The sequence below is a fragment of the Typopeltis vanoorti genome, chromosome 15 (genome assembly GCF_054136105.1).
Source record: "Typopeltis vanoorti isolate ZY-2024b chromosome 15, IOZ_Tvanoo_1.0, whole genome shotgun sequence".
Lineage (NCBI taxonomy): Eukaryota > Metazoa > Arthropoda > Arachnida > Uropygi > Thelyphonidae > Typopeltis > Typopeltis vanoorti.
Genome location: NC_143563.1, coordinates 90,141,178 through 90,985,420, shown reverse-complemented (window position 1 = coordinate 90,985,420; position 844,243 = coordinate 90,141,178). Strand labels below are relative to the sequence as shown.

At 35.9% G+C, this 844,243-nt stretch overlaps 1 protein-coding gene across 1 annotated transcript; it reads left to right on the top strand.

The window, feature by feature from the left end:
• Nucleotides 1-175,739: 175,739 nt before the first annotated feature.
• On the top strand, nt 175,740-833,893 carry Invadolysin (leishmanolysin-like peptidase, invadolysin). Its single transcript, XM_090405783.1, has 18 exons — nt 175,740-175,868; nt 450,826-450,923; nt 540,847-540,877; nt 574,991-575,073; nt 584,962-585,079; nt 595,433-595,608; nt 595,759-595,864; nt 603,618-603,712; nt 610,032-610,149; nt 630,168-630,275; nt 657,889-657,965; nt 680,471-680,581; nt 689,138-689,270; nt 722,548-722,637; nt 768,160-768,229; nt 777,330-777,463; nt 812,616-812,768; nt 832,775-833,893. Exons 1-18 carry the CDS (start codon nt 175,740-175,742, stop codon nt 832,931-832,933), a joined length of 1,989 nt encoding a protein of 662 aa, XP_090261909.1. The 3' UTR covers nt 832,934-833,893.
• The last annotated feature ends 10,350 nt before the right edge of the window (nt 833,894-844,243 follow it).

The following is an 844,243-nucleotide window of genomic DNA, read 5'->3' as shown; positions in this document are numbered from 1 at the left end:
TAGAAATATTCCTGTTTTGTCACCACATGTTTATTAGAGAACTGTTTTTAAAAAACTAAAGTACTAAAAATAACCCGACAAGTTTCATTAGTCGTAAGATTAACATCTTCAGGGGTAAAGAGAACTAACTGTTTAAAGCACAAACTATAAGAAATTACGAAAAACAAGTTCATTTGTTGGTATTATGAACATCAAAGAAATTTGTTAAAAAAACCGAATAGCAGATCTATACAACCATTAATGCATCTTAGTTGGAGACGGTGCTATTTGTTGTCGCGTTCTGTGGTTTACGTTTGCTCTGTCCGAGGTCTGAAGTGGACAAATTTTAATAAATGGTGACCAAACTTGATTTAACATCAAACCTTGGTTTGATTTTAAATATTCATTGTTCCTGTGGCATCTGTTACGTGGGCAGACAGGGAGATCAGGGGAAATCCGCATGAGCGAACATCAAAAGGCCGTACAAAAGAAGATAGAACATAAAAATGGCTTAGCATATCACACAGCTTCTACCGGTCATGATGTACTCTGGAATAGAACAAACGTCCTATATTGATAAGAATTGCTTCACAAGAAAATTCAAAGAGGCAGCAAATATGATTAAAATTCCTACACAATGCAACAAAAACCAAGGTTCGATTTTAAATCAAGTTTGGTCATCGTTTATTAAAAATTTACCCAATTCAGACCTCAGGCAGAGTGAACGTGAACCACAGAACGCGACAACAAATAACACTGTCTCCAACTAACACACATTAACCATTGTATAGATCTGTTATTCAATTTTTTTTAATGAACTTTTTTGATGTTCATAATGCCAACAAATGAACTTGTTTTTCGTAATTTCTTATAGTTTTGCTTTAAACTGTTAGTTCTCTTTACCCCTGAAGGTGTTAGTCTTACGACTAACAAAACTTGTCGGGTTATTTTCAGTACTTGTTTAGTTTCTTAAAAACAGTTCTATAATAAACGTGTGTTCACAAAACCGAATATTTCTATTTAACTTCTTAACCACAAACCTACACATGAATAAAGAATTCTAGCAGATATTTATTATTAGATTAGATATTATTATTATTAGCTTTGCTTTAAAAAAAAAAAAATTCCAGTTTCCCATTCAAGAAGTTAAATTTCCTGTTTAGTACTGAATACTGTAACTAATTCTCTTTTGTCTGATCTCTGTCACTAGTGTAGAAGTATCTTGCCATCTTCGTCTTCTTTAGCTCAGTGACACCAATTATATAGAATTGTCTGTAATTCCTCTGCTAACTACAGTTCTTTTCTTCTGATGCTTTTAACTTTGATGGTGTTTGTATTATTAGCTACAAACATTGTATTTGTATTATTAAAGTTTGTATTATTAACTACAATTCTTTTAAGTTTGTTCCAGTAGTGTACTTCTCTTCTCTTTGTCCTGTTCTGTGATAAATTCAAGCACCTTATTTAAATTTGTGGCACCTTAGCCATCATACTATGTGATCATGTTGTACCATTTTATTTTTGAGTGTAATTTAAGTTGCTACACAAAAGTCTAATGCCACAACATGATCCAAATAATTTAAGTTATGCAAAACTTTTCAAAGGATGTATGCATTCTAATGTACAAAAATAAAAAGCAGTAAATTCTGCCATACTGTTTAAAAAAAAAAAAAAAAAAAAAAAAAATTCAGTTCGAATTTGGTATTGTATTGTGATGAAATTTGTCAACTAAAATTTGCCCAAACTATTGAAATCAAATCCTTTGTAGTGGGCAAAATGATTTAAAATAGCAATAGCTTAGTTCTTGCTTGGTGAATTTAATGAAATTTTGTACTCAAGATCTCTGCTAAAATTAGACACTTTTTTGGGGGGGGGGGGGGTTCATTTCTAATGAAAACTTATATATAGTTTAAAATCATTTTGTCTAACAACGAAGGCAATTTACATGGAGAAAGAATAAAACAGCATGTCAGAATATTGTAGATAGATGCCTTGATATTTCAGCTCTGCCTAATACTACACTATTAGTAAATGGCTTATTGTTAAATTATGTACAAAAGGGGTAAAATCCTGATATTTACAGCATGTTAAAGTATGATGAAAATTTAAAAAAAAAAAAGCATAAATGAAAGAAATTGTATGGACAGAAAGGTTCAAGGAAGAAAAATAGGCCTGGTTGGTGGAATGAATAGCTTATTAACTCTTCAACCAACATTCTGGGTTTGAATCCCACCATGGATATCGATGTTTTGTGAATGTCTAGGCAGGAGGTGATTTCAATGCCAAGCAAGAAACCACACCCTGCTCATTTTGGAGGCCTATGGCTTGAAAAAGCTCCATGTTGTTTTCTAGAGCATGGTGCTGTAAGATTATCTAATTCTTGACCTTCCCATGGTACTATTCAGTGGCTGCTTTAGTGGGCTGGGATTCATATGTATAAAAAAGTAACATGCAGAAGCTTGCTATCAAAAAGTGTTTTTTGCAGAATGACAATTGATGACTTATTTTTAACGGTATAACAACACCAATTTTATCAAAAGATGTTTTTATTAACTGCTTATATTTTGCTGAATTTCAAATCAGCATCATCAGAGCACAACCCAGCTTGTTTTTTTGCCCAAAATTTGGGAGACCGTTATCTTAAGAGCAACTCCTACATAGCTGTAATGTTTTTTTTTTTTTTTTTTTTTTTTACTCCCAACGTTACAGGGTGCCAAAAGGACTTTAGATCTGTTGTTTATATTGTTTCACTTACTCACTGTGGTGTATACAAGCTGGGTTGTGCTCTGATGATGCCGATTTGAAATTCAGCGAAATATATGCAATAAAACATCTTTTGATAAAATTGTTTGATTGTTAATACCATTAAAAATAAGTCATGAATAATAGTCAACACTTAAGCTTATCAGTTAGATTGATAAGAATGACAAATACTTACACCATCTGGTTGATGCAATCTTTTGAAACAATTCAAGAACTTGGAACTTTCACTCCTCCTTGCTTCAGATGAGTAAATCATGGAGGCAGGTTCCATACCTGCTTGCAGAACCAACCAAAAAACTTTTCTGATCACTGATCAGAAATTTTTTTTTTCACTCATCTGAAAACCAAATATGGAAATTTTTTTCAAGCCACTTCAGACCTTCAATAAGTAGAACATTGAGTAGTAAAAGTCATCTCTTAAGACAGACATTCACAAATTTCTGTGCCCATGGTGGGATTCAAGCAAAACAGGATGTTGATTAGAAAACAGGAATGCTATCCAATCAGGCCAACATATTATAGATGATGTTTATACACGAATGAAGTTGTGATACTGGCCTGTTTTTGATTATCTCAATTTGATTTATTTATATGTATTCTATCCTATCAAGAAAGTTATCACTAGATGCATACAAGTATAAACAAAATGTCTTTTTTTTGACAGTAATAGATGTATTACTTTGCTTGTGGTGGCCTTAATAATTGCTTCTATACTGTGGAAGACTTTCTGTTGACTTCTGGTAGTATTGGTAGTCAATACTCCTTAGAACATAAGTTCAACTAATGAAGAGGTGGTCCTAAAATTGCTTGGCTATGCCTTAATTCTGTATTTCATTTAATCTAGATATTCTATTGAATATTCTGTGCTAGCCACTGCAATGTTTGTGTTATTCTCATGTTTGAAGGTAGAATTGCTATAAAACTCGGTGCTGGACAACATTTATCATCATCAAGGTTACACTTAGCAGTCACAAGTCCATGCTGAACCTAATCTGTAGAACGAGTACCTTCAAATATGTATTCAGGTAAAAAGCATTCTCAAAACCTCACTGTATCCAAACATGTTCATCCTACTGGAAGTGATGTTTTTTTTTTTTTTTTTAAATCATTGTGCGATTTGATTTCTGCCAATTGACAATGTGTATATTTGTTAATGCTTACAAAAAGCTTGTGGACCACAGTTGCTCTTCCATTCAGCTTGTAGAGTTGTAAAACACTTATGTGGTTGTTATTATTTCCAAGCATCCATTCTGCAGGTAACCTATCTTCTCAGGGAACATCAGTATTTTAGGGATGTCATATCTTGTGCTCAGTGTCACCTTCAAATTTCTATTTCTGTAGCATGTTGCTAACCAGAGACTCGGGATTTCTCTGCAAATTTTTTAAGTGACATCAAACTCTCATAAAAGATCATAAATATAAATTAAAAAAATCAATGATTTTTAGAAACTTCAGGCACTCTTAAATCATGTATAGATTCCCCCCCCCCCCTTTCAATTTCAATATTTAGAAGGAAAAGTCAACACTTATTCACTATCACATCTTCACGTTTTGTAGCTGCACTTCCCAATGAAACTAAATTAATCTGAGCTAATTACTTTTTTTGCAAATATAAAAATAGACAAGTTTGACTTCCTTAAAAAAAAAACAAACTAAGTCATGTTACTCAAAATCTATAAATATTGTGGTCGCTGCCAAATTGTCTTTTTAGATGAATTATGTAACTTGAATGTAAATTATACAGATGGGAAGTGCTAAATTCTGGTACAGCACACATGACCTGAATACATGAGTTTAGTAGTGTTCAGATTAAACCAGACAGTGCCATCTCAGGTACTAAGCTGGGCGACTATTTATAATATGATACAGTCGTACAGATTATTACCTGATACCGCCACATATATATACGCCATTTATTAATAATAATAAAATTATCAGGTGGGCAAAATTTAATTCAGAGCTGCATATCTCTTATAATTCTATGGTAAAATATAATATGTTCTGTTATTTATCAAATCTTAAACTCATTTTTGTTTTATCCTATCATAGGATGCCCAACAAGGTTATTCGTCAGTTATTTCCATGCACTGTTTATTGCTTTCTTAGCTTGTAATTTGAAGCATCCGTTTTGTGCAACAGAATTTTATTGTTCTTGCACTCTTTTGGGTTGTAAAGCTTTTGTTAAATTAAATAAGTATGTCAAGGATAGTAGTATTAATTCCCTGGAACATTTTCTTAAAAGAAATGTTGATATACCATCACTTTCCCAAATCTTAACACTTAATATCTCATTTACTTCCTGCTTGCTTACTTCTAGCCCCCACTTGAGCTTTTAACAAGCATGAAATATAATGAAGTGCTCATTAAATCATCTATTTTATCATCCTCCCATAATCTTTATTCTTCTGGCTGTATATTGCTCCTGGATTTTTCGAGGCCTGACAATAGGTGCTACTCATACTGTACTCTTTTCTTTCTAACTTAATTGCTACAACTATCTTCCAAATTATCTACACCTTTCAAAATCAGTTTCTGTTCACATGTTCTCAGTCACCTACATTTTATTGACATCAGTCAATTTTTGGAGAAGCTTTAAGTCAGGACGTATATGCTTCCCTTCTGTATCATATAATTCTTAGATTCATATGGCACACTTCTCAGGTACATATAGCATGCATTTAGAGTAGCATGCTATATGTATAGCATGCATGTATTCAGGTGCTTCGTTAGTTCACAAAATGTTTTTCTGTCATTTCTTACAAGAAAGAAAGTCTTCAATAATTTTCACAGGATGATAACATAAAATACCTGCACTTTTGCTGAGACATTTTTTTGTTGGGTTTCAGGCCCTGCATACCACTAGACTGTTTATACATAAACATATTTTCCAATGAAAATATGTTTAAAGGGCAATAAGAGATAAAGTGAACTTTATCTCTTATTGCCCCCCTTGCAATGTGTGATGCACGCTAACATTCCATCCTCACTGCAGTATAAAAGTCTACACTCCCCCCCCCCACCCCCAATTTCAACATCACTTTCCCTAATTTTATATATTCATGATTTTCAGGCTTATATATATGTAACTTTGATAAAATTCAAGTAGGTATAGTGCAAACTATGACATTGGGATATATTCAAACATCATTTTGGTATAGTTTGTTTAAAAAAACAAACATGCATTTAAGGTGGGAATTCAAGAATATTAGAAACATATGTTTCTAATATTCTTTTCTAAATCATGTGACATTTAGCTGAGTAGTTTGTTAGTAACATTAAGAGAATTAAATTACGAATGTAATTTTTCACTTTTTTTAGAATTTCAAGGCTACTGTTAAATCTGTTTCTTCAGTTTTTCTTAGTAAGCTTAACTAAAGAAATGGATGTAGAAGGTTCCATTTATTCGTTTCCAAAATTTTGGCAATGACAAATAGCAAATCATTACTTACTATTATAATAACAGAATTAACTCGTAAATTATTCTTTATTCGTAGAATTTTCACCTGAGTATCACAGGCATCATCAGTACAGGTACAAAGGCTGAGTAAACAATAACTTATATTCACAAAGCATCACCTAAGTAGCTAAGGTTAAATTGCCTAAATTTATTTTAAAAAAAATTTTTTTTTTTTTCTCTTCAATATATATAAATATATATATGTGTATACAATTACAAGTTAGGAAAGATCTGCTGATTTATAGAGTACTATCTTCCACAAGGGGGAAAGACATAGACCATCGGATCTGTTTAGGTTAGGGGAGTGAAGTAACGTTTCACATGTTTCTTTGTAAAGCCGTTCCATTAAGAACTGACTTTTGTGAATGACTTTTGTCTTGTTCCACTGAACTCTATCTGGTGTTGATGGCATGCTCTGCAAGTCCAGACTGTTTAGGTTCAAGATGTACGACTTGTGTTCTTCTAACCGGATCAGAACAGATCTTCCTGTTTGTCCGAAATATGATAACCCACAAGAGCAGAGAATCTGGTAGACACCTGGATAGCTGAGATGTGGGGGCCTGTCCTTTGGAGACATGAGGAATGTGGAGATTTTTTGATGGGTCAAAAGGCCACGCAAATATTTAGTTGTTTTAACACTTTAGCTATGCGTTCGCTGGAGCACGACTACTTAAAGCTCTTTTTATGAAGGAATTCTTATAACCATTGGATATGAAGGAGGAATTAATATATTGTAATTTTTTTTGTAATAGTTCTGAAGAACAAAAGGAGTGGGCTCTATGAACTAGTGTTTTTATGATACCTGCCTTTTGACTGGGATGGTGATGTGATTCAGCATGGATGTACTGGCCTGTATGAGTCTCCTTCCTATAGACCGGGAATTGTAGATTACCATCTGGTTGGCTAAGAATTAAGAGGCCTAGAAAGGCTAACTGCTTATTTACTTCTATTTCTAGGGTGAACCGGATCCTTGGATGAAGTGTATTAATTTTTGAGAGAAACTGTTGTAATTCTTCCGAAGTACCCTTCCATATGGTAAAAATGTCGTCCACATATCTGAACCAAAGGTTAGGTCTGGGTGTAATGTTGTCAAAGATACGTTGTTCGAAGTGCTACATGAAGTAGTTGGCAATAGCAGGAGATATTGGATTACCCATTGCTGTTCCTTCGATTTTTTGGTATAATTAGTTTTTGAAGGAAAAATAACCAGACTTTATTACAAATTCAAATAATTTGACTATGTCTGGAGGAAATTCTTGGTGTAGTAATTTAATGCTGTCCGCCAACGGAACACTTGTAAGTAGCGCAACAACATCTGGACTAATCATAATCTTCAAATTGTCTAGATGCAGATTGGAAATTTTATTTCTGAAATCCACAGAATTTTTTATATACATAGCAGATCTTCTAGTTGAAGAAGTTAGTAAATTTGACAGAAATTTTGATATATCATTTTGTAAGTGGGACAACCTATGCAGTCTACAACAGGTCTTAATGGAATTCCTGGCTTATGCACTTTTGGAAGACCGAACGGTGGGCGGCTGAAGGAGGTTTTCTTTTGGTGTTTTCTTTTTTTTTTTTATCTTCATCCCATATCGATATTTTTTCTATAAGAGCATTAAGCCTTTTAGTTTGACTACCGGTAGGATCTGAAGTGAGGGGCCTATAAGTCGAATAGTCGTGGAGTAACATTGACATTTTTCTCTCGTATTCTCTTCTGTCTTGAATGTCTACAGCCTTCCCTTTGTCAGCTTTCGTAATAATTAGGTTCTTGTTATTTTTTAGTGATTTTAGTGCTTTTTGTTCAGCGTACGATAGGTTCGGCCGAGGACGCTTGGCACTAAAAAGAATTTTCGCACACTCAAATCCTGTCCTGCTGGCTGTTTTTTTAGCAAATCAGATGTATTGATAAATAGCTTATAGTAAATTGGAAGTTTTCAAAACAAATGACAAGGATGAGAAGTAACTTTCTTGCATGGACATGATATGAGACTGCAAAGGAATTTAAGAAGTGGTATAATATTAATGAAAACAGAAATTGAAAAGTGCAGCTTTGAAGAGATTGAAAATATCTGAAATTGTATCAAGGATAAAATAAAAGTAGCAGCAGAAAACTCCCTTGGAATTCAAAGTAAAATACACAAAAAAATGGTTTAACAAAGAATGTGAACTGGCAGTAAAGAAAAAGAAGCATTTGGTTTAACCCAACTGATATTCATGCTGCTCAGGGATACAAAGAGAGCAGCAAGGAAGCCAATAAAATAATTATGCGATAGAAAAGAAAGTTTTTACGTGAATACATTGAGGAAATCCAGAAATACTTCATAGTAAATAATACTAAAATTGTTTTCATGAAATCAGAGACAAAAAAAAAAACATCTGCATGTGAAAACAGTAATCAATGATAGCAATAGACAAGTACTTTAACAAAGACTTGAATTGTGATGAATTTGCTGAGACTTAAACAGAATACTTATCATACCTGTCACCCAAAAATATTTAAACCTTGACTACCTGAAGAAGAAGATAGTATCAAGCAGCTCATAAACAACCAGGCACTGATGAAATAGTATTCAAACGCCCTCCCTTGACGAGTCCCTTGGACTCCCTGGAGGTGTCATGTAATAATAATATGTGAAGTGAATTAATTATGTATATATACATAACATGGTAAATTTAATATGGGGGAAAAAAGAAGAGCTTTACTCAGAATGGAAAGAATTGCTAATTTCCAGTGTTTTAAAAAAGGGAAACAATAATGAATGTGAAAATCACAGAGGGACATTGCTCCTGTCAGCAGGCTACAAAACGTTTTCTAATATAATTAAAGGAATCTTACCCTATGTTGAAGAAAATGTCAGTGAATATCAAGCAGGATACAGAAGAAATAAGTCAATAGTACATGATTTTATACTACTAAGACAGATATTAGCAGGGAGAAAGAAATATAATCAGCAGGTCCATATTTTATTTATGGATTTAAAAAAAAATGCATGATAACATTCATAGAAAAAGCCTTTGGGAAGTATTGACACTGGCACTTTAACATGGTATTGGCAAATGGGATTCTTTTGATATTAAACTGGATTAAGCAAGGATATGCTTATAACTTAACTGTAGAAAAATGTGTTTGAAAAACTGTAAAAGTTTTATAAAAGTAATATAAGCAGAATGCTAAAATTAGCATATGCAGATGATATATGCCTAGTTGGAGAAAATGCTGAAAACAGAATAATATTCAAAAAACTCAAAACTTCTGCTGAAAAACGAATTACAGATTAACCAGGATAAAACTGAATATTTAAATGTGTATAGAAATAGAAATCATATTCAAGGGGAAAAGAAAATGACCAGTTTACCATTGATAACATGCAATTTAAGTGTGCTGCTTCCTTCAAAGATCTATAATAGTGTTCAACATTTATTACTCAAGATAATAAAATTAGTACAGAAATACAAGTTAGAACATGCCTCCAATAGATGTTATCATTCATCATCTTCCAAAATTCTGTCAAGCAGAGTTAAAACAGAAATATACAAGGCATTCATTAGACCTGTTTTATATGCAGCAGAAACCCCTGGAGCATAATAGCCCAAAATGAAAAAGCTTTGCAAATTTTTTAAAATAAAATCCTCAGAAAAGTCTATGGACTTGTAAGAGATAATACAACAGGTGGATCGAGAAAAAAGAAAAGAACTATATGAACTATAGATTCCCAAGAAATCAGCTTACATGGCTTGGACATGTTGAGAGAATGGCTAAACAAGCATTCAAGATGTAGCCTGATGGAAAGCGATATAGAGGAAGATTGTGACAGAAATGGGAGGCTAACATCCAAAAAGACTTAGCTAAGATCGGAATCCTGGACTGGACTGAAAGTGCTCCAGACAGAAAGGAATGAAAGAAGTTGGTACTTGCAGCAAAGAACCTTAGAGGTTTGATAAGCTAAGGAAGAAGTATGATATACTTCGTATTGCCTAAAGTGGACTTCCTACAAAGAATCTCATGACACCATTTGTGGTCCCATTTTTTTTTTAAAGAAAGGGAAGTTAATTTTAAAATAAAATGGATGTGGAAGGTGATGACAAAAGAACTTTTACTTTCAACGAAGAAAGGTCTCTGTTGTACTTGAGTGAAATAACTTCAAGGAAGCATGACCAATACTAAAAATTATGGAATTCTCTAAAAAAACATGGCCAAAAGAATTTGATATAAGCATATTTTGATTTTTAAAGATGTCGGGCCTGAGTAAAACAGTCTTCTTAAAATTGCAGAATACTCAATATTCTACTTGTATTAGGTTTTTAAGAACACTGAAACATAATTTCTTATTTAAACCATGTTGAAGTTTTTTTTTTTTTTGTTAACCTGGACAGAGACACCAAAAATTGAAGAAAGAGAAAGTTGTTCCAAGACTTCCATGTTTACAGCGGTATCAAAAAAATGCTAATGGCACATTATGAGGAAGATATAACTAAGAAAAGACTATTGAGCAAATGGCCACATTCATCAGAATAGTACTGAGAGAGAGACTGCATTTAGGATTAACCTACATTAGAATCTAGGAAGAAGGAACTTGAAGAGCCGCTGTGTTTAGGTTTAAGCAGAACTTTTCAAAGAGGAGAGAGAAAAGAACCTAGAGTGAATGTGAAAAGGAGCAGCCTATCAGAGAAAAGAGAATGTCAAGGTATCCCCACTTTACCAGAACCAAGACACTACAAGGATATATGCTGTGCATAAAAGTTCTCAACCTTCAATTTCTTGTCTCAGCCACAAAGGAAAGAGGAAGCAGGCTCAGCTTTATTACACTGATATTTAGACCTCCAACTTGAAAAGAGTATTACTTGGCTGAGTTTTCTTACTAGCCTTCTCTAGTAAACACTGAGTTAAATTAAACTTTTGTTTTATCACCGATTTGAAGTCAGCCTCATAATTTCTTGGCAAGTTTAATTTAATATGTAATGAAGTGGAAAAAAAAAACTTTCTAAAGGCAATGAGTCCCATAGCTGATGGATGGAAAAGTTCTTGCTCTGGAATGGACCTTGGGATAGAAGGAAGAAAGGACAATGAGAATGTAGGTGTTGGTGGTGGTGTGGAAAAGATGTTCCATCAGTATCATATTGACACAGACACTTCTGTTCTTGTATATAAGATCTGCATTTGGACATAAATACATTCATTCTGTGAATGAATGTCTTTATGCTAATCAGGAAGGAAGAGGAAATTCTATATGGCAAATTCTCTCTCCAAATATTCTGCTAATCAGGAAGGAAGAGGAAATTCTATATGGCAAATTCTCTCTCTCTCTCCAAATAACGATTCAGCTTAGTTAGTTAGACTTCACCGAGTAAGAAGAGGCCAGTCCCAAGATGTCTGACATTCTCGAAAAAGTGATTGAGTTGCACTGCTCGTACTCCTCTCTTGAGATAGTAGCTGCGGAGATGACACCTTGGGACAACAGGAAGATCTACATCCACATCACTAGTTCTGGCAGATGTTATGACTAGGTAAACAATATCTTCAATATGATGAACTACATTAATGTAGATTATAACTTTCACAACTCATGAAGCTTTATGGAGGACAAAAAGAGGCCTTTCATAAAGTCCATTGCAACTTAACACATTCACTACAAATTTCAGCATTAACAGCAACAGAATGTTTTGCAAGGCAGTGAACATTAGGACCAATAGAGGTGGTAAAGGGCCTCTGACATTCTGGACAAACAAAGTGTCTCTTAGATGATGGTCCTGATTTTAAAGTTATTTTGAGAACTGAATGTTGTAGGAATGTTTGAAGTTGCAGAAGGGTTCATTAGTGGTAGTAGTGTTTTATTTGCTGGTGCATATTCAGACCTGTGGAGTAGACTTTACTGCAAATGAACAGATATACTATTTCTGATTAAGTTTTTTGACTGGGTGAAGTTAATTCTAGAATTTGTTGTTGATCTAATGGCTGGTCTTCTCATGGAGATGATAGAAGTTACTTTGCGTGTATCACAGAGATGTTAACACCCAAGTCAAGAGGAAAGTCACTCACAGGAGTGGCTTTCCACAGTCCCTCCCTAAGAAAGAGAAGGGCCTCATTCTGCTTAGATGTATAATATTTACATTACCACAAATTTATTTATTTATTCGTGTGGGGTCAGGACAGGTTGAGCCCTCCTAATGAGGGATTAAGTACTATATCCTATGACTGTAGCCTGTGTGTTCACGGAGCCAGTTTACCTGCTTGCGGGATGAAAAACCCCACATGAATGGGGGGGGGGGGGGGCTGTCCACGCCCAAGACTGGCTAACTTGGCTATGACTAGGAAAGATCCTTAAGCTCCTCACGTCGTCGACGGGAATCGAACCTAGGACACTCCTTCCCCGGGCATATGGTTACGAAGCGCAAAGCCACTATGCTAACCACGCAGACATTACAAATATATACATTTTACATTTTAAACATAAATTTATTAAACTGACACTAAAAGAACTTTGCAGTATGCATGAATATAAAATATTGCAGTTCGTTCAAGTGCAGTCTGTCTCTAGGATACAATTTTTTTTTACCTATCAGACGTCGAAGACAATCGTGTGTTCTAAACTGCTATTCCTTAAAAATTCCAGCCATTAGTAGTCAATGCTTGGAGGTTAAATTTTTCAACAAATGCATATAAGGGAAGTTCTTTGCAGGAATATAGTCAACTATAAATAGATGTGAATGCTTAATCCAAAAGCTATTACAACCAGCCAATATATGTTTCCAAATTTTTATTGTTGTCTATTGATCAACATTAATTTATTGCTGGCAAATTAAAAAAAAAGAGAGAGAGACTTGTTTGTGCATGAAAACAGGTATCTGAACAAAGTTTACCAGGAAAGGATGAAGTTTCTTTGGGAAGGGAGGAGAGAGAGAGAGAGAGAGAGAGAGAGAGAGAAAGCAAACTGATGAGAAGTAAATCCAGATAGCATATTGAGGTTGTTGAATAATAATAATCACAATGAAAAATGCTGAGTAAATATTTGATATAATAAATTATATCTGTGATATATAATGAATTATAAGAGTCTCCATAGGGCATCAGAGCAATAAATACCCTTCAGCTGCAAAATGACTGATCATGTCTAAAATAAAATATGAAGAACCTCTATCACGGCTTTTCAACCAAAGATAAGTTGCCGGTCTCGTGTTGGGGTGGTAGGAATTTTCTTCCCAAAAACTCAAGTTTTTCATTCCAAAAAACAGGCAAACCAGCCAGAAGAACATGTAATTTAGTGAAACAGTAGATAATGGATGTGATTAACTTTCCTATCATATGTAGAAAGCAAGTTTTTAAAAACCCAAATTACTTAGCCATGATTGAACCTAGCATGAAAGGGATTATATTAAATATAAATTAAACAGGGTGGTTATAATAATACTCAGTGTATCTCTTAAATACCATCAGCCAAAGTGTATTTCATGATAGCTAACATTGATTGTATAAGAAGGGTTACTGTTTGAAATAACTGAATGTTAGGATGGAAGTCACATATCCTGATTAGAGGTGGAACCAAGATCATTTTGACATCAAACAGTCAGCTTGCTTGTGTCAGTTATTATCAAAGGCAAAATTAACAGTGAAGCCTTTCTTCAAAGACAGCTATAAACCAAGTGTGATCAGTTGTTAAGAGGGCAGAGAGTGCAACTCATAAGTCACCATAATTCTTTTATGTCCACAAACAATGTTCCAAGATAGGGAAAAAAATCAAATATCACAAAGCAATCTTTAAAACTCATTTTTCATATGGTGGTAGGTACTATCCTATTATTTGCAAGCAGGAATCCTTTTATCATTGTTATAGAGGAGTCAATGAATACTATATTATCTAAACCTGACTTTTTTTTTTTTCTCCAGCATCACCTAACTAAAATTACAGAGAAAGCTGATATGTTGTTATGATTGATCTATACCTTTGTAAGCCCTGATGCTGATTGCCAAAAAATCCTCTGATTTTGACATCTGGCTTAGGGTTTCCTTGTTCCATTCAGTAAGGTTCATCTTTTCTCATAATAGTGGAGAAGGACTTTAAGTCAATTTTCCAGTAGCTGATCACCAGAATGAAGTAACAGTACACTGTATATATCCCCTGTGGAAGATCTCTTAGCCTACATTACTGGACACATGCCACAGAAATGTGTGTTGTTACTCTTGACATTTCAAAAAAATGTGACTGTTTGCTGTGATGTAAATTTCCATCTTTTGTAATTGGATAACTTGTTTCTTCTCTGGTTATTCGCTGCATGTCATGGTGGATGGCTTTCTCTCTTTCTGAACTACGTCACAAAACTAGGAGGGATAGTCCTATCCACAGTTTTGCTAATGACAATATACACTATTCCTCCTCCTCATTCAACAAACCATGTGGTGCACAAACTTCTCAAGTTTCAAGATCTGCAACTATTGCCTAAGCACTGATCACCGTACCTTACCATTCTCCAGTAGGACAGTGAATGCCACTAAAATACAGTTTTGCCTTCTATGTTGCATAAAAGAATTCTCAACTTCCATAACCTTCAATAATACACTAAACAAGATTTATAAAGTTTTTCTGTAAATTAATGATGCTAAGAAATGATATTCTTGGTTTCATTGTTTATCTGAGTGTAAGCAGAGCTTCCATGTGAAATCACTTTACAACTGGGTTACTTGTATATAGAGGCTAATGACTTCGCATCAATTGCCTTGGTATGCAATACCCATATCCCTACGGACATGTATAATGCTATACGTTATGGGAAGGGCCACTACCCAGACCAATTTCAACCTTTATTGATGTCTCTCATTATGGGAAGTGCCCCTTCCCATAATGCATAGCATTATACATGTCTGTAAGGATATATGCATTGCATTATGAGATACCAAGGCAATTGATATGAAGCATCTATCTATATACAAGTAACCCCGTCGTGAAGTGACTTCATACACAAACTTTGTTTGCTTACACTTGGATAAAGGATGAAACCAAGAATATAATTTCTTGGCATCTTTAATTTATAGTATAACCAAGTGAAAAAACTTTCAACAACAAAAAGTTTTTCTACTTGTTATTACTCATGAAAACAAAAATATAATTTCTTGTGAAGCATAATATACCAAACAATATTACATTGTTCTCCTTGTACTAAACATATATCTCCAGCCTTTCCTGACATAAGCACAGCACATCACATCACATAAATAGCTTTCTAAAAAAAATTGAAATGTCTCAGGAAGATAACTCGCTATTGATGGGCTAGAAAAAAAATCAACATTTCAATAAAGGAAATCAAAAAATTCAGATGGCTGATAGCATAAGGAGAAAAATAGAAACAACAGCATTTTATAGAATGAAGCAAATTTTGGTCAAATATCAAAGACCGGAGATTTTAAATTGGACATCCTTTGTGAACCAGATGCAGGTGTGGTTCTGCAGAGAGATGGAATTACTGACGCTGGAACTAGACCAAAATCCCGTTTCCCTATGTACTCCTGCATGCAATATGACTGATATTTTCAGAATTGTTTGCACATCATGGAGAGATTAACATTTTTTCTGGACAGTACAGTTTTAAAACAGTTACTCTGTGGACCAGTTGCTAGATTATAAACTGGAATGAAGCAAATATTAATATTTTGTGAAGTTTCCATGAAACCTAGCGAATCATCTTGCTACCATTATTCTGCCGGTGTGTAATGGGTGTTGAGGAGGGTACTGATGAAGTCACAATTTGCAGAAGAGTTGGATGAAATTCTCTATATGCATGGCTTAGTAAAAAAAATTCAGTTCCATCAGCATTAAAGATGTCCAAGGTTATCCCTAGTTAAGCAATGCAATTGTATTTTAACTTGGCATAGACCTTGGCTATGTCTTTTGCTTCCTGTTTAGGATCCAAATAGTGAAGACAGTATACAGCTTTGCCTTACATTAAAGGCAAAGCTGTATTTTAATTTTAATCTATGTACTGATCTTAAAGGTTCCATTTGTAACAGAAAGTTTTAGGTTTTTTCAAAACAGTTCTTTCCATTAATGTCATGTCTTTTCATTATTTTTTGACTGTTTGTCATAAAGTGCCCTGAATCCTCACTGTTTAATGTCCAAGTATAGGTGTGTCACTGGGTACTGCTGAAGGTAGCTATTAGTAATATCTAATCTGTTAACCTGGGCAAATTCTAGCAGTCTTTAACTATAGGCATTTCATTCCCTTACATCAAACCCACACTTGGGTCTGTCATATACTTTCTCACTTTTGCATGAGGTCTCTTAAAATGAAGAGAACCTCTTCTTGACAAATAATCTGTGTGTTTCTTTATATCTTATCACTTTCTTAGGTCAATTTGTGGATAGTGCATAAACCACCATGATTGGAAAGTTAAAAGGATGAGCCCTAAGTGCAATAAAAAGTTAACTGTCTTTTATGGGTATACGATCAAGAATTCATCCATGCCTGATCTTTCTTATCCCAAAATGGTCTGAATCGCTTCAAGATTAAATAACCTCATTATCCTGCTTTCTTTATTCCATATATTCTCTGTAATTCCCAGTATCTATTCTATACATCTCTGTAGACAATGTTGAGAGAGAGAGCTCTTCTGAAGCCTCATAAGTAAAATTCATCTCTGAAAACTATCCTGCATCCTCATTCATAGTAATGCTCACCTGTACTGAAGACTGTAATATATTTCTCAAACAGGATCTTCTACCTAGTTCCTGAACACAGTCTGATTTTTCTGCAGAACAGCCAATGTAGCATAAGATTTTTGGGACAAAATCATATCAGATTTCAAAATGAAATCATTACTGAAGAAGAAGAGGGAGGGTAGTGGAGGTGTTTTCATGATATGGATGAAATAACTATTGATCCAGTTGGTCATTCTGTATTCCAAACGACCATTTTAGGACTTCCATAATTTGCTGCTGAGGGATGTGCCAGGTGAGAATGGACTCTCCTATCAAGGGTGAAGATGAAAAATAGTACATGATGGCTTCGAGATTGTTTGGTGTGAGATTAAAATAAATAGAATAGATACTGCTAATCTAATAGGATATTGCTGGCTAAGGATTAAAAAAAAAAAATCATGAATTGCTCAGACAAACTGGTTCAGCATGTAAAAGGAGTGTGATCCTAATTAAGATTTTAATTATAGAAATGTGGATTGAAAGTAGGGGACAAGTACTGAGACAGTCAGGATGAATTTTTAGAGTTTCTGAGGGATAATTACCATGGGCAACATGAGGTTTTAGAATGTTGGATTTGGTGTTATCCTCATAGGATGTGAATGTGAGGTGGTCATAGTCGGGGGGGGGGGGGGGGGAGAAGGTTATCAAGAGGGAGATACATGTGAAACTATAAGCTGGATGATTATAGGATGTTTTGTAGTTAACTAACATTAGTTCTATGGACTGAGAGTAAAAGAAAGAGCAGAATACAACTACATACCAAGAGTTAGGCAAAAGTAAGAATGAAATAGATGAACAGTGAAGTCGGGTAAACTGAGTGAGAAAAAAAAGGTTAAGAAAATATAAGATATGTGGTAGTAATCATATCCATATAGAATATAAAAGGTAGGATGAGAAGTGACAAGCATGGTAAAGAAAGAGAGAGTGCAGTATGAGGAGATCAGTAATCAAGAACATTTTTTACTCTTTCTTGCCACATAGGAAACCTTCTTCCTATGTGACAAGTAAAGATAAGAGGTGGGCATAAAAGTCCATATGTAGATCAATATAAGGCATTGATCTACATATGGACTCCTTTTCTCAAATTTGGTCCCACTGCAAATTGGTAACTCCAGAATGTTGGTTATGAGAAGAGTGTGAGGAAATGTAAAATTGCACAGTTTATCGACAAGCAAAAAAAAAGAGAGGTGTATGATACAGATGTCTATACTGATGAGGAAATTTTACTAGAAGGTGAAGGGAGGTGGGGGATATCCCTTGTGATGATGAGGGGAATGAGGAGTAGATTTTTTACATGGATAATGGTGAGTGGAATACGTTGCTAGAATATCCTTTCCTTCATTATACAAATTATGGAAACAAGTACCGTGTTAAAGTAAAACTTCAGTTTAATATAAACCAAAAGAATCACTCGACAATTCAACTTTCACATTTAGGTCATCATCTGGAGTGTATGTGTATATATATATATATATATATATATATATATATATATATATACACACATACATACATACATACACACACACACACACAGAAACAACTTACACTACAATCTACATGGTATGCTGAGGTGGGTGGGGACATTGCTAGAGTATGTTTGAATACTAGGAGTGTGAATGATTCAAGTGTGAGTGAAAGTTCAACACAATAGACATGCTGCTTGCTGACTGAGAATTCCCTCCTTCTCCCGTCATGTTGAGTCTGTTAACATTGCCTAGGAAGTTATAATAATAGCAATAATAATATTTTGGAACAAATAAAGTACTGAAAAGTGAATAATTGGCTGTATTTTCCTCTATAGTAGAAAGCAAAAGGTCTGACTTGTTAATAGCAAACTAGACAGAAATAGAGGATTCAAGTTTTCTATCAACATATGTCAATAAAAAACTTCAATAGCAGTGGAGACTATCACAGTATCTTGTACATTCCTAAAAAAGATGTAATGGGCAATGATAATGAACCCAAGAACTAAAAAAAAATAAATAAAATCTTCAATTTCTCATGTCTAAATCTTGAGTCTTCTCAAAAGTAGAATTCAAAAAGAAAATATGTGTAACTATGATATATTTCCCAGTACTTGTTTAATTGTTTATTTACGTTATCAGATATGGAAAAGTCTGTGTTCAGTTTTTAATTCCAGTACAGTTATACCCCAACTTATGCGAATCCGGAGTTATGCGGTTTCTTATATGTACGTATTCCCGTCCCACTTCGCGCCTCACCACTAGTCGTATCTTTCAGGTGCCGGCTGCATTCGCCACTGTCACACACGCTTTGAACAAGCACTGACGGGTTTCACACAGTCTCCATTCATACATGATTTTTATAGTTTGCAAACCTTGTGATTGTTTAATGTTATGTTCTTGATAAAAAATTTTATCACATAAAAAATAATAAAGTCGTCCAAAAGAAGCAAGTCTGATTCTTCTACAGCTAGCAAGAAAAGAAAAACATTGACTTTGGAAACAAAACTCAACATTATTAAGGATTTTGAAGGTGGAATGAAAATTTGTGAGCTAGCAAAGAAGTTGGATCTACAGGAATCCACAGTAAGAACAATCATAAAAGAAAGGTTTACAGATTTTGGGGGACATAGATTCTAATGAGGAACGAATTGTAGCCACAAGGCAAGGAATAAAAAAATCATTAGCTTGCTATGAAGAAATTTTGCGTGACAAGAAAAAGACATTATGCCATCAGATGAATCTATTAGATTTTATGAAACCATCGACATTGAAATACCTTTCTTTTTTTTATGTACGAAAAACTACAAATTATATTTCTTAAAAAATATAGGCGTTTTTGTAAACCTTTGGTCCCAATTGTATGTTTGTACATATAAATTACATGCAAAATTATACCCAGAGTTATGCGAATTTTACTTAAGCGCATTTTGTTGGTCCCACCTACTGCGTAACTTCGGGGTTTTACTGTATATGATTTTCAAGTATTTGTTCTGTGCTTAAATATTATGCTTTGTTTACAAGTAATTCAAATAGAATGCCTGGGGTATTGTCTGCACAGCTTTTCTTTATGATATTTACTACTGTTTTAAAACAGTTATCTCTCAGTTATTCAACATTCAAATAAGTGACCTTTGAATGAGTTAGTGTTTCAACTGACTTCTGGTACAGCAGCATCTTGTACCATCAGTTAATTGATGATTCAATTATCTGACAAGGAAACTGACTGCTTGCCATGGCTTTTATTATAATTTTTTTTATGTTGTTCCCACCCACGAAAGGTTATGTGCAAACTTATAGTACATTTTGTACAGTGGGTGGGCTTTTTTTTTCTATTTTTATCAATTTTATATATACTTTTTTCTATATTTTATTTTTTACATATTTTTCAAGCCACCTCAGGCCTCCAGTAAGTGGAATGGTGGTCTCACACCAGCTGATGAAATTTATCTTCCACCTAAAGACAATCACAAGCATCCATGCCTATGACAGGATTCCAACCCACAGCCTGTGGGAGAGTGGGTATGCTAGCCATTTGGCCAACCAGGCCATCAGGTTTAATGAAAGTCTTGCGATGGGGAAAGTCCCTGAGTAGTGGAAAGAGGATAAGACAGTGCCATTGCATAATGTAGTGATGGAATAGAAGTACCAACTATAGACCAGTTTGTATTTCTTCTGTGTGAAGATTTGGAAAAATTTGATAAGAACTCACGTACAGAATTAGACAAATGAAGACAGTGTTATTTATGCAGGCCAGCGTGGATTTGTTAAGAGCTGCCCATGTTTTAGTGGTCTAGTTACCTTTTATGATACAGTAACAAGTGGATGAGGGTTAGGCATACATTACCATTTTTTGCAAAGGCATTAGATGGATGCCACATGACAAGTTAGTATTTAAGTTGCAACATATTAATCTAGGTTTCAGGTTAGTGGATTGGCAACTGAATCTCCCATATATAACTCTGATAGATATCAGAGAGTTGTATGGGGCAACAGTATCAAGGAAGATTACAAGTGGAATTCCGCTTGGACCATTACTGTTCAATCTTTATGTCAGTGATATTGTTACTGGATTACACTGCATATCTCCTTGTTATCCAGTGATATTGTCACTGGATTACAGGAAGATATTCAGTTCTCTGTAGATAATATGAAGCCTGGAAGGGTTATACTGGTGAAAGGAGTTATACTGGTGAAAGCAAAGGGATCTTGGGAAGTAGATAGAATTTTGAAGTTCAGAGGACATATTATTCTTATTACATGACAACTACAAGGAGTTCAGACTCATTTCAGAAGGGCCATCTACTCTATTCCACTATACACATCTGACCATCTATACTATGTAACTCTTCCACTACACACAACTACCATCAATGCCATCTACTGCCCATCACTACCAACAATAGTATTTTTTGTCTGTAAATTGCATGTGTTCCAAAGGCTGATTTGCCTGTATGCAGGATGAAAAACCCAAGTTTCTGGGTTGGGGGGGGGGGGATGCTACCTCTGTATGAGATCAGCTAACTCACCTTCAGTTGAAAAAGCCCATTGCAAAGGTTGTGAAGACAACTCAGAGAACTGCTGCAATGTTGAGGAGGGACATTGACCAGTAGAAATAAAAGGGTAGTAATTCATTTGTATAATAACTCTGACTGGATAACATCTGGATTACTGTGTATTCACATCTATACAAGAGTACAGTATAAGTTATCATAATCCAAGGCCATAGGCAGACCCTTATTCATAATAATATATTAAGTAATCATATTGCACCCTTTATTTTAATTATGCTGGTTAATGATAAATGTCACCATTATTTCAGACTTCATGTGACTTAACAGACCATTTTACAAAGGCTTCAGTTTTTAATTTGATATAATGTTTCCATCATTATATCAAATTTCCATCATATCTCCTCTGCTATTTATTAAACTTTAAAACAGTCCCTGAATCTTTTCATATATGTCATATTCTACAGACAAGATATGAACTTTCTGAACCATCTCCACTGTCTCCCGATTTCTCACTTGACTTAGATTAGTCTAATTTGTTGAGTGGTTAGCATTTTTGCTCTCCAATCACAGTAGGCTACGGTTTGAATCCTACTATAGGAATGGATGGCTGCAAATATCCTTAGGTTATAGACGTATTTCTTCACCCAGTGTGAGATCACCACCCTGTTTGGTGGTGGTGGTTTCAAGAAGTTCCAATTATGTAATCCTTATCCCACCCACGTTACTAATATACTATAGGTTTATAATCATTTGCAAGTGGAATTCACATAAAATACATACACAAGCACAGTAATCCTATGCCTTATCTAAGCTTTGCAGCCTCTCATTTGTGGAAGTGTTATAAAAAATAAAAAAAACAAAACAAGGAGAATAACTTCCCTGATCTTAGAGTTTAATGCACTTCTCCTCCATTTTGATAGCTGTAACATGTTATGTGCCATCCTGAATTTCGACTTCATATCTACTATTACTTCTAGGTGTCTAGCTCCATCTTTGAATGTATTTCCAGAAAGATAATATTCAGTCTCTTCAATCTAAAATGCAAACCTTTGCCTTTGGCAACAATATGTTTGCACCAATGCAGGTATCCCTCGATTAACGCGGTTAATTAATCCCTCGATGTTACCGCGTATATCAAAATCGCGTTAATCGAATCTAATAATCAAAAGTAAAAATTACAATTTGTCCATGATCGATTACTGTATTAATAATTCATTTTATATGGTACTATTTTAGGAAAGATAAAAATGAATCAAAGTAAATGTTTAATAAATACTTGTACCTACATTATTTACTGCATACATGTTTTTTATCAAAAAAAGTTATCAAGAGTCTTTGAACAGTTTTAGTTTTTTATTATCGGCATAAATTCTACAATAACAAGCAAAATTACTCTCCGGACCTCGGCAAACAAGCAATAAAACATAAAGAAAAACACTGCAAATATGATACATGATGGTACAAATTAAGTGGATACTGAATCCAATGTTATTTCATAGCTGCATATAGAAACTACAAGAATTTCGTTCCAAATATATAGAAACTAGAAGTTTCGGTGGATGCAAGCATAAACAATCTTATGGGCAACTCGTAATAAATGTGGAGTAAGCTCCAGATCACTTTCCTTAATATTTTCCATAATGTAAAGCACATTTCCTAGAGGACATGTATAAATAAGCCTTTGGCTCTCTATTTCAGTAATATATGATGGTTTATTTATTTTCAGTTACAATCTAGAAATTATTGAACAAAAAATAAAAAGAACAACTAAACCATACTATACTGACATTGGAGGTCGCAGTATCTCTCAGATATAATTTACTGTCAAATATCACAAACCTTTGCATAACATGTGTTAAACCAAACTGACAGCAAAAAACAGTTTTTGGAATATCACTCGTAACATGAATGCACAGCTACCCATGACCGCCAAGCTATACACTGAATTGTGTAAGAATATTTATATTAAACATTTTGCATATATCTGTCAGATCAGCTACGAACTCCGCAGGGCTAAAGGCACGTTAATCAAAACTCTTGCCACGTATATCAAGGGATTGTCGCAATTAATTTCACCGTGTTAATCAAATACTGCATTAAGCAAGGGATATCTGTACTGTATTTCTGATATAAAATCCCTGTAATCATCTTGCAGGGTTTTATATCAAAAACATTCCTTTTCACTCTTCCCAACATAGCATCATCAGAAAACAATCATATCACCTTTCAGACCATCTCCAAATCATTCCAATGACAGAAGTATACAGTATGTCACTAGTGGGTCACCTTCATTTTCTTGGACTTAGTCTCTTTTTCTGTATTGCTGACAGATATCCAAGAGTAACATATGGAGAGTCTGAGTCTTTACCACTGGATTCTTGGACCAACTGATACATTTATGTATACTGTACAACTCATATATATATATATATATATAAATAAAATATGGGTCTCCAGGATGTGATCCAATTGTTATCCACACCACAAGTCTATTCTGCATCCCCATTTGTTTCAATATAACAAATAATCTTCCAAGTTGTGATTTGTCAGAATAAAGCAAGATCTACTCTTAACAAAGCCATGCTGTTCTCCATAGAAAGATAATGCTCATCCACTCATTTCTTGATAAAGGTTCTAATCAGTCACTTTAAAACCTGATTTTTACATTACAGGATGTAAGTAAATTAGTTGCAGTTGTCCTAGTACCATCCTTATCTAGTGTAACTATTTTGCCTTCCTTTCACTCATTTGGAACTCTGCCTTGAAGACTTGAGTTAAATAAACAGTTACAGACACTGCTAATTCTCAAGCACATATCCCATCTAATCCCAGTGACCTATTTGCTCTTAGAATATATCTCTAACTCATCCAACTCTATCCTTTCATCTAGTTCAGGGATCAACAACCCTTTCTGGTTAAAGAGTCAAATGTTGAAAGCTGCACCTTACAAAAGGCTGCAATAATAGAAATAAAATGGTGTAATATTTGATTATATGCTTATTTACCATGAAATAAGTTTTTTAATAATAAAAATTATAGACCATTCTCAGTAAAAAAAAAAAAAAAAAAAAAAATGCACTAATTGCTGTATCCTACAATCTGTAACCTGTGGCTCCTAGTCCTTGATCTCATTCTTCCATAGCATCCAAATTCTATGTTTCAACCCAGAACTTATCTCTGGCACAGCAATTGCTCAATAATTTCTGCTGCAATTTCCAGTTATTTGTATTCACTAAGGTTAAAAGAATTATCAAAGAAGAATTAAAATCAAGAATAATTATAATGATGAATAACAAGAATTCCTTAAGGGAAGATCATGTACTGTTGCTACATTTGTTATAAAACAAATAAGAGAAAAAGCAATAGAATTTAACAAACTAATATTTGCGTGTTTCATAAACTTAGAGAAGGCTTTCGATAAAATCACATTACAGGATGTTCTGAAAGCATTAGCACCATGAAAGATACCACTGCAAATCATCAAAATGATCAATGATATATATATACACACATACACACACACACACACAAAAAAATACAGAAAATTCCTATAAGGTAAGGGATCAGACAAGGTGATTTTTTACTATACTATTATTATTATTTGTGACACCTCCAAGGAGTCCGAAGACTCATCGCAGCAGGACACCTGCTGTACAACTGTCCGTGTCCACTACTACACAGAATCTCTACTACCAATCAATGCCATCTACCGCCCACAACCACCACCGCAGCTAGTATTTTTTGTCTGTAAATTGCGTGTGTTCTGAAGGGCCGATTTATCTGCATGCGGGATGAAAAACCCGAGTTTCCAGGATCAAAAAACCCTGCTACCTCTGTATGAGATCGGCTAACTCACCTTCAATTGAATCAAAGTGCATATCCACTAGGCTAACCACTAACATGGTTAGCCTAGTGGATATGCGCTTCGCAACCATATGCCTGGGGAAGGAGTGCCCTGGGTTCGATTCCCGTTGCCAATGTGAGGAGCTTAAGGATCTTCCTCAGCCATAGCCAAGTTAGCTGGTCTTGGGCGTGGACAGCAGGGTTTTTCCCCCAGTTTATCTGGGGTTTTTCATCCTGCAAGCAGGCAAACCGGCCCCATGAATATATGGATCTACAGCCATAAATACTTAACCCCCCATGAGGGGGCTCAACTTGCCCCAGTAGGGATGGGGGAGAAAAGGGAGGAAACTCCATAAGAATAAATAAATAAACATAATTATGGATGAAATAATAATAATAGAATAAGAAACAATTAAATGGCAGAAAAATTAAAAAAGTAAAATTTAAACTTGAAATGATTAAATTTCCAATCAGATGTAAATTAGGACTAAATAGAAAAATACTGGAACAAGTAGCGAAATTTAAATACCTAGGAATAACTGTGAACAGTGAAATTACAACATGCAGAATGAAGTAAAAGAACAATCCCTGAAGGCTAATAAAATATCAAAATGTTTAAATTCAACTGTATAGAAAAATCAAGATCTGACAAAAGAACCAAAAGAATAGTTAAATTACTAAGAGATTGGAAACTAAATACAAAAAGACAGTCAGTAGACCAAAAAAACTATGGACAGACTGCCTGCATTGAAGTATTGGAGATGCAAAAAGCTGAAGTTTAAAGTGAGAAAAAGGTTATTCTTCATTTTACTTATTTCATGAAAGAGCTCTCAAATGTTCTTTGGCCTGTTCAGCTAACTTCTTTTCAGAATCTGGCTTTATCATAGTTTTCACTTTCCTGGTCTGCAGTTCATTCTCCTTATTGAAGCATGCTTTTGTTTCAATAAGGAGCTTATTACATTGCTCCCACTGTTATCACCATAACATTTACTTTTTTTATATAGCTCTTGTTTTATCATCCATTTAGCTTCCACACGGTGTGTCTTTCTAATTCTGGGGAAGCATAGTTTCTATGAGACATCCAATGCACTACTGATTTTTTTATTTTGCAGTTGATTATGAAAAACACTGTTTCAAGCTGCTTTCTTGTCATGGTTACTTCACTTGTAGTACCACATAAATCCCTGTTCAACTAAAGCTCCTGCATAGCTAGCCACCTCCCAAGTCAGTACTGCATCAACTTTCATCAAGGAATGATCATGCAGTGAATGTTTAATAACTGCCTCATTTATGGACATGTCCTTAGGAGTTATTACCAAATCCAATGTTCTTATATAATTATTCGCTTTCCCAAGGTATTTATTCCTTAGTAATTTTATAAATTCCCTTTCCTCACTCTCACAGGCTTTCTTCTTTACCAGTTAGTTCCCCTCTACCTTCCCCAAAGTTGAAATTGCTCAGTGATTGCTTCTTGTACCCCAGCTCTTCGCTCTTTTCCCTCATATACACTTATTGTCCCTGGTCCACAACAAAACCCAACCCATGTTGTATTTTGTTCTATTAGTTAGTTCCTACCTCACATCAAATAGTTGCCTTTAGGATCCATATGTCTGTTAGTTGAGCACAGTGGCGGCCCGTACATAAGCACTGTGACACTGCAGCACTCCCAAGGAAAAAATGAAAAAATTAAATTTTGTTTGTGTTTATAAATAATAACAATGCTTACAACATTATATAAATGCAATACAACCTGTTAAAGGTTACAGCTTATGTTTCGACAGTGATTGAACAGTTAATAATTGGAATTGTTCGATTAATGCTTTAGATTACGAAACGGATACACTGCGATCTAACGCAGTGTCAGAATTATCATGTTCAACCAATCGCAGCCAGACTCGCTGATATTCGTTTGCGCTTCTCATTGCACATTGGGCAGTGTATGCTTGCGCGCATTATTCTTTATTGGTGTGTGTTCGTGGTGAGGGTGAACTATTTTTTGCAAATCTTATTTTAGTCTGTTAAAATAACATATAATTATTTATTTATTATAGATACAGGGCTGAATTATGATGAATGTCACTGTTGAAAATATGAAAAGAATTATATTTTTTTCAATTATCGTTACACAAAACAAATGCACTGCGATCTAACGCAGTGTGAGAATGATTGCAGCTAGACTCGCCAATATTCGTTTACGCTTGACTGATATGATACACTGCTCTTTGGGCAGTGTATCATATGCTTGGTCTCGTTATTTCTGTGAGATATGAAACTTATTATTGGTGTTTGTAGGTGGTGAGGGTAAAATATTTTTAATAAAGCAATTTTTTAACATGTAAATTTATTTATTAATAAACCAGTTACTGATTAGGAAAAAAAGATTTTTTTTTTAAATTTTATTTTGTATATGCAGCACCCCCACTTAAAATTTTCACCGGCCACCACTGGTCGAGCGTCAACTATTCTGTTTTCATTAGCAATCCTTTCCCTCTCTTCTTTTCTTCCCTGACTACATTATACCATTTATATTCTATTCCATTCAGGTTTCCAGGACACAACATTCTTTAATGCTATCTTTCTTCTTGCTACTTGAAATTCATGGATAAATATAAAAATGTTCTGTGGCATGTTCCTCTATCCTTGTAAATTAAAAAATGCTTTAATATCAGTTTAAATATTGTTAAAAGATTATTTCTGTGTATTAGTCAAGAAACTCTTAACTGCTAATACTACATGATCTTTACAAGTCCTTTTCAAAGTTAGCAATAATTAACATTGTTAGAAAAACAGAAGGCATCAGCTGGTTCTGATATTCTCAGGTTTCCCATGTTTATCAGTTGTAATTATAGTGACTTTAAAAAAATCAATGTGACATTGGGGAGATTATTATGGTTAGCTATCTGTGTTTCTTTTAATTATTGAAATTCTGTGTTCAAATTTTGTAAAGCTTATTCCTTGTCTTGAAATGTGAAGGATAGACAAAATGTCCCACTGTAGGTCTATATTAAACATTTTAATTTATCATGTTATTAAATATATTCTGTCAATAGTAATCAAGAACAGTGATTCCAAAATATTATTCAAAAAAAAGTATTGAAATTTTTGAATAACAAAAACAAAAAAGCAATATAAGAATTTTAACTACCATCCTGTTGTGTTCATTTAATTTAATATAATTTGTATATATAAGTTTAAATATAAACATCTGCCTAGAACTATGTCATAATTTTGCTGATGCCTGAATGTTGCTCACACTGTGTGAATAGAGTACCTCTGTGAACTGTTCTTAAAAGTGTGCAAAGCTGACTTATGTTTATGATGCTGCTTGTTTTTCATGCTAAGATTTGTAACCATTTGGAATGACAATATTTTGCTCAAGGTTTGGATACAGAATGTTTATACAAGTGGTTTTATGTAAATGAATAGTGTAACTAATGTGTGAAAGTTTTAATTTTTAAAATTTGTTGTAATTATTGTTTGTACTCTTTTATACAAATATAGCTATCACAAGCAGTTGTAGCAATGGTGTATGAAATAATACAGCATGAAATATGAAGTGAGTTTTTAAATGCAATCAGATTTTTAAGAATATCTCTATATAAAAAGTGACATTTAATAATAGGTAAATCATATCTTTAGGAACAAATATATCTGACATATATGCCTATTATACTTAAGAAATTATATTCCTGTTTTAATCTTTTACCCAAGCATCTTCATGACCAGTCTACTTGTATAGGCTCTTGACTTTCACATCAATTGTCTGGGTATCCTATACTGTGAAGCACACTTCCTTTCAGACATGTATATTGCTGTGCATGGAAAGGGTCACCATCGAAACTAGTTTCAGTCTTTAATGATATCTTGTCAGTGGGAGCTAGATCTAGAAAGATATCAAGGTTAAGTCAATGCATAAGTCATATATTTTTCATATACAAGGAGTAAAATAGCATATCACCATATTACTAAAATATTCTGGATCAGAGAAGACAGTTGTAGAAAGCTTTTGCCTGGATACAAAGTATATTATACTTCACAAGAAATTATATTTTTGTTTTAATCCTTTACCACAAGCAAATAAAGCTTTCACATGAAGTATCTTCACAACTGGTGTAGGTTAGGTTACCTGTATATAGAAGCTGTCTCAGAATACTTGTTTGTATGCATCTTCATAAATCTTGAGTTGGGTGAATGAGTAACAAAAGAAAGAAAAAAAGAAAACATTTTAGCACAAAATTCTTGAAGTTTCCTTATAATGATCACTATTCCTTGTAAAATGCATTATGATCCACACACACACACAAGACTGGACAAATTATGCAAAATCCTACTCATCACGAAAAAATGTACTTGCCCAATTTTGAACTCATTCCTTATTTTTTAATGATAAGTCTCAATAAATCTATAGGAGTTCATAAAATGATTACAGATGCTGCATCGTTGTGTGGAGAACATTTCCTCTAAGAGCCATTCCCAAGGAGAAGTGTCGAATAATAATAAGAATAGAACTGTAAAACGAGACTATTTTTTTTTCAAAAAATGTAATTTATTACATCAGTTTTTGCTGCTAGAATGATGCCTTTTGTATTATGCTTATTCTTCTGTATTTTTTAAAGGTAAAAAAAATATTTGGTTCAGAAAGTTTTTTTTATTAAATAAAAAATACAGGTATCCCTTGATCAAATATAACAATCGATGGTAAAAAGTACAATTCGTCCATGATCGATTATTGTATTAATAATTCGTTTTATATGGTACTCTTTTAGGAAAGATAAAAAATGAATGCAAAGTAAATGTTTAATGAATGCTCGTACATACATCAGTTACTGCAATTTTTATCAAAAAAATGTTATCAAGAGTCATTTGAACAGTTTTAGTTTTACTATCAGCATACATAAATTCTACGACAACAAGCAAAATGGCTCTATAGACCTTGGCAAACAAGCATTCTTCGATTAACATCTGGATCCATATCCATTACTTGCTGCTTAAGTGATTCTAAACTGTGAAATATTCCATCCAGTTCTTCGATTGTTATCTCCTTGGGAACCTCATCTTCACATTCCATCTGTTCATTGTCTTCATATGCATGTTGTTGTTCAATTTCAAGATCGTTGTCACTGAAATCTTTTGAATTTGAATCCAATAATTCTTAACATCATCTGCATCAACACCATCAAAACCAAGGTCTTCACCAATTGCAACAATTTCTTCAACTATGTTGTTCACAGGATTTTAAAAACCACCTAAGTCATTAGTGCATTCTGGCAAAAGGTTTTTCCAAACAGCTTTCATGCAGCTAGAAGATACTTGCTCCCACGAGTCATGAATGTTTTCAATTGCATGTTTAATGTTTAAATTTTTCCAAAATTCTTGGAGTGCAATCGCATTTTCATCGATTGTTGTTTCTACTGCCTTTGAGAATGTCTTTTTAAGAAAATAGGCTTTGAAAGTTGCAATGATGCCCATATCCATGGTTTGTAGCAATGATATCGTATTTAGTGGAAATTGGGTAAATTTAAAGGTGCGTTAATTAAAAACTCTTACTGCGTATTTAAAAGCATTGTCACAATTAATTTCACTGCATTAATCAAATCCTGCATTAAGCAAGGGATATCTGTATTTTATTATGTCTCATCTGCAGCTCAAACTGGCAAAATCTATTCACTGGGCAAGTATATTTGTTGAAAAAAAATGGAAAGTTGAGGAAATAATGGAAGGACAAGTTTCAACAATAATAGTCGTTACTGAGGATTTAAGAAATCATTATCAGCAAACAGAATATCAGGGAAAAACTTACTTTGGACACCTGATCTAATCAGGCAAAGAGAAGAATTAAGGAAAAGGAGACACAGAAGAAGCACAGACAATATAGAAATGCTAAAGTTAGAAAAGAAATCAGAAATGACATCAGAAAATATGATTATTTTTATTACTTATATTACATATTATTAAACTGCTAGAACTCTCAGTGGATCTTGAGAGTTCTAGCAATTGAGCACTGGTTTGTCAAATGAAAAGAAGGAATGGAATGAATTGTCATCTGCAAAACTATGGATAACATTTGAAGTCCGTGAGAACAGTTCATTTAATATATATAGGAAGAAGAAGAGAGTGGGTGACAGTTCAAAAACTTGGGGATACTCCTATATTGGTGCAGAAATATGAGGAGAGGAAACCATCTGCCATGACTGGCAGTGAGTGTCCAGTGAGGAAGTTGGCAATCCAGTTGCAGGGAGTGGAAGGCAGCCCACTGAATGCCAATTTGCTAAGTGAGCCCCTGTACCAAACTAGATCAAATGCATTTAAAATGTTAAAAGCAACCATGTGAGTTTTTCTGAATTTTCCATGGTCTTAGTCCAGAGGTGCTTGGTGAAGGCTAGAAGATTGGCTGTGGATTGAGAATGTAGGACTCCATATTGTTGGTCACTGATTAGTTGGTAGGTCTCCAGGTGATGCAGAAGTTGGCTGTTGAAGACCTACAGAGTTTTACAGAGAAAGAAGTGAGAGCAATTGCTCTCACTTCTGTTCTCTGTTTGCTGGCTGACTTTTATTACTTTCTTTGGAACAGGCTGGATGTGAGCTTGTTTCCATACTGTAAGGTAGATGCTAGTTGAATAGGATAAATTGAAGAGATGATACAGGATGGACTTTAGTTCTGGCCACAAGTTTTTAACACAGTACATGGGATACCATCAGGACTGGGTGCCTTCTTTGTATTTGAGTTATTCAGGATTCTTTGCATTTCTTTCTTGCAAACTATAGATGACATATTGTGAGAACTTCTTGGTAAAGTGTGTATATGGGGCAGGGGGAGACTTTGATAATTGGAAGAGAAGAGTGGTGCCAGTAAGTTAGCATTGTCTCAGGGTGAGGTGCTAGGGTACCATCTGAATGTTTATTAGTTATTTTTGATTTTATGTGGCAAAGACATCAAAGATCATACTGTGCCAGGACACAAGTGATAGCACTACATATAGTAAATAGTTAATAGGACAATCACAAACATTCATGCCCTGGCAAGATTCAAACTTGCAGTCTCTTGGCTGCAGAGCAGATACGCTAACCACTCGGCCAGCCAGGCTGGCCCATCTGCATGTGAGAGTGGTGAAAACATGGGTGAAAAAAAGTTGTTCCCGGTGGCCTTGGCAAGAGACCAAAAAGCTTGACTGTCATTTGGACAGAAAGCAAGCTTGCAGCATTTGGCTCTTTCAAAATTTGATTTGGATTTGTTGATGGTTCTTTTACAGCTGTTGCAAACTGTGATATAGGGTAAAGATGAGCAGATAGGAACAAGTGTGAAATCACAGATGAGGGTTTAGGACTGATTATAGACCAAGAAATAAACCTCTGTGCTTATTTATAAATGTCAGGAGTATCAGAAATAATGGAGATGAAATTGTTGCATTCAATGAGTTTATTCATCCAAAAATAGTTGGAATTATTATTATCAACAGACCTCCATGGAGTCAAGAAACTCATCATGGGAGTCTCACTCTTATATGCACAGCTCATCGTACCTCAACTTAAATCCATTTGCTGTCCCTGCACTCACCACGCTCTCAGGCAATGCATGCCAGTCACTCACCACTCTCCTCCATGCAAAATAATATACACCTTACCCCCTTGTTTACACCCACCTTATACAGCTTTCATGGATGGCTTTCTCATTTTCTCCCTGTCTCCAGATATTCTGTGAAAAATCATCCACGTTAATCCGGTAATTACTCCTTACCAACTTACACGTCTCGATCATGTCTCCCCTCTTCCTTCTATCCACTAGGCTCTGTAATTTGCATTCTCCAAATCTGTCCTCATATTCCAGAGACCAGAAACCAACTTACTCAATCATCTCTGGACCCACTCCAACATCCCATCATAATTTCGACACCCAAATCTGTACACTGTAATCCATATGCAGCCTGAATCAAAGTCTTGTACAATGTACAAAACATTCTTACTTCTACACATCCGTGTTCTCTACATCATTCCCATAATCTGCTGTGTTGTCCTCACAATTTTAGCAAAATGTCATGAAATTTCAAGTCTCTATCCACCACAACCCCCAAATCCTCTATCTCCTCCACTTCTTCCAAAATATCCCCACCAATCCTCTGCATCCCATCTTTGGTTCCCAAATTTTAAAACTTTGCACTTTGTAATGTTAAAGTGACATCTCCACACACACTCACCCATTCAGACAGCCTATTTATTATTATTATTATGTGACACCTCCAAGGAGTCCAAAGACTCATTGAGGGAGGGCACCCACTCTCCACAACACTCCATCTCCACCACTCAATCCACCAACTACAGCAAACTGCAGCTACCATCATCATCATCCCCACCAAAAGTTCGAATCCCATGGTGGGATTCAAATCCACAGCCTTTTGGCTGGATAGCAGATATGCTAACCATTCGGCCAACCAGGCCAGCAGATCCTTTAGGTCTCTTGCAAAGCTACAATATCTGTTCTACTTCTCATAACTCTCCCCAACTTTGCATCATCTGCAAACAACTGTATATCATCATTTAAGCCCTTTCTAATGTCATTTAGATACAAATTAAACAACAATGGTCCCAAAACAGCCCCCTGAGGCACACCACTAGTGCCTTTCCTCTCCTGGGATATCACTCTGCCCCCTCTCCCCATACACAACCTGTTGATACTATCAGACAGCCATTCTCCAATCCAACACACTAATCTGTATGCAACCCCATCTGTTGCAATTTAACTACTAGTTTGTCTGGTAATTTATCAAAAGCCTTTGCAAAATCTAAATATACTCGTATATCACTGTATATGCATTCCCCGTATCTAATGTATATGTCACCTTGTTATAATAAGTAAGCAGATTGCTAAAATATGATCTTCCTTTAGCAAGCCCATGCTGTCCATTAAAGAGAATTCTACTGCTTTTCCACCCAGTTCTAAATCCTTGTCCTCAATAGCTTCTCCAACACCTTGACCACAACTCCAGACAAGCAGATTGTACAATGTACAATCTGCTATAATTCGAAGCCTTAGTCTTATCACCTCCTTTATGAAGCAGAACAATTTTGCCATCTTTCCATTCCTTTGAAACCTGGGCTAATCTAAGACATGTTGAAAATGTATATTAAGGTGCTGTCAATTCCCTGGAACATTCCCTCAAGACACGTGGCGATATACCATTAAGTTCCATGGCCTTGTTGACATCAAGTTTATTCAGTTCCTCATATACCTCTTGCTCATTCACCATTAGTAGTTCCTCTCCCATTCCCACTGCTCTGAAGTTCTGGATTATGTTGCAATCACAAGGATGGAATACCGTAATGAACTGCTCATTCAACACCTCTACTATATCTTCCTCAGTGTTTATCATTTCCCATCATCACTGATCAACATCATCATCCTCCCATAATCATTCTTTCTTCTACTGGCCACATATCGAAAAAACTTCCTGGGATTTCTTTTAGCATCATTTGCTAACTGCTGCTATATTGCACTTTTGCTACCCTTACTAAGTGAGTCACCTTCCTTGATTGTTCTTTGTACTCCTCATGTAACTGATTATTTCCACTCATCTTGTGCCAACTCCACAGTGCCTTTTCTTCCAGATTGCACGCTTCACCTCTTCAGTCATCCATTTTACACCACCTACCTTATTTAATCCTGTGACCTTCAGAATACACTCAGCCATTGCATCTGACAGATAATTCCTGAGCAGAAACTAAGCAGCATTGATTTCTTTCCCATGAAATTCCTCATTCCATGATATTGCTGCAAGCTGCCTCCTGAGTTTGCCATAATCACCCACCTTATAATTCCCAATATAACTCTTTCTCAGAAAAGTCCTGATATGGCTGGTGACCCAAGTGATCACTTCATGGTCACTTTCACTGACTGGAGGATGATGTAACACATAATTTACAACAATATCTTCTGATGAGATAATCAAATCCAAGACCCTTGATCCATGTGTGGTCTCTGTTACTTACTGCTTAAGGTAGTTATCCCTTAAAAACTCAACAAATTCATTCTCTTTGGTTCCTGATGCTCTCTTCATTCCAGTATATATTATCACAATTTAAATCACCCATAATGATCACCCTTTTATTAGCCAGACCAATTTGTCTAATCATTTCCTTCTCACTGCCATCCACATCGTCAGGTCAATAGCAACACTCTACTAAACATTTCATCCTGTCCTCCACACCATACTGCTTCAAAACCACTGTCAGTATTTGCTCCTTGCATCTCCACCCTACATGGGCACAACTCCTTTGCGATCATCAATAACACTCCTCCTACCTTTTGCTTTGTCTGTCTTTGTGAAAGACTACATATTCCTCCATCTTTATTCCTGTCAGAATGTCATCCTCGTTCAACCATGTCTCACTTATACCAACAATTTTTTGGCAAATGAACTCTCTCAATGCTACAATTTCAGTCCCCTTGTTTCAAATACTTCTAGCATTTGTAAAAATACACACTAACTCCACTTCTCGGACATGACTTTCCTCTACACTCTCCCCCTTCCATTCCTGTCTATCATCACTGATACTGCACAATAAGTGAAACACGATTGGATGAGAATGATATCTTGACAGAAATAGAAATGAAAGCATGTAATGTTTTTTGTGAAGATAGGAAAGGCAAGAACGCAGGGCGAGGGAGCATTGTTTATGATAACAGTGGGAGAATTATGTCTGCTCAAAGTTGAGATATATATAGGGATACATAGTAGCAGTGGGTTTGAAGCAATATGGTGTGAGGTAGAGGTTGATAGGATGAGGTATTTAGTTGGATGTTGCTATAGGCCAGAGAATGTGGAGACAAAAAATGTATAGGCAAGCTGGCTTAGTGAGCAAGAGAAGGGTGATCATTATGGGTGATTACAATCACGACAATATTGACTGGAATGAAGACATAGCATCAGGGAATAAGGAGAATGATATCTTGAATTCTTAAGGGATCTTAGGCAATATGTAACAGAGGATACGTGAGGGTTGAGGGTCTTAAATCTGGTTATATCATCAGAGGATGTGATTGTGAATGAAGTATCTAATCTTCCTCCTGGTTGGCAAGAGTGACCATGAACTGATCACCTGGGTTGTAGCCATTAATATGAGAACTGTGAAGAAGGGATATATATGAAACTTCAGTGCTAGTGATTATGAAAAGCTTAGGAGACAACTGGGAGCTATGGTATGGAGTTGAGTGGAAAGGAGATAGATGGTGCACGGGCATTAATCAAGCGCTATTTAACAAAGCAATGTCTGAGTGTATTCCAGAGAATGGATGAATAAAGAGATTAAGTATGAAATCTGGAAGAAGGCACAGAGGAGGCAACACAAGATGAACATTGGTAATAATCAGTTGCATGAAGAGTACAAAGAACAGTCCAAGGAGGAAGGTGATTCATTTGGCAAAGACAACAAAAGTTAGCCAATCAAGCCAAGAAAAATCCCAGTGAGTTCTTTCAATATATGGCAAGTAGAAGAAAGAAAGACTATGAGAGTATGGTGTTAGTTGATGAGAAGGTAGATTTGTAAATTATGTAGAGGATATAGTGGAAGTTTTCAATGAGCAGTTTATCAGGGTATTTCATCCTCATGAATGCAACATCATGAGAATCTGAAGTGTAGAAGGCATGGTGGAGGTGGGACTGATAGTGAGTGAGTAGGAGATACATGAGGAATTAAGTAAAGTTGATGTTAATTAATAAGGCAGTAGGACTTGACAGTGTGTCACTGCATGTCTTGAAGGAATGCTCTAGAGCAGGGGTTCTCAACCTTTTCCAGTGGCTTACCACTATATTTAATTCAAGATATTAGATGTACCAGTAAGCAAATCTGTTTTCGTACCACCCAGCAGTGGTTCACATGCCAACAGTGGTACGCATACCATAGGTTGAGAATCCCTACTCTAGAGAATTAACTGCAATTTTGTTCCCACCCCTTTGTAAAGTAGAACAATTTTTCCCAATTTCCACTCCTTTGGAACTTATTACAAAATACTACAACAGTATTTTCTGGATAAGGGAAATGCATACACAGTGGTATATATGGATTTTTCAAAGGCATTTAATAAATTTTCTACATGACAAGCCTATAAATGAAATGAAATGAAATGAAATTAATGGGACTGGATAAGAAACTAGTGAGTTGGATAGGTAATTAGCTGTCAGATAGACAAGTTATGTATGGGGGGAGAGCATCCCGAAAGAGGGCAGTCACTTGTGGAATGCTGTAGGGGTCTGTTTTGGGACCATTATTGTTTAACTTGTAAATTAACAATTTTGGAACAGGCATAACTGGAAATATACAGATCTCTTCTGTCTACCAAATGATGCAAAGTTGGGATGATGAGCAGAACAAATGTTGTGGCTTTGCAGAAGGATCTCAATACACTGTTTTGAGTGGGCAAATGGGTGGAGAACAGTTGAATGTTCCGAAGTGTAAGGTCTTGAAATTTTGTAGGCAGGGTTAGGATGCAGAGTAATGCAATTAATAGGGACATTTTGAAGGAAGTGGAAGAGATAAGAGATCTGAGAGATGGTGAATAGAGACTTGAAATTTAAGAGTTATATTGCTGAAATTGTAAGAACATCACTGAATTATGGCAATAACGAGGACCTTGACATGCACAAGCAAAGAGGTTCTAGTTCCCTTGTATCAGACTGAATATAGAGTAAAGTGTGCAGATTCTGTCACCTTTTCCAGTTCTCAAGGGGAAGGATATCTTAGAGAGGATCCATCACTGAATAAGTCAGTGTCAGGTCTATATAAATTATATATTTAGTTTAATCCTTTATCCAAGTGTAAGCAAACAAAGTTTGCACCTGAAGTATATTCAGGACTAGGGCAACTCGTAGCAAAGGTGGACAAAGCTTCACATCACTTGCCTTAGTATCCCATAATGCAAAGCACATCTCCTTGCAGACATGTATAATGCTATGCATTATGGGAAGGGTCACTACCCAGACTGGTCTTCACCTTTATTGAGGTCTCTTCAGTGGGAGCCAGACCCAAAGGTGATACCAAGGTTGAAGCAATGCAGAAGTCATGTTTACTAAGCATGTTACTAAACAATCAGAAGTTACATTAGTCATGTTACTAAACAATCTTGGATATGATATACATCCAATCTATTTATCAAACAACCAGTGCAAAAATTGTGTTGGATAAAATCCAGAACATGAACAACACATCGTGTTCTACCTTTGAACATGATGTGTTGTTGCTGATTCTAAAACTATTGCAGACACTATGGGAGAACATTTTGCTAGAATCTTAGCAACAGCTTCATATTCTCCTGAATTTTTAATATTGAATGAACAACAAGAGAAACAGTGGCTAAACTTTTCTACAAATGAGCTAGAGCTGTACAATAAGTCATTCATTAAGAAGGAACTAAAAAGAACTCTTTTACTCTCTCTCATGCCAGTGCTTTAGGACCTGGTGCTGTCCATTATGAGATGATCTCCTATTGCTATACAAGAAACTACTTGCAGAGGAAGAATTTCAGATTCTTGGCATAATTCAATTGTCATTGTCATCCCCAAACTAGGAAAGGATCCAACACAAGTAAACAAATACCAAACTATCACTAACTAGTTGTCTTTGCAAGATGTTGGAGAAAATAGTAAATACCAGACTTCTCTGGTATTTAGAAAGCAATGATCTGCTCTCTAACTCCCAATGTGGTTTTCATAGACACTTTTCAATGTTGAACCATTTGGTCCATTTAAAAACAAGTATAAGGGATGCATTCCTGAAATGAGAACATTTGGTTTCAGTGTTCCTTGATGTGGAAAAAAGATTATGACACAGCCTACAGATATGGCATATTAAAAGACCTCTTATAGTCCAGGTCTCAGAGGCACCATCCTGTTTTTATTAAAACTTTGTCTAGTCGAGTCTTCCAAGTCTGAGTGGGAAGTATGTTATCTTGGCAATGTGATCAGGGAGAGAGTGTTCCCCTAGGCCCTGTCTTAAGTGTGACATTCATTGCTGTCAAAGTTAATTCAAATACTGAACAGCTTCATCCCACAGTAGACAATGCTCTATATGTTGATGACTTCACAATTAATTATTGTAACTTTGTCACTCTTGTAAAAGGAGGATAGCTAAAGGACAACTTCAACAAGCAATCGAATGTGTCTCTTCATGGATCCTTGGTAATGGGTTCAGGTTTTCAGCAGGAAAAAATGTCTGTGTACACTTCTCCCAAAAATGCACACAGCCAGATCCAGGGCTAAGAATCAAAGTACTGTTCAAGTATTAATAAGGCCAAGTTCTTAGGAATCATCTTTGATAGAAGGCTTACATTCTTAGCACACATTCATCAGTTAAGGGAAAAGTTCAAGAGAGCAGTGATTTGCCTTCTCACGCTATTATCTGCTGAATGGGATGCCAATCAATCTTTATAGCCTCACCTTTATTGCACTTGTACATTCAAAGGTAAATTATGGGTCTCTAGTCTATGGTTCTGCAAGGAAGAGGAGCCTATGATGACCAGATCCTATCTGTCATCAGGGAATACGGATTTCTGCTGGTGCTTTTTGTACATCATTTATTCAAAGTCATACCAAAGCAAGCAAACCTACTCTCTCTCACTTGGATGGAAGTAACTGTCTTAACTATGTCCTAAACATATAGTTCTCTTCCAGAGCATCCTACATGGACTAGTATCTTTTTTCTTCTTCGGGAAGCTCAATATCACAGACATCAGACTGCCATCCAGCCTTTTGGTATACATGCTAAAAAGATTATGCAAGCTATATGAATGATGACAACATTACCCAAACCAAACAAAGGCATTCTTCTATGGCAGGTTGGTATTTTATCATGCATCCTCTCAATGTGTCATCCAAGGAAGTCTCATGCTCCATCTGTTTATATCCAGTTATTTAATGCACACAGGACAGGATACCGATATTTCTCCCATCTATACTGATGTGGTTTAAGATCTGAGAACTCTGTTTGTGTACTGCTCTATTTCCTGACTTTCTTATATCTGATCCGATCTACTTGATTGTGGTAATCAGTGGCGGCTCGTGGCTTGAAATCATGGGGTTGCTGCAACTTTCGAAATATACGTACACACTGTAAGTAAAGTGTATACGTGTTTTGATAAAATATCAAAATTACGGTAAAAATTAAACATGAAAAAATATTGTTTATTATCGATAAAATTATACAGTTTAGTATAATTCAAAATTACTTAAAAATAAAATCCATTCTTGTTTTGTTTCGAGCGAAAAGGTCAATAACTTTTTCCTTGATGTTTGTGTGACTGTTGAAGAATTTTTTCTACGTTGAAATCATCGCTAGTGCATTTAACCTATCCTGATTCATAGTGCTCCTCAGAAATGTTTTTTTTTTTTTATTCTCTTTAATGTTGAAAAACGGCGTTCAGGCTCTGATGTAGTCATAGGAATTGTCAAGAGAATTTTTATCAGTACAGTAATTTCACTAAGAACACGATCTAAATTATTTTCTGTTATAAATTTTAATAAGTCAATTAATTTACAATAATCATGCATGTCGGATCTACTGTAGAAAACTCGAAGGTCAGTTTCAAGTGTTTTTCTTTGTTAATCATGGGGCTACTGGCGCAAACTGCATATAAACAACAATATGCTTGCGCGCGTAGCGATATGACACTGTGGTAAACACAGTGCTGCTAGTGTCCCTCGCCCTCCTAAGTGCTACAAGATGGATTTTTATTATTTTTTATACAAAATAAGAGAATTGTATAGGATTGTTGATGATAAAATTAAATATTACAAGCAAATATAAATAAATTCATAAATATATTTATATATCAAGAAAAATTGGAGGTGCTGCAGTTCCTCTGCACGAGCTGCCCCCGGTGGTAATTATACAGCAGAGTTGCATACAGTTCGTCTTGCACTTGTGCATGTAAAAGTCAGTTTATACTGACTCATTGAGTTCTTTACAGGCCATTTCATCTCCTGTGTACAATTCACATTCAGTGTTTTGCGAGGTCCAACAACTGTTGTATTAATTGAAGGTCCTTAATTTTGATATTCTGTGCTGGATTATTGTTTGCTATTATTATTATTACAACAGGAGTCTCCATGGAGTCAGAAGCCTCATCAAACTAGTCATCATTCACACGATACCTCTCCTTAAACTCATTCACAGATGAAGCACTGACAACCACCTCTGGCAGTGTGTTCCACTTATTCACAATCCTCCAAGCAAAAAAATCTAGTCTTAACACCCTTGTTAACCATACTCTTGCACAATTTCCAGGGTGATTCCTTGTTCTTGTTCCTCTTGCAATGTACTGAAAAACGTCATCAGTGTCAATCCTATAAAACCACTTGACTAACTTATATGCTTCTATCATATCTCCTTTCTTATACCTATCAGTTAGTTTTTGAAGTCTGCAGACCTCCGATCTATTCTCATAGGAAGCATTCCACACACCTGCTGCAAACTTTCTCACTTGCCTCTGGATCCTCTCCACCTCTTCATCATCACCAAGGAATCCAGGCGACCAGACCTGTGTGCAATAGTCCAGATGTAACCTTGTTAATGCCTTATAAAGTGGAACAATAACTTCCTAATCCCTGCTTATCAGTAAGTTCTTCAACAACCTGTAATTTGATGTGCTGTTTTGGCCACCTTTGTAATATGCCCTCTAAACTTCAATTCTCTGTCCATAATTCTTTACATCACCTTCATTGACTATGGCTCTTCTCAGTTTTGCATCAGCAAATAAGTGGATATTTCTGTCAAATTATTTTCAAATATAATGTACAAATTAAACAACAGAGGACCAAAGTACTAAGCCTTGAGTTACACTACTACCTTCTTCTGGACTCAACTTCTCCTAAACCACTTGTTAATATCTGTTCATCAACCACTCTCTAATCTAAATCACCTGCTTCAGATCCATTCCCGTTTGCTCCAATTTATGCAACAGCATTCCATGTGGAATCCTGTCAAATGCCTTTGCAAAGTCCAGCAGTATTACAGAGTAAGCATTTCCTTTATCCAACTCCACTTTATTACAGAAAGTGGAGTTGGATAAAGGAAATATCTGTTACTTTATTACAGAAAGTAAGTAAATTAAGGCAAGACCTATTCCCCCACCTCACAAAACCATGTTGTCCTTTACCATATTCCCAATCGCACTGGGAATTAAGTGAAATGCGACTGATGCAGCTGCTTGATCAGGTCTTTCCAGGTCCCTTATACCTACAGACAAATTATAAGACCCAAGCTAATAAATGAATGGAGTCAACATGGCAGGAAGCACTGACAAATCAATTGCACAAGATTCCTGAAATTAAGTATTGGCAGTCAAGTTATGCAGAAACAGAAGAGAGGAAGTTGTTCTTGCTGGGCTTGGCATAGGTCACAATCATCTTACATATTTTTATTTACTAACTACTGATGATATGTGTGAACAATGCAATATGCATCTCACCATTTGTTATGACCTGATGGAGTGCCAGCACTTTACTTGAGAAAAGACTAAATATACACTGAGCAAATTTTATCAGATTCAGACAAACTGTATGAAGATTTTTAACATAATCACAGAAATATTGTTTGAAAGGAGTATTTATTTCTAATAACTATTGAATGGCATATTTAATTTATCTCATCAAAACTCCTGCATGTACACAAGATAAATAAATCCGTTAACACAATTTCATCCCCAAGGAGAGACAGAGAGAGCAACCCATCTTTACCCTTAGTCAATTACAAGATAGCTGGCCCAAGACTGTCTGATTTTAATAGATATCTGGTTAGGAGAATATGGCAGACAACTGTCACTGTTTCATAGGTCTTCATCTCAACACACTTTATTGTCTGAAAAGACAATAAGAAAGTGAGTTCTAAGGCTGGTTTTTTGGGTTGCAGGATCAAAAACACGCGTTTCCAGTTGGAAGAACCCTACTTGATAGAGCCAGAAATCAAACTTGGGAATAGGTCGAAAAAAAAAAAAGCATCGAATTGATTATATGCTTTCGTTTTTTTTTTTTTTTTACCTGGTTGCCGACTAGACAGTGGGGTAGCTAGAGCTTTGGCACCCGGGGTGATCCCTGGATTTGCCGCCCCTCTCAATACACACCAAAAAGTCAAAACGACGTACAGGGGGTCCTCGACATGCGTCGTTTCGACTTTACGGCGGTAATCCCATAAATAATTTAAAAAATAAATTTCGACTTGAAGCAGCTCGACGTAAAATTCAAACGTCGCGGACGAACTTGTTTGTGAGCGCGGCGGAAGAATGCGGCGTTTGTTTCGGAGAGGTGGCGTCGCTTGGGTACCGCGTGCTTTGATTACATCCGCTCTCTCGCTTTTGTGTTTGTATTTTTTTGGGACTTTTTACCCTTCAATATGGCTCCCAAACGTAAGGCAGACTCTTCCGATGGCAGTGTGTCGAAGAAAAGGAAAGCCATTACGTTAGAAGTGAAATTAGACACTATGTTAAAGATACCAAGCAATTTTAAACCTGGTTTTACTCCATTTTTTCCAAGTAAGCAAACAGACAAAATGTCAAGTTTGCGCCTGCAATTTATGCAAGACTAGCTGATGCTTACTTGGAAAAAATGGAGTAAAACCAGGTTTAAAATTGTTTGGTATCTTTAACATAACTATACCCAAGTTAAAAATACTTTCTACAGAAATTAGACATTATTAAAAAGGACAAAAAAGGGAGGAACGCCAACGAACATCGACCGCGGGTTGAACTTAAGTCGTACCACAATCGGGACTATTATCAAGGATAAAGTTCGCATCCTTGAGCACGTGAAAGGATTGGCGCCCATGAAATCGACTGTGATTACGAAAAAAACGTAGTAGGCTCATGATTGAGATGAAAGGCTTCTGTTCTTTGGCTGGAAGACCAGCATCAATGCCGTATCCCAATTATCCTCATATTAATTCAAGAAAAGGCAAAAAGATTGTTTGAGGCATTGAAAAGTGAAAGGGGGAATTTGAGTGCAGGTGAAGAGTTTAATGCTAGTAAAAGTTGGTTTATATGGTTTAAGGCTCGGGGCAATTTACATAACCTTAAGGTGCAAGGTGAAGCTGCTAGCGGTGATGATAAAGCAGCTGGTGAGTTGGCTAAGATAATAAGGAAGGGGGCTACAGTGCTCAACAAGTATTTAATGTGGACGAGACGCCTATTTTGGAAACGTATGCCTAAGCGTACCTATATCGCCAACGAGGAGATGGCAGCACCAGGCCATAAAGCTGGTAAGGAGAGACTGAGTTTGCTTCTTGAAGCTAATGTTGCTGGCGACTTAAAACTGAAGCCCTTGTTGGTCTATCAGGCTGAAATCCAAGGACACTAAAGGGCATTTGGAAGAGTCAACTGCCTGTCATCTGGAGGTCCAATAAGAAGGTATGGGTGACACTTCAAACCTTCAAGGACTGGTTTACCAACCATTTTGTGCCAGAAGTTCAGAGGTACTGTACAGGCAAAGGTCTGCCCTTTAAGGCATTATTAGTGCTAGACAGTGCCCCTGGTCACCCTGCCCACTTGGATGACTTTCACCCTAATATTAAGGTGGTTTACCTTCCACCAAACACCACAGCCCTTTTTCAGCCTATGGACCAGGGTGTTATTGCTTCCTTTAAGGCCAACTACCTCTGCAGGACATTTGCTATGGCTTTCAGGGCAACTGAAAAAGACAGGAACTTAGCCCTCAAAGACTTGGAAATCGTATAGCATTTATAATGCCATACAAAACATTGAGCAATCTTGAGATGAAGTGAAGCAGACAAATTTGAATGGTGTGTGGAAAAAACTGTGTCCCCAGTTTGTGAATGATTTCCATGGCTATGAGGAGACAGTTAAGGCTCACAGAGAAGATTGTTGCCCTGGAGAAGCCAATGAATTTGGAAGTGGAGGTCGAAGATGTCACAGAGCTTCTGGCATCTCATGGGGAGTTGTCAGCAGAAGACCTCAGTCAGTTAGAGAAGCAGCTGCTCGAGAAGGAAACGGTTCCAACCCCTGAACCTAGGAGATTCACCGCGAAGGGCAGTGGTGAATCTTCTGGGTTCAGGGCAAAACCTGCCCTCATTGAGGATGAGCTGGCCAAGTTAGAGGGTGAGGATCCCAACACTGCTAGGTACACAGTCTTCCGAGGGGGTTATGGATTGCCTGCAGTGTTATAGGGAGATATACGAGGAGAAGAGGATGGTATCATTCCAGACTAGCCTGGAACGTTTTTTCACGAAGGTAGAGAGGCCTGCAGCAGGTGCTGGTACTTCAACTGTCTCTTCAACCACAGGATAAAAGGTAAAGAATTGTTTTCATTTTTTTTTATTTTTTAATCACCTGTTACAGAATGTACAGTTTCATTTGTCATTTTTGTTGTTGTTGTTGTTGTTTTTTTTTATTACAGTTTCATTTTTGTCATTTTTCTGTACTGTGCAGTAATTATGTTCTCCTTTTCATTTTCCTATGGTCTAGTTCGGTTTCTTGATATATACGTATAACTTTAGGGTGTTTTAGGTTAGGTAAGTAACTTAGGCTATGGTAATTCCGACTTGAATCTAAAATCGCCTTACGTCGGTCCGTAGGAACGGATCTCCGACGTAACTCGAGGACCCCCTGTATAGGAAAAAACTATGTTTGTTTCAGCATTCTGAAATGTTATTTTTCTTACTTTTCTGTTAGAAAAATCGTCAATGACATTGGCGAAATCTGTTTCATAGTAATGTAGGTAATTCTTAATCAATTTTATTTAGAAAAACTCCTCTCACAACTAGCAACACTTACAGCAGTTGTGAGGAAAATTCGCTGTAGTATTACAACAGTTGGAACTGAGTTCTCGAGAGTGTATATTAGAATTAACTGGAAAAGTTCACAAATGTTGCAAGTGCCGCCCGGAGCGGACCGCCCCCTCTAGCTACGTCTCTACGACGAGAGACATACTTATAATAGTCTTTTCTTTGGGCGACCTAGCGTCATGAATGCAAACGTCATTTCCACAAGGCTACAGATGCCTAGACTTTATAAAGTCCACTAAACCATCATTACTAAACCCTTCACTATTTTTCTCATGTAATGCTCAAAGAAAAAAAAATGAAAAAGTCTGCAACTCAGCCGTAATCTCTCATATGAGGAAAGCTAGTTATAAATGAGCAGTTGTATTTACTATTGCTATACTATACTGAAAAGTACTGTATTTACTATACAGTACTTCTCATTCTTGACATGCTTTGGCAAAACCCCAATCCTATTTAACTTCTCACCTTTAAAACAAACTCAGCACATCATCGAAGATTTGGGACGTGGATGTACTTATGTAGCGTTGACACACCCACTTTCGTAGTCTAACGTATGTTAATATTTAACTGGGGCGAAATATTGTTGCGAATTCTAAACACTTAGATATAATACGAAATGAAATAAATGCATAATATAATGTAAATATAATAAAAATTCAAAGTACACATTTCATTACATTGTGATATTAAAGAATGTTAAATTATATTTTAAATGTGCTATATGAAAATCATTTCTTTTATATCAACTTCGCGTACGAAAGGTTGCAAAACATCAAGGAAATGTTTCTGGGAAATAAAATAAAAAGATAAAAATCAACAGGGATAAAAGATTGACAAACATGTTTCACATACAGAGAGCACTCAGTCTCTTCTCCATGTGTTGCTGCTGCAGTCTCTCCCCTTCCCCCTTCATAAGCCACATGTTCAGACACCATCCAGGGACGATTAGGCAGAATACTTTGCGGTAGGTTTATTCGCTAGTGAGGAATTGTGATAAATTATCACCAGCTTTGATCCCACTATCTGCCATCTAGCGGCCGATTTACTGATATCGATCTATTATTTACTGAAACACGTACTATAAAGTCCTCGAAATCGGGTTGTTCTAGGCTGCTACAGCGTATTTGGAATGCAACAAACAATGCGTGTTTGGCATGCGTTTCACCACTGCATGAAGGAAGAAGGGAAGAGGAGGAGAAAACAGAAAAACCAAACCTCCTTCTGGAGAGACCAAACATGATAAGTTCAGGTTTCTAACAAGCAAGCCTGTAGTACTCCACCTGGTGATGAAGGTCATCCCACATCTAAAAGTCTGGTTAGTATCTCCTCCAATTAGGAAAGATATGCTTTTGTGGGTGCAATATATGCCAGATATGACAAAACGTCCCGTTTGTGGAACAGACCACACCTCTGAAAGAGGAACTTGGTCTAGATAAAATAGTTTGTATATTACCCACTGGTAGTTCGTTAGTTGTTCTTATATCATATAAGCAAAGCTTATTGACTGATTGAGCAAAATCTATCTCGGCGCCTTTCGTCAGTGGAGCGGTTATTAAAAAAAAAAAAAAAAGATTTGGTTGTAAGGATCGTCAAGGATGATAAACTGAATTGTGCAACTCATCTTGAGAGGCAACATCCAACCTTGTAGCCAATGATAACTTGGCCCACCCCAGACTTATGCTTATATATCATCATGGAATTAACTGTTGCCATCTTGATGTGAAGGATCAGCAAAATGCGAAACAGGAGCTCTTCGCATTCGACGGAGACTCTTGTTGCGCCCTGTACTATAGTTATACCATAAATAATCTGAGTGAATGGATAACTGAGGTAGTTCAGTGGCGGCTCGTGGCTTGAAATCGTGGGGGTGCTGCAACTTTCGAAATACACATACACTCTATAAGTATGGATAAAATATCAAAATTATGGTAAAAATTTTAAAAAGATTAAACATGAAAAAATATTGTTTATTATCGATAGAATTATACAGTTTAGTATAATTCAAAATTACTTAAAAATACAATCCATTATCATAATTCCAATAATGTTTTAAAATAAAAACTGTAACAAATGCTATGTCTTTAATTGTAATGTCCGAATATTTAAAGAGACGGAGTAAACACGATAAGCACTACGAACACTCTACTACTGGCGCAAATGCATATAAAGAACAGCGGAACTGCGCGACGGACAGCGCCACATTACGCTAATAGCTCGCATCTCACCATGACGTGCATATGCTTGCGCGCGTAGCAATATGACACTGTGGTAAACACAGTACTGCTAGCGTCCTTCGTCCTCCTAAGTGCTACAAGATGGATTTTTATTATTTTTTTATGCAAAATAAGAGAATTGTATAGGATTGTTCATGATAAAATTAATATATTACAAGCAAATATAAATAAATTAATAAATATATTTATATAGCGAGAAAAATTGGGGGTTCTGTAGTTCAGCAGTGCCTATGCACGAACCGTTCCCGGAGGTAGTATAGAACAAGGAACTAATGCTTCACTATCTCCACATGACCATTATTCTATGAGATGAGAGTGAATGTCGACTAATGCAACAATTGTTACAATGGAAAGCTTATTATTCTTCTTCTTTCACCTGTGATCGACATTGCCTCCTAACTAACATCCTCAAGCACAATTTGTGTATCCAGCTCTGTAAGTCTTGATGTCTCCTGCTCATTTGTGTTTTTTGCTATTAGAATCGCGAATCTTTTCCCAGGCCTCCCTCTTTTCCGCTTGCTTAACTGTGGCAATGTAACTATGTCTTGTGTTTATTATTATTATTATTATTTGTGCCAAGTAAGAGGCAAGGCCGTGCACCCAACTTAGAATGACAATCCTCTTGCAAATTTAAACCGGAGCATTCAAGTGTAGAATATCAACCTCTGTAAAGTTCTTTATGTTTAGACCCTTTGATGGCATTATGATTTAAGTCACTCACAGAACTTCTTGCTGTTATTTTCACTGGCAGACTCGATATGAGTGTTCATTCTGTTTTCCTGCGTCTGGAGTTCAATACATCAAGATTTCCAATTTTTGTTTCATTTCTTTCTATTTTTCCGCTCTTTTATATTACTATCACACATTCTGTATTTCTTTATTCCAATAAATTTTACTTTCAAAAAAGAAAGAGAAAAATAATATATAAATAAATGAAAGCTATGCAAGTAAACAGACGAACATGGAAAGTATACACTGCGCATGACCAGTATCAATATCACTATTAGTAATTTCTTTTGTTTCTATGTGCATTTGTGTTGGTATAACAAATCGTTATTATAAGTTAATTTTTAATTGAATGAATCAGATCACATACTTTTTATTGCGAAGTAAAATATGATATGGGTTTATTATAGCAGGTAAGCAATTTTAGTTTTTAACGTATTTAAAAGCATACATTTAATGTATAATTTACCATGCAAGTATGTCTGCCAAACGAAAGCGTTAAATGGTGAGTAATTAACTTTCTTCAACATACTAAAGAACTTTTTGTTAACATTGTTTTAATTACAACTATCTTAACAGTTCACACTATATGCGATAAATAAGTTATCGCATAAAAGCAATGAGTGATGAGTATGTTATATATTACTTGTATATACAAGAAGTTCCGCTTCACGAGTTCCTGGGTTTATTTATTTTTAAGTCAGATATCAACAAAATACTGAAAATACGACCATTAATTGTCATAAATAAATGCTAAACGCTCATAAAGACGGCTTTTCAAATCACGCGCGTGATACTGCAATACCATACTACTGTACATGCGTTCGGGCAGACGAGAGTGTCTCACAGCATTACTTATTTACCACGCTCGATGTTACAAAACAGCGGTTGTATTTTTATTTTTATTTTCTGTCTTGTCTTATTAACACTGTACAGTAAGATGAGAATAGAAAGAAACAGTGAAGACAAACCATCAATGAATGTGCAGTCGATGACGATGAATAAATGTTTTTTAACATTTGTATTCTCTTTTGATAAATAATTTATTATTATTATTATTTGTTTGATTTTAAAGGCAATGTTTTCATTTCTTTGGACTGATAAAGAATAGTTTAAGCATAAACTATCGTTTTGTGTACCTTTATTTAACATTAACATTACTATGGTAATTTTATTGTTGGGATCTTAACGCCTGTTTTTAACATTAAATCTATGAGGAAGAAATTCCTGTTTTACGAGCTCGCGCTTAGAAAAAAACTCGTAAAGTCGAAAACTACCTGCGCGCGCACGCACGCACGCACACGCACGCACGCACGCACGCGCACGCACGCACGCACACACACACACACACACACACACACACACACACACACACACACACACACACACACACACACACACACACACACACACACACACACAGTCTAAATTTAACTTATAATTTATGTTTATTTTTTTAAATTTATTTTTTTTGTATATCGCAAACATCCATGCTCACGACGGGATTCGAACCCGTAGCTTGTTGGTTTGAAAGCTGATACGCTAATTGATAATAATAATACTTTTTTTTAACTTCAATCCTTTTTAATTATTAAAATTATGATTACATATTGTGATTACATATTTACAACACATACACAGTAGTTCTGATTTTTTTTGTAATAATGAAATTCATACAATTTTTTCCCTGTATAATGTATTAATTATAGTTACTGTAGTTGGTAATTTATAGTTGCGGCTGAATAACATTGCATTTTTACAAAATGTATAACATAACAATGAGTTATATATATATTTTTGCAATTTTTGATTCAGTGTATTTAAACTGTATTAGCTACAGCACTTAAATGTAATATATGTTTTTTTTTTTCGTTTTTTTTTTTTTTTTTTTTTTTGGATCTCGGTTGAGATGTAATTTCTCAACTTGCATCCTCGAAGCTGAGCATTAAGCTTACCTGAAGATGACACCGGTTAGTTATTGTTTATTCGCTTGATTGCTGTATTGGAATTAGGGTTGATGCTTGATAGGTCTGATATCCACTACAGCTGTAGGTTGAGCAATTCATTCACATGCACATGCAGGGACGCACGCACGCACGCACACACACACACACACACACACACACACACACACACACACACACACACACACACACACACACACACACACACTTCACACGATAATTTGGAATGTCATGACGCGTCGCTGAACTGAAAGCCTAAACTAATATATTGTGTTTCATTGAGTTTGTAATGCGTAGGGTGCGTATTTCTCGCTCACAGTATGTCCTTAGGGCCATTTTCAGGCTATTGCAGTTTATGAGGTTCCTATGTTCAAAAGGTTGCATATCTGGTGTATATAGAAGTTTCAAGTGGCCCCTTCCGTAGTGATTATTATATTTATATGTGATATAATTAGTTGTCTGAGGTCTTGTTATTCGGTATGTATTTCTGACTGTCCTGTCGTTGGCATCAAAATAATATTTTAGCATAACTGCATAGTGACAATAAGTGTTTTGCTGTTAGTATTTTTTGTGTTCTGACATTGCAGTGCATATAAAGCACTGGAATGTCAGAACACAAAATACTAACAGCAAAACACTTATGTCACTATGCAGTTGTCTCTTTGTTCCCAGAAGACCAACTTTATCCTTTGTACTGTAATGATATTAATCTATTTAGTTTGTGGTGTGCATAGAACGCATACGTTTTTATAGCGTATCTTAGTTTATTTTGGCATAGTGCTTTGTATATTGGTGTTTTTAGGCGCGTGGGAACTATGTCTTTTAAATTGTAGAGTTTGCCAGTTATTGTTTGGAGTTTGTTTTGTAGATGGTTTATGTGGCTATTCCAGTTCATATCTGCATTGAAGCACCTTCCAAGGTATCGTATTATTTGAACCTCATATTTTTTATGTTGGATGGTTATATATATATATATATATATATTATCAACTGGTCGAGTCAGTGGATTTCTGAATATAATTAATTTTGTCTTATCTGAGTTTAGGTTTATGGAGTCAAAAGTCAGCAATTGAGTTTGTGCAAGAATTTTTTCACGTTTAAGTTTGGTGTTCTGTAAATAGCATTTAGTATTATGGGATGCTGTCGATTGGATGAATAATAATAATAATAATAATAATAATAATAATAATAATAATAATAATAATAATAATACATCTTCTGCTTCAGTTTCAGGAGTTGTTTACTGTAGGTAAAGAATATTGGAGTTTAGCTTGCTTAGTATGTAAAACAAATGAATATTTATTATTCTCTGGTGTTGAGGCCTTTAAGTTTCTTCTTCACTTTGTCCAATTAAATTTCATAACGAAAAATAACCCATTTAAAACTTTTTTGTGTGTGCAGTAGGATTATACTGTCAGTGGTATTACCAGAAATTTGGGCTAAGGAGTGTGCCACCAACCCATCTTTTAATTTTATTTATTTATTTTATAATAAAATATATTCAGAACCAAGAATCGTGCGTTGCCAGTTATGAATTTTCAAATTTATATTAATGTTACATTCACAAAATGCATGCACTAAAGTCGCACTTAATTAGTATCACTTGTACTACATTGTGATTGGTTAATCATGTTGAACTGAATTTTCCCTTTGAAATCACAATCCAAAACATGGGGGGTGCTTGCAATTGTCACGCACACCAACGGGAACTCGGGAATTGAATCTCACACTCAGAAAAATCAGCCGTGCAGTCCACAGCGTTTTAAACAATAGAACGAATGTTAGGGTTCAGAATTAGATGGCGGTACTTGACTGCCATACTCTCTGAAATCAATGGCGGTTACTACCATCATTTTTCTTTCTGGAGGCTTGAATTTTCTTGATCTTCATCAGTCATCATTAGTAGGTTTAATGACTCATTAATTCTTAGCCGCCCACAATGCTAATTGTGCCATATGGTTTAAGTTTTCAAGGACGAAATTAGCAAAAAAAAAAAAAAAAAAAAAAAACTAAATTCATTAGTGGTTTCAATAAATGGGAAATTTATGACTTCATGTCCCAAATAGCACTGCGCCTTGTCCAGCACTAAAAGTAACTATTGGAGTGAGTTCCATTTTTGCCATAGGACAGGTTTTTCATGACATTAATCATTATGATAGATGATGAGAGCTGAAATTACTGTGTCATTTAATAAATAACAGCAACTGGAACGCAATTGTTTCTTATTTTTATATCTGGATTGTTGTTTTGCTCGATTAATGGTTTTCACTATCGTGGTCGTTAATAGTGTCAGAAGGTTTCATATGAAATTGCTGCAGATAGGATCTTCTTAGTGTATTTTTATTGTTCTTCCCCCCTCCTTTTTTTTCCCAAGAATTTCGTCCCCATAACGGTATGATGGCGGAGAAAAAGTTCCTCCATGGCTTTTTTTGTCAATTCTAAGAAACATTTCCGAAATGACTACTTGTAATAAAGATTGACTATGAACACGTTAAATGCTACGATAAAAACATTACTTGGTGCACACCCCTTCTGATGATAGGTGTAATAGTGCGCCTATTTAATAATCTTCGATGCTCCCTGCTTATATACTGTGGTCGCTTTATTTGAATGAATAGGATGATATTAAATGCGCAGTCGCACACTTTCCAAACCTGAGCGTAGGAAGCCTCAGGGCTGCCTTTGCTTTCTCATAAAAATAGCAGAACGTCTTGATGGGACAGGTAACGATTATAATTGGCACATTGGCAGTTCTTGCGATAGCCGTTCATGTCAGAAGATTTCATAAATCAAAACGTAATAAGGAAATATGACAGTAGCAGATAAGGAAATGTGGGAAATATATTTTCTACCTGAAACCTATGGGAATCTGCACAGTTGCTTTTTTGTGTTTGGTCTGCAAGCCGAATATTTTCTTTAAAAGTCTATTCTTTTTTTTTTTCCATTTTTTTTTGATTGTTCAGATTCCATTTATTTCCATTTATCCTTAGTTATACTTTCCCTTAGGTTTGTACGGAAGCAATTTTAAGTTGAGTGCTCTAATTTGCTCGTTGATTTTCGAAATTCGTGGATGTGACAAGAGTCCCGTGTTTCATTGACAGTTGCATTCATTTCCACGCAAAATTCTACAATCTCATTTTGTTATAGTCATTCTTTTAATGGAAGCAATTTTTTTTCTCCTCTTCTTTTAATGCGTTGAGTTTTAGGAATTCAATAGAAAATCGCAAAGTTTAAACAATTGGAAGAACCAACAATTGGTTATCTTTCACATCACGTGTTTCTTTTAAACTAACCATATATTACGCTCCAGCTCCTCCTCTTTTCACAGTTTAACTGCCTCGCGTGCTGCGCGTGTATATATACAGTATATGCAATCACGAGAACTTTTTTTTTTTTAAAGCCCGATTGCCATATTATATAGAGCGCTACACAGACCTGTATAATGCTACGTATATCACTATGTTATATTATTATACACAGTTAACAAATCATACATTTTGGTCTGAATACGTAGACTGAGTATTATAATAACCGGAATTTGTTGCAAATAGCTTGGAAGCCATATTGATAAATTGGTACAGCACAAAGACTCAGTACAAAATACAGAGTACTTAATTCTTTATATAAATATACATTTTTTTAAAACTAACTAAATGTTTATTCTTCGTATTTACATATGGATTGGCACGAATTTGCATACAATTCACTGTACAATGCAGTAATACAACACACAGTTCAGTAGTAGTAATAATAATGGAATGATTTTATATTAATATACATACTTTTTCTGCATTTTTTTTGTTTTTCTTTAAATTTTTTTTTATAGATTCTGTATTTAATACAGATAATTTACTTCTCTACAAAAATTCAGTATACAAGTTACTCGGTTTCTTTTTGATATGTTTGTTTAGTTTGGGTGGGTAGGCAGCATTCTGCTTTCTTCCTCGAAGCTTCTGCAGAGCTTATCTGAGGAAGATAATAGATGGCGGTGGTTTCGTAGTTTTGTTTCAATACCCGTCGCGAGCCAGGTGTAGATTTAACTGTTTATATGTTTGGGCTTGGAAACTTATATATGAAGATATGTTTATGAATGCTGTTTTTCCAGTTAACGAGTAGAGGTGAGTACACGTGCCCACTGACTACCACTTCATGAACACGGGTTATCCTTTTTGATGGTGGGGGGGGGTTGGATTTGGATAAGACGTGTTTGTGTCCTTGTATGAGAGGAATTCGTTATAGGTGTGTGTGTGTGTGTGTGTGTGTGTGTGTGTGTGTGTGTGTGTGTGTGTGTGTGATTTCCTTCTAATTTTCAGTATTGTTGTAATATTTATATAGCACCTGTTTCAACTCTGTGTAGGTCCCTAGTTTCTGTCGTCGAATGTCAGTTTGTTTATCATGTCAGGTATGTAGAAATTTCGGGTGGCTTTTTCGTCGTGATTATTATACTTATGTTATGTGGTTTGTTGACGTGATGTGTTGTTCTGTTACTCTGTAGGTTTGGAGTGAAGTAATATTTTAGCATTACTGTGAAGTGGCATAAGTGTTTCACCTCAAATATTTTGTGTTCTGTCCTTGCTGCCCGAATAATAATAATAATAATAATAATAATAATAATAATAATAATAATAATAATAAAGTGGAAAAAGAGTCAAATAAGTGAAGATACATAGAGAGATAAGTGTATTTAAAGCTTCAGGTATGTATAGTCTGTATCTACATTTTTAGATTTCCTTCAGGTGACGTGTTTACTCTTCTTATTTTTTATTTATTTTTTATTTTTTTTGTTTTTCTTTCTTTGCCAATTTATGACCAATCTACTTGATTCCGCATTTATGACTGTATCTTTTGTCGTTTTCAAAATCTTATTCTAAAAATATTGTACGTAATATCTGCATAAAATTATCAAAATGATTATGAATTTTCATTCGAAATTAAATTGAGTTCGACTGGTATGCTGTCTGGAATCCGAGAAATGAAACAAGAAAAAAGCAGTGATGTCCGATAAAGAAAAAAAAAAAAAAAGAAAAAAAAAGCTGCTTATGTAAAAGTTAAGAACCCTACACTTCTGAGTTTCCGTTTGCTCCGAAATAAGGTATAAATATTAATAATATAATTTCAGTGGGCAATTTAATTTATTCTAATTTGCAAAAAATTCCTACCTTCGTCAAGTAACCAAGTAAAAATATTTAATGTATAAAAACACTCGATTATGGCCATTTTTTTTGTGTAACTCGTTACTGAGTAATTAATAGCAGTTCTTTGGATAGAGATGATCAGCTTTTTAATCTTTAGTCAGCAATCAACAAGAACGAATTAAATTAAGTTTTGGTGAAGTAATGCGAAAGTAATGTTTAATTTACTCACTAGATGGAGCCACGAGCCTATTTCCGACTTATTTCAAATGATATTGACATTAGGAAAAATTTTTGATTTTTCCATTACGGTAATGTCCAGTATATAATGAGCAATCAAATGTTTTGCAGTTTCTTCGTTTTGCTGTTATCGACAACAAGAATAATGATACTATGTTAGAAATGGAATCGTTTTGAGGTATTTTCTATTTGCTTAAGGCAGTCTTCCATTTTCAAATTTCATTACTGCATTTTTTTTTAATTCTTTCATTTTTTTTAGATTGCTTCATTTAAATTGCTTTTTTTACTTCGGCATTTTGTACATTTTTTAAGTTAGTTAACTGGTCTTTGTTCTTCGAACCTAAGGAAAATTCATTTTTTTTCAAATCCATTTATGCTACTAATAAAATGACTTTTAAATATCTCTCACTTGAATATTGAAACAGTACATTTCCGTATATGACGTAATGTATTAGAAATACGGACGTCCAAAATTTTAACAATTACGCATTTGTACAAGCGAATGACTGTAATATACGGATATAATAATTAGCTTTAATTGATAAAAGAAATATTTTGCAATTGGTTGCAAAAAATACTGCATATTTATTATCTTTCTTTTAATAGTTTTTGACTCCAAATGAACTTTTATGTTTTATTATTCTATATTTCATTTTTAAAAGTTTTTTAAAATTTTCTGTCAAAAGGTAAATTTTTTCATGCGTTTCGAGCTGTTAAACTATATTTACAGTACTGTATTATAAAATTTTGTCACGTAAAAAAAAAAAAAAAAAATCAATTGAAAATATAAATGAACTATTTTACGTTGAAATCGAAACATTAAATTTTAATATATAAACATTTAAAATAAGTAAATGTTTTTATTAAACATTTAATTGATAAATCGAATCAAAATTAAGTTTAAAATTTCAATTTATTACAACTCCGCTCATTTTTAAATTATTCTTTTAAATTCGCTCAATTGAAATAATGTCATATAATAAAAGTAATTCTAAAGAAGTTCTTGTTCTGGGTGCCGATTTAATTTGCACGTGTGCATTGAACTTAGGGGGAGGTGTATGGTTAGTTTACTAATTTTTTTTTGACTCTCCGACAGTAAAATGGGATCTTCCCGGTTCTTATATATATATATATATATATATATATATATATATATTAGAGAATAAACTAAACATCAATGTGTACAAGTACGTTATTAACAGTACAATTCTCCATTTTGAATAAGTAGGCTAGAGAAATGTTGGAAATGACCAACATGAGTTTTTATACATTCCACGCTTTCCTTCATCATCATTTCCTGGTATTCTTTCCAAGGAAGTGGAAAGAATATACGATAATCCCATTTGCACGAAGTCGATACAAACATCGATGTGTCTAACTATCGACTTACCAGTATATCTCTGGAATGGTGGTGAAGATTTTGGAAATGAAAGAGACCGCATACAGAAATGGGATGACAAAGAATCAATACCTTGCGACGAACAGCATGAGTTTAATAAGTGAAGATCATGTTTCGTCATATAAAATTAACAATTTTAAAGCTGCGTTGCACACGGAGAATGGATATACCACGATACTTTTGGACTTTGGTGATTCTTTTTTTAGAATACAGCATGGATGGCTGTTGCATAGTTTGGAAGATATGATATATTGTATTATAGAGTATTAGCTTGGATAGAAGGATGTCTGACTGATAGATATCAAAAAGTGGTATACGCGGGATGCGAGTCTGTAAGATTTAAGATGACCAGTGGTATACCGTAGCCTCCGTAGTTCAGTCAGTATAGACGAAGCCCTTTGGTCGGAAAGACCTGGGTTCGATTCCCGTCGATGACGTGAGGAACCCTTATCTGGTCTCTTTCGATGAAAGGTGAAACGTTAGCCGGTCTCATACGGTGGTAAGGGGGTTTTCACCCGGAAACTCGGATTTTTCGTCCCCCAGAACAGGCAAACCGGCCCCGTGACCACACATGGATTACAGTCATGAATACGTCCCAGCCATATGCTGGCCCCGAGCCCGGATAAAATTGGGGGATTGGAGAAAGCAATGGTGAACTACCGTGTAAAAATCTCATCAGGAATACTTTGTGGGCAATGCTTACGAAGTCACCTACGGTCGGAAACGACTGAAAGGGAAAAGCCAAACCAGTGGTGTACCACAAGGATCAGTCCTTGGTTCACTGTTATTCAATCTGTACATTAATAATATTGGGGAGGATTTGACAGGCGACATTCAGCTATTTGCTGATGATGCCAAGATAGGTAAGGCTGTCGGGAATGCTGCTGATATGCAGTGTTTGCAGAATGATTTTGAATAAGCTGGAATTGTGGATATTTGAAAATGGCATCATTTCAGTGTTAGCAAATGTAAAGTTATGCTCTTTAAAAATTTGTTGTAATATCTAGTCGTGGATTATATTGGTAGGATTGTGCTTGAAGGAACTGATCCTAGTGACCTTGAAGTTTAATAGATAGGAAGTTGAACCTCGGGAATTTTATGAGAAAGATTTCGAACACAACTTGGAGGATAATTGCAATGTTGAAATGAAAATTGACATTTAAGGCTAAGTAAATCGTTTTGCCTCTTTACAAAGCTTTGGTACGACCTCATCTGGATTACTGTGCGCAGACGTAGTCTCTTGGTTTCCGAGGTGATGCAGGGAAGAGTGTTAAAGATGATATCCGGAAAACAGATTATAAAGATACATTGAAAACGTATAGATTGCGTACAGGAGAAAGAGGGATGATATGATTGAGAATTGCAAGCTTCTGAAAGGGAGAGGACGAGATGGTATATCGAAATTAAGAATGGATGCAATGCAGAATTGGATGAGAGCTAGTATTTTTCTTTCATAGAGTGATGTGTGATTGGAATGGATTGGCTTTGGATGTTGGATTGTGAATGATTTCAAGAAGAGGCATGACAGCTCGTGTGGCCTCCTTGATGACTCCCTGAGATCTCCGGTAATTAATCAAAATAATGTATCCTTAAGGGACCAGCATGTGCAAAAAACAGTACTGAATAACTACAACGATATATGTTATGAAGTAAACGAGTTTATTGGCAAATCTCGAAAGGCATGTTATAAAATGACGAAAAGCTATTAGGAGGAGACTCTTCCTTCAGACCCTGCTATTATTTTCAACGGTTTAAACCTTTTGAAGAAGCCCGGAAAATATTAGGAATTTTGATGCAAAAGACTTATTCATACATCCCCCCCCCCCAAAAAAAAAGACATCACAGTGATTAAAATGTGATAAAAGCCTATCTAAATATCGAAGAGGAGATGAACACGATCTTCCTGATGACTAGACTCCACATTTTTTTCTCAAAAATGAATTCTCGCGTAAAAATTGTTCGCGAATATATATAAATATATTCGCGAACAATTTATATAAATACAATTTTTATATAATTAAACAATATATATATATATATATATATATATATATATATATATATATATATATATATATATATATATATATATATATATATATATATAAAATAATAAATAAAATAACATAAGCACTCAAAAAAAAAAATAAATAAAATAACATAAATAAATAAATAAGATATTTGTGATATTTGCTTTTTCTTGAAGAAGCAAGTATCATAAGATTGACAAAATTTGGTGATTTTTTTATGATAAAAAATGAAAAAGAACGATTAAGCTGAAATTCGCGATACTAAGCGGTTATTTTTATTCATCTTGTGCCACGAGTTTTCATTGTTGATAATATATTAATCACATGACAACACGAAATATGTATCTGAAGTGCGTTTTAATTAATTTGCACGCTAAATTAATAATTCAAGATATTATGGGGAATTATTTTAATTGCAAATGTCATCTTGATTTTAATTTTTTTACATCAGTCTTTTTTGTATAACCCAGGCAATTACTCTTACACTTTCTATTTTTATTGCCATTTAAAACTTCATAACATGTATAGGATTATCTTGAAATCCTGTAAAGTATTTCCGTCTGTGGATTGGCAACGTTAAAGAGAGGGATAAACAGAAACTGTCCGCTTCGCTAATCTTATCGCAATTTTAACTACTTAGAATGGTACTAAATTTGAATGTTAAGGCGGTGTGGGAGGCTAGGTAACTGAAATTACCCATTCCTTGTCAGCAAGCTAATGGACTCGAACAGAACTCGTCTAGTATGACAGGAGTGTTAACACAAACACACACACACACACACACACATTGATGAGGTATTTCTGTTCCTTTGGCACATTACGGGAATCGATTGAATTATTGTTTGACATTTGCCGTTGCTTGAAATCAGGAACCATGGAAGACGAAATGTGACGTTGACAGGAACACCAGACATTCCACTTTATAACTGTTCTAACACTAACATGTGTCAGCCTGCGTGGGTGTAACTATTACTGATGGGGGGGGGATTGCACGCTTCGAATAAGTTAAACAATAGAATAGATGTTCGTTTTTATCTATATGTAGCTGTCCAAAAGAGAGAGACGTAATAGATTTGGTAGCATGAAGTTCTGCCAATTAGTTTATGTTACACAGACATGCGCAGTGAATGTAGTCCAAAGACAGACAAATACCAACTTTTTTTTTTTTTATATGCAAATTTTTATTTATATTTTCCCCCTTTGATTTGCTAGTGAAAAAAAGAATTCAGATATAATTAATGCATCTTTCAATTGTTATGTCACATGAAAAACCGGAAGTGCATCACACCTTTTTAAAAACGGATGTTCGGTTAATCTCCGCAGTATAGCTGTTCTGAATGCAGGTCAGATTGTTAAACAGAAATGACAATAATTTCCTCTGATACGGCTGGTTGTTGAAAGGATATCCTTTAATATCAGTTTCCCGTTGTTGAAGCTTATAAAACCTTCTCTATTCTCAGAGACATATACCACAATATTATTTCAACCTATTTTTATGACATAGTTATTATTTCAGAGCTTAAATACCTAAAAATAGTTTATATTTGATGGACACTGTATTATTTAGTTGAATCAAATTTCAAAAACTGTTTTTCGCTATTAACGATGAAGTGAAACGTTTATCGGAACGAACTATTTTTTTAAAAATCATTTTAACGTTTTCGATAGTTTTTCAACAGTCAATTGGTTGGTTGATTGCTTCTGGCATCGGCACTAACATGTTAGGCCTTCTTTAAAAAAAAAAAAAAAAGAGTTGGAATAGCAAAAAAGTTGTAATTCAGTGTATACATTACTCTATGTAGAAATTCTTTGTTATCAAAGAGTAATACTACTTACAAGCATGAAACAACGTCTGTTCAAAAATATAAGTTTCTTTTTTCATCTTTCACTCACTGTTTCTTCACTTTTCCTATATAGTGAAGGATGATCCATCTTTATGATTTGTGCCATGCATTATTACAAAAATATTTCGTTGCTCACCAGGACATATGTGTCAGCTGTCATAGGATGTCACATTGCAGGTCATAAGTTACCGTTGAGTCAAATTAAGCGCTATCAGGTGCTGGAGCATTAACAATCATAGAAATATTCGGAATTTATCGCTTTGAGTGGGCAAATGTCAATTTAATGCGCTTTTAACTGTGGGTCCAAATGAAACATTTAAAAATAAAAAAAAAATTAAAAAAATCGATTTTCTTCCAGAAGTACTCGTTTTGAATAAATGGCTTTTTCAAGTAATTAAGAAATTCGTATCGTGAAGGCTTTGGACTTCATTTTTATTTATTTATTTATTTTTTATTTTTAATGTTGAGCCCATACACGAGAGTTTGGTTAATCAACATGCTCTACTTATGGCTAGGTTTAAATATTGTTTTAAATATTAATTTGTTTCTTTCCATAAATACAAACTTTTTTGTTATTATCTTACTATCATCTTTTAGAATTTGCGTGAAGAATTCTAAACATACAACATGTTTATATATCCATATAAAATAAACTAGTATTTGGTGAAATATAATATTTAAAACATTGCTCAGATTTTAATTTTTGTTTTTAAAATTAGACAATATTTTACTTGAAAACCAGAGTATGTGTTTTTGCCTGTGCAAAAACACCAATAAATTTAGTATCCTAAATGCACCGGTGATTGTAATCTCCAGTACGTAGTTGTACTCATCTTTGCTTTTCCAGTTTGTATTAAATACTTTTTGCCCGTTATCACATTCGTTAATTGCAGTTATTTGTGCAATAATAGTAGTCATAGTAACAAAGCCTGTGTCTTTGAGCACTTCATGGCAAAACCTACTAAGGCAGTAGGAGTAACGTGGGTTATAAATGCAGTTAACAAAGTTCAAAATTAGTGGTCAATTTATATTAATGCGGTTAAAACTTTAAAGATACTCAGAATCAAATAAGCGACACTGATTACTTTTTTTTTTCTGCAGAAAATTGTCTATTTACGATTAAGTTGATACATTTGTTCTTATCTGTAAAGAGTATTCGTTAACCTTCAGGAAACGGGGCTTTTAATACCTCATTTAGACTTGCGGGAATTTTATTTATTTATTTATTGAAAAAGTAAGGTTTTAAGGCAAGGTTCAGGCATTAGGTAAGCTGTTATTTTGTACTAAGAAAACTAATTGAAAAAAAAATTAATTATTTAGAATATAGCTAAAAGTTATTTAGGAGGAAGACGGTATAATTTCCACGTTGAAATTAAATACTAACAATATTTTGCTCATTTTCTAACAATAGAAAATGAGCAAATATAGTTACTATTTAACACAAAAATATCTCACAAAAACTTAAAATCCGTAGAATCCAACAAAATGCAAAGTAAGAAAAACTCAATATAAAATCACACGATTTAAAAATTAATACAAAAAAGTTCAAAAAAGTTAACCTACTTTTATCCCTAGACCTCTTTTTAACATGTTTTCATACCAAATACACGTCTCCTAAATGTCAGTTCTTCTCTGCGTAACTCACGCCATAACCTTGTTCAAGTTTCCTTCCCGTGGAACAACCTTCACCCATTTTTTGTCATTCTCGTGTCTTTTGGTTACAAGTTACCAATTGGGACATAACTTCTACTTCTTTCCATGGTCCGACTGTTGTTCATCTCGAATTCCACCAAAAATGCTCCAGCGCTATTCAAACCATATCCCTTTAAGAAGTGTGCCAAAGCCATCCAAGAAAAATGTTCACCATGTTGTGCTTACCCTTTACCGCACCACGTAACAACCAATAGATCTAAATCTAGTTTGAACCTTAGCTTCTGTTCAAATGGCAATCGAGCATTCTGGTTTGTTTCCAAGACCATTAAAACCAAATTTTGTCTTGCATATTACGAACACTGTCGCATCTGGTTGATACCATTGTAACATCACCCAAAGACAGAATTGATTTATTGGCATCACTCTTCTCCTGCAACTCTTGCATAGAAGATCAAGGCAAAGTACTAAATTACTTCCCCACTTTATTAAGAACTGCTCACTCCATGCCATCCCTGGTGTCTTTGGTTAAAAAGAAATCAGACGACTCCTAAATAACTTAAACACCAGCAGGTCATCGTTACTGACGGTGTCTACCAATCTGCTAAACACTTGTCTTCCAGATTCAATACCAGTCCTATATCAGCTCTTCAATCTTTTCTATTCGTTGCATCTACATTACACCATGGAAACAAGCTCGCATTCAGCTCACAAGAATGTGATAAAAGTCAGCTAACAAATTACAGTCCAGAGAAGATTATCTACAACAACTTCTTTATCACCTGTAAGCTCATCAGATAGTGACAAGCGATATGGATTCCGCCACTCTCCATCTATAGCCGCCCTTCTTTCTTTCACTACCCTCCTTTGGAAAGCCACCGTGAAGACTTTGAAGACTCACGTAATTGCTTTCAACATTTCTAGGGCGTGTGATCAGTTCTGGCACTGAGGTCTACTCAGAAAAGTACCATTCTGAGGTCTACCTTATACTTTTGCAACTGTGAGAGATCGATTCCCCCTCTTCTCAGATGTCTTCACCAAGGAAAGAATTTTCCTCCTCTTCTTCCTGTTTGCACGTTAACAATCTTCTTTTCCACTTTATGACTTTAAATTCCATTTACACTGCCTGGAAAGAAGGCAACGGACATCCCCCCCCCCCATGGGCAAGGTACATCATGTTATTATCTTTATTAAGAGAGACCTCCAGGGAGTCAGAGACTCATCGAGGGAGGCCACATACTACACACACCAGCTGTCATTCCTGTTTTTGAATTCATTCACACTGCTTACACTCACAACATCCAATGGCAATCCATTCCAATCACACACCACCATATGAGAGAAAGATCTAGCCCTCACCCCCTTTTTATCGGCATTCATTCTCAGCTTCCAAGGATGCCTTCTTGTTCTTTCTCTACCCTCCATAAGAATGAAAAATTCCATCTACTGAAATTTTGTATAATCCTTTCAGAAGGTTGTCTCAATCGTATCAATCTCCGTTTTTCCTGTTTGCTAGTGTCTGCAGCCTACAAATTTTCAATCTGTCTTCATAATCAATTCCACAATCCTGATATCATTTTTGACACTCTCCTTTGTATCAGAATCACCACGGAAACCCAACTAGAAGACCAGACCTGTGCGCAATAGTTCTTCAGATCTTATCAAGGCCTTGTAAAGAGGCAAAATGACTTCGCTATCTTTACATGTCACGGTTGGTTTCAGCATTGCAATTATTCTCTGAGTTGTATTTACAATTTTGCTATATGACCTTGAACTTTAATTTCCTGTCTACTAAAATTTCACGATAGCTAGCCTGATTAGTTCCTTCTAGTTTAATCCCACAAATTGGATATCTAATCGCAACAAAGTGCATGACCTTACGTTTATTAACATTGAAATGACAGCCATTTTCACATGCCCACAATTCCAGCCTATTCATATCATTCTTCAAGTACATATCAGCAGCCCTCCTGACGACCTACCTACAGTAGCAAACAAATTAATCCGAAGAAGCCGAATTTTTGTCAATATTTTAGTTTGGTTTTTGTTTAGTTCACAATAATTTTGGATTTGGTTTCGATTTTCTGTTTTCGCTTTGGGTTTTAGTTCTCTATTTTGTTTGAGTGCTGTGTGTTTTAACACTGTTTGAACTGTCTCTACAATGTTTATTAATAGTGTTGAGCGTTTTTAGTAGTGTAAACAAGTTGACATTCGTAGTGTTTTATTCATTTTGTCTAGCTATAAAGTGGATCCATCTCCAAGAAAGTGTTCAAAAAAATTGTACTCTTTCTCAGTACACATCCAGACTCAAAGACATATTGCCAATGAGTGTGGTGTTGGTTAGTTATTGTTATTGTTAATTGGTATTGGTTATTGGTATTGTTAATGCGATTTTAAGCAGATTAAGGGAGACAGGTACCTTTTCTCTTGATAGAAAAGGAAAATTCGGGCGAAAACGGAAAACTACACTTACTCAAGATCTTAACAAACTTAGGAAAAGCCAAATGAATCCAAGATTTCTGCTGTAGACTTAAAAATAGAGACCTGGCAGCTGGTGGGATTAATGTTTCTGACATGACAGTCCATTGAGGAGTGTTAAAAGCAAGTAAGACGCCCACACACCAAAAAATAGTGTTGACAAAGGTATGCAAGAAAATGAAGCAAAAATGGCTCTCATCTGAGAGCATGACCTTCTTTTAGAGAAGGTCATGCTCTCAGATGAGAGCCATTTCTTTGTTCATGGAGAGCGAGTTAGCTTATGTTCGCAAATCAGCTGAGAAGGCTTCTCCTCTACCTTCAACAAGCTCCTAAACATCCAGCTAAAAAGATGTTCTGGGTTCTTTTGCACGTGATGGTCTAGGATCACTTGTGCCTGTTGACGGTATGATGACAATACATAAAAATATTGGAGAAAAGAGTGACCCACAGATCAAGAAAGACAAAGAACTCATCTTACAACAGGATCTCACTCCATGCCACACTTCAAAAAAATGTGACAGTTCCTCAAAAATCACAATATCCAATTGCTTCATTGCCTGGTAACTCCTGATATTTACCCAATAGAAAATTTGTGGGCATAGTGAAAAAGAAACCTGGAAAATTAAATTTTGATACAAATGATAACTTACTATAATCCATTATGAAAGCATGTTTTGAAATGCAGAAATAATGTGTTCTAAGTTGGTAGAGTCCATGCCTAAGCGAATTAACTTATTAGGAACAGAGGAGCACACATAAATTATTAGGTAAAGTTGACGTTTAATTTTTGTACTTATTTTCTTGAAATTAAAATTTTTCTTTAAAATTCGGATTAATTCAGCAAATAATATATCACATGCCAAATTCTTCCCAATGTCATTCATGTACAGATTGAATACAGTGAACACTGGTTACCTTAAATCTTGCAGATTAACCCCACCCCCATATACGACATTGATATCTGTCATTCAGTCATCCTTCTATCCATGGTAATAGCTTATAATCCAATCCCATATTCTCCAATTTGTACAATAGTATTCCATGCTGTATTCTGTCAAAATCCTTAGTAAAATCCAAAACTACCATGGTTTATCTTTTCCCTTGTCTAGCTCACTGCTAATGTTATTGTAGAATGTGAGCAAGTTGCTAAAACATAACCTTCCTTTAGTAAACCCATGATGTTCGTTGCAAATTAAACATTCTCTGTCAACCCGTTTCTGAATGCGAATCCTAACCAACTTTTCACGTATTTGTTGCCGGCATAAATTGCACGAATATGATGTTCCCAAGTCAGTGCAACTGTGTCCGGATGAAATGGCTGCGACAAGGGAACTGATGGAGTTTAAAAGAGGCGTTGTGCTAGGATGGCTTATTGTTGCAGGCCTATACGTTCGGCAAATTGTTGACCAATTGGTCCAGCCCAAGTCAACATCCTTGATACCATACTGAGATGGAAGCGCAGGGAGTCAACTGCAAGTGCTATCCGCAGTGGACGACCCACCACACTCACCAAATGTGACCGTACGGTGCTACTCAGGATAATATGTAAAATCCGTCATTCGCAGGCCGACACGTTGAATGCGTACTTCGGACATCGGCTGGAAAACACGAATTGGCATAAAAACATTCAGAACCAAGGCTCACAACATGGGTTTCCAAAGTAGGATCGCAATATGCAAGCTCCACATTTACCCGAATACGAACATGCAGAGTCGTCTTCAGTGCTGCAAAGAGCGTGTACAGTGGAACGTGGAAGCTTGGACGTTCACCGTGCATCTGCGGGTGTGGCAGATGCACGGTGAACGTCTGTTACCAGAATGGATAACCCCAATTAAGAAATACGGAGATGGCGGTGTGAAGGTATGGTCATGTTTTTCCTGGTAAAACATGACCATACCTTCAAGATTCTGGACAATGCAGTGCTTCCAACTTTGTGGTGTTTCTCTGGAACTGACCATTGTCTCCTTCGGCAAGACAGTGCACTGTGTTATAAGGTTGCTGCTGTTATTACGCGGTTTGTGGATACGAAGGTCACTACACTTGACTGGCTTTCGAAGAGTCCTGATCTCAACTCTTTTGAGCATCTGTGAGATGAACTTGAACGTCAAGTGAGGTGAAGTGACGTCCACCCCGCAGCACTCTAGGACCTTGTTGCATGAATACAGAAACAATGTTCTAAAATTTCCATTGATCGCTAGGGTACGCTTCTGGTAAGTATGCCCCATTGGACTGCTGCAGTCATCGCAGTGAATGAGGTCCTACATCTTATTAAGGTGGGCACCATGGCTGTTTGTTCCTCACACTATGGTGTCCATGACTTCTTTCCAAGCAGTATAATCTTTGTTGATATCAGTGTAGCGCATTGTTCTTTCCCATTTGACAAATATTGTAGTGCTCACACATTAGAAGTTTCAAGATCTTTCATAACCAATGTCGTGAACTCTTATCTTCATAGTGTTCTTCAGTGAGATAACGTTTTCAGCTCTACCAAAGCACAGTCAGTATTTTCTAATTTTACTCATAAAATATTTCACATCCTGTTTTCTTACTTTTCGTGATGCCAAGATTTTCTCACACTACGCAAATCTCCAGTTTGTCCAGCTATGGAATACTTATCATACGTTTGAGGTCGGATATCGAAAACCCTCTGTAAGATTGCTCGATGCTGTACAGAAGAGAGTGATCCGATTGATCGATGATTCTTCTGTCACAGATTTATTCCATTCACTCTCATAGACTTTCGGTGTTCTTCCCTGTATTTCTTCTGTAGGCACTGGTCATGCCTAGTGTTCTGCAGAACTGGCCACCATGATTGCTCATTTTTATGTTAATACTGCAATAAGAGCAGCCCCCAATGAGTATCCATTTACTGTCCAGTTCCAAACATATCGAATCCACTTCTCTTTATCCTTATATTTCATTCCACTTGCTTGTATTCTTTGGAACAGCTTCCCTTGCTCTGTCTTCCTCGAAGACTATAATCTTCAGTTGCACAAGAAACACGGAAACAGACTCCTTTATTCTTACCCACAAGATGCACTGAAAGAAACAACATTCTCGTCCAGCGGCGTTGCTATAGCTTTTGCCGCCCGGGGCGGTCCATAAGTTTGTCGGTCCTCTCAATAAACATCAAAAATACTACAAAAAAGTCAAAACGACGTACAGGATAAGGTTTCAAAGTGTCGCCCGGGGCGGACCCCCCTTCCAGCTACGCCACTGTTCCCATTACTATTTCTATCTCATCCAGGAATGCTCTTTCAGATACAGCCTTTGGTTCGAATTCCGTCTAGAACATGAAGAACCTTTATAATTTTTTTTTTCATCTGGAAATGAGTTATTCGGTCTCGTATCCCTTATGAGACTGGGGTATTAGTTTCATGTTTGGTGAGCAAGTTTCAGGATTAGCTAATCCTTATATAGATTACAGTATGCTATTATCAGTAGGGTGCACATAAAGAGTCAGCGTGTTTTTTTTTATTCATTTCAGCTAATGTGGAACTATTAATATCAGTTGTAATCATTTGTCACGTTTTGTTAATAAAATTACACCGATTGAGACCTAATTTTTTCAATGGTAATCATTTTGTGCGTATCCCAAATCCTCAATTTTATTAAATGTCACGCAGCCAGAGCAGAGTTACGGCAATATATAATTGAGACAGGTTCCGCACTCGTGTCTCTGCAGATGATCCAATTGAAAAAGTTAAATAACTCGGCACATTTTTAAGGATTCCAGCCAGTGTCGGGGAATTACTTGCGTTCGGACTGATGTATAAAGAAAAAAAAAAAAACTCATAGGCAGCTTGAGCCTATGAGTTTCTCATCCCGTTTTGAGCTAAAATCCATTTTTCAAGAAGAAAGGAAGACTGTGTTTTGGTAACATTGAAGGTTATCCTCACTCTTGAAGAATACGCCTAGCAACAGATTCCACAAGGTGTTGAACATCCTCCATGCATAACTCGACACCCAGGACCCATGTTCACACATTCTGTGGAGGAGGATCAGCAGTTCTCACACCCCATTCTAGCTTATTCCACAGGTTTAATTGGACTCCAATCAGGAGAGTTTGGGGGGGGGGGGGTTCAAGGCAATGGGCGAATTCCTTGTCCGTTGTGCTTGCATACGATCTGGAACTTGGAATGTCTGAACACTTCATGGGTTATCTTACGAAATGTTTTCCTATTGTTTTAGTAGGCTATTACGTATCCATAACTTCCCAAGCTTCCTTGGATTTCCTAACAGTTATTCCAGGAGAGTGTGGTTAGTCCTGTCCCTACAGTATATTTCGTATAACTAATTTCATACTAAGTGAGCTCAATTTTGCGAACTACATGATAAAATGATTACAATTTCGTAATATTATAAAAAAATAAATAAATTATGAAACACTATATATGAAAAAAATGGAACAAATATATGACAGAAAAAATGGATATTAAAGATCTAACATTATTTCAAAGTCAAATGTTTGTAGAATTTGACCAGAGAGCTTACCAAAATACAATCCTGGGCATCGGAGTTGCTTAGTTTGCACTACTTAAAAGAACATGTTCGCTGTTCAAGCGCCCGTATGTTCGCCTTTTATTAGTGCATTTGATAGAGATTTCGCTGACAGCTGTTTCGAGATGATTGGTTCTATTCAGAGACCAGACAGAAAGTTTAAGAGAGAAAAAACTCTCATTTAGTACTAAAGGCACCGAATGTCAGAGAAATATATATACCACAGGTTTAATTGGACTCCAATCAGGAGAGTTTGGGGGGGGGGGGTTCAAGGCAATGGGCGAATTCCTTGTCCGTTGTGCTTGCATACGATCTGGAACTTGGAATGTCTGAACACTTCATGGGTTATCTTACGAAATGTTTTCCTATTGTTTTAGTAGGCTATTACGTACCCATAACTTCCCAAGCTTCCTTGGATTTCCTAATATATATATATATATTAAAACATATATTGTACATCCACAGATGCTGGAGTCTTCGACACACTTCTGCGCATGTCAGAAAAAGGAGAATCCATTCCGATAATAGGGTAATCAATCCGTATTGTGGGATGAGTTGTTTATTATTACAAGTCGGAAAATTAACTTTTCTTTTATGAACATTGTAGTTTTAAAGTGGTAGCTGTTTTGCTTGTATAACAGTTGGAAAATTTTACGTATAAAGCACGTGATTTCGGGTGTTGGTGACCAATTCGTACATCCTTCATTTCTTTCTCCCGTCAGCATGAATTGACTGTTCTTGGCAATCTGCCATACCCGGTTCTATGAACTGTGAGTGTACAATATGTATGTTTTTTTTTTCTTCTTCTTAATATCGGCCTCACACTAGAGAGAGAGAAAGGACTTACTGTCACATTATTGCCTTGCGTGGGTTGCATCTGAGGGTTGGGTAAAAAAGAAATTAGTTGATATTTTTCTTGAAGACGAAAATTGTAGTTGTTGGGGAAGACTTCATAAGGAAGGTTGTTCCAGAGGATAAGAGGTAGATGGAATAACGTAGGAAGAGGAGAACCAGGTTCGATGTGTGTGTGTGTGTGTGTGTGTGTGTGTGTGTGTGTGTGTGTGTGTGTGTGTGTGTGTGTGTGTGTGTGTGTGTGTGTGTGTGTGTGTGTGTGTGTGTGTGTGTGTGTGTGTGTGTGTTTGCAATTCGACTGAAAAGGGATGTTGGATAGCCGCTGCTCTTGGTTTAAGATGCTCAACAGAAAGCGAAGGAATTATAGTTGCCAGTCTCCAGAGGATGAGAAGAGAAATTAGGATGTCTGTATCAGCAAGTCTCCATGCTAGACGATCATATATACTGAGAGCGAAAGCAATTTATGTTACAGTATTCAAATTATTTAGAGATAACTGAAATCTAGATATTTAAGGGATTTTTTTCGTTTATACTTGAAAGGAACAAGAAACACTTTCGTCATTTGAGATTTGAGATGGTTATGGTTGAAAGCAATAAACAGGGAAGATATTTTGAATAGCTTGTAAGATGAAATAGTTCGCGCGCACGCGCACACAGCACAAACGGATAATCCCATGATTTCTTTGCAGCAATTATGCACTCGATTCATTCATTATATGCGAAATTATTTCAGTACTTGCAATTATCAGTTTAAAATTATCATTTTGGCTTTAAAGATAGTATAGTATCGAGGCCGAGAAGCGAGATAGAGAGAAAGAGAGAGAGAGAGAGAGAGATTGGGAAACGAGAAACACGCGAAAGGAAGCAAACAAGCTTGAATGTAGTAAAATTAGATGGAAGTTGACAGCGTGGTTAAAGGTATCAAGTGGAATCAGTGAGGGTTATACCTTCAGCCTAGCAGTCATTTATCTCGAGGACATCGCGTCTCCAAATCACCGCGTGGATTTTCAGATGTTGCTGGAAAATATATTATTGTGAGCTCACGGCGACATAACTTCGTCTCGCTTTCGCGGTACCCATTCGGAGATATGAAGTCGAACAGAAATGAAAATAGCAGCTTAGTGAAACATCAGCTCACCTCAGGAAGGTGTCGTGCTTTATAATTCATGGCAGTCCGTATGTCTTCTGTCGGTACGAAACTTAACAGCACGCGATCCAATCAGTGGAATAATATTCTACTTGCTGTTAAAAAAATGAAATATTGAGGCTCTATTAGGTGTTAAATAAGTAATTCCAGTCTGTTTTTACGTTTCCAGAGACGTATTTTATTTTTTCGTTAAAATAATTGTACTGTATTTTAAATCTGTATTTACTTATTGCTCGCTGGATACGAAACTATCTATTTGGAAATGTTAACAGATTTTGCTGTAACAGAGCTCTTCCATTTTTGTCTGAAAATTAAAAGAATGTTACCGTATTCGTTTTTCGTGAGTTTGCTTTCGAACAATTGTGAAATTTAAATTGTATTTAAGTGAAAGGCGAGCATTAAAGCAAGGTTTGAAGTTGAGGATTCAGTTAGCATTGATTGTGGCAGCGTGGAAAAAAAAAAAAGCCTTGATCTAAAAAGAATTGGGAAATGTCAAAGAAATTGATACCCGGATCAGATATTGACGCTGCAATGATAGATCACGTGGCTCAGTCTCCAAACTCGATTTAGTAGGACAAATGTGTGAAAACATTTTTTAAGGAAGTGAAGGCAAATGACATTGTAACGTCATTCAAATTAATGGATATAATTTTTTCATTTCATGGTTATTCTGTTGAAACAATTCTAGATATTTTAATCAAGCCATGAAGGAATTATTCTTATAATTTAGAATAGTGAATTATAGCTAAAAATAAAAATATTCTCGTTTCAATTTTTTATAATTAAAAATGGGCTTATACGAAAAAAAAAAATTTTTATCAATCAGTTTCGAACCAAGAATTACACCAACAGAAATTACTGCACTGAAGCTCACTGAATTATCATAATTTCAAATCGTGTTGCGAATAAAAAGAATAAAGTAGGAGAAAAAGTTAAACTTGTATTATAATTTCAGATTGTTTTGCTAGCAAGAATGAAATTATAACGAAAAATAAATATTTCACTGAGCAACGTTGATTTCATCATTAGTTCACCAACCACAGAATTACCTCATGGTTTGAGGCCAGCACACACTCAGTTCTCTTTATGATACATGAGCATTATCATAGCATTACATAAGCTGTTCGCATTTTTTATTGTCAATGTTTCTATTGTTTTCGCTAGAACTATCACATTGTATCGGACCAGTTACAGTTTACGGACAAGTTACGTTTCAACGACTTGATTGATTAGTGATATTTTATAAAAAATTCATTATTGCTTCAAAAGTTATCGCTACGACTTATTTTCGGCTTTCTACATAATTTTGTTCTGAATAAATTTGCCTTTAAAATGATTCGACTGAAACTAAAATTGACATTACTCCTCGACTTTTAATTAAAAGATGTACTAAAAGATCAATTAAATTTCGTGTTGTCAGTAAAAATGCGTTGATTAAAATGACCTTTGAACTTCGCACACATTATTTTATACGAGGGTGGTCTGAAAAGTTCTCGGGCTAACAATGAAAAAACGAATTTATAATTTCAAAATTATTTTTATTTTTCTACATAATCTCCCTTAAGACTAATACATTTATTCCAGCGATGCTTAAGCGCCATTATACCGTCCCTGTAGTGGTTCTCAGTAAGATCTGCAAAATACCCCTCTACAGCTGCAATCACCTCTTGATTCGAAGAAAACCGTTGACCAGCGAGGAAGAATTTTAGTTTTGGGAAGAGATAGAAGTTAGAGGGAGCCAAATCTTGGAAATAGGGTGGATGTTCCGACAATTCATAGTGCAGATCCCTTAATTTTCCCATCGCCAAAACACTTGATTTTTTGCCAAAAAAGGTGATTTTTTAGTTCTGCAAACCGGGTTTTTTCTCATGAATGTTTTCTTCTAGTCTGGTTAAAAGATCGGAATAATATTCCCTGGTTATTGTTTTACCCTTTTCAAGATAATTAATAAGCAAAATGTCTTCAGCATCCCAAAGCACCGATGCCATGACCTTTCCTGCTGATGGAACCGATTTTGTCTTCTTTGAGACTGCTGAACAACTGGCTTCTGTCCACTGTTTCGACTGCTGTTTGGATTCTGGTGTGTATTGGTGAATCCAAGTCTTATCCATAGTAATACATCGATGCACAAAATCAGTTTTATTCTTGTTAAAAAGCTCCAAGCACTGTTCAGAAATTTTCATGCGAGTGCGTTTTTGATCTGCTGTGAGCAAGCGCGGCACCCATCTTGCGCAAAGCTTTTTCATTTGCAATTCTTCATGCAAAATATATCCTACACATTCCTTTGAAATGCCTATAGTCTCAGCAATTTCACGCACTTTGACTCACCGGTCATCCAATACGATATCATGCACTTGATCAATAATTTCTGGTGTTGTTATACTTTTTTTTGACGTCCTTCACGTGGATCATCTTCAAGACTGGTATGGCCACGCTTAAACTCCGCAGCCCATTTCTTAATTGTCGAAAACGAAGGAGAAGAGTGCCCATAAACTTTTGTGAATTTGGAATGAATTTCTTTTGGCGTTAAACCTTCTTTTACAAAGAATTGTATAACCGCACGATACTCAATTTCATCCATTTCAAGGGATACAGACAACACTTTTGCTTCAGTATAAAACAAACTACTTGGTAGAATGACTTGTAATTTCACATGGATGCTTATGACAGATGTACCAACTTAGGAAAAAAACTTGATAGCGTTCTCATCTATGGTCGAGGCGGAGAACCTTTCAGACCACCATCGTATGTTAGATTCTGGTCTCCGACTTAAAGAATTTCTTTTTGTATGTCTTTTCTATGGGGATTAGCTCATATCAGACATTGATATTGTGCCATTGTTCTCACCTCAGTCCTCCCTAAAATAAGGATGATCACCGAGAGTCAAATTCTTCATGTAGAAGCTCATCAGTTTAGTTGATGACACCAGTATGATTCCGTCACTCTCAGTTGCATTTTTCGGTGAGATTTGATTCTTGTATAGCATAGAGCAGGGGTAGGCAACCGGCTGGCCGCAATGCGTCCCAAACATGCATTTTTGGCTGCCCATAAAAGGTTGACCATGCTTACATGGCATGTGGCATGTTGACCATACTTACATTTATAATGTGAATAATAAATTAAAAATAATTTGATACTTCGTGATATTGCCCTGCAACTTGGTGTGAGTCAACCGTGTCTGTCATCATGAATGGGGATAAAAAAAGACTACGACAACCGACATTTTGGCGCACTTTTGCAGTCGAGTTCCCTGGTCAATCTTATATATTTGTTAAAAATAATTTCAAAAATGGGCTCAAGAAAACGTAAAATTGCAGATGAAGGAAGGAGGTTTAATAATGAACGGAACAACAAGTACTTCTTTATTGGAAATGGGGGTAAGCCCCTTTGTCTTGTTTGTCATGAAGAACCAATACAAGGGTTCAAACTGTGAACTTAGAAAAAAATCGTTAATAAATTAGAAGCTTCTTTGATTGCTCAGCAAAACATATTTAAGAAGCAAAGTATTCATAATGAATCGGTTGAGTATAAGGACGTTACACAACTATCTGATAAAAAATGTATTATGTCTCTTGCATTTATGGTAGATATTACAATGTACCTTAATGAACTTAATTAAGGTACGTTGATTAACGAATCTGCAGGACCAAGGTAAATTATTAGCAGAATTGTTTTCTGACAAAAGCTTTTGAAGGCAAACTATGCCTGTTGAAGAAACATATGATGGAAGAAAATCTACATCATTATATATGTTGCAAATCTGCATCTACAGTTGGATGACAAACACAAAAGGAAACTTTTGTTCGTATCATTGAAGATTTAAAAACGGAATTTTCAACAAGATTTGTGGATTTTCATAAAAATAGCATCGAAATGGAATTATTTTTGAACCCTTTTAATGTCGACATCGATGACGTACCAAACCAACTCCAGATGGAAGTTTTGGAATTACAACACAATGAAACATTAAAGAACGCATTTTCGTTAGAAAATATCCAAACATTTTATCGATGCTTACCAAAAAAATTTGAAGGATTAATTAATATCGCAAAGAAGATGATAATCGTATTTCGAAGCGCATAGATTTCCGAACAAACATTTTCTGCCACGAGTTTTAGAAAAAATAAATTTTCTTCTAGACTGGCTGATGAACATTTGCATGCTTCGATTCGAATTTGCACCTCAGGTTATAAAGTGGATCTAGATAATTTGGCTAAGGGAAAACAACCACAAAAGTCACATTAAGCAGGGAGACACACATATTTAGTAGGTTCCACCATAAGTTCATGTGAGAATGAACAGTCATCCAAGTGAATGACGGGAACATGTTCATTTCAGACGGATGCCAAAATTATCTTACTTGATTAATTTGAATAGCGTATCAACCACGAACGTGCTTGTATAGTTAATAAATCTACGTTATATTTGACAATACCATATTTTCATTTTCTAAATATAGAGGAACTTTCTTTATAATTTACACAATATTTATTTATATAGAATTGATCTGCTTCAGAGAACATGATCTTTAAAAGTGGTTCACAGAAGTTCTCTGTGAGCAACTTTTAAAGATCATATGTTCACTGAAGATTTTAAAAGTGGCTGACAGGGAATTTCTGTGAACAACTTTTAAAGATCATATGTTCACTGAAGATTTTAAAAGTGGCTATATATACGTATGAAAATAGATTAGATTTACATACATTTGAATTGATTTGATTGACATCAAAACATTTTCAGTGAATTATAACCGTGATAATTTCGAAGTTTCGTTAATAATTACAAATGAAACTTGTAATTTAGTCATTTTTTTCTCTTTTTGCTGATCACTTCGTGTCTTTCTACCATGTTATTTTTAAACTTTCCATACGAACGTTCCAATTTAATACACTTTCAAATATCTTTGGAGTAATTTAATTTAAAAAAATATTAAAAATACTGGTTACAGAATAATCTTTGTTTTATGCGTCGAAAAAAGCTGTAATGTTTTTTGTAATCCCATAAGCTCTGAAAAGCTGGAAGAAACTAAAAATCAGAAGAGGGAGAAAAACAACATCTATAAACTATCATCCATCAAGCAGCATTAAAGACCTTATTTACGTTGATATGAATAAACAAAAAGAGTTGTTTCTTCACACCTTAGCAAATCTCAACCCCTCTCCGCTGTTTTTAAAGTCTTTTCAACCCATCATAGTTTCTGAAACTTCTCAAGTATAAGAAAGATTTTCACAAAACCACACCTTTAAAGGACTAAAATATATTTTATTCATAATACTTTTGTTGTAGTGACATAACTTCCATTAATATATGTCAACATTACACTCCAGGACCAGAAAGAATTCAGTGCTGTTTAAGATCTAAATTTTTAACATTTGATAGCAAATGTTAAAAATTTTTTGCTGTTGTTGCAAAACAAATAATATTTTTTTTAGCTAAATCCACGAATTTCTTGGTTTTAATAATAAAACTGATGTTTTTTAATGTGTTGTTTTGCAAAATCTACAAAACTAGATAGATATACAGACTATATAGATTTTTTAACCAAATTCGAACATGACCTCATAAGTCGTTCAGAAACTGCATTATGGAACTTGACTAAAATTTACGTACTGATGATTTATTATTATATTTCATCGTCTTTATAATGCCCAGTGGTTTGGTTATATAGATTACCAAGATAACTAAGGCTATAGATGAGTGTATGATGTCTGGAAATTGCGGGCATACTCTTGATAGTTTGCATATTATGCACAAAATGAAACCCTGTCCCTTCATTCGAGACCAGTTATTATTTAAGTGAAAAGTCCAGAATGTTCCTGTCGTACTATAACGGGAACTGAACTTCCCCGCTCAAAGGGCCTCATTGCCACCTACGAAGCTACAGAAGTATGTCCAACAATAGTTAGCCAACATACTTGAACTGCAGTTTGTAGTCACTTCACCAGATCCCCAGAAATTCGAAGAGACCATTGCCATTTTCATCTATAACTTTACTAACTTCTTTCATTAAACCACCTATATCTACCCGTAGCAAGAAAACTGTTTATTGATCAATAAGAGGTTAACTGGCAACTGCTTACCTTGGACAAAAGTTGTCCAGGTTAAGCAGTTACCATATTTTGAAAATCTCTTTCAAGTCTCTACAGATCCATCAAGAATATGGTTGTCCGGGTGGTTAGCGTATCTGCTTTCCAACCAGAAGTCTGCAGGTTCGAATATCGCCGTGGGCATGGATGTTTGTGATTGTCTGTGAAAGTACTAGTGGTGGTGGTGGTGGTGTTGGGCAGTAGATGGCGTTGGTGTAGTTAGTCTCTTTCAAGTCTCTACAGATACATCAAGAATATGGTTGTCCGAGTGATTAGCGTATCCGCTTTTCAGCCAAAAGGTTGCGGGTTCGAATCCCACCGTGGGCATGGATGTTTGGTGGTGGACGGTAGATAGCATTGGTGTAGTTACGGTTCGTTGTAGTTAGTGTACTGAGTGGTGGACACAGAGAGTTGTAGAGTAGGTACCCACCCTCGATGAGTCTTTGGACTCCCTGGAGGTGTCACTTAATAATAATAATATTCATCATACTATGTCCGGTATGTTTCAGAAGAACATGCATTCCTGTGATTTTTCATATGAATGGCATGTAATATTAGTATCATTTATTTTTACTATGAAACTTGGAAAGTAGTGGATAGATTAAACTATATTTTACCCTCTTAAGTAATACAGAGAGTCATAGTGTGTAGAGATCACCATTTTGAAGATTACTTTTTGGTTTACATCCATTTTGCCAAATATAATAGGTTAATTTCTCTGATCGCTCTGCTCCCGAAATCTTAAATCATTTGAAAGTTCGTTGTTTGTGTTAAAGTGTAGAATTCCTTGCCCTATAACTGAAGGATCTCAGCGAATAATTATTAGAATAGTGGCTCCTGAATTATGTGACATGCAGAAATCACTTAGGCTGTTATTAAAGGGGTTTAGAGGTGTTACATGCTACTGAGTGTTTCTTTCTTTCTTTCTTTTTTTTTAACCTTTGGCATGGCGGTATGTATGCACACATGTCGATGAATAGCTCTTTTAAACTTAAAAAGGTCAATTTTTAAAATGAAAACCTCCTGTTTTTTTTTTTCCATTTTTTTTAACAATTAAGTCATATCAAAACTCAGTTTCCTTATTAATGTGTACGTAGGAGAGACAATAGTAAAAAAAAAAGGAAGTTCATAATTAAGACACATCCTCTTCTCTTCGTTGAATCCAATTTAACCCTGCGACCAACTTCTCGTGGCAGTAATCCCAGTAATTTTTCCTCTTTTGTATTCCTTTACGTAGATATGCAAAAGCAGAAAGGCGGGTATTTGAACTCGATGTCGTTATGTGATTTTCGCTGCTACCTGCGTAATTCAATTAATTCAAAATTGCTAGAAATAAATGCAAAGAAATATCTCATTGGTCATTATTACGCTCTTGGAACTAGGAAAAAAAAAAAAAAATTAACTAGCTGTCTGAGCGAGCGTTTGATCTCATTACCGACTAGATGTGTGCCACTGCGGTCAGGAAGAATTGCTTCCGATTACCGCTGAACACATGTTTTCGATGGCTTGTTTCTCAAGCGCTGCTCAATCATAAACCAACTGTATCCCTTCTGATGATGTCTAGATCTACTTACAGCATCACTTCGCCAATGATCGATGTTACCTGTCTATTAAGGGCTGGAGGAAATTTTAGATCAGTCAGAAACCATTACTGAAGGTTGTATCCAGGTTGTGTTCTTCAATACTCAGAGAAATTCTTTCTTTTTCGAAAGAAAGGCAATGTATTATTGCGTACTTTACAAATTGATATGATGGATGCTTCTTTTTCGGTTTCCGGAATAAATGCAGTTAGTTCCATTATGCATCTGTTGCTTGTAATTATGGCATGGGTTTTATAAATTCGTTTTCAAGGAAATGTACAACAAAACACAGTGGAAGATGGGTTGGTATGCGTAAATCATCTGTTTAATACGAGTTTTGTTTTGTTTGGTTTCCTTCACAATATTACAGAGAAGAAGGCTATTTGAGGCATTGTCGAAATTAGAGTTTTCCTTTAGTTCCGCTTTGGAGTCATGAAGGATTTCGGTTATGTCAATAAACAATCGGTGTTTATCATTTCTATTAGTTGTTATTTGGATCGGTACAGATAATGGTCTGATTAAAGGAGGTTTTTAGATTTTTCTGTAATTTACTGAATACTGAAAGGTCGCTCCCTCTCTCTGTGTTATGTTGTTATACATAAGATCTGTGCTTTTCTGTCATTAATTGTTTATCACTTTCTCACTCAATCTCTTTAATGGTTAAATTCTCTCTCTCTCTCTCTCTGGTTCACTTTCTTTTGCTCATGCGCTAGGAGGTGTGTGAGTGTTCTTCTGTTAATCCAATGCGAAATCCCAAAGCCAAAGATATTCGATCCGTTTACTGTTTACTAATTATGATCAGAAACACGGAAAACATGCGCTAATGAATTACGAAGCTCATACAAAAGTAGTGCGTGCAATTCGGACTACATCAGCTGTGTCCCCAGGTAACAAGACAAATCTGTGCTTTCATCTGTCAAACTAGACAGACTACTCGAGCGAATATATTAAATTTAACACTCGAATTCGCGCGTTCGTTTATTCAGCTGAAAATAGAACCTTCTTCTACTTCTTATTAGGAATAAATTAATTGCTTCGTTAATTAACTTAAAACCCTAAAGGTGTCGTCACTTGGATCACCCGTCAAGGTATTACATTATTAGCATTTTCTAGAAGCGGATCGCATTAAACACAACGACCGTGTTGATCAGCACTTGAGTTCGGAAGTGCATTTATGAATTACAAAAATAATAAAAAGAATGGAAAAATTCATTTCATCGGTCGTGTCGATATTTGAAAGCTGAAGTGAGTAAATTAAACCGTTGAGGACTGGAAGGAATATTTAAAAAAAAAAAATGAACAGGAAAATAAACTTTTTGCTTTTCAAGTCATATTTACTTAATTATATTCATCCGTTCGTTTACTAAGTATTATCTGATTCTTTCTGAAATATTTATTTAGGCTTAACTTTTACGCCTTAAAATATTTGGCATATTTGTAATCACTCCTGTCTATATTAGAATATTTATTGTTTGCCATTATTATTAATATTTTCCTGCTTATTAATTGCGTTATATATGAATTTATTAAAGGTTTATTTCGATGTTTGTATTGCACTAACCAATTTTGTGTCTCGTTCACGTGTGATGTGTTTAACGTGCATAATTTAAACAGCAACATGTTAGATCTGTTGAGAATAAGTGCGAGCTCTGTAACTCTAATTTCACTCGAATCATCTGAAAGTATCTCTGTTTCCTATGCCGACATATATCTTTAAATATTAAAACTTTAATAAACTATTTACTAAATATTTAGTTTGCTTCGTACAGGCATTAAAATTGGAGGTCATATTCTCGTACTTAACGTGTGCGTAGAAGATAATTAAACATTAGGGTTTCAAACGGTGCCTTGCGAAGTAAATCAAATAATTATCAAATACAAATGCGACTATAGCTTAACCATTAAATAATAAAAAAAAAGTTGATCAAGTGAGGCGAAATTTGTACGATAGTTGGCAAACTTAAATTACAAAAATTTCCAGTACTAACCACAATCTACCTCTAGAGGGAGCCAGGTGTCATACAATTTCAAAAGTGACCAAAGACATCGTTAGTCTCAATAATTCGATACTTTGCAAGGTATTAGTATGTCGTATTCTTCGTAGAAGGAATCAGATGGGTTAAAAGGAATTCTAGAGTCATCTTCGGTCGATGTAGTTCTGGATGTGAGCCAATTATTCGGTGAACTGTGCAGCGTCTCTTTTAGAACTGCTACTGGACCACGGAATTCAATGAGAAACGTTGTAACAGTAGTAGGATTTAATCAGAAAAGGGAAGTCGTCGTAGGGGAGGGGAGGAGAGGGGGGAGGGAAAGTGTTTCGGCGACATCAGAATGTAGTACGAGGTCTTTTCTTGTACGATGCGTGTACGAAATCTCAAGTCAGCGTTTCTTCTTACTAACTTCACAAGTGGTTTCGTGCGGTGAAAAGCAAAGTCGCTCTCTACTTTGCTTCAGACTTGAACCAGTTTGCAGAACGTGCAATTCTTTATTAGCGAAAGCGAGTATTCTTTATTTCCGATATTCGAAATAACGAATAGTGAAGCTAAATAAACTGATTGACTAGTGAGCTGTGGTATTGAACTCCAGAGAGAGAGAGAGAGAGAGAGAGAGAGAGAGAGTGTTAAAATTTCTCTTTGTTTTCTTTTGAGTAGAAAAAGAAATCTGACTTCGAATTCTTTGAACTCATACGTGTTTATCGTATTTTATTCTGTTGACACTATTGATTTCTTTGAGATTTCCTTGCTAATTTCATCACTGATGCATAAAAGACAGAATGCACTCCATGGGTGAGTGAGTGAGTGAGTAATGACCGTTATCACTCCAGGGGTGACTATACTGCAGAACATTCTCTCCTTCAGATAACAGAGATAGTAGCATCAGGAAGTAAGCAGCGAGTGATTCATGCTGATTACAATAGACATTTCAACTCACCCGTGTCTAGTGAAGTACATCAGCACCCTCTTGTGTAAGTTCTGAACTCTCATTAAGTAATATTATTAAAATATTCGGAATAAACATAATAAAGTTCTTTATAGATTATCGCAGTTTGCTAATAAGTTCATACTCTATATATAGTAGCCTCCAGCAGAGAATCTTTCCCTGCCTACTCTTAATAAGAGTCTGTTTGTCATAATTCTACAGATTTTTAGACGTTCCACATTCGGGATAACGGATGTGGAACGTCTTATTATTTCAAGAGAGGAAGAAGGCAGAATGAATGTTTTAGCAGAAATAAAATCTATCTTGTCTGATCTGACAGTAGGTTTATAACCAACTCAGGGTTTACTATTTCTCTCCTATATGAGGAGTTATATAAAATTCCAAGTCTGTAAAAGCATTTAATCGGCTTTTTATGACAAGGTTTTTTTTTTTTTTTTCGTCACAGTTAGCAACGTTCGGTTGAAATCCCAGTAGGGAATAGTTCAGATTTTTACTGAAAGCTTTTTCATCGAACGAAATCCATCAAACAACTTAGTGTACAAACACGCGCCACTTCTCATCCTTTAAAAATTTGATTTCTGACGACTTGAAAAAAAAAAAAAAAAACAACGTTTTTCGTTGAACGCTATAACATCTCTTTTCATTTTGGTACAGTTTTATCAATCAAAAATTATTTTTTTCCCTTTCTGACATAATCTTATAACTGAAATTTCACAGTACGAATTAATACAGTTATCCGTCTTTTATTTATGTTCGAGATATCCATAAATTATTCTACCAATCGAAACTACGTTGTTGAAAAGTAAGAGGCACAAACAAATGGTTTAATAATCAATGTTTAATTTTTAATTACTTTAAGACACTTTAGGAACTTTAGGACATAGAGCCTTTGTAGCTCTCTCTCTTGTTATTGCCACGTATCTTTGTTTGATTTCGAATTCTAATACTAGTTACAATGAAACGCGTTGTAACTAGTATCTCCATAAGCACATGCTCTTTGCTAGAAAAAAAAAAAACCCGGGTTCTGATCCCGTTTAGAATACGAAGAACATTTAGAATGACTTTTCACCCAAAGGTGCGGAGCACGTTAACTGTTTAAATTCTGTTTTCCCATCCTGAAAAACAAGAAAACCGGTTAGAAGAACATGAACAATACGCTAAGCCTCATAAACGTAGGTGCTTCGGCCGTAAATTTAAAACTGCAACAACCTACCCAAATAGACGCGTTGCCACATACAGCAGATTCTGGAGATGAGATTGACAACCATTATTACTAAATTTCACAAACAATTAGTCATGATTTGCAGGGGAGACGGGATGAACATCCTTAATATTATTCTCACCTTAAGTTTATTGAGCTCACATTAAACTTTGAATCTTTGAAACTGTGTCATATATGTTCTTATATGTGCCAGTTACACGGATTACTTTTGATTTTACTTATTTTAGAAAAAATAAGTAACTTTATGTGAAAAGAGATTTGCAGATGTCATAGTTATTACAAATATGCCTCAGTATACTTTTGCACCGTAAAGTTAGGTGTTGGAAGGTCTAGATTCGGTTGCCCTTCGGACTTTAGTGGACTTTGTAAAAATACGTTTTCTGTTATTTTGGACCACAACTTCACTTTTTGCGATGTGTTTATCTAATCCTTTTTTATTCATTCGACGAATATTAGTAGCCCAAACCTAGAGACACGCGTAATTTATTTTAACGGCAAGCGACATAAACAGTTATGTAATAATTTGCGAGATTAAAAGTCTTCATTTTAGGCTTTCTTTTGTTTCATGTTATAGCTTATCATGGTAACACCAGTATGTATAATTATCAAGCCATCATATGAGTTTTATTATATAATTAAATCAATAATTAAGCAAATAGAAATCTCTTTCTCTCCTGAAAATATCCCCAAAATGTTTCTTATAAGAATTTATTCAACACAAAATTTCATATTACTATACACACATTGGCGAAATTCTTCTTTTTCTACTTAATCTTTTTCTACCTAATTTTCTACATTGGCGACTTTGAGACGAAATTCTTCTTTTTCTACTTAATCAACCGTGGTTTGATATGACACCTATTTTAGCTGGCCTGCTTATTTGTAAGCCTCAAGAATAGCCTGACAAAATTCCTAGTTTGGGTGTGTAAATTAGGGTTCGCCGATTATCTGTGTTCTAGCTCTGTCACAAGACGAATGTACAATAGGTTTCCAGACTTTTGTGGTCGGATTAAAATTTAAATAGCCACTAGAATTTTTGCTTCAGTTTATTTCTTTCTCAATTAACTAATAAATCAAATAACTACTTAATCCTTACTCAGTATAAACGGATATTAATAATAACATTCGTTTGGAAATGGATATGAGGTTGGTGATATGGATTAGTGGGTGGCTGATAGATATCAGAGAGTGGTGTATGGTGGATTGAAATCAAGGTGAATGAGGGTGGCTAGTGGAGTATCCCAGGGCTTGGTAAAGGTGATGAAGATGTCCTGCAGGTTGATTTAAATAAATTGGCAGTGTGGGCAAAGGACAATGATTATCAATTCAGTTATGTAAAATGTAAAGTAATGCACTTCGGGATGAAACGTTTACACACTTTATATCATATTGATGAGGTTAGGGATCTTGGGGGTGGTGGTGGTAGAGATCTGAAATTCAGAGGACATATTGCAAGAGTTGGCAAAATAGCTCAGAAGATTACTTGGATGCTGAAGAGCACATTGACAAATAAAGATAGGAAGATTATTATCCTTCTTTATAAGACTATGATTACCACATGTTGACTACTGTGCGCAGATAAGATCACTTGCATTTTTGGGGATCAGTAGGTGGTGGAGAGGATTCAGAGATGAGTGATAAGTTCGTGACAGGACTGTGGAATGTTCCCTATGAGGAGAGATTGAAAATGTGTGGGTTACAGAGTTTAGCTAAGAGGCGGAGGAGAGGTTACATGATGGAAACTTTACTATAAGATTGACACAGAAAAAAGTTTTTCAGTACGTAGGGAGTAGGGGAAAAACAAGGGGTTACATTTTGAAATTTGTCTAAGTGTGTGGTTAGTAAGGTGTGCAGACTAGGTTCTTTACTTGGAGAGTGGTGAATGAGTGGAATGAGTTTGCCAGAAGTGGTTGTGAGCCCCTCAGCAGTGAATAGGTTTAAGCAGATGTACTGATAGATACTGTCCAATCACAGATGCGAGACCCTCAGCTGGCACAGTGCCAAGAAGAGTCAATTCATGTTGAAGGGGACACAGTAATAAGGCGATGTACGAATTCGTCACCAACACGCGAAATCACGTACTTTATACATAAAATTTTCCAACTGTTTTAAAAACAAAATAGTTACCACTTTAAAAACTAGAATTTTGATAAAAGAAAAGTTAATTTTCCGACATATAATAATAAACACTCATCATTGGTTACCCTATTATTGGAATGGATTCGCCTTATTCTGTCATGCGCAGAAGTGTCGAGGGGTCTCGTATCTGTGGTCGGACAGTACTGTGTTAATAGATTGTGTAGGTCTCCCGTGATGAGTAGCTGTATAAATAATAATAATAATAATAATGAGTTAGGTGTTAATATTCGCAGTAAAAGGATGATGAGGCCGAGTTTGAAGCTAGCGTTAGCTTTTTTTTAGCCTGAGAGGAAAAAAGAAAGAGCGATTTCCACTTTGGAATGAGAAAAACAAGTTTTTATTAAAGGGATATTATAATAAATTTAGTTTAATCCTTTATCCAAGTGTGAGTAAACAAAGTTTGCGCCTGAAAGTATCTTCAGGACTGGTGTATGGTACAACACCGGGCAACTCGTTGCAAAGGTGGAGCAAGCTAACATCACTCCTATCTCAGTATCTCCCATAATGCAAAACACATCTCCTTGCGGATATGTATAATATTATGCATCAAGGGAAGGGCCACTACCCAGACTAGTTTCGACCTTTATTGAGGTCTCTTCAGTGGGAGCCAGGTCTAAGTGGAGGTACCAGGCAGAAGCATTAGCAAGGTCATCTCTACCTACCTATAGGAGTTGCCAAACGGTGTGCCACCTTTTTATGGTGGTTAAACCTGGCTCCCACTGAAGAGACCTCAATAAAGGTCGAAACTAGTCTGGGTAGTGACCCTTCCCTTGATGCATAACATTATACATATCCGCAAGGAGATGTGTTTTGCATTATGGGAGATACTGAGATAGGAGTGATGTTAGCTTGCTCCACCTTTGCAACGAGTTTCCCTGGTGTTGTACCACCTTACCCCAGTCCTGAAGATACTTTCAGGCGCAAACTTTGTTTGCTCACACTTGGATAAAGGATTAAACTAAATTTATTATTAGTCTAACCAAGTGAAAAATAAACTTTCAAAGGGTATTATGTTTCTATATATAACAGACAGTGTGTAGATTTCTTACTATTTTCATATGAGAGTACCAGGAACCCTATATATTTTCGACCATTAATTTATTTGTAACCTGCATTTGCTTTCTTTTGTGTAATGCGCAGTGTGAAACATAGGCATACATCGTATAGTAATGCAAAAATTATAGTGGCATTTGCGCACCACGTTTTTGTCTCACATTTTTGAAATTTTCGGGTCCCTCCTCTCTTTCGAAATCCTCTGCAATTGGAGGAGGGACTACAACCTACCGCTAAGCTACCAAAAACATAACTTGAGTGATCCTTACAAAAGATATGAAATGCTAGGTAAAGCTATTGTTGATAATTTGTCCCATTCAACAGCTTAATTTGTTGGCGATTACGAAAATGATCAAAGCATTAAGATGCTTTGAAGCCTGAAAATTCTATCCAGCAACTTAGCTAACACAGTAAAACCTAGAAATATGAAGTATGGGGGGGGGACAAAAAGTTCTAGAAAGGTTCCACTACAAACATAATCTTGTAAAAACTATGAAGGGTCCGTATAAAATGTTAAAAACTCGATGTGACTTGTTTCGTAAACCACAATAATTATAATCCCTTAGGTTCACCATGAAATCATGAATTTGAATATGGTCACACTAGATCAGTATTTGTTACGGAGGTCAACACATCAAAATTTCTAACACCTCCGCATCATACGAAAAAAGGTTCTTGCAGATTGTTATAATTGGCATCTCTGCAGGAGTGCTGTAGCTTTGCCGTGTACGGGCCTTTGTATCATGGTATTACGACAGTCAGACATGTGACTTTATCTTTAGATTTCGAACATTGCAATTAATTACCATTTCTTAAAAAAAAAAAAAAAAAAAAAAAAAAAAAAACATTATTCGGGACATTAATGACATTAACACATCACAAAAATTCGAATTAGGTATTGAATTTGTCTTTTCGGGTTAATCGGTCCTTCATATAAAAACGACAAGTTCTATAATTTTTACAATGTAAGTTGATTGCATTTAATTAAGATCGGGATCCAAAACATGTTTGTTCCGAAGCCTAAATTGTCTCTCAATTCTTCAATCTATCTTACAAGAGTGAAATTTGAACAGCATTTATTTATTTATTTATTTAAGATCTGACATAGAAATATTATGAACAACTTTGCGTAAAGATAACTTATGAGAGTGCAACATCTATTCGTGTACTTCCTAAGAAAAAATACAGCGCAATATTTCATTAGTATTTGATCAGTGGACGACACCGTGTTTGTCACTTTCTCAGTAAGCGACTAGAGGAATTCCCACCACTACCGGCCTGACTATCTGGGTGATCTGCTTCATCGAGTTTTCTTAACCTGTAAGGGTGGCCATTAGTCACGAGGACTGCAACCACGAACACGAAACCGGCGAACCGATCACTGGGAAGAGGTACACAGTGTTCCACCCAGGAGTCCAATTACTTGCAGGACATGGGCGGGATAGGATGAAACTGTTCTGCCGCACAAGGGGGGGGATCGATACAATCTAAGCATCCATAATTCGTCGTTAACTGGGCATAGCTAGCAAGAAGGCGTCAACCAAGCAGCTTTACTTAAATTTAATCCATAGTTTCTTCTCCCTACAACTTTAATATAACAGCATTAATAAAAGTCACGCATGCTCAGTGTAGATAGCGTCCTGTTTCTAAGAAAATAATTATTTAGCGAATTTTATTAAACAATCACTCTACGAATAATTGCTAATGTGTAAACTCAGTTTATTTCTTCACGTATGGACAAAATGAATAAAGAATAGAAACGGGAAAGAGTAATAAATTCGGAATAGAATACATTCTAGATGATTTATAAAAAGGAGCTTTATGTTTGAATCACGAACAGCTTCTTTATGATGGCAAAATAATTCACGAGGTGTTGCAACTTTTGGGCATTCGCGATTAGTGGAAGGTACAGATGGATGGAATAGCTAGAGAAGTAGAAACACGATTTTTTTGTTTCTTTTCTCTGCAATCGTTTCTTTACCATTTTCAGAGATGCAATAAAGACAAACTAACTGCTATTATTCACCGAGAGCGTCGGCAAACCCCGTCCAGTTATTTATAAAGATGTTTGCCACTTTGAATGCAACACAGTGAACCAAGGAAAGCTTTTAGCACGATTAGAATTGTAAGAGAAGGCATCGATTGTGTTTCGCGATGAAGATAAAGTGAAGAGATAAAATGAAATAATTATGATGTGCTATGCGAGCTAATTACTTCTTCGAATGTCTTTGAAATGCACACTTACGGAAACTAAACTTCTTACATTTACTGAAGCGGTTTTCTCTCTCTCTCTCTCTCTCTCTTTCTCTATCCTGTTTTACATTGACGATACGTTTAGAGCGTCTTCTGTAAGTATCGCGAGCACTTGTGCGTATTCGCTTTGCGAATATCGCGAGTTCATCGCGAGCAGACACAGGAGGTAGGTTTTATTCTTCGTTTTCTTCTTAGGCAATGGTGTCGTTCGTCTGGGGACCTGTAACGGAGGTCAAAGGGGACATCGCTCGCATCCCGTTAGCGGATGGCAGATGGAGAGATGATCACGTGTCTTTCTTGTCGTTCCCCTCTCTCTCTCTTTCTCTCTGCTTCTTTGCGCTCTTGCGAGAGAATCTCGACTCCCCTTCCCCCCTCTGCTCCTCTCTCTCTCTCTCTCTTCTTGCTCGGTCTTTCGTCGCGCTTTCTTCGTTGTGGCGGATCTTTCTGTCTCACGTCGTGTGGCGAGGGGAATAATCAATCAAGTCAGCGAAGAGTGTCTCCTGTAATTGATCTTCGGGGAAAGTTCGGCAGACCGATGGAGTGAGAATACAGTGGTGGACTAGAGATCAGACGGAAGACTCTAGAGCAATCCATTCCTTGAGACCAACGGTCTTATCTGAGTGCTGTTAGTCATCTCGCCTTTACGTCTGAACTGGAAAAATGGCATCCCCACTTGGAACCGAAGTTCAGGCTTTCTAACATATAAAAAGTTACCTGGAATTCTGCTGTAAGGCACGTATTCTGGGACAGGAGAGAAATCAGAAGTAGTAACTGTATCAGTTCGTGTTTAGCTCTTAGGTTGAGCGCTCTCTCTCCAATAGTTTTAACGTGCTAACTCAGTGAGTTAATTGGCACTTGAAGCGAATCTTTGTTCTAGGTGGGGGAAGAGAAGACAGATCGGTTCGATAGACGTTAAGGCGTGATTTAAATTAGAGTTGTGTGTAAATTTTTAAGATGATATTGCTCTCTTAAATAAATTTATTGTTTACGAAAACAACTAACATCTGTATTAAGGTTGTTGAATAGTATATGCAAGGTATAATGAAAGTAAACTGCGATACTCTGCATTCTTTATAAAAGTGGGACAACCTCTATTATTAGCAGGGCTCGTACGCTAAAAAATCCGTTAATTCATTTTTGCATTTTATTTTATTTCGTTTGGGAATAAAAATGGCATTTTAGTAAAAGGCTTAAAAATAGGCATAAAACTAGGAGGACACCTTTGGCTCTAACGTTTTGAAGAACTGTGGGCAACTAGTCTTCAGCCATCACTAATAGTGAGCTCTAGACTATTAATGAATCAAAGCTTTCAAGGGGAGAAATTATGGAAGGCAAATGCAGTCATTTCGTACCCTAAAATGCAACAGGATTATAACAGAAATACTGTAAGTTCTGTGGTCGACTTTTTTGAAAGCAAAAAACTGCAGAGTGTCGTTTACGGTACTTTACATTACCACACAACACACACTACACGAACCACCATCTATACTACGCAATTCACCCCGTGCACTATACCGTCTGTTAATTACTAAGTACTTTTGCTGTTATTCCTTGCATTTCCTGGCTGGGTTAGCCTCTTTTATAATAATAATAATAATAATAATAATAATAATAATAATAATAATAATAATAGAATTCCATATACCACTACTTATCAGATAATCAGATTTATCCGATTGAACAAAAAGGCAATTTTCAAAAATCTAGAGCAACAAAAGACCAGATCCTTATTAATAAAATGATTCTCAGAAATACAAAAAGACGACTATAAGAACGCATTGGATTCCATTCCACAGTCCAGGAAAATCAGTACAAATATTTGGAATTGGCAAAAACATATGTTCCTTTCTAGCTGCTGCTATGAAATCATGGAAAACAACCTTAATAGTGAATAATGAAAGATTCGGAGATATCAGCATTAAACGTGGAATTTTCCAAGATAATTCCTTGTCACCACTGCTCTTCAACATTTCTTTGATACTTTTATCTATGATTCTGAACAAAACAAAACTTGGATGTGAAATTCCTAAATGTAATATTAAAATTTCCCATATGTTGTATATGGATGACTTGAAGTTATATGTAAAATCAGCCCAGCAAATAGACTCTTTACTGAACACAGTTCTTATTTTCAGTCAGGGCATCAAAATGGAATTTGGTTTAGATAAATGCGCAATTTTATCTATTAAACGAGGAAAAATTAATGATACCATCAATTTTAATTTTGATCAAGAGAAATATATAAAATTTCAGCTGACGAATACTATAAATACCTAGGAATACTAGAAACCAGTGACATTCTCCACTGGAAAGTTGAACAACAGGCAGCAGCAGAATACACAAAAAGAGTTAGGAATAAGAAATATTCTCAAAACAAAACTATATAGCTTAAGCACAATTAGACAATGAATTTTTAGGCTATACCAGTGATCCGACAACACACAGCTGGCATAATAGATTGGACAAAAGAAGACCTGGACAAATTGGACTGCAAAACTAGAAAACTAATGACTACATCATGCATTACATCGACGAAGTGATGTTGACCAAGGAGAACAGATGGACGGGGTCTGCTGCAAGTGAGTCAGACTGTGAGAGAAGAAGAAATTAGCTTAAAACGTTACATCAACAATAGCTCTGAGCAAATGTTTCAAGCAGTTAGACAAGAGGGTCTTCTGAAAGCAAAAGGAAACAAATGCGATTTCCAAAAGGAACAGCAAAATAACCGTTATGTGCGCTGGAAAAATAAACCTTTGCATGGCCAATTTCTTAAAGATACTGAGGACAAAATTTAAGTGAACAAGACTTGGCAATGGCTAAAATATGGATATATTAAAAAAGAAACAGAAAGATTTATTCTAGCAGCTCAAGAACAGGCATTTCAAACTAATGAAAGCCAAATTTTTGAACATCAATAATAACAGCAAATGAAGATTATGCGATCAGAAAGACAATACTGTAGAACATCTAATTAGTGCCTGCAGGAAGATAGCTCAAACTGACTATAAATACCGCCATGATCAAGTGGCCAAAATAATTATTTGGCATGTATGAAAAAAATATGGCTTTTCTACTTCTGATAACTGGTGGCAGCATAAAATAGAGACAGCACTGGAAAACGAAACAGGAAAAATTCTCTGGGACTTTCGAATACAAACTGATCGGCATTTGGAACACAATAGACCTGACATCACAATCATCAAACATCGACAGGTTTGGATTATCGATATTGCAGTACCCACTGATAACAACATCAACAACAAAGAACTGGAAAAAAATTACTAAATATCGAGATCTGGCAATCGAAGTTGGCCGACTGTGGCTTAAACACACCAAAGTCATCCCAATAGTTATCGGCGCACTTGGCGCAATTTCAAAGAAGCTATACAACTATTTAAATTAAACATCAACGAAGTGACCCCATATGACCTACAAAAAACAGCATTACTTGGAATAGTCCATATTTTACGACGCTACCTGACGGACTAAGAATAGTCCGTCAGGTAGCATCGGTGGCATCAATTGTTCTGTATCATCAGTCAAATTGTTGTTTTAATAATATTTGTTGTTTAAATAGTGTTGCTTAAATCTTGTTTTGACTGTGTATCAATTATGTGAATAAATAATAATAAATACTCTAATGCTTTTCTGTTCCTTTCCTGAAATGAGTAGGCAGAGCTTCTTTAGCACTAAATGAATCTTGCAAATCGGTTAGCGGCCGATCCCCAACTTTAGCTGTCACCGGTCACCGAGTCCATAGCTTTTCTGGTTCCATAACACTACACCTATAATAAACACTGTTATAGTTTCTATTCCAGGCTACAGGAACTTTTTTCTAGGCATTTTTACGTCGTTTCTCGACTAATTCATCTTTGGGAAAGGCAAACAGTACCCCTCCCCGGAAACTGGGATTTTTAATTTCTTTAGAACGCATAGTTCAGACTACAATATGAGATGGCGACTGTTTGCTAAATCATGAGATGGCGACTGTTTGCTAAATCATGAGATGGCGACTGTTTGCTAAATCATGAGATGGAGACTGTTTGCTAAACTTGTTCCGATAGCTTCAAAATCATTGGTGAACTAACTCAGGAATTGGCTGAGAAAGGTGTAGGAAAAACTTCCTCTCTTAGGCGGCTAGAATCGAATCCACAGGTAGTTTTTCGTCTATCGATTAACTTTTGTATCACTACGAATAGGTTTATATAAATCCAAGTTATTGCTTAAGTAACAGGCCGTTGAATGGCATGTTACTTGAGAAGAACAAGTTACTAACCATCCCAAGAAACATTGGATAACAAACCCCATTTTTTAGCGTATTTTAGGTAATTCGAAAACCATACTTTATAGATCAAACATAAAACTTTTAAGACAATTTTAGGTCTCCAGTAATCATTATAAGTGGGAATAATGGAATTAAATAAGATAGGTTGCAAGCTCGAATTGGAGACGCATCTGTTGAATGCTTCTCCAATGAGGAGTGTTTAAAACTCAACTGATGCAATTCATCACGAATCGATGGCAAGATAATCGATTCCTTCATTTTTAAAGATTGATTGGCATCGAAAGAATCCTGTTCACATACTTTTGAAAGTACAGTGTATACGCAGACATATAAATGGTTATATTTATGCGCTTAGAAATATAACATGTAGATAGATATCGAGAGCAAAGCAGAATAAAATACTAGTAAATCATGTGATTAATTATACTACCAATGTGGGATTTATAAAATGTTATCTCATAAATAAAGATTGCTCCTATAGGACAATTTTTCATCGCTAGACGTAATAACAGCAGTTTGTAACCGAAAGCACTTTAACAGTATTTTGCTAATTCCCTGCGAAACAAATTTTTATTCCATTCGTCTTATCCGTAGCCTCACCACAGGAAGGGGATCGGAAGGTTTGTACTGATTCAAAGTAGCGAGGTTGGTGGAAGAGAAGGATATAAATGATGTAACTACAGAAGGCCCTCCCTCTGTCTGTAAGGGATGTTTCTATATGTAGACACCATTTATAATGAGAGAGAGAGAGAGAGAGAGAGAGAGAGTCGTCCATGTCCTGTACACATTCATTTTATAATATATAGTCTTTTTAACAAATTATATCTTCTGACATAATGGAAAGAGCATTGCGGTATCAGGCAATATTCTTTCCTTCTGTAAATGAAAAGATAATGAAAGTTTGGAAATGAATTTATTTCTAAATTAAGTAGCTTCAGTTAAGTCGTGGTATATAAACTCTCAAGTATTTGTGGTACTGGTTTTCTTTCAGTCGTTTTTTCACTTCGGCAATGTCTACAGGTGTAGACATTACATACAAAGTATTCCTGGTGAGATTTTTACAGGGTAGTAGTTCACCATTGCTTTCCCCAACCCCCCAATTTTATCCGGACTCGGGACCGGTATCTGACTGGGACGTATTCATGCCTGTAATCCATGTGTGTTCACGAGGCCAGTTTGCCTGTTCTAGGGGACGAAAAACCCGAGTTTCCGGGTGAAAAAAAAACCCCTACCTCCGTATGAGACCGGCTAACTCACCTTTAGTCAAAAGAGATCAGATAAAGGTTCCTCACGTCACTGACGGGAATCGAACCCAAGTCTTTCCGACCAAAGGGCTTCGTTTATACTGACTGAGCTGCAGAGGCTAAGTATTTATGGATCCACCTTATTTAGCACACTTATGATAGTCATTTTTAAATTCGGGTTCACATCGCAAACACATTAGGCTAGTGATTATAAAAACAGCCTTAATGCAGTTCCGTTTGTGTTGATTTAGTCGATTTTTTAAAAATTTTATTCTTGATTGTAGTGAAGATCTGTGTACCATCTTATCCACGATACTATATATATGGTTTGTTCCGTTAAGTGTTATCTCTATCTTGGAGGTTGGCTATTATGGATCTCCATCTATTTCTCTCTTGCTTCTTGCATAGTTCAGGTGCAGACACTCCTTTATACACTACATTATATAAAAACTATTCTCAAATAGGTATTGGGATGCTTTAACTGCAGAGTAAACCCATAATCACGTGGCCTGTAAATCTCCTGACATCGTAGAATTAGGTTATCCGAAGTAAATTTCGGAAACGATTTGTTTGTGAGGATGTTATAATAAGATGCTTTCGACTTTATATGGCATAGTCGATAGGAAACAATGTTATATAAAATTTAAAACCTGTAAACCATTATCACTGTCAACATTTTTCAATGAACCATGTTGAAGTTCCTGGAATAAAAACTCAGTTGGACCGGAATGAAAATAAATAACTTACTAAATTAAATATTTACAAGCCGACGTTTCGTCAACTCAATCTAGCATTATCAAATGCCCTTTAAAAGTTTAAAAGCTGTCAACGAATACATAAAAGCCTTCAACAAGGTACGTGCTAAACTTACTAGATTCCTTAACAGGTTTAATTTTTCTTTAATGTTGTCGGGACAATAATCTATTACGTGTAAGGATTAAACAAAACTTTAGTTCCCTTTAACCACTTATAATCTATACAAAAGCCAGCCTATATCTACTAAAGGAACAAATACATGATTATAAATTTTTGGCCAATGAAACTAAAAGGTTACGCAAAGGCTTTAATTTCACAATTGCTCAAAAAAAAAAAAAAAAAAAAAATCCTGTGACAAATAAAATAAAATAATTACTATCGGATACATCAACTTATATTGCAATAGTATAAAACCAATAGTATAAAATAGTATAAATGTTCGATAACACAAGCTGGCAAACGAAAACTTTGTCCAAGTTAAAATTTTTTGTGTCCATTAAACTTGCTAAACATTTGACATCCTAGTTTCAACAAGTGCATTGGCAAGACTTTGTCTTACATTTAAAAATGCACACACTTTAAAACCACTAAACAAAGCCTTCAATTGGAGGAGTTGCTAAGTGAGTCTTGATATGTGGTCTCTTTTGTCTAATGCAGTGTTTCATTACCAATTTACCCCTTTTTGAAAATTTAGTAACCCCATCGTATCCCTCTGAGGCAAACCGAGTTTGAGAGAAGTTATAAACATATTTCATTCAAACACGAATAATTATGAAGGTATTTATTATTTAACCTTTGACCTTTTAATAAGTTACGAATATCACATCAGTTTCGTGTACCTTCAAGGGGTGTACAGCCTACTCTTAGACTATTACATTATTAATTTACAAACATATAAAAACATTTTTTAAATTAGTAAATGCGCCACACTAAATACAAACATGATTAAACACGTATAGATGCACTCTTGGGTGGTGAAACAGTATCGCAGAGGACCTTTATAATTTTAAGATACAAATAAATCTGAATTTTAGCGGAGAGTTCCGACTACGTGAGTCGAAATTTAATGCCAACAGTTTGAACCACGTGGTTGGAACGCCATCGTGCCGTCAATTACACTCTGTCCTCACGTAGGGCCGTCGATATATGTCACGTCAAACTTTTTATTTTAAACTTTCTTTACATTTTTTTAGTTATTGAAAAATTAATTATAAAACAGATGGCGTTCAAATTATACGCGAAAATACGGCGACAAAAATATAAAACAAAAAATGTGCTCTTCGTAGTACCCTTGGGGATACGCATACCACACTTTGGGTAACACTGCTCTATACATTTCAACCAATAAGATGATCCATGCCAGTAGCGTACGGTGGGTACCCGGTAAAGTTTATAAATCATCGGCAGTCATGAACTCAACTATCGGTGACGATTTGGGAAAGAACACCTATCCATCAATTTCCAAAAGTTAGTTACTATCAAACGTAACCAAACCTAGGTTTAAAAGCACAGCATATAAGAATATGACTTTAAAATAACACCTTCTGTAATGTATATAAGCGAAATATGGACGCCATATTTCTTCTTATGAATTGCTGGAGGAAAAACGAATAGAAACCGAAAAAATTAAATTCCTATAAGTTGTACACTTTGTGACAAAAACAACAACAAAAAAGCAAAGAAACTTGTAAAAAACTAAACACATGGAGAACAGTAAAAGGTAAAATATAAAACTGCTGTCTTGGTTGCCAAGTGATTAATGTACTCATTCTCCAACCAACAGGCCGAATCTTGGATGTTTGTGATCGTCTTTAGTGAGAGATAGATAGTTGTTATTCATCGTCCGGTGTGAGATCACCTTCCCGTTTGATGGAGGCATCTTAAATCCTTGAGAGAGCGATGGATGATGAAAAGTAGAGACTAATCCACCTATTCCGTTTGACGAATAAAAATGTCATCGACTTGATGATATTTTTATTATAATACAGAAGATATTAATATTAAAAGAATGTTTTAATATTAATTATTATTAGAATACACTTAATGCCAACAAAAAGTGAGAATATTATTCCCTTGCACATTACCTGTACATCCGTCATAACCTGGGACACAAACACGAATAAACGTGTAGATGCACGCAACGGGTGACGAAACAATCTCAGAGGACCGTTACAATTTAAGATATGATTTCGAAATTTAGCGGAGTCTATTTGAATTTTCAACTTTTAATGGAAACAGTTCGAACCACGCGATCGTGCCGTCAACCAAACGGCTCGATCTAGCCGTACATGCCAAGGACACATTTTGTTTCATGAAATTTCCTTCAATAACGAAAAAAATCTAATTATAGAATAGATTTGAACTTATCTGCGATAATGTGGCGACGAAATAAGAAAAAAAAGCAATAAAAATTTTAAGAAAACTGCCGCATACCACAATTTGGGAAACGCTGGTCTAATGTTCCAACAGACGATGCTATAGAGCAGCTTTCAAACATCTCTCTCTCTCTCTCTCTCTCTCTCTCTCTCTCTCTCTCCACCTGACATTTGCAATCTCTTTTAATAGTTATTTAAATCGGGATATTTTACCTTCAATAACCAGTTCTTTAAACAAATTGAAGGTCGAACAATGGGCTCCCTACTTTAGCCCTCCCCTCCCCTCTGCTAACTTTTACATGGAATCCTTTGAAACTTTGGCACTAAATTCATCTCCCTCCCTCAAGCTCAAAGTATGGCTGAGGTATGTACGGTACCGAACAAATTAATCCGAACACACATTTAAAAAAAATTAATTTCGCAATAAAATAAGTACAAAATTAAACTCCAACTTTACCTAATAATTTACACGTGCTCCTCTGTTCCTAATAAGTTCATTAATTCGTTTAGGCATAGACTTTATTGAGTTAATGTCAGGAGAGTTACCTGGCCATTGAAGCAATTGGATGTTGTGATTTTTTAGGAACGCTTTCATTTGTTTCGAAATGTGGCGTGGAACGAGATCCTCAGAAGTTGAGTGCTTTGTCATTTTGGGTCTATGGAACCGCTCTTTTCTCCGATATTTTTATGGATGTCACTTTTCATCATACTGTCAACAGGCATAAGTGATCCTGGATCGTTATGTGTAAAACAATCCCAGAAGATATTTTTATCTGAGTGTTTAGAAGCTTGTTGAAGGTGGGCGAAAAACGTTTTCTCAACTGCTGATTTGCAAACATAAGGTACTCAGACAAAGAAATAGCTCTCATCTGAGAATATGACCTTCCACTTCTCAACAGTCCAATCTTGTTACACTTTTGCCCTGTTTTTTTTGCATAGCTTTCGTCAACAGTTATTTCTTTTTATGGTCTATGGGCAGTCCTCCTGCTTCCAACAATCTTCCACGGGCTGTCATGTCAGAAGCATGAATCCCACTAGCTGCCAAGTCTCCATTTAAGTTTAAAACAGAAACCTTTGATTCCTTTGCTTCTCCTTAAACTAATTTTAAAATTGCATTAACAGTATCCAAACCAACACCACATTCATTGTTAATTTGTCTTTGAGTCATGGAGGTGTGCTAAGAAATAGCACATATTTTTAAACGCTTTCTCGGAGATGCATCCACTTTATAGCTACACAAAATGAATAAAACACTACGATTGTTTAAACAAAAATCAAACCAAAACGTCAAGAAAATTCGCCTTTTTCTGATTAATTTGTTGGCTACTGTAAATGATGTATTTGTCATTTGGGTACATAATCCATACGTTCATTCTAATTGTTTTTACAGTTATTAGCAATATCCACCTCAGAATTATAGTTCGTAGCAATAGCTACCTCAGAATTAAAAAAAAGAGGCTCCATTTGCCTTTTAACTAAGGTGGAAGGGTAGAGAGAATTTCGCCTTCTTGACCTGCACTGTATTTGGTACAACCCCCCCCCCTCTCAACCAGACTGTATGTACATCATATCCCTACTCTATTAATGGTACAAGTGATAGACTGGGATCACTCCTAAAACAACACAAAATTAAAACATTCTATAAATCCTTTGGCAGAGTCTTGTCCTTCCTGAGACAAATGAAGGGCCGCCAGGAGTCTCTTTCCTTCCCAGGTGTCTACAGTATCCCCTGCCAATGTTGGATCCAGTATTTTGGACAGACGTGAAAGACCACCTTGGTAAGAAAGAGAACACGAAATATATTCGATATGGGCAAACTAAAAGCGGACCATCACAACATGTCTTAGAAGAAGACCATTTCATCAAGTTAAAGAAACCCAGACTAGTTCACAGATCCCGTTTCAGATCACAGAGACTTCCTGGAAGTGGCTCATGTTTTATATAGCCCAGTTAACTGCAACAGAACCGATGGTATAACCCTACACAAAGTTTGGTGCACCGCTGTTTCTTCTCATCAGCAGTAATTATAATTACAGAAGATCGTTGCGGAGGGCACCACTTTCGCCCTCCAATCACGTGACTTCCCTTATTTTTCTGGGATGTTTCGTTCTCAGTCTTCTCTTCGTGTGTGCGTCTTTCAAGTGCCTTTGATAGTGATAGCTTGATTGACAAAACGTTGGGATGTAAATACTTCATTTTGTTAGTAAATTATTTACTAATTTTAAGAGTAAGTTTTCCAGAAAATTCTACCTGGATGTTTATATAATTGCTGTGAATATTTGAATATGGAAATACAACATTCTTCAGTGTAAATGGACAGAATGTCACATGGTCATCCTTGTAGCGATCATGGGAAAGACTTGAGAAAAGTAACTAAATTTCTGAATCTACTCATCATCTCATCATTAGAAGATGATGCTTCAGATAATAGTATGATCTTATAGCACTTCACAAGTTCAGCCTAATTTTTAGGCTGAACTTGTGAAGTTATGGTGCAAATCAGTGAATATTGCATTAGTGGAATGAATTATAACTGATCACAGACAGCTTACCCAAGACTATCACTAATTATTATTATTATTATTATTATTATTATTACGTGACACTTTCAGGGAGTCCAAAGACTTATCCAAAGAAACGAACTGAAACTATACTAACGCCACCTACCGCTCATCACCACCACTACCACTAGTATTTTCAGACAATCACAAACATCCATGCCCACGGCGAGATTCGAACCCGCAGCGTTTTGGCTGGAGAGCGGATACGCTAACTACTCGGCCAACCAGGCTGGCTTATAAACGATATATCCAGTGATGAGAGGCAGACGAGTGCCGCCATCTTTCATATGATGAACATACCAGATATTATAGTGGAAGCCTTCTCCTCACAGAAACAATTCTATCCCGAAGCTACTGTAAACACATTTGTGGTAGCATTGTGGTTCACTTGATACGGTTGAGGTGTAGTTTAGTTGTGCGTGAAATCATACTTATTAAGGCTTATTGTTATATTATAGATATGGAGAGAGAAAGAGAGAGTTAGACAAAACACTGAATAATATAGCTTTCATAACAGAATAATTCCACTACTTAATTTTAGCCGGTTTGATGCGTAAGAGAGGATTCTGTCTTGTGTTTTTCATCCTCCGAAATAAAGTGGTCTGAAAACATACGCAATTAACATATATATTACACTCTTATGATATTATCTATCTCGGCAATAATTTTAAACATCTACTTAATTAATTGTGTAGGTTAAATTTATTTCACTTTTGTATGTTCAGTTTGGATTAAAAAAATAGGCATAGTGTGGGTAGTGCTATAGCAAGAAAATAATGTGTGTGACTCGGAGTTTTAAAATATAAGTATATGAAGAAACAAATGCTAGCTGGTGGAAGAAGAAAGGAGTTTGGTATGTTAGAAGATCATTAAAGCACACAGACGAAGGCCTATGTTCAGTGCATTATGCGTGATAATTACATTTGTTCTGCGGCTGGTTTGTCTGTTTTGAATAAGAAAAAAAAAAATAGATTATTAGTTGTCTGATTTCTATATTTGAACAAAAATAGCTAAGAACGTTTGTTAAATATTGCATGTTCTGATTTAAATTTTTCGCTTTTAAGAAATTAAAAAAAAAATCCAGAAAGCCAGAATTACTAGCATAAAAATTCTTCTACCATGACTGACTGACTGACTCAGTACTTTGTGACAAGCTGAGAGAGAGAGAGAGAGAGAGACGAAATAAAAAATAGTAAGAAAAGCTAAGGATATGTTTCTCCGTAGAACGTAAGAGGGAAGTTTGGTGAAGCGCAAGTCATGATTCAGCATTACTACAGGAGCAGTCACATTTGGTGACCGTGGGTTGACTGATGGGCATTTCTCGAGAATTCAGCCTTCGTGTGTACGGCGAATCGTATACAACAAATCACCGTAATGTTCGGCAGATGGGAACTCCTGTGATGAAAAGTTGGCATGCTTTCCTTAGGTCTCTTCTGCATGGATTGTCAGTGGGATATGGAATAGTGTGTTAGCTTCGGAGCAGTAATGAAGGCGTGCTCGGAATTCTAGTTGCGAGGTTCAACGTGCAAGACGCAAACATCAGTGCAGAAAGAAATAGACTATCTGTCAAACCCAAGCCATTCACAGGCCCACTTCTCGGATCTTACTTCTAACCAAACAGTGGAGAACGTTAACTCTCTTTCTCTGTTTCTCTACTCCTGTTTCCCACACCACAGACCAATCCATACGATAATAATCACGTGATGCCTGACCGCTAATAGATATTGCAAATTCACGTGGAAGCTGACACTTAGAGTCATTTTGCTTCTGTTTCTTACTCTGATTCATTCGTTTCTTTTCACGTTCTCCTTTGATGACGTCACTGCGACGAATAATACTGCCAATAATTGTTCACTTTTGGGCGATGTAGTCGGCCATGGAGGCGACGCAATAATATTACAGAACGATGTAAAAGTCAGATTGACTTTGACAGTCAGGACAGATAAGACCACGCCACTATTGCAAAACTGCTCGCTTTGCCATCGATTATCGACAACTATATCTCAAACACACGCAAACTGAAACCGTAAGCAGCGCGCCACACTTTTGCAATTGTAACCTTTAATTACAACTATCAACACTTCTAGATTTGTTTTTGTATGGTCCTAGCGCTACAACGATTAGGTGTAAATCAAGTGTATCTCTTTGAATGAACAGTAGGAACTGCTACATCAGTACATTTCGCTTTGTAAGAATATTTTTAAATACTTACAAAGTAAAAAAAAAATGATTGAAAAGAATTGGGTCTATTTCTCTCATGGTGACCCACTCCGTACTGGGAGAGTGTGTATATGTTTGCATGAATGAATGTATGGAGATGAAGAACAATCACAAACATCCATGCCTTAAGTAGGATTCGAACCCGCAGCCTTTTAGCTGAAGAACAGATACGCTAACTCGACCAACCAGGCCATTTTGTTCATGGTAAGGTAGGAAAATTCCGATTTGGACTAAACTAACCTAGTTTTAACCATTAAGACTTCCTATTCAAACGAACGGTATGTAATAAATAATAAGTAGATCATTGTTGTAGATCCAAATAAGTGCATTCATTGTTGTAGATCCAAATAAGTGCATTCATTGTTGTAGATCCAAATAAGTGCATTCATTGTTGTTGATCCAAATTAGTACATTCATTGTTGTTGATCCTAATAAGTAGATTATTGTTGTAGATCCAAATAAGTACAGCATTGTTATTGATCCAAATAAGTACATTCATTGTTGTAGATCCAAATAAGTACATCATTGTTGTTGATCCAATATGTAATAAATATTTAATTACATATTGTTACACACAATATGTAATAAAATATGTAACGAAACACTGTTACAGATTAATGTTTAAAGACTGAAAAGTGTAATAAGTGTAGACATAGACTCAATGTGGAGCTGCTTGTTTGTAGCCCTTTGAACGATGTGAAAGGGGATTTGTATTAATCCTCTACATTCATAATAGCTGCCGAGAATGATGGAGCTTTCTGATGTCACAAGAAAGAATCCTTAAGATAATATTAATTGTTCCTTTGCCACCAGGTGTCACTGTTTGCATACTTTCTTGCAGATCTGTTGTTCTCAATGAGAGGCACTTAATCATAAGACCTACTACTAAACGGAATATACATCACGGATTACGATGGTGGTGTCAGCCAATGCTTCGTCTTCGCTTGCTCATTAGCCATCGCGCGTGCTCTAGGTGCTAATGACACCTCTTTTCTGCCAGTAGCGATTACCGACAGGTCCACAACAAGACAACGAGGGCAGATAAGACAAACGTGGAACTAAGAACAGCAAGTTAATCACTGTTGACAGTAGGGGTCTCTGCAGTTCAGGAGAAAGTGTCATTAAGAACCACGTGCATTGTCTTAATATACATCAAGAGCAATTACGACATCGAAAGCCGTATGGTGGTGATGGTGTCTACAGCTGGAAAATTCACATTCTCATTGTCCTCCCTCCAAATCTACTTCTCGATAATTCGAACTTGGTCCACTCACACTGAGCACTGCTAATGAAAGTATCGCAGAGAGGATTTCTCTGTTATGTGTTTACTGATCTTTCCCAAAGTAGATAATCGTCATCCGGATATTTAGTCATTAATTTTGACTTCACTGATTCTGACCATATACTATGTGTCTGGATGGTAAGTTGTATCATTTGTTGGATCGTATTTTTTGCATATGAGCCTTATGTCTGACACAATGTGTTGTTGGATGTGTTGTTTCTATTGCGTTATAAGTTGAGTTAGCTTCTTCAATTATGTGAAGCTGAGTTAGCTGGTTTCATAGTGCTGTGGTGACATTTTTACCCGAAACTGAGTTAGCTGTATGAGATGTTAAGGATTTTCTTCAGGAGTGTAAAAATGTTAAAATTCTTCAGAGTCGTTTTTTTACCACACAGAAAAAATAAAAAGAGAGAATTTTCTGGATGTAAAACATTACAATCGTGTATGAAACTTACCTTAGCTCAGATAAAAAAAAAGTCTTATAAGGTTCCTTGTTTCTTAGATCGAATTTTAGCACGCCTTTCCATCTAAAGGCCATAAAACCTCCCATGCATAGACTGGAGATTTTTATAGAGCTTGTACAGATACTAGCCTATAAATGAGAACATTCTCTCGTATGTTTGGATTCATTTCAAATGTATTATGTTTGGATAGATGTATTATGAATTATGTATTACGTCTGGATAGGGTTCAACTTAAAAGCAAAGTAACTTGGGAAACGATATAGAAACCTACTTTACTCTCTAGGATGGCAAGGCCAAGATATGTAATATGCATATATGTCAAGCAAGTGGTAAAGGCCAAAGTTATCTAAAGAAGCTAAAAGAAAAATTTAGAGAATTGGGGAAGAGAAAGTGTTTTGAATAAGACTTTCCATCCTCACCTGTCCAATGATTAAGGTTATAAATGACTAAAAGTGTCGAAATGTATATTTAGTAATACATAGACAACTTCACAAAACGCACTGATCTCTTGGCTTTTATAATAACTAACCTTAATAATTTCCACACTTGTTTCTTGTAAAAGATGGAGCTTCTTGCTGTTTATGTGACAGAGTACTCCACTTAGTTGCTGCTGTGAAAGGATATAAGACTCTTGGTTGTTTTTATCCCAGAGTGTGCCACGAAAGACGACAACTTTCATAATGAGACTTACTGACAGCGGCTATCGATCAATATGGCACAACCGCTATACATCTATATCGTAAATGTAAGACTCGCCTATGAAAGGCATGCGTGTCATCGGTCATGAGCGTGGCGAAAACTTTCGATGAAATGATAAATGAAGATAGAGGTGCTACCATTCTCGATAAACGTTGCGTTTCGAAAAGTGCTCGTATTCCAATATACATATATATACAGGGTGGAGGCGCGCGCACGTGTGTGTGTGTGTGTGTGTGTGTAAACAAACGTTTATTCCCAGAGGAATGACTACACTAATGTTTAAATTCCATCTAACACAGGACTCGCTTCATTACGACTTGCTTAGACGACGAGTAAGATCCACGTGACATTACATCGAGTGTTATTTTGTCGAATAGCTACTACTCATAAATTTTGATGCTATAAGTACACAGATGAGGTAATAAGCAGTCGAAGGAATAGTAATAACTGCAAAATATTTCTGTATTGTCATTAACTTTTCTCATTCATTTATGACCTTCCTAGGGAACATTCATTAAGTGATTCAATGATGTATTACAGTGATGTACGGTGTAGTCAGAATGTCTACCACTGTATTCTAAGTCATTGTAGTTGACACTTCAGGATATCTCACGCACTGGGAGGCGTGCGTGACTCCAGAGAGATGTGCCTTTCATGTCATCGTCTTATTGGATACTTCAAGATCCTTAGCAAAAAAATAAAATAAAATAGAACCGTGATAGACCGAAAAGGCGGTAGAGAGGAGGACAGGTTAAATACGTTGGCTTAGTGCGTGACTCTTTTAGAGGTTGTCTTCAGAGGACATATCGCTAGTAATGATGATCAGCCCAAACATGTTTCTTAAAAAAAAAACATGGAGAATATGCCCTTGGATACAGCAGTGAAAAAGTTCCGACGAGTACTTATACTTTGATGTTGTTTATTCTTGCCGACTGTTTGGGTTTCATATTCATTCACTTGAAAAAACCACACACACACACAGCCTCATGGCCCAGACTGCCTTGACGTAATTACTTAAAAGTTAGCCTTTGCTATTTAGCATAACGTTTGTTTTTATTCGATCGGTTCTTGTACAAAGGAGAGGTTAAGAACTCATAGAATAGAAATAATAAACACATTATCGTAAACAACATTCTAATAGTTGAATTCATTACGTACAAGAATTTTTACTTTTTTTTCCTGTAATTAATGTTATCATCTGATAACGATTTTTCTCTGTTAATTATTGCCCATCTTTCGGCAATTGCTTAACCTAAACCTTTAATGATAACAAATAACTTTTGTTAAAACTGAGAATGTTCGACCCCCAAATCCTATGATCTGGTTAACTTCTCATTGTTTCGATTTAATGACTGCAGTCTCGGACACTCCATCTCTTTTACCTCATCCCAAAGCTCAATTTAGACAAGTATGGATACTAAAACTCCTCAAGTGTGGTATCTTCTCTGTTAATCTGTTGTGAGCTAACATTTTTTTCTCCTGGTCTTCTCTTCTGTCATCACATTTGGCAAATCTCCAGCTCTGTCTGGGTAGTTAATCCCCTTGAATAAAGAGGGGGAAAGGAATTGGTCAGATAACTTGTACCTCGCGTCTATTGGGTTTATCTTTATTACACTAACAAAGTTGCTAATTCCTATCTTTTAATGTGAGTCTCTGCAATTATAAATTTTATTGGGGTAATTAATGGAGACTTTAGGGTTCCTATAATTGCATGCAGCAAAAATATACACAAATCTGACCTAGAGATGGCGTTCTGTCAGAAATGAGCTTTTCACACTGCCGCCTGTAACCTGCTTCTCAGTAACCTTTATGGATTAAAAAAGTCTCTCTCTCTCTCCACACACACACACACACACACACACACACACACACACACACACACACACACACACACACACACACACACACACACACACACACACACAGTTAGACTTAAAGCGTTATGGTAAAAATGCAACGAGCGTCTTTCGACGACCTCTAATCTCTTGGTACTGAAGTTAACAGTCTTTCCAGAAAGCTTAATTAAGAAAGATTCACGAGAATTTGCTTCTTTCTTCTGCTAGCTGTTTTCGCTTTCTTTACAGCTATTTTCGTATAATGACCGTGACTCGCTGTTTTATTTCTTCTTTTATTTAGCTTTAGAGGTCGGTGTTCTGATGACGTAATCTTTTAAAGGACTCAGAGATTTCTTTGGATTGTATTGTGAAATCCCTTCCATACTTCAACCACGATTGCCTCATTTAGATTCGTTTTTTTTAACGAAAAGTGTTGATGGAGCTGTCTTTTTTATGCTTTTGAAAAATCGATGAAGTTCTACTTCAAGGTAATAATAATTGTCTGCATATATATATGCTTGGATATTCTAGAATATTAGTAAATATCTCTTCGTCTCACTACGACACCAGGAAAAAAAACGATAGATTTAATATTATATGCCACACTAACGACAATTTTTAAAAATTAACAGAATTAGAGAATGCAAATCTATTTACAAGAATCAAATTCTTTCTCAATAGCTTATCAGAAAGTGGAGGATCGCAGTTTCGTTTTATTGACTGTCTTTTAAGAGAATTTCCTGCTCAAGACCATTGTAGTCTATTTTAGAACTGTCTATCTTTTTCTGATTTCCGGTTATTTTCAGATAGATAATCAGATTATATGGATACAATATAAATTGTAGGCCTACACAACAATTGATCCATGATTAAAGTTAGCTTGAACTGAAAGCAATTCAAAATTCAGTGTTCCCCATACGAAATAGAATAAAGTTAGATTTTTTCCTGAAAAGAAGAGTATCAGTAATCGCATTACTGAAGTATCAGTAATTGCATTAACGAAGTATCAGTAATCGCATTACTGAAGTATCAGTAATTGCATTAACGAAGTATCAGTAATCGTATTACTGAAGTATCAATAATTGCATTAACGAAGTATTAGTAATAGTATTACTGAAGTATTAATAATTGCATTAACGAAGTATTAGTAATAGCATTACTGAAGTATTAATAATCGTGCTATTAAAGTATACACTAAAATTTTTACAATTTTGTAAATACTACAGATATTTGGTGGATAGAATGGGTATGTGGAAATGCATTTTAAGAGATATAAAGGCATTATTTCAATAAGCTTTTCTATCGCAAGTGATGATAGTTTATTCCTACATTAGCGCTCCATTATAAAAAATTGTTTTAAGAGAAACGGCACTCGAATGTTATTTAACTGTTTGATTCAGAACATGGCATGATAAAGTTGACCTTAAGAGAATAAAATAAGGTATATTTTAGACTAACAAGTACCATACTTTCCTGTTTTTTTTTTATTATTATTATTCTCCCTGCAACTGAGCTCTTGTTGACATCGCTAACTGCAGCTCGCCGTTCGATACTGCTTGTTTTTCCAAGGATTACATCTGCCTTTTACTCCCTTTGCCTAAGTTTTATCTTTTGAACTATGTGACAGACGATTTAAATAAGAACCAAAAGAAAAAAAAAGGCATTTACATAAACGTATAGATCAGGTTTGTGATTAATGAAGTTCTTTGATAAGAACGAGGTAAAGGCTGATATACTGCTCACTGTAATGATGAAACTGATGATGTTTTTTTTTTTTATACATATTTCTCGTAATTTGCATTCGTACAGATATCTGAGTACAACTAGCTTCTAATAACCTGCAATGGTTATAAGGAACGCATCAGAAGAAACTTTTTTTTTTATATCTTTATGCACGTGTAAATGACTGCAAAATAATTTAAACACAGAATTTTTTTTTCGGTCTGAAAAAAAAAAAGTTCAATGAGTAATATCTCGTTTCCATTAACGAGATTTCAATAAAATCAGCAATTTAAGAAATTAACCATTAAAATATATATGGTTGAGTTAACTGTTACTAATGTATCAGTTGATTAATTAATATTTCTTAGTAATATGTTTTCCGGCATAGTACAGTAGTTGCCAAGGAACTCTTTTACATAATGTTAATAATACGCGTATAACACATGCTTGGAAATACTTAATTATTTATTTCATAATTAACAAAATTATGAAATAAATCCTTACCCGCCCATGATATTAATGTGCTGTCGGTATACAATTTTCTGTGGTTTTATTATTAGAACATTAGATTTATTGGAACATTATTAGAACATTAGATTTATTAGAACACAAGATTTATTATTAGAACATTAGATTTATTGCTGTTCACTGTTAACTCAATTAGTGCTACATTTGTTGTATAAGTGTACGCAATTGTATAAGTGGTTTGGGCAGTCTGAATGTTCGAGTCGATTAACATGATCAAAGCATAGACTGCTTATGAGTTTCACTTACTTTTCTGTTGGTATTATTAACCCTTTCCTACATTAGGATGAAATGTTGGATGACGTGGCTAGAGCTGTATTGCCGAAATTTAGTAATTGTTTTCAAAGACCCTTTCTTCCGTGTTTGATAGTCTCTACTGTCAATTCCAGATGTTTTCTCATTCTTCTGAGTTTTTTTATGCAGTTTGCCCTGTTTTACAGTGTTTATTTTATATATTATCAAGCGGAGAGGCAAGTAGTATATTTTGTAATATGACCAAATAAAACAAGAAGTATTATCGTATATTTATACTACGCATATTTTATTCTTCAGAACTTTCACAAAAGAGGGCGCTCTGTTTTATATAAACTTGATTATATGAAGAAAGAATGCAGTGTATAAACGCGCAACATTTTTAATTCTAATTGTTGAAGACGTGATGTGTCATTCATAGCATTTAATTCCATTTTTGAGCAAAACAATGCGAATAATACACTTTTCAATTAGTTTAATTATTATTATAATTTGATAGTTCTTAAAGTGGAACATGTACACATTTAAATGAATATAATCTACTCGCTTGCTAGCACCTCTATTTCCCAAATAAAATTGAATTGCGCATTGTTAGTATAATGATTTACTGGGCATAAAAAGAACCATTAATCCAATGACGTCAGCATGGTGACAAAGTACTCCATCTATACGTTCATAATACTCAATTTTTTTTTTTTTTTCAAAGGTTACGCAGTAAACGCACACTTGAGATCTTCGGATAACGAACAACCACCAAGACCCATTAGTGTCAGCTTATAAATAAAAAAAAATAAAAAAGGAGTTAGACAAAAACAAAAAAAAAACTGACGACTCTTCATCATGGTCCTCTCAACCGTCATCCAGCCTCTTACTAAACTCGATGAACGGAACTTCACGTGTCATTACCCACTTCCTTTCCTAGCCGACCCTACTCACTAGATAATTCGTGCGAGCGAGTGCCAAAAGCACGGACTTCTAACTTAAGGATGGGTAAAAGTGATCTGCCGTAAAGTCTAGAGATCTGACGGGTGCAGTAAACCTTCACGTGAGCATTAAATTACGTTTGTCCATAATTAGTTACTGTGACGATGTCTCTGGGTCAGCAATTATGGCGAGTCGAACGGAATCGGCAGCATTTTCAGCTGGGTCATTTTTATTGCAGTAAATGCATTAAATGCGACTGGACACGACGTGTCTCTTTAATTTGGCTCTTTCTCTCTATTTTTCTCTTTTGAGAGAAAAGTTTTATTGTCCCTTTACAGTAGCGTAATTTCAGGAACTACTAGAAAACCTGAAGTATTACAATAACCTTTTAATAAAGGCGATTAGTTATTTTTATCGTGTTTAAAGGCATAAAATATGATTTTATATATTCATAGTGGCAATGATTGGAGCAGTTGTCACATATTAAAATAGAACTAAAATAATTTTGTCAGACTATAATACATTTTTAGGAACTCAATTTTTTTTTTTTTTTTTTTTTTGAAGCATTGGTTGCGAAATTACTTTTAAGACATGCCATATATTTTACTTGCTGTTTTAAAATGGTTTACATACGATGGGCTACAGTTTCGACATCACGTACCAGTTACAACCCCAGCCGGCCTGCCGCTGAAGGGGGGGGGATATATTTTTTTGATTGTAGCAGCGTGTGTGCAAGGGGATGGTTTGCCTGCTTGAAGACCTTTCGCGGACCCCCCCCCCCGGGGTCCGTGGCAATTTTCGGCTATGCATCATTAACGCATAGAATAAAATTTAAGTTTCGTAAAACGTTCCTATTGTATCACTGAATAAGGTACAGAGACATCTACAGGCTGTGTAATATGTTTCTCAACAAACAGTGCAATTAGAGACAACTGGGATAAAAACGGCACTAACTAATGAATCTCATGACCCTCCCTCATAAAATGCTGTATAGTAGACAATCAAAACCATATGGTGCACCGGCAACATGGTTTTGTTTGAGTGAACGTGTTAAAACTGAGAAATATATAGTGAATGTGTTTCAGATATTATATAAGGAATTCGGTTGAAGAGAATTAGCATTTCAACTGAACTGTCGGCTTGCCTTTGTCAATTTGCTTTATCTCTACTGGCCTACCATTGCTGTCTGTTTCGAGTTCTGCTTTCACTAGCCATTTGTTGAAGGACTGTTCGTTAAATACGGTAATTTTTTTTTAGCTTTCAAATTCTTAAGTATGGATCACTGGTTAAAGACTGGATTTTTAAAATGCACAAAAGAGAGAAACATGGTAGATACAAGTAGCTGCCAGCAACAAGAAAATGTTGATATTGTATCTGGATCAAGTGAAATTGATAAGTGTGTGTCGTCTGACATCTCTAAAGAACCAACTAATTAGGAAGAAGATGAGAAAACTTCGTAAGTACGACATAAATTACTTGAAATGTGGATTTTCATGGACGGGAAATGAAGAGGAACCTATTCCATTATGTGTAATTTGCGGTGAAACTTTAAAAAATAAAAGCATGAAACCATGTAATTTTAATCGCCATTTTGAATCGAAACATAATGAATGCAAAGACAAACCTGTCGAATTTTTTCAAAATAAACTAAAAAATTTAAAAGAATCTCAAAAAGTGATGTCGATCGTGTCAGGAGGTGAAAACATGAAGGCTTTAGACGCTTCATATCGTGTGTTGCTATTAATAGCAAAAAGTGGAGGTAGATGAATCCACCGACATTACAAATTTTGCAAATCTTCTAGTGTTCGTTAGGTACGAAAAAAATCAAAAAATTCATGACGACCTTTTATATTGCCAGCCCTTGCCAGAACATACACAGGAGAAGAAATATTCAACAGTATAAATACCTTTATGCATCAAAACAAGCTTGATTGGAAAAGTGGCGTGGAATAAGCACGGACGTAGCGAAATCCATGGTTGGATCAAAAAAAGGGCTTGTTTCACGGATTCAAGCTGTTGCACCAAATGCAAAGTCGACACACTGCTGCATACACAGGGAGGCTTCGGCTACACATATGATGTCTACAGACCTAAGAAAAGTTCTTGATGAAGCTGTAAAAATTATATTAAAGTCCGTCCTCTAAACGCCAGACTTTTCTATCAACTTTTGCAAAGAAATGGGAAGCAACTATACACAACTTCTTTTCCATACTGATGTTCGTTGGCTTTCTCGTGGAAAAGTCCTTACTCGTTTATTTGAACTTTGGAATGAACTACAAGTTTTTCTTGATGAAAAGTTTGAATTGAAAAAGCATTTACATAATTGGAAATGGCTCAGTCAATTAGCATACCTGGCAGATATATTTACTGTATTAAATAGTCTTAATTTATCTTTACAAGGCAAGGAAATTTCTATATTTCATGTCCAAGATAAAGTGAACGCCACGTTGGCAAAAATGAAGTTATGGCAAAAGCGGGTTGGTGATGAAGAATTTGACGCGTTTCCATCGCTTCATGAATTGCTCGCAAGTTCAAATGAACAAATTGAATGATGTGAAAATTACTATCATGCAGCATTTAAAAAGCTTACAAATGAATCTAGAAAAGTATTTCCCTGAATTGGACATTAATATTGAGTGGATAAGATACCCTTTCAATAAAAACAAATTTACGCCAAAGGGTCTATCGTCAATAGAAGAAGAACAACTTTTAGAACTAGCTTCTGATGGTTTCCTAAAAAATAAATACAGCGAGCATACGTTATCATCGTTTTGGCTACAAATACAGAATGAATTTCCTGAATTAATAGATAAAGCTCTAGGTTCATTTTTCTATTTCCAAGTTCATATCTGTGCGAAGTTGGATTTTCGGCCCTTGTAGATATTCAGACGAAGAAGAGGAATCGCATTATAGATGTCGAACCGCATCTGAGATTGAAATTAACAACTATAGAACCAAATTTTGCTGAAATTTTATCTCACCATAAGCAATTTCACTCCTCTCATTGATAATAAATTATTTCAAGTAAGTAAAACTTTATAGTATCTTTATAAAGTTTGTTCTATTAAAAATAAATCATATTTTTTGTTTACATGAACATATAAATGCAAATAAAATAGATATTTAATTTTTTAATATTTTAAATTAATTAAGTAATTAATTTTTAAAGTAATTAATTAGGGTACTTGGTAATAATGAAAATTTAAGAAGGGGTCCGCGGATATCTGAAGTTTGAGAAACACTGATCTAGGGAAATGACTATGAGTAACGTGGTTTCCTTGCCTTACTATATCCTATGGCTGTATCCTGTGTGTTCACTGGACCGGTTTGCCTGCTTGCGGGATGAAAAACCTCAGATAAACTGGCGGAAAAAACTCTGCTGCCCACGCCCAAGATCGGCTAACTTGGCTATGGCAGATCCTTAAGCTCCTCACGTCGTCGACGGGAATCGAACCTAGGACACTCCTTCCCCAGACATATGTTTGCGAAGTGTATAGCCACTAGACTAACCGCGTGGACTATGTTACTCTCCGAACCTTATTTATCCTAAGTAAATTATAGGTAGCATAGGGTCAAACCACTTGTGAGTGTGTTAAAACATATTAGAGAACAAGGTCCAGCTATCGACCATGTTTCACGAAAATAATGAAGTAAAAAAAAAAATCTCTTCTTGTGAATAAATTAAAACCTGTGATCACTCAACAAGTATTTGCTAAGATTTCTCTAAATTTAATGCAAAGAATTTGTATTCTCTGCATAAATCGCTTATGAATCTGTCGATCCCGTAAAGCTGAAAATTGCGATTCAAATTCAGAATTGGAGTTACGAACTCTGCGATATTTACAGTGTAGACCAGGGGCAGCTCGTGCATAAGGGAACTGCAGCAACCCCAATTTTCTCGCTACTTAAATATATTTATTAATTTATTTATATCTGCTTGTAATATTTAATTTTATCATCAACAATCCTATACAGTTCTCTTATTTTGTATAAAAAAATAATAAAAATCCATCTTGTGGCACTTAAGAGGGCGAAGGACGCTAGCAGCACTCTGTTTACCAGAGTTCATATTGCTACGCATCAAGCATATGCACGTCATAGTGAGATGCGAGCTATTAGCGTAATGCGGCACTGTCCGTCGCGCAGTTCCACTGTTGTTGTTTATATTCAGTTTTGCGCCAGTAGTAGAGTGTTCGTAGTGCTTATCGTGTTTACTCCGTCTCTTTAAATATTCGGACATTACAATTAAAGACGTAACATTTGTTATAGTTTTTATTTTAGAACATTATTAGGGTTATGATAATGGATTTTATTTTAAAGTAATTTTGAATTATACTAAACTGTGTACTTTTATCGATAATAAACAATATTTTTTCATGTTTAATTTTTTTTAATCATAATTTTATCATATCATAATTTTGATATTTTATCCCAACGTATATACTGTACTTACAGTGTGTATGTATATTTCGAAAGTTGCACCTTTCCCCCCCCCCCACGATTTCAAGCCACGAGCAGTCACTGGTGTAGACCTGTTTTTGTTTTTTGATACAATTAAAACTGAACCGATGGTCAGATTATTTAAAGTTTATTTAAATCTGAACTTTGTTAGCTCAGTTGCAGAGGCAGCGACGGTTGCCTTTCGTTGAAAACACGTATAAATCAGATAGATGATGGAAATTTCTCATACGTCTGTTCAATGGAAGGTGATAAGTATCAAGCCCTCCTTCACCCTACCAGGGAACGCTCATTTTTCATTCCTGAGAGGTAAACTAGCCAAAGAACACACAGACATATAAGACTACCGGAAGAAGTCAGACTGTACCACGTAGTGGGCCGACTTCCTCACTATGCACACACGACAACAGCATTTACCTTCTTTGCTGACTCTAACTTGCACTTGACTGTTTCCCATAAGATGGCATAACTGCAATATCATCGGGTAATAACCTGATTTATTTTACAGCATTATTTAATTAACCGCTGTGTTGGTTTAACCTAGCGATTATTAAATAGAAGTCCTTTGCTTCTTGGTTCAGACGCCAACTGTTATAGATGATAAAGAATTTTTATAGGGTACATCTCTTATTATTTAAATCATTTTATTATGATTCATTTATTATTTTTGCTTATTTTAGTTTGAAATGCACTCCTGGAAATATCATACTAATCTTTGAAATCTTTAAACGTATTCCTAGCATCATTCTAATACTTAAGATATTTCAAGTGAACATTAGTTTACTTCTGCCTTTCATTCAAAAAAAACTTTTTGTTTTGAAAAAAAAAAAAAAAACATCCTCCCCCTCTCTGAACGTAAGCAGCAGTCTTAAGAAAGATTTATGTTTGCATAGACGTTAGCTCCATCCGTGTGTTACACACAATATTCAGCCAGTCGGAACAACAAAAGTGGCTTCCTTGCTTTAAAATTCCAGCCTAGATGTAGATATTGGTTTAAGGCCATTTATTTCATTTTATGCTTCTTTTTCCTCCCCTATGTAAATGCAAAGCAAATGGAATATGAGAATTACAACGCCACCTTTTATAACTCGGTATACAGTAAATGCTATTCTCTGTTCTCTGGAATTCGAATTGGCGCTTTGTTCAAGTGAGAGACAGAAAGACCGAGCGATAAACAATTGAACGCACGGAAAAGAGGTGGGGGGGGGCGGAAGATGAAGGAAGGAATGCTTATAGCCTCCCGAACCGTTCCTTATGAGAAAAGCTCACATGCATCAATGACTCTGATCTTGTTTCAGATGTCCATGAAGAAAAAACTCAAGACAAAGAGAGCGAGGTAGACAATGTCGCTATATATTTGTCACGGTGACAAATTCTTCGGATATTTTGCACGTTTATGGGAGAATTCAGCTTTAAAAGGCCATCGAAGTCAGTAGTGTGGCTTCGGAAGAATTGATCCAGAGAGGATATAAAGTACATATCTGTATTCGAGGACGTATAGCTTGTCTACAAATGTAAAACATCAACCCAAAAAGGTGAACACCGAAGTTGAACGCAATTCCTCATATTAGCACGCATATGAACACTGAAATAAATAAAAGAGAAATATCGTGCAAAGAAAGGTATTCTCCCCCCCTTAAAAATAAGAGCAAAAACAGCAGTTTATTGCTTTGCGCAGCTGAAGCTAAAATGCCATGTTTAAATTGTTGTCACTATTTACAACGTACTGCAAATTAGCTGCACTTTAAAATATTTAAACTCGCGTTTTTAATTATAGTATTTTTTTTTCTTTCTAAATTCTTCGAATGTAATTTTCTTAAACTATCCCGGAGTGTGCGTTTTTTTCCGCCGATTCTTCAATCTTTTAAATCATATGATACAAAATTATAAATTCCGAAAGCTATATGCATTGCTTTAAGTATCACAGCGATCTATTGTTTGTGATACGCATGCCTAAAAATTGAAGCGTCATGAAGTGACGTCACAACTGATACTTCATTAGCAGACTTTTAATTTCTTGTCATTGTTGGTTGTGCTGTGTTTAATATATTATATTGTGCTCAGTGTATTGTGTAGTAAGCTGTCTCTTTTTTGTTGAGTCCTAGTTTCAAGATTTGAAAATATGATAACACGGACTAAACTGTAGAATATTATACATAAATAAATCCACTTTGAATTCTGCTTAATAAATCTTTCCTAAAGATGGCGTAGTATGTCTGACCTTTGCTGTCCTTACGTCAGTAAGCCATAAATCAACTAATCTTTCCTAAAGACGCAAGCATTATTTTAAATGTAATACGGATTATATTTGAAACATAAACGACAACAATTACTTTTTTAATTTAATTAAAAATACATAAACAATGAAACAAAAACGCAGATATCTCGTTACGTATTTTAGCATAGACAATATTAGAATAATTTTTTTTTTCATTGTAGTTCTCGTCTCGAGACAATAAATACGTTCGCGTGTTTCTTGAGTCGCGCGATCGTAGTCAATAACGTTATAAACCGCTGGCATTATTTTGTAGCAGTAATCGTGCCCTGCACTTTAATGCTGTTCAGTATTGTTTTATAGCCGTCAGGTTTGGAAGATAAAAGAAAAACAAAGGTTTATTTCTTTACGGTTGTGGACTCTCGGAATGTCTAGTGGGTTATCTATAAAAGTTTTACCGACAATATTACAGCACTGGAGTCCTACTAAAACACCTGATATGGTTTTTATTCATATTAAAAGGAGTTCTTTAGGAGTTTAAGTGCAATATTACAGAAATCCTGCTATTGTATTAAAATGCAGTGAGTAAAGCGCCCTCAACACAGTTGTTTGAAATGATTTTTTTGTCATTTTTTTTGCTCTTTAGCCTAGACCTTTAATTTAAACACATTTTAATCATTTTAATCCAACTTTGTTCTTTCTGAATTTTTTCTTCTTCTACTGAAACGTGTTTTTGAAATGCACATTAACGTTACAGTTTAATTTATAATATTGTATTTGCGACTTGTAATACCGTTCTGTACATACCGAGTCTGTTTCCGTTTTCTGCAATTTATTTTTGTGTGTTTTCATATATGCATTTTTCAAATAATTGCACCACGAAGTAAATTATAGAAACTGCAATTATTAATTCCCCGGAAGCTTCTGTTTAGATTTTAATATTTACTTTCGGGTTAAATGTAACTCTCCGCTAGTTTCACGATGCTCTGGTTTTTATTTTTTATTTTTATATATATATTGTTTATGTAATTGTCTAAAAGGATCTAGAATTTTGTTCTTAATAACCTAAAATTATGTTGTCATAATTTATGTTACTAAATATTGTTATTGGTAGTAAAAATTAATTGAATTTTATAATAGGAATGAATTAAAAAAAAAAAAAAAAACGACAAAGCCCGGATTAACTGCACTACATGTGCAGGTGAAGAGATTGGTGTGGGAAAAAAAAAAAAAAAAAAAAATTCAAGTCTAATATTCTTTGCGCGGTTAGGGGCTCTATGGTGAAGATAGATAAGTGGGAACTGTGAATTATGATAGACCGGTGAAAAATGCAACATCTCTAGTGACAAATCTTGCCCACGCTCTGATAATAATATATAGACTTTCTTTTGTAGAGGTGAAGGCATGTGGAAATAATATATGGGACTCATCTTGCCATCTAGACATAGTGGTTGGTTTCCAAACTGTTGCGGGCTAAGCTATATTTTTTGTTCCTTTCTTTTTGTTCTTTTTTCTTTACTTTTTTTTTTATCGAGAAAAAGATCACACCGTCACTTTTTATCCTTTCGCCGTATGCATGCACAATTAATGATTGCAAATTAACTACATTCAGGTCTTGTTGGTTAAAATATTGATTTTGAATTTCAAAATCTGCCGTAATATCTCATTACGACAGCGATTAATACTTTATTTAGTGCCATGCTACAGAATTAATCACATTCTCTGGGCTTTACGAAGCGAAAACTACCTCGCAGGCAAAGCATGGGAATTTAAGCATATTGAAGTGACACTGTGATGTCCGTTATTTGATTTTCATTTATTTATTTGTTGGAAATAACACGAAATATATTCAGTAAACGTATTTTAGAAGTGTTTTGGGAGCTGTTAAAGGCAAAAGTTTATCTCGAGAGTTTTGTGGATGCTAGACGTCTAAGTTTTGTTGTTATTGGTATTTTATTGCTTGAATTTTCTGATGCAAGAACGTACTGGTGTAATTTTTACATCCTTTAGCGCTTTGTGCACTTGTATACAGTAGCGAACAAATTAATTCGAACACTCACCTTTTAAAGAAAAGTTTTAATTTTGCAAGAAAATAAGTACAAAAGTTAAACTCCAACTTTACCTAATACTTTGTGCTTTTTTGTTCCTAATAAGTTCATTAATTCGCTTAGGTAAGAAACTCTACCAACGTAGAACACATTTTTCTTATTTCTGCATCTCGAAACTATACTTTTATAATGGGACTGCATTAAGTTATCCTTTGTATCACAATTTAATTTCCAACTCGCTTTTTCACTATAGGTCACAAATTTTCTCTTGGGTTAATGTCAAGAGAGTTACCTAGCACTGAAGCAACTGTATGTCGTGATTTTTGAGGAACTGTTTCACTTTTTTTTTTTTTTTTGAAGTGTGACACGGAGTAAAATCCTGTCTCAAGATGAATTCTTTGTCTTTCTGGATCTTTGGGACAGCTCTTTTCTCTATTATTTTTTTATGAATTATCATCATGCTGTCAGACATAAACCCCAAAACATCTCTTTAGCTGGGTGTTTAGGAATTTGTTGAAGGTGGGTGGGAGAAGTCTTCTCAGCCTCTGATTTGCGAACATAGGGTACTCGCTCTCCTTGGACAAAGAAAATCTCAGAATATGACTCTCTTCCACTTCTCAACAGTCTAATCTTTGTACACTTTTGCCCACTGCATCCTCTTTTTCTGCATAGCCTTCGTCAACAGTTGTTTCTTTTTTTGGTCTGTGGGCAGTCCTCCCTGCTTCCAACAATGTTCAATGGACTGTCATGTCAGAAACATTAATCCCACTAGCTGCCAAGTTTCCATCTAAGTCTACAACAGACAATCTTTGGTTCTTTTTGCTTTTCCTAGCTAATAACGATCTTGAGTAATTGTAGTTTTCCTTTTTAGCCCACATTTTCCTTTCATGCCAGGAGAAAAGGTACCCGTCTCCCTAAACCTCTTTAAAATCGCATTAACAGTACCCAAACCAACACCACACTCATTGGCAATTTGTCTTTGAGTCATGGATGTGTGCTGAGAAAGAGTACAATTGTTTGAACACTTTCTTGGAGATGTATCCATTTTAGGAGTATAGCTATACAAAATGAGTAAAACACAATGAATGTCAACTTCTTTACACTATTAAAAACGCACAAATCATAGAGACAGTTAAAACACACAGCACTCAACCAAAATATTGAACTAAAACCAAAAATAGCAAAATGATACCGTAACCAAAAACTTGGCAAAAATTCGACTTATTCGGATTAATTTGTTCGATATTGCAGCATTCTGAAAAGCATTTTAACTTAAAACTGTATATTACTGCAGTTTTTTTAACCTCCTTTGTTATTCTTTCTTAGTGATTAGATGTGCAAGTTTTCTTCCGCATCATAACTACACATGTGTTGGATTGTAATTCATAATGTTTTTCAAAAAAAAAAAATATTTGAAAGGTTCAATGGACACCAGACATGTCTCGAGGGTTATATTTGTCTTCGACAGGCGATTCATTTCCCAAACGATTTCGTTATGGTCTCTTTTATGTTATATTTCGCTGGAAGTCGTAAATGTTTCGAGATTGATTCACTCGGTTGGATAGAATGAAAGAGCTAGAGAGATAGTTGAAAGAATTCCAGCGTCACTTTTGTCATAGACACTAACAAAAAGAAATTGTCAATTAACAATAGGAACCATGATAAATATTTACATCGCGTCAGCTCATGGAAGCAGCCGCAAGCGAGTTTCTTCACAAAAGACATATCTAAAGGATTTGTGTCACGGTTATCTGCTTCAAAAGGTAATAATCATCAGCCAATAATAATGTTATGCTTGACAATAACGAATGATGCAGAAACGAAAAAAAGAATTTCACAATATTTCGGTTGAATAGATGCCTTTTGAAACTGTTGATTAGTTACCAAGGCCAATCACACTGTATCTTATAAGATACTTGATTTTGAAATAATTCTATGCATCACCTGGGGGTTTTTCTCTCTCTGGAAACCTTCAGCAACTTTGCCATTTATAAATACGAGTGACTGTGCGAACTCCCAAAGCGTTTAACAGGTGCTTTAATAGCTAAGAAATACGCAGACATAAGCTGCTCTTTAGAAGTGGTACTCCTTTATAACCAAAGTTTAAAGGAATAAGCCCCAGGGTATTAACAGGAAAATGTAACATTCAAACGATGTAAAAAAAAAAAAAAAAATCGTTGTTACGAATTTGGAACAGTTCGTGCTTTACAAACAAGTCCTGATAATAACGCAGACGACAAATAATATACTGTAATGTCTAAACAATAAAGAAAGTAGAACAATAAATAATCGATGTAGATGCAAACGAAACAGGCAGCATTGTTAAAGATAGTACTAGAATGCAATACAAAAGAAAAGTAACAATAGATGGCTTAAAATAAGTACAAGGAATGCTGCGTAATTTTCTTTTAGCTGATTTTATGCTGTGTTTTTCCTACTTAAAACATATTTCAAGGTTTGAGGTGTCGTAACCTACCATAACTATGAGTTGTCTTGTATCGTATACTTAAATGACATTATCTAAACAGCTATCTAAATAGTGAAGCCATCTATTCCAAGGTGACTTTAATATCCACAACTACAAGTTTCCTCTTTCCAGTTTTGATCTAGCAAATTGTCTATCTGTCATCCAGAATACCAGATAACCTTCTCCATTTTCTCAACACCTTTGAAATTTTCTTAATCGGTTCTTCTTTCAAGTGTTCAACTCTCTTCTGGGTAATTCAGGCCATATTATTGTGCATTTTTCTTCTTGTACAGAACTCCAGCCATTTTCGACTTCATCCTTCTGCACCTCTCAGGGATCTTTTTTTTTTTTCTTTTCTTTCAGTGATCAGAGTATTGCTTTTACTGTCCTTTCTAGACACCTGCTCCAGACAACGTATACAAATTATTATCGCTGGAATGAAGGTTACTCCTATGCATTCTGTAACTGAGTAGTTAGTTTTGTTTCTCGTCGATCACTGCGTCATAGAGGATGACTTCACCTGTCGGTTCACGCCTCTCCTTTTCGTTCTGTACTAATTAATTACTAATTACTAATTTGAATTATATCCCAACTCTCCTGCTCATTTGACAAACCCTACAACGCACAAACATTCAAAGCTTCAAGATTTGTTACAACCATGGCTTTAAAAAGAGAGATACCATCTTCAATGGGAATGAGGATAACCTAATCATCTGCAGGATTGCAAAAACACATCCCTGCCTTCTTTCTTGCAAAAAAGATCTGAGTCCAGCTTCCGTTATTTGATAATGAAAGCAAGCCGAATTGAGATCTTTGATTTGATAATATCGAGACAAGTACCTGGTATTTTCCGATCAAGACGTTACTTTTCATTTGTCCATTTGCTTACCTGTTGTTCAAATTCAGTCAACCTTAGAACGTTGTCAGATGGTTGAAGTGGTGCCTTAAGAAGCTTCATAAAAATGCTTGATGCTCTTCATAAAAGGGAAGTTATTCTTTGATCGATAATCTCTCTCTCTCTCTCTCTCTCTCTCTCTCTCTCCTAGGCTCATTTCTACCTGTCTCAACTCTGTTTTTATCGTAAGTGGTTTTTTACAGATACTTTCACAAGCGATGTTCCAGTGAAATAGCATCCATTTTCTCTCCTTTTCACTTGGAAGCTTGCTTAAATACAAGCAGCAAGTGCTCAACATCCTTTTACAGTCCAACTGCAAGAAAAAAAAAAAAACCAACGAACCTGCTTTCCTCTCTTATTCCATTTACTTGCATCACGAATTCCTTAGTTTAGTCGGTAATGCGATGTTCTTTCTTTAGAATGTCTTTGGGTTTGAATTTCGTCAAGAATGCGAACTACTTATGGATGTTTTAACTGAGAGTGAGTTAGTCGATCTCATAGACTGCTGGAGCTGTTCTTTCTGAAAACTTCGATTTTGCATTCACCAAACAGACAAATTGTTCCGTATATATCTACATACACCGATCAGTATTCCCTTAAAAGCATCACTTTCAGACATGAAGTTTCATATTCTGAGTTTCTACCTGGCCTTTGAAAACAGTGATGATAGATCAGCGAAACTCTTCATCCTAAGCATAAAAAAATGTGAATATAGAGGTTCGTTTTTTATAAATCACTGTTTGCTTACTTGGTAAAAAAATACTAATGGATATGACTATCTTCCTATTTTAGCTTCCAGATTGTTTTTCTAGAACCGTCGGGTTTTTTGCTTACTCTATATTGCTTTTGCAATGGTAAATTGGTACTAATGAGCGCTAGAATTTTGAAATTGAGTTAATGTCATTTTGGTTTGAAGAAATGTGGACTCAATAATATCTACTATCGCCACTCTTAGTTCACCTTTGTTTAGTATACCACAAGTGACTTGAAACAAAAACTCAAGCTTCAGTCGTAGTCTTCACTGAAGCCCTCAATATTTGCAAAACCGTCATTAAAAGAGCTAACCCGACTTTGACAGGACTCAATGTAATCGGCACCTGTACCAATGGTAATCATACCTTCTGGTCTTTCGCAAAGGCTGCTGGACGAAACTTCTGTCCATCTCTGCTTCTACATGTTTTCAATCAAATGGTAGCATTTCAACATCGTTTTAAAGATAATTCTGATCTCCTACATAGATGACCGAAGCAAATGACCTTCTTTGCATGCGCTCCTGTAGCCTTTCTCCAGTTGTGACTAAGGGATATGCTCCTAAACTAACGCCTGTTCGTTATATTCTTATACACTATTAAAATCAGTTGGCAGAATGGAAGCAAGTCCATATACAGGCATTTCAAAAAAAAATAAATAAATAAAAAAAATTGGACCAGTTGCTCTCACTTCAGCGTTGTTACTAAAGCAACGGAGATCATTAGTAGGTTAATTTTTTCAATAACTGGTAATCAAATCAGTGACAACCAGTATGAATTTCGTTCATCAAGATCCACATCAGTTTCCTCATTTACATCACTCACGGAAAGGTTTGGAGAATCCTCTATTGTTGCACTTGATATTTCCAAGGCATTTGATAGGATCTGGCACGAGAGTTTATCAGCAAATTGCCATCTACGATCTACCTTCCCTCCTTTGTAACTAGATTGTCCTCTTTCTCTTAGGTTGTTCTTTACTTGTGATGGCGGAAGGTGCTTTCTCACTTCAGATTTTGCAGATAATAAAAGCGATCTGCAGGTCTCTGTTATTTCACCCATCCTCTTTCATTATATGCGTAAACGACCTGTTCTCACTGACCATGAACTTTATTCATGGCTTTTCTTGTGATAGTGCTCTCCACTCAACCGTATGAATCGGTTGAGTGCTCTCCACAGAAAGTATGATTACCATTGGGTTTCTGTCTCTCCATTCATCATAGAGTACTTCATCCAAATTCTCTCACAGACGGCCAGTTATATCCCCATTGTGTATCTTCTACAATTTCCATGGAGACCGTTTAGCAGAAGTAACGTCCATGTATTTGGTTTCAAGAATTGCCTAATAGAAGTTTTGGGACTTTTGTTTTTGTGGCTAAGCCTAACTCAACAGGTGCGGAGTGATTAAGCTATCTGCCATTGTTAATATAATATCTATGAATGCTATGAATGTCATCTATAGACGAATTATACGTAATTTTTCTCAAGGATGGGATCTTAGACTATTTGTTTGAAATGGACCAATCACTGAAGCAGTATGTTACTTGTGTTTGATCAGTTGCTTTCTAGGGAAGCTATTGTGGGTGTGACTTTAGCTTGTCTAGTAAGTGAGCTAAGGCTCACAGGACAGTGTTATGTGCATGCAGTCCCTTTTTTTTTTCAACTTATGCATTGAAAATTCTTGTAATCATCCCATTGTGATTCTCAAGGACATAAAATTTGCAAGTCTGAAAGCAATGACGAATTTTGTGTACAGGAGTGAAGTAAGTATCTCGCAAGGTCTACACTTCTTACTGTTGTTAAAAGTTTAAATATTACAGGTGTTAAAGAGGCTGCAAGTGAGTTTCTGGAAACTTCAAATCGTGTACCCATATCTTCCGATAGTCTGCACCAAGAAGTTTTTTTTTATTAATCTCAGGTATTAATTCATGATTCAAGTGCGATTAGTTGACAATGATGTTAATCTTCAGGCTGAATGTGATCCTTGCTTAGGACTGAACTACAACCAAAACAACATGAGGTGGAAAAGAGGTAGACCTCGGAGAAATTTCTTTGTGCATCACATAAATGTATAAAGGAACAGGTGAACTTTATCAACAAAAGAGCTTGGGAATATTAATGAGGAGGAAATGTTGATCACAAAAGAACGAAGACCCGAGTTCTCTGAGCTTAACCAACCATCAACACGACTTTTTCTTCCTCATTCCCCCACCCCACCCCCACACATATATAGTCTTCTGTAATGGTGGATGGATGGATTACCATCTGCAAAGGATGCAGTAATTGAAAGAGTTGTCACCATTAACACAGATGTCGACAACAAATAGTGTATCTTCTGATGCACATCATCAAGATGATAAGTTAATTCCTGATAACAACAAATCAGCCGACTGTTGGATTTGTTGACACTCAACCTCATCTTAAATATCAAAGGCATGTGGAGATGGTCAGCCATTAGTTCATTGTTCCATATTACATGAGTTTTCACATCCGTTCATATTGCTTAAGATGTAGTTCAAGACTTTGTCTGAAAAGACTCCTCTTTCACCTTTGGTTGATGCTCTTTTCCAGGATAATATAGCAGTGATAAGGATATTTCTGAGGTGCTTGCTATTCCTGGACCAAGTAACAATCAGATATCTGATATGGATATTTCTTCTATCAATCTACAGTTTAAGACAATGCATTCAGTTTTGGATTCTATGACTGGTGAGGATTGCCTCGTTTCTTTCTGCTCCTGCATTGTGCAGAAACATTCTGCTTCTGCTCTTCATTCTGTGGCAAAAGATATACAAGTATTCAGAAATAAAGCAGAAGATTTGAGGACACGGATGAAGACAGTGAATGAAGAAATTGGGACACTTCAGAGAAGATTAGCTAATATAAAAAGTTCGAGAGGAAATGTGAATTTTCCAAGACAATGTGCCAGTACATGTGAACGAGGGATGGATGTAAGGCGATGACACGAGGGTATTATGTAAGAATGGGAGATGAGAGAGGGAAGGATGCTAGTGTAGGCGGAAATAAAAGCATGGGTGGTGCAGTGAATGAAAAGTTAGATGTAATGAGTAAGATAGCTTGCTTGCGTGTGGTCTTTCATAGGACCAAGCGTAAGAATGATAGGCTGAATAAACATTTGGCGAGTGTGCTATTAAGAAAAGAAAGAAAAAAGAGATACAAACTAAGAGGAATGCTCATCAAATAATTCTAGTGAGAGCAGAATGATAATTTTGAATGGAGATTCTATCATAAGAGGAGTTCTTTGTGAGGCAATGACGAAATCATGTTTCCCACGGGCGAAACTAATAACGTTAGTGATGCTATTAGCATGCGAAAAGGAGAAAAGCACGCTATGATGGATGATACGAAAGAGTTACTGACAGTAGCAAAAGAGAAGAGTGAAAGTGTAAATATAGTGAGACTGTTGCCACGGTACGATATAGGTGAGTTGCGAACATGAGCAATAATTGCAAATGACTCGACGCGTATGTTGTGTAGGAGGAATGGAGTGCAGTTTCTGGATATGTGAAATGAGTTTGATGACCGAAAAAATTTACATAAGGCGGATGATTTGCACTTAAATGGATTTGGTATTTGAAAAACTTCTTGCTGACTGTAGCAGGTTTACGAGTATTACAAGTTTATTTTGTGTATTACGAGAATGCGCAGGGAACTAGAAGTTCCTTTGACTGGATTGTTTAATCTGAGTCTCAGCTCATGTAGGTCCCAAGGGAGTGGAAAGAAATAAAAATAGTTCCATTGCATAGAGGTGATTCCAGACAAACAGTTAATTAGACACTAATTAATAATTCAGGAGTGGTGGTGGTCAACGTATTGGAGAAGTTGATTAAAGGCAAAATTCAGGATTGGGTGGATAGGAATGGGATATTATATGGGGAGAGCAGCATGACTTTGTGAAGGGTAAGTCATGCTTTAGTCCGCGCGATTAGCCTAGTGGCTATGCGCTTTCCCAACCATATGCCTGGGAAAGGAGTATCCTGGGTTCGATTCCCGTCGCCGACCTGAGGAGCTTAAGGATCTTCCTCAGCCACAACCAAGTTAGCCGGTCTTGGGCGTGGACAGCAGGGTTTTTTCCCCTAGTTTATCTGAGGTTTTTCATCCCGCAAGCTGGCAAACCGGCCCCGTGAACACACACGGATCTACAGCCATAGAATATACCCGGAGGCATAGGGCTAGTCACCTAATCCTCTGGACGGGTACGACTTAGAAGAGCTTAAGATAGCCCTATAACAGGCCGGTAGGCCTAAGATAGAGTTGGATAAAGGTGATGATGTAGTAGGAGGCGAGCTGAACAAATCATATTAAAATCCGTAAGAGAAGTCATATTAATTAATTTAATACATTTTCACATCTATTGCAAGAGCATAAGCTGGAAAGGATCTGATATTTCAATACAATACATTCAAGAATTTATTCTTTTTTTTTTTTTTTGAAAAGTTTGGATATATATATATATATAAAACCGTGGTATACTCACTGTCGGAAAGTGCATTTAAAACAAACATTTGAAGCAATACGAATCCACTCGTCCTTATAAGTTAATTTATAGATTTGTTTAACAAATGAATAGAATTATATTCTTTAATTAGAAATAATTCTTATCATAAAAATTATCTTTCCATTTCCATGCTTACCAGCTGCATATAAAGTTTATTATAAACGCTGATTTGTCTTTCGACAAATCTAGAATTTACAGAAGCAATTTTAACATCGCTTGTAAAGTTTCTTCAAATTGCTTTTCTTAACGGGGTGTGACTGACCGACTACGCCACGGGTGGCTGATGAATTAGTGTGATTTTTAAGTGCTTTATCACGAAAGCAGACAATATAACAATGAAGTATATTGGAATTACTCTCGTTTGAATTTCGAACTAGAACTGCAAGCTCTTTCGCTGCCATATTACTGAACCATCATCTTGATGAATATTATCCGGTTTGAAAAAGCGTGTTATTTCGCTATCGACATTTGTAGAACATTTAGTCATGTCTGGCATCCAGACCTGCTCGGTAAATTGCTATTCTTTCCTCTTTGTAAATCGTTAGTCATCTCGCTCACTGCACATCATGGCGGATAGTTCCCATCTCTTCGAGCTTCTTCGCCAAAGCATGAGCCTTAGAGCTCTGTTCTGTCACTCACGTACCGTCAAAACGACCCACTCTCGATGATCAATAATCCCCCACAACTTTTCTGACGACAGTATTCATTCGACAAACCACGTTGTGCTCTGAAACATCAACGTCTGCAACCAGTGATGTGCACACTACTCGATACCAATCTTCAATGGTTTGAGAAAATCAGATCGCCTTAAGTGTTATTATCAAAACTCAGTCTTGACTTTTTTTTCCTCGCAAATGGGATCTCAGCTCAACTACCATTAGCCCTGGATGTGAGATGTTCCTGTCAGGAATACCTCACATCAATAGCTTCCTCAGTATCCAAAAAACTAGCCATTCTCTTTCACTGAAGACGCTACTATTAACTGTCTACAAATCCTAAATTCATCCACCCTTATACTGTTCACATGTTTGTGGGAGTGGTGCACTCCGAACCTTCCCTAAAACTCTTGATGCATCTAGAAGAGAGCGATTAGGCTAGACAGACAATTCCTCCCTCAATGCCTAACATTTCTTTTCAATCCCAAATACAAACACAACGAATTTGCTTCTCTTCTTTCTCTTTTATTCCATCTATCGCTCACCTCTGGAACAGCCTTCGTCACTAAGTATCCCAGCAACCGACTTCTTCAAGAAAAATGTCAACAGATTTATATTTTCCCAACCATCTGTAACTCCTACACGACACCGATGTGCTGAGAGTTCTTTTATCTTTTATAGCAAACACAGTTGTAAAAATCTACTAAGACTCTTCGGAAACACTTTATGGTGTTGAACCGCATATCAAAGCCTAAAGCACTTTATACGTGTGATGCATCTAACACATAAGCAGTATGAAGTTCATTGCATTACTTAGTAGGAAGCTAGTGTAGTCTGATGTACTGCAAGACCGGATGAGTGACTTCCAAATGTCACGTAAATCGATACGATTTGAAATATGAATGGCTTAGAATGAAAATACTGTATATCAGAAAGACATAATCATTGTCAAAAGCTGAGCAAGAGATGTGCAAAGTACAATAGAAGGAACTATGAAACCAATATAGAATATTAAATCGCTAAGTTCTCACTAACGATTTAAAAATACTCGCACAGGAAGCAAACAAAACAATTGATTGGCTGTTGAAGTCAGAAATATTAAATATAGAAAAATTAAACAATTTCTATCAACGATGAGAATAACAAGATACCTCAATAAGTAAACATAGAAAAAAGTGAAACAGAATGGAGAAACAGAAATCAAAAATAAATACAATCTCGTAAAATTTATCTTTACTTAAATAATACAGTTCGAGTAGAGAAAATTAAAAAGGCAGTAAATGTATTGAAAAGACTGGAGTTTTACAAATAATCGTAACAAAGTGCGTTTGTTTGTATTAAATGAAAAAAAATTGCAGCTAAAATCAAATACAAAAAAAATGTACCAGATTAAACAAATATTTGCGTACTTCAACGGTAAAGTAACGTATTTGTCAAAGCAACAAATGAAACAATGACCGATCTTTGCCTTTTATTTTTCTTAGGAGTGCAATATATTTAAAGTAATGGGAAAACGACTCGACGTGGAAATAAATAAATAAAAAAAAAAAACGGATATCGATACAAATTCTGTTGAAAAACTGAGCACTTTATCTTTTACGTTGCTGTTGAAATTGTTATATTTATTTTAAAATTTTTGTATAATTAAATTTTAACCGCTAAAACGAAAAGGGAAAACTCTCCTAGAAGCGGCTAATCGCTTTTTATCTTTTTTTTTTTTTTTAATATAAAATCAAAGCCACTTATCGATCACGCACTCGATATTCGAATTTTAATGACATTAGTTCGCGAACACAATCTGGTACTACTTTTGATGTCTTCTTTTAATAATACCGAACTTCAAATTCCATACGCCGTATAATGTTTTATTTATAGCAAAATTGCAATGTGTTGGTAGTCTGTCATGCCTTAAAATTAACTGGCACTGTTGTGAAGATTATACCTGCCACTATCATCAATCACACCATCTGTCACACTCAGATGTCTTCAAATCCAAAGAGAAAACAAACACACACACACACACACAAAAAAAAAAGCATCGCAAAAATGTCTTATCTTTTCACAAAGATCGGGCCTTTACAGTAATTCGTAATTTGCTCAGAACTCCAAGTAACCCAGACCTGTTTTTGACACGGACTAACTGCAGAAAAGAAAATTAAAAACACAAATGAATTATGTTAGGTTTTAAATATAATGTTCGGTTAATTTCGTTTAGATAACAAAACACAGCAATTAGGCAAATGACACATTCTCAGAAATAGAAATATGACTGGAATGGTATATTTAAATAATGTAAACGTGTAGCGAAAATGACAGATAGAAATTTGCAAGAAGTGCATAGAAAGTAATTAATTAATTTTCTACTTCTCTTTGCTTGTAGAATTTAGCATTAACTAAATGAATGAGTTGGCATTAAAAATGCATTAAGATTAACTGTATGGTTTTGCACGAAGCAGCAAGGAGGTTAGGTCTTTCGCCATCGGAAAGACAGCACAATGAAATACTGTTTGAATTTCTCAATTTGTTTTGTAAATAACATAATCACACATCCGCTTGTATTGTTTAGAAGTGCTTCGTAGGAATATTGAAAAAAGCATTGTTACAATTGTTTACAAGTTTTTCATTAATTTTTTTTTGTCTAGATCGAAATTTATTTAAATCATTGTTAGATTTTATAAGTTCAATTGTTGATTTAGTTTTACATTTAATTCGATGATATAGATATACAACAATCATTAAACTTTCAATTTTACATTTTTATAAATACAGTTTTGCACTATAATTTTTCACATTAATATAATTCCCATTAATTACAAATATATGATTAAATGTTTTGGAAACGAATTGCTTACTTTTTTCCCCTTCCCTTTGTAATTTGTTTTTATTGACACATCGAAGTAAATTTTGGTCTTTCAAGAATATTTTTAGAGCCAATAAAATTTTATGTGCATAATTGTTTTATTTATGAAGACACATGACCGAGTAACGAATGTGGTTCGAATTTTGATTATGAAACTTCATTTGTTTCTTTATTGATTTGGTTAATTTGAGACAATTTGTATTAGAACCATTTATGCATTCTTATAGTAAGGCATCTTATACTCGGATATCTCTATCATGACGTAATAAGTTCCGTTATTATTACCATAGAAACTTCGAAATGCTTTTACTATCAGGTATCGAATTTTAAAAATTCGAAATGTATTTCCTTGATCTACTTGACGATTCACAGCACTTGTCCTCCCTCCTTCAAATTTCATTTGTTTCGTATTATTTCCGATGGGCAGTAGTCATTTAACTGCACAAGCGGAAACGTTCCCCACAAAAATGGATCTCCCGTAGCGGTTAGATTAATGAGGGCCACAGGAGTCGGATACTAACACTGATGGTCCTTTTGATGGCTGTTACTGTGGGAGAAGTTTCATCTTACATGATGTTACAGCCTGCTTGTTTTTTCTATTGTACGATAGAAAAATCACAGCAACCATCATGGGACATAGTCCCCCGTGGCGATTTTCGTAATCTCAATTTCTTTTCGTTGGCAGACATACTCATAGTGAACGCCATACAAAATGGCTTTCTTCGTCAATTCTGAGTTCAATAATCCATAATGCTGAGAAAGGGAGGGCATTGGAAATATTTGTTACTTCTTTGGTGGACGAGATTATATCAGTGGAAAGTCCAAGCAGTGAGCATTTTCGAGAATATATCAAATGAAACAAACAGTTTGATTTTAAGGATCTAATGATGGTTTACAGGAAGACTTGGCCTCGAATGCAATGAGGACAACTATTTACACGTACCTTTAAATATTAAAAATTGACTTATTTTCATCTCGCGAGCTAAACAATATTTCACTTTATTTTCAGAATAGTGAAAATAATGAAGTAAAATACACTTAAAGATCTTCGGATCTTAAATAGAAAGAAAATTCATCTCCATGCCCATGATGGCTTGTTGGTTGGATAGAAGATATGCTAACAAGTTGGTCAACCTGATCGGTATACGCTGTATTAGGGTCTCTCCCCCCCTTCCAAATGTCAGTATTTTGAATGCGAATATTTAGAGAACAGAGGCGTAGCTAGGGAGGAGCGGAGGGAGGGGGGGGAAGTCCGCCCCGGGCGGCACTTTGAACCTTTTTGAACTTTTGCAGTTAATTCTAAAATACAGTCTCGAGAATCCCAAATATTGTAATACCACTGCGAATTTTCCTCACAGTTGCTGCAAGCGTTGCTAGTTGTGAGAGGAGTTTTTCTAAATAAAATTGATTAAGAATTACCTACATTACTATGAAATAGACTTCGCCAATGTCATAGGCGATTTTGCTAACAGAAAAGCAAGAAAAATAACATTTTTGAATGTTGAAATTAAAGTTTTACTTCAAAAATAAACACTGTGATTTAATTTATTTCCCTATACGTCGTTTTGACCTTTTGTAGTATTTTTGGTGTGTATTGAGAGGGGCGGCAAACTCAGGGACCCCCCCAAAAAAGCTCTAGCTACACCACTGTTAGAAAAACATAAAAATTAAGATACACAAGTAACAAATATCTTGAACGAGGAATGTGGATTGTAAAGTTTTATTATTATTATTATTATTATTATTATTATTATTATTATTATTATTCGGGGTGAACAAGTTCCATCTGGGCTTATATAGCTAGTCATACATTCTATTCGCCTATTTTCATTTTGGCGGGAAACTGCATCTACAGCATCTTTATCCTTTATATAATTTTAGTATCTTTATCTTTTAACTTGTGGAATGAAATCTGTTTTTATGTTTACACTTTGTCCTTTACGTAAGCCCATAGAGGGAGAGAATAACGCTATAATGTAAAGTCTTGACTTTGACATAGTTAGGACTATGATTCATCTGTATTTTGAAAGTTCTCTGACTTTCTGCAAGATGACGTTGTCCTCATGATTGTCACTTTAAATTGATGACACTACGTCTTGATATCATCAGATAGAATCACCAGATTTTTTGTCGTACATAAAAATATTACACACCGTACCTAAAACGCGAATATTTTTGAAACCGAATTGTTGGTGCATAACCACAGCACCAACATCAAAACTAATAAAAACTGTAATATTTGTAACTACCCTGTGTATGTTTCATGTGGAAATGAATTACAAATAGAATTACAGATGTGATAGAACAGTATAAGAATATAATGGCCGAGTAACTAAACACATCTATCCAATTACAGCTCCAGTAGATTCAGATATCTAATGATAGAGAACTAAAATATTTATAATAAGGTCTTGTAATCGTTTAGTATGCAACTGTAATTTCAAGTTCCCATTTGTGCTTCATCTGTTTGCGAAATAACAATTTCGCAAACAGAAATAACAAGCTTTACAACTTTTTTTGTGAATGGGTGGGATTCGCATAAAATGATTGTTAAAAGTAATTTAAAAAACTAAAAATTATTAAAAATGAGTAAACGTTATGTGATAAAGATATCATAATTAGCATACGCCTTTATCCAGATTATTTTTAACGTCTTGTAGTTGAAATCATGAATAAATCAACCTACTTATGAAATGTCGAGAACTTCTCTTAGTATTCAAATTCAAATGAGTTCTTGGAGGATTTATTTGAGAATGGGCAGGAGAATAAGAAGTTTATACCCCCCCCCCCTCTCTGTTTTGCCACATCAATATGATATCGATGTTTTTAAAAGTTTTTAATATGAAGTATGCTTTTTATTGTCTAGTTAGAATCTTTTGAATGGTATGAAAAACAAGATTGTGTTCCTCATAAAATACGTTTAGCTTCTCTCTGACTCAAGCTTGTGCTGTTGTTTCGCCACATTTTGGCAGTGAAATTATCACAAAAATAATTGCGGTATTGTTCTCCTGATGTTTAATAGGGTCATTGGTTAGAGATTCTGTCCACTCTTTCATGGCTATTTTGCAAGATTCCTTAAAATTTGGATATCTCCTGGTAAAAATAATGGTGTATTATACTTATCTTGCAAATTTCCTACCGATCTACCCGGATTTATTCCTGGCATCCAAAATACAGTGTATGCAGTTGTTTTAATTAATTTATAGTGTAGTCATAAAGATATCAGAAGAGCCTTATACTGAAGAACTCAAGTGACTTTGGACGTGGCACTCCCATAGGATGCTATCTTTGCAACAATTCAGTTTGTAGAATTTCTGCTCTGCTGCAGCTTCCACGATCAACTGCTATTGTCTAGTGCAGCGTTTCTCAACCTTTCCAAGCCGAAGGACCAGTAAAATGCCTAAAGCAATTCCACGGACCACTAAGTTAAATTATTTTTTTTTAATTTATGTGGGGATTACCAACATTTACATATATATTTATAACATATACATATACATATTACATTTACATATTTACATACAACATTTTACATATACATAAACATTTACAAATACATATAGAAATAATTAAGTTGGAAGTAAACGATTAAAAGTGTATAATCACTGAACAAAGTTTTAATTTTTATTAAACAAATAAAGGTATCAGTTTCCGATTTGCTGTGGGCAAATAAATGGGTATATCAGCGCAGTCTCGCTGAAAACCCCATTCATCGGCCAACAGCAAGTTTTATGTTTTGTATGTTATCGCCATTCATCTGCCCACGCTCATTAAGCTCACCCCACAACAACATTTTTAGCACCGTTGGTACCATGGGGAAATAATGGGGTATGATACCGCTGATACCGCCCCGTCCCTCTGATACCTTCATTCATATGTCTGCTCACAACGACGACGTTTATCTTTAATCCCCATTAAGCTACCCACAGCAACTTTTATATTTTATGTTATCCCCATTCATCTACCCATACTCATGAAGCTACAACAACTTTTATCATCACGCACTCTGATTCGACCTGCGACATGTAAACTGTTCCATTCGCTAAGTGCATTGTGAGACGAGGGAAAGATGTTGTTCTTATCTTACTCCATTCATCATAATACTGAATACGAATTTAACATCCATGATATCCCCTGCATTTCACTCAGAACATCCCAAAGCCATTAATGCCCCCCCCCCTGCACACACACACACTTCCAGCCGATACGAATCACCTTATTTCCCTGAGGAATTTTCCATGACCATCAAAAAATTTAAGACATCCTGTTAGGTGAGGTCATTCCCGATATTTATAAACAGTCCAACCCACGATGTCAGTCGCAAAGTGTCATCCACGTGGTCGGGCGCATTTTCTCGCCAGCGACCGTATGCCGTATATACGGTATGCATGTGATTTGTACTAATCATGTTATGATGGTGGTTTTAATTATATCCGTCCTGTTTTATCCATAGGCACAACAGTGGTTATCGTAAATCTGGAAGATTCATTAATCGTGTGGTGGTTTTATTTATATCCCTTCTGTGGGCTGTTTGTATTCGTTAAGGTGTGATGTGTGTTTCTGTACAATCCATGACCATAAGGCTGTTTGTGTCTGCATACGATGGATTCGATGTGCTCGGCCGCATATTCCCGCAAGCCACTGTACGATATACGGAACTTCGCTAAACGGGAGGTGGGCAGCTATCCTCCTTGTCAGCAGAGCTGAGCCTCACCATGACATCACTTTGCGTAACTTTCCTTTCATCCCCGATTTTGGCCGATTTTGGAAATAGATTAATTCCAAAACCAGTAACTAGAATAATCGGAAATTGTAGTAAAATAAATAATACGATATAATTATATAGATAGCACACACACACACTACGACGATTTCTATATTTTGTTTTTATGTGAAGGAGCGATGAAAATCGTTTCTCGCAAAGATAGGTTGTAGAAAACTGCATGACGAATTTTCCGTGCTTCTTCAGATAATTCGGGAAATTCACTTCTCACTCAAGGCGAGATCCAGAATCGAGCCAAACCAGGATCACAGAATTGCATTTTAAGCCCACTGTCACTTGAAAGCTCAATTAACTGTTCTTTTTTTCGATAACTAAGGGTCGTTCTCGTGACTATAAGCCTGAAATAGATTTCAAACCCACAGAAATTTCTTATAAAAGTTATTCGGAAAACATGTTTCAAAATTCTGTTTCAGAGTTTGGAGGTAGTCACAAACTTTTTCCAGAAACTCAGAATGAACAAAAATATCATTTTCCACTAAAAAGGATTCCAATGTTGGAAAAGGTGCAAATTATCCGTCGTTTACATAACTAATGCATAACACCAGTTTTTTTTCTTCTCTCGAATGCCTTTATTTTGTCGTAGGCATCAAGAACAGTTAAAGAATTTCCCTTAAGGGAGAGATTTAGTTCATTTAATTTCGAAAAAAAAATGTCTGAAAGATAGAATAATGTTGATAACCATGTTTCCTCAACAAGGAGTGATGCAAAATCAGAATTACATTCATTTACAAATAACAAAACTTCGTGGCTTAATTGAAATGAGCTTGTTAGTACTTTGCCCCTGGAATGCCAGCGAATTTCAGAATGAAGCAAAAGTTGTATATATTCACTATCCATTTCATCCCAGAATACTGAAAATAACCAGTTATTTAGTGTTCGAACCTTAATAAAATTAACTAGCTTTACAACGTTGTATAGCACAGTTTTAAATTCTGGTGGCATTCCTTTGGACGCTAACACTTACCTATGTATGAAACAATATACCCAATTCATATCTGGAGCCATTTCCTTGACCATAGAAACAACCCCCAACTATGCCTGTCTGTAAGGGTGTGAGCTCCATCCGAACAGAAGCCCATACATTTTCCCCACTGGATCCCTTTGTGTATTATGTAATTATTGAGAGTGTGAAATATTTCTTCTCCAGTTGTTCGGGATGACAAAGTTCTACAAAAGAGAATATCGTCATGAATGTTGTTATCATGCGCATATCTTACGTAGCATATCAACTACGCATCATCTGTGGGTACACAACAACTGGGCGACGGAATAAAAGATCAAATATGCAATTCTATTCTGTTGGTCCATTACCAGGTAAATTTAAATAATATTTTTTTTGAGAAATGAGTTAAAAGAACGGTATAAACATAAAATTTGAAAAATCTCACTTATAATTAAGTTTATTTTTATTGCGTAGTATTACAAATTGTATAGAAGTTATATTGAAATTTCCCATACAAAATATGAGTCAGCTAGTTAATAAATATTTATATTATATATTTTTGTTTATATCATATATCAAAATTTGTAGGATCGTTTAAGAAAGAGATGGTTAAAAGAGTGGTCCGAAAATGATTTAAAAATGAAAAGGTATAATTGTACAGTATTAAAATAAAGAAAAAATATAGTTTTTATTTTAATTCATTTATTAATATTATTTTGTAATTAACAAACGTATTTACAAAAGCTACATAAATACAATAAAACAAAAAAGTATATGAAATTGAAGACAATTTTTTGAATTTATTAATTCATATTATAGTTATATGCAATACCACGTAAATATTCTATTATATTTTCCCTATCGTAATTAATAACTTTTTTCAAAATTCTTTGGTCAGCTTCGTGACGTCTACGTTTGTGCTCATGTTGAAAACCTGCTACTGCTCTTTCATAATCAACATCATATATTTTTTGAATTTTTTGTAGTCCATTTATAAAAATCCATAAATTTGGATGACTTGCGCTGCTGCCAAAGCTTAATTGCAGTTTTCGATGACAGGCTTCCGCAAAATTATTTGTGCTATCGCTTCCATTTATTGTTCTTTGATACACAGACCAAACGTTCGAGGGAAAAATCGGTGGAGCCTGGTTCTGTTATTCCTTAGACGACCTATGTATGTGTTCGTAAACCATTCTAAAATTGGTTCAAATTCATTGGATAAACGATTCTCAAGTTCAGAAATAGCGTAAATAATATCTTGTTCTGGAACGAAAGCAAGCGAAGTGATCATTTTTGAATTAAAAGCGAATTGCACATCAGAATTATATCTGATTAAAAGACTGCATGCAGCTAAATGCTTACGAAGATGTTGTACAAGATGAAAAAAGCAACCATTTATGTTAGCTTGTGTAAATACTATACGTAACGCTTGATGAATGGCAGTTTCAAAATCAACATTTATATTTTCGGGATCTAGTAATGGCCACATTTCATCTATCATATAAAATAATTTTGTGTATGCTTCAAGAGTCTTATTAGGTAATAAACATTGAAAACAGGACCTCCATCCTTTCTAGCCAAAATAACAAACATTTGAGCAAAAAGAGGGGGAGAAAGTAAAAATGTGCTATCCATAAATAATTCATTAATGCTTTGGCTCCACACTGCATGGCTTTCACGACCAAAAATTAATATTCTCATGGGGTCGACCTGTTCTGATCCAGAATCAGCCAATAAAAAACGTTCAAATTGTGATGGACTGAATTCATAATTTAAGTATTCTTCAGGAATAATTATTGTTTCCCTAGAATCAGGATTAATTGGGGCTTTTAAATTTTTTTAATCTTCTTCTTTGAATATTTCTGCACAGACTGCTATGATTTGGAAGCATTCCTCCTACCGCAGAAGAAACATTTTGTAGAACTTGAGTTCTGATTTGTGATGGGTTGCTCATTGTCGTATCCACTAATTTTTTGGCTGTTGTGCTAACTTCTTGCGTTATTACTCTGGCCGCATTTCCAGAACTGCTACCTGTTTTTCAGAAATTAGTGATCCATCACTGACACTTGTCCAGATTCTACCATTGCATCCTTTGTTTTTATTTTCACATCGCCAAAATTGAATTGAACCTTTCTTATCAATCTTGTCTTTACCCATTCCAAGCATATTTTTCCTTGTCTCTTTGACTTAATATTCTTGAATTATCCATTTTTGAAGAATAGAAACAAGAAATATAAATATAAAAATAAAATTAAAAAAACGTTTTCACGATTGATATAATTAAGAATTTTTTCAGTACTATTCGAAAAATAGTACTGAAAAAAAAGGTCTTAATTATATCAATAGTGAAATATTTCTATAGTTCTATATAATTGTACTTAGCAATTTGTTTCATTTGAGAGATAATCAAGAGTTTGAAATTTATTTAAATTAATTTAGATGTCACGTATACAATTTAGTATACGATTAAGATTATAAATTTTGAATACATACCTTTAGTTTACTGAAACTTGTTCTTTGCACGTGGTAACTGTAACGTTGACACAAATATCGGAAACGATGTAATAAACAAACAAACAACTAGGCTTACTGTTTAATAGAAGTCAAAATATCTTGCGAATGCATATTAAACTAAATAACCGCACACAAAACGCCCAAATGATAAATTGCCAAACAAGACACCTTACGCAGTGAAGCTCAGAAATAAAAATTATAAGCAAGATTTTTCAATTTTTTTGTTTATACCGTTCTTTTAACTCATTTTTACCTGGTAATAGATCAACAGAATAGAATTGCATATTTCATCTTTTATTCCGTCGCCCAATTGTCCGTCGCCCACTTGGCCATCGCCCAGTTGACCGTCGCCCAGTTGACCGTGTCCCTCATCTGTAACATCAGTAGTCTCGTCTATTTGTAACGCATAATAAGGACTCTTTCGATTAACTGAGATTCTACGTTAACTGTCATATCATTAATTCTGCTACCTACAGTGTTATTGAAAGAGGAGTGAAATCAACATCTTTTAGTAACTTGTTGCCAAACATAGTTTTTACCACATCTTTTATAGCTGGAAGTAGTAAATTTTCCCCGCTAGAATGAGGTTTTCCTGTTTTTGCTACGTGCAAACTTAAGAGATAGATGCTTCCAGTGTCTTGCTATTAATCGAACCCATGGCTGAAACTATATCTTTCCCATCATTTAATGTCACTAAGTGTCGCTGAAATTAACTTTTTTTTTCAATTTGCTTATTTTTCACATCACATTGCTTAGTTTCTAAATGTCGGAGTTTTGCAGGTTTCATGCACTCGTTCGACATCACTTCATAACACAAAACACATTGAGGTTTCTGTTCACTTTTATCTCCACACCAAGTAATCCTGAATTCCAAATATGAACTGTTATATTTCCTACTGTATTTTTTTCTTTGAACTGCTTGTTTCTTCTACTTTAATGGTATCAGATTTACTCGCCGTTACAACACGTGTATCACCAATAAGGTTAGCATCACCTGTTTCATTTGCTCTTCTTTTCAAAGTCCTAGTTCTAAGCCACTTTTCCATTATTAAAAAGCGTTTCGAAAAATATATAAATATATAAATACTGGGGTTAACTCACGACACACTTTGTCCAAGTATCTCTTAGCACTTCTGAATATATAATGAGCGTTAGTTGAAGGAGGAAAACCTTCAATAATAAAAATCAATAAACAACAAGCAATTGGTTGAAATTGGATAACACGTGTTCACTTCAAATCTGACAAAATAGCAAGGGAAGGCGGAAGCAATAAAACTATATTGTTGTTCACTTAACCCCTCTTAATATTCGTCATTCTGGCATTACAAATTATTGTAGTGCCAGAATGACGAGTAATAAAAGAGGGGTGAAGTGAACAACAATATAGTTTTATTGTTTCCACCTTTGAACATTCTGACGCTATTTGTTGTTTTTTAAAGTCTCCATTTGATTTCAATAATTTTTACTTTATTATTTTAATTTGTTTGGATAACTAAAAAATATATATTTATTTAAGTAATTTAAATCTGCCTGCGGAACACTTGTCTCATCGTCGCGGACCACAGGTTGAGAAACACTGGTCTAGTGGAACCGCATAGGAGCAGCAAAATCGCGACCTGGTAGACCACATAAAATCATAAAAGTACTAAAGCGCACGTCGCTAAAAAATCGCCTGTCTTCGGTTGAAACATTCATAACGAGTTCCGAATGCCTCTGCAAGCAATTCGAGGACCACAAGTGTTCGTCAGGAGCTGAAGACCATTGGTTTCCAAGTCAGCGCAGCCGCACACAAGCCTAACATCACCAAGAATAACGACAAGCATCTGGTGGTATGGTTTAAAGCCGTGTTCCACTGATACCAGGAGAATGATACCCGTCCGAATGTGTTGTGTCAACTGTGAAGTTTGGTGGAGGAGACATCATTGTCTGGAGTTGTTTTTCATGGTTAGGGCTGGAACCACTAGTTCCAGTGGTGGGAAGGCTTAACGCTGCGGCGCATCATGATATTCTAGAGAATTCTGTGCTTCCAACACTTTGTGGCATCCGAAAGGGCCTTCACAGGTTGGTGAAGGCTTTTTCCTGTGTGGACGCAAATGTTCCGTCCATAAAGCGACGTCTACGCAGGAATGGTTTGATGAGATGGATGTTTAAGAACTTGACTGGCCTGCACAATCCCATCGAAAACCCGATGGATGAATTGGCACGCCGATTGCAAGCCAGATTAAATCACTCAACATCAGTGATCTACAACACTAATTAGTAAATTAGTGAGTAATTTACTAATGGAATTTACTAATGTAAATAGTGAGTAATAGAATTTCCTTCCATTCTTCTGGACTCAGCAACTACCAAAATCTAGTCGATAGTCTTCTCTGGAGATTGAAGCTGTTATAGCAGCAAAGGGTGGTGTCTAAGTCCCTTCATATTAGAGTGAGAGTTAGGATGAGCAGGTCTTCGGATATTCTTGATCAGATAGTACATATTTCATCCTTGGTATCTTTCATTGAACTTGAAAAGTTGGACGATGCCTTGAAAGATAAAAGTTAAGCAATTTACACCGCTGTTGAGATTGGTAATAGTTTATTTCAAGAAGAGTTAAGAAAAAGTTTTGGGAATTTTTTTCGTGATATAGTTTTTATGTACTGCTTCTTGCTGTAAGTTCTCGAGCAGTTACAGATGACTCATTAACCACAACCTTTTGTGCATTTTATCGAAAGACATAATTGCCACATCATTTCTTGTACATTTCTCACTTATAGAATATCTTTTATTAATAGTGTAATCTTTTGTGCTGAGTTTTTCTATCGTTCCTTAGATGATGATTCTTAAATCAATGCTTTTTTTTCTTGAAGATTGTTTCTGAACCAAACTTCTTACTGTAGATTCGCATCAACACTCACATTATTTACATATTAAGTAACTGAGTAAATTGAAAAACAAAACAACATTCGTATTTATTCTACTTGCATTAACACTTCAGAAATGAGAAACCATTCGCTCATAATAGTCTATCGTATTTTTAGCAGCTTTTTGTTAATACTCGGATTTTTCCACCTCTGTCACGAGGAACTTGTTTGTATGGCGCAATTATCTAAAACAAAAACGTCGAATGGCTGAGTAAGTTCATAAAACTAATGCGCTTAATCATTAGCTGAGGATGAATCGTTTGCAATTCGTGAAGGAAAAGGAAAAACTCGAATTAATACAGAACATTAAGCCAGGAAAAAAATTCGAAGAATGCATAGGCTTCTTAGATGTAAGAAGTCCGGTAGTTATATTTAAGCGCACGACTTTAAGGCAGTATTGGATCAAATAAGAGGATGACTCTTAGATAAGGATTTTTAAATTGCTGCTGTCTGTTCCCAATTCCTGGCATCGATCTATTTCTCTCTTATTGGCTTCGTGTCGAAGTAGCTAATTTGAGTTTAATTGATGGATAATAATGATTATTAAATGCGAATTAAGTTTTCCATCTTTAATAGTCTATCGCCGACCTAAATTGGAATTGATCAGTGCCGTTGCAATTGGCACATGTAAAAACAACCGAAATATCAAACAAGAAACTAATAAGAATTAAATTATGCGAGGTTTCTTTAAGCTAATTGATTTCTTCTTTATATGACTTAATTTTGTTTCCTTGGGCATTATTTTGATGTCCTTGACGGTATTTATTTGTCATCTCTCTCGTTTCGTTGTGGGTTTAAATGTATGAATTACAAACCATAGAAGAAGTAGAACATTTCAGCTACTTATGCATAATTTTTAGCGAAGACAGCAAATTAAATATGGAAATCGACAACAGAATTAGCAAGGCTCATATGGTAGGGAGTCGATTAAATAAATTTATATGGAATAAGAGAAAAATAGAAAAATTAGCGAAAAGACTAAATTAGATGCTTAGAGACAGAATTTAAATCAATTTTAATTTGTGAATCCGAGAGCTGGGTTAAAATGAAAACATTTCATCTTGTTAATAAGACTGCATACCACAGATATGAGATTCTGAGAACAATTAGGGGAATAAACAGATGGCATGAATAGCACAGAAGGGAACTTGACATTGCTAGAATTCAAGAATGTGTGAGTGGAACTTAATCTCAGGTGGTATGGTAACTTAAACAGAATGTTTCCTCTATAGAAAAGACCTATAGGAAGACCAAGACTTCAGTAGACTAATGTAAAAAGAAGTGCTTTAGAAGACGTAAATATAATATCTGACAATGTTGGAGTCCTAACAGATAACAGATTAATCTGATCTTAGGAAATTAGCAGCAATGGTTTTTATGTTGTACTATCACATCATGGTGTACATCCTTGGCACGTGCATATCAGGAATGATGATGATTAGAAGGGAAACTGTTTCAAGATGTAGTAGAAGAAATGAAAAGAGGAAGAAAAAATAGTTCTGCAAATTTAGATACACATCGTGAAGAGATGTCGAGTAGATGCTGCATTTTTAACCGATTTAGAAAACAGTGGGTTTATCGATGCCAATTCTGATGAATAATGACTGCGGAAATATTTTTATAAAATTGGGGACGACATAAAAGATACAATAACGGGTTGTAGTTTACTAAATCGTACACGTGAAGGAGTGTATCATCCAGTTCTACGATATTACATCCCACATACCGGACTAATTAGAGGTGCACCTGTCAGGATGATGGCAAAAAAGGTTATTCTCTAGTTGGTGTTGACGCTTTCTAAACCAATATTAGGTTCTGTCCAATATAGTATCTATCACTGGGTGTACGCTATAACTATTTTAATGTTGTATCCTGGATCCAAATAAGAAATGTCCAGTCTCTCCGTGTCTGACGTAATTGTAAAAACTTCACTCATAACGTTGCTGGAAGAAATGGGATTATCCAATTCCAGAGATTCGGCAAATGTGATCTTTACTCTGGAAGCCAGACATGATTTGGGCTACTTTGGGCAGTGGTATTATACCAGGCAATGCAACTCATCAACTGCTCATCTATTAGGCATACCCTTCTCCTGACTCATAGTGTGGATGATGCCTAGTAGCACATAGGCTAGACCTTTCCTCTGAGGAGTTTGTACGTCTCCATTTGACTCCTACTACTTCCCTCCGGTGATGATTTGATGGTGCGATGCTGTATATACTCTATGTATGATGGATGTACATAAAAAGTTCACATTATTACTAATGAAATATTTTCCTTCAGAATACTGTGTATTATTGTGCTATCTGTTAGGACTAGAATACCGTATTGACGGTTGTATTGAATGTTGGCTAATTCAGGCACTTCTATATGAATCCACCTAAATCTTGGTCATCATTCATCTCGGTATACCTTGTGTCTTCTTCTCTATTATTTAAGCAACTATTTTACTTTTAACCCAGCTCTTAGATCCGTATTGGATCTTGTATACAACAGTTACTTTAGTGTTTTGCCTAATTTGCTAATTTTCTGCTATCTATTTCCATATTTAATTTGACATCCCTACTAAAAACTTACCTCAAATAAATAGCTAAAATGTTTACTTGCTCTATAGGTCTCCCATTCGTGATACAGATGATTTTTCAACGTTCTGGCCTATTTTCATAGTCTTGGTATTTTTATTGCCAATTTTCATGCCAAGTTTTTGTTTCAGCAGTTCAATTTAGTTAAGGACTCCTTCACATCCGTTGCATTTATTTAGGAGTATAACATCAGCTGCATAAAGTGAAGAATTGATATTATTATTATTATTACTTGACACATCCAATGAGTCAAGGGCTCATCATGGGGCACACTACTCCAATGAACACAATTCATTAGTTCTCCTTAATCCTCCAACTAAACAACTAACATCAACACACAACGCCATCTACCGACCATCACAACTAATAGTATTTTTTGTCTGTTTATTGTGTACATTCTCTTGGCCAATTTCTATTGATTCGAACCTCTCCAATTTTGATACCAGGTTGATAGTAATGGACAAAAAATGGAAACATTGAACTGTCGGGTGACGTTATCGGTAGTTGCAATACAGCGTCTACGATGCACCAAACACAGATGCAGTTGATACGCAAATGTACTCCCGACATTCCTAGGAATGTATATAAAGGGACACTGAGGCCTGTATCCGTTTATTGCATGTTAGAATGGAAACCAAAGAGGATTTCAGTGACTTTGAAAGGGGCGTGATTGTTCGAGCCAGACTGGCAGGTGCATCTGTGACCAGAACAACTGAAATTGCATGTTAGTCGTGGAACAGTCTCTAAGGTTATGTCAGCATGGCAGTCGACAGGACAAATCATCAGCGAAATGCAATAGTGGACAAAAGTGTTTACTGAAATAGATGGATTGAATCATTATGGTTGCCTTACACAAGCCTTTTATCCCTCCCGTCAACGCACGTCGTCGCGTCCATTGGTGCGAAGAACACAGCCAGTGGACTACACAACAGTGGAGGGATGTGATGTGGTCCGAATCTAAGTTCATACTTTTTGCTGTAAACGTACGAATACGTGTATGATGGCGTCAGCCGAAGGAAACTTACCAGCCAGAGTGGAAAACGGAAGCTTGTTTAAAACTGTGAAAGGTTTTGGTGGTTCCGTAATGATCTGGTGCGCATACTCATGGCATCGTTTGGGTCCACTTGTTGTATTGGAACGCAAAGGGGATGCTGCGCGTTATCTTGCAATCATAAGTGATCATCTTCATCCCATGTTGACACACTTTTCTCCTACACAGCCAGCCACGTTTCAACAGAATAATGCTCCCATTCATCGAGTGAATGTGGTCACCCAGTGGTTTGCTGCACAAGACGTGAGGGGGGGGGGGGGGGCTGTCCGCCATGGTAATCACAATCGCCAGACTTAAATCCTATAGAAAACATTTTGGAGCGAGCTCTCAGGCAACGTCTCCCACCTCCAAAGAACAAAGGCGAATTGATCCAGTTTCTGTCGGACGAATGGTATAAAATTCTTCCTTTTGAATTCCAAGTACTGACAGTCTTCCCCTCGAAGAATACAAGCTGTACTAGACGCACACGGCGGATCAACCTCATAATAAACGAAACGTGTCACTGTTTCAATTTTTTTTGTCTATTACCTGTAGATGATGAACAGCAGCGAGACCTGATTTTTCATTAAAACGGTCTTTCTCCACATCCCTCAGTTCTAAATTTTGACTTACAACTCAAATAAAGACCATGCATTGCTCAACACAAGGTCCAGTTTACACTATATAATTGGTGTTTAGAACAGGTTTTCTCTAGGTCAAATCTAAAGTACTGACCACATTATATTTCAGTGATTCCTCAATTGTTTGTCTTAACGTGTACTTTTGATCCTGACAGTATTGTTTAGCATGTACCTACCTTGTTTTCCAAGATTCCCATCTAGTTATCTTTGACTCTTCTCGTAGATGCTTGCATAAATCTTACCCTGAACAATTAGCACAGAAATGTCTCTGTAATTCATACATTCGGTTTTATCTTCCTTTTTATAGATGGGTACTTTGACAGCTGTATTCCACCTTCTCATATTTATCTTTCATTTTCTTACCAATCTTTACATGACTTGTTTTATTTAGTGTGTCACTCACTGCATCTTCTGGGTTGAAGAGCAATTCTTGTTTTCAAACTCCTGTATTTTTTTTTCTTGAATAATATTTTAATCCATTGTTTGCCTCTGAAATTTGCTTGGTTTGGATAATTAAAAAAACATCTCTTCCACATATTTGTTTTAAATATTCAATTTTATTCCGTTCGAAACTAAATAGTGATCACTTCCTGTTTCAAATCCCCTTTAGATTTTGTCCTGAACCAGTGGGAAAACATCACTATCAACAATATCTTTTATGTCATCATCTTATCATCTTATGTCTTCTTTCAATGTGAATTTGTGCACATCTTTGTGTTAGTAATAACCAGTTAATGCCCTGAGCAGAAATCCAGCAAGTATTCGCCATTATTATTAGCTTTGCTCTTTTCTCTTGGTTTTTCCAAAAGATTTTTATATGCTGGTATCCATTTCCTACTCAGTTGCCTAAATCTTCAAAAGCGACCAACTTTTAATTTTTCTTCGTGTGAACTGCCTTGTCTAGTGACTCGAAAAATTCTCCCACTTCTTTCTTGTTGATGTACACCCTCTGTCCAAAAAGAAAGCGAACTTTTTGAAAATAGAAGAAACTAGTGGCGCCACTTGTTGCATCTTTTTGTTGTCGAAAGCGGCAACCTTCATTAGTGTTGTGTCAACTGTTTATGACATTTGTTTCATTAGAAGCCGAGTTATAGTACCAAGACTGACAACGTGTTTTTACGAACGGTCGGAAAATGAGTTTCAAATAGAGAGCTGCGATTGACTTTTATGTTAAACTTGGTAAACGTTTTACCAAAACGCATCAAATGCTTCAATTTGATGCGTTTTGCCGTTTTCCATGAAAAACCGGGTCGTCCAAAAACTGGACTGAGCGAAGTTAACATCCAAAAAAGTGCGTGATTTCATCAAAGAAAACCCAGAATCGTCTTTGAGATTGATTGAAGATTGAGGATTCCAAAATCAACTGTGCACAACATTTTGACGATAAATTGAATTTGCGATTTGTTCCCCACAAGCTGACGGACGACCAAAAAATGTATCGAATTGAACACTGCAAGGACCTCATTAAAACCGCTCGTAAGGACTCAAACTTCCCAGAAAGGATCGTTACTGGTGACGAAACGTGTGTTTTGATCATGAGCCAGAAACAAATCGCCAGAGTGCTGAGTGGAGACCACCAGAAGAGGGGCATCCGAAAAAAAGCCGCTTGGAGAAGTCAAAAGTAGAGACCTACAATGCTGATTTGTGTCTACGATTCCAAGGGCATTATCCACAAAGAATTCGTTCCGCCTGGCCAAACGGTCAATGGTGAGTTTCATCCCGAAGTTTTGAAGCGATTGATAGCGAGAATTCGTCGCGTACGGCATGAATATCGTGCCGACCGACCGTTCGTAAAAACACGCTGTCACTCTTGGCACTATAACTCGGCTTTTAATGAAACAAATGTTCATAAACAATTGACACAGCACTAATGAAGGCTGCCGCTTTCGATAACAAAAAGATACAACAGGTGGCGCCACTAGTTTCTTCTATTTTCGAAACGTTCGGTTTGTTTTTGGACAGAGGGTGTATTATTGTTATTGTTATTATTATTATTAGAGGACTCATGATGGGAGTTTCACTCTGAATCATAAATTTTCTCCTAAACGTTCATACCTCCACTGTATTCCATAAATCTACCATTCTTCATCCAGAGAATCTTCTGTCTCTCCCTTGCTCATCACTCCTGTATACAACTATAGCTGATACCTGTTTAGACATGATGGACTGAATGGATCTGTGGTTCTTTTTTGTTTGTGGGGTCTACAGAAGAGAATCGTTGTTTTAGAGCTGATTATTCAGCATTTGGCTCGGCCATTGTGGGCTGTTGGCGGTGAATTTTAAAAACTTAACCTGTTCGATGTGGTTTGGGAGAAGTTTCTTAAAACTTTGGATATTAGTGAGGCTTGGGTTCGTTAATGCTGAGCTTCTGGCGGTTAGTTTAAGACTTAACTGTATGGTTTTGAGATGCCTGTGTTTGTAGGATCCTATTCGCTGCAGTCTACAACTAGGAGATGAATAGGTCAGGGTGGCTGGAAAATTTTGGATTATCTATATTGTTAATGGTACCGCAGTGCTATTTGTGCATTAACATCGATTTGTTATTTTTTTTTGCATTGTTCACTACTGTTCTTGTTCCAAAATTGTCATAGGGAACGGACTATTATTGCAGCGTCGTCTGTGTATGGTTGCAGTTGTGCAGGAGATGTCCCCCGCATAAAGGGCAAAGAGCACAGGCGATAGCAGGGTACACTGGGGGACGCCTTCTGTGATTTTGCGTTTGGATGGTCTGATTCCCTGAAGCTTAACTCGAAATTTTAACAGGCATCTGAGGTAGGATGTGATGAATTTTGACCAGTTCTAACGAGAATTTGGCCACCAAGAGTTTGAAGAGAAGGCCGTTGTGCTATATATTTTCAGAATGCTTTGACAACGTCCAGGAAGATTGTAACTATGTGCCGCCTCCAGTTCTATCATACGCTTATGTGTTCCACGCACTCTGAGAACCTGTTTATCGTTGGAGTAATTCTACAGGAATCCAGGAAGCTCATCGGGGATGACATTTAATTATTTCCTGACTCTACACTGCAGTCTCCTTAATGATACTCTCTCTGATATTTTTCTTAGGTAGGAGAGAAGGCATCTGTCCAGTATTGGGCGATAGTTTAGGAGAACTTTACTGCTTTTTCTGATTTTAGGATTATCTCACCTACTCTCCACCATTGTGGGAAGTAGTAGAATCTTAACATTGCGCTGATGATAAGCATTGCATTACTGCCTTGTGCTGGAGGCGTCTGATCATTTTTTTACAGAATCCCATCTGGGCCTCATGCTGCTTTTCTGTTCTTAAGTTTTGTGATGATATCCCACACTTCAGCGGGAGATGTCAGATGGACGGATGGATGGAATTTTGATCTGTGCATTTTAGCGTACAACGTACCTGGGCATGTATTTTACTAATAATGTCCAGAACTGTGTTCATGTAGTTTGGATACACTGGTTCTCTAGGCTATCAACAAAAGTTTCAACTTTGTTCTCTTCGTGGTAAACCAGATCGAGTTTGCCGTGGATCGGTTAGAAGGTTTTACGATCTCTTTGTGCATAAAACTCTGATAATTTTCCAGAGCGTGTAATCTTTCTGTTTTTAAAGTTTAAAGTTTCGTCTGGAAGTTTTTAAGTCCATATCAAGAAACATTCGTGGCTCCGATGAGCACTTGTTGGTGTTCTGAGGACCAGAGTTTGGTGTTGTTGGAAGCTGTGCTCTTTTCACGGGTGAGGATTTTAATCTCGTCCAGGAATCGCATGGGAGTTTTCGCGGGCACTTCAGGCGAGGCAGCTGCATGAACAGTTGTTATCTGCTTTTCCAGGCTCGAAATTGAGGAATCGATTTCTTCCTTTGAATCGATGGTTGAAACAGGACCGATGGTTTCTTCCAGTGCCGCTTTCAGTTTTTATCCAGTTAACCGTTGAGAACTGATCTGGGGAAGTTTTCGTGTTCTGAGTAACATAGTTAGAGCTTAGGTTGTCCTTCGCATTTATTTGGTATTGATGCGCGATATTTTGGAGTATCACTAAGTGATGGACATTGGAAGTCCTGCAGGCTGTAGTGTGTGAGTTCTGGAAGTCCTACTATCACACTATTCCTGGTGGCGGAAGAGTCTTTCAGAGATCTATTTCGCTTTGTGAATCACTGTTCCAATTTGCATACTTGATTTGCATCTAGGGCGCTGTTTGGAGTAACTGTTTTTTTTTTTTTTTTTTAAGATTATATACGGAGTATATTTTCAAGAGATGGACCTGTATTTCAGGTTTGGGTCTCAAGGGCTCCATAAATGGTCCATTGTTTTATTCCTCCATTTGAAAAATCTTCTAGTATTCAATGCAGTAAATGCCTTTCAATATTTTATCTCTCAATCATATCGTCGGTTCTGTCTTTCATCTACTAAACTCTACAGATTAAGCAGAAGTGTACACATTGAAGGAAGGCCCTTGAAATTTTGGGGGATCCTTCTTTCTTAAGGGTTCCCAAAATTTGAGGGCATCCGATAAGGAAGTGTTCTAAAAATGTCGCCGTAACAAATGTTTGTATTCTAAACGTGTATCTTTCTTATCTTTTCAACGTAAGAAAAACTATAATTACAAACAAAGAAACATTAGGAAGTAAATAGGCTTATACTTTCACATCGAAGAAATTTCGTGTTTGTCTAAGTTTAAAAATACTTAAATAATTGAGTATATTAGTAAATGAATTACAATTGGATATTAGATTGATTTATGGTTAAACATTTTTGTTTACACACAATTCACTTACACTTATTTGATACACTTAATTTGTATGAATTCAATTAATAATATTTTTATATAATGTGGAAACTACAATAATGTATTAATATTTTATTGATTGCTATATAACGGAAAAAGTCCTCTTTGCAATTAATTAATCATATAAAATCATCCATCTTCCTCAAACATATATCTTAATCTCGAACAGACTCGACGTTCTTCTTACAGAAAGGCCATACAATCTTCCTTTATGTCATTTGTTTGCATTCTCTTGCCGACGTTCTATACCTCGGATATAATTTTTGTTGTTGTCCGCCTTTGTAGTACATTTCTTTATCCTCTCGACATCCAGGTAACTATATTTGAGCACAACAGTCCACGTGCGCACTTAATAGGACCATAAGGCTTGTGATCTGATCACACAATGGAACCACCTCACTATGGATTGTCTTTTACACCTTTTAAATGAGTCCCTGTAAAGTTCCAGTTCCTTTTCATGTTTACTCCAATATTATTGCCTTTCTCTGCTTATTCCAATACAATCCCAGTAATACAATACACAGTCGTCATGTAAATTCAAAAGTCCAAAACCTCACAATTACATTTACCTGTGATTTCTACTTATTTGCCTCCCTTTCCATCTCATTCAGAAATCCTCCGAAGAACTACAACTATTAATGTCATTTTCGATATCCCTCTTCAGTTTTTCATCGTTTGCGAACACCCAAATATCTTCCCGTAAATAATTTCCCTTGGTTAGTGAAACGAGAGATACAATAAATAAAAATATTTAGTTTTTGGCTCCTCCGAGTATTTTCAATACTTGGAGGAGCGAAAAACATTCAAACATTCTTACAGCAGAATTAGATTTCTTTGTGCAAATTATTTTGAGATTCTCAGAGAGCATTGTGGACATTAGTTTCAGAAGTGGTATTGTCATGGAAGATCATGAGTTGATAATGTACAATTATTGTTGAGAAAGAAGGCTTTGTAAAGGTTGAGAATTACAGAAGACAGTTTTAAAAATTATAGGCTTTAATTTCTGTACGATTATTATAATCGAATATGAACTCCAGATTTTATTTCAGTTTTTTAAATTCTAAACATGTTCGGATACTTCCGTTTTTAACTGAATATGCTTAGAATCTTTTCCATATTTCATTTTTATCATTAAGCCTACATGATGTGCAAAGAAAACAAGTAGTGCCTTGACTTATACACATCTTTCTGCGCAGAATTTTAAATAAACACAACAGTAAAGGAGAGTTATGTTAGCTTTCATGTACTTTGAACTTTCACTTGGATGAACCTTTATTTTGTGGCGTTTTTCTATACTTTACTCTTCAGAATGGCATCGTATAATTTGATAAACTGAGAAAAAAAAATAGTTGGAAAGTTCATCCTAGACTCGCGCTTGTGACAACTAATTTTTCCACTTTTCCTAAGGAAATATTTTAAAATTATGAAAACATTTCCTAGAAACTGAAATCGTTGTCTCGTTTCGCTGAACAAGCAAATTGTGACAAGCAAAACTAATAAGAACAAAGTTATTAAGGAAAAGAATCGTGCAAACTGTGTCTAAAAGATTATACAAGACGGAAGTTGAAGTGAAAAGTATAGCTTTAGGCAAGCGGAATCATATAGTAGGAATAAAGTATGTACCTAATACCATGAAAATTCAATTTTGGAGGAATAAGATCAACAACAGTAAAATAATACAGCAAAACAGTTTAGAAACACTGCAGCAAAATAGTTTTTTATTCAACATAACATGGGACATAGTTTCATTGTTTATATCGTCCACAGTCATCTGTACATAAATTTAATACATGTAGTATATAAAATCGTCATTCACTATCAGGGAATTATTCACCATCAGGGAAGAGTAGAAAGAAAAATAGGAAACATCGATAAACTAGGAAAAACAGTAAATACACGTAATAGATATTATCAAAAAGTGTAAAAAAATAAAGTAAAAATAGGTACGTATATACATGGGGAAAGAGAGACGGGGAGAAAATGAACGCCAAAGAAAAACATTAAATTTTAAAAAAAAGAATGAAGAAATGTGTTTTCAGAGGAAGAAAAGAAGTCTCGTGGATAAGAAAAAACATACAGGACAAAATAAATTTAAACAGTACAGAGAGAGAGAGAGAGAGAGAGAAAGCCGGTGCAGATGAAATAAAATCTAATTTATGCAAAATAGCTATACAGAAGCGATCCCGAAAGAAGAAAACACCCGAAGGCAGTAAAGAAGAGAGCATGAAATTGCTACAGACAGCAATAACAGCCTCCATATAAGTCGGGAGAAACTTTAAAAGATGATTGAAACAGCTGTGAGGTTCAGGGTTTTATATAATACGAAAATTTAGAAGTCAGAGAACATGGCTTTTCCTTAAATAAGACAATCGCCTTCGAACAAATTAACATTCTAAGAAATTAGTCTTCTGTATTTTCTTAGTAAAAATGAAAATCAAGTAATCTTTCAAAAAGAGATTTATTATTTACATCACGTAGATAGGAAAATAAATGACTGACGAACTGTCTTCTTATGGAAGCTGTTCGACTCCATAAGTTGGAACTTTTATTTCTTAATCTTGTAAAGCCAGTGATTGCTATCAAGAATTAATATTGTTATTCTTAAGGAGTGTGAACGCTTTAACAAAAAATATGTGATCTGATGAGGATCACATAGGATGAGAGATGTTCTGCAGTGCAGAACAAATTGAGAGACTGGTAATAAAAAAAAATAAAAAAAAAACTCCGTAACATGTGGATGCACAAAATATATTTTGTCACTTCTCGAAAGACTGTTTGTAAACATGAGTACATTTTAGAAAGGCGGATAGTTAAAGGAATAGATTATCTCGAAACCTGCGCTAGATACCAAACATGACATTTTTTTTGTAAGACATTCAACTTTCAGGTTACTACCGATTACACCGAAGCAACTAAGTCTTTGAGAACTGGGTATTATGTATCTTAGTTGAGTGTTTTTATCCAGTAACGGATTATGTTCCTTTGAGGCCATAGGCGCAATTTTGTTAAGGCCCTTTACATAAAAGTGTTTTTTATATTAAAAAGACAATAAAATCCTTAAATAATAACAAGTTAGAAATTTTCTAATATATATATATATATATATTAGAAAATAAATAAATAATAAATATAAACGTTCACTAAATTTTTAGAGGCATATTATCTTTTTGCTATGTAATATTTGAGGCCCATCGAGACGACTAGGTGCGCACCTAGTGCGCCTATGCCTATTGGATAATCCGCCGCTGTTTTTATCTGACAATCTGCATGGTTTGAAAATATAAAACTCCAGATTCCACAGTGGAAGGAGACCCTTCCACCTCTCTATCAGGAGCGAATGCTGGTCTTGAAATTCACGCTTGCTCTTGTTATCATTCAGGGAATGAGAGATGTGATTGAAGTCTGATTAGCGGAATAATGAATTACTGACCATTTAAAACTTTATATTTAGAAATTTATGTACATTTAATCCAAATACAACATTTATTTTAAAAAATGATATTCTATCTTTTTCAATTTAGCTACTTGAATACAAATTCTACCCTACGGTTCTTCTTTATGAACTGGTCAATAACATCGTCCTGCGATACACAACGCAAAGCTCGATTATTGCCACGCAAGTCTTAAGCTTGCGCGGCAATAAATATTGCTTCTTTCCCAATTAATGAGCTTGCGCAGCAAGCATAGCAAGCATGGAGAATTCGTCCCTGCTCTCTATGAAATAAAAATTTCCTCTGTATGTTTTGATTCTGCGGAGCATACAACTGATATGGTTGTAGGCCGTAGGGTTGTAGGTGTTTGTGAATCTGTCGTCGATGTTTAGTACTGACATAAGGCATTGCAGATGCATCTTGATCGTATAACCTTTTTATATTTCTAACTTCTAACTGTATCAATCCACCTAAATCTTGGTCTTCCACTCATTCTTTTCGGTACCATCTTTGCATCAAGCATAAACATTCTTCAGTGTTAATGTCAAGTTCCTTCTCTATATTTCCATGCACTATATCACCTTTTCACTCCCCTAATTTTTCACAGAGCTCTCATATCTGTGGTCTCTACCTTTTGATCAACTTTTATTATTATAATTATTATTTTAATTTCTAACCAAACTCGACAAGTCAACATCGGTTTAACCCTGTTCTGAGCACTGTTAGTTTAGTATTTCGACTAATTCTTTTTCTTATTCCATATATAACTATTCAACCGCCTCCCCATCCTATCGGATTTGCTAATTCTGTTGTTTGTTTCTATATTTAATTTGTCATCTTTACTAAAATTGTGCTTAAATAGATGAAATATTCTATTTGTTTATAGATTTTTCATTGAGAATATAGTTGAAGTATTCCATGTTTCTGTGTTATTGTTAATTTTCACGTTATATTTAACAGCAGCAGTTATTCAATTTAGTCGAGGAATTCTGAATTTTTTTACATCAACTTTACACGCGACACGAGAGGGCTCATGATTTATAATACAGCAGTGTTGTGTGTACAGCATATGGTTAGGGAAAGAGAAAGAAAGAAAGAGCAGGGTTTTGTATTAATTGGGGAAAAGGGTATGGGGAAGCTGTTCGAAAGAACGGAGATGGACTGAACGAATGAAGAGAATGAAAAGTTGAAGAAGTTGGTTCAATAAGTTAGGAATTGAACGTGTATAGATGCTGACAGCAGCTGCTCGTATTCGTACATGCTTAAAAGAACTCGGAAATATGGTGGGATGCTAGTTCAGTTGGACAGCGCCTTCGAAATCGATTGGGAAGAATCAGGAAGAGATGGTCATCTGTTAAGAACATACACACACACCGGCCACTGAATTAGAAACTTTAAGCCGTACGTAAGATGTACGCAACAGTCAATTACGCAATGTACACGAAAAATAGTTGGTCACGTGCGTCACCACATGTTCTAAGCAATTATTGAAGAATGCTACTGGTAAGTAATCGTTAACAAATGGGAAAATCAAAGGATCTTTCGAAGTTCGATAAAGGGCTTATTATGAGTGCCCGCATGGCTGGAGCCACGATTTTGAAAACAAAGAGTTCACTGATTTCTCAAAAGGTGAGATATCCAGGGTGTTTAATCAGTGGAAAAATAACCCACTTTCTTGTCTAAGAGGTGCTGTGGTCTTAAGATTGACTAGCATTTAATCAAGGCTATTTCCAACCCATATCTCACTGAAGTATGTGCAGGGAATTGAAGAAGATCATTGATTTATGCGAAGAACCGAAAGTTCGTCTACAGCAGTGTCAAGAACATCGTGACCGGACACTGGAAGACCCGAAAAAAAAAAGTTATTTCTTTCGGTGAATCACAATACACTTTGTTCTGTACCGACGGTCGGCAGAGTATTTGGAGGAAGCCCAATGAAGCAATGAACTCAGCTTGCATTGTAAACACAACTAAGGGTTGTGGAGGTGGTGTCATGGTGTGGGGCATGTTCTTTTGGTACGGAACGGGTTCCCTGATATTGCTGGAAGGTAGGGGTGTCCCCCCAAGGAATATCTGAACATTGGTGCCGATCAAGTCCCTCCTGCAATGTTGAATTTTTATCCAGCAGGTTACGGTTGTTTCTTGGACGACAATGTTACTGTCCATCGCGGAAGAATTTCTTCCACGATGGACAGTAGTTCAGCAATGGTTCGGCGAGTATGACAGCGACTTCCAGAATCTTCCCAGATGAAAAACAGATACGGGAGAAAAATCCTCTTCCATCAAATCTGAGCCGTTAAAGGACTGATACGACTACAACATACCAAGCGCTTGGTATGTTGTAGCCGTAGATGCAATCCAACATCCTGTGGAACCTATTCCAAACCGCATATGTGCTGTAATTCGAGCTAAAGGAGTCCCAATATGGTATTAAATAAAAGTTTCTAATTCAGTGAGCAGTATGTTTAGCTCTTTTCTGGTCACACTGGCGAATTCTGAGGAGGGTCGCGAGTCGTTCCAAATAAAAAAAAAATATATATTCTAAGATCGGCGGGTTTGAGATCTATCGTGTTAAGAGTTGAGCAGAAGAGAAGTATTGTTTAGAACTATAAAGAATTCCAAGCTTTTTAAACGCTGAAGAGATTATGGACGTAATGTGTTTGTGTCAGGATAGGCTAGATCAGTGTTTACCAAACTGTGGTCCACGAACCCCCGGGGGTCCGCGAGTAATTCAAAGAGGGTCCACGGGATAGTTTATTTTCATGAAACTTTATCTTATCATGTTGCTCACACCTGGCCTAATTGATATGTTCATATTCTTCCGAATATCTCCATTTATAACAGTATTTCATTGTCATAAATGACACATTTAGTGTGTTGTAAAATTGTAATTTATTACTTCACTTTATGATATGTAAAATATAAAATAATTTCCATTTTAGATTTTATGAGGGCCGCGATGAATTAACATTCGCTACAGGGAGTCCGCGACATCAAAAATGTGGGGAAACACGGGTCTAGATGTAAAAGTCAATCCAAGAAGAGAAAACTAATCTTAGTTGGATTATTATCAAAACTGAGAGAAAAGGAAATGTAAGTTTTTCCTCTGAGATTTAAGATAGGGTTTTGTTTGGGTGGCATTAAAATTCTCTACATTATCTTCACTCCACTTGAAAATGTCAAGAAGATCGAGATTGCTTTTTAAGACATTATAGAAGCTCTCTTAAGTCATTCAGTGGTGGAGTGTGGAGCGTGTGTTGTCATGAACGGAGCTATGGATAGGATGTTCAGGAGTTTAGAATGTTTAGGAGTATAGCATCATCTGCATGAAGTAAAAATTTAAGTTTTATATCTTCAATTCTGATAAGGTTGCACTAGTTTCTTACATAATGCGATCCAAATAGATGATGAATAAGAGTGAAGGCAGTATACACCTTGGTCATACAATGATCACATCAAACTGTCTTCCTTCAATTCTAAGTGCTAAGTTACAACTTAAATATAGGCTATGTATTGCTCTGTATAAATGTTCCGTTTATTCCATATAATTGTAGAGTTTCGAACATTTATTCTCTTGGCACCTCATCGAATGTCCTTTCCAGATCTACAAAAACTTAAATACGGATCCTTGTTATAATTCTATGATTTCTCAATTGCTCTTAAAGTACAATCTTGACAATCGCTATTTATCCTGAACTCAGATCTTTCTAACCGAAATTTCTCTTCCACAAGTTTGTTTTTTTTCTTAGCTCTTCTCAAGTATGATTGAATAAATCCTGGATACTGTACTTAGTAGAGAAATCCTCTGTAAATCTCACGTTCAGTTCTAATTTTCTCTTTTTCTTTTTTATAGACGGATATTATGAAAACTCTACTCCAATAATTTGGAATTCGACCTTCTGGCCAGGCTTCCTTGAATTATGCATTACAGCAACTATAAAAATTGTATACTTCCATACTTCAGCATGTGATTGTCTGTCAAAATACCAGTGGCTGTGATGGGCGGTAGATGGCGTTGGTGTAGATGATGATGGTAGTTGCAGTTCGTTGTAGTTGATTGATTGAGTGGTGGAAACAGAGTCGTAGTGTAGGTACCTCCATCGATGAGGCCCTTGGACTCCCTAGATAATAATAATAATAATAATAATAATAATAATAATAATAATAATAATAATAATAATAATAATTTCTGGTCGAATATCTTCTACTTCTGAATTTTCTGGATTCTGATGGCCTTTTCTACCTCAAGAATTGGATTTCTCTTGAATATTTTTTACCACAGTTTTTTCTTCTCTTGTTTCATTTACAGTCTTTCACAGTAATTACTCCTAACATATAGAAGAATATATTCAGTTTCATGGCACCTTTATCATCTCTGATATCTTGTACATTATTCTTTCCTCCGTTTCGAAACTTTTTCAATAGTCTCTCACAACATTTTGCCAACTGTCTTTTGATATTTATCTTGTACGTTCTTATCAATCTCTTTATGCTTTTTATTTACTAATTTTATACACATACACATACTGGCCACTGAATTAGAAAACTTTATGCAGATGTACGTGCAGATGTACGTAAACATCGTCACCACATCTTCTAGGCAACTATTTAAGAATGCGGCTGATCAGTAATCGTCAACAGTGTTGATCACAAAGGATCTTCACGAGTTAAATAAAGGGCTTATTGTGGATGCCCGTCTGACTGGAGCCACGATTTTGAAAATAGCAGAGCTGACTTGTTTCTCAAAAGGTGAGATATCCCGGGTGTTTAATCAGTGGAAAAATACCCAGATTGCTTGTCTGGGTATTTTTCCCAGAAATACCCAGACAAGACATACTGAGGCGTAACTGTTATCCTAAATCAGACTGTCAGGAACAGACCACCGCCATCTGAAAAGACTTATAGACAAACAGAACTTCTGAACTTCTTGTGTGTAGCAATTGACCTAAGCATTTAATGAAGGGTATTCCCCACTCATATCTCACCGAATTATGCGCCTAGAAATCGAAGAGGATCGGCATTGGCAGTCGCATGCCTATACGGAATCTATGGATGAATAAAAGTTTCTATCAGTGACCGATTTGTGTTGTATGGGAAAGACTGTTCCAAAAAGCAGAGGTGTAAGAAATGTAGGAGGATTGCTGAAAAATTGGTTTTATGAGTATGTAGATAAATTGTATGTGTGTTGTGTAAACTAGTAGGTGTTCGTGTCCGTACATGATTAGAGGAAAGTGGAGGAATGGTAATGAACAGTTGGGTGCAGCATTTCTCGTGGAAATACTCAGAGAAAAACTGAAAAAGAGGAATAGAGAGTACCGTCATCAGCAAAGCTGTGAATGGGATTGGATGTCACAGTGAGGAAATCGTTGATGTATAGCAGGAAGTGGGTAAACGAAAAGCTCTGGATACTCTAGCAATGACTGAAAAATCTGATGAAAGGAAACCATCCTACGACAACCGGCCAATGAACAGCCGGTGAGGAATCTGGCAGTCTGTTCACAAAGGAAAGGAGGAATATCAAAAGATGGCAGCTTGGTAAGATGGTGACGATGCCAGACTCATAGATGCTTTGGGAATCTCAAGAGCCACCACTTGAGTTTCTTTAATATCCATAACTTGTGTCCAAAGGTGGGTGAGGTTGGCTAGGAACTCTGCTACAGAACGAGAATGACGAAATCTCTGATGCTGATCACTAAGTAACTGGTAAGTTTCTAAGATGCGAAGTAATAGTCTGTTGACGAGTGTTTCCATTCTTGTTTAGATTATTAAAGTCAAAGAAATAGGGCTGTAGTCTGCTGATTGATTTTTATCTAACTTTTTGGGGCCGGCTGAGCTGTAGGATACATGTCAGATGAATGTCTTAAATACTGTGAGTGAGGTGGTAGATTTTTCTGAGTTAAGGAGTTAGCAATAACTTGGGTTGAAAAAAAGTTCTAAATCACTGATTTCCAAAACTTGACGAACATGTGGACCGGTTTATATTTTTATGCAGAGGCATTTCCCCCCCCCCAAAACGACCGGTCCGTGCAGAGGTTCGTACTTTGAGAAACTCTGTTATACAGCATATACTGAATATATAGTATAATTTATTGTGCAGGCTATCACGTGTTCATAATATGCGCACGCAGGCATGTACTGTATATAGTTTGCTGAATCATTCCGCAATGGTTCAGCAAACTGTTTCAGTATGGTTGAGATCAGGGCGCTATGGAAGGTCAAGTGTGGTGACATTCATGTCCACAAACCACGCAGTAGGAAAAATTGAATTGTCCAGAATGTTCAGATGCCTCTCCGAGTTCAATGTTCTTAGTACCCCAAAGAGTGGTGAGAGGCCAAATTTTTCATATTTAATTTGCCATTTATACAGGATATCATTTATACTTGACTGGCTTTATACAAGTCACAAAGGGGTTTAAACATTTAACTTTTTCAATTATTAATTATTTTTATTATTTTTTGTTATAATGAAGTACAGAAGCTGGAAATTGTTTATTAATTATGAAAAACCACATCATGTGAATGATTTCCATTTTCAATTTTTGATTCCATTTATAACAAGTTTCTAACTTGCGAGTTGCAAGAGCTGAATGAGCTGAAGTCTTGGGACAAACTTTGCCGCCGTCCTCTTCGTTTCCAAATCTTCCGATAGAGAATTTGATGCCAGGATCCTGTTTCCCAGGTTAGAACTCGAATAGTAATTCGCCGATTGTGGTTGAATTTTTTGGCGAACATGAGCTGCCAAATCATAGATGTAGGATGCTGATGGTCGTTCAGAGCAAGAGTCATCTTCAGTCAAAATGTGACCATCATTAAACCCTTTGAAGCACTCAAATGCCTTTGTGGTTGAAGGCATTATCTCCGAATGCAGTTTTAATAAAGCATTTGATGAGTTTCTGTAGAACTTTTGCAAGTCGAACGCAAACCGTGTATATGCGTTTTGCGTTAAACTTGCGTATATAAAAATGTCTACACGCTAAACATTTCACGTAAAACTTCTAAATTAAAACATGAACGGTATAATTCTTCATCCATAAAACGGCAATTCTTCTTTATATAAGCAATTTGTCATTTTTTCATTATAAGAGTATCTGTCATACCGTATCTTAAAAGAGTTGCCAAAATGTATTATAATGTCAATGCATCCACTGCATGTGGTAGTTCAAGAGTAAATTTTTCTTTTGTGAGTTATTTATTGTTCTTTTCTGGCTCTTGTTAGGAGTTCATTAAGGATTCTGAATGAGTCTCAATCCTTTTAATTCATTTCGAAGTTTGTTTGGTATTCTGAACGCACGCCTTCGTTTTATTCATTTGGAGCAAGTTGGCGATTTTTTATTCTGAGTTATACAGTAGACTCTCCGTAGCAAACTTACTCGAGGCTACAGGAACGTTTTTTTTCCATTTTTTAAATGAATAGTTTGTTACAGTTAACTTTAGGATAGCTTTGTGTCTCGTCGAGACTTTAGCTTGTTACAGTGAGCAAGTTTATTATAACGGTGTTTGCTATAATGAGAGTGGGTTATATTCGTTAAAGAGGATGATTCAAACAGGAAATTACTTGAACTATAATATAATCTAGACGTGTATGAGAACCGGTTTATCATCTCTAAACCACAACGCTTTCAATCAGATTGAAATTCATTCCAATGGCAAACGAATTCAACTAATAGTAATAATTCCTCACTGGATGGATGTAATTTAATAATTACATCCATCCAGTGAGATGCATAATCATTTCACTTTTAGTTTCTGTTTGATCACAATTGTGTCTGCAGTGCATACGTCAGTAATGGATGGAAGTTTCATAAATCCCCCCTCTCGAACTTTGAAACACAATTCGATAGCTTTCTTTGAGAACCGTAAATCTGTCACAGACATCGTGATAGTGATCGTGAAACGATGAAAGTATCGACAATCGAAAGTTGAACTCTGAATAATATCAGACTGTATTGTATATGAGACTGCTCGGGAGATTTCGTTTGTAATCATATTTGTACGCTCCAGTTGATTTTTCAGTATTATCTTTAAGATGAGTTTCGCTGATGAATTTTTCCCCTCCCAGATTTGATGAGAGGACTTTAATAGGACCTAACTGGGGCGTACTCTAGCTAGGTCCTATTATAGTGCTCCAGTTAGGGCTTCAATGAAAACTGTTTAATTATGATAGGAGTCTGTGGCTATAGAGGAAGGCTATTATGAAACTTTTATATGATTGTCTAACGACCATTCCCTTATTATTCACCTACTACACATATAATTTATATGAATATATTTTTCCAGTTGAAGTTTCGACCTCTTGTGCCCTTACAGGAGGAATATTTATGTATGTGTGGTCAATGGCTGGGTTTGCCTGTTTCTGAGGGACGAAAATCTCGAGTTTCCGGGATTACAAAACTCTTCGTCTCCATCCATCATATGAGACTGGATGAATCACTTTTAATTGAAAAGCCCTCATAAAAATTCCTTGTGTCATAAACGGGATTTGAACCCGAATCTTTCCAACCTAAGGGTTCACTCGAAACCAGCTGAGCAAGGAAGCAATAAATTCTATCCTCATGAACATTATTATTCGTATAATTTCGAGTCGTATCGTCAAATATGATACAGTCGAACACTCGAACCATCCAGAGATTTTCTGTTGTATATCCTAAATAACAAATTTTATTAACAAAAATAACAAAGTTTGACTACATAAGTAATTCTGAAAATATGAATTAATTTTGATATTTTCTGACTCATTTGTGCATAAATGCGGAATTTAGAAAAACAGCTGATGTTAACTGAATCTAATTTTTGTGTCTTAGGTGTTTCATCGTTTATTTTTTCGAAATTAATTATGAATTTAAGATTTTTAAATAGTGCATTAATTGTTAGTATTGATAACGTCTACCTTTAATATTAATGCAGTTGTCAATATTATCAGTCTGAAGTTGTATATATAATCGAATATCAATGAAGCGTTTACTTCATTTTATTATGTATTTTACCTTAATCGCTTCCTTCGTTCTAATTGCTTTGCTACGGTTTGTTTTCTTTAAAACAAAAAAATAGCAATTTTTATATCTGCAAATGCTAATTTTATGCTGAAATTGTTCAAGAGTCATTAGTATAATGGAGAGTAACTAAATCGTAATGAGCACAACTAGTTTAGGCTATCTACAAAGAAATGCTTCCAGCTCTAACCCATTATTTTCCAGTCCTCGTGATAAAGAGTGCAACGCAGTATGAGGAGGAGGGGGGGGATATGCATTAAAGACTTTATAATACCGCATCCAATATATGAAAAGCTAATTATCCTTGAATAGACTCATAATAATGATTCCGAAATAAATTTCACCCACGAGAACTCAGTGTTATTATTATTTTTCATATCAGGCAAGAAAGAAAAGAGCAAATTAGAAGGAAGTAGTTATTCTAATACAAAGTTGTTCCTGAAGTCAAAACGAATACCTCGAATATTTTGTTTGCGTGTGCGTAAATTGTCATATTCTTTATAAAAATGCTCTTTTGGGATTTATGCATTTGTTAACTTCAAAGTTTATGACATCTCTTTGCAAGTGCTTAGCCAAAGTCTAAAATACGTTTTGCACCGGCACTGCACAATAAATAGTTACATTAAGAGCACTGCAGAAAACATACATACATACATATATCTTCAAGGCCCACCTTTCCTAATTGGGTTGTGGGGGGGGGGGGGCAACAGCTGCAAGAGGAACTTCCAATGGTCACGATCCTCTGCAACCAAGCTCAGGTGTTCTGGTGGGATTCCCAAACGTGTCCACCCAAGGTTTTGAATATAATCTATCCAGCGGGTCCTTGGCCTTCCACGTGGCCTCCCACCCTCTGGCTTGGCAAAGAGGGCCTGCTGAGGAAGCCTCTCTTGTGGCATTCTGACCAAGTGCCCGTACCAACGTAACTGTGATCTCTCAACACGGAGAAGCAGCGGTTGAGTATTGAGGGTTTCCCGAATTGCAGAGCTTTGACTCAACTATTCTCCTGCACCGTCTTTCCAAGCACCTAGCATACACTTTCCCAGGCATGCTCAGCAGAGAGATGCCACGATAGTTACTGTAATCCTTCTGGTCTCCCTTCTTGAAGACTGGTATTATTATGCCTGTCTGCCATTGCTTTGGTGCTCGCCCAGATATCCAAGCAGCTTGAAACACTCGAGTCAGCCAGAGAACACCGTCTCGATTTAAGGCTTTTAGCATTTCGGGCGCCGAATTTCATCATCGCCAGCAGCTTTGCCCGATTTTAGCGATTTTATTGCTAAATGAATCTCTTCTGCTGTGAGACTAGTCATTGCCCCGATCTGCGCCTTTTGGATGTCCACAACTGCTGGGCCACCTGGGTTAAGAAGGCTCTCAAAGTATTCCCTCCATCTGTGGAGGATATCCTTCTCGGTTGTTAAAAGTGCAGCATCAGAGGCCTTAATTGCCCTTGCTGTGCACGATTTCCTTCCTCGAAGGCGGCGGATGGTCTGCCAGAATATTTTGTTTGCATTTGCATAGGATGAGTCTAATCTTTCTCCAAAGGATTCCCAAGCCTCCTGCTTTGCTGTCTTTACTGCCTCAGCAGCAGCTGTTCGTGCCTCAGCATACCGCAAACGCATCTCAGGTGACCAGATCCTAAGCCATGTTAGGTAGGATTTGCCCTGACAGTTTTTTGGACTTCTTGGTTCCACCAAGGTGTCCTTTTCTCACTCCCCGTTGCTACACCGAGCCGCTTTCTGCCACGGCATGAGAGTGCAGAGGCAGTGACAGCTGTTCTGAACAGCTTCCACTCCTCCTCAACATCTGCAGTATGCTTGGGAATCTCTTTGAACCTGGAGGAAATGTCATCTGCAAAATTCTTCATCACAGACTCATTTTCCAATGCCTACCATTTCACGTGGTATAGCTGCTAAGGCCTACCAGCGTTGATGGTAGCATCTGGTTTCTGAAGCCGTTTTCTGTTGCCCCTCTTCTCACACGAACGTCCAACACTGAGGAAAATAGGTCTGCTGAGACTTTAAAGAAGTCAATCAGAGACCTTTGTTCTAGTGTATTCGTGTACCAGGTATACTTATGGACTTCTCGGTGCTGGAAGAAGGTATTCATTATGGACAAGCTGTTAGTACAACAGAAGTCCAATAATTTCAACCCATTCGCGTTAAGGTCAGGGGTGCCGTTCCTCCCAACCACACCCCTCCATGTCTGGTCATCTGTTCCAACATGTGTATTGAAGTCACCCATTAGCAGGACTGATTCCATGTCTACCACCCTATCAAAAGCAGCATCCACTTCCTCTAGGAAGTGTCAGAGTATTCTGACTCCAAATTAGGTGCATAGGCTTGCACCACAGCCAAATCATGGTTTTTCATCCGAAGCCTTAACACACATACCCTTTCCCCCAATGGGATCCACTCAGCAACACAGTCTGACAGCTGGGGGCTTGTGAGTATCCCCACACCCGTCTGAGCGGACATTGTCGGGCTCACACCAGAGTAGTAGAGCTTCCACCCCTTATCCAGGTCGACAGTTCCAGAGCCTCTCCTCTTGGTCGAAGAAAGCCCGACTAAGTCTAGCCGGTAGCTCTTGGCTTCCTCGACCAGTTCCAACTCCTTCCCTGTCAGAAGATGTTCCAGTTGCCTAAAGCCATAGTCTGGTGCCGTTGTCGTTGCCATTTCCGCCCTTTTGCAGAACCATTTCTTTTGCTTCCCCTAAACACCTCCCCAAACGGGTAGCGGGCCCATTGGTGGAGTTTCCTCTAGCAGAGCGCTGAGGAGTGGTGTCTAAGGGAGACTGTAACATATTTTTCGAACGGGTCCCTCTGCCTAAAACCCGAACACGTCCCTTGGTAACCCGCGCGACGGACGATGCGATATGAACATTTTTTGATGGCCTGATCATATTACAGCGTTTGATAATGTCCTGTTAGCACAAGACGAAATGACAGCAAAATAGGTCCAGCATCAAGTACCTTGGGTTTACCACGCACGTACTCACTAAAGTGAGCCCCTGATAAAACATAGTTGCATAAATAGCATAAATATATGAAACGTGATATACTATCTACTAAAGCTGCTGTGTGCTTACAGTGATTTTTCAATATTAATTATCTAATACCTGGGGTATTAGATAGTCTCTTCTGCAGTAATAGTTCCAAAATTGTTAGAATCAGGAATCGAAAAAAAATGAAAAAGAGACAGAGAGAGAGAAGGAAGCAAAATATACGAAATGCCATTAGTTTGTTATGTACTTTTTTGTTCGGTAATCTTCCTTTTGAATTGTATGTTCTGGTGTTTACTTTTGTGTAAAAACATCATTTTCCCAAGTAATGAGGGTCATATAGTTGTCGTAGCATCAAACGTGGTCTTAAGTCCAATACTAATGAAACTGACATTAGATACCGTAATTCTCAATTATCACTACGGATGGGAAGTTCGCTGTTTCAAGGTAATCAAAAAGCAGATTATCTGAATAATGGTTAATCTAACAAATTTACGTTAGCCATTATCACAGATCTTGTATGCAGAGGATTAGAAATCGCTGAACAAACGGTAGTTACTGTAACTGTAATCTTTTTCTTTGGCCTAATGATGTGCCCACAATAGTGCAATAAAGGAAGATGTCTTTTCTACATTGGACGAATAAATGAGATAATAACTAAATAATAGAGCTAAGTAAACTAGCGGTGTGATCGATCGTTAAGAGGTTTGTCTTTTTTTTCCTCGTTCTGTGGAATCTGGAGAGAAAGAGAGAGAGACAGAGAGAGAGAGAGAGAGGCAAAAAGTATCTATTGGTCTTTTTGCATTGTATAGCTTTTAGGAAGAAGAAACAAGAGTTTCGCTACAAGAAGAGGAGGAGGAAGAAGAAGAGGAAAGTAGGAGGTGAGATTAATTGTACTTGACACGGAATCGCTAGAGTAAGGGCGAAATAGACTGAAAAAAGGTCTCTTGCGAGAGACAAAGTAAGGTGCGAAGAGAGTTGCACTGACAACAAAGTGAAGCGATTCCACAAGACATTGGTTTAATTAACAGGGTAAGTTTTTGTTCGGCTGTTAAAAAAAAAAAAAAGAAGCGGAATTCTTCAATGTGTGTTCATGCAGACTTTGCAGGATCCGCAGTGATTCACCTCACGTCTTTATATTTGTCTACAAGAAAGAAACAGCCGACGTTTTTCTAAAATGTCCCACTTCAACAGTAAGAACATGCTGCTGAATTTTAAAGTAGTGAAAACAGTTTGAATTAAGAAACCTTAAGTATTCAAATAGTAATTCTCAGCGGATAGGCTAGTTAAAAGTAGTGGAAGAAATCGTCAATTTTTACTATTCTCTATAGTTGAGTGAAACGAACAGTGTTTTTTTTTATATATTACACATTTGCCTTTCTCTTCATCAGTATGATAGTTATATAATCTAGTGGGTTTTTTTTTATAATTGACCTCAACACACGACAGGTCAAAATACATAAAATAACAGTGCCGTGTGTGAGCAAGTGAAAAGAAAAAAATCTATTAAAAAGTTTCTTGAAAATTTGGGGTTGTGTTCATCGGAAAAACATATGGAGAAGGCCGATCTAAAGAATAGAGGTAGATGGAATGAAGGATGATGAGAGGTTCGTTCGATGTGTTTGGAGTTGAACTGTGTACAGATGTTGATCAGTAGCTGCTGTACGTGTGTGTGTGTGTGTGTGTGTGTGTGTGTGTGTGTGTGTGTGTGTGTGTGTGTGTGTGTGTGCGTGCGCGCGTGCGTTTCTTTTCCTGATGTAAAGTGTACTCTTCAGTATTTTCTAAATCCTTTGTACCATACCTTATTGCTCGTATAAAAGATATGCACTACTTTTAGTAACAAAAGTGCCTTTGAAATTGTTTTGGAATAGTCCACAAAGAAGACAAACACCATTGTTTTTTTTTTGTTTACGACTTCTTTAATTTCTTCCCAAAAAACTGTGATGTTGCGGCAGTAGCAAATTCTGTATTTTGTTTAAATATGAATCCAGGGATTTTGTTTCGGTTTCCATTGTTGCAGACGGGATTAAACCAGTTCTGATTGATTTTATGTTTTTATGATTTTACTAATTTTAGATGAATCTCATACACTGACTTTCGTAGGTGGGAGTTCTCCCCCCCCCCCCGAAAAAAAAAGATAAACTGTGATTTGCAAGAATTTTTTTAATTCCTTCTGTTTAATTAGATTAATTAGATGAAGTTTGCTAACAATTCTAAAAATTCCTTCATCCAAGTTTTGGGTGTCATATAAAAGTTTATTTTCACAGAAATTCCAAATATATTAAATAAACAGAAGTGTCTGTTGCATGATGTTTTGGTTTTCTCTCCATTGGCACCCCATTTTTTTTTTAATTTTTTTTTTTATTTCGGTTCCATATTTCACATCTAAATTAAAATGTGTGGTCCTCACCCAATGATGTTATGTCACTGTCCGCCTATAACAAAAACTAAATAAATAAAATAATAATAAAATAAAGTAAAAATAAAATAATAAGTCCGCTGTAAGTTAAATGAAGATTCGTGAATAGAGCCACATAAAAGAAAATACTAAAGGATACGTCCATCTTTTAACTTGACAAATCTCAGATCCACCCAACTATGAGCAGTTCGGTTAACTGACGTCCACTCTCTCTCTCTACTAAATCTACAATAACGAGCAATAGCTGCCCAACAGTCATTTGCATTTGATCTACTACCCAACCGAACCTGCTACTCCCATTCATCTTTTATTCCATCAACTTCTGTTACCTGGAATAGTCTCCATGAATTATTTCCAAAAACTACAAACTCCAGCACTTGAAAAAGAATATCAATAGATTAGCTTTATCTTAATCCCTGCCTGCATACTGCATACGGCAGCAAGTGGTGTGTGTGTGTGTGTGTGTGTGTGTGTGTGTGTGTGTGTGTGTGTGTGTGTGTGTGTGTTCTGTGCGTGTGTGTGTTGTGTGTGTGTGGGGGGGGGAGTGATATAGGAACAAATCACAATGCAGCTCTTCTGTATATGGAGCGCGTAGCTTGCAGTAGATCATTAGGACATTCTTTTAAAAGAACAATCTTTCATTGTTCAATTCAACAAACAAAAATCCCAAAGGATTAGTAGTTCGGAAACCAGTCTACCAAATTTGTGGACCACCACGACTGATGCATTAGCATGGGAAACGACTACCGAAATCACTGCATGAAATATATCTGAAGTACCGACATTGTGTAGGCAAACGTCCGTCATCTAAAAGTAACTAGAACTTATCTTGCAGAAATCGGAAATGAATGCTTTTAAGACAACCTTCGATGAATGGACCATTGAATTTATTTTAGATATATTCTGTATATTGACACTGAATCGATACGGAAAACTGCTTTTCACAGTGGCATGATGATTCGTTTCTAACCAAAGATGTTAATTTCGAGTATTGTTGACATTGTCTTGGCTACCTTTCATTCAAAGGACAAGATGTATTGAAATTTGGCATCCAGTGAAATTATAAATTTTCCCGGTTCGACGTACTGAACAAGCTGTGGGGATAACAGCTCATTTATGTGTAATTCTGCCTGATTTATTTGCACGACTGATTTCCCAAGTTGCATGGGATACTGTACGTTGTGAGATGTTTCCAGGTAGGAGCCATGCGTTGACTTCTTACACACACACACACACACACACACACACACACACACACACACACACACACACACACACACACACACACACACACACACACACACACACACACACACACACGGCTTGGAAAGAAGACAACGGATACCTTAGTGTGAGGAACAAACAACCATGTCGCCCACCTCAATAAGATGTAGGACTTTCTTTCGCTGCGATGATTGCAGCAATCCTACGTGACATATTTTCACAATCATACGATAGCGATCAATGGGAATTTTGGACCATTCTTCCTATTGGCATGTAATGAAGGTCCTGGACTGTTGTGGAGGCAGACGTCCCTTGACCCCACCCGGCGCTCCAGTTCATCCAATAGCTGTTCAATATGGGTGAGATCAGGGCTCTGTGAAAGCCGGTCAAGTGTGGAGACGTTCATGTCCACAAACCACGCTGTTACAGCAGCAGCAGCCTTATGACACTTTGGACCTTATGACCTTCATTCTGGACAATGCAAAGCTTCCTTTGCATTGTACAGAATGTTTAGATACCTCTTAGTGAACTGTTTTTGCCATAAACAGTTTGTGGCACAAACAGAGGTCCGAATCGAAACTGGGAAAAACGGGACCATTCACCGGGCATCCGCCACACCCATCCATCTCCTTGGTAGAGGGTGTAGCGTGATTCGTCGCTCCATAATACGAATTTGTTACCACAGATAACATCACTGTACCGCTCTTTCCGCCACTGAAGACGACGCTGCATGTTGTTCCGGATAGTGTGGAATTTGTATATTGCGGTCCTACCATGGAAACCCATGTTGTCAGCCTCAGTTCTGAATGTTTTTGCGCAGATTCGTGTTTCAGTCGATGCCCTGAACTCAGCAGTCAACGTGTCGGCCTACAAATGGCGGCATTTACTTATTATCCTTCGAATCACCCTACGGTCACGTTCGGTGAGTGTGGTGGGTCGTCCACTACGGATAGCACTTGCAGCTTACTCCCTGCTCTTCCATCTCCGTATGGTATCACTGATTGTTGATCTGGTGGCCCAATTTGTCAAACATTTTCCGAAAAGATATGCCTGCAACATGCCATCCTATTACAACGCCTCTTTCAAACTCCAATTTATACCGGCTGAACACGTGACTCGTTACATAGCGCAATGTATGTTAGATTTGCTATAAAAAGTCTAATTTGAAAATGCAGCCTTTTTTTTAAATCTCAGTTTCTTTTCACACAGTTAAAAAAGAAATTAACTGGTAGAATAAAAAAAGTGGTTTAAACGTGAATATTTCCGATTAGATATAAAATTATAATTTTACGTACAAGTTGAGCAGCTGTTTGTATTATTATTATTTCTTTTTCATGTAACACGATAACAACATTTGACTTTGCCACTTACTCGGTAGAGCAAACATAAGTGACATGGGCGATATCACATTTGATTCATCGGTAAGCTCGAGACAACCATCTCTGAGAGAGAGAGAGAGAGAGAGAGAGAGAGTTTCCCCTCCTATCGTGTTCAGCTTTGCAATGCGATAAGAACAATTGAAATACTTGAAAACTATCTTTCACATTTAAACCCCTCTTGAACAGATACTTATTGCCTTTTTTTTTAAAAAAAACTCAGATTGACTTAAGTACTTTGTAAGTACAAAAGTGAAACTCTCAGTGTCTCTCATTCTCATATTAACTTCAGACGAATTTCTATCTGTTGAACTTAAATGTTTCAGGATAGAGAGTAATCACTTTCACTAGACTTGCTGTTTTGTTTTACGTTATTGTGTTAATTAACTTTTTATATTGTTGAATATTTTGCATAAAACTGGCCTGTAATCTCTTATTTCAGAAGCTTTTTTATTTTCTGCTGATCCTCCCCATTGAATTATGATTTTTGAATGATCAGTATTTATACTCGTATTATAAAATTTATTTTATTTTATATTCTATTTCGAATTTATTCTATTTTTTATTCTATTTTGAATTTATTCTATTTTTGATTCTATTTTTATTCTATTTTGAATTTATTCTATTTGTATTCTATTTTGAATTTATTCTATTTGTATTCTATTTTGAATTTATTCTATGTTGAATTTATTCTATGTTGAATTTATTCTATTTTTTTATTCTATTTTGAATTTATTATATTTTTATTCTATTTTGAATTTATTCTATTTTTTATTTTATTTGAATTTATTCTATTTTTTATTCTATTTTGAATTTATTCTATTTTTTATTCTATTTTGCATTTATTCTATTTTTTATTCTATTTTGCATTTATTCTATTTTGCATTTATTCTATTTTTTATTCTATTTTGAATTTATTCTATTTTGAATTTATTCTATTTTTTATTCTATTTTGAATTTATTCTATTTTTATTCTATTTTGAATTTATTCTATTTTTTATTCTATTTTGAATTTATTCTATTTTTATTCTATTTTGAATTTATTCTATTTCTATTCTATTTTGAATTTATTCTATTTTTATTCTATTTTGAATTTATTCTATTTTTTATTCTATTTTGAATTTATTCTATTTTTATTCTATTTTGAATTTATTCTATTTGTATTCTATTTTGAATTTATTCTATTTTTATTCTATTTTGAATTTATTCTATTTTTTATTCTATTTTGAATTTATTCTATTTTTTATTCTATTTTGAATTTATTCTATTTTTATTCTACTTTGAATTTATTCTATTTTTTATTCTGTGTTGAATTTATTCTATTTTTATTCTATTTTGAATTTATTCTATTTCTATTCTATTTTGAATTTATTCTATTTGTATTCTATTTTGAATTTATTCTATTTTTTATTCTATGTTGAATTTATTCTATTTTCTTTATTCTATTTTGAATTTATTCTATTTTTATTCTATTTGAATTTATTCTATTTTTTTATTCTATTTTGAATTTATTCTATTTTTTATTGTTTTGAATTTATTCTATTTTTTATTCTATTTTGAATTTATTTCTTTTTTATTCTATTTTGAATTTATTCTATTTTTATTCTATTTTGAATTTATTCTATTTTTTATTCTATTTTGAATTTATTCTATATTTCCTTTTTGTATTAGAATTAATTATGAATTCGCTCGTATATTGAATCATTTCATATACATTGTTCTCATAATTAGTGAATGTCAACAAAGCATTTATTGAATTTAAAAAATTCAGATTAAGAATAAATCTTTTGAACGCTTTTTTATAATCGGATTTTCATTTTCAATTTTTTTATCAGAGGTAAGGGGCCCCAAAAACTTTTAAGTTCCTTTGGTCTCTCTGGACCTATGAAACAACGCGCCACTGTTAGCTGATAGGAAATTACAAGCTTAAAAAGATAACGGAAATCGAACATACTTGTAGTAATTGCCAGTCGGATGAATTTAAGGTCTTATCTGCTTTCAACAAGTACTTGATAGATATAGTATCTGTATATTACTGCAGACATCGTGAAATGTTGTTAACAATATCTTAATAATGAAATGAGGATCCCAAATATCTATCTACAGAATGTATGCAAAATAATTTGACTTGAAAGTTCTGTATTGAGAATGTCATCAACTGTTATAGAGCACATTTTAGCATTTGAGAAGTAGAAAGTTCATTAAAATAATAATTAAAAATAATATTTTCATTTTCCACATCATTTTAAATTCGGGGATCTAAGTAGAAATTTAAAAAATGCAATTATTATATTAAATATAATTATTTTAGTAAATAAACTTATTATTATTTATTTTAATACGTCATTTTTCTAAGCTATAAATGATATTTTCCCCTTTGTATCATAAGCGATTCAGTTTATTTCGATAATTTGTCGCCTTTTCCCATAGTAACATAGCATTAATTTAAGTGTTTCATTTAAGTGCTTTAATTTGAGAAATTTTGCAATGTTTAACGAAGTAACGCGTTTATTTTCACAATTGATGATCAGCAGACGTAATTACGAGATCAACATTCATGTCTATATAACAGCAACAGCGAACAATGAACTTTTAGTCTGATCGATACAATAACAAAAATACAACTGATGCTATACGAGACAGACAGTAAATAAGCACGAAAAGATGATACATATAGAGAATAAGCATATTGTTAACTTTTTTTTTTTTTTTTTACTTTTAGCATCGGTTGTTGTGTAAGGCAAGTTCATTTCCTGACAATCGACTGGTCGTCATAGAGTATAATGACGGTGTTTCTTGCTATTGATAGAACTGCCCTTTGAACAACAATCTGTTCTCCGAAGCACCAGTCAAAAACACTACAATTGCTATGATAGAAATTAGTTCTTTTTCCTTATTTTATTTATGCGTATATTTTTAATGTTAATTATTTTTCCTGAGTATTTTACGTTCAATAATTATCTTCTATTGCAATAATTAAAAAAAAAATTTTATTTATACGTGTGTGGATATTTCCGCATCAAAATTATTGCATTTCTGTCGTAATTTGAATAATTTCCTTTTGGGGCCATCTTCATTTCATGAAAATAATGCTATATAAAAATATTAAATTTATATTAAAATAAAAATGAAGATCAATATAAAAATACAGAAATAAAACGAAAAAAAAGTTGGTATGTTATTAAAAATAAATTAAAAAAATTCAAACATAAATAAGTCCCTTCCCTGACCAAAATGAACCCTCTGTTTATTATTAAAGAATTAAGGATTTTTCGTCTCCTATAAATTAAACGCATTCTGGTATGTTTTAGTTTGTAACTTCATTTTTATTTTAGGGAAATGCACTTTCGGTGTTTGTAACTATTTTATTTTGATTCCTTTTTTTTTTTTTTTTTTTTCTTCTTCTGGCATATTTATATTTATTAAAATTACGATAGTGACTTAGTTAAATACACGTTTGAACACGTTGGTATTTCTTTATGTTCTATAAATGAAAACGAACATTTTTAAATAAGAAGCACGCAAAACTTAACTTCGCTAATTCATAGTAATCGATTGTTGGTTATCGGCGAAACTCGGAACTTGTCGGCTGATCGCGCTAGCATCATTTCTACTCTTTTACCGAGCGAGTCTACAACAGTGGTCACTAGGGTGCGTAGTTGTTCACTGTCAGAGTCAAGATGGTGGCAGGCGTGAAGTGGAAGTGGTTGCATGTGCTCAATTTAATCGTGATATCGGCTTTATTTTATTCCGTTCGTTGCCATAAGCACCCCCACTTCTGCAGGCATCAACCTCCGAAACCGGAAGAGGTAAGAGAATATATTTTTATCTTAAAGGACAAATATTAGAAGCCCTTTAAATATTAGCGTTTGCGAATACATTCAAGCTTCGTACAATATGTGTGGCTCGTCATTGACGTTCGTAACAAGGGATAAGGCGCTAGGGTGCCGTTGTTACGGACCGTACAGGTGGGATGGAAACAGGATGTACTATTAAGCTGGTTAGTGTTCAAATGCATTATTGACATATACTTATCGTCGAAGAATTGTATCCTTGGGATAACCGTGTGTCCTTGGCACCGAACGGGAACATGGAAACGTAATAATTTTTACTAGAAATCGATGTGTTATGAAAGGGGAATTCGCAGCCTTCTCGAGATTGTATTGAACCATGTGCGATAAATAACGTGCTCTGGCGTCTCATAAAAGCCGTAGGCGCTTAGTAATAAAACGCTAATATTTGACCGTCAGTATCACTAAGGGATTGGTAATGTTAGGCCCAGCGGATGCTCAGTCGGAGACAAATTTTAATTGTTTTTTTTTTTGGTTTCCGGCAGGGGAGGAGGAGTATTAAAAGGCCATCTGTATAACAGAAGCACGCGTCAGATATGTTGCTATCCTGGATTATTATGTTTCGTTATATATAGTTATTTATTCATTATTATTTTTATTATCATTTGCAGTAGGCTGGTATTTTATCGCAAAAGAAAAAAAAAACACTGAAAATTAAACAAATTATTTTCTAGCCAAATTTTTAGTGCATATTCCTACTGCATTTTTTTAATTACCTAATGGAAGTAAATAGAAATTAGGTCTCGTAGTTTTCATGCCTCATGATTATTTTTATGTCCCAGGATTTATTTATAATTCACATGCTTGCTATAACTTTAAAGGATTTACCTTACTGCTATTATTTATTTATTTATTATTTTTTAAATTATTTGAACGTAGTAAAACCGGCAGTTCGAATTTTGTTGTTAATTCTAGAATTAAATGAAGGTAACTTATAAAAAATACTTATAAAAATGGTTTAATTTTTGTGTGCGAAGAGAGGATAGCATTTGAGTGCTTCTGTTATTAAGAGAGTTTTTACGTGTAAATATTAATAACTTTTGTAAGAAGTTTTTATCTCTAAGGCAGGGGGTGACAGAGCTAAGAATTTTTCCCTCGTTTGAGGCATTTCCTTGAATTTAGTACGGTATTTAATTCTTAAAACAAATTAGGTGAATGACGCTAATCACAATAAACGTAACCTTCATTTTTACAATAAGATTAAAGGTAGCTTATTTTTTGTGATATAAATATGATCGTGTCATGTAGATAATATACATTTCATAAACTTTTAGGCCAGTGATAATTAAGTTACGCTGTTATATGTTTTTCAGTTTTTAAAATTATTAAAAATAGTACCCAGTACATTTTGTCACATAATTTAGTATAAAATTCGTGGGGAGCGTCATTTGCGATGATAGGGGTGCAATTTGAACTGCATTCTTTGTAGCCCTTCTATTCTCAGGAATTTTGAAACGTTTCTCTGTATCCTTCTTAGGTAAAAGGAACACATTTCAATTAAACAGAAGTTGTATTTAGAGCCAGATTGATCAGGTAAGCTTGTGCATGATTATAATGACGATATCCACTCACTCATACAGTTTGGTAATCTATGAGATGAGTTACACATTGGTAGTTTTCTTCCTTTCCCTGAAGAAATTTGCTTCTTAATTTTAAGTTCACTCAGTTTTATTTTACAATGTGCTCAGTTTAGAATATGTGAATAATAAGAATGTGTGGACAGATGCTGTTACTTCGCGAAAATGCGAAAACATTTTGTTAGGTGTGGGCATTTGTTCAAAGGTCGGAAACTACTAAGTTACTTAGACTATACTGCAACACTAATATGAACTTAAAAAGAGAAGGGTTTGCTCCCCAGGAATGGTTAGGAGGAGGAGAAGGAAGAGTCAGGGTCATCACTCTTCGCTTTATTCAGACAGTATTATCAGATAGTCAGTAAAGTTAATGCATTAACAGATGCAAACTACAAGAACTGAATACAGAAACCTTTTTTACTAAAATTATCACATACTAAACGCTTAAGTTGGCTGCATTTGTCCTGATCATCTGACTAACGTGATTTATTGTTGATCTTACTAAATAGAATTAGATTAATCGAGAAAGGAATGAATTTTTTTCATTTATTAATTAATAATCAATTATGAAAAAGTAAGCATTGATTACAATGCTGTATAAAATGTTAAACCCTCCTAGATTAGAGACTCAACAAATTTTTAACGCTCCCAAAGGGATAAAGGAACTGAAATTAGCAGGGCATACTGTACCCAAGAAATTGGTCATTCATATTGGTCAAAAAAAAATCCAGAAAATTTATTATGAATTGCAGATGCTCCTATCGCTACACAAATGACCTTAAATTCAGCGAGTTAAAAATCAGAACTTCGTAGAACTTGCGGAACTTATTCTTTAAATGAATTAAACCGTACTTGGAAGATTGACATCGCGTACTTGGTGCACGACGTAATTATTAATTCCATGTACAGATCAAAAGATTCTTCGGAAATAATTTTCTGTCAATTAGCAACGAAAGAAAACCACATGGGAAGGATGATTTAGATCGCTTTTGCCTGAAATAAATTTACCTGTAGATCATCAAAGTAACTTGAGATACAAACCACTGACGAATGTTTTCGATAATTTAGCCGTTGCGGTGTTTTTATTTTATTTTACGTTTAAGACAAAGATGAAATTACATCAGTCAAAGACTTTTTTTTCCCCTAAGATTGAATTACTTTCTCCTTAGTAATTCGATAGAGCATTTCGCCGCTGGGTTTGAAAACTTTTCACTGCTCAAAGAACAAATTGTTTCGATTTCCTTAAATTCGATGAAAGAAATTGTCTTTGTATTTGATAATAAAATTGTCGGAAGCGGAAGGACGTAAATAGTATTGAGCTATTTTGAGATATAATTGTTACTTCTACTTCTTTGAACACTGTAATGTTCTTACTCTTGTAGAAAATATCAGATATTACCATCTGTACACTCATGAAATAGTTATAAACTTCGGTTATTCAGAATTGCCTCAGAGGCACACACATTCACATTCATCTGCATACATTTCACTCAATTTCCATACATTCTTTGGAAGAATCGAGAAGTCCTTTTCGATTTGTTTGTGCATTTCATTATGTTTATACTTTAGCCTGCCGATGTTCATTTTTCTACTAATTATCATCCACATTTGATTCCTCTGAGACTCGAATCTCTGACTGCAATAACATATTTTTTGGCTATTCCAGAACTCGTTGTTATAACCAAAATCAGCTCGTCTAATAGAAAGTCTTTGTAAGTTATTGTATGATCGCTGATATTTCTAAATGGGTCACGTAATTCCTCATGATATCAGTTTGCATGTTGCACAAGTGGGACAAGGCAACAACGATTTGATAGGATAAACACGTTACGTTCTCCAAAATGTCAGTTTCCACCATAAATTATCTGTGTTAAAATTGAATTTAAGGGATTAAATATCTTTAAAATTATCATTCCATAAGTCAACACCTCCGTGTCAGACATGATGCATTTGGTGAAAACTAATCCCTTAAATTAATTTTTTTTTTTAACACAGACAATTTATGATGGAAACTGACTTTTTGTTGACAGTATAATACCAGTAACATGTAAAGAGTTCATAGAAAAAATTGAGAGATATATTTATTCCTTTATTTCTATATTGGTTGGAATAATAACTTCACATTTCAGGCAATTTAAAGTGACTTTTTTTTAAAAATATTTATTTTTTATTCTTATGTTGATCCTGTCCATTATTGATGACTTATAGTACATTAGTACCATGGACTTCTTAAGCATGTTGCTGGTATTATATTGATGATAAAAAATCATCTGCCAGTTAGTTTTATTATTATTTATTTATTTTTGACAACCGCATTACATATCTGCAGCTAGAAATGCCTTGCAACATTTATGCTACATTTGGTTTTAAATATGGGAATCTTTTTATTATTATTATTATTATTTTATTTAATTTTTACCGAACTGACAGCTTGTCGATGTCAAGGCTCAAGACAAAGGTTTTTATCCACCCACTCACCAATAATCAGTGATATATATAGAATAGAACCCTTTGTTCAGTGTATACCTACTGAAACCTTTTAATAATTGATATTATTTATGAAACACAATGTTTAAATTCTGTTGCTGTATTTTTATTATTATTTTTTGATTCAGTGTGTAACATTAAACTGTTTGGAGAAGGATCGTTACACTGATTGCGATAATGCTAAGTTTCATAAGTGGTGGAATGAAGCTTTGTGTGTGTGTTGCTCTAGCGGGAGGGAATTGTAGCTACAGGTCCCGAAAGAAGGAAGATACACACCCAATTAAAACATTGTACTTCTTAATGTTAAGGAAGGCCACTTTATTGGCTTATTCACCAATACATGGTTTATGCCTCACTTTATTGGCTTATTTACCAATAAATGGCTCATTCCTATACTCAGGTATGTCATACCGTAAATTAGTGGCGTATGGATTTATATTTGACGCCTCCTATTCGTAGTTATCGCTTACGTTTGCTTCAAAACGGAGGTCAGTCTAAAGTCATGAATATTAACCCATTAAACACAAAAAGATTCCCTAGAAATTTCTCAGCCACCTTTGTCATATACAAAGACAAGATTTCTGGCATGATTTTTTTTTTTTTTTTTTTTTTTTACCGTGAAGTAGATCCATTAAAAGGGTTTGGACTTGATTATATTAACAATCACAGTATTATGAATTTTATGCCGTTATCTGTAAGCTGCTTGTATGGGTGTGTTTTAAAGAGGCTGGCTTGTCAATCATATGTCATTCTGGCAGACTAAAAGCTATCGAGGTGCACCACTTCCTTCCCTTCGAAGGAAGGCAGAGGATTATTCTTTCTGCTTTGAATGGTACGTTATTTTTTTTTTATGTCCTCTTATCTTCTGTCATTCAAAATGTGGTTTTAATTTTTATTTCTTTATCTTCAAATAAAGTTCTTGTTTAGTCTGTTTTTTAAAAATGAGAATTCACTTTTTAGAATGCGTAAATTCATCTTAATTATTATTTTTTAATGCACAAGTTTTGTTGTAACCTTGTGCTTGAAATTTTTCTTATTTCGTCTTCTTCAAGAATTACTGTCGCTTTTGTTTAGCAACTTCCCCACTTTATGAATTTTTGGAATGTTTTCATACCACTGTAGAACCACTACTACGCCATAAAAATGATTTAACTACTGATTTACTTGATGGGCGTGCTATAACATTGGCAAATTCTGCTGTTTGAATTACAAAGAATAGGTTGCTTAATAGATGGGTTGTTACCACTGACGGGCTGTCTTACTTTTGGTCAGTATTTCAAATTAAGGTTGATAACACGCGAACTTTCACAGTTTAATGACATACATTTATAGTCTATTGAGCAGTAAAAGGTGAGAACAATTTACGTTACCTGAAAGGCAAATGGTAAATGGGGAAGTGTTTAACTCAAATGTGGTTGAAGACGATCGGTTTTGAAATAACTAATTTTAGAGAACAAGAACTGTAACAGTCTCTCTCTCTCTCTCTCTCACTGACTCACTCACTCACACACACACACACACACACACACACACACACACACACACACACACACACACACACACACACACACACACACACACACACACACACACACACACACACACACACACACACACACACACACACACACACAAATAAATCACCTATTTCGTCACTTAGTTGAATAAATAATGATTTAAAGTAAAAAGAATAACACTATTTACCTATCCTATATATTCTACTGTAGAATAAATTTGGTGAGTTCGGTGGATCAGAATATACAACCTTACACGGCAGTTGATATTTTTATTTGCACCTGTTGCATCTCTCTAGTTACGGCTCTTGCTTTATCCTCCTCACTAGCGATTTAGATAATCTTAAATTATTTGAATCGCGTCATTGTATATCCCCTTTATGTGAAGAAGCTACTCCCATTCAGTGGGTGCATTTGAATTAAGGGATAGCCATTTTTAAGAGCTATCTGCTTGTCTAGAGCTTTTACAAACATCACTGCCCAAGATGGGATTCGAACCAATAACTTATTTAACTAATTTAATAGGTTATTTCGACGTTATCGAATCACATGCTTGAACTTAAGACAGATTCTATGAAACGATAACGTATTTAATAACAACTTTGCACACATTCTTTGCTGATGGTAGTATTTCGCCAGGAGTAGAAATTATTTTCTGATTAACAGACAGAAATGATCACAAAGAAAAAACCCTTCATGACATGTCATCGTGACTAAAATAGATTTTCAGTTGAAGAATTGATATTCTACCTTGAATTTGTATCTTTAACATCGATGAACAAAAACCCACTTTATTGTAACTTTCACTTGTTCTTGGCTTCTGCATCTGCAACATCTTGCACCAATGCTTACTTTATTGTAACTTTCATGTTATCGGCTTCTGTATCTTTAACACCTTGCAACAATGCTGACTTATTGTAACTTTCATTTGTTTTTGGCTTCTGTATCTTTAACATCTTGCACCAATGCTTACTTTATTGTAACTTTCATGTTATCGGCTTCTGTATCTTTAACACCTTGCAACAATGCTGACTTATTGTAACTTTCACTTGTTCTTGGCTTCTGCATCTGCAACATCTTGCACCAATGCTTACTTTATTGTAACTTTCATGTTATCGGCTTCTGTATCTTTAACACCTTGCAACAATGCTGACTTATTGTAACTTTCATTTGTTTTTGGCTTCTGTATCTTTAACATCTTGCACCAATGCTTACTTTATTGTCACTTTCACTCTTGGCTTCTGTATCTTTAACAAAGCCTACATTATTGTAATTTTCACATGTTCAAATTTTACTTGGTTATCACGTATGGAAAATTAGTTGCCTTTTAACATAAGGGTTGTTCGAAGATGAAAATTACGCTCTTACCTGACCTTTACCTATAATTAGTGAAACACAAGAGTTAATTTGGTAAACTCTATTACTACATGTTTCATAACAAACTTTTTCTCATTAAACTGCTCAGTTTTCTACTCTTGACCTCGTTTTTTTACTTGTCACTGTGGGCTATAAAAAAAAGAAAAAAAAAAGTTAATGGTGCTCTTGATTTTGCACGTGATTTTGTCCCTGTTTGGCACCAAACATTAATCAGTAAAATGAGGTCACCTGATAGAGGGCAGTCTGTAGCCATTCTGCTTAAAACTTTCTTTCAGTGTTCCTCCCTTCTTTTCTTATAGCAGAAAGTACATTTTTCTGATTTCCTTAAGCATGCTCTTAGATTAAATTATACTAAGAGTCTTTTTAATATAATTTGGAACTCAGAAAGGTTGGAGATTACTATTTTACTCATACTTTATTTCAGGTGTGCGCACTTGTTTATATCAAACTTTACTTTGCACTCAGTCTAATATGCACCATTTGCTTTGCAGCGCAAAGTTTCAACAGTGGTCAACAATTCAATGTCGTTTCAAGGTCTATATTTTTGATCCGAAACATCATCGCAAGCTTATTGAATCACAGCATTTTTCTTGTCAAATCACGAGTCTGTTATTTCGTATTTGAACCGCCAATTTCGTTCATTTTGCACACTAAACAACGTATTCATAGTACTTTAAGTAATTAGAAAGGTAAAGTTTTTCAATTTATATAATTGAAATAAAGTATTCATACTAAATTAAAGTATTCATAGTACTTTAAGTAATTAGAGAGATAAAGTTTTTCAATTTATATAATAATTCTCAATTAAATTTTCTTTTTGGTCATTAAAATATTTTAAACTCCGAATTCCTTTTTCCATCTCTTTTAGTCTTACTAGCAGCGAGTCAGTTTTACGTCATCAGAGGCATACCATCGCTCATTTATAATATCAGTGATAAGCTAGAGAATAGAAGAGATTTATATTAAATACTGACGGTATCGAATTATTTACTGAACTGTTGTTTCATTGCAGTTATTATTTTTTAACGAATATTACATTCTTTTAAATTATGATGGTTGATTAATTTTTGAAAATATCGAAATTGGTAAGTAAATGCTTAAATTTTTAGTATATAAAAGTGAAATATATCCGCCTATTTTAAACATCTCCCATTTAAAGTGTGTCTCATTAAAAAAAAAAAAGAAAGATTTTTTCTCCACCGATTAAATGCTAATTAGGTAATACTTAAGTTAATTTGCAAAACAATAAATGTATTACATGTTAGCTAATTAACTAATTAGAGCACCTACGATAGTATTACAACTCCGCAAGTTTAATTCATTTGAGCACTGCGGTGTGTTTGCTAGTTTTTGTTTAAGAATATATAATCATAACAAGAACTTCAACTAGGGGAGAAATTCCTAACTGTATATTATTTATTCAGAATTAATCGCTGCACCGATCTGGGCTTAATTCTAAATTAATCCCTTATTCGAATATAGGATTTTATAAGTTACTAGAAGGTTGCCAGAGAATATTGCGACACACCAATAAGAAAAAAAGAAGTCTTTTTTTAGAAGTTGACACCAATGTCAAGCTGGCATTGGTATCTTCGAGAGAGAGAAAGAGAGAGAGAGAGAGAGAGAGAGAGAGAGAGCTCGGAGTTGTAATTTTGAGCGTGTGTGTTTTCTTTTTCGTTCCGGGTGATATATGATTTCTGGTATATGACTGACGTACGTGGAATGAATGATGAAGAGTTTGAATAATGGAAGTTTGAAGAATGGAATTCAGCCTGGAAAGCATTTCGGCCTTTAAAATTATATCAGAAATAATGAAAACAGTCGGAGGAGGAGAAGGAGGAGGAAAAGAAAAAGATTCAAATAATTTTGATTGCTGTGTTAGGATATGTTAAGTTACATTAGTTCGAAAAAATTTCTCTTCCTCCTCCAAAACATTTTTTGGAGGAGGAGGAGGAGGAGGAGATGGTCCTAATTTTCAAAACTTCTACAGGGTTTCCGAAAAATGGAAAGATTTTTCCACTGATGCTCTAAATTTATGCTCAGGTGGATTTTTTTTTTTTTTTGTTGGTACGTTCAAGAACAATTTTCTCATATTATTATTATTAATATTTTGCATTAAAACATGTCAGTATTTCATAATTATATAAATATCCCTTTGTGAGACAGTCATCGTTATCAGTAGTGAACCGAAATAATTTTCTAGCTTATTTCGAGTATCTTTTTTATCCGTGTTAAAAATAAGTATTAAGTTAGAGAGAGAGAGCACCGAATTCTGTGATTACTATAATTTAGGAGGAAGTACTGTATAGTTACTTGATCTTATAACTTCTAACTTAATATAATGTACTTTTGTTTTTATTAGTTTTATGCCAACGACGTGTCCCAGATGTCTTACTCTCAGATGTGCGTGCTTTCTATTGGCCCTACTTATATCTCATGGGTAATACCCGTTTTCCTTCCCTTGGAACGGCCTTACGAAATAAAGTTTGTTTACAAGCACTTAAAACTATTTTTTTTATGCTTGTGTAAGACTCAAAAAAATGGGATACCAGATGTTAGTTCTTAGGGAATATAAACGTATAATATTTTTACAGAAGATGTTTATAATTTTAGTTGAGTCGTGTAATTGATGGTTATTTTTTTATTTAAATGAAGGAAGGTTGTGTGGCCTTAAAGACCTTCTTTTGATTTACCGAATGCCGAAATTGTGTATTGTTTTCCGATAAAAGTAATCATTTGTTTGGTTTTCTTATATTCCTCACAGAATACAATGTGTTTGCGTGATTAATATGGTTGGATGATCTGGATATCGTAGGCATTTCATTAGTTGGCCCGCAAAGGAAACATTTTTAAGTCCGATACTCGAAACTAAACATTTTTTTAGCATCAAATCAAAGTATATATGCATACAGGATTCGAGTAATTCGCTAGGATTTGAATCCTAAAGTGACGCTGCAATTTTAACAACTATTAATAGAGTACTTTATAATACTTGTTTTCAAATTACTTGAAAATTCGTGAATATAGGCTTATTAAGTTGATAGACTTCCAAAGCAGTTGCGTTGGCTGCTGATGCACTGCAGCAAACGAAACTGCATGTCAAAAAAGTCCTTCACAGTGGAGATGACAAATGTTTCAAAATGTTTCTGTACGCTTTCGCAAACAGTACCTTCATGTCCGTCCGTCCGTTCGCATGAAACAGCTTGAAAAAAACAGATCAGCTGATTTTGATAAAACTTAATACTTAAGATTCATATTGTTTAGTATTGTTTTTAATTTTTGCGAAGTCGGACAGTGATGACTAACGCTTTACACGGTACATTTTTCACTACTGCAGTGACTTCACCTCATGCAGTGTGGTTATCGTCTTCTCTACATATTAATCATTCCCATTGAACGTACTCTTGCACTGCTCTTCTTCCCTTTGTTTATTAAGTAGTAGTTCATTCGCATATCGTGAACGTCCCTTCAATATTATGTTAATTACGAAGATTTCCTAGCTTGTTCAGATTAGGGAACGGATAGTAGCTCAATGAAATGGATAATCTCAATGTCACAACACCCTGATTCGTTCCCAGGTGAGATCTTACGATCACTAAAGCATATTTTTCAGAATGGTATTAAACTCTTTCTAATGAGATGCCTGCAGCACTGTCGATATATTTGATGGTCAGTTGTCCATCTAAGATTACTAAGAGTTTGGACTTTCTCAACACTTCTGGTTGCGTTTTCAACTGAGAAGACGAGTTAGCTATCCCATATTGATAAGGAAGGATTATTCCTTCTGGAAACAGTACTTTTTCATTCCGTAAAACTAACGAATCAGCTCGAGAACAAACGCAGCAATCATAATAAACTGGACTCACTATCCTTACTTGGTTCAGTTGTAATTCGTGCTAAACCACTCTTCGGTTGTGAGATTTCGTGGCCAGAGCGAGGTCCATCTTCAAGCTAGTCATATCCATAGCAGAATTTGGTTGTCCTTTCTCCACGGCTGCATAGGCTGCGCGTTTTCTCCTAATGTATGTAAGGACTATGTTCTCGTAGATGACCTTTGATATTAGGTTCTTTTGCTGCAGATAGTGAATGCTGGAACAGATGACTCTCCTGAATTTCATTTTCGAAATATTATTCCATGTATTCACTTTTTGAGTGACCTGGAAATCGAAAGAGAAACTTGAAATAACTTGATAAAACTTCGAATAACTTTAAATTTTCTTTAATTTTTCTAAACTGCTTTCTTCATACTTAGGCTACAAAGTTTACGTAAATTACACATAAATATCGAAGTGCCAGTGAAGCTATGTGTATTCGGAGTAGCTATCAGGCTTCTACGAATACACAGCTCCACTATCTGTCATCTGTACAAATTTTCGGAATATTTTGTCTACGAAAAAAAAAATATTAAATAGTTTTCTTCGCTGCTGTAATCAGCAAAAGTTTTTTGCATTTTGTAGTTCACTTTATCCATAAAATTGTCCATAATAAAACAGAGTCGTAATTTCAAAAAGAAGTCGTAAACCTGCCTATGGGATTACATTACATATTTGATAAAACTTGAAGGCAGCGCTCTATGGATCCAGAATGAATATCTGTTTTTGCAGATATAATAATGCTGTTATGTCGACATGATATTATTTGCTTTGTCCTTTTTCCACTGCTTAGTAGAGAGACGATACGACATTTCATTTCAATAGAAAAAAAAATAGAATTCCGTTTAGAAATTGTGCAAGGAACCTTCATAATGATTTTTCCACTGGGGAGTGAGTTAGCTAGTCTCATAAGGAGGCGATAGGGTTTTTCTCTCGCTTGAGAATTCGAATTTTTCATCCCGCACAATGGGCAAATACCTCGGAGAACAAAATTAATTAACATACAGCAATATATTGACATCTTAACCTGAGTTGTTTCGGCTGTAATTACAACCAATGTTTATTGTACTTCTCTTCATTTCTATTGAGTTTCAGGTTCGTGTAATTGACTTTTCACTATTCACCTTGGTGAAGCTGGCAGGGAAAATGCATTACTAAGTGACGTCTTAGCCGGCATGATATCCGATTATATTGTACCGTAATGACGTACATTATATGTAGTTTCAGTAAATGCAGTTCTGCCAAGTCCCAAATAGCTAACCCATTCTTGTTCGCTACGCATCCAACAGGTTACCTAATCGATAACCTGTTTCTTAGTAAGTTAATTCGTTCTTATCATCACAAAGAACAAAAACATGCACATATGATTATGTGTATGTTTTTGGATACTTCCTATGGAAATATTATTTAACTTGTACTGACATTCGTAATTCCTCTATTTTGTTCAATTGCACCCAAAAAACAACTGGTAATTAGACTCCACTTTTTTCAAACTGTAATAATCGTAATCTCTCTCTCCCCTCAAAATTAATAAATCACAAAAAAAAAATTATCTCCTGTGAATCACAAACGTTATTCAAAAACGAGCAGTGTCGCTTTAATTAATGCTTTATTAAGTTTCATTAATAGGTTTTATGAAATCAAGTATTTTTATATAGTAATAATGATAATAATGTTGTATTGTAGTGATAATAAAATATTATTTGCGCATAAGTGGCACACTAAGTTAAACTGCAGATGTTTTGAAGTAGTGGCTTCCATCTTTTCACTGAGCTGGGAACGGTACCATACTTTTTGTTGCCATGGTAACATCAAAACATGACGTTACATTCTAATTGTTTTAATTTCTTTAACTTATTATACCCTATTGGTCTATTCATAGAATTTAAATGCCCCCATGAATATTATAACTTATAAAGATAATATCAAGTTTATCGTGGAGTTCATAAAAGTTAGTTGTATCCTGGTGACAATCCTCATCCATTTTAATAAACACTTAGAATAAAATAGGCATCGCTATATTTAGATTTTGTTTTTGGAGATGGATGTTCCATATATCTCCTATGTTTCTGAACTTCGAAATGGTATAAGAGCACTCTATTTTAGAATTAAAAAAAAGAGGTCAACTTATTAAATGCCATTTACTAGGCCAATTGCATAAAGATCTAAAAACCTTCACTTCAAATTCACGTCAAATTAAATTTAAGTCAAGGTTGTTCAAGAGTGGAATTCAACTTCAGTCAGTGAAGGATAATAATATCTTTGTAGCGATGCCTATTTAGTTATTTAAGAGGATAACTAAATAACTCTTTATAGTTTACTAGTTTTTGATCCAATTCTGGGTTAGGTACCTATTTTATTCTAAGTGTTTATTTTTTAATGGTTAGTCTGAAATATAGAGATTTATCGTAATGTGTAGTTTAAAACGAATACCAGACACCTATCAGACGTGTGAGATTGCATATAATCAATTTGATACGAAAATTTGAATCAATTTGAATCTTTCGATAGTGAGCTGTATATTAACTACGGTATGTATTTGCAGTATTGTTGAGGAGAGTTTCTAGTATTGACAAAATGCAACGAAAAAATGCTTTTTTTTTTTTTTTTTACTAGAGAAAAAGACAGGATTTTTTCTCTGCATATCACTTTTAATATACTAATTGTCTGCCTGGTTGACCATGTGGTTAGTGTAATAGCCCTCCAACTAACCGGTTGCTGGTAATCCCTCCATTGACATGGGTGATTGTATTTATTTTTTGTAGATGAACTGTAACCTCTGTAATTGAACGATGACCAGGTTTTCTTAGATCAATGACTGTGTATCATGGTGGATGGCTTCCATTTTAAACTTCCTACTAATGTAGAAGCACCACAGGGCTTGTTCAATCATTTGTCACCTTTCTCCTATACGTAAATGACCTCTCACTGAACAGTCACTCTATCCGCAGGTTTTCGTGATGATAATACATCACATTCTCCCTAATTATTTGACATACCTTACAATGGAAACATTCCAAGATCTCTTCAGAATTTTCTAGAACCAATGCCTTAAACACAAACTTTCATGGCATTGTTCAGTAGGAGGCAGCTAACGTAGTAACCTTCAGTACTACCAGAACAAAATTTCGTCTTCTTTCTTGCCAAACATATCTCGATTTGCCTTACCTTTGATAATACACAAATCGCCAGACAGGATCCAATCTCTCTTTCTCCTTGGACTGACATTTACTCTAGCCTCACCCGGCATAAACACATCACATCAACAGCTTCCACAGTCTTTTAAAGACGTGGTGTCTTTCTTCCTTCAGGACGCTGAAAGATCTCATCGCTTAAACTTTAATTACTGTTCTCATGTTTCGGTTGGCGCACCTAAAATTTTCTTAAAAATTCTCATACTGTCCCGAGGAGAGAGCGGTTCGACTGATAGATGAATGTCTGACTTCGAGCGTTATCTCTCTGTCTGAGCTTTGTCTATCTACAGATACTTCCATGGGCTTGTTCCACTGAATAAATTGTCATCTATCTAGTTGGTAAGTTACTATAATCAATTAGCAAAATATAATTAAGCACAGACAATACAGTTCGCAACAAATTTTCGGTGACCATCGATTGAAGTACTACAATACAGCAACAGTTCCTGGATCTTTCGAAAATCTAGTTCGTTTTTATGCTTTTTTTCGTAACCTTTCCACCTGCGACCACCTTTTCCAAAAGTACTCATTCTAGTCAGACTTTATGAAGTGCAAGAATTTATTTCAGAAATAATAATAATAATAATAAAAAAACTATGCATTATTTCGAAATTAGATCTGAACTCCTGTTATTAATATAATGAAAACTAATAAGCTTCTCTCTCTAACAATTAAAATTATATAATTTTGTTGTTGTTGTTCTTATAGTTTACGTTTTTAATAATTCGGAAAGAGAATTTACAAAAGATGTGCCTTTTATAACTTACTAAATTACAATTTAGTAAGTTATAAAATTATAATTACGGTCACCTACCTAGGAAGCCTTAAAAGCAGTAGCGCGTAAACCATATTGCGAAACCCTGCAATGCCGAGAAATGATCAAGAGCTCAGCAATCTAAAGAGAGTGCAAAAGAGAACCCTAAGAAAATTGTAAAGATATCAAAGGACCATGAAAGCTTGTTGCAGGTGGGTCGAAAAATCTTAATTGTGTTGTCTGAAGGGCACTGATGAAAGAATATTAAGATAAACACTGTTTTATTGATTACAATTGTTCAAATAAGTCGTTGAAATAGCCAAGTCAGCTGATCCAATCTGATTTTTTAATTTGTTATCCATTGACTAAGAGGAAAGTCAGATTATGAGTACCTTAGAAACATGAATTCTTCAAACAGAATCTTTCAGGAATACCCATACATTAAGGATGTGCAGAGGGTAATTATTTACTTTTGTATTGTGTTTTTTTCCTAACGTTAAAATCCATAAAAAAAAGCGAACAACACATGAAAATAATTTGTGAAATAAAAGCCTGGAAACTGTGGTTATTGAAGCCTTGGTATGTACAGAATAAAAATATGCACTCTTTGAAGATTCTTAATGGCTTCCTTCAATGTTCTTCAGAGCTTTTAGTTGTTCTAGTATGCCCTCGATTTTTAAGTACTATATTGTATCCTACATTATAATAAATTGCATTCATTTTCGTAAGACTGAAAGAGACGTTGTTACCATAACAAGTTCAGCTTTAGTAAAACTCAGTTGGCACTCAGAAAATGTTCTGCTTCTTTCACATCCAACTTGCACTACAAATCATTTTTATTTTATTTTGTGATTAAAAAAAAAATTAGAGTGATGAACGTATCAAGGACCGGTATACTTAACACAAATATTTAACTCATTAATATATTTAATTAATTTATTTCTATTCTAGAGGTGAAATACTTTGCGACTGTAGTTGTATCAACTCATTAATATCAACTAAGTTTTTCTCAGTTCTACTTTAGTTATACGCAAAAAAGATAACCTATCAGATAAATTTTCAGTCGTATTATCCAGTTCACAAATTATCTTACTGCGAATATTCTTACATTAAGAAACATACTTCAATTTCTTTTCGATAAAATAGTACAATAAGAGTTTAGTGAACAGTTATTTGGCGTTATTCCGATCGTAAAAATCGTTATTTACTTTGAATAATCCACAGAGAATGTGGATTATTCAAAGTAAAAAAAAATATGATGTTTTTTGCGTGTTGCTCAGATTATGAGAACCTCCTACCACTCTCTCCAGTTTATGGGCAATTAGCTGCATTCTGTAAGAAGGTGCTTCATCACTAGAAGTTGTCTGCATTTCTCTTTTGTTTCATATACCCTGGATTACTGTGTACTTTTTTTTTTTTAATTATTTAACTCGAATGCCAATTGGTCAAGTAGCAGGGGTGATCTAGTGCAGTGATAATAAATCCATTTATACATGTATTCCCCCCCCCCCCAAATTTATGTACGTTGAGCCAATATTTTTTTCTTTATTTAAAATGCTAATTTATTACGGCCAACCTAAAATGAAAAAAAATTATTAGAGTGAAAGTCAAAATAAGCACTAAAAATGAAGTAGACAATGTTATTCATTTTTTATTGCAACGCACTGGCATGCAGACTGAAAAATATTGTATTTTTCGTGCTTTTGGCACACTTGCTAGAAAACTTTTGCCATCACTTGTCTAGTGTAATGAGAAGTTGAGTGCATAATCTAGAGCAGGAACGTGTGTGTGTGTGCCACTGCTAAATAAAGATTCACTTGAACTGGAAGCCTACGTAATTGCTGAAAAAGCAAAAGGCGAAGGATGTTCAAAGGAAAATGCCGTTCAGCACAAAATGATATTTCTCTCTCTCTCTCTCCTCTCCTAAGTTGTGTTTCAGAATAAGAATCTGTATATAACTGAAGAGTATCCAACTTATCGATAGAATTCTACATCTCATGGAAGTACACGTCCACCACGCGCGTATATAGTTGGAATAAGCATATATACGGAATTCTAATTTTTATAAAAAAAAAAAAAAAAAAAAAAAACGGAGCGAAAAAAACAATTTTTTTTTATCGTTGTTGTGATTTGTTTTGTTTCATGATATTTTATTTATTCTGAAATTTCAGATTGAAATGGAGACGTGAGGATTTTTTTAATGTTTATCAAAAGGAATAAGGGGTTGAGAGACACTACAAATAGGCTGCACTTGAATATAATTGAGTAACTGTTTCCGATTCTATGGTTGACTTCAGGATATCCACTACAAGCACTAAAATTCCCAGATTTAGGCACTCAGGTTGCAAGCAGACCTGAGTGCCTAACTGTACAGCACTTTGCCTATGACACTAAGTGCCATCGTACATATTGTGGGTCTAAAACAGTGCTTCCCAAACTTCTGAATGTCAGGGCCTCCTTTGCAAAAATTAAAATATTTCACGGCCCTCCCTCGAAAAAAAATCGTAATAGAGATATATTAGTATAATATTTATTGTATTTATATTCAATACAAAACATACACAGCGAATATTGCAAAAATCAAATGCATCTATTACATTTTTTGCCTCTTACCGTTTGGTTCTGAAGACGATGCGGGCTGTTCTGGTAAAATATGAAATACTGTCCTTTTTTTTTTAGTCTGTTTCTGCTTCCTATGATTGTTCACGGAATTTTTATTTTTATTTTTTTTTATGCAATTAACCATTTCAGGGTTAAATTTTTTAACGTAGAATAGATCAAATAATATGATCACTTACCGATACTGTCACATCACAGACTGATAACATGAAATTAGTGAATATTACCTGAATAAGGGTATCCCCGGACCAAGAACAATTTTCTCTTGTGACTTTTCTCCCTTTACGGTAATTAAGCCTAACGCGAAACAGACAGCAAAGGCAGGTTATTAACACGTGCGTATGATTCGTGCGGTATTAACAAAAGATCGCGCAACCGAAAGATAAAAGCATAGCTGACAATTGAGTTGAAATGCTAACTCTCTTCAACCGAATTCCATATGTGAAACTGCCATAACACTCATTTTATATATATATATATATATTAGTTTCAACACTTTTAGGAATTTTAACACATTCGGTTGAATTTTATTGCTGCCTTGGGAAATCGAACTCACACACATCTAATTAATAACAATAGTTTTTAGTTAGATACTGTGTTTGCCCATGCAACATGGTTTTTGTTTCAGTCTATACAGCATAGTTTCTGTATAAGGGGACATGTGATTCATTAATTAGTGTGTTTTTATCCCAGTTGTCTCTAATTGCACTATTTGTTGAGAAATATATTATACAGACTCCTCATACCTTATTCACTGGCATAATAAAAGTACTTCATTTTTATTGCCTCTGCAGTATAGTGGCTGTTAGGGAGGGCGTGTTGTTTACCACTGCAAGCGAGTTACTATCTCCCCACATGAATTTGTTTACGCTTTTTTTCATGTGTGAAGTATATGCGAAACTTTTATTGTAACAGAAAACTAGCTCGGATGAGAGTGATAATATAAAACGAGTTTTGATATGTAAAGTCAATATCAACAGTCCCTGATTACGAACGCGTGATGAAAGGGACAGGAAGATTTAGAGCTTCCCTGGAGAGCATTCGAAGTAAATACAATTAACCACTGCTTTGAAATGAAACATATGAATAAGCAATATTTACTAATATTCATTAAGCGCCGAAATACGTAGGAAGCAAAGTTTGTGAACCAACACCAATGTGTGAATTTTTCCATTAAAATATAAAAAATAACAAAAAAAGAAATAATAAATAAAAAAGTTAAATACGTTTCTTTTAAAATAAAAAATCTACTTAGCCTTAAAACATTTTAAATTTGTTTTCATTATTTCACGGCCCCCCTCAACAAAACCTACGGCCCCCAAGGGGGCCGCGGCCCACAGTTTGGGAAGCGCTGGTCTAAAGGATCTTGAGAGGTATCGTGTTTGATCTTTAGAACTGTCTTCACCTTATATAACGCCTGTTACTAATGTGCTGTAGGCTTCCAACCTTTCTTGATTTTTTAAAAATTTTTTTATTTTCTTGATTTATTTTTATTAAATCGTATAAATTTTCCAATTCAACACGCACTTAAATTACTTTTGATAGGAACGAAACAAACGATGGCTTGAGTGCAGAATAAGCCACATAGCTGCAGATACCTTAAGAATATTAAGGGAATTTTGAATGAACTTATCTACTTGAAAAGTGCATAAATTTGTTGTAGGTATCCTTCAACGTCTGTTTGCAAAGATAAAAACTATTTAGCTATAAACTATGTGTCCGCATAATATTAACATATATAATAAGAACTTACTATATAATGTGTTTCTAAGTAAGTTTATTGAATAAATTAAGGATTTCAAATCTGTTAGCACCATTTTTTTTCATTTCCGTAATGTATTATAGAATTATGTTATTTAAAAATTAAAATGAAAGAAATCTGATCTTTTAGAAACTCAGAATACTTAGTGCCCTCTTTTTTTCCGCTTCAGAATAAAATATTGCATTGTATAGACTTCTTAAAAGGTAGTTTTTTTTTAATGTACTACTTTGTCTTTTTTTGTTCTTTAGAATGATAACCGAGTTTGTACTTCCAAAGAATTATTATACCATGGCCATTGTTTGTGCATTCTGAAATTTTTGAAATTTTGTTTTCACTAAAGATTTCTGCTCTCTTTAAGAACCAGTTCACGTCCTCGGCCCAGTGTCCTCGAGATTGCTGTCTGAGGCGGGGTATCACTTGTTTCCTTCCAGTGATTGTGTTTATAGTTGTTTTGCATGCTGTTGCCTTATCCTATTCTTTTTGTTTTGTCGTCTACTTCCTTAAGCACCGGGTAAAGCGTACAGTTATTTCGATTTCGTCATGTGAAAGTGAACCGTCACGTTCCGTTATGTTTATGTGCGCCACGTTTCCTCATATCGTTGTCTGATTACTGTATCAATCAAAGCAATTGTAACGGTACGGTGAACATGCTGTCCTTCTGACCCAAGCCTCAGGCTTTTGGTTATGCAATCGCTTCCTAGTTTATTTTCAAAATAATTTTTATTTTCACTTTCTGATCGATCGCCACCAGCTTTTTTTTTTCTTTTTTCTTTTCGATTTTTGGAGCGAACTTGTTGCTGTAACCGGGGAGCAAAGGGGTTAATAAAGAATTTGTTGATGTTAAATCTAGTAACTTTTTTTTTCTTTTCTTTTCTTTCTTTTTTTTTTTTTTACCGGGTCTGCGTTAGGCGATTTTCGGCAAAAGCAAGTAATTTTTTTTTCTTCCCGGAAACTTGGAAAATCCGCAAAGTTAAAAAAAAAAAAAAAAAAAAAAAACACGGTCGCAAAACTTACATTGTTTCACATAACAATATGAGTGTTACAATTTAAGATCATAAGATTGCTGCCATTCTCTCTCCCTGATTCCTCTAAAATCATCAGTAGCTATAGTCTCAGCTTTCGGTGATGGCTAAAAGAGTGTACGTGGAATTGCCGGCTTGTTAGGGTTAAAAGTGCTTTGCCAGTCTATAGTTGATCTTCATTACTTTTAATTTACTACTTTTTTTTTGTTTGTTTCAAATTGCGTATTAACACAATTCATAAATGTTTTAGCTTCAAAATTTTTAGGCATGTCAGTTGGAATTCAGATTTTAAAACTCTCTCCACCCTGCTTAAAAATTTATAAATTTTGGAAAAGAGACATGGATTGGAATTCTGCGAAGTCCTTGGTTTAGATCGACGCTTTTTAAATGTTCTAACTGCATTCCCTTTTTTTTTTTTAAGGAATATTTTCTGCTCATCGCTCATTTAGAAATATCGATTAACTTCAAAAGTGTCCATTAACTTCAGTAGCTATCGTAATAAGTCCATGACTAAAGTTTTATTAATTTATAAATAAATATTAAATTTATAAATATAGCCTCGTATATGAGTCCGCACAGTTAGCCAAGTGGCTATGCACTTCGCAACCACATGCCTGGGGAAGGAATGTCCTAGGTTCGATTCCCGTTTAAAGAGCTTAAGGATCTTTCTCAGACATAGCCAAGTGAGCCGGTCCCTGGCGTGGATAGCAGGGTTCCCCCCCCCCCCATGTTCATCTGGAATTTTTCATCCCGTAAGCAGGCAAACCGGTCCCGTGAACACACAGATAGTCATGAATATCATCCTTAGGGGATGCAGCAGAGGCGTGCCGAACCCGCTGGCATTAATATGCCAGTAACCCCTCATTAGGAGGGGATTCAATTCATCCTAGGACGCATGAGAAGGATAGGAGGAGGATATAATATGAATAATACAACTTAATATTATCGCTGTACATCGAGTAGTAAAGTATGATAACTTTAAGACTAATCATAGCGGCCCAGATGGATTTAAATTGTAGATGACGTCCATCCCCAGTAAGTCCTTGCTTATTGAGGGCTAAAGTGGCCGAAAAAATGTGATATTTGTTCTCAGAGCAAGGAAACTGGATATTTTTGTACATTAGTTACTATCTTACTATGATCTTATCTTAATATCTTACATTAGTACCACTTGCGGTACTAATGTAAGATAGTTTGCAACTTTGTGTGTGGGATTTGTATTAAAAACTATCGTTTGTGATTTAAGAATATGAAAATCCATCCATGTATTTCGCATGGGTGGACCGGCTTCTTCGTCAGTGCAAAATATTGTGGCATTTAATGGTGTTTTAAACTTGCATATTCATACATATATCAACGGCACAATACCGCTGCAAACAAGTGAAGTTGTTAGCAGATACTATTTCCTTCTCTTCCTCCTATCTTTCTTGTCACAAAATCGCACCCCAACAGTTTGGAAAAATATTGGTTTAGATGGTGAGCAAGGCTTTCTAACATTGTGTGCATTATGCATGGTGAATCCAAGCGAACGTGATTCATGTAAACCTAGCTTGTCGTTTCCTAAAGTAGCGAAATCTATTTGAGATTCTACGAGTTTCCCGAAGCTTAATATAAAGCATCACATTGGGTTTGATGCTCATTCCGTCGCCACCATAGATGAACTATAGAGAAGAGTCATCTCTTTTTTTTTTTTTTTTTGCAACAACAATAATTCATTTAGCAGTTGCACATCGTTGCTAATTAAATCAATTTTTTTAGAATAATTAACAATTTCATGCGTATTTATTTAAGGATTGAAAATCTCGTATTTCCTGTAAGGAAAACTCAGCATCTCCTTCTGACATCAGTTAGCCCACCTTCAGTTGAACAGCCATTTTATTTCTTATAAATATTCCACACGTCACTGACAAGAATGGAGAGAAAGTCTTTTTCAACTACAGAAGCCACATCGGTTGTTTTTCAGACTGCATACGGAAACAGATGTAGGTGAGAATATAAGGGAAGAAACATCAATTATTTTGAATAATCCTATCAAAAATATTTATTGTTCTGCATGTAAGTAATATTTTGGTGTTTATGAATGAAATCATTCAGAAAACAAACACAATAATACATCCAGAATTTTTCTGCCAATTCTTGTGGCGTGTCTGCTATCAGCATACCAAATAGTCAACAAGATGTGTGAAGAGGCAAATGTCAAACACAGACGTTGTACGTTTTTGATGGCTTGAAAATATATTACGTACATGCGGTTGATCGTTGTTCACATTTTTATCTTTGGGCGCTTGATGCCATTTCCTTGAATCCAAAAACCTTTATGCTTTATGATAGTTTTTTCAATCTCTTCATGCGGACCAGAACGCTTTGCCAGAAATAAAAGTAATAAAATTATATATTTTATATTATAATATTTTTATATGGAAAAAAATAGATTAAAGTAAACTTGTAGCGATGCCTAACTGTAAGAACGTCATAACATTTTCAGAGCGCCCTCTTTTTTTTTCATTAAATCAATTTTACAAATAATTATATCGGTAAATATTTCATTCGTCTAAATTTCTTAATTAATTAATTCATTTTTCACTTAGTTTTAAGCCATACAAAAATATTAATAGATAAAATTAACAACTGAAAGACAAATTAGATATATAATTTCCATTATTTAAATATATATTAATATTTGAGTTGGTTTTCAGATCAAAAATTTTCAAATTGCAGTGTTTTAATTTACCATCGATTCATTTGGTTAAGTTTTAAATATTACCCACTGGATTAACGTAAAATGTTAAAGTCATAAAAGAACTATTTGTAATATTTGCAATAGTGTCAAACATTTGAGAAGACATATTGTTGAGGGGAAAAATATTAAAGAAAATTTTGGTGGCGAGAGGATTCCACAGAATATCTAGTTAGCACCTGTAGAACTTCAGAAACTTTAAAAATAAGTAAAACCTGTGCTGATCTTGTGGTTTCGAAAAATTTCTTACTATGCAGTATTTTATATGTCCAGCCACCATGCCAGTTATCGTATCATGCATTCTGTGATAGTTAAATCACGTGAAAACTTCCCATATATGTTTAAAAAGATATAGGAAGATTAAGTTGCGATATTTCGAGAACTGTATATGTAGATGCCCACTTCTTATTTATTCAAATTAGCATTATTTTAATTTATTTTAATTTTAATTTATTTTAATTTTAATTAATTTTAATTTTAATTTATTTTAATTTTTTAATTTTAATTTATTTTAATTTTATTTATTTATATTTTTTTGTAATCTTAGTCGATCGATCAGAAATGATATAATTGGTTTAAATTACCATCTTATTACGTTAGAGTTTTTTTTTTTTTTTATCAAAAAGCACTATTGATCAAATATATTTTTTGTTTTAAACCGTCTGAAACAGTTTCATAAAGTGTAATATTTGGGTTGTACAACAAATTGCGCTCCATTACTTGTTAAAGCATCTAATCTTGCCCTAAATAACTGAATTAGCTTCACAAACACACTAAGGCATAATTGTTAATGTCCCCTAAAGGAAAATATGAAATCTTATTTATTAATCTTTCTGAATCTTTCCGATGCATTTAAATTATTTTTTTGAGATTATTTGAATCCAGCTAAGTGTTGTGTGCACATTGAATGTATATTTATAGTAGCCTAATTCATCTTTAAATTATGTTTATCTAACATTATTAAAGAGCCTCCTTAGCTCTATTGATATAGATGAGCTCGTTGGTTGAAAAGACCTGGGTTCAAATCCCGTTTTCAATCTCTTTTCAATCAAGAGGTCAGTTATTCATCTCATATGGAGGTGGAGAGTTTTCTCTTGGAAACTCGAGGCACACACACACACACACACACACACACACACACACACACACACACACACACACACACACACACACACACACACACACACACACACACACACACACACATCCATAAATATTTGCCCTTAGGAGATGCAACAACAGAGAAGTGGCATGCCGGCAGCATTAATTCGCCGTGACCCAAAAAATTTTCCATTAATCAGTTGAAAAGCTTTTATCATTTTTTCGCATCCTAGACGGGATACGAACCCGGTGTTTTCAAAGCAAACCGCCAGTAGCAAACAACTAAATTTAAAAATGAATAATAATTAATGATTTTATCTTTCGGATGTAGCAAAAACTGTTTACTGTTTTTGCGCACACACACACACACACTTTATATATTAAATGATTTTTGTGTTAGGCATTCTTTGAATATTGAATAGGTTTATAATATAGGAATGAACAGCTTTTGAAATGTACAGCTAATCTGTTTTTTTTTTTTTTTTTTTTTTTTCCTCTTTGCTTACAAAGAAGTTAAAGTAGTGAAACCGTTTCTGCTGCTTTTATGTTTACTTTTTTTTTCTTCTTCTCTTGCTTTAAAACAAATTTTTATGCGAGTTTCCGAAGTTTAGAAACACACAGCAAATGAGTTCACAGACGCGATGCCAATGAAAAATCCAGAGACGAAAACAGAAAATGAAATCTGTGCGTAAAGAACAGCCGGTTTCGCCTTACTGTAAACAAGAGAAGATCCTACTGAACTATAATTATTTTTCCGTGCTTATTTCAAAACAAAATGAACAGAGTTCATCTATAAATCTTACAATCACGGATGAAGGGGATAACAAATGATTATGGATCCATAAGCTTAAAATATCGTAAAGAAACACAGCGTTTATGTTTTTCTTTCTAAACTTAATTCTTATTTAAGATAAAGTGTTTACGAAAAGGACAGCCAGCTGGCTTACTTTTCCATTTCTCTCGTTCTTCAACGAAGCATATCCTTTAATAACAAAATGGAACTTGTTTCTGGGTTTTCAATCTGTGTATTGTCGTTCGTTAATCCCCTAAGGATTACATTAGCTTCTGCTGTTATTACTCCTCCTTCTTGTATTTAATCTGGGTGATCGTTGTATTATTTCGTTTTGCTGTTTTGAGTGGGATTTTATTATTGCAGCGGTGCGTTGATAGAATGTGTTAGTGCTGTTTCTGGCAAAAGTCGTAATTGACTAGTCGTAAAGACATAAAATTAGATCATGAATGTTTAAATATTCTGCAGAATCTCATTTCAACTGCTGTTCAGTAAACATTACTAAAATAATGAAAAAAAGAAAAATCAAGTTTCACCTCCTATTAAAGAAAATGTTTAAAGCGAAGAGAACGGTTGATTCCGTCACAAATATTTAGCTGTTGATTCCTGTTCCTTTCCCCCCCTCCAAATATTCAAAAGAATTCATGAAAAAGCAGTCTTCGACCCCTATATTGCGAATATTGTGATCGAAGTTTCATTTGAGTCTCCGAAACATTGTAGAGGAGATGAGTTCTGTTTCATGCATACTCGTAGTAGAATCACGTCGCAAAATGCACGTTTTCGAAATCAGATCAAAAGGAATACGGCGATTAATCCTTATTTCCCCAGTTTCCTGTCTGTGCACTCTGGCCAATTTGATTGTTTTGAGAGAATTAAAAAAAAAAAAAACAATAAAATTGAGTTACCGGGATCATCAATCGCTTCAAAACTTCGAGATAAAACTCAGCACTGACCGTTTGGCCAGGCGGAATAACAATTCTATGTGGGTAATGGGCGTCTTAGAGGCGAGGCAAATTGGGCACTCCCCCCGTGGAAAATTTTGCTTCCCCCCTAGAAAATTTTCTGCGGACGGCCATGACCTGGAGTAAAAAAACTTTCACCTGTGTATGAGACCAGCTAACTCACCTTCAGATGAAAAGTCCTTATAAAGCTTTTTCATGTGCTAGACGGGTTTCGAACCGAGGTTTTTGCAAGCAAAGTGCATCGTCGAAACTGACTGAGCTATAAGACTCAGATGAGGTTTTATTTGGAAATTTAGTAGAATATGTAATCACTTATTGCGTTATACTCTGATTCGATTTAATAATTGGCTATAATGTGCATTGGGTCAATATGAACTAAGGAAAAAAAAAAACATTCTGCGGCAACAGAAACCGATAAACTCTTGAAAACTACTCACCTTGATTACTTTTTCTAACCGCAACGCATTTCTGCGCAGTGAAACTTTCCGCTTTCGTTCTTTTCTGACTAGAAATAGTACTGAATCCATATAAATAAAGAAAACCATACGGAAAAGTTAATTTCAATATCTTAAGTTAACATAGCATATGGTTCTGATCTACGTTCCTCGCAAAAGGGCTATGTCGTTACCACGGGATTAAGAAGCAGGATCCTCCTTTCTTCGAACACCTTAAGAAAACGTAGCTTCGTAAACAGAGAAAGAGAAAGCAAAGTAAACAGGGAGATGATAGTAAAGATACAGATGAATCTGTCCACAAGCAGTTGCCGCTAACTATCGCTTTTCGGTAGGTGCTAACGAATATCTCTCACCAACGAAACCTGTTGAAAATTATTCGACTAATGTACGCACGCACGCACACACACACACATTGTTACATGTGCCTTGAATTCAAGATTACGATGGATGAAGCAATGGAGCACTGGGAGGTCTGAGAGAAGATATGGGTTGACATCACTGGAGTAGTGATGAAACATGGATGCAGATATCACGTAATCTGCAAGAATGATGAAGAAAGAGCCCCGCATCCAGAAGCCGATGTAAAAGAGCTTAAAAAAATAAGAATAGAACCTGAAGATAAAGAATATAACTCATCCATATATACAGCCTTTTTTTTAAAACGTTTTAAAGGAATCTGTGTTCAATACAGATTTATTTAAATGCCACGGGGCTTGTCAGTTCCAGTTTTTCTCGTCATACTCTGTGATGTTTAATAATTTAGCTAATTTGCGCTTGGTTTATCGGACCTTATAATTATTACTATTATTTTTCAGTTAACATATAAATCTTTTCGTTCTAATTGAATTATTCTAAATCTGATTGTTTTGTATCTAACTTGCACATCCTGACATATTTTTCTCTTATTATAGAATACTTATTAGGCAAACGTGTTATATACTTAAAAGCACTTTTAACTTCATAATTGGGAGAATGAAGAGAACACACTTCCAAATAATTATGAAACCGCAATAGTTCCGAACTTTAGAACAGTTCCCTATATTCAACAACTTGTCATGTCTGTTTCATTTGCATAATTAATAATTACTTGAAGGTTTAAAGAAGGTCCCTAAAGAATCTGAATCCCATGTGTTACGATAGCTGCCTGAAGTAGAAAACTGTAGCGCATATTTCATAACTAACGAGGAACATGCGGGAATCCAACCATGACGATTGCATCCGATGACTGTATGCGTGCTATGACCTCCGCATCTCCATACCTAGTGCTAATTCTGAGAGCTTGTTAATTCTACTCCAAATCAGCATTTGCATCGCAGTTGTGAGCCTGTAAACTAATTTTTTTTTTGAATGACTTGTTCGTGTTCATAAATATTCTCTGTTTATGATACTTTTCAGTAATTTGATGAAATTTAAGATGGGTGAACACATTGAGGACTTCTTTTTTGCATCGGTATATTATATATATATATATATATATATATATATATATATATATATATATATATTTACACATATTTAGCATTACTTTAATTATTTAGTTCAAAAGTTATACAAGATAATGCGGCCGTCATGATCTGGCAATACAGTTGTACTAATACTTTAGTTTCACGAACGAACCGCTGATGTTTTTTTGGCGCTGCTGTAGTCCAGTGACATAGTTTTCTCATATTTGTTACTAAAAGCTCGTTACTACGCACATTTGTTAATTTAATTTAATAATTAAGTAAAAGTATCAAACTTAAATAATTTGATACTTTAATGTAATGTATTGATATATATTTGAAAACACTAAAATGCTAAACGGAACTAATGAAAAAAAAAAAGAAATTCAAAATATGAGATTGGTACATTGCATGCATCAAATGTCTGGTCTAAATTACACAGCTAATTATTTCGCATAACGAAAAAAAACAGTTATGCGAAATTTAACTTTGATACAGAATACATGCCGGCTTGGTTGGTCAAAAGTGAGTAACATCTCCGTTTTGCAACATCCTTGCTGTTTATTTGGATACTACTATTGACACAGATCTTTATCATGAAAATCTTTAAGTGGTAGATGACTTTTTATCTCACACATGGCGTGAGGTTAATACTCCGTTTATTCAGACCTGAAGTGGCTTTGAAAACTTGCTCTATCGTCTCTAGAATAGGATTTGTAGATTATTCACATATATTGTTCATTTTCCCCCCCGTTAAGTAGTTCAACATTTTTAATACCTGGATGAAGGAGTTGATAATTCCCAGAGCTGATTATTCATACTAGTGAAAAAGAAACATGGACTCAAAAAAAAATTTTTTTTTTTGGTTTTAGAAGCAAAATTTGCAAAATTAATCAACACAAGTATAATTCATTTATCAATTTTTGTTATTCTATTTATGGCAGGATTTTATCATCTATATATAGTTATACGAACAAAGCTACTTCTAGGAATAATTTTAAAGGCACCTTTTTATGTGTTTGTTAAAATTCCCTCTTAAGAAAATGTGATCCGACCGTAAACTGTATCAAAGCGCGGAAGATATTATATTCGTGATTGCATTTTTTTTTGTTTTTTTTTTAGTACCGTGTGTGGACTAAAGTTTTTTTTTCTATTTTTAATTCATTTTATAATTTTTTAAAATTTATTTTTACATAGCCCAGAAACCCTTCTCTAAAAATCAAACACGTAACTTTTTCAAGCCCATTCAGGCCTAAATTTTATGTTATATAATTCCCGTGTCTTACTAGATACTAGAATTGTTAATTATACTTATTATTTATTAGTTAATAATTAAGTAAAATGTAATCACTATTTATAATTATTTTTTATTCGATAAGGCTTATGTTGTAGTACACTACAAAAGTATTCTCGTTGCTTCTTTCCGTGAAGAATCGATTATTTATGTAATCTACTAATTTCAGACGTTCGTTTATTGTAGGAACATCACGTTCGTCCAGTGTTCTTAGAGTATATTAACACCTACGCACACGAAACAGGCCTGTCGTGATGTGTGGTACAATCAGAACTCGATTGTTTGCTCGGTATCAAATTGCACCTACCAAACGAAAAAGTTGGATTACGATCTATCAATGACGGGGACGTTTTCTTTTTAGGGGATTTCACCCTGTAATGAATTAATTGATCAGCGGATGCAATCATTTTTTTTTTTTTTTTTTTTAATCGAGAAACTGTTTTTCACAGACTCTTTGCAGAGACATTACCCGGATGTTCTGTGGTATAATTTTCTTGTATAGTTGTGCTAACCTCAACATTGTTACGTATATACAATCTGGAAGCCAAAACCTCAACAATTCATTGTTGCGTATATACAGTCTGGAAGCCAAAACATCAGAAGCGTGTTAAACACAGATTATAATTATTACATAATTCATTGATGATTTTAAAAGTTCATCATTGATCTGTTAATCACAATCCTTTTGACAAATTTATTTTACCCGCACGATTTTTAAGGCTACAATGGTCATTAGTTAGGTGGGTTAGTGGCCAGGTTTTAAAAGTTAAGGGAGATGGCGAACTTTTTTTATGACGGGCGTTTTTACCGAATAAATTAATGCGTAGTAGTATAGTTGACCGGGCATACATCCTGTAAGTCAGTGTCGTGGTGATTTTCATATGCGTGTCGTGATGGCCTCACACTTCCTGGTTACGATCACCTGCCCACCTAAGGACGTTGTAGTGTTTAGTGCTAGTTTTTATTATTTCTAAATTGCGGACACCCAGCCGCGTTAGTAGACGTCAAGGTGAACGTTAAAATAGTGCCAGCCATATTCGGTACCTTAATTTAACATTTTAATGTAATGCTGTCGTTGATGTTGTCCTTGGTAATAGACAGTAGGGGGTTGGTCATTGCCTTTTTGACTGCTCGCTCTTCTCAGTGCGTTTGCACTACTTGCAGACATTCCTTTGTCTGGTGCTTTTATGAAGAACACACCCACCCGACAGACTTGTTGATTAGCATAGGCTTGTGGGTTGTTGAAAGAAAGGGCTTCGTTCCTATATTTTTATCATCATTGAAAGTGTTAATTTTTTTAAAAAAATATTTATTAAGGTGACATAATATCGAATATGTTGGATATGATAGATATAATGTATAATACACACGTAGTGACATTGGGTATTGCAGACAACATTTGTACTAAATAAAAATACATGTATGAATAAATAAGAATATATTTGCTGCAATGTGAATACATTGATTTGGTAACAGTATGGATCCGTGCGTTTGATAGGAGTGTCAAAATTATTCCGCTGTGTTTCACGAATCTTATTTCTTGGTAGTGTTAAATGTAAATCATTTGAAAGATCAATTTATTACACTTCATACGTTGATATAAGTCGTATAGTAGTATTATACAATGCTTCCTAATGTTTATCCTATGTTATTCCCTCAGCCATACGGCTGGTGGGGGTAGCTGTATGCTACCATCATATACTAGGGAGATGATTACGAGCAAGGTGGTTTCCCGTAGTATTCTTTGCCGTAGTATATTTATGAACTGTAGCCGTGTGTCTTCAGAGGACCGGCTTGCTGTTTCGAGGGATGAAAAACCCGAGTTACCGGGAGAAAAAACCCCTCCACTCCGTATGAGACCGGTTAACTCACCTTATCGAAAGAGACCAGATAAAGGTTCCTCACGTCACTGACAGGAATCGAACCCAGGTCTTTCCGACCGAAGGGATTCTTCTATACCGACTATTTTGGCGATTAATAGCATACAGACAAACAGAATATGTCCTTGGGATGCATGACTAATCAAATAAACTTACTAACTTAAAATTTAATGAAAGACTTTTTCGAAACTGTTCATTCAGGTCAATAACTTATCAATAACTAGGCTCACTTTTTGGGGGGGGGGGAGTAAAAGCACATCCGTAGATTCAGAAAATACATACAGTTCTGTGTTATTTTAGCAGAGACATATTAGATAGTTATTGACATTACTTTAGATGATTGAACGACAGCAAATTATGGATAAGATGCCACTTATGCGAGCTGGAGTTATTGGTAGGTGCTGGTCTCAGGAATTTGCTAAGCTTGTATTCCTACCCTTAGTTTGTAATGTTCATAGCATGTTTGACTAATTGTTTCTCTGTTTTGTTCTTTTATCTCTGAAAGGGATTTTAATATTTAATAATAATAAAATTTCACGAGTACTGATGTAGGTAAGTTGACTATACAACAATTTCAACTTGATACGTTGCTAAAGTGATTTCTAATTGGTAAATATTTTTTAACTATGAAAAAAATGCACTTTTAAATGTTAACGATCATTTATACTTAATGTTATCTTATCAGTACTTTTACTATTTTTGTGCTCAATCCATATTTTGATAATATCAAAAGTTTTGATTTCGTTGCACTAAATTAAGCCCGTTTAACATAACATGGAATATTAAGGTCGTTCATCATACAGAATTTTTAATTAATCCTGAGGTCGGTGATGTGGAAGGCGGTAAATTGCAGATATCCTACTTTTCGGCTTACGTGTGGCTAAATTGCTTTCAGCAATTGCGCTTTATCTTTAGCGAGTTCAGTTACAGGTATTCAGAACGTTAATGCGTGTTCTTTGAATTATCTGACACCGGCTGGCTGATCACTGCTTTCCGAATGATCTGACTATTTATTAAGCATTTTCGTAAAATTTGGCTTATACACGGAATTTATTTGCTTTAGGCCTTGAAGTCTGTCGTGTGTGCTGACCAACTCTATCTCAAGTGTATGCCACCTACTAGCAACATACAAGCCAATGTTATTCTGTTTATTTTAAAAACCAACATAGTTATTATCTTATTTGGTTAGTTCCATCTTTGCCTTTTGTCTGTCTGTATTCTTAACACATTTTTTTTTTAATAAAAACTGTAATAGGCTTAAACTAGAATACATTTGCTAATATCGAAGTTGAAAAAAGAAGGAAAAACGTCTGTTTAAAGGAATTATTTTAATATTAGTATGAACTTTGTAATTATCAACCCAAGCCTCATCTCTCTCCCTCTCTCTCTCTCTCTCTCTCTCTCTCTTTCATTCTTTTCCTTTGTGATTTGATTGAAAAGAAGCTTCCCTATTCCTCCCCTCCCCTCACACAAACACCTTCTGGAAGTCGTCAGATTTTTATCTGTCTTACGCAAATTTAAATATTTCTCATTTCACCCACGAATTCATTTAATGTCTGTAATTGCCTTGTGGCAGGTTCGTTGAAATCAATTTAGTAGCAGACATTGAAGAACTAATGTTGTTTGCGAATTTTTCAGGTTTGACACTAGAGTAAAAAAAAAGAAAAAAAAAGAGAAAAATTTTTCTCATTTTGCCTATAAGCAGAAAATAATAATAATAATACAAAAAGAAATCGAGTTGTTAGCGGCTTACATATCCGTAATGCTTAGAACAGCAGGGCGAACATACGGGCAATTTCTGCCTGCCTTCAAGCTAAAATGACGAAATGTGTTTAAAGAATGTTAAACTGAGTCACCCCCTGTTATAATAGTTGGTCGATAATGAGACATGGCAAACTTCTGATAATAAGGACGTGCCTATTAGCAACGCTCCCCCCATCTTTTGCACGTGCAGTAAATGTGCAGTTTTGTCGATTTCTATCGTCTAAGTTCCTTTCGAAAAATTTTGTTAGTGTTTTACATTTAATGAAATTAAGTTCTTTGGTTGCTTTTTAACATCCTCCCCCCCCCCCCCTATTTTACGTTTAAAGCTTTTGTTGTCAATTTAATGAACTGCAAAACCTAAATAGTAAGAAAGCGAAATTACTTTCTGTTTATTTTTTTAGGCTATTTTTTTATTATCCGCTTAGTGTCTTTAATTATCATACTACGAATTTTAGGTTAACGCCATCTTCTGGATGTTTTTGTTAAAAAAAGAGAAATTGTACTTAACCATTGTTGCTGAATTGTACCACATAATATACATAAAAGGAACAGTTTTTCTTGGAAGGATGTTTGTGTTTAAAACATTGTGTTACTTCTTTTATCTTTCCTTACGATTTACATACAGGACAAAGAATGACAACAAAAAGATTCGATTAATCCAAGGCACTGTTATTTTAGAAATTGAAGACATTATCGCCAATTGCGTACAGAATTAGAATGGATATTCTGCTTGCTGCTCCCCCCCCCCTCCGCAACCAACATCCCTGCCACATGAAAATCTGCATAATTCGACTTGACATTCTTATTGAGTTTCTTATTTTGATTACACATTTATTCAAAGCTTGTTTGATCTTAAAACTGGAATACAAGAAATTACTCGTGAACAGCACCGACCAATTCAGAGAAAACCAACTTTATTTTATTTTTTTATTTTATTATCATATAAATCGAGAATCGGTGTCCATTTGGCTATCGCATTTTTTTGTCAAATATTTATATAGAATTAATTTCTTGTCATCTGAAGAATCTTAGTATTTACTAATAAGTGTTACTTATTAGTAAATAAGTAATATTAGTAATAAATAATTATAACTGCAATAATATTGTTTGTAATTTTGTAAATTCATTTTATTGGAATTCTGTTGAATTGTAATACGATTTAATTGCTCAAACTGGTTTATAATTTTAATTAGTCTGTGAAGGGCCAGATTACAAAAGTGCGTTGGAAAAACTAGTCAGGTATCAGAGATATACGTCATTTTTTATTTTCATTCTTAGAACATTCATTAAATAGCACAATAATGTACGAAAAAAAAGGTTATTAGCCATATTGTATATTCATAATCCACTTATGCGGCAACTTGCTGATCTTCCGAATTCGAAATACGTATTGAAATTTTCAACAGCTTTATCTTTCTTAAAATTTCAACTTACAAGTTTCAAGACTACCTTCTCTCCCTTTTATTAAGAGGAATAACTTTTCGTTTTGGGCATCTTTTAATATACAGAAGTCGGAAAAGTCTTACCGAAGTTCATAATTAAACTAATCATAAATATACAACTTTAGGGATATTTGTTTTTGGGAACTTCATTCCCATCCTGTGGTACCACCTAGTGCCTCGGAACTAATGGGACTCGTCTTTCGGCTCTCCTGCGGTGCCATGAACCAAACAACATGAAATGATAATTACTTTCCTAATGAAACCTCCAGTGCTGGCGGTGTCCCAAAAACTAAATTAGTCACCAATTAGAGTCGTTGTGTTAATTATACATGTCACGCAGGGATAACTTAACTACTCTGGATGTTCCCTTCTTGCTAGGGGGTAGGTGAAATGTAAATCATATCACAGACGTTTAGTGTGATTTGTCATTGTGTTCTCTGAGTTCGTTTTCCATTCCCAAAACTTGCTTCTATTCACATGAAAACACCAAATTTTGCACTTATATAGGAGGCCTCTTCTTAATGCAGTTTCCCTTATCCCCATATTTTCTTCATGGTACATTAATTAATAATTCACGTTAATTGGTTAAAAGCAATGTTTTCCAATTTCTGCTACATTCGAATGTTGTAGGGATAGGAATTGCGTTTTATAATAATATAAAACGATATAAACATTTATTGAATTCAACATCTGAATTAAAATCTGAATTTACTAAATTCAGTCTGAATTAATTTATCAATTTAAAGTAAAATATCATACTTATCGTAAATGATCAGTTATTTTTGAAAAAAAATTTTTTTTTACCTTTTTACTAAAAGGTTTTGGAAAATCTTGTCACCTTTCTGAAATGGCAATTTCTTTCTCGTCTTTGCTTAGCTTGGGCCTTTACATGCTTCCATCTTTCGCTTCCAGATGGTACCGATCGTGTTATCACTCAGAAGCAAGTCTCTGTCTTCAGGCAACATTCTTTGTCGTTGGGGTTATGCTTCCTCTGGTCTTTTGCAGGAAATACAGAAGAATCCCAACACTTAAGATACCTAGTTTTCTGGTCATGATAGTATTTCATCCTCTCCTCTTCCTATATGTCTACAACTTGTACCCAAGAACTAACATCCATCTGTGTCGCCTGTATTTTCGCATATGCATCCATGAAGCATCCTGAATTACAAGCTATCGTACATTCAGCATGCAATTCAGCTGATTCTTGATATAAGGGAGATGAAAGTTAGCCATCAAACTATCATTCAATTGTCCGCATTGCTTTTTTTCATGAAAAATAATGGAGGAAGCTATCAACCGTCAACTTTTTTTTTCGGGATCCAAAAGTTCACCAATTATTCAGTGATCACTAATATGGATTTCGGCACTACTCATCCATAATTCCTTAAATTAAAAAATTCCTTCAACAACTGCTAAGTGAATGGCATGATTAAAGCATATAATAAATTTTCAACTGAATCTTTTTCATATGAAGGGCGCAATACTGCGGGCGCCATGATGCTCGCGGGTGCTGCGTTGCTGACTCCTGATTTAAATAATTAAACTTAAAATTACAATTGACACGAATGGTTTTGAAATGCCTTTCTATATTTTTTTTTATATAAATAGCTACGCTATTATTGCATAATAAACAAATATATTTGCCATTATGATTGATAAAGCAAGGCGCTCGCATCTGATCTGACAGATACATGCTAATTGCTAACATTAATATTCTTTTTGTATTAATTTTTTTATGGTATTTTATATTCATTCATATGTTGTAAAAGCGAGGTAAATAAAATAATGTTAAAATTTGAAATCTCAATTTTCTTAAAAACAACTAATCATAGAATTTCTAAGCCTGAAATGAGAGAAAAAATGCCTGTGTCATGAGGCCCCCCACCCCGTAATTTTCAAATCTTATATTGCGCTCTTCATATTAAAAAGGTTGCTGACCTCTGCAAGATGTCCTTTATATTTATGGAAAATACTAAGGAAAGAGGTCTTGAGCTTGCTCCACCTTTACTACGAGTTGCCCATAAGACACCACTTATGCTTGTATCCGCCGAAACTTGTAGTTTCTATATATTCGCCACGAAACTCTTGTAGTTTCTATATTCGGCTATGAAATAATGTTGGATTCAATATTCACTTAATTTGTACCATCATGTATTATATTTGCAGTGTTTTTTTCTTTATGTTTTCATGCATTTTAGCACATACTAGTAATGAATGTATCTCTCAGATATACTGCGATCTACGCTGCAAAATTACCTGCGAGCTCCAAAGCATTTCTCCAAATAATTTCTCTGAGAGCACACTAAAAATTCACTGCGGGCGCCCGCGGGCACTGCGTTGCTGACCTCTGGTCTACAGTACTCACCTCTAGGAACAATCTACTGAAAAGTTTTGAAAAAAAAAAATTGTCAATTGTCGCTCCAACCAGCCTTGGGTTCGGAACCCTTCGACCCCGAATATAATGTTGGATATTAGTAATATCAAAGTAATAATACTGATTCAGTTTACAACGATTTCATATGTAAACACTTAAGTTGCTACCTTGATTTATTAAAATCTTGTTTTTGAAAGCCCACTGAAGTTTACAGGGATTGTTTTGAGTGCTGTTATCTCGTAGTGACAATTTTATAGTGTTGTTGGACTTTATCCTTTGCTGAATGACGTGTATCTTAATTCATATACAACATTTGGATCAACTGCTGAAACTGTACCTGTACGGTGAACTGTCTTGCGCGTTGTGTATAGTCCGGTATATGTTATTTTGGCATAGCACCAATTATTTATTTATTTTTAACCATAATTATATTTACTACTTAATAAATATTTTAGTATTCAGATTTCATGAATCATAATTCTAAATATCGTAGGATGTGAAGCTTCCAGATCGTTCTTCCATTTTCCACTTATTACCATTATTTTAAAAAAAGGTTCTATTGATATTAATGATAGTCACAGATAATTACGCAAGATGTGTAAATTATTCTTGTGAAAGGGTGGCTTCTTTTTGGACATCACTAATCTAATTCTTAATCTCTGGGTTTAGGGCTTTTTTTTATGTTAGTTGATTATCTGAAAAACACTATTGATGGCTTTTAGCATCCAAAGAATAATTTCAGACTGTCATTTGTTTATTTTTGTATTTTATTGTTTATAGAATGCATTTTTTCAAACATCAGTAATGGTATTTTTTTTAAAAAAAAATTTGATACAAGTCATGTTTTCGTTCACTGCGATTACAATTTTTAATAATCTTTTATTTATTGCTACTAATTAAATATTGTTTGTGCCTCAAATCCATAGTCATTTATACAGCACTTTACTTTTTTTTTTCATATTTTTATTTTTTTTATTGTCTGGACGAAAGCCAACTTTTGATAATTTCATGTTAAGTTTAGCATACAATGTCCGCAGTATAATAGTTCCAAGTTATTAAATGCTTTTTGTGGTTCACCAATAAATTTTTATGTTCTCAGATGGTGCGATTGGTATTACATGTTTAGTCGTTATAATCTTCCATTTGGTATGGTGTTATAAGTTTAGAGTCAGAATCCCATAAAATTCACTGTTTATGGGATTTTATTTCCCGTCAGTTTTGTGACACTGATATGAAACAATTAATTACATTTTGAAAGATCGTTTCGATAGGAAACCACAACTGGATGTAGAACAATAAACGAACGAACAGGAAATAAAAGTGAAGCGAACACCAGGTGGCACTATTATATATTAAACAATAAATGTTTACCGCAATTGTCTCTAGACGAAGTCCTGATAAATAATTTATTTGGTCATGAAGCCCTACGAACTGTAAAGACATAAATTCTCTATTCATGATGGTTAATCCCCCCCCCCCCCCCATCCAATTCTTTGCAGTGAGATAAAACTTTTAGCAAGGCCACAGATATTGACAATCTGCGATTTTTGTTTTCCATTAAAAACAAAATGGGAACTGTATATGACCTTACTTTTCTCTGACACATTACTCGGAACAAGTTTGTGCTTTGTAACAGCGTTACTAAATGGACGCCTGAGTGAAGTGCCATACGTTTTCGAGTATGCTATAGTAAGCAGCGTTTCCGGTATATCCAATGAGGCATTCAGTGTTCAGAATAGCGCCCATCTCTTGTACGCATTTATTTTGGTTGAGAGCTGTTTAGTGCCTTCTATTAAGGGTCATTCGCGAATTCCTTTTACTCTACAGCATCTTTTTCGGTCAAGGCTGGTATTTACATCATTTTCCAAGCAGTAAACATAGTTTCTTTACTTCATGCTTTATTCTCTATAATACTAGAAAGATTGTTTTTTTTTTCTCCTTAATCAAGATGCATTTTTTGGTTTCTTTGTGGCCTAGTATTCAAAACACATCGATCTTTTTTAATATACGATAAAAAATTATTATCCGTAGAATATGGCGATAAAGGAATTTTTTTTTTGTTGTTATATTTACTTGTATCCATTACTTTTCATAAATTATAATCAGAATTGTACACAATACTCCCATATTAAGTGATCCCATAGTAAGCCACCTTAAGAGGATATCTTTTAATTTCTTCGCTGCATTGTCAAACATTAAATATCAGAAAATTAAAAAAGATTTTAAACTCTGCTATTTACTTTTCAAGCGTATTACAAATCTAAGTTAAACTTACAGAGATTTAAAAAAAAAAAAAAAAAAGCGAACATACTGGCTCCTGGGCAAAGCTTTTGTTTTTAAAGTAGTGCATATAGAGGAAACTTCGATGCCGTATGTTATATTTTCATAAACTCCCTGGTAAATTTCGAAAGTTTACATTTAGCTATAAAATATGGATGGTTTCATAATATCCTACATTTTAATGTTACTCGAGAATCAGCTATGCAATTTTTCTGCAGGTTTTTGATCCCGCAAAGCAAGTACACCTCCAGAAGAATACACCGACTTCAGACACATAATTGCCTCATTAACATTAATTGTTTCGACAGTAATTCAGAATAAATCAAGCCAAACCAAAGCTGATTACCTACTATGATCCGTTAATGTAAAGAATTCACTTTTATTAGATAACCTATTTTTGTTTAGGAAAGAAAGAAGAACGGAAATATATTTAGTAATATTTAGTACGCTTTTGTGTTTGTTTAACTTTAGATTCAGGTTCGTCCAAAAAGAGAACTCATGAATTTAAAATCTTACAGTCATCTGACTTACGAGAGGACTTTTTTTTTTTTTTTAAATATTTCACAATATCTCTGTAGAATAATTAGCAATATAACTTAATGTCAAATTTATTGGTAGTTCTGCAAACATTTTCCCCTTGAGGAGATCGAATAATGGAATCATATTTAAATAAAGCATAACTAGATAAAGTCGAATAACGTACAGCGTCACCAGTAATTCAAAATTTCACTTATTTTGAACCCTTTGGATATTTAGTTTCTTTTTTTTCTTTCTTTGTACTAACTCGCTGCCTTTTATTTGTCCATCGCGTTTCTGTTTTCTGAGCTCCAGTGATAAGATTTCTAAAAAAAAAAAAAAAAAAAAAAAAAAAAAAAAAAAAAAAAAACTGAAATTCGCTATTCCTAACATGCAAAATCTAAATTCAGTTGCATATTAGGCTTTTATTTATACCTAAGTTGAAATTTGTATAACTGATATTTTATTTTATTTATTTATTTATTATTTTTTTAATTTCCTGAATTCATTTCTAATGCAATACTAATTTTTATTCCATGTCCTCCTTGTGTTTCTCTTTTAATTTTTCACCGTATTTTTTATTTATTTATACTTTTAATCCCATTTAATCTTAATCTACTATACTCTTTTAATCCATTTTTCTTTGTTTTGATAACATTGGAGATAACTGAAAAGGAAAAAAAAATCTATTTACTTTCTTCATTTTTTTTCCTCCTCGGTATTACGTTTTTCCAAAAGAAACAGTATCCTTTTCACTTGAGAAAATATTGATTGTAAGAAAAGTTTTCTAACCACTGGTTGGAGCGGAAGAGACATTATAACTTGTCCTTTATCGCGATTTTTTCTCATATTCTTTTCCCATACCGTTGCGCACGCACAAACACATCATTATTATTTTATTACTTTTTTTTTTCCCCTTGATATGTGTAAGGAAGAATCAACCCTTCCTTTCTTTCTGGTTCATATGGCCAATAGATGTGTGTGTGTGTGTGCGTGAGCGCCAGCCCTTATTTCAGTACAAACCAAACATTAGCGTAGTGATACTGGCTGTACCCATCAACCGGTCCATCCATCATGTGGCTATCTGATTTTACCTTCGTATTTCCTTTTTTTTCTCCCAGCACTTTTTACCCTAGTGGTGTTGCCAACTTTGAAGGGACTTTCAGTAGAAGAAATTGAAAATGCGATTGAAATATTTCTGAAGTTCGTGTTCTAAGGAAAATCTTGGATAGCCTAGAGAAATAGTAAGCAGATTCCTTTGTAGACGGGAAAAAGTTATATGCATGGGATTTCTGGGTGGGCAATAGAGACGAGATTTTTATCCCGCTGGACTCTAGTTGAAAAATATAACAGGAAGACGAAAAAAAAAAAAGCAGAAGGTGAAAAGGTGCAGCGCTTTTTAAACCTGTTACAGTAGCGGACAGGGAGTTCTCGCACAAAAACGCGATGATATAAGAAACATCTGTAATATATATAAGTTACTACCTTTTTAGATCTTCAAGCTGGTCCAGGGCACATAAAGAATATCGATTTACGTTTATATTTTTGATATATATATTTATGTGCATAAATAATGTTATTCAAACCTTCCCAAGGTACAGCTTTATGAAACGAGCGGTTATTTAGTGTGGATTTTCGATTATTATAATATACAGTATATATATTTATGTAACAGCACAAACATGCATTTTGAGACCTAGACGATAATATTTGCTGTTTTATTAAGTAGCAGAAGTAAAAATTTTTTTTCCCTCTATATTTACAATTTTTTTTCCTCTATATATACAGACCTACTGAAAAGTAATATTCCATTTTGTTGTTGTTAAGGGTTAAATATAGATTTTTTTTTTTTCATCGAGACAAAAACGGGTATTTTACTTCAGTTTCCTGCAGTTTGCTCTTAGGCTTTACGTATTTTTCAAAATAATCACTTCTACAGTACATGCACTTATTACACTTATGTTCAGGTGATGTTACAGCCGAAGGATGTCTTTTCAGATAGTCCTCAGGTTTCGGGAAGAGATGGATGTTAGATGAAGCCAAGTCTGAACTGTATAGGGGCTGGTGAGTCAAGAGTCAAAGCAATGCGACGAATCCTGATTAACTTCTGAGCCGCTAATTAACTTCTTTGATGCTGCGACCATCATTTACGAGGGTATTTCATACAAACATGGCTTGTAAGGGATATAAAAAAAGAGACATTTCATGTCAGCACTCCCTTATATATAGTAAATTTCCAATATGGTGAAGCGTCACCGTAGTGTTGGCGATATCAGAACGCCTTTCATTGAAAAAAAAAAAAAACAGTTTTTTTTTTTCATTTAAAAAAAACCCAGCGTTTTTCATAAGGACTTTTAGGCTAAAGGTGAGATGGCCTGTCTCATAAGGGATGAAGAGTGACTTTTCGAACCCCCAAACTCGTCTTTTTTTTTCTTGTAGTTTACTCTTAAGTTTTACAGTTATTTTCCCCCCTTTATTTATTATTTCCTTCAGCAAAACAGAGGAAACCAGCCTTAGAACATACGACATTCACATAATAGATTCTCTTCCGAGCATTATTGTTCTGTTGTAATCGAAACAACCAACCAGCCCCACAGTTTTTATAGGTGTGAATGACATTCTCATCCACGAAAACCGCTGCAGTATGGATGTTCGTAAACGTATTTATGTGTTATTTTCATCGCCAGTTGTGAAAAATGCCCACTATGCTTATATGGAGTTCTGAAGTGGCCTTAAATAGATGCTTAGTTCTTATACAGCTGGAATTCAAAATTATCTACTCACTAGTTAAATGAAGCTAATACACTAGACGTTTACAGCCTTTTACCGGTAAATAAAATAAAAGTAAAAAATAATAACCGATTTAATGTTGGCAATCTTTCGTAACCAAGATCTATGTTTAATAGAACACGATAGATATTTATTTTTCAGCTCCTAAAAATATCTGTTGCTTGATAAATTTCTGCACTTACCGAATGCGTCACTTTGTCTGTTTGGTCAACAGTTTCGAACAACTCGCTAAACGTTTTCTCTCTCCCCCCCTCTATCTTTTTCATCATGTCAGAATTCGGTATATCACAAACCATTGAATATATATCTTTTGTTGATGCACATACATTACACGAGACTCTATGTATTAAACGTACGCTATGCATTATACATACTTCAGGATACCTCGTGATCTTCGCTGTAAGAATTCAACCATCATTGCAAGCATTAATAAAACTTGTATCTATGCATAGTGTAGCCACGCAGTTTTGCTTGCTATTTCATTCTTTCCACGAACTTCACGTCACCTCTGATCCAAGTTCTAACTACAGCGATGTGGTCACCTGAGAGAAAGAGCTACATCGTTACTAGAAGTGTATTATATAAAATATGTGAATACTGAAGTGATCTGTGTGAGTGATGTGAATGTTATATTGAGCGCATTAGACTTGAAAAGCGACTCAACAAACTCAGAGAAAAAAAATTTCTTTTGTGGTTTTATAACGTAACACATCTGTATTTAAAACGTAGAACTTTGGTCAACAAGAACTCGAGTTTTAAGATTTGTATTTGGATTACACATCAGTAAACCTCCTCATGCTGAAACATTGAAACGAAAATCTTGTTTCAGTACAGAATATCAGTCCGAAACAAGGTGAGTTGATTAAAATGTTATTCATTTACTGCACAATGCTTTGCTATATTTTCAACAAGTAAATCGCTATCTTAAATATTTATACTTTTTCGATTATATAATGGAGGCTTAAATTTATTTAGGTTTGTTGTAAAGGTTGAGTTTTACGCTAAGGGTAAATTTATTTCGGTCTGTTGTTAAGGTTGAGTTTTACCCTAAGGGTAAATTTATTTATGTTTGTTATTAAGGTTGAGTTTTACGCTAAGGGTACATTTATTTAGGTTTGTTATTAAGGTTGAGTTTTACGCTAAGGATAACTTTATTTAGATTTGTTATTAAGGTTGAGTTTTACGCTAAGGGTCAATTTATTTAGGTTTGTCATTAAGGTTGATTTTTACACTAAGGATAAATTTATTTAGGTTTGTTGTTAAAGCTCAGTTTTACGCTAAGATTAAATTTATTTAGGTTTTGTTGTTAAGGTTGAGTTTTACGCTAAGGGTAAATTTATTTAGGTTTGTTATTAAGGTACAGTTTTATGCTAAGGGTAAATTTATTTAGGTTTTGTTGTTAAGGTTGAGTTTTACGCTAAGGGTAAATTTATTTAGGTTTGTTATTAAGGTTAAGGTTTACGCTAAGGGTAAATTTATTTAGGTTTTGTTGTTAAGGTTGAGTTTTACGCCAAGGGTGAGTTTTCTGCTTTGAAATGTAAAGACGAAACTCGGAGAATGCCGAGTTCCATCTTAAGAAATTGCGAACCATTTTATCTATTAGAAAGAAAATCATTACTGTTTCTAAATTTATTTGCCTATTATATATTCCTAAAGTCTCGGAATTTTTCTTCTTCAGTCATCACGCCTTAAGGATTTGAACACGATATCAGGTTTGTTGTCTCTTGTCTTTAGAAAGATTTAACCTAACCTTATTTTGCTCATGAAACATTTTTCCGAGAACATACTAGAAAAGAAAGTCGACAATTTTGCAGAGATCATGTGTCGATACATAATTTATAATTAGATGTAAGGCACTCACCATAACGACACTGTATACAGCTTTCACTTCTATATGTAAGAAATGGCTGTCATCTCTTATAAACGTCCTTCAATGGGTTCTTCATATCTTGCTGTGCAACTGCAATCGGCGTGACGTTCAGCTGATAGAAGATTGCCCTTCTGTTCGGAACAAGTAAAAAAATTATCTTTAACACACTTGAACAGCTAATACGTGGTTGATCTGAATAAGTATGAAGTTGGTTATCAAATTATTTTTTTTAACATTTTGGAAGAGGATGTCTTTAACGATAGCAGAGATTAGTGAACATGATCCCTTGAAGTTGGTCCACTAAATACCATCTCTTGTGATGGCTTTCAATTGATTTCTTTATATACGAGCCTTTAGCTGATTGATTATAAGTAGCGAGTTCCGCTATATTTCGCCAATAATTCTAATTGTGAGTTGGATTTACTCTGTGGAATGCATACTAATACAGGTAACCCTCGTATAACGCGGTTTCGATATAACGCGGCCGACAAATTGTAGTAACCCTTGTTGAACGCGGTTTCGATATAAGACAGTCTACAAACCGTAGTAACCCTTTATCTTTTCATAAATTTTTCAACGCGCGACTTAAAAATCAAATTTTATCTTCGTCAAATTTGCGTCTGTCCGTATCGCGCATGTAGTTATAAGTAGCGAATTTATATTAGTGGGAAATACCCTTTAGCACGCATGTATGTCAATTGTTTACCGTATAAAGTATTTATTGTTGAAAATTGTCTTCGTTTTCTGCCAGGAAAGTGCATTAAAAATCATATGTGTTAATCTCAAGCTGAACACTTTATTTTTTGGTGAGTTACATACAATATGTAATGTTTTTTTTATGTAAAAAAAAATATTTTTATAGTAATGGCCACTTAGAGCTTTTGCGATATACGCGTTTGTTAATAGCGATAAACCCATCCACTGTAAACTGCCAAGGTAACAATTGAACAAAACTGAAGATACATTCGGTTTCGATCAGCACATGAGGCTCAACCGAACTTCTTCATAAGTGCTCCAATCTCTTCAATAGTGAATTAATTGTTAAGGAAATAGATTTAAATGAGGAGGAACTGGTACAATTAATAGATGACGTCGAACCAAATGGCGGGGAAAGTTCTGCCAAAGATTCTGATTGTAATGAATTCAGTGTAAAGAAATTAGCAGAAGGATTGGACTTGGCAAGAAAGTTGTTTTATGGATAATGATCTCTCAATGGAGCGCTCCGGAAAATTCACGAGACAATTGGATATTTGTTTAGCTCCGTATTATGAACTTAATAAAAAATTGCAGCATAGTGGTAAGCAAGGTCTTATTACTGACTTCTTGATAACTAAACCAGCCGAATTATGCAATGAGAATTGCACAAATGATGTTCAAGAGATTTCAAGTGATGACGACGTCCGGCCACTCGTAAATAAAGAACATCTACGAAATGTTAGTTTAGAAGAGAGTGATGACGATTGAAAGATACACTTTATTTTATTTTGCCTAAAACATTTATGTGTTATGTGCAATGAAGTTTACCTACAATTTGTAATTTTTTATAATTTTATACTATGTTTTCCTTGAATTCTGATGACTCGAATTTTGAAGACTCGACACTCAGGGTAGTCCCTTAGTTTCAAAACGTTTCGAAAAACGTGACATAAAAAGCTTATAATTTTATATATATAGGGTAGATTTGTTTCATAGTTATATGTTTTCTTAACTTACATGAATTACCTGAATTAAATAAAAATATTTTTTTGTTGATATGTCATTGTTTATATAATCTTTAAAAAAAACGATTTCGGAACCTAACTCTACTTTTTCTGTGTGATCTGAGTCTCGCATAACGCGATTTATATAACGCGGCATTTTTGTGGAACCTAACATCCGCGTTATGCGAGGGTTACTTGTATATATTCCATTGTAAACTCAACGCCAAAGGTTACCTGTAAAACTAAAACCTAAAAAGTTTTACAGGCATAATCTTTCTCATATAAATGCTTTTCGCTGTACGTTTGACATGGAATGTTAATGTCACGTTTAGATTTTTTAGTTTTCAATGTGTAAATTTCATGGCTCGCATCATGCAGGTTGGACTGCGGATGCATCGTCTTATTTGTATGTTTGATTTAGCACTCCCTAACGTATTGTAATCGACTATCAAAAGATAAAATATATTGTTGGAATGCTAAATATCCAGCTAACAATCTATTCATTGTTAATTTTGCGAACGATTCCAATGTATCAGTATTCTGGTTTGACTGCTGCTGTTGACAGCTTGCTTAGCTACCTTAATAAACACAGATGGAAATGCCAAGTAGGAAGAACCCATTGCATTCGAACGGGTCCAGCACGTGAACGAACATTAATGCTGAGTAGCGCTCTGAAGCACTTCCACCGCATAATTATCAGGCGCTTTAGACTAGGGTACGTTCCTGAAAGTAGCAAGTTGCCTACATTCTATCTGCTGCTAGTCTGCCGTTTCTTTAGACAAGTGACAGGCGAAAGGTCATTATACTTCTTCGTCCACTAGCGACGAAGAGAGCATTGCGCTGGTTTAAAAGGCTGCTCGTGCTAAAATAGCATCCAGGAAATTTGCTTTGGTCGTGTGTGTGTGTGCTTCATTTTCATAGCGGGTGTGTGTGTGTGTGTGATGAAAGTTTGCGTGTTCACATGCTGTGTGCCGTCAGCCTCTTATTTCCCCATCTGCGATCACGGCGCATCAGACCTAGCGATGGATTCAGTGCATGTCAACAGTTGCATCCGTCACGGCGTGCAACCTCGACACCCTATTAAATGTACATGAAGCATAGGACTAGGTCCACACAATTCTATTGGAAGCGTTGGTTACATTCACGGATCGCTTAAATGTCACTTAGCTATGTGACATTTCGTATGTCGAGCATGCACATGAAGCACTATTTAACTCGGAATGCTTTAAATAGGTACGTTGCAAGATCTGGAATCTGGATAGGTGTTATATAGATATTTCTGGTTTATCTAGGAAAATTTAAATCATTTGCAAGCCAACAATGCATTTCACTGGACCAGAATTCGGGGGGAAAGAAAACTGTTTAGATCAAAATCAGTTTGGTCTCAAAAACTACAGATTTTTAATCCACTGGCGGTTCGATATTGATAGGATAATAAATTGTCGGTTATGGAATATCAAAATGAAACAGATTGAAATTCAGAATAAAATGATGAAAATTTGCTAACTAAGCTAAGCATGCAAACACATTTAATAATAAAAAGAAATGGCTTCCAGTAGTCGATTGCATATCGTACATAGAAATCCCAATTTCTGTTGCTATTCATTGGCTGTTCGCAGAATGAACTAACGCAATAGCGCTGACATTCAAAGCAATCGCATATGCACTACTACCAATGGGGCGTTCAAATATTTTTTGATCAGATATTGTATGATACCATTGTCTCGCCGATTGTAGCAAATACAAAGCCATATCCTCATTTATTTTCATTGAAATGCTAATTCAGAGTCGCGTGATTAGTACCTTCAGTTTTAGATACTGAAGCTATTAATTATTTAAATTAATCTTAAGATTTTAATTAGGTTTTTGATCACTGTATTTTATAAGAAAATGTGTTTACTGATTTGTCTCAGCCATTTTGATATTAATATTCAGACTGAAAAATTTTGGACATACCATCCATAAAAGTCTAAACATATGTAACAATTAAAGAAAAGATATTAGTATAACCCCTCCAGCAGTACTTTTGGTTTGTAAATTGCGCGTGTTCTCTGGCCGATTTGCCTGTGTGCGGGATAAAAACCGAGTTTTGGGAAGAGCAACACTGCAAACTTCGTATGAGATCGGCTAACTCACATTCAATTGAAAAATCCCACAAAGAATCCTCTCGGTACGATGAGAATAAAAAAAAAATAGTTGTGATCATGTGTTTTAAAATATGATTAAAGCATCGAATTCAACTTTTCTGTAGAAGTTTCTCTTTCCTTCGTTTCTTCCTTGTTTTGTTTTATTTTATTAGAGAGAGAGAGAGAGAGAGAGAGAGTGTGTGTGTGTGTGTGTGTGTGTGTGTGTGTGTGTGTGTGTGTGTGTGTGTGTGTGTGTGTGTGCCTCTAAACCAAACTCCCGAGCCAAACCAGCTCTTGAAACCTCACACCTTTCCCCCCATCCCCAAAAAACCTTTAATGCTACTGTTCTCGTGTATAAATAAGTCACATAAAACACCAACTTAATCTTCCAAAGACCATTTCACAGATGAGAGTACTTTGGCACTCACAGTAACCACTAGAGGCGATTTTGTTGATATTTAAATGTGCTTTTTTTAAACTCGTAAGAGAGGCTTTGTTCAGTGATGAAATGCGTTTTTTATTGCCGCTGGAGATGTGCAATGGGCATTAGTTTCCTGTATCTAGTTACGCTAAACGAAAAAGAAGATCCTTGCATAGCGAATAGGAAGGGACGGTTCGAAAGATGCAGTTTATAGAACATAAGCCCAGTTGATTATTGGATGAACAAGGAAAACCCCCGGAGCTAGAAACAAGTCCTCTTAGAAGAACTCACAAATGTATGTATGGTTTGAGACGAAAGGACCAAACTTTCATTTCTGTACACACTTCTCAAGACTGGACAGTGGAGGCATGTATATTTATTAAAGGTGTACCACTAATACTTATTTCTGATGAATTAGTTAATTTTATAAAAAACTTATTATATGATTTTCATGATAACTCCGATATTTTTCATTGCCAATTTTTAAGATTTGAATTATGTACTAATATACATTTACTGTACTTGGTAAATATGCGTATTGAAATATCTTAGTTGTCTATTGCATTGCTTAAAAAAAAAAAAAACGTTTTTTTTACGTATAAAATCAAATCATCATTAAATCGGTTATGCTAATTTTTTCTTCTTCTTTCTTTCCATAATTAATCGAGTACCTTTTATGAAGTAGTGGAGATTGCATTTTACAATTTAATGTTAGTTTGATTTTATCCTCTCTAGTTATGGTCCGTATCTAAGTCTACAGAAGTCTTGAGTTCCATTTATCTGTCGTGGTAAGATGGAGAACAAAGTTTAAGACTAAGACACAGTGAAATGTAATTTCTGAAGTTATATACGACATTTGACTATTCAACGAACCAGATATGGGAGTTGATGGCAGGCAAAGTGTCGCCATTTCCCGCAAGGCGTTGTTCCATTAGCATCCCACCGAAACTAAGCGGTACTCGCACAGTTCCCCAGGCGCACACAAAATTTGATTGCCCCCATTTGTATCTCCGTGTATCGTGATTCCAACAGTGCAGAAATAAGCTTGTATACGCTTTACCTAGCTTACCTTGGCTCGGATCATGTTTAATAGACACAAAGCTGTCCTGGCGTATCCGTCGAGGGCTGTAAACTTAATGTCCACGACTGGCAGTGCAGAAGGTGTCCCCTGTTGGAGGTGTTATCTGGGAGGTAATTGTGTGTATAGGTAGCAGCACATGCTACTGAATATCTTCATGTTGGTTTAATTATTCTGGTCTCTGTTTGTACAAATTCTTGTACTCTCTGGTGAGGATTAAGCTTGGAGCCACAACTCTAAGAAATCTACACTTTGGTTCCCGAGTGACGTAGATTGAGTATTATCTACTACAGCTTATTAATAAAATGTAGGTCATCTAGCAATTATGATTACCTGATACAAGAGAATGGTTCAGTTGCACTTATCTATGAAGTTGTGATAAAAGTACAGATTCAAATGATTATTGAATAACCCTCACCCTCACTAGAGCAGTGTTCGCTTTTATTTTATTCGTGTGGGGTTCTCCCGTTCCTCGACTTCCCCCTTAGGACTGGTTGAGCCCCCCCCCTTAATGAGGGATTAAGTACTATATCCTATGACTGTAGCCTGTGTGTTCACGGGGCCGGTTTGCCTGCTTGCGGGATGAAAAACCCCAGATAAACTGGAAAAACCCTTCTGTCCACGCCCAAGACGGACTAACTTGACTATGGATGAGAAAAATCCTTAAGCTCCTCACGTCGTCGACGGGAATCGAACCTAGGACACACTCCTTCCGCAGGAAGGAGTGTCCTAGGCTCCTTCCGCAGGCCTATCGTTGTTAAGCGCATAGCCACTAGGCTAATCGCGCGGACAGCAGTGTTCGTGAACTTGTGGTTCGTTACACAGAACGGAATCGCTATGTTGATTTGAGTGGTTGAGCATTTTAGGAATTACAAAAACTGAGATCATGATGTCTACAGGATATCGTCCTTTTCATATGTGACTGAGATCGGAAATGATGTTGCACCCAAAATGGTTGGTTGGTTTAAAATAAATCACTCTTAACATTAATAGTAATACGTTTTCATGGTTTTTGTCCTGTTTTGCACTGGGAACTTTACTTTCTAGAAGAAAAAAAAATCTTACAAATCTCTCATATGAGACTGGATTACGTTCAGTTGAAAAAAGTTTCTATAAATGTTTCTTAGATTATTGATGATTTGAATCTAGGTCTTAATAATCCATGTACTTACGTTCTACAGATTGTAATATGATGACACCTCGATTGGGGTGCGGGGGGGATAATTTAGTCCTTCTTTTGCAATTAATATGTCCCTATATAATAAACGAATACATTGATCTTTCCATATTTTCTCAGGCAATTCTGACAATTCTGAATCAAACGCTGTCGCTTATATCTGCACAGCAGATATTACACTTCAAAGTGATTCCGATAACAGATTTCCTCCAGAACGCCAGTACTGTACGGCAGTCAAAACGTTAACGAACATTAAAAGGTATCCTTATATATTCCACTGACAAGAGAGAAAATAAATTCCTCTGATTGTCAAGTCTTTGAGGCCAAAGTATTCCAAGACCCTTAAGTTGTGTACTAACGAGAAAGTATGAATAAAAGGCGACATTTTTCTTGAATGGTAAAACGCCCGAGGACACAGAAGACGATACATCCTTTTTGGTGTTAGGTAATGCTTTGCTACCCGCCCGACATAAATCCATCCAAATTGTCGTTTTTTTTTACTTTGATAACGTGTTTCGCAAACGACAGCCGCCTGCATCGAGGGGATTATTCACGTATTCAAATTATACTTTGGCGTCTGATATTAAAAGCCCCCTTCTGTATCGAGGAGAAGTAGCGGAAAGCTGGCACGATTTTCTGCCTAAAGTGACATTAGCCAACGCTATAAATCGGGACAAGTGTGTGGAATGTTGTTGATCATGGACAGTTAAAAATGCCTGTGTATGCACGGTAGAGAAATATATTGGTTCGCGGTTAAAATGAGCCGAAATCTGAATTTAAGAACTGTAGACTGCGATGGAGTGGATAGTTTGCGACGTCTATAGCAGCCTTAAGTCATCCCGAAGGTGCTGAACCACGAACGATTACAAAACTTCTGTATCTAAATAATTATAGACAGCATTTAATTGATCTGAATTGTTGATCTGATGTAATTGTTTTATACATTATTAGCGACATGCATTGTATTATTACGTAATACTTTATTAAATATAGTATGCTTACAATATAACAAACAATATAATATTGTTTATTGATTTCCATTGTTTACCATTTCGAAAATGGCTGCCATATTTGTTACGTTACCAAAAGTTTGATTGTTTAATTGTGATTTTGACTGACTTAAATGTAATCCCTATCATCTGAAATGAAATGATGAAAGTTTTTGGATTCGTAAAGGGTTAGTACTTATATTCTTATTGACTTTGTCGAACTTCGAGCCGTTTTTTAAGTAAAAAAAAAGTGTCTGGAGTATTTATCTAAAATCGATTCTCTGTTACTATTGGTTTTCTGTCTGCTGTTCGCCTTTATAAAATACTTGTACACCACCAGACTCGTGCATAACTCCATTCACACCAATGCTGTTATTTGGCTGAAGTTAATGTGTTGTTTCATTACTTAGGACGACAATATAGCATATTTTATAACAATGGTATAGGAAGTTAGAAATATGTCCAGTATGTATTTTTAAATTTTTATTTATTTTTCTTTGTTTCTCTTTCCTGCATTTTTTGTAAATGTAATCCATGCCTCTAGAGTCTAGACGTATTAATAGATCTAGAGTCTAGATATATCGGCAATGAGAATAGTGAATGCTTCGTATCGCATTCTAATACATTGAACCTCGGCTGGATTGAAATATGAGAACTGTAATCATCAAAAAAGATGACTGATTTCATCTCTCACATCATTGACAGAGATTTGGCAAGATTGATAGGCGCATTGTCACTCTGATAGTATCTGTCACATTCAATAGAGAAATGTAACATTATAGGATGTACGTGATTTGGAATATTGTTTAGCTACACACCATTTTGACGTCCTACGTAAGATATCAGCTGACCCAGCCCATGTAACGTGAATATTTCCCACACTATTATTTCGTTTCACATCTTATACAGTAGAGAAAAGTATGAAGAGTCCCACCGTTGCGTAAAGTGCACACAATATTCGCGCTAGTTCAGAGCGTAAACTCAGGTCGATCTGAAATGAGTGGTTTGGTAAAACGGTAACGAGTGACGAACCTGGCGTTTTATACTGGGAGTTGAATTCACATGTTAACAATTGAATGGGAGTTCAACTTCGAAACTGAAGTGAAATCTCTCCCTCATTTCTGCCACATTGATCTTCCCGGAATCAGTTTAGAACTACCTTCTTATAATTTATATGCGGGTTTTGATGGTAGTTTGTTTTCAGAAAGCCTGGTAAAGTATGCCTTATATCAGCACAATGCATGGGACTTCATAACATGTTCCATGCGATTTTTTTTTTTTTTTGACACTCGCTGCTCAAGAAAGGTTCATATCCTTAGTATTATTGGTTAAAGATTAGTTTATTTGTCATCAAGCAATATAATAAATAATGAATCCGATGATGCCTGCATACTACTAAAAATTTCGAATCCTGTACACTGGTTCTTAAATTTATATCAGTAATTTTTTTATACGAGACGTTTTTTAGTGTTTTTGTAATAACAAGATTTAAATTTTCGCAATACTGTTTCTTTTTTTTTGTCCCAATTTCTAGCAGTATTTGTTTCTAAATTTACTACCCAGTTAACAGTATTTATGTCAATACTGTATTAGCATGGGAGGATTTGTTATTAAGTCCCATTGAATGGGACTTAATAGTGTATTGTGAGAAGGATTCATCGTTCATGAGAGAACGATTGAAGCTGTATTGCCGCTTGTAATAATAATAATAAAACTGAAAGTTAATCGGCGCCATTTATGACTCAAAATACGGAACTTACTGTGTTAGTAAGTTGCAAATTTGTTAACTAAGTTGATAGGGTAACTTGTTTTGGATGGAAAATTATGATTCACAAGTTAAAAAAAAACACTTTAAAATTGCTATATATAGTTGGAAAATCTTGCACACGTTTGAATATAGGCAGCCTTTAATTAATCTGAATTGTTGATCTGATTTAATTGTTGGAAAAAAAAAAGCGAATCTGATTCAAGTTCTGCTAACTGTAAATACAGCTGGTACGGTCTTGTATTGTATGCTGCTTTATGTGCCGTGTTTGTGCATTAATTTTGTTTATTCTTATAATCTTTGCATAATTGCTAAATAGTGTTTTGTAATCAGTTTAGAACTACCTTTAATTAGTTTGTGTGTGTGTGTGTGTGTGTGTGTGTGTGTGTGTGTGTGTGTGTGTGTGTGTGTGTGTATTTATCAAAAAAATCAGCTAACGCCTTTTTATTCCCGTATACGGGGAGTAGGTGAGGCCATTTAGCCCTATCTAACGTTTGGAGACTGAGTGGGCAGTTCAATCTCCACTGGTACCAATCAGAGATAGATGGTACCGCTTAATTAGTGATAGCCTTGGGCTATCACTAATTAAGCGGTACACAGTGAAGAGAGACGGCTCAAATGTGCCTCCATCTCGTGGTCCCTAACCCTAACACAATATATTTAGTGTCTGAAATAATGTGGGTTCTACGGTCGATTTTCTGGAGTTTACGGGACGAAAACTCCAGAAATCAACTAACTCGGGAACCGATCGAAAAAAGGCTTAGAAAAATTTCCTCTAGTCGCCGACTAGACTCGAAACTAAGTCTTCCTTCGTGCGGCCAAGCGCCGAGCTTGGCCGCACGTAGGAAGCCGCAACCACTGAGCTACACAGGCTCCGTGTGTATTTATATTGCCGTAATTTTTTAAGTTAGCATTCTGACAGGCTTTTGCCATCCTGTTCATAAAAAAATAAAAACTCATCACAATCAAAACAAAACATGAGTGAGAGAGAGATAGGGAGAGGCGTTGATTGGAGCACATTCCTTTAAAATCACTTCCTTGCATTTTCGCCTCACAACTCCCATCTGGATGATATTTTATAAGGAAGTATACATCCAGAATTAAGATTAATGTTCTACGAGTTTTTAACTCAAAGAATGATAGTGTAAAATTTATGTATTTGATAGGGTAATTCCATAAATCTTCTCTTTTTTTGCTTTGTTTTTTTTATAACCTCTCTGCAGCTTCTTTATCTACGAAAATGTTCTTGTTAACAGACTTCTTCTTCATTTGTCATCAGGCATTGCTACGGACAGGAATACTCACTAGAGACCCACTTTTCTCACGATTCTGTCATCCATGATAAACACACCGTCTCCTTGATTGTATTCACTCAGCCATCAAAGAAGGTTGTTATCCGCAGAGACAATAAGTAATCTGTGTAGACTAACTTGGTCATTTCTACCGTTGGCTGAACTGTTTGTTTTGGGCTGATAATGTGAGTAATCTTTTTTTTTTTTTTTTTTTTCATGCTGTTTCCGTACTGTGAATGAAAAAAATGTCCCTGCAGACTCCTTGTGAACAACCGTAGCAATTCTTGCATGAAGGTTTGTTCGTTTATTTTGCTCGGAACACAAATCATCCTGATTTTCTATTGTGCGCCAGTGGAATCATGGGTAATTTGATAATCTCTTTGGTTTAATTACAGAATATTAAACACGGTGTGCTGTTTCTCTAAAGAATTTTCACGGATTGGATACGGTGGGGACTCTTCATTGTCCTAATCATTTTGAAGGATCCTCTGTGGAATTATGCCGCACATTTGTCGGACCAGCTTTTGAAGTTACGAAGGGTATTTTTAATAATAATAATAAACTGAAAATATGCTTCAATCACCAGAATCTTTAATGATAATAGACGTTTTTCTTATCCCTGCAATTATGAAGAATAATTTTACGATTGTATATTAGATTCTTATTTTTCAAACAACAATGCTTAAGTTCTCTAAAAAAGCGCTCCAAAATTCTATTCTGGACATTTAGTTTTCCTCTCCAGACAATCGAACCATCGTGAAACAGAAAAAGTAATCATCTTTTTCATAAGACAGTCTTTCTTTCTTCCTATTAAGGTTTGTTATCTAGTCGTTGTTTCTACTGCCAAAATTCGTGACTTGGTAGCAGATGGTATCGCACGGACGTTAGTACGCATTACCAGACTCGTAAAATAAGTTATTTGGTTGTAACCATAACCTAAAAGTCTTGATTTAATATGAGCTAGCATCAGCTATCAGTATTAAATGAAATTTTGCTGTAATGAGGTGCAGCACGCTAGAAATAACAATGAAATAAATATCCCATTGTTATGATTTTTTTGAACAATGCAATATCATATTCTTTCGTAATAATAGGGTTTATTCAGATCGGGAATTTATTATTGAAATGTATTCTGTTATGAATAGCCAGAGTAACATTATTATCCTATTGTTATGACTGTTGCGTTTCGTTATTGAAATTTTCCATTGCTGTGGTGCTTTGTTCAACATGGAAATTTTCGATAATCCTGTCGCTCTCGAAAATTCTCTTTTGACGTCTAACTCTTGATTCTAATAGCGATCCCAAATTGTGCAAATAATGCCGGATTTAAACGACAGTGTTGTGTGGGGATGGTCCTGAATAGAAAATTCAAAGTTCTTAAAAATGTTCCAGTCGTGTAAGAAATGAAAAAAAAAAAAAAAGACTTCTTTTACATAACGTGGGGAGGGCTAAAAAAGATAAAAGCTTCAGTAAGAGCTATTCTAGAGTGCACGTGTCATTTAAGGCAACTCCTAGCAGGGCAGGCGACAAAGAAAGATTGTTCAAGTTGATGAACTGCTTATTGACAATTTTTATTTTCTTGATGACGGTGAAAAAAAAGCCTCAGCAGCATTGTCAAATTTCAACGAACTATTAAAGGTAGTGCTTGTTAACTCTCCAATATTGTCCATAATATTAAGCTGACAAGATGATCAGATCTAATATAGAAGAGAGTAAATGATGCTAATAACGCCATTTTATTCAGATGACGTCATCAGTATCATAATTCGATGTGAGAATCTTTTATATATTAATACGAAGAGCACCTTTTTTTAAAGTTCAAGCACAAGCTAGAGCTTCAAACTGATGACGTAATTTTATTTAAATGACGTCATCATTATCATAATTTATGCATCTTTTGTATATTAATACGAAGGGCAACTTTTTTAAAGTTCAAGCACAAGATAGAGCGTCAAAATGATGATGTAATTTTATCCAGATGACGTCATCAGTATTATAATTTGAATTTCCATATACTAATGCATAATAGTTATACACTGGAAGGTAGTATCATTAATGCACAGAACTGTGCATTACGTAATGGCTTGCTTTTACAATGCAATTTGAATTTGTTGCTGAATTTTGTATGCAAAATTACCTTCTTTTCCTCTCACTCTACAGCGTTCCATCTCTTTATAGTAATATTTTATCCAGCTAACAGGATCGAGAGGTCGTGAACATCCTGCATCTCACTATCACTTGATCTTGGATGATTTCCTTCAGACTTGATGTGTTCGTTCTTACTCTTATCCCACCCTACATACTTGCGCGCTTCAGTGGCATTAATCATCTGGAGGTCTTGTCGCATGTTTTATCAGCGCAGAAGAAAATCAAAGAACAAATCAGAGAGAGAGAGACGCCCGTATAAATGATCTTTTGGTGATAGTGATAGATTTGCTTGTAACTAACATTCAGTGCGGTTGTTTCTCGCTTCAAGACCGAATACAGACGTATGATAACTCAGTTCTCTTGCTTGTAGTATAATTAATAATGACACACGAATTTCTTGAAAGGCATAGAGTTGGATTATTTTGCTTCTAGTGCATGAGCACTTTTGATTACACAAAAATATCTGTTTATATCGATTTGCAGCTCTTAATTTTGACCGAAACTTTGACTAAATGTGCAACAGTTTGGTAAGTGAAAGTTTTTATAAACCAAATGTAATTCATTTAAAAGGGTCTCTTTATTTTAATAATATTAATTTCAGATCGCATAAGTCTCATAATTATCGCTGTTGTTTTAACGAATGTCATAACAAAAAATACACATGTCAAATTGAAAAAACAACAACAACAACAAAAAAAAAACGTAGCATACACAAATCACATTAATAGGTCTGGCATAATCCTGTTCGTAATTTAGCTTGCTTGCTATAAACTAAGTCAAAAAATCGCCAAAATTATCTTTTACATTCAGATATATTCATGAAATGAAAGATTTCGTTTATTATATTATTCTACTGCTGTGCTTACTGCAACAAAATCGCGTGCATATTCCTCCCACTTCCCATGTTATGGGATATACAAAAATTGAGACAAGAAGCAGAAGATTGAGTGAAGACATCGTGATAACATGACCGATTTGTTGTCAAACTTAAATCTCTCGAATTCTTCAACATTTTATTTTATTTTATTTATTTATTTTTTTTGTCATGCAAAAAAATAAATTCTAGGAACCCGGAAACCGAGTGGAGATTTTATCTTCGAAGGAATGCCCTAAAAGCAAGTATATAGGCTTGAGAAACAACTGGAACAAAAAAAAAAAAAATAATAAATAAATAAAAAATAAAAATAAGGGGGAGGGGGGGGAAACCAGTGCACTCACATAGAAAATAGAAAACGACTTACGCCACCTTCCCCCTCCCTCACTATTGCGTTTCCATTGTTCGAACCACGTTATTAAAATACTTTAGCGGTGTCACGTGACGATAGATTTGTATGGGTGTCTGTTACCGTTTTCACTCCGCATACACTATGGCTGTCGTAAACATAAATGTCTCGCTTTCATTGTTCCAACAGCACGGGCATGTTTGCGTGTGTGATATATATATATTTTTTATTTTCCGTAAGAGTATTTTTGTTGCAGGACTTAGTGGAGTGTTATGACTACACAGAGTACAGTGTAGCGTGAAATGGATTACACTGACAGATGCTTTCAATATCGAGTCATGAAACCAAAAAAGCAGTTCTGCAAAATGGTTAATGGCAAACTCCTGTAGTCTTTGTGCATAAGTTAGATCTGAGGCTATCGTTTTTACCACTTTTTTTCTTTTTCTTTTAACATTTTTCTCTTTTATATTTTGAAATATCTTTTGAGGATATTTAAAGTGTCATTTCTTTTCTAATGATATTTTTTTCCCACTTGGAATAGTAAGTTATACGGGCATAAAATACCTGAGATTCCCTTGTTATTTTCTAGAAAGAAAGATAGAAATTTAATTTCTGTTGAGAATTTTCTATTTAATAGTAAATAGAATACTTGTGTGTGAACGCAATATGAAAAAAAAGTGAGTCACCAGATAAATAAATTTAAAAAAAAAGAAATTAAAAGGCGCAAATAATTTACAGAAAAAAATTGTTGTTTTGCAACGCCGAAGGCCTTTTGGCTCTCTCTTTTTTCAGGAAGAATTTATTACACCTTTTTTTTCAAAGTACTAGTTTACCAAAGCTTAATTTAAAAGGGCACCAATTTAGAAACATTGAATTTAAAAAAGTTAAATGAAATAAAATATTAAATAAATAAATAATTAAATTGACCCCGACATCACATTCGCTACTGTCGCTTCATAATAGCAGTCAAAAAAAAAAAAAAAGTAGACTGCTCTAAATCGCTGCTGTTTAGCTCCACAATAACAGTCGAAAAAATTGACTTGTCTTATTCGCCAGAACAACAGCCGAAAAAATTAGCTGGTCTTATTCGCCAAAATAACAGTAAAAAAATGGTAGACTTGTCCAATCGCTGTTATCTAGCTCCAGAATAACAGTCAAAAAAGTAGAGTAGTCTAAATATCTGCTGTCTAGCTCCAGAATAACAGTCAAAAAAGTAGAGTAGTCTAAATCGCTGTTGTCTAGCTCCGGAATAACAGTCAAAAAGTAGAATAGTCTAAATATCTGCTGTCTAGCTCAAGAATAACAGTCGAAAAAGTAGACTGATTTAAATCGCTGCTGCTGCTGCTGTGTAGTTCCAGAATAACAGTCGAAAAAGCAGACTGGTCTGATTCGCCGCTGTCTAGCTCTGCAATAATAGTCGAATTCTAAAGATTTTGCGCTGATTACGCTTTGCGTATTATCTTTCTTGAGGAAAAATTTAAAATGCTCATTTCACCATTGAGCCTCCATAGCTGTTGACTGTCGAAGATGCCGTTTGGTTGGAACAAGCTAGATTTGCATTCCATCTGGGACATACAAACCATTTATAAGGGCTTTTCGACTTACGATGAGTTATCCGATCCCCAACGGAGGCGGATAATTTTTCTCCTTTTAGAAATTCGTATTTTTATCCCTGAAAACAGCTGTCATTTTGAAATGCTCAAATTTCCTACTCTAACTTCATATCCTAATTAATTTGGCTATAATAACAACAATTCATGTCACATCGTTAAGTTTATTGTTAGTAGTTAGTTTGTTTTTGCTTCTTTCAGCTGCATTTAAGTTTAGTTTTTAGATTTTAAACACAGCTGTTTATTGTTAGTAGTTAGTTTGTTTTTGCTTCTTTCAGCTGCATGTATGTTTAGTGTTTTAGATTTTAAACACAGCTGTTTATTGTTAGTAGTTAGTTTGTTTTTGCTTCTTTCAGCTGCATGTATGTTTAGTGTTTTAGATTTTAAACACAGCTGTTTATTGTTAGTAGTTAGTTTGTTTTTGCTTCTTTCAGCTGCATTTATGTTTAGTGTTTTAGATTTTAAACACAGCTGTTTATTGTTAGTAGTTAGTTTGTTTTTGCTTCTTTCAGCTGCATGTATGTTTAGTGTTTTAGATTTTAAACAGCTATGCGTAATCACATAGAGAATTTCAAGGTTTCTGTTTTGAAATCAAGGCCATTCTACAGCTTGATGTAACTTCTCTCATTCAAGTAGTAATCCCTCATAATTCTTACGATAGTGTATTTTTATATTAAGCTGAAAATACACATTTGTATTTATAATATATCAAATAATCACTTTGAAAGAAAAATAAAATATTAAAATAGTTCTTTTTTAACTTTCGTTTGCGTACCTGTTTACTTGACTTATCTGTAGCTGATAAACCAAAATTTACAGTAACAAGTTTCTTATCATTATAATACAACGAGGTTTTTTATGTATTTTTTCATAACTTGAAATCAATCAATTTAAGTTAGTTCCACTAGTGCTTTTTTTTAATATTCTGAAAGCAACTAGTTCACTCATTTAACACTAGTATTCCTTCTGTTAATTTATCTTACAAAAACGATCTAGAGACTAATCCTCAAATGAAATGCAGGTGTTAGTCTGTTCTTAAAAGTAATAAGCAACAAGAAGGTTGCCACGCCTCTTATAGAGTTGAAACTAGTTGGTTGAATATCGGAAAAAAAAAAATTCTATTCGTTTGTAAAACGATCCTTCAACTTGAAACACTACACTACACACAAAGAAAAAATTATAAAGAGAGTGTGTTAATAGCATGAGTTGAAAGCACAAAACTATTTCTTTACGTTCTCTTGCCTTCTAGAATCTAATTTTTTTTATATATATAAAAATGTAAAATAACCTTATTAAGTTTCGATTTTTTTTTGTTTCTCTTCCCTGTACATGTAATAAAGCATGTTTGATCAGATTTACATATTTTACTTGCGAGTTAAATTTTGTTCACTTAACCATGCTAAAAGTTCTGTTTTTTAAGATTTCTGATGTGCGCCTGGTTCCGAGGATAATTGGGAACGAGGTGAATGCAAAATATCTGCAAGTGTATAAAGAAGATAATTCAAAAGATGATGGATCAGAAAGTTTGCAGCAAAATTTTAGTTTTTTTTTTAAGTACTGTAGTCTGAAATTATTATTAATGTAAACTGAGGCGGAAGTGAAGAGTTTCTCGATCCTGCTGGTGAGAAGTTTGTTGGAAATATGTGAAATAATATTGGTAATGAGTTTCATAACGTATTGTAATCTGTTATATGTTTGCCAATAACACCTTAATCTAATCAAGGATAGCGACTTTTAAACTAAGTACTTTAAAGTAACCGAAAGCCAAATTCCACTTCATGTAACTCCGATTTTAAGTCGAACATTATCGATCCTCCAGAGATATTTAACAGAACACAGCATAATTTCGGCAAAATCGTATCAAAATCTAAGAAAGTTGTAAATGATGAAGAAGAAAAATTAAAAAAAATCCCGAACATTTCCACAGTTGCATTATTTGTTTTTTTTTTTTAAAATGATAGTCCCACTCATAACAGGTTATAAACCTTCTGCGTAATACTATCGTTGATGGGCTAAGCGACAATTAATCCAGGAACCAGTCATGTTCTAGAGAACAACCATTTCAAGTCACTTTAGCCCTCCATGAAGTGGTGTATTAAGCAGAAAGGAACACCAAGTTTTGGAGGCCAAGAACATGTTGGTTTATACTTGTGCCAGAAAGAGAGCCCTTGTAGCTCAGTCGGTATAGACCAAGCCCGTTGGTCGGAAAGACCTAGGTTTGATTCCCGTCCATGACGTGAGGAACCATTATCTTGTCTCTTTCGATGAAAGGTGATTCAGCCGGTCTCATACGGAGGTGGAGGATTTTTTCTCCAGGCAACTCGGGTTTTTCAAAGGAAAACCGGCCAGGAAAACACACGGAATCGACAATACATTATAACCAATAGTTTCATGTTGGTTTCATAAGATGGTGCCGTGCTATCCGTATGGAACTCACGGCCGCTGTATCATACGCTAATAATTGTACCAGAAAAATTCTAGTGTGAGTCAGCTCAGGAAGAGACATCTGATGAAAACATCTCTTCTCAAGAAGATCTAGCTTGGAATCTTTGAATCTACAAGGGCTCTCAAATAACCATGGGAATGGAGTGTACTGTCATCAGCAAAACTATAAATAGGATTTGAAGTTGGTGAAAAAATAGGTCATTTGTGTATAAGGGGAAAGTATGAAATCGTACAGAAAGCTGTTTTTGGTATTGTGTGTGAGGTAATTTGCTTTGATCTTCTATGCGATAGTATTGTCTGATTGCGAGGAAGCAGAATCATGGACTAACAGAGGTTTCGCGCAATCGTCTCGACTTCCGTTTCGTTAGAGGCCGATCTTTTTTCTTTTTTTTGTACTTCGCCTCTTCAGATTTGGATTTGTTAATTTTTTTCCACCCTCGGACTATCTCGGCACATTTGGAGAACCAACGCTTGAATCCTGGAATGGGAAATGAAGGGGAATGGAAGGCCTTCATTCCAAAAAGAATTATTTCATTTATTCTGTCAGAGCAGCTGGGTGGATTAGGAGAGAGCGAAGACAGCAATTAGACCGTAGAAAGGAGTATTAGATCAATCGGTGCTCGTCATGTTGCGCACGTTTAGGTTCTAGAGGATAGGAGGACTGGCTGGGTGGACGTCCAATGGCAAACAACATTCGGGTGGGATTATTTTGAAATACCAAGAGGAGAGGTGACATCTGCGGCGTATTTGGAAGGAAAGTTGGTTAAATGGACACGATGTTGATAAGATGTGGAAAATAACTAGTTTTCCGTTGGGAGATGGACGATTTGTATTAGATCATTGCTAACAGCAATGATGAAGCGGATTTATGTTTATAGTTGCAGTTTTCTTGTTTTCATGTTTTTTTTTTTTTCCTTTGTTGTTTTATTCATGATTTCATTTAGTTTGAATAACGGCCGAAGCAGCTAAAGCGTTGAGACACACGTTCAGACAGCATATTGTGTTAATTGTAGGTGTTTTTATTTTTTTTTTATTTTTTTTTTATTATCTATAGTTTCGTTTGCAGATGAAACCCATTATTTCCAGAAGGAAATGATTCACTACATTTATATGAGATAAAAACAAAACAAAACAAAAAAAAAAAAACAGTAAAAACTTTAATTGGTCCTTGTGTCCAACCGGATCGTTCAACTTAAAGAGTCACTGTCGCAATGTCCTCTCATATGCGTTACAGAGACTCCATTTATGTATTTACTTCAAGAACATGTTTCATTAGAGCAGCGATTTTTAACCGATGTGCCGCGAGAGGTCTTCAGGTGTACCGCGAGATTTATGAAAACAAATTAATTGAAAGAAATAATGTCGTAATTTGCGCATTTATTTATTAGTGTCTGGTCTTCCCTCTTCCTGTGTGTGTAAATCAATCAAAATTATGCCTATTTTTTGCCAGATCATCAAAAAAAATTAAAAGAATATATTTTTAGTGTGCCGCAGAATTTTAATAATTAGTCTAGGTGTGCCGTGTTATGGAAAAGATTGAAAATCACTGCATTAGAGTAATACTGTGAGTTTGGAAAGACCTGGGTTCGATTCCCGTCCATGACGGGAATCGAACCCAGGTCTTTTTCTACTAAAGGTCTCTTTCTATATGGTCTGGTCTCCTTCTACTAAAAGTGAGTTAACCGGTCTCATACGGAGGTGGAGGTTTTTTTTTTTTCCACTCCCGGTAACCCGAGTTTTTCATCCCTCAAAACAGGTAAACCGCTCCCGTGAACACAAAAGGCTAGTCATAAAATATACTACGGCAAGGAAGGCAACGGAAAACCACCTTGCGTCACATCTCTCTAGTAATCAGTTGCAACCCTCTCAAAAGCCACAGGATTAGAATTGTTGGTAAGATCGTTCCTCCTCTCACATACTCAACCTAACCGTCGGCTTTTCGATGTTTTTTATTTTATTTTATTTTTAATAAGTAAGCCACTTACAAAGAACACTAAATTATATTTGACTTTGTGAAATGTCACAAATTCCAATCCTTCATCGATTCAGTAAATAACGATAGATTGCGGGCGATTAAATCTTTCTTTAATATTCTACAGGTGCGATGCACCACTCCTGCATTTAGTAAGATGACAGTAATAATAATAATAATAAAAAAAGTGATTCATCATTGACAAATCCGTTAGTAATTTGTGTCTACAATAAACCAGTTCGGCGATCTCCTTTCTAAGATCTTTGTTTATTTTGAAGTCTGCCCTGTAGCGCCATCTACTGCCATTTTATATTACTATTTTTCAATGTCTAATTACTTTTTCGATAGAAAAAGTATCAGTAGAGAAGTTTTATAGAGTGTTGAACTTATTAGTCGTTGCATTCGGAGTAGAATAATATGACCATTTAGGATAATAAACAGGCTTTGTCAAATTAGTTATTGACGTCTGAGAGATACCGTAAATTTTCTTATAGTATTGTATTGGGGTTGGGAGCTAATGCTATAAGGGCGTTGTCCTGAGCTTGCACGCGCTGCTTTGAAACGATAGAAGCAATTAGAATCGTAATAAGCACAGACCCAATACATGTTAATGGTTTTCATTTGAAGTTTGTTCTCATTCATTTTATGGAGACCCGTGTTTACTAGAAATATCGCGTGCTACGCTTCTGTTTTCATGGCTTTTTCTTTTTGCGTGGAATGCGAAATTGTAATTAGATAAGGTGGTTCATAAAGTGTCAGAATTTATGGACATTATTGACGACACATCACTTATAAGAAGCTTCTGTTTATTACTTAGCGTGCAGTGTCACTTTACTTTCTCTAATACCGGTAAACAAAAGATGGAAAGAGTAGATATTCACCATTTGGGCATCCAACGAATGATTTTTTTTTTTTTTTTAGATTAATTCATTACATCAGCCTGATTTACCATGCATAGTCTATGGAGGGAGGTGAGGGAAGTGTTTTTATTTATTTATTTATTTTTAAATATTGGAATAATTTATCTACCTCCGATTTATGCAGTTTTGGTTTTATCTCGATAACTGTTATGAGTTATGATAACTATAATCCAGATGGTTGTTGGTATATCCAACGTTAGCTCAATGTTAGATCCTTTTTTTATGATTCAGTTTTCAAAAATAATCTGTCTCTGGTTCTTTTTTTTTGCTTCATAAAAGTTTTCCTTTCACTGGGTGAATAAAAATATTTAAGAATGTTGGCAGTTTTTACACAAAAGTGCACACGTTGCTTGGTCTGCGATAAACTATCTCTTTGGGAAAAGCAAATTGTTCACTGAATTGCTTCAATAAGATTGCTAAACACAGAGAGAAGGCTTTGAATGATAATGTTCTCGGTGGACAGCTCTCACATTGATGCTAAGATGATGGATGGTGTTTAGCACAAAAGGATTTAAGTAACTGGCATCTCCCATTTCATGGTTAGTGTCACCTGTATTCCCTTGAGATTGTCTTTAGAAGTTTCAAGTTGGTTTCGAGTTTGGTGATAATAAAGGATGTATCCGAACTGTTAGATATGCAGATGTATTGCTTTCGCTGGTGCTGCTTATCAGAAACTTGCCAAACAGAACTCCTGATTACCAGGAAATTCTGTCTATGGCTATTAGGCAATATCTGATTTTCCCTTATATCGTATGTATAGAAAGAAAAAAAAAAACACTGGTGCAGCTCAGAGCTTTTCTATTGACAATGGCGCCTTCTGCATTATTAATATAATAGCCATTATTGTCAATTTGTATGAATTGAGTGCTAGATGTGTGTTTGTGTGTGATTTAAGTGTGGGGGGGGGGATACTTTGAGTAGAAATGTTAACATTTTATGATAGCACAGATTTGAATCGCTTTGCAGGGAAAACATCAAATCTGCGTTACGCAGATGTTTTGCTTAAACGTGGTCTTCGCCACTTAATCTGCTGCGAACCATAATACTCAAATAGCACAGCTCTGAGCTGTGCTATTGATGCTTTGCAATATCGCTTTGCAAGGAAAATAGCAAATCTGCGTTGCGCAGATGTTTTGCTTATAAACATGGTCTTCGCCACGTAATCTGCTGCCAACCATAATACTCTAATGCGAAGATGTTTTTTTTTTTTTTTTTTTTTTTTTGCTGTGTGTGTATAAACGTCGCGTGCGATAACAGTTCGGTTGCCAGGAGTACCGTATTGTTAAATGCCCATTCTGCAACAGTCTGGTTTTTCCTAATTGCTATCGTTGCTTACTCACGGTATGGGCTACGCCTTCTGCACAATCCTTCTCTCCCCCTCACCTTTTCTCTCTCACACACACATACCTAAAATAAGTAGTCAGTTTGCCAAGAATGTAATTTTGCCCTCCCTGTATACCATTAGAGTATTATAAACCCATCAGGGTTGAAGGATGAAAACTAATTAGTGCAGGAGTAGTTAGTATTTGATTTGAATTTTATTGTGTGGTCCTTTTGTGGCGAGAGAAATGGCCATCACACATGTCTCTGCAGTAGTAGCAGCGGAGCCATTACAACCGCTGTTATTAATAATGTCATGAACAGGCACATGGGTTGGGAGGACGCATGTGGACAGGTTTAGAGGTTCGGAAATGGCCTGTTTTAAATTACCACAGCATGTTAGAAAGTTGTAGCGCTCTCTGACAATTTCCTTAATGTTAGCTAAATTGGGACCGTACATCACTGCGAGCTGCGGGATAACTCGACCAAGTGTTGAGCTCATTATGGGAGGATAAAGGGGGTTTTGTGACGATAACGAAACTCAACGCCGCGAGAAGTTTTAATGAAGCGAAGAGTGTAATAGTGATTATGGTCTTTCCCCTGATAAATGAGTGCTCCATGTTTTCTACTGTCTTCGGGCAACCGTCCATACCAGAGCGTATGTGTGGGTCTTGGAGGATTTATACACGACGACGCCACTGGCTGGTTGGGTTGTATTCATTCTTTCTTCCTTTTATCAAGGATACAAATGTAATTCTTTTTACGAATAGCCAGTTTGTTATTGGCGAAGATATTTCTCTACAGTACCTTAAGAGAATCTTGGATATTCTGTGTCTCATCTTACGCTGCGGTATTTCTAGAATTGGCTTCTACAAAATTGCTAATCATTTTTCTTCTTGCATAGAAACGGTAAATCATGATTAATTTGACATTGAGGTAGTAATTTGACCTTGAAAAAAAAGTTGCCGAAGATAATTCGGCAACTTTTTTTTTTTGCAATATAATTAATACAGTTTTTAAATAAATAGGTAATAAAGATGACATCGGGCAATCACTCTGTTTTCGGATTTGATTAAAAGAAGATAATTAAAACTTTTTGTTCGCGTGCTATTCTGAAATGCTAACGCATGCTAACTCTGGTTATGTGCGTGCTTCGGATTCACCAACCCTCAATACATTCTGTTTTTAAATTACCGAAGTTTTGAATTTGTGTAAAGGGTCAATAGGTTAATGTTAACTTCTGCTAATCGATAACTATTATTTTATTAGATAACTAATAAAATAATTAAACAGAGAATTTTAAAACAATGAGTTTTTTTTAGATCTGCTTTTGATTCGTATGAAAAATTACACTTAGTTCTCGTGAACAGCTCGTTAGTCGACTTGCGCAGTGTTATTTTTGGCTTCGTGAAGTGACCCATCGAATGTGATAGTCTCGTGCCAGCATCTATTATTTCACTCTGGTTTGTTGATGTTGTCTATGGTTGCTTGATCTCTCTGAATGTGAATATTTGCATAGCGCTATGACTGTGCATTTTGTGTTTATTGAGAGATCGCAATGATTATTATAAAGTGCATTTGATTTAATACTAGAATTACTAGAATTACATTGCCTAGTCATTTTCACGCTTAGTTAAAGATCATACATTTCTAAATATTAAGTAACAGTTTGACTTAACGTATTTAGAGAATGTTGCTTTTCCGTGTTTTTTTAAATTATTCTGTTGTTCTGAATGTTAGTTCCAGAAGATTAGCTGTTTAATAATTTCCACATTCGTTTTTGAGAATTTTGTATCACTCATGAAAAGTGATTTTCATGAGTGATAATTACTTTGTATCACTCATGAAAAATGATTTTCATGAGTGATACAAAATATTTATCAGCGGTATTTATTCACAGTAAATATTATTCCTACTAAAGTGTGAAAGACATCTTCAACAAGCAAAGCATGTTAACAATAATCTCAAGAGGGAAAAAACACTGCCTTAAGTTATGTGCGTATGCACGCGCGCGCGCGCTTGTACCTCATGTCTACTGGACTGCCTTTTACTTGCATGTTCGTCGTTTGCAAATCACCAGAGTTTGCTTCTATAAATATTTCGGAAGATATTCTTGCTGAGTGTGCATTTGATTGTACGTAACCCGCGTAACCTTGACTTTTTGTTTTTTTTATATTTTTATTTTATTCTTCCGTAAGGAGCGGGCATGCACAATAGAGTGCGCGGTATACTTCGTCTAAAAACGACATTGTTGTTCCTCATCGAATATTCATTGTGGAAGAATGGAATGGATTAAGAAAAACAAATTCGGTGACATTATAAACTCCGACAACCCAAAAAAGTAAAAAAAAAAAAAAAAAAAAGTATCGCTAGCCCTAAGGCACGCGCCGGTATAAGTAACCAAATATTTTTTATTTTTTATTTTTTATTTTTTTGAAGTTTCCAAATATTGTAATGTATTGAAGAAACAAGGCTTCTTTATATACAACCTTACATTCAAAACGTCGTAAGTCGATAAGCCCTCGGAGATTTGTAGGGCCATAAGTTTTAAGATTGCCGCGTGCATAGCGAAAGCTAGTGTACCGTTTGTTTCCTTTCTCACAATTGTCAAAAATAATCCGTTTCTTGATCTGACAGGCGCGTTTGATATTTGTGTCTGTCTTTCCATCTGTTGCTAGGCAACACTGAGGATTTGAAGTTTGCGCATGTTGCATCAATATCGTATTATTGGAAAATAGTTTGAATACATCTACTGTTGCTTTGACTTTATTAGTTAATGACAAGGAAGTGAAAAATGATAGATTTAAATGGTATTTGAAAGGGATAGAAGACTGGCTAATTACTAATTATGATAATTATCATTGGGCTTACAAATAAAATAATGATAAAACCAAATATTTTAACGTACATCCATTTCACGGTAATAAACTCAGATCATTTGATATACTTATAGCTAACTATACGATATGTATTTTATACTTCTTCTTCGGGATATCTCCTGCTTAGTGCAGGGTCCGCTATTTACCTAATTCGACACCAACCGGCCTGTCGTTGGCGGGAAACTGTATTTATGTCTGTTCACGAGGACGGTTTGCCTGTTCTGAGGGACGAAAAACCCGAGTTTCTGGGTGAAAAAACCTCCACCCCCGTCTGAGACCGACTAACTCATCTTTAGTCAAAAGAGACCAGATAAAAGGCCCTTACGTCATTGACGAGAATCGAACCCAGGTCTTTCCGATGGAGGCGCATGTATTTTATATTTAACTGCGGTATTTATTTTGGGTTGTGCAATGCTAATGGCGAAGTTATTCATTTCACTTGTACCATAGAACAGCTCAATGGCGCTCATCCAATATCTTATAAATATATTGGATGGGAAATATTATATACATATTTGATATTTTAAGAGAGATACATCAGGTGATATTTTTATTTATTTTTTTTATAATGTGACTCTCGCTTGGGAAAGTTTTACTTATAAAACTATAGTTATTCGTGCAGTGGGTGGTCTAAGGATTTTTAAAATATATTTTTATTCATTATTACCTAGTCCCGAAACCCTACTCTAGAGATCAAACACAAAACTTTTTTCACACTTCAGGCCTCCCGTAAGCAGGGCAGTGGTTTCACACCAGGAGATGAAATTCATCTTCTACCTAAAAACAATAAGAAACATCCATGCCCACGGCGGGATTCGAACCCGCAGCTTTTTTGGTTGTAGAGGGGATACACTAATCACTTAGCCTACCAAGCTGGCATTTGTGGAACCGGTGCTCCTTTTACAAATATTTTATTACCTTTTAGAAGAATTTTAATACCTAACTCTGAATTCAGAGATGGATTTATAACATTCCTTGTTTTCTTTTGGGCGCATAGTATTTACGTGCAATTGGATGCATACAAAATTGCTGAATAAATTCTTAATAACATATTTGATCTTAAACCGAGTCCTGAAAATTCTGTTCTTACAGATTAATAATTCGTAACGTCAATGTTTCCTCACTTTTTTTTTTTTTTTTTTTTTTTTTTTTTTGGGAACGCTTTTCTGTTTATCACAACCCGGCACAAATACATGCTATTGCTATGGTACTTGTATCCATGGAAACCACTTTGGTTTGATGAGGGATGTCCTTCATTTGTTATGAAAGGTACGTTGTTTATTAGCTGAACTCCGACACACACACACACACACACACACACACACACACACGCGCGCGCGCGCGCGCGTGTACATCATCTAATACGTCCTTGCACTTATTAGGTAAAAAGAAAAATGTTTTCCAATTGGGAATTGTATGTGCCCCGATATGTGGGAAGGCTGTTGTTAATCCCGTATATTTCTGATGTTTCTGCAGAGATGCTGAATACGTCTTGACGATTATCTACTGCTAAAAAGTCCCATTGTAATTTGAGACTGTTTCATTTTGTGTCTAAACACATTTTTTTTTTCTCGTTCCATAATATGCATTGTTTAACCACTTCTGCGAGAAATCGCAAGACATTTCTTTATAATATATGAATCTGTGATATGTCTTGTAATTAGGACTTAAATTTCGTTAAAAACGTACTTTTCTTTTTATGTGCAGTAATATGTCCTTTATAAATCTTTCATTAACTGTCTCCGCGTAATTTTTATTTCGTTTTTTTTTTATATTTTTTTTTTATTGCGACCAGCTAGTTATTAATTCGTTAGTTTTTCAGCAGCCTAAATCACTGGTGACTCATTATATTTGCGTATCAAGTAGGAATCTAGCAATGAAAGTTGACTGCAAACTATATTTAGAATGACAAATCGATTCGCGCAGTTAAAAGATGTTCCTTGCACACGTGCAAAAAAAAAGAGCAAATTGTACAAATTAGCCTAATTGAGTAATTAGCATTGCTAATTAGAATAATTAGCAATATGTCTTTTCATCGACATACACATCAGTACTGTAGTTTAAAGAAAGCATCGCGAAGAAAGTGCGCGCGCTTTCCAAAGAAAATGATAGAATTGGAAATAAAATCTTGCCTTTAGGGATTCTCTGTCTCTTACTGTTGTTCGTTGCTTGCTGTTACCGACGGTGAATACAAAACTTATCTTCCGGATTATTTGATCTTCTTAATGTATAAGTCTGTTTGGACTCAAAAGCGTTAGGTACATTAGCATATGAAATCACAAATCTCAATGTCGCATTTCTTTAAACTAAATGTTTTCTTATATCTTTATTAAGCTGAATTAAATTACCTTGCCATTTTGTATCGTTTTGGTATGGATGAAATATGTTTAATTTTTAATGCTTTATTTTTGTTAATTCTTTTATGCATTGCTTCGTGTGGTATATTTTGTTCATGTATTTAGCAGCGCTCCCTCGTGTGCATAGTCTCATGCACACGAGAAAGAGCGTTGCTCTTGTGCATGATACTTATTGTTAAATTTTATTTTTATTTTTTTATTGTGTATTGTTGATTTTATTGTTTATTCATGATTGTTACTTGAACAATTTGAACCAACAGTTTCCTTTAAGTAGCTATTGATAATTTGAAACTTATCATTTCACGGATTTGTGAATGTTACGGCATAATTTAGTTAAGTTTTTTTCCCCTTTGTTCTTCCTTTCCACTTTTCATTAAATCATTATTTGAAGAGTAATTCCCGCTCTGTGCATAATTTCTTAATTTCAAGCGTATGTGAAGCGAATCGCTTACATAAGCTGTAAATTTGGTTGTGTGTGTGTGTGTGTGTGTGTGTGTACACGCGCGAGCACCCATTCACATACTTTGTGCATAAAGAATTTTTACTTATTAACGACGTGTGCTAAGCTATGTTGCACAAATCGGAAGACTGCTTTAATTTGTGATCGTAACACTTCCTTATCAAATGCCGGATGTGTGTGTAGAGGCTTCGTAGTCTAGCTGCTGTAATGATGGGGCGTTTTCTACTACTCCTTCCTCTTTTTTTATACCATCATCAATACTTGAAATAAATGACTAAACATGTCACCTTGCACGGATTTCGTTAGTTTTATAGCATTTAAAAAATACAAGAGAGCAACATATAATTAAGACATAAAACGCTATCATAGTTGCCTCTTCCATTATTCCAACCATTCCCACTTTTTGAGGTGTTGGTAATTACATAGGGCATCGTGAAGATCGAATAGTGATGTAATGGTTAATATGACAATAATTCCGTCGGTTGTTAGTAAAATTGACAGAATATGCTAATTCCGTTTGTAACATCATCTCTCCGAGGTTGAATTTTGAGCTCTTGAACGAATAAAGATCAAATGGATGAAGCGTGATCATTCACCACTAATAAGTGGTGAGTGATCACTCTTCATCCTATTATCCTTCATCCTATAAGTCTTATCCTATTACATATATGAAAGGGTTATGATATGGGGAATATTTTCTTGGGAATCATTTCGAGTCCTGATATTTGTAGAGCATACTATGAATGCTATAAAGTACCTATCTGTTGTGGCCAAGGGCGGCTCTTGCATAGGATCTGTGCAACTGCAGCACTCCCAATTTTTCTCGATATATAAATATATTTATTAATTTATTTATATTTGCTTGTAATATTTAATTTTATTATCAACAATCCTCTCATTTTGCATAAAAAATAATAAAAATCCATCTTGTAGCACTTAGGAGGGCGAAGGACGCTAGCAGCACTGTGTTTACCACAGTGTCATATTGCTAGTATTTGGTACGCGCGCAAGCATATGCACGTCATAGTGAGATGCGAGCTATTCGCGTAATGCGGCACTGTCCGTCGCGCAGTTCAACTGTTCTTTATATGCAGTTTGCGTCAGTAGTAGAGTGTTCGTAGTGCTTATCGTGTTTACTCCGTCTCTTTCCACATTCGGACATTACAATTAAAGGATTTAATTGTAATGTCCAAAAATTGTAAATCCATTCCTTTAATTAATTAAAGGAATGGATTTTATTTTTAAGTAATTTTGAATTATACGAAACTGTATAATTTTATCCATAATAAACAATATTTTTTCATGTTTAATTTTTTTTTTATAATTTTTACCATAATTTTGATATTTTATCGAAACACGTATACACTGTACTTACAGTGTGTATGTATATTTCGAAAGTTGCAGCACCCCCACAATTTCAAGCCACGAGCCGCCACTGGTTGTGACATTAAGGCACACCCTTTCGTGGTGAGGAATCCCAAAATGGCAAAGGTGTATTCTGGCAGGATATTGTGGCGTACCGCGTTGCTGGAATCGACCTAAAGTGGTTCGCCGAATACAACATCATCTTCCACGTGTCGACCATGGCCGCCGAATTCACCTGATATGAATCCCATATAATTTTTCTATGATTACACGTATCCAGAGATCTGGCGTTTGAATTCTTCATCCGGATCACGCGCAGATCTGCGGCAATCAATTCTGACCACCTGATATAGCATACCTCCTACAACATTCGTTAGGTCTTATAGTCTGTGCCACATTGCTTAGTGGCACTTCTGGTAGTAAAATAGGGAGGGGGGCGGTTACGAACTGTTAGGACGATGATCATATAACTAATTTTCATGATATTTGTGTAGTTTTTTTTTTTTTAAATAAGCTTTTAATTGTTCTCTTCGGATCTCTTGCAAACAGACCATAAAACGCATGCGGTTCACATACATGACAGCAAAGAATCTAAGGCGTCATAACCTTTAGTGTTATCTAAACAACTGACCAACAAGGGCCTTACTAACGTCTTAAAATTACTTTGTTTCTTGTCACGCCACATATAGTGACACATCGCCTTTGAGATTCGCGGAAAACGATCGTAAATTATGATTTAAAAAATAAATAACTAAAGCGTAGAACATTGGAGATTTGTGATGTTGTGTAACAGATCATTTTTGATGTTATTTCAAAGTGTAACAGTCGCTTCCCTAGAAGAGCAAGGATGTCTCGGCTAAATAAAAACTCATGTTACTTGCGCGTGCTCTGCTTTTTTAATGTCATACTTGCTTCTGGGGTGTTTTTAGAATTGTGGGATGGTCGTAAGTCTTATCCTATTACATATATGAAAGCTAAAAAGATAGAATCTGCTATTGGGATGTTTTATTACCGTTTAATATATATATATATATATATATATATATATATATATATATATATATATATATATATATATATATATATACTAAGACAATTTTGCCATTACAGAGTTCGATTATTTCGGATAGATTTCAATTGCCGTCATGAACTCCAAATTTCTCTAAATTCTCCCTTAAGTGAAACTAGGGAGGACAGCATAGACAACGAATCTAAATGTCCTCTTTGTTAAATGCTTTTCAAAAAAAAGTGTTAAAATTATTGTGAAGTATAGATGTACAATAAACAGATACTTATGTTGTTATATCATTGTCACTAGAGGGCACTGATATAATTTGGTGAAGAAGTTTGCTTCCGACTTTTATCTATCCTAAAGATTGCAATAACTCTGTCATCTTTCAGCGTTTTTTTTTTCTTTTTTCTTTTTTTAAATAAGTGTTGCTTTTTTTTGTTCGTCGCGGATTTCCTGTTTCTCAAAATTGCTAACACCACTCGGGAAATCTTGTGCGGTGGTTGCCTTTCAGCAGGCAGTTTCTGTTGATGGCCAGCGAGAAATATGACACTGTAGATGAATCGGTGTAATTATCCTTCAACGCTTAAGCAGCACATTGTGGCAAAAGCTGGTCAACAAAAGTACTCTCTTTATCACTAACATGACATAATAGAGGAAGGAAGAACGCCAGGAAAAAGGGAATCGTACATCACTCCGGGCAGAATCAAGTCATTTCTGTCGTTCAAATAAAATGAACGATACCCGATCGTATTTTAAGTGAATTTTTTAGGTGAACACCAAATATTGCCGAGGATTCGGCGTATGATGCCGAATCCTCGGCAATATACGCTGAATAATGCTGAAATGGGCTTAAACTATACTCATTTTAATTTTTTTTTGGGGGGGGGGGGAAGAAGGGGAGTTAAGGGTCGTGACGTTAGCCGTGAATGCATCATCGCTAAGAGTAGCGATGATACTTTCCTGGAAGTGCTGAATATTTCTCTTCCTTTTTCCTAAACGAAGAAACCACGAACCTCTCATCACAACTTTTATTATCGTTCACCTCGACTGGAAACAAAATAAGCTCAAATGCTATTATAGATGGCGCTTTTCTACCTCCTACTTCGAGCGAACACTTTTCGTCTGGTTTTCCCACAGGAAGGATGACTCAAGTGTATCGCATCTGCCTTCGCTTGCAAAAAGGAAAGGCAGAGTGGGGTTGTTCGAAAGTTTCGCGAGATGAAGATCACTCAGTGGGATAGGAAAATCTTGTCGGCTGATGGAGCTGTATCAGTCTCCTTCATCTCCGTCTCGCTTTTCCTCTTGCGCCATTCCCATTTTTTTTTTATTTATGATTTCTCGGAGATTTTTTTTTTTTTTTTTTTCGTGTGTTGTGCTTGACTTTTTGCTGCGTTTAGTCATCCTCGGTAGCGCTCATTGAATAAGTAACGATGTAAATAATTTCTACTGTTTTTTCTGATACCCATTCTTTTCAATAATTTAAATAACCTCCTTTATTCTGTTAGCACGTATTTCCAATCGCTGTTAATCAATTTTTAATTGCATAGTGATATGTTCTAGTAGGTTTTCAGATATTGCATGTGCATTGTTTTAATGAAATTAAACTCTTAACAGATTCACGTGTCTTCATATGGTTTCCATGGTAGCGTGTTTTTTTCAACTCATTTTAATCTTCATTGTTAAACTTAAGAGTTCAGATACATTACATTTTCACTGAGAATTTTTATATGAAATAAAACCAACAGAAGTGATAGATTTTACCTAATTGTTGGCTTTCGCTGTCATCGATTGTTGAGTAGCAACAATCGATGAAACTCTTTGAGTGTTGGCTATTGTAGCAATATATAACGACAATTAGCAACAATCACTTATCATGTGATTCAAGATTGCGTCACGGCATGCATGTATAAATAATGAACGTATTATTCTCTAACATAACTTTACTGTAGTGGTGACCTGTTTTATTCATTTTCAAAGTGTAAAAGACTTAGGTTGGTACAAGAAAAATAAATTGAACAAACGAGTATTCTCACTCGAAAGTTCCAGAAACAATGCGAACAAAAGTCACGCTAGACTGAATTGTTTGAAGAGAGTTGGTTTATCTACGTGTGTTTTCTCCTTTCTGTCTTTGTGGCTTTTTATTATTCTTTGTTTCCTTTTTTATGTATATAATGGACTCTTTCTCAACTGCAGTATTATATATATATTTTTTTTTGCTTTCTTTCTTTGTCATTTATTCACTTTTATTCTCCGTCAGCTTTTCTTTTTCATATTTAATCTGCCTCTATCTGAAAATATGTTCTGACAATGCGAATATCTGTCATGTCCGGAAGAAATATAAACGTTGGAACGTGCCCATAAATATCTCCGTTGCAAAAGTGCTTGGGACGTGTGCCCATACAAAGGATCTGTGAGCATCTTCTGAAAGTACAGTTATTAAAGCAACTAAGCTCGCTTATGGCTGGTCTAAGTACAGTTATTTTCTTGGTTTACGTAGGGTTGTGTGCCGGAGCACGAGCATCACGTGATGGCAAGCGTTATAGTTAAGGAATAGACAAAAACCAACATACATACACACACACACACACACGGATGCGGAGAATGTGGTCTTCCTAAGTTATACGAGCTCGCGTAACTTCTCCTTAGGGATGGATACAGTTAATATTTAGTTATACTCCGATGATTCATTACTTCATAAGGATATAAATGAAATACTTTTTTTTAGCCATCTTTAAGTATAGGTTAGTCTGATCATTTTAACTTGTTCCTACGATTTTAAAATATTTGTATTTTCTTTGTGCATAGTTGAACGTTTTTGTATGCTTAATTACTTTCTTTTATGAACTGCTTTTTATTCTTAGTAAAACCAAAAATTAGTTGGGTTCGAATCCCCAAATGGGATTCGAACCCAGGTCTTTCTAACTAAATTGCATCAAGTTCAAGACAGAAAAGACTAGAAGTATTATTTTAATGTCTAATATAGCCTACTTTCCTTTAGGAGTACCCCTTTTTTACAGCGTCATTGGCTCTTTACCCAAATTCTAGGGCATTACTGAAGTATTATAAAACTAATTATATGAAGAATAAAAAATAGGAGAAAATTTGGACATACCTTTTTTTGGATGTTGTTTTCTGTCTCCTTGTTCCGGCGAAGTGCCTTCATATGCTGTTAAGCTGGTAAAGGAAGTTTTTTTTTTTTGGGGGGGGGGCTAGGAAGTGAATTATTTGGAAAAAAAAACGTTTTTTTTATATGTATAACTAGGGTGCGCCTCCCCCCCTCCCCCCTCTGGCGCCTATAGCGCCCAACCACCCGAATTCCGGGCTGGTAAGCCGGTTCTCCTGCAATCCTGATGACTCGAGACATGAGACAACAATGTGTTTGTCTTATGAAGGCAAACACATTGTTATTTGTTTGCCTTCATAAGATATAAAAACTTTTCAAATTTCTGGTTATCTTTATATATATATAGAATAGATATTATTATTAAGGGTGGGTAGAGACCGTTTGGGAGGGGGGGTATTCTGAAGACAGAAATTATTGTTTTGGGGAAGAGGAGGGATTTAAGGGGGAAAGTCAGCGGTGGGAGTAACGGGGTGTGAGCCGTTTCGACAACCTTCGTCTTCCGAACTCGTGTGTATGTGTGTGGGAAGGGGAGTAACATTGGAATTTTCGCAGAAATAATACCTATAAGACTAGAAGTAGTTGGTACTTCTAATCTAAATGATATAAATCATTGTTGATTAATATTTCAGTATAAATATATGAAGTATGTAGATTATTCCACAACTCCTGTATAAGGATGCATTTGACTTTCTTCACATTTCCCTAATATATAAACTGAAGAGCAATTCTTACTTAGCTGTTAATTATTTGTGTCATTATATATTTAGCTGCCGTATGACGAAGTAACAGAATTATTTTGAGGTACGGATTTGCACTGAATATTTGAATTAGTAATATATTTACATAGTCATTAATTGCGTGGAATGTCGTGATCATTAATTTTAAATACAGAATTATAGTACTTGGTTAATATTACTAGGCCTCATTGATTTTAAATATTAATATGATGTTTAAAATGAATGAGGTTATTGATATCTGAAGGTAGTGTATGGAAATAATGATATTAATTTGAAATAAATGGCTAGCGTATTCTATATATTTTCTTTCACGGATTTATTTTTATTGTTTTTTTAAGGTCTTTGTTTTTATATCTGTTGGTCTGTCTGATGTTCCAACAATGTAAATCTTCAATAATTTATTATTACAAAACTTTTGCCATTGTGTCGTCTGCTAAACACGCACGTTTTTAAAGCTTCTGAAATGATTGTTGCTACAATCTATAGTAATAGAAGCTTGTTTCCTAAAGGTATAAAAAAAAAAACTTTTTTAAAGCACGAAACTGCAGGTAAATCACTGGCGTGCAGCGTCTTCATTGCGTCGGTTGGTTAAAAATGCGTCATGTACAGCCCATGTAATCTAGCAGCTCTGGAAGAAAAGGGAAGAGATGCAGGTAAACAGCCATTACGTCTTTTTACGTTCTCTCGATGGAATCTGCACGGCGAAACAGCCGCTATTCAAACCTTGGACCACTCAGTGAGCAAGCAGGGCACGTTCGTGTCACCGTTCATTAGCGAATGTCCCGAGGAACTGGTTTTAATGTCAAGCATTGAAACAGTATGCGCTCCTTTCTTTCTCCGAGTAATCAGTTCGCGTTATGTGGTAATTTTATTAAATATGTATACTTGAACATCGGAAAAAACATGGATCATTTCGTTGGGCTAGGAATGTGCGAAGAGGTATTTACTTTTAAACGAGCGAGACACGAGCAATTATGCTTCGAGGCAAATATCGATTGGTTTCAAAACTGCAAAACCGATTTGGCTTTTCGGAAAAGTCAATCTTTACTGCTATGTACATTGGATTTGCATATTTTTGCATTGGATTTATGTCGAACAGCACTTGCTGGCGTGTTACAACTTTCCTATCTTTGCTGCGTTAAACTATTTACGTATTCCGAATGATTGTTTTCTATAAATGAGCGGCGGCAAAAATGTCCTGGTGTCGATCGCACTGTCTTCACAACCATTTTGTCATATCTTATACATAAATGAATTTCAATTACGAAGATAAACGGGATACCAGCTTTGTGGAAGCTTTTTAACACACATTCTGTATATGCAATGGACGTTATTATTATATTTTAGATGGGTAACTAGATTAAATAACTAAAGAATAAATGAAAAGGCTAAATTAACAAACTGAAGAATAGATTAAAAGACTACATTAACTAACTAAAGAATAGATTAAAAGATTAGATTAACTAATTGAAGAATAGATTAAAAGATTAGATTAACTAATTGAAGAATAGATTAAAAGATTAGATTAACTAACTAGATTGGAGACTAGATTAGCTAACCCAAGAATAGATTAAAAGACTAGATTAACTAACCCAAGAATAGATTAAAAGACTAGATTAACTAACTGAAGAATAAAAGACTAGATTAACTGGATTGGAGACTAGATTAAAGATTAGATTTAACTAACTAGATTGGAGAATAGATTAACTAATTGTAGAATAGATTAAAAGACTAGATTAACTAGATTGGAGACTGGATTAACTGGATTGGAGACTGGATTAACTGGATTGGAGACTAGATTAAAGATAAGATTTAACTAACTAGATTGGAGAATAGATTAACTAATTGTAGATTAGGTTAAAAGACTAGATTAACTAGATTGGAGACTAGATTAACTAACTGAAGAATATATTAAAAGATTAGATTAACTAACTGAAGAATAGATTAAAAGACTAGATTAACTAGATTGGAGACTAGATTAACTAACTGAAGAAATGATTAAAAGGCTAGATTAACTAACTGAAGAAATGATTAAAAGGCTAGATTAACTAACTGAAGAATAGATTCAAAGATTAGATTAACTAATTGGAGAATAGATTAACTAACTGAAGAATAGATCAAAAGACTTGATTAGCTAACCGAAGAATAATTTAAAGGCTAGATTAACTAACTATATTAAAGTTAAGTTGTACAGGAATCAGATTGGATATAACATGGATAGCGGTATCGTATGTCTTTCCGTTGTCCTTATAAACTAGCGTCATTTGTACCAGCTAGCCGGAGAAATGGTTTTCTTTAGCCTAGAAGAATTGAACTTTCACGTAGATAAAGAGATATCTGTTTCAAAGAGAGCACTGGGAGGAATGAATCCCTGTTTCTTAAAGTGGCCATTTCCATACTCTTCACGACCCCCTTGGGTTTTTAACTTCATTCTTTCCATATATTCTGTTGTAAAAATGAACACGTTTAGTAACGCGATGCACTTTATTTCCCTGTCTATTTATCGGTGTCACACTAGTGGAGACAGTTGCATTTTTTGCTGGGATGACCGTCTATCAGCTTGAAACACCCGGTAATTTATCTATTATGATCCAACCTTCTATACTTTGAAATACTTGGCTTTCCATTTAAGTGGTTCTTTTTATCATTTGAATTCCTCCTCAGGGATTCATAAAATCCCATAATTTTATATTCTTTCTCTCTCTCTCTCTCTCTCTCTCTCTCTTTGTTCTCGTTAAAGGTTGCTTCAAGCTTAGTTCCTGACCAGATTTCATGATTTACGATAAGCATCTGCTTTAAAAAATCGTTTTTAGCAAGAATAAATCAGAAATTATATTTTTTTAAGAAAAAAAAAACAGAATATATAGATTGTATTTTTAACCAATCCTATTTTATATTTTTACGACTGTATTTATCATTATTGTTGAGTTTATCACAATACCATATTAACGTTCGAACACACAAAATACTAGCTATGGTTTCACATGAAACAATTACTTGGTTTAAGTTTCTTGTATAGTTTGTGTCTGCGCGGTTAGCTTAGTGGCTATGCGTTTCGCAACCATATGCCTGGGGAAGGAGTGTCCTAGGTTCGATTCCCGTCGATGACGTGAGGAGCTTAAGGATCTTTCTCAGTCAAAGCTAAGTTAGCTGGGCATGGACAGCAGTGTTTTCCCCGCAGTTTATTTGGTATTTTTCATCCCGTAAACCGGCCCCGTGAACACACACAGGCTACAGTCATAGGATATAGTACTTAATCCCTCATTAGGAGGGCTCAACCAGTCCTAAGGGTCGGTCTAGGAACGGGGAGGAACCCCACAAGAATAAAATAAAATTCAGTTTGTTAGCTGTTTCGACACTGATAGTTATGAAGTTATTGTTCTATTGCCCAGTCGTTATTTTTTATGTATTCTGGTCCAAAGGGTGGAAATCCATAGTCTATTAGTACCATGAGTGTCCTGCTTGCTCTAGACTAAACCACCTTCAGTAAGGCAGGATGGCAGTCGTAAACTGGTGACGCAGTTTATGACAAATGCAAAGCAGAGACTATCTACTCATCATCCAACTAGCAGTTCTATCAGATCAGCCATTTAATCAGATATTTTGGGTTATATTTTACGGAACGGATCTCTTGGTATTTCTAAAAGTTGGATTTTTATCGGAAGACTGTTTGGATACCACTGTTACGTGTAGCTCAACGTACCTAATAAGTTTTCTTTTGAAATAATTATTTTCTTCAATATACCTGTGCCTTATTTAATTGTATTAAACCAGTTGCTTTTCCGAAGAATTAGATGATAGGGTTAGAAATCGAAATATATTAATTAGCATTTCAATATTAATTTTTAATCATATTGATATATTTCGTATGGAAGCTTTTGGTGTACACACTTACATAACGTTTATCTGCCTTTAGGCTTTCAAAGTAATCACAGCTCATCACTGTTGACGAATTTGTGTACGTTTGGAGGATATAACAGCAAACAGTTTCCTTACTTGGTGGTGTTTAGATAAGATATATTCTAGAATATATCCCTTTTCATAATAACGAGACTAAGCGTTACCGATCAGTTCCGGGAAACCTACGGAGGACATCGATTTTGTGCTTAACGCTGTCTCCAACGTTATGGATATGCGAGGTGAAAGTCAGTTGTCAGTTCTAGCTTTTCGTGATTAATTAATATTAACGTTAATCAATAATCAGCCAGTCTGCTCGTAGTGGTATGTTAATGGCCTCTCGTAGCTCGTATCAGTGGGCGGGAGGAAGGGGATGAAACATCGGAGGGGGGGACGCATAGTTTGACGGCTTCCAGATAGAGTTGGTCAATAACATACCATTACGCTGGAGTGGTTAGATTGAACACAGTTTACCCATTGTTCGGGGAAACTGTTGTTTCTTTTATTTCTTTTACGGGGTTTTCTGTCGTGTTTGCACCTTTACTGACACCAATAAACTACGCCAAGAAAATAAAACTGCAAGGATAGACATTATTTGCACTTGCATCTCTTTACGGAACGTGTTCTGGTTAAAACAATTTTTCTCCATTGATGTTGTTTTGCATTTGTGTTAATATTGTCGAAATATTTCAATTCTGCACTGAACGCAGAAAAATTCTCCAATGTTTTCGCGTTTATTGGAGGTTCAACCCTTGTTTATTGCTATTGCGCTGTGATTAACGTACATTACACTGTAAATAACGAATGGGAATAATTTATTTTCATTATAAAATTTTATGTAATAATTCAAAGCATTTGTACATGCGAATGAGGTTTTTTTTGGGGGTGTTTAATATTGGTAATAATCCCTCCCCATATAATCTTGTTTAATAATTTTTGTCTCTTCAGGATCGTACGTTGTCTTTATTATGACAGGTCCTTGGATTTTTTTTCTTGTTTATTTTCTTCGGCCTCCGTCGCGACAGGAGACAGTGAGAGAGAAGACAGCTGGTGCGGACAGGAGGTTGGCGGTAATAGTCACTATCTTTTGCTTCATCCTCATCTTCGCAGTGTGCTTACCCACGCTTGCATCCGCCTCCTTGAGCTGGCAGCCGTATTGCTGTGTTTTAATTAGTCTGATTTTCCGATTCTGATTAAAAAGATCGATAATGCCGCTGCCTTGACAGTCCCTATTACCATCGTAAATCACTGCCAACCTACACACCGGCCTCTCTGCTTGCACCTGGTTTCCACTTTCCTTGAACTCTCTTCCCATGAGTGAAGGTGGACAGATTGGAGCTGGTTAGTGAGGGTGAATATTCCAGTTCATAAACACGTTGTTGTTGTTGTAAGGAAAGGTCAACGATCCTGAAAACGAATTCATTGCCTGCAGAGAGTGAATGAATTACTTAGACAATAAGAAAATTGCTTGTGAGAAACTAGAGTTATAATGCAGTAGCATATTTTTCATGGTTACTCATCATTATCGAAGGAAATCTGAGAGAAACTGGAGTTACATTTTTCATGGAAAGAAATCTGAGAGAAACTGGAGTTACATTTTTCATGGAAAGAAATCTGAGAGAAATGAGTTACAATGCAGCATATTGTTCATGGTTGTACATCATTATTGAAGGAATTCTGAGAGACATTAAATTTTACTTCGCCTGCATCTTGTTTGGAGTAGATTAAAAGAGAAATATGCAAACAGAGACGAGCAGTATTCTTTGAGCAATAATTAATAAGAAAAAACCCAGCTAAACTCGACAGCTTTAGATCTGTTTCGAAAGAGTGCAACTTATTAAATTATTTTCTTTCTTTGTTGATAGTTCCTTTTGTGAAATTTCTGTCCTGTTTAAAAATCTTAATATGATGTTGGTACAAAGTTTGAAGAGGTTTTTTTTTTTTTTTTTGGAGTTCGTTTGCTAAGCTAAAAGTTTTTTTTTTAAATTTTTAGCTTTCGCATCTCTTAATATACATATTAATTTCTAAAGCGTGATACAAGAAATTTCCGTTAAGATGTTTTAAGAGTATTTTAATGATAATCAATAGTGTACTTCAGTTGAATAGAAAGTCCCCAAACTTAAATCATCTTGAAGTTTTCTAAGATTCTCATCTCTTTTCAGTTGGCAAACAAGACTACAAACATATTCATACGAACTTCGAATGAATCTCTTTAACGTACTTCGCGATCTTCATATCCTCTCTGCAAAGTGACATCAAAAGAATTTGTATTTGCTTGCCTGTAGAAGTAAAAAAAAATCCATATTGATATAGTTGAAGGGGATTTCTTTCAGAGAAGCCGGAGTAGTTGGAGCATTGATTAAGCGCTGAAGTCTTGAAAGGTCTAAGAGATCTGGCTGGTAGGGAGCGAGAGTATCATTTGGGCGGTGAGGCTGCAATCTAGTCAAGTATACGGAGGCTGAACTTAATGGTGATGATGCACATTACCCAGTTTCTTGTAAATCGTCGGGGTAATCCGATCTAACGTCGATATTAATCTGCTATCTCTATCGTCTATCCTCTTATATTGTACCGGCTACATGGACGGAGTGACGAGACAGAGAATAAGGATGGGAGGGAATAAAAATGCGGAAAAAAAAAACCCGAGGGGGGGGGATTGGAGAAGATGAGTAGTTGGTAAGGCAGAATCGTTCACTGTTTTGCATGTCATTCGAGATTCTTTAGCGTACAGACGGCGCCAATGGTATGCATTTATTCACTTTTCTCTTTTAAATTACTAGCGAACCTGAGAGGCAAACAGCGGATATTTTCGACGGAAGTACTGCGAAGAAAAGAAGTTCGGTGTATAGGATGGAACGCGTTGGCAAGCCGCTCCTGCCAGGTCTCTGCTACCGTGCAAGATTGATTCACAATCTTCAGGGGGTGAGCTGCTGTATCGGATTTCAATCTCAGGTGTCGGGAAATTAGAGTTTTCATTAGGATCTCTTTCCCTCCCCCCACTCCCGAACATTTATTATAACTCGCATATCTTATGTGGGCGGCTGTTTGCAGTGGCTCTGAGTGGCAAGATGACACAGATTTATTGCTCTTTGAAGATGTACGCCGAACAATCAATCACAAAATGTCAGAAATGGTCCTCCGACCAGATAATCAGGAATTAAACTCGATTAAGATGTTTTGCAGTAAGAAGTGATTGCTTCAAGGGAGATTTAGTTGTCACTACTACGGAAAACAGGAGTCAATAACCTGAAGCGGAGATTTTCTCCTTGACCGAGAGTCCTTACTTGTCATCAAAATCTTTTGTGTGGTCTTAACAGACCATGGTTGATTGTCGTGTCTTTCATGGTCATATTCATAAGAGATATTGTCGCTATATGGATTATCATGTTTACTAACGATGTAAAAGGTTCAAGGACGTGGTTTGAGGTTGTGCAGGATACCCTATCGAACAATGTAAATCTCATTTAAAGCCCTGACCTTTTGTTATTATTGGGAAATTCATGATTCGCCAATTAATCTTAATCATCCAATCTAGACGATCTTCGTCTTCATCTCATTCTATTCTTTGCTTTGGTCTTATTTTCAACTATCCAGTTATTTTGTTTCTTTAAAATTTCGATTCATAATGTCATATGAAATATGGAGAACTCGTGATCTAGCTTTTGAAGTGTTTAAAATTGTGTTATCATAAGAGGAAGATACTTAGCTCCACCTATCTGTCAAATATTGCATTTATCCTTATATAAAAAGCATTTCAATGTGTATAACTCTAGATTCTGTTCCATTATCAGCTTCGTATATATTTGTTGTCTAACTTCATCCTTATCTATAAAACGTAGTTGTTGTTCTCAATATTATTCCTCATATTTGAGGAATACGTTTCTTTTAGCGAATAGGGCGTTTTTCTTAGCGAATATGACGACATTACTCGCTAAGAGTAACGTCGTCATATTCTCTGTTCGCTAAAAGAAATGTTACATAGCCGTTAATCTTTCTGGGCCAGCAACGTTTTAAAACGACATCGCCTCTCAGGATTTCCCCTTTTTAAAAGTATTTTACGGCAGTTTTGAAAAGTTCGCTGTGCATTTACTATCTTTCGCGAACACCTGGCCGCTTCACTTCCTCTAGAGACCTTACTTAAACCACCGACTCTGAAGGGTCGTCACCAGTGTGTTCAAAAGCCACGTTTCTTATCAAAAAGGTTGTAATGTTTCTGGTAATGGCAGACATGGGAGTCCCTCGTTAACCATCAACATTACCTGAATGCCATTGTTGTTATGGTGACGGGTATTTTATATTCACACTGCTTATCACACTTCTGCCATCCTGGGTAATGACCAATAAAAAGAAAACCTACTTTTGTCTGCCAGAAAATTTTTTTTATCCCCTCACCTTCCTTAAGTTTCTCGTGAAAAAAAAAAGACAAAAAAAGTAGTATTTAGCGTGAGTTTATCCCTCGTGGGATAGTGCGGTTAGGGTGTGGGGATGAAAGAATGCTAATATTACGGTGACCCGACAAGTTACAAATGAGCGGAACCTGTGTGCGTGCGTACGTGCGCTACTTCTGCATTCTGTCTATTTACTTCCCCTTAAGATCTTTTATGAATTTTTGATCTCAACAGACAATTTTGGAAACCTGTGGGTAAAAGGAATATTTAATAGTCCCCAATCGTTCCGGATAACGACTGCAGCGATGTCATTTAATAGTGTGCACTACTTTCACCTTACTCTAAATCACGTGACGCTTTGTGATTGTTTCAATTTAAAATAGGCTACATAATATATTCATTCGTACTGGCTGTTTATTTTGTTACAATGGTCTTCATTCTTGAATAATAACAATGAAACGTATGTCGTATTTCAACAATTTCGTCTATTGACTTGGCACATGCGCACTCCATCGATCCATCGATCAGTGTTTTACAGTGTTACCTCATTCGCTCTCTTTATCTCTCTTTTTTTTTTTTTTTTATATATTTTTACTTCAACCTATGAAGAAGTTGAATGCCGGGATTGTAAAGAAAGAATACAGGTTGTTTCTTTCCTGTCGCAGTTGTTGAAAGTCTATTGTCGCCGTCGCAGAGGTAACAAGTGTTGGGTGATGGGAATTATATGGCCGTCGAGTGACGGACGCCTGGCGTATGTCATTACGGTAGAAAGCAAAAGGAGGGGAAAACGGCGCGAGAAACCTTCAAGTATATCATGTTTGCTGTTCCGTATTTTTTTTTTTCTTTATTATTATTTTTTTTTTCTTGCCTTCGCTTTCCTGCTGCGTTTCGCTTTCAACAAGAACCCGTGGACGTATAAATAAAAGAATGTGACGGTGAAAATTGCCGACTTCACCATACGGATAGAGGTGTGGAGCCGTAACTTAACAAAACGCGGAGCACGGATATTGACATGTTATGGAAGTAGAGCAAGCCGTCAGCCAAACCCTATATTACGCACGTACATTCGCCCTCGCTCGCGCGCGCGCGCGTGCACGCGCACAAATCTTTTCAACGTTAGGCATCCTTCTCAAACCGAAATTACTGAAAAAAGGCGTGTCGCTGTTTTATCAACGGAAGGCTTGTGGAGGATGTCGATTTTTGGAAGAAATCCTCGTCATTGTTGTCCGTTCTGACAACAATGACGAGGAACGTTGATGGAAAGGGGAGGAAGAGGACGCTGAGGGACATTCAATAAGAATGCTGCAGGACGATTTTATTGGTGGTTTGCTAGATTTTTTTTTTTTTTCAGAACCAGGAGTTGTTTGACGGGAACAACGATTACACTTGTGAAAATGCTAAGGCATGAAGTTTACTGAGGATCATCAGACGGTTTGGTATCCGAGGATCACGTTTTTGGTCACTGCTGTTTTCTCGTACAGCGATTAATATGATCGGCACTGTTAATATTCGATAATATAATTCATATAGGATTATCACCTTTGAGTTTTCAGCCATACTTTAACGTTAGTAGACAATTATAGATTACAAATGTCCTCGGGCCAATAATGCCCTTACTGTTTAAATGCAACTCACGAGACTGAATTGAAAAACAGCTTGAAGTCAAGCAGTCAAGTACACGAGAGAATACGCATACATTCAAACACCCATAGCTAGGAATTGTATGTAATCGTGTCTTGCAATTCCTCATCACACCTAGAAAATCTTCCAGGGAGTTATTTTCTTTCGATATATCAATTTATAACCGTTTCCCAGATTTCCTTTTTCGTGAAGAGGATAATAAGAGTGCCAGAATTCGTTCTATAATGCTTTCCGACTGATGGTTTTCCAAATATGATACTACGTTCTGAGAATGGTCACATTATTTTGTATCCAACAAAGAAATTTTAGGAGAAATTGTAACAGGTTACTTGTAACGAGTTAAAGATAGCGAGTATTTAGAACGATTTGTTCAACAATATTTGAAACATTTTGATTATAAGCAATCTGCAAAATAATGCTTGATCAATAATGCCGAAATTGTCGATTCAGAAAACGCATATGATCATCCTCGAAGCACGTGAGAGTCAATTCGATATTATTAACTGGTATTTTTAAATATGGTTATGATTCTTTATCCTTATGCGTAAAATATCAAGATAAACCTAATATTGAGATAAAACACGTTTCCTATTCCGATTGCTTGATTTTTCATTTTCATTTTTTTTTAATTTATATTTTTTTTACAAAATGTGTCCTTTTCCATACACTCACAACGAATAGTGTTTGGACGACACAATGATTTCATTCGCTTTTCCCTGACATACAACAATGCCATATTGTGTTTAATATTCTATTCACCTTTTCCATCTGGCAAACTCGGAACTCTTCGCTTGGCATTATTCACCTAGAAGCAGAAGAGAAAAGAAAACCAACATAAGGAATTCTATCAACTATCGAAAGGACAAATGACCTAAGGAAAACAGAGAGGAAGACGCGAGATGAATTTTGATATTGTGATGAAATTAATTGTAAGCGACTTTCTTTCCACTTCGTTAAAGGTGAAAATTAGTATCCTCTTGCTTGTTTCCATAACGACGCACTAAGTCACAAGATGCACAAGACGGCGGAACACAAATCTCAAGTAATTTGCGCTTTGATTATCTCACGTTGTAATCTTCGATCTCATCGCTTCAAGAACTTCAAGGAGACAATGTTCTTTTTACAGGCATAGGAATAAAGAGAGAATTTTGAATATCCAGTCGTTATTAGATATGTAATTAGGATTCTATTCTCAAAGTTCTTTAGCGAATGTAAGGGAGAAAAAAAATGTACTGAATGATAAGTCTTAAGGTTTTTTTTTTTTTTTTTAATAATTACTGACGTCAGATGACACTATGGGAACAAAATTATCCTGTATTTATTTGAGCTTAGATCAGAAATCAAAGCCTCTTTTTTACGTTAAGTTATCCATTTTATCCGGACATTTTTATGACAGATTACGTCTACTTTACCCGGACGATTTTCGCGGAGATCAGGGTGTTGTGTCTGTTGCTGACGTTCTGGGAAAGGTGTCTAGAAATAATGTTTCATTTAAGGACGTGATTATGATCCTAGAAGAAATCAAACCGCGTCTCAATCAGTTAACTAAATCCATTATTATTGAGCCTCCGTAACTCAGTCGGTTTCGACGATGAGATCTGGGTTCGAATCCCGTTAAGAACGCGAAAATCTTCTGTCCGGTGTTTTCAACTGAAGTTGAGTTAGCCAGTCTATAGAGATGACAGGGTTTTTCCCTCCCATTTTTCGTCCCGAAACTGGCAAGCCATAAGAGAAAATACTAATGATGGTAGACGGTAGATGGCGTTGGTGTAGATGATGATGCCCTCCTTCGATGGAGTCTTTGGACTCTTTAGAGGTGTCACGTAATAATAATAATGCGTACATGCCCATATGGGCCTCACGGCAGTTGTATCAGCTAACTAAGTGTACAATTAAAGGGACCCCACAATATCCAGGGAATAATTACTTTCCTACTAGGTAATAAAGAATGAATGTTCATTACTGTGATTCGCAATTCCTAGAATGAAATTAATTTCTTATCGGAGATATTCAGCATTAATGAAAACGATTTAAATTGCGAACTGCGAAGTAGTTATAAGAAGTAAATCAATCAGCATGAACATCAAAAAATATAGGAAAAAATTTTCTTTACCAATCGGGAAAAGTAATTATAGTATTACCACTTTCATGATCTGTGCGAAAAAGTATTCTTTCAGACTTAGTACTGCTGCAAAAGGGATCACTGAAGAAAAAATATACTATTTATCTTCAGTGATCCCTGAATAAAAAGCGTTAGGACCACTTCAAAGACCACTGAAGAAAAAGATACTATTTTTCTTCAGTGGTCCCTTTTGCAGTTCGAATTCCTAACAATACTTCTAACGTCCTTTTCAACTAAAAGTTGGGTTAGTCAATTTCAAAGTTTTTTTTTTTTTTTTTTTTTTTTTTTTTTTTTTTTTTAACTTCCCCTCAAGGAACAGGCACGTATTGGAGACATGATATATACAGTACTTGGCCTGGCTAACAATTGCCAGACCAGAAAATCAGTACAATTAACATATTGTCGAAACTTAAGCCTTTACGTCCATCAATAAACGTTTAATAATGTGTAATAAAGGCGTCTTACCTGTTTCTATAAATACAGTCTTCATAATAAATAAATACATTTTTCAGTGAGTAACTTAAAGTATTAATATTACTTATTTTAATTATTCATAGTAAGTCCTCATCAGTTATATTAAGTCATTATCTTGAAGAAATTCGCAGCTTTAATTTAGAAATCCCTAATATAAATAAATGCGAATGAATATGCAGTTGCAATGACTTTCATAACTGTAGGCATTTTTTATTTTTATGTTTAACGTTCTTAAGAATTTGAAGAAATCTATAAATGATTTGTATGCGCCCCGAGTTGAAAGAGCACTGTTCTCTTAGATGCTTCATCGATTAGGAGAGAGCAGTACAATCATCGGTGATAAGATTATCTTGGAAGTTTTACGTCAGCATCAGTAAGATAAAGGGATTTATTATCTCGGAGATCCTCTAAAAAGATCACGAAAGAGAAGGAGCTTTGCTGATTCAGAATAGAGATTAGAATCAAACTAAACCGAAAATTGAAATCTCCGTTAATATTTTTCGATTCCATTCTACAAGGAACACTTTTTTCCATTTAACTGTATTGGCTTATATTTTAACTTGCCAGAATATTCAACCTTGCATTGCTCTTTTTTTATTTTTATTTATGTATTTATTTATTTTGTTTTCTTTGATTATTATGATCCGAAGTAATGTATATAACATGGATTTAGAATGGGATTGCACAATTTTATTTTTATTTTATTTTATTTTTTTTAACTACCGTATTTTTGTTTTCAGTGGCTAACTGGTTCTCAGGTTCCAAACCTTTTTCTCCTTCGCTGGGAGGGATCGGAGGGGAGAAATTCAGTCTGCTAAGAATAGGATGATAGGATGGATGGAGCAAAGAAGAAATAGTAATATGAAAAATGGGATCGAATTAATCCGCTCAGTAAAAAAAGACTAAATATATAGACATACACACTACTGTGACAATTTCTCTTTTCACCCAACATCTTTAATATATCCAATAAAAATGGTATTTTTTACTTGACTTTTTGCGCATTTCTAGAAGTGTATAAGTGCAATCAAAATAGTCATTGGCATTTGGAGAGAGAGAGAGAGAGAGAGCTAGTGCGATCTTCATTTATATTCAGTGGTTGGGTGTGGTCAAATACGGTTGGCATTTTGAAGACAGTTTGTCACTTAAATAGCACTAGATGGCGATAGTTGTCTTGTAGCAGTGCTAGTCACCAATATTTTTACTGTCTGAAGGTATCACAACATTGGTTCCCATCTATGAAGATTGGGAGAGAGGGGAGAGAACTTTCTATGAAATTTCTAAGTTTGTCATTTTTATTGTGCAGTGCTTATCGCTAGAAAACAAAAAACACGACCGAGTCTAACACAGATAATTAAAAAACATTGTCCAGGTTTGAGTCGCTATTGTGCTGTCTTCGTCGGTGAACGCAGTGAAAGGTGAGTGCTTTGCCTCTTTGGAGCTTTTATATACACGGTTAATCTACAACATTACAGCCAATAATGCATTTACTGGGCAGGCTTTACAGAGAAAATTCCATCCCTGACAGAGGGTAGCGGGTTATTTATTGCCACTCCGTATCAGTAGAAAAATGGGGTTTTTCTATTGCGCGAGATCGCTTCTTTTAATGCCTCTTCACTGCTGAATTGAAGTTTCTGGGCTGGTCTGAGAAAACAAGGCAAGTACGCCAATTCTTCCTGTTTTCCGAATGGCCCAATTTTCTTTCCGTGTCTTGGAATTCTCTCGGGGGGTTTCCATCCGAATTCCCCTCTTTCCCCTCCCCCCCCACTATCGTCCGTAATCCGCGGTATATTACCGTGTCTACGTGACCTCACCGCCGCTATTGATGTAGAGGGCAGGGCGGACGAGTGAAGAAAGGAAGAAAATTATAAGAAAACGGGTGCTTTGATTCGTGTTGTATGGCCTATGTCCATGCTATTGACGAATTCCAAAGGGCTTCTCCGGTATTCGGATTGGTCGTGCCTTTCTCAACGCAGCCTTCTCGCTTCGCTGCCGCTACGCGCGCAGCTATTTGCATGCCACAAATGCCTTCTAGGGATCTAATTACGCTACGGAGTTCCTTGGATATCGGACAAGGATTTATGTTGTATCGATCCACAGGCCGATAGAAGGGAGCAATTTCAAGGGGAAGAAGGTTATTATAGCCATGCTATATATACGAACTGCAATAACAAAGCAGGTGAAGAAAAGTACAGGAATTTGTATTTTTTAAAAATTAACATATGAGTTTAATTTAGAATATAACAGAGATTTTTGTCGAAGTGTCGACAGATTTGAGTGTGTGTGTGTGTGTGTGTGTGGCGTGTACAATCCGCCTCCAGATGAATCCTCGTATAATTGATTACGCGCGTAGTAAATGGATTATTCTACTTGATATTCACACTCGCGTGCCGTTCTGCCTCACCTTAAATTTATTTCTAATGGATAAATGGAAATTGATTCACTAGCAGTACCAATGTTTATTTTTGCGAATGACATCTGCAACGCTCGATTAAGTTCCGTTTTTTTTATATAATTTTTTTATGCAGAACACCACCACCAGGAGGCGTGTAAAAATGAAAAGAGCAAATAGCCAATTTATTTATTTATTTAGTGTTTTGATAAATTTGTTACTACTTTAGTCGTGTATTTTTTTTAAAGTTTCGTATTTGAATTACATTTTTTTTAATACAATGACTGTAATAATTTAATTCCATGACTCAAACGTTGATGCAATTCTAAACAATTGAAGAAATCTAATATCAGTAAACAATGAAAGTTCACGAGAATGATGCCATGACGTAATCTGTGTTTGTACAAATCATAATTTTCGACTTTTTTTTTTTTATCTTGGCTTAAAAAAAAGTTACATTTTAAATTAAAAAAACTGCAGAACTTTTTTTAAAAGCGTTTTTAAGAAACGAACTGAAAGAAAATTGTTATAGAAAGAAAGAGGGAAAGAAAAAAAAAAGACTATTTCATTTATAAACCGGAAGGAAATAAATATTATACTCTTACATATCAACTGTGTTTCGGCTTTTCCAGTCTGTTAGAGGTTTTGTATTTAATCTCACCGATTTCTTTCACCTTTTTGAATCAAATATGAGTCTCAAACAACCAACATTAGTGAAACGTAAGTATGATTTTAAAATCATTTAAATAAAACGGATTTTTATGAGAAAAGCTGCTTTTAAATAGAGAGTTCTTCGTTATTGTCCTTTTAATGTTACGAATCTATTTATACGAAGTTTAGGTTTCGACCATCTTACGAATTCAGTTGCTGTCAATTCAGATCCAAACGCTTTATTCATTCTCTGTAATGTAAGCTATTATGAGTTTACATAAAGTTGGACCATTAAGAGCATTTCGGTCATAAACAGAATGATTATTAGATACAAGTTGCGGCACTAACGGTTTTCTCACGAGAAACAACACTTACGGGAAAATCGAACGTATTAAAAAAAAAAATGTTAATACATAGCTTTTTTTTTTTAGTTTCCCTGACGCCAGAGGAGACATAGTACTTGTAACAATATAAAGCAAATGGCAATTAAAATATCTTTACACTTTTTTATATTACATAATTTCATTGAAAAATATATATAAGAAAAGAATTATATATTTCATATTTATGATTCAAAGTAATATGTCGATTTTCCAAATTTTGAAAATGTATGACAAGTTTTCGAAGTACACCTTTTATTTTTTAGTATAGCACACTGAAATGCAAATATGAATGTGCAATATACCAAACGTTTGTTGAAATTGGACAGTTCCTTTAATTCAAATTTTCTGTTCACTTAAAGTCCGCTATGACTCTTATTTTTTATAATTTTACTAACACAAAATTAGCCGTAATTTTTTATTAAAAAGAGCAAAAATATATTTCATTTGTTTATTAAATACACGCAGATATTCTTTCTCATAACAATATACATAGAAAAGGCGTCGTCTGCAATGAAAATATACTTTCATGGCTATAAATTACCACTCTTCCTATTACAAATGATGCAACAGTTCCACCATGTAACACTTATTTTCTGATCAGGATGTCGGTAACCAACTAACCCTTTCCAGCATTGATTATAGCCGATATCACATACTACGGGCAACTCCTCATCTTGTCTCTGGCTCTTAACCATAAATATTGATGTTTTCTCCTTGTCCTTACTTCGATCGATACTTATCTCCTACGCTTTGAGATACTGATGAAAGACCAAGTAACTCCTGTATTCCTCGTTCCTCAAACAAGGTATTTAAGGGCGATTTGGGCGTCCGTCAATACCCTTGTTATCAGTGAGCACGAAGATAACGGAGTCGTTTTTTTTTTCTTTGTCTTATTCTTCTGAGTTTTTTTCTTCTTCTTTTATTTGTATTCCTTGGATGTTCAGAAGCAATTTTTTCGTAGACTTATACTGGATTATGACCACATGTGAGCACGAACGCCTGTCTTGACAACCCCAACTTGAGAAACACGCTTGTGAAAACCGGTGTACCTAGGTAGTTCCAGTGTCACTAGATGGAAGGAGAAAAAAAAAAAAAAAAAGAAAAGGAAAAACATGAAAGAAAAGTTGACTTGGTTAGACAATTGGGCTTGTGTTGGTGAAAGGGTCGCAAGTAACTGGAAAATTGTATAAAATCGAATAATTCATTTTTTTTTTTAAATCTAACTACTGGTAAATTGTAATTTAGTGATAAAATACCTATAATGAATCACGACGTGATTTAATAAAACATGTTACAACCTTTAATAATGGTAGTTGAAATATGCTCCTCTTAATGCTGGCATTTTAAGCAATAAATATGTTTTGATAATGCTATGTCGAAAACGCCATTGCTTTTATCGAGTTTGTGGAGTATGAGTTTATTGAAATCAATGACAAATATCTGAAATAGAGAATCTCTATCCATTATCTAACTATGCTTATAGGAATGACACAATGTCTGGAATTCTTATTCCTTCAATAAATAGGCTTCAATACATTAAACTTTTAATATTTGTATGAAGTAATAAATGACTATGTAGCTTTGCAACGAATTTCCTGGTTTCATAGTACTAGATCACCAGAAGAAAGACCATTATATATTTGATTGTAATCGTTGACAAGAGGAGGTTTTTCTAGCCCCTTTTTTGAAAAAAAAAAAAAAAACTTTGGTTTTTAATCCCCCATCTAAGAATACTCTATCCTTAAACTAGCACTATTTTAGTACAAGTTTGGATTTTGAATCACAAGATGGCGTTAGTTGTATGCCGTACACTTGCCCTAGTGCCTTGAAAATCACTGCTAGTCATGGATTCAGCCATTGGCGCCTGCATCCATACAGAACTGCTTGAATAACTGAAGGTTTTGAAACAGTTCTACATAAAGAATATTTTTATTATTATTTTGGAGGTTGATCCTCTGTCGTTCAGTAATGATGGTAGTTGAAATATGTAATGATTATCAAGTAGCTTGATAATCATTATTTAATATACATTTTTAATTTTGTTTTCACATGAAACGGCTTTTCCAAAATTAATGTCTTATTTAAAAAAGGCAAGCGAAATGTGAAATTGAAGCTTGGCAATCTAGAATTGAGTGTTGAAACTAAGAAATGGTGAATCCTATTCAGTACAAGTCACAAAAAACCAACATGTTTATGTGTAATGTACCTAAAATTACAGTCACCGGTGAAGGAACTGTAACACATCTTTTATTTAAACACAATTATAATCGCATATCATAAGTTACATGCTACTATCTGTTTTTCAATAATAATTAACTGCTCTCGTATAAGATTATTACTAATAGAAAGAAGAGAGCAACTTTTCGAAGTAATCTTCATGTCTGTTACACAAGTAAACAAGCCCGTTCTTATGTTTGTTGACATATCTTCTGGTGGCTGCATCTCTCTCTCTCTCTCTCTCTCTCTCTCCTTCCCCCCCCCCTCTTTGTGTTATCGTAAGAGAAGGATCAAGTGAGCATTTTATAAATTTCTACTACTTCTGTACCCCCTACCTTCTCCCCGTTTTCCGTGTCTTTTCATTAGACCAAGTAATTGGCCTAGTTCTCAGAAGTAGCTTTTATTTCGCTTTTCGTTTTCTTTTTTTCCCCTTTTATAGATGTGTACGTTGTGCGGAAATGCTGACAATAAGTCTTTATTTGTCGGTTTACTCATGGGAATGCGATGCTCGATGTGAATCCCTCTGGAATTATGGGCGACTTTTGATACTTTGGCTGATCAAATACAGAATGTTTCTAGATCCTAGGACTTGTTCCTTATACGGCTCATCTAAGGCTTTGAGGATGTCTACCCTCTTAGTCTTAATGTACACTTGTTGTTTACTCTGGTTCATCGTTGACATGGTGTATAACAGTCATTCCAAACATGTCAAGTAGGTTTACTTTCTGGGTACTTGTCACAGTTCGGGGAACCACTCTGTTCGTTAGTGTTTAAATATATTTTTTTTATAACCCACAGTTTTTTTTTTTTCGTTTAAGGTTTAAAAAAAGGTATTTCTTAATTTCACAAATCGCGTGGCTTCACTTTATAAAGTAATGAAACGTAAGTCTACAAGATATAAATTTATTCAGTTGTGGAAAAATAAAATCCATGATTTTATTATAAGTGAAATATATCGTATTATATTTCATTGCATTACAAAACATTCTTGATTAACCTAAGATGTGCAAGCTGGGAAAGACAATAATTAATTTTATAAAAGATATAGAATTCTATCACGTATATTTAGTATGCAGTTTTTTCTCTCCTCCTCCTCCGGGAAAAAATTTCCCTTCTCCTTAGGAGGAGGGAAAAAAAATTGGTGTTCCCATGTCCGTGAACGGCATTGAAAGCCCCAGCTTTCTGACTGGGGCGTACTTCCTATTGACCGCGCCACGGAGACGCCTATGCCATAAGGAAAACAAACTTAAAAAAAAAAAAAAAAGAAAGAAAAGAACTGCAACTAATGCGAATTTTCTCTCTCTCTCCGTTTTTTTTTTTTTTTTTCATTTATTTATCTCAGATTACTCCGTAAGCTTATTCTCCTAAGAGTTGTCTTGTTTTTTGTTATGTAGAAGATTTGGTTGCTTGGCACCACTCCATTTTTATCCATGTTATCTTATCCCGAAGGCATTTGTCTTTGTTACGTTTCAGACATGTTGAAAGTCGAGGGATGAGAACTGGATTTAATTTTAAATGGATCGATTATAGATGGATTAAGAGCAGACAAAATGACACTATTAAGATTTAATCCCTAAGCAGCTTATAAGTTTTAAATGATTAAGATTCCAATATGCGTGAACTTTGCCGCTTTGTAATAGTTTAGATACCAGTAGACACCCCACAAAAATAAACTTCTGAAATGGACTTCTTGTTGATATTGCCCTGAATATCGCTTGATTGATTACGTCTTGGAAGTGCAAACCGAAAGGATAAAAGTTCTTCAACCGTAGCATGTAAACGGAAGTCAGACTTTAAAAACACACGCAAAGGCGCTAAGATATCGCGGCCGTCGTTTACCACTGTGCTTTGCTTCAAAGTTTGTGTATGTTGGAAGTAGGAAAAACCTTGAAGTTGTATGTACATAACTCATATACTATTGCCACGATTAGAACCAACGTTAACAATAAAACGTCTGTTAAAACACAACAATGGTTTTATTATTGCGTTTATTTTTATCGTTTATAATTATCAGGCGTTTAATTGTTCTCTATTAATAATATCGGTTCAATAGTATACTGATAATCTGTGTAACAAGTTTGCGAGCAATGTGATCATTATTTGCGTGCTATATATTTAAACTATTGTTACTTGAAGTTCAGCTAGTTTTCTTTGAAAGAATTATTGTATCTCTTTCAATGCTTGTTCTTGTTTGGAATTGTTTTGGGGGTTATACTTATCACTACATGCGACTTCTGCCAATCTTCGATATATATTTTTTTCACGTCAACACCTCTCGCTGTTCGTACAACTTGCTTTTCTGTGTCCAACTATTTCTGTCAATATGTTGTCAGTTCTGCACGATCTTCCATTTCTCAGTAGCGAAATAACCTTCTATAACTTCGACATCGATTTCGTCATTTCCTTTTTTCTTTCTTTCTTTCTTCTTACGCAGTAAGTGCTTTGTAAAAGTAGCTACCCCCAGATGTGGAGCAGGTGGCAGGAGAAACATTCCTCCTACCAGTTTTTGCATTTCGGGTAATTATCAGTACTGTTAGCCCTCCTTATCAGATGTGGAAGTCCGTAGTTCTTTTAGCATTCCTTTCGCCGATGTCTTTTTAAGATGCAGTCTTATGATCCAGTACTTGTGTTGTTATTTTTGAGAGAATGTGTTGTGCAAAAATATTGATGTTATCTACTTTCTTTCCCCCCCCCCCCCTCTTTCTATTCTGTGAAAAGCCGAAGTAACGGCATAAATGATCAATAACTCGATCTCTGCCGGGGGTATTTCGGTGTTGGAAACATTGGAGACTGCAACTGCGTCTCATTTCCCCTCTCGCATATTGCAGTGTAGTTTTCTTGTAGACTGAGCGACACCTGCATCTAAAAGTTTTTTTTTTTCCCGTTCACGTCTTATGATTGCGTATTAGTGAATATGCGGGAAGATTAGTAGAGGTAACTATGTGTTTAATCAGTGAAAATTACCAATAAGCTATACTTTCTATTCAATTACTCTACTTTTACTAAAGTAAGTTTATTTAGGTCCATAGGTGGGTAAAGGGTTAGAGCCCATTCATGGTAGTAATCTAAAGCCTAAACATGATACGTTTTCAAGTGCTCAGATCGCTAGTAGGCAGGATCTGATCTTGTTCAGGGAGATGATTTTGTGGTTTGCACCTAAAGTAAGTTTTTTTGTCATTCCCACCTACTAACCGATGTGCTCAGGATCCTGTGCAGGATCTGATCTTGCTCAGGAAGATGATTTTGTTTGGCTTGCACCTAAAGTAATTTTTTTCAACTAACCGATGTGCTCAGGAACCTGTGCAGGATCTGCTCTTTCACAGGGAGATAATTTCTATTGATTTTGTGACTTACTCATCCAGAGGTCTAATCGGTGTTGAACCAATGCAGCCTACTTTTGTGGATCTGTGAAATGTTCTCTTTCGAAATAAGTTCTCTGAGATTCTATGACGAGTGTATTCGCTGGGCATGACAGATATCCAGTGGGAAACTTCACCTCATTGCAGCATCGTCCACTTCATATCGACTATATTGAAGATGGTTTGATGCGTGTTCTATTCATGGATTTTGTTTGTATATGAAAAAAGATTGTTCCATACTTCTCTTTATAAAGTCGATGGTGTACTTGAGATTGAAAGTTTCTCTTTTTGACAGACCTGACGTAATGACAATACTTTCCTCATGCAGAAATTTTTGCTTTTTTTTTTTTCCTAAATGCATTTTTTTTTTTTTTTTTACTTTTTTGTTTCGATCTCCAACAATGAAACTGAAATCTATTCTCTTCCTGCACGACGCATAGATAAAAAAAAAAAAAAAACAGTTCGTTACTTATGCATGTGCTTCATCCCGTGTTGGTATTCACGTTCGTTGCCTGGTGACGCTGAATAGAATTCTGTCAGTCAAGTTCCCGTGTTTAATACAGAATCCTTTATGTTTGCGTTAGATTATTTATGCCATTGATTTATTATATTTCTTCTTACGGTCTCTTTTATGGGACCACTGTGCGTCGCATTGGTAGACATCGTTGGACCGCCTGCCGCTAACGCATTCACCGCGTTTCATGTTAAATAGGAAGAAATATCACCTTTTCACGAGCAGTTGAAGTCGAGCAATCTTTTTCGAGTTATTCACCTAATGGTTTTCTGTCGTAAATTGCCTATGCGTTCCAAGTTTTCTAAAGTTCTTCTGACTGCCATATGCATAATAATGATTGAAATTATGGTTCGCCTTTTTTGTTGTTGTTAGTTTGTTTTCTTTATCGTTTTCTTGCACTGAGATTAACTACAGTGTAATATTAGTCAGCCCTCTGGCAGCATGTTTTAAATTATATAATTTTTAGTTGATTCTCTCTCTTTTTTACACTTCACCAATTCTGATGACGTAACAAACGCGTAAAGATTGTTGCTGAACTTCATTGTTGAAAACTTTTGTATAAATATATTTTCTATTGTTGGCCTGTTCGTTGTGTTGACATTCTTTCTATATATTTCTGTTGTCCGCCAACAATAAAATTAGTTAAATTTACTTTATTCTAATAAGTTAGGCAGCATTTTCAGAAATGAATCACTTCATTTTTTATTATAATTGCTATCCTACAATGCATGGTAGTAATGTAGTGTAGGTTAGCAACCTTGTACGAGTGGATCGACCTAAACTTTTGTTCTGGAGTCTAAATCATGTTGTCATCTGCGTAATAATTAATTTTGTTTTGATTCTTGGAATCGTATTTTTATTCTCAGACAGAAGCCATTCATATTATTGTTAGATAATTTCCAACAATAATACCAAGTAACAATTGAACTCAACTCCAAAAGGCGACTGTGGTATTTTATACTATTTTCTTTTTGTTACCCGTTTTAAAAGACGTAATTTATTTAAAAATTTTCAGAATGATATACTTCTCTAACGCATGAAACACTTAACAGTCCACGGTAAGCATCAGCAATCTAGATTAATGTCATGTATGTTTCTGGTTCTTTTGTGGATGTGTTGTTGCACGCACTTTTTTTTTTTTTTGGTCAAAGACATTTTCCTAAATAGCTCTGGATATTAAATTCAGTAAAGTATCTGAGCTTGTAATAAAAACAACCCAACCCAGTCCTCTGGAAAAATTTAAATAATATTTTAGGTATGACTTGACGTTTTAATAACTGCAATTAAATAAATGCATTGGGATGGTTACACTTGAAACAGCATTTTTCACGCTTGTATATATTTGTGGGTTTGCAATGTGTAATCTTTCTTACAAGAAAAAAGGAAGTTCTTTTCCCACGAAGAGATTCTGACTGGGGAATTTCTTCGTGATTAATTTAATCTCAATTTAGAACAGCTATAGTAATCGCGAATAAAATTGAATAAATGGTGATACGTAAAAAAAAAAAAAAAAAAAACTTGGAATAAAATTTACAATACAGAACTGGCTTCCATCTGTTGGGAGATTCTAATCACTTATGAATACGGCAGCTACTGGTCAAATTCATATACGGTTCGGCTCCAAACTCGCCGAACCAGCTTCTCACCCCTTTCTTCATTCCATGTTCAGTCTTTGGGAACAGTCTTCCCGATACCGTTCTTCCCAAAGACTCCCCAACTTTTCATAAATGGCTTTTTTTTTTTAATATTTAATCACTTGCTCACGTGGATTTTTGTGTGACTTTGATAAAACGAAAAAAAAGTTCTTCCTCCTCAAAATAAGGCTCTGCGTTTCCTACTTAAATATCTAGTACCTTCTAAGTGAAAGACCTCGTCGAGTAATATGGATTTCGGCTGTCGTCTAGATCGATCCTCTCTGAATGTGCCACTCATCACCACTAGAGATGGATTTAGGAATGGTAGGGATGATCGGTCTTCCCTCTCTACCCACTCGAGAAGGGGGAGCGATCATCTCTACTGTTCCTAAATCCATTTCTCCACCCACCCGAACCAAAAAGTGATTGTTTTTAATTAAATAACAAAAAAAAAATTTTAATAATTTTAAACTAAAATACGGTAATTAATATTTGAAAAATTTACTTCGGCTTTATTTCCATCCATCAGTGGCTTTAACAGGCAGTTAAGCGCCCACAGCCTTCCATGTATCCTTGAATTTCCTAACCGTAATATGAGGATAACGCGGTTACCCCTATGCCTAGAAGTATTCTTGTTTGTAAATTGCGTGTGTTCTATTGGCCGGTTTGCCGTTCTGAGGGAAGAAAAATCCCGAGTTTACGGGAGAAATAACATTCTAACTCACCTTAGATCGAAAGATAAAGTTCCTCGCGTCATTGACGTGAATCGAACTTAGGTCTTTCCGACCAAAGGGTGTTCTTGTTTGTTGGGAGCCTCCGTAGGTCAGTCTAGATCGACTGAGCTACGGAGGCAACATAAACGATAAGTCGCCTCTCCCAAATGTAAAAGTCTGTTCTTGTCAGTGGGATTTTATATTCGATACAGTTTTAAAATTAATTTGTCGAATCAAAACAATAATTGTAACGCAGCTATTTTGATCTGCAGCAAATCGTTACTTTATGCCTTCCATCTCTCCCGAGAGAGAGAGAGAGAGAGAGAGAGAGAGCACATAAGGTGGGTAATTTTTAAATCGATTTTGGTACGAATTTTGTACTTATTTTGAAAAAGGTTGAAATAATAACTGGCTTCCATTTCCTCACTGTTTTGTTCAATACCCGGTAACCTGTGCGAGTGTCTTATTCCAGCAGAATGATCATTAACTTGATTCATATACGAGAATTACTTATTTTTATAACAAAACAGTTTTAGCGTTAAAAGTTATAACTAAGAAAAATCGAAGATATTTTTCATATTGTACTGTTTTCTACCTGAAGCTCCTTTTATGCTTCTGTTTTAGAACATTAATCTATGGGAATCCATAGCCTTCCAAGAAACTTTTCAGTTCTCCACAGATCAGAGTTCTTTTAATGGCTATGCTGAAGACCAATAAGTAACTTTTGAAAGCCATGTTTAAAGTCCGTTGCTTTTTATAGTTGAAAATGCATTTGGGAAGAAACAGCGAATCTATAATTGATAACCTTTTAAGCGTACCCGGAAATGGAACCGGCTGATAGCAGCGCCCCTTAACGGATAGTTGACATTAAAAGCATCTAAATAAGTAATAGCTGTAGAGGACATTGCTCATACGTTTTTTACTTGTTCTATTAGGTATTGTCTTCCGTTGTTGGGTTAAAGCTGGATGAATTACGTACAGTGTGTGTGTGGGGGGGGTAGGAGGGGGGGGTACACGTTCTCGCATATAATGGTCGTATTCAAACTCTGGTCGTCCCTAGTGACCCGTGTTGCGTGGTCTCTCTCACATACACACACACACACACACGCACGACATATACATTTAGCGTTCATGTCCTCGCGTTGCGTTTTGCGCGCATGAATGGCACCCCCATGCCGAACGCATCTTGCATCATGTGCGTTTCCGTTACTTGTATAATGTCAGGTCTGTGCGCCCACGCGGATGCCGGAGCGAAATAATGGTAGCTGACTGGCGTTTAGCGGTACAGCGGGAATGGAAGGGCCGATTTAACCGGCGAAAACCAGTGATGCTTGCACTTCTATTTCGTAGTCGGAGGGAGCCATCTGATGAAGCATTCCAAATTGAAGTACCCCCAATGTCGATGTTATATAGAGTAAGGCGTGCGTTGGGGGTGGTGGTGGTGGGGGGGAAGACGGATAAAGTACGAAGTTCGTTTCCAACTTCTCACTGACGAACCTGACCCTTAAATAGTCCTCCTTAGTATTCAGCAAAGCTACCATTAAATGAATAATAAAGTTTGGTCCAAACAAGCAGTCGTAATTACCAACTGTACGCTAATGGTCTTATTAGCCAGGATTATATAGCGATGTCGCTCTCTTTATACTAGGGCTTTTGGAGGATAGCGAGTTGGCTAGATGGCTCCGAATTACTGCGCATCTGAATTGTGATGCTAATCTCACACCCTAGAACTTCGTAGATAGTTGCAAACCAAAGGTGAACCGCTACGATGTTCATTAGCAATCTGAAAACAGTTGGTCCGCGCTCATTTCCTGTTAATCTTAAGCTTGAATGTTTCGTAAGGGTTGTTTTAAAAATGGCAACTTCTGATATTTGCAAGCGTAATTAATCTTTGCACTTTCTAAGAGCTCAGTACGTTTTGGTTATATGAGCTGTTTATATCCATGCAAACAAACAAAGACGAGTTTGTCGGGCGTCTTTTAGTTGAGCATTCGTATGTGAGATTTAGTCGAGACTTGAATAAGAAGGATTTTTATGATAATGATATTTTTCGATTGTTTTGTAAAGCTCCATTGTTAATTATTCTGGCATTTATGGTTCGGTATGGCTCACAATTGTTGCTACGTACGCTGAAAATTGACTTTCGTGAACAAGGAAACTCGAAGTAATGGATTACTTTATTTAAAACAAGTTGTTAAAAACTGTAATTACTACATATTTATGAGTAGTCGTGTTTCATAAAGCTCAGGATTTAAAGATGATATTTAGCTCTACCGAAATGTTCCAAATGACTTTCAACGTGGTATGATAGTTAGTGCCAGTGCGTTAGTATTATTGAAAATGCTTCCTTGTTGGGGTGTTCGCACACTACAGTTTACTTAGAATGGTCTAATAAAAACATGCATACAATATGACAGCAGTTCGAATACATGTAGGTAGTCGATAGAAGGTCATAAGAATCGTGTAGTAGAATAGAATGGCCACGATCGGCTAAATATTAGTGAAATACAACAGTAGACTGTAAAGGAGCATATTAGTGATCTTGGCCTTGTCACAGATGGCGTATAACAACAGATGGACTCCACCCACATACATCCAGTTTCGTTCTGCTCAGCTGAAATGAAACAGTTAAGGGTACAGTGGGTAGGAAAAGTACTGGAAACTTGATGAGTGGGGGACAAGTTGCCTTTTCCAAAAGAATCTATTGTTCTGCGATTACATCCTATCTCTATCGAGATTTTGACTGCACAGGTACGGTATAGCGACAGTAATACTGTACCTGTGCGACAGTAATACGCTGGTTGGCCGAATGAGTATCATACTCGCTTTCCACAGTTGGTTCAAATCCTCCGTGGACACGATTTGTGATTGTCCTTATATTTGGGATTCATTTCTCTTTCTTATTGTGATTAATCACTGTCCGATGCGAGGCCATCGCCCTGCTTATTTTATTTATTTTATTCGTGTGGGGTTCCCCTCGTTCCTTGACCGTCCCTTAAGATTGGTTAAGCCCTCCTAATGAGGGATATTTGGGATTCATTTCTCTTTCTTATTGTGATTAATCACTGTCCGATGCGAGGCCATCGCCCTGCTTATTTTATTTATTTTATTCGTGTGGGGTTCCCCTCTTTCCTTGACCGTCCCTTAAGATTGGTTGAGCCCTCCTAATGAGGGATTAAGTATGTATTTTTTGACTGTAGCAGCGTGTGTTCACGGGGCCAATTGCCTGTTCTGAGGGACGAAAAACCGGAGTTTCCGGGAGAAAAAAACCCATTACTACCGTATGAGACTGGCTAATTCACCTTTAGTCGAAAGAGACCAGATAAAGGTCCCTCGCGTCATGGACGGGAATCGAACTCAGGTCTTCCCGACCAAAGGGGCTTCGTCTGTACTGACTGAGCTATGGAGGCTCTGCCCTGCTTATTGAAGGCCTGAAATAAATTATTATTACTGCATATACACACGCTTTAAATTTGAATGTTGTATTTGGTATGCTCATTTGGTGGATATCAACCCAGTTGATATCCACCAAACACGTTAATGCAACAAACACGTTATTCACTACAGAAATCTGTCGTAGTCCAATCGGGGAAAACTGCGGTATGCACCGAATTTGCACGAGCCAGTGAAACATTTTCAGTGAGTAATGATAGCGGCGTATACCGAAAGTTATAAGTCGTACTTCACTTATAAAACTAGTGAAATACGACTTTATAAAATGGCCGCTTGGTGTATAGTACGATGGACTCTTACTGTGACGACACGTGATTCTACCCCCCCCCCTCTGCACTTGTGAATAGTTTACATAATTTAAGGAGAACAAAAACTGCTTTTATTATATGTTGACACTATTGTCTTGTTTTGAGGTTATTTAGAAATGTCTTAAGACACGAATTTTATTCATTTAACGGAGAAAGTTATTTCGGATTTATTCTTTTTAATAAAACAAAAAAAAAAATCACAATCCTGACCTCCTCTCCATATTGATTCATTTATGTTTACTTTGTGTTTTTTTCGTATGTAAATGTGCGGAGTTTACTGGCAGAGAAAACAAAGATATTTTACCGATTTCCGATCGTGATACTGGAAAAAAATTTTTTTCGAGTGCAAACTCTTTTTCCATTTTTTTTCTCTCTCTCTTTCCCGTTTCTGAAATTCTCTTGTGATTTCCATTGAGGACTCATTTTACTGTGAACAATACTTCCTAGTGTGGAAAATTTTTCTCTTCGCTGCAGAAACCAATGCATTATTTGCTTTGTACAAGAGTTCAAAAAGATGGCAGCAATGGCGAGGCAGATGGGAACTGTTCCTCACTATATAACTTCGCATATGCAATCCTCTTCATCTAGAAACAAACCTCTCCCGCCCCTCTCCTCGGTTTCCAGTGACGGAAAGAAAACAAATCACAGTCGTGTAATCTCGAAGAAATGTAACCGACCCCGCAACAAATACCAAAGCGGTTGTTGTATTGATTCTGATCTGTGTAGCAACCGAGGCGGAACATGTCGCGGAGGAAAATTCCTACACTGAAACATTCTGTTTAGTATGGAATTGTGAAAAGCGAATATCAAACAGCTCCGAACTCCTCCCTTCAACTCCCTATACTATCCACGTTTTTTTTCTCCTCACCCCCTCCCAATTCTTTAGTTAATCGTAGTTCACTGTAAGGAGAGCAATCCATTTTTAGGGTCTTTCTGTCATTTCGACAATAGTGATGCCGTAGGGATGCAACGCTGATGTACGGAGTGGCTTGAATACTGCGACCAGACACTTGGAACTGGGCCAATATTTGGCATAAATGTCAGCTGCGTTGAAATATCGGAGAATTAATTTCTGCAGTGTACTTGTGGAGACAGAGATTTTAAGATTTCAGTTGACTTCCTATCTTTCTTCAGAATTCCTTCTGTTGAATGAATTGGAACAATTTAGAAATTACGGTGCTCTGTTTCTTTTCCTGTCTATTTCTGAATATCTGTTAACTAGCCAATGTAGGATGAGATACTTTTACTATATCTCATCAACGAATATGTCTGTAGCAACAATATATATATATATATATATATATATATTACAAAAAACTCAATAGATAGTAATTAAGCAACATAATAGATTAGTATATTTACCAATTACATCACACTTTATGGCGAATGCAAAAAAATTTTGCATTCACCATGTAAAACCTTTTGATGGTGAATATCCATCCTTAGGATGCATCAAAGTAACCGCAAACAATACTCAACAACAAATAATTATCTCATTGTTGAGGTATTAGAGGCCCGTTGTTTTGTTCTCCAGGCACTTCATCGTCAGTCACCAACAATTAACTTCACATATTATTCATCTGTACGTATGCTATACTAACATACACTTCATCATCATCATGCCTATCAAGGATTTAGGTCTAGCATGGCCTGTTCCGGCCTTAGAAGTCATCGTTGAATCGTTTAAGAGGACGTCCTGGTTTTCTTTTTCCTAATGGCTTGTACTTTAAGGCTTGTTTTGGTAAGGTATGGTTAGGTATTAACATACACAGAGGAGAATATTCTGCTTATAGATGTTTCACTTTTTGCGTTGTTTACAGTTTAGATACGTATTGAAATCGTATACTGTAGAATACTGTTAACATTACCCAACTTATTCAGCTGGTTATCAGTAATAGTCACCATAAAAAAGACTTAATCATTGTCTATATTCATTCCTTCTATTTCTATTTACACCCCCCCTCCTTTGTGTCAAAATCTGGTGATACATCACCGTTATTAAAACATGTTTTGCAAAATAGCCTCGGGTTTCGAGTTAGTTACTTTCTTCTCCTAACCCCCGTAAAGTTCCTTGCTTCAGTAAGAAGTTTCGATGTCGTTTGAGTCTATAAGTAGTGAAAGTTTCTTATGTACCAAAATGTAGGCCAAAGTTGTGGCATTTCCTTCTTCACTTGCCACTATTGCATTTATACTGTGATTTAATGCCCAAGTTTGCAAACCAGTATGCAGGTCATTTCCAGTAGCTCTCAGATCATCGATCTATGTTTTTCCCTTTAAGAGCAGGAACAAGTATGGGGATTTCTTCAAAATTTACGGGAAAAAAGCAAACAAAAAAAAAAAAAAAAAAACGCATCTTCCCGGAACATCGCATATTTATTAGCCAAATAAAATAAAACCTGTGTCACATGGGCGTCTACAGAAAATTTTCCAGGAGGGGGGAAAGCAAAATTTTCCAGGGGAGCAAAGCTTGGAGACAAATAAATTTCTATTTAATTATTTAATTTTTTGGCTTATTTTTTCACAAGTAGATCCCAGGGGAAGGGGGGGGGAAAGTGCCCCGTTTGTCCCCCCTCTGTGGACGCCCGTGCTGTGTCAATTATTGAGAGAATCTCAGAACATAATTGCCATTTTTTTTTTCGTATAAGACCTTTTGCCTATGCTCTTAGCATCCCTTGTAATTCAGTCGGTAGAATTCTAGCTCTAGCTGAATCTTATATAAGACTTTTCAATGGATGGTGAGTTAGCCAATCTCATACGAAGGCGGATAGAATTTCCGAAACAGTCAAACCGACCAGAATCAACAGTCAATACATTTCCTAGTTGTTTCGGAGATAAACCCACCAAAACCTACGTTCAAATCCCTTCGGTGGCGAGGAGGGGTGCTCAAATGCAATTGACATATATTGCACATGGACTCATCTGCACTGTAGTTTCCCGTTAAATTTAACCAAATACAATTATAATAATTGACTGTCTTGGGCATCAGTGTTTGTTCAGAGTAAGTGATATTTTCAGCAACGTCCATTATGTGAATTCAGACTAGAATAACTTACATTCGCACTTTTCTGGTAAGTGCTCTATAGGGACAGTTGTCAATTACGGAAGTCTTAACTTCCACAACTGATCGCCGCCCTTACGATAACGTTTTAAATCAATCGGAGCGTTCTACTTTTTTTTGCGCGAAAGAGAAATTAAATGTGAAAGCGCCTTTAGGATCAATGCATTGTTTGATCTTGGTTATTGTAATATGCCTGACAGTCACAATAGAGTTGATTGCACTCGCTGTTCTAGAAAATAGGATTCCCGTTTTTATTATCGTTGTTGACCCAGATAATGTAGACTGTATTTGAATAATTTAGGACTTGTATTTCGATAAATTCTCAGTAGACAAAGAAGAGCCATTGTTATTTTGCGCAATAAAGTTTATTGTAGATGAGTGGCCAGAGCTTGAATAACTTCTTTCCATTATTAATCTCTTCTGTCTAGGTTTTGTTTTTTTAATTTCCTTTTGGCTGCAGTCGTATTTTTTAAAATATGTTGGCTGCTGGAAGAAAAATATAATTTTACTTCCGGTTTTAAAACACGAAAAAAAAAAAAAAACAAAGCCGATGATAGCGACACAGTTGCTTAGTTTGACCGAATCGGACATTTGTTTGATCTGGTAGGGATAAATCCCCCTACATCAGCTTAACGTTTAAGCTTATTGCAGAAATGCCATGAATCTAGCGCAATAAAAGGAACACTTCGCGTGGCCCACTTTCACAAGCTTTGCACGCGCGAGTGATTTCAGCTCGCCAAGCGCTCTCGTTTTAATGCTGTAACTGCGTAAAGTTGCTGATTTCGTCTGCCGGCTTTCTCCTGTTGCATTGTTTCCATCAGTGACTTTATGAATACTGTACAGGAATTAGAATGACAGTAAAACCTTCCTTTTATAGAGGCTACGTACTTTAGGATATTAAGGAATCCTCGAGAAGATGGGAAGAACTTTCCAGTTCTTTCACACTTTACTACTTTCGACTTAAATTATTCAGCAAAACTTGGGCTTGTTCAGCTAAGTGCTTAAAATTATGAGACCGTTCTTGCTTATTAACTTATTTAAGGGAGACTCCGTTTTATCATGTCCGGCAGCTGGGTTTTCATGATAATACTGCCTTCAGCGGCCTCAAAGTGAAAAACGATAAATAAATAATACTCGGTACAAGTGTGGAGAGAAGGCAGCTGGTGTTGCACGCGCACTGTGTTCGCCTTATGAAGTGAAGATTAATACTTGTCTTTTACTCGTATTATTTGCGGTGCTGCAGGGAGAACTAAATGAGCGCGCACAACATAAAGAGCCAACGGCAGGTACCTCGTGAAATTAATATCACTTTTTGGGAAGGAAAAAAAAAACGCGTGGGAGACTTGCTTCTAATGTTGTAATAGGAAACTTCAGCAATGTCTAATAAAATGGAAGTTGTTTAATCATGCGACTTGCACTAAGTTTTAATAGCTGCATTTGAAGTTTACAATATGATTATGACGTAACGCTTCATTGTTAAAACATTCGTGACGTTTTATGGAAATAATCAAGTAGATTTCATTTAAAGTTTAAATTATGATTGTGACGTAAACACTTTATTGTTAAAATATTCGTGACGTTTTTATGGAAAAAATAATAATTAACAAGGCTGCATTGTTTAATCGATGCATTTTTATTTTAATCATAGATCAATATAGCAATTATGAAATAAAGTATTGCTCATGGATCAGTTCTTATAGATATTCGTAAGCAGTGAATTCATTACATTTCTGAACACCTAAGACAATGCCAACAATCAATAAACTTGCATCATCCAGAAATTTATGTCCTTCGTGTTATAAAATCTGATGAATCACTCAGTAGCAAGCTTTTATTTGAAGTGTAGATATTTTCACCGTAAAAAAGAAACGTTGCAAATGGTTCTTTTAGAAATTGCATTTTGTGATGAAGCGGCGCTCAGTGAATTGCTTAAATCATTTCCGAATTTACTGGACATGTTTTGCAGTCTTCCGTAAGGTTTACGCAAGGCCAAACAAATGTAATCAGCCGTAATGGCTGAACCAAGTGCACTGGACAGCTATTAATGCATCTTGACTTTCGCGCTGTACAATGAAAGTGTTTAACATTTCATGCTGTTATTCGAGAAGCCCATGGCTTGTTTGACGATGGTGCTGGGGGCTTACGTATAGTTCTAATCTAATATGAATAGGTGGCATATGGCTGCAAGTAGCAAAGCTGCTACTGATTTGCCGTCTGACATTGATGCGCTCGCAATTCATTGCAGTATTTGCACAATGAAGTTGTGTATTATGTTGCAGCTTGGTTATTCATTGGATAGGGAAATAGAGAACTGAAGCACAGGCTTCGGTTTTATTATTGTGTCATTAAATATGCATGTTTGGTGTTTTTTTTTATTATTTTCTTCATGAAATATGTTGACGAAAGATTCATTTGAAGTGCAGTAACTCAACAAAAGTTGAAACGTAGTTCTTGTGGTTGAGATCAGCAGTGATTTGCATCTAAAATAGTGTCATTCAACACGACTTTAGCTATTCATGACGGGAAATGAAATATTGTTGATCTTGCTGTTAAAAATGATTGTGACGTAATGCTTTCATTGTTATTATTCATAACGGGAAACGAAACATTGTTGGTGTTGCTGTTAAAATTGATTGTGACGTAACGCGTATATTGTTAAGATTTATAATGAGAAATTATTATTTTTTCTAATTCGAGTCACAGTTAATCGACTGATTTCGATTAATTACAACTCTATTGTATATTTCTGTTAATCGCACTAGCCAATTACAAATGCTTATGATTTTACTGTAGTGTTCCTCGGTAATAATATAAAACAGATAAAAAAAAAAGACAACATAAAAATATCGATATTCATTAAACAGATATAGACAATCGAAAATTTGCCTTCCCAATAAACGGTTTCAGATATTATAGACGATAATAATCAAGAAGTGATTAAACCTGTGCTCGGTTCTCATCAGTGATCGCATTTCGCCTTTCATTTATAGTTTATTTCAGTTGATTTAATTTCTTGTTAGTCTTTCTATTGATCACGACGAAGAACGTGGAATTCCGTGACGTAAGAAATAACCTGCTTCCATAATTCAGCGCTTCCTTTTTTTTATGACGTCACTCCTCGAGCACTCTTGAGCTGTTGTTTAGTGTTCAAGAACCCAGCATCCTTATCCATCATTTATGTCATTAGCTCGGTAAAAGTTCTCTAGACGGAAGAAATTTGATAACAGTGCACGCGCGGATGTACTTTGATAAGATCGTTGACCTTATGTAAGTCAAGAATAGGTTCCTATGGCCACTCGCAGAACGCAACACCAAAACATCCGCGTAATATGGCGTCAGTTGAACGGAAATTGGAGTGACGTGGAAAACACTTTTTCCTCAAGGGACCGTCGCACAATTACCCCGGGAGATGTGTACATTTTAGCATTTTCTGCCGATTCGCATTTTTCCGCGGTAACGCAGTGTGGCGCCATGCGAACCCTTCCCAACATAATTGGCGTTATTTCGGGTGATGACCCGTCTGCTAAACAAAAACTCATTTATCTACGGTGTGGTCGCCTCGCTGCAGATGCCCTCTTTTGCCTACACTACTACAGCTATTAACTTGGTCAGCACGGAAGTTCTGTCTGTTCGCTTCCAGACGCGGTAATTGACGGCGCGTTTCTGCCAGGTGCACGATCCAGAGTTGAGGTCACGTTGTGATTTGAATCAACTATTTTTAATGCTTTGCTCAAAAGCTTTCGCTGCTCTAGGCGACCTCGCGTGTTGCACGCCACCCAATGCAACAAATACAACATGGTAGAGTAAATCACGCCTTCGTAAGGCTTCATATAACAGGTATGTTTGATGGAAACAGGTGTTATCCGTGCAACAGATGGAGAGGAAGATACCAACTATATTCCTGCCATCTGTATGTGTATACTTCATGGGATTCCGATTTTTTTTTAATTAGTGTTACAATAAACTTTCTTAGTAATAAATTCATTGGACGACAGAGGGCGTTGATACCAATGCAGTCGTAGCTGGAACTTCTGAAATGTTTCGGCACATATTGTATTTATGGTTTTCATTGGCTCCAATATGAATCTTAACAAAGTAGAACTGAGTATCCTTTAATTATTATTTTCGTTCGTGCTGCCATCTTTCGGTAATCACATCAAACACAATAATTTCCAACTCATACCTTTGTGTTTTTGTTTATTGAAAGTCGTGCAATAGAAATTTTAATATTTTTATTAGTTTCTGATGGGTCGAAGGCTTAAGTTAATTCGTGACGTATTTTTATTAAGTATACTTTGCAGATCCTCTTCATTGTTAACAATCATATTAACTAAATGCAGTCTAAACAAATTTAGACTGTATTTAGTTAATATTTAAATAATTTTGAATATTTGCATATTATTAATAGCATTCTCTGCTACTGTATGAGAAACAGAAATATGATTGGTTAGTAGAGGAATCGAAAGAAGGATAGTTACAATTTTGCAGTGGTATTAAGCGGCAATTTTTCGTATTATCACCCCTCGTTGACTTTCTCTCTTCCCTTTAGTGTTGACGCTTGCGATACGAGATAACATCAGTTAACTACACTTGTGTGCTTCATTGAACAAATACCGTTTTATGAAATACTCCCCTTTCCCTAGTATTTGGAACCCTGCTGGATATTTTGATCGTGACTCCTTCACCGGAAGTATCTACTAGCCAGCGAACGCCATGAATTCTTGTTCCGCCCTTTAGTGATCTATAATTTTTCTCTAAAGAAACGTTAGCATCTTAAAAGAACGCCCAGTAAGCCAGCTACTACACAGAACTTGTCTTGTTGAGTCAGCGCGAAGACCATCATAAAGGAAAATCCCTGGGTTTTAAAACGCAACGAGGCGTATTGTAGCCGATACGGAAGTGTGCTCACGCTCTGTATAGCATGTGTAGGAGTTAATACAGGTCCTGGCGGCAAAAGTTTCCACAATGCTACATAATCTCCAGTCGTTCCGGCGTAAAGGGTCTCTGGATTCCAACCCATAATGTGCCCACCGTGAATAATCGAAAAAAAAAAAAAATTTTTTTTTCTTTCTTTTCCGGCCATTATGTTCACTCTATGAAGTACCGGTTACAAGTCCCTTCTTTTAAAAAGGAGGGAGGTTTTTGTGTGTTGCAACTTCATATTTTTTGTCATCATCCCTTAGTCGACACGGTTTGCTTGAGAGCACGTTAATACCAGGGATTTCCTGCATAAGATAGCCCCCAAAAAAGAGATGTATTCACCGACATGAAATTTGTTATTTTATGTGTTTTAATTTTTTTTCTTTTCTTTTCTTTTTTATACAACACTAAAGAAAGAAAATAGGGGGAAAAGTCTGCTAATACCTTTTGCTTAGAGTAGTATATTCTTACAGTAAATAAATCCTCGTGCCAGTGACACCACATCGTTTTAACTATCCCAGCGAGTTTTCCTCAGGTTATCTTTCCCATTTATTTTTATTAAACAATTACTGCAGCGCTGGTTTTCCATTTTCAGAAACTGTGGTTTTGCTGTAGGCTGCTTACAAACGAAACCTGTTAACAGGTCAAACTCAGATATATAACGGCTTTCGCCGTTTTTCTTGCAAAACAAAAAGAAAGCTGAAAAGTGTTTTCGTGAAAACAACGTTGGTATGTAGAACAGACAAATCATTACTTAGTAACGGAGCACACTTAGTAAGCTCACCCCCCTCTCATTTTTTTTTAACTTAGTAAAGTCACTTAACTCTCATTTTTGAACCGCAGTACCTGTGTCAGAGAAAGATATTAAGTGTTTCTCTCCACACTAATTAAATTTGTTAATTACCTAATTAAACCATATCCGTAAACTTCTGTCTTTTTTTAACTTTTTTTTTTTAAAAGCGACAACTTTGTTTCAAGAAATTAAGTTGCCATTCGAAATTTTCTCAGTCTTTATTTCTTAAAAATGCCTTAAAAGTGTTCTTATTAAGACAAAAATAATCACGCGCCAACGGCAGCATCTTTTGTTAGTTTAATTATTCCGAGCTGGGGGAGCTCTAAATCACAAAGGAAATCCCTCCGATGCATGCTACCGGAGAATGAACAAATGAACCACTCGGGAGGAAATGGGGATAGGCAGCGGGGGAAGTCATAGATCTGCTCAGTATTGTTGAACATTCATCGATGCTCAAAAATCAGTACATGTATACAGGAAGCCGCATTTGTTGAAGACCTGGATGCTCCATTTTCATCCTCGGGATTTTTTTTTTATTTATTTTTTTTTTTTTTTACGTGAACTGATTAGTTTTAATGTCGTGCTGCTATAAAATAATCTATAACTAATACATTAATTTTATAGATTTTATAGAGCTTGTAAGGCTACTATTTAAATATATATACATGAATACAGTAAGTTGTATTTTCATGAAGCAAGAGCGCCTCCTTAACTTAGTTGGTAATGACAATCTTTTGGTTGGAAACGCCTGGGTTCGAATCCCGTTTACAGCGAAAAAAAAAAAAAACATAACGGTTTTCCAACTGAATGTGAGTTAGTCGGTGCGCATGTTTTTTTTTTTTTTTTTTTTTTTTTAACCTCTAGCTAGCTTACTGTTTTTTTGGATGAAAAACCGGAGTTTCCGGGAGAAAAATTCTGCCACCCCCAACAACTTACCGTCAGCTGTAAACCTTTGATCAAGGTCTTTGCATTGTTAGACGGGATTCAAACCCAAGCGTTACCAACCGACGGGCATTGTCGAAACCGAATAAGGTACGGAGGCTCTCTCTGAGGTTTAAAGAGAACGCTGTCTATCTCGTAGTATGTTTTATGCTGTATTTATGATTTCTGTAGATAATATCTTCGGAACAGTGAACATGTCGCCGCTTTTTTTTTTTTTTTTTTGAACCGGATTCGATTACACCGTAACCAAGTTTCAAATCTTGAATAAAATATTGCTTCAGTATTCTGTCGTTCTTTCTATTATACATTTCTAAAAGTTTAAAAAAATATAATTAAAAAGTATTTGTGTGCTCGCGTGCGTTTTCTCCATCTAGCTGTCTTAAGTGTATCGGTTTTTAACAGATATTTAATTACTTTATTTTCGTTTTGCCCTATGAACTATAATCTCCCCATCCCGCAATCACTTTTCGTCAGTCATAAACCTGACACGGTTCTTAGCACAAGAAGGAATAAAAGAACAAAATAAGTGTGCGAGAAGACTGGGACATCTCTCTCTCTCTCTCTCTCTCTCTCTCTCCCACACACACGTTTTCTTCTTTTCTTTCTTTCTTTCTTTTTTTTTTTTTTAAACTTATCTGCAACTGGAAAAACTAGTAGTCTTCAGTAACGAGTACTCTATCATTTTAGCATGTTTGACATTCTGAAAACACTTTTTTTTTTGCAGTTTTTTTTTTTAAATAAAAAGCGTAATTTCTTCTCATGAAGTTTATTCCACTGCTTCTCTGCAAGGAGCACAGTGTCATCCAGTCTGCCGGTTTAATAGTTTATCAATCTGCTGTCATCCGGTTACAATACTCCTGAATAAACAGAGTGTTGAATTGTCCACAATTTCCTGTATAAATCTTTCACCTGCTTCACAAGACAGTAACGTTATTACAATTTTGGAGCACAAGTGCCAAATGGAATAATTTAAACTGACCTAATTGGTACTGTAATAAGGTTTACCAAGAACAAGTAATCGATTGTGAGTTAATGATTGCTCCGAGATAATTTATTCTTATATGAGGGTAAGTAATTAGAGAGAACCCACAGATAGCCAAACCCACGTGTATTAGTGGAATGCGTTATAGTCAGATTGCGGCTGTCATTCGTCTGATGCCGGTAATTGGAAAAGATGAACGAGATTTTTGGATGGGAATGTTTACAGACGTTAATTGTTTTGAAAACACTTGAAACGCGTATACGTTGACCAAAGAAATACCAATAAAATTGTGTTGCAATTTTATTCATTAATTAATTTTCAGAATTTATTCATTAATTACTGGGGATAACAGTTCCAAATTCAAATGCGATATTCTGTTGTCATTTATTTGGGATATTAGTAAATTAACAGAACTTATACTGAGTTTATTTATTTTTGCTTTAAGGAAAGAATTCCTTATTCCTTCTATCTGTTTCCTCAAGGAGGTTTATTTTCTAAGAAGCCTTAGATGTCTTTAAAGGGATCAATAGGTATCTTTTCTTTAAAAACCATCCATCCATCTGAAAAGTATTGCCCTAGCCATTCAATTTTGGTGACTCATTTTTGCTGCGAGTCATGTCTTGAGTTTAGTTTCTTAAGGAAAGAAAAATGCCACGATTTTCCATTGCTTCCTTCATAAAGGAAGAAACATTTCTGCGATTAGTATTAGAAAGTTATCTCGCGTCCTCCGGGCAGTACACAGGCATAGTTGGGCTAAAAATAAAAAAAAAAAAAGCCAAGGATGTCTTGTTAAGAAGCAAAAAGGCTGGCTGAAAAGAAGTGCCTTGACACCAGTAATAAGAAAAATGAGCAAGTTATGGTATTTATTTTCGGCAGTTCAGTGGAACCCGGATTTAGCCGTAATCAGCTAAGATGATTAATTGCTTTTGTATAAATAGTTAAGATTATTAGTTGCTACGAATGAATCACTTAGAATTATTAGTTGGTTGAGTATGAATCAAAGATTATTAGTTGGCTACGAATGAATCACTTAGAATTATTAGTTGGTTGAGTATGAATCACTTAGAATTATTAGTTGGTTGAGTATGAATCAAAGATTATTAGTTGGCTACGAATGAATCACTTAGAATTATTAGTTGGTTGAGTATGAATCAAAGATTATTAGTTGATTCTGTACAAATCGGTTATTTTATGTATTGATCCCCTCTCATCGTTAAGCGTTATCAGTATTATCATTCAGCTTTTATAGAGTTGCTTATGTTCGCAGCAGGTTAATTACATCTAAAGTCCATAACTCTGAGAATATTCCATGGAATAGTTATTATTATTTTTTTTTTTTTACTATAAATCAGTTTATTTTGAATGTGACTGGAAGTTACATTCGTTTTCGTTCATTCTCTGCCTGCTGTATGTTTCCATATTAGGGATGCAGCTGTCCTAATGCAGTGAACACTTTCTGCTATTTAGGGAGAGTATAGATGAGCCGTCACGTTAAATAACATTTCTGATTTGCTTTTGCTACTTCATCAATTTTAGAAATTTACGACAATTCTATATATCGATAAAATTAGCTAATTAAACTCTCGACAATATGTGTAGGATCTGGTTTGAATCACTTCATATCTCGTAAATCGTGGCGTAATAACGATTGGTTTTCACTACGAATGCATCCTCTTTTCCGCTAATCTAGTGACGGGGTTTCAAGTGGCGAGCATATTGCATCATGTGATGTATTCTACTATCACTTGCGATAATGGATGAGATCTATATGCTGTTCGCACGTGGCCAACAATTATACCTCCAAACAAAAGTGGGTAGTTTAATAATATTAAATCTCCACTACTATTACGTGAGTAGAATAAGATTGATCTCATAATGAGGCCTAAACCTACCACTACTGTTGCCCTTTGCGTGCGTCTAAACGGCACTTCAAAGTGCCGTTTGAATATGTTTGAATATGTGCAGTGTCATGTTAAAAATTTATGTAATGCATTCCCGGTTGCGTTGATTAGTTAAGGAAGCTGTTTACATAAATAGGAAGCACATATTCCAACGGGGTCTCGTATTAGAGCGAGCGAGAGAGAATTTCAGTAGATAAATAACAGGTTGCTTTTCCATTATCTATAGTTGAGATGGACCCGAACTATACAGGATGATTTCAAACCTGAAAATTGTTTTGTGGATGGTTATTATTATTTTTTTTAAACATACATAGGATAATACTGTTCTTCCTCTTTCTCTTACAAATTCTTATAAACTTGATACGACTTATCAAATATCCTTGATTGGATTTTTAGAATTTGCAGAACTTAATATCACGACCCTTCCATTGATGTTGCTTTGTCTAAGTCAGTAGTTTTCAAACTTCCTTATCTCTAACTATTATTTCTATGGAACCCTACTGGCTGCCCTACATTACTTGCGTATTCTTAGGTATAAAACAAATTAAAACTTTACAATTGTAATAATTAAAAAAAGTAAAATCAAACTCAGAATTATAATAATCTCAAAAAGTGGGCAACGGAGGCAAACATTTCAGCTGTTTACAATTAATGGCTCGACAGTGGGAAGTGTATATTCTGAGGAGAGTATAGTTTGTATTACTTTTTTATAATTAATTGATTATAATATTAGTTAAAAATCTAAACTACAAAAAATTAGACTTAGAATTTTTTTTATAATCGCTGACGTTCCGCAGAACACAGTTTGAATATCAAAGTTTGAATAACAACATTTTATTTAAAAAAATAACATAAAAAAAGAATGTTATTTTAAAAATAAATCTAACTTACACTGTTTACTCGTGTTGGTAAATAAATTTAATAAATAATTCAAGTAATATGAATGCCTCCTGTACGTCGTAATAATTGATGAGTCACGTTCCCAGCAACCCCCATACAAGCAGATTTTCGTCAGATAGCATTCTCCCAATTCATGAATGATTTTTATCAGAAACTACATCAAATACCAGTTATAACTGTCTATGTGCCTTGGGAAACTCCTAAAAGTTTTCGCAGAATCTTAAATTCTGCGAGAAAAAAAAAAAAAAAACACAGTTTAAGAAACACTGGTTGTTTAGGGGAATAAGGTGTCAATTAACTTAGCATGACAAAGCAAACACTTCCCCATACAATCTTCATATATGGCAAACGTAGTGCTTGTAGATGAAAAATTAATCTGTTTACAATAATGTTAATATATAAAGATTGCCTGTGTGATTACGTTTATTACACAGGCGATATTTATTGTAGTTTATAGTTTGGTCAAATAATAAATATAAATCTCTATATAATAGGCGAGGGAACTGACTATAGGCAGTAACTGTAGCGCCATCTATGAGTTATGTGGCCAAGTAAAATATACCTTCTGAGACAACTTGTCACACATCAAGTATATTTTTCTATTTGAGTACGTCGAAGGTTGATTAGTAAGTAAATAAGGTTACCGTATTTACTCGAATATAACTCGCACTCCCCCCCCCTCCCCCAAAATGAAAGCTAAAAAATCATGGTGATATATGGGGGAATTTTTGGAAACTAAAGTTTACAGAAAAAAAACTGAAAATGGGTATGACTTGTCAAGAATCTCCGATTCGCTCTCGCTATTTCTAGCTTCGAGAGCGGTTTCCTTGTTCATCGTCGAACTCATCTACCCAAATAGCGTCATCTTCTTTCCCATTATTTCAAGCAAAAATTGCCAGTAATTTACAAGACTTGAAATACGTAATGAATGTATCTTTCACGTTCATTACATCCTTCACGAATGACTAATGAGAAATGAAAGCAGAGCGTGAAACAAACAGCAATGGTAGGCCAGTAGAGATAGATCAGCTGTGAAGACGTGCATATGATTGGTGCGGTATTAACAAAAGATGGTACGATCCAACAACAAAGGCAAGTCAACAGTTGTTGAGTTGAAATGCTAATTCTCTTCAACCGAATTCCATAATATCTGAAGCTGCCATAACAACATTCACTATATATTTCTTAGTTTTAACACGTTCACGATGGGGTGGTATTTTGCCCGTTTATCGTACCGACGGAACCTCTCATTACCGTTTGTGTACTGCTCCTGCATCGCCAGGCTCACACAAAGGTTTCAACCCCTCGGTTGAATTTATTTGCTGCTTATTTACGTGCTGCTTCCGCGTCGAACTGACGGGCGGATTCACACACAATTATATGGTATGTTTCAATTCGGGTAAAATTTTATTTGAAGTTAGCCTTTGTGATTTGTCTTAATGACATCTAAATTTCAAATTCGGGTAAAATTTTATTTGAAGTTAGCCTTTGTGATTTGTCTTAATGACATCTAAATTTCAAATGCAATCAAGCTCTTATTTCATGCAATTGAAAAATTGGACAATAGTTTTAAGTTAGATGCTGTGTTTGCCGTGCAACATGGTTTTGCTTGAGTCTATACAGCATAGTTTCTGTGGGAGGGGACATATGATTCATTAGTTAGTGCTGTTTTTATCCCAGTTGTCTCTAATTGCACTACTTGTTGAGAAATATATTACGCAGACTGCGAATGTCCCTGTACCTTATTCAGTGATACAATAGAACTACTTGTGTTTTTCTTGCTTCTACAGTATAGTGGCTGTTGGGGAGGGTGTGTTGTTTACCGGAGAGCGAGTTACTTCGCCCCGACGTGAAAATGTTTAAACTTTTTTTCGCGTGCGAGGTACGTATATGGGAAACGTTTTAATTTCTTTTTACGTAAAGTAAAATCAGGGGTGCGAGATATATTCGAGTAAATACGGTAAATGGAAAAGCATTCAACAAAAATGCGAGTTATGGACTGATGGATTTTAAAATTATTGTCTTTTCCATAACTAACATTCAGTTTTTTTTTCTTTATTTGTAGTGAATTTACGTTTAATTTTAAAACAGAAATGAGATTGCTTGAAAGTTATGAAGCAGCCTATGATGAACTTTATTCAAATTGAATAAAGTTCATTATAGGCTGTAATTAGCGTTATGAATAGTGCATTCCTGATGATGTTGGTAAGCTGGTTATCCAAACTGTGTTTCCCAGCCTTCATGAGGTTGCAAACTATGTTTACCTACCTTCGTGAGGACTGCGAACAATGTTTACCAGCCTTACGAACAAACTCGGGTCTCTTCTTTTCTATACACAGATATGAATTTTAACTCCAGTAGTGTTTAAAATGATTATGTAGTAAGGGAAACTCTTCATTTATTAAAGTATAAATACACCCTACGCTTAGAGATGTCGATATCACTTCCAGTTGCGCTTTATTGAATTAACAGCGGGTATTGTCACCACTATAATGTGAATATAACACGGGAAAAAGAGTGGAAATTCATGCACAGCGCTGTTATCGCGGTAACTGTATCTCTATAGAGGTTGTGTGTGTTTAGAGGAAGTCATAAATGGTAGATTTATACATGATATTCTAGTGTGGAGTGATAACATTGAAGTAATGGACAAAAGACTACTTATAAGCGAATTACGTAAATGTTGGATCTCATTATAGTTTATTATTATCATAAATATTAGAGTTCTTCTAGATATCCTATAAAGACAGTAGTTAATGTTAGCCGTCAGCATGTCGTTAGTCACATCACATGCTTCCGGTGTTTGCTAATGGGAAAAGTGTCGGTTTGTCTTTACGTGGTTATCTAGTGGGGACCAGCAATGGAGATCAGCACTTGCATTACGTGCGTGACCAGAGCTTGTTAATGTGTTTGTTCTCATTGTTGCTGACGGCAGGACCAGATTTGTATGATGATATCAGCAGCGGTTGATTAAAAGACGTTATGTCCTGCAGCGCCGGTCTCTTTATTGCTACTGTAGTATCTTCTTACACTTGTGTGCTTTCTAGTCAAGGTGCCGACTTCTGTTAGTAGCCCCAACGATGATTACGATCATCCCTTTCTTCCATGGAAATTACATTTTATTTGGGGAGTGTGATTAAAAGATGAAAGAGGTTGGAGTGGACAGCCGATTCCATTCACTGGACCAGCATCTTAATTAATAACAACGCACACATGCACCTGGCGTTTGCTTTCTTAAGTCGTATATCTCGATATCTAATTTCCAGATAGGCATATTCCTAATGACTAAACCCTCTGGTCATTGTATCATTCCTAAAGCCATTTATTCGATAGTGACATAGTTTCATCTTAAGTTTTCCTAGTTATAAATAGACAAATTCTATCATTTGCCTCTCTGATTATTTTGTATTCTCTTTGATGGACTTTTAAAAACTTTGCCTTAAATTTTCTGTCTCTAAAAAACATTAAGTTTAATTTCAAAGTTAGGCTTATTCAATTTTCGATATTATGTAATAAATAATTCCTTACAACTTATTATTAAAACCGCTTTTAAGTTCTTTAGTAAATTGTTTTCGCATAAATATTAGCACGATTTCGTGCAGGTATGTGACTGACTGAGCTATTGTTACCATCACGGTACATCGCGTGCAGCACAACAATAAAGTTGAACTTAGTAGTTTAGTTATGGCGTGTGTTTTTCTATAGCGAAATAGATAGGAAAGCTCGTGCATTTTTTTTTATAGCCAATGAATGCAAAACAGTTGTTTCTAGTGTAGCTAAATGAAAATGGAGACAAACATTGCTATCATGAGGTGGTGACGGATGTAATGCACATATACTAGTGGATCATTTATCCATCAGCTAATGGAGAAGATATCCTCGCTTAATATCTAATCTAATCCTGTAGCCTCCTCTTTAAGATGGTTATAGCTGATGAATAGTCCACCTCCAGATGATTGTCTTGAGGATTCTTACTTTTAACTGTTTGTTCAGATTTCTGTTTCCTAATATGTTGTATATTTGGAAAAATGATGCTTTTGCTTTTTTAATTCTGTTCTTAATTTCATAATTAGATCTATTGTCTTCTGTTATCCAACTCCCAAGGTATTCATAACTTTCTACATTTTCTATTCTTTGTCCGTTCAAAGTGATTTCCATCCCATCATTTCCTTTCCTTGAAATCTTCGTCACTTTTGTCTTCTGAATGTTTATTTTCATTTTATATCTCCCATTTCCAATCCTGTTCAGTCTGTTCAAAATTCTTTGCAAGCCTTCCTCTGTTTCGCTCATAAGTACACTGTCATTTGCATATCTTATATTATTTATCAGGTGTCCGTTTATCTTTATTCCATCCTTCAGATCTTCCAAGGCCTCCGTCATCATCCATTCACTATAGACATTAAAAAGGAGTGGGGACACCCAACACCCTTTCTTATGGGGGATCCATTCAGTGTCCTCTCCTTCAAATCTAACCCTGGCTTCTTGAATTTTGTATATTCTGAACAATATTCTCATAATTTTTTATGTATTCCTATTTTATGCAAAATATCAAACAAAACAGAGTGATTAACGTTATCGAAAGCTTTTTCATAGTCCACAAAGCATAGATATAAATCTTTATTGCACTCGATCATTCTTTCCCCCCCGTATCCATAGTATTGTGATAGCTTCCCTGGTTCCCCTGAAACCAAACTGTGCTTCATTTAATTCCCTCTCTATCATCTGTTCCATTCTTCTATATATTATGTTGATTAGGACTTTTGTAACGTGGCTAATCAAACTAATAGTTCTTTGCTTGCTGCAATCCATCGTTTCTGTAGTCTTGGGAATAGGAATAAAAATAGATCTTACGAAGTCTTCAGGTATTATATCCTCCTCCAGACTTCTATTAAAGGTGGTGGATAGAAGTTTTATTCCTTCCTTTCCCAATGCCTTCAGTAACTCTCCTTGAATATCATCCACTCCTAGAACTTTCCTATCTTTTATTCTTTTAATGGCTGCTTCGGTTCCCCATTCCTTAATTTCTGGGGCATCATCATTTTTCTATCTGATCACATTCCAGATTATCTTCATCTCTATAAAGTTCCGTAACATACTTCTTCCATCTTATGTTTTTTTTCATTTTTTTCCAACAAAATCTTTCCTCTTTCATCCTTCAAAGTACTGCTTTTTATCCTTCTCTTCTTCCCTGAAATCAAGTTCAAGCCTTCATAGACCTTTCTCATATCCTTTGCTGTATCATTTTCCTCTATTTGTTTATTGATCTCTTTATACCTGACTTGGGCTTCATCGTTGTTCTTATTCTTCCATTTTTTTTAATCACCTCCTCAGTAATCTAGGACTTCCTTCCTCTCCTCTCTGCCTCACCCAGAAGACCTTTAGCACATTCCTTGATTTTCTCTCTTAGATCAGTCCAGATTACTTCTAGGGGGTCTATCAGCATCAATGCTGCCGATCTTATGCAAAATATCAAATAGAAAAGATATCAGAGAGAAATATCAAGCTGATATTTCTCTCTGCTTGATATTTCTGCAGTTCAGCTTAATGTTTCTCTCTGATACCGTTTCTTTTTAGTCCATCCATTGTTATTTTTCTAATTGCATTTTCTTTATGTATTCGTTTTAATCTGATTTTTAGTTTAATTGTGACCAGGTTATGGTTACTATTACAGTCTGCTCCAGGATAAGTTTTTGCATTTTTTATTACATTTCTATATCTTGAGTTAATTAATATATAATTAATCTGATTTCTGATTTATTCACCTCTCTGTCCAGGTGCTCTCCAAGCATACAGTATTCTCTCATGTTGTTGAAACCAGGTGTTAATCACTATCAATTCGTGTTTTCTGCAAAACTCCACCAGTCTGTCTCCCCTTTCATTTCTTTCTCCGAAGCCCCAAGGACCCACCAGACCATCATCTCTTCCTTTCCCTATCTTTGCATTCAAAGATAGGGAAATATCTCTGTTATTTTTCAAATGTAAACATTCCTCTATTTGTTGATAGATCTCTTCAACTTCTTCATCTGTATGATCGGTTGTTGGTAAGTAGACTTGAATTATGAGAATATTTCTAGGTTTGGCCTTTATTTTCAAAGTAATCATTCTTTCATCGATGCGTGTGAAATGCTCTTTCAGATCTTTTAATATAACCAAGTTAATTTCAAGAACGTAAGAATACAAAAGTGGATTTTCCCTTTGGAATGGAGCTAATTTTGCAATTTGTGGCATTTTGTGCAGTAGCCAAGTTTTTTTTCCGTAAGAATGTTACATTTGGTTACCCACCCCTTCATATGTTTTGAATTTAATTAGAGTCAACTCTCTCCTTGAAGATTCTCCATTTAAGCCGCCAAATTATATTACGTGCACTTTTAGCGACAGAAGCTTGTTGGTTTGCCGTAATGATAGAGACAAAAATCATTCCAGTGATATTGAAGTTGGTAGGGTGTGTGTGGGGGGGGAAACCCGAATAGAACCATCATTGGCGATGCGTGTGGAATGCTCTTTTGTAATGAATATTTACGAAGCAGATGTTACGACCTCTCGCCTTGGATTCTCAGTCACGCTTCCAAACGCCATGAATAAACAAATTCTGCTAAAAAGAATGTAACTAAGGGGTGAACCGGCAGCATGCTGCTCGCTAATGAACACCTGAATCGTTTCTTGCTCTTCCATAGTATAAAAGCGCGGATGCAAAAATACTACCTACATTGTAGTTCGGGGCTTAGGGAAAAGAATGCAAAGAAGTGAAGGAATTGGTTTTCCTTTACATTGTGTATTAGTTTGATATGCCAGTAGCGTAATTCCTTTGGTTTTATAGATGTAAAGACGTTTACAGAAACGAATTGCGAACAATCTTTAAAAAAAAAAAGTATCTGGGTTTTAAACATTGTAGTAGATGGGGAATAAACCTAACGAACATACAGAGAAGTGATACATCACGGAGTCGTGCTCGGTGTTATCCCCCCCCCCCCCCAAGAAATTTAATGAAAAAAGTGAAAGATCGAGGAACGAACCCACAAATCCCATCTAAAGGGAAGATAAAAGAAAAACAGGTGAAAACGAGATTTTTTTTTTTATCTTTTCAAATAACCTTTATTGTTTGAAACAGCGTTTTTGAGTCGCGAGCGACGACAGCTGGTTTCTCAAGGATGTGCGTGTGTGTGTGTGTTCGCGCGCGCACACAGAGGTTTATTTTTATTTTATTTTATTTATTTATTTTTTTATCATCTTCATACTGGATACGTGGGTTAAGGTTGTCTGCGCATGCGCGAATGACTCTTTGCCACAGCGATGCTGATGTATGTTGATGTTGGTTCGCGGCCGTAAGCAGAATACCGATCATATCTAGAACCAAATGAACATTTTTGCACGTACGTTATCTTGACTTTCAACATCTTTTAGAATCACAACTACTGCTACTTGAAAAAAAAAAAAAAGCTTGTGATTCTAAAAGAGAAAGTTTCACGTGTAGATCGTATGTTTTAAGCTAACTTCAAAGAAAATATAAAGGTTGTCATTATGATTTAACTTTCGGAAGTAATTTAGTAAATACGTCTTTCAACATAATTGAAATACGGTTATCTTATATAATTGCCATATTTGTTTATTTTTAGTCATTATTTCAATTTCCAGAGGAATTCTAATAATTATAGTTACTGCCAGTGATTGGAAGCATTTGTCTATTGTAATGGTTTTTTTCTTAACTCGTTACGATTTCGTATGTTTTGGAGTTATTACACTACTGTTTCTTCAGATTTGTTAAGCAGGTGGCGCTAGCAGCACATAGTTAGTGAACCTCAGCACTTTTGCATAAATTAAAGTTGCAGAATGCCGAGAATTTTACACTGTGACTTTTTTTTGGTAGATGTAGCTTATGCCTAAAATATGTGTTTATATTTTTTCTTTCTTAGTCAACACTGTCAACACTCAGCCGATCTCGTTGGCCGAATATAGGCGTACTCGCTTTTCATCCAAGGCTGAGAGTTCAAAGCACACAATGGCCTGGGTATTTTTGCGAAAGTATAGAGTGGTAGCAGATTTTTCCGTGTATGAGACTACCATCCGATTTATTAGAGGCTGAAGTGGCTTCTTCAAAAATTTCCATATTTTATCTCTATAGAGAGTGAAAACGAATTATTTAGCTTTTAGCCCACGATGGTATTCAATAGGTTTACAATGTTTCGTGGATGGAACTGACAAAGTTTACAATCTTTCGTGGATGGAACTCACAAAGTTGATGTCATGCAAAACTCTCCAATCATGTTAGTAAGCATACTCGCTCATGCGAAATTCCCCATCATCATCAGAAAAATAATCACACACACACACACACACACTAAACTTTAAAAATTTTCCCAGTTTAAACTCCTCACATCCATACACCTCTATGGAACGGTATAGAACAGTGCTTCCCAACCTTCTGGATGTCAGGGCCCCCTTTGGAAAAATTAAAATATTTCACGGCTCCCCCCTCAAAAAATCGTAATATAAACATATATTATTATAATACTTATTGTATTTATATTTAATACAAAACATACACAGTGAATATTGCAAAAATCAAATGCAAATATTACATTTTTAGCATCTTACATACACATTTGACATGGCACATTATCTCATATTTTTATATACATAGATATATTGTTATTGGACATTTGCAGTACAAGCACATGAAACGTAAAACGATTAGTAATAAAGAAAGAATTAAAAACATAAAAGAAGTTTAATAACAATTTAATGTGATGGATGTGTTTCAATACTGCTACACAAAAAGTCAATATCAGGTGAAATATTTGAAACTGCAATTCTTAGATTTCTGCTTTGAAATGAAACTTATATGAATAAGCATATAACTACTAATATTCATTCAGTGCCGAAATACGCAGGAAGCACAATTTGTGAACCCCCACCAATGTGTGATTTTTTTCCATTAAAATATAAAAAATAACAAAAAAGAAATAATAAGTAATAAAAATTAAATACGTATGTTTTAAGATAAAAAAAATCAAATTAGTCTTAAAATATTTTAAATTTGTTTGCATTATTTCACTGCCCCCCAACAAAACCTACGGTCCCCAAGGGGGCCGCGGCCCACAGTTTGGGAAGCGCTGGTATAGAAGATGCTAATTATTCGATACGATAAGGCAGACAGAGCTGGGTTTTCACTTATTGCGGTTCAGGGCACAATTGTGATTTGAAGATCTATTCGAAATCTTTCTGATTTTATTGTTTTTTTTTATCGCTGTAATTTGTGTTTTTACTATTTAAATAAGAAGAATTCCATCTCATATTATGTGCAGTCTATCACAACCTCAGATATTCCAGTATGGGAAAACGAATTATTAGGCTTAGCGCACCAGTATCTGAGTTTGGAATGTGTGAGTCATCTCGGGATAAACTGAATGCGAAGTGTCACACACACAGAGATCAAAACAACCTGTCAAAGAGATAAATGACTTCCTTTAGCGGTTTTTTACGATGCGATGAAGATTCTAGCTAATCGCTCAAGGAAAGGTGATTGTATTAATCCCCAGTAGCCAAAAAGTAGGCAATAATTTGGCATACCGATCATTTATTGTGGGGTCCTGAATCTTTTATGACAGAAACTCGGCCGTTTTTCGGTGCCAGAGCGAAGCTTCATCACTGCCCACTTCCTGGCCCCTACAGCCTGAGGAATAGAATTAATGACCAGCTCATATGTCCGCGCGTGCAGCTGAAGGACACACATACACACACACACCACAGAACGCTAGAAGAGTCCCCTCTTTCCCCATCTTTTGCTGTCGAGTAGCATAATTACGGCGAGCAATGGGCCGCACGTTGTGAGTGGGCTTTGCAGCGCTCAACCGTGATCTATGCGGTCAGCAATGGTAGAGGGGACAGAAACTCGTGTCGCTGTAATGCTCTGTGGTTATTAATTATCGCACGTGATGGGGAAACGCGGCGTTAAGTAGTTTACTCGTTTCAGTATACACCAGAATAGACTGTCGTGGATTTAAATCCGTCCACCCCCACCTCCCATTTTTCTGCTAGGAATTCTCGCTTCGTTGAGTTTCAGAGAGGTGGTACATGATGGATTTTGCTGGCTAAGATGTATCGTTCTCCTCCTACCCACACTTACTGGTTGTAAACAGTTTGAAATGCTCTGATGTTTTAACAAGGCGTGTGATGTGTTTGTCATGTTCTTTCCAAGTTTTAACACGTGACAATTTTTCCTTCATAAAAGGGATGTATATGCGGTCGTTTGCTAATTGAAATCAATAAAAAGAATCAAGGAGTATCTAGATGATTACTCCGAAAACTAAACATACTGCAGTGTGTATGTGCGTGTGCATTCTACTGCATATTATAAAGAGCAAAGTTTGTTCTAAAAATGAAAAAAATTTCGCAGAAATGAAACTGTGGATGTGATAGTCAAGTGAGTTTCGTATGCTTAGATTAGTTGACAGTTCAGTTTTTTTTGTATAATTTTTCTACCGCGATGTAAAAATGCATTGCTGTAGCGAAAGTTAATAGACAACGTCATTATATTTTAATTATATATTTAGAAAAATATAAGGGTAACTTCTTTGTTTTTGCTTGAAAACGTCGGTAACTTCAGAGAAAATAAAATATTTATTCTTCCTTCTATAGTCTTAGTTTTGACTTGCCTTTATTTTCTGATGAGTTATTTATATCAGGAAAGTATTATTTTATTATATAGAATTAAATATTATCGAAATAAAAAGAAATTCGTTTCGAAAAAAAATGTACACCCACCTTCAGAGAAACTCCATACTTTTGCCAAGAATAGTTTTACGTACTTCCCTGGATCACTTCTTGAAATTGAGCGCAGCAGCACCAACATAACCCTGCTTATATTCTCAACATACTTCATGCACGGATCGATAAAACTTACCGGCTTGTAAGGCATTCATTTGACCTAATGCCGTTACATGCAACCAAATACAGATTTCAAAAATATTTTGCCGTCTTCCCGAAGGATCGTTAATTATTTTATAAATTAAAACCCATCTAAATATTGCCAAAATAAATCTCGTTTTTTTCTCCCCTTCAAAGTCATGTATTAATAGAAAAATATTTTTCCAACATCAACCATCTCTAGCAACAAAATTGCGTTATAAAAACGAGTTCTGTTGAAAACTTTATTTAGGGAGAATTTAATAATCTCGTTCTCGCCTGATATCAATTAACAACTTTGAGGCATTAACTTACTTCTGACTCAGTATCTCTTATTGCAGGCTTTTAGTTGCTACAAAGTCGATTAGGTTAAGCAATTTCATTAAAGAATCTTTTTTTCCCTTTTTCATTTTAGACACTAGTTAATCCATTAAGAAAAGAAAAACGCACTAATTAACCATGTCTTAATTTAATACACCTATTAATGTGTAATCCAGAGCGGGCATCGCTCTTTGCTGAAATGGCTGAAGTAACAAAGTGTACATTTCCCTATCATAATGAGATCGTATTTGCAGCTTGACAGGAATTTTATGTTTAACTGAAAACATTTATTGCAATCGTTATTAAGGTTGTTCGCCTGCATCTAATGTAATTGAATTACAAAATTCATCATGCAAGTGCTTGTCCATTAGTATGAAAATCAGCAATAAAAAAGGCAACTGCCTAAATATTGTATTAATATTATACCACGAATAGCACTCTTCCCCCCCCCCCCGCTCTCTGTATGATGGTGGTAAGTTGTCTTCTCACATCTTCCTCACTGATGAAAATGTACTGAGCCACTCCGTGACCTGGTGAATTGGAAGTATGTAAAACGCCCAAGGTTATGCAGCAATTTTGGGATTCAGAAAGAAGAGGAAAAGAATTTTGTTGGTTGGTTGTTCAAAATATTTTCTGCAAACAGAAGTACATCTGGGAAGAAAGCGATGTTTTCCATAGAAATTGTACAAAAACTTCGAGGTCTAGTACAGTTTAGTTTCCTTTAGTTGTAAATTGGTCCCTTTAGTTTTTAACTGTCTCTTATAATTTATATTCCCTTTAGTTATAAACTGTTTCATATAGTTTTAAATTCTGTATGGTTTTTAAATGTTTTCTTAATTTTAAATTGCTCTGCTTAGTTTTTAAATCGTCTTTTAAGTTAGTGTACTCTACCATGTAAAGCAATAAACATTGAATTATGTTTATTTTTTACACTATTCTCTCTCTCTCCATCTGTTGTCATTACGATGTATTCGTCTCCGAAAATAAACTTGTGGAATCCTCATCTGTACTTATTCCAATGTTCACCCTTCTTCAATCCAAAATTTGGGTTACATTTATTATTTTTATTATGGCATATCGCTTCTGAAACAAATGGAATATCTGTCCAAAACAGAATTCAGAAGCGATATGCATTAAAAATTAATAAATGTAACCCAAATTTTGGATTGAAGAAGGAGAAAACATTGGAATGGTCTCTCCTTTTTCGATCCCCTTCTTCAATGGAGAACATTGGAATGTTTCACCTTCTTCAATGTCCTCCTGCTTCACTGTTCTTTCACATTATTCACTAAGCTTGATGTTTGGCGTATATTCTAAATGTTATATAATCGATTTGAACTTAAAAGCATGCTTGGCTGAGTCTTTCATGGAAATTGACCCGTTGTAAATAAGACTTGTTCACCAATACTTGATTATTAGACGGCTATCGCTTGGATTGACGTTAATTGTTTACATTTAAATTTCTGTATTCACTTTGTCGGAATGGTATTAAGAGGGGGGGGGGGAGATTTGTTCTGAAGTTAGTTTGGAAATGTAAATGCGGTCATAATTAAGCGTAAAGTTAAAACGAGCAGCAGCTGAGTGTCTCATTATTACTTGGGTCAACATCAGTTCTCTGTAATGTTTCAGGATAAAGTTTAACAAAGCATCAGTGAATATTAGCCTAGTTAGCAGTTACCTAATGATGTACTGTGCTATAATTCTCCCTTTTAGACCTCTATGGAGACTCATCCGAAACAATACGACGGCGAAGTGGCACAGGATTACAGCACGTGCCAAATTAGCCTCTTTCAACCTTCATCTTTCCCTTCAATAAAATTTTAAATTACTTTATTCACGGTTCGATCATCCAAGACATGCGGGGTTAATCTGCAGATAACTAACTCTCGTGCCTGAAGCTCTTAAGGCATTTTAAATTGACTCTATTTACAGTGCAAAGGTGGCTAATAGTATCTCGTGAATTTTACGGGTGAAAGCGACTGCCATGTTAAGCAGAAATTCGGTTAAAAAAAATAAATAAAAACCTGCGGTTAAAAAAATAAATAAAAACAAATAATGCTGATGTAGTGTTTTGGAGGTCTTCGTGCGTATTTTTGTTCGATTCCTTGAGTTTTATAATAATTTATTATGCTTCTTACTTCTTGAAGTCAAGTGTGGTTTAGGAAGGGAAGAGCACGATATGAAGAGCAACAGTTAAGTAATGATTGTATTTTTGTTTCTCCTGCCAACAATCTGATAATAGAATTGCTAGCATGAGGGGAATACGCTAGTTGATCTTTATCACTAGTGTCTATAGTTGTTACAAACTAGCTTCCTTCCAATCTCTATTTAAACATCCATCTCTGATTATCACCTGGCAACTCCGGTGTTTTGCTAAATAACGTGTCTCTAATGGGAAGATGATTGGCTGGAGCGTCTGTGACTGATGTCAGATTGATATCTCTGTCATCTGAGTCAAATAAGAAAAAAAAATCTTGTCTGGAACTTCCGATGCATTGTACAATTATTATTCTTATAGGGCTCATTTGAAACATTGCACACACATTTCTGCAGAACATCTGTTTAGGTAGTTATTGGGATAGTTATTGAGATAGTTATATTTGTGTATTAAAAAAAAATGGATTGTCATTTGGTATAATTTCAAATTATTTTGCAAATAAAAATTAAAGAGTTTAAGCTAGAATTGAGATGATTTGACAAACGTTAGCTTACTTTTAATAAAATCCATTCATCTTGAGTTTCATTTCATGCCTTTAGGGGTGAACAAAACAAATCCATTTTGCGAAATGCATCTAAAAATAAGCATAAAAATATACATATGCCTATCTTATCTCAAGTGGATCGATTAATATCTTTATTGATACAGTTATTCAGATTTTTTTCGCAAAAAATTTTAGATACGTTTCATTTACATATTTGAATGATATTGCATTTATTTCTGACAGTGTTCGTAATTTATGTTTTCAATAGCTGCCGTCGAATTTGGAAACTCATAGGGGCACGTTGTTGATATATTATATGGACGACGCAAAGTTTGGATGTTGCGCGTACGGAATCTGTTTTGCTACTAACTCTGCGATTGCAGAGATGGGATCCATCAGATTTGGAAAGTGCGATATCTATCAGACCTGATTTATGTTGTTTGTTTCTGAGGGACGAAAGTTAAGTGCGAGAGAGACAAACATGCACTCGAAGAAAATTAGTTTTCTTTCGGAAACTGGTGGTAATCTTTTAAAATGAAATATGGACACTACTCCAAAGAAATGAAGGGTGGTATTTTATTTTCTTCTCTCATTCGACGTCTTAAAGCATACGGAATCCAGTAAAAATGAATGTTCGCGTTCTTTTTGCTTGATAGAGGTTAATCAGCACGGGCTTGCCCCCTGTGTATTGGTAAACAGCCGAGGGCAGCGTAGCGTATATATCAAGCTGGCTCTGGCTTGGTGTATTCTAACAGATCTCCAAGGTATATTCCTTGCGTTATCGACCTCCTCTGTATGGGGAGAAGAAGAAAAAAAAAAGTTTAATGAGAAAAGTTGAAGGGAAACAGGTGTTGACGTCACCTTGTTAATTCTTGTGATTTATCAGGTGTTTCTTTCCTTCTGTCCTGTTCAGAGCCTGCTTGCAGTGCTTACAAACGCTGATAACATCTTCGAAGGGTCTAAACTTGGTGAATGTTTATCAAGTATCGCTAAAAAAAAAAAGTTTTTCCCCGTCTCGTTTTTTTTATTTGTAGATTTTCTTGAAGTTTTTCTGAGAACATTCTTAAAAAGAAAATAACAACAGCAGTTCTCTGTATCCTTTCGGTTTTTTTTCACTTTAGTACTGTATGATATCCAGCGTTAATTTATATATATCTTTAATGGGAGAGTCTTTTTAAAATAGTAGAGCCAACGGTCAATACATATATATTCTGATAGTACAGGTTAACAGCCTAGGATTTTTTTTTCACCAATGCGATAACAATAATCCTGCTGGTGCAAAATTAAATTTCAATTGAAGTGCTACTTGCCACTCAGAAAGATAAGTCTTGCTGGAATTAGTCAGTTTAAATGAATCCAAATTAAAGGTTAATATATTTTGGTCTATTTCCCTCCCCGTGCCCTTTTTTCACTAAAGCCATTGTTCATTACCATTATTGTATTAGAATCGGTTGGATTACTAAGAATGAATGAATAAAGTAAACCATATCTACATTAATCCCAGAACACGCAAAAAAACGGACTTTCTAGTAACAATTGGTTCACGTGTAGACAGAACAGAGAAACCTGTTTGTTCCTCTTTCCTCTTTCTCTGCTTCTTTAACAGTTTTAGTTTCTCTGCTTCTTTAACAGTTTTAGTTTCTCTGCTTCTTTAACAGTTTTAGTTTCTCTTCTTCTTTAACAGCTGTAAAAGCTGTTCAAGATCCGGTGGCTTGAACAATTGCAAATTTATTACATTAAGATAAACGAGATAGCGTTTATTTTATTTTTTTTTCAAACAGCGTGGCAAAAAGCAAGAAGTGCGCGCGCGCGCGCGTCCATTATAACAATTTCCACCCAAAGAAATTTGTAAATCTAGATAGGTTAATTATATCAGTACCGTTAGTTAGATAATCCAGAAAACCTTTTAGAGATTGAGCAATCCCGGTGCTTTCTTTTTCAAGCAATACGAAACGGTTCTTATTGAATTTCTTTTCTCTAAGAGATTCTTTTTTATGTTTTTAAAGCAGTATATTTTATTACAATATTTACTGCAAGTTGAACATTTTAAAAGAACTATGACATTTCTGTTTTTACCCCCTCCTGTCTTTATACTACTACTATCTTTCCAAAAGGCGAGCATTTTCTGCCATTCTAGAGCTACAAAAGCTTTTTTTTCCAAACCATTCTCCGTCCGCTTACCGAGCTTTCATTTTTATTCTGTCGCGTTTGAGGCAGTGTTACAAGTACGTCCTTTGATTTCTGGCCAGTATTTTGGCCCGTTTCGTCCATTTTACTAGCTGTATGTCCAGTTTGTCTCCAATTTCCTGTAAATTGCCTGACGAGAGCATATTCTTGTGCTAGTTTAGCAGCTTCTAGATCTCTTCACGAGCGCAACTTAACTCTTGATCGATAGTAAGCTCTGCTCCGTTTGGTTTCAGAGACGTTTGGTCGTCCGAACTATACCTTATTAAGCTGCCAACATACGATTTTTCCGTCGCTTATCTATCTATCTATTATATATATATATATATATATATATATATATATATATATATATATAATAGAGAGAGAGAGAGAGAGAGAGCGTTTGTGTTATATTATCTGCTCTCTATACTTGGAACACGACACAAAAGACGCTCAGGAAATCGATGCTTGGCCACTGGAGATGGATAGATGGAAGATTGCATTCTCACGTAACACTCCCCTTTTCCCTCAGGATTGAAATATTTGTAAGGAAAAAGAGAAAATAGCGTGGATTGTTCGAGAACATAATAAAATCTTTTTTTTTTCATTTTTTCTTCTTGAATACACTGGACAAGAGTATAAATTTTCTGCTTCTTCATTAGCTAAATGGTAGTTACAAGAAAGTGTGGTCCCCCCAGTCTTTTACCTTGGGTTAAATGTCTGCAATAAATATTACAGATTGCGGTTTTTAATCTACAGGCTCTTTCTGAATCTGTCTATCCACAGAATATTTGACTTTATTATTATTATTTATTTTTGTAACAGAGTGAATACAGATTTTTACTAAATAAAAATTATTTTAAGTATAATTCGCTTGACTAACTATTGCAAGCAAAGTGTACTTTGATTCTCCATTTATATATATCTTTATTAGAGTTACATTTGAATTATAATTCAGCTGTTTTCTATGTTTTCTATATTTGGTTATTTCTATTTAAAAATGCCTGGTTTTCTTACTTGCTGTTGCATACTTATTTCTCGTAGATGATATCCTTCTCATTCGTCCTAGGACAGGTTGAGTCCCTTCCTAATGCGAGGTTACTGGTTTATTAATGCAGCCGGTTCGCCACTCCTCTGCTGTATCCCGTAAGGACGATATTCATGTATGTAATCCGTGTGTGTGTTCACGGGTCCGGTTTGCCTGCTTATGGGATGAAAAATTCCAGTTAAACGGTGGGAAAAACCCTGCTGTCCACGCCCAAGACCGGCTAACTTGGCTATGTGTGTGAGAAAGATCCTTAAGCTCCTCACGTTGTCGACGGGAATCGAACCTAGGTCACTCCTTCCCCCAGGCGTATGGTTGCGAAGGCCATAGCCACTAGGCTAACCGCGCGGATCGTAGATGATAACAAAAACAAAAAAATGTACAAATAAATTTTAAATAGGTTTACCACCTATCTGGTATATCACACACAAGGATAAGCAATAATTGTAATATGTTGTTGTACTTGTGCTTAGACATTATTATTATTTATTATTTATTTTTTATTTTTTTGGATGCCAAGTAAGTTATGGTTGTAATGTTTGCGCTAGGAAAGACTAGAGGTAAATGTGTTTAGTTTTTGGACAGAAATATGATCTTGCTTGAGAATCTGGAGGTTTTGAAAGGCAAGGGAAGTGACTTGAGATGTTTAATGCGAGAAAGAAAGCAAGACAGTTTTGATTTTGCTGAAGTTGACAAGATTGTCCTCGCTTCATTGAAAAATGACACGGAGACAGCAGTTTTGGTATCACTTATTACTGGTGTAATTTATGACTGCTTAAACACCGCAAAGATGTCGAATGAAGAGGAAGAGGGTTGAGCAAATCTGAGATGAATTTGAGATTACTGAGAGGAAATTGTTAAAAAAATACGGTTTAATTTATTGGTGGAAAGTCAGGAAAATGGAAGCTCTTCATGATGAAGATGTGTGGTTTATCGTGAATGGCTAGAAAAGAAACTAGCTGCCCAATTAAATTGGCGTAAGACAGATCATAGGATTGTAGTTTACTGTCATTAGTAACATCTCTCAGGCAGTTTAATAAACTGCCTGAGAGATGTTACATGATGTGGAAACATTTTTATACCCATGTGTGTGCAATGCAAGTGAGGCATTCTATTGTAGATCAAGAATAGTGGAATCCATGCTAATAGTTGTTAAGTGGTGTGTATTATCAGAACAATTGCAATAGTCAACACATTTGCAGTGTTCTGCTGAAAGATTTAAAACAAACTTTATCTCTTTTTTTTTTTTTCTTTTTTGAAAAAAAAAAGATTAAAATAAGTATACGCTGTAAAATTCTTATATATGCAGTTCAGTCGTTTCAGGCAGATTTCTTGATTAGTTTCTGTTCTTTTGTTATCTTAAATGTATTTTAAATGTTTAAAAAATTGATTAAAATATTTTTTCCTACAGTTTTTTTTTTTCTGAGTTGTATTTTACTCATCATGAATCGTTTTTGCTTTTAACCAATCAATTTCAGGCGCTAAAGTGAGGTATGGAAGAGAAAGTATGAGGAGATTCTTCTGTCGACTTTTCTTAATCAAAAGAATTTTAGCTACCTTCCATCTATTGTTCAAAGTCGTTTAAATTTCTTCCGAAGGAGATGGTGAAAATTGTGTGCACTGAAGAATAGCATGCCATAAAAATTAGAATGCTCTCGTAAAGAGTTCAATTTGGGAAGGCTAAAATTAAGTGGCGTCCAGTTCCACTTTTTTAAAAAAAAGTGAACTTCAGTATTTATGCGCTTTGTCAGTTCGGAGACATTTACCGGTGAACAAAGAACGCATCAATAAGTCGCAACTCTGTGAGTGACAGCCTGCTGTTAAACACGAAGTCTCTGCCAAAATTTTTCCTTCTTATTTTGAATGGTCTGAAACTCTATCGATGTCTGAAGCGTAGCTATCGCGAAAGAGTTCAACTTTTGGTTGATCAAAACAGTTCTTTGAAAATTGAACTTTTTTTTTTTTGCATCCCTTTTGTGCCTTCTCCATACCCCGTCTGCAAAAAAAGTGATTGTAGCCAGTTCGTATTTTTTTTTTTTTCCCAGCTCCCCGTTCGTTTCTAGAAAATCCCATACTCCACCTGGTGCTGATCAGGGGACGGTATTGATTGTTTGTCTAACTCTACACTAAGATAACGTGGTGACAGGAGTGAGAGCGAATCGCTTCAATTGGTAGCCGAACAAATTTACCGCGTTATAACTTCTTTCGTTTGCCCGTCGATACATAAGCCACTCGAAAAGGAAACTTGGCTTGTCGATAGTTTTTTTTTTTTTTCTTCGCTTATTTCAAGAGCTTTCATTGGTGTCGTAGCGCCTAACAAGTCCCCAAATGTGTGGAGACTACAGATAAAAAATAATAAAAAAAAAGGAAAAGTTTGTAGTTTAGTTTCTGCGTGGAGTTCTATATTATAACGAAAAGTTTTCTCTTGCTGCGTAATAGACATGGATACTTTATTCCTTAAAGCTGCCCTCTTTCGGAAGAGATCAATGGATGTTTTTTGTCCTACTGAACAATTGCCTGGCACTGTTAGAATGTGGCTCTCTCCAAGTCACCGAATGTTGTTTTGGTTACCGGCAATTCGTACTATTTTCTATGAAAAGGCTTGGTGCTCGTTGCAAATAGCTATTTGTTCGCGAAAGCGGGAATTTTTCCTTAAGTCAGCAAGTACGTTTTATTCTTATTCCCTCCATCCCTTTTTTAAAAACCTTTCTTTGAAATCGGCTATGTAGTTGTTTTGAAACGATTCATTTATTTGAAGCACATTGTGTCATAGTGGAATTTTCACCTACCTTAATTATTGGGTTTCGCCTTCTTTAATTATTAAGGAAGATGGCTTGTAAACGCGTGTTTTCATTTCTTTCTTGAAGTAGCAGAGAAGCAAGATATATCTTTGCTGTCACGATATGATGGATTTAGCGAATAAGTTCATATTTTAAGTAGTGTTTAGCTTGCTACTCAAATTGACAGATGCCTTTTGTATGCCATTGTTAACATTTCGGCATACTTTTTATTATATAAACGTGAACTCATATTGTGCAATAAAGGCATCGGAAGGGTTGTATTTGTCCCGATATTTTGATGAATTATCAGTTAGTTCATTAATGGGAAAATTGTATTATCCAAAACCTAAACACAGGAATAGTAAAAAATTAAAATGGAATAGTGAAAAATTAAAAAAGCCGGTGCATGGTCTTTAACGTGTAATTATTAATTCATAGTTGAGCATTTCGATCATTGCACGTTGGAAGCTTGGTAATTGTGTAGGCATATGATCGGAGTAACAAGCGAAGATTATATTTTGCCCCGTATCTCTTTTTAATTTGGTTTCTTTGTAAGTGAAAGTGTGTACAAATATGCAAACGTTTACTTACAAAGAAATTCCCTATAATGGAATTTTTAATGCATTCCTAATAAGGAGACCTGTCTGATCAGCATAAATTGTCATCGTTTAGGGAAATTTCAGGATTTCTACGTGCTCAAATTGTTCTAAAAGAATTTCTAGATCCATCATTTAAGTTAAGAATTGTTTACAGAACTCATCTGTTTCTTACAAATTCCCTCATTTTTTGCCTTGATCCCACCCTTCTTCCCAACCTATCCCGTTCTCTTTTAAATGAATCGCCTCTTCGCCGTAATCAGTCAAGTGCCTTCCGAATATTGCTAGGAGCAAAGGGGAAACACAATTTATTATGAAAGCAGTGAAACAAAGGCTGCACTATTAGTTTTAAATTTCTTCATCTGCTCCAAGTTACTCCCTCGTGTGCACCACTTTTAAGGAGACAATTTTCTGACATCCTCAGATTTTATTACCAGAAAAGATTGCTCACGTTACATGAGAAAACTTTGGCGTCTTGTCCATTTGCATACCAGCTGTAGGCTTCTTGTGACTTCATCACTGACACATGTCTTGGCATACTGCCAGTAAACTGAAGCACCGCCGAATTACGGCAATAAATTCAACACCACGTGAGAGGCCGACGGCCCACTACACTGCGAAAATTTACCATTCTGCTTTCTAGAAGATTCTGTCCTGGTTCCGTCTACTGATATACATCTATTGTTACAAAATATGGGCCATTAGATTGCAGAAACTTGACACCGAAGTCGCAGTTAGAATTGTACATTTATTTTACTAATAGCCCACCATCCTACTTGGAAGGAAAGACAGTGTACAATTTGGCACGTGCCGATGATTTATCAACGTTAATTACATTAGCTTGGCGTGATGATAGCTGACTCAGATAGTATCCATCGCCCAGTCATTAATTTGCAAACGAATATAGATAGCGTTCCTTCTTACTTTCCCCCTCCTCTTCTCCCTCCCCCTGAACCCTTTCCATTACCTCATCCCATCGGTCACAGAGAAAGTTCTATGTGGCGGTCTTAAAATGCAATGAAGCAATGTTGGAGATCGGTAAATTACCTCTTATGCGCTTCTGACATTCCTGCTAATATGTTAATGTGATAATGCTGGTATGGTGTCATGGTCGTTTGTTGTCGATATTAGCAATGAGATGCAATCAAGGCTGCAAGCTATCCGGATACGTCAAGGCTACTCACATTACCAATTGTCGTTGTCACAGTCTTCACTGGGATTGGTCATTTGTCGTTGATATATGGCCCGAGTCTCGTACTGTAAGATGACCTATTCATGAGTTAGATAGAGTAAACCCTTTTGGAATAATTATAATCATTATATACTCGGAAACAGAATTTTTAATAACGGTAAGTTTGGTCGTGGAAAGCTTAATATGACAGACCTTTCGTAAGGTTGCTATTTTTCATATTCCATTGAGAATAATTTCTTTCTTGTTGCTCATATAATGTATTTTTAATATTTAATGGCAAGCAGTTTTTTTCTAACCTGCAAAAGAAAAAAAAAGTTTAATTTAAGAATAAATTATGTGAATCACTGATTCAATTTACATTAATATCAGGTCCTTTTAGCCCTTTTAAATAAAATGTGTTAACTGATTTAATTATGTGAATCACTGATAAATTAAATATTTTCTAAATAAAAATGCATTGGCCCATTTGTAAATCTACGATTACTGTATATGTAAGTGTAAGTGACTCATAAGTACCATGTTCACCTCTTCTGGCGTTACAAATGGATTTACTTTTTTCTAAAAATAAATGTTTAATTTAAAAATAAATTATGTGAATCACTGATTCAACGTACATTAATATCAGGCCCTTTTAGCCTTTCTAAATAAAAATGTGAATCACTGATTCGATGTACATTAATATCAGGCCCTTTTAGCCGTTCTAAATAAAAATGTGAATCACTGTTTAATTATGTGAATCATTGATAAATAAACGGAAAATCACCTGGAGAAGATAAGCTAGGTTCAGAACTATATAAATACGCAGGAACAAGATTCAAAGGAAGACTCTTATTATTTTTAAATAAAATTTACTCAACTGGTATCCCCCCAATAGAATGGAAAAAAGCAATTGTGATTGCTATCTTTAAGAAAGGTAATAGAGATGACCCTAAAAACTATAGAGGTATCAGTATACTAAATTCATGTTACAAAATATACAGCAGAATCTTAAATAACAAACTAATGAAATATTCCGAAAACTTTATTCTAGAGGTACAAAATAGATTTAGAAAACGACGATCATGTATAGACCCAGCCTTCTGCCTAAAATTAATAATAGAGAAAAGAAGAGAATATAATTTAGAAACACATATTGCATTTATTGACTTTGAAAAAGCATTTGACAAAGTTAAAAGAAACATATTATTTAACATATTAAAAGAAAGACAAATACCAAATAATATCCTAAAAGCTGTCACAAGTATATATGAAAATAATCAAATACAAATAAGATTAAATCATGAGCTATCATATACAAGAGAGATAAACCAAGGGGTCCGACAGGGATGTCCCCTCTCAGCAACTCTTTTTAATATCTACTTAAATGAAATAATAATAAAATGGAGTAAAAATTTACATCAAGGAATTAAACTTTCACCTACAGTTAACTTAAACACTCTCCTCTTTGCAGACGACCAAATAATAATCACAAATTCTGAAGATAACTTACAGAAAGCTATTTTAAATCTAAATGAGATATCCAAAGATTATGGTATGATAATATCAACGGAAAAATCAAAAACTATGGCCTTTAAAGGACAAGATCCAGCAAGAACTAAAATAGTATTAGATAACAAGATCTTAGAACAGGTGAATTCATTTAACTACCTAGGATGTATGATCACTTATGAAAATGAAAAAGATATAAACATAAAAATTGCAAAATATTTAAAAATAACAGGAGTAATTAACTCTATATTTAAACCAAACCTAGTTCAAAAACAAACCAGGCTAAAAGTATACAATACATTAGCCCTACCGGTCTTAATGTATGGAAGCGAAATCTGGACAATAAAACAAAAAGACAAACAAAGATTAACAACAGCAGAAATGAAGTTTATGAGAAAAACTGCAAAGTATACCCTATTTGATCACAAAAGAAACGAAGATATTATGAAAGAATTAAACCAAGAACCAGTAATTGAAAAGATTAAAAAATATAAACATAGATGGATGGAACACGTTCAAAGAATGAAAACAGAAAGATTACCAAAACAAGCCTTAAAGTACAAGCCATTAGGAAAAAGAAAACCAGGACGTCCTCTTAAACGATTCAACGATGACTTCTAAGGCCGGAACAGGCCATGCTAAGCCTAAATCCTTGATATGTATGATGATGATGATCATTGATAAATTAAATACTTTCTAAATAAAAATGCAAATCTACAATTATATGTAAGTGTAAGTTTTTTTCCATTTGTTCCAACTAAACGTCTTTTTCTCCAACGAGAATTATGTTTTCTTATAACAATATCACGTTCTTCCTAGAGTTCAATTAATATCACCTTTTCTTCATTGTTATTTTAAAAATACTATGTAGAAGCATTCATTTTGTTTTCCTTACAGTTAAATATGTCTCGAGGCTTTAAAAAAGGAATTCTCCGGAATCCTCTTTTCAGTTTTCACAAAAATTCCAATAAGAGGAAGGTATGCAAGACATTTTTGCAATAAAATGAATGTTATGGTTGCATATGCAGTTCTCGACACTTGTGAGATACAAACATTGTCTCGCGGTATTTTATTTTATTATTTTTTTTAAATGCATTCATAATTTTAAATTCATAAAACGACCCGGAAATGTATCACAGCTGAAGTTTTCAGTATCTTGTCATGATACTGTTTCTTGGTTGCGTTTAAATTTTCTGCTCTTGTTGAACAATCCAATTAAGACCAAGAAAAAGAAGGAAGAAAAGATCGCATGCATGATTCTCACATTGATTTCAGTACGCTTTTCCGAAAACATTTCATGAAAGTCATAGCGAAGGCGAAAAATGTAGAAGCAGCAATAGTTTCAAGAATCGTAGTTCCATATAATTGGTGCTTCTTTAATACAAAATGTCATTCCATATGGGGTGAACGTGATGACCAGAAAAATCCACTTATTCTTTAGGAAGCATTGGGTACGAGGGAACAAATATCATATTCTTATAATAATAAATTGGTCTAATGAAGATCAATTATCCGAATCTCATTTATTGTTTCTGGGATCAAATTATTCGAATATCAAACAACAGATGCAAATATTGAATGAATTCGTATGTGAACATGGTTTACTTAAATACGAATCAATTAAAAATATGAAAGAAAAACAAAAAAATTGTATATTTTAAAAGTCCGTTTCGTTAGATTTATTTCATAAAGATAGATTTCTTCGTGCCACGCTGTAGTCTATTTTGACAATCCGTACAACGCACAGAGAAAGTAGAGGGCGCCTTTTGCAATATTAATGGCCTTTCCCGTTCGAGACGTCTGTTTTCCCTTGGTCCTTCCCGTTGTTTGTTTGAGTTGTGTGAAACTTGCTCGAGTAGATCTGTGTGTGTGTGTGTGTGTGTGTGTGTGATTGTAGGCTGCTTGCTCAGCTTTTGTTGTTTAAATGATGCAATAGCGTAAAAGTAGTTCCTTCGACCACTTTTTTCTTTCTTGAAACTAACTTTTGCGTCAATAGGAGAAAAGAATGATTTCTCTTGCTTAAAGTTTGTATTTATTCCGATTCACTTACTGCCATTAAATAATTTCTAGTCATTACCAATGCTTTAAACTTGTTATTTCTAGTAGTTTCTCCTTTCGTTCATATTCATATTTCCTTATATTGTTAGTTCAAGAGCTGAAAATAAAGATGACCAAAAAAAAAGTACCAAATTGCCATTAATTGTACAGCTGCACACTTCCGTTGTCTAGAAATATAAGGTACATAAAAATTACCTCTGAACTTTTCGTTCTTAGCCTTCTGGGAGATTCAAAAAACAGCAAAGAGAAAATGGGGATTAATTCAATTGTGTGTACGTTCCTTATACATTGTTCGGGACTCGGAGACGCAGCTGATGCTCCTACATTAAGGGGTTTAGCGTTTCTCTTCTTCTTTATTACTGCGCAGGAATGCGAATAGCATAAAAACAGCCTGGGAAAATTATCAATAAAGCCTTTATTGTAAATTAAGATAACGTGATCATCCCTAGATACCAGCTTCGTGACAGTGAAAGAATATATAGCACAATGCTCATATCAAGTTTTTTTTCTTTTGCGCTGTGTTTTTTTAATATATATTTTTTAAATAATTGATTTAGCGGATTAGGGTTATATGAAATAAAAAACCATGGCTTCAAAGGCTGCTGCAAAGCGAGTGTCTGTTGTCTGCAAGTATTTGTTCATTCCGAATCCATCCAAGAAGTCCAAAGCTTCTTGGATGGATTCGACATCCTTCCAATGAATCTTTTTTTTTTTTTTTTTCTCTCTCTCAATGAATTTGTAGTTGTGTTTTGGTTACATTTTTCAGTGAATCTTTTAAATGTTCGTAATCAGTTGCTTGTGATTGTCTCCCACCTTCATGCATACAAGTGTATAAACACTCTCCCAAGATGGACTGGGTCACCATGGGAGAAGTAGAACCAACCCTCCGCAGTGTGAGAGGCTTTTATCCTCTCCCATTGCGGGAGGGGAAAAAAAAGAAAAGAAAAAGAAAAGAGTGGTACTATATTGTTGATTTAAATCCGAGCAGTCCATTTTTACTCTTTCATTGCATTTGGTTCTTCAGAAATTCACAGAACAGTATATAAGGTGGATTTTACAAAAATAAATAAATAAAATTAAATAAAAATAAAAATAAAAATAAAAATTAATTAAATAAATTAAACTTTATCAGACGTGACAGTGTTGGCTTCTGTCTTATAATAAGCAGCCTTGTCAGCGAGGCAAATATTTATATTTGTTAATTTTCTTTTTTTTTTTCGATTGATCTACTTTTAACCTGCATATCAACATCTACAGCGTCTATAATAATAATAAAAAAAGTTGAGGAAAATAGTTCTCATCCACTTTTTATTTTCATCTGTTTTGCATCATGAATATAATCGCAACAAGGAAGCTATTTTGTTCAAGACCTTGATGTGAATGTAAATATTTTAATTTTAAAATGCTTACGGATTAGAGTTATGTTTTGATTCTTTCCTTTTAATCGTTTTTTATTTATTATTATTTTTTTTTATTCTTCGACTTTAACATTATATTTAAACAGCATACTTGCAGATTGTGTGGAATAAAATTGGACGCCTTCCTACGGCGGTAGTTCGCATTTTCTTTGCCATTTCTACTGTACCGAATACCACATTGAGGCAGGGGAAGATTCGTCGCATATTATTTTGGTGCTTTTATTCAGTAAAATGATTTAGTAACAAAATAAATATATGGAAAAATTAACACGATAGTTCCTTTTTCTCTCATGTATATATTTATAGATCAAACCTCGTCGCTTTTGTTGAGTAGTGAATTTCCTGCTAGCAAGCCTGTAATGAATTCATTAAACAAATTAGGTTGTTACAATGCTGTCTACTTGTGACCGACCCCGCAAAATGCAGACCCGGTGTCTCACAGTGCACGACCTCATTATACACCCATTGCTTATTTAACGTATGTAAACCTCCAAGAATAGCATCCAGCATTTAATGACAATTCTGACTTGACCAACAACAGGGAGAGATTAATAAGGGCGGATTTATTTGTCTAGCGCTAGTATAGCTACACTTCACTTTTCCTGGAGGCGTTGCCAGTGAAGCATAGATTGACAGCCGTGTTTTGTTCGCTACTTCGCTGTATTAGTATATCTCTCTTCGTGTATGTAGTTAATAAACGAACGAATTCTCGAGACATCCAAGAGTGCGTTGCAGGGTTTCTTAAATGACTGTTTATTTCTTACACCTCTAAGAAATTCCCATTTTCATGACAGTCCATCGCTACTCTTATTAGCGTTGGTGTAAATATTTGCATTTACTTTTTAACGTAGCTTTTCCATCGGAACCTGTTAATTAATATATCACTTTAATAAGCCTAGTATAGAGTGTAGTGCTTGATCACGTGTGGTATTCTTATATTTTATACTTCTTTAAAATCATTTTTAATTGACCTCCGCCACCTGTTCCTTCTCAGTAGCATATATTGGTTGGTCAGTGATATTAGGTTCATATTCAGCTATGGTCCAAATATCAGTCTTCGCTTTCTGGTCTCTTGCTAAAACTGTTGGCATAACTTTTGATTATGTTATATTTGGACAAATGCCGTGGAACAGTTGGGAGAATCTGAAGTGGTTGCTCTTCCTATCTCTAAGGCCTTGGCACAAAGACCAATTAAGTATTTCCCATTATATGGACTGTCTTCTGGTGCAACAACGTTGCGAACTTTGTCTGGATTCACATTACCTGTTATGGGATGTTTATCCTTAATGTTACTAATACTAGTGTTTTAAATGACTCATCACTTATTTCTTGTTTTCTCTTCTTGTGATTGCTCTAGAAACCAGCCAAAGTAGAACTACACTGGGGTTACTTCCAGTGTCTCTTGGGATAAACATACTGCGGATATTGCATTCTCAGCTTCCAAAAACTCGTTTCTCTTTTGCTTTGGGTAAACATATTGCGGATAGTGCATTCTCAGCTTCCAAAAACTCATTTCTCTTTTGCTTTGGGTTAACATATTGGATAGTGCATTCTCAGCTTCCAAAAACTCGTTTCTCTTTTGCTTTGGGTTAACATATTGGATAGTGCATTTTCAGCTTCCAAAAACTCGTTTCTCTTTTGCTTTGGGTTAACATATTGGATAGTGCATTTTCAGCTTCCAAAAACTCGTTTCTCTTTTGCTTTGGGTAAACATATTGCGGATAGTGCATTCTCAGCTTCCAAAAACTCGTTTCTCTTTTGCTTTGGGTTAACATATTGGATAGTGCATTTTCTGCTTCCAAAAACTCGTTTCTCTTTTGCTTTGGGTTAACATATTGGATAGTGCATTTTCAGCTTCCAAAAACTCGTTTCTCTTTTGCTTTGGGTAAACATGTTGCAGATTTTGCATTCTAAGCTTCCAAAAACTCTTTTGCTTTGGGTATTACACCGAATGGGTATTGGAGCTTCTCTTGGAGTCCATATCCTGACAAGACTAAATAGGGTGCTCCTCGCTATTACACAGAGGACCGAATCAACCGTCTACTGAATATATTATTGCATTTAGAAAGCAATAATAAAATAAAAAATCGTAAATGATAAAATAAATAATAAAATAAAAGCAGGAATAAAAGAAATGAAAAATACTGCCTGTTCTTGCGTGATCTCTCGGTAAGCTTCTAAATCTCTACTCTCCACCTCTTAATCATTTTTTAAATAATTTTTTCGTCTTGAACTCTTTCATTTACTGAACAGATCTTATTAAGGAAGTGTATTTATTATAAAAATAATTAATGAATTCGAATCATAAATACATCTATAGCTTTTGTTGTTTTTATGCATTCGACATTATACGAAGGAGATTAGTTTGACTTATGTAAGACAAGACGGGAAAGCTTTAGCGCCTAGACTCTCACAAATTGCTGTCAAAACAAAGATGAGCATAATCAGTTCTCCGTAGGCAATCTGCCATTCTGTCTCTTTCTTCTTGTTCTGAAGAAATTGGATAAAAAGAAAGCGCTTATTAAGTCGGGAATAAGGGGAGGGAAGAGATGGGGATAGTATTCACTCAGTGTTTTTTTTTTTCCTTCCCTGTCAGAAAATAGATATGACCATAAATATAATCGCCGCACCCTTCTGTGCCAGTTCGTTGCCTCGTTAGAGTGCACACTCCCAAGCAAATAAGCGAGGCTGCACTCACCATATGCATCTTGAACACTCTAATGAGCATTCCTGTATCTGTAGTAGTCGTTTATAAAATAGTTACTACTTCTTTCCCAAGTCCTATAATTTTATTTGATACTGAGTCGACACCGAAAGTTATACAAAGATTTTAATTATTTTTGAAGCATTTCCATCACGCGTTGCATTTATAAATTATAGGAACGCTTTGACTGCAATGACTCCAAATTTTAGTAATGAACTCTATAGATATAACTTCATACTAGCATTCCAATTATGAACTGAAGTATTAAATTGGAAACCACTAAGTTATTGGCGTCCAAAATGCTGTATTTCATCGCCATTGCTTTTTAATATATATCAGTGTCATTGTCACATTGGAGTCTAACAATGCATGGAAATATCCCATTGTTGAAGCGATAGCCAACACTGGAAAATGTTATGCAGATGATCACAGTGTTGGCTATCTTTTCAACAATGGGATATTTCCATTGTTGAAAACCTGGCCACTAAAGAATTGCAATATTAAACTTCATTTGCTAAAACGTGCCAGCGATATCAAAGCAATTATCCTTTATAACTAAAATGAGAATATGTTTTTAAAAGTCCGTTTTACTTGGTTTAAAATGTAACCTCATAGATCATGTTACTTCTCTGTAAATTTAAGTATCCGTCCTATCGCAATTGGATAATGATGACGTTGTGCTGCCACTTGTGCAAATGCGGTTTATCAACATTAGCGGTTAACGTGAATTCTGTTTTTATTTTGTTAATGTAGGTCTAGACATGAGAGTTAGCACTTTCAGACCTCTTAGCTAAATTGATTTATTTTAAAAATCCATCAGGAACATGCGTTGCACTCAAACCTGCTGTTTCTTTGCCATATGTAATTTTGTAGTGATTAAATAAAGTGTGCTTGCTTATCCCCTTCTTCTCTCACTAGCTTTTTCCAGAAGAAGGTCAGAGATGGGAGAAATGCTTGCTTTCATAGAAATCTCCGCGCTGCTTAGTTGAAAACCTCCAGAGATTTTACTTTAGGTTAATATTTTCTCAACAATGCTCCACTTCTTGTAGGATTAATGATAGAAATTGGACAAAAAAAAATTCAAAATGTAGATTTACTAATAAATGAATGTTAGACACGCCGAAGTGCATTTTTTTTGGGAATTAGTTCGTGTGGAATGGCAGTCTCTCAAAAGATAGAGCAACTTTCGTATTTTTATGGTGATTCCAAACACGAAAGGTTGTTGAACCCATAGATCATAACGGTGATTGAGGATGCAAATTACTAGCATTGGATTTGAATACTGTGGGATGCAATTTTTAGAAAATACATGCGAACGTAGTTTTACCAAAGATAATAGTAGAATGGAATGAACAAAATGGAAGAAAATATTACATGAATTTGGAGTTTAATTCAGAATGAATAAATGTTGGAGGATAAAGATTTTCTTCTTGGCAATAATTTTGTTGATTTAAGTTTCTTAGAACGCACCTTTGTGTTAGTTACGCTTACATAAGTTTTGATCTTTTTATCTTTTTTTTTTTATGTGAATTCATCCCACAAAAGTTTTAAATATATATTAGTGCTAACGTTGGATTTAGAAATAAATGATACAGATACTGGATAATATATGGTTGACACTTTCTCATCAATGAGAACGTGTCAACCATGCGTTCTCATTGTTGAGTGCTTGTTGTGTTACTTTGTGCATTGTTTATATAAAATCATCTATAATAGATTTTAGATACCATGATGGATGTATTCAAGATATCTTATAAATTATCTGTTTGACTTTGAAAGATAAGTAATTTCTTGACAATTTGTCCATGAATAGAAACCTTGTACACATTTCATAAGTTGGAAGGTCTTTTAAAATATATCTTTACCTTTTCAGATTTTGAAACTAAACCCCCTGAATGAAAGCAGTTTCAAACTGTGGTACTTCATTTAATAGAGCGGACTTTCACGCATCAACGAACTAGTATTCAGCCGTCAGGCTACGGAAACATTTCAGGTGTGTGTTACAATGAGAAGAATTCCCTCGAGGCTTAGAATATTGGATAGTTCCCTTTACAGCACTTGTAAGGGCGAAGTTGACAATAGAACTGGGAGTATCTATTAGAAAACGGGGACAGAGGGTAATGAAATCTCTATCCAGCCTTGTAAACCATTTCCAAAGTATCTCCCCCTTTCTGACCCCCTTTTTTCAAAAGCGCATTTTATAATTGAACCATCATATACGCTGTTGAGATATATAGACGAAATTAAGCCTGAGGTTATATTGATTGCAGCGACTGCTACGCTTGATTTTATTTGATGGAATTTAAGATGGCACGCAACATTATCTGCACGTGCCAAGGAAGATAAAAAAAAAATGAATAAAAAAAAAGTAAGCGCCTTAAATTTTCGCCTGCATTGAGATATAAGTTGATCAGAACGTTCGCTTTGTGTTTGACAAGGATTAAAAGTTTGGTTCACACTTTTCTTCATCTCGTTTGGTACGTTTGAATCTCGCTAGATCAAAAACCGCTGATAGAAGCAAGTGAGTAAATCCTCTCACCGCTTTCTGATTTGCCTCCGAGCTCATTTTTGTCGATACAGCCCCACGTTAAGTTGAAGTACAAAGTCTGAGAAAGTTACCGGAATATTGACAGTTCGTTTCTCTCTCTCTCTCTCTGTCTGTCTCTTCCGGTAGCGGGGAAGGGGGGTGGCAAAAGGGCGTAGTAAGTGTGAGAGAAAGAGAACGAAGCATGGAATAGGATGATGCAGTTTGAAGTCTTGCCAGGATGCTTTGATTCGGAAACGGCTGCGGCACCATATGAATGTTCAATAGTTCCTTTTAATATTCACAATCAGTGGCTACAAGTTCGTTGTCGGTATAAAGAAGGATTTCGACAGAGAAACTTTTCCAAATCTAGTGACTGATTGAGTGGTTTGAAGTGAATGAAAAATTGATTTTTCCTTTTTCAATCTTTCCAGCGGGCTGCAACATCTATTTCATTTTTGCAGTTAACATTTTATGCTGTATATGAAGATGATTTTCGAAACTAGGGCCATAAGAAATAACTAAGTTTAATAGAAAAAATTTAATTCGGTAAGCAATATTCCACCGAATTTGATTTAAATAAATTAACTGTAAATTTTTTTCTCCTGAATTAATTTTTGTCGAAATTTAATCTAACTTAAGCCAGTAATATATATTTTTTCTTAATATACGCTGTTTTAATTTTCTTTCCAGAACTATGTGCGTGATGTTTGGTTTCTTCATAATCATGTTATCTGTCTGATTGCTTATCATTAGAACCAATGCAAGCTTTTGTCCAGCATACTCGCCCGTATTTGACAAGAGCAACCCTTGTCTTGTGACAACCGAACATGCACTATTGACAGAGCATCTGGCGTGATCTGATTTTCACGTACTTCTACTGTCCACAGGAAAAAGTTCAGAGATATCCTGTGCAAAGAGAAGCAAATTCGATAGTGCAAGAGGCGAAAAAGATGCCTTCTTTTGTTTGCATGCGTTACCCTTCGTTTTTCTGGCATCCTGCATTCATACAACAGATCCGAATTTTTGCTTCAGGCATCTCTTCCTTCCTCTGAAAATTTCAACCATTATTTTCGGAACTAATCATTAATTCAGAAATCTGATTCATTATTAATTAACAGAGTCATTTTAACTGTTCAATTATTTAATCAGTGCTGATTAATTCAGAACATTATCCCTTAGGGTTATGCGTACGTACAAAAACTAGAAAAATGATGAACTCGAAACTTACACTTTTAATCAAAGGCACGCTTAAAGAAGCAGTCGTAAATTAACAAAAGCGAGACTTTTCCTGTCTGCTTTACACTTTGCGGAATACATTTAAGCTGGTGTTCATCTTTAAAGGGTGCACATCTTTCATTCGATGTAATATTTTAAGTCTACGAAGAAATCTGATTCTTGTGCGCGCCTGAAAGAAAAATTTTGCTCTGACTGATAACAGTAGTAATAAGTAGATTGTATTATCCTTTCTGGAATGTTTTAATCAGCTTTCGTCCTTCTGAAACGATTTATCACTCTATAATAATATACATTAGTTTCCGGTCTTAATTATTAATTGCTAGCTTTTTTCTTTTTGCTGTTTCGTTTAGCGGCATGCCTTTTGTTGCTTGCTCAAACGATTTCCGCGCCAGTGTTTAGTTCCAGCAAAGAAGCCACACTATTTGCTCCAGTCCTAATGAGGTGCTGGCTGATCATTGATTAAGTGCACAGCAGAAAGAGCAATTCAAACAAGAAATTAAATTCTCTCTCTCTGTACTCCTGCGCCAGGCAGCATATTGCTTTATCGACAGAACTGCAACTTCCATATAAAACGAAATTCGTCGGCATTAGGTGATTCTTATAGATGATAATGTAATAATCACATTTACGAAATTTTCCTTTTGATTTCAGTAGTTGTATATTGCTGTTGCAAAAGTATACGGTTGCTTTTGAATTTATACGGTTTTCTCTACTGATATAAATTTGTACTTCAATGAATACACACCTCTGATTGCTTATCCAGCTGAAAAAATTTTGCAATGCGGCAAAAAGATTTTTGTGTTTAATAAAATAAAGATGGCGTTGATTTCGTAATCCTTCAATACTTCAATACAATCAACGAAGATATGAATGAAGGATTACGAAGGATTTCGTAATCCTTCATTCTATCGAGTATTGAAGGATTACGAAATCAACGCCATCTTTATTTTATTAAACACAAAAATCTTTTTGCAGTATTGCAGATTTATTAGATCTTAACTAAGTGTACTAATAAATGAGATGCATTCATTTCTATTGGTAGTTGAATAGTTTGAAATATTGACCTAATATTCTTGCCTTATCCGCGATCACTTATCTGTTTGAAGAGAGAGAGAATTCTCTCTCTTGTATCATATCGCACTGTAGCCCACTACTGTGTTCACTGGAGTGAAATAATAGGGGATAACACAGCGACAAGATCGGGAATAGTTCAAATGTGCGATGAGATAGGATAAGATATGGTTCCTTGCACATTTGAGCTACTTTTCATCGTTCTCACTACCATACGTGTGTTTCTAAGCCACCCCCTTGGGTAATAAAGCCAGCTGGATTGTTTGAGCGTAAATCTGAAGTTTCTGGATATATATATAGGAAAAACGTATACCGTGCACAGTCCAAGATCGGCTACTGTCTTATCCAGTGATCATGGACTGTACTCAGTAGGAGGTATTAGAGAATCAAAGGGTAATATTATTTTTTTTAAAATAATTTTTTAACGCAGCAGTTCTTACCATCATTTTTGCAAAAAGAAATGTGAAGGTTTTTTTAAAAAAAAATGAAACTTAGATACGCAGAATGTCATATTTGACATTGTGTGTATCAAAATGTCAAGCATGACTCTGCATTCACAGATTTTTTTTTTTCTTTTATCCTTGAGTAGCCAATTTACTTCAGAAGTGAAAATTTTTAAATTATTTAGCTTGTGTAATGGAGACAAGTTTCTTACCTTATTTCAACTCTTTTTAAGCTATAGGTTTGAAGGAATTTTAAGCCCTACAACCATGGGCGTGGGTAGAAAATTTCCCGTGGGGAGGCGGGGGTAAAACTTGGAGACAAATAATTGCATCAATAAATTTTTATTTAATTATTTAATTTTTTTTTCACAAGTAGATCCGGGGGGGGGTTGCAAGGGCCCCATTTGCCACCCTCTGCGGACGCCCATGCCTACCACTATCTTGAACCGCCTGTTCTCGCTATTACTTATTTAGCTGAAAAAAAAAAAAAAAAAAAACTCTCTATATCGGAAGAAGATGTCTCACAAAATTCAAACGTTCTTTCATTTGGATCACTTAGGCAGCTATGTTAAGAAATCCTATATTCTCGTATATATTGGATGGTGGCAGCAAGAGGATAGCACCCTACTTCTAATGACACAGTTGTGTACGCGCCAATGGAATGGTTTCTTCTATTATATCACTACACACACAGACACGTTCTTTCGCACAGCACCATTTAGTGCTTTGTACTTGCGAATAACGCATAGAAATAGAAATCCCGTGTATCTAACCCTGCCATTCTCGCCTCATGTCATAACAGGTAACGTGTGAATCCTCTACGGGAACTCGGACAGTCGGCCAAATCAGTGTAATCTTTTTGCCTTTCTTCCTTTGACAAACGTGGGCGCCGTCATTGCTGTAGGTGAGGGATGATTGGTGTCAGGCGTTACGGCGCTTGGTGAAAGCTACTGTTCCTGAGAGATTGTGAGAAAGCTGTTTCCATATTGACACGTTCACCCGTCGCCTGGAAAAAAAAAAAAAAAAAAAAACCTGGCAGTTTCATCGCTCGCCAGAGGCAACCCCTGCGTTCGTAGGATAAAAAGAGATCTTCGTATATATGGTTTGACCTTTCTCTTTCTATAACATGTTCGGTGCACCAAGTTCGGTAACCATTGTTGACTTAATCCAGTATGGAAAAGAAAGAATTGGAAGTTTGCAAAGGAGTTTGTGTGAAAGTCTGGACTTTTTTTTTAGTGGTACTTTTTTTCTTCACAGTTTATTGAAATTGGTTGGGTTAAAAAAATAGGGGGAAAATGCACTTGTGGAATGCAAATATTAAAATTTTGACGATCATACTTAATAATTCCAATTTTGTTTTCATAACCGATGTATCAAGTAGTTTATAGCAACTATAAACCGTCAAAATCGATAACATTCCGAATTATGTCCGTAATAATGTTGTCAAACCGAAATACTGTTCGATTAAATTAAACTAAGCCTACTTTATCGCTGTGATAACGCAGTCACACGACTTTTAGAATTATTGGAACATTTCTGTGTGCGTGGGTAATCGTGGTCGATGTTAGTACTTACGACTTTGCAGAGGATTAAAAAAACTAAGTGGTGTCATTATTGCTCACTATGGACACCACCCATATCTCCTGTCTTCGGTTATTATATTATAGGAACTAGCTAATTCGAGGAACAGCTCGCTTAAAGAGTACTTTGTTATCGCCATCTTCATTACCGACAACAGTTACAACCCAGCTTGCTAGTCTCCTGACACGACGCCAGCTCTTAGACTACCTCACGGTTTTATGACGTGGAAGAATGACTTGGGTTTGCCAGCTGAGTTATACTGCTTTATGGGAGTACTTTGTCTCCAGCAAATGTTTCTGGAAGCCCATTAATGTTTTCTTATAGCCACTGGATATTGTCATGATTCCGAAGTTTGTCAACAAGAAGTGTTTAATCCTAAGAAGGTGAACTTGTAAAGGTAGCATTATTGTTCTTGTCCCGCCTTGCGTGTGTACTTCATAAAGCAATTATGGGATAATTGTTCAACCGGATCGTTTTGTCTACCACAAGCCGTTACTATAACAGCTGTCAGATTTAAATTGATCGCATACGTTGAAGTGCTTCAAGCATTTATGGAGCGTTAATTTTATATTTTTGGTAGTGTGAAGGTAAAAGAGATATGGCTTATGCGAAGGTGCAACTTACTATATTGGTTATAGTTGATTTGTACCCATGCTTCTTGTATATATTGCTTTAACCAAAGATTTACACTCTCTTTTGTAATGAATATAATAATTTTCTTTCACAATCAGGAGGGCAATCATACTTTCAGGAGTCTTTTTTATGTCGCTCCCATTCAAATCTATAGTACATTAGAACCGTAGGCGGACTAAATATTTTTCTTACTTTTGTATGGGAGTAAACATCTCCGAAATATCCTCAGATTTCCATGTTTTGAAATCTGAGGATATTTCAGAGATGCAGACTGAATTAAAGGAATTACTGAAAAACGTAATCTTCAGTTGTGTCGTATGTTTTCTAAAACTTCGCTTTTTTTTTTGGGCGGGGGGGATTGTGGAGATTAAAAGAAAAAGAGCAACCTCGTCATGGAGAGTTTAGAATTCACTAAAAGACATTAAGATTGTGAGCATCAATATTGTTTTTTGCGTACTAGAAAGCATTCGTTTCCAGATATCTCCAACAAAGTGGCACATGCTCCTCTTTTTGAGCTCTACAGAACCATTGATCTTTATAGAAACAGTTTAACACTCGTTTCTCTCAAAGTATTGGATTCTCTTCACTCATTGTTTCAATCCCATAAGAAAATGATAGTAAATGAAGTAGCGGTTGTTTCCATATACTTTGGAGACCATAGCATTCTCAAAATAATTTTCGTTTTCCGATTTAGCAAGGGGGATGCCAATAGTTTCGACTCCGTTTCGCAGAACATTAGAGTTTTTGAATTGAGACTAAAGGATGGTATACCAAGTCAATTTTACATTAATTAGTTTCAGTTTAACAACTCAACTCTTAAGCCTGAACTGTGCTTTGCTTGCTCGGATGAAATCATAACGCCATCAGTTGCATATTACGTGGCACATTACTCAGATTAATAGTCGAAAGATTCACTTATCGATTTTTCATGAGAGCTGTGCGAAAGTGGTGTGTGGACTCAGTAAAGAGGGAGGCACCACCGTATGCGATTCGTATTCTTGTAATTGATTATATAAGGTGGCTTTCCTGGAAACTAATTGGATATCCCTGCTTTTAGAACTATTCGTTATTTCGATAGATGGTTATAGGTGAGAACATGACTGCTACCCTTAAATGAGTAGTGCCTGATGTAATGTAGATAAGGATAAATTCATTCAGACGTATTCCTGTACATTTCATAACCAATTATTTGCATTCTTGCTCATATGGATGATCTGCGGAGCACAACTGTCATGGATAATGTGGCGATATTTGTGCTTTTTATTGACGAAATAAAAACTAAACGTAATTGCTAAACGACAAAAAAAAATCAGAGTATTCAGTCAGCATTAGCTGATGACAACACCTACAATGCTATTTCAATTTGCTTTTTATTCTGCTTGTGTCACCTTATGCAATCATTTTCCATTCCTCTCACATCCCTATTTCTCGCTCCTCTCCTCCGTCATGTAAGATCGATATATGTCATCTTCAGTAGTTTTATTTTTCCTACCGCTTTTGCAGACTAGTTTGCAAGTAATGTGAATTGAAGTTAGCAGTTTAAATGGGGGTTTTCCTTCAAGTTTGGGGAGACCCTATCTTAGGGAGAAAAACTTTGGATCAGTTTGTAATCGGATCAATTACTTGAAGATGGATGGAGAGAGAGAGAGAGAGAGAGAGAGAGAGAAGTGGATGTACATTATTAGCATTTTGCTTCCTTGTAAACTGGTAAAGAAGGATCTGAAGAATAGTAATGAGTCTTCTTATAACAACACCCATTACTATTCCTTTACCAACGCTAATTTTCTCTCGCATATTTCTTTTTGGTTTTGCGTAAGATTTATATTTTTTTTCATTCTTTCTTTTTTCAACAATGTCTTCTCTTTTTGCACAATATCTTCTTTTTTGTACATTATCTTCTTTTTTGCACAATATGTTTTTTTGTACGGTATGTTATTTTTTGTACAATATGTTTTTTGTACGATATGTTATTTTTTGTACATTATCTTATTTTTTGTACATATCTTCTTTTTAGCACAGTGTCTTCTCGTTTTGCACAATATGTTATATTTTGTACATTATCTTCTTTTTTGCACAATATCTTTTTTGTACATAACTTCTTTTTAGCACAGTGTCTTCTCTTTTTGCACAATATGTTATATTTTGTACATTATCTTCTTTTTTGCACAATATGTTTTTTTGTACGATATGTTATTTTTTGTACAATATGTTTTTTGTACGATATGTTATTTTTTGTACATTATCTTATTTTTTGCACAATGTCTTTTTTGTACACTATCTTCTTTTTAGCACAGTGTCTTCTCTCTTTGTGCATATCTTCTTTTTTGCACAATATCTTCTCTTTCTTTACACAATATCTTTTTTATTACTGGTAGTTTTCCACTTACAAATACTCACGCACGCAGGGGTAAAACATTTTAAATTTCTGGAGAAAAGTAAATAAGTAAGCAACCTAATTAAATATCTTTTGTGTTAAAAAGATTTCTAAGTTACTCTTACACTTAAATGCTTGGTTGGAAAAGATTTCTTTTCGTGATTACAAAAATAATTACCAAAACTCCTCTTTCGTATTTCTCTTAAGTGTGCTCGCCGCTATAAAATTAAAAAAAAAAGAGCACAAATAACGTCTAAATTAATATCAGCCTTTTTTTTTTTATTTACCTCCTTATACTTTTCGCTTTGTGCAAAAATGGGAGTTGTTAGCATCCGAAGTTATTCAGTAGCGAAATAGGCATTCTCACAAAAGGAGTCGGTGTGTATGTGTGTGCCTATTAATAGCTAACGGTTAGAAAGAAGGAAAACTTAAAAGGAACATTGCATTTAATTAAAGTGGATGTTTCGACCACAACACACTCATGGCTGGCGCTTCTAGCAGAGAACGAACAGTAATATCCAACAATAACAGTTCTACTCGTAATTGCGCTTAGAATTTAATTTCGCTGCAAGGGGGGGTAGGGGAACATTTACTTCCAGCATTCGACTTTACTTTCTTTGCTAATGGAGATGGAGAGTGGGGGGGGGGGGGTAAGTGAAGGAGGAGAAACATCGTATTCAAGGAGCATACACTTCTAAATCGAACGATTACTTCACACCAGAGAGGTAATTAACAGGCAATACATTAACAAATATGAGTGGCTAATGTTAGGGTTGTCATTGTACACCCCGTATTTTGTTGGAGATGGTCGCATGATTAAGCTCGGAAATTTTCGATTTTTCCTTCAACTTATTTACACGTGAATGCTGCTTATTTTTGTTTTTCTTGGTAATTGTAGAGAAGTGCTTCTTCGTTGTTGTGTGACTCAAGATGATATACGCTATGCATCAGTGCGCTTCCTCTCTCTCTCTCCTAACATGCATGCATGGATGATTGCTTGTTTTAATAAGCAGTATCGATGTAGTCATTAGCCATCTATTCTGTGCTATTGTCTGTAAGAATGCCAAGTTTCACGCTTGTATATGAATACTGTACAGTGTTGAGGTTTTTTCATGGTTAACAAGAACTGTCTAAGGATGTATGTGCGTCTTAAAGAATGCATAAAGGGTTCTAGGGTTTTAGCGTGGTAGCTAACAGCTGGTGTTCGATAATAGTGGATTTAAGAAATAATTTTAAATATTCCAAATTATTCCTGCATGGAGATTTAAAAGGCAGATACAGCCGGGATACGAAAATTATTCAAATAATAATCGATCCTTCAAAATTATATTCGGAATGCTCCTTCAATAACTCAATTATCCTCGATGTTGGATCCCCACCTAGTAGTTAAAAGCTGGTGTCGTTTCATATACTTTTATAATGTCATAAACTCCTTTCTTCAAACTAAGGAAATAATACTACAGTTTTTCACATCAGTTATACGAATCCATCTAAGAGACAAATAAGCATTCGCCCTAAGAGGACATCCACAGGAGCTTTTTTCTTGCCGACTAGTGAGTTGCCCTGTAGCCAAATGCCTGATCTCGGCCATCTTGATCGACTGCTGCGACAAAGCGCGTTGCTGTTAAAACCCTGTTAAGCTTGTCGGGGTCATCCGTACTGTGATCGGTTGCTGTGATCTTGTTCGGTATTGACCGCCTCTTCCGGTGATCGAGAACCGCTCTCTTTCTAAGCTTTGTTATGTTTTCTCCATGTGACTGCCGACTTTGACGGCAAGGCGCGAGATAACACAAAAAGACCCTTTACAGCTGTTTGTTTTAGTAAAGCTGTCACTTGCATTACTGACATTTTCTCTCTTATCCATAGGCCGACGGATTATCGCGAATGCACATTTATTTGGAATTTTTGCCCTGCCGCCCACCCCATCTCACTGGAAGATTGTAAACTGAACGGTGTCACCTAGGGATTAATACACCACTTTACGCGACAATAGTGACATTTAAAGAACTGTAAACATTTATAGTTAGCGGTGTTGGCTTAAGAATGGGTGGCGCGTTCGCTCGCCCGTGTATGTGTGCGTCCGCTGACTGCTGTGCGCGTGAGATCACTGCTAATTAGCTCGTTTCTTAAATTCTTTTAGAGAAAAAGAAGAACGATTTTGATAGGGGGCGCTAGTCATATGAACTGTTATCATTCTAGATTTGTACATTTTTTTTTAATATGCGGGAAACTGATCCAAAGAAAACATCGACTCAAAATATCTGGATTTTTTTTTTTTTTTAATTTAGAGAACTTGTTTAAGAATGTAATGTAAACGGTATTAATTGTCAAGTCTGACAATTAACCGTTATCCAAGTCACGCTACTAACAATGCATTTAACTTTTCACTAACAGATTTATAAACATTTCTAATACAGTTTAGTAGATGCAAGTTAATAATTCAGCAGGGCAGCCGGAATGCATATTCTAGTTAACACTGTTCAGAAGACATTCGAAATAAAAACTGTAATTAATAAAAGATGGTGGGCACAAACGCGATTAGATTTTAATTCTATTTTATGTGCATCTACCGAAAAGGTCATAAACTTATCTTACATTTAGTACCATGGGTGGATTGAGAGTTACATAATACGGGAATCTTGCTCTAGAAATGGCACTTTTGAAACCGCTGCTGTCCCAAAAATAGGAATGATCTGACACGAAAATCATAGCACTTCTACTGTCGTTTTGCCTGTATACTTAAAAAAAAAAAAAAAAAAAAAAATCTGTCACCTGCGGAAGAGACTTATTACTGATGGCTACAGTATGATAATTCTGCGGCTGACTCACAGACACTGTCCCCCCCCCCCCAGAATTTTGAGTTTTTCATCCGCAAAACATTCAAACTAGCCAAGAAAATACACGCTGTTCATATATATAAAAACACATAAAAGCAACCAACCATAAGTCCTATAGATCTATGATTCTTATACTTAAAACAGTGTATTTTAAATTGTAAATGATTATTTTAATGTAGTCTCGCGAGCCCCCTATGAAGTAGACTACATTTGATCACTTTTCAAAACGTAATCTTGGTAATTAACTGTTACAGCGAACAAAAACTGAAAATTCAGTAATATGAAAGAAAACCATCCTTTGATGTTCCGCAGCGAAAAGTGAAACATTTATAACACCTCATACATTTTTATTAAATGAAAATTTTAGCTTGGAAACAAAAGATGCCGACGCCGTTTGATAAAGTAGTCTCAATTAAGTAAAATGCAAATCTTTTCAGATGAAATGGTAACATTCATCTGATGTTGCAATTTCACTTGAAAGAATGCTTCGTCTAATAATGTAATTAATGATTTGTACAAATTTGAAACGGTCGCTATTTCTCTAATAACTAGGAAAATAATAAATAAAAGAATACTCATCAAATGTTCTGTCTAAATTACAAGAATTTCATTAGATTAACGAAAACATTTTACATGCAGTTCTTTACCACTCATGAAGACGTCGTTTACATTCTGAACAATTGCATTGATATTGAGAATTTTAAATGGTGAATTGCCTTTTTTTTTTTTTTTTTTTTTAATTTGACTAATCACTTTTGTTGGCAGAGTTGAACGCGTTTTAATATTTCTCAACGATGTGACATTTGAACTGAATTCATTTGTTTGCGATCTTTTATTTCATTCAAGATAATGCGGGACAAAATCAGTGCTGCATCATAATGCAAAACAACACAGTACAATACATACACGATCATATCGTAATCAAATTATTGATTAACTGTTTTGATAAATCATTTATTCTCTGGTATGCTGAGGCTGCAAGGATTCTCCTCTCGTAAACTCGCGTTCATGCTTCTAGCAAAACAGACATACAAGCCAAAGAACACACGCAATTATCAGACATTATTCTAACTGTCCTAAAACAGTTCATTTATTAAACTAATGATTTTGATTAGTGATTACAGGCAGAACTCAGTTACCATTATCAGAAATGAGTTCTTTAGTAATAGATACAGGATTTTTCAGACAAACAGTGTATCACGTGATGCACTGTTAACTGACAAAGGATATTTAAAAAATATATATGATTCATTCTGATATGAATGGAATATTCAACGCATAATCCGTTCCACATATGCAAGGCAAGGGATAAACCGTTAAACACGTGCTCTATTATTCCCTGTAACAGATGTCACACATTGGATCTCCGATGCTAAAGTACTACCATTTGATTGCATTTACTGGACAGGCCATCATACGCAATTCTCTAGATCCCTTCTGCTAGGATATCCATGGAACTTCATCAAGTTGCTGAATATGGTGTCATTCTTAGTACCCAGCTGTGGCGAAGTATTTCCCCAAGGACTATAGCTGGAAGTTAAGTCCTTGGGGAATACTTCAAGAGTAAGGCTATTCCAGTGAAAAGAGATTTGTGGAATGAAAGAGAGATCGGAGAGAGGTTCAAGATTGATACTGCACCAAGATTGTTGTCATAGAATATATATAAACATCATACAATGGATAGAATATAATTTCACCCTTCCACTAGGAGATATTGGTTCATCTAGGATAGTAGAAAATGCGAACACGTAATACAAAATGAATTCGACGCATCGGAGAAACACCACCACCACCCAAAGATCACATTCCGAGACCGTCTAAGTCAGTGCTAAAGATAAAAATCGATTTGCAGCAGCAGGTGAGCCGTATAATGACTTAGCACTTGGATCTGAAGAAATCTATATATGTAATTCAAGATTTCTTTTCTCCTACGCACACACTGCATGTAGTTGGTTTGCCCTGACTCTCGCTGTTCACTTTCTTCTTTCCACTCATCTCTCCATTTATTCTTTTATATAAGCACAAACATGATCCTAACACTCACAATCCATATTATATCCTCAAAAAAAAAAAAAAAAAATGTGTCTGTAGTTTTCAATGTACCACTTTCAACAAAGAACGATGCTCATTCAGCTATTATTTCAACTATATATATGTGTATGTGTGTGTGTGCGTATGTGCGCACACACACATACACAAGTAAATATTAGATAGAATTAGTAAATCACATAATGCTAATGAACTTGATATTCGTAACCTTTCGGATTATAAACGTATATCTATTTATACATGTATTGAAATTTATTAGTAATTAGGTTTAAATTTTCTCTTTATCATTCTTTATTATTGCCGTTGATATTGTAACAATTAGAATAGTTAATTGTTAAACTTTGTTGGAATTATCCTAATCAGTTTCAATAATAACACTCTCTCTCTACTGCAACAATTAGAATGGTTAAACCATTGTTAAGCTTTGTTGGAATTATTCTAATCAGTTTCAATGAATAGTAGAAAATGCTATTCTACTATTAAAACTACTGAAACTCTCTCCTGCAACAATTGCACAACAGCGTATTCATATACAACTACTACATGGTTATAGCTCAAAGGTTCCTGTCTCTGGCGGTCTGCCTTTTATTTCAAACTACTTAAAGTTAATTGAAGAGAAGCCGTCTAGTTGAAGAGTGAACTAATATTAATGTGTCAAGTTAGCTAATCCCTGTGGGATTACATTGGAGATTAAACGAGTAAATCTCTTGCTTTCTCTTTGTGTCATAAGACCCTTAATGGATGATGTTAATCCTTAATGATTTTGAATAACTGCGATATACGATATGAAAGGTGACCACAACATGCCTTGTTGCTGTCATCTATCTTATAGGCTGATTTCCATTGTAGATTACGTGACATTATTGCATTTTGTTCTCTTCCTGTGGTGAGAGCGTTGTAATTCCTTCATTAATAGGTCCAGATTTTTGAATCTTGAAAAATTGGATGCATAAACGAACTATAAGAAGCACAATGGTTGCATATTGACGTCATATGTGACATTAGTTATTTAGTGATATTGTATTAAATAACTAATATCATTAAATTCCCAATATTTACGTTATCATTTGAATTTTTAATTTTGCTGTTCCCTGCTAACATTTTATTAAAATATTTGTCGGATTTAGATTCATTGTAGAGTAGATACCATTGTTGCGTATTAACAGTATACGATTAAATTATTGTTGTCGCCCGTTTGATAATAATCAGTTTATCAGAACAATTAGTCTACCTGCACCAATCCTAGCATACTCGCACGGTATGCTAGGAAGGAAAACGGATGGAATGTCTAATATTTTCAAAGGGGACAAAGATTTCTCTCCCTCATTCTAATAGAATGCCTATTAGTTTATACAGAATTTGCTAGTAGTCCTGAATCTAATTGCGAAATTTTAAATTGCTTTTAAGGATATAAAATTGTTTCATTCGTATCCTAATTACTGTGCTATTGCGAAGGCGTTTAGCATAGAGGACCAATGATTTATTTCCTTTTATCATCCTGCGTGTATATTCATGTGATGAGCTATTGAATAGCGAACATTGTGTGTGTGTGTGTGTGTGTGTGTGTGTGTGTGTGTGTGTGTGTGTGTGTGTGTGTGTGTGTGTGTGTGTGTGTGTGTGTGTCAGGATTTGAACAGCTGACAGAAAATTCAAACAGCCAAAACTGAACAAAGATTTTTCACAACTGCCTTCACCTCCTTAGAAGTAAAACTTTTCAACAGCTTCCTCGAGCATATCAAGAGAGTCTACTGCAGGAGAAGAATCTTGCACGATACACGAGGGAAATCAAGCGTTGGCTTTGTGAAAGGACTATGAGGGAATAAAAGTACTCCATGCCTACCGCACTAATATATATATCGTCATCCGTTGACAGCATTGGTTACTCCAACGAACGTAGTGTTTAACATTGCATGCCTTTTCTCATGATGCATAGCGACTGCGCATGAGCGCTGTGTAAGTAGTTAATTGTATTCATACAACTATAAACAATTAGGCTACATGCATATCCGTGGCTCGTATAACTTTACATGTGGCTTAAAAATAAAACCAAAATAAAGTTCATTCTGAAATTAGCTTTCTTTGTATGCGTGATTCGTACTACATTCTTTTAGAAATATAGTTTTTTGGAATTACCAACTTAGATTACATTTTTCATTATTTTTACTATCTTTGATTTTTTTTTTGTTCATGCTGTATGGTGTCCTTTAGATGCATGCTATACTAGAATTTTAAATTTGGTGTCAATATTGGAAGGCTAAAATGGCTTATAAAGTTCCATTTATTTATTTATTTATTCGTAAGGGGTTCCCCCGTTCCTTATCCGTCCCGTAGGACTGGTTGAGCCCCCCCCCCCCAATGAGAGATTAAGTATGTATTTCTGATTGTAAATCCGTGTGTGTGTGTGTGTGTGTGTGTGTGTGTGTGTGTGTGTGTGTGTGTGTGTGTGTACGCGCGTGTGCGCGTTCACGGGCGGTTTGTCTGTTCTGAGGGACGAAAAACCCGAGTTTCTGGGTGAAAAAACTCTTTACTTCCTTATGAGACGCTAAAGAGCCCAGATAAAGGTTCCTCACGTCAATGATGGGAATCGAACCCAGGTCTTTCTGACTAAAGGGCTTTGTCTATACAGACTGAGCAACGGAGGATCAAAAAAGTTCCATGATTGATCTCGAGAGTAGGATTTCCGTACCATGTAAAAAATTTAAAAAAAAAAGTGAAATAAAAAAAAATGGAAGAGAACTCCTTAGCACACTCAGGATACGAATGTACCGTGATTGGTTTACCAGAAAATTTTGCATTGGTGGGATTCACATATATTTAAAAAATAAATAAATAAAACAGAGCCTGCGTAGCTCAGTGGATGTGGCGTTTGCATACCACGGCGCTTGGCCGCACGAAGGAAGACTTGGTTTCGAGTCTAGTCGACGACTAGAGGAAATTTTTCTAAGCCTTTTTTCGACCGGTTCCCGAGTTAGTCGATCTCTGGCACGGAAACTCGGCTTTTTCGTCCCGTAAACTCAATAAAATCGACCGTAGAACCCACATTATTTCAGACATTAAATATATTGTGTTAGGGTTAGGGACCACGAGATGGCGGTACATTTGAGCCGTCTCTCTTCACTGCGTACCGCTTAATTAGTGATAGCCTTGGGCCATCTATCTCTGATTGGTACCAGTGGAGATTGAACTGCCCACTCAGTCTCCAAAAGTTAGATAGAGCTAAATGGCCTCGCCTACTCCTGTATACGGGAATAAAAAGGCGTTAGCTGATTTTTTTTTTTTTTAATAAATAAAACTCGCGATCTCGATGGTGCTTTTGGTCTGATTATTTTCTTTATCCAGGGTGGATTTAACTTCTTATACATTCAACTAAATAGTACTAACTTAATAAAAGGCCACAATACCGTTTCGATTTTTTTTTCCCTCTCCAAGTTCTGAGTAGCGCTTTTAAGATAGCGTTGTTTATATTGGCTCATACGTATTGATCTGTTTTAGGCAAATACTGCAAAGCATTACGCAATCCCAACACGAAATCTGCTAGTCACACTTCTCTAAAATAATGCAAGACAATTCCTGTGACCAATATATATTCTCTTCGTTGTTCACCGGTGTTATCCGTGCAGATAACCTCCACATGAGTGAACTGGCTTCTATCGCTGTGTATCCTCATCACGTACGCAACAAAAGCAACGACAAAATGGCAACTGAAGTTGCTCGCAGTTCCAATCCACTCCTCTCCACTTGAAAAGTTTTTTTTACCGATTGCGCTATAAACTTCTTTTCCCCTTTTTGCAGCATCTAACTAGAAAGAGAAGCAATGCGACAGGTAATTCCTTTATTCCACCCTATTCACTCGGGTCGTTCGTTTCCGTGCTTATCTGTCTGTGTTTGGAAAGTATTGAACCAACCGGGACAATCCGCGCGCGCGATACACAAAACGGAACTGTTTTCACAGTACAGAGCGGCGGATTGAGTTACGGCCACCAATATGCAAACAAGTCCATACGAACGCACATATCAGAAGGGAGTCTCCTTCGAAACAGCAGCTTTTGAACGAGAAAGGAAAACCATCTCCAATATCTCTGCGTGCTTCCCACCCGTATCTCCATTCTCTTTCCCACCCCCGTACGGATAAGTGTAGGTATAATTTGCATTCTTCTCCAATCCGATGACTTGCTGATATTACACAGCCATTACCAGTCCGTGCTCTGACCCACCTTATTACTATAGATGATTTGCTGCAACCATTATAGCCTCGACTGCAGACACAGCTGCTGGGAGCTTCTTCCTTCTCAGCATATCAGCTGATGGCAGAGGAGGAGGAGGAGGACGCAGGCTAGGAGAGGAGAAAGAGAGAGAAGGGGGGGGGGATTGTAAGCGCCGCATTAGTTCAACACCTGTCACCCTACCGGAAGATTGCATGCCAGATTCCGATTGATGGTTCGCCGTTATCCGAAGGGAGGTCGTTGTCAGCCCATGGTGGATTTACGAGCTGAAAGTGAGGCTTCTGCACGCTGCCCATCGGTCATGTGTCCCGGGTTGTCGACGGTAACACTACACTACCGGTGACACTAGGATTGTCGTCGGTACTGATGATTTAGTACCTTGACATGTAGCGCGCGGCGCGTAAAAACGCCGCTCTGCATTCATTTTGCTCCGCGTCGTATTCTTTGCCGCGGACGTGCAGAGAAGCTAGAGTTTCCATGGACGCTAATAACCATTTATCGAACCCTCCCCCCTCCCCTTGTGTAGAAGGGAACTACACTGTTTCTTGCAACTATGCGCACATTGGAAACTTTTTTGATTAATAAGTAAAGTTCCTTAGATTGTCGACTTAAAATATTTATGCCTTTACAACACGAAAATAGGTATTTATGTTCTCAGAATGACAGCACAGAATTCATGTTGATAATGATGAACTATGGAGAACAGCGACAGTGTTATAAGGGATTGATTGGAAAAGTTTGCTTGATCAGAGACGCTGCCACAATTATGGCTCATGGCGATTTATCAAGAAAATTCAAACTCATGTTTTGAATACTTAGATAATATTCCAAATGATAATAGTTTTCCGTCGGAATAAGGTTTTTAAGTATATAAAGAACTAAAGAACCAGAAAAAAGGCAGCTGAACTCCTATGTTGTGCGTATTATTACGTAATAGGTTGCATATTACACGTCACAATACAACAATGCGATATCTCTTATTATGTCGTTTGCCTCTTTCATATTTCCATTGTTGTCAATAATAACCACATAAAATCTAATTGAACATTATTTTAGTAATCCCATTACGGAGGAATGACAAGATTGATGTATTCCAGCCAGTCCATTTCTTGGCATGGTTTTTTATTAACTAGCAAGCTGAAATGTATCGGGAAAAGAAATGTGGTTGTAATTTTGGATCAAAATTACATGATTTTTCTAGTAACGTATTAATGACGCCTTTTATACTTAACATGTTTCTTCCATTTAAGAAAATGAACCCTTTATGATTATTACCAGCTCCCCAGGTGTTCTTTTCTAGAAAGTGATGAAAAATTTGTCGGATTGCCTCAAGCGAATTGATCTCGAGTGGTTAAAGTCATTTCATTTGTAGAGATGGACATTCATCATTCTTCGTTGCGTTGTTAGATTACACTCCGTCAACACCCCCCCCCCCCCTTAGGATAATTAAAGCACACATGCACAATCTCTGACATTAGTTGGAGGATATTCTGCTGATAAATATTTCAAGAATAACTTTTTCCTTAATATAATTAAGAGCATAGGGAAAAGTTTGAAGAGCACCCGTCACCCGCCCAGTTCAAGTTGTCTTTGCATTATCGGATTTTGTAGCTAGAACAAACACGGCTTCTATAATGGATAAGTTAAATATTAGATACGTGACAGGCATTGTCACTGTTGTAATGCTTGCTTGATGGGCTTCCACGCTGTTGGCCATGTCATCGGAGGAACCGAATGGCAGACAATGAACCAGCTGCTTGTATTCCTACACAGAACGCCATCGTATCGACTACAGTTTGGGTAAATGGAAGTTAAACGTTGGCTTTCACGAACACGGAACTTAATAGGATTGAGTCTGTAAAGGTCAATCGTTATGGAGCTAACCAAACTCTCGTGTACTGAATTGACTTTTTTTTTTTCCTGATTCGACTGGGGATGTGTTAAGAGTGTGTCCATGACTAGACATAGTAATTATAGTGTCTGTTAGTGGCTGTGAGTTGCTCTTGATTTGGTCAATAATGGTAATAATAGCATTCATCTGTCATTTCAACATAATTCATGGTTGGCAAAGCTTTGAGGCTACAGAACGGATTAATTATGAAGGGTAGACTAAACTTTTGGTGGAAGATTTCAACAAAGAAGTATAAGGATTTTTTTTTGTTGTTGTTATTGTTGAAATCTTCCACCAAAAGTTTGGTCTAACATTTAACACTTTAACTTTTTAACATTTTTCCGGGATTAAATTTTCGGTCATTGCATATGCATTGATTAAATAATTTGCCATTTTTTTAAAATATGAAATTTACCCGCCTTCTTTTCGTATTTTGTCTCTAAATTTTTGTTTTTGTTTCTTACACAAATTTAAGACGTAGTGAAATTTCAAAAAATTAAATTGTTCTTCGTGGAACAGTAAGATATATTTTTTCTTCAACCCCCCCCCCCCACACACACATACACCAAATTAACTATGTGACAGTATTTTGTTCTGTTGTTCATGTTCTCTGTCCATCTTGCATGTTTTTAAGGATAAAAGACGTTACTGAATGATCTCCCGAGCGCCTATATAACTCCGTCCTATGCATAACTCGACATTTGACCTTTGGTTGGCAAGATTATCCAGAATAAAAGGAAACACTTTTGAGAGATTTTCAACTAACGTTATGTTAGCCAGTCTCATTTGCACTTATATCTCGTCCCCGAAAAGTCCTGAAACTCAAACCGTGGATGGGCTAAGGGATGTACAATCCAGAGTCCAAGCATGGTCTTGTCTGGAAATGACAGGGTCTGTTTACTTTTATTGTTTCCGTAAAAATTGACAGACTTGCAGGAGTACTCACGCAATTACGTTACAGTATATACTGATTCTCATAGCCCTATTTACTTCGATTCTAATTCCATTTAATAATACATGAGACTGGCTAACTCATCTCTTGGAAGAAAAGCCTTTACAAAGATTCCCCGCGACCTAGACTGAATTAAAAGTATGGTCTTTTTAAGCACTGCGCTCTGGAAGGGGCTCATAATAGACAGGGTGCCTGTAAATTTGCACACTTCTACAGACAATAACGGCTAAAGACTTTATAGGCATAGAATTGTTCTCGTAATAATCTGATTCAGTGTCCTCTTGTACAGATGAACTTCTGCCCAATCCAGGATCAGGAAGATGCGAACAATTTGGTGTTCTGGACGAGATTTTGAGCACTCCCTGAAAGACTATCTTAATTTATTAAGGTAACTTCATAATGAGTAAGCAAACAAGGACGTCTGGTTTTTAATTTATTGAATTTAATCCTTTCAAGACAAAAAAAAATAATAATAAGCTGTTCTTGAAGTAATCTGAATTCAGCTGACCAAATATGGACTCGTTGGCTTTCGGTACATTAACTGGACATACTGTACTCATTCTGCAGTTCTAAGTTGTATTCATCTCACTTATTAATCATTCCGAGTAGCATCTATCTTTCCGTTTGTGCGACCTCGCGTGCTATGCAACCATCGTAATTTAAAGAGTGTTGCGTTAAGCTTCTCTGCCTCACTTCGCAGATTTCCCGGCAAGCACGTTTGATTTGAAGATTCCACAGAGAGCTGTATAGATGCCAGGGATGATGAAAGTAACCCTCGAGAGCTGCAAGAAATCACTTCCTGCAGTCGTGGAATGAATAAGATAGCAACTGTTGAGCAACACAATGTTTTACAAGTTACCTTCGAGGTCCGTTTTGCTTTGGTGATTATTGTCTTTAAGTTGCTCATTTTTATGCGCCTATCAAATAACTAGTTTTTATTAGTGACTAATTTATCAATGAAAAAAACTATTTTAGCTTTACGTTTTTTATTGATTTAATTGTTTCTAACTTATAGGTTATTCATTTTTCCTAACTTAATAATAATATTAGTTTCTCTGCTTTTGGAAGTCGTTCTACAACGATAACGAATTTTTGTATTGTTTAGTTTTCATTGTTATCATAGTTAATAATGATAGCGATTGATTTTTGCATTGTTGATAAGTTATCAAGTATGGCAATTTTTTCTTTGTTGATATTTATGAAGGATGACCATTTTTGATTCTTAATAAGTTTCAACGATGACAATTTTTCATTGTTGATAAGTTATCAAGGATGACAATTCTTTCATTGTTGATAAGTTATCAACGATGACAATTTTTTCATTGTTGATAAGTTATCAAGGATGGTGATTTTTGCATTGTTGATAAGTTTCAACGATGACAATTTTTCATTGTTGATAAGTTATCAACGATGTCAATTTTTTCATTGTTGATAAGTTATCAACGATGTCAATTTTTTCATTGTTGATAAGTTATCAAGGATGGCGATTTTTGCATTCTCGATAAGTTATCAATGATAGCATTTTTGGTAAATTATCAAGGTTGGAGAATTTTGTATTGTGGATAATTTATCTACAGTATTGACCCTCTGTTCGCTGTTAAACGTCTGCCAATCATATTTCACCTTTATCGGTAATTAGGGGTATGTTTTGAACAAACCACAGCGTATAAATTAGTAAAATGCTTCAAAAATCAAGTGTGCAAGTAATATTTTATAATTTTCTTTCGAATAATTTTAATGTTTTGCACAGTGTGCAGATTTGTGATTGAAACCATCCAAATGTTGCCAGTTATTAAATTATCATTATTCCTTGGCGGGATTTTTCAGCAATTTCTTTGAAAAACACATCGTTCAAACAAACTCGGTGAGAATTCAAACTTCTCGAAATTCTTATCTGAAGTATTAATAGTTTTATTTATTGAATTTATTCATTGATGAATACATTGAATAAATTAAGTCTCTTGCAAGCTGTAAAGCTATTACCGAGTGTAGAAATTCGTTTTATTTGTTACAATTCATCTTGTTTGTTTAGATTGTTGTATGTTGTTTACTGTTTCGTATTTCAAAGACTTCAAGATTTAAATCTCCTCTTGAATGAATTTCACTTCCAATTTGAATTTAAATTCATTTTCGTCGAGCAACGAGAGGCTGCCTCTGTAATCCTAAGTTCAGAAAATGCAACACAATTCTCATTCTCTAATGACTTCTGAAAAGGACTGCAGGTTGAGTACAGAACAACTGTGTCCAGTTTGTAGCTTATAAATTGCTTGCCCTGCCTTTGAAATTTTACGTAAAACAAACAGAATTATTTCTCACATGTTCTACATTTAAGAGCGCAACATAGTTTTAATTCTGCACTCATAATTTTATTCGAATAGTATGTTGAGTGATTGTAAATCGTTGAACTATTTTATGTGAATTTCTTGGCTTAAGTTCGAGTCCCTTTCTTTTGCTCTTGTTTCTGTTGTTTGGTTCTTTATTGTCATCGGTACATTGTTACGTGGATTTTCGTACTTTTTGCAATTATTGACTTGGCTATAAAGAAACTCCAAGAACACGTCTGCCACTTCCGACAGGGATAAGAATTAGAATTCAAACAGCGTCTACTTAAATTAGGCGGCTTTTAAAGTTAGCGAGCATTGTAGTTAACTTTACAGTTTGTCATTGAATGGAATGTACATTTAAAGTAGTTGGGAAAGAAAATTACTCAGATTTGCAGTGGACTGTGTAGACATTTGTGAGTTCCTTTCCCACTAACTCCTCCCTCCCCCCTCTTTAGATGACCACTTTTCCACTTGGTGTGTTAGACGTGCCCGTTTGTGCCGAAGTGGAGTTTTAATAGCAGAATTTAGTCTTCCAAGTTACACCCGCTTAGCTCAGACTATAAATTATTTTAAAGCGGAATGTGCTGTGGTTCCGGACTTCTCTTGGACTCTCCGATGGGACTGCACGCTGTCGCGAACAACACGCTTCACTTCTCCCTCAGGTTACCTAATCTAGCTAAAGCAGCTTTGTTTCAAATGTGTCCCGTCGATAGAAAGTGGGACAACTATCACGGAGTTTCACAGTTCTGTTCGTTGTGTGAACACCCATTCATCCTGTGCGAGAGCACCGGATAAGCACTGATTCTTTAAATGCAGTTGTAAATCAAAATATCTTGAAATATAATTTAAATTGTTGGGCGACGAATAGATGGTAGTTCAAAAGGAGATGGTAGTTCGTTTTGGTTTTTATATGATTTTTATCATGGATTGGTCGATTTCATTTCATTTTGAAAATACAAAATTCCTCTCGTCCATTATGGACGCGAGGAATTTTCGTCATTTGAGCAAAGGTTGGTTTATCGGTCTCGAATGGGGTTTTTGAAGTTGTTATTATTATATTAATTACAATACGAATAAATAAATGTTTTCGTATGTATATTTTCAATCAGATAGAAAAATAATCGGATACGTTCCTATGTATATTTTCGATTAATTGAAGTAGCTACTGACGAAAAAAAATTTTCAAAATACTATTTTCTGCTTTTTTTTTGTTTCGAGGCATTTATTTCTTGACCTTTTTATAGAGAACAAACAGCTGGAGGCTGAATGACAGAGATGAAACGAATAAGTAAATGGAAAAAGGCGGACTTTTTGGCGTTACTTTACGAAGTCCTTTTTAATGTTCGTTTGTTTCTTTCCTTTCCCCTCTCCCCTTTTCTTTTGACTTCGACTGCCGTTGCAGTAGCTATAATCCACTTACCGATCTCGTTATCATCAACACGTCATCTGCTTTGCTCCAAGATACATTACTCGTCCAACTTCTCCATTATCCTCGCCTTCAAATTATCGTGAACCCAAATTTACCCTCCTGAAACTCCTCTTTTCTTCGCCAGTTCCTGAGAACATCACTAAATGCTTTGGGCAATGACTTCCATTAGCAGGTGACAGATGCCGGAGTCGAACAGAGAGCTTATTAGAAGCACAAGATTGGTGGTGGACGGCAGTAGAGCCAAAAGAAGTGGAAATGAAACGTAATTCCTACTTCAGGATGCATGACATGTTTTCGTGCTCTATTCGCCAGACGCCCCTCTGCCACGCGCAAAACAATGTGGCAAAGCAGCACCTAGTGACATGTGGAAATAACAGGCCTCCCATTGTACACCGGTTCGAACGTGATGTGAATGCCACACATTACTTCGAGTCTAGCTTAAACCTGTCATTGCCCTGTTCTATTAATACGCTGTGTGTGTGTGTTCGCGTTTCTTTCTTTCTTTTTTCCTTAGATGCTTGGTGATTGAATCTCTGCGGCACATCAAAATCATGGTGTTACTACTCGGTACTAAAAGACGATATAGATTTAGTCTTGAATAAACTATTCCTTTAAAAATCATAAACAAATATGTGTCATTAGAAAGTTTTATATTTTTTATCCCCCCCCCTCATTCATGTGAAGAATTGCATTATTGAGATCAACCAGAAATCAATAAACTGAAACTTGCTTTTTTGAACATTGTAGAAATCAACAGCCAGAAACTTGCTTTTTTGAACATTGTAGCTATGCAGTTATTGTTACTAACAAAGAATGTTTCCTGTATTTTGATTCATTGTTAAACGTCACATTGTTCTCTTTTTTTGCAGACTTTATATTGTTAAAAAACGTTTTGCTTCTTTTATCTGTCTATAAATAAAGTTGTATTCTTTAAGAGAATAGGATTATAAAAATTCATTTCGACATGTTTCTGTCGTTCCTTTTAAGTTAAATCTGAAGAAGATACAGGTTACTACGGAGATCAGAAAAAGTAATATATTTTGTAATTTGGACAGAAAGCAATATTTTTTTGCGTCGTGTTATTTTGATGGTATATTATTGCTATTAACACTGGTGATATTTACACTGTCAAGTTTTATTCTATCATTCTATTTCATTGTCATGTTGGACTTGAGAATTCGCTTTTCAAATTGGATTCGTCGATTTTTTTTTAATTGATTTCGATAGGAACATTATACCGCGTAATCGATTCATCTGAGTTTTCTAATATTTCTTTCCCTGTCTCTATTCCTATTTCTACTTATCTGTTTTTATCTGATGGACGATATAAGTTTCGAGTTCAGTCGAAATTTTAACACGCGCTAGTATTTCACCCATCATAAAATTCCATAAAAGTCATAAACGCTATCTAGCATTTCCAGCGCTGGGACATCCAATGTGTTCTTCATTTTGGGACCATTTTATTAGGGTTGATAATAATAATATATTTACGCCGTGTTGTGCGGCGATAGGCGGCAGTATCCCGTGCTTTCCTAGGCGCGCGCCAATAGAAGGGGTAGTTTCGGCACGCTTGACTCAATAAACTCTGCTATCTAGCTTGCTTCCTCCCCTCTCTCCACTTCCAACTTCACCGTAGTAATTCTGAGTTATGAGCTTCCGTTCCATCCTGGCTTCCTCAGGTACAGAAGATGAATTGTGGGAGTAGCGAGGTTTTATGTCAATGCGGTGACGATGCCGGTGGATTGGACGTATGATTCTGCAACTTGACGTTTCATTCTCTCTTCCTTAAATATCTAATTTATAAGCTGCCACGTGCGTTTAAAAAAATTTCTGCAGTTGACTAAAGAGATAGAGAAAAACAGTATATAGGCGAAACTGTAAGTAAGAATCCTTTACTAGAGTTTGGTCAACTGGATTTGTTTGCAGTTTCGAAACATATTAAAATCTAATAGATTTTATGTGATTTTCTAGTTTATGTAAGCAGTATAAGTATAAAGAATATCTCAGATGTAGTATAATACACTAATATTAGACAACATAATAACCTCATGGTTTACAGTTTTGAAACATTTTCGCTAACATGAATCACGCTGCGAAGAAGCCTACTAGAATCATGCCGTAAAGAAGCCTACTGGAATCATGCGTGAAGAAGCCTACTGGAATCATGCCGTGAAGAAGCTTACTAGAATCATGCCGTGAAGAAGCCTACTAGAATCATGCCGTGAAGAAGCCTACTAGAATCATGCTGTGAAGAAGCCTACTAGAAACCTGAAACAAAAAAAGAGCATAAAAAAGAAAAATATATATTAATGTGAATCCCAACCACTTAAGGCTAAAAATAGATAATCGAGAACTAGTAACCGAACATGGCACCAAGTCACCTGAAACAACGAGTAAGTAGATTGGTGGTCTCATCTATCACCTAAGGACATTCATCAAACATGCTTGCGCACGGTGAGATTGGAGTCTGTTGGTTGGGGAGTGGATATGCTGACCACTCGGTCAGCCAGACCAGTTGAGATTGGTGGAACCAATAAAATGCGCTTTAATACTTTAATGCCAATATAACCTGCTTTAAATTAAAACTGCATTTGGGAATGCCTTCCTGATACGTCTCCGTTCAACAGTTTGTATTTGTTAATTGAATTCTAGTTTACTTTCAAGTTTTGAAATTGTTTCTCAAGGTTCGTTTTCATGACAACCAAAATTATGCAGGTTTTGTGACTGAAACTTAAATGAGAAGAGTGGTGAAGGATGTACAAATATTGTGGTACCAGAAATTTCCAGGAGGTAGGAGTCTATCGTCTTAACTATCTACTGATTTTGAGTGCCGAAGTACAATCATCTTGTGCTTTAAGCACAGTTTATGATGGAATAGAGTGGAAGATTACTGATGAAGAATGGACCACTGTGCTTCCCGAGACTGAATGGAAAACGTGAAATATAATATATTGTGTTCTCCTTTGTCTAATAATTGGCAGCTTGATAATTGCAACGTTACCCCCCTTCCAAGTATACGAACAATACACGATAGAAGACTCATCGGCGCCTATTACCACCCCTGTAGTTCGTTTTCTTTTAACCATTAACAAAAAAGCGCCAGATTAATAACACTACAAGTTCCTGTGATTTATTGCATCCCCCTTCAGATTGAGGGTTAAAGAAACAAATACAGGACTCATTGTAAATGAGAAAAAAAAATTAACACCGATAAAATGTCACTGTAGACTGTTAAATCCACAGCAGCAGCGACACCCCGCTATTAAACCAGTAGAAGATGGGTGGCAGTAGCCATCCAGATCACTGGCTCAGAGCCAAAGAGAACTCGCTTCGACCATTATGTTTAAAATGTGCTGTCAACTAGGAATTCCCTCTTCCATTGCCAATACTGCCATGTTTTTTTCGATAATTATTTTAAGGAAGAAAGTGCGGACATGCGCTTCTCAAAATCATGGCGTTGTCATTTGGGGGATATTACACTCTTCGCTCTTCTGTCTTTTTATGAATGAAACACGAATATATTTCGTCATTAAATAAATAAATAGTATTTAAGCGTTGTGATTCGGTGTTTACACTTGCACTAGATATATACGTACGTCAAAAAAAAAAATCGTGCACTTGTTTCGTAAAAGTAACAAGTTAGAACATCGTAGAAAAGTCTTTTTCTAAACTACGTTAAATTCTTTATGTGAATTTCCGTATCTATTGTCAGAAATATATCGCTCGCACGTACCGCGAGGTTGAAGGCTTCCTGTTTTTAAAAATACGCTTCGACCAGACTCGCGCTTCTTTGTATTTGGAAGCTATTTTTCTAGTTAATAGATTTCGCGAACTCAAGGAACGCATTACGGTCCCAAGGGTGCCACTAAAGTCATGAATATTGCTTGCTGCCTCTTTTTTTCTTCTGCTTACTTGCCTTCTTTCTGTTAATTCTTTTTCCCCCATTCAGCCTCCCTCTTTTTTTTTTTTGCACTTTCGTTGGGCTTTCTGTGTAATATTGCAGCAGGTGCATATTGTATGCTATAGAGAAGTGAAGCTGTAGCTGAAGATCCCACATAAGAAAACGTCAAGTGAGAATGTTTGTGCATTCAACATTTGATTATATAAGGATGCCTCATTCCTTATTCGATGCTTGTTGTGTGTGTTTTGTACGTTTTGTTGCATTACAGTCTTCCTTATGGTAGAAAAATCCGCTATTTTCTACCATAAGGAAGAATGGTAGAAAATCCCCTATTTCAAATAGGAAAGAAAAAGGAAAGTCTCATTGGCTGGATATCAAAGATCACGTGGTTATTCTTACGAATCCTTAATGAAAATTGTATTATTAATACCATAACAGTTTTTAGTGAACAGTGAGATGAGCTTTCAAATGCATTCTGGGAAAAAGGAAAAAATAGTGTGTTCAACCAGAAATTATAACCAGTCTGGTAATCTTTTTTTAAAGAAACTAATCCAAAATGACATTCTAAAGTTAAATATATAATATATTATTTATTATTAATGTAAAGGTATTTTTGGGGACCGTTCATACCTTTCCAAAAATTTAATCCCCCCCCTCCCCTTAATAATCTTTAAATTATCCTCAATATCTTATTCAAAATAATCCTCAATATCATCTGAAGGTTAGTGAACGTATGAATTTGGCATTCACTTTATCACGAATTTTAATCTCCGTTCTTTTGACTGAAATATTTCATTGTCGGGGATCAATTTATAAATCTTCATCGCCTGAATAGAAAATATTTAAAAAAAAAAAAATAGTATCAAGAAGAGTACTGAGAGAGGAAGAATTCAGCGTTTTCGTAGATTTTTCTTTGAGCATTATGAATGTCAAACGTTGCCCTGAGCCATTCACAAAACATTAAGCTAATATCCACTGTAAGCGGGATATTGTTTCAACAGACAACAATGTTTGTATGATTCACTTCTGTGATTGTTAAAACTTTCTCCGACACTATGCTACAGAGAGCAACAACCAAGCTGGTAGAGTGACCATCAGTCACACTCGAAAGTTCTTTCATTATTATTTAGGAGATGGTAATCTTAGCAGGGAAAAAAAGAAGTACAAGAAAAGTACCATGTGATTTAAAGGAGAATAACAAAGTGGGCATATGAAGCATTGTGTTTGAGAGAGGTCTTCGAATAGTGGATTGCCTTTTTTCTTGTTTTCTTGTGACCCTCGAAATATAATAAGCTTCAGTGGGGTCTGACGTGTGTGTGCGCGCACACGCACTCACACAACAAACCGTTTCCAACGAATTATGATGATTACTACAACGATGACGAGACAATAGGACTGATGACGGACAGACGACAGACAAACTGTCGGGGAGTGCGGATCGATAGATTTCAGTGTGGAAACGAGCGACGAACGGCAAGAGAAGTGGCGCCACCTCAGTGTCTTCCCCCCACCCTACCGTCATATACTTTCGTACGGAGATGAATTTGTTCGCGAAGTTTTGCGCGAGTTATTGAAATACAATCCCTGCGGTAGTTGATCCCAACAAACAGACGCAAAGGAAACACAAAATCTTCAACTTCCGGTTTGCTGAGTGATTTCTAGAGCGGAAAGAAAGACAAGAGCATCTTTTAACTTTTTGTGGCATTTGAGAAAGCATTATAAAGACAAATACGAACTAAAGGAACAACCAAGCAAAACCTTTTACAAACATGGGAAGGGATTAATTTTTTGTTTTGTTTGGTTTATTTATAGATACTGACGGTGCGCACACTCACACATTTTCAAACTGAGTGTTCACATAAGAATTTAAATAAAATTTTAAACTGTTAATGACAACATATTTTTACTTTTTTCAAGAAAATAATTTGAAATCATGATTGCGAAGATCAACTCGGACGACTTAAATGGAAAGAACTTTTATGAAAGGCTAAAGAATCCTTGTTTATTATGTAACAAATAATTAAACGGGTGAAATATTACCGCTACTTGTATGACACTTGGTCACCAGCATTGAATTAGTGAGAGTCTAAGAATAACCTCTTAACATAACGGCCTCTATTGTAGACCACAAAATTACTGCATAAGTTTAAGCAAACACCTCTATTGTCGGAGGTTGGGAAAGATCTTGATCAAAACCATTTCTAATTAAGAAAGTAAGAGGGGGGGGGGAGTACTCACTGTTCGTTACATGCTGTGTAAGGTGCGTGATGCAATTTCCAGCAAAGCGAAACTCCTTAAGTAAACTCGTTGAGCATACTCAAGGCAAATGGTTTAACGATGAGAAACTAGGATAATGTAAGAGAGCCTAAGTTAACACCGTAGTTGGCAAAAGATTCCCCTCTGTTTTCTTACCAGTTGGTAATGTAAAACATATTCACATTGTGATGTGTAAATAAACAGAATTTACTGAACCAGTCCACTGATGAAGTTTTAGCGTTGAAGAATTTTGATTAAAGTTTATCAATTAAATTTCAAAATTATCTGACTTAATCGAAAATGAATTCAGTACGTAAATTTTGATTGTGCGAAATTATGCGAAAAATAATTGTGAAATTGCGAAAAAAACAATTAATAAATTTTAATAACAGTAGAATATGAAGTTTTTAAAACACTTTATGCATCAGTGCGTAAAGCGATGATCCAAAATTATATGACATCGCAAATGAATTATCACTTTATGTATTCATCATCAGTTACGTTGTGCATTAATGCATAAATTGCTTTTAAAACTTGTCCTTGTATTGTTGCGATGCTTTTTCGGGTGTAGAAATAGAAAACAAAAATTAACTTATTTTCTACCAATATCATTATATATTTTTTTCTCTTTTACAAGATTTCATTAAAACATTTTTATAGAAATTATTCATTATTTCTGCGTATGCGTGCAAGCGATCCTATTAGATGACAAACTGCATTGGGATTGAAAACTGTGTGCACTAATTTCTGATGATTTGCTTTCAGAGACCTTTTTTTTTAAATGTTATCATTAAGTGATGCTCGTAAAGAACACGATGGTGAACATTATAGAAAAAAAGACAGCTGAGCAATTAACACTCCAGAAGAAAAAGCTGTGTTTTAAGAAAATTAATTTACATAATATCAGTTTTTTGATTTTGTTTTTTTGTAATGTTTCAATAAAAACTGAGGTTGAGGCTTGATTACCAACGTAATAGATCGTAGTTGGTAAAAAGGGACACCAAAGAAAACGAACAAGTATTGAAGGATTTCGGAGCTAATCAATTATTCCCCGTCTTTTTCGTGTGTTATTTTAAGGGAGTTAACATGTGAGGAATTTAGTATTGGAGGATTCTGGAGCTAATCAATTACTCCACTTCCCTTGCATGTGTTATGTTGGGAACTTGTAACGAGATAACGAGAAATGCATTATTAGAAAAATGCAAAGTACTGAGCTTCAATTTAGAAAATCTTTAAGATTTTCTATATAGACTAATAAAAGTTTGCACTCCCCAGAAATCGATAGTGTGAGTGGGAACTGCGAGAGACAGAGTAATCTTAATCATCTGCACTTAAATGGAGCTGCAAAGGGTGTTGTTTCCGTTCTGTAGGAGCTAACGCGAAGAAGTAACAAGTTCATTAAAAATGTAACTGGCAACCACGGCTGTTATGTCACTTGTCTTTACGTCTCCATTTTTCTAATTTCAATTAATATTCGAGACGTTTTTGACATTTTTGTATTATTAATATGTACGAACATCTAAATTTGTATCCGTGTATAACTAGCGTTTTCAACAGATTTTCTCTGGGCTGCTTTCACGTGCCTTTTCCTGACTAGACCGTCTGAATTTTGCAGTGCATCCATTGTAATTCGTGTCATCCTCATCTCTGATTTCTTTTACAGTATCCCTTCCTCCATTTCTAAGCTTTTTATTTCAATAGCTTTCAGAACATTTTTCTATATATTATTTTCAATATTCTTACGTCTTCCCATGACTTTTGTTTAGTTACTTTTACACATTGGTTCACTTACATTTTTATCTGCCTTCTTTCAGAGGCAGATAAAAATGTAAGAAAAAAAGGTGAACAAGTAAGAACAGGGTAGTTCACCATTGTTTTCTAAACCCCCCCCCCTCCCCCAGTTTTATCCGGGCTCGGGACCGGCGTATGGCTGGGACTGCAATCCGTGTGTGTGTGTGTTCTTGGGGGCCGGTTTGCCTGTTCTGGGGGTACGAAAAATCTGAGTTTCCGGGTGAGTGACGGGAATCGAACCTAGGTCTTTCCTACCAAAAGGCTTCGTGAGGCTTTTGGAACTTACAATGTTTTTTGTTTTTTTTTCAAGTATTATTCTAATTTTGCAGGCTACTTCACCAGATGCCTTTTCGGCTGAATCATTCAGTTTTCTTCAGAGTTTACCACCGCGTCTTCAATGTCTGATTCTTGATTTTAAAGCCTTCATTTTTTTCTGAATGCCATTTGTATGCGATACTTGACAGTTCATCTCCATAAACTGCTCGCCTTTGATTCTTTTTAAAACTTTTGTACATTTTTTCCATATGGAACGTATTTCAATATGAATCATTTACATAACTGAATATATTACCTATAATGACGATGAAATGGGATTGTTCAGGAAGTGTCACTTCAGACAATCCAGTCTTGGCATATTTGTACCTATAATCATCATTAAAAATTTTTATAATTCCTAAATTTAAATTTTCAGACATTTAAATTTCAGAAGACGCTGATCCCTTCACTTACAAATAGCCTAATAACGAATAACGAAATTCTCTGTTTGGTATTCAGTTTTTTTGTTTATTATTATTATTATTCTTAAGAGAAAAACATAAAATTCTTGGATTTTTTTTTTAATTAAGGGCAATCGGTTTTTTCATCTCACACGACATGCACACCACTTACGGAACACACGCAGTTGTACTTCCCTGCTTATTGGCTTAACCTTTTGGAAAGGTTAATACTTTTAAACTTTCGTTCTTTGTCGATATTGAGTTTCTGATTCTGGGAGGAAAACTCTTCCTCTTCAGACTGACATCATTTGTAAAAAAAACCCTGATAAAGATTCTTTGCATCCTGAAAGGGATTTACACCGAGGTCTTTCTACCAGAAAGACCTCGGTGTACGAAGGTCTCCACTAACCCTACCGACCGAGATCCTCATGAAAAGGGCGTTAGAGTATTTTATATGTTTATACAGCCCTGATAAAAACAAGATTCCGTGCTATTATACGAACCATAAGTGTTTACTGAAATTTCGTAATTAAAGATTTAAGTAGTCGAACAAGTTAACTTTAAGTGAATAAACAGTTCAACCGCAACTGACATCGTCGATAGTGTCAGGATTCGCTGAATGGTCCCCACAGATTCATGTATTGAACAGCAGCCACCCTTGGGATATTAACGTTTCGCAAATCAACGGAGAAAGCGAAAACTTCAACCAGCCACACAGTTAATGTAAAACTTTTCAAATCGAATGAATTTAAATTTTATTTGTCAAGATAATATTTATCAATTCTTAGGGGGTTAAATTAAGTCCCTTCATTTCCAGGTTTGACGTGTATTGTGTCCTCATTTCTTTTATTTTTCTCTCTCCTACCAACAGAAGCTTGGGAGAGAACCGAACTACTTTGGTTTAAGTGCCTTAAGGCACTAACAAAGGCTTTCGTCTGAGTTGACCAGTAATGCATTCACTCCATTGTGTACATGCAACTGTCTTAGATGAAAGACAAGGAAAGAAAGGATGGCTACGATCAAAGAAAAAAAAAATAAAAATCTCCAAAAAGAAGAGAAAAGACTTCGACAGATGCAGCAGCATCTTAGGCCATTACTTAGTATTCTGGGTGTTTGTCTAAAGGACTTCCAAGGAACACGTGGTTGTCTCCAGTACGTGACCAGCTAACTATCTCGTGCGCCCGAGTCGTACGCCCTCACGCACTAGGAAAAGTTGTCGATATCAGTAATCTGACATTGGAGTGCTAGACATGGGTAGGAAATTTATGACAGGCTATGCAACCTACTAGTTCATTCACCATTAGTGCTGCTCCCTATGAGATTCCTTTCTTCCAATACTTGAAAACAACTCGTGATATCTCTTCTGTGAATTCGCCCACTATCATGAGAGATTTAAGAAAAGACATTTAATTTATTTCGTATTGGTTTGCTCTTCATTGTGCCTATTGCTAGCACGAAACTAGTTCGTGATGCCGTGGATAATTAGATATGCTCAATATGAAGCGGCAACTATTTAGTTATTGGATTCCGTAATACTTGTTGACTGCTATTTATAAACATAACAGACACATTCCCTATTTAATCAAATTGAAGAAAACTTTTTTTGTCGTAAACATCCACAAACCTTGTCGCACTAGCTATCAGTTCTAATAATTTTATTCGAATGTAATCTGTTTCCACATTCTATACCATCTACGTTCATTCGCCTAGCAATTTCAGTTTCTCATTAATGTACTCCACAGCCCTTAGTGACTGGATTCAATTTAATTCAGGTTAGCCCTATGGAAAATGAAGAGCTGTTTTACAAAAGCTGAGTCTTTTACATTTTTCGCATTATGGTTCTTTTGATATTGTTGATTACTTGTGCTACGAAGCTTTATCAGCGTACAGTGAACTTTGTTGCCTCGGAGCTGCTTATTATATTTTGGCCTTCATGTGTTACCTTTTTTTTTTTAAAAAAAGTACACAGTGTTTCAGTACAGAAATTATTTGCTGTATATACACAATGCGATGAAAGGAGATAACTGTATTTGTTTTCTAGTGATTCATGAAACTTTATATGTGAGGCCTCACAAAGTGCGACAGTGTTCACGTGGCTCGCTGATCACTCGTTAGTTAGTGTTCCATTACCAGCAATTTGCTGGTGTAGTGCGAGAAGTCAGTTTATTTGAACGTGAATATATTATCATTTTTCAGAATGAAATAATATATTAAATAAATTTGAGAACATTCTCTAATATGTGACTAGTGTAGCTAACAATCTCACATCTGTCATATGATGTGCACAATATTTTTGAATTGCAGTTGCTGGCCGAAGGAAGCCTACTATACTCGGTCACCAGATCTAGCTTCCCTTGACTTGTTTCTGTGTGTACCGCCATTGACACAAAACATGAATGACCTGAGATATCGCATACACTAGGTTATTGCAAAAACTGAATTGCAGATGATATTATCTGTTTGGCGAAAACTGGTGTCGTTAGATGTGCAAGATGTGTACGATTTGAACTTTCGTATTCATGGTAAGTGTTTGGGTTGCTACGAAGTTTCGAATTTTTGCTTTATACTGCCCTATACGTTTATTCTCCTTGTCATTCTTCTGGCGTTATATAGTATTGTATCAAAGTTTTATTCACCGACGATGTGGTGTAGGAACATTGTCATCCTGGTCAACGAGTTGCTTTCATATACATGCCATCTTAGACTCCATATGATGCCGCTGATTCAAGACAGTTGATTCCCTAACACTTGTATAAGTTATCTTTGGACGTTAATAGAATGATGTAACAGACCACATTACTAGAGTGACAATTGGTAGTCTAGAAAATCTTTTCCGATAAATCTTAATCCACTTCTCCATATTCTTTCTAATCCTCTGCAGTTCCGGAATATACTGTCCATGGCAATTAAAATATTGCCTATTCTGATACGTGTACTCATAAATGTAGCGAATTTGTAATCGATGTTAATTTCAATACGTTAGCCAACTTTGCTTTAATTAGTTTTACGCGAACTCTGATTAAGAAAATTATAAAACCCTGAAATCATATTAATCTGGCAAATAAGAGCTTTAGTACGCACACACACACACACACATCCTCTCCAATGTCATTAAGTCTCAAGTCACCGTCGATTTTACCATAATGAACTTGGGCATTTCTTTTAAAACTTATGCCTTGCAGTAGTTCAGGTGTCAGAGATGAACGTTAAATAAATTAAGTTAAAAGAAGACGTAGCTGCCTGAGAAAATTCATTGTGAATGCATTTTCGAAAGACATAAATTAACGAAGAAGATAAACGCCCGCTTCGTAATCACGTGCATCTAGATGGTGCAGACAGCTGATTAAATACATGACGAAGAAAAACAACCGCGATCGATGCGAACATCTTTCTACTTTAGGCTCATGTTTACTTATATAAAAATGTGTTTACACTTTCATATGTTCTTTGGTAGCATTTGAATTACAAGACGGCTTGTGTCAATCTATTTGTATTTTCTTTTTTTCATATATATTTTGTAATTTAAATGCCACTATTTCTCTGATGTAATGTAGCCTTGCATTTAACTAAAAGAAACGAAATGTAAAAAAAAAAAAAATAGTAAAGAAATACGAAAACAGTAAAGATGAACGAAAGACTAATAAGGCAGTAATTACTATCGTTGTGTGCATCCCTACAGGAATGGGAAGGCAATAAAGACCGAGAGAAAAAGAGCTAATAAACATGGATCAAACGGAAGTTTAAAGAGATGCTACATAATGAACCTTCTGTTGTGTTACCATTTGTCTGCCAGTTGTAACACTGATGAATGCAAATTGTACGTCCAGAAAGTGCTGATTCAGCTAGACCGATTCGCCAAAGCAAAGACAAAGCGAAAGAGGAAGAATGGGAAGAACAAATTACAAGAAAGGAAGTTGTCGAAATGTCCGATTTTTTTTTTTTTTAATCCTAAAGTAGTGTACATACTGCGTTCGCGGACATCTTTGTATGAAATTGGAAGTAAAAAAGAACATTGACCTTAACAATTAAAGTTTGATCTTTGAAGACAGAACTGCGTGGGTACATATTCTTTAATCTGTACATCCTTGTAACTAATGAACGAAAAAAAAATATTAATTGCTACTAATTACCCTATGAACTTTTGTTATGTAATGAACAGACGTAACGTTAATGACAACAAGACTGTTCTAGAAAGGCTTGATTGATTGGATTCAACGTAAATCAAAGTTGTTTTCTGAAAAGAAATAATTAACTAACCATAAATCTTACATTTAACTTCGCGAAGTGATTGGAACGAAAAAAAGTTACAGAACATTATGTGTGTATATGTGTGTGTGTGTGTGTGTGTGTGTGAGAGAGAGAGAGAGAGAGAGAGAGGAAGATCCATCGCGCCATACAGGTACTTTACGTAAGATGCAATTGATGGAATAAATGTGGAATTTGGACATGTTGTGGATTCGATTGTTGAGTCTTTGTTTAGATTAAAATAACCAATTCTTAAATATAAAGAGCCAATAGGCTTCATTTCGGCGATACAAACATTATTTAAATTAAGAGGATATCAAATCCCACATTGTTTTAAAACCGAATAAGAAACTCATTGATTGGAATCAGAGAGTTTCATTCCGAATATAGTAAACTATAAAAGTATCGGCGACTACTAGCGTGAGCTAATGCAAGTAGTCCTAGTACGTAGTACAAACTCGGGCAACTCGCAGCAAAGGTGGTAAAGTTCTGATCGCTATTCTTGGTATTTTCCATAATGTAAAACACATTTCCTAGGAAATGTATGCTGTTATTACATTATGGTGGGAGGTCACTATCCAGACCGGTTTCGGCCTTTAATGAAGCTTCATCAGTGAGTAGCTAGACCAAACTAATACCAAAGGGTAGTATAGCGAAAAGAACTTATATACTCTGCTATACGAGTTGTCGAAAAGGTGCACCCATTAAGTTACTTAAATATAAAGAGCCAATTGGCTTCATTTCGGGCCTATTGGCTCTTTATATGGAAAATACCAAGAATAGCGATCAGAACTTTACCACCTTTGCTGCGAGTTGCCCGAGTTTGTACTACGTACTAGGACTACTTGCATTAGCTCACGCTAGTGTTCGCGGATACTTTTATAGTTTACTATATTCGGAATGAAACTCTCTGATTCCAATCAATGAGTTTCTTATTCGGTTTTAAAACAATGTGGGATTTAATATCCCCTTAATTTAAATAACCAATTCTTTATTGACCCCGCAGACATTAATTTTGCTATTGCCCTTTATCGAAATCATGGTTTGCGTTTCCTTTGTAAGCCAATGTAGAACATTTTATGTGAATCCCACCTCAACATGCTGACTTTTTAAAATGAATTCTTATGGAATAATAATAAAACCGTAAATTATATTATTCTGGCAAAGAACTGCTTATATGTTACACGCATTTATGAGACTGAAATGCATAGTTGTGAAAGCTTTCTGTTGTACTTGTTTATCGCTGTCTTGTTGGATTTAAATTTCTGTAGAAGTAACTCGGCAATTTGTGGGTTCAAACCACAACTTTAAGGTCATCTTCGTAGCGTATTTGCGATAACGAGCGATATGTGACCTTCCACTGACAATACTTCCGTTTGAATCCGTTCTGCGAAGCGAATTAACTTCATAAGGACTTCTCAGTAGGAGGTGAGTTAGCAGGTTCGGTCTTATATGATGGTGGAGGAGTAATACCTTCCGTAAACTCTGAATTTTTTTATACCGTTAAATAGACCAGCTGGTCACACACCAGCAATGGACTCACAAGCAGTGGTGTGATTTAATATTGTGATTAAAAGGCCACAATAGAATTTTAAGTACAAAGATTTCAGGCATGAATCGATGGCCCACTGCGAATTGAACGAATTGCTAATGAGAAGAATCAAGAATAATCTGTGTTTTAACGCCAAATAATTCTTTTGAAATCCAACAACACTATTTGGGTTTATAATTGACCTATTCCTTTTGCATCAAGATGTTTCAAGCTTAGATGGTCGCATGTCCTTTAGATGTTACCTATTCATGCAACAACCGAGTTAACATTTTTAGGAATGTTAACTCGGTTGTGAATGGTAACCATGTTTTAGACAGCCGGGAGCCCACCTCCTATCATTCATAAAATACTTAAATGGTTTACTTCCGGAAAACAAGTTCAAATTATCCCAATACCTTTTGAGAATGCATCAGAAGGTATTTGCGTGTCGAATTGAAGTTATTAAGGCACACACAGGAGCTTACACCGGTTTCTAATTTTCTGGTCAGGCAATGTATATCATTCATCAGTTCCTTGTGAGGTGGAAACCATCTGGGGGTTGTCCATTACATTCGCTCCTTATGAAGCATTTGTTTAAAAAAATAAAATAAAATCTTTGAAATCAGCGGCTGCTAAAGTATGACCTAAGACACTTAGAACGTCATCGCTTCCCTTCGACAGTTGCTTGAAGGCACAAATCCTAACCGCCGCCGCCCCCCTTTTCTTCCCTTTGTCTCTAATAACATAGCTGGGGATGGTCTGCTTAGTTGCGTGGCATCAGGGACGAGAATGACATTGGTAATTAAGAGTAATTAATTAAAGGGGAATGATAATAACGGAGATACGAGGTCGTTCAGCCGTAAAATGGTAATTACGATGGCACAACTTCGTAATTCGATCAGTAAATTTGACCTTTGCTTGTGGCGGCATTGGCGACATCTCAGGACGGCAGGGCAGAGCACAACAGAGGTTTAGCTTTGTCCTGTTTTCTCCTCTACTTATTGTCATCCGTTCTCGGTGCATGTTTAATAATGGGGAATCAGCTACCCCCCCCTCTCCCCCCAGTTGCTTGTTTCGCCGTGACTCTTGTGCTTATTTAACAATGCACAGAACACATGGTTTATCTCTTCATGCACAATAGACTGCTTACTGGCACTGGAACTAATTGACCACTTTCTGTAGTTAGTTCAGAGAAGTGCGCTTGAGGAAGATTACAACGAACTGTTTCAGAAGAACAAAGTTAAATTTTTGTTGTCTTGCTTTCGCTTAAATTTCTCTAAATATTAAATATATTTTTTTTGCGTTTTATTAAATTCTGTTCGGGTACAAATGTGTAATTTTCTACTAAGTGTAAACGATCCCAACTAGAATTGTTTTATTAAAGGTCTTTTAAAAAATTCTAGAATTTTGAGGCGTGTAATTATAGTTTCCTTTTCATCTAGTTGAAGACGAAATTGCCTGTTATTCTTTATGAAGGATAATATTTCGAATTACATCGTTGGTCACTTAAAGCACCTCCATCTACAACAATAAAGGATTGTGTCAGAACATAATCGTATGGTGTTGCTTAGATTTCTATGGAAGGACTATATGTCTCTATGACGAACATCACCCTAATCAATGCTCAAGTTGGACTTCGGTGGTTTAAAGCTTGTCGTGATTAGATAGTAGATGGTTGAAGCCGTGGTAGAGTGATGATTCACAATATGCGCTTTTCAAATCATATAGATGTATTTTGTTATGACTGCCAGGAGAATGCTATTCAGTAGCGCATCGTCCCATTTTAAGTTGTCTTTTATTGCATTAATAATAGATACTTCTCCTAAAAGGGAATACGACTCTTCCTTTGTTGCTAGTACCTAGATAAATGAGCATCTGTCGTTTATATTGATTCCGGGCAGTTTTTTTTGTGCGCCTACAATGGAGTGGTTTTATGGAAACTTTCCAGTTGGACATAGTTCTTGCATTATAACATGGTATATTATGACGTTAGTACTCATTTGTATATAACGATATAATTCGAGGAAATAGGAATTTAGAAAACTATAGTGACCAGCACGGAGTTTTGATATTGTGCTGTCCACTTGATTCGATTAACATCCTCGGTCTTCAGAAGTATCTCCACTGCTCGTGTACGATGTGTCATCCATAAAAATGTATTCTTCCCCTACAGCACCACGGAACAATCGAACATGACGTTGAAGAACTTCTTTTAATGGCATTTAGTAAGGTAACGAAGTTGGCCATATCGTTCCTTTTGTAAAGCCTTAGAATCAGTTGAGGATGAGAACCAACTTCGTTACGTTACCGAATTCCATTTTTACTGAAAGGGAACCAAAATAACTACCGTTTATGAGCATTTAGAAGAAAAATCGAACCCCCAGACTGGCACCTGTAATTGCGACCATTGGGGGTCTATATAGAGCTGAGGTTTGTGAAATTCAAGTACCTCGATTAATTTTGCAGCACAGGTATTTGGTTGGTTTGTATTTCATAGCTTTAATAAAAGTGGGTTCAATTGATATATGTCTCGAGTCGTTACCTATTGCTTTTCAACATTATTTTTATCCCCCCCCCCGGCATACCACATCAGCGATTGGCTTGATTATAGTTTCCCCATCATTCCATTTTATTATTATGCTTTTCTCTGTATGTCTGTGGACATTTTTATGGAAAAACTGATTATTATTTTCTATCCCATCCTTCTGATGTATCCTGGATTTTAATATGATGTTTTCCATTAGGAAATTACTCGTATTTGCTACTATGTTTCTTAAGTGATAAAATTATACCACTTAAGATAATTATATACCACTTTTTTTATACCACTTAATTTTCTTAAGTGGTATAAAAATCCAAATCAATTATAGACCTGTGGAAAAAAAAGAATTTTTTTTTTCCACAGGTCTGTAATGAACGATAAAATTGTCGCGACTTTTATTTAACTGGATAACTTGCTGAATTCCTCGAAGAAATAATACCGTATTAGCGGAGAGTGATTTATAATTGGAAAGGTCATACCGGTTAGAAAAACGACAGAATAATTTTCTGCTAAATTGCGAAACTTTGGTTCCTTGTAGTATAAAGAATAATTCTCTGCCGACGTCTTACAAAATTTGTCTTCTAATTTTATTTCGCGTTCGATTATAGTAGCCTTTTAATAGACTTTCTGTGCCCTGTTAAAATTGAATTCCATCGTAACTGTCCCTTTTTTTTTATTTGTTACGCGTTAGTAAATTGCTCCACACATATATAGATTCTTCCATTTTGTTTCGTGTTATTTTAGCCAGAGCATGCCTACGACCTAGTAATGTAGTGTGATATAGAGGATTACCGGCAGCAAAGGGAGGCAGTCTATCGTGTTGATAGACTACATCAGATTTAATGGTAGGGGGGTTGTAATCCTCTCATAAGTAATGGACTGTCATCGGTGTTCTTGCACATTACTGGATTAAGGAATTATGAATGACTCTTACGTCCGCGAAAGTGTGCCCGCCTAAAATGAAACAAAATGTTACTAATAATTAATGAAATATAAAAATGGAATATTCAGTATTAGCCGACTAAAAAAAAATAATCAGAAAAAAAAAGATAATTAAACTGTAAGGTATACTTCGGCTAAAAATATTGCAGGATTAAAATAAACAAACAAAAATATAGCCTCAAAATTAATTGGCAGCAAAGTATCCAGTGACGTTGTGTGACCACCATCATAACTTGCCAACGTGTCTCCCACCGGTTTCCATGGTTACGAAATGTTAAGAAAATTTCACATTTTGTGTTTTTCTTTTTTTCAGTAGTTTTAGATGATTTAATCTCCTATAGTCTTCATCGGAAAACCCATGTTTTCGATTTTGTACTAAACTTTTAAGAATAAAATCCCAAGTGACAAAAATCAATTATTGGTTATTCGTTTTTTTTTTTAAATTATACTATCATTATAGAGACTACAAAGAATATATGTAGTGTATGTATTTATTACGAATAATTTGTTAAACTATGCAAATTGCAAGAAGTTCCAAAGATTGAATCGATGTAAACAGACCAGCTAAAGTGGAATGAAGTTTTTTTTGTTTTGTTTTTTTAAATTCAATTCTGATTTCCAAGTAGCGTAATGAATAAAAATGGATGATGAAGAAAATAACTCTGTTGTTATTTTCTTCATCATCCATAACACTAACTACTTTCTTGTACGCCTGTGGATGTTGTAATCACTTCGGACCATGTCACTAATACATCAGCGGAAAATTTTAAGATTCGAGAAGTTTCTCTATAATAGTTTCTGTAGATAATCAGTAAAATATCCTAGCCGATAACGTCACTTTCTTTATAGAAATAAGAAAATATATCCTGGGATCTAAAAAAAAAAAAAAAAAAAAAGACAACCCTGCTCTACATAGATATTGGCATTTTTTCACATGTACTCTCAAAGCTATTCTTTGAGTATGGGAGTTTTTTTTTTTTTTTTTTTTTTTTTTTACATCAGAGCACGGACATTGATATCCAAGAGGCTTCCAGATTATGTGCTCATGCGCGCTTTCTCAAGTGCAATGTTGTCTTTATCTACAAAGCAATAATTCTTCGGCTAGTATTTCTAATATTTCTTTGCTCTTTCTTTTTTCTGGCCTCACCAACAGATCGGAGATTTTCAGTTTCCTTTCGTCAACCCCGATGTGATTTAAGAAGGCTTTATTTTGTCCTCAGTCTTTTCAGGGAATGTTGTATGGGCTTTCTTTTATAGATCGAGATTGTCATTCTGCATTATATCCTTTTTTATTTTGCTTATTCCATTCTTATTCTTTTATTCGCATTAGTTCTGTGTCGATGCTTGCTTTTTTCTTCCGTTTCCTTAGTGGTTTTCTTAATCATTCTCTGTCTTATTTTTTCATCGCTACTTTGTGTTCCTCCTTCCTTAGTTTCCTGATAATACTGCATTAAGTGCTTTCTATTTTTATTATTGTTATTATTGTGCTTAACAAGTTAGCACCTCACAAGTACCTTGATAAGCTTCGTTTTCAGCCTCCCAGTGGACTGCCATACAGTTATCTCTTCAGATATGATTAACGTTACTTTGAATAACTACCCATTAAAAAATAACAATTCCTTACGATCAATATAATCGTGCCCAAGAATTAATGAACATAGGCTAACAGTATTTTAATCAAGCTATTTATGCCAAGCAATTATTTCTAGATGGCCTTATCAAAGCACGTGCCTGTAACTTTTCGTTCAAAACGACCTATCTTTTAGTTTTAGGTGACGTCAACTGCTAGTAGCATTTCTGATTTATAAGGTTCTTAACGAACTAATTAACCTATATTGAATCCTTAAAAGTCTACTCAGCTGTGTGTAAAATCACTTGATAGAAGAAGAAAACTTCGAACTAACGCAATTTGGGATAATAGTGTTTATAAAGAAATTTATAAACTTAAGACGTAATAAAAGAATGTTTCAATATTTATTTTTTACTTGTTATATTTCTTTTTTTAACTTTGGCCCATACTGAATTATTAAGTATTTTTTATATATTTTTAACGCTTTGTGTGTTTTTACTCCATTGTCATGTTTATTTTATTCGGTGCGATATTTGGACTGAATATATAAAGTTGACCTAAAACGAACGCACCACCACGCCAGATCAATATGCGCGTTCATTGTGCACATGTCATGTGTATGCATTGGCCATCCGGAAACTTGAAGGTTAAACACGTGCGTGAGTGACATCCAATTTGGCAAAGTATGAATAGATTTCTTTAGTTGGTTCCTTATTCACAGCTGCGAGATAGATAGATAGAGAGAGAGAGAGAAAGAGAGCTCCTTTCATATAGAGTTAGATGACGGGTTTCATGCTAAGCCTATCAGACGAACGGAGTCCAAAACCCCTCTCTTACCATTTGCATCTCTACCTAATCACTGATTCATTCCTCATCTCTGGTAAGCCGTGAATTCATTCGCAATAATCCGTTTTGATTAAGGTGTGCGACGTGTCTTCTAGCATTCCCCTGCAATGTGGAAATGTAAGCAAACAGTGCCGTTTCTAGGTATTTTCCCCGGAGACTGTCGGTCTGACCGGCGTTCTTGGTAGCTTAGTGGATGACGTCATTTCCAGTCTGCAAGTACAAAGCCTATTGCCGAAGGAAGTCGTGTTGATTTTACTACTCCCCGATGCTAAGACCTTTTTCCCTTTCGTTCAGCAAATTTCCGCTGAGCTCATGCCATGGGAATTCCTCGGCTCAGCCACATTACGGCCTGTTTCAGGAAACCCATCAGAAAAAAAGACGTTCGTAAATATTTACCGAAGAGAAAAAGAGCCGAAAGATAAGTTGGAGAGTAAAATGACAGGTCGTGTGATGAGAATAACTAAGCAAACATGATTCGTGGTTATATTTCATAAAGTTTACAAAGACACATAAAGAAAGAACTTTTTGATGTTGTTCTACTTAAGAAAGGGGGGGGGGGAGTACGAACAGTGGAAAAACTCTGGAATTTGCTTGCAATAAAAGTTATCGAAGATTGCATTCGTATTTTGGGTCTTCTTTTCGAAACTTAATCTTTATCATAAACCCAGGAGATGCTTGGGTTATATTAGATGATTGCATTGTAGACTGGAAAATCGTTTGGTTAAACTCAAGATTCTTTTGATTAGTTTAGGGAACGTCTTTTAAAGTTGCGATTCACGAAACAGTGGTAGAAAGTTGCTTTATCAGAAACATGGAGGAAATAAATAGGACGTTTGGAATAAGTTGTTTTATTCATATGCACCATCTTTGCATACATACCGAGCTATTAAATATTATACATCTCCAATTTTTGGTTGGCTAACACGAAGAAGGAAGGATATTATTATAAGTAGAACTGATAGAAGTTATTTTGCATGTTAAAAAAAAAAATTCAACCGTATGGTGGTGTCAATAATTGAGAATAATAAGTTACAATGTTTACCATGAAAGTAAAAATCTGTATCGGGAACCACATAAAAATAATACATCTGCAAAGACCTCTTATGCAGAACCATCCACTTTTGCCAGCTGTAATACGTAATCGCAGCCCTATTAAATAGCATTACTGACATCCAGCGTAGTTTTTATGTTTTGGGCCCATTCCAAATAAATATCCAAGTCTGTATTTCAGTACTTTAGCTACAATATATATTAGACTTCCATTAAAATATCCGCAAGCTAAAAGTAAAGAGGTACACAATTGATAGACTTGTTCATCAAAACCATTTAATTTACTTCTCTGAGATTCTTAAGTAATACCCTTTTTTAGCTCTTTCGTTCGCTTTGTATTTCCTCCACCCCAGAAGCCTTTGTTAACTTCGGATGCCGCACTGCTCCTTCTTTTCTTTCATCGTTCTTACGAACTGTGACCACTCTTATTGTAAATGTCTTTCCCATTCTTATTTATTTCGTTTTCGTTCTTTATTTATTTGAAAGCTCTCTATATGGGTCTTAATTCTGTGCTTCCAAGTTTCTCCGTTTTGCTTTTTCTTCAATGGTTTCTTCTTCTTCTTCTCCGTTCGCCAAGGCAATTCACTACAATAACTTCCGATGTGATGAATTTCACTTTCCTCTCGAGGGATCCTTCTTTTGTCATACAGCTTTCTCTGGTGTTATTAAAGTTTTTTTTTTTCTTTGTTAAAGCAATTGCAGCGTTGTCTCTTGCTGGTATTAAAAAAAAAAAAATTGGCATCTTTTCAGTTTACCACAGACTTCAAGGCATTTATTCATAGCGGATTACGTACAAGAACGACTTATTTTTAAAATGTTAAAAGGCCTGTACAGTTTTTAAATGTATCCGTATCTTATCTCATCAGTGTATATATATAAAGGAAATAGAGACATCTTTCGAAGTATCGTATAATATTTCCCCTATTTGTATGTTTCATTTTAATATATGCTTTGAATGAGATTTGGTTACTTCAGCATTTTTGAAATTTTGTGCGATTTTTTTTTTTTTTCGTGGTCTTTGTCTTTATGCATAAAGCGCCAAGGTTGATGATACCCAGAAGATATTCCTCATATGACAATAGAGAATGTTGGCGTACATAGAAACGTTAAGTCAAGAATAGCGAATAAAAGACATACATTCTAAATATAAAAATAATCTGTATATTTTAGGAAATGAACAGTTCGATTGAATACCCTTTAATTTCCTAATTATGCCCCTGGACTGATTACCGATTTGAGTATCTCAAATGCCTTTTGTCCTTAAATAATGCTAATCGTTATCGCATAAATAGATAAATAGTGTTATGCCCTTAGTTATCGAATGGGAACTTAGTGCTTTGATAACATTCCATGTCTGATAAATGTTGCAAACAATTAACCTGATAAGTAACCTTTTGATTTAAAAAGGTTAGTGTAGATTGCCAGTCGAGTCCATTGATGTAGCGTAGATCAAAGCTATAAGCCGAGGAATGTAATTCAATTAGTCACACAGAGAGTTGTGTGCCAACGATCCGCGAAAGATTAGTATTTGTTGAGCTAGAAGTATATGGAAGGTTACTCGTTAGTATTGTTACTTAAAATTCTTTATAACTTGTTTTGGAAGATCCCACAAACCTCGATCTTTCGACACATGAACTTCTATTCTGTGAAATGTTATCTACATTCAGCAATAACAAACTCCATCATTTTAGTCTTTGCGCCAGACCTGATAAAAATGCTTTGGAAATGATTTTTGATTAGCTTATTAGGATAGTAAAAAAAATCGTATTTATCCATTTCATTTTTGTATAATTGACACAATGTTTTATAAAAGCTCAAAAAATATTTTATCTGACATGTATTTTCAATCATTTCAATATCGTCCTAAATGTGCAACTCCGCAATTGTTTCTACTGCGTTACTAGCAGCGTTATTCCACTCTTACATCAGCTGCGTAGCAAAGCAAAATAGCAAACGAAAGGGTACAGAGGGAGAAGGATCTCAAGATGCATACAAAAGATACCAAAATTTGGAGATCACGTGATAGAAAGTTATAAATGCCGCTTTTTTTGCATATATATATATATATATATATATATATACACTATGGGGCTCCTTCCCCTGACGCCCCCCCCCCCCCCCCCGAGTTCCGGACTGGTAGGCCGGTTCTCGTTCAATTCTGATGACTCGAGACTCAGGGTAGCCCCTGAGTTTCAAAACGTTTCAAAAAACTTGACAAAAAACATAACTAATATTAGAATACGCTGGTAAAATTACCTTTAAAATAAGCAACTGAAATTCCAAATCTAGGTGGAATGGAACCGAGCTTTGATTTGCATCAACTACCTATTTGTGTATTACTGTGAATTAATAGAATTATTCCTTACGTAAAGCTTCCTATGAAATGATTCACGTAATCAATTAATAAGAAACAATCAAGTAATATGAGAAAGAAGAATGAATAAAAAATGATTAGATGAAAAGGAAGTAACGTCTGTCATTTTAATTACGAAATCAAAATTAAGTCGACATTACTCTTTCATTTTTGTACCTCATTTCTTCGTAATATTTTCTTATAGGAAGAAAATATCTTCTTTAAAAGTTAGATGAATCTATTTTTTGCGTTGTTTGGGTGTAGTTCCTGTATTGCTAGTCGCGATTTTTTTTTTTTTTAGTTTATCCAATTGCCAAAGTTGGGAAATTATCTAAGGTGTTTTTATATTCAATGTAGTTTTAATAAATTATACTTTTAATAATAATATAATTTTAATGCGTTTTTTACATACGGTATATGAAATTTATATAATTTCTGATATAACTTCTCTTAGCCTTTGTCTATACTTTTGTTGTTTTTGTTAATTAGTCTTAATGCATTTTATGAGGTTGTTCGTTTTTCTTATTCAGTAGTGTTTATTCATAATTCCGATTTGATGCTTTAATGCACCATGCCAGTTAGTCTCTTCAAGCAGCAATTTTTTTCCCATTGAGGTTTTAGTTCCATTTCAAACAGGTTTTAATATTTTTTGTTGCCTAGTGCTTTCTTAAGTTGCTACTCTACTCGGCTAATATATATTTTTTTATTTTGTATTCTTTTTTATGTGCATCTTACTCATGAAAAGCTTTTTTATAGTGAATTAGCTTTAATACAATAAATGAGAAAACAAAATATACAAACGATAATTTCAGGCTTTCTTTATGTTTATTTTTTATTTATGTTGGTGTTCTTGAAAATTTTGAAAATATTAAAGTGTAATAAAAGATATTCATTTACTCTTTTTAAATGTTTGGAAATAATAACCAATGCAATGATTTTAATAATCTATTTTCATCTTCGAATGAAGTAATAAGTATTTAATAAATGTTCTTCATTTCACTCATTTTAAATGCTATTTTATAATGCTAGCTTCCATTGAAAGTATCATCCATATAATCTCTCACACGTTGCTGACATTTAATATAATCCCAGTGTGTCTGATTTTGTTAAAAGCCTTAATATGTTTCCATATAATCCACCCACATTCTATTAAGCCTCGCTTTAAGAATGGTTCTTAAAGATAATTGACGATATTCTTTGTGACCACGGGGTATTTGACATCGTATTATTTTCCATTATTTCCTTTCTACATGGTTTCCCCCTTCAAACATCTGGTTTGAAACATTTCATTTCCTAATTGTACGGTAAGATTCGTGAGGACCAGACATAACTAGCTAACGTCTGAAGGCAATGAGTGATGAACCCGATGCAGACCTTGTTATTCATTGATTACACAGAGGAACGAAGATAAATCACTCTGTCTATCTCACTCTGTGAGAAATGAAGCTGTATGATTTCCTTATTAATGGTTAGGACTAGTTTATTGACATCTATAGTCCCAGACCTTTCTGAAACATGGCAATCTTATTTCCAAGCAGTTTTCCAGCGTGCTGTTGTATTATCATAACTATTGAAAAATTGTCTACGTTAAACTATAAATCACATTAGTTTATGAAAGTAATATAAGACTAAAATATTTCTTATCCGTCGAAACTACTGTCGACAGCCTTGTCAGTAAATATTAAGAAATACTTGAATAGTAAACTGCTTCAATAGGGGGAAATGATAAGTGGGATGTTGTGAAGCATTCTAAAGAGCTTTTAAGAGCCAACAAGGTCTCGAAGACGATCATCGAAAAGTTTTAAATATTCCCATCTTCTGTTTGCTTTGATCTCCCTATTTATTTAAATCATTGAAGTAAAAAAAAATAAGTCATTTGAAGTAAAAACTGTCCAATTAAAATTGACTTTCGGCATTTTCCTTTGATAGGTTTCTTTAGAAGAATACCAAGGAATATCCCATTCAATTTTTAGAATATGTACTTTGAGATTCAACTGTTGGTTAATAATTTCATTTCCACATCATTTTGTTTCCAATGTTTTATTTATTTTTATTGGTTAATGATGTCAGAAAAATGCCTGTTTGTAGAACTCTATATTGGTGCTTGAAAAAAGGTTAAATGCCATTTGCGCTGAAGTGATTCTGTAGAGAAACTACTCCAGACGGAACTTTTTTTAGGTGACGAACGAATTTACACACTCGGAGGAATTTTTTAAATCATAAAGTACAGTAGTTGCTATTCTCTTGGTACTCAAACTATTTCAAGATCTAACAATAAGCTACTAGTTTGTCCGCACGGTTAGCCTAGTGGCTGGGCGCTTCGCAACCATTATGCCTGGGGAAGGAGTGTCCTAGGTTCGATTCCCGTCAGTGACGTGAGGAGCTGAAGGATCTTCCTCAGCCATAGCCAAGTTAGCTGGTCTTGGGCGTGGACAGCAGGGTTTTTTCTCCCAATTTATCCTGGGGTTTTTCATCCCGCAAAGCAGGCAAGCCGGCCTTGAGAACTCAACACTACAGTAAACCAGGGCGTAGGGCTGACCACTGTGAACGGCTTGAGCTCCGATGATTAATAAAAACCCTCAACACCGTAAGGTAAAAGAGGATAAAAGGAAGATGAGATGAGCTACTAGTTTATAATGTTAAAAATTCAGAGTATTTCGAATAAATAATTATATTTATCTCGGGGGTCTCGAAAGTGACTTCTTCCGCATGTCACTTTCGAGACCCCCCCATTTCTACAGTAGCTAAATTTAAAAATGATCTTTGATTAAGGGAGAAGTGGGGAGGGGTGGACATTAAAGAAAAGTTAATATTTGAGACGTAAATATTAACATATTTATTACATTATATAAATATAAATGCTGTATCCGTAATAATTAATGATAGAAAAAAGAACGAACGTTTATATTTTCGTCATTTTGAAAGGAAAAATACATTAGATTTGATTAAATGTTATTAGGAGTATTATTTAAAAGTTTTTCTTAAATTTCTTTACATATTCCGGCATACGTCAATGACTTTGTGGGTTAATCTAAGCTTCTAACATACTCTTCGGTATAGCGCATTGATTTTTCCATTTAAAACGATATATTGCTCTAGTATAGCAGATCAATATTAGAAGAATCAAATCAGGTTTCATTTTCATTTCCATAATGCCAGCTTAGATGGAAGTCGATATAAGAGAACCGATCGCAGTAATGAAAACCTATTCATCCATATCCAGTCACTGAAATTTTTGTTCTTAACCGTACGAATAGTGACTTTTTTCACTACCCCCAAATAATCATTTGTCACTGTCGTCTTTTCCTAACTTGCTATTCATTCCATTGTATAACTCTCACTCACGGCTGTCTTCAAGAGACACACATTTCTATATTTCCACGTATCGGGTCGTTTCAGAGTCTCAAATGTCTTCTATTTCCAATTTTCGATATGTGGACAATGGCTGAAAGGCTGGAGGTATAAATGGCATTGGGAAACGCAAGCGAACGCGACTTTACGGTCCACCATTTTTATTTATCCCATTATAAAGAGTTTGAAGCTTTCCCATCACTTTTAGATCGCGTGGTAATATTGATAAAGTCTTTGTACACTTCGTCTGTGATAAAAATTCCCTGGTCCTTTACCCCCCCCACCCCCCCGTCGATAATGAGCAAGTGATACAAGACGTGTTCTCTGATATCAATCTAAGATGCTTTCCGTGGATTTCTATTGATATGTCTCCCTTTTTCTTTTCGTCTGATACTTTGCTAAAATTCGCTGTTAGGTAGCAAATAAAGATTAGATTGCTGATATTATGTCGTATAGAAGGTTGTGAAACGACCAGTTTGGTATCTGAGGTTTATTACGTTCCGATTCAGCAAAAAGATTTTAAGCATTAAAATATTTTCGTCAAAAGTACTTCGAGTGTATATTCATTTTAGGCTTATATTCCTCACAGAAGTTTATATAATATAATGAACATAATTCAAAACGAAATGAAGAATTCTAACAAGAAACAATTTGTCGTAAAACGCCCTAGTTGAATTCTAGATAGTATTTTGAGTTAACGTCAAATCATCACGAATGAATTTTTTTTGAATCTTTTGCTAAAAAGAAAGTCGTGCAGTAATATTTCATCAATTGCAGATCTTTTCGTGATATGTTTTTATGGTTCAGCAAAAACAAATTGCATTAAACTAAAAGCATACCAAATTATAAAAGAGATGACATTTCAGCAACGGTTATTCTAGAACTACAATTTGATATTGTTATTCGTTTTTTTTTGTTTTTTTTTTTCTCCTGAAGATTTGACGATGTAATAAGAAGAATTTCATGATCGCTTTGGTGACTAGATTGCCGCTTGGAGAAATAATCTATATTTCTTCCAACTCTGTGAAGTTAGAATTCGTATATTGGATGCATAATTTCATGAGTTTCGCGCTAGAATATTTATTGGCTTTTAGTTCGCTTGCTTCGGTTATAGCAAGTGTCTCCTTAAGGGACTTAATATAGAAGCATTTCCGTTTATATATTTAATGGCGTTTTTTTTTTTTTTTTTTGAAACTTGTGAAATTTTAATGTTGTACGTTCGTCATTCTTATAGAAGAGCTGCTGATGTGTGCAATATTAAAATTTCTAGAACGAAAATTTGATTTGTGAATCGTGATCGGCGTATGAATTAACCAATTCTTTTTAGGCTATAAGAGTTTCATCAAATACCGTATTCAAGTAGCTTCATTACCAGTTAGTAGCATAATTGATTAAATAATAATGAAGAAACAATTTCTTTTTTTTTTTTTTTGGAATAATATTACACTGGGTTTTTTTTACGCCCAATGAATTTGATGATAAATTATGTGAAGTTAGAATTCGTACATTGGATGCATAATTTCATGAGTTTCGCGCTACAATATTTATTGGCTTTTAGGTCGCTTGCTTCGGTTATAGCAATATATTGTATAATAATATTATATAATAATTTTGTATGCTAGTACATAGAACAAACCTATAAAATATAAAAAATTAAAAACACGTGTAACATCATACGCATGGAGCGTGTGTTTTATTAGTTATTGTTGTGTGTGCACGCTCTGTAGTTTGCAGCGAAATTAAATTCTGGCAAGCTTAGCGATCTTATTAGGGTTTTCCATATGTCAGGTGGACCATTCCTTGATTTCTGTTTAGGCTGCTTTCAGAACGAAGAACCACTGTGGCTTCTTTGAAATGGCGACGCCGGAAATCTTCTTCTAGATAAGGCATGGAACTTTTGTCCCATTCAATGGTGTGGCTTGTGTTGAAGAAGTGGAGGGCTAATCCGGAGCTATCTATTCTGTTGTTTTTAACACCCCCTACATGTTCCTTTTTTCTTATTTCAAGACTTCTTGATGTCTGACCTATGTAGTTTAAACCACAAGAGCAAGGGGTGTTGTATACTCCAGCGTATTTGAAGAAGGCATTGTTGTCTTTTGGTGACCTTAATATGTTTCGGATCGTCTTGATCGGTTTGAAATTGCTCTAATTTCAAAAAATTCGAAGAGTGTTGCAATCTTTTTTTAACACTGTTCCTGCATAAGGGATGGCAATTGAGGATTTATAGACTTGGCAGATTGTTGTTGTGTGGGGTTGCTATGAAGTATCTTTTTTAGGATCTGTGATATATGAGTTAATTCGTCCTGGAGGTCTTTTTCTTCTGATATGATGCTAGTGACTATTTTTGAGCATGCGTATGATGCTACGTTTTTGAGAAATATGGTGAGTAGACGAGAAGTGAAGATAACGTCCAGTATCGGTTGGTTTACGGTAGACTTTAAGGTTGATATACCCATCTGCTGGTTTTTTGATTAGGGTATCTAAAAATGGTAGTTGTCTACCCTTCTCAAGTTCCAAGGTGAATTTAATTTTCTGATGGAAGGAATTTATCTTTGTTAGAAAGTCAAAAAGCGCTGTATCAGTGTTTCTCCAAATTATAAACACGTCATCAACATACCTCCATCATACTAATGGCTTAAGGTCTAATTGGGAAAGAATGTCATTTTCTAGTTTCTCCATGAATAGATCTGCGCACGGAAGAGATAGGGACTACCCATAGCCAAGCCAGTTAGTTATTCATATATAGTGTCGTTACATTTAAAGATTTGAGGCAATGACTGAAGAGGTTAGCAGTATCTTGAGGATATAGATTGTGTAAAATGTTGATAACTTCTTCTACCGGGATGTTGGTGAATAAAGATACCACGTCCAGGCTGGCAAGAATATCTGTTTCAAAAATAGAGATGTTTTTCAATTAAAAAAAATAAAAATCAGTGTAATATTATTCTAAAATTAAGTTAGTGGCCAAAAAAATTATACTCTCAAGAAACAATTTCTTGTACAAGACCAGTGCTTAAAACTTTTTTAACTACCATCAGAAATAATAACGGCTTATTTGTTGGTTAATACGTTTAACAGGAAAAATTAAATATGCTGATACCGTTTCTAAAACTCCATTTTTTATTTAGTGAATGATTTACGTATAAAATCATAAGAAAGAAATTAAACTGTTATATAAAACAGAAAAGGCATCATGACTTTATATTAAAACACAAAAATTCCACTAAAAACGTAACACACCTTCTAGTATCCCATATCAAACAATTGTTCAAATCAAATACTGTAATTGTTTGTTTGTTTCTTTGACACCTTCTAGTATTCCATATCAGTTATAATTGTTTGATATGGGATTATAATAATTATAATTGTTTGTTTGATATGGGATACTAGATTTGTATCAAACAAACAATTATAAGTACATAACTACAATGTATATAAAAATTTAATATACAAAAAATTTTAATTGCTTAACTCTAAGTTAGTTCATACATATAAAGAAGATTAATATATGATTGCTTAATGTCAGTAGTTCATATATAGAACTTTAATATATAAAAATTTAATAAAATTTCACTTGAGACATAACACACCTTTTAATAGGTCGTAAGACATATTAAAAGGTGTGTTATGTTGTGTTAAGGTGTGTTATGTCTCAATTATATAAAAATTTAATAAAAGATCACTTGAAAACATCATACATCTTTTAAAAGTCAATTATAATTACTTAATTACATCAATTCGTATATAGAAATTTAATATCAGACAGTTATAATTGCTTAATGATATTACTGCGCATATAGAAGTAAAAACACTGCATCGTGTGTAGAATCTGGTCCCGTCTTTTAAATAGGCTTGTACTATATTTACTATAAATTTTGCTATCTTCTAGAGAATGAAAGCGTGCCATTTCTCATACAATTATTCCCCTCCATTCCTTCAGCACGGCAGTTTAATAAGCGACTTGTAACCATAGCTCTTCGTCAGCCTTGCAAGGAACACGATGTAGCTGTTGATAAGATACGATGAAAGTGTATTCCTTAATAAAATTTACTTTATGCCCGTAATGCGCCTACTCTTACGTAACAAGATGCCCTTTATGGAACAGGAACACTAGTGTGAAAGATCTCTATCTGCATCCATTGCACACCGTAGAGAAATCCGATAATTCCCGGGAGGGAGCAGATGGGGGATGGAAGAAGAAAAGCGCCACTGTCAGCAGCTCTCCTTCAGCCTGGCGAAATGTTTTAATTATCGTGGCATGACGACCAGGGTTCAGCTTCCTGAGGCCACTTAATGCGTAGACAGGGAGGAAGAGGGAAAGAAGTTGGGGATGTTGTGAAGAGGCTACAGGAATGATAAATCGTGTCCCTAATCCTTGCTTGCGTTGCTCTCCGGATGATTTGTACTCGCACTGTTTGGGCCTGTCAGTCGCATGCAGTCCGAGCGTGTGTGTGCAACGCGAGCCATTGTCTGTCCCCACATGTGCTGCAGAGTGGAATCCCGTGTCACGCCTTCGGATTCCATGTCGACCAACTGCTATCTGCTGCATTACCCCCACCTCCGGTCTATATTAGAAACGGATTACTAGCCGTCACTCGGCCCCTGTACTGAATGGAGATGAGTGTTTTCCTCTCGCCACGCCCGCCAGTGATGTAAGGAGTATTGTAATGTACAGCTCCCCGGAGATGGGCTTCTCCGCACTGGTGTGCGTGCGTGTGTGTCAATAAGTTGTTGTGGAAAATGGAACGTTTTCCCCTAGAAAAACTGTTGATTGCATTTGGTCGTTGTGCCTGTCGTCTTGGCGGTGGATGAGGTTAAAGAACGCAAGAGATGTGACAGAATAGAAAAGATGCAACCAGCTCACAAAATACACATTTAGCATCGGTAAATGGTGCTTTTCAGTAGTCTTGTTTTTACATGAACACACTTTTTCTCCCCTTTGAGGTTTCTCCCGTTATTGTGAAGGATATAAGGAACACCTTCCCCCCCTCCCCTTTCGGGTTTAGACCTAAACTGTTATTGTGAGCGATATAAGGAATTGCAATACACTTTAAAGCTTTATTTTTGCCCCTTTAATTAATGCTAATGCATTATCAATGATAAATTTTGTATGCGTTTATTGTCTTTTCCTCCAGGATTTACAAATCAATCACACGAATAATGAACACTCTTCATGACTACCACATTTTTGTTTCTTATTTTAAAGCATTACGAGTTTAATATTTTTGGATTAGTGAAAAACGTAACCTTGACTGCACATACAGACTCCAGAATGCAAGGCCATAATCGCCATTTTTGGAACACTTTTTTTTTTTAAAACCGAAATGAAAAAGGATCTAAAACCCGTAGTTTAACGTATAATACTAGAAAATCTATTTTACTGTTGTTGGTATGCTTCAGTCTCCCTTATCACTGTGTGCAAACTCAGCTGAATTCTCTAGGGATGAAAATAATGGAATGCGAATGTCGTCTGCATGAAAATACACGGTCTATGCGTTTACGCGCGCCCACGATAGTCGCAAGAAAACACATCGTTATTGCATGTCCGTAAATGGCGTGTGTTTAGTAGTATCTGTTTGTGCGACTAAATTCACGCATGTGGGCCCGGACTGCGAAATAGCTGATAAAGGCTATTGACATCATAACTTTTTTTTAAATTAAATTAAATTTTTATTTTATATTTGTAATGAAGCCATGAAATGTGAAAACCGTTGTATGTACTGAAAAGATATCCTCCGAGCCATGCTATATTCTCCGTTTACCCTTAACTTCAAGCGATATTTTGTCCTTTTTTGAATATCTTAGCATTTCTTTCCCGATCAGATAGCATCATTCCAGTATTATTTCGATGCATATAGTTTATTCTCCGTATGAATGTTTCAACTCTAGCATTTAACGTGAATCGGAGTTCTGTTCACACTAGTTAGTGAAGTATTGCCTTCCCCAAACAGAACCGCTAGCATACACATGTCTTCTCCACCTTTGCTAACAGTTTCCTAAATGTGCATCTTATACAAGAAAGTAGGGTGGAGGACCGCTAGAATTAATAGATAAATGGGTGGGCCATTGCTTCCTGAGCCAGTTTAAGACGAGGTAATCACGTAAGAGTTGTTTTACCTGAGCCACAGAGTGCGGTGCGCCACAAGCTAAAAGCAAGCAAACTTCCTTTAAAAAAAAAAATAATAATAAATAAATAAAAAAAAACCTGGAGATTTTTTTGCTTGATTCGTGGAATTATCCTAATGTTGTACTATGAAAACTGGATTATTATTATTTTTTATTATTATTATTATTCCATTTTTTCTTTCTTCCTAAGAGGAATTCCAATTAGAGTAACACAAAAAATGTTTACACAGAAATTGGTGAATATTTTCGTTACATATTTTTAATTTCTTTAAATTAAGAAAAAAGTACATTAATACTTTTTCTGCAAAATAACGTTACTACATTATTTTTGAGAAGTTATTTTGGAGTTAACCACAAATTGTTTAGCGGCTAGGCAGAGAGAGATGGGTATTTTGTAGGCTGTATGGATATTTTTGACTTCCTCATCACAATCATAAACCTCAGTAAAGAAAACCCAAAGAATATGAATCTAAAAAAAAAAAAAAAGAGATAACGCCTTGCGGGGAAAAATAAAAGCTGTCGTCTTCTGTATTTTAGTCACTGCAAATCATTTCCTTTTAGTGATTGGCGTATGTATTTCGAGATCACGAGATTTACGTACTTCAACGTGATACCAGAATACTTGGGGAAAAAAAAAAGTATGTAAACACCGTATGTCGACCCGCTCTTTGGCGTTCATCCGCCCGCGTTCATACATCCCAACACTCGCATTCTTTCTCTATTCTTATATTATGGGACTGAATGTCATTTTCGAGGGTGTTTTAATACATAACTTTGCTAGAGGGGTACCATTATTTGACTTGCAAAACAGTCGCTTTCTTTCGAAATGTTACCAACTCCACTATCCGGTTACCTACAGATCCATCTACCCTGAAGGGGAACTCATCCCGATGAAAATAACAAGGACCCCGCTTTTATCTAAGACGGTTACCCTCCTGAGTATTTCCTCTTTTCGTAATTCTTGCGCTGCTCGTATTTCGTATCTTCTTTTTAACCATCGTTACCCGTTCTGATTGCGTCTTGGAGATTTTTTGCCCTCTTCACATATGGAACAGTTCGTTACTCTCCGGCGTTTCCAATACTATAGCATTCTACAGTCGGATAGTAAATGGTCCGTAAAAGCTTTCTCGTATGCTTCCAGATGATTTTTTTTTTTTTAAAGTTTAACCTGAAACGTGAATTAAAAAGTTTTTTTTTTTTTTTTGGAAATGATTTCAAAGAGTTTCTACGACTTTTTGTTGCAAGGAAATTAAAGTTAAATCCTATTTCTAAGTTTTTAATCCGCACAGGTAAGTGCTAAACAAATATGTGTGTATATACCTAAAGAATTAATTTGAAGTCTCTCTGTACGATTAAAAAAATTCTTATTGACTTAAATTTGATTGCGAAAATCATAAACGATACAATGAAATCTGACCTTGAATTTGTCTAAAACACTTAATACATTCAAAACGCCGCGAACTGAGTTATCGAATAGAAAAAAAAATCTCGGTACTTTATGATCAAACTCATAAATATATAATTTCATCAACACATGTAGGAAATTGCTTATTCAGTAGGCATTATATTTAGTGCTTTTCGTCTGCTAAAGCTAAATTATGACAGTATCCATTGTTGCCATCGAGTCATTAAAAAAAAAAAAAAAAAAAAAAAAAAAAAGACCATGCGCAGTGCACTTTTTATATTGATCTATAAAGTAAGTTTAAAAACTAGTTTTGTTTAAGACGTTATCGACCTATTTGCATTATAATATACAAAAAAAGATTAAGTTTTTTTTTCCTTGTAATTTTAGCATCAGTATCCTGGGTCCTTTATCTACAGCTTCCATAGTTGTCTTGGTAATTCGGTTTCTTACGGGGAGAGTTTTATTACCGCTGTCTGAGGACGGAACGCCTACATCAAATTAGCAGTAATCGTTTGACATAAAGACTACCTTACTTTTACTTACCACTATATCGGTAATCGTCGAGCAAGCCAATTTCCCCATCATGAGGCATTTTTCGTTGCTTATTACAGCTTATTGGGCGCATCAGGAAAGAAAGTAAAGTAATCGGGACTCGAAACTCTCACTTAAACAGAAGCAGGTCGTTTTCGTGCCATTAATCGGTAATTCTGCCACTCATTTTTTCCCCTTCTCTCACCAAGGCTTGTTTTTAGGAAATGTTAGCTGTAATTAATCATTAGCGAAATATTTCATCCTTGTAAATAGCTTCATATGTTTATCATTGCGATAAACATGTAAGATTATTGAGAGAAAATCCATTTAAATGAATACAAATGTTGCCTATATTATTTTAGGCAACCCAAAATATTTGCCTAAATTATTTTTAGAAAACTCCAAATAGTTGCCTATATTATTTTTAGAAAACTCCAAATAGTTGCCTATATTATTTTAGACAACCTAAAATATTTGCCTAAATTATTTTTAGGCAACTCCAAATAGTTGCCTATATTATTTTAGACAACCTAAAATATTTGCCTAAATTATTTTTAGGCAACTCCAAATAGTTGCCTATATTATTTTAGGCAACCTAAAATATTTGCCTAAAATATTTTTTCACCTCACTACACATTGTGGTGCAAGTTGTTTATACTACTTAAAAAGCGAAAGCTCGAAGTAATTAAAAAAAAAAACAACCATCAGAGGTGTTCCTAATAAAATTTCCCCTTAGTTCATAATACATAGTTTGGAATTACTTTTTCCTTTCAACTGGGATTACAGTAAAGGTCCAAGATTTTGGTTAAAACTGTATTAGGCCTGCGGTGGGATTTTAAAGCAATGAGGATCAGTCAAGTTTTGTTATTCACTGGATGCCTGCTCTGTGTGTAATTACCCGAAGTTGTTGATCACCTCTTTGTACGTAGAGCCACGAGACCTAGTCACTACTATTTAAAGCTCCTCGGTCTGTAGCTTCCACGATGTGCGCATGTTCTGTTAGCGAGAGAGAGACGAACTTCTTTAAAAATTTCCCCGATCCTTGTTAGCGAGTAATTATTTGTACGAGTTGGCTCCTCCCTCGAGTGTAATTGCCACGTGTTGTGGCGCGTGCTGTCACACTAAAACAATCCATTACAATTTAGATAATAGCCGCCACAGCTAACAAGCCTTCGATGTCGTAAACTGAGAAAAGTCTCCCCTGCTGTTCTTGGATTCGCTAGCATTCTCTCCCTCTGTCAGACTCGAGAAGCTGAATGTTTCATTTAGCAACACCAGCTCCTCTAGTTCTTCAAGAAGTGTTACAGCGATGTTAGTATCTGGGCTAGATTTTAGAATTATAAAAAAAAACTTGGTGAGTTATGCTATTAGGTTGTTTACATGAATACAGTAAGTATCCTTTGAGCGATAATTAACTGTTTTTTTTAATAGTAGTCTCTCCAAAATCATAAAAGATAAATATAGCTAATAGTTGCGGAGATGAAGGGGAGAAATATAATAAGAATAGCTTGATGAAATGGCAAGCGATGGAGAGAGTATCCTCCGATTTTTTGTATAAGACCAGAATCCGAAACTAGCTGACCTTGGAAGATTCATTTTAGTTTAAACTAATAATTCTAATAGTCTGAACTAAAAATCTCAATTTCCTGTTGAAATGCACTCACTAGGCTTTCCAATATAATCTATAGTTACTTAGTTTGTTTTATTTTTTTTAAACAAAGAAAATCTTTACTTTTATTTGCTCAAAATGTACAAAATTTGCAGACTACAACGCATATAAAAACATACAGACAAATGTTTATTTTTTCACTTTGGGATTTTTTTTTTTTTTAATGGAATAGATTACAGGCTGCCTTATTTGCGATCTCTCTAACATCTGCACTCGATATGTAAAGAGAAATTATTGGAAATGGTCAAATGAATTATTAGTATAGATGCTCTTATTGGCATGCATATTGTCATTTTTGGAAGAATCACAGTTTTTATTTCAAATAATTTTTGATGAATCGCAAAAAAATATGCTTTTAACGCTAAGATGAATTAGCCTTTATTTTCTTTTTTAAATTAATAATAGATAGTATTTAATTGGTTGAATGTTTTCATTATTTGAACACGTACTCAGAAATCTGTTATTTGCTTACGCGCGAGATACGGAGAGAAATTCGACATCCTTTACAAACTTTACAACTGCTTGCATCCTATTTCTTTTAACATATAGTATATGCTAAACACTAAACAGTACTAAGTGATACAAGGTTTCATGTTGTTGAGTTCTATGGGAAAATCATGTTGAAGTGTCACAGCTCTGTATTTTTTTATAAATAAAAAAGCAATCTCATGTTCTACATATTTCGCTACTAGAAAAAGGAAAGAAATGTAAATCCTAGATATTGTACTTTGTTCTAGTGTGGTTTCCAAGGTAACGGTGTGAGTACTTCGTAGGATTCGGATAACTGTTTCACCATCATACTACTCCGCGCAAAGATGGAATGAATAAATATATAAACAAAGTAGGAACTGCAAAGCGATTTTTTTTTTTTTTTTTTTTTTTTTTTTTTTGCATTTATGTCATTAAGTTCGATATCTGACATGCAGGTCTAGACATAGGAATAACAAAACACACTTGTGCGTGTGTGGTGAATTCATAAATTGATGCTATTCTACTTCGGCAACAAGAGGCTTACACAGTAAGTGTCCATAATATATGTATACATGGAACAGGGGTGGGGGAAAGAGGGGAGAGAGGGATGCGAAGAAAATGGTTAATGTTTGAATGCTTTTTGAATTTTAATGCGGCATAATGTAGATGAATTGATCATTTCATGTATACGACATAGTGGATGTGGTTCTTATGGCTGAACTACTAGCTCCCGAATCGACAGTGTTTTTCTTTTAACTTTCATCATTTTATCTGAACACGTTGGCGGGAATTTATGATGATTATTTTTGTTTCATTGATGCTTTTTCGGTGTGGAAATTTGCCTGTTTTTTTGTCGAACTGTGAGCAGTGTTGTTCTTTCTGGAGTTTGATGTTATAGAAAAATTGTGGTTAGTATTTTATTAAACGAATATGGGCTTCGGAGTAAATTACTACAGAAGTTCAACGAACTCGTGACTTATATGCTCAAGCCTTCAATAAATTAATCAAAAACACGTCTAAGATTCATAATACTAAGAATATTGAAAGACATGATACTGCAACTAAGAGTAATGTTTGCGATATTTGTAGTATCTGTTCTGGCTAACGAAATTTCCATTGAATTGGACAGATCTTTGTGTTTGCCTCGGAAAAAACAAAAAATCATTTCTCGTAAACTTCTGTGGCACACATTCATGTGAAAATGTTCCGGGAAAAAATATATAAAAAATTTATAGTATATAGAAAATTTTCAAAAAGAGAAACACTTTGGAAATTTATCTCTAACTCATTGATGCAGACACCGAGCAGGGGCGAATGCTGGTCTTGAAATTCAAGCTTGCTGTTGTTAACGTTCAGGGAGTGAGAGGTGTCATTGAAGTCTGATTAGCGGAATAATGAATTATTGATCATTTAAAACTATATATTTAGAAATTTATGTACATTTAATCATACAAATACAACATTTATTTTACAAATGATATTCTATCTTTTTCAATTTAGCTACTTGAATACAAATTCTACCCTACAATAGAATTCTTTATGAACTGGTCAATAACATCGTCATAAAAAGTTGGTTGTAACTTAATTTTCCCAAGCAACACGCACACTTGTAAAGGCTGGCAGAAGCTCACTGGCCTGTGTTTAAGCAACAGAGTGAGACGACGTGAAATGGCTATGCGCGCGCATGAAATCACAATGATGCTGCTGCGACGACCTGGAAGCTCCTACACCCGAGCAAGCCAAGGTAGCTTTGACTAGACGAGCAAGCATGGGCCTTCGATACACAACGCAAAGCTCAATTATTGCCGCGCAAGCTTAAGACGTCTTCTGCCTAAAAAATAAAAGCCAAAATGGAATGCTTATAAATGCATGCATTTATTAACAAATAAATGGTACTTCTTTCTCAATTAATGAGCTTGTGCAGCAAGCATGGAGAAATCGCCCCTGACTCCGAGTGATATTTGAACATGCAAATCTATTCGTGTACGCTTGCACTAAAGTGGTCTATGAATTTCTGTATTTAGTATGGCATTAGCTGAAGGCGTAAAAATCTGATCAGTGGAGCTGCAGTGCTGAGGCAGACAATCCAACAAGGCAGCTGATTAGCCAAAATCGAATACGCCGCTTAAATACCAGTAAGAGATGTTTATGGTTCATTGAGTAGTGACTATGTACAAGATTTTTAACTAACATGACATCATAACGAAAGCACATGTGACACGTGCTTTCTTCCACGGTGTTAGGCAATGATGCCATGGTGGAACAAAAGAGTCACCTATGCATTCTAGTGCCATTAACTCATTCAAAAGATCGAAGCCCTAACAGATAGTTTTAAGTGGCTGCAAAGATGAACTGAGTGGCTAGACGCAATGTATATTAGATGGCAAAAGCCTGGTTAGTCAGATCAACTGCAATACAAACCACCTTGTAAAGCGTGGTTTATTTATAGATTGACCACAGAGCCAACAATTAAGCATTGAATCTTGCTAAATGGAAATATAATTTGTGATAACATTGAAAACGAACATGACAGATTGAAAATTTATAGGGAGTCGAAAGTTTCGCATAGCTATTTAAAATGCTATTGTAATTACCTACTGTAATTATACTGTATATACAGTATATACATTACAATATATATATACTGGTATATACTGTAATCGCATTTTTTTATTTTTCGTTTAGATATTTTCACATTAAGTGACTGCCCAACGTTCTCTTTAATAATCTAATTTGTTAAATAATTCTTATTTCTCTCAGGTATGTTTAGAGCATACAGCAAACCTAATTATGTTCATAAATATTTAATGATACAATTGGTTATTCTTTTTTTATGTAAGAAATCGTTTGTTGGTTCTATCTCTTCCGTCTATAATACAGAAATGAAAAGAACGAGGTCAGCGCCATCTGTTAGTCGAGTGGTGAACAATCGCACATTTCTACGGATTATATTTTTGAATATAAAGCAAAAATAAATAAAATAAATGTATTCATATAAGTAATAAACACTTCGAGAGTCCCTGAACCATCATGTATTTTGTTATCCTACTAAAACATTTTTTATTTAGATCATATAAACAATGACCGGGGATTGGTCAGTCTTTATCGACGGTCAAGAACTATCTATTTATATAATTTTCATTTTATAACTGAAAACTCCAAGTTTTCAGTTATAAAATAGTGATCTTCGGAATAATTTAATCAAGCGTACCTTAGGAATTAGTGACTTGAAATATTAATACTGTTCTAATAATATTATTAACTCGAAACCAATTGCTTTTATCTCAAACAATAAATGAATGATTCTTCAACTTCTACGGCTCTTAAGCGTCCATAACTGCACATAATCTAGATTTTTACTGTTTTGTGATATGTCAAAGAATATATGCTTTTTTTTCCCCTTGAATTCTTTCCTTTTATGAGCTTGTTAATACTGGACTCGGGTTTCTACTTGGTCGTCATTGATCTAACGAAGTTAATTTTTGAAAATAATAATTTAATGTGTAAATAACTCTGAATGTTTGCCAGTTTTCTATATGGAGAGAGAGAGACATACTTCTAGCCAGCTGCTTTTCTGTCATTAAGATGTGCTTCTTAAGTGTGCTAGGAACTTCAGTTCCTCTATACTGCGCGGCAGTACGATTAAAATTATTACAAGCAAACCTTAATCATATCTCATACTCATATCTGTACTTAGTACAGATATGAGTATGATTTTTCTCTATACAGAGTGAAAAGAAACTGTTCCAAGTTATCCCAATATTATATATATTTTACGCAGTGCCGTAACGAGGGCGTGGCAAAAGACGCGCTCTCCACGGGCGCAAAACGTAGAAAATGTAAAAAAAAAAAAAATAAAAATAAAAAAATAGATATAAAAGTCCGCTATTTTATATTGTAGTTTTAAATTTCAGCAATACGCCGCTTTAGACACACAAATTCTGCAACACACTGCAACCCATTTTGATGGGGTTAATAATAAGTATTTAACATATTCCATTTAGTAAAATTTAACTTGTTACGTTTCAATTTTTCAAAATTTTTGGGTTGGGGGGGAGGCGCAAGTTAGACATTTGCCACAGGCGCTTCATACCCTCGTTACTGTACTGATTTTACGGAAAGCTCTCCTACTTTAAAAGATGAATTCAATGGCATTTGTTCGTATAATATATTTTTACATGCAACTTCATGCTTCCAGTAAGCAGTGACTGCGGTGTAATTCTCGCACTGATATTGGGGGGGGGGGAGAGTCTTCAGGAGGTAATCCACCACCAGGATTTGTGGAATTCAGATCTCTGCAATGACATTTTTTTTTTTTTTTTGATTGCCGATTCCTTATGATGGTATTTGCGTAATGTCTTCTTCACAAATTCCAGGAAGATATAATTCTTTTATTCTTATCGGACATAAGATTTATCTATAATCAGAGCAACATGCAAATTAAAAATCATAGGACTGAAACGGTTATAAATGGCATAAAATGCAGACATTCGCGAAGTAGTTTCAACATGACCAGCTAACCTTGTTTATAATGAATTATAATGTTGCTTCCAGCGGGATTCGAGAATAGAATAATCCGAAGTCATACAGACTTGCCATTATCCTAAAATGTGTGAAATGTTTTATAAAAAATACGTTGATAAATGATTATAATCTAAGTCCCCCAGAGTGGTGAATAACTGCATTTTATCATGGCAATTACCATCAGATTTTCTTGAAATAAAAACAAGTAAAGTGCTGGAAATCAACGACACTAATATGTTTATTATGACAGTTTTTAAAAGAAGTAGAATTACTCAAGCTGTTGAACTAAGAAGTTGTACTACCGTCTTTATAACCACCATTAAGTTTTAGTGTTTTTTTTTTTTTTAAATAAAACTATTACTGTGTTACTCATCGGGTGCATGTTTTTGTGAACCTCCTTATCTACTACTTTCACACAATGTTGATCACTATTTTAAGATAATAAATAAATAAATAATAAGTAAATATTTTTAATTTAAATCTTTTGCATTTTTCAAACTCGTAATTCGCTTGTAGGTCGCTGAAAGATGACAATGTTTGCGGCTCAGGCTTAAATGTCTTCTCCTTCAAAAGCTAGTAAGTTGATCTCATCCACTTATCCTAAATGGTACGCTATTCTTATGAATCTTGGAGATCCTCGCGTAATATGCAAATGACTGGATATTTAAACTTCACTTGTTTTGTTAAAAACTTGCCTTGCCCATTGTTTTGTGATTACAATGGAACATTCGTTATGTTAGCTGAGCGGTTTTTTTTTTAATTTATTATTATTTTTTTTTATGAAAGCTTAGTCATGCATTACTTTAAGAAACGTATGTGCACAAATAGATACGAACTTAGCATTATTAAAAAGAGAGAAGAAAAAATTACTCTACCTAATTGCATACTCGCTAACACATTAACATCTTCACATCAGAATACTTTAGATAGGATAATTACCTAAAAGTCTGAGCACTTTAATAAAAACGGAGATCTTTTTAGTAAACAAAAAAGTTTAAACTTAATCAGTGAAAAAAATGCAAAAAGAAAAGGGCTTACCAACAAATAAATTAGTAATCAATCTATCAAATCACAATCTGATACTTCAGAGCTATCAGTATGGGCGGGAGGGGTAAGAAGGGAGGGGAAGGTTTCAATTTCGTAATATTGCTAAGATAATTCGAAACGTAAACCTGCTGCTATGGCGAACATCAAGAAAGTAAGACGATCATTACGCCCGACAAAGGTTAACGATGGTAAAAACTTAAGACAACAACATTCTGGTAATGGAAAGGATAGCCTTATATAACTTGAAAACGAATAAATACGTTCTTATTCTCAAAGCAGATGAAGGAAACAATCTTATATATACAACTTGAAAATGAATAAATACGTTCTTATTCTCAAAGCAGATGAAGGAAACAATCTTATATAAAAATAATCATTTGTGGTTGGGGGGGGGGTATGTTTTTTTATCGGCTTTTTCACCTGAGATGCAACTATTTTTGCTTCCTGTGAATGTTTATGGGCTAATTAATAAAGAAAAATATATCCGGGTACATTGGGTTTTTCAGACACTTTTCTAAGCCATTTTCAGTTTAGATTCTTTTATCCGACTACCATGTGCACTTTACAGATTTAACACAACTGCGTATCACGGCATTAGTTGTCCTCACATAATACATGTCACTGGATTACTATTCTCGTATTACACCGTATTGAAACGCATGTATTTCAACTGTGTCCACAACTAAAGGCGTTAGATTTTGGTGTGGGGTGAGTAATTCTGTTATAAATCTTCCGCCTCTTTCTTTTTTAACTCAATACATTTCTTTTGTTCGTTTACCGTGACTTTGAATGGAATTCCTTGTGTGCGATATATACAGGTGCTTTTATTGTCTTTATATGCTGAATAAGAGGGGGGAAATATCGATTTACCCATGTACATTTGCCTGTAAAAAGAAATGGCTGGGGGGGGGAACTCACAGTTTTAATGGCAAGAATCTTTTCTTAAGTTTTCAATAGTGTAAATGGAATGCGAAGTTGCATTGAATGTCTGGTTTTTTAGTACGCATTCTTTGAGCGATGTATTAATTAGGTATCCATTTTGAAAGACCCCTTTCCTATTCTGTACATCCTTTTTTATTCGTTCACCTTTTCTTTTCAAAACAGTAACCTGCAAATAATCTTTGATTTGTATTTTAAGTCATAAACTACATTAGATTACGTCTCTGCGAATGAATTCAGAACAAACCCAGCTGTTCGTGCGTGCGTGTGTTTACATCTACCTACTATTAATAAGGTTTTCATTTTATAAACAACTTCAATAGCGGTCTCCTAGAAGGAGAATTTTCTTCTCAAATTTAATTACATTATGCAAGATGGTTCCATTTGCTTTTCTTTTAATTTATAAGACATTTAGCTTTTGAAGTAAGCATCCATTTAGGAGATTAATGTTTACTGAACAGTTCTGGCGTCCTCCTTGAAATAGCCGTGGTTTCTGCTGTTCTACATTTCTCTCATATTTCTATTTCTAATCCCCATTCGTTCATTAAAAGTTATATTGAAGGTTTTTAATGTAACATTCGCTTTCCAATAATGTAAACACTATGGAAACCCATTACATATAACAATAACAGAGATTTAAATGAATCATATGCATGCACGTGTTTTGTGCTTGTCTTCTTTTAGCATGCGCGGTACTTGCAAACGTTTTACGTAATCAAATTACCGATGATCAATTTTTTTTTTTCTTTTAAGATTCGTGGACAGTAATGATGTCGGGGGATAGAAGAAGAAATGTCGAAGAAATCGGACTTAATCGAACATCGAATTATTCACCCACATCGCAAACAGTAAATAAAAAATTGCTCATTTTTTTCACGACCAGTTATAATCCTTTGCCATTGGTGTTCACTGAAGCTTAAAAAGAGTCTTAAAAATTCAGAAAGAAACCAGAGAAGTGGGGGGGGGGGAGGAAGAAAACGTACATGCACACATGAGTGGTTACTAAATAACGTTCATTTCTCCCCCTCTAGAAAGTCACTCGCTTGACAGTTAGTTAAAAAAAAAAAAATTGAAAAAGGCGAACAATGAAGATCAGCGAAAATTTCGAGCGCACAAATATGGCTAGCAGGTGCAGTTCAGCGGTGCCTTTTTTTTTTTTTTTTTTTGTTCTGTTCAAACCAAACAGCTGGTTGTGATTTTCTTTTCCCAATAACGAAAAAATATCCCACGGGTGATTTCCCCCCTTTTTCCCCCTTATTTATTACGTAACCAATCCCTTCTGGTTTCGCAACATTCCGATGAGACCCACACAGATGATTTCCATTAAGGAATGAATGTAAAACAGTGTGGTTACAGGGAAATGGGCTCCGTGGTAATTCATCGTAAACGGTTTTTTTTTTTTTTTTTTTTTTTTTTTTTTTTTTTTTTTTTTTTTTTGTGCATAGCCTCTTTACTTAGGAATACAAACAATTGTGACAATAAATTCTAGTGTCTGGAATGTTTTTCTTCAGCAAATGGGCAATATTTTAGTTCCTTAAAGTAAAAATATTGCCCATTTGGTCATAGCGATACAGCACAGTCCTCTTTCCCCATCTCTCTCTGCGAGCATCTTGTTCTCCATTAGTTTCTCCAGCGAACAGTAAATATGCCTTGGTAACATTAAAATGAAACAAATTATAGTCATAAGGTGTAAACCAAGTCTTCTATATTCGACTCACTTCGTACGTGCTTAAAGTGTCATTCCCCCTAACGAATTTAATATCGGTAATACATCACCGTAGAGTGTGTGTGTTTAATTCCACGTGCGCGTGTTTGTCAAAAATTTATTCGATCGGTTAACTAGTGTAGAACTTCGCCGCGGCGTTTTGATTTTATTCACCCAAATGTTTGAACAAGAAAACGAAATTTAATTAATTTAGAGCCAAAGCAATCGTACGTTTATTTTATCTTTTTTTTTTTCAATTATTAAATTGAAATTGGGAACTTTATTTTATTTAAAAAAAAATCAAGGTTAATGTTTATTAGCAAATCACGAATTTTAATTTCAAATTTTTGAAGTCTGTTGATGTCTCAGTAATCATTGAAGCAAATATTCATAAAAAACTATTTGCCGTTAACATGGTTAATTTCTTATTTATTGCGTGACAGAGCTACAGAAATAATTATCATACATTTAATTTTACAATGCTAGACGTTTATTACTTTAATTTTTATATGACTCACGAGAATTTTCAGGATTCCCATGCATGTAACGAGAATCGTTATTGGTAATAATAATAATAATAAATGTTTAGAATTATTGAATATCAGCACATCATATCTGATTGTTACGTCAGCTGCAAACGTTATGGGAATGCATCTTTTGAAATGAAGCAACAATCGAGGTCCATTACCATTTATATTACCTGGCAGTATAGAGGGTCCTTTCATATATGATTCGTTTGAAATAATAAAGCAATAAAACTAGTAAATAATCCAAGATGATCAGGAAGAGAAAGATGTGTTATGCGCCGTAGTTGGAAATACACACACACACACGCACGGACGCTATGGTGACGCTACTGAATATCAACAGTCGAACTCATGCTTAAAGTTTGTCCGTTATTTAGTTTTTATGATCAATACTGAAATATGCTCCCATTTTTATTTCAATAATGATATTGAGAAAGGCAATTTTTTTTTATGATCAGATCATCTTTTTGAAGATTTGAATCATAAAAAGTGACGCCTTCCATTTCGAATTTTGTCCAATTTTAGAACAAAAAATGATTTAAACTAAAAACTGATACGACTCTATTTAAACATCCCAAATACTAGATTTCACTAATATTCGTGCGTCTACAAACAGAATTATTATATGCGTACAGATGGATGAAGAAAACGAATCTAACAAATGCCTAAAAAGAGAGAGATCGCGACTACAGAAAATCTGAACAAAATTAAATTGCATTCAGTAAATTATTCGAGTCATAGAGTAAACATTCTTAATATTAACTCCTTAGCTGTGACAGTTAGATAATCTGGTTAAATTCAGCGAGATTATCCTTCATTATGAGCTTTACATTTTTTAAATCCTCATACATTTGCCGCATCGGTTAGGTAAAAAAAGAACGTGGCATGCAAAATCCATAAAACCTCTGCTAGGTTCTGTATTAAGTGTTGAGTGCTACATTAATAAACGACACGCCAAGGGGCATACGATTGATGAAAATTCTTTAAACCCCATGTCTGGAATGAGGAACGAAACTGCAAGCACGTTTTCGTATAACCTTACAAACTTCACTCTTAGAAAAATTAATAACTTGAAGCTTTTAATAAAGGAATTCGGCTCTTTTATTAAAATACGGCCCAAGTTTTTCCTTAAGAAATGATAGATGGAAATATTATACAGTCAGAGTCGGCTGGTTTAATAGATAGTCAACGTCATTTTAATGCAGGAATGGAAGCTGTAAAAATGGCCAAGAACAGTCTCTCTCTCATTCCCTCTCAAAACCAAAAGCTTCTGAAACGAATCTAAAAATGGATGCACACAAAAAATATAATTGAACCATTCTCCAAACTCAGAATCAGTAATGTTCATTTTCTTGCGAGTGACGTCATGCGCAGAACTAGATCGTTTTTAAATTCACTTTAGAACATTCCAGATGCCTGTTTAAAGAACCACCAGGAATGACTCACGTGATCAGGGAATGGAAATATGGAAATAATCGGACACAGTCATAAAAGAGTATTTCGCTACAGTATTATTGTATTGTATTGTGACGTCACTCGTCATTATAACAACAGAATCTGAACTACTTTTTAAGATGAATTTTACAAAATTAGATTATTTTTGTCGGGATTTGGCTGGATGGATATTATTTAAAACTGGTATTTGGAATTTGTAAATATTGAAAATTCAAAATGTTTAAAATATTTCGACTTTTTTTTCATACTATTGAAAGTTTCTTTTAAGATTGAAAGAAAAACTAAGTATGCAGAATTGCCACTGCATAATAGTTAAAATAACTGAAGATGGGAAATTTTGCAGTGGATCTCCTAAAATTTCAAACTCTTCAATAATTTGCTTTTGTTGTGTAAATTTTAAGAGACGTTTCTATTAAATTGTATTCATTAAAGAATCAATATAAGAAAGACCACATTTTACGACGAAAAAAAATGCATTTTTAAAATCTATAGGCGCCTGAGTTACAAACGTCTTTCGGCACAGACGAAAGTCAACGAATAAATCGATATCTTTAGCTTGAATAATCGCATTATTTGCTCGAAACAGCACCAAACTCGCTATCATTTACATAATGCATTAGGTCATCATTTAATATCTATAAGCAATAAAGATATTGTCATATTTAAGCTGAATATTAAAGGGACAGGGAAAAAAAAAAAAACCGAATTCATCTGCTGACGTTGACACCTAGAGTCCGCGTATTGTTCGCACGTGTGACCGGAAAGCTGGGTTAACGGAAGTGTGATTACATAGACTTCCGTCGGCAACTGTAATAAACCTGATAAGGGCGGACAATGGGCAAGGTTCTGTTCGCTTTTTTCCTTTTTTTTTTAAAAGCTCCTCCTAACTATTAAGTTGATGCCGCAAAACTGTCTGGAGAGTAATACATCCCAGGCACGCGTAGCGTTAAGTATATCATCATTTTGGAGCGTGCAGCCGTGACCTTAGACGTGGTCGGTTATGGCGGCAGTAACATTAGCAGATATTCGCTGGTTTAACAATAGCAAAGCAGGGAAATAAAAAAAATAAAAAGCAAGTGGTGAAGTACAAAGTTTGGGTGATGCAATTTGTCATTCCAAGTTGGCCCACGAAATATGCTTGAAAACGTTCCAGTGATGCATGATAACTTATAAGGTAGAGCGAACTACTCCTCCTCTTCCCCGAGACAGGGTGGAGAGACAGTTCCTTTGGTTTAGAAGGGTCGTATTTTATTAAATTCAAAGTTGAATTATCATTTTTTTTGTTCATTAGTTTTTCTACGTGTTAATTACGTGAGAAAAACCCTTTAAACAAATATATAATACATAAATTAATTTTGGGAATGGCGATGATAGAAAGGTTTTATCTTATTCTCGTAAAACATGACAAGTATTCCTCCAAAAATTTAGTTTCAAAAGACATTGAACAAGGCTGTAAATATACTGCAAAAATTAGTTTCAAAAGCCAATAACTCTTGGCTATAACGAAATCAATACTGAGAGGCTATTTTTATTTATATTTTGACATAAGCATTTAAAATACATTGTGTTTCAAAAATAATGACCCGATTTCAAATAATTATATTTAATAATGAAAATGTGGTACAGTTACAAAATAAATTACCAAGTATGAAGTAAGGCCTGAAGTTTCACTCACCACAATTACAATTTTCAATAAATAAAAATTAACAGTTTAAAGAAAATTAAAAATAAAAACTTATTCTCACTTTATTTATAATAATCGATTTCAGAATGGCTGCATCCGCTTTCCAATTTACTGTATTTCAAAACAGTGGATTTCGCTAAACGAAACTAACTTCCGAATTTTATATTAACTCATTCTGCTTTAATGAGAGTCAATAGTTTGGCTGATTTTATCAAAGCTCTTTGGTTGAAAAGATCTCGGTTCGAATCTCATTCAGGACGTGAAGAATCCTTTATTTGGTACTTTTCAATTGACAGTGAGTTTGCCTGTCTCATGTGGAGTCGCCAAGAGAACACACACAATAATATATATTTAAGAATAAAACTAACCACTAAAACCCATCATATGGTTACGTGTATATCCTTTGCTTATGTCAAGCATTCTCTGCCATACGACTTTTTCGTAGTAACGTCCGTTCTTCAGACCTTTTCTAATAAAGATGAAGGCAGTATTTCGATTCATCCCTGCTTCTTCGAGAATTTTGGTGCTAGGAAAGAAGCCCTGATATTTATGGACATTTTTCACTCGGTTTTTAACTGCATAAGAATAATGAGATTACTGCAAAATTTCTTACTATTTTTAAGATTTGTTCATTGTTTTCTGACTACGTTTTTCTTCGATACGAGTAAGCCCTCTGGAATTAATGCTACCAAGTACTAAGCATAATACGCTTGGGAATAAGACTTTAGAATGTGTGTACACGTTTTCTTAAAAGTATTTTTTTCCCTGTCATTTTTAAGACGTTTAGCTCTCATGAAATACAGCTCAACTTATTATTAATGCTATTTTTCAACCTAACCTTTTATTGTTGTGCGTTTAAAAATGCGCTTAATATTTTAAGTTCCTCTTTTCTTCAGTTGTGTCGAAGAAAAGAGGAAACAGTATTGTTGAACTTTATTTTTGCAGTTCAGAATTTATAAATTTTTGATTTATAAATAATGATAAAAAACAATTGGCTGTGCTTTATTTTTCAGAGCCAATTTTTCGTCTGGTATTTTTTTCCCCATTGTTGCTTATCTCTGGTAATTGTTATTAGCCACAAGTTTGATTAATTATTATTAGTGTTCGCTATGCGTATTTGTTAATGAGAAATGTTAAATATTTATTGCTCTGTCATACATTATTGTCCAATTAAATAGCTACATTTATTTATACTTAGTAATATTTAATGTGTGGAACTAAAGAAAACGCCATTTTACTTTCAACGGGAAATTGGGTGGTAACTTTTGACTCGCGGAGACTCATTATTCATAATAGAAAGCGGCTGAAGAATATATGCGTTATTCACAGAGTAATAAGTATTGTAATTAATAAATATTTTTAATTAACAATATAAATGTTGCATATTGCGCGTTTGCATTTTGGATAATGACTATATACCTTGCTGTTTATCATTAAGAGTATTGACAGCAGTTATTATTTTTCTCGTGTGAAGACCACGTGAGCAGAGAGACTGAACAGTGGTTCTGCGTTGAATGGGACATACCATCAAGATGTTCCAAACAGATCATTTACGAGCCAATTCTTTATTTTTTTGCGGGTAAAAAATAGCCACTTAAATAGCTTAGGGGCAGTGAGATAACTAAGACGTAAACATAAAGGTAATGGGAACTGCCTAAAAACTGTTGGGTGTTAGTCTTGTGAGTAACCACTTCGAAATCCTAAGAGAATAAACAGCACTTCCACACATTTAACGTCGTAACATTACGCCGAAACATTTCTGATAGATTCACTCCCTTCCTTAGGTAATCAAGACCCTAGGATGGGGATGGGTGGAAGAAAGACTCACGAACCTATTAATTTAAACTCCTTTTCTTAAGAAGCCGAAACTTTGCTATGGTAGGTTTCTTCGGTTAACTCCCATAGGATTATGACATAAGGTTTCAAGACTGACCAGCCATTGTACGAAAGAAACAACACATACTTAGAGAATAAAGAAGAAAAAAAACAACTAACGGGACTGAACTAGGCTAATTTAAGTGTTCACCTTTAGTTGTTGCTGTTACGGCGATCACGAAAAACAACAACAACAAAATAGGCGGAGAATGGGATCGAAAAATAAGAACATTACTTAGCTTTTAACGGGTTTGAAGAAGCGAACTAACGATATTAAACTGGATCGTGATCCTTTCCTCACGTTTAAAGCTCACGGTGTGGAAGCACTTAAAAGAGAAGAAATCCTTTGTATTGATAAAGTTTTAGTCAGTTTCTTTCATTCAAACAAAGCTAGAGAAAAGAAACGTGTTTTTTCTTTTGATCAACAGGACATCTTGAGTGAGTAACCTCTCAACATACAGGGTCTTTAATGGATCGAAATCTTAAAACCAGCCGAGAATTCGAGCTCAACTAAGGAAAAGCCATATATCATAATTTTATACGTAATGTGGAAATATCTCTTCGCGTAAGCAGAACAACCAAACGAAAGAAAAACGAATTCTTTTTTTTTCTTGGCACTATCCAAACTCTTTTCTTTAGAATCTCTTTTCTTGGAAAGTTCCGTAGAAAATGCGAAGGTTTTTTTTTTTTTTTTTTTTTTTTTTGTGCACAGTCGAGGAAGACGTTTCTTTTGCATTCGTCTTTGCAGTTTTATTAATGGTAGTTTGCTTTAATTGGACTGTGAAAGCAGAAGAAGTTTGTGAAAAAGCATATTAGGCGTGTTTTTAATATTTACAGATCTTTTATCTTCTATGAAAGAGAAAGCTTGAAAGATTTGCTACACCGAATCTTTTGTTTTGAATACAGACAAACCTTTTTTTTTTTCCCTAAAGTTTAACGTGTAATAGATACGTTGCCGTATTTTTTTTAAATAGTTTATTTTTGCAGTCGTTATATAAAATTGTTTGATGCATTTATTTTATTTTTTTAAGTGTAAAATGAATTCTATGAAAATACATTACAGTACAGCTCGCAATTCTCTGTAATGTTTTTTTATACAGTAAAAGAAAAAACACGAAAACACCACTATATATCTGTATATTTATACTATATTTATTTCCTTAAAAAGCTGTTTGCTTGCCGTTACACGAATTAATTGTCTGAATTTAATAAGAACGTTTGCTCAAGTAACGAAACCTGCAATCTTCATTCTTAAAAAAATAGAAACATGGACGTAGCCTACCTAATTTCGTTTTTAAATTCCAAGTCAGGTTCATTTTTTTTTTTTTTTTTTTTGTATGCACTCACCATCTACTCTGTGTTCCACTTGTATCGTAAGATGTTGCTCAGAAAAGAAAAAAAAAAAACACGTGCGAAAAGGAGGATAATAAATGAAGTGTGCTTCAAATCATCCGTATATAAAACCATGCAATTATTAAGAATGATTGCAGATGCGAACCATGCTATCAGCTTTGTTCTTGCTCACGACATCTCTTTAATGATTGCACTACTTACTCTTAGCGAACGTTTTCTTTTTAAGGATGCATTGTATTTGTTTTTCACAAGAAAGAAAAATTAGTGTAAGATCTAAAGCAGCAATTGACGTGCTTATTCGCTAAATGGAATTAATCTGGACAAAAGTTTTATACAAGAAGATTGAAGGGATTGAGATCAAAGGAGAATAGAGTACATTCTTTCAGTATTAATATCGCTAAATAAACGTTTTTCTTTTTCATAATGACAGCCTTGCTATTTTCCTGTTATGTAATTTCATAGTAAAAACGAAACAAAAAAAATTACAGCTGCTGTTTCTCGCGAGCGGTAAGCGTATATTGCCTTAAAAAGTGAGTTATCCACTATAAACTAGGAAAACAATAAAACTTTGCTTTGTTTAAGAATATATCATTAAAAATAAAGTGTGTGGTATCACACACAAACTCTGATTCTCTAAAAATAATTAGAAGTGATTAAACTACAATTTTAAACTATCTTCAGGCTGAAGAACTAATTGGTTTTAATGGTTACAAATAAATTTTTTGAACATTAATTGGAGTGACTTTTTTTCTCATATATTTAAAATATTTGCCATATGGTCTCTTAAACGCTCTATTCACACATTTACCGTGAATCCATTAGCTATTAATAATATAATTGTTAGAAATTTTTATAAAAATATTTTTTTCGGTTGAGGGTGAGTTAACCGGTCTCATACTGAGGCGAAGGGGTTTTTAACGTCCAAAATAGTCAAACCGGCCAGTAGAATATGTGCAATTAACAGACATGATACATTTAATAGCTTTAGATGCGTCGAAAACCAAACGAACTTATAATAAACGAAATTTTCGTTTTGATGTTTACGCCTATATTTTGATAGATAACTCGTCCTTTGTTATTTTCTTAGATTTCTCGTGAATGTCGTTTATGGCTGATTTTCTTATTTCTCCTAACTAACCTTATCACGAAGGAATTAGATTACTGGAAGACATTGATTTAAGACGGTCCATTGGACGAACAGAAGCTAACACTGGTAAATCCACGTAGTTCAAGCACAGAAGACATACCAACACACTATTGCCCGACTACCACTCTCTCAATATACAGCCCAGCTGAGGGAAATACGGTGGAAAACAACACGGAGGGGGGGAAAATGCATCGTAAACGACGTGGTCGGACATGATCATCCAGGTAACACCGGCGGCTGATGTGGCAGCGGGTGAGCACATTTATGGTTTGATGTAGTGTGTGGATCGCCAAGCACGCTTGCTCATCTTGCGTCACATTTATGAACACTTGTCGATTAATAAATTAGGATGCAATGTATCATCCGAGGCTTACTTGAATGGAAGCAGGTTATTATAATATGTTACATCGAATTGTGTTTTCGAAGCTTCCCTGAATCGCTAAATCTTTCTCGTAAAACGTGTTATACCTCATTATGAAAATGATTCTAAGCGGAAAAGGAAAACCATCGTTATCTTTGACGATCAACTGGATTCTCTGGTATTGTTTGAACAACTTTTATTAAAAAAAAGCTGTTGCTAGCTTTCTGTATTTTTTTACATAAAATTATTTCTAAACAAGCAGTTCTTGAATTTCTGATCTCCCCCCCACCGGAAGCAATGGAAATCTTTGAGCAACTATTGCCATCTCGTGGGATATAATATCTGCTTTCGTTTCTCATTTTGAACATTATCGAATTTCTCCGATTTCGAGACATTGCGAGTTTTAATTGAAATTTGTATTATTATTGGTTTTCTTGGTTTGTAATCTTTCTTTAATTTCTTTCCATGACTTTGTCTTACAAATCGATAAGTTTTATTATTTGTTCTGCTTGAACTTGGATTATTATGTGCTGTGTGAGGAGCATTGACCAGTTTCTAAGAATTTTTTTCATCTTTCTTTTTCTATATCACCACACACACACACGCATTTTATACCCGATTTAAAATGCCCTTGCCATTTACTGCTACGTTTTCAAAGGATTGCTTTTTTTTGAAATTATCTATCGATCTACTATAGGCTGGTTTCAAATATATTTTGTAATTGAATTTTTGGAGTAAGTTTCTGAGAATGTTATTTTCTATTTTCCCGATGAATGAGTTTGCAGATCTTAACTTTTCGAAGTTTAATAGCCTGTTTCTCTTAGAAATTTAAGAAATATATGATCACTGCTACCATATCAGCTACAGAGCGATTAGGGATCTGTTTTGTTCATGATTACACGTTAACTTTTTTTATAAATCCAAACGGAGTCTTGCTTCTGTTGTAGAAACATTGGGTTTATGTCTTATACGGGTGTTTATACGTATTTTAGATATGTTCAGGTCTCTACGCACAATAATCAGACTTTTACGCCTCTACCGCATATTCTCATTAATCTTAACGGACCGCATGATTCAGACAAACTCTTAGAAATATTGTGCTAATGTTTTATTGATTTATTTTCTCTGGAAAGGACGGGATTTTCGGCTTCTATCGAACAAGCTTTCTTTAATATTAGCAGCGCCATTGTGTGGTTAAATTTATTTTAATGAATTACTTTCTCACATCGCTTCTCCTACGTTTCAAAAATGAAATTTTTAAATTTCTTCGATATCCGAGATAAGGTTTCCCCTCTCAGATGTATTGCCGTGTCGCTGATGTGTTAAATTTCTGAAATTCTCTTTTCGTTGCTTCCTTTTTAACTTTTTAAAGTCATGCTGTCTTCTATTTGGTAAAAGTAATTCCATCAGGAATTTCCCTCATGAGTTTTCTGAAGCGAGTAATTGCTCTCGTATTCTCCGAGATATTCTACCAGTTGAACATTCATTCTTTCATTTTTCTGTGCATATGTGTTGTTAGGTGTGCTACACATCCCTACAGGCAGATCGATATTCGGGTATTATTTCATCCATATGTTTCTTGAAGAATTTCTGCATTCAATTGAGTGACCTCCATTTACAATCGTCTTTTTTTTTCTCCTTTTTTTTTTTTAACCATAAAAGTATCTCGCTCTGGCATTTCCTATCGTATTGGCAGCGATAACAGATTAAACACGACCATAATTATTTCCCAAGACCCACTTTAATCTGTTATTAAAATGGGTCTTTAGACGCGAAGAATCTTATTTCTCAACTGAAGGTGAGTTAGTCGATCTCATGCGGAGGCGTAAAGTTTTTTCATTCGCAAAATAGGAAAAAAGGACAGAACACACGCATCATACAATGCTGTCATAGCTTTAGTTGCTTTCGCTAATTATAAAAACAATAAAATAATGCTAAAATCGATGCTTTTTTTTATTATTACTCTCATCCATTGATTTGTGCACGCGCACAAATAACGACTCGTCTCTCTTTATTGCACTTTGTCTGTAAATCAGATTGAGATTTACCCCCAACAAATTAGGGCGCGCCTTTGCTGAGACAAAGTGCTAAATGGCGCATTAATTCCGCGAAAGAAAATTAATTTCTCCTCTCACTGGTATCCCAACTTCATGTGTGTAGAGCGAGCGGCATTGTTGACGTCATGGCACCTCAATGTATCACGCACACGTGGTGTGATTTCAAAATGCTGTTTAGCGTGATGAGGCGTGACCGTTTTGTCGTATATGATGTGTTATTTAGGAACACTTCACTGTTCACACTACGAACATCACGTGAGAGTTTAACGCATGCTTGTAACTCGTTGCAGATGCGAACCACACACACACACGAATGAAGTTTGTCAGGCAACTCAACGAAAACCCACGCTGTGTACAATTAGGAAATAAATTTTTCCAGTGAAATTTTTAGGAAAGTTCAGCACGCCTTTGTGAGAAACAAACAGAGGTGTAGAAATGTAGGAAGTGCAATACATCCTTTTAAAAAATGAATGCACGTTTAGTACAGTGAAAGTTGAAAATATTCGATGTGAACTGAATAAAATTGCTTTTAAGCCTTCTTTCTTGCTAACACACAAAAGTTATTCTCTTTGTAAGGAAGAACACAGAAATTTTAACGATGAAACAAACTCGGTATCGAGATTTTAAAACTGGCGAAGGAACAAACATCAACGATTGCTCCTCAGTTTGTGTGTTCGGGTTTAGATATTTACTGAACACTCTGCGCGTTATTTTTAATTAGAGTTAAGGTTGGATACTTGCCAAGTGTACTCTTATCCTGATCTTAACCAAGGGGGAGGGGTTATTGCTGACTAAGTTAATAAGGTAAGCTGAATGGCTAATTTCTCCAGAAGTATAAATGGAATAGAATTTTCTATGCATGCATGAAATAGGTGAAGTCCGGAGGGACTCATTCTGGTTGAATTTTCAGGAAACCGAGTAGTGTTTCCTATAATGAAGTGCAATTATGTGAGGGAACGAAGTTTTCGTATTCTCGTGTTTAATTATTATATCGAAGCACTCTATTTAAAAAGTTAAACTGAATAATATAGATATGGAATGGATATTAATCGGAATTTGTAGACCGGTGCCTGCACATTTAGAGAAAACTTAATATTATTAGGGAAGTTAATGACACGCTTCCGGGAATTATTTGGAAATATCTTCTAACTCCTGAACGCGCTAACGTCTGTGTGATGTCTTTACTTAAATACGCTCTTATTCTTATGTGTTTATTCCATGCACATATCAGCTGGAAAGTAGTATAATTATCCATTTCGTTTCCGTAGCATTTGTAGTGCTTTATAACATCTGTTGTGAGGTCCCAATTATCTGGTGAAGCGTTTAGCCATCAATCTGTTGCGTGGGAATCGGCGATGTATCAGCAATATCTGACTGCTAACTTTCTCATGTGCAACCTTTTAAGAATTAAGATATAATCATCTGACTGCCCCCTAGCGGGATATTTACGAGGGAACATCTCTTCGATGCAAGAGATGTTACATCTTTTGCGTCGTTTTAATACAGTTGTGGAAATTTTCGTTTGCTTTTTTGTTTCATATTATGACGTCGACTTTGGGATTTATATAATTGCACTCGAAATTTATGCCATTGAAAATTGTTATTTATGAATTTATTATTAATCAGAGTGTGGAACATTTAATTTATCTTTATAGTTTTAACGACAATTGACTTAACAAGATTGTGTGGACAAAATATTTCACTTTCGGAGTTTATTAATTTAAAAAAATAAATCGTTGCAATACGAAGTCTTTTCACACAAAGAACAAAGCCAGTCTGCAGTAATATGGAATATTTATTGACGAGCCGTTATTCTTAAACATAAATCATATTAATGTGCTTCATTCGCTAACGGTGAACATTTAGTTTAACATAACAGTTAACTAACAGTGAATGTTAACTTTGTTGGAAACTTAGCTGATATTACATTTTACAATCTATTTTGCTGTATATAAAGGAAATGGTATCTTGAAAGACGACTGTTTGTGTATCTTTTGAACACTATAAATATGTATTGCATCTACGATCTCTTATGAATATATTCGCCTTTTTTTTATCTTATGCATAAAGTAAAAAATAACAGTAGCTCTACGACCTAGCAATCAATTGCTTATGACCTTCGGTGAGAGTATCGCATCACTTAAAAGTCACGAGCTTGGACAAGTCTGTATTATTAATGCATTATTTGTTTGTACTATCGCTATCTCAAAGTTCAGGATTTTCTTTACTGGTACACAAGAACTTGTTATTATAGTGACATTGCTTGTTAAAATTTTATAAGTTTGTTTTACCTTCGGCAAATCTGGCCTTAATAGCAAATACATGGAATTTGAATCATATTCAAGTTATTCGCATGTAAAGTGGGTTGTTTTCCTTAAATCTATAGATTAACAGAACCTTCTTGAGAGACGGAATATCTTGGAATTGACGTTTTTATTTTATATAATTCCTAGTGCAAGGTAAATACTCGTATTAAATGTTCGTTCTAAAACGACTCGAATGTCGTTTAGAAATTCGAGTGCTTCTCTTTCTTCAAAAGTTGCCCGTCCGCCCTTCTTTGAAATTGCCTGCGAAAGCTGAAGACCACCACCACTTGCAAAATTGTGCTTGAGTAAGCGTAGCTGAACTAATACCACCGTTTGCGTGATCTTACTGTCGAATGTGTGTTTATTATGAATGTTCTTTTAACTGTATTTGGACAGCGGAACTTTATCATTCTATAAATTGCCGAATCATTTGTTCGGGTTTCCTATTATTTATTTATTTTAGCAAATAATGTTGTTATACGATGTTATTAAATGTGAATTATGGTTGAAGAACGTATTTATGCTATCCTGTTTGCAACCTGGTATGCACGAATTGCAGCGGCATTCACTCCCGTCCCTTTTTTTTTTTTGAACAATTTTGACGTATACAAAACTTTATCATTTTATGCGAAAAATACCATTAATATATTCAGTATTTAAGACAAATAAACAAAACAAAAAAACTGTTGATTATTACGTAATCTGTGATGTCAACATATACAAAGGGTTCTGCGCATGCGTATCCACTGCATTCTAATCAGTAGATATCAAAATGGTAACAGATCAACAAAAAAGCTCAGTAATCTTGTATTCTGAGAGAAACATTCTGGTACGTAGATGTTCTGATACTTTTGTCACGGTAATGTATTGATAGACAATATAAACTTTTAATACCTTAATTAAATAGCGAAACGACCTTCACGTTGGCAGAAACACGCAGCTGATGACAGAAATCTAATAACAAAGTGCATGCTCAGCCCGCGAAGCAAAATGACAATAAAGTTGGAGCACTAGAGGTTAAGAGAAAGAAGGAAAGAAAAAAAAAAGCAAGCTGATGAATTACTGTTGAGGATTCTATAAAAATACATCAGAACAGCACTTACCCATTCGAGTTTTGTAAGGCACAAAACTTACAAGAGCACCTCTATAATACCCCCCCACCACCACCACCCCCAGTAAAGAAATTGTTGATTGCTCGAGATTCTCTCGCGGCACTGGCATATCATTATCTTGCAGAAGATGAACGTATTTGCAGAACTTTTTTTTTTCTTATATTTTTCTTTCGTATGTTACAGGACGTTTTTTTTCCTTTGCTTTCTTTGAAGCATAGGTACGAAATGGCAATTAATCTTACGTCACCATGTCAATAATGGCATGACGCTTGTAGGAATCCTTTCCATGGTTCATGAAACATTCACGGTAAGGAGAAAAAAAAAACTGTCAGATTTGTATAAGATATAACAGCAGCGTAATGTCAGAAATGATTTTTAATGTGTATTTTACTGTTGGAGATTGGAGAAGTAATTCTGTTTGTCTGAATATGTCAAATGGTAACCCGCAGGATATAAGTCTTTTTCTTTTAGGATGACGTGCCTCTTTTTTCCCCCCCCTTTTTCTAAACCTGTTCTGTCTGCATAAAAAGTACTTTTCCACACTTGACGTGCTGCACTGAATTCCCTGTGGTGTTAATGGGAGATTGGAGTCCAATGTGCTGAATTAACTTTCATTGCGTTTTTATTAACAAATTGAAACAAAGAGCAGTCGTTCTTTTTTTTTTTTTTCTATGGAACCAAGCCAGACTGGGACATTTGTACAAGAAAAGTGTCGCTCGGGTGATGGAAAACAAATTACTGTAAAACGACGTTTTTCAGAAGAATAAGAAGAATGTATGTTGAAAAATTCGAAATTTTCTTTAATTAACTCCACTACTGTCATCGTTTTATTGAGGTTGACGATGTCACATTCAATCTTGTCTCGTTAATGCTTTTTGAAACGAAGAATAAAATGTAATATTTTATTGGTGGAACTTTTTTTCTTGTTTTAATCTCTTGGTAATTGTTTAAATTTGAGATTCTCATACTACTTTTTTTTCTTTTTTTTTACTCTAATTAAAAACACAACAAAACTTGTAACACTAGTGGATGGAAGTTGGGAAGAATTCTTTAAAATATGAATTGTCGCCTTTATTTTTATCTATTTATGAAAAAATGTTTGCGATAAATATAAATGCTTTTTTTTGCTAAAATACATGCATAAAATCAATTGATTATCCTAATCAATGCATTTAATCACATAAGTTTTTAGTCCTTTTTTTATGGATCAGTATTCCCTCCTCCTGTTTCACTTGGTATTTATGACAATATACGGGAGTTTATTTGACCAAATAAGCAATATCTCAGTAAAAGTGACATGACAAAGCATAGTCGTAGTATTCCACACTTCTGTCTACGGTGCTTGTAAAATGAAGTTAAAAATGTAAAATGAACGTATGTAGAATGAATCTATGAATGAATATAAAATGATTTTAAAAGTGTAGAATGAATCTATGAACGAATGTAAAATGATTTTAAAAGTGTAGAATGAACCTAAATGAATGTAAAATGATTTTAAAAGTGTAGAATGACTCTATGAATGAATGAATGTAAAATGATTTTAAAAGTGTAGAATGAGTCTATGAATGTAAAAAGATTTTAAAAGTGTAGAATGAGTCTATGAATGAAAAATGATTTTAAAAAGTGTAGAATGAGTCTATGAATGAAAAATGATTTTAAAAGTGTAGAATGAATAATTTGCGGTCTGTACTTGAATGTAAAGTGAATAATTTGTCGTCTGTACTTGAATGTAAAGCGAATAATTTGCCGTGTGTATTTGAATGTAAAATGAATTATCATTTTGAAATGTAAAATGAATTTACTTCAGATGGTCCAATGTTTCCGCTCTCACCACCCTCAGAAACCCTGCATGTTTCTGAAGATGGTGAGAGTGCAAACAGTAGACAAGTTTAAGAAGTGGTACAATAGTCTTGGTGTTGTCTGTAATGCCCTCACTTGATAAGACTTATGACTCTATGGAAGTCAATAATAAATAGGAATATGGATTGTTCTAATTCCATACTCCTATTTACTTTCCTAACTTGGTTGGTCGATTGGTAGAGCCTCTGCTACTAATGGCCCAGTTAAGTAAGTTTGAGCGCGGTTAGTAGTTGGAAGGGGTCAAATCGTTCGATGCTGTTGGCACACTCTCCCTCGATGAGTCTTTGGACTCCCTGGAGGTGTCAAATAATAATAATAATAACTTATAAGTTGAAGAAATTTATATTAGTCCAGACCATCTGCTACGTAGAAACGTGATGGGGGAAAAAATTTAAACAATAAACCATTCCAAGAAACAATGGCAGAATGTGAAGTTATTCATTGCCTAATGAGCTACAGAACTGCTAACTGAGAACGAGATTACAGCGACGAGGGAAGGAGATGGCGAAGATTCATTTAGTTAATTGCCAAAGGCAAGACTACAAGTAATTGGGAAAGATGTATTCAATGAAGGTATGCGCAGAACTGGAAATGTTTCGTTGGCATATGAAAGCTAAATGGATAAACATAAGGTCACTGTGTGTGAAGGACTTTGTTTACGTCGAAAGTAATAAATATTGCTTGCAAATAAAGCGAATGACTTGCAGTTTTAGGTGCGCTTTTTGCAACCGTTGGCACCCTATTATGGTTCATTTTATCGTACACTTAAAAATAGTCGATTTGATCCGACAGATTTCGATGACATTTGATATTTAGGGACTTAAGTAAAATTCAGGACAATCTTCTGTAAAGATTTGAATTTTGGATAATACGATTCATTGTCGCAACAATCACCATGACATCAATATAAGCGATTTCCCATTGTTATTAATTGATGTGCAGCAAGAAGTTTGCTTCACATCAAATGCGGGTAATTTACTGACATTATTGTTAATAATCAATGGCATTATTATTACCGTTATTGTATTTGATCGAATATCGAGGGATATTTGCATTCTTAGGAATTCAAATAAATCCACATGTGAATTGTAGCCAACTGCCAGCTTTCTTCACTTTTCATATGAGATTTTTTTTTTTTTTTTTTTGAAGACGTCACCCATTTTTCAGATGAAGTAGATAAAATACTCTACGAATTCGAAATCGGTAACAGCATAAGAATCTGCCGTATGTCAGATTTGGTCGAAATCGGCTGAGAGATGCGACTTATCGAGGTGTCTGCTGCAGGATTCTCACTCCCTTTTATTGTAATCCGATTAGGCTGAATTTCTCAGGGGATTTGCGGCACCGTATACAATACGATACAACTTTTGGAATATACAAGTCGTGTATTCCAAATTGGTCGAACGTTTGCGGAGATAGAGAAGGATGACTACGTTAGTGTTGTAAATCACCTTGGGAAACTAAAAAAGCTGGATCAGACTTAGGCACGAAATACCTTTTTATTTATTCAATTCTCGTGAATTATTTCCACACTTGTTAAGCTTTGTGCAAGACAAACGGAGGAAGTGATCGTGAGTCGGAGTTGACGCGTTGTTTGCCACACCTATTAGAAATGCATTATACTCCAATGTTTCAGATTTAACAACCCACAGGTAAAGAAAATAACTGTGGGCTTTCAATCTTTAAGCTTCGTGAAAACAGCCAACTCGGTACAGTTTACGTAATAACCTAAACTGTACCGAGTTGGCTGTTTTCACGTGCAGCTATTTCCTAACGATCATTAAGCAGAGAGCATTGTTTTACGTAATCTAGGAACAGTCATTTTGACCGAGCTATTGCAGATACTTAAAGTTCCGACTACAGACACCAATTCGATTATTTCTATTCGTTATTTAGCAATCGTCTCCGCCCTGTAGTGGTTATTTCATATGTTTTGCTGGTTTGTCAGCGAGTTGATAGGTGGTTCTATCGTAATGAAAATCTGATGACACGAAATGTGTTTCTAATTAAACTCTTGAGTGTGTGGAAAGGGCGCGGTTCTAGCGCGTGTAAATACTAAAGGCAGTTGAGGTTTGGCGCGCGCATTAGCATTCAAATCAGGTCCTCGCTAGGACACGTATCAAGGTTTCGATTTCTACAATGCTAACAATATCTGTACTTCGAACTTATGCGCTTAAGATGGGGGGGGGGTTAATTTATAAAGGAAGTCTTCTAAGACGTGCAAATTTTTCTTGGAATTTCTGTTCCGAATCCAGTAATAGCGCACCACGATTAGAATCCTTGAGCCATACACCAGCAAAGGGGGAAATCGTCAATATCAACTCACAAGACGAGGCTGTTCGGTTTTAACGTAATTTGCAGTCGGGTGTGGTGTAGGCGTCCTCGCCCGCGAGCCACTGGAGCAAGCGAGAATGAGAAGGGACAATGTAATTTCGCGTCGGAAATGAGTTTCTCGCGGGAAGGAAGATCGCAGCATGAGTTTATCACGGTCTTTCGACGAGGGATTAGGTCGTGCCTGTTCACCCGGAAGACAGCTACCACCGTCTCGGGCAAAGTGACGAGCTGCGGAGCCCAATTAACTGGTTGGTATTGTTTCGGGAATAGTGGTTCATGATACGGTGTGTTTGGGCTCCATCGAACGTTCATTATTTGGCAGACATGAGCAGTAGTATACCTTTAGAATCATTTGTGACTGCTGTTGACAGGGATAATATTGTGCTTCGGGACATTGGATGGTAACGGTTTTTTCTTTTACTGTATCTTCTGTTATCTTCCTGATGAGTTGATACGATCGAGGATATTTCGCAGTGGCCAAGGCTTCGAGATGGAAAAAAAATTTTTTTTTCCCTCCCTTTTCTGTTTCATCGTCATGTTATGGTGGGGGAAACTAAACGAGGCTTTTTTTCAAGTCTACAGCCTAATCAATTCAATGAAAAGACATTCGTTTGACTGACCAAACTACGGTCTTCTACAACAATGTCAAAGTTAGCATTAAAAAACTTGGTAAGTTTTTATAACACATTGCATCTTGTAGCATCGCTTTATGATAATTGGGATCTTTACAAAAAATTATCGATACAGTTCAATTACGTTTGGAATCCAACAATGTTAGTACATCGATTCAATCCTCCATTCTCAGAAATTATACGAAACCCTAAAAGCAAGGAATAGTTGTAATAGTTGAAAGTGTATGAATGCTATCGAACCAGCATAGTAGCATTCGATTATCACAGAAGATCATAAATAGACATAAAAAAAAACTATTAACGAGATGTAGATCATATTTCGTTGTGTGACAAAGAAATTAGCACAGGAGATTAATTGACTGTAATTAAAACATCGTGCAAGGAACAATAAACCATTTCAGATGGAGAAGGCAATGTGTGTGTGTTCTCTGGCCGATTTTCCTTATTGCTAGATGAAAGAAACTGAGTTACTTGCAAGAAAAACCTTACCATCCCAACTTCGTATAGACCTGCAATTAACTCACTTTTCAGTTGAAAAGCCCTGATAAATAAACGTTCTTGTTTCTTTGCGTCTTATACGGAATTCGAATTTCAATGGACTCCTATTGAAAATTCAATGGAAGTCCATTGATTTTATTCATTAACAAAAAGTATCTTTTCGTTCTTGATGAAGCTAAACGTTATTAAATGCTTATTTATATTATACGTATAATTTGCATACCCTACTACGGAATAAGAAACTATATTGGGATTATGCTAGAAGAAACTGATGAGGCTAGGAATCTAGGAGTATTGGTAGATAGGAAGTTGAAGTTCAGAGACCATGTAGCAAAAATTGAAAATACAACTCAAAAGATAATTGCAATGCTGAAACGAACGTTCACATTTAAAGATAAGGATGTCATTTTGCCTCTTTACAAGGCCTTGATAAGACCTCACTTGAACTATTGTGCGCAGGTCTGGTTTCCGATGTGATTTTGATACAACGGAGAGAGTGAAGGAGAGTGTTGAAAATGATATCAGGATTATGGAATTGAGGAGAAAGAGAGGGTGATGATTGAGACTTACAAACTTCTGAAAGGGTAACGGGATTTCAGTTAATGGATTTTTTTATTTTATGGAAGGTGGGGAAAGAACAAGAGGTGTCCTTGGAAGCTGATAAATGAATGCCGCTAAGAAGGGGATGAGGGCTAGATTTTTCTCTCAGAGTGTGTTGCGCAATTGGAATGAATTGCCATTGGATGTTGTGAATGCACAGTGTGAATGAATTCAAGAACAAGTATGATAGCTGGTGCGTGTCGTATGCGGCATCCCTCGATGAGTCCCTGACTCCCTGGAGGTCTCTCTTAATAATAATGATGATGATAATAATACTATCATGGGGAAGTCAGCAGTTGACTTATACAGGGTCGTCCACAAGTCATGAAAGCTTTTAAACATTTAATAACTATTAATTATTATTTTTTGTTATAATGAAATACAGAATCTAGAGATTTTTTTTTATTAATTATGAAAAATCACATCACGTAAATGCCTCCCATTTCACAAACACGGGCCCATTCTATGGCATATCCATTGTCAGCTGCTAATGTTTCTGGCTGCAGCGCCCTAATTGCTGCACGAATTTTCTCGTTCAGTTGTAGGATTGTCTGGGGCTTGTTCACATACATCTTTTCCCTCAGGTAACCCCATAGGAAGAAGTCGGGAGCCGTCAGATCTGGACAACATGATGGCCACTTAATTGCAGATCTTCGCGAAATTATTGGAGATAATCGCATTTTGGTCCGATGTTGGGTTGTGAACTTTTCCATGATTAATTTTCCAAATGTTTCTTAGAATAACTGAAATACAAATAAATAAATACAGCTTTGATATAAGCTATTCACATTTTAAATCTCTTCGTGACTTATGGGCCACCCTGTATATGAAAATTCACATTGTTTATTTGTTGTATCCATACCAGAATTTCAGTGCGCGTAATGTGTTAAAACGCGCGCCTTTTCTTATTGCTGTTTTTATTTTATTTTCTATTTTAAATTCTGAATGATTTTAAATTTCATAGGTCGCCTGTATTTTTTCAATTTCTGTTACTGCAATCACTGTTGAAATTGAACTCGAACGCAAAGTGTTAGGAAACGCTTCTCTTTTTTGGCAAATCGCCAGTTCAAATAAGTGGGAGTAATACCAAAAAGTGGGTGAAAGGTAACCCTTCTTGAGGGAAAGCGAGTAGCGCCTTCTTACTCATGCTTGAAACACAAAATAAGCACTGCCAAGTGCTGATTTGCTGTTAATAAATTGCCTGGCATGTAATTATTTTTTTTCATACATTCTTTAGCTTTGTTTATAATTGCTTGAGTTGTTTATAAGGGCTTCTTATTTTCATTATTTATTAGTATAATCTCCTAGCATGTGGCTTTTTATAGCCGTTACTTAAATAAAATTGGCGATTAATATAATATAATTTGTACTCTGTGTTTGCACTGGTGAAATTACCATTAGGAAAGATGGGAAATGGCTGCTATTAAACTGCTGATCCTCATTATGGATGTGGAGTTTCCCTCACCAACCAACTGCATTTTTTCTTTGATATTTATTGAACGTTGCCTTTCATGGATCGTTCCATAAAAGGCAAAAATTCCTGCATCAAAAGTGTTTGATTGCAGCCAACTTTGCTTCATAGGCGGTTGCGAATGTATCTAAATGGCTTTAAAAACTAATGTGTTTCAAAATATAAATTTTAATTAATTGTATTAATAATTACCTACTAACTTCCGAAAGCCATTATCGAGTCGGTGGGGTGCACATTATAGCAAAGAAAATGTTGTAGGAGTTAAAGTACCAGAAATAAATCAATTAGCCTGCTCCGATATTCTACAGTGCAATGATAGCAGCCATGATTCTTTGAAAATTGTTACTTAATTAGCACGGTAATCCATTTCAACATGCGAAATGCCACGTGATTATTTAATCAATTACCTCCCTAAATAAAAGTTGAACTTAAGAAACTGGGCGCAAGTTCCTTAAATGCATTTACAGATAAAAGATTACGCTGGGAATTAGGCAGCTTCTTCGAATGAAGTCGGTGTTAATAGAAATCCGTAAAAAAAAAAAAAAAAAAAAAAAAAAAAAAAAAAAAAAAACTGTTGGGGGAAAGGTGGCTGTTCTCGTTTTTTTTTTTTTTCTTCTTCCCTTTCTCGTGAAAAGAAACCGGTGGCTCTATATCCAATTAAGTCCCATCAAAAAGCTGACAGTAACTTCATTTCCTTCATTTTTCTTCATACACAGAAGGTACTTCTCTCAAGTCGAATTCTTTTTTTTTTTTTTTTTTTCTTCTTTCGTTGGCGGAAGGAGGATGTAGTAGATTTCTGCCTTCCCGATCTCAATAGCTCATTCAGCTGTATACATGGGAGGAGGCAGAAGACGCCTCTCTTTCTCGTGTGCCGCTTCTTCCCCAGTACCATTCTGCCTCCTTGTTGGCTTTCGTAATGAAATTCGTGGGGCCTATTGATTCGTCTTTGAATGTAGCAAACAGTCATTTTCTCGTAGGGAACGTAAGACGTTAAGACGTGAGGTGTTGGACAGAGAACGCTGAAAACTTGCGTTGCTGCCATATACGAGCCGTCCATCTCCACGAGAATTGGGTCGCAAGCTGTTGCCAGAGGCCGGAGACTCGTGGCTGACATGTGAAGATGCCTTCTTATCTTACAGCATTTGTGATCCCCCCTAAAGTAATAGAAGAGGGAAAGGGGAGAAGCATAGCGATGAATAAGTGGTGGGGGAATCGAAATACGGCAATGATTTTACTGGAGTTCTTTTGACTGTGCTTCAACGCAGATTGAAGTGCTTCCGTTCAACAGGAAGTTTTTAGTTATCCTTCCCATCCCAGAATAGGAGTCGTGGAACACGTGAAACATCTTAATTCCTCTTCTCTTGTAGCTCTTATCAGATGTTAGAGCACGCAGTTTTTTATCCTGTAATTTCTGGATTTTAGTGCAGCTTTGAAGTGGTTGATTGATAACGTTCTTGTGTACCCACCAACACAGAATTAACACGCAGAATATGTCTGTCAAAGAATTTTATTATGTTGACATTTGTGATAACCTCTTTCTCCCAAGTCATTCAAAACCTTCAGATCGTTTCTGATTAGCGGATTTGAAAGTGTTCATTATTGCTGTGTCAAATAGTGCATAATGTCTTGAACTATTAGGGGTTGTCATTTATTTCTATAAGGCCAGTAATAAGAAAATGGAAAATAAGTGCCTTTCGCCCATCTCCTCTTTTTAGGGAAATAGAGATCGTGTGCATGTTTGATTTTAATAACAACTTTCTCAGAATACAGTTGGTTGGTTGGTTGATTTCTTAGATTTGCTTGGTTGATTTTTTAGATTTGCTGAAGCAACTCAATTGGCTGTTGCAACTTTTTGCAACAATTGATTGTATAGATTTCATTGTTTAGATTTACTGAAGCAACTAAATTGTCTATTGCAACTTTTTGCAACAATTGATCGTATAGATTTCATTGTTTAGATTTGCTGAAGCAATTAAATTGGCTGTTGCAACTTTTTGCAACAATTGATTATAGATTTCATTGTTTACATTTGCTGAACAACTAAATTATCTGTTGCAACTTTTTGCAACAATCGTTTGTATAGATTTCATTGCTTACATTTGCTGAAGCAACTAAATTGTCTGTTGCAACTTTTTGCAACAGTTGATTGTTTAGATTTCATCACTTAGATTTGCTGATGCAACTAAATTGTCAGTTGCAACAACTGTCAATTGCTCCCGCTCTCTAGACATATTTACGTTATGAGGAATCATGCCAACTCCATATGAGATCGGCTAATTCTTCAGTTGTCAAGTGTTTTCCAACCCGATGGAATAGTGTCCACCTCATGCGCTACTTAGGCACTCTAAAATGTGCAGAAGCTGAAATATCATGAGTAAAATGTGTAATATTTCGATTAAATGAAGGTAAACGTTTAACAAATATTGTCTCTACGTTTAATGAATACTGCTTTTATTAAAGTAGTGTGGGTGTTTTTAAATCAGTTCTCTATAAGCACTGCTATATCTCTATAATCAGTTTGTTCAGATGCCATTTCAGAGGGTCTGGCGGCATCTCATTCCTCATAACATGTAAATATGTCTAGAGAGCGGAAGCAATTGACAGTTGATGCAGTTGACAATTTAGTTGCTTCAGCAAATCTAAACAATCAATTGTTTCAATAAAAAAGTTACAACAACTGCAGGCGGTTAATATTACATTAGTAAGCCTTCTGCGAAATATTAATGGATGAAGCTTGTTCTGTAGAACAGAGTTAATAGGAAAGGAGAAAAGTAGTTAATGCTGCAAGTTTGAAGTTGTACGGAGAATGGATGGTGACTGATTGCTCCTCGAGTTTTAACAGGCTTTTAGGAGAGTGGCAGAATTACTGATGCCATTTCAAGTGAACAATGACCACGGGCGTATCTATAGAGGAGTCATAGAAGAACCTCGACATTTCTACTATAGAGACTTAGTAAGAGTAGAGATTGAAGTAATTAATCAGTGTGATTGCTCCGTTGTTGAATGGTCTGTAGGAGTTTTAGAGAGGAGTTTTCCTCTCTAGATATGGAGGCGATATTCCATTCATTGGCGGATTGTGAATTTGCAAAGAGGAGTTCAAGGGAGCAGTAACTTCTAAAATAGAAGAGAAGATTCGCCTTTTTTGGGGGGGGGGGAGGGGGGATTAGTGAGGTAGAAGACCTGAGCATGGCAGGCTGTAATACTTTCTTTGGAAATTAGTTGATTCCAATGAGAAGATCGATTTCATCTTCTTGACCTTACTGGAAGAAAGTTTTTTTTTTTTAATTTCTTTTTTGCTATTGTTGTTGCTTTGCTAGCCTCAATTCTTTCAGCTTTAAGTTCGAAGATGGGAAAAGCTTAAATAAGAACGAAACTCTGAACAAGATAACGCATCGGCTTCTGGCAGCTTATTATCTAATGAAAACACAAGCAGATTATATTAAGAGGATTACATTTTATCTTCCTTATCCGAAACACAATGTAGGAAATTTACTTGCGGAACACCCACTGAATAAAGACCAAATTAGTGTTAAACCAAAGGGGGCTAACTTGTGATACATGCTGCATCCTTGCCTTCCCCCACTTCCACTGTCTCAAAGAATGTTTATTTATTACTTGAAGAAACTTAAATATTCCGCTAATCATTTTTTTTAATATTCATTCTCAATTCAGTGCACTGCTTACCCCTGTGTCCCCCCCATCAGATCCTCCCTTTCTGAAGCTGTGTTTATTTTTTTTTAATTAAGACATCCGTAGATGATATAGTCACTTTAACTTCCCCGCCTAATATTTTCTATTATTTTCGGTTTACGGATCACCTCATGCTTCTTCATTGCTGAGAGAAGGGTTTGTCTGTCTGGAATTTTGGGTTTTTACCCCCCTCCTCCCTCCCTCCCCCAAAAGGCACTCTTCCTTCCGACTGGTTTTGAGTCGGTTTTTTGAACCCTAGAATCCCAAAGAATATCCTCTTTCATTTGAGAAATACCACCATTGATCAACCGCTTTCTTTTTGATCGATAGCTCCAGTTACAAATTAAATATGACAGTTTCTTAACCTTAGAATTCTCTTGACTAATCGTAACAATGACTTCGAATATCATCTAGGATGCAAAAACATTTATAAGAGCTTTCCAGATGCAGGCGAATTAGCTGGTCTTGTATTAACGGAAACAGCAGACATAATACACTTGTCTCGTGGCCTAAATTTGTTCACACAATCTCATTTCAGAAACAAAAATCTTCGCCATCTAATTATTGTTCACTTACTTTTCCTATTTTTTTTTTTTGTCTGCATATTTTATCTAACAGTAGCAAAGCTACCACTCTACACGAAGAGCAAACTGTATTTTTTATCGGGAAAAATATAGTGTAGTTATCGCACTGAAGTCCTTGCCATTTTTATTGTATAATAATTATTTTGCCTGTGATAGTTTTTTTTTTTTTTTTTTTGCAGATTTTGCATAATCAGTTAAGTCTCCATTTCATTTTTAGCTATAATAATCGCATTGTTAATACATCAAAATGTCTACTTCCTAACCTGTTATTTAATCGACTGCCATTTATACGAAAAGCAGTTCTCTATTGTTGACTGTATTTACACATTTCTCTAGTAATAATGAACTGTTATTATGACAACACATATCTCCACTGGAAGTTTCTAAATCAGCAGCTATTATTGTTTCTTTGTTTGTTTTTATTTCTTTTGTCGCCAATTGTTTCCACGCTAGCTTCAGAGTTTATATAGTTGCACTGAATGTAACGCCAGTGAAAATTGCTATTTGTGTGATCTTAATGATTAACATAATAGTTTGTTTATTTTAAAGAAAGTTAATTATGCTTTTCATATTTTAGCGAATGTATCGTATGAAATTAACTGTATTATATATTAATATATATATAATAATCTATATATTAAATCCAAAGGAACAAAAGCACCCAGAATTTTCACTGGAGGTTAGTAAAAACTTTCTAAAGGTTAAACGGTGTTTCAGTTGCTAAAAACTGCAATAAATTTGCATTTTAAAATTTCTCACGTCAGTAGTTTTCTTTTGGTAAATACTTCGCCGTTCATCATGATAAACTTAAGAAAACTCTTTCATGCTCAAGAAGTTAAAACCGGGGTTAAAAAAGCTGCTTAATTTTATCTCTTCCCCCCCCCCCCTCATTATGTCGTGAAATAAGATGATCGTCTCTGTCGGCAGGGCTCCGAATCACCTCCCGAAAACCACAGCGCGTCATGAAAATATAGAAATAAAAATTTAAGCTCGTGTTTCCCTATGTTATCGGCAAGTGCCACGTTGCTTCTTAAGCAGTGCAAGTTTAAAGCCCAGCGATTAAAATGTCAGCTTCGAAAGAATTTTAAGCGTAACCCCAATAGTGAAGGAGAGCAATGGGAATTCACTTGGAAGAGCTCTGGTAGTTGAAGAACAAGCTTTATGTGAAACTGAGTTTGAATTTTCAGAGTTAGATGAGGTGAAATTGGACAAAATGAATCTTCTGAATATTGGTTGTTTTATGCTGTTCATCTCTAGATTACGTGACAGTGTAAACGTAATAATTTCACCACGAAGAATGCTTTTTTAAATTCATTTTAGGAGGTACTAAGTAGTTTAAATTATATCCTTCATACAAAGTATTCATTTTTATTGATGTTAAGGCTTCAAATAGTAATTAACATCTCATTCTCATAAAACGTAATTAATTTTGCGAAATCAAATTGTAAAGAAGTATTTTATTTATCTTAGCATTCAGTTATTACGCCCAAATTTTTAAAAGTTCGATGTCTGTGATTATTTTATAATGTTCCTTGATATTTTGCCTGGCAGCAAAACTACAGCTTGTCAGAGTGCAGTATTTTTGATTTTAGTTTTCTAAATGCATACTTTTTTTCACTCTTAAGAGGCACGTTTTTTTTGTTTTAATTTAGTACATTTAGTAATATAGGAGGACTAAATAATTGTCTTTATAATATCGATATTTTAAAAACCTTACAAAATTTAAATCTCAAAAAACAAAATTGTAATTTTTGTGACTATTTTAAAATGATTCATTGATGCCATGGAACGAATTGTTTTGTTTTGAAGATCCATCGGTTCTGTTTTCAATAAAATCTAGCATTGCTTAAAATATCAGATGCAAGGTGTGATTTAGATGATGTAAGTTGATATCGGATTGTTCAGATTTGCCGATAAGATATTGTTGGATTATTATAATCCAATGATGTTGAAGCAGTGTTGGAGTTCGGGGGGAGAGAGAGAGAGAGAGAGAGAGAGAGAGAGAGAGAGAGAGAGAGAGAGACGAGAGAGAGAGAGAGAGAGAGAGCATAACAGGCAGCTGTTTTTGAACGATCACTTCAGGAGTCCATCTGTTTAGATCATTCAACCATTTGGCCACCAATGGATGAGAGAAAAATGTTGAGCTCAAGTACACCAGAAAATGCCCAGATGGATGGACAGATAGTATAGTAATAGGAAATAAGGAAACATTCGGTAGCAGTGGCATCTGGTTTTTGAATGCAAAATTTGAATTAAAATGAGAAGACCCTGTGGTGGATAAAATACTTAAGTAACTTAGAAAAAAGAAGACTTTTGAAAGAAAATCCATGTAACCATGTTTTGCTTAAAATTGACGGTAGGAAAGCTAATTTAAAGGAGGTTTCCTACTATTGTGATAACAAATTGTTAATACTCTATTATCCAAGAAGAAATAGCAACAAAATACTCTATATTTAACTTTATATTACACAACCTGTAATCCTCTGGTATATTGTAACCATGAAATACAACTTTCCATTTTAATATCTGAGACGGCAGAAAAGAGAAATAGAAGACATCAGCGGGTAATGATGTCTTGAGTGGAATAATTTAAATTCTTATTTTAATAATAATAAGCGCCTTTTTATTCCCTTATAGGGAGTAGGCGAGGCCTTTGAACCCTATCTAGCTTTTGGAGACTGAGTGGGCAGTTCAATCTCCACCGGTAGCCAATCAGAGATAGCTTTCCCCTGTCTATCACTAATTATAGGCAGCCACCGATGAGGAGACCAGCAAACAAATGCTGCCATCTAACCCTAACAGGATATGTTAATGTTGTCTGGATTAATGTGTGTTCTATGGTTGATTTTCTTGAGTTTACGGGATGAAAAACCGGAGTTTCCGGGAGAAAAAGCCATTTAGATTTTCAGATTGCCCATGTCAGAGATCGACCAACTCGGGAACCTGTCGGAAAAAGGCTTAGAAAAATTTCCTCCAGTCGGCGACTAGACTTGAACTGAGATCTATCTTCGGGCGGCCTAGCACAGAAGATGCAAGTGCCACTTCCACTGAGCTACGCAGGTCTATTATTTTACTATTTTTTAATTTTTTTTTATCCAGTCACTAGGAGAACAAACATTCCAGTTTTTAACGTTACCTTACCCCTCCCTATGGGAACAGTAACTGACTCTATTCATCCATCCGATTGTCGTCCGTCCTTAGATGGGTGAAATCCCCTAATTAAGGGGTTTTAGGCAATTTAATGCGGCGTGTTTGTGATTCTTCTACTGCATTTTGTGTTCACATGGCCAGGTTTGAGGAATGAGACCCCGAGTTTCCGGGAGACAATCCTCTGATAAAGATTCCCCACAACATAGACGGGATTGTCAACACTATTTTTTTTACTTGTTTTTCAACTTTGATTATTCTATGTTCGTATAGTGGTTAATTTTCTTATAACTTTTGTTTATAAAATTAAGTTTAATATAAACAAAACAAATGAGAGGATCTCAACGCTCTTTTATTATCCCTCCCTACATTATTATTCAAAAACATGTACAGCGTGTGTGTGTGTGTGTGTGTGTGTGTGTGTGTGTGTGTGTGTGTGTGTGTGTGTGTGTGTGTGTGTGTGTGTGTGTGTGTGTGTGTATATAACTATTTCCTTTATTACTAACATATCCTGTTGTATGCATATTTAATAGTTCTGGCAGACAATATTCTTAGCACTTTTTTTTTTTTTTTCAAGCAATTGCTTCCAATTAAGTGGAGCGAGCTTCTTGAATAACCTTCCGTATTTATGTTTGCGTTCATCAATACGGGAAACGAAATTCTCTCTCTCTCTTTTTTTTTTTTTTTAATATCTGAAACATTAGAATTCGAATACAACTTAACCAATGTAATTTGAATTTCTGCATACAAAACTCAAACTAAATTAATTTTTCGACTAAAATCCTTGTCTTTCACGTTATTTTTTCTTCATCAAAATGAATTGAAAGAGGATTTTTTTTTTTTTTCTCTTTAAGTTAAAGTTTGTAATAAATAAGCAATACTGCATTTGTATTTGCAGCGATTTAAGTATGCTTGGTCGGATAAGAAAGACTGAAGATCATTTGATTAATGTTTGCCTTGACTTACATAAGGAATACTTGACGATATTCGAGGGTCAAAGAAACGTTATATCATCTAATGAAAATTCTGATTTGTAGTTTCTTTAAAAGACAAATTCAATTCAAAGTATATAATTAACGTAAACGTCCTTGTTGCTTTATTATATGTAAGTAATATTGCCGTTTTTTTTAGCACATCCGCACACCAAAGATCGCAAAATTCATAGCACAGCTTCATGTGTAGAGATAGGTTGCGGAGTAAGAAAAAAAAAAGGAATGCATTTAAGTATTTCTTGAACAGAGCTAAAGATTGTAGTCTAGTCTCTGGGGGACAACAGACGTGGGGGGGGGGTTTCCAATAAACAGAGGTGGAATGAAAGAAAAGAAACAGAAGTTTGTTCGGCATATTATAAAGATTTAAATGTTTTCTGTTTCATTCATTACTTATTTAAACAAATGAATGGTAAAACAAATATTTACAGACGTTTTTGTTATTTAACTGAAATTTATCCAGTTTTGATTTTATATAAATGCAGTCTGTAGACGGGAAAAAATTGTTTATTTGCTTGCTTCTGAGAAACCGTCTTGAGATTTCTGCACCATAAAAAAAAAAAAAAATCCTTTTTTTTTTTTTTTTTTTTTTTTTTTTTTTTTTTTTTTTGTGCACTCAATGTGAGAGAATAAATGTCAGTGGTAGCGATCCTGGTGGGAATATATGGAAGTGACCAACTAGCGGACGGCCGTGGTTAACAATGCAACACCTTTCAAAAAATGTTCGTGGATTATGGAAGCCGCGTCGGTCAGCTAGACACTGTTTAAGTATTAAACACAACTTTATTGCACAGATCTCTCTCTCTCTCACACTGACACACACACACACACACACACACACACACACACACACACACACACACACACACACACACACACACACACACACACACACAAATGGGTCCCGGTCGTGCGACACGGTATGAGGGTTTGTTCGTGTCTTTACTATCCACAAGTAGTGTGTGTTGACGCATAAAACCAAAGCAGTTCATTCCCCCACGTCCCACAAATGCCAGAAAGAAAAGCCACCAAGGAAAATTGGGGGAAATCTAACACGCTGTGTACTAGCAGCTAATGGAGCCTTTGGCACTTTATGACCACATCCGGTCCAGCTGTTACAGGCGGAAAGTGCAGTCTCAGTGAAGTGCATGGTGGCCGCGTCTTTCAACGTGATAACTCACTTTACGTATGTCGGAGATGATGGCGAATAGCGGCGGCTGCAGAGAGGAAAAAAAAAAAGAATCTAATATCTTGGTCTGATTCGTTTAATAATTTTGGTAGGCAGTTTAAGATTTTTTTTTTTTACCCTTTCTCCTTTTTTTTTTTTTTTTTTAACTTCTCTTTGGCTCCGAGCCGCGCAAATGGCAAGGAAATTGCACAGTTGGGAATAGTTCTATAAAAGATTTCGGTTCCACACTGTTAAATACATTAAATTTGGCCAAATGCCAATTACGAATGAGAGACATTATTGGTTTTGGTGTGTGAGGCTTGTTACCGAGCGTTGTCACGCATTGGGTTTCAATAGCCAGGACTATTGTGGTCAGAAAATTAACAGCAAATTTCGTAGTTAATCAGATTCGGAACTTAATCCTACTTGATAACCAGCAATTTGAAGTGTTCCTATGGAAATTTTCACACAGAAAACCGCTTTTATACCCGGATCTTTAATTGTAATTATCTTGTGTGGAATGAGCATTAACATTTATATTGTCAACACATTTGAATTGGCTTCATTTGCAGATCTTTGTGGATTATTTAGAAATGGTGTAATTTATTAATAGTGATGTCTAGATTAAGGGGAGGAGGACAAAGTTTTTCGGGAGTAGCTTAGATCATCGACTGTTAACCGCAAGTTATAGATTCAAAGATTACATTGCATTAGATTCATACCTTATGCATTTTAAAACTTTATAAACGTATCTAAATTACAACAAAAAAAAATAGAATTAAAATGTTAAAGGAACATCTTCCGATGTGGTTTTTCTATAGTATATAATATGATATATAATAGTATATAATCTTTCATGGATGGATTTGTCATTAAAAACACTATGAATAGACCATTTAACTTAATTTTATTAAGTGTCATACTGCATAATATCAACACATTACATTAATAATTTTCAATTTATTTAACTGAGTTTTGTTAATTTATTTAATCTGAAGATCGAAATGTTTCGCATCACAACCCCATTTTTATTATTAAGTGATTTCATAATCAATCACTTAATAAATGAAATGATACACAAGTATTTACTGCTCTACTCACACCTAGCTTTCTTTGCCTGTTTATTTTAAGTGCAAAAAGCTCACAAAGTGTACCATTTTAACAAACGAGCACATTTTAAAATTTCAAGAATTATTATCCTAATAATTAACACTAGAAACAATTATGACGTGTATATTACACGATAGAAATATTAAAACATTTTCTGTTTACTTTGCTCTCATTTACTATTGTAGTGCATGTATTGTTTAAAATAGTTAACAATGCCAGTAATTTATTAGCGTCTGCTTTATGAGGTCGTTACCGGAACTGAAAGTAATGAAAAAAAAAGAAAAATATATATATTCTGATAACTCTAATAACACGTGATGATAATAATAATGTTACAAATAAAACTTATAACGTTATTTCAGAGATTTTTATAATGTATAAAATCAGTAGATAGTACAATAAATGAAATATATCCAATTATGGTTAGTATCAGTTGTGGGAAAAAAAAAACACGAAAGACTATACACCTATAATACATTTTGTATCGTGAGTAGGTATGGATTTTTAAATTTTTTTTTTATTTTAGAAATTATGTATATATTTTTGCATTTTATTTATACCTGATATCTAAAAACCCTGCTCCAAACACCAAATATGGAACTTTTTAAAACCATTTCAGGCTTCCAGTAAGTGAGGTGGTGGTCTTACACTAGTCGAAATTTCTGATATTCATGTTAAAAAAAAAAAAAAAAAAAAAAAACGAATGCGTTGTCTACAACTTGCACATTTTTGAAATACACGTTCCTGTATGAAGTCCAAATATATCTCATTGTAAAATTAGATTGCGTTTTGTTCTAAACACAGGTTAATTATAATTCAAATGGTTATCCCTAATCGGTTCTTGATAATTACGCTGTTAGTAATTCCAAGAAGTCATTATAAAATTAACATACTAAATTTCACGTGCATTATAGTCGTTTGGTTTTCTTTGCCCAACAATATATTTTAGTATTCTGCATTTTTTTTTCTTTTTCCTGTTAATGCATACGAGCATGACTGACAGCTTTATACTTGAAACAGGAGGTCTTCCTCCTCCTTCCCATGGTTGCCACACTAAAAATAATCTAATTCTGACAAACTCGTGAAGTGCATATTGTAGTAGTTGCGTGTATTAATACATTATCGAAGAGTCAATATCCCTAATGGATTCTGTGGCTTTAATTACATGGTGCTAGGATCTGCGTGGCTATTTGTTTTCGCCCTTTTTCCCGTAGCAAACTAGAATTTAATTATACAAATTCCATCGTGTGGCGCGCGCACCCACACACACACGTATTTACAAAAGGAGAGAGAGAGAAGAAAAAAAAAAGCGTGTCATATGAGAGTACTTACATGTTAATAATAATGATGATGGGAAAACTTTATTTCCGTGCAGACTAAACGAAATACAAACTAAACTAAAGTATTTATAAATCGGTAAGGTAACGAAAACCACAATCTCTGCTTTCAGAAGTCATTTAACTTACAATTTTTATTTTTAATTTAATAATTAAATATGTAGTGATTTACGACCGCAAACATATGAACAAAAGTTGCCTGGTAATCGATTGATGGATAATCAATTAGTGATTATTTAATTAATCAAGCGATAATGGACTTAATAATGGATAGATCAACGTGATCTGATGTGAAAGACTTAAAGCTAGTAAATCGCTATCGGTGTGGGACGGACTTAACCTAGAAATGCTAGTTAGAGATTAATCTTATTGATGTCGTAGTTGCTTATATAATTTCTTTTTTTTTTTTTTTTTTTTTTTTTAATCTTTAAAAATGATAGTACATGTGGGACAAGATATCGGGCGGAGGTCAGAGTAAACTTCAAAATCTATTTTTACTTTGATTTTATAGAGATGCTACATTTGTGCCAGACTGCGCATTTAAAGCAATTACTTAGAGCTGGGAGATATAAAATGTAAATTACTTTAACACCTTTGCTTATTAATGACTTGTCAGAGCGCTACTAAAATTAATGAACTGAGAGGGGGGGAGGCTTGTTTTCAAAGGCTTTTAGATAGGTCGCGAGTTTTTCGCTTTAACAATTTAATAAACAAGAAGTTCAAAAAGTTTGAATTTAGTTTGACACTTAAAAATACCACAACCAGATGGCGCTGTATTCATGGTTACATTGAAAATTGCTAGGCTTATCAATAATGGTAGAATAAGTACTTCGCAAGAAAGTTTTATTTTCATTATCGTTTTTATTTTGATTGTTATAAAATATTCTGATTGTCGTTTTTATTTTGTTTTTGTTTTATTCTGATTGTCTTATGCTTTTTCATCACTTTTAATGTTATATATGAAATTATTTATTTCACAAAGGCTGACATCAAATAATTTGAGACGAAATCTATCGAATGAATATAATATAAAACGATTATAAGATAGTTGTACTGCTGATGACTAGTCGACTTAATGATGAAAGAAATCCTAGTTAACATGCATATAATCAAGTTGCTATCCGATTATGTTTCTTGGTCAGAACGAAAAGGATGGAAGAGGAATCAGCACAGCCTGCGTTTCGTTTGTTTGTTTCTATTTTCGTACACAGGGGGAGAGAGAGAAGAAACAAATAGGAAACAAGAAAGAGAGAAGGGGAATTTTTTCGGTCCTTCATTTCATTCTGGTTTATATTACCACATTGGAACATTTTCGTTGCTGATTCTAAATAACATCTCATTTTGGGAAAAATTACCATATTCTTGAAGAAGACTGGGGCTGGCGCGCGCGAGTACCCTGTACACTTGTCAGCTTTAATTTACACGTTTAATTAACATATCCTGGGTTGGAACAACACAAAAGTAAGGGAGCAGTCTGCCATAAATCAGGATGTGCCATCTTGGAAGTTCACGAGGAAAAGAATTGTTGTGTGGATGGAAAACTTTTCTAATCTGTCAGTGGCGCTCGGCTGACAGCCGCCACCATGTCAAGCATGAAACCTGAGCTGTTTTATCTATATGCAAATCACTTTCTCTCAGTCCTTCCGTTCCTTGTCAGTAAATTAATAGGAATTCGAATCGATCGCGGCATTCCATTCTTACTCTCTCCTTTGACTTCCCTACTCTTCTTCACCACCCCCCCCCCCCAAGTCTTTCGTGTTCCTTTTGCTGCTTTTAAGAACGTAAGCGCTCCTGTTGGACAACTCTCCTTGTTCAAGTATCTGCTGTCGAACGCGGAAGTGAGGCGGAAAAAATGCGGAGGCAAAACCCTCCCGACCATCTCTACTTCCTTGCGAGAAATAACATATTAAATTTGTCTCAGTAGCCGCGTTTATAATGGCAGAAAAAGGGGACAGCGATGTGGGGAGATCAAATTTAGAATGTATCGTGAAAATACTTTAGGGATCGATTTCCTTTTGTTGGCAGAAATGAAAGAGAGAGAGAGAGAGACATAAACCCAGATGATGACCCCCTAGCATTGCTGAAGTCATTGAAGCAGTGCCATTTCCTTGATGTTATACTTCATAGGCGAACTTACTCTCAAAAGATTGATTGAAAAGCTTCTTAGTATCGATACATGGGCTGCACGTTTTTCTTATCGTACCCCCACGTGCATTCAATCGAACGAGGCTCGCGTATGGAATTTCCTGGGAGTTCTCTCTCTCTCTCTCTCATACATTATTTATTTATTTCCCTTTTTCATTTCCCCTCCCTCTGTAGTCGTATGGAATAACTAGTTTTATGTGTAATGGTCAGACAAAAATGCCTTTTGGGGGGTGGTGCTCTGTAAAGGGACCATTCATGGCAATATCTGCTGAGGCTTACGATAATGAAAATCGGATTTGGATTTGGAGCAAAACTGGACGTTATCAAGATCACTGCGTTTGCCATCTCTCCCCCCCCCCTCATTTATTCTTTCCCAAACGTAACAACAAAATACATCAGCGATATTGGAAATTCTCTCCCTCTGATTTTGTTATCGCCATAATAACTAAAATATACACGTATTTCTATGGAATTTTAGCGAAATGGTTTCAGAATATTTGAAATAGATTTCACAAATAAATAAATCCGCCAACAGATGGCACTATTAAAGCACCTCTGATATCGCTACCGTTTATTTTATTTATTTTTGCTAGCCAGGCAGTAGAACACGATTCTCTATTTATTGTCGATGTTACCATATCGCTCAGATGAATTTTATTCTTAAACCATTAGTATCTTTTCACTTTCGGTTGAAAAGATTCTTATTGAAGGTTCTTGGCTTCCTTGACCATGCGAAAGTGGCAGAGATTTTCTTCCCTAAAACTCAGATTTGTCATAGTGCAAAATTTGTACAGATCATAAGTACGCAGAATATACTGTTGTCATGGAAACATAGAATGACGTCACAATTACTTAATTGGACAAGGAACTAAACGTTTTCATTACGTAAATAGTGTTTTAAATATATAATTTCTGATTTTAATTTAAAAACATTTTAAAGAAATTTGAAGAGAATAAATATAAAGGTAAAAAGAAGATTGTACCATCCGTTTATTATTATGATTTAACTGAAATTTGTTGTAGGGTTATTTATTAGATATTAAAACTTGTTTCAATTTTTTTTCTTTTATACCTGAAAGACCAATTATTATATGCAGAATTTCCAACACTTCATTTCTTGAACGTCAAACGATAGGTTGACAAAATAGCATGAAAAAATTATCAAACTCCCTTGTTTGTGTTTCGTAGTTGTAAACATTTTGACGATGTCAATACCTTTCAGATTTGCATCGTTATCCCAATGGAAGCATATTTATTAAGATGCCTTCAGCTATTTCGAAAATTGCCTTACTAACAATCTTTACACAGTGACATGTTTCTCTGTCAAGAACTTCAAATTAAATTCATTTCATATGTAAATTATGTTTACAGACGAAATGTCCACAAGAATTATGAGAATTTTTTTTATCTGGTTATTACTTTTTTTTCCCCCAGTTCGTTTTGACAGTAAACTGCACGTTCGACTATACAGATAAGCTATTTCGACTTATTTTTTTAGTTTAAATACCATGATTTTGAAAGTTGGTCAACAAGTCTTTTATTGCCTTCGGTAATTCTTCTGAAATTTTAATTAAAATGCTATAAAAATCTTCAAGTTATGTTTTAATAACGCAACAAAGTTCGTTGAACTTTTATTAAATCTTTTTGATAAGGAACAAATCTTAATAAATGGATGCAAACGGGTTTTCAAGTGACATTTATGTGTAAAACAATACGTTTTTGTCTTGATATTTGTGAAAATGGTAGAATGACGTAACACCTAATTCTGATTGTTACTCTACTTCGTATTGTGACGTCATCGGTTTTACATAATAAGATAGCTGCAGATTACGAGATTGTCAGAGGAATCTGCAACAATGTTTCAGATTATTTTTACTTGTTTTATTTAGAAACTGATGTAAGTTTCGATTTGGATTTTTATAACTTAAATACTACACATTATTTAGATACATATTCCTTCATGAATGGCATTCCTTTTCAAAATTTAAAATTTATTTTTGTAAATATACAAAAAAAAAAAAAAAAAATCTGGCGTGCTTTATTTTACCTAAGCGATGTCATCAAGAAGAAACTAAACAGTCACGTATGGGTTTTGGGAGCTCAGCACGTTTGCGATGTGATGGAAAAGTATTCATCTGTCTCCGCTAGCTAGAAATTATTCCTCCATCTATAATACAAATCAGAGCAGTAAAATTATTTGCATGTTTTTCTTGCGAAGCGTCATTTGCGGTGGGATGGGTAGGGATTAATGATCAAACCCTTTTTTTTTTTTAAAGGGGGAAGGGGGAGTTGGCTAAGCGGCAAACCCTCAACACGAAACCGTTACATCATACTTAATGGAATATATATAAGCTTCTTAACATGACATCAGTTCTCGTCCATTAATTACACCATGTCGCGAGAGCGGCTGGCACGTGGGGGCTCAGCTGGGTTTCCGCTCTGTAATTGAAGGGCATTAGCGGAAACACCTTTTTACACGTAAACTTTAATCTTCGTACATTAAACAGCTTAATATATTTAAGTAATTTTGACTAAGTGCTAAAAGGTGAATTAAATATCTTTATGTTTGACGGTTCTGTTGATGTATCAAATGCGATTTTTTTCTTCTTTTCTTTTTTTTCAATCCCTATTATTTTTTTGTGGAGATGAGAGGTACGATTAATAGGTTTAAAATCTTACTGGTCTTGATCACAACCATCTCTCTCTCTCTCTCTCACACACACACACACTTATGATGCACAAAATACTGCGCCCTCCTCAACTGGATGCCTACAAGTATTCTCTAAACTACGTATGGAATAATTTTTCTTTGCTCTTATATATTTTAATATTCTGCAGACGATCTATGGCTGCCACTCCCATGTTTTTTTTTTTTTTTTTTTTTTTTTTTTTTTTTTTTTTTTTTTCGGTCTTACCCGACAATGCATGATCGCTGCGATCGTGTAGCATTATTTTCTGGAAGCCGTTAGAGGTTGCTTGCATTTTCTGCCCTTTGTTAGGTAGCTTCTTTATACAGCAGGTTGTAACACACACGTGTGCACGCTCCTGGGAAATACGATCATATACTTGGAAAAACTCATCGCTACCTAAACAATACAGTTTCCCCACTTTTTTTTTTTTTTCCCTCGGAGAAAAACAAAAGTTATTCTCAATTTAAAATTCCAACTTTTGTCACACGTATTCACTTGTTTGCTATCTTATTTCAGATTATGTTACCTACTTTTTTTCTTCACTCTGTTATAAGGCAGAAGTTCAGTTGGCGGCTTCTGTTTTCAAATGAGTTTGTGTGAAATATTGCCCCGAGACCACCAGTAAAGCAACTAGTTCAGGTAATGATCACCATTTTTTTTTCCCCGAAAAAAAAAAAAAAGGTGATCCACTCCTACCGAAAAAGCAGTAAGAGTGGAACGAAGTTTCGAACTCCAGAAGTAAATAATAGTCAAGGCTTTAAGATCAATGTACTCGACTGTTGATTTATTAATACAACTTATTACATGTACTAGTCCTTGCACGCGTATACATTAGGGACGAGTCTAATCCTTTCTCTAAGTGCGCATATCAATATTAAAGGCCTGAAGCAAACAAATAAAAAAAAAAATATTCCGCCGAACAAACACCTTTCAGAGAATTCTTAAAAGCTTTTGCGGCTTTTCATTCGTTGTTTCTCTTTTTTAATGGTATGTTGTGTTTATTTTATAGATAGGGTCTTATAAAAGGAGGCAATAACGCACACTTTCTCGACTGATGGCGTGGGGAAAACATATGTAATGCTCTGACCCCTAGAACTTTCCTAATGGAGATTCTGTCTTTTAACGTCAGCTAATTCAACATTCGGAGTGTTTAGTTTCGCTTCAACTCCTGCTGCGTTTTAAAGTGGTCTGGGAAATAAAGAAGTAACCGGGGTTTAATACGAAATGCCCAACAGCGTAAGCTAAACCCTGGTAACATAAAGAATTTCGTAACGCTTAGGAGCTTTACAGAAATATGATCACTCATTTATTAGCGTAAAATCAGTGATGCTAACTGATTCGTAAATTATAATTCGGAATGAATAAACCATTTTGTTTATTCATTCAAAGTTAGAGGCATAGGGTAAAAAGGTAAAAGAAGAGGGAAGGAATAATAATAAGAAGAAATTGAAGTTAGTAAAATTATCAAATTTTTATTTTATTTTAAATCCCGGTGTGTGAAACGATTATCTAAAATTATTTGTGCCTTGTAACTTGTTCTTACTATCTCTTCTTGACTTTTCAAAAAACAATGAATAAATAAAAACTTATTATGCCGATTCCCTTTTTAAAATACTAATAACATTAACTAACAGTAGCTTTTGTAATGTCAAGTCTTTTTAGCTCTGCAGTTTTCGATTCTATTGTTAATGGTGTAACTTTTGTAACGTCAATTTTTTTTTTTTTTTATGCTCTAAAGTTAAAGTGAACAATCGGCTTTTTATGTTTGAAGTAAAGTGAGCAATTGGTGGTTTTTTAGCTTTGAAGTTTTTCAGTTCTGTTGTTAACTGTCTAGCTTTTGTAACGTCAACATTTTTTTTTTCCTGCTCTGGAGTTAAAGTAAACAATTGGCTTTTTAGCTTTGAAGTTAAATTGAGCAATTGTTTTTTTTAGCTCTGTAGTTTTTCGATTTTATTGTTAATGGGCTTTTGTAACGTCAACGGTTTTTTTTAACTCTGAAGTTAAAGTGAACAATTGCTTTTTTAGGTTTGAAGCTAAAGTGAACAATTTTATTTTATTTCTGCAGTTTTTCTATTGTTAATGGTATAGCTTTTCTAATGCCTTTTTTTTGTTCTCTGAAGTTAAAGCGAACAATTTTTTTAGCTTTGAAGTTAAAGCGAACAATTGGCTTTTTTTTAGCTCTCCTGTTTTTCGATTCTGTTGTTAATGCTATAGCTTTTGCAATGTACAGTTTTTTCTGCTTTGAAGTTAAAAGTGAAGTGGAAAGTGAACGAAAAGTGAAAGTTTTTTTTAGCTCTGCAGTTTATAGTCGCCATTGCAAGATAGCTTCCATGAAATTGTAACTAACCGATCAGCCTTACAAACTTAGATGTGTCTGTTACGTCATCTGAAGAATTCTTACAATAGTCGAGGGATGTTTAAGGTTCGAATACCGATAATAAAATTGCCAATAAATGGTATTTTCAAGAGTAAATATTTCTCAAAATCACATCATATACTTGGACCATTTTCTTTCTCTTTTTTTGTTATTTTTATTGACAGTTTTTAAATATAAATCACTAAAGGCAAACAGCAACCATACCTACTTATCAATGTTATATCTTGCGTGAAATATGAATATTCTCCTATCTCCCACTGCGACACATCAATATCATCTGAACATGGCAAACATACAGCGAGTTTCTACTAGTGAAATACACCGAGCAGAAAAAATGTCATAAATTTTTTTTTTAAACATTTCTGCATAGTCATATCAGCACGTGCCCTCTCCTATGCCAACCGAAAAGTGCACCGCCAGCGACGTAATATTAAAGGTGACAGGAGCAAAGGTAAGAGGCGGACGCCTGCGGAAGCAAGGTAAATAAGATTACTCCATGGCAGTAATACTGAAGGCCGACTTTCAGAAGCCAGGCAACGAAAAAATGTCAGTCCAAATAGAATTACACGCCTGCCTAAGTGATATGCGCCAGCTCTTTCTCTTTGACATATCCATATTGCCCAAACCCCCTTTTTCGTCCCTACCCTTTCATACCCTATTCTTAGCTCTACAGATGCTTGATTTGGCGGCCTCTTCTCTGAACTCAAGGACTCTTCCATTAGGTCACATAACTATATTAGTTCAACTTTTCCCCCTAAGGTATTGACAGACTTTGTTACATTATGGAATGCCTATCGAAAGGCCAAGCTCCGCCTGTTCTCCTTCTTTGTAAGTGGTTGATGGGAAATTGCCAGTGGACTTGTTACCACTACGAGGCTTCTGAAAGCTTTTTAAGCTGCTATGCTGATTACCAATTATAAAATTCGTGCTTTTAATATTATTATTTTTTAAATGATAGGAAAAAGTAAACAGATGCCGTTTGGGGAACTGTTTAGGGATTTAAATATGCGTCTTTGTAAGTATTTATTAATGTCTTTCTCTTGAAGATCCACTTTCTTTCTTTTTTTTTTAAGCAATTTTTGTTGTAATTCAGCTCTCCTCGACGAAAAAAAAAACGCACTTTATTAATTGAGATATTTAATTTCTGTGATGACGTATTTTGCTGTTATCTTCATATTATAACTTTCTTATTAACGTTCTTTGTTGGGAACCGATAGGATTATTATAACAAAACATCTCAAAAACGAATGTGCTGGTGTTTTTATATGCTGAAGATAATACATCTTTCTTTGTGTAACATAGCCGTATCTGATTTCCGCTGCTTGTCTATTGGACATCCTATTATCTTTTTTCGAAACACGGTAATTGTAGATTGTCATCTTTTTAACAATTTATGCAGATTCTTGCTCTTCTAAGTCATTTCATGTTTCGCTATTGACAACGCTGATTGTTGCAGGTCTCATTAGCATAACAGAAACAGCATACAGAATAGCGCCTGGTAATTATTGACTGCACAGAAAAAGAACTAGATCGGTAAAATGAAGAGTAAATGTCGTGTTCCCTTGTGATTTCGGAACCACTTCATCTTGCCTTTTTATACTTTCCGCTTCATGTATTTTTTTGAAAGTTTCCCTTGCTAATGCCGCAGCAGTGTTTTCTTGTAGTCGTTTCAAGACTTGTTACCGACAAAAATATTTTTCCTTTTATTACATCGGCTATGATATTGCTTTTGCTTTTTATTCATGATAGAATGCTATGTATTATTCAACCCACGTACATTATTAGAAACGGTGAAGTAAGTTCTAACCGCAGAACGTTATTTGAATTTGTTTTAATGTGTGAGCAACTTCGTTCATGATTGCGCAAGTTTTCTTTGCAAATATTACACACGCAGTCTCCGATTCTATTCATTTATTTCGTGTTTATTATTGGGTAATTAACTGAAGCACTTTCTTCAAAATTACATCTTTTAAAAAGGAAATCAAGGACTCGTCTAAACGCTTTAAGAGCACTGTTTTTCGACCAACTCTTTGTCTTCATCAACTCTCACTTGGCTTATTCTTTTATTCATCTTGTGGGAATTCTTCGTCTACTCTTGTGTAGCTTGTAACTGTTTTTTTTTCCAAATCTCTTTAGACATCTTTCGTTATTGTTTAAGAAAGCGGTTGCCCCTGTGGAGATTTCCATATGTCACACAAAGAGAAGATGTTTTCATGGTTATTAAGGCAAAATTGCTGTTCTCTGAGAAAGTCAGAACGAAGTTCCCCAATGCCCTAAACAACTTGCACGCAAAAACAGGATTTGGAGAAGAATGGGTGATTAATAATTGAATTCGCAAAATACATTATAATATATTTTTATTATACTTTTAAAGGTTGCAGAAAAAAGAAAAAAAAAACCAAAGATAGTATATTATTAAGCTTAACTTGCGTAGTCTGTTGGTTGAAGAGCGGATACGTTTAACCACTCGGCCAACCAGGCTGGCATTTTCTTTTTAACAGCATTAAAATTTACATTTAACAATGCATTGAGCTATACATTGTTGCTATAAACAATGGAATGGAAGTTTTTATTTTTGTTGATGGGTGATTTGTTGAAGAGTGGGCGATTAATAATTGAAGTTGCAAAATACATTTCTATATTATAATATATTTTATTATACTCTTAGAGGGTGCTGGAAAAAAATCCAAAGATAGTACATTAGTAAGTTGAACTGCGCAGTCTGTTGGTTGAAGAGCGGATACGTTAACCCTCGGCCAACCAGGCTGATATTTTCTTTTCACAGCATTAAAATTTACATTTAACAATGCATTGAGCTATACATTGTTGCTATAAACAATGGAATGGAAGTTTTTATTTTTGTTGTTGGGTGCATTGTCAAGCATAGAGCTCTAAACTTTTCAACTTTGAAGAAACGGAGGCTATCTTTAGAGATAGCCTCCGTTGGAGGACTTTCATCGATGTTGTTCACTCCTGATGAAGGCAGGAAACAATTGCCCAAACATTGTACTCATAGCGATCTGTTGTTTCTCATTGAGAAACACTCATTTAGAATCCCTACGTGTTTTGTAACGTCAGCCAGAATGGGAGGGGGGGATTGAAAAAAGCAAAAAATTTCGAGAATTACCCATTATTTTTTCTCCTTATTTGTCTTCTACGGTTGTTTGTTGGCTATTTTCCAACAACGATTTCTGCAGATTTTTAAGACAAACAAAAAGAGCTTTCATTTATCGCCGTATGGTTTTCCTGACACGAAGCAGTGGGAAGTTTCACGAGTTTTCGTAATCACCTGGCGTGACGAAACGAACCTCTTTTGTATGTACGTGCACCATTTGAACGACTCTTCCCACCTCTGCCACTCGCTGCTGACAAATTATTTAGTTACAGCTTTCAACGCGAATTCTTATGCCTGTGCAGCTAAGATGTATCATATATATAGCCGACTGTCTCACGCCCACGTAAGATTAAAAATCCCTCAGATTTATGCACCTTTTGTCCCATGTGCTACGTGCACTGTCACTGTCCCTTTCAGATTCTGTCATTGCTTGACAGCGGAGATGTATTAAGGGATCATTCCTCATTTTTGACTTTATAAAAACTACTCATTATGCGCACCCATCTAATTAAATACATTCAGGTGTGTGCGCGCGAGCAGCGTACCACTAGGCTCAATTGTCCTTTGGTACGTTACCTAGTGCTGTTGCGATTGTTGCATATATTTTGTTCATTGTTGAGCTTCTCTAGTTGCTGCATTTGGATCATTGTTTAAAAGCAATTGTTAATTTAGCGTGTTACATGTACGAATTGTTTAAATATTAGATTAAACAATAAAGCGCGAGTGTATTAAATCAGCAACTGAAGGAAATTCTAGTGCAACTGATGCACTATCATCTTTCTCTTTTTCATTAATGATCGCGATTATTTTTCAAATTAGCTATCCTAATAAGATATTTTATTTAATAAGGGGTGGTTCTGTTTCGTCTATTGCTACTTAATGCAATTACTTTGATCATATTTATCAAATATGAATTCACATAAATACTTCACCTTTATTAATGCATAATGCTTTGAGTAAATTACATTAGCGTGAGTTAGCAATGAATGGTTTGAATTCATATGTGAAATATTTAAACTCTGTGTGTGTGTGTGAGAGAGAGACAGACCGTTGATTAAGTGGTAGATAACTAACTTAAGAAATAATAATGAATTCATCCTAAGAATTATTTTTTCTTTATTTACAGTTATTCTGAAGAACCTCTAATTACTCCAATTAGAGCGAGTGGCTTATAACAGGGAGCAGACGCTCGTTAAGCACACAGTATGTGTACGAACGTCGAAGCTGATGCTGTTGCTACTAGTGATAAACTGAACTTTGTGATTAACTTAAATCGCCTCAGGCTTCGTTCATAAGTCGAAAAAAAAAAAGCAGAGTTGAGGAAGTCAGTAAAGCAGCAAAAAAAAAAAAAAACTCATGTAATTATTGAACAAAGGAAAGTTTAGTAAGGATCCAAAAATAATCCTGTGGGATGCTGTGAGGGAATGAGGAAGAAGTTTGAGGGTAGTGGTATGACAGCAATACCGCACTAGGTCCGCAACGAAGGGTGGTTGCTGTGAAATCGTTGGTTTAACCGTCTTGTTATCAATCGTGAGGATGGGGGGGGGGGTATAGACATAGCTTTGTCTGATCGAAAGAGAGAGAGTATTTGTAATTTTTGAGAACACTCCGGGCATTCTTTTCATAAGCTTATATCCAAGACGTAGTTAAATAATATTACTGTTTAGTGCTGCCATCTGACGGTGACTTCTGATTGCAGTTCTTGTCTCATAATATGGTAACATAATATTCTTATAGGGGAAAAAATTCCCTGGTGTTAAATAATTATGTAAACTGTTCCAGTTTCCAATATCTTGGACAAACATAATGAAAAAAATAAACTTAAACATCGGGTTTTGTTCCATGTGAAACAGTTTATTCCTTTCAACGCATAACAATTTATTTTTAAATTGCATCCTCGTACATAAGCCTCCAAATCCCCCGCAATTAATTTCTTGCCGTAGTTCCATCTTCATATTTTCTTAATTTTTTGTTTTTTTAGTTCTTTAACTCTTCTACCAAGAAATCATTGCCAAGAACTCACTGTTGTGCATCAGTGACTAATTTCTTCCTTTTTTTTTTTTTTTAAATTTTTTTATTGGACCTCATTTGTTGCGTCTGATAGAGGGTTTTCGATTTAAATCCTATCCTTTTTTTTTTTTTCTTTCGTTATCGGAATGTCAATCACGTCACGAGATCCTTAAGAGGATCATGGCATTAAAAACTTTCTTGCAATACAAACGTAATCCTCTTTTAACGAAGTCGGAAATTCAACGTAGTTACTACTGGTGTGTGTGTGTGTGTATTGTATTGCTCACGAGCGCTACCCTTTTCTCTCTCTCTCTCTTGATTTACGGTCGTTGTTAGTTTCTAGCTTTAAATTATACCACTTTTAACCCATCGTTGGTTTATTGTTCAACACATGTTTCTTTGAAAGCAACTCCTAACTAGGATTCCTGTTTATTCTTCCATTCATAAGTTCACCAATGTTGGTCAATCAAACATCGAAAATTTGTTGTCATGTTATTGTAGAAAGCAGCTAATAAAAACGTACTTTTGTACTCAAAAAGATGTTCATGCTCCTATGAACAGCTCAACTGAAAAAGTTCAATGGGGACTATGTTTACCAGATAATACTTCTGAAGATCTCAGTTCCATACTTTTCTGCAATATTTGTCTTTTTTTTTTATTTTAAAGGGAATGATTTTTTAATCGAACTCTTAGTTTCCATATAGTGTTCAAACATTAGTCTTAACTTTTCTAAAAGGGATACTGAAAAGCAATTAACTATCAGTAAAGAGTGCTGAGCTTGTCTTGAACCATTTCGGATAAACCTGAGCTGCTTCTGGTGCTTCCGTGATTTATCTGAATAAATAGAAGTTCCAACAAGTTAAACAGATGCTCGATTGAACATCTGAGAAATCGTTTCCTATAGTTTAATGTACGTGTCGTTGGAACATTTACGGCCGTAAATACCTAATCATTATTTCAGATTGGCTTGTTTCTGTGTTTCTTTATTTAATGCTCTCTTGGTGACAATTATCTTCGAAAAGAAACGTGTAGGCAATTTGTACACGCTCCATTTTGTTCTAGAGGAAGTATACTCACGCATACAAACGATTTACATTTTTATATCATTCTTAATTTATACAACTTTCTTTCCTCAGAAAGAAAGTTGCTTTTCCTCAGAAAGAAAGTTGTATATCCCTTGCTCCTGCAAATCAATGAGTACGGGGCCTCTTTTAGCAAATCTTCTTTCCTGGGTTGATTTATATGAATTACAAGAATGGCTCTTGTATCGTGAATTTAAAAGGGAGAGAAAATGTAATAACCTGGGTACCTTTTAAATGCTCAGTGTTGGTGCACTGAGTATCCTCTCAGTATAATAATCTTGATTATCCAAAGATAATCAGTGTTATTTCACTAAAGGTACTTTCTACATTCACCAATGTTGTAGTGCTAGCTAGAACAAAACTGTTTTTAAACCATCTGCCTCTGTGTCTCCTAATATTAGCGTTTAATTAATGCAACTTACTGAAGTGTGTAGTGAGTGGAAATCGAGTGTCTTTTACGTATCTACTATTTGAATTTATGAACCCTTCTGTATTTAAAATTTCTTGCACGTATTTTGCATTTATAGTAATTATATTTGAAAGTGTGGAATGCAAGCTTCATTCTTGTTGAAGAAATGCGAACTTTGCATTTAGAGATGATAATATCCTTGAGTAAGTAGCAGACCAAATATTCAGAACGTATCTTGCGTTTCGCTTCAGATCACACAGACCCTTTAATCTCTAATGGAATGTTCTTGTACGAGTCTTTTAAATTGACTCTGCCTGGTAAAATCCTACTTGGTTTTTCTCGCATTTAGATGAGGATCGTTCTTAATGCCCCATAAATCTTTATCTTACACTATACACACGCGAATTGCTTTCTTCCCTCGGCTTTGAAAATTAATATTTTCTTTTTAGGTATCCTTTCCGAGCTATTCAACGTCTTTTGGTCACTTATTTTTCTCTTGATTTTTCTAAATGCTTCTGAGAGTGTTGCGGGATTGTGCATCATCTATCTTTTGCCATCAGCAAATCCCTCCCGTGCTTAAGACGAATAATAATCGTAGATAATAATTAGAAAAGTTCTACAGATGACTGGAGTTGAGATCGTCTACGGAGATGACACCAGTTGGCGCCAAAAACCATTAAAGTTGGTAGAATTTTTTTTTTATTTTTTTTTATTGCTTTTTATTCGTCTGCATTTCGCGTGCCATCTGCAGCTAATGGTTTTTACTTTTCATGGACGGTGCAAATCCGCTTATGGAAGACACTTCTCTTTGATGGTTAATGGAAATAAGCGGGCGCTTTCGAAGATAAGGATTTCATGGATATGTTTTTACTACGCATGTTCAGCTGCTGATAATTGTATCTTATAAAACGCAACGCGTATCTATAGCTATGTTAGTAAAGTGCCTCATCGTTACAACGTGTTCAGAATATCCGCTATGATCCCAAGACTCATTGGATCAATCTCTTCTCTAAATATTAAAAATTGTTTTGAATACGAAATGCGCGCAGTTTTTATTATTATTGGATCGACATTATATCGGCTGGTTGGAGTTTGGAAGTAAAATTTAATTATTTGTAGGTCAACTTGGCTTGCCTTTTCTTTTTAGCAAGAAAAGTTCAAGACGTGTTAAAAATTAGTTTTTAACACGTCTTGAAAAATTACTTCCACAGTGATGTTCGCCCTTCTTCTTTTTTTTTTTTTTTAAAGGAAGATCTGGGTTCAAATCTTGTTTAGGATTCAATGAACTTTTACGAGGATCTGTCATCGGAAAGCGACTTAACCGGTCTCATATGGAAATGACAAGATTTTGTCTCCAAAATAAGCAGTTATCCAAAGAACACACCAGTTATCAGGCACTTTACTCATCTTATGTAATTCCGTTTAATCCAAGGTTCTAGTGAAGTTATACCAGGTGCAGTTCTATATGTTGATGTGACATCACAAAACGTGAGGTCTGTTTTTTGTCTACGTAAAAAAAAAAAAAAAAAAAAAAAAAAATCTGTCCCAAATAATCGGAATTTTTTAACAATTTGTTTTGCCTTTATTTTTTAAACGAGGATTTATCTGGCATTGATAAATTGCCATTATCCCTGTAATCTTAGAATTCAATGCATGTTTTCCTTAAATCTCGAGCTTTATGCAGATTTTTTTTTTATTTGAATTTTTCTAATTCTAATCTTCTAAATACTCCTTTATTTACCCGTTTTTATAGCGAATCTCGCACTTTCATTCTTATTAAAATAGTAATAACCGCCTATTTAAACCTAATCGATCTACTTTGTCCTTCTCCACTAATTAAAGTGGGGAAGGCCAATAATCCTTCTTAGCAAAAGTTTGAGCTCCGTCATGATTTTCAAACACTGAGAACAGATCATAGCATCGTTCTGAATCATTTATTTGTTATTTGTTACAATTCTGAAAGAATGGAACTGCTTTGAAAGATTTCCTTATTTTTAAATAAAAAAAAGGTAATAAACTAATCACGTGAGGGACATTCATCACCGTTTGGCCGTGGAAAGTTTAATTGTTTGTACGTTCTTATTTCCAGCGTCAGTTTCTAGCACAATAAAGACATTCCACATTTATATATCCATTCTAATTTAAGTCGCTTATTTGAGATCGTTTGTACTCCTTTGTCCCTGTTAGTTCGCTAGAAATGAGATGATTCTAGCTTCAAGGTTTTCCATTATCTTCTCTAATTATTGTCGTCTTAGTAAGCGTCTTAAGACTGATTTGTGCCTTGTTAATTTTAGATGCAGGCGAACTTTCCTAGATTCATTCTGAACAACTTCGAACGGCAGTTTGGGTTCTCGCTCCTAGGGCTTTCAATAGACTCTTTCATTACAGCCTAGATCTGCTAACCATTGTTCTCCGGAGGTACTGTTGGCAGAGCAATAAAATTTTTCTCGGAATAAGGTTAGCAACCCTGTGTTAGCGGTCTTCGTTCTTTGTATGGACAACAATCTCTGCGAAAGATGAAGGTGCACACAGTTACTGAGGGTATGAAAGTTGTGTAGGAGAAATTACTTTGTCGAGTAATTTTGCACTGATTGTTGTTCCTTTTTCTTTGGCAAAATGTGCTATCCGAAAACTTGGATTTATTTGTTAATATTATCGTATTGCGAAGACGATGTTAGATAAAGCGATCTTTTTTTTTAAAAAAAATGTTCATCATTGACCGTTTTTCTCTGTAGAGTAATGATTGAACTAAAATGACGTGGATTATTGTTTATTTTCTTCTGTTGGTAATAATTAAAATGACGTAGATTATTGTTTAGTTTTCCTCTGTTGGTAATAATTGAACTAAAATGTCGTGGATCATTGTTTAGTTTTTCCTCTGTTGGGTAATGATTGAACTAAAAACGACATGGGTCATTGTTTAGTTTTTCCTCTGTTGGGTAATGATTAAACTAAAAACAACATGGATCATTGTTTAATTTTTCCTCTGTCGGGTTGAACTAAAAATGACGTGCATGATCATTGTTTAGTTTTTCCTCTGTCGGGTAATAATTGAACTAAAATGACGTGGATCATTGTTCGGTTTCCCCTATTGGGTAATAATCGAACTGAAAATGACGTTGATAATTGTAAATTTTCCTGTTATGTGAATTTTTTTTTTTTACTTATTGCACTACGAATTATTTTTTTTAAAAAAAATCATTGTTCAGATAAAACTGGTTAAATGAAATCATTATTGAACATTGTGAGATTGGGACAGCGATATTAATACTGATACTAACTGTTGGTATTGATTAGAAGTCTTTTTTTTTAATATTTAACGTGTTTATCATATTTTTCTCGCTAATAGGTGCAGTAATTGCAGCAAATTACATTGTTACAAAAATCTGATGAAATGGCATCAGATCATGACATTTTCGTATTGATAATCAAAGACAACGATGAACCGCCTGTTGGAAGAGTGTATGGTTTCTGTTTAATCTTGCGTCATTAAGGATGATGAATTAAACAGATCTCCGCCCTAACGAATTGAAGAGCGGACTTGCATGCAATTGAATATATCAGTTTGGTATGTTCTCATTTCAAGTGGTGCTAATGTAGTGTCATGATTATTACAAACCTCATCATTTATAAACGGCGTATATTCAACTCTGTTGTAGAAATCCATCCATATTGAGAAATCAAACATGACATTGCGTGTTAAGCTGTGATGTAAGAGAAAGAATTAAGTCGCGTCATTACAGTCTAGATTTAGTTCTCTTTATAATCATTTTGTTTCCCTTTTTATTCGCCACCTCTTCTAATGACTGTGGGGATGTGTAAGCATCAGAGTACGACTTCTGTGTGGATAAAAGTTGTTTAGCTGCTTGCATGACTTGGTTGAGTGTCTGGGGATTCTTTTTTTTTTTTTATTGTTCGTTCTTTAAACACCCTTTTTCCCCACCTGTTTCTTTCCTGTTTACAGTATCTGATCAAGATGCGGCAGAATGCGAACAAGATTCTTAATGCGGGTTTCGTGTAATCTAATTTTCGTCGCTTTGCACACTCCAGTTTTACGTTGCGTTCTTCACATGGGTGGGTCTGATGATAGATTCATCTACCTTCGGGAGTCTCACGCTATGTTCGCGCGAACCCTAATGGATTCTTGTTCATAGGGGCTGGGGGGGAAATGCAGGTCATGTTAAGGTTCATAAAACATTTAATCGGTAGTTTTTAGAATTTAATGAGACAAGTTGAATTGCTAAGTAATTAAATTTTCGGGCTACTCTTTGTTTTTATGCGGAGTATTTTTCTTAGCCTTGAATATACGTTTACAACGGAAGCGTCATTTTTTTGTTTGTTTGTTATTATTTGTTTTATTGAAAGGTAATTGTTTCCGTCCTGAGAGATTTCTGTGTTCTATTTAATATGCAGTGTGCAAGTTTGGATAAATATCAAACACGTAACATTGTTTTCAGAGAAGGCAAAATTAAAATTGACGCAAATAAAATGGATAATCAGGCAGTAGAACAGATCTTATGTAAGACTGATCGTTCTTAACATATTTTAAATTCTGTACTTTGAAAGTGATAGCAAAATTGTTTAATGAAATAAATTTATTGTTCTCAAGGAGGAAGAAGGGGAAAAGTTATTGCTAAATTTAAATTGAATGAAGTATGTTTAAGCTTATTTCAAATCATTCATATCTGAGATTTTGCATGATTTTTAATATGTATACGGAGGTGTCAGCGGTTCTCCCCCCCTCCTCTTCTGGAAACTCGAGATTTTCATCCCGCAAAACAGGCCAGAACACACACAATATACGGATGTAGGCGACTAGAATTCAATACCTTCTTCTGTCTAATATGATTTCGAAAGCCTTCATGATACGGTGTAGCTCTGTGCGCAAGTGTGAAACAAGATAGGATAAATATTAATTGCATTGGCCAGGGATAATGCTTATAAGCTCTAATAAGACCAGTTAGCGAAAGACTAGGATACTGAAAGAAAACTAAGTCCCTTGATTAAAATACTGCGCGTAAATGTTCGATAAATAAAGGTATTGGATTATGAATACTTTTGATTTCTTCTCCAGCATATTCTAATTCTTTTTTTTTTTCTTTTCCACTTCCACTATTTAACCTATTCTTGCTATTTCTAAACAGTCAACAGAATATCCAATTAGGTGTTAAAATAACTTCATTCACCACTATGAAATGTGAGCAGTTTTGCATTTCTCTATCGAGATATGTTCCGTGTATTTAAATTTCAATAATTACTTTCTCTTTCTAGATCCATAAACATTTTCCTTTGCATTTTTAAGAAATAAATCTACGTGATATCTCAAAACTGTTCAGAAATTCGTATCTTTTGAAATATGTCGCGAACTTTAGCTTCTTCTGCAATATTTTAGACTCTGAATGTAGTTAGTTTTGCAAGAAATAAAAAGGACTTTCTTTTATTGCACGCTTAAAATACAAAAAATAGCTTTCCAGCATTTGATGCAAAAATGTGTAAAAAAGAAACACTTGAGATATTTATATATACTTTAAGAGTGCATCACAAACGCCAATTCTGTTCTGAATTTATCCGTTCTTTGTAAAAGCAAATGGGATGCACATCATTCTCAAGGTAAAAATCCAGCTCTTGCAAGTCCCTGATCTTTCGTTTTTGCACACGACCCTTGAAACTAGAAAACATCCCACTTCCACATCCCTCCGGACATCACAGTAAACGATTTTGTTGTTATTGTTCGGTTCTTTGCAGTAGTCCCTTCGTTCTCGTTAGCTCTTCCTATGCCAGAAGCACATACGAGACATAACACTATCATCCCTGTACGCCTCTTTTGTGAGTTTGAATAGTTTACACTCGACGTTGGCTTAAGAAGTACTCACAGAATTTACGCCTTCTTTGTTTTGTAACGCAATGTTTACTTTGAGAGGAGACAGAAATAAAATTTCTGAAATATAAAATTCAACCATTTTACTAAGAAAGAAATGGACGGAAAGGACAGTTTTTTCCTTATTCTTTCCTGACGTTATCCTTGTATGTATAAATTTCTATAAAGAATTCAACAGAACGTTGTTTTCCTTCTGCCTTATTTGCAATTAAATTTTCTACAGTTGTCATATTAACGAACACGCCTTCAAATACTAGAACGGTATCCAAGTAATTTTACGCCTTCAAATACACTAGTATTTGAAGGCATGAAATTAGATGGATGAAATCGTGAAAAACTTTAGAGGAAGCCAAAAATACCCAGAATCCAATGAATGATATATTTGACCTGACACCTCATGGCTATTTCTAATAGCAGATATTTAATAACAGAAACCCGCTATTAATTTTTCGCAACTTACCCCGGCCATCATTGACGCATCTCAAGTTCCTTAAATTAGTCAATATTCCTTCGTTGATGGTAAGTAGTTAACAGTGCCACGCTTCCACAAGACGGCTAACACGCATCGCTACAGATTAGACGCGTTGTTGTGCATTCTAACCACCTGATAGATGCCCACAGATAACATCTTCATCACTCGGCAACGATTTGTCTCTCTCTTCCATCTCCTTTCCCCCGACGCCTTCCTGGCCATAATGATAGAACATTACTGTAGGGTTATGGCCACGCTTAAAACTTAACAGAATTCATTAGAAAAGTAGACGCCACTCTGGTTATTAAGCTGAATTATGATAGTTGTGCTGAGCGTTTACAGTACACTTTGCTGCATCGACACTCTGGAGGTTACCGAAATTGCCAATAAGTCCATCATTAATTCCCACTGAAGCCATTAGATGAAATATACTTTATAAATTACATTTCTCGCTAATTACCTGCACCAGTTACTTCCTAATTATGTACATTATACGAATAATGACGAAGTCTTACTGGTGGTGGTGCTTATCGCTAAACTGATATTCCTAAATGCGATGCTTTGATCTGAACTTGGTTTGGTGATCATTTGAAAAAGATTTTCTTAGAATACCCATCCACTATTTGGTTGCTGTAAATATCAACCAGCGAGTCTTGCATGTCGGTTATTTACATGTTCAGTTAAGAGCGTAGTAAATGCATTATTGCTTTTATAGGCAAACGGTGGTGTAGATTAATATTATTAATAATATGCATTTTAAATGCTGTAATTATAGTTATTTCGAAGAAAAAACGTTACTTGAAATATAATTGTTCTCTTTCAATATTTGCACTCATATACAGCTTAATGTATTTTATGCACTTTTTACCACGCGCACGCACGCACGCACGCTTATAACTAAAAAAAAAGTCCAACAGATAAGTATATTGTTGTGTTAATGTATGTTAAGGAAAGCCAAACTAACTCTTCCTCCCGTAGAAGTTCCATATCCATAGTATTAACATTCCTATTCGTAGCATACCAACTACACAGATGGTGCCAGTCAGTTTGACAACCTTCAGAATCACCTTCCACATTACATAGATCAAGATGTAAATACGTTTCGTACCAATCCCACGAGTGAGATGACGAATGACAGGTATCATAGCAAGGCAGACATCATCATCGATAAACCAGCGATAGCTCTTGGATATTTTTTCAGAGCTATGTTTTTTAAAATATTGTCCTGACACATTTTTATTTTAAGAAAACATATTTCATAGAGTTGAAAAATTTGAATATACAAATTAGAAATCACAGTACACATTGTAATTGTATTATTCATTTTGATTTTTTTTTTTTTTAATCTTATAGGTCCGTCACGTCCATCTTGAACCTCCCCATATAGTTCGAAAAAGAAGTATAACGCAGCCGCTTAGGATCAAAGTATTTTATGATAAAAGTGTACACAGGTAAATTGTTATTTCTTTTTTTTACAAATTAAAAAACTGTTCAATAAGAAGCCACAGTATTAATAATTACATAAATGAAATTATCGTAGCAACAGCTGGGAGATTTAGAGAAAGTTCAGATGTCGTTAAGGAACCGATTTAAAAGTGCAAATGGTAATTTTTCTCTAAGATATGTGAGATAAATATTTAGATACCACGTAAGATCAATATTTCCACTCGGCGTTAGATTTCGTTGAAATCCGAATATTTGAAACAGACAGCCAGGAATGTAGTTACATGTTTGTTTTACTTGCCAGTTATGAAATCTGTCAGCTGCATCGGAAAGGTTTGTCAAATACAGGCCTGCATTTCAAACCATCGAAGTTGTTTTGAATTACTGGGCCTTCCTGCCATTACCTAAGTAAAGTACTTGAAGAGGGGAGTGGGTGGAAGAGGGGGGCAGCCTTTCCCCCCGCAAACAAATTTCGTTTCTCGTGTGCTTCATTTCCCACCAAACTCTGATTACACTACGCACCAAATTGCTGTCGGGATAAAACGTAAAAGGTAATCTGGGGTTTAATTTGACAGCTTTCCCCGCAAAGACTAGTAATTACATAGCTTGTCTCATTTCTGGGAATCGTCTAGCTCAGAGAAGCATTTGGAATGGTTGGATGTATTTTAGCGATACGGTTTCTCTATAGGCATTTGTTAATGGGCTATTTTTTAACCTTTAGAAAAACTTTTAATAGAACTTATTACTTCCCCAAGCTAAAAACTGATAAATTCTACAATCAGCGTCCTCTAGTGTTCCAGCTTTCGCCACACGACACTGGAAAGAATCGATATCTAATATCCCCAGAGGTGTTATCATTAGGGTACGCTTTTTTCAAAGCAACTGTAACTAAAGAGTCCCGTAATGTTCAAATGCACACAATTAGGAAGTTACCCACCGAATTATTAATAATTTATTAATAGCTAATTAATATTAATGGTTTCTTGTTTTTTTTTTCCCTCTGGCTTTTTTTTTTGTCTCGACGCTGATAGAAAATTTGAAAGCATGCCTTTTTGACGGCATACGCGCACTTTATAGATTGAAATGACATCCTAAATAACACAATATTAAAAGTATTTATTAATTTGCGAGTAATGCAGATTTTCTTAACTGAATTGTTGCATCTGTAATCGAATGTAATTGAATAATTTAACTTAACACACCGTTTTTATCATTAAGATAAAACATTAATAAAAGATAACTGCTGAATTCTATCGCTCATGAAGCTCGTTTTTATGAAAGTATGAATAATTCCGAAGCACTTGCGCCTAAAAATTCTAGTTTTGTTGCAGTTCTTAAGTTTCCTGTTTTATTTAAATGGTTGGCTAGATTTTTAAACATTTCCTGTATTTATGATTGTTTCTTCTTCTTCTTCTTTATTATTGTTTCTTCCGTTATAAAGGTTTCAAAATCCCTTAAAATTGAAACAAATCTTTCTGCCATAAATTCCCACAGACCTTGCATATTCTCACCAGTCAAGTGTTTTTATCATTTTTACAATTTACACCGTTTGATCACTTTTAGAACAAACGATCATCCAAATGCAACTTGCCAATTTTTAATCTTTTATTACTTTTCTCCAAAATTGGCATTTTTCTCTAAATGCAAAGAGTTCATGAGTTCTAAATTTTGTGTCTTTACCTTCTTTATTCTACATCCTCTCATTGTTTATTTTATATTGCTCTTAAAAAGAGGAAACGTTTTAAATCTATAAATACGTTTACAATTCAAATCTTCAGTTGAAATGGTAGGAAAAAACTCTAACCTAATCAGAACTTTAAAAGGTATTCTTTTATATTTTCCTATAGTAATAATTTAAACTAGGTTTGAGATCTTCAAAATTAAGGGGTACTGCATAAGATTAACCTTCCTAATAGTTAATAAATTAAAAAAAAATTAACAGAATGCATAAAAATTTGACCGACTTCCTAAATCTTTGTTTTCTATTTAACAATATGCAATAGAAATATTTATGCAATAGCATTTTGCTATTGTTCAGTAAAGTAAATGCAAAATGCAACAGCATTTTGCATTTACTTTACTGAACGGTATTTTTGAAGTTATTTGTGGATTACAAAGGAGATTATTTATAATAGAGGTATTAAGACGATACTAATACAAAATTATTTTTCTCTGTATTACTACTGTGTGGTGCAGGAAAACAACATTTACAGGAGCTTGTCTTTTGGGGATTTTAAATTACCGGTATGTGGTGCACCTGTATTTTGCATCTTTCTTTAAACTGAAATTAAAATTTGTTTCCAACAGCATTTTGCATTAACTTCGGTAAAATTGAAAGGATTTACTTGGTTCCACTGCACATCTATAATTGAAAATAGTGTGAATGTTGTTTTTCTGAGATATAAGGAAGGCCAAATAAACAGTGACAAAACTCCTTGAGAAATAATTAACAGCTTAGATTTCTGTCATATTGTAAATGTAATTGATATATGAATATTTGATAATTTATTTCCTATATTTGAGCATCTTCTTTCAGAAATAAAAATAAAATCTTAAAATGAGAGCGTATCCATAATTTTCCCTTATTTGCATTAACCACAGCGAATTGTAGTCTTTAGGCTCTTCATTGAATTATTAGAAATAAAAGGCTTGTAGCTAAAAAAAATTCAGCGATGAATAAAATATTTTTACAAATGCTATATAGAATGCATTATAAACCCATCTTCATTGCGCTGAGGGATGGCTACATTAACGTTGGTCATTATAGCCATCAGTAATTTTGATTTCTTTTGACAGAAAATATTGTCACGTGTTTCCATGTCATCAGCAATGCGCATTAGGAAGATTTCATCATCCCCTCAATGAGACAGATGGCGCTTTTTTTGCTTGATAGTTGGTGAATTCTCTAAAATCCTGAAAAAAACTTTAAGCGAAGCCATTTACGGATGACACTGGATAAGCATAACCATGAGTAATCCACACTTCGTGGATTACTTTCGATATGTACTCGTATTATGGAGCACGAGCTGATGCATAATTGATGTTCGATTCTTTCCTAGTCAGTGATCTTTGTTTTGGATGTTTATGATCACGTCACTCCATTTCTATACGCTTCTGCACAGGATGACAAAATGGTTGTCATCATGTGCAGTAGATCTTAAATGAATTTCTGCACATTTAACTCTTCTTTCCTCCCCCCTCCAAAAACCATCGCTCCTTCCTCTTCGATAAATATAATCATTGGAGCGGTTCTTTTACGCGGATAATTTAGAGCCAACTGTGGCTTGCCTTGTATCAAACAGTTTGTTCTTACAGTGAGGTCTCATTCAGTAGACGGACCAATCAGAAAAGAGAAAAACACTTGAGCATCACGGCGTAATTATCTTCTTATTTAATTGTATATTTTTCCTCTCTTCTGATATATTTAACGAAGTTGTTTTATCGTGATAGTTAAATAATGAAAACTACTTCTAAAATATACTCATCCATACGTATTTGAAATCTCTCTCTCTCTGTATATGGTAGATGGCATATTTTACTAATGCAAATTGCTGTATCTTGTTTTTTGCATTTTCTTTTGTCACCTAACATTCTGTGACTCTCTCTTTCGCATGAAAAATAGCCCTATTTGTAATACCTGCGAATTTTTAACATCGCTAAGAAGTTTCGTCATCAGTAAGACGTCTTTCTACATTTGCATTATACTTGTTTAGCATACTCTCCGTAAATAGAAAAGTCCGTTTCACTGAAGTCTTTCGTCATTAAGGTTTCTGTCGTTAGTTGCATTTTGCAATTCTGTTTCTGGTCTGTAAAATTTTCGTAATGAATAGAAAGAAAAAGAACAGATGAAATTTGCATTTTTTTCATCGCTTATTTCTCATATAATTGCATCCCTGAAAATGAGAAGAGATAGAAAAGAACTGGAGAAACAGAGAGACTTTGATTACGCCATTTCATAACACTTGATATATCTTCCCTTCTTCATCACTTAAATCAATTACCGAGTTCCCAGATCCTCAAGCTTAGTCTTTTCGCTACAGTGTTATTAAATCACCTGATGAGCTGTGCTTTAATGTTAGTCATAACTTTCCCTTTGAAACTACCAGCTATAACGGGTATTGGGAATTAGACTACTGAAGAAGACAGAGACTACATGTTTCTTTTTTATTTTATGGCACGTACTGGACCTGGGAGAATTGATAACAACGGACAGATACTTGGTGATGTTGTCCAAAAAAAAAAAAAGACGTAGATTTCTTATTATATTTTACTGTAAGTGTTCGTTATAAGCCTGACGACATCACTGATGGGTTCAGATAAACGATTAATTGTTGCATCTAGTTGCCATTGTTGCACACTTTATATATCGCGAAATGCATTTTACGATATACAAAGCGTGTGTTTTTTTATATGAAAATATCTTTAATGTTTTTGATAACTTAAACCACAATTTTTTTTTTCAGGATATACAAATTAATGTCAACAAAATATCCATGAATAATATAAATAATAATACTGGCTATAGTCGTTAGAGGTTAACGAAGCAAACCTTTTAACAAAATTCCTCAGTATCAGATTTTTATAGTTTTTACAATAATAACAACAGAGCAATAGTGGCATAATATTTACAGACATAAGATAATAGAAAAGATTCTTCGTAAAGAAAGCTACAGGGATGATCGATATTTCAGTTATATATTCCAGACTTTAATATTTTAAAATATTCGAGTAAAATCTGTAACTACGATCATAAACTTTTTGTGATTTTTCTTGATCTTCTTCTGAAGCTTTAAAAAAAATCCGATATAGCTAAAATCTCACTCTGTCTGTATCCAATATTAAGTGTCCACAGTACCGCAACAAACTAGGTTTATTGCAGTTCCAGACAGCATACTGATGAAATATATTTTCACCGCAGGAAAAGAGAAGTATGCTTAACACTGTGAACGAGGTTAACGCCCAAACGGTCGCTGAGAGTTGGTTTACACAAAGAAAAACAAGCAGAGAATCCTGTTTATTTTTTATATTTTTTATTTTTAAACGTTGTAGCTTTGGCACGTATTGGCCTGTCATTGTCTCTGATCCATGCCATCGGAAACCTACTAGCGACTTGGGGATTATAGTTGAAATATGATTTAAGCACGTATGCGTGCTTTGAATGAAATTCTAAGTATCTGAGGTGGAGGAAAGGAGGAGATAACGCCCAGAAATCTTTCTTCTTCAAAACATACTGGAATGTGTTTGTGAAAATTGTTGGAAGGGGGGAGGAAGCTATCTATTGCAATAAGACTATTGCGTAGGTTCATGTTACGAATTGAAAAAAAGATACCACAATACACTATCGTGTGGCCACTTTATGTGAATTGGCTTTTTTATTTTTTATTTTATTCGTTGATCGTCTTTCTCCAATATCGTTACCGTTCTTGTGGTTTACTTTCACGCTAACAAAGATTGGACTTTGATATTTGAAACTTACCTGTAAATATTTCGCTTTTCTTAATAGAATTTACTTCCCTTCTGTTAAATTATCATTTGTATCATCGTTATTCCAGTAAATATGAGTATGTTTCGCTAGATTATATGCTTGATTTTTCAGAGAAAAGGGATTCCTCGGTCACCCATTAAGTTTTATATTTTAAATCCTTTAATTCTGAACATCTAGTTGTGCACAGCATCAATTCTCCGAACTTTCATGTTCATCAGTACAGCAGTGTATTTCTGTACCACTTAGCATGGCTTAAATTTTTAGTACCTGAATAGGTATATAGAAAATGTCACCACCAATTCTGTTTTTCAATAATAAGCTACCATCGAAATATTAAATAACACAGTGTTCGTTATAAGCCTGAGGACATCACTGATGGGTTCGGATAAATGATTAATTGTTGGATCTAGTTACATTCTCAGCCATTGTTGCACGCGTGGTTCAGTTGTGAAATGCATTTCACGATTGTTTTTTTTTTATATGAAAATATCTTTATTTTGCTTATAGCTAAAATAATGCTATCGAATTATTACATTAAACCATTGTTGTATTATAACTTAGCACTTTTCCGAATGATCCAATTACTTGTATTTGACGTCCCCTCTTTTCTTTCGTTTTCTGGAAAATTAAGACATTTTGCCGTTTTGGTAGGGGAAAAAGGTTGAGTAATAAACATGTATTTGTATTTACACCTACTTTTTTAAATACTGAAGTAAAAAGAACCGCTTTTTTGTGGAAGCAATGTGTATTTATCTGTATTTTATGTGGCCTAGTAGCAGAACACAACTCAGTGGAGATTTTGATTACGTCTAGTATAGGTCGAATGTCACTCATCACACTGACTACAATTCTTCATGAATCGATAAGATGTAGACTATGTCAGTCAATCTCAACAACTTAATATCAGAGCTTGAATCAGTCCCTGATTCTCCAAGAAGACCACCATCTCAGTTCGCAATATAAATTAAGTACGGATTTGGTTGTCTCGAAAGAAAATCCTAAGATTTTATACTGTTTGTGCTGAAGTCTTAAATATATTTTAGTACTATCAATCGATCTGGTTTTGAAATAGCGAGAAAAAATGCCAACAGCTCAGTTTCGACAGTGCTCTTTGGTTGGACAGAAGTTGAGTTTGAATCCATTCTAAAAAAACCTTCATAGGGCTTTTCAGTTGAAGTTGAGTTAGGTGGTCTCTTATGCGGAAGTAGGGTTTCTCTTTCCTGAAACGCACGTGATTTTTCATCACTCAAAACAGGCACACCAGAAGAACACAAGCAATTCGCAACCATAATGTATACTGTATACAAATAACTAACTGTTTTACTTCCCTTTACCCGCTTACTGCCCTACCAGAGAATATTAAGTTACTGAGAAGCCAAACACTGGCGTGGCAGGCCACTCAGCCTAACACGAAAAGGAAATTGGTAACCATCTGTCACGTGATCCAGTAGCAGTTGTTGTGATCGGTCTTTCGTATAAGCCACTGGTTGATACTTCTCCTCATCCCGTTCCACTTCTTTCATATTCATTCATTTACAACATTACTATACCTAACTGGTATTGGTTGGAAGGACCTGGGTTCGACTCCTTTCCAGAAAGTGTAGAACCGTTATAAGTGCTCTACAAGGTTGTTCACGTTCTGGAAAGGACTCAAACCCAGGTCTTGTACAAAAGCGGTAGTATTTTCCTTTCGGTGATAATCTCAAATAATAACCCCACTGGCATATCTCTTCCCAAATGACGGCGTTAGGGTTCAATGAACATCTCCTTCTGTTGTATCTCCTAAATATTTTAGTCTATGATAGAAGATGTTCGTTGATCCGTAAAAACTGTTGCATCGCCCTAACTAGATGAGAACATTTAAGGCGAACAGCTCCCTCCAAAACGAATAAATGCACCATTTTTCTTTCCTGTTCATACATTTGCTGATATATATTGGAAATCAATTCATATCTAGCATTTGCTTTCAGTTAGCCTATTGTCTCTCGCATCATTTCCTTCCTAAAGTATGGAGAAATCCATCTTCTACACTAACTGAAAGTCTCTCACGTAATCGCCAGTTTGATTCAGGAGAAATGCATAAGCAAGATATGCCGTTCCACAGCATATCTTGCTTATGCATTTCTCCTTTAGAAAATCATGAAAACGTTCAGAGAAGCCCAAGCATCTGCTCTTGACGGAGCCAAGGTCTACTTTAGTCTTTCAGAAAGTCCCAGTTTCCCATTCTGTAATCTTCATTTAGTTGGCTCTTATAATATCCATATTGCCAATGAATGCCTTTCAAGTTTGTGTGAAGTATCAAAAAGTGGACTAAACAGGATCACTTCACTTCACTTAGACTTATGGTATCTTGAAACATTTGGAATAGTTTGAAAATGTTTCATGTGTAGTCTCACGCACGGGTTCAGGATTATAGAACTCTGAGCTTGCCCACTATGCTAAAATTTGAGTTAAGTTTGCACTTTTTCGTTAGTGGGATGCACACTGTGTGATGAACTTATTCGTTGCATCTTCAGTATTTTTATTTTTATCCTGTTAAATAAAATATTGTTTTTGCATCTTTTACGCACTTCTTGCAATACATTATAATCCTGAAATTATTGCGTTGCTAGAGCAGGGAAAAAATTTTGGTTTTCTTTGATTTCAGTGACTCTATAAGTCACTTACGCGACATCTAGTTTTTGCAAACTTTGAAGCAACTGTTGATAAGTTCATTTGTTTTCAAAGAATATCAATTTCGCGAAATTCAATAGCAGTATTACAATACAAATAGCATGTACTTGTCAAAACTTAGCCTGAGTGCTTTATAATGTTATTAAACTTTGATCATATAGTCTGGTAAATGATTTGAGACGATGACTCGAATTTTCTTTTTAATCAAAGCCTGTTGAGAAAAGTAGAACTGTAATGGACGAATATGACAGAGCTTAAAAGCGCTTCATTATCCTGAATAAAATTAACAATAGTTGCATTTATATTAAGTTGAAGAAAGTATCATTTACCAGACAAAAACTTCGAGTCCCTTGATTTCACTGGCCTTCGTAGACCATAACATTGCATTATCTTATTTCATTATGGATATTTTAAAATCATTACGAGTCTACGATTACGATTATATATCTATGACATTACGATTCATTGTATAAATGAATCCTGAACAAAACAAACAGTAGTTGAACTATGGCTTTAATGGGAAATTGAACAAAAATTAAATGCAAAGGACTTAAGTTACAGAATAATCTATTTCCTTATCATCAAATAAAAGCTCTGTGGAAAGAATTAGCTCGGAAGGTTTATCCTTTTATATTCGTCACTGTTAAATATTTAAAACAATAAATAGGACTGTGCTTTTAATATGAGTTTCCAGAGCCATCGTTCAAAATGAGTCGTCGTTAGCCAATAGAGCCTACCAAAGAATTATAATAATCAGTTTAAATTTTTAAATTCTCATGGAAATATTTTTCTACTTTTTATCCACGTGACCATCTTTGCTTGAGTATTTGATGTTTTACTGTACGTTAAAAGTTCACATTTCTCAGTTAATCTATTCTTTCTGATATAATTTTTCTTTTGATTTTTTCTGCATAATCTTTTGAAATTCTCTTTTCTGTATCGAAAACAGATCTGCGTTATTTTCCTTCCGAATTCTTCTCACATGGATATCTCTTAATATGACTATTTCCAGCTGACTGGCATATACTTATCTGAAATCCGTTAGCTTTTTAAACTTTCATCCCAGACTTTACAGAGCATTATGTGCTTGGTATGTCCGTAAAAGTGCCTGCCTACAAAAGATGCGGAATACCTCAAGGGAAGCCTCCCTTGAGAGCATCACGAGTCTCTACGTAGAACGAGAAGAAAATGTTTCCAAGAAAATGGATTTTCCATATTTTGTTCCTCAACAAGAAGTTTCGCTTACTGTTATAACAGTAGTCATTCAAAAACAATCAAACCTGTAGAAAGTTAACAGAAGTATTAATGAACTTTTATATTTTCATCCTTTGGTCTTTAGAACGAAAAATAATCGAATTTAAAATTTTAAACTTGATTATTTTTAAATAAGAAGCTAAACTTAATTTTTTATTTGTCAAGGAGGGCTGTATATTGATGAATATGACCTTCTATTTACTTAGAGAGTTAAGACCAATAACCACGAGACAAAATCCGTATAAAAATACAGAACAACTACAGGAAGATGAATCATTTATTTATTTTTACGATGATCTCTTCTTAATGCAACATTGACATCGTTCATATAAATTTTCGAAACATCGCTGACAAGCGTCCAAAGGTATAGCGTTGAGCTCGACAGTCACGCTCTTTTGAATTACCTCCACTGAATTAAATCTGTGTCCTTTTGAATTTTCATTTCGGTTTCGGGTGGAGAAAGCGCCAGTGTCGACAGAAATCCCGCAGTATTCCTGCGAATACTGCGGGATTTCAATCACTGTGATGGATTTGGAAGCGAGATGTGCCTGTACAGTGTGCAGGCATGACAGCGAATAATACTGACTTTTAACTGTTTGGACCTCCGGAACAAACTCTTTATGAACAATGAACGTCGAAGTAAACAATCAGTATTGTTTTGACTCGAGAATACCGCATTCGAATCATGCACGTGATTGACAATAATCTCTATACACTGTTAAGATCATTAAATACATCTGAGGTTGATTTGCCCAGCGTAAAATAAAATTTTATCACAGGTGGTTGTTCCGTTTTCGAATTTTTAACACCAGACACCAACACCGCTTCACTCAAACAGCGTTTACGCGAGAACACTGTGTGTGTGTGTGTGTGTGTGTGTGTGTGTGTGTGTGTGTGTGTGTGTGTGTGTGTGTGTGTGTGTGTGTGTGTGTGTGTGTGTGTGTGCGCGCGCGCGCGCGCGATTCTTCTCATAATTATTTTGTGCGTTAGGAGGATCATCATCATCATGCGTATCAAGGATTTAGGCCTAGCGTGGCCTGTTCCGGCCTTAGAAGTCATCGTTGAATCTTTTAAGAGGACGTCCTGGTTTTCTTTTTCCTAATGGCTTGTACTTTAAGGCTTGTTTTGGTAATCTTTCTGTTTTCATTCTTTGAACGTGTTAGGAGGATCATAATACATATTTTTAATTAATTTTCATTTAATTTTAAATTAGTTATTACTTGCGAAAGATACTTTGGAACATCGCAAGAATTGATGAGAATTCTTCCTGACATGCAGAAGCACAACAATGCCAACAATGCCTTACAAGTACAAAAACAGATCTTCATTTTTTGCAACACTCATTTACCATACAGCTCAGGGACGTAACTCTTCCATGACTTCCATCTCTTCCAGAAACTGAAGATGCATTTGAGAGAACATCACTTCGCAACATATGATTAAGTCAAGACAGGTGAAGATGTAATTCTATCAAGAAGATATACTTTCCGGTCATGAAATCGTGAAAATCACCACTGCTGCTCATGTAGGCCGCATAAGTGATTTTTGTCGAAAATAAGGGATATAAAATTGAAGAATAAAATGTAATGAAATATCTAACACATTTACTTAACAAAAAGAAAGAGAGAGGTATTACTTTTCAGCATGCTTACACGTATGTCACATCTCTTGCATATTTCCTGATAAAGTATTCTGGATCGACTACTGAAACGTTAAAAAATAAATAATATACATGAATAAAAATGTATAGGCTATAATACTCTGGCATCTCTAAATAGTACGATGAATTACAGCACTAGATCATTGTGATGTTTCACTTTCATAATACTAAACAGCGCAGATGTTCTCATTATCATTTTGGCTTCAGACTCTAAACATTCATTACATACGTTTCTTCATGCTGCTTTCCCCCTCTTTTTTTTGTTCCTCTTTTTGGCAAGAATTCATCAAACGTGACGCATTTTGTGGAAGTCATATATCTAAACCTCTTTCTTGTGTTAACTGGTTTCATCAGATCACGATGTTTGTAAAAACACAAAATGCTGTGAATGAATAATAATTTCGAAGTGGAAAAGCACATTGTGATGTTCTGTTCAATACATACAAAAAGTATTCATATTTATGAATTTAGGGACTCAAAACACACGTGTTGAAAAGATTATTTTACTGATTAATAATAAAATAATAACTTTATGTTTCGACCTCCTGTATTGAGGTCATCTTCAGAAGGATACATGTATATAAGAACAAGCTACATGCTGTTGCACTCTATACAAGTAAATTACATCTACGTTGTTAACTAATTTTTTTCTTAGCTTTCCTTTTGTAATAAAAAAAAATTAAAGAAATAAATAAAATAAAATAAACAAAAATAAAATAAAAACTACAACAAACTCTTGTCCTCCACATTCTTGGAATTGTTAGACCATCATTTTTATTCAGATTCGGATCATGTTTGAGCATTTCACATGCTTCCTTGAATTTCCGCTCGAACCAGGTTTTGGTGCGGTGTATGGACTTGGTACCTTTCCAGTCAATTCTGTGGTATGTTTGGAGTGCGTGGTCAGAAAGGCCGGTTTTTTCAAAATGGAGGTATTTTATGTGACGTTTGTGTTCATCCTTTCTGACTGGGATGGTTCGCCCTGTTTCCCCTATGTATGGTATGTTACATGTGCAATCTATTTTGTAAACCCCTGAGTGGGCTAAGTGTGGCAGGGAATCCTTGGAAGAACTGAGTAGGTGTCTTAATTCTGTTGGGGGTTTAAAGGTGGTTTTGATGTTGTATTTGTGTAGTGTTCTGTCTATTTTTTCTGAAATGCCTCTAACATATGGTATAGCAATAGCATTCTTGAAATCTTTTTTTGTTATTAGTGGTATCTTTGTGGAGGATCTTGTGAATGGTTTTTTATACTGTATCCATTTTTTATAAAGGTATGTTTGATGGTCTCATATTCATGGTTAAGAGCTTGTTCATTTGAACAAATGGTTTGAGCTCTGTGTTTAAGGGCTTATGACCCCTAGTTTTTGTTGGGTGGTGACAAGACGTTTTGTGTATTACTGACCTGTGTATGTAGGTTTGCGGTAAACTGAGAAGGAGAGACAGCCTGAAGGAAGACGTGTGACAAGTGTGTCTAGGAACGGAAGAGAATTGTTTTTTTTTCAATTTCAATGGTGAATTGGATGCGTTTATGTTGTTTGTTCAGGTTGCTAAGGAATGTATCTAGTGCTTGGCGGTCGTGGGGGCCAAATGGCGAAAATATCGTCGACGTATCTGAGCCAAATTTTGGGCTTTAGGTACGCCGATTCTAGAGCTCGTTGCTCAAAATCTTCCATATAAAAGTTCGCTATTGGTGGGGGAGAGTGATGAGCCCATGGCGGTACCCTCTTTTTGAAGGTAAAAATTGTTTTGCCACACGAAATATCCGGAGCGGAGTACGTGAGCAAAGAGGGCCGTGATGTCGTGGGGAAATACGGGGAGGGATCGAGTTTGCCAAATTCAACCAAAAAATTAAGCAACAACCTAAACAAAGCGGATAAACTGGCCCTCAAATCCCTAAAAAAATAACCGTGACATTATTATCACAAAAACAGATAAAGGGAATGCCACTGTTGTTTTAAATCTGACAACCTACATTGAAAAAATGAACCATTTGGTATCGGACCACAACACCTACCAAATGGTAAATTACAACCCCACGCAACGTAACAAAAAGAAAACTACTGAACTACTTAAATCAGTTAACACGTGGCCGGAAGAAACAATTACAAAATTAATACCGCAGTATGCCCGCGCGCCCAGAATTTATGGCCTACCAAAAGTACACAAAACAGACACGCCATTACGCGCAATGGAAGGAATTGACAGTCCGAATTACTACTTAGCCAAAAAATTAGCGGCGATACTCAAGGAATTGGTCATTCCCCTTCCTACATAAAACATACACAACAATTCATAAACAAAATTAAAAACATTACACTCAACGACCAAGATCTATTAGTCAGCTTTGACATAACTTCCCTTTTCACCAATGTCCCAATCAGTGATACTATCCTACTCTTACAGAACATATTTCCACACGGACATCACGGCCCTCTTTGCCCACGTACTCTGCTCCGGATATTTCGTGTGGCAAAACAATTTTTACCTTCAAAAAGAGGGTACCGCCATGGGTTCACCACTCTCCCCCCCAATAGCGAACTTTTATATGGAAGATTTTGAGCAACGAGCTCTAGAATCGGCGTGCCTAAAGTCCAAAATTTGGCTCAGATATGTCGACGATATTTTTGCCATTTGGCCCCCACGGCCACCAAGCACTAGATACATTCCTTAGCCACCTGAACAAACAACACAAACGCATCCAATTCACCATTGAAATTGAAAAACAAAAAACAAACAAACTCTCTTCCGTTCCTAGACACACTTGTCACACGTCTTCCTTCAGGCTGTCTCTCCTTCTCAGTTTACTGCAAACCTACACACACAGGCCAGTAATACACAAAACTTCTTATCACCACCCAACACAAAAACTAGGGGTCATAAGCACCCTTAAACACAGAGCTCAAACCAATGTTTGAGTTCTGTGTTTAAGGTTAAGAGCTTGTTCAAATGAACACGCTATTAACCATGAATATGAGACCATCAAACATACCATTATAAAAAATGGATACAGTATAAAATCCATTCACAAGATCCTCCACAAAGATACCACTAATAACAAAAAATATTTCAAGAATGCTATTGCTATACCATATGTTAGAGGCATTTCAGAAAAAATAGACAGAACACTACACAAATACAACATCAAAACCACCTTTAAACCCCCGACAAAATTAAGACACCTACTCAGTTCTTCCAAGGATCCCCTGCCACACTTAGCCCACCCAGGGGTTTACAAAATAGATTGCACATGTAACATACCCTACATAGGGGAAACAGGGCGAACCATCCCAGTCAGAAAGGATGAACACAAACGTCACATAAAATACCTCCATTTTGAAAAAACCGGCCTTTCTGACCACGCACTCCAAACATACCACAGAATTGACTGGAAAGGTACCAAGTCCCTGCACCGCACCAAAACCTGGTTCGAGCGGAAATTCAAGGAAGCATGTGAAATGCTCAAACATGATCCGAATCTGAATAAAAATGATGGTCTAACAATTCCAAGAATGTGGAGGACCCATCTACAACCTTCTTCATAGCAACCACGAAGAAAAATCTCAATACAAGAAGACTTGGTGAAGTGTTTTTTTTTTTTTTTTTCCCTCCTGAACATTCAATAGCAACCTGTACTGTACAAATCCAGAAGATAATCGTACTATAACAATATAAAGTGTATAATTCCAGAAGAATCCTAGTACGTGAGGACTTTTGCAGTTTGTTGTAGTTTTTATTTTATTTTTGTTTATTTTATTTTATTTATTTATTTAATTTGTTTTTTTTAATCACAAAAGGCAAGCTAAGAAAAAAGATTAGTTAACAATGTAGATGTAATTTATTTGTATAGAGTGCAACAGCATGTAGCTAGTACACATGTATCCTTCTGAAGATGACCTCAATACAATGGTCGAAACGTAAATTTATTATTTTATTATTAATCAGTAAAATAATCTTTTCAACACGTGTGTTTTGAGTCCCTAAATTCATAAATATGAATGCTGATCACCGTGTAACCTTAAAAGAAAGATACAAAAAGTTTGTTTTTCGTTTTATTTAGTGGCAATAAATATTTTGTCCCCATTCACTATAAGTGAAGGATGAGTTACCCTGTCGACACTCATCTTCAGTATTATTTAGCATTGGATACTTATAAACTTTCTAATATTGATGTAGAATTAATAATAAGATTTTATTTGGGTTACCCAAATATTTTTCTAGTTACAAGCCGTGGCTAGGAAAATCCCTCTAAAATTTATTTACAATATTTTTTATCCAGAGTTTATACCACTGATCATATTTCAGTCTTCTCTAACTTGTTTTCACTTCAGTTGTAATCGGCAATTTCAGCTTATCTCGTTCTTAATTTAATTTTTTTGCTTATTGCGACTGACGTCAAATATAAAACTCCTCCAAAGAAATTTTTTTTTAAACATTTTAATTTTATATTTCGAATTTGATTGATGCCAGAGTATTTCTAAAAGTCCGCCGAATGCTGATAAGCTAAACTAAATCTTCTACGACCGATATCCGGTTAGTTTATAGCACACTGTAATTGTTGTTTAGAAGTTGACTACATTGGATTTGCGGAAAATTTCTTCCTTGTAACGAAGACTCCGCAGCTCGAAGAATACTCTGACGAGGCTAATCGAAGAAATCGGACGGGTGGTTAAGAGATTAGAAGAACTTTTCCGTTTGACTGATGTCGATTACACACTCTTGTCGAAGTTGGTAGCTATGGGAGACGATATATTGATTCAGGGAGAGAAGTAAGATAGAAGGGATATATTCTTGATCTTTAGTAATATGATACAGGTATCGTCAAAAATTCTCTCTCTCACAGTTTCATTTATTGTTTGCTAAGTGACTGGCAGAATGATGCTCTTGAGTTTTTTTTTACGACCGTTTTTTAATGTTATGGTGCATTAGGTGTAGCTCTGAGAAATCTGCCATTTGTTCCGGAAACAAGAGAGTATCTCCTTTGGTGTAGAACTTCAAGTAAATCATCTTCACTTGCAGTCCCTGACACAAAGGCTGTATTGATTGCTGTGACAGTTCCCTGAAGCATGATAAATGAATTATGACGAAGGTAAAGAAGGCGTCAGAGGAGGATGATGAAGTTTAGAGCAGTCAGAGATCCGGACCTCTCTTGAAAAGTGTCGTTGCACATAATTGAGCCGGTGATTTATTGTTCTGTATATTGCTACACGCTCCGTTGCCGCTGCCAACCACGGCCACCGAAATTACGGCAGCTGAAGAAGTTATAAATTGGGAGGGAAGGGGTGGGGGTAAAGAGGTAAAACTTTTCAAAAGTGCTTCCAAAAGTGATAACAACCAACCAACTTTGTTCTGTGAAAAACAAACTTTACTTTCTTGTAGCGCTTATATAGAGGTCGCTGCTATTGCTCCACGAAATTTATAGTCACTGTATCGAAAGGGAGGGTTACTTGTCTTTACCTGGAAAAGCCGATAAATCACACAATGTTTCATTACTGTCTCTTGTTTGACAGTAAAGAAAGTACCTCCTTTTCTTTCTGAGAAACTGTGCCAGACTTTGGACTTAAATTGTGTGTGTGTGTGGTGTTCGCCAGTATTTGCGTGAGCACGTGCGTGCATTCGTGTTGAATGAATGTAATTTTGTTTTTGAAAATCCTTAACATAGATTAGCTACTTAGTTTTAAGATTTGATTAATATAGTCATTACTATTGGGGTCGATACAATTGCTCTTTTTCTTGTCAGTGTACTCCATGACAACATAGCATAAAAAAAAAAAACATTTTTGAGGGCTTCTAAAGCAGTATTATAACACCCACAATTTCTCTCTCTCGCTCTCATGTACAATATATCTACAAAACAGACGCACCCAGTATTCGTTTTACTTTGAAGAAGAAAATGTCATCAGTTATAAATCCAGCCAGATTTAGATTTATTCTATTGAATCTGCATCACCATTCATAGAGCTCCTAACCAGCTTATCAGGAGTCGCTACTCACTATTATCTACCCTATATATATATAAAATGATAAGCCTTTTTATGTCACGTTTTTTGAAACGTTTTGAAACTCAGGGGCTACCCTGAGTGTCGAGTCTTCAAAATTCGAGTCATCGGAATTCAAGGAGAACCGGCCTACCAGTCCGGAACACGGGGGGGTTGGGCGCCGTAGTCGCCGGGGGGGGGAGTATCCCCCTAGTACAACAATAATTTTTAAAGCACAGTCACAAATTCCTCAGAATGATTCTACACGCTTTTTCTTGCCACCTCCTTATAACTTTTTATTAAGATGGTTTTTCTCCTTTAACTAATATTATCATTCTTGTCCTAAAAAACAACAAATTGGGTTTTCTGAACTATAAAAGAAATTTGCTCATTTTTCAGTGTCGGGAAAACGGTCGTAAGACCGTTGAAAATCAGTTGCACTCTAGAATATTCTAACTGGTACGGTTGGTCGTTGCCTATTTGGGTTGATCACTAGTTCGAGCACGCACTACCAGAAATGAGATTCGACACGCACTTTGAGCCGATAGGCACTGCATAATATTTAATCGAGATATTTGCAGTGGAAAGGGTAGTTTAAAATGATTTTCATGCGGGACAGTAACTTATATGAATGGCTTGGTAAACACATAAATCAGGATTGATCCGTTTATTATCAGCATAAAACAATATGCAGAAGCAAAGAATGAATAAAAATCTTCATGTTTTTGATTCGTAGAATATTTTTCGTTTTTAAAAAAAATCCATTTTATATAATTAATTGCGTTGTGATCTGACTAATAAGAATAAAGAATCATTCCTGTTTTTAAATTTCGCTAGAACTGCCTTCATAACAAAAAAGAGAAAAGTTTCGATCTTGACAAGTAGACGATTCTTCTTTCAGTAGCAACATGGATTGTCCAAAATAAATTCGATCGGTTCTCTTGAGAGAACTAAAGCTTTCCCAGTAATAATCGTTAAACTAAAAATGACCTATTTGTTGCTGGTATTCTTCGATTGATCATTGTAGAGTCAATTTAGACGAGGCATGCGCTGGTTCTGTAATTTTAGTATATTTCAGAAGCTGTTTTTTTATGTGGGGAAAAAACATTTTTCAATCAAGTTCGTATTTACTTTTTAAACTTGGTCTTATTAGTCAATTAAGGTTTGGTTAAGTTATAAATGATTATACATTTATCTTTATATTTGAAAAGCTGAAGCATGCTTACGTTTTTTATATTATACATTTCCGACTTTTTTATTTGATCCTACCTACAGTTAGAAAGTTTATTTCTTTTGATAGTATTTCTAACATGTAAAGAGAATGTTCGAACTGTAGGTCCAAATAAAATAATAATAATAATAATAATAATGGGCAAATTCCCAAGGAGTCGGTCAGTAGTAAAGCAAGCTGCTTAAAATATCCCGAAACCTAAAATAAAATATCTTTAGTCTCAAAATAAAAGAGCCATGGAAAACACGTTGCCTTCATTTAGAACAATAGGATTCAGCCGAGGGTGTGTTAGCTGATCTCACATAGAGGTAGCAGGTTTATCTTCTAGAACTTTTGATTTTTATTCACAATGCAACTCATGTGTCAAGGAGTGAGCATTGAAAATCTTTTCTTCCCTCTGGAAGAATATGGATTCTAGCCACTGCTTTATTTACAAATTCTTACTTCATATTCAGGATTACCCAAGTTCTGCTTGTTTACCTGTATTTATCCCTGCAGATAACCATTATACTGAGTCGAGACATAGAAGGACTTTCGGGAGAAGAGGAAAGTTGGGTTGTCATCAAATGAATGTTACCATCTACATCTTAGTTGACGTCCAAGAAATGAATATTCAAACCAACTACTATCGAATCCATGAAAGAAGAAAGGAATTAGTTTATGTGTTTCTTAATACCTAAAAGTTGTAATCGTTAAGGATAACAGTATGGGGATGACCATTCCAAACAGCAGTGGCGGAGGGAATGAAGGAGGAATATGAGAGGTTAGTTCGATGAGTTTGGAGTTGAACTGTATATGGGTGTTGATCAGCATTTGTTCGTGTTCATATATGATTAGAGGAAAGTGGCAGGATGGTAATGGGCAGTTCAGTAAAGCAGATAGACGAGACAATGCAGAAACAGCACCTATGGGAAAACGATTGGAGGGATCGGTGAGAAAGGTCATCGCTTCTGAATACAATCAAGCATTCTCAGGAAGGTTTTAGGTGCACCGGCCCAAATGTGGGAATAGTATTCTAGGGTTGGGCGGATTTGAGCTTTATTAAGTGTCAGGAGTTGAGTAGTAGAGAAATACTGTTTGCAATGAAATGGAATACCAAACTTTTTAGATGCTAAAGACGCTATTGACCTGATGTGCCAAGGTATGTCAGATGTGGGAGTTAATCTAAGAAAATTGATCCTGGTTAGCAAGAAAAAATGTCAACAGTGAGAGAGAGAGAGAGAGAGGCATGGTCTCTCTCTTCCTGGAAATGAAACAGGATTGTGTTTCAGTGGTATTAAAATTCACGAAGTTACCCTCACCCCAATTGAGAATGGTAGGGAGTCGGTGTTTAAGGTGTTGGTTAAAGACGATCTTTATGGCGTGAATTAAATGAGTATTTACAAGTTTTAAATATGAAGAGAAGTGTTGAGGACTATCATAAGCAAAGATATGAATGGGAGGTGATGCCAGAGAAAGATCATTGGTATGTAGGAGGAAGAGTGTAGGTTAAAATGTTGATAAGCCCTAGGGTACATCAGCATTAATTGAAAAGTCTGATAACAGGAAACCATATGCCACGACCCGCAATGAACGACAAACGAGAAAGCTGGCAGTTCATTCACAAACGGAAGGAGGAACACCCTAAGATTGTAGCTTGATAGGAAGGCCACGATGCCAGATTCGATGCCTTGGAAATATCAAGACAATAGCGACCATTTGAGTTTCGCTGCACTTTTTCATATCCTGTTTTCAAAGGTTGATGAAGTTGGCTTAGACTTACTGTTGAACGAAAATGGCAGATTACGTTTACTTTACTAGCGGAGTTGGATAAGTGAATTGGATACTCAGTGTCTTGTCTGACTTTTCAGACAAAGGCATTTCACAGGATTCCACATAAATTTCTTCATAAATTGGAACAAATTGGGATCGATGTGAATCTGGTCATTTGGAGAAGGGAATGAATGATGAACATATATCAAAGGGTGGTTTATGGAGGAATTGAGTCCAGGAGAAGGCAGGTGACCAGTGGTGGATCACAGTGCTTAGTACTTGGTCTCCTGTTGTTTTAATTTGTATATCAATGATACATGAAATGATTTGAGATGAAATCTTCATTTGTTTGCTGATGATGTTAAAGTGGAAGAGGGATGGTAAATGAATGCGATGCAGAGATCCTGCAGGAAGACTTAAATTGACTAGCAGTACCAGTTTAATGTGGCAATGTTTGGAGATCGCAAGCTGTGCATTATATTATATTGTTGGAACTGAACTGCAGGAAACTGATGCCGGAGACTTTTGAGTGATTGTGGACATGGAATTGAAGTTTAGGCGCATATTGTGTAGGTAGCCAAACCAACACATCTGATCACGTGATTGTCGAAGAATACACTAACAAGCAGGTATAGAGAAGTTATTGTTCCTCTATATTGAGGCCCTAGCAAGGCTACATCTGAACTACGCAGATCTGCTCACTTGGATTCCGTAGGGATAAAGAAGTGGTGGTGAGGATCCAGTGATGAGTGACAAAAATTGTTGCAGGTTTATGGAATGCTCCTTATGAGACTAGATTGACGGTATGTGGCCTTCAAAAACTAGCTGATAGATGAAAAAGAGGAGTCGTGATATAAGTTATTAAAGAAATTTTATAGGATTGATACTGAAGACTTTTTCAGTACATGGGAAGGAAAGAAGAGAACTAGGGATTACCCTTGGAAGTTGTGTAACAGGGTGATTAGCAAGGGTGTTAAGACTAGGTTTTTTGCTTGGCGGTGGCGAGTGGGCGGCCCAAAGGTAGTCGTGACTGTGCCTATGAATGAGTTTAAGGAGAAGAATGATAGGTATTGTATGAATAATGGCTAGTGTTTCAATATAGGGTCTCCAGCGATGAGTCTCTTGAGTCCATCGAGATACCTGTATAATAATGAGGCATTAGTTTCTTTATTTCACTCCAGCCTTTGATTACACTGTTTGCTGTGCACAAACATCGATATGTCTTACCTAACTGGAGGGGAGAAGAACCGACAGTTGTTCAATATCTTCATCCCATAAGTAATGTCGTTTTTCTTCGTCACCAAATAAATTTTTTTAAATGTGACTCGCCCACCCATAAAAGACTGTAAACGTATCGTAAATTAATACTGATGACCACAATACTTATGTAGGATGGTTATCAGTAGTTTGAAGGATACTGATATGCGACAATGTTGATATTTTTTAGTTGTATCCCGAGAACCTTTTTTTCCCCGCTTTCTTTGTCGAATTTTTATCGATCCAGAAAGAGTACGCAAGCTAAGAGCTGTTTTTTAACGCTTTCAGAATCTTATTATAAGAAAAACAAATTAAAGTAAAATTGTTTTTGTAAAATATGAAAATTCTTATTAAAAATAATCTGAATTTGCATTAGAGAATTAGACTGAAATGACATCTACCGGTACATATATCGTTCACTAATTTAAAATTGAACGATTACTAGTAGAACTTTTAGAATTGATTCCAGTGTGAAACAGGATTGCTGGTCCCCCAAAAAGACTCACTTCAGCTTTAAAGGTCTCACTTAAATCGAAAAGTTTAAGGAAACAACGATAATTCGATAATATAGGTAATATCGATCAAAACATTGACTATTTGCGACCAATTCTATTTTGCGTGTTGCTATGACTACTACCAAGAAAATCTAATTTTTTTACATCGCAAAAAACAATTTTATTTTAATTAACTAATTTTCAAACAGCATAGCTTACTTATCCAATTCTGAGTTGATCAAAATCGCTTGAAATTTGCCCTGTTTTTGTGCGAGTAAATAAATAAAACATTCACAGCCTATAACTGCCATGGCAAGTTGTAAATAATTGCGTGCGCTGGTAATTTATTTTTATGGTCTGTTACATAACCCTTTTTTTCGTGCTTAATTTTCAATCTTGAAAAACTTATCCATTATTATAATACAAACAGTGCAGCGAGTTCGAAGAAGTGGCTATAAAATAGGAACGTAATGAGTGTGTACACTTTAACAGCAGCAGCATTGGAGCAATAATAGCTGAAACCGGTTAGATTGGTACTTTCTCCTGCCGAAAAAATACAAATGATCTTTTGCTGCATTAAGTCCTATTAAATATTTATGCATTTCCTGAAGAATAAAGAACTTCAGAGAGGAATTTATTATGTTATCACTCCATTAAGTAAATGAATAAAACAACCTTTTAATGATTAATAATTGGAATCTGTATGAGTTTCAGCCATCATTGGAAATTAATTCCTGATACTAATTATTCTAAAATTGAAAAAGTTTTTTTTAATCTTCATTCGGCTGTTTTTTTTATAATTTTCATGACTGAAGGCTTAAGATTTTCCAAACGGATGGGCTATAAACATCTGCGATATGCTAAGGAAGAAATCTGAAGTGACTTCTAGTTCATTACACATTGTGCATTTTTGATGTTTTGAAATCGAGGTTTTTGTATATACGAGGATGGTCTGAAAAGTTCTCGGCCCAACAATGCAGAAACGAATTTATAATTTCAAAATTATTTTTATTTTTCAACATAATCTCCCTTAAGACTAATACATTTATTCCAGTGACTCCAGCGCCATTATCCCATCCCTGTAGTGGTTCCTAGTAAGATCTGCAAAATACCCCTCTACAGCTGCAATTACCTCTTGATTTGAAGAAAATGCTGACCAGCGAGAAAGAGTTTTAGTTTTGGGAAGAGATAGAATCAGAGGGAGCCAAATATCGGAAATAGGGTGGATGTTCTAACAATTCATAGTGCAGATCCCTTAATTTTCCCATTGCCAAAACACCTTTGTGGGCAGGTGCATTGGCCTGATGAAAGATGATTTTTTTCTTCTGCAAACCGGGTCTTTTCTCACGAATGTTTTCGTCTAATCCGGTTAAAATATTGGAATAATATTCCCCGGTTATTGTTTTACCCTTTTCAAGATAATTAATAAGCAAAATGTCTTCAGCATCCCAAAGCACCGATGTCATGACCTTTCCTGCTGATGGAACCGACTTTGTCTTCTTTCGAGCTGCTGAACAACCAGCTTCTGTCCACTGTTTTGACTTCTGTTTGGATTCTGATGTGTAATCCAGATCTCATCCGTAGTAATAAATCGATGCACAAAATCAGTTTTATTCTTGTTAAAACTCTCCAAGCACTGTTCAGAGATTTTCATGCGAGTACGTTTTTGATCTGCTATGAGCAAGCCATCTTGCGCGAAGCTTTTTCATATGCAATTCTTCATGCAAAATATATCCTACACACTCCTTTGAAATGCCTATAGTCTCAGCAATTTCATGCACTTTGACTCGCCGGTCATCCAATACCATTTTGTGTACTTGATCAATAATTTCTGGCGTTGTTATACTTCGAATGAAGTATAACAACGGCAAACGGCAAACAAAGATAAACTTCGAATGAAGTTTATCTTTTGGCGTTAAACCTTCTTTTTACAAAGAATTTTATAACTCACGATACTCAATTTTATTCATTTCAAGGGATACTGACAACTCTTTTGCTTCAGACAGCTGTATAACACAAACTACTTGATAGAATGACTTGCAATTTCACATGGATGCTTACGACAGATGTACCAACTTAGAAAAAAAAATCTCTTCCCGATAGTGTTGCCGTCTATGGTCGAGGCCGAGAACATCTCAGACCATCCTCGTATATGTCTGAAATAGGAACCGATATCAGCACGGATGCTAAAAAGAGTGTTCAGCTGAACTGGCTGTGAGTCTGAACAGGGAAGATTCTACAGGAGTAGAAGGAATGTATGCTAATCGCATTGCACAAGGGTGATACAAAGACTGATGTATCCGACTATAAACCTATTAGTATCTCTGGAGTGGTCGTGAAGATTTTTAAGTAGAGTGGTGGTGAAGATTACTAAGGGAAGGTCATGTTTGAGCAACTTGCTCACATTCTATGATAATGTTACCATTGAACTAGACAAGGCGGATGGATACACCAAGTACTTTTGGATTGTGTTAAGGCTTTTGACAGAGTACATTATGGAATACTATTGCATGAATTGGAGAATATGGGATTGGATTATAAGTTATTGGCATAGATTAGAAGATGGCTTCACTGACTGATATCAAAAAGTGGGTGTGGAGGATAGGTGCTTGGTCCACTTATTCAATCTGTACATTAATGATATTGGGAAGGATTTGACAAGCGACGTACGGCTATTTGCTGATGATACAAAAATAGGTAGGGTAATCATGAGTGCTACTGATATGCAGTACTTGCAGAATGATTTGAATAGGCTGGAATTGTGAACATGTAAAAATAGCTATAATTTCAATGTTAATAAATGTATGGTCATGCACTTTTGTGTGATTACATATCCAATGTCGTATTATATTGGTGGGATTATGCTAGACAAATTGATCAGGCTAGGGATCTTGGAGTTTTAGTAGACCGGAAGTTGAGATTCAAGGGCCATATAGCAAATATTGTAAATACAACTCGAAGGATAATTGCAATGCTGAAACGAACTTTGACATGTAAAGATAAGGATGCCATTTTGCCTCTTTACAAAGCCTTGATAACGATAACACCTCACTTCCACTATTGAAGGGGTGACGGCCAGATTTTTCTCTCATAGAGTGGTGCCCGATTGGAATGAATTGCCGTTGGATGTTGTGTGTGTGCAAGTAACGTGAATGAATTCAAGAACAGGTATGACAGCTGGTATACGAATGAGTTCCTGACTCCCTGGAAAGCCTCTCTTAATAATAATGTCCTAATACAGTCGTTTCACGCCCATAACTGAACTTGGAAAACTTGTAGATATGCTTATGCATCAGGCAGAGGCCAGGAGGGTTATAAGAAAATGCTTCCTTGTAAAGAAATCATTTTGCAACTGATGTTTGGTGTATAGGCCAATTTTTAATGTGAATCTTTCCCCAAAGGTTGTAAACGTATCGTACATTAATGCTTAGTATGGGATGATGTTCAGATAATCTAGTAACCATGGAGCTTTTCAAGTTAGTGTAGGTTTCCAATAAACGAGGTGTTAGTCTCACAGGGCGGTAAATTGGACATCACACCAATAAATCGCAGCCCATGGTGGGATTCGAGTTCATAGCCTGTTGGCTGGAGAGCGAGTATGCTAACCATAGAAGAACGGAGTGATGAATGTTTGTTTATCTTCCCTCCAAAAATTAGACGCATGTACTAACAATTGCGCGCTAATATTGATTGATTTTCATTAATTTACGATAGGGAATACCTTCGTGTAAGAACTAAATGAAGATATCGCCCACTACAAATTAAAATCTTATTATAAAATTGTCCTTCTAACATCCCATTCTCTTAATCACATCACACTAAGATGATATATAAATAGTTAATAAAGTAGCTAAAAAGTGGTTGAGAAAATAGTATTTATAAACGAAAGCATTCTGATTTACCATGCTTCCATCTTTACTAATGATCTGTGAAAGAAACCGAAGGAGGGGCAGAGACGAACAGGGTGACGAGTTAATGAAATAGTTGAGCATTATCGCTTGACGCTGCTCATGTTTCTCACTTGAGGTTTCCGGTTTGGATGTTATCGTGAGAGCATGGAACTGTGTTTAAATAACACTGCTAATGTTGATCTCATTAGTTTTCACTTAGTAGATTTCGTTTCACTTGCGGGATCTATTCGTTCGTTGTAAACTTCCTCGGTTTCGGCAGAAATCGCTAACGACAGATGTAAGAGCACCTTTTCTCTGACATATCCCCTTACAATGTACAGTTCACCGGAAAGCCTTGTCACACAGGAAACACGGCTGGACTAACTGCTACTGCTCTATCATTCCCTCCTTTCCTCTTTTACGGAAAAAAAATATCTGGGGATGTAAATTTTCCCCGTTAATTAGCTACCGGAAGCTAATGTGGTCGTGTTGCGTAGACACCAATTGATTAACTATAGAGGACTGCCTAATGACCGTCGGACGGCGTTAATTTGCAATCGACCTGTGGTAGACCGCCGCTCATGGCTTCACTGTTCAACGTATTTGACGAAAAGTGGGAAAATTACAGCATGTAAAGATTTGTAGAGTGGAGTTTATGCTTTTTAACAACCTTGGAAATTATAGTTGAATTCGATACCGATGATCAAATTGTAAATATCGAAACAGAACTTTCCCGCAAGACTCTGGTGTGTTGCGGTGAAGTTTCCATTGTTGTTAGGATGCGTAACTGTATTTGCTGTTCTGTGTAATATAATTTATATTTATTCATGTTGGAGTTACGAATATTGGAAAAGTAAGTAAGTAATAAAAATATCTAATTACAGTCATTCAAATAAATAAATACGGAGCATCCAATTGTTTTTACTTAAAACGGTATCTGCGTAGATTACACTCTAAATAACTGAATTTTTACGTTGATTAAAGATGTGTCACTGGAGACCTGTTATTTAATCACGTGACCTGAAAAAAACTTCGACTTGAAGTCGGTTGTTAGAAGATCTCGATGTTTGTCATTAGATAGGGAAGTATGTCTCCTTCGTGGCCAGCTACTTATTCATTTCCCTGATACGCTCCACCATAAATATTTATTGCACTCAGAAGAGATAGCTCGTGGATGTGTGTGTGTGTGTGTACGTACGTACGTTTGCACACACACACACACAGACACAAACAAACACCGCATGAATTATAAACAGACTCGTGGACTCCCACCTCTGAGCCCAGAGGCGTCGACCTCAATCAGACCACGGCCGTTTGAGCGGCTGTTCAGAATCGCAGATAGTGATGATAAGAGATCTACTTGCGCGTAAGTCAAGAAATAAAACTCACAACAGTGAGCCATGCTGAATTAATTACTTTACTTATCAGTCGTTGTGCTCTTCTACTAGCACTTCGTATTACAAACAGTGCTGCAACCCTGGAATCTATTATTTTATTTTAGTTTACTCCTTTGGGCTTGTTTTAAGAGAACTTTGCAAAGCAATAAACGGGCAAGTCACTTTGAATTCCACTTTTATTTTCTTCTCCTTTGCGAGTAAGGATATCGTCATTTCTGTCTGTCTATTCCGCATCTTACTCTTTCCCCGTCCCTCTTTCTTTCTTTCTTTCCTTATTTGCTTTCCTCCTGTCTTTTTTGCTATATCCGTCTTTCCACATTCCATCTTTATTTTGTCACTGGATTTATTCCAATTTCCGTATTTAAGTTTTCCCCAATCTATTGAGCATTCCTGTATCTGTTCGTTCAACTTTCCTCTAATTTACATAATCTCAGATTTTTTCTTCTTTAAATGTTTTATTTACTAAAAAATAAATCTTTTAGATCGTTCTCTATGACTGTACTTGAGGATATTTTTTTCTGCTAGTTCTTAATTATCATATGTGTTTTCTAAATTATTCTTAATTATCATAATCTGTTACAGTATCATATGTGTTTTCTAAATTATTCTCTCTCTCTCTCTCTCTCTCTGTCTTCCCCCTGAGTATTCGTAAGTCAGTCGGGTATTGAACTTTTGGTTGGAAAGACTTCAGTTCAAATCCCATGAAAGATGTGATCTTTATAACGACTTTTCAACTGAAGGTGAGGTAGGTAGTCTCCATACAGAGATGGCAGGTCTTTTCATCCTGCAAACCAGCCAGAAAGAACATGCGCAATTCACAGACAAAATACTTGGTCACAACTAAAAACAACCTAACCCAGCTCTCCCCCTCTCCTCAACCGCAGCGCATTGTTGCGGGTTCGAATCCCGCAAAGGGCATGGATGTTTGTGATTGTCCTACTAATCAATTACCATATGCACTGCTGTGACCTGTGTCCTGATGCAGTATGACCTTTGAAGTCTTTGCGCCATAAAAATCAAATTAAAAAAGTATTCGCCAATATAGTGCGATCGCCATTGCAATGGAAACACTCGGATTCTAATCTCAGAATTAGGACATAGGTCCTCCCTGGCTGGAATATAATTTCTTTCACAAGATTAAGTTGTTTGCATCTTTAGAGTCACTGAACTTTAAGTATTATTGGGTTGGAATTTTATGTAGTACTTGTTTGTTTATTCTTACATCGATATTTCTTAGCTAACTGGAGGGGAGGAGAACAGTCTGTTGTTCCACATCTTCATTCCAGAAAGAGTAAGCAAGCTAAGGACTGTTAATAAAAAAAAAAACCTTTTTTTTATTAACAGGACATTACAAAAAGAAAAAAAAAGGGGGAAAAAATTAAAGTTAAATGAACTAGAAATGCTACCTAAAAGAATGGTTTTAAATTGCAATCGCAGTGCATTGCATTTATGGAGAATACACTGTTATTTTTGCTGTTTATTTGAATTTATTTTCGTAATTTGTGGCGGGGGGGTGAAGAGAGTTGCACCGAAAATACGAAAACTTTCGTATTTCCGCTGTAACTGATGCATAGTTCATCGTGTGTACAGCTTTACTCACATAGACGACTCAAACAATAAAAAAGAAGTTCGATATTTTATAATGAGAGAAATTTCATTTCTTCTTTCGGCCTCATCCACAAGTCATATTCTTAATTAAAGCAATATCTTGATTTTTGAATATCGCTCTTTTTTCAGTTTTTTTTTTCTCTCTCCTTGCTTCCTTATATTGTACGCTTTGACTGGAAGTGCGCGAGATGCCAGCCACTGACGCATTCTGTGTGGAATGACGTTGAAACCCTTGTTAGGAGCAAATTTTCCAAAGTGGCGCTCACGTATAAGCACATGAGTGGTTATCTAGGAGAGATTAGAGGAAGGGAAAACCCCCTCCTCCAAAAGCTTTGCCAGTAATTGAACAGAAACACGCGAAGCATGCAATTTTCAAGTGTACTTCTGCTAATACCATTGTTATCTGTAGGAAGAAAATAGTGTATTAGCTACGAAGAAAGGAGAGAGGTAAAAAAAAAAATGTATAAACGTAATTAAAGAGAGGCAAGGGGGAAAAAAAGAGGAAGTATGATATATGTACCGAATCGGAGGCTAGAAAATTAATTCGCTTTTCGAAGGAATACCTTTCTTCTCCGTATACGACTTATGATGACTGCCTCTCTCTCTGTATCTGAACCGCCACACACTTCACAAATCTTTTGGCATAGTTGAACGAAGATTAGAGATAGAAGCAATTAATTACCAGAGAAGAAGAACCGATGGGAGGAGGGGAAAACAGGAGGGACGAACTAAAGCTGTAGCTTTCACTTCTCAGGGGTAATTAAAAATGCCAAATATGTGCGATCTTCAAGTAAAACGTTCGTGCTTTTGTGTAATTAATTATAGCTCCTAGAGGTAGCGTACAAATTTATAAATGTCAAGCCTAACTTTCGAAGTTGAAGTATTAAAAGTTGCCGGTAAAAATTGTCAGAAGAATAATCGTGGATAAGGCAGGAAACTGTTCACTTTTTTATGCGTTTTTCTGCGTGCCATATGTTTGTGTTGTAAATGGCGTTATGTAGTGTGGAGCTTGAGCCACCGGCCTTCTCAAGTTTGTATCGGGTCATGATAAACCTGTCACTTGTTTGCAGTGTTATTGACAGGGTATGCGTGAGTGCAATACGGTCGCCGTCCTTCTTCACGCCACTCAAAGTGAAAGCTCTTCTCTTTTATTTATTTATTTAAGCTTTTTTTTTTTTATTTTATGTATACTCCAATAGGTAGTTCTTGTTTTGGGATTCGGAAATCGATCAAACCATTAGGTTATTCGCCTCCTTTATTAATTGAGGATGATAACACCAATCTTTTTAAATGTTGTTTAACTTGCGTGTATTACCAAATAAAATCACATTATTAGAGTTTGGCGATTCTAGCAGAAGAAAGAATAAAAGATGCAAATTCATGAGAATATACAGATGTACGCACTGTTTTAAAATAGAAATAATGTTCAATGAATGATTATTCTATCATTAAACTACTTTTTTTTTTTTGGATTCAGCAATAAGATACTGTATGGATATTTCGACTAAAAGCGAATTGATCAGTCTTATAGGAGTGCAGAATTTTTCTTATCAAACTGTTATTTCATTGAAACCGGGAAAATCGGCCGGAAAACACGCGCATTTAACAGATATACACACTGGCCTCATGGCCTTTTGTATCAGACATAAATCCGAAAGAGCAGAACAGGTAGAAACAGGTAAAATCTAATCTTGAGGTCAGCATTCAGTTTGGCACATTTTGTAAGTTTGGATAAGAACCAAAATCGGGATGAACTTAATATTTTCTCTTAATTAAGTGTAGAAGAAAGAATAAATGTTATCCGATCAAAACTACGAAAGGATTTCAAATCTTTCGCCACACGTGACACAAATTATTACCGAGTAAGTCATAATGGCTAAGCGATTCTGAAATGTATACATAATGGTGATAATAATAATAAAAGTGAGTTTGCTATTAGCTTCTGTTTAATAATATTTCATAACGTGGATAGTAAGTTTCATAACTGGCTAACTTTTCGAAACAAAAGAAGAAAAAACCCTGGATGTAAGTTTCTTGCATCAGCGACAATAAGAAGTCAAATGTACATTCCTTTCAAACACCATTAAGAGAAGAGCAGTGGGCGAGAGCAGGTGCCAAGTTGGATTATCGCTACTTCTCGGCTGGGAGCAACAAACCAGATATTGCCTTGACGTTGTGATGTACCGTACGCCGAAGAAGTAAAGCCGGTATGTAATAATTACGGTGGAAGTAGAAGAGGAAGCCTAGCAGGTTTCACTTATCTCCTACATCCACCTTCCGAAGGGCGAAATCTGCTGGTGCAAGTCTGTCATTAACCACTCTATTTTCGCGCGAAACCGAGAGAACGTTACTATCAGCCAACAAGTTGTTCCGATATTAATCTTGTGGAAGTTGTAGACAGCTTATTGATTTCTTCCTCCTGTCATAGCCAGTGAGTGAACTCAGCACTGGAGGTGTGTTATTGCCTTGAAGCAAAAGTAATGCATAGGTGTTGTCACATGGAATGTCTTTTTTTTTTTTTTTTTTTTGTTTCCTCAGCGGAACTTCGTAATAAGTACCGGTATGTGACATACGAAATACTAATCTTGTCGTATTTGCGATTTAATCCTAAATATATGAAATGTAACTTAAGTAATTATAGATCCATCGTACTTGTGTTAATTTGATATTTCTATTCTGGTCTTATTTGGATGTCAGTACGGGCTATTAAAAAAAAAAATCGACGTCCAATAAATTGTCTATTTAAACATGGGCGTGCCACGTTCTCATGGGCACAGCAACATACAACTTTCGTGCGTTTGCAGTTTACTATAACAATGCATGACTACAGTACTATAAAAACGTATTTCATTTTTTTTTTTTTTTTTGTAAATAAAGCTTAAATAAATGATAAATTCTACTCAGTTGCATCGGCAACAATTGATAAATAATGTTTTAAACGATAAATAAGAACAAAAATGCATTCAGTAAGATGGAGAACTTGCGTATGTTCTGAATGTAAATCAGTATTATGAAATGAAATTGTTTGAGACTAATAAAATCATACTAACCTAATATAATACAAGTGATAATATAAAGACTAATAGAATAAATAATAAATTAAAAAAAGAACGAAAAACCAACTAGAAATAAGTGTGTGTGTGTGTGTGTGTGTGTGTGTGTGTGTGTGTGTGTGTGTGTGTGTGTGTGTGTGTGTGATTATATATATATATATATATATATATATATATATATATATATATATATATATATATATATATATATATATATATATATATATTATTTCATATGATGATTCAACTGCCGTGAGCCCCTTTTACGGGGAGGTACGACACCATCTCAGCCCCCCCGCCCCCTATTTTTATCTGGGCTCGTGACCGGCATAGCTGACGAATCAGATCTATGGTTGGAGGGACCGTCTTAAGTATTACTGACTATAAATCTGTGTGTGTGTTTACGTGGCCAGTTTGCCTGTTCTGCGGGACGAAAAACCCGACTTTGCAGTTGAAAAAAACCCCTACCTCCGTATAAGGCCGGCTAACCCACCTTTCGCCGAAAGAGACCAGATAAAGGTTCCTCACGTCACGGACGGTAATCGAACTGAGGTCTTTTATATATATATATATTAAAGATACCAAGCAATTTTAAATAAAACTTGGTTTTAATCCTATTTCCCAAATAAGCAAACAGACAAGTAAGTCAAGTTTGCGCCTGCACGTAGTGCAAGTCAGGGTGACTCCGCACGTAGTGCACGTATGGGAGACTTGCACTATCCACTATCCTTGGTATTTACCCTTAATGCAAAGCACGTAGTGTAAGTCTGGGCGACTTGCACTATCCACTATCGTTGGTATCTGCCCTTAATGCAAAGCACATCCCCTAGCGGAGATGTATGATACTTTTCTACACACACACACACACACACACACACACACACACACACACACACACACACACACATATATATAAGGTGTGTGACCAAGACTTGGTTACAAAAATATTTGTCCGCACAGTTTATTATAAAATATCACTGCATTTTTCATACGACATAGACTAGAAACATTTAACATGCAAGCCGGCATTCTATAGCCTTATTGAGATGGCCTTTCAATTTTTTTTCTGAATGTATCTAAAAGTTATAGATTCTACGTTCAATTTGCTCAAATAATACATTATTTCTTTATGTTCCAACAAGTTTCCTAAAGTATAGAACAGAAATTTGCTACGTCTTAATATTAGAATGGATAATTAATTAATTCTAGCAAATACTCTTCTCCACTAGCATTTTCTTCATTTTCAAATAAGTCAATATTGCATAATTATTTTGTACAAAGCGGTTAATATTACATAAATTAGCTGGTGAAATACTATTTTTGTTTTCAATTTTGAGTCTTCTTTTCGCTTAAGAACGCCATACAATTATTGATTTGGCTTGCTCTGCATCAACATGAAAATTTTTAACCTAAAGCTTTTGTGCTAAAAAATCCTAGAACATCTTGCAGGAATTCTTCATTTCATTCTTATGCACGAGTGAATCGAAGTCAAGCATATTGTTGAGATCAACAAGTGTGAAGAAAGAAGCATTTGCTTTCCTTAGAAATGATTTATTGCACCAATTTGATTTCCTACGAAAACCTTCGACTTGAATATTCCAAGAATTGTTGAAGGTGCTTTCTTAATGCTCTTTCTGTTATTAAACTGATAATTAGAAAAAGCTCATCATTGAAAATCTGAATATTACAAGAAGAAATGCATAACAAATTCTAATTGCTCCCTGTTTTTGAATAATTCTGTTTGTGTTTACAGGCGAGATTATGCATCTCTCCATACGTATGAGAGCCGTAATCAGAGAAATAGGGTTATAACCTTTGTGATTACGTTGTGCATGCATAATCTAAAAACTAGGGGTGTCTGTCCAGATATCTAGACAAGAAAATTATATTATTATTAGTAGTAATAGGGACATCAAGTTGTGACGAAAATATCGTATATTGCTTATTTCATTTTTGACGGTGTAGTAGAAGAAGAGAATATCAGTATGGCTTTCTATATCAAAGACATAAAATCACCCAACACTAAAGGAGAGGAAGGAAGAATATTCACTGCAAATTATAACATAATACCGTAGTGGAACATGAAATATTACATCACCTTTGCTTTATCTGTCATATGAATAAAGCTGTTATTGATCTAAAGATCAAAAGTTGATCTCAGATTAGATCTTGATCTAGGTCTAAAGATCAAACACGGTACTTTAGAGCAAGATTAATTCTGATGATCTAGCGCTAAAGTTCCATGTTTGACCTTTAGAGCAAGTTAATTCGGATGATCCAGCGCTAAAGTTCCATGTTTGACCTTTAGAGCAAGTTAATTCGGATGATCTAGCGCGAAAGTTCCATGTTTGATCTTTAGAGCAAGGTTAATTCGGATGATATAACTCTAAAATCCCATGTTTGACCTTTAGAGCAAGGTCAATTCAGACGATATAGCTCATTAACCTTGCTCTAAAAGTCAAACATGGAACTTATTCACACCACTTGAGCCTTTATTAAACAGGGTAAGAATCATCTGCAATCTAAAGACATTCACAAGCATCCACACCCGCAGTGGAATTATAACCCACCACCAATACAGGTCATGGAAAGCAGAAACGCTATCGACTCGTTCCAACCAGGTAGGCAGTTTTTTCCATCCACAAAAGATTATAAGTCTGTGGTACATTAGTACCTTCGACGGGCTAAGTTTTTTTAATGTTTTCGTATATATTTCATTTTTACATAATCTGGAAACTCTGCTCCAGAGAACAAATATGGACTTTTTTTTATCAAGCTACTTCCAGTAAGCTAGTTGTTGGTTTCACACCGAGCGATGAAATTCATCTTCCATTTGAAGTTATTTTCAAATATCTAACCTCCACCACGGGATTCGAACCCGCTGCCTGTTAGTTGGATTGTCGGTGCGCTAACCTCTAAGACAATCATGCCCCAATAATAAATTTTGGCAATAAATGATTTAGGGTTATTTTTGATTTTATATGTTATGTGTGTTTAGAGGGGCCACGAGACGATTTCTGGACAGAAATTAGCTCTAGTGAAAAGAAAAGAAAAAAAAACTTTAAGAGCATGTGGTGTAATCTGTACACTGCTGATGTGTGTATCTTAGGAACACAGCATCCCGAAGGTACAGTAATTTTTTCCCCGCTGTTGTATGTGCAAGGAACCACATCAGATCACTATTCTTATTTAAGTACAATTTACAGTTCAAAAATCTTTCAAATCTGAATACAGTAATTATTGTGTTACATCTACAGATAACTCTAACAATGCTGGCAGATTCATCTGCATTTTTGTGTACTCTTCGAAAATGGTGATTATTAAAATATGTTTCCTTTGTTAAACAAGAACTTTCACTATTTGAATATTGATTCAATAATAAAATCTGAGCTTGCAGTTTTATTAATTTATTCAACAAAGAGACAAATGGTTGTTTCTGTGAAGTGTGAATAGTCCGGTTCTAATTTAGTTGTGTGAACTATCTTGACGTTTCTATATTGTTAAGTCTGCAAACTGCGAGTTCGTTTGTAACCTAGAGATTAAGTTTCTCTCCACTCTAGCGGAAGTTTTGGCTCTTTCCGCATGTGCGCTGACTTTTTTTTTTCTTTTTTCGCAGTATATTATTAACCTGAAGCACGTTACCTCGTTGCTGCAATGATTAGGTAGTTAAGCTGCACGAATACTTCTGTAACTGCCTAATCTGGTTAGAGTAACTACAGTGTTGGAAAATTTCTTGCCAAATACGAGTTAGGGCTCCCCCCCTCTCTCTCTCTCTCTCTCTCTCTCTCTCTCTCTCTCTGTCTCCTCACCTTCTCCTTTCCAACGTCATTTTGTTATAAGGCTGTTCTTCACTGCTGTGGTTCAAAATTTTCAATTGTTAATTCTGAATTTTCTATAGCAGTTTTCTCACATTCTACATTCTCACATAAATACATTAAAACCAACTATATTATCATAATTTGTTAATATTTGTTAATGAAGAAATTTAAAATTTTATAATACATTTCGATGAACTTTTGAAGGAAAAAAAAATTGTACAAGAACGATATAGTTTTTTGGTTTTAATTGTGAATCTTTTCGAGCAGGTTTGCTTAGTTTGTAGCATGAAAAACCTGAGTTTACGGAAGGAAATAACCTTCTATATCCATACGAGACCAACTATTTATTCACCTTTGGATGAAAAGCGGTTATAAAGGTTCCTTACATCTCTTAGACGGGAATCGAACCCAGGGGACTTTCCGAGAGAAGAGCAAATGGTGGTTTTGGTAGTTCTATTATTCATAAACCAAAAAACATATGGATTCACTCATGCCAGTATTCATCCTCTATATATATTTTTTTTTTATTTCTGAGCGATCGGTCGTTCGTATAACATAAACGAATTAAATTCATCAAGGAAGGATTTATTTTAACATGTTTGAGAATCAAGCAATCCTATTTTCAATGATTTAAGAACAATATGAAATCTAAATATATGCATAGATGACGCAGTATGTTTTCAGATGATTATTAAATCAACGTAATGTACACCGCTGATAAATAACCATCTTAATGACTGCCTCCCTCTCTTAAGTTTGTGAGAGAACAGTATTGATATATATTATCCGCATTTTGGAATTTTTTCACTTGCTCTCTCCTGTCACGCGAATTATATTTCACCACTTGGCGAGAACATTTATTAGCAAAAATAATTAATAACATGTAGAATCGACTTAATATTGCATCAAAACCAGTTAATCGGTCGATATCATAAACTGTTAACAGCATTTGTTGCTGATGTAGAGGTATCAATTTTTAAATATTGGTATATTTTTATTTCTGACAAGAAATAGCATTGCATCCTAACTCTCTCTCTTTCTCTCTCTCCCCTCTCTGTCTTCTTCCCCACATCCCTTTGTCTATCTGTCTTGGTCATAAGATGACAGAGACAGACATAACTCAGTACTTGCCATAAGATGACAAGTACTAAGTTATGTGATATTGATCAGACTTTTAGGTGAAACGAAAAACGAAAAGTGTGTCCCATGGACACTCGGAATACATGAGATTTATTTCCACGAGCAGTGATAGATACGCGATGATTTCGCTACTGTCAAAAGTAATAGATAAGTAAACCTTTTAAATTCCTGATTTTTTTTTGGTATAAATACCAAAAGAATATGAGTTGGAAATTTTTCCAGTACACCAATCGTTAAATGGTTTCACTCATTAAATAGTCTGGTTCATGATGTAACTTTCATAAACGATTTGTACTTAAGGTACTTGTAAGACGCAAGAAGATCAGTGAATAAATTCTTAGATGAGCCTTATTGCAGCAGTATTGTGCTACGTGAAGAAATTCATTCCGAATTTAATGAAATAAACAGGCAAAACAGTTATAGAGGAAAATGGCTGTAATCAAAAGTACACACTTAATCTACATCGCTGCACAGGATGCTGTTCTTCAGAGTAGACAAGTGATGACAATTAACTTTTGAATAGCCAATCAGAAAGCACTTTTCTCAAAATTGCTATTTTCACTGTTCTGGATTATATAGTGACGTCATTCGTTATCATAGTTATTGAACCTCGAATGATTTTGTCTTCTGTTCTGTGTAGTTTTCTAACATATTGTTTTATTTCATTTCGAATAATTTATCACATTCAGTTCCTTAAAATTGTCCTAGGTAAATCGTCATCTTTTAAAAAGCATACAGTTAAACACAGTTACCTGAATTTTATTTATTTATTAATTCGTATGGTGTTTCCCCCCTTTCCTCAACCATCCGTTAGGACTGGTTGAGCCCTCCTAGTGAGGGATGACGTATGTAATTTATGACTGTAAATCCGTGTGTGTTCACGGGCCGGTTTGCCTGTTCTGAAGGACGAAAAACGCGAGTTTCCTGGTGAAAAAAACTCTCTACCTTCGTATCAGACTGGCTAACTCACCTTTAGTGGAAAGAGACCAGATAAAGGTTCCTCACGTTATGGACGGTAATCGAACCCAGGTTTTTCCGACCAAAGGGCTTCGTCTATACCGACTAAGCTACGGAGGCTCTAGTTCAGTGCTTCCCAAACTTCTGGTTGTCAGGACCCCCCCTTTGCAAAAATTAAAATATTTCACGGCTCCCCTCGAAATAAAATCGTAATACAGAGATATATTATTATAATATTTATTGTATTTATATTCAATACAAAACATACACAGCGAATATTGCAAAAATCAAATGCATATATTACATTTTTTGCCTCTTACCGTTTGGTTCTGAAGACGATGCGGGCTGTTCTGGTAAAATATGAAATACTGTCCTTTTTTTTTAGTCTGTTTCTGCTTCTTCTGATTGTTCGCGGAATTTTTTTTTTATCAGCCACTTATCCATCTCAAAGTTACATTTTTTAACGTAGAATAGATCAAATAATATCACCGCTTACCGATACTGGCACACCACAGACTGATAACATGAAATTAGTGAATATTACCTGAATAAGGGAATCCCTGGACCAGGAACATTTTTCTCTTTTGTGACTTTTCTCCCTTTACGGTAATTAAGCCTAACGCGAAACAGACAGCAATGGAAGGTTATTGAAACGTGCATATGATTGGTGCTGTATTAACAAAAGATCGCGCAACCGAAAAATAATAGCATAGCTGACAATTGAATTGAAATGCTAACTCTAATATATATATATATATATATTTTTTTTTTTTACTTAGTTTTAACACTTTTACGAATTTTAACACGTTCGGTTGAATTTTATTGCTGCCTTGGGAAATCGAACTCACACACATCTAATTAATAACAATAGTTTTTAGTTAGATACTGTGTTTGCCCATGCAACATATGGTTTTGTTTCAGTCTATACAGCATAGTTTCTGTATAAGGGGACATGTGATTTCATTAATTAGTGTGTTTTTATCCCAGTTGTCTCTAATTGCACTATTTGTTGAGAAATATATTACACAGACTCCTCATACCTTATTCACTGGCATAATAAAAGTACTTCATTTTTATTGCCTCTGCAGTATAGTGGCTGTTAGGGAGGGCGTGTTGTTTACCACTGCAAGCGAGTTACTATCTCCCCACATGAATTTGTTTAAGCTTTTTTTCATGTGTGAAGTATATGCGAAACTTTTATTGGTAACAGAAAACTAGCTCGGATGACAGTGATAATATAAAACGAGTTTTGATGAAAGGGACAGGAAGATTTGGAGCTTCCCTGGAGAGCATTCGAAGTAAATATAATTAACCACTGCTTTGAAATGAAACATATGAATAAGCAATATTTACTAATATTCATTAAGCGCCGAATTACGCTGGAAGCAAAGTTTGTGAACCAACACCAATGTGTGAATTTTTCCATTAAAATATAAAAAATAACAAAAAAGAAATAATAAAAGTTAAATACGTTTCTTTTAAAATAAAAAAAATCTACTTAGTCTTAAAACATTTTAAATTTGTTTTCATTAAATCACGCCCCCCCCCCCCTCAACAAAACCTACGGCCCACAGTTTGGGAAGCGCTGCTCTAGTTAACTGAACGCGCGTGCACACACACACACACACGCGCGCGCGCGCGCGCGCAGCGGAACACTGTTTACAAGTTCCGAGAATGCTTGCAAGAAGTTCACTACGTAACTAGACCAAGATTTTCACAATTAATCAACAGTGCAGTTAACAGTGACCAAACTGTGAATTGACCATATCCCATCAGCAGTCCGTAATCGAAACCATGTCGATATAACTGATTTTTTTAAAATTAAAAAACAGTCAATGAATCAACTCATAAGGATGTATGTGCATCTTCTTTTTATGAAACAAGTATGTGTTTTTCTTTATAACATCTGAGAATCTTTCCAGAACGGCAGAGAAAAAACAGAAGAATGTTATTAAATCTAAAATTTCTTTAAAAAAATCATTACTAAAATATTGAATTAAACTATACTGTTTTAAAATAAATAATATTGAAGTGGCACTGTAATTCTCTATCATCTTTTTGGTAACCCTTTTTAAAATTTTCCGAAAAGTTGATTATTAAGAATTTCGCTAGTTGTATTTAAATGAAACTTTGATTTATTCTGAATTAAATATGTAAAGATACTTATGAGATGTATGTTTATAAAAATAACAGTCTCGGAGTTCTGGAAAATGTATTTTACCGTTACGGATTTACTGACTTAAAGTTATATTATCATCTGATTAAATTCCACTATAATATTATGCATTAATATGCGGTTCGAAAAGCCGAGCTTTGTCTTTTCCCACTTTTCCTGAAGTTGCAATTCCAAGCATTAGAAACCTGCACACTAAACTTTATTGTAATTTAAAATAGATATTTTGAATACGGTAATCTCTTCAATTGCATAACGCTATGTAGAAAATTGTGGCAATAATCATTAGTTGTTTATATATATTTCTGCGAAATGTATAGAATCAATTTCTTGGACAGAGTGTGTGCTTCTGATATCATAATATAGTTTGGAATCCAGTCGAACATATTCGACAATTTCTGGTTATTATCTTTCGCATGAAATCTTTGAAATGCATTTCCTTTTAGCAAGATGGTGCTGAACATCGCTTATACCACCTGCTTCAAATGTCGCGTTTTCATCAAAGGCAAGGTGAATAGCATACTAAATGCGCGTGTGCTTTATTATACGTTCAGTTAATTTCTGAAAGTTTTGGAAGACTTAATTGCCAGTGTGTATTCTTAAAATTATCACTTTTGATGACGGTAAGCCGACAACAGAATCTATCCTTTTGAATGCTTTGCTACTCAAGAATACCGGCTGGAAGTAGTAATTATGAAAACGCTCGCTCACTTAATGCTAGCATTCGGATACATTCCAGATACTTAATGAATTAAAGGAGGCAGCGGGACGATATTGTTTCACTGAAGTAACTTTGAAGTGTTCGAAAGATGTAACAGTCGGTGGAAATGGAAATCGCTTTCTATGCCGTCATTTTATAGGACGTTTCTGCCTATTCTTTATCTAAACAAGGAGATCAAAAATGAATCAAAATTACAATAAACTCGTATTGGTAATGTTTACCTGTAAACACAGACACACGTATAATCACGCCTTCAAGTAAGCCCATCGTAATATTTCCACTTTTTTTTTTATTCGTTCTCTTCCTTATAGCTAGTCATTCCTTTTTCTTTTATATGCCCCACGAGACTAAAATGCCCAAATCTCGTAGACATTCGTGTCGCAGTCTTATCAAAGTAGAAATATTGACGTGCGTGTAAACGTCATACCGAATTGACACTCAGAGACACCAGGAGAAATGCTCGCCTTTTTTCGTGAGTATCAACTGCTTTTGTTTCTTTTTTCTTTTTCTTACGAATAGCACGGCGTTAAGATAGTAGTTACAAGCGGGGACTCGCTTATCGAATTCTGAAATACTGCATTCATCCTTTATTATAGGATGGAGTTCTCCATAAGAGTAGTGGAAGGTGGAAAATAACGAAGTTATACTCAATTGGATTTGGGTTCTAGAGTGCTTGTTAATCTATTATAGTCTATTCTGAAATTTTTTCTGAAGGCAGAAAAATCCATACTAGCGAATGACAGTTTCAGAAACAAAAATAAAATTATCGTATTATCAAATTATCCTTAGGTTAAATAATTGGAAAGTTTGGATTGATATATTTTATTTGGGCCAATTAATTTGACTTCGAACTGTTTTGATAATAACACTGAAAAAAACTTTTGTGAGTTCGGACTTACTTCGAACTTTAGTTAATGTTTACTACTAATTATAGTTAACGAATGCTTTTAATTGTCTGTAAATGGGAGTATCGTGTGAAAATAATAAAAACACACTGAATGTACACTGTAAAATTTAACACAAGTTGAACGCTTAGAAATGATAATACTGAATTCCATTTACTATTTATTTATATGACCTATAAATATTGAATAATTGTGATGGGTTGACAGCTGATCTAAGCTGTGTGCACCTCGCTGGATCAGTTTAGAAAACAGCGGTGACGAACATTATTTTCAGAAATTTCCACAATGAAAAGTTGGAGTACTTTTCATGTCAACGAGTGGGAAAAGTGTCGACTGATCACTCTTCATGAAATGCCGAGTAACGGTATTTACACAAGGGTCTCATAAACGTGAGTGCACTATTATGCAACGAAGGTCATATTTCCGTACCCTGCTGATTGTGTAGCGTTAGTATCAGAAAGGTTTCCAGCATGTATTAATAGCGCTCGCCGTAACAACTATTCCGGGTTGGCCTCTTTGGCATTTCTGCTTCGAACTTAACTATGGGCATCGATGATTGTTTGCCTTTAGGTGGTGGTAGATGGATTTCATCGCCGGTGTGACACCACCAGACTGCTTATCAAAAGCTTGAAATTCCATTTTTGGGCTCTGGAGCAAAAATATCAGACAGTTCATTGTGAAACCATTCATTATCTCAACAACTGACCCGACGTCCGTAAGCAAGCTATTGCGGACTATGGATGGATTTTATTGATATTTGAAAAATGTGTCATTTCAAGTTATGTTTCAATTAGATCATTTAAAGACTAATCTGCAAATTCCATCCGACCAGTGCAGTTTGGCACTGGCCGGATGGAATTTAATGAAATATGATATTCATGACGTATATAAAGTTGGCAAGTAGTTTCATTCGAACGATTTACAGTGGCCAAATTATGAAAAAATAAAAATCTGGATATATAATACATAAATTGACAAGTAAGGAAATCATTACAGACAATTACAATAAGGCATTTCGTAAAAACATTATTGTGCAGTTACACCATTCGTTCTCATTACTAGACACAATTTTTCTTCAATAGGCGCAACACTCTTTTAGCCGTCACTAACTTTTGGAAATTGGTGAGTAAGCAGTCTCCATCCTTAATTGTCGCTGATTGCTGAGCTCACGGTAACCGATGATTTCAAAGGCATTGGGATGACAGTAGTACAGACACCTGCTGCCGTTTCGTGATTCTAAACTCTGACTCGTATTCCTGTGTGAAACCGTGGATAGAACTCGCACTATTTCAGACAGTTGTGCGATATTTATGAGTTAAAGGTTTAAAACTTCATGTTTGAGGTAAAAACCTAATTGCCTTTACCAGTGATCGAGTAACTCAGGAAATGGCAGAAGAAAGTCCCTCTCCCTCAAAAAAAAAAAAAAAAAAGAAAAAAAAAAGCATCGTTTTCTTGAAATCAAGAGATTGAAATTCGGCGTTGAAATACATAGCGCGTGTCATAATTCTGTCTCCACAGTTATTTCATACAGGAATGATATTTAAATTCACCATAGTCAACTTTTCAAGGCGTTGTTTCGCAGTTTCTCGTAACTGTAACGTTTTACAACGGCGGAGCAAGTGTAATACGTAAGGGAGTATCTCGAGTGGTCATTTAAAAGAATGCAAATAATATACTTGTGTATATACATAAAACTGTAATATTTTATTAGGGGATTTTTTTTTTATTTTAAATATAATTCCCATTTGTATATATATATATATACAAATGGGAATTTGAGACACTGGAAGTACAAAACGGGTAAATTCTGGGAGACAGTCATCTTAAGATAATTAATGCTTGTTAACTCTCTCTCTCTCTCTCTCTCTCTCTCTCTCTCTCTCTCTCTCTATCTATCTATCTATCTATCTAACAATAGATGGCGCCAATTAGGACTTTAGTTCCCTTGTGTTGTCCGTTACAAGTTTTAAACTGGTCCCACTGTGCACTAATTGTTGCTGTTCGCTTACTGTGAACTGTTTTTATGCTCTGAAAATGCTGGGTATAACACCAGCGAAATATCAGCAAATGAGTTAACATGTTCATTGCCAAACGCGATATCGTGCGATGCGAGTTCTCACCAAACGGCCGATCACGCGTTATCGCGTGGACGTCGCTAACTAAATAAAAGAAATTTGGCCACCACACGAAATTCCAATTTTCAGCTTGGCAATGAACGATATCACGCGATGCGAGTTCTCACCAAACGGCCGATCACGCGTTATCGCGTGGACGTCGCAACTAAATAAAATAAATTTGGCCACCACACGAAATTCCAATTTTCAGCTTGGCAATGGAAGTGTTAAATAAATAATAATTATTTTTATATTATTGTTGTGTTATGAATTAAAACCGTTAAACCAATCACTGGAAGCACTAGTTCGCCACAACGCCTTGGCCTTTACGCCACATATAGCTAGTGGCAGTGAACACCAGCGATTTGACATCGAAGTTACTTAATCCCGACATAAATGCTGTGAACTTGCCAGTACCCAGCCATTTTAATTGTTCCATGCTCCATGAAATTCTGTAAATACGATTTTTCCTGCACCATGGACTGTTCTACGAGATCGTTGTGGAATAGCTATAACAACCACTTCCATAGCGGAAAATGCCAATTTATAACTTGTTTGTCTCAAAGAAACGTCGAGATGCTTTTCTTTTATCGCCGCTTACTCTCGTTATAGAAAAAGAACTATTGGACTAGTGTTTTCCTCCTGTAATGATGTCCGTTAAAAAAAAAAAAAAATATATATATATATATATATATATATATAAAACGACATGCAGTTAGCTAAAATAGCAAAGTAATAACACAACATTCGTGATATTCAGATAGTTTCTTTAAAAGTGAATGCACATCTTCAGTCAATAAGGTTTGATCAGAAAGAAAATTTCTTTCTTTCTGATACGAACATGTGAATCGGCACAAGAACTATAATCAACATAGAACATTGTAATCCATCCTTAAATATAAATTTAATTTGACTCTTGGTATGACTAAAGTTGAATTTGTCGTGAATTTCAAATTTTATTGTGTTAGTCTAAAACCATGGATGCTGATGCCCAGTCAAAATCAGAACACTTAGATTGAAATAATAAGAGTTCGTTAATAAGCTGTATTATACTCTATTAACAAAAGATAAAGAAATATTGGCATGTAATTCAATAAACATGACAAAACTTGCGGAGCCTTCTGAATTCTATCAAGCCAGGTAGAAGTTATTAATCATCAGTAATGGTCCAACTATAGCAGAAAAAGTTCATTATTATAATTCCTAGCGTTTTGTCATTTAAACCGGAAGCCTAACTAGGGGGAAATTTATGAACTTATCAAACCTAGTACTGGTTTAATCAAGATTATTTTGAAACTTAAGCATCTCACCAAATACTCATTAGTTTGAGTAGGTTTTTACTTGTTTACACGCACAACAGTTTGAATTTATTCAGAGTGTGGAATTATCGTTTGTCAATATTTTCATGAGAACTATCATTGATATATGTGACACACATTCGCTCAGAGAACTCTGTCGAGTGATTTTTACCACTTAGAGATAACCCAGTTGAAACCAAAATTAAATCGACTCGGGAAATGTTAATGTTGATAGCAGTACTGCATTAGATGATGATTCCATTCATCATCTACTGCAATACTACTAATTCGTTTAGATTACCATGCAATAAAAATGACCCATTTGAAAATAAAAGTGAATCGTATGGCTATCTTGTGTACATCATAAATCTCAAATATTAAAGTAACCAATATTGTTGTTATCGTTTGGGAGTATCCATGATACCAGTATTGTCTTTTGGATCTGAGATGAGGTATTGGTCGGAAGTTACTTGGCTAGATGGAATTGAATATTAAATATTCAATTCCATCTAGCCAGGGCAGAGTTGTTATAATATATAGCTTCGACTTTGCACATGTAGGGACCAGTTCAAACAATCATGATGGTTTGACAAATATTTGTCCTGATTTCAAATATGAAATGTTAATGCAATCTGTTTAGCCAGAGTCTTGGAATGAACGTGTGCATGCCCATTTTTTTCGAAGCACTTAACGATAATAATGTGTTAATAATAAGTGATGATAATAATTATCGTTGCTATTCAATAACATAATTATTTTATTATAAATTAAAGATATTAAACTAGCATTATTCGTTTTTTTAATTGATCGCATTTTTTGGTTGTCCATTTGTTATATTATTTTTAGGGTCGAGAATTATGTGAGATGAGAAGGGAGGAGGAGGTATCTAAAAAAAAATCCAGGAAAGAACAGGGCGAGCCTGAATAACTAACATTATGAAAGCATCGGCGCAGGTAGTGATCATATTGGCAAAAAAAAAAAAAAAAAAAAAAAAAAAAAAAAAAAAAAAAAAAAACGCTGGAAAACCACTATACTGACTGCTTTGTCATATTAGTTTCTCCAAATGGAAGCGGTCATCTTTTACGCTTCATTTTGAGAAAAACAAATAACTGTAAATAGCTGGAAATTTTGTAAACATCTTGAAACCGAAGGCGGATAAGAAATATTAGTCTTGTAGAGAAGAAAATCTTCTAGTAATGAATGCTCGTAGTATATAGACTTACTTCATGTTACGTGCGATTAATTCCACCAATCTGGAGATTATAGTAAACAGAAACCGAGAAATCCCAACCTGTTTCCGAATCTGCGAAAACCCTAATACAAACAGTATCCGGGTAAGTACTTCAGTCGACAGTCCTGGAGCGGTAGTTATCGCGTATTTACTTCTGGGATAGAATAGGTGAGGTGGCAGATGAGGCAGTTGTACCCTAATTCCTACGTCGGTTTCAAAACCTGGAGAACATTATTATATTATGTAGTAATCCTGCGCTCTAAAAGCGTAATTCACATACAAACACTCCATGGTGAACTTTAATACCATACTCTCTCATCGTTTCCCCAGCAACCGAAAATCCGTAGTTGTGCAGAATGTTTACCCTCTACCATTTATTGATTAAAGTTGCGCTAAACTACGGCCGTGCTCCATCACACAAGGGGGAGAAGTTTGGGTAAGCAGACCTATCTGAAGTTGCAGGTGTTAAGAGAAAATATACTGCTCTAAACAGACCCAAGGCTCTGCTTTAAGTCAGTGACCCTTAAAATAATCCCTGTGTAAAAGGGGTGGTAGTTGTGCTATCTGAACAGATCGCTGACAGGCCATTCTGAAAACTCTAAGTTCGACACTCCTGTACGAACCTGATAAGACAGTGGCAAAGGGCTTTTATCGCGCGCGAGGAGGGAATTAACTACCGCGCGATGGCGCTAGCTTTGTCCTACACTATTTGAAACTGTGCAACAAACCGTTGCGAAACGAACGCCAAGGTCTATTTATGAGCTTCGAGGTGGACAGCAATGTCACCATGGGGACTATGTCGATCAGTGTAACGTAAATCAAACTGTACGAAATGGTTGGAGAACATGAACTGGTGGAGATTAAACTACAGTTTTGGGCTAAGGCCACAAAAACCTCTAAGGCTGACTGGGTCAAATGGACTTGAATGAAGAAAAGCAACTCCGTTACTTTTACAGCTATAAACATTAAGGGAAACGTTTGCTTCTGGCGAAATAATTAAATAGATTTATTATAGTGGAAAAACGGGAAAAGCGTTTAGATGACCGAAAATAGTTGGGGACCGTGTGCGAAAAAAAAAAATACAGTGAATTAAAACGTAGTTACGTTTCTACCAATTTCGATTTTTTATCTAGAAACCTGTTAGTTTTTGTACGTTGACAGAATTGAGCATGACCATCTAAATAAAGATTTTATTGTAAAACTAATTCACATTCAGTTGTCAGTTAATACAGCAAAGTGCTATTCTTTCATATTATAAAAGAATAGGCTGCGATCTGTACAAAAAATAGTTCACAAAGTTTTTTTTTTTTTTTTTTCAGTCTCACTCATAAATGGTTGAAATGTTTAGTAGTGAGTACACGAAAACCTCGCTTAGCGAGATTAATTAATCCATCAATTAATGCGCTAAGCGAAGTCGCGTTAAGGCGAATACAATAAACAATAGGAATAATTATAATTCATCCATCAGTTAGCTTAAATTTGAAAAAAAAAATACAGTATAAGCTATATTAGAAGATAAAATCATCCAAGTTCATAAAATCAATTACTTAAATTTTTATTTAATGTCTAAACATTTGATTGAGCTACTTTTTTTTACAAAAAAATTAAGCAAAGATGTTTGAATCGTGCTCGACTTTTTCATCTTGTCATGCAATTTGCGATACCTGGCAATCGCTTTATCAAGAATTCGGCGGACTTCGAAGCTTCGTTCCATATCAGGATCAGCATCAAACAAAATTTCATTAACATACTCGATGTGATTTGAAAACTAGCTCAAGTTCTTTTGAAGTTAGCTTCTTAGTCGTAACATTATCTTCTTGTTCGCAATCCTTATCATCTTCTTGTTCGCAATCCTTATCATCTTCTTCGTGTGCATGCTGTTCTTCTAGTTGAAGGAGATCATTCTTGCTTAACTGTTCTGAATGGGAATCGAGCAAATTTCTCACACCTTCATTATCCAGTTCATTAAATCCATGTTCTTTTCCAGTTGTGCGGATTTCTTCAGTAATGTTAGATCTTGGATTTTGCGCACGATAAACTAACATAGGCTTGAGTTTAAAGTCGCCTTCTGCATTGCCACCTAATAAAAGCGTAAGACGATCTTTAGAATCTTTAGATATTTTGTATCCTGGTTGAGATGCTTCAATTTTAGCTAGGAAAGTTTTTGTTGGCATACGCTTCCAAAAGAGACCAATTTCGTCGACGTTGAATATTTGCCGATCGTCATAATCACTCTCCTGAGTTATGCTTTGCAATTCATCAGGACATTTTGCCGTAGAATCTTTATCAGCACTAGCATATTCCCCAGTTATTCTTACGTTATGCACTCCAGTTTGATTTTTAAAACGGTCAAATCATCCTAAACTTGCAGTAAAGCACATTCCTCTTGAAATTTGGTTTCTTTCAATAAGATAAAAATATTGAGAACTTTTACCTGAATATTCCTTGTACTAAGAGGTATTCTGTTTTGGTTATAATCCCCAATCCATCTTGATCATTAAATGGCTTCTATTTCGGGTGATCTGCATGCTTAAAGGAGCAGTAGCAACTTTTCCCTTGTTCTTTGTATTCTTTGCTCTTATTTAATATAGTCCAAACTGTAGACTCGCTGTATCCCAGGTCTCGCACAATCATTGTATTACTAGCGCCACTTTCATGCCTCTTAATGACTTCCAGCCTTTTCGCTCACTGCAGATTGGCGACAAAAAATTTCGCGTAACGTTAAAAAATCGTGTTAACTGATTAATCATTCACTTAAAGCGGGAAATAGTATAATTTCACTCAATCGCGCTAACTGATTATCACGCATATCGAATTCGCGTTAAGCGAGGTTTTCATGTATTTGCAGTTTCTTTGACAAACTTTGGTGGCTTTGTATACCATCAAATTTGCCACCTCAATGCTAGCTTGAACTGTTAAATGTTGGCTTTAAATATTTAGTTTTGATAACTAAGTTTGTTTGTTTTTTATAATCCTAGACGTGAGTAGTTATGCTAACACTTTTTTTTTTATTGTTTAATGTGAATAAACCGAACCTCGAAAGATGATCGAAATCGTACGTTAATATTGTGGGTGAGCTGAAGGATTAGATAATTCAACAATGTTGAACTAGAGAACAAACATGGAACTATTTTTCATGCCAATTCAGGCCTCGACTAAGCAGGTTAGTGGTCTCACACCGGACGATGATTATCATCTACCATAAAGACATAAACATCCACTCTGCAGTAGGATTTCAGCCTACTACCTGTTTGGTTGTATACTATGGAACCATCGAAACTAAGGAACGTATCTGAAGCACTGAGAGCCAGTATAATTGCTGGCTCTCAGTGCTTCAATTATGAATGTATTGCAAAATGCAGAGCATCTGCATTTTTCGATACATCCATCCTTTAAACTTTTCTCATTTGCATGAAACGTTTAAAGTCGACAAAATTTGGTTACTCTCATATATCTAAATTATGGTAGTTTGAGCTAAAATTATTTAAATTTTCTGAAATTGTCACTTAACAATTTTAGAATCAGCTCATTTTTCTCGATTATTCGTGGTAGAAAGCCCGAGCTACCTTCGGATGGCGAAATACCAACCTACTTTCACTTTTTTATTTTCTACTTCGGTTCTTGATAAAAGGGACCATAAATAGATCCTCAAAAGTCGTGAATTATTTATGTTGTAAATAAATATGGGATCATAAAAGGAATAATTCAAAATGATACAGAATATTCTACATAAAATAATAAATAATAATAAACCGTGGTACTTGTAGGCCTTGAAGGTACATAACCTACCAGGTAACTTTGACTTTCGGAACCGTAATTTTAGGATAAGGTGGTTTGTCTTATTCCAGATATATATTTTTGTGTGTAAACTGCGCGTGTTCATAAACTAATTTTTAAAAAAAAATGTCTGCAGACTGTTCTTTCTTGCCACTATGTAGAGCGTGGAGAATTTGTATGCCAATGATAAAACCCGATTCCAGTTGACGTATATCATCATCATCAGAAAACAATCTTTTTTCAGCTCATGCTAAATAATAATAAAAAAAAATGTAATGAATGCTTAATTTTATATCGCCACTCAGTAATTTACTGACTTCTGTTTTTTTTATACTTTTGATGTGTCTGTGTTTCCCACCCACGAATGGTTATAAACTTGTAATGCGTTTAGTACTATGAGCGTGCTAAGAATTTTTATTTTTTTTTTAATATTTATTTTTACGTAACTCTTCTTTAGAGACCAAAGACAACTTTTTCAAGCCACTTTAGATCTTCAGTAAACGGGGGAGTGGTCTTACACCGTGTGATGAAATTCATCTCACCCTTAAAGACATTCACGAACATCCATATCCATCGTAGGATTCGAACCCACTGCCTGTTGGTTGGAGAGAGGGAAGTGAACCACTGGGCAAGCCAATCTGGCAATTAAAACATTACTAATTCCGTCCTAGTTGCCGAGTGGCTATCATTTTGCTCTCCAGCCAATAGGCCTGCTATAAAATGCAGCTAAAACATGGATGTCTGTTAATGTTTTTAAGCGAAAAACGTTTTTAGGTGTGAGACTACTACTTGCTTATTGGAGACTTGGAAGTCTGAAAACGTACCATATTCCTTTCTTTAGAACAGTGTTTCTCAAACTTCAGATATCCGCGGACCCCTTCTTAAATTTTCATTATTACCAAGTATCCCCTAATTAATTAATTAAAAATTAATTAATAAGAATTAATTAAAATTAATAAATTAATTTAAAATATTACAAAATTAAATATTTATTTTATTTGAATTTATATGTTCATGTAAACAAAAAATATGATTTATTTTTAATAGAACAAACTTTATAAAGATACTATAAATTTTTACTTAAAATAATTTATTATCAATGAGAGGAGTGAAATTGCTTATGGTGAGATAAAATTTCAGCAAAATTTGGTTCTATAGTTGTTAATTCCAATCTCAGATGCGGTTCGACATCTATAATGCGATTCCTCTTCTTCGTCTTGATATCTACAAGGGCCGAAAATCCAACTTCGCAGATATGAACTTGGAAATAGAAAAATGAACCTTAGAGCTTTATCTGTTAATTCAGGAAATTCGTTCTGTATTTTTGTAGCCAAAATGATGATAACGTAATCTCGCTGTATTTATTTTTTAGGAAACCATCAGAAGCTAGTTCTAAAAGTTGTTGTTCTTCTTCTATTGACGATAGACCCTTTGGCGTAAATTTGTTTTTATTGAAAGGGTATCTTATCCCCTCAATATTAATGTCCAATTCAGAGAAATACTTTTCTAGATTCGTTTGTAAGCTTTTTAAATGCTGCATGATAGTAATTTTCGTTCTAGTTCTAAAAGTTGTTGTTCTTCTTCTATTGACGATAGACCCTTGGGCGTAAATTTGTTTTTATTGAAAGGGTATCTCATCCACTCAATATTAATGTCCAATTCAGGAAAATATTTTTCTAGATTCATTTGTAAGCTTTTTAAATGCTGCATGATAGTAATTTTCACATCATCATCAATTTGTTCATTTGAACTTGAAAACGCGTCAAATTCTTCATTACCAACCCGCTTTTGCCATAACTTAATTTTTGCCAACGTGGCGTTCACTTTATCTTGGACATGAAATATAGAAATTTCCTTGCTTTGTAAAGATAAATTAAGACTATTTAATACAGTAAATATATCTGCCAGGTATGCTAATTGACTGAGCCATTTCCAATTATGTAAATGCTTTTTCAATTCAAACTTTTCATCAAGAAAAACTTGTAGTTCATTCCGAAGTTCAAATAAACGAGCAAGGACTTTTCCACGAGAAATCCAACGAACATCAGTATGGAAAAGAAGTTGTGTATAGTTGCTTCTCATTTCTTTGCAAAGTTGAGAGAAAAGTCTGGCGTTTAGAGGACGGACTTTAATATAATTTTTACAGCTTCATCAAGAACTTTCTTAGGTCTGTAGACATCATATGTGTAGCCGAAGCCTCCCTGTGTATGCAGCAGTGTGTTGACTTTGCATTTGGTGCAACAGCTTCAATCCTTGACACAAGCCCTTTTTAAGATCCGACCATGGATTTCGCTCCATCCGTGCTTATTCCAACGCAACTTTTCGAATCAAGCTTGTTTTGATGCATAAAGGTATTTATACTGTTGAATATTTCTTCTCCTGTGTATGTTCTGGCAAGGGTTGGCAATATAAAAGATCGTCATGAATTTTTTGATTTTTTTCGTACCTAACGAACACTAGAAGATTTGCAAAATTTGTAATGTCGGTGGATTCATCTACCTCCAACGCATAATGACGACTCTTACGTATATCGGATAACAATGTTTGTTTTATATTTTCAGCCATTTCAGTGATTCTTCGATGAACGGTACTATTTGAAAGGCAAATCCGATCAAAAGATCTTTTTGCATTATCTTCGATCATAATTTCCACTATTATTTTTGCTACAGGCTTGACCAAAGTTTCACCAATTGTTTCCGCTGCACCACTTTTTGCTGTTAATAGCGACACACGATATGAAGCTTCTAAAGCCTTCATGTTTTCACCTCCTGACACGATCGACATCACATTCTCTAATTCTCTTAAATTTTTTAGTTTATTTTGAAAAAATTCGACAGGTTTGTCCTTGCATTCATTATGTTTCGATTCAAAATGGTGATTTAAATTACATGGTTTCATGCTTTCATTTTTTAAAGTTTCACCGCAAATTACACATAATGGAATAGGCTCCTCTTCATTTCCCGTCCATGAAAATCCACATTTCAAGTAATTTATATCGTACTTACGAAGTTTTCTCATCTTCTTCCTAGTTAGTTCTTTAGAGATGTCAGACAACATAAACTTGTTAATTTCCGTTGATCTAGATGCAATATCAACATTTTTTTGTTGCTGACAGCTACTTGTATCTACTATGTTCCTCTCGTTTGTGCATTTTAAAAATCCAGTCTTTAACCAGTGATCCATACTTAAGAATTTGAAAGCTAAAAAAAATTACCGTATTTAACGAACAATCCTTCAACAAATACCTAGTGAAAGCAGAACTCGAAACAGACAGCAAGGGTAGGCCAGTAGAGATAAAGCAGCTGTGAAGACGTTTATATGATTTGTGCGGTATTAACAAAAGATCGCGCTACTAATTGACAAAGACAAGCCGACAGTTGAGTTGAAATGCTAATTCTCTTCAAACGAATTCCTCCTATAATATCTGAAACATTCACTATATATTTCTTAGTTTTAACACGTTCACTCAAACAAAACCATATGTTGCCGGTGCACCATATGGTTTTGATTGTCTACTATACAGCATTTTATGTGGGAGGGGTCATGAGATTCATTAGTTAGTAGTGCCGTTTTTATCCCAGTTGTCTCTAATTGCACTGTTTGTTGAGAAACATATTACACAGCCTGCAGATGTCTCTGTACCTTATTCAGTGATACAATAGGAACGTTTTACGATCTCAAACTTAAATTTTATTCCATGCGTTAATGATGCATAGCCGAAAATTGCTACGGACCCCCCCTGAAGACCTTTCGCGGACCCCCGGGGGTCTGCGTACCACACTTTGAGAAACACTGCTTTAGAACAAAAATAAACAAATCATCTAACGCTGTTTATTACCAGAAGGGAGTAGGTGGAGTTCATCAGTCCTAACTTACATTTTGAATATAGATAGGCAGCCAGGCTCAATCATTCATGCCTTCACTTGATAGTGAGCCAAGACTACAAATTTATCAAGGCTTTTCAGGTTGGAGATGAAGTTTAAAACCAGTTTCCGGGAGAGGAAAAGAAAAGAAAAAAAAAGAACCTAATTGTCTGTGTTAGAGATTGACTCACTCCGGAATCGACCGAAGAAAGACCTAGAAAAAGTTCTGCGAGTCGGCCACTAGAATCGAACCTATAACATTCTTCGAACGGCTAGAAGGGTATGGAGCAAATTCCATTTCCACCGAGCTAAATAACCACCACTTGTCTTTAGAGCCGCTTTCCAAACCCTAGTCACGGTACTAAATATGCGATAAGTTTATAACTTTTCATAGGTGGGATTCACAAAAAAAAAAAAAAAAAAAAAAAAAAAAAACTAAATAAAATGTTCTGACGAGCTGATGTTCAGTGATCTCGTCTAAAACCAAAATATGTATTCTTGAAGACGTCGTTAGTATATTCGTAGCGTTCTTATGTCCATAGGACAATAGCACCGTGGCTAGGTTAACGATTGGGAATTCTCTACTGCGCACCATTATATATATATATATATATATATATATATATATATATATATATATATATATATATATATATATATATATATATACTGTATATCCAAACGATTTCGATGTTTTTGTCTCTTTATTTGCTTGTTTAAAAAAATAACCGGTGAAATTTATTTTTAGTTTATTTTAAGTCCTTTCATTTCTCCTGTGGATTTTTACTCTCAACCGAAATGTTAGCACTTCTAGCACGGTAAGGCGTTCTGACATTTGACGGTGGTTCCATGACTTGATAACACGGTGTTTTACTCTTTATGGCGCATATCGACTTTAACCAATTAATTAAGCCAAATTTCAAGACGTTCCATTATTGCATATATATATTTTTTAATTTTAAGTGTATAGGGTCTGAGAAGTTTGCGGATTGGTAAAAAATGTGAACTATTAATTTAGAAATGCTGATCTAGACCTTCAGGGAGCGCAGTAAACCAGATGTGGTATTATAGAAGCAGACGTAGCGCCCCTCTTTAGCTGCAGCAACAAATTCATACTCGTATAAAACGAATATATTTTATCATTCAGTTCAAATTAATTACTTTATTTTTTATTTTACTCTAGGTGTTATAACTTAAACATTGGTACGGAAAATGCTTATCAAATAAATAGTAATAATAATGGTTACTTATCATCGAAAATAACTTGCATATAGTCGTTGTGTAATGTACTTATTAATAAATTTCATGTGGTAACCAGCTACGAGTAAGTGCGGAACGTCGATGGCCACCTTCATTAGGCATCAAGGAATGTTTATCCCCCACATCCATTACTACGTTATACAATAAATTCCCATTACGTGCACCAAGAAAAATATGGATTAGATCAACTTTGATTGTATTAGTGATTTTCTTTAAAAACACCCAGCCACGTGTTATGTTTTTTTTTCAAAATGTGTTTACGTTGGAAACACGATAAGAAGTTGGTGTAAAGTAAACGTAATCATGTAACACTATCATAGTATCCTCCTTGAAACTTGTACACTCCTTGAAAATATCTGTCAGGAGTATGATGAATAGGCTGGTGCATACTGTGAAATCTTTCCATTGGAAACTACTATTATAATCCATCATCAGTTTCTATATAACCACATAGGGTATTATAATTATGATAGGCTGACATATTTACGTCACGACCACTTTTCTGATTTGATCAGCATTTATGTTTTATTCTTCTGAAGCATCAACCCACCTATATTTGTTTTCCTTGGATTCTTTTCCTATCGTTTTTGCCACAACCATTCATTTTGTTGACCTTTTCCCATTTTATGATTAAGTGACAATCCATCTTAGACTAACCTAGTCTTGTTTACACTTTCGTCAGTCGCATGTCATGGGTTAGCCATCATTGTACCAACTGGCGATGAATTAGCTATTCTCGAACGCTGATTAGATTTTGCCTCTCACCACAGTAAACCGTATTGAAAAGACATACTTGACCCCTCTTCAAGGCCAGTCCCAAACTACCGTGGACATAAATAAATAAGCGAATTGATTCATTTGAATTATGAGAATCCCATGAATTACGAGAATGACTAATAAGGTTTTAGAGAGTATAAAGACAGAATGCCCCTTGGAGGCAATGATCGCTAAACAGAAGTTAATGTACTTTGGACACTCGTATTATGCGAGCAGATAAGCCATTGGAAAAGGCAGTTAAGTGAGGAAGATTGAGGGGCATAAGGAGAGAAAGACCGTAGAAGAAGTAGGATGAAAAACGTAAAGGAACTTGTCAAGTTGAACTTATAATTGCTGAAAGAAAAGACAAGAGGCCAAGTGGGATGGAGAGCCTTTGTTCACAAGATCACTAAGAGTCGAAAACGACTGGATGGCACATAACATGTTCTTAATATAATTGGCTAATTATCTATCTATCAATTATTCCTCTGATGTGAATGATTACAAATCCATAAATCTGGAACCACAATTTTTTAATTTTGGATTACTGAAAATCAAGAAAAATTAATCCATAATAATAATAATTCGAAGACTTCTCGGGAAACGAAAATGCTTATTTTACTGTGATATCTACTGATATATATGATATATATTTACCTCGAATAATCACGACTGTAGCTGTATCGTTGTGATTATCAGCGTACTATTATTGTACCTATATAGCTCGGTGCACATCAAAGATGGTATGGTAGATGTGCCGTTCTTTTCCTATTCTAGATTCGAACATAAATCATTTATGACAAGAAAAATGTTTCCGATAGCTACTGACTTTATATTAACTTAAGCAACAGTTTAACAAACGATCGCTTACGATGAAATAAGGGCTGACTCACTATAATGGAGAGACTTAAAAAGTCTAGTTAAATTTATGCTTCTATCCTGACTGCAACCATGATAAGAAGAAACTCGAAGATTTCGCTTTTAAGAGAGTGATTGGCGGAAAAAATCATTAATATGAATGTATATATACCGGCTTACTGGTTGTTTTACATATATCCGTCAACGCTGACAGACAATGCGAGAGTTCTAATTTATCATCGCCTCATAGTAGCGCACATTAGGGGAGGAGAAGGGGAAACACTGCTTTGAGAAGAAGCAGACCTCTTTACAGAATATATTCGACACTTTGGAAATCGTGACAGTTCATAGATTTTTATGACAAAGCTCCTGGTTGGCATGGGGAAAAAAAGAACGAACTATCATAAAAAAGAGCCTTTTTGACGAATAGCATTTCTGGATTCCATACAGTAATATCAAAAAAAAAAAGTTGTTCATCTCTGGAGTAGTCATTTTTTCATAAAGAAAAAAAAAACAAAACTTGCCTCTTATCATAACTTATGATTGAACATATACTCAGTGAATGAAGGTGGTGTGCATTACACTCGTATATCAGTATATCCGGAGTACTAGTTAGCCTGGATTGAGTGTCATTACACAGCAGTGGCATTTTATGCCAGCAAAAACCACTCTACTCGAATTTAGAAATGTGATTTAATTCTACGCTATCTTAAATGACAGCAGTATATAGTTTAATTCGAGAAATGACAATTGCTCGATAATCAACAAATATTAACAATATTAATATAAATGCACCTATAAACTTAGTCATTAATATCTAAATAAAATACTTTGTGTTTTCTGATTAATATATATAATAATATGACTGTAACTAGAAATATCCAAAGACTTTTCGCTGTTGATTGGATGTATCAAGGCACTTAGACAAAAAACTGGAGCCACAAGATGGATGAGAATAACCAAAAAAGATAAGCGGAAGGAAAGGATTTTCCACTTCTGCTTTTCTTGTGTTCTGGTAGCCTCGAGATACTGACTGCTGCCTGTCTGCACCTAAGGTCACCAACCTCGGTTTGTAGAAGCGATGTCCTTAAGGGAATACTATGACTAACAACTAGCTTCTTTCGTGTTTTGCAATAGCTTAAACGAGAATGGTGAAAGTAAACTAGAAATTCTTTTCCAGTTCTCAAGCAGAAATTGATATGCATATTTTATTAACTAGTAGTGAGAATGTTTGATCCACAATTTAGTAAGCATTTCACTAAAAGCATGCTTTCGTTAAAATCATATTACTCTAGAGAGAAAAAAAAAAAAGTTGTCTAAGCATTCTTGTTTCTCCTCATTTTTCATTTGGATGTGTTTCCGAAACTTCCCTGTTTAGTGTGATTTTTGTTATTTACATCAACGGTTCTTAAACTGTGAGTCGCGATAAAGATTGTGGGGGCCGCAGCAGTAAACATTGAGTAAATTAAATATTTATTGTACCTTTCATTTTATATTTGTTTAGATTATTGCAGAAATAAACGTCGTGATTACATGACACTTTGCGTTTATTTATATAAACGTAATTTAAACAGTACCGCTGGGAGTCTAGATAAAAAAAAAAAAAAAAAAAAAAAAAAAGATAAGAACCTGTGATTTACATCGATAGACAATTCAAGAATTAAAAGCAATATGTTTGTGTTCAAGGTACATACAGGATTGAAGAGGGAGAGAGGTGCCAAACGTGAATTATTAGCGAAATATTTTACGAAATAGTTTAATTCGTTACCGCTAGGATATAAATTCACTTGAAATGTGTCTAGTATTAGTGTTCTTAGAATCAGTTGTCAAAAGCTCTCGCTTTATTCAAGCAGTCTTTAGTGCATTTTACATGATTTTTACCCGTTTGATATATTCAGCGCACGTCTGTAGAATAGGCACGAGTAAAGGAGAATATTCTTATCCACCACTACATTTTGTGAAATCAGCTTTTTCACCCTACAAAATAGCCAAATCAACTAGAAGAACACCCAATTTACATGTAGACAATACACTGGGCACATAACCTTAGTTGCTTCGACCGTGAATCTAATAATAAACAGTCACTGTCAGTGCTTCCAAACTCTCGTCATCCAACTTTCCCCGGTTCTTGCTTTTAGCAAAAATTAGTTAGGAAATTAGAAAAAATTAGGAAAGTATTCGCGCTGCTTTCATACTACACCAGTCAAACGTAGATTCTAATGTTTCCTCACCATGACGGCCCGTACATAAGCACTGCGACACTGCAGCAGTCCCAAGGAAAATATGAAAAAATTAAATTTTGTTTGTGTTTATAAATAATAACAATGCTTACAACATTATATAAATGCAGTACAACATGTTAAAGGTTACAGCTTATGTTTTGACATTGATTGAATAGTTAATAATTGGAATTGTTCGATTAACGCTTTAGATTTAGAAACAAATACACTGCGATCTAACGCCGATATTCGTTTGCTCTTGTCATTGAACGTTGACCGATGACTGATGTGGCATGATGGATATCAGTCCCATGGACTCCGATCCCTTCGTCGCTATGAAATAATCTTGTATTAAAGATTAGCGAGCACCTGGCTCACCCTATTTAGGGCTATACAGAGGCACCTGAACCGATAAGCAGAGCTGCTTTCGGGCGCTTATGTTTCCACCTGTCGTGTTCGTCATAGTTAGATGACTCTTGAATGAGTTGATTTGGATGAACAGCTGCTTTGGCAAAATAAGCAGCAGCACTGTTATGGAGGAATGTGGGAATATCAGCATCACAGTGTAAGAGAGCATTTCTGACAAACCACGGAGCGTTAAATATCATACGGAGGCATTTGTTTTGAATAACTTGTAGCTTTTTGATGTTGGTGGGGGAAGTGTGACCCCATGCCAGTGATCCGTAAGTTAACGATGGTCTGATAATTGTTTTATAGATCTGTAGTTTGTTTTCAGTGCTGACTTGACTTCTTCGATTGAGGAGAGAATAGAGTTGCACAATTGCAGAGTTTGCTTTTTTGCATGCATAAACTATGTGGGAGTTAAAGTTTAAATGATTATCAAGTTGAATGCCTAGATATTTAGTGCTAGTTCTCCATGGGATGGCTGTGTTAAAAAGTTTAACTTCTCCAAAGTGAGATGCTTGTCTTCTTGTGAAGAGAATGGCAGTGCTTTTATCGGCATTTACAGATATTCTCCATTTTCTGAACCAGTCCTCCAAATTTGTTGCTGCAGTTTGTAAGCGCTGCATAGCTATATGTGGCCTGAGAGATCTGCTAAGAATTGCCATATCATCCGCATAACTAGTTATAGTGGTTAGTGATGTGCTAGGAACATTAGAAACAAAGATGTTAAAAAGCAGCGGTGAGAGCAGCGAGCCTTGAGGGACACCAGCAGTGATTTTTTTCAATGAGGATCGAATTCCACGCAACTTGACCTGGATTTTACGGTCTTGTAGAAAGGAATCAATAATTTTAGTAAGGTAAAGAGGGATGTTGGCTGAAATTAATTTATAGATGAGACCTTTGTGCCACACCTTATCAAATGCTTTTGCAACATCTAAAAAGATAGCTCCTGTGTGCTGTTTCCAGTTAAAGCCTGTAGTGATTAATTCAGTCAGTCTGTGAATTTGCTGTGTAGTGCTATGTCCGGTACAAAAACCAAATTGTTCTTTAGGAATTATGTTATTTTTATTCACTTCCTCATTAAGTCGGTTGAGAATGACTTTTTCTGCGATTTTTCCTAGGCATGATAAAAGACTGATAGGTCTATAGTTCTGTGACATTTGAGGTGCCTTACCAGGCTTGAGTATAAGGAATATATCAGCTTGTTTCCATCTTGAGGGGAAATAATTTAATCTCAGCATTGCATTAATAATGGCTACTAAATGCATGACAGCTTTGTGTGGGAGGGCTTTAATTGTTTTGTTGGTAATTTCATCTGGACCAGGGGATTTTTTGTTTTTAAGCTTGTTAATGATCGAGTAGACCTCTTTAGGTGAGGTTGAACAGATATTTTCACGGCTACAAGGTTGCTGAAGCGCGGTGCGTATTCGACGGTGTATTTTCTCTATGAAGACCAGATCCGCATGTGCATATTAGGACGGCACTGAAGTTGGAGAGCATCAGCAAAAGCTTCTGCTTTTTCGTTATCTCTGTAAACAAGACCACTTTCTCCGTGAATGGGCTGGATGTTAGAGCGATCCGTATGGAGAGCTTTAGTCGACCTTCACAGAGAATTATCTTCAGTATTGAGAGAACAGAGTTTTCTTTCCCATTGCTCGTTCCGGTGATCTTTTAATGCGTTACGGACTAGGTTGGACGCTCTATTTAGTTCTCGACGGTCTTGCGGAGATAGCGTGTTGTGATAGCAGCGTCTGAGTCTATTTTTGTTCCTGATCAGAGCAAGGATTTCTTCAGGAAGTAAGTTTACTTGAGCTGGGGTGGCAATAGAACAAGCTGCGGATAAGCCAGAGTGTATTTTACATTCAAGATTGCTGACTGCCATGTCAATTTCTTCTTGGGAAGAGATAGTAGGTACTGAGTCTATGATAGTGTTCATTTTAGCCTTGAATTTTACAAAATTAGTGTGGGATTGGCTGGGAATGAGCCCAGGCTCCCCTCTTAAACTTAAAAGTACTGGATTGTGATCTGAGCTAAGTTCGTCAACCACTTGAAGTTGGAATTGATGAGAAATGTTGTTAAATATAGCAATATCCAAAACATCAGGTCTGCCGATCACTCCATAATGTGTTGGTTCGATCGGGCCTGCAATAACAATATTTCTCTTCAAGGCAAAATTGTAGAAAATCATTTCGTTGTTGTTAAAAACTCTTGCTGTTCCATAAAGGATGCTTGGAATTGAGATCTCCTGCTACAATTATTGCTTCAGTGGTGTCTAGTAGCTGAGAGAGATCGGAGGGGAGAAGTGGTTTGCCAGGGGGGGGGTATACAGAATAAATCTTTAAGCTGCCTGCATTGTTGGTATGAATTTCTATGCCTGCCTCCTCGAGGTTAGATGTATTAGTCTTCTTAATCTCGTTATAGCGGATGTTTCTTCTGACAAAGATGGCAGTGCCTCCACCTCTAGCATTGCATCTATCATTTCTAAGTAACGTTCTGAGTTTGGGATTATCGCAGGGACGTAGGTGAGTCTCGTTAATGAGGAGAATATCAATTTGTAAATGATCTGTAAGTTCCTGTAGTTCCAAAATTTTGTTGTTGAGACCGTTTGCATTACAGAATACTATCTGCATGGAATTTGATGTTGAGGCCGGATTAGTCATTAATCATAGAGAAGATGACCTGAGTATTCCTAAGGAATTTGTTGGCTTGGATTTGTTTTGCTAAAGGCCGTTAACATCTCCCCTAGTGAGGCAGCAAGAATTGCTGAGGAGTTTTGACTGCTAGTTGCAGGGAGTACCTCAGTGTTACGTGAGGAAACCACTGACGCATAAGATTTATCTGGCGTAACTACCCGCGCTTTGATTTCAGGCGCAGATCTCATGATACTTTTCTGAATGGATGAGACTGATTCCTGTCTAAACTTTTGGAGGTTGGATGGATGTAGAGAACAACCCTTGTAATTCGCAGGATGTGGGCCGCTGCAGTTCGCACATTTAGCAGGTATCGTCTTTGGCTTGATGCAAGTGTGCGAGGGATGGTTGCCACCGCACTTTACGCATTTGTAGTCTGCTCTGCATAGCATTTGCGCATGCCCATATTTTTGGAAGCGATGGCATTGAACAGCCGATGCCTTTCTTCTCAGTGGCTCAGTCCTGATCACCAAGTTGCAGACTATTCTGAGATCGTAGATTTCTCTCTGTTCTTTACTGATCGCCATTAAGACCAGAAGCATGGGACGCTTGTTTGCTCGATACATACGAGAAATCTTGATCGGCTCCAAGCCTTGTGATCTGAGGTCAGTAGCTGTCTCTTCTGATGTTATGTTTTCTACCAATCCTCTGATCACTACCTTAAGTTTTTTTTCACTTTTTAGTTGGTAAGTATGGTATGGTAATTTTTGTTCATCCATAAGCCTGGTGAGCTGGCGGTAGTCCGTTGTTCCTTCGGGCTGTATAATTTGTGGACTCCATCATTTGTGTTTTTGGCTGATGAGAACTTGATGTTATTGTTCTTCATCATTTGTGCAATTGACGACCATTTTTCCTTAGATCTCAGGATTACTGGTGGTATCCTCTCTTTGGGCTGTGTCAGTATATCTGTCTCTGTTCTTGCACCAGATAGCACTGATGTGTCCATTTGATATACTATTTCAGGTTCTGCTGCTGGTGAACTCTTCTTACGCTTTTTTCTGCTGACAACCTAATAGTCTGTAGAGTTATCTGAGCCCACTAGGGGCTGGTCGTTAACCGGTGACATAATCTCTCTAGTGTTATCTTGAGAAGTGCTGGGAAGAGGGTCAGGGGATTGACAGTCCTCTGTATCCACCTCTTCTACTTGGTGGATTGCCACCTTACTTGGCTATTTCCTTTGTAGAAGGCCTCCAATATGCTTAACGACAGCCAAAAGCTGTTTGAAATCAAGCTCGTCGTATGGAGAGTCCATAGTTTGGCTTGAGAGAAACTAGCAGTTTCCCGGGTAATCCTGTAGACTGAGAGTCTACTAGCAAATCCCGTAGACAGCTTAGAATAAACGTCTACCAGCAAAAAGTTAGTCTGTTATAGGAGACTATCCTAAAAAACGAGGAAAAATGAGTTTCAGGAGCTTTCTTGGACACAGTGCAGCGATCTACCTCCCTAAAAAAAATCATTCAACCACCACTGGACCTCATTGCAGGTGGGGCCTGCCGGCCATTAGACCTCTGCATATTTCATACAGAGGGGGAGATAGTAGATCACGAACTGTGTTAGTTCCAGTTCAATGCGAGCTTCCCGAAAAACCCTATACAAAAATCAACTAGGCAGAGTCTAAAGGAATACGTCCGATCACAGTGACAGCAAAAACCCGACTCCCCTCATTGAACATTACGTCATTCCCAACTGTAACTGTTCAAACGGCAGGGTATTTTTAGTAAGCTTACGCGCCTTATTTCTGTGAGATATTATTATTATTTATTATTATTATTATTATTGTTATGGGAAACTCCAAGGAGTCGACAGACTCATCGAGGGAGGCCCTAACATCATGTCAAGAACAACTATTCAACATTCACACAGTATCTATCATACCTTGCCTTGAACTCATTCACGGTCGTAGCACCCACAACAGACTCTGGAAGCTTATTCCACTCATTTACCACTCTCCAAGTAAAGAACCTAGCTCTAACACCCTTATCAACCACGCTCTTTCCCAGCTTCCATGCATGGCCCCTAGTTCTCCCACCACCAGTCATATTTTCAAAAATATCTTCTGGATCAATCTTATAAAAACCCTTCAGTAATTTGAATGTCTCAATCATATCACCCCTCCTTCGCCTATCGTCCAATTTCTGCAACCCACAAATCTTCAACCTATTCTCATAAGGTAGACCTGCTATCATCTTGGTCACTCGTCTCTGGACCCTCTCCACTTCCTCCCCATCACGAAGAAACGCTGGTGCCCATAACTGGGCACAGAAGTCCAGATGGGGTCTTATCAAGGCTCGATACAGAGGAACAGCAACTTGTTCGTCTCTGCATGTTAAAGTATTTTTCAGAAGCCAAGTGATTTGGTGAGCTGTTTTAGTTACTTTTGCAATGTGCCCCCTAAACTTCAACTCCCTATCTACCAGCACTCCCAAATCCCTGGCCTCATCAATCTCCTGGAGTATAGTTCCACCAATGCGATATACTGCTGCTATTCTTTTCACCCCAAAGTGCATAACCTTACACTTTGCCACATTAAATTGACATCCATTTTTCCTAGCCCAGTCCTCCAAACTATCCAAATCATCCTGTAAAATTTTGACATCCTGTGCACTCACAATTGCTCTACCCAACTTTGCATCATCAGCAAACAAGTGAACACTTCCTCTCAGATCCTTTCCAATATCATTGATGAACAAATTGAAAAGCAGTGGTCCAAGAACAGAGCTGTGGCACCCCACTAGTCACAAGATATGAAGCGTTTATTATTGGTGCGTGTGCGTGGTGAACTATTTTTTGTAAATCTTATTTTATTTTGTTAAAATAACAGATAATTATTTATTTATTATAGATACAAGGCTGAATTATGACGTGTGTCACTGTTGAAAATATGAAAAAAAATTATATTTTTTCAATTATCTTTACACGAAACAAATGCACTGCAATCTAATGTCGATATTCGTTTGCACTTGTCATTGCTATTGATACGAAACTTTTATTATTGGTGTTTGTTCGTGGTGAGGATGAAATATTTTTAATAAAGAAATTTTTAATATGTAAATTTATTTATTAATAAATTCATTACTGATTAGGAAAAAAAATGTTTTTTTTTTTTTTTTTTTGTATATGCAGCACCCCCACTTAAAATTTTCATCGGCCGCCACTGTTCCTCACTTAATTTAAAATGCAATACACACAATTTTATTCAAAATCAAGGAGGATTTATCTTTAGTTCAAAAATATAATCGGTCTTTGAAATAAAAATACTCATCATACAAGATGAGAGCTGTTTCATTGTGTCGAGTAACTACTTCAGAATTTCCTCATTTAGTTCATTCACTGTTGAAGTTATATTAAACTACACATTTTAATGGAACTTCAAAAATATTTCGAACAGCTGTTATATCTTATCAACGTATCTAACTGATATTTAACAGCTTCGTAATGATCAGTGTGACGCATTATATTGGGACTATGCATTGTATACTTTTGGGTTGGAGATTCCTACTTGCAAATACAGTAGTTTCTTTGGTCCAGCAAATTTTTTGTTTATGTTTTTGCAATAAATGTTGGATATATTTTATTCAAGTTTTTAATTGCATATTAAGCTCATTGGAATTGAATGCGTAGTTATCCCCTCCTTCAACTAAAGTCGTTTGAGAATTGTCCGCAAAGTGATATGAATTCATTAGTTTTAGCATTTAGTGCTGATTGTGCATTTCTCACCTGCCGCGTCATAATTCATTACATTTTTATTTTATTACTATTGCTACTAAACTTTAAGTTTAATTATATTTACATATTACATATTAATATTATATTACTAATCACGTTTTATTGGTAATATAATATTTGATTAATTTTATGTTAAGTATATTTTAATAAAACATAACATAAATATTATGTTATGTTATGGTCAAGGTATTAGAGAAGTTAGTTAGGAATGAGATTCAGAATTGGGTTGACAACAGAAAAATACTCTCTGGCGGCCAGCATGGATTTACTAAAGGAAGATCATGCTTTAGCACCCTGCTTACTTTTTATAATAAAGTGACAAATGCGTTGGATAAGGGTGTTGCATATACAGTGGTATATTTAGATTTTGCAAAAGCGTTTGATAAATTGCCACATGACAAGCTGGTAATTAAATTGGAACGGATGGGGTAGATTGATTCGCTGGATTGGAGATTGGCTGTCTGATAGATATCAGCGAGTTGTCTATGGAGGAACGATATCCCAGAAGAGGAAAGTTACTAGTGGTATACCTCAAGGGTCTGTTTTGGGTCCATTGCTGTTTAATTTGTATGTAAATGATATCTGGAGAGGTCTGAATGGTGATATGCAGTTGTTTGCAGATGATCAGGAGTAGTGTGGATGCTGCAGCTTTGCAAGAGGACTTGAATAAACTGGCTGAATGGATAAATAAGTGGGGATGTCAATTGAATGTTTCAAAGTGTAAGGTTTTGAAATTTGGGAAGCAGAGATGGGATGTAAAGTACACAATCAGTGCAAATATCTTGGAAGAGGTAGAGGAAATGAGAGATCTGGGAGTGATTGTAGACAAGGACCTAAAATTTCGGGGACATGTTACTAAAATAGTGAAGACAACACAGCGGATAATGGGAATGATGCGGAGGACATTGACTTGTAGAAGTAAGGATGTTATGGTTCCTTTGTATAAGGCTTTGATCAGGCCACATATGGATTACTGTGCATAGATCTGGTGACCTGGTTTTCAAAAAGATGAAATTGCGTTGGGAAAAGTTCAGAGGCGATTGACCAAGGTGGTTTCTGGTCTCTGGAATGCAGAGTATGAAGACAGATTGACAAAATGCAATTTGCAGAAATTGGTGGATAGAAGGAGGAGGGGGGGGATATGATTGAGACATATAAGCTGTTAAGAGGTTACCAGATTAATGTCGGGGTGGTTTTGCACAGAATGGGTGAGGATAGCAGGAGAACAAGAGGTCATTCCTGGAAGATGTATAAGGAGGGTGTGAGCAAGGGGCAGGTTTATTGCATGTAGAGTGGTGAATGATTGGAATTCTTTGCCCGAGAGTGTGGTGTGTGCAGAGACAGTGAATAGTATGATAAACTGTGTGCATAACAGTGGACCTCCCACGATGAGTCTTTGACTCGTTGGAGGTTTTTATAATAATAATAATAATAATAATAAATATTGGTAATAAAGTTATTTTTATAGTTTAAGACGTACATACGAGTCGAACTAATTAGGTCAAAGTTGTTCGCTAGGATGAACTTTTATATGGAATACAAGCCATTCATTGAATATTATATTCGTCCTGAAGAGAAGGTCGAATATAATAATAAAAAAAAAAAGAGGTCGAATATAATATTTTATTTATTTATTTAAATATTTTATTTACTTTACTTTTATAGAATATTTATTGGGTTCGTTTGCATGTTTTTTAGTATTTGTGAAATTCTAAAATTTTTTAAAAAAATTAATGAATTTTAATCTCTCTCTCTCCACGAGATGCAAATATCCGGTCAACGCCCTGGAAAGAGTTTGTAACCATACGTGATATTTTATCGGTTTCTAAACAATAATGGTATCAAATTTTTTATTCCTGATGTTATATTTTTCTTCGGTTCATTATGTGATCTATATATGTTTGCATCTCTGTCGCTTACAGGCGTGAACTCACAACATTCCGAATCAACAGCAATTAATGTCGTGATCTTTGAAGGTGCACTTCAAAAGGTACTTTTAGATCCAGTGATGCAACCACAACTTTTCATCCCTCTTCCACCGAGATTTTAACAAAAAAATTGTTTACCGTGAGTGCTTTACATGAGTCTCCCCCCCCCCTTTACAGTATTGTTAAAGCCCTTTCTTCTTCATCTTCTGAGCACTTTCTTTCACAGCTTGAACCTATTCTTACTATTTTCAGACCTCAGTGGAGTCAAAGACTCATCGCATCAAGTCTCATTGTCACGTATACACACACACACACACACACACACACAGTGGTCATTCGACAGCACCTGTACATTGACCGGCTTCGCACTCACCGCTCTCTTGTGCATTGTATTCCAATCATTTTGGATTTTTGGATGTTATGCAAAAAAAGTGGAGTGATGCTATAAAAGAATCTAAAATATTATCCTGAGAGACTAGCGTAGAATATTTTATACGTAAGGAGTGGATCGTGTCTGCCCGTTATAGAACAGTTTCATGCTAAGGTGGCGTGTTCGGACAAAATAGAATATATTTTTATTTAATAATAATAAAAAACTTTCCAAACAATATTTTTTTAAGAACACTGATGCAGCATTACTGATTACTTTGTGGAACTCCTGTTGACTTCCTGAAACATTTCATTAAAAAAGGTGTGTGTGTGGGGGGGGGGGGGGGGAGTCTTAAGAGAGTACATTTTTGCGTGTGTGTATATTACTTCATGCAAAGTGTAAGTTTTGTCTTTAAGGTAAAAAGCGTGATATTATCATAGAGGATCTTCGGATTATGGATGATTTTCATACTCTATGAAAGAACAAAAAAAAAAAAAAAAAAAAAAAGCATTCGCTGCTTAATTCGAATATAAAGTAAACAGCAAAAGCTTCCTATGGAGTGTGTGCGAAATTCTCCAAATTGTTTGTTCTTAACGCTGCAATTTTTACGTGCCATTAACTTTAGTCGATGCAATGCAACAGTCTTATTTATAATAAACAACAACACTGACGATGTTGTTATCTGACTTGCGGTAGTCGGGCGATGAACAACATGATAGTTCTGTTACATTTCGAAGTTACTCCTTTTTGTTTCATTTTTGGTCACGCATGGGTTTTCTTCACCACCAGTAGCATATATAGTGAAAATCAACCTTAATGCTCAAAACACCGACCATTCACACATGCAGTAAATTAGTAGGACATTTTCACGATTCGCGTCGTCTGTTGAAATCCGAGGACAGATGGAAGTGGTGAATCTCATTTAAACCTCGCGAATGCCGCGTGTCCACGTTAAGTCTCTTTAAGCCATCACGTAAATACTTGGTAATTGGCAATTACTCATCTCTACTTAGGATAAAAGAGAGCAGTGGTAGCTATTTATAGACGCATAATGGTGTAAAGCCAGCTAGGGAATCTCATAATTTCGAATGGCAGAACAACTTTAATGTAGCACGCCATCAAATGACCAGCGAAGAATGTTGAAATATAGATACATATAGGATACTTAACCAGTCTTAAAGTAAGAACCAGAATAAAAGAACTTTGTAACTGACCGATTAACACAGTCATAATACATTGGGGTTTGTTTGGCATATAAATTTGTTTTTAACCTCTCACTTGGAATGTGTATTATTATTATTATTACCCAAGATCCCCATGGAGTCAAAGACTCATCTAGGAGCTCCTTTAAACTATACCTTCACTTATCACATGCCATCTGAGTGTATCCTACCTACAATAGGTGACAGAAGAACTCTTAAATCAAATTTTCTTTATTATCATATTGATAGCAATAGTGTTAAAGGTTATCTGGATTTGTTTCAGTTAAGATTTATTAATAAAAATGACACATAGGAAAATGAACCAATACTCTGCTGTTAGGATGCAGAGAGTGGAGGTGAAGATATGTTTATTTTGTGTGGTATACAAATGATTTAGTAGGTGAAAAGTGTATGTAAGAAAATATGAAAGAGTTACTAGTACGTGCAAAAAAGAAGAGTGAGAAAGTAAAAGTTGTCTGTTGCCATGGTATGATAGAGGTGAGCTGAGACAGACAGCCATAATCATGAATGAGTCAGTGCACAGATTGTGTAGGAAGAATGTGTGGAGTGAGTTGATGGAAGGAAGGATTTATAGAAGGTAACTGACTTACATTAGAATGAATTTAGGATCAGGAGTCCTGAGAAAGTTGTTCATTGAGAATGGAAGTGCAGAGTCAGGGAAACTAGAATGTTTAGGGAAAAAGCAGGTGATTGTGGATAACTTCCAGGCAGCCTAGAGGTAAGTAAGTGGGAAATTGATCACATGATACTGAATGTAGCTCCCCAGGTACTTAACTTTAGTGGGCTAAGCAACACAAAGGTGTAATGGAGGTTGCTGGTATTGCAGTTAATGTATACTTATGTCAGAAGCATTCAGAATAAGGACAGGAGTTTTTGGGATTGGCTAGCTCAACTTGCTAAATGTTATAGGTATTAATGAGACTTGGTTGACCAATGATGATATAATCAGAGTAATAGAATGCAAAGGATATGCATCAGGAGGTACATTAGGAGGACAGGGATGCGGAGGGCATTGCATTTGAAACTATCTGGTATGGGATAGAAGCTAACAGGATGAAATATAATTGATTGCTGCTATAATCCAGGGGGTATAAGGGAAATGTAGATGGCATGCATTGGCAAATTATGAGTGCAGGCGAAGTAATTATTATGGGGGATTTCAACTATGGGGACATAGATTGGGAGGAAGAATAGTCACAAGAAAAGAAGGAAATGGAATTTATACAGCTCCAGAAAGAGAGAGAGAGAGAGAGAGATAATTACCTTAGACAGCATGTAATGGAGGGGGACATGAGGTTTGAGAATACTGGATCTGGTTATAGCATCAGAGAATTTAACCAATCCTAGCTATTCTGCTTTTGTTTGAGAAAAGTGATCATGTAGTCTTAACCAGAGAGAGAGATTGTCAGATAAGGAGAATTTTCTGTATAGAAGGGATATATGTAGAATTTACAAAGCAGATGATTTTGACAAGCTGAGTCAGCTTTCTGCAGTGCCATGCTGTGAGAATTTGGAGGGGAGAGGTGATGGTGCATGGGAAGTTGACAAGGGGTGTTTAAGGAAAGCAGTATCAGAATATATACTCAGTCTGGAAGGAAAATCAGGTAAGAGTAAAATGGATGAATAGTTTTATTAAGCAAGAGGTTCAGATAAAGAAAAGATTGTGGAGGGAGTATAAAGAAAAAGGTGATCAGCATACCCATGAACAGTACAATGTACAGTGAGGGAGGTGACCTGTATGATAAGGAAGGCCCAAGTTAATTATAAGAGGAAGCTAACTGATGAGATGTGGATCCTCAGAAGAATTCTTAGGATCCCATGGACTGCCAAAAAAACTAATTTAGAAATATTAGAGATGATTGGAGAAGATAGGAATCTGTTGAAAACCATTAAGAAAAGGAAAACCACCTACCTTGGTCACATACTAAGGCATGAATCCCTTCAAAAAACACGTCTAGAATGATACAAGGAAAAAGAAGAAGAAGAGGAAGACAAAGAACAGATTGGATGGGAAAAATATTAAGGACTGGACCTTTTTGTCCTATGAAGAATGCAAAAGAGAAGCACAAAACCGTACATTGTGGAAGCTCATGGTAGTCAACCTCCTGGAAGGAGATGACATCTGACAAGACAAGACAAGAGCTGATGAGTCCAAAACAAATTCTAAGGACCTCTTTTGCTATGTGGTAAGTTAAAGTTACTTTTTATAATAAAGCAACAGTGAAGTTCGATAAGGGAAATGGCTACTCAGTGATACTGCTACACTTTGCAAAGGCATTTGTCATGATTTCACTTGGAACTCTGTTGCATAAATTGGTGCAAATGGGGATGGATATGAATGTAGTGATTTGGATCAGAAGGTAACTAACTGATGAACATATACCAAAGAGTGGTTTATTGAAGGATTTGAATCCAGGATTGAAATGTATCCTGTTGGATACATTTCAGTGACAGCTATCCTGTTGGAGGTTTAATCAAGTATTGACAGCACTAGGTAAGGATTAAAAACGAATATTAATGCTTCCAATATTTCATATCAGTCACTGAGACATCTTCAGGGAATACAAATAACACTTGTAACAACTACACAAAGAACAACACAATACTTAATGAAACACATAGGTGACTAAAGTCCTATCTAGGTGGTTCACCCTCTATGGGTAAGTGTTTGTAGGTAGCTAGGATGTAAACTGGGACCTCTGACGATTATTGTTTCCCAAATTTTGGGAAGTGTTATGCATTCGTATTTGTTTTAAATTAGGTTGATTTCTGAGTGCCACTGCAGATTCCAAAAACAGTCTTTTCTTTTTAAATTTACTATGGTGAAGCATGGTGGTTTTCTAACAGAAGATCCTGTGAGTTGTATCCAATACATCATCTGCAAGGCTAGATTGACTGTAGTCGTGATCGCAGATGTACGATTTGTGTTCATCTAAATGGACGGTGGCTGATCTACTTGTCTGTCTGAAGTAAGTCACTTGCCGGAGCAAGGTACTTTGCATTCCAGGCACTGAGAGAGGAGAGAGCTGAACTTTGGTAGAACAGATAAGAGTAGCAAATTTCTGGTGAGACTTAAAGCTGTGTAGAGGTTGTACTTTTTTAAAGACCTGGCTATTTTTTCTGATGTGCAGGGCCGTCGCCAGATCAGATCGAGCCCTGAGGCAAACAATTAAATATTGCCCCTGATGGGTTATAAGACAAAAATATAAGAAAATCTCCAATTGCTGTTTTGTTTTTATTACAATAGAAACATTAATGCATAACAATTACATAATAATATTAATTAAATGTTTGCTCTACGGGGATATCGCACAATAAAACTGTTTATAAGCTCTTCTGAGTTTAATTTATAAGCCATGTCTGCCTCTGATGATAGAGTTGCTAGACCAACCAATCTTTCTTGGATCATTACTGTTCGCAAATAATTTTTAATCAGTTTAGGTTGGAAAAACTTGTTTCTGCACTTGCTACGCTAACAGGAATTGTTAGCATTGCGACGGCGCCTACCGCAATATGGCTGAATGAGCGCTAATTAAGCCGCGCCGTGAGGTAGGCCACCTCTGTGCTACACCCTTTCAACGGTACTGCTGATGTGCCATGAATGTAGGGAAGGGTGATGGCATTTCTGAATTCTGAAGTGATGGTTGAGGAATGGGGAGGAACTGATTATTTTTTTTTTTTAATTCTGTAACCACTGTAGCCACTGGAAAGGAAGGTGTTGTGTATATGGTTGAGTTCAATTGAAACAGCGTGTCCACTGGAACAAAGATTATAGGCTCTGTTGGTTAGAATTTTAATGATCCCATATTGTTGAGAGGTGGTGGGAAAGTTTGTGAATGTATCTGCCTGTGTGCATGGATTTTCTATATACAATGAAGGAGAGGTTACCATTCGGAAGGTGTGTTACTAAGGAAGTGCTGGTGAGGATCCAGGGGTGCGTGACAAAGATTGTGGGCAGTCTATGGAATGTTTCCTGTGAAAATAGACTGAAGATCTGTGGTTTTATGGGATTGTTACTGACGATTTTTTTTTTCAGTATACAGCAGCGAGGGGAAGAACAAGAGGTCATCCTATGGAAGTTATGCAAGAGCATTTACTGAGATAACAGCCAACAGGCTTCACTTCGGCAAAGTAAAATTATTCAAAATTAAGTGGATATTGAATATCATTTATTTAGCCGAATAAAAAACTCAGGGATAGGAAATCTAATGTAAGAGTTTCATGCCGAATATAGAAAACAGTATAAAGATTGGCAAGTCCAAGTATAAGTCAACACCTGGTATTGCAGTGCTAGGGCGACTCATAGTAAAGGTGGAGTAAGCTCCAATCACCGTTCTTAGTATTTTCCCATAATGTAAAACACAGCTCCTAGGAGATGTATTACTGTTCTGCATTATGAGAGAAGGTCACCACCCAGACCGGTTTCGACCTTTTTTTGAGGTCTCATCGGTGAGTAGGTAGACCTAGATGTAATACTAAGCTTTTTTGACATATGACACTACTGACCTTAAGGGTGAAGCAGATGCTTTTCATATTCCCCGCTATCCGATGAGGAGAACTGTGAGTGGGAAAAGATTTATGAGCCTGTTGCTCGCCCTGAGTGGGCCTGAGGATTATTCATTGAGGTTGCAGTTTAAGATAGCTTTTGGTCTTTTATGCTTAAAGTAGTCTGTTGCGTCGTAATTTGAGGCTAGTTGAATTAGTTTATTAGGGTGCACAGATGCTTTTGAGAAGAACTTAGTTGTTATTGTAGTCTGCATGAAGGTATAGATATAGGGGACATTTGTGTACTGGTGAAGTTGCACATACGTACGATCCATGGTGCGTTGCAGATCATTGAGATTTATTTTTCACACGTTGTAGTTTGAGTATATTGGTATTGACAGTATGGCTCCAGGCCCGAGAAGCATAGGTGAGTATAGGAGGAATCATCATTTTATATATAAGTAACTTGATTCTGGTGCGCAATTTACTGTTCCTATTAATTAAAGGATAGAGCTGGGCAATGATTTTTGATGTATTTCGACAGATAGTCTTGACATGGGAGCGGAAAGTCAGTTTTTTGTTTATCAATACGCAAGATATTTGATTTCAGTAAACCATGGGATTTTTGTGTTACATGGGAGGATGTCTCCAGTAGGAAGCATTGGTCTTTTGGCGATAGGAGTGCTACGCTCTTTTGAGAGTTAACTTGGAGTAGCCATTTGGTGAAATATTGTTTGATTAGCAGTAGATTTTCCTGCAGTTTCTTGATTGCTAGATGCGGTTTTAAAGATCTGGCCAGTATCGCAGTATCATCTGCATATAAGGCCTTGATAGATGACTGTGGGTTGTGCAGGATATCACACACATATATATGGAAAAAAAGAGTTGGTGCCAGTAGAGATCCTTGTGGGACTCTAGCCAGGATGTACTTTTGTATTGAGAGTGCACCATTCAACTTGACTCGCATGTGCCGATTGTAGAGGTGTGACTTGGTCAGTTGATCCATTCCCAATGGTGTACCAAAAGATATCATTTTGTGTAGTAAGCCATAATGCCAAACCTTGTCAAATGCACTAGCTATGTCCAAGAAAACAGCCCCAGTGCATTGACGCCAATTAAATCCTGTGGTAACATATTCCACTAATCTATATATCTGTTGTGTGGTACTGTGAGATTGTCGGCACTCAAACTGCTCCTCAGGAATAATGTTTTGCCTGTGCACTAATTCTTGGAGTCTTGTGAGAATAACTTTCTCGGAAATTTTGCCCAGGTTTGAGATGAGACTAATTGGTCTGTAACTTTGAGGTAATTTCGGGTCTTTTCCAGGTTTATGTATTGGGATTACATCTGCTAGCTTCCAGTGGGAAGGGAAATATTTGTAGCGAAAGATGGAGTTTATTATGTTAGTCAGATGCACAATAGCTGTGCGGGGTAGTAGTTTTATCACCTTGTTGGTGATTCCATCAGGTCCAGGAGGCTTTTTTGTTCTTTAACTTCTTGATTATGTCGTATATTTCTGCAGGTGATGTGGGTGCAGTTTGACTAGAGTATATCATAGAAGATTTAAGCGTAGATCTGACATGACGGTGGAGCTTGTATATGCGATTGAGGTCGAGGTGGTCATAAGAGGGTTTACATTGACTCTATAGATTTCTTGCTATTGCCTCGGCTTTATCTGCATCGGTATGGATCAGGCCAACATCTGTTTGAAGAGTCAGAAGACGTTTGTTTTTGTTGTTAATCTTTTTGATTAGATTCCATATAGAGTGTTTATCAAGAGAGAGAGAAGTTACTTTTTCCTCCCAAAGTTGACTTCTATGCGCTGTGAGGGCATCTCTTACTGCGGAGTTGAATCTATTCAAAATTCGTTTATCTTGAGATGCTCGAGTGTTATATCTCTTTCTTGCCCTGTTCGTCTCTCTGATCAAGTTCATGATGTCTTCTGGCAAGTGATTTTGGTCTGCGGGTAGTTGTGGAAGTAGTAACTGCTGAGTTAATTTGTTTAGTTAGATCCTTTACAGCTATTTCAATTTCATCTGTTGATTTTATTATCTGCACGGGACCAATATATTTTGGAAGCACCTTGGATAGTTTGTCCCAGGGTATAAAAGAATGTAGAGGGGGAAACAAATTGTCCTGGTTTCCCAGCTGTAATAGAATGGAGTTGTGATAGAAAAATAAATCATTGAGTGTCATTATACTGTACTGTACTGTAGTCTTACATTTTGTAGGATAGCTATGTCCAAAACATCAGCCATGCCGGATGTGTTATGATGGGTAGGCTCGGTGGGGCCTGCCACAACCACATTTACATTTTTGGACTCTTAGTCCAAAAATGTGGTTGTGGCTAGTATTTGTCCATTTTTATTGATAAAACGGCTGTTCCAGTCAGGATGCTTAGAGTTAAAGTCGCCGGCCACGATGACAGGCTCCCTGTTTTCGAGTACGGCGTTCAGATCTGAGAACAGTAGTGTTTTTTGCAGAGGATGGTAAACTGCGAAGATTTTTAGATTACCGGCCGAGCACGTAGAATTTCAATGCCTGTAATCTCGAGATTAGTGGTGGGTGGAATGATGATTGATGTAGTTCTTTACGTACATAGCAGTGCCACTGCCTCTGCAGGATAATCTGTCTGTTCTGTACAGCTGGTATCCACTAATTTTGGGATTATCTGATGGTCGCAGATGGGTTTCACTTAGCAAGAGTAGATCCGGCTGATGTCTTTGGGCAAACTCCTGGAGCTCCAAGACCTTACCCCTTAGGCTATTCGCATTCCATGCTATAATCTGCAAAGAATCTAGTTTTAATTTGTTTCTATTCATTGGTGAGCGCTGATATAATGGCTTGTATGCCCTTTAGAAATCTATTAGTAGATCTTGGTGAAGGGTTGGATCTGCTAAAATCCAACAGCATATTTGCGAGAGAAGAGGTAATGATAGCTGTCAGATTTGCATGTGGTGTTGGCTGTTCCCGGGATGACTGTTTAGGACGAGTTACATCCGCATATGTTGTTGCGGAGTTACTCGTTTGGGAGCATCTGACTTCAGTAGATGAGCGTCTGACAGTTGCTCTTCAAGAGGCTGTAAAGTAATCTCTGACATAGGAGTGCTGAGTGAGGAAGAAAATGCTTCTGCTTCTGTTTTTCTATTTCTTGGATTGTGAGCGCGTCCTTTGTAATTGGCAGTGTGAGGACCGCCACAGTTGGCACATTTAGCCGGGGTAGATTTTGGTTTAGTGCATGTATTTGTTGGATGGGCGACCCCACATTTTAAAGATTTGAATTCAGCCTTGCACATTTTCTGGGCATGGCCAAACCTTTGATATCTATTGCACTGCCCTGTTGAAGCCCTTTTTCTTAATGGTTCTATAGTAATTTTCAGTCCACAGATGTATGTCAGGTCACATTTGTGCTTATAAGCTTGACTGATATCTACTAAAACCAGTGGCATTGGAGTCTTGTCTTTTTTGGTCATTCTGCTGACCTTAACGGGTGGTAGGTCTTGCAGGTGTAGATCCGCAGCCCTTCTTCTGTGGATACGTCTTCCGAGACACTTCTAATCACTACTACCTTGTGGTTTTTCTCTAATCCTAGTGAAAAGGTGTGGTACCGTATACCTCTTGCATTTAATTCACCAGTTAACCTTCGATAATCCACCACTGACCTAGGTTGGATTTTAATACCATCTGTGATATTCTTCGCTTGACTGTATGAAATTTGTAAATTAGACATCATAGTCCTTAGGGACATCCATTTTTTTTTCGCAGAATAATTGGAGGTATATTTTCCCTTGAGGAGGTAGGAGAGTCCAGGACAGGACTGTCTTCTTCCATTCGATCTGCTTTGGGTGATTCAGAGGCTGCAGTTTTGTGTTTTTTGCAAGCGCTAACCACCTTATAATCACTGTGATCTGCGAGGGAATTATCATCAGCTGTTGTTTCAATTTCGCTGGTGCTGTCTTGAAGGATGCTGGGAAGAAGTTCTGAGACTTGAGGGTCATCTGTATCAATCTCTTTTATTCGATGAATCACAACTTTTCCTGGACATTTAGTGTGCACAAGATTGCCTACATGTTTGAAGATAGCCAGAAGTTCTTTAAAATTTAGTTCTTCATATTGTGCCTCCATGGTTAGCCCCAAACTTTGTTCTGTGTGGCAGGACATGCCTTTCTCTTATCAGAATAATAGATAGACAGTTGCTTACCAAGTAAGCAACTGTCTATCTATTATTTCATGTCATTTCATTTCATATTACTGAAATTTCATATTATTTCATTGTTTCATATCAGTATATGAAACAATGGCGATACTAGCGGCAGTAGGACAAGTGCCTTTGTTGTAAATTCGGTTGACTTACCTGGATAAACCTCTGCGTAGCTGATTCTTTGATGTATAAGAATAAGAAAGACCTCTTTGAAAATAAACCGTTTATTTATAGTAGCAAAACTATTTACTACTTGTAAATTAACTAGTCAAAAATTCCTTAAATCACATTTTCTATCAACACTCAAAATCAGAATTCACTTCGTCCATCATCAAACTGCCGTCCACTCGTAATACTAAGACAATTGATATTTACGTCTTTAGGGGTGAAGCAAGATGCTTTTCATATTCCCTGCTATCTGTTGTGGTTACAGTGAGGGTAAAATTTACGAGCAGTTTGCTCCCCCTGAATGGGCATGGAGATTATGCATCGTTATGGGATGCTAATATAGCTTTCGGTCTTCTATATTTGAATATGTCCGTTGCCGTGTATGCTGCTGCTTGCTGAACCAAATCGTTGGGGGTGTGTGGATGTCTTTAGGAAAAACTTGGATGCTAAGGATTGTAAAAAAGAGAAAATATAGGAAATATTTGCATCTCTATGAAGTTGATTGTTTCTAACATACCACGGAGCGTTTCAGAATCATTCTCAAGCACTTGTTCTGCACTCTTTGTATCTCGATAATGTTAGTATTACAGGTGTGGCTCCAGGTTGGAGAGGCATAGGTGCTTATAGGACGAATCGTCATCTGGTATAGTTGCAATTTGATTCTGTTGCTGAGCTTGCTATTTCTATTAATTAGAGGATAGATCTGAGCTATAGCTTTAGATGCCTTTGTGCATGCAGACTTGGTGTGCTGATTGAAAGATAGCTTCTTGTCGAGAATTACACCCAGGTAATTTGTTTCTGTCTGCCAGGGAATTTTAGTATTGAATAGTAACACATCTCCTACAGGAGACATTGGCTTTTTTGAGAAAAGAACGGCTGAGCTTTTCTGGTGGTTGACTTCCAATCTCCACTTAGAGAAACAACCCTCCAGCTTTAGAAGGTTTTCTTGAAGCTTTCTGGTAATGAAATGGGGTCTGAGAGATCTGGTTAGTACTGCCGTATCGTCTGCATACAGGACCAAATTGGAAGTCATTGGATTGTGCGGGATGTCTGACATGTATATAGAGAACAGCAATGGAGCCAGTAGAGATCCCTGAGGCACTCCAGCAAAGATGTGGCACTGGGAGGATGTAGAACCGTTGATTTTAACTTGCATTGATCGAATGGATTAGATGAACCATTTTTAGTGAGATACCGGCTGAGATAAGTTTGTGCAGGAGTCCAAAATGCCAGATTTTGTCAAATGCTTTGGATAAGTCTAGGAAAACAGCTCCTGTGCACTGGCGCCAGTTGTAGCTGGTGGTGATGTATTCGACAATTCTGTGGATTTGCTGGGTAGTACTATGGTGTTGCCTAAAACCAAACTGTTCTTTAGGGAGAATGTTTAGGTCATTTACTGAGGTTTGGAGTTGTGAGAGGATGACCTTCTCTGCAAACCTACCCAGATTGGAGATGAGACTGATTGGGCGATAATTCTGCAGTAAGTGTGGGTCTTTGCCTGGCTTATGTATAGGAATTACGTCAGCTAGTTTCCAGGTGGAAGGAAAATAGTGAAATCTTAAAATTGCATTTATTATACTGGTCAGGTGCACTACTGCTTTTCGGGGCAGAAGTTTGATCACCCGATTTGTAATGCCGTCTGGCCCAGGAGCTTTTTTGTTCTAATTTTTTTAATAATGTCATATATCTCAGCAGGTGATGTTGGTGCAATATGGTCAGTGCTGGTGATAGGAAGATTGAGTGAGTGTCTGACCTTGCTGTGAATCTTATATATCTTATATATGTGGTCAAAGTCAAGGTTTCCATATGAAGGCCTGCATTCGTATGGAAACCTCTAAATTGTATGCTATAACTTCTGCTTTGTCTACATCTGTATGAGGGCCCTGGTCAGAGAATATTGGGGGAAGGGATCTGTCTTTGTTTTTGATATTTTTCAGTAGTCCCCAGATGGAGACTGTATTTCACCTACTGATCAGTAGGTGAAATGGAGGATAACTTTCCATCCCATACTTGGTCTCTATGAGCTTTGAGTGCATCTCTTACTGTCCCATTTAATCTGTTTAGATTAAATGGGGCAGTAAGAGATGCACTCAAATCTTGTGGTGCACATGTGTTACGGAATTTTTTCCTAGCTCTGTTTTTGTCTCTGATCAAGTTCATGATGTCATCAGGCAAACGATCTGGCTTGTGGGCAGATTTGTAGGAGGAAGCTACCTTTATAGCAGATGTGAGATTTTTAAACTGCAGTTTCTACTTGTTCTTTTGTGCGTATGTGAGGAGCAGGTCCAATATAATCCTTCAGTGCTGTTGACAGTCTTTCCCATGCTATGTAGGAGTGAGAAGGAGGAGACAGGTATTCTTGTTTTCCCAGCTGTACTAGAATTGGGTTATGATCGGATGATAGTTCATCCATGGATATAATGCTGTATTGAAGTTTGATATCCTGCAGGATAGCTATATCCAGGATGTCAGTAGTGCCAAGCGTACTGAGATGAGTTGGTTCGGTGGGGCCTGCCACAACAGCATTGTGTGATCCTAAGTAATTGGAAAGGATGCAACCATTCTTGTTGGTGTTTGAGCAATTCCATGCAGGGTGCTTGGAGTTCAGATCCCCGGCTATAATGGTCGGCTCTCTGATGTATAAGATGGCATTTAGGTCAGAGTGTAGTAGAGATTTTTGGGGAGGGTTGTAAGCTGAGTAGATTTTTAGTTTGCCAGTGGAGCTGGTGACTACTTCCATGCCATTGATCTCAAGGTTAGTTGTTGAAGGGTTGCTCACAGAGTGGTGCTTAATGTAGTTTTTAATGAAGATGGCAGTGCCGCCGCCTCTGTAGAGTAATCTGTCATTTCTGTATAGGCGATAACCCCTTATTTTAGGATTGTCTGAGGGGCTTAAATGAGTTTCACTGATTAATATAACATCTGGTTGATATCTATATGTGAAATCTCGGAGTTCCAGAATTTTGTTATTGAGGCCATTTGCATTCCAAGCAACCATCTGAAGAGATGCTGGAGTGAGTTTGTTACTATTCATTTATGAGAGCTGTGAGAATGACCTGCGTTTCATGAAGAAATCTTTTAGTGGAGGTCTCAGTAGGGTTTGATAGGCTGAAATTTTGTAGCATGTTTGTTAGTGAGGCCGTAATAACAGCTGTTAGGTTTTTAGGTGCTGTTGGTTGATTTTGTTCTGGAATTGGTCTAATTGTACGGGTCACATCGGTATAACTTCTTGTTTGCTTTTGGGTGTCTCTATTATTGGAGGTCTCCGACTGTGGCCGCTGAGTCTCTGGTTTTGATGCCTGGGCCTCTGGTGTTCTTGTTCTTTAGGAGGAGGGCTGATTGACTGCCTCCATCCGTCTGTTCTTTGGGTGCTGAGTACATCCTTTGTAGTTCGCAGGATGAGGGCCACTGCAGTTGGCACATTTGGCCAAGGTGGTCCTCGGCTTTGTGCAGGTATTGGTTTCGTGGCTGTCTCCACATTTTAAACATCTATATTCCACTCTGCATAGATTCTGGGCATGGCCAAACTTCTGGCACCTGTGGCACTTCCCAGAAGATGATCTTTTCCGGAGTGGTTCTGGTGTAACGATGAGACCACAGACTGTTTTTAAGTTGTAGATATCCTTGTATATTTTATGAATCTCAACAAGGACTAATGGCATGGGAGGCTTGTCTGCTTTGTACATTCTGCTGACCTTGACTGGAGGCAGATCCTGAGAATTTAGGTCAGCAGCTATTTCTGCTGTGTCAATGTCTTCAAGACACCACGAAGGATCACTTTTAAGTTTTTTTCAGAGCTGAGCGCAAAGGTATGATACTGGATGCCTCTGTCATCCAGTTCTTTGGTCAACCTATAGTTTGGTGCTGGCTGGATCTTTATGCCTTCATCCATGTTTTTAGCATTAATGAAGCCAATATGCAGATTGGACATTGTGGATCTTAAAGCTGCCCACTTCTGCTTTTCTCTAAGGATGATTGGAGGCACCTTTTCTTTGGGAGAAATAGCGGTGTCCGAACCCTGAGAATCCTGTTCCATTTCAGTATTGTCATTGTGAAGTTCTTCTGTTGTTCTTCGCTTTTTGCGTGCACGCACTACTACAAAGTCTGAAGGAGTAGAAGGCACCGAATCTAAATGATCTTCAGCGACAACGTCTGAGACACATTCGGGGGAAAACGTGTCATACGATATCACTTTTCCCGGCCAATTATCACTCAGCAGCTTTTCTAGTCTGAGGAATTCCATGTATACTTCCTCGAATTTGGTCTCATTCAGAAGTTTGCCATTACAATAATTTAAAATGTGTTAAGACACAGATGGAGAAAGAGTAGAGATTTCTCAGGTGTCCCGAGCAGGTAAAGATAATCCTGTGGACTTTTGAGGTTCCACTAGCAAATCCCGTAGACACTCTTAGGTTTCTACCAGCAGTAAAATGTCACTATAAGAAACAATGGCGATACTAGCGGCAGTAGGCCTAGCGTATCGCCCTTGTAATTATAAATGACTTACCTGAATAAAGCACTATGGAAAATAAAGTGACTGTTTATGGTAGCAAGCAATTAACTACTATTACTAATGAATAAGCATAAATAAATCGCTAAAAACATATCAATCAAATTCACAATTCATCATCAATAATACATGCTACGAAACACTAACACACGAGCCGCCATCTTTTCTCCGATCACCACATAATACTAAGACATTTGACATTTATGTCTTTAGGGGTGAAGCAAAGTGCTTTTCATATTCCCCGCTATCTGTTGTGGTTACAGTGAAGGTAAAATTTACTAGCAGTTTGCTCCCCCTGAATGGGCATGGAGATTATGCATCGTTATAGGAGGCTAATATAGCTTTTGGTCTTCTATATTTGAATATGTCCGCTGGCTCGTATGCTGGAGCTTGTTGAACCAAATCGTTGGGATATGTGGACGTCTTTAGGGAAAACGTGGATGCTAAGGATTGTAGAAATGAGAGAATATAGGGAATATTTGTGTCTCTGTGGAGTTGATTGTTTCTAACATACCACTGGGCATTCAGAATCATTCTCAAGCACTTGTTCTGCGCTCACTGTATTTTGATAATGTTAGCATTAGAGGTGTGGCTCCTGGCCGGAGAGGCATAGGTGCTTATAGGACGAATCGTCATCTGGTATAGTTGCAATTTGATGCTGTTGCTGAGCCTGCTATTTCTATTAATTAGCGGATAGATCTGAGCTATGGCTTTAGATGCTTTTGCGCATGCAGATTTGATGTGTTGGTTGAAAGATAGCTATTTTTTTTGTCGAGAATCACACCCAGGTAATTTGTTTCTGTCTGCCAGGGAATTTTAGTATTGAATAGTAACACATCTCCTGCGGGAGACATTGGCCTTTTTGAGAAAAGAACGGTTGAGCTTTTCAGGGGGTTGACTTCCAATCTCCACTTGGAGAACCAACCCTCCGGCTTTAGAAGATTTTCTTGAAGCTTTCTGGTAATGAAATGGGGTCTGAGAGATCTGGTTAGTATTGCCTTATCGTCTGCATATAGGGCCAAAATGGAAGTCATCGGATTGTGTGGGATGTCTGACATGTATACAGAAAACAGAAATGGAGCCAATAGAGATCCCTGCAAAGATGTGGCACTGGGAGGATGTAAACTTGCATTGATCTATTCTGAAGATATGAATGGATTAGATGAACCATTTTTAGTGAGGTACCGGCTGAGATAAGTTTGTGCAGGAGTCCAAAATGCCAGATTTTGTCAAATGCTTTGGATAGGTCTAGGAAAACAGCTCCTGTGCACTGCCGCTAGTTGTAACTGGTGGTGATGTATTCGACAATTCTGTGGATTTGCTACTATGGTGTTGCCGAAAACAAACTGTTCTTTAGGGAGAATGTTTAGGTCATTTACTGAGGTTTGGAGTCATGAGAGGATTGACATTCTCTGCAACCTTACCCAGATTGGAGATGAGACTGATTGGGCGATAATTCTGCGGTAAGTGTGGGTCTTTGCCTGGCTTATGTATAGGAATCACATCAGCCAGTTTCCAGGTGGAAGGAAAATAGTGAAGTCTTACGATTGCATTTATTATACTGGTCAGGTGCACTATAGCTTTTCGAGGCAGCAGCTTGAACACCCTGTTTGAGATGCTGTCTGGTCTAGGAGCTTTATTGTTCTTAAGTTTTTTAATAATATCATATAATTCAACAGGTGATGTGGGTGCAATATGGTCAGCATTGGTATATGACCTGTCTGTGTTAATACTAAGATTTCAATGGTCAGAACTTATATCTTTACTGTACGAGTTGCCAAAAAAGGTGCACAAATACAATTGCTGAAATAAGAGCCAACAGGCTTCACTTTGGCAAAGTAAAATTATTCAAAATTAAGTGGATATTGAATACCACATTATTTCTTAGCCGAATAAGAAACTCAGGGATACGAAATCTAATCTAAGAGTTTCATGCTGAATATAGAAAACTATATAAAGATCAGCGAGTCCAAACGTAAGTCAACACCTGGTAGTGCAGTGCTAGGGCAACTCGTAGTAAAGGTGGAGTAAGATACGATCACTGTTCTTAGTATTTTCCCATATTGTAAAACACAGCTCCTAGGAGATGTATGACTGTTCTACATTATGAGAGAAGGTCACTACTCAGACCGGTTTAGACTTTTTTGAGGTGTTTTTAAGTAAAGACCTCTCTAAAAATTAGGTGATCCCCAGGCCAACTCCTATGAGCGACTGGAGGATCGTCCAACTGAGCGTTGTTCTACTCAGTGACAGGCTCACCCCATCACCAAGAAGAACTTCTCAGCGTTGGCTCTACCCAGTGGCAGGCTCACTCCACCACCAGACAGAGCCATAATCTCAGTGGTGGCTCCACTTAGAGATAGGCAAAAACCTACCCCAAGCAGAGCTTCTCATGCATCCTGGAAAATGCACTCATTAGTATGCAGACCTAGATATAATACTAAGGTTTCAATGGTCAGAACTTATATCTTTACTGTACGAGTTACCAAGAAATGTGCACAAATACAATTACTGAAATAAGAGCCAACAGGCTTCACTTCGGCAAAGTAAAATTATTCAAAATTAAGTGGATATTGAATACCACATTATTTATATACCACAGATATAAGTTCTGACCATTGAAACCTTAGTATTACATCTTGGTCTACCTACTCACTGATGAGACCTCAAAAAAGGTCGAAACTGGTCTGGGTAGTGACCTCTCATAATGCAGAACAGTAATACATCTCCTACTAGCTGTGTTTTACATTATGGGAAAATACTAAGAACGATGATTGGAGCTTACTCCACCTTTACTACGAGTCGCCCTAGCACTGCAATACCAGGTGTTGGCTTACACTTGGACGACTTGCCGATCTTTATATTGTTTTCTATATTCGGCATGGAAACTCTTAGATTAGATTTCCTATCCTTGAGTTTCTTATTCGGCTAAGAAATAATGTGGTATTCAATATCCACTTAATTTTGGATAATGTAAGAGCATGGTTACCAAAGGTGTAAGGAGTAGATTTTTTTTTTTTTTTTTTTTGCAGAAAAGGGTGTGAATGGATGGAATAGGTTGCCAATGGTGGCTGTGAGTGCTTTCTTAGTGAAAGAGTTTAAGGTGAGGTTTGATAGGTATTGTGTGAATAATGGATCTCTTGCGATAAGTCATTTGACTCCAAGAATTCCCTAGTTGTGTCTTTTTTTCTGTGCATCATTTTTCTATGAGTGAAGAAAGAAGTTTGACATGTATTCTCACAAATTTAGAAATTTAGTGGTTTAGAAATGGAGATAGGCAAAAACAGAATGACTAAATAAAACAGCAGTGTAAGGGGATGAATGATACATATCTAAGCAGCAGTGTGATGATCACTGTTGCTGCTGACAGGAAAACAAAGTCCCTCATATTGTGGAATCTTATTGATGGAATGAATGTTTTTAAAATTATTTCCAGTTGTGAAAATTTATTAAGATTCTTAATTGCAAGTGAAGGGAGATGTTTTTCTTAACCTGTCGAGAAAGAAATGGAGAAGTTCTGGCCAAAAACGAAAATGAAGAAATGAGAAATCCATGTGAAAAGGAGCTACTTCTTCTCTAGCCAAATATGTAGCAATTCATCTAATATATCTTATGTCAGGAATGTGTACAGGGAAATGTGATCAAAAAATTGTTTTCACTAGAGTAGTGTGAATACTGCAAGGTTCCCTAAGATTTCTAGCTATGAGGATCATTGAAATTCTGTTTGGTATCAGAGATTACTTCTATGTTCAGTGCTCACTACCTTCCAACAATATCATATATTGCAAAAACATAGAGTAGAAATACAAATTATTTTTTATTAATAATAGAAATCAATTATTTTCCTGTTCATCTGTAATATGAGGACATGATGAATTGTAATGCCACTATTAAACCACATAGAATAACTCGATAGTAGAAAATGTTCATTCAGACATTCAACTAATTTCATGAAATAAGTTGTCTGAATAAACATGAGATAGAGTGAATAAAATAAATTAAGCTACAAATATGTAATGACCACAATGACGATGATGATGTGAAACACAGTTTATTTCCAGAAAGTAGTTGATTGTCTGAATAAACATTTTTTTGCTATCAAGTTATTATTTATTATCTATTATTTCATCAATGTTAGAAAGCAACAAATTTCTAGAAACTAATAAAATAGACTAACTAACAGTCCATCTTCTGCATTAATAAAGTATGCATTCAAACAAGCAGCACGGTACAACATTCATTTAATCATTTGAGGCACATATATATTTAATTTGTGGCCATCTAGAAAAATGACAGCATACCAATTAAACAGAAATAATTACAGTATGAATATAACTTTAAAAAATACCTGTAGTTGCTTAGGATGAGAATTTGCCAAAATTAAGTCTGGCAGATTCTTTAAGCATGGATAAACCATCATTCCAGTTAAATCAGGATGATGGAAAAAAATCCTGGAGTGATAATATTCTCATAGGATCCTGATTCATGCCAGGTTGAAACAGAGGAGAGAGTTTATTCTTAGAAGTAAGCAGGAAAATAGAAAGTTTGATTGGATTAGGGGGGGGGGTAGATTGAGAGTATTTCGTACCAGTGTTTTTTTTCCTGTCAACGCAATCTCCATGGAAATTACTTTGGAAAGAATTGAAGCGAGAGAAACTGGATGGTTATTTGATGGTAAAGATTTTTTTACATTCATTTAGAAATGGTTTGAATCTGGTCTAGTTTCTAAACTGCAGGATAGATAACAGTTCAGTAGGAGAGAATAAAAAGATGACATAAAGTAGGAGTCAACTGTGAAGTATAATCTCTCAGAAGAATTGTAGAAACATCTTATCAAGATATTTTTTGGTATTTAGTTTACCCAAGAGTGGATATGATGCAAGCTCCCTGATTTTGACCCTTTCAGAATCGGTTTTGGATAATTTGCTTGTAACTTTGTATATAAATGATATAGGAAATGGCTTAAAGGGATCGTCAGTTGTTTGCTGACGATGCAAAGTTGTGTAGCGCAATAAAAAATCAAGCTGATGTTGAAAGTTTGCAGGATGATTTAAATAAGCTGGTAAAATGGGCAAAAGATAATGGATGTCAGTTCAATGTGGAGAAGTGTAAAGTCATGCATTTTGGGATTAAAAGATTACCAGCTGTGTACTACATTGATGGAAAGGTACTCCAAGAGATTGATGAGGCTAGGAACTTAGGGGTATTGGTAGATAGGGAGATGAAGTTCAGAGTACACATTGCTAAGGTGTCCAAGATTGCACATAGGATTACTTGGTTGTTGAGGAACACATTGACATCCAGAGATAAAGAGGTTATTATTCCCTTTTATAAAGCATTGATACTTCCACATTTGGATTACTGTGCTCAGGTCTGGTCACCTGGATTCCTTGGAGATGAGGAGGCTGTGAAAGTGTTCAGAGAAAGTGCTCCTACATTGATAGATTGAGAGCTTGTGGATTGCAGAGATTGGTTGATAGGCAAAGAAGAGGGGATATGATAGAAACATTTAAATTACTGAAAGGTTTTTATAGGATTGATGCAGGGAAAATGTTTCAGCTGTGTGATAGTGATGGAAGAACAAGAGGTCATCTCTGGAAATTAAAGAAGAGTGTGGTTAACAAAGGTGTCAGAACAAGGTTTTTTGCCTGGAGGGTGGTGAACGAGTGGAATTCATTGCCTGACTTAGTTGTGAGCTCTTCGTCTGTAAATGAATTCAAGAAGAGATATGACAGATATTGTTTTGCTAGTTTGGGTCTCCCGCGATGAGTCTACTGACTGCATGGAGATACCCGTAATAATAATAATAATAACTACCTCATGCTTTGTATAAACAAAAATGTCAGTGAAAGCCAATTGCAATTCTTCCCTTTGTACTACCTTGGCATGCTTTATAGAATTAAGGCTAAGATAGGAAATGAGTATATAAAGTGAAGTGGGAAATGAATGTCACTATATAGTAAAGAATGTTTCAGTGGTATATTCACAACAAATTGGATTAGAAAAGTATAAGCAATAATCCAGCTAAGGAAGTGAGTCACAGAAATTATGTTGATCACCCACTAAGCCTTCCACTAATACCAGACAATTCATGGATCAGAATGGCTGTGTGAAAGTTGCTTTATAGGAGAAGAAATTAACACTGATCATAGTCTGAATTTCCAGGAGGACAAACAACATCCTCAGTATACTTAGAAGGATCACTAGTGAGGAAGAGATATAGAAGAATGCTATAAAAATTTGGAATATACCTACCCTTAGAATCCTCACATTTAAGATGGTAAACCAGAAATCTTCCTAAAAGTTGTTGATATTTCCTGAAGAAGAAATTCTGATTAATACACATGCATACAAAGACTAATTATTTCAGTAATTTTTTTTTTTTTTTTTTTTTTTTGTAGTTCTGTTGTCCTAACTGCCTTATACCTTTTCTTTGGGTATTCTCATGGGAAAAGTTCTGCAAAACTGGCTACCATTATTTCACCAAATTCCTGTTAAGCTGTAAAAACAATCTGCTGGCTGACATCCACAAACAATTTCAGTTTCAAACTTTTTAAACCAAATTTATCTTGCTTCATTATATCTACCTCAATTCATTTGAACAGCTTTTTCCTGACATTCCTTTAAGACTAAAGAACCAGAACCTCCATTTGTTGTCCACACATAGCACCTATGTATAGTTCAACCACAGATGAGAGAACCCTCGACATTTTTGTGCAAGGCAGAAGTCAATCCATTTCAGGGGAGTGTTTATTATTACATGATGGAAAATTAGCTTTTCTTTTATGAGCCTTCTAGTTTTTGAAGTGTAACTATTTTGCTTTTGTAACAGTCGGAAAATTTTATGTATATGTGATTTTGCATGTTTTATTCTTTTCTCCCCTGAATCGAATTGACTCTTCTTGGCACTCTGTCAGCTACAGTTCTCTCAACTGTGGCAGACTATACTATTAGTTTTCATTAGGTTGTGTATGATTTTTTTTTTCCTTTTAAAATTCTTTTATTCTATTTACTATTGCCAAAGATATACTAAAGCATTTTGGAACAGTAATGGCTTCCTCTCAAAGGAAAAGAGAGAGAGAGAGAGAGAGAGAGAGAGAGAGAGAGAGAGAGAGAGTCTTTATTGTAGAAATATCTTTCTTTCCCCATGCAGTTGATTATCTTTAATGGTATAGGTAATGAACAAAAATTGGTGGACATAATGCCTGACGTTCATGAGATAAAGAATAACATTTTGCAAATAACATGCAGACTTTGTCCCACATATTTTACTTCATTGATTTCTCTTATCATTTAAAACAATAAATCATTCATATGTTTCAGGTGATTAATTAGCTTATCTCTGTTCATTTAGTTTTAGCAGACTGGATAAAATGATCCTTTATTAATGCAATTTTAATTTGCAGGTTACCAAAAGAAAAGTTTGAAGTAATTAATGTAAGTGTTACAAACCTCTTAACTCTTTATTTTCTTATTTAAAACTACCTTTTTATAGAATGTATTTAGTATCTGTAATAATTGAAGAAGTGTTTTATATAATACCAAGAACACAGTTCCAGAAACTATTTAGGTAACAGCAGAGGTGAGGGATAATAATTGTCAACTCTATTTATGTGAGTCTGTTTTTTGACTAGTGGAAAGCAATTATATATAGTGTGTGCTTGTTAATACAGATACATATCCTAAATCACTTATTAAGGCTGTTACAAAGTTTTCTTTCCACCACAAAAGAAAAGAAAAAAAAAAGACATAATACTATATATGCTTAAAATGTGATCTATAGTTTAGTTCAAATAGAGTGATCAGTTTAGGCAGTAAGGTCTGCTTTATTTTATAGTACTTTTTGTAGTTTACATTTATCTAAAACAGATATTACAGGAATATGTACTATATAGGGTTATAATTTCTACAGTTCAAAAGTGTCTCCTATCAAACTGTTACCCATTTATTATACACTGCTAATAATTTATAGGAGCATATCAAAGAAATAAAATGGAATGAGAGAAAAAGATGAGCATGTGATTCATGTTCAAGCTTATACATTATTACTAATATTACTTTATTTTCTTTCATTTTTTTAAAACAAAATATAGATGAGATAGCCATAATAATTTAATTAATATTTCTATATCTTACCAAAGTGAAATTAGTATCTTTTATGAAAAACGTTCACTGATATGCATACATTTTGATCAGTTGTACACCTACAAGCACTACTTTTCTTCATTTATTTTCCTACTTCAGCAAGATTAAAGTAAGAAAATAAAGCAGCTTCAAGTCTTAAAATAAGTTACGCATTTGGTATGATTGGATACTCTTGTGTTTGATTGAAAGTCTGAAGATTACATTTCCCAAATGAAAGGGAGTTTTATGCAACCCAGTTTATTGAGGCTAGGATAGTTTAAGGCAGAGGAAAAGCTTTTGTTTCCATATTTAATTTGGTGAAGCAAGGTGGTGTTTTTCCAGTCTCCTTCTCCTTCCAGTTTGGCCATAGAAACAAGTTACATCACTGCATAACTTGGTAAACAGCAGGAAGAACAGAAGGTTCAATCTGATCTGTTGGCAATAATTTGTGCAGTATAAAGGTAGTCAGGAGACTATATTTTCTTTTAGGGTTTTTACTGGCTTTTCAGAAGCTTCACTGATATTATTGATTTACTGTTATCCAAGTTTAGAAGTCAAAGAGAAGTTATAATATGGAATGTTAGTATTTGTTTCATATAGTGGGAGATTGTAACCATTGATCTTGAAAGTGTTGTCACTGTTGGTTTAGGTATTTAGCTCTGCGCATGGAGGGAGAGATTCATATACACACTGAATTCCAAGGATCCGTCAGGTTGATGTGTAATCAATGTTTCTAGAGGCAGGCTGCAAAATTAGGTAAAGTAATAGTTAATCAAGGTGATGTGATGATATACAAGGTGATATACAGGACACAAATTTAACAAAATTAATGAATTCATGGTAATACTGTAAGATTAAATGGTACTGTATCATCATTATAATTTTTTATAAATGAATATAAAATTCATGCATGAGAGGGTTAAATAAGTTGTTATTATGGATAAAAGATAATGGATGTCAGTTTAACGTGGAGAAATTATTATTATTATTATTATTGTATGGGCACCTCCGTGGAGTCTAAAGACTCATTGCAGGAGACCCAAACCATCCACACAATCTATCATACCTCTCCTTGACATTAACAGAAAAAGCACTCATAACTGACTCTGGCAACCCATTCCACTCATTCACAACTCTCCAAGCAAAAAATCTAATCCTCACACTCCTACTAACCACACCTTTATTAAATTTCCAGGAATGACCCTTTCTTCTGTACTCTCTAACCAAGTGCTCTTGAAAATTTCCCCTCCATCAATCCTATAAAACCCTTTTAGCAACTTAAATGTTTCTATCATATCCCCTCTTTTTCTCCTATCAACCAACTTCTGCAATCCACATACCCTCAATCTATCCTCATAGGAAACATTCCACAGACCACTCACCATCTTGGTGACTCGTCTCTGAATCTTCTCAACCGCTTTTTCATCCTCAAGAAATCCAGGAGACCAGACCTGAGCACAGTAATCTAGATGGGGACATATCAAGGCCTTATAAAAGGAATAACAACCTTGTTATCTATACTTGGTAATGTGTTCTTCAATAGCCAAGTAATCTTATAGGCTACCTTAGCAATATGTCCTCTAAACTCTCTGTCTACTACCACCTCTAAATATCTAGCTTCATTTACTTCCTGGAGTACAGTTCCATCAATGTGGTACTTGCTTGTAATCTGTTTATCCAAAAATGCATAACCTTACATTTTCTCCACATTAAACTGATACCCATGTCATATTGACAGCCTATTTAAATCATCCTGCAAGCTCTCCACATTGCCTTCATTAACTATTATTCTATCTAATTTTAAATCATCAGCAAAAAAACTGAATATTTCCTTTCAGGTTATTTCATATATCATATATGTTCAAATTAAACAGCAATGAACCCAGCACTAGGCTTTTCGGCACACCACTAGTCACCTGTCTTTGCCTTGATTCTGCCCCTCCATATACCACTTTTTTCCAGCAGCCACCCTCTTATTCATATAACCAGTATCATATCCATTTTTATGTATTCTAATTTACATAAAATGTAAAGTTATGCAGTTTGGGATTATTATTTAGGCCTCCAAGGAGTCAAAAGACTCATCGTGGGAGGTCCTTCCTAGGACACAAAGTCCATCATACCACTCCTTAAACTCATTGACTGTTCTCGCTTTCACGACTCTATCAGGCAATGCATTCCATGGTTCAACCACCCTCCATGCAAAGAAACCACTCCTCACCCTCTTGCTCACAGTTTCCTTTCGTAACTTCCAGGGATGGCCCCTTGTCATCACTCCTTCCCGCTGTTCAACCAAGCGAAAGAACTCCCCAATGTCAACTCTGTAACCATCTCACCTCTCAACAGTTTAAAAGTCTTAATCATATCACCTTTCCTTCTTCTATCCACCAAACTCTGCAGTCCACATTCCCTCAACCGATCCTCATAATTAACATTGTGCAATCCTGAAACTGTCTTTGTTATCTTATCCGCATCTGTACTCTTTCAACAGTTAATTTATCCTCTTCAATCCTGGGGACCAAATCTGAGAACAATAGTCTAAGTGTGGTCTGATCAGGGTCTTATACAACAGAATGATAACTCTTTTATCTCTGCAGGTCAGCATCCTTCTCATTATTGTAGTAATCCTTTGTGTTACCTTCACCACCTTTGCAATATGTCCCTTGAATTTCAGGTTTCTATCAATCATCAACCCCAGATCTCTTGTCTCCCCTACTTCCTCCAGTATATCTCCTCCAATAGACTATGCAGCATCCTATCGATGTGCCCCAAACCTCAAGACTGTACATTTAGCTGCATTAAAGTGATACCCCCATTCGTTTGTCCATCTGTCTAGCTTATTCAAATCCTCTTGCATGACTACCACATCTGCACTATTACTAATAACCTTTCCCAGCTTCACATCATCTGCAAACAACTGAACATCCCCCTGCAATCCACTGACAATGTCATTGATATAAAGGTTAAACAATATAGTTCCCAGTACTGAGCCCTGTGGGACCCCACTTGTAACCTTCTGCCTCCTTGAAACTGTCCCACCATACACAACTCTCTGATACCTATCAGACAGCCAATCCTGAATCCAGTTGACCAACCTGACATCCAAACCCATGTGCTGCAACTTAAATATCAGCTTATCATGTTGCACCCTGTCAAATGCCTTCGCTAAATCCAAGAAAATGGCAGTATATGCCTTTCCCTCATCTACTGCTCTTATAAGTTTATTATAAAAGGCTAGCGTATATTACTAAAACAAGAGTGCCCCCCTCACAAATCCATGTTGACTCTCACAGATAACATTACCCTCATCTGCCCAATGTTGTATACGGTCCCTAATTAATTTCTCCAAGATCTTAACAACTACTGATGACATACAAACTAGTCTATAATTAGACACTTCCAGTCTGCCCGCCCTTATGCAATGGCACTATCTTACCTTCCTTCCATTCCCTGGGCACCTTTTCTGTAGCCAGACTTTCATTGAAAAGCTAGGTCAAAGGAGCTGTCAGTTCCTTAGCACATTCTCTCAAACTCGTGGTGAAATACCATTTGGTCACTGACATCCAGAGTACTCAGTATTTGGAACATGTTCTCCTCCTGCACCTCTAAACCTTGAATCTGCCCTATCCCTCTAGTATTAAAATTTACTCCTCCAGGATGATATACACCCAATAAAGTGTTCATTGAACAATTCCACTAGTCACTCTATTCCCATTTTTATCCCACAATGTCATTCTTCCACAATGATTTTTCCACCTACTGGCCACATAGCTAAAAAATTGCCTAGGATTTTCTTTGAATCTTAGAGTCAATCTCGTGTCATATTTCAGTTTCACCTTCCTTACCATACTAGTCACTCTCCTGGCCTGTGTGTTATATTCTTCATATCAATTACAAGTTGTGTACCACATTGATGGAACTGTACTCCAGGAAATATATGAAGCTAGGGATTTAGAGGTGGTGGTTGACAGAGAGTTGAAGTTTAGAGGGCATATTAATCTTATAGGTTATTCTTATAGGTTATAGAGTTCATCCCTAAGGTAGCTTATAAGGTTACTTGATTATTGAAAAACACATCAACAAGTAGAGATAAGGAAGTTGTTATTCCTCTTTATATAGCCTTGATACATCCATATCTGGATTACTGTGTTCAGGTCTAGTCTCCTTGGTTTCTTGGGGATGAGGAAGTGGTATAGAGGATTCAGAGGTGAGTGACCAAGATGGTGAGTAGGCTATGGAATATTTCCTATGAGTATAGATTGAGAGTGTGTGGATTGCTGATGTTCGTTGATAGGCAAAAAAGAGGAGATATGAAAGAAACATAAGTTACTTAAAGGGTTTATTGGATTGATTCAGGGTAAATGTTTCAGAACTTGGATAGAGGATGCAGAAAAAAGAGTTCATCCCTGAAAGTTGAATAAAGATGTGGTTAGTAGGGGTGGGAGGGCTACATTTTCACTTGGAGAGTGGTGAATGAATGGAATGGGTTGCCATGTCAGTTGTGAGTACTTTGTTGTGGTATGATTGATTGTGTGGATAGCTTTGGTCTTCCACGATGAGTCTTTAGACTCCTTGCAGGTGCCCATACAATAATAATAATAGTGTTATAATTTCTGTTAAAATCTGTCAAGTTATTTCATTTCTGTTTTCATTTCGAGCATTTGTACTAGCAAAATTAAGAAAAGGAAACTATATGTCTATACTGTAGCAGGAAACAGTTTATAGTTTTCATGCATTTTTGAATGCATTTTTGAAAATTATGGAGACAACTACCGTGTTTGAATAAAAACTTTAGTTTAATATAACTAAAATCTACAATTCGACGTTTCGATCTTTATGTCAAGGTCATCTTCTGGAGCGTACAAATATACACAAGAAACAAGCTATACTACAATCATATTGGTTAGTTAAAGACACTGACCAACCGCTACCACAATTGTTGGCCTGACCTCTGGTGAGAAAAAATAAAAATAAAAATAATAAAAATAAAAAATGTTTACATCAACGCTAGAGTCCTATTATTTGTGTTGTCTACTATATACATATTTTAACATTATTCCAGCCAGTTGGAGTAGAATGGTTTCTAATACTAGCAGATTGGCTAGAGTCCTGACTTATGTTGAATCTTTCATATTAGGTTGGCTGAATGTGTGCCATCCCGATCCTTGGAAAAGGAGTTTATAGTTTTGTTTATTAAATTGCTTATAAATTTCACTTACAAGCAATTTAATTACATATTAATTTAATTACAATTTAATTACATATTAATTGCTGATCAAACTGTACTTTCTCTTTTCTCACTAAATGCTGTCATCTTCCTAGTGTACTCTTTATATTCATATGACAGATTATTACCTCCTTTATATTGTCTATATATAATGCATTCTTCTTCTTCTGGAACATTCCATTGTAGCATCATGAAAATAAATAAGTAGGTGTAAAATGAATGTATGGTGAGGTTAGCGAGCAACTTCACCATTATCCATTTTACATTTACCTCATTTTATAACTTTTCAAAAATTCGTTGATATACTGCAAGAAGCATTGGTCACCACCTAATTCTGTGTTCTGGCTGTTGCTCCATGCTCTGAGATTTGGACCATCACCTGCCTTATTAAAGATATATGTTCTACATGTATCTTTTCATCACAAAAGACTTCATATCTAATGCCCCACTAATAAACAACTTTTACCAACTGTAAGCAGATTCGACACCTTCACAATAATATACTGATTTAATGATCAAATCCAAAATTCTTGATTATTTTTGTGTCCTCTTTTTCTTATCCTTCAAAATATCAAAAAAAAAAAAAAAAATCATTCCTCCTTGTTCACAAATGGCAGAAATAAAAATGCTTTTTTTTTCTTTGTCTCAATTTTTATAATTAAAATTGACCTAAATGATCACACTTGTCTTTTCACTAAACAAATTTGACTTAACATTTCCACATCTCCAGGCCTATATAATGAAATAATAATAATAACATAAATAAAGAAAAATAATAACAAAAAATAAACTCGATTAAAATAAAACTGTAGCCATTCCATACATTAAATGATATACAGATTAAATACAGATCTTATCTGTTAAATTACAACCTTAATGCCACCTTTTAAACCTCCTTCAAAATTAAAATGCTTATTCAACTCCTCCAAGGATCCACTTCCACTGGCCCACTCCAGAGTATACTGTATTCATTGCACCTGTAGTTTGCCTTATATAAGTGAAACAGGATGCATAATTCCTATCCAAAAAAAAAAAAAAAAAAAGGAACATAAATGATATTAAATTTATGGTAAATCTGGCCTTTCTGATCATGCCTTTCTAGTCAATTCTATGTAGAGTATTCACGGTATGATCATTATATGTTCATTATATCATTATGAACATATAATGTTCATAATGATATAATGTTGTATGAATTCAAATTTAAAGAAGCCTGTGAAATTCTTATTGGCCACCCTTATCTTAAAAATAACGGTGGTCTAAAAATCCCAAGAATATGGATGACACATATTCAATCCACAACCGTTTGTTCTAAATGTTCATTACAAATTATAATTACGAATGTAGTAATCTAGGATCTTAGCTTTAATATAACAAACACTTAAGTTGAATTATTGATTAGGCCATCAGTATCACTGTATTAAAAGTATTAATATGAATTTGTTCTCCGATGATGTTATAAATAGGATATAGCTTTGATGTGTTTTTTCACTGGAGGTCAGTCCAGTAGAATAACAGCTGATCAAATCATTGTCACTTTGGCATACTATATGAAATATATATACAAAGACAAACAAAATTATATGCACATACTCCAGATGATGACTTTAATATGAAGATCAAATTGTCAGGAAATTAAAGTAATTATTCCTAACAGATTTGTAATCTCCATAATTTACTGAAATGAAAGCTTTAGGTGGTTAAAGATAGTTGTAGAAAGAGCTTAAATTTGTCTAGATTAGTACAGAGTTTAAATACTCCATACTAATCTAGAGTATTATTATTATTATTATTATTATTATTATTATTATTATTATTTGAGACCTCCAAGGAATCAAGTATTCATTGAGGAAGGCTATAAATCGTCCAAACCAGCTGTCATACCTCCCTTAAATTCATTCATACTAGATGCACTCACTACCCCCTAAAGGCAAATTATTCCACTCACTCACTGCTCTCTGGGAGAAAAACCTACCTCTTACCCCTTTCTTGACTGAGAACAACCTTAACTTCCATGAATGCCTCCGATGTTTTCTCCCCGCCTTCCATATAACGAAATATTTCATCAGATGATATCACCCATTCAAAAGTTTATAGACCTCTATCATATTACTTTTTTTTCATGTTAAAGAGAGTCTGCAATTCCACATACTTGCAATCTGTCCTCATAATCTAAATCCCATATTCAAGATAACATCTTTGTAACTCTTTTGTGCAGCCTTTCCACAGCTTATTTATCCCTGGGAGACCAAGCCTGCACAATAATGCAGGTGTGGTCTTATCAAAGCCTTATAAAGAGGCAAAATTTTTCAGAGTTTTTCCTATCCTTACATGTCAAGGTTCGCTTCAACATTGCAATTATCCTCCGAGTTTTATTTGCAACTTTTGCTATGTGACTTTCGAGCTTCAAATTCCTATTCACTAATACGCCAAGATCCCTTGCCTTCTCAGTTTCTTGTAGCATAACCCTGCTAATATAATATGCCACTGGAACTCTAATCATGCTAAAGTGCATGACTTTACACTTTCTAAAAATTAAACTGATAGCCATTTTCATTTGCCCAAATTTCCAGACTATTCAAATCATTTTGCAAGTGCTAAATATCAGTAGCATCCCTGATTGCTCTGCCTATCTTTGCATCATCAGCAAACAATTTCACATCTGACGTTAGACCCTGCCTTGATGTCATTAATGTACAGATTGAACAATAATGGCCAAAGGACCGAAATCTGAGGTACACAACTGGTTACCTTAAATCTGGCAGATTCACCCACTGTATACTACTTTTTGAGATCCAAGTCAAGAGTTTATATTGCAATCCCATATTCTCCATTTTATGTGACAGTCTTTTGTGTGGTATCCTATCAGATGCCTTAGAAAAATCCAACATTATCATAGTGTATCCATTCCCTTTATCCACTCAGCCGTTATAAAATATAAGCAAATTGCTAAAACCTGACCTTCCTTTAGTAAACTCATGCTGCTCCTTGCAGAGCATAGCTTGTTTGGCTACCAATTTTTGCATGTAAGTTCTTACAAACTTCTCTAAAATCTTCACTAACACACAGGAGATGCTGATGGGTCAGTAGTTAGACATATCTGTTTTTGCACCACCCTTGTACAAGTTTATTTTTCACTTGGTTAGAGTATAATAAAATTAGTTTAATCCTTTATCCAAGTGTGAGCAAACAAAGTTTGCACCTGAAAGTATCTTCAGGACTGGGGTAAGGTGGTACAACACCAGGGCAACTCATTGCAAAGGTGGAGCAAGCTACCAACACTCCTATCTCAGTATCGCCTATAATTCAAAACACATCTCCTTGCGGGTATATCTAATGTTATGCATTAAGGGGAGGGCCACTACCCAGACTAGTTTCGACCTTTATTGAGCTCTCTTCAGTGGTATCTCCACTTGGGCCTGGCTCCCACTGAAGAGACCTCAATAAAGGTCGAAACTAGTCTGGGTAGTGGCCCTTCCCTTAATGCATAACATTAGACATACCCGCAAGGAGATGTGTTTTGCATTATAGGCGATACTGCGATAGGAGTGTTGGTAGCTTGCTCCACCTTTGCAATGAGTTGCCCTGGTGTTGTACCACCTTACCCCAGTCCTGAAGATACTTTCAGGTGCAAACTTTGTTTGCTCACACTTGGATAAAGGATTAAACTAATTTTATTACACCCTTGTACAATGGATTATCATATATTGCTTCCATTCCTGTGGTATCATTTCTGAGTTGAGACTCAAGTTATACAGACATGTGAAAGGCCTAGCCAATTCAGCTGAACATTCCTTTAGCAAACAGGCTGATATTCCATCTGTCCCTATAGATAAATTCTTATCCAGGTTATGCAAAAGCTCTTTAACCTAATTTTTATGAACTTCTAACTCTTCATTCAATGTAGCAGTAGCACTGTGCATCATGTTACATACACCTGGTTGATATATCTTAGCAGAGTGCTAAGATATTGATTTCTTAACTGAACAATCTCATTAGCTTCCAACACTCGAGTACCGTATGCATTCAATAAAGTTATTCTTTCACGTTCATTCTTTCTTCTGCTTGCAGCATAACAATAAACTTCTTTTGATTTTTTGGATTGCCTTTAGCTTGCATGGCCAATTTCTTTTCATACTCCGATTTAGCTTTATGCACGATACTCATTATTTTTCTGGTTAAGCTTTATGTATTTCATAACTCCTCTCACTGTTATTCTCATGATATTCTTTCTACATCATCTTCTTCTTGTGGATCTCTTGCTTAATAAGGTTGCACATCCATTTCACTCCCAACCTATTTATTCTTTGACCACTAGGGATACATTCAGATACTGCCTCATTTAAGCACTTTTACAAAGATTCCCATGAATTGCTGACATTTTTCCCATTCAGTAACTGATACTATGGAACCAAAGATAGTATTCTCCTAAGTTGATCCTAATTTCCAGCTTTGTAGTTCAGCATGTAACCTGTTTTAATTGGAGCATCAATACAATTAGATACTTCCTAAGAAAGCACAACATGATCACTGTCACCAATTAGTGGTAAAATAATCATATTCTTAACAGAGACCCCTTCTGATGCTATGAGCAAATCCAACACTCTTTCACCTCGAGTTCCTTCTTTCAGATGCTGCTTGAGAAAGTTGTCTCGTAGCAATTCAATAAATTCCTCTTCTTTATTATGAGATTTTTCTTCTACCCAATCAATGTTTGGAAAATTAAAGTCACCCATCATGATGATTCGTTTGGTGCCCATAAAGCTAAATTGGCGATGCATTTCTTCGTCCCCTGAACTGAGCCACCAGGTCTATAGCAACACCCCACCATATATTTCATTCTGTTAACCTCCACTACACACCAGATAGACTCAAACTCACTACTACATGGGACATTGTTACCATTATTGTTTTCTTGTGTTTCTACCCTAACAGGACTTAAGTCATCTGATATCATTAGCAGTACTCCTCTTCTCCTATCGCTTCTGTCATTCCTAAAAACAGTATACCCATTACACTTGATCCCACTTTCCATATCTGATTCTGATAGCCAGGTTTCTGTAATGCCAACAATCTTAGGCCACATCGTATTCAATAAAGCAACGAACTCAACCCCTTTGTTTCTAATGCTCCTAGCATTTGTATATAGACATAATAAATTACCACCTAGCTTATTCTTATAATTAGATGTGCAGTCTATTTGGCTTGTTCTAGAATTTTCTCTTTTCCCTCTCCAGACATACTTAAAAGGTCCAAACCCAAAGCATATTTTTCCACTCCTTCATCACATACATAACCATGTTCGAAGACATCTTTATCATGTTTGCATACCATAACTGAACTTTCATACACATTTTTCCCATTCCTTCCTTCCTTGATGATCTAGTTTCTCTGACTCTCTGAATTAGGTCTCATACCAAGAGGTAATTTCTCCAGGCTCCTGATGCCAAATGAATTCAAGTGCAGGCCATCCTGCACTTGAATTCATTTGGCATCAGGATATATATTTTCTGCCATCAAACACGCTCTACACATCTAAAAACATCTATTTTTACACAGCCTGTGCATGAAATCATTTGCTGTCATTGCCCTCTTTCTTAACTTGGTACTATCATATCTGGCTAGCAAAACTACAATTTTTACTCTTTCTCTCTCTCTCATTTCTTTCTCACTTCTTTCAACAGACCCTTCATATCTTCTCTCATACTACATTTGCCACTAGTTAAATTATTGGTACCAGAACCACCATTTCTTTTACTTTTCTTTATTGCTTTTCAATTACATTTGTCATATTTTTAATTTTCACCCCCAGGAAACTAGAAGTGGTGACTCCCTCAGCAAGTGCAAATTTTAAGACTGAGTCACTATACTATATCACCTCTTTTTTCTTAGATTTTAACTGACTTACCTTGTTATTAATATTATGGTTACCAACTTCAGTACTTACTTTCCTGCGTGTTCTTGTTCTGATCCTTTTTCTTATCGTGTTTAAGTTTAGTCAATTGTTTTTCCACCTTTTCTGATTCTTGCTGTTGATAATACAAAATTGGGAGGGCAATAGTTGCTAAAGGTGATATAGATATCCTGCAGGATGATTTAAATAAATTAGCATTGTGGATAATGGTTTGTCAATTTAATGTTGCAAAATGTGAGGATATGCACTTGATGAAACAATTACATACTTTGTATTACATTGATGGTACTGGGTTGCATGAAATTGATGAGGCTGGAGTAATGGCGGACAGAGAGGTGAAGTTCAGAAGTCATATTGCAAAAGTTGGCAAAATAGCTCAATGCATTACTAGGACGATGAAAAACACTAACAAGTGAAGACAGGGAGGTTATCATCCCTCTTTATAAGGCTATGATTTGCTTGCATTGACTGATCTACACATACTCTTGGGCACCTGGATTTCTTGGGGATCACAAGTGGCTTTATCCTCAGAAGATTATTTTCTATTAACCATGCTTCATTGATATTAATAAGCTTTGTACAGATTTAATCTATCTAGGCCATTTCCTTACCCCCCATTTTTTGTGATATTCCTGGCACTTTTATATAAACAAATAATCAATTTTGACTATCCCATTAGCCTTGTGTACTATTGCTCACCCCAGCAATATGTTCTGTTATGTAATTTCTCTGTCATCAGATGAACTCCAAAAATCACATATTGCTCTTTTTCTACATACATCCTTGCTATTATGTCATTTATTATTGCCACTTGTCTTTTCAATTCTGCAATGGCATACCAAGCAACTCACTTATACACAGTCTCTAACATTAAATGATTCACAAATTTCACCAACCAATTCACACTGATTCAAGCTATGCACACCAACTATTGCTATTATCTCATGTATATTTTGAAGCCTCTTTTCATTGTCATAGTCACCTTTGTTGCTCTCCACCATCCCCAGAACAAGAGGCACTATCAGCATGGAAGGACATAAGCGATTGAAGAAGTTATTGTTTTCTGAACAGGTTGAAGTTATTGGGCAGGGAAACTAATATTGAAAAGGTTGAGTGTAAGAGAGAGAAACTTTAGCACTGATTGTGTATTTATTGATCCTTATAGGCAGAATAAATTGCAGAAGAGAGGGGATAAAAATCGGCATAGGACTACGGTAGTTAGTGACTTATATTTCAGTTCTAAAGCCGGTACAAGATCTAGAGGGAATCTGCAATTTTTGTATACCAATGCTAGAAGCATTCGAAATAAGAGAGAAGAATTTTTGGCATTAGTCAGTGAAATCTCACCAAAAGTTGTAGGCATTAGTGAAACTTGGCTGTCAGCAGAAGATGTGGTCACTGGAATTGAATGTGATGGGTACAGTATTTTCAGGGAGGATAGAGAAGATAGAACAGGAGGAGGAGTACTGTTGATGATAGCTGATGTGTTGCAGTCAAAGAAAGTAGTATATCATGATGATAGACATGTGAATAAGAGTTCATTTGAGGCAGTCTGGTGCGAAATAGTGACCAATGCAACCAAATATACCGTTGGATGCTGCTATAGGCCAGGGAGTATGGGGGGAGATATTGAATTCATGCATCAGCAACTTAGTGCAATGAGTGAAGGCTTAGTGATTATTATGGGGGATTTTAATTATGGTGATATCAATTGGAAGGAGGAAATATCACATAGCAAAAAGGAAATGGAGTTCATACATCTTCTACGAGATAATTACTTGAAACAGCACGTAACTGAAGGGACACGTGGTGTGAGAGTGTTGGACCTGGTTATTGGTTCAGAGGTTATATGCATAAGTAAGGTGTCCTCGTTACCTCCAGTTGGTGAAAGCGATCATGTGGTATTGACTTGGGAGGTTGCAAAATCTGTGGATTTTTCTATTAAGAAGGGGTATGTACGGAACTACAGGTTAGGCAATTATAACAAGCTTCGGAGTGAGCTTGCAGCCATCCCATGGCAGAACATATTGCAAGGGAAAGATGTTAGCAGTGCTTGGGATAAAATCGGGCGGGTATCTGAGGAAAGCAATATCAGATTGTGTCCCCATGGTCAGGAGGTCAAACAAGGCAGGCATTAGATGGATGAGCAGTAGTATCAAGCTTGAACTGCAAAAAAAGAAAATGTTATGGAGAATTTACAAGGAGAAAGGCAATCAGGACACCCATGAGCAGTACGAGGCTCAAGCTAGGAAGGTTACCAGCATAGTAAGAAAAGCTAAATCAGATTATGAGAAGACCTTAGCCAAAGAGATCAAGGGTAATCCCAAAGAGTTCTTCCGCTATGTGGCAAGTAAGAGGAAGAATGACTTCGGAAGGATAACCTTAGTGGGTGCTGATGGTATTGAGGTGAAAAAATCAGATGTAATAGTCGAGTTACTGAGTGATCACTTTTCAAAAGTCTATCACCCAAGTGAGGATATCTCTATACCTATAGCAATACCTAATGTGAGAATTGAAGCTAAAGAATCAGAGGTATTAAATATATTGCAAAACTTAAATGCAAACACTGCGGTAGGCTTAGATGGAATATCAGCTCGGGTGTTGCGTGAATGTGCAAATGAATTGTCAACCCCTCTTACCTGGATATTTAATTCAAGTTTGAACTCTGGTATGGTCCCTAGGGAGTGGAAGTTAGGCAAAGTGGTTCCTTTGCATAAGGGTGGCTCTAAAACTGCGGTATTGAATTACAGACCAATCACCATCTCAGGAGTAGTGGTAAAAGTATTGGAAAAGTTGGTTAAAGACAAAATTCAAGAATGGGTGGATCAGGATATGATACTCTATAGAGGCCAACATGGTTTTGTTAAAGGTAGATCCTGCCTTAGCAATCTATTAACTATTCATAATAGAATAACATCTGAGTTGGACAAAGGAACTGGCTACACAGTGGTACTTCTGGATTTTGCTAAGGCTTTTGACAGGATACCCCATAGAACACTGTTACGCAAATTGGAGCAGATGGGAATGGATATTAAATTGGTGATATGGATAGGAGAATGGCTCAGGGAGAGATACCATAAGGTGGTGTATGGAGGAGCAGAGTCCAGAATGAGGCAGGTGACCAGTGGTGTGCCTCAGGGCTCTGTGCTTGGGCCAATGTTGTTTAATTTGTATATAAATGATATAGGAAACGGCTTAAAGGGAGATATTCAGTTGTTTGCTGATGATGCAAAGTTGTGTAGTGCAATAAAAAATCAAGCTGATGTTGAAAGTTTGCAGGAGGATTTAAATAAGCTGGTAAAATGGGCAAAAGAAAATGGATGTCAGTTCAATGTGGAAAAGTGTAAAGTCATGCATTTTGGGATTAAAAGATTACCAGCTGTGTACTACATCGATGGAAAGGTACTCCAAGAGATTGATGAGGCTAGGGACTTAGGGGTATTGGTAGATAGGGAGATGAAGTTCAGAGGACACATTGCTAAGGTGTCCAAGATTGCACATAGGATTACTTGGTTGTTGAGGAACACACTGACATCCAGAGATAAAGAGGTTATTATTCCCCTTTATAAAGCATTGATACTTCCACATTTGGATTACTGTGCTCAGGTCTGGTCACCTGGATTCCTTGGAGATGAGGAGGCTGTGGAGAGGGTTCAGAGAAGAGTGACCAAGTTGGTGAGTGATATAAAAAATGCTCCCTACATTGATAGATTGAGAGCTTGTGGATTGCAGAGATTGGTTGATAGACGAAGAAGAGGGGATATGATAGAAACATTCAAATTACTAAAAGGTTTTTATAGGATTGATGCAGGGGAAATGTTTCAGCTGTGTGATAGTGATGGAAGAACAAGAGGTCATCTCTGGAAATTAAAGAAGAGTGTGGTTAACAAAGGTGTCAGAACAAGGTTTTTTGCCTGGAGGGTGGTGAATGAGTGGAATTCATTGCCTGACTTAGTTGTGAGCTCTTCGTCTGTAAATGAATTCAAGAAGAGATATGACAGATATTGTTTTGCTAGTTTGGGTCTCCCGCGATGAGTCTACTGACTCCATGGAGATACCCGTAATAATAATAATAATAATAATAATAATATTCTACACATGATATTACTAGATCTCTATATATCACATTCCTCAAAGTCTCATTCATTCTTCTTATGCTGGCATCCTTCATGTGTTCTCTCTCTTTCACTCTCTCTACTCTTGTTCTCCTATTCCATTTCTTCCTCTCATTTTTTTTCCTATCTCACTCTTTCTCATCTTCCTTCCTTACTTTCCCTTTTTTTTATTTTCTTGCTCTTCACTTCTGCTCTTTCTTTTTCTCTCCTTCCACTTTTTGCTCTCCTCACATCAGCATCCTCAAAAGCTTCCTAATATCTTCATTCACTCTGCCTCTATTCTTCTCTTCATCATCCTGCTCTCACTTAATATTCCTTCACAAAGTCAAAGCCATCTATTACAGCTGCTAAATTTTCATCTTCTCTCACACTATCCAATGATAAAAGCCATAGACACTTCCTCTGCATTCTTCTCACCCTCAATCATGATACTCATTTTTCTCTTTTGACACTCACTTCTGATGCACTATCCCCGCTATTGCTACAACCAGAAGGCGACAACGTGACAACTAATACATCCTATTGTTTATATTTCATACATTTCCCTTGCCTGTCACATTTTTAGTTTATGGGAAATGTACATTGCAAGCATAGCACATTTTAAAGTCATTATTATTATTATCATTCAGAGAGAATGCTGTGTAGGCAGACAGATGCATGCACTCTGTTATTGCTGCTCCCGTTTTTATACGTTTAAAGTGGTTTAACTAGTGTTTTTAATTTGAAAATGCTGCTATTCAATTCTACTAGTCACGCTGAAAACATGAACGTTTAAATCATCAAATTTGCTAAGTAATATCCAAATTTTGTGTGCTGAAAGTCACAGAGTGAGCTGCTGTCACCAACCAACAAAGATCAAAGGACGTCGCCATTTAAAAAGTCGCGCTACAGTCGCTAAAGGGAAGAAAGACCAAAAGTCACAGAGACAGTGAAGGTCAAGCACAATGAGCTGTAACAAGTGCAATAAGCCATTAATCGACAAAGGGGATGGGCCACATTGTTCTGGATGTGGGAGAAGACAACACTATCAATGCTCCGGGATCTCAGAAAGCATGTGGAAAGCAAAAGAAGCCATGAAACAGACTTAATAGTGCTATCTACAATGCCGTGAGAAAATGAAGAACAAAGAACAGACACCAAACAAAAGCAACAACGCACATCAAAGTAAGTCTCTTACTTTGATGTGCGTTGTAACAAATTAACAAAAAATTTGAGGAGTATGAACATTACATACAGTACAATAACATGACGGTTTAAGAATTGTTAGGATCCATGCAAGAAATAAAGACAAAATAACGGTAGCAATAGAAATGCAAGAAACACTCATGTGCAGAAATGATGAGCTGCAGAAAGAGGTAAACACACCCAAGTGTCAAATGGAGCACATGCTACATAAAGAAAGAAAAAAAAAGAACTTCAAATTGAGGGAATACCAAAAGAAAAGACAGAAGATTTAAGCAACATAGTGCAACTGATTGGCAGCAAAATTGGCATTCAAGTTGCAACCACAGACATTGCCTCTATTAACCAAGACCCACAAAAAAACAAAGAGAGAGAGAGACTGCCACCGATCATCGCTTGTTTTACCAGCAGACGTCTGAGAGACTCCATTCTTGCACCAAGCAAGAAAATAAAGCCGACAACATAGATCCTAACTGACAAGAAACTCCCAACATCAATCTATATATCTGAACACACTGGACTCCATACTTTAAAAATCTTTTATACCAAGCAAGGAAGACAAAAACAGAGAAAAACTACAAGTTCCTGTGAACTAAGGATTCGCAGATATTTATGAGAAAGAATGAAAACACTCGAGTGTATATAATTGCAAGAGAATTCGACCTACACAGCCTACCAATATAAAACACTAACTCTTCACATCCTTAAGAACAAGATTAGAAATCACTTAAAAACTATATAATGGAGATCTCAAATATAGGCGAACATATAGTCCCAAGTCCCTGGCCTCATCAATCTCTTGGAACTGTACTCCAAGAGATTGATGAGGCCAGGGACTTGGGAGTGTTGGTGGATAGGGAGATGAAGTTTAGGGGCACACTGCAAAAGTAGCTAAATCAGCTCATCAACTCACTTGGTTGTTGAAAAATACCTTGACGAGCAGAGACAAGCAAGTTATTGTACCTCTGTACCGAGCCCTGATAAGACCTCATCTCGACTACTGTGCCCAGATTTGGTTACCTCGGTTTCTTCTTGATGGGGAGGAGGTGGAGAAGATCCAGAGGCGAGTGACTAAGATGATAGCAGGTCTATGGAATGAACCATATGAGAACAGGTTGAAGATTTGTGGGTTGCAGAAACTAGTTGATAGGTGGAAAAGGGGAGATATGATTGAGACATTCAAATTGCTAAAAGGATTCTATAGGATTAATTCAGAGGATATTTTTGAGATCAGGACTGATGGTGGGAGAACTAGGGGACACCTATGGAAGCTGGGCAAGAGTGTGGTTAGCAGGGGTGTTAGAGCTGGGTTCTTTACTTTTAGAGTGGTAAATGAGTGGAATAAGCTGCCAGAGTCTGTTGTGGGTGCTATGACGGTGAACGAGTTCAAGACAAGGTATGATAGATACTGTGAGAATGTTGTATAGTTGTGTGGACATGATGTTTAGGGCCTCCCTCGATGAGTCTAAGGACTCCTGGAGTCGCCCGAAATAATAATAATAATAATAATAATATCCAATCAGACAATATAAACTTCAAGGTCTTTGACTCATTGAAGAAATGGTCAGACAACATTTACACCAATCCTAACTTCACTATCATACACACAAACATAAGAAGTATAAAAAAACACTGCCATACTTTGATAACACTGCTCAACTACACTTGACAAAATAGATGCGCTAATACTGACCGAAGTTGCAATAAACAACACAGAAATTTACGCATTCAACATTAATAATTACCAAACCTACAACTTATGTAGACCAAACAGAAGAGGAAGTGGCATCATGGCATTTATCAAAGAAAAATACAATGTGACTGAAAAACAAACTCATTTCGAACATGCGGAAACATTAATTTTGGAAATTGCAAATAGCGACAAACATAGTATCAAATACACAATAAACATAATATACAGACTCCCCAGATAATAATCTACTCAGTTTTCTGCATGAGTTAGAAGCATGGCTAAGTAACATCGAACCCCATACAACACATAGACTCTCCTAATAGGAGACATTAATATAAATACACTTGACCACGCTTCTTCAAATACTAACACATACCTGGATATACTAAGTCATTACAACATAAACCCTACTATTAACTTCCTAACAAAAGAAGAAATACTCAACAGTTCACTAACACAATCATGCATTGATCATATCAACATACGGACTCCCATCCATCCATATATATCATCAGTAATTAATGTGAAAATTGCCGATCACTACTTTGTCTCAACTTCGTTTTATTACGTTACCTACCCCCCCCCCCCCCCAACACAAAAGTCGACAAAACTCGATCATATTAAAGAGCATTATTGACAACCTTGTAAAAAATACAGACTGGAATTGCCTACTTAAAATAAATGATCCTGTAACATTTATATGAGAATTTCCAACTAAAGTTCACAGAAATATACAAAAAAGCAACAAAGCCTGTAACAAAACTTTCAGTTCCTGTAGCAAAACAGGAACTGAAAGAGGCACTTTTACAGCTAAAACCAAAGATCACTCCAGGAATAGACAAAATAAGACTCACAGACCTTTTAACACACTTTGAACAAATAAATTCAATACTTTTGAGACTTTTGAACATAATATTTGACACTGGCATTATTCCACAACAACTAAAAACTACAATAATTGCGTGAATTTACAAACATGGTAAAAGAAACAATACTCAGAACTACAGACCAATAGCTACCCTATCAGTCATTTCAAAAATTCTAGAAAAAATAACACACACCAGACTACAAAACTATTTACAGAAGTACAACATCATCTTACAAAACCAATACGGCTTTCAGAAAACAAAAAACACCATCACTTTATTAGAAGACATCGCCGATGCAATAAACAAAACTCTCAATAAAAACAAGTATGCCATCCTTCTACTGCTTGACTTAACCAAAGCATTTGATACATTTGATCATGACATACTACTCACCAAACTATACTCTTATACCTATACTCAATAGGTATAAGAGGAATACTGCATACCCGGGTCAGGAACTCTCTCTCAAACAGAACACAAGTAACAAAAATAGGTACATGTCACAGCCGTGGTATACAAATAAAACATGGTATCCTTCAAGGTGCCATATTATCACCCACTCTATTCAACATATACATTAATGATGTTCATAACCTGGCCATAAGAAGTCAAATATTTCAGTACGCAGATGACACCGCACTACTATCAATCTACACAGACATCAACACGACTCTCTCCAAAGCACAACAAAACCTAAATGAAATCACAACATACTTCTCCCAAAACGCAATTGTAATCAACAGCACCAAAACACAGATGTTAATAATATACAACCCGAGAATCTTGTGCCCTGCACCGCTATCAGTACACTGTCACACATACTGCTGCATTAAGAACAAAAAAACCTACCAATGTCCCGAAATCAAACCTGCAACACATGCAAAATACCTTGGTCTTTACATAGATTGCCACCTTAAATGGACAAAACATATAGAACATCTACATACCAAACTCTGCATCATCGTAGCGAAACTCTTCCAAGTAAAAGACATTATTTCATCTAACATAAAAAACTCCTATATCAGAGTATCTGCGAATCCCTACTCAGATAAGGTATAACAGTCTGTGCAAACACATCAAACAGCTACCTAACAAAATTAGGTGGCTGTTTGATGCCACCTAATTACAGACCATATTAGTCACTCTCATAGAAATATTACATAGGAAAATTGTGTCAACAGTGATTTGGACACTTTATACACAACAGCAAATATACGACCAGCACATGGCGATACACAGAATCCTGAGCATTAAAAATCTGAAGCCCTACATAATATTGCTAAGGAATTACTTCAACATCACCTATCAAAACAACAGAGACACATATCGTATAACACGACCCACAACAACTCTCTACATCCCCACACCCTTCAACAACTCATACGGTTCTTTTGTGAGATCACATCAGATACCCACGCAACTCAACACCCTACCAAGAAATTTAAAACACGTAGATAACTACAGACCATAAAAAAACGAACTCTGGAAAATATACCAACAAAGTTAATATACCATTAACTGTAATATACACATCACAAATCACCAGCATCCAATGCCTACATCCCATCCATAAACAATAACAGCTACATAAATAGTGAAGGTAATAAAGCTAATCCCACTCTCTCTCTTCATGAAAGCTAACCCAAGTTTCAAAGTAGGTGGGATTAATCTGCCTCATTCAACTACATGTAATCCTCATAATCAAAGACTGCAAATTATGTAACAAAACAGTCAATACGGTATATAATAATAATGAAGATACTGATATAAAAAAATATATACATATATGTAAATAGGCTGTATAATAATAATTTATGATATTGATATTGAAAAAAAAAATTATGTAACTTTACTTTTAAAAAAATCACTGTACTCGACATTTTGTACTGAACAGAAAATGTAATAGCATGCTTTATTGTGTATATGTAAATACTCTGTATGATGATAAATAAAATAAATAAAAATATTAAAAAGAATTATTATTATTCAGGCCTCCATGAAGTCAAAAGACTCATTGTGAAGTCCTTCTTAGGAAACACAAAGTCTATCATACCACTCCGTGAACACATCGATTGTTCTTGGTCTCACCACTCTATCAGGCAATGCATTCCATGGTTCAGCTACCCACCATGCAAAGAAACCACTCCTCACCCTTTTGCTCACAGATTCCTTTTGCAAATTCCAGGGATGATCCCTTGTTATCGCTCCTTCCCGCTGTTCCACCAAACAAAAGAACTACCCAGTGTCAACTCTGTAACTACCTCTCAACAGTTTAAAAGTCTCAATCATATCACCTCTCCTTCTTCTATCTACCAAACTTTGCAGTCCACATTCTCTGAACCTATCCTCATAACTAACATTTTACAATCCTGAAACCATCTTAATTATCTGTCTCTGTACCCTTTCCACAGTTAATTTATCCCCTTCAAATCCTGGGGACCAAATTTGAGAACAATAGTCTAAGTGTGGTCTGATCAATGTCTTATACAATGGAATGATAACTCTTTTATCTCTGCAGGTCAGCGTCCTTCACAATATATTCCCAGGTTTCTATCATCATCACCCCCAGATCTCTTGTCTCCCCTATTTCCTCCAGTACAGCTATTCCAATTGGGTATGCAGCCTCTCATCGATGTTTCCCAAACCTCAAGACCTTACATTTTGCTGCATTAAACTGATACCTCCATTCATTTGCCCATCTATCTAGCTTATTCAAATCCTGCACTATTACTAATAACCTTTCCCAGCCTCACATCTTCTGCAAACAACTGAATAACCCTGAATCCATTGACAATGCCATTGATATAAAGATTAAACGATACAGTTCCCAGTACTGAGCCCTGTGGACCCCCACTTGTAACCTTCTGCCTCCTTGATACTGCCCCACCATACACAAATCTGATGTCTATCAGACAGTCAAACCTGAATCCAGTTGACTAACCCAACATCCAAACCATGTGCTGAACTTAAATATCAACTTATCATGTGGCACCCTGTCAAATGCCTTTGCAAAATCCAAAAAAATGGCAGTATAAGCCTTATCTTCAACTGCTCTTGTCACTTTATTATAAAAGGCAATCATATTACTAAAGCAAGAGCGCCCCCTTAACAAATCCATGTTGACTCTCTCACAGATAACATTACCCTCAGCTGCCCAAATCTGTATATGGTCCCTCACTAATTTCTCCAAGATCTTAACTTAACAACTACTGATGAAACTCAAACTGGCCTATAGTTAGACACATCCAATCTGCTACCACTCTTATGCAATGGCACTATCTTACCTTCTTTCACCATTCCTTGGGTACCGTTCCCATAGCCAGAAAACTCCATTGACCTGGCTTTTCAATGAAAAGCCAGGTCAGTGGAGCTGTCAGTTCTTTAACACATTTTCTCAAAATACATGGTGAAATACCATCCAGTGTCACAGCTTTACTTACATCCAGAATACTCAATATTTGGAACACATTCTCCTCTTGCACCTCTAAACCTTGAACCTGCCCTATCCCTCTAGTATTAAAATTACTTCTTCAGGATGAAATACTCCAATAAAGTGTTTATTGAACAACTTCACTATGTCCTCTGCATCAGTCACTCTATTCCCATTTTTATCCCACAATGTCATTCTTCCACAATCATTTCTCCTCCTACTGGCCACATAGCTAAAAAATTCCCTAGGATTATCTTTGGATCTTAGTGCCAATCTCGTCTCATATTCCAGTTTTGCCTTCCTTCCTTACCATATTAGTCACTCTCCTGGCCTGAGTTTTATATTTTTCATGCTCTCCAGTCCCCTCTACCTATATCTCTTCCATAGCCTCTTTTTCACCTGCAGTTCCTGTTTGATATTGTTTGTCATCCACTTTATACCAAATTGTGACCTCTTCTTCATTCGTGGAATACAGCTTACTATTGCTGCTAAGAAATATTCCTTCACTTAAATTAAGGGTATATTAAATCCCACATAGTTTTAAAACTGAATAAGAAACTCAAAGATTGGAATCAGAGAGTTTCTTGCCGAATATAGTAAAACTATAAAGTATCGGCGACACTAGCGTTACTTAATGGGTGCACCTGTTTGGAAAACTCGTTCGCAGAGTATATAAGTTCTTTTCGCTATACACTTTGGTATTAGGTCTAGCTACTCACTGATGAAGCCTCAAAAAAGGCTGAAACCAGTCTGGGTAGTGACCTCCCTCCATAATTAATAACAGCATAAATTTCCTAGGAAATGTGTTTTTACATTATGGAAAATACCTAAGAATAGCGATCTGAACTTCCCCACCTTTGCAACGAGTCGTCCGGTATTGTACTACGTACTAGGGTCACTTGTATTGGCTAACGCTAGTGTCGCCGATACTTTATAGTTTTACTATATTCGGCAAGAAACTCTCTGATTCCAATCTTTGAGTTTCTTGTTCGGTTTTAAAACTATGTGGGATTTAATATCCCCTTAATTTAAGTAATGTTTTCATTGCCGAAATGAAGCTTATTAGCTCTTTATACTTAAGTATTCCTTCACAATTTCCCAAGCACTAATGATATCCTGGTCTTCCAATTTTGCCCTCATTGGAACTGCCCCTAGTTGATATCTAAGACTATTATAATCACCTGCCTTATAATTCCACATACATTCCCTTTTCTTTGATACTGTCTATTCATCTTCCAAGTCAAAACCACATGGTCACTCTCTCCACCCGAGAAGGACCTCCCAGGAGAGACATCATCTCAGTTGTTATCAGTTCTTCTGATGCTATGACCAAATCCAAAACTCTTGACCCGCTTGTTCCCTCTATTATATGTTGCCTAAGACATCTATTCCTCAAGAATTCCAGAAATTCCATTTCTTTATTACTACATGCATTTTCATCTTCCCAACTTATAGTGCTGTAATTAAAATCTCACATAACAATAATTCTTGCACTTGCCAAGCTCGACTATCTAAACATCTCCTTCTCCCCACCCTCTGTGCTCCTTGGCTTGTAGCAACATCCCACTAAATATCCTGGCTTGCCCACCTCTACCTCACACTATATGCTTTCAAAACCATTGGTATCACTGCCTTCTAAAACCTCCACTCTTAGAGGACATAAGTCATCACTTATTAAACAGCACTCCACCACTGCGTTTTCCCTTTCTATTCTGCTGAAAAATGCTATACCCTGCTACTTCTATTCCTGTTATTATATCATCTTCTGTCAACCATGTCTCTCAGATACCAATAATCTTTGGCCATGATGATGTTATCACTGCCACCAATTCATCTCCTTTATTCCGGATAGATACTCCTGGCATTAGTATAAAGCATAAAAATGTCACTGCTTCTATCTGTCATTATCCCCTCCAGACTCCACTGGACTCAGTGTTACCTGATGTCATCCCCCCCCCCACCATCCCTGCTTCTATCCACCCTGGGCATTCTAGTTTCCCTGCATTGCCACACCGACTCATTCAGAACAGCAATCTCTCTCCAGATGCCTACATCCTTCCTCATTCAAATGCAAGCAGTCTCTTGCATACAGCTCCTTTCTGTCCTCAAATGCCCTCCAAGCATCCACATATTCCAATTGTCTCTTCTGATACATTTTGGCTATTATGCTATTCATCATTACTGCTCTTCTGCTTAGCTCATCATTGTCATACCTCGGTAACACACACAGACTATTTTTCCTCTCTGCATTTTCTTTTGTACAACCTCAAGCATGAATCTCAGATCTCTCACCACCCAATTTACACTGCCTCTCAAGTCATTCGTGCCCACCATCACAATCATCTAATCCACCCTTTCACCCTGCTTAATTGCCATAGCTACACTTTCTATCGTTCCTCCAGGCAAACACTCCTCTGCCATTCTATCTTGCACACCACGGATCATTGAGTCTCCATACATCATACCTCTTACCACTCTGTTCCTTGGTTGCTCACCTGCATCCCTCTCTCTTTCCTCTAATCCTTTCTCTCAGTGTTTCCCTACTTACCTGCTGTCCTTGCATCACTCTATCCCTGGTTCCAGCACTCCCTATCTCCGACTGTTTCCATTCCCTCCTCTTCTATCATTCCCATAACTCTCTTCTACTGTTTCTATTCTATCCTCTTCTATCATTCTCATAACTTTCTCTCTCTCACTCCTTCTCTAATTTGCCTTACCTCATCTTTCATACTTCTCTCATTCCCGAGACATTCAACCTCCTCTTTCAGCTCATCTATCTCTCTCTCTCTCTCTGCAAGTTAGCCACTCTTGCTTGCCATTCCTCCTCTTAATCAAGACAATCTCTGAAAAACTTCACAATCATTCAAGCCTTCCCCACTCTTATTTTTTCATTCATATTCTGCTCATGCATAGAAAAAAAAAAACATATAACCACAGTGAAAAGGAAAAAGCACTTAACTGAATTGATTATCCAAGATTTTAATTTTATTTTGAGTGTTGCAGGAGGCCATCATGAGTGTATTAAAACTCAGAGAACAGTAGAAAATTCAAGTTGTGTTATTGCTATGTATGCTATAATAATATTTATGTTTTGATGTACTAGATCTAAAACTATAACACTATTAGGAACTTATGGCAAAAAAAAATTATTTTACTATTTTATTTAAAAAGAAAATCACAATCGAGCATCTGTCATCAAGAACTCAGTCCACATTGTATCAGGAATTTTCTCTGATACCTCTTTGTTCATATTCTTACAAACTCAGATATATAGTCTCTTTTTGCACTACTGTATCTATAAATTTAAAAAAAAATATCGGTTCTATTGAAAAAAAACTCTTTTCACCAGATGTCACAAGGCTATTCAAGGACTTTCTCCACTCCAGTTTTTTTGAATAGAACAGCTATTTTACAAACAACTTAGCCTGGCTATGGGAAATCTGTTATCCCCCCCCCCCCCCCAAGAAGATTTGTTTATCTGTTCAATCCAACACAAAACCTGCCAGTGATATACATTGGCAGCATTTCATAGTTTGAAAACATGACATCTCCATTTTAAATAATTTTCTTTATTCCTTCATTTATTCCATTCAAACATGCAATTTCATATTAGAATTAGAGAATAAAGGGGAACTACCCTTTCTTGTTTAATTTCTTAATCTCTGAGAAATTAGAGGGTGGTATTTTATTGGATATTTATCATAAACCAATTCACATAGAATGCCATTTTCATTCTTCATCTCACCATCCCTCTCCAAAAGATAGACATAATTCACACTTTGGGAGAAAAAAAAACAACTGTATAATTTTATATCATGAAAGATGAAAATAAACTAAAAGAACTCCAGTTTCTGCTCCATCTGTTCATCCTGCCAGATTAAGAGTGATGAATCATGCGTCACCATCTGGAGAAGGGGAAACATTCTCCTTTTCCATTGGACTCTGGAGAAGGAGAATGTTTCCCCTTCTTCAGAGTCCAATGCTGGCAAGCTTTACACACTCCATCCATTGCTCGGCATTTCCTTTGCTGATGTTAGGCTTTTGTGTGGCCTGCATGACCATGGAAACCCATGGTCTTTAGCTTTTGCTGAACAGCTGTTGTGCTGATATTGCTAGCAGAGGCATTTAAGAACTCAGTATGAGGGTTTCAATCATGAACAAGTGATTTTTTTTCACACCACATGCTTAACTATTTGCAACCCTGCTCTGTAATTTTAAATGGCCTACATAATCACAGCTGTGTTCCTAGGCATTTCTGCTTCAAAATAGCATCACTTACCATTTATCAGGGCAGAAATTTCCTGAACTGAGTTATTACAATGGTGGCATCCTATGCCACAGCAAAAGTCAATGAGCTTTTCAGTACAGCCCATTTTACTGTTAAAGTTTGTCTATGTAGGTTGTAAGACAGTGTGCTTCCTTTTATACCTATATGAGCCATGACTTCGGTATTTATGTCCACTATCACAAAGGAGTGTCTGGATATTTTTGATCAGAAGCTGGAAAGGTGGGCAAATGAAGGTGATGATGTCAGTTTAATGCAGCTAAAGCGTAAGGTTTTGAAATTGTGATTTACAGATAGGATGCTTCATACTCACTTCATGGAATTATACTGGAAGAAGTGGAAAAAGCAAGGGATCTTGGGTGACTGTAGACATTTAGGGGACACATTACAAAGGTTGTGAAAACATCTCAGATTTGCTACAATACTGAGGAGGATCTGATCATGAGAGATAAAGGAGTGATGATCCCATTATGTAAAGCTTTGATCAGACCACATCTGAATTTTTGTGCTCAGATCTGATCCCCAGGATTTGAAGGAGATGAAGTAACCTTGGAGAGGGAACAGATACTGGTCTCCCCACACTCGTACGATACAACCCTCCCCCCTTACCAACTTTTGGTATCATCGTTTTTTGATGTACACTCCATAAAAGTGTACAGATATCATCACAGTCTGATGTCTAATAAAATTATCTCATTACCAGTTTCTGATCAATAGTTTTTTTTTCCTTCTAATTGTCAATTTTTTTTTAACTTTGGGCCCATACATGAAAGGTTGGTTAGTCAATCTATAATACATTAGTACTGTGTGTGTATGGGAAGAGAATTGAGAAACTTGGAACTTATTCATATTGGATTTGAAGGCCTGTGTATTGTATTCCTTGTTAAACACATTTGAGGGAAGGCTGTTCCGGAATACAGCAGCAGTAGGGATAAAGGAGGAGGAAGAGAAACTTGTGCTATGAGCAGTGGTTAAATTCAGCGGGGACCCTGTTCTGGAACTTTTTTATGCACCGGGCCAGGACTTGGAACATTTTTCTGTTTTGTGACTTTTCTCCCTTTATGGTAATTAAGCCTAACGCAAAAGAGACAGCAATGGCAGGTTATTAAGTTGTGCATATGATTGGTGCAGTATTAACAAAAGATTGCAGGATGGAAAGATAAAAGCAAGCCGACAATTGAATTGAAATGCTAGCTCTCTTCAACCGAATTCCAATAATATGTGAAACTGCCATAACAACATTCACTATATATATATTTCTTAGTTTTAACAAGTTTACAAATTTTAACACCTTTCAGTTGAATTTTATAGCTGCCGAGCGAACTCACATCTAATTAATAACAATAGTTTTTAGTTAGATGCTGTGTTTGCCAGTTAAGCATATGGTTTTGCTTGAGTCTATACAGCATAGTTTCTGTATGAGGGGACATGTGATTCATTCATTAGTGTTGTTTTTATCTCAGTTGTCTCTAATTGCACTATTTGTTGAGAAATATATTACACAGAGTGCTTGTACTTTATTCACTGACATAATAAAAGTACTTGTTTTTCTTGCCTCTGCAGTATAGTGGCTATTGGGGAGGACATGTTGTTTAACGTGGGAGCAAGTTACTATCGCCCCAACACAACATGTTTAAGCTTTTTTTCATGTGTGAGGTATATGAGAAACTTTTTCATTTCTTTTTTTCGAAAAGTAAAATCAGCGTGTGAGTTATTCGAGTAAGTACGGTATTTCAACCATGGATAAGTAAATTGGTACCTTCTTTAAATGGAAAAATAGCTCAGATGACAGTGATAATACAAACCGAGTTTGTAATGACAGTTTGTAATGTGTAGTTTCTGAAGAGAAAGAGGTCTGCAACGAATCCACAGAAATACAGAATTCCCATCAGTTGCAATGCGATAATAATAATATGCTGAACGAAAGGAAAGATTTGCTGACTTGCTGGACACTCGACCAGTGGATCGCATTCAAAGGTAAATACAGTTGGTTATTGGAACATTTTTCTGTTTTGTGACTTTTCTCCCTTTACGGTAATTATGCCTACATTAATGTGTTATTATTCAACAATTGTTTACAGTTTTGAATGTCTATATAAAGTCAATATCAACAGTTGCCTGATTACAAACACTTAATGAAAGGGACGGGGAGGTTTGGAGCTTCCCCTGATAGCATCGAAAGATAAATACAATTGGTTATTTTGTATAGTGCCCCGGAACGTATTCGTTTAGAATTTAACCACTGGCTATGAGTATGGAGTTTGACTGAGAAGGGATGTTGGGTGGTAGTTGCACATGTTTCAATGGATTTGGTAGAGACAGGGAAAATTTTTGATAATTGCTCTGATGAACATTTACCATTGAAATATTTACAGAAGATGCACGCAGTGGATACTAGACACCTGTGTGAGAGTGGTTGGAGTGAGTTGGTAATAGATGAATTGTTAATCAGTCTGACTGCCCTCTTCTGTATTGTGTCGAGTATTTTTTAGGGAGTTCTTAGGGACACCTCCCCAAATGTACAAGCAGTATTAGATGGATTGGCAGATTTGTGAATTTGTACAGAGTTAAAAGCTCTTCAGGGTAAAGTAATGCCTTGAAAGAAAGAAAGAAGAATCCTAATTTTTTGGATGCCGAGGAGGCAATAGCTGTAATGTGTTTATGCCAAGACAGTTTGATGTCAAGGTAATCCCAAGAAAGATCTCCTCTTGCTTAGAGATTTCGGCATTGTTAAAGGTTAGTCTGGAATAATGTTCTTGTTGAAAATAAGGCAGAACTGTGTTTTGCATGGGTTGAAATTGACAAGGCTATCCAAGTCCTATCAAAGAATAGTTTGGAGATCAGAATTTAGGCTTCCAGAGATTGTTGCTCTGTAAGTTGTGATTTGTTTTGTGCAAGGTTTGGCAAATGAGAAGGACAAATGTAATGTGTTGTTGGCAAAACCGTATATTGGATTGGTGATCAACTGGAGCAGGTCATTGATGTATAGAAGAAACAGGATGGGTGAGAGAACAGAACCTTGTGTAACTCCAGTATTCGTTGCATAGTTGAAGATAAGGAACTGGCAACCATCACATGCAATGTGCATCCAGTGAGAAAACTGGTGACCCAGTTGCAGAAGTCTTAGGACTGAATGATGGAAGCTTACTTAATAGGCCCTTGTGTCAAACCCTGTCAAAAAAGCCTTGGAGATATCTACTGCAACCACTTAGGATTCACCCAACTTTTCCATGTTGCTTATCCAGAGGTATGTGACATAGGTGAACAGAACCCCTGTGAATGGTATTGGCAGAATCCATACTAGTAGTCATTTATTAAATGACTACATTTAAGATAACATAGAAGTTGGCTTTTGATGGTTCTGTTCTCTCCATTACTTCATGATTTCCATGATAGTTAAATGGTAAAGATTTGTCGCCCTTCTTCGGAACAGGTTGAGCATAGGCTAATTTCCAGGATGTAGGGTAGATGCCAGTGGAGTAAGAGAACATAAAGAGGCGACACAAGATAGGAGTTAACTCTGCAACACAAATCTTCAGGATATGAGGAAAGCCATCAGGGCCAGGGGACTTTTTAGGTATCTAATTTGGATAGGATTTTTCTGATCACTTCCTGGTGAAAGATCAGGGAAAGCATTGAGTGTTTGGAATAGTTGAGGGATATTTACAAAATCCTCAAAATGCAGGCATTTGAGGAAAAGTATGATGCCAGAAGATTGACTTTCTCTATGAGTGATGATGCAATAGATCCATCTAGGTTGGGTGCAGTAACAGTGGAAGCAATGTTGGGCAAAATTATGGCCAACTGCTTTTGATAGAGATGGATCTGTTTGGGCACAAAGTAAGTATCCTGATTTTGGATTTTTGGAGGTTGGTTTTTGTTGCATTGATGTTTTTCTTCTAGCTGTTTCAGGCTTTGGTGTAAGCAGAAAGCAAAGGCAGATTTCTTGATGATAACCAGTTGCAGTATGCTTGGTTCTTCATTTATACAGCTTGGTGCAACTTTTGGTTATATAATTAGATCACGTCCTACGTTTCTATCTTCTGAAGCTGCTAACTGAATTTAACTAAGATATAGGTTATCCTATCTTGGTACATTGCTGCTATTAAATATTCCTTGACAAGCCTCCAAGCAAGATTGATCTTTTTTTCCACCTAATTCCCCATTCTGTTGATCCAGGCTGTCCCTTAAGTTCTGTGTAATCATCTGCATCATAAGTCCACCACATATATTGGCCCTTGTTTAGGTGAGCCACATTTAGGCAGATTTAACATGTCATTTACAGTAACATTCTTTATTATAATGATCAGAATGTTTACTTTTGATCTTCTTTTGCCCTCTAGTTGTATCTCAGAAACTCTTTTGTTTTTCTTCCTTGCAGATGCTGTCCCTTCACTCATGTATTTTCATAATTAAAATTATCCACAATGCTCATCCTTTCCTTGTTTAAATCATTTTGTTTAAATTTCTTATCACTATCATTTTTTCAAGCCTATAACAATATTCCACTAAACACCTTGTCCTTTCTACTTCCATTTCACAGAATACTGCACCACTCACCTGAATCTCCACTTGAAGCCAATTCAATGACATTCCTTCTTTCCTCTCTTCTCTTCTCTTGCCCTTCATATTCCAGGAAAACTCCTATCCTTACATTTCTATTTCTGCCATTACATCATTTTCATCAAACTGTATTTTCAGTATAATTGTTTCAATTAGCTACAAATTCTTCTCCTTATTCCTGATGCTCCTGACACATGGACATTTTACCTTAAATCCCCCATTTAAGATAAAATGGCTGGTGGAGATTTTACCATAAAATGTCTGTGAAAATATAAAATGTCTAGTGTGCATAAAGCACGGTATTCTGATTTCTTACCGGTCGTTACTGATGGTTTGAGTGATATTTGAGTCATCTGTTGGATCTGCTGTTGTTTTTTCTGCTGCATAGTTACTGCTGAATGCAGTTTGTTCTTGAACACAAAAGAAAAAGGCCACCAGAAATAGATGATTTATACATACTCATCGAGTGCTTTACAATCAAGTTAGTTGCTTTATTCATAATCCATATCCAATATTCTTATCATGTTCTACAATTATCCCATCAATCGAAGGCATTTAATCTAGATCATGTTCATTTTATCTCGATTTCCAGCCACACCAAAATCAAGAAAAGTAAGTTAGCAGATGTAGCTGCAAGGTTAGCTCAGGTTTTCCCACTTACTCTTTATAGTTTCCCTATACAAATGTAGGGAGTTAAAATCAATTACTGTTCACATATTGGGTGCTGTACATTGGGTGGTTCACATACTGGAGCAGATGACTCAATATGTGAATAGTAACACTCATCTTATCTACTGTTGGAGTCCCAGCACTTGAGAGAGAATGTAATTTTACTAATCTTTCTAGAGTGTATATGCTCAGGCAGATTTTTAGACTAGGAAGAGATATGCAGGAGGTTTTAACCTTTTTTTTTTTTTTTTTTTTACAAAGAATTAAAACATATAGTGCCTTTTACTATATCGATTAACATTTTGTGTCCATTTTTTTTTTTTGTTTACATAAGAAGTTATTTAACTATTTATTTTTAACTTGTGTACTGCATTAACCTATGTCTTATTGCATTATGATCTTAGTTGACCTCACACCAGACCTACCTAAGATTTTATGAAGAATCATTAAATCTTCATTGATATCTTTGGGAGTTCAAAGCAGTCAGTGAATCATTGATGAAATTTAGTCAATTTTCAAATCTGAATCACATGACTTTTGAAATGTTATTTTATTTTTATTATTATTGTGTGACACCTACAAGGACTCATCATGGGAGGGCACTCCACCATACCCATCTCTTAATTTCCCCAACTATTTAATTCTCCACCTACACACATCGACACTATCACCATGAGCACCATCTACTGCTCATCATCACCACCAACAGCAAGAATATCTTTTGTCTGTAAATTGCATCTGTTCTTATGGCCAATTTGCTTGCACATGGGATGAAAAACCCACGTTTATAAGGAGAAAAACCATGCTACCTCCATATGAGATCGGCTAATTAACCTTCAGTTCAAAAAGCCCATTTTTTCACATAATAACATGTAAAAATTTTACATGTTAAAATTTTTTAATGCTAATAACATTATTAAAACAATGTGAATGATGTTAATATTATTAACATATTAACATTTTGTTTATATATTACCAATGTGTAAAAACAAATACAAATGCAAAAAATATATAAACTTAATAAAAAAGAAAACTTCAGCTTGCGCATGGTACCAATATACCACAGGTTTACAACTCTTTGTGGTTAGAAGTTTCATATATATACATGAGAGAGGGAGAGAGCCTCTGTATGTAGTTTAGTTATTAGTAATGTTGCTCTTTGGTTGAATTTCAATCTTATCTATGATGCAAAGAATCTTTATAAGGGCTTTAAAGCTAAAGTGAAGTAGTTGGTCTCGTGGAGGTGGCAGAGTTTTTCCACCTGAAAGCTTGGGTTTTTTCATCTCTCAAATCTGACGAACTGGCCAGAGAAAACACTAATTTACAGACAAAATTAGATTCAATGAATAGCAGTGTATTGGTTTAATAAGATGATGCCATATGGCCCAGAGATGGCTGACAGCTTGTTTCTTTTTATGCTAAATAATATATAACCAGTACAAAAACTTGTATCAATTCATAGAGTATTTTTATTTATAGGTTACCATCCTGCCACAAGCATTAGATTACTGGCAGAAAACTCTCATAGTTCGACCTATGAGTGTGCCTATTCGTTTAAATAGGTAAGTAGTATGTATAGGTTATTTATTTTGTTTTATTTATTTATTTTTATTTGGGGGTGGGGAAGATTATGAAATCATGTGGAGGTTAAATTGAAATTTTCATCTTCATGTGACATCTTTTGAATATTTATTTATTTATTTTGAAATGTGCTTGTTGCTTTAGAAGTTATACTCAGTATTATCCTCTCTTTGAAATCTTAAATTTACACCCTTTCAAATGTTATAAATATATTATTTTATTAATACATTATTAATCAGTAATCAACATATTAATATTTTCAAGACTGGGCTTATATAGAGAAGTTGACTTCACATCAAATCACTCTCTATCCCATAAGTGAACAGCATGCTATAGAGTGTATACTAGATGCATACTACTACTGTGCATTACAGTGGCAGTTGGATTCAGGACTAGCTATCTTCAAGGTTCCAGTGCTCTCTGGGACATTAGTAAGGTGGTTAATATAATTATAAGCACTTTTAAATAGTGTGTTTTTAATATAGTTGGATTTTGGCACCTTACATTCTTATACTCTTTATAGTTTTGTTTTTTTATATACTCTTTATAGTTTTTTTTTTTTTAATCACTGAACAAATAGTCCAGCTTTGTGTTTTGTACTTTTGTAACAAAGAATTCTGATGTCCTAAAGAAAAGAGGGTATTGTATTTGTAAAATCTGCATGCTAAAATGCATAGAATGTTCTGATCCTAGTCTTAGATCCTTGTTGACCAATGAGTTTATGGAGCCATCATATTAATTTTTTTGCAGCCTGGTTGCATGAGACCAACATCCTGTTAATGGATAGCCTGAAATGGTTCTAAAATTACTGTTTGGTCTCTAGAGCAAGGTTTCAGGATTATGTAATTTTTAGTCCACCCTAATGCTAAGGTACTAATGCTAATGTACTAGTGGCTAACAACCTTTTGTAATGGAATTTACATTAAAAAATTGAAAAAAAAAAGTTGATAGAAGTTTTGCATAAGATATAACCTGAAGTGAAGTATGAGTGATTCATTAAGGAATTTCATGCTGTGAGTGTGAAATCTTATGACTTGTGTCAGGATGTAATGATAGGAAATTGAGTCTAGAAAGAAAGAGGTAGAAAGAATATGAAGAATTAAGTAAAGCCTGTTAATTATTATTATGATAATTATAATAATTATCCTAATAATATAAGAGTCATCATGGATGCTGCTCTAGAAAACACAAATTCTATCAAATGCCACTCCTTGAACTCATTCATTGTTCATGTTCTTGCCACTCATAAGGCAATATATTCCATGATTCAAGTACCCTCCATGCAAAAAAACCACTCCTCACCCATTTGATTATTACTTCCTTTCACAATTTACAAAGATGGCCCCTTGTTCCACCAAACACAAGAACTCCCCTCCGGATCCCACTTGTTACCTTCAGCTTCCTTGATACCGCTCCCCCTATACACAACTCTCTGATACCTATCAGGTAGCTAATCCCGGTCCACACTATTAGCCGAGTGGCTATGTGCTTTGCATCCATATGCCTGGGAAAGGAGTGCTGTGGGTTCGATTCCTGTCTCTGATGTGAGGAGCTAAAGGATCTTTCTCAGACATAGCCAAGTTGACTGGTCTTGGGCATGGACAGCAGGGTTTTTCTCCCCAGTTTTTTCATCCTGCATAAAGGCAAACCAGCCCCGTGAACACACATGGATACAGTCAGGAATACCTTAGATGATCCCTCCAGCCATAGGTCTGAATTGTCAGCAATGCCGGTCCCGAACCTAGATAAAAATAGGGAGGATTGAGGTGGTGGTGCCATACCTCCCCATCAATGGGGCTCACGAACGTTGACTCACCATACGAAATAAATGTAACAGCTAATCCTGATTCCAGTTCACTAACCTGACATCTAAACCCATGTGCTGCAACTTAAATATCAGCTTATCATGTAGTATCATGTAGCAAAAAAAAAAATAATGCAGAATATGCCTTTTCCTCATCAACTGCTCTTGTCACTTTATTATAAAAGGCAATCAGATTACTAAATCAAGAGTGTCCCTTATCAATTGCTATAAAATGATTACTCACTAATTTCTCCAAAATCTTAAGAACTACCGATGAAATACAAACTGGTCTATAGTTTGATACTCCCATTCTACCACCATCCTTAAAGCAACTGATATAACCACAAGAAAGAACATACCAGTAGCAGATTTATTTTATTTTATTTATTCTTGTGGTGAAAAGAATACAATGCAGCTATAGGTTAATGTCTAGTCCAGAAAGCCAATCCAGGGCCTCACCTCATGGATGTCTTGGAGGTTAACATGAAATTAGCACCTTGGGCAGTCATTCAAAATATGAGTGATCATCTGGGCTATGGGAGAACAGTCACAATATGGGTGGTCTGACAGGTTTCATTTGTGTAGTAGGTAGCCACATCTGCTGTGGTTAGTTCTGATCCTGTTGACAGATGACCAAATCTTCCTAAGAAGAGCAAAACCAGATTGTGGAGCACAAGGATCTTCAACCAGGAAGCCATTTGTTGGGAGATTGTTGTACTAGTGTTCTCTCCTTGTCAGATGTTGATGGTAAGGCAGCTGAAGAGAGAGTTCATCCATGGACCAGAAAGGGTTTCTCGATTTTAGGCAAAGCATAGGTGATTTTTTGAGAGTCCGGTGCAGGGGCAGGATTGGGTTACTCATTACTATGAAAGTAATGAGAGAGTATAAGATCTTAAGACCATTCTTTAATTGAGGCTTGTCTTCTACATATATTTGGTGGAGCAATTTGGATGCTACCAGGCATCCAAAGGTACAAGCAGAGTTATGAAGGTAACTTATGTTCTTATATCCTCATATGTTCTATCCTGTGGTTATATCAGTTGCTTTAATATCATTTTTGTTCTAGGCGTTTATCAGAACTTTCCAGACTTTCCCCCCTTGTATACAATGCCACTATCTACCCCTTCTTCCTCTCCTTGGGCACCTTTACTGTGGCCAGACTCTCATTGAAAAGCAAGGTCGATGGAACTGTCAGTTCTTTAGCACATTCTCTCAAAACCCATAGTGAAATCCTATTCAGCCCCAGTGCTTTATTGGCATCAAGAGTACCCAGTATTTGAAACGAAACTTTCCCTTTCATCTAGTATTAAAACCTACTTCTCTAGGATGAAATAACCTAATAAAGTGTTTCGTTCAACAACTTTACTATATCCTTTGCATTAGTCGCACTACTTCCATTTTTATCCAACAGTGTTGCTCTTCCACAATCATTCCTCCTCCACTTACTGGCCACATAATGAAAGAATTCCTTAGGATTTTCTTTAGATTTACCATATTAATACACTCTCCTGGCCTGATCTTATATTTTTCATGCATCTGCTCCCCTCCCCCCCTTGTAAAAACTGTGGTTATACATTCAGTATTCTTGTCGGCTGCACCTTTTGTTATACTACATACTTCCACTACCCTGCTTTGCCTTTGTGTCTTCTTTTACTTAACTATTATTGATGGTCGGCTGTGTTAACTCTTGACTGCCATCATATATATATTTCTACTATAACTTATCTCCCACACTCTATAGTCAAACAAATTTATTTGTTTAATGGCTGTGCCAGTTAGACTGTATATTGAGTGTGAGAGTATAAGATCTTAAGACAAAGCAGATATCATTTGTATTCCCCACTTAAAATTATTCTTACTTTGAACTAGTCATGGCATAAATATAAATCATATTAACTTCTGTCTTATGCAGGTTCAAATAATTTTTTAGAATAGTGCATTGACAGAATCAGTTCAGGATGTTGTTTACAAACCATTTAATTAAGTCAAAAGGAAGAATTTACAGAATGATTTACACATATAAACAAAGTCATTGAATTCTCAATTCTCTCTAATCTTAGTTCTAAGCTATTTCAAAATCCAGCATAACATTGCTTAAATATAGGACAAACCTTGGTTAAGCCTAATTCGCCTTTAACATACAATAACTCACAAATATAGACATATATTCTTGTTCGGTACTACAACTACTTACAATATTTGTTCAGCAGACAGTCTCTCACATCAAACTTTTGTACATATGTAAGTTCTCTTCTTGTCTTTCTTTCTGCTTACTGACTCGTCCCTATTTTCCTGCTAAATTTCTTCCTTGTTTGAGTAGTCGACTGTGCCATTCCTTATTAAATTCTTAACATTGAGGTGATGTACAGCTCCTTCCTTTCATGATGACTCGACACAATTCTCACATGGTGGTGATCCAGGTATATGACAAACAACACTACTCCTTCAATTCCCAACAATGAAATCTTGTGTGACAGTGATCTTGGGTAAGCGAAGAGATAGGAAACCCTAAGATAAAATTCCTGTCCGGCGAGCTGCCTTATATAGGCCCGAACTTTCCTTTGTGCGCATGCATGCATCTCTTGAATTTGGTCTCATAATTTACCTTCAGACATGATGTCATTCTTCGCATATCTGTGTATGATCAAAACCAAAAATCTTTATCCATGACAATTATGGTCACAAATTGACCTCTGGATATGATTATATCATTCTTCGGGGTCTTTGGAATTTTCCAGTTATGGCAATTCTCAGAAATCTTCACTAGCTTTAGCATTAGACTTACTTATTTAACATTACTTATTAGACTTATTTGATGACATCATGTGCCACATTATTTTTTACAAAAGGCTGAATACAATAATATTACAGAAATATAATCTGAGTCAAAATTTAACAATCTTCTGAGTGTATAAGATCTTAACTCAAAGACTAAGCAGATATCATTCGTATTCCCCGCTGAAAATTATTCTTACTTTAAACTAGTGCATTCTCCTAAATTTAAAAAAAAACATGTAAAACTGAACATGTCACAAAGTCACTTATCATGATAAATTTTACACCCTCTCCTTATATCTCTTCCATAACCTCTTTTTCACCTGCAGTTCCTGTTTCATATTGTTATCTACTTTACACCAAATTGTGTGTTTTCTTTTTCACTTACAGTATACAACTTGCCATTGCTGCTAATAAATATTCCTTCCCAAGTTTCCAACACTAATATCTTGCCCTCCGAATTCCTTCATCCATTGAACTATCCCAAACTGATTTCTAAGATTATTATAATCACCTGCCTTATAATTCCACATACATTCCTTTCTCTTTGATACTTCTGCATGTCTATTCATCTTCCAAGTCAAAACTATATGGTCACTCTTTCCAACCGGGAGCAGAGATGACATTTCAGTTATAATCTTCTGATGCCATGATCAAAACCAAAACTCTTGAACCTCATGTTAAGACATTTGTCCCTCACAAATTCCAGAAATTCATTCCCTTACTTCTATGCACAGTTTCCTCTTCCCAATTTATACTGCTGTCTCCCATAACAATCATTCTTCTTGCACTTGCCAAGCTCAACTGCCTAAACATCTCCTGCTCTTCACTCTCTCTGTACTCCCTGACTTGGAGCAACACTCCAGTCTCTTTCAAGTAAAGGTGAGTTAGTCTGTCTCGTGTGGAGGTAGAGGGTTTTATCACCTGGAAACTTGGGTTTTTTGTCCCTCAGAACAGGCAAACCAGCCTGCGAACACACACACACACACACACACACACACACACACACGGATTTACAGTCAGAAATACATACTTAATTCCTCATTAGGAGGGCTACCAGTCCTTTGGGACAGATGAGGAATAGGGGGGTGACCCTATACGAATAAATAAATAAAATTATTATGTCAGCTACTTATGTCTCTATATTTAGTTCAAGTTTTCTGATAGGTATCAGCAAGTTGTGTACAGGGGAATAATATCTCAAATGTTACTGGTATTGTATCACAGGGATTTGTTTTAAGGTCATTATTGTCACATCATCTCATCTTCCTTTTCCCTCTTTTACCTTGCAGTGTCGCGTTATTGTTTAATGATATATTATTAATATTTACGAGAGCCCTTTTTTTTTATCTGACATACACATGCAAAACCTAAACCTACTTATAACACTTATAACACATTAGAAATTATTCATTGTACAAAGATTTCGTCTCTTATGTATCATAAGACTGTCCATGTGAGTGAAGAACAACAGCAAGAAATTTGAATAACGGAAACAGTACAGTGCATGTATTGCATTAGAATCTCTCTATATGTGCAGTCACATGTATGCTAGGTTAAAAACACTGTTGCTCTGAAAGTATTAATTAGGGAGAAAATTAAATTAATTAAATTTACTATTTTCAGCCCAGTAATGTTTTTAACCTATCAAATAGGTGACTGTATGGATTCTAATGTATGTTTGCACTGTTCTGTTTGTTATTCAAATTCATCACTTTTGTTCTCTGCTCATACTGATTTCTTATGATGCATAATATGGAATATTTTTGTAATAAATAATTTCCACTGTCGTACGTGCATGATATTATAATTATGTAAGACATAATATATCACACCAGCGCTATGTTTAGACCAGAGGATAAGAAGAAGAAAGGAGGAATCTGTTGGCCTTTTTTTTGAATAGCCAAAGATTATATTCCTTGTCTTTAGAGTACCTGTGGCATAATTAAAATTAATAAGTTCGCCATGCTACTGACCAAGACGTCTATAGACGTCAAGGTTATTATGGACGCGAAGTGCATATTAAAATTGTAATACCATTGCTCTTACATTGAAATATATGATGGATATGAGGATGTGTATGAAGCATATGAGGATGTGTATTTGATCCATAATGGGTGGTAAGGTGGTTAACACATATAAAACCAACAGTAATAACTTTAATGAATTAAAGGTACAAATATTTCATGCTGAAAGTAACAGTACATCATCAGTGTAGAACAAACAGTTAAAGGAACGGAATACAAAGTACAGAACAGTTGGCGGATTACCAATTAAATTGTTGCCGCATGCCAGAAGATTAATATTAATAAAATAAAATATTATTAAATTAAATAATTTGTAAAAACTACTATTTTATTGATAGTTGCATAAGATCAGAATCTCCCAAACTTTTGGGAGAGAGAGACAGTCGTTTCGATTCAAATTCGGCCGATGTAAAAGGGCTTCGCAACTTTCTTTGAAATGACGTTCATATTTAAACCTGCATCTGTGGAGAAGACAAGTTTTATCCCATTGGATATTATGTTTAGTGTTAATGCTATGTTTTGACATAGCATCGACACTAAACATAATATCCAGTGGGATAAAACTTGTCTTCTCACTGGATATTATGTTTAGTGTCGATGCTATGTCAAAACATAGCATTAACACTAAACATACTATCCAATGGGATAAAACTTGTCTTCTCCACAGATGCAGTTTTAAATATGAACGCCATTTCAAAGAAAGTTGCGAGGCCCTTTTACATCGGTCAAATTTGAATCAAAACAACTGTCTCTCTCTCCCAAAAGTTTGGGAGATTCTGATCTGATGTAACCATCAATATTTATTTTATTAATATTAATAATTTATTTATTTATTTATTTTATTTTATTTATTTTATTAATATTAATCTTCTGCCATGCGGCAATTTAATTGGTAATCCACTGACTGTTCTGTACTTGGTATTCCATTCCTTCAACTGTTTGTTCTACACTGATGATGTACTGTTACTTTGAGTATGAAATATTTGTACCTTTAATGAATATCTTAACACGTATAAAAACATTTGGTTTTATACGTGTTAAGTTATTAATTATATTCCTTGGCAAAGACAGAGTGAGAGAGGCTGTTCAAAAGAACAGATAGACAGGATAAAAGATGAGTTAAGAAGATGGTTCTGTAAGTTTTTCAAATGGAGTGTAAAAATGGGTATGGGCTAGCAGCTGCTTTTCTTACTATATTTGAAGAATGAGAGTGGCCAGTTCAGTAGAGCACTGTTCACCAAAGTATCTGTAGAATAGGCTAAGAACAGCAGTGGAACACCTGTGTGTGTGTGTGTGTGTGTGTGTGAGAGAGAGAGAGAGAGAGAGTGAGTCATTAGTTGTCCATATTGGCCTTTTCTGAAGAGCATTAATAAGCAATCACAGAGAATTTTGATGCACTACCCTTAATATGTGAGCAGTATTCCACGGTTGAGTGGATCTGGGATTTGTACAGAGTTAGCAATACAGGCGCCTTAAGCAAAAAAGTACAATTTTTTTGGCAGCTGCAGAATTTGTGGCTGAGATGTTGTGCCAAGAAAGGCTGGAGGTGTAAGTCAGCTCAAAAAGGGAAATTTGTGTTTGGGTATCTGGGTGTAACTGAAAGTTAAGAAAGCAGTATTAGATTTTTCTTGAGAGATTAGAAAGGACTGAGTTTTGGTGGCTTTAAAGTCTACAAGGTTTTCCTCATTGCATTGGAAAATAGCAAGGAAGAGTTTGGGATTCTGGTTATGGTAGATCTTGAGGTTTCAAATATTTGGGCACTACAAGATTTGTCAAATGAAAAGGAGAAATGGAGTGACTCTCCTTAGGGAAACAATGGATAGGATTTGATGTCAGTGAGAGCAGGTCATTTATATACAGGAGAAAGAGAATGGGAGAAAATGCAGAGCCCTGGAGTGCTCCTGCATTGGTGGAAATCTGAGGAGAGGAAACCATCCATCATTAATGGATGGTTTCATCATTAATCACTGACTTTCTCAAGAGTTGCAGTGAGCAACCCTTGTGAAAGTCAGTGATGCAGAACGTGAAAAATCAGACCATAGGATAGTTTGCTCAGTAGAGCTTTGTGCCATACCCAATCAGATGCTTTAGTGATGTAGAGAGCAACCACATGGGCTTCTTTAATTTTTTTCATTTTGAGTCCATAAGTGGATGCCAAAGGCTGAAAGATCAGCTGTAGATCAAGAGTGGCAGAATCCATATTGCTGGTCACTAATTAGCTAATGGGTCTCCAGGTGGTGCCTGGAGACCTTTGATTACCTTCTCCATAGTTTTTGAAAGAATAGAAGTGAGAGCAGCAATTGAATGGTAGCTTATGACTCACTTTTGTGACCATTTTTTTGAAATGGACTTGAATGTACAAATGGAAGCTGGAATATACAACTGTTAGCAGATAAATAATCCAGAGTTGAGAAACCTATAATGAGAAACTGATGTTTTGGATGTCTAGAAGGATTAAAATAGTGTCTGTATTGGAAAGTGAATGGGAATCCAATTTCACTGCTGTAAAGTAAAGATTTGAAACTTGGAATGCAAGGATTTCATGCAGTGCATTCACTTCGGGGGGGGGGGGGATAATGAAGGAGTTGAGGAAATAAGGGATCTGGGGGTTTGTTATTCCCAGATCCCTATATTTTATTGCCCCATTTCAAGAGTTGTAATGACAAAATAATGGATTGGCAATGATGAAGATGCTGTTGACATGTAGAAATTATATTTCCACTATACAATATCATGATTAGGCTGCATTTGGACTACTGTATGCAGATTTGGTCACCTGGTGTTAATTTTAAGAAATTATGTGAATTTTGAAAGGATCCAGATAAGAGTGTCTAAGGTAGTGCTAGCTCTCTGGAATGTTTGGTATGAGGACAGATCACATGGATGCCATTTGCAGTGCCCATTGAATAAGAGGAAGAGTCACGTAATAATAATAATAACAATAATAATATGAATTAGATATAAGATGGTGATGGATTTGTACCAGATTAATATAGAAGAGAACTTTCATAGCATTCATGGAGACTGGACAGAATCAGAGGTGCCATTCCTTAAAGTTGTATGAAGATGTTACAGTAGGGTCTGTATTATCAGCTGTGGTAATAACTACTAAACAATGTTGTCAACTTCTGCTATATAAGTCATGTTTATGAAGTGGTATAATTTCAGTTTTCTGAACACATTGATTTACTGTTTATTGACTTTTACAGAGAATGTTTTGTTACTGAGAATATTTGGCTTTAGATAGTTTCATCTTTTTATAGAAAATGTCCAAATAACCAAGCTTTTTTTCCGGAACATGATCCCAGCCAATACTGTAAAGAACGCTGTGAAAATTTAACAACATGTGGAGAGGTCATCGTTCCAGATGAACACCTTGAGGTAGTCATTCTTAGATTATAATTTTTTTTTCTTAGAAATGGTAATAAATGTTGATAATGAATTAAGATAGAATTTTCATAAAGTATCCTAACGCTTGTTTATTTATGTGTTTATTTTAGGTAGGATCAGTGTTCTTATTTACACAAAGTTGGACAATGTGCAAAACTTACTGGTCTCTCTCTCTCACACACACACACACACACACACACACACACACACACACACACACACACACACACACACACACACACACACACACACACACACACACACAGGAATAAACAAAATAAATCATGCAAGTAACAAATATTACTTGTAGATTAAAACATCACACTGCATTAGGTTCTAAATTTCAGGAGAACATAGAAGACCTGAATAAAGAAATAGCATGCTTGCATGTAGTCCTTCACAGGACAGTGTACAAGATTGAAAGGCTACAAAAACAGGCAAGAGATTAGTCAAACTGAGAACAGAAAAAAAGCAAGAGGTCTAAAGCCAAAAAGAAAATTGTAAGAATAAAGAAGAGAAAGAGCATAAGCAGGTAATTATTTTACAATGATTCTATGATAAGGGGGAGTACTTAACGAAAGTGCAACAAAATTGTTTCTCTGGTGCGAAAATTAATATTACTGATGATTTAAGAATGTGAAGAAGGTGAAAGAATCGATTGATTTGGATGGAACCAATGACCCGAGAGGTAAGAAGTATTGTATGAAAGAGTTATTGGAAGAAGTTAAAAAGAGTAAGAGGGTGAAGTTTGTGAGTCTGCTGCCACACTATGATATAAGTGAACCAAGAAGGAGAGCAATGATAACTAATAAATCAACATGCAGTTGTGTAGAAGGAATGATGTAGTGTTTGTGGACCTATGACCTCAGTTTGATGGATGTAACGATTTGTACAATGCTGATGAACTGCACTTAAATGCATTCTGATTTAGGTGTCTTAGAGAGAGCTTTGTTCACTGAGAGTGTGAAAGTGCAAAGTCAAGAAAACTAAAGAAATTAGGCCAGATGCAGATGTGTGCGTGTGTGAAGGCACCCATGGATCAAATGAGTGTGTGAATAAACAAAGAATGAGGAATCTAGTTTCTCAGGCAACAATATCGAATGGGCTGGGGGCCTAAGGGGCATCACGAATAAGAGGGAGGAGTTTTTGGTAGCCAAGTCTCACTAATGCTAATAGTTATAAGCATTAGTGAAACTTGGCTAACAGCAGATGATGTAGTTACAGGGATAGAATGTGATGGATTTAGTATTTTCAGGAAGGATAGAGTAGACAGGACAGAGGGTGGGTATTGCTGATGATAATAGATGAATTACATCCAGCAAGAGTAAGAGTCAATCAGGTAGATTTCAGTTCTTTTGAGTCAGTCTGGTGTGAGAATGAGGCCAGTAGGACAAAACATAAAATTGGTTGCTGCTTTAGATCACAGGTTGCCAGGGATCATGTGGAAGATATGTATCAGCAGTTTAGTACAATGAGTGCTGAGAAATTATTATAGGGAACTTCAGCTTCGGTGACATAGATTGGAAGGAGAAAAGATCATATGGCAGGAAGTAAATGGAATTTGTACACTTATTGAGAGATAATTACTTGAAGCAGAATGTGATGGGGGAGATACGAGAGTGTTGGACCTGGTTATAGGACCAGAATACCTGTCCATAATTAAGATGGCTATGTTATGTCTAATTGGGGAAAGTGATCATGAGGTCTTGACTTGGGAGGTACACACACTGGCCACCAAATTAGTAACGTTTATTTAACTTCATGTTGGACCTCCTTTAGCTTAAATTACAGCACATATGCAGTTTGGCATAGATTCCACAAGATTGGATTGCATCTATGTCTACAATATACCATGCATTCACCAGATCCTTTAACTGACTCAGATTTGATGGAGGAGGACTTTGCACCTGGATCTGTTTTTCTAACCCATCCCATACATTCTCAGGGTTTTTGATCCGGGCCTTGTGGTGGCCAAGGAAGATGGTGGAAGTCACTGTCATGCTCACTGAACCACTGCTGAACAATTCTTGTGCACTGGAGAGTAGAATTATCGTCCATGAAACAACCATTGCCTGCTGGATAAAAATCAACATTGTAGGATAGACTTGATTGAAACAACCAAATATTCCTTAGAGAACACTTGACCTTTCAGCAATATCAGGGGACCTGTTCCATACTTACAAAACGTCTCACATCATTACACCATCTCCAGAATCTTGAGTGGTGTTTGCAAGGCAAGGTGGGTTCATTAATTCATGGGGCTCCTGCCAAACTTTATGCTTACCATCAAGACAAAACAAGGGTTACTGTGACTTGTCGGAAAATGTGACTTTTTACTAGTCTTGCAGTATCCAATCACGAGTTCCTGATACCACTGTAGATGAACTTTTTAGTTCTTTGCTGAAATCAGTGGTTTATGTATGGGCATGTGACTGCCAATACAATCCCCTTCAGTTCCCTTCACATAGTTCAGTGAGATATGGCTTGGGAACAGCCTTTATTAAAATACTTTGGTCAATTGCTACACACAGAAAGTTCTATTTCTCCATACAAGTCTTCTCAGATGACAGCAATCTCATTCCTAACACTCTCTTAAGACCATAGTTATGCCTCTTAGACAAGCAATGCAGGTATTTTTCCGCTGATTAAATACCCAGGGTATCTCACCTTTTGAGGAACCAGTCGGCTCTGCTGTTTTCAAAATCGTGGTTCCAGCCAACCGGGCACTCGCAATAAGTCCTTTATTGAGCTCCAAAAGATCCTTTTTCCTATTGTGATCAATACTACTGATGATCACTGACCAGCAGCAGCAACAGCAGCATTCTTAAATAGTTGCGTAGAACACATGGTGATGCAAGTGACCAAATATTTTGCATATACACTGCGTAAGTGATGTTCATCTTCATAAAGGTTTTTAATTTAGTGGCCAGAATGTGCCTCCATAGCGTAATTGGAAGAACAGGTATTTTGAACAGGTAGAACATTGCACCCTTCAACTGGAAAAGTTCTTGATTAGATTCTTGTCGTGATGAGGGGAATCCTTATATGGGCTTTTTCAGTTGAAGGTGAGTTAGCCAGTCTCATATGGAGGTAGTGGGGTTTTTTCTCCCAGAAACTCGGATTTTTCATCCTGCGTACAGACAAATTGGCTTTCAGAACACACGCAAGTTACAAAAATTACTGTTGTTGATGATGATGGGTGGTAGGTGGCATTGATGGTAGTAATGGAGAGCATGAGATGTATTTAGCAAATTAAATTAGGGAGTCCTCCTGCGATGAGTCCTTGGACTCCCTGGAGGTGTCAGGTAATAATAATAATAATGATGATGATAATGTGTAGCAAAACTTGTAACAATTCTAGTTAAGAAGGAACAGGTGATTATGAATACACTTAGGAGGTAGCTTGAAGCAGTTCCATGACATAAAGATATGCAAGGGAAGGATGTTCACAGTTCATGGGATATCTGGAGGAAGCAATATCATACTGTATACCCAAAGTCAGGAGGGTAAATTGGGTAGGAGTTAGATGGATGAGTAGTATCATTAAGCATGAGTTGTAAAAAAATAATGTTGTGGAGGATATATAGGGAAAAAAGGCGGCCAGTTAATTAACTCATGAACAGTACAAGGGTAAGGCAAGCAAGGTGAGGAAAGCATAGTAAGGAAGCAGAAATTAGATTATATGAAAAGAAATTAGCCAAACAGGCAAAAGGAAATTCCAAAGAGTTTTTTTGTTGTAACACGTAGGAGGAAGAATGACTATTTAAGGATAACTTTAATAAGTGCAGATAGTAGAGAGGTAACAAAGGGAGATGAAATGGTTTAATAACTAAAAAGGTCAATAAAATTTCCTAACAAAAAAAAAAACTATGTATACAATAAAAAGTTAAGAAAGATTAGCTGATTTGTAAAGTACTATCTCCCATAAAGGGGATAGACATAAACCATCGGATCTGTTTAAGTTAGGAGAGTGGAGTAAAGTTTCACATGTTTCTTTATAAAGCTGTTCTATGAGGAACCGACTTTTGTGAAGGACTCTTGTCTTTTTTTTCCAATGAACTCTATGTCTAGTTAAGATGGCATGTTCTGCAGATCCGATGGTTTACGTCTATCCCCTTTATGGGAGATAGTACTTTACAAATCCGCTAATCTTTCCTAACTTTTTATTGTATATATAGTTTTTTTATTTTTTTTTATTAGGAAATTTTATTGACATTTTTAGTTATCTTACACTAGCTACTTAGGTGGTGCTTTTTGGAATTGTCAGTTATTGTTTAATTTGAGCTTAACATGTACTGAAGATGCCTGTGACACATAGGTGAAAATTATACTATGAAAAAAATCTTTTTACGTGAGATTTTCCATCATTAATTTTGTATTTATATGTCTACTCACGGTATTCCCTTACTAAGAGTTATCCTAGAAGTTGGGTAAGAGTTTGGTTAGTCCTGAGGACTCGATTTTTCAATTGGAGAGTGGTAAATGGATGAAATGGGTTGCCTGAGACAGTTGTAAGTGTTTTGTCTGTTAATAGTTTTAAGGAGAGGTACGATAGTTATTCTGTTGATCATTTGGGTCTCTAATAATGAGACTTAGCTTTCTTTGCAGAGTCTTTCCAGAAGAAAGTAAATTTTTGTGTAACATTTTGGATTTGTTCGACTGTTACTTTTTTCTGGAAAGATTCTACAAAGATAGCTGTGAAGCACACTTTCACAACACAAACCTGAACAAAAGCGATTGCCTAAAACTTTCTAAAGTTTGGGAAGTTATATTGACTCGCCATTCATGTGTTCCTTAATTTGTAATTCAATTTTTGTTTATATTTAAAAATAATATATTAACTAAATTAATGTGTTGTAATTTATTTTGAATATCTATTAATGCAAATGAAGCTTTTCTCCTGCAGCTGATATTGCATAAAATATCACGTGCTTTCAATTGAATTGTTGTTCTTTTTAGTGGTTTCCTATAACTGTATTGACATTGGCTATGGAACTTAGCTGAAGATTTTATAAATAAAGACATTAAAATTCTGTGATTGTAAGTGATTCTGGTAATAATATTTAATGATGAATTCTTCCTCTTACATCTCAATTTTTATACGAAAAGAACATAATTTCTTGTCATGTTTAATATACTTTGCAGCAAAGTGAATAAACTTCTGATGTATTTTATGTTGATTTCTAACTTACACCTCATTTATTGCTTATTATCACAAATGTTTTGATTTTTTTTCTCTTCTGCTATTCATATTTCTGTATTATATTTTTGGAAAATTTGTAAATGAAATACAGGGTGATTATAATTAAAGTCACATTTTGAAAGGCTCTAACTGGGTAATTACTCAGTGGAACAATTTAATATTTAACATGATGATGATGTGTGTGGCAATATAATTTTATTTTGTGCAAAAACCAATGTTAGTGTTAAAAGTTGCCACTAATGCAATATATGTAAATTATGTATGATATTCATGATATGCAGTGAAACACTGCAACCATACCATTTATGCAAATGACAAATGTCCCCAATGACATATGCTTCGAAAGAAGCTTCTATAAGGTAGCTGTGTAATGCATCAATTCATTGCTTGTGAGCAGACAACGTCACAAATTCAAAATGTCACAAAACGTAGGGTACACATGGTGTATAGTGTGATTACATAACAGCATGTTTGATATGCTGTCCTCCATTTTTTGCAATGTGCTGAAATCGCAAAATATCGTATTCAACTTAAAGCACAATGTCACCATTACAGAAAGATTGCACACTTCTCATGAAGTTGTTTTACTAAAATTAGAGCTGTGCCTTGAACACATTGTGAAAGTTCAGAATATTAAAGGGATTAAAAATGGGTCCTATGACTGCAAATGGTTTATGCAAAATAATCAGGAAATTTGAAGAGATAGGTTCCTTAGATGTCAAAAATGGCAGAGGACGGAAGCCATCGGACAGCAGCCAGTGGAGGAAGTAGCCACATCATGAGAGGAAGAAAGGATGGTAAGTGTCATATGAAGCATCAAGCATAAGAATGGTTCACAGAGTTGCAACGCAAATTCTGTGCTGTTATCCTTACAAGATTGTCCCTGTTCAGCATTTGCTTAAGCCTGACTGAGATACACCACAAACATTTACCCTGAAGTTTCTTGCTCGGACTGAACTGGAGAGCGACTAACCATGGAACATTTTCTGGACTGACAAAGCGCACTTTTAGTGGCAACTTTTAGAAGATGAGTCTTTGGACTCCCTGGAGGGGTCATGTAATAATAATAATAATAATAATAACTTCAATCTGGATGGTGCTGTGAATATGCACATTTGCAGAATTTGTGGAACCACAAACCCATATGTCATGCAACCAATTCTGATTCATTCCCTGAAGGTCACCATTTAGTATGGTTTTACAGCGAAACTAACATTGTACCAGGCCTTTCTTTTTTGAGGAGTTTGGTTCAGCTATCTACAGTGTTAATGGCCAGCGATATGCATTTTTCTTAGCCAATGAGGTGATTCCAACACTTCAACAGCATCACTGCCTCTGGATTCAACAGTTTATGCAGGATGCCACCCCTCCTCACGTTGCCACCCCTGTCAAGTGGTTGTTTCAAACACATTTTACCGAGGACAGAATCATCAGCCGCCAGCTTCGTACAGGGGCCAGTGCACTCACCAGATTTGAACTCCTGGGACTTTTGGCTGTGGGGACATCTCAAAGATGTTGTCTGTTGTGGACATAGCCAACTTAGTGGACCTCAAGACCAACATTATATGCCATATCCACATTTCCAGTGAAACTCTATATTCTGTGGTTGAATATGAGATTTTGCAATTTCAGCACATTGCAAAAAATGGAGGACAGCATATCAAACATGCTGTTATGTAATCACACTATGCACCGTGTGTACCCTATATTTTGTGACATTTTGAATTACTTACTATGGTCTTTCAGTGTCATGTATCACCCTAGTGGCAACTTTTAGAACTAATGTTGGTTTTTGCACAAAATAAAATTCCATTGCCACACACATCATCGTGTTAAATATTACATTGTTCTGCTGAATAGTTACCCAGTCACAGCCTTTCAAAATGTTAACTTTAATTATAATCCCCCTGCACCTCTCTATAAATTATCTTCTGTATCTGCTACCATTACTACATTATCTGCATAGCACATCAGATTCAGTATATTATCAATATTTATTCTTTTTAACTTAATATCTTTTAGTTCTATTCATCCATTACAATATTGAACAGTAGTGAATTTAATGAATCACTCTTATTTCTTTCTTCATTTCAGTTTCTTTTGTTTTGTTATTGCAATCATTATTACACATTCTATAGAACTATCTTTGATAAGCTTCATCACAATACTATTGTTTTTTTATTTTATTTATTTTTTTTTAATTTTCTTTTCGGTATTATATGTTCAGTATCTTGTAATTTTATTCTGTCAAATGCTTTGTTAATCTGTTCTAATAGAAAAATCGGTTCTCTTGATTTGTCTATTAGTTGTTTCACTGCAAATAATGCATCTGTGCAGTATCTTCCAGATAGGGTACCCTGTGGTTCATAATTTAATATTATAGATTCATTGATAATTTCTTGAATAAGCTTGGTGCATATTGTCATGGTATAGTATGCCCACACTTGCTTGAGCTTTGCTTGGCTTTGTGCCAAGAATAGTCGATTCATGCTGAAGGGGGAGAAAGAAATTAAGGATGTACTAATTGGTTGCAAACACGCGAAATCATGTGCTGTATACAAAAAATTTTCCAACTGTTATAGAAGCAAAATAGTTACCACTTTAAAAACTTCAATGATCATAAAAGAGAAGTTAATTTTCCGATGTGTAATAATAAACAACTCATCCCACAATAAGGTTTGATTACCCTATTATCGGAATGGATTCTCCTTCTGTTGACATGTGTAGAAGGGTCTTGTATTTGTGAGCGTACTATAGTTGGCAATGGATTGATCCCTCTGTGATTATAATTATTATTTTGTGATACCTCCAAGGAGTTCAAAGACTCATCGAGGGAGGGCACCTACTCTCCAACTCTTCATCTACACCATTGGATCCCAAAGTGGGCGGTACCCCCACTTTGGGATCCAATGTGGGTTCATCAATTATTGATGAACCCACATTGCTGTCCATCAATTATTTTTGATGTACAGCATGGATTTGCTAAAGGGAGGTCATGTTTTAGTAATCTAATTACTTATTACAATAAAGTGACTGCTTCCTTGGACAGAGGAAAAGGATACACAGTAATATACTTGGATTTTGCAAAGGCTTTTGATAGAGTACCTCATGATAAGTTGACAGTCAAACTAGAGCAGATGGGGTTGGATATTAGATTGGTGCATTGGATTGGAGACTGGCTATCTGATCGGTATCAACAAGTTATGTATGGGGGAGTGATATCCAGAAAAAGGAAAGTCACTAGTGGAGTTCCTCACGGATCTGTTTTAGGTCCATTACTGTTTAACTTGTATATTAATGATACAGGTGAAGATTTGGATGGAGATATTCAGTTGTTTGCAGATGATGCAAAGTTGGCACTAACCATGAAGTGTAGTGAAGATGTTTGTGGCCTTACAGGAAGACTTTAATAAATTGAGTGATTGGGCACGGAAATGGGGATATGAGTTCAATGTTACAAAATGTAAGGTTTTAAAATTTGGAAAACAAAGATGGAATGCAGAATTTATGCTTGGTGAGAATACATTGTTAGAGGTAGAGGAAATAAGAGATCTGGGGGTGATAGTGGATAAGGATCTAAAATTTAGGGGACACTGCCAAAATTGTTAAGACAACACAAAGGCTTCTGGGAATGATGCGGAGGACACTGATGTAGAAATAGGGAGATTCTTGTTCCGTTGTATAAGGCTTTGATTAGGCCACACATAGAGTATTGTTCCCAGATTTGGTAACAGGGTTTTCAGAAGGATGAAGAGATGTTGGAAAGGGTCCAAAGGAGACTGACTAAGGTAGTTTCTGACCTCTGGAATGTCGAATATGTGGAAAGATTGAGAAGATGTAATTTGCAGAGTCTGGTGGACAGGAGGAAGAGGGGAGATATGATAGAGACCTACAAGTTGGTAAGGGGTTGTTATAGGATCAATGCTGGAGTAATTTTACAGTGAATAGTGGGAGATCAGGGGAGAACCAGAGGTCGTCCCTGGAACTGTATAAAGAGGGTGTGAATAGGGGAGTGAGAGGCAGGTTTTTTTGTGCAGAGTTGTGAATGATTGTAATGCCTTGCTTGAGAATGTGGTGCCTGCGAAGAGATGTGATGAATGTGGTGTCTTTGAATGTGTTTAAAACACGGTATGATGAGCTGAGTGTGTGATGAAAGGACCTCCCAGATGAGTCTTTGACTCCATGAGGTCTTGGGGTGGTAATAATAATAATATCAGTTCAGTTTTTTATTCACTTCAGATTTGCATTATTGACATACAATCAAACGCTGCTTGTAGTATGTGTGATAATCAGAATCTATATATATATATATTAATAATCCTTGTAATTTTTTTCATCCGTTTCTTTTTCACGAACTTTACAATCAGAATTTATATTCTATAATTAATTTAGTTTAATCATTTATTCAAGTGTAAGCAAACAAAGTTTGCACCTGAAGTATCTTCAGGACTGAGGCAACTTGTGGTAAAGGTGGACCAAGCTCTCATCACTCCTTGTCTTAGTATCTCCCATAATGCAAAGCACATCTCCTTGCAGACATGTATAATGCTATGCATTAATGAAAGGGTCACTACCCAGACCAGTTTCAACCTTTATTGAGGTCAGTGGGAGCTACTTCAGGCTCAAACTTTGTTTGCTTACACTTGGATAAAGGATTAAACTAAATTTATTATCGTTTAACCATGTGTGGGGGGGGGGAACTTCCAACATCTTTCTCTAAATCCAGAGTAATTTAATAATAAGGTGAGACACCTTTTGGCAACTCGTATAGGTAAAGATGACTTCTCCATTGCTTCCACCTTCATATCACCACCTCTGAGTCTGGCTCCCACTGACGAGACCTCAATAAAGGTCAAAACAGGTCTGTGTAGTGGCCCTTCCCTTAATGCATTGCATTATACATATCCACAAGGAGATGTGCTTTGCTTGCATTATGGGAGATACTAAGACAAGGAGTGATGAGAGCTTGGTCCACCTTTACCATGAGTTGCTTCAGTCCTGAAGATACTTCAGGTGCAATTCTTTACACTTGGATAAAGGTTTAAACTAAATTTATTATAGTCTAACCAAGGGGAAAAAACTTCCAAGAATTTATATTCTTTATTTGTTTATTCATATTCTGTATCTCATTTCTTTAACAGGCATGTAAAGTGTGTAGTGCAGCAGGACATCTCTGCCATTTAGCAAGTCCAGCAGGTCCTGGAATAGAAAATGCAGATTTTGTATTTTATGTTTCAGCAATGCAAACCGATCGCTGCCATAAAGGTCAGACTGTTGCATATGCTGCCCATTGTCAACAGGAAGCTGCACTTGATAGGTAACAAAACATTTTAGCTAGTTACATAATGCATTTGATGGATCATACTGTGTATAGAAATGAGAAACTGAGAAGTTTCAAAATAAGAAAATAATATATATATATATATATATATATATTTTTTTTTTTTTTTTTTTTTTTTTTTTGTAGACCAATTGCTGGCCATGCTAATTTATGTCCAAACTCAATTTCAACAAAGCCACAAGATCTTGATACACTTTTGTCTACTGTCAAGCATGAAATATTACATGCTCTGGTAAAGTATAATTTTTAAATATTTATTTTTTTCTTAAGCATTTTTTAAATTACTTAAATGCTTAAATAAATTACTTAAAAAAATATAAGATTAAATGTAATATTTATGATAAAAGTATAATACAGAAAAATCTCACTTAATGCGATTAATTAATCCATCAATCAATGTGCACTAAGCGAATGCAATAAACAATAGGAATAATTATAATTCATCCAACAATTAGCGTAAATTTGGAAAAAAAATTAGAGTAGAAGCTATATTAGAGGATAAAATCATGAAAGTTAATAAAAATCAATTGCTTAAATTTTTATTTAATGCCTAAACATTTGATTAAAAAAATTTAAGTAAAGATATTTAAGGAAATATGAATGTTTCCTTAAAATCATATCATTGTATATGATCAGATTCTGGTGCCTTTCAGGTTCACTTAATTGTTCACGTATCTCCTGTTCATTCTCCATCAGTCCCTCTTCCTCATGCACTCAAGTTGTGCATGATGTTATACCTAGATGGAGCACTTTAATGAATTCATTATATTTTTGACTCTTTGTAGTGGTTGCCATTTTATCATTTTCATTAACTACTTCTGAAATCTCCATAATGTTTTCTTCTACTATCTACTTACTGAAAGAACTGCTTGGAATTTTTTTTTGCATCTTCAATCCAAAAAAAGTTATAAGTTATAAGTCTATTAGTATGTTAGTACTGTGATGGTCTAAGTTTTTTTTTTTTTTTTTGGGGGGGGAGTATTTTTTAAACTTCTATTTATTTATTTATTTTATTTTATTTTTTGAGAGGTGAATGGAGTTGCTTAGTTGATCTTAGTACTGAGGAAATTATTTTTGTGGATGTGAGTTGTTTAGCACTGCCACTACCTATTTTATCTGTGATATTTTTGATGTATGGCAAAATGATTTCACCTCTGTAGGTCTTTGTTTGTTTTCCACTGTTAGCAGAGTCTTTGGCAGAGGTTTTTTTTTTTTTTTTTTGCAGGAAGTCATTGATCTTTTTTAATATTGCTATTTTTTAAGCATCTCAATTAAGTAAGCCATCTCTCTCTTTTTTTTCTTCTTCTTTATCACTTGACATGGCATGTACTTTGTGTTTAAAGATTTAATGCTACTTCATTTCTGGGCAGGGTGATGATGAGAAACGAAATGCAAATATTGACCACTGTTTTTATGTATGCTACAATTTAATTTTTATTTATTTTTTTTTTCTTTGGGTGTCTTACTTCACTGTTTTGTTATTTCAGCACCGCTACCTGTTTTGTCTGTGATATTTTTGATTTATGACAAAATTACTTCACCTGTGTGGTTTTTATTTTTTTTAACTTTTTATCATAGTTTTTGGATGCTTTTTTGATAAATGTCATTAACTCAGTAACTGAAATTAATACATCCAAGAGTGAAGTGACCTGTTTTTTTAAATTACTATTGTGAGACATATTTTAGGATTTAAACTGTTCATATAAGTGGCGAAATTATTGCTTTTTTTTCTTTGGTGCCTTGCCAGATGAGGAAAATGTCAACTTAACATAGCCATATTTTGAGTTGTGTATATGATATCTTTCAGTTGGCATACTTTCAGAGAATTCCATGTACGTATATGCCAGATGTGATGAACCCATGGCTAAGCCTTCTTTCTGCTTAATGCTTGTTGTCAAATTGGAAAAAAATGTGTTATCCAAGCAAAAAGATGGATGGGATAATAGTAGTAGTAGTCATGTTTCTTCTCTGGGCATACTGGCAGACAGGTTTGTAATGTCTTAACTTGCTAATATGTTTGCAGGCTGTATAAGATGATGTCATTAATCATGTCAGTGAATTTTTTTGAGTTCTTGATGTAAGAAGCTGTTTTACTAACATGAGATGTTAAGTGTAAATAAATATATTTGTTGGTTATAAGTTGGAGAATGTTAGCATCTGCAATAGATCACAACAGAATGCTTGGTTTATGAATTTTGGGATTTCCATAGATCCATGGATGTTTTGGTGTTAATTACTCTTTAATTGCTGGTCTGGTTGGCCAAGCGGTTAGCGTATCTGCTCTCCAGCCAAAAAGCTGTGGGTTTGAATCCCGCTGTGGGCATGGATGTTTGTGATTGTCTGTGAAAATACTAGTGGTGGGAAGTAGATGCCATTGGTGTAGATGATACAGTTCACTGTAGTTGGTAGAGACAGAGAGTTGTAGAGTAGGTGCCCTCCCTCGATGAGCCTTTGGGCTCCTTGGAGGTGTCACGTAATAATAATAATAATAATTGATTATGTTCAGTTGCATGGACTTTTAATCAGATTGTTAATTTTATTATTATCATGTGGCACCTCTAAGGAATCCTAGGACTTATCATGGGGGGGGGGGGGAGCACAGCCCATTCCACACAGTCACTAACTGTCTGACTGTCTCTGTAGGTGTTTGTATCTTTTAATAGCTCAGTTATCTTGCATCTGTAATTATTGATATCCAAATTTATGGTTTCATTGCCTTTGTCAGTTTTCAGTACTATGTCATTTTCATTATTGTGAATGGTTTTGAGGACTCAGGTTTCTGTTTTGGTGATATTCCTTCTCAACAGTTTTGAATTAATCAAAATTGCTGCAATTCTTATGCATATGATTTCTGGGAAGGCTGTACCGACCGTTTTTCTATAATAGCTGTTATCTCCACTTTGGGAGATAGGTTAGGAGTTATTGTAAAATTGAAGCCTTTAAACAAGATATTCCATTCTCCCTGTGTGTGTGTGTGTGAGAGAGAGAGAGAGAGAGAGATTAATGAGTTTTCATAGTGTAGGTCATGAAGTTATTTTCTCTTTGATTTGAGTTTGAAGATGATTATCTTCAAATTCAAATTGTATGTTTTTGTTTGCAATTGCACAGGCTTTGATTGAAGTTAATTTCTCTATAAGACCCAAAGTCAGATTGCACTGCAGTCCTGTCCTGTCATCTCCATCCAGGAGGTTGATTATTATGGATCTCTACCTTCATGCAGTTAATATCTTATGTCTGTAAACATGTGTTCCCTGGGCTGGTTTGCCTTTTGAGGGATGAAAAGTCTGAGTTTCCTGGAGAAAAGCCCCTCAATATGAGAGAGGCTTTGACTGCAGTAGTCAGTTGTAAATGATAAGAATAAAAAAGTTTATTTTGCATAATTAAAATTTGACCTAGTAATTTGCTCTTTTAGATTAACAATGTTTTTTTGTTATGTTAAAAAATTAACATAAATAAAAAAATAATGTCAATTTTACGTTATATATATTTTAAGTATGTAAATTGAAAATCCTATAAAATAGGCAATTTGTTTAATTTTTTTTTAGAAATTAGTGTAACTTTAGTATATTATTATGGTTTTTACTCATTTTATTATATTCAGTGCATTTTCTAATATTAATATTTTAAGACTAATTGCAAAATTAAGATAGTTTTAGGTGCATAGAGAAGCTATTTATTGAATGAGACCTATTGCAGAGAGTCAAAGAAACTAGATCATCTTGGGAGGAATGCTGAGGACATGTATAAGTTAAGCTAGAATGTGCAGACGTAATAGTGATATGAATGTCATTGAACATGATTATGAATCTGCTGAAGAGATAGACTATGCTTTGGGATCAGGTATTTGGAGTGTATCTCGGGAGGGAAAAGAGAAAATTATCCAACTGGGCCGATCAGAAACAAAGTAGTTGAGTGTGTTGTTTTGGTGAATAAATTGTGGCCTAAAATCATTGGCATTAGTGAAACCTTGCTCTGAGATGGATGTATTAACTGGAATCGAGTGTAAAGAGTATAGTATTTTTAAAAATAACGAAGAGATAGGAGAGGAGAGAGAGAGAGAAAACACTTAACTTAGTCTAGTTTGAATAGAAACTCATGAAAGCAATAATATTAGTAATTTCCCATGTAGCAGTGAGTTTAAGACTATCTGGTGTGAAGTAGAGGCTAACAGGTTGTAATATACAGTAGGATGTTATTTGAAATAGATCATGTGATTTATTTGCTGGGGATGAAGAAATACATCATTCAATTATCCTGATGGGTACTAAATGAAGAATTGTTATGGGTGACTTAAATTATCAGAATATTCATTAGGTAGCAGAGAAAATTCATAACAAAGGGGAATTTGTTAAGTTGTTGCAAGACAACTTTCTCAAGCAGCCCATGAAAGAAGCAACTCAAGGGCAAAGAGTATTAGATTTGATCATAGCATCAGAAGGTGTCTCAGTTATGGATGACTGTTTTGCCACCTGTTGGTGGCAGTGATCATGCTGTACTAACCTGGAAAGTGGCCTATATGGATCTTCCAGTCAGGACAGATTACATATCTCTAGTTCCATGGGATTGGTTACTGAATGAGAAAAATATTAGCTGTGCATGGGAAGCTTAGAAAGATGCTTAAATAATGCAGTATCGGAATGTGTCCATAGAGTCAGAGGAACAAATAGGATGAGAGTGTAATGGAGGTGCATTCTTATTAAGCAAGAAATCCATAAGAAGAAAATGATGTGGAAGGAATATTGTGAGGAGATTAAGTCATGAAATATATAAAACACAGGACAGAAAAATTGAGTATTGTATGGAAAGCTAAGCTGGAGTATGAAAAGAAATTAACTGTGCTGACTAAAGGCAACCCTTTAGATAAAAATGATAAAAGTATAATGATAAACATATAATGAAAAAAATAATGATAAAAAGAATTTTATCATTCTGGTTCAAATAAAATAAGGATTGAATGCAGAAGAATAACTTTACTGAATGCAGATGTTACCTTGTATCAGAAGTAGATGCAGTAGTTCAAATTATGTGCTTACTTCACAAAGAACTGTCAACATGGTGCATGTAAGTGCACGTTCTACCACTGTACAGGATGAAGAGATAGAGGTGCATAAGAAGGAGGTTCTCGAGTTCTTGGATTTATTCTTATCCAAGAACTCGATAAGAATTCTTATCGATAAGAATTTAGTAATGGGAACAGGTGGGATATCAGTATGTATGCTAAAGGAATGTAGCATACATACTGATAGGCCCTTGACATATTTCTGTAATTTGATTCTTAGCTTGGAAAAGATCCTATAGGAATGGAAAGAATGTATAATAGTTCCATTACAAGGATGATGCACAGACTGATGTGTCTATCAACCTATCATTATCTTTGGCGTGATTGTGAAGATTTTAAAGAAGTTAGTAAGAACTTGCATACAGAAATGGGTGGACCAAGAAGCTATACTTTGCAAGGAACAGTATGGGTTTATGAAAGGGAGATCATATTTGAGGGAATGGATACAGTATGGGATTAGACTGCAAACTGGTGGCTTTTATAACTGGTGGCTGACTGACAGCTATCAGAAAGTGATATGTGGGCGAAGTTAATATGCCAGAATTAAGGTGACCTGTGGTGTGTCCAAGTGATCAGTCCTTGGACCATTGTTGTTTAATGTATATACAGGGTGTTCGGGATAAATTTGACAGTTTCGTAAGGAAAAAGAAAATCTTCTTTGTATCTATTAAATTTAATGAATTGACAAAAAAACATTACAGGCAGAGTTAATTACAATACTATCAACAAGATTTACTCAAAATAACCACCATTAGCATCGATCACAGCTTGAATTCTGCTTCGGAACCTCGAACAAGCTGATGCTACAGTCTCCCTGGGAAGGGCCGCAAAAACTGTTTTAATTTTATCCATTAACTGGGCTTTTGTATTACTGGAAGTGCGATTAGTGTCTTTTTCAACTGCGCCCCATACAAAATAATCCATGGGGTTAAGGTCTGGGGAGTTTGGAGGCCAAACATTTGGACTGGTGAAGTCGTAGAAATTTTCAGACAACCATTTTTGACTTTTCCCAGAGGTGTGGCAAGGGGCCGAATCCTGCTGCCATACATACGGCCTACCATTGGCTACCCTTGTTATCCAGGGCTTGACTACAGTTAGCAACTCCACGAACAAAGCCCGAATTCCAATGCCAGGGTTCTTCAACACCTGTTCCTGCAGATTTGCGAGGAATTCTGCTGTACGAACGCAATCAGATCGTCTGCTAGGGATCTTTCTTCTTGCTACATCCTCGTAGTCACCATTGCAAGTCTCTAGTTCATGCCTGATTGTTTTTACTGTATTCAGGGAGCATTGGGCAGCAGTCGTAATATCCTTATTTTGATGGCGGGCACGAATCATCATGATACAAGTTATTCTCTTCCATGATTCAGGTGGGTTCCAGCTATCCATCCTTTCTGACATCTTGTATATGAATGAAGAAGGGTCCAAACTTTTAAATGAAGAGAAGTGTGTGTTAATACATGTAACTTACGGAAAAATATAATTAATTATAAATATGTCAAATTTATCCCGAACACCCTGTATATCAATGAATATTGGAAAGTGATTGACAAGAGATCTTCAGTTGAAAATGAAATGAAAAGATAGGTAAAACAATCAGAGATACTACTGGTATACAGCATTTACAGGGTTATTTGAATAGGCTGGAAGTGTGGGAAAACAATAATGGCTGTCAATTCAGTATTAGTAAGTGTAAAGTTATGCACTTTGGTATGATGAGGTATCCAATGGCATATTATATTGGCAGGATTATTCTTGGAGTAGCTGACAAGACTAGAGATCTTCAAGTTATGATGGACAGGAATTTGAAGTTAAAGAGTCGCATAGCAAAAATTGCAAATACAATACAGAGGATAATTGCAATGTTGAAACAAACTTTGACATAAAGATATGGAAGGCGTTTTGCCTCTTTACAAGGCCTTGATATGACTGCACCTGAACTGTTGTGTGCGATTTGGTCTCTTGAGTGTGGAAAGGGTGTAAAGAAGAGTTACAAAGATATTTTGATTATGGAATGTAGATTATGAGGATTGAGTATGTGGGCTGCAGACACTGATAAATAGAAGAAAGAGGGGTGGGGGATAGGACAGAGGTGACTAAACTTGATAGGACTTCATAAAATATTGGTTGAGTAAATTTTTCATTATATGGAGAGTGGGGAGAGGACAAGGGAGCATCCATGGAAGTTAATTCTGAGTGTGGTTAAGCAAGGGATGACATCTAAACTTCTCTCACAGAGCAGTGAGTGCATGAAACAGTTTCACTGTTGAAGTAGTGAGCGCATCTGGTGTGATTGAGTTTAAGAAACGGTTTGACAGCTGGTGTATGGCCTCCTTTGATGAGTCCTCGACTTCCTAGAGGTCTAATAATAATCATAATTGTATAATAAGAAAACTCCTTGCACAACAAAGTTTATTTTCAGTTGTGGTCCTAATCTCATTTTGCTCATGAGCACGTTGACTGCCATTGGCCTAATGTGTAAACTAGCTACTGAATTATATATCTAGGTTGCCACAAGGTTGTTAGTATTTTCTCTTCAAAAAATATAATCATCAGTAATTTTTTCACTTTGTCTTTATAACTGCAAACGTTTTTAGTAAAAATTTTTAGAACTTCTGTGATTATATTATTAGTTGAAAGATTCTAGTCTCATGGTGGTAGGGAGTATGCGATAGTATACTAATATTCAGTATGACAAATATGATAAGAGATAACTCATGGCATCCTGATATAGACTTCCAACTAAGGGTTATCTTGTAGTTGGCAGTCCATGTGTTAATCATATATATATGAAATCTTCATTTATCATATTTTAGTTTTCTTTTTTACATATTATTATTATAAGATTATTCATCAAAAATTGTTGCACAGTGTTCCATTAGGACTTTTATATTCTAATTATAATTATACTATTGCAATTTTATAGGGATTTTCTGTTAGTTTGTATGCGTACTTCAGGGATCGTTTTGGAAATCCTTTAACACCAAGAGGAAGGAATGGAAAGCCTGTGATCAACAAAGTGTGAGTTGACTTTGAATCTATAAGAACAAGTGAACTGTTTATAAAATAAGAAAAGTATGTTAAACCATAGTAAAGGCCTAAGAGTCTTCATTCTGGTCTAGTAAGTTTTTTAATAAAAGCTGGAAGAAAAATCGAGGCAATAAAAACAACAATGGATATTTAATATCCTTTTATTAAATAAGAAAAGTACAGTTCTTGCACTAAACTTTCATTTTATCTGGTGATTCTAGTTATATGATAATTTGGACAATAATGTTCATGCAGTTGATATTAGGGGTAATTGCATTACCCTTTTAATTTAAGTGAATGAAATGTTGTTTTAAATTAGCTATATACAATCATAGTTTCATCACACAAAATGGATACTTCAGCTCTTCACATACTACAACAGCTACTCATTAAAAAAAAAAAAAGCTAAACATGGTTATAATGAATCCTCAAATAGTGATACTGAAACATGTGAACCTCCAGGATTAGTGTTTGTTCAGTATAACTGCAAAAAGTGATTTTAGTGGGTTTTGTGGTATTGCTTGCAGTTGTTTATAGTGGCCGGGTTAATGTGATCTCATGCATTTGAATACCTAAATACCTAAAGTCTGTAGTAATCACCTACAGAGTTACAAAGAGTACAGATGATTGATGACATCATAACAGCAGCTTCTAAGGCATAACCCGGATAACTTCTGTACTTATGGTTCAGAAGCTATCCCTTGAAATACCCACTAAAATTACTTTTCCCAGATATATCTATTTTTTCTGAGAAGAGTAAGTTTGATAAGAAAGTACTCACAATTTTTTTAATGCATTAAGAATAAAGGAAAGAGTTATCTAACTATGGGTAAGGGTAAATAAAGTGAAGTAATTTTGCAGCATTTGAGATCAGTCAGCCTTGAATTTTTTTGAAAGGGTATTTGAGTTTTAAAAGGAAACCTGAAATTAGGAAAAAATGGTTGTGTTGAGAAAAACTTACAAAGCAGGTACTGAAGATTATCTGAATTAGAATTTCTCTCTCGTTTGTGATATTGCTTGCAGTTGTTTATAGTGGCTAGGTTAATGTGATATCATGTATTTGAATACCTAAAGTCTGTAGTAATCACCTACAGAATTACAAGGAGTACAGATGTTTTGTATATGACAAAACAAAAAAAACCTGAGAAAGTATTTGGCTTCCTTTCAAAAACAACCCAGTGCTGTTAGCACTGTAGGATAGAATGTGAAAGATATAGTATTTCAGGGAGGATAGAAAAGAATGGGAGGATATCGTTGATAAATGATGAACCTCAGCCAAAAAGAGTAGTTCGACAGGAGGTTGGTGAAAATAGTGTATTACAGTGCAGTCATTACTTTTATCCAACTTGGTTGTCACTGTATTATGAAAGGTAAGTAAATTAATAATACAGTGAAAGCCAAGTTGGATAAAAGTAATAGCTGCACTGTGATACTGTGACTTATTTTTACAGGATACCATGTGGAATCCTGATAAACAAATTGCAATTAATAGGAATGGATATGAAGTTGGTGATATGGATAAGGGATAAGTTCATGGAGATATGCCAGACAGAGGTAGTTTATTTAGGAATAGATTCCAGTAGAAAGCTTGTTGGTAGCATGCCACAAGGGTCTGTACTTAGGCCACTACTATTTAATTTGTATGTTAATGATTATTATTATCATCATACCTCCATGGAGTTACGAGACTCATCATGGTCCCACTCTCATTTACACAGCCCATCATACACATAATGCATTCACTGTCTTTGCACTTACCACACTGTCAGTGCATTCCAATCACCCATTACTCTCTATGCAAAAAACCCACTTCTTATCCCCTTGCTTACACTCTCATACAGCTTCCAAGAATGGCCTCTTGTTCTTCCCATCTCCAGCCATTCTATGAAAAATCTCGTCCACATTAATCTCATAATTATTCCTTACCAATATATATGTTTCAGTCATATCCATCCTCCTCCTTTTATCCACTAAGTTCTGCTATTTGCATTCTCTCTCTCTCTCTCAATCTCTCCTCATACTTAACATTCCAAATACCTGAAACCACCTCAGTTAATCTTTTCTAAACTCTCTCCAACATCTCCATTCATCCTTTTGAAAACCAGACAGACCAAATCTGTACACAATAATCCATGTGTGGTCTGATCAAAGCTTATACAATGGAATTGTAACATCCTTATTTCTATATGACAGTGTTCTTGCATGATTGTCGTAATCTGCTATGCTGCCCTTACAATTTTAGCAAAATTAACCTGTAATTTCAGCTCTTTATCAGCAATCACCCCCAGATCTTTCATTTCTTTCTCTTCCTCCATGATATCTCCACCAATCTTATACTCTACATCCCATCTTTGCTTCCCAAATTTTAAAACTTCACACTTTGATACATTGAACTGGTAGTCCCACTCACTCATCCATTCACCCAGTCTATTCAAGTCTTCTTGCAAGGCTACAACATCCATTCTATTCCTCATAGCACCCCCCCCAACTTTGCATCATCTGTAGATAGATGATGTCAACTTTATATCATCATTCAAGCCCTTCTCAATATCGTAATTTGTATGTAAATATATATTAAACAACAGTGGCCCCAAACAAAGACCCCTGGGACACTCCACTAGTGACTTTTTTGTTTTGTTTTTATGTTGGCCTCACACATGAAAGGTCACAAAACCCATAACACTATACTCCGTGTGTGTGGGCAAGTGATTAAGGAGAAAAATGTAGAGCCTGTTGATATGTTTCTTAACACGTTCGTTGCCACACTCCTCAGGCATAGTTTGTTACTGCATGCCAAGTACTTTCACTTCTACAAGGTCAGTACAAGTTATCTCATAGCTGGCTTATCAGACTGAATTTTGTTTCATACGCCAACTATGAGTAATCTCGTATCACTCCCCACCTATGTCTTATGCGCTGATGACTGTGCAACTTCAGTTCAGAGTCATTGACATTCAACATTCAGTGCAGTAAGGTTTATTGCATCTAGTCTTACAATTATTTAAAATTAATCTAAATAAAAACCTTCAATTACACCATGGCCAGTAAAAGAAAGCTTACTGATGAAGAATTAGAAGCTTACACTAATATAAATGATGATGAATTATTTGGTTCTGATTCTGAAGATGATTATAATCCTACAGACGACTCTAGCAATGACTCAGATGATGATATATTGTATATAAATATATGTATATGTTGAAAAAACTTAAAAAAAAAAAATTGTTTTATTTGCATTAATAAATACACAGTTTATGCAACAATACCTCTTATAATATACTATACTTTTGCTGAAATTATTTTCCTTCTACCAAGCCTCCAGACACTTTATTCACAAGCCAAGGATCCAAATTAATATGCTTATACTACGGGTTAACTCCTGCTTGGCATAGGAGGTTGGTAATCGACATACGAGTATATTCATAGTTGGCTTGTGAGGTCATATACCAACTACGAGTATACTCGTAGTTGGCAGCGAACATGTTAAAGAGTGGGAGGTTGTACTCAGTGGGGAAAACAGTATGGGAAAGAGGTGGATGGAATGAAGAAAGCTGATGAGAAGTTAGTTCAGTGTGTTCGGAGCTGGACAGTGTATGGGTGTTGTCATTAGCTGCTCTAGTTCTAGTTCAACTTCTAGTTCAACCTAACCTACATGGTTAGAAGAAAGTGGAGGAATGGAAGCAACCAATCAGAGGAGCAACTAATGAAAGTACTTACAAAAAAGGCACAGCACTGAAACAGAGCACCTATGATAAAGTGACTGAAGGGAGTCTGTGAGGGAAGGGTCATCTGTTAAGCAGATTGCCCTTCTCTGGGATATTGCTCCCCTATATACTAGTAACTTGCTAACAGACAGGTGATCTCCAATCCATTGCACTAATCTGTTCCAATCTCCATTTCTTCCAATTTAATTACCACCTTGTCATGTGGCAATTTATCAAAGTCTTTGTCATCTGTGATCTGAGGGGAAATATTCAGTTGTTTGCTGATGATGCAAAATTGGGTAAAGAATATTTAATATAGATAATGTTAAAATTTTGCAGGATGATTTAAATGGACTGGCAGTATAGGCAAAGAAGAACAGATGCCAATGTAAGGTTGTGAATTTTGGGATGAAAAAATTACCAGTTGTGTACTATACTGTGGAGCCAGGGATTCTGGAGTGTTGGTCAAAATGTTGGTGATGTTGTTTCCATGTTTCATAGAAACATAAATTATTAAAGATGTATAGGATTAATTCAAAAGAAATTTTTCCATTCATGACAAGAGAGAGAGAAAGAACAGAGCATATCACTGAAGTGGTGTCTCCCCTACTCTTTTTTGTGATTAACATGGTGTGAGGAGTAGATTTTTTGCTGAGAGAGCAGTGAATGAGTAGGAGTCTACAGAAGCAGTCATGATTGTTTTTATCAATGAATGAGTCAAGGAAGGAGAGGCATGATAGGCATTGTAAACAACTGTTAGCATAAGCCTTTCATGATGTGCCTTTAAACTGAAGTTTCAGGTGTAATAATGATAAACTCTAGTCACTGTTTCAATCTTGGTATTCCAAAATTTGCAAGGCAGGAAAAAATATCGTAAGATCAAACAAATTCCAACTTATAACAGCTTAAAAAAAGACTAACAATAAATAAATCCAACTTTGAAAGAACCAATTGCCTGATCAATGTCAATTAAGCCTTGTCCCTTGCCATGTTGATTTTTATGAGTCTTCCCCATGAAAGGTTTTTGTAAACCTGTAGTGTAGTAATATGATGGGCAGGCTAATGATTTTCTATTTTCATTAATTGTATATATTTTTCGTATTTTTTATTGTTATATAATGGATAACACCTACTCTAGAGAACAAATATATTATTTTTTTCAGCCACTTGAGGCCTCTAATAAGAGGAGCAGTGGTCTCACACTGGTTGATGAAATTCATCTCCTCACCTAAAGACAATCACAGCTGTTTGTTCATGGCGAAATTTGAACCTGCAGCCTGTTCGCTCAGCCAACCAAGCTAGATTGAGTGCAACTTTTGCATTTGAATGTTTCCACCTCTCTCTCTCTCTCTCTCTCTCACACACACACACACACACACAGACCTCTATACAAAGCATAGTTTTAGTATAACCTAAAGATAATGTTCTCCTAGCATCATTCTGTTTTTCCAACTTCTGCATAGCGAACAAGATGATATATCTCCTGCCTTAACTAGAACAGCTCATAGCATGTCTCCATTAGTTTTTTCATCAGAAAGACATTTCAATAATTTTGAACCTCATAGATAACAACAAATATCCTAGTCGTCCTGTCGTCCACCCTGCCTATTTATGCTCCAAACACATTTCTGTATCATCTTTCCATACTTCTATACAAAGCATAGTCTTAGTGTAACCTAAAGATAATGTTCTCCTAGCATCATTCTGCTTTTCCAACTTCTGCATAGCGAACAAGATGATATATCTCCTGCCTTAACTAGAACAGCTCATAGCATGTCTCCATTAGTTTTTTCATCAGAAAGACATTTCAATAATTTTGAACCTCATAGATGACAACAAATTTCCTAGTCGTCCTGTCATCCACCCTACCTATTTATGCTCCATACACATTTCTGTATCATCTTTCCAGGTTTTATACTCATCCTGCAGCATTGATGCAAGCCTATATTCAACTTATTCAAAAAAAAAAAAAAAAAAGGAAATATCAGCTAGCAGCTATCTTCCTAATTCCTTCATTTTTATCCTCTCAGAAATAATTGAGACATATATTCATTAGACCAACAATAGCAATTCTGAATCTACAGAATATTTCAGCTAACATCATGTACCTTTGAACATACATCACTCTTGATCCAAATAATCTTATCAAAAATTAAAACCCACCACGCTACATTTTTGTAATATCCAAAATCCCAAATAATAATTATTAATTATTTGGATGTCTTTGATGTGCTATGTAAAGCATCATCAAAGGAAATGGATAGAGAACATCTCTTATAGATATTTCAATAACTTCCTTGCTGATAGATTGAACTGGAAAGTTATTGTTCACTATAGCATCAACCTGCCTTAGGCAGATGTGGATGAATGATTAAATTATACTAATTTTTGTGTACCATGTGCAGTAGATTTAATTAACGAATTCTGTGAATCAGTTACCTGAAGCATTTAATTGATTTAGAAAAAAAAAAAGTGTGTGTATGTGTGTGCATTTAAAATGTGTTCACTAAATCTCCTAATTATTTCATGATTGAAATAACTAGAATATTGATTCTCCTTTTTTTATATATGACATTGAATTATACTGACTATTTTATAATATACAGTATACAGGCACACCAGTGGAGTGAAAGAGTAATTCGTGAGATTGAGCGACGAGACTGGAAGGTTCGAGGTGGCTCTGTAAGAAAAACAGTACGGATGGTAGTTACTCCCCGAGTTGTGGTATGTGTATGGTGTACATAAATTCAATTAATAATAAAATATGTGTAAATTAGTAAACAAGTAAATGTGAACTACAGTTTGAATAATGTTTTTGGTCAGCACTTTACAGGAGAAAAATGTACTGTACTTAAATTTTAGGAGCTTTTTCCTAGACTAGGTTTGTATCTTGGATTTTGTTAAAAAATCTTATGTTTCCACACTGATTAAAAGAGATTTCCAAACTTTTGCATAAATTATAAAATAGGGCATGTAATTTTTTTCTTGTGAATCCTGTTACAATAGATTGTAAACTTATAGTACTTGATCTAGAGACCAAACATGCAGCTTTTCATTCCTCTTCATTTCAATCCACTTCATTCCTCTTGTAAGCAAAGTGGTGGTCTCTCACACACAGTGCTGAACTTCATCTGTTTAAAGACACTTCTACCACATTCCATGTCTGCAGTGGGATACAAACCCACAGTTTTGTGATTGGAGAGTAGATGTGCTTCTCATTCAGCCAACCAGATCAGCAATATTGTAGCAGATGGTTGAATTATGGGAAAAGTACTGATCCTCTGGTTTCTATTTTTGGATTGTTAGACCAAAATCATCATGTAAGTCAGTCAGAAGTTTAGTCTTTTCTTGTAAATAAGAAACTTTGGAATTTCTAAAGTACAATAAGGTACTTTGGAAATTTAGAATTAAAAAAGAGAAACAAAAATCTTTTAGCCACTTCATTTGTTGTCATACATTCATATGTAAACAGTGATTTTTAGCAAAAGAAGGTCAAAATTGGAAGATTCCAGATCGGATACTCTCTGGTATGGTATATCGAAGCAAAGATATGCACAGATCCTATCTGATCGGAGCCTGAATAAAAATTAGTCCTGAGATATTTTGAGTCACAGAAAATAGTTTTGTGAAATTCATATTTTTTTACAAGAAAATGAAGACCAAAAATGTTACTAAGAACAGCAAACAGTTTTGAAAAAAGAATGTCAAATACCTACAGCATTTCAGAAGAATATAACTTGCACAGTTTTTTTTTATTTAAGTAGAACCCATCCACTAGATGTTGGTCAACCTATAGCACACTGATACTGTGGATGGGCAATAAGGAACTTATTCACATTTGATTTGAAAGCTGTGGATTGTATTCCTTGGGAAACACATGGTTAAATACTGTTCCAGAGGGCAGCAGTAGACAGGATAAATGAAGAAGAGAAGAAATTTGTTATGTGGGTTTGGAGTTGAACTACGAGTTGGTGTTGGTTAGCTACTGCACACATTTCGATGGATTTGCAACAGGGTTGGAGAATTGATGCCAATTCTGATGAACAGCAGTCACTGAAATAAAAATTATTGGAATAAGTGAAACATGGTTGGATAGAGATGGAAGAGTATGATGCATTTCATGAGGATAGAAAGGTAAAAAAAAAAAAAAGGGAAGTGGAGTGCTGTTGATAATAGAAAAAGAATTGTATCCATACAAGGTAGGGATGCAAGGGGTGGGGGGGGGAAGAGTTGCAGTGGTTTTGAGGCAGTATGGTGTGAGATAGAGGTGAATAGAATGAAACACTTAGTTCGATGTTGCTATAGACTTATTAATGTGGAGGGTAGTAACCATTAAATATATAAGCAAAAAGGAAAGGAGTGATCGTTATGGATGATTTTAATTATGGCTATATAGATTAGGATGATGAGATAGCAACTAAAAGTAAAGAAAATGAGTTTCTCAAGTTTTTGAGAGACATCTACATCAGGCAATACGTAATGGAGGGCACATGAGGATTGAGGGTCTTGTATTTGATCATCTTGGAGGATGTTATTATAAATGAAGTGTCAAGAACTATCTGTAAGGAAAGGATATATATGGAACTACAAGGCTTGTGATTATGAGAAGCTCAGGAGACAGGTTGCAGCTGTAGCATGGAATGAGGAGCTGGGTGGAAAGGAGATCAGTGTTGCTTGGGTGATATTCAAGAACTATCTAGTAGAAGCAATGTCTAAATGTATTCCAAAGGCCAGAAGGATAAATTAGGTAGGTGTGAAATGAATGAATGAGGAGATTAAGCATGCAATACTGATTAACAGCATGGATTTGCCTCATGAATGGAGGGGGGAGGGATATGATTGAGACATATAAGCTACTCAGGGGTTGTTATCAGGTTGACATAGAGGAATTTCATAGAATGGGAGGGAGGTAGAACAAGAGGCCATCACTAGAAATTGTATAAGGAGCGTGTGAGCAGAGAACTGAATAGAAGATTCTTTGCATGGGGAGTGGTTGTAAATGTAGGCACAATGAATCAGTTTCAGGCATGGTTAGGATGAGCATTGTGTGCGATAGTGTGTATCTTTCATGATGAGTCTCTGACTCCAAAGAGGTCAGATGTTAATAATAATAATACAGAGAAAGAAGCATTATGGAGAAAACATATGAGGAGTGGTAATAATTAATTCCATGAGGAATATAAAGAACAGGCAAGGAGGGTGACTGGGTTGGTAAGGGTTACAAAAGAAATCCTAGAGAGTTCTTTCAACATGTAGCCAGCAAAAAAAGAATGATTATGGTAGGATAGCACTGATTGGAGGAAATGGCATAAGGACAACTGCTGTGGAGCATATATTTCAGATATTTAATGAACAGTTCATAAAAGTCTTTCATCCCTGTGAACATGACATCATGGAGTTTGAGAGCAGTGGATGATGAGAAGAGACTGATTGTGAAGTGAGCAAGAGGTATAAGGGGAATTAAGCAAACTTGATGTTAAGATGTGACAACATATCCAGGAGCAGACTGTAATGCAGATCATATATTGTTATCAGCTAAGATGAAAATTAATCTTAAAAAAGTAACTACAAGGAAACAAAGCAAATCATGGAACATAGAGTAGCTGAAAATACCAAATACGGTGAATAAATTTGTAAAGAAAGTAAAGGAAGAAATACGGTGAATAAATTTGTAAAGAAAGTAAAGGAAGAAATGAATGAAATTGATGATGCAAGTGAAAAATGGAAGATTCTGAAGGAAAGCATAATTAATGCTACAGAATTATATTTAGCAAAAAAAAGAAGAGGAAAGAGAGAAAAGAATGAAACCATGGATGACTGAAAATATTTTGAGGAAAATAACACAAAGAAGAAAGTTAGTTAATAGGAAAACAGAGGAGAAAAAAAAAGCAGTATAAAGACTTGAGTAGGGAGATACAAAGAGATATAAGAAGGAAAAAGGAAGAGTGGTTAGATGAAATAAGTAAAGATACAACAGCAAAGGCAGAAAGAAATGACATAAAAGGTGTTTATAAAACCATTAATATGATGACAGGAAGGAGAAAGATGCAAAGGACTGGAGCAGTCAAGAATGAAAGAGGTGAAATTCTGATAAAAAAAGAGAAAATATTACAGAGATGGGAAGAATATATAAGTAAACTTTATGAAGATAGAGAAAGAGGAGAAAATCAAATGAAAGAGCATAGTAGGCAGAGGCTGTACATCATGAGGGAGGAATTGAATCTAGCAATTCAAAAGATGAAAGAAGGAAAATCCCCTGGAATAGATGGTATACAGATAGAACTTATAAGGAATATAGGTGAAAAGGTATGGAAGTGTTATGGCAAATTATTAATAGAATTTATGAGGGACAAGAATTACTAGAGGAGTTTAGAAGATCAATTTTTATCCCCATTCCAAAAAAGATGGGAGTTTTGGACTATAACAATTTTAGAACGATAAGTCTTATAATTCACACAGCAAAAATTCTGGCACAAATAATTTTGGAGAGAATTAAGAGTAAAATAGAAAAAGAAATTAATGAGGAACAGTTTGGATTCCGAACCAATAGAGGAACTAGAGAGGCTATAACTTGTCTAAGAATTATTGGGGAGAAAACACTAAGCCATGGTGGAAAGTTGTTTTTGAGATTTCTAGACTTTGAAAAGGCATTTGATACAGTGAAACATAAAAGGCTTTTTGACATTCTAGAAAATATTGATATTAACTCTTACGACTTAGAAATTTTAAAGAGATTATACTGGACACAAACAGTGTCAGTGTGTGTTAATGGAGAGGAAACAGGAGAATTCCCAGTGGAGAGAGGAGGACAAGGATGTAAGTTATCACTATTATTGTTTAACTTTATAGTGAACAAATGCTTAGAGAGGCATTTGAGGATGTAGAAGAAGTAATAAAAATCAATGGAAGAACCATTAATAACTTAAGATATGCAGATGATGTAGTGGTGATGGCAGAAAGTGAAAATGGATTACAACAAATTGTTCAAAGAATTGAAAACTCCTGTAAAGAGTACGGACTAAAGATTAACACAAAGACGACCAAGATAATGATAATGGGCAGAAAAATAGGAGATAATGTAAAGATAAGATGTGGAGGAAAGATTTTAGAAGAAGTGGAAAGATTTCAATATTTAGGTAGCTGGATCTCAGAGAAAGGAACTTCAGAGTTGGACATTAGAGATAGAATAGGCAAAGCTAAATCGGCATTTATGGAAATGAAGAGAATTTTAATAAACAAGAATATTAAAATAGGTGTTAGAGTTGAAATAGTTAAAGCAACAGTTTGGAGTATTGCAAGTTATGGAAGTGAGTCATGGACACTCAGAAAGAGAGAGAGATGGAAAGAATTAATGCATTGGAAATGTTGTGTTATAGAAAGATGGAAAAAATTAGCTATACAGAAAGAATATCAAATCAAGAAGTTTTAAGGAGAGTTGGGATGGAAAGAACACTGCTCAAGAATATTATGCAAAGAAAGACCAGATTTGCAGGACATCTTCTGAGAGGTTCTTCAGGACACCTGACAAGAACTATATTACAAGGGAAAGTTGAGGGGAAGAGAAGATGTAGAAGACCAACTAGAGAGTGGTTCATCGACATCGTGGAATGGGCTGGTTTAAGAATGACGGAGGCAACAGACCGAGAAAATGGAAAAGAGCTACTCATCTGCTGCAACCCTCTTGCTAGAGGATGCTACCGGACAACGACGATATTAATAAGGCCGAAGGACTTGATAATATATTATTTATTTATTTATTTTTGTCACCTCCAGGGAGTCCAAAGACTCATTGAGGGAGGTCATCTACTCTACAACTCTGCTTCCACCACTCACAATCCACCAATTGACCGCAACTACGCCAACGCCATCTACCACCGACTGCCACCACTATTTCTTCCACAGACAATCATAAACATCCATGCCCATGGCAGGATTCGAACCCGCAGCCTCTTGACTGGAGAGTGGGCACGTTAACCACACATTTTTAAAAAATGTACCAGGAAGTTGACATCTGCTTAGACTTTTGTTTATTATGAGTCTTACAATGGATCAAGTTCCAAAGGAGTAAAAGGAAGGCAAGAGTTTATCACTTCATAAAGGAGGTGACAGAACTTAAGCATCAAATTATAGACCAATCTGTGTGTGTCAGGTGTTGTGTTTAAAGTGTTGGAGAGGCTGGTGAGAATCAGGATCCAGAATTGGGTTGACAGCAATATGATTATCTCTGATGGATGGCATGGATTTCCTAAAGAGAAGTCATATTTTAGTAATCTGCTTACTTATTACAATAAGGCAACAGCAGCATTGGATGTGGAAATGGATACACAGTATCATACTTTGATTTTGCAGAGACTTTTGATAGATTACTGCATGAGAAGTTGACAGGCAAACTAGAACAGATGAGGCTGGATATTAGACTGGTGCATTGGAATGGAGATTGGTTGTCTGATAGATATAAGTAAGTTGTGTATGGAGGAGGGGAAACGGTATTCCAGAAGAGGAAAGTCACTAGTGGTATGCCTCAGGGGTCTGTTTTAGGGCCATTGCTGTTTGACCTATATGTTAATGATATTGGGGAAGATTAGAATGGGAATATTCAATTGTTTGCAGATGATGCAAAGTTAGGGCAAACTATAAGGAGTAGAGCAGATGTTGTGGCCTTTCAAGAAGACTTGAATAAACTGAGTGAATGGGAGTGGGAATGCCAGTTCGATGTTGCAAAATGTAAAGTTTTAAAATATGTTAAACAAAGATGGGATGTAGAATTTACTCTTGGTGGGGATATATTGTTAGAAGTCAAAGAAATAAGAGATCGTGGAATGATGATGGATAAAGTTCTAAAATTTAGAGGACACATTGTCAAAATTGTGAGAATAACACAATGAATTCCAACAACGATGCAGAGGATGCTGACTTGTAGAAATAAGGAGATTCTGGTTCCATTGTATAAAGCTCTGATTAGGCCACATATGGAATACCATATGCAGACTTGGTCATCTGATTTTGAAAAGGATGAAGAGATATTGGGAGAGAGGTATAGAGGCGATTGACTAAAATAGTATCTGATCTCTGGAATGTTGAATATGAAGAAAGGTTGAGACAATGCAATTTGTAGAGGCTAGTGGATAGGAGGAAGAGGGATAATATGACAGATGTACAAGCTATTAAGGGGTTGTTATAGAATTAACAACCTAGTCTTTCTATTAAATTATGGTTTTTATGTAGTACTTTATTCTTTTTCCAAAGGAGGTTTGCATCTGAAAGATACAGCATGCTCCAAAAGGAGATATCTGACTCACAGAAATGAATGTAATCATGTTGTTCCTCTAAATATACTGTTGCATATCTACCAATCTGTCTATAATATGAAAGATCACAAAAGCAAGTAACCTGATATATACTTCTGGATGAGATAGCAAAAACAGTTGATCTTTTGAAAAGTATAAAAGTTAATTAACTTATGAACAAAATTGTGAACTTGCAAACCTCTGGTACTACTGAATGTGTTGTTGGTTTGTCAGCCTTATGCTAAAAGAGTTGAAATAAAATGGTTGTGGAAACGAGAGAAAAGGAGGAGATGTATACCAAGAAGGCTAACAAAAACACCAAAAGGAATTGTAATGAATTCTTAGATATTTGGCTAATCAAATCATGCCTTAAACTCATCTGCTGCACTCAAGTAATGTGTTCTGTTTAACTACTCTCCATGCACGAAACCTATTCCTCATTTCCCTGCCCACACTCTTCTTATATCCTAAGGATGGCCTCTTGTTCTATGCCTGTCTCTCTCTATTGTGTTTATACTGCATTAACATGGAAGATATCCTTCATCCAACTCAGGCAATCTCAAAAATATAATATTATCCCTTCTACTCCTATCCAACACATGAAAGACTAACATCACTTTAGATTGTTCTGTGCATCCTTTCCAAAATATTGCATCTCCCATGAAAATCAAGTGACCAAATCTGCAGCATTCCATTTATAGCTAGAATGTGGTCTTGAGAGGAATTATAACCTATTTACTTTTACTTGGTCTTACAAAATTTCATGTCCTCATCATCCTAGATCTTTTATTTCCTCTACTTCTTTATATGTTCTCCTTCACTTTTGTATTACTAGCTTTTAAATTTATATTGTATGTGTATGTTAGCTGGTTTTTATTTGTATTATAGCAACAACTCCTTACTACTGTTATTCTTATTATACTTTTATTTTCCATAGCAGTTAATGTCGCGATGTGTACTGTTTATACTTAGCATAGCAGTTAGCATTTGATTTATTTAACTGTGGCTCTGTTTCCATATGCATGGCCATTTGAGCATAGCTGACATCAATGGCTCATCTCTATGTATTGGTGGAACTCCACACCCTTTGATCAAAGTGCATGACTTTACACTTGGTAACATTGAATGGATACCCCCATTCATCAGCAAAAATATCACATTACAACTATCTTTCATTACCCTCCCCATATTTATCATGAAATATCTCCTCTCAAACCTTTAATCATATCAGATCAGTGTCTAAATTAAACTACAGCAACTCCAGAACAGATCAATTCAAAATAATTACTATATCTTTGACCATTTTTCATGATATGCTTAATAATACACATCACATGTAATTACCTTTGCCAGCTGTGAAACTTACTACTACAGGCAGTCCCCAGGTTACGAACGAGATACTTTCCTGAGAACGTTTTTAAGTTGGATTTGTACGTAACTCGGATCCATGATGAACAGCGCATATGTAGTAATAATGATAACATACTATAATGGCTCATATGTGGCAATAAAAATACACTGTAATACTACAATAATAATAATGATAATACCCCTGTACTGTAATAATAAGTTGAAACTATCATGCTCTTTCTTTTAATTCAAACAAACAGAACATAAAAACAAACTCATACAAAAAGGTTAGATAGGAGATAGGAGAAATTTCAAAACAGATTATTAAAGGCTGCATCAATGTCTTGCTTATTGGAATGGGCATTTCTGAGGCAAGAAGGTAGGCTAACACTAAGCAGAAGATGATGTTGGAGATGGTGCTAGAGAGGATGGACCTGGTGCTGGAGAATCAGGATTTGATTCTGTTTTACAAGCAGAATTTTAGAGAATTTTCTTTTACAAACAATAACATTCCACAACAGGAATAAAACAGTTCAAGAACCAATCTTCAAACATGGCAAGTGTGACCTAGGTCTTTAAATTTGACTTCCAAATAACGGGAAGAGCTGCTTTAATAATGCGGTGATGTGCAGGTTTGTTTACATGCATGAAAGAAACTTGTTCCTGAATTATTAATTTTAATTATATAATTACTAATTATCCTTATGGGGAGCCCGTTCGTAAGTACAGAATGCCATAAGTTGGGTCGTCCGTAACCCGGGGACCGCCTGTATATTTCATAAATGTACACGAGAACACACAGAAAAGATTGAATAATTTATTTAAAAGTCATCTATTTCAACCTGAAAATTACAGGTAATCATTAGTGACATCAGGCAGTTGAATACAAAGTAGAGCACAAGCTATGGATTATTTAAAAAAAAAAAGTAAGAGCCATGTGATGTTACACATAGAACAACACAAAGGAATAACTTAGGAAACATAATATCAATTTAAATAAATAAATTAATTAAAAATGAATTAATGGGAGTGTGATTAGAAGACTCTTCCAATTGTCTTCAATAGTGAGAGGTATTTGTTTCAGTTCAGGTTTGAATGATGGAGTAAATCTTTGACACTTTTTTTAAATAAATGTTTGAACTTATGGCAGCAAAAATAGAGTAGGGACATTTCAGATCATAGAATATTGTGACTGATACCCATTCCATGTTGTGCAAGCCAGATTTCTTAGCTTTCCTATTAATGGTGTAAGATTGGTGTTCTTGCATTCTTTTCTCCACTGAATGTCTAGTTTGTTTGATGATGACCTGTAATTTTCAGGATGAAATATATGGCTAAGAAATATATTATTCACTCTTTTTTGGGGGGAATTGGAAAATTTCCCAAAAAATTATAAAACTTCATAGGACAAGTATTGCTAAAAAAATAAGTTTTAGCTAAAATGGTCCCACAGGCCAGCTGTTAGATAGTGCATGATTTTGAACCTGATAATGCATAAGGAAGTTTTCTGATCAGTTAGCACAATTCTTCACATAGAGCATGTCTCTACTCTTTATTTAACTTCACAAACATAAAGAAAAACAAATATTTATATAATGTCATTGCAATCAGAAGAAAAGAATCGTACCAAAAATGTATTTAAAATTTTTTTTTCACATGGGCCAACATTTGCACTAAATGTAAACTTAAATGGTGTGCATCACTACTTTCAGACATCCAGGCCTGACCTGACCTCTGTTTTTCAACTGAACCTCAAATAACGTGTGGACAGACTTATGTGTTCGTTGAACATGTTGTTTGTTTTTTAACGGTATATATTAGAACACAGAAACTAAGTAAATAATTAATTTATTAACTTATTGCTGATATTTCGCTGGTGTTATAATCAGCATCTTCAGAGCACAAAAACACAGTTTGTCACAATACGCGAGACTATAACAACATGGTGTAATTATTAATATTATTTTGGGCTACTCCAGGGGGTCCTTAAACATCATGTCCACACAACTATTCGACATTCTCACAGTATCTGTCATACCTTGACTTGAACTTGCTCACTGTCATAGCAACCACAACAGACTCTGGCAGCTTATTCCACTCATTTACCACTTTAAAAGTAAAGAACCCAGCTCTAACACCCCTGCCCAGCTTCCATAGGTGTCCCCTAGTTCTCCCACCACCAGTCCTGATCTCAAAAATATCCTCTGAATTAATCCTATAGAATCCTTTTAGCAATTTGAATGTCTCAATCATATCTCCCCTTTTCCACCTATCAACTAGTTTCTGCAACCTACAAATCTTCAACCTGTTCTCATATGGTTCATTCCATAGACCTGCTATCATCTTAGTCACTCGCCTCTGGATCTTCTCCACCTCCTCCCCATCAAGAAGAAACCGAGGTAACCAAATCTGGGCACAGTAGTCGAGATGAGGTCTTATCAGGGCTCGGTACAGAGGTACAATAACTTGCTTGTCTCTGCTCGTCAAGGTATTTTTCAACAACCAAGTGAGTTGATGAGCTGATTTAGCTACTTTTGCAATGTGCCCCCTAAACTTCATCTCCCTATCCACCAACACTCCCAACTCCCTGGCCTCATCAATCTCTTGGAGTACAGTTCCACCAATGTGGTATACTGCTACTAATCTTTTCACCCCAAAATGCATAACCTTACATTTTGTCACATTAAATTGACATCCATTCTCTTTAGCCCAGAACTCCAATCTATCTAAGTCATCCTGCAAGACTTTGACATCTTCTGCATTCACTATCGCCCTACCCAACTTTGCATCATCAGCGAACAAATGAACTGTTCCACTTAGATCCTTCCCTATATCGTTAATGAACAGATTAAACAGCAGTGGTCCAAGAACAGAACCCTGCAGCACACCACTAGTCACAGGCCATCTTTTGGACTCTACTCCTGAATAAACTACGCTTTGATATCTCTCCATCAACCACCCACCTATCCATCTCACCAACCCTATATCCATTCCCATATGTTGTAGTTTATGGATTAGAATTCCATGTGGTATCCTGTCAAACGCCTTTGCCAGGTCCAGCAGTATCACTGTAAACCCATTTCCCTTATCCAATTCAGCCGTCACCTTGTTATAAAACTTGAGCAAGTTACTGAGGCATGATCTACCCTTCACAAAGCCATGCTGTCCCCCATACAGTATCTCATTTTCATCAATCCATTCCTGTATTTTTCCCTTGACTACTTTCTCCAAGACCTTGACAATGACTCCTGATATGCTGATTGGTCGGTAATTTGCCACCATAGTCTTGGATCCTCCTTTATGCAGTGAAACTATTTTTTCCTCTTTCCATGCCTTCGGGACTAAACCAGACCCGAGACTCAGATTAAACAACATGGTCAAGGGCACTGATAATTCCTTAGCCGCTTCATGCAAGACCCGTGCTGGTATACCATCCAATCCCACAGATGTATTCACATTAAGGTTCTGCAATAGACTATTCACCTCCACTTCATTCATCACAATTCCCATGTAAACTAATGATTCCTTCATTTTTTCAATAGGTAGCAACATGGTCATATTCATTACAGTCAAATTGTGAGATGCTATTACCAGGTCAAGCACTCTCACACCCCTAGTATTTTCAATTACATGCTGTCTCAGATAGTTATCCCTTAATAATTGAATAAAATCCATTTCCTTCCTCACATGTGTCCTCTCCTCCTTCCAATCAATGTTACCATAGTTGAAATCCCCCATAATAATTACCCTCCTTCCACTCATTTCATCAATTTGTTTATGCATACTATCTCCACCATCTATTCCATCACCTGGTCTATAGCAGCACCCAACTGTATATTTTATTCTGCCAGTTTCAATCTCACACCAAATAGCCTCAAATGAGCTCCTTTCACAATACAACTTCAATTCTCCTTGGCTGCAGTTCATCAGCTATCATCAATAACACCCCCCCCCCATTTTATTCTCTCTGTCCCTCCTAAACACACTATAACCTACACATTCTATCCCACTAAATATCATCTTCTGTCAGCCATGTTTCACTAATGCCAATAACCTGTGGCCAGGAAGAGCCAATCAAGGCCAAAAATTCTTCCTTCTTGTTCCTAATACCCCTGGCATTAGTATACATGAAATGCAGTGATCCCTTTGTCCCACCCCTATCTTGATGCGTTATTCTAAATGTCCCATTCCCATTTTTTGTCCTTAGTGCTGGCTTGGGTACATTATATGCATTTTTACACTCAACTGTCTCACTGATGTTTGTGTATCCACTCCCCCCACTCCTTGGTAGTTCTAGTTTCCCTGGTTCTGCACATCCATTTTCACTTCATTCAGCAACACGTTTTCCAGTCTCCGCACGCCAAGTCCATTCAAATGCAGGCCATCCATCTTGTATAAGTCCTTTCGCCCATCAAACTCATTCCACACGTCCACATAACCTGCGCATAATGTCATTTGCGATTATGGCCCTCCACCTAAACTCCTCTCTGTCATACCGCGGCAACAGACTCACCATTTTAACTCTGTCACTCTTTTCTTTCACTACCTTTAACAATACTTTCAAGTCCTCTCTCATAAAAAATTTATCACCTTTCAATTCATTCGTACCTGCCACAATTATTAATTCTTTCACCCTCTGTTTTTGCACTCTAATACTCTCACTTACATCCTTAAATTTCGCACCCGGTAAGTACGATTTACTTACACTCCCTCTTAATAACGAGTCACCATACAACACTCTTTCCTTCATTTCAGAAACTCTCCCACTCTTCGCTGTTTATTTACGTTAGCCGAATCACTCTGGAAAGAGTTTTGCAGGTGCTCTAATTGCCGCTGCGCATTTTGTATCACTGCGCGCAACCTAGCGATCTTACTTCCTACAAATAATTCCTCATTTTTTTTATCATTCAAACCATTTTCTCTTTCTGTATAGTTGCTCTCACTCTTTCTTAGATCACCGCTCTCATTGCCATCTTGTACATCGCAATTCCCTATCAAGCCACTATTTTCACTCTCATTCTGGCTTTCTTCAACCATAACTGTCTCATAACCTGACACATACTTCAACTCCTCACTTTGCTTACACTTTCTGCACATTCTCCCACCACTATCACTTTCAATCCAAACTCCAGCCTCATTTGGGAATGCATACATTCCACACACATCACAATGGACAAATTCTCTCACATTATAGTTTTTGAACAATGCCATCGTATTTTTGGACGCCATTATCTTACGTCGCATTGGCGCCATATTCAAATCTATGAAACGTATCGTTAAATACTGAATTAAATAACGGAATTCACACCAAAATCATACAGACACAACAAGCTACCAAAATTAGACAATATTACGTTTTGATTTTAACCTATATTCTAATTTTCATTCAAAATTATACTTAGCTTATATTATAATTATACATGGTGTAATCAATGGACTAGTTAAACAGATAGACTTTTTTCAGATAGAGGGTGCCAAAAATCAGGACTCTAGTCTTTGTGTTGCTGCTACAATTCTGTTTAACTAGTCCGTTGATTACACCATGTTGTTATAGTCTCATGTATTGTGACAAACTGTGTTTTTGTGCTGTGAAGATGCTGGTTATAACACCAGCGAAATATCAGCAATAAGTTAATAAATTAATTATTTACTTAGTTTCTGTGTTCTAATATATACCATTAAAAAATAAACAACATGAACCTCAAATAGCAGCTACAAACCACTGTACACTTTAACTATTCAAATTACACTCATAACGACTCCTGCTGCCTTAATGATAGTAGTTGTGCATTCATCCTGTCTGATATTCTATGCTAAACAATATAAATCTTGAATCCTCTCAATTTGACCTTCTCAGGCTTAGGTTTATCTTGATATCCTGCAGTCCAACCCAAGCGGTGAAGTTATCTTCCTTAGTGACTTTTATCATTCACAACTCCAATGCCTTCCTTTTTCCAATTCCCCTGACCAAGCTGGAAGAGATGCTGAGGTATTTGCTGTAGGCAATGATCTAATAAAAATCATCCATCCATCCATGAACCATAATACCATAAAACATGCACACACCCAACACTTTCATGATCTTGGCTTAACCTGTTCTCATTCCAAATACTTCAGACACCTTTTCACTTGATAACTCAGACCAAATCTTATATGCTTTTTCCTTAGGCACCGAAACCTTGTACACTTTTGGCATTACATTGGTGCCAAGCAGGATGATTTCCAGGACTTCCACTCCCCCTTTCCCTGGTCAGACTACTGTTACCACTGGACACTTTCTCTGGTTAAATTCCAGAAATTCTCCTTATTGAAATGCTGGCTTTCATTTTCCCACTCCAGTCAGAATTTCCACCCACTATCCAAGCACTAGTTTACTAATAAGTGTGCCAAGGCAATCTAAGTTTAAAAATCAGCATATTGTAAATATTTTGAGACAAAAACTCCAACTTTAGCTTCATTCTCAGTCCCACAATAATTCCAAAACAACTGTCAACAAATGTACATCTGACTTTGAAGATTCTAAATGCAGAAAACTCATACAAATACTTCCATATCTTTTTCACATAGATAATTACTATGGCAGCACATAAAGACCAGGCTGACCTCAAAGCATTATTCTTCTCTTGCAGTTCCTGCATAGGTGAAAGACAGATAATCTCTAACTGTACCAGAAACAGTACATTACATTTCCTGTGGCCTTGCACCAGAGAGACACCAGACGAATCTTGAATAACTTAAATGTATCTTCTTGTTCTGATTGTATTCCTACCCCCCCCCCCCCCACTACACTTCAGTTATACTTAAAACTTGTACTCAAGAACTAACACTTGTGCTATAACCTTCCTAGACTTTTTTATACTTAGTTGGCATTTATTGTACAAAGGGTAGTAAGTCCATATTCAGTCCACATGAAGAATAATAAATTTGTCTCTATGCAGGTTTTTTATCCTGCATACAGACAAATCAGCCCTTCAGAACACATGCAATTTACAGACAAAAAATACTAGTGGTGGTGGTGGCGTGCACCTCCCTCAACAAATCTTTGGACTCCTTGGAAGTGTCATGAAATAATAATAATAATAATAATAATAATAATAATAATAAACCCACTCACAGTTTCAGCACTCACCATGCTTTCAGCCAATACATTCTGCTTACCAATCACTCTCCATGAACAGTTTCTAGGGATGTCCTCTTGTTCTCTCCATGTTTTCCTTTACTCTATGAAAAAAATCTCCAAAACATTAATCTGGGAACAACCCCTTACTGACTTATATGTTTTAATCATATCCCCCTCTCCTATTATTCATAAGACTCTGCAAGTTGTATTCCTTCAATCTCTCTTAATGTCTGACATTCCATAGACTTGACACTAAGTAAACTTTCTCTGGATACTCTCCAATACATCCTAATCCACCTGAAAACCAGGCAAATAAACCTGTGCACAGTAGTCCATAGGTGGCCTGATCAAAGACTTATATAAGGAAACCATAACATCTGTTTACATTTGTCTCACCGAGTCTACTTTTCTGCTCATTTACATAATGTCTGACTTACTGATACCTTTTTGCATCACTAGTACACTTCCTTCCAGTAGCAGCTTTTCTAGGTGACTCACTCCAGAACCATTCAAATGCAGGCCATCACTCTTATATAGTTTCATTCATCCCTCAAACTCATCCCACACATTCACAAAGTGCACTCCTTTCTCTTCACCCATTTCTACTAACATTCCATTCAAGATCTTTGCTCTCTGCTACAATTCATCATCGTCATAACTGGGAAACACACAAACTACTCTTTCTATCACACTATTGTTTCACTATCTCAATAATTTCCTGATATCCTTGTCTATAGCACTCTCCTCTGGAGACATGCCAAGATTTCTATGTCACTAATTTTTAATACTCCTTATAGTCAGCATATAGGAGTTGGGTTAAATTTTCCTTGTGCATTATTATTATTATTCAGGCCTCCATGGAGTCAAAAGACTCATCGCCGGAGGTCCTTTCTAAGAAACACATACCACTCCTTAAACTTATTGACCGTTCTCGCTCTCACCACTCTATCAGGCAATGCATTCCATAGTTCAACCATAATCCATGCAAAGAAACCACTCCTCACCCTCTTGCTCACAGTTTTCTTTCATAACTTCCAGGGATGGCCCCTTGTCCTCACTTCTTCCTGCTGTTCAACCAAGCAAAAGAACTCTCCAATGTCAACCCTGTAACCACCTCTCAACAGTTTAAAAGTCTCAATCATATCACCTCTCCTTCTTCTATCCACCAGACTCTGCAGTCCACAATCCCTCAGCCGTTCCTCATAACTAACATTGTACAGTCCTGAAACCATCTTTGTTGTCCAACTTTGTACCCTTTCCACAGTAATTTACCCCCTTCAAATCTGAGAACAACAGTCTAAGTGTGGTCTGATCAGGGTCTTATACAACAGAATGATAACTCTTTTATCTCTGTAGGTCAGTGTCCTTCTCATTATTGCAGCAATCCTCTGTGCTACCTTCACTACCTTTGCAATATGTCTCCTAAATTTCAGGTTTCTATCACTCATTAATCCCAGATCTCTGCATTAAACTGACACCCCCATTTGTTTGCCCATCTGTGTAGCTTTTTCAAACCCTCTTGCATCACTACTACATCTGCATTATTACTAATAATCCTTCCCAGCTTCGCATCATCTGCAAACAACTGAATATCCCCCTGCAATCCACTGACAATGCCATTGACATAAAGGTTAAACAATATAGGTCCCAGTACTGAGCCCTGTGGGACCCCACTTGTAACCCTCTACCTCCTTGAAACTGCCCTACCATACAAAACTCTCTGATACCTATCGGACAGCCAATCCTGAATCCAGTTGACCAACCTGACATCCAGACTTATGTGCTGTAACTTAAATATCAGCTTATCATGTGGCACCCTGTCAAATGCCTTTGCTAAGTCCAAGAAAAAGGCAGTATATGCCTTTCTCTCATCTACTGCTCTTGTAACTTTATTATAAAAGACTAGCATATTGCTAAAACAAGAGTGCCCCTTCACAAATCCATGCTGACTCTGACAGATAGCATTACCTTCATCTGCCCAATGTTGCATTCTGGCCCTCACTAATTTCTCCAAGATCTTAACAACTACTGATGACACACAAACTGGCCTATAATTAAACACTTCTAGTCTGCTACCACCTTTATGCAGTGGCACTATCTTCCCTTCCTTCCATTCCCTGAGCACCTTTCCCACAGCCAGACTTTCGTTGAAAAGCCATGACAAATTAAGAATCCATTATTGTACATTTGATGCCTTTCCCAATTTAAATTCATTATAAAGAACAGCCATGAAAAGTCAAGCAAAGAGAAATACAGTGTGGCCCATAAGTCATGGAACATACTCTAGTAAGGGCCTGTCTTTGTGAATTCATTGCATAATTTTTTTTTTTTAACATCACCAGATTTTTTTTATTACCAGGGAAAAACCACATCACTTAAATGCCTTCCATTTTTGACTTCATAAAGATGGGTTCTTTCTATGGTATGTTCCGCAACTTATGGGCCACCCTGTAGTTTATATTCAGAAAAGGAAATGATGCCTTTCCCAATTTAAATTCATTATAAAGAACAGCCATGAAAAGTCAAGCAAAGAGAAATACAGTGTGGCCCATAAGTCATGGAACATACTCTAGTAAGGGCCTGTCTTTGTGAATTCATTGCATAATTTTTTTTTTTAACATCACCAGATTTTTTTTATTACCAGGGAAAAACCACATCACTTAAATGCCTTCCATTTTTGACTTCATAAAGATGGGTTCTTTCTATGGTATGTTCCGCAACTTATGGGCCACCCTGTAGTTTATATTCAGAAAAGGAAACTTCCCAGTATCTTCTATATCCACTTCACAAATACATATAATATTAGTTTCAACTTTAATAATGATGTTCATTTCCTCTCCAATATGAAAAACCATGCATATGTACTCAAATGAAACATATGCATGGTTTTTATCATTATTTACAACATTGCCTGTCATCCTCTCTCTCTTTTAACTCATTCACTGAAATTATGTTCATGGCCATCTTTCCCTTGCTACACAAACCAAATCCTTGCTGCAACCCATTTCACTTATTTTCACCACTCTTAATCCTTTTCACTTATTACATCCACTCTTTATCCTTTTTTTCAGCTTCCAGGGATGATCATTTTCTTCTTACTCCAACTAGGTATTGTAAAATTTCTTTTCAAGGGAAATTTTACAATACCTATCTATTCTTGAAAATTCCTCTGTTCATCTGTTCTTGAAAATTCCTTTATCAACATATGTTTCACTTACATTCCTAGTCTGTTTTTAGTCTCTTCTGTCTATCAACCAGCTTTTGTAAACCCACAGATTTTCAGTCTATCTTGATGGGAATTTATTTTCTACAGATTCAACGCATCTTAATCAATCACCTCTTGATCTTCTCTACCACTTCTGTATTCACAAAATCTGAGCAGAAGTGGTTATGAAATCCTTATAAAGAGGGATAATCATCCCTATCTTATTCATACTTTTTAAGTTCTTTAACATGCAAGTTATCCTTTACTATTTTGCTTATTTTTGCCATATACTGTATAATCCCTGAACTTCTGCTCCCAGATAGCTGGACTCATCAGTTTCTTACAATGCAATTCCATCCCTAAGTGAATAATTTTATACTTGTACACTGAAATAACAACGATTATCCTTTGCACACAGTGTCAGTCTGTGCCAATCACCTTGTAGTATTACTGCATCTTTAATTTACTATTGTACTTCTCAGTTTAGCATCATTAAATTGTCTCTAGCATCATGAATGCACAAATTAAACAGCAGCAGCTGTTCCAGTAAAGATCTCTGTGGCACCACTAGTCATCCACTAGTCATCATAGCCTTCTCTGTGATTTTATTCACCCATATACTACTCTTTGTCTGTCATCCATTAGCTCTCCTTTGTTATGTCTCCAATTTTTATTTCCTATCCATCCCCATTTGCTCTAGTTTATGTAATGGCAATTTTCCATGCACCGATCAAAACTGTTCTCTAAGTTATCATAATCATTGACTTTCAGTTCCACATATATACTACTTAATTGGAAATTGCATGTGCTTAGCCAACTTTCACATCAAAGGTTGCATGATCTTTCTCCAGTTGCAAGTCAAGTAAAGGGACCGTCTAGGTTATGGACAAATTTTCAGGTTCATCATTCTCTGTCCTCTACCCTCCACCATATGCTATTTCAGTAATTACAACTTCCATTTTTGTCCCCATATATGTCAATCTCTATAGTTTTTTTTTTCCCTTAATAATTAATTACTCTTCTTCTGTTCACTAAGTTACCTCAACCACACCTAAGGTTTATAACAGCAGCTGACTATACATTTTTCCCTGATGATTTGTAGCAATCTCATACCAGATTGCTACAAATGCACTGCATTTCAGGATCCTGCTCTTCCCATCCTGTTAAACTTCTACTTTTGCTAGTTGCATCATCTGATATCATCAGCAATTTTTTCTCCTTGAAAAATGCAGTATCCTTTACATTCTATTCCTGTAACTGTACCCTCTTCCATTAATCATTTCTCACTGATATTTATAATTTATGGCCAAGTCTCATTCCTTGATGCTAAAAACATCACCCTTATTCTTAGTGCTTTTGACATTATCATATAAGAAATGCAATATCCACCTGGGTCCACAGACACTTGTGTGCAATGATGATTGCTCTATTCAGATATGAGACCTGAGAAAATATATACAGCATTCTACAATCCTTCCTATTTTAAACAGCATTTCTTTCTCTTACTAACATCTTCTCCAACCACCCAACTTCAAATCCATTTAAATGCAGGCTGTTTTCATCCATCAAATACTTATGAAACATCTCTCTCTCTCTCTGAACCTCATACCATTCCTCCAAAGAATTATTCATACATGCCAAAACTATCAACTCTTTCACTTTCCCCTTGTTGCATTACTCACATCTCCAAAAACACGATTTAATGCAGTTCTTATATTTCTATTTTTCTGTAAGAAATTAATGTTTATCACTTTTGTTCAATTATTTTTATTAATTACAGGAAGAAGTAAGAAGGCATTTTAATTGTGTTTATTTAGAGGGTGCAGAATTAGAGGATCAGGGAGAAGATGGTACTGTTCTAACTCACTGGGAAAAAAGGCTATTTGAGGTAAAAATAAAAATGTGTAATAGTGCTACTTGTAAGTTAATTGTTTTGTTTTCAAAACATTTAACTTACAAGTCCTGAATGTTTAGTTTATGATAAACTAAACATTCAGGACTTTCTCATTTAATGAAAGGTCTGTATTATTTATGTGTTATGTTTCATAAGTAGAAATATACTTAGAATGTCTGATAACTTGCATGTCCAAAATTCTTATCTTTGTATTGAAGTTTATCTCTGTATTAATAAGTAACCACTTGATTAATAAACAAGAATGAGCTAGTTCTTATGTTAAGTACAACAAACTTTACTTAATATTATTATTACGTGACACCTCCAGGGAGTCCAACGACTCATCGTGGGAGGGCACACTACTCTACTTTGTTAAATACATCTCATTCTCTCCACTACTACTTAATTCTCTAACTACAACACTACTACCATCGACACCATCTGTCACCCATCATCACCAACAACAGTATTTTTTGTCTGTAAATTATGTTTGTTCTGAAGGCTGATTTGTCTGTACACAGGATGAAAAACCCAAGTTTCCAGGAGGGAAAACCCTGCTACCACCATATGAGATTGGCTAATTCACCTTCAACTGAAAAAGCCCATATAAAGATTCCCCTCATCATGACGAGAATCGAGCCCAGGTCTTTTAATATGAGTGGATGTAAACATGCACTATGTTTACATATAATCAAAAATCATGCACAAGATGAACAAATCAATTGCCACACAGTTTCTGCTTTGGTGGAATAGAAGAGAGCACCAGGCATTTCAAAACATCAATGAGAAAAAATAGCAAATATCATATTTCATTATTGAGATGAAGAAATCAAAATCAGTGTGAATATTCTATATTATTATTATTCAGTCATCTTCAAGGTATCATAGAACTCATCACAGTTGGCTCTCATAACCCTTATTTAAATAATTGCTATAATTTTCTTTCTCTCTCTCTTAAACTCCTTCACTGTAATGTCTCTCAATTCCTTCTGTCAACCCATTTTATTCATTAACCCACTGCCCAAATAATTTTTTTCAGCTTGTAATCTTTTTTTGGATCAGAGTGCATAGTACCTTATACTTTGTCACACTGAGTTGGCAACTATTAATCATCAATACCCACACTGTCCTATTTCAATCATCCTGCTGGTTCTGTATCACCTTTATCTACTGTTGTCATGCCAACTTTAGCATCAGTCATCAACAAACAGTTGAATGCAATTTTTATTCAAATATGTGGTTTGTGTGATTGAAACAGCTTGCAGCTTACTGCAGCCCTCCACAAGTACAGTTACTTATGGATTGACAGGTTGAATATGTATATATCTCAACGAATTGTAACTTAAAGCAGTGCTTCCCAAACTTCTGGATGTCAGGGCCCCCCTTTGCAAAAATTAAAATATTTCACAGCCCCCTCGGAAGAAAATCGTAATAGACAGATATATTATTATAATATTTATTGCCTTTATATTCACCACAATACATACACAGCGAATATTGCAAAAATCAAATACATATATTACATTTTTTGCCTCTTACCGTTTGGTTCTGAAGACGATGCGGGCTGTTCTGGTAAAATATGAAATACTGTCCTTTTTTTTTGAGTCTGTTTCTGCTTCTTCTGATTGTTCGCAGGCTTTTTTATTTTTTTATTTTTTATCAACCACTTATCCATCTCAGGGTTAAATTTTTTAACGTAGAATAGATCAAATAATATCACCACTTACCGATACTGGCACACCACAGACTGATAACATGAAATTAGTGAATATTATCTGAATAAGGGAATCCCTGGACCAGGAACATTTTTCTCTTTTGTGACTTTTCTCCTTTTACGGTAATTAAGCCTAACACGAAACAGACAGCAAAGGCAGGTTATTAAAACATGCATATGATTGGTGCTGTATTAACAAAAGATTGCGCAACCGAAAGATAAAAGCATAGCTGACAATTGAGTTGAAATGCTAACTCTCTTCAACCAAATTCCATATGTGAAACTGCCATAACATTCATTATATATATATAGTACTTAGTTTTAACACTTTTACGAATTTGAACACGTTCAGTTGAATTTTATTGCTGCCTTGGGAAATCGAACTCACACATCTAATTAATAACAACAGTTTTTAGTTAGATACTGTGTTTGCCAATGCAACATATGGTTTTGTTTCAGTCTATACAGCATAGTTTCTGTATGAGGAGACATGTGATTCATTAATTAGTGTGTTTTTATCCCAGTTGTCTCTAATTGCACTATTTGTTGAGAAATATATTACACAGACTCCTCATACCTTATTCACTGGCATAATAAAAGTAGTTGTTTTTATTGCCTCTGCAGTATAGTGGCTGTTAGGGAGGGCATGTTGTTTACCACTGCAAGCGAGTTACTATCTTCCAACATGAACTTGTTTAAGCTTTTTTTCATGTGTGAAGTATATGTGAAACTTTTATTGGTAACAGAAAACTAGCTCGGATGACAGTGATAATATAAGCCGAGTTTTGATATGTATATAAAGTCAATATCAATAGTCCTGATTACAAACGCGTGATGAAAGGGACAGGAAGATTTGGAACTTCCCTGGAGAGCATTCGAAGTAAATACAATTAACCACTGCTTTGAAATGAAACATATGAATAAGCAAGATTTACTAATATTCATTAAGCGCCGAAATACACAGGAAGCAAAGTTTGTGACCCAACACCAATGTGTGCATTTTTCCAATAAAATATAAAAAATAACAAAACAGAAATAATACAAGTCAAATACGTTTCTTTTAAAATAAAAAAAATCTACTTAGTCTTAAAACATTTAAAATTTTTTCATTAAATCACGCCCCCCCCCCCCCCCTCAACAAAACCTGCTGCCCCCAAGGGGGCCGCGGCCCACAGTTTGGGAAGCACTGACTTAAAGCATGCAAAAAAAATTATTTTTAGAAACCTATAGTGAGCTAAATTCACTACCAAAGAAGATTAATATGGCTAGAAACATTCTGTGATCATGAGGATATGATCAAATATCTAACAAAGCAGTCAGACCCAAGTACACAGTTGGAAGGGTTAAATTTCCTACAATGTGAGTTTGCAGTTATTCTTATGATGAATAACTGAAAATAAGATGAATTCCAGATTTTTGAAGGCTCTGTCAATGCATAAAATATCTATTTGCAAACTACTTCTTTCCATCTTGCACTAATCACCTCCTTAAAAATATATTTATATTTTCTTTACATAGCAGCAGCAATCTTGTTAAACAGTGACTAGCATGTTAATGCAATATCATAACCAATTTGTATAACTGAAATCTAACAGAAAGCCTTTGGCATATGCTTAAAGTGAAAGTAGTATGGGATTAGAGGATTAACTACAGTTAACTGAGAAGGCAATTGTGAGAGTTTGACATAAGATTTTTAAATTCATTAAAAAAAAAATCTTAATATATCTAAAATCTGTGTCTAAATAAAGAACAAGACAGAAAAATAGTAAGAAAACTTGTTGATAGGAAATTAGTTCAAGGCTAAACATCTTAGAAAACTCATACTTGTTGCATTTAATTTGTACTAAAACACTGAAATTAGAATATATATATATATATACACACACACACACACACACACCTATTTTTTTTTACTTCAGTGTTACAAACATCTACAATATGGATAATAAATAGTAAATCAGTAATATGATCACTTATTGCATTATTACTTAAGAGTCCTCAAATCTAAAAATCTGAAAAAGTGTCCTTATCACAAGTAATTTGCACAGCATCCTGTTTTCCAAAATAACACATATTGTACAATGTACTACATCATGTGTATTTTGGATTATTATTATTATTGTAACATCAATGGAGTCAGCAGATACATCATGGCCCACTTAGCTAGCAACGTGTCTATCATACCAAACCTTGAAATCATTTATATTCCCTACATTCATAACTCATTCTGGTAATGCATTCCACTTACTCTACATGTAAAAAATCTATTCTTCATTACATCTTTATACAACTTCCAAGGGTTGCCTCTTGTTCTTCCCTTCTCATACTCCCCCCTTTTTAATAATCCCTTCTCTATTAAACTGATAAACTAACTTGAAGGTCTCTATCATATCACCTCTTTTCTACCTCTCAACCAAACTCTGTAATCTACATTCTCTCAACTTCTCTGAATAACCAACATTTCAAATTTCTGATATTACTCTGATCATTCATCTGTGGATCCTCTCTAATGTTTCCACATACATCATTGAAAACTAGGTAACCAAATTTGAGCACAGTAGTCCATGTGGTCTGCCCAATGCTTTATACAGAATACACCACCACCTCATTAGCCCCTGCCTGTCAGCATACTTCTTATCATAGCAACACACGCACTGCTCCTTCGGGACTTTAGTCCACTGTCAACTACCACTTCAAGATCTCAATTCTCATCTACTTCTGAAGTACATCTCCACCTATAGAGTACACAGTCTTATATCTTTGCACATCAAATAGTGCAAAGATCAAATAGAAGGCTGTGTACTCTATTGGTGTAGATGTGTTTTTTTTAATTTATTATTTATTATTATTTTTAAATTTATTACTAAAATTTCAACCTCAACTCATTTGTCCAAGCTAAAAGTCTATTCAGATCTTCCTGTAGAGAATTAACATTTATATTTTATCATCAGTACTCCTGATGATTTTTCTCTAACTTTGCATTGTCAGTAACCATTTGAAGATCTCTAGTCAATCAATATGAAATATCATTAACAAATAAGTTAAACAGCAGGGCCCCCATGAACAGAGCCCTGAGGCACACTATAAGTCATCTTTCTTTTCTGAGACACTGTTCCATCATACTCAACTTGCTGATATCATTCAGAAAGCCACTCTTCAATTATCTGTACTCTCACCTACCTTTATTCTCAGTAATACACAAATCACCAGACAAGATCATCTCTCTCTCTCTCTCTCTCTCTCTCTCTCTCTCTGTAATTTCAGCATCCAAAAAACTAGACATTCTCTTTCTTTCAAGATGCTATTTTACACCCAGCTAACTCTTAAATATACAAATCTCAAATCTGCCCATGCTTAGAATACTGCCCACATGTTTGGCTGATGCACCTAAAACCTCCCTTAAAATCCTTGATGCTGTCCAAAGGCAAGAAATTAGGTTCATAGATGATCTCTCTCTTTCTCTCTCTTACAGATTCACTTCAATCTCTATCTTAGTGACATAGAGTTTCAGCACATTGTCTATTCTACTGGTACTTCAATGGTTATTGCTCTGCCTGAACTGGCAACCATCCTTCCTCCACTTTTTGTTGCGCCTATTAATACAAGAGCAGAAGCTGCCCAGCATCCCATTATTGTGCAACTGCAAATACACTGAACCTGATTCTACTCTTTCCCTTTCATTCTGTCCACCTCTGGAACAGCCTTTCTCATGAAATATTCCCAAACAACTACAATCCCTTCAAAAAAAAAAAAAAAAAAAAAAAAAAAAAAAAAAAAAAAAAAAAACAATGAATTCTTATCTCATCCTTGTCTGCACCCCACACATGGCATATATATATATGCCATGTGTGGGGTGCAGACAATATATGCCATATATATTTAAGATTAAATATATATGGCATATATTTAATCTTAAAAAAAAAAAATATATATATATATATATATGGGAGAACTTTAATGACTGAAACTGAAAGATAAAAAGATGACAAGATATATTTAAAAAGATACTACTAGTTTACTAGTTTCGTTGAATAGATCAACATCTTCAGGTATCACAATCAAAGAAGAATATAAAAAAATTACAGAGACTTAAAATTGTAATAACAGAACAAGTATAAAAAGACAGCAGCGTGTTTGAAAAACAAATGCGAATATGAGTTCCAAACAAACGTATACTACGCGCTGTCGCGAGTGCAGCAGTACTGAACAGAAGCAACATGTGCATCAGAGAGATTGTAACTCAGGCTGTTGTTGATATGAGAGGAATCTAGAGAAATTTTCCTAGATTCGACAATCTTTCTTTCGAGTTCATTGTAGCACACATTAATGTTAGAAGTTTGAGTCCAGTTTACAATGTGTTGGCGGCCTTCATCTGAGTTAGCTGAAAAGAGAACGTGGCTAGAGAGAGAGAGCGCTAACTCTAGTCCTGTTATAGGAGATATCTCTATGGTGTTCATCCAAAAGTAGAAGGAAGGAATCACACAAGATTTTGTTGTGGGGGGGATAGTGATGGGATCCATCACTATCCCCCACAAAAATGTGGTATTATTTCCACCTTAGCTCACCAAGCCAAATCATTACTTACAAAAGAAACAGAAATTGAAAATGAACTCCGTTTTCTTAAAAAAACTTTTATGAATAATAGTTTCTCTCCAAAAATTGACAAATTTCTTTCCCCCAGGCACTCAACTACTTCTGAAGATCCCTCTTCCCCAAGAGAATTCATCTCCTTGCCTTACATCAGCTCTCTTTCACCAAAACTGGCCAAGAATCTCAAGAAATTTAACTTAAAAACTTGCTTCACTATGCTTCCAAAACTTCATTCATTGCTTAGCAAACATAAACAGAAACATCTTCCTACTCAGTTTCCAGGAGTGTACAAGATTTTGTGTGATTGTGGAAAGCCATACTATGGCCAGACTGCTAAATCCATCCTTCTATGTTTGGATGAACACCGTAGAGATATCTCCTATAACAGGACTAGAGCTAGCGCTCTCTCTCTAGCCACGTTCTCTTTTCAGCTAACTCAGACGAAGGCTGCCAACACATTGTAAACTGGAACTCAAACTTCTAACATTAATGTGTGCTACAATGAACTCGAAAGAAAGATTGTCGAATCTAGGAAAATTTCTCTAGATTCCTCTCATATCAACAACATCCTGAGTTACAATTTCTCTGATGCACATGTTGCTTCTGTTCAGTACTGGTGCACTCGCGACAGCGCGTAGTATATGTTTGTTTGGAACTCATACTCGCATTTGTTTTTCAAGCATGCTACTGTCTTTTTATACTTGTTCTGTTATTACAATTTTAAGTCTGTAATTTTTTTATATACTTCTTTGATTGTGATACCTGAAGATGTTTATCTATTCAACGAAACTAGTAAACTAGTAGTATCTTTTTAAATATATCTTGTCATCTTTTTATCTCTCGGTTTCAGTCATTAAAGTTCTCCCATAATATTCCAACCGAGTAAAAATGAAATAAGATACTACTAGTAAACTAGTAGTATATATCTTGTCATCTTTTTATCTCTCGGTTTCAGTCATTAAAGTTCTCCCATAATATTCCAACCGAGTAAAAATGAATTCCCATAATATATATATATATATACATACATGCATATATACAGAGTGTCTCAAAAAAATGTATACACACTTTGAATGATCATAAAGTTGGTATTTATTATAAGACAGCTAACTTTCACATTGTAAAGTACACCACATAAATGTACTTTTCATCCCTCAATGTCTGTATTCAAACTGATGACCGTTCTGGTCCAGGGACTGCTGATAATGTGCAGCAATGGAATTGCAAACACTGATCATCATTTCGTCTTGTAACTGGGCGCATTCTCTTTCGATTGCTGCTTTCAAGTCGTCGACTGTTGCCAGTTTTGAAGTGTAAACTTTATCCTTGATAAATCCCCATAAGAAGAAGTCCATTGGCATGAGGTCTGGTGAACGTGGGGGTATTCTACAGAACCTCTTCTTCCAATCCATCTGTTGTGTAGAGTCTCATCAAGATAGGCCCTCACATCTTGATGGTAGTGTGAGGGTGCCCCATCTTGTTGAAAATAAAAGTCCTCATCCTCAAAGTCCTCTTGAATACGTGGCATGACAGCTTCATGCAGCAAGTTCAAATAATTGGCACCAGTTACAGTACCGTCGAAAAAGGATGGTCCAATTAATCCGTGTGCTGATAAGTCGCACCACACCATCACTCCTGGTAAATTTACATTATGTTCCTCCATAACATGCGGATTCTCAGGTGCCCAGTAAGTGCAATTGTTCTGGTTAATTGACCCATTTAATTTAAATGTGGCCTCATCACTCCACACAATTCGTCTTGGAAATTCTGCATCCTCTTTACATTTTTCCAAGTACCACTCACAAAACTGCATTCTCCTATCTGGATCATATCTTTGTTGAGAGCATGTACTCTTCTTGGAATGTAACTTTTCCAATAATGACTGCCTTTCAACATGCGATGGACACTTGATTTTGATACTGCTATCTCACGAGATGCTTGTCGCACAGATTTTCTTGAACTTTGACAATACGTTTCAATCACCCTTTCTTCTGTTGCGGGCCTCGTAGCTGTTCGTGGTCTTTGTGAACGTTGCTTATGGACATTTTGAACAGTTCCATCTTCTTCAAATTTATCTCTAATTCGAGTGATAGTAAGTCTCGTAGTGGATCTCGTTGAAATTCTCTTCTCAACTGTCTTTGTACTTCCACTACTTCCACTACGTTTTCATACTTCCAGTAGCATTTTAGGATAAATTTTCTTTCCTCAAAGCTTAGTCTGGTTTCAGCCATTATTTCAAACCTGTTAAACCTGCAACATAACGAAAATTAAGTTAGTTATCAGTTGTTGAAGTGTGTATACATTTTTTTGAGACACCCTGTATATATTTTAAAAAAATTGTTATCCGGTCCCACCTTTTGCAGCTTATACACAAGCTTGTCACATGGTAATCTGTCATATGTCTTTGCAAAGTCCAAGAATATTGTTGTATGTAAATTTCCCTTATCCACCATACAAATGTGTTGGATAAGAGAAATTCATAAAATGCAAGCAGTTTGTGCTAAAAAAAAAAGACATGTCCTTTGCAAATCAATGCTGTATATTCTATTCCTAATTTCCAATACCTTGACCACTGCAGATAGATAGACTGGTGTGTAACTGGAAACTTCTGTCCCAGAAACATATTTGCCTTCTTTCCACTCCTTATTCTTACTGCAAGACTTTCATTAAATAACCAGGTCAAGGGTATAGCTAACTCTTTTGCACATTCCTTAAAAATACATGGTGATATGTCATCCATTCCTGCATCCCTATTAACATATAACCCAAGCAATACTTGATATAACCCTGATTTTTTCACATCTAATTCCTTTAATTTTTGCCTCCCTTCTGCATGTTGCATGCCATAATTTACACCAGCATGATATATACTGGTAAAGGTCTCATTAAATAACTCCACTACATCCTTTGCTATGGTCACTTTGTTTCCATAACTTGGGCATTCCCTTCCCCTGCTCCAATGTGTCATCCCACACCAAACCATCAATGATGTGGGCTAATGACCTCTCTGAATCTTGACTGCTATGGCACAAACCATCCAGGGCATATACCTTATTATTTTGCCAGTTAAATGACTCTTCAATGGTGAAAATCTTCTAATCTGTGAAGAGTATGTTGTTTGCTTACTGGAGAAATGCCTTTTGATTTTATCACCCTCTACAGTATAAGTTGTGGTGTCTTGAAGTGTCCAGTAGAATGACAATAGGCTGTCACCACCAGGTAATCAGTAGTACATGTGACATCATTCTATTCAAAATTTTCATCTCTTGCGACATTACTTTCTGCATTCTCACAGGATTATGGCAGAGGCGTGCCTTCACAGCCCTCATAAGCTATTGTGTCCTAATACAGCATGGTCAATCTGTTCTTTGGCACTCAGATATGTCCTCTGTATTGTTATAACAATTAATAGTCCAATACATAAACATCCTACTGATGAGTCTTTTTAGCAAGCTGAAAATAACAGCTGGCTGCATTCCAACCTTGTGAAGTGCTATTACAGCTACATAGTTTCTCATAATCTCTGCGTGTTAACCTGTACAGCTAGACAACTCTTCCTCTATTGATAAACATACAAATGTTGGCTGTGTACAGCACCACTAATGGAACTGGGCTTGCACAATTCTGTGGGCAGCAGGAGTGTGCAGAAGTTGTAACAGTATTTATGGTAAGACTGAGTATAAAAAAATTAGAATTACAGCTGAAGCAGATAAGACTATCATTCCAGTGCATCGTGTTTGTTAATTGCATGTGTTCTTCTAGCTGTTTTGTGGAATAAAAAGCTCCAACTTTTCAGAATAAAAACCTTGCCATATTCATATGAGACTAAGTCACTTTCAGCTACTCTATGTACAAGGGTGGTCTGAAAAGTTCTCAGTCTCGACCATAGATGGCAACACTATCGGCAAGATTTTTTTTTTCCAAGTTGGTACATCTATCATAAACATCCATGTGAAATTGCAAGTCAGTGTACCAAATAGTTTGTTTTATACAGCTGTCTGAAGCAAAAGTGTGCGTGTATCCCTTGAAATAGATAAAATTGAGTATTGTGCGGTTATAAAATTCTTTGTAAAAGAAGGTTTAAAGCCAAAAGAAATATATTTGAAGTTCATAAAAGTTTATGGGCACTCTTCTCCTTCATTTTCAACAATCAAGAAATGGGCTGCCGAGTTTAAACGTGGCCTTACCAGCCTTGAATATGATCCATCTGAAGGACGTCCAAAAAGTGTAACAACACCAGAAATCATTGATCAAGTGCACGATACGGTATTGGATGACTGGCGAGTCAAAGTGCGTGAAATTGTTGAGACTATAGGCATTTCAAAAGAACGTGTGTGATATATTTTGCATGAAGAATTGCAAATGAAAAAGTTTTGTGCAAGATGGGTGCTGCGCTTGTTCACAGCAGATCAAAAATGCATTCGCATGAAAATCTCTGAACAGTGCTCAGTTCCATCAGCAGGAAAGGTGTTTTGGGATGCTAAAGTTTTGTTTATTAATTATCTTGAAAAGGGTAAAACAATAACCGGGGAATATTATTCCGATCTTTTAACCAGACTAGATGAAAAAATTCGTGAGAAAAGACCTGGTTTGCAGAAAAAAAAAATCATCTTTCATCAGGACAATGCACCTGCCCACAAAGGTGTTTTGGCAATGAGGAAATTAAGGGATCTGCACTATGAATTGTTGGAACATCCACCCTATTACCCAGATTTGGCTCCCTTCTATCTCTTTCTTCCCAAAACTAAATCTCTTCCTCGCTGGTCAGTTTTTTTCCTTCTAATCAAGAAGTGATTGTAGCTGTAGAGGAGTATTTTGCAGATTTTACTTGAGAACCACTACAGGGACAAGATAATGGTGTTGGAGTGTGGCTGGAATAAATGTATTAGTTTAAGGGAGATTATGTTGAAAAATAAAAATTATTTTGAAATTATAAATTTGTTTTCTCATTGTTAGGCCAAGAACTTTTCAGACCACCATCATACATCTTAGAGAGGATTCAAACCTCTTTCAACTACAGGACATTTTCACTGCTAAATGAAGTATGGAGGTATGAACAAGATAACACACTACAAATTGTTATGAGGCTGTATTTTTCATCGTTTTTTTAATTTTTTCAGTAAACATAAAATTAATTTGATTGTTGGGATGGGGGGGAAGAAGTGTGGCACACGAGATGAATTTCATTGTCTGGGTTACTTCTATTCAGTTGTTTTTCTGTTTTGCTTCTTTATGTTCATTTTTAAAATCAATATGCCTTATATGCCAGCCTGGCTGGTCAAGAGGTTAGCATATCTGCTCTCCTGCCAAAAGGCTGTGGGTTCGAATCCCGCCATGGGCATGGATGTTTGTGATTGTCTGTGGAAATACTAGTGGTGTTGATCGGTGCTAGATAGCATTGGTGTAGTTGCGGTCAGTTAGTGGTTTGAGTTGGTGGAGACAGAGTTGTAGAGCAGGTGCCCTCCCTCAATGAGTCTACGAACTCCCTGGAGGTGTCAAATAATAATAATATATCTTCCTTTGAATTCCTCTTACTTTCAACTGATTTCGATTGCCAAAATCAGAAGCAGATGCAAAAGTAAACTAAAATGACTTCTATATATTATTACCTTCCCAGGAAAGTGACTAGTATATACGAGGGGAGGTGGTGAAAAGTTCTGATAAACACCTAGAACAAAAATGATATTAAAGCAACTCTTCTCATATATCCTAAAAGCAAAGGAACAAATTATTACAATTTGATTAAATACTGGGGTTAAGGGTTTTAAGATATGTTCTTTCTTGTGGTTATAACAGTTGCTTTAATATAATTTTTGTTCTAGGTATTTATCAGAACTTTCAGCCCCCCCCTCTCGTAGTAAAGAAAAATTAGCATATGAGGTGGAAACTAACACTTCTAAGGAAAATCCCATATAGGAAAAGAAATGAATGACCTTGCTGGATGGAAATGGTAGTTGACTGACCAGTAGCTAGAATGATACTGTAGCAGAGCTGTTTAATGGCCAGTTTATTATGGTTTTCATCCATGGTAAAGTGGCTTTTTGTTTTCCCCTAGAGGGATGGGGATGGTTGAAGAATGTAGTTAGAGTATACTAAATACTCTAGATGTCAGTGAGGCAGGATGAGATGTTAATTCATATTTTAAGGGAATGTGTTAAGAAAATGATAGTGTTATTGACCTGATTATTAAATACTTAAGGAATTGATAGCATATACTAGAAATATAAATAAAATCAAACTTTAATATATACTTTCCAATATTTCGGCAGCGTCACGTTGCCATCTTCATGGGAACTTAGGATAAGGACACGTGTGCACACAAGTACTACATAACAGCAAATGAGAAACGAAGCGAGGTAGCTACAGTTTTCCTAAAGTCCTGATGGTGCCCCCTAGCGGGCTATGTTAGGTGTTCTTGGCCTTTGGGCTGAAGTTCTCCTAATGTATGTTTCCCAAATTTGGGGTAGTCTCATGCATCCAAATTTGTTGAGATTTGGAATGTTCCTAAGGGCTGAGGCTGATTCCATGAATAGTCTTTCATATTTGAACTTGCCACGGTGTAATGTGTATTACTGTGGCTTTCTTCCACCTTATTCTCTGGCGAGTATCCAGAGCATGGTCTGCAAGCCCAGAGTGGCTGTACTGGTGAAATCAGATGTAGTCCTTGTGTTCTGAGATTCTGATATTTGCTGTCCTGCCTGTTTGGCCAAAATAGGACAATTTACAGCTGCAAGGGACCTGGTTGAATACAATCCCACCAACTCACAAATTATAAAACTCCATAGGCTCCTTAAGAAGATCACTTCTTGGCCTGTGGAGATTACTAGCAAACTAAAACCATATAACTCTAGACCCCCCCCCCGTATATATGGGCTCCCAAAAATACATAAAGAAAATGTGCCATTACGTCCCTTAGTGGATGGCATTGATTCCCCCACATACAAACTAGTTAAATATTTAGCCAAAGCGCTAAATATTTAGCTAGTTTGTACACTATACTGGCAACAGACCATCACACAAAAAACTCAGCCTGCTTCAAAGCCAGTGTAGAAAACCTTACACTCCAACATAATGACATAATTGTCAGTTTTGACATCTTCTCCTTATTCACAAATGTCCCTCTCAAAGAAACCTTAGAGCTAATCCAAGCTAAATTTCCTCCCAATATCTCAGCCCTATTTCAGTTCACAATGAACTCAGGCTATTTCGTTTGGCAGGAAAAATTCTACAAACAGATAGAGGGGACAGCCATGGGTTCACCACTTTCCCCACCCTTGGCCAACTTCTTTGTGGAGACTTTTGAAGAGAAAGCCTTAAACTCTGCCCCACAAAAACTACCATATGGCTTCGTTACGTTGATGATGTGTTCGCTATTTGGCCACATGGCTCGGATACACTCCTCTCCTTCTCAACACACTTAAACAACCAACACCCCAGAATCAAGTTCACTCTGGAAAAAGAGGAAAACAATAGTCTCTCCTTCCTACTCACCTGCCAACCTGATGGAACCTTGGTTTTCTCAATTTATAGAAAACTCACCAATACAGGCAGATACATTCACCAACAATCCTCCTCCCCCACAACAATACGGAGTTATTAAGACACTATTCAACAGGGCTAAACTAATCTGTTCAAATGACAAAGCCCTAACCATTGAACTAAATCACATCCTTAACACTTTCTCAGCCGATGATCCCCCCGCCCCTTAAAAAAAATACTAAAACCAGTTATCCACAACCTACCTCCCCCTTCACAAATAAGATTACTCTAAATCCATCATCATTCCCTACATCCGAGGCACCTCGGAAAAAATCACCAAAATCCTAAAAAAACATGACTTGACCTCTTGTTACAGACCATATAGAAAATTCGCATCCCTTATCCGCTCCACTAAAGACCAACCACTTCCCCTAGACCTACCTGATGTATACCAGGTCCCTTGCAGCTGTAAATTGTCCTATTTTGGCCAAACAGGCAGGACAGCAAATATCAGAATCTCAGAACATAAGGACTACACCCGATTTCACCAGTACAGCCACTCTGGGTTTGCAGACCATGCTCTGGATACTCGGAATAAGGTGGAAGAAAGCCACAGTAATACACTGCAGCAAGTTCAAATATGAAAGAATATTCATGGAATCAGCCTCAGCCCTTAGGAACATGCCAAACCTCAACAAATTTGGATGCATGAGACTGCCCAAAATTTGGGAAACATACATTAGGAGAACTTCAGCCCAAAGTCCAAGAACACCTAACATAGCCTGCTAGGGGGACACATCAGGACTTTAGGAAAACTGTAGCTTCCTCGCTTCGTTTCTCATTTGCTGTTATGTAGTACTTGCGTGCATACGTGTCTTTATCTTAAGTTCCCATGAAGATGGCAATGTGACGCTGCCGAAATATTGGAAAGTATATATTAAAATTTGATTTAATTTATATTTCTAGTATATGCTATCAACTCCTTAAGTATTTAATAATCATGTTTAACCAGCGTATAAGCCTTTCTACAAGAATTGTTATTGACCTGGCTGTTTAATTAAAGTATAACAACTGGCAAAGTCCCTAAGATAACAGTGAGTGATGGTAAAATGGAAGTATAAAACTATGGACAAGCTTGTATTTATGCTGCAATTATTAAGATTTGTTGTACAGAATTGGGCAGATGATGCTAATATAATACACCCTCTGTCCAAAAAGAAACAGAACTTTTGATAGAAAGTAAAACACAGGCCAATTATACAGAATTGGGCAGATGATGCTAATATAATACACCCTCTGTCCAAAAAGAAACAGAACTTTTGATCGAAAGTAAAACACAGGCCAATTATAATTATTCAAATAATTTATTTCAATCAATATACTGTCCCTCAGCTTCAATACAGCGTTTGGCACGATCACTTAATTTGTTAAATGAGTTTTTTATATCGGTTTTTGGGATACTGTTGAGGGTCGTGGTTATTGCCGCCTGAACGTTTTCAATGGTGTCATATTGCTTTCCTTTCATCGGCAAATGAAGTCAGGAGAAGTCACAGGGTGCTAAATCAGGTGAATACGGCGAGTGATCCAACACACAAACTTGGTTTTTGCTCAAAACCTGTCTCACAATGTTCGAACGATGAGATAGTGCATTATCTTACAAAAGTGACCAGCTGCCTGCATCACGATATTCATGCTGTATGTGACGAATTCTTGCTATCAATCGCTTCAAAACTTCAAGATAAAACTCACCATTTGAGGATGGCATTGTTTCCTGGAATTGTTTGGCCAGGCAGAAAGAATTCTTTGTGGATAATGCCCTTGGAATCGTAGAAACAAATCAGCATTGTCTTTACTTTTGACTTCTCCAAGCGACTATTTTTTGGATGCCTCTCTTCTGGTGGTCTCCACTCAGCACTCTGGCACTTTGTTTTGGGCTTATACTCAAAACACCATGTTTTTTCACCAGTAATGATCGTTTCAAGGAAGTTTTAGGCCTTACAATCGGTTTTAATGAGGTCATTGCAGTGTTCAATTCGATACATTTTTTGTTCATCAGTCAATTTGTGGGAAACAAATCGCGAATTCAGTTTACAAAGGCCCAAACTCTTGGTCAAAATGTTGTGCACAGTTGATTTTGAAATCTCCAGTTCATCTTCAATCATTCGCACGGACGATTTTGGGTTTTCTTTGATGAAATCACACACTTTTTGGCTCATGAGTACAGGATAAGCATTCATCACCGTATTGTTTTTGAAGCATTTGATGCATTTCGGTAAAACTTTTACCAAGTTTAACACAAAAGTCAATTGCAGCTCTCTGTTTGAAACTCATTTTCCTACCATTCGTCAAAAGACACTGTCACTCTTGCCACTATAACTCAACTTCTAATGAAACAAATGTCATAAACAGTTGACACAACCCTAATGAAAGTTGCTGCTTTCAACAACAAAAAGATACAACAGGTGGCGCAACTAGTTTCTTCTATTTTCGAAAAGTTCGGTTTCTTTTTGAACAGAGGTTGTATATAAGTAAGCATGTATTTGTTAAGAATTCTCTTGTTTCTGTAAATCTAATTCCCTTTTGTAATAAAGTAACAAAAGTGATTGATGATGGGAAAGGCATACACTGTATGCCTTTTCCATCAAGTATCTAAGAGGTATCCAAGAACTGAATTATGTGAGGGGAGGACAGAGTGTTAGGGAGAAGTAAGATTACAAGTTGGATTTCACAAGCTTCACTACTGGGATCATTTCTGTTCACACTTTATGTCAGCTGTATCACTAGATTGCAAATAATATGAATTGAGAAGGGTTATTAAGTGTTGAGGGCTGTGCTCTTCAGTAGGGTTTGAATAAACTAGAAAGGTGGGAATATTGAGGAAGTTGGTTTAATGCAATCTATTGGTGGAGCTATAATGGACAAAGAGAAGGAGGTAAGGGATCTTGGGTGATTGTGGATAAAAATTTAAAGTTCATTGAAAATGGTGATTCTGTTGTATAAGGCCCTAATAAAACTACAAACAGATTACTGTACTCAAATATGGTCCTCAGGATTTGAAGAGGGTGAAGAAATTTTAGAGAGGATACAATGGCAAGTAAGATAACAAGAATGTTAATTATGAGGCCAGTCAGAGGGCAGGTAATCTACTGAGTTTGGTGTATAAAAGTGAAAGGTTGATATGATTGCAACCTGTTGAGATATATTTACCGGATGGACACTGCGGAGATTTTTCTGGTGCTGCCCAAAATCCCAATATGCTGATTGCATTAAAAAAAAAAGTTACAGTCTGTAGCTCAGAAACTGTTGGAGCTTATTTGAACACATGGAACATATACGTTTGCAGCTATGCAAACAATATATGATATTTGAGAGATAGATTCTGATATTGAGACCACATGTTTATTAAATACGAACAGGATACATGAAAACCCGACAAGTTTTGTAACTCATATGACTTACATTATCAGGGGCATTGGTGTATAAAAGAAAAGAAAACTATCAAAAGAAACCGAAGAGATGGCTACGGTGTGGATGACATTTTTGTCATTTGGCCAGGAACGACAGATGAATTAATTGTTTTTAAAGAGTATCTTAACAGAATACACCCAAATATAAAATTCACTTTGGAAATAGAAGAACATAAAAAATTACCTTTCCTGGATATCCTCATAGAAAAAAAATGAAGAAGAAAAAAAGTTTAACCTTTTCCATTTACAGAAAATGACAACTACAGGAAGATTTCTTAATGCAGCCTCACACCACCACCCCTCACAAAAAATAGGTATAATAAAAACCTCGAGAGACAGAGCATATAAGATTTTGCTTTTTTTCCAGCACAGAAAAAAAGTGAAATGAGGAATTACATTACTTAACACAGAACCTCACACTTAATGAATTTGAGCCAAAAACAATCAAGAAAATCCTGAACACAGCTCCCACAATCAACATAGAAAAACAAGATTTTGAGAACACGATCTCATTACCATACATCAAAAATGTCACAGACAGATTAGCGACATTGCTCTGCAAGTACATCTTAAAAGTAGTTTTTCTCTCTTTAGAAAAAATATCAAGATTCCTACATCCACCAAAACCTTCGCACCATCCCATAAAAAAACTAGGGGTCTATGAAATCTATTGTTCTTGTTGCATTTGTTATGTAGGCCAGATGGGAAGGTCAGGAGAAATCCGTATGGCAGAACATAAAAAAGACGTAGCAAAAAGAAGATAACACAAACCAGGTCTAGCTTTCCACACAACTTCTACTGGCCATAAAATACTTTGGGAAAAAATGATCATGCCATATATTGATAAAAACTGTTTCACAAGGAAATTCAAAGAAGCGCAAAAATGCTTAGAATTCCTACACAGTACAACAAAAACCGAGGTTTGATATTACACCAAGTGTGGTCAGCATTCATAAAAAATACAATTTCCTCAGATCTTGGACATAACACACGTGAAGCACAGAACATGACAAAAAATAACAATGTTTCAACAAACATTCAGTAACGAATGTTTCAATTTTTTTATTGAAAAATTTCTTTCAATAAAAAAATTAGCTGTTACATTAGATGTTACAGTTAGAAACATCTAATGGACTATGAATTTAATCTTTGTTAGTTGTGTTTAACCTTTTTTTATACACCAATGCCCCTGATGATGTAAGTCATACGACTTACGAAACTTGTCAGGTTTTCACGTATCCTGTTCGTATTTAATAAACATGTGGTCTCATTACCGGAATCTATCTCTCGAACTACTGAACCATAGAAACCTTTGCACAAATATGATATTGCCATACTAATGAATAAACACACACACACACACACACACACACACACACACACACACACACACACACACACACACACACACACACACACACACACTATATATATATACAACATAAAATTATATTTATAAAGATACATTGTGCACAATACCACAAAGGTAAACTATCACAAATCTATTTTTACAATCGTTCACAACCTCATTATTTTCGTTTCACTCTCAACTGTCATCTTCTTGTATTCTGGACGGGTTTTACCACAAAGTATGCATTCAGTCTGGTTATCACTTGCTGCTATTGTTCTTTTGCAATTCCTCGATGATCCTATTTATGTCAATATGTGCTCATCCAACCATACACTCCCATCTTCTATTCCAAGCCTTAAGTTTTGGGTATGTGGAATTCCCACTTAAATGGAATCATATACTGACTATAATGTTCAGGGAAATAATGGTAGAGCACAAATTACCATACCATTGTAGTCTAATTCTTCTATATACATAATTGTCTTCAAACCATTCTCTCACATCACTTGATTCCTTCAGTAAATTGGCTTCAGAACATTAAATGCTTATAGTATCTCAACAATTTGTGTACCTAGACACACAAATGTTGAAGCAACAAACTCAGTTCTTCATCGATGCCAACTGAGATGCCAGTCTACTTGCTTGAATTTTTCTCCAGACATGTTAACATGTAGGAGACATGAACAACAACAGAACAGATACTTCAGGATTTGCCCATCACTTCTCAATCTCTAGCCACACCATCGATTGGGATAAAAGTTCCATGCCCTATATAGAAGAAGATTTTCAATGTAGAAACTTCAAAGATGCTGCCGTTGTACTCCACTCTGGAGAAAATCTAAACAGAAATCAAGGAATGATTCTGAAAGATATCTGGAAAAGCCTAATAAATTTGCTCAACTTACCAGAATTATAATACCAGTGTATTATAAGGTTAGGAGAATAAATAGAGCAGGGTGAAATGATTGAAGTGGATGAATCATGGAATCATATAGGAGCTCTGCAGAAAAGATATTATAGAGGAAATATAAAGAACACTTTAGTATGCCTTAGTAGCATGGGGCATATAAGGATGGTAATGAATGTAGTGAGGAAGCAAAATTGGCATATGAAAGGAGTGTTGGCTGAGACAGCAGAATGAAATCTTAGAGAATTCTACAGTTATGTAGCAAGTAGATGAAAGGGTAAATTGGAGAACTAACTTTGATGGCTGCAGATTGCACTTAAGTCACATCCGCTTGAAGTTATAGTGGAATATTCAATGAGTATTTTTAGTGTATATAATGCGAAGTGCTTGGAAGTAGTACTGAATAACAGTGGGAAAGAGGGTAGACATCAGCAGTTCAGGAACATTGAAATTTTAAGTAAACTTGAATGAGACTGCAGGACTAGCTGGTGATATCACTATGAATTTAATCAAGGAACTAAATTTAAATGGGGTTGCTTAACGATCAAACCTAGGTAACTAGAAGGAGACCTAGTTATCCACATAGCCTTTTAAGGAATGCAAAGAACCAATTGGGACTTCTGACTTACATCTAATCCTCATCTTCTCATATATGGTGCACCCTGTCAGTAATTATCTATATGGATATTGAACAAATGATAATGAACTGACAATTTGGGATTTAACCGACCAAACTATATTTTTGCCTGATTAATCAAGGTCCCCACTGTTTTTGTCAAAGAACCAGTGCAAACTGTGAAAAGTAAGTTACTGGAATAAATTTCAACTCAACATCACCAGAGTTCAAGATTGTCATCATTGACATAAGAAGCATCGACTAAAAATAAATGGAACCAGCAGAAGAATTGGGTAAATATCAGATTGACATAATAGGACTTACTGAAACAAAGAAGACAAAAACAGGTGCGATTCTTCTAAGAAACAAATATAAGATGTTATATTCCATCATAATGGTATTAACAACACCAAACAAACTATTTTATAAAAAGATGTTTTATTAACTTGCTTATATTTCGCTAAATTTCAAATTAGCATCATCAGAGCACAACACAGCATGTATACGTGACAGTGAGCAAATGAAACAATACAATTGTAATGAAGGTCCTATTTTGGTGCCCTGTAATGTTGTAATAAATAAATAAATAAATAAATAAATAAAAAACATAGCTGTAATTTTTTTTTCTCTTGTGCTCTGATGATGCTGATTTGAAATTCAGCGAAATATAAGCAAGTTAATAAAACATCTTTTTATAAAATAGTTTGTTTTTTAGGGCACCAATATAGGACCTTAGATCTTTTGTCCAGAAAGACTTTGGCAAGAGCATAGAAAATAAATATCAGTAAGGTGGAAAAATATTCTGGAGACTATTAAAAAGTTTAGAAATCAAAAAAAGAGTACTGTAAAAAGGAATCAGAGATGATAAAGGCTAATTAAAAACTGAAGATGAAGATATTCTAGATGTCTAGAGTAATTACTTTATAAGATTTCTAAATGTAACAAGCAGTGGCAGCATGGTGGTAGAAAATACTCAACAGGAATGCAATCAGGAATCCATATCAGTACTTGAAGTAGAAAATGCCATCAGAAACTTGAAATGTGGAAAAGCAGTTGGAGTAGATGATATTCAACCAGAAATGCTCAAATATGGAGGTATAAAAGTTTTACAGTGGCTATGCATATATAATTCAGACGGCCTGGCCAGAGGATCAAATTCTAGATGATTAAAGTAGAGCACTCATAGTATCTGTCTATAAAACGGGAAATAAAACTGAATGAAAGAATTACAGATATTTTCCTAATGGCTATTCTAGGTAAGATTTATGAAAGTAGATTTGAGAAAAAAGGCTAAGAAAAATTGTGGAACTAAAGATTAGAGAGTCAGGATCACTCTAAGACAAATTGTTGAGAAATCATGGAAATATGAGGATCCGGAAAAGGCACGTGACAGGTGTCAAGAGAAAGCTGTATGAAACACTACAATTATATGGTGTAAATGGTCCCTTATATCGAGCAATATATAATCTATATTTGAGTTGTAAGTTAGCAGTTAGAATTGTAGGAGGTACAGGAAGATGGTTTGATGTTAAATCAAGTGTGAGATAAGGTCGATCATTATCTGTACATTTATTTGTCACCTATATGGATCACATTATGAAGGAAAATGGTATTAAACATGTTATCAAAGTTTGAGATATCATTATTACTTCATGCAGATGATGCCAGCCTGGTTGGCTGAGTGGTTAGCATATCCGCTCTCCAATCAAAAGGCTGCAGGTTCGAATCCCGCCTTGGGCATGGATGTTTGTGATTGTCTGTGAAATACTAGTGGTGGTGGTGGTCGGCAGTAGATGATGAAGATAGTTGCGGTTGGTGAAGAGGGAGAGTTGTAGAGTCCAGGGAGTCCAAAGGCTCCCTGGAGGTGATACGTAATAATACGTAAATCCAGTACAAGTCTGCAGGGAATCCTGCAGACTTGTACTGGATTCCCTAACAAAATTGAATAGCAGCTGTAATAAATTTTGTATGAAAATCAGCAATAAAAAGAGACTATGAAACACTGAGAACATTTATTGCATCCTGAATGAAGAACCTAAAGAACAAGTGAAACATTTCAGTTATTTAGGTACAATTTTTAGTGAAGATGAAAAATTAAATATAGAAATATACAACAGAATTAGCAGAACCAGTATGGTAGGAAGTCAAATGAATAAATTTATATGAAATAATACAGAAATCCATAATACTATACTTTCTGTATTCAAGATGGTGTTCAAACTAAATTTTAACTTATGAATCTGACAGCTGGGTTAAAATTCTTAATCAAAGATTGGGGAACACAGATATGAGAATTCTGAGTAATGTTAGGGGAAAAAGGTTAGGCATCATATAAAAGACAAGGATATTTGGAAGGAATTGATATTATTAGCATTCAGGAATGTGTGAGCAAAGCTAACCTCAGGTACTATGATGACTTAAACAAAATGGGAGGAGAAAGGTTAGCAAAACATGTTTAAGTCATTGTCAAATCTTATATTTTGGTCCTTTTTTTTTCTTCCCAGAGTGGTAGGAAAAAGACTCAGAGGAAAACAATTATCTATGTTGATTGATACAGTACGAAGAGCCTTAGAAGACTAAAATATGAGATTTGACAATAGTGGAGTCCCGACAAATAATTGTCGAGACTCCAGTATTTTGAAATTGTTGATAGGAAAGTTGTGATGCAAACTTTTCCTTCGGCACACTGTTACAATATCCAGTACATCCTCTGAGGGTACATATCAGAAATTTGATGATGAAATTAAGGGAATGTGCAAGGGAGATACCACTGGGTTGTTCAACAACTAATCAACAAGTTTCAGAAGAGTTGAAAGAGAGCAAAATAGTTCCACCTACACAAGGCAGAATCCAAGTCAATGATGTCAGTACGGGCCAGTTTGTGCAGAAGGTGTGTGTATGTGTGTGCAAACATATTAGAGAGGCTGGTTGGAGATGGAATACAAACTTGGATTGAAAATAGACAACTTATACTATATAGCAGCATGGGTTGGGTTTATTAAGGAGAGGTCTTGTTTCAGTAACCCAGTTATAATTTATAATGGGGTTACAAGTGTTTTGGAGGAGAAAGAAAATGCTTGTGCAGTAAGTCTTCTAGATTTTGCAAAGGCATTTGATATATAGAATACTATATGATAAACCATTGTTGAAATTGAATAGGATGGGGATAGACTTTCAGTTGGTAGCCTGGTTACAGTAATAGTTGTCTGATAGGAACCAGCAAGTTGCATATGGGGGATGCAGTGTCTTTAAAAGAAAAGGAGGTGAAGTACTACAGGTTCTGGCAAAATGTTGTTTAATCTATATACAGTATTGATAAGGTATGAGAGGAGAAATTCAGTTATTTGCTAATGATTCTAAATTTGGAAAGGCAATTTCAGAAAGCTCTGATGTAATTTTGTTGCAGGAACATTTGAATAGATTGGATTTTGGGGCAGATGAATGGGGAAATAACACTGATTGACAAGTGAGGATAAGGAGGTAATAGTTCCACCATATAAGGCACTGATTTATATACAGATATATAGTCACCACCTGGATGATAACAAAACATTAAAGAAGGTATAGAGGTGAGTGAGTGTTTCACAAGTATGGAGTGCTGGCTGTGAAGATAGATTGAGGGAATTAATTTGCATGTAGGAGGAGAAAAGGTGATATGATAGAAACACACAAGTTGGTGAAAGGAGGCAATGAGACAGATATATGGGAGATTTTGCATTGAGTAATAGATGGTGATGCAAAAATAAAAGGTCATTCCCTGAAAACTGAACAAGACTCATGAGTGAGGAAATGAAAAGGAGATTTTTTTGCATTTTGAGTGGTGAATCTGTAGAATGTGTTACCTGAGTGAGTAGTGAATGCTCTATTGCTGAATGTTTTTAATAATAGGTATGATAAGTGCTGTAGTCTGTAAGACTTATCATTGTGACTTTTCATTACAAGTCTTCTGACTCTGTGGAGTCCAGGAAAAGAATAATAATAAAACTGAATTGTATGGTTTACTGATAAGTATATTGCTTATGTTAATTTTTTTTTTCTTAATGAACAAGTTTATCTGTTGTATATAGTAAAACTGAAAAATCAGTAATATTGAGTGAATCACAATAATTATTCATGGCTGAAAGAGAATTATTCTTCATTTGTTTCTAGTATTGCTGCAATTAAAATATCAATGCTGTTGAATTGTGTTGCATGATTGTTGACTTCCAATTTTCTCATTAAAGAATATATTATTTCTTTTTGAGAAAAAATAAATAAATAAGTATTCTTTTTCATGAATAACAAAAAATAAATAGAACTTAGTGATAAGTTATAATTAACTCCTACAGTCCACACAACAAAAGAACTTTATAAATTGTTTTACAAATAAAGAAAAGTTTTATATTGTTGTATATAAAATCAGCCCCAATCATTTCAGAAATATAAGGTGCTGTTTGCAGGAAATGGATAAGATTAGAGATTTGGGGATGATGGTTGACAGTAGAATGAAGTTTAGAGGGCATATTGCAAAGGCTGCACATGTAGTGCTGCTATGATAAGAAGTACTCTAACATGTAGGAATAAGGAAGTGGTTGTGCCACTTATAAAGCACTGGTCAGACCACACTTGGACTAGTGTGCTCAAATCTGGTCACCTGGTTTTCAGTGTGATGTGGAGACATTGGAGAATGTCCAGAGAGACGAGTGACTAAGGCAATATCAGGACTTTAGACTGCTAGCTATGGAGAAAGGTTGAAAAAATGTGGATTGCAGAGTTTGGTGGATAAGAGGAAAAGAGGTGATATGATAGAGACATTTATGTTAGTGAGAGGATTTTATCGGATTAATCCAGATAAGATTATAAAAAGAGTAGAAGGAGAGAGGGGGAAAAATAGAGGTCATCCCTGGAAGTTATGTAAGAGTGTGGTGAAGAGGGGTGTGAGGAGTAGATTTTTTACATGGAGAATTGTCAGTGAATGGAATGCATTACCAGAACTTGTTGTTAATGCAAGGAGTGTTAAGGAGTTGAAGATTCAATATGATAAATATGTTGTCAGTTGAATGAATCTCCCACGATGAGTTTACCAACTCCATGGAAGGTGCAATAATTATAATAATATGTTATTTAATTACTGGATTAATTATTTACATGCCAATGTTTCATTATCTCAAGCCAGAATATCTATCTCCTTAAGACGCAGTCAATAGAGACTAACTGAAATAACCTTAAAAACAAAGGAAGCCAAGCATTTCAAGTTAGATGTGAAAGCTGTGCTCCTCAATACTTCTCATCTTTTGTAATTAGGGCAAAGTAAGAATAATATGTCATAATTTAGTTAAAACTAATTCATCAATTATGTTGCAGTTTATAGGTTTTTGTAGGACTTATCATGCACTCAAAAACATTTTTGTGATTTTAAAATTTTGTGATCTGAAAATTTTTTTTTTGCTTCTCTCTGATGAAGGGAGAGAAGATGGTGACCTTTTAATGTTGCAGGTAGTCAGAAACTTTGTTCTAGTGGTTTGTATATGGTTCTAATCTTATGATATTTCAGAAAATAAGGTTAATTTATTTGTTGTGCCTTTAATTTAAGACAGGAAGATTGTATATATGATTTGGTTTGTGTGAGAGGAAGATGTAGTAGAACTTGTTCTTTTAAAATAATATAGTAAGAGTTTTTTTGTACCATTTTGTTAAAAAGTAGTATAGAGAGCTCCCAGGGGCAGTGTTTTTCCAAGCAATGATATTCACTCAACTCTGTAGATGAATTGTGAAATGCGAAGTATTTGTAATTTTGTTCTTTAGGTCATTCAGTTGGTCTCCATTAACAAGTATGTCTAAAGTGTGTACATCATGTTAGTTTTGAACTAGCAAAATATTGCATGTTCATAATTCATTTAATAATTATATATTGCATTTTTATTTATATAATATTTTGCTTTACATAAAAATTCAACACAAATACCATACATCTTATGGAAAAATTTTCATAGCATTAATCAGATCGTCTATTCCAGTTCTTACAAGGGTGGTCTGAAAAGTTCTCGGCCTCGACCATAGATGGCAACACTATCAGCAAGATTTTTTTTTTCCTAAGTTGGTACATCTGTCATAAGCATCCGTGAAATTGCAAGTCATTCTATCAAGTAGTTTGTTTTATACAGCTATGTATAAAACAAAGCAAAAGTGTATCCCTTGAAATGGATAAAATTGAGTATCATGCAGTTATAAAATTCTTTGGAAAAGAAGATTTAACAGCAAAAGAAATTTATTCGAAGTTCATAAAAGTTCATTGTCACCTTCTTCATTTTCGACAATTAAGAAATGGGCTGTAGAGTTTAAACGTGGCCGTACCAGCCTTGAATGTGTTCCATGTGAAGGACGTCCAAAACGTGTAACAACATTAATCAAGAAATCATTAATGAAGTGCACGATGTGGTACTGGATGACGGGCAGGTCAAAGTGTGTAAAACTGCTGAGACTATAGGCATTTCAAAAGAACGTGTAGGATTTATTTTGCATGAAGAATTGCAAATGAACAAGCTTTGTGCAAGATGGGTGCTGCGCTTGCTCACAGCAGGTCAAAAACGCACTCACATGAAAATCTCTGAACAGTGCTTGTTTTAACAAGAATAAAACTGATTTTGTGTGTCGATTTTTTACTATGGATGAGATTTGGATTCACCATTGCACACCAGAATCTAAACAGCAGTCAAAACAGTGGACAGAAGCTGGTTGTTCAGTGCCAAAGAAGACAAAGTCGGGTCCATCCGCAAGAAAGGTGTTTTGGGATGCTAAAGACGTTTTGTGTAATTTTTGTTTTTTGTGAAAAGGGTAAAACAATAACTGGGGAATATTATTCTGATCTTTTAACCAGACTAAACGAAAAAATTCATGTGAAAAGACCCAGTATGCAGAAGAAAAAAAGCATCTTTCATCATGACAGTGCACCTGCCCACAAAAGTGTTTTGGCAATGGGAAAATTAAGGGATCTGCAATATGAATTGTTGGAACATCCACCCTATTCCCCAGATTTGTCTCCTTCTGACTTCTGTCTCTTCTCAAAACTAAAACTCTTCCTTGCTGGTCAGCATTTTTCTTTGAATCAAGAAGTGATTGCAGTTGTAGAGGGGTATTTTGCAGATCTAACTGAGAACCATTACAGGGACGGGATAATGGGGCTGGAGCATCGCTGGAATAAATGTATTAGTTTTAAGGGAGATAGATTATGTTGAAAAATAAAAATAATTTTGAAATTATAAATTCATTTTTTCATTGTTAGGCCGATAACTTTTCAGACCACCCTCGTAATATTAGATATAATGAGGGAGGGAATCTTTTTTTCAGTTTTATGAAAACAGTCAATAATTTTTAGACCTTTTCTTGAGTAATATAATCCAATTTATTTTATATTCACAACATTTTTACTTTTATTAATTATATAAATAAAGAAATTTAAAAAAAATCACTTTAATTCATTACTTTTCATTTTGCTTTTTATTAGAATGAAGCAATGACGGGAACTCATACCCAGAACCCCGTGTATTCTCGAATTACTCTTGCATTGATGGAAGATACAGGGTATATCTGTTTGCTTTAGTTTTGTATGATAAGTATTTAAAATTCTGTTTATAGTAGATTTCAAAGAATTATAAATTGTTTTAATTCACATACACAGAAATTCTATTTTTCTTAAAGCCTAGGTCAGTTGTGTTATTCATTTGTTCTTTTTTTCTTATTGTCACCAGACTATCCACAATGAATTCTTCAGCCTTATTGCAGAATTATTCAGTATGATAAAGATATGTTCTTTGATCAGGTTTTGCTCATCCGAGAGCATAACTATCAACCTGTACCCTAAATTTATTCATAGTCTTGGCTTGGCATTCTTGACACATTTGAACAATTCATTCCACCCTTTGTGTAAAAAAAATCTTCTTCTCACTCCCTTGCTCACTACATCCTTTAAAATTCCAGGGAATGCTTCTTGTTCTTCCTCTCCCTCCCCCTGCACATTTTCTTCAAATCTCTCCACTACACTGCAATTTACATTTCTCAACTTCTCCTCATAACCAACTTCCTTTCTGTGGTTATTTTGCTGCTTCCACTCTTCTGATCCAAAATATCTGAACTGAGAAAATAACAAAAATTATTCTCACTAGCATGAAGGCCCTTCATTCCCCACTTGCAAAATTCCTGCCAATTTTCTGGTTAATGGTTTAACAGCAGGTATATCAAGGCAAGAAAAAAAAAAATCACTACACAGCAGGCAGTTTGCAACAGGAATTCTACTTCATGCTGTGCCTGCAGTGAATCTTGAAACAAAGGCAAAGACTCAGGGTAGACAGGGGTACACAGTGTGAGAAAGGTGGATGATCCAAGAGGAGGTGAGAACATGTGTAGGCAGGAAAGGAATGGGATGACCAGGGATCAAGAGGAAACAGTTGGAATTGAAAAGGGTTCTAAAATGAAGAAGCAGAAAGGGAAATGGCCACAGTCTAGCATGGAGAGATCACATCGAGTGAGTGGTATCAGTGGAACTAGCTGTAGATCCAGAAATGAGCTGTTGTGTTTGTATATCAATGCTAGAAGTATAAGAAACAAGGCAGATGAAATGGTTGCACTAATTGTGTCTGTTCACCTAAAGATTGTTGGAATAAGTGAGACATGGTTGGAAGAGGATAACATCCTGACAGGAATAGAGATGCAAGGGTATGATGTGTTTCGTGAGGATAGAAGGGGTAAAAAAGAGAGGGGAGTGCTATTGATGATAGAGAAAAAGTTATGTCCATACAAAGTAGAGATGCAAAATGGAAATACTACCAGGTTTTCAGGCAGTATCGTGTGAGATAGAGGTGAATGGAATCAAATACTTGGTGGGATGTTGTTATAGACCAGGTAATATGGAACTGATTAAAATCGCATTTGATTAAAATGGAATTGATCAAAATATGGCAATAATTAAAATCGCCCATAATCTGGGTGAATTTAATTATGGCAATATAGACTGGAATGAAGAGATAGCAACTGGAAGTAAAGAAAATGAGTTTCTTGAGTTTTTGAGGGATAACTACCGCAGACAGTATGTAACAGAGGGCACACGAGGATTAAGGGTCTTCGATTTGGTCATCTCATCAGAGGATGTAATTATAAATGAGGTGTCAAATCATCCACCAATTGGTGAGAGTGACCACGAGGTGGTTACCTGGTTGGTTGCCAGCAGTGCGAGGACCCCTGTGAGAAAAGGGTATATGTTGGTCGATTGGTAGAGCCTCTGCTACTAATGGCTCAGTTAAGTAAGTTTGAGCGCGGTTAGTAGTTGGAAGGGGACCAATTGTTCGATGCTGTTGGCACACTCTCCCTCGATGAGTCTTTGGACTCCCTGGAGGTGTCAAATAATAATAATAATATGTGGAACTACAAGGGGGGGGGTGATTATGAAGAGCTCAGGAGACAGCTTGTGGGTGTAGCATGGAATGAGGAGTTAGCTGGAAAAGAGATCAGTGCAGCTTGGGCGATTTTCAAAAACTATCTAGCAGATGCAATGTCTAAATGTATTCCAAGGGTGAGAAGGTTAAATAACGTAGGTATGAGATGGATGAATAAAGAGATCAAGTATGCGATACAGAGAAAAAGGGCATTGTGGAGGAAGCATAAGAGAAGTGGAAATAACCAATTTCATGAGGTCTACAAACACCAGGCAAGGAGGGTGACTTGGTTGATGAGAGTAGCTAAAGAGAGGTATGAACAGCAGTTAGCTAATAAAGCCAAAAAGAATCCTAAGGAATTCTTTTGATATGTAGCCAGCAAAAGAAAGAATCATTATGGAAGGATGACATTGATTGGAGAAAATGGTATAAAGACAGCTGATGCAGAATGTGTGGTGGAGGTACTTAATGAGCAGTTCATAAAGATCTTTCAATCTTGTGAATGTGACTTCATGGAGGGATTGAGAGCAGTTGATGATGGGGAGGAGAGACTGACTGTAGGTGAGCAAGAGGTGTATGAGGAGGTGAGTAAACTAGATGTTAATAAGGCTGTGGGACTTGATAATATATCACCACATATTCTGAAAGAATGTGACAGGGAGTTGATGCCTGCCTTGACATATTTTTTTAATATGAGTCTTGCACTCAGTCAAGTTCCTAAGGAGTGGAAGAAGGGCAAGATTGTGCCACTTCATAAAGGAGGTGATCGAACTCAAGCATCAAACTATAGGCCTATCTGTGTGTCAGATGTTGTGGTTAAGTTGCTAGAGAAGCTTGTGAGAACTAGGATCCAGAGTTGGGTAGACAACAATGGTATAATCTTTGATGGACAGCATGGATTTGCTAAAGGGAGGTCATGTTTTAGTAATCTACTTACTTATTACAATAAAGTGACTGCTTCCTTGGAAAGAGGAGAAGGATACACAGTAATATACTTGGATTTTGCAAAAGCTTTTGATAGAGTACCTCATGATAAGTTGACAGTCAAACTAGAGCAGATGGGGTTGGATATTAGATTAGTGCATTGGATTGGAGACTGGCTATCTGATAGGTATCAACAAGTTGTGTATGGGGGTGCGATATCCAGGAAAAGGAAAGTCACTAGTGGAGTGCCTAAGGGTTCCATTACTGTTTAACTTGTATATTAATGATATTGGCAAAGATTTGGATGGAGATATTCAGTTGTTTGCAGATGATGCAAAGTTGGGACAAACCATAAAGAGTAGTGAAGATGTTGTGGCCTTGCAAGAAGACTTGAATAAATTGAGTGATTGGGCACGGAAATGGCGATGTGAGTTCAATGTTGCAAAATGTCATCATCATCATCAAATTCCTGCCATGTACCTTCAAGGGGTGTACAGGATATGATAGTACTACATGAAAAAAATTACATCATTATTAATTTCCTATCTACAATTTTCCTCCAATTCAGCCTGTTACTTGTCAACACTCCAACATTATCAGATCTTTATATTTCTATCGTCTAAAGCACTTTGTACCATATCAATCCACCTATATCTTGGTCTTCCTCTGGGTCGTTTTGCTGCCAACCTGGCAGTGAACACTTGTTTTGCTAATCTTTCCTCGCCCATTCTGTTTAAGTGACCATACCACCTGAGATTAGCTCTGCTAACGCATTCCTGGATGCTGACGCCAAGTTCTTTCGTAATATCCTCGTTTTTAATATGATACTGCCATTGATGCCATCTGTTCACGCCTCTAATCTTTCTCAGGACTCTCATATCTGTGGTCTCTAGTCTTTGGTCAAGTGTTTTACTTCTGACCCAGCTCTCAGATCCATAAGTTAAAACTGGTTTGAACACTGTCTTGTATACAGCTAATTTAGTGTTCCGACTAATTTCTCTATTATTCCATATGAATTTATTCAGTTGACTTCCCACCATACCAGCTTTGCTGATTCTGTTGTCTATTTCTATATTTAATTTACCATCTTCACTAAAAATCGTGCCTAAATAGCTGAAATGTTTTACTTGTTCCACAGGTTCTCCATTCACAACACAGTTGACATTTTCAATGATTCTGCCTATTTTCATTGTTTTTGTCTTTTTATTGCTGACCTTCATACCATATCTATTACAACAGCTATTCAATTTAGTCAGAGAATCTTGCAGACTTGTAGCGGATTTATTTAGAAGTATAACATCATCTGCATAAAGCAAAGAGCTGACATTAACATCTCCAATTTTGATATCATGTTTAATACCACTTTCCTTCATAATGTGATCCATATAGATAATGAATAACAGAGGGGATAATGTACATCCTTGTCTCACACCAGATTTCACATTAAACCATCTTCCTGTACTTCCTTCAATTCTAACTGCTGATTTACAACTCAAATAAAGACTAAGTATTGCTTGATATAATGCCCCATTGACACCATATAACTGCAGCGTATTGAATAGCTTCTCTCTTGGCACCTTGTCATATGCCTTTTCCAGATCGACAAAACTTAAGTACAGATCTTTGTTATATTCCCATGCTTTCTCCACTATTTGTCGTAAAGTGAAGATCTGATCCTGACATCCTCTATTTGGCCTGAATCCAGCTTGTTCTTCACCAAGCTTTTCTTCAACAATTCTTCTCAACCGTTTTTCAAGTATACTTGCATAGATCTTGCCAGGAACACTCAGTAGGGAAATACCTCTGTAATTCTCACATTCAGTTTTATTTCCCTTTTTATATATGGGTACTATGAGTGCTCTACTCCAATCATCGGGAATTCGTCCCTCTGTCCAGGCTTTCTGAACTATGCAGTGCAGCCAATGTAAGACTCTTATACCACCATACTTCAGCATTTCTGGTCGAATATCATCTACTCCTGCTGCCTTTCCACATTTCAAGCCTTTGATGGCTTTTTCTACTTCAAGTATGGATATGTATTCCTGACTACATGCCTGGTCAATGTTTTTTACCACTGAGCTGTCATCACTGCTTGTTTCATTTAGCAGTTTTTCAAAGTAATTACTCCATACTTCAAGGATATCTTTTTCTCCCGTTTTCATGTCACCTTTATCATCTCTAATTCCTTTTATAGCACTCTTTCCTCCATTCTTAAGCTTCTTCAACAACCTCCAGAATATTTTGCCACCTTCTTGATATTTATTTTCTATATTCTTGCCAAAGTCCTCCCATGACTTTTGTTTAGCTAGTTTTACACAGTGTTTAGCATTCTTGCATTTGTCTCTATATTCTCTAAGAGCACAAGCTGACTTATTTGACAGGAACTTTTGGTATGCTTTCTTCATTTCCTTCACTGCCTCTTTAACTTCCTGTGTCCACCAGGGAGTTCTGATTTTTTTATCCTTACAGACAACCTCACCACATGCCTCTCTGGCAGAATCAATCAATGTTTTCTTTAGAGTTTGCCACTGAATCTCCAAGGTTTGATTACTGTTCTCAAACTCTTTCATTTTTTCTTCAATAATCTTTGTGTATTTTAGTCTACAGCTCACATCTGAGAGCCGCTCAACTTTTATTCGCTTTAAAACTTTCTTACATGTTATTCTTTTCAATATGAAATTCAGTTTTATCCTGCTCAAGACTAAATAGTGATCACTTCCAATTTCAAATCCTCTGTACACTCTGGTGTCCTGCACCAGGGAGAAAACATCACTATCAACAATAACATAGTCAATGAGACTTTTCTTATTCCTATCCTCTTCTCTCCATGTGCATTTATGCACATTTTTATGTTGGAACATGGTGTTAGTAATAACCAGTCCATGTCCTGAGCAGAAATCCAACAGATATTTCCCATTATTATTAGCTTTGCTCTTTTCTCCAAATTTTCCCAAAATATTTTTGTATGTCTCACAATCATTTCCTACTCTGCTATTTAGATTCCCAACAAGGACCAACTTTTCATTTTTCATTGTGTCAGTTGCTTTTTCTAAATCCTCAAAAAATTCCTCCACTTCTACCTTAGTAGAACCTTCTGTGGGACCATAGGTACAAATAAGTCTCATTGTCCAGTTCTCCATTCTCATATTTGCCCACATTACTCTACTTGAGACTGACTGCCATTCAAGAAGATTAGCCTCGTATTTTGTGTTGAATACTATGGCTACTCCTTCTTTTCCTTGATTGTCATTGCCTGAATATAAAATTTTGTATTTATTGCTGAGAAAGATCTCACCAGTTTTGGTCTTTTTTGTTTCAGTCACCCCTATTATGTCGATCTGGTACTTATCTAATTCCTCAGCTAGCTCCATTTCTTTGCCATTCAGGCTTCTTACGTTGATAATACCGATCTTTAACTCTGGTGATGTTGAGTTGGGGTTTATTTTCAGATTTGTTCCAGTAGCTGACTTTTCGCTGTTCGCCCTGGTTCCCTGGCGTAAACAACGGAGGCCTTGTTTAACCGGGCGCCGCCCCAGCCGGCATGAAATTTTGTCATGTTGTACCATAATTCTATATTTTGGTTTAACCAATAAGAATACAATTTGGTCGGCTAAATCCCAAATTGCCAGCCCATCCTCGTCCGTTCAGTATCCAAGTAGATACCCAACAGGGTGCACCACGAGAAGGTGAGGATTGGACATTAGGTCAGAAGCCCTGGTCGGTTCTCCGCATTCCTTTAAAGGCTATGTGGAGGTCTCCTCTCAGTTATACAGCTTTGACCCTTAAGCACCCCGTTGCAAAATGTAAGGCTTTAAAATTTGGAAAACAAAGATGGGATGCAGAATTTATGCTTGGTGAGAATATATTGTTGGATGTGGAGGAAATAAGAGATCTAGGGGTGATAGTGGATAAGGATCTAAAATTTAGGGGACACATCGCCAGAATTGTGAAAACAACACAAAGGCTTCTGGGAATGATGTGTAGAAGTAGGGAGATTCTTGTTCCATTGTATAGGGCTTTGATTAGGCCACACATGGACTGTTGTGCACAGATTTGGTCACCGGGTTTTCAGAAGGATGAAGAGATGCTGGAAAGGGACCAAAGGCGGCTGACTAAGGTAGTTTCTGACCTCTGGAATGTTGAGTATGAGGAAAGATTGAGAAGATGTAATTTGCAGAGTCTGGTGGAGAGGAGGAAGAGGGAGAGAGAGACCTACAAGTTGGTAAGGGGTTGTTATTAGATCAATGGTGGAGAAGTTCTACAGAGAATAGTGGGAGATCAGGGGGAGAACCAGAGGTCATCCCTGGAAACTGTATAAAGAGGGTGTGAGTAGGGAAGTGAGAGGCAGGTTTTTTTCGTGCAGAGTTGTGAATGATTGGAATGCCTTGCCTGAGAGTGTGGTGTCTGCAAAGAGTTTGAGTGTATTTAAGGCTCGATATGATGAGATGTGTGTGTGATAAAAGGATCCCCCAGATGAGTCTTTGACTCCATGAGATCTTGGGGTAATAATAATAATAATAACTATCTGCAAATCCAAATCTGATTTTGACATGCATGTCTGCATGTCAGACATGCCTTCTGGTCCCTTGAAAAGTTCATCACACGCAACTTCTATGCTTCTGCTCTCTCTCGTTTGGATGACACCACCACTGTTAAAGCATCTAAAGATAAAGCTGTTCCCATGGTATCATTCTTCTCTTCTAATTCTTGCATGGGAGACCAAAGCAAATTACCTTCTACCATACCAGAGTGTACTATGTCTCCTCTGCACTTTTGGTGAAAATACTTCAGAAGAATTTTAATTAACTAGAAGATTCCCAAATGTATTGTAGTCCAAATGGTATTTCCCAGTTGTACTCAAAAGTGCTCCAGAATTAACTCCTGTCCTATATCATCTCTACATTATTTTACTCCTTGGCTGGCACTTATCCCAGTACATGAAAACAAGCATATGTCCAACCTGTTCCAAAATAAGAAGATGAAAGTCCAGTATCAGAATACTGACCAGTTTTTATCACCACAGGCTTCTCCAATATAATGGAAAGAACTGTGGTCAATCAACTTTCAGTTTCTTCACTACCTAGAGGCCCACCAGTTAACCACTCTAGAATCATCTCAGATCTCTCTTACTTTAATTATTCACCACTGGCAGATACCACAGAAAGATTTGGAGAAGCATGTATTGTTGATGTTGATATCTCCAGAGAATTTGGTCTAATTCAGTTAATGAGTAATGAGCTTTCTCTCTGGTCATTCACTGTATTTCATGGTGGATGGCTCCCCTTTTTAAACTTTTCAGCCAAGGAAGGAGCGCCTAAGAGTTCTGTTGCTTACCCCTTTCTACTATGCATTATTAAGACAACCATTCTTTATAGGATGTGGATAATCTGGTCAACTTCAACTATCAAAATAAAGTCTTGCATTCTTTTTTGCAAAAAAAGAATTGCTCCTCCCCATGCTTTCAACAATATACAAATCACCAAACTAGATCATATCTCACTTTGAACCGACTACCTCTAATTTCGTTGACATCTTAGAGGTACCACTCAAGACACTACTTTTTAACTCATTGAGCCGTCACTCTGTACAAATCTCAAATCTGTCCATATTCTTAGATTACTGTTCATATGTTTGGAGTGATGCACCAAAAACCTCTCTCTCTCTACACTCACTGATTTGCTTCAGATACTTGCTCACAGACAGGCTACTTCAGCTTTATGTTTTCTACAGCTACTTCTCTGAACACTGCTCCACAGCTAACATCTATAATTTCTTCACTGATGGAAAGTGAAGTGAAATTTCATCATTTCTTCACTTACATCTTCAGCTTTTTAAGAAAAATGGCAGTAGGTTCCTTCTTTACCAACCTTTGCCTTCATCTCTCTCTCTCTCTCTTTCTCTCTCTCACACACACACACACACACACATGGCATTAATGTGTTGTAGGTTCTTCTGCCTCTCATAAGTGTAATTTTTATATAAAACAAACTTAATATCAATTGCATTTCTCACCACACTTCAAATTCATATGTTTTTGCATTTATTACACACTATGGCAATGCATGCACTTACCTACCCTTCAGAGCAGAAAATCTGCTCCTTACTCCTTTGAACAGTCTCCTTATTCAAATTTCATGGATGGTCTGTTTTATCTGCATCTTCCATTCTGTGAAAAATCACTTCAGCATTAATCTGAAACTGTAAGTAGAGATGTGTAACAGGTGTTTTTTTTGCACATGGAGGAGTTGGTAAGCAGAATGAATTGACTGATAGTTAATTTAAAAGTAGTGAGTGCTGAAGCAGTGAGCAATTTTTAAGGCACAGTTCAATGAGTATTCTGCGTGAAAGTAAAGACTTAATGATTCTTTGATGCATGAGGATCTGATGTAAATAATGATAGTAGTTATTATTATTATAGTTCTATGTTTCACAACTGCCAATGAAACAAAAAAAACTGCTCCCCACTTCCCTGCTCATGCTCTCTGTATATAACTTCCAAGGATGGTATCTTGTTCTACCTCTATCTCCCTCTACTCTATGGAAAATCTTTTCCACATTAATTAGGTTAAGACCTCATCATCATCATCGATTTCCTGATATTTAACCTCAAGGGTGTCAGGCTACTATCACAGTTCTACATGATTAAGTTTACATTATCAATCTCCTGTCGACAATTTTCATCCAAATTAGTCTTACTCGTCAGTGCTCCAATATTGTTGCATCTAACATTCTGTTCTTCTAATGCACTTCTGATTGAATCAATCCACCTAGACCTTCATCTTCCTCTGAGTCCTTTTCCTGCAATCTTGGCATCAAACCTTTTTAACTACCGTTTCCTCTCCCATTCTGATTAAGTAACCATACCACCTTAGATTAGCCCTGCTCACAAATTCTTGAATACAAACAATGTCAAGTTCCTTCCCAATGTCTTCATTATTAATATGATACTGCAATTGGCTATCCCTTCAGGCCTCTAATTTTTATAAGAACTTTCACATCTATGGTCTCTAATCTACCTCCACATAGCCTTTAAAGGAATGCGGAGAACCGACCAGGGCTTCTGACCTAATGTCCAATCCTCACCTTCTCGTGGTGCACCCTGTTGGGTATCTACTTTGATACTGAACGAACGAGGATGGGCTGGCAATTTGGGATTTAGCCGACCAAATTGTATTCTTATTGGTTAAACCAAAATAGAAAATGATGGTACAACATGACAAAATTTCATGCCGGCTGGGGCGTCGCCCGGTTAAACAAGGCCCCCATTGTTTTCACCAGGGAACCAGGGCGAACAGTGAAAAGTCAGCTAGTGGAACAAATCTGAAAACAAACCCCAACTCAACATCACCAGAGTTAAAGATCGGTACTATCAATGTAAGAAGCCTGAATGGCAAAGAAATGGAGCTAGCTGAGGAATTAGATAAGTACCAGATCGACATAATAGGGGTGACTGAAACAAAAAAGACCAAAACTGGTGAGATCTTTCTGAGCAATAAATACAAAATGTTATATTCAGGCAATGACAATCAAGGAAAAGAAGGAGTAGCCATAGTATTCAACACAAAATACGAGGCTAATCTTCTTGAATGGCAGTCAGTCTCAAGTAGAGTAATGTGGGCAAATATGAGAATGGGGAACTGGACAATGAGACTTATTTGTGCCTATGGTCCCACAGAAGGTTCTACTAAGGTAGAAGTGGAGGAATTTTTTGAGGCTTTAGAAAAAGCAACTGACACAATGAAAAAGGAAAAGTTGGTCCTTGTTGGGGATCTAAATAGCAGAGTAGGAAATGATTGTAAGATATACAAAAATATTTTTGGAAAATTTGGAGAAAAGAGCAAAGCTAATAATAATGGCAAATATCTGTTGGATTTCTGCTCAGGACATGGACTTGTTATTACTAACACCATGTTCCAACATAAAAATGTGCACAAATTCACATGGAGAGAAGAGGCTAGGAATAAGAAAAGTCTCATTGACTATGTTATTGTTGATAGTGATGTTTTCTTTCTGGTGCAGGACACCAGAGTGTACAGAGGATTTGAAATTGGACGTGATCACTATTTAGTCTTGAGCAGGATAAAATTGAATTTCATATTGAAAAGAAAAACATGTAAGAAAGTTTTAAAGCGAATAAAAGTTGAGCAGCTCTCAGATGTGAAATGTAGACTAAAATACACAAAGATTATTGAAGAAAAAATGAAAGAGTTTGAGAACAGGAATCAAACCTTGGAGATTCAGTGGCAAACTCTGAAGAAAACATTGATTGATTCTGCCAGAGAGGCATGTGGTGAGGTTGTGTGCAAGGATAAAAAAAATCAGAACTCCCTGGTGGACACAGGAAGTTAAAGAGGCAGTGAAGGAAAAGAAGAAAGCTTATCAAAAGTTCCTGGCAAATAAGTCAGCTTTTACTCTTACAGAATACAGAGACAAATGTAAGAAAGCTAAACAGTCTGTAAAACTAGCTAAACAAAAGTCATGGGAGGACTTTGGCAAGAATATAGAAAATAAATATCAAGAAGGTGGCAAAATATTCTGGAGGTTGTTGAAGAAGCTTAGGAATGGAGGAAAGAGTGCTGTAAAAGGAATTAGAGATGATAAAGGTGACATGAAAACAGGAGAAAAATATATCCTTCAAGTATGGAGTAATTACTTTGAAAAACTTCTAAATGAAACAAGCAGTGATGACAGCACAGTGGTAAAAAACATTGACCAGGCATGTAGTCAGGAATACATATCCATACTTGAAGTAGAAAAAGCCATCAAAGGCTTGAAATGTGGAAAGGCAGCAGGAGTAGATGATATTCGACCAGAAATGCTGAAGTATGGTGGTATAAGAGTCTTACAGTGGCTGCACTGCATAGTTCAGAAAGCCTGGACAGAGGGACGAATTCCTGATGATTGGAGTAGAGCTCTCAAAGTACCCATATATAAAAAGGGAAATAAAACTGAATGTGCGAATTACAGAGGTATTTCCCTACTGAGTGTTCCTGGCAAGATCTATGCAAGTATACTTGAGAAACGGTTGAGAAGAATTGTGGAAGAAAAGCTTGGTGAAGAACAAGCTGGATTCAGGCCAAATAGAGGCTGTCAGGATCAGATCTTCACTTTACGACAAATAGTCGAGAAAGCATGGGAATATAACAAAGATCTGTATTTAAGTTTTGTCGATTTCGAAAAGGCATATGACAAATTGCCAAGAGAGAAGCTATTCAATACGATGCAGTTATATGGTGTCAATGGGGCATTATATCAAGCAATACTTAGTCTTTATTTGAGTTGTAAGTCAGCAGTTAGAATTGAAGGAAGTACAGGAAGATGGTTTAATGTTAAATGTGGTGTGAGACAAGGATGTACATTATCCCCTCTGTTATTCATTATCTATATGGATCACATTATGAAGGAATGTGGTATTAAACCTGATATCAAAATTGGAGATGTTAATGTCAGCTCTTTATTTTATGTGGATGATGTTATACTTCTAAATAAATCCGCTACAAGTCTGCAAGATTCTCTGAGTAAATTGAATAGCTGTTGTAATAGATATGGTATGAAGGTCAGCAATAAAAAGACAAAAACAATGAAAATAGGCAGAATCATTGAAAATGTCAACTGTGTTGTGAATGGAGAACCTGTGGAACAAGAAAAACATTTCAGCTACTTAGGCACGATTTTTACTGAAGATGGTAAATTAAATATAGAAATAGACAACAGAATCAGCAAAGCTGGTATCGTGGGAAGTCAATTGAATAAATTCATATGGAATAAAAAAGAAATTAGTCGGAAAACTAAATTAGCTGTATACAAGACAGTGTTCAAACCAGTTTTAACTTATGGATCTGAGAGCTGGGTCAGAAGTAAAACGCTTGACCAAAGACTAGAGACCGCAGATATGAGAGTCCTGAGAAAGATTAGAGGCGTGAACAGATGGCATCAATGGCAATATCATATTAAAAATGAGGATATTAGGAAAGAACTTGACATTGTCAGCATCCAGGAATGTGTTAGCAGAGCTAATCTCAGGTGGTATGGTCACTTAAATAGAATGGGAGAGGAAAGATTAGCAAAACAAGTGTTCTCTGCCAGGTTGGCAGGAAAACGACCCAGAGGAAGACCAAGATATAGGTGGATTGATACGGTACAAAGTGCTTTAGACGATAGAAATATAAAGATCTGATAATGTTGGAGTCTTGACAAGTAACAGACTGATTTGGAGGAAAATTGTAGATAGGAAGTTAGTAATGATGTAATTTTTTCATGTAGTACTGTCATATCCTGTACACCCCTTGAGGGTACATGGCAGGAATTTGATGATGATGGTCTCTAATCTTTGATCAAGTGTTTTATTTCTAACTCAACTCTTAGATGTATAACTTAAAACAGGTTTGAACACTGTCTTGTATACTGCTAGTTTAGTGTTTTGGCTAATTTATCTCTTATTCCATATAAATTTATTCACCTGGCTCCCCACCACACCACACCAGCTTTACTCATTCTATTTATTTCCAGATTTAACTTGCCATCTTCACTAAAAACTGCCTAAATAGCTGAAATATTTTATTTAGGCTCCATAGGCTCTGCATTCAGAATGCAGCTGAAGTTTTCTATGATCCTTCCTATTTTCGTAGCTTTAGTCTTTTTATTGCTGATGGCCATGCTAAATTTGTAACAGATGTTATTCAATTTAGTTAGAGAATCCTGGAGACTTGCAGTAGATGTGTTTACGAGTACATCATCATCTGCATAAAGCTAAGTTGATCTCCAATTCTAATATGAGATCTAATGACAATTTTTTTCATAATGTGAGCCATATAGATGATGAATAAGAGTGAAGATAATGTGCATCCTTGTCTTATCTCTGATTTTGCATTAAACCATCTTTCTATATTTCTTTTAATTTTAACTGCTGATTTACAACTTAAATATAGACTATGTATTGTCCTGAATAACGTTTCATTTACCCTATATAACTGTAGTATTTTGAGAAGCTTTTTCCCTGGGCACATTGTTGTATGCTTTCTCCAGATCTACAAAACTTAAATACAGATTCTTGTCACATTCCCATGATTTCTCAACTATATTTTGTAAAATGAAAACCTGATCCTGACAATCTCTATTTGCCTTGAATATAGCTTGTTCTTCTCTTAGTTTCTCTTCTGCAATTTTCTTAGCTTCTCTTCAAGTATACTTGTATATATCTTACCTGGAACATTTAGAGAAATTCCTGTGTAATTCTTGCTTTGAGCTTTATTCCCTTTTTTTATAGATGGGAACTATGAGAGCTCTACTCCAATCATCTGGAATTTGACTTTCTGACTAGGCCCACTGAATTATGCAGGTATAGCCACTTTTATTTATTTGTATGGGGTTCCCCCTGTTCTTCATCCATCCTGTAGGACTGGTTGAACCCCTCCTAATGAGGGATCAAGTATGTATTTATGACTGTAAATCCGTGTGTATGTGTTCACAGGCCGGTTTGCCTGTCCTGAGGGACAAAAAACCTGAGTTTCTGGATGAAAAAACTCTATACCATATGAGACCGGCTAACTCACCTTTACTTGACCAGTAAACTTCACTTTACCAGTAAAGGTTCCTCACGTCATGGATGGGAATCGAACCTAGGTCTTTCTGAAGCTTCGTCTATACCGATTGAGCTACAGAGGCTCTAGTATAGTGTCCTTGGTAAATGTGGCGGTGGCGCTAGTGTCCTTGGTAAATGTGGCGGTCGAGTTTAGCTAGTCTAGAAAACGTGTTTTTAAAGTTAAATATAGTGTGGCTTTTTGTCACAAATTATGCTGCAATTGTGCATCGGTTAGAAACAAGTGTCCTTCAGTGGTATTATTATTTAGAACTGTCTTGTATATATTGTGTTTTCACTGCCGTTTGTTTCACTATAACAACGTGTAAAGATGGCGTCCAACAAGAAACGTACGTCAGCGGCGCGCAGGACTTCTACTACTACACGAAAGGCTGGCTCAGCGTTAGATTTTTCGCAATGGATGCGTTGCGGAAACTGCTACATGTATGCACCGAAAAATGTGAAGGATCTGTGGTCGGTCTGGCAAAATGAGAAGAAAGAAAATGTCGACGTATGTGAGAAGTGTCGGGATAGGCTGGAGCGTTTAGGAATGGAAGCAGACATCGGGACCGTAGCGGAAGAACTTAGGCGGGAGTTTATGAAAATGAAAAATGACCTTCATCTTCTTCATGAGGAAGTGGAAGTGATCGGTAAGGAGATTCTGGAAGTTAAAGCTGAGTTTAATGTGTTAAACAGAGAAATTAGGACTATAGAGATTACTTTAGCTGAAGTAACTAGAACAGGATTACATATGGGTGAGTCTTTGAATGATTCAGTAATAAATAGTATGGGAGTGATTGGGAGTCAACATAATAAAACCACAAGTGGCCTAGAAGAAATGAGATGTAGTGAGAGTGGGGGGGTAAGTAATAGAGAGTTGAGTAATGAAGCTGGGAGAGTCATGCTGAATAGTGTAGAGAATGAGTCCATGAGTGTGGACTTGAATGAAGTTAAGAGTGGTAAAATACATAAGCGATTGAAGGAGTTATTGTTTTCTGATACCAATGCTAGAAGCATTCGAAATAAGAGAGAAGAATTTTTGGCATTAGTCAGTGAAATCTCACCAAAAGTTGTAGGCATTAGTGAAACTTGGCTGTCAGCAGAAGATGTGGTCACTGGAATTGAATGTGAAGGGTACAGTATTTTCAGGGAGGATAGAGAAGACAGAACAGGAGGAGGAGTACTGTTGATGATAGCTGATGTGTTGCAGCCAAAGAAAGTAGTATATCATGATGATAGACATGTGAATGAGAGTTCATTTGAGGCAGTCTGGTGTGAAATAGTGACCAACGCAACCAAATATACAGTTGGATGCTGCTATAGGCCAGGGAGTACGGGGGAAGATATTGAATTCATGCATCAGCAACTTAGTGCAATGAGTGAAGGCTTAGTAATTATTATGGGGGATTTTAATTATGGTGATATCAATTGGAAGGAGGAAATATCACGTAGCAAAAAGGAAATGGAGTTCATACATCTTCTACGAGATAATTACTTGAAACAGCACGTAACTGAAGGGACACGTGGTGTGAGAGTGTTGGACCTGGTTATTGGTTCAGAGGTTATATGCATAAGTAAGGTGTCCTCGTTACCTCCAGTTGGTGAAAGCGATCATGTGGTATTGACTTGGGAGGTTGCAAAATCTGTGGATTTTTCTATTAAGAAGGGGTATGTACGGAACTACAGGTTAGGCAATTATAACAAGCTTCGGAGTGAGCTTGCAGCCATCCCATGGCAAAACATATTGCAAGGGAAAGATGTTAGCAGTGCTTGGGATAAAATCAGCGGGTATCTGAGGAAAGCAATATCAGATTGTGTCCCTATGGTCAGGAGGTCAAACAAGGCAGGCATTAGATGGATGAGCAGTAGTATCAAGCTTGAACTGCAAAAAAAGAAAATGTTATGGAGAATTTACAAGGAGAAGGGCGATCAGGACACCCATGAGCAGTACAAGGCTCAAGCTAGGAAGGTTACCAGCATAGTAAGAAAAGCTAAATCAGATTATGAGAAGACCTTAGCCAAAGAGATCAAGGGTAATCCCAAAGAGTTCTTCCGCTATGTGGCAAGTAAGAGGAAGAATGACTTCGGAAGGATAACCTTAGTGGGTGCTGATGGTATTGAGGTGACAAAATCAGATGTAATAGTCGAGTTACTGAGTGATCACTTCTCAAAAGTCTATCACCCAAGTGAGGATATCTCTATACCTATAGCAATACCTAATGTGAGAATTGAAGCTAAAGAATCAGAGGTATTAAATATATTGCAAAACTTAAATGCAAACACTGCGGTAGGCTTAGATGGAATATCAGCTCGGGTGTTGCGTGAATGTGCAAATGAATTGTCAACCCCTCTTACCTGGATATTTAATTTAAGTTTGAACTCTGGTATGGTCCCTAGGGAGTGGAAGTTAGGCAAAGTGGTTCCTTTGCATAAGGGTGGCTCTAAAACTGCGGTATTGAATTACAGACCAATCACCATCTCAGGAGTAGTGGTAAAAGTATTGGAAAAGTTGGTTAAAGACAAAATTCAAGAATGGGTGGATCAGGATATGATACTCTATAGAGGCCAACATGGTTTTGTTAAAGGTAGATCCTGCCTTAGCAATCTATTAACTATTCATAATAGAATAACATCCGAGTTGGACAAAGGAACTGGCTACACAGTGGTACTTCTGGATTTTGCTAAGGCTTTTGACAGGATACCCCATAGAACACTGTTACGCAAATTGGAGCAGATGGGAATGGATATTAAATTGGTGATATGGATAGGAGAATGGCTCAGGGAGAGATACCATAAGGTGGTGTATGGAGGAGCAGAGTCCAGAATGAGGCAGGTGACCAGTGGTGTGCCTCAGGGCTCTGTGCTTGGGCCAATGTTGTTTAATTTGTATATAAATGATATAGGAAACGGCTTAAAGGGAGATATTCAGTTGTTTGCTGATGATGCAAAGTTGTGTAGTGCAATAAAAAATCAAGCTGATGTTGAAAGTTTGCAGGAGGATTTAAATAAGCTGGTAAAATGGGCAAAAGAAAATGGATGTCAGTTCAATGTGGAAAAGTGTAAAGTCATGCATTTTGGGATTAAAAGATTACCAGCTGTGTACTACATCGATGGAAAGGTACTCCAAGAGATTGATGAGGCTAGGGACTTAGGGGTATTGGTAGATAGGGAGATGAAGTTCAGAGGACACATTGCTAAGGTGTCCAAGATTGCACATAGGATTACTTGGTTGTTGAGGAACACACTGACATCCAGAGATAAAGAGGTTATTATTCCCCTTTATAAAGCATTGATACTTCCACATTTGGATTACTGTGCTCAGGTCTGGTCACCTGGATTCCTTGGAGATGAGGAGGCTGTGGAGAGGGTTCAGAGAAGAGTGACCAAGTTGGTGAGTGATATAAAAAATGCTCCCTACATTGATAGATTGAGAGCTTGTGGATTGCAGAGATTGGTTGATAGACGAAGAAGAGGGGATATGATAGAAACATTCAAATTACTAAAAGGTTTTTATAGGATTGATGCAGGGGAAATGTTTCAGCTGTGTGATAGTGATGGAAGAACAAGAGGTCATCTCTGGAAATTAAAGAAGAGTGTGGTTAACAAAGGTGTCAGAACAAGGTTTTTTGCCTGGAGGGTGGTGAATGAGTGGAATTCATTGCCTGACTTAGTTGTGAGCTCTTCGTCTGTAAATGAATTCAAGAAGAGATATGACAGATATTGTTTTGCTAGTTTGGGTCTCCCGCGATGAGTCTACTGACTCCATGGAGATACCCGTAATAATAATAATATAGCCACTGCAAAAGTTTTATACTTTCATATTTGAGCATTTCTGATCGAATATCATCTGCTCCAGCTGTCTTTCCACATTTCAAATTTTTGACAGCTTTTCTACCTCAAGTATTGACATATACTCTTCTTTGCATTCCTCTTGAAAATTTTCTACTGTAGTTCTGTCACCACTTGCTTCATTTTAGTCTTTCAAAGTAATTACTCCAGACATGTAGGATATCCTTATCCTAAGTATTCATGTCACATTTATCATCTCTGATTCCTTTTATAGTACTCTTTCCTTCATTTCTAAGGTTTTCAATATCCTCCAGAACATACTTCTACCACCTTCTTGATTCTATATTCTTACCAAAATCATCACATGACTTTTGTTTTAGCTACTTTCACACATAGCTTAGCTCTTTTACATTTTTCTTTGTATTCTTTTAGGGCATCTGCCAACTTATTTACTAGGAACTTACTGTACACTTTCTTCTTTTCTAGGACAGGCACTTCTTGTGTCCACCATGGTGTTCTTATTTTTCTATCCTTTTAGACAACAATTCTGGATGTATCCCTAGCAGAATCAATTATTTTCTTCAGAGTTTGCCACTGAGACTCCAATGTTTGGATCTTGTTTTTGAACTTTCTTTCTTCAATAATGTTTGTATAGTTGAGTCTACAGCTTACCTGTAAAAGCTGCTCGACTTGATTTCTTTCTGAAACTTTTTTACATACTGTTCTTTTCAATGTGCTATTTAGCTTTATCCTACTTAAAATTAAGTGATGATAGCTTCCAATTTCAGAACCTCTGTTTACTCTTGTATCCTGAAGATATCACTATCAACAATAACATAATCATTGAGGTTTTTCTTATTCTTGTCTTCTCTCCATGTGAACTTGTGCACATCTTTATGTTGGAACATGGTGTTGGTAATGACTAGTCCTACTGAACAGAAATCGAGCTGATACTTATTATTATTAGTCTTGTCCTTTTTTTCCAAATTTTCCCAAAACATTTTGATATGCTAAGTGAGATTCACTTCCTACTTTGCTGTTTAGATCTCCAACAAGTACTGCTTTTTCCATTTTCTTTAAGTCAGCTGCCTGCTCTAGCGACTCATAAAATTCCACCACTTCCTTAGGAGAGCCTTCTGTGGGATCATAGACACAAATAAGTTTCATTGTCCATTTTCCCATTTTGAAGTTTGCTCACATACCTACTTGAAACTGCCTGCCAATCAAGAAGTTTATCTTCATGTCTCATGTTGAATGCTATCACTACTCCTTCCTTTCCTTGATCATTATTGTCCAAATATAACATCCTATACTTATTATTCAATAAGATCTCACCTAGTTTCCTTGTTTCGGTGATGCCAATTATGTCCAATGGTACTTTTTCAGTTCTTCTAAGCTCCATTTCCTTTCCATTAATACTCCTTATATTGATGGTTGCTATCTTCAGTTCTTCTACACTGGGTTTATTCTTCTTCTTGAGTTTGTTCCATTAGCTGACATTTTGCTGCTCACCCTAGTTTTCTGATGAAAACAGTGGGGGGCCTTGTTTAATCAGAGGATCCCCATCCAGCATCTCTCATGTTCCACAATCATATTATTTGTGGTTTAAGCCAATAGAGAGAGTACAGCTTGGTCAGCTTAGCCCCAAATTGCCAGCCTGTTCTCGTTTGTTCAGTACCCAATGGATACCTACTAACAGGGGTGTACCGTGTGAAGGTGAGATCTAAACATTAGGTCAGGAGCCCAAGTCATTTATCCACATTCCTCAAAAGTGATCTGGAGATCTCTTCTCAATTATTTGGCTTTGACTCTTAAGTGATCTCCCGGGTTAGGGCCTTCACCAGCTTATTTATTTTTAATCAATAAAACCATACTGATGAAGTGGTCCTTTTCCTCAGTCATCCCATTTTAGTCCAATGCTGTATTTATGGATGAGTCCTCTACATTTAAAAGTTTTTACATTACAGCATGATATATACAGTAGCACTCAAAATTATTTTGACAACCAGATTTTTGTACGTAACTTTATTTAGTATAATATCTTCAGAATTTTATACACATTAATGGAAACAGAAATATTTTATTTTTTATTCTAAATAATAACAGACATCAGTTTTCAATATTTTGTTTTTGCATTAATACAAAAACAAAAACTTGTCTTCAGAAAGCAATCAAAAATATTTTTACAAATATGAATCACCATAATGACAATCATTATTTAAGCAAAATTATTTATTTATTATTATTATGCATACGATGAAGCACATAGACAAATCTTTAATGAACTTTCCTCCTTCTCAAATGAAACATAATCAATGCACTGGTGAGTACAGGATTTCTTTTTTATAAATAAGGTACCTGAGGCAAATAAGGCCCTCCTTATTTCAAATTTGAATAAGTTAGACAAATGTTTAGATTAATTGAAACAAGTGTTCATATTAAAGTTTGTATTATCACTAATTAAAAAAAACACAAATAAGAACAATTCTTGCAGTAAATTATATTTTAATCAAGTCTTTAAAAAACACCTTGTGTGGGCCTTATTAAACCATAGTAGTTTAATAAAGCCCTTGAACAAAATTTAATATTTAAAAAAGAATATTTAATTTTGTTCAAGGGCTTTATTAAACTACTATGGCTTAATAAAGTGACTGTTCTTAATTATTAGCTTAAGAACAGTCATAAGGGCATACAAATACACCACATTCTTCTTGGTGAGACCAACACACTCTTCATGGTACCATTTAAGACACCGTGTGCATTGCCTCATATCAGCAACTTTTCTTCTCTGCAACCATGGCAATACCACCCCTCTTTTGACACTCTGTTTGTTCCTTTATTTCTTTTTTGGTTCTTCCCGTTTTTTAGTGGCAGCCTTCTCTTTCTTACTATCCTTTTCTTTGAAAAGAAAGTTCTTTTCAAAGAAAAGGATAGTAATTTAGACCAAAGAACTTTGGTCACTCTCTGGCCCTTATAATTTAACGCTTTTCTTCGTGGTGTTGCCTTTACAACTGCATAATTTGGCATTGGCATTAATTCCTGAAATGATGACTTCAAAGAGTTCTTTGTTTTTAGATTTGCCAATGGAATCTCATCATCGGAGTTATCTGAATCACAAGATGGAGGATTACGACATGTTTTTACAGCTTGAGCAGGATTCAAAAATTGAGCTTTACATTTAGAAATTGCTGGGTTTCTCTTTAAAAATAACTTCAACCTATCTTTTCCTGCAAGGTCACTTTCTTTATTGAAGTTATTCCTAATTTCATTTGCAAAATATAAAAGTTTGCCTGCATATAGCTTTTGGAGTTAAAGGGACGCCAATTGAAGAAAACTTTACTATTCTTTCAAATACGAGTTCTTCTCTTGTTCTTTAGTTAGCACAGTATTTCTTCCTAATCTTTTCATCGTCTTCTCTGTCTTTAAATGGTTCCTCACTGTTCTTCTAGGTACTCCATAGCGTTCTGATGCTGCACGTTGTGATAGTTATCTTCTTTGCACAGCTTTCATAGCTGCTTCTAGTCTTTCATCAGTCCAAAGACCCCGTTTCTTCTTAACTTCTGACATTTTCAGAGGCCTTTAGCAATAAAATAAGTAACTATTATGAGCAATCACCAAAAAATAAAATCATAAATTATAGAAGTTTAATAAGGCCCATCGACAAATCTACTGGGCCTTATTCACTACTGCGAACTAGATTAGATCACATCTATTTTCATGTAAAATATGAATTCAAATCAATTAAAACATTTTTTATCATAAAACTGAATGTTGAAAGAACAATTTAAATATAAAAACAATGTGAAAAGAACAATATTTTTAATTAAAACTTACGAACTATTGCAGCATAATATTATTAAACGGGAAGACACAACCACCTCCCACAAAGGTCTAGGTCAAACTGACACAATACAGTCACTAGACAACATGGCACCACTGATTGCCATTGCTTATTACGTCCTGTGTGTGTGTGTGTAAGAAATCAAACCGGCACAACTTACCGTAAATGTGATTTTTTAAACAGCCTTATTAGACGCTGGGCCTTATTTACCTCAGCTGCCTTATTTTTAATAGTTTTTAATATTAATAGTATTATTCATTATTATTAACCAAAATATTAATTTAAGAGGTTAGATATCTTCATGCAGTAATTTAAGCCTCAGTGTATGAATCTCATGGAATATGTAAGTATTTCATAGTTCCATATAAAGAAAGAAAATGAAGCTTGCTAACTGATTAATGTCACTGGTTTAACTGTACTTCAAAAAAACATTTCTTTAGAGTATAACTGAGGTCTGCAATCTAAAAATAAAATGCTTTCTTTGCATAGTATTTAGTAATAACCAACATGATATTTTTCTTTAAAGGTGGTATCTTCCAAATTATGCTATGGCTCAGCAGCTGAAGTGGGGTCGCAATCTGGGATGTAACTTTGCTTTACACAGTTGCAAGGAATGGATTGATAGTCGCAGAGCTCGGTAATTATGGTTCTTATATGATTATTATTAGAGTTCTTATTAGATGCATTTTCCAAAACGTGTAGTCATCCATTAGATTTGTTTTTTGTATATTGGTAAGCATGTAGTTACTTGATTCCAACTAAAAGGATTTTACTCGAATTTCATAATTAGCATATCTTGTAAATTTTTTGTTGTAATCTTAATTTTAGTTTCTTAATTAGCTATTTTAGTGAATAATCTGGTAAGGTGATTCAAAATCATAACAATGCTTTGGCCATGAAAGTTACTGAAGTCTGATGCTTAGAATCATTATGAAATTTTGCCATTTCATCATATTGATAGTTTTAACAAAAGTTAAGACCAGATCACTTTTTATGGCCAAATTAAGCAACTCTATGTACAGTTGGAACAATATTGAAGTGATGTGCATCTTTTGGAAAAGACAATGTTTGTTCAGTTCTTGTAACTAATGTTGAGAAGTATTTCTCTGGGAGATAAAAAAAAAAAAAAAACTTTTTTTTAACTGAAAGTGAGTTAGCTGGTCAGTATGAGCAAAAATTAGCAAATCAGGCAAAGAAAAACCTCATCATCATCATCATCAAATTCCTGCCATGTACCCTCAAGGGGTGTACAAGATATGATAGTACTACATGAAAAAAATTACATCATTATTAATTTCCTATCTACAATTTTCCTCCAAATCAGTCTGTTACTTGTCAAGACTCCAACATTATCAGATCTTATATTTCTATCATCTAAGGCACTTTCTCCTGTATCAATCCACCTATATCTTGGTGTTCCTCTGGGTCGTTTTGCTGCCAACCTGAAGAGAACACTTGTTTTGCTAATCTTTCCTCGCCCATTCCGTTTAAGTGACGATACCACCTGAGATTAGCTCTGCTAACGCATTCCTGGATGCTGACAATGTCAAGTTCTTTCCTAATATCCTCGTTTTTAATATGATGTGGCAAGTAGAAGGAAAAATGATTATGGTAAGATGATGTTAATGAATGAAAATGGTAGAATGGTAACTGCTGCAAAAAAACATACTTGAGGTATTCAGCAAACAATTTATAATGGTGTTTAATCCTCATTAGGGTGAAATCATGAAAAACTGAAGTGTAGAGGATGGCTTAATTGTTGGAGGTATGTGAGGAAATAAATAAGGAGGTATTCAATAAGGCAATAGGATTTGATGACATATCATGTGTCTTAACCTCCCTACTAGTACATATATATATATATATATATATATTTCAAAAAATAGATTTAATGACTCCAAGACCGAGATAACATTTTACAAGATTTTAATGATAAATACTACTAGTTTCGGCATATAGCAGCCTTCTTCAGGTATTTATAAAGGAAAGGAATACTAATAAACATTGAATTATTTAAATAAACAAACTGGAAATTACAGGTACAAATTGCCTCACATAAATTTGTGAGGCAATTTGGTGTGCAAGTATACTTGTGAAACGGTTGAGAAGAATTGTGGAAGAAAAGCTTGGTGAAGAATAAGCTGGATTGAGGCCAAATAGAGGCTGCAGGATCAGATCTTCACTTTACGACAAATAGTCGAGAAAGCATGGGAATATAACAAAGATCTGTATTTAAGTTTTGTCGATTTGGAAAAGGCATATGACAAGGTGCCAAGAGAGAAGCTATTCAATACGCTGCAGTTATATGGTGTCAATGGGGCATTATATCAAGCAATACTTAGTCTTTATTTGAGTTGTAAGTCAGCAGTTAGAATTGAAGGAAGTACAGGAAGATGGTTTAATGTTAAATGTGGTGTGAGACAAGGATGTACATTATTCCCTCTGTTTTTCATTATCTATATGGATCACATTATGAAGGAAAGTGGTATTAAACATGATATCAAAATTGGAGATGTTAATGTCAGCTCTTTATTTTATGTGGATGATGTTATACTTCTAAATAAATCCGCTACAAGTCTGCAAGATTCGCTGACTAAATTGAATAGCTGTTGTAATAGATATGGTATGAAGGTCAGCAATAAAAAGACAAAGACAATGAAAATAGGCAGAATCATTGAAAATGTCAACTGTATTGTGAATGGAGAACCTGTGGAACAAGTAAAATATTTCAGCTATTTAGGCACGATTTTTACTGTAGATGGTAAATTAAATATAGAAATAGACAACAAAATCAGCAAAGCTGGTATGGTTGGAAGTCAATTGAATAAATTCATATAGAATAAGAGAGAAATTAGTCGGAACACTAAATTAGCTGTATACAAGACAGTGTTCAAACCAGTTTTAACTTATGGATCTGAGAGCTGGGTCAGAAGTAAAACACTTGATCAAAGACTAGAGACCAGAGACATGAGATTCCTGAGAAAGATTAGAAGCGTGAACAGATGGCATCAATGGCAATATCATATTAAAAACGAGGATATTAGGAAAGAACTTGACATTGTCAGCATCCAGGAATGCGTTAGCAGAGCTAATCTCAGGTGGTATGGTCACTTAAACAGAATGGGCGAGGAAAGATTAGCAAAACAAGTGTTCTCTGCCAGGTTGGCAGGAAAACGACCCAGAGGATGACCAAGATATAGGTGGATTGATACAGTACAAAGTGCCTTAGACGATAGAAATATAAGATTTGGTAATGTTGGAGTCTTGACAAGTAACAAACTGATTTGGAGGAAAATTGTAGATAGGAAGTTAGTAATGATGTAAATTGTTCATGGAGTACTATCATATCCTGTACACCCCTTGAGGGTACAAAGCAGGAATTTGATAATGATGATGATGAATCCATGTGATCAGCAGTGTGCCATAGAGCTCTGAACTTTGTTTACTGATATTTAATTTTTGTTAATGATATATAGAATGATTTGAGAGAAAGGATATCCTGTGTTTTCTGTTGATGAGAAACTTCAGAAGGCAATATTTAATAAAAGTGATGTAGAGATCTTTGCAGAATTATTTAGCACCTCCCTCTCTAGTGCAACTCGGAGAACAGAAGGACATTGTGCTGTCTGACTGAAAGAATCTGTGTTCAATTCTTTTCATGACAAGTAGAATATTCAGGGCTTTTTAAGTTGAAGGTGTGTCAGCCAATATCATATGGAACAAGTAGGATATCCCCTCCAACAAACTCAAATTTTTCATTTTGCATATAGAACTTGCAGAGTTTAAGACAAAATGTTATATTGTGCATTGATGATGGTTAGTACCATTATGTCCACATGAAGGATTAAGTAGAGGAGACAATAGACTTCTTGGAGGTAACACATAATAATAATAATAAACAGACCATCAATGTAAGTAAATATTAATGGTTGTCAGTTTGATGTGGTTAAGTGTAAGGTTATACATTTTGGAATGAAAATGTTACAAGCTGTATACCATGGAACTGAGCTGCTGAACTGCATAAAACTGATTAGGCTAGGGATTTGTGGGTGAGGTGAACATGGAGTTGAAGATTGGAGAGAATATTACAAAACTAGACAGTTGTTTTTTTTTCCCTCCTCACTTGTCTCCATTGGGTCAGAGACTCAGTGTGGAAGGTCCATACTATTATTCATGCTTTGTCATACTTCTCCTTGAACTCATCCACCACTAACAAAGCACTCACAATTGCCTCTGGTAAATCATTTCACCATTCACCACCCTCCAAGAAAAAAAATCTGGTCCTACACTCTTGCTAACTACATACTCTTGCATAATTTGCAAGGTGATTCTTTGTTTTCTCCCATCCTACAATATCTTGAAAAAAGTCTTGTCTCAATCCTATAAAAGTATTTTAATAAACAATATGTTTCTATCGTATTCCCTCTTTTCTGTCTTTCAACTAGCCTTTTTAACCCACAGACCTTTGATTTATCCTCCTCATAGGGAGTACATCATAAACCTGTCACAATCCTGATCACTTGCTTCTGGACCCCCCCCCCCCCCCAAACTTCTTCCCCAAAGGATCTAGGAAATTAGATCTGTGTACACTAGTTAGATGGTGCTTTATTAAAACTTATAAAAAGGAATAATAACATCTTTATTCCTGCTTTTTAGTGTGTTCTTAAATACCAGATATTCTCATGAGGTATTCTAGTCACCTTTGCAATGTGACTTTTAAATTTCAACTCCTTGTTACCTCCAAATCTCTAGCTCATCAATTTCATGTAGTTTGATATATATAGTACACAGCCTGTAATCTCTTCACCCCGAAGTGCATGACCTTATAATTTGCCACATCAAATATGATTATGATCCTAGTGGCATAATCTTGCCACTAGGATCATAATCATGTTCCTAGTTTTGGGTCATAAGCAAACAACTAGATCATCATCACGATCAACAGCTTTCGTCAGTCTACTGGTCAGTCTACATGGAATGCCTCTCCATGCTTCTTCCAGTAGTATCATTATTATTATTATTATTATGTAACACCTCCAGGGAGTCCAAAGCCTCATTAAGGGAGTGTACCTACTCTACAACTCTCTGTCTCCACCAACTGCAGCTACCTTCATCATCTACATCTACGCCAACGCCATCAACTGCCGACTACCACCACTAGTATTTTCACAGACAATCACAAACATTCATGCCCACGTCTGAATTCAAACCCACAGCCTTTTGGCTGGAGAATGGATGCGCTAACCACTCGGCCAACCAAGCCAGCAAAAGATCATCCAGTCAGCAAGTAGAATTGAACTTGTGATGCTCTGTCCTCAAGAAATCTAGCACCGTGGGCAGCACACACCACTTCCGTTGATATTAAAAGTCACACAGGTGACTCTGTTGTCACTTTATTATAAAAAAATGAACAAATTGTGTGTTTGATGGCAGAGGAGACTTACATAAGAGGATGGCCTGCATTCAAATTCATTTTGCATCAGGAGCCTGGAAAAATTACGTATTGGGATGAGACCTAATGCAGAGAGTCAAAGAAACTAGATCATCTAGGGAGGAATGAGAAAAATGTCTGTGAAAGTTCAGCTATGGTATGCAAATGTGATAAAGATATGAATGGCTTCAAACATAGTTATGTATGTTGCGAAGGGGGTTAAAAAATATGCTTTGGGTTCGGATCTTTTAAGTATGTCTGGGGAGGAAAAAGAGAAAGTTCTACAACAAGGCCAAATAGATTGCATATCTAATTATAAGAATAGGCTAGTATAATTTATTATGTCTATACACAAATTCCAAGAGCATCAAAAACAAAGGGGTTTAGTCCATTGCTTTACTGAATATGATGTGGCCTAAGATTGTTGGCATTAGTGAAATCTGGCTATCAGAATCAGATATGGTAACTGGAGTCAAGTATAATGGGTATACGGTATACTATTAAATGTTTTTAGGAAGAAGAGATAGGAGAGGAGGGGAGTACTACTAACGATATCAGATGACTTTAGACCAGTTATGGTAGAAATGTAAGAAAACAGTGATGATAACAATATCCCATGTAGTGGTAAGTTCGAGGTTATCTGGTGTGAAGTGGAGGCTAATAGAATGAAATATATGGTAAGGTGTTGCTACAGACCTGGCGGCTCAATTGTAGTGAAAGCAAAGAAATGCATAGCTAATTCAGCCTTATGGGTACTAAATGAGTGATCATTATGGGTGACTTTAATTATCCAAAAATTGATTGGGCAGAAGAGAAATCTCATGATAAGAATGAAGAGGAATTTATTGAATTGTTGCAAAATCATTGTTACTTACTGATGACAAGCTGTACACCAAGTAGCCTAGTAGTTATTTTCCTGTCATGGGCAATTATTTTCCTAGCTTTCACCACATTTTCATTTGTCCATCCACAATGTGGTTCATTACCCAGGGACTCCCCCCCCACACACACACACCTCTTTTAATGTTGAAAACCAGCAGAACACCTATGGATGGCTCAGAGAGTCATTGGCATAAACGTTTTTTTAGGTCTTGGTGCACTTCTGTAGCAGTTTATCCTAATTTACAGTAAAATTTTATTGCAGCTCTTTGCTGATACAACATGCAACTTTTGACACACTGCACTCATACACTCTTACTTCAATGGTTGTCACACAAAAGTTGCTGCATCACCCAACTCAAAAGTTGCACCTGCAGTTACAACACACTCTAGTGGTCAAAACTATAAATATGTTTGTTACTTTTATTCAAGGAGCTATCCTGTAAAAAATCAATCTCATTACTTAATGGGCATACTGTGTAGTCAGATTGATCAAGTAATATCATAGCATTACCCTTATAAGCCATGAGTGTATTTTAGTGAATGAATTTTAGGAGAGATACAATGGGCACTATATGAATAACGATTACTGTGGGCTTATCATGATGAAACTCTGGCTTCAAGGAGATGCCTCTATAATAATGGTTTTTTATATATTCCATTGTGTATCTTTACTTCCTTTTATTTGTTATTGGAAATAGAGATACTTAGTACTTTTATCATATAAAATTGAACTACAAAAGACCTTCTGGATATTTTTGCATGATCTGATGTGGAAGTTAAACCATATTTTAGGTCTCTTTTAATTGTCCTTAATAGATTATTGTTATTATTATTACTTGATACCTTCAAGGAGTCTAAAGATTCATCGAGGGAGGGCACCTACTCTACAATTCTCCGTCTCCACCACTCAATCCACCAACTACAGCAAACCGCATCATTTACACCAATGCCATCTACTGCCCACCACCACCATTAATATTTTGGAGAGTGGATATGCTGACCACTCGACCAACCAGGCCAGCAATAGTCTGATCTGCTCAATTACTGCTTCTCTAAATACTTAGTTGTTTATCTGTTAGACAGCTGTTTTCATTTTTATATTACTCTATTGTTTAAAAAGAATTTTAATTGTTTAAATCTGTTTTAAATAGATTTAAAATATGGCTATTTGTTTCTCTTGATGATGAACAGCCTACTTTTCTACCCACCACAGGGTGAAGGCCTCTCCCATTGTGGGAGGTTTGGGTCTACTACTCCATGGTGACCCAGTCCATATTGGAAGAGTGTATTTATACTTGAGTGAATGAACGTATGAAGGTGGAAGACAATCACAAACATCCAACCTATGCAGAATTTGAACACGCAGCCTCTTGGCTGGAGAGCGGATACGCTAACCACTCGGCCAGCCAGGCCGAGTGGTTAGCATATCATTATTTATATACTAGAGAACAATGATTTTGAAAAAAGTCCAACCGTATGAAGTGTTACTGTCATTTGATTATTACCAATATCACATGCCACATGACAGTCTGTTTGTGTGTGTGGGTGGGTGAGTGGGTTCATGTGTGTGCACGTGTGTGTTTACAGCAATAAACTACTTTTTTTTGAGACACAAAGATGACATGAATAAGTGATTACTTTGATGCTGATGGCATGAAATAAATCCACCAATGGTCTAAGGTGGCACGAAAATTTTCCCACAATTTGCTCTATTGCCATGCCACACCACTAAGGCAAAGAAGACATTATTACAGTACTCATCACTCACCATACCCTCTTTTTAAATGCTGCAAACCAAATTTCTGAAATCAATCTTATTATGCTTCTTTAGCTAAACAAGCATAATCGATCTTATTATGCTTCTTTAGCTAGTTGAACCTTAGAGGATCAACTAGCTAAAGAATTTTTATAGTATAGTTGTATAGTTTTATACAACATCTTTAACTAATGATTGATCTTCGCAATGCAGACCTTGTTTCTCTTAGTAACTAAATAATTTATTATAATATTTTTATTGTTTTCCAAGTGAATTTATGTCAGGGCTTTATCTTAAAAAGTGTTAATAATTTTTAGGCCATTAGTTGTACACAGTGAAATCTATAATCAACATTCATTTCTGTTACATTTGGTTTCATCTTTTGCTCCTATGTTTACATCAAGTGGAGGATTCCATGTATTAAAAGATAATGATGATGATAATAATAATAATAATTATTATTATTATTATTATTACATCTCCATGGAGTAGGAAGAATGATTGTCAGAAGCACTATACACCATAACCCATCATTTTCACCATGCCATCCACTGATAAACTACATAATTCACCACTCACGCCATGCCATTCACCTTCCACCATACACTACATAATCCATTATCTACTTGCTACACCATCTACCATCCATTAATTCTATTTTTGTGTGTGAACTGTGTATTCTCTGATTGATTTGCCTGTGTGTAGGATGAAAAACTGGAGTTTCAAGGGGAAAAATACTGCTGCCACCATATGATATACTAACTTATATTTAGTTGAAAAAAGTACATACAAACATTACTTTCATGGCGATATATGAGAATCAAACTTTCTTCCAACTGTGCTACAGGATGCTAATTCATGGGTTTTTATATATATCTGATTAGAAAGCAAAATTTCATTAACAGTTTTATTATTTTGTGAAATACAATAAATATACTGCATATTACTTAAACAACTACTTTAATTTAATGTAATGTAATGTAATTTAATGTAACAGTATTTCAGTAATTTAATAAGTTACATAAAAAATATGCAAAATATGTGAAAAATATGCAATGCAATCTTTATAGTGTTATGCAATAATCAGGTTCATATTGTTGTACTTTTTTACCCCCCCCCCCAAGAGGTGAAAGTATCCATCCATACTGTGACAAGGTGAAAAGGGATCCTCTAGAGACAGAGTGTACAGATAGTAGAGATTCGGTGGCCCTTTGTAATCTAGTCGAATATACACAGGATTTACCTTCAGTCTTCCAGGTCAGTAATTCTGGTATATGTGTTAAGTATTCATTTTATTCCAAATTTCTGGTGAAAACTCTCCCTCTCTCTTTCTCTCTCCCTTTCCTATTTTCCCTTAAAAAAAATGCATTCCTTCCATTCAAATATAAATGTGACATTAGAGAGAAACAGTTGATGAATGAGAGGCAAAGAAATAAGAGAACAATATGGGTCTTATGACTCCACGGAGGTCCTAAATGGTGATAATAATAATAAAAAAAAATAACTAAATAGTGAGAAAAAGAGTACTGCATTATAGAATTCTAGGATTAAAGGTGGAAATATATGCTTTCATTGTTTTTATTAAGGTGCAGAGATTTGAAATGTGACTAGCTGCTGTAAGAATGTCCAAAGTTAGGTAAAATAGATAATTGTCACCGATGATGAATGATTTAAAGCAGTAATTTTGGTTTGAGAAAGGACATAAAAATGTTGGAAGTAATGAAAAGGAAGAATCAATATTGTGAATATGTTGTAACATGACAGAAGTAAGTTGGGAATAGGGGAAATAATTTCAATGAACTGGCTCATTGGCTTTGCAAGAAGAATGGTGTTCAGCATGGAGACATTTGGAATGATGTCAATGAGAAAGGGATTGATATCAGTGGGATGGTCTACATTTCACTGGATTTGGAATTACACATTTGAAGAAATAGTTGGCCTGCAACAGAATGGATCTGAGGAATCAGAAAAAGCAGAGTTTTAGAATGAAAACAGAAGTTGTGTTAGAGGTGTGCGATTGTAAATATCACAAATGAATATTGTCAGAAATTTGACAGCGTAGATACGACAAACAAACACAGCATAATCAGCTACTTCTTATGTAAGAAAGACAAACTTTAGACAGAGAGAAATGAATGTTGGATCAGGTTAAAAAGTTAAATGGAGAAGACAATGAGAAGTACAGGATTAAAGAAGAAAAGAAGGAATACAAATAGAGTATAATATACTGCTGAATAATGTTACTCATTTTGCATTCAAATGTGAAAAGTATACATATAAATTTGTTTAGTAATGATTATGCATTAAAATAGAATGTGTGAGTCAAACTCGAGTCAACAAGAATTTTTGTATCTTGTATTAAAACAAATGGATTCTATATTTTAGGATTTAGACATTATTATTATTAACATCTGAACTCCATGGAGTCAGACTCATCATGGGAGGTACACACTATTGCACACAATGCTCATCCAAAATCCAAGTACACCATTGTATATGCATCTCCCCTGTCCAGGGTATTTGTCAACTCGTTATAGTGCATAAGTAAGTTATTAAAACATCATCTCCCTTTAACAAACCCATGCTGATAACCACAGAGAATACTGCTGTTATCACCCCATTTCTGTATCCTACTTCTTACCAATCTCTCTCTCTCTCTAGTACCTCCACCACAACTTCCAAAGTTTTGCTTTAAACGGATTCAATGTGTCTACATTTTCACAACTCACTCAGGCAATGCATTCCACTCACCAACCACTCTCCATGCAAAGAATCTTCCCCTCACTCCTCTGCTTACACCCTCCTTATACAGTTTCCAGTGATGGCCTCTTGTTCTACCCCCCTGCCCCTCCCATTCTATGTATCCCTTCCGTGTCAACCTGATAACAACCCCTGACCAGCTTATATCTCAATCATATTCCCCACCCCCCTTCCTCCTATTCACGAGGCTCTGCAACTTACATTCTCTTTATCTGTCCTCATACTGCATGTTCCAAAGACCACTGACCACCTTTGTGAATCTTCTCTACCTTTGTTTTCCTTACTAACTAAGTCATTCCCCTTTCCAATATACCCTCGTCACCAAGAAAACTCAGTGACTAAATCTGTGTACAATAATCCATATGAGGCCTGATCAAGGCCTTATACAATGCCATCATAACTCTTCTATTTTTACATGTCAGTATCCTCTGCATCATTGCCTTTATCAGATGTGACATCCTCACAACTGGTGCAATGTGATTCCTCAATTTCAGGTCCTTGTCCACCATCACTCCTAGATCTCTCATCTCTTCTACTTCTATTAAAGTTTCCCCACCAAGTGTATACTTTGCATCCCGTTGTTGCTTACCAAATCTCAAAACCTTACACTTTGCAACATTCAACTGATAGTCCCACTTATCTGCCTATTCATGCAATCTATTCAAGTCCTCTTGTAAGGCCATAACATCCACTTAATTCTGCATTATTCTCCCCAGTTTTGCATCATCTGCATATCACTAGTTAAACCTATCCCAATATCATTAACATACAAATCGAACAACAACGGTCACAAAACTGACACCTGCAGTACACCACTAGTGAACTTTCTCTTTCGGGATACTGCATCCCCCATATACAACTTTCTGATATCTATCTGACAGCCAGTCACTGATCCAACTCAGAAGTCTGTTATCTAATCCCATCATCATCATTATCAAATTCCTTACATGTACCCTCAAGGGGTGTACATGATATGATAGTACTACATGAAAAATTTACATCCTTACTAACTTCCTATCTTCAATTTTCCTCCAAAGCAGTCTGTTACTTGTCAAGACTCCAACATTATCAGGTCTTATATTTCTATCGTCTAAGACACTTTGTACCTTATAATAAATTTAGTTTAATCCTTTATCCAAGTGTGAGCAAACAAAGTTTGCACCTGAAAGTATCTTCAGGACTGGGGCAAGGTGGTACAACACTAGGGCAACTCGTTGCAAAGGTGGAGCAAGCTACCAACACTCCTGTCTCAGTATCTCCTATAATGCAAAACACATCTCCTTGCGGATATGTCTAATGTTATGCATTAAGGGAAGGGCCACTACCCAGACTAGTTTCGACCTTTATTGAGGTCTCTTCAGTGGGAGCCAGGCCCAAGTTGAGATACCAGGCAGCTAAACTTTCAACAACTTTGTACCTTATCAATCCACCTATATCTTGGTCTTCCTCTGGGTCATTTTCCTGCCAACCTGGCAGAGAACACTTGTTTGCTAATCCTTCCTCGCTCATTCTGTTTAAGTGACCATACCACCCTGAGATTAGCTCTGCTAACGCATTCCCGGATGCTGACAGTGTCAAGTTATTTTCTAATATGCTCATTTTTAATATGATATTGCCATTGATGCCATCTGTTCATGCTTCTAATCTTTCTCAGGACTCTCATATCTGCAGTCTCTAGTCTTTGTTCAAGTGTTTTACTTCTGACCCTGCTCTCAAATTTATAAGTTAAAACTGGTTTGAACACTTGTATACAGCTAATTTAATGTTCCGGCTAATTTCTTTCTTATTCCATATGAATTTATTCAACTGACTTTCTACCATACCAGCTTTGTTGATTCTATTGTCTATTTCCATTAAAATAGGATGCTTAATTTATTATTTCCATATTTAATTTGTTGATTCTGTTGTCTCTTTCCATATTTAATTTACCATCTTCACTAAAAATCGTGCATAAGTAGCTGAAATGTTTTACTTGTTCCACAGATTCTCCGTTCACAAAACAGTTGAAATTTTTAACGATTCTATTTATTTTCATTGAATTTGTCTTTTTATTGCTGACCTTCATACCATATCTATTACAACAGTTATTCAATTTAGTCAGGGAATCTTGCAAACTTGTAGTGGATTTATTTAGAAGTATAACATCGTCCGCATAAAGCAAAGAGCTGACATTAACATCTCCAATTCTGATATCATGTTTAATACCACTTTCCTTCATAATGTGATCCATATAGATAATGAATAACAGAGGGAATAATGTACATCCTTGTCTCACACCAGATTTAACATTAAACCATCTTCCTATACTTCCTTCAATTCTAACTGCTGACTTACAACACAAATAAAGACTAAGTATTGCTTGATGTAATGCCCCATTGACACCATATAACTGTAGTGTATAGAAGAGCTCTTCTCTTGATACCTTGTCATATGCCTTTTCCAGATCGACAAAACTTAAATACAGATCTTTGTTATATTCCCATGCTTTCTCAACTATTTGTCGTAAAGTAAAGATCTGATCCTGCAGCCTCTATTTGGCCTGAATCCAGCTTGTTCTTCACCAAGCTTTTCTTCCACAATTCTTCTCAACCGTTTCTCAAGTATACTTGCATAAATCTTGCCAGGAACATTCAGCAGGGAAATACCTCTGTAATTCTCACATTCAGTTTTATTTCCCTTTTTGTATATGGGTACTATTAGAGCTCGACTCCAATCATCAGGAATTCGTCCCTCTGTTCAGGCCTTGTGAACTGTGCAGTACAGCCACTGTAAGACTTTTATACCACCATACTTCAGCATTTCTGGTCGAATATCATCTACTCCTGTTGCCTTTGCATATTTCAAGCCTATCCAATCCCATTCATTTCAATTTATTTAAGAGCTTGTCGTGTAGCATTCTGTCAAAAGCTTTTGCAAAATCCAAGTACACCATTGTATATGCATCTCCCCTGTCCAAGGTATATGTCAACTTGTTATAGTACATAAGTAAGTTAGTAAAACATGATTACTAACTTACTTTAAGATTAACTAACTCCCTTTAACAAACCCATGCTGATAACCACAGAGAATACTGTTGTTATCACCCCATTTCTGTATCCTACTTCTCACCAATCTTTCTAGTAATTTCACCACAACTCCAGATATACAGATTGACCTATAATTTGAAGCTACAGGTTATTGCCATCTTTATGCAGTGGAGCAATTTTACCCTCCTTCCACTCCCTTGGAACCTGTACTGTTGCAAGACTTTTATTAAATAGGCATGCCAATGCTACTGCCAATTTCCTGGAACATTGCCATAAGATGCGTGGTGATATGTCATCAAATCCTATTGCCTTATTGACATCAAGTTTATTTATTTCCCTCAAATTTCTCCTGCTCACTCACAACTAAGCCATCCTCTGCTATGTTCTCTACACTTAAGTTCTTCATGATTCCACCCTGATCAGGATAAAACACCCTTATAAATTGATCACTGAATACCTAAACAATGTCATCTGCAGCAGTTACCATTCTACCACTTTCATCCATTAACATTATCATGTAACTGATTATTACCATTGTTCATCTTATCCTCCTCCAAAGTACCTCGCTTTTCCAGATTTCATGCTTAAGCTCCACATTCATCCATTTTACACCTACCTTATTCAGCCTTTTGGCCTTCGGAATACATTCACACATTGATGCTGTTATGCATTTCTTTTTCAGTTTCCAAGTAGTATCTATTTCCTTATCGCTAAACACCTCGTTCCATGTTATAGCTCCAAGCTGTCTCTTAGGCTTGCCATAATAACCAGCCTTATAATTCCACATATATCTTTTCCTCACAAAAGTCTGCATATGACTAGCCACAACACAGGTGATCTCTTTATGATAATTTTCACCAACTGGAGGAAAATGTGAAACTCTGGAAATGTTCGAAACTTTGGAACTTTTGGAACAAATGGAACTTTTAAAAAGAGAACTTGTTTTTCTCCAGCACATCAGGATTTTTTTTATTACTATGCCAAAATACAAACTTGCTCGTGATTCACTAAAGCTTTCTCTAATTGCCAATTAGAGAAAAAAAATGCATTTTAAAATGAATATAAAAGTTCAGTTGACATTTTAGTTAAAATATTTAGTTGACAGGCAGAGGAAAGAGGACATGATAGAAACGTATAAGTTTATTATTATTATTATTATTTCGGGCAACTCCAAGGAGTCGACAGACTCATCAAGGGAGGCCCTAACATCATGTCAAGAACAACTATTCGACATTCACACAGTATCTATCATACCTCGCCTTGAACTCATTCATGGTCATAGCACCGACAACAGACTCTGGCAGCTTATTCCATTCATTCACCACTCTCCAAGTAAAAAACCTAGCTCTAACACCCCTGCTAACCACATTCTTGCCCAGCTTCCATGTATGGGCCATAGTTTTCCCACCACCACCAGTCCTATTCTCAAAAATATCTTCTGGATTAATCTTATAGAAACCCTTCAGTAATTTGAATGTTTCAATCATATCACCCCTTTTCTGCCTATCAACCAATTTTTGCAACCCACAAATCTTCAACCTGTTCTCATAAGGTTCATTCCACAGAACTGCTATCATCTTGGTCACTATTCTCTGGATCCTCTACACCTCCTCCCAATCAAGAAGAAACCCTGGTGCCCATATCTGGGCACAGTAGTCTAGATGGGGTCTTATCAAGGCTTGATACAGAGGAACAATAACTTGTCTGTCTCTGCTTGTTGAAGTATTTTTCAGAAGCCAAGTGATTTGATGAGCTGATTTAGCCACTTTTGCAATGTGTCCCCTAAACTTCAACTTTCTGTTCACCAACACTCCCAAATCCCTGGCCTCATCAATCTCTTGGAGTATGGTTTCACCAATGTGATATACTGCTACTAATCTTTTCACCCCAAAATGCATAACCTTACACTTTGCCACATTAAATTGACATCCATTTTCCTTAGCCCAGTCCTCCAAACTATTCAAAACATCTTGCAAAATTTTGACATCCTGTGAACTCACAATTGTTCTACCCAACTTTGCATCATCAGTAAACAAGTGAACACTTCCTCTCAGATCCTTTCCTATATCGTTAATGAACAAATTGAAAAGGAATGGTCCAAGAACAGAACCCTGCGGCACACCACTACTCACAAGCGTTTTTTGGACTCAACTCCTGAATAAATCACTCTCTGGTATCTCTCCATCAACCACCCTCCTATCCATCTCACCAACCCTATATTCATCCCCATCTGCTCCAGTTTACTGATTAGAGTTCCATGTGGTATCCTGTCAAAGGCCTTGGCAAGGTTCAGTAGAATCACTGTAATCCCATTACCCTTATCCCCCCCATTTACTAAAGTTACTAAAGAGATTCTATAAGATTGACACAAAAGTAATTTTTCAACACATGAAGAGTAAGGGGAGAACACGTGGTCTCTCCTGGAAGTTGTCTGAGAGTGTGGTTAGTGAGGGTGTGCAGACTACGTTCTTTGCTTGGAGAGTGGCAACAGATGTGGAACAGATGCCATATGTAGTTGTGAGTGCCCCAATGGAAAATAAGTTTAAAGATGACAAGTATTGTGTGGATAATGGTGAGTGTGGTTCCCCTGTGATGAGTCTTTTGACTCGATGGAGATACCTGTATCTCCATCGAGTCAAAAGATAATAATCAAAATCATAATCAAATCCCTGACATGTAGCCTTAGGAAATGCACAGTATATTATAATAGTCTTCTTCTTCTTCTTCCTAACATGGATTTTAGGCCAAGTGGCCTGTTCCGGTCTCATGCCATCTCTTTCTTGTTCTTCTGATTCTTCTTTTTCTACTTATTTTGTATCTGTATAATATTTTTGTTAGTCTGCTGTTTCCATTCCATTTAAATGTTCTAGCTATTTTTGTGTTAATACTGTCTTATGTAATTGATTGGTTTTATTTTCAGGGATTGTAAGATTTCTTCATTTGTTTTGTTGTCCCACTTGGTATATCCAGCTGTTTTTCTGAGGAACTTCATTTCTGCTGTTTGAATTCGTTTTTCATCTTTCCTTTGTATGGTCCATGTTTCGCTTCCATATAGTAGAGTTGGTTTTGACAAGACATTATATAGTCTGATTCTAGTGTGTTTTTGTACTAGAGATGGAACAAGTATCTGAAAGTTTACTTGTTCTAGTATTTTATTATCTATCACTATTTTACCTTCTTATTGGGTTTTCTCCTTTGAATGCCATTATTTTTGTTTTTTCTTTAGATATTGTCATATTATATTGTTTTGAGATATTATTTAATGATTTTAATGATCTTTGTAAATCATCTTCTGATGTAGCTAATACTATTTGATCATCCGCAAATAGTAGTGTATCTATCTTCATTTGCAGGGTCATTTGTATACCAAATGGGTTATACTGTTTCCAGATTGTTATAATTTTATTTATATATATATATATTGAAAAGCAGAGGTGAGAGGGTACATCCTTGTTGTACTCCTCTTGATATATCTTTCCATTCTGAGATGTGTTTTAATTTAACTGCTATTTTATTTCCTCTTTATATTTCTCGAATGGATTGTAAAAGTTGGTTTGGTATGTTTAAATCGGTTAATATTTTAAACAGTTTTTGTCTACTAATTTTGTCAAAGGCTTTTTCATAATCAATAAAGGCCACATGTGTTTCTTTTGAAATTCTCTTCTCTTTTCTATTAATAATTTTAAAGTAAAAATTGGATCTATGCAGGATCAACCTTTTTGGAAACCATTTTGTTCTTCTAGTAGTTTGTCCTCTACAATACTGCTTAGTTTCTCTTTTAATATTCATGAATATATTTTATATCCTGTATTCAGCAGACTAATTCCTAGAGCTGGTGCTAGGGTCTTTGCCGCCCACATGCAATGTCTATCTAAGCGCCCCAGTAACGATCCGGGCATGTGTGGTTCTTTTATGATAATAAAAATTTTAATTATTTGAAATTTCTTAAATAAATTTTGACAGAACAGCCACATGTTGGTTCGCTAAATGTAACGAACTGGGGGTGATGACTAGGCCGGATAATTGTTAAACACCCGTATATTCAAAAAATTCTCAAAAGTTAAAGCAAATTTTGATAAAGCCACTTCATTTTAATCGTTGAATATATAATGATACAGGGATTTTAGCCTTCTCACCAAACCGAATCACTATCAAAATTAAAATGAATTTTAATTAAAGTTAAAATTTATTTGAACTAAAGTTTAAAAAATTCTTGCATTTTACAAGTTACTAAATTCTTAGTAACTTCTAAAAAATTTTTAATAATTTTATAAGTGGAACTATCTTTTAGGAAAATAAAAGAAACTGAAGATAGATAAGAAAATAAGAAAAGAATTCAGAAATAATTAGAACATTTAATATAAGTATTCAAAAAATAACATCTTTACAGAATAACAGAAAATAAATTAAATTACATAAATATACTTGAAATTTTTTTAAATTAAAATTTTAGGGTTTTTGATTTCATATTCATAAAATTAGAAATAATGGTCCTAATGTCTAATTCCGCACATATATCATTTTCAATAGCTATTAACACCAAACTAACAAGCCTTTTTTTTGTGACATACTTGTTCTTAAGTAGGTTTTAATCAATTTCAACTTGGAAAAGCAACGTTCACCGCTCGCTACACTAACAGGTAAGGTTAATAGTATTCTTAAAGCAATTGAAAAGTTAGGGAAAGATAAATTATTGGATACAATAAAATTAAGAATATCAAAAGGGTTTTGAATATTTAAATTATCTTTCCGAAAAATATCCCGGAAAGCACATAACTCGTCATATAGTTCTATTGCATTTAAGTCTTTATTGTCACCGTCCTTCAAGAGAATCTCTAAATCGTCGCAATTTTTTCATAAATCTTCGTTATTAATTTGTAGTAATCTATAGAAGAAATTGAAATTATCATAATATGTTTTTAGTTGTTCAAAACGTTCTATTAACGAACACATTGCAACATCTAGAAGTGTACAACATCTTCACCAAATTTACCTATGTTTGTTTTGTATTTTTTGTTTCCTATTCTGGCATTTAAATCTCCTGCTAGTAGTAAATAGTCAGTTTACAAGAACATTAGATGAGGGAAAGGCACATACTGCAATTTTCTTAGACTTAGCAAAGGCATTTGACAGGGTGCCACATGATAAGCTGATATTTAAGTTGCAGCACATGGGTCTGGATGTCAGATTGGTCAACTGGATTCAGGATTGGCTGTCTGATAGGTATCAGGGAGTTGTGTATGGTGGAGCAGTTTCAAAGAGGCAGAGGGTTACAAGTGAGGTCCCACAGTGCTCAGTACTAGGACCTATATTGTTTAACCTTTATATCAATGACATAGCCAGTGGATTGCAGGGGGATATTCAGTTGTTTGCGGATGATGCGAAGCTAGGAAGGATTATTAGTAATAGTGCAGATGTGGTAGCCCTGCAAGAGGATTTGAATAAGCTAGATAGATGGGCAAATGAATGGGGGTTTCAGTTTAATGCAGCAAAATGTAAGGTCTTGGGGTTTGGGAAACATCGATGGGATGCAGCATACTCTATGGGAGGAGTTATGCTGGAGGAAGTAGGAGAGATAAGAGATCTGAGGTTGATGGTTGATAGAAACCTGAAGTTTAGGGGACATATTGCCAAGGTGGTGAAGGTAACACAGAGGATTGCTGAAATTATGAGAAGGACACTGACCTGCGGAGATAAGAGGGTTATCATTCCGTTGTATAAGTCTCTGATCAGACCACACTTGGACTATTGTTCTCAGATTTGGTCCCCGGGATAAATTAACTGTGGAAAGGATACAAAAACGGATGACAAAGATGATTTCAGGACTGTACAAGGATAGTTACGAGGATCGGCTGAGGGAATGTGGACTGCAGAGTTTGGTGGATAGAAGAAGGAGAGGTGATATGATTGAGACTTTTAAACTGTTGAGAGGTGGTTACAGGGTTGACACTGGGGAGTTCTTTCGCTTGGTTGAACAGCAGGAAGGAGTGATGACAAGAGGCCATCCCTGAAAGTTACGAAAGGAAAGTGTGAACAAGAGGGGGTAAGGAGTGGTTTCTTTGCGTGGAGGGTGGTTGAACCGTGGAATGCATTGCCTGATGGAGTGGTGAGAGCGAGAACGGTCAATGAGTTTAAGGAGTGGTATGATAGACTTTGTGTTTCTTAGGGGGGGATCTCCCCTCGATGAGTCTTGACAGACTTTATGTTCTTAGGAAGGACCTCCCACGATGAGTCTTTCGACTCCATGGAGGCCTGAATAATAATAATAATAATAATATTACTGTCTTCTTCTTTTCCCTCTTCTGATGCATATGCACCAATTATTGTTATGTGGCCTATTAATATCTTGAATCTTTCTATTAGTCTTGCATTCAAATAGTTGTAATATACATTATTGTTCTTTAGGGATTTATGTACCATAATCATTATACCTGCTTTTGCTCTTTTCTTCTTTTTTTACCCCACTAAATTTGTATATAGTTGTTTGTTTCTTTTGTACCTTTTTGTTTTTGTTACTATACATATCTTTATGTTAGCTTAGTTTAGTTGTTTAGCAAGTTCTTCTTTGTGTGCAATGCTTCTCACATTCCATGTTGCAATCTTCATATATGTGTTTCTTTTTCCAATTTTGTTTACTGTTTCTTGAATTGTGGTCTTTTCCCTGATAGTCCATCCGGATTTTCTTTGCATGAGACTTGAAAGTATTTTGAATTTCCTCAGGGCAGGTTACTAACCTGTCGTTGGGTAAGTCCAGTGGTAGGGCTGCTACCTAATGCCTCTGGACAGGCAGATCTAACAGCATTTACTCTGTTAGGATTATACTGCCAATACTCTGTCGCCAGTGCCTCGTTTGTACTTTTAGAACAGGATGGACCATGGGAAGGTGAGGTTGACATTTGAGTGGGAGAGGCTATGTATTGCACTTCACCACCCCCTTCCACCCCATTATATTAGTACAATTATTATAATAGTACAACATAAAAAAGCTACATCATTACTAACTTCCTATCAAATTTTCCTCCAAATTAATCTGTTATCTGTCAAAAATCCAACATTATTATCAGATCTTATATTTCTCTCTTTTAAGGCACTTTTTACTGTATCAACCCATCCACATCTTGGTCTTCTTCTTCTGGATCTTTTTCTTACTACCCTGACAAAGAACACTTGTTTTGCTAACTTTTCCTCTCCCATTCTGCTTAAGTACCCATATCACCTAAGATTTGTTCTGCTAACAATGTTAAGTTATCTCCTTAATATTCTCATTTTTAATACAGTACTGACATAGATGATGGCATCTGTTGATTCCCCTAATCTTTCTCAGAGCTCTCATATCTGTGGTCTCCAGTCTTTGATTAAGGGTTTTTGATCAAATTTTGATATCTAATCCAGCTCTCAGATCCATAAGTTAAAATGTTTAAACATTATCTTGTATACAGCTAGTTTATTGTTTTCACTAATATCTCTCTTATTCCATATACATTTATTATTATTATTATTATTATTATTATTCAGGCCTCCAAGGAGTCAAAAGACTCATCGAGAGAGGTCCTTCCTAAGACATAAAGTCTGTCAAGACTCATCGAGGGGAGGTCCCCCCCTGAGAAACACAAAGTCTATCATACCACTCTTTAAACTCACTGACCGTTCTCGCTCCCACCACTCCATCAGGCAATGCATTCCACGGCTCAACCACCCTCCACACAAAGAAACCACTCCTTACCCTCTTGCTCACAGTTTCCTTTTGTAACTTCCAGGGATGGCCTCTTGTCATCACTCCTTCCCGCTGTTCAACCAAGCGAAAGAAATCCCCAGTGTCAACCCTGTAACCACCTTTCAACAGTTTAAAAGTCTCAATCATATCACCTCTCCTTCTTCTATCCACCAAACTCTGCAGTCCACATTCCCTCAGCCGATCCTCGTAACTATCCTTGTACAATCCTGAAACCATCTTTGTCATCCGTCTTTGTATCCTTTCCACAGTTAATTTATCCCTTTCAAATCCTGGGGACCAAATCTGAGCACAATAGTCCAAGTGTGGTCTGATCAGAGACTTATACAATGGAATGATAACCCTCTTATCTCTGCAGGTCAGTGTCCTTCTCATAATAGCAGCAATCCTCTGTGTTACCTTCACCACCTTTGCAATATGTCCCCTAAATTTCAGGTTTCCATCAATCATCAACCCCAGATCTCTTGTCTCCCCTACTTCCTCCAGTATAACTCCTCCTACAGAGTATGTAGCATCCCATCGATGTTTCCCAAACCTCAAGACCTTACATTTTGCTGCATTAAACTGACACCCCCATTCATTTGCCCATCTATCTAGCTTATTCAAATCCTCTTGCAGGGCTACCACATCTGCACTATTACTAATAATCCTTCCCAGCTTCGCATCATCCGCAAACAACTGAATATCCCCCCTGCAATCCACTGGCTATGTCATTGATATAAAGGTTAAACAATATAGGTCCTAGTACTGAGCCCTGTGGGACCCCACTTGTAACCCTCTGCCTCCTGGAAACTGCTCCACCATACACAACTCTCTCATACCTATCAGACAGCCAATCCTGAATCCAGTTGACCAATCTGACATCCAGACCCATGTGCTGCAACTTAAATATCAGCTTATCATGTGGCACCCTGTCAAATGCCTTCGCCAAGTCTAAGAAAATTGCAGTATATGCCTTTCCCTCATCTAATGTTCTTGCAACTTTATTATAAAAGGCTAGCATATTGCTAAAACAAGAGCATCCTTTCACAAATCCATGTTGATTCTCACAGATAACATTACCCTCATCTGCCCAATGCTGTATACGGTCCCTCACTACTTTCTCCAAGATCTTAACAACTACTGATGACACACAGACTGGCCTATAATTAGACACTTCCAGTCTGTTACCACCCTTATGCAATGGCACTATCTTACCTTCCTTCCATTCCCTGGGCACCTTTGCCAAAGCCAGACTTTCATTGTAAAGCCACATTAAAGGCACTGTCAATTCCCTAGCACATTCTCTCAAAACTCGTGGTGAATACCATCCAGTCCCACAGCTGTACTGACATCCAGAGTACTCAGTATCTGAAACACACTCTCCTCCTGTACCTCCAGACCTCGAACCAGTCCTATCCCTCTAGCATTAAAACTGACTTCTCTAGGATGAAATACTCCAATAAAGTGTTCATTGAACAATTCCACTATGTCTTCTGCATCAGTCACTCTATTCCCATTTTTATCCCACAATATCATTCTTCCACAGTCATTTCTCCTCCTACTGGCCACATAGCTAAAAAATTCTTTGTAAACATCATTAGAAATTTCATTATCCTCGACAAAAATAATTAAATTCTCAAGCTTGCTAACTTGAGAACATGCTATATATAACTGCCTGTGTCCAAAAAAGTTAACCTCTTAAATCTAAACCTGCATATATAAGGGTCTGTCCTTGGGCATTATTAATCATCATTGCAAAGCAAACTCTTATTAGAAATTGTGACTGTTCGAATGCAAATGGATAGTCTGAAGATCAATGAATGATTTTGGTCCTTTTACACACACATCAAGAAAATTCGTAAATAAAAGCATTTAGCATTATTGGAATGCACACTATAAACATGACCTAGAGTATTGCTCTTTTTTCACACTAGAATAACTGTTCATGTTGGCACCCTGTCTTTTTCGTTGAAATTGGTATTGATGCCAGGTGGAGTATATAGGTACCTCGTCATAGGTAAGTGTTTCGGCAAAATTATCTTCAATGCATAGCTTAAAAAAGGCTGTTAATGCTGTGTCCATTGTGACTCCACTATGCTGAGTGTGTTATTTTCTGTGAAGTATACTCTTTGAACACTTTCCAGATGAACCGTGAGATGAACTATGGTTATGTTTGGAGTTATCCAAAGATAACTCCACCCAACAGCTTCAGAGGTACTGATGTATTATCCAGCTTGGTATAAATCTACTTTGCTATGTTCATTTTGCAAACAAAACATAGCTTGGTTTGAGCCCTTGTTGACAAACTTGCATGCATATTTGATGGATTTCACGGAACTGCAAATTTCAACATTTATTTGTGCATTAAAGGTTTGCGACAAAACTGGATTATAAGGCATGGTGATTATCAATTTCAAAAGTTCCTTGGCTATTATATATGGTAGCAATTCAGCCACTGTCTGAAGGAGTACATTGATGATATCATGGATATCCATCCTTACCTGTTTGAGTTTCATTGATAAATGATCTTATATATCTCTTCATGCACTTTCTAGACTTCATGCACGGTGAGTTTGGATTAACAGCTCCGCATTGACCATGTGCCATATGTGTTGTTACGATAGTGAACAGTTCTTTTCACATTCAGAAGTATCTCAGTGCTTATAATGAAATCTCTTTCATGACTCCTGATTTTATCTTCGTGCCAAATCAAAATGTGATCATGTTGCAATCCTTATTTTTTGGCCATTCTACTGAATACATATAGCACCTCCATGCTCCAAGGATCTTGTGGTTTGGGATGAAATTCCTTAATTTTTTCAGCTTGCCATGAAAAACACATGCAATGATGTCATGCTTGTCATAAGTCTTATTACTGCGTAGCAAATTTTTCAAAATTTCTGACCAATTTCTGTTCAAAGACCAACAATTGTTGCACTTAAAGGTAAAGAAAAGGTCAGCATCACCATACGCTTTAACACAGACCATTGCATCCTGAGACTTTTTGTGGAAATAATCGGGGCTTCCCATGAAAGAAGAAAGCAATATTTGAATTTGGCTAATTTGAAGCATTTTCATCACCATGCAATGCATCACAGAGATGTATATAATTTTCTAACCAAAGTTTACTTTAAATTAAATGTGTGTGTATATATATATATATTTCTCAGGTAACTCGTATCAATGGAAGGGCAACACCTGAGGATCCTTTTCAATGATGAAATGGATCCTCAGGTGTGTTGGCTGTTGAGGTGTGCCAAAAATGTTTCTAACATACGAGGGTTGTTTGAAAAGTTTGGTAAATTTCCAATACACAGTGACACAATTCATTCATTCATACCAGTGTCGACATGTATCTTTTTTCATGATCCCTGGCAAAATTTTAGCCACGTGCGATGTGTAGTTCTCATTTGGCAAACATTTAAAATGACTGTGTTCTCATTTTTCATAAAAATGGAGAAAAATCAGTTTCGTGCAGTGATAAAACACTTTTATTTGAAGAAGTGGACGGCTGCACAGATCAAAGCTGAGTCAGTTGCAGTTTATGGGGACTCTGCACCAGCATTAAAGACTATTTATTTTTTGGATAAATGAGTTTAAACATGGTCATAAGTCTATCGAAGATGAAGCACACTCCGGATGCCCAACTAGGAAACAAAAAGTCTATAATACCACTCCTTAAACTCATTGACCGTTCTTGCTCTCACCACTGTATCAGGCAATGCATTCCATGGTTCAACCACCCTCCATGCAAAAAACCACTCCTCACCCTGTTGCTCACAGTTTCCTTTCGTAACTTCCAGGGATGGCCCCTTGTCCTCACATCTTCCCGCTTTTCAACCAAGCGAAAAAACTCCCCAGTATCAACCCTGTAATCACCTCTCAACAGTTTAAAAGTCTCAATCATATCACCTCTCCTTCTTCTATCCACCAAACTCTGCAGTCCACATTCCCTCAGCCGATCTTCATAACTAACATCGTACAGTTCTGAAGCCATCTTTGTTATCTGCCTTTGTATCCTTCCACAGTTAATTTACCTCCCTTCAAATCCTGGGGACCAAATTTCAGAACAGTAGTCTAAGTGTGGTCTGATCAGAGTCTTATACAACAGAATGATAACTCTTTTATCTCTGGAGGTCAGCATTGCATCAATCCTCTGGGTCACCTTCACCACCTTTGCAATATGCTCCCTGAATTTTAGTTTTCCATCAATCATCACCCCAAATCTCTTGTCTCCCCTACTTCCTCCAGTACAACTACTCCAATAGTATATGAAGTGTCCCACCAATGTGTCCCAAACCTCAAGACCTTACATTTTGCTGAATTAAACTGATATCCCTCATTCACCTGCCCATCTGTCCAGTTTACTCAAATCCTCTTGCAAGGCTGCCACATCTGCACTGTTACTAATAACTCTGCCCAACTTCACATCATCTGCAAACAACTGAAACAATCCATTGACAATGTCATTAACATAAACGTTAAACAATACAGGTCCTAGTACTGAGCCCTGTGGAACCCTACTTGTAACCTTCAGCCTACTTGATATTGCCCCACCATACACAACTCTGATACCTATCAGACAGCCAATCCTGAATCCAGTTGACTAACCTGACATCTAAACCCATGTGCTGCAACTTAAATATCAGCTTATCGTGTGGTACCCTTTCAAATGCCTTTGCAAAATCCATAAAAATGACAGTATATTCTTTCGCTCATCAACTGCTCTTGTCACTTTATTATAAAAGGCAATCATATTACTAAATGCAAAATCATGTTACTAAAGGGGCAAGAGTGCCCCTTAACAAATCCATGTTGATTCTCACAGATAATATTACTCTCATCTGCTCAATGCTGTGAGTAATGCTCCCACAATGTTCTACATATCACAATTACCCAAATTAATGAATACTGCTTTTGCATCAGAATTTCAATATTCTTCCTTTTTCATTATAGAAATGTTTTGTCAGTTTAAAAATTAAATACATAAAAACTTATTCACTCACAGAATATGATTTACTTCTAGGAAGGTTTATTTTGCTGAGTTTTTTAGAAGTTATGTAAATTATAAGAGAAGAAATCTGATAACTCTTCAAATTAACAGCCATCCTGCAAACCTATCTATAATTAAAATGTATTTCAAGTAATTTTTTTCAAACAGATTCGATTTGTACTTCAGGAATAATGTAATGACAGAAACTTCTTTGCTTTATAAAATGCTACTGTAAAGAATACTTATCACCTGGCTCAGGCAAGTCGTTTTTCAAGTCTAGAAGCATCCCAAGACCTCTGCCTCTTCCAATATCAAACCTAACCCAACTGATTGACAAAATCCATGGTATCGTTATGGAAGACTGCCGAGTGAAAGTGTGTGAGATTGCTAGATTGTAGGCATCTCAATCTGAATGGGTGTATAATATCCTGCATGAAAAATTGCACATGAAAAAGCTGTGTGCATGATGGGTGTCGCGATTCTTGGCTGTTGATCAAAAACGCATGTGAAAAGACATTTCTACGCACTGTTTAGCAATGGTTAATCGCAATTCACAGGATTTTTTTGTCGATTTGTGACTGTAGACAAAACTTGGATCCACCACAAAACCCACACTTGAGTCCAAGCAGCAGTCAAAACAGTGGACAAAGCCTGGTGAATGAGCACCGAAAAAAGCGAAGACCGTTTTGTTAGCTTTTGAAGGTGATGGCCACTGTTTTTTGGGATTCCCAAGGAATTATCATGATAGACTATTTGAAAAAGGTAAGACAATTACAGGAATCTATTATGCGTCATTGTTGGACTGTTTTAAAGAAGAACTGATGAAAAAATGGCCAAATTGATGCACAAAAAAGTGCTCTATCATCAAGACAGTGCACCATCCCACATATCGGCGATTGTAATAGCAAAATTGCATGAATTGAGGTTCGAATTGGTTCCACATCCACCATATTCTCTGTACTTTGACCCATGTGACGTCTTCTTGTTCCCAAACTTAAAAATTTGGCTTAGCGGGAAAAAAGTTTTTTTTCGAACGAGGATGTCATCAAGGCTGTCATTGGCTATTTTGCACAATTTGACAAATCCTACTTTTTAGATGGGATGAAAAAATTTTGAGTTAATTTATTTATTATTTTTAAGAGTTTTAAAACAATAAAATCTTATTTTAAAAAAATCGATTTAAAACAGTTGCCTTCTACGGATTTTTACTATAAATAATTAATTTATACAATAATTTGAAAATTTGATAAAGGTAAACTATAATTATTGAGGGCAATGTAAGACATAAAGTATGCTGCCCAATGAGCGATTTTGGCATTTTAACAAAATGCACCTCTGATTAATATGTTTATAATTTATAAACTACTTATCTTTAAAATTTTATTTGTCTATCAAAAATCAAAAAATAAGTACACAATTAAAATCAAACTCAAAAATTGCCCAAAGTCACTTAAACACAGAATACACAATACACTCAATATGTTTCACATTCAAAATTTAAATGAAAAAAATGTTAGAAGTGCATATCACACTGTTTCTTCTATCCAAATTTGAAGCAGAATTTATGAAAACAAACAGTGTAATACACATACCTATGTTTCAGACTAAATATTTGGATAGATCAGTGTTTCTGAAACTTCAGATATCCGTGTACCCCTTCTTTAATTTTCATTATTACGAAGTACCTTATCAAAATAATAATAATAATAAATAAAAATATATTTCATTGTAAATGTCTGTTTTATGTGATTTTAGATGCACATTTAAACAAAAAAATATGATTTATTTTTAATAGAACAAAATTTATAAAGATACTATACATTTTTACTTAATATAAATAATTTATCATCAATGAGGAGTGAAATTGTTTATTTCTATATCTGCTATATTGCTCTCTTTTGTGTGTTTTATAAATCCAGTCTTTAACCAATGCTCTATACTTAAGAATTTGAAAGCTAAAAAAATTACCATATTTACTCGAATATAACTCACACTTTTTTCCCAAAATTAAAGCCAAAAAATTGTGGTGCGAGATATATGCGAAGATTTTCTGAAACTAAATTTTTTTAAAGAGATAAAAAAAAAACTGAAAATGGGTATGACTTACCAAAGAAGCTTCTATTCTCCATCACTTCTTCTGTCCTCGAGAGCGGTTTCCTTGTGTGCAATCAAAGTTATCTACCAAATAGAGTCTTCTTTCCCATTATATCAAACAAAAATTACCAGTAATTTAAGACTTGAGATACGTAATGAACAATCCTTGACAAATTACTAATGAGAAGTGAAAGATGTGTATGATTGTAGGCCAGTAGAGAAAGAGCAACTATTAAGAAGTGCATATGATTGGTGTGGTATTAACAAAAGATCATCACACGGCCCAAACAAAACAAGATGAAAACTGAATTGAAATGCTAATTCTCTTAAACCGATTTCCATAATATCTGAAATACATTCACTATATATTTCTTCGTTTTAACACGTTCATGATGGGGGGGGGGTAGTGTCAAGCAAAACCATATGTTGCACCTGCAATATGTGGTTTGCTTGAGTCTATACAGCAGTTTCTGTTGGAGGAGAGATGTGATTCATTAGTTAGTGTTTATATTCCCAGTTGTCTCTAATTGCACTATTTGTTGAGAAATATATTACACAGTCTGCAAATGTCTGTGAACCTTATTCAATGACATGATAAAACTAATTGTTTTTCGTGTTTTTGCAGTATACGTGTGGACAGACTTATGTGTTCATCGAACATGTTGTTTATTATTTTAATGGTATAATAGAACACAGAAACTAAATAATTAATTTATTAACTTGATGCTGATATTTCGCTGGTATTATAACCAGCATCTTCAGAGCACAAAAACACTGTTTGTCACAATACGCGAGACTAAAACAACATGGTGTACTTAAACAAAATTGTAGCAGCAACACAAAGACTAAAGTCCTGATTTTGGCGCCCTCTATCTGGAAAAAAAAAAAAAACCTATCATATATTACTAGAGTCCTAGAAAAGTGCTAATTTTATCTTAATATGACTGTCTCCCAGATCTTCGGCAAGTTAATACAGCCATATTTGTTGAGATTTGGAGTGTGTTTTAGGGCTTCTGTCGCCTCTAAGAACAATCTCTCTGATTTATACGGGTTTCTGTGTAGTACTTTTGTGTTTTTCCAGTTGATCCTGTGTGCAGGGGTATCCAGAGCATGGTCTGCTAGGCCCGACTTCCCATAATGATAATTCCGGACGTATCGTTTATGTTCGCTGATGCGGATATTCACAGTTCTTCCTGTTTGACCGTAGTAGGCTTGATTGCATGAGCAGGGTACTTGGTAGACTCCTGGATGTGATAAAGGAGGAATGCTGTCCTTGGCTGAGCGGATGAGGTTGGCTAACTTGCTACATGGTCTGAATGTAGTGCGTAGTTTATGTTTATTGAGAATTCTTGAGATCTTTTCGGATGTGCCTTTAATATGATGGGATGGTGACTGTTTTGTTGTAGTTCTCTGTGGTGGATGGTGGGAGGGGTTTCTTAGGAGTGTTTAGTATTTTGTTTATTTTATGTGGATTGTAGCCGTTGGCCAAGAAGGTGTGGCGTAAGTGAGTCAGTTCAGCAGTAAGAGCCTTGTCATTGGAACAGATTGCTCTCGCTCTATGGGTTAGCGATTTTAATATGCCATATTGTTGAGAGGGATGATGGTGTGATTGTTTGTGTAAGTATCTGCCTGTATGTGTGGGTTTTCTAAAAACTGAAAATGATAAGGAACCATCTGGGAGACGTGTGATGAGTGTATCCAGGAAGCGCAGACAGTTGTTGGCTTCCAGTTCCATAGTAAAGTGGATTTTTGGATGTTGGTTATTTAAATGTGCTAAGAATGTTTTCGATGTCTCAGGGCCATGTGGCCAAATAGCAAGCACATCATCAACATAGCGTAGCCAAAGTGTTGGTTTGAGAGTGGCTGTATTGATTGCTTGTTTTTCCAGGTGTTCTATATAAAAGTTGGCTAGGGGGGAGAAGGGGGGAGCCCATGGCTGTCCCATCAATTTGTTTGTATATTTTCCCTTTCCATGTGAAATATCCTGCACGTATGTGAATTTGAATAGTTCAAATATATCAGGGGGGAAGTGTGACTTCAGTAGATTGAGGGTTTCTATTAGTGGTACATTTGTGAATAGTGAAGTGATGTGAAAGCTTACTATTAAGTCTGAGCTTTTTAGGGTAAGGTGTTGTAAGATGCTTTTTAGGTGTGCTGAATTTTTGACAAAGGAGGGAGAATTGTTAGTGAGAGTGGCTAGTAGCTTCGCTAAATGTCTAGCCAGTTTGTATGTGGGACTATTTATACTGTCCACAATTGGGCGTAGGGGTGTGCCTGGTTTGTGAATTTTTGGTGATCCATAGATCCTCGGTGTTTTAACATGGAAGGGTTTGAGTTTGTTAACTGTGTCTTTGGGCCAGGAAGTGACTTTTTTTAATAATTTTCGTGCCTTATTCTTTTGTGTGTTGGTGGGATTGCGATCTATAATTTTGTATGTTGACTGATCTTGTAATAGTGTGTGCATTTTGTTTTCATATTCAGTTGTGTCCATCACCACGGTTGCATTTCCTTTGTCTGCTTTTGTTATGGTAATCTGGCTGTTGTTGTGTAGCTCTTTTATAGCAATGAATTCCTTATGTGGGATATTATTTTTGGGAGGCTTGGACTTGATTAGGATGTTGGCCACATCTAAACGTATGTTGTTAGCTATTGTTGGAGGCAGGTCGTATATTCCTTGTTCGATGGACGCCATTATTTCGGCTTTTGGAACTTGCTTGGGAGTTATGGCAAAGTTGTGCCCTCGACTTACAGCAGTCGTGGCCTCTTTGCTTAAGGCGAGTGACGATAGATTCACGACGACTAGGTCTTTTGTAATTGCGGTCGTTGTATGGTGTTCTGTTGTTGTAGATTTTCGAACTTATTTTGGTGCCGGTTTTTGACTCTGTCGAATTCTTTTTTTGCCGTTGCGTCGGTGATGTTCTCTAAGATCTGCCAAAGTTCCGTATTTAGAATATTTTGCAGTGATTCTCGTAATGCGCTGATGGTTGTATTTGCTTGTGCTAATTCCCGGCGAGTGGTGTTAATCTGTTCCCGTAACAGCGCTACACTCGCTCGTTTATAGATGCGTTGGGCTTTGGCCAAGTGGAACTTGTTTTTGATTTTAAAACAGTTCGGTATTTTGTGTCTCGGCACCTCTTTAAGAAGGCTAACCTGTTTAGTTGCCGCTCCAATTTCAACTTCCACTTACCATATTGTCGTGTCTTGCGTACGATATCGTCTCCGTGAAGAATCCTTAAACGTGTGGACAGACTTATGTGTTCGTCGAACATGTTGTTTATTATTTTAACGGTATAATAGAACACAGAAACTAAGTAAATAATTAATTTATTAACTTGATGCTGATATTTCGCGGCAACTAAACAGGTTAGCCTTCTTAAAGAGGTGCCGAGACACCAAATTAATACCGAACTGTTTTAAAATCAAAAACAAGTTCCACTCGGCCAAAGCCCAACGCATCTATAAACGAGCGAGTGTAGCGCTGTTATGGGAACAGATTAACACCACTCGCCGGGAATTAGCACAAGCAAATACAACCATCAGCGCATTACGAGAATCACTGCAAAATATTCTAAATACGGAACTTTGGCAGATCTTAGAGAACATCACCGACGCAACGGCAAAAAAAGAATTCGACAGAGTCAAAAACCGGCACCAAAATAAGTTCGAAAATCTACAACAACAGAACACCATACAACGACCGCAATTACAACAAGACCTAGTCGTCGTGAATCTATCGTCACTCGCCTTAAGCAAAGAGGCCACGACTGCTGTAAGTCGAGGGCACAACTTTGCCATAACTCCCAAGCAAGTTCCAAAAGCCGAAATAATGGCGTCCATCGAACAAGGAATATACGACCTGCCTCCAACAATAGCTAACAACATACATTTAGATGTGGCCAACATCCTAATCAAGTCCAAGCCTCCCAAAAATAATATCCCACATAAGGAATTCATTGCTATAAAAGAGCTACACAACAACAGCCAGATTACCATAACAAAAGCAGACAAAGGAAATGCAACCGTGGTGATGGACACAACTGAATATGAAAACAAAATGCACACACTATTACAAGATCAGTCAACATACAAAATTATAGATCGCAATCCCACCAACACACAAAAGAATAAGGCACGAAAATTATTAAAAAAAGTCACTTCCTGGCCCAAAGACACAGTTAACAAACTCAAACCCTTCCATGTTAAAACACCGAGGATCTATGGATCACCAAAAATTCACAAACCAGGCACACCCCTACGCCCAATTGTGGACAGTATAAATAGTCCCACATACAAACTGGCTAGACATTTAGCGAAGCTACTAGCCACTCTCACTAACAATTCTCCCTCCTTTGTCAAAAATTCAGCACACCTAAAAAGCATCTTACAACACCTTACCCTAAAAAGCTCAGACTTAATAGTAAGCTTTGACATCACTTCACTATTCACAAATGTACCACTAATAGAAACCCTCAATCTACTGAAGTCACACTTCCCCCCTGATATATTTGAACTATTCAAATTCACATACGTGCAGGATATTTCACATGGAAAGGGAAAATATACAAACAAATTGATGGGACAGCCATGGGCTCCCCCCTTCTCCCCCCTAGCCAACTTTTATATAGAACACCTGGAAAAACAAGCAATCAATACAGCCACTCTCAAACCAACACTTTGGCTACGCTATGTTGATGATGTGCTTGCTATTTGGCCACATGGCCCTGAGACATCGAAAACATTCTTAGCACATTTAAATAACCAACATCCAAAAATCCACTTTACTATGGAACTGGAAGCCAACAACTGTCTGCGCTTCCTGGATACACTCATCACACGTCTCCCAGATGGTTCCTTATCATTTTCAGTTTTTAGAAAACCCACACATACAGGCAGATACTTACACAAACAATCACACCATCATCCCTCTCAACAATATGGCATATTAAAATCGCTAACCCATAGAGCGAGAGCAATCTGTTCCAATGACAAGGCTCTTACTGCTGAACTGACTCACTTACGCCACACCTTCTTGGCCAACGGCTACAATCCACATAAAATAAACAAAATACTAAACACTCCTAAGAAACCCCTCCCACCATCGACCACAGAGAACTACAACAAAACAGTCACCATCCCTTACATTAAAGGCACATCCGAAAAGATCTCAAGAATTCTCAATAAACATAAACTACGCACTACATTCAGACCATGTAGCAAATTAGCCACCCTCATCCGCTCACCCAAGGACAGCATTCCTCCTTTATCACATCCAGGAGTCTACCAAGTACCCTGCTCATGCAATCAAGCCTACTACGGTCAAACAGGAAGAACTGTGAATATCCGCATCAGCGAACATAAACGATACGTCCGGAATTATCATTATGGGAAGTCGGGCCTAGCAGACCATGCTCTGGATACCCCTGCACACAGGATCAACTAGAAAAACACAAAAGTACTACACAGAAACCCATATAAATCAGAGAGATTGTTCTTAGAGGTGACAGAAGCCCTAAAACACACTCCAAATCTCAACAAATATGGCTGTATTAACTTGCTGAAGATCTGGGAGACAGTCATATTAAGAAAAAACTAGCACATTTCTAGGACTCTAGTAATATATGATAGGTTTTTTTTTTTTTTTTTTTTTTTTTTTTTTTTTTTTTTCAGATAGAGGGCACCAAAATCAGGACTTTAGTCTTTGTGTTGCTGCTACAATTTTGTTTAAGTACACCATGTTGTTTTAGTCTCGCGTATTGTGACAAACAGTGTTTTTGTGCTCTGAAAATGCTGGTTATAATACCATAAAATAATGCATAATATAATATATATACAGGGTGTTCGGGATAAATTTGACAGTTTCGTAAGGAAAACGAAAATCTTCTTTGTATCTATTAAATTTAATGAATTGACAAAAAAACATTACAGGCAGTGTTAATTACAATACTATCAACAAGATTTACTCAAAATAACCACCATTAGCATCGATCACAGCTTCAATTCTGCTTCGGAACCTCGAACAAGCTGATGCTACAGTCTCCCTGGGAAGGGCCGCAAAAACTGTTTTAATTTTATCCATTAACTGGGCTTTTGTATTACTGGAAGTGCGATTGGTGTCTTTTTCAACTGCGCCCCATACAAAATAATCCATGGGGTTAAGGTCTGGGGAGTTTGGAGGCCAAACATTTGGACTGGTGAAGTCGTAGAAATTTTCAGACAACCATTTTTGACTTTTCCCAGAGGTGTGGCAAGGGGCCGAATCCTGCTGCCATACATACGGCCTACCATTGGCTACCCTTGTTATCCAGGGCTATGTGACTTACGACCGTCCACACTTATGACCACAAAAAAAAATTAATTAATAAATTAATAAATCAGGTAGCTGCGTGTACAATAACTATGGGATACGATAGTTATCGTACGATAACCCGCGTATAATAACTATCTCTCACATACACTCAGTCGCTTTCAAGCATCTGTTTTGTGTGGTGTATTAATTAAAATTCTACTGAAATACGACCCATAAAATCTCTAGTAAAAGGAAAATGCCTTCATCTACAGATATGCCAGCTAAGAAGTCAAGGAAAACTATTGATTTAGACTGTAAAATGAAAGTTATCCAGAAGTATGAAGGCGGAAAGAAAGTGAATACGATAGTACATGACTTGAAGTTATCACATTCCACGGTATTGACAATACTTAAGGACAAAGAAAGAATTCGGGAAGCTGTGAAAGGTTCCGCACCTATGAAGTCTACAATTTTAACCAAACAACGACAGGGACCCATCCATGAAATGGAGAAATTGTTGTTTATGTGGATGGAAGATTTAATACAGAAAAATTCACCCATGAGCCTTTGCACAGTGCAAGCGAAGGCTAGAAGTCTGTTTCAGAGTTTAAAATCACGTGCCGGAGACGATTACGCAGAAGATTTTCAGGCTAGTACTGAATGGTTTAAGAGTTTTAAAAAAAGATTTGCTTTGCATAATGTACATGTCACAGGAGAAGCAGGAAGTGCAGATGAAGATGAAGCCCAAAAATTCGTTGATAGTTTCGACTCTTTAATCAAAGTAAAAAGACCAGAACAAATATTTAACGTAGACAAAACCGGCTTGCAATGGAGACGCATGCCTAATTGTACGTACACACACAAAGAAGCAAAAAGGATGCCAGGATTCAAAGCTTTTAAGGATCGGTTGACTTTGTTACTTGGTGGGAATGCCAAGGGTTTTAAGCTGAAGCCTTTTCTCATTTATCGTTCAGAAAATCCTCGTACATTTAAGCACATCAACAAGCACACACTGCCCATTTACTACCGTTCAAACCCTAAAGTTTGGATGACTCAAGCACTGTTCAAAGACTGGTTCATAAACAGCTTTATTCCCCAGGCTCGTGAATATTGTGTGGAGAGAGAGGTATCCCTTTCAAGATTTTATTGATTATGGACAATGCCCCTGGTTCCTCCCTTCTCATCTGGATGACCTTCAACATGATGTTAGAGTGGTTTTATGCCACCTAACACAACCGCTCTCATTCAACCTATGGATCAGGGTGCTATTTCAGCATTCAAGGCTCACTGTATCTCAGAACGACATTTGCACAAGCCATCGAAGCGATAGATTCTGATGCTTATTTATCTTTGCAAGACTTTTGGAAGTAGTACAACATTCTTCAGTGTATCAAGAATATTTCGACCGCATGGGAATGTGTAACAAAGAATTGTATGTCGGGAATTTGGAGAACGTGTCTAAAATGTTATGCGAATACATTTGAAGGATTTGAAAAAGGAGAGGAACTGGAAGTGATTACAGAAAAAATAGTTAAACTTGCAAAAAATCTTAAATTAGAATGTGAAATAGAAGATGTAGTGGAGTTGCTAGATTGTGAAATAAAAGAACTTTCGGATGAAGAGGTGATTGAATTGGAAGCACAGAGAGTGTCAGAAGAAAAAGCGAGAGAGAGAGGAAGAAGAGGAGCCAGAAAAGAAATTCACTGCAAAGAGTTTATCAGATTCTTTTTTGCAACTGAATATAGCTCTTGCCAGTTTCTAAGCAATGGACCAAAATGTCGAACGATTCACAAAGGTCGAACGTATCATTCAAGATGCTGTGCGTTGTTATCGTGAGATATATGAAGAAAAAAAGAAACAAACTGTTCAAATAAAGCTCAGCATGTTCCTCGTCAAGAGAACATCTCCTACCTCAAGAACATGACCCTGACGATCCACAACCCAGCACAAGCGAAGATTAAAAAAATTGATTTTGTAAATTTCATTTGTATTAATTTTTACATTAATTTTAGATTGTATTTTTGTGTTTAAAATTAGAAGAAACACACGTTTAAACCACAGTGAAAATTATTTAATTGTAAATATTTCAACCTAAGTATCTTAGGACATCATCAGTACAGCATTTAAACAAAATTAGGAATAACATACAGTTAGGGCACATGATTACAATAGAATCTCATGAAACGTGCATAACGTGCTAAAGTAGTACAAAAAAAAAAAAAACAATTATTTAACACAATTTTGTATGATAATTTCCCATACTTTAGGAATAGTAAGAACGTCGTTGCAGTTTAGGTTTGGTCTGTGTAGTAGAGCTTCAGAACTTTCTTTGTATAAACGTTCATGTTTAAATAAAGATCTATGTAAAAGTTTAGCCTTTTCCCAATGGATCCTATGGTTTGGATTTTCAATTCCGTGTTGAGAGAGGCCAGATTTCTGCGGTTTAAGAAGACGAATGTGGTCTTGATGTTCCGAGATGTGTTTCTGAACAGACCTACCTGTCACAAATTCTGCTCCTCTGAAGAATCTTTAAACCAGGAATTAGAAGTTATCAAAAATACAGCCATCCTAAATGGATATAATCCCAAAACAACTCAAAAAATCATCAGTCACTTCTGCATACATCAAACCAGACAGGAAGAAGTGCATAGGATTCCCATACCTTACGTTAAAGGCATCTCAGAACGTCTTTCTAAAATTATGAAGAAATACAATTTTGCCACTACTTACAAACCTATCAACCAAATTCACAACTTATTACCTTCTCCTAAGGACAAATTCTCACCCTTGATTTTACCTGGTGTTTATGAAATTCCATGCTCATGCAAATTATCTTACTTTGGACAGACAGGTAGGTCTGTTCAAAAAAGCATCTCGGAACATCAAGACAACATTCGTCTTCTTAAACCGCAGAAATCTGGCCTCTCTCAACACAAAATTGAAAATCCAAACCATAGGATCCATTGGGAAAAGGCTAAACTTTTACAAAGGCATAAACTTTTACTTTTACATTTATTTAAACATGAACGTTTATACAAAGAAAGTTCTGAAGCCCTACTACACAGACCAAACCTAAACCGCAACGACGTTCTTACTATTCCTAAAGTATGGGAAATTACTACTGTACTACTTTAGCACGTTATGTACTAACTTTTGTACTACTTTAGCACGTTATGCACGTTTTCATGAGATTCTATTGTAATCATGCGCCTGTATGTTATTCCTAATGTTGTTTAAATACTGTACTGATGACGTCCTAAGATACTTAGGATGAAATATTTACAATTAAATAATTTTCACTGCGGTTTATACGTGTGTTTCTTCTAATTATGAACGCACCACAGGTTTCGTTATTTAAAAAAAAAAAAAAAAAAAAATTGTGTTTACATACAGTATTATTTTTCACATTATATACAATATACATAATTATAAATTTAAAAGATTATAAAAATAATTTATAAAGATGATAAAAAGATTAGAAAGGTTAAAGAATACTGTTAATAAATATATGGCCGACATACGACCAGATCGACTTACGACCTGTCAGCCAGAACGGAAGTCGGTCGTAAGTCGACGACCAAGTGTATATGCAATTCCCAAATACAAAAAGTAATAAATTTCTGGTACATTAGTACTGTGAATGGGCTAACGGTTTTCTAATTATATTTTTTAATTTATTTGTTTACGTAATCCAGAAAGTTTTCTCTGGAGATCAAACATGGAAATTTCCAGGTCTCTTCAGACCACCAGTAAGCAGGGTTGTGGTAGCACTCTAGACAATGAAATTCATTTCCCACATAGAGACAATAACAAACATTCATGCCAAAGGCAGGATTCAAACCCTCAGCTTGGAAAGTGGTTAGTGTATCTGTATGGAAAGTAAATGCACTAACCACTTGGCCAATCAGGCTGGATTACTTGCAATTCATTTACACCAGATCTATCCATCATCAGCTTCAGCGTCATGATAGAGAAATTCAGTCATCTTTCCTACCCATCTTCTTTGTCCAGATCTGTGATAAATTTGCATATTGGTGGACTGTATTAGAATGGGTTATGTTAGTTTAACTCACTACCTTCATCGCTAATGCTGGCCTTGTTAGCCAAGTGGTTAGCATATCCACTCTCCAGCCAAAAGTCTGCAGGGTTGAATCCTGCCATGGGCATGAATGTTTGTAATTGTCTGTGAAAATTTTAGTGGTGGTCAGTAGATGGCGCTGGTGTAGATGATGACTATGGTGGTGGTGGTAGTTGCAGTTCACTGTAGTTGGTGAATTGAGTGGTGGAGACTGAGAGTTGTAGAGCAGGTGTATGAAATTTAGTCATGAGGTGCCCTCCCTCGATGAGTCTTTGGACTCATCGAGGGAGGACACCTGCTCTTGGAGGTGTCACCTAATAATAATAATAATAATAATAATAATATCTATGTACAGACCATGCCAAACATCTTGAATTTGAAATAACACAAATTCTATACTAGTACAATGGTCATATCAAGCTATTTTTAAGGCCTTTAATTTTGTACCTAGAGATTATAGATAATCAGGGGTGGCTCATGCATAGGCACTGCAGAACTGCAGCACCCTCAATTTTTCTCGATATATATAAATATATCTATTAATTTATTTTTATTTGCTTTTAATATTTAATTTTATCATCAACAATCCTATACAATTCTCTTATTTTGTATAAAAAATAATAAAAATCCATCTTGTAGCAAGGACACTAGCAGCACTGTTTCTACGACAGTGTCATATTGCTACGCATGCAAGCATATGCACGTTGTAGTGAAATGCGATCTATTAGCGTAATGCAGCACTGTCCGTTGTGCAGTTCCACTGTTGTTTATATGCAGTTTGCACCAGTAGTAGAGTGTTCGTAGTGCTTATCATGTTTACTGCGTCTCTTTAAATATTTGGACATTACAATTAAAATATTTAATTGTAATGACCAAAAATTGTAAATCCATTCCTTTAATTACAATTAAAGGAATGGATTTTATTTTTAAGTAATTTTGAATTATATTAAACTGTATAATTTTATCGATAATAAACAATATTTTTTCATGAAACAAAACAAGAAGAATATATTTTTATTTAAATTAAGGGGATATTAAATCCCACATTATTTCAAAGCCAAATAAGAAACTCGAAGATCGGAATCAAAGAGTTTCATGCCGAATATGGTAAATTATAAAAGATTCGGTGGATTGTAGCGTAAACTAAAGCATATAGTTCAATACCAGGGCAACTCGTTGCAAAGGTGGGTAAAGTTCTGATCACTATTCTTAGTATTACCCATAATATAAAACACATCTCCTAGGAGATGTGTTTTACATTATTTACTCTTTGATTCCGATCTTTGAGTTTCTTATTCAGCTTTGAACTAATGTGGGATTTAATTTAATATCCCTTTAATTTAAATAATGTTACATCGCCGAAGTGAAGCCTGTTGGCTCTTTTATTTAAGTAAAAAGAATATATTTTATTTTTAAATAATTTTGAATTATACTAGACTGTATAATTTTATTGATAATAAACAATATCTTTTCATGTTTAATTTTTACTATAATTTTGATATTTTATCCAAACACATATACACTGTACTTACAGTGTGTATGTATATTTCGAAAATTGCAGCACCCCCACAATTTCAAGCCACGAGCTGCTACTGTAGATAATGAGATAAAATTAAAGACTTTGTTAAGATTATTATTATTATTATTATTCAGGCCTCCATGGAGTCAAAAGACTCATCGCAGGAGGTCCTTTCTAAGAAACACAAGTCTGTCAAGACTCATCGAGGGGGGGGGGGTCCCTCCTAGAAAACACAAAGTCTATCATACCACTCCTTAAATGCATTGACCGTTCTCGCTCTCACCACTCCATCAGGCAATGCATTCCATGGTTCAACTACCCTCAATGCAAATAAACCACTCCTCACCCTCTTTCTCATAGTTTCCTTTCGTAACTTCCAGGGATGGCCTCTTGTCATTGACTCCTTCCCGCTGTTCGACCAAGCGAAAGAACTCCCCGGTGTCAACCCTGTAACCACCTCTCAACAGTTTAAAAGTCTCAATCATATCACCTCTCCTTCTTCTATCCACAAAACTCTGCAGTCCAGATATAAATCCACTTTCATCAAGTACTGAACTGTACAACTATAGACAGCAAATGAAATAGTGTTATTGAACATGATTCTGTGTTTTATGAATTAATTATTTTAATTTAGTTTTAGTTAAGAATACTAATGTTATTATCATGTTGTGAAGAAATAGTAGTTTTGTAAAAGGTGGCACATAAAGAGTTGAGCTTTATGTTGGAGGTTTAATGGATTTTTTACAACACTCAGAAAGAAAGAAATTAGAATTTAATACTCCTATATTTCGTCCTAGTCACTAGGACATCTACGGGGATTACAAAAACAATTAATGTAACATGCACACAAAAACTTACAATACTAAGCCCAACCACGTGGGTGACACTAAAGTCCTATCTAGGTGGAGCGCCCTCTAAGGGCGGTAGTAGGTGGCCTGGAATGTAAGGTGGGACCTCTGGTGATGAGTGTTTCCCAAATCTTCAGAAGCTTAATGCAACCGTATTTGTTAAGATTTGGTTGGTTTTTGAGAGCTGCTGCTGCTTCTAAGAAAAGTCTCTCTTTCTTGAATTTGCTGTGGTGGAGCATGGTGGTTTTCTTCCATGATACTCTGTGGGTGGTGTCCAAAACATGGTCAGCCAAGCCTGAATGGCCATAGTTGTGTTTAACGATGTACGACTTGTGTTCCTCCAGGCAGATGGATGCTGATTTGCCTGTCTGTCCAAAGTATGCAAGCTTACAGGAACAGGGTACTTTGTAAACTCCAGGCAGAGAGAGAGAGAGAGGGGGGGGGGAGCTGATCTTTCGTAGAACGGATAAGGGTAGCAAGTTTGCGGTAGGGCTTATATGCTGTGTGTAGGTTATACTTTTTTAGTATCTTGGCTATTTTTTCCGAAGTGCCTCGGATATAGGGTATGGTGATGGCATTTTTAACTCACAGCACTTAAGCCTCTACACAAGAAAGAGTTGAGCTATGAAACCATATATAATAAAACTCTGAAAAATTAAGCTCTAAAACTCTGAAGGTCTAAAAAAAATTTTATCTGACATACCACTGTGCTACTCTCATACAATTGTTTGTGAATGGCATAAAAGAAATATTCTCTTCTTTAGATTGACGAGTTTGAAGGCTGGTCTATGTTTCCCCTTACAATTCTTTATTTCTTTCTTGCACTATCCATAATTCTAAACTAACTACATTATGATCTTCATGAAAAACTATTAATAAAATTTTAATTTAGCTTTTATGATTACATATCTTCCCAAATAGTGTGCGTATATTACATAAAGCTAAAATAAAATTTAAATTTTAGTAAAGTAAATTAAAGTAAGTAAATTTAATATTTTATTAGAGAACTGCTGTATTATGTAGTAAATTCTTTTTATTATTTAATAACTGTGTGCAATAATGGCTTCAAATTTTATATTAGTCTGTATTTAGAAGTGATAAAATAAATTTATTTGTGGCTGAATTTGCTTATATCTTTTGAGAAGGCAAGATAAGAAGACTAATATTTTATATTCATAGATCTGAAATGAACTTTAAAATGGTTATACATTTCTAGAATTTTGATTATATTCCTGGTATTCCTGTGCATGATGTTGGCAGATATGGAGGGTCAGTTAGCCTTGCAGATTACTGTCCATACATTCAGGTGAGTTTTTCTTTAAGACTGAAGATTCTAATACATGAACTATTATAAGTAAAAAACTATCTCATTTGTATTTTTCATCAGCAATTGTTTATGTAGTGTTATTAAAGTTGAATTAGTCATCAAGTAAATTTCTGTCCTTGTCCAAAATTCCAGCACATAATGGTACACTAGTATTGTGGGTTTAACAACATTTTTTATGCAAAATTTGAGACAGAAAAAATACTTAGATGAAAACTAATCTAATAATGTAAAATGTTCACCTTGGTATTGAAGATAGACATCTTCCGTACAACGACAAGCAGCAGAACACAATTAAAATATAGCATAGCATAAATTAGACAATAACCAATCAGTAACATTTCTTTTTAATTTTTTTTAAAGTGTGTGTGTGCATATATATGCTTGAATTAATAAGGTAATAAACCAAAATAAGATATAAATAATCACTTTACTCAAAAAACACAATGTTTCATCCTAATTTCATAGGGCTACTTCAGGTGTAAAAAGAAAACTAGGAGACTAAGAAATGGTAAAAGATTAACAGGGTGACAATCATTATATAGTTATACAGGAATCTGATGGTTTTAAAAGTATTTAAAAGTTATGTGTTGCATTTTTGAATAAACTGTGTGTGTGTGTGTTCATGTGTTTGGTTAGTGACTAGGATATATTCTAAGAAGTTGATACTAGAATTTAGATTTAAGTATTTGGGATCCAATGTCATTTCTAAAGATCCTGAGATTCTTCTCTTGGTTATTTTATAGCAACAAAGTAATAGTTAGGACCCATACCGTAATAAAATAATAAATTTGGAATTAATAGATGGTTGATACAGTAATAGTTCCCATAGAGAGGATAATTGAAGGCCATTGGATCTGATTAAATTCAGACAATATATAAAGAAAGCTGCAAGACATTTTTTACAAATGTTCCATAAGGAATCTACTCTTGTGTAAGAGCTTGGTTTTCTTCCACAGGATTTTGTGCTTTGTAACAGTGGCATTTTTAGTTTAGCCAGACTGCTTGGGTTCATAGTACTGGATGCAAATTTATGTTCTCCATGGCAGACAGCAGCAGATCTACTTGACTGTCTCAATTACAACAACCCACAGGAGCAAGGAATATAAAACGCAGCTAGAAAGGTGACAAGGTGTCACTTGTTCTAGCCTGCATATCATATTCTTTATGCAGAAGAATAATTATGGAAGGATTACACTTATTGGATAGTTATGGTAGTAGAGTGACCATAGCCGTTACACTGATGTAATGTACATCAGTGTAATATCATACTTGTGTAAAGGATGCTATGCAATGTGTAAAAAAAAAAAAAAGAGGCAAATGATAGTGGAATTAGATTTGAAAAAATCAGAGGTATATCAAGTGTCGAGCAAGTTAGATGTTTATAAGGCTATGAGAATAGTTGGCATATCATAATATATTTTTAAAGAAATAACTAAGTCAGAGTGTTAGCTGTACTCATGACTTGGTTATTTAATTAAAGTCTTGCAGTGGGAAGCAGGAATGGTAAGAAGCAAACTAGTACCATTCCACAAGCATGGTTCTAGAATAGACAATTCCAATTATAGACAAATCTGTACATCTGCAGTTGTAATCAAAGTAATGGAGAAGTTGATTACGAACAGAATACATTAATGGGTTGATGAACATAGGATTCTTTATGATGGTTAGCATTGGTTTGTAAAAGATATGGCTTGTAGTCTACTTACCATATCCTTTTTATGATAGAGTAATAAATGTGTTGGGATCAGGAATATTCATATGGAGTGAAGACTGTTTATAGAGTGACAGCATGCATGCATGAAAATGAGAAAGTAATTAAGGAACAGGGATACAAGAGTTACTGGAGTGGGGAAAGAAATGTAGTCTAATGTCTATAAAAATTAGAGTAATAGGATAGTGAGATATCAGAACAGAGTGACTTTGGTCAAATCTGGTGATTAATCACATGGGCATGACTTCAGAGACTTAATATGGGCTACAATTTGTATACTAAGAAATAAAGGCCTTCATAGCTCAGTCAGTATAGATAAAGCCCTTTGGTGGGAAAGACCTGAGTTTGATTTCCATCAGTAAAGTGAGGAAACTTTATCTGGTCTCTTTCAACTAAAGGTGAGTTAACCGGTCTCATACGGATGTAGGGGGTTTTTGTTCCCTAGAACAGGCAAACCAGCCCGTTTGCCTGTTCTGGGGAAACACATGCATCTACAGATATAGGACTCACCTTATCCTTGATACGGTAGTGGTTAAATGTAGAAAAATCCTCGGCACTGCAAGGTAAAAGAGGAGGGAAGGAACAAGAAGAAGATATAAGGGCTAAGCTTTGGGACATTGAGTTAATGAACCCAAGGATAATTGGCATAAATAAACCTTGTTTGATTGAGAATGATATCCAGGAAGGAATAGAAACATGCAATGCTTGGAAAGAAGTCAAGAGAACCCCCCCCCCCTTCATGGGCAAGGTGCATTGTCCCATGTAACAAGTCACATGTTTGTAGTCCGTATAAATTGGAGGAATATGATGTTCCCAAGTCAGTGCAATGTGTCCAGGTGAAATTGCTATGCGAAGGGAACTAACAGAGCTTGAAAGAGAAGTTGTGATAGGATGCCATATTGTAGGTCTATCTGTTCAGCAAATTGTTGACAAATTGGGCCATCCCAGATCAATAATCAGTGATATTTGTGAGTCAAATGCAAGTATTACCCGCAGTGGATGACCCACCACACTCGGTGAACAAGACCGGAGGATGCTACGAAGGATAATATGTAAAAACGGCCATTCATTAGCCAACACATTGAATGCAGAGTTCAGGGCATCAACTGGAACACGGACCCACACAAAAACGTTCAGATCCGAGGTTCACAACATGGGTTTCCATGGTAGGACTGCAATATACAAACCCCACATTACCTGAACCAACATGCAGGGTCATCTTCAGTGGTGCAAAGAGCTAGTACAGTGTGTGTGTTATGGAGTGACTAATCATGCTATACCCTCTATTGAGCAGATGGATGGGTGTGGCTGATGCCTGGTGAGCATCTCTTACCAGAGTGAATAACTACAACTATGAAATTCGGAGGTGGTGGTCCTGGTTTGGCTTTTGGTGCCACAAAAACTGAACTCTGAGCGGTATCTGGGCATTCTGGACAACTTAATGCTTCTTACTTTGTGGCATTTCTATGGAACTAACCTCTTTCTGCCTCTTTCAGCAAGATAATGCACTTTATCATAAGGCTGTTTTTGCAACAAATGTTGGGAAATTAAAGAAATTAAATTATTCTTAACACGGTTGTAGTTTCCATACTTTACTGAAATGAATCTGAATCACCATGTAATAACACTCAAGGAAAGGATATGCTTTTCACAGGTTTTTGAAATGTAATATTGTGAATTAGTTAATAATTCTACTAAAATTTTACTAATATTTCCACTTGTGCTTAGATAATTTATTATGATATCATACTTAATGTTAAGTTGCAGTAAAACAAATCTTAGGCTGGCTTTAGTTGTATGTGCAACCTGGAACCCGTCCTTTTGATACACCTAAGCCTCCAGCACCTATAAAAGCAGGATGTATCAACTGCCTAGGCTGTACATCCCTAATCCACTGAGATGCTTTAAATGTCAGAAATATTGACATACCCAAACTGCCTCATGGTACTATAACCAGTGCTGCCCACTGTGGAAGTAAAGACCATGATAACAAACCTTGCTCTGCAAAGAAAGCTAAGTGTGTCAACTGTCAGGAAGCAGCAGTGGAAAGATGAAAGAGAAATACAAAATAATAAAACATATCAGGATGTAAAAAGGAAGTTAGCCACCACCTCATCTATCCTGAAATCTTCTTATGCTGAGAAGGTGGAGCCAAGAAAATATCTATTTTGCCATCCCTGAACTTTAGGTCGTGAGTGCTGCTTCTGTTGAGCACATTAGTCACACAGCCTCTAGTCTCACTCCAGAAACCACTTCAAAAATGGTCCCATTCAATTGTTTTTTCATCTTTCCACTTCAGATATGCATTGAAGTAGGGTGTGGATGAGCTCCCTGAACTTGCTGGTCAAAAAATTAATGGCAAGGATTATCACTTCAACCACTAGACACCCTGCCAGAAAAAATGGATACTTTAGCATCCACTGAAAGTAAATTCAACTTACCAAATGATCCTGATACATCAGATGAATACTGGACATCCTTACTATTACATAACACCTTCAGCGAGTCCAAGGACTCATCATGAGAGGACACTATACTCTACTTCGCTAAATACATCTCACTCTCTTCACTGCTACTTAATTTTCTACAACACTACTACCATCAACATCAACTACTGCCCATCAGTTACTTCCCAAAATCAATTGATAAATATAAACCTGGCAAATGTTTGTCAATTGTTTATTTTCAAATTTCCTCTTGGAAATTAGACAGGTCTACCAAAGCCAAAACAATAGTAAAAGTTTTGGATGTTTACCAGAATACTGATGATATCAAGATTCTGCTTCAGAAACACAAGCAATTCTGTTTCAGTCTGCAGGAAACATACTTAAAACCCGGTGAGGATTCCTTCCATAAGGAATTTCACTGTTGTTCACAAGGACAGAACTGAGGATGGTCTCTGCTCACTGTGGAGTAGCTATCCTAAGTGGGCAATCATATTCCTTTCTACAGGGCTAGATTATGTAGTTTTACTCAGATATACTTTTATGTAGTATATCTGAGTGAATAAAAATTATAAGTAGAAATAATGAAGTTATGAAATTATTAATAATTTGAAAAAATACTTATACTTACAATTAAAAAGTACTTAATTATAAAAAAACAACAACTTAGGGACATCGCACACATAGTCTTCCCAGGGCACGAAAGACTATGTGTGCGATGTCCCTAAGTTGTTGTTTTTTTATAATTAAGTACTTTTTAATTGTAAGTATAAGTATTTTTTCAAATTATTAATAATTTCATAACTTCATTATTTCTACTTATAATTTTTATTCACTCAGATATACTACATAAAAAAGAAATAAATAAAAATGATTACAAACAAAAATATTGATTTTACATTATAATTTAGATACATTTTTTTCTTTATTTTAAATCTGAAAAAGCTTTTATTCTTTCATTAATGTCTACTTGAGGAGAGAATGGAAACAGTATGAGAGACAGAATGAGAGAGAGGTATGGGAGTGCTAGAAGAGGAGAAAATGGAAACAGTAGGAGAGAGGGAATGAGAGAGAGGAATGGGAATGCTAGAAGAGGAGAGAATGGAAACAGCAGGCGAGAGGGAAGGAGAGAGAGGTATGGGAATGGTAGAAGAGAGAATAGGAGCAGTAGAGGAGAGGGGATGAGAGAGACATATGGGAATGAGAGAAGAGGAGAGAATGGAAACAATAGGAGAGAGGGAATGGTAAGAGGTATAATGTATGGGGACTCAATGATCCGTGGTGTTCAAGATAGGATGCGTGAGGAGTGTTTGCCAGGAGGAACGATAGAAAGAGTGGCTATGGCAATTAAGAGAGGTGAAAGGATGGATGAAATGATCGTGATGGTAGGAACAAATGACTTGAGTGGTAATGTAAGTCAGGCAGCGAGAGACATGAGATTTTTGCTTGAGGCTGTATGGAAGAAGACAGAGAGAGGAAAGATAGTGTGCGTGTTTCCTAGGTATGATAATGACGATCTGAGCAAAAGAGCGGTAATATTGAATGATATAATAGCTATAATGTGTGATAAGAGAGGACTGGAATATGTGGATGCTTGGAGTGCATTTGAGAACAGAGAGGAATTGTATGCGAGAGACTGCTTACATTTGAATGAGGAAGAACGTAGGCATCTGGAGAGATTGCTGTTCTGAACGAGTCAGTGTGTCCCAGGGAGGATGGTAGCAGGGGTAGCATCTTCTGGGAATGGGTACTTGGGAGAAGGGAAACAACATCAGGTAACACTGAGCCCAGTGGAGTCTAGAGGGGATAATGCTGGGTATAGAAACAATGGCATTTATACATTATACTAATGCCAGGAGTATCTGGAATAAGGGAGAGGAATTGGTCACGCAGATAACAGCAGCCAGGCCAAAAATTATTGGGATCACTGAGACGTGGTTGACAGAAGAGGATATAATAACAGTAATAGAAGTCGCTGGGTACAGCATTTTTTGGCAGAATAGGAAGGGAAAGCATGGTGGTGGAGTACTGCTTATGATAAGTGATGACCTATGTCCTCTAAGAGTGGAGGCTTTGGAAGGCATTGACACTAATGATTTTGAAAGCATATGGTGTGAGGTAGAGGTGAGCAAGATAGGATATTTACTGGGGTGTTGCTACAGACCCAGGAGCACAGAAGGTGGAGACCAAGAGATGTTTAGACAGTTGAGTTTGGCAAGTGCAAGAAGAATGATTGTTACGGGAGATTTTAACTACAGTAGTATAAATTGGGGAGAGGAAGATGCATGTAGCAATAAGGGAATGGAATTTCTAGAATTCTTGAGAGACAAATGTCTTAGGCGACATGTAATAGAGGGAACAAGAGGTTCAAGAGTTTTGGATTTCGTTATAGCATCAGAAGAGTTGATAATAACAGAGATGACATCTCTCCCACCAGATGGAGAGAGTGACCATATGGTTTTGACTTGGAAAATGAATAGACATGCAGAAGTATCAACGAAACGGGAACGTATGTGGAATTATAAGGCAGGTGATTATAATAGTCTTAGACCTCAACTTCGGGAAGTTTCATGGAGGGAGAAATTGGAAGGCTGGGATATCATTAGTGTGTGTGAAATTGTGAAAGAATATTTGTTAGCAGCAAAGGTAAGTTGTATACCACAAGTGAAGAAGAGGACACAATTTGGAGCAAAGTGGATGACAAACAATATCAAGCAGGAATTGCATGTGAAAAAGCGGCTATGGAAGAGATATAAGTAGACAGGTGAAGAGAAGATGCATGAAGAATATAAGACACAGGCCAGAAGAGTGACTAGTATGGTAAGGAAGGCGAAACTGGAATATGAGAGGAGATTGGTCCTAAGATCCAAAGAAAATCCTAGGGAATTTTTTAGGAGGAGAAATGACTATGTAAGAATGATATTGCAGGATAAAAATGGGAATAGAGTGACTGATGCAGAGAACATAGCGGAATTGTTCAATGAACTCTTTATTGGAGTATTTCATCCTGGAGGAGTCAGTTTTAATACTACAGGGATAGGGCAGGTTCGAGGTTTAGAGGTAAGTGTGTTTCAAATACTGAGTACTCTGGTTGTCAGTAAAGCAGTGGGACTGGAGTTTTGAGAGAATGTGCTAAGGAACTGACAATACCTTGGACCTGGCTTTTCAATGAAAGTCTAGCTGCGGGAAAGGTGCCCATGGAATGGAAGGAAGATAAGATGGTGCTATTGGATAAGGGTGGTAGCAGACTAGAAGTGTCTAATTATAGGACAGTTTGTCTGTCATTAGTAGTTAGTAAGATCTTGGAGAAAGTAGTGAGGGACCATATACAGCTTTGGCAGATGAGGATAATGTTATCTGTGAGAATCAACATGGATTTGTGAAGGGGGCGCTCTTGTTTTAGCAATATGCTAGCCATTTATGATAAAGTTACAAGAGCATTAGATGAGGGGAAAGGCATATACTGCCATTTTCCTAGGCTTAGCAAAGGCATTTGACAGGGTGCCACACGGTAAGCTGATATTCAAGTTACAGCACATGGGTCTGGATGTCAGATTGGTCAACTGGATTCAGGATTGGCTGTCTGATAGGTATCAGAGAGTTGTGTTTGGTGGAGCAATATTGAAGAGACAGAAGGTTACAAGTGGGGTTCCTAACAGGGCTCAGTACTGGGACCTGTATTGTTTAACCTTTATATCAATGACATTGTCAGTGGATTGCAAAGGGATATTCAGTTGTTTGCAGATGATGCGAAGCTGGGAAGGATTATTAGTAATAGTGCAGATGTGGTAGCCGTGCAAGAGAATTTGAATAAGCTAGATACATGGGCAAATGAATGGGGGTTTCGTTTAATGCAGCATAATGTAAGGTCTTGAGGTTTGGGAAACATCGATGGGACGCTGCATAATCTATTGGAGGAGTTATACTGGTAGGGGAGACAAGAGATCTGGGGTTGATGATTGATAGAAACCTAAACTTTAGGTGACATATTACAAAGGTGGTGAAGGTAACACAGAGAATTGCTGCAATAATGAGAAGGACACTGACCTGCAGAGATAAAAGGGTTATCATTCCGTTTTAGACTATTGTTCTCAGATTTGGTTCCCATGATTTGAAGGGGATAAATTAACTGTGGAAAGGGTACAAAGACGGATGACAAAGATGGTTTCAGGACCGTACAATGACAGTTATGAGGATCGGCTGAGGGAATGTGTACTGCAGAGTTTGGTGGATAGAAGGAGAGGTGATATGATTGAGACTTTTAAACTGTTGAAAGGTGGTTACACGAAAGAACTCCCCAGTTGACACTGGGGAGTTCTTTCGCTTGGTTGAACAGCAGGAAGGAGTGATGACAAGAGGCCATCCCTGGAAGTTACGGAAGGAAACTGTGAGGAATAGGGTGAGGAGTGGTTTCTTTGCATGGAGGGTGGTTGAGCCATGGAATGCATTGCCGGATAGAGTGGTGAGAGCAAGAATGGTAAATGAGTTTAAGGAGTGGTATGATAGAATTTGTGTTTCTCAGTGGGGGACTCCCCCCCTTGATGAGTCTTGATAGACTTTGTGTTTCTTAAGAAGGACCTCGCACGAAGAGTCTTTTGACTCCATTGAGGCCTGAATAATAATAATAATAATACTTTCTAAGCAACAGCATTTTCAATAGATAACAAGGCTAAAGAATTTAATCTCTCACTCCCCATTGTCGATCGTGAATATATTTGGTAAGTTTTAAAATGCTAAAACCTCTTTCAGCTGTTGCTACTGTTATAGGAATTGTCAGTAAAATTCTCAGTGCACCCCACGTATTTGGAACTGAATTCTGCAAATTCCTTGCTTTTAAAAATTGTAAAGTTTCTAACAGTGAATTGATAGTTTCTGGAAGTAAACTGTTTAGAGATTTAATTTCTTCAAAGAGTTTGTTCCCGTCAATGTCACTCTATTTTCATCATTAAAAATCAAATGCAAATCCATACAATGTTTTCCTCATTCATTTAAATTGCCTATTTTAGTTAAATTAAAGAGAAAAACCCCAATTTTGTTCATAAGTTTTTATTTGCTCAAATCTTCTTCAAGAGATGTTAATATTGTGTCTAAAATGATAGTGAATATAATTATTCTAAACTTGGTTTTCTCATCAACAGCAACGATGGTGTCTTCAGATTTGTAATTAAATAATTTCTTTTTATGGAGCCAATATTTGCAGAATTTTTTCTGCAAATATTGGATCCATAAAAAGAATTCACTTCAAATTCACTCTCCAAGTCTTTTAGAAATTGTGCAAACTGGCAGTGATTGAGGCCTCTGGATCAGATGTAGTTCACAGTATTTGTCACAGGCTTGAGCATGCTGCTCATTTCCTGCTGATGAATAAGGCAGTGGAAAGATTTCAGTTTTGGTATGTCTGGATACATTTCCTTTAACTTTGCTGCAAGTCTTCACACAAAACCTTTATTTTTGCCTGTCATTGTGGAGCACCATCGGTTGTCACTGCTACGAGCCTGTTCAGAGGAAGTTGGTATTTTTACAATATGCCCCACACGGCATTAAAAATGTCTTCCCCTGTAGTGGTTCCATGGATGGGAATCATTTCCAAGAACTCTTCAGTAATATTCATATTGTCGTCGCAGGCCTGAAGAAACAAAGCAACTTGAGCCACGTCGTGAATATTGAAACTTTCATCAAGTGCAATGGAAAAGCACTGTATGTTTGTGGATATTTCTTGCAACTGGTCACGCAGATTATCTGCCATTTTGGTTATTCTTTTGATCACAGTATTTCTGGACAAAGAAATATCGCAAAATACTTTCACATTTTTGGGACATACGTTTTCGGCCGCTTTTATCATACACTCCTTAACCAAGGAACAGTCACTAAAAGGTTTGGAATGTTTCGCCAATAAATAGCTGATTTCATAACTGGCTCACTGCTGATTCATTATCTTTCATAATTTTTGAAAATGCTTGTTGTTGATTTCGAAGTTAATTCTTCATACTTTTTAATTTTTCTTCTCTCAGTTTACCCTCAAAGCATAAATATTGTTCTTTGTAAATTTTATTGTAGTGCTTTTTTATATTATATTCTTTGGCAACATTAATTGTTTCATTACAAATAATGCACACAATTTTGTCCTTTGTTTCAGTGCAGAAGTAATTCAGTTCCTATTTTTCTTGAAATTTTCTTTCCTTATCAGCAATTTTCCTTTTTCTTGTTGGCTTGGAAAGTGACGTTGCCTCGGTGAATAAATATAATATTAATATTATTAACAATTTTTATAAAAATTTTTGAATAAAAATGCACAGAACTGTAGACCAGTGCACGATACTATTGCAAATAAAAATAAAAAATAATAATAAAAGGGATTCTCTCACTGCTAGGTTGTCGTTGAATTGTGTTCGGCAAACTGACTTAAAAGATCACTGATTGACTGTAGCAGGCAATTATAAACTCATAGCTGGATTCACATGAGTGCGTATGCTGCGAGTCACGTGAACAGCTGGTAGCCAATAGAATTCAACTTTTTCAGCACGCTACCAGTAGCGTGCTATAAATTAACAATGAAAGCATAAATATTGTTTACGATTGATTAGGATCAGATCTAACATTGAAATTGCGACATAAATTTTTATTACTGCAATTATATTATAGCAGGTCGTTGCATCCATATTATAACTATAAATGTTGTATGAAAACGAATAAATCGATACTGTATTTACTCAAATATAATTTGCACTTTTTTTCCCCAAAATCAAAGCTAAAAAATCATGGTGCGAGATATATGTGGGGATTTTTAGAAACTAAAGTTTTCAGAAAACAAACTGAAAATGGGGATGACTTACCAAGAATCTCTTCTTCGTTATAGGTATTTCTGGCCTCAAAAGCGGTTTCCTTGTGTGCATTGTCAAAGTCATCTATCCAAATAGCATCATCTTCTTTTCCATTATTCCAAGTAATTTACAAGATTTTAGATACATAATGAACACCCTTCACAAATGTCTGAGAAGTGAAAGCAGAACACGAAATAGACAGCAATGGCAGGCCAATAAAGACAGAACAGCTATGAAGATGTGGATATGATTGGTGCGGTGTTAACAAAAGATCGCATTATCAAAACACAAAGTCATGCCGACATTTTTGAGCTGAAACGCTAATTCTCTTCAACCAAATTCCATATCTGAAACTTTCATAACAATATTCACTTTATATGTCTTAGTTTTAACATGCTTACAAATTTTATTGCAGCTTTGTGTTTGAGTTAGTGGGCGCACTCACACACATCTAACTAAAAACAATAGATTTTAGTTAGATACTGTGTTTGCCGGTGCAACATATGGTTTTGCTCGAGTCTAAACAGCATGGTTAATGTGGGAGGGGACATGTGATTCATTAGTTAGTGCCATTTTTATACCAGTTGTTTCTAATCGCACTAAAGAAATATATTACACAGACAGCAAATGTCTCTGTACTTTATTCAGTGGTACAATAAAACTATTGTACCACTTGTTTTTCTTGCATCTGCAGTATAGTGGCAGTTGGGGAAGGCATGTTGTTTACTGCGGGGAGCTAGTTATCATCTCGACGTGAAAGTGGTTAAACTTTATTTTCATCTGCGATGTATATGTAAAACATTTGAATTTCTTTTTTCATAAAGTAAACTCAGGGTACAGGGGTGTGAGTGATATGTGAGGGTGAGTTATATTTGAGTAAATATGGTATTTCTGTTTTTTTATAAAAAGCAACCATCCTTTTTTAATCTTTCCTTGAGGCATCGGGGGATGCCTCCGGGCTGCAAGTTTGACACCCCTGCTGTGCATGATTTTAATACATTTATAACAGTTTTTAAATCCATATTTTTGCTTGCATAGATTTGCTTATTATGTTTATCTGATGAAGTATGTCATACAATATCACTAACATAACTAAAAAGGAATAGATGCAAAGTTTTTTCTGCTAGTGTTAAAGATTCAGATTTGGTGGCTGCATCGGTTGAATTTTCACTAAGTATTATCATTGCATCATGAATTTTGACAATTGCCTAACTGACGTTATGCATTGAATGCAACTCTCCCAATGAGTTTCACATACTGCTTTAATAGTGAAATTTGATACATTGTCAGATAAAATTTTCCATCTAGCTACAGATGCCGAAAATAATATATAAAGGCACCGAATAACACCAAAAAATGAAATAGATTGTGGGCAAGACATTGCTACATCTCCTATAACCAAATTTAAAGAATGGCAAACACAAGGTGTTTAAAATGCTCGTGGATTTTCTTGCCATAAGCAAGATTGAACACCTTTATTTTTTCCTCGCATATTGGACCCATTGTCATAGCCCTCTCATCTAATGTCACTTATATTTAAGTTTAAATCTAAAAGTAATTGAATGATCTTATGAAATAATGATTCTCTCGTTGATTGCATAGAATGAAACAAAATGCTCTTGTATAGCTAAAACAGACTCAGTTAAATCTACAAATCGCAGAGTAACAGAAAGTTGTTCTTTGTGACTAATGTCAGGGGTGCAATCTAAAATAACAGAAAAGTATTTTGCCTCTTTCGCATGCTTAACAATATCTGCGAACTGCTGATGGCAAAATAGAAATTATTTCATTTTGAATGGTTTTACCACAATATGTTACATGGGTTTTCTTAGATAGAATGCACTGTACGTGTTTATCATATTTATTAATAATTCTATCAAACCCAAAAAAAATTCCATTATTTGGAGTGTACAGCTGATCTGAAGAACCGCATAATGCCAAGTTATGGGTTGATAAATATAATATAATATCACACAGCCTATTCAGTACATTTTTTTCCCAATGCTCTCATTCTTTAACAATGACTGATTGCATTTCTTCATCGATTATTTTACATTTTTGAAATCTCACAGTTGTTTCAACTCACTTGAAATAATTTTTTACATGTTCAGATGAATTTTCGTGACTCTTTAATTAATCATTTATATGTTTCCACTTAAAATGACCAACTGATCCTAAGGCTGAAGTCACTTTACGGGAATAAAATAGTTTCCACCACTCATTGAATAAATAAGCCACTTTGGTAAATATTTTTCACCATATGTAGTTATTCTATAATACATTGATATTGAAAAATATCGATTTTCTGAATATCTAGGAAAAACGAAATCACCTCTGGTACATTCTAATAAATTTGACGATAAAATATGATTGCGAAATGCAGAATGTAATGGGAAAGGCCTTGTAGAAGGATCAATATACTGAAAAGTACTTTCAGAAATGAGAATAATATTCTGCAGGTTTTCTTTGACATTTGTTATTTTTTAATTTGAAATCATTATTTTCATGATCTTTTTCATTTGGATTTATATCATCAGAGTTTAATTCTCTAGAATTTTCATCGTGTGTTGTATCTTCTTCTATTCAAATGTTAATTGAAGTAGAACCAGATGACTTTATTGGTTTTAGAAAGCTAGATAAATATTTTTCTCTTTCTAATTTCCTTTTATGATTTTCTACTACAGATAATTTTTAGAAGACATTTTGAAGGATCAAAAATTCCAAATTTCTACAATAAAAAATTGAATTAATAATAACAGTAAAAAGGATTAAATAACAAAATGTAAAACTTACCACCAATATTAATATAAATTTCAGCAACAAATATAAAACAAAGCAAATACGTAAATAGTTCACAATACATAGCACATCTAAACAGAAAGAAGTTCTAGTATGAATAATCAATGCAATGACAATGAAAAAGTGATCATTTAATGCTTTAAATGCAAATTGAGCAGTTCTACTTTTATACTATGAACACGAGTCATTATATATAGTAAAAAGCTTGTGTTCAGGTGCTTTAACCGCAATACTTCGGTAAGGTTCGTGTTCAGCTGATATTCGGATTTAACAGAACTACTTCAGTAATGTTCGTGTCGCATTTTATTCAACTTTGTATTTTGCCATTACAAATGCATTTACCAGTCAATATTAAATAATGTAATATTATTTATATATAGGATAATAAAAATTACTTCGGTCGTCATCATCATCATGCCTATTAAGGATTTAGGTCTAGGGTGGCCTGTTCTGGCCTTAGAAGTCATCAGTGAACCTTTTAAGAGGACATCCTGGTTTTCTTTTTCCTAATGGCTTGTACTTTAAGGCTTGTTTTGGTAATCTTTCTGTTTTCATTCTTTGAGCGTGTTCCATCCATTTATGTTTATATTTTTTAATTTTTTCTATTACTGATTCCTGGTTTAATTCTTTCATAATGTCTTCGTTTCTTTTGTGATCAAATAGGGTATACTTTGCAGTTTTTCTCATAAACTTCATTTCTGCTGTTATTAATCTTTGTCTTTTTGTTTTATTGTCCACGTTTTACTTCCATACATTAGGACTGGTAGGGCTAATGTATTGTATACTTTTAGTCTGGTTTATTTTTGAACTAGATTTGGTTTAAATATAGAGTTAATTACACTTATTTTTTAAATATTTTGCAATTTTTACGTTTATATCTTTTTCAATTTCATATGTAATCATACAACCTAGGTAGTTAAATGAATTCACCTGTCTCTTACTATTTTGGTTCTTACTGGATCTTGTCCTTTAAAAGCCATAGTTTTTGATTTTTCTGTTGATATTATCATACCATAATCTTTGGCTATTTCATTTAGATTTAAAATTGCTTTCAGTAAGTTATCTTCAGAATTTGTAATTATTATTTGGTTATTGGCAAAAAGGAGTGTTTAAGTTCACAGTAGGAGACAGTTTAATACCTTGATGGAAATTTTTATTCCATTTTATTATTATTTTATTTAGGTAAATATTAAAAAGAGTTGCTGAGAGGGGATATTCCTGTCAGACTCCTTGGTTTATCATTCTCGTATATGATAGCTCGTGATTTAATCTTATTCGTATTTGATTATTTTCATATATACTTACGATAGCTTTTAGGATATTATTTTTTATTTGTCTTTCTTTTAATATGTTAAGTAAAATGCTTTTTCAAAGTCAATAAATGTAATGTGTGTTTCTAAATTGTATTCTCTTCTTTTCTCTATGATTAATTTTAGGCAAAAGGCTGGGTCTATATATGATCATCCTTTTCAAAATCCATTCTGTACTTCTAAAATAAAGTTTTCAGAATATTTTATTAGTCTGTTATTTAAAATTCTGATATATATTTTGTAACAGGAATTTAGTATACTTATACCTCTATGGTTTTTAGGGTCATCTCTACTACCTTTTTTAAAGATAGGAATCACAATTGCCTTTTTCCATTCTATTGGGGGGGGGTTACCAGTGTTGAATAGATTTTATTTAAAAATAATATGAGTCTTTCTTTGAACCTTGTTCCTGCATATTTATATAGTTCTGAACCCAGCTTATCTTCTCCAGGTGATTTTCTGTTTCTTGTTTCTTTCAGGCTGATTTCTAATTCTTCTTTAGTTATTTCATTTTCATTAAATGTTTGTCAGTTATCTTTTTTAAAATATTTATCTGTCCACAATTCTGTATAGAAATTTCAAAATTCTTATAATTTCCATTCGATGTTTAATTTTGTTTTCTTTAGTATCTGTATTTAAGTGTTTAAAATCTAATTTACTTCTTATATACATTGGATCTTATTTTATATAAATCATATTCTAAATTAGAAAAAAAATTGTTCCATGTCTTTTTTTTTTCAGCTTTCTCTTTTAGCTATGGCTCTTATTCTTTTATATTCTATTTCATCTTCTAATCTTTTACTGCTTAACCATTTATGATAGGCTTCTTTTTTCATTTTACTTTCTTTCATTGATTCATCCCATCTTCAGTTTTTTTCTTTTAATTGAATTTTTTGGACTTTCCTAAGTTTTAAATTGCTGCTGCATTTATTATTATTATTACCACCCCAAGACCTCATGGAGTCAAAGACTCATCTGGGAGGTCCATTTATCACACACAGCTCATCATACCATGTTTTAAACACATTCAAACTCTTTGCAGACACCACATTCTCAGGCAAGGCATTACAATCATTCACAACTCTGCACGAAAAAAACCTGCCTCTCACTCCCCTACTCACACCCTCTTTATACAGTTTCCAGGGATGACCTCTGGTTCTCCCCTGATTTCCCACTATTCTCTGTAAAACTTCTCCAGCATTGATCCTATAACAACCCCTTACCAACTTGTAAGTCTCTATCATATCTTCCCTCTTCCTCCTGTCCACCAGACTCTGCAAATTACATCTTCTCGATCTTTCCTCATACTCGACATTCCAGAGGTCTCCTTTGGACCCTTTCCAACATCTCTTCAGCCTTCTGAAAACCCAGTGACCAAATCTGGGCACAACAGTCCATGTGTGACCTAATCAAAGCCTTATACAATGGAACAAGATTCTCCCTACTTCTACATGTCAGTGTCCTCCGCATCATTCACAGAAGCCTTTGTGTGTTGTCTTCACAATTTTGGCGATGTGTCCCCTAAATTTTAGATCCTTATCCACTATCACCCCCAGATCTCTTATTTCCTCTACCTCCAACAATATATTCTCACCAAGCATAAATTCTGCATCCCATCTTTGTTTTCAAAATTTTAAAACCTTACATTTTGCAACATTGAACTTGTATCCCCATTTCCATGCCCAATTATTCAATCTATTCAAGTCTTCCTGTAATGCCACAACATCTTCACTACACTTTATGGCTCCTCCCAACTTTGCATCATCTGCAAACAGCTGCATATCTCCATCCAAATCTTCACCTATATCATTAATATATATTCTCACCAAGCATAAATTCTGCATCCCATCTTTGTTTTCAAAATTTTAAAACCTTACATTTTGCAACATTGAACTTGTATCCCCATTTCCATGCCCAATTATTCAATCTATTCAAGTCTTCCTGTAATGCCACAACATCTTCACTACACTTTATGGCTCCTCCCAACTTTGCATCATCTGCAAACAGCTGCATATCTCCATCCAAATCTTCACCTATATCATTAATATACAAGTTAAACAGCAATGGACCTAAAACAGACCCCTGAGGCACTCCACAAAGCGATATCCAGAAAAAGCTTTCCTTTTCCTGGATATCGCTCCCCCATACACAACTTGTTGATACCTATCATATAGCCAGTCTCCAATCCAATGCACCAATCTAACTAATATCCAACCCCATCTGCTCTGGTTTGACGGTCAACCAATCATGAGCTACTCTATCAAAAGCTTTTGCAAAATCCAAGTATATTTCTATATATCCTTTTCCTCTGTTCAAGGAAGCAGTCACGTTATTGTAATAAGTGAGTAGATTACTAAAACATGACCTCCCTTTAGCAAATCCATGCTGTCCATCAAAGATTATACCATTGTTATCAACCCAACTCTGGATCCTAATTCTCACAAGCTTCTCCAACAACTTAACCACAACACCTGACACACAGATAGGCCTATAGTTTGATGCTTGAGTTCGATCACCTCCATTATGAAGTGGCACAATCTTGCCCTCCTTCCACTCCTTAGGAACTTGACTGAGTGCAAGACTCATATTAAAAAAATATGTCAAGGCAGGCATCAACTCCCTGTCACATTCTTTCAGAATATGTGGTGATATATTATCAAGTCCCACAGCCTTATTAACATCTAGTTTACTCAACTCCTCATACACCTCTTGCTCACCTACAGTCAGTCTCTCCTCCCCATCATCAACTGCTCTCAATCCCTCCATGAAGTCACATTCACAAGATTGAAAGATCTTTATGAACTGCTCATTAAGTATCTCCACCACACATTCTGCATCAGCTGTCTTTATACCATTTTCTCCAATCAATGTCATCCTTCCATAATGATTCTTTCTTTTGCTGGCTACATATCGAAAGAATTCCTTAGGATTCTTTTTGGCTTCATTAGCTAACTGCTGTTCATACCTCTCTTTAGCTACTCTCATCAACCAAGTCACCCTCCTTGCCTGGTCTTTGTAGACCTCATGAAATTGGTTATTTCCAGTTCTCTTATGCTGCCTCCACAATGCCCTTTTTCTCTGTATCGCATGCTTAATCTCTTTATTCATCCATCTCACACCCACCTTATTTAACCTTCTCACCCTTGGAATACATTTAGACATTGCATCTGCTAGATATTTTTTGAAAATCCCCCAAGCTGCATCGATCTCTTTTCCAGCTCACTCCTCATTCCATGCTACACCTTCAAGCTGTCTCCTGAGCTCTTCATAATCACCCCACTTGTAGTTCCACATATACCCTTTTCTCACAGGGGTCCTTGCACTGCTGGCAACCACCCAGGTAATCACCTCATGGTCACTCTCACCAATTGGTGGATGATTTGACACCTCATTTACAATTACATCCTACTGCCTCTGATGAGATGACCAAATCCAAGCCCCTCAATCCTCATGTGCCCTCTGTTACATACTGTCTGAGGTAGTTATCCCTCAAAAACTCAAGAAACTCATTTTCTTTTCGTCAAGTTGCTATCTCATCATTCCAGTCTATGTTGCCATAATTACATACATACATACATACATAGCTCATGGCAAAAACAAAAACATGATGTTAAAAAAGAGAATCATGATGTCATTATATATTAACAGAATTGAAGAATTTAAAATATTTGAAGTTAAAACTTTTAAGGAAAACACAGATCTAATCCAAGAAGTTGGAAAATTAAAATAAGAGTTAAAAGTAAAAGTCATAATATGTTATAATAAGGAAAAGAAACATATATATCATTATAAATTCAGATCTAAGTTTGTAATCCAGGTCACGGCTCCTGAAGCTGTGACCTGGATTACCATAATTAAAATCACCTTAATGATCACCCTTTTCTTATTTACTTGGCTAATTTGATTGTACATTTCATTATCACCACCATCCACATTACCTGTTCTATAACAACATCCCACCAAGTATTTGATTCCATTCACCTCTATCTCACACGATACTGCCTGAAAACCACTGGCACTATTTCCATTTTGCATCTCTACTTGGTATGGACATAACTCTTTCTCTATCATCAATAGCACTCCCCCTCCCTTTTTACCCCCTCTGTCCTCATGAAACACATCATACTCTTCGATCTCTATTCCTGTCAGGATGTCATCCTCTTCCAACCATGTCTCACTTATTTCGACAATCTTTAGGTGAACAGACACAATTAGTGCAACCATTTCATCTGCCTTGTTTCTTATACTTCTAGCATTGGTATACAAACACAACAGCTCATTTCTGGATCTACAGCTAGTTCCACTGATACCACTCACTCGATGTGATCTCTCCATGCTAGACTGTGGCCATTTCCCTTTCTGCTTCTTCATTTTAGAACCCTTTTCAATTCCAACTGTTTCCTCTTGATCCCTGGTCATCCCATTCCTTTCCTGCTTACATTTGCTCACCTCCTCTTGGAGCATCCACCTTTCTCATGCTGTGTATCCCTGAGCCTCCCCATTTCCCTGCTCCTCTTGCACACACATTCTCTCATTTTCTATACTCATACCACTCACTTCCCCATTCATAACCACCTCTTCAATCTCTCCTGTCTTACTCTCCTGCTCTTCCACATCACTTCCCACTTGATCTGATTCATTCTCTCTATTCACTTCTCTACCTTCCAGCAGCAGTCTCTCCAAGCGACTCGCACCATAACCACTCAAATGCAGGGCATCGCTCCCATACAGCTCACTTCGTCCCTCAAACTCATTCCACACATTAACAAACTGTACTCCTGCTCCTCATACATTTCAGCTAGCATATCATTCATAATCCTTGCTCTCCACCTCATTTCACCACAGTCATACCTAGGCAACACGCTAACTACCCTTCCTGTCACACTATTCTCTTTTATCCTTCTAAGCAGCCTCCTGATATCCATTCTGACACACTCTTTGTCCTCTCTCAAATCATTTGTACCTATTAATACTATTAATTCTTTTGCTCGCTCCTGCCTCATATCCAATGCCTCAATCACTCTACTCATTTTAGCACCTGGAAAACATTCCTTGTGCATTTTATCCTCCAGCACACCTTTAATAATGGAGTCGCTATACAACGCCACTCGCTCATCTTTCATTAACTCTTTCATTCCATCATTATTTATTTTAATAGTTTTTACCAGAATTTTCTTAATTTCATCATTCCGCATCCATTTCATTTCTTGCCTCATCCAATGCAATTCAACTTCCGAATCTCGCGACACATTCTCTCTGTCATTCAATCTTTCTAACTTTTGACCCCCCCTCTTCTCACTTAAACTCTCATTCATCCTTCTTTGTTTCCGTACTTTCGGTCCAACATGCGTCCAACTTTCGCTATCATTCTTCCCATTTTCACACTCATTCATCTTTCTTTGTTTCTGTTCTTTCAGTCTTATTCAACATGCGTCGAACTTTCGCTATTGTTCATTCTTTTTTCGCTATCATCCATTCCTTGCCGATTTTTTTCACTTTCGATTTCCCCGTCACGCCATTTCTAGTTACATTCGTTCTCTCAATTTTGTTTTCTTCTGCACTCTCACCTCACTTTCATCCCTTTTAACATCTGTTAAGGTTTTCAAATCACTCTTTTTCTTTCTTACTGATTTTTTAACATTTTTTTGCCTCTCTTTTCTCACCATCCTTGTCTTTCAAACATCCACCCATTTTGCCCGCGACAATCTCGCTACTAACACTTTCTGTCATCAATTTCATATTTGTTCATCAACTCCTCGTTCAGGTCACACTTCGCACACGCCCTCCTTCCATCCTCACCAAATATCCACAAATCATTTATGTAATCGAAAGAATACATATAACAGACCTCACACTTAACGAAACGACTGAAATCTAAATTAAAGTCATGGAATGACAATGCCGCCGCCATTTTTAAGTTCTAAGTCTAATAATAATGATTTCGTAATTAAGTTTTGGCAAAAAAAATTCCCCACACTAATAAAACCGGTAACACACGTTTACAGCCTCTCTTACTCCAAAAATTACGCATATATATTTAATTATTCCTAGAAAACTTATCCCAATCAGGAGCTCTTCTTATACATGTCACTGTGCTTAATGCTATCCTGGATCTTTAGTATCCTTTTCATATTAAGCCATTCTATTTCTATTTCTTCATTTTGTTTTATTTTATCTAAATATTGGTTAATTCTTTGTTCATATAGCCATTGTATATTTGTGTCATTTAATAATCTAGTTTTATAAATAAATGTTTTAAATTTTCTTTCTGTTCTTGTTATTTGTAGCCATTTAGGTGGTAATCTTAATTTTATTTTAACAAGGAAGTGGTCGCTACTTATTTCAAATCCTCTGTGAACTCTAACATCTAAAGAGAACTTTGATGTCTTTTCATTTAAGATCAACTAATCTAATATTGATTTCTATCCTCTTGCTGTATGTTTATGTGTGTCTTTATATTTATAGAAAGAATTCATTATTTTGAGGTTATTATAAACTACAAAGTCAATCAATTTTTTACCTGTTTAGAGTATGTTCTCCATACTCTAAATTATTCCTATATTATTATTGATTTTTGTGTTTCCAATTCTTGCATTTAAGTCTCCTGCTAATATTACATAATCATTTTTATTTATTTTATTATATATATATTTTGTAACTGATTAGCTGTCCGATAGGTATCAGAGAGTTCTGTATGGTGGAGCAGTTTCACGGAGGCAGAGGGTTACAAGTGGGGTCCCACAGGGCTCAGTACTAGGAACTGTATTGTTTAACCTTTATATCAATGACATTGCCAGTGGATTGCAAGGGGATATTCAGTTGTTTGCGGATGATGCGAAGCTGGGAAGGATTATTAGTAATAGTGCAGATGTGGTAGCCCTGCAAGAGGATTTGAATAAGCTAGATAGATGGGCAAATGAATGGAGGTTTCGGTTTAATGCAGCAAAATGTAAGGTCTTGAGGTTTGGGAAACATCGATGGGACGCAGCATACTCTATGGGAGGAGTTATACTGGAGGAAGTCGGGGAGATAAGAGATCTGGGATTGATGATTGATAGAAACCTGAAATTTAGGGGACATATTGCAAAGGTGGTGAAGGTAACACAGAGGATTACTGCAATTATGAGAAGGACACTGACCTGCAGAGATAAAAGGGTTATCATTCCATTGTATAAATCTCTGATCAGACCACACTTAGACTATTTTTCTCAGATTTGGTCCCCAAGATTTGAAGAGGATAAATTAACTGTGGAAAGGGTACAAAGACGGATGACAAAGATGGTTTCAGGACTGTACAATGATAGTTATGAGGATCGGCTGAGGGAATGTGGACTGCAGAGTTTGGTGGATAGAAAAGGAGAGGTGATATGATTGAGACTTTTAAACTGTTGAAAGGTGGTTACACGAAAGAACTCCCCATTTGACTGGGGAGTTCTTTCGCTTGGTTGAACAGCGGGAAGGAGTGATGACAAAAGGCCATTCCTGGAAGTTACGAAAGGAAACTGTGAGGAATAGGGAGAGGAGTGGTTTCTTTGCATGGGGGTTGACTGAACCATGGAATGCATTGCCTGATGGAGTGGTGAGAGCGAGAACGGTCAATGAGTTCAAGGAATGGTATGATAGACTTTGTGTTTCTTAAGGGGGGGGGGAACTTCCCCTCAATGAGTCTTGATAGACTTTGTGTTTCTTAGGAAGGACCTCCCACGATGAGTCTTTTGACTCCATGGAGGCTTGAATAATAATAATATACACACATACATATGTGGTGGGCTCGCCTATCTGCCACCCAGAGGATGCACTCTCTAGAGGTTACAAGGTTCCCCAAAAGATTATTAGTTTAATTAAGAGGGAGATGTTAAATCCGGTTTTATTTTATAGCTGGGTACGAAACTAGGGTCGGAATTCATCGACATCCTGTCGAGTCGATGGATTTCGACCCTAGTTTCGTACCTGGCTATAAAATAAAACCGGATTTAACATCTCCCTCTTAATTAACAAATTCGCCGGTAAAATAGCCTTTCGGCTTATTATCTTTGTGATTATTAGTTTAGTTTAGAGAACTGTAATGGGATTGTATTTAATTGTTTTGATTCATATTTATTTATGTTTATTACAAGCAGAGAAAAGTTAAATTGTTAATAGTTTTTATTTCTTTCCTTATTTATACTTTATACTGATTTTTTTTTTTTGGAATAATGTAAAGTGTTTGATTTTTACACTTTATTCTATTTTTAGGCTTTATTATTGCGAATATGTTCACAACAGGTTATACTAGTACATATATAAAGATAAAAAGTATATAGACAGCATTCTTAAATATGTGAATGTTTCATACTTGCTAAGTAGACATTTCAATCAATAGAAGATAATGAATTATTTTATATTCTTTCAATATTTGCATCTTCTCAGATCAGAAGAAAGTATAGCAATTCTTCCATTGCCAGGTAATTATTTTTGGAAGGAGTACAAGCTCTAAGGCCCTAGTGCCGGCCTTTGTTTTGGTGTCCCCTACATTTGATGGCCCAGATGGATGCCTGGTCAGCCAGCCCCTTAATCCGGCCCAGATGGATGCCTGGTCAGCCAGCCCCTTAATCCGGCTCTGCTTTTCCATCATATCCAGCTTAATACTGCTTTGAAAGCAGTAGTGATTTGCTTATTCATGTGATTTCTTATTATAGTATGTCCAATATACAGAAAAATCCTGCTTAATGCAAATTCAATATGGGCGATAATCGGTTAGCATGATTGAGTGAAATGATACCATTTCCTGCTTTAAGTGAGTGATTAATCAGTTAACACAATTTTTTTACATTATGCTAAATTTTTTGTTGCCAGTCTGTAGGGAGCGGAAAAGTTGGAAATCATTAAGAGACATGAAAGTAGCACTAGTAATAAATGATTGTGTGAGGCCTTGGATACAGCGAGTCTACAGTTTGGGCTATATTAAATAAGAACAAAGAAATCAGAGAATAAGGAAAAGTTACTACTGCTTCTTTAAGCATATGCAGATCACTCAAAATAGAAACCATTTACTGATTGAGATGGATCATCTTCTATCACTCTAGATTGGGAATTATAACCAAAAAATAATGCCTCTTAGTATAGGGAATATTCAGGCAAAAGCTCTATATTTTTACCTCATTGAAAGAGACCAAATTTCAAGAGGAATGTGAAAGCTTTACTGCGAGTTTAGGATGGGTTGACCATTTTAAAAATCGAACTGGACTGCATAACGTAAGAATCTGCTAGTGCTGATAAAGATTCTGAAGCCAAGTTTGATGAAGAATTGTAAAGGGTAATTCAGGAGGGTGATTGTGATGATTTTCAAATATTCAACGTCGACGAAATTGGTCTCTTTTGGAAGCGTATGCTAACAAAAACTTTCCTAGCTAAAACTGAAGCATCTCAACCAGAATACAAAGTATCTAAAGATTGTCTTATGCTCTTATTAGGAGGCAATACAGACGGTGACTTTAAACTGAAGCCTATGTTAGTTTATCATGCGCAAAATCCAAGATCTAATTAATATTTTGAAAAAATCATCACAATTGGAAAAGAACTTGTATTTAATGAACTGGATAATAAAAATGTGAAAAACTTGCTCGATTCCCATTCAGAACAGTTAAGTGAGCATGATCTCCTTCAACTAGAAGAACAGTATGTATATGAAGAAGAAAATGATAAGGTGTGCGAACAAGAGGAGAATTTTATGACTAAGAAGCTGCAAAAGAACTCGAGCTAATTTTCAATCACATTTAACATGCTAAGGAAATTTTGTTTGATGCTGATTCTGATATGGAATGAAGCTTCGAAGTCCGTCGAAATCTTGATAAAGCGTTTGCCAGCCATCTCGCAAATTCCATGACAAGATGAAAAAGTCGAGCACAATTCAAACATCTTTACTTAATTTTTTTGTAAAAAAAAAGTAGCTCAATCAAATGTTTATGCATTAAATAAAAATTTAAGCAATTAATTTTTTTTCCAAATTTACATTAACTGATGGATGAATTAATATTATTCCTATTGTTTATTGCATTCGTTTAACGTGATTTCGCTTAGTGCACATTAATTGATGGATTAATTAATTGTGTTAAGCGAGGTTTGCCTATATTTACCACTGGGTTTTGAATTAAGTGAAATTGAACTTGATAATCTTATACTGCAACTGCCTCGGCCAATACCTCTCATGGGTGACTTTAATGGATACAGTACTCTGTGTCATCATGAATGAATGAGGTCATAGCACTGAGTGAATGCTTGACAATTATGATCTTTCCCTTCTTAATAATGGAGTCGATATCTTCTGGGACTTACTCATATTCTGCAAGAGAGAGTCTACAATCTGCTCCTCTGCCATTTTTCCACTGTTCATCTATAGAAGTGATCATTTTCTTGTTTTTGCACTATGTATTCACATGAAGCATATTCTCCTACAGAAAATCTATGTGGAAAATGGACTAGGCTGACTGGAATACTTTTTTTACTATCTTGCAAATTTAATGCTCAAGCAGTCAGTCAAATACCTATCAATGAAGCTGTGAAGTATGTATTGTCCAGGCAGCAATAGTCATAATTCTAAAAACATCATCTCAATTTCCACTTTATCCAAAGCTTTTGTGGAACACTGAGTGCCAAGCAGCCAAAACAGATCAAGACAGAGCATGGAGTATATTTTGTAAATACCCTACCATGTCAAATCTAATAAATTTTTAATGTGCTTGGGCCAAAGCATGTTATGTGAGACATTGGTGTCAAAAGCAGACTCATATCCAATTTACATTATTGATTAACCAAACAACTACTGCAAAAAAAAATCATAAATCAGGATAAATCTGGTAATTAAAGGTAGATATAAAACCACAATTATCTACCCTGGTTCATAATGGAAGTATTGTTGCTAATCTCAAAGCTATTGCAGACACTTTGGTAGAAAAGTTTGCTAGAATCTCAGCAACAGCTTAGTATCCTCCTGAATTTTTAGCATTGAAAGAGCAACAAGAGAAACTAAAGCTAAGCTTTTCTAACAATGGACTAGAGCCATATAATGAGCCATTTGTTATGGAGGAACTAAAAAGAACTCTTACTATCTCACCCCAGTGCAGTAGGTCCTGATGATATCCATTATGAGATGATAAAACATCTTCTTTCATTAACTTTGGATCTCCTTTTACTCTACAAGAGAATACTTACCAAAGAAGAGTTTTTCCAATTCTTGGTGTAAGTCAACTGTCACTGTCATCCCAAAAACAGGAAAGAATCCAACACAAGCAAACAGTTTTTATGTCGCTCCTACCCATGAAAGGGAAACCTACCAGTTTTTTTATCAGTTTTATAATTTTAATTTTATTTTTACATAGTCCATAAACCCTGCTCCAGAGGCCAAATATGGAACTATTTCAAGCCACTTCAGGATTCCAATAAGCAGGGCATGGGTCTCACACCAGGTGATAAAATTCATCTCCCACCTAAAGACAATCACAAACATCGATGCCCATGGCAGGATTCGAATCTGCAGCCTGTTGGTTGGAGAGATGGTATGCTAACCACTAGGCCAACCAGGCCAGCAGTTATTGACCTGTCTCTCTGAACAGCTGTCATTGTAAGATACTGGAGAAAAATGGTTAACACCAGACTTCTCTGATATTTAGAAATTAGTGTAATGTTGATTTCTCTCCAATACACAATGTGGTTTTTGCAGATGTCATCAAATGTGGACCATTTGGTCCTTTTAGAAACATATAATAGACACATTTCTGAAATGAGAACATCTGGTCTCAGTGTTCTTCAGAAATGTATATTAATGAATGTATATTAATGATGACTACCACTGGGTCATTAACGAAGTTAATGACCCAGTGGTAGTCATCATTGCTGGAAGCACTGATAAATAAATTGCATGATATTAAGCACTGGCAGTCATTCAACAGGGAAACAGAAGAGAAGAAATTGTTCTTACCAGACTCCACATCAATCACAATCATTCTACCCATTTGTATTTACTGAAAGGCTGGTGACCCACCTATATGTAAACAGTGCAATATTATTATTATTATTATTACTACTACTACTTAACACCTCCAGGGAGTCCAAAGACTCATTGAGGGAGGCCACCTGCTCTACAACTCGGTCTCCACCACCCAATCCACCAACTACAACAAACCGCAACTACACCAATGCTATCTACCGCCCACCACCACCACTAGTATTTTCACAGACAATCACAAACACCAATGCCCACGGCAGGATTTAAACCTGCTGCCTTTTCGCTGGAGAGTGGATATGCTAACCACTCGGCCAACCAGGTCTCACCATTCACCCCTCCATGTGGGGCACCTGTTCGTGGTGGAGGGGACCTCCAAGTGATGGTACTGGCCCTTTTCATTCTTCCTCTTTTTCTTTGCTTTTCTTCCCATTCTTTGCTCTACTTCTCCTGAGTCTTTTTCGCTATCCTTTTTCCAGACCACCATCACTGGGATCCAACGCCCTGCCGCCGTGTGGTGCGACCTGTGGACATCCGGAAAAGGGGGGGATCCTGGTAGTCTTGCACTACTTTGGCCCCTGCTTCGGCAAGATGGGTGGTCCTGGATGGCCCAGCCAGGATCAATCAGCTAGTGGGCTTGCCTGCAAGAGTCAACGGTGTTGCAGTAAGTCTCTCATCCCATGGTCTGGGGTCGGGATCCTAGACCTGCTGCAGTGCCGGTATAGCGTACAGGGTAGCCCTGGTGTTCCACTCCTGAGCGCATTCTTTGCTTGCTGGGTAGTGGGCATCCATGTGTAGCTCGGTGGTGGTTGGGGAGTTCTGGCACCAAATTAAAAATTCCTTAAATATGAATTCTTCATCCTCAAATGTTTCAGGGACCCTAACAAAGTCCCAACCAAGTACTGATAATATAGACACAGCATATGGAAACAGAAGTAAGAAACAAAAGATATCGGATGCTAATAAAAATGTACCAACCTTTTTAATCATTCATGCAACAGGTGAAAAAACCAATTGGGAAAATGTCACCCTTCTTTATCCAAAAAGGTTTAGAAGGACTGGCAGAATCTCCCAAAACTGTCAAGAAATTGCGTTCTGGTGATATCCTCTTGGAAACAATGTGCAAACAACATTCCGAGAGACTACTGAGAGCAATGACAATGGGTGGAATACAAATTGCAGCAACACCTCATAGAACACTCAATTCCAGTAGAGGAGTGATATCAGAATGGGATCTCCTTGAGGTTCCTGATGAGGAGATATGTTCAGAGCTTAAAGATCAAGTAGTGACGGGTGTGAGGTATATCCTGATACACAGGGATGGTCGCCTGGTCTCAACCAAGAACATCATCCTTATTTTTGATACGCCTAGGCGTCGACATCTGTAAAAGCAGAGTATCTCAGATGTCCTGTTAGAATGTATATCCCTAACCTGCTGAGATGCTTTAAATGTCAAAGATATGGACATGCCCAAACTGCCTGTCGTGATTCTACTACCTGTGCTCAATGTGGTATAGTTCGCCCACCATTTATAGATCCCTTCTTGGCTTGGTGCCAAGAATACTCGATTCATGCTGAAGGGGAGAAATGAAGGATGTACGAATTGGTCGCCAACATGAAAAATCACGTGCTTTGTTGTCTGTCGCTGTACTACTGGCGTGATTTTTGTTGTTCCTTTTTTGCATTATTTTTTTATTATTAATTTGTATGATGGATCCAGTACAGTCAACAAGTTCTGTTGTTAGACGTTTCGGTAGCTCTTGCAAAAGAATATTGAATAATGTGCTGACATTCTGCGAAAAAGAATCGTCAGAAGGCCGTCTTCTTGTTCCCCTTTCTCAAGTCATAAAATGCAAGTGCAATTTCGGGCGTATCGGAGTCGACTGTTAAAAAAATGCATAGGGAATCAAAAGGTGAAGGTAAGCCAAAATTTAAATCTCCTAAAAAAAAAGCGCCAGAGAAAGAAAACCATTGAAACCGTAGCTTTGAATGATTTTGATGTAGATTATTAGAAGAACTATTCACGATTTTTACGTGGTCGAGAAAAGAGTGCCAACTGTTCCGAAATTGATTCCTGTGCTTAAAGAAAAAATTAATTTTCTTTGGAAAAGAGAAACTTTAAGGAAAATACTTCATGAAATCGGATTTTGTTTTAAAAAGTCCCAGAATAAAAGGAAACTTATCATGGAGCGAAGTGACACTGTTTTATGTAGAACGCATTTGAGAGCAATAAGACGTTTCAGGGAGGAGAAAAGACTGATTGTGTATCTAGATGAAACTTGGATTGATAGTAATTTAACTTATTATTATTATTATTACCACGGGCTACTCCAGGAGTCCTTAGACTCATCGAGGGAGGCCCTAAACATCATGTTCACACAGCTGTTCAACATTCTCACAGTATCTATCATACCTTGCCTTGAACTCGCTCACTGTCATAGCACCCACAACAGACTCTGGCAGCTTATTCCACTCATTTACCACTCTAAAAGTAAAGAACCCAGCTCTAACACCCCTGCTAACCACGCTCTTGCCCAGCTTCCATGGGTGTCCCCTAGTTCTCCCACCACCAGTCCTGATCTCAAAAATATCATCTGAATTAATCCTATAGAATCCTTTTAGCAATTTGAATGTCTCAATCATATCTCCCCTTTTTCGCCTATCAACTAGTTTCTGCAACCCACAAATCTTCAACCTGTTCTCATATGGTGCATTCCATAGACCTGCTATCATCTTAGTCACTCGCCTCTGGATCCTCTCAACCTCCTCCCCATCAAGAAGGAACCAAGGTGACCAAATCTGGGCACAGTAGTCGAGATGAGGTCTTATCAGGGCTCGGTACAGAGGTACAATAACTTGTTTTTCTCTGCTCGTCAAGGTATTTTTCAACAACCAAGTGAGTTGATGAGCTGATTTAGCTACTTTTGCAATGTGCCCCCTAAACTTCATCTCCCTATCCACCAACACTCCCAAGTCCCTGGCCTCATCAATCTCTTGGAGTACAGTTCCACCAATGTGGTATGCTGCTGCTAATCTTTTCACTCCGAAATGCATAACCTTACATTTTGTCACATAAATTGACATCCATTCTCCTTAGTCCAGAACTCCAATCTATCTAAGTCATCTTGCAAGACTTTGACATCTTCTGCATTCACTATCGCCCTACCCAACTTTGCATCATCAGCGAACAAATGAACTGTCCCACTTAGACCATTCCCTATATCGTTAATGAACAGATTAAACAGCAGTGGTCCAAGAACAGAACCCTGTGGCACACCACTAGTCACAGGCCGTTTTTTGGACTCTACTCCTGAATAAACTACTCTTTGATATCTCTCCATCAACCACCCAGCTATCCATCTCACCAACCCTATATCCATTCCCATATGTTGTAGTTTACGGATTAGAATTCCATGTGGTATCCTGTCAAACGCCTTTGCCAGGTCCAGCAGTATCACTGTAAACCCATTTCCCTTATCCAGTTCAGCCGTCACCTTGTTATAAAACTTGAGCAAGTTACTGAGGCATGATCTACCCTTCACAAAGCCATGCTGTCCTCTGTACAGTATCTCATTTTCATCAATCCATTCCTGTATTTTTCCCTTGACTACTTTCTCCAAGACCTTGACAACGACTCCTGATATGCTGATCGGTCGGTAATTTGCAACCATAGTCTTGGATCCTCCTTTATGCAGTGGAACTATTTTCCCCTCTTTCCATGCCTTCGGGACTAAGCCAGACCTGAGACTCAGATTAAACAACATGGTCAAGGGCACTGATAATTCATTAGCCGCTTCATGCAAGACCCGTGCCGGTATACCATCCAATCCCACAGATGTATTCACATTAAGGTTCTGTAATAGACTATTCACCTCCACTTCATTCATCACAATTCCCATATAAACTAATGGTTCCTTCATTTTTTCAACGTCACCACCTGGATGATATACTTTTGCAAAGTGCGCGCTCAGTAACTCCACTATATTGACTGGTTCAGTGAACTCTTTACCATCGTCATTCCTTAAAATCATTTTGCCATGTACAGTTTTTTTCTTGCTTTCAGCATATTGAAAGAACTGTTTGGGATTCTCTTTTGCTTGCATAGCTAGTTTCCTTTCATAATCGGCTTTTGCTGTTTTTACCACACTCGTTACCCTTCTAGCCTGTACTTTATACCATTCGTGTGCCTGCAGGTCACCCCTTTCTTTAAATTCCCTCCATAGTTGTTTCTTTTTATGCAGCTCAAGCTTAATGGTGTTATTCATCCATTTAACCCCTCCTTGTTTCACTATTCGGACCTTAGGTATACAATCAGCCATAACCTCCTGTAAATGCTCTTTGATCACTTCCCATGCTCTATCGACGTCCAGCCCTTGCAGTTGTACATGCCATGGCACTGATCCAAGCAATCTCCTAAGCTTGTCATACTTGCCAGCACGGTAATTCCACATATACCCTGTCTTAATCACAAATTTCACACCTTTAGCCACCTCCCAGGTCAAGACCTTATGATCACTCTCACCAATAGGTGGCAACATGGTCATATTCATTACAGTCAAATTCTCAGATACTATTACCAGGTCAAGCACTCTCACACCCCTAGTATTTTCAATTACATGCTGTTTCAGATAGTTATCCCTTAATAATTGAATAAAATCCATTTCCTTCCTCACATGTGTCCTCTCCTCCTTCCAATCAATGTTACCATAGTTGAAATCCCCCATAATAATTACCCTCCTTCCACTCATTTCATCAATTTGTTTATGCATACCATCTCCACCATCTATTCTATCACCTGGTCTATAGCAGCACCCAACTGTATATTTTATTCTGCCAGTATCAATCTCACACCAAATAGCCTCAAATGAGCTCCTTTCACTATCCTGCAATACTTCAATTCTCCTTGGCTGCAGTTCATCAGCTATCATCAATAACACCCCTCCCCCAATTTTATTCTCTCTGTCCCTCCTAAACATACTATAACCTACACATTCTATCCCACTAACTATATCATCTTCCGTCAGCCATGTTTCACTAATGCCAATAACCTGTGGCCAGGAAGAGCCAATCAAGGCCAAAAATTCTTCCTTCTTGTTCCTAATACTCCTGGCATTAGTATACATGAATTGCAGTGTTCCCTTTGTCCCACCCCTATCTTGATACGTTATTCTAAATATCCCATTCCCATTTTTTGTCCTTATTGCTGGCTCAGGTACATTATATGCATTTTTACACTCAACTGTCTCACTGATGTCTGGATATCCACTTCCCCCCCCTCCTTGGTAGTTCTAGTTTCCCTGGTTCTGCACATCCATTTTCACTTCATTCAGCAACACTTTTTCCAGTCTCCGCACACCAAGTCCATTCAAATGCAGTCCATCCATCTTGTATAAGTCCTTTCGCCCATCAAACTCATTCCACACGTCCACAAATTCCACACCACACCGTCCGCATAACCTGCGCATAATATCATTTGCGATTATGGCCCTCCTTCTAAACTCCTCTCTGTCATACCGCGGTAACAGACTCGCCATTCTAACTCTGTCACTCTTTTCTTTCGCTACCTTTAACAATACTTTCAAGTCCTCTCTCAAGTCCTCTCTTATGAAAAATGTTGGCAGTCTAAAGAAGAATGTGGAGTGCTACAAACTGGAAATTCCTCGCGGCGCATAATAATTTTGTGTGCGGGTGGAGAAATGGGTTTTTTAGTGAATTCTAACTTACTATACAAAGCCAATTCAACTATTGGAGATTACCATGCGCAAATGAATTCTACGATCTTCAAAAAGTGGGCAGAAGAAAAACTGATTCCAAACCTTTCCAAAAATGCTGTTGTTATAATTGATAACGCTTCATATCACTCTATTCGATTAAACAAAGTTCCAAATTGGTCTAATAAGAAGCAAGTTCTTATGGATTGGCTCTCTGCAAATAACATTTCTCATTCCCCAGATATGCGAAAAATTGAATTGCTTAATTTGGTCAAAAGAAACTCGCCCACAACTAAACTATTCAAATTCGACATGATGCTCAAAGAACATGGAGTTCTAGCTTTGAGGCTACCACCATATCATTGTGATATTAATGCTATTGAGTATGTTTGGGCAGAAGTGAAAAGTTTCATTTGCCATCGCAACATAACTGGGGATATTGACATGTCGTAAATTTTTAAGCTTTCAGAACAGGCGATTGAAAGTATTACAGTTCAAAAGTGGGGAAAATATTGCTCTCATGTCACCTCATTGGAAAATATATATTGGAATAGAGATGGAATTATCGAAGAATTGTGCGAACCTTTGGTGATCAGTTTAAGTGAAAGTGATGGCGATTCGCACACCGATTCAGATGACTCTGAAGATTAAAAGAATTTGACAATGGTATTTTTTCCAACATTTTTTTTGCATGCTATTGAGAGTCGCAATAAGTCATAAATAATTAATCAGTTTAGGACATTAAAGTGTCTCAGTTCTCTCAACTGTAAGTTTAGAATATCTAAGTTCATTTGAAATAATTTCTGTTTTTCTGTATAATTATTTTTATTTTATAGAAAACTTTCTTAAAAATAAACTTAGTTACATTTTTGTTTTATGCTATACCTTTTTTTAATTTTATTAACACTCTACGTACATTTTTCCAACTGTTATACAAGCAAAATAGTTACACTATAAAAACAGCAATGTTCGTAAATGAAAAGACTAAATTTTCCGATAATAGGGTAATCAGTCTGTCTTCATCCCAGAAGACAGACTGATTACCCTATTATCGGAATGGATTCTCCTTTTTCTGACATGCGCAGAAGTGTTGAGGGACCTCTAATCGGTGGGCGAACTATAGTAAAGAACATGAAAATAAATCTTGCTGTGAAAAAAAAGCTAAATGTGTCAACTGTCAGGGAGATCATCCAGCATACTCTTGTGCATGTCAGAAATGGAAAGATGAAAAAGAAATACAAAAAATTAAAACAGAACAAAACATAACATATCAGGATGCAAAAAGAAGGCTAGTTACCATTACACCTATTCTACGATCCTCTTATGCTAAAAAAGTAGCAACTAAAAAAGTGCCAACAGCAACTCAAACATATATGTCTATTCCACCATTTGATAATTTCACTATATCCGAACTTTACAATCGCAAGTGCTTCTCTGTTGAGTGCATTAATCACAAGACCTATGGCCTTACTTCAAAAATGGTCCCATTCAATGAAAACTCATCTGTCAAAAAAATTATGGTGGAGACTTCACTCAAAGATAAACCACCAGACACTCACACAGAAAAAATGGATACCTCGATACCCATTTAAATCAAACTAAGCATACCAACTGACCCTAACACATTTGATGTTGTGAACACTCTACCAGAGGAAGAGATCGACACTGGCCATCCATACTTCCCTAAAACAGTGGATAAAAATAAATCTGACAAAGTTAAGCCCTCAACCTCTCGAAAACCAGACAAGTCAATAAAATCAAAACAATAGGAAAATTTTTACAATGGAACTGTCGTGGGATCTGCCAGAATATTGACAATATGAAGATGTTGTTGCAGAAACACAAACCTTTCTGTTTCTGTCTACAGGAAATTTACTTAAGACCCAATGAGGACCGTACCTTTGGGAATTTCACTGTTGTACATAAGGATAGAACTGCAGATGGTCCTGCTCATGGAGGAGTAGCTATCCTAGTGGGCAGTCATACTCCTTTCCATCAGGTCCAACTTAATACTTCTCTGGAAGTGGTAGCGATTCACTTCTCTGTGGGATTCCTTATTACAGTATGTTCAATTTATTTACCACCAAATGCTGAGTTAAATGAAATTGATCTTGATAACCTTATCTCGCAACTGCCTGAACCCATACTTTTGATGAGTGAATTTCTTGATAATAATAACCTTTCCCTTCTAAATAATAAACTCAGTACTTTCTTCCATATGCCTACCCGCTCATATTCTGCAATTGATCTTACAATCTGTTCCCCTTCCATTCTTCCACTGCTCATGTGGGACGTTGAAGAGAACATATATGGAAGTGATCACTTTCCTGTTCTTTGTACAATGTCTTCACAGGAACCATGTTCACCCACACACCTATATGGAAAATGGACCAGGCTGACTGGAACACTTTCTCTCATCTTGCAAAATTTAATGCTGATGCCATCAGTCAAACACCTATCAATGAAGCTGTAAAATATATAACAGGATGCATTGTCCGGGCAGCAACAACCTCCATCCCAAAAACATCATCTCGATTTCCAGTCTATCCAAAGCCTTGGCGGAACCCAGAATGTCAGGCAGCCAAAAAAGATCAACACAGAGCATGGAGCATATTTCGTAGATACCCCACCACATTAAATTTAATAACTTTCAAGCATGCTCAAACCAAAGTATGTTTTGTAAGACGTCAGAGTCAAAAACAATCATGGATTCAATTTACTAATCAATTAATCAAATGACCAGTCCAAACATTGTATGGGATAAAATCCAGAAAATGAAAGGCAGATATAGTACACATTGTTTGTCCACCTTAGACTATAATGGAAGTGTTCTTGCTGATCCCAAAGCTATTGCAGATACTTTGGGAGAAACGTTTGCTAAAATCTCAGCAACAGCTTCATATTCTCCAGAATTTTTAATACTGAAAGAGCAGCAAGAGAAACAAAGGCTTAATTTTTCTACCAACATTCTTCAGCCATTTGTCAAGGAGGAATACTAAAAACAGCTCTTCTACAATCTCACCCTAGTGCAGTAAGACCTGATGACATCCATTATGAAATGATAAAACATCTACCATTATCTTCTATAGATCTTCTTCTCTTATTATACAATAGAATACTTGCAGAGGAAGAGTTTCCAAATTCTTGGCTTAAGTCAATTGTCATTGCTATCCCAAAACCAGGAAAAGATCCAACACAAGCAAATAATTATCGACCCATTGCTCTGACCAGCTGTCTTTGTAAGATACTAGAGAAAATGGTTAATGCCAGACTTCTCTGGTATTTAGAAAGCAACAGTCTTCTTTCCAATACACAGTGTGGTTTCCGTAGACATCGATCAACTTTAGACATTTAGTTCGGTTAGAAACTTGAATAAGAGATGCATTTCTGAAGTGAGAACATCTTGTCTCGGTTTTTTTTTGACATGGAAAAAGCTTATGACACAACCTGGAGATATAGCATATTAAAAGACCTCTATAACCTAGGTCTCAAAGGACACCTCCCTATATTTATTAAAAACTTTCTGTCCAGGCGAACTTTCCAAGTCAAAGTGAGAAGTACGCTATCTCGACCATATCTTCAAGAACAAGGTGTTCCCCAAGGCTCTGTCTTAAGTGTAACCCTTTTTTGCTATTAAAATCAACTCAATCATTGAACAGCTTCCTCCCACTGTAGACAATGCTCTATATGTTGATGACTTCACAATATACTGTCACTCACGTAACATGAGGGTAATTAAAAGACAACTTCAGCAAGTAATTGATCATGTCTCTCTGTGGGCTCTTAATAATGGGTTTAGGTTTTCAACAGAAAAAAGTGTCTGTGTACACTTCTGTCGAAAACGCACTCATCGCCCAGATCCTGAACCAAGAATGGGACCTACTGTTATTCCAGTAACTACAGAAACCAAGTTCTTGGGACTCATTTTTGACAGAAAACTCACATTTCTAGCACACATTCATCAACTAAGAGAAAAGTGCAAAAGAACTTTGAACCTCTTTGCACTCTCTCCTCTACTGGGTGGGGTGCTGATCGAGCTTCATTGCTACATCTTTATCGTGCACTTATACATTCAAAGCTGGATTATGGGTCCCAAGTCTATGGTTCGGCAAGACAGAGTAACCTACGATGGTTGGATTCCATCCATTATCAGGGTATACGGATAGCTACTGGTGCCTTTTGCACCTCACCCACTCCAAGTCTCTATGTAGAAGCAAATGAACTGGCTCTATCACTTTGACAGAAACAGTTGTCTCTTAATTACGCCCTAAAAATAAAATCTCTCCCAGATCACCCTACATGGAATAGTATCTTCTCTCTGCATTGGGAAGCTCAATATCACACACATCAAACTGCTATACATCCTTTTGGTATGCGTATTAAAGGAACTGTGCAAGCTGTTAGTATAAATGTTGACAACATTAGCTACACTAAACATAACAGCATTCCTCCATGGCAAGTTTGCACACCATTCTGCAAACTCTCACTTTGTCAGCTCCAGAAATCTTATACCCCATCATCCATTTACCTGCAATTGTTTAATGCACACACTGATTTCTTACTCATCTATACTGATAGTTCAAGAACTAACACCTCTGTTGGCTGTGCTACTGTATTTCCTGACATTATTATCTGAAATCAGATCCCACTAGACTGCAGTAATTATACAGCAGAATTACATGCCATTCAGCTTGCACTTGTGCATATAAAAGAAAACTGCTACCAAAAGTGTATAATTTATAGAGACTTATTGAGCTCTTTACAGGCTATCTCTTCTCCTATGTATAATCCTCATCCAATACTTTATGAAGTGCTACACCTACTTCACAAAATGAAAATCCTTAATTTCGAAGTTCAGTTCTGCTGGATTCCCAGCCACATCGGAATCCATATACAGACTACAGACAACTTATAAGATCAAAGCTAATTGCTCAGTGGGAATTAACATGGCAAGAAACATCAACAAACGAATTATATACCATTAAACCTGAAATTAAACACTGCCATTCTAGTCAACGTACAAAGAGAAGGGAGGAAGTTGTCCTTGCTAGGCTCTGCATGGGTCACAGTTACCTTACGCATTCTCATTTACTGAGAGCTGATGACCCTCCCATATGTAAAAAATGCAACAGACATCTCACTATTCACCATATTCTGGTAGATTGTCAAAAATTTACACGAGAGAGGAATGAAATTTTCATCTATCTAACCAAGCCATATACACTCAGGGAAATGCTAGCAGACTCAGGCAAATTGCATGATGTTTTTAATTTTTTAGGAAGAATTAATTTGTACAAACACATTTGACCATAAATTTTATTATTATTATTATTATTATTATTATTATTCAGGCCTCCATGGAGTCAAAAGACTCATCGTGGGAGGTCCTTCCTAAGAACATAAAGTCTGTCAAGACTCATCGAGGGGAGGTTCCCCCTAAGAAACACAAAGTCTATCATACCACTCCTTAAACTCATTGACCGTTCTCGCCCTCACCACTCTGTCTGGCAATGCATTCCACGGCTCAACCACCCTCCATGCAAAGAAACCACTCCTCACCCTCTTACTCACAGTTTCCTTTCATAACTTCCAGGGAAGTTTATATGTAAATACTTTTTTGCTTAACTTTTATACATACATATTATTCATTATGTTAAATCTGACCAATTATGTATTACCATAGGCCTTGATCTTGTATATTTGTATCACCCTGCTGTAATTTTGTTAATATGTAAATACCATAATGCTAAACTTAAATTTTATGCATCAGTGCTGTATAATAATTCCTTTCTGACTCTTTAAGTATTAGTATAATAATGTTTGTTGTAATCTTACTAGATGTAGACACTGCTTTCCTTGACTTGTTTTGTATACACATATGTTAACCTATAGTTATCTATTTATGTACTGCTGAAACCTCTGGAGTAATTTTGTTTATATGTAGATACTGCATACTGCATCATTTAACATGCACTTTGTGTATGCATCTTATTTACTACTTTATTTTTCGAATAATCATGTAGTGCTGTAGGACATGTTACCTATTTGTGTACTTTCTAGTAATTCTGTTTATATGTATTCTAAATTCTGTTTCTACTGCATTGCTAAATTTAATTTTCATCCATGCATACTGTATAATAACCCCTTTTTGCCTATTTTTGTACTGCTATAAAGGCATCTATTATAATCTTACATATATGTAGATACTGCATTCCTTGGCTTAGTGTTTCATATATTATATATTAACTTATATTCTTAACTATTTTTGCACTCCTGTAATAACCTCTGACCTTGCGTGTTGCTGTGTCCTCTGCAGCAGTTCTGTTTAGCTAGAGATGCTGCTTTGTTAAACTATTTTTCTGTAAATGCTAATGTTGTAACCTTTAGTATGGCACAATATGACCTTTGTAGGTTTTGTGCCAAATAAACTATAAACCAACCAACTCACTATTCATGTTCTGGTGGAGGGCCTGCACTTCACTTCAGAAAGGAATGAATTTTTTACTCTCTTCACTGAGCCATATACACTCAGGCAGATCTTATCAGACTCAGATAAATTTCACGAAGTTTTTAACTTTTTAAAAAGAATTTATGTATATAGTGTGTGTGTGTGTAAACACATTTGATTATATATATTCTATTTATACATAGATACTGGTTTGCTTAATTAATTTTTTAAACTTGCTTTTTGTATACTAATTTCTCTTTATTACTGTTAACTTGAGTACTGTTGTAACCTTCGGTTTGGTGCAGTATGACCTTTGCTGTCCTTGCACCAATAAACCCCCTAATCAACCAACCAACTTGGGCTTATTCAATGACAAGTACTCACAACCAATACCTCCATTCCATTCATTCATCACCCTAAAAGCAAAAAATCTAGTCTGGACACCCTTACTCACTCTTAAACAATTTCTAGGGGTGATTTTGTGTTCTCTCCCTTCCTGTCACATACTGAAAAAGTTTTTAGTATCGATTTTGTGTTGGGAGCATTTCATAGACCTACCACAATCTTGGTCACTTGCTTCTGGATTGTCTTTGCCACTTCATCTCCATGGAATTCAGGTAACCAGATCTACATACAGTAGTCCAAATATGGTCTTATTAAAGCCTTGTAAAGGGGAATAATAACCACCTTATCCCTGCTTGTCATTATATTCTTCAACAACCATGTAGTCTGATGTGCTGTTTTGGCTACCCTTGCTATGTGTCCTCTGAACTTCAACTCCACAATTTCCTACAAATGTCTGTACTTATTAATTTGCTGTAATTCATTTCCATCAACATAGCACACAATATGTGATCTCCCAAAGTTCATGACCTTACACTTCGCCATGTTAAACTGGCAGCTGTTTACTTTGCTCATACTGTTAGTCTATTTAAGTTATCCTGCAAGATATCTCACTGTTCATAGCTTTGTCATCAGCGAACAATGAATATTTCCCCTTAGATCATTTCCTATATCACTGATATACAAATAAAACAGTTAAGGGCAAAGTACTGATCCCTGTGGTACTTTACTAATAACTTACCTTCTCCCAGGCTCAACTCCCCCATACTCCACTCTTTGGTATCTGTCCATCATCCATCCTCTTATTCATACCCTTTAAAGTATCATGTTCCTGTCTATCCAGTCCTGAATTCTGTCATTTATGAATGTCTCCAATACCTTAACCCTCCCAAGATATGGACTGGCCTATAATTTGCTAATTTTTATCTCAGAGCTGTTTTATGCTGTGGAATTATTTTGTCCTCTTTCCACTCACTCCCTTTCACCTTCCCAGACCTGAGGCAGGAATTAAGACTATATCATCCCTATAAAGTATCATTCCTGAATTCTGTCTTTTATGAATTTCTCCAATACCTTAACCACCACTCCAGAGATACTGAATGGCCTATGATTTACTTCTATCTTGGAGCCTACTTTATGCAGTGAACTGTTTTGTCCACTTTCCAGTCCCTTGGCACCTTCTGGAAGCTGGGACCTAAAATGGACAGCTTGGTAAAAGGAGCTGCCAATAACCCATCTAATTCCATAGCTGTATTTGCACTAATGTTCTGCAATATCCTAAGCAGTTCCAGTTCATTTGTCTCGGTTCTCACATTAGTCAGTGTTACATCTGGCACTGGAATGTCTCTACATGAAGGTATGCCTTTGCAAAATGATCACTTGGTTACTCACTATTGCATTTGCTTTTGTTGCCTCCCTGCCATCATCACTTGTTACAGTCATCCTTCCATAGTCATTCTTCTTTTTACTTATCACATAGTAAAAGAGCTCTTGGGGATTCTCTTTGAACTTTTCAACTAGTTTCCTCTCATAATTGGCTTTGGTCTTCCTTACCATAAACACCCTCCTTTCCTGCAGTTTGTGCTGCTCATGAGCTGGCTGTTCACTTTTCTCCTTATATACCCTCCACAACTTTTTCTACAACTCCTGCTTAATGATGCTATTCAGTCATCTCCTCTGGATATACAGTCTAATACTACTTTCTTCCAACACCCCTTGCATCTCTCCCTCCAAATTCTTATGCCATTGCATTGCTGTAAGCTTTCTCTTCAGATTGTTGCAATCCCCTTCTTTATAATTCCACATATATTCTTTCTTAACAGGAAATTCTGCATGTCTAGAAATTTTTCAGGTCAAAACCACATGATTGCTTCCCCCTCAAGAGAAGAAAGAATGCCTATGATGTTTACTATTAAGTAAATGCTGATTATTATTTAACACCTCCAGGGAGTCCTAAGACTCATCGAGGGAGGGCACCTACTTTACAACTCTCCGTCTCCACCACTCAACCTCATCTACACCAACGGTGTCTACCACCACCACCACTATCATTTTCACAGACAATCACAAACATCCATGCCCATGGTGGGATTCAAACCCACAGTCTTTTGACTGGAGAGCGGATATGCTAACCACTCGGCCAACCAGGCCGGCGATAAAAGCATAACTATTTCATCAACTCACCCTTGATTCTGTTTGATTCATGGGCTGTCCCTTATTATTCTTCTAATTCAATAAACCACTAAGTTAGTTTTTCTTTCTTCTGATTTGTACCTCTGCAGATTAACTTCCCATAGTGAAGTTATTCTCTTCAGAGAGTTTATTTTGTTAACCAGTTAACTTAATCCAGTTTCAGAGTGGGTATTTCAGATGGTTGATACTGAAGCATTTCTTGGTCAAGTGGAATAGCATACTCACCAACAGATTGTGGGTCGGAAAGTGAGTATACATATTTCTACATAGAAATATTACATTTACTACATAGATATTTCTTGATAGGTTTACAAACATATATTCATATCAATCAGAATTCCTGATTCCATCCGCTCTCCCCAAACCCTGATCTTTTTTTTTCTCATTAGTAACTCCTCTAGCTATACTGTTAATCCCACAAATATGATATAAATCTGTATAATTTGGCACATGTTCTCACAATCCCTTTCAGCCTTTTGTTTTACAAAAATGCTAAATGGAATGATCTCCACTATATCAACTCTTCATTTATCTGATTGAAAGATAACGTTTCAGTCTTCTAATCCTGATATATTCTCAGAAGATTATAACAATTATTCATACTAATGTTGATAGCAGTCAACGTTAGTAAGAATAGAGAAATCTGTTAACAACCAACACTGTACTTGGAAGCTTCTGCCTTACTGGTGATTGCTATTTATAGATTCAATCATTCCATGAGACCTTGTCATCCACCTCAGTATGAATATTAAGGACAGGTGAAGAAATCCAAGTTGTGCTCTCAATATTTTCAAGGCACTGGATCAAATATGGTATTTTTACAAAAGTTAATAGGTTTCTGCTGCTTCTGTGATCATTTACTTTATATCGGGACCTTCTATCCACTTAACTCCCACAGAGATTCTGTTCTTTCACTCCCTTTCCTCCTTCTGTATTTCATTTATCTTTTACTAACTACCAATCCAATTCAAAGATTTGCTGATGATAGTACTTCATCATTTACTTTCTTGAAACTGTGATGTACAAATTCATAATATGAGAATATTACAGCCAAGTCATGCAGCTCTCCTTACAGTTCTCCATTTTAATTTTATCAGTTGCAATCCTTTTAAAACCATCTTGTGTTATTTCATGCAAAAAAAAAAATAAATAAATACTCCTCACCTGGTTTTGCATTCAGTTTCATCTAGGTCCTGAAACAAGAAGTGATCTTCCTTTATTTTGATTATGAGCTGATTTCTCCTGACACAAAGACATAGCATCCGATAAAAAGGAATTTTCTCTTCTTTTGTAGATAGTACATTTCACCTGAGCATCTGCTTACACACCACAAATCCTAGATCTTCCCAAAAAATGAAGTACTCCACATCTGTCATGGCTAGAGAATGCCCCAAAATCTTCCTTTAAAATTTAGACAATGGTACAGGAGAGCACAGACAGACTGAACTCATAGCTAGTTCCACTGCTCTTCTTTTGACTGTTGTAACTATCTATATTGCAACAGTCATGACCAAGCAGTATTCACAACTAGTCACAACAGTCAAGATTCACCACATCAAACTACCGTTCCTACTAGTGCCTTCTTGTGAAATGATCTACCACCTTCAGTGTTTCCTATGAACAAGCATCCATATAAAAGCATTCAAGAAAAAGAAAAATATAAAATATTTATATTTATTATTCGTGGATGGTAAAAATCATTACTTTTAAGATTGCTCCAGCTTTGCAGTACAACTATTAATTAAGAATAATGTATAAGAAAATTAACATTTCTACCATGCAGTTTTTTAGAGTAACAACATATGATAGCACATAAAGCTTGCTCATTTTTCAAAATATAACTATTTAACACTATGTAACTATTTATTAAATCTGCTGATGCCTTTGCACCAGCAGATTTAATAAACGCATGATGCCATCACACTAGTGTGATGGCATCATGCAAGTTTCCCCATCAGTTTCAGTATGAACTCTTGTAAATTTTGACAATTTCTAGAGACATCTGGTACAGCTTCAGCAATTCAAAATTTGTAATGACTGAAATGTTTTAGCCTCGGGATCATTACTTTTTAAAGACTCGTGTTTTTTTTTTTGTTTTTTTTTTTTTGGGGGGGGGATATCTTTTTTGAAAAAAAGATATTTCCTGTCTGAAAACAGACAGGAAAAATATCTTTCCTGTCTAAGTTTAAGGGAGATGGTAAATCCTGTATTATTGTACAGCCGGGTACGAAACTCGGATCAATGTCCTTAATATTCTCTTATAATGTAAAACGCAGCTCCTAGGAGATGTATTACTGTTTTACATTATGAGAGAATATTAAGGACAGTGACAGAGCTTGCTCCACCTTTGCTGCGAGTTCCCCTGGTGTTGTACTTCCCAAGTGATTACTTACACTTGGGCTCGCCAATAGTTTTTTCAGCATGAAACTCTAGGATTCGATGGATTTCGATCCAAGTTTGGTACCCGGCTGTACAATAATACGGGATTTACCATCTCCCTTAAACTTAACTTATGTTGCCGGTAAAATAGCCTTTTGGCTTGTTATATCTTTCCTGTCTATTTTCATAAACATAGCACTTTTGCATGCTTCATTAATTTTTTTCAGCATTGTCTCTAATATTAGGTAATGAAGTGTTGATTCATGAAGTGCAGTCTCTAATTTTATATCCTTAATTTTTTTCCTCCATTCTCATATCATCTCTCTCTCAAAAGCATTCTTTGGGAGAGAGAGATGATTCTACTTCTTTTCCAAGGTAACAGGTTTTCTTGTCTTTGAAGATTTATTAGAATTCATACTATAGGGTTCACTGAATTGGGTAAAAATAAGTACAAAACAGGTAAATTAAAATAAAATTAATACTAACACTGATAATCAAACACCTAACTTCAGCTATTACTGTAATAATAATAACAACAACAAATAGAACAATGCTGAAATGTTGTGTGTCCATTATGGTGCACTTCCAAAAAATATCTTTCCTCCATTTTAAATCTTGAAATTAACAAATCCATTACTTCTATTAAATATACAATTGCAAATAGTTGTACATTTAAATAACCAGTAAATAACATGCAAGTATTTTTTGTATTTGAATCCTACCTACAAAAGGTCTTAAAGTATAGCATGATTAATACTATCAGTGGAGTGATGGTTGGATAATCCAGTTCTCCTGCTCTACAGAATAAACATGATACTTTTTTCAGACCTCCAATCTACTTCAGGCCTCTAATTAACAGGAAAGTGGTCTGACACTAGGCAAAAATTCATCTACTGTTTAAAGATTTTCACAACCAACCATCACAATAAAATTCAAACCCACTGCCTGTAAGTTGAAGATTGAAGATGCTGCCCATATGATGCCAAGCCAGGAAAAAAATAATGGAGTGTTTAATTATTTTTTCTTCTCATCCAAGCTGGTGATTACTGATCACCAGCTTGGTGATCAGTAATCAGTAATATTTAGAATGAGTATTGATCAGTTATATGAAGGGGTCATATGTTATGTAAACTAATGTCCTGTGTTTTGTGATCACAGATACCTAATTTTCTCAAATTGTTACTCCACAGTAACAAATAGAGTGGACTTATTTTAGAGGATTATGTAATTCAATGAAGACTGGCTCATGATAATGATAATACTGACAACAAATTGGCAACTTTTTTTTTTAAGTTGCTATATTAAAGAAGATAAATAAAGCTACCAATTTCAATTTTAGTGTAAATTTTTATTTTACTTCTAGGAATTTACTTGGAAGTCCAATAATATTGTGGTTCGAGGATCTCAGTGTCAGTTTCCAGAAAATAACCCTCGTAAGTGATATTTCATTGAAAAAATTTATTCATGCTTACAGGTCCAATAATAACGTAACAAGACTGTCTTAATAAATGTATAAATAAAAAAGTTGCCTTTAATTTAATTATGCAGTTGTTCATCACTGTAAAAAAGTTAATAGAATCTAATGGTTACAACCTTAATCAAATCCAACAAATAATTGACTCCTATGTTCCAACACCTCAGGATTCTTCAACAGACCACAGAGTTCCAATCCCTTACATTTCAGGCATCTCAGAACCTATTGGCAGAATTTTGAAGAAGTATCATCTTATTCCCACATATTTTCCTATCAACAAAATTTCTCACTTGTTGCCATCTACAAAAGAAAACTGTCACCTCTATCATCGGCTGGTGTTTACCAGATACCATGTGAATGTAACTTACCATACTTTGGACAAACAGGCTGTTCTGTGGAAAATGGAATGAAGGAACATCACTATTATATCGAATTTAAAGTCTGGTCTAGCAAAACATAGCATTGACACTAATCATAATATCCAGTGGGATAAAGCTTGTCTTCTGCACAGATGCAGGTTTAAATATGAATGCCTTTTTAGAGAAAGTTGCGAAGCCCTCTTACATCGGCCAGATTTAAATCGAAATGACTGTCTCTCTCTCTCCCAAAAGTTTGGGAGACTCTTATTTTATGCAACCATCAATGAAATAATTAACTTTAAAGAATTATTTAATAATATTTTAGTAATTAATCTTTTGGCACATGGCAACAATTTTATTTGGTTATCCACTGACTCTTCTGTATTTTGTATTCCATTCCTTTAACTGTTTGTTCTACACCGAGGATGTACTGTTACTTTCAGTACGAAATATTTGTACCTTTATTTAATTAAAGTTATTAATGTGGTCTATACGTGTTTCATTATTAATTGGTTAGACTATAATAAATTTAGTTTAATCCTTTATCGAAGTGTAAGCAAACAAAGTTTGCACCTGAAGTATCTTCAGGACTGAGGCAACCCGTGGTAAAGGTGGATCAAGCTCTCATCACTACTTGTCTTAGTATCTCCCATAATGCAAAGCACATCTCTTGTGTACATGTATAATGCTATGCATTAAGGGAAGGGCCACTACCACCGGTTTCAACCTTTATTGAGGTCTCGTCAATGGGAGCCAGACCTACAGCTGGTGAGACACTGTTTGGCAACTCATATAGATAAATATGACTTCTCCATTACTTCCACCTTAGTATCACCACCTCTGGGTCTGGCTCCCACTGACAAGACCTCAATAAAGATTGAAACCGGTCTGGGTAGTGGCCCTTCCCTTAATACATAGCATTATACATGTCTGCAAGGAGATGTGCTTCGCATTATGGGAGATACTAAAACAAGTAGTGATGAGACCTTAGTCCACCTTTACCACGAGTTGCCTCAGTCCTGAAGATACTTCAGGTGCAAACATTGTTTGCTTACATTTGAATAAAGGATTAAACTAAGTTTATTATAGTCTAACCAAGTGAAAAAACTTTCAACATCTTTCTCTAAATCCAGAATAATTTAATAAGAAGGTGAGACACCTTTTGGCAACTCATATAGGTAAATATGACTTCTCCATTACTTCCACCTTAGTATTACCACCTCTGGGTCTGGCTCCCACGACGAGACCTCAATAAAGGTTGAAAGCGGTTGGAAGCTTGGGTGATGAATGGCAATGCTGTGTCCCATGAAGTTTTAACTGAGGCTCAGCTGTTGTGGTCATCTAGGTCCTGAGTGGTGGTTGGCAGGGGGGTAATGAATGGCAATGCTGTGGCCCATGAAGTTAACTGAGGCTATTGCTGTTACCCCTCAGATGACATATGAGCGGCTCTGCTCGGTGGTGGGGTGAGCCTGCCACAGGGTACAGCTAAAGCCAAAGGTGAGCCTGTTACTGAGGGGAACAACGCTGAGTTTTTGAAGTTTGACCTGTACTTGAACATTCAATAAAGGTCGAAACCGGTCTAAGTAGTGGCCCTTCCCTTAATGCATAGCATTATACATGTCCACAAGGATATGTGCTTTGCATTATGGAAGATACTAAGACAAGTCGTGATGAGAGCTTGGTCCACCTTTACCACGAGTTGCCTCAGTCCTGAAGATACTTCAGGTGCAAACTTTGTTTGCTTCACTTGGATAAAAGATTAAACTAAATTTGTTATAACACCTTTATCACTGCTTAACACACATATTCACTCAGTCTTGACTTCCCCACCCATCGCAATGTACTCCATCTCCATACACACATTCACTGCTACATTCAATATCCACTCTCTCAATGCCATGTCTCCCTGTCCACACGGGTTCCCCCATTTCTCCATTCCTCTTGCATCCTCATTCTCTCTTCATCTCTCATGCTACTACTATTTCCACTGCCAAGCACTTCTTCCTCTTCAATACCATATGTAAGTGATAACATTTATGTATCATCTTGCAATGCCATGAAGTGCAAGAGTAGGCAGAAACAAATGGCAAAGCACCTAGAATTTGCATACTGCTTTAGCATTTTCTTTCTGTTAGTGACTTTGCATTTAAATGACTTTAAACGAATTTATAATTTTGGTGTATCTGCTCATTTTTTGCTAACGTGTAGAGTGTTCAATTTTGATTGCCATCCGAAACTTGAGGATGTCTCATGAGTATATGAACAGTACAGTCTTAGTTTGCTGTGTATATGTGTAGCAAAGTGACACTGAAATCCAAAAAGGGACTTGATCTTTGACTCATGTGAGGAGAATATTCAGGCTGCTCCTATTATGCTTTGTGCTGTTAGATTAGCAAGGTTAATGTTTAATGGAGGACCCTTTAAGGAAGTGTTCCTTTAGGCTGCTTTAAAATAAATATGAGTATGGCATAAATTATAGTGGAGTGTTATATGATAAATAAAGATTCTAAGTAACAATTAAATCATACATATCTAAAACTAATAGAGAAAGAAAGTTACTTTGAAAATTTGTAGCTAATGAGGACGGTCCTTTATCTATTTTTGTACTTCTAATTTGGAATTAGCTGGTACTGGGAAATCATACAAGTGCAAGTTTAGAAGATTTGGGAGAAGAACAATTCTGAATTTCTTTGATTTGAAATCAAACATAAATCACTGCAAACATATAACTGGTATAAAGTAAAATGAGGTATAATGCAATAAACAATATACTGAAATATATTAAAACCTATATAATATTTTGAAATTTAAATACATTAAATTTAAATACATTAAAGACTATACAAAAAAGTTCAATGATAAATGATAGAAATTGGATGACTGATTTTCTAAGAACAAATGAATGGACTAATGGAACTGGGAAGCTAATATAGTGTGGAATGTAAAGAAAAGGATTACAAATACAGTGCAGTGGCTGTTTCAAGCATTAATCATTCTCAGAATAGATGATTATGAAGTGACTCTTCATCTCCTATGCTAAGAACAGCTGATGCTCAAAACAGATAACACACACAATAATGCTACTTGTTTACTTATAGTCCAAATGGGATTTCTAAGATTTATTCTAACATATTTAAATTTTAAAATGCTATACAGGTTTTAATATATTCTCATTCTGTTTATTGCACTGTAGTTCATTTTACTTTGTACCGTTCACAATAATTTTACATTCAGTTATAAATCACTAAAATTCATAATTGTCCTTCCTTCCTAAACTTGCGCTTCTGTAATATCCCAATACCATCTAATTCCAAATAGAAGGACAAAAACAATCAAAGCATCATCCTCATTTGCTACAAATTTTCAAGATAGGTTTCTTTTTTTTATTAACAAGAGATACTTACATATTAGTGATTTAATAATCCGTTAAGCATATTCATTAAACATTAAGCTAGATTCCAGTGGTGTCACTCTTCTGTAATTCTTCTGCCACATAGTAGAATTTCCTTTAATTTTCTTTAGCCTGGCTAGCCAATCTTTTCTCATATTACAATCTATCAAATGTTTGTCACTTTTCTAGCCTTCGTTTTATGCTTTTCTTTCATTGATCACTGCCAAATATCTCACATCCCCTTCATAACAACTTTCCCTATATTGCTTTCCTGATTTCACTGTTTATTTAGTTTCCTACCTTATTTATTCACTTGACTTTTGGCATATTGTTTTATGTTGCTTGTATGAGATGTCCTAACTAGTTCCCATACTCTTTCATGTTCTTTTCTACATGAAAAGAACTGTCACTTGTAATTACCCATCTTACAGTTCCATATATTTCTCTGCTCAGCCAATCCCCAAATCACTACATGAATCACTCTTGTGATGCTTCTATCAGGGCCATGTTTTCTGAGTGTGCTGGGTGTGCACTGCACACCCAGAAAATTCATGAAGAAGTAATATTTGAGCAGTTATTTATTTGAAATATTTTTTTTTATATCAGTTATTTATTTGAAATAAATAGTTATGAATTGTTACAAATATCAAGACATTCATAATGTGACTGTAAATTAAAGAAGGCAAGCACTGTCATCAAAGCACGCATTGACAGTTGCATGTGAAGAGAGAGAGAGAGAGAGTAATGTAATTAATTCCCATCACATAGCCTGTGACAAAGCATCTGCTTGCATTTTTAACGGCTGAAGATGAGCAGGGACTAGCACATTCACTGACTGAAATTTGCATGGGAATTAAAAGCATGCGGGCTCTCAACAACACCGGCAGTTTAGTTTTGCTTAGTAGATTACCATCAGCCAAGAAGGAAAGTGCAGTGAGTTATTCCTTGTGAAAAACAACTAATTGCAATTTTTTTTTTTTTTTAATTTTTAAGCTGACATTTATTTTTATCCTTCTAAAGAACTCGAAACAGTGAAGATATTTTGTGTGCACCTTTTTTAAACTGAGAATACAAGGTCATGTTAAAGATGCTAAAAAAATGTCTGTCGCTTTCAAATTTATGTAGCATTTACAGCTCAAAAACAAATGATTGGTAAATAGAGCAATTTGTTTTTCTTAATAAAGTAAGGTTTTTATACAAATTCAATGATTTTCAATAATGTTGCCTTACCAGAGAACATCCACTGGAATACCTGCCATACGCCACTGCCTTCTATTACATAACGTGATTATCCCTCAAAAACTCTAGATAATATCTAGAGTTTCTAAGAAATTTTTCAGTTTAATAATTCCTATAATTAAAATCTTACATTAAGATTTCCCTCTCTCTCTTTTTTTTTTTTTTAATGCTCAACCAACACATTTATCATTTTCTTCTGCAGATGCCTATAACAACATTCTATTAGATATACTATTCTATTTATATCAACTTTGTAGTGGGCATTTTTGACATATAAATCAAAGCACAATCTTCTGACTAATTATGTATCACACAGAAAGTTAGCATCTCTTTTCTGCTCCTCTAAAACCAACTGCAACTTCAAAATTTACCTCGGATCTGCTGAGCACCCTTCAGCTGCAGCCATTCATACTTATGCCCAGGCAGGACAGTCAACATCAGAATACCAGTACATCAGTTTCTGCCACTATGGCCACTCAGGTTAGTAGAACAATCACAAACATCCACACCCATGGCAAATTTGAACCCACAGCCTCCTGGATAGAGAGTGGACATGTTAACCAGTCCAGCCAAAAAATTAAATCCCGTGTGCCTGCCAGGGATTGAAGTTGTTTGTCAGGGATAATGGTTAAAATGTTGGGAGGCAGAGGTTTTCTAGAATATAAGACTGGACTAATATGAAAATAGGGATTTATACAGAAGGCAGTGGCTGAAGAAATGATGGTGGCCAGTTTGGCAGAACACCTCTAATGAAAATGCTTAATTGTCTGTGAGTATCTTCATAATGCCTAAGGCAGAAACAGAATATCTGTGAGAAAGTGACTGTAGTGAGTTTGAGAGCGATCATCTATTAGTCAGATTGCCTCTTCTGGACCAAAGGTTTGTCGATTGGTAGAGCCTCTGCTAATAATGGCTGGCAAAAACTTAAGCAAGTTTGAGCGCAGTTAGTAGTCAGAAGGCGTTCAATCGTTCGATGCTGTTGGTACACTCTCCCTCGATTAGTCTTTGGACTCCCTGGAGGTGTCACATAATGATAATATGATAATGTGAGAACAATATTTTAAGATTAGGCAGAGTTGGCATTTAGGTGATAAGCAGTGTAGTGTCTTGAGTAGAGGAACAAAGTTTTTTTGGAACTATTGATATGTTTGTGTCAGGAAATGTTAAAGGTTATATCAGCCTAAAAAATAAAATCCAGTCTGCCTTACATATCTGAATATTATTAAAGGTAAGAGGAAATAAGATGCAACTGGATTTTGGATTATAGTGAAGTTCATAAGGTTGTCCTTTTCTGACTTCACTGGAGAATGTCAAGGAGATCAGTGTTTAAATAATCAGTTATGAATTGATTGCTTAAACACTGATCTAAAAGCTTGGAACATCTGTGAAGAGTAGAGTGTAATAACTGCAAAACTATGGAATAGGATTTGAGGTCTGTGAGAGAAGGTCATTTATTTATAAGAGGAAGTGTATTGAAAGAAAGCATGTAGTGAACAACCTGAGAGGAAACTGACAATCCATTTGCAAAGGGCAGAAGGCAAAGCACAAGATGACTGGATTGGTAAGTCGGCCTCTGTTTCCCAAAAAAATGCTGAGAGCAACTACAAACATTTCTCCAAAGGGTTTCTATGGTCATAGGTGGACAATGTTAGCTAAGCAATCTGCTGTGATAGAAAGTTTTTTTTTTTTGCTTGGCTGAAAAGTAAATTATACCTAACAAGAAAATATATTCTTGTTTAATCCTTTTTCCAAAATGTAAGCAAGCAAAGTTTGTTTGCGAAGTATCTTTGCAACTAGGCTACCTGTATGTAGCGGCTGTTGACCTCACATCACTTGCCTTAATAATAAGGTGATACACCTCTTTACTCCTTGTATATGGAAAATATATGATTTCTGTGTTAATTCAACTTAGGTATCTTCCTGGGTTTGGCTCCCTCAATAAAGACGATTGAGGGAGCCAAATAAAGGTTGATGAGCCCTCAATAAAGGTTGAAACCGATCTGGGTAGCAACTCTTCTGAAATACATACCAATATATATACCTCTGAAAGGAAATGTGCTTTGCATTATGGGATACTAAATCAACAGCCTCTATAAAGAAGTAGTCATGAAAATACTTCTTTATAGAAGTATAGCCTAGTCATGAAAATACTTCATTTAAAACTTAAAATCTTATACTTAGATAAAGGATTAAACAAGAACATAAATTCTTGTCCGTTTACTTTATTTTGATATACAGTGGATTGGGAGTGGCAGAATCTGTATTGGTGGTGGCTAATTAACTGATGGACTTCTAGTTAACTTTTCGGTTATCATTATTTTTAAGGTTGGGGCAGGAGAAGGTGTAGGTTAAATGCCAGAGAGATATGGAAGAGTGTAATGATGACATAAGATGGATATTAATTCTGAAAAGACCAGAGTGGGCTGTTGTTGTTATACTGGGAGGCAAATTGCCTTGTTTATCTATGCAGAAGTTGGAGGAAAAGAAGACTTCTCTTTGGATTTCAACTGAAGGTGAGTGAGTTAGCTGTTGTTCAGCTGTTAATATTTTTGTCATTGTTAAATGTCAGGCATCCCTTAAATCATGAATTCCTTAAGATATAATGCATATCTTAAGTTCATATCCATATTCCCATTTGGTGAAGTTTCATAAGAAAGTCAGAAAATTAATTATCATCATCATCAAATTCCTGCCATGTACCCTCAAGGGGTGTACAGGATATGATAGTACTACATAAAATATTTACATCATTACTAACTTCCTAGCTACAAAAAAAAAGTCGGAAAATTAATTATCATCATCATCAAATTCCTGCCATGTACCCTCAAGGGGTGTACAGGATATGATAGTACTACATAAAATATTTACATCATTACTAACTTCCTATCTACAATTTTCCTCAAAATCAGTCTGTTACCTGTCAAGACTCCAACATTATCAGATCTTAAAAATTAATTATACAGTTATTAAATTAGTAAAGGGAAGGTGGGGGGGGGAATTATTTAGAGTATGAGTTATATGAACACTGTTCCCAAAATTGCTGACATACTAAAGTCATGTATTTCTTGGAGAAACCTGTGTTTTGGTTTTCAGGTTTCTACATGCTTTGTGAGATGAAAAACCATCTCAAAAGCATGTAAACTGGTCAGAAGAATATATATATAATTAACAAACATAAAACATAAGCCTCATTGCTTTGGCCATAATTCCAAACAATAACTTGAACCATGAAACCATAATTAGCAAATGCAGGCCCACAAACAAACATTCTAAGAAGCACACAGTTATAAATGGAATTGCACAATGTATTTTACATACTGCATGAAACAAAATTCAATAGTGAATAGGCTTTGCTTAACTGGATTTTTCAGTCTCATTTTTCCTGAACCACTGTGGAGAATCATATAGCATAATTGGTGATGGTTAATGCTGTCATACCAATAGAAGTTCAGGCACTGAATTAGTGGAAAAATATTTTTCTGGATCAACAAATCTTGTAAAGAGCAGAACACAGTGGTAAAAATTTTGTAGTATGGAAATGCTGTTCATTGTATTGTACTGAACTCTTTTTAAAATCAGTGATGCAAAGAGTTTAATTCTAGATAAGACTACAGTATGGAATGTTTCAACAAGACAGTGTCCTTCTCATCCACATATTCAGATATGTTAGGACTTCATTTGCAGACAACGACAGAGTGCCAACAGATTAGCCAGCTCGGCATCCCATTCGTAACCCAACTGAATATTTTTGGATTAAATTGTGAGGCATGTGAGAAATATTCTAAGAATCCACTAGGTAAATTAAAAATTGTTTTGTATGAGAAAGATAAAGTATTTCTCCTGATATGTCATAAAATTTGTTGAAAGTAGAACAAAGCTGCTACCTACTTTAAAAAAGGTAGATAGATTATGCCATATAAAAATATTTAATTTGTTTGACTTTCTCTTTCTATCCCAGTACTTTTGGAAACTTTACACATTATTTAATATGTATAATTTCTTCTTTTTTTTTCCCCGTTAAAAATGTTATATTATCATGATATAAATATCAATATTGATATTTCGTGCAGAGCCAGAAAAGAACTTTGCTCTAGAGTATTATGGTCCAGGTTCAAAATGTTTCAACCACAATAAAGAAATGTGGGAGGAACGAACATGTCACCAAGTACGTCAGTGGCAGCACTGGGGTAGTGGCTGCTATAGGGTGAGTTTTTGATTGAGAATGCTTAATACTGAAATTTTAAAAAAAATTACCGTATATTATTGTGTATAATGTGAACAATTTATGGTAAAAAATGCTACTTAAAGTTAGGGGTTCGCATTATATGTGGATCCTAAAAAATATAATATCTTATTAGACTTGCACACACAATATATGCTATCTAATGCCTATGCAACCAAATCTACTCGACCCACTCACATTCGTTGACCGAGCGCGCATCGTATCTGCGCATAAAGCTACTTATATTACTGGCTTTATGTGCAGATACGATGCGCACTCCATCGCCGAATGATAGAGCACAGTGAGATAGATAGAGCACAGTTAGGTATATCGGTTTAACTACAGTTCATTTTAAATATTATTCATTAAACAAACCTAGCCTGAAAATGAACCAACAGAAATAAACGTTCATCTTTTGAAGCAGGATTTAAATTGCGTGTCATGCAGTTTGCAGAACATAATAACTGTGTTGCTATGAGAGAATTTGGTGTAGCAGTGAGTAATATTAGACTTTGGCATAAGCAAAAAGACAGTCTTGAAAAAATCCCCAAAACGAAACGTGCCCGTCGTGGAGATGTAGCATCCTTTCTAGAACTGAAGAAGAGCTAAATGAATGGATTTTGATGCAACGACAAGATGGCATTATAGTAACAAGAAATGCAATTCGTTTTCGAGCTCTACAACTCAAGAATGGTAAATTCAAGGACACACAGGTATTTCATCATTTCTTGCTTCGCCTGGGTGGTGCAACAGATTTATGGAACGCAAAGCATTAACATTAAGACACCGAACAAAAACTGCACAGAAGTTACCAAAGCAGCTTGAAGAAAAAGTGCAGTCCTTCCATAAATTTATCATAAAATTACGGAAGTGTCACGGATATGAACTTTCCCAAATTGGCAATATGGATGAGACACCCATGTACTTTTGATATGCCTGGGAATCGAACAGTAAACACAGTTGGTGAAAAGTCTTCATAAAAACAACGGGACATGATAAAACGCATTTTACTGTTGTTCTAGTCTGCCCTGCATGCTAGAACAACAGTAAAATGCATTTTTTCATGTCCCGAATGAACCAAATTAAAGCCAACAGTGATATTTATAAGGAAGAAAATTCCGAAGCATATGAAATTTCCACCAGGTGTAATTGTTCGCGCCAATCAGAAAGGTTGGATGGATGAAGAAGGTGTACAATTGTGGCTGGATCAAGTATGGAACATACATCCAGGTAGCTTGTTATGTCAACAAAGCATGCTAGTCTGGGATATGTTCCGGGTGCATTTAACAGAGGCAAGCAAAGAGAAAACACGTGAGCTACGTACAGACCTAGCAGTCATACCGGGTGGTGTAACTTCCGTTTTGCAGCCGCTTGATGTCAGCTTGAATAAGCCATTTAAAGATCACTTACGTGAAAAATGGAGAGAATGGATGTCATCTGGTTTGGTGAAGATGACAAAGGGCAGGAATTTTCAGAAGCCTGAGATCACCCTAGTCACCAACAGGGTTAAAGAAGCATGGGATTCAATACCATCTGAAATTATTCAACGCTCATTTCTTAAATGTGGAATAAGTAATTCAATGGATGGATCCGAAGATCACGTCATATATACTAAAGCGTGGATGATGCATAACAAAATGGAGAGCACGAAGACGATGACGACAACTGCTACACTGATGACGCAATCCCTCCAGATGAATTTATAAATGAAATGTTTGATGACTCAAAAGATGAAGAAGAATTTAAAGGATTTTGACATTTTGTTTTAAAATAAATATTTTTTTCGTTAATTCATATTGTATTATTTATAATGTTATGGAACAAGATTAACAGATCGCATTATACATGGACATGGCATTTTAGGGCTAGTTTTCAAACAAAATTTCTAGTTCGCATTATACGTGATAATGTACGGTATTTAAATAACTATAAGTTACAAACTTTCAACTTCCTCAGACAGAACTAGGTTAGTAAGTTAAAATAACTGCAATCAAAGATAGAGGAAGAAATATATCAAAACAATGTATTAGATATACTATTGTATAATGTAGTAAAATTAATAAATGAAATAAATTCATCTCTTTCATATTATATTGCTAATAAAATATAATGACTAAATTTATGCTGCTTTTCTAAGGATAAGGAACAGCAACCAAAAAATTTTATGATGCAACACCAACATTTTTGTTATAGCTATATTAATAAAAATAAATAAGTTTAAATAAAAAAATACACATACAAACACACGTGCACACACACAGACACAACATATATTTGCAGCTAAGTATAATTAGCTAAGCTGTAACAGCTTACTCTAATATATTTTATTGTATTGTTATTGTTACTTATTTATAAATGCTGTTGGATGAGTTTTTTGTCTCCATGTAACTCTGATGATAATCTCTCTCTGTCATTCCCCGTTATAAATTAAGAGTTCATTATTAATATTTTTAGTAATTATTACTATACATAGCTTGTGTTGGTTGAATGGATAGCATCATTGCTCTCAAGTCAACAGGAGAGCAGTATGATGTGATACTACTGTCAATCGAAAAAATAAATATGCTTGGTCACTAGAACAGGGGAACTAGATTCTTTAACTTAGATCAGCAGCCTACTGTATTCAATGCATGAATTCTTAACGATCTTTTATGTTGGAATTTATATTAAAAAAAAAAGTGGTGTGTGTGTGTGTATCATATACACTGCTTGGAAAGAAGTAAATGGACCCCATAGTGTGAGGAACAAACAGCCACGACGCCCACCTTAATAAGATATAGGATTTCCTTTTACTGCAGTGGCTGCAGCAATTCTACAAGCTATACTTTTCACTTGCATACAATAGTGATCAACGAAAATTTTAGCCTTCTTCTTGTAATGAGGTCCTGAACTGTTGTGGAGCAGATGTCTGTTGACCTCATCTGATCATCCAGTTCATCCCACATATGTTCAATATAGTTGAGATCAGGCCTCTATGAAGGTCAAGTGTGGTGATGTTCATGTCCACAAACCATGCAGTTACAGCCTTATGATACAGTGCATTGTCTTTCTGAAAGAGACAATGGTCACTTTCCATAAAAACACCACAAATCCAGACCATTCAGATATCTTTCAGAGTTCAAAACACCACAAACATAGGTCCAAGAGGACAAGGAAAAATAGGACCCTACTATCACCCCACCACCTCTGAATTTCATAATTGAAATTATGCACTATGGTAAGAGACATTCACCAGGCATCTGCCACACCCGTCCAACGTTCAGTGGTGCAAAGAGCACTGTACATGCTCTTTGCACCACTGAAGATGATGCATGCTGATTCAGGTAATGTGTGGCTTGCATATTGTGGGCCTACTATGGAAAACTATGTTGTGAGCCTTGGTTTTGAATGTTTTTGTACAAATTCGTGTTCCAACTGATGCCCAGAACTCCGAATTCAATGTGCCTGCCAATGAATGGCAGTTTTTTTACATATTATCCCTCATGGCTCTCTATAGTCACATTCGATGAGTGTGGTGCACTGCATGCACTGCAATTGACTTCCTGCGCTTCCATCTCAGTATAATATCACTGATTGTTGACCTCTGATGGCACAATTTGTCAACAATTTGCCAAACAGATGGGCCTACAACATGGCATCCTATCACAATGCCCCTTTCAAACTCGATAAGTTCCCTTCTCACAGCCATTTCACCTGGACATAGTTGTAATGATTTGGGAGCATCATATTCCTCCAATTTATATCACTACAAACATGACTCGTTACATGGCACGATGTACCTTGCGCATTAGGTGTCCATAGATATCTTTCGGAGCAGTGTACCAAAGAACAATCAAGCGCCTATCCTGTCGTTGAGAACACTTAAAGCCATATACAACAAGAGGGAAAAAATATCAGTGAAATATCAAATCTGTAAATTAGTTACAATTCTGTATATAAAGTCATCTGCAAATAGGGTTCACTTATATACTGTTTCTGCAGGATGAGTTCCCAAACACTCATGAACAGCCGCTAAACAAAATCATTCGATCATCTGCAATAGCATGTCAAGGCTGAAGTAATGGGTGGAACTCATTCATGTTAGAGTCTCAATGGAGTAAAACAGCACTTGAGAAAGAATTAAAAACATCTTTGTGAAATGGATAAAGGACTAGAGTCCTATGTAGGTGGGGCATCCTCTGAAGCCCTTGTAATATGGGATCTCAGAGGATTAATGTTTATCATATTTTGGGATGTTTTATGCATCAATACTTATTCATATTAGGCTTGTTTTTGAGAACACCTAAAGATTCTTAAAAAAAAAAAAAAAAAACTTTCACTTTTAAACTTGCCAAGATCACGCATGGCAATTTTTTGCACGTTTAATTTTGTGTGTAGTATCAAGGCATGGTCTGCTAGACCAGAATAACCAACTACAGTCAAGACTACAGATGTACAGTGGTGTCCAAAACTTAAGGACGAACACCGTTTATGAAGATTACAACTGCAAATTCAGACAAATCAGCTTGCAGCAATTTGTATAACTGATGATTTTGAGAAAAAATTGGGTACACATTCAAATTTTAGAATCGCATACAAAGGGGGTTACATGGTAGCACTCAACAGTATAAAAGGCAAAAGGCTCTTTTTGTGAAGGAATAAAGTTGCAAAATTGGATATTTTGTAATGTCTCAAAGACATCATCATTGGATGCTTGAAGAAGGCCACAGAATTACTGATATTACAGAGACCCTTTCTTTTAGGCTGGCATGGCGATCCGAGTACATTTTTGAAAATTATGGAGACAACGACCGTGTTTGAGTAAAACTTTAGTTTACTATAACTGAACTCTACATTTGACATTTCGACCTTTATATCAAGGTCATCTTCTGGAGCATATGCACTATATACAGAGAACAAGCTACACTACAATCTATCTGGTTTGTTAAAGTTACTGATCAACTGTTACAACAATCGTTGGCCTGACCTCTAGTGAAAAAAAAAATTTAAAAAAAAAAAGTAGAATATACATCAACACTAGAGTCCTATTATTAATATTATCTGTTGGTTGTAGAATTACATTGGGCACAACAACAAGTCTATGTATATATATATATATATATATATATATATATACACACACACATATATTTACAATATGATTATACATGTACATTTCAACCAGTTGGTATGGGATGGTTTCTAATACTAGCTAGAAGTTGATGTTAAAAATACCAAGCAATTTTAAACCTGGTTTTACTCCATTTCCCAAGTAAACAAACAGACAAACAAGTCAAGTTTGTGCCTGCAAGTGATGCAAGTCTAGCTGATCCTACAGGTAGTGCAAGACCAAGGCAACTCGTGGTAAAGGTGGCATAAGCTAAAATCACTAATCTTAATATTTACCCTTAATGCCAAAACACATCTCCAAGAAGGGGGATGCATGATGTTTTGTATTAAAGAGGCCACTACCCAGACCGGTTTCGACCTTTATTGAGGTCTCATCAGTGGGAGCTAGGCTAGAAATACCAAGATTTAGTAATACAGAGCTTATAAGTATTTTACCAGAACAAGTTGCCATAAGGTGTTTTAACCTTATTAAATAAAAATCTCTGGAGGAGATATAAATGTAAAAAGTATTTTACCTTGGGTATATTAAATGTTAAAAATACCAAGCAATTTTAAACCTGGTTTTACTCCATTTGGTGTAAGGTGTTGAGCGCGTGATCTGAGAGGCTTGCCTCACCAAAATGGTTATGTTTCATGTGTCTTATGTGTTCTTTCTTACGTGTAGGGGATTGTACGTCCTGTTTCACCAATGTATGGTAAGTTACAGGTGCTGCAGATCAGATACAATAGACTCCAGGATGCACCAAGGGGAGGAGAGGATCCTTAGAGGAGTTGAATATGGTTTTAAGTTTAGTAGGCGGCTTAAAAGTGGCATTGAGGTTATAATGGTGTTGATTCTGTTGATTTTTTCCGATAACCCTTAATGTATGGGAAGGCTATGGTTTTTCTATAATCTAGATTCTTTTTTGTTGATGTTTTATGGAGTATTTTATTGATAGTATTTTGTTAAAGCCATTATTTATGAATGTGTGACGCTGATGATTTTTAGTTATTGCTGGTTAGAGCAAATTGTTATGTCCCTGTTTTTAAGGTTGTTAATGACTCCATATTTTTGTGATGGGTAGTGGTATGAATTAGCATGTATGTATTGACCCGTATGATAGCACAGTGGTAAAAAAACACTGACCAGGCATGCCGTCAGGAATACATATCCATACTTGAAGTAGAAAAAGCCATCAAAGGCTTGAAATGTGGAAAGGCAGCAGGAGTAGATGATATTCAACCAGAAATGCTGAAGTATGGTGGTATAAGAGTCTTACAGTGGCTGCACTGCATAGTTCAGAAAGCCTGGACAGAGGGACGAATCCCTGATGATTGGAGTAGAGCTCTCATAGTACCCATATATAAAAAGGGAAATAAAACTGCATGTGAGAATTACAGAGGTCTTTCCCTACTGAGTGTTCCTGGCAAGATCTATGCGAGTATACTTGAGAAACGGTTGAGAAGAATTGTGAAAGAAAAGCTTGGTGAAGAACAAGCTGGATTCAGGCCAAATAGAGGGTGTCAGGATCAGATCTTCACTTTACGACAAATAATCGAGAAAGCATGGGAATATAACAAAGATCTGTATTTAAGTTTTGTCGATCTGGAAAAGGCATATGATAAGGTGTCAAGAGAGAAGCTATTCAATACGCTGCAGTTATATGGTGTGAATGGGGCATTATATCAAGCAATACTTAGTCTTTATTTGAGTTGTAAGTCGGCAGTTAGAATTGAAGGAAGTACAGGAAGATGGTTTAATGTTAAATTTAGTGTGAGACAAGGATGTACATTATCCCCTCTGTTATTCATTATCTATATGGATCACATTATGATGGAAAGTGGTATTAAACATGATATCAAAATTGGAGATGTTAATGTCAGCTCTTTGCTTTATGCGGATGATGTTATACTTCTAAATAAATCTGCTACAAGTCTGCAAGATTCTCTGAGTAAATTGAATAGCTGTTGTAATAGATATGGTATGAAGGTCAGCAATAAAAAGACAAAGACAATGAAAATAGGCAGAATCATTGAAAATGTCAACTGTGTTGTGAATGGAGAACCTGTGGAACAAGTAAACCATTTCAGCTACTTAGGCAAAATTTTTACTGTAGATGGTAAATTAAATATAGAAATAGACAACAGAATCAGCAAAGCTGGTATTGTGGGAAGTTAATTGAATAAATTTATATGGAATAAGAGAGAAATTAGTCGGAACACTAAATTAGCTGTATACAAGACAGTGTTCAAACCAGTTTTAACTTATGGATCTGAGAGCTGGGTCAGAAGTAAAACACTTGACCAAAGACTAGAGACAGCAAATATGAGTGTCCTAAGAAAGATTATAGGCGTGAACAGATGGCATTAATGGCAATATCATATTAAAAACGAGGATATTAGGAAAGAACTTGACATTGTCAGCATCCAGGAATGTGTTAGCAGAGCTAATCTCAGGTGGTATGGTCACTTAAACAGAATGGGCGAGGAAAGATTAGCAAAACAAGTGTTCTCTGCCAGGTTGGCAGCAAAACGACCCAGAGGAAGACCAAGATATAGGTGGATTGATACAGTACAAAGTGCTTTAGACGATAGAAATATAAGATCTGATAATGTCGGAGTCTTGACAAGTAACAGACTGATTTGGAGGAAAATTGTAGATAGGAAATTAATAATGATGTAATTTTTTTCATGTAGTACTATCATATCCTGTACACCCCTTGAGGGTACATGGCAGGAATTTGATGATGATGATGATGTACTGACCCGTGTGTGTTGGTTTTCGGTAGATCGTGAAGGACAGACTGCCTGAGGGGAGACGTGTGACTAGTGTGTCTAGGAACGGGAGCGAGTTCTGATTTTGTTCAGGTGGTTAAGGAATGTGTTTAGCGTTTGTCGCCCATGCGCCCAGATATCGAACACATCGTCAACGTATCTAAGCCATATCGTAGGTTATAAAGTGGTGCAATCAAGAACCCTTTGCTCAAAAGTTTCCATGTAAAAGTTAGTGATTGGGGGGGGGGGGGTAGTGGTGATAGTGGATCTACAAAAAGAAGGTATACCATAGCTGTACCTTCTTTTTGTAGGTAAAATTTGTTTTGCCACACGAAGTAACCGGACTGTAGTACGTGGGCAAAGAGGGCCGTAATGCTGGGCAGAAATTTGTTCATTTGTGTCATTGATGGGGATATTTGTGAAAAGGGCAGAAACGTCAAAACTGACTAATAAGTGGTCTTTGTCGAGTGTTATGTTGTTAATTTTGTTCATAAAGTGTTGTGTGTTCTTTATGTAGGAGGGGGAATGACCTACCAACTCCTTGAGTGTCGACGTTCTATTTTTATTTTTTATTTCTTTATTTTTTTTTTCACTAGAGGTCAGGCCAACGATTGTTAATGGTTGGTCATTAACTTTAACAAACCAGACAGATTGTAGTGTAGCTTGTTCTCTGTATATAGTGCATATGCTCCAGAAGATGACCTTGATATAAAGGTCGAAACATCGAATGCAGAGTTTAGTTATATTAAACTAAAGTTTTACTCAAACACGGTAGTTGTCTCCATAATTTTCAGATATTACAGAGTTTGGAATCTTACATAGTGCTGTATTCAGGTTCTGGGCAGCATTTGAAATCAATGGAATGCATTCCAGGCATGTGCTAACAGGCCATCATCCTACCATGGAGTATGAAGACAGATTTTTGTTATAACAGCAAAATGTAATCAACGCACCATGGCGAGTTGGCTCCATTCAATCACAGGTATACAGATGCCTCAAGGAACTGTGGCAAGCAGGCTTATAACTCCCAAAGGCCTGTAGTCTGTGTACCTTTATCCACAGCTCATCGTAGAGCAAGTTTTCAGTGGATTAATTTTTAATCCATAAAAATTAAACAAGACACCATGGGATAATGTACTCTTTACAGATGAGGCATTTTAGTCTTTCCTCTGATTCTAGATGACACTTGATCTGGCATAAAAGTGGTACTGCTTACTATTGCAAGAATGTTCTTGAAAGAAATAGATACACCGGTGCTGGCATCATAGTGTGGGGGAGGCATTATGCTTAATGGATGCACCAAGCTACAAGTACTTTATCTCAAACCTTTTTTTTATTACTGAAAATTTAAATTTAAATTTATTACTGAAAATTTCTCATCTCATCTTCCTTATACCCTCTTTTACCTTGCGGTGTCGAGGGTCCATTGATCATCGGACCTCACTCCGTTTACAGGATAAGGTGGTCAGCCTTATGCCCCGGTGTATCCTATAGCCTGTAGTGTTGAGTTCTCAAGGCCAGTTTGCCTGCTTTGCGGGATGAAAAACCCCAGAATAAACTGGGGAAAAAACCCTGATGTCCACGCCCAAGATTGGCTAATTTGGCTATGGCTGAGGAAGATCCTTCAGCTCCTCACGTCACCGACGGGAATCGAACCTAGGACACTCCTTCCCCAGGCATATGGTTGCGAAGCGCATAGCCACTAGGCTAACCGCGCAGACATTTTTGTTTGGCAAGGAAAATTCTACAAACAAATAGAGGGGACAGCCATGGGTTCTCCACTCTCCCCACCCTTCTCGACATTCCATAGGTCAGAAACTACCTTAGTCAGACTCCTTTGGACTCTTTCCAACATCTCTTCATTCTTCTGAAAACCCAATGACCAAATTTGGGCACAACAGTCCATGTGTGGCCTAATCAAAGCCTTATACAATGGAACAAGAATCTCCCTACTTCTACATGTCAGTGTCCTCCGCATCATTCCCAGAAGCCTTTGTGTTGTCTTCAAAATTTTGGCAATGTATCCCCTAAATTTTAGATCCTTATCCACTATCACCCCAGATCTCTTATTTCCTCTACCTCCAACAATATCCCAAGCATAAATTCTGCATCCCATCTTTGTTTTCAATTTTAAAACCTTACATTTTGCAACATTGAACTCACGGAGGACACTGACATGTAGAAGTAGGGAGATTCTTGTTCCGTTGTATAAGGCTTTGATTAGGCCACACGTGGACTATTGTGTCCAGATTTGGTCACCTGGTTTTCAGAAGGATGAACAGACGTTGGAAAGTGTCCAAAGGGGACTGACTAAGGTAGTTTCTGACCTCTGGAATGTCGAGTATGAGGAAAGATTGAGAAGATGTAATTTGCAGAGTCTGGTGGACAGGAGGAAGAGGGGAGATATGATAGAGACCTACAAGTTGGTAAGGGGGTTGTTATAGGATCAATGCTGGAGAAGTTTTACAGAGAATAGTGGGAGATCAGGGGAGAACCAGAGGTCATCCCTGGAAACTGTATAAAGAGGGTGTGAGTAGGGAAGTGAGAGGCAGGTTTTTTTACGTGCAGAGTTATGAATGATTGGAATGCCTTTCCTGAGAATGTGGTGTCTGCAAAGAGTTTGAATGTGTTTAAAACACGGTATGATGAGCTGTGTGTGTGTGTGATAAAAGGACCTCCCAGATGAGTCTTCGACTCCATGAGGTCTTGGGGTGGTAATAATAATAATAATTTCTGTGCCCAATCACTCAATCTATTCAAGTCTTCCTGTAAGGCCACAACATCTTCACTACACTTCATGGTTCGTCCCAACTTTGCATCATCTACAAGCAACTGAATATCTCCAACCAAATCTTTGCCAATATCATTAATATACAAGTTAAATAGTAATGGCCCTAAAACAGACCCCTGAGGCACTCCACTAGTAACTTTCCTTTTCCTGGCTATCGCTCCCCATACACAACTTGTTGATACCTATCAGATAGCCAATCACCAATCCAATGCACCAATCTAATATCCAATCCCACCTGCTCTAGTTTGACTGTCAACCTATCATGAGGTGCTCTATCAAAAGCCTTTGCAAAATCCAAGTATATTACCGTGTATCCTTTTCCTCTGTCCAAGGAAGCAGTCACTTTATTGTAATAAGTAAGTAGATTACTTAAACATGACCTTCCTTTAGCAAATCCATGCTGATCATCAAAGATAATACCATTTTTATTAACCCAACTCTGGATCCTAGTTCTCACAAGCTTCTCCAACAACTTAACCACAACACCTGACACACAGATAGGCCTATAGTTTGATGCTTGAATTGACCACCTCCTTTATGAAGTGGCACAATCTTGCCCTTCTTCCACTCCTTAGGAACTTAATCGAGTGCAAAACTCATATTTAAAAAATATGTCAAGGCAGATGTCAACTCCCTGGCACATTCTTTCAGAATACATGGTGATATATTATCAAGTCCCACAGTCTTATTAACATCTAGTTTACTCAACTCCCCATACACCTCTTGCTCACCTACAGTCAGTCTCTCCTCCCCATCATCAACTGCTCTCAATCCCTCCATGAAGTCGCATTCACAAGATTGAAAGATCTTTATGAACTGCTCATTAAGTATCTCCACCACACATTCTGCATCAGCTGTCTTTATACCATTTTCTCCAATCAATGTCATCCTTCCATAATTATTCTTTCTTTTGCTAGCTACATATCGAAAGAATTCCTTAGGATTCTTTTTGGCTTCATTAGCCAACTGCTGTTCATATCTCTCTTTAGCTACCCTCACCAACCAAGTGTTAGATCTGAAATAGGCGACTTCAAATTTTACATGATGTCGCCATTCCAGAATCTAACAATTAACAAAAAACATACATGCATACTTATCCTTTAGCGCAGTGTAACTATGTTTTTTTTTTGTATCAACATCTTGTATGATAAACCGTGAATTTTAAATGAATGTATCTAAATGTCTAGCATGAATAAGTCAGCAAAAAGGGGCAAAATAAGAGAGAAATTATTAGTGAAATATTGTAAATGAAAGAATGTGTATTATTCAGCAACATATGGCAAAGATTGCCCAAATACTGTAAAAGCAGCATAAGCACCCACGGGCATCACATCCAAGAAGGCATCATGGCGCATACATTCCCGGAAACAAGAGGTCCCATATGTTGATCGGTGAAGTCATCCAGCCGGAGACCAATGGGTGAGACGATAAGAGAAATTCAAACTCGGAAAGGTGGTGCCTTAGGAGAGCGAATAAAACCCGCGACATGGAAGTAAATCACCCCCGTTTTTCTTGTTCCTGGATTTCTCTCCGTGTGCTCCAAGAGCTTCGCAGTTAAGCTCTAATTTTTGAGGGCTGACTTATGATAGGATCCGGCATGACACCGCAGTAGACTTCAGCAAGACTAACCGCAGGGCGCGATGAGAAGATCATCGACGTAAAACCTTAGCAGAAAGATAGTGCCCAGCCCAGGTGAGCACATGTAACCCACATGGCGATACGATCGAGACAACCAGAATCGAAACAAAGAAGGAAGGACGGAAGAAAACCGATAAAGAATAGATAAGTACTCTCACTTGTTCTAGCCCCTTTTGAGAATTGACTAACAGTGTTAAGAGAATGCAACCTAAGATTTGTAAATGAAAGAAAGAGTGAAGAATTAAGATCTATGTAAATGACTATGTTTTTGAAGTGAACTTTAAGGACTTTCAGTTAGATAGAGATTCTGTCGTATTTAATCCGAGAGAGATTATAAAATGTACTAAAATGCCTTAATGTTCAAATGAGCTGTAATTATGAATGTATTATATGTTGAGTTAATGAATTTGCTAATATTTTGAAGTCAATGCATAACTGTTTTTAAGAGTGAGAGAGTGAATGAATGGTAGAAGTTTAACATTAGATTTGATAACCATTTTAACTTGTATGGCATTATTTATTGAGTTTAATAAATGTATTGATTTTTTACTTACATATGTTTCTGATCATGATGACTGACCCTGACCCTTCATAAAACATCGAACCTGAGAACGTGTGTGCGGGAATATCCCAACTGAAAGTAGTAATGCAAGACTGCAAATAAAATAAAATAAGCCAGAGAGCCCAAGTTTATAAGAATTTAATTTACATTGTTAGTGGCACCTGATATTCTATGATTACCCTAAAGGCTGAGTTTATCTCTAACCTTAAGGCCCAGGCTGGCGCAGATAAAAAATAAATTTGCCTGAGTGACCAGGATAACTCATAGAATTCAGGGAACGGGTAATTTCTGGTGGCCCTTAAAAGTTAAGTTACATAAGAAAAGGCATAAGAGAAGCGAGACATAAGGTTAAGATTAATGTTAATGAAGATCGCATAACAATGGTGCAACCTACTTAACAAAGAGGTACATGCGATAGAACTTGATATAGTGACTGAAATAAGAAAGGATAAAGTTAAATAAATTGCCTCGATATATCAATATCAGAGATATACAGTAGTAACACAGGTCACCCTCCTTGCTTGGTCTTTGTAGACCTCATGGAATTGGTTATTTCCACTTCTTTTATGCTGCCTTCACAATGCCCTTTTTCTCTGTATTGCATGCTTAATCTCTTTATTCATCCATCTCACACCCACCTTATTTAACCTTCTCACATTTGGAATACATTTAGACATTGCATCTGCTAAACAGTTTTTGAAAATCCCCCAAGCTGCATTGATCTCTTTTCCAGCTAACTCCTCATTCCACACTACACCCGCAAGCTGTCTCCTGTGCTCTTCATAATCCCCCCCCCGTAGCTCCACATATACCCTTTTCTCACAGAGGTCCTCGCACTGCTGGCAACCACCCAGGTAATCACCTCATGGTCACTCTCACCAATTGGCGGATGATTTGACACCTCATTTATAATATTATTATTTATTATATTTTTTAATTTTTTCTATTATTGATTCTTGGTTTAATTCTTTCATAATTTCTTCATTTCTTTTGTAATTAAATAGGGTATACTTTGCAGTTTTTCTCAAACTTCATTTCTGCTGTTATTAATCTTTGTTTGTCTTTTTGTTTTATTGTCCAGATTTCACTTCCACACAATAAGACTGGTAGGGTTAATGTATTGTATACTTTTAGTCTGGTTTGTTTTTGAACTAGGTTTGGTTTAAATATAAAGTTAATTACACCTGTTATTTTTAAATATTTTGCAATTTTTAGGTTTATATCTTTTTCAGATTCATATGTGATCATACATCCTAGGTAGTTAAATGAATTCACCTGTTCTAAGATCTTGTTATCTATTACTATCTTAGTTCTTGCTGGATCTTGTCCTTTAAAGGCCGTAGTTTTTGATTTTTCTGTTGATATTATCATACCATAATCTTTGGCTATTTCATTTAGATCTAAAATAGCTTTCTGTAAGTTATCTTCAGAGTGATTTTTAATCGGTGAATAGTCCGCTTTTTTCCCCTTTTTTCACTCATTTTTGAGTGCTAAATTGTTTCTCTGAATACGAGTGTACTTCAGTGGTTGTTTTTTGGAAGTTAGTTGCTGTCGCAATATAATATATTTTGGTACCGTCGGAATCGAATGCGTAACGGTGGAAGACAAAACGAAGCTAAGTTACTGTATTTAGTTATATTTCATTTTATTTAATTATATTTAGTACTTAAATGTTCTGATGTTTGTACTTTTTTCCCCTCTTATTTATTAATTGAATAATTATTAAAGATTACGCTACTCGGCAGTAAGGAATGATGGTGGATTCAGCAGCAGTTGCAAGTGGCGTAACGCCAAGTCCTCCGCCATTTAAGAACTCAATTATTAGCAATATCATAAGGGACTTTGTGGCATGCAGTACTTGCGGCATGTATGCATCTCGAGAATTACATATGTGGCTTGTTAAGGAGAGTGGAGAGCGTATGTGCGCAAAATGTAGGCAGTTGGAGGAAATAAGTACATTAGATATATCGATATCCGACTTTGTTGCACCAGGAACGGGGAATGAATGTAAGAAGACAAGTAGTGTGATAGGAGAGAATGAGAAAATAATAGTTGATAGTGTGGAGGGAGTGAGTGACTGTGAAAGTTTAGGAGATGGTTTTGTTTGGGAGAGTGAATTTAGATTAAGAGTGACTGACCTGCAGAGGGAAATAGATGAGTTGAAAGAGGAGGTGGAATGTCTTGTGAATGAGAGCAGAAGTATGAAAGATAAGATTAGGAGAATGGAAGAGATAAATGCAAGGCGAATCAGAGTAGGAGAGAGAGAGAATTTAGGGAGTATGAGTCAGAGAGAGAGAGAATTTAGGGAGTATGAGTCAGAGGTATGGGGTGCTAGAAGAGGAGAGAATGGAAACAGTAGAAGAGAGGGAATGAGAGAGAGGTATGGTAATGCTAGCAGACGAGAGGATGGAAACAGTAGGAGAGACGGAATGAGAGAGGGATATGGAAGTGCTAGAAGTGGGGAAAATGGAAACAGTAGAAGAGAGGGAATGAGAGAGATGTATGGGAGTGCTAGAAGAGGAGAGAATGGAAACAGTAGAAGAGAGAGGTATGGGAATGAAAGAAGAGGAGAGAATGGAAACAATAGGAGCGAGAGAATGGTAAGAGGTATAATGTATGGCGACTCAATGATCCGTGGTGTTCAAGATAGGATGCGTGAGGAGTGTTTGCCAGGAGGAACAATAGAAAGGGTGGCTATGGCAATTAAGAGAGGTGAAAGGATGGATGAGATGATTGTGATGGTAGGAACGAATGACTTGAGTGGCAATGTAAGTCGGGCAGCGAGAGATATGAGATTTTTGCTTGAGACTGTACGGAAGAAGACAGAGAGAGGAAAAATAGTGTGCGTGTTGCCTAGGTATGATGATGAGCTGAGCAGAAGAGCGGTGATATTGAATGGCATAATAGCGAGAATGTGTGACAAGAGAGGACTGGTATATGTGGATGCTTGGAGTGCGTTTGAGGAAAGAGAGGAATTGTATGCGAGAGACCGTTTACATTTGAATAAGGAAGGACGTAGGCATCTGGAGAGATTGCTGTTCTGAACGAGTCAGTGTGTCCCAGGGAGGATGATAGCAGGGGTGGCCTCTTGTGGGAATGGATACTTGGGAGAAGGGAGACAATGTCAGGTAACACTGAGCCCAGTGGAGTCTAGAAGGGATAATGCTGGGTATAGAAACAATGGCATTTATATGCTTTATACTGGTGCCAGGAGTGTCCGGAATGGGGGAGAGGAATTGGTGGTGCAGATGGCATCGGCCTGGCCAGAGATTATTGTGATCACTGGGACGTGGTTGACAGAGGGGGATATAATGACGAGAGTGGAAGTCGCTGGATATAGCATTTTTCGTCAGGATAGGAGGGGAGGGCGTGGTGGTGGGGTACTGCTTGTGATGGGTGATGACCTGTGTCCTCTGGGAGTGGAGAATTTGAAGGGAGGTGAGACAAATGATTTTGAGAGCGTATGGTGTGAGGTAGAGGTAGGCAAGACAGGATGTTTAGTGGGGTGTTGCTACGTACCCGGGAGCACAGAGGATGGGGACCAGGAGATGTTTGGACAGCTGAGTTTGGCAAGTGCAGGGGGAATGATTGTTGTGGGAAATTTTAACTACAGTAGTATAAATTGGAGAGAGGAGGATGCATGTGGCAATGGGGGAGTGGAGTTTCTAGGGTTATTGGGGGACGGGTGTCTTGGGCGGCATGTGGCGGGGGGAACAGGAGGTTCGGGAGTTTTGGATTTGGTTATGGCATCAGAGCAGTTGATAATAACTGAGTTGATGTCTCTCCCACCAGTTGGAGAGAGTGACCATATGGTGTTGACTTGGAAAATGAATAGACATGCAGGAGTATCAAAGAGACGGGAACTTATGTGGAATTATAGGGCAGGTGATTATAATAGTCTTAGACGTCAACTTCGGGAAGTTTCATGGAGGCAGGAATTGGAAGGCCGGGATATCACTAGTGCGTGGGAATTTGTGAAAGAATATTTGTTATCAGCAATGGTAAGTTGTATACCACGAGTGAAGAAGAGGACACAATTTGGAGGATGACAAACAATATTAAACAGGAATTGCATGCGAAAAAGAGGCTATGGAAGAGATATAAGGAGATAGGTGAAGAGATGCATAAGGAGTACAAGATACAGGCCAGAAGAGTGACTAGTGTGGTAAGGAAAGCGAAACTGAATATGAGAGGAGATTGGCCCAAAGATCCAAAGAAAATCCTAGGGAATTTTTTAGCTATGTGGCCAGTAGGAGGAGAAATGACTGTGGAAGAATGATATTGGGGGATAAAAATGGGAATAGAGTGACTGATGCAGAGGACATAGTGGAATTGTTCAATGAACACTTTATTGGAGTATTTCATCCTAGAGGAGTCAGTTAGAATGCTAGAGGGATAGGACTGGTTCGAGGTCTGGAGGTACAGGAGGAGAGTGTGTTTCAGATACTGAGCACTCTGGATGTCAGTAAAGCTGTGGGACTGGATGGTATTTCGCCACGAGTTTTGAGAGAATGTGCTAGGGAATTGACAGTGCCTTTAACGTGGCTTTTCAATGAAAGTCTGGCTTTGGCAAAGGTGCCCAGGGAATGGAAGGAAGGTAAGATAGTGCCACTGCATAAGGGTGGTAACAGACTGGAAGTGTCTAATTATAGGCCAGTCTGTGTGTCATCAGTGGTTATTAAGATCTTGGAGAAAGTAGTGAGGGACCGTATACAGCATTGGGCAGATGAGGGTAATGTTATCTGTGAGAATCAACATGGATTTGTGAAAGGACGCTCTTGTTTTAGCAATATGCTAGCATTTTATAATAAAGTTTCAAGAACATTAGATGAGGGAAAGGCATATACTGCAATTTTCTTAGACTTGGCGAAGGCATTTGACAGGGTGCCACATGATAAGCTGATATTTAAGTTGCAGCACATGGGTCTGGATGTCAGATTGGTCAACTGGATTCAGGATTGGCTGTCTGATAGGTATCAGAGAGTTGTGTATGGTGGAGCAGTTTCCAGGAGGCAGAGGGTTACAAGTGGGGTCCCACAGGGCTCAGTACTAGGACCTATATTGTTTAACCTTTATATCAATGACTATCCAGTGGATTGCAGGGGGATATTCAGTTGTTTGCGGATGATGCGAAGCTGGGAAGGATTATTAGTAATAGTGCAGATGTGGTAGCCCTGCAAGAGGATTTAAATAAGCTAGATAGATGGGCAAATGAATGGGGGTGTCAGTTTAATGCAGCAAAATGTAAGGTCTTGAGGTTTGGGAAACATCGATGGGATGCTGCATACTCTATGGGAGGAGTTATACTGGAGGAAGTAGGGGAGACGAGATCTGGGGTTGATGATTGATAGAAACCTGAAGTTTAGGGGACATATTGCAAAGGTGGTGAAGGTAACACAGAGGATTGCTGCTATTATGAGAAGGACACTGACCTGCAGAGATAAGAGGGTTATCATTCCGTTGTATAAGTCTCTGATCAGACCACACTTGGACTATTGTTCTCATATTTGGTCCCCAGGATTTGAAGGGGATAAATTAACTGTGGAAAGGATACAAAGACAGATGACAAAGATGGTTTCAGGACTGTACAAGGATAGTTATGAGGATCGGCTGAGAGAATGTGGACTGCAGAGTTTGGTGGATAGAAGAAGGAGAGGTGATATGATTGAGACTTTTAAACTGTTAAGAAGTGGTTACAGGGTTGACACTGGGGAGTTCTTTCGCTTGGTTGAACAGCAGGAGGGAGTGATGACAAGAGGCCATCCCTGGAAGTTACGAAAGGAAACTGTGAGCAAGAGGGTAAGGAGTGGTTTCTTTGTGTGGACGGTGGTTGAGCCGTGGAATGCATTGCCTGATGGAGTGGTGGGAGCGAGAACGGTCAGTGAGTTTAAAGAGTGGTATGATAGACTTTGTGTTTCTCAGGGGGGGGGACCTCCCCTCGATGAGTCTTGACAGACTTTATGTCTTAGGAAGGATGTCCCTCGATGAGTCTTTTGACTCCTTGGAGGCCTGAATAATAATAATAATAATAATAATAATAATAATTTATAATTATTATTTGGTCATCAGCAAAAAGGAGAGTTTTTAAGTTCACAGTAGGAGAAAGTTTAATACCTTGGTGGAAATTTTTATTCCATTTTATTATTATTTCATTTAGATAAATATTAAAAAGAGTTGCTGAGAGGGGACATCCCTGTCTGACCCCTTGGTTTATCATTCTCGTATATGATAGCTCATGATTTAATCTTATTTGTATTTGATTATTTTCATATATATTTTATGATAGCTTTTAGGATCTTATTTAGTATTTGTCTTTCATTTAATATGTTAAATAAAATGCTTCTTTTAACTTAGTCATATGCTTTTTCAAAGTCAATAAATGCAATATGTGTTTCTAAATTGTATTTATTCTCTTCTTTTCTCTATTATTAATTTTAGGCAGAAGGCTGGGTCTATACATGATCATCCTTTTCTAAATCCATTCTGTACTTCTATAATAAAGTTTTCGGAATATTTCATTAGTTTGCTATTTAATATTCTGCTATATATTTTGTAACAGGAATTTAGTATGCTTATAGCTCTATAGTTTTTAGGGTCATCTCTATTACCTTTTTCAAAGATAGGAATCACAATTGCTTTTTCCATTCTATTGGGGGGTTACCAGTTGTATAAATTTTATTTAAAAATAATAGGAGTCTTTCTTTGAATCTTGTTCCTGCATATTCATACAGTTCTGAACCTAGCTTATCTTCTCCAGGTGATTTTCCATTTCTTGTTTCTTTCAGGCTGATTTCTAATTCTTCTTTAGTTATTTCCTTTTCATTTTCATTAAGTGTTTGCCAGTTGTTTTTTTAAAATATTTATCTGTTCACAACTCTGTGTAGAAATTTAGAAATTCTTCTAATTTCAATTCAGTGTTTAATTTTATGTTTTCTTTGGTATCTGCATTTTTTTTTAGGCATTTCAAACTCTTATATACATTCTGTCTTATTTTATATAAATCATGTTTAAATTAGAAACAAATTTGTTCCATGATTCTCTATGTCTTTTTCTGACTTCTCTTTTAGCTCTTATTCTTCTTCATCATCATCATCAAATTCCTGACATGTACCCTCAAGGGGTATTCAGGATATGATAGTACCACATGAAAAATTTTCTACAAATCAGTCTGTCACTTGTCAAGACTCCAACATTACCAGATCTTATACTTCTATCGTCTAAGGCACTTTGTACCGTATCAATCCACCTATATCTTGGTCTTCCTCTGGGTCGTTTTCCTGCCAACCTGGCAGAGAACACTTGTTTTGCTAATCTTTCCTCGCCCATTCTGTTCAAGCGACCACACCACCTGAGATTAGCTCTGCTAACGCATTCCTGGATGCTGGCAATGTTAAGTTCTTTCCTAATATACTTGTTTTTAATATGATATTGCCATTGATGCCATCTGTTCATGCCTATAATCTTTCTCAGGACTCTCATATTTTACTTCTGACCCAGCTCTCAAATCCATAAGTTAAAACTGATTTGAACACTGTCTTGTATACAGCTAATTTAGTGTTCTGACTAATTTCTCTCTTATTCCATATGAAATTATTCAATTGACTTTCTACCATACCAGCTTTGTTGATTCTGTTGTCTATTTCCATATTTAATTTATCATCTTCACTAAAAATCGTGCCTAAGTAGCTGAAATATTTTACTTGTTCCACAGGTTCCCCATTCAAAACATAGTTGACATTTTCAACGATTCTACCTATTGTCATTGTCTTTGGTTTTTATTGGTGACCTTCATACCCAGGGGCACACCAGTAGTGTCTGGCACTTGTATGCAAAACTTTAGTGGGCACCCCTATAACCCCCCCCCCCAATAAAAAAACACTTTATAAACACGTTATTTTTAATATTTGATGCCAATAAAGTGAGTATTTCATTTTGAATTTTATCTCCTAAATAGGAGGGCATATTTTTAAAATCAGGATCATTAGCTACAAGTCAAGTGTATTCCAATATAAAAGATCAAACTTTTCTAACATCTCAATGCATTTTAAAAAATTGCCATTGTTGCGGTCATAAAGTTTATTACTTTTACTACGAAGAACTAGATTTTTTTCCCTAAAAACTGTACTACAAAAATTATTATTTTTATAACTTCGTACCAACGTTTCCTTTCATTATCTAAAACTGTATGCTGCAAATGATCAATACAGGTTTTATTTTTTAAGGATGTAATTAATTCTGTCCATTTTTTTTGTAATTATTCAAATATTTAAATTTTTCTCATGATGATTCAGGTACATTGCAAGATGTTGCCTATATTCTGCTGATAACAGCAGAATATAGAATAAAGTTAAAAACTGCAGCAGATTTTCTTATATATGTTTAGAGCAAATGCGAGTTTGAACAAGATTAAACAAATTCAAATGCGTGTCATCCTGTAAACAGTAAACTCACGCAAGTCCAAGTTTTTACTTGTTTACGCTAAACTATTTGTCAGAACTAGGATCAGAATAAAATAAGATCTTAAGGAATAATAACAAATAAGTGATTATAAATAATTTGTTTAAGACAAATCTATAAAATATAATTAAAATTTAAACAAAAATGTAATTTATTTTGATATAATTAATGAATAATATTTTTTTAAGTATTTCCTCCTTACCTGAAATCTTTGGCGCCTGTGTGCATTGCACACATTGCTGGTGTGTCCCTGTTCATACCATATCTATTACAACAGTTATTCAATTTACTCAGGGAATCTTGCAAACTTGTAGCGGATTTGTTTAGAAGTATAACATCGTCCGCATAAAGCAAAGAGCTGACATTAACATCTTCAATTGTGATATCATGTTTAATACCACTTTCCCTCATAATGTGATCCATATAGATAATGAATAACAGAGGGGATAATGTACATTCTTGTCTCACACCAGATTTAACATTAAACCATCTTCCTATCCTTCCTTCAATTCTAATTGCTGACTTGCAAACTCAAATAAAGACTAAGTATTGCTTGATATAATGCCCCATTGACACCATATAACTGTAGTATATAGAATAGCTTTTTTTTTGATACCTTGTCATATGCCTTTTCCAGATCGACAAAACTTAAATACAGATCTTTGTTGTATTCCCATGTATTCTCAACTAATTGTCATAAAGTGAAGATCTGATCCTGACAGCCTCTATTTGCGTGAATCCAGCTTGTTCTTCACCAAACTTTTCTTCCACAATTCTTATCAGCAGTTTCTCAAGTATACTGGCATAAATCTTCCCCAGAACACTCAGTAGGGAAATACCTCTGTAATTCTCACATTCAGTTTTATTTCCTTTTTATATATGGGTACTATGAGAGCTCTACTCCAATCATCAGTTCATCCCTCTGTCCAGGCTTTCTGAACTATGCAGTGCAGCCACTGTAAGACTCTTATACCACCATACTTCAGCATTTCTGGTTGAATATAATCTACTCCTGTTGCCTTTCCACAATGGCTTTTTCTACTACAAGTATGGATATGTATTCCTGACTGCATGCCTGGTCAGTGTTTTTTACCACTGTGCTGTCATCACTGCTTGTTTCATTTAGCAGTTTTTCAAAGTAATTACTCCATACTTAAAGGATATCTTTTTCTCCTGTTTTCATTTCACCTTTATCATCTCAAACTTCTTTTACAGCACTCTTTCCTCCATTTCTAAGCTTCTTCAACAACCTCCAGAATATCTTACCACCTTCTTGATATTTATTTTCCATGTTCTTGCCAAAGTCCTCCCATGACTTTTGTTTTGCTAGTTTTACATAGTGTTTAGCTTTCTTACATTTGTCTCTGTATTCTCTAAGAGCACAAGCTGATTTATTTGCCAGGAACTTTTGATATGCTTTCTTCTTTTCCTTCACTGCCTCTTTAACTTACTGTGTCCACCATGGAGTTCTGATTTTTCTATCCTTGCAGACAACCTCAACTGCCTCTCTGGCTGAATCAATCAGAGTTTTCTTCAAGGTTTGACACTGAATCTCCAAGGTTTTGTTCTTGTTCTCAAACTCTTTCATTGTTTTTTTCAATAATATTGGTGTATTTTAGTCTACAATTCACATCTGAGAGCTACTCAACTTTTATTCGCTTTAAAACTTTCTTACGTCATTATCCAGTGGTAGGGCTACTACCTTAAGGCTTCTGAACTAGCCTTCTTCCAAATTTAAACCCATAGGACGAATAGGGTATGTTGAAGGGGAAAGAGTAGATTATAGGAGAATAGAGTAGAATTATAATAAAGGTTTATAGAGGGGACATAGTTGTAAGGCCAGAAATGGAAAGACCACATGTCCCTCGAGTACTCTAATTGCAGAAGGGTTATAAAATAAGAAGAGTTGGCTGAATAAGCCTTATAGGAAAGATTAAAGTGAGTGGATCTTCCTCAAAGTAGAAGAAGAAGAGGATAGATCCAGCTAGGGGTCCATGGGAGTGCCACTTCCCTTACAATCAAGATGATTGCCCCTTATGGCCCTGTTGGTCCACGAGTCCTTATTCAGTATATTCGGACCACCCCACCACACACACACACACACACACACACGGTAGGCTCCCCTATCTGCCACCCAGGGGACGTACTCTTGAGGGGTTACAGGGCCCCCCTGAGAGAACAGTTAAACAAATTTAAAAAATACATCATGTCCCCTGAAGACCGTTTCTGTATCCCCACGGGTACACGTACCACACTTTGGAAACACTGGTCTAGGCATTAGGATAAATGAAGAACACATCATCTATGTGTCTTAACTAGATAGAAGGTTTGAGTGGGGAGTCAAGAACATGCTTTTCGAAATTATCCATGAAAAGGTTGGTGGGGGTAAGAGGAGGTAACCACACAGTGGTACCCTCTATCTGTTTGCAAATTTTGTTCTTCCAGAATGGATGGCAAATGGAAAAGAGATTTGTAATATCAAGAGGAAAAACATATTTAAAAAATGCTGTCATTCAAGGGATCATTGGTTAGCATTGAGGTGATGTCAGCTTCTACACTCTTACTTTTCTGCATTTCTCTCATCTATTCTTTGCTCCCACTTTCTCTCAATCCTCTAATTTCTTCTCTTACCCTGTTGTTTCTCTAATTCTCCTGCTTTCTTCTCTCTCTCTCTAACTTTTGTGCTATCTCTCACTCATGCTCTTGTTGTCCTTGCACTATTAACCTTTTAACTCTCTTGATCTCTCCACTCACACTCCTCAACTTGTTTTCATGCCTTCCATTTCTTCTCTCAGTACACTTCTATTTCTTTCTCCACACATCCTTCTTTCACCCAACAATCACTTAATGAAGGCCAGATGTCAGAGCCCTCTGCCACATGATTTTAGATCAAATTCACAGACACCTCTTTCTCCTCACCTTCAAACACACATATCTTTATGCTAATAACTTAACATGTATAAAACCAACAGTAATAACTTTAATGAATTAAAGGTACAAATATTTCATACTGAAAGTAACAGTACATCCTCAGTGTAGAACAAACATTTAAAAGAATGGAATACAAAGTACAGAACAGTCGGTGGATCATCAATTAAATTGTTGCTGTGTGCCAGAAGATTAATATTTAATAAAATAAGTTAATAAAATATTATTAAATAATTCTTTAAAGATAATTATTTCATTGATGGTTGCATAAGATAAGAATCTCCCAAACTTTTGGGAGAGAGAGAGAGAGACAGTCATTTCGATTCAAATTCGGTCGATGCAAAAGAGCTTCACAACTTTCTTTAAAAAGAATTCATATTTAAACCTGCATCTGTGGAGCACACAAGCTTTATCCCACTGGAAATTATGATTAGTGTCAATGCTATGTTGTGCTAGACCAGACTTATGAGGTTACATGTATTTGATATAATACTGATGTTCCTTCATTCTTTTTTCCACAGAATGGCCTGTTTGTCCAAAGTATGATAAGTTACATTCGCATGGTATCTGGTAAACACCAGCCAATGCTAGATGTGCCAGTTTGTCTTTTGTAGATGGCAAAAAGTGAGAAATTTTGTTGATAGGAAAATATGTGGGAATAAGATGATACTTCTTCAAAATTCTGCCAATAGGTTCTGAGATGCCTGAAATATAAGGGATTGGAACTCTGCAGTCTGTTGAAGAATCCTGAGGTGTTGGGACATAGGACACATTTTCTTGAAAAAATCAAAGAGTCTGACTTATTACTTAGTTTTGATATTGTTTCCCTTTTTACCAATATTCCATTAACTGACACTATCAACTTGCTATATGATGATTACCCTCCGGATATTGCAAAGATTTTTGAATTTGTCATACATTCAGAATATTTCAGATGGAGAAACAAGATCTACAAACAAGTTGAAAGTACTGTCATGTGTAGCCCTCTGTCTCCACCTTTGCCAAACTGTTTTTTGAAACATCTAGAAGACACCTTATTTTCATCCATTCATCTCCAATCCTCTCTTTGGTTTCGTTATGTCGATGATGTCTTTGCTATTTAGCCACATGCTGAATAGGAACTTACCACATTTTTACAACAGATAAATAGCCTTCACCCATGCATTCACATTGTAAAAGAAAATTCTGTTAGTTTATCATTTTTGGACATCCTCCTTACACGCATCCTGTGGCACTTTGTCTACAAGTGTCTATCGAAAACCTACCTTTACTGGCAGATACATTCATCAAAAGTCTGCTCATCACGCCTCTCAAAAAATCGGCATTATCAAATCTTTAATTAATAGAGCACATAAAGTGTGGTTATTAAATTATTTAATTTAATAATATTTTATTTTATTAATATTAATCTTCTGATGCGCAGCAACAATTTAATTGGTGATCCACCGACTGTTCTGTACTTTGTATTCCATTCCTTTCACTGTTTGTTCTACACTGAGGATGCACTGTTATTTTCAGTACGAAATATTTGTACCTTTAATTCATTAACGTTATTACTGTTGGTTTTATACGTGTTAAGTTATTAATTTATTATGCCACAGCTACCTCTAAAGATTATATCTTAATGCTGGCACACACTCATTTCCAACTCACTACTACTACTACTGCTACTAAAGCTTGAGGCAGTACCACTCAAGTCATCCAGTGCTTCCCATTGCCTATGTTTCACACACACACACACACACACACACATGCACTTCCAAAAACTTGTCAAAAACAGATGCATATATACAGACAAACAGTCTAAACTTGGCCAAACTAATTTAAAAGCTAGATATTGAACAGATATGAAAAAAAAAAAAAAAATTCATACACACAATAATAAAAGGTTTTTTTTTTTCAACTAATGAAAAATCTGGCTTTTCTGAAGTAGATTTTAGATAAACTTACACTTTTTTTCCCATCTAGGCTCAAAATTTTACTGTTCCTCATAGTGTATTCAGATATTAGATAAGAAGAAGACTAACCTGAAATACATACTATACAGCAAAACATATTAATTAAATTTTGTCACTTAAAATATATGCTATACATAATTTCAAATCTTATTATTATTTGGGCATCACCATGAAGTCTGCAGCCTAATCTTGGTAAACCTCCAATAACATTATTCACATGATACTTACTCCACTCATTTTCACCACCCTCCAAGCAAAAAAAAATCTCATCTTCGCACACTTACTACACTCTTACACAAATATCATAGATGATCCCTTGTTCGATTTCTACTTAACATATATTGAAAAATTTCTTCTACATTGATCTTATAAAATCTATTTAGTAACTTATATGTTTCTATCATATTCTCTTTTTTATTTATCAACTAAATTTTGTAATATCTACTGAATATGTTACAAACAAGGATGGGCTGATGATTTTGAATTTAGCCAATTGAATTTTCTTCTTATGGACTTAAACCAAAATCCAAACTTCGGGTACAGCATGAGAGAATTTCATGCTGGCTGGGGCAACACCTAGTTAAAGAAGGAATGTTGTTTTCATCCGAGACCAAGTTGAACAGTGAAAAGTCAGCTACTGAAACAAATCCCAACTCAACATCAGCAAAGTTCATTCTGCTGCTACTTAACATAAGAAGCATTAATTGAAAAGAAATGGAACTTGCAGAACTGGATAAGTACCAGATTAATATGATAGGCATTACCAAAACAAAGAATACAAAACGGGTGAGATTTTTCTGAGCAACAGATAGAAGATGCTATATTCAGACAGCGATGATAAGGGAAAAGAAGGAGTAGCTATAGTATTCAATAATAAATTAAAGATGCCAAGAAATTATAATATATGGGGTGCTTAAGTGTCAAAGCTGTATAACTGAGAGGAGACCTCCACATAGCCTTTAAAGGAATGCGGAGAACTGACCAGGGCTTATGACCTAATGTCCAATCCTCACCTTCTAGTAGTGCACCCTGTTGGGTATCTACTTGGATACTGAACGAACGAGGATGGGCTGGAAATTTGGGATTTAGCCGACCAAATTGTATTCTTATTGGTTAAACCAAAATAAAAAATGATAGTACAACATGACAAAATTTCATGCCGGCTGGTGCGTCGCCCGGTTAAACAAGGCTCCCGTTGTTTTCGCCAGGGAACCAGGGTGATCAGCTAAAAGTCAGCTACTGGAACAAATCTGAAAACAAACCCCAACTCAACATCACCAGAGTTAAAGATTGGTACTATCAACGTAAGAAGCCTGAATGGCAAAGAAATGGAGCTAGCTGAGGAATTAGATAAGTACCAGATCGACATAATAGGGGTGACTGAAACAAAAAAGACCAAAACTGGTGAGATCTTTCTGAGCAATAAATACAAAATGTTATATTCAGGCAATGACAATCTAGGAAAAGAAGGAGTAGCCATTGTATTCAACACTAAATACGAGGCTAATCTTCTTGAATGGCAGGCAGTCTCAAGTAGAGTGATGTGGGCAAATATCAGAATGGGGAACTGGACAATGAGATTTATTTGTGCCTATGGTCCAACAGAAGGTTCTACTAAGGTAGAAGTGGAGGAATTTTTTGAGGCTTTAGAAAAAGCAACTGACACAATGAAAAAGGAAAAGTTCATCCTTGTTGGTGATATAAATAGCAAAGTAGGAAATGATTGCGAGACATACAAAAATATTTTGGGAAAATTTGGAGAAAAGAGCAAAGCTAATAATAATAATGGCAAATACCTGTTGGATTTCTGCTCAGGACATGGACTGGTTATTACTAACACCATGTTCCAACATAAAAATGTGCACAAATTCACATGGAGAGAAGAGGCAAGGAATAAGAAAAGTCTCGTTGACTATGTTATTGTTGATAGTGATGTTTTCTCCCTGGTGCAGGACACCAGAGTGTACAGAGGATTTGAAATTGGAAGTGATCACTATCTAGTCTTGAGCAAGATAAAATTGAATTTCATATTGAAAAGAATAACATGTAAGAAAATTTTAAAGCGAATAAAAGTTGAGCAGCTCTCAGATGTGAACTGTAGACTAAAATACACAAAGATTATTGAAGAAAAAATGAAAGAGTTTGAGAACAAGAATCAAACCTTGGAGATTCAGTTGCAAACTCTGAAGAAAACATTGATTGATTCTGCCAGAGAGGCATGTGGTGAGGTTGTCTGTAAGGATAAAAAAATCAGAACTCCCTGGTGGACACAGGAAGTTAAAGACGCAGTGAAGGAAAAGAAAAAAGCATATCAAAAGTTCCTGTCAAATAAGTCAACTTGTGCTATTAGAGAATATAGAGACAAATGCAAGAATGCTAAACACTGTGTAAAACTAGCTAAACAAAAGTCATGGGAGGACTTTGGCAAGAATATAGAAAATAAATATCAAGAAGGTGGCAAAATATTCTGGAGGTTGTTGAAGAAGCTTAGGAATGGAGGAAAGAGTGCTGTAAAAGGAGTTAGAGATGATAAAGGTGACATGAAAACGAGAGAAAAAGATATCCTTGCAGTATGGAGTAATTACTTTGAAAAACGTCTAAATGAAACAAGCAGTGATGACAGCACAGTGGTAAAAACACTGACTAGGCATGCAGTCAGGAATACATATCCATACTTGAAGTAGAAAAAGCCATCAAAGGCTTGAAATGTGGAAAGGCAGCAGGAGTAGATGATATTCAACCAGAAATGCTGAAGTATGGTGGTATAAGAGTCTTACAGTGGCTGCACTGCATAGTTCAGAAAGCCTGGACAGAGGGATGAATTTCCGATGATTGGAGTAGAGCTCTCATAGTTCCCATATATAAAAAGGGAAATAAAACTGAATGTGAGAATTACAGAGGTATTTCCCTACTGAGTGTTCCTGGCAAGATCTATGCAAGTATACTTGAGAAACGGTTGAGAAGAATTGTAGAAGAAAAGACTGGTGAAGAACAAGATGGATTCAGGCCAAATAGAGGCTGTCAGGATCAGATCTTCACTTTACGACAAATAGTTGAAAAAGCATGAGAATATAACAAAGATCTGTATTTAAGTTTTGTCGATTTGGAAAAGGCATATGACAAGGTGCCAAGAGAGAAGCTATTCAATACGCTGCAGTTATATGGTGTCAATGGGGCATTATATCAAGCAATATTTAGTCTTTATTTGAGTTGTAAGTCAGCAGTTAGAATTGAAGGAAGTACAGGAAGATCGTTTAATGTTAAATCTGGTGTGAGACAAGGATGTACATTATCCCCTCTGTTATTCATTATCTATATGGATCACATTATGAAGGAAAGTGGTATTAAACGTGATATCAAAATTGGATATTAATGTCAGCTCTTTGCTTTATGCGGATGATGTTATACTTCTATATAAATCCGCTACAAGTTTGCAAGATTCTTTGACCAAATTGAATAGCTGTTGTAATAGATATGGTATGAAGGTCAGCAATAAAAAGACAAAGACAATGAAAATAGGCAGAATCATTGAAAATGTCAACTGTGTTGTGAATGGAGAACCTGTGGAACAAGTAAACCATTTCAGCTACTTAGGCAAAATTTTTACTGTAGATGGTAAATTAAATATAGAAATAGACAACAGAATCAGCAAAGCTGGTATTGTGGGAAGTCAATTGAATAAATTCATATGGAATAAGAGAGAAATTAGTCGGAACACTAAATTAGCTGTATACAAGACAGTGTTCAAACCAGTTTTAACTTATGGATCTGAGTGCTGGGTCAGAAGTAAAACACTTGACCAAAGACTAGAGACCATAGATATGAGAGACCTGAGAAGGATTATAGGTGTGAACAGATGGCATCAATGGCAATATCACATTAAAAACGAGGATATTAGGAAAGAACTTGATATTGTCAGCATCCAGGAATGCGTTAGCAGAGCTAATCTCAGGTGGTATGGTCACTTAAACAGAATGGGCGAGGAAAGATTAGCAAAACAAGTGTTCTCTGCCAGGTTGGCAGCAAAACGACCCAGAGGAAGACCAAGATATAGTTGGATTGATATGGTACAAAGTGCCTTAGACGATAGAAATATAAAATCTGATAATGTTGGAGTCTTGACAAGTAACAGACTGATTTGGAGGAAAATTGTAGATAGGAAGTTAGTAATGATGTAGTTTTTTTCATGTAGTACTATCATATCGTGTAAACCCCTTGAGGGTACATGGCAGGAATTTGATGATGATGATGATGAAGAAATTATATTCTTGGTGTAATCCTTTATCCAAGTGTAAGGAAACAAAGTTTGCAATCAAAGTTCGCACTGGGCAACTCGTATATAGAGACTAAATGACTTCACATCACTGGCTTTAATATCTCATAATACAAATCACATATCCTTATGGACATGTATAATGCTATGCATTATGGGAAGAATCACTACCCAGACTGGTTTCGACCTTTATTGAGGTCTCATCAGTGGGAGCCAGACTAAGGCAAGTGATGTGAAGTCATTAGCCTCTACATAAGAGTTGCCCAGTCATGAAATTACTTGGCATGCAAACTTTGTTTCCTTACACTTGGATAAAGGATTAAACCAAGAATATAATTTTTTGACATCTTTAATTTATAGTATAACCAAGTAGAAAAACTTTCAACAATTGTAGGAGTAGGTTTCTGTGGTTTAGCAGTTCAAAAGAAAGATTCCGGTATTGCGACCACATGTTTATTAAGATAAATAAAAATAAACAAACCCAACAAGTTTCGTATACTGTTTAACTTACATCTTCAGGGGGTTAAAGGTAACTAAAAGTTTAAACACAAGAAATGAGAAATTACTCAAAATAGTCCATTCTATGCCATCTAACTATTCATTAAATTAAATTCAGATTCTGAATTCAGATTTTTTAATTTAATGAACAGTTAGACGGCCATAACATCATAGAATGGACTATTTTGAATAATTTCTCATTTCTTGTGTTTAAACTTTTAGTTACCTTTAACCCCCTGAAGATGTAAGTCAAACAACATGCGAAACTTGTCAGGTTTGTTTTATTTTTATTTATCTTAATAAACATTTTTTAAACTTTCAACATTATTTAATATTTAATGAGGATAATCTTGAATGGCAAAAAGGATCTTGCAGAGTGATGTGGGCAAATATCAGAATAGGGAACTCAACCATGAAACTTATTTGTACATGTGATTTTACCAAGGAAAGGAAGACGATTGTACTAAGTAAGATGATGAAGAATTTTTCGATGAGTTAGAGAAGGTAGCTGACAACAAAAAAAAGAGTGAAAGTTAGTCCTTGTTGGAGACCTAAACATCGAAATAAAAAATGATTATGGATCAGAAAAATGTTTTGGAGAAAAGATCAAAGCTAATAATAATGGTAAGTTCCTGCTAAATTTCTGTTAAGGACATAGATTATTATTATTTACACTAATTCCAACATTAAAATGTGCACAAATTCACATGGAGAGCTGATGCAAGAAATAAGAAACGTCTCAATGACTATGTTATAGGTGTGCTAAAGAAAGTGATTTTTTAATCGGTGAATAGTCTGTTTTTCTAAGTTTTTGAGTGCTAAATTGTTTCTCTGGAATACGAGTGTACTTAAGTGGTTGTTTTTTTAAGTTAGTTGTGTACGTGATATTGCGTATTTTGGTTACTGAGAAGATGGGGTCGGATGCGTAATGGTGGAAGACAGATGAAGATAAGTTTTCATTACTGTATTTAGTTTTATTTCATTTTATTTAGTGTACTTAATGTTTTGTTTTACTTGTAATTGTTTGTACTTTTCTTATCTGGTACTTTTTTGTCTGGGTGATTTTTGAATGTTTTCTGAGGATTTTAAATAGTAAATTGATAGATACGATTATCTGTGCACATGGCCCCCATAAAGAGGAATACAACAAAGATGGTGTCCTCCCATCTTTGTCTAAAAATTTTAATTTAAAGGATTTGATTCAGTGTAACGTTTGCGAAATGTATGCATTGAGGAGAGTGGTTGGAGTCTGGTTAAACAATGATAGTGGAGTGAATGTGTTCAGAAAGTGTAAAGAATGTGAGGATTTAAAGAGTGTTACAGGTAGTGAGAGTGATATCATTGTTGAAAGTGAGAATCTAGTAAATAGTGATATGTGATATATGAATAGTGATATTTGCGAGGTAGTACCAGATAGCTGTGAGAGCGGCGCTGAAAGTGAGAATGAAGGTAAACATACAGAACGAATGAATGAATTATCGGAGAATAAAAATGATGAAACCGATGCAATGAGTGAGATCGCTCGGTTACACGGACCGATACACAGGGCAAATCGGCATCTGGAGTGTTGGCAAAAATGTTTACTGAGCGTACCGACTGATAAACGGCAAAAGTATGATAGAAAAAATAAGAGTATGATAGTGAGTGTAAACAAAATGAAAGAGCAAGTGTTGTATGGAGATTCTTTAGTAAGAGGTGTGTGTTAGTTGAGAGTTGAACAAAATCGTACCAACCTGGTGCGAACGTTAAGGATGTAAGCGAGTCAATTAGAATGCAAAAGCAGCAGGTGAAAGAATTGATACTGGTAGCAGAAACGAATGATTTGAAAAGAGACAAAATGGCTATGAGAGAGGATTTCAAGGAATTACTTGAGGTAGTAAAAGAGAAGAGTGAGAGAGTTAGGATGGTGAATAAGGCATAGTTGAAAGGTTCCAATCAAATGCATGGTTAGTACCAGAAGTATGGCTGGCTAAACCAGGATTTTTATTGTCTTTTGTGGTCATGATCTGCAACATGCTCCTTCTTTCTCACTTCATTAGAAGTCCTCAGGAGATTACAAATGGTTTGAATTGGTTTAAAAGTTACGCTGATGTTGTGAGCTTTGAAAAGAGATGCTATTTTAATTGAAAAACTTCCAATATATGGTACTGTGATGGAGCCTCTGTATTGGATATTCTGGTTATTAGAGCAGAAGGGTTTGAAAACAAAATTCTCTCAACTGCTTTCTTGGAATAGCCATTGAGAACAAAGAAATTAGAGGATCTGGAATTCTGTCCTAAGTCAGTTATCATTTTGCATAATAGAAACTGCTCTATTCTTTAGCATGTGAATTATGCCTAATTTTATGTGAAGGGATGACGAATGAAGATAATGTCCTATGTGTGAAGGTACACATTAAGAGTAACACCACTTTCAGGTTTTCTAGTGATGAGAATATCAAGGAAAGGGAGTTTTCCCATCTTTCTCAAGCTACAATGTAAATTTAATGGTAGGTTTTAAGAGTTAAGAAAATGTAGAAATTGTTGCAGGCTTGGGATGCCATGTTTCCAAATAATGAAGATATCATTCACGTATCTCCACTATACTGCTGGTTTTGTTTGTTTCTGTTATGAAATTCTTTTGAAAATTCTCCATAAAAGATCAGCTGCAGGAGAAGGGGCTGCCCATGGCAAGTTCAGATTTTTGTTTATTAAACTTATTGTTTCACTGAAAAAAACTGGAACAGAGACAATGTTCAAATAAACCAATGGTGAAATATGGTGGGAAAATGTCTGTATGGAGATCTAATACATCATCAACAGGAACACTGATAAAGTGGAATACGATGTCAAAACTTGCGAGAATGTCAGTCGATGATTTGGCTAAACTGGATAGTTTGGGGATAAATAGCTTTTAGTCATAAAACTTATTTTTCATCAAATTATTCTAGACTTCTTTTGTCAAATTCTTGCTATCATATAATTTATTTCTGCTACTCTTCTCCTTCATTCTGCAATATATATCTGGACAACACACCTGTTATCTTCCCTCTCACACTTTTCTGCTGCACATTAATCTCAGATCTCTTACCACCCAATTCAAAACTACCTCTCAGATCATTTATATCAACCACTGCTGTCATCTCATCCACGCTCACCTTCCTTTATTGCCATAGACTCACTTTCTATTGTTCCTCCAGGCAAGTGCTCCTCTAATAATCTGTTCTGTGCACTACAAATCATTCAATCTCTATACATCAGATCCATTCAATCTTTGCTCACCTGCTTTCCTCACTTAATCTCCTTCCCTGTTCTTTCACTTACAATTTGCCTTCCTCTCATCCTTCTATTCCTTGCTCCTGTACTTTCATTCTCGTTTGCCTATTCTCTCTCCTTCTCATAATTTTCTCACATTTCTTGTTTATCTCATATCAATCTCAGTATCTCCCTTTCTGGGCATCATACACTCACTCAAGATTCACTGACACAGTTGACACCATCCTTCAGATCTTCCATGTTTCTAATCATGATACTAAATGTCAAGTCCAACACCTCTCATGCTCACATTCCTTCCCCGTGATTGCACTAAATAATAATAAAAATTAAGTGACTCTTGCAGTTGATAACACATACCACTATAAGTTTATTCCAATACGAACAAATCTGATCTGTTTACTCTCATTTTTGCATAACAGTTGCTTTTGTTGTTGTTCTGTTGTAATAATTTTCATGTGTTTCTGAAAATGGAGATCACAGTTATTCACCACCAACTAAACTAGCAGAACAATCATAAGTAGCATTTTTTGGTAATATACAATTCTGTTTTAAATATAATGTTGCATATTTATTGGTTCTGCATTATTTTACTAACTGCAGGTAAGCTTCGTAATTATTATAAATCTCAATCACATATTATGAAAAAAGATGTTTTTTTTTAAAAAAAATCTTCTTTTGCTGCTAGGTTGATTGACTTCATTACTGTTTCTCTGTTTTCTTGAAGGCATAGTGATACAGTTTGCCATTAAAACAGTACACGAAAAATTTAGCATTTAATGCTGTCTGTTTAAAATGTATTTATAAAAAATGTATTGTTTTAAAAATCAAGTGCTGATAATGCTTTTTTGGAAATGCAGATTTAACTTTAAATACCACATGAAAATAAATGTTTAAAAGTTTCAAATTTTTCAGTATCATTGCGCTGGAGGGCGACTTCATATTGAAGTAGCCAACCATACATATACGTGCTTCCATACAACTCAGCAACTGAAAATTCAGCTATATTTCTACGGATGGCTGCATATTGGTACTATAGTTTGTCCTCCATGTCACGAGATATGTGGAGTAAGTATTCAATTTTTAGTTAATTTGCATTGAATTAGATTTTGTTGGCCTAACTTGTATAAAACTATTATTATTATATTTGGACATCTCTCTGAAGTTCTGGAATTTATCATGGAAGACACACACACACACACACGTCTATCATAGCTTCTTACATTCATTCATTAAAATGCATTCACTCCCTCCTGACAATTCACTTCACTTATTCTTCATCAAAAATATCTATTTCTCACATCCTTACTGGTCACTCTTTTACTCAATTTTTAGGAATGATGCTCCTCTCTTTTGCCATATATTGCAAAAAGTTTTCTGGTGTTTATCCTATAGAGGATAAATGTCAAAAAACTTATGTTACTATCATTTGTTCTCTTTCCTACCTTTGAACCAGATTGTTTTATCAAGAAACCTTTTATCTATTTTTATAGTGAGCATTCTGTGTACCTGATACCATGTTGATTTCTCTCCATGCCATTAAATCAAGCACAGTTATATTATGACATTGTGTCCCCCCCCCCCCAGGTTTCTATAGTCCAAGTATTTTCCTTCTCAGAGAATTACATAAGAACTGAAAGATATTACTTTTGCACAGTCCTGCACTGCTCACAGAATTGCGTGAATTCTGGTCACAGAGCGCGTGCCATAGCACCCAGGATTCAGAGAAGTCATAACCTACATCAGTGATAGTTTGGTAGGGAGCATCCAAATTGCATTTCTGCGAGAAAGGGTTAAAACCTCCACCTGAGTGTATCAAGACACTATGTTGGAACCTGCAGTACAGCCCCCGAACAACACATTGTTTCAAGGTAGGCAATGGACTTTCCAACAGGACTCAGCACCTACACACAAGGTGAGGACCACACAACAGTGGTTAGAGATGAATGTGCCCAGTAACATATTATCATCTGATTGGCCATCTGGAAGTTCCAATGTGAATCTGTTGGACTTCAAATTGTGGTCGTAGCTTGAGAGAGTAGCAAGAAACACCATGGCATTGGCAGCATAAAGGTGGATTTGGTGTGAGCAGTGTTTCCATTGGATGTTGTGTGTGCTGCCATCAATATGTGGCCTCACAGATTTCAGGCGTGAGTGAAGGCAAAAGGAAGATATTTCAAACATTGAGTGCTGCTACTATATGCACATTATACATGTGGTTGTTATGTGCTGAAAGCTGTAAATGGTTTACTGATAGATTAAAGGTTTATGCAGTGTTCAAGTTGCAACACTATTTATGGCTAGATTAGGTAGTTAAAATATGCAAAGCAATAGTTAAATCAAATGCATAAAGTTAAAAGTATACGAAATAACATGCCATTTTCATATTCCATACTTAAGCTGAACAGGATGGATATCTGAGATTTGGGAAGGAATATCTGAAAGGTATTGCACATAAAAAGGAAGACAAACTGTGCTCACATGGGCTGGGTTGGAATTAAGCAAATATGCCATACTACTGCAAATGAAAATACGAATGTCTTTGTGAAGAAGTTATTTTATTGAAAAGATAGCATAAGGCACTGGTTTTCAAAGTGTGGTGTACCTCCCCCCCCAGGAAGTGTGAGACCCTTTCTAGGGGGATGCAAAGCAAGGGTCAGTATAACTCTTTATTTTTGAACATCACTCCCACATCTACTCAATATTCCATCTCCTTATTTCAATATAATATAAAAAGACTTGCAACACCTGTCATCAATATACTTAGAAATTTAAAAGTTTTAATTTTTCTGATAAACATCTCTGTGCTAATTTTATTTTCAGATTGGTTAGAAGTATATTTGCATACCATCAGAAAACTGTAAGAACATCTTAGATTTACTGGAATAAAATATATATATACTAAGAAAACTATAAGTCAGTATTGTTTTATGAAAGTGTGGAGAAGCAAGAATTATTTTTACAAAAGGAAGGAGGGCATCTCTAAAACATTTAAAAACCACTGCCATAAGATCCTTTCTGTTAATGTTACACAATGATCGGCATTCATTTCAGACAAATTATGGAGACTACAACCATATTACAAATAATTATTTTGATTTCTTAAATGTAATATAGCTTGTCTCTGTATATATATGTGTATACTCTAGATTATCAGTTCCCAACCGGTGGTACGCATACCCCTGGGGGGTATGCGTACCACCGGTTGGGAACTGATGATCTAGTTTTCTTAGTATACATGCCGGACTGTACAGGGATACACGAAAAATAATCAGTAATGGTGGAAAAACAAGTAAACTATTTTGCATTAAGATAGGCACTGAACAAAAGTGTCAGTATTTAAAAACAGATATTTTAAAAACACGAGGTGCAATTTATAGAAATGGGTTTAAAAGGGATACGCAAGTGGAAAAAGGTTGGGAACTACTTGTCTAGATGATGACCAAAACGTCAGGAAATTAAAATAATTATTTCTAACACAGTTGTAGTCTCCATAATTTACCTGAAATGAACACTGCCATAAGATGTTTAATCAGAATGACAATTTTACATGTAAAAATGTGTGTAATATTTGGTTGTATTGGCTGCTTGTAATCTCTTTAATCCAACCCAAAATGCATATAACCATATACTTTATGTGATTGTTTTTGCTACAGAAAACAGTGAATGAGATGGCTTAAAAAATTAAACTATTATTATATTATATATGATTTCTGATGTAGACCTGACTTAAGTTTATTCAGTTGTTTTGCTTTATCGTAGCTAAATATCAGCTCTGTATAGTTTCACAAAGAAGACGGTCAGACTTAGGCTTTTATAATAAAAGCCATCATTTACTGGATGTGAATGTTTCTTTCAAATGATGAGAAAGCTGACAACTTATGACTTTTCAGCTTGTTTTTCATCTGGCTGACAGAACCTGGTCTGGTTGGCTAGATGGTTACCATATTATTATTATTATTATCCAGGCCTCCAGGGAGTCAAAAGACTCATCGTGGGAGGTCGTTTTTAGGAAACACAAAGTTTATCATACCACTCCTTGAACCCATTGACCGTTCCCGCTCCAACCACTCTCTCAGGCAATGCATTCCAAGGTTCAACCACCCTCCATGCAAAGAAACCACTCCTCACCCTCCTTTCATAACTTCCAGGGATGGCCCCCTTTTCATCGCTCCTTCCCGCCATTCCACCAAGTGCAAGAACTCTCCAATGTCTTCCCTGAAACTGCCTCTCAACAGTTTAAAAGTCTCGATCATATCACCTCTCCTTCTATCCACCAAACTCTGCAGTCCACATTCCTCAGTTGATCCTCATAACTCATATTGTACAGTCCTGAAACTGTCTTTGTTATCTGCCTCTGTACCCTTTCCACAGTCAATTTATCCCCTTCAAATCCTGGGGACCAAATCTGAGAACAATAGTCTAAGTGTGGTCTGATCAGGGTCTCATACAACGGAATGATAACTCTTTTATCTCTGCAGGTAAGTGTCCTTCTCAGTATTGCAGCACTCCTCTGAGTTACCCTCACCACCTTTGCTGAATTTCAGCAAAGGTGGTGATTGAAAACTGAATTTCAGTTTTCTATCAATCATCACCCCCAGATCTCTTGTCTCCCCTACCTCCTCCCATCTATGGATCCCAAACCTCAAGACTCTACATTTTGCTGCATTGAACCGATACCCCCGTTCATCTGTCTAGTTTATTCAAATCCTCTTGCAGGGCTGCCACATCTGCATTATTACTGATAACCCTTCCCAGCTTCACATCATCCACAACCAACTGAATGTTCCCTTGCAATCCATTGACAATATCATTGATATAAAGGTTGAACAATACAGGTCCCAGTACTGAGCCCTGTGGGACCCCTCTTGTAACCCTCTGCCTCCTTGAAACTGCTCCACCATACACACCTCTCTGATAGCTATCAGTCAGCCAATCCTGAATCCATTTGACTAATCCGACATTTAAACCAATGTGCTGCAACTTAAATATCAGCTTATCATGTGGCATCCTGTCAAACGCTTTAGCAAAATCCAAAAAAATGGCAGTATATGCATTTCCCTCATCAACTGCTCTTGTCACTTTATTATAAAAGGCAATCATATTATTAAAGTAAGAGTGCCCCTTAACAAATCCACGTTGATTCTCACAGATAACATTACCCTCATCTGCCCAATGCTGTATATAGTCCCTTACTAATTTCTCCAAGACCTTAACAACTACTGATGACACACAAACAGGCCTATAATTAGACACTTCCAGTCTGCTACTGCCCTTATGCAATGGCACTATCTTACCTTCCTTCCATTCCCTGGGTACGTTTCCCGCAGCCAGACTTTTATTGAAAAGCCAGATCAACGGAGCTGTCAGTTCTTTAGCACATTCTCTCAAAACCTGTGGTGAAATACCATCCAGTCCAACAGCATAACTGGTATCCAGAGTACTCAGTATTTGGAACGCACTCTCCTCTTGCACCTCTAAACCCTGAACCTGCCCTATTACTCTAGTATTAAAACCTCCTCCAGGATGAAATACTACAATAAAGTAGTCATTGAACAACTCCACTATGTCCTCTGCATCAGTCACTCTATTCCCTTTTTTATCTCGCAATATCATTCTTCTACAATCGTTTCTCCGCCTACTGGCCACATAGCTAAAGAATTCCCTATTATTTTCTTTGGATCTTAGTGCCAATCTCATCTCATATTCCAGTTTTGCCTTCCTCACCATTCTGGTCACTCTCCTGGCCTGCATTTTATATTCTTCGTGTATCTGTCCTCCACCCCTGTCGTTATATCTCTTCCATAATCTATTTTTCAACTGCAGTTCCTGTTTGATATTTTTTGTCATTCACTTTACACCAAATTGCATCCACTTCTTCACCTGTGGAATACAGCTCACTATTGCTGCTAACAAATAACCTTTCACAATTTCCAGAGCACTAATGATATCCTGGCCTTCCAATTCTGCCCTCCATGGAACTGCCCCTAGTTGATACCTAAGACTATTATAATCACCTGCCTTATAATTCCACACACACACGTTCCCTTTTCTTTGATACACCTGCATGTCTGTTCATATAACAATTTGACTGTTCCAAGTCAAAACCACGTGGTCACTCTCTCCAACTGGTGGGAGAGATGTCATCTCACTTATTATCAGCTCTTCTGATGCTATGACCAAATCCAAAACTCTTGAACCTCTTGTTCCCTCTATTACATGCTGCTGAAAACATTTGTCCCTCAAGAATTCCTTAAATTCTATCCCCTTCTGACTACTTGCATTTTCCTCTTCCCAGCTTATACTGCTGTAGTTAAAATCTCCCATAACAATCATTCTTCTTGCACTTGCCAAGCTCAACTGTGTAAACATCTCCTGGTCCCCACCCTCTGTGTTCCCTGGTTTATAGCAACACCCCACTAAATATCCTGTCTTGGCCACTTCTACCTCACACCATATGCTTTCAAAACCATTTGTGTCACTGCCTTCCATAGCCTCCACTCTTCTCTCTGTCATATCTGTCCTCCGTCCAATAGCAGGCTGCATAATCAAATCCAACTAGGAGCACGGATTCTTTGTAAATCTTGAGGTGATAGATGAATTTTATTTCCCAGTATGAGACCACCATTCTGCTTTCTGTCTCCTGAACTTCAGGTACTTGTTATTATCACTCTCCCTCATCCCTAGCTTTATTAGTTCACTGCAGTGCAACCCACCAGTGTAATATTCTTATACATCAGATGATTGCTATAGCAAATGCGTAAGGACCAGTCAGTGGCGTAGGAACATTTATGCACTGGGGCAATTACTAAAGATGCTAAAAACATAATTACACTGTAGGGATTCCAGACATAGTTCATTATTGTTATTATAATTATTATTTGGACTCACTAGAGGGCTACATGGTGTGTAGTGTTTGTAGGGAGATCCTGAAAAGATAAGTATTATTTTAAGTAATAATTGGTAAATTTGCTTGAATCTTATATAGTATTGTTTACTTTTCGAATCTTAGCATGTTTGTGCGAGTTTTGTGTGTTTTCTGAGTTATTTCAATTAGTAATTTGATAGATACGATTAATAGCATGCACATGGCCTGATAAGAAGGAATACAATGGTGTCCAGATCACCATCTTTGTTCAAAAATTTTAATATAAAGGAGTTTATTCAGTGTACCGTTTGTGAGATGTATGCTTTGAAGAGAGCTTGAAGAGAGTTGGAGTCTGGTTAGACAATGATAGTGGAGTGAATGTGTGTAGAAAGTGTAAGGAATGTGAGGATTTAAAGTGTGTTTCAGGTCGTGAGAGTGATATCGTTGTTGAAAGTCAGAATGTAGAAAATAGTGATATGAGTGGTATGAATAGTGATATTTGCGAGGTAGTACCAGATAGCTGTGAGAGCGGCGTTGAAAGTGAGAATGAAGGTAAAAATACAGAACGAATGAATGGATTAACGGATAATAAAAATGACGAGAGAGAGATGCAATGAGTGAGATTGCACGGTTGGGCAGAGCGATACATAGGGCGAATGCAGTTGGAGCGTTGGCAAAAATGTTTACTGAGTGTACCAACTAATAAATGGCAAAAGAATGATAAGAAAAATAAGAGTATGATCGTGAGTGTAAACAAAATGAAAGAGCGAGTGTTGTACGGAGATTCTTTAGTAAGAGGTGTGATAGATGAGGGTTTGACAAAATCGTACCAACCTGGTGCGAACATTAAGGATGTAAGCGAGTCTATTAGAGCAGAGAAGCAGAGGGTGGAAGAATTGATAGTAGTAGCAGGATCGAATGATTTGAAAAGAGACAAAATGGCTATGAGAGAGGATTTGAAGGAATTACTTGAGGTAGCAAAAGAGAAGAGTGGGAGAGTTAGGATGGTGAGTCTGTTGCCACGGTATGACAGTGAAGAGCATAGAAAGAGGGCCATAATTGCTAATGACTTTATGGGCGGATTATGCAGGCGGAGTGGTGTGGAATTTGTGGACGTGTGGAGTGAGTTCGATGGGCGAAAGGATTTATATAAGATGGATGATTTGCATATGGATGGATTTGGTGTACGGAGACTTGAAAAGGTGTTGTTGAATGTAGTCGAAGTGGATGTGCAGAATCAGGGAAACTAGAGTTATTAAGGCGGGGGAAGTAGATATGCAGACTTTAGGGAGACAGTTGAGTGTATGAATGTGTGTAATATGCCCGAATGAGTACGAAGGACAACAAATCAGAATGGGATAGTTAGTATAAGGCATCAAAATAGGGATGGGACAAATGGACTTCTGCAATTCATGTATACTAATGCCACACATATTAGGAACAAGAAGGAAGAATTTTTGGCCTTGGTTGGCACTTCCAGGTTATTGGCATTAGTGAAACATGGCTGACAGAAGATGATATAGCTAGTGGAATTGAATGTGATGGGGTATGGTGTGTTCAGGAGTAACAGGGAAAATAAAATGGGTGAAGGAGTGTTACCGATGATAGCTAATGAGCTGTGGCAAGGAGAATAGAAGTTGAACTGCAGGATAGAGAAAAGAGCACATTTGAGGCTATTTGGTGTGAGATTGAGGCTAGCAGAACGAAATATACAATTGGGTGCTGCTATAGACCAGATAATGGAACAGATGTGGAGATAGTATGCATAAGCAAATAGAAGAAATGAGTGGAAGGAGGGTAATTATTATGGGTGATTTCATAATTAAACTACACTGATTGGAAGGAGGAGAGGACACATGAGAGGAAGGAATTGGATTTAATGTGGTTATTAAGGGATAACTATCTGCGACAGCATGTAATGGAAAATACTAGGAGTCGGAGAGTGCTTGACCTAGTAATTGCATTTGAGAATTTGGCTGTAACGAATATACCACATTGCCACCAATTGGTGAGAGTGATTATAGGGTCTTGACTTGGGAGGTGGCTAAAGGTTTGGAATTTACAATTAAGACAGGGTACATGTGGAATTATCGGGCTGGTAAGTATAACAAGCTTAGGAGTTTGATTGGTTCAGTGCCATGCCATATAAAACTTGAAGGGCTGGATGTTAATAGTGGATGGGAGGCCGTTAAGAAGTGTTTGCTGGAGACAATGGCTGACTGTATACCTAGAGTCCGAATAATAAATCAAGTAGGGGTTAAATGGATGAATAACACCATTAAGCTTGAGCTGCAAAAAAAGAAACAACTGTGGAGAGAATTTAAGGAGAAAGGTGATCGGCAGGCACATGATCAGTATAAAGTGCAGGCCAGAAGGGTAACAAGTGTGGTAAGAAAAGCAAAAGCGGATTATGAAAGAACATTAGCCATGCAGGCTAAAGAGAATCCCAAAGAGTTTTTTCGATATGTTGCAAGTAAAAGAAAAAATGTATACGGCAGAATGATTTTAAAGAATTCTGATGGTAGGAAGGTAACCGAATATAGTGGAATTACTGAGTGAGCACTTTGCAAGAATATATCATCCAGGTGGTGACATTGCAGGAATGAAAGAACCAACAGTTTATACGGGAATTGTGGTGAATGAAGTGGGGGTAAGTAGTCTATTACAAAACCTCAATGTCAATACATCTGTGGGATTGGATGGTATACCAGCTCGTGTCGTAAGTGAAGCTGCTAAAGAATTGTCAGTGCTCTTAACCATTTTATTTGAGTCTCGGGTCTGGGTTAGTCCTGAGGGGGTGAAAAGAGGGGAAAATAATTCCACTGCATAAAGGAGGTTCCAAGACTGCTGTTGTAAATTACTGACCGATTAGCATATCAGGAATCGTTGTCAAGGTCTTGGAGAAATTAGTCAAGAGAAAAATACAGGATGGGAGAGATGAAAATGGGATACTGTATGGGGGACAACATGGTTTTGTGAATAGTAGATCATGCCTCAGTAACTTGCTCACGTTTTATAACACGGTGACAGATGAACTGGATAAGGGTAATGGGTTTACAGTGATTCTACTGGACCTTGCTAAGGCCTTTGACAGGATACCACATGGAATTCTAATCCGTAAACTGCAGCATATGGAGATGGATAGAGGGTTGGTGAAATGAATAGGAGGGTGGTTGATGGAGAGATATCAGAGAGTGGGTTATTCAGGAGTAGAGTCCAAAAGATGGCCTGTGACTAGTGGTGTGCCGCAGGGTTCTGTTCTTGGACCACTACTGTTCAATTTGTTCATTAATGATATAGGAAAAGATCTGAGAGGAACTGTTCATTTGTTTGCTGATGATGCAAAATTGGGTAGATCAATAGTGATTGCACAGGATGTCAACATTTTGCAGGATGATTTGGATAGTTTGGAGGACTGGGCTAAGGAGAATGTATGTCAATTTAATGTGGCAAAGTGTAAGGGTATGCATTTTGGGGTGAAAAGATTAGCAGCAGTATATCACATTGGTGGAACTGTACTCCAGGAGATTGACGAGGCCAGGGATTTGGGAGTGTTGGTGGATAGGGAGTTGAAGTTTATGGGGCACATCGCAAAAGTGGCTAAATCAGCTCATCAAATCACTTGGTTGCTGAAAAATACTTTAACAAACAGGTTATTGTTCCTCTGTATTGAGCCTTGATAAGACCCCATCTAGACTACTGTGCCCAGATATGGGCACAGGGTTTCTTATGGATGGGGAGGAGTTGGAGAGGATCCAAAGACGAGTGACCAAGATGATAGCAGGTCTGTGGAATGAACCTTATGAGAACAGGTTGAACATTTGTGGGTTGCAAAAATTGGTTGATAGGCAGAAAAGGGGTGATATGATTGAGACATTCAAATTACTGAAGGGTTTCTATAAGATTAATTCAGAAGATATTTTTGAGAATAGGACTGGTGGTGGGAGGACTAGGGACCATACATGGAAGCTGGGCAAGAGTGTGGTTAGCAAGGGTGTTAGAGCTAGGTTTTTTACTTAGAGAGTGGTGAATGAATGGAATAAGCTGCCAGAGTCTGTTGTGGGTGCCATTACTGTAAATGAGTTCAAGGCGAAGTATGATAGATACTGTGTGAATGTTGAATAGTTGTTTTTGATGATGTTATGGCCTCCCTCGATGAGTCTATGAACTCCTTGGAGTTGCTCGTAGTAATAATAATAACAACATGGAGGCCCTACTTAGCACAAAGCCTGTCATACCATTCCTTACACTCAATCACTGTTTGTGCTCTCACCACTCTATCAGGCAATGCATTCTAAGGTACTACCACCCTCCATGCTAAAAAACCCACTCCTAACCTTCTTATTCACCACTTCCATTTGTTATTTCCAGGGATGGTCTCTTGTCCTTCCATACAAAAGAACTCACCAGTGTCAACCCTGTAACTACCACTCATTGTCTTTCCTATCAACCAAACTCTGCAGGCCATATATACTCAATCTATCCTATAGCTAACTTTGTACAGTTTTGATATCATTATTTTTGTTATCTGCCTTTGTACCCTCTCCAAGTTTAATTTATCGGCATCAAATCCTGGGTGACCAAATCTGAGTACAATGATCTATGTGTGGTCTGATTAGGGCATTATACAATGGTCAGTGTCCTCAGTATCGCAGAAAATCCTCTGGGTTACGTTCACAACCTCTGTGATATGTCTCCTAAACTTCATGTTTCTATCAATCATCTTCCCAAGGTCCCTTGCCTCCTCCACTTCCTCTAGTACAATTCCTCCAACAGAGTTATGCAACTTCCCATCAATGGATCTCAAACTTCAAGACCTTACCTTTAGTTGCATTAACCTTACCTCCCCCCATTCATTTGTCCATCTGTCCAGCTTATTCAAATCTTCTTGAAGGGGGGCTACCACATTGGCACTATTACAAATAACCCTTCCCAGCTTCACATCATCTGCAAACAAGTAAATATCTTCCTAAATACATTGACAATGTCAGTGATATAAAGGTAAACCATACTGGTCCCAATACTGAGCTCTGAGGGAATCTACAGGGTGTCCAAAAAAAAAGAACTCAGGGGTTTCTAATACAAGTATTTTCTATTTGGACCATCATATGATGGTGTTTTGTGCATATTCAGGAAGTGACAATATTCAATTTGTAGTTCAAATGTTGTCCACCAGCTAGCTGTACAGACATGCTGTGCTGCAGTAATGATGTTGCCACAAGAGAAATCACAGTGCGTGTTATAGTTTGCAGAAATGAAGTCAGTGGTGACAACTGTCTCGAAAGGAATTTCAGGTAGGAGTATGGCAGGAATGCTCTGAGTGACAAAAGTATCCATAAGTGGAATCAACAGTTCTTGGAAACATGAAGTGTTTTAAAAGGACATTCAACAGGTAGGCCTACAATAAGTGCAGAAAACATGGAATAAATTTGACTGTCTTTCTAGTGTAGCCTGAAATGTTTGGTTCGTAGTGTGAGTTGTCAATTAAACATTCCTAAAGCACAGTGCGTGGTTGTTCTGTTGTTCACAAAAGATTGAAAGTTCATGCTTATAAACTGCAGCTCATTCATCACACCCAGCTTACTGATAGGCAACAAAGAGTTCAGTTTGTGACAACCATGTTAAACCTCATTGCTGAACATGACAACTACCACCAGAGCATTTTACATAAAAGACATTGTGTATCAAGAAAAAATCCACTCCCTTGCCTACCTGTGCCATAGAATAACAGCAACCATAGAAGTAATTCCTATGGATATGCTTACCTGAGTGTGGTCTGAGGTGGAATTCCATTTTGATGTCTGTAGGGCTGTAAATGATGACACATTGAGTTGCACTAACAGGTAATCAAACTTGTGACATTGTGCTTGGATAATATATGTTACATACATTTCTGCTTCAAAATGTCATAAAATAAATTGCATTGAAAAAAAAAACCCATAGTTCTTTTTCGGACACCCTGTACTTATAATCTTCTACTTCTTTAATACTGCTTGTATGCAACTCTCTGGTCTCTATCAGACAGCCAATCCACAATCTAATTCACTAACCTAATATCTAAACCCATGTGCTATAACTTATCATCTTATCATGTGGCACCCTGTCAAATGCCTTTGCAAAATCCAAAACAATAGCAGCATATACCTTACCATCATCAACCACTCTTGTGACTTTATTATAAAAGGTAATTAGATTACTAAAACAAAAGCTCCCCTTAACAAATCCATGCTAACCCTCAGAGATAACATTATCCTCATCTGCCCAATGCTGTACACCATCTCTCACTAATTTTTTCCAAAATTTTAACAACCACAGAAGAAATACAAACTGGCCTATAGCTTAACACTTTCATTCTACCACTGCCCTTATGCAATGGGACAATATTGCCTCTATCCATTCCTTGGGTACCTTTTCCATAGCTAGACTCATTGAAAAGCCAAGTCAATGGAGCTGTCACTTCCTTAGTACATTCTCTTGAAACACGTGGTGAAATTCTATCCAGTCCCATTACCTTATTGACATCTAAAGAACTTAGTATTTGTAACACACTCTCCTCTTGCACTTAAAAACCTTAAAACCCTCCCATTCCTCAAGTAATGAAACCCTTCTTTTCCAGGATAAAATACCCTAATAAAGTGATCATTAAACAACTCCAGTATGTTTTCTGCATCAGTCACTTTACTCCCATTTTCATCTAACAATGTAATTTTTCCACAACCATTTCTTCTTCTAATGGTTACATAAAAATGAAAAATATTTCTTTGCTATTTCACATATAATGTTGATATCTCTCCCTTCCAATTCTTCTACCCATGGAACTGTCCCACGATGATTATTAATATTATTATAATCACCTGTCTTATAATTCCACATAAATTCCTTTCTTCTTGACACTTCCACATGTCTACTCATCCCCAAGTTACATTTCAATCTCCTGATGCCCGAAATAAATCCAACTTTTGAGCCTCTTGTTACCTCTACTACATGTTGTCTGAGGCATTTGTCTCTCAAGAATTCCAGAAATTCCATTTCCTTACTACTACTACATGTTGTTTCCTCTTTCCAATTTATACTGTCTATCTCAATGGCTTTAACAGGCCTTTAAGGACCACAAACTTCCAAGTATGCTTGGATTTCGTAACCGAAATACGAGGATAGAATGGTCACCCCTGTGTCTCGAAATATTCCTGGCTGTATCCCTGTCTGTTCACAGGGCCGGTTTGCCTGCTTGCGGGATGAAAAACACCAGATAAACTGGCAGAAAAAAACCTGCTGTCCACGCCCAAGACTGGCTAACTTGGCTATGGCTGAGGAAGATCCTTCAGCTCCTCACATCGTTGACGGGAATCGAACCTAGGACACTCCTTCCCTAGTCATATGGTTGCGAAGCACAAAGCCACTAGGCTAACCGCACGGACTCCCAATTTATACTGCTGTAGTTAAAATCTCCCATAATGATCACTTGTTTTGTACTTGCTAAACTCAACTTTCAAAACATTTCCTGCTCCTCAAACTCTGTATTCCCTGACCTATAGCAACATCCCACTAAATGTCCTGCCCTGCCCTGCCCACCCTCACCTCACACCATATACTCCCAAAAACATTAGTGCCATTTTCCTCCAACTCCTCCACTCTGAGAGAACACAACTTGTCACTTATAAGCAATACTCCATCATGTTTGCTTTTCCTATCCTACCAAAATACACTATACCCTTCTACTTCTGTTCAGCAGATCATTTGTCCAATATGTTCACTAATCCCAATAATCTTTGGACTAGCTGAGGCTATAAATGCCACTAATTCATCTCCTTTATTCCTGATGCACCTAACGTTTGTATAAAGAAATGTCAATGAATTGTCATTATTTCTATACCTATTATTATTCCCTCCAAACTCATTAGACTCTGCATAATACCATATTCTCCCCAGTATCTATTTCCACAGGAGGCCAACCACCTTGACAACTCTAGTTACCCTGCACTAATATTCTCACCTGCCCCAAGAACAACATTCTCTCCAGTTGCCTGTGCCCTTGCTCATTCAAATGTGCTCTAAGCATCCACATAATTCCACATATTCTTGTTATCATGCCATTCATTATTATTATTATTATTATTATTCCTGACATCTCCAAGGAGTCCGAAGACTCATCGCCAGAGGACACCTACAACTGTCTCAACCACTACACTGAACCTTTACTACGAATCATCTCCATCAACGCCATCTACTGCCCACCTCCACCACCATCACCACAACTGGTATTCTATGTCTGTAAATTGTGTGTGTTCTTAAGGGCCGATTTGTCTGTATGCGGGATGAAAAACCCGAGTTTCTGGGAGAAAAAACCTTGTTACCTCCATTAGGTTCGAAAGATTAATTACTGAAGAAAAGGATGACACCGGTATGGAGTATAATGTGGATGAGTTTCAAATATGCCAGATGAAGTTCTCATATCTGCATTATCATATCTAGGTATTATGCTTGCTTCTTCTAGGTAACACACTTCTGTTGTACCAACCTCAAGCATAAACCTCAAATCTCTCACTACATTCCAGGGTCATTTGTACCCACCATCACAATCATATCATCTGCTCTTTCCCCTTGCTTAACTGCCACTTCCATACTCTATCATTCCTCCAGGCAAGTGCTCCTCTAGCATTCTATCCTGCACTCCACAAATCATTGGATCTCCATTACATCACACCTCTCACTGCTCCTTTCATTTCTTGCCATCTCTCCATCCCCAGCTCCTGCATTATCTTGCCTTCCTCTCAACCCCTCTCATCCCCTGGTACTCCTACTCTCTCTCCTATCATTCCCATAACTCCCCCCCCCCCCCTTGTTTGTCTCACATCAGTCAGTCCTTCTACTGCCTTAATATCCTCTTTCATGCTTCAAAACTTATTCTTTATACATTGCACCTCTCTCTCATTTCCAAAACACCATTACTGCAGCCACTTAAATCTAAACTGATATCAAAGTTTCCAAGCTGTTTCCATTTCCTACATTTTCTGCAGACGTGCACTCCATAGTCTTTTACCTGCCACATTTCTAACTGCCAGGATGCAGACCAGCCACAAGCACCACATGGTACAAAATCTTGTAATGTAATATGCGGTGTAGTCCTTGAATGGCAGACCATTAGACAACATATCAGCAAACAGACCTATGGCAGTCATCATTATCACAACACAGTACAAAGATATGCTAAAAATATAAAACCTCCAAATGCAAAGTATCCACAGTTAATTACAATCTAATAGAAAAGCTTCTTGTAAATGTAGAATGAATACTCTAATAATTTATATCAAAACTTATTTTTTTCTCCACCATCATGTTAATGCATCCATTTCACTTGTCCTCTGGTGGATAGCAGATTATAAAGCAAGATTCACTATATTGAATTACCTTAAAAATGCTAATTTCTACACTCTTTTCCCACGAAACAAATAAAACACAGGAAATCACAAGAAATAACACAAAATAAATTGCAAAAAATGCATAAAAATTGCGAAAAAAAGTGTTACGAAGAAAATCACAAGTAACAGAACAAAGGAATTCACTGGAAATTAAAAAAAAATAATAAAATAAAATAAAAACTTCAGTAGTCTGTCAACTTGGTAACCTCCCATTACAAAGAGGAAGGACACAGAAGTTGATGAACATTAGTCTGCATTAGTCATACTGCCTTATTCAGAATTCATCAGCCTGAAGGAGGGGGTAAGTGATAGATGCAGCTGACATAGATGTCAACTTCCTAACCAGATATCCAATGATGCGCAGCTGGCATAAATCGAATCTAATATAATAAGGATGTTTACTTAGGTTTGGGATACTGCATTAAATCTCAGAAAAATAATGCAATACACACTCGTAGGAAAATGCACATAATTATACCAGAGTAAGAGAGAGCAGCTGAAATATGCATGTTTTGTGTATTCTTTGTTCATGAAAAATTGCATACGAGCAAATACAATTTTGTGTTTTGGAGATTTTATTCCCCCTATTTATCAATCATGTATGAATAAATTCATGTAATACAGACATGCGCTATAGCAAAAAGAACAACATATGGTGTTGATCAGCAGCTATTCTTGTTTATACATGATTATAGAAAAACAGATGATAGTAGTGGCTAGTGCACTAGAAGCGGTTTATGGAAATATTTACAGAAAAGAGTAGCTGCTGATCAACACTCATATAATTTTTTCATTTCTCGTATAATGAATGAATTTGTTCATATGTGACTGATAAATATGGGAATAAAATTACCAAAACACAAAATCATGTTTGCTCATTATGTAATTTTTCATGAGTGAGAGAGGTGAGGTGAGGTGATCTGTTAGTAAATAGCTCTCTTCTGAATACAGATGCACCACCACAAATGTGACAGCAGTATTTTAAGGTAAAGAAAATGGGATTTAAAATGTGTCGGAAGTTAAGTAGAAGAGAAGTAAATTCAAACCAATGAAGTGTTTGAGCCAAGATAAACTAGATATGAAAGTCAGCTCATGAAGAGAAAACTAGAAAAGTTGTCTGCAAGAATAGAAAAATCACAATTCAAGAGATTAAAGTTATGGAAAAGAAGAAAATGTATCAAAAGTTCGTAGCAAGTAAGCCAGCAAATCTCTAAAAGAATAGAGAAAAATATCATAAAGCAAAGCATGTGCAGCAAACAAAACTCATGGGAGGATTCTGGTAAGAATACAGAAGATGAATGTCAGCAAAGCGGCAAAATGTTTAGGAGGTTGTTGAAAAGGGCTTAGACATGGAGGAAAGAGTACTGTAAAAGGAATCAGAGATGATAAAGGTGACACAAAAACTGAAGATAAAGATAATTAAGGGGATACAAATCCCTTGTTGTTCAACTGCCAGTAAACAAAACTCTAAGATCGAGAACTATGAATCTATGAGTTGAAACTCATAGATTCGTAGTTCTCAATCTTAGAGTTTTGTTTACTGGCAGTTGAACAACAAGGGATTTGTATCCCCTTAATTATTATTAAGGATGCCAGAAAAATAGCCGTTTGGCTTTCAATTGAAGATAAAGATACTCTAGGTGTCTGGTGTAATAACTCTGAAAGATTGTGAAATGAAATAGAAGAGTGGTAGAAAATCAAGAAGAATGCAATTGGCAGTATGGATCAGTATTTGAAGTAGAAAAAGGTACCACAAAACCTAATATGTGGAAAGGAAGCTGGAGTAGACAATATTTAACACGTTCGCTGCCAACTACGAGTATACTCGTAGTGGGTAAACCTGCTTCACAAGCCAGCTACGAGTATACTCGTATGACGCTTACCGCCGGGAACGAGATTATTGTAGTGACCTTGAAGAGGTGAAAATCCTTGGCTTGTGGGGCTAGCATCAAAACTGTGTAATCTCATAGACCGTATATGCTCTGTACAAGCCAACTACGAGTATACTCGTAGGACGTTTACCTCTGGTAACGAGATTATCGTACTGACCTTGAAGAAGTAAAACTGCTCGGCGTAGGGGAACAGACCATGCCAAAGTAGCGTGGCAGCGAACGTGTTAACTAGAAATGCTCAAACATGGAGGTATAAAATCTTAGAGAGGTTGCACTGAATATGATTCAGAAGGCTAAATTCCAGATGATAGGAGTGAAGCTCTCATAGTATCTGTAAAAAAGGGAAATAAAACTGAATGTGAGAGTTACTGAAAATTTGTGTGTGTGTGTGTGTGTGTGTGTGTGTGTGTGTGTGTGTGTGTGTGTGTGTGTGTGTGTGTGTGTGTGTGTGTGTGTGTGTGTGTTCAAGTAAGTTTTATGCAAACATACTTGAGAATCGCTATGAAAAATTTTTGACAGGGAACTTGGAGAAGAAAGAACCAGCTGGATTCAGCTCAAAGAGAGGCTGTCAGGATCAGATTTTCACTTTAAGACAAATAGTTGAGAAATCATGGAAATATAACAACAATCTAAGATTTGTAGATCTGGCAGATCTGGCAAAGACATATGACAAAGTATCAAGAGAAAACCTGTTTAAAATTCTACAGTTATATGGCATAAATGAGACTATATCAAGCGATACACAGTCTGTATTTAAGTTGTTAGTCAGAAGTTAGAATTACGAGTAAATGATGTACAGCAAGATAGTTCAGTGTAAAATCAACTGCAAAACAAAAGTGGACATTATCTCTACTCGAATTCATTCAAAATTGGAAATCTCAGCTCTGTATGCAGATGATGTTATACTCTTAAATAATTCCAGTACGAATCCGAGGATTCCATAACTGCTATAAGAAATATACTATGAAAATTAGCAAATAAAAAGACAGACTATGAAAATAGGCAGGACATTAAAAAAAACTAAACTACATCCTGAAAATGGGAAGGATAGAACAAGTAAAATATTCAACTAAATATTTAGGCACAATTTTTAGGGAAGATGGAAAATTATATATTAAAATAGACAATGGAATTAGCAAAGCTGGTATATGGTAAGGAGGTCAAATGAATAAATTTACATAAAATCAGAGAGAAATTAGTGAAAACACTTAAATGTAGCTGTATACCAAACATTGTTCAATACAATCTTAATTTATATCTCTGAGGGTTGGATTAGAAATGAGACTGTTTTTCAAAGACTGCAGACCACAAATATGAGAGTTTGGGGGTGGGACAAATGTTACCAATGGCAGAGTCACATTAAAAATGAAGATATTAGGCATGAACTTGACATTGTTAGCATTCAGGAATTTGTGAGCAGATTTAATATCAGGTAGTACACTTTAGCTGAACTGCAGATGAAAGGTTAGTAAATGGGTGTTTGATGCCAGGATAGAAGACCAATATCTAGGTGGATTGAAGTGAGCCTTAGGAGACTGAAATATAAGACTTACAGTATTGGGATCCTGACAGCTAACAGACTGATATGGAATGAAATTGTCAATAGGAAATTAGTAGTAATGCGAACTTTCCACATAGTCCTATCATTGTATTCTGTACATCCCTTGATGGTACATATTAGGAATTTGATGATATTGCAAATTACAATAATGAGATATTAATTAGAGTAAAATAAGTGACCATTCTAAAACTTGTAGAGAAATCTGTGAATGAGACACAATGACAACAGCTTTGAAGTACTGTATTTTTCAGATTTCAGGTCCACCCATTAAATTCAAAGAAAGACATAGTATGGATTTATTATTATTATTATTATTATTATTACAGGTATCTCCATGGAGTCAGTAGACTCATCGCCGGAGACCCAAAATAGCAAAACAATATCTGTCATATCTCTTCTTGAATTCATTTACAGATGAAGAGCTCACAACTAAGTCAGGCAATGAATTCCACTCATTCACCACCCTCCAAGCAAAAAACCTTGTTCTGACACCCTTGTTAACCACACTCTTCTTTAATTTCCAGGGATGACCTCTTGTTCTTCCATCACTATCACACAGCTGAAACATTTCCCCTGCATCAATCCTATAAAAACCTTTCAGTAATTTAAATGTTTCTATCATATCTCCTCTTCTCTGCCTATCAACCAACCTCTGCAATCCACAAGCTCTCAATCACTAGTTAAGAGTTTCTTCTTTTTTTTTTCTTTTTCCCCTTAAGCTGTAATAGGATGGTTGGGTTTTTGTAAAAGATACACTGAACAGAAAAAAGTGAGAACCACTCTAGAATCTAAAATTAATTGTTGATCATCACTCTGAAATCATTTGAAACCTCCACATGATAGCAGTTAATAAAAATATCTCTTGTGCTTTAAGTGTTGTGACTTTATGCTGGTGTTATTAATATTTAAAGTATTTTGTTTACTCCTAAACAAAAATAGGCAAAATTGCCATAAAAATTAATATTTATTTAGAGGAGTAACATGGAAAATTTTCTAGAAATAATATCTATAATTTTGCTTATGATTCTTTTAGATTCAGCAACAGAGAGGAAAAAAATTGACTTTCATTTACATTTTTGTATTTGTTTTTGCTCAAATAAACAAGATTGCTTTTCTAACAAGTTTGATATTTCAAATGAAATCTCATTCATACTATGTGCAATATCTGTAAATTTTTAAAGGATTCTGCTATAATTAGAAATGCATGCTCTTTGTGTAGAAATTTTTAAGATAATTTAACTACAGGCTGAATTATCTTAAAAATGATGAAATGTAGCACTTAAATGGTTAATTCAGTTTAGAGATAACTCTAATATTACTGCTTTCTTTTCCAGGAAAATGATGTGTGTTATGAACCAGCAAGCAAGCCAGTTTATACAGCAGTAGTGAAAAACTTTCATAAAGATATTTTAAGTTGCAGTGGAACAAGTTTTTATCCTGCAATGAATTTGTTGTTATTTACAATAATTTTATGCTATTTGGAAAGGAGATGAGAATGGCATTCTATTTTAGGAATACCAATTTGCAGGGTGCTTTTTCCCCCATTGTTAATTTACCCATACGTTGGGTCTCAGATCAACTGCCAGTGATAAAGTACACTATCTTTTTTCAGAGGCTGGACCCAAGTTCCAAAGGGCTGTGCCTGAAGTTGTTATGAAACCAGAGAAAGGAAGCCAAAAGATAGAAAGTATGGTCATCTTTTGGTCTGTTCAGTGAATTATTTAAGTTGAAATTGCTGCTGTATAGATACCTCTTCAAATGCAGTTTTTTCATGTGCTGGTAATTTTATAACCATGGACCACATCTGCTGTGATTTGACATTAGTAATGGGGTTTAGGCTTCTTGAATACGGGATAATCTATATTAAATGACTCTTTTGTCTTTTAAAGATGAAAAGACTGTATAAAAAAGATTTAATTCCTTGTGTGATCAATCAGACCATAACATTTCAAGGAAAAAAAAAGAAAAGACATTTCATTGTACAGTAAAAACAGAGCCACCGATATTTCAAGTTAATTTTGAAGAGGCAAATCATGCTTTTGAAATTTTTGTAAATATCTTTAAAATGTAAATCTATCTTTACCACTAAACCAACGTGTTACTCTGAAATTCTTAAATATAATATTTTTCACTGTACTAAACGTTGATCAACTTATGTTAATATTTGCTCATTTTACTATATTTATTATCCATATTTTATTTAATACAAATTACAAGTTTTTGAAAGGTTATTCTGCAGAATCTTATCATCTTTGTGTCAGATATAGTATTATGTATAATTAAATAATATGTATATATTATCTTTTCATACTGCAGAAATACAAAGCCCATTTCCAACTTTGCTTTATCACAACCTTGTTCCACGAGTAGTGGTCTTCCTAATATGGTACATGTCATTTACTCATTCTTCGGGTACACATTCATATCAGTACCTTGCAGCATTGCATAAAGTATTTTCCAACAGTAACTCAATATTTCACTTTTGTAAGTTACCAAGTAGTTGATATGCAAGAAGAGTTATCCACCATGATATCTTTATTTACTCTCATTATAATTTCAGAAATTTCTTTAACTCTCTTCTTTGGTAGTATATATTTTGGATTTCTTGAAAGAATGTTGGTGTAGATTCATGCTTAAATTATACATAATTTTATTGTTGTAGTGTAAATTCATTAATGTTTTGTAGGCATAGAAAGAATGTATGGGTGTGCAGTTTTTATTTATTATGTAAATAGTTTGCAGATAACATATTGAATTTTATTTGTTTTGGTAAAGATTTATTAAATAAATAAAGTCCCCAGATGTATTAAGGAATAACATCAAAATTAAAGTAAAATTAAGTTTTCCATAAATTGCAAATTTAAGCTTAAAATATATTTCATGCCTTAAAAGCAATTTTTTTGTTACTATTTAACAAAGAAATGTTTACTATTTTTGTTATTCACATATCAGAAATGCAATACCAACATGTTTTGCTATCTAATATTAGTGACCAGTAGTTCTTTATAGTAATATTAACAGATAAATAGAAAAATATAAAATATTCAGACAAGTGCAAAAAAAAAAATTAATTATAAATGCAGTACACAAGTTTTAATAATGATACATAGAATGAGTACACTGAGTACTGTTCATATTGCATACATTACATCAGCTGTCTCAAACTACTTGTGTGAGGTTAAAACAGTTGAAGTTTGGTATACCCATACTCTAATCTGTGATTCTCATGCATCATGTACTTTTGGACCATGATTCCAATGAAGGGTCCCATGTAAGAAATAACCTTAACAGGAATCAAAAATTTTACATGATATGTGAAAATCACTAAATCCCACAGTACTTTCAGGATATTACCTTGAAGTCATCAGTAATATTTGAAGTAAAACATGTTTGTATTCTATATCTGATATGAGAACTATAATAAAATTCCAGTTAACTGTTAGTCAAGCGTATCTGTCACAATTTTATGATATGATATGATATGTCATATGATACTTTATTTCTAGTTGTATGTAATGTGTATTCTCCAACACATATTGGGGCACTTATTCTAAAATTTAGGTAAAAATGATAACTGACATGTATTTAGCAGCACAGGGGTAAAAAAAAAAAGATATATAAATGAATTTCTAGAGCTGAACCATAAATTTTAACTCAAAGCAAGAGAAGATCCAGAACCATTCACAAGAAACATTGTAAAATAATTCATCATTGCAGGTATGTTTTTAACCACAGCATTGCAGATGTAACACTTAAAATCAAGTAAAGTTTTAAGTTCTCTATTATATGGTATGGTACAGCAATGGAAAGAATATGCTAAGGATGTCAAGCACTGAAATATAGACCACTACTAATGACAACCAGTCATGTTTTATTTTAATGGGAGAGGGAAAAAAAAGGAAAACTAGGGATAATAATTGCCTTGGTCACCAAGGTATCTTCATAAAGATAAGAGTATGCACATGTTTCCAGGTACACAGAAAGAAGGTAAACAGCAGACAGTACTAAATCACATAATTCCAAAATAACCGATGTCCTGCAATGGGGTAAGGTAAGAAGATCCTAATTGTTGGACTGATGAGATCTCAAGATATTTGGTAGTGTCAGCCATATTTATTTATGTTAAGGTAATTTTGTACAGCTGTGACAAATTCCAAAAAAAACATGCCCTCAGATTTAAATCTACCTCTGTATCATAGATCCCCCCCCCCACTTCCTAACTGAATATGACAATTTTAATCAATGGCATGGTTGGTGGACAAATCTGCCAATAGTGTCAGTCTTATTAAATCATTAGCAAATAGAGATAGAACCATCTCAGTCACATCTAACACTTTCTCAGCTAATTTCTTTTTCCTCCTCAGAATCAGCAAAACTCTACACTATTTATCCCAAACTTAAAAAAAAAAAAATCTTAAATCACAAAAGATCCATTGCTATCCTGAACATCTGGGATACTTCTGAAAAAAGGTGGCATGATTATTTAATAGCAAAAACGTTCAAACTCCTTTCAAGTGTTACCAAAAATTAGCTAAACTTCACTCACCAAAAAATCCTCTATAGCAATTAAGTCAACCTGACATCCATAGAATCCACTGCTCTTACAAACTGGTATACTTTGGCCAAGCTGGAAGAAGTGTTTTGAAGAATACAACAAAGTCTTGTACATAGGTTCCCAAAGTGGGCTGTACCGTCCCCCCAGTGGGCGTTGAAGCCTTCTGGGGGGGGGGGCTATATAGTGGGATCAGAAGCATTTGGGGGCATTCAGGCGGTCTAGGGGGTCAGTGGCACTTTATAGAAGAAAATAATATATATTTAAAAATTAATTTTTTTCGTGATTTTGCGATTAGATAATCATTTAAAATTTAAATATTGCATTTTAATTCATCTTATGCCCGTAGGCCAGCCAAGTGGTTAGCATATCTGCTTCCCAGCCAACAGGCAGCGAGTTCGTATCCCACGTAGGCATGGATGTTTGTTATGTCCTCTCCCAATATAGACTGGGTCGCCATGGGAGCAGTAGACCCAAAACCTCCCACAATGGGAGAGGCCTTCACCCGGTAGTAGGTACAAAAAATAGGCTAAAATTTATTTTTTTATGCCCATCTTACACGATCAATTTTTTTATCAATTTTCTATTTCAATTATTTAATCGTTTGAAAATTTACCATGTCAGATAGAAATAGATGTCAATTTTCTATGTCAATGAAAAATAGAGCATGTATATATGTGTGTATAATAGGTTATGTTTACAGTAGCAAATATATTTGTTATATTTCATTTCAAAATATATATAAAATATATAAAACCACTTTTCTAATTGATTTGTACAAAAATAAACCCAATTTTATATAATTTAATATTATGAGTAAAAATAATAGCAAAATCGTAAATTTTAGTTAGCCTACTACTAACTTATATTGCTAACTAGAGGGGAAAAAACAAAGCAAATATTATTCGAAACTTATTATACTGTTTTCTGTGGTTATGTTTTGTAGGTTTGTTGTTTATATCTTGTGTAATTATTTTATTTATTATTAATTATAATTATTCGGACAATGTTGTGGTCGGACGAACAAAATGCGCTTGCGTGCAAAATAAAAAATTAAACATGTCATACAGGATATTTTAACTTCTATTTTTTATATACTTAAAAAATTTATTCATTTTTTGCCATTGTAAAAATTGATCGTGCCATACAGGCTTTAGTCTATTCATGCAGCAGATGAGTCTTAACTAGTAGTATGTCGGTCAACTATTACGTAGGTAATTCACTCAATTCAGCATGTTTTGACAGGAATATGGGTGCTTGCTTGTTCAAAGCATGAGTACGATGGTATCGCAAATAAGTCAATGCATGCAATTCGATTCGGGCTAGATTTCAAATCTATAAATACCAGTGGTTTAGGAATAAGTTTCATTATTTTTTTGTGTGCTTTGCCAACAATCATCAGTCAAAAGTGTGATAGATAAGTGGAGTCATACAAAGTGTAAATTAAATCTTTTATTTTGTGAATATTTTTGCAAATTTTATTACTTCATTATGTCTGAATATAAGAAGAAATATCGACAGTACAGTATTGAGTATTTGAAATATAGTTTTATTCAGTCTCCCACGAACCAATTATTACCCCATGTGCTTGATTTGCCAAAAAGTGTTTTCAAATGAAGCAATGAAGCCTTCTAGGCTACAAGAGCATTTGACTAAAATGCATGCTGACAAAAAAAATAAAGATTTGTCCTATTTTTAAGTACTAGAAGAAAAATATTTTAAACGTCTAACTATATCAAAACTTTTTACGTCGTCCACTAAACAAGATAATGACGGATTACAAGCTTCTTATAATATTTCATTATTAATCGCAAAAGTGGGAAAACCACACACGATTGGTGAGGAATTAATCTTGCCGGCAGGAAAAGAAGTAATAAACACTGTGCTTCATAAGATAGCGTCAGATATCATCAGGAAAATTCCTTTGAGCAATAATTCAGTGCAAAGAAGAATCGATGAAATGGCTGAAGACGTTCAAAAATCATTGTGCGATTATTTGAAGACATGCCAATTTTCCATTCAACTCGATGAATCAACTCTCTCAAATAATGAACCACTACTCTTATCATACATACGATTCATAAAAGAAGAAAAAGTTTGTCAAGAATTATTATTTGCTAAAAACTTGGAAGCAGATACAAAGGGAGAATCTATGTTTAATATCATGAATAAGTTTTTTCAAGAGAAAGACATTCCTATTCATAATATTTTGTCTGCTGCTACTGATGGTGCTTCAGCAATGACAGGGCACCACAAGGGTTTCATAGCGCATTTGAAACAAGCAGTACCAGATGTACTCGCTATACATTGTGTTCTTCATCATCAACATTTGGTTGCAAAAAATTTAAGTGAACGCCTGCACATGCCGCTCCATTACGTTATTAGAGTAGTCAACAAGATTAGAAGCAATTCAAATGACAGATTGTTTAGCCAACTTTGTTTTTAGTGAAAACGATGAAGATTTCAATCGTTTGCTGCTTCACACAGAAGTTTGCTGGCTTTCAAAAGGTATTTGTCTGAACTGATTTTACAATTTGTTTGATTCAGTACTAGAGTTCCTAGAAAACAGAAACGACAGATTATGGGCCAACCTGATTACATTCAAAATTGACATCGCTTATTTGACAGACCTCTATAAAATATTTAATGAAGTCAATCTACAACTACAAGGTGATGAATTGAATTGAATTAAAAACAAAAAACGTTATTGCCGCTTTTGTAGGGAAACTTTTTCTGTTCAAGTGGAATATGGGCCGAGAGGAATATAGCCACTTTTCAAATTTATCAGCAGTGTCTCTCAAAAAGGAAGATTTACATACTGCCAACACTTGGAGGTTATCCATGCTGATTTCAATGAGCGATTCAAGGATATTCTAAACATGAATATACCAAATTGGGTTCTAGATCCTTTCTCACATGTAAGCACATCAGGATCATCAAATTTAGAAGTGGAACTCATAGAACTCACAACAAATGAAGAACTAAAAATAAAATTCAAAACTGGATACCACGAGTTCTGGCTTCAAAAATCAATACCGGCACTGTACCCTGGATTATGGGAAATAGTGCAGAAATTTTTAATTGCATTTCCATCTTCTTATTTGGCTGAGCGTGGGTTTAGTGCTGTAGTGAATTTACTATCTAAGAAAAGGAACCGATTGCATATAACTGAGTGTGGTGATTTATGACTGTTTTTAACGAAAGTTGAACCCGATATTAACAAACTTTTAAAAATGCACCAGGCTCATCCTTCACATTAATTTGTTATTTTTCTTTGTATTTTTACTTTGTACGTTCGAAATAAACCATCTAATACATTTGATGGTGTTTTAATTATTACAATAAGATTCTTACTAATGCAATGCAATCTCTTAATTGTATTCCACATTTTCATATTTAAACCATTGTATGAAACTGTGCATAATGTTATTCGAGCATACATTTTACAATCTTTACATATGGGCTAGGTTTCACCAAAATCGGTATAGCAATAACTGTGTTCAAGATGAAGCACATATTGGCCACTTCTTTTAAAAAATTTAACGGCATAAGCAGTAATGTATCATTAGTTGCTATTTACGTCAAAAATATCAAACGGCTTGAACACGGAAAACTGTTATAATGGGGGGGGGGGGGGCGTTACAAAATTTATGTCTTGCAAAGTGAGCGGTCGAAAAAGTTTGAGAACCTATGGTCTAGTATCTACATTACTGCAGCTCTGTGGCTTTAGAATATGCCAATTATTTGGATTGTTATATTCAGTGCTTTAATAAAAAATAGTTCTTTATATACGGATGTGGATTTAAATTTGGGAAAGTGGGGGAGAGGGACTTTTTATAATCCTTTTTACAATACCTTTTTTATAATCCATCACAAGTCTACAACATTTTCTTAATCTAAATAAATACAGCTATTTCCATGCTATCAAAAGTCTTGGAATGGTGATTGTGATTATCAGCCACTAAAGATTTCCACACTGCACTCATAAAAGGTGCCAGTTAGGATTACAGAATTACATTATTCAGTACTCAGTCTGTTTACCTTTCTTTTTGTGTGCATGTACATATTCTTATATTAATGCTTATAAAGAACATGAGTATTAATCAGTATGTAAGTAACCACACCAGGCTAACGACAACTACAGCCTGCTATTAAATGAAACATGCTGTGATAAAAACTGTATGGTCTACCTTACAGAAGAGAGCTGCTGGATTTATTAGTCCAGCAGCTCTCTTCTAGTTGGTGGACTGATATCGGTCCAAATTTCAAATAATGAGTCATACCTGAGAACAGAAGTCCTAATAAGTTCCATCTGATGAATATGTTGGAAAAATTTTATAAACAATTGTGCTTCATTAGAAGTTCTAAACTGCAAATTCATTGGTATGCTATTTCATATCGGAATTGTAAAAAGCCACCTGATAGAAAAAGTTTAAAAAATAAATCTTTTATTATTTCCTTGTGTTGATGAGACTATTATTTAAATGAATTGCACTCTTTTTTTTTTTTTTTGAGGGGGAGGAGGGTTTAATTTTAGGAAGATTTCAGAAATGAGTCAAATGCATCATAATGTATAATTTACTAAATGTTAATGATGTGCACTCATAATTAACTTGTAATGTAACAGAGGAATATTTGGATTCTGTCCAGAAATTTGTTGATTATAATACTCATGCAATATACAATCCTGCTACAATATTGTATCAGTATTGTCTGTTTTATGAGTATTATATATGTATTGTTTTTCTTCAATGTCTGTTGTTGTTGTTGTTGAAATCAAAGAAAATATGCCTTCTTCATATATTTATCAGACTCCATGAGAATTGTGCAATGGAAGAACTGAACTTGAAGTATTTTTGAAATTAACTGCTTTTAAATGATTTTTATATAATTACTTAATACTAGCTAAGTACTTAAAATCCATTCTTATCTGAAGCACATTTGTTTTAACAATTTTTAATACATTACTTTCATGCTCATTATCCAGATATTTTTATGTGTAACACATTACTGAATTGGAAATTTTAATTAGTTAACCTGTCTAATTAGTGAATAAGACACTAGTAAACAAATCATACCGTTCTTTAAGCTATTCCAGTTAATAAATATTCCATTTTTTTTAAATAATCCAGTTTTTCAAAATTGTAGACATAATTTTTCAGAATTTTTTTTTTAAGTACAAAAATAACATAATTGCATTAAACACATTTTTTGTGCAAATGATTTCTATTTCTTAGTCATTATATTATTTTTCAGAATCTCTGCAGATAGATTTTATGCAGTTTTAATATACCAATGGTTCATATGTGTTTCCTTGTGTTTAGGATAAGGGGAGTGTTTTATGTTGTGGTTGGTACACTTCAGAAAACTTGTTATTGTAAAGTCTAGGTAGATAGTCTGTGATGGCAAGTAAAACCAAAAATAAAGACAATATTAATAAAATGCTTTTTCCTTAAGATTGCTGTGAAAATATGGTATGTTTTACTAATAAGCAAGTTACTTGGTCATGGCATGCCATTAAGCCATGCATTAAAACGTGCAATGGGGGAAAACAAAATAGTTTGCATTTTCCAGGTGCAGTACTTTTACCTGGGTAAATTAGAAAAATGCAAAACCAAGGTTAAGTACCAGACTCGAAACTAGTTTGTTGTCAACTTCTGAAGCAATATTTAAAATTTTTGAAGTTTAATACATGGAGAATGAGAAAGGGATTGCTAGTCAAAAATCACAATTATTGAAAAAAAGAACCAAAGGCAATAATGAAGGAAGAATATATGGACTTTTCAGAAGATAATCTTTCACCCTGTACAACATAGCATCATAACATCTGGACTGCATGTGAGAACAATGGATTTTATACGCACTTATTCCATTACAGTTTTTTTATCATCATCATCATATTCCTGATATGCATTTCCCCAAGGGATATACAGAATACTATGAAAGTTTGTGTTATTACTAAATTCCTATCAATAATTTTCCTCCAGATATCAGAACTCTAATATTGTTAGATCTTATATTTCTACAGCACTTTCAAATGCATTCATCTACAAAGATCTTGGTCTTCGTCTGGGTCTTTTTTTTTTTTCTGCCATCAAACGCCTGTTTTACTGACCCTTCCTTTGCTATAGCACCCAAGATCAGTTCTGCTCACACATTCCTGAATACTAACAACGTCAGGTTCCTTACCAATATCTTTAATTTTAATATGAATCTGCCGTTCACGCTTTTATTATTTTTTAGAACCTTCATATCTGTGATCTGTTCTCTCTTGTTCCATATAAATTTATTCAGCCTTCCTGCCATACCAGCTTTTCTAATTCTGTTGTCTATTTTCATGTTTAATTTGCCATCACCACCAAAAATTATATATAACTATTTAGCTGAAATTTTACTTGTTTTATAGGTTTTCCCATTCAGGATGCAGCTTTTTTTTTAATGTTTCTACCTACTTTCATAGTGTGTCTTTTTTTATTGTTGATTTTCATATTAAATTTGTAACTGCAATTATTGAATTTAGTTCAAGAATCCTACAGGCCTGCACTAGAATTATTTGAGAGTACAGTATATAAGGTCATGTGCATATAGTCAAGAGCTGAGATTAACATCCCCAATTTTAATATCAGTCCTAATGCCATTTTTCTTCCATATAGATGATGAATAATAGTACAGATAATGTGTACCCTTGTTTCACACTTGATTTTACATCAAACTATCTTCCAATGTGTCCTTTAAGTATAATAGCTGACTTACAACTCAAATATGGACTATGCATTGCTTGAAGTAGTCTTTTATTTACATAATATAATTGTAGTGTTTTGAACCGCATTTCTATTTCTGATCCATATAAAACTTAAATACAGATCATTATTATATTCCCATGATATTTCATCTGTCTTAAAGTGAAAACCCGATCCTTATAACCTCTCTTTGGCCTGAATCTAGCTGGTTCTTCTCCAAGTTCCCCATCCACAATTTTTCATAGCCTCTTCTCAAGTATGCTTGCATGAATCTTATGTTGAAAGTTTTTTTTGTTTGGTTATACTATAAATTAAAGATTCCAAGAAATTATATTCTTGATTTAATCCTTTATCCAAGTGTAAGCAAACGAGTTGCCCAGTCATGAAGTAACTTCACGACTGGGCAACTTGTATATAGAGACTAATGACTTCACGTCACTTGCCTTAGTATCCCATAATGCGAAGAACATGTACTTACCTTACAGACATGTATAATGCTATGGGTAGGGACCTCAAAAAAGAAAAAAACTTGCCATTCATCAAAGCACTGCAGGTGACTGAGGTGATGAAATCACTATGGGCTTTCATCATGTTATGACATGTCTAAAGCCGCTGCACCACCTCAGTATATATCTGCTTACAAAATACTGTGCTAGCATTCCCAGTTTCTTTATAATAACAACTGTCCCAGAACTTTATGAACAGACCTCATATTCATTTCATACTCTGCTGTTTAGTAGATCTCCCAAAATAACAACTTTTCCTTTTTCTTTTTCCTCATAACCAAAAATGTCTTTGTCCAGTTTTATATTTTTGATGCTGGCCCACCTCACTCTATTTGGTATTATCTGCCATTCAAGATTATCCTTGGCATTATTGCTGAATATATCTTGTATTTGTTGTTGAAAAGATTCTCTTTTTTTTTTTTTTTTTTGTCTTATTTGTTTTTTGGTAGTATCAAATTTGTTGATATAGGGCTTCTTTAATTCTTCTACCAGTTTCAGTTGTTTTCTGTTGAGTTTGATCCAGTAGCTGACATTTCACTGTTCACCCTGTATCTTAACTAAAATAGCAGGTGTCTTGTTTAATCAGGCAATGTCCCATCAGGTATGAAATTTTATCATGTTGCACCACCATTTTGTTTTGATGGAACAAAAAACTATTTTGTCAGCTAAATCTCAAATTGACAGTCCAAATAATAGGCATATAGCTACTAACAGGATACAAGATATTATTGCTGACACAGTTATGCGTTGACTTGTTATGTATAATTTCTTTCATGGTATTACAATACACAGAAAGCACTATATTATAGAAAGATGTTTACTGACCAGTTTATATTTCTCTGGATTTCAAACCAACATCCTCAGAGCACAACTTGTTACAGTCTACATGCAATAACGAATAAGCAAAACTGTCACCCAAATTTTTGGCAGGTTAATGCACAGATGGAGACATCGCTATGTTTCAGAAGAAAAAAGTTCAGTGGGAATTCAATTTAATTAGTGGTT

Coding starts and splice junctions, on each gene's coding strand:
- Invadolysin (XM_090405783.1), top strand. CDS start 175,740: ATGGTGGCAGGCGTGAAGTGGAAGTGGTTGCATGTGCTCAATTTAATC. Junction 575,074..584,961: donor GTGCCTATTCGTTTAAATAG/GTAAGTAGTATG, acceptor ATCTTTTTATAG/AAAATGTCCAAATAACCAAG. Junction 630,276..657,888: donor GGGAAAAAAGGCTATTTGAG/GTAAAAATAAAA, acceptor GCTTTTTATTAG/AATGAAGCAATGACGGGAAC.